The sequence below is a fragment of the Scyliorhinus canicula genome, chromosome 6 (genome assembly GCF_902713615.1).
Source record: "Scyliorhinus canicula chromosome 6, sScyCan1.1, whole genome shotgun sequence".
Classification (NCBI taxonomy): domain Eukaryota; kingdom Metazoa; phylum Chordata; class Chondrichthyes; order Carcharhiniformes; family Scyliorhinidae; genus Scyliorhinus; species Scyliorhinus canicula.
In genome coordinates this window covers 124,769,761-125,902,718 of record NC_052151.1, presented here as the reverse complement: position 1 = coordinate 125,902,718, position 1,132,958 = coordinate 124,769,761, and the positions used below count along the sequence as shown (strand labels likewise).

At 46.9% G+C, this 1,132,958-nt stretch overlaps 1 protein-coding gene, 1 non-coding gene and 1 pseudogene across 15 annotated transcripts; 2 read left to right on the top strand and 1 right to left on the bottom strand.

Moving 5' to 3' along the window:
• Nucleotides 1-257,794: 257,794 nt before the first annotated feature.
• Nucleotides 257,795-258,126, top strand: LOC119966829 (annotated as a pseudogene).
• Nucleotides 258,127-301,197: 43,071 nt separating this feature from the next.
• Nucleotides 301,198-1,007,174, bottom strand: dtnba (dystrobrevin, beta a). Of its 14 annotated transcripts, none has more exons than XM_038800077.1 (22): nucleotides 910,986-911,311; nucleotides 898,261-898,364; nucleotides 802,323-802,390; nucleotides 763,470-763,550; nucleotides 754,269-754,482; nucleotides 747,169-747,254; nucleotides 722,519-722,673; nucleotides 681,439-681,544; nucleotides 674,339-674,505; nucleotides 635,245-635,369; nucleotides 546,225-546,311; nucleotides 509,708-509,797; nucleotides 481,852-481,939; nucleotides 475,660-475,745; nucleotides 458,474-458,587; nucleotides 445,443-445,539; nucleotides 435,829-435,849; nucleotides 377,238-377,397; nucleotides 366,491-366,580; nucleotides 328,359-328,418; nucleotides 313,577-313,612; nucleotides 301,198-305,729 (listed from the first exon to the last, which is right to left on the bottom strand). In XM_038800077.1, the coding sequence occupies exons 2-21, from the start codon at nucleotides 898,308-898,310 to the stop codon at nucleotides 313,608-313,610; spliced, it is 1,950 nt and encodes a 649-aa protein (XP_038656005.1). In that variant the 5' UTR covers nucleotides 898,311-898,364; nucleotides 910,986-911,311; the 3' UTR covers nucleotides 301,198-305,729; nucleotides 313,577-313,607. The 14 variants fall into 14 exon arrangements, 12 of the variants coding, with proteins under 12 accessions (XP_038656005.1, XP_038656006.1, XP_038656009.1 ...); XM_038800078.1 differs by having other exon boundaries at nucleotides 328,359-328,415; XM_038800081.1 differs by lacking the exons at nucleotides 898,261-898,364; nucleotides 910,986-911,311 and adding an exon at nucleotides 1,007,104-1,007,174.
• On the top strand, nucleotides 829,712-829,783 carry trnaa-ugc. Its single transcript has one exon. It is a non-coding gene; the product is annotated as a tRNA-Ala (tRNA).
• Nucleotides 1,007,175-1,132,958: the final 125,784 nt, after the last annotated feature.

Sequence of the window (1,132,958 nt, the reverse complement as noted above, 5' to 3'; positions counted from 1 at the left end):
CCATCCGAGGAAAAAGGCTCTCGATGTCCACCCTGTCTAATCCTCTGATCATCTTGTATGCCTCAATTAAGTCCCCTCTTAACCTTCTTCTCTCTAATGAAAACAGTCTCAAGTCCTTCAGCCTTTCCTCATATGACCTTCCCTCCATACCAGGCAACATTCTGGTAAATCTCCACTGCACCCTTTCCAATGCTTCCACATCCTTCCTATAATGCGGCGACCAGAATTGCACGCAATACTCCAAATGCAGCCGCACCAGAGTTTTGTACAGCTGCAACATGACCTCATGGCTCCCAAACTCAATCCCTCTACCAATAAAAGCTAACACACCGTGCGCCTTCTTAACCTGGGTGGCAATTTTCAGGGATCTATGTACATGGACACAGAGATCTCTCTGCTCATCCACACTACCAAGAATCTTCCCATTAGCCCAGTACTGTCTTCCTGTTATTCCTTACCGTTTAATGCGTTCCCATTTTAGGTATTTGGGGGGCAGGTAGCTCTTGATGGGGCCTGACTTCTGAAGTTGAATTTTAAGAGCTTGATGAGTAGGGTGAAGGCTGACTTACAGAGATAGGATAGTCTCCCTCTGTCCTTAGTGGACAGATTCCAATCAGGATGTTTTGCCACGGTTTTTGTTCCTGTTCTAAAGTTTGCCGTTTTTTTCCTCCCTTTTTTGGGGGAGTGGAGAGATTGATTGTCCTTTATTTGGGAGGGCAAAGTAGCTAGAATTCGGAAGACAGTCCTGCAGAGGGACCAGAAATCAGGGGGCTTGGTGTTGCCGAGCTTGATATATTATTACTGGGTGGCGAATGCTGAAAAGCGTTTGGGGTAGCACGGGGATCCTGAGGCTGTGTGGGTACGGATGGAGTCGGAGCCATCTGGGGGGCCGGGGTTAAGGACGTAAGTGATGGCCTCACTGCCATTCTCTCTGGGGAAGTATTTAGCGAACCTATGTGGTCTCCACATTGCAGATATGGAGACAATTTCGGCTAAATTGGGGGCAGTATCGAAGAGGGCGCCGATTTGTGCGAATCGCATGTTTGAGCCGGCATGGTTGGATACTATGTTTAGGGGATGGGAAGGGAAGTGGTGGGATGAGGGATTTGTTTCTGGAATGGTGACTTGCGAGCTGGGCAGAGTTTTTGGAGACATTTGGGCTTTTGCAGTTGGATACATTGAGGTAGCTACAGGTTCAGAATTTCACAAAAAAGATCTTTCCGACATTCCCTGAGGAGCCACTGTCCTCATTGGAGAGGGTTTTGTTTCTGGCATGGGTTGAGGAAGCGGATTATGTGGGAATTTATGATAGGATTATGGCACAAGATACAGTGTCTGTGGAGGGGGTTGAGGCTAAGTGGGAGGAGGAATTGGGGTTGGAGTGAGAGGATGGGATGTGGTGTGAGGCTCTGCTTAGGGTGGTGTGCGAGGTTAGGATTCCCTAAATCACTGACAACAAGGACTTCCACCAAAGCTAGTTTATTCCTGAACTCAACAGCTGTATACAATTCTTGTGCTCTGCCCATGCTCCTGGGGATAACCCCCGTGCTCCTGCCACATGACCACGTTTGTAGCCACCTCACCACATTCCCACGTGACCACGCGGCTGACAGAGTGTGAATGAACATTACACACTTAGTGTGCAGACTTTCAATATCTATCACATTGGCTGGCCATCTTGAAACACATTAGGTACCTGGTGTGCTTTGCAGGTGAGACCAGTTACAAATTATTGAGCTCTTTTATTTTATACCATAAGTGACAAAATACAAAAACAATAATTCTGATCAGACTCAATTAATTCAAGCAGTAGAATTTGTCTGGGGTAATAATACTTCATTTTGAACATGCTACCCATCTCCACATCAATGTGTTGTCATGAGTTACTTAAATAAAATATTTGCTAACTAGTCTTTTATGCCCTCAGCTTAAATCCTGGCTGCCAGTTTCAGTTTGCAGTCTGACTGTATTTTATGTCCCTATTCGATCTTCCCATGGACAAAATCAATACAGACAATTATTTTCAAGCATCCAAGAACAAGAACTGTCCAATTCATTACATAACTGAGACAGACTGACAAATCACTTGTCTTTGATTTTTGGGAAACAACAACAATGCCGAGCTCATTAGCACCTTACCCGTCTTAGTCTCCATTCTTTTGTTTGAATGCACTTTGCTTCTAAAACAAAACATTTAAATGTAACACGTTTGCAAATCTTTTCTGTGGAAAAGTTAGAAATCTCATAATGTGACAGAGATCTCGGGCTGGCTTCTCCGTTTTAGCGGCTGAGTGACGGCTCCAGTGGAGCATGTGTGGTCTTTTACAATCAAAGAATCTGCGTGAAACCCTCACTGATTCCGGAACCGATGAGGGGCTCGCAGCAGCGCTGGGTGAAACCCCCGCCTCCCGTGGCAAAAACGGCCGGGGAATGGTGGGTCCATAGCTGTGCATGGGCACAGCTGACGACCTGAAGCGGTCACTCCGTACAACATGGCACCGGCCGTGCGCGGACCCGACCGGCTATCTGTGACCCCACAGCCCACCACTGGCCACCCCCACCAGTCCCCCCAGGCCAGCGGCATGGATCCCAGCCGAGTGTGGCAGCATTGGACACAACCGCCACGCCGGGTTTCCGCATGGCTGAGACCACATGGGCCCGATTCTCCGCCCCCCACGACGGGTCAGAGAATAGCGGGAGGGCCTTCCCGACATTTTTCCCGCCCTCCCGCTATTCTCCCCCCCCCCCCCCCCCCCCCCCCCCCCCCGCCCAACTCCCGACACGAATCGCTGCCGCCTGGTCTGGCCGTTCGTAAAAACGGCGGGAACAACTCGCTTTTTATAACCATGGCACCGATTGGCACGGCAGTACCACGGCCGTGCCAAGGGTGCCATGGGCCCGCGATCGGTGGGCACCGATCGCGGGCAGCGGGCCCGATGCCCGCGCACTATTTCTCCTTCCGCCGCCCCGCAGTATCCATTCGCGGGGCGGCTGAGGGGCTGAGGGGCATCCCGGCCCGCGCATGCGGGGGTTTCGCGCAAATACGCGATGATGTCATCCGCGCATGCGCGGGTTGGAGTCTTCCAATCCGCGCATGCGCGGCTGACGTCATATGACGCGTCAGCCGGCGCTAACTCCGGCAAGCGTTGATGCCGGAGCTTGCGGCGTCGGGCTGCTAGCCCCGACCAGGGACCAGAATCGGTTCCCGGTCGGGAAGGGGCGCGCTGGCGTCAAACCCGCCCGGGTTTGACGCCAGCCTTACGATTTCTCCCGTTTTGGGAGAATCGCGCCCCATGTGTCTCGTGCTGTCGGGAACACGGCCCATCGGTGGTGCAGCATCGCGGGAGGGCTGGTCAATGACGCACCAATGCCGTTACAATGGCGCGCAGCGCGTGAGACACAATGATGCCATTTTGGAGGGGGCGGAGCATGGCTGACCGGCGTCAAACCAGCACCGGCCCTGATTCCAGTGTCGGAATCAATTCTCCAGCCGATCGCTGATTACAGTATCGGCATGGGCAATGGAGTGGCGGGGCGGGAACGTGGAGTGTTTCCCTATGCACATGCTGGCAGGAAAATACAACAAATCTTCCAGTCCCAACCTCATTAATTATGCACCGGGGGCTTTGCACCCTCTTCCATGGCGGGACAGGTCAGATGGCACGGGGTGCCATATTCAAAAGGCGGCCAACACCACTGGCCCAATATGGTGGTGCCCCTGAAAGTGAAGATGGCTCTCAGGGAGTGTTCTGGGGCCAGAATGGAACTTCAGAAAACAAAGATGGCTCTCCAGGAACATTCAGAGGCTGGAAGATAGACCCCCTCCGGGAGACCAAATCTGAAAAGTCCACTTGCAGACACTCTCCTGTCCCACTGCTGTGCTGATCCGGGGTCCAGGGTTGTGGGCGGCCTCCATCCTGAACTCCAGAGGTAGCCTCAGGCATTGCTCAGGTCAGTCCTGACATCTGCACATCACGTTTTCAATACTGGCATGTTTTTCCATTGTATCACTTTAGTGAAATGCAAATTAGTTTCATGCCGGCCTGTATCTTAATGGCCTTTAAGATCCTGTGGGAAATTCACACCAGAATAAAACCAATTTTTGGCCTCCCGTCGTATTCTACCCTTCCACCCACCCTTGAATCTGTCAGCAGGCGCATGGGATAATTCTGCCCACAACTTTACATACTTCATAATTACTGATCAATATTCCCACTGGCCCTGCAAAACTAATTTTTAATTGAGGAATGTCAAATTTCTCCACGGTGGTTGAGAAAATCCACATGTTTTCAAAATGTCTTTTTAAGAAGTCATCTGTCGTTAATGTAGCTCCTATTTAATCCAATCATAAATAATTTACCTTGCTACCTGAAATTTTAAATGAAAAGAGATTCAGTGCCTTTAAACTCGCTGGTTTGCTGTCAGTGTCAAGGACAAATGATTTGTTAGTTTGTCTCGGTTATGTAATGAACTGGACAGTTCTTGGTCTTGGGTGCTTGAAAAGGATTATTTCAGTATGATTGGCTGCTTACCTTGCTGGCTGAGATCATTGTCACTGCACATGTGGAGAACTCTTGGCTTGCCACCAGGTATAAACTGCGTTAGGAGTGAGGAAATCAGCGATAGACATTGACAGTCCTTGGTATCAGCTTCTTGGATGTGATTTCCCAGGGTGTGATGATTGAACAGGTTTGAAAAGATTTTGGGTGCAATTCAGCGGAAGTCCAAGTCCATGATCGGCGAGTTGAGTGAGGTGTTTCTCGGCAGATGCAGCGCCTAGAAACACCCAGCTTTTCAACGGCACTTTACCGGTTTTGTGTTGGCCCCAGTGAGATTCTCTCCGCCAAGGCTGCATGTCGAGGGATTTCCACGTTTGTGTGGACCAGTAACAAACGGCACCCTTGATAGGTCTTCCAGGCTCGCACGGTTAATCCTGGGCCCCGGGTGAATCTGCCGAATGGTTCATTTAAATAATCAGTTTTGGATCTAGCCCAGCGAGAGCGAGATCCAGATCGCAATGCCTCGCAAGAGGCCTTTGGCGAGATTCAATGGCCCCATCCTGACACCAAGTCAGGCGCGCCCAGGCTGCTGAATCGCACTCTTTGTTACTGGATGCAGTTTCACAAACCATTGGGTTTTCCGAGAAGCAACAACCATTTGGGGCAGAATTCACAAAAGCATTGGCAAGACTTGAAATCAATTAATGTGAGTGTGGTGATCCACTGTGTTAACTGTGTGCACCTGTATTAGGGGATGTACGGTAGTACCTATAGTACAGGTTCGCCGGTAGCCCCTGCCGGATAGCTCCGCCTACAAAGAGCCGTATAAATATGCATGACTCCGCCTGATCAGCCATTCTGCCAGCTGCTGTGGGAGGCCACGCATCTGACTGTAATAAAGCCGCTTTTGTACCAATCCGAGTCTTTAGTACAATTGATGGTACATTAATTTATTACAGTCAGATTTTCTGCATTAGGATCAAACCAGATCGCCTGCAGCTGGATCCACACTCGCCAGACGCCAGAAAGGACTTTAATCAATGGCTGGCTTGCTTTGAGGCCTACATCAACTCAGCGACCCCCGCGCCAACGGAAGCTCAGAAGATTCAAGTTCTATACTCCAGGTTGAGCTCCAGCGTGTTCCCGCTGATCCAGGATGCCCCGAATTACGCGGATGCCATTGCACTTCTTAAAGAGAACTACGTTCAGAAGACGAACACTCTCTTCGCAAGGCACGTACTCGCCACTCGCGTACAACTACCTGGTGAGTCGATCGAAGACTTCGGGCGGGCTCTTATCCCACTCATTCGGGACTGTGACTGTCAGGTCGTCACGGCCACGGAACATTCCAATCTCCACATGCATGACGCATTCGTGACGTGGATTGCGTCAGACCCCATCTGACAACTGCTGGAAGGGGCCACGCTCGACCTAGCGGAGACGAAGGCTTTAGCACTCTCCATGATGTTCGCATCTCGCAACGTCCAGTCCTACCCCGCTCACCGCGCGGCCCACCCCTCCTACTCCACTTGGACCCCGCAAATGACTCCCCCGATTGGGGCCACTCCTGCTCAGTATGCCTGCGCTGTCCGCCACACCACTCACTCTGGGGGTCCCCGCTGCTACTTCTGCAGCCAACATAAGCACCCCCGCCAGCGCTGCCCAGCCTGCGCGCCACCTGCAAATCCTGTGGTAAGAAGGGCCACTTTGCGGCGGTGTGCCAGGCCCGCGCAGTCGCCGCTATCGCGACCGAATTTGCTCCCTTCCCTCAGCTGATTGCACAATGGGCGCCGCCATCTTGTGCTCCCGGGGCCACGGAACTGGAACGCTGGACCCGGGTCGCCGTCACTCCCCATCTGACTCTGACTCCTCGGACGACCGCCTGCTGCTTGCCTCTATGACGCTGGACCAGTCCCGTCCTCAAAACCTGGCCACCGCTTCAACAATGGTGCTAATCAACGGCCACGCGACCTCCTGCCTATTGGACTCCGGGAGCACCAACAGCTTCATCCACCTGGACACAGTAATGCGCTGCTCCCTCGCGGTCCACCCCGCCAACCAATGGATCTCCCTGGCCTCCGGGTCCCACTCTGTCCCGATCCGAGGTTTCTGTGTGGTCAACCTCACTGTCCAAGGTGTAGAATTCAGCGTTTCCACCTATACGTTCTACCTCTGTGCTGCACTATTGCTGGGTCTGGATTTTCAATGTAACCTCCAGAGTCTCACCCTCAAATTCGGCGGACCCCTACCCCCACTCACCGTTTGCGGCCTCACGACCCTCAAGGTTGACCCTCCCTCCCTCTTTGCCAATCTAACTGTGGATTGCAAGCCCGTCACCACCAGGAGCAGACGGTACAGCGCCCAGGACAAGGCCTTCATCAGGTCCGAAGTCCAGCGGCTTCTTCGGGAGGGTGTTATCGAGGCCAGCAATAGCCCCTGGACAGCCCAAGTGGTAGTGGTTAAAACTGGGAAGAAACACACAATGGTCATGGATTACAGCCAGACCATCAATCGGTGCACGCAGCTCGACGCGTAACCCCTCCCTCGCATATCTGATATGGTCAATCAGATTGCACAGTACCGGGTCTTCTCGACGATTGACCTTAAATCTGCCTACCACCAGCTCCCCATCCGTAAATCTGACCGTCCCTACACTGCCTTCGAGGCGGACAGTCGCCTCTATCAATTTCTTAGGGTTCCCTTCGGCGTCACTAACGGGGTCTCGGTATTCCAAAGGGAGATGGACCGAATGGTTGACCGGTACGGACTGCGGGCCACGTTTCCGTACCTTGACAACGTCACCATCTGCGGCCATGACGAGCAGGACCACGACGCCAACCTTGCCACATTTCTCCACACTGCCTCTCTCCTCAACCTCACCTACAACAAGGAGAAGTGCGTGTTCAGCACCAACCGCTTAGCCATCCTCGGCTACGTAGTCCAAAACGGACTCCTGGGGCCCGATCCCGACCGCATGCGCCCCCTCATGGAGCTTCCCCTCCCCACTGCCCCAAGGCCCTCAAACGCTGCCTTGGGGTCTTCTCCTACTACGCCCAGTGGGTCCCAAACAACGCGGACAAGGCCCGCCCACTTATACAGTCCACTCACTTTCCCCTCACGGCCGAGGCACAACAGGCCTTCGCCCGTATTCGCTCTGACATAGCCAAGGCCGGGATGCACGCAGTAGACGAGGCACTCCCCTTCCAAGTAGAGAGCGACGCTTCAGATGTCGCCCTTGCTGCCACTCTAAACCAGGCAGGCAGACCAGTGGCATTATTTTCCCGCACCCTCCACGCCTCTGCAATTCGACACTCGTCTGTTGAAAAGGAAGCCCAGGCTATCGTTGAAGTGGTGCGGCATTCGAGGCATTACCTGGCCGGCAGGAGGTACACTCTCCTCACTGACCAATGGCCGGTAGCCTTCATGTTCAACAACACGCAGCGGGGCAAGATCAAAAACAGTAAAATCTTGTGGTGGAGGATCGAGCTCTCCACCTATAATTACGAGATTTTGTATCGCCCCGGCAAGCTCAATGAGCCCCCAGACGCCCTCTCTCGAGGTACATGTGCCAGCGCACAAGTAGACCGACTCCGTGCCCTGCACAACAGCCTTTGTCACCCGGGGGTTGTATCACTTCGTCAAAGCCCGCAATCTGCCCTACTCCGACGAGGAAATACGGACAGTCACCAGAGACTGCCAGGTCTGTGCGGAGTGCAAGCAGCACGTCTACCGGCCAGACCGTACGCGCCTGGTGAAAGCGTCCCGCCCCTTTGAACGCCTCAGCGTGGATTTCAAAGGGCCCCTCCCCTCCACCGACCGCAACACCTACATCCTTAGTGTGGCCGATGAATTCTCTAGGTTCCCCTTCGCCATCCCATGCCCGGATATGACATCTGCCACCGTCATCAAGGCCCTCAACTCCATCTTCGCTCTGTTCGGTTTCCCCGACTACATCCACAGCGACAGGGGATCCTCATTCATGAGCGATGAGCTGCGTCAGTTCCTGCTCAGCAGGGGTATCGCCTCCAGCAGGACGACCAGCTACAACCCCTGGGGAAACGGGCAGGTAGAGAGGGAGAACGGGATGGTATGGAGGGCCGTCCAGCTGGCCCTACGGTCCAGGAACCTCCCAGCCGCTCGCTGGCAGCAGGTCCTCCCGGATGCACTGCACTCCATCCGGTCTCTACTGTGCACTGCCACAAATAACACACCCCATGAACGTGTCTTTACCTTCCTGAGGAAGTCCACATCCGGGGTGTTGCTCCCGACTTGGCTCGCAGCTCCAGGACCGGTTCTACTGCGTAGGCATGTCCGACTCCACAAGGCGGACCCTTTGGTGGACAGGGTACGCCTGCTCCACGCCAACCCCAAGTATGCCTATGTGGAGTACCCCGATGGCCGCCAGGATACGGTCTCACTCAGGGACCTGGCTCCCACGGGTTCCACTCCCACACACTTCCCCACCCACGCGCCACCCTCCCCTCCCCCGGCGCTCCCACCATCAGCTCCACCAGGTCCATCCCTACTTCCCCTGCCCACGCTAGAGGACGAGGAAGATTTTGGCACGCTCCCGGAGTCATCCAACTACTGGCCAGCACCAACACCGCCAGCACCGACGTCGTCGAAGCCGACACTGCCAATACCGACATCGCCACCACCGCTACGTCGCTCCCAGCGAACCGTCAAACCACCGGACAGACTTAACCTCTGACGGGCGCCAGACTACAAGATGGATATATACCTTTGCCCTCCCCTCTGTAAATAATTCACAATTCTGTATATAGTTCCATGCCACTCCTGCCGGACTCATTTTTAACAGGGGGTGAATGTGGTGATCCACTGTGTGCACCTGTATTAGGGGATGTACGGTAGTACCTATACTACAGATTCGCCGGTAGCCCCTGCCGGATAACTCCGCCCACAAGGAGCCGTATAAATATGCATGACTCCGCCTGATCAGCCATTCTGCCAGCTGCTGTCAGAGGCCACGCATCTGACTGTAATAAAGCCTCTTTTGTACCAATCCGAGTCTTTAGTACAATTGATAGTGCGTCAGTGAGGTTGCCACATGGAGTCTAAATTAATTTTAAATATATTAGTGTATACTGGAATAGTAATAAAAAATCTTAATGGATTGCTCATTTACAACAAAAAAACCACATCTTTCTCAATGAGATAAAGCCAATTTAGTATCGTTTTAACAGATTTGAATTTACTGGAAAGATAATGATCAGAAAAAATCCTGATGTTCTGAAGAGAAGGAAAATAATTTTAAACATATTAAAGTTTAGTTTATGTTTATTGACAGAGATTGGCTTTAATGCCACTACACTGTACCTTTAGGCATTGCAAGGTTGTAAATCCTATTACTTTAAGTTGACATGGCAGGATGAGATTTCTTTGCCAAAAAAATTGAATGGTAAACCAGAAAAACAGAATGCTGTGTTATTGAACAAATAAATTGTTATTCTATCTAGGTGACTTCTTTAATATTCCATGTGGCATGGTTATTGATCAGGTCTATATAGGCATTCTATTGGATGTAGTTTTATATTGACCTCTACCATGGTGTCGGTTATCATATATGTATGTTAAAGGACTTCTGGTGGCGGCCATGCACGGGTAGGTCATGTTTTCGGCTGCTCCTGCCGCTTTTTTTAAGGAGTTTTGACGGCCCCTTTACGACGTAAATCGGCAGGCAAACGGTGCTAGAAGGCTCCCCACATCAGTTCATGGAGGGGACCAGGAGCAGGACGGCCAAACAAACGACAAGTGAGAAGCGGCAGGAATGGGCGTGGGAACAGAAAATGGCGGCCAGCTTGGATCAGGCAGCGTGGGCCCAGTGGTCGCGGGAACAGCAGGAGTTCCCTAGAAGCTGCTTTGCTGACCTGAAAACAGAGATGCTGGTCCCAATGAAGGCCTCAATGGAGAAAATGGTTGAGACCCAGAAAATGCAGAAGGCGATCAAGGAGATTGAGAAAAAGGTCTCAGATAATGAAAATGAGATACTGGGCCTGGCCGTCAGGGTGGGGGCACCCAACACCCTGCATAAGAGGTGGCAGGAGAGACTGGAAAACCTTGAAAACAGGTCCAGGAGACAAAACCTGCACATTCTGGGCCTACCTGAGGGTGTGGAGGGGTCGGAAGCAAGCGCATTCGTGAACACGTTGCTGGGGACCCTGATGGGGTTAGGAGCATTCCCTCGGCCTCTGGAACTGGATGGGGCGCACAAGGAAGCCCAAAACGAATGATGTTACGGTTCCACCGCTTCTCAGATAAGGAACGAGACCTGCGGTGGGCTAGAAAAGGAGTGAAGCAGCAGGTGGGAGAACAGCGTAATCTACATCTATCAGGACCTGGAAGCAGAACTGGCCAAGAGGCTCGCTGGATTCAACCGTGCTAAGGTGGCCCTCCACAGCAAAGGGGCGAAGTTCAGGCTGTTGCATCCGGCGAGGCTGTGGGTCACGTATCAAAATCGCCACCATTACTTTGATACACCGGACGAGGCGTGGAATTTTATCAAGCAAGAAAAGCTGGACTTGAACTAAAGGACAGCCACACTGGGACGTTACTCTGGTGGGGATGTTAATTGCCGGGTAGCCGGAGGGAGCGACATTATGTTGTTCCCTCTTATTTTTGTTTGTTCCCTGTTTCTTCAACCATGTTTTTGGCTTTTGTGGAGCTCGGCCGCAGAGGGGGGAGAGGGGCCCTACACATAGGGCTGCTCTTCTGGCAGCTGGAGCCGTTGTTTTTGTGGGGCCGGTTTGCGCCCAGGGTTTGTTGTTTGTTTAGTTGGGGGAGGGGGGCAGAAGATATTCTTTGGGGACCGTTGAAGCAGATAAGTTGGGCTTTCCACAGGGAGGGAGGCACCCAAAAAATGAGGCACCTGAATAATCGGAGACAGAGGCGGGAGCAGCCGGGGTCAGCATGGGTCAGCTGACTCAGGGAAGCGTAATGGGGGGAGAGCCAGTGTCAAGTGGGTGCTTGACTTTGGGGTTTGGGGCTGCTGAGGGGGGGGGGGCAGGGGTATGGGGATGGGATGCTGCTTTGCTGACAGAAAAGTAGCCAACATGGGGGAACAGAGAGAGAGTCGGGGGGGCCCTCCAATGGGAGGGCTCGAATAAGCGGGGTACGCGGGCTCGTGGCTGGCAGAAAAAGGGAGATGGCTATTCGGCAGTGGAGGGGAGGGGTTAGCCCCCCCATCCAGGCTGATCACGTGGAATGTGCGGGTCCTGAATGGGCCGGTCAAGAGGGCTCGCGTGTTCTCGCACCCAAAAGGGTTAAAGACAGACGTAGCCATGCTACAGGAGACGCACCTAAAACTTGCGGACCAAACAAGATTGAGAAAAGGGTGGGTAGGGCAAGTGTTCCATTCGGGGCTGGATTCAAAGACCAGAGGAGTAGCATCTTGGTCAGCAAACGGGTGGCTTTTGAGGCAAGGAATATTGTTGCTGATAAGGGGGGCAGATACATAATGGTTAGCGGGAAACTCCAGGGGGCCCGGGAGGTGCTTGTGAACGTTTACGCGCTGAACCGGGACTTACACAATCTGATTATGGGGGGTGACTGTCACACAGTTATTGACCCTGGATTGGACCAGTCAAACCCCTGGTCAGGGAAGCGACCAGCGGCGGCAAAACAATTGAGGGGATTCATGGAACAGGTGGGGGGTGTAAACCCGTGGATATTCGCCCGACCGAGGGCGAAGGAGTTCTCTTTCTTTTCCCATGTCCACAAAGTTTACTCCCGTATAGATTTCTTTGTGATGAGCAGGGCATTAATCCCTAGGGTGGAGGGGACAGAATATTCAGCCATTGCAGTCTCCGATCATGCTCCTCACTGGGTGGATTTGTGTCTTGGGGAGGAGAGAGGTCAGCCCCCACTATGGAGGCTAGATGTGGGGCTGCTAGCAGACGACGAGGTTTGAGGGCGGATAAGGAGGAACATTAAAAATTACCTGGAAACTAATGGTACGGGGGAGGTAGCTGCGTCCACGGTGTGGGAGGCCCTGAAAGCAGTTATCAGAGGGGAGTTAATCTCTATCAGATCCCATAGAGAGAAGAAAGAAAGAGCAGAGAGAGAAAGGCTTGTCGAGGAGATACTCGGGGAGATACTCAAAGTAGCCAGGAGCTACGCGGAGACCCCCGAGACAGGGCTACTGAAAGAGCGCCGGACGCTGCAGGTGGAATTCAACCTGCTGACCACTGGGAGGGCGGTAGCAGCTGAGGAAGGCCAAAGGAGCTGTCTACGAATACGGGGAGAAAGTGAGTAGAATGCTGGTGCACCAACTTCGCAAGAGGGAGGCGGCCAGGGAAATTGGGGAAGTACGGGATAAGGAGGACAACACGGTCATAGACCCAGAGGGGGTGAACAAAGTCTTAAGGGTGTGTGGTAGTATGGCTAGAGAGATCATATTACCGAAGAACCAAACTGCCATTGGTACAGCAGCCTCGCTGCCCATTGGCCCAGGCAAGTCATGTGCCTCTCTGCCAATTGGTTGTGGCTGGTCATGTGACTCCCCGCCGATTGGCTGAGAGGTTGGTAGCTCCGCCTACAAGGCGGGCTATAAGAGCTCGTGTTGGCTGGCAGTCGGCCTTTCTCTGTACGACCACTGCCGGGCTCACGTCTAGCGTATTAAAGCCTGTTGTTTGGAACTTCACTACGACTCGAGTACAATTGATGGTGCATCAATTTAATACGCTAGACTTTGAAAATGGAACTACAGATTAAGCCAGAATGCCTCCGGATCAGCCCGCATGCTGCAAACGCGTCAGCTACTTTTAAACATTGGCTGGCATGTTTAAACAGCTACCTCACTACTGCAGAAAATCGCCCAACGAAGGAGCAGAAACTCCACATCCTCCACTCGTGCATGGGCGCCGCCGTTTACTCGATGATAGAGGACGAACTGGACTATGATGTCGCTATGGATCTACTAAAAGGACACTTCATCAGGCCAGTAAACCAGGTCTACGCGCGGCACCTCCTGGCAACAAGGCAACAATTCCCCGGTGAGTCTCTCGACGAATTCTATCGGGCCCTCATTGTCCTGGGGAGACATTGCGCCTGCCCACAGGTCACTGCTGCGGAGCACACCAAACTCTTGATCAGGGACGCCTTCGTGGCAGGCATGCAGTCACCCCAAATACGCCAGAGACTTTTAGAAAAGGACACTCTCAGCCTCACTGAGGCACGGACCCTTGCATCCTCCTTGGAGGTCGCTGACCACAATGCGCGCTCGTATGCCCCCGGCCGCGCGGCTTCCCCATGGGCAGCGTGGCACACAACACTCGCCCCCGCCGACTCAAACCCCCAGACCTGCGCTGCAGGACGTCTAGGCAAGCCCGCGGGCCCCCGCTGCTATTTCTACGGGCAGGCAAGCACCCCCGCCCGCGCTGCCCGGCCCGCACCGCAGTCTGCAAGAGCTGCTGCAAAAAGGGCCAATTTGCGGCTGTCTGCCTCTCCAAGTTGGTCGCTGCTGTTCCAGACAGTGACCGCTGCCCCCCCCCCCCCCCCCCACACTCCTCTAGGGCCCCGTGTAGCCCACAGACCTCACTACCAGCACCCCCACCACCACGAGTGATCCCCGGACGCCGCCATCTTGGACCCCCGATGACACGTGTGGCCCATGAGCGCCGCCATTTTGGGCCCTCGACTCCATGTGTGACCCCAGGGTGCCGCCATTTTGTTCATCCCCCACCACGTGTGGCCGACGGGCGCCGCCATCTTTGATTGGCATGGAGGACCCCGCAGGCGATTACTCCGTATTGGATGACGACTCCGAGTTCCTGCCATGACTCGCCTCGGTGACGCTGGATTAGTCACGGCCCCGCACGCTTTCCACGGCGACCACACAGATCCACCTCAACGGTCATGAGACGAGCTGCCTGCTGGACTCCGGGAGCACAGAGAGCTTCGTCCACCCCGACACGGTAAGACGCTGCGCGCTCCCCGTTCACCCAGTAGAGCACAAAATCGCTCTGGCATCTGGTTCGCATTCAGTCCAAATCACCAGGTGCTGCGTAGCGGACCTCACGGTCCAGGGGAGGGTTTTTAAAAACTATAAATTCCTCATCCTCCCCCGCCTCTGCGCACCGGCACTTCTTGGACTGGACTTTCAGTGCCACCTGCAGAGCTTAACTTTTAAATTCGGCGGCCCTATTCCCCCCCTTACTGTCTGCAGCCTCACGTCCCTCAAGGTTGACCCCCCTTCCCTGTTTGCAAACCTCACCCCGGATTGCAAACCCGTCGCCACCAGGAGCAGATGGTACAGCGCCCAGGACCGGACCTTCATCAGGTCCGAGGTCCATAGACTGCTGAAGGAAGGGGTCATTGAGGCCAGCAACAGTCCCTGGCGAGCACAAGTGCTGGTAGTTCGGACTGGGGAGAAAAACCGGGTGGTCATTGACTACAGTCAGACCATCAACAGGTTTACGCAGCTGGACGTGTATCCTCTCCCCCGTATCTCCGACCTGGTTAACAGGATCGCGAAGTACAAAGTATTTTCCACGGTGGACCTTCAGTCCGCCTATCACCAGCTGTCCATCCGCGCGAGTGACCGACTGTACACCGCGTTCGAAGCGGATGGGCGCCTCTACCACTTTCTAAGGGTTCCATTAGGTGTCACAAATGGGGTCTCGGTCTTCCAACGGGAGATGGACCGAATGGTGGATCAATACGGTTTATGGGCTACCTTCCCGTATCTCGACAATGTCACCATCTGCGGACATGACCAGCAGGACCACGACATCAACCTCCGCAAATTCCTCCGTACCGCAAAACTCCTTAACCTCACCTACAATAAGAGAAAGTGTGTGTTCAGCACCGGCCGTCTAGCCATCCTCGGCTACGTAGTGCGTCATGGAGTGATAGACCCCGACCCCGAACACATACGCCCCCTAATGGAACTCCCTCTCCCCAACTCCCTCAAAGCCCTCAAACGCTGTCTGGGCTTCTTTTCTTATTATGCCCAATGGGTCCCTAACTACACCGACAAAGCCTGCCCCCTCATCCAATCCAACACATTTCCCCTGTCGATGGAGGCCCGCCAGGCCTTTAGCCGCATCAAAGTGGATATCGCAAAGGCCACGATGCGAGCTATCGACGAGTCCCTCCCATTCCAGGTCGAGAGCGACGCATCTGATGTAGCTCTGGCGGCCACCCTGAACTAAGCGGGCAGACCCGTGGCCTTCTTCTCCCGGACCCTCCACGCTTCCGAACTCCGCCATTCCTCGGTGGAAAAAGAGGCACAGGCCATAGTCGAAGCTGTGCGATATTGGAGACACTATCTGGCCGGCAGGAGGTTCACCCTCCTCACAGACCAATGGTCAGTGGCCTTTTTGTTCTATAATGCACAGAGGGGCAAGATCAATAACGACAAGATCTTGCGGTGGCGGATCGAGTTGTCCACGTACAACTATGATATCTTGTATCGTCCTGGGAAGCTCAACGAGCTTCCTGATGCCCTGTCCCGCGGTACCTGCGCCAGCGCGCAGATAGACCGCCTCCGCACCCTCCACACGGACCTCTGCCATCCAGGGGTAACCAGCTTCTTTCATTTCAGTAAGACCCGCAACCTGTCCTACTCCATCGAGGAGTTCAGGACTGTGACCAGGGATTGCCACGTTTGCGCAGAGTGCAAACCGTACTTTTACCGCCCTGAGCAGGCGCATCTGGTAAAGGTGTCCTGCTCCTTTGAACGACTCAGCATGGACTTCAAGGGTCCCCTCACCTCCAACAACCACAACATATACTTTTTAAATGTGATTGACGAGTACTCCCGCTTCCCTTTTGCCATCCCCTGCCCGACATGACCACTTCAACTGTCATCAAAGCCCTCCACTCCATTTTCTCCCTGTTCGGTTACCCCGCGTACATCCACAGCGACCGGGGGTCTTCCTTTATGAGTGACGAACTGCGTCAATTCCTGCTCAGCAGGGGCATCGCCTCTAGCAGGACGACCAGTTATAACCCCCGGGGTAACGGTCAGTTCGAGAGGGAGAACGGTACAGTCTGGAAGACCGTCCTACTGGCCCTACGGTCCAGGTGTCTCCCAACGGTAAGAGGTTCTCCCAGACACCTCCACTCTATTCGGTCCCTCCTTTGTACTGCCACGAATCAAACACCTCATGAGCGTCTTCTTGTTTTCCCCAGGACGTCTTCCTCTGGGACCCCACTCCTGACCTGGCTGGCCACCCCCGGGCCCATCCTGCTCCGGAAACATGTGCAGGTGCACAAGTCCGACCCGTTGGTTGACAGAGTCCAGTTACTCCACGCGAACCCGCAGTACGCGTACGTGGAGTATCCCGATGGACGACAGGACACAGTCTCCCTTCGGGACCTGGCACCTGCCGGAGTGCGGCCACACCCCCCAACACCAACACCCTCCCCCCAGTGGCGCCCCCAGCGCCCCCAGAACCCAGCGCACAGGAACCCCTTCCCCCGGCCCGGCTACCACCAACTCCGACCAGGGGTACGGACACAGGATCACGACCGCAGCTCCTGGAGTCACGGACGACCACCGCTCCAACGTCACCGGCGCCGCTGCGCAGGTCCGGCAGGACACCGAAAGCACCCATCCGGCTGATCGAGTCAATTTGATGGACCTTATGGACTTTCATGTTCTGCACATGTTCCTTGACGATGTTTTTTATTATTATTGCTGTGGTTATTGGTTTTTTCCTCTTGTACACTGTATATAGCATGGTTTTCTTACACGTTCGTCGCGGGCCAGTGGGTAGCCATAGTTACCTCGGTACTACCCGAGAAGGTCTCTAGTCATATTACCAGTTTTTAATGGGACATACACCCCCCCCCCCCGTCTCTCCCGCCACTCCTTCCCACCACCCCCCCGCTTCTGTCTCCACAAGGAGTGAATGTGGTAGTATGGCGAGAGAGATCATATTACCGAAGAACCAAGCTGCCATTGGTACAGCAGCCTCGCTGCCCATTGGCCCAAGAAAGTCATGTGCCTCTCTGCCAATTGGTTGTGGCTGGTCATGTGACTTCCTGCCGATTGGCTGAGAGGTTGGTAGCTCCGCCTACAAGGCGGGGTATAAGAGCTCGTGTTGGCTGGCAGTCAGCCTTTTTCTGTACGACCACTGCCGGGTTCACGTCTAGCGTATTAAAGCCTGTTGTTTGGAACTTCACTATGACTTGAGTCCAATTGATGGTGCATCAGGGTGTTTTACGGTAAATTGTATGAGTCAGAGCCCCCGCCGGGAGGGGAAGGGATGAAGCAATTCATGGACCAACTGAGGTTTCCAAAAGTGGAAGAGGGTTGAGGGATTGAGGACCCTGATAGAGCTAGAGGAGATGGTAAAGGGCCCAGGGAACATGCAGTCGGACAAGGCCCCAGGACAGGGCCTTGTTATTATTCCCCGTTATTATTCGCCCTTGCGATAGAGCCGCTGGCTATAGGGCTGGGGACTTCAAAGAACTGGCAGGGGTTGGTTCCGGGGGGGAGGAGCATCGGATCTCGCTTTATGCGGATGATCTCCTCTTGTACATCTCGGACCCACTAGAGGGGATGGGGGAGGTCATGCAGATTCTGAGGGACTTTGGCAATTTCTCGGGGTACAAACTAAACAACAAGAAAAGCGAGATGTTTGTGATCCAAGCTAAGGGGCAGGAAAAGAGACTGGGAAAGCTTCCGCTGAAGATAGTTGAGAAGAGCTTCCGGTACCTAGGGAACAGGTGGCTCGAAAGTGGGATGCCCTCTACAAGCTTAATTTATCTCAGCTGGTAGAGCAGATGGAGGGGACTTCAAAAGGTGGGACATGCTCCCGCTACCTCTAGCGGGGAGGGTGCAGACCGTTAAGATGACCGTCCTCCCCACGTTCCTGTTCGTCTTCCAGTGCCTTCCCATCTTCATCCCCAAGTCCTTCTTTAAGCGGGTGAACAAGATCATCTCGGGATTTGTATTGGCAAATAAGACACTGCGAGTAAAGAGACTGTACCTGGAGCGCAGTCGGGGGGGGGGGGGGGGGGTGTGTGTGTGTGTGTGTGTGTGTGTGTGCTGCCGCTGCCAAACCTTTGCAGCTACTATTGGGCAGCTAACATAGCCATGATTAGGAAATGTGTATTGGGGGTGGGGTTGACGTGGGTCGGTTAGAGGCGGCCTCATGCAAAGGTGTTAGCCTCGGGGCACTTGTAACGGCACCTCTGCTGATCTCGCCGGCCCGCTACTCCTCTAGTCCGGTGGTGGTGCCGGCATTAAAGATCTGGGGTCATTGGAGAAGGCACAGGGGGAAAGGGAGCCACAGTCTGGACCCCGATACGCAACAATCACAGATTTGTCCTGGGCAAGATAGACGGAGGGTTTTGAAGCTGGCATCGGGCAGGCATTAAAAGGATGGGGGACCTGTTCATAGACGGGACCTGTCCTAGCCTGAAAGTGCTGGAGGAGAAATTCAGTTTGCCCCCTGGAAATGCTTTCAGATACCTTCAGGTATGCGCCTTTCTCAAAAAACAGGTGGTGTCATTTCCGTTGCTACCCCCACGCAGGATACAGGATAGGTTGGTCTCCGGCACCTGGGTAGGGGAGGGGAAGGTGTTGGATATCTACCGGGAACTTCAGGAGGTGGAAGAAGCCCCAGTGGAGAACCTTAAAGGCGAATTGGAGGAGGAGCTAGGCGGGGACCTGGATGCGGGCCTGTGGGCGGACGCCCTAAACAGGGTCAATTCCTCTTCATCATGTGCCAGGCTTAGCTTAATCCAGTTTAAGGTGGTCCACCGGGCACACATGATGGCAGCCAGGATGAGAAAGCTCTTTGGGGTTGAGGATAAATGTGCGAGGTGTGCGGGAAGCCCTGCAGACCATGTCCATATGTTCTGGGCATGCCCGGCTCTTAAGGGATTCTGGCAGGGATTTGCTAAGGCAATGTCCAAGATCTTGGACACGCGGGTGGTGCCGAGTCCAAAGATAGCCATCTTTGGTGTGTCAGACAATCTGGGAGTTCAGGAAGCGAAAGAGGCCTATGTACGGACCTTTGCCTCCCTGGTAGCCTGGAGACGGATCCTTTTAATGTGGAGGGACTCGAAGCCCCCGAGTGTAGAGACCCGAGTTAGTGACATGGCTGGGTTTCTCAGCCTTGAGAAAATAAAGTTTGCCTTAAGAGGGTCCAGGACGGGTTTCTCTCGGAGGTGGCAGCCATTCCTCGGCTTTCTAGGAGAGCATTAAAATGTCAGCAGCAGCAGCATCCGGGAGTGGGTTAACATTTATTTTGTTATGGTAATTGTTGCGAACGGTTATGCAAAAAAAATTTGTTTTTGACAAAAATGTGAATAAAAATAATTTTTTTTTAAAAAAATGTGTATGTTAAAACCAGTATGCACCTCATTGCATACTTGAAATGTAATTCATTGGTACTTGATGGAGTTGTTCAATAATTCTGTGGTGTAACAGATGCCTAATACAGCAATTACTTTAACGCTATGGTAAACTCTACCGATGCTTAAATTATTTTAGCTGACGTAGGTAGGATGAACTGAATTGTCTCCAAGGCATGTTTGGTAAAGGAAAATTGGAATCAAGTCGAGCCTCTCTGACAGTATTACCTGCTTTGGTATATGTTGCTGATTGTCCAGCCAGTTTATTACTGAGACCTGAGGGGATAAGACTTGTTCTTGAGAGTTGAATCTTTTTCCTAGTTAATTTCAGATAGCCCTAGAAGCCAATATCCCAATACTGCACTGGTTGAAGGAAAGGAATATTTTGATTTCTAAACAATGGCTATTGTGAAACTATACCTAGGTTTCTTGTTCTTCGGCAAATGGGGAGCTTCCTTATACGGAGAGAGTTTGCACCTACATTAGGAAAACAAAATCTCTAGTCCTTATTTAAGCCTAACCCACCCAGTGGGTTTGAGTCACACTTTCATTTTACACCCTCAAACAATTTTATTCTCCATTGAAGATCCTTCAGGCAGGTTAGATTAAAACATTAGGGGTTATACCATTGTAGATTCCTTAACACTTTGCTTTGTAGACTCTTAAGCAGGATGTTGTGTTCCTGTCAGCTCTGTCAAAGGGTTATTTAGATCTGAAACATTAACTCTGTTTCTCTCCACAGATTTTGCCAGACCTGCTGAGTTTATCCAGCATTTTCTGTTGTGTTTCCATTTGTGTCAGCCACCCAGCTGATCAAAAAAGCAATGACTGGACAGAACTTCAGTTGTATTTGCTTTATCACAATGTGTTTGATGGAGAGCGCTGACTTAGATTTGTTTGCATAAAGAGTGTATTTGTTAATATACTTCACAACAGAGCACAGTTTTCACAGTCAACAGAGTGTGAAGTTGAGGCCACAATCAGATCAGCCATAATCTTATTGAATGGTCGGGCAGGCTTGAGAGGCCAAATGGCCTACCCCTGCTCCTAATTTGTACATTCATAGTAACATCCTTGCCAACCTTTATGGTTATCAATTTGTTTCTCAGCATTTTAGAAGGCTTTAGATCAACAATCTTACAAGAGGGCTGTTAGAAAAATTCTCACATGTGATTGCTAAAGGAAATGTAGTAGCATGGATGGAAATGTGTTTGACGGACAAGAAACAAAGCATAAGGCTGAATGGATGTTGCTGAAACAGGAACAGGGTTGGAAATGCTGTTTACCAAAGATCAGTGCCCACTTTTGCTTTTGATTTACATGCTCAGGTATATAGAACATAATAACAAAATGTAATGTTGATGCAAAAGGTAGGGGACTATTGGCATACATTGAGGAAGACTGAAAAATCTCTACGAATTACAAATTATGATCAGGAGTTGGCCCTTTTCTGGTCCCTCGAGCCTGTTCCACCATTCAACAAGGTCATGGCTGATCTGATTGTTACTTCAACTCCACATAGCTGCCAACTACCAATAACCTTTCATCCACCTGTTAATCAAGAATCTATCTGGATCTGCCTTAAAAATATTCAAAATCTCGGCTTCCAATGCCTTTTGAGGAAGAGAGTTCCGTAGATTCTTGGCCCTCTGAGAAATAAATTCTTCTCATCTCGGTAAATGAGCAACTCCTTATACAATTTAATGCAATGAACAGGCAGACAGTGAATGTAACTTACTGTGGACAAGTAAAGTATTTGTCACAAAACCTCCCTACTTCAATCTCTTTTACATTGCCCACCTCTGCCTTTAGCTTAGTCCATCAGTGCTGAAATTCTCATGCATGACTTTCTCACTTCCAGTTTTTTTTAAAAAGCATATTTTATTCCAAACATATTCAACAAAATAACACAAGCTTAACATCCAATCAAAGTATCCAATTTATACATTTTCCCCTTTTAATCCCCCGCAGCAAACAGCTCCTCAAATATAGCCATGAACGGCCTCCTCTCTACCTCTGACCCACTTAAGGCAATTTTGCCTTTCTCCAACCTGAGAAATTCATACAAATCCCCCAGCCGTGCCCCAACCCCTGCTGGTGTAGCTGACCTCCAACTCAAAAGCTGGCCTACTCCTTTCACTCTCACGCATGTCTGCTATCCTCCGGAAAAAACCCACTCATCCGAGCTCGCACCACCTTAAATTGTATCAAACTCATTCTTGCGCAGGAGGAGGTTGAGTTCATTTGCTGCATCACCTCACACCAAAGGCCCCAGCCTATCTCGCTCCCCAACTCCTCCTCCCACTTCCGCTTGATCCTTTCACTAATATCTTGCCCTGCTCCCTCGCCACTCATATATATCCCCAATCCAGCTCACTTCCAGTTTTAAGTATTCTGAAATTTTCCTCGCTGGCTTCTCATATCCCACTGTCCACAAACTTTAGCGCGTTTACGATTTGATTACCCAAATTCTAAATCCCATTGACCCATCAACCTAGTTCTTACTAACCCAACTTTGCAATGGTGATCAACAATGATGCAGTAATAGCAATACAAGACACTAAAATGTGGACAAACAAGCATAACCAAATGTTTTTGAATTAGTGCCAGCTCATTGATTGTTCGGTTAGCAACCTGTTTATTGGTCCTTTCAATAATCATAAACTACAAAATGGTTTACTTTCATTTGATTCCTATTCCCATTCAAACATATATTTTAACTGTTAATTGAGTTTAACTGATGGAACACAAAAACCCAAACTCTCCATTGTGCAGTTTATTCTTCACATATGCAGTCGTCAAATGTCCATCCTGTTCCTATACCCCTTTCTTTAAGCCAACATGGCCTCTACTCTTTTTTCAATTTGTTTTCTTATTATTTTAATTACTAACACTGGTTGTGCATTCAGCTCTCACAACTCTCTGATATATTCACAGCATATTCATTATTTGAAACATCCTAAGCCGACATTAGAAATTGGAAACCTGTGTCTTTTGAGCACGTTGTGGTAAGACAACTAATTCATAGTATCCAATGCTGCCATTTTAGAAAGTTGTTAGCCCATGGGTTGGCAACCTGCCAAAGACCAAAGGCAGAACAGGTGTGAAATATCTGTGGCATGCCAGATGATTGACCAGTCTGAGCAGCCAGGGTGGGGGCTCAATTGGGGGCGGGGGGGGGGGGGGGGGGGGGTGGGGGGGGGGGGTGGGGGGGTGGGGGGGGGGGGGTGGGGGGGGGGGGGGGCTGGGGGGGGGGGCATGTTGGGGGAGGTTGCCGATGGTCTATGTTAGGCCATCAAACACATTGATCTATGTAATAAAAAAACTGTAAAAAATAAAATGCAGGTTGCAAATGAAAGCACACATGAAAACAATTTTACATCAACAAGAACCAGTGTTTGAAAACTGCAAAATGGCACCCAATCTTTGCAACGGAAGAAGATAATTTGTTCACGTATCTTGTTTTGTTCATTCTTTACAGGACCTTGAATTAAGTTATCAAGCTATCCGGAAGAAAACCAGCAACCGTCAGCCTGATTGCTCCTTTTTGTGGATCCAGGACACAGTTGTAAAATTCACTGAGTGGCTTCAGTGCCTTAATGGATGGCTGCACAGCCAGAGTTACCATTTCAGAGGTCATGTTTGACTTGTGACCAAACTCCGTACACTTATCTTTGCCATATATTTTTTTAGTAGCTTTGGTAAACAAAAGTCTATCAATTTGTATTGTTCTGAAGTCAGCAGAATATTTAAATAAATGGGTAGAATCTTGTGGAGACAAGCAAGAGCCCTGCATCACCGCTTTCCAGGAGAACCCTCCGCATATTGTGCCACCTCAGCCACTTTGCAGGCCTGTGGTGGGTTTTGGGATCAAGGACCCAATGGGCAGATGTCCTGCCTGCCAAGTGCTGCCAGCCAATCAGAAGCCGGTATATTTTCTTTACTCTGCAGCTGGTGGCCGCTGCCAGTGCTACACCTAGCCAAGGTCTCCAATCGCAAGAAGGGACCCAGGCAAAGGTGAGTGATGGCGGGAGAGGGGTAACGAAGAAAGGGTGTGGGGAGGGGAATAGGCAGCAAGGACAGTGGTTGGCTCTCATAAGGCAATGCCCTTTTTCCTGGTGCCAAGTCCTTCAATCAGGCACTGGACACTTTTGATCAATGGACCCCACCCCCACCCGAAGCCAGCAAGCAAACATGCCAGCGTTTGCTTGTCGTGATCCCCGCATGGACTCTTCTACCCACCAATGGGTTAATACCAGCAGTGGTGAGATGAGAAAATGGGTGTTCATTTCCCACTTAAGTGCCTCAATTGCAGTGGGGCAGGAAGGCCGTCCACAGGCCTACTCATTATTGACTTAAATTGGAGTGGAGGCAGTAAGGTGGAGAGGTCCCCACCCACCACATTACCACATGATTAAATGTCCCCCTCTTTTCCACCAAACCCATTAAGGGAGGAGGGCACAAGATTCTGTCCAGTGACTTGTATTATTTAGCTACCTCAGAAGCGAACACATGTTGTGAAGGGAAGGGTGGATTGCTTACAGATTAGTTTACCGCCCCAAAACCAGAATAGAATATCCAACATAAGCTCCAGTGTAAAAAAAAGCATACTCCATGTCTAGTTAACATGAACAATTTTTCACTCATAACCCACTCAGACTTGTCCACTTTTCATGCTAAATTCAGTTGATGATGATATATTTCTCATTTTTGATTTTGGTATGCAATTTACCTTCCATTATAAAACAAACATTTTGTAGTTATATTACATGTATCGTGTTGAGATCTTCAAGAACTGTATTTTCTTTTAAAATTTGGAAGGACATTGCATTATTTGGACATTGGGGAAAGATGTGGATTTTCTTTTTAAAAGGTGATAAGTTCACCTTTGGACTGTGGGCATGAATGCCTTTTACAAGAAATCACATGACTTAGCTAAATGACCAGCATGGTACTTGAGGAGGATATCTATTTGCTTATTAGAATTATAACTGCTATAATTGCTGGGGGGGAAATAATTTTTTTAGAGGCATAGGCCCTGGTGATTTATCGGAAATCACCCAAAGAAGATAAGTTTTATATTTTCAACTTTTGAAAAACTCAGTTGGGAATAAAGAAAGAAGGAGAAGGCTGCCCAATTCGTGCTCTCCTTACCTTTCTTTAAATAACGGTGGTTATCAGGATACAGCTCAGAATTCTCATATCAGTATAACTTGTCTCTACTTAGAAACTCGAGGGGCTCTGATAAGAGCAAGATCCCAAGGATTAATCTGGCTCTATTCTTCTCCAAACTGGTGAGAACTTCCAGACATCTGCTGGCACTAGCAATCCATCTGCACGCAAGAGAGCACCAGATCAATGGCATCAAAACCCTGCAAACTTTATCCTTTTCATAAAGGTTTTCTTTAACTGCCATTCTTTGCAGAGACCCTATTTGTTTGTCCTTTCTGTGTGTGCAAAGGTGTGCCAGGGTACTTTAAAAGGGATAGTCAGTTACAGGTCCGATTATAGATTGTGTTAACCAGTTCTTGCAATTTGTTTTTGAAAGAAGTCTTGTTTTAAAATAAATGAATCATTCTGAGTTTATTGAAAGAAGCCTGGTTAAAATCTCTTCTATTCTGGGACGAACAGTAGCAAAGATAAACAATTGATAATTTTGGTGAATGAGTTAAACATTTATACAAATGGCGTGACCAGTGGAGTAGCGGGACTAGATAAACTGCACACTCCTTCCATCCCAGTCATTACAATAAGAATTGCTTCATGTACACAGTATTTACCCCAGTATTTGCAAAGGTAGTAATAATAATAATAATCATTTATTGTCAGAAGTAGGCTTCAATTAAGTTACTGTGAAAAGCCTGTTTGGGGCAGCCGGTACGGGAATTGAACCCGCGCTGCTGGTCTTGTTCTGTATTACAAGCCAGCTGTTTAGCCCACTGTGCTAAAGGGTCAATATTAACCAGCACAGTGACAGATGACAGAGGAGTAAAACACTAAAGGTGGGGAATGCTGTGTACTCACTTGCTGCCATGTTTTCAGCAGTGGACTGTGAGCCATGCCTGAAGAGGTTTCATTATAACATTTAAATCAGAATCCCCCAATTTTGTTGGGAGTCTGATTTAAATTTAACAGCAGGTGGCTGGTTATTCCAGACTCCGGAAAACCAGTAGCTAAATGGAGACTGGAGTAGCCAGCTGCTATTCAAAGTAAACGTTGTGGGCCAGGAGGACCATGAGCGCCATGGTTACTGAAGCAAACCATCTGCACATTGCAAATTCTTCCCTTTGCCTCAATCAGCTACTCCCACCCCACCCAAATCTCAGCCTTCCCCTTGAGATCAGCCAACCCCCTGGATCTGTCCTCAAATGAGTGTCCAGATATACTCTCCTGCTTTCCCAGGCCATCACTTTGGTCAGATTTTGTAAATAAGGTCCTGCTGTTAATTTGGTAGCACTGTGGATGTACCTACACCACATGGACTGCAGCAGTTCAAGGAGGTGTCTCACCACCATGTTCTCATGGGCAATAAATGCTGGCCTAGCCAGTGACACACACATCGCGTGAAGAATGCACGCCAGCCCGTAACTTTACACCATAAATGTTAATGGGCAGAAATTGCAGGCTGGCTCAGAACCAGACAATTATGGGCACTGATTTTTACAAAAGTATTATATTTTCCAAATTCAGGCTTAATTGCTGATATCTTAGGCTATCTTCCTGTTTTAAACAGTACCATTACTCTCCCTGTTAACATATCATTTCTAGACTACAGGCTTAAGGTTCTTTTGGAGACTGATTCTTCCATTATCTGCATGTGGTCCGGAGCCAACACCATAAGATATCATGTTTTTGGAATCTCATAGTTAATGAATAATTCCCCCCCCCCCCCCTAACCTTACTTTTATTAGGACACTACGGGCAATTTTATCATGGCCAATCCACCTAACCCGCACATCTTTGGACTGTGGGAGGAAACCGGAGCACCCGGAGGAAACCCACGCACACAGGGGGAGGACGTGCAGACTCCACACAGACAGTGACCCAGCCGGGAATCGAACCTGGGACCCTGGAGCTGTGAAGCATTTATGCTAACCACCATGCTACCCTGCTGCCCCTTAATTTTTATAATTAATTAATTTTAGTTCAGAGCACAATATTAGCAGCAATAGAAGTAGATTTTGGGTAGTTATTTATTTTTGTAATAGAGTGTACTAGTTAATTATAACTGAGTTCTGGTCATCAAAGTAAACAATTAATAGCCGCCTTATGACCTGACCTGTTACATTACGGTATTGTAATATATATATTACTCTTTTTGTCTAGCTAGCCGAGTTGTTGAAATATAAATGTAGTCTTCCAGTGATGAAAAAGTAATTTAATGAGTAATATAAAATAATCTCGTGAGTTCTTTTTACTTAATACTAAACTAGTAAACAAACAAATAACGTAGATTAAACCATTAAATACGATGAAGATAAGTACTGATATCTGTTAACTATTTCTCTTTAGCTATGTACTCTCCGCACTCCAGACATATTCTCCACTGGGAAGAGCGGGAAAACCTTTATATAGGTCCTGATAGTGTGGCCATCTAGTGTTCAGTTGCCTGTACTAGCTTAACATAGTCTGGTCATGTATTATTACATACAGAGATCACTACATACCCTACTATAATTGTTCGAGACAAAAATGGACTAAATCAGTATTCTCCATCAAAATACTCTTTGCAAAGCAGTATGAATTAGTTCGAGTATTGGAAAGTTACCAGTATTCCAAAAATTGGATTATGGAAATCATTAGAGAGCAGATGGAAGTTTTGCTAAAAAATTCAATGTTTCAAACACTAAGGAGCCAATTTAACTTTGATTACCTGGCTTTAATAGGCAACAGCCTCAAAATGGGGTGGATACCTATTATATTTTTATATTATTGCAATATGATTTAGTGACTCTATGTTCATGTGTATGTTAACATATTAATGAGGTGACTAGAAAACTGGGTGGCAGAGAGGAAACAAAGAGTAGGGATTAATGGATCCTTTTCAAATTGGCAGACAGTAACTAGTGGGTACCACAGGGATCGGTGCTGGGACCCCAGCTATTCACAATATATATTAATGATTTGAATGAGGGAACAAAATGTAACATCTCAAAGTTTGCAGATGATATCAAGTTAGGCGGGAGGGTGAATTGTGATGAGGATGCAGGGATCCTACAGCATGATCTGGACAGGTTGGGCGAGTGGGTAAATCAATGGCAGATGCAGTATAATTTGGATAGGTGTGAGGTTATCCACTTTGGAAGCAAAAACAGGATGGCAGATTACTACCGAAATGGTTGTAAATTGGGAGAGGGGAGTGTGCAGCGGGACCTGGATGCCCTTGTGCAACAGTCGCTGAAGGTAAGCATGCAGGTGCAGCAGGCGGTAAAGAAGGCCAATGGTATGTTGGCCTTCATTGCGAGAGGTTTCGAGTATAGAAGCAGGGATGTGTTGCTGCAATTATACAGGGCCTTGGTGAGGCTGCACCTGGAGTAGTGTGCGCAGTTTTGCTCTCCTTCTCTGAGGAGGGATGCTCTTGCTCTCGAGGGACTGCAGCGAAGGTTTACCAGACTGATTCCAGGGATGGCGGGACTGCCATATGAGGAGAGATTGACTATGTTGGGATTATTCCCGCTGGAGTTCAGAAGAATGAGGGGGGATCTCATAGAGACTTATAAAATTCTAACAGGACGAGACAGGATACATGCAGGGAAGATGTTACCAATGGTGGGTGTGCCCAGAACCAGGGGTCACAGTGTAAGGATTCAGGGTAAACCATTTCAGACAGATATAAGGAGATATTTCTTCACACAAAGTGTGGTGAGCCTGTGGAATTCATTACCACAGGAAGTAGTTGATGCTAAAACTTTAAATATATTCAAGAGGCGGCTAGATATAGCACTTGGGGAGAATTGGATCAAAGGCTATGGGGAGAAAGCAGGATTATGCTATTGATCAGCAATGATCGTGATGAACGGCAGAGCAGGCTCGAGGGGCCAAAAGGCCTCCTCCTGCTCCTATCTTCTATCTATCAATGTTTAGCGTGCTGCATCACCCACTGCAGTCTATGTATCAAATTAACAAGGATTAGTGCATTAACGGTTTCCAGTAAATCATTCCCTGACTATGATTCAGTGTTAAGCTGCATCTGCAGTTCATTAATTTGCTATCTGATCTCGTCGCTGCCAGTCTTTTCATTTTCAACTTCTTCTATTTGAAGCTGTTGAAGATTTGACTGGAGATTGGATTTGGATTTTGTTTATTGTCACGTGTACCGAGGTACAGTGAAAAGTATTTTTCTGCGAGCAGCTCAACAGATCATTGAGTACATGAAAATAAAAGAAAAGAAAATACATAATGGGGCAACACAAAGTACACAATGTAACTACATAAACACTGGCATCGGGTGAAGCTTACAAGGGTGTAGTGTTAATGAGGTCAGTCCATAAGAAGGTCGTTTAGGAGTCTGGTAACAGTTGGGAAGAAGCTGTTTTTGCGTCCGTGCATTGAGCCCTATTAGATACTCTGCTTGAACCCTCTTAGATACTCCTCTGCTAACTGTACACTATGGAATTTCTCAGCCCTAAGCTCCTTTTCAGCATGCCACATTATGTTCAGTTCAGCCTTTGGTCTTTCCTATTCAGTGACCTTATTCTCTAGTTTAACATTTCATCTTGGAGTGCTGTACATTTCTGTAAATCTTCCTCAACTGCCTGAACTTTCTGAATTAGCTCTTTCCTTTTCTGCAAGAGTTCTCTGTCTTTTCAATATTGGCCTCAAGAATTTCAATATCTGACTGCATCCCATTCATTTGCCTTTGCATGTTATCTCTGTTAATGATGGAATTTATATAATCAGTAGGCTCTGTAATTCTGGGAAAAACTTTGGGCACAATCTTCCCAAAAGGAAACAAATGTTCCCGAGCAAGAACGTTTAGCCAAGAAACACATGGCTATTCAACGCTACTTGTGTTGAATAAGGGGCCTAAATGGGAAACGCGCGGCCGAGGCCACACATAGCCCTGTTTTTACAGTGGGGAGCTCCACTCGCTGGAACTGCCCATTGTGGCAAGAGGGCGGGACGCCGTTTTAAATGGTGTCTCGATCTCCGAGGCCCACAAAAAACCTCTGACCTTCCTCTAGGTGGAACGCAACATGAGATTGTCCCCTGGCCCTCCCCTCGCACCCCATAACATCCACGACGGGCAACCCTGGCCAAATCGCATGTCCACAAAAAATGTAATCTTGGCACCTTGGCAGTGCCAACCTGGAACCATGGCAGTGCCCCATGAGCTGGCAGTGCCACTTAGGCCCCTTGGCAGTGCCAGTGTGGTACCCAGGTGGCACTGCCAGGGTGCTAGGCTGGCAATGCCAAGATGCTGGGTTGGCACTTCCAGGGTACCCAGGTGACACCAGCAGTGCAAGGCACCACCCTGCCCAAAGGGCATGCAGCTGGGGGCCTCGTCCTCTTAGAGACCCCACGAGTGCCGCTCCGGTGGTTCCCGTTTGTGGGGACGAGTACTAAACAGCACACGTTCGAGGTTCCCGATGCAAAGGGATTGAATCCCAAAGCCTCAGGTACCTTGGGAATCTGCACATTACTGCCTCACTCTAATATGCAGGTTTGCCAAAAAGTGATTCTGCCCAATGTGGGCGGGACTCTCCTTGAATCCCACAAGGCGTTGCGAGCCGGATGGATCCCGGGAGAGAGGTGGCCGGAAGATTACGTCCTTTCTTTTGTCTTCTTCTCAGTCAGAACAGACCTTGGCTGGGAACGTCGACGGCATTGCCCCGGCGCTGGCCAATGTGGTGCAGACACAGACAGAGGTGGCCCAGTCCCAAACGGAGGTGGCCCAGTCACTGGCTGCTGTGACACAAACCCGGAAGGTGGTGGCACAGTCAATGAGTGATGTGGCGCAGTCCAAGACGGTGATGGTCCACTTCCTATGTTCCAATGCGTGAGTGTGCAGACCATGCTTGAGACCAGATCGGGCCTCCAGGACTGGAAGCACCAGGTGGTGGGGGATAGATCCTCTCACACCACTTTCCCATAGAGGAGCTCAGGGGCCATCGGGCGCCTTGAGGGAGGAGGAGGTGATGGGGCCCGTGCCGGTGACTCCCACGGGGAGGTGCCAGAACACTGCAGCATTTCGGTTTCCCCCCCTTTCCTGTCCTTGGCGGGCAGTGGGCAGACGGGGCAGCACCACGCCACCCGGGTCACCTGAGCAGGAGCCGAGCCCATCCAGGCTCAGTCGCCCCAGAAGACGCCCTCAAACGGGGACCCAGGTCACAGGGCAGGAGTCACAGCAGGCCGCCTCCACTCCTGCTGTACCATCTGGGGAATCACCTCGACGTAGCGTTCGGGCCTGTGAGGCCAGGAAGTTAGACATTAGTTAAGTTGACACGGGTGCAGGGCACAGTTTAGTTATAGGGGTTAGGGCACAAATCAGTATATATCTGTTCACATTAAATACCTGTTGCCACCGTTACAACCTGCCTCGGTGCTCTGCCTGGTGGTGTGAGAGGTGGGCTGGTCTGGGCTGGCTGGGGAGGAATGGGTGGATGTTGAGGTGGGAATGGGTGGACCCTGTGGATGGTCCGTAGTTCTCCTCTCCTCCGACCCTCCCCACCAACGCCGCCCCATGGATTCAATGGGACCGTGTGATGGGGTGGTCTGGAATCACCTCGGTGGATGGTGGGAAGTGCTACCCTGGGCAGGGTTCAGACGTTATCATGTGTCTTGGACACCAGAGCTCATCGTCATCATTCTCCATCCTGCTGTTACTGCCAACCCAGGGCCCCCATCCTGTAGTGCGACAGGTATGTATCACAGAGGTAGTTGCAGGCGGGGATTGCTGGGGGGAGGGGGAATGGCATGAGTGAGGGGGTGAGAGTTTGGGATGCAGTGTCCGTGCCCCTGGCCCATACCCCCCCTCCACCCCTCCCAGTCGGTGAACGTGGAGACGATCAGAGTGTCCCGTGAGCGTTGGCCTTAGCGCACAAGTCGTGCGGCCTCCTGTATCCTACCCACCCTCCCCTGCATCCTCCTCATCAGATGAGGCCTGCTGTTCCTCCTCCAGCATGCCGTCCCTCTGCTGCACGATGTTGTGAAGGACGTTGCAGGCCGCCACGATGCGGGTGACCCTCTCAGTATCATACTTGAGGGCCCTCAGAGCAGTCTTGGCACCTGAACTACACCTTCAGGAGGCCGAAGTATCGCTCAATTATGCTCCTGGTCGCTGTTTGGGCTTTGTTGTAATGGGTCTCTGCGTCAGTCTGTGGCTTCTGATTAGCCGTCATCAGCCTCAACCACAGTGGAGAACTCCTGTCACCCAGGAGCCAACCTCCCCAGTCTTTGGCTGCCCAATAACTACGGTCACCAGATTTGTAAATTTAAACATAATTAACTTTTATTAATAACATTAACTATAATTAAATAGGCAACAAATACAACAAGTTAAGTACTATCCAATTTCTACCCCCATCCCTTTAACTCACCCCACCCTCTGCACACACACACACATGACAAACAGAGGGGAAAGAGGGGTGTAAAATATAATACTAAAAGTAAAAGGATAAAAGTCACTGTTTCAGATGGCCGTCTTCCAGTTAGATACTTTCCGTCTAGGCCTCCAGTTGGATAATGTCTTTGCTTTCAGTCTGTAATGGTTTTCACTGTAGATTCATCAGGGTCTTGAGACTTCACTGCAGACCCAGAAACAGCAGGCAGGAAATACTTGAAAGAGAGGGAGAGCAACACAACCTCTTCTCTTAACCCCGGAGCTTTCTCCAGGGTTCTTTGAAAAAAACCACCCACCTGGCAGGATCCAATTGCTGTGTTGCCAGGCAAAATATAGTCTCTGGCCAATCCATTGGCTACAGCTAACCAATCGAACCAAAGCCCTCCAATCTCTCGGGTGCCATAAAGTCTGAGTTCTTCTGTTCAGAATCTAAATCTTCATAGCACAGTGTACTATTTTACAACTTTTGAGTTTGTCACTTCCTCTGCTCAACTTAAAGGTCCATGGATCAAAAATGATAATGACAAAATCAAAGAAATGGCAAAGAAGGGGATCAACAGGAAGGGCACTTACACTCCTGAAAATGCAGTCTTTTTCCATTCACCACCAAAAAGAGTATTCTTTGCTTTTGAGCACCACCAGAGAGTCAATGTGCTTTCTATTAAGATGGGATCTGGAACGCATTGCTTGATATGGTAGTAGAGGCAGAAATCCTCAACTCATTTAAAAGGTATCTGGATATGCACCTCAAGTGCTGTAACCTGCTATGGACCAAATGCTGGAAAGTGGGATTAAACTGGGTGGCTCTTTTTCAGTCGGCACAGAAACAATAGGCAAAATGGCCTCTTTCTGTAGCGTAAATTTTATATGATTCTATATTCTAAGGGCTTGACGATCAGGCTCAAAACTGTCCTCATCTAACATCCCAAATGTGCACGTAATGCTAATTGATTATTCAACTTTCAAACCCAGGGAGAAGTTGGCACACTGCAGCACTCCTGCTTAGGTCAGCTGGCGTCAGGAATCAAATCTGTAACCTTCGTCATCTATAACATAAAATGGTCCAAACAAATCTCCAATTCAAGCAACCAGGTTTTGGGCACATAGTCATTCTAATTGATATCAATTAACTTCAGTGTTTTAAATCTTTTTAAAACAACAGAAAATTTGGCTTTAATCTGGCCTAAATATAACTTTTATAATATGAGTAAAATGTTATTTCAAACCATATGCTGCATGAGCTTGACACAGGCTTCAAAGAACTTCCTGAGCCATTGACATTGTGGCAGTGGTATGACATGAATCCTTTGAATAAAAACAAGACAATGCAACATTTTGTATGGAATATATCCAGTTAACATTCTAACATGTTATGAAAGCATTGTTGATCATTTTAAAGGCAGCACATTTTTCCAAATGGGATATGGGGCTTATTCAACTGGTGGCTTGTTCAACTGGACGGGCAGTAATGCAAGACAAGATGATTTCCTGTTTTGTTGGACTTCCATTGTTTTCACTGAGGGACAATATGGTTTAATGTGCTATAATAATCTTTCCCAATCTTTTATTTCCTCTTTCAAGTGGGAGCAAGCAATCTCAGTCGATTCCCATAACCTGTTTTGAAACAATGTATGTCCAGACATAGTACTTCACAATGCTGTACTTTATGAATGTAGATTTCTGTGAAGGGAAACATGCACTGTAATTTGCCAAGTGCTAGATAACCATCGTCTACGGCATTCATCTGGTTAGCCTTTTTATGTTTTCAATACAGCATTGGCTAGTAGCTCTTCATATTTAGCTGTATTCTTCAAGGAGCCATTATTTTTGTTTTAAACATCCTTATTCAACTTACAACTCAGAAATATACTTATCTGAGACAATGGGGTGATGACTGTTTCCTTCTTGTCATTGAGTTTAAATAAAACCTGAGACAACATGAGTAATTGTATCAAAATATCATCCTTTCATTGCTGGGGTAACCAGCTTTAATTCAGTTCAACAAACAGGTTCTTTCACCTGTATTAAAAATGGAACAAATAAAAACATTTTAACAAATTGTGATGGTTATGTTGCGGCTTCTTTTCTATCCTACCAACTCTTTTATTCTAGATAAGGGATTCTCAACCAGAAGTCCATGATCCCCTGGTTTCAAGTGGCCTGCCAAATCTTCCATTTGTTTCTGAAATTATTTCAGGTCAACTCTTGTATGATTGCCAGGCATCTTACTTTCAATGACATGGTTCACTGGTATCAATTAACTTTCTGTGGATGGTTCAAGAGCTTTAAAGAATTGGCATCTTTCTGGTCAAGGACAAAGTTCTCAGGCCATTTGTGTTCATGTCTGTGTCTGTATGTATATTTATCAGATTGTATGTGTGTATCTATGTGTCTGTATCTATGTGTCTGTATGTTTTTGTGCAGACGAGTTGAAGAGGTCTGTTTGTGTACAAGCAGGCTGTTGTTCGTAGAGTTCATAGAATTTACAGTGCAGAAGGAGGCCATTCAGTCTACCGGCCCTTGTAAAGAGCACCTTACTTAAGTCTACACCGCGACTCTATCCCCATAACCCAGTAACCCAACTTAAACGTTTGGACACTAAGGGGCAATTTAGCATGGCCAATCCACATCTGTGGACTATAGGAGGAAACCGGAGCACCCAGAGGAAACCCAAGCAGACACGGGGAGAAAGTGAAAACTACACACAGTCACCCGAGGCACTGAAATTGAACCCGGGATCCTGGAGCTGTGAGGCAGCAGTGCTAACCGCTGTGTACCACCGTGTGGCCCATAAACCATGTTCAAGTGGATGAAGTGCATCTTGTTGTTGGTCCAGACATGCCTTTGCTTTTTAACATCCCATGATGCTCCTAGATAGGCAACGAGGACAAATTTATTAAATAAAATGATTGATTCCTGAATGTTTCACAGCAAGGCAAAGGGAATCACTGAGCATTGTATTCTGACACATACCATAATGATTGTTTTTGTGTGCATTTTTGCAATACTTCTCATTTTAGTTCTACAAACTAACCTAATGCCCATGAAATGATTTGCCAATCAGCCTGTCTCATGAGGTTCTAGGCTGCCTAATTTTAAATAGGATTGCAAGGTCAGAGGTATTGATTTCATGTTGTCAGCTTAACAGCCAGTTAAGTGTGATCCTCTGGTGATGAAACCTATGTAAAATATGCTTCATTGGAAATAATGGTATCACATCTTTTGATATTATGAACATTGATTCCTGGTTCAGTGACAGATTGAGAATATTAAACTATTCATTTTTGCCATAAAGTTGCAAGTTGCCTCCTCCAATGGTCATTCCCACTTTAACGTCATTCTCCAGATCTGAAGAAGAGCCATACAGGAGGAGGCAGTGACGTAGTGATATTGTCACTGGACTAGTAATCTAGAGACCCAAGGCAATGCTCTGGGAACATGGGTTCAAAACCCACCAGGGCAGATAGTGGAATTTGAATTCAATAAAAAAAATTGGAATTAAAAGTCGATTGTTGTAAAAACCCATCTGGTTCACTAATGTCCTTTAGGGAAGGAAATCTGTCATCCTTATCTGGTCTGGCCTACGTGTAACGCCCTCAGCAATGGACAACAAATGCTGGCCCACATCCCATGCGCGAATGAAGCCCATACGGACTTGAAACATTTGAAAAAATATTTTTTATTAAGGCATTTATATGTATATATATATATATATATATATGTCAAACACAATCACAACCAAAAAAATAGCACACAGGAATTCAAATGACAAATAAAGATCTCACACACCCCAACCCCCCCCCCCCCCCCCCCCCCCCCCCCCCTTCCCCAGCTGATATCTTAACTATTTTCGAAGTAGTCGTTAAACAGTTTCTATCACTGGACATCTCCACCACAGTCCCTCTCAAGGCGAACGTATCCAACCTGAGGAATTCCACGAGGTCGCTCACCCACACCCCCCGGTTACGGTGGCCCCGGGTCCCTCCATTCCAACACGATCTGTCTCCGGGCTACCAGGGAGGCAAAGGCTAAGATGTCGACCTCTCTTGCCCACTGGACCCCCGGGTCTTCCGACACTCCAAAGATTGCCACTTATAGACTCGGGGCAACCTTCACCCTCAACACTCCGACATCACATCCGCCAGGATCCCTCCAGCCTTGGCCAGGCCAAAACATGCGGACATGGTTTGCGGGCCCACCTGCGCACCACCCACACCTATCTTCTACCCCTTCAAAAAACCTACTCATCATGGCCAGTGTCATATGTGCCCTGTGGACTACCATGAATTGAATAAGGCTAAGTCTCGCACACAAAGAGGATGGTTTCACTCTCCTCAAAGCCTCCCCCCACAGCCCAGCCTCGAACTTCCTCCCCAGCTCTTCCTCCCACTTCCACTTGACTTCTCCTATATGGGCACCCTTCCAGTCCTTTGATCCAGTTCTTCGTTGATTTCCGAGACTCTGCCCTTACCAACACCTGTTTTCGACACCACCTTGTCCTGCAACCCCGGGGCGGCAGGTCTGGAAAAGACGACACCTGCTTCCTAACATAATCCCTCACCTGCAAATACCGGTACCAATTCTCGCCAGACTTGAAACATTGACTCTGTTTTTCTCTCTACGGAAGCTGTCAGATAGAACAAAGAACAAAGAAAAGTACAGCACAGGAACAGGCCCTTCGGCCCGCCAAGTCTGTGCCGATCATGCTGCCCATCTAAACTAAAATCTTCTACACTTCCGGGGTTCAAATCCCTCTATTCCCATCCTATTTGTGTATTTGTCAAGATGCCCCTCATACGTCACTATCGTCCCTGCTTCCACCACCTCCTCCGGCAGCGAGTTCCAGGCACCCACTACCCTCTGTGTAAAAACCTTACCTTGTACATCTCCTCTAAACCTTGCCCCTCGCACCTTAAACCTATGCCCCAATCTATTATGTTCTTCTAGCGTTTTCTGTTTTTAGTTCTCAAATATTAGCAGTAACCTTGATGTTCTGTTCGACAGGTTTGGTTTTTCAGAGGGCAGCACGGTGGCGCAGAGGGTTAGCATTGCTGCCTCATGGCGCCGAGGTCCCAGGTTCGGTCCCGGCTCTGGGTCACTGTTCGTGTGGAGTTTGCACATTCTCCCTGTGTTTGCGTGGGTTTCACCCCCACAACCCAAAGATGTGCAGGATAGGTGTATTGGCCACACTAAACTGCTCCTTAATTGGAAAAAATGAATTGGGTACTCTAAATTTATTTTTTAAAAGGTTTAGTTTTTCAGCAAATTTAAAGATGTGAGGAGTGGATTTCCAATTAATCATTGTGAGACTATCACAAGGTGTGTAGATTTAAACACATCTATTTGGTAAAGAATGTTTGATAATCCTATGGTGGCTGTTGACCATTAGCAGTTCACTAAGACACGTCATGGACCAGGGGCGGGATTCTCCCCTACCTGGCGGGACGGGGGTCCCGGCGTAGGGGAGTGGCGCCAACCACTCCGGGGTCGGGCCTCCCCAAAGGTGCGGTATTCTTCGCACCTTTGGGGACTAGCCCCGCGCCGGAACGGTTGGCACCACGCCGACTGGCGCAAAAACCGGTGCCAGCGGCCTTTCAGGCCCGCCACCCGGCAGCGGGGCTGGCCGAAAGGCTTTCGCCGGTGCGCGCATGCGCCAGCAGTGACGTCAGCGGCCAGTTGCCGCTGACGTCACCACTGGCGCATGCGCGCTGTGGGTTTCTCTTCCACTTCCGCCATGGCAGAGGCCGTGGCGGTGGCAGAGGAGAAAGAGTGCCCCCAGGGCACTGGCTCGTTCCCTGATCGGGGGGCCCCGATCGCGGGCCTGGCCACCGTGGGGGCACCCCCCGGGGTCCGATCGCCCCGCGCCCCCCCCCCCCCCCAGGACCCAGGGGGCCCGGTCGCGCCGCTGATCCCGCCACCACCAGTTCAAACCTCGGCGGCGGGAAAGGCCTCCCAGCGGCGGGACTTCGGCCCATCGCAGGCCGGAGAATCGCCGCAGGGGCCTCGCCGATCGGAGTGGCGTGATTCCCGCCCCCGCCACTTCCCGGGTGGCGGAGAATCTCTGCCACGGCGAGGGCGGGATTTTCGGCGGCCCCAGGCGATTCTCCGACCCTGCTGGGGGTCGGAGAATTTCGCCCCAGGTTTGTCTTGACAATGTAACAGTGCCCAAACACGAATGAATTTATTGGGCAGCACGGTGGCACAGTATATATCACTACCGCCTCAAGGCGCCGAAGTCCCAGGTTTGATCCCAGCTCTGGGTCACTGTCCGTGTGGAGTTTGCACATTCTCCCCGTGTTGTGTGGGTTTTTCCCCCACAACCCAAAGATGTGCAAGGTAGGTGGATTGAACATGCTAAATTGCCCCTTAATTGGCAATTTTCATAGAATTTACAGTGCAGAAGGAGGCCATTCGGCCCATCGAGTCTGAACCGGCTCTTGGAAAGAGCACCCTACCCAAGGTCAACACCTCCACCCTATCCCCATAACCCAGTAACCCCACCCAACACGAAGGGCACTTTTGGACACTAAGGGCAATTTATCATGGCCAATCCACCTAATCTGCACATCTTTGGACTGTGGGAGGAAGCCGGAGCACCCGGAGGAAACCCATGCACACACGGGGAGGATGTGCAGACTCCGCACAGACAGTGACCCAAGCCGGAATCGAACCTGGGACTCTGGAGCTGTGAAGGAATTGTGCTATCCACAATGCTACCGTGCTGCCCCCGTAATAAATAAATTTATTACAAAGATGTTTGTGGCCTCTTTGCCATATTTTCAGTAAATAAACACAACCATTAAGAATACCCCTAAATATGTGAGCACAACCTCATCCTTCTATCACTGATGTGCAAGTAGAACTGGTGAATTTTTGGAAGTTGACACCATACAAATGATAAAGCGACTGTGCCATGATCAATTGCTGCTCCCCAATGTATCAACCTGACCTTAATGGGCGAACATTCATCAAATATTTACATAAAGGGGGTCACATGATGTGAGTGCAGGAGCTGCTGCGGTTTCACAAGCTTCAGCTCTGCTCGTCTTTTAATCTGTTTTGTTATCCATTGTCTTTTCTTGGCATACATAGCTTTTACTATGCCCCATGATTTGTTGGTCAATATTTCCGCACTATTCAGTCAAGACAAAATGCTTGAATCCTTATTGATTTGTGGCACTGGACCAAGTTGGGGTGGGGCCTTCCCTTTCATGGCACAGCTGCTTTTGGGGGGCTTCCCTCCCTGACAATGTGGCATGTTCTGATGGATGATGGCTGCCAGCGATAATGTTGATCCATCCAAATGTCTCAGCTCTATTGGGTTGGCCTTCCGACCCCAGGTCCTATGTTGTCCTGTCTCTAAAGTCGGTCGAGAGAGGTTGGCGATGGTTGAGCCCGCCGGGTCATCCCCTCCGAGGGAGCCTGGATTATTGGCCGCCTGGTTTTGGGTGAGGCGCTATATTGGAAGCATTGAGGTTTCGTGCTTCGATCGTTGGAATCCTTGGAAAATTCTGAAGAGTGCTCAACATCTTTGATCCTGCTTTATCCTTGATTTTTGCTTTCTTTGTGCACCAGTGGAGAAGTCTTTATTCTGATAAGTGCCTCACATCTCAGTTATTATCCTGGACTTTGCTCCCTGATAATTATGTTGTTGGCTGATGATGTTGTCAACTTACTTATATTCAGGGAAGTCAATAATTTGGGTGTGATGTCCAACACTGCTGGTTATCCTGATTTAATAAATTCATGTTAAGCCAAATGTTGAACTCATGATTTGTGTAAAGCATCTTATCCTTATGAATCCTGCGGGTGGGAGGGAGGCGAGCTGTGACGGATCACGAGGAGGGGTGGAGGGTTTGGGTTGGGAGGATTAGTTCTGTCCTGATGGTGTTTGTGGAAGATCCCTCCAGTGAGAGCTAATCTTTTTTTTGTTTAGGATCCTTTCCTTTTTCAGGCCCAGACAGACTGTGTGTTACCCTGGCGAGGACTGGGATTTGTTTGGCTGCAACTGATGTTTGGTGGCGCCCGGTCCTATCCTTGTTTTTCTGTATTACGGCGATCTGATCTGGCCTGGGTCTGGGGAGAGTTTAAATTACACTGTGACTGTTGGTCGATTTCCACTTCAACTCTGGGGTTCTTGGGATGTTGTTTCCTTCCTTCTGTCATTTGGTTTTGTAGCTATGGCTACGATGTGATGTTGCCTGTATCTTGTTCTGGCAGACAGGTCCTACATCCGTGAAGGGAATATGTTGGGGATTTTGTTCCTGATTCATCCGGTCTTATTTGTTCCCATTCTTGTGATGACGATTGTTTTACTCCATACCTGCTGTATATTGATACTTATGGCTTGCTTGCCTTCTCTTTTGTTTGTTTAGAGATGATTTTTTGTAAAAATTTAAAATTCCAATAAAAGGACATAACATTTATTTTGCATAAATGATAATATTTACAAATAAAGGCAACCCAGAAATAAAGACAGGAGGTTTTGGTCTCTGACATAGGCAATGTCCCAGAACAATGACCAAGTTATGCCAATATTCTGATGGTGGTTCTGGTCAGATATTCTATTTCATTGTAACACCTGGTGGGCAGGTTTGGGGTGTCTGTGCTTGTACCAAAATCATATACCTACTCTTCATATATGGAATCATGATATTGTTAAAATGAAGGGAGTCTTTCTGAGGGAAGAATTCTTTGGACGATGATTCCATTTAGTGCTCAGGCTGTTCAAAAGTGATGGATCACCTTCTGTCGAACCACTAAAGGAGTCCAGTTAGCCGATTGAGCCTCTGCCAGCTCATTAATTGCATGACTGCTTCTTATACAGCAAATATATTTGCATTTTGGTGGTTCCTGCAATTTTTATAACATTGGACGGATAGGTTGGGGACGCGTCACAGCAGCAAGAAGATTGAGAACCCCAGTTTTAGGTAACATATTTCAATGATTCTCCAGGGTATTTTCAGAGTAGACAATCTTCCATTAACATGCCCAGAATAGTAAACAGAACAACCTTTATGTTAATTATTTGCGCACACTGGAATTCTGATAAGCAGCAGAACTTGTTTTATATTGAAGCGGTTCCGCAAAATAGATTCTACAAGACAATTTTTTTCTATCTCCCTGCATGAAAGGAAAATGATAAGAAGTTCTGCTGCATCCAGCAGAGGGCAGCAGAGCAGAGCTTCTGATTGGCTGTTCCGGGGAGTTTTGCATACGTGCAGTGCGGTCAGCGTAAGTTGAAGGTGCACCTGCATCAGTGACCCGAGGAGTTCGACGGAAGGTGAGCATCCAGCAGAGGGCAGCAGAGCAGAGCTTCTGATTGGCTGTTCCGGGGAGATTTGCATACGTGCAGTGCGGTCAGCGTAAGTTGAAGGTGCACCTGCATCAGTGACCCGAGGAGTTCGAAGGAAGGTGAGCATCCAGCAGAGGGCAGCAGAGCAGAGCTTCTGATTGGCTGTTCCGGGGAGATTTGCATACGTGCAGTGCGGTCAGCGTAAGTTGAAGGTGGTTTGTGAAGGGGCTGTTCTCGAGTGACAGCTTTACCCGAAACACTACTTACGTAGTGTCTCCCACCCATCCTCCTCCTCTAACCAAAAAAAAAAGCTCTGTCCGTTGGATTGCTAAACTAACAAGTTTTTATTTTTTATTTTTCAGTAGTTGGGAAGTTAGTTCAGTGGGAATGGAGGCTAGGGCAGTTGAATGTTCCTCCTGCAGAATGTGGGAGGAAAGGGTCACCTCTCGTGTCCCTTCTGACTACATCTGCGGGAAGTGCACCCAACTCCAGCTCCTCGAGAGCCGCATTAGGGACCTGGAGCTGGAGCTGGATGAACTTCGGATCATTCGGGAGGCGGAGGAGGTTATTGAGAGGAGTTATAGGGAGGTAGTCACACCTCAGGTAAAAGAAGAAAGTAGATGGGTTACCGTCAGGGGAGGCAGAGGGAACCGGCAGGCAGTGCAGGGATCCCCTGTGGTCGTTCCCCTCTATAACAAGTATACCGTTTTGGATACTGTTGCGGGGGACGACTTACCAGGGGTAAGCAATAGGGCGCAGGTCTCTGGCACAGAGTCTGTCCCTGTTTCTCAGAAGGGAAGGAAGAGGAACAGAGCACTTGTCATTGGGGACTCCATAGTTAGAGGAACAGACAGGAGGTTCTGTGGGAACGAAAGAGACTCACGGTTGGTGTGTTGCCTCCCAGGTGCCAGGGTTCGTGATGTCTCTGATCGTGTTTTTGGGATCCTTAAAGGGGAGGGGGAGCAGCCCCAAGTCGTGGTCCACATAGGTACCAACGACATAGGTAGGAAGAGAGATGGGGATTTGAGACAGAAATTCAGGGAGCTAGGGTGGAAGCTGAGAGCTAGAACAAACAGAGTTGTTATCTCTGGGTTGTTACCCGTGCCACGTGCTAGCGAAGTAAGAAATAAGGAGAGAGAGGAGTTGAACACGTGGCTACAGGGATGGTGCAGGAGGGAGGGTTTTGGTTTCCTGGATAATTGGGGCTCATTCTGGGGTAGGTGGGACCTCTACAAACAGGATGGTCTTCACCTGAACCAGAGGGGTACCAATATCCTGGGAGGGAGATTTGCTAGTGCTCTTCGGGGGGGTTTAAACTAATTCAGCAGGGGGATGGGAACCTAAATTGTAGACCCAGTGTACAGGATGTTGAGAGTAGTGAGGTCAGGGATAGGGTTAAAAGTTCGAAAGAGGGCACCGGCAAGCAGGACGCTGGTTTGAAGTGTGTCTACTTCAACGCCAGGAGCATCCGGAATAAGGTGGGTGAGCTTGCAGCATGGGTTGGTACCTGGGATCTCGATGTTGTGGCGATTTCGGAGACATGGGTAGAGCAGGGACAGGAATGGTTGTTGCAGGTTCCAGGATTTAGATGTTTCTGTAAGAACAGAGAAGATGGTAAAAGAGGGGGGGGTGTGGCATTGTTAATCAAGGAAAGTATTACGGCGGTAGAAAGGACGCTTGAGGACTCGTCTACTGAGGCAGTATGGGCCGAGGTTAGGAACAGTAGAGGAGAGGTCACCCTGTTGGGAGTTGTCTATAGACCTCCGAATAGTCCCAGAGATGTAGAGGAAAGGATTGCAAAGATGATTCTTGACAGGAGCGAGAGTAACAGGGTAGTTGTTATGGGGGACTTTAACTTTCCAAATATTGACTGGAAATACTATAGTTCGAGTACTATAGATGGGTCAGTTTTTGTGCAGTGTGTGCAGGAGGGTTTTCTGACACAGTATGTAGACAGGCCAACAAGGGGCGAGGCCACATTGGATTTGGTACTGGGTAATGAACCCGGCCAGGTGTTAGATTTAGATGTAGGTGAGCACTTTGGTGATAGTGATCACAACTCGGTTATGTTTACTTTAGCAATGGGCAGGGATAGGTATATACCGCAAGGCAAGAATTATAGCTGGGGGAAAGGCAATTATGATGCTATTCGGCAAGATTTAGGAGGTATAGGATGGGGAAGGAAACTGCAGGGGATGGGTACAATCGAAATGTGGAGCTTTTTCAAGGAACAGCTACTGCGTGTCCTTGATAAGTATGTACCTGTCAGGCAGGGAGGAAGTTGTCGAGCAAGGGAGCCGTGGTTTACTAAGGAAGTTGAAGCACTTGTCAAGAGGAAGAAGAAGGCTTATGTTAGGATGAGACATGAAGGCTCAGTTAGGGCGCTTGAGAGTTACAAGTTAGCCAGGAAGGACCTAAAGGGAGAGTTAAGAAGAGCGAGGAGAGGACACGAAAAGTCGTTGGCGGATAGGATCAAGGAAAACCCTAAGGCTTTCTATAGGTATATCAGGAACAAAAGAATGACTCGAGTAAGATTAGGGCCAATCAAGGATAGCAGTGGAAAGTTGTGTGTGGAATCAGAGGAGATAGGGGAAGCATTAAATGGATATTTTTCGTCAGTGTTTACACTGGAGAAAGACAATGTTGTCGAGGAGAACACTCAGGTTCAGTCGACCAGGCTAGATGGAATTGAGGTTCAAAAGGAGGAGGTGTTAGCAATTTTAGAAAATGTCAAAATCGACAAGTCCCCTGGGCCAGATGGGATTTATCCTAGGATTCTCTGGGAAGCCAGGGAGGAGATTGCTGAGCCTTTGTCCTTGATCTTTATGTCGTCTTTGTCGACAGGAATAGTGCCGGAAGACTGGAGGATAGCAAATGTTGCCCCCTTGTTCAAGAAGGGGAGTAGAGACAACCCTGGTAATTATAGACCTGTGAGCCTTACTTCGGTTGTGGGTAAAATGTTGGAAAAGGTTATAAGAGATAGGGTTTATAATCATCTTGAAAAGAACAAGTTGATTAGCGATACTCAACACGGTTTTGTGAAGGGTAGGTCATGTCTCACAAACCTTATTGAGTTTTTTGAGAAGGTGACCAAACAGGTGGATCAGGGTAAAGCTGTTGATGTGGTGTATATGGATTTCAGTAAGGCGTTTGATAAAGTTCCCCATGGTAGGCTATTGCAGAAAATAAGGAAGTATGGAATTGAAGGTGATTTAGCGGTTTGGATCAGTAATTGGCTAGCTGAAAGAAGACAGAGGGTGGTGGTTGATGGCAAATGTTCATCCTGGAGTTCAGTTACTAGTGGTGTACCGCAAGGATCTGTTTTGGGGCCACTGCTGTTTGTAATTTTTATAAATGACCTGGAAGAGGGTGTAGAAGGATGGGTTAGTAAATTTGCAGATGACACGAAGGTCGGTGGAGTTGTGGATAGTGCTGAAGGATGTTATAGGATACAGAGGGACATAGATAAGCTGCAGAGCTGGGCTGAGAGGTGGCAGATGGAGTTTAATGCGGAAAAGTGTGAGGTGGTTCACTTTGGAAGGAGTAACAGGAATGCAGAGTACTGGGCTAATGGCAAGATTCTTGGTAGTGTAGATGAACAGAGAGATCTCGGCATCCAGGTACATAAATCCCTGAAAGTTGCCACCCAGGTTAATAGGGCTGTTAAGAAGGCATATGGTGTGCTAGCCTTTATAAGCAGGGGGATTGAGTTTCGGAACCACAAGGTCATGCTGCAGCTGTACATAACTCTGGTGCGGCCACACCTGGAGTACTGCGTGCAGTTCTGGTCACCACATTATAGGAAGGATGTGGAAGCTTTGGAAAGGGTTCAGAGGAGATTTACTAGGATGTTGCCTGGTATGGAGGGAAGGTCTTACGAGGAAAGGCTCAGGGAATTGAGGTTGTTTTCGTTAGAGAGGAGAAGGCTGAGAGGTGACTTAATAGAGACATATAAGATAGTCAGAGGGTTAGATAGGGTGGACAGTGAGAGTCTTTTTCCTCGGATGGTGATGACCAACACGAGGGGACATAGCTTTAAATTGAGGGGTGAGAGATATAGGACAGATGTCAGAGGCAGTTTCTTTACTCAGAGAGTAGTAGGGGTGTGGAACGCCCTGCCTGCAATAGTAGTAGACTCGCCAACTTTAAGGGTATTTAAGTGGTCACTGGATAGACATATGGATGAAAATGGAATAGTGTAGGTCAGATAGGCTTCAGATGGTTTCACAGGTCGGCGCAACATCGAGGGCCGAAGGGCCCGTACTGCGCTGTAGTGTTCTATGTTCTATGTTCTAAGTTGTAACATAAGTGCAAAGCTAATCTTGTGTAGATAATTTATGAAGTGTTTATTTTCTTCTGTCCACGGCAGTAGTTAAAATAGATCTCCTGATTTCCCAGGAGAAATTGCCTCTTTCAGTCAGATACGCTGACCAGGGGCATTCTGCCATTTACCAAACAATCCCATAGAAAATTCAACCATATACATTGCAATATTTCCACATAGAGGTTGGTAGGGTGGGGGTGGGAGGGGGGGGGTCTGGAATTTAGAGACCATTAATATAAGACAGTGCCAATAAATCTAATAGAGAATTTAAAAGTAATTTCTTTAACAAGAGACTGATTGGTTTGTGAAACTGCCACATGGAGCAGCTGAAATGACAGGCATGAAAGTTATTTCAGGTGAAGCTAGATAAACAGAGCCAAACTGACATAAATGTAGCCTGAAGAAAAAGAAAAGAGGAATATGTTGATGGATTACATAAATAAAGTTGGGTGGAGGTTCATATGGAGCATTAACGCCCTGTTGGGCTAAATGTTTCTGTGCTTTAAATACTATGGGCGTGAGCTAGCAGCTGTGTTAGCCATGGGTCCAAATCCCATCATGGTCACTAAATCTCACAAGCCACCAAAAACGGGATTTGTGTCGGCAAGTTCTCAGTTTGAGATCTCCCCTGCCTCCTGCTAGTGCAGGATGTGAACCTGATTTAAATACATTTGAATATAATTAATGGGCTTTATGCAGTTGCGTCCACGCACGGTGTAGCCTTCCCTCCTGGTGGCGTGATGTCGCACCAATGCAAATTACTACTGGCTTTCAAAAGCAAAGACCAGTTGTGATAATCACACAAAAGGCGTGGAGGCGCCAGGAGACCCCGAAGGTTGAGTGACAAAGCTGGACATTGCCCCAGCTTTGAAGAGGGCATATGAAAGGGCAGTGCCAAGGGAGTTCTGGCAGAGGGGTAACCTCCTTCACTGGGAGCGGCTTCCCCTTATGTGTGGTGGGGGGGTGAGGAGAGGGGAGAACCCTCTTCAAAGGCTTTCTTTGACAATGCAACCAATTGTAGAGCACACAACTACACTGTAACAACTAGCAGAAGATTGGAACAGGAAAATTCTTTTTAAACTTTTTATTTTGCAACACAGTATCCTGTGGGCCTATTAATACTCTAATAGCTGCTGTATAAAATTTCCCAGACTTGCACCCCAACCTCAACACTGTCACTGGTACAGGGATCCTCACTGTGCAGCAATGATGGCTAACCTACCATATTTAAATTGGATAAAGTCTTCATAGCTGAAACGCTCCAGCCCAGCGCCGTCCTGGTGAATCTCCACTGTACCTGTCCTAATATAATCACATCCTTCCTACTGTGTGGTGACCAGAACTGCACACAGTATGCTAGCTGTGGCCTAATGAGAGCATTTTATACAGCTTGACCGTAATTTCCCTGTACTTATGTTCAATGCCTCGGCTAATAAAGGCAAGTATCCCATGTGTCTCCTTAACCACTTTATCTACCTGTCCTGATGCCTTGTGGAAAGATTTCTTCACACAGAGTGGTGAGCCTGTGGAATTTGTTACAACAGGAAGCAGTTAGATATAACACTTGGGGTGAAGGGGATCAAAGGATATGGGGGGGGGAAGGCAGGATTAGACTGATGGAACCATCAATTCACCAGACACGTGTTTCCGATATGAATCTAGGCTTTAATCGACTTACTTCAGAGCCAGCCTGTTACCCGTTGATGAACTCTTAGTGAACTCAGGCTGACTCTGGACAAGGGTATTTATACAGCTGCACTAGGGGGAGGAGTCATGGGCGGAGCCCAGTACAAGTTCCTGAGTACTCCCAGAGCTACTCCCCCTAGTGGTAGGATAGCGCTACTGCGCTTACAAAGATATATAGATATATAGATATATATAAAACATTCACCACATAGACTACTGAGATGGATGATCAGCCACAATCATAATAAATGGTGGAGCAGGCTTGAAAGGCCGAATGGTCTGCTCCTGCTCCTATTTTATATGTTTCTTTGTTTTTACTTTGACCAGATCAATGATATTCCTTGTTTGAATTTGTGGATTGCCCTGGGCACTGGTCCGCTTTAGAAAGGGTGCCTTTGTCATCATTTAAGGCAGTGGATGAAGCAAAATAAACACCTCAGTCTCAAAGTATTGCCTATTAATGACAAACATAAAATCCCGGAACCCTGCAGACCCACTAACTGTGCAGTTAGGTGCCACCCAAAATTCCTTCCCTCTCCCAATGCGACAGCCACCTCAGCTATGCCAGAATGGAATCCGTCCATTAATTGCATTTTTCAAAAGTAATAATTTCTCAGCCATATTAGCAGAATACACAAATTGTTTTAAGTTCGAGTTTGAACAAATCGAGTCATGTTGATAATTTTTCTTTGGTGCTGAAAGTTACATTCACCTCTAAATTCTTCTCATTTTTGACATATGACTGCAAGAAGTAATTCACAGTAGAACATTTTTGATTGACTACGAATGATCGCTATATGCCAGCTTGGACATTAAAATGCAACAATACACAAAGAGCCAAACTGGTGTCCCATCACATCAGTTCTTTTTAAAATTACACTCTGTTGCTTTAAGTGTTGGTGGCTCATGGGATCTCAGAGGATCATTTTCCACATAGAACTCTTTATCATGGACTCATGTCAAAACTTAACGAAGACCAGCTCTGAAGACTTTGGCCATTCTCTTGTTTTAGAATAGTTAGTATCAGGTTAAGTGCAATGTCCCTATAGAGAAGATGATGTAAAGTTATGTGCTGCGTTGTTGGTTGTTAAGTCACAGTTGTACAAAGCTCTGATCAGCCTCCGTCTGGAGTATTATGATCTACTTTAGGAAGTACAGCTTATGAAGGATATAGTGGCCTTGGTTAAATTATGAGGACAGGTTGGCAAAGAATATATTTGTGATTTCTTCAGCATAAAAGATTGAGGGATGATCTACTGGAGGTGTTCGGCATAATCAAAGGTGTTGATGGGGTAGATGGAGATAAACTATTTCTTGATGTGGGAGAGGCAAATAAAAGGGATAATTCCCTTTAAATTAGAGCAAGGCTTTTCAACGGTGATGTCAAGGAAATGTTCCATTATGGAAAGTGTAATGGAAATCTGGAACTCTCTCCAAACAGCTGCTGAGGCTTAGTCAGTTGGAAGTTTCAAAACTGTGATTGATGGATTTTTGTCAGGCAAAGATATTAAGAGATGTGACACAGGCAACTGAATGGAACTAAGGGACAAATCTGCCACAATCTAACTGAATGGTGCAATAGGTTTGAGGGGCTAAATGTCCAACTTCTCTCCCTGCTCAGTTCCTCAAATGATTTATTTTCACTTCTGCATAATTTGTTACAATAAGCGCAAAGCAGCTATTTAAATTCCATCAGTATAGTGATTTCTACTGATGGAGACATCTTGAACATGCACTGCATTCCCATTCTATGAAACATTGTATTTGCTGTGAGCTGCAATGCCAACTATTTTGTGCATAAGATGGTCAGTAAATTGGCCTTTTTGAAGTGCCATCTCCCACCCCACCCTTGCAATCCAAGAGGCTTTCCTATATCGAAAGGGCCAATTATTCCGCTACATAAAGTGATCGAAAGATATTCCACATCTAATTAAGAAATTAAGGGGTACTTTGGATATGATAAGCATTTATTTTGATGTAAATAAGGATCCACACTCTTCTCTCTTCTTCTGGATTGTTGGCTGCCGCATTTAACACCTAAAACTTCATAATATTTTCTACCCTCTGATGTAAAATGGAGATGTTTGCAGCTGGCAGTGATCCCTACAATAAATTTGGATTGCATTTTCAGCTAGATAGTCAGATTGCATTTGATACACACAAAGCTACCACAGAATCCAATCACTGAAGACCTCCAATCATCTAAATTTTGTAATCTCACATATTTTTCTCTTTATTGTTCCAAGATTACTCTTCCAGAATTTTCTATACAAATCTTATGCATTTGTTTTAGATCAGTAAGGACAAACAAACACATGAAAACACACCTGGAAACAAAGCTCCAGGTCAAAGAGCTATTGCTATGATATGCTCACACAAAGAACAATGTATTAACCCTTGCAGTGCCATGTGCTACCTTGCTCTTCAAGACCTGTAGATGTCCGGGGTTCACCACAGGCCACATAGTTAAAGACCCCCTCCACTTTAAAAAACTGAGCCTCACCAGTGTGGCATCCTATAAGACTGCACCAACTAAGTTGATCGCTGAACAAACAACTTAATAAGGTAAGTAACTATTTAGAGGAAGTGAGATAAACGCTACCCTATTCCACGACTCCAGACTCCAAACTGGCAAGTAAAACCTGAGCTCAGCCACAGGATTCACGCGCTCCAACCCGAATGGCTGAATGAGTCACCTGAGCCTTTGAGAACTCACCCCTTAAAGGGACACGCTATCCCATCCCTCCCTGTCTAGGTTGCTGGTTAACACATTTCAATAACAATGGAATCTTTTACAATATTATACAACAAATGGATCTTACCAGGCTCTTATAAAGTAAGTAAGTCCAGGGATTTCCTGATCCTCTGGGAGTGTGGTAATTCACCAGCAGGTTCTCCAGCAGCAGAGGTAACTTCTGTTTGAACCTCAATGGGTTGACTCTCGACTTGAGAAGGTGCGTCGGTGCAGATAACTTATCCAGTTCCCACTGGGACATTACTGGGCTCTTCCTCGGGGTAGCTTGCTGCAGCGTTACTTTCATCCCAAGAAATGCCACTAACAAGCATACTAGGGGCAGACTGCCCCACTGGGCCTTTTCTTCTCAAATGGTCCAGGAGTTTCTTCATCCTTTTACCTTGGACATCTATTTCATATGGCGCTGGACCTGTTCTGACCACATTCCAAATTTTCAATTTGGACCAGCGCCAAAATTTTTGCATGTACCAAGTCGCCCACATCAAATAAATAAAAGCAAATTACTACAGATGTTGGAATCTGAAACCAAAGAGAAAATGCTGGAATTCCAGCATTTTCTTTTCACCCACCTCAAATGCTCTCTCAAGGTTTTGTTGAGTTGTGATGCCTCTTCTGTGCATTCGGTTTTACTTCCACCCACCCTGCCAGATTTTCTCTACCATTGCTGAATGCATCATGAATTTCATTTGGAGTGCACACCTAACGCACCCCTGTGCATTAGGGTCGCAGATGGCAATTTTTGATGCATTTGATATTGGCCACATTGTTTGACTAGATTCTCTATATCGGTATCCATCACGAGCCACCAGATATGACTCCGTATGGGCATCTTCATCATCCCAGGATGGGACAGTGTAACTCTTGTAATAATAACTTTCTAGCGGGAATGGGAATGATCACCCTTGCTCCCCATAACAATATGCCATTTTCACAACGTAACTCACCTTTTCTCATCTGAAAAGGTCTTAGTTCATAACTGTTTTCATAATGCCAGTTGTTGAGGGCCATATGCGTAACTTTAGATAACATGGAGCCCGTCTGGCTCCAAAATCTGATCTGTCACGCCGACACAGATAATGTATCGAGAAAATTTAGAGCAAGAACAATTTCCTGTGGTATTAGCAGAGGCTGTCTACTTTCTGATAAGGGAAGGTGGCTTAAAGCGTTTGTATTTGACATGTGTATGCCTGGCCTATGCTGGAAATTACACTTGTAGGCTGCTAATAATAGATCCCTGCATTGGACCCTACCTGACGCTATGGGATGAATAGTCTTATCCTCCCTAAATAAGCCTAGTAAGAGGAAGGAGCAGTGCTCCGAAAACTAGTGTTTGAAACAAACCTGTTGGACTTTAATCTGGTGCTGTAAGACTTCTTACTGTGCTCACCCCAGTCCAACGCCGGCATCTCCACATCATGGCTAAGTAAGCCTAGCAGGGATTTGTAGTCAGTAACTACTATGAAGTGTCATCCATAAATGTACTGATGGAACTTCTTCACTACAAAGATTACAGCTAGTCCATCTTTTTCAATTTTAGGATAAGCTTTTTCAGCATCTGTAATATTCCTCGGGGCCTAGGCAATAGACTTTCTGCACCATCTTTCACCTTATGCGATAAAACCATAAAGAAATGTGTCACAGGTAAGAATGATTTCTTTTCAGGGGTCAAAATGAACTGAGATTGGATGACCACAAAGCTGATTAAACCTGTTCAAAGACTTCTTTCTGATGTTCTCTCCAATACCACCTCTGGTGCTACTTGAGCAGTGTGTAGGGGTGCCAACATTGTAGAAACATTAGGAATAAATCTTCTGTAATAATTCACCAATCCTAAAAAAGATTTCAATTCTGACACAATTTTGGGGGCCGTGCTTCCTTAACTGCTTTACCTTCTCCTCCATAGGGTGCAGCCCTTTGGCGTCTACCCTAAACCCAAATAATGTCACTTCATGTGTCTGAACCATACATAATTCCCTTTTTAGCCTTACTCAGGCCTTCTTAAATATTTTTAAAACTTCTTGGATGTTTGCTAGGTGCTCCTTTTCAGACATTCCTGTGTTCAGTACATTGTCTCGATAGACAACCTCCTTAGGTAGGTCCTGTAGTAAGCTTTCCATCGTGCGCTGGAAAATCACACACGTCGATGAGACTCCGAAAGGCAATCAGGTATACTAATGCAAGCCTTTGTGGGCATTTATAATAGCAGATTCTCTGGATACCTCATCTAATTCTAATTGCTGGTATGCATATCAAGTTTAGTGCAAGTTAGACGTCCTGCTCATTAGCGTACAAATCTTCAATTCTTGATATTGGGTGTTGGTTCAATTTTGCTGCCTTATTCATGGTTAATTTATACCCCCCCATGTATCCTAATATTTCTATTGACCTAACCACTGGCATGATGGGAGCCGCCCACTCTGAAAACTGAACAGGCTTGATGATGCCTAATTCTTCCAACCGCTTGAGATCAGACTCAACCTTCTTACGTAAAGCATAGGTCACAGGTCGGGCTCTATAAAACTTGGTTGTAGCCTCAGGATCCACATACATGTTTGCTTTTCGGCCGTGTAGCCTAACTCGTCTTGGAACACCTCCTGGTATTTTTCTAAGATGTCATGAAAATTCCCTTCGTGAATTTTGAAGATTTGGGAGGCTGGCCCTCTCAAAGTTTATTAACTAATACTGGGCGGCAAACATTGCGGTGGTCAGGAAGTGGGTAGTGGGAGTGGGGTCGGTATGGGAGCGGGAGGAGGCGGCCTCATGTAAGGACACACGTTTGAGGGCATTATTGATGGCACCTCTACAATTCTCGCCGGCTCAGTAACCCACAAGCCCGGTAGCAGCCCTGAGGGTGTGGGGACAGTGGAAGCAGCCCATGGCATTAGAGGGGGCATCGGCGTGGGCGCCGATATGTGATAACCACCTGTTTGCTCAGGTGGGGCTGGATGAGGGCTTTCGGAGGTGGCTGCGGGCAGGAATTGAGGAATTTGAGGATCTCTTTATTGATGAGGGTTTCCCAAGCCTGGAAGAGCTGGAGGAGGAATTTGAGTTGCCGGGGGGATTGGGGGCTATGGGGAGAAGGTAGGAGAATGTGGATGGGGATGGGAAAATATCAGCCATGATTGAATGGCGGAGCAGACTCGATGGGCCAAGTGGCCTAATTCTGCTCCTATGTCTTAAGGTCTTATGGTCTTATGGTTCCAGTATCTGCAGATGAGGGATTTTGTGCGGAGGCAGGTTTTGACCTTCCCGTACCTGCTGCCCCAGGGGCTACAGGATAAGATGGTGTCGAGAACAGGAGTAAGAGAGGGGAAGGTCTCAGAGATCTATAAGGAGCTGATGGAGTGGGAGGGAGCCCTGATAAGGACAGTGAAGAGAAAGTGGGAGGGTGTTGGAGGCAGGGTTATGGGAAAAGGCCCCGAGGAGAGTTAACGCATCCTCATCGTGAGCCAGGCTCAGCCTGACACAGTTTAAGGTGGTCCATAGGGCACACATGACTGTGGCCCGGGTGAGCTGGTTCTTTGACGGGGTGGAGGATAGGTGCGCGCGCTGTGCCGGGGGGGGGGGGGGGGGGGGTCCTGCTAACCATGTAGATATGTTTTGCACGTGTCCGAGGCGGAGGAGTTTCTGGCGGGGTTTTACTGACGTCATGTCATTGGTCTTACAAGTGAGGGTGGTTCCGAGTCCAGAGGTGGCGCTTTTCGGTGTGTTGGAAGATCCGGGAGCCCAGGGTGTGAGAGAGGCTGATGTCCTGGCCTTTACCTCTCTCGTGGCCCGGAGACGGATCTTACTTGGGTGGAGGGACTCGGAGCTCCCGAAGTCAGGGTTGTGGATTAGTGACATGGCGGGGTTTCTCAGACTTGAAAAAATTAAATTTGCCTTGAGGGGTTCGATGCAGAGGTTTGCTTGGAGATAGCAGCCATTCATTGACTTCTTTGAGAAAAATAAAGCTGTCAGCTGAGGAGGGGGGGGGGGGTAAGGAAAAGGGTGGCATGGGAGAGAAGAGTAAGGATAGGAGATCCAATGGAAGGCTGGTTGGGGAAGGTGGCACTGTTTGTATTTGATGTTTAAAATTGTTAAATTTATAAATGCCTCAATAAAATATTTTTAACAAAAAAACAAATAAATGGTTTATTAAGTTAAGTAACTATTTACAGAGAGAGATAAAGGTACCGTATTCCACAACTCCAGACTCCAAACTGGCAAGGAAAATCCACACTAAGCCCCAGGATTCGCGTGGTCTGGGCCGAATAGCAGAATGGGTCACCTGACCCTCCAAGAAACCGCCCCTTAAAAGGGCATGCTACCACAACCAGAAAGATCTTTCCGTCTTGGCTGTGATTGCCTGCAACAACAAAAATTTACTTTAACTAAACAAAGTCAACCAAGGAAATCCTAATTATCCTGAATGGTTCCAATATCACAAATGACAGTGCAACAGGAGAATTAAACAAGCACAATGGCTGAGGGAGGTAAGAGTTTCCACAGCGACGCCAGTTTGGCTGTTCTAGTTGCAACATTTTGGTTGCAATTTCGCCTCCAAGTTAGAAGATCAGGGGTTTATCTTCACTCCAGGACTGGATGTCTAATCTAATGATGACAGGTTAGTGCAACACTGAGGGAGTGTTAAAGTTAGAGATGTTAAACCAAGGCCCTCCCTCCTGTTCAGATGAACATCCAAGACCCCTTGCAAAATTTGAAACAGAGATCAGGGATTGTAACTCTTCCCTGCCTCAGCTATTCACATTATTTGGACAATCAGAGACCTACACTGTCTCCTGGACCTGCAATTTCACTTTTAATTTTAAAATTCTCATTCTTGTTTTCAAATCACTCCGTGGCCTTCCCCCCTCTCTCTGTAAACTCCTTTAACGAACAAACCTCTGAGCTTTTTGTCCTTTAATTCTGGCCTCTTGAGCATCCCCAATTTTAATTGCTGTGCAATGGTCGTGTTTTTAGTTGCCTAGGCTCCAGGTTCTGGAATTCCTTCTCAAACATAGGACAGGAGAATACACTAGTTAGACCTCATCTGGAATACTGCGCTCATGTCTGGGAGTCAGACTGAAGGAAGGATGTGAAGGAGTGAGTACAGGGGAGATTCACAAGAATGATTCCAGGGATATAAAAAACTGTCGCTATGAGGATAGATTGGAGAGATTGGAACTGTTTCCTTTGGAGAAAAGGAGGCTGAGGGGAGACTTTATAGAGGTATTCAAAGTACTGAGGGGTATGGACAGGGTAAATAGGGAGAAACTGTCCCCACGCAGAAGAGCATCACAAACCAGATTCAAAATAATTGGCAGAAGGAGTCAAAGTGATGTGAGGAAAAACATTTCACCCAGAGGGTGGTTGGAATCTGGGACGATCTTCCTGACAGGGTGTGAGGGCTGGTTCGACAGAGGTGTTCAAAAGGGAATTGGATTGCTATCTGAAAAGAAAGAATGTGCAAGGTTATAGGGATAAAGCAATGGGAGCGGGACTATTTGAATGTTGTTTCACATGCTGACTCGATGTGCTGAATGGCTTCCTTTTGTGAGGGCCATGAAGAATCCAGCACGTGTTTGTAGAATAGAAAGAAATAAGATTTATTTACAATTGTATACATATATATACAACAGCAGCAGTAGGAGTAGTAGTGTCTTGCTGCTCACTCCTCTCTCTAACTGGTTCCATACTGGCCAGCTCTATTTATGCAGGGACTCTGCTAATGATTTCTTCCCCCCCCCCCCCCCCCCCCCCCATTGGGGAAGCTCATACACCCTAAGGATTGTTGGATTATCCTTAGTCCCCAGCCAGTGGTAAGCAGGCAGGTGATAACACTTCCTGAACTGTAAAGATTCTGTGAAATCTCTCTCCCTGATTTTAAAGCATCTCCCTTCAGGCCCTCCTTAAAATCTACCTCTCTGACCAAGCCTTAGGTCACCTCTCCTAATGTCGCCATATGTGGCTTGATGCCAGCATTTGTTTGGTAACGCTCCTGTAAAGGACCTTGGGATGTTGAACTCAAATCAAAATCTGAGTTGCTGCTCCTTACATAGCTCGAATTTAATTTATTAGGCTTGTTTCCTATTATTCCATGTTAATGTCACTTTAGTTGTTTAACTGTTCCCCCGTATGTTTTCTGTGGGTCATTCTAATGCCTCTCTCATGTATACATTTGTTTCCTTTATTTCCCGATTCCTTTTTTCATAGAATTCCTACAGTGCATAAAAGAGGCCATTTGGCCATCAAGCCTGCGCCGACCTTTAGAAAGAGAGAGCCCCAACAAGGCTCAGTCCCCTGCCCATCTCTGTAACCCCACCTAACCTGCTTACACCTGAGCGGTTTTGGCACAGTCAATCCACCTAACCCATACATCTTTTGGACTGTGGGAAGAAACTGGAGAACCCGGAGGAAACTAACACAGGCACAAGGAGAATGTGCAAAATCCACACAGACAGCCACCCAAGGCCAGAATTGAGCCTGAATCCCTGGTGCTGTGAGGCAGCAGTGTGTCACCGTGGCACCCTTTTCCTGTGCTGTTCATTTTAATTTTTTCCAATTGTAATGAACAGTCCACAATTTAAACACATATCTCAGTTCACTGAGCATTTCTCTAATTTTTTTGTTTTAGTTCCCAATTGGACAATCCAGTTTTTAGTGGGTATAATCACAGGGCACAAAACCGCGCCCAAGAGAGATGACATTAAATGGATGGCGTGAGAAATGTAAATTGGGCAGTCAGACAGAATGAAGCATAAGGCTACATTTACCTTTGTAACATTTGTCACAGTCATTTATGTAATCACGGAAGGAAGTCATTCAGCCCATCGGGTTGAGGCCAGTTCGAGCCGGAAAACAATCCATTCAGTCCCACTCCCCCACTCAATCCCCACAGCCCTGCAGTTTTATTTCAAGTCCATCCAATTTCCTTTTGAAATATTTGATTGTTACTGCTTCCACCATCCTTGTGGGCAGTGAATTTCAGGTCTGTACCATTCGTTGCATAAGAAGCTTCCTTTTTAAAAAAATATATATTTTATTACAAACATGTATCAAAGCAGGGTGCAGCCAATAAACACCCCGGGAAACATACTTCTCACCCATCAACTATACAGTCTGTACAGATTTTTCCCTATTTTCGCCCTCCCCCCATGAGCCACCCCCCCACCCTGCGACGAACAGCTCCTCAAACACGGTCACAAACATCCCCACCTTTTCTCAAACTCCCCTGCTCAGCCCCTTAACTCATACTTTATCTTCTCTAATCACAGGAAGTTGTACAGGCTAACCAAACATGCTGCTACCCCTGGTGGCGATGCCGACCGCCACTCCAGCAAAATTCGCCGCTGAACAATCAGAGAGGCGAAGGCCACAGCATCGGCCTTCCTCCTCTCCTTGAGCTCCGGCTTCTCTGAAACCCCAAATATCACCACCAAAGGGTCTACGTCCACCTCCTCCCCCAATACCCTGGCTAAGACCATGAACACTCCCGCCCAGAATCTTCCCAATTTTTTGCAACCCCAAAACATGTGTGCGTGATTCGCTGGCCCCCAGCACAGCTCACACTCATCTGCTAGCCCCTGAAAGAACCCACTCATTCTCGCCCGAGTCATGTGCACCCTGTGCACCACCTTGAACTGTATCAGGCTCATCCTTGCACAAGAGGAGGTCCCATTTACCCTTCGCAGTGCCTCACTCCATACTCCCCAATTAACCTCCCGTCCCAACTCCATTTCCCATTTCTCCTTGACCTTCACCATCCGCTCACCTCCCTGCTCCCCTAGCCACTTGTATATATCCCCAATTCTTCCCTCCCCTTCCACATCCGGAAGCAGCAGTCTTTCCATCAGGGTGGATCCTGGCAACCTAGGGAACCCCCTCCAGACTTTTGCGCAAAGTCCCCAACCTGCAGATACCTGAAATTACTACCCCTTCGGCAGCTCTACCCTCTCCCTTAGCTCCTCCAGACTGGTGAACCCTTTCTCCAAATACAAATCCTTCACCTTGACCAGCCCCACTTCCCTCCACCTCCTGTGTACACTATCCATTCATCCATCCCCACCCCCCACCCACTCCCTGCACGGCTCAAACCCACGTTTCTCACAACAGCAGCTTTAGCACCGACATCCCTTCCATCCTAAAATGCAAGAAGCCTTCATCTTCACATTCCCTCCCCATCTCTTTCCCCGAATCTTAAACCTGCGTCCCATAGCCCTTGTACGGCAATGACAACTGATTCTCCATGTCTACCTTATCCAAACCAATCATAATCTTGTAAACCTCTATCAAATGTCCCCTCAATCTGCTTTGCTGCAACCTAACCTTGGAAACTAAAGTCCCCCTTGTTATGTTTCTTAAAAGAATGCTAGAAGTTGTTCAGAAGTTGAAGGATGGTTTATTGTGCTCCACAATAAATTACTTCGTTAGCTTTTACTTACAGAATGGCACTTGTAAAGATACTGCTTTTCTATGCTCTGCAACTAGGCCTAATCACTTGCAGCCCTGAGCTCCACTTCCATCCTGCCCTGCTCCCCTGCTTCTCCAGCCAATGTGAGCGAGGGCGGGCCTTCGGCGTCACTCTTATATGTCCTCGTGCTGCCCCCTGGTGGTACTTCCATTTCCCATCAGCTCCTTCTGTACACACTCAGGCGAGGATCACTACACCCCTATCACTGGATCCATTCTGGTAAATGTGTTCTGCACCCTTGCAAAGATCCGCACATCCTCCTCAAGTTTGGGGACCAGAAATCCCCTTTTTTCTTTATTCAGATGTGGACATCAATGGCAAGGTCAGAATTTGTTGCGCATCCCTAATTGCCGTTGAACTCAATAGTTTGCTCGACCATTTCAGGGGGCAGTTAAGACTCACCACATTGCTGTGGGTCTGGAGTCACATGTAGACCAGACCAGATAAGGGTGGCAGATTTCCTTCCCTAAAGGACATCAGAGAACCGGATGGATTTTTTTTACGGCAATCAATGATAGTTTCATGGGAAGTAAGACCAAGTACAAAGGCAGGCAGCTCTGGCGGCGCCTTTCCCACTGGCCAGAATGGCGGAATCCTGCGCCAAATTCTGTACTTGAAACCTCGTTAATTATGCACGGGCGAGCTCCCCTCCAGGTTACCTAACAGGCCGGCAGCTGATTTGTCCGCCCACCCACAACTGACACCTTCAGTGGTCCGGTGCCATATTTAAATATCAGTCCAGCACATTAGTCTCTCCACACTCCATTTCTCCATTACCCTCGCCATTACTGATAGTGATAATTTAGACCAATGAGGAATGACAATAAAAAATGTGGAGATTGTCATCTTGCCGTTTTCACTGTACAAATCATCCTGGAATTATTTTACCTGGACTTAAATTATGGTGAGTGAAGAGAACACTGCTGCAGATATTCTTTCACTTCAAAGAAAATAATTCGAAGTTCCCCATTATGATTTGTGGAACATTTACCCTCATAAAAGCAAATAGGTGCAACATTCTGCCTTCACAAGTGCTCCATGACCTTTTGGCAATTAGTGCCAAAGTAAAGCAGATTCCTAAATCAGGTGCAACAGGAGTCAGTTGCAGAATAAAAGCATTTAATGTGATTGGACAGGGCACTTTATAAAAAAATCTGAAGTGCTGCACTAGAATGGAGTTTTCTATTTCTATAGATGCCATTCCCCTGGTTCTCTGATTAATTATTTTGACCGATGCGCACCGAATTTTGACCTTTTGCGTGATGTATGCCTATGCCTCTGAGGACTTTGCCTTATACTACTAAAAATAATTTATTGTGCACTTATTGCAGCAGAGAAAAGATGTTTATTTTGAGGCCTAAAGATAACCCCATCAGAGCTCTCCATAGAATCCCTACAGTGCAGAAGGAGACCATTTGGCCCATCAAGTCTTCACCGACCCTCTGAAAGAGCAGCCTACCGAGGCCCACTCCCCGCCTGTCCCCGTAACTCTATCTAACCTGCACATCTTTGGACACTAAGGGGCAATTTATCCCCACTAAGGTGGCCAATCCACCTAACCTGCACATCCTTGGACAGTGTTAGGAAACCAGACTACCCGGAGGAAACACACGCAGACACAGGGAGAAAAAGTGCAGACTCCACACAGACAGTGACCCAAGGCCAGAATCAAACCCAGATCGCTGGCGCTGTGAGGCAGCAGTGCTAACCACTGTGCGCACCCAGATTTCCATTCCATTGATCAACTATACCCTACCAAATTATTGTAACAAGTTTTTTCACACAATTTAACAGCAGAAGCAAATTGACAACTTAAAGGAATTTGTTTCAGAAATGGGACACTACACTTCTGAAACACAATACATGTCATGGAAATTATATGAATGATCTTGTTTCATTTTTTTTGTTTCAACTTTTTTCTCTCCTGAAGGCAGTGACTAATGCAAGGATATGGTTACACAACAGTCTCCTAAATTCATGTGCGAATTTGACAGTTACTGACAAGTACAGTATCAGAGTCAAACCCTATCCTGTGGGGAATCAATGACTAGCCATCATACCCTTCCTTGGCCCTATGGACACAAAGCAATTCTAACATATCCCAGCTGAGATCAACTAAGTCAACACGATCAAATTTCCACAAATCAAGCAAGTTCTAAAACCCAAACATATTTCTGGTTGAGGTGCTGTCATTTCAAATTCCAATAGTTTATGTGAACTTGAAAAAACTCCTATTATCGACTGCCTCAAAAATTTAAAACATGAATGAGATATGGGTATCGCTGAAGTATATATAACAATATATCATCTAAAATCTGGTGGATCATCGAAAAAAGTGATCTGCCCTGGGTAGAAGCCGTTTAATCATAGTGCGTGATTCAGGAAATATTTACAAGTCAGGTAATATTTCAGGCAGAAAGCCAACTTTTCTTTCAATGTTAACCAATCCTTTTCCTTTACAGATCCTGACAGATCTGCTTTGTATTCCCACAACAGTATTTTCAGGCGTATTTCAAATGTCATTGCATTTCTCTCCTTTAATCAAAACTTCTAATAGTCCAAGTCAAATGATCCGTTAAACAAATTATCTTCAAATCTGCAGGTTTGGAATCACAATAGTCCAGCAAGTTCTTTTCTTGTTGGAAATGACTACTAATCATTGATTCAAATCACGAAAGGGTACCATGAATAATGAACAAATCAGAACTAGATCTAATTCATTAAATATGTTTGAAGGGGAAACTAAATATAGATAAACTGATCGCTTTAGACTTAAGGCAGGGAAATTTAAAAATGACGTGCTTTATGATTGCAAAGCTGGGGCAGCACGGTTGGCAATGGTTTAGCCCTGCTGCCTCACGAACGCGGAGGTCCCAGGTCCGATCCCAGCTCTGGGTCACTGTCCGTGTGGAGTTTGTACATTCTCCCTTGTTTGCGTGGGATTTGCCCCCACAACCCAAAATGTGCAGGATAGGTGAATTGGCCATGCTAAATTGCCCTTTAATTGTAAAAAATGAATTGGGTATTCTAAAGTTATAAAAAAAAATGATTGCAAAGCCACTGATCATAGCTTGGCTGAAAGTACCAAAAACAATATGAAAATAGAGTGAAATCTGCAAGTGACATGGTAAACTTCTATCAATTAAACAAAATTCTTCACACCCTTCCTGCTTCAACGGCTCCAGTTTCAGACAAGAATAGCAGAGTTAAGAAACACAAACATCTCCAGAGTATGTAGCAGTCATAGTTAAGTGACTAACTCATGGGGGCTTTACTTTGTTGTAAAGTGGTATTGGTCATGTCATAGTTTGCTACACATCTGTACAGAATTCCCAACATCTCAGATAGAAATTCTCTTCAAGAACACACGAACAAGGCCAACCAATTTCCAATGTCAATATTACAAGTTTTTGGTCTGCCTTAGATGTTCATTCAGGTAAAGTGATGCTGGGAAGGTACGTAGGAGCCTTATATTCAATTGTGTGTCTGCCTAATATATAACAATACAATAGCACAACCTGGGATGTTAACCTTTAATCTCCTTCCAACCTTAACTACATATTTAGGTGAAACTGATCTTTGGTGGTAATGCAAACCAGGCAAGTACAAATAAAGTGTTTGACTAAATTACCCTCTGAAATGGCTGAGCAAACCAAACAATTCAAGGGAAATTAGGGATGGGTTACAAACACTGACATTGACGTATCCCATACCAACCCGCCCCAAGACAGGATCCGGTCTCTCCGTTATTCAAGATCAATGGAGAAACCTTTCCAAATGTGAAACATTTTCTCCACCTGGAGAGCCACCTCTCACCCAAGGTTGACATCGATGCAGAGATGCATCATCATATTTGGTCCCCGAGCGCTGCCTTCAGATGCCTAAGAATGAGAATCTTTGATGACCAAGATCTTCGTGTACAAGGCAACCATCCTCCAAACTCTTATATACGGTTCAGAAACTTGGGCCAGGTACAGACGGCACCTCAAAGCCCTGGATAGGTACCATCAATGCTGCCTGAGATGGATTCATCGGATTAACTGGGAGGACAGGCATATTAATATCAGTGTCCTTGAAGAAGCTCAGAGAACCAGCATCAAGGCTGATCATCCGAAACCAACTCCAGTGGGCCATCCACATGCTGAGGATGCCAAAGCAAAACTTCTTCGCGCAGCTCAAGGAAAGGCCCCTGAATAAGGAAGCACCTCAAAGACACACTGAAGGCTTACCTCAAGAAATGCAACATAGATGTCATTGCCTAGGAGACCTTTGCTCAGAAGAGACCTACTGTTTGAAGGGATACAATTCTTTGAGAACACCAGATGGCAATAGGAGGCCCAGAAAAGGAGCCTGAGAAAGGAAAAGCTTTTGAATAAAAGGATCAACCCCACCACCTGCCAAATGTGCTGTCGGCGATGCAGCTCTAGGATTGGGCTCTTCAGCCATGGAAGGACCCACAGAACCCATGATCAGTGTCACGGAGTTTCTTGCGTGGACAATCATATTTGTTAGTGAGAGACTGCCAAAGAAGATTATAAAAGTGATGTTGATGCAACCTGGCCCAATTGATTCCTGTTCTCCAATTCCATTTCACCATATTTAGGTGACAATCATATTTAGCTTTCACTCCTTGGAGGTAGTCTTCATTTCCATTGCCTGGACAGAAACCTGGCAGATCACTAACTGGGCAGAAGCTACCCAATTTTCATTCCATTGATTGAAAATCTACAACAGACACTCCTGCACCAGACTATCAACCAGGTAGTAAAGTCAACAATATTTTTATTCTATTGTTTCTTTATTTACTCAAGGGATGCGGTGTGGGCATCACTGGCTCGGCCAGCATTTCTTACCCATCACTAATTGCCCTCCAGAGGACATTGAGAGCCAATCACATTGCTGTGGGTCTACAGTCACATGTAGGCCAGACCATGTAAGGACAGCAGATTTCCTTCCCTAAAGGACATTAGTGAACCAGATAGTTTTTAATGACAATCATCATTAATTCCAGATTTTGATTAAGTTCAAATTGCCCCACCTGCCATGGTGGGATTCAAACCCGCGTCTCCGGATCTTACTGTTGGTCTCTGGATTACTAGTCCATTAAGTGCACACAACATTTAATTCTCCTATGGCTTTGTGTTCTATTAGTCAATGTACGTGATAATTATCAGGCATTACTGGCAGTTCTACTCTGTACAACCTTAAATAGGGCTTTTGCTTTATGATAAAGTATCATTAATGCTAATACTAATTTATTCTAGCTAGCAAGGTAGTGATTCTTGATGGAGAGAAACCTACTAATACATGCGTGGTCACCTACAATACAGGCATTAATCATTGTAAATATATCATTGCACATCATCAGAAACTATGCCACATATCACTGAGTGGTTAGTTTCTGTCGCTTCAATACATTGCACGTGGTCCTCAAGTGGTTCCTCAGTTTTGCTGTGCAGAGACCCCGGGTGACCCGTTAATTCAATAGGAGTGTTTCAAAGGGTTAATTGTAATGAATGGAGGAGGACAATGAAGGAAACAAACAATTCCCCACTGATTTGAACACAGAGGGCAGAGGCCATTAAATATTCCCTAGGGCTCGGGACAATCTGCTGCTGAGATGTTAACATAGGATTAGTACTTGTTCCTTGGTGTGAGAGGTAATACTATTTAAACAGAGCTGCTAATGAGGTGATGAGGTGTAAAAGTGTTAGTGTTGAACTTGAATAAAGAGAAAGTAAGGAGTAGAACTAGTCACATTGTTTAAAAGTACAACAGTCCTCTTGATACTTCAGGCAGCTGGATTTGCCTGGTTTGTTTACACAAGGGATCAGGTGTGATTGAGACTTCATTGATTCAAATTAAATTTGATCTCCTTGGTAATTACTCTCCCCTCTGCCCCAAAGCTGTATGAAATTACAGTCCCATGCAACCAATTCACATCAGGCACAACATGAGGAAAACAGTAATTTACAAAGGAAAAGAATGACCGCATTCGTAGTGAGGTCAATGCTTTGGAATTCTTGAGTTATTAAGCAAAGGAGTTGAGACATGGTTAATATTGTAGCTTCAAATAAAAATCAAAATACAGCGATTATGAAATACTGTATTTTTTTCATTGCTCATAATTTTTAAACAAGGTTACAACATAGATCCATAGAAATAGAACTGCAGAAACGTTATGGCATAGGAAGAGGCTTTTAGCCCATTGTACCATCACTGGCTGAAAAAAAACACTAGCCATCCATTCTAACCCCACGTTCCAGCGCCAGAGCGTGAATTCTCCGCCAGCAGGATTTTCCGTTCTGCCGGCAGCGCAGCCCCTCCCACGGGTTCCCCGGCAGTGTGGGGTGGCCACAATGGGAAATCCCATTGGCCAAGCACGGGAACGGAGAATCCTGCTGCCAGCGACAGCAGGCCGCCAAGAAACACGTGGATGCAGAGGAGGAGAATTCACTCCTAGGTTTGTAACGTTGCAGGTCACAGCACTACAGTTGTAGATCCAGGTAGCTTTTAAATGAGTTCAGAGTTTTTGCCTCAAACATCATCCAGGCAGCAAATTCCCCCTGGGTGAAAAAGTTTTTCCTAATATCTCCTCTAATCCTTCTACTACTAATTACCTTAAATCTGTACCCCTCGTATTTGACCTCTCCTTTGGGGGAAACAAGTTTTTCCTGTTTATTCTATCAGGACGCCTCATAATTTTGTACACCTCAATCAAGTCACCACTCGGCCTCCTCTGTTCAAAGGAAATCAATCCTTGCCTACCTAATCTTTCCTCATAGTTTCAATTTTTCATCCTTGGCAATCTTGTAAATCTCTTCTGTACACTGTCCAGAGCAATTATGTCCTTCCTGCAATGTGCTGACGAGAAATGTACACAAAGGTTCAGCTGTAGCCTAACCAGCATTTTATACAGTTCCAGCATTACATCCCAGCTTTTGTACCTGCTCAATAGAGGAAAATATTGAATATTCTTTCTTCACCACCTTACCATTTGTCCTGCCACATTCAGGGACCCATCAACTTGCACTTCACAGTCTCTAGCCTCCTTTACCTCTCTCAATATCTTCCTGGTTATTGCGTATATCCTTGCTTTGGTTACTCCTCTAAATTCATTACATCACACTTCTCCGGATTCAATTTCATTTACAACTTGTCTCTCCACTGAACCAAACTATTGATATAATTCTGGAGTTGACATCTATCCTTTTCACTATCAACTACATGGTCAATTTTCATGTCATCTGCAAATTTGGAATTATGCCTCCCACATTTAACTCTAAATCATGAATATATACAAAAAACAGTGAGGAACCCAACAATTAACCTGGTAGAAAGTCATTGGGAACTCCTTTCCATTTGAAATAATTCCATCAACCATTATCCTTTGTTTCCTGTCACGAAGCCAATTTTGATCCAGCCCACCACATTCCACTGTATCCTATGGGCTTTTTACGTTTCTTTTTTAAAAAAAAACATTTTATTGAAGGCATTTTAAATATATACATAATCACAAAAATACAAAAGCCACTGCAACTTCCGGTGGCGGCCATGGAGTGAGTGGTCGCACAGAGGGCAGCTCTGGCTCGAAGGTGTTGGTTTGAGCTCTTTTTACCCGAAAGTAGGGTAAATTTGACAGGAAAGTGCAGTTTGTGGTGTGGAGGAGAAGGTCCCCCCCCCCGGGAGTGGCATGTCTGCTGGTTATCAGACTCAGTAGAAGAAGGTTAAAGACCTGGCCAAGGAATGGGAGGAGACCTGTGGCCCAGCAACAATTGGAAAGAAGGCAGAGGAAGAAGGGTTTTTGTATGCTGGAAAACCCCAGATAGAGCAGCTGATGGTGTTTATGAGAGAGGAGTTCACACCAGCAAGGAAAGGAGATGCAGGAAGATCGATTGATGACCATCGAAGGAGTGGTTGCACCCTTGAAAGGCTCGATGGAGAGAGTCGAGAAGTGTTTGGAGGCCCATGGGTCGCAGATCCGGGAGATGGAAAGGGTGATGTCTGACCACAGTGGTGGCATTGGAGGTGGAGGTGGGGTTCCTGGAGGACCTTTGCAAGTCATTAAGAGAAAAGGTAGAGGAGCTAGAGAACAGATCTAGAAGGCAGAACCTAAGTATTGTTGGCCTGCCTGGACATGTGGAAGGAATGTGTGCCATGAGGTAGCACCTGCCAGTTTCCATGTCAGGTTCACTCTCATCTCGACCTTGACTATGGTGTTCTAGAGGTGTTGCCAGTAGGTCAGAAATTGGTCAGAATGATGTAAAGGTATTTTGGCTTTGGGACGTGGGTGGGTGCTTGGCCACATAACTTGGTTTGAAGTTCTTCCTTAGCGAAGATGATTTTGGAGAGTTTCAGCAGATTGCCTGTGCGCCAGACTGTAACATAGGTATTTGGAGGGAGAAAGCAATCTTCATGTGGTTCTCGTTCTCCTCCTAACTTGGAATTAATGTAAGAAGGCAACAAAAACCCAGCCACTGGGCTCTCTGTGCAAGTGGAAAATGTCAGAGGTGAACTTGTGTTATAGGTTTCAGGTCTGCCCAGAATGTCCTCATGGTTACTCCTGCAAGTGGCTCAAGCATTGAATAATTATATATGTGCAGATGCTGCCCAATATCTAATCGTGCAATCAGGTATCACATTTGTGGAATAATAAAATGTGATCAGAAATAAATGCCTTTTATATTAACTTACATGTGTGCTTCTCCAATCTCGTTGGAGGTGGACAGAGAAGGGCTCGGTGAAAAAACACAATGAAGATCTTTGAACATAAAGTATTCCAGGCAGCAAGAAAGCACACATTGTAACAGTTAATGCAAATTTCAGAGCCCAAGCTCAATCTCGCTTTGCTTCTCAAACACGGGTGCAGAATAAATCATGTGCCCTGTTCCTTTTGTAGGCCAACGTGCCTTTTCCCAAGTCTACCTTCTTTTCAGGCAGCTTGAATGAGGGCAGATTAGAACTAGGGGACAAAGTTTTTTAAAATAAAGTGTCACTCATTTATGACAGAGGGAAGGAAAATGTTATTTTCTCAGAGGGTTGTGAATCTTTGGAACTTTCTTCCCTGGAGAATATTTTAAAGGCAGAGGTAGATAGGTTCCTGATTAACAAGGGAGTCAAAGGTTATTAGGAAGTGGGTGGAATATGGAGTTGAGGCCACAATCAAGTCAGCCATGATAGTAATGAATGGCAGAGAAGGCTTGAGGGACCGAATGGTCTATACCTGCTCCTTGTTCGTATGTTTGTAGCTTCAAACAGCAAACCTAGGTTAAAATTCTCCCAAAGGGAGATAAAGTGCCGACGGCGGAGCGAAAACCAGAGTGTTTCACTCCGGCGTCGGAAGCCGCTCCTCGCCCCCTATTCTCCCCCCCCTCCCCCGGGGGGTTAGGAGCGGTGGCGCGTCAATCTCACCCTCCGGGCCTTGACGCTTGCGTCAAAGCGGCGCCGCCTGAATGCCGCGGCCGGCGGCGCCTGAATGACGTCACCCGCGCATGCGCAGGTTGGCTGGCGCCAACCCGCGCATGCGCGGTTCTCGTCTTCCCCTCCGCTGCCCCGCAAGACATGGAGGATTGATCTTGCGGGGTGGCGGAGGGAAAAGAGTGAGTCTTTCAGAGATGCCGGCCCGATGATCGGTGGGCACCGATCGCGGGCCAGACCCCTCCTGAGCACCCCACTGGTGCTCTATTCTCCCTCCGCCCCCCACAGGCCCCACATGCAGCAGTCGCGCGCTGTTTACGCCGGCAGCGCTCAGGTGTGGTTGGCGCCAGCGTGAACCGGTCGGGTTCGGCAAGCCGCTCGGCCCATCCGGGCCAGAGAATTGCCGCTCAATTGGAGCGGCAATTCTCCGAGCGGCCTGTCGCAAAATGCGACACGCCGTTTTTGGGGGGGGGTGGGGGGGGGGGGGGGGGGGGGGGGTGGGAGGGTGGGAGAATTGTGGGCGGGTGCCAGGGCGACGTAGCGTGATTCGTCCGGCACTCCTGCGATTCTTTCGTCCGGCACTCCTGCGATTCTCCCACCCGGCGTGGGGTCGGGGAATCACGCCCCTGACCTCCTGTACTTTTACCTTCTAATTTCCAATCTGAGAATTATGTTCCTTGGTGCCTTATTTCAAACAAGTCTCTCTCTATGTAACCTGTGTTCACAGCCAGGAAACAACAAATTCCTGATTTCCACCCTGTAAGGAATAGGCCCATCAATAAAATTGGCTCCCTCTTTTCCCTTTTAACATGGACATCCACTATTCTCCAACTGAACTGGAGCCATCCTGAATGATTGGCCTGGAAGGAAACAATCATTTTTTACAATATTCATTGGGAATTCTACAAGGTGGCACAGAAACATAATAAGATCTTTGACACAGAAGGTGGCCATTAGATCTATTGTAGTTGAAAAAGGGCTATCCAGTCTATTCCCATCTACCAGCTGATGGTCTGGAACCCTGCATGCTTTGACACTTCATCTATGTATCCAAAAGTTTCTAAAAGGCAACAAAAGTTTCTACCTCTATTGCCCTTTCAAACATTGAATTTCAGCACCCTATGGGCAAAATGATTATTCCTAAGCCTCCCTCCCATCTAATCTTGCTTTCAATTACTTCAAAATCTCTTACTCTGGTTATTGACCTTTCTGCAAACATAAATGGATCCTTCCTATCCACTCTATCTAACCTTTCAGAATTTTATACATCTCTATTAATTCTCCCATCAGCCTCTGTTCCAAAGATATCCCCAGCCTATTCCTTCTTTCCACGAGCAGAAATTCTTCATTCCTGGCAACATGCTCATGAATCTCATCAGTACCCTCTTTAGCTGATCACATCCTTCCTGTAGTGTGGTGGCCTGAACTGTCCCCAATACTTTAGCTGTGGCCTAACTGGTTATATACAGTTCTAACACAAACTCCCTACTTATATAATACAGAACTCGGTCAATAAAGGGAAATATCTCAACTGCCTTACCTACCTGTCCTCCTACCTTCAGGGATTTGTTGACATACACTCCAAGGTGGATGGAATATTATGCTGCTGAGATTTAACGCTCCCACTGTAGTTAATGGATATTTGAATGGCTTGTTGCATTCTATAGCCCCGTCGTGGCGGTAACTGGGTGCTAGAATTCTGCCCTGTGTCTCTGTTGCTTTATTCTTCTCAAAATCCTACTGTTATAACCTGCCTGATTACTACTGTCTGGGGAATAATGGCAATCCCAGAATCCTTAGTGAGTATGAGCTTTCCCAATGAGGGGGGGGGGGGGGGGGGGGGGGTGCAGAGAAATCATTAGCAGAGTCACCTGCATAAATAGAGCTGGCCAGTGTGGAACCAGCTAGAGAGGAGTGCTGGAGCACTGATGCTGCTGTTGTATATATGTAATTGTAAATAAAGTTATTTCTTTCGATTCGACAAACTTGTGCTGGATTCTTCGTGGCCCTGACAAAACCTACCATTCATTGCGTCTTACTTTGCCTTCCCTCAAACCTCTCCAGGTAGAATTCCAGTTGCCACTTTTCTGCCCACCGCACTACTCCATTGACGTCTTCCTGCAGTCTACAGCTTCCTTTCTCACTATCAACCATATGGCCAATATTTCTATCATCTGCAAACTTCTTTATCATGCCCCCCAAATGCAAGGGTAAATCATTGATACATACCACAAACAGCAAGGGACCAACTCCTGAATGTTGTGGAACACCTTCCCATCAGGGCGACCAACTCTGAGGGAAAGAAAATAAAGGACACGTCACCCTGACAGATTGTTGGAGCACAGGGGGTTTGTTGGTGGAACCATAGGACTGGGGGTGGGGGAGGGAGGGGTGGGGTGTGGAGGGGAGGTTGTAAAGTCTGTACATGGGATGCGGGTCAATTTCAAGCCTAAACTCAGGCCTGAGGGTGCCTCTGCCACCTGATGTTATTTTGGAAGCAGCTCCTGCTCCAATTTGGGCCTGACACCGTTGCCACAGGTTGGGACACTGGACATGCACCAATTCAAACCAGCCACGTACTGAAGCGGAGCAGAGGAGAGTGCTGACCAGTGTTCCCTCTGCTCCCCTGTGGCTGTGTGGACTTGGATCTGTGCATGCAGAGCAGCACACTGTGCATTTGCAAACAAATAAGATTCAGAAACAAGAGAAACCTGGGACAGATGAAGTCCTGGGAAGCTCAGACCAGAGATGTGTGCTGGAAAGCCAAATTCAGGGGTACCTCTCCAGCGCGCCTTGAGGTGATGTCTGTATGTAGTCCACGTTTCTGAACCACATAGAAGAGTTAGGAGGATGACTGCCTTGTACAAGATGTCACGGTCATCGAAGTCTGCCTTAGGCTTCTGAAGGTGGTGTTCACGGATTGGATACGATGTTGGGTCTCCATGTCGATGTCAGCTTAGATAAAAGGTTGCTCAGCAGAAAGAGGAAATGTTTCATGTGTGGGTTGCTGTCTCTTTTGATTTTGGTGGTGGTAGAGACCGGATCTTGCCTTGGGGCAGTTTGGTAAAAGACGTGAGTCTTCTTGATGTTGAGGCTGAGACCAATTCTTTGGGACGCTTCCGCGAAGGCAGCAAGGATAGCTCGGAGATACTCTTCCGAGAGTGTGGAGATGGCGTTATCATCTGCATACTGAAGTTCCATGAGCAATGTTATTGTTGCTTTCTTCTTGGATTTCAACCTGCTGAGGTTGAAAAGATTTCCATCCATCCAGGAGACAATGTCCACTCCACTGGGAAGGTGAGGATGGAGAAAAGTGTGGGGGTGATGACACATCCCTGCTTGACTCCAGTCTTGACCTCAAAGGGTTCTGTCATATTTCCATCAGTGACGACAGAGGGTGTTGATGAATTTCTCTGGCCAGCTGACCTTTGGCAGGGTCTTCCATAGCGCTTCCCGATTGACTGAGTCAAAAGCCTTGGTCAGATTGATGAAGGCCATGTAGAATGGTTGACCTTGCTCCTGGCATTCCTCTTGAAGTTGTCGAGCAGTGAAAATCGTGTTCTCTTTTCCACGGTTTGGTCGGAAGCTACATTGACATTCCGGAAGAATTTCTTCAGAGGCCGGGAGAAGTCTTGATTAAAACATGGCTCATTAAAGATAATGATTTACAGAGCAGCACGGTGGTGCAGTGGTTAGCATTGCTGCTTCACAGCGCTGAGGTCCCAGGTTCGATCCCGGCCCTGGGTCACTATCCTGGGGCGGAATTCTCTGACTCCCCGCAGGGTCGGGGAAATCGCCCGGGGCCGCCGTGGCCGGAATTCTCCGCCACCCGGGAATATGCGGGGGCGGGAATCGCACCCGCCGATCGGCATGCCCCCCGAGGCGATTCTCCAGCCCGCAATGGGCCAAAGTCCCGCCGCTGACAGGCCTCTCCCGCCGACGTGGTGTAAACCACCTCTGTGCCGGCGGGATTGGCGGCACGAGCGGGCCCCCGGGGTCCTGGGGGGGGCGCCCGTGAGGTGCCCCCACGGTGGCCTGGCCCGCGATCGGGGCCCACCGATCGGCGGGCGGGCCAGTGCTGTGAGGGCACTCTTTTTCTTCCGCAGCAGCCACGGCCTCCACCATGGCGGAGGTGGAAGAGACCCCCTCCACCGCGCATGCGCCGGTGGTGACGTCAGCGGCCGCTGCCGCTCCGGTGCATGCGCGGATTCACGCCAACCGGCGAACGCCTTTCGGCCAGCCCCGACGCCGATTGGCGAAGCGCCAAAGGCCGTTGGCGCCAGTTTTGGTGCCAGTCGGCGGAGCGGGAGCCACTCAGCCGCGGGCCTAGCCCCTAAAGGTACGGAGAATTCCACACCTTTTGGGGAGACCCTCCGCTATGCCAGGACCCCCCGCCCCGCCGGGTAGGGGAGAATTCCGCCCCTGATTCTCCCCGTGTTTGCGTGAGTTTCGCCCCCACAACCCAAAGTTGTGCAGGGTAGGTGGACTGGTCATGCTAAATTGCCCCTTAATTGGAATAAAGTGAATTGGGTATGCTGAATTTCGTTTAAAAAAGATAATGATATATACTGTCTCAGAGTTTCCTGCAATAATTTATCCACAATTGAGTTTAGGTTGACTAGCCTGTAGTTACACAGGCTTTTCCTTTCTCTCTTTATAAACAATGACACAATGCTAACACACCTGCAATGGGAGGGGATTGGAAAATAACATCTGGCTTCAACACACGTACGTTCTGTGGTCTTTATCTTTAAATCTTAACAAATTAATTTGCTTGTACAACACAATGCTTCAGCATTACTCAATCCCCAATTCTCTGAAAAAGCAAGAACCCCAGATCATTATAGTAGGTGTACAGGTAGTCCGCTCGTACCTGAGCCCCACACTTCTTCTGCGGATGAATAGATCAATACTGGAGGGGCAGGATTCTCCGTTCTCCCAGCTGTGTGTTTCTCAGTGGCGCGCCATTCGCTGGCAATAGGATTCTCTATTCCCGCTGCTTGTCGATAGGATATCCCATTGAAGCCACCCCACACCGCCGGGAAACCACGGTCCTGGAGAATTCCAGCCTTGGTCTCCAGTTTATTTTATTGTAGAAACAAACTCAGCCCCAGCATGGGAACTGGTGCACTGAAACTCATTGTAAGATGGTCAGTGAACCGTTCAATAGTGAGCGATGTGGATCAATATCTTGCCATGAAAACCTCCTGATCAGCATCCAAAATAAGAAGGGATGTTGCAATTTCTTGATCCGTCTGAAACACAAATTCCAAAAGGAAGAGAACTTATTACCTTGAAACAGGGTCCCTCATTTACCTACTAGAATGACTACTTTGTAGTTCATTCTCGCACAATATTTGTCCTCTTTTTAGAAAAGGGCTAACTTAAAGCTATAGCTGATATTAAAGTGGTATCGGTGCAGCTTTTTAAGTTATCAGCTTGAGACTCAAAATACTCTTGACAGATGTATCCATTTATGAGAATAATTCCGGTGACGTGTGGTTCTTGTGGTGCTCACCACGCTGGCAGGAATGTTGGGAATACGCGGCAGTTTCTGTGCTCGGAAGCTCATTAGTTTCTTAAAAAATATTTTTATTCTCCTTTTTCAAATTTTCTTCCAAATTTACACCCACCAATGACAATAATCAGTAGCGAAAACAATGTCAATCCCCATATCAATAACAATCCCATCCTCCCACCAAACCCCCAAAACATTAGCCCGTATGTTAACATAAACAAACAACAAAAAGGAATCAGGAATCACCCATAGTCACCATTAACACATACAGTACCCCTCCCCCAACACCACCCCCTAATGTTCGATGTAATCCAATTCTTGAAAGTGCATAATGAGTAACGCCCATGAATTGTAGAACCCCGCCGTTCTCCCCTCAGTTCAAACTCAACCTTCTCAACAGGTTCCCCCGCCACGCCAGGGCACAGGGTGGAGGGATTGATCTTCATCCCAACAGGATCCGCCTTCGAGTGATCAACGAGGTGAAGGCGACAACATCTGCCTCCGCACGCATTTCCAACCACGGCTGGTCCGATACGCCGAATATGGCCTCCTGAGGGCCCGGGTCCAATTTCATGTGCACCACTTTATAGTAGTCTAAAAACTTCCTTCCAGTAATCCTCCAGCTTTGGATCGGACCAAAACATATGAACGTGGTTTACGGGCACACACACACACACACACCCCCCCCCCCCTTGTGCGGTGTGCTCTATATACCACCTTCAGCTGCATCAGCCCCAACCTCGCGCACGAGGTGGAGGCATTCACTCTCCGGAGTACCTCACACCAGAACCTCTCCTCCATACCCTCTCCCAACTCCTGCTCCCATTTTGCTTTGATGCCTTCCAGCGGTGCCTTCTCCCCTTCCAAAATAGCCCTGTAAGCCGTCGACATTACCCCCTTCTCTAGTCCCCCTGGCGTCAACACCTCCTCCAGCAATGTGGAGGCCGGCTCCACCTGGAAGCTCTGCATCTTCTTCCTGGCAAAATCTCGAACCTGCATGTATCTAAACATTTCCCCCTGCTCCAGCCCATACATTGCTCCCAGCTCCTTCAACCTTGCAAACCGACCCTCAAGGATTTGCTTTTTTAGTGTCCTAATTCTCCTCCCATCTCCAAAAATTTCCATCCCACATCCCTGGCTCAAATCTATGGTTCCCCCGAATCGGCATTTCCCTTGACCCTGCCCCCAACCCGAAGTGCTGGCAAAACTGCCTCCAAATTCTCAACGAAGCTATTACTACCGGACTCACTCAGTATCTCCCCGGGGCTGGCTAGCGCCTTCAATCGCGACCCCCCTACACAAACTCTCCTCCATTTTGACCCATTGGGAGTCAACCCCTCTGATTCAGCTCCACACCTTCTCCACATTCGCCATCCAGTAATAATACATCAGGTTCGGAAGACCCAAGGAAGCCATTTAGCATACTGGGCTAAATAGTTGTGTTTTTAAAGCAGACCAAGACAGGCAAGCAGCACGGTTCATTCCTGTACCAGCCTCCCTGAACAGGCACTGGAATGTGGCGACTAGGGGCTTTTCACAGCAACTTCATTTGAAGCCTACGTGTGACAATAAGCGATTTTAATTTCCTTTCATTTCATCAGTTATGCACAGAAAAGTATCGGCACAAATCATCTGGCAGGTCAGGCGCTGTTACAGGCATATCCTGTATCCCAGGGATGGTCCCAGGAAGCACACCAACCTCATGTCTCCGGCCTAGAAGGCCATTGCAGAGCAGGTCAGTGTAGCTGGCAACTTCAGCCAAAATGCAATCCAGTGCAGGAATAAATGATCTCATCTGCTATGTCAGCGTAAGACATCCTTCAGCTCCTTCCAATATCAAACTCTCAACATGCACTCAAATGGCTGCTCTCTTCAGGGATCTTACACATCCATTGGCAGTGGACACATGTCAACACTCATTCACTCACAGAAACATACATATCATTACAATCCCATCTATCATGACACTCACATTCCATCCTCTGACCGGACTGGGGAGGGCTCACCACCCACAGGGTACATGCATCTCACTCAACCTCGGCTCAATCCCTTCTCTTGACATGTCTTTCTTTTGTCTTCATACAGGCCAAGCTGGAATACAACAGGCACGAAAGATCACAGTGAAGGGGAGATTGGTTTATCCCAGCAACCTAGCAAAGAACACATCAAATCCACACAAAATCTTATATTACTCACACTCTCAACTGAAACTCTAGGGTGCGATTCAATGGAAAGATTTCTCAGTGTCATTTTGGGTGCATTTGGTGGGGTGTTCCTCAACAGCTGTGTTGGCGAGATTGCGGCTCATGTTCAAAGCCCCCTCCAGCTTCTCACCATGACTGGCTATCTCGCTGTCTGATCCGCCAGACTTGCTCAGCGTCTCGCTGCTAACGAGGAGGAGCTGCTTTTAAGCGCTCCCTCACCACTCCCGGTAATACACACAAGCATGGCAGTGCGCAGATCTGCTCCTCGCTTTGGAGATGCTGAGCTGGCCAGGGTTCTCAATGCTGTGAATGAGAGGCGGGACATCCTGTTCCCCCTGAGGCACTTGGAGGACCAGCAGCAGGGCCACCAATACCACCTGGGAGGCAGTGGCAGTGAGTGCGGGCACCATGACCAGGAGTACCACCACCATATGTCCGAAGAAAACCAACAACTCATGCTGAGCTGCAAGGGGAAGTTACCACCTCTCCCCGGCATCAGTTCTGCCTGCCACCCCTCAAATTCCCAAACCCATACCCCACAAATCACTGGCTGACACCTCGCACCCTCCCCACATCCAATTTCCGTGCTTGTCCCTCACAACCCCTGGCACCCATCAGCACAACCCCTTAATATCCAGGTGCAGTGCCCACACATTCCACCTGCTATAGACCCCCCTGACCCACCAAGTGAACAGCTCACACTGTCCTATATTTGTCCCCGCAGGAGAAGGTAGCCCATAATAAGCAGGAAAGGGCCAAGACTGGAGGGGTGGGCAGGATGCCTGAGAGCCGGGTCCTCTCCCCTCATGAGGAACGGGTCCCGAGATTGTGGGGTTGACCAAGGAAGAACAGTAACTGACAGCGAGGTTGGCCTTTGCCACAGAGGTGAGGATCCATTGTGCATTCACCCAGGTGACCTGTCTCAAATGAGTAGCTCATGTTAGACAAAATGATCCGTCCCTCTCACTGACCACATGTCCATTGTCTTGCAGGATCTCCATCTGATGAGGCTGGGCCATCTTAAGCCATTCCCCCCCCCTGTCACTCAAGCGGCCAGCTCGGAGGAGAGCTGAGTCCACCATCGAGGCATCACAGCTCTCACCCCCACCTTCCACCAGCGCAGAGACACACACCTCGGTGGGCAACATTAGCGGACAGTCTTCTGGGCCACAGTCTGGTTAGCACCACAGTTGCTGATGCTCATCAGGTGGAGGCAGGAACATCCAAGAAAGTCAGCAATTACAGGTCTGCTGGATCCTAGGACTCAGCTGGATTCTTCCAGAACTGATGCAGATGATATTGCACAAGCGTGACATTCAGGAGGGGAAGTCAGCGACCTTCCAGTGAGTGCATAGCTGATTGGAGGAGTCCCAAAGCCTTCGGGTACAGCAAATGATGCCAACAATGCGTGACACCAAGGCCAACACTTCTAGGGTGGCGACCGCAGTGAAAAGTTAGGAGTGCAAAGTCCGAGCCTTCAGTGGCGGTGCCCAAGTCATGGCTCAGTCACTGACAACCATGGCTAAGGGCCTCGACATCACGTTTCAAAGAACAAAGAAAAGTGCATCACAGGAACAGGCCCTTCGGCCCTCCAAGCCTGCGCCGACCATGCTGCCCGTCTAAACTAAAATCTTCTAACAGAATAACCGTCAGTCTCTGAGGGACATGTCCCAGAGGCACAGCAGAGCATGGCCTAGTCACCGAGGACCATCGCTGAGGGCGTCGACACCCTGGTGCAGACAATTCACAGCTGCCAGGATTGGCAAAGCCAGATGACTCAGGCTTCTGGATCTCACTCCAGCTGCCCTTCATAACATGGAGTACTCCCAAGGGCCCTATGGGTACCATCAGGGAGGAGGAAGCACTAGATTACAACCAAACAGACAACGGCGGTCTCCAGTTCTTCTGATTTTCGCCCTCCTGACACCTGTGCATCTCAAGGGCAGTGGGAAAACAGGGTGGCACAGTGATATCTATGACACCTGCCAGTCAGCCAGGGCCTTCTGGTTCCAGGCCCTCTGCCAATGTCATCACAATGCGCGGAAAGTAATAGGTTTCCACCACCTCTGATGTGCATCTTGGGGGCACTCCTGGATATAACAGTGGACCAAAAAGAGGAAGAAGAGTGAGGAGGGCTGAGTGGGATCTGAGGGGGTCACTATCTGTAGCTAGGGAGAATGAAACTGCCAAATGTTCACAATTAAAACATGCAATACCCAAAACAGATAAAGCCTCTTTCATGTTAATGTTCACAACAGGCATGCTTGCATCCACACCCCTGTTGTCCTCTGATCCGCCCAATACCCGGCCCCCAGGCACAGTGGCCCAAGATCAAAAGCCCCTAATGCAACCCCGTTCAGAGGATGGGTGTTAGTGCTCTGTTAGCAGAAATACAGGAGTCAGACTTTGGCAGAAACTGAGGAACACCAGAGCTTTCCTCATTGTGTGTTATCATCACTCTCCTGCCTTGCATATTGACTGGCCAACTGTGCCGACACAGGCCCATCACCCTGGAGTGATGTTACACACGTGACATGATGTAGAATGTCTAGAATATAAAGTAATTGACCACGAAATGGAGCTAGATGCAGAACTATATAAAGCACTGACTCTCAGGCTTCTGGGATGGGCTGGAGAGAGCGCAGAGGAGAGGTCTGGAGAGTGGAGAGTACAGTTAGAGTATAGAAACTAGTGTTAGTAGAGTGTATAGGAGTGAGTGGTGGATCGTTAATAAGTAGTGTAATAAATGATAGCTTTATTGTTGAACGTAACGTCTGTGGTATTTGTGAACACTGACATCCATCCTGATAACAAGAATCACAAAGAACACCACATGGTACCAGACGTTGGTTCCTAAAAGTATAGCAGTAACTTTAGAAAGTCTGATTAGCTTCAAAGAAGAAAAGAACAATTATGCTACTCAACAGAATCTCAAAGTCAGCACCAAGTTCCTGATCTTAAAATGAAAGGTCTGAAAAAACCAGAACACTTCAGGATGTCAACTAAGTCTAAGCTGGAAAAATTTCTAACAGTAATTTGAAGTTTTTTTTAATCTAACTCTCTATTAGAATAAGCTCCTGGTCATCACAAAATTGCACTACTCCTAAATTTGGCTGGATCGTAGGCATTTGAATTGTATAATTCGTTTGATTTTGAAGACAGTGAGGATGAGAAAAAATATGAACGGGTCATGAACAAATTTCATATTCATTGTAAAGCGCAAATGAGTGCTATATGTTTCAAAAACGACTTCAGTTAAAACGAAAATCGATTGATTCAATTGTCACTAATTTAAGGCTCAGAGTTCAGCCTTATAACTTTTCCTCCGTAACAGATTCAATAATTTGGGATCAGATCGTGAGCAGTTAAGAGAACGTTTACTTAGAAGACCGATTTTGCCGTTAGAAGAAGCTATAAATCTCTGCAAGCAAGGCTAGTGAACAAGCCACAAATCAATATGCAGAGTTTAAGGCTCAAGAAAAAGGTGCGAATTTGGGAATCGTGGACGACGCCATTATCTCAGTGATGCAGAAGACAGCCTGCCACTGACGGTGGCCATTTTGAAAGTGACATAAGCAGCTTGATGACGTGCACATGCTGTGGTCACACCCATTGTAGAAAACATTGTCCTGCAAAAGGAAGAAAATGCTCGCGATGCAGTAAACTCAATCACTTTGCCTCTGAATGCCGTTTTACATCAGCAATACTGGCGAAAGACTGTAAAAAATTGTATCATAGATATAAAAATGTACAGAGTGTAAAAAATAAAGGGAGCAAAGAAAAGATTTTAAATTCAAATTCCTATACCTCTAAGTATACACTGCAAGATGCCTTTATGGTGGATGCGATTACAAGAATTAATAAATTGGATACTGATGATAAGACAATACTTCATCTATCAGATCTAATAAAAGATTGAACTGTCACACTTAATGCATCTGATGTTCAATTTAAGCTGGATACAGGTGCACATGCAAAAAGTGATTTTTTTTTCAAAGAAAGGGGGATGTGATATTATGTAGAATGTTTAAAATAATTGACCACTAGATGGAGCTAGATGCAGAGCTATATAAAGCACTGATTCTCAGGCTTCTAGGAGAGGGTCGGAGAGAGTACAGAGAAGAGGTCTAAAGAGTGCAGAGTACAGTTATAGATAGAGTGTAGGTTGTAGATTACTAGATTCGTGCTTGCTATAGGAGTAAGTAGTCGGGTTTAATAAGTGGTGTAATAAATGTTAGCTTCGTTATTGAACTTAGTGTTCACAATGACCACAGAAGCTATGACATTCATCCTGATAATAAGAATCACAAAGACCACCACAATACAGACCCTGGGAGGGGGAACAGGGTGGTTCAGGGGTGAACAATGTGATGGGGGAATTGGACGGGAAGGTGGGAATTGGAGGGAAGAAGTTAATCGGGAGGGAGTGGGATAGAGGAAAATGGGGGGGGGGGGGGGGAAAGGGAGGAAAATTGGTGGTTGAGCTGGTGATCACAGCCTCATCCAATGAAAATCTGGTGAGGATGAGGCCTTTCTGGTCATGTCAGATGCTTGCCTCTGCCTGTCCTTCATCCTCTGGCTCCATCTGTACCACCATCCCAGCCTATCTTCTACTTCTGGTCCACCTCCTCCTCCTCAGGCTAGGCCACATTTCCCTCCTCCTCCACGAACATGTCGCCACACTGTTCTGCCAGTTTGTGGAGGGCACAGAAGATCACCACAAAGTGAGAGACTCTCTGGGTACTGTAGTGCACCACCAGAGCGGTCCAGGTATCGGAAACCGCATTTTCAGCAGTCGGATGCACTGCTCAATGACAGCATGGGTGGTAACATGGGCCTCAGAGGACACAGAGGACGATTCTTTAAAGCAGAGTTGAGGAGGAATTTCTTCAGCTAGAGGGTGGTGAATCTATTGAACTCTTTGCCACAAAAGGCTTTGGAGGCCAAATCACTGAGTGTCTTTAATACAGAGATTGATAAGTTCTTGATTAATAAGGGGATCAGGGGTTATGGGGAGAAGGTAGGAGAGTGGTGATGAGAAAAATAGCATCCATGATTTAATGACGGAGCAGACTTGATGGGCCGAGAGGTCTAATTCTGCTCCTATGTCTTATGGTCTCATTACAACAGGTCTCTGCATCTCTCAGGCATCTGCACCGGCGTCATCAGGCAGGACCTCAGGAGGTACCTCTTGAGCCAACTCATCATCCTGTGGTGGTCCACGAAGACACCGAATATCTCTGGGCACACATGTGTATGATACAGAGATGGAGGTCATACACAATCTGAAGATTCAGGGAGTGGAATGCCTTCCTGTTAGTAAAGGGCACTTCCTGATGCCCAGGTGTGCGCAGGGCGGCTGCATGCATTAGATTGCCCCCCTGGGCGAGGCATCCTGGCGATGGCAGCAAGTCCTGCAGCCCAGGCATCTTGCTGGGCCTGGTGCAGCTTAAATGTAATAAAGTCTGATACCCGGGTATAAAGGGCAACCATGACCTCCCGGATGCAACTGTGTGCTGCAGCTTGCAAAATGCTGTACAGGTCCTCACTAGAGCCCTGGAATGAACTGCGGCATAAACGTTGAGGGCCGCAGTGATCTTCACGGTCACCGGGAGCATGTGTGCTCCTACTCCACCACATGATGCCAGGTCTGTGAGGATGTGGCACATGTGCCTCACTGTCTCTTTGTTGAGACCGAGTCTTCTGCGGCACATGCTGTTTGTCATCTTATTGAAAGACCAACAACACCTGTACAACATGGGTCATCGCTGGTCTCCCCTCTGGGTTTGTCCTCAGCCGGATGGGTCATCAGGGTGAGCGGCGGCCTCCAGCGCAGGGCTGCCTTCTCTGGCAGCTGGCCATCTGGGCTGCCACAGGCATCGCAACCATTTTGGTATCGGTAAGGAATTGGAGAAGGAGAGAGAGAGACCAATAACTAATTAGGCCTTCTATCCTGGAACCCTCAAATCCCCCAAGCCACCCCTACCTTACATGTGCCACCTTCTAATAGAGAGCCATTGGGTGAGCCAGAATGTTTTGCACATTCACCCCCCCGCCACATCAGGAGCCCCTAGAGCTCAGATCTCAGCCGGGAACTTTAAGGAGACCGTGCTCAGCTCCCCATTTATTTTTTCCAATTAAGGGACAATTTTGCGTGGCCAATCCACCTACCCTGCACATCTTTGGGTTGTGGGGGCAAAACACACGCAAACACGGGGAGAATGTGCAAACTCCACGCAGACAGTGACCCAGGACCGGAATCGAACTTATGTGCCCTATGGTCCACACACTTACCCGTTGGCTGCAGGATGATCTCAGTGGTGAAGGCCTAAACTTCAGTGTTTTGTAATAATCCACAGGAGGCAGGAGTCCCATCACCACACCAATATTTATATACAAGAGCAGCTACAAACAGTGCTGCTAGCATCCCAGTCAACTTAAGACTGCTCACAAAGCCTACACAGATGCTTATATGGGCCCCCTCAATGAGCTATCATTGAGGGAGCTCATACTCCAATTGGAGGAGGTCATTACACCCCTCTCCCCCAAGGTCTGAGGAATTCCTGCCAGCTGGCATTCCTCCGAGCTTCTTCCTGCTCATCATGTCCGGGTCTGTCACCTCTGTGTCATCCGCCGGGTCGTTCTCTGACGTGGGCAGGGTGTACCTTATAGGTGCCCGTCTTTTTCTTGACGACCTCCTTGGAAGTTGTTCTTCCTCCTCCTCGGGGAGAGGTGTCGCGGCGGCCTCGTCGAACGTGTCCATCTCCGACTCTGACGACTGGATGACGGGGTCTGGAGAAATTGCTCGGGGCTGGGGATCTTTACCGTCTGGGCTATCCCAGCTTGAGGCGGTCCTGCTTCGCCTGCCTCCAGGTGTGGTTCTGCTGCCCTTATTTGGTCTAGGTGTTTCTTCAGCACCTTATCTTCTATCGAAACTTCATAGGATATGGGCCCTGTTTGGGACTCTACCGTGCCTTTGACCCACGTTGGTGTATTCCCATAATTCTTGACCCAAACCGGTGCCCCCACCTGGAAATGTCTCTGCTGCCGACTATTATCATGCCCCCTGCGTTGGGCCTCCTATTGTTTCTCCACTTTCCCCGATAAATTTGGGAAAAAGGAGACTCAGCTTTGTTCGCAGCCGCCTTCCCATTAAGAGTTCAGCTGGCGGTATGCCCGTTGTGGAATGCGGTGTGGTCCTGTAATCAAACAGCCAGCGGGAGAGCTTTTGTGTCCATTGACGCTGCTGGCTGCTTCTTGAGTCCCGCTTTTAGTGTCTGGTCCGCTCTCTCTGCCAGGCCGTTGGACGCTGGATGGTAAGGGTCCGTCTTGATCTGGCGGACTCCGTTTTCTTTTAGGAATTTTCCATATTCCCCACTTGTGAATGCCACTTCGTTGTCCGACACCAATACCTCCGGAAGTCCATGTGTTGCAAACGAGGCCCTGAGCTTTTCAATTGTCGATGCTGTGCTTGCCGTGTTTACCGGGTGGACGTCCAACCATTTGGAGTGGACGCCCACTATCACCAAAAACATTTGTGCCCATGAAAGGGCCGGCGTGGTCAATATGCAGGCAGGTCCACGGTCTGCCTGGCCATTCCCACGGGTGCAATGGCGCAGCTGGTGGCACTCTTTGCCCCTGTTGGCACGCCTGGCACCGACGTACCAAGGCTGCTATGTCTGTGTACAACCCTGGCCACCAAATGTAGCTTCGAGCCAGCATCTTCATTTTAGACACCCCTGGGTGTCCGTGATGTAACTCGGTTAAGATTTTCGACGGCCCTGAACTGGGACTATTTCCCAGGCTCCCCATAATAGGATACCGTCTTCAACAGTTATTTGGTCCCTTCTGCTCCAGGATGGGTGCATCTGGGCTCCCCTGGTCTTTCCAGTTCCCCTGTTAGTAGTAAATGCTTCATCTTGGCTAAAACTGGGTCTTTTTGCATCCACAAATGAATATGTTGTGCGTCCACTGATAGGGTGTCCAAAAAATTTAGAGTCATTACTGTCTCCTCTAATTTTGGTATTAGCGGCGGGGTGTCCGGGAGGGGAAGTCTGCTCAAAGCATCTGCATGTGCTACTCGCGTTCCCGGTCTGTGCTCCATAACGTATCTATATGCCGCCAGTATCAACGCCCAGCGTTGGATTCTAGCTGAAGCAATCGGGGGTATTGACTTGTCTTCTTTTAATAACCCTAATAACGGCTTATGGTCCGTCACTATGGTGAATTTCCACCCGTACAGATACTGGTGAAATTTTTTTATTGCAAATATCATCACCAGTCCTTCCTTCTCGATTTGGGCGTACTTCCTCTCAGCCATCGCCAAGGTCCTCGAAGCATAGGCTATTGGCCGTTCTTCCCCATTCCTTCCTCTATGGGCTAAGACGGCTCCTACCCCGTAAGGGGATGCGTCACAAGTGACCACCAACTCCATCCTTGGGTCATAACGCTCTAGGACATTTTCGGATGACAGCTGTTCCTTAATGTCCCTAAATGCTCGGGTTTGGCGGGCGGACCATTTTCATTCTTGCCCCTTTTTTAGTAGCTGGTGGAGGGGTTCCAGGATGGATGCCTTATTTTCAATACATTTTCCATAATAGGTTACCAACCCTAGAAATGATCATAACTCCTGGACCGTGGTGGGAGCTGGGGCTTCTTTTATTGTCCTTACTCTGTCTTCCAATGGGTGTAAGACCGACTCGTCTACTTTATATCCCAGGTACGTCACTTGTGAGGCCAGAAAAACACATTTTTCTCTTTTAAGCCGTACGCCTGCCTTTGCGAAATGCCCGAGCACTTCCTCCAGGTTCCTTAAGTGTTCCCTGTTCGTCCTACCCGTGATTAAGACATCGTCCAAATAAATCGCCACCTGCGGTAGTCCCTGCAGAATATTTTCCATCGTACGCTGGAATATAGCGCAGGCTGATAACACTCCGAAAGGTAGCCTAATATAACGAAAAAGGCCCTTCAGGGTGTTGATCGTAGCAAATTTCTGGGAGTCCTTGTCCAGTTTTAACTGCAGGTAGGCGTGGCTCATGTCCAATTCCGTGAACAAAAGCCCACCTGCCAATTTGGCATATAGGTCATCTATTTTCGGGATCGGGTATTTGTCCAGCAGAGCGTATAATTTGTTTACTGTCTGTTTGAAATCTCCACAGAGACATATCGAGCCGTCTGGCTTCAAAATTGGTACCATCGGCGCTGCCCATTCCGAAAACTGTACTGGTCTGATAATGCCGTTGCGCCGTAACCTTTCTATTTCGACCTCTACTTTTTTCCTTAACGCGAAAGGTACCGCCCTGGCCGTACAAAATTTCGGAAGGGCTTCTGGGTCCATGTGCAAAGTTGCTTTGGCGCCTATGATTTCCCCCAAACCTTCTTGGAAGACCTCCGGGTATTTTTGGAGTACTCCACTCAACTGCCCGCTTCCACTCTGGAAAATTTTCACCCAATCTAATTTTAGGTTTTTCAGCTAGTTCCGTCCAATTAAGCTCGGTCCGGAGCCCTCTACTATCGTCAACGGTAATCTGAGCAATTGTTTCTCATATTCCACAGGTACATGAGTCGTGCCTAGAACTTCCAGGGGTTCCCCCGTGTAGGTTTTAAGTTTCGGCGATGTTTTTGGTAGGGTTAGTGGCTGGAGTCCATCTTTGATTTTTTTAAAATGCTGCCACTCCCATTACTGATACGGCCACCCCCGTGTCTATTTCCATTATTGTCGGCCGCCCGTTCACCCGTGGGGTAATCTTAATAGGTTCTGCTTTCTTCATCGCAATATTATATAATTGTTCCCCTTCGGAGGAGGATGGGGTGTCTAGGTTGTGTACGTCCCTGCGTCCCCACCTGCTATTCCTCTTTTGCCACCTCCTTCTAGGGTTTCTGTCGCTGTTACCCCACTGTCTGGTGCCAAAAACAGTCCTTCTCTGTTGGTGGAGCCTCAGCCGGTACTTCCCTCTGTCTCCAGTTAGTCCTAGCAGACTTGGGGGCAGTTCTGGGGTTTTCCTTTGGCCCTCTATTCCTCAGGCTTTTCCTGAGAGCGGCTATCTGGTAGCTGGACCCGTTGTGGTAGTCCCTCTCACAGGCATCTACCTCCATTGGCGTGCCCTGTAGTTCCTGCGCCCCACTTGCTCCCTTTTCTAGGAACAGTGCGAGCTGTAACGCCTGCCTGCAGTCTAGCTGCGTTTCCGCCAACAGGCGTTTCTGTATTGTGAGGTCGTTTATACCACACACTAACCGGTCCCGAAGCATTTCATTTAGCGTCGGGCCGAACTCACATTTTTCCGCCAGCCTTCTCAGGCGGGTCAAGAAATTTGTGACTGACTCCCTGTCTTCCCGCTTCACTGTGTAGAATCTGTAGCTACGCAAAATGAGGGGTGGTTTTGGGTCGCAGTGCTCTTTCATAAATTCCATTAATTCTTGGAAAGAATTCGTGTCCGGCACATCAGGATAAGTTAGACTACGTATAATGGTGAAAGCTGAGGGTCCGCACGCCGACAGCAGGATAAACCGTCTCCTTTCATCCGTAATTATATCATTGGTCCGGAAGAAGTAACACATTCTCTGCACATACTGGGACCAGTCCTCAATAGCCGGGTCGAATGCATCTCACCTCCCAAAAAACAGCATTTTTGAAATAGCAAGGCTTACCCTCCGAGTGCGGCAGCTGCTCTCTGCAAAGTTCTTTGTTTACCTCATCACCACTGTAATAATCCACAGGAGGCAGGAGTCCCATCCCCATATTTTTTGCCAATAACTAGCTACAAGAGCAGCTCCAAACAGTGCTGCTAGCATTCCAATCAAGTTAAGACTGCTCACAAAGCCTACGCAGGTGCTTATATGGGCCCCTTCAATGAGCTATCATTGAGGGAGCTCATACTCCAATTGGCCAACCAATAATGCTAATTGGAGGTCATTACATGTTTGATTGTTGGAATCTGCCTCTATGGTGCTGATGCTCCTAGAGTTCAGACACACTGTTCACGCTTCAAAGGTTGCTTGAAATGCAATGCACAGATGGTGAAGGATCAAACTGGAGCCAATCTTTACACACTTCTTATAAGCAAGTATTTGGAGTTTTGCACCTTCTAGCCACACTCTACTTATAGAGATGCAAGTAAATTTGAAGCTAATTTTTAAAAATTATTTGATTCATGGGATGTGGGCATCGCAGGCTGTGCCAGCATTTATTGACCATCCTAATTGCCCTTGTGGGGGCAGTTAACAGGCAACCACATTGCTGTGGGTCTGGAGTCACATAAAGACCAGACCAGGTAAGGATAGCTTCATGGTCTGGACTTTTAATTCCAGATTTTTATTGAATTCAAATTTCACCATCTGCAGTGGTGGGATTTGAACCTGGGGCCCCAGCGTACTCCAATGACCATACCACATGTGGGGATGGCCACCACATCCCCGAGGATATAGAGAAATACAGCACAGAACAGGCCCTTCGGCCCACAATGTTGTGCCGAACGTTTGTCCTAGGTTAATCATAGAATTTTGGACACTAAGGGCAATTTATCATGGCCAATCCACCCAACCTGCACATCTTTGGACTGTGGGAGGAAACCGGAGTACCCGGAGGAAAACCACGCACACACAGGGAGGATGTGCAGACTCCACACAGACAGTGACCCAAGTCGAAATCGAACTTGGGACCCTGGAGCTGTGAAGCAATTGTGCTATCCACAATGCTACCGTGCTGCCCTTAAGAAGAAATTAATCTACACTCCATTATTCTACCCTAATCCATGTACCTATCCAATAGCCGCTTGAAGGTCCCTAACGTTTCCGACTCAACTACTTCCACAGGCAGTGCATTCCATGCCCCACTACTCTCTGGGTAAAGAACCTACCTCTGACATCCTCCCCTATATCTTCCACCATTTACCTTAAATTTATGTCCCCTTGTAATGGTTTGTTCCACCCGGGGAAAAAGTCTCTGACTGTCTACTCTATCTATTCCCCTGATCATCTTATAAACCTCTATCAAGTCGCCCCTCATCCTTCTCCGTTCTAATGAGAAAAGGCCTAGCACCCTCAACCTTTCCTCGTAAGATCTACTCTCCATTCCAGGCAAAATCCTGGTAAATCTCCTTTGCACCTTTTCCAAAGCTTCCACATCCTTCCTAAAATGAGGTGACCAGAACTGCACACAGTACTCCAAATGTGGCCTGACCAAGGTTTTGTACAGCTGCATTATCACCTCACGGCTCTTAAATTCAATCCCTCTGCTAATGAACGCTAGCGCACCATAGGCCTTCTTCACAGCTCTATCCACTTGAGTGGCAACTTTCAAAGATCTATGAACATAGACCCCAAGATCTCTCTGCTCCTCTACATTGTCAAGAACCCTACCGTTAACCCTGTATTCCGCATTCATATTTGTCCTTCCAAAATGGACAACCTCACACTTGTCAGGGTTAAACTCCATCTGCCACTTCTCAGCCCAGCTCTGCATCCTATCTATGTCTCTTTGAAGCCGACAACAGCCCTCCTCACTATCCACATCTCCACCAATCTTCGTATCATCTGCAAATTTACTGACCCACCCTTCAACTCCCTCATCCAAGTCGTTAATGAAAATCACGAACAGCAGAGGACCCAGAACTGATCCCTGTGGTACGCCACTGGTAACTGGGCTCCAGGCTGAATATTTGCCATCCACCACCACTCTCTGTCTTCTATCGGTTAGCCAGTTCGTTATCCAACTGGCCAAATTTCCCACTATCCCATGCCTCCTTACTTTCTGCATAAGCCTACCATGGGGAACCTTATCAAATGCCTTACTAAAATCCATGTACACTACATCCACTGCTTTACCTTCATCCACATGCTTGGTCACCTCCTCAAAGAAGTCAATAAAACTTGTAAGGCAAGACCTACCCCTCACAAATCCGTGCTGAGTATCCCTAATCAAGCAGTGTCTTTCCAGATGCTCAGAAATCCTATACCTCAGTACCCTTTCCATTACTTTGCCTACCACCGAAGTAAGACTAACAAATTGGATGTTCGATGATAGTAATTGTTGCTTCATCCTGTGGTGCCAGCCATGACTACTTCTGGTGTTTGTTTAACAGTGAATGCAGGGGTGACAATAAAATGGCCAAATTTGAGTTAAATTGCCCATAGTAGTTTACGAGGCCTAGGAAAGAGTTTACTTCTGTCATATTTTGTGGGGTACATGCCTCCATGATGGCCTCAACGTTATCCTCCACGGGGTGTAGGCCTTTTTTATTGACTTGGTACCCGAGGTAAATCCTTTCGCCTGCTGGAACACATTTTTCTTGTTTGCAACAGACAACTGCATCAGAAAATCATCTCAAAACCTCCTCCAGTTTGCTAGGTACTCTTGTTGCATGGCTCCTGTGATTAGTACATTGTCGAAGTGCACTGCAACCGTGGGTAGCTCTTGGAGAATAATATTCTCCATCATATGTTGAAAATTGACACACGCCAAGAAGACACCAAAGGACAGCCTGTATAAGGCACCCTTATGGGTGTTGATCGTCACCTACTTCCGGGATGACTCGTATAGTTATAGCTGGAAGGAGGCCATTCAACCTATCAAGTCTGCACCGGCTCTTGGAAAGAGCACCCTACCGAAGCCCACACCTCTACCCTATGCCCATAACCCAGTAGCCCCACCCAACACTAAGGGCAATTTTGGACACTAAGGGCAATTTATCGTGGCCAATTCACCTAATCTGCACATCTTTGGACTCTGGGAGGAAACCGGAGCACTCGGAGGAAACCCACGCACACACGGGGAGAATGTGCAAACTCCGCACAGACAGTGTGGTGATATGATCTGCATACTCGTCTGCCATTGGGCCAGAACGTCGGCTTACCATTGGCCCTGGTCGGTCATGTGCCTCTCGACCTATTGGCCGAGAGGCTGAGTTAATCACGCCTCTATTAACGAGGTATAAATGGTCAGACGACTGACGATCATCCCTTTCCATTGTAGACGATCGCAGAGCTGTGTTCTAGTCAATTAAAGCCAGACTTTGGTAAATCACTCGCCTCACGTATAATTGATGGTACATCAGACAGTGACCCAAGCCGGGAATCGAACCTGGGACCCTGGAGCTCTGAAGCAATTCTGCTAACCACTATGCTACCGTGCTGCCCTGAATGTTTGTGGAAGGGGAAGCAATCATGCAGGCTGCTTTGTCCTGGATGGTGTCGAGCTTCTTGAGTGTTGTTGGAGGTACACTCATCCAGGAAAGAGGAAAGTATTCCATTTCACTCCTGACTTGTGCCTTGTGGACAGGTGGACAAGTTTTGGGAGGGGTCAGGAGGTGAGTTACTCGCCATAGGATTCTTAGCCTTTGACCTGCCCTCGTAGCCACAGTATTAATATGGCTAGTCCAGTTCAGTTTCTGATCAATGGTAACCCCCTGATTTTATTGCTACTTTATTGATCCCACACACTAACTAGTTGAAAAGCATCTTGTTCAGGGATGGGCCAAACTTGAAGTATTTGGCCAGCTTCTTTAATCTAGGCAGGCATCCTGTCACGGATTCCCCAGGGGTCCTCCCTGGGGTCCTCCCAGCTGTGTTGAATAGGTGTCGCTGGAGGATTATGAACGGCTTTGAGTCGTAATGGTTCTTTTCTAGATCCACAAACTCATTGAATGTTTCAGTGTCAGGGGCTGCAGGATCAGATAAACTCTTCACAATGTGTCTATTCTCTTTTTGCACTATTTTTTTTTTTTTAAACAGTACAGCACAGAACAGGCCCTTCGGCCCTCGATGTTGTGCCGAGCAATGATCACCCTACTCAAACCCACGTATCCACCCTATACCCGTAACCCAACAACCCCCCCCTTAACCTTTACTTTTTTAAGGACACTACGGGCAATTTAGCATGGCCAATCCACCTAACCCGCACATCTTTGGACTGTGGGAGGAAACCGGAGCACCCAGAGGAAACCCACGCACACAGGGGGAGGACGTGCAGACTCCACACAGACAGTGACCCAGCCGGGAATCGAACCTGGGACCCTGGAGCTGTGAAGCATTTATGCTAACCACCATGCTACCCTGCTGCCCCACAACATCACTATGTTGATGTTCACTCCAGTTTGTTTTGTTATTATGGTTACTACTGTTTTATTATGAAAAATTTTGCAAAACCTTAATAAAAATACTTTTAAAAAAAAACTCTTCATAATGCTGAGCATCAGGGCTCCGCATGCTGTCAAAAGGATTATTTTATGTCTGTCATCCCTTTCTCTGGGATCTGTCCTCCACGTCTGTATCATAAGTCTCGATCTTCCAAACCAGGGTATTTCCGGGTTTTACATTTTTATTTACTGGAATTGTTGTCAGGGAGTTTTAAAACGGCTGCTCAGGATCCCGTGCTTGAGTCTCGTCGCCAATGTAATAATTCCAGGGGTAGTGAAAGGCCAAACTGGTTTATTCTAAACTGAAAATAAAGCCATTACCGTGGCAACAAAACAAATGTCCCAGCCCAGGACTATCGGGAACTGCCGGACCGGGGCTGGGAGCTAAGGGATTTAAAGGTCCCATTAGCAAGCCCCAGCTGGCTGGGGCTCCACCTGCTCAATGCAGGAACTTACATTCTAGGAAGCCCCTGGAGAGATCAATCAGCAATTCCCCCGGGATCCTAATGAGGCTTATCACAGGTGACTTGATCTAAATTGAATCAAAGAGACCAAAATGCAATTATATATCATCAGAAAAGTTTCTAGAAATTAATGTTTGTGAGCTTCCTCTTACAACTTAAGTTGCTGACAAATGGATAATATCTGCTAAAACAATGGCAAAAAAATGTAATTGTAAATGTCTTAAGAGCTTATATACTTGTATCACAAACCACAGTTTCTGGGTTCATGTGTTACTCTTACTCCTTCATTGAACTGTACTTCCCAAGAAAAACAATAATGTCCCAAAGTCCCAATACTATGTATTAATTATTTCTTACTGACTATAATGTCAGTCACTTAATAATAATAATAATCTTTATTGTCACAAGTAGGCTTACATTAACACTGTAATGAAGTTACAGCGAAAAGCCCCTAGTCACCACATTACGGCACCTGTTTGGGTACACGGAGGGACAATTCAGAATGTCCAAATTACCAAACAACGTGTCTTTCGGGACTTGTGGGAGGAAACCGGAGCACCCGGAGGAAATCCACGCAGACATGGGGAAAACGTGCAGACTCCGCACAGGCAGTGACCCAAGCCAGGAATCGAACCTGGAACCCTGGAGCTGTGAAGCAACAGTGCCAAACACTGTGCTACCGTGCTGCCCAGAATTAATCCAGCTTCCATGTTTAAGATACCAGATTGTTGATACCAGATCAGATCTATAGATTCCGACTTGGCCATGATAATATTGAAACTACTCAAGTGGTCCAATATTCCAAGCTTCCTCAGAATTTAAAAGCCATTGCTGCCAATTATTCCAGCTCTCTGTGGTGAATCACATTCCGTGTAATTCACACTGTTGTTATATGATGTGCTGTATTCATGTTAGCTCGGTATACGAGCAGTTGCACGGCTCTGCCCATAGGGGGAGATGAGGGGCGCGATTCTCCACTGCCCACGACGGGTCGGAGAATAGCGGGAGGGCCTTCCCGACAATTTTCACGGCCTCCCGCTATTCTCCCCCTCCTCCGGCCGCCCCCTGACATGAATCGCTGCTCGCCGTTTTTTACGGCGAACAGCGATTCTCCGCAGGCCGTTGGGCCGAATACCGCGGAGTTTACGGCCGTTTTCACGGCCGCAATCACACCTGCTTTCAGCGTTCGTGAAAATGGCCACAAAGTGCCCGTTCCGGACAACCATGGCACTGATTGGCACGGCCGTGGTGCGGCCGTCAGGACACTGTTTCCTTCCGGGACCTGGCGCCTGCAGGATCCTACTCCGACACTACTTCCGCCGAGGTACCCCTCACACTATACCCCTCCCAACCCCCCACGCCTGTAGGTCCGCTGACCGTGCTCCGCGCCCCCACGCCCTTGGGTTTCCGGCGCTCCCCGTCACCAGTCGAACCAGTCGGATACGAAGCTCTGACAGAATCACCCCCGGAGTTCGCCATCATACCCTCGCCGACCACCACCACCCAGTCACCAGAAGAGGTTGCAACCCCGGTGCTGCGTCGATCCCAGAGGACGACTCAGCCGCCGGATCGACTCAATTTGTAATTTGTAATCTGTAATTTGTAATTTGTCATTTGTAGACACATCACCCCCGCTGGACTTGATGGGCGAGGTTCTCCCAAAACGGGAGAAATCGTAAAGCTGCCGTAAAACCCGGGCGGGTTTTACGGCAGCGCGCCCCTTCCCGACGGGGGACCGATTCTGGTCCCCGGTCGGGGCTAGCAGCCTGACGCCGTAGGCTCCGGCAAGACGGAGTTACCGGAGTTAGCGCCGGCTGACGCGTCATATGACGTCAGCCGCGCATGCGCAGTTTGGAAGACTCCAAGCCGCGCATGCGCGGGTGACGTCATCGCGTTTTTGCGCGAAACCCGCGCATGCGCGGGCCGGGTTGCCCCTCAGCCGCCCCGCGAATGGATACTGCGGGGCGGCGGAAGGACAAGTAGTGCGCGGGCATCGGGCCCACTGCCCGCGATCGGTGCCCACCGATCGCGGGCCCATGGCACCCTTGGCACGGCCGTGGTACTGCCGTGCCAATCGGTGCCATGGTTATAAAAAGCGAGTTGGTGACGCCGTTTTTACGAACGGCAAGACCAGGTGTGTTTGCCGTTCGTGAAAACGGCGGAAAGGGCTGGGACTTCGGCCCATCTAACAGCTGTGAATCGCTGCCGGCCGTAAAAAAACGGCGGCAGCGATTCGGGTCGGGACTTCGGCGGGGGGGTGGGAGAATAGCGGGAGGGCGGGAAAAATGTCGGGAAGGCCCTCCCGCTATTCTCCCACCCGTCGTGGGGGGCGGAGAATTTCGCCCGATATTTTTACAGGGGGTGAATGTGGTGAATCACATTCCGCCAAATTCACACTGTTGTTATATGATGTGCTGTATTCATGTTAGCTCGGTATACGAGCAGTTACGCGGCTCTGCCCATGGGGGGAGATGAGGAGTTTGTACTGGGCTCCACCCTTGGCTCCGCCCATGGCTCCTCCCACTAACCGGAAGTATAAAGCTTTGCTGTCGTGAGCCTGCCTGCCAGTTCATCACGTTGCAGGCAGGCTCTGTTGTAAGACTATTAAAACCACTGTTCACTTCCAACCACGTGTCTTGTGAATTGATGGTCACATCACTCTCTTTTAGCTGAGGTTTCAGATTTCAAACTACTAGGCCTGAATTTTCACACACATAACCCAGTGACTCTGACAGGCGCATTGCCATTTAACACTCAGTTGAACGCTGATTGGGAGAGCAGTCACTCAATCAGATTGGCTGACAGCTCTTCAGCCGCCCCCAGCACAGGGTTGCAGTGACCAGAAGCGGTACTGCAGCGCTCTGCCTTAGCCTACATCCAAGGACCGCAGTAGATTCGGGGGTTCGAGGGGTAGGGATGCCTTGCGGGGGGTCACAAGCGAGGTGATCTTGGTGTCAGGGAAGGAGGATTGGAGTTCCCAGCTGCTGGAGGGAAGGGCAACCCAAATATTGGTGGCACGGTGGCACAGTGATTAGCACTGCTGTCTTACAGCTCTGGGGACCCTGGTTCAATTCTGACCTTGGGTACTGTATGGTGTCTGCACTTTCTCCCCATGTCTGCGTGGTGTTCTTCCTGGTGCTCCAGTTTCCTCCCACAGTCCAAAGATGTGCATCCTAGGTGGATTGGCCATGCTAAATTGCCCCTTTGTGTCCAAAACGGTTAGGTGGGGTTACTGGGATGGGCGGGGAGGGGGGGATGTATGGGCTTAAGTAGGATGCTCTTTCCAAGGGCCAGTGCAGACTTGATGGGCCGAATGGCCTCCTTCTACACTGTGAATTCTGTGATAATAAGAATCTTTATTGTCACAAGCAGGCTTACATTAACACTGCAATGAAGTTACTGTTCCGGTCACAGAGGGAGTATTCAGAATGTCCAAATTACCTAATAGCACATCTTTCGGGACTTGTGGGAGGAAACCGGAGCACCAGGAGAAACCCACGCAGACACGGAAGAATGTGCAGACTCCGTACAGACAGTGATCCTAGCTGGAAACAAACCTGGGACCCTGGTGCTGTGAAGCAACAGTGCTAACCACTGTGCTACCATGCCGCCCAATTCTATGATCTAAAGGCGGCTTCCTGCCCAGGTGGAGGTTCTTACATTTTTCAACTTTCCAACGTGCTCCGACCAGTCTAGAAATTAATGCTGGGCAGGAACAGGCCCTGAAGTGGCAACTTAAGGGCCTAAAGTGGGAAAAGGTGGGTTTCCTCCCCCGAGGTCCTGTGCACCCCACTGTGAAGTTGCATTTGAGTCAGGGAGATGGGATCCTGGAGAGAATCCCGTCTGTGTAATCCTATGCTACCCCCCCACCCCCAACCCTTCAGAACCCACCTTAAGGAAGGGGGAGCATACAATTCTGGCCCTATAGAATGATGCAGCACGCAAAGAGGTCCTTTGGCCCACCATGTCTGTGCTGGGTCTTTGGGCTATTCAAATAGCTCCACTTCACTGCACTTTCCCCAGAACCTGGCAAATCTTTTCCTGATCAAGCAATTCCCTTTTAAAAATTCTTGTTGAATCTGCTTCCATCTTTTCAGGTATTCCAGGTCAGTATAACCTGCTGCATAGAAAATGCTGGTGTCTGGATCTTTTTGCCAGACGAACCTTTTAAAACGGCACAACAGCTACTTCAGATTAATTGAGACTGAACCAAACAAGGAAATATCAGGAGGGATGAGTGACGAAAGGTGTCGTCAAAGTGGTGGGTTTTAAAAAGGAAGCAAATGTGTGGGACATTTAGGGAGAACATTCAGCCAAGTACATTGTTACCAAAAAACAAAGAACAAAACAGCGCAGGAACAGGCCCTTCGGCCATCCAAGCCTGTACCGGTCATGATACAAACCTTGGCCAAAATCCTAAAGACAGAGAACAATTGATGGGAGAGGGGGTGGGGCTGTACATCAAAAAGAGCAGTGGCATTTTAGTTATGATATTGGCTAAGAGACAGAAAGCAGAGGATAGTGATGAAACTGTTCTATTTTGAGTATTGAGACCACTGTGCCCTAAAATTCAAATAAACCCAATAATGAGGAGATATCATAATGAACAATTAGCACCCAACCATTTATTCTGAGGGAAGCAGCACTCAAACCTCATGGAGCCTGTTCTTTAGGGGCATAGTGTTGCCTAGAGCATCATTGCCTCAGCTGGAAAGGCTGCCATGCAGCTGCGCACACCGCTAACAGCCCACTGTGAACTTGGGGCCACGTGTTGTATAGGTCCCCCCCCAGGCCACTCCTTAGGTGCTCTCTGGCCCCAGCTGATCCATCAGCTGGAAGGGCGTGTTCCAGCACAACCAGTGCCATCTTGTTGGCTGGGATTAGTGTGTGTGGAGATTGTAATATGTGAATGCGGCTGCAGCTCGTCAGCCTCCCGAGAGTCAATCACGGACCCGGCAAATCCCACACCGTTTTTCATTGGAATTGATTTTATTCCACGTGGCACCGGTGCTAGCCCCTTCACAGTCACTGAATCGGTCCAGGTTAGGCGCCAGTTTCTCTATCGTGAAAGTCCACAAACTCTGCGCCGGCATCAACACTTTGTCTCAGATATAGAGAATCCCGCCCCCGACACTAGTTGACTAACATGCCAATTTGACGGCTTTTGGCTCCCACTCCCATCGCTTGTGCTAACCCCTAGCCCAAATGACATCTGGTGGGATCTGCACAGAAGTTTCCGTGTGCTCATCTGAGAACCAAACTTTGCTGTTTAACATTTTGAGTTTCAGCACCCAAAAGAGAGGGGGTGAAAAAATAAAGGCAGATAGTATGTTTAGAAGATCATGGTAACTATATTCCTATGATGTTTTGAAAAATTATTGGTTCAATCCTCAGTTTGGATTTTGGCTAATTCTGCAACCTTATAACTGGGCGACCTTACTGAAATGCTATGGGCCGGGATTCTCTGAGCCTGCCGAAATTTCCACCACGCCGCTCCGACGCTAGGACGCAATTCTCCAGCAACCGGAGAATTGGCGGCAGTCGCGCACGCGTTGTCAACGCGGCGCCGGTCGGGGGCCGTTGAAAGAGGCCCCTGCGGCGATTCTCCGCAATCAACCAGCCGAGTTTCTGCTGAGTTCCGCCAGCGTGGTTCCAACCTGGTTCCACCCGGTGGGAGCTCGAACCCGCAGCCGTGCTGACTGTCCTGGTGGGGGGGCAGGGGGATCAGACTCCGGGGGGGAGAGGGGGCCTCCACGACGGCCAGGCCCGCGATCGGGGGCTACCAATTGGCGGGCGTGCGCGATCCGCGCCGGGCCGCTGTGCCGCTATGCCATGTTGTGTGGTGCCAGTGTGCACCTCGCCCATGCACTGGCGTGGAAACGGCCACCACGCGCATGCGCCAGCGTGGAAACGGCCACCGCGCGCTTGTGCGGACCTGCATCGGCAGTGCAGGGCTGCATATTGGCACCGGAGCAGCGTGCAGCACTCCGGCACTGTGCTGGCCCCCTGTGGGCCACTGAATCACTGGGCCAAGAGGTCCGTTGATGCCGGCATGAAATACACCGTGTCTACACCGGCGTCAACACTTAGCCGGGATTTTGGAGAATCCCGGCCACAAGCTCTTTATTTACAAGTAACATATCAAATTCAAAGTTGGTCCAATGTTTTAATATTGGATCTGCATGACTGTCTCATAAAATTTAATTACACCTATTTGTTTTAATGAAAATTATTTAAAAGTTGTAACAAGGAATATGTTCCATCAACTGTGAAGAAGAAAGCTCTTCTTGCGCTTTCCTAGTTTAAAAGAAAATGCCTGAGCTGATGGCCAAATAATGGCTTCCACCAGCTTAAAATGAAAGTAGTTATTATCTGACATTACCGAAGTCAAAAAGATTTCCACCCCAATTAAAGTTGGGGAGTGACTGTTGAAGTAGGATGTCATTCCTAATGAGCCAAAATAATTTGCCAATTTGATGTTGCCTACTTGACATTACCATTGTTGTTCAAAATGAACTATTTCTTCTTGCAGATCTATAAGCTGCTTTTGCTGCTTTCACATAACACAAAGGAGAATTTATTCACTCTAGTGGACTTGGGCTATTGGGAAAATTTATTGACAAAAAATGATGGAAAGGCACAGCTGGTCAGCTGATATCTGAATCCTTGTTCAACTTTTGTGCGGGATAATTCATCAGGACTGTTCTGAGAAAGGATTCTACTCAGTTTTCTCTTTTAGGTAGAAGGGATCTGAAATTGTTTCTCTGAAACACCTGTGCACTTGTAGAATCTTCTGATTTAATTGGCGAACATTTTTTCCTTTCAACTGTAATGCTTTTGTTGATGTGTATTTTATACATCTTTTGGATATAAGACCATAAGACATAGAAGCAGAAGTAGACCATTTGGCCCCTCGAGTCTGTACATCACAGTATTGCAGATGTAGTCTGATTCATGTTTTGTCAAAATAGTGGGGGGAGCATTCAGTCGTATGGAGAATTAGAAAATCAAAGTTAAAAGAGAAGGTAACGACGAGGACTTCAAACTACCACGTAATAGAACAGAGAGTTTCTTAAAATATTTTTTATTCTCCTCCTTTTTCACATTTTCTCCCAAGTTTACACCCAACAATAACAACAATCAGTAATGAATGTAATATCAATCCCCATATCAATAACAACGGTCCCATCCTCCCATCAAACCCCCAGACATTAGCCCGCATGTTAACATAAACAAATGACAAACAGGAATTAAGAATCGCCCATGGTCACCATTAACACATACAGTTACACTCCCCCCAACCCGCCCAGCCCCCAACTCCCCTAATGTTCGATGTGATCCAATTCTTGAAAGAGCATAATGAATAACGCCCATGAATTGTAGAACACCTCTATCCTTCCCCTCAGTTCAAATTTGACTTTTTGAAGTGTCAAGAATTCCAGCAGGTACCCTCGCCACGCCAGGGCACAGGGTGGAGAGGTTGATCTCCATCCAAAAAGGAGAAATAGAATAGAGAGTATAGAAGGTGGCAGGGATCTATCCTCAGGCAGGGCAAAAAAAGGGACAAGTATGATAAGGGAGGTGGCCAATGCAGGACTGAGGGTGTTATACCTAAATGTGTGCAGTATACGGAACAAGGTAAATGTGCTTGTTGCGCATTGAAATTTGCCAGTATGATGTTGTGGGCATCACAGAGGGAATCAGGGCTGGGATCTAAATATTGTGTCCAATTGAAAGGACAGATAGTTGGGCAAAGGCGGTGGGGTTGCATTGTTAGTAAGGAATGAAATTAAATTGATAGCAAGGAGCGATATAGGATCAGAAGGCATAGAAGCTCTGTGGTATAGTTGAAGAATCACAAACGAAAAAAGACCCTGATGGGAGTTATGCACAGGCCCCCATAGCAGTAGTCAGGATGTGGGGTAGAAAATAAATCAGGAGATAGAAAAGGCATGTAAAAAAGGGGATATTACAGTAATCATGATGGACATCAATATGCAGGTGGACTGGGAAAATCAGGTTGGTAGTGGATCCCAAGGAAAGGAATTTGTGGAATGTCTAAGAGATGTTTTTTTGGAACAGCTTGTGACTGACCCCACTAGGGAACAGGCAATTCTGGATTTGGTGATGTGTAATGAGACGTGAATTGGGTTTACCTGTTCCAGGGGCAATGTTTGTCCCTGCCTGTCTGCCCCACTACCACCCATAACCCCCATGGACTGCCGAGGCCTCTAGCTGCGCAGCTGAAGGCTATCGCTAATAGGGAATGAGCAATTGTGGTTAAGTGAGCACTTCACTTTCAGGCTCTCCCGATCTTTATACCAAAGGCTTTTTTTCAGAAAGTAGACACAATAATCTCTGACTTTGTATGGGCAGGGAAGGTGCCGATGGGGAGGACCCTGCTACAGAGGCAGAGGCAGCAGGGGGGGTTGGCGTTGCCAAACCTGCTTCATTATTATTGGGCGGCGAATGTGGACAAGGTGCGGCGGTGGTGGGAAGGAGAAAGGGTAGAGTGGGTTAGGATGGAGGAGGAATCTTATAAGGGGTCTAGTTTGAGGGCTATGGTGACGGCGGCATTGCCAATGGCTCTGAGTAGGTATTCAGGGAGCCCAGTGGTGCAGTCCACGGTGAAGATATGGAATCAGCTGAGGAGGCATTTTAGGGTGGAAGGGATGTCGGTTCTCACGCCACTGTGCAAGAATCATGGGTTTGAGCCGAGGGGGATGGATAGTGTATACAGGAGGTGGAGGGATGTGGGGCTGGTCAAGGTGAGGGATTTGTACTTGGAGGAAGAGTTCGCCAGTCTGGAGGGGCTAAGGGAGAGTGGGCAGGGGCCAGCGAATCATGCGCACATGTTTTGGGGTTGTGAAAAATTGGGAAGATTCTGGGCGGGAGTATTCATGGTGAGGAGGAAGGCTGATGTCTTGGCCTTTGCCTCTCTGATTGCACGGCGATGAATTTCGCTGGAGTGGCGATCGGCATTGCCACTGGGGGTAGCAGCATCGTTGGGTGACCTGTATGACTTCCTGCGGTTAGAGAAGATAAAGTATGAGTTAAGGGGCTCAGCAGGGGACTTTGAGAAAAGGTGGGGGATGTTTGTGACCGTGTTTGAGGAGCTATTCGTCGCCCGGGGGGGGGGGGGGGGGGGGGGGGGGTGGGGGTGGTGATGGGGAGGAAGGGCGAAGAAGGAGAAAAATCTGTACAAACTGTATAGTTGTTTGTTGGGAAGAATGTTTCCCGGGGTGGTTATTTGCTGTAACCTACTGTGATACAAGTTTGAATAAAATGCGTTTACAAAAAAAAAAGTGAGCTCTTCACACATGCCAAGTGGATTCCTGTGGGTGGCCATGTAGTATGTGGGAGTCATTGGCTAGCATCCCAATCAGACCGCAATGTCTGGACAGTATGCCAGAACACCGCGGGAGGCAACACCACACATGCAACAGCCAACATCCGAATACCCAGGGGATGGGATACAGCTCCGGGGACATGCCCACGGATGGAGGGTGGGTGAGTGCCATATGGAGAGGACCAGTGCCAGGTACAGGTGACATTGTGAGTGGGGTTCCGGGGTACAGGGTCTGGGGTCTGGTGAAGGGGGCCCGCCGCAGCTGGGAGTGTGTGGGCAGGGCATTCTGGGTGGGAGGAGGGAGAGGGCGATCAATGGGGGATTGGAAGGTCACAGGGTGGAAGCCACCGCTGTTAATCAGTGCAACACCCTCTTCCAATTTCTGAGAGATATTGATCGCTATGGCAGGGATATTGGATGCGGAATATGCCCGAGTGGTACTGTTGGTATTACGGGAGGCCAGACTCCAGATACGGCGCCAGCAGCAGCGTCTGCAGATGCTCAAGGCGCAGCCCATGTGCCGGACACTGCCCCACACCCTGAGGTCACGGCTGCCCATCAGGCCAGGGAGGGACCCAGAGGGGTTTCCCACGATGGCCCTGGGTGTATCGGCATCACTAGTCATTTGAACAGATGACGAACAGCGCGTGCCACAGGAGGCTCTGTCTCAACAAGGAGACGGTGCAACACCTGTGTCAAATCCTCATGGACTTGACACCACATGGAAAAGGAGGACACATGCTCCCGGTGGCCATCAAGATCACTGCAGATCTAAATTTTTATGCCTCGGGATCCTTCCAGGGTTCGAGTGGGGACCTGTGTCGTATCTCACAGGACACAGCCCACAGGTGCATCCGACAGGTCAAGAATGCCCTGTCTGCCCGTGTGCCACCCTGTCCCATGTGCTGGCTGCGAGACACGGCCTCATCAGAGGGATGAAACTCATGAGAGCTGATGGCCACCGTACCCACTGCATGGGATGGGTCCCGGTTGGCACCCAGCACCACCCCACCCAGTCTGTGCCTCGTCAATGCCCAGCTGTGAGTGGGCAAGCTCCCCAGTGCCTCAGCCATGCCCATCTGAGAACGGGACATGTCCCGCAGAACCTCATCAAGGTCAGCCTGGTACTGGGTGACATCACCCAGCGAGGTGGACATTCTGCTGAGACCCATGGCTGTCCCGACTGTGCAACCCCTTTGACACATTAATTAATGGTGCTGACGTCATGCACCAGGCTCTCCACTGTGGTCACCAGCCTAGCAGTGTTGGCCTTGGTGCCACGCATTGCCGGTGACATCTCCTGCATCCGTAGCCTCTGGGTCTCCTCCAAGTGGCTATGGATCTGCCGGAATGTCGCTTCCATCTCTCACTGAATGTCCTGGCTGCTTCATCAGCTCTGGGAAAACCTCCTCCAGAGGCTCAGTATCAGGCTGGGACCCAGCTGGGTCCTTGAATCCAGCAGCCCTCTGACTGCTGTCTCACCTGGGTGTACCTGCATCCACCTGATGTACAGCAGCAGCAGTGTGGTGCTCACCAGATTGTTCCCCAGAAGCCTAACCACTAGAAGCCTACTTGTGACCATAAGCTATTATTGTTATCTCCTGATTTATTGTCCATCACACAATTTAGCTACTGTTGGCTGGAGGGGGGGGGGGGGGGGGGGAGAAGGGGGTGTCTATTGATTACTCCTACTAGTGTCTTCTTCCCTTTCTTATTTCTGACCTCCACCCATTAGATTCTACATCTTCTGATCCCAGACATGTTTTGGTGTTGCACTTACTCCATTTTGTACTAACAAAGCTACCCCACCACCCTTTCCTTCCTGCCTGTCCTTACAAAAACTCACATGCCCTGAATATTTAGTTCCCAGATGTGTCTGATCTCCTGCCTGTATGGGGACAAGAGGATTGTCAATGACTGCAAGCTTTGTTGCACCTTTGATCACTGCTTTACCAAGGTCAGTGATCTGGATGCCACATCCATGCATTCAGATGCATTGGATTCCAAAAACTTCAGGGTTATTATGAGCACTTTTAGCAGTCACTTCTCAATAGTGTCAAGTAAATATATATATTTATACCTATTGTCAGCTGTGACTAAGCTTGTTGTCTATAATTAACAGTTGAAACAACAAGATCTTTATTTATATAGCTCCTTTTAATGTAATGAAATATCCCATGATGCTTCACAGGAGCAGTACAAATGAGGTATGAAACCGGGCCACATGAGGAGATATTAGGTCAGATGACCAAAAGCTTGGTCCTAAATTTTTAGGATTGTCTTTTTTTTAAAAATATTTCTATTTAAAATTTTTCATTTTGACAGAATAGTATAACAAAATAATATACAATGGATACTTCAGGTTATAATATGAAAAGAATCCAATCAACAGTTAAGATCATCCAAACCTAACCCTCAAAAATAAACTAAAAACCCCCTTAACAACTGACAGTGACTAACTCTTTGAAAAGGGAAATGAATGGCTGCCATCACAAGCAGAACCTCTCTTCCGACACCCTCATGGCGTATCTGACCTGCTCCAAATGTAAAAATTTCATGAGGTCACCCAACCAGGCCAAGGCACTGGGTAGAGTAAGCGATCTTCACCCAAGCAGAACTTGGCGAGTCCAATACCCTGAAAATAGCCACCAGTGGACAAGGCTCTAGTTCAATGTTAAGAATCTCCGACATGGACTTACGGTGATGGTGATGTGCTGAGAGGACGCACAACAGGTGGCTCTCCTCTGTACCGGGACAAAAAAAAGGTACTTTTAATTGAATCTTGCCCAAATTTCAAGGGGAAAAATCCCTCACCAACTTAAGGAGGGTAACTGAGAAAGGATGCCTGCTCGAGGGCTGAAGAGACAGCAAAAGCGGCGGTGTAGTAATCCACGGGAGGCAGGAGTTCCGTCACCACATCAATATTTATTTACAATAATGAAATTACAGGAGCAGCTGCAAACAGTGCTGCTAGCAGTCCAGTCAACTTAAGACTGGACACAAAGCCTACACAGGTGCTTATATGGGTCCCCTCAATGAGCTATCATTGAGGGAGCTCATACTCCAATTGGCCAACCAATAAAGCCAATTGGAGTTCATTACAATCCTCCCCTCCAAGGTCCGAGGAATTCCTGCCAGCTGGCATTCCTCTAAGCTTCTTCCTGCTCCTCATGTCTGGGTCTGTCACCTCTGTGTCGTCCGCCGGGTCGTTCTCCGAAGTGGGCGGGGTGTACCTTCTAGGTGCCCGTCTTTTCCTTGACGACCTCCTTGGAAGTTGTTCTTCCTCCTTCTTGGGGAGAGGTGTCGCGGCGGCCTCGTCGAGTGTGTCCATCTCCGACTCTGACGACTGGATGACGGGGTCTGGAGAAATTGTTCGGGGCTGGGGTGTGGGTATCCTTTCCGTCTGGGCTATCCCAGCTTGAGGCGGTCCTGCTTCGCCTACCTCCAGGTGTGGTTCCGCTGGCCTTATTTGGTCTAGGTGTTTCTTCAGCACCTTACCTCCTATTGAAACCTCATAGGATATGGGCCCTGTTTGGGACTCTACCGTGCCTTTGACCCACGTTGGTCCATTCCCATAATTCTTGACCCAAACCGGTGCCCCCAGCTGGAAATGTCTCTGCTGCCGACTATTATCATGCCCCCTGCATTGGGCCTCCTGTTGTTTCTCCACTTTCCCCGTTAAATTTGGGAAAAGGAGACTCAGCCTCGTTCGCAGCCGCCTTCCCATTAAGAGTTCAGCTGGCAGTATGCCCGTTGTGGAACGCGGTGTGGTCCTGTAATCAAACAGCCAGCAGTAGAGCTTTGTGTCTATTGACGCTGCCGGCTGCTTCTTGAGTCCTGCTTTAAGTGTCTGGACCGCTCTCTCTTCCAGGCCGTTGGTCGCTGGATGATAAGGGGCCGTTTTGATGTGACGGACTCCGTTTTCCTTCAGGAATTTTCCATATTCCCCACTTGTGAATGCCGTTCCGTTGTCCGACACCAATACCTCCGGAAGTCCATGAGTTGCAAACGAGGCCCTGAGCTTTTCAATTGTCGACGCTGTGCTTGCTGTGTTTCCCCGTCGGCGTCCAACCATTTGGAGTGGGTGTCCACTATCACCAAAAACATTGAGCCCATGAAAGGGCCGGCGTGATCAATATGCAGGCGGATCCACGGTCTGCCTGGCCATTCCCACGGGTGCAATGGCGCCGCTAGTGGCACTCTTTGCCCCTGTTGGCACTCCTGGCACCGACGTACCAAGGCTGCTATGTCTGTGTCCAAACCTGGCCACCAAATGTAGCTTCGAGCTAGCATCTTCATTTTAGACACCCCTGGGTGTCCGTGATGTAACTCAGTTAAGATTGCCTGACGGCCCTGAGCTGGGACGATTACCCGGGCTCCCCATAATAGGATACCGTCTTCTACGGTTATTTGGTCACCAGTTCACCTGTTAGCAGTAAATGCTTCATCTTGGCTAAAACTGGGGGCGCAATTCTCCGCACTCACGACGGTGCGGAGAATAGCGGGGTTCGTAAATTTTTACGGCCACGCTAGTCTGACGCCCTCCCGCTATTCTCCCCCCCCCACGCCCGACTCCCGACACGAATCGCTGCCGCCGGTTTTTTACGGCCAGCAGCGATTCTCAGCTGGCCGATGGGCCCAAGTCCAAGCCCTTTAAGGCTGTTTTTACGAACGGCAAACACACCTGGTCTGGCCGTTCGTAAAAACGGCCGTAAAGTCCCGATTTTGAAAACCATGGCACCGATTGGCACGGCAGTACCACGGCCGTGCCAAGGGTGCCATGGGCCCGCGATCGGTGGGCACCGATCACGGGCAGCAGGTCCGATTCCCGCGCACTCTTTGTCCTTCCGCCGCCCCGCTGTATCACTTTGCGGGGCGGCTGAGGGGCATCCCGGCCCGCGTATGCGCGAGTTTCGCGCAAATGCGCGATGACGTCATCCGCGCATGCGCGGGTTGGAGTCTTCCAATCTGCGCATGCGCGCCTGACGTCATGTCCTGTCTGGGAGAATCGCGCCCTGGGTCTTTTTGCGTCCACAACCGAATATGTTGTGCGTCTACTGGTAGGGTGTCCAAAAAATTTAGGGTCATTACTGTCTCCTCTAATTTTGGTATTTGCGGCGGAGTGTCCGGGAGGGGAAGTCTGCTCAAAGCATCTGCATGTGCTACTCTGTGCTCCAGAACGTATCTATATGCCGCCAGTAGCAACGCCCAGCGTTGGATTCTAACTGATGCAATCGGGGGTATTGACTTGTCTTCTTTTAATAACCCTAATAACGGCTTATGGCCCGTCACTATGGTGAATTTCCGCCCGTACAGATACTGGTGAAACTTTTTTACTGCGAATATCACCGCCAGTCCTTCCTTCTCGATTTGGGCGTACTTCCTCTCAGCCATTGCCAAGGTCCTCGAAGCATAGGCTATTGGCCTTTCTTCCCCATTCCTTCCTCTATGGGCTAAGACGGCTCCTACCCCGTAGGGGGATGCATCACAAGTGACCACCAACTCCTTCCTTGGATGGACGCCCTATTTTCAATAAATTTTCCATAATAGGTTACCAACCCTAGAAATGATCGTAACTCCTGGACCGTGGTGGGAGCTGGGGCTTCTTTTCTTGCCCTTACTCTGTCTTCTAATGGATGTAAGCCTGACTCGTCTACTTTATATCCCAGGTACGTCACTTGTGGGGCTAGAAAAACACATTTTTCCCTTTTTAGCTGTACACCTGCCTTTGCGAAATGCCTGAGCACTTCCTCCAGGTTTCTTAAGTGTTCCCTGTTTGTCCCCGTGATTAAGACATCGTCCAAATAAATCGGCACCTCTGGTAGTCCCTGCAAAATATTTTCCATCGTACGCTGGGATATAGCGCAGGCTGATGACACTCCAAAAGGTAGCCTAGTATAACGAAAAAGGCTCTTCAGGGTGTTGATCGTAACAAACTTCTGGGAGCCCTTGTCCAGTTTTAACTGCAGGTAGGCGTGGCTCACGTCTAGTTTTGTGAACAGAAGCCCACCTGCCAATTTGGCATATATGTCGTCTATTTTCGGGATTGGGTATTTGGACCAGCAGAGCGTATTTGTTTACTGTCTGTTTGAAATCTCCACAGAGACGTATCGAGCCGCGTGGCTTCAATATTGGTACCACCGGCGCTGCCCATTCCGAGAATTGTACTGGTCTGATAATGCCGTCGCGCCGTTACCTTTCTATTTCGTCATCTACTTTCTTCCTTAATGCCAAAGGTGCCTGCCTGGCGTTACAAAATTTCGGAAGGACTTCTGGGTCCACGTGCCAAGTTGCTTTGGCGCCTATGATTTCCCCCAAACTTTCCTGGAAGACCTCCGGGTATTTTTGGAGTACTCCACTCAACTGCCCGCTTCCACACTGGAAAATTTTCATCCAATCTAATTTTAGGTCTTTCAGCCAGTTCCGTCCAATTAAGCTCGGTCCGGAGCCCTCTACTATCGTCAACGGTAATCTGAGCAATTGTTTCTCATATTCCACAGGTACATGAGTCGTGCCTAGAACTTCCAGGGGTTCCCCGTGTAGGTTTTAAGTTTCGTCGATGTTTTTGTTAGGGTTAGTGGCTGGAGTCCATCTTTGATTTTTCTAAATGCTGCCACTCCCATTACTGATACGGCCGCACCCGTGTCTATTTCCATTATTGTCGGCCGCCCGTTCACCCGTGGGGTAATCCTAATGGGTTCTGCTTTCTTCGTTGCAATATTATATAATTGTTCCCCTTCGGAGGAGGATGGGGCATCTAGGTTGTATACTTCCCTGCGTCCCCACCTGCTATTCCTCTTTTGCCACCTCCTTCTAGGGTTTCTGTCATTGTTACCCCACTCTGTCTGGTGCCAGAAACGGTCCTTCTCTGTTGGGGGAGCCTCAGCCGGTACTTCCCTCTGTCTCCAGTTAGTCCTGGCAGACTTGGGGGCAGTTCTGGGGTTTTCCTTTTTCCCTCTATTCCTCAGGTCTTTCCTGAGAGCGGCTATCTGGTAGCAGGACCTGTTGTGGTAGTCCCTCTCACAGGTATCTACCTCCATTGGCGTGCCCTGTAGTTCCTGCGCCCCACTTGCTGCCTTTTCTAGGGACAGTGCGAGCTGTAACGCCTGCCTGCAGTCTAGGTCCATTTCCGCCAACAGGCGTTTCTGTATTGTGAGGTCGTTTATACCACACACTAACCGGTCCCGAAGCATTTCATTTAGCGTCGGGCCGAACTCACATTTTCCGCCAGCCTTCTCAGGCGGGTCAAGAAATTTGTGACTGACTCCCTGTCTTCCCGCTTCACTGTGTAGAATCTGTACCTACGCAAAATGTAGGGTGGTTTTGGGTCGTAGTGCTCTTTCACCAATTCCGTTACTTCTTGGAAAGTTTTCATGTCCGACACATCGGGATAAGTCAGACTACGTATAATGGCGAAAGCGGAGGGTCCGCACGCCGACAGCAGGATAATCCGTCTCCTTTCGTCCGTCAGTATAAAATTTGCCCGGAAGAAGTAACGCATTCTCTCTACATACTGGGACCAGTCCTCAATAGCCGGGTCGAATGCCTCTAACCTCCCAAAAAACGGCATTTTAAAAATGGCAAGGCTTACCCTCCGAGTGCGGCAGCTGGTCTCCACAAAATTCGTAGTTTACCTCGTCGCCACTGTAGTAATCCACGGGAGGCAGGAGTTCCGTCACCACACCAATATTTATTTACAATAACGATATTACAGGAGCAGCTACAAACAGTGCTGCTAGCAGTCCAGTCAACTTAAGACTAGCTCACAAAGCCTACACAGGTGATTATATGGGCCCCCTCAATGAGCTATCATTGAGGGAGCTCATACTCCAATTGGCCAACCGATAAAGCCAATTGGAGTTCATTACAGGCGGGAAGTGCCATGACCAGCAGGCGGACGGGAAAGCAGACCCACAAAGTGAAGGGGCCCCGACAACCCAGGAGAGAGGGCGACCAACAGCCCAAGCATCAGCCCCCCCCCCCACCGCCTGTGTCAAACTTGGCGGCACAAACGAGGGTTTTGGCAGAAGGTGAGCTGAGACAGGGATAATGTCATGCGATGTTATGGAGCTGGAAATAGGTGGCCTTGGTGGCACAAATTCTAGGCGGGAAGCTCAACTCAAGATCAAATGATTTGGGCAGACTGGTTTAATTTCAACTTGTTGCCAGGAAGAGATGTGGATCTGGTAGCTAGGGAACGGATTTTGGAGGGGGAACAGAAAACAATAGAATTCCCGGCCTTTAATTGGAAGCAATTTCTGCTCACCCTGTCTGGGTGTCAGATAAGCAGTATGATAATTTAGTAATGGTGGAGGAGCTGAGGGAGGTAAGGTAGGACTGAGTGTCATTCACCTACATGTGAAAACTAACACTGTGCATTTAGATATGTCACTGAGGGGCATTATGTAAATGTGAAACAGCAGGAAACCAGGATCGATCGTTGAGGTGCACCAGACATTATAATGCAGGAACGGGAAGAGAAACCAATGCAACTGATGCTCTGGCTATGTTTGGATAGATAAGAATAGAACCGGTAAGAGCAATCCCACCCAGCTGGAAAACAGTGGAGACGGGTTGGAGGAAGACGATATACTTGGTCAACCATGTCAAAGGCTGCGTTCAGGACGAGAAGGACAAAAAGGCAACATTTCCCTTTGTCATTTGTGACATTGATAAGAACTACGCTCGCAATGGTGGAAACCTGGCTGGAGGGATTCAAACATGGAGTTCCAGAAAAGATGACAAAGAGCGGGAACCCATCCTGCCCCGGCAGGGTGAGTGAGCACTCAACAGAGAGGCAGGGGTCAGACTATGGCATTGAATGAGGAGCACCAACGGTCAACTCTCTGGGGATTACCATCATCATCCCTCTTCTCTGGACCATGACCCGGTGACCCCACCCCCTCACAGTCCCAGGAGGATTGTGAGGGGGGATTGGGAAGAGAATCATAGTTCACAGAATATTACAGTGCAGGACAGCCCATCGAGTCTGCACCGACGCAAGAAAAACATCTGGCCTGCCTCCCTAATCCCATTTTCCAGCCCATAGCCTTAAATGTTACGATATGCCAAGTGCTCATCCAGGTACTTTTTGAAGGATGTGAGGCAACCCACCTCTACCACCCTCCCAGGGTAAAAAGGTTTTTCCTCCTGCCCCTCACCTTGAACTTGTGCCCCTCGTAAGTGACCTTTTAACTAAGGGGAACAGCTGCTCCCTATCCATTTTGTCCATGCTCCGCATAATCTTGTACACCTCGATCAAGTAGCCCTCAGTCTTCTCTGCTCCAGCGAAAACAACCCAAGCCTATCCAACCTCTCTTCATAACTTAAATGTTCCATTCCAGGCACATCCTGGTGAATTGCCTCTGCACCCGCTCCAGTGCAATCAGATCCTTCCTATAATGTGGCGACCAGAATTGCACACATTACACCAGTTAAGAGTGGAAATGACAGACAAGGCCACGTCCTATGTGAAGCAGGCAAGGATGAGGGCCTCCTTGCCGCCTGTCCTCCATCCTCCAACTGGCCCTGTGGGTCCTCCCTGGGCTCATCCTCCAGCCCCTCCTGGTCCAGCACCTCATCGTTCTTGTTCTCCTCAGAGGAGGTGGCCACATATTCCTCCCCCTCAACCTCCAGCACGTCGCCCCACTGTTGTGCCAGGTTGTGGAGGACAAAGCAGACCACCATGAAGCAGGCGATCCTCTGAGGGGTGTACTGCAGTGCACCACAAGAGCAGTCGAGGCATCGGAACTGCATTTTGAGGAGTCAGTTGCACCGTTCAGTGACAGACCAGGTGGCTGCATGTGCTTTGTTATATCGGGTCTCCGCATTGGTCACCAGCTTCTGTACTTGTGTCATTGGCCAGGTTCAGAGCAGGTACTCCTTATCACCAAAGAACCTACCAGCCATCCTGTGGTGGTCCTCGAAGAGGCCGCGGATATCTGACGGGCCCAGGATGTAGCTGTTGTGCACACTCCCCAGGAAGCATGAACACACGTGCTGCATGATCTTCATGCGGTGGTCACACACAAGCTGGATATTCTTGTTGATGTAGTGCACTTCCAGACAGCCGAGTGAGTGCAAGGTGACATGCATGCCATCTATTAGCCACTGGACTTGGGGCATTCTGTTACTGGTGGAGAATCCTGCTGCCTGGGCATCTCATTGGATCTGGTTAAGGTCAAAGTTTATATAGCTTTCTGCTCGGGCAACCAGCATCAATGACCTCACGGATACACTTGTGGGCTGCAGCTTGTGAGATGCCACACAAGTGCCTTCTTGAGCCCTGGAATGATCCTGAGGCGTAAACCTTTAGGGCTGCGGTGACCTTCATGGCCACTGGGAGTGGGTGTCCTCCTCCTCTGCGTGGCGCCAAGTCTCCGAGGACATGGCACAGGTGCCGCACCATCCCTTTGTTGAGGCAGAGCCTTCTGTGGCACACGCTGTCTGTTATCTGCTCAAAAGAGCAGAGACACCTGTACACCTTGTGCTTTCGCGGGCCTCCCCTATGGGTCCCCCCCTGGCAGGATGAGCGGCTGAGTCCTCAGGGTGTGGGGCAAGGCCCTGCACACGGGCCCACCCCAAGGCTCTGTCGACAGTGCTGCCGTTGCCTCCTCCATTATCTGGCTGCCTGGCCTGCCAGCAGCACCACTAGGGCACATTCTGTAGAGTGCCGATATTGTCAATACCGTGCAAAATCTGTAAGAAATTGGTGAGGGTGTGAGACTGACAACCAACGGTGTCTTCCACGCGGTCCAGGGGTGGATCCGCAGGCACTGGGACACCTATCTCGTCCCTGTGCCCTCAAGGCTAGCCCAGGACATGGGCGGCCACCTTCCTGCTGTGCAAACCCACCCCCCCCCCGGCCAACCAAGGCTGGCCCTTCTGTGGATCCCCCAGCCCCTAGTGCCTCCGGCCTCTTTGCCTGTGAGCGAAGATGGCTGCTCACCTACTCAGGTCCCCGCAGCAGCCCTTGGATTGGATTGGATTGGTTTATTGTCACGTGTACCGAGGTACAGCAAAAAGTATTTTTCTGCGAGCAGCTCAAACATTTAGCACATGAAAAGAAAAGAAAATACGTAATAGGGCAACACAAGGTACACCACATAGACACCGGCATCGGGTGAAGCATACAGGAGTGTAGTATTAATCAGGTCAGTCCATAAGAGGGTCGTTTAGGAGTCTGGTGACAGCGGGGAAGAAGCTGTGTTTGAATCTGTTCATGCGTGTTCTCAGACTTCTGTATCCCCTGCCCAATGGAAGAAGTTGGAAGAGTGAGTAAGCCGGGTGGGAGGGGTCCTTGATTATGCTGCCCTTCCACCAGTTTCACCTTTTTAAAAAGGAGTACTAATTGGTGTCCACGTGACCACTTGCTGGCGAGACTGTTAGATCACGAGGGGAGCCATTAGATAGGGGGTCGCTCCCGTTAACTGTATGAAGATTGGGTTTAAGTGGTGATTATTAGTTTCTCACCACGCTACGGCAGGATTCTGATTTCGCCAACAGGAGTAGGCCAGTTAGATCGCAAATAGATCGGCACTCGACGCATTTCTTGATTTTGGACTCTCCCGCGATTTAACGGCCTCGTCGTACTCTCACTTAAGGACAATACGGCCATTAAATCGCATGCACTGTCTCAAACATTCAGTCAAGTTAGTCAGACATGGCCTTCTCTTCACAAAACCATGCTGATTATCTTAGATTAACCCATGTCTATGTAAATGATAAATTTATTCTCTCACATTTCTTTCCAATAATTTTCCCAATACCATGATTGGACTGTAATTACTTGATCTGTCCCTTTGTCCCCTTTCACACAACAGTACAATGTTTATAGCCTCCAGTCCTCTGGCATTATACCTAGAGTGAAAAAGAATTGGTAAATGATGGACAGCTCATCCATTATTTCTTCACTTGTTTCTCATCACAGGCTGCGATACATTTCATTTGGCCCTGGTGATTTATCCACTTTCAGCGATGCTAAATGCCTCAATATTTCCTTCCTAACCATCCAACACTCCTCCTTAACTACAATATCTGCGTTCTTTCCCTCTATTGCGGAAACAGATGACAGATCCAGCCTATTTATTAAGAACCATGCCCACATGTTCCACCTTCACACATAGGTAGCCTTTGAATGTCTCCTTGACCCTACTGTTTCCTTAGTTATCCTCGTGCTCTTTACATGTTTATCAAACATTTTGTGTTTTATTTTGTTTTTTGTTCTTATCAAAACTTTCTCATGCTCTCTCTTTGTTTTCCTAATTTCTTTTTTTATTTCATATAAGAACATAAGAACTAGGAGCAGGAGTAGGCCATCTGGCCCCTCGAGCCTGCTCCGCCATTCAATGAGATCATGGCTGATCTTTTGTGGACTCAGCTTCACTTTCCAGCCCGAACACCGTGGGCGAGATTCTCCGCAAATGCGGAGAGTCGTAAAGGCTGCCGTGAAACTGGCCGTGTTTCACGGCAGCCTTCACGCCCGTTCCCGGGACACGATCCTCCCCTCCATCGGGGCTAGGAGCGGGACCCCGGGAATCACGGCGTCGCAGCCTTAACGACCGTCGTTAAGGCCACGCGCCAAGATGGCGCGCGGCTGGCGTCTGTATGATGTCAGCCGTGCATGCGCAGGTTGCAGCCGGCTCCAACCCGCGCATGCGCGGGTGACGTCATCACGCCATTGACGGAACCCGTGAATGCGCGGTTCCGCATTTCTCCACCGCCGCCCGAAAAGATGTTGCGGCTTGATCTTGTCGGGCAGCGGAGGGGAAATAGTGCGTCGCTTTTGGATGCAGGCCCGACGATCGGTGGGCACTGATCGTGGGCCTGTCCCCTCCCGAGCACAACGGTGGTGCTCCCGCCCCAAACGGGCCTCTGGATGCCCCAAACGGGCATCCATCAACCGTTTGTTTGACAGCAGCAAGCAGGTGTGTTTGCTGCCGTGAAAAAACGGGCGCAAAGGCCCGGCCGCTTGGCCCATCGGCCGCGGAGAATCGCCGCTTGCCGTAAAAAATGGCGAGCGGCGATTCATGACGTGGGTCGGGCGAGGGGGGGGGAAGAATAGCGGGAGGGCGTAAAAAATGTCGGGAGGCCCTCCCGCCATTCTCCCAACCAGCGTGGGCAGTGGAGAATTGCGCCCCATAACCCTTAATCCCTTTATTCTTCAAAAAACTATCTATCTTTATCTTAAAAACATTTAATGAAGGAGCCTCAACTGCTTCACTGGGCAAAGAGTTCCATAGATTCACAGCCCTTTGGGTGAAGAAGTTCCTCCTAAACTCAGTACTAAATCTACTTCCCCTTATTTTGAGGCTATGTCCCCTAGTTCTGCTTTCACCCGCCAGTTGTTGCTCGTTTTACTGGAGTGTGATTAACACGCCTCCGTTTAAAGGCCGTGTGCTTAACACTACTATGGCTCTGTATGTGTAATTATGCTCGGAGTCGCCAGGTGTCGTATTGAGACGCCGTCACAAGTATATCAAGGTCAGGTTCAAAGTAATAAATCCATACACCGATTAGTAAGTCCAAACGATTGGTGTTCATTATAACAAATATAATAAATACTCATGCATAGATTATTTGCACGTACAGAAACCAGTTTCCAAAGAGTTGCAGAGTTTCAGCCAAAGGTGCAAATGGGAAACAGATCTGCATATTAATGCTAAAGAGACTAACTTACTTCTAATACTAAACAACTAAATACTTATCTAGACAGGAACAGGCAAGGTCAGGGAGCAAGGCCTTCGTCCCGTTCTTGGTCTGTAACTTTCTGATTGGCAAAGTTGTCAGGAGCTAGCAAGGTCTGGATCACGTAGCGATCGTTGTGTTGGCACTTACAGTTCGATGGCTGATGCTCAACGGCCGGTGATGAAACTGGAGTCAGGATGCGATGCAACAGGTCTGGGCCGGAGTCTGGAAGCAACAGACCGAGTCATGTGCTTGACCTTATTTTTATAGGTCCCAGGAGGTTCAGGCCCCCTTGGGGTGGTTCCCTCATCTATTGGGTCTTTCCCAATCAATATCTTTCAAACTCCCCAATCCTAGGGTCGTTCCTCGATGTTTGGGGCGGTCCCTACGGCTCTTTGTTTTGGTTGCTTTGGCGCCATTCTGTCTGGGCGTCTATGGAAAAGTATCCATCGATACTTAAATGTTTCTATTGTACCTGGGCCTGGGCCGGAATCACCTCATTAATATGCAGATCTGTTTCCCATTTGCACCTTTGGCTGAAACTCTGCAACTTTTTGGAAACTGGTTTCTGTACGTGCAAAATGCAAAACAGTCTTTTGCAAGCTGTGTGTCCTCACTATGACTGTTTTTCCCTGTGTTCCTTACGGTTCTCCATTTTGTAGCCCAGTGTCCATCTTAGATGGCTACACAGTGGAAACAACCTGCCCGCATCCCTGAACTTTACACTTCTCCAGGCTCCTTGCAGCATTGAGCTCTTGGTATCTGACATAGATTTGCTATTTTTCTCCTATCCTACTCTGTATGAACTTTGATATGCAGTAGCCCCAGATTGGTGAATCCTACCCTTTTTGAACAGTGACTCACCAATCAGCTCCTACCATCGTGCTGATGCCGTTTCGGGTGGAATTTTTAACCTCTCTCCCTGATGTTTGTGATGCTGTGCCTTTGAGATCTCCAACTGAGGCCGAATCTCAGGGATTCTATATTTATAACCCTCCTGTTGCTCCACTGCTCCACTGCTCCACCCAGGAACTTTTTCAGGTCTGCGTCCCCTCACTTCAGGCCTCAGCAACAAATCCTTTAAAGAAGTGACAGAAAGGATAGAACATAGAACATTACAGCGCAGTACAGGCCCTTCGGCCCACGATGTTGCGCGCCGTCCTGTGAAACCCCTCTAAAGTCCCTCTACACTATTCCCTTATCGTCCATATGCCTATCCAATGACCATTTGAATGCGTTTAGTGTTGGCGAGTCCACTACTGTTGCAGGCAGGGCATTCCACGCCCTTACTACTCTCTGAGTAAAGAACCTCCCTCTGACATCTGTCCTATATCTACCTCCCCTCAATTTAAAGCTATGTCCCCTCGTGCTGGACATCACCATCCGAGGAAAAAGGCTCTCACTGTCCACCCTATCTAATCCTCTGATCATCTTGTATGCCTCAATTAAGTCACCTCTTAACCTTCTTCTCTCTAACGAAAACAGCCTCAAGTCCTTCAGCCTTTCCTTATATGATCTTCCCTCCATACCAGGCAACATTCTTGTAAATCTCCTCTGTACCCTTTCCAATGCTTTCACATCCTTCCTATAATGTGGCGACCAGAACTGCACACAATACTCCAAATGCGGCCGCACCAGAGTTTTGTACAACTGCAACATGACCTCATGGCTCCGAAACTCAATTCCTCTACCAATAAAAGCTAACACACCGTACGCCTTCTTAACAACCCTCTCAACCTGGGTGGCAACCTTCAGGGATCTATGGACATGGACACCGAGATCTCTCTGCTCGTCCACACTACCAAGAATCTTACCATTAGCCCAGTACTCTGCCTTTCTGTTATTCCTTCCAAAATGAATCACCACACACTTTTCTGCATTAAACTCCATTTGCCACCTGTCAGCCCAGCTCTGCAGCTTATCTATGTCCCTCTGTAACTTGTAATATCCTTCTGCACTGTCCACAACTCCACCGACTTTAGTGTCATCCGCAAATTTACTCACTCATCCTTCTACGCCCTCCTCCAGGTCATTTATAAAAATGACAAACAGCAACGGCCCCAAAACAGATCCTTGTGGCACATCACTAGTAACTGGACACCAGTCAGAGCATTTCCCATCAACCACCACTCTTTGTCTTCTATCAGCTAGCGAATTTCTGATCCAAACTGCTAAATCACCCTGAATCCCATGCCTCTGTATTTTCTGCAACAGCCTACCGTGGGGAACCTTATCAAACGCTTTACTGAAATCCATATACACCACATCAACTGCTTTACCCTCATCCACCTGTTTGGTCACCTTCTCGAAGAACTCAATGAGGTTTGTGAGGCACGACCTACCCTTCACAAAACCATGTTGCCTATCTCTAATCAAATTATTCCTTTCCAGATGATTATACATCCTATCTCTTATAAACCTTTCCAAGACTTTTCCCACAACAGAAGTAAGGCTCACTGGCCTATAGTTACCGGGGTTATCTCTACTCCCCTTCTTGTACAAGGGGACAACATTTGCTATCCTCCAGTCCTCTGGCACTATTCCTGTAGACAAAGATGACTTAAAGATCAAAGCCAAAGGCTCAGCAATCTCCTCCCTAGCTTCCCAGAGAATCCTAGGATAAATCCCATCCGGCCCAGGGGAATTATCTATTTTCACACTTTCCAGAATCGCTAACACCTCCTCCTTATGAACCTCAAGACCTTCTAGTCTAGTAGCCTGTATCTCAGTATTCTCCTCGACAACTTTGTCTTTTTCCTGTGTGAATACTGATGAAAAATACTCATTTAGCACCTCTCCTATCTCCTCGGACTCTACGCACAACTTCCCACTACTGTCCTTGACTGGCCCTACTCTTACCTTAGTCATTCTTTTATTCCTGACATACCTAGAGAAAGCTTTAGGGTTATCCTTGATCCTACCTGCCAAAGACTTCTCATGTCCTCGCTTGGCTCTTCTTAGCTCTCTCTTTAGAGCCTTCCTAGCTAACTTGTAACTCTCAAGCGACCCAAATGAACTATCACGTCTCATCTTCACATAAGCCTCCTTTTTCCTCTTGACAAGTGATTCAACTGCTTTAGTAACCCATGGTTCCCTCACTCGACCACTTCCTCCCTGCCTAACAGGTACATACTTATCAAGGACACGCAGTAGATGTTCCTTGAACACAATATCAATTGTGCCCATCCCCTGCAGTTTCCATCCCCATCCTATGCATCCTAAGACTTGCCTCATCGCATCATAATTGCCTTTCCCCCAGCAATAACTCTTGCCCTGCGGTTTATACCTATCCCTTTCCATCGCTAAAGTAAACGTAATCGAATTGTGGTCACTATCACCAAAATGCTCACCTACCTCCAAATCTAACACCTGTCCTGGTTCATTACCCAGTACCAAATTCAATATGGCCTCGCCTCTTGTTGGCCTATCTACATACTGCATCAGGAAACCCTCCTGCACACATTGGACAAAAACGGATCCATCTAAAGTACTCGAACTATAGTGTTTCCAGTCAATATTTGGAAAGTTAAAGTCCCCCATAACAACTACCCTGTTATTTTCGCTCCTATCCAGAACCATCTTTGCAATCTTTTCCTCTACATCTCTGGAACTTTTCGGAGGCCTATAGAAAAGCCCTAACAGGGTAACCTCTCCTTTCTTGTTTCTTAACTCAGCCCATACTACCTCAGTATTCGAGTCCTCATCAAATGTCCTCTCAGCCACCGTAATACTGTCCTTGACTAACAATGCCACCCCTCCCCCTCTCTTACCACCTTCCCTGAACTTACTGAAATATCTAAACCCCGGCACCTGCAACAATCATTCCTCGCCCTGCTCTATCCATGTCTCCGAAATGGCCACAACATCGAAGTCCCAGGTACTAACCCATGCCGCAAGCTCACCCACCTTATTCCGGATGCTCCTGGCATTGAAGTAGACGCACTTTAGACCACCTTCCTTCCTGCCGGTACACTCCTGCAACTTTGAAACCTTACTCATGACCTCACTACTCTCAGCTTCTTGTGTACTGGAGCTACAATTCAGGTTCCCAATCCCCTGCTGAACTAGTTTAAACCCTCCCGAAGAGCATTAGCAAACCTCCCCCCGAGGATATTAGTACCCCTCTGGTCCAGGTGTAGACCATCCCGTTTGTAGAGGTCCCACCTACCCCAGAATGAGCCCCAATTGTCCAGGAATCTGAAACCCTCCCTCCTGCACCATCCCTGCAGCCACGTGTTCAATTGCTCTCTCCCTATTCCTCGACTCGCTAGCACGTGGCACGGGTAACAACCCAGAAATAATAACTCTGTTTGTTCTAGCTCTAAGTTTCCACCCTAGCTCCCTGAATTCCTGCCTTACATCCCTATCCCTTTTCCTACCTATGTCGTTGGTACCTATGTGGACCACGACTTGGGGCTGCTCCCCCGCCCCCTTAAGGATCCCGAAAACACGATCTGAGACATCGCGGACCCTGGCACCTGGGAGGCAACACACCAACCGCGAGTCTCTCTCGTTCCCACAGAATCTCCTATCTATCCCCCTAACTATGGAGTCTCCAATGACTAATGTTCTACTCCTTTCCCCCAGAGACCTGTACCCCATGGCTGACCCCTGGTAAGTCCCCCCCCCAACAGTATCCAAAGCTGTTACTAAGGGGAACGACCACAGGGGATCCCTGTACTGACTGCTTACCCCCAGCCCCTCTCACTGTCACCCATATATCTTTATTCTTTGGCGTAACTACCTCCCTGAAGCTTCTATCTATGACCCCCTCTGCCTCCCGAATGATCCGAAGTTCATCCAGCTCCAGCTCCAGGTCCCTAACACGGTTTTTGAGGAGCTGGAGTTGGGTGCACTTCCCACAGATGAAATCAGCAGGGACACTGACAGCGTCCCTCACCTCAAACATTCTGCAGGAGGAGCATTGTACTGCCTTCCCTGACATCACCTCTAGATTTTTAAAAAAACAAGAAAAAGAAAGGAAGAGCTTACCTGATATTCCCTCAAACCCTGCTCCCGTGAATGGTAAGCAAATTTAAAGGCACTAACTCACCTTCACGACAGGCCCCTGCTCCCGCTTCCTAACGACCGTGTTTTTTTTTGGTTAGAGGAGGAGGTAGGTGGGGAAACACTGACGAAGTGTTTCGGCTATAACTGTCACTTGACAACAGCCCCTCCATAAACCACCTTCAAATTAGGCTGACCGCACTGCACGTATGCAAATTTCTCCGGAACAGCCGATCAGTAGCTCTGCTCTGCTGCCCTCTGCTGGATGCTTGCCTTCACTCAAACTCCTTGGGTCTCCTTCGCAGGTACACCTTCAAATTAGGCTGACCGCACTGCACGTATGCAAATTTCCCCGGAACAGCCGATCAGTAGCTCTGCTCTGTTGCCCTCTGCTGGATACCAATATAGCAGTCGTAATATATTTGGATTTTCTCAAAGCCTCTGATAAGTCACTACAGTATAATCTCCTTTGTCAGCATTTTACAAACCCACATCCTCTACCACCTGGAAGGACAAAGGCAGCAGGTCCACTGTTACACCTTGATCTGCAAGTTCCCCTCCAAGCCACATACCCATACATCCCCCTGATTTGGAAATGATCATTGTTCTTTCACTGTTGCTGGATCAAAATCATGGAACTCCCTCCCTGATAACACGACGGGAGTACTGACACCAGATGGACTGCAGCAGTTCCAAAAGGAAGTTCACTACCACCTTTCCCAAGGGCAATGAGGGATGAGCAATACAGGCTGACCTTGCCAGCAACACTCACATCCCATGACTGAATTAAAAAATAGCTCTCCTCCATCCACAACACCACAGCCCCTGCCCTGCCCTGCCCTCCTCCCCCCGCCCACCCCCTGCAACCATTCCCAATCCCAGATACAGGACATAATTCACCAAACTTCCAGTGCATTGTCTTAAAACCTTGGCATCCTATTCTCCCATGGTCAGCCATTCTTTTCTTTGTTCCATGACTAATTCAGCCACAGAATGACTTCCAGCACCTGCTCCAGCTACAATGCACTTCCCTTTAAGTAGTGCAGGCTAGCTTTAAGTAGTACAGGCTAGCTTTAAGTAGTGTTCATTAGTAATGATATTGGGCCCCCTGCTGATGTATGCAGCCAATGAACTGTGTGGGGGGAGCAGTGGCTGCATATAGAAATCGTTATAATTAGCAGGCAGCACAAAGTTGGCACGTTGCCTACATTCCACTCAACAGGCGGGAATTAATCGCCGGGGCTAACCAATTTAACCCCTGTCACACATCACAAAAATAGAAACAGATCTGGGCTGAGAAAGTTTGTGAAGGCCTAAATGGGGAGAAGGAAAAAAGACCAGAACGTTTTATTTATTAATATGCCACCTTTTATTCATTGTTTGAGAAGGGGAAGCCTCTTCCCGAAATATATATGACCCATGTGCATTTCAGCTGGATTTAAAAACAATTCTGCATAAGTTTGCAAGCATGAAACTTGAAAAAACTCAACATTTTTTGAGTGAAACAAAGCTTTAGTTGAAGGTAGTTGTTCACACTGGGATACCATTCCATAGATGCCAGTAAGTCTGCGACTTTGTCCAATTAGCTATTCTTCATGTTTGACTTCAGTTTTTGGAGGGCATTTTGACTGCAAAGGACATCACTGATGAATCAATCTCATTTGTTCACCAGCAGAGTTCACTGAATAACAGAATGCTGACCGACTCTTCCTGAGCACAATGATAAGACTGACTGGACTGAGGTGAGCTAACTCATTTTGGCCCAGGATTGGGCCTGAAATCTCTCTTTTCGCACATTAGAAAGCACATTTACCCAGTGACCCGTTGAGGAGAACTGTTCACAATATTGATTGAAAAATCCCTCGTCTGACATATTTGTATACAACACAAATAAAAATCCTGAAAATATGTTTGATGCCTTAAACTCTTGCCTTCCTTGTGCATGGTACACTTACTTTTCATTCATATCTCTCTCTCTCTCTCTCTCAAATAGAAGTTAAATAGCTTTCATACAGAGTTGTCCAATGTGCTATCCACATGTGATACATTAGCCACAGGCATATGTCGAATTGATGCTGTTCATGTTTAGAGCCATGTGATACTGAGTTGTGTTAAAGTTGCAGTGACAGATATGAATTATTTGTATGTCCGTCTCTGAACAAGGAAGAACCAACTGTGTTGCTGTTAGGCAGGAGCCCTGTGTTCATCAGAATCACAGTATGGTGACAGGACAGAGGGGACCATTCGGCCCATCATGTACATAGTTCTGTTGCTGGATTTCTAGTCACCTGGAAGCCGAAAGGCCACCTGCTCAATGAATCAAGGAAAATAGTCTGCTGTTTGATACCTTTTGTGTTCCTGTTGTGTCTGGGTGTCTCCAAATACTGTTAGCTCTCCAGAAAAGCAGGGCTAACCTTCGGAGGCACAGGTGCCTGGTTGCGCTCACCATATTCTTTGGGAATTGAGTGATATATGACACTAACTGAAAAGCTTGATTTTGTTTAGTTGGTTGTTGGGAATTAAACATCAGACAGCACTGCATGACTGCCAATAAAGTTGTACTGTGGCAAGCTATGTCTGTGCAGCAACATCCAAATATATTCAACCTTCATCTTAGTAGATATGTTGAAATGAGCAACTGAAAGGAATAGGGCGCTATTGGTAGAAAAGGAGAGGTTACAGGAGGTTGACCATGAACAAAGGTCTGGACACTACGAAGAGCCAGGCAACAGAAGGTAAGCAAGGCAAGAACCAGAGCACCAAAGACACTATATAGAGATTTGTTCATTCTTTTCCTTCCCTGAATCTCATGATATTATCAATTCCAAAAAATAGAGACAGTTTATTCTTGGAGCAATTTGTTCTTTTGAAATAAACTGGAATATGCTGTCATAAACAAAACACTTCAGTTACCAGATTGGTCACCACCCTTTGCGAGTGCATGCAGCAGATTTCCTCTGTGGGATAGTTGGATTGCAAACTACTTTTGATGCTGTTCTCGTGGCTCAGGTAGTGAGTGCATCAGTCTTGAGTGATGACATTTTAAAACCTATGTTCAACAGATTGCACATTTGCTTGATCAATTTGCATATATTTTTATCATGTATCTAACATGGTAACTTATCACCACAAATTTGGCAAGTATTTAAATCTTATTGGATGAGGCTGCTTTAATACAATCGCAGGTTCATCAGCTTCGAGAGGGATATAATTTGTCAGTTTAATGAGTCTGATTGGAGACATTAGATTAACACCTTAATATCCTCTTTTTATTTTGTTTGACCTCTTGAATAATTGTAATAACCAGGGGATCAACCCCGGTTCAATGAAGACTGTAGGAGCAAAATCAGGCGTACCAAAAAATGAGGTGTCAACCTGGTGAAGCTGCAACCCAGAACTACGTATGTGCCAAACAGCATAAGCAGTAAGTAATAGATTGAGCTAAGTGACTGCACAACAAACACATCAGATCTAAGCTCTGCAGTCCTGCCACATCCAGCTGTGAATGATTTGGACAATTAAACAACTCACTGGAGGAGGAAGCTCTACAAATATCCACATTCTCATTGATGGAGGAGCCCAGCACATATGTGCAAAGGTCAAGGCTGAGGAATTGGCAACAATCTTCAGCCAGAAGTGCCGAGTGGATGATCCATTTCGGTCTCCTCTGGAGGTCCCCAGCATCACACATGTCAGTCTTCAGCCAATATGATTCACTCCACATGTTATTAACAAACAGCTGAAGGCACTGGATACTGCAAAGGCTACGGGCATTGACAATATTCCAGCTATCGTACTGCAGACCTGTGTTCCAGAATTTGCTGCACCCCTAGCCAAGCTGTACCAGTACAGGTACAACACTGGCATCTACCTGGCAATGTGGAAAATTGCCCAGGTGTGTCCTATACACAAGAAACAGGACAAATCCAACCCAGCCAATCACCCCTATCAGTCTACTCTCCACCATCAGCAAAGTGATAGAAGGAGTTCATCAACAATGCTATAAAGCAACACTTACTCAGCAATAACCTCCTCATTGACACTCAGTTTGGGTTCCGCCAGGGTCACTCAGCTCCTGACCTCATTATAGACTTGGTTCAAACATGGACAAAAGAGCTGAATGTCAGAGGTAAGGTGAGAGTGACTGCCCTTGACATCAAGGCAGCATTTGACGGAGTATGGCATCAAGGAGTCCTACCTAAACTGGAGTCAATGGGAATCAGGGGTAAAACTCTCCATTGGCTGGAATCATAACTGACACAAAGGACGATGGTTCTGGTGGTTGGAGGTCAATCATCTCAGCTCCAGGACAACACTGTAGGAGTTCTTCAGGGTAGCGTCCTAGGCTCAATCATCTTCAGTGGCTTTATCAATAACCTCCCTTCCATCAGGAGTGCAGAAGTGATGCGCAGGGTAGGTAATGTGCCCAACTGTGCATGCGTGGACCCCGCGGCGCCGGGTTCAGGCTGGGATCTGTATCTGGAGCGGTGTGGACCACTCCAGCACCGTGCTAGCCCCCTGTGGGCCGCAGAATGGGGTCCCGGAACGGGCGCCGATGCCGGAGTAAAACACTCCCGTTTTTACGTCAGCGTCGGCACTTAGCCGCCCGATGGCGAATCCCGTCCATATTCTATTATTTATAATCAAAAGAAGGTTAATTCTTCCCACTCTTATAAAGATTATTGTTTATCTGCATCTCGTAGTTTTTCTTTAAAATTATTTGTTCGGTCGGGCAAAGTAATTATATGTCACGCTGATCTAATGCTTCTACATAATGTATCACTCAAGAAACTTGACAACATCCACAAACTTCCAATTCATCCACCACCGATGCACAGTAGCAGCCATGGGTACCATCTGCAAGATACATTGCAGGAACTCACCAAAGCTCATTGGGCAACACCTTCTAAACCTACAACCACTACCATCTCGAAGGACAAGAGCAGCCGATGCATGGGAATACCAACTTCTGGAAGTTCCTCTCCAAGTTACTCAACACCTTGACTTGGAAATATATTGCCGTTCCTTCACTGTCACTGAGTCAGGATCCTGGAACTCTTCTGATCTGTGTATTGATTGGCTCACCTGGGAGTCTGTCACTGCCTGCTCTTACCTCATGATGTGCATGGGTGCATTTTATGATATCCCCCCTTTTCAAAAGAAAAATTGTTGGCTGCTTATAGCATATACGACATATTTACAAAAGTAACTATTTACAGCAATTGGTGAGTGACTGGATATGTACATGTAAGGTGTCTAGCGTGCAGAAACATAACAGCATATATACAAAGGAACTATTTATAAGTCCAGTCGTTGGGGCTGTCAGCGGATTCTTGTGGATCGCCTGAAAGGTGGAGGTGGGGACAATGGTATCTTGACAGGCTGGCATGCAGCCAGATTAGTGGCCTCATGGAGCAAGGTCCGGATAGGACAGAACGACATCTGGGAACGTGAGATCCAGTGGTGGGCAGGCAAGTTTGCGTAGTGCCCTTCTGTTGCGCCTGACAATGGATCCATCAGCCATGCGAACCACAAACAACCTGGGAGCAGCCTGTCGAACAACAACAGCTGGAGCTGACCAGCCTCCACCAGGCAACTTGATGCGAACAGCGTCCTTCAGAGAGAGCACTGGCAGATCCGTAGCATGAGCATCATATGTCAGCTTTTGCCGGGTTCTGATCTGCTGCACCTTTTGCAGCACTGGAAGGTGATCCAGGTCAGGTACATGAATGGCCGGAACAGTTGTCCGCAGGTTACGATTCATTAGGAGCTGTGCCGGAGACATACCGCTGGACAGAAGGGTTGCCCTGTACACCAGAAGAGCGAGATTAAAGTCCGAACTGAGTCAGCAGCCTTACAGAGCATCTGCTTCACGATATGGACCCCTTTTTTGACCTTCCCATTAGATTGCGGGTAATGCGGGCTCGAGGTGATGTGCTGGAAGTGGTATAGCTTTGCGAAGTTGGACCATTCTTGACTATAGAAACAGGGACCGTTGTCGCTCAGAACGGTGAGCGGGATACCATGCCGGGTAAACGTCTCCTTGCAGGCCTTTATGACAGTCCTGGATGTTAAGTCGGACAGTTTCGGGATAGCTGGAGAAGTAATCAATTATCAGGACTTAGCCACGCCCATTGGCATGACAAAGGTCCACTCCAACCTTAGACCACGGAGAGGTCACGATCTCGTGCTGCTGGAGTGTTTCTTTGGGCTGAGTAGGCTGGAAGCGCTGGCAGGTCGCGCAATTGAGGACCATGTTTGAGATGTCCTCATTGATGCCAGGCCAATAGACAGCCTGCTGGGCCCTGCGCCTGCACTTCTCAATACCGAGGTGTCCCTCGTGTATCTGCGGGAGCACCAAGCTCTGGAGGCTGCGCGGAATGACGATGCGATCCAATTTAAGGAGAATGCCCTCAACAACAGTGAGGTCATCCTTTACATTATAGTACTGGGGGCATTGCCCTTTCTGGCAGCCATTCGTGAGGTGATGTATGACGGCTGCAGAAGAGGGTCCTTAGCGGTCTCTTCTCGAATGAGTCGTTTGTCGGATGTCGGGATGGTGCTGGCATACAGTTGCACCTGTGCCTCAATGTCGTGTACAAAGTCTACCTGCTCACATGGCAAGGTGATGGCACGTGACAGGGCATCCGCGATGATCAGTTCCTTTCCAGGTGTGTAAACCTGTTCAAAATCATACCTGCGGAGACGAAGGAGAATGCACTGGAGCCTGGGTGTCATGTCATTTAAGTCCTTGTGTATAATGTGCACTGGGGGTCTGTGGTCCATCTCTACGGTAAAGGGTGGGAGACCATCGACATAATCGTGGAATTTCACAATGCCAATGAGAAGGCCCAGGCATTCTTTCTGTATTTGAGCATATCGTTGCTCAGTGGGGGTCATGGCCCTTGATGCATAGGCCACTGGAGCCCAGGACGATGTGTCATCCTTCAGGAGGAGCACCGCCCCAATGCTGTCCTGGCTGGCATCTGTGGAGATTTTAGTCTCCTTCACAGGGTCAAAAAAAGCTAGAACAGGAGCGGTGGTTAGCTTCGCTTTCAACTCAAGCCACTCTGCTTGATGCGTGGGTAACCACTGGAAAGTGGTGGACTTCTTTACCAGGTGCCTAAGGGCCGTGGTGTGTGACGCAAGGTTGGGAATGAACTTCCCAAAAGATTTACCATACCCAGGAAGCGGAGGACCGCCTTCTTGTCCTCTGGGGTCTTCATTGGGTTGATGGCCCTGACTTTGTCCGAGTCCGGTTGCATATCCTGCTGGGATATGTGATCACCCAGAAATTTACTTGACAGCCAAAGGAGCATTTGGTTTTATTTAATTTCAGGCCATTGGCATGTATGCGCCTGAAGACTTGTTGCAGACGTGGCGTATGTTCCTCCGGGGTCGTGGACCAGACGATGACGTTGTCAACATAAACCTGCACATCGTCATTGCCCTCTAGCATTTGCTCCATTATTCGATGAAAGATTTCGGAGGCCGAAACAATACCAAACGGCATACAATTGTAGCAATATCTTCCGAAGGGTGTATTAACCGTGCAGAGCTTCCTGCTGGACTCGTCCAGTTGTATCTGCCAGAAGCCACGCGATGCATCCAGCTTTGTAAAGAATTTGACATGTGCCATCTCACTCATCAGCTCCTCCCACTTTGGGATTGGGCAGTGTTCCCGCATAATGTTATGGTTCAGATCCTTGGGATTGATACAAATGCGCAGTTCTCCAGAGGGCTTCTTGACACAGACCATCGAGCTGACCCAGTCAGTCGGTTCCGTCACCTTGGATATTATTCCCTGATCCTGGAGCTCCTGCAGCTGGGCCTTCAGACGGTCTTTGAGGGGCACCGGCACCTGGTGTGGCGCATGGATGACAGGGGTGGCATCAGGCCTGAGCAGAATTTTATAGCGGTAGGGCAGCGTGCCCATCCCTGTGAACACATCCGGGTATTGCAATAGTAGCTCCTCAATGTCGGCATGAAAAGTGCTGTTGGCAGAGGACATGGCATGTACACGCTGGATGTGATGGAGTATCTTGCATGCATGGGTACCAAGCAGGGAGTCTTGATGATCTTAAACCGCAAAGTGGCCTTGATGGCCTTGTTGGATACCTGCAGGTGACAGGACCCTAACGCGGTGATGGCATTTCCATTGTAGTTGAGCAACTGGCAGGCCCGGCGGAAGAATTGTCGGCTGCCTTTGGATACGAGCAAGATCTGCTTGGGATATTAAATTGGCCGAAGCACCGGTGTCCAGCTTGAACCGGATGCTACAATGGTTGACTTGTACTGTGGCACGCCACTCGTCCGCAGAATCCACATTGAGGATGGGTGTATATTTTGCTGAGTGTGAGGAGGCCTTTTCATGCAGGGTGATGATGCCCACTCGATATGGGGACTCCGGGCAGTCGTCCTCTGGATCCGTGACGGGATCAGGTTCCAAATCCAGCAGCCCTTGCTGCACACGTCTAACGCGTCTGCGTTGGACCTGGGATCGATGGCCCTCCATTGGAGGTACAGACCTGCACAAGGCAGCATAATGGACAGGCTTCTTGCAGTTGAGACATCGCCTGCCTCTTGCAGGGCATTGCCGCTTTAAATAGGCGGTGCCGCAGTTGGGGCAAGTCATCACGTCGACGTTGTGACGCTCGGTACGTCGTCGCACATGCGCAGTGCGGTCAGCCACTGCTCGCACCTGCTTGGTATAGTCTTCGGCTGCTTCGTTCTCCCGACCATGGTGCGCATGCGTGGGACCCCTGGAACAGCGCGCAAAATGGCCACCTTCATCAATGCTCAGGCTCCGCATTCGGCGATGGCCTGTACATTTTCAGCCTCGTGGGAGGAAAGTTGGTCCTGTCCTGCCGACCTAAGGCGGGAATAGTGACTTTTCGCCTGTTCGTGGACCCTGCACGTCTCCATGGCTACTGGCAGGGTCATATTTTAGGAGCTGCTACCGCAGTGCATCGGAGTGGACGCCAAACACGATCTGATCCCTGATGAGGGAGTCAGCGGTGTCACTGTAGTTGCAGGATTGCGCTAGAATGCGCAGATGAGTGAGAGAAGACTGGAAAGGCTCATCCTTACCCTGAAGGCGCTGCTGGAAGACATAACACTCAAAGCTTTCATTCGTCTCGACCTCACAGTGACTGTCAAATTTGGCTAGGACGGTCAGGAACTTGGTCTTGTCCTCACCGTCGGCAAACATGTGAGAATTTAAGATTTGGATGGCCTAGTTGCCCGCAGTCAACAGTAGTAGCGCGATTTCTCAGGCATCGGATGCAGTTTTGAGGCCCGAGACCTCAAATGTATAGACTGAATTTCTGTTTGAAGACCCGCCAGTTAGCGCCAACATTCCCGGAGATCTGGAGCTGTGGAGGTGCCTGGATCTTTTCCATGCAGTTGGAGGGCAGTTGCTGATTGTCAGTGAATTTTCGAAAGTAAATTACTTAGAAGCAATAGTCACTCCTGGTATCATGTCATGTTATTCACCCTGGGGTAACACAGACTGCAACACAATGCAGTTCAATGATAAAGCATATACCAAACGTAGGCGTTGGTTCAATAAGGTTTACTGAACTCTGGTGATGAAACACACAGTTGCCTGTGGGTTGACTCTCTACTCCTCTAAGTAAACTAACACTAACTATCTAGACCAGGCTAGCTCTGATCCACGTGTAGGTGTTGAATGATTTGTACACCCTGACTGTCACTACAGCTATCACCAGTGGAAAGAAGCAGCGTACTGATGCCTCGTGTTTTATAATTGGAAGCCCCCCCCCCCCCCCCCCAGTGTTCTGACTTGTGATTGGTTCTGTTCTGTTCTGTACATTTATTGGCTCACCTGGGTATCTGTCACAGCCTGCTTTTACCTCATGATGTGCATGGGTGCATATTATAGAAGCATTTATTTATTTTTAAACATTAAATGGTAAGTTGTACTATTTGTATTCAATAAGGACTTTTTAAGGAAAATGAAACTCTGCTGCATATCTTCCAAAGCTGAAAGTGCTTAATTATGTGCCAACTTAATGGGCCAAATTGACTCCTTCCGTGCCTGTATTTTATTCTTCAGTGATTCTGTATTAAATCGACAACATCTCAATGCGATTAGCATCTTCGCTGGTTATTAATCCATTTGGTTGAGACTTCCGGTTGCGGCTATGACCAGCTAAGTCGCACGTTTGGCTGCTCCTGCTACAAAGGTGTTTTTGGGCCGATTGGAGGGCCCCAACGGCGCTGTAAGGACAAATCCCGGTGGGGGAAGGCTCCCTGAAGAGAACCAGACCAACTTTATGGTCGGTACCCGGAGTGGGGTGGTAAAGAAAGCAACAGCAGCTCCCAAAAAAAAAGCGGGGGAAGAAGACCAAAATGGCGGCCGGTGGAGCACCCGAGGAATGGAGGAAATGGGCGGAGGAGCAGCAGGCCGCTCTCCTGCGCTTCTTTACGGAGCTGAAAATGGAGCTCTTGGAGTCAATGAATGCGACGACCACCAGGCTGATGGGAGCCCAGGCGACCCAAGAGGCGTCGATTCGGGAGCTGCAACAGGAGATGACTGTGAGGGAGGAGGAGGCCACGGTCCTCGTGGGAAAGGTAGAGGTGCACGAGGCACTCCACCTGAAATGGCAGAGCCGTTTTGAGGAGCTGGATACCCGAATGAAGCGGAAGAACCTGAGGATCTTGGGCCTGGCAGAAGGCCTGGAGGGGTCAGACCTCCCGGGATATGTAGCAGAAATGCTGAGCTCCCTGATGGGGGCAGGGGCCGTCCCTTCGCCCCTGGAGCTGGAAGAGGCCTACAGGGTCATGGCTAGGAGGCCAAGAGCAAATGAGCCCCCGAGGGCGGTGCTGGTGCGGTTCCAGCGACTCAGCGACCGTGAGAGAGTGCTGGAGTGGGCCAAGAGGGAAAGGAGCAGCAAGTGGGAGAATTCGACGGTGAGGGTCTACCAGGACTGGAGTGCGGAGGTGGCAAAGCGGCGGGCCCGGTACAACCGGACGAAGGCGGTGCTACATGCAAAACGGATCAGGTTCGGAATGCTGCAGCCAGCGCGCTTGTGGGTCACCTACAGGAACCAACACCACTATTTTGAGTCCCCAGAGGAGGCGTGGGCCTTTGTACAGGAAGAGAAACTGGACTCGAATTAGACCCAGGGGATACTTGGCGGCCGTAGCCGCTCGGGTACTTTCAGCTGAATTCTTTGTTTGGATTTTGAACTCTTGCTGTGGTTTTTCTTCTGATGTTTTTTCCCCCTTTGCCAACTTCCCTTAGTTATTGTTATTGTGGTTATTCATGGTTATTTATGGTTATTTATGCTGTTTGGTAGAGGGCGACTGTTAAGTACATTGTTATTTGTTATTTATCTGTTATTTATAATGTTAAGTTGGGGAGGTGGGACGGGGGGGAGAGCAGATCGGGGATATGGGCTCCTGGGGGGGTTCTTTTACAGGCATGGACGGGGACGGGGGTGGAACTGAAGATGGCGGGGTGGGGTGTGGCAGGGCGAAAGCGCGGGCTTTCCTCTGTTTTCCCGCGCGCGGGGCAGAGGAGGGGGGGGGGGAGGAGTGCGGGGCGTGGCTAGCAATGGCGACCTTTCCCGCGCTGGAGCGGGGCCAGGGAGGAGTGGCAAGGGGGGGGGAGGCCCCCCCCCGAGCCGGGGGGAGTCGGAGTGGGGCAGGAGCAGCCGGGTCAGCGTGAACCAGCTGACTTACGGGAGTACGATGGAGGGTACATCGCGGCTAGGAGGGGTCCTAGCCTGGGGGGGGGGGGAGGGGGGTTAGGGAGGGACACCGGGTTGCTGCTGAAAAGACCAGAAACGGGAAGTGGAGGACTGGAGAGGTGGGGGGAGGGGGACATCGCCATGGGGAGCGGGTCAGAAGGGGAGGGTCGACCCGGGGCGAGCAGGGAACAGGACATGGCTAATCGGCAGGGGAAGGGGGCGGGTCGTCCCGCGACCCGGCTGATCACTTGGAACGTGAGGGGGTTGAATGGGCCGGTCAAGAGATCAAGGGTATTCTCACACCTGAAGGGACTGAAGGCTGATGTAGCAATGTTACAGGAGACCCATTTGAAGGTAGTGGACCAGGTTCGCCTGAGAAGGGGGTGGGTGGGACAGGTGTTCCACTCTGGATTGGACGCAAAGAACCGGGGGGTGGCGATTCTGGTGGGAAAGAGGGTGTCGTTCGTGGCGGAGGAGGTGGTGGCGGATAAGGAGGGTAGGTATGTGATGGTGAAGGGTAAGCTGCAGGGGGAGAAAGTGGTGATGGTCAACGTATATGCCCCGAACTGGGATGACGCGGGTTTTATGAGGCGCCTATTGGGCCTCATTCCGGGACTGGAGGCAGGGGGCTTGATCATGGGGGGGGACTTTAACACAGTGCTGGACCCCGGGCTAGACAGATCGAGCGCAAGGACCAATAGGAGGCCGGCAGCGGCAGAAGTGCTGAGGGGGTACATGGAGCAGATGGGAGGAGTAGACCCATGGAGGTTTGGTAGGCCGAGGGCGAGGGAGTATTCCTTTTTCTCCCACGTCCATAGAGTGTACTCCAGAATCGATTTCTTCGTGTTGAGCAGGGGGCTGATCCCGAGGGTACGGGAAGCTGAGTACTCGGCCATTGCGATCTCTGATCATGCACCGCATTGGGTGGATGTGGAAATGGGGGAGGCGCGGGACCAGCGCCCGCTGTGGCGGCTGGATGTGGGGCTGTTAGCGGACGACGAGGTGTGTAAAAGGGTCCGGAAGAGCATTGAGAGCTATCTGGACTTGAATGACACGGGTGAGGTGCAGGTGGGGATGGTCTGGGAGGCCCTGAAGGCAGTGATCAGGGGAGAGCTGATCTCCATAAGGGCGCATAGAGAAAGAAAGGAGAGGCAGGAGAGGGAGAGGCTGGTGGGGGAGCTATTGGAAGTGGATAGGAGATATGCGGAGGCACCAGAGGAGGGGCTGCTGGAAGAACGGCGCAGCCTGCAGGTCAAGTTCGACCTGCTGACCACCAGGAAGGCAGAGACGCAGTGGAGAAGGGCCCAGGGCGCGGTCTATGAGTATGGGGAAAAGGCGAGCAGGATGCTGGCACACCAGCTTCGCAAACGAGATGCGGCTAGGGAGATTGGGGGAGTGAAGGAGAGGGGCGGGAAGGTAGTGCAGAAGGGGCAAGAAGTGAACGGGGTCTTCAGGGATTTTTACAAGGAGTTGTATCGGTCTGAGCCGCCGACAAGGAGAGGGGGAATGGAGGACTTCCTAAACAAATTGAGGTTCCCAAGGGTCCAGGAGGGGCTGGTAGAAGGGCTGGGGGCGCCAATAGGGCTAGAAGAGCTAGTCAAGGGAATAGGTCAGATGCAAGCGGGGAAGGCGCCGGGGCCAGATGGGTTCCCGGTGGAATTCTATAAGAAAAATGTGGACTTGGTGGGACCGGTACTGGTACGAGCCTTTAATGAGGCGCGAGAGGGGGGGGTTCTGCCCCCGACAATGTCGCAGGCTCTGATCTCCCTGATATTGAAGCGGGATAAAGACCCCGTGCAGTGCGGGTCCTACAGGCCTATCTCGCTTCTGAACGTGGATGCCAAGTTGCTGGCAAAGATCCTGGCAGCTAGAATAGAGGATTGTGTGCCAGGGGTAATCCATGAGGACCAGACGGGGTTCGTGAAGGGGCGGCAGCTCAACACGAACGTGCGGAGATTGCTGAATGTAATTATGATGCCGGCAGTGGAGGGGGAGGCTGAGATAGTGGTAGCGCTGGACGCGGAGAAGGCATTCGATAGGGTGGAGTGGGAGTACCTGTGGGAGACGTTGAAACGGTTTGGGTTTGGGGAAGGGTTTATTAAGTGGGTGAAGTTGCTCTACTCGGCCCCGACGGCGAGTGTAGTGACAAACGGGAGGAGGTCGGAGTATTTCGGGCTCCACCGAGGGACCAGGCAGGGATGTCCCCTATCCCCCCTACTTTTCGCACTGGCGATTGAACCGTTGGCGATGGCACTGAGGGGTTCAGGGGGGTGGAGAGGACTGACTAGGGGAGGGGAGGAACATCGAGTATCGCTGTATGCGGATGATCTACTGCTGTACGTGGCAGACCCAGAAGGGGGAATGCCGGAGATAATGGAACTATTAGCAGAGTTTGGGGACTTTTCGGGGTACAAATTAAATTTGGGCAAAAGCGAGGTTTTTGTGATACACCCGGGGGACCAGGGAGAGGGTATTGGGAGACTCCCCTTCAAGCGAGCAGGAAAGAGCTTTAGGTACTTAGGGGTGCAGGTGGCAAGGAACTGGGGGACCCTCCACAAGTTGAACTTTTCCAGGCTGGTGGAACAGATGGAGGAGGAGTTTAAGAGGTGGGACATGGTACCGTTGTCGCTGGCGGGGAGGGTGCAGTCAATCAAAATGACGGTCCTCCCAAGGTTCTTGTTTTTATTTCAGTGCATGCCCATCTTCCTCCCTAGGGCCTTCTTCAAAAAGGTGACGAGTAGCATCATGAGCTACGTGTGGGCGCATGGCACCCCAAGGGTGAGGAGGGTCTTTTTGGAGCGGAGTAGGGACAGTGGAGGGCTGGCACTGCCCAATCTCTCGGGGTACTACTGGGCGGCAAATGTGTCAATGGTGCGCAAGTGGATGATGGAAGGGGAGGGGGCAGCTTGGAAACGAATGGAGAGGGCGTCCTGTGGCAACACAAGCCTGGGGGCCCTAGTAACGGCACCATGGCCGCTCCCCCCCACGAGGTACACCACGAGCCCGGTGGTGGCGGCCACCCTCAAGATATGGGGGCAGTGGAGGCGACATAGGGGTGAAATGGGAGGTCTGTTGGCGGCGCCAATAAGAGGGAACCATAGATTCATCCCGGGGAACATCGACGGGGGATTTCAGAGCTGGTACAGGGTGGGCATACGGCAGCTGAAGGACCTGTTTATAGAGGGGAGGTTTGCGAGCCTGGGAGGGCTGGAGGAGAAGTTTGAGCTCCCCCCGGGAAACATGTTCAGATATTTACAAGTGAAGGCATTTGCTAGGCGGCAGGTGGAGGGGTTTCCCCTGCTCCCCAGTAAGGGGGCGAGTGATAGGGTGCTCTCGGGGGTCTGGGTCGGAGGGGGGAAGATATCAGACATCTACAAGATAATGCAGGAGGCGGAAGCAGCATCGGGGGAGGAGCTGAAAGCCAAGTGGGAAGGGGAGCTGGGAGAGCAGATAGAAGACGGGACGTGGGCGGATGCACTGGAGAAGGTCAACTCTTCCTCCTCGTGTGCGAGACTGAGCCTCATTCAATTTAAGGTGCTGCATAGAGCTCACATGACGGGGACAAGGATGAGCCGGTTCTTTGGGGGTGAGGACAGGTGTGTCAGATGTCTGGGAAGCCAGCGAACCATGTGCATATGTTCTGGGCATGTCCGGTGCTGGAAGGGTTCTGGAAGGGGGTGGCAAGGACGGTGTCGAAGGTGGTGGGGTCCAGGGTCAAACCAGGATGGGGGCTTGCGATCTTTGGGGTCGGGGTAGAACCGGGGGTACAGGAGGCTAGGGAGGCCGGAATACTGGCCTTTGCGTCCCTAGTGGCTCGACGAAGGATATTAATTCAATGGAAGGACGCGAGGCCTCCAAGCGTTGAAACTTGGATTAACGATATGGCTAGCTATATTCAGCTGGAAAGGATCAAATTTGCCCTGAGAGGGTCGGTACAGGGATTCGCCAGGCGGGTGGCAACCTTTCCTTGACTTTTTAGATCAGAGATAGACGTTCGGGGTCGTGGCAGCAGCAACCCGGGGGGGGGGGGGGGGAGGGGGGGAGGGGGGGGGGGAGGGGAGGGGGGGGGCAGCAAGGGTCGTGGGGGGACACGCACGACTGTAACGCGGGCAAGCCTGCTCGCTGCTCATGTCTGAAACTGTAGGCTGCCTTGGTTGTTAAGGTTGCCTGGGGGGGGGGGGGGGGGGGGGGGGGAGGACTGGTGCGCGCGAGAGGGCGGGCGAGGGAGGGACATTTGCCTAGAGGGATTGTGTTGTAAATAATTTAAAAATTAGTAGGGGTAAATGTCTGTATGGAAAAACTCTTTCAATAAAAATTATTTAAAAAAAAAAATTAATCCATTTGGTTATTCCAACAAAGGAAGGTTCATATGGTTAACCTCAAACTCAAATACCGCACCCAAAGTTACCCTTGCGAGCTTGTCAGGCTGACCGTTGCAGAGCTCAAAGGGCGCCTGACCGATAATATCTTTTACTGCTTGAAGAAACAGTCCAGTATGGCTGCCAGGTTTACTGAAGAGCTGACCTATATTTGCCTCTCATTGCTGTGCTCTGCTTCAATTAGATTTCAGATCTGCATATTCAACAGAAGTGATTTTTAAGAGCTTTTCATTCCTTCCTTTCCCTTTCCCGTTCTGGAAATGGAAGTAACTTATCAAAACGTGATGTTTGGCTGAAATGCAGCTAAATAAATGGGGGTTTGTGGCTCGCAACCCTGCCCTTTCCTGGCGTTTCCCATGTTCATTTGGAAAGGGCTGTGATGCATGATTAAATGTGTCAGCAGCTGAGAAACAAAAGTGTTTCTTGAATTAATTCACAGCATACTATGGGTTAAATTTATTTGCTAAGAGTATCTCAGCATTTCTGTTTGCCTCTGCCAAAACATATCATTTATGGCACAATACTTACCCATATTCATGTACAGAGTATTGAAGTGGGCTTGACCTCTCTGGGCTGGATGAATGTTGACAGTTCCCCCATCACATTTGCTGATACTGATTCAGCAGTTCTGACCCTTAAATATCAGCAAACACTGTTTGTGTTGCTTTGTCTACTTCATGGTTGCCATGACAATGAATAATTTCTCTCCAATCCCACCTCCCTTGTATGTATGCAGCAAGGCATACATGTCATAATTGGTCATCTTGTCTCCAACAGTGTGTCAGCTGAGGTTTTCATCACTCTGGGGTTTTCATGGATTGCCTGATTTGGGTTATTTAGCCTTCTTACCCACTTACAGCACTTAGCCGCAAATAAAGTTAACAGAGCTATTTTCTACCAAAATGTTATAATAATGTGATATATGATATAAAGGCCTTGACAGTACATTGCAGTGGAACATTTCAGCTCTGGGGACCAACTTCAATGCCACTTTAGGCAAAGGACACAAAGATGTTCTCTTTTTGACAGCAGTTAAGTGCAATAAGTAAAATGTAGCTCTCATGATCCATTTTCCCTGAAACTGCAACTAACTAGATAGTTAGTAGTTTAAAGGACATACGTGCCAAATTAAGGTCCAAGTTCTATGCCAGATGTGGGATATATTTGAAATAGTTCGTGTCTTATGAGATTCTAATAGCAACAGACAAATCACGATGTTAATGACTCATTTGAAATGAGTTGCGTAGTGAGGGGGAGGAATTACTGATTAATCTTGTTCACCCATCAAGTTAAATTCCTTACACTTGATAAATAATTTTTTCCTCTCTATCCTTTCATAAAGAGAAATATAGAAAATAGGAGCAGGAGGAGGCCATTCGGCCCTTCAAACCTGCTCCTTCACTCTTTATGATCATGGCAGTTCGCCATCTCAGTAAGCTGTTTCCATTTTCCTCCCATATCCTTTGATCCTTTTAGCCTCAAAAGCTTTATCTAATTCCTTGAAAACATACAGGGCGGGATTCTCCCCGACCTGGCGGGCTGGGCAGTTCCGGCACCAAGGAGTGGCGTGAACCACTCCGGCATCAGGCTGCCCGGAATCCTCTGCACCTTCAGGGGCTAGGCTGGTGCCGGTGTGGTTGGCACTGTGCCAGCTGGCTTGGCACCGTGCCAAACGGTGCCCAAGGGCCTCCAGCGGCCGGCGCGAGTTGGCGCATGCATGGGACTGCCAGCGTGTGTTGGCGTCATTCCAGCGCATGCACAGGGGGGGTTTGTCTCCGCACCGGCCATGGCAGAGGGAAAGAGTGCCCCCACGGCACAGGCCTGCCCGCAGATTGGTGGGCCCCGATCACGGGCAAGGCCACTGTTGGGGCACCCCCTTGGGGCCAGATCCCCCTGCACCCCCCTGAGGACCCCGGAGGCTGCCCACAGAGCCAGATCCCGCCGATAAGTACCTGGTCTAATTTACGCCGGCAGGACCGGCCTAAAACGGACGGCCGCTCAGCCCATTGCGGGTCGGAGTATCGCCGTGAGGGCCGCTGCTAGAGAATTTGGCAGCCGGCTGGATTCACACCGCACCCCGGTGATTCTCCGGCTCGGCGGGGGGGGGGGGGGGGGTCGGAGAATCCTGCCCTCAATGATTTGGCCTTAACTGCTTCCTGTGGTAATGAATTCCAGAGGCTCACCATTCTCTGAGTGAATAAATTTCCCCTCTTCTCAGGCCTAAATGATCTACCCTGTATCCGTGGACTTTAATTCCTGGTTCTGGATTCCCCCACCATCTTTCCTGCATCTACCCTGTTTTGTCCTGTTAGAATATTATGGGTTTAAACGTGATCTCCCCTCATTCTTCTGAAATTCAGTGAATATAATCCTAACCGACCCAATCACTCCTCATACATCAGTTCCGCCAGCCCAGGAATCAGTCTGGTAAACCTTCGCTACATTCCCTCAATAGCATGGGCATCCTTCTTCAGACAAGGAGACCAAAATTGCACACAATATTCCAGGTGTGGCCTCACTAAGGACCTGGAAAATTGCAGCAAGACATCCTCCTGTACTTGAATGCTCTCGCAGTGAAGGCCAACATACCATTTCCCTACTTTACCGCCTACTTTCTCTGAATGCTTACCTTCAGTGGCTGGTGCACAAGCAGAGCCAGGTCTCCTGCCCCCCCTCCCCAACACCTCCCACTCCTGTTATAGTGGTGCAAGATCCCAGGCCTCCAATGTAGTCCACGTTCAGCGGATGGGTGTGAGCGCGCTGTAAGCAGAAAGGCAAGTCAGAGTTTTGCCAGAATCTGAGGAGCACCAGAGTTTTCCTCACAGCGAATTATCACTCTCCTACCTTGCATGCTGACCCGCCGACAGTGCCGACACAGGCCCACTCCTGCTCCTCCTCCTCCAGTATGTCACCCCACTGCTGTGCCAAATTGTGGTGAGCAGAGCAGACCAGCACAAAGCGGGAGGCCTTCTGTGGAGTGTACTGCAGGGCACCACCAGAGCAGTCCAGGCATCGGAACCTCATTTTCAGTAGACCCATCCACCACTCAATGACCCCACAGGTGGCAACGTAGGCTGATGCTCCTAGAGTTCAAGCACACTGTTCAGTCATCAAAGTTTGCTGGACATGCAGTGCACTCACCATCCTTTAAGACATGGCATGTTTGCCTTCGCGGAGGCACTTGGGAGTTGAGAATGTTTTGTTTATCAAACGGTCAACAGTACAAAGATTTGAAAATCAACAATGTAACATTCCACATATTACACTAACCATTAAACAACAAGGAAACGTCACCCTTCCATATCGGTATCAATACAAAACTATATCAACTCATTATCACAAAAAAAATGGTCTTAACCCTCGCAAGTTTCTCAACAGAAATGGAGGATAAACCTGAGAATGTGTTATCATGTCCAGAATGTTGATGTAGAAATGATCTGTCCATCAATGTGTTACTTGTTCCGTGTATCAGTGCCATTCTCTGTCCATGAGCTGCAGCTGTGCAGGACCTCCCACACGGCCCAATCCCACCGGAACCAAATCCTGGCACCACATATTCCACAGGCGCTCAAGGTGCAGTTGAACAGCCTTGGCTTTCAGTGTGTTTAACCCACGGTGACGTGTCAGTTACAAGCAGCACTCACCACACCAACAACAAAAGCATCAGAAATCTGAGAAAGCATTTCTTCAATGGCGTTAGCAGGTGGCCCAATTGGATCAATGTCATGCACCAGGTCCCGCCTTCTGGATTGCCTTCTGGGCCCATATGTTCCCCTGAGCCCAGTTTTCCAGGACCCAGGTATCTTAGAAAAAATTGTCTTTCTTTCCGGTAACAGAAACAGCAAAAGCAGTCTCCAGGCATCTGCAGCCACCAGCAGGAGCAAGCAACAAATACAACCTACAGCTCCGAAGTGCTGTCACAACTATCAAGACTAATTCTTCATTTGAAAAGGCCTTCAACTGTGAAGCTAGAGGCTTCTCACAGTCAAAGTGGGTGAAATTGAATTTCAGTACAGAAGCAGCAGCACGGCTCTGTCCTGGAAGTGTCAGGGCGGACAAACAGGCCGCAGCTGGGGTTGCTCCAGTTATGGATCTCCACAATATTTAAAGAAGGATTGAAGGCCTCATAGATGCAAAGCCCCTCACCACCGCCTCCCCCTACCCACGCCAGGGGCGATGCTCTATCTAGAAAACTTCAGCCCCTTGACCAAGCCCATCCTCCCTGAGGGCTCAGCCTGTAAGAACAGTTGTTTAGGAACTGTTCCAGAGTTTCTAGGGCCACTTCCTTAAGCACTTTCGGGTGTACATGATCAGGCCCTATGGATTTATAGGCCTTCAATCCTATTGATTTCCCCAGCACAATTTCCCTACTGATACTGATTTCTTTCAGTTTCTCCCTCTCACTAAACCCTGTTTTCCCCAACATTTCTGATACGTTATTTGTGTCCTCCTTTGTGAAGACAGAACCAGATTACATTGGATGGATGGATTTGTTTATTGTCTCGTGTACCTAGGTAGAGTAAAAAGTATTTTTCTGTGATCAGCTCAAACAGATCATTTAAAGAAAATAAAATAAAATAAAAAGAATATACATAATAGGGCAACACAAGGTACACAATGTAACTACATAAACACTGGCATCGGGTGAAGCATACAGGGGTGTAGTATTAATAAGGTCGTTCCATAAGAGGGGCGTTTAGACGTCTGGTGACAGCGGGGAAGAAGCTGTTTTTGAATCTGTTCGTACATGTTCTCAGACTTTTGCATCTCCAGGCTGATTGAAGAAGTTGGAAGACTGAGTATGCCGGGTGTGAGGGGTCTTTGATTATGCTGCCCGCTTTCCCAGGCAGCAGGGGGTGTAGATCTTGAGCCGAGCAGTTGCCATACTAGGCTGTGATGCAGCCAGATAGGATGCTTTCTATTCTGCATCTGGAAAAGTTGGTGAGAGTCACTGTGGACATGCCGAAATTCCTTAGTTTCCTGAGGAAGTATAGGCACTATTGTGCTTTCTTGGTGGTAGTGTTGAAGTAGGTGAACAAGGACAAATTTTTGGTGATGTGCACCCCTAGGAATTTGAAACTGCTAACCATCTCCACCTCGGCCCTGTTGATGCTGACAGGGGTGTGTACAGTACTTTGCTTCCTGAAGTCAATGACCAGCTCTTTAGTTTTGCTGGTATTGAGGGATAGATTGCTGTTGTTGCACCACTCCACTAGCTTCTCTATCTCCGTCCTGTATTCTGACTCGTCGTTGTTCGACAGTCGAGTCGTCAGCAAACTTGTATATGGAGTTGGAACCAAATTTTGCCACGCTGTCATGTACGAGGAGTATAGTAGGGGGCTAATTACACACCGTGCGGGGCTCTGGAAGAGACGTTGCTGTTTATTCTTACTGTAAGAAGTCTTACAACACCAGGTTAAAGTCCAACAGGTTTGATTCAAACACGAGCTTTCGGAGCGCAGCTCCTTCCTCAGGTGAATCTGAGGAAGGAGCTGCGCTCCGAAAGCTCGTGTTTGAATCAAACCTGTTGGACTTTAACCTGGTGTTGTAAGACTTCTTACTGTGCTCACCCCAGTCCAATGCCAGCATCTCCACATTATTTATTCTTACTAATTGTGGTCTGTAGGTCAGAAAGTTGAGGATCCCGTTGCAGAGTGAGGGGCCAAGTCCTAGGTTTTAGAGCTTTGATATGAGCTTGGCTGGGATTATGGTGTTGAAGGCAGAGTTGTAGTCATAAATTTAGTTGGTCAGCCATTTTTCTGTTCCCTATTATAAATACCCCTGTTTCTGACTGTAAGGGTCTTCACCAATTTATTTTCTTCATATACCTAGAGAAGCTTTAACTGTCAGTTTTTATGTTCCGCGCAAACTTACTCTCGTATTCTATTTTCCCCTTCTTAATCAATCCCTTTCCCCTTTTGTTGAATTCTAAACTGCTCTCAGTCCTCAGGTCTGCAGTTTTTTTCTGGCCAATTTGTATACTTCTTCCTTGGATCTAATACTATCTCTAATTTCCCTTGTAAGCCATAGTTTGTCCATCTTTCCCATTTTTGTTCCCATCTTGATGAAGAATTCTATCATATCATGGTTGCTCATCCCCAAGGGGCCTCGCACAACTAGATTGCCAATTGTTCCTTTCTCCTGACACGACACCCAGTCTAGGGTAGCCTGTTCTCCACTTGATTCCACAATGTATTGGTCCATAAATTCATCCTATATACACTCCTGGAATTTCTCTCCTGTGGTATTGATACTAATTTGATTTGCCCAATCTGCGATTTTCATTTCATTTAATTTCATATATGCAGATTAAAGTCACTCATAATTACAGATGTTCCTTTATTGCATGCATCTCTAATTTCCTTTTCATGCCATTCCCAACCTCACTAATATAAATTAGGCGTCTGTATACAATCACCACTAACCCCTTAGTGTTTCTCAGCTCTGCCCATATCATCAGAACTAATAACTTTCCTCGCTAACACAATAATTTCCTCTTTAACCAGCAATGCACCCCACCAGCTTTTCCTTTTTGTCTATCCTTCCTAAATACTGAATATCCCTGAGTGTTCATTTCCCACCCCTGGTCACTCTGCAGCCATGTCTCCGTAATCCCGACTATATCACACCCGTTTACATCTATCTGTGTGATTAATTCATCCACGTCATTGCGAATGCTCTAAGGCATAATGCCTATAGCAGGGGTGGGCAAACTTTTCCGTGCAAGGGCCACATTCAGAAATTCACAATTTTAAAGGGCCTCATAGTATATTAAGTAAAATAATTACGGGCCTCACGGTAGCATGGTGGTTAGCATCAATGCTTCACAGCTCCAGGGTCCCAGGTTCGATTCCCGGCTGGGTCACTGTCTGTGTGGAGTCTGCACGTCCTCCCCGTGTGTGCGTGGGTTTCCTCCGGGTGCTCCGGTTTCCTCCCACAGTCCAAAGATGTGCGGGTTAGGTGGATTGGCCATGCTAAATTGCCCGTAGTGTAAGGTTAATGGGGGGATTGTTGGGATACGGGTTGCGTGGGTTTGAGTGGGGTGATCATTGCTCGGCACAACATCGAGGGCCGAAGGGCCTATTCTGTGCTGTACTGTTCTAAATTCTAAATTCTAAATTCTAAATTACTTCATCCGGTTATGATTCTGGGCGCCTCATATAGAACATAGAACAGTACAGCACAGAACAGGCCCTTCGGCCCTCGACGTTGTGCCGAGCAATGATCACCCTACTCAAGTCAACGTATCCACCTATACCAGTAAGTAACCCAACAGCCCACCCCCCATTTACCTTAAAAAAAAATAAAAAATAAAAAAAAAACATTTTAAAAAAAACATTTTTTTTTCTTTTAATGACTTGGTGGGCCGCATAAAGACCTTTGGCGGGCCGCATGCGGCCCGCGGGCCGTAGTTTGCCCACCCCTGGCCTATAGGTTTGTCTTTTTAACATTCCTTGTCCCATTCCCACTATTCTTCACTGTGGTCCTGTTTGATTCTGCTGCTTGATTTCTCTGACTATCACTTTTCTTATTCCCCTTTCTGTCTTTTGCTCTTGTCAGTGGTTCCCCCTCCTCTGTCTCCTTGGATAGGTTCCCATCCCCCCGTCTTTTTAGTTTAAACCCTCCCCAACTACACGAACAAGTACTCCGCCTCGGACATCAGTCCGTAACACTCAGGTGTAACCCATCCCATTTGTGCTGGCCCCACCTCCCCCAGACCAGGTCCCAATGTCACAGGAATCTGAAACCCTCCCTCTCGCATCATCTCTTCAGCATTAAACCGATGTATCCTGCTATTTCTGCTCTGACTGTGGCACTGGTAGTAATCTTCTTTTGATCTTCTGTCCTGTTCATCATCCTTCTGCCGAGAGAGGCAGGTGAATGTTTTTTCTTCTCATACCATTGTGCGAGCATTGTAATTGTGTGCAGTATGGCTTTACTCACATTGATTTTTCCTGTCTTTCCTGTGAGGCTGCTTCTTAATCCATTGAGCATCGCTCCTCATGGCGCAGCACAGACTTGTCACCTTGGTAACGAACACACAAACCGACAAACTTGCATTTATATTGTACCTTACATGGCCAGCAGATGTCTCAAATTGCTTCACATCTAAAGATGTATTTTCAAATTGTAGTCACTATTGTATTAAGGATACACCGCAGCCAATTTGCACACAGTAAACCTTAACAAATGACAATGTGATAACTAGATAATCCTTCATAATGACATTGACTGGGGGATAATTATTGGCTCGGCAACAGCCATATCTCCACTACTCTTCCTCGAAATGGAACAATGGGTTCTTTCACCTCCACCTGAAACGGCAGATGAGGCCTCCAAAAGACAGCGGGCGAGATTCTCCGAGCCAGCAACGCCGTTCCAACGCCGGGACGCGAACCTTCGAACCGGGTAAAACCACACGAACGCAGCGTGCGCCACGTGGCCTTTAGAATCGCTAGAGGTGGATTCTCCAGGCCCCCAACGATGCTGTGACCCGGATGGGCTGGCGTCGTTAGAATCTGGTTTAAAAAAGCGTCAACCAGTCGTGCTGGCTGACACCGCAGCTGGAGGAGGTAAGGGTCAGCATGAGGGGACCTCAGGATGGCGAGATGGCACGGCCATGGCTGCGAGGGTTGGGGCGGTCCCCAGGGGCTGTTGGGGGAGGTGCTGGGGGAGGGGGGGGGGGCAGACAGCCGCGATGGCCAATAACGGTCCGCCATGACAGGCGGAGCCAACGCCACGGACGCCATCACAGCGGCTACGCAGATGGATCAGCCCAGGCCTCCCGGCCCTTCAGATGGGTGCCACAACCCCACTCCCCCCCCCCCCCCACCCCCCGCACTGCCCAGCCGGCCGCATCTACCAGTGGGTAGATCCAGGGCCGCATCCACGGCAGCCCCCTATGAGGGCTGTGCCAACAAATGGTGCCCCCAGCAGGAGGGATAGGCGACAGATGTCGAGGCACCGATGGGGCAGGCGGGGGAAGGGGGCATGCGTGGTGGGGCGCGAGCTGCCAACTGGGGTGACCATGTAGCCCATGGCACCTGGTTGTGGAGGGGGGTATGTGCCATGATGAAACTTTGTCTACCTCCAACCCCTGCAGGTCATAATGTTTGGGCATCTTCCAGCATTGTTGTCCGCCATGGCGGGGGCCGCTGCCCTGCATGAAGCTCTGTGGGAGCTGGAGCAGGGGTGTCACAAAGAGGAGGCAGAGACTGCAGCAGAGGAGTGGGCCACAGAGGGGCAGGTGCCATCCGCTCTGGCTGTAGGGCCGCCCGCCCGACAGGCACAGGAGGAGGAGGAGGACCACGATGAAGGGAAGCCACAGGACGAGGATGCCGAGGAGAGGGGGAGGAGGCGGCGGTGCCAATGCCACGACTGGGAGATCCTGGAAGGACATGAGGTGCCCGATGAGACCTTGTGTGTACCGGCGCCGCGTGTCCTTCCAGGACCTCCTGACCAGGGCATGCAGGAGGTGACACCGGATGAGGTGGGAAACCGTCGCTCATATCTGCCAGCTGATGGCACACCTGGCACTGTGTGGGACTGGGGGTGGACATCCTCTCCCGGTGGCCGTTAAGGTAACGGTCGCCCTAAACCTCTGTGCCATGGGGTCGTTCTAGCCACTGAGTGGGGACCATTACGGCATCTCGCAGGCATCAGTGCACCGGTGCATCCGTGCAGTGACTGACGCCCTGTATGACATTGCGATCTGATGCATACAGTTACTTGTTATACTGGGAATATCACTTTCCTTCCCCTTTGCTTGGTGAATGAAGAATCAGGGCTGTGCTGGTGTCCACTGCAAAGTCTACAATCATCCAACCATCTGTTGAACGAATGAAAAGATTCATTAAAAAAAAAATCTGGAAGTACGCTCAAACATGTAAAGTGTTGTGCACCATAATGTGCATCAAAGGAACAATCACTAATGATTTTAAAAATGCACGGTATTAAGTTTACTTAAAGAAATAAGGGGAACATATTATTCAAGATTATAGATCAAGGTTAACACTAAAATGAATCAAATGAGGTTTTGCCTCTTTGGAAATGATACTAAAAGTGTTGCTGGGCAGCAATTACATTTTTACACCACCACAGTTTAACGATATGTAGATTATTTTGAACACTATGGGGGAAGTTTTCACATTCTGCTCAAAAGGACATGAAATGAGCCGGATACCTACAGTGCAAGCATTGTGCTTCACCACCACCTGTCAGTGCCATTCACACTGGTTACTAGTAGCTTACTCATGACTGGGGGGATGGAATTAACATCTTTTAGAGGCAAATTTAGATTTGTCACGTGTACTGAGGCACAGTGGAAAGTATTGTTCATCTTACAGCCCAGGCAGATTGCTCATACGATAAATATATGAGGATACATAATGAAAATACATAAACACAGACAGCGGGTGAAGTATACGGAATATGGTGCTGCAACTGTAGAGAAGATATGTAGGAAGATCAGTTCAGTCCATAAGAGGGTCATTCAGGAGTCTGGTAACAGCGGGAAAGAAGCTGTTTGTGAATCCATTAGTGCGTATTCTCAAACTTTGCAACCAACTTATTTTAAGAGGGAGCACACTTTGCCTGTGCTTCATGCTTGGCATGGCAGCTTTCAGACATACGGGAGTTAATATCAGTTCTGGAAGGCCGCCATCAAATCACCACCACCCCACATAATTTCAGACAACCCCACAGAAATCCTTGTGGAGAGGTTTAGCACAAGGACCAAAGTGAAAATGCTGGAAAATCTCAGCAGGTCTGGCAGCATCTGTAGTTTTTCTCTCCCTACAGATGCTGCCAGACCTGCTGAGATTTTCCAGCATTTTCTCCTTGGTTTCAGATTCCGGCATCCGCAGTAATTTGCTTTCATTTTTATTTAGCACAAGGAACTGTTTCCAGTGGGCCTTGATGTTTGTCAAGGTACAAATGGGTAGAGGTGGTTAAGCAGGTGTGTGCTCCAAGGACCTGGCAACATTGTTGATTAAAATCAATGATTTATTAATAATAATAATAATAATAATAATAATAATAATCCGAGCTGCTAAGCTACAAGCAGCTCATTGCTCTGAATCCAGCCCAGGACCCACCACCAACACTAGTTGAAATTGCAAAATATTTTGTTTTCTCATTTTTTTTCTCTTCACCCGCATGCTAATCTTAAGAAATAAATTAAATTTAATCACAAAATTTTGAAGTGCTGCTGCACCTCTTTTAGCACATAAGGAATTATGTTTTCAGCTGATCTCAGTAACAGCTGTTTTTATACAATTGGCAAGGGCAGCACAGCAGCACTGTTGAAAATTAGAGCTTCAATTAAAATGTTTGTAAGTGGAGTGGTTGCTGACTGTGCAAGCAGCTGTTGTAGTAACCAACTAAAAAAACGTTATCTTTAGGAAGGCTGAGAGAAGCTAGATGCTGGATGCTGACAATATGAAATATACTAAACAGCCAATGAACCGACAAAGGCCCATATATCCATGGTTCCCTATTTAGGGGGTAGCCCAATGATGCATTGGGAAATCCCTCTAGGTTGCCCAGAAATGCCACCTTCCTCGGAACAATTGCGCTGGGCTTGGAACCGTCTGACAGAAGTGATTTAAATAGTTAACTTTGGATGGTTCTGCCAACCCCACGAATTACGCTGAGAGATAGAGGGGGAAAAAAATCACTTCTAACTCCGGAGTAACTATTTTAAAAACTGAGATCCAGCCTTGCACGGGATTTCCCCCCCACCCCCCCATTCCACACACACACACACACAAGACCCCCAGGGAACCCATCATACCACCCCCACTCCCAGCCCGAGTCCCAGCCCTTGGCCCACCACCCCACCCGTCACCACCCTACACTTTACCCAGCCCCACCCTTTCGGAACAACCTGAATCTCCCCCTCCCAGCGAGACTCGGTCCGTCCCCCATACCAGTGCGACCCGGTTCCAACCCTTCTATCCCAATCCGACTTCACCACCCAGACTCAACCGCACCCTCTCGACCTGAACACCCCCCCTCCCCACCCACGCTCCCTCCTATCCAACCCAATCTGACACACACCCACCCCAAGTGCAACCTGGTGTGACCCGGTCCGACCACAACCCCCTCCCCATAACTGACCAACCCCCCCTCTGGTCCCACCCCCATTCCCTAGTCAGACCTGCCTTTGATTCTCCCCGCTTTCGACTCTGACCCGCAACCCCCACTGTCCTCCGGTCCAAACATCTTCCCCCTGCACCAGTACAACCCTCTCCGACCACCATTCGACCCCCCCCGCCCCCCCCCCCCCCCCCCCCATTCTAACCTGCCCCTGTTGACTGAACCACCTACCTTTTAGTTTTCCTCTAAACACTGTAGGGGTTTAACACCCTCGGTTCTCGGCTTCGGGATTATGGTCGAGGATAAAAGTTGTGACTTTGCCAAAGCGTGTCAGTGAGAGGGAAAGAAAGGAACAAGACAGACTCCAAAATTTCAAACTTATAACACCAAAATCAACCTCTCCAATATCCCATCACACATGAATGAAACGTATGCTTTATCTTATTACTACGGGAGAAAAAAATACTAACGGACACAGCGAAAATCTTCCTTTACACAATTTCTTACAGATGAGCAAAAGATTACCGGAGTTTAAAACGCTACCTCCCTCCCACGCCTCTACCCCTATCTTAGGTCAGGAACTTCACTAAATTGGCTGAGGATACTTACAATCCTAGGGGGGGCTCTGTCGTCTTCGGGTGCTTCCTTCCTTGGGTTGAAAAAGGTGCCGGCTGATCTTCCCTTGTGCCACGATTCTCCCAAAACACCTCCAAACTTCTCCGGCATGTCTCTTCTAAAGGTCAATCTCAAAAAGCTGACTCCGCCCTCTAAGCAATTTCAAGGACAATGGATTTCTGGACACTGGCAGTTTCGGTTTTTCCTGAAACTGCCTTACCCTGTTCTTTGTCGATTTCAATGTCCTGTTTAATGCTTGTTGGCCAGTTTTAAAGCTGATCTCCATCTCCCTTTGTTCTTCTGGTGATTAGATCACATCGGCCAGTTTTAATGAACTGCTAATGTTTGTCCGGAGCTTCCTGAACGATATCCCATCAACAGATTGGGCCTTTTGTTTTCTGTTATGGGGCTGTTATGGCCATTGTCTCGCTGCTGGGCTGTTTTCTCCTCGTCTGCTGATCTCCATCTCCCTTTGTACTTCTGGTGATTCGATCACCGGTGTGTCTGTGTCTTTGCTGCACCTGGATTCCTGTGGCTCGCACCTTTCCTGAGCCCAATCCACAGGCAGGTTAGGTTAGTCCTGCCGAGCCTTCTGGGAGGTTTTGTCAGCTAGCAGCCAGAGTTGGCCACTTTAAAATGTCAGGTTTCTCCTGAGTCCTTTTAAAAATATGGAGGATTGCCCTGAAACTTACAACACCTCCTTTACAGGAACTAGTGCCAGGAAAAGGAGGAATTTCTTACCACTGCGACCCAGTTACTCCACATCGATGCAGCCAGGACACATTTCACTGCTCCTGTTTCACGCAGCCTGAGTGAGGAAGGTTGGACGAATCAGGTGCTTTGGAATCCTGCCGTGGTTAAGTCCGTCGAGAGTTACAATCTGCCGTAGGTTGCCACTCTGAGAATCCATACAGTGCAAAGAGGCTGTTCGGCCCATCAAGTCTGCACCAACCCACCGAAAGAGCGCTCTACCGAGGCTGACTCACCCATTCTATCCTCGTAACCCCACGCATTGGTCATGGCCAATCCAACTAAGCCACACATCTTTGAACTATGGGAGGAAACTGGAGCACCTTGAGGAAGCCCACGCAGACACTGGGAGAAAGTGCAAACTCCACAGGCAATCACCTAAGGTCGGAATCAAACCTGGGTGTCTGGCACTGTGAGGCAGCGGTGTTAACCACTGTGCCACCATGCTGCCAAAATTATGCCGGCCAAATGTCAAAACGATAGAAAGTTGGGGTGCAGGAAAAAGACAATAGAATTTGTGAATTATTGAATGACATAGTGATCAGTGTCCAACTGTAAAGGAAATAGAATTGAGGAGAGGAACATAGAACATAGAACACACAGTGCAGAAGGAGGCCATTCGGCCCATCGAGTCTGCACCGACCCACTTAAGCCCTCACTTCCACCTAATCCCCGTAACCCAATAACCCCTCCTAACCTCTTTATTAGTCACTAAGGGCAATTTATCATGGCTAATCCACCTAACCTGCATGGCTTTGGACTGTGGGAGGAAACCGGAGCACCCGGAGGAAACCCACTCAGACACGGGGTGAACGTGCAGATTCTGCACAGACAGTGATCCAGCGGGGAATCGAACCTGGGACCCTGGCGCTGTGAAGCCACAGTGCTATCCACTTGTGCAACTGTGCTGCCCGAAAAAAGGGAAAATCAACCCAACATCTCTCTTAAAATAAAGTCATACTTCTTATGCACCAGTGGAATGTCCCATCACCAGTGCACAGGGATTAAATGTGTACCATCTACAAGATATGCAGCATAAGTTCACTGACACTTCTCCCAAATCTGTGACCTCTACCCATCTAGAATATCAAAGCCAGCAGTTACATGGGAATATCGCCACCTAAAGATGCACCTACAGGTCACGCACCATCCTGACTCCCTCCCTCCCTATCAGCACTAGGAGGGGGCCAGGATGGGGTGTGATTTCACCAGAAGGACTGTGGCAGTTCAGGAAGTTGCCTCACTGATACATGATAAATTACACAAAGACTCAGATTGGGTACAACTGTGGCTTTATTGCAGTCAGATGCGTGGCCTCCTGCTGCAGCTGGTGAAATGGCAGATCAATGGAGGACACGCATATGTGTTGTTCCTCGTGTCTTAATAAAGCTCGTAGTCTCAAATGTGGAGAAGATGCTTTATTGTGAATTTGTTCTCTCTTCTGAGCTTAACTTACGGCTACCTCAAATGCTGCCTGCTTGTGTCTGTGTCCTGCTTTCAGTTCTGCCTGCCGTGAAGTGTCCTCACTTCCTGTCCCTGTGTATATATAGCTCTCCCGTGCTCCCTCTAGTGCTTGCTCAGTTGTATTGCATCTAGTCAGATCTACAATCACCACATCCCCCTTTTTTTCTTTACATATTTTCTGTACATCGTTAAAGAAAATTGTACAAAACAGTTACTTCTGATATGTGTATCTATACAAGTGTATACATCTATTGCATATTTTACAAAGCCAATTTATATTTATGAGTCCATTCTTAATAAAAACATTTATGAGTCCAAACTTGATGAATTTGTTCACTGAGTTTTTTCTTTTGTTGTTGTTGACATGGTGATATTGATATTGCAACTCCGTTGTGAATGTTGTCGGTGTTCCTTGGTATTTTAAGTAACCAATGCGTCATCCCGAGGTGTTTGCATGGTCGAACCACTGATGTTGACTGACATGGACTTTTTTCTGTGCTTATGGTATAGTTTTATTATGTCATCTGCCTTGAAAGCTGGTGTGCTTGCTTGTTCTGGAGCAGATGTGAGTTTGTGCGATTCATTGTCATTCCATGGCATGTTTGTAGTCTTGTCATTGTTTTGCAGTGTGCTGTGGCATTGTCCTTCATGTGCAGAGTTGTACCATTTTGTACAAGTCGTTGTTTCATTGCTGTTATTTCTGTCGTTCCTGTCTTTGTTGTTTTCGTTGCCGTTCTTGTTGCTGTTTTTGTCGTTTCTGTCTTTGTTGTTGTCGCTATCTTTGTTATGCTTCTTGTTGGTTTTGTTGTTCTTCTTGTAGTTTTTGTCGTTGTGCTTGTAGTTTTTGTTGGTGCTGTTGTTGTTTTTGTTTGTGTAGTGCTTCTTGCGATTTTTGTTGTTCTTGTTGCGCTTCATGTTGCTTTTGTTCTTGCTGTTGTTGTTCTCGTTTCTGCTGTGCTTCTTTTGGCTTTTGATTTTCTTGTTATGCTCAATGAGTGTCCCGTGTGGATAATTTGAGTCATTGAACGTTTCGTCTCGAGAATGGTGAGAATGATCTGATGTTGCATCGGTGCTGGTGACATCAGTCATTTGTGGAGGATTTTATTACTCATCTTTGCTTTCTTGGTGCTCCTCTTCTGGAGTCAAATTCTTCACGATTTCATTTGACGCGGTCTCTCTGGACTCTTGGTGCTCCTCTTCTGGAGTCAAATTCTTCACGATTTCATTTGACGCGGTCTCTCTGGACTCTTGGTGCTCCTCTTCCGGAGTCAAAATCTTCATGATTTCAATTGACGTGGTCTCTCTGGACTCTTGGTGCTCCTCTTCCGGAGTCAAAATCTTCATGATTTCTGTTGTTGTGGTCTCACTGGACTCTTGGTGCTCCTCTTCCGGAGTCAAAATCTGCATGGTTTTTATTGGCGTGGTCTCACTGGACTCTTGGTGCTCCTCTTCTGGAGTCAAAATCTGGATGGTTTCTATTGGCGTGGTCTCTCTGGACTCTTGGGTGGCCCGACTCTGTGCTTCTGTACAGACAAGCTGAGAACTGTCAGTCTCGCTGTGATCCTGTACGTCGAGTGTGATCACCTTGTCACTGTTTTTGCATGCAGTGGGTAGATGTACATTGTCTTTTTCTTGTTTATGTGAGCTTGGTAGACTTTCATAGTCTGCTTGCGGTTGTTCAGATATGACGGGTTGACCTTCATGGTCTTGTTCACGCATGGTGTTTGCCAGGGAGTGTTTGCTTGCTTCCCTTTTGGAGTCTTTCATCACTCTCACTGTGAAGCCTGTCATCGCTCTCTCTGTGGAGTCTTTCTGTGCTCTCTGTGTGGCGTCGTCTTCGTCTTGGGTATTGCTGTCATCCAATGTATCGACGATCTGCCATGGCACCATGGTGTTGGATTCATCTACCACGAGTAGATTTGTGTTGAGCTTTGCGACCGTGTCGCTGATGCTGTGATCAGCATATCCGAATAACTCAGCTATGTCTGAGTAGTATTCTTCGAAAACCAAATCATCTTGATTGGATTCATCTACCGCGAGTAGATTTGTGTTGAACTTTGCGACCGTGTCGCTGATGCTGTGATCAGCATATCCGAATAACTCAGCCATGTCTGAGTAGTAATCTTCGAAAAACAAATCATCTTTTGTTGTTTTTGATTTCTTTTTGTTCTCTTCACTTTGGGTGGTGCAGACTGCTTTTTCCAGGGTGTTGTGCGAGTTGTTTTTAACTGCTGGTTTAAGTTCAGGCGTTTTTTTGTCTTCTGAGGCAAGAAAGTTTGGTTTTACCGCTTTAAGTATCTTGTTTTCAATTTTCGGGCATTTCCCTTTTAAGTAGGCGTGGTCCGGATGTTCAGACGTCATGACGCTCGTGACGTCATGCGTAGGAATCAATTGCGCATGCGCAAATCGGCCTTCCTTCACTGTGCAGTTTTGTTTCCACTGCGCATGCGCATAATGATCCGCGACCAAAACGTTTTGAGACTGCGCATGCGCGGCTTGCACATGCGCATAACGATCAGCAACGCAAACTTTTTTAAACTGCGCATGCGCGACTTGCGCATGCGCAGAACGCAAAACGGGTGATTGTAACTGCGCATGCGTGGCTTCCATTTCCTGCGCATGCGAAGACACAGTTTGTAGTTCTTTGTCTGCCTGAGGCTGTAAAATGTGCTCCGACGCCATTTTATCGCGGATTTCAGCGTTATTTCTTTCTGAAAGTTGTAAGTTACCTTTTCCTTTCGATCTGGACTGGATTTCAGCGTTGTGGCTGTGTGAAAAATTCAAGTTATTTCTTCTTTTTGATCTGTACTTTTCACTCGTGATTTCTTGTTCTTTTAGTGATTGTTTAAGTTTTGCATCACTCAGTCTCTGTGCAGTTTGGCCTCTGAGCATACCGTGCTGTTCAAATTCCTTACAGTACTCTTCAAATTTGTTTAGTATTGTTTGTAAGCTGTTGCTGTCATCATCTTTTGAGTATTTAAATCCATTATATACTTTCCTAGCTTCATGTCCTGTGATGAGCATTGCTATTTTAATTTCGTCTGAGGCTGCTGCTCCATCATTAGCTATGATATAAAAATCAAACATTTGTTTAACCATTTTCCAGACATTTCTTACATTGCCAGTCATGTCCAGCTGAGGTGGGGTTCCAAGCCACATCCTCGAATCAGCGATGTCTTCCCAAGTCCAATGTCCAGTAGGAGATTTCCATGCCATTTTGTTCTTTCTGTGTCTGCAGCTGAGTTGTCCTGTAGTAAGCGTCTGAAGCCAATCCTGGTACCATGTGTTGTTCCTCGTGTCTTAATAAAGCTCGTAGTCTCAAATGTTGAGAAGATGCTTTATTGTGAATTTGTTCTCTCTTCAGAGCTTAACTTACGGCTACCTCAAATGCTGCCTGCTTGTGTCTGTGTCCTGCTTTCAGTTCTGCCTTCCGTGAAGTGTCCTCACTTCCTGTCCCTGTGTATATATAGCTCTCCCGTGCTCCCTCTAGTGCTTGCTCAGTTGTATTGCATCTAGTCAGATCTACAATCACCACAGCATATTTACACAGCTCCTTGTCGGCGGAGCCAGCTGGCAGGGGCTATCGGTGAACCTATAGTACAGGTCTTACCTTACATCCCCTAATACAGGCGTACACAGTGGTTCACCACACTCAGCACCACCTTCTCCCAGGAACAAATAAAAAAGGATCAGGTGTGTACAACTCTGAACTAAATTAGGAATTTAAAAAGGATACTTCAGTTTTATTCAGCAACTTTTCTTTTGATTGATTCTCATTTTTTCTCCTGTTTGAACCGTTTGTGTTACAAATGTACCCCCAGTGAGATCATAGGTAGTGATCCTCCCAATGGTATTGAATTTCTTTGTTCATGACCTGTATGAGCAGCAAAAAAAAAGCAAATTTTCTTCTTTTTCTTCTTTAAAGTTCTTTTGACTAATATGAGGAGTTAATTGGACATGTTCCCAACAAGTCAACAATGATTGCTTTTCCATGATGAGACAATGATGTCTTTCCCTTTATCTGTAACTTTTCTTTTTTTTATTGGCTTCACATTTATTTATAACAACATTGCAAGGGATATCACACAACAGTGAAACAAAATCTACAAAATAGGTATACAAAATAAATCATATAGAGGTATCATACAAAATTAACATATGTACAGATATGGGGCCCCTAATTTTGGGACCCCGGTGATCGGTTGCTACAGCCGTACTGTATTAATGGTATACCTGTTGCCTCCTGGTATTGAAACATATTAGGGGTGTGTTTGATGCCGACCGGCCGTACCTTAGTGTTGTAGTTATAGTCGCACCCAAGCACTTCATTGCCCCTTGTCCCCTCTGACTCCTGCTTACCCTGTGTTCTGCTTGGTGTCCATCCCTCCCTTCCTCCTGTCTTCCCCCTATCTTCACCCGCAACTCGTTTTTTTAGTGTATTTTATCTTTTCTAATTTCAGGAATTCTGCCAGGTCAGGCGGCCAGTCTGCGATGTTGGGTGGTGTTACTGATCTCCAGCTGAGTACGAGTCTTTGACAGGCGATTAAGGAGGCAAAGGCTAGGGTGTCTGCCCCCTGATGCTCGATCAATGACTCCAGAAGCGAGATTGGATGACAATTGAAGGCTTTATTGGACTAGATGTTTCCCCCAGCAGCGCAGGTAGAGAATGTAACAGCTGGGGAGACACAGACTATTATACTCCGCCTTACTGGGCGGAACCAGCAGGCAGGCTTCATCAATGATCTTGCTGTCTCAGGTACCTCCCACACCAATGGTCTTACAACCTCAACCTGGGTACTGTAATACCCCTAATACAGACTACCACATTCACCCCGTGTTAAAAAAAAGAGTCCGGCGGGGGTGGTGATCTTGCGTTATACAGTGGTGGAGGTTATGGTGGTGCCCGTCAGTGGTACAGTGTTTTGCCTTGTTACATGTCACAATTATTTACAATATTTATTTACATGTACATATCAAAATGAAGCAATTAGTCGATCGGGGGCCCTGGTCGTCCTCTGTGAACGTCACAGTTTCGGCGGTGATGCAGTGTCCGGCTCAGGCATCCGTGACTCCGGGAGCGTGATTTGGTTTCTTCGGTAGCTTCATCATCCCTAGATGGGTCCAGTGGGAGAACTGATCCACCTGGGAAGGGGGCGGCCGTGGGGTGCGCCTGTGGGAGGGAGGGTGGGGTAGGTGTGGGTGGGGATCCAGCGGGCGCCAGGTCCCGTAAGGAGACCGTATCCTGTTCGCCCTCAGGGTATGCCACGCAGGCGTATTGAGGGTTAGCGTGAAGGAGGTGGACCCTCTCGACCAATGGGTATGACTTGTGCGCCCGCACGTGTTTGCGGAGCAGGATGAGTTCAGGAGCTGCCAGCCAGGTTGGGAGCGAGGTCCCGGAGGAGGACTTCCGAGGGAAGCCAAGGAGACGTTCATGAGGCGTTTCCTTTGTCGTGGTACACAGCAGTGATCGGATGGAGTGGAGTGCATTGGGGAGGACCTCCTACCAGCGGGAGACTGGGAGATTTCTGGACCGTAGGGCCAGTAGGACGGTCTTCCAGACCGTTCCATTCTCCCTCTCTACCTGCCCGTTTATCCGGGGGTTATAACTGGTCGACCTGCTCGAGGCAATGCCCTTGCTGAGCAGGAATTGACGCAGTTCGTCCCTCATGAAGGAAGACCCACTATCGCTGTGTATGTAGGCGGGAAAACCGTACAGTGTAAATATACTGTGAAGGGGTTTTAAGACGGTAGCTGCGGTCATGTCGGGGCAGGGGATGGTGAATGGGAACCGGGAGTACTCGTTAATCACTTCAGGTAGTACGTGTTGTGGTCGGTGGATGGGAGGGGAAACTCCACGAGGGGGCGCATGCGTTCGGGATCTGGGCCTATAACTCCATCATGCACTATATAGCCTAGGATGGCTAGACGGTCGGTGCTGAACATGCATTTGTCCTTGTTGTAGGTGAGATTAAGGATTTTTGCGGTATGGAGGAATTTTCAGAGGTTGGTGTCGTGGTCCTGCTGGTCGTGGCCGCAGATGGTGACATTGTCGAGGTACGGAAACGTGGCCCGCAAACCATACCAGTCAACCATTCGGTCCATCTCCCATTGGAAGACCGAGACTCCATTTGTGACACCGAAGGGAACCCTCGGGAAGTGGTAGAACCATCCATCTGCTTCGAATGCAGTGTATTTGCGGGCGTCCGGGCGGATGGGGAGGTGGTGGTAGGCGGATTTGAGGTCCACCGTGGAAAAGACCTTGTATTGTGCAATCTGATTAACCAAATCAGATATGCGGGGGAGAGGGTACGTGTCGAGCTGCGTATAGCTGTTGATGGTCTTACTACAATTTATTTATTATTTTTTAAAAAAATAAATTTAGATTACCCAATTATTTTTTCCAATTAAGGGGCAATTTAGCATGGCCAATCCACCTACTCTGCACATTTTTGGGTTGTGGGGGTGAAACCAACACAGATACGGGGAGAATGTGCAAACTCCACATGGACAGTGACCCAGAGCCGGGATCGAACCTGGGACCTCAGCGCCGTGAGGCTGTTGTGCTAACCACTAGGCCACCGTGCTGCCCGTCTTACTATAATTGATGACCATCCTGTGCTTCTCCCCGGTCTTTACAATCACTACTTGAGCTCTCCAGGGGCTGTTGCTAGCCTCGATAATACCTTCCTTCAGTAACCGCAGGGCCCCCGGGGTTGCCTGGAAGCCGCACGGCACAAGCTTGTGGGGGGATGGGGGATGCATCGGGGTCGGCTGCGGGCGGGTTCCACGCTGTCCAAGGGGCTGCCGCGCGGTCGGGGACGTACACACGGGCGTTTCGGGAGGCCACATCCAGGGAGCTAGCAAGGGCCCGTGCCTCCTTGAGGCCTAGTGTCTCTTTCTCTAGCAACTGCTGGTGGATCTGAGAGGACAGCATACCTGCACCGAATGTGTCCCAGATTAAATGTTCTGTGTAGTCGCTGGCTGAAACTTGTGGGCAGTCACAGTTCCTACCTAGTACCAGGAGCGCACGGTAGAATTCATCCAGCGATTCCCTGGGGATTTGTCGCCTCGTCGCTAGCAGATGTCGGGCGTAGACCTGGTTGACTGGGCGAATATAGTGTCCTTTCAACAGGGTCATCGCGGCTTCGAAATCGTCCGCATCCTCGATGAGGGTGTAGATCTCTGGGTTCACCCTTGAGTAGAGAACTTGCATCTTCTGGTCCTCCATGGGTGCAGTCATGGCCATCCTGAGGTATCCGTTGAAGCACGCTAGCCAGTATTTGAAAGTTGTCGCTGGGTTTGCCGCGTGGGGGCTAAGTTGCAGACACTCCGGCTTGTTTCGGAGCTCCATTCTTTAAAATCTAGTCCAATAAATTGATGCTCGATCAATGACTCCCGAAGCGAGATTGGATGACAATTGAAAGCTTTATTGGTCTAAATGTTTCCCCCAGCAGCGCAGGTACAGAATGCAGCTGCTAGGGAGACACAGGCTCTTATACTCCGCCTTACTGGGCAGAACCATCAGGCAGGCTTCACCAATGATATTGCTGTCTCAGGCACCTCCCACACCAATGGTCTTACAGCCTCAACCTGGGTACCGTAATACCCCTAATACCAACTACCACACCCCCCTTGCCCCGCAAAGAGTGCTGCTGTTCTGATACCCGAAGATAGCCACTCGTGGGCATGCTCCACCCTCACCCCCACAACCTTGGACCAGTTCTCGAAAAAGGCGGTCCGCTACCTGACAAGGAACATAACATGTGGGTGTGCTTGGCCGGGCCTCCCTGGCACCGTTCACATTTGTCCTCCGCTTCTGGGAAGAACTCGCTCATACATGTTCTTGACAAGTGTGCCCTTTGCGCCGTGCACCACCTTTAGCTGCGTTAGGCTCAGCCCTGTGCATGTGGAGATGGGATATGCCCTCTGCAGCACTTCGATCCAGAGTCCTTCCCTTATCTCCGTCTAGCTCTTCATTCCACTTCTTCCGTGTCTTGTCCAGAGGTGACCATACCTCCTCTCGTAGTCGTCCACACATGTCAGCGCAGTTACCGTCACCTAGTTCACCCCCGGTTAGAAGTCTATCCAGCAGGGAGTGTCCTGGTTGCTGTCTCCTTGCGGAGGAAGTTCCTTACTTGCATATACTGGAGCTCATTCCCTTTCAGAAGCTGGATCTTGCCTGTTAGTTCCCCCAGGGTTGCTACTCTGCCATTCACTTGTAGGTCCCCTACTGTCAGGACCCCTTCGTCTTGTCTTCATCTTTTGAAGGAAGTGTCTATTGTCGCAGGTGTGAATTTATGGTTCTTGCAGATGGGGACATTGCAAACAGACCAAAGTGGTGCCTGAGTTGGTTTCATGTCCTTAGCGTGGCCACTACCACAGAGCTTATCGAGTATTTGGCTGGGGGAAATGGGAGTGGGGCCGTGGGCAATGCTCGGAGGGATGACCCTGTGCAAGTGGTCTCCTATATTCTTACCCATTCCGCTTCTGATTATGTGACTCATCCCTGAACTCTTTATGCGGTAGCTGCCCAGTAGTAGAATAGGAGGTTCAGAAGGGCCAGGCCCCCACATATTCTTCCTTCTCTGTAGCACAATTCACCCCCCCACACAAACTAGTGGGCATGGCTCTGCCCTCACCACATAATCTTGGACATGGCCCCATGGTTAATTTGCCTATTTTAGTGAAGAAGGCCTTGGAGATGTGTAAGTCAAAGCTTTGTGAGCTCATATCATTCATGCTCACCCTCTCCCTTGGTGCCACATACAGCAGACGGAACCAAACCCAGGGCACAGTTTAGTTATAGGGGCTAGGACACGACTCTGTATATATGTTGTCACATTAAACACCTGTTTACACTGTTACAACCTGCCTCGGTGCTCTGTCAGGTGGGTGTGAGGGGTGGGCTGGTCTGGGCTGCCCAGAGACGGGGTGCAGTGGGGAAAATGGTCAGACATTGTGGGTGTCCTGGGCAGATCCCCACTTGGCATCTGGAAGGACCTCATCGAGTAAACGTTTAGGGCGACCATCATCTTGAACCGCCACCGGGAGTGGGTGTCAAAGAGAACAAAGAATAAAATAGCCCAGGAACAGGCCCTTTGGCCCTCCAGGTCTGTACCGGTCATGATACCAACATTTGCCAAAACCCTAAAGGACAATATAAACCTCCCCCATACTCCCCGGTATCAGGTGTGCCATCATCTGGCAGATATGTCCCAGGTCTTCCTGCTCAGCCGGAGCCTTCGATGACATTCTCGGTCCAGTAGGTCCCTGAATGAAAGGCACGTCTTTCGCACCTCCTCCACCTCCTCGGCCTGTTGGGCGGCTGACTTTCCATCCTGGGCAGTTGCCTCCTGTTCCTCTGGAGCAGGCTCCACTGCTGCAGCTTCCTCTTTCTCCTCAAGCAGCACCAGCTCGTACAGGCGCAGTGCATCCTGCAGGGTTGTGGCAACTAGGCGGAAGGCTACCATTGCTGGTTATAATCCAATATCCATTATTTACAGGGGGCGAAAGGCCGATATGTTAGCATGGTGCGTACCCCCGTGCCCAACCAGGTACACTGGGCTACATGGAGGCCCCGGTTGGCACTGTGAGCTCTGCTCCCGCATGCCCTCCCCCATCTCCGCACCCCTGAGCCTGTCGCCGCCCAGCATTGTCCCAGCGCCCCCATTGGGGCTACAGTGGGCGATGCCCTTGAATGTGCCACCTGGTGCCCTACTGGCAGGGGCGGCCGAGTGGGGCAGGGTATTGCGAAGGGTGGGGAGAGGGGGCACCCATACGCCTGGTGTCACTCAGCAGAACCAGGGGCCAAGGTGGGTGGTCAGTGGGGGCCACAGCAAGATGGCTTTCAAGATGGTGGTCCATTCCTGGGCACTACCCCAGTGCCTTGGAGGGGTTACCCTGATCACATGGCCCATTCCCATGTCGCCCCACCCTGGCCATGGCAGTGTGCCCCACCCCTCCCCCACCTCAGCCAGCCCAGCCAGTGTCTGACCAAGCAGCACACAATCACGCCTCTACGGGCCCTACCTCCTCTCTCTTCCTCGTCAGCCACAATGCTGGTTTCACAATTTTTAAAAGCACAAGTGAACCCTGCCATGGGGAACATGGCACATCGGTGGAGAAGAATCACGGAGGCCCCGGAGAATACCAGGCTGGCTAATGACATGTAAACAGTGTTTAGTGTACATGCGTTCCGGAACGCATTGACGCTGCTGTTGAGGTGATGGAGAAATGAGATTTGGAGTGAAATCAGCGTCTGCCGCGATTTCGGCATAGGAACTTATTCTCCGCCCAATCGCATTTCCCGATTCCAGCGTCAGCCTTCGGAGAATCCGCCCAAGATTTTTTGTAGTGGACGGTTCGAGGTAGGTGGTGAAAGTAGATGGTCTTTTTGATGGAGAAGGTGAGGGATTCGCATGAACCCGACCATTCAGGTTGCAAATATTCTGGCTCGGCCCATGACAGCAGCCAGTGAGGGCGATGGTAATGACAGTGCAGAGTTTAGGGATGGCATTGTTTAACCTGGGGAAATTACTACTCATTTAAGACTGGATGTCGGACAAATAGGCTGAAATTGCAGTTGCAGTGCAGTCCTGGAGAGAAATGATGATGTGGTAGGGTTGGCTGTTGCCAGCTGTATGGAGAAAGGACGACATAAATCAGGAAATGATGATTATGTAATGCAGTTTTTGGCTTTAAAAGCCTGCAGGAGCAAGGGAAGACTGTAACGCCATTTGTTTTGGACTAAATAAAACCAAACTCTTCCAAACTTGATGAAATGCAGCAAGTTTATTTTGGTACTGTGAGGCCATGTGTCAGCAGGCAGCAGCACCATCATCAGTCATGAGCAATGCTAAAACAGTATGAGGGAAGTTAGGTATTTTGCAGGTTCTGGAAAAGAATTTGAGTAGGAGATTGAGTAACGAGTTAGGTGAGTGACATTAGTCATCTACTCAGCAAGTCACTTTATGAAAAGCAAGGCCGGCAACAGGGAAAATACTCTGATGTAACTACACATTTTCCTAATTGACATACTGGGTGGTTATAGAATCACAGCAACAGCAATTATATTACCGCAATTCCAATTAAAGAATATCTTATTTCAGCTGGTCAACATTCTTTTATGATGGTACCACAAATCATTTGAAAGTAACAGAGAAAAGATGGGAAACTTCAGTTCTGAGGATAAATTGGAGAGGTTGGGACTGTTTTCCTTGAGAGGGGAAGGCGAAGAAGAGATTGATGGAGATGTTCAAAATCATAAGGGGGCTGGACAGATAAGGATAAACTGCACCTGCTTGTAAAAGATCCAGAATGAGAAGACACAGATTTAAAGTGATTTTAAAAGAAGGAAATGCGATGTGAGTAAAAGTTTTCACACAGCGAGCCTGGGATTGTGGGGCAGGTTCAATCAAGGCATTCAAAAGGGCTTTAGATGATTATTTGAAGACAAATAATGTACAGTATTACGGGGAAACGGCAGGAGAATGGCTCTAAGTCAGCCGGTACAGACATGATGGGCCAATTGGCCTCCTTCTGCACTGCTACAGTTCTGTGATTCTGAGATTAAATGCGATAACAAGAGATTCAAGAAGCCTGAGAATCGCAGTTGTTTTAAATTTAGTCATTGTTCTTTCTTGGTTTTGCCTTTTAGAATTAAAAGACATTTCAATCAAAGCAAAATTACATCAGCTTGTTAACATCCTGCCCAGTATATCGGACAGATGCAACATTTAACATTAAACAAGAAAAACAAACACAAGGGGCTGGATTCTCCGATTTGAAGAGTAAGTGCTGATGCTGGCATGGCAAAAGCTGCAACGACCCCCTATTTGGGTAGGGGGCTAGCAGGCAGGCAGCATAAAGCCCCCAACTTTAGCTGCAGATACGGCTGGAGAATTGCAGCGGCCGTGCTGTGCAACATGGCACCAGCCGTGAGCGGACCCGGCCTGCCAAATAGTGCCCCCCTTTGCCAAGCTCGACACCCCTGGACCACCCACCAACCAGTGCCCCCAGTCCCTGCCAAATAAGCCCCTGCCCACGGAACGGCTCCCACCCAACTGTGGCTCTGCTGGACTCAGTTCGCAGCTGCCAAGCCGGGTTCAGGAACATAAATAGCACGAGTGACCCACGCCGTCGGGAACTCGGCCCATCGGGGGCGGAGCATCGGGGGAGGGCCTCAGGTGATGTCCTGAGGCCAATCATACGGTGTGTATGCCGTTTTGGAGGGGGTGGGGCATCGCAAACGTGGCACTGCCCCCGATTGTGGAGCAAACGGGGATTCTCCGGCCAAACGCAATTTCGGCGTTGGAAAATGGAGAATCCCGTTCAGGACTTTTTCTTCGACTTTGTAAACCAAAAAGTATCAGTGATGATCAGTGGAACTGCAGGCTGAAGCACTAATACAGAAATATTGAGGATGGGATCTTACACCTAAAACATTAACCAGGTTTATTCCCTTTCCTGATGCTGACTGACCTGCTTTTTCTAGAATTTATCATTTTGTTTTAAACAGTTACTTACGTTGCATTTGTTCTATTCAGTCTATTTATAATATTGAAACCAATCATACATCTCAGCCTCAGATATACCTATCTCTCAGTCTCACTTCACATCACGCTTGTCTCTGACATAGTTTACTGACCGCATAAATCTCTCACTGTTGTATTCTATTCAGTTACGTAACTATTTCAGTTATGTGTTACATGCACTTGTGCTTTTCTTTTATAGACTTTATAATCGTATTATCTTAACTGATGATTTTCGTTATCACTTTGTGTTGCTTTTCTCACCATCCAGATGCAATATTACTCAATACAATCCATTGAGTTTCGACGTGAGATACAATTTTTAAAAGAATCAGTAGGATCCAAACTGGTGGCCTATAAGATTGTAAATATGAGCAGGAGGCATGATAATCGCCTGAAAATATTTGGAAACTTAGACGACTGAACCATTATTGAACAAGAAATTGAGAATGCCATGTTCACGTGCAGACATTTGGAAGCAAATTCGGACGTTGTCAATCTTCGTAGTGTAACTTATCACATAAATGCCCAGTTCATATTGAACGGTGTTCCTTTTTGTATAGAGCAGCACGGTAGCATAGTGGTTAGCACAATTGCTTCATGGCTCCAGGGTCCCAGGTTCGATTCCTGGCTGGGGTCACTGTCTGTGCGGAGTCCGCACGTTCACCCCGTATGTGCGTGGGCTTCCTCCGGGTGCTCCGGTTTCCTCCCACAGTCCAAAGACGTGCAGGTTAGGTGGATTGGCCATGATAAATTGCCCTTAGTGTCCGAAATTGTCCTTAGTGTTGGGTGGGGTTACTGGGTTGTGGGATAGGTGGAGGTGTGGGCTTGGGTAGGGTGCTCTTTCCAAGAGCTGGTGCAGACTCAATGGGCCGAATGGCCTCCTTGTGCACTGTAAATTCTATGAAAGTATAGAAGATTAAGGGGTGATCTAATTGAGCTGTTTATAAAAAAGAGATGATGGACTAGATGGAGAGATATTACCTCTGATGGGGCCCCCAGAACTAATGTCTTGTCAGGAAGAACTTTGCCCTGTCCCCATCCCTTCCTTTGTTCCCTTCAGCCTTTAATATTCCAATGCTTGCCTGGTCCATTCAACCATCACTCAAAGATTATCAGAAATAGAAGCATGAGTAACCACTTGTGTTCGCTGACTCACAGACCTCTGGGTTGAGCAATGTCTCAATTTTTAAATCATCCTTGTTTATAATCCCTCATGGCCTCGCCCCTCCTTTCCTATAACTTTCTCCGCTCTGCAATCTTTGGAAATCTCTACAGACCTCCAATTCTGTCCTTACGTGAATTCGTAATTTTAATCACTGCACCATTGGCAGCCATCCTTTCCGATGGTGAGAATCTAAGTTCTGGTATAGCTTCCCTCCCTACTTTCCTTTATTTATTTAAAATATTCCTTAAAACCTATCTCTTTGACCAACTTTACCTCTGTCCAGATATCTCGAGTGATTCAGTATCGCATTTTGTTTCCTAACACAGCAGTGAAGCACGCGAAGATGTTTTACTATGTTCAAGATAACTATAAATGAGATAGCTGTTCAGTAACTGCCCCAGAAATAAAGGTTAAGACAATCCCAAAGACATTCAGTACAAGACTTGCCCTGAATATCTCTTTTAGAATTGAGGTAAACAAGTGTCAGATTAACCACTAATTAATTACTGTGCTGGTGAGGAGCAAACATTTGAACAGTTCACTTTGGAAAAAAATGTAATTGCAACTGGCTTTAATTGTAGATGATATACAACCACCCACACAAACGGACTATTTCAAACAATTTTGTCATTTTATTCTGAATAAAATAAAACTGAATAATTTCTGGAGGCTTGACAATCTATGGGGCTTAAAACATTGTCCTCTCAACTCTGGGATTCAACCAACGGCCCAATATCGATTTAATGAAATCTACATGCAGCTTGATTATTGTCTAATTTTTGCAAATGTTTTTGCATAAACTCTTACTGGTGATGAAAATGAAAATGCGCATCATTGCATCCATTCTTGGTGGCCTTCAGGGTAAAATTAATTTTGCCAATATTTCAACAATAATCCTGAACCAGCATGTTGCTAAGTGGCACAAAATAGGAATCAAACATATCCTTAGTTCCTCACGTTGGTAGCACTCTCACCTCTGAGGTAGAATGTTGTGGAGTTCAGCCCCACCATGGAAGGCAGAACATATTCTCAGCTAACACTTCACCGTAGCACCAAGGGAGTACTAGACTGTCAGAAGTGACATCTTTTGGATGATGTTGTGGCTTTAAAATAGTGATGGTAAATTTTCCAATCTAAAATGCATATGATCTTCCACATGCATTCCAAACCAGTAAACATCCTGCCTAATAAAATGTTCATAAGCAATTCTTTGAAAAATTATTTCCTGTCAGCATCCTGTAATTAAATAGCATGATGCTTGAACTCCAGTATTGTAACAAAAATGTCTGACCTTCATTAGCTGCATTCAGGAATGTCACTTTATCCAATTATAAATGCAAAAAGAATTAAAACACGTTATTAAAGAGTAGATTCACAGGTGGCATCTGTTAAAGTCTGGAATTCCATCTGGGATTTTCTTTTTCTTTCAGAATAGGCTCAACTCCAAAGCACACTGAACTATATTAAAAACACATAGAACAAGAATGCATTGGGCAGGATTCTCAGTTGCCCGACATCAAAATCAGGAACGGTGATTGGGCAAAGAATAGCACCCAACGGCGAAATCATGGCAGGCACCGGTTTAGGGCCGAATCGCGATGTTCCACCCCTTCCAAGAGCCCCTGCTTCCCAGTCAGGAGACTGAGGCAAATTGTACCATTTAAATTGCTCCTCTTGCTGTGATCCTACACCAGCAACAAGTGGACTTAATTGGGTGGGGTTCTCCGGTCCCCCAGCTGCTTGTTTCTCAACAGCACAGTATTTACTGGCGACGAGGTTCTCTCTTCCCGCCACTTGTCAATGGGATTTCCCCCTGAAGCCCCACCCCATGTCGCTGGGAAAGAGAATCCCAATGGCTAGAGAATTCCAGCCAATAACTCAGTAGCACACCAGATGGTGCATTCAACTTTTAAACCACTGAGGCAGGTGTGCTTTACTATCTTAATCTCAATGTTCAAATTCCTCGAGATAGAGTAGGGTCCTCAAACTCCTAGCAACATCCACTGAAGTAAAACAAGACCTAAACTGTTTTGCATCCTAAAACGCCTGAGCAGTATCATTATTTTGAAGCTTACGATCAAAAGGGCTACAAGAACACAAGTAAACTCTCCAGAGCATCACTGGTGGATTGGCTATGAAACAGGTACTAAACTGCACCAATATCATTGCATTGAGTGTCCATTACACGTGGTACCTGCACCAAAAGTAACATGATATAAAACAAAGAGCTAAGTGGTCCACCAACAAAGAACATGAATGAAAACCATATTTTACGAGGTTACCTTATAAGGAAAGGTTGGACAGTGGACAGGCTGGGCCTCCATTGGAATTTAGAAGATTGAGAGGAGATCTTATTGAACCATATAAGATCCTGAAGGGACTTGACAGGGTGAATGCTGAAAGGATTTTTCCTCTTGTGGGGAAGATTAGAACTAGGGGGTCGCAGTTTACAAATAAGGAGTGTTCTATTTAAGACAGAGGTGAGAATTTTATTCTCTCAGAGGGTGTGAATCTTGGGAATTGTCTTCCCCAGAGAGTGATGGAGGCATGGTCAATAAATGTTTTCAAGACAGAGATAGGTAGATTCTTCACTAAAAGGGAGTCAAAGGTTCTCAGGGTAGGTGGAACGTGCAGTTGAAGCCAGAATCAGATCAGCCATGATGTTACTGAACGGCAGATCAGATTCAAGATCCCGAATAGGATACTCTTGCTCACAATTTGCATGTTTGTACATCGAATGATAATGGTGACGGCAATCCGGCAACTACACCATGTGAGTGGCTAAAGACAATTGCCATACTTCAGCTCTCTCACAGAGGTGCCAAGCAGATGATCCTACATGACCTTTTCCTGACATCCCACCAATATAGGTATCAGTGTTCAGCGCTTCAGTTCACTCCATGTAACATTAAGCAGTAGTTGAGTGCACTCAACACCATGAAGACTAAGTACTCTGACAAAATCCTGACTTCAATGAAGAAATGCACAATAGAGCAAGTAACCCTTCTCAAACTTCCAGTACAACTATAAATGGCACAGGTATCTATCTGACAATGTGGTAGATTGACCTCCTATGAAAAATGAAAATCACTTATTGTCACGAGTAGGCTTCAATGAAGTTACTGTGAAAAGCCCCTAGTCGCCACATTCCGGCGCCTGTTCAGGGAGGTGATACGGGAATTGAACCATGCTGCTGGCCTGCCTTGGTCTGCTTTAAAAGCCAGCGGTTTAGCCCAGTGTGCTAAACCAGCCCCACCCTCATATCCTCACCACAAAAAAAAACAGCCAATTACAAGATAATCAGCTTCCTTACAATCAACAAACTGTCCACAGAACAGAATTATAGAATCCTACAGGGAAGAAGGAGGCCATTCAGCCCATCAAGTCTGCACCGATCATCTGTAAGTGCATCCTACGCGCCCTAACCCATAACCCCACATTTTTGGACACTAAGGGGAAATTTGCGCATGGCCAACCCACCTAATCTGCAAATCTTTGTACTGTGGGAGGGAAATTGGAGCACTCACAGGAAGAACATGCAAACTCTACATAGCCACCCAAGGCCGGAATTGAATCTGGATTCCTGGCACTATGAGGCAGCAGTGCTAACCATTGTGCCATATGCCACCTCAAAGTGATTGAAAAAGTCAACATTGAGTCACTAATTATGACTTTGGGTTATGTCAGAATGGTAAAAATCCAGTCTGTTGTGTTCGGTGTTCAATATCTAGCAAGGAATCCACAGAACTGCTTGTGACGTGTGCAAACCAGGATATTTATTAATACACGCGCAGTAAGATAGCGATGTGATACAGAGCAAGTTATCATGGAGTTTCTTTGTATCCCCTGAAACTACCCCTATGCACACTGCCCTCATGTATGTCTTATAACCATCTGAGGATCACCGGATCTGCTCTGGCTTATATCTGAGTGCCTTGTCACATGACCGCTGTCTCGAGACCACATGGTGGATCTGTACCCGCCACCTGCTGGTTGGAGGTCATACCACCAACTATCTACAATATTGTTTACAGGCATATGGACATGAGTTGAATGCCAGAAGATAGGCTCCGTAATCACCGAACAAAGCATCATGCAACTGAGGGATCTATTTAATAGAATAAAGGAGATCCGGTAGATCTGGTCACTTCAAACATATAAAGATTACTGTGAGTGTTAGGGTGCAATTATCTCTATCATAGGACACCTCTTTAGGGGTTCCTGGAACATAACATAAGAACATAAGAAATAAGAGCAGGAGCAGGCCATTCAGCCCTTCAAGCCCACTCTGCCATTAAATGAAATTATGGCTGATCTTCTACGTCATAAGATAAAGATGCATGGCATTAAGGGTAAAGTATTAGCATGGATAGAGGATTGGTTAATTAATAGAAAGCAAAGAGTGGGGATAAATGGGTGTTTCTCTGGTTGGCAATCAGTAGCTAGTTGCGTCCCTCAAGGATCAGTGTTGGGCCCACAATTGTTCACAATTTACATAGATGATTTGGAGTTGGGGACCAAGGACAATGTGTCCAAGTTTGCAGACGACACTAAGTGGAGTGGTAAAGCGAAAAATGCAGAGGATACTGGAAGTCTGCAGAGGGACTTGGATAGGTTAAGTGAATGGGCTAGGGTCTGGCAGATGGAATACAATGTTGACAAATGTGAGGGTATACATTTTGGTAGGAATAACAGCAAACGGGATTATTATTTTAATGATAAAATATTAAAGCCACCTTTGTTTGGGGTGAGCTCTGCTATTCCACTGCTTCCCCTGCAGTGCGGCTGTGCTTCTGATGAGTGCATTGAGTGTCAACACCTGGTGTGTCACTGATTGAGCTTGGCCACGCTCATCCATTGATGGGTCAGCTGGTGTCTGAGGCTTCCAAAGGGATGGTCTAGGTGGGCTCCCAAATGACCTGAAGTTCTGTGAACATTTGCTGGACACGGTGAGCCATCAGCAGAGTCAGACTCCAGGAGCCTGTAACTTGTACCAAACGGGCCCATTTAAAACAAGTACTGCAGCAATGGCAGCCTGAGCCGGGCCATCTTGCTCCCAAGGGGGACACCCAAATCCATGGAGCTGTCACCGAGTCGCTCCCCGCTACTCCCCCTGGTCCAGGCAGCCACCACTTCAGCAAGTGGTGCAATGTTTAACAGTTTTTCAAATTTTGCCAACCTTCTCTCTGACCCTCAGCAGCCATGGCACCTAGTCCTCGTTTGTAAATACTTGTAGTAAGTTGCGCTCGCCTGACTTCTGCCTGAGAGGGGAGGAGCAACATGGAGGCCCGGAGCATCATGGGTCAAAAGCGCTAATCACATTTAAATGAATGCAAATGCCGTTTTTTCATGGCGCTGCCAGTGCAGAGCGTAAACCTTGTTATCACCACCGGTATGGGTCCTGAGCAGTCCACTCGAATCACGCCAGGCGCAACCTGGACACCCAATTCTCTGCCGATCACAGTTCATGGACGGGATTCTTCGGAAGCCGGCGGGGTGGGAAACCCTGGTGCGAAGGAGTGGTGTGAACCACTCCGGCATCGGGTCGCCCCAAAGGTGCGGAATTCCTCTGCTAGGCCGACGCCGGAGTGGTTTGCGCCGCGCCGGCCAGCGGCGGCGGGGTTGGCGCCACGCTAACCGGTGCCGAAGGGCCCCTGCCAGCCAGCACGAGTTTCCGCATGCGCAGCAGCGCCAGCGTGTGCTGGCGTCATCCCAGCGCATGCGCAGGAGTGGTTCTTCTCTGTGCCGGCCATCACAGACCCACCAATAATGGACGGCCCATCGCGGGCTGGAGAATCGCCGGGGGGGGGGGGGGTCTGCTGCAAACGGCACCGACCGGCGTGGCGCGATTCCGGCCCCGCCAAATCCCTGGCTGGCGCCGGAGAATTTGGCAGTCGGCGGGGGCAGGATTCACGCCGCTCCCCCTCCCCCCCGGCAATTCTCCGACCCCGGGGAGAATCCCGCCCCATGTTTGTGGAGTCGTAAGGCAGAAAATTTCTCCAGGATGTCCAAAAGCATTTTACAATCAATAAAGTGCTTTTGAAGTGGTGTTACTGTTGTCACGTAGAAAATTTAGCTGAGATATTATTCTGGTGAATGTGATTGCTGCTCTGTCTTGGAAGGGCATGTTAAGCAGTGGGTCTACTGGGACTCTTAGGTCACTTTGAACTTCACCCTTAGCTATTTCAATCACATTCATGGAGCATGTGTATTACCCATTTTTCCTACCTATAGTGCTGGATTTTTGGTTGCCTCCTTCAATACCACTGACCTTTCTATTTTGGTTATCATCAGTAAATGTGACCAAATTTCATTGAGCTTCTCAATTAAAGCCATTGATGGAAATGTGAAAAAGGTTTCTCACCGGGTCTGAGGATATCTCATTCAGTACTTTACCTTGTACTCTGGCATGACCCTTCCAACAAGTACTCATGTTTCACCCTTCTGCCAATTTCTTATCCATTCCTAAGATTTATCGTGAACCCCCATAGCTTGGAGTTTAATAGGTAGTTTTTTCAGATGAAACATTGTAAAATGTCTTTTGATAGCCTCAGGAACCAAATTAATGGCACTACACAGATTTACATCTGAAAATAGGGCAGTAATAGATAGATAGAGATAGAGATCGAGAAATACAGCACAGAACAGGCCCTTCGGCCCACGATGTTGCGCCGAACTTTTGACCTAGGTTAATCATAGAATTTTGGACAATTTTTCATGGCCAATCCACCCAACCTGCACATCTTTGGACTGTGGGAGGAAACCGGAGTACCCGGAGGAAACCCACGCACACACGTGGAGGATGTGCAGACTCCACACAGACAGTGACCCAAGCCGGGAATCGAACCTGGGACCCTGGAGCTGTGAAGCAATTGTGCTATCCACAGTGCTACGGTGCTGCCCTTAAGAAGTTAACCTACACTCCATTATTCTACCCTAATCCATGTACCTATCCAATAGCCGCTTGAAGGTCCCTAACGTTTCCAACTCAACTACTTCCACAGGCAGTGCATTCCATGCCCCCACTACTCTCTGGGTAAAGAACCTACCTCTGACATCCCCTCTATATCTTCCACCATTTATCTTAAATTTATGTCCCCTTGTAATGGTGTGTTCCACCCGGGGAAAAAGTCTCTGACTGTCTACTCTATCTATTCCCCTAATCATCTTATAAACCTCCATCAAGTCGCCCCTCATCCTTCTCCGATCTAATGAGAAAAGGCCTAGCACCCTTAACCTTTCCTCGTATAACCTACTCTCCATTCCAGGAAACATCCTGGTAAATCTCGTTTGCACCTTTTCCAAAGCTTCCACATCCTTCCTAAAATGAGGCGACCAGAACTGCACACAGTACTCCAAATGTGGCCTGACCAAGGTTTTGTACAGCTGTATCATCACCTCACGGCTCTTAAATTCAATCCCTCTGCTAATGAACACTAGCACACCATAGGCCTTCTTCACAGCTCTATCCATTAGAGTGGCAACTTTCAAAGATCTATGAACATAGACCCCAAGATCTCTCTGCTCCTCCACATTGCCAAGAACCCTACCGTTAACCCTGTATTCTGCATTCATATTTGTCCTTCCAAAATGGACAACCTAACACTTGTCAGTGTTAAACTGCATCTGCCACTTCTCAGCCCAGCTCTGCATTCTATCTATGTCTCTTTGAAGCCGACAACAGCCCTCCTCACTATCCACAACTGCACCAATCTTCGTATCATCTGCAAATTTACTGACCCACCCTTCAACTCCCTCATCCAAGTCATTAATGAAAATCACAAGCAGCAAAGGACCCAGAACTGATCCCTGTGGTACGCCACTGATAACTGGGCTCCAGGCTGAATATTTGCCATCCACCACCACTCTCTGTCTTCTATCGGTTAGCCAGTTTGTTATCCAACTGGCCAAATTTCCCACCATCCCATGCCTCCTTATTTTCTGCACAAGCCTACAATGGGGAACCTTATCAAATGCCTTACTAAAATCCATGTACACTACATCCACTGCTTTACCTTCATCCACATGCTTGGTCACCTCCTCAAAGAAGTCAATAAGACTTGTAAGGCAAGACCTACCCCTCACAGATCCGTGCTGACTATCCCTAATCAAGCAGTGCCTTTCCAGATGCTCAGAAATCCTATCCCTCAGTACCCTTTCCATTACTTTGCCTACCACCGAAGTAAGGCTAACTAGCCTGTAATTCCCAGGGTTATCCCTATTCCCTTTTTTGAACAGGGGCACGACATTCGCCACTCTCCAATCCTCTGGTACCACCCCTGTTGACAGCGAGGACGAAAAGATCATTGCCAACGTCTCTGCAATTTCATTTCTTGCTTCCCATAGAATCCTTGGATATATCCCGTCAGGCCCGGGGGACTTGTCTATCCTCAAGTTTTTCAAAATGCGCAACACATCATCCTTCCTGACAAGTATCTCCTCGAGCTTATCAGTCTGTTTCACACTGTCCTCTCCAACAATAATGCAACCAAAATGCAATGCTGTCAGTAATGCACTCAGCACTGACCACCTTTGAAAAGTGTACCTCTACTTTAAGGGCTGCTAGTTGATGCGGCAGCAAATCCATTGGATTTCACACTCTTCTGAATATTGAATTACCTGTTGAATTTCAATGAGGACTGAGGATGACAATTGATCAGGCTTACTGCTGATGTCATCAGATGGATTGTGCAGAGATCTCTCCTACAAGTTGCCTGACTCATGCTAAATATTAAAATTGTCCTAAGCACACAAAAAGTCCTGGGATCTAACACAATCCAAGGGACTGGTGGGGCAAGTATGACCCCTTCTACAGTAATGCTGGCTGCTGTCAACTAGTTGGTTTCATAAGTAATTTTCAATTTTACCTTTATCGTGTAACTGGCTTTGAGTTTGTGGTCAGCGTTAACTGCTAACTCCAAAGTAAGTCTCATTGAGGAATTCCCTTTGGTGTGAATTTCACCTCTAAAATTGCATAGCGATTCTGCAACTGAGCTCGGTGTTCTCCACTGTATGAGTGACAGTCATCAGGCTGCTCAAGCAGCCAATCACACCAAATAATTTTCACAGCCTCAACTGCCCTTGCCTGACATTCAGAGATTGTGGTCAGGATCAAAAGGATAATATTGACGAGTGAGAACAGATCACATCAAATTCCTGCTTAAAATTCAAACAATATCAGACATGGAATTGACGTGAATTGAAATTGCCTGTATCTGTTTTGTTATCCTTTCTCAACACCATAAGCTAGCGTTCAAAATAGGTACCATTTGATATTCACCAGCTTTAATGTTCTCATCTGTCCCAACAGATCACCTTGACTGTTCTTTCGCAGCTTACTTCCACGGTGGTAACCCTCAAGTTTATTCCCAACTCTATTATTTTACCAAATATTTAGTTTTTTGTGCAGCACTTTTATGCTCTTTCATATTTTATCGCATCTGCCAGATGCTATCCATTTACATGTCATGCCCAGCTTATTCTTTAACTCCCTGAGTGTCTTCACAGATCAACCTGTTGTTCACTGGATTTGGATTTGATTTATTGTCACGTGTACGAGTTACAGTAAAATGCATTGTTCACCATACAGTCCAGACAGATCGTTCCATATATGAAAAAACATAGGACATACATAAATACACAATGCAAATACATAGACACAGGCAACGGGTGAGCATACAGAGTGCAGTACTACTCAGTAGAGAAGATGTGTGAAGAGATTCAGATTCAGTCCATAAGAGGGTCATCCAAATTTTACATCCAAACTGTACAACCAAATTAAGTACTCAGAGTGAATTTGACACGTTTGCATTGAGCTTGCCCATCCAATAACAACTTGTATTTATATGGCGCCTTTAACAAAATAAAGTGTCCCAAAGTACGTCACAAGAAAGTTGTAAGGCAAGATCTGACAACAAGCCATGTAAGGAGATGTTAGGGCAGGCAACCAAATGCTTGGGCAAAGAGGTAGGTTTTACAGAGATCTTAGAAGGAGGAAAGAGAGGCAGAGAGATGAAGGCTTAGGGAGGGAATTCCAGAATTTTTAAATGACTTAACAAACAGTTGAAGTAGGTCAGCAAGCACGTGGGTGCCGGATGAATGGGACTCAGTGCAAGTAAAGAAATTGACATCAGAGATTTGGATGATCTCAACTTTATGAAGGGAAGGGACTGGGAAGCTAACCAGGAGCACAAAGGAAAAATCAGGTCTAGAGGTATCGAAGACAAGAATGAGGGTTTCAGAAGCAGACAAACTGAGGCAGAAATGGAGTAAGGTGATCATATTGATTGTGCAGATATGGTCAGAAGCTCATTTTGTGGTCAAAGATGACACAAAGGTAGCAGTCTAAGTCATTAACACAAATTAATTCCACTACTAATCCACATTGCCATTATTCTTCTAACAAATAGCCTCTACTTATCACTTTAGCCACTTTTTATCCATCCCAGGCTTTGCTTTGAATACCCAAGACTTTAACATTAAGTTCTGTTTGTGCAGATTTGTGTCATTTTTTTTCAGAAGTCTTTGGTTTTTGATTTACATAATAAGAACATGAGAAATAGAAGCAGGAGTAGGTCATCTGGTCCCTCCAGCCTTCTCTTCCATCCAATAAGATTATGGTTGATTAGATTGTGACCTTAATTCCACTTTCCTTTCTGTCCCCTTACCTTCATTGCTGGTCACAAATTTGTCCAAATTATTCTTGAATATATTCAATGGCCTGGCCTCCACTGCTCTCAGTAGAAGGGAATGTCAAAGACAAACATCTCCTGAGAGATTACATTTCTCCTTGTCTCGGTCTTAAATGGAAGACCCTTTATTTTTAAATGGTTCTCCCAGTTCTAGTTCAACGGTAAACATTAAAGCTGAACTTTTTGCATGGTTGGATCAACTTTGGAGGCCTTCAAACATAGTATGTGGGACTCAGGTGCATAAGTCCACTCCCATGTCACGCAGATATGTTTGTCATCACAGAGAAAGGGGTGGAGTGTGAATCCCACAGGTGAGAAACCCAAACACAGCAGGGCCATTTGAAATCATTGCTGAATTCAAACAGACCCAATTTTGACCGTTCGAAGTGCATTAACCCTCCATGTACGAGTCACAGATTGACAGAGAGGACTTAAATGTTCTTGAATGAGGGTTAGGTCTGTTTAAACAGCATGATCTGAAGTTACTATCATTGCCCACCCTTAAATATGAAAAAAATCAGCACATGTCAGAGTAAAGACAAATGCCTGATGTTAGTGTGCATTGATTGACAGACATCTGTTGCAGTTTAGAAATTCACAATACTTCCTGCAGTTCAATAGATGATATGATTGACATTTTCCAAGGGCTGTTATTAAGGCTGAACTAATTTTGAATGGTTAGATGAGCTTCAAAAGATCCGAAGCTACATATCACAGCAGAGGGTAGGGCAAGTGAGTGTTGTGAATTCACATTTATAAAGACAGATTTGTCTTTATTTGTTCATGGGATGTGGCCGTTGCTGGCTGAACCAACATTTATTGCCAATTCGTGAGGGAACTCATGGGTTTTGTGGATGAGAAGTTTTTCCCCCTGTATCAGGTGTGTTTGGGTTTATGAGTGAGAGCACTCTTAGATTGTTAGATTGTTTTCATCTCCCCCTGCCTCATAAGGGGTGAAATTCTCTGACCCCCAGCAGGGTCGGAGAATCGCCTGGGGCCGCCGAAAATCCCGCCCCCGCCGTGGCAGAGATTCTCCGCCACCCGGGAAGTGGCGGTGGCGGGAATCTCGCCACTCCGATCGGAGAGGCCCCTGCGGTGATTCTCCAGCCCGGATGGGCCGAAGTCCCGCCGCTGGGAGGCCTCTCCCGCCGCCGAGGTTTGAACCACCTCTGGAACGGCGGGATCAGCAGCGCGAGCGGCCCGCGGGGTCCTGGGGGGGGCGGGGGGGCGATCGAACCCCGGGGGGTGCCCCCACGGTGGCCTGGCCCGCGATCGGGGCCCCCCGCTCAGACTCCGGAGCAGTGCCCTGGGTGCACTATTTCTCCTCCGCGGCCGCCACGGCTGCCACCATGCCGGAAGCGGAAGAGAACCCCACATCTCGCATGCGCCGGCAGTGACGTCAGCGGCCAGCTGCCGCTGACGTCACTGCCGGCGCATGCGCTGACCGGCGAAAGCCTTTCAGCCAGCCCCGCTGCCAGGGACGCTGGTTTTTTGCGCCAGTCTTCTGGTGCCAACCGCTCCGGCGCGGGGCTGGCCCCCAAAGGTTGGGAGAATTCCCCACCTTTGGGGAGGCCCGACCCCTGAGTGGTTGGCGCCACTCCCCTACGCTGGGACCCTCCATCACGCCGGGTAGGGGAGAATCCCGCCAAGGTCTTCCCATCATGGATACTAAGTGAGTAGCCATGGGAGTGTCATGGAGATATGAATCAAACCTATTCAGAATCTTATATTTTTCAATAAGATCATCTCTCAATCTTCCCAAATCCAATCAGTATAGGTCCATTCATGAGTCCCACCTACTACGTTCAACCATTCCTCATAGGACAATACCTTCATCCCAGGAATCAGCACTGTGAACCTTTTCTGAACTGCCTCCAATGCAAGTACATCCCTCCTTAAGTGAGGTGACCAAAACTGTACAGTGCACTCTAGGTGTAGTCTGACTAATGCCCTGCATAATTATGTCAAGACTTTCCCACTTTTATACTCCACCCCCTTGCAATAAGGACAATATTCAATTTACCTTCCTAATTACTTGCTGTATCTGCATGCTAACCTTTTGTGATTCATATACAAGGACACCAGATTCCTCTGTTCCACAGCATGCTGCAGTCTCTCCCCATTTAAATAATATTCTGCGCTTCTTCCTGCCCAAGTGGACACCTTCACATTTTATCACATTAATATACCATCATTTTTTTTGCACGCTCACTTAAGCTATCTATGTCCCTTTGAAGACTGTTTGTATTGTCCTCATAATTTGCTTTCCCAAGTATTTTTCTACAATCAGAAAATTTGGCTACAGTGCAGTCAGCCCCTTCATCCAAGTCATTAACATAGATCGTAAACATTTGAGGCCCCAGTACTGATCCCTATGGCCCTCCACTAGTTACAGTTTGCCAAGTTGAAAGAGATCCATTGATCTCAACTTTGTTTCATGTTAGTTAGCCAATCATCTATCCTCTATTTTGCTAATATATCACCCCAAACCAGGAGCTTTTTTACAGTGTGGTAACCTCTAATATCTATTGCCACAAGTAGGCTTTCATTACACTGCAATGAAGTTACTGTGAAAAGCCCCTAGTCGCCACACTCCGGCGCCTATTCCATCGGCTGCTCCGGTTTCCTCCAACAAGTCCCGCTCCTTATGTGAATTGAAGGATCCTTATAGGAATTCTCCCTATAGGGAGAATTCAGAATGTTCAATTCACATAAGGAGCACATCTTTTGGGACTTGTTGGAGGAAACTGGAGCACCCGGTGGAAACCCACGCAAATACAAGGAGAACGTGCAGACTCCGCACAGACAGTGACCCAAACCGGGAATCGAACCTGGGACCCTGGTGCTGTGAAGCAACTGTGCTACCCACTGTGCTACCATGCCACCCCTTTATCAAATGCTTTTTGGAAATGCAAATACATTACAGTTATTAGTTTCCCTTTAGCCACCCTGCTTGTTACATCCTCAAAGAATTCAAATAAGTTTGTCAAGCATGCTATTGTTGCATTGTATGAAGACTTAATATTTGGTTTGTTTCATTTCTGATTTACCTGAGGAAATTGTTCTATTCTAAGAACTAAAACATGAAAATAGGATCCTGAAAAAGGTGCATTAACTGCTTATGGATGGTTCAAAGTTCATACATATGTATCACTAAAATAAAAGCACAATTCTGCAGATGCTGGAAATCTGAAATTACAACAGAAAATGCTGGAAAGACCAAGCAGGTCTGGTAGCACCTGTGGCTAGAGAAACAGAGTTGATGTTTTGCATCCATATGGCTCTTCTTCAGAGCACTAAATGTAATCAATAATGATCAACCATAACTCTCTGGGATAGAAAATCCTAAAGATTCACAACCCTTTGAGTGAACAGATTTCTCCTCATCTCAGCTCTAAATGACTAACCCCTTATCCTGTGACTGTGCTCCGACCAGCAGAAGCAATCCCTCAATGTCCAGCCTATCAAGCTGCTTCATAATTTTGAAGGTTGCAATGAGATTGCCTCTCATTCTTCTAAACGCCAGAGAATATTATCCTAATTTACTCAGCCTCTCTTCAAAGGAGGTCCCAGGAACCAATTTAGTGAAGATTAGCTATACCACCTCCAATGTAAATATATACTTTCTTAAATCTGGAGACCAAAACAGCACACAGCATTCCAGATGAGATCTCACTAAAATCTTGTAAACTGTAACAGGATTTCTTTATTGTTGCACTCAAGTTCCCAATAACGGCCAGCATGTCATTTGCCTTCCTAATTTCTTGCTGGACCTGCAAACTAGCTTTCTGCCATCCTTGTACAAGCACACCCAAGTCCCTTTGAACAGCAAAACTTGCAAGTTTCCCACCTTTAAAAAATATTCTGCTTTTTTAGTCTTACAATCAAAGTGAATAGCTTTATACTCCCCTATATTATACTCCGTCTGCCATTGTTATGAGCCAGGGTTTAGAAAACTCCAAAGTACATCATGGAGTTTACCTGACCTACAACTGTTTATTGATTTTGGTTATGGCGAGCACCTTTCAGGTGTTATTCAAAAAGAGGCCGTAAGCACTTTTAATCAAAAAGAAAGTTTATTCTACGAATTTAGTTAGCATTTTTATAAACACATACAGTAAGCATTTTGATCAACGACAAACATAAATGCCCCATACAGCTACAGTACTCTTTAAAATTCCCCCTTTAAGCTGTCCCAATTTAGTAACAAGATCCCGTAAACCAGAAACCCCTTTTCAAAGGTGTGGTCCAGCACACACAGCACTCTAGACCTGATATACACTCGTGTTTCCTTAGCAAACCATCAGGTTTGAATTCCTTCCAGAAAGCAGTTATTTATTTTCAAGTTGTCACATAATCTGGAGACAGCTTTTAAACTGAAGATCCTTCTGAATCCAGCAGCCAAAATGTGAAAACGAAAGCAAAAAAACTCAGAGCCACAAAAACAGCTCCCAGCTCAGAAATGTAAGTAAAACCCTGAGCCACAGCCCAGCCCCACCCACACAATGACATCAATGAAGACATGTGATAAGACAAAACATTTCTTAATGGGGCACTCCCATGACAGCCATATTGTTGCCCACTCACCTAACCTGTCCATATCTATTTGCAGCCTCTGAGTGTCCTCCACACAGCTCACTTTTCCATCTAGCTTGATATCATCAGTAGTTCCACCCAAAAGCTTTGAGAGAATTTAGCTCGGAATACTGTTAATTTGTACTCAGCCTTGAAGCTTTGAGTTCAAAAGTGTTCTAAAGTCATATGAAGTAATCAATGAGCTGAAAACCACATCAATTGCAAAAATTTATCTGCACGGAACTGTAGACCATATCAATTGTGAACAGCACCGGTTCACCTGACATTGATGGTAAAATCCTTGTGGACAGCACTTGCTTACATTCCAAAATGTATTCACAGCAATAGTTGCATAGGTTTCACCGCTCATTTGTTGGAAAAACTAAGTCCCAGCTCGAGCTGTTGCACTTGGAAATTCTAAGTGTACTTGCAGGAATATAAAAATTAGGTGCAAGTCCTTTATACTTAGAACTTGGTATTTTAGAATTGAACAAATGGGTTACAATTAACTTAGATACATTACTTTCCATCTCTCCAACTAAAGCATTAATACAGATTGTAAATAGCTGAGGCCATGGAACTGATCCTTCTGGCACTCTACCATTTACTTCAAAAAGTCCTGTTTATGTCCACTCTCTGTTTTCTATCTATTAATCAATCCTCTATCCATGCCATATATTACCCTCAATTCCATGAACTTCTATTTTGCCTATTCATGTTTTTAAAAAAATTTACAGTGTCCAATTCTTTTTTCCAATTAAGGGGCAATTTAGCGCGGCCAATTCACCTACCCTGCATATCTTTTTGGGTCGTGTGGGTGAGGCACCCACAGATACGGGGAGAATGTGCAAACATGTGACAGTGACCTGGGGCTGGGATCGAACCCGGCTCCTCAGCGCAATGAGGCAGCCGTGCTAACCACTGCACCACCGTGCCGCCCTGCCTATTAAAGTTTTGTGCGTCACCTTATCAAATGTCTTCTGGAAATCTGCCTGGAAATCCAGGTGTACCAAATCTAATAGTTTCCTTTTATCTACCCTACTATTTACATCCTCATAACCAACCATGTTGACTTTTGTAGTCATACTATGCTTTTCTAAGTGCACTATTAAGACATCCATAATAATCAATTCTAGCATTTTCCTAACAACTGATATTAGGCTAACTGGCCTTTCTCTCTCCCTTGTTCCTTGAAAATAGGTGTAAAATTTGTCAATTTCTAATATAGTGGGACTATTGTTGCTCACTAATACGCCCGCCATGTTTAGGTGAGTGAAAGTTCTTGTTAAATAAGTTTTCTAAAGTTTAGCCTGTGCAAATGGTGTGCTTGGGTGATATTTTCTGTCTTCAGGTTTCCGAAGAGAGTACCTATGTATTCTTCAGTAAGCAATTTACTTTAATTGGCTTGTTCAATATAGATTATGTTAACTCAGACAGGCAGAGAGAAAAGAGTCAGGTTTCACTTCACAGGAGACATGGCCTACTGACAGAAGTTGTTATCAAGCCGTTTGCACGAAAGGAAATGTTGGAAAGGGACTAAACCGTAACTATTTCATATATTTACTATTTAACGTTAACTTCCAGCTTCAGTCCCATTAATCAATTATGGTCCTCATCTCTTTTTTGACTGCTCTCTTATTGCGAATAGTGCTGAATGTTGCAATTATATTTTGGTAAGTTTATTTACAGGCAGCCTTTATGATGTCTTGTTAAGAAGCTGAGCCAAAAATAATGAAAAATGGAAAAATCCAAGACGTTCGTTCATTCGTTCAATCATACTGTAACCGGAGACAAAACTTAGCAGATACAATTGGCTTGATTCCAAACTTAGATCATCAGATTACAAGGGCTGTCTGGTCAATGACACATTAAGTTCTTGCCTTTTTAAGCATGTTGCAAATAAGATCATGTCTAATTGAATACCATCAATTTTAGGTTGATTGGGTTCAGGTGAAAATGGAAAACTGCTTAGTTTAATTACAGGACAGAAGCTGACTGGTTAATATGTCTTTCTGACAATAGTCAGGCTACAACTGACATGAAGGATTGAGCAAACTAGGGCACGTTTACTGGAAAAGACAAGTCTGAAGGGTGGCCTGACAAAGGTGTTTCCATTTGCAGTGGAGACTGGTACTAATGGCCATAACTATAAGATAGTGTGTAATTAATTCAAAAGGAATTCAGGAGTAATGTCTTTACCCAGTGAGTAGAACTCACTACCACAGGGAGTAATTGAGGTGTGCAGCATATATGCATTCAAGGGGAAGCTGAATAAGCATGAAGGAGAAATGAATAGAATGATTTGTTGATGAAGTTAGGTGAAGACGGGTGGGAGGAGGCACACACAGAGCATAAATATCAACATGGGCCTGTTAGTCCATAATAGCCTCTTTGTGTGCTGTAAATGTATGTAATACATATTCCTTTTGGAAAGAATGACTGTACAGAAATCAGCATTAAATTTGGAGCTACTTGCTGTCAGGACTTATTGCAAATGACTGTTGACTGTTGAGAGCCAGACGGGTGAAAGGATAGCCAACAATTTTATACATTTATTTCCAAAATGGTGAAATTTTGAATAATACTTTGTACAATGGGATGGATACATGATAAAAAAAAAGGCTTCAGATTTGATTACCATTCTCTGCTCAATTAGTTGATCTCCATCAGTGGAACCAAAGATTAACCAGAGGTTTTTTTAATGGTCTCTAATGGGATGCGAGCATTGCAGTACTTTTTGTTCCTCCTTACTTAATGGTGATAAGCCATCTACTTGAACCATTGGACCTCTGTGCTGTAGATACATCCAAAGTGCTGTTCGGGCCAAAAGACGTGAAGGAATGGCAATACAGCTTCGGATGCTGTATGGTTTGGAGTGGAACTTGCTGCTGGTAGTGTTCCGATGCATCTACTGCCCTTGTCCTTCCACAGATTTGTAAGGAGCTGTCAAAGAGGTTCGGTGGGTTGCTGCAGTGCATCTTGTATATCGTATGCATTGCCACCATTTTGTACTGGTGGTGGATGGAATGTCGAACAAGTGGGTTGCTTATCGTGGATTGTTAGCCTGTATACAATACAATTTAATCGATATCAATCAACAATAATACTTAAGCAATGCATTGATACTTTTTGATATGATCTATATTTTATATTATGTTACTTTTTACCATTTATACATAGAATATTTATTTAAAATACATTAGAAACATTGGAAATGCTAACATGGTTGTGCAAATGCTCACTCCAAAGTGTTTTTTTTGTTCTGGTTCGAGGTTTTAGCTTAATTTTAAACAGAAGAGATTTTGCCTATTTCGACAAATTCCTGAAAGTTTATGTTGTCATCTTTTGTCAGGATACAGTCCAGAGGATGGTTTGTGTTTTTGTCGGGAAAATGTTTCAGACAACGACTGAATATAGCACCTGGAGCACCTGTGAAATCCTTTCAATTGCATCTTCATACACAAAGAGAAGTCTTGCCTAGCATTTATTTTCCTCACAGAGCCCATACCACACCCCATACCCTGCCTCCATGAAGACAGGATCTACTTAACTCAGTTGCCCCAGGACCAAACATATTTTTTCTTTGTTTGATATTTTGGCCAAGAAATGCATTGTCTAATTGATCTAATTAGTGGGTGTTTGGAAGATCATGCTGTGCAAGTGAAAGGCAATTTATGAATTTAGCTTTAGGGTAAGAATGAAAAAAATGCAGAATGTTTCCTTGAGAAAGTTGTAAACATAAAAACTGTCACCATTAGGGAGGGAATTATCGTCACAGCTCAATTGGAGAATTCCTGATGATGCTTTCAACGCAAGAACTGCTGATGATGATGGTGAAGAATAAATCAGAACTCAATGGTTTACAGTTTTTGTTTTATCCAAGAATTTTCTTTCTCCTACATTATATGCTTTAAAGATGTTTGATGTTGAAAGCAGAAGTTCTCTGTTGCCTGCTGCTACTGGCTGGCTTAAACAAATAATCAGGCAGAATAGAAATATTCCTTGTACTAATGCTTTGTTTAATTTAGTGCAATGTGGGTAGTGCAAGTTTTAGATGTATTAAATAACAGAAAGAGTGTTTTAAGGCAATGCAATTTCATTAAGAACAGATGAAATGAATTGGAAAAAGTTAACAGCGCTGAGTAAATATCCATTTGTGGTCAATGCTGATCTTTATATGGGTTGAAATGGTTTGGCAGTAGTTATGTATAAGCCTGCTTTGTGAACAGTAAACAGTTGCTCCAATACTTTGTGAGCTGCTATTCATTGTGGTGAACAAATACAAGAGAAAGGGGACAATAAATTATGAACGTTGATGTATCAGCTCAACATATGACATACTCTGAAGGGTATTATTTGTTCCTCAGCAGTGTTTGCACAATGGACCTGCTTCATTTTGTCAGGTTTTTCACCTCCTACCTGCCCCAATGTTGAACTAACACTGTTCAAAAAAAATCTAAAGTCAGATTTACAGATATTTCCATGGCTGTCATTGATTCTGCTCTTCAGGATTCAGGAGAATGTGGACAAACACCACTTCTCAGCAGTTTTCCCATTAAGAAGTCTTACAACAGCAGGTTAAAGTCCAACCGGTTTGTTTCAAACACTAGCTTTCGGAGCATTGCTCCTTTCTCAGGCGAATGAAGAGCTATCCCTCTTCATTCACCTGAGGAAGGAGCTGCGCTCTGAAAGCTAGTGTTTGAAACAAACCTGTTGGACTTTAACCTGGTGTTGTAAGACTTCTTACTGTGCTCAACCCAGTCCAACGCCGGCATCTCCACATCAAAGTTTTCCCATTGTGCCAGGAAACTGCAGATATTCAACTGTAAATTATGTTGAAGTCTACTATTTAATCTTGAATTCTCTCGCTGTTTAGTGAATCAACTATAACAAAAACGCTTTCAGACAAAAATAAACTGGATCACTCTTCATATTTTTTAGTCCAAACTTCTTTGTATTTGTCAAATGATGAAGAATAAAGCACAAATACAGTACTTACCCTTGATAGACTGTAATGCAGGATTTCCCCGACATAACCAGGAAACAGAAGCAGGACTGGTAAATCATGCTGTCCACTCAACCCTGATTCTGTGGCACCCAAGGCCTCATTGAATTTATTTTCAATGTGAGTAAAGGGGTCATCAGCTGAGGCTGAAGTAGACACCTGTGGTCTCCAATGAGCTATCCTGTCAGCTATCTGGGTGCACAGTGCAGGTTATCCAAAATCAGCTGATAAAACATTTTGGTTCCATTTCCTGGATATATACATTTCATGCAAAATGAAACGGCTGATATTGCGTCTCACATTCAGTAAAGAAACCCTTTCCTATTGATGAAGCTAATGACGCATTTGGATAGGACCTTGCATCTAAATGGGTATAGTATCTCACCCTTATGAGAATCCAGCACTGTGAAGAAATGCTTACTGCTCTCTCTGCTCTGCTGGGTCCATGTAGGAGACAAGAAACTCAAAGAAAAAGTGTCTGATCATTGCATCTGTTACCTGTCAGATACGGCAATGCATTGTTGACTGACCTATGTGACATCGGCTAGCTAAAAGCATCTGGATACAAAATCCCTTCAAATGATCAATGTTCTCCACTGAGCTGCTGCGTAAATAATTGTGATTTTCCAGATCTGCGAACTTTTCCAACTGGATGCCCAGTTCTGTTCTCTCCCTACAGTGTCATTACAGCACAATAGATTTAGGGTGCGATCTACCAACCACGTTGCGCCTGAAAGGCAATGTGGCTGGTAGATGTGGCTGGTAGATGCCGGGAGATCTACCCGGCTAGCCAAACCTCGCGGGATCTAACACGATCTCATGAGATGCCACAATGTGAGTCCCGCACATTGTGGGCAGGATAAATGTTTAGTAAATCTGCATATTAGAATGAGACAGCTAGTCTCACTCTTAAATGCATTCCCACGATCTACCCAAGCCGTGGGATCTACTCCCTCACCTTGGAGATTGTGGGTGAGCATTGTTCACTGCTGGTCTCCATAAATGAGGAACAGATGGAACGACACTTATGAGTGTCTCCTCAAGGATTGGGCAGGGTGGCACTACTGGTGACATGTGAGCATCTTGACACTGCCAGCCTGGCACCCTAGCACTGCCACCTAATAATAATAACAATCACTTATTGTCACAAGTAGGCTTCAATGAAGTTACTTTGAAAAGCCCCTAGTCTCCACATTCCAGTGCCTGTTCAGGGAGGCTGGTATGGGAATTGAACCCGTGCTGCTGGCCTTGTTCTGCATTGCAAGCCAGCTATTTAGCCCAGTGTGCTAAACCAGCCTCTGAAGTTACTGTGAAAGCCCCATGTCACCAAATTCCAACGCCTGTTTGGGGAGACCGGTACGGGAATTGAACCCATGCTGCTGGCCTTATTCTGCATTACAAACCAGCTGTCTAACCCACTGAGCTAAACCAGCCACATGGGTGCCACCCTGACGGTGTCCTGGTGGCAGGGGTACTGCGAGGATGCCAGGCTAGCACTTTCCCCGTGCTGCAGATTGGGCCCAGTAGTGGCCTGCATGGGTGCAGAGGGATGCAGGGGGTGTGCATGGGGGGGCCTCAGAACCCCTTTATAGGTCCTGCAGTATCTACCCAAATGGGTATTCAATAGCGTAGTGTTCCTCTGCGCTTTGAACACCGGCTAAACACCTAGCGAAACGCACTCGCCTTTCTAGGTGAGTTGGGTGTTTGGGGTCGCGTACGGGATTGAGAAATTAGGCCGCCATCTCATTCCGCAATGAGGAGTTCCAATCAGCGAAGCTCCTGAGTGCAGACAATGGGACTAAGTGCGTTTCTCACTGAGGCCCGCTATCTACCCAAATGGGTATTCAATAGCGTAGTGTTCCTCTGCGCTTTGACCACCGGCTAAACACCCAGCGGAACGCACTCGCTACAGGCCTCTATTCCCATTCAGGTAGGTCGCCCCCTTCAAATTAGTTTTTATGGTTATGGCTTGAAAATCTTGGGTATTTTTAACACTAGCAACAGCTCTTTTCATACCTTCAGCATAATTAACACGTACAATTCACAAGCAAGCGCTGTGTCCAATGCAAAACTTTATGATGTGGGAGGTGATGAACAGTACAGTTCGTTACGGCCCATATTTCTTTCCAATGCTTAATCATTTTCTGAAATGGATACCTTTTATTAGTCGCTTGAGTTAATTATGTCTTTCATGGTAATGAACATGACTTGATTTTTTTTTGCAGTCTCACTATGCAAACATGTTCTTACTTCTGCACCCTTGACCCATAGCCAATCCATAACAATAATGTTACATATGAACATACAAAATAGCAACGGAAGTAGGTCACTCAGCTCCTTGAGCCTGCTCTGCCATTCAATAAGATCATGGGTTATCTGTTTCTGTTTTGAATTCCATATTCCTATTCCCCTCGACTCCGGCTGCCTTGCTGCCAATTTATGTTCTAATGAGTGTTGATTGGCATTAGACAGGACTACCAGCCCTCACTTGGGAGGAAGTCTGACCTTACAGAGCTCTCTAGTCCCTGCAGCAACAGCACAGCAGTTGATCAAAGAACTGCACATGGAGGCCCAAGATCAAATCTGGAAACGGAGGAAACGGTAAGTGTCAGTGCCCCAGGGCCTGGAGGGTAGGGAAGGTCTGGGTGGTTGCAAAGTTGATTGGGGTCCTGAGGGTTACAGGTCCGGAGGTCACCGGGCCTCAAGTTTGGGAGGGGAGGGGAATATCTCAAGTTAGCAGCGGACCTCTGATCTAAATTGCCCCTCCTCCTTCCCACCTCAGATCGAATTTGGATTATTTCTGACCTTCCCTCAATGGAACTTCAATCATCCTGCCACCTAAAGATTGAGGCTGGGCAGGAAATGGCAACCAATTGGCCATTTAAGGCCTTGAATTGGGCAAGGGCGGGCACCATGGCTGTGTAGCCACCTGGGTTGGCCACTTCCTCACACAAAATGGAAGAACGCAAAGATTACAGGGTAAAATGGACATTGGCAAAGAAACAAGCAGTTTGCAGAATCCCCTGTATTCTAGCTGCTACAGAAACCAGATAGAATTGTAACTAACGAGCTGCGCATATTAAGTGAGCGATTCACGGTGATTCCCAGGGACAATGGAGACCATAAGACCATAAGACATAGGAGTGGAAGTAAGGCCATTCGGCCCATCGAGTCCACTCCGCCATTCAATCATGGCTGACGGGCATTTCAACTCCACCTACCAGCATTCTCCCCGTAGCCCTTAATTCCTCGCGACATCAAGAATTTATCTATCTCTGCCTTGAAGCCATTTAGCGTCCTGGCCTCCACTGCACTCCGCGGCAATGAATTCCACAGGCCCACCACTCTCTGGCTGAAGAAATGTCTCCGCATTTCTGTTCTGAATTTACCCCCTCTAATTCTAAGGCTGTGCCCACGGGTCCTCGTCTCCTCGCCTAACGGAAACAGTTTCTTTGCGTCCACCCTTTCTAAGCCATGTATTATCTTGTAAGTTTCTATTAGATCTCCCCTTAACCTTCTAAACTCCAAAGAATACAATCCCAGGATCCTCAGCCGTTCATCATATGTTAGACCCGCCATTCCAGGGATCATCCGTGTGAATCTCCGCTGGACACGCTCCAGTGCCAGTATGTCCTTCCTGAGATGTGGGGCCCAAAACTGGACACAGTACTCCAAATGGGGCCTAACCAGAGCCTTATAAAGGCTCAGTAGCACATCGCTGCTTTTATATTCCAACCCTCTTGAGATAAATAAATGATGTCACAACAGTTAACTGCAATTGAAACATTCTATGGAAGGTCAGACATTCCAGTGCCAGTGGAGTCTAAGACAAAGGACACCAATAAGGTGGAAGGAACCGCCCGGTGATCAAGGAACGGCCCCGTTATTGGGGAAATTCAAATCAATCGATTGGGAAGAGACCCAATCGATTGCAGGTTTAGAGAGGGTCCGCCCAGAAGGATGCGAAACCCCTGGGACCTATAAAAGTCAGGTCCCAGGACTGATTCGTTCTTCTTGACCAGCCGGCCCTCCCAGCAGAACACCTTTGCAGCAGAAGACCTTGAGAAGGAGAGGCCTGGTCAGCAGCCGCCATCAAGTAAGTGTCATACAACGCACGCTACGAGAGTAGACACTCCTGACCCCTTTAGTCCACACCAACTGGAAGCCTGCGGATCAAGGACAAAACAAGAGGCCATTGTTCGCTGATCCGGCAGTTCCCTTATTCCAGATAAGTATTGGCCTGTTAGTGGTAGGAATAGCCTAGTCTTTTAGTGTTATATGCATAAGTAGTAGATAACTGTGTAATAATAAACGTGTCTTGTTTGAACTTACTAACTGGTGTATTGAGTTATTGGTCTGAACTTGAACTTGAATCTTGTGGCGGTATCTTAACGATACCTAGCGACTCTAGAGCTAAGGAATAAAACAGAGCCAATTGAGTGTAAAGCACACTCACCCAGAACGAGGAACAGCTGGCTCTGGTGTTCAGCAGGAAGGGTCAAAGCGCAGAAGAGCAATAGTCATAGGGGACTCTATAGTCAGGGGCACAGATAGCCGCTTCTGTGGATGTGAAAGAGATTCCAGGATGGTATGTTGCCTCCCTGGTGCCAGTGTCCAGGATGTCTCAGAATGGGTAGCGGGCATCCTGAAGGGGGAAGACAAACAGGCAGAGGTTGTGGTAAATATTGGTACTAACAACATAGGCAGGAAGGGATGAGCTCCTGCAGCAGGAGTTCAGGGAGCTAGGCAGAAAGTTAAAAGGTAGAGGGTGGTATTCTCCACTCCCGATAAAAATCGGGATGGCCATCGTGAAATCGGCCGAGCTTCACGACGGCCTTGGGGCCCGCTCCCCGCACCTAATTGAAATGAAAAAATGAAATGAAAATCGCTTATTGTCACGAGTAGGCTTCAATGAAGTTTACTGTGAAAAGCCCCTAGTCGCCACATTCCGGCGCCTGTCCGGGGAGGCTGGTACGAGAATCGAACCGTGCTGCTGGCCTGCTTGGTAAGCCAGCGATTTAGCCTTGTGAGCTAAACCAGCCAGGGGTGAGCTAATTCACCCCCACCCGGGGGGCTAGGAGTGGGCCCCCGTCGTTCCCGGCCATGACTTTGGCGCGCTGGAAATGACGCGGAAACGGCGCTTTTCTGATGACATCCGCGCATGCGCGGGTTGCCAGTTCCAACCCGCGCATGCACGGATGACATCAGTGTGCAGACGGCACAAACCCGCGCATGTGCGGTGCCGTCTTTCTCCTCCGCCGCCCAGCAAGACGTGGTGACTTGATCTTGCCGAGCGGTGGAGGGGAAAGAGTGCAGCCGCGGTGCTCCCATACAAGTCGGGCCCCTAGATGCACCAAACGGGCATCTGGCGCCCGTTTCACGAATGCAGCGACCAGGTGTAGTTGCTGCCGTGGTGAAACGGGCGTGAAAGGCCGGCCGCTCAGCCCATCGGGCTTGGAGAATCGCCGTTCGCCGTGAAAAACGGCGAGCGGCGATTTTTCCGAGTTGGGGGGGGGGGGAGAATCGCTGGGGGCACCAGGGGGGCGTAAAAAATGTTGGGAGGCCCTCCCACGATTCTCCCAAGCCACGTGGGGAGCGGAGAATTCCGCCCAGGATCTCTAGGGTTGTAATCTCGGGATTACTCCCTGTACCACGTGCCAGTCAGGCTAGAAATAGGAAGATAGAGCAGCTAAATACATGGCTAAACAGCTGGTGTAGGAGGGAGGGTTTCCGTTATCTGGACCACTGGGGGCTCTTCCGGAGCAGGTGTGACCTGTATAAGGACGGGTTGCATCTAAACTGAAGAGGCATAAATATCCTGGCCGCGAGGTTTGCTAATGTCACACGGAAGGGTTTAAACTAGTCTGGCAGGGGAGTGGGTACCGGAGTAATTGGTCAGAAAGTGAAAAAAGTGAGGGAGAACTAGTGAATAGGGCCAGTATGGCTCTGAGGAAGAGCAGACAGGGAGATGTCGCTGAAAACAGCCGGACTGGTGGCCTGAAGTGCATATGTTTTAATGCAAGAAGTATAACAAGTAAGGCAGATGAACTTAGAGCTTGGATTAGTACTTGGGACTATGATGTTGTTGCCATTACAGAGACCTGGTTGAGGAAAGGACAGGATTGGCAGCTAAACGTTCCAGGATTTAGATGTTTCAGGCAGGATAGAGGGGGATGTAAAAAGGGTGGCAGAGTTGTGCTACTGGTGAGGAAGAATATTACAGCTGAACTGCGGGAGGACACCTCAGAGGGCAGCGAGGCTATATGGGTATCAGGAATAAGAAGAGTGCAGTGACAATGTTGGGGATTTACTACAGGCCACCCAACAGCCAGCGGGAGATAGAGGAGCAGACAGGGAGACAGATTTTGGAAAGGAGTAAAAGCAACAGGGTTGTTGTGATTGGATACAGGGGGCGGGATTCTCCGCGAACTGGCGGGGTGGGCCACTCCAGCATCGAGGAGTGGCGTGAACCACTCCGGCATCGGGCCTCCCCGAACGTGCGGATTCCTCCGCACCTGTTGTGATTTACGCCGGGGGGGGGGGGGGGGGGGCGCTGCCAGCAGCCGCTGACTGGCGTGCCGTGATTCCCACCCTCTCCAAAACCCCGGCGCCGGAGTATTTGGCAGCCAGCAGGGGCGGGATTCATGCCATTACCCGCCGATCCTCCGACCCGGCGAGGGGTCGGAGAATCCCGCCCTTTAACTTCCCCAATATTGACTGGGAGTCACTTAGTGCTAGGGGATTGTTCGAGGCAGAGTTTGTAAAGAGCATCCAGGAGGGCTTCTTAAAACAATATATAGACAGTCCAACTAGGGAAGGGGCTGTACTGGACCTGGTATTGGGAATGGGCCCGGCCAAGTGGTAGAAGTTTCAGTCGGGGAGCATTTCGGGAACAGTGACCACAATTCAGTAAGTTTTGAAGTGCTGGTAGACAAGGATAAGAGTGGTCCTAGGGTAAATGTGCTAAATTGGGGGAAGGCTAATTATAACAATATTAGGCGGGAACTGAAGAACCTAGATTGGGGGTGGATATTTGAGCGTAAATCAACATCTGACATGTGAGAGGCTTTCAAATGTCAGTTGAAAGGAATTCAGGACCGGCATGTTCCTGTGAGGAAGAAGGATAAATACGGCAAATTTCAGGAACTTTGGATAATAAGAGATATTGTGGGCCTCGAAAAAGGAGGTATTTGTCAGGGCTAGAAGGCAGAGAACAGGCGAAGCCTGTGCGGAATATAAGGAAAATAGGAAGGAACTTAAGTAAGGAGTCTGGAGGGCTAAAAGGGGTCACAAAAAGTCATTGGAAAATAAGGTTAAAGAAAATCCCAAGGCTTTTTACACATACATAAAAGCAAGAGGTTGCCAGGGAAAGGGTTGGCCCACTGAAGGATAGGCAAGGGAATCTATGTGTGGAGCCAGAGGAAATGGGCGAGGTACTAAATGAATACTTTGCATCAGAATTCACCAAAGAGAAGGAATTGGTGGATGTTGAGTCTGGAGAAGGGTGTGTAGATAGCCTGGGTCACATTGAGATCCAAAAAGACGAGGTGTTGGGTGTCTTGAAAAATATTAAGGTAGATAAGTCCCCAGGGCCGGATGGGATCTACCCCAGAATACTGAAGGAGGCTAGAGAGGAAATTGCTGAGGCCTTGACAGAAATCTTTGGATCCTCACTGTCTTTAGGTGATGTCCCGGAGGACTGGAGAATAGCCAAAGGTGTTCCTTTGTTTAAGAAGGGTAGCAAGGATATTCCAGGGAACTACAGGCCGGTGAGCCTTACGTCAGAGGAAGGGAAATTACTGGGGAGAATTATTCGAGACAGGATCAACTCCCATTTGGATACAAGTGGACGTATTAGCGAGAGGCAGCATGATTTTGTGAAGGGGAGGTCGAGCAATGGAAGGGTACTTTTCTGTTTGATGGGCTGTGACTAACTTGATAAGAGTTTTTCAAGGAGGTCACAAAGATGATTGATGCAGGTAGGACAGTGGATGTTGTCTATATGGACTTCAATAAGGCCTTTGACAAGGCCCCTCATGGCAGACTGGTACAAAAGGTGAAGTCAAGAGGTGAGCTGGCAAGATGGATACGGAACTGGCTAGGTCATAGAAGGCAGAGAGTAGCAATGGAAGGGTGCTTTTCTAATTGGAGGACTGTGACTAGTGGTGTTCTGCAGGAATTAGTGCTGGGACCTTTGCTGTTCATAGTATATATAAATGATTTGGAGGAAAATGTAACTGGTCTGATTAGTAAGTTTGCGGACGACACAAAGGTTGGTGGAATTGCGGATAACAATGAGGACTGTCAGAGGATTCAGCAGGATTTAGATCATTTGGAAACCTGGGCGGAGAGATGGCAGATGGAGTTTAATCCAGAAAAATGTGAGGTAATGCATTTTAGAAGGTCTAATGCAGGTAGGGAATATATAGTGAATGGTAGAACCCTCAAGAGTATTGAAAGGCAGAGAGATCTAGGTGTACAGGTCCACAGGTCACTGAAAGGGGCAGCACAGGTGGAGAAGGTGGTCAAGAAGGTAAAAGGCATGCTTGCCTTCATTGGCCGGGCATTGAGTATAAAAATTGGTAAATCATGGTTAGCACTGTTGCTTCACAGCACCTGGGTCCAAAGTTCGATTCCCCCCTGGGCCACAGTCTGTGCAGAGTCTTCACGTTCTTCCCATGTCTGCGTGGGTTTCCTCCGGGTGCTCCGGTCCACAGTCCAAAGATGTGCAAGTTAGGTGGACTGGCCATGCTAAATTGCATTTAGTGTCCAAAAGTTGGGGTGGGATTATTGGGTTACGGGAATAGGGTGAGGGCTTAAGGGGCCAGTGCAGACTCGATGGGCTGAATGGCCTCCTTCTGCATTGTATGTTCTATGTTCTATGTTGCAGCTGTATAGAACCTTAGTTAGGCCACACTTGGAGTATAATGTTGAATTCTGGTCGCCATACTATCAGAAGGATGTGGAGACTTTAGAAAGTGTGCTGAAGAGATTTGCCAGGATGTTGCCTGGTGTGGAGGGCATTAGCTATGAGGAGAGGTTGAATAAACTCGGTTTGTTCTCACTGGAATGATGAAGGTTGAGGGGCGACCTGATAGAGGTCTACAAAATTATGAGGGGCATAGACAGGGTGGATAGTCAGAGGCTTTTCCCCAGGGTAGAGGGGTCAATTACTAGGGGGCATAGGTTTAAGGTGCGAGGGGCAAGGTTTAGAGATGTGTGAGGCAATTTTTATACACAGAGGGTAGTGGGTGCCTGGAACTCGCTGCCGGAGGAGGTGGTGGAAGCAGGGACAATAGTGACGTTTAAGGGGCATCTTGACAAATACATGAATAGGATGGGAATAGAGGAATACTGACCCAGGAAGTGTAGAAGATTTTAGTTTAGACGGGCCGCATGGTTGTTGCAGGCTTGGAGGGCCGAAGGTGGGCTCCGATCGCAGGCCAGGCCACCGTGGGGCACCCCCCGGGGCCAGATAGCCCCGCGCCCCCCCCAGGACCCCGGAGCCCGCCCACGCCGCCAGGTTCCGCTGGAAAGGGACCTAGTCTGATCCACACCGGTGGGACTGGCAAAAAACCAGCGGGACTTTGGCTCATCGCGGGTCGGAGAATTTCCAGGGGGGGGCGCTGCTGCGAGCGGCTGCCAACTGGCGCGGCGCGATTCCTGCCCCCGCCGAATCTCCGGTGCCGGAGAATTCGGCGGACGGCGATGGCGGGATTCACGCCGCCCCCGCCGATTCTCCGACCCGGCGGGAGTTCGGAGAATCTCCCCCCTTACCTCTGCAATTTCCCGCTCCCCCAGACTAAAATCCCACCTGAATGGGGGGAACTCAGACCTATCTTAAATGGAGCCTTGCGTCCACTTCTGCACACAACACTTTAGGAAGGATGTGAAGGGATTAGAGCATGCAGATCCACAAGAATGTTTCCAGGAAATTCAGTTATGTAGATAGATTGAAGATGTTGTGACTGCTTTTCTTGGAAAAGGCAGAGAGAAGATCTGATAGAGGTATGTAAAATCATGAGAAATCTGGACTGAGTAGATAGGGAGAAACTGCTCCCATTAGTGGGAGGATTGAGAACAGGAGGGCACGGATTGAACTTAATTTGCAAAAGAAGCTAACGGCGACACAAGGAAAAACCTTTCCACGTAACTAGGAGTTAGTATCTGGAATGCACTGTCAGAGAGTGCGTTAGCGGAAGGGTCAATCAAGCCAGGCAAGATAGAATTGGATTGCTATCTGAAAAGAAAAAAATGTTCAGGGCTATGGGGAGAAGGGGTTGGGGATATTACAAGACAGATTGCTCCCATGGTGGACTGACAGACAGGCCAGCCAAATGGCCCCTTCTGTGCTGTAACCATTCTGTAATTCTGTGAAATAAGTAGGTTTTAAAGAGCATCTTAAAAATCTCGCTACTGATCAAGGTGGCCGTGCAAAACACACAAGAGGTCTAGACTGACCCTGCAGTGCAGAATGAGGGAGTGCGAATTATGTACCATCAATTGGACGTGAGGCACGATGAAGGTCCAAACTTAGGCTTTAACCAGCTAGTTGTTAGCCCGGTGGTCGACTACAGAGAAAGGCCGACCACCGGGAACTCTGGGTACTTATATCCCGCCTCGGAGGCAGGGTCTTCCTGCCTCTCGATCAATTGGTGAGCAGTCACATGACTAGTCCCAGCCAATCAGATGAGAGGCACATGGCTGGCCAGAGCCAATAGGAAACCAATGCTCTGCACCAATGGCAGTGCTCCCATTCATACCACCACAGAGAACAATTGGAAATGCTGTCTTTTGGTTGTGATGTTAACCCTGCCAGGTAGTCATAAATGGTCCCATGGTCCTATTTGAAAGAAATGCAGGAGTATCCTTCTCAGCCAAGATTACTAAAAACAGGTTTCTTGGTCATGATTATATTGCTATTTGTGAGTGATTGCTGTGTGCTAACTGACTTTTACATTTCCTACATTACGACAGGGATTGTAGTTCAAAAGCATTTCATTGCCTGAAAAATGTTTTGGGATATCATAAGCTCACATTAGGCGCGATATAAAAGCAAGTCTGTCCTATTATCACATTAGCCATTCTTTCAACTGCTTTAGCACACATTTACAGATTTTGATGGTGTGTAGAAATGCCATTAAACAGTTGTTCAGCAGGAGGGAGAGGTTACTAGTTTATGACCAATGTTTATAATGTTTCTGGAGAATTTGAGAAAACAGTAATTAATTGTTGAGCTGATCCATTTAACTGCAACAATGCTGCCATTTCGAAGAAGGCTTGCACATGTGCTCACTTGACGTTTGACACTGGCAGTAAAAGGACAAATAATTAGCCAGCAAGCAAGTGAGCAACAACGGCATCAAGGATGCTGCTATCACCTTCTGAAGAACAGAATAAATGGTACTTTGGGACACACAATTGAAGAACTCTCATGGAAAGACTTATTCCTGGGCAAGAGGTCAGCAGTGCTATAGCCTAAAGAAATAAAATAGCAAGTGTCAGGAGGTCAAAACCCTCCAAGTTAACAATTACTCAAGTGAATAGTTAGTCAAACTGAAGTCAAAGAACTATACTAGTTTGAATTCAAGAAATAAGTGAGCGCTATTTCAAAGAAGTTCCAGATTCCAAAGGTGCAAATCAGCTGTTGGAAAAACTGCAACAATAACTGAAAGCAACAATTCCTTTCCCCCTGATTGACTGCAGTTGTGGAGGTCGAGGTGACCACTTAGTTTAATGATGCACACAAATTTCAAAGACTTCCCATTCAACATAGAAATGGTTTACAATGTACAAAGGATTGTAAATATTAATGCACGTTACCAAGAATAAACATATGACTCCTTTATTCTCAACCAGCATTCCCTGCTCACAGCATTGAATGCCATTTCCAATTGCAACATTCGTTGTTTGGGTAATTAGCCTGTGGCATAAAAACATGACTTATGATACTATTGTACAGTTTACAAACAGAAGAACATAATTACACCCAGCCACATGGATTCATTCCACAAAGCAATCATTCGGGCCAAAACTTTGTTGATACTTATTTTTGGCTGCAAGGGCCACAATCCAACAGCGCCCATTCCCATTGAGGCATTTTCATGCTCAACGTTCCATATCATTTTTACTTTGGAGTGCTCAGGTGATTTATTTAAGTGTGTGGCTCCTTTAAATATTTCTTGCACTATCATACATACATGCTAGCCTAGAGGGGCTGTGCATGTCCTGTGCAGGAACTTTTGAGGATTCCATGCAGCTGTGCAGCCGAGATGGAACTTTGTGCTGCCTCCTTGTTTAAATGACTGTAGTATTTGGCCATTCAGGGGCTGCACTACTGGATGGCTGAGTGCACAGCAGGGGGCCCAGCTGGGTCATCCTCTGACTCGAATGGGAATTTAAAAATTTTTTTTTATTCAAATGTTCACAAAATATCAATAACAAAATACAAAAAGAAAAGAGGAAACAACCCCCCCCCCCCCCATATATACAAAAAAGAAATAAATTAACACCCGTCAACAACAATGAACAAATAATATACACGCCCCTTCAGCGCAAAACAAAGAGACAACCCCCCCCCCCCCCCCCCGGGTTGCTGCTGCTGCTGCTGGCCTTTTTCTACCGTTCTGCCAGGAGATCTAGGAATGGTTGCCATCTCCTGAAGAACCCCTGCACCGATCCCCCTTAGGGCAAATTTCACCTTCTCCAATTTAATCAACCCCGCCATATCGTTGATCCAGACCTCCACGCCCGGGGGCCGCACATCCTTCCACTGATGAAGAATCCTCCACCGGGCCACCAGGGACGCAAAGGCCAGAATCCCGGCCTCTTTTGCCTCCTGCACTCCCGGCTCATCTGCAAACCCCAAATATTGCGAGCCCCCAGCCCAGTTTGACCCTGGATCCTTCCACCCTCGACACTGTCCTTGCTACGCCCTTCCAAAATTCCTCCAGCGCTGGGCATGCCCAGAACATATGGGCATGGTTTGCTGGGCTCCCTGAGCACCTAGTACACCTGTCCTCACTCCCGAAGAACCGTCTCATCCTTGTCCCGGTCATGTGAGCCCTATGCAGCACCTTAAACTGTATGAGGCTGAGCCTCGCGCAAGAAGAGGAGGAGTTCACCCTCCCCAGGGCATCCGCCCACATCCCCTCCTCGATCTCCTCACCCAGCTCCTTCTCCCACTTGCCCTTCAGCCCCTCCACCGAGGCCTCGTCCTCCTCCTGCATCACTTGGTACGTTGCCGAGATCTTCCCCTCTCCAACCACACCCCTGAGAGCACCCTGTCCTGGAACCTGCGCGGTGGCAACAGTGGGAACTCCGCCACTTGCCGCCTGACAAACGCCCTTACCTGCATGCACCTAAAGGTGTTCCCGGGGGGGGAGCCTGAACTTCAACTCCAACTCACCCAGGCTCGCAAACTTCCCGTCCACAAACAGGTCCCCCATCTTCCTAATACCTGCCCTGTGCCAACTCAGGAACTCGCCGTCAATTCTCCCCGGGACAATTCTCCGTACCGGGGACCCCATCGAGGCCCCCACCTCGCCACTGTGCCGTCTCCATTGCCTCCAAATTTTGAGGGTAGCCGCCACCACTGGGTTCGTGGTATACCTTGTTGGAGGGAGCGGCAGCGGCACCATTACCAGCGCCTCCAGGCTCATGCCCACACAGGATGCCACCTCCATCCTCTTCCATGCCGCCCCCTCCCCGTCCATCACCCACTTACGCACCATCGCTGCGTTGGCAGCCCAATAGTACCCACAGAGCTTGGGCAGCGCCAGCCCCCCCCCCCCCCCCCCCCATCCCTGCCCCGCTCCAAAACCACCCTTCTCACCCTCGGGGTCCCATGTGCCACACAAACCCCGTAATGCTCCTATTAACCCGCCTGAAAAAGGCTTTCGGGATAAGGATGGGGAGGCACTGGAACAGGAACAGAAATCTCGGGAGCACCATCATCTTGACTGACTGCACCCTACCCTCCAGAGACAGCGGCAGCATGTCCCACCTCTTAAACTCCTCCTCCATTTGCTCCACCAGCCTCGTGAGGTTAAGCTTATGAAAGGCTCCCCAGCTCCTGGCCATCTGGACCCCCAAGTACCTGAAGCTCCTCTCCGCCCTTTTTAATGGGTGCCTACCAATGCCCCCTCCTGGCCCCCCGGGTGAACAACGAACAGCTCGCTCTTCCCCATGTTGAGCTTGTACCCTGAAAAATCCCCGGACTCCCTGAGGATCCTCATTACCTCCGATATCCCCCCCACCGGGTCCACCACAAACAACAACAAGTCATCCACATAGAGCGACACTCGGTGTTCCTCCCCACCCCGCACCAGCCCCCTCCAGTCCCTCGACTCCCTCAACGTCATGGCCAGGGGTTCAATTGCCAGCGCAAAAAGCAGGGGGGACAAGGGACACCCCTGCCTCGTCCCTCGGTATAGCCGAAAATACTCCAACCTCCTCCTATTTGTGGCCACACTCGCCACCGGGGCCTCATATAACAGCCTCACCCACCCACCGAACCCGAACCTTTTCAGCACCTCCCATAAGTACCCCCACTCGACCCTATCGAAGGCCTTCTCCGCGTCCATCGCCACCACTATCTCCGCCTCCCCTTCTACCGCCGGTATCATTATAACATTCAAAAGCCTTCGTATGTTAGTATTCAACTGCCTGCCTTTCACAAACCCCGTTTGATCCTCGTGGATAACCTGCGGCACACAGTCCTCTATCCTCGTGGCTAAAATCTTCGCCAACAACTTGCCGTCTACATTTAAGAGTGAGATCGGCCTGTATGACCCACACTGCAGGGGATCCTTGTTCTGCTTAAAGTTCAAGGAAATCAGCGCCCGAGACATCGTCGGAGGCAAAGCCCCTCCTTCCCTTGCCTTGTTGAAGGTCCTAACCAACAGTGGGCCCAGCAGGTCTGCATTCGACTTATAGAATTCGGCCGGGGACCCATCCGGCCCCGGCGCCTTCCCCGACTGCATGCTCCCTATCCCTTTGACCAACTCCTCCAGCCCAACCGGCGACCACAGTCCCTCCACCTGCCCCTCCTCCACCTTCGGGAATCTCAGCCGGTCCAGAAAACGCCCCATCCCTCCCTCCTCCACTGGGGGTTCAGACCGATACAGTTCCTCATAGAAGTCCCTGAAGACCCCATTGATGCCTACCCCACTTCGCACCACATTCCCTCCCCTATCCTTAATTCCACCGATCTCCCTAGCTGCATCTCGCTTCCGAAACTGGTGCGCCAGCATCCAGCTCGCCTTTTCCCCATATTCATACACCGCCCCCTGTGCCTTCCTCCACTGAACTTCCGCCTTCCTGGTGGTCAACAGGTCGAATTCGGCCTGGAGACTACGCCGCTCACTAAGCAATCCCTCCTCCGGAGCCTCCGCGTACCTCCTGTCCACCCTCACCATAACCCCCACCAACCTCTCCCTATCTCTCTCTGCTCTCTCGTCTCCCTGTGGGCCCGAATGGAGATCAACTCTCCCCTAACCACCGCCTTCAGCGCCTCCCAGACCGTCCCTACTCGGACCTCCCCATTGTCATTGGCCTCCACTTACCTCTCAATACATCCTCGGACCCGCCCGCCCACCTCCTCGTCCGCCAGCAACCCCACCTCTAAGCGCCAAAGTGGGCGCTGGTCTCTCTCCTCCCCCAGCTCGAGGTCCACCCAATGCGGGGCATGGTCAGAAATGGCTATCGCCGAGTACTCAGTATCCTCCACTCTCACAATCAGCGCCCTACTCATAACAAAAAAATCAATGTGGGAATAGGCCTTATGCACATGGGAGAAGAATGAAAATTCCCTGGCCCTCGGTCGCACAAACCTCCATAGCTCCACCCCTCCCATCTGGTCCATAAACCCCCTCAGCACCTTAGCCGCCGCAGACCTCCTACCCGTCCTGGATCTGGATCGATCCAGTGCCGGATCCAGCACTGTGTTGAAATCCCCCCCATTATCAGGCCCCCCTCTCCAAATCTGGAATCCGGCCCAACATGCGCCGCATGAAACCCGCATCGTCCCAATTCGGGGCGTATACATTAACCAGCACCACCCGCTCCCCTTGCAGCTTGCCACTCACCATCACATACCTCCCGCCACTGTCTGCCACCGCATTCGACGCCTCAAACGACACCCTCTTCCCCACCAGGATCGCCACTCCCCCCATTTTTTGCATCCAGCCCCAAATGAAACACCTGGCCTACCCATCCCTTCCGCAATCTAACCTGATCCGCCACCTTCAGGTGTGTCTCCTGAAGCATGACCACATCCACCTTCAGCCCCTTCAGGTGCGCAAATACGCGGGCCCATTTGACCGGTCCATTCAGTCCCCTTACATTCCAGGTTATCAGCTGGATCAGGGGGCTGCCTACCCCCTTCCCCCGCCGACTAGCCATTACTCCTCCTCAGCCCGCCACGTGCCCGCGCCCCCGCTTGGCCTGTTCCCCACGGCGGCAGACCCCCATCCCGACCCCCTCTACCTGCTCCAGCTCCCTCTTGGCCATTACAGCAGCAACCTAGGGAACCCTACCCCCCGCCCCCTCCCCCAGCTAGGACCCCCTTGCTGCATTGCTTCCTCTATTTCACTCCCATAAGTCAGCTGACTCCTGCTGACTCCGGCCACTCCCGCCACTCCTTTGACCCCTCGCAGCGTGGGGCTTCCCCTCCTCCCCATTGCCCACCAACAGGTTCTCCTCCTCCCCCTACCGCTCTCAGCGCGGGAAAAAGCCCGCGCTTTCCACCTGCCTGACCCCGCCTCCTCTGATGCAGCTCCCTTTACTGGCCCCAACCCCCCTTCCTGGCATCAGCCCCCCACACTGCAGGTCTGCCCCCCTCCCCGAGCCCATCCGACAGACCCAGTGCCCCACCCACCCTAAAAGGAACAAAAAACCAAAGAACCAACAATAAACAGAGAATTCCCCCCCCCCCCCAAAATGCAACACAGCTACACGCAAACCCCCGTACCCAACCCTCAGCTTGAGTCCAATTTTTCGGACTGTACGAAGGCCCACGCCTCCTCCGGGGACTCAAAGTAAAAGTGTCGGTCCTTGTAGGTGACCCACAGACGCGACGGCTGCAGCATGACGAACTTCACTCCCTTCCTGTGTAGCACTGCCTTCCGGTTGTACCTGGCCCACTTCTTTGCCACCTCTGCACTCCAGTCCTGGTAGATCCGTACCTCTGCGTTCTCCCACTTGCTGCTCCGCTCCTTCTTGGCCCACCTGAGCACACACTCCCGGTCAACGAACCGGTGGAACCGCACCAGCACCGCCCTTGGCGGCTCATTAGGCTTGGGCCTTCTCGCCAGCACTCTGGGGCCCCCTCCAGCTCCAGGGGCCCCTGGAGCGAATTTAGCATGGTGACCACATAGGCCCCCACGTCCGACCCCTCCAGCCCCTCCGGGAGGCTCATGATACGCAGATTTTTCCGCCTCGAACTGTTCTCCATCTCCTTGAACCTCTCCTGCTATTTTTTATGGAGCGCCTCATGCGCCTCCACCTTCACGGCGAGGCCTAAAATCTCATCCTCGTTTTCGGAAACCTTTTGTCGGACCTCTCGGATCGCCACCCCCTGGGCCGTCTTGGTCTCCAGCAGCCTATCAATTGAAGCCTTCATCATCTCCAGAAGCTCTGCTGTAAGCTACCTGAAGCAGCGCTGAAGAGCCTCCTGCTGCTCCTGCGCCCACTCCATGCCGCCTGGTCTCTGCCCGCCGCCAGCTTGTGCTTCTTCCCTTGCTTATGCTTTGGCTTTGCTACCACTTTTTTACTCGCCCCATTCCTGGTCCAGGCCGTACACTGCTGGGGAAATATTGCTGACTCCTTCCCACGTCAGGAAACGTCGAAAAAGTACCGCTGGGGTCCCTACAAAGAGCCCAAAGTCCGTTCCTAGCAGGAGCTGCCGAACATGTGACTTAGCTCCGCATAGCTGCAACCGGAAGTCCCGACTCGAATGGGAATTAAAAGCTCATCTCAGGAAGGTGAACTTGAAATTATTGGATTATTGTAGAAACCCCTGTGGCGATATGCATCATTGTAAATACACAAGGGGTTAATGTAAGTACATGTAGACTAGATCGACACTAGAGGGAGCACCAGAGACATATCACACAGACAGTTAACCAATAGGCCAGTAAGATAGGACACGACCAACGGGCATTCACGACACACAAAGAGGGGACACTACCACGGGGGGGGCATTACACCAACCCATATAAAAGGACACAGCACACATGATCTTCCTCGTTCCAGTGGAGACATTTAGTGAGTACACAGGGTTGTTTGAAACACATCACACCCACCACATGGATTGTAGCAGACTGGTTCGTCAGTCTGAGTAGCTATAACAGGATTAACAGGAGAGACAAATCCAAGTAGGAGAACCATTAACAGTTTAATAAATGTGTTAAAGCTATCTCCAAGTCTGAACCTTCCTTTGTCAGAGTGCACATCAAGGAAGCAGCTTATGCTAAGTCAAGAGCATAACAAAACAACCCCATCTGGTTCACTGATGTCCTTTATGGAAACCGAACACACGTTCACCAAGCCTCCTTCAATAGCAGCTTCAAAACCCACAACCTCTAACGATTAGACAAAGGACAAAGGTAGCAGACATAGACCGCTACGACCTGCAAGACTCCCTCCAAGTTACACAACATCCTGATTTGGAACTATGTCCCCGTCCCTTATTGGGTTAAAATCCTGAAACTCCCTTCCTAACAGAGCTGTTACACCAGAAGGACTAGTGCAATTCTGTAGAAGGGACTTTAGTGTGCGGATTAATTGCCCGCTTAAGGGTATTCATTTTATCTAGCTGCGTGGCTATATTTTATAAGAAAGGTACTTGCGAAAGCATGCTGGGAATGCTTGACTATAGTTTAAAACTGCTTTTGAATGAAAATAAGTAGGTCAGGTAACATAAACAAAATACTGCTTAGTAGTTTGGACTTGGCCTTATTAATAAGTTGTTCTTCCGAAGGACAACATAATGCTTACTCAAATTGTTTTTAAACCAAGGGAAAAACATTCATAATTCCTCTTGCATATGTTCCTAAGGGTTATCTCTTCAAAGTTGTTTATTTCACACTATAAATATAATGGTTTTCAAGTGTATAACTCAGAGTGCTGTGGAATGGCTATGCAGCCAGATCACTCCCTCTTCACAAATATCTGTGTCAAATAAATTTCCTTAATCAAACTCTCGAAGAATTTGTCTTTATTATAATGTCCATGATTAAATTAAATTCAAAAAGATCGTTTCCACCACCTTCTCAAGGGTAATTATAAATGGGTAACAAATAACGGTCTTGCTTGAAATACTCATATCCCATGTAAGATTTTTTTTAAATGCCCACTCACGGGGCAGAGGCTGGGGATGGACACAGAGATCTGGAAGGAGGTAAGACCCCAAACAGGGTCAACAGGCAGAGGATCAGTTTTGACAACATGTCTAAGCACTCATGCTTCATGGCAGATCACTGCTAACATCAGCAGCCTTCAAGAACAAGACCCTGTTCCCAGTGAATCAGAGGGGTGGGGGGGGTTGAGCATGCACTACCTGTGGCCGACTAGGTGCCTATCACTGGAGGACCACTCAACCTGTCAAGAAGCAAAGGTCGTTTTAAGTGATATATGTGGAATTTGTGGATATATATGGAATTTAACCCTGAAAAGCATGAGGGAATGCATTTTGTGGGGGGGGGGCTAACAATGCAAGGGAATATATAATTAATGATAGGATGTTTGGAAGTACAGAGGATCAGTGAAACATTGGTGTGTATGTCCATAGATCCCTGAAGGTTGCAGGAAACATAGATAAGGTGGCTAAGAAGGCATATGAAATACTTGCATTCAGTAACCGAGGCACAGAATATAAGGGTAGGGACGTTATGATGGAGCTGTATAAAAAGCTGCTTAGGACGCAGCTGGAGTATTATTTGCAGTTCTGGTTACCACACTATAGGAACAAAGTGATTGCATGGGAGAGGGTGCAGAGGAGATTTAGAAGTATGTTAACTGAACTGGAACATTTCAGCTATGAGGATAGACTGGATAGGCTTGGGTTATTTTCCTTGGAACAGAAAAGGTTGGGACCTGACTGAAGTGTATGAAATAATGAGTGGCATAGGTAGGGTGAATAAGAAGGAACTTTTCCCCTTTGCACTGGGGTTAATAACCAGGGGGAATTTATATTTAAGGGATTGGGCAGGAGGTTTAGAGGAGATGTGAGGAAAACCTTTTTCACCCAGAGGAATCTGGAACTCACTGCCTGAAAGGGTGGTAGAGGTGGAAACCCTCACAACATTTAAGAAGTAATTAGAGGAGCACTTGAAATACTATATCATACAAGGCTTTGGACCATATGCTGGAAAATGGGATTAGAATAAATAGTTGCTCAATGGCTGATAAAGACATGATGGGTCAACGGACCTTTTCCGTGCTGTAAAAATTCTATGGGAAGGCGGCACGGTGGTGCAGTGGTCAGCACTGCTGTCTCATGACACTGAGGACCCGGGTTCGATCCCGGCTCTGGGTCACTGTCAGTGTGGAATTTGCACATTCTCCCCGTGCCCCCCCCCCCCCCCCCCCCCCCACCCCAACCCAAAGATGTGCAGGGTAGGTGGATTGGCCGTGTTAATTGCCCCTTAATTAGAAAAGTTAATTTTTTTAAATTTCAAAATCGGGAACTGTACTGGGCGCCGATCGGTTACCGATCTAACCGTTTCCCCCCCCCACCGCCCTCCAGTTGGTTTGATCCGCATTGCCCTGCGTCGTGACAAGAAACCAATAATCACCAATTAAGGCCAATCTCCATCTCATTAATGGAACGGACGCCCCTATGTAACGGCCTCCTATGTTCTAACTGGCTCCCCAGCAGGCGGTCACTCAGGTGCCCTTTAATACATCTAGTTAAATACATGAAGCAAGCACAATGGCTGCTGAGGGGATCGGAGGAGGTGAATAACTATCTTGGAAATCAGACAATTAGCCAGGAAGCCCGGAGGCTACTGCCACAGTGCTCGGGATGGGTGCGCGAACCCCCAGGGAGGAACGGGCCCACTGAGGGGGTTTGGGGTCGGCCACCATCGTGTGGATTCACCTGTGGCCTGCGGGCAACGGGCTCAGCGCCTGTGATCAGACGTTCCTCCCCCGCTCCCCCCGGATCAAGTATATCCATAATGGTGCCAATTTCAGCTGCTGCCTGTCTATCCCAGTGAACACCCCCCAGAGCAGAGTCCTGCTCATGGTAATATGTTGCAGAACACTTTACCTCCCTCTGGCCATACAGCTGAAGGCTATCGCTAATAGGGAATTGGCAACGTTAGTCATGTGAGCACATCACAGCTCCCAAGTTGTGCTCCAGCTGTTTTGGCTGCAAAACTGTTTGAAGACCTTAGTGTTCTGTTTGCTGGCTGCCTTTTCTGCTTCTGAAGCCTGGAATCAGGCAAAGGAAGGCTGTGAACAAGCCTACTACCAGTCTGAAGATAGGGGAAGAGGTGTTTTCTCACTCCTTTGCTATGCTTTGTGTTACTGTGGCTTTCAGGTGGTAGGTTGTTGCAAAAGGTTAAATCTCACGGAATCCAGAGTGAGGTAGCCAATTGGATACAAAATTGGCTTGACGACCAAAGCCAAAGGGTGGTTGTGGAGGGTTGTTTTTCAAACTGGATGCCTGTGACCAGCAGTGTGCCTCAGGGGTCAGTGCTGAGTCCACTGTTATTGTTATATACATATAAATGGTTTGGATGAGAATGTAGGAGGCATGGTTAGTAAGTTTGCAGGTGCCACCAAGATTGGTGGCACAGTGGACAGAGAAAAAGGTTATTTAAGATTGCAACAGGACCTTGACCAATTGGGCCAGCGGGCTGATGAATGGCAGATGGAGTTTACCGGTATTGCAAAAGTGGAAGGGCAGTGGCTAGATTCCACTGTGCAACTCAAAGGTTGTATTGGGATGCCTTTGTAGACTACTGGTGACTTTTTGCATCAGTGGCTGTCTGCTGCTCCTGGTTTGGGAGCCATGCAGGGTGCAGGTGTTTTTGTTTCTTTTGTATTGTTGGTTTATGTTTAACTGGTGGGGAATTGTATGCTGGATATTGTGTTATTGTTTCTTGCCTGGCGGCTGTGTGCTTGCCAGTTGTAGCCCCTCCTGCGTTTGTGGCCTGGGAGTGGTGAGCTGCCCGTGCTGGTGAAGGGGAGGGGTTTCTCTCTGTCTCTCTCTGTCTCTCTCCAGCCTTTCTCTGTGCCCCCATTCCAACCGAAGAAAGGCATATAAGTTTCCCAGACAGGCTGGTTGTTGACCACCACTCCAGCAGAATTCTTCGCCAGGCAATCAGAGAGGCAAAGACCACGACATTAGCTCTCCTCTCCTCCATCAGCTCCAGCTTTTCCGATATCCCAAATATCGCCTCCATAGCGTCCACTTAATCTCCTCCCCCACTATCCTTGTTAGCGCCGCGAACACTCCCGCCCCAAATCTCTGTAAATTCTTGCCGTGCCAGAACATATGAACATGATTCACTGGTCCCCACCCAAACTTCTCACATTCATCTACAACTCCCTGGAAGAACCTACTCGTTCTTGCCCGAGCCATGTGTACCCTGTGTACCACCTTGAACTGTATCAGGCTCATGAGGAGATTGCATTTACCCTTCATAGCGCCTCAATCCATATTCCCCAGTTTATCTCCCCTCCCAGCTCCCCCTCCCACTCCTCCTTAATCTTCATCACCTGCTCACCTCCCTGTTCTCCAAGCCACCCATATATGTCTCCGATCCTGCCCTCCCCTTCCAAATCTGGAAGCAGCAGTCGCTCCAACAGGGTGTACCTCGGCAACCTTGGGAACTCTTTCCAAACCTTCCACGCAAAGTCCCTTACCTGCAGGCACCTAAACTCACTTCCTCTCGAGAGCTCTACCCTCTCCCTCAGTTCCTCTATATTGGCAAACCCTTCTTCCAGGTAAAAATCCCTCACCTTTACCAGCCCTTTTCTCTCCACTGACTACATGTGCTATCTATCTCCCCCGGCTCAAAACCGTGGTTTTGCACAACGGCGTTCACACCGACATTCCCTCTATACTTCAGTGCCTCCTCAGCTGGTACCAGATCTTCACCGTGAATGATCTACAGAGCTCTCCGAGTGTTTCCTTGGTACAATTGGCAATGCCACCGTCACCATAGCTCGCAAGTTGGACTCCGTACAGGATTCTTCCTCCATCCTGATCCATTCTACCCCTTCTCCATGTTCACTGTCCAGTAATAATGTAGCAGGTTCGGCAACGCCAACCCTCCATTCTGCCTCTGTCTCTGTAACAGGGTCCTCTTAACCCTTGGCACCTTCCCTGCCCATACAAAGTCTGAAATAATCATTTCCAGTTTTTGAAAGGAGGCATGCGGTACAAAGATCGGGAGTCCTGGGTCCCAGCAGATCTGCAACTGTTGCCTCCTTTGGATGTTCCTGCCTCCACCTGATGTGCATCAGCAACTGTGTGGTGCTCACCAAATAGTGCCCTTGAGCTGCTGAATTCCTTGGTCACTTTCTGACCAGACACATTAAGCTGACTGGACTGTAATTGTGGAAAGCCTCCACAATTTCTAACTTTACTTCCCTCAGAAACCTTGGATACATCTCATCTGGGTCCGGGTGGCTTTTCTACTTTGAGAACTGCCAACCTTGAAAGTATCTGCTCGATATCTATTTTCATCCTATCCAATTTCACTACCAACTCCACCTTTACTATAATATTGGCAGCATTCTGTTCTGTAATGAAACAAATGAAAGGCCTAATTTAATACTTCAGCCATGCCCTTGGCCTCCTTAAAATCTCTTGGATTTTTAATTAACCTAACCCTTTCTTTGATTACTCTTCTGTTATTAATATGTGTAGTAATCCACGGGAGGCAGGAGTTCCGTCACCACACCAATATTTATTTACAATAACGATATTACAGGAGCAGCTACAAACAGTGCTGCTAGCAGTCCAGTCAACTTAAGACTGGCTCACAAAGCCTACACAGGTGCTTATATGGGCCCCCTCAATGAGCTATCATTGAGGGAGCTCATACTCCAATTGGCCAACCAATAAAGCCAATTGGAGTTCATTACATCCCTCCCCCCCCCCCCCCCCCCCCCCCCCCAAGGTCCGAGGAATTCCTGCCAGCTGGCATTCCTCTGAGCTTCTTCCTGCTCCTCATGTCTGGGTCTGTCACCTCCGTGTCGTCTGCCGAGTCGTTCTCCGAAGTGGGCGGGGTGTACCTTATAGGTGCCCGTCTTTTCCTTGATGACCTCCTTGGAAGTTATTCTTCCTCCTGCTCGGGGAGAGGTGTCGTGGCGGCCTCGTCGAGTGTGTCCATCTCCGACTCTGATGACTGGATGACGGGGTCTGGAAAAATTGCTCGGGGTTGGGGTGTGGGTATCCTTTCCGTCTGGGCTATCCCAGCTTGAGGCGGTCCTGCTTCGCCTGCCTCCAGGTGTGGTTCCGCTGCCCTTATTTGGTCTAGGTGTTTCTTCAGCACCTTACCTCCTATTGAAACCTCATAGGATATGGGCCCTGTTTGGGTCTCTACCGTGCCTTTGACCCACGTTGGTCCATTCCCATAATTCTTGACCCAAACCGGTGCCCCCACCTGGAAATGTCTGCTGCCGATTATAATCATGCTCCCTGCGTTGGGCCTCCTGTTGTTTCTCCACTTTCCCCGTTAACTTTGGGAAAAGGAGACTCAGCCTCATTCGCAGCTGCCTTCCCATTAAGAGTTCAGCTAGCGGTATGCCCGTTGTGGAATGCGGTGTGATCCTGTAATCAAACAGCCAGTGGGAGAGCTTTGTGTCTATTGACGCTGCCGGCTGCTTCTTGAGTCCCGCCTTAAGTGTCTGGACCGCTCTCTCTGCCAGGCCGTTGGTCGCTGGATGGTAAGGGGCCGTTTTGATGTGACGGACTCCGTTTTCCTTCAGGAAATTTCCAAATTCCCCACTTGTGAATGCCGTTCCGTTGTCCGACACCAATACCTCCGGAAGTCCATGTGTTGCAAACGAGGCCCTGAGCTTTTCAATTGTCGATGCTGTGCTTGCCGTGTTTACCCGGTGGACGTCCAACCATTTGGAGTGGGCGTCCACTATCACCAAAATCATTGAGCCCATGAAAGGGCCGGCGTGGTCAATATGCAGGCGGGTCCACGGTCTGCCTGGCCATTCCAACGGGTGCAATGGCGCCGCTGGTGGCACTCTTTGCTCCTGTTGGCACTCCTGGCACCGACGTACCAAGGCTGCTATGTCTGTGTCCAAACCTAGCCACCAAACGTAGCTTCGAGCTAGCATCTTCATTTTAGACACCCCTGGGTGTCCGTGATGTAACTCAGTTAAGATTGCCTGACGGCCCTGAGCTGGGACGATTACCCGGGCTCGCCATAATAGGATACCGTCTTCTACGGTTATTTGGTCCCTTCTGCTCCAGTATGGGTGCATCTGGGGCTCCACTGGTCTTTCCAGTTCCCCTGTTAGCAGTAAATGCTTCATCTTAGCTAAAACTGGGTCTTTTTGTGTCCACAACTGAATATGTTTTGCGTCCACTGATAGGGTGTCCAAAAAATTTAGAGTCATTACTGTCTCCTCTACTTTTGGTTTTTGCGGCAGAATGTCCAGGAGGGGAAGTCTGCTCAAAGCATCTGCATGTGCCACTTGCGTTCCCGCTCTGTGCTCCAGAACGTATCTATATGCCGCCAGTAGCAACGCCCAACGTTGGATTCTAGCTGATGCAATCGGGGTTATTGACTTGTCTTCTTTTAATAACCCTAATAACGGCTTATGGTCCATCACTATGGTGAATTTCCACCCGTACAGATACTGGTGAAATTTTTTTACTGCGAATATCACCGCCAGTCCTTCCTTCTCGATTTGGGCGTACTTCCTCTCAGCCATCGCCAAGGTCCTCGAAGCATAGGCTATTGGCCGTTCTTCCCCATTCCTTCCTCTATGGGCTAAGACAGCTCCTACCCCATAGGGGGATGCATCACAAGTGACCACCAACTCCTTCCTTGGGTCATAATGCTCTAGGACATTTTCGGATGACAGCTGTTCCTTAATGTCCCTAAATGCTCGGTTTTGGTGGGTGGACCATTTCCATTCTTGCCCCCTTTTTAGTAGCTGGTGGAGGGGTTCTAGGATGGACGCCCTATTTTCAATAAATTTTCCATAATAGGTTACCAACCCTGGAAATGATCGTAACTCCTGGACCGTGGTGGGAGCTGGGGCTGCTTTTATTGCCCTTACTCTGTCTTCTAATGGACATAAACCTGACTCGTCTACTTTATATCCCAGGTACGTCACTTGTGGGGCCAGAAAAACAAATTTTTCCCTTTTTAGCCGTACGCCTGCCTTTGAGAAACGCCTGAGCATTTCCTCCAGGTTCCTTTAGTGTTCCCTGTTTGTACTACCCGTGATTAAGACATCGTCCAAATAAATCGACATCTGCGGTAGTCCCTGCAGAATATTTTCCATCGTACGCTGGAATATAGCGCAGGCTGATGATACTCCAAAAGTTAGCCTAGTATAACGAAAAAGGCCCTTCAGGGTGTTGATCGTAGCGAACTTCTGGGAGCCCTTGTCCAGTTTTAACTGCAGGTAGGCATGGCTCATGTCTAGTTTCGTGAACAAAAGCCCACCTGCCAATTTGGCATATAGGTCGTCTATTTTTGGGATTGGGTATTTGTCCAGCAGTGCGTATTTGTTTACTGTCTGTTTGAAATCTCCACAGAGACATATCGAGCCGTCTGGCTTCAAAATTGGTACCACCGGCGCTGCCCATTCCGAGAATTGTACTGGTCTGATAATGCCGTCGCCCCGTAACCTTTCTATTTCGTCATCTACTTTCTTCCTTAATGCAAAAGGTATCGGCCTGGCCTTACAAAATTTCGGAAGCGCTTCTGGGTCCACATGCAAAGTTGCTTTGGTGCCTATGATTTTCCCCAAACCTTCCTGGAAGACTTCCGGGTATTTTTGGAGTACTCCACTCAACTGCCCGCTTCCACTCTGTAAAATTTTCATCCAATCTAATTTTAGGTCTTTCAGCCAGTCCCGTCCAATTAAGCTCGGTCCAGAGCCCTCTACTATCGTCAACGGTAATCTGAGCAATTGTTTCTCATATTCCACAGGTACATGAGTCATGCCTAGAACTTCCAGGGGTTCCCCCGTGTAGGTTTTAAGTTTCGTCGATGTTTGTGTTAGGGTTAGTGGCTGGAGTCCATCTTTGATTTTTCTAAATGCTGCCACTTCCATTACTGATACGGCCGCACCCGTGTCTATTTCCATTATTGTCGGCCGCCCGTTCACCCATGGGGTAATCCTAATGGGTTCTGCTTTCTTCGTTGTAATATTATATAATTGTTCCCCTTCGGAGGAGGATGGGGCGTCTAGGTTGTGTACTTCCCTGTGTCCCCACCTGCTATTCCTCTTTTGCCACCTCCTTCTAGGGTTTCTGTCGTTGTTACCCCACTCTGTCTGGTGCCAGAAATGGTCCTTCTCTGTTGGGGAAGCCTCAGCCGGTATTTCCCTCTGTCTCCAGTTAGTCCTGGCAGACTTGGGGGCAGTTCTGGGGTTTTCCTTTTTCCCTCTATTCCTCAGGTTTTTCCTGAGAGCGGCTATCTGGTAGCAGGACCCGTTGTGGTAGTCCCTCTCACAGGTATCTACCTCCATTGGCATACCCTGTAGTTCCTGCACCCCACTTGCTGCCTTTTCTAGGGACAGTGTGAGCTGTAACGCTTGCCTGCAGTCTAGCTCCGTTTCCGCCAACAGGCGTTTCTGTATTGTGAGGTCGTTTATACCACACACTAACCGGTCCCGAAGCATTTCATTTAGCGTCGGCCCGAACTCACATTTTTCCGCCAGCCTTCTCAGGTGGGTCAAGAAATTTGTGACTGACTCCCAGTCTTCCCGCTTCGCTGTGTAGAATCTGTAGCTACGCAAAATGAGGGGTGGTTTTGGGTCGTAGTGCTCTTTCACCAATTCCGTTACTTCTTGGAAAGTTTTCGTGTCCGGCGCATCGGGATAAGTCAGACTACGTATAATGGCGAAAGCGGAGGGTCCGCACGCCGACAGCAGGATAAGCCATCTCCTTTCGTCCGTCAGTATATCATTTGACCGGAAGAAGTAACACATTCTCTCCACATACTGGGACCAGTCCTCAATAGCCAGGTCGAATGCCTCTAACCTCCCAAAAAACGGCATTTTTTAAATGGCAAGGCTTACCCTCCGAGTGCGGCAGCTGGTCTCTGCAAAATTCGTCGTTTACCTCGTCGCCACTGTAGTAATCCACGGGAGGCAGGAGTTCCGTCACCACACCAATATTTATTTACAATAACGATATTACAGGAGCAGCTACAAACAGTGCTGCTCACAGTCCAGTCAACTAAAGACTGGCTCACAAAGCCTACACAGGTGATTATGTGGGCCCTCTCAATGAGCTATCATTGAGGGAGCTCATACTCCAATTGGCCAACCAATAAAGCCAATTGGAGTTCATTACAATATGTTTCAAGACATTTTGGTTACCTTTCATGTTATGTGCTAATTTATTTTCTCATATACTTTGCCCTCTTATTTCCTTTTACATTTCTCCCATTTACTTCCTGTATTTAAATCAGTTCTGTACTAAATTATGAACTGAGGATTCATTGTAAGCATTTCCCCCCCCCTTTTAGTCCCCGCATCTTTAGTCATCCAGGGAGCTCTGCCTTTGGATGAGCTTCCTTTTCCCATTATTGACATGTGTCTTATAAGTAACCAACCATCTCCTCTTCAAAGACTTTTCCATTGATTCATTCACGGTTATACCTGCCAAACGTTGATTCCAATCCACACATATTTCTCAATTAGCTCTCCTCTAGTTGAATATTTGCGTTTTTCCATAAGTGCTCTGAAGCTAATGATATATTGCTCACTATTTCTCAAATGCTCATCGATGACATGCTCCACATGGCCCACTTCATTCCCCATAAGTAGTTCCAGCACTGCAGCCTTTCTGGTGGGTCAGAAACATATCCATCAAGAATGTTCTCTTGTACACATTTCAAAATGTGCCCTTTATTTCCCAAGTCTATATTAGAATAATTGAAGTCCTCCATTATGACGACAGTGCAGTTTTTCCATTTTCCAGCAAAATGTGTGCTATTAGACTTATTTCCCATTTTTCTAATGAATACATCTGAGATCAGTGGATGGGTAATTGTTAAAATGTTTGCATACTATGGGCGCAATTAAACAAAATGGGAACAGAGACCCATAGTGAACATGTTTAGCCGCGTGTTTCCCAGCGCTCACAGCACCAAGGTGCCAGCCTGGCACTGTCAAGGTGTCTAGGTGACACTGTCGTCGTGCCAGACTGGCAGTGTCAAGGTGCCAGGCTGGCATTGTGCCTGTGACAGGGATCGGACCTGGGAGTAGCCTGCCAGCATGAGGTGGGGTGAAATGGAGCCAGAGGACACCCTTATAGGTGAGATGGGGCTTTGGGGGTCCGGGGGTCATGTCGGAGGGTGTCGAGAGTTCGGGACGCTATTTAAAAATGGCTTGCAGTCCCTTTCAATAGTGTGGTCTTTGTTGACATCGCGAGTGCTGGAAACACCCAGCTAAACATGCTTGGCACGGGACTCTTTTGCAATTCAGTTAGATTGTGCCCAGAGGATGTATGGGACCTGGGTGTCCTTCATGGAGCTGTCGGACATCATGTGCCACAGGGAGACAATCAAGCATTCTTGTGTGGCATTCCAGCCAACCTGGCACCAAATGGAGAAGGAGGGCACCTGCTCCCTGTGACCATGAAGGTGACGGCAACCCTAAACTGCTACACTCCTAGATCATTCCAGTGCGCAATGGTTGAGTCTTTCACCTGCAAATATATCCATGAGATCACGGATGCTCTCTGTGCCAGGGCATCCAATTGTTATGGGCTTGGGTTTAAAGAACCCCAAAGTGTATTATGGAGTTCACCTGACCACAACTTTTAATAGTTTGTGGTATGGGGACCTTATCAGATTGAAAGGAAATTAAGTGAGTGTATCATGTGAATATGCTTGAAAGGTACTTTGAAAGGGAAGGAGAGAAAAAATAGGTTTTAATGATTCTAACTCAAAGTGACGAACCAAATGCAGATGACTTGGAATTTGACATACCTCAAATTAAATTGGAAAACAAGGATGTTCTTAAAAATTGGGATAAATTGTTGAGTTACCTTCCAGAGGAAAAATTAACTGACCTGAAAGAGTTATTGATATCACATGGCCAACTTTGTGGAGATAAATTGGGAAGTACTAAGATGGCTATACATGATGTAGATGTGGGAAATGCTGTTCCAATCAATCAACATCCATATAGACTTAACCCTTTAAAATTGACACAGGTTAACAAAGAGATTGAGAGGATGCTTAAAAATGGCATAATTGAAGTGGGTTGCAGCTGATGTAGCTCACCCATAGTGATGGTACCTACACCAGACGGTACCCAATGGTTGTATGTGGACGTAGAAAGGTTAATGCAGTTACAAGAACAGACTCTTATCCTATCCCACGTTTGGAGGATTGCATTGAGAAAGCGGGACAATCAGCTTTTACTTCCAAACTGGATTTACTCAAAGGTTACTGGCAGGTATGTCAGTGGCTGTTTAGCACAGGGCTAAATTGCTGGCTTTGAAGGCAGACTAAGCAGGTCAGCAGCACGGATCAATTCCCGTAACAGCCTCCCCAAACAGGTGCTGGAATATGGCGACTAGGGGCTTTTCACAGTAACTTCATTTGAAGCCTACTCGTGACAATAAGCGATTTTCATTTCATTTCATTTCAGGTACATTTATCCGAAAGGGCAAAGGAGATTTCAACTTTTGTGACTCCAGATGGTATATACCAACTCCTGGTTATGCCATTTGGAATGAAAAATTCCCCAGCCACATTTCAACGGTTAACTAGCAAAATCGTTTCAGGATTACCCAAATGTGCGGTGTACATCGACGATCTGATAATTTTCAGCCAGACATGGAAAGAACATTTAAAACATCTGGTGGAATTATTCGATCGACTTCAGGAGGCGGGTTTGGTGATAAACCTAGCCAAAAGTGAATTTGGAAAGGTCCAAGACACTTTCCTTGAGGAGTTTCCGATAATCTCAAGACGAAGGGAATTAATCCGATTTCTGGGCATGAGTGGATTTGATCGAACATTTGTGCAAACGTTTTGTAGTGTGGTTGCTCCACTGATGGTCTTGCTGAAGTAACGTCGAAAATATCAGTGGACAGCGGAATTTCAACACGCATTTGACTGCCTGAAAGCTGTGATAACCAATGCTCCTGTGTTGGAGAATTACAAGGGATTTTGTGATCAGATTAAACTAAAGAATCTGACTTTAAAGAGAAAGGCTGAGGCATAGAGAAATGGATGGATCGTGCAGAGACCTTCTTGTTCAAAGAGACTGTCAATCGAGAAGGATTTCAGTTGGAGGAAGGAAAACAAAAAAAAATGAACTATATTATTACACCTGTTTGAGCCTGTTGTTTTTTTGAAACGAACAAGTATATTTACTATGTGCATTTCTTAAAGGATAGTGAAAAGGTGAAAAATGAAACAATCTTGAAGTTGATGGTTTATTTTTTTTCTTGGGGGGAGGTGTCATGTGAGAATACCTTTAAGAAATGGGTGTTTGTAAATGGGTATGTACATAAATATCTGTAGTGAGAGTACCTTTAAGAAATGGGTGTTTGTTACTGCAGTGATGTCAGAGAGTGGGTGGAGCTGTCTGTCAGCTTTTTACTTTTGTTTTAGGCTGTTTGCTGCAGGGTGTGTTTTAGTTTCATTTTCAGAGCTGGATAGCTGCAGTCATAGCTAGAAGGTGTATGAATCTCTCACTGTAACCTAAAGTCTGTAAATCGATCCTGGTGATTTAAAACTAATAACAGTAGTGACTTTAACCTGATGTGCTTCTGGTAAAAGGTCTTTTAAGTCTTATGGATGTTAAAAGGAAAGCTTAAAGGATTACTTAGTGTTGTACGCTTTGGGGGTTGTATTTGAATTAATTGTTGCTAAGATGTTCACTGTATGTTTTAAAAAGGTTAACTTGAGTTCATAGAATAAACATTGTTTTGCTTTAAAAATACTTTTACATTTCTGCTCTACCGCACCTGTAGAGTGGGCCGTGTGCTCCCCATACCACAATCTATTTAAAGTTGTGGGTCAGGTGAACTTCATGATACACTTTGGGGTTCTCTAAACCCTGGCCCATAACAATTGGGGGCTCGTCCAGGATAAAAGTCTATCTATTGGATTGGCTTAGTGAACTTAAACACAGTGAGGGTGAGCATATTGTGGGTGCTTTTCAGGTATGGTATTCTAGTTTAAGTAGGGAGTGTGTTGTGGACAATTGCTCTTTCTGAAGTTTTTTGGGGTGGAGACGGTCACATGCAGTACCTTACTGACAGAGACTAAAAGCAGACTGTTAGATTTGGCAGAACCATTGCAGTTAACAGTACCTGACAAAATGCAAAAAGATGAGGTAATTATGGTGGTGGCTGAGCATTCAAAGTTGCCTGAGATACAGTTTGAAATGGCAAAAATTCAGTTACAATTTAAACAATTAGAACATGAGAAAGAATTAAAGCAGCATGAATACGAAAGAGAGAGAGGAGGGGGGGGGGAAGAAAGAGAAAGAGAAAGAGAGAGAGGAAAAAGGAAGAGAGAGAGAAAGAGAGAGAGAGGAAAAAAAGAGAGAAGAACGGAAAACAGGAAGAATAGCCCTAGCAGAACAAAAAGAAAGAGAAAGAGAGGTACAGATCAGGGAAAAAGATAAAGAAAGAGAGTTTGAAATTCAGAAAATGGCCATGAAACATCACAGTCAGTTAAAATTGGCAGACATAAAGGGAAACTTACAGTTGGTGGATAGTGATGAGGATAGTGAGAAAGAGCGTCATAGTCGAAGGCTTGGTGGGAATCTATTTAAATATGTCCAAGTATTGCCAAGTATTGATGAGAAGGAGGTAGAAGCCTTTTTCATTTCATTTGAGAAGGTAGCTAAACAAATGAAATGGCCACACGACATGCGAGGATTACTGATTCAAACAAAGCTGATAGGTAGGGCTAGTGAAGTGTTTGCATCATTACCGGAGGAGGATTCTGGGACGTATGAGGAGGTGAAAACATCCATTTTAGGTGCATATGAACTAGTGCATGAAGCCCACAGACAAAGGTTTAGAAATTTAAGGAAATAATTTGGTCAAACATACATGGAGTTTGAAAGGATCAAACAGAGTAATTATGAAAGGTGGATAAGGGCTTTGAAAATAGACCAAACATATGAAGCTCTCGGAGAAATTATACTTTTGGAGGAGTTCAAAAATTCAATTCCTGATGTCGTAAGAACTCATGTGGAAGAACAGAGGGTTAAAACTGTGAGATTAGCGGCAGAAATGGCAGATAATTATGAATTAGTTCATAAATAAAAGCTTGGATTCCGACATCAGTTTCAGCCTGTGAGGGATAGAAACTGGGGACATGAGAAATGCTCAAGTGCTAAAGGTAAAGGTGATCTGATGGGAGATAATAAGGAGAGTGTACCTCAGATTAAAAAAGAAATCCAGGAGGATGGAAAAGAAATGAAAAGTTTCAAATATTTTCACTGTAATAAACTAGGCCATGTAAAGTCACAGTGTTGGTGGTTGAAAAAAAGCACTGGGAAGGCTGATGTGGTAAAACAGGATAAGACAGTGGGGTTTGTTAAAGTGGTAAAGGAAATCCCAAGTGAAGCAAAGGAGGTGCAAAAGACTGTACAGCCTGATCAAGAGGTGATTGATAAGAAGGCGCCAGATCTCTTTAAAGAATTTACTTGTGTGGGTAAAGTTTACACATGTGTATCAGGAGGAACAGGTAAAGAAGTCACAATTTTAAGAGATACGGAAGCTAGTCAATCTTTAATGGTAAGAGATGAGGAATTATAGTTTGGGAAGAATGTTGTCAGAAAAGGTGGTGAAAAGGTGGTAATATGTGGAATTCAGGGTGAGAGAAATAGTGTTCCATTACATAAGATAAGGTTGGAAAGTCCAGTGAAGAGTGGTGAAGTGGTAGTAGGAGTAATAGAGAAACTATCTTGTTCAGGAAAACAGTTTATCTTGGGGAATGATATAGCTGAATCGCAGGTGGGAGTAATGCCTACTGTGGTTGATAAGCCAGTGGAAAATCAGACAACTAAAGTGTTGAAGGACGAATATCCTGGGATTTTTCCGGATTGTGTAGTAACAAGGTTGCAAAATCACAGGTTAAGACAAGAGGAGAAATCAAAGAGTGAAGATGAAGTTGAAGTGCAATTATCAGAAACAATTTTTGATCAGACGGTTGAAAAAGAAGAGGAACAGGTGGAGGATGAGGCGGATTTTTTAGTTCAGGAAAATTGGCGGAGTTACAACAAAAAGATGTAGAAATAAAACAGATGTATCAGAAAGCATACACGGAAGAGGAATCTGAGTGTATACCAGAGTGTTATTACCGTAAAAGTGATGTCTTGATGAGAAAATGGAGACCTTTACATATGCAGGCAGATGAAAAGTGGGCAGATGTTCACCAAGTAGTATTGCCAGTAGGAAGGAGGTGTTGCGAGTTGCACATGAGGTACCAGTGGGAGGTCATTTGGGAATAAGAAAAACAAGCTAAAATACAAAAACATTTGTATTGGCCTGGACTACATAAAGATGCAGTTAAATTTTGTCAATCATGTTACACATGTCAAGTGATAGGGAAATCTCAAGCAGTGATAAAACCAGCGTCCTTGATACCCATTCCAGCATTTGAGGAACCTTTTACAAGGGTCCTAATTGATTGCATAGGACTGCTTCCTAAAACAAAAAGTGGGATTCAATATCTTTTGACTATAATGGATGTGTCTACTTGGTTTCCAGAGGCCATTCCAGTACGTAATATTACAGCTAAAAAGATTGTGTAGGAGTTACTTAAATTCTTTACTAGATATGGACTACCCACAGAAATACAATTGGATCAAGGATCAAATTTTACCTCGAGGATATTCAAAGAAGTTATGGATAGCTTAGGAGTAAAACAATTTAAATCAACTGTGCACCATTCAGAATCGCAGGGAGCATTAGAAAGGTGGCATCAGACATTAAAGACAATGTTGAGGTCTTATTGTCAAGATAATCCAGAGGATTGGGATAAAGGAATTCCATTCACACTGTTTGCAATTAGGGATGCACTTAATGAGTCAACCAAATTCTGTCCTTTTGAACTATTTTTTGGTCATGAGGTAAGAGGACCACTTAAATTGATTAAGGAAAAATTGGTGAGTGAGAAATCGGAAATTACATTATTGGATTACTTGTCAAATTTTAGTGAACAATTAAATAGAGCAGGTGAATTTGCTGGACAACTTTTAAAAGTTGCACAAAATGTGATGAAACAGGTAGTGGACAAGAAATCCAAAGTTCTTAGTTTTGCCTGTGGAGATAAAGTTCTAGCATTGTTACCAGTGGTAGGTGAACCTTTAAAAGCTAGGTTTTGTGGACCTTTTTCACCTCTTTCCTGAGATGCCCTTGGCAGGCATCCTCTGGAGGGCCGGGACTTGGAGGACTCTGACCTACATTCAGGTGGCACTGATGTTTCCATGTTACCCTGTTCTGCCCGCTGACCCTGTGATGTGTTGGCATCAAGAAGGTGGGATTCCGAAGAACTGATCACTCCGAGGCTCTGCTGGGTGGAAGACCTCGATGGGCTCTGGTGTTTTCTCCTCCCCTGGGTGATCGTGGGCCCCCGGGTTACTCCACGGGATTGAAGGGGAGCTGGAGTGGGCTCCAGAAGCTGCAGTCATCTGGCGCTGCCAGTCCTGGAGGCCCACCAGTGTCTGCCACCATGGTGTCAATCCCTCAGCCACAAGGACAGAGCCATGCTTCAGAGTTCACAGAATCATATACTTTATAGTGCAAAAGGAGGCCATTCAACCCATCAAGACTGTACTGGCCCTTGGAAAGAGCACCCTACCCAAGCCCACATCTCCACCCTATCCCCGTAACCCAACCCAACTTTTTTGAACACTAAGGGCAATTTGGCACCGCCAATCCACCTAACCCGCACATCTTTGGACTGTGGGAGGAAACCGGAGCACCTGGCGGAAACCTACGCAGACATGGGGAGAACATGCAGACTCCGCACAGACAGTGACCCAAGCCGGGAATCAAACTTGGGACCCGGAGCTGTGAAGCAACTGTGCTAACCACCGTGCTACCATGCTATCCCTCCAAACATGCCTCTGATGTCTTGCCCCAGGCTTTCCACTGCGGATGCCATCCTTGTAGCAGCCCCTGCGACTGGGGGCTTTGGCACTCCTCCATTCGGCCTTGAAGTTACAGGAATATTGCTGCCAATCCGTTCTAGTATTCCCCGCTCTGACTTTGCATCTCCAACAGCTCCACGGCACCTGGCTGGGGCACAGCTGTGGCCTCGGATGCAGCAGACCTCCAACTGTCCAATCGCTGGGACGCTCCTGTGTCCACCTAATGCGCATGTTTGCCATTGAAATAATGGATGGTGCAGGTGATAGCTGTGACAGGTAATCTGTGTCCTCCTCAGAGATTGTTTGAAGGTTGCCAGGGGCCACTACAGGTTGATGGCCGAAGCTCATCAGTTAATGTTCTGGCAAGGCGAGGGACATGGTTTTAGTACATGGCCGATCAAGGGTTAAGACAACAAAAATCGCATTTGAGACTGGTCATCTGGATGAAGGCGCAGTGGTGCCTTACGTTTTCTGTCGCAGGCCTATCTCGGTGTCTATGCAATCCCACAGAGGATGATGGCACCTGGCATATATGGGCATTGCACTTGAGCAGGGACGGGTTCTGCTGAAGAGTGCCAGTGGTGGTGGGGGAGTGTGTTTGAGGATGCTCTTGGGAGGTCTGGCTCTGGGAACCTGCAAAGTGGCAGCATATGGCTTCAAGGTGACATTCCGGGGGTTGATGGAAAAGTGGAGTACCATGGGGAAACAGGGGGCACTCACCCCCTGCAGATAATAGTTGGTCATTTAATTTTTTTCTGACACTGAACCCCTTGTCCTCTTGGTCAGGCTGCTGGCACTGACCAGTGCTGCCACCATCTCTCAAGCAGGATTGGTGATCTAGTTGGAGGGCCTGCTGCCAACCTGTCAGTAAATTATAGCCCACCTCTGTTCCACGGCCTCCAGTAATCCAGTGAAGGTCCATCTGGGAGCTGGTCTTCTAGCTGCCACCCTCCTGGTTTGAATGAGACCAAGTGCTGTGGAGCTGTTTAAATACAGCGGCCCCTGTTCAGATGACCCCCGGGTAGGCGAATCAGAAGCTTTGTATCTCAGGTGCGGTGTTTTTCACCTGCCAGCATTATTTTTCCATGGTGCCAAAAGATTACAATCCGGATTACACCACACTGGTCAGTGGGATCTGCGCTGATTTTCATGCTGAAAATGACACTTTGGCCATTTTTGTGGAAAATTGTGCCCAATTTGTCAGCTACAAAATTCTTAATTGTGGCCACTACATTTACAATGTAATGGTCTGAACCATGATAACAAATGGCTGCATCGATCTGTAAGTGGGAAAGAGGTGTTACGATGTTTAAGATCTTTACTGCACTGTTATTCTTTGGCATAACGTTAAGACAAAAACAATGTAAAATTATGAGGGGAAGAGAGAGGGTAGACAGGATAAAATTGATTCCCTTGGTGGAGAATTCTAGAACCAGGAGACAAAGATTCAAAATAAGTGGCAGAAGGGAGAGAGGGGATATTAGGAACAACGTTTTTATGCAGAAGATAGTGGGTGTCTGGAATTCGCAGTCCAAGTTGGTGGTGGAGGCAGAGACCCTAAAAAGTATCTGGATCTGTGCCTTAAGTGCTTTTTAAAAAAAATAATTTTTATTGAGATTTTCAAAAACATATCCAAAACAGAAAATAACAACAAGAAAACAATATTAACAACAACAAAAAGAAAAACACACTAACCCCCAAAACCAAACCACCCCCCCTCCCCCCAAGTAACTACAAAAAGGAGAGATAGAAAAACACCCAGCATATCCAATAAACACATATACACATTTCTCCCTTCCCCCGAAACAAACCCCCCCCCCCTCTCCTCCCCTCCCCTCCTCTCCCTCCCCACCCCCCCGCCCCGGGTTGCTGCTGCTGCCGGCCTATTTTCCTACCGTTCTGCCAGAAAGTCCAGGAAAGGCTGCCACCGCCTAAAGAACCCCTGTACTGATCCCCTCAGGGCAAATTTCACCTTCTCCAACTTGATGAACCCCGCCATATCATTGATCCAGGCCTCCACGCTTGGGGGCCTCGCATCCTTCCATTGAAGCAAGATCCTCCGCCGGGCTACTAGGGACGCAAAGGCCAGAACACCGGCCTCTTTCACCTCCTGCACTCCCGGCTCCACTGCAACCCCAAATATTGCGAGTCCCCAGCCTGGCTTGACCCTGGATCCTACCACCCTCGACACCGTCCTTGCTATCCCCTTCCAAAACTCCCCCAGCATTGGGCATGCCCAGAACATATGGGCATGGTTCACTGGGCTCCCCAAGAACCTAGCACACCTGTCTTCGCCCCCGAAAAACCTACTCATCCTCGTCCCGGTCATGTGGGCCCTGTGCAGCACCTTGAACTGTATGAGGCTAAGCCTCGCACAGGAAGAGGAGGAATTCACTCTTTCCAGGGCATCCACCCACGTCCACTCCTCAATCTCCTCACCCAGCTCCTCCTCCCATTTACCCTTCAGCTCCTCCACCGAGGCCTCATCCACCTCCCGCATGACATGGCACACGTCCGAAATCCACCCCCCTCCAACCCACACCCCGGAGAGCACCCTGTCCCGTATCCCACATGGGGGCAGCAAGGGGAACCCCTCCGCCTGCCGCCTGGCAAACGCCCTAACCTGCATGCACCTAAACATATTCCCCGGGGGAGCCCAAACTTCCCCTCTTAACTCACCCAGGCTCGCGAACCTCCCATCCACAAACAGGTCCCTCAACCTCCTAATACCTACCCTGTGCCAGACCAGAAACCCGCCATCGATGCTCCCTGGAACAAATTGGTGGTTCCCCCGTATCGGGGGCTCCATCGAGCCCCCCACCACCCCCCTATACCGTCTCCATTGCCCCCAAATTTTGAGGGTAGCCACCACCACCGGGCTAGTGGTATACCTCGTTGGAGGGAGCGGCAACGGCGCCGTTACCAGCGCCTCCAGGCTCGTGTCCACACAGGACGCCATCTCTATCCTCTTCCATGCTGCCCCTTCCCCGTCCATTACCCACTTACGCACCATCGCTGCGTTGGCAGCCCAATAGTACCCACAGAGGTTGGGCAACGCCCGCCCCCCCCCCCCCCCCCCCCCCCCCTTATCCCTGCCCCGCTCCAAAAACACCCTTCTAACCCTCGGAGTCCCATGCGCCCATACAAATCCCGTAATACTCCTATTGACCCTCCTAAAAAAGGTCTTCGGGATAAGGATGGGGAGGCACTGGAACAGGAACAAAATCCTTGGGAGCACCGTCATCTTGACGGACTGCACCCTGCCCGCCAGCGACAGCGGCAACATGTCCCATCTTTTGAACTCCTCCTCCATTTGCTCCACCAGCCTAGTGAGGTTAAGCTTGTGAAGGGCCCCCCACCTCCTAGCCACCTGGACTCCCAGGTACCGAAAGCTCCTCCCCGCCCTTTTCAGCGGGAGCCTACCAATCCCTTCCTCATGATCCCCCGGGTGCAGGTCGAACAGCTCACTCTTACCCAGGGTGCCTTAAGTGCTTTAAGCTACAGGGCTATCGACTGGATGCAGGAAGGTGGGATTTGAAAGAGCACCTGGGTGTCCTCTGGCTGGCATGGACAAGATGGGCCGAATGGCTTCTTTGTGTGCTGTAACGTTTCTATGATAAAGAAGCATATAGAATAAGAAAAGGTTTGGCAGCAGACTATGTGTAATTAACTAGAACTTTATCAAGTGAAAACTATTACCAACTTTATCTATATGAGCAGATCAGTCCAAAATTTGATCCACTCTGCCCTTTCTTTGGGGTTTGAGCACCAAATTGGCATTTGTGTTGCATATGCACACGTCTGTTGTGAATGACATCATGCGCCATTTGGCGAGGCACTGACCGTCCATGGGAAGTATGCAGAGTAGGCAGATGATAAATTTGTTACACTCATGTTACCATTGTGGAGCTCAACACTCCAACTAACCCTTTCTCTTCAAAGACTCCCCACCAGCATGATTTAAAAGGCTCATCAACTATTTAGAGATTCGTCATTGATTGAATTGTACTGGTTCTTGTTATGATTATATAAGTATCTAGTTCTTTCCAGAGTAATTGGAAGTAGCTGCAATCTATGAGAGGGAGATTTTACAGGTGCAAAAGGATTTGGTCCTGACTTCAAGGCTACTGCACAAACCAATTGCTTCTAGTCATGGATGCTTTAAAAATCATTTCCTTAGAATAGACCTGGCCCGGAGAATGAGCAGAAGCCATGCAGAGCTGGACAAAATGCTGAACCTCGGTGAGGAATGAGATGTGAATTATGAGCACTTAACTGTAATCTGCCTCTGCTGCAGCCACTGAGAACTTCAGAGCAGGGGAAGGACTGCATTGCCGATGATGTGGAGATGCCTGCGTTGGATTGGGGTGGGCACAGTAAGAAGTCTTACAGCACCAGGTTAAAGTCCAACAGGTTTGTTTCAAACACTAGCTTTCGGAGCACTGCTCAGGTTTCACCTGAGGAAGGAGCAGTGCTCCGAAAGCTAGTGTTTGAAACAAACATGTTGGACTTTAACCTGGTGTTGTAAGACTTCTTACTGTGCATTGCCGATGGCAGTGAAGATAGTTGTGAAAATGAATGTTTGAAGTTTTGGGCTCCTTCCAGGCTGGTGTTGGAGATATTTGCAACATCTTATAGATTGGCGTCCCCTTTTGCATATTGGCTATCTATACCTTACATTCTCTCTTGCTATAGACAAGCAGGCGAGTGAGCACGAGGATTGCAGACTTTCCTATTTCACAGGATGCCAGTGACAGCATGCATGTTGTTTTATGGGTGCTGCACGTAAACACTGAGAAGTACCACTCGAAAAAGATTCCACTCCCTCAACATCCAGCTCAGGTGTGGCCATACACAGAGAATTATTTAGGGTAATGCCTGGTATGCTGACAGCCATCATAGTGCCTCCATTCTGTGGCAGCACATTGAACCAGTATATTTCAATCAACTGGGCAGATCAAAGGGTGGCTATTGCATGATAAGGGCTATCCATTATTAACATGGCTAGTGTCTCTGGTACGTAACCTGTGCATAATGACATAGCTTTCATGCAATAAAACCTTTCATGCAATAAAAGCCGTGCTGACATACAAAATGCGGTACAGAAGACCATTGGTTTGCTGAAACCAGAAGCAGATTTACAATTACAGTGCCTAGGAACAGGGCCCCAACCAATGGGGGAGGCCAAATCAGCAGTGTCTGTGGGCACATATCACTGCCTGATAACTCTCCATTTGTTGATATGAGCCTATTAGCAGGCATTGCAGAACAACATCAGACCCTGGTTGGCCGAGTCCCCTTAAAATGGGAAAACAAACTGGTGTGAATGTTGAGGAACGAGCGGCAACTATGTGAGGAGGCAAAGGGAGAAGATCCAGTGTTTACTTTTGCAAACAAAGGTGCAGTCAGCAGGTTTCTTGACCAAGGTCTGAGGGCAGGCCAGCCAGCAACAGTGAGGAGAGGTGAGAGCCGGGGAAAGCCACAAACCAAGATGGACCAGAAGCCATTGAGCAGCGAGGGGAGCAGATGAAGGGCGTCTTGGCACAGCCAGAGCTGAGGACGGCAGGCCAGCCAGCAACAGCGAGGCGTGAGGTCAGGCAAAAAACCATGAGATGGTGAGCCAGCTGGTCAGTGGGTTATTGGGTGGGTGGGTAGGTAGGTGGGGGGGCGCGAAGTGGGGGGAGAAATGAAGGTAAGCGCGGGTCCTACAAAGTGTAAATCTCTCTCTGACTGAAATAGAAATGTTTCCATGGGCTCAAGTGCAGCGCAGGAGCACTACAGTACTAGAGAGAGCAGGTGGTCCGAGGCATGCTCCACAACCTCACCATGAGGAGGGTATAGCACTTGCCACCAATTATACAGCAAGCAGCTCAGCAGGAGTCAGAGGAGGAGAAGGGATGGAAAATCAAAGCTTTGCATTTAAATAGCACCTTTCATAACCACCAGATGCCCCAAAGTGCTTTACACCCCAGGGAGTATGTTTGAAGTTTAACCATGGTTATAATGTAAGGAATGTGGCCGCCAATTTGTGCACAACAAAGTCTACAAACAGCTGTGTGATAATGATGAGATAATCTGCTCAGTTTTAATTATTTTAACTGAAGGGCAAATATTTGTCAGCACACTGGGGAAAACACCCCTACTCTTTAAAATAGTGCCATGGGCTTCTTCATGTCCACTTGCGAGCAGTTCAACATCTTATCTGAAAGATGGCACTTCCAACAGAGCAGCATTCCTTCAGAACTTCATTGGGGTGTTTGTCTGGATTTCTATGCTCAAATTCTGGAATGGGATTTGAAACCATAACTTTCTAGATTTGGGGACAAGAGTGCAACTAACTGGCACACAAGACTACCATGCGGCCGTCTTTTTGTCAATGCTGCTTGTGAACAACTCATTCGACTGTGATACCAGTGCAACCCCAACTCCCCATTCAGCAGTCCCACAGCTCTGTCATTAACAATCACAGGCTCAAATTCTCTGACCCTTCCCACCAGCAGGATCTTCTGGTGCCACTGATGGCGAGCTTTTGGCAGCGGAGAGTGCAAGCAATGGCAATAGCCTTTGGCAACTGGAACTAGAAGATCCCGCTGCCGGGTCACCAGTGGGCCACCTCCACTGCTACACACGCCGCCGGGGTGGCTGGGAGGTAATGTCCATGCTGGATTGGATGAGTTCCAAGATCTGCATAGAGCCCTGTGCAAAGCTAGTGCCAGACTCCACTATGCTCCTTGGCATTGCACACAGCTTTTCTGCTCCACCTTCCAATACACCGTGCATTTCATAATGCATAACTTCATACCATCAAAGTGTTCACCTGCATCCCCTGAAGTGGGACTTGTGTACAATCCAGCCCTCTGGTGAGTCGAAACCTGTTCAACCCTTGACCTCTGCTTTGTCTGCAGGCCACTTTTTCCTGATGTTTCACTGTGTACTGATCCCACCTCTGTGCTATCCTCTAGAATACGTGCAGTGTCAGTTTCTGAACTGATGGCTGCAAGTATTCCATTGAGTGACTGTGTTTCTTCATCATTCGTGCCTTGTGGCTCTCCCATGTCACTCTTCCACCACTGTCCAGCCAGGTGGCAGTTCTTGTGTATCTGAAAGGAGAAATTCACAAGGCTAAGATTGTAATAAGGAGTCAGGGGTGGGGTATTCATGTGAGAGGTGCAGATTAACACTATCTGCAGCTTGTAGACCAGAGGACACTGTCGGATGAGAGTGAATGGGATGTGAGGAGGAGAATAAGGTGTGAGGATAATAATTTTCTATGGTTCCAGTCCCACCTTTGGCAATGCGTCAGCAACCACTTCTGCAATCATGGTAGGCAACATTTCGCCCATGGGGATTAGAGCATACAACCTGTGCCTCTCCACTTCTGATTAAGCTCCTGCTGCCTCCAGTTGTGCATCACCGTGTCCTGTAAGAGAAAGGGAGATGGTCAGTGCATACGGTGAAATTTCTTTAGGTGACGTGACTGCCTTGGTTGAATAGTGGCAGTGTGTGCAAGCTTCGAGGTGTTTTTGTGTGAGGGTGTGGTGGAGCATATAAATTCAGGTGTGAGGCCTGCCTAGTAGGGCTGTGATGTATTGATCAGTGAGGTTACTGGTGCAGTTGGTAGAATATGGCCCTGTCTAGTTCTGTTAGAATTTAATAGGTTTCTATGAGATCCTCCCTCATTCTTCTGAACTCCAGCAAATACAATCCTAACCAATTCAATCTCTCCTCATACATCAGTCCCGCCATCCCCGGACAGTCTGGTAAACCTTCGCTGCACTCCCTCTAAAGTATGAATATTCCTCCTCAGATAAGGAGACCAAACCTGCACACAATGTTCCAGGTGGGGCCTCACCAAGGTCTTGTACAACTACAGCAAGACATCCCTGCTCATGTATTCGAATCCTCTCACTATGAAAGCCACCATACCATTAGCCTTCTTTACCGCCTGCTGTACCTGCATGCTTACCTTCAGTGACTGGTGTACGAGGACACCCAGGTCTTGTTGCACACTCCCCTCTCTTAATTTATGGCCATTCAGAAAATAGTCTGACTTCTTGTTTTTGCTACCAAAGTGGATAACCTCGCATTTATCGAAATTATACTGCATCTGCCACTGATTTGCCCACTCACTCAACTTGTCCAAATCATATTGCAGGATCTCTGCATCTTCCTCACAGCTCATCTTCCCATCCAACTTGATGTCTCTGCAACTTTGGAGATATTACATTTTGATCCCTCATCTAAATCATTAATATATATTGTGAATAGCTGGGGTCCCTGCACCTATCCCTGCGGTACTCCACTAGTCACTGCCTGCCAATTTGGCAAAGACCTGTTTGCCAACTGGTTTTCTATCCATCTCAATACACTACCCCTAATCCCATAGGCTTTAATTTTACACACTAATCTCTTATGTGGGACTTTGTCAAAAGCCTTCAGAAAGTCCAAATACACCACATCCACTGGCTCCCCTTGATCAATTCTACTAGTTACATCCTCAAAGAATTCCAGGAGATTTGTCAAGCATGATGTCCCCTTCATAAATCCATGCTGACTCTGTCCGATCCTGCCACTGTTTTCGAAGTGCTGTGCTATAAAATCTTTGATAATGAATTCTAGAATTTTCCCCACTACTCACTGTTCGGGGAGGCTGGTAGGGGAATTGAACCCGCGCTGCTGGCATTGTTCTGCATGGCAAGACAGCTATATATACCACTGTGCTAAACCAGCTGCCACTGCTAAACTAGCTGCCACTAACCTTCACTACTGAAAGGAAACCTTAAAAGGAGGGTGAGTTGTGGCTGGAACAAATGGTGAAAGTTATTTTTCTTGTACAAAGCATTCTGGTTTAGGAAGAAAAACAACTGAATAATTAAACAACTTGACAGGGAGCAGGCTTACTGGTCTAGAATTCCCTGTTTTCCCTCTACCTCCCTTTTTAAATAGTGGAGTTACACTGGAGTCACTACATCTGGAGGAACTGTTCCAGAGTCTATAGGATCCTGGAAGATGACCATCAATGCATCCACCATTTGTAGAGCCACTTCCTTTAGTTCTCTGAGATGTAGATTATGAGCTATGGGGATTTATTAGCCTTCAATCCCATCAATTTCCCCAATACCATTTCTCTACTAATATTGATCTTCTTTAGTTCCTTGCTCTAAAACCATTCAGGTAAGGTCATTGAACTCAATGTGTCACTGCATCCACAGAACTTAATTCCTGGCACTGACTGCCACAGCTATCTGGTCTCATTGTCATCTGAACATTTGTCTGGAGGGCCTCCTCATCTCTGTGAATATAACACTTCCCTCCCCCTCTGCACCTCCTCCAGCAAGGCCCTCAGTGCTGTATCAGAGAACTTTGGAGCCCGCTCCCTGTCAAGTTGTTTAATTATTCAGTTGTTTTTCTTCCTAAACCAGAATGCTTCGTACAAGAAAAATAACTTTCACCATTTGTTCCAGCCACAACTCACCCTCCTTTTAAGGTTTCCTTTCAGTAGTGAAGGTTAGGGGCACGTCCGGTGGCAGCTAGTTTAGCAGTGGCAGCTGGTTTAGCACAGTGGGATATATAGCTGTCTTGCCATGCAGAACAATGCCAGCAGCGCGGGTTCAATTCCCCTATCAGCCTCCCCGAACAGGCGCCGGAATGTGGCGACTAGGGCCTTTTCACAGTAACTTCATTTGAAGCCTACTTGTGACAATAAGCGATTATTGTTATTATTATGATTAACTATGGTGTGAGTGGCAGCACATTTGGCAGCTCCTGCTCAAGGCGATTCTTTTGGTCCTTTTCCTTGGTTGCCGGGTGGGTGTTTTGGAGAAAAAAGGTGCAGAGGTGGTGAAGGAAAGCTATGCTCCACTGGTGAAGTTGGTGGATGGACACGCGGACCAGAAGTGGGTCGAGAAGAAAGGAGCTGAAAGAGCTAGGAACTCTATGTGTGGCACAGGGAAAGATGGTGGAGGGTAAAGAGTCAGACCTACCAGCTCAATGGTCGACTGAGGAATTGGTGGACTTTCTGAACGATAAGTTCAGCCAACAGAGGAGGGAGGTTCCGGAGGACCTGGTGAAGGTGGTATATCCGCTGAAAGCAGGGATCGACTGTGTGGAGCTGAGGCTGGAGACCCAGAGCCAGGGGATCCAGAAGATGGAGGAGGCGATAGTGGAGCACGAGGAGCAGCTTACCTCATTAGCGGCCAAAGTTGGAATGTTGAGGGAGACTTCGAAACGGCTCAAGGAGAAAGTGGAGGGTTTGGAGAACCGCTCCCGGAGGCAGAATCTGAGGATAGTGGGGATGCTGGAGAGCATCAAGGGAGCTGATGCAGGCTGTTATATGGCCAAGATGTTGGAGAAGCTAATGGGGGAGAGGGCCTTCGACCGGCCCCTGGAGGTCGAATGGGCACATAGGGCGCTTATGACGAAGCTGCAGGTGAACAAGCCGCCGAGGGCGATGGTGGTGAGGCTACACCGGTTTTTGGATGAAGATAAGATCTTGCAGTGGGCCAGGCAGCTGAGGAAATGTACCTGGGAAGTTAAAGAGCTCCAAGTATATAAGGACCTGGGTGCGGAACTAGCTAAGAGGAGAGCTGGATTCAGCTGGGTCAAGGCTTCCCTCTTTAAGAAGATGGTGAGGTTTGGGATGCTGTACCTGGCCTGTAGCTTGGTGGCCCATCGCGGCCACAAGTATTAATTTGGAACACTAGAGGAGGCAATGGAGTTCTTGAAAGACAATAAACTGGTAGGAGTGGGTGGACACTGAACTTTGGAGGAAGTGTGAGGTGGTGTTGATTTTCCCTGCCCCTCTTTTTGTTATATTGTTCTCTGATCTTTTTTGGGTGATGATCAGGGGAGAATGTCTCCTCTTAGGAGCTGTTTAGCTTTTTTGCAGGGTTCTTTGGTGGGAGGCCAGAGGACGGAGGATGGTGAGTGCACCTTTTTATGCTTCTTTTTATTGTTATTGTTGTTTGCACTATGGAATTGTGCGAGCGGAGGGGCATCACTGGGGGTAGGATGTTTGGCGCCATGGGCTGGGGCTGCTAGGCTAGCTAGGTCTTGACAGCACAGTGCGGGGTGATCAGGTGGTTACAGTTTTAGAGGGGATGGGATTGTTGTTCTGTTTAGGGGAGGGGGGATTGCTGACGGGGTGGGGCGGTTGATGTGCAATAAGAATGGAGTTCGTGATGGTGGACATCCGAGGGTGGGCCTGGAAGGTCGCGGGCCGGGGGCTGGCCCAAGAAGGGTTATGGTTGATCAGCAGGGGAAGGGGTCGAGGTGCCCCGACCATGCTGGTCACATGGAATGTGAGAGGGCTGAATGGGCCGGTCAAGTGGCCATGCATGTTCACACACCTGAGAAACGTGAAGGCGGATGTGACATTTCTACAGGAAATGCATTCGAAGGTTGGAGACCAAACTAGGCTGAGGAAGATTTTTCACTCGGGTTTGGATATGAGGACACGGGAGATTGCGGCGTTGATAATTAAACGGGTCACTTTTGAGGTGGGGAACATAGTGACATATCCAGGCGGAAGGTTTTGGATGGTGAGCAGGAAATTGGAGAGGATGCTAGTGGCCCTGGTGAACGTGTATGCCCCAAATTGGGAGGATGTTGAATTCATGAGGCGGTGCTGGGGAAGATGTTTAGACGGTTATCGAGCTAAAATTGGATCGGTCGAGTCCACGATCGGGGAGGGTGTCAGCAGTGGTGAAGGAGCTGAAGGGGTTTATGGGTGCATGGGAGGGGGTGGATCCATGGAGGGTTTGGAGGCCGAGGATGAGGGAATTTTCATACTTCTCCCATGTGCACAGGGTGTACTTGCAAATCGATTACTTTGTGATGGATAAGACTCTGTTGGCTGAGGCGGTCGGCATGGGGTGTTCATCAATTGTGATCTCTGACCACGTGCCACACTGGGTGGACTTACAAGTGAACTGGAGAGGGGGGGGGGACGCGCTTAAGGAAGTGGTCAGCGGGGAGTTTATATCGACCTGGTGCATAGGGATAGGACGGAACGGGCAGAGATGACTAGGCTGATGGAGGAGATCCTGCAGGTAGATAGGAGGTATTCGGAGGCACGGGAGACAGGTTTGTTGAAGGAGCAGTTATATGAATTGGAGCCCCCGGTGGGGTGGAAGAGGGAATGCAGCGATTTCTGGACTGGTTGGAGTTTGTAAAGTGGAGAAGGACCTGGTAGAGGGGCTGGGGGCACCCATTGCATCCCTCCACCCCTTTTTCGAACGAGCAGAGGATTAACCTTCGTCTGTTAACAGCTGAAGATGGATTTATAATTTTACAGGAATTGGGAATTACAAATTTTATGTTTGAATTATCAGATATGTTCCGATTAATTAACCCATTTTGCCCCAAACAGAATGGATCTTTTGTGTTTTACTTTACACATAACTGCAAGTGGAACAAGATTTTCAATTGCTTCAGGAATTTGAGAATTTATTTGATAGAGTCATAGAATCAGCGAAGTATGGGCTGGAGCAGTGGGAAATATTTAGATACATGCAGGTTCGAGACTTTGCCAGAAAGGAGATACAGAGCTTCCCAGTAGAGCTTCCGACAAGGGGACAGGAGAAGGGGGTAGTGTCGGTGGTTTACGGGGCTATTTTGGAGGAGGCGAAGGCACGGCTGGAAGGGATCAAGGCAAAATTGGAGGAAGAGTTGGGAGAGGGTATGGACGAGGGGGTTCTGGTGTGAGGTGCTCAGGAGGATGAACGTCTCCACCTCATGTGCAAGGTTGGGGCTGATACAGCTGAAGGTGATGTATGGAGCGCACCTCACAAGGGCGAGGATGAGCCGGCTCTTTGAGGGGGTAGAAGATGTGTGTGAATGTTGCGGGGGAGGCCCCGCAAACCACGGGGTGTTGGACCAACCGGGGTTGGAAACGGGCACGGAGGCAGATGTTGTGGCCTTCGCCTCGTTGATTGCCTGAAGGCGGATCCTGTTAGGGTGGAGATCAACCTCTCCACCCTGTGCCCTGGCGTGGTGGGGGGACCTGTTGGAATTCTTGATGGTTGAAAAGGTCAAATTTGAATTGAGGGGAAGGATGGAGGGGTTCTACAATTCATGGGCGTTATTCATTATGCATTTCCAGAATTGGATCACATCGAACATTAGGGAGGGGGGCACTGGGAGGGTTGGGGGAGAGGGACTGTATGTGTTAATGGTGACTATGGGTGATTCCTGATTCCTTTTAGTCATTTGTTTATGTTAACGAGGCGGGCTAATGTTTGGGAGTTTGGTGGGAGGATGGGATCGTTGTTATTTATATAGGGATTGACATTACATTCATTACTGATTATTGTATATTGTATATATGTGAAAAATGAGGAGAATAAAAAATATTAATAAAAAAGAACCACATAGAATCACAACAGTGCAGAAAAAGGCCAGTTGCCTTTCGGTCTGCACACCTCTGGGGGAACCCCCTACCCAGGCCCACTCCCCACTCTATCTCCATATACCCACCTAACCTACACATCCTTGGATAATGGCCAACACACCTACCCTGTATATCTTGGAAATCCATATAGAACATCCCATAGTGCAGATTCTGAACATGGGAATATTGAAAATGATCTCAGATGCTAGAAGGGCTCAAGTGGAGTGTCTATTGGTTGAAAATAATAATCTTTATTGTCACAAGTAGGCTTACAGTAACACTGCAATGAAGTTACTGTGAAAAGCCCCTAGTCGCCACATTCCGACGCCTGTTCGGGTACACTGAGAGAGAATTCAGAATGTCCAAATGACCTAACAGCACGTCTTTCGGGACTTGTGGGAAGAAACCAGAGCATCCGGAGAAAATCCACGCAGACACAGGGAGAATGTGCAGACTCCACACAGAAAGTGACCCAAGTGGGAATTGTAGCCACCTGGGGTGGGCACGTTCCGATTCCAAAATGGACAGCACTAGAAAAACAAGCAGGTGCAAGGTTTCCTATGGATTGGAACTTGAAGAACCCAGACAGAACTGAAACTACAGGCCATTGGCATAGTAATGAGCTATTTCCGGGGACAAAAAGGAAACATTGAAACAAATCGGTACCAGGACAGACTCCCCGGTGCCAGTGGAGGCTAAAACAAAGGCAGGCCAACGGTTACCTAGAGCCTGCCCAACGATCGGGGAACGACCCCATTATTGGAGAGAATCAATACAAACGATTGGGACATGGTCTAATTAATTGGGACCAAGTCCAGGGTCCACCCAGAAGGGCGCAAAACCCTGGGGGCTATAAAACAGAGCTCCCAAGGTCAGTTCGCTCTCTTATTTTCTCCATCTTCACCTTGGCATTTGGCTCTCAGCGACGAGAGGCCGCCAAGCACCAGCCAAGTAAGTCACAGGTCAACGCACGCTACGAGATAGACGCTCCTAGCTACTATTCTATTCCCGTTCGAAGCCAGCAGTATCAGAACCGGACAACGGCCATTGTTCCTCTGACTGAGTGGGCACTCGAAGCCAAGTATAGGCTTTTAGTAGTAGTTGTAGTTTAGCAAGTAGAGTTTATGCATGAGTAATAATTGACTGTATGTGTAAATAAATGTGCATCGATTTCAAACTTACTAACTGGGTCATTGATCAGTATTCGGCTTTGAACCTTGTGGTGGTATCAGAAAGATACCTGGCGACTCTTGAGCAAAGGTAATTAAAACAGAGCAAATTAAGGGAAAGCATAAAGAGCAACATTTACTGGTGACATCTGATGGGATTCGACTTAGAAGTGGCCCCCCCACTCCGAGAGAACCCAAAATTTGAATTAGAAATCCAATTGGAAACAGAAGAACCACAAGAGTTTAAGCAGTACTGATCAATCCTCCAGAATTCATAAGTGTGTGCATGCGTACTAACAGGGATAAGAGGTAAACCTGAGAGATATTGTTGCGTAAAACTGTCGGGAGTTTTGTCGGCCGGAAATTAGCGTAAGCCGTATCCGTGTTTACATCACCGCTTTATCACCACCTGTTCCAAATTCAGTAGAGAACCCAGATATAGGGAAAATGGCAACGAAGGCAATGGAACGCCTTATGAACCAACAGGAATTTGAGGTCTCAGCGACCAGCAGAGTAGGACAGTGTCCCGTTTGGGAAGAGGAAATTAGGAAGTACCTCAAAGGGAAAGGATGGCCCCTTTGGAGCTAATTTTACGCGAATGAAGAAACAGGTCCCGGGAGTACAGGACTTGGTGGGAGAACCTGACAGAGATTCACAGGAAGAGCTTGGGAAAAGCTCGCAAGCCGATGGCAATCGTGTCCTGTCTGGCACAATTTCGAGGCACAGAGGAGGTCTTTCGGACGCTCCGTAGAGAGATAGAGGAGAGAGATAGAACGAGTAAGGTAGATGTGAGCGAGATAGAGAGAGAGAACAGCGAGTTAAGAGAGAAGCTAGCAGCAAAAGACAGAGAGGTGGATGATGCCAAGAGGGCACACCAGTCTTGTCTGACGCACTTAAGCAGCTTCCAGACCCAGTATGACAAGGCCTACCAGGACACACACCATGCGGTCTTGGTAAGACAAGAAACAGAACAGCAGGTAGAAGCATTGCAGAAACAGTGCAATGACTTAAAAGCAGCCCTACGAGCACTCCATGCTTCCACAACGGAACAAAGGCAGAGCTCGGTAGACCACGCAAAGTGCCGGATGCAAATTGCAGAATTGCAATCCCTGCTTTCTGGTCAAAATCGCTTTCAGAGCACATTCGGACCCCGACTAGACCAGGAAAACGGCCCAGATTGGCAGGAATTAAACGAAACAGCCCATAGATACGTACATGGAGCATGTGCGCAGGAGAAGCCCCAGAAAAGGAGAGCACCCTAACCCCCCACCGAACAGGCAACACACATGCGATCGGCTATAACAGAGGAGACCTGGTAGAAGGCCTGAATAAATGCAGGCAAAAGAAGACAGAGCACCCCACAGCGTTTGCTGGACGCTTGTGGATTCATTTCACTGCAGTTTTTGGAGAATTAGTCCGCGCCCATTTGTCCCCAGATAACATGGCAAAATGGACTTGAATCTTGATCTCTCATGCAACAGAGGCAGGACAGAGAGCTTGCGCGAATTATGACCCCTCAGATGAGACCCACAATGAGAAATGGGTTTTGAAAAGGTTATCCCGCGCTTGGGAGCAATCCGTTCAGAACAAGACCAATTTTAGGAAACCCGAGGAAGAGCAGGCAGATGCAGATATGCATACAGTTAAAGTGCACCAGAACACTGCATGGATAAATGAGAGTAGAAACAGCCCACCCCAGCCCAAATCGCAGGAGTGTTACAACTGTGGTCAGTTAGGACACTTTGCACGAAAGTGCATTGCGCCACAGAAAACACAGAGAGCCCAACAGGCACCCTAAATAGGAATAGGGAAAAGCCTATTCATAGTGTTAGCACCCGTTCAGACCAGGGAGACATGAACGGCATAGACTGACGGTGTTCGGGCTTCCCAACTTGGTTCTACGACGCCCTTTGGGATAAGTCCGGCCGACCGGTCGTAGCAGCCAAAGTCCGGGGTCAGCCCGTTGAATTTCTTTGGGACACAGGAGGGTCCCGCACCACACTCAATTCCTCCACGATGTTTCAGAGGGACACGTGGCCCACAACAGACACCATCACCCTCAGCGGCTTTACAGGCCAGTCACAGCAGGGACACATCACAGCCCCTGTATCCATACAAATCGGCGACATCACCACAAAGCACCCCATAGTGTTAGTTGATCTGCCCCACACAGCAGAATACATTTTAGGAATCGACTTTATGAGCTCCCACAACCTTTCATTTGACCCAGTCAACAAATGTGTCTGGAGAATGGCAAAAGCAGCACGAGCCCCCACCACGCTCACTGTAGGAGAATATGCAAATAGGATCAGCTCAGTTGGAGATTACTGGTTTGACCCGAGAACAATTAGTGCAGATAAACAGGTTAGGGCAGTCCTGCAAGAACACAAAGCAGCATTTGCACAGCACAGCACAAGCATGACTGTGGTAGAATGGCTGGCTCTGTGCAGATTACAGGTCCTGACCCCAGACCCCAGAAACAGTACGGATTTCCCCAGGAAGCAGAGGGCGAAACCTCGAAAGTGATAGACAGCTTGTTAGAATAGGGCTTACTGAGATCAGTAGCCTCCACTAATAATGCCCGATTTGGCCCATCAGGAAACCGGGTGGATCATGGCGACTGACCATTGATTACCGGGAACTGAACAAAGTAACCCCAGCAGCAGCCCCCACCGTAGCCACAAGTCCCGAGACCATGCTCAAGCAGGGACTCCAGTCACAATTCTTTACGGTTTTGGACATTAGTAACGGCTTCTGGTCCGTTCCATTGGCTAAAGCGTGACAATACAAATTTGCCTTCACTTTTAAAGGACAACAGTATACGTGGACGTGCCTTCCACAAGGCTTCCATAACTCCCCCTCCACTTTCCACCGACAGCTGGCAAATGGATGAGCTACATTTTCCCGCCCCAATAGTCTGGTCCAGTATGTAGACGACCTGCTACTACAGACAGACACAAAGGCAGAGCACATTTCGCTTCTAGCAGAACTCCTAGGACTCCTAAAAGATTTTGACCCAGGTTTTGGAAGAAAAAGTGATACACTTGGGAACAGTTATCACGCATGGTAAACGCGAAATCAAGCAAAAGAAAATTGACTCGATCGTCAAATTGCCCCTTCCCCACAATGTCTCAGCCCTCTGGTCATTTTTAGGACTGGTTGGCTACTGTCAAAACCACATCGACGGTTTTGCCACTAAAGCAGCGCCCCTATCCGACCTTCTCAAGAAAAAGGCACCTTGGGAATGGCTTCGACAGCATACAGATGCCGTGGATGCTTTAAAAAGAGCACTCAGCACAGCCCCCGCGTTACAGGTCCCAGACCCACTTTCCCCGTACGCTATCGAAGTAGCAAGCACCGACCAAACCCTTTCGGAAGTGCTCCTCATAACGAGTAACAGAATCAAACCTGAGACCCTGGAGCTATGAATGTTATAAGTATTACTGATTCGCTGGATTCAGACAGAGCATCGCAGTGAATCCCACTGTCTTGTTCTCCTTGTGTATTCATCAAAGAAGTTTGATTAAAGAGTACTCGCCGTGCCTATGTTAATTTCCACAATACCAAGTATAGAATATAGCAATAAAACACACAGAACAAAAATACAGAGAATGGTTTGTTAACTTTCTAAACCACAGATCTTTAATCAAATGCCCTGCTCTCTAACAATTTATTTACACCTCGAAAACACAACTTTCTGGCCATCTCATTCCATTTGCTTGTACCATTACAAATTTAATCGACCTGTGAGAGTCACGCTAATATTTAGTTCTACCACGGTGCCAAACATTGACTTTAGTCCTACTAATAAATCAAAACTTTACACAGTGCTTGGGTTTTTATATTCTAGAGATGAAGCTAGATTGGAAAATGCTAACTGGGGGACCATATTGCAATAACCTATGAGAAGAAATGCAACACTCCACAAACAAAGGAGGGGAATTTCATCAGCTTTTCACAGTTGATGGAATATGAAGGGAATAAATCAAGTAAGAGCACACAAATAAATAGAACGTTTACGCAAAGAGAAAAAACATTTACAACCAATCAACTTATTGATTGCCAACGGCTGCACAGGCAGAATAATATCCAAGTTTTTACTCAGTTCTCTTAGTTCTCTATGATACATTTGACAAAAATAGGCCTGATAATGGCAATTGAGTTCCACTGATGATGCCACCATTTAGAGCTCAGGGAAGCCTGCTGGGCATTGTTGCAAATTGCTACACACTTTGGAACAGATCTGACTATTCATGTTAGCAAAAGGGAGTTGGATAATTATCTGAAGAGGAAAATGGAATGGAATGTATATGTGGCCGGAGGCTCAACTCAGGGTCAGATAGGACAGCTGTGTTGCGAATAATCTGGTTCAGCCTCAGTGGCCAAGGAGAGGGTTGAAGTTAATGGCTAGGAACAGATTTTGTCAGAGATGGGGGAAGCGGGTGCATGGTCCTACAACAGTGGCTTCGGGCTTTCAATATTTAGTTAGGAGAAATGTATGTTCATCCATGACTGGGTAGACAAATAGCATGAAAGGCAGAGAATTTGGAGTGTTTTATCAGAACATAGGGCAACACATTGATTATCCAAAATACTTTGTTATGCCTTTTTTTTCATTCTTTGACATATAGTTCTAATGGGGACATTTTTTTTAGATTATGACTGCTTTAGTAAATTTTACGAAGATACAATATTCCTGGCAACGACTGAAAAGACTTCAGGTATGAATTTATTTTTCAACCAGCCATGGAAAGCCGGCAGTCAATAACCCGGCTGCCAGCTGTGCAAATAGTTTCTATCCTTTACTGTTTAGGACATGGATGGACATCAGTTGGCACAAACTGTTTACACTGATCAAATCTTGCCAAATCAATTGATGAGGTTCAATATAGTTACCTAAGAGTGGAATCTCTAATCCGAGTTAGTAAATAGCTGTCACACATTTTACGTGTTGATGCCTTTAATTCACTGTGAATTGAAACCATCACATTGGTGAGTTTATACAGCCTTCCTCATGCAGTTTATTTCTGTTAATGATTAACTGATGTACAAATATTAGTTAATTAACTGAAAAAAGTAGTTTCAAGGTTAAAAATACATTACTCACATAGGTAACTCAATTATAAATATTATAATTGAGTATCAGAGTTAATGGGCGTGATTCTCCGCCCCCCACGCCGGGTGGGAGAATAGCAGGAGGGCCCCCTGACATTTATCACGCCCTCCCGCTATTCTCCCGCACCCCACGCCCGACCAACGCCACGAATCGCCGCTCGCCGCTTTTTACGGCGAGCGGCGATTCTCCGAGGCCGATGGGCCGAGCGGCCGGGCCTTCACGCCCGTTTCACCACGGCAGCAAACACACCTGCTCGCTGCCGCCGTGAAACGGGTGCCAGATGCCCATTTGGGGCATCTAGAGTCCCGATTGGCACGGGAGCACCGTGACTGTGCTCTGGAGGGGACAGGCCCGCGACCGGCGCCCACCGATCGTCGAGCCAGCGTCCAAAACAGACGCACTCTTTCCCCTCCGCTGCCCGGCAAGATCAAGCCGCCACGTCTTGCCGGGTGGCTGAGGAGAAAGACGGCAACTGCGCATGCGCGGGTTGGCGTTGTCCAACCTGCGCATGCGCGGCTGACATCATCGGCCGCGTCAGCCGCCGTGACGCTTGACGTGCGTCCTTGACGACCGTAGTCAAGGCCGCGCCGCCGTGACGCACAGGCCAACGCTCCTAGCTCCGCCCGGGGGGGGAGAATCGGCCCCGGAAGTGGCCGTGAAGGCTGCCGTGGGTCACGGCCTGTCCCACGGTAGCATTTACCATTCTCTTCATTTGCGGAGAATCTGGCCCAATGTCTCTCTATTTTTATAATGAAACAATTTTAATTGGCCATTATATTGGAATATGAACTTGACCATGAACCTTTAGGATGGAATTTAACTTTTGTGATGTTGGGCCTGTCCACCAGCTGGGGAGCCGATGGCAACCTTGCGGTGGGCATTCTGAGCACCACCCCCTCCCCCGAACATGATGTAAATCATTCAAGGGCACTTAACTAGTTGGTGTCAGAGTCCTCATTGTGGAGGAGTTTCCTGCCTCCGAACGTTGCCAGCCAACAGAGACAGCAGCTCGCCCGGTACCTGCACAACCACTGGGACTGGTGGCCACTGCCGGTACTGCATGAGTACCGTGGGCAGCACGGTAGCACAAGTGATTAGCACTGTGGCTTCACAGCGCCAGGACCCCAGGTTCGATTCCCTGCTGGGTCACTGTCTGTGCAGAGTCTGCACGTTCTCCCCGTGTCTGCGTGGGTTTCCTCCAGGTGCTCCGGTTTCCTTGCACAGTCCAAAGACGTGCAGGTTAGGTGGATTGGCCAAGCTCAATTGCTCTTAGTGTCCAAAAAAGGTGAGGAGGGGTCATTGGTTTATGGGGATAGGATGGAAGTGAGGGCTTAAGTGGGCCGGTGCAGACTCGATGGGCCAAATGGCCTCCTTCTGCACTGCATGTTCTATATTCTATGAGGCCCAGGCTACAGGATTGTCCCAGGGGCCTGGAGTGAAGATAGAGAAGGCCATCCTGCTGGTGTCAGTTGAAGGGCCTTCCCATTGGACTTTGACTGCTCCATTTGGAGGGAATCTCCTTGGTGTATCTGGCAGGCTGACAACACGGTGTGGCTCTTGTCTGCAGGTGATTAAATACCAGGAGTGAAGGAAGCCCTTCAGTGGCTTCTTGCTTTTTGGGTGAGGAGGCTGCCCTTCCCCCTTCCTGCCCCAAAATTAATTGAGGGAGTCAGGATTTCAACAGGGTCTCCACCCCACACTTTCCTATCTGATTATATAGGTCCCCACCCCCTCAGCCCTCTTCCAGGGGCAACATTAAAATGCACCCTTGGTCTCAAACTGGAATTTTATTTTCTGGATCTCCGATGTCATATTTCTATTGATTGATTGACCTCAGGACTGCAGTAATTTAGGCAAGTTTTGGCTATTTCTTTAAACTGAGAAAATAGGCAGATGACACGAAGGTCGGTGGAGTTGTGGATAGTGCTGAAGGATGTTATAGGATACAGAGGGACATAGATAAGCTGCAGAGCTGGGCTGACAGGTGGCAGATGGAGTTTAATGCGGAAAAGTGTGAGGTTCACTTTGGAAGGAGTAACAGGAATGCAGAGTACTGGGCTAATGGCAAGATTCTTGGTAGTGTAGATGAACAGAGAGATCTCGGCATCCAGGTACATAAATCCCTGAAAGTTGCCACCCAGGTTAATAGGGCTGTTAAGAAGGCATATGGTGTGCTAGCCTTTATAAGCAGGGGGATTGAGTTTCGGAGCCACTAGGTCATGCTGCAGCTGTACATAACTCTGGTGCGGCCGCACCTGGAGTACTGCGTGCAGTTCTGGTCACCACATTATAGGAAGGATATGGAAGCTTTGTAAAGGGTTCAGAGGAGATTTACTAGGATGTTGCCTGGTATGGAGGGAAGGTCTTACAAGGAAAGGCTCAGGGACTTGAGGTTGTTTTCGTTAGAGAGGAGAAGGCTGAGAGGTGACTTAATAGAGACATATAAGATAGTCAGAGGGTTAGATAGGGTGGACAGTGAGAGTCTTTTTCCTCGGATGGTGATGACCAACACGAGGGGACATAGCTTTAAATTGAGGGGTGATAGATATAGGACAGATGTCAGAGGCAGTTTCTTTACTCAGAGTGTAGTAGGGGTGTGGAACGCCCTGCCTGCAACAGTAGTAGACTCGCCAACTTTAAGGGCATTTAAGTGGTCACTGGATAGACATAGGGATGAAAATGTAATAGTGTAGGTCAGATAGGCTTCAGATGGTTTCACAGGTCGACGCAACATCGAGGCCCGTACTGCGCTGTAGTGTTCTATGTTCTATGTTCTAAATCTTTGAATATAGGATACTATTGTCTTATTTATTGTCTCAATAAAAATAATCAAACAGGTATAGTGTAAAGTACTCACATTCAATACCAGCAGGAGTTATCACCCTCCTCTTAAAGCAGTAGATACTTACACATCAATATTTTCAACATAGGTTTTGGAAGAATCTATAAATTGGTTATGGTTTATTGATACAGTAATGTTTATTTTCCAGCAGTGGTAAAACTTTTAAGTTTTTGAATGGGTAAAGCCTCCTACTTTTATAGAGGGTGCGATGTAACAGAAACGTTTCTAAGTATGGTAGTGAGCAAGAATTGCGGGGTGCATCCGGCGGCCAACCTGGCGAGACAGCCACCATCTAATGCCAATTTGGGCCGGTAATGATGCCCCACGGGCTTCACATCGGGAATGACTGTCCCACCAGCTGATTTTCCTGAGAGCACCAGGCAGGGGAAGCAGCTCTTAAACCAATCCCGCAGAACAAACCCCAGATACCACAGTCATACCACCGCAGAGACCAGTTCCACGATTCGGAGATGTCGACTTGGCCAGACTTTTGGACTTGACGGAGTTGAGACGGGATACCCTGTTCCCCCTGAGAGGGTCGGAGGGTCAGCCACAGGTCAGCCAGTGCAACATGGGAGGCAGTGGCAATGACCTCCACTAGGGTTACACGGGAGAGTTGGCCTCGGCTCCTGGCCCACGGTTGGCGCTGCACCCACCTCCCCAGCACAATACCATGCCCGTCCTCCAGCACACCCTGGCACCCACAAGCATACTCCACCCATTCCCATCAGCGGCGCCCACACCTCTTTCCCACCATAGCCCACTCCCTCCACGATGCATGAAACGTGTGGCTCACAATGCCCCCTCTTTGCCACCACAGGAGAGCTTGGCACCTAACATATGCGAAAGAGCCCAGATGGGCGGTAGGGTGCCAGACATCAGAATCCTCGCCCCCTATGAGGACCCTGGAGGTCTCGGGGGTGGCCGAGTACAGGGCGGTCACTGACGTTGATGGTCACTGATGGTCACAACGGCCCCTACCCAGATGACCTGGCACACGTTTGTTGTTCATGCCAAACCTCCCCCCCCCCCCCCCCCCCTTTGCTGGCCACATGTCCATTCTCCTGCAGGATCGCTATCTGATAGTGCCTGCCCATTCCCTGCATTCCAAGAGAACACGTTGGAGGAGAGTTCCGAGGATCATCCCCATCCTCCACCAGGGCAGGGAGACACGCCTCGATGGGAAAAATAGTGGACAGGCTTCTGGGGCACAATCTGGTGAGCACCACACAGTTGCTGACACAGGTGGAGGCAGGCATGTCCAGGGGAGACAGCAATTGGAGGTATGCTGGATCCCAAGACCCAGCAGGGTCCCAGTCCAATGTCAAGCCTCTGGATCAGGTTATCCTCCGTGGAGTTGCTGCAGACGCTAGGGTGAGATAGAGGGGGATGCCAGCGACACTCCAGTGGGTCCATAGCCGATTGGAGGAGTCACAAAGGTAAGGGGTGCAGGAAAAGGCTGCGAGGCCAACAATGCTAGGTGGTGATCGAAGTGGAAAGGCTGGAGTACAATGTCAGCACCATGAGTGGTGGTGTCGAAGCCGTTGCTCAGTCAGTCACCACCATGGCTGGGGGCCTGGACAACATGTCCCTATTCCTGGGGGATGTTCCTGACGCAGATGACCTTACCAAGGTGTTGCGGAGCATTTCCTATTCTCAGATGCCCATTGCCGAAGTACTCCAGAACATGTCCCAGTCACTGAGGAATGTATCCCAGATGCAGGTGGACATTAGCAAGGCACTACAGAGTGTGGCGCGGTCACAGAAGGGCATCGCTGAGGATGTTGACACAATGGTGCTGACAATGGGGAGCCACCAGGGCTGGCAGAGCCAGATGATACAGGGGCCTCTGGAGCTCACTCCAACTGTCCCTCCATCCCAAGGTGATGCCCAGGGCCCTACGGGCACCAACCAGGAGGAGGGAGCGCTGGAGGCCAACATGAAACCTCCCTTCAGGGAGACCACGGTGGTCACCAGCTCTCCCGAGTCCTGCCCCTCCGAACAACAATGCATATTGGGGTCAGCGGGTATAACAGGGTGGCACAGCGAGGCATGAGCCACCGGCAAGGCGGAGGTGCCCTCTGGCCCCAGGGCCCCAGAGGACAACCGTCATGGGCATTAAAGGCCACAGGGCATGGTAAGCAGCAGGCTACCTCCATCTCTGATATGCATCCTGGGGACACACCTAGGTGTAGCAGCAGAGCACAGAGGGCTAAGCAGTTTGAGGATCATTGAGAGGACACTGGGGGGAAGGGGGTATGGCACCATTGGTAGCTAGGGACAGTTAGTGTTACAATTATACACCATTAAAATACATTACACCCGACACATGGGAAGCCCCTGTCATGTTATTCTGCACTGCAGGCTGGCCTGCAGTCCCCTCTCTCAGTTGTGGCCCAGCCTCTCCCAGCACCAGCCCCCCAGGCAGGGTGGTCCAAATTCTGGCCCCACCCTTTTCCCCCCAAGGCATACGGCTTGCAGGTGATGGGTCTGAGCGCACTGTCAGCGGACAGACAGGAGTCAGACTAACACAGATTGAGGAGCTCAAGAGCTCAGCTCACTGCAAGTTATCATCACCCTCCTGCTTTGTATATTGACCCCCTGACAGTGAGGACAAGCCCATCACCTAGGTGATACTACACAGAAATTGGGAGAGTGCAGCAATGCAATTGGGAGGGGGGGGGGGGGGGGGCAGACGAATGGGTGGGTAGGTGGGAAGGGATGGAGAGGTGGATCGAGAGAAGAGGGATGGAGGGACGGGTGGGAGTGGGGGGTTACGGTGTGTGGGAAGGGGTCAGGGGGGTGAGAGGACTGATGAAGCCATGTCCTATGTGAAGTGAGCAAGGATGAGAGCCTTTGGCCCTCCGGACAGCTGCCACCACCTGTCCTCCATTCTCCAGCTGCTCCCACGGGTCCCCACCGTGCTTGTCCCTCCTGGTCCGGCTCCTCCTCAGACAAGGCCAGATGTTCATCCTTCTCCACCTTCGGCATGTTGCCCTGCTTCTGTCCCAGGTTGTGGAGGGGCCAGCAGACTACCACAAAGCGGGTGACCCTCTGGGGGGAGGGGGTGTGCTGCAGGGCATCTCCAGAGCGGTCGATAAAAGCAAATTATTGCGGATGGTAGAATCTGAAACCAAAGAGAAAATGCTGGAAAACCTCAGCTGGCCTGGCAGCATCTATAGGGAGAGAAAAGAACTAACGTTTCGAATCCAGATGACCCTTTGTTAAAGTTGACAGAGCAGCCGAAGTATCGAAACCATATTTTAAGCAGTCCGATACACCGCTCAATGACAGCACGGGTGAGCACATGGGCTTTGTTATATCGGGTCTCTGCATCGATCTCCAGCCTCTGTACTGCTGTCATTAGCCAGGACCTCAGTGGGTTCCCCTTATCCCCCAAGAGCCAACTGGTCATCCTGGGATGTCCCTCGAAGAGGCCGGGGATATCTGACTGCCCCAGGATGTAGCTGTGTTGCACACTCCCTAGGAAGCGTGCACCCACATGCATGATCTTGAGGTGGTGGTCATGTCGCAGAGGAATCTGGATCTCACCAATGCAAGTGGGCTGGTTAGATCGGAAAGCACGTTCCCGATTTCAGCCTCTCCTGCGATGTAACCCGGCTTGCGCGTACTCATGCATGCCATGTGATCACACCCAGAATAACTGCAGCAACACATTAACTGGTCATTTGAAGGTTCAGCATTAAAGGGTGGTTTCTGCTAGTTTTGCACCCAAATTCCAGAGCAAATGGTCAAATCAGTGTAAAAGATCCTGGAATTTAAAATGCAACTGAGTTCAACCCCAAATCGCCTGCACATGTGTGTTCTGTAAAGTTTTACACAGCAAATTTTAAGTGACTCAAATCAGTCCCTGCCTACATCAGCTGTTCCTTGTTCTTTGGTTAGGGGAGGCCTTCAAATTGTGTCGGTGGTAGGGAAGGTTATCAATATAAAAAACTTAGAAATAAACATGCCAATATCTACAGGGTAAATTACTGATGCATACCAATGAAAGTATTAAATGATTGATTTAAAGTAACTTTAATCTGATTACGCAGTCTTATTAAAAATGCTTACATTTGGTTATGAAACTATTTTCAGCTGTGTGCCAGGTTAAGATCCTTGAATATATCGAGGATTACTTTTTAATGAAAGAAAATAACGTTGTATTGTGCTGCGCAATTGGAGTAGTTCATGGGAAATTTTGTTTGTTATTATGCAATGCTTTTAGCAGAAATTTGATACTTTAAGCAGTGCAATTTTGAAGCACATTTTAGGCACAATTTCCCGAAAGAGTAAACTCTACCCCACAAAACCGAATATCAAAACTTCTTAATTTTGACAGGATCCTTCTATTTTAATTATGCATTGCGAGGTTTGAACTGCGTGACATTTTGAAAGCTCCTGAGTTTTTCAATTCCGCAATGCTTTTTCTACAATTCCAAAAAATGTTTCCCCACACTCTGGATTATTTTTCAAAGATTGTCCTGGTGCAATTGTCCACCTGTAGAGAAATTTTTTTTTTAGAAAGTATTTCATTGAGGCATTTATTGTTTTAACATTCTAAACAGAGATCCAACACACACAAAAAATCCACTCTCCCCGTCCTTAAAACCTAACTACATGTACATTAGATTCCCTGCCCTTATGCCTCACTTCCATGCCTCCCCTTCCGCTCCCCTCGCCATTTGCTGATGGTCAATTTTCCTTGAAGAAGTCGATGAATGGCTGCCACCTCCGAGCGAACCCCTGCAGTGAACCCTTTAAGGTGAACTTAATTTTCTCTAGCCTAAGAAACTCTGCCATGTCACTGACCCAAACCCCCAAATTTGGAGGCTCTGAGTCCCCCCATCCCAGCAAAATCCGTCTCCGGGCCACCAGGGAGGCAAAGGCCAAAACATTGGCCTCTCTCTCCTTTGGACTCCCGGATCTTCCGACACTCCAAATATTGCCATCTCTGCACTCGGAGTCACCCTCCCTTCCAGGTCCTCCGACATGACATCTGAAAATCCCTGCCAAATTTCAGCCTCGGACATGCCCAAAGCATATGTATACATGGTTCGCAGGACTTCCCCTGCACCGCCCACACCTGTCCTCCACCTCCTCTAAAAATCTACTCATCCAGGCCACGGTCATATGAGACCTGTGGACCACCTTGAACTTGATCAGGCTAAGCCTGGCACAAGAGGAGGATGCATTGACTCTCCTCAGGGTCTTCTCCCATAACCCGCCTTCCAACTCCCCTCCCAGCTCTTCCACCCACTTCCTCTTCACCTCCCCAATTGGAACCCCATCCCACTCCATCAGTTTCTTACATATTTCCGAGACCCTCCCCTCCCTAGCCCCTGCTTTTGACATCACCTTATCATGTAGCCCCCTTACTGGGAGGCGAGGGAAGCTCGGGACCTGCCTCCGAACAAAATCCCGTACCTGCAGGTACCAGAACCCATTCCCACCCGGCAACTCAATCTCCTCCTCTAGCTTCTCCAAGCTTGGGAAACTCTAGTTTCCCGACATCTCCCAATCCCTGCCCACTTCCGCCTCCTGAAGCCGCCGTCCAGCCTCCCTAGAGCGAACTGGTGATTGTCACAGATCAGTGACCACACCGATGCCCCCTCCAGTCACATATGCTGCCTCCATTGCCCCCACACTCTCAGGGCTCCTACTACCACTGGGCATGTGGAGTACCATGCCTGCAAAAATGGCAGAGGTGCCATTAACAAAGCCTTCAGACTCATGCCTTTGCAAGATGCCGCCTCCACTTGCTCCCACACCGACACCTCCCACACTACCCATTTCCTAACCATCGATATATTAGCCGCCCAGTAGTAATTAATCAAGTCCAGAAAGGCCAAGCCCCCCTCACCCCCACTCAAGAAGGAACTTCTTCACCCTCAGGGCTCTCCCGGCCTATATAAAACCCGAGATCGCCGCATTCATCTTCCTAAAAAATGCCTTGGGGTTGAAGTTTGGAAGACACTGAAACACGAACAGCAATCTTGGGAGGAGTGTCATTTTCACCGTCTGTACCCTCTCCGCCAATGACAGCAGGAGCACGTTCCACCTACGGAAGTTACCTTTTATTTACTCAATCAACCTGCCCAAATTTAGTTTACATAGCTGACCCCAGTCCCTTGCCATCTGAATCACCAGGTACCTAAAACTGCCTCCCACCACTTTAAACAGCATCTCCCTCAGTCTCGTCTCCTGGCTCCTTGCCTGGATCGCAAAAACCTCGCTCTTGCCCATATTTGCTCTTGCCCAAACCTCGGGGCAGCACGGTAGCATTGTGGATAGCACAATTGCTTCACAGCTCCAGGGTCCCAGGTTCGATTCCGGCTTGGGTCACTGTCTGTGCAGAGTCTGCACATCCTCCCTGCGTGTGTGTGGGTTTCCTCCGGGTGCTCCGGTTTCCTCCCACAGTCCAAAGATGTGCAGGTTAGGTGGATTGGCCTTGATAAATTGCCCTTAGTGTCCAAAATTGCCCTTACTGTTGGGTGGGGTTACTGGGATATGGGGATAGGGTGGAGGTGTTGACCTCGGGCAGGGTGCTCTTTCCAAGAACCGGTGCAGACTCGATGGGCCGAGTGGCCTCCTTCTGCACTGTAAATTCTATGATAATCTATGATAATGATATTCACTTTGTAACCTGAGAACTGACCAAATTCCTAGCTGTGGAGAAATATTTTACATCGTTTCAACATTTTGCAAATATATCTTGTGGCAAAAGGCATGTACGCTCACTGCAAGTTCAACTGTCACATCTGCTTGGAGATTTAGCCATGAGAGATTGCAAGGGTAGTCAGGAAGATCTCACACCTGCAAGATAATGCCCACGGTGATCGGTCAGAAACTAACTTTATCATAAGAAATGTAGTAATGGCAGCATGATAAATAATTATATTATTTGCTGTGGTACTATTGGCAAAACAGTAGCCATTAGAATACCTAATAGAAGACATATTTACATGTCATCCTATACATATTTATATGTTTATTGACGCCAAAGATAGTTTTGAAAATCAATGAGATATGCCATTTTTCTGAGAGTTTAAGTAGTTCCTCCTTCGATGCAAAATTGCTGAATTAGGCAAAGGACAATAGCAAAATGGCTGTAAATGACCTGTGAGTAATCTAAATACATACAAACCTCGACCTGGAAACTCGTTTCCATTTTATTATGTTCCACACGCAATAACTATTCTTACTTCAGATTGTAGTTTTAAATTTCTGGTCCTGACAAACACAGATGCAATCATGCACAATCCAGTTCGTGGATGATTGAAAGGATTTTTGGTTACTTAATAACGTATTGCAGACGCCTTGACTGAGTATCTCAGTACACTGTGATACCACAAGATATATTTTGCACAGCACTGATATATACTTTTGGATTAAGAAATGAGGAATACTTTGATCAGTGTAAGGGTGATTATGAACTGATACAAATTACGATTAAAAGAAAATAAAACATGACAGATGAAGTAAGCACAGTTCCTTAACCAGTTTGTAACTTTGTTCACGTGTTGTATGGACAATCTCAAATGTGGAAAGAAATGACACAAAGTAAACCTGATCAGTCGGTTGTACTAATGTGTATTGAAAAGTTTAACGTGTTATTTTATAGTAAAATGAATAATGTATCACGTAATGCACACCTGACTTAAAACACAGATATTTCTCTGGCTCAATATAATGGATACAATTGAATCTCTGCAATGAAATAATGTTAATTAATGACCATTTTGTGACTGACGTCATGGTGCCAGCTGTGTTGCCTTTGCCTTAATTCCAGTTATATTCGTGATGGCAGCAGCTCAACGGTAGCATTCTGCGGTCTGTCCAAAGCCATACAAAGCTGCAGGAGTGCTGCACTTTCACAAGTATCGACTAGATCTTAATCTAATAAAAACAGAAAATGCTGGAAATGCTGTCAGGCCTGGGTTTTCCAGCATTTTCTATTCTTATTTCAGATATCCAGCAACTGCAGTATTTTACTTTTATTTTATGTTAATCTCATTATCTATTTGCCCTCTCAGTTCAACACAGCGCTATGACACTGTTTGAATAAGGACATAGTGCGTGTGTGTGTGTGTGTGGGGGGGGGGGGGGGGGGGGGGGGGGGGGGGCAGGAGTTCTGGTGGCCAATCAACACAATCTAAAAGCATTATCTAGCCATTAGCCTCATTGCTTATGTTTGTCCCAGGAATCTTGATGCACATATAACAACCCATTATGCCAGGACAGCACAACCTGGCCAGTAGATGCCGGGAGACCCCTCTTCCAGAATCTACCCATTTGCCACGCTACATCTGGGGCTGGATTCTCCATTATTGGGACTATGTCTTCACGCTGGTGTCAAAACGATGGAGTTTCACGCCAGAAAACCTGGCATCAAAGGTACACTAATTCACAGCCCTGCAGGGGGCTACCAGGGACCCAGAATAAATCTTGTAGCTTTTGCTGCAGACACGGGCCCCCACATTTCCGGGTCAGAGGCTGCGCATGCGCACGGCGGAGGCCTCCAGCGACCGCAGCGTGCTCCATGGCGGACTCGGACCACTGAGCTAGACCCACAAATGAGACCCCCCGATCGGCCGGGTGCCCAACTCTCAACCCCCGCACAAACATTCCCCAGCCGCCTATAACGCCCCCCCACCCCGGCTTCTGATTGGCCAGCCCCCAACCAGGGCAGCCGCAGACTGAGTCCGCAGCCGCCACGTGAGTATCCCAACTGGCTGAATCACATTAGTTCCACGCCGTCGGGACTTCGTCCGGTCAGTTGCGTAAGATGGCAGAGCGGGCCTCTGGCAATGGCCCCAGGTGGCGCGGCATATTCCCCGAGTAAGCCGCTTTTCTGGGCCTGCAAAATCGGTGAACATGGATTCTCCACCCCCGCACCGGCCGTGATTTTGCCGCGAGTGTGCGGAGAATCCAGCCCGAGATCCATTGTGATCTCACGAGATGTCATGATGTGAATCCTACCCATTGTGGCCGCATCACGTTTTAGCAAATCTGCATATTAGAGCGAGAGAGCTAGCCTCATGATCTAACCAAGGCATTGGGATCTAACCACTTCGCCTTGGAGAGCTTAGATGAACGTTGGTCCCCAAGGAACAGCACACGTGGGTGTATCCCAGGGAATTGGAGGCCCCCAAGTGCTTGCTCTCTGGGCAGGGAACACCCTGGCACTGCTGGTGCTAGCTTGGAACTGCCAGCCTGGCACTGTCAAATTGCCATGGTGGCATTGCCAGCTGGCAGGGGCGCTGTCAAGATGCCACCCTGTCAATTTCCAGCGACGGGGATCGGGCCCAGGGAGGCTCTGTGCTGATGCGGGGGTCTGAAAATCCCCTTATAGGTAAGTTGGGGCTTTGGGGGGCTTCAGGGGTTGTGTCAGGAAGGGGTAGGGTCGAAAGATCGGGACGCCATTTTGATCTCCTTCTGCACTGAGGAGTTCCAGCGTGACTAAGTGCAGTCTCATCGGGGAGTTACCGGCTGATGCCCAGAATCTACCCAAATGGGAACAGAGTCCTGTTTGATAGCAGGGTGATGCGACCATCAATTCACTCGAGACAAGAGTAGAAGTAAACCGTGGCTTTAATCAACTTAGAACAGTGCCTGCCTGCGACTGATCCAATACTGAGAACCGCCTACAGGTCGACTGCTCTTTATACCTCCCTTCAAGGGGAGGAGCCATGGGCAGAGCCCATGCCTGCCCCAACATGTTCCCCTATGGATAATGCCATACAATGGCCCATAGGAGGAGCCCACAAGGGCAACAGCACAGATACAAATACACTGGTGGATTATTGGCATAATACATTCACCACACAGGGTTTCTCAGCACTCCCAAGCACCCGGAAGCACCCGGCTAAACGCACTCATTATAGGACTCTGTTCCCTTTGGTTAGACCACGCACATAGTGTAAAGCAATGCATTTTGATTGGAAGAACATGGAGAGACACTATAAAAAAGGAGTAAAATTCTTAAGGGGTGCAGGAGCAAAAGCACTTAATTAGTTGTGAAGTAGATTGGGGGATCCTGAGGTTGTGAAAGGTGCTGTACAAAAGCAAGTTATGTCCTTTTTATGTTACAGCACTGACTAACATAAAATTGTGCATTATTCGCATGTACATTCAGGATCTGTCTATATTTGAGGAGACGTTTGCCACAAAGATGAAAGGGGGGGGACTGCCTGGGGTAGGGAAGGCAGATCACAAAGCAGATCACTTCAGCTCCTCACAGCTCACAAGAAAATCAGTAAAACCCTATAAAGATATACATTGCTGTATTTATCTGGTTCTGGACAAATCTAATGTCAGCTTTATTCTACCCCCCCCCCTCCCCCCCTCCCCCTCCCCACTCCGGTGCTCTGTGTTGCTTGGGGTTAAATTTGTACAGGGTTCAACAGTTCCATTGACCTCCAATTTCTGAAAATTTGAGCATACTGTAGTAAGAAGTCTTACAACACCAGGTTAAAGTCTAACAGGTTTGTTTCAAACACGAGCTTTTGGAGCACTGCTCCTTCCTCAGGTGAAGGAGCAGTGCTCCGAAAGCTCGTTTTTGAAACAAACCTGTTGGACTTTAACCTGGTGTTGTAAGACTTCTTACTGTGCTCACCCCAGTCCAACGCCGGCATCTCCACATCATGAATATTTGAGGTCCTTGCTTGTCTGGGACCTCAGATATTTTCTGAAACCCAGGAGTTAAAGTACGGTAGCAGCTATTGAGAGAGTGCAGTTGTTGTTGCTCTTCCCGTAGCGAGTGGAGCATAAGGCAGACTTTCATCTGTTTCCATAGCGGGTTTTACCTGGGATGGGTCACTAGCCTGTCAACAGTGGTTTCTCGCTTGAGCGGCACCGCCCTACGCCAAGCATGGCTGACCAGGAGTCTCTCCCGCTCTTACCGCCTTTCATCTGTGTGTTGGATGGATTTTGCAGATTGATACTCAACCTGTTGGCCATGTTATGAACGCACTTTCCTCGGCCATCAAGTCCTTGTGTGGAATTTGAACGTGGAGCTTCTGGCTCAGAGGTATGGACTTGCCTCACCACACCGTAAGACCTCTTGAGGTTGCCATGCAAAAAGCGTCTTAACTCTGTTTTTCTCTCCACAAATGTCTGCCCGACCTGTTAAGTATTTTCAATTTGCTTAAATTTTAAATTTCACTTTGCTTAAATTTTAAATTTCCAGCATCCGCTGTAATATGCTTTGGTAAACACTCCACTCTTTTGTACCTCCACACACTCCGTTCTCACAGGGGTTTAAAGTGGAGCCCTGTGTTTTCAAAGCAGGCTGTCCAACCTCACAAATGTCAGATAATTCAACGGGAAGTGTAATTAATTAATCCTCCTTGGCTGGATGACAGTAGCCTGATTGGATCTGTGCAGTGGGTGGGCTACTGCCAAGGCATATCACGTGTAGCATTTGCCATTACTCTCAGATTTGCCAGACAAACCTGTCAATTTCACAAACTAGCCTTGTGATTGCATGCTGGGTATCCTCTGAAAAAGGTTTCTAAGCCATTTATGCTGCACAGCTTGCACTGGAGTTCATAAAGCATATTAATTTTTATGCAAGTGATCTATACTTTATCTTAAAAGATTAAAACTATGATTTATTTAAATTTAAAAACCTGTTAAGGTCAACATTGTAAGAGGAGGACTAAGGCCTCATGAACTAAGCTTCTGGCAAGAACAAGCAAAATAAGAGAAAGAATATTGAGGAGAGAATTTAAAGACAAATTGGCTGCCTTTAATGTTATATTTAAGATGCTGTAGTTGCAGTACATCAGACAGAAGTAGGGTGTTTTTTCAAATCCTATTACAAATAGAGACAAGTTAAAACCAGTACAAAGGAAAGATACAACTTTCCTCCCAATCACCACTTTACTGTAGGTTGTTCACTGATTCCACAGATCAACAGTCTTCAGTATCGTACCAATGTGGTAATTCTTCATCTTTAATTGTTGGAAAGTGTTCTGTTTTGCAGTAGGTGGTCACTAACTGAAATTAGGCTAGGACACCGGATTCATTTAGAAACACATATTGGGAACAGAGTTCATGGTATTTTTGATGGTTGCGATCCAATAGATAGAAGGCCTTCTTCATGGAACTCCATTTTAACATGTGGAAAGATAGAGAATATGTAGTCAAGTTGTGTATGGTGTCATGTGGTCTAGTCTTCTACTTTAATTCCAGTGTAGGAAGAGGATCATTTCATGTTTGGCCCAATTCTATCCGTGCATTACAGATATTATAAGAACATTAGGGCAGCAGGGTAGCATGGTGGTTAGCATAAATGCTTCACAGCTCCAGGGTCCCAGGTTCGATTCCCAGCTGGGTCACTGTCTGTGTGGAGTCTGCACGTCCTCCCCCTGTGTGCGTGGGTTTCCTCCGGGTGCTCCGGTTTCCTCCCACAGTCCAAAGATGTGCAGGTTAGGTGGATTGGCCATGATAAATTGCCCGTAGTGTCCTAATAAAAGTAATGTTAAGGAGGGGGGGGGGTTACGGGTATAGGGTGGGTTTGAGTAGGGTGATCATGGCTCGGCACAACATTGAGGGCTGAAGGGCCTGTTCTGTGCTGTACTGTTCTATGTTCTATGTTCTATTAATGTTAGTTTAGTTTCAAAGAATGCAGCAATTATATATAATTTAAATTGTGCTTTTGCATAGCACATATTACTGCATACATGTTCCTTTTAATGTTTATTAAATTTGGACAGAGCAATTTTCGAGCTCTGAATGGCCAGAACAATATTGTTAAACTGCTGATGTAATGACTGAAAAGCACATTGACTGATGGATTGTGGCACTTATGAGGTCTCGTGGCTATTGCGTTTACATGCTGTGAAATTCTTTATTTCCTGGCATGAATATTGTTTTTATATTTTTTTTCAGAATTTCTGAAAGGCATATCCGATAGATTGAGTTGATCTGAAGAGATGTACATTTCAGAGTAGTCCTGCTTGGTTGCAGGGTTTGCTGCATAATCACTTAATCCAGCTGTTGCAGGGTGAAGAGATATTAAATGGCACAATTCCGGCAGCAATTACACCTGTCATGCAATTCCACCTATCATGCAATTACTGCTGCCACTTAGCCCCACGCCAGATGTATTGAAAGGTCAATCTGGAAGTGGCTCGCTGGATGCATAGTTGGTGACCAAAACTTGGATCCAATGGAAATGCTTACAAAATAAAACAATGCAAAATTCAACATCACAAATGGCTCATTTGTATTTATTCACTCCACGAGTTGTTTTTCTCTCCGTCGTGTTCCTATAACTTCCCAGACTATTGAGCAATTGTTGATGGCCTGCGCTAATCCCCCTCAGTACTTAGGCAAACCACTGGGAGATGCATGAGAAGACCCCGTCCCCATCAATTGTGCCAAGGTGGAGATGGTTAACAGCTTCAAATTCCGAGGTGTGCACATCACCAACAATCTGTCCTGGTACACCCACGTTGCCGCGACAACCAAGAAAGCACAACAGCACCTATACTTCCTCAGGGAACTAATGAAATTTGTCCACAATGACTCTTACCAGTTTTTATAGATGCATCATAGAAAGCGTCCAATCTGGTTGCATCACAGCCTGGTATGGCAACTGTTCAGCCCAAGAGCGTAAGAAACTACAGAGAGTCATGAACACAGCCCAGTCCATCACGCAAACCTCAATTGACTCTGTCTACACCTCCCCTTGCCCTGGGAAAGCAGCAGTATAATCAAAGACCCATTTCACCTGGGTTATTCTCTCTTCCAACCTCTTCCATTGGGCAGAAGATACAAAAGTTTGAGAACACACACCAAGAGATTCAAAAACAGCTTCTTCCCTGCTGTCACCAGACACCTGAATGGCCCTCTTATGGACTGAACTGATCTTTCTATGCATCTTCTCTACAGTTGCCGCACTATATTCCGTATGTTTCAACCGGTGTCTATGTTTATCATATGTTCTATGTTTTCATGTATGGAGCAATCTGCCTGGATTATATGCAGAACAATACTTTTTACTTTACAAATGACAATAAATCAAATCTAAATAATAATAATCTTTATTATGTATGGCTGCTGGTTTCAGTGCTGTCTGTTTTCTGCAGACTGAATACACAGAAGAACTCTGCAAACTGCTTGTTTTCTGATACTGTCCGTTTTCTCCCTGCGTTCTTTGCGAATCTCCATTTTAACTCGGGAAGTGGCCAACCCAGGTGGCTACAAATGGAACAAGACGAAACCCCGCACTTGAGCTGCTGGACTGACTGCTCCTCACATCCGCCGCACAGAGCAGCCACAACACCGCTATCGCATGTCAATGTGCCAGAACCTGCAATGCTTCGATCCCTTTGCTGATGCACTTAAGGGTGATGATCTGTTCTCTTCTGGGACTGAAGACTACATACACATAAGAATTCAGCAGAGGAACGGCAGGAAGACCCTCCCCACTGTCCAGGGAATTGCTGATGAGTATGACAAAATGAAGCTCGTCAAACAATTCAAAAAACAATTTGCCTGCAATGGTACTGTGATTGAAGCTCCTGAATACGGTGAGGTAATCCAACTCCAAGGGGACCAACGCAAGAACATCTGCAAGTTCCTGGTTGAGGTTGGCATTGTTAACTCAAGGTCCATGGGTTCTAATTGACAGTTCCTCTGTGCACACCACTGCTAGATAATGATAGGCTCTGAGTTATGGACTGTACTCTTTGATCGTGGGAAACCTGTATGTTGGCATCTAACTTGCACAGCAATGAGCAGTTCACAATCTTTCGGCTCCTGCAGCAAGATCTCTAGATACACTTGCTTTTGTCCCAGTTAACTTTTTAACCTGGTTTGTAATGTTTGTGCTTTACTTTTATTGTACCTCTTTTCTATAATGTATAATAAAACCCGCCTGAGAAACTTAAAAAAAAGGGAATGGAACAAGACCCAAGATGAGGTGGTTAAGAGGATGAAAAGGCGGTTGTCCTCTTCGGGGCTGTTGACTCATTTTGACCCTTCTAAACCATTATATAAACCAAATGGCATTTGGGCAGTCCTGTCTCATCGGATGTGCGATGGCAGTGAATGTCCAAACGCCTTTGCCTCCCGGAACGTTGGCTGTGGTTGAGAGAAAATATGCCCAAATAGAAAAAGATGGTTGGTGATCATACTTGGCGAAAAGTGGTTTCATCAGTACATCTATGGCTGCCATTTCTTTATCGTCATGGATCACAATCTATTGCAGAGCCTCTTAAGTGAAGACAAGAGTACCCACCATTTGTGTCTGCGAGGATTCATTGCTGGGCCTTGTTATTGGCTGCTTCTGAATACACTTTGAGTATCGCCCAGGGATCCAGATTATGTATGCTGGTGCATTGAGCTGTCTTCCCCTGCAGATGGAATCCGCGAACACCCCTGCTGTGGATGACGTGGTCACCGTCCTGAATTTCATGGACTCGCTGCCCGTCAGTGCATCGTGTATTTGTGACAGAACGCAAGGTGCAGTGTATGGTGTTATACAATGGGCAGCATTTACAGCTATCGGGGGAGTTGAAGGCTTTATCCTCCTTCTCAGAACTCACATTAGAAGGCTGTATCCTCATGGGGCACGAGGTTTGTTGTTCCAGTAAAGGGCCAGCCTATCGTGTTAAAGGGCCATCACAATGGGCAACCCGAAGTGTCCAAAATGAAGACACTAGTAGCTATGTCTGGTGGCCGGGTTTAGACAAGGATATTGAGACTTTGGCCCAACAGTGCTCCATTTGTCAAGAACACCAGATGCTTCCCGCGGCGGCACCCCTATGCCCTTGGGAATGGCCGGGGTGCCCTTGGGCTCATATACACGCCAATTTCATCAGTCCATTCCTGGGTTCTATGTTTCTCGTCCTGGTGGATGCCTACTTAAAGTGGCTGGAGGTCCACAAGATGGCGACGATCACCTCCTGCCAACCGCCGAGCGATTGCACATTTATTTTTCTACTCTCAGAATCCCTGAGGTTCTGGTGATGGATAACGGGGCCTCTTTCACGAGTGAAGAGTTTGCTGCTTTTGTGAAAAGCAATGGGATTCACCGTGTCCTTACTGCCCCATTCCATCCAGCATCGAGTGGCTTGGCAGAGAGGGTCATGCAGATGGTTAAACAGGGGCTGAAGAAACAGACTTAGGGCTTGATGGACACCAGGCTGGCAAAATTTTTATTCTCGTACAGGATCACACCCCATGCAGTAACTGGGGTGGCCCCCACTACGATGTTAGTGGGTCATAAACTTCCTAGACGACCGAGTTTGATTATCAATATTTGAAAGTTCAACATCTTCGACATTCCGCACCTGACTATGTGGTGACCGTTTATAATCTCAATGACTGTGCTTGCTGACTCTCTAGAATTGATGTCCGCCAAACGGGGCCAGTCTCTTACCGAGTTCGGGTCCAGGGGCAACTGATGCGACGGCATTTGAATCACATTTGCTCATGGTGGTTACTCCCTCATGAGGTTCATCGAAAGAAACCTGTCCTGGATCCTCCGGCTCCATTGCTGAACCAGTGTCCTGTGATACCTTTAGTCTCTCAACACCAACCTGCCACATATTGTGACTTCTGACTCCGAAATGGAGATGAAACTGAGGTCTCGGATGACGATCAGCCGCCTCCCACTGATCGCCCACCACAGCGTTCCTGGCGCAGAAAGGTATATGATGACCTGAACTGGCACATCAACTACATGACAATCTGCCGGAGTTGAAAAGAATCCAACGTCCTCCGTCTGCTCCTCCTCCACCTCATCAGTCATCAAGGGGGTCTACGGACATATCCCGCATGGGACCTACGGGGTAGAATGCTTATCTTCTCCGTGGTCTTTGCGGAGTGCAGGTTCCCCGCCAGGGACAGGAGGCCTTTATATAAACGATCGGCCAATAAGGCACCCACCACAACAGGAACCCAGTAGGGATTTTGGGTTGTACATAAAAATATATTTCTTTATTTTACCCGGTGTGGACTGATTAAACCCACCTCTGCCAGAATTAAGTTCTGGGTGGGAAGCCCATGGTTAACCTTCCTGCCCTGCTGCCAATTAAGGCCCTCAGGTGGACAATTGATGACTACTTAAGGGCCTGATCCCATTGCTGCTGGTATTAACCCAGAGGCAGGCTGACTGACATGCGGCATGGCAGGAAGAAGTACGCAACCAGATTTTCACCTCTGGGTGACAGGGGAGGGGATTACTTGGACAAAGGCCCTCAGTGCCTGATCATAAGACCATAAGACAGAGGAGAAGAATTAGGCCACTCGGCCCATTGAGTCTGCTCCGCCATTCAATCATGGTTGATATTTTTCTCATCCTCATTCTCCTGCCTTCTCCCCATAACTCCCTTATTAATCAAGAACCTATCTATTTCTATTTTAAAGACACTCAGTGATTTGGCCTCCAAAGCCTTCTGCGGAAAAGAGTGCCAGAGATTCACCACCCTCTGGTTGAATAAATTCCTCTTCATCTCAGTTTTCAAGAATCGTCCCTTTAGTCTGAGATTGGGTCCTCTGGTTCTAGTTTTTCCAACAAGTAGAAAGATCCTCTCAACATCCGCCCTATCCAGGCCTCGCAGTATATTGTAAGTTTTAATAAGATTCCCCCCCCTTATCCTTCTGAACTCCAATGAGTACAGACTCAGAGTCCTCAACTGTTGTTCATACGACAAGTTCTTCATTTCAGGGGTCATTCTTGTGAACCTCCTCTGGACCCTTTCCAAGGCCCGAAACCGCTCACAGTACTCCAAATTGGGTCTTACCAGGGCCCTATACTGCTTCAAAAGTACACACCTGGTCTTGTATTCTAGCCCTCTCGACATGAATGCGAGCATTGCATTTGCCTTCCTAACTGATCGAGGGACTGGACTTCAGAAAGGGGGACACCTTGCTGCCAACACCAGCTGCCAGGAATGGCCTGGGCCGCTCCATAATAATAATCTTTTATAATAATCTTTATTGTCACAGTAGGCTTACATTAACACTGCAATGAAGTTACTGTGAAAAGCCGATACATTCTGGTGCCTGTTTGAGTACAGAGAGAGAATTCAGAATGTGCAAATTACCTAACGTCACGTCTTTCGGGACTTTGTGGGAGGAAACTGGAGCACCCGGAGGAAAGCCACGCAGACACAGGGAGGACGTGTAGACTCCACACACAGACAGTAATCCAAGCCGGGAATCGTACCTGGGACCCTGGTGCTGTGAAGCAATAGTGCTAACCACTATGCTGCCGTGCGGGTACTCCAGTGCCTGTCTTTCTGTCAGCAGCTATAGCCTCCCCAGTGCCACAGTTGAACAAAAGAGCTGTCTGCCTCTGATTGGCCAGCAGCTATTAGTAGACAATTCTGCCCCTGGCGTCTTGATTCCAGGGGAAGGGGAGCCATCGGCCCCACCATTGCTTGATTGGCTTGTGGTTCATTAGGCCATCCTGCAAATAGGCAGCACAGGTCGGTCTCTCACTGGCTCTCCAGCTGGGAGGGAGACACCTCAACAAGATTCCACTGAATTTTTAAAAATTCATTTCTGGGAAGTAGGAGTCACTGGTTAGGCCAGCATTTATTGCCCATCCCGAGTCGCCCTTCAGAAGGTCATGGTAACCTTCTTGAATCGCTGCAGTCCTTGAGGTGTAGGTACACTCAGTGATGTTAGGGAGGGAGGTCCAGGATTTTGCCCCAGCTGCAGTGGCAAAGAATGGCAATATATTTCCAAGTCGGGGTGGGGAATGACTTGGAGGGGAACCTCCAGTGGTTGGGTTCTCCGGTATCTGCTGCTCTTGTCCTTCTAGGTGGTAGTAGCTGGGGTTTGGAAGGTGTTGTCTAAGGAACCTAGGCAAGTTACTGCAGTGCATCTTGTATATGGTACACACAGCTGTCACTGTTCATCAGTGGTGGAAGTTTGAATGTTTGTGGAAGGAGGGGCAATCAAGTGGCTGCTTTGTCCTGGGTGATGTGGAGCTTCTTGAGTATTGTTGGTGCGACACTCATCCAGGCAAGTGGAGAGTATTCCATTACACTCCTGACTTGTGCCTTGTAGATGGTGGACAGGCTTTGGGGGTGAGGTGGTGAAGCTTTTTGGGCCTATGACACTACCCTGTACCAGGTATGACTCCAACCAGCAGAGAATTCTCTCTTCCCCCCCCCCCCCCCCCCCCCCCCCACCATTCTCATTGACTTCTCATTGACGGTCAAATTCAGTCTCTCTCACATCACCTTTGGCACTCAGCCAGAATATGTAACTAAGAGTCACATGAAATGACACATAGCAGACACAACATGAGGATCCATTTTTTTGTTTTGCAGTGGAGTGTCTTGGAGTCTTACGGCACGGAAAGAGGACCTTCGGCTCATCGCGTCTGTCCCGACCAACAAGCACCTAACTATTTTTTTTCCAGAACGTGGCCCGTAGCCTTATTTTTAAAAAATATTTAGATTTTTCCAATTAAGGGGAAATTTAGCATAGCCAATCCACCTATGCTGCACATTTTTGGGTTGTGGGGTGAGACCCACGCTGACACAGGGGAGAATGTGCAATCTCTACACAGACAGTGGCCCAGGGCCAGGATCGAAACCGGGTCCTTGGCGTCATAGGCAGCAGTTAATAATGTTAATAAATCGTTTACCTATAAGTGTTCTTGCATTATAAATCAGACCTTCCTGATTTTTCAACAAGAACATTACATGGTACCAGGACTAGATGGTATTAAACATGGAGAAAAATCACATCATCAAGTGAAGCCTGCCAAGAGGTCCATAGAGATTTGAAGATTTTGAAGACTGCAAAAATGAACTACATGGAGTTGTTGAAGCCACCAATGAGTCTCAGATTTCATGGTAGTGTGGACAGCAACTGGCATGCGTTTAAACAACAATTGAATCTGTTTCTTAGTGCAGTAAATTTAGGAGATCAATCAGGTTCACGTAAGGTAGCGATGCTCCGAACAGCGGCATGACCCAAAGCATTGGTGTGTTTAATACATTTAAATTTGCAAACGACGAAGATAGTAAAAATTTTAATGAAGTAATTTGATTTGATGAACATTGCACCCCATAAAGAATGAAAGTTCTGAACGCTATGTGTTTACTTCATGTTTACAGAAGAGTCCATAGGTCATTTCATTACTGATTTAAAGTTAAAAGCTAAAACCTGTAATTTTTCTACGGTGGAATCTTCCATGATTTGGGAACAATTGTGTTTGATGTGAATGAAAATAAGCTGGGGGGCAGTTCTGAGGGAATCGGAGCTGTCCTTGGGACAAACAGTTAAGATTTGTCAGGCTCACGGTAGCACAGTCGTTAGCACTGTGGCTTCAGGGTCCCAGGTTTGATTCTTGCCCGGGTCACACTCCCACTGTCTGTGCGGAGTGTGCACATTCTCCTCGTGTCTGCGTGAGTTTCCTCTGGGTACTCCAGTTTCCTCCTACAAGTATTGAAAGACGTGCTTGTTAGGTGAATTGGACATTCTGAATTCTCCCTCTGTGTACCTGAACAGGTGCCGAGTGTGTCAACTAGGGGATTTTCATAGTAACTTCATTGCAGTATTAATATAAGCCTACTTGTGACAATAATAAAGATTATTATTATTATTAGCAGCACAGCATTCTAAAATGTTTCTCAGTAATGGCGGCGGCGTCTTGGAGGAAAGCACTCCGGTTGCCCCCTTTTTCCAAAAAGGCGGGAAAATTAAAATTAAAAAGTGGGAAAATCCTTGTACACAAACAGACAGGTTAAAGATCAGGACAAAGTATTTCTGTGTAAAAGATGTGGTAAAAGACACAAATTAAGGCAGCATCCAGCGTTTGGCAAATTTTATTCCAGAAGCAAAGGAAAAATCACTTTACTCAGAATTATTACTATAAACTCAATCCCATATCAGTCAGCACAGTGGAAGACACAGTCTTCATTAATTAAACATCATTGTTTGTTGGAGTAATAACAGAGAAGAAGAATTTTTTGGAGAAATCAATAAATTCTCTAGCACTTAGAAAAATGCAAACTGACTGTCCAATTATAAATAAATGAGGTTGATGAGCTGCTACCACTTGACGTGAACGGTACAGTGGTTTAATTGAAGTTAGACACTGGTGCCGAAGCCAATTTAATCAGCATGACTGATTTAAGAAATCTAAAAATTCAGCCGATTAAAAGAAATCATAAAATATCTCTGAGAGATTATAATGGTTCAAGCATTAAATGTTATGGTGCTTGTGACCCGAGTGTGGTGGTGAAAAACACTGTTTATTCCATCACATTCTGTATTGTTTCCAAGGCTTGGATTCATTATTAGGTGATTGGTTCTGTGATAAATTAGGTCTGGTGCAGTTGGTATACAACAGCAAAAAGGGATTGGAGCATTACTCCAACTGCAAATTGTCTACAATTTCAGTGATGTGTTCGCAGGTTTTGGTGCACTACCATCCACCTACAAGATACAACTTAAAGAGGATGCAAAACCTGTGATACATGCACCAAGAAGAGTGCCTTCACCTCTTCGGGATCGCCTCAAAAAGGAGCTAGAGAGAATGACAAAATTAAAAATAATCAGAAAAGTAGAAGAGGGCAGCACGGTGGCGCAGTGGTTAGCATTGCTGCCTCCGGCGCTGAGGACCTGGGTTCGAATCCCGGCCCTGGGTTACTGTCCGTGTCGAATTTGCACATTCTCCCCGTGTCTGCGTGGGTCTCACCCCCACAACCCAAAAGATGTGCAGGATAGGTAGATTGGCCACTCTAAATTGCCCCTTAAATGGAAAACATAATTGGGTACTCTAAATTTATTTTTAAAAAAAGAAAAGTAGAAGAACCTACCGATTGGGTAAATTCCATGGTATGTGTAAAGAAAAAGAATGGCGATATTTGCAATATGTATGGATCCCAAAGATCTTAATGAGAGTATCAAAAGAGAACACTACCAAATACCAAAGCGTGAGGAAATCCCATCTGAGATGGCTGGTGTACAATTCTTTCTGAAACTTGACGCATCTCAAGGTTTCTGGCAACTAAAGCTAGAGGAACAAAGTACAAAGTACTGCACTTTTAATGCGCCATTGGGATGGTATTGCTTTCTGAGAATGCCATTTGGTATAATTTTGGCATCACACATTTTTCACCGTGCCATGGAGCACATAATTGAAGGCTTCGAGGGTGTATGTGTGCACAATATCATCATTTGGGGCTCAACCATAGAAGAGCACAATACGAGGTTGTTTAAACTTCTAACGGGTGTCAGGAGAAATGTGCTGGAGCTCAACAAGCAAAAGTGTCAATTTGCAGGAACTGAGGTCACCTTCCTCGGTGACAAGCTCTCATCACATGGCATTGAACCTGACTAGGACAAACTCCAAGCAATTCTCAACATGCCAAAACCACACAACCAGAAAGCCATCTTAAGAGTGATGGGTATGATCAATTTTATAGGAAATTCATTATAAACCAATCAGCAAAAACAACACATCTACGTAATCTCCTGCACAAGACAACGGATTTCACTGGGACTAAGCAACAGGAGCAAGAGTGGAAGAAGCTCACGAGTTCACTAACCACCATGCCAGTTCTCACGTTTTTTACCCATCTAAGCAGATCATGCATGTCAAAAGATGGTCTGAGAGAAGTTCTTCTGCAACTCGAGCATGACGAGTGGAAACCAGTTGCATATGCATCACGATTCATGACGACAACAGAGCAGAGTTATGCTCAATTCGAAAAAGAATGCCGAGCTTTAGTTGTCGGGTTGGAGAAATTCCATGGCTACGTGTATGGTCTTCCAACTTTCACAGTTGAAACAGATCATTGTCCTTTGGTTAACATCATCAAGAAGAATCTCAACCTGGAATGGTGGAGGTGCTGGAGGATATAAGAACATAGAACATAAGAACTAGGAGCAGGAGTAGGCCATCTGGCCCCTCGAGCCTGCTCCGCCATTCAGTTAGATCATGGCTGATCTTTTGTGGACTCAGCTCCACTTTCCGGCCCGAACACCATAACCCTTAATCCCTTTATTCTTCAAAAAACTATCTATCTTTACCTTAAAAACATGTAATGAAGGAGCCTCAAGTGCTTCACTGGGCAAGGAATTCCATAGATTCACAACCCTTTGGGTGAAGAAGTTCCTCCTAAACTCAGTCCTAAATCTACTTCCCCTTATTTTGAGGCTATGCCCCCTAGTTCTGCTGTCACCCGCCAGTGGAAACAACCTGCCCGCATCTATCCTAGCTATTCCTTTCATAATTTTAAATGTTTCTATAAGATCCCCCCTCATCCTTCTAAATTCCAACGAGTACAGTCCCAGTCTACTCAACCTCTCCTCATAATCCAACCCCTTCAGCTCTGGGATTAACCTAGTGAATCTCCTCTGCACACCCTCCAGCACCAGTACGTCCTTTCTCAAGTAAGGAGACCAAAACTGAACACAATACTCCAGGTGTGGCCGCACTAACACCTTATACAATTGCAACATAACCTCCCTAGTCTTAAACTCCATCCCTCTAGCAATGAAGGACAAAATTCCATTTGCCTTCTTAATCACCTGTTGCACTTGTAAACCAACCTTCTGTGACTCATGCACTAGCACACCCAAGTCTCTCTGAACAGCGGCATGCTTTAATATTTTATCGTTTAAATAATAATCCCGTTTGCTGTTATTCCTACCAAAATGGATAACCTCACATTTGTCAACATTGTATTCCATCTGCCAGACCCGAGCCCATTCACTTAACCTATCCAAATCCCTCTGCAGACTTCCAGTATCCTCTGCACTTTTCGCTTTACCACTCATCTTAGTGTCATCTGCAAACTTGGACACATTGCCCTTGGTCCCCAACTCCAAATCATCAATGTAAATTGTGAACAATTGTGGGCCCAACACGGATCCCTGAGGGACACCACTAGCCACTGACTGCCAACCAGAGAAACACCCATTTATCCCAACTCTTTGCTTTCTATTAATTAACCAATCCTCTATCCATGCTACTACTTTACCCTTAATGCCATGCATCTTTACCTTATGCAGCAACCTTTTGTGTGGCACCTTGTCAAAGGCTTTCTGGAAATCCAGATATACCACATCCATCGGCTCCCCGTTATCTACTGCACTGGTAATGTCCTCAAAAAATTCCACTAAATTAGTTAGGCATGACCTGCCTTTTACGAACCCATGCTGCGCCTGCCCAATGGGACAATTTCTATCCAGATGCCTCGCAATTTCTTCCTTGATGATAGATTCCAGCATCTTCCCTATTACCGAAGTTAAACTCACTGGCCTATAATTTCCTGCTTTCTGCCTACCTCCTTTTTTAAACAGTGGCGTCACGTTTGCTAATTTCCAATCCACCGGGACCACCCCAGAGTCTAGTGAATTTCGGTAAATTATCACTAGTGCATCTGCAATTTCCCTAGCCATCTCTTTTAGCACTCTGGGATGCATTCCATCAGGGCCAGGAGACTTGTCTACCTTTAGCCCCATTAGCTTTCCCATCACTCCCTCCTTAGTGATAACAATCCTCTCAAGGTCCTCACCTGTCATAGCCTCATTTCTATCAGTCGCTGGCATGTTATTTGTGTCTTCCACTGTGAAGACCGACCCAAAAAACCTGTTCAGTTCCTCAGCCATTTCCTCATTTCCCATTATTAAAACTCCCTTCTCATCCTCTAACGGACCGATATTTACCTTAGCCACTCTTTTTTGTCTTATATATTTGTAAAAACTTTTACTGTCTGTTTTTATATTCTGAGCAAGTTTACTCTCATACTCTATCTTACTCTTCTTTATAGCTTTTTTAGTAGCTTTCTGTTGCCCCCTAAAGATTTCCCAGTCCTCTAATCTCCCAGCAATCTTTGCCACTTTATATGCTTTTTCCTTCAATTTGATACTCTCCCTTATTTCCTTAGATATCCATGGTCGATTTTCCCTCTTTCTTCCGTCCTTCCTTTTTGTTGGTATAAACCTTTGCTGAGCACTGTGAAAAATCGCTTGGAAGGTTCTCCACTGTTCCTCAACTGTTCCACCATAAAGTCTTAGCTCCCAGTCTACCTTAGCTAGTTCTTCTCTCATCCCCTTGTAATCTCCTTTGTTTAAACACAAAACACTAGTATTTGATTTTACTTTCTCACCCTCCATCTGTATTTTAAATTCCACCATATTGTGATCGCTCCTTCCGAGAGGATCCCTAACTATGAGATCATGAATCAATCCTGTCTCATTACACAGGACAAGATCTAGGACCGCTTGTTCCCTCGTAGGTTCCATTACATACTGTTCTAGGAAACTATCGCGGATACATTCTATAAACTCCTCCTCACGGTTGCCTTGACCGACCTGGTTAAACCAATCGACATGTAGATTAAAATCCCCCATGATAACTGCTGTACCATTTCTACATGCATCAGTTATTTCTTTGTTTATTGCCTGCCCCACCATCTCGTTACTATTTGGTGGCCGATAGACTACTCCTATCAGTGACTTTTTCGCCTTACTATTCCTGATTTCCACCCAAATGGATTCAACCTTATCCTCCATAGCACCGATGTCATCCCTTACTATTGCCCGGATGTCATCCTTAAATAACAGAGCAACACCACCTCCCTTACCATCCACTCTGTCCTTCCGAATAGTTTGATACCCTCGGATATTTAACTCCCAGTCGTGACCATCCTTTAACCATGTTTCAGTAATGGCCACTAAATCATAGTCATTTACGATGATTTGTGCCACCAACTCATTTACTTTATTCCGAATACTACGAGCATTCAGGTAAAGTACACTTATGTTGGTTTTTTTACCTCTGTTTTGAATCTTAACATCTCCAGTTTTATTCCTTTTGTTATTACTGGGCCTATTCACTGTGCTCCCCTCAGTCATTTGGGGACTATGCAGGCAGGGAAGGCCCCGCGTCCAGCCAGTTTCCCAGTAGAGTATTAGAAAAGGTTTTTGGGTGACCTGAGGCCCCTGCTGGTGAGGGCATTTTAATGAGGCGAGAGAGAAGGGTCAGCTCCCCCCCCCCCCCCCCCCCCCATGTGGGAGCAGGCAACAATATTGCTGATCCTAAAGAAAGACAAGGACCTGGAACAGTGTGGGTCCTACCATCCAATATCGCTGTTGAATGTGGATGCCAAGTTGCTGGCTAAGATTCTGGATTGAGCAGTTTGGAGATTTGTTTGGGGAGGGCACCTTTCCGAGATTGGAAGGACTCGGCAGAGGAATACGAGTTGCCCAGCGGAAATAGGTTCCGATATTTACAGGTGCAGAAGCAAATGAGAAAGCAGATGCTGTCCTTTCCTGATCTGCCCCTCCTTAAGGGGGTTGATGGAAGGGTTTGCCCGGAGATGGAAACTGTTAATTGACTTCTACAAGAGGTGATGAGGAACATCAATTCACACTGGCCTAGATGTCAATGTGTGGAGTTCAACAATATAAGATTTGAACTCCGTATCATTAATGGAGTGGTACTTCGTTTGAATACTATAGTTACACCTCAATCTCTTCACAAGCATGTACTTAAGAGGATACTTGAAGGACATCTCGGGATTGAGAAGTGTAAATGGAGAGCTCATGACTTTGTTTACTGGCTAGGTATAAACCAGGATATTGACAGGATGGTCAGTTGTTGTGGCACATGCCAGACGCATCGTTGCAAGAGAACCTATGCAAATATCTGATTTACCTATGGAACCATGGCAGAAAGTAGCTATGGATCTCTTTCACAATATGAGGGAACGATTATTTACTTCTCATAGCCTATTTTTCAAACTATCCCAAAATGGCAAGCATACTGCATACCAAGTCAATTTTTGCTACACACGTAATTCCTCAAGTCGTCCTGAGTGACAACGGTCATGAGTGTGGCAATACTTTGCAGTCACGTATGATTTTAATCATGTCAAGTCAAGTCCCTTGTGCCCACAAGCCACTGGCAAATCCGAATAAGGTGTTCATATTGTCAAGCAATTGTTGAAGAGGGCAATTGAGAGCCGATCTGATCCATATCTCACACTATTGATCTACATAGCGTCACCATTGTCACACAGTAGATTGCTAGCAGAGTTACTCATGAATAGCGTACCACACTTCCATACTTGGAAAAGATCCTGGTGAATCTCCTCTGCACCCTCCCTAGTGCAACCACTTAACTGTTTAGTTAAGTTTAGTGCATAAAATATATTGCTTTGGAAAAGTGAAAGTTTTTCCTATGGCACAAAATTTCATGCCATGCAACATTAACAAAGATCATATACATCATTAAATGATACAGATATCTTAATGTGCAATACATACATTGATATTACAGCTTCCATGTGCTTTACATGGATGTGCACCAATTTGATTCAATCTGATTTTCCAGTAGAAGTGATAAACAAAATAAACTTTGTTCTTACTTGAAAATTAGTTGTTAAAATAATTACTTAATTTCTGTCGCTAAGTTTAAATATTATTACTGTAATCAAAATAGCCACAAGCACAAATTAAGAGTTGCTGTGAAGTCAGAAAAGATTATTTTTAAGAATCCACAGCATAAAATGCAGAAGTTAATTTCAGGCACGGCACAGATGTGCTTCCTTAATAGTTTCTTATTTGTGAATATTCATTAACTATGAATAAATATGAAAATAATTACAATGGGAATATCATATTTTATCCAGACGTAGAATGGATTCAAGATTTACAAGTCCGAACTGCAGCCAGACTCCGATTCCATGAGTCATTAGTACAATTGAATCAAAATGCATGACAAGTGCAAGAGACCCAGAAACCACCAACCACAAGTGCAAGAGACCATGACTTAACCAACCACAAATCTAAGCAGCTCAGAAATCACTTGTCAGAACTTGCAAAAGAACTAAGAATTCACTAATGACAAGTCAAAGGCACCACCAGTTCAATATTAAACAAAATTTGGACGTTGCCGTCACAATGAAATACATTCTCTAAAGCGCTGGCACAAGATTGTTAATATTCCAGATTTTTTTCTTTCTTCAAAGAGGATAACCATGTGAAGTTTAACAGTCTCCATATATTGCTATTTCGATGATAACCAGCATCCACTAATCCTATGGATAATTGAAAGGTGAACATTCCCCTTTCCCCCCCGCCCAAGTGAAAATCGTTCTCATAATTGCTGCCAGAAAGCTATTGATACTTGCATATGTACGCAACATAATTATCCAAAATACTTAATTGCAATGCTAATTCAAAAATCTTACACAACTTTTAAACTCAAAGGATGTGGAATTTGTTGAAAGGCTGCCAAAGAGCAAGCTGTTCACCTCATATGATCTGAAATGTCTCAAGAGTTTCCTGAAGCAGCCCTTGGCATAAACAGTAAATTCTAATTAAGGACAACAACCAGGAAAGCTGAAGAAATAATTTCTTCCATTCTAAAATGCTGCTTTGTTAAGTGAAAGGATTAATGGCTGAATATTCGACTTGCCAACTATTAACTACCCATTTTGGGATTTAGAATTGTGGAAGGGTTATCAAATCTACCGACTAGTATTACATCAAGTGGTTTGTGGTCTACATTATTTAATTTCCAGTTCATCAAGTTTACATCAAGAGAGTTCCACATTAAATGGGAGTTTTGTTTTCCAATTTTTGTTCCTGATAGCAAAATTAACCATTGTTAATAAAGATGATTGCCAGCACCAAAGTGCATTTTCTGCACATTTAAACTGCTGCATATTAATTTCCATTTTCAAAAATGTAATTATTCACAAATTCACTGATGCAAATGTCAAAATGGTACTCCTAATATACATGTTAGAAATAGATTCCAGAACTCCAACAGTCAATGAATGAAAGTTGTGATTCAAAATAAATAGTGCACTGCACAAATCATCCTTGCGAAGTCTGTTACAGGGTGATGTTAGACATCACTTTTTACAAAAGCATAGAGTATAGCTTCATGGTTTTGAGCGTTTGTTGGGACAATGGTGCTAATGTTATTTTTCTTTGTGGGTTGAATAATGGTCCTTTTTCTTGACTGAGTTTCTGAACACGGAACATAAAAAATGATATTGGACCAGTTGTTAAAGCAACTAAGGTAACACCAAATGCCAAGTACTTACCATATCTGGCAATAGATGTGCAGATTCCATTCTTAATATTTATTGGAATGGATTTCACAAGTGTCCCATTGCCAAAATTATCACTGTGAAAGCCAACACCGTCCATTCGGCAGGTTTCTCTGCAATCAGTTAAGGCTCAGAGTATTGTGAGCTGGTCCCAGTGGTGCCACTGGGATTGATGGCCACTGTTGGGACTGCATCCAGCCCCAGCACAGAAGAGCCAGGAGCTGGATGACGGGTACATTGGTGTTTTCGTTGGGGCCATGAGGTGATTGGGTAAGTGCACAAGCCATGGGGGAGGGGGCAGCTGGGTGGGGGTAGACTTTGGGATGGAACCTCTGACCAGAAAAGAGGCCTGTTAAGGAAGCAAACCCCATTTCCTGTCTGAAGCCAAAGCAGATTTATCTCCCCGACTTCCGACTCATCGCTGATCTCTTTCCAATGGCTGACAAATGACAGCCATGTCGGAAGTGACCATTATATTAATTGGCAACTTAAAGGCCTTAAACAGTGTGAGGACACGTAAGCTGCCCAAGGCTTTGAGTTTTAAGTCACCGGATTTGTCGACCTTGTAAAAGGTCAAAGCTAAGCATTGACAAATTGCAGGCGTTAGCTCAGTAAAAACTCTGTAATCTTTTTCTGCTTAGCGTACCTGCCTTGTGTTTCATTAGGTGGATAGCTCAATGGTGGAATCATCCACTCCTTCGCAATGTCTGCTTTCTGCTTCACATGGAAAGCTCAATATCAAATGATGGCTTACCCAGCACTCCATGATTTAGCCCATGGCGGGTTTAACTCCACTCTGACTGGACAGCATGGTCATTTGACAAGCTTAGACAAGTTTGATTAATCCAGAGTTACCAGTGTGGAATTTTGGCTCATCATGGGTATCGTTTTGTGGGATTCGCTATCCTGATGACTTCAACTCAACCAGAATTTATGTAATTCGAGTTTGATGCATCGTGACTTTGCTGTATCTTTGTATTATCAGCAGATTTGGCGACAATACTATTGTCCCCTTCATGCAAGTCATCAATATCAATTGTAAAGAGTTGCAGCCCCAGAACTGATCCCTGTGAGCAAGAGGGTAGCCAGAAAAAGGGTTGGCCCACTGAAAGACAGGGGAGGGAATCTATGTGTGGAGCCAGAGGAAATGGTCGAGGTACTAAATGAATATTTTGCATCAGTATTCACCAAAGAGAAGGAATTGGTGGATATTGAGTCTGGAGAAGGTTATGTAGATGGCGTGAGTCACATTGAGTTCAAATAGACGAGGTGTTGGGCGTCTTGAAAAATAATACGGTAGATAAGTCCTACCCAGAATACTGAAGGAGGCAAAAGAGGAAATTGCTGAGGCCTTGACAGAAATCTTTGGATCCTCACTGTCTTCAGGTGATGTCCCAGAGGACTGGAGAATAGCCAATGTTGTTCCTTTTTTTAAGAATGGTAGCAAGAATAATCCAGGGAACTACAGGCCGGTGAGTCTTACATCAGTGGTAAGGAAATTACTAGAGAGAATTCTTCGAGACAGGATCTACTCCCATTTGGGAGTTTGATTAGTAAGTTTGAGGATGACACAAAGGTTGGTGGAATTGCGGATAGTGATGAGGACTGTCAGAGGATACAGCAGGATTTACTTTGTTTGGAGACTTGGACGGAGAGATGGCAGAAGGACTTTAAACCAGACAAATGTGAGGTAATGCATTTTGGAAGGTCTAACACAGGTAGGAAATATACAGTGAATGGTAGAACCCTCAAGAGTATTGAAAGTCAGAGAGATCTTGGTGTATGGGTCCACAGATCACGGAAAGGGACAACACAGGTAGAGAAGGTAGTCAAGAAGGCATACGGCATGCTTGCCTTCATTGGCCAGGGCATTGAGTATAAAAATTGGCAAGTCATGCTGTAGCTGTATAGAACCTTAGTCAGGCCACACTTGGAGTATAGTGTTCAATTCTGGTCATCACACTACCAGAAGGATGTGGAGGCTTTAGAGAGGGTGCAGAAGAGATTTACCAGGATGTTGCCTGGTATGGAGGGCATTAGCTATGAGGAAAGGTTGAATAAACTTGGTTTGTTCTCTCTGGAATGAAGGAGGTTGAGGGGCGATCTGATAGAGGTCTACAAAATTATGAGGGGCATGGACAGAGTGGATAGTCAGAGGCTTTTCCCCAGTGTAGAGGGGTCAATTACTAGGGGGCATAGGTTTAAGGTGTGAAGGACAAGGTTTAGAAGAGGTGTATGAGGCAAGTTTTTTTTACACGGAGGGTGGTGGGTGCCTTGAACTCGCTGCCGGAGGAGGTGGTGGAAGCAGGGACAATAGTGAAATTTAAGGGGCACCTTGACAAATACATGAATAGGATGGGATAGAGGGATACAGACCCCGGAAGTGTAGAACATTTTAGTTTCGACGGGCGGCATGGTCGGCGCAGGCTTGGAGGGCCGAAGGGCCTGTTCCTGTGCTGTACTTTTCTTTGTTCTTTGATCCTCCATTCCTCACAGTTTGCCAACATAAAAATGGCTAATTTATCCTGACTGTTTCCTGTTTGTTAGCCAGTCCTCTCTTCATATTAATATATCACCCCAACACCATGAGCTCTTATATTGTGTAGGAATCCTTTAAGTGGCACTGCAAGTGTGGTAAGTGTTCATCCGTGTTACCCCATTGACCCTGTCCCTAAATGGAACCTTTGCTGGGCTACACTGGGAGATGAGGCAAGGGTGCCCTTTGCTGCTCTTTGCCCTCGCGGTAAAACCATTGGCAATGGCGCTTAGGGAGTCGAAAGGGTGAAGGGGGATTGATCGGGGGAGGTGGTCGAGCACAGAATTTCTCTGTTCGCAGATGACTTCTTGTATATTTTGGACCCGGTTGGGAGCTTCGATAGGATCATAGGGATTCTGGGTGAGTTTGGCTGCATTTCAGGGTGTAACTTGAAAATAGGAAAAAGCGAGGTGTCCCCAATTGATGCAAGGGGGCATGAGAGGAGGTTGGGAGAATTGCCATTTCAGGTGGTGGGGGAGCGAGCTTTCACTATCTTCAGATACAGATGGCGTGGAGTTGGGCTCTGCTGCACAAGCTGAACTTGGCGTGGCTGGTGGAGGGAATGAAGGTGGACTTCAAGAGGTGTGATGTGTTGCCATTGTCTTTGGTGGGGCATGTGCAGACAGTGAAGATGGCGGTGCTGCTGATGTTTTTGTTTGTATTTCAGAACCTCACGATTTTTGTTCCAAGTCGTTTTTTAGGATGGTGAATGGGTTGATTTTGAGGTTTGTGTGGGTGGGGAAGACTCGGTGGGTGAGGAGGGTATTCTGGGAGAGGGGTCGACGAGAGGGGAGGATCAGTCGGTGTGGGGTCGGTCTTGTGTTGGAGGATCAGTTTGAGGGCACGGTTGTTGTTGCCCCTTCTGTTTTCGCTGGTTCGGTACTCCACGAGCCCAGTGGTGATACCAGCAGTGAGAGATTGGAACCAGTGTAGACAGTACTTTGGGTTGAAGGACATGTCGCTGTGGACGCCGATTTGCAACAACCATAGGTTTACACAGGCAGGTTGGATGCGAGGTTCCAGGGTGGTGGCAGGTGGGGATAGAGTAAATCAGGGATTTGTTCATGGGAGAAATGTTTGCAGACCTGGAGGAGCTCGAGGAGGCGTACCAAAGTGGAATAGGTTCAGGTATCTGCATGTTAGGGACTTGTTAGGAAGGAGGTGCCACTGTTTAAGGCACTGCTGTCCCCGGTGTTGCAGGATAGGCTGCTGTCCGAGGATGAAATTGTGGAGGGCAGAGTTGCGGACATGTATGGGGAGCTGATGAAGAGGGAGTGTGCTGCCACGGAGGAGGTCAGGCACAAGTGGGAGGAGCAGTTGAGGGGGCGTTGAGGGCTGGAGTGTGGAGGAAAGCTCTACGGAGGGTGAATGCATCCTCGTCATGTGCTAGGTTAAGTCTTATCCAATTTAAGGTGGTGCACGGGGCCCACATGACTGTGGGCAGGATGAGTCGGTTCTTTCTGGGGGTGGAGGGTAGGTGTGGGCGGTGTGTGTGCGTGCATGTGTGCGCGTACGCACGGGGAGGTGGGGGGGGGGGAGGGCATCGAACCATGTGCATATGTTTTGGGTGTGTCCAAGGTGAAGGAGGGAGTTTTGGAAGGGATTTTTGGACGTACTGTCACAGGTTCTGGGTAAAGAGGTCGCTCCGAGTCTGGAGGTGCCGATATTTGGAGTCTTCGATTTTGTTATGTTGGCGGGACTTGGAGCCGCCCAAGGAAGGGGTGTGGGCAAGCGATTTGACAGAATTTCTGCATTTGGAAAGAATTAAGCTTGCCATTCGAAGGATGGAGGGCGGGGAGGAGAGAGGTGGAGGACGGGGTGGGGGGGGGGGGGGGGGGGGGTGGAAGCTATTTATCGACTTCTTTAAGCAGTATTAAGTTGTCAGCGGCGAAGTTACTTTTTGTTTGGGAGGGAATGAGTTAGAAAAGGGAGGGGGGGGGGGGGGGGTTTGTTACCTGTTGCTGCGGTTGGCTTTTGCATTTTTATAAATATGTATATATTAATAATGCCTTCAATAAAATATTTTTCAAAAAAATAGATGGAGCCTGTGCTAAAGCTGACTGACTGACTGGCAGGTGAATATCACTTTCACGTTATTTCTAGTAATTCATTGGCTAGCCAGGAGATTTAAGGCTCCTATTTCAACACATAGGTTCAGAGATAAAGCAAACCTTGAGTCAGTCAGGCAACACATATTTCAGGTCATATCTTACAGTCATTGTATGATCTTATCCTTTAACACGATAGAAATGAGTACATTCCTGCCATGGCAATTGAAGAATGCTAAATATCCAGGTGCCTAGAGAGCTGTGATATATTGAGTGGTTAAGATAATATTATACAGCACAAGAGTGGAATATAACGATCATATTAACGCTGAAATCTGTCTGTAAACTACTTCTATGAATCAACTTAATCGAGCCCTTTCTGGTGTCACGTTGGGCACTTTGAGCTTTGTGTGCATAAAGTGCTAATAATTGTGATTTGTAGCTAAAAAGTTATTTGTAGTGCAATCAGAATCTTCTCACCAGGGGAACAATATTTGACATGGAGGAAGAATTTTCTTTTCATGGAGTGCGTTTAGCTTTCCCTCGTGCTGACTCTCACGCCTCTGAATTCTGGGCTCAGCTCACATTCCAGAGGATATCAGTATGTTGGCACTGCAGCTCAGTACTGAAACAGAGCTGCAACTTTTGCAGATGCCATCTTTTGGATGAGATGTTAAGCTGACGTCCTCTCTACATTCTGGGAGGGTGTAAAAGATCCACCTGCACCCGTATTATGAAGAGCAAGGGAATTGTCCCCAAGTGTCCCGGCCAACAGTTCTCCTTCAACCCACACCACACAAAAATAATCTGATCATCCATCTTATTACTGTTTCTGGCATATTGGCAGCAAACTGGCTGTTGTGTTTCCAGCACAAGTACACCATTGGTTGCAATGCGCTTTGGAACGTCCTGAGGTTCTGAAAGACACTGGGAGTCTTTCGCTCATTCTTTTAAACTGGAGTATAGTTTCACAACAGCAGAGTACACGATTGAACCACTGCATTTGCTAAAGTGCACTATTATCAGTTCTGTGGGAGCCAGCTTTATACAAGTTATAGAAAAAAAATCATAAAACAAATTAAATGAAGTACTTGCCATGCTACATTATCCTGAGAAATGAAAGAAGGAAAACAAATTGGTTTTTGCTCCTGATCATGATTCAGCCACTTCTGCTGTAAGGTGTCAATGTGGAGATTCTGAATATAATGTCTAACGGTAATAAGCAAGTCAAATGCCTCTCTAATACTCATGCTTAGGCTGAAATATGGAAAGCAGCCACCTGGGCAGAGTAGGACTGACAAGAGTAAAAGGAGAATTGTTTCTTAATGCAGAAAGACGGCATTGTGCAGATAGATTCTCCGTTCCTGAAACTAAGTGCAGAGATTTTCCGATTCTGGCTCAAAGGCAGCAAAAATGTAAATATCTTGAGTGAGACGGGAAGGCTTTGTCCTGAGCAGAACAGCAGCCAAAATGCCCAGTCAAAATGGAAACAGAGGCTGGGGTTTTCCCTGATAATGGCGAAGGCCGATATTTGGCGGAAAAAGTGCCAACGAAACCGCCAATGGCAATGGTGGCTTTCCCCGCCATATAGTGAGGCACTTTGGGGGAAAAAAAAGTGAAGGTGAAGGGTCCCATGACGTATTGCTGGGATGTGGGGGGGGGGGCAGCCTCTGATTTGCCCGCCACAAACACCACCAACTTCGACACGCGATGATACACGGCACATTTTTAAAAGTCGCATCAGCAAGCAAACCAGTTCACCCGGTGCAATCCTGGCACTACCCTGCCATCAAACTGGCATTACTTGGACACTGACTCGGTAGTGCCAGAGGTGCCAGCTTGATGCCTGGGCACTACCCAGGCATGACGCTCTTCCCCCCACCCCCCCAAAGTGCTGTGCTCACCTGAGCTTTGTGGAGATCTGCTAGCCAGGTGCATGCCTTTGAGAAGCATGGCCGGGGGGGGGGGGGTTCATTCCCGTAATCAACTTCCCCCTCCCCCCAACACAAACAGAAGTGGAAAGTCCTGACCAGGACTATGAGAGACATAGGACCCAATTCTCCATTCCTGAAACGAAGTGTCGATGCCAGGGCAGGATTAGTGAACTTCTACAACAGCAAAATTGTGATGCACCTGGACCAATTCACCGACTATTAAGGGGCTAGCACCGGCGCCATGTGGATCACGATCGATTCCAATGAGAAACGGTGCCGGATGCGCCAGGTTCAGGATTGACACTCATGAGGCTGACAAGCCACAGTCGCATATATACATTTCACTCCCCATGCACATTCATCCCAGCCAACATGATGGAAGCAAGGAAAGTGGCACCCCGTTTCACAGGCGCTGAACTCGAGACCCTGCTGGATGCCGTGGAGGAGAGCTGGATAACCTTGTATCAAGGGGTGGGAAGGAGGCTGTGAGCCACCACGGTTCACCCTGCCTGGAAGCAGGTGGCAGAGGTTGTGAGAACCAAGGGCAATAACTCTAGGGCCGGCCATCAGTGCCGAAATAAACTGCATGACTTCCTCATGGCAGCCAGAGTGAGTAGGCAGCACTGTGCCCTAAGAACAAAGGAGGTCCTGGTGATGGCATGGGCCTTTCTGGTGTACCCTACCCTCAGCCACTGCCACAACCATAAGAGGAGAGCAGTAATGATGAAGATACAGACAGTGGCGGGAGCTCTCGACCCGCATCTCGTGACACCCGGATCTTGAGTCCGGGGAAGACACCAACTTTCTGTCACAGCTATCTCCAACGCCCTCCACCATCCCAGAGACATTCACTGCGCAGCCAGGGACCCAGCCATTCTCTGGCCATTTTCACCGCGAGATGCGGGGGTTTCACCCAATGCCGCTGCTAACCCCTCACTGGTCCCAGAATCAGTGAGGGTTCAGTGCTAATTTTGGCGTCGTAAAAGCCTGAGAATTCTCTGTTTGAGCCGGCACTTAGCCGCTGAAACGGAGAATCCAGCCCCTCTTTTTCAGTGCTCCTGCCAGTGCGAAAACACGAGTGGGCCCCACTGGCTCTGGGAGCATCTCCCAGCTCGGATTTCCCCCACCGTTAGTAACCTAAAAAATTCATACTGGGAAGCACCACGGCCGGCCCTCCTTCACCAATTTTGGGGTGTCCTATCATAAGGGCGCCTCAATGCCAGCATCCAGACAGGCCCCCCTCCCCCCCCACAACGGAAATTATGATCTCCACCGCCCCCTGCTGACAGCAGCCCAACCCCTCAGGGGGGCATCCTCCCTGCAGCACTAAAAATCTGTCCTACACCACACACTCATGAGGGTGATCTTATCCACCGTCCCCTTCTCAGGCCACCCCCTTCAGGCCCCATCTCTTGGCAGTGCCAATGATGCACTGCCCCCTAGCACCCTGGCTTGATACCCTGGCCTGGTACATGTGCCCTTCAGTCGCTGTCGAAGGGGGAGGAGGATCGCATATCCCAGCCATATTCTGCTAGTAAACAGAGGAGACCATATGAGACTGTTGAAAATTGATGTGAGAGATTTTGTGGTGTGATAAAATGGGCTGTGTGTTCACAAGTTTGCTTGAATGTTAAAATTACAATTGCCAAACCCATGGGGCTGGATTCTCCGTTCCTCAGTCCAACCTAAGTGCTGACGCCAACAGAGGATCCGTGGAGTTCCACATCAGAAAACCTGCGCCACACCCGCACCGATTCCGCTACCTGTGTGGGGCTAGCGCCAGCGCCGTGTGGAACACCAGCAGAACGCACTAAAAGCGGTGCGGGAATCACTTGGTCCGTGATGGACATGCACAGGGCTGACAAGCTGCAGCCGTGCTTAGATTACACACTCCCTACATACGCACCGATCGCAGCCGAAAAGATGGCACTGGTCGTGCTGATCTACGTCCTTGTCCACTCCGACACCCCACAGCCCACCTTCTGGCCACCCGTCACTAATCCCCCCTGCCCTGGCAGAAGTCCCCCGGCCAGCGGCACAACTGTGGGCAAAGTATGGCGGTGTTGGACACTGTCCCTCCGCCCTCTCTCTCCGCAGCCACCTTACCAGGTTCACGATTGTTGAGAGCACGCGTGGAACGCGACGTCGGGAACTCTGCCCATCGGAGGCGGAGCATCACGGGTGGGCCTGCTAATGAAATGCGAACGCGGTTGCAACTAAGTACGGTGTGCGTCGCAAGGACGCCATTTTCAAGGAGGCAGAGAATCGCGATTCAGCATCAAACCGGTGCCTGCCGATTTCGGCGTTGAGAGCTATTCTCCGCCCGATCGCAGGCTGCGATTTTGGCATCGGCCAATGGAGAATCCCACCCATGAATTTCTTTGGTTTTTTCAAGGCAGAATTACGACGATGATTTTGCGATCTATTCAAATCCCTCACTGTGTCACAATAGTTCTTACACCGAGGTAGATATACAACATATGTCCCCATACTTCTCACCATATTGCAAATTATTATAAAGGCATATTCACTGGATTATTTACCAGAAACATAGATGTAGGGTAATGACCAGTATTTCCATGGCAAGAAGCAAAACCTATGCTGTCAAGTTTCACCGTTGCACCGGCAGCGCATCCCGCCCAGGGATTTCCCTATCCATGGGGCTGTCCACTATGGGAAAGCCTATTGGCCAGCTGGTGGGACGGAGAATCCCGCTGCCAATGGGGGCGCGCCGCACCGGGTGGAGAATCCTGCCCATGAACTCACAAATTACTGAAGTCAAGGGTATCTGAGATTTAAGTACCTTTGCTGATGCATTAGTTCCATCTTTTCATAATGAATTTAGAGCAAATGAATGATTGGTTTCACTGAATTATTTTCAACAAGAGTAATGTTTATTCAGAACATATACCTGCATCTTAAACTAAACGTACATGAGGCCAGAAGCAACATAGAAATATTCTGTTAACGGAACATTTTCAATCTCTTGTTAGAATCAAGTAACTTTGGGGGAAAAACAACTTCTAGTCATTTATTCTTGGCCTTTGATTAAGTCTTTATCAATAGGCTTTGTGTCTATTCGATCGCCAAGGCAACGGTTCGGCATTGTAATACCCTGTTGCGCTGGAAGAAGAAAAATTGATCTCTCCCTTTGTTCTCTCCAGCTACAATTGTTTCTTTACAGAGGTTAGTGATATATTATAGAGCACATCTTTGTTTTGGAAAGCATCAATGGCACAAATTTAGAAGGGGGGGGGGACATTTCTGCAATTGCAAGATTTTAGGAATTAATTAGCAAGGATATTCGAATCTGACTTGTCTGCTGCAGCCCCTCCTTTCTCTAACCACTAACAAGAGAGCACATGAGATCAAACAAGCGATAGGAGGCATAGACCAAATGGCCCGTTGAGCACTTCATGGTTAACCTTGGGCTTTCAACTTTACTTCCCTGCCTGCTCCCCATATCTGCATTGGGGATTCATGGGCCGTGATCTTCTCCTTCTGTAGTCCTGTCAGCGGCGACTGGCATTGCCAGCCAATTGGTACTGACGCAGCTCGTTGCTCATGAAGGACGAACCCCTGTCGCTTTGTACGTAGCTGGGGGAAACCGAACCGGGTGAAGACACTGTGCATGGCTCTGATGACTGTGTGGGAGGTCATATCGGGGCACGGGATAGCAAAGGGGAAGCGGGAGAATTCGTTGATGACGTTGAGAAAGTACACATTTCGATTGGTCGAGGGGAGTGGCCCTTTGAAATCGATGCTCAGGCGTTCAAAGGGCCGGGATGCCTTTACCAGATGGGCCTTTTCTGGTCTACAGAAGTGCGGTTTGCACTCTGCGCAGATCGGGCAATCCCTGGTGATGGCTTTTACCTCCTCGGTGGAGAAAGGCAGATTTCGGGCTTTGACGTAGTGGGCGGGCCGGGTGAATCCCCGGGTGGCAGAGGTCGTTGTGGATAGCCTTCAGACGGTCGTCTTGCATGCTGGCGCATGTGCCGCGGGACAGGGCATCTGGGGGCTCGTTGAGCTTCCCCAGTCGATATATGATGTCATAATTACAGGTGGAGAGTTCGATCCTCCACCGCAAGATTTTATCGTTTTTAATTTTGCCCCTTTGCGAGTTGTCGAACATGAAGGCAACCGACCTCTGGTCGGTGATGAGGGTAAACCTCCTACCTGCGAAGTAGTGCCTCCAGTGCTGTACGGCTTCCACAATGGCTTGAGCTTCCTTTTCGACTGAGGAGTGTCGAAGTTCCGAAGCGGAGAGGGTTCGGGAGAAGAAGGCGACTGGTCTCCCTGCCTGATTCAGAGTGGCGGCGAGAGCGACCTCTGAGGCATCGCTCTCCACCTGAAAGGGGACGGATTCATCCACCGCCCGCATGGCCGCTTTGTTGATGTCCTCCTTGATGCAGTTGAAGGCCTGGCAAGCCTCAGCTGACAGTGAGAAGAGTGTGGTCTTAAATAGTGGGCGGCTTTGTCCGCATACTGGGGGACCCACTGGGTGTAATAAGAGAAGAATCCCAGACACCTCTTGAGGGCCCTGGGACAATGAGGAAGAGGGAGTTGTAAGAGGGGTCCGGGCCGGAGCCCAGGACTCCGTTTTCCATGACAAAGCCGAGGATGGAGAGTCTGGTAGTGCGGAAAACGCATTTCTCCTTATTGTAGGTGAGGTTGAGTTTTTGGGCGGTTTGGAGAAATCGGTGGAGTTGGCGTCGTGGTCCTGCTGATCATGGCCACAGATGGTGACATTGTCCAAGTACGGAAACGTGGCCCGCAGCCCGTACTGGTCCAGCATTCAGTTCATTGCTCGTTGGAACACCGAGACCCCATTCGTGACGCCAAAGGGGACCCGGAGGAAGTGGAAGAGGCAGCTATCTGCCTCGAATGCCGTGTAGTGGCGGTCCTCCGGGCGGATTGGGAGCTGATGGTAAGCAGACTTCAGATCCACCATGGAGAATATGCGGTACTGGGCGATCTGGTTGACCATGTCTGCAATTCTGGGGAGGGGGTACGCATCGAGGTGCGTGAACCGGTTAATGGTTTGGCTATGATCAACCACCATCCGGAACTTTTCCCTGGTCTTGACAACCACCACCTGAGCTCTCCAGGGGCTGTTACTGGCCTCTATGACTCCCTCACGTAGGAGCCACTGGACTTCGGCTCTAATAAATACTTTATCTTGCAGGCTGTACCGCCTGCTGCGAGTGGCTACTGGTTTACAGTTAGTTGTTAGATTAGTGAAGAGTGGAGGGGGGTCGATTTTTAGAGTCGATAAACTGCAGATAGTGAGTGGAGGTATGGGTCCGCCGAAGCTGTGTGTGAGGCTCTTGAGATTACATTGGAAATCGAGCCCGAGTAAGAGTGGGGCGCAGAGGTCGTGGAGTACGTACAGCTGGAAATTAGAGAAGCTGGCGTCCGGAATCGTTCGGGTCGCGACGGTGCGCCCTTGTATGTGGACCGAGTGCGAGCCCGAGGCGAGGGAGATAGTTTGCGGGAGAGAGTATGAAGCTCTCGGTGCCCCCGGAGTCGAAGAGGAACGGTGTCCTGTATCCGTTGATTTTAACGGACATCATCGAGCTCTGGAGGTGCTTCGGATGCGACTGGTCCAACGTGACTGCGCTGAGTTGCGGGTAGTCAGCGGCTCGATCAGCAGTGCTGGAGTGGCCCCGTGATGACTGTCCGCTGAGGTCGTAGCTGTCGAGGTGAACTTCGGTTGATGGCCAAGATGGTGGCCCCCGTTGATCGCACGTGGCGGGTGATAAAGAAGATGGCGTCCAAGATGGCGGCCCCCATGATTCGCACATGGCCAGTCGCGTGGAGGAGGATTGCCAAGATGGCGGCCTCCATGAGTCGGGTGGAGACGGAGTCGGCAGATACGCTGCAGCATTACAGGGTCTGCGGGCCTGCGAGTTGGGGGGGGCAAATGTTCTGGACTGCGGGAGAGTTAGAGTTAGAGAGTTTCGATTTCGCCAGGCATACTCTGGCACAGTGTGCTTTGCGACCGCAGCTGTTGCAGGTCGTGTTGCGGGCCGGGCAGTGCTGCCGTGGGTGTTGGGGCTGGCCACAAAAATGGCACGCTGGCGTTCCAGAGTGAGTGGGTGGCCGCGCGGCGCAGGCCTGGGGCAGTCGCTGGTTAGGGGTCCACGATGGGGTCGCTTGGTCCGCGGGGAATGACTTTAGACTGCGGAACGCGACCTCCATAGTAGTTGCTAGCTCTACCGTGTCCTCCAAGTTCTGGGCCCCTTTCTTAAGTAGTCGCTGGCGCACATAGTTAGACCTGAGCCCCGCAACGTATACATCACGGACAGCGAGTTCCATATGCTGGGAGGCCGTTACAACCTGAAAGTTGTAGTCCCGAGCAAGGGCTTTTAGGTCGCGCAGGAAGTCCTCTAGCGACTCTGCGGGGCGCTGGCGGCGGGTAGTGAAAATGTGCCGCGCGTAGACCTCGTTTATCGGCCGCACGTACAATCGGTCGAGCATAGCAAGGGCCTCAGTATATGAGGTGGTACAATTGAGTTGCGTAGAGATGCGATGGCTCACCCGTGAGTGCAGTAGGCTGAGTTTCTGCTCCTCTGTAGTCTTGGATGTGCTTGATTCAGCCAGGTAGGCCTTGAAACACCGAAGCCAGTGTAGGAAGATTTCCTTCGCCTCTGCAGCCTGCAGTTCTAGTCGATCAGGTTTGAGGGCTGATTCCATAGTAGTTGTCTTCAAGTTTTCTAAGACTATTAAATTGATGAGACCATTAATTCACTCGGAACACGATTGGAAGTACAATTGGAAGTAATAGTCTTACAACTGAGCCTGCCTGCGACCAGAAGAACTGAGGGCAGGCTCACACGGCTGCAGCACTTTATACTTCCGGTAGTGGGAGGGGCAATGGGCGGAGCCATCGGTAGTGGGAGGGGCCATGGGTGGAGCCAAGGGTGGAGCCCTGTACAAGCTCCTCATCTCCCCCTATGGGCAGAGCCGCACAACGGCTCACAGACAGAGCCCATAAGAACATAATACAATTCAATGCAATACAGTGTGAATTACATTCACCACAATGGGGATACCTATGGGAGGTGCTGAAAAGGTTTGGGTTTGGGGAGGGGTTCGTCAGGTGGGTGAGGTTGCTATACGAGGCCCCGGTGGCGAGTGTGGCTACGAACAGAAGGAGGTCAGAGTATTTCTGATTGCACCGGGGGATGAGGCAGGGGTGTCCCCTGTCCCCCCTGCTCTTTGCGCTGGCGATTGAACCTCTGGCCATGGCGCTGAGGGAGTCGAGGAACTGGAGTGGGATAGTGCGGGAGGGGGAGGAGCATCGGCTGTCGCTATATGCGGATGACCTACTGTTGTATGTGGTGGACCCGGTGAGGGGAATGCTGGAGGTGATGCGGATCTTTAGGGAGTTTGGGGATTTCTCCAGGAACAAGCTCAATATGGGGAAGACCGAGCTGTTCGTAGTGCACCCAGGGGACCAGGAGAGGGGGATTGGTGAGCTCCCATTGAAAAAGGAGGAGAGGAGTTTTAGGTACCTGGGGGTACAGGTAGCTAGGAGCTGGGGGACCTTACATAGGCTTAACTTTACGAGGCTGGTGGAGCAGATGGAGGAGGAGTTTAAGAGGTGGGACGTGCTGCCACTCTCCCTGGTGGGCAGAGTGCAGTCAGTCAAAATGACGGTGTTCCCGAGGTTTGTGCTCTTGTTCCAGTGCCTCCCTATCCTGATCCCTAAGGCCTTTTTCAGGCCGGTAAACAGGAGCGTTATGGGGGCGCAGAAGACCCTGAGGGTGAGAAGGGTGTTCCTGGAGCTGCCTAACCTCTGTGGGTATTATTGGGCCGCTAACGTGGCGATGATACACAAGTGGGTAATGGAGGGGGCGGCATGGAAGAGGTTGGAGATGGAGTCCCGTGTGGGCACGAGCCTGGAGGCGCTGGTGACTGCGCCGCTGCCGCTTCCTCCAACGAGGTATACCACAAGTCCGGTCGTGGTGGCTACCCTCAAAATTTGGGGGCAATGGAGACGGCACAGGGGGGAGGTGGGGGCCTCGGTGTGGCCCCGATACGGGGGAACCACCGGCTTATCCCGGGGAGAATGGATGGAGGGTTCCTGAGTTAGCACAGGGCAGGAATTTAAAGGATGGGGGACCTGTTTGTGGACGGGAAATTTGCGAGTCTGGGTGAGCTGGAGGGGAGGTTCGGCCTCTCCCCCGGGGAACACCTTAATGCAGGTATAGGGCATTTGTTAGGCGGCAAGTGGTGGAGTTCCCACTGCTGCCGCCACGAGGGGTCCAGGACAGGGTGCTTTCGGGGACATGGGTTGGAGAGGGGAGGATATCGGCAATGTATCAGGTGATGCAGGAGGAAGAGGAGACCTCGGTGGAGGAGCTGAAGGGTAAGTGGGAGGAGGAGTTGGGTGAGGAGATCGATGAGGGGACTTGGGCGGATGCCCTGGGGAGGGTAAATTCCTCCTCCTCCTGCGCGAGGCTCAGCTTAAATAGAATTCAAAGTGCTGCGTAGGGCACACATGACCGGGGCAAGGCTGAGCCGGTTCTTTGGGAGGACAGATGTGTTAGATGCTCAGGGAGCCGAGCAAACCATACCCACATGTTATGGGCGTGCCCAGCGCTAGAGGTCTTCTGGGGGGACATAGTAGAGACAATGTCAAGGGTGGTTGGATCCAGGGTCGAGCTGAACTGGGGGCTCACAATATTTGGGGTGGCAGAGGAGCCGGGAGTGCAGGAGACGAAAGAGGTCGGTATGCTGGCCTTTGCGACCCTGGTAGCCCGGCGAAGGATTCTTCTTCAGTGGAAAGATGCGAGACCCCCAGGCGTGGAATCCTGGATTAACGACATGGCAGGATTTCTTAAATTGGAGAGGGTCAAGTTTGCCTTAAGGGGATCGGTACAAGGGTTCTTCAGGCGGTGGCAACCGTTCGTAGACTTTGTGGTGGAGCAGTAGGCGATGGTCAGCAACAGCAGCAACACGGGGGGGGGGGGGGGGGGGGGGGAGCAGGGATGGGGGGAGTTTGGGGTGGGTGGGGGGGGTTCATGAGGGTTTGTTTGTTTTTCTTGATTGGGTGTGTATATTTGCGTTTATATCGTTTATCTTTGTTAATTTATTCTTTGTGTATATGGGGGGGGGGGTTTGTTCTTATTTCTTTGTTATTTTTATTGTTGACTATTTGTGAAAACTTGAATACAAATTATTAAAAAAAATAAATACATACATAAATGTAAAACCAATAAAACTATTTAAAAGAAAGGATATGCAGGAGGACTTGTCCAAGGGGATGGAGGTGGCAGTGGTTCCTCTTCGTGAGGCGATGGAAAGAGTGGAGCAATGACTGGAGTCGCAGGGCACAACGAATCGGGAGGTGGAGAGAGCGGTCTTAGACCACACAACCAGATTGTCTCTTTAGAGGCAGAGATAACAATGTTGGCAGAGGTCCACAAAGCTTGACAGCCAGGTTAAACAACCAGGAAAATCAATCCTGGTGACAAAACCTTCGGATAGTTGGACTTCCGGAAGGAATTGAAGATATGAGTGCCCACTGAATACGAAGCAAAGACGTTTGGGAAGCTGATCAGGAGGGGGTTTTTGCGAACCCCCCCCCCCCCCCCCCCCCCCCCCGTGATTTCCTCACAAAATGGATATAAAGGATCCTAATAGGGGGTTCAGAGACCCCCTGTCAGAATGGTAGCGTAGAACATGAATGGATTAAATGGTCCGGTCGAAAGATCCCGGGTGTTTGTGAATTTGAAGAGCTTGAAAGCCGATGTAATCTTCTTGCAGGAGGTGCCTTTGAGGGATTAGGGATCAGGTGAGGCTAAGGAAGGGATGGGTGGGACAGGCATTCCAGGTTGTGATCTTGTTGAACAAGAGGATGGCCTTTAGGGTACCAGTAGGGTGCTGGACCCTGGGGACAATTTGTTATGGTGAGTGGGATCTTGGCAGGGGCGCCGGTAGTCTTAGTCAACATTTATGCTCCGAATTGGGATGGCACAGACTTTATTAAGAGGGTGTTGGTGGCCATTGCCAACCTCAACTCTCATCAGCAGATCACGGAGGGTGATTTCAACTGCGTGTTGGACCAGAGGATGGACAGTTTCAAGCCCCAAGTCCTTTGTAACTTCAGGGATGGCGAAAGAGTTGGTAATGTTTATAGGGCAGATGGGGGTGGGGCAGGGGTTTAGTCATCCGGGAGATTTCGACGTACACCTGGTGTACTCCCAAATAGTCTCTTTGTGCTGGGGAAATCGGTACTCCTGGGGGTTGTGGAGGCCGAGTACATAGTGATATCGGATCATGCATCACATTATGTAGATGTGAGGCTAAAGGCCGGTTGAGGCCAGCGCCCCTCCCATGGAGGTTAGACATGGCCCTACTTGCGGACAAGGAGTTCTTTGCAAAGGTAGCCTCGGCCATAGGGAACTATGTAGAGTTCAAGCAAAATGGGGAAGACTTATCCTCTACATTTTGGGAAGCGCTGAAGGCGGTGACCGGGGGAAGGTAATCTCAAATAAGGCCCACAGGTCAGGAGGGAGGTTGGTCGACTCAATTCTAGAAGTGAATTGGCAGTACTCCACAGCCCTGACAATAGATCTGTTAGGGGAGAGAAAGATGTTCCAGATGGAATTCGATCTGGTGTCAACTAGGAAGGCAGTGAAGCAACTGCATCGCTCATGGGCAGCATTCATGAGGATGGGGAGAAGGCCAGTCATCTATTAGCTCACCAGCTAGATGACAGGCAGCTGCACGAGACGTAGCCCAGGTTAAGGGCGAGGGGCGGGGAGGGGCTGGTGTTGGCTCTGGCCAAAATTAATGGTACATTTAAGGCACTCCCCGTGGGAGCTGTATAGGTCTGAGCCCCCGGCAGAGGGCTCAAAGATGGAACAATTTTTAGATGGGCTGGACTTCCTGGTGGTGGAGAGGGGGTGGGAAAAGGGTTGGAGGCGCCGTTGGGGCTGGAGGAAGTAATGGAGTTGGATGAGGTAACAGAGTGTATCAGTCCCATGCAATCGGGAAGGCACCGGGACCGGATGGCCATTGGTGGAATTTGATAAGCAGTTTGCAGGGTCACTGGTTTCACATTTATTGCAGATGTACAATGACTGTCTGTCATGGGGAGAATTTCCGGCCACCTTGGTGCAGGCGCGATCACCCTGATACCAAAGAAGGACAAGGAGCCGGTGGGGTATGGGCCTTGTTGGCCTATCTTTACTGAATATTGATGGTAAGGTGTTAGCTAAGATCTTGGCAAAGTGTTTGCAGAGTTGTTTGCTGGAAGTGGTCTCCGAGGACCAGACTGGCTTTGTTAAGGGGTGACAGTTACAGGACAATATCAGGCGAGTCTTGAATGTGGTCATGTCCCCATCTGGGAGGAAGGTGCCTGAAGTAATCATCTCTATGGATGCAGAGCAGGCTTTTGATCGGGTTGGAGTGGAAGTACCTCTTTGAGGTTCTGGGACGATTTGGGTTTGGGCCAATGTTTATCTCCTGGGTAAGACTGTTATTGCTTCCACGGGGAGTGTCAGGAATAATACAGTGAGCTCAGGATATTTCCAGCTGTACAAGGGCATGAGGCAGGCATGTCCATTGTCCCCGTTGATGTTTGCACTGGCAATTGAACCCTTGGCCATCACACTTAGATCATCGAAAAAGTGGAGAGGTATTGAGAGAGGGGTTAAGGAGCATACAGTGTACCTTTATGAGGACGACGTGTTGTTGTAAGTCTCGGACCCTCTATCATGTATGGCAAATGTAATGGAGCTGTTAAGGAAGTTTTGATCCTTCTCGGGGTACAATCTTACTGTGACCAAAGGCTAAGCATTTCCAGTTAACCCCCTGGGTAAGAGAGCAGATTTGGGAATGCTGCTGTTCAAACTGGCCAAGACGAAATTCAGATATCAAGGGACTCAGGTGGCTTATGATTGGGCCTTGCTGCACATATTGAACTTGGCCAGTCTGGTTGAGGGGGTGAAAGGGGACTTGAAGAGGTGGGATGTCCTTGAAGAGGTGGGATGTCCTTGGTGGGGAGAGTACAGATGATCAAATTGAACATTCTGCCGAGATACCTATTTGTGTTCCAGTCCTTCCTGATCTTCCTCCCCAATTTTTCTTTGTTAGGGTGGACAAGTTCATGTCGATTTTTGTGTGGGCGGGTAATACACTCAGCATTCAGAGAACCTATCTGCAGAGGGTGTGGCATTTGGGAGAGCAGGCGTTACCAAATTTAATGTTCTATTACTCGGAGGCAGTTATTGAGAAGCTGCGGCAGTGATGGGGGGAGCTGGAGTAGGGGATGGAAGAGGTCTTTTGTTTTGGGTCATCCTTAAGGGCATTGGTGCCACCCAGGACCTTGGCATGGCTGGAGGACATGGCAGAATTTTTGCAACTAGAAAATAATCAAACATGCCCTTGGAGTCGGAAGAAGTGTTTTACTCGAGGTAAATTATCACTGTCTTTAGAGATCTGTTTGTTGCCAGCAATTGTGGGGGCTGGGGTCAGGGTTATAATTGTTAATTTGCAAATACAAAAAAATGACAAACTGTAATATATTTGAGTTTTTCTTTACGTTTGTGAAAATTTTTGGGATTGTTTTGAATAAAATACATTCAAAAACATAATAAAACACTGGTTCAGCTTCATGTGGAATATTGGGCATAATTTTCCCACATTTTTTCCAGAGTGTCAGGCTCTGACTGAAACCCAGTGTATAGCTCTCCAGCTGCACAGATGAGCTTCTTCATCCAGATTTTGAGCCCCTGTGTGTGTGTGTGTGTGTGTGGGGGGGGGGGGGGGGGGGGGGGGGCACAGTGGTTTACGTTGTCACTCTGATGGGTGAGGCCTAATAGAGGCGGCGAGGCCGGCTCCACGGAGATCGGGCACCCAGAAAATAAACATAAGCATCGGGGCTCGCCAATCCCGCACCGGCGTCGGGGCTCTCTGCCCCCCACCACACACACAGACAGACATCAGCATCAGGACCTTCCCTGCATCCCACCCTCCCCCCTACTCATTAGCATTGATGCTCTCACCTCTGCCCCACATCAGCATCCGGGCCCTCTGCCTGTCCGCATCGGGACTCTCCCCCACTACATCAGCTTTGAGGACCTCCCTGTGGTGAATGTAATTCACACTGTATTGTATTGTGTCCTTGTGGGCTCTGTCTGTGAGCCGTTGCGCGGCTCTGCCCACAGGGGGAGATGAGGAGCTTGTACAGGGTTCCACCCTCAGCTCCGCCCATGGCCCCTCCCATTACCGGAAGTATAAAGTGCTGCAGCCGTGTGAGCCTGCCCTCAGTTCTTCTGGTCGCAGGCAGGCTCAGTTGTAAGTCTATTCAAACCACAGTTTACTTCCAATCATGTTCCGAGTGAATTGATGGTCACATCACTCCCTCACATCAGTTCACCGGGACACCCCCCCCTCTCCCCAACATCAACATCTGGGACTTTCCCCTCAGCCCCCAACAGCATCAGGGCCCTCTCTTTCCTCCCCCCCCCCTCCCCCCAGCATCAGGGCTCTGCCCCTCCCTAATGTCCACATCAGCATCGGGTCCCTAATCCCCACATCAGCATCAGGCCCCCCCCCCCCCCCCCCCCCCGATGCGAGCATTAATTCACTCGGAGACTCGAGGCAAAGTAAACAGTGGTTTTAATCAGCTTACAACTTTGCCTGCCTGCCACCGGTACAATACTGAAGGTGATCCCGCAGGTCAGCTGCTCTTATACTTCCTCTAACGGGCGGAGCCCATACATGCTCCAACATCTCCCCCTGTGGGTGAAGCCACACAGTGGCCCATAGATGGAGCCACAGGGTTAATGGCATGGTATAATGCAACAGAGTATACTGGTGAATTAACAGTATTTATACATTCACCACCCCTCTCCCCCCACATTAGCATTGGTGCTCTCTCCCTCCCTGCCCTACATCAGCTTCGGGGATCTCGCCTTGCGTCCACCCCAACCACTATCAACATCAGGAGCGCCCCCCCCAACAAACATAACCGCCCTCAATGGGGCTCCCCCGAGAGTCCTGGCACTGCCTCAGCACAGAGTTGACATGAAAAGACATGTTGCCTCCTTCTGCAAATATTCAATGAATCCTTGCAATATTAGATTAACAAAATGTAGGCATAATAAATTATCGCACCATAAAAATAAATGATTTGGAAGTGCTTTAAGACATTTCAGTGTGGTAAGGGGTTATATAAACTCAAGTCTTCTTACAGAAACTAATCAAATCAATAGATGTTACTGCATCCTTTCTGCAGTCCTGCTCAACAACATAAACCAAAGGTATAATGCCACATTCTAATGCTCCGTCCTGATAGAGGATCTAGGAGGACATTTTCCATATCCCCCGTGGCAGGAGGTGGCCCACCATTGCCCGGAGGCAGACTCTTCTGGTCTCACCACTGTCAATGGGATTTCCCATTGAATCCACACCTGTTGCTCAGAAACCCGTGGGGAGGAAGTGGTGTTTGTTGTCGTTGGGACCCAAAGATCCCGCTGACAAGAGCGGCTGGAAAATTCCTAAAAATAATTAAACAGTTGATGCATGTGCCTAAGAAACTTAACTGCGCTAGCAACTTAAATATTGTGACTACTAGAGCAGGTTGGATGTCGTGGCAAGTATGTCACCTCCCCAATGTTTGTCCACCTTCCACAAGCAGTGTGTTGGAATATTACCTATTTGTTTGAATGAATCCAGCTCGAAGAATGCTCTCGAGAAGCTCAACATAATCCAGGACAAACAGCCTTTTTGATCGGGATACCCCGCCATCACCTTAAACATTCGCTCTCTCTACCACAACAATGGCAGCCGTGAGTACCATCTACAACTGACCAAAGACTCCGCAAACAATGCCTTCCAAATCCATGACCACCACCATCTGGAAAGACAAGGGCAGCAGACACATGGGTACGCCACCACCTTTAAGTTGTCCTCCGAACTACTCAAATTCCTGACTTGGAAATATATCGCCGTTCCTGGCGTCAAAATTCTGGAACCCTCCCTAACAGCACTGTAGGTGTACCTACACCACATAGACTGCAGCGATTCAAGCTCATTCGCATCTTCTCAGGGAAATTAGGGTTGGGCAAAAAATGATGGCCTTGACAGCGATTTTCACATCTTCTCAATGAAAAAGAATTACAACCTTACAGAATAGTGGCTGTTTAAGACAGCAAAGACTCTACAGAATTCTCCAATGTCGTTTGGAAATTTGATCACTAAGATCTGCTAGGTTAACAAAACAGAATCGATTCACTGCATTTAACCTTAATATCACTGCAGCTCTTTTTGTAATCCTGCAATTTTTATTAAATGTTATATTCAGGATAAAGTAATTTTCTGTTTTTAAAATGATTTTTATTACAATCACATCTTTCTTACAGTCAAAGTAAGTTTGTGAAATACTTTGTTATTAAATTGAAATACATTTCTCAGGATGATTTTTTCTGTTTGAAATTGGCCAAACCAGCAGAAACGGATGTGGAATTTGAAGTGGAAATTAAGTTGGGCATAAATCGAGTTTCCGTAATATTTTACCCTGGGTTAAAAAACATTGTGCTGGAAGCCAACCCAACTCATGAAATAGGCTGCACCCCCACATTGAAACAGCAGACAGGGTAATAACACTATTTTGCAGCCATTCCCAGAGATCACTGGTCGGCGTGTTTTCAAAGCTTTTAGATATTAAAAACATCTTCAATTTACCAAGACACTGATTACTGTACACCACAAAATTAGCAATTGTTCAGTAGTTCAAGAGATGAATTTTAAGTTATTTTTAAAGCAGGTTACTCATATGTGTTGTCCTCGACACTCTTATTAAAGATGCTTATTTTTGTGAAAAAGCCACTTTCAGCTGCACTAATGAAACTTCAGCAGATCACACCAATTAAATATGGTGAATATTTCTTAATGCAAGGGAAAACTAATAAACCACAACGCTGTCTGATTGCACAGGTTCATGAGATTTTAGGTTTTCTATTATACAAATGAGTTTTGCCAGAAACTTGCATTATATCTTAACTTCAGGAAACCTCAGTGTGATTTGGGCTCACATTGCTGATGGCACCCAAAGTAGTAGCTCCACCTTATTATGTCCTGACATAAACAAATTCTTCTTGGAATAATTACTTAAGTCTTCCTCACTCCCACTGTTCCACAAAATAAAAATTAATATGAGACAATATAATTTCCCTCACATGATTAAAACCAATTGTATACATTACATGGTTTGAAGTCATCATTGAAAATAAAGAGGTAAAGGATAAGGTGCCATGTTAAAAACCTAAAGTGTTGTTTAAAGGTAAAGTCGCCATAATTCCACATGACCATAAACTGTTTTCTCCTTTGAGGGGGAGAACTGACTGGTGGTGATTTAACCTGAGGATCACCACACCTCAGGCGAGGGACAAGGTTGAGAAGCCAGGGCCTCAGCCGGTACGAAACTGAACCCACGCTGCTGGCCTCGCTCTGCATCACGAGCCAGCTGTCTAGCCAACTGAGCTGAACCGACCATGTTGTTAAAAATAGTGGTAGGTTAAATACAGGTTTCAACTAATATTATAACAGACAGTAGCTCAGTTCCAGCATTTACCTGGTATCCGGCCAATTAAACTTCAATTAAAATCCACTGCTAAGCAGTCAACAGCTTCTGGGTTTGCTGGTGTCCTTGAATAGACAGGACACCTAGCACCATTGACTTGTAATCATTTTCTCAATGAAGAAATAGCATTTCTTTGAAAAAGTATTGCAAATTAAAAGATGCCAGCCAATATAATATTGCAAAGTTTCCATTATTCAAGGGAGTATCTGCAGAATTTGAAAATTTCCTGTAATCATTAAAAAGAAACCCATAACAAATTTATACAAGTCCACACCAAATAAATGTAGGTTTGTTGGCACTTGACTGAACAGGAAATGTGGCAATTAATAGCTTGCAAACAATAGCTTCGAACCAATGATAAACTTCAGCTTGGATGGGCAAGTATTTTTGGGGTTGAAAATAAGTCAAGCAAAAGTATACATGTGCAGTAACACTAACAGATTAAATAAAGAATTTAGGAGGAATTTCTTAACATAGAGAATGTGGGGCTAGGTTTACACGCTCTTCCCCACCCAGTTGGATGTCTTTTCAGCGAGAGGGAGGGAAGCAGGTAAAGTATGAGCGGTGCCTAGCTCACTGCACCTCCTACCTCATCCATTCCCCAGAAAATAGCAGTCAGGTGGGCACAACAATTGGCAACTTGTCGACCATTTAAAAGTAAATAACAGGCAATTGTGAACAAACCAACTGACCCAAACATTATACTGCCCTTGCCATAATACGGTTGGCATGGGCAGGCGGGTGGGAATAAGAAGATTATAATAATAATCTTTATAATAATCTTTATTGTCACAAGTAGTCTTACATTGACACTGCAATGAAGTTACTGTGAAAACCCCCTCGTCGCCACATTCCAGCGTCTGTTCAGGTACATGGAGGGAGAATTCAGACTGTCCAATTCACCTAACAGCATGTCTTTCGGGACTTGTGGGAGGAAATTCACACAGACACGGGGAGAACGAGCAGACAGTGACCCAAGCCAGGAATTAAACCTGGGACCCTGGTTCTGTGAAGCCACAGTGCTAACCACTGTGCTACTGTTATTTTCTTTTCAACCCAATGGTTAAAGGAAATGGAGTACATCATTTGACGAGATGCCTTAGATGTATGTTTCATTGTCACTTCGCTGCCTGGCCATCAAAACACCCCCTCACCCCACAGCTCCCCAATCCCTCTCAGTCCAGAATTCCTGACTTACTTTGCTCCAAAAAACATGGCCTCCTGCAGTTCCAGCAACGTTCACTACCGAGTTCCGGTGCCTCCCAGATTTCGAGATAGGCTGGCAGCCCTCAAGGTTGGGACTTTCTCCCACTGAGGGGGTGAGTGGCTGACACTCACCTCTCTAAGGTTGCTTGGAGTGCATTATGACTCCGGGGCAGCCTTGTTTAATGTCAACCGGCTCAGGGCTGACATCTCTTCCAGATGGGGTGAGACCAATATACCCCCACCCCATAAAATTTAGCTCGTGGAATTTATGGCCTCATGGAGTGATTGAAGCAGATAGCACAGTTGTATTTGCTTTTTAAAAAAATATATTTTTTATTCTCCTTTTCCACATTTTCTCCCAAATTTACACCCACCAACAATTAATAATAATCAGTAACAAATATGTCAAACAACGATCCCATCCTCCCACCAAACTCCAAACATTAGCCCGCATGTTTCACAAACAAATGACAAAAAGGAATTAGGGATCACCCATAGTCACCATTAACACACACAGCCCCCCTATCCCCAATCCTCCCACCCACACGCCCCAACTAATGTTTGATGTTATCCAGTTCTTGAAAGTGCATGATGAATAATGCCCATGAATTGTAGAACCCCACCATTCTTCCCCTCAATTCAAACGTAAACTTCTCAAGAGTCAAGAATTCCAACAGGTCCCCCCGCAACGCCAGGGCACAGGGTGGAGAGGCTGCTCTCCAACCTATCAGGATCCACCTTTGGGCGATCAACAAGGCGAAGGCTACAACATCTGCCTCTGCACCCGTTTCCAACACTGGCTGGTCCGACACCCCAAATATGGCCTCCCGGGGACCCGGGTCCAGTTTCACGTGCACCACTTTAGAAATTACCCGAAAAACCTCCTTCCAGTAATCCTCTAGCTTTGGACAGGAACAAATCATATGAACGTGATTAGCAGAACCCCCCCCCCCCTCGCAACGTTCACACACATCTTCTACTCCTTCAAAGAATCGGCTCATCCTCGCCCTCGTGAGGTGTGCTCTGTACACCACCTTCAGCTGTATCAGCCCCATCCTCGCGCACGAGGTGGAGGCATTCACTCGTCGGAACACCTCACACCAGAACCTCTCCTCTATATCCTATCCCAACTCTTCCCCCACTTTGCTTCGATCTCTTCCAGTGGTGCCTTCTCCTCTTCCAAAATAGCTCCGTAAATCGCCAACACTACCCCCTTCTCCAGTCCCCCTGTCATCTGCACCTCCTCCAGCAATGTGGATGCTGGCTCCACTGGAAAGCTCTGTATCTGCTTTCTGGCAAAAATCTCGAACCTGCTTGTATCTAAACATTTCCCCCTGCTCCAGCCCATACTTCGCTTCCAGCTCCTTCAATCCTGAAAACCGACCCCTAAGAAACAAATCTTTTAGTGTCTTAATCCCCTTCTCCCATTTCCTAAAATTTACATCCCACCTCCCTGGCTCAAATCTGTGGTTTCCCCGAATCAGCATTTCCCTTCACCCTGCCCCAACCCAAAGTGTTGGTGAAACTGCCTCCAAATTCTCAATTAAGCTATTATTACCGGAGTATTTCCCCGGGGCCATTGGGAGCGGCGCTGTTGCTAGTGCTTTCAATCCCAATCCCCTGCACAAACTCTCCTCCATTCTGACCCACTGGGAATCAACCCCTCTGCACCTTCTCTACATTCGCTGCCCAGTAGTAAGACATCAGGTTCGGAAGACCTAATCCCCCTGCCTGCCTTCCCCTCTGTAGCAGCACCTTTCTCACTCTGGCCACCTTCCCCATATGAATGAAGTAATCCTTTCCTCAATCTCTCTGAAAAAAGCCTTTGGCAGGAAAATCGGCAGGCATTGAAAAATAAACAGAAATTGCGGCAACTCGTTCATTTTAACCGCCTGTACCCGACCCGCCAGTGACAGAGGGAGACCACTCCACCTTGCCAGATCAGCTTTCACTCTCCTCACCAAACTAGAAATGTTGTACCTGCGAAGCCCCTCCACACTCCCGGGCAACCTGCACCCCCAGGTACCTAAAGTGAGTCCCTGCCCTACGGAATGGTAACCTCCCCCCCACCCCCGCGGCTGAGACACCACAAAATACTCACTCTCGTCTAGATTTAGTTTGTGCCCCGAGAAAGACCCCAACACTCGAAGCAGCTCCAATATTCCCCCTATCGACACACTCGGTTCCGACACGTATAACAGCAAGTCATCGGTATACAAGGACACCCTGTGCTCTATCCCCCCCGCACTATTCCTTTCCAGACCCTGAACTTCTTAATGCGATGGCCAACGGCTCAATCGCGAGTGCAAACAGCAGGGGGTACATAGGACATCCCTGCCTATTCCCACGGTAGAGAGAAAAGTATCTCGAGCTGATGTTATTTGTGCGGACACTCGCCCTCGGCTCCTTATATAGTAGCTTTACCCAGTTCACAAATCTTGGTCCAAACCCAAACCGCTCCAGAACTGCCATCATGTGCCCCCATTCCACCCGATCAAGCGCCTTCTCAGCGTCCAATGCCACAAGCACCTCTGTTTCCTTCCCCTCTGCCGGCGCAATAATGACGTTCAATACCCTCCTAATGTTCGAAAAAGCTGCCTCCATCTCACGAACCCTGTCTGATCCTCACCTATCATCTTCGGGAGGCACTCGTCCAGCCTACCCGCCAGTACCTTCGGCAATACTTTTGCGTCCACATTCAGAAATGATATGGGCCTATACGTCCAACACTCCATCGGATATCCTTTTTTAAGCAACAGTGAAATTGATGTCTGCCCCAAAGTTTGTGGTAACACCCCCTTCCCTATCGCCTCTTCAAACATCCCCACCATCAGTGGTGCCAGCTTATCCTTGAATTTTTTATAATATGCAGTTGCATTATCTTGATGCATACATGAGGGAATAGACAGTTCTGGGGAAGGTGCAAAGAAATATTTGACAAGGGAAAACACATGGACTATAAATGGCAGCACTGGCCAGTTGGACTGAATGGTGCGTTTTCTAAGCTGTCAATTCAATGTAGTTTGATGTAGTTTGGACATGGACAATTCCTTTGTTAGTTAATTTTGCTTACTTTTAGATTTGAATTAGATCCCTCCAGTTCAGCCTTGAACCTACTGGGTGGCATTCTCCGTCTTGGGACTTCCAGAATGCACATCCAATTGGATGGAGAATCGGGCATTGGAGGAAGATCACGGTCGGTGCCAGGAACCGATCCGAACGTGATGCTCCGACAGCCCCACATGCCAGCGGAAGAATGTAAATAAATGGTTAGTGGGCCCTGCACCCTATGCTCCAGCCTCCTGTGATTCTCTGGTCTCCCAAGGCCGGAATCATGTGTGCACAATCACATGTGGTCTCTACCATCATGACCCTGGCGTGCTGGGCCTCGCGATGGGCCAAAGGGGCAACCGTGCCTCCTTCACCCACTACGAGGTCCACCACACTAGGATCAGGCTGGTAGAGAACATCTGATGGCCACCCAACCCCAACAATGCGAGCCTGCCATGCCTCCTCTACTAGATTCCCCCCCCCACACCCAGGGCTCCTGTGATAGGGGGACCCTCCCAGGTCCCCCTGTAGTACGAGGACCCCCCCAGGGACCCCTGCAGTAGGGGGACAAACTAGAAGGACTTCTATAATAGGGGGACACCCCACAGGGACTCCTGTAATAGGGGGATATCCCACAGGAACTCCTGTAATAGGGGGACCCCAACAGGGACTCCGATAATAGGGGGATATCCCACAGGAACTCCTGTAATAGGGGGACCCCAACAGGGACTCCTAGAATGGGGGATATCCCACAGGAACTCCTGTAATAGGGGGACCCCAACAGGGACTCCTAGAATGGGGGATATCCCACAGGAATTCCTGTAATAGCGGGACATCCCACGGGGACCCCTGTAATAGGGGGACATCCCACGGGGACCCCTGTAATAGGGGGACATCCCATGGGGACTCCTGTAATAGGGGGCACCCAACAGGGACCCCCTGCCTACAGTGTCCCTTGTAATAAGGGGACACCACACAAGGACCCCCTGCCTAAAGGACACCTCCACCCACAGAAATGAGACCCTGTCTGGAAGCTGGTGAGCAGTCCACACGAGAGCAGTGAAAAGAATTACAGCTGTAACACTTACCTTCCAGCACGTGTCCATTGCAAAGCATTATGTTGGATTATCTTTGAACTGCTATTGTAAAGTGGAATTGCGCAGCAGCCTAATTCACAGGGATTGTGTGTGCACCTTAAGAAGACCACTCTCTATTTCCCTACTTCGTTATGTATGAACACCACTCTTTTACACAAACTCTATGAAGGACTGGCTTTCAAATATGTAATTGTTTTATTTGTGATTGAACCAAGAATAAGGACTCAGTATATTTTCTTTGCAGCACTATATCAGCGCCACAACATAATAAATAGGAAATTGAAATAATCAATTCCATAAGTAAAATCAAATTTATCCATGTTTTTCTTTAAAGACATTTTTCGGTTCTTTAATGCTGTTTCTGATTTGCATCAGGATTAATTATTTGCAATCAGGGTGGAAAACACCTAATGTACATTGTAATGTAATATAGCATAACATTAAGACACCTTTCACAGATGACAACTGTGCGTTGACAAAACTAACTAAACCATAGTCAGGCACCATGAATTCAAACTCGTAAAACATTAAGATACTATACAAATTAACTTAGAGCAACATAATATACAATGTGGCTGATTCCAATGTGATGAAGAGTGATCTCACTTAACAATACAATTGTACAGATTTTCTAGCTGATTTAAAATATATGAATCCCCCTAGAATTATTCATTTTCTATTAACAATACTGAACTACAGCACTGCCTAACTCTGCTTGCTTTTGAAGCCCCTCTGCTTGCAGAGGAATGTCTTAGTTACACTGTAGAAATAGAGCATTTGATAGAGATAGGAACCCTTGCAACAATAATTCATGCAGGCTTGGGAATACGGTAACATTTATCATGCTTCCTTCAACCTGTCCTGACAACCTTCAGCCCTTGGAATGCACTTTGTTTTTAATATTAATCCTTCTTAAGCGCCGGTTAAAGTTGGAACATTTATTATACTGTATTGGGTGACGAGCACAAAGCATCACTGTCAGTGAGCTTACCTGATGGTGTGGGGAATGTACATTAGGGACCCAATCAAATTAGGTGGTTTAGATTGAAAACTATTGCATTTATATAGTGCCGCGGACGTAGAAAATGTCCCATGATGGTTCGCAGAGGCTTAATTGGACAAAAATACAAAGAAGGTATTAAGAAGGTTGACCAAAAGCTTGGTCAAAGAGATGCATTTTAATATGGACCTTAAAGGAAGAGAATGATGTTCTAATGTGGGAATTTCAGGGTACTGGGCCTATGACTGAAGGTATAGACTGCAATGATGGAACTAAGTGGGGTGGGGGTGGGGTGCAGACATGTAAAATGACAGTCAGATACGAGAGAGAGGGTAGTTGGAGGGGTGGAAGACGTTATTGTTCAAGGGAGTGGCAAGAATATGAATAAGGAATATAAATTTAAATTGAACATGTTGAGTGTCTAGCAGTCAACACAGGTCAATACGTTAGCAAGAACACAGGCAATCGGGCAAAATAGAATTTGGGAAGCAGAGTTTGGATGAGCTGAAGTTTACAGAGGGAGAAAATTGGAAGGCCGGCCAGGTGAATGTTAGAACATTTGAGTCTGAAAGTGACAAAGGCATGGATGAGGATTTCAGTCCCAAATGGTCCCAGGGAGGGAAGAGGCAGGATTTATGATGGAGAGTACATGGATTGGAATTTCAGATCAGGGTTTAACTCAGGAATGGGGTTCGAATTGGTAGGAAAGTTGATGCTCTTCAACTTTCTGATCAAAATATTGTTTAACACAATTGGATATTGGAGCGTCTGGCAACATTGGTGCAAAAGAAGGGTCAGGAAAGATGCTGGAAAGGTGGTGCAGGTAAAATCAGAATGGGAAAACTAAGAAATGTAGCTATTTGACTTGGCACTTCAAATAAAACTATGCTACAAGATCCCGCATTTCAGGGTTTTGGGTAACCAATGCAATTTATACATGGTGTTTCTAGGTTAAGATGCAGTTCAGTAACAAAGTTGATCAAGCTTTAGGCTTTGAAAACTTGAAAATCAAACAAAGAAATCAGCATGTTATTGAACCTGGACAAGGAGCATAGAATTTGAGGGCACGAATATCAAATTAACAAGTCTCAACCAACATTTGAGATCAAATGATATTTTTTCGCTACAAAGTTATGAATCTGTGGAAAGGACGCCTAGTTAAAGCATTAAGTAATGTTTCAATTATAGCTTTCAAAACAACTTGAATGAACATCTGGCTTGGAATGGGACTTACAATGTTAAGAACAAGATTTTATTCAAAGAAATCTCACTGTTCTGAGAAACATTGGACCACATTGACCAGTCATCATCAATGTACATGCACTGACCTTGCCCATGTATGTTTCTGCGACACAACCATTTTGTGATTTTTAAAAAAAGTCAGAGGTTCTGATCCCGGTGGAAGTTTTGATGAGTTAGCACAAACATCCGCATAGACTGTCCACTGCAAGAACAGGTGAACAAAGACAGACCACAACGTCTTTTTGCATCAGTAGCTGCTCTATTGAGTTCAGTTTTCAGAGGTCTCAGGTACTACAGTAATTGGGTGGGTGGGTGAAGTGAATGGGTGGATGACAGGTGGTGCATGAGTGGGTGAAATGGGTCAATATTGAGTCAGTAGTGAATAAATTTGGTCAATATGCTCTGGTGTTCAGAAGAATGTGAGGTAATTGCATTGAAGCATCCAAGAATATGAAGGGGATTGACAGGGTAAATACTGACACATTGGGCTGGATTCTCCGATTTTCAGGCTACGTCCTGACCTCGGCGTGGGAACTGTGGCGTTTATGCGACCGAAAAATTGGCGCAAAACAGCCACCGATCCTCTGTGTAGCTGGGGGCTGGCAGGATGGCAGCGCAGAGCACCCGGCTCTAGCTGCCAATACGGCCAGGGAATTGCCGGGTCCATGGCCACGCATGCGCATAGCGATGGCCTGCAGCGGACGCGACATGCAACATGGCACGGACCTGGCCTGCCAAATAGTGACCCCCCTTTGGCCAAGCTCACAACCCCGGACCATCCCCAACAGTGCCCCAGCCCCTGCCAAATTCCCCCCTGCCCGCGGATCGGCTCCCTCCCGACTGTGGCGGCGCCGGACTGAGTCTGCAGCCGCCACGCTGAGTTCCCGACTGAAAATAACATGACACATCCATGCCATCGGGAACTCGGGTGGTCGGGGGCGGAGCATTTGGGGGAGGGCCTCGGGTAACGGCCTGAGGCCGTCGATACGGCGTACTGCTTTGGAGGGTGGGGGCATCGCGAAAGCCGTACCGCCCTTGATTTTGTCGCAAACGGGATTCTCCGGCCGATCGCCAAACGCAATTTCGCCAGTGGAGACCTGAGAATCCCACCCATTGTTCTAAAACAAAATGGGTACAGCCTCAGGATAAGAGGAAATCATTTAGGACTGAGATCAGGAGAAATTTCTTTATTCAAAGAGTCGTGAATCTTTGGCATTCTTTACTCATGAGGGCTGTGCCTACACCAAAATTAAACATATTTAAGGCTGAGACAGAGTGATTTTTGGTCTCTCAGGGAATCAAGTGATATGGAGAGTGGGTGGGAAAGTAGAATTGAAGCCCGAGGTCAGCCAATGTCATATTGAATGGCCGAACAAGCTTGACGGGCCAAATGGTCTTCTCATGCACCTATTTCTTATGTTCTTCCAAGTTATAATAGTTGGACAGATTGTAAGAGGATTGTACACTGTGGAAGTGGACTTGATTGTCCAAGTGGCGTTTTAACATTTGAGTATGTCTTTCAAGAGAATTTCTCCAATTCCAATCTGTTTTGGGTTTCTCTTTCGCCATACATACTGCACAACAGGACCTTTTACGTCTCTAACCTATTTCAGTTCACGGTTTTGTTCAAGGTGTAGTTTGGGTATTATCTTTATCTGGTTCAAATCCAAATCACTTAATTGAGTTTAGACAATTACAAAGAACTCATGAATAACAAGTCATTTAAGCACTTTCCAAGTCTGACACTTGCACACTCTGCACCCTCCAGTCTCAGAGCACAGAAACAAATTAATTCAGGAAGGATCATGCTTAGGGCTGACTTTCACTGAGTAATGGATTAAGACATCTATAGAAGGAAGCATTTTCATAGAAACGGAAGCGAACTCGAAACACAGAAATTAGGAGATGGCAAGGGCAACACTGCTGAGGAAATAAATGTTACCAGTTGGCTTAGGTAATGCTCAAAAGAATCACCTTAATATATGTCCTCATATCCTCTTAAATTAAAAAAAAACATCTTGCACATCAAGCGTTAAAGGGCAAAAATCAAAGCATAAATTGTCAAAGAACAGATATGAAAAATATAGCAGCAAAATACACAATATTAATACCACTGTTTCAGTAGTTAATTTACTTAAGTTGCCAACATTAAGCTGGCAAAGCTTTCATTTTTATATGTAACAAAAAAAAACAATATCACGAGTCTTACAACAAATTTGTAATGATGAAAACAGTAAGAATTTGTTCAAGATGAAATTAAAGCATGCATGGATCTAGAAGACAAGTATGAATGTGTCCCTGTGCCAAATCCCTTCAATCATCAGAAGAAAGTTTATTTTTCAGCCAAAGGATGTTTTTGTTGTATTTTACATTCACATAATGACATCTTCAACAGCTGAAAGAAGTGTGGTCCAAGTGGATGAACAAAAGTCAAGTATGATTGATTTCTTTGTATAGTTACTGTGCCTGCAATGTACAAATTGGGGAGAAAAAGCCAAGAAAAAAAGTCAATAGTTAACTTGATATACAATAATACTGCAATAGTAAACATGGATTAATATAATCATGCAACTGTCTTCGAGGATGGTGGAAATCTGACATTTGACAGTTACGTAAATATCAAAGCATGAGATGGCTTATCCAGTGCACACTTGAGTCCTTTACACTAGGAAAGCCCCAATCTGTACTGAGTTAGCTGATCTCAGCCATAGGTGATGGTGTCAAGGGTGAATTCACTTAGTCCCCCAAACTACGCGAGTGGCTCAATAGTAGCAGTGATATTTACTCTAAATATGCGTACCTATAGACAGAAATACAATTGGCCCAGGCTGCAATGATCCTCGAGACAATGGTAGAGAAATGTGGAGATTTGCACATGGCCTCTGTGCCTGAATGGTGAGGCCACCTGATATTGGGCCATGTTAGAATGGAGCTGGTATGGCACAAACAGCTAGCTGACAATGGAGAGACCAAGTTCAGGCTGTGCTGATGTCAGCATGATATTTTAGAAAGTGAATCCAGGGGCCTTCCGGTGGCGGTATGTAGGGAATAGTCTCACATGAGGCAGCTCCCGCCAGGATGCTTTATTTTTAGCCCTTTTCACCCAGTTTTCTGTGGGCGGGGTGTGAGGGTCAAAACTTTGTTAATTCGATGGGATTAGGTTCCTACATAAAGAAATGCCCAAAAAGTCTAGGCCAAGGAAGCCAGCAAATAAAGTATCATCGATGGATTTGGAGGCTTCTCGAGGCTCATCCACTGAGAAACTGGAGGAAGCCATTACTGGGATTCTGGCCAATCCATTGACTGCTGAAATGCTTACAAGCATTTTGGCAAAGGAATGGCGTGTTGTCTCCAAGGACACCAACATGTCAATAGAAGAGGCCCTATCTCCCACTCGGTTGACATTGGCGAAGACAGATAGAACATAGAACATAGAACAGTACACCACAGAACAGGCCCTTCGGCCCTCGATGTTGTGCCGAGCAATGATCACTCTACTCAAACCCACGTATCCACCCTATACCCGTAACCCAACAACCCCCCCCATTACCTTACTTTTTAGGACACTATGGGCAATTTAGCATGGCCAATCCACCTAACCCGCACATCTTTGGACTGTGGGAGGAAACCGGAGCACCCGGAGGAAACCCACGCACATACGGGGAGGACGTGCAGACTCCGCACAGACAGTGACCCAGCCGGGAATCGAACCTGGGACCCTGGAGCTGTGAAGCATTTATGCTAACCACCATGCTACCGTGCTGCCCCAGATGTGACAGTAAAGGCGCATGGCGTGGCATTCCAGGATGTGATCTCTCTCTCTCTCTCTCGGCAGAGCAGTCAGATTGTATCCTTGGAAGCTGAGATGGCACGGTTGGCCGGTGATAATAAAGAACTGAGGGCCAAGGTGGATGATCTGGAAAATCGTTCCAGGAGACAGAACCTTAGAATCGTGGGATTGCCAGAAGAAATGGAAGGCACAAATCGGACTGACTACATCTCAAAGATGTTTGGGAAGATGGCAGAGGAGGGTGGATTGACATTGCCCCCCCAAGCTGGATCGAGCCCACCTCGCATTTAGGCAGAAACCCTGTTCCAGCGAGCCACCTTGGGCAATCATTGTGAGGTTTCAGAGTTTTCAAGAGAAGGAACGAGTCCTGAGGTGGGTGAAGGATTGTCAGGACTACAAAAGGGAGGACCAAGCCATCAGGCCCTATTAAGGTGTGGCTGCAGAACTGACTAAAAGACGGATGGCAGTTAACAAGGCCAAGGCTGCGTTGTATAAGAATAAAGTTTGATTTGGGGTGGTATACCTTGCATACCTTCGAATGACATGATTCGAAGGACTATTATTTCAATGCACTGAAGGAAGCAGATGCTTTTGTCAGGAAGCATGGGCTGGGGGTGGGGGCGAGTTAATTATAATCTTTATGAGGTCTTTGTATTATTGGGGAGGGCATGTGATTATGGGGATTTATTGGGTTTTCTTGTACAAGTTTGTATTGTCTTATTCTCGTGTGGGATGGGTGTTTCTTTGATTATTCAAGTTGGTTGTGGGTGGGGGTCTGGTTATTATGGCTATTTATTGGTCTTAACTCTGGGTGGGGCCACTCTGCTAGCTGAAGGGTTAGCTAACAGGAGCTGAGTGGTAGCTGCAGCTCATTACTTTAGTGTCGTTTTAGATAATGAGCTTCGAGTTTTTGTTTAATCTGGGGTTTGGGGTAGGGGAGAGGGGTTTGTCTGTTTTGGTGGATTGATTGTTTACTGGTGTGCCATATTGTTGGGGGACGGGGAAGTGGAAGGGGGAGGGAAGTTGGGGGATAGTTTTGCGACGGTGGCTACAACTTGTTCTTCATTTTGTCATGAGGGAGGGCTTGGTGGCCACCTTGGGTGGACCCGGTGCCTGTACGCTTTAAGCAACTTGGTGGAAATGGCTGACGTTCAGCAGTCATCAGCCAGTGTGCATCAATTATTAAATATTTTTCCCTCTCCCCAGTGCCCAATTGTCTCAATGGAAATCGAAAAAGCGTTTGATAAAGTGGAGTAGGAGTATCTATTTGAGATTTTTCAGAGGTTTGGTTTTGGGCCAAAGTTTATATCTTCGATTCATCTTCTGTATAGGGGCCGCTATTCTCCCCCCCCCCCCCCCCCCCCCCTAAAATGGCGTGTCCGGTTTCCTGACACGCTGCTTGGAGAAACGCGGGCCGCTGTTTTTCACGGCAGCCCGCGATTCTCCGACCCGGATGGGCCGAGCGGCCTGCCGTTCCCGACCTGTTCACGACGGCGGCAACCACACCTGGTCGCTGTCGTCGTGAACATGGCGCGCCAGGTAAGTGTGGGGCCTAGGGGGGGCGGATCAGGGATCGAGCCCCACGACCGTGCTCGGGAGGGGACTGGCCCGTGATCGGTGCCCACCGATCGTCGGGCCGGCGTCTCAAGGGGACGCACTCTTTCCCCTCCGTCGCCCCGCAAGATCAAGCCGCCACATCTTGCGGGGCAGCTTAGGGGAAAGACGGCAACCGCGCATGCGCAGGTTTGAGCTGTCCAGCCCGCGCATGCACGGCTGACATCATTAGGCACTGCCGCGGCGCCATTCTTGGCGCGCCGGGCCTTGAAGCCAGGGACAAGGCCCAGTCGCCGAGTTTCCCGGTACGGCCTGCCTATCCCCCCGGGCAGGGGAGAATAGGGAGCACGGTAAGGGCAGCACGGTAGCATGGTGGTTAGCATAAATGCTTCACAGCTCCAGGGTCCCAGGTTCGACTTCCAGCTGGGTCACTGTCTGTGCGGAGTCTGCACGTCCTCCCCGTATGTGCGTGGGTTTCCTCCGGGTGCTCCGGTTTCCTCCCACAGTCGAAAGATGTGCGGGTTAGGTGAAATGAAATGAAATGAAAATCGCTTATTGTCACGAGTAGGCTTCAATGAAGTTACTGTGAAAAGCCCCTAGTCGCCACATTCCGGTGCCTGTCCGGGGAGGCTGGTACGGGAATCGAACCGTGCTGCTGGCCTGCTTGGTCTGCTTTAAAAGCCAGCGATTTAGCCTTGTAAGCTAAACCAGCCCCTGGTGGATTGGCCATGCTAAATTGCCCGTAGTGTCGTAAAAGTAAGGTTAAAGGGGGGTTGTTGGGTTACGGGTATAGGGTGGATACGTGGGTTTGAGTAGGGCGATCATGGCTCGGCACAACATCGAGGGCCGAAGGGCCTGTTCTGTGCTGTACTGTTCTATGTTCTATGAGAGGCATCCGACGCCGTCGTGAACCTCTCCAGGTTTCACGACGGCGTCGGGCCTTGCGGAGAATTCCGCCCCCAGTCTCCACCATGGGGTATCTTGGGAATGTGGGTGGCTCATGATTGTGCCTCGCTTCACAAATTAAATTATCCTAGTTTGGCGAATGAGGGTAAATCTGACTTGCAGAACTGAGATAACCTCCTCCTGTACTTAGTGTTAAAATTAATGTTCTCCCGAGGTTTTTATTTCTTTTTCAACGTCTCCTATTTTTCTCCCAAAATCTTTCTTTGCTAGAGTCAACAAAGTGATAGCTTCCTTCATTTGGGCGGGCAAGACAGTAGGGCGTTTCTTCAGAGAGAGAGAGAGGCAGTCGGGTGGCTTAGCTTTACCTAATTTGTTTCTTTATTACCGGGCAGTTAATATTGGCAAGGTACTGGGGCGGCTTAAGGATCCAAATTCCATGTGTGGGCAGATGGAGGCGAGCTCTTGTAATAGTTCTAGTTTGCGGGTCTTGGTAACTGCCTCGCTTCTGTTTCCCCTTGCAAAATGTACCTTGCGTCCGGTAGTGGTGTCCGTTGTGCCAGGTCATGGGGAAGGGGGGGGGGGGGGGGGGGGGGGGGGGGGGGGCGCAGAGAGGAGGGTCTGGAGAGGTTTGGGGAACTCTTGGTGGAGGGTCGGCTTGTCGGTTTTGAGAAACTGTTGGGGCAAATTCCAACTCCCAAGGACTCATTTATTCACGTATTTCCAGGTTTGCAATTTCTTGTGCAAGGAGATTTCTTCATTCCGCTTGGTACCTTGAATAGCAACTTATCTCTGGCCGATTGGGATGAGGGCAGGATTTTCTACATTTGTACATGGGTGAGCGAGGTCTGGTTTTTGTTGCGGGGGTGGGGGGGGTGCAGGGGGCTGTGAAATGAGGCTCTTCACAGGGTCAACTCCACCTCCTTATGTGCCCGGCTCAACTTGATTCAGTTCAAGGTGGTGCACAGGGCACATTTCACCAAGATGATCATGAGTGTCTTTTTCTCAGGGGTGGAGAATAGGGGCGGTTGTTGCCCTCCGGGGCTGGTGAATCATACCCATATGTTCTGATTGTGACCCAAACTTCTGAGTCTCCTTCTTTAACATCATATCAGAGATTTTTGATGGTGGCCATTTTCGGGGCTATGGACTCGCCGCCGCTGCAGATGGGGGTGGGGACGGATGTCCTCACCTTTGCCTTGTTGACAGCCTCCACGGAGGTAAGTTCTGTTTGGGTGGAGATCTTCTACTTCGCTTACTGCCACGGCCTGGTTGGGCGATCTAATAGAGTTCCTATATCTAGAGAAGGTCAAGTACACTGTTAGGGAGTCGGCAGAAGGGTGCTACTTGAGGTGGCAGCCATTCCGTTCCTTTCTTGGAGAGTTAGTTACCATCAGCTGTTGGAGGAGTGGCTCTAGATGTTTAGTTTTTAATTTTATGTTGAGGGGTGGAGTTCAGGAGGTTGTTAAGTATTGATTGTGCTCAATTTGTGGTAAACACCAGTATGTGCCGGGGTGGTTGGATTGGGTGGGGTTTCAGAGCTGGCAAAGAGCAGGGATTGAGAGGCTGGGGATGTGTTTATCGATGGGAGCTTTCCTTGTTTGGAGGAATTGGAGGAGGAGTTTGAATTGCCGGGTGGGAATGGGTTTCGCTATCTGCAGGTGAGAGACTTTGCACGAAGGCAGGTTTCGACCTTTCTGCTTCTACCACCACGGGGGATACAGGACAAGGTCTCGGAAATTTATAAAGAGCTCATGGAGTGGGAGGGAACCCAGTTAGGGGAGGTAAAGCGCAAGTGGGAAGATGAGCTGGGCAAGGAGTTAAAGGCAGGTCTGTGGGAGGATGCTCTGAGCAGAGTCAACATGTCCTCATCATGTGCCAGGCTCAGCCTGATACAATTTAAGGTTGTTCACCGGGCCCACATGATGGTGGCCCGAATGAGCAGGTTTTTTGGGATAGAGGACAGGTGTGTAAGGTGTGCGGGAGGGCCCGCAAACCATGGTCACATATTTGGTCATGTCCGAAGCTTAGGGAATTCTGGCAGGGATTTGCTGATGTCATGTCTATGGTATTAAAGACAAGGGTGGCACCAAGACCAGAGGTGGCGATTTCTGGAGTGTCGGAAGACCCTAGAGTCCAGGGGGCGGGAGAGGCTGACGTTTCAGCCTTTACCTCCTTGGTAGCCCGGAGACGGATCCTATTATCCTGGAGGGGCACCGAGCCCCCAGAATTTGGGGTGTAGGGTAGCGACATGGCTGGGTTTCTCAAGCTTAAGAAAATTAAGTTCGCCCTGAGAGGATCCATTTTAGGGTTTGTTCGGAGGTGGCAGCCATTTATCGACTTCTTTGGGGAAGACTAAAAACTGTTAGCAGATACGATAGGAGGGGGGTGTTATGGAACGGCGCGGTAGGGGAGTTAGTTTAGTTTAGTTCAGGCGGGAGCAGCAAGAGGAGTTGGAGGGACAGGGGAAATGTGCGTATAAGCCATGTTGCCTGGGTATGGTTTTGGCTGGGTGCGGGGTGGTGTTATGTACTGAATTATGTTTACATTTGTTTTTATACTTTCTGTTATTGTAAAATCATAAATGCCATAATAAAATATTTTTAAAAAAGTATTGATTGTACTATCTTTGCTTTGTACCTTTATGTATATGTTGTAGAGTGGTGTTATTTTGTTATTATGAAAACTTTCTTCGCTAAAAATATTTTTTTTTAAAAGTGACAGCAGGAGGAGGATGGAGGATGATGGGTTCGGGGGGTGGGATGTTGTATGTTTGGATGACAGGCCAGGGGAAGATTAGCAGCCTGGAGGAAAAGGCGAGAAGGATTGGTGGCTGTAGACTAGCTGGGGGTGATGAGCCAGTCAGGTTTTAGAATTGGAGGCTGGGGGCAGGGGGTGGGGAGCAAGCCAACTGATCGGAATGGTGTCGAGTTTTTCTTAAAAGTGGTGTTGAAAGGAGAATTACCACTTCTCCCAACTCCTTGTTCTGACAAGTAAATGAGAAAAAATTATCTTGCAAGGCAGCAGGGTCTGCGGCGGCATAGTGATTAGCACTGCTGCCTCACAGTGCCAGGGACCCAGGTTGAATTCTGGCCTTGGGTGACTGTGTGGAGGTTCTCCCCATGTCTGCGTGCGTTTCCTCCGGGTGTTCCGGTTTCCACTCACAGTCCAAAGATGTGCAGGTTACGTGGATTGGCCATGCTCGAATTGTCCCTTAGTGCCCATGGTTGTGCAGGTTAGAGGGGTTACGGGGATACGGCAAGGGTGTGAGCTGAGGTAGGGTGCGCTTTCAGAGGGTTTGTGCAAATGCGATGGGTCAAATGGTGTCCTTCTGCACTGTAGGATTTCTATGTGTACTGAATCCAAGTGGTGCTGGCACAGGCTGCTTCAAGGAGAACCAGTCTTGAAATAGAGCTTCAAACAGATATTAGTTCCTTATTTGTATATGAAAATAGCCTAACACCTGTTGCAGTTGTAGCTTTGACTGTCTATTGTTTTCCTTTCCCAATGCGGTGGGCAGTGCACCTTCAGTCAGAAATGTGCACATGCATCCTTTCTATTAGGCTGGAGATTAAGCACGCCAGCTAGTGCTCGGAAAACAGAAACTACAGCCAAGTTCGTAGGACAGTAATTTTGAAGACTCAGACATGAATAATGGCGATAGGACAAGATACCAGAAGATGTCTGGTATCCAAGGAATTACAGGTCAAAAAGGAGTCAAACAAAGGAAGTCAGATAATATGAAAAAGGGAGACAATCAAGCCAGGAGGAGATCCAGCTTCTTCTTTGACTGTGGAATATCAATATAGACTTATCGGAAACCTTATTGAATATGTGAACAAAAATGTATGAAGTTGAAATCATGTCTGAAAAAAGGATTCAACATCTAAATTGTATAACTGTGTATATAAAAACAGAGAATTCAATATCTTTAGTTTTGTTAGTTTTAAAGTCTATTATTGGTGACATATCAAATGAAGATAATAACTGATGACTATCCCAATATTTTAAACACTATAATTTAAGATTATTTAAAATAGAGAAAGGTGATGATGAATGTACTTACTTGAGTTATTTTACACCTTCCTTATTCCACTTTAGCCTGTAACAAGACAAAGGATGTTGACAAAACTATATGGTTAAGTTCTCTTCCTTACAGACAAATCTCCTTGTCCTGTTCGGGAAGCTGACCAGCTCTGCTCCAGCTGACATGAAAATCGTACCTCCCTTGTTGCAGGTTATTTACAGACCCAAATAATATAAAGGCACAAGTTCAACCTTGTTGAAACAGATTGTCATCACAGACATTTTCTGGCTGACCCCAGTTTAAGTGATATTATAAAGAGAGTTGCTCAGATCTCAAGCAGATGAACCCTTGTTGCTCTCAGCACTCTTGAATAAATACCACTGAGCCTTGGGGATTTATTTGTTTTGAACCCTTTTAGCCTGTCTCATTTATGGTGCAATGATTGATGATATTTGCGATATCTTTATTTAGAGAAAGCATGTTACCCATGTCTTCCCTTGTGAATACTGAGAGAAAGTAAGTATTCAGAATATTTACTATATAATGTGCTCGTCCTCAGTTTGTAGCCTGTTTACACCTTTAATGGTTTTCACCTCTTCTGTGGCTGCCTCTTACACTAATGCACCAGATTATGAGAAAATGAATTGAGAATTCTAATGAAGTGAGATGATGTAATGAAGAAGCTAATTAATGGTCAGAGAACTGAGTAACATCAAACAGTAGCAAGGGTTCAAACACTATCTTGTCGTTAGCAGCCTGGGCATAAACCATGATGGAGTCCATGAAAAAGGCACATGCCTGATAACGATAGCAACATTAGAAGTTTAATCTTATTTAATTTTTGATGCTATTACATTTCCTATGAGGAACTGAAGACTGAAAAATATGTTCACACCGCTTTGGATTTGTGATTCTGCACCAGTTAGGCTGTGGAATCACACCAAATTGAAAAATGATGAATAAACAGATAGGTGATGTTAACCTAAGTTAATCAATTTGTTTCAAGGAAACACAATTTGTAGCGAACCAACAGGTTTGGTGAATTAACTTTACTGACAATTTCTTAGTGTCCATAATGGGTGAACATTTCAAACTGCATGCAATAACTTGACATGGCCTTGAATAGGATTAATCTGCAGGGTCATGGTGAAAAGGTGTAGGTCCCAATTGTGCAGCTTTTTCAAACAATTGGCACAAGCAGGAAGGGTTGGGTCACCTCCTTTCAGGATATAAGATCTTATTGTCAAGGTTTGCAATAAAAATGTAATAAAAACAAGGTTTGCTTCACAAGTTTGCAAGTATTTTAAAGAAACAACTGACGGTATAAAGGCAATGTACTATATGCACTTTAGAAGGCCTTTGACAAGCTTGTTACTAAAATTATGCATTTGGTGGAAGAGATAATGTAATGGCATGAATGGAAAGTTTGTTATTATATTAAAATCAAAACAGCTCCAGGGTCCCAGGTTTGATTCCCGGCTTGGGTCACGGTCTGTGTGGAGTGTGCACATTCTCCCTGTGTCTGCGTGGGTTTCCTCCCACAATTCAAAGATGTATGGGTTAGGTGGATTGGCCATGCTAAATTGTCCTTAGTGTCCAAAAAAGGTTAGCTGGGGTTACTGGGTTACGGAGATAGGGTGGAGGTGTGGGCTTAAGTAGGGAGCTCTTTCCAAGAGCCGTTGCAGACTCAATGGGTTGAATGGCCTCCTTTTGTACTGTAAATTCTATGAAAACACCAGAATCAATGGATGGAAATTTGATGATGACACAAAAGTATCGGGTTTGGCAAGCTGTGAGGCACACTGTAAAATATATTATACAAAATATGGTATATGGTAAATGTAACTTTGCTTATATATATATTTTTATCAGAGATTTTCCATTTTTATAAATAACACAACAAACCCTCAAAACTGGTAAAGTACAGTATAAATGTTTCTGCGTACATGAATACAGAAAAATATGGGAGAACAACACAGTTTGTTCAGCTAAATGATTAAACTTGGTGCTTCCCTTTAAACAAGGAAAGATGGTAAACAGATAATGAGGGAGGACAAAGCCATGAAAACATGGTAAAAAGGTGCACATCTTCACGCGTAGTGATTGTTGATACATACAGCCACAGAAACTATGGGCTGGATTCTCCGTTTCAGGGACTATGTCCCCACACCTTCATGGAAACTGTGGCCTTATACGCCAGAAAAACTAGAGTCAAAAGGCCTCATATTCACAGCCCTGCAGGGGGCTAGCAGGGAGCCGTCGTGAAGCTCGCAGCTCCAGCTGCAGATACAGCCCCTCACACATCCGGGTCAGAGGCTGCGCATGCGCAAGGTGGCGGACTCCAGCGGCTGGGCCGTGCTACATGGCGGACTCAGAATGAAGAGCTAGACCGTGGATATAGTGCCCCCGATTGCCTGCCCGCCTGACCCTGACCGCCCGCTCAAAAATACCCCGGCCTCCCCTGCCCTCCCATTGACCCGTCCCCGATCATGGCCTCCGCGGACTCAGTCCACAGCAGCCACCCGAGTATCTGGAATGGCAGGACCATGAGTGGGTCCACGCCGTCAGGAGACGGTTGGGGGCGGAGATTTCAGTAACCCCTAACTAAAGGGACAGAAATACAGAATGAGTATGCGTACACACGCATACACACACACATACGCACAGGGCCTTAGGGTGCATGTCCTCCTACATAAGGCAAAACTTAACTCAACCTCCCAAGATCTCCAAGCATTAAAACAGTACTCCAGGAGAAGGGGGACAAAAGGATGCCGCCATCGTTACAAGGCGCGACTTGGCAGTGTACACTCTCTACACAGGATCCGGTAAACCAAGCAGACATGAACCATACCAAGACAGAACAGACCTCACACTCTCCAATGGAATCCGTGACACCATTAAGACCCCGCCAACTCTGGAAATCCTGAACCATTTTCCACCGAGGAAACCCCACTGATAAGAAGAAAGAAGAATAATCAAGGCACCCATCAATGGGTTATCTCAGGAAGGGATATGATCCTCCTTCCCCTGACAGGGTATGGGAAACCCTCTGGAATTAAATATAATAAATCAGAGCCTGATTCAGTGCCTCTCTGACCTGGATAAAGAAAGGAAACCCCAAAAAGAGAGGAGCATCAGGATTAGCCAATAGACATCAGGCAAGGTCCAGTATCGTACATTTCTGCAAAAAGGGTACCGGGGCAAAACAGCATATCCTCATTAAAAAAACAAAACATTGGGGTGGCATGTGGCGCAGTGGTTATCACTGGGACTGCGGCGCTGAGGACCCGGGTTCGAATCCCTGCCCTGGGTCACTGTCCATGTGGAGTTTGCGCATTCTCCCCATGTCTGTCACCCCCACAACCCAAAGATGTGCAGGTTAGGTGGATTGGCCATGCTAAATTTCCCCTTAATTGGAAAATAAAACAATAATTGGCTACTCTAAATTTATAAAAAAAAACACTTGGGAAGCCCAAGCCTCAAGGAGGACAGTCTGGAAACCCCTGTACAAGACCCCATGGAGCCTCACTCCTCAACCCAGCCTAACCTCCAAACAAAGAAAGACTCTAACAACTCTGAACCGAAACAGTCAGACTCGCAGTCAGGCTCTAAAGCCAACAGAATACCACCTCCCCAGTGGAACTATATCTCAAGAAGCAGGAGTCCCAAAAAAGGGGTGGGTGGCCCAGTCCACCACCCAACATACCCTCCACCTGATCCAGGTAAACACAGCTATTACTGCCCTAACCTACTCAATCAAGAAGCCACTAGCAGTACCCATGCAGCAAATCAAGTACAGTAGACCAACCCAGGAAAGGTTAGTTATCCAAGGATTAACCAACCAAGCCCGGGCATGCACCTATAACATTTCCCCCTGCTCCAAAAACACCAAAAGTGCCAACCAGAGGGAAAAAGAATCCACTCTTCTCCAGGCAGCATGATGGCTAGCACTGTGCCAGGGATCCGGGTTGGATTCTGGCCTTGGGTCACTGTCTGTGTGAAGTTTGCACGTACTCCCCAATGGCTAGCACTGCGCCAGGGATCCCGGTTGGACTCCGGCCTTGGGTCACTGTCTGTGTGGAGTTTGCACATTCTCCCCATGTCTTCATGGGTTTTCTCTGGGTGGTTTGGTTTCTTCCCACAGTCCGAAGGCCTGGAGGCAAGTGAATTGAATATGACAAAATTGTCCTTTAGTGCTCAAAAATGTGCAAGTTAAGTGAATTGGCCATGAGAAAATTGCTCCTTCGTATCCAAAGATGTGTAGGTCAGGTGGGGCTACAGTAATAGGGTGGGGAGTGGGAGTGGGTGGGTCAGTGCAGACTTGATGGGCTGAATGGCCTCCTTCTGCACCATAGGGATTCTATGGATACTTGTTCTGTCTGTACTTTCGTAGGTGACAAGCAAGGACTCAATAATTCCAAAATAACAAAAGTACAAAAGAAAAACACAAGTCTAAAATTTCAAATGAGGGCTTTTCCTCACGCACAATGTGGACTTATAAGGCCATATCAACCACCTCTATACCAAAGCATCTACCTCCACCATGCAGTGGCGATACTCATCTTGTTTACAAATAAAGAGAAGGGTACCTAAAAACTGTACTCCCTCAGTGTTAAAACAAGGATTTCAGAACATTAAATAGGTAAATACTGCACAACACTCATTTCATACAACCAACTCAGCATGGAATTTATAATATAAAAAGGAAAACAGATGACAAACACCTCTGTGCTCAAATATCATGCACCCTTGTCAGACTAAAAGGCGATAACACAAAATCAGAGGAATAATCACAAGGGAACAAGACTTACAACACCAGGTTAAAGTCCAACATGTTTGTTTCAAATCACCAGCTTTCGGAGCACTGCTCCTTCCTCAGGTGAATGTACGCATTACCCAGTCCAATGCCGGCATCTCCACAACAAGGGAACAAAGTCAGGATCGGTGATGAACTGCAGGATAATATAACCATCAACGGAGCTTAGAAACCTAGCACCTGTTGCGTCTGGCCGTCTCCAATCCTTTGCGATGAGCATCGAGGACAAGACAGCTTAAGACTGGTGGTCGCGATCTTCAACCAACCCCAGGCCTCAAAGATCCATCAAATTCGAATCGCCCAGCCTTCAAATTAAGATCGTGAAAGAAAGCATGGCAGCCAGTTCTCAAATTTGGCTGGGAATTCATTCCCAGCTCCTCTTGGGACACCAGGCACATGGGTACTCCTTCTCCTGCTCCATCTTCCCGATTCAACTCGGATGTTCGACATACCATGCAGCAGGATTTTCAAGGACTAAAGATGAGTCCCCACTAAGAAGACTGTCCTATTGACTGACAGGATTCTTTTCTTTCTTCACCCATTCACTTTAGGATGTGTCACAGTTTATCAATGTGAGCACCAATAACCTGTGCCAGCGAGCCGAGACCATCGTCCACAACTTCACTCACAATAGCAATCATCACCTCGATGCCAACGGCATCGCTGAAGTATAGGCCCCGCTCAACAGTGAAACTGCCAAGGCGAGCTGGGCCCCACCCCGACCACCTCAACCAAAAAGGATTTTCTTGACTTAACTCGGTTCCCCATCGACAAAATTCAGCCAAGATCTTCCAGGAACACAGCACAGATCATACGCACCACAATCAAATAATTATGTAAAAGCGAATTAGTGCAGAGGCTGCAGGAATCCTGTCAGAGAGAATAATTATGGGTTGTGCATCAGGGTGAAAAAAAAGTATGAAAAGATGAGTTGCACTACAGTTCGTGAAAACACAGCCACTCTCCCGCTTGCATCACATGACAACCCCGGTAAATGTAATTTAATGTGAAGAAGTGTAACATGATGCATTTTAGAAAGAAAACAAAGAAACAAAGGAAAACAAATATTCAATCAAAAGACGCCAAAATATCTGGAAGAAATGAGGCTGAAGGGTGCAAATACATTAGCCTAGAAATTCAAATGCATCTAAGAGAAGAAGCACAGGTGTTGAGGTGTGCGTTGCATCACCTGTTCACATAGGTACAGGTACATTGTGAAATTGGTGCTGGCTGCTCATTAGAATGGATCAGGCATGCAGCTAGCTTTGCCAGCTCGGCCTATGGATGAGCACCTGTTCGGTGGAGAGAAATCAGGCCTCTTTGATGTCACAGGAATTGTAAAGGAAGAAATGGTTGGGAGACACGTACACTGAAACTTGGGCTCTCAATAAAAAACATTAATTGATCTTGTCAGATTTGTCAAGGGAAGGTTCTTGCCTCTCACCGTAACTATTCGCTACACGTGCCTGCACCATTTACAGCCCCACTGCTCATGACATTCCCTTTGCAGATTTTCCTTCACTTATGTACAATCAGTCATATTTTATTCTACCTTCATCTCCTCTTACTCTCACTTCCCCACACCTCTATATTGCACATATTTGCATAATTTACTATGATAGGCACACATTCCAAAACAGTTGGCATTCATTTGTTTCCTACAGGAAACAATAACACACAGCATGAGACAATCGGTAATCAGTGAATCCAGGAGCCATCTGCATGCCCCTTCGCCACTCGAGGTGAATATGTAGGAGAGGGTGAATGATAGCCACATCAAGCGGCAATGATAAAAGGGAGATTGATTACGATTCCGTCACACTGTACTCTTTTCCCCTTCTTACTTTTATCTAACCCTACACCCCTAAATAACAGTGTATATTTCAGCAGTCACTCATCTCCCTCTCTTCACACTAAACCTAATTTGTTCTCCCTTTCTTTGATTTCAGGTGTTTAAAATGCCGATTGATTCCCCTTTATCAAGATGCAACATCATTCAATCTGACCACAGAAAACACCAGCTCAGATAAACAAATCAAATACACTTCAGAACAGGGCTTCACAACCAGGGGTCAACAAGAAGGCTTCAAAGGGTCTACAAAAACATATCATCTTGTCAGAAAGGCAAAGGTTGCCATCAATTAACATGAATGTAAAACGAACAAGCACATTTCGAGTGCAAGCCTCTTTCAGCTGAAAGTATTTCTCAATTAATCCAAACCCTGTGTCGATTGGCCAATTTCAGGTCGTTGAGAAGCATTTGAGCAAGCGGATCAGCGGGAGGAGCCATCACGCAGGAATATGGCAGATTTTCTGTGGAAAATGGACTGGACAGATTGTCTGTCACTCAGTCACTAGATTCTCACTGAGAAAGCTGTCTTTAATCAGAGATTTCAGCGAAGAATCTAAAAATGATGGCGACAAATCTTCAAGAATTTTAAAAGGATTCAAATTCTTTTGGGGAGACAAGGGGCTGGATACGCCGCTGACAATAGAGGAGTTCCTGATGCGGTGGAGAATCCAGTGTTGTGAAGAAAATGGGATTGGCGCTGTGTCCAATGCCCCAGCCCCATGCTGGTGGCAAGTTTGAGGTTTGTGCCCCACACCAGCGGGAGAATGCAAATGGGTCTTAATGATGTGTTAAACATCAAAATAAGCTTCCTGATTCATTCCAACTAATTAACTGATGTCTGCAGGGCATCTCCATCCAATGCGGCAAGCAACACCGTGGAATAGGTGTACACACACCACCAGCCCTTTCAGCAACAGTTTGAAGTCTGAAAAATGGGTGTGACGCTATCAAATTTCTACTCCATAAATTTCTAGAAAATGTCAATGAAGAAAATCAGGCCACAGAGATTTCCAGTGGCATTTTGTGCCTTATAAATAGGGGCTTGGAATACAAGTTCAAATAGGTCACAAATTTCAAATTTAAATATTTAGGCTGCAGAATATGTATTGTGTGCTGTCTGCATCTTATTAAAACCATAGAGCTTGTATAAGGAAAATGATACCAGCAATTAGAAATAATTTTTAAAACAAGAGATATGGAGGCTATTTCTACAAGCATTCCGCAGGCACAGTAAGATTAAAGAGAGGTATAATATTTTTTGAAATCATTAATTTTGATGAAAAGCTATTTACTGAATTTGGGGAGTCAATACAAAAGCGTAATTCATTTAAAATTTCTTTAAAACTGTGAAAAGCACTTGTTTGAAAATTCTGTCTGTACTCAAGAGGATAAAATGAAGGCATATTTTGCTGCAGAGAGCTACAGAGGTAAGTACCATTGCATCTTCAAAGCGATATTTTGTAGTGAAATGCATATATATGTGTAAATATGTGTAGTCTCTGACTAGTCAGGAAAGTAATATCATGTGACACTGTAGCCTGGAGGGAGTCTGGAGGATAAATCATTGTGGTCAGTCGTGTTTGTATTAGTTCCAGTTTGATAGCATTAATTTCCCATCCACAGATTATTATACTGTAATAAAATTAACAAGTCTTGAACTGGATTTCTTTAGTATATTGACTCCGTAACTGTCTTTGTACAAGAACATAACATGGTACCAGGGGTAGTAATCAAAAAACTAAAAGTGTGAAGATGTGAAGGACACGGTTTCAAATTTGTGGAATGTTGCTGTAAAGAAATCTCTGAAAATGCAAAACCAGTGCAAGAAGAAGAAGGTGGTTTAAAAACTCCTGAGTAACATCTAATAACCGGTAATGTTGATGGAAATTAACACACATTTAAATAACAGTTTGCACTGTATGTAGCAGCTCTAGGATTGCAGGCGCAGCCAGATGAAAGAAAGATAGCGTTGTTGCTAACAGTAGCAGGTTCGCAGGCGATTGAGATTTATAAAACCTTCATATACGAACAAGAGGAGGGTAGTAAAAGCTTTAATGTCGGCACAAACAAATTTGACGAGCATTGCACGGCGAAGAATAATTAAACTTTTGAGCGAAATATATTTAGAACGCGCATGTAGAAGGTGGGCGAGTTCTTTGATAGCTTCCAACTGACCTCAAGTTAAAAGCACAAACTTAAAATCCTCAATGATTCAGGATCAAATTGTCTTTGAAGTAAATAATGATAACATGCGGGAACGTCTCTTACGGGAAGAATGAGATTCAGTTAGAAGCCGTGATTAAGATTTGCCACGTTAGTGACCTAGCTGTGCAACATATCAACAGATTGAATGCATAAAGTTTTGGCGCAACAATTGGGTGCGATGCTGACGTCATACATGTTGTGATGGACTCAAAAAATAAACCGTGGCCTTAGCAGTGGTGGCAATTTTAAATATTTGGCAGAAAAATCCATTACATGTAAAAGATGTGGAAACAGCACCGACTGAGGCAATGTCCAGCTTATGGCAAGATTTGCACAAAGTGGAAAGGAAAAAAATCATTTTGCAAAACAATGTTTCATTATCAACAATGTTAATGCAGTGAAGTCAATTAATACAATTGATGACATTAATTTGGACGGCACAATTTTTATTGATCTGTTCTCGGATTAAGTCAGGGCAAACACAACCTACATGAAGAAAAAGTAATAAAAATGATAATGGAACAATAACAAAGGACAAATTAACAGTTTATTTGTTGATAAATCGGTCACTTATCGCTGTGAAGTTAGATACAGGAGCAAGAACAAACTTCATAAGCATCAGTGATATCAAGACTATGCAATTAAAACCGAGAATATTGAACATACCAGTCTTGTTGAAGGACTAAAGTGATCAGAAAATTAGGATCACATGGGGAATGTGTGAATTGGATGCACAAGTAAAAGATAAAGTGCACAAATTAAAATTCTTGATACTTGCTGAAAATCATGAGTCCTTATTAGGTGATGAAATGTGTGAAGCACTGGAGCTGGTGAAAAGAGTGTATATCATTGCCGGTGCACTGAGCACACACAGTGGATTGTTGGAGTCCATTGTGCAGGATCTTCCAGAAATATTCCACAGTTTTGGTGTTTTACCTTTCACTTACAAGATTTAATTAAAAAATGATGCACAACCAGTGATACATGCTCCGAGAAGAATTCCAGTACCATTACGTGACCGTCTAAAGGCTATATTAGAGAGGATGACATATCTTGGCGTTATTAAAAAATTGAAGAGCCGACAGATTGGGTCAATTCGATGGTATGTGTAAAAAAAAAACAATGATCTTCCAATATGTATGGATCTCTAGCATTTAAATGCGAATATACAAAAGGGAACACTATCCGATACCTAAAAAGTGAGGAGAACACAAGTGAGATGTCTAGTGTGAGATATTTCAGCAAACTTGATGCTTCACAAGGTTATTGGCAGCTCAAGCGAGATGAAGAAAGTACTGTACATTCAATACTTTGTTTGGCAGATATTGCTTTCTTCGTATGCCATTTGGCATAATCTCAGCATCAGAAATATTCCACAGAGCGATGGAAGATATTGTTGAAGGCATTCAGGGTGTTCGAGTATACGTCAATTATGTCATAATTTGGGGTTCCACCCAAGAGCAACACAATGACAGGCTAATTAGAGTATTACAAAATATCAGAAGAAATGGACTACGACTCGATAAGGCCAAATGTCAGTTTGGTGTAAAGGAAATAACGTTCCTAGGAGACAGATTATCTGGTCAAGGAATAGAGCCTGATGACATGAAGATACAAGCCATCATAAATATGCCTCGATCTACAGAACGGCGACTCAGTATTTGTCCCTGGACAAGAACATTACACATTTGAAGTTGAGAAACATTGGGCGTGATTCTCCGCTCCCCACGCCGGGTGGGGGAATCGCGGGAGGGCGACCCCGACAAATTTCATGCCCCCCTGGCGCCCCCCCGCGATTCTCTCCCCCCCCCCCCCCCCCCCCCCCCCCCCCCCCCCGGCTCGGAAGAATCGGTGCTCGCCGTTTTACACGGCGAACAGCGATTCTCCAACCCGGATGGACCGAGCGACCTGCCGTTCGTGGCCGTTTCACGACGGCGGAAAACACACCTGGTCGCTGCTGTGGTGAAACGAGAGTGAGAAGCCCCTTGGGGCCTAGCAAGGAAAGAGCACCACGACTGTGCTTGGGAGGGGACAGGCCCGCGATCGGTGCCCACCGATCGTCGGGCTGGCGTCCAAATCGGACGCACTATTTCCCCTCCACCGCCCCGCAAGATCAAGCCCCCATGTCTTGCGGGGCGGCTGAGGGGAAAGACGGCCACCGCGCATGCGCGGGTTCGTGCCGTCAGCGTCATGACGTCAGCCGCGCATGCGTGTGTTGGTGCCGGCCAACCTGCGCATGCGCAGCTGATGTCATTAGGTGCGCCGGCCGCGTCATTCTTGGCGCGACGCCCCCGCGGCCGAGATTTACGGAGCGCCGCTCCTAGCCCCGCCTGGAGGGGAGAATAGGGGGCGAGGAACGGCCTCCGAGGCCGTCGTGAAACTCGGCCGTGTTCACGACGGCCCTCCCGATTTTTCCCGAGAGCGGAAAATTCCGCCCATTGTTCTATGGAAATAGAGCAAAGCTTACTTCGTCTTTTGAAGTTCACATGATGTGAGCATCACTGGCAATGTCAGCATATATGGATCAAACCTAATTGCCTTTGAAAAGGCACTGGTGAGTCATTTTCTTGCACCATAGAAGTCTGCGCAGTGGAACAGCTTCCACAGTGCTGTTAGGGAGGTAGTTCCAGAATTTTGACAATGAAGGAACAGTGATATATCCGTAAATAAGGATAGTGTGCGAGTTGGAAGGCATATTAAGGGTGTTGGTGTTCCTCTGCATCTGGTGTCCTTTCCTTGAAAGGTGGTAGAGGTTGCAGTATGGAAGATAGTTCTGAAGAAGTCTTGGTGAGTTGTTGCAATGCATCTTGTAGATGGCGCACACTACAGCCATAGTGAACTGCTTGTGGAGCAAGTGAATATTTAAGGTGGTGGATGGTGTGCCAATCAAGTGGGGTGACATGTCTTGGATGGTCGAGCTTCACTCATCCAGGCAGGTGGAGAGTATTTCATCATATCCTAAACTGGGACATGCAGATGATGGAGAGGCTTTGGAGACTCAGATGGTGAGTCACGCATTGCAGAATAACCAGTCTCTGACCTGTTCCTATGTGCTGGTCCAATTAGCTTATGGTCAATGGTGACCCTCACAATGTCAACAGTGTGGGATTCAACAATCGTAATGTCTTTGAACGTTATGTTTATTCGACTTTCTCTCAATAGAGATAATCATTTGGCACTTAATGTGATATAAATTTTATCTTCCAGCCATGGCTCTAATGTTATCCAGGTCTTTCTGTGTGTCCACAAATGGCTGTTATCCGAGGAGTTGCAAATGGAACTGAACATTTTGCAATCAACAGAGGACATCCCCACATTTGACCTCATGATGGAAGAAAGGACATTGAAGCAACTGAAGATGGTTGGGCCCAGGGTACTATCACTGAGGAACATTGCTTAGCATGATTCCAGCCAGTGGTGACTCCCAATAACTTTGATTTTACTAGGGTTCCTTGATTCCACACAGGATCAATGCTACCTTGATGACAAAGGCAGTCACTCTCACTTCACCTTGAGTTCAACACTTTTGTCCAGATTTGAGATCTGGGGCCAAATGTTCCTGACAGAATCCAAACCTGCCATTGGTGATCAGTTATTGTTAAGTAGGACGGAGATGGTGCTGTAATTTTAATGTTACTGGACCAGTAATCCAGAGGCCCAGGCTAATGGTCTGGGGACATTGGTTCAAATCCCACCTTGCTAGCTGGTGGAATTTAAATCAATTAATTAATAAATCTGGAATTCAGTCACATGACTGATTGCCATTAAAAACCCATCTGGTTCATTAATGCCCTTTGAATGTAGGGAAGGGAATCTGCTGTCTTTACCTGGTCTGACCTACAGGTGACCCCAGACCCACAGCAATGTGCTTCACTCTTGACTGCCCTCTGAGATTGATGCACCATCGATTGCACGCGAGGCGAGTGAATTACCAATGTCAGGCTTTAATTAACTAGAACACAGCCTGGCGATCGTCTACAGTGGAAAGGGACGATCGTCAGGCTTCTGAGCATTTATACCTCGTTGATAGAGGCGTGGTTAACTCAGCCTCTCGGCCAATCGGTCGAGAGGCACATGACCGACCAGGGCCAATGGTAAGCCGACGTTCTGGCCCAATGGCAGACGAGTATGCAGATCATATCATCACAGAGATAAAAGCAAATTACTGCGGATGCTGGAATCTGAAACCAAAAAGAAAATGCTGGAAAATCTCAGCAAGTCTGGCAGCATCTGTAGGGAGAGAAAAGAGCTAACATTTCGAGTCCGATGACTCTTTGTCAAAGCTGTTTGTCAAAGCACAGCTTTGACAAAGAGCCATCGGACTCGAAAAGCTAGCTCTTTTCTCTCCCTACAGATGCTGCCAGACATGCTGAGATTTTCCAGCATTTTCTCTTTCTGCCCTCTGAGATGACCTGTTAAGTCACTCAGTGGTATCAAACTACTACAGCAAAGTCAAAAGCAAATAAAACTGGAGGATTAAGCATTGACATTCATGCAATCTGCAAAGTCCTCTGCAAAGACATCTGCGAACTAGTGCCACAAATTGAGAGAGCTGTCCCAAGCTACCACAGAACTTTGCAAACCTGCATTCTCTACCTGGCCTTCGAAGGACAAGGGCAGTCACCTTCAAGTTCCCATCCAAGCCCCTCACGAACCTGACTTGAACTATATTATCATTCCTTCATTTCCGCCGGGTCAAAATCCTGGAACTCCCTTTCTAATCAGCACCGTGGGTGTGCCATAGAACATAGACCATTACAGCGCAGTACGGGCCCTTCGGCCCTCGATGTTGCGCCGACCTGTGAAACCATCTGAAGCCTATCTGACCTACACTATTCCATTTTCATCCATATGTCTATCCAGCGACCACTTAAATGCCCTTAAATTTGGATAGTCTACTACTGTTGCAGGCAGGGCGTTCCACACCCCTACTACTCTCTGAGTAAAGAAACTGCCTCTGACATCTGTCCTATATCTACCACCCCTCAATTTAAAGCTATGTCCCCTCGTGTTGGTCATCACCATCCGAGGAAAGAGACTCTCACTGTCCACCCTATCTAACCCTCTGACTATCTTATATGTCTCTATTAAGTCACCTCTCAGCCTTCTCCTCTCTAACGAAAACAACCTCAAGTCCCTGAGCCTTTCCTCGTAAGACCTTCTCTCCATACCAGGCAACATCCTAGTTGTAAATCATCAGATGATTTAAGAAGGTAGCTTGTTATCACCTTCTCAAGGGCAATGGGATGAGCAACCAATGCTGGCCGAGCTAGTGATGCTTACAACCCGTGCAGAAATAAAACAGAAGTACCGCTTGGTAGCACTGTCAACAACACCTTCCATTATTTTGCTGATGGGTGAGCGTAGACCGATGGGATGAAAGCTGGCTGGGTTGGATTTGTCTTGCTTTTGTGGATAGAAGATAACTGGGGAATTTTCCCCTTTGTTGGGTACTGTTGCTGCACTGTAACAGCTTGGCTAAGGATCACAGCTAATTCTGGAGCACTAACAAACAGCAGTGTAGCTACATGTTTATAGGGCCTGGTGTGGTTGCTGTGCCAGTGCATAAGCAGTGAATCGAATAGGCGGAAAAATGGGATTCTCGGATGATGGGGACCTCATGAGGATTATCCAACTTGGCACTTGTGGTTGAAGATGGGTACAAACAGATTTGACTTTGGCACTTATGCCCCATAAAGTGTTGGCACAGATGTCATTGGCTGGATGGTCTCTTCCTGTGCTGATAATTTGTCAAGTCAGTTTCAACGAAGAAATCCAGTTATGGTTCGGCATTATTCATCATTCCCCTGCTGCTACCTGCTCATTGGTACAGTTGAATATCAACTTTCTACATAACACCAAGTTAATAAAACATTTTTAAAATTATAGTAATTGAAAAGCCTCAAGCACAGCCCAATTATATATATATATATATTTAATGTACTCACTCTTTTCTTTTCCATTCTGCAGTTTCTCTGCTTCTTCCTCATCCTCACATCCTTCATCTGCTGAAAAAAAAAGGTCTGCTAAGTAACAGTACTCTGCAAGTTACCTAGACAGTGAAAATAGCTCTAAACCACAGAATCACAGAATAGGCTCTTCGGGCCATCAAGTCTGCACCGACACATGAAAAACACCTGGCCTGCCTAGCTAATCCTATTTGCCAGCACTTGGCCCACAGCCTTGCATGTTATGGCTTGCCAAGTGCTCATCCAGGTACTTTTTCGGCATACTGAGAACGACCTGAGTCTGAGATAGATACGTTTTTGTTAAGCAAAGATATTAAGGGATATGGGCCAAAAGCAGGTATGTGGAGTTAGGTCACAGATCAGCCATGATTTCATTGAATGGTGAGACAGATTCTAGGATGGAACAGCCTACTCCTGTTCTTATGACCCCGCTATTAAATGGGACTCTGCTCTGGGCCTCGGCGAGGAACGCCCTGCCGTGACTGCACTTAGTCACATTTCCTGCACTAACTAGGGCAGCACGGTAGCACAGTGGTTAGCGCAGTTGCTTCACAGCTCCAGGGTCCCAGGTTCGATTCCTGGCTTGGGTCACTGCCTGTGTGGAGTCTGCACGTTCTTCCCATGTCTGTGTGGGTTTCTTCCGGGTGCTCCGGTTTTCTCCCACAGTCCAAAGATGTGCAGGTTAGGTGGATTAGTCGTACTAAATTGCCCATAGTGTTTTAAAAAAAAAGGTTAGGTGGGTTGCTGGGTTGTGGGGATAGGGTGGAGGCTGGTAGAGCCTTATGTTTCTTCAAGTAGATACTGTGCTGAGATACTTTTCCGGCATAGCCTTAGGTGGGTTGGTCTTTCCGGTGCAGACTCGATGGGCCCAATGGCCTCCTTCTGCACTGTAAATTCTATGAACGAGGAGGAAGAAATTGTGGCGCCATCTCTGAATCCCCTGCCACGACCTCTGGATCCCCACCAATGACCAAACATACCATGAGGGTCCTCTAGCCCCGCGCAACCCACCTCATAAGGGCAGGGCAACCTCGGGTCTGATCTGTGGTATGAGCAAGATATCACCCAGATACCTTGGCACTACCAGTCTGGCACCCTGGCAGTGCCCCTGCCAGCCTGGCAGTGCCAGGGTGGCACCCCTGTGACATTGCCAGGGGGCATTGCCAGGTGGCATTGGGGTGCCAGGGTTCCAGGCAGCCCAGAGCGTAACCACCTCGGGGTCCCTGATCAAAGAACAAAGAAAAGTACAGCACAGGAACAGGCCCTTCGGCCCTCCAAGCTAGTGCCGGCCATGCTGCCCATCTAAACTAAAATCTTCTACACTTCCTGGGTCTGTATCCCTCTATTCCCATCCTATTCATGTATTTGTCAAGATGCCCCTTAAATGTCACTATCGTCCCTGCTTCCACCACCTCCTCTGGCAGCGAGTTCCAGGCACCTACTACCCTCTGTGTAAAAATGATGTGGAGATGCCGGCGTTGGACTGGGGTGAGCACAGTAAGAAGTCTTACAACACTCAGGTGAGGAAGGAGCAGTGCTCTGAAAGCTAGTATTTGAAACAAAACATGTTGGACTTTAACCTGGTGTTGTAAGACTTCTTACTGTGCTCCTGCTTGAATAAGCAAAGATATTAAGGGTCCTCATTGGTGGAGACCAGTGCTAAATGGCGGTCACTCGGGCATTAGATCCTGCGCCTTGGGTAACTCCAGCATGAACATATTCAAGTCAGCCTGACTGCACACTTGAATATGCAATCTTGCGAGGCGTAACAAGGCCATTAAATCTTGTGAGAGGCCCGAGTCGGGCGCGAAGAGGCTGGTAGATCACAGCCCTTATGTTTCTTCAAGTAGATACTGTGTTGAGATACTTTTAAGATGTTTACTAAAAGCATTAAAATTGATAAACTGATGGAGCTTTCAAGCAACTATTAGTGGACCAGTGGAGAAGATTTCCTGCTCTGAGGTAGGTGGAGCTCAGTTGTAACAATATTTGTAAAAGAACACACTTAAGGTTTCATCATATCTGATGTACTGAGGATATCTCCCACGATGTGATTTAATTCTGAAGGGCTTACAATATGTATTAGAACTTGGCCACCAATCCACTTCATAACATTTCTATGGCAACACTGCATGTGTACAGTATGAATTAATCTTGTTTGGATATTGTACCAGAAAGCATAAACAACAGCCGCACCCATTCCAAAGATGCAGGTTTATCCCACTTTTTATAGCTGGCTTTGACAAGCCTATTGTAGTGCGGTTTATTTTTGTTGTAAAACTTAGTTGTGTTGACAAATATGTAAAGTTTGAATGATAAAAATTTCCATGTTAGTTTATTTGGATACTACGTTTTTTAGAGGAAGGATGGGCTGAGGAGAAGGGTGGTGTGGGGAAGAATTAAAGCAACTAAAACTTGGATATTTGGTAAAATAACCAACATCAATATGAGGAAGAACGCAACAATTATAAGAAGTGGAGTGGTAATGTCACTGGATTAGCAATCCAGAAGCCTAGACTAATGCTGTGGAGATATATGGGTCCAGAATTAAAATGCTAGTCTCAGTAACGGTGGGCATGAAACGATTGTCGACCATTGTAAAAAACAAACTAGTTCACTAATGTCTTCCAGTGAAGGAAATCTGCTGCCCTTACCAGGTCTGGCCTACATGTGACTCCAGACAAATGTCAATGTGGTTAACCCTCAAATGCCCTTTGAAAGGGCCTAGAAAGCCAGTCGTAGTATCAAACTGCAACAGAAAATCAATGAGGAATAAAACTGGATAGATCGTGCAGCCTCGGCCTAAAGAATAGAATGGACAGCTGCACATCAAGCCCTGGCGACACTTCAAAGTCCTCCTTACTAACATCTGGATGCTTGTGCCAAGATTGGATGAGTGGTTCCACAGCCTAGTCAAGCAATAGCTTGACTTAGTCGTACTCACCAAATCATACCTTATAGACAATGACCCCGACTCCTCCATCACCATCCCTGGGTATGTCCTGTCCCACGAACAGGGCATAGTGCCACCATAGGTGGCAGCACAATGATTTACAATTGGGAGAAAGTTGCTCTGAGAGTACTGAACATTGACGGCCTACCCTATGAAGTCTTCTAACACCAGGTCAAACATGGGCAAGGAAACCTCCTGCTGACTACCTTCTTCAGCTGAAAAATCAGTCTGCCTCCATTTTGAAAACTACATGGAGGAAATACTGAGGGTGGTAATGGGAGACTTCAATGTCCATCAGCAAGAGCAGTTGTGACCGGGCTGGTCGACTTCCAAAGGACATTGTTGCAAGACTTGATCTGTGGTAAGTGTTGAGGGAACCAACAAAAGGGAAAAATCTAGTTGACCTCATACTCACCAATCTACATGTTACAGATGTATCTGTCAATGACATTGTTGGCAGGAGTGACCACCACACAGTGCTTGTGGAGACAAAGCCCTGACTTCACATTGAGGGTACCTTCCATCGTATTGTGTTGCGCTACAGCCATGTGAAATGAGATAGGTTTCTAACAGATCTAGCAGTTCAAAATGGGCATCCATGAGGCACTGTGGACTATCAGCAACAACAAAATTGTACTCAATCACAATCTGTAACTTCATGGCCTGGCATATCCCCCACTCTACCATTATCAGAAAGCCAGGGATGGCAGCACAGCGGTTTACAATTGGGAGAGAGTTGCTCTGAGAGTCCTCAACATTGACAGCATATCCCATTAAATCGTCTAACACCAGGTCAAACATGGGCAAGGAAACCTCCTGTTGCCTACCCTCTTCAGCTGAAGAACCAGTCCTCCTCCATTTTGAAAACTACATGGAGGAAATACTGAGGGTGGCAATGGGAGACTTCAATGTCCATCAGCAAGAGGAGTTCTGACCTGGTTCAATGAAGAGTGCAGAAGGGAATGTCAAGAACAGCACCAGACATACCTAAAAATGAGGTGTAAAACTTGGTGAAGTTACAATACAAGACTACCTTCGTGCCAAACAGCAGAAGCAGTACAGGATAGACAGAGCTAAATGGTTCCACAACCAATGAATCAGCTGTATGCCCTGCAGCTCAGCTACATCCAGTCATGACTCACTCTAAGTGATACCAAGAAATGGCTGAAGGCACTGGATATTGAAAACAATATGGACCCTGACAACATTCCAGCAAAAGTGCTGAAGATCTGTGCCCCAAAATGAGCTGGGCCAGCAGCTGGAGCATGCTGTTCCAATATCCTGTCCACAAACAGCAAGACAAATGCAGCCTGGGCACTTGCCACCCCATCAGTCTATTCTTGACTGTCAGCAGTGTGATGAAAGTTGTCACTAACAGTGCAATCAAGTGACATTTACTCAGCAATGACCTGCTCACTGATGTTCAGTTTGGGTCCCACTCAGCTTCTCACGTCATTGTAACCTTGGTATAAGCATGGACAAAAGAGTTGAGCTCAAGAGGTAATTGCTCTTGACATCAAGGCTGCATTTTATCCGAGGCCCCGGTAATATTGAGGTCAATGGGAATCGGCAGGAATACACTCCGCTGGCTAGAGTCATATCTAACAAAATGGAGGATGGAGACTTCCGGTGGCAGCCATGGTGTGAGTGGTCGCAGAACTGCGAATAGGAGGGCAACAAGGTCCGAATGTACCAAGACACTGGAGCTGAACTGGCAAAATAGAGCGCAGAGTTCAACAGGGCCAAGGCAATGCTGCATCGATTGCAGATCAGGTTTGGAGTGCTCTACCCGGCAAAACTATGGGTGACTTATGAGGGCCGGGAATATAATTTTGACACCCCAGAAGCGGCCAATGACTTTATCAAGGAGCGCAAACTGGGGGAGAATGGAACATTTCTGGGAGATGGAGATGCTGGCACTCTGGAATAATGGAAGGAGGTTGATGGGAGGGGGGGTTTCTTTTCCTCCCAGGTGGAGGGTATTTCTTTTTTCTGTAGGGTCGACACTGGGTAGCAGGGGTGAAAAGTTTGCAAGGGGATGCCTGGAACCCCCCCACCCCCTCTCATAGAATTTTACAGTGCAGAAGGAGTCCATTCGGCCCATCGAGTCTTCAACGGCTCTTGGAAAGAGCACCCCACCCAACCGCACACCACCACCCTATCCCCATAACCCAGTAACCCCACCCAACACTAAGGGCAATTTTGGACACTAAGGACAAGTTATCATGGGCAATCCACCTAACCTGCACATCTTTAGATTGTGGGAGGAAGCCAGAGCATCCTGAGGGAACCCACGCAGACACAGGGAGAACGTGCAGATTCCGCACAGACAGTGACCCAAGCCGGAATCGAACTGGGACCCTGGAGCTGTGAAGCAATTGTGCTACCCACTGTGCTACCGTGCTGCCCATGCTGCCTGTAGCTGTGTTTTCCTTTTTGTTTGTTTTTGGGGGAAGTGACCTGTGGTCTGAGATGTGTCTTTGTTTGGGTGGGGGAGGGGGAGGACTGCGGGGGGCCTTCTGCACAGAACAAAGAGGTGAGGGTTGGGTGCGGGGGTCAGTGAGGGGAGCCTTTGGGCAGGAGTTGCCACGCTGGCAGGTAATGTTGGTGAATGAAAATGGGGTGGGGGGGGGGAGGGAGATGCGACGTGGCAGAGTTGGAGAAGAAGCTTGGTCAGGGGCTGAGATGGGATGGGCCCAGTACAGAGTGAAATTAGAAGCGGCAAAGCCGAGAGGGGAGGATGGCGGACGGTAGAGGGGAATGGAGGCGAAAGTCCGGGCCCAGTAAGGCTTATGATATGGAATGTGCGGGGGCTCAATGGACCGGTGAAAATATCTATGGGTTTGCACACCTCAGGAGTTTAAAAGCAGAGGTTGTCTTTCTGCAGGAGGCTCACCTCCATGTGAAAGGCCAGGTTAGGTTGAGAAAGGGATGGGTGGGTCAGGTTTTACACTTGGGGTCTGACTCAAAGTCGCAGGGAGAGGCCATCCTGACAAGCAAGAAAATGAGGTTTGTGAGTGTGTGAGTGCGAAGTGAGGGACCGGGGGGGGGGGGGGGGGGGGGGGTGGGTCGGAAGAGAAGTTAACTGCAGGGAAAAGCAAAGTGCTCCTGGTGAATGAATTAGATCGGCAAGCCAATCCAGGGGGGAGCCACTCAAGATGGCCAGGGACAGGTTTAGATACCTGGGGATTCCGGTGGCGAAGGAATAGACAATGCTACTTAAATGGAATTTAACAAAGCTGGTGGAGGAGGTTAAGGAGGATCTGTAGAGATGGGTCACATTGCAACTGAATCTGGCAGGGAGTGTCCAAGTGGTGAAGGTAAACATTCTGTCGAGGTTCCTGTTCATATTCCAGACATTTCCGATCTTTGTATCGAAGGCCTTCAGGTGCAGTCCACAGTAAAGTTCTGGAACCAGCTGAGGGGGCATTTCAGGACAGAAAGGATGTCGGTGCTGGCGCTGCCGTGCAAAAACCATGGTTTCAAGCCATGGGGATAGATGGTATGTATAGGAAGTGGGGAGAAGTGGGGCTGGTTAAGGTGACGGATCTGTAACTGGAAGAGGGGCTTGCACGGTAGCATTGTGGATGGCACAATCGCTTCACAGCTCCAGGGTCCCAGGTTCGATTCCGGCTTGGGTCACTGTCTGTGCGGAGACTGCACATCCTCCCCGTGTGTGCGTGGGTTTCCTCCGGGTGCTCCGGTTTCCTCCCACAGTCCAAAAATGTGCAAGTTAGGTGGATTGAACATGATAAATTGCCCTTAGTGTCCAAAATTGCCCTTAGTGTTAGGTGGGGTTACTGGGTTATGGGGATAGGGTGGAGGTGTTAACCTTGGGTAGGGTGCTCTTTCCAGGAGCCGGTGCAGACTCGATGGGCCGAATGGCCTCCTTCTGCACTGTAAATTCTATGATCTTAGGGGTTTGCCAGTATAGTGGAACTGAAGGAGAGGATAGAGCTCCCAAGTAGAATGAGTTTAGGTACCTGCAGGTAAAGGACTTTGCGCTTCCGGATGTGGAAGGGGAGGACAGGATCGGAGACATATATGGGTGGCTGGGAGAGCAGGGAGGTGAGCAGCTGGTGAAGATTAAGGAGAACATAGAACAGTACAGCACAGAACAGGCCCTTCGGCCCTCGATGTTGTGCCGAGCCATGATCACCCTATTCAAACCCACGTATCCACCCTATACCCGTAACCCAACAACCCCCCCCCCCTTAACCTTACCTTTTTAGGACACTACGGGCAATTTAGCATGGGCCAATCCACCTAACCTGCACATCTTGGACTGTGGGAGGAAACCGGAGCACCCGGAGGAAACCCACGCACACACGGGGAGGACGTGCAGACTCCGCACAGACAGTGACCCAGCCGGGAATCGAACCTGGGACCCTGGAGCTGTGAAGCATTTATGCTAACCACAGTGTTGAGAAGTGGGAGGGGAAGCTGGGAGGGGAGATAAACTGGGGAATATGGAGTGAGGAGCTACGAAGGGTAAATGCAGCCTCCTCGTGCGCAAGGAAGTGCCTGATACCGTTTAAGGTCGTACACAGGGTGCATATGACTCACCCATATGAACCCACTCAATGAGTGGGTTCTTCCAGGGAGTGGCAGACGAATGTGAGAAGTGTGGGCGGGGACCACATTATGGATGAACAACCCAAGAGGTGGAAAGTTGAGACAACTGGAGCTTCTTTAGAGTATAGGTGATGAAAGCGAATGTGCCTGATGATGGGAGGTTGGATTCAAATCAATGTTCTTTGGCAGACATCCAATATCTGTGTGCTCCAGATGGTGTGGTTGTCCCTTGTAATTAAATTGTCTGCTGATATTTGCTATTTAAGTTCACATATGAAGGATGGTCATTTGGATAAGGTACCAGTGGACCTAAGGAGCCAGCAAATAAGACCCAACCTTCAGAATTACCAGCAACGAGGAGGAAATTGGCAGACAATATACAAAGAAAAAAAAACCAAAACAAATAGTAAATAGCTCAGTTTATTATTGCACTCAGTTACAGATGGTAGGCAAACGTTACGACGATCATTGAAAACCTGAATAACGGCCATTCATATTTTATTTTCCATATCTTTTTAAAGAGACAGGCACTTTCTAAGATGAAGTGCACTCAGAAATGAATCACAAAGGAGTCACCATGTTCCAGAAATATACATGATGATCTCTACTGGTTCACAAAATCCTGTGGAGCTACTTTCTAGTGCTGGCATTTTCACATGTGCCACATACCTTATGCCAGTGGTTGATTACATAATTCAGGCTTACTGTTCAGCGCTGTACCGGGGAAAGGATGTGGCGCTACCTTATTTCATATGAAATGATGTGCACTTGTCTGCTTTCACAGGTAGATGTAAAAGCAGCAGTGTGGCACTATTTGAACAAGAACAAGACAAGCATCCTGATCAACATTTATCCCTCAAACAGTAGCACCAAAATATATTGCCTGGACATTTATTTCCATTGCTGGGAGCAGGGAGCCTACATGAAAATCAGCTACACTTCCAAAGTACTTACTTTAGGATGTCCTGAGATTATGGAAGGCGCTATTTAACATGTTCTACCTATTCCCTGTCAGAAACCTGAAACCTGTGCAGATGGGAAATGTTGTACTTGCACATGGGGGAGCCAAGGGTGGTGTTTATGTATAAAACTATGAACAAATCTTTCCTTTGTTGCTGCAGCGTAAATAGTATTTGCCTCTAATCCTGCTCATGAGACCACTTATTCCCAAATATTTTAGGCATCAGGATAGGTCAGCTGTTTTTGTGGTTTATTTTCTATTTTCTAGTAGTCATTGGTAGTGCAGAACTGCAGTATTGCTGAGAGGAGGAGACATGCTATCAAAACTTTTCATCTTGCAATCATCACCATACTTTACAAGAATTTTACAACTGTAAACAACAATTTATACTGCATGAGAAGAGAGCGCTGATCGATTGGAAAGTGGAGTCTGATTGGTGGAGTTGGAGGCGTTGTCATGGAGAACACAGCATGGAACAGTTAACTGCCCAGTTTTGTTCAAATTCAAGCCAGGCAGGTCGACTTTGATGGGAAATGAACTAAGTTATGATCTTATTGGCCTCAGCCTCCTAATTCATAGAATCATAGAATCCCTACAGCGCAGGACACCATTCAGCCCATCGAGTCGACATCGACCCTCCGAGAAATATCACCCGACCTAGGCCCACACCCCCGCCCTGTACCCATAACTACATCTTTCCTAAACACCTTTGGACACGAAAGCTCAATTTTCTTTTATCATGGCCAATCCACCTAACGTGCACAGCTTTGGACTGTGGGAGGAAACAGGAGTACCCGGACGAAACCCATGCAGACATGGGGAGAAGTTGCAAACTCCACACAGACAGTGACCCAAGGCTGGAATTGAACCTGGGTCCCTGGCGCTGTGAGGCAGCAATGTTAACCACTGTGCCACACTGCCATACCTTTGTTCCACTGAAGTTCAACGGAAGCTCAAGTGCCACTATTTAATCTTTTGATTCGGCATTTTATAGCCTCCCAGACCCAATATTGAGTTCAACAATTTAAGATCATATCAATTACTTCCACATTTTTAGAATAGAATAGAATAGAATAGAATAGAATAGAACAGTACAGCACAGAACAGGCCCTTCGGCCCTCGATGTTGTGCCGAGCAATGATCACCCTACTTAAACCCACGTAACCCGTATACCCGTAACCCAACAATCCCCCCCATTAACCTTACACTACGGGCAATTTAGCATGGCCAATCACCTAACCCGCACATCTTTGGGCTGTGGGAGGAAACCGGAGCACCCGGAGGAAACCCACGCACACACGGGGAGGACGTGCAGACTCCTCACAGACAGTGACCCAGCCGGGAATCGAACCTGGGACCCTGGAGCTGTGAAGCATTGATGCTACCCACCATGCTACCGTGAGGCCCCCCGTGAATTTGCCACTACCATTTACGATTCCTCTGGATCCATTTTTTGTTTCTTTCCTAGTTACCTAACCAAGGCCTTTTGCCTTGCACTTTCATCTCTTTAGGTATTTATTCATGATGGAACCATCAATTCAGCGAACACGTGTAGTTGGATCTGAACAGAGGCTTTAATACACTTACAGCAGAGCCAGCCTATTCGTCGTTGAACTCCAGATGACTGCAGGCTGGCTCTAAGGCACTGATCTTTATACATCGGTCCCAGGGGGAGGAGTCCTGGGCGGAGCCAAGGGAGGAGCCCAGTACAAACTCTCGCGTACTCGCAGAGCGACTCCCCCTGGTGGTCGGATAGTGCAACTGCACTTACAATGGTGGATAGTGAACATATATTCAAGGAGTTATATTGGCAACTATATACAGCATTGATCTTACAACGGGTAGATAACGAACATATGTACATGGAGTGATGTTGGCAACTATATATAGTGTGAATCACATTTACCACATTTCATTCCTGCTTTCCACCCTTATTTCAGGTCTTTCCTTTCGTGTTTTCCTTCCTTCCCCATTTCTCTTCTGCAGTACTTGCTTCAACTCTAACTTCATCAGACCTGGTGAAAGGTCACCATCCTCCACAAGTGCTGCCAGACCTGCTGATTATTCCTATCATTTCCTGGTTTAACTTTAGATTTCCAGCATCTGCAGCATTTTTCTTTAGTATTCCACCACTGTTTCAAGTTCTTTCATTTCTCAACAGCCACTGAATCTTTCAAGCTTTGCTCTATCTCTCTGAAGACTTTAGATGGACTTTTCATTTTGAAAGAGGCTGAGAAATATTTCTGAAAAAGTTACTAGGTGTAAAACTGCATGTTAAACATGAAAGAAGCTGCCCAATCAATTATGTCTTCAAATCAATTCCACAAGATGTTTGCAGTTGAACTGAAGAGCTTGGTAATAACTTTTAAACCTGGGTGAGTGGTGGGTGATTTTTAACCCACAATGGGGTCGAGTATGGAGGTGGGTGGGTATGAAAATTCTAGCAGCTGGCTGGTGTGCCTGTTCCCCCGCAACATTCTGCCCCGGACCATTTTCCTGGATGCGGAAAGACCAATACAGGCCTATTCTTGGAGGCTGACTGGTCCAGGACCTGGGAGGCTTCGAGGCACAGCCAGTTGCCTCCTCTACCATGGTGGCCCAGCTACTAAATGCATTTTTTATTTAAAGGTTAAAAACGTTGGGGAGAGGGCAACTTGCATCTTGAGGTGACCTTTCTTTCTGCGCACGATTTATCAGCCACGTTTCACAGGAAGCGGGGTAGGACGCAGCCGGGAGATCACGGGAGAAGTCTCTCCTTGGATTCCTGATGGTTGTTAGGCTATCAGATCTCGCAAATCTTCACAATCTGGATACCGCCCGTTCTTGCGCGGTTGATTTAAAAAACCCACTGAGACATGCTGACACTGGTTCGAACAACGGCATCTCTCGGCGACGCCTAGGAGACCCCAACCCAGCAATGATTAGTACTGATTCCCACAAACAGGGACCTGGCATATCAAGACGTGGAGGGGGGGGGGTGTGATCTCCTAGGCGAGCCCAGGCCCCGGGTGGTCGGCCTTTGGACATGTTAGCACACTGGTGCCACCAGAGAACCTTGGCACTGCTAGCCTAGCCACCCTGGCACTGATAGGGCACAGAGATAACACTGCCTAGGCACCCAGGTGGCACTGCCAGGGTGGCAGGCTGGCAGTGTCAAGGTGCCAAGCTGATGTTTTGCCCAAGTCTCTGACTTGGAAAGGCAAGCTTCTTCTTCCTCAGTACTGGAGCGCCTCTGATTGATCCTCCGGCTTGGTGTGCCCTCAATGTCTGGCCGCTGATTGGCTAATTCAGCGACAATCAGAGCTGGGTGGCTATTTCCCACATAGTATAAGCTGCTGACTCCTATTTAACCCCGAGGTTGGGCTCTTGAAGCCTACAGGGAAAATCCTGCCCCTGGTCAGAAACATTATTGATCCTGCAGCAGTTGTATTTAAATAGGCTTCTGCCTTTTGTTGGGAGTGACGCATTGTTCTAATCATTAGTTACTGCAATGAAAGTATAAAGCCAAAACAATGATATTCAAATCATCACTTACTGCAATAAGAGTATGAAGTCAAAACAACGATATAACTTAGAAAAAATGTTTCAGTTTTGACACAGACATCTTAAGAGTTACTAAAAGCACAGAGTAGAATGGAAAATATGCTGGAACTGATTTATACGGCCTGCACAATTTTAGTCTCCTTCAAATAATTCCTTGATTAAATCTCTCAGTTTCTACAGATGCAAATAAATTTACTTCTTGGACACTGGCCAGGTAGGAAAAAGCCACGTAATATTAGATTAAAAAATGACTGGTAACTCAAGTCACCAAACCAAAATCTGCTTCTTGTTGTGTTATGCTGCTTCGGATAACACAGGCTGCTACTTGATGCAGTTTTAACTAAAGGATGCTCCAGACTCTGAAATGAGTTCAACGTGTTTATTGAACTATTAACACAGTTCTCAAATGAGTTTGACTCTCCGGTAACCTAACTGTAGTAACTCAGTCTAACTGTACCAGCTTGCTCTAAGCCACGTGATGCTGCTGATCAACCCTGTCTAACTCTCTAGATGTCTGTCGGTGGAAAGAGGCAGTGTGAGTGCCTCATCCCTTTTATAGTGTTTATGCCATGCCCCCTTGTGGTGATGCCACCTCTGAATGTCCTGACTGCCCATTGGTTGTGTCCTATTCTGAGTGTTCATTGGTTGCATGTTTGCATATCATGATTAAAGCTGTTAGTTTCCCTTCTCTAATTTTGCCCAGCTGCACTTAAGAAATAAGGAAAACATTAATCTGCAAAGAAACAAGGGCCAGCGCACAATTATGTCATACAACATGTTAATATTGACTGGCAACAGTCACAGTACTGCATCACTGTTTTTTTCCCTTATATGTATGTGTGTGTGATTTACTATTTATCCAGAATAGTAACTATTTAATAATTTTCTTTAGTAATGCAAAACATGTATTCTAACATAATTGTTGCCCTATTTTCAACACAGTTATTACTGCCAGATTTCACACACACAATGGCACAGTTTCACTTGTCACAAGGCCAATGGCACAGTGCATACATAGCGTGTCTGACTATGGATTAGAAGATTGTAGGTTTGATCCTTTTTTTCTTGGCTGTATCCTGCTATAAGGGCCCTAATCCTGCATCCGCTTTCTCAGAATATATATCTTTTTTGAAGTGTTGACGCCGGTATTATTTCTGTATTGCGAGCATTCAGTGTGAATTTAGGATGCTGACTATGTGCTGTTCTCTAATCATGAAAAGCAGGACCACATATATGCATGTTTAAACACAGCACCATTTACTGGCTTAAAACTACCAATAATACAGGGATATTAGAAAATATCTTTGTCCTTATGATTAAAACAGAGTTTTAATTTTGTGACAAACAGAGACATTTCTGGGTTTCATTTTGTTCTATTGAGAACAGCTAGAGGGAAAATGAACACTGCCTTCTTTACCAAATTTCAAAATGGAGCCCGAAACTTGGTTGTCTGCTTGATGCAAGCAAGGTACGGTTCTATTAATCAGTTAATATACAGCAGTCTTATTTTTGGTGCTAATATATGGCCAAAACTTTAACATTTAAAGGAAATATGAATTAGACATGAACATCTGCACATTAATAGGATATGCAACAGCCCCCACTATTATTTCATTGATCAAGGATAACAGATCTAGCTTCAGAGGCTTTTAACTCTTTTAGTCCAGAAAAAGCTTAGCTTTCATCTCTTAAAATTTAACTGGAGACCCAAATGTTTGATCCAAACGTCCTGCCAGCTTTCAAGCTGTGTGAGAAATTCATTTTGTAAAGGGAATTGCAGTCCGTTGAAATTTTGACAAAGGTCCAAAACCCAAAATGTCAACTTATCAGTTCTCTTCACAGATGGCGGGCTCAGCATTCTCCGTGATTACTTTAAACCCAAGTGAACTGATTCTAGTTTTATTGCTTTTATAAACTGCAGTACCTTGCTGACATGCAGCTTCAGTTTATTATTTCACCTGCAAAGCTATTAGTTTTAGTTTGTATACATTGATCCGACGGTGCAGCATTTGCTATTTTTTTGAAAACAAGACATTCGGTGAATGGCCCACCTAATTTCCAGTGCACCACAACATAATTAAGGGCTAATTATTAATTTTAATGACAAGCTGTGCCATTCACTGCAAGTAACACACTTTTAGATTCACAGGAGGCACTGCCTACTCATAGTAATTACTTTATTGTTACAAACAACAAAACAAAAGAACATAAGAACTAGGAGCAGGAAGAGGCAATTCAGCCCCTCGAGCCTGCTCCACCATTCAGTACAATCATGGCTTCTCATCCACGAGTAGATAGCCTAAACTATAACAATCCTCCATTGTTATGAAGTTTAAGAAGAATTTAGAAGTTTCATGTGCACCAAAGTTCAAGTGCTAGCAGACTATTTCCTCCACAAGGCCTCACTTTGTTGTAAAATGGTCAAATTAAAGAGAGTTTAAGGTAATGATTGTGCTTTATTGATTCAGATAAATCGTTTTTTGGCCATATATCCTTCCATGTGAAATGTGGCCCTGCTCATTCACTTTATCTTCCAATAATAGCAAATATTTACATTTATATGGCGCTTTTGATGAAGTAAAATGTCTCATAGTGATTCACAAAAGCATTATCCAACAATTGGCAATGCCTACATAGGGAGATATTAGAACAGGTGACCAAAAGTTTGGTCAAAGAAGTAAATTTTAAGGAGTTTCTTAAATGGGTAGAGGTCAACGGGGTCAACGCAGATGCTCCTGATCTTTTTCAGCTGAAAGCTGGCTGCCAATGGTTTTGCAGTCTAGGATGTGTCACAAGCTAGAGTTGGAGGGTGAAGAGAGTTTGGCAAGTTGGAGGACTGAAGGAGGTTACAAAAATAGGGAAGAATATGAGAACAACGATGCAAATTTTAAAATGAAGCAGTTTCTGGACCAGGGGCCAATATAGGTTAGTCAGGACAGGGATGGTGAGTGTGAGTTAGGACATGGGTAGCAGAATTTTAGATGAGCTTAGGTTTCTGGAAGATGGGAGGTCAGCCAGGCGAGCCTTCGAATAACCAAGTTTAAAGGCACTACTGATGGCTTCAGCAGCAGGTGAACTGGGACAAAGGTGCAGACGAGCAATGTTATAGAGCTTGAAGTAGGCGGCCGGCTAATATGCGTCGAAAGCTCATCGGGGTCAAATAGGCCACCATTGTTGCAAAAAGAATGCTTCAGCCTCAGACAGTGGCGTGCGAGTAAATAGCTAGAAGAATAGAGTTTCTTCCATTCTCATACAGTGAGGCACATCCCGAATGTGAACTGAATCAAATACGAACAAGAAAAATATCCCAAGATGCAAAATCATTTTTTAATTTTCTCCTCGTTCTTCACATGTGGAAATCCATTAGACTGAACTGACAATCAGATCAGTGTATCATCCACAAGTTGCACCACAGCGACCCACCAAGCTTCCTTCCATAGCACTTCCCAATCCACTACCATTACTGCCTAAAAGGACAAGGGCAGTGGATGCATGAAAATACCACCACCTGCAAGTTCCCTCAAAGCCACACACCATCCCAGACTGTAACTATATCACTGTTCCTTCGCTTTGCTCGGGTAAAATACTGGAACGTGTGGTGATATGCCTGTGAATAGTATTGTACATAGTTAGCAATGTGTATCCAGCCAGCTGGTGGCGTCAGACATCGGTCACATGACATGGGACACTCGCCAGTTGGTAGTAAGGCGTACAATAGGACAGTCGCATATAGGGTAGTTCCAGGAGAGTTCACAGAAATCAATAAGTAACCTAGTCTGTATAGTATTCTGTTTGTTATCTTTCCAAGTATTCATCAATAAATCATCATTCTAGTTAAGTCACCAAATATTGTGTGTGCATCTTTGCAACGGCAAGACAACAGAATACTCTTCCCAACAGCATCGTGGGTGTACCAACATCTGATTGACTACAGTTGTTCAAGAAGGTGGCTCAGTATCACTTTCTAAAGGACAATTAGGGACAGGCAAGAAATGCAGGCCATGTCAGTGACACTCATCTCCTGTGAAATAATAAAATGAATTGAGTACAATGCATTCTGGATCTTCCCAAGAACTGGCTGATTTGGTAACTGTGTAACTTGCTGTTTATTTATTTTTTGTTTACTCTAACCAATTACCACTATACCTTAGGGGATAAGCAGAAAGACAACAGATTAGTCAGGTTATTGTGAGAAGGAATGAAAAACACAGCTTGAAAAACTAAGAACTACTGACAGGGTGTAAGCAAATCTGGAGACAGCGAAGCAACAAGACCATTTCAAGATAAAGAACGCTGGAATGGTAAAGGGGATATTGGGGGGGGGGGGGGGGGGGGGGTGGGGGGGGGGGAAGAGGTGGGATCAGGGTATTGAACTTGATGATCAGCCATGACTATAATGAATGGCGGGGCAGGCTCGAAGGGCTGAATGGCCTCCTCCTGCTTCTATTTTCTATGTCCCTTTCTATGTAGACTACAAAAGCAAATTAAATAGCAATGAGTAAATTTAGAAAGAGGATAAATAAACAGAAAAGCAAAGGCAAAGACGACAGGGAAATGCAACAGGGAAAAAAAAAATCACAGAACAAAAGAAAACAAAAACAAATTAGTGAGCAGCTTCAACTGGCAGCAGTCCAGTCTGTTTGAGGTAAACCAGATTATTGTTGAAAGGAAGTCACTCATCAAGTCTACTACCTTTTCAACAATTAGTGGCTGTGGATGGATGGGAAGCAAATGAAGAATTTTAGCAGGGAGTTGTTAATTAGAGGAAATAAACAATTAAAATTCACCAGATATACAGCTTGATAACAGAAAATATTTAGTTTCTCATGGGACTGGAGTAAGATGAATGTATTGGCCTGGAATTTCCACTCAATTGTATTGGTTTACTTGGCATAATTCCTTAGATGTCAGAGTAACCAGTGCAAATGGTGGCTGAACTTTAAGCACTAAGTTCAGTTGGAAGAACTTGATTTTCTGCAATCTTTCTATGCTACTTTTTAAAAACAGCATACGTGAAGCAGGACCCACCCACAAAAATGGTTGTGTCCCAAATCAGTTCATCAGCATTGGGAGTTTCCTCCAATTGCTCTGACCTACAGACCTTGTATAGGCTCTAAACAATAAGCTGGTACGTTGCAAAAGGTTTAAAAATTATATTTGAAACTCATTGAGGAACTAACTGTTGTAACGCAATCCAACTGGAAAATAGGTTTTTTTGGCAGAAATAACTCTCAGGCCTAGATTTTCATTCGCGCGCCAGGTGCACAACGTCATGAGAATCGTAGCTCAACAAACTCAACTTCTAAAAATGTCTAACCAAACGACAGATTTTAGTTCCAGGGTGTGGGCTATTTTCTGAGTTAGGCTGTGTGACACCGAACAATTGCAGAGGCTGCTGGGAGCAGAGACGGGCCAGGCAGAAGACCTACTTCTGTGCATCTGTAATTAATCAAAGTTTTTTTAAAAAACAGATAAAACATAAAACGGCCCTTCATCCCTCAAACAATTCCCCATCTCATCCGTGCCAACCTATACCCTTCTATCATCACCATGGTCCCTCATACCCTGCAAACCAAACGCAGATCCTCTGCAAACACCCATACCCTCTAGGCCACCCATCCACCCCCATAGTCCTTTCTCGTACTTATTTTTAAAAAAAATATTTTTTACTCTCCTTTTTCACATTTTTTTCCAAAACTTACACCCAGCAACAAACAGTAAACGGTAAGGAATACAATGTCAATCCCCTTATTAACAACAACAATCCCATCCTCTCACCAACCCCCAATTAACAGCCTGCATGACAACATAAACATCGAATAAAAACAAAAAGAAATCAGGAATCGGCCATAGTCACCATTAATATATATAGTCCACCACCCAACACCCCCCCATGCTAATGTTCAAGGCCATCCAATCCTCGAAAGTGTAGAATGAATGACACCCATGAATTGTAGAACCCTCCCATCCCCTCCCAGACTCCTCCCCTCCAATTCCTCTCGAAAACACCTCACCCAGTATCAGTCCCCTCCCCAATTTTTCACCCCTCTTAGGTTCATCGAAACCTGTTCTATCAGGCTCTGATGGCCGCAGCCCCTCCCCCCACCTCACTCCTGTTCACTGGCCAGCTTAAACCAGCCAGTGTGGAGGCCCCTGCCCCAGCCTCACTCCCCTCCAATCCCCTCCTCCCTGCCCGGTCCCAGGAAAACAAAGAAATCCCCTTTGACACACAACTCCAATGTAGAACACACAAACCCCAAAGAACCAACATGGCAAAAGAAAATCCCAACTGTTACCTTGTCCAAATAGACAGCGTCGACTCATTTAGCACATGTACCAATAAGCAGTGAAAAAATTAAGCTACATACACTCCTACAAGCCCCCTACCCTCAGTACAAGACCAATCCTCAATCCCATTTCTCAATTCTGCCACAGTCCTTTGGCCTTCACAAACACCTCCGCCACTTCCACCGTCTCAAAATTAAGATCTTTGGATTTGTAGGTCACCCTCAACTTAGCTGGGTACACACTATGCCACACCGCACCCTGCTGTTATACAGTGCCGTCTTCACTCGGCCGAAGGCCGCCTGCCTCCTTGCCAACTCCACAGTAAAGTCCTGATATATAGGTATACCAGCTCCAGCCCACTGCACCTCCCGCTTCTGCTTTGCCCAACACAGGACCTTCTCCTTCACTTGGTACCTACGGAAACAAATGCTCTTGGTAGCTCATTCGCCTTTGGTATAGGCCTCCAAGCCCTTTGAGCCTGATCCAGTTCGTACCAAGAGGGATCTTCCCCCTCCCCCAACAGCTCCGCCAACACCTTGGCAAAATAATCCATCGGCCTCGGGCCCTCCACCCCTTTGGGCAGACCCACGATCCTCAGATTTTGACGCCTAGATCTGTTTTCCAAGTCCTCCATTTTGGCTCACAAACCCTTGTTGGCCCCCACCATCCTCTGTAGCTCCTTAGCCATCGAGGTGAGTTGATCATTCATTGTGTTGCAACAATGCCTCTTCCACTTCCTTCAGTGTCTCACCCTGCTCCCGCATCTCGGCCGATACTCTCGATAGCGCCACCCTCATTGGGGCACTCGCCTCCTCCACCAGCACCTTCAATACTGCCACCATCTCCTTCCTCATCACCTCCATGTGCTTTGTGAATTGTTTTTCAAGTTCCACGACCATCACCTCGGTCATCTTTTCTGCCGTGAAGAGTGCGGCCCCGCCCTGCACCCCAGTCTCCACCATTCTTCCAGTTACTGAGCCGACCCTTCCACACGACGGCGAACCTTCATTGTCCCCCTTCTTCACAGTATCTTTCCTTTGCGTTTTGGACATCTTTCTTCCTTATGTCTTCCTGCATTTATTCAACCAAAAATTGCCCCTGGGACCAGGCATTAAATTCTTAAAAAAATCAAGCCTCAAGCAGGAGCCCTCCAATGTGCGACCTCCTCCTACATGCTGCCATCGGAAGCCCATTTCTAGCACTTACACCAACTTGGTGCCAACTCATGGTAACCCATTACCCCAACCACCAATCTTTGCCCTTACATCAACTGTGCCAACTCACCCACTATCCATCTCAGGATCCATGCTGACTACAGACTTGACTTAAAAAAAAACATTCATTCATAATAAAATCCATTAATTATATTTATATTTCTTCAATTACATTATTTTGACCCACTGCTGGGTCAAAAGCCTGGAACACCCTCCCTAACAACACGATGGGTGTACCTACACCAGATGGACTGTAACAGTTCAAGAAGGCATGAATCCTTTCAATTACTTGAATAAATATTTTTTTAAATGATCCCTTATAACAAACAGTTCATTCAATTACATAATCCCTTGTAAAAACAAGCATTGGAATTCATAGTCCCACTTCAGAGAGTCCATAGCCACTTTGGGCTGTCAATCAAAACTGTGATAATGTACCATTGTGAAATAAGTCTTATGTCAACTGACAGTAAAATCGCAAACAATCATGTTTATCACTCCAGTTTTTTTCTCAGAGAGTTAAAGGGCAGGTGTTTTAAATAACTTGACAGCTTGACAATTCCCTTTGACAGCTAATTTTGTTGGCTTTTGACAGCTCCTCCTGACAGTTTATCTTCAAAATTTTGACTGCTGTTTTTGACAGCTCTTGACAGTTCATCTAGACACTTTTGACAGATTTTGTTTCTTTCTTCTTTCACGGGATATGGGCATGGTTGGCAAGGTCAGCATTTGTTGCCCATCCCTAACTGCTTTTGGACTGAATGGCTTTCCACAACATTTCAGAGGGCAGTTAAAAATCAACTACATTACTATGAGCGTGAAGTCACGTGTAGGTCAAACAAGGTAAGGATGGCAGACTTACTTCTTTAAAGAACATTAGTTAACCAGATAGGTTTTTACAACAATTGACGATGGTTTCACAGTCACCTTTACTGACTAGGTTTTCAATTCCAGATTATTAACTGAATTTAAATTCCAACAGCTGCTATTAACCTAGGCCTCTGGTTTATCAGTCCAATGACATTACTACCACGCCACTGCCTCCCTTGACAGTTCAAATGAGCTTCATATTTCCAATGAGTTTATGCATTTTTATGAACATTTATGCCTGCTTTTAAAAATTCCAAAGGACGCCATACCTTTTCCAAGGGCCGCCTTCCCTCGCCAAAAGCTCTCCTGGGACCATATCCAAAGGGTTACCATTCCTCTTCAAAAGGGTATCCTGACTATCCAAACAAATCTACAAAGTTCAGGCTTGCTCCTACCAGGTCAATCTGTGCATGTTGTTTCAGACACCTCTGACACCAAAATCACCCATGTAGAAACAGCTGCTGATTTTTTATGGACAGCTGCCTCCACGAAACATGCATGTGCAAATCCTAACCAGTGCCCATTCCCGTCTCCGTGAAAATAAAAGGTTCTTTATTTTGGAGTGGGGCTTCAGGATTTGGGGGTCTTCTGCCATATTTGCTCACCACCACAGTAAAAATCCAGGCCTCAGCCATCTAAAATTGGGTTATTCGCAGGTTGTGTACTTAAAAATGCAATTCAACAGATACACCCATTTTCAGCTGTATTGATCAATATTTATTAAGCTAACACACATCAAGGAATGTTTTTCAAGCAAAATTGCTTGAAACAAAAAAAACTAAGATTTAAAATACTCTGCGGTTGCAATGGTAGAAAGCATGTTTATGATGGATCCAATTAGCAGGACTGCAAAATAAAGAGGCTGCCTTTCAAATAAATATGATGAAAGTGGCCAATTTTATCAACAACATCATCATCAAGACAGTTGTCGGATAAGCCATGTTAAGACCCTTGGCCTGGAACGCCATTATAATTAATATTGTTTAACACAAAGACCCAGATTCTGCAGTTGTAAAACGGTCAGCATTCGGCATCACTACAAATGAGAAACCAACAACTTCTGGTGTGTGCACATGTGCAGTTTAACGCATAAATCCAGATGTTGCTGTTTGTAATTTCTTGCACATCCACAGAGGTTAAAATCCCAGAAGACAGTAATCTTCTAGAAATTACTGAACTGATGAGAACATCACTTTTACATTGTAATAACGCTGTTAAAAATACACAAAAAAAGTCTTTAGGTACTGTAACTGGATTTTCAATGGTATTCTAGGTCACAGCTGTTGAAGAACCGCTCTAGGCTGGAAACAAATTTTCTATCTGTGTGAATTTTGCCATTAAGATAAAAAAATCAATAGTGTTTTAAAAGATAAGTTTATGTTATTACAGCTTGCTTGGAAGGATAATTGGTGTTTTTTATTCGTTAGCCTGTTGTCTGTGGAGTGATGAGGGGGAAGAGGGTGATGGGGCTGGGATGATATATACATTTTGTCAAGGGAATAATTTCTAGTTAAATGGACCACTGCATAGAGTAAGAAAAACTCACCAGGCTGCAGCAACCACAGAAATGGAGGAGGACCTGGGAAGGCCACTCACTCTGGACAGGAGGGGCTGCACAGCTCAATCTTGGAGAGGAGGAAAATGAAACCTCTCCAACTAAGCGGGCACGGATGGAGGTGGCTGGAAAAAAAAACAGCAGCAGAAACAAGGTCCCTCCAACATGCACCAAGAGGTTTCAATACCCCATGAGGGCAGAAAACAAGAGTGGTTTGCCACTTCCAGGTGCCGTGTCCCACATTCTCAGGATTCTCCAACAGAGCACTCCTCAGTTCTACATCTTGTAGCTCCATGTACTCCTCTCTCTGCAGGCAGCTCCTCACATTCCCATCTGAACACTCATACTCATCTTCATCCTGTTGCCCTCTCACACCAATGCCTCACAATTGCCCTCTACACATTGTCTACATCCCTCTTCTCCACACACGACATCATGAACAATCACACCTCTCAGCTTTTCTGCAACCAGAGCTTCTTTTCTCAAAGTGGTGCAAATGCGGAACGTGCTACCACAGGGGATAGTTCAAGCAAATAGAATGATGAATTTAAGGGGAAGCTAGGCAAGCATATGAGGCGAGGGGAATTGATGGTTGCAATTGTAGATTTACATTTGAAAAGTTGGAAGGAGACTTGAGTAGAGTACAAACACTGACATAGACTGGTTGGGCTGAATGGCCTGTTTCTCTGCCATATATCCTTTGTAAACATACAGCTTAGCAAGTGGAGACTTGGGGGGTTGGGGTATAGGAGTTTACCTCCAGTTAAAGTCACCTTGCCTTGCGATGTGTGTCATTGTGCTCCACTGTGAAGAAGGTCTCATTCCAGAAGGCTGCAAAGTTCAGCAGCGACTGGCCATGAAAGCTTGAGCCTGTTGAGGTACCGGTGCTCAAACATAATAAGACAGCTGGTCTGCTCTCACAGACCCTGAGTGGGGGGTGGGGAGAGTTGTGGGGGTGGGGGGGGGGGGGGTCTCATCTCCTTCCAGCTGGAACTTGATGTCCATCCAGTCTGCCCTGTGAATGGGCAAGTGGTTGAGAAGACCCCTGGGCTGCTGCTTCTGCTGCTTAGCTGGTGCTGTTGGCAGTGGTCTGTTCTTGACCCACAGCAGAGGTAAGTGCAGGATGTTATTAATGAAAAGAAAGAACAGAATAGGAAAGAGGACATAGTCATGAATGAATAAATGGAAAATCAGTCAACTGCAGCATACGGATAACAACTTGAAACTAATTAACTGTGAATACAGCTGGGTGGAACAGTCCATGAAGTGAACAATACCAGGTTCTGCCAAGGTTTTCAAAGGTCCAAGACAATGGAGGAAATCTTGAGCCGACGTTCGGCATCAGCGAGAACGCCGATCTGGGCGCAAAATCCAGTGTTTCGTGATTTCCCCGCCCCTCGCTGGTGACACAATGAGGCTCCTGGCCACAAAGAGTTTGAACCTGATTGTATTACATTTGAATAAATTCCAATATTATCAACGTCCCCCGCCCGCCTATTATCCCCCCCTCACTGAATATCATATCTCTCTGACGTGACAACTCATTGGTGAGGTTGGCAAAACGAGATTCAGTCAAACGGATCCCTCCAAGAGTGAAAGGTAAATATGGCCCTCGGTGGCGATAGTGATGGTGGGGGAGGGAAACACATGTCCAGGCAGTGTCCAGCCACTTCCCCCGTGCCAGGGCAGTGCCATGAGTGGGCTTTCATGGGAGACCCATGGGGGAGGGTTCCAGTCATGTGTGGTGGGGGTAACAGCAGGCAGTGAGAGGGGAATTTTCAGGCATTTGCAGGGGCGGGGTGGCGGTAGAGAATGCCAACAATACTTCTGCGATGGGGAATTAAATTACAGTTATTTTGTTATTTACAATATCCCACAATTCAAGTGTCGGTTTAAAACATTGACAGCCCATATCATGCCTGTGCATCAGAAGCTCACGGGGTGAAGCCCTGCTGCAGGAGTCCAGTTCAAAATTTAGGTTGACAATGTAGTGTAACCCGGAGGGAAGTGTACACTACTGTGCATTTCCGACATTGCAACAGCAAATGGTCTTAAAAAATACCTTTTTGGCTGTGAAGCACTTTGAGCCAGCCTGAGATTGTGGAAGGTATTATATCAATTCAAAATCTTTCTTTCTTTGTCAAAGATGCCATATTTTAGTTCTGACATTAAACTGAGGCCATGTCTACCTATTCCTGTAGACTGAAAAATTCCCATGGCACTAATTAAAAAGAGCAAGGGAATTTTCAACAAACAAAAAAAAATCATCTTGTTGTGATTTGAGCACCTTGCTGTACTGAAGTTAGCTGTCACATTTGCCTGCAGATCACAGTGACACTACTTAAAACAAATCACAAATCATTGGCTGTTAAGTGCTTACGCATTTCTCCTTTACCAATGAGCTGATTACATTTGTGTTTAATCAATTCTGTTGGCCAGTCCTTTTTCTAAAGAAATGCAAGTACCCACCAGGAATAAGAACATAGTGATTATGTTATAGCACTAGTAATCCAGAGGCCAGACTTTTATTTTTATTCTTTCATGGGATGTGGGCTTTGCTGGCGAGGCCAGCATTTACTGCCCATCCTGATTTTCCTGTGAGAAGGTAGTAGTGAGCTGCCTTCTAAACCACTGCAGTCCATGTGGTATAGGTAGTTGCAACAGTGCATCTTGTAGATAGGATGCACTGCTGCCTCTTTGCACTGACGGTGGAGAGAGTGCCAATCAAGCAGGCTGCTTAATCCTGGATGGTTTCGAACTGCATGAGTGTTGGAGCTGCACACTTCCAGGCAAGTGGAGAGTATGCCATCACCCTCTTGACTTGAGCCTTGTAGATTTTTTGATTTGATTTATTTATTGTCACATGCACCGAAGTACAGTGAAAAGTGTTTTTCTGCGGCCGAGGGAACGTATACAGTACGTACATAGTAGACAAAAGAATAATCAACAGAGAACATTGACAAATGGTCTATCGACAAACAGTGATTGGTTACAGTGGGGAACAAGGGGACAAACAAAGCAAATACATGAGCAAGAGCACCATTGGGTGTCGTGAATAGTGTTCTTACAGGGAAAAGATCAGTCCGAGGGGGAGTTTTTGAGGAGTCTTGTAGCTGTGGGGAAGAAGCTGTTCCTATGTCTGGATGTGCGGGTCTTCAGACTTCTGTACCTTCTGCCTGATGGAAGGGTCTGGAAGAAGGCAATGCCCGAGTGGGTGGTGTCTCTGATAATGCTGTCTGCCTTCCTGAGGTAGCGTGAGGTGTATACAGAGTCAATGTGGGGGTGGCAAGCTTGTGTATATATCATATATCATAGTTGGATACTTGTCAAGCACAGGGACTGGTTTAGCACAGGACTAAATAGCTGGCTTTTAAAGCAGACCAAGGCAGGCCAGCAGCATGGTTCAATTCCCGTACCAGCCTCCCCGAACAGGCGGCAGAATGTGGCGACCAGAGGCTTTTCATAGTAACTTCATTTGAAGCCTTGAAGACTTGTGACAATAAGTGATTTTCATTTTCATTTCAGTATGTTTATGGACACTTTAGTAAAACTTGCTCACTTTACCAGCTACATATAATGAATGTATAAACTTTAATGTTACCTGTAAGGAAAAATTATCTTGATGTTTGTGAGGAAGACGGATGTGGTGATATGTCTATGGGCTATATCATAGTTGGATGGTGTGCAACCTCCAACCAGTAGGTGGCGGTACAGACACACCGTGTGGTCTCCAGACCAAAGGTTATGTGACCTGTGACTCCGATATAGGGGTACACACATCCGCCATCTTCAGAAGAAAATTGAGGGGTAATAAGACATACATGTGAATGCTAGGTCAGCGCTAGGTGCAAGTTCCAGAGGAGTAGTTCGCAGACTCCATGATAATATGCTCTGTATAAGATTGCTATCTTACAACAAGAGACTCAAGAAAAGATTCTAGTTTGGACAAGTTGAAGTGTTTGGTGGATTCCTTCGTCAAGTACAAAGGACCAAACTCAAAAATGTAACCCCCAGGAAGTTGATAGTGGGCAATTCAGTGATGGTAATGCCATTGAATGTTAAGAGGTGATGGTTACATTCTCTCTTGTTGGAGATGGCAATTGCACTTGTGTGCCATGAATGTTACTTGCCATTTACCAACCCAAGCCTAAATATTGGCCAGGTCTTGTTGCATTTCGACATGGACTGCTTCAGTAGCTGAGGAGTCGTGAATGGTGCTGAACATTGTGTAGTCATCTGCAAACATCCCCACTTCTGACCTTATATTGGAGGAAGGTCATTGATGAAGTAGCTGAAGGTGGTTGGGCTGAGGAACTCCTGCAGTAATGTCCTGGGACTAAGATGATTTACCTCCAACACAACAATCTTCCTTTATGTTAGGCATGACTCCAACCAGGGGAGCAATTTCCCCTGATTGCCGTAATGTCAAATTTTGCTCGGGCTCCTTTTTCCCACACTTGGTCAAATACTGCCTCAATGTCAAGGGCCGTCACTCTCACCTCAAGTTCAGCTCCTTCTTCCATATTCGGACCAAGGCTGTAATAAGGTCAGGAGCTGAGTGGCCCTAGTGAAACCAAAACTGAGCATTAGTGAGTAGGTTACTGTGAGTCAGTGCCCTTGATAGCATTGTCAATGATGCCTTCCTACACTTTGCTGATGATTGAGAGTAGACAATGGGTGGTAATTGGCTGGGATAGTTCTACTGTTGTGGACAGGATTCACCTGGACACTTTTCCACATTGCTGGGTAATTGCCAGTGATGGGGCTGTTCTGGAACCGCTTGACTCGGGACCCGTAAATCTGGAGCACAAGTCTTCAGTACTGTTGCCAGAATATTGTCAGGGCCCATGGCCTTTGCAGCATCATGTTTCCTGATTTCATGTGGAGTGAATTAAATTAGCTTAAGAATGGTATCGGTAATGCTGGGGACCTCCGAAGTCACTTCTGGCTGAAGATTATTGCAAATACTTCAGCCTTGCCTTTTGCATTGATGTGCTGGGCTCCCCCACCATTAATAATGGCGATATTTAAGGTGCCTCCTACTCAAACGGGCTGGTTTAGCTCACTGGGCTAAATCGCTGGCTTTTAAAGCAGACCAAGCAGGCCAGCAGCACGGTTCGATTCCCGTACCAGCCTCCCCGGACAGGCGCCGGAATGTGGCGACTAGGGGCTTTTCACAGTAACTTCATTGAAGCCTACTCGTGACAATAAGCGATTTTCATTTCATTTTTTCATTTCCTGTTGGTTGTTTAGTTGTTCATCACCATTCACCATTGGATATGGCAAGACTGCAAACTGAGATCTGATCCGCTGATTGTGGAATCGCTTTTCTATCGTTTGCTCTTTTTACTGTTTGGCACGCTAGTAGTTGTAATTTCACTGAGTTGACATCTAATTTTTAGGTATAGCTGGTGCTGTTCTTGACATGCCTCTTCATTGAACCAGGATTGACCCCTGGCTTGAGTCTGCACGTTCTCCCTGTGGCTGCGTGGGTTTCCTCCGGGTGCTCCGGTTTCCTCCCACAAGTCTTGAAAGACCTGCTGTTAGGTGAATTGGACATTCTGAATTCTCCCTCTGTATACCTGAACAGGCGCTGGAACATGGCGACTAGGGGATTTTCACAGTAACTTCATTGCAGTGTTAATGTAAGCCTACTTGTGACAAAAATAATGATTATTATTATGATGGTAGTGATAGAGTGGGGATCTGTCAGGCCATGAGGTTACAGATTGTGGTCGAGAACAATTCTGCTACTGCTGTTGATAGCCCACAGCTTCTCAATGTGAAAACAGGTTTTTGTCTCCACAAGCACTGTGCGGTGGTCACTCCTACCAATACTCTCATGAACAGACGCATCTGCAACAGGTAGGTCAGTGAGGACGAGATCAAGTAGATTTTCCCTCTTGTTGATTCCCTCACCTCCTGGTGCAGTCCCAGTCTAACAGTTTTGTCACAGAATCTATACAGTGCAGAATGAGACCATTCGGTGCATCAAGTCTACATTGCCTCTCTGAAAGAGCACTCTATCTAACCCCACTCCCCTACCTTTTCCCTGTAGCTTTGCATATTATTTATTTTATATCCTTCAGTACTCGGCTAGCCCAGTTAGCACAAAGAACAAGCACTGGAACAGGCCCTTCAGCCCTCCAAGCCTGCGCCGACCAGTGTTGCTACTGAGCCACTCTTGGTGATGGACATTGAAGTCCCCCATCCAGAGTAGATTCTGTGCCCTTGCCACCCTCAGTGCTTCCTCCAACTGGTCTTCAACATGAAAGAGCACTGATTCATCAGCTCAAGGGGCACAGTAGGTAGTAATCAGCAAGGGCTTACCCTTCACAATTTCCCCTGCTGCTATGAGACTTCATGGGGTCTAGAGTCAACAGAACAGCTGCCTCCTGAAAGTATGGCACTATGTTGCCATCTCTGGAACATCTGTTCTTTCGGTAGGACAGTGATGGCGATGTCTCAACCACTGTCTTTAAGGTATAATTCCGTGAATAAGAATATGTAAGGTGTTGCTTCACTAGTCTGTGGGACAGCTCTTCCAATTTTGGCACAAGCCTCCAGATGTTAGTAAGAAAGACTTTGGAGGGTTGTCAGGGCTGGGTTGCCGAAGCCGAGATCAATGCTCTGTGGCCTGTCTGGTTCCATTACTTCTAGAATTCGAAGCAGTTTGATGCAACTGAGTGGCTTGCTGGGCCATTTCAGAGAGCATTTCAGACCACTGGAGTCTCATCTGGAGTCACATCCAGGCCAGATCAGGCAAATTTCCTTCTGTAAAGGACATTCGTGGATATTAAAACATTTTATGACAATGGTTTTGTGATCACCTAGACTAGGTTTTAATTCCAGAATTATTAATTGAATTTAAATTTCACTTGCTGCCATGGTGGGATTTGAACCCATGCCCACAGCATTGGCCTGAGCCTCTGGTTTACTTGTTCAGTTACATACCACTACACTACCATCTCCCTTAGTGACCTAATGATCCAATAATCTTACCATGGCAAATTTTATTTCAATTAACTGGATAAATCTGGAGTAAAAACCTACTTGTCTCAGTCATGAGACTACTGAAATGTCACTAAAAAAACATCTAGTTCACTAGCTCATTGTGAAAATAAAATTTTCATTCTTACCTGGACCTATATATAACTCTAGACAAACAGCAATGTGGTTGACTTTTAAATGCCCTCTGAAAATGTCCAGCAAGCCACCACCTTCTTCAGGTAATTAGTGATGAGCAATAAATCCTGTCTGTGCCAGTGTTGCCCACACCCCATGAATAATTTTTAAAAAAAAATCAAAGGTACTTTTAAATCAAGAAGCTGTCAGATCTGTCTCCATGGCAAAGTGGGCAGATTTTTATAATACTTAATTCTGTGAGGAAACGAGAAGATAAACAAGTCTAAAGGCCAAACATCAGCTGGATGCAAAGCAGCAAGAAAACATGTTACTCTCAAGAGGTTTTCATCTCACTTTGGGTTGACAGCTGAGTAAGTATAAATATCTAACCAAGACGTCTGTCTCGAAAGGCCCTGCCATCGCCTAGCAGCCTGATGTCCCTCTGTTCATACAGAATATATTTTTGGAATTTGAAGCTGGACAAAAATTGAATCACTATTTAAACAGGTCTGCGTCAAGGAGTAACAGAAGCAGAACAGCAGAATCTTTAATGCAAACAGCATTCAGAACCCGTTAAAATGGGGTCGCCCTTGAGGCAGATGTAAATGGTGCTTAATTAGCACGATTGAAACATCACCTTCACAGCATGACAAACTTCCCAAATGACTAATTATTTTCATCTAGTACAAAGGCGACAAATATTAGAAATAGCACACTTGAAGCGTTATCAAATGAGCAACAGAATCACATGAATCATGTTGGAACACATCAGCGAGTTGCAGACATGATATGTCATCACGATTGAGCTGACGTGACGGAGTTTCTTCCCCATTTCCAAATCAACAGAAAAGGATTTGACACGCATCTTTACCTGACACCGTGTCTCCAAATATATGTGTCTATGTGGTACGATTTGTTAAATTACTGTATGATTCACACTAAGTTGTCACTTTCATTAAAAAACACAAAAGGAAAATGTTTAAAAAATAACTTGAAGACAAGTCCGTAAAACTGCTATTTTTAGATTAGTATTAAAAGAATGAATATCTGTGAAACAAATTATCAGTTACTGGTTTGACACTCGTATCTGTTTTTGAACATGTGAACTAGCAACACCGTGTTTTATTGTAGGCGTTGCTATTTTTATTGTGGCAAAGCAGAATTTTACACATTGAAGTAAGCATGTCTCCACTGAACTCTGATCAAGTGAGCAAATGCTGGTTATGTTTTTAATTTAGCCAATTTGCTGCCAATGCAAAAAAAAAAATTAACCTTCCTAGGAGGACTTATTAAGATGGTCCCACACTGGTTGCAATTATATTGCAGTAGATGAGAAGGTAATACAGTGTGAAACAGGTAGCTTTTGAATCTCGTACCACTTGCTTGGATTCATCATCAGATTAGTGATTTTGATGTTTTTATGCCAATGATGTGAAACCCTTTTTTGCTTTAATATAATAACTGGACCGCGGGAACCTCCGGTGACGTCACGTTTCCTGCAGAGAGCTCAGGACCTCAGCCTTAAAATCTGCAAAACAGCGCAGGAGAGCAGCTTGCTGCTCCTGCGCCCACAGCCTCCACTCCTCTGGTGCTCCGCCGGCCGCCATCTTGGAATCCTTCCCCCGTTTTTTCTGGGGAGCTGAGTCGCTGATTGTGAAGGAATGCAATAAAGACTTGAGACTTAAAGTGGAGGACCTCAAGAATGTGTCACGGCGGTTAAACCTCAGTTTGGTGGGAGGGAGCGGAGGGCCAGAAGCCGACCCAGAATTTCTCCACAATGTTTTCTCGGCTGGTGGGAGGGGATGAGATGTTTGCCCCTCCAGAACAGAGCACATTGGGCGCTCGCGCAAAAGCGCTCAGGCAAAAGCGAAGACCGAATGAGCTACCGAGGGCAGTGATAATCTGCTTCCACAATTACCAAAGGAGAGAGTCTGGGAGTGGGCAAAAGGATTCAGAATATTAATTGGGATGGAAATACATTCCGAATATATCAAAATATTGGGACTGAATTGGCGAAGAGGCGTGCGGTCTTCAACAGGGCGAATTATAATAAGGGCATGAGGTTTGGAGTGGTGTACCCGCTGCATTTACAGGTTACAATGGATTTTAATGATGCACCAGAGCAAGCAGAGGCCTTCAATGGGAGAAGAAGTTGGGACCACTATTTTGGACTCTGTGTACGAAGTGGGGGGTGTTTGCATGTTGTTGATATGCTTCTTTTACCACTGTTTCACTTTTGCTCTGCTGTGGCACGTGATAAAGGCAGCATAATGGTTGAGCAAAAACCTGTTTAATGTGTTACACAATACCCCACTTCCAATGGTGCCCCCCCCCCCGGTGCTAAGTTTAGGTGTTTCCCCAGGATACACATCAGAGGTGAAGACGCCCAGCTGCGTACCTCGTCCTGTGGCCTTCGATGCCCCTGGCAGTTCTCCTCTGGAGGCTCTGGGACAGGGGGCCCCGGCTCATTGGTCGACGGCACATGCACGGCCGTGCCACCCTGTTCCGTGTGCTGACCTCGAGACGCGGCTTGATCAGAGGGGTGGAACTCGGGGGAGCTGGTGGCCACCATCACCGCCCCATGGGACGGGTCCGGGTTGGCACTCAGTGCCCCGTCCTCCCACTCGGTGCCTATAGGGCCCTGGGTTCACCTTAGGACGGAGGGGCTCAAGCCCTGGCTGCCCTTGCATCATCTGGCTCTGCCAGCCTTGGTGGCTCCCCATAGTCTGCACCATCGTGTCGACGCCCTCAGCGATGCTCCTCAGTGAATGAGACATGTTCTGCAGCATCTCGGCAATGCCCCCTTACGACTAGGACAAGCTCTGCAGCACCTCGGCCATGTCCATCTGAGAGTGAGACATGTCCCGCAGAACCTCATCAAGGCCAGCCTGATACTGAGTGACATCCCCCCGTGAGGCGGATATCCTGCTGAGACCTTCAGCCATGGACTGCACGACGGTTTGGACACCTTCACTAATGGTGCCGACGTTGTGCACCAGGCTCTCCACTGTGGTCGCCAGCCTAGCAGTGTTGGTCTCTGTGCCACGCATTGCCGGCGCCACCTCCTGCGCCTGTAGCCTCTGGGAGCCCTCCAATTGGCTATGGATCTGCTGGAGTGACGCTGATATCTCCCCCTGAATGTTCCGGCTGCTCCCTATCTTTTCAATCAGCTACGGGTATCTCTGTTCCAAAGGCTCAGGATCAAGCTGGGACCCAGCTCGGTCCTGGGATCCAGCAGCCTTCCGACTGCTGTCTCGCCTGAGGGTTCCTGCCTCCACATGATGTGCATCATCAGCAGTGTGCTGCTCACTGTCTTGTTATGCTCCTGGCGTAGCATAAGCGGCTTCCTTGATGTTCACTCTGACAAAGGAAAGTTCAGACGTGGAGATAACTTCAACACGTTTATTGAACTATTTACAATTCTCTTACTTAGGTTCGCGTCTACTGTTGATCCTTCTATAGCTACTCAGACTGAGAAACCAGTCTGCTACAATCCACATGGTGGGTGTGATATTGAATCAACCCTGTGTCTCTATTCACTGAGTGTCTCCACTGGAAAGAGGAAGATCATGTGTGCTGTGTCCTTTATATATGGGTTGGTGTAATGCCCCCCTGTGGTAGTGTCACCTCTGTGTGTATCGTGAATGCCCGTTGGTCGTGTCCTATGTTACTGACCTATTGGTTGAGTGTCTGTGTGTCATGTCTCTGGTGCTCCCTCTAGTGTCTAGCTAGTCTACATGTATTTACATAAACCCCTTGTGTATTTACAGTGATGCACATCACCACACTCACCAGATTGTGCCCCAGACGCCTGTCCACTAACATGTCCCACCGAGGTGCATGTATCTGTGCAAGGTGTAGGGTGGGGATGACGGCTGTATCTCGACTATAACGGTGACATCCTCGGAGCTCTCATCCGAGGTGTTCTCCTCAGAGTCAGAGAGGGTGTCACCTGGGATGGGCCGGCACTGTCGGCTGGAGGATCTGCGGGAGAATGGACATGTGGTCAGTGGGAGGGATGGGTTGGTCAATAAGACAATCACTACTCACGTTTGACAGATCCTCCGGTTGGAGTCCGGTGGTTCCTCACCTCTGCGGCATCTGCCAGCCTCTGCGGTGATGACCAATCTGTCCTTGGCCTCACCAGTCACCTCCAGGACACACTCCTCGAAGGTGGTGAGGATTCTTCAGTCCGGCACCCCTCCACCAGTCTGGATCCTCTCCCGACGATTATGGGAGTGCTTTTCCTGAGGAGACACAGAGATGGCAACTAGAGTGTTGCTCGACCTTGATGGCGGGGGTCAGGCGAGCGCTGGCCCAGCGAATCAGCTGGCGAGCCTTCATTTGTGGCGAGAAGCCGATGAGGCCTCGTTAAGTGGACCAATTCATGTTGAATAGCGTTGCCGGACTCGCTGGGCCGAGCGCCGGGAAGCTTGCGGCAATTCCCGCTCGCTACCACACTGAGAACTGTTTACGGAGAATCGTGTCCTAAGTGTGGGTTAAGCTGGTGAGAAACGCCCCAGGGTCCAAAAAGTGACTTAGTGTTGTTAGATAGCGGTGGGGAAGTCGCCGGCTCTGCCCGCCACAACTGAATTTAGAATTTGATCCGTTAAATTCCGTCCCGGTCACTGTTAACTGCTACATTGGGGAGGGGGGGGGGGGGGGGGGGGGGGGGGGGAGAGAGAGAGAAGAGTGGGGGGGATTGTTTTGGGTGACATTTCTGTTGGTTGTATGTTGGTACAGTTGTGCTTTGTAAACATTTTGATATAAAATGCTAAAATTTCAATGAAAATATTGTTTAAAAAAAGTAATTGGACCACAACATGTTATGTAATGCTTTGACCTTTAAAACTGACTCAGAATGTGGATTATTGGTAATTCGATACCACTGCTTTAAACTAACACCTGGCTGGGTTTATGGTATAGATATCAACCAACAATACTAAATTTCAGGAAACCTGCTGAACGCTTAAGAGTTGTTGATATCTGTCAGATGACATTTCAGCATTTGTCGACGAGTATCCAATTTTCCACTGTGCCAATTTTCAAAAGGGTCTATTATTGTAATGACAGCAAGTCGCTTTGTCAGGTTTGGTCGTAATGTGTCCTTTACACCGAGATCGCAATTCAAAGTCTGAAATGCATACGCAGCTAGCAAGGTAAAATAATATACAAAGAACATGTGGGTGGCTGCACTTCAGTTCCCACTCTGTTCTTTTCTATACAAAACACATAGGCTAACAAGAGGAAGTCCAATTAATATCTGATATTTTTATGCACAGCTGTTTCTCACTGCCACTTCCTCCTTCAGCTGCCAGATTGGCATACTCTGGATGCTAGATTTGTTTAAAACTTCCAGTAAATCATTACTTTCATTCTCGAGATTGGAATTTGAATTATTTTTAAAACTTATTTTTATGAAGAAAAGTTTTTCATTATAACAAGGGAAACAAAAAAAACAGCAAAGGTCATTTCAAAATAATGCAACCCAGTTATCCCCCCCCCCCCCCCCCAACAAGAACAAACAAAACTTAACAGGAGCCAAACCTTCCCCCACTACAACTGACATTGACTAACTCACCTGAAAAAGGAAATGAAAGGTTGCCACCTTGGTAGAACCCTTCTACCGACCCACACGAGACCTACAAGGTTGGACTGATTAGCTTCCTCTTGAGCCTCGTGGAATACGAGGTTACCCAATGAGAGGCAGGGCCCGATCAATAGAGTAATGGGTTGTAACATAAAAGCTGGTTCGGAGAGGAGCTCAGCAAGAGTAGTCCCGGCTGGGACTTGAACATTATGTGAATATAGTTTGCTTTAACAATAAAATGTTTTCTTCATATACCCAAAGTGGACTCCTCTCTGACTACTGAAGTGTACAACCTTCTTAAGATACAAAACTTCCATTACATCACTCAGCCAAGCCGAGGCACTGGGCAGCACTAGGGACCTCCAGCAAAGTGCAACTCGCCTCTGGGATATCAATGAAGTGAAGGCGAGGACATCCACTGTAACCCCTGTCTGCAGCACCGGCAAGTCCAAAACACCAAAAATGGCCACCAGCCGGCAAGGCTTCAGCTTATTCATAACTAAAACATGCTCCACCTGATAAATGTGAAGCCTCTGTCACGTTATTCGTCATAGCGTGCCGGCCTGCATCCCCACCCCCTGATGCCCTTTGCTCTCCTCCAAATCCCACAAGCCTCCCCACCATTACGTTTCCCACCTTCTCTCAGGGTGCCATCCAACGAACCAGCTGTGCTAGGGGACTCTGCCCTGCACACACACCCTCAGACACCAGAGGCCCTGGAATCTGGACCCCCCAGATCCCTGCCGGGAACATCGCGTGGACTGGCTTGGGTACCCTCCCTGATCCACATACACACTCACCCTCTACCTGCAGGGATAACGCCAGTGCCAGCCGGGTATTCCAACATTGTTGGAATTATGAATTCTCAATAATTTCAGTACCTATTAAATAACAGACAAAGGCCACGATTGGGAGAATATCTGAAAACAGAGCTTGGCTAGCATCACCATCATTATTTATTAACTTGGAGCTGCTTTCAGGTAAATCTCATCAAAACACCTCGAGAGAGTCCACTGAAGTTAATAGGAATCAAACATTACAACAGCAATTACAACAAAATCTTTGACGTAGAAAATTGCTTCACTGAGGGTAAAAAGATTCTTGCGCTTTATCTCTGTGGCAGGGTTAGGAGAGCTGACTGGAAACTCGGTTAAAGTGAACAGTTGCGCAGTGGCTTTTAAAGTTGGGGAGAAGGGACAGAGGGAAAGTACTGAAGTGTAGGACTGAGGCAGGTGAAGAATGAATCTTTGAAAACTCTGGAAATTACCATATGGGGAAACCATTGAGGGAGATGCAAGGACTATCGGAACAGTTGGAGTAGATCATGGAAGAGCAGTCCTCTGGAGATCAATTGAAGAAGATGCTGCAGTTGATAATCAGAAATGCCGTGGACATGTTGAACCAAGTTTGATTAATATCTAATATTCTATACAAGGAGGGACAGTGCATCTCAATTGCAGTCATGCATGAAGGTTGGTGAATTTGATTCGAGTGCTCCAGTGAGGCTCTGAAATATAAAGGCCTAATTTTTCCCAAGGCAACACAAACAGGGTGGTTGATTGACCACTGACAGGGCTGGAACTAATGGCCTCAGATTTGCAGGTGCAATGATAGTCAAACGTTCGCATTAACAGTCATTACTCGGTAAAATCGACAGCAACCTCTAGGATCCCACATGCACAGTTAAAGTCCCAAGTTGCTATCAGTAATACCATTATCCTCCACAGGATGTGCTACTGCAGTTGCAAGCGATATAAAATTTGTGGTTTGACTTCAACTTTCAATTTTTGTGCACTATTCTCACTGTAAAACAATTAAAAAGTTACGCCTAGTTTAATGAGGTACAACTGAGTTTTTAACTTGGGTGATATTACTTTTGAACAACCTCCCTGGCCTTGAAATCTGAACGCCTTGAAATCTGCTCCATTTCATGATGAAAATTCCAAAGATTTTTAAAACAATAAGAAAAATAAAGATAAAAATTGTTTTTTAAAGTCAATTCTATTCCATCTCCCATGTGCATACCCCAATCTTTATTTAACCCTGTGTAAAATGATAATGATAATTAGTGCTTTTCACTTACTGGTTTTTCTCATGTGAGAATTCTTCAATCTGAATGGTTACTCCACCTGGATGCTCAGGGATCTCCCTTTAGATACTGACAGAATACAATTGATGCCATAATGGGGCAATTGACAGCGCGGAACCCGGTAAATCATTCTGGGCAGCTTTCTTCGCAATCAGTAGCGAGTGCCATCCAGGCCATTGTTACTACAATATGCTAGTATTCAACGTCAGTTCTTGCTGTCATGTGTAAGATGAGACTCAAAGTAAATCTGTGTTATACAGCCTATAAATCAGGGGTGGGCAAACTTTTCCGTGCAAGGGCCACATTCAGAAATTCACAATTTTAAAGGGCCGCATAGTATATTAATTAATAGTCCCGGTTGTAACCAATTAGTGTGCGGCATATACCTCAGCGCTTCCCCCGGCGGCATCCTGCCTTTAGCCCTCTTTTTCTCTACCTTTCAAAAATGGCGCTTCACCCGGTTATGATTCTGGGCGCCTCATATAGAACATAGAACAGTACAGCACAGAACAGGCCCTTCGGCCCTTGATGTTGTGCCGAGCAATGATCACCCTACTCAAGTCAACGTATCCACCCTATACCAGTAACCCAACAGCTCCCTCCCCCATTAACCTTATAAAAAAAAACATTTAAAAAAAAAAAATTTTTTTTTTATGACTTGATCTTGGTGGGCCGCATAAAGACCTTTGGCGGGCCGCATGCGGCCCGCGGGCCGTAGTTTGCCCAACCCTGCTATAAATGGAAAGATAGCATGGTATTTGTTCGAAAATAGATAGTGTCAAACTAAATTCGGAAACCTATTTTGTTGCAGGTTTATCTCCCGTTGCTTAATATGTTCAAGAAATGTCAAGGCCAATTTGATTTCAGTTACTAATATCTTAATTTGGTTGAATTGAGACAACTGTCAGAGTGCACAATACCTTTAGAACAAGAGTCATAACTGAGTATAGATGTAAAGGTGTTCCTTTATGTGTTCTGCCATTGGGCACATCCTGTCATTGGGTGCTTTAAAAAAAAATAATTGGCTTGAGAGGAATTTGATTCTAAGAAGTTTGAAAGGTTAAAAGGCCGTGTCTCAGCACAAGGAATGAATAAAGACCCATTTCTCCTACCAGCAGAGTAGGGAGGTATATCAATGTTTCTCAATAGTTTAGAGACTTGCATCAAGTGGGATCACATCTCACATTATGCAAATCAGTGCGTTTTAAGGAATCTACAATCAAATTTTTCAAAACAAAATACTAATCCTACTGAAGATCAAGTCCACAATCAGAGCATTTAGTTAAATCTTCAGGTTAGCTAGAGAATTAGCCCAGGTTCCATGGCCAGTTTCAACCTATGTCCCTACCTGAATGGAGCTCCTTGACCAGCGAGGACATTGTGTTTGTAATGGAGTCAGCTGCCACCAGCAAATCATTTCGTAGGTTTCTGCGGGCTCCTGTACAAAATGAAAAAAAATCTGCAGGTTCAGGCTGGTGTACAACCTACATCACTCATAGGATTTTCTGTGCAGCAGGAGATTACCATCAGAGCTTCTGCAGGATATAAACTGAAGACTGCGTTGGATTTCTCAAGATTGGATGGTACAGTGGGAAAAAACAGTAAAAATGGGGTGGAGGGACCAACACTGAATTCACACGGATGAAAACTCTGCGGGGAATTTTCTTCCTCCCCCACCCACCCCCAAGGAACTCAGACACTGAAACCTTGACTGCCAAGTGGCATTAAAAGGGAGGTCAGCTGGTTTCCCTGCCTCTTGCCTCTACGCTATTAACCTCAGCTGTCATTATCAGAAGAGTGGCAGTACATCCTGGGGCAGCTGGATAAAGCCTGCTAGAGCCACGTTTAGAAGGATAGAACCCAACTGTGGTCTGTGCTACCTCATGTTTAATCCCTGTGGGGTCGGCCTCTGGCGACCATGTCTTCTGTAAAATATCAACAACATTTCCCTACCTTCAGGCACTCCTGTCCTTTAATGATGTGCCTGGCTCCTTATGGTGCCACAGTGAGAAGTATACCTTGGGACAATAATCCAGTCCTTGTGTCTGAATGCCAAAACATTCCACAAGGAGCAGATCTGAAATCCCTGACCTACAACAAATTTGAGGAGATAGATAGAAAGATGTTTTATAGTAGTGGGATGAAGGGATATGGGGAGTGGGCAGGAAGAGAGATCAGGCTGAGATGAGATCAGTCACAATCATAGAATTTACTGTGCAGAAGGAGGCCATTCAGCCCATTAAGTCTGCACCGGCCCTTGGAAAGAGCCCTACTTAGGCTCACTCCCCCACCCTATCCCCATAACACCATAACTCCACCTAAACCGCACATCTTTGACACCAAGGGACAATTTAGTATGGCCAATCCACCTAACCTGCACATCTTTGGACTATCATTACTCATAAGGCAATCCCTGATCAGTTTCTTGCATTGTACTCTATCCACATTCCTCTCCCAAGCCTCTCCTGGCTTCTCTTCGTAGTCATGAACATTCTTCTGAAACCTCCCTCATCTCCTTTTCCATCTCCAATAATAAATGCATTGAGCTCGTGGACTTTTTTGTTAAAAGGTAAAATTAATTCATTCAGGGTGTCTCTACTGCTTTTCTCAGTCCACTGGGCCCTTGCCTTAACTCTAAATTTGCATCTTTCTCCAGATTCTCTTCATTCTCCCCTGATACCTTCTCCAAAGATCATTTTGTCCATGAGACCCACCATTTGTTCTCTGGACCCCATTCCTGCTAAACTGCTGACCACTCAATTTCCCTTCCTCGTTCCTATGTTGGCTGACATTATTGACATTTCTTTATTCTCAGTTGCTGATCTCTCTCCTTCATACCTGCCATCATCACCCAAGCTTGAATCTTCTGCTAAACCCTTGAATCCGTTACTTTCTCCCATATCCGTGCCCACCTTTTTCAGCACCGTCTGAATCACTCTAGTCAGGTTTTGACACCCATCACATTTCCAAAAACAGTTCTTGCCAAAGTCACAAATGACAGCCTAGATGACTGTGGCAATGGTATTCCTCCTCGTCTTTCTCAGCCTGCTTGCCACCTTTGACACAATTGATCACAAAATTCTGCTTCAATGATTTGCTGGCTGGGTCTGCACTTTCCTGCTTTCATTCTAACTTATCCTGTTGTAGCCAGAGAACTATCAATAATGGCTTGTCATCGTACTTCTGCGTTGTTACCTCTGATGTCCTGTAAGGATCTAACCCTGGCATCCTCTAATTCGCATTTTCTTTCTGCCCCACGGCGATGTCATCCAAAATCATGGCATCAATTTCATGTATGAATTGGCAAAACCCAGTTCTATCTCATCTCCACTCTCATGATCCCTCCTCTGTCTCTAGATCATCTGATATCCACTAATGGATGAGCAGAGATTTCCTGATGGACCCAGTCACTAACTGTTTCCTTTTCCCTAGTATCTGTCCAACGCTGTTTACAATCTTGGCATTAGATTTGACTCAGAGATGAATTGCCTGCGACACATCCACACAAAGACTGTTTGTTTCCATCTCTGTAACACTGCTTGACCTGCGGGAGGGTGGATTGTGGGAAGGTGCATAAAGGGCCATGCTGCAACCTAAAATTAAGACAACCTCCCAACTAAGGATGGCACGGTGGCGCAATGGTTAACACTGCTACCTCACGGTGCCGAGGACCTGGGTCACTGTCTGTGTGAAGTTTGCACATTCTCCCCGTGTCTGCGTGGGTCTCACTCCCACAACCTAAAGATGTGCAGGGTAGATGAATGCTAAATTGCCCCTTTATTGGGATAAAAAGTATCCCAATTACTGGGTAAGATCAGCAGGATGGCAAACCGAAAGTGTGCCAGAAAATGGCTTTTGTGAGGGGAGATACGAGCGACACGAGTGAATGCATAACTGAGGAGTGACAAGTAGAGTGGATTGGCCGGCTGACAGACATCCCAACAGCAAGCCCGACGGTTAGCTATAATTTGGAACCATCACACGGACAAGACTGATGCCGAGTAACGGGTCGTCACCAATCAATCCGATTCTTCACTGAATTGAACCAAAGTCTTTCAATCAACTAACCTTAAATTGAGTAGCTTTTCAGGATCACCCACCAATAGATTCAGTCCCCATTTCTGTAGAAAGCCTAGCACAGATACCCACCCTGCAATCCTTTCACATAGCCATGCTCTCCCTCGGTCCACTCGTTGGAAGGAGCATTTGGGAAGCCAAACACCAGGTTGGAGAGTTTATGCATCCATCCAAAATGTGTTTGAGGGATGATACGGTTTGGAGAAAACCATCTCCTTTCTTTCTTGGTCTGGTGTCGATCTTCACCTGCAGCAAATCTTACTGCATTTACTGGATTAAACCTGGCTCAAAACAATCACACTCGGACTCTTTCACAACAGCTACCGAAGGAAAATCCTCCAACACCCCCCCCCCCCCCCCCCCCCCACCCCCGCGAAAAAAAAGATCTAGCATCGTAAGTGAAAATTCTAAAAGAAGCCTTCTGGAATTTAAAATTGTATCCCTGTATTTTACTCTCTCTGTTTAGTTTACAGTAATGTTCTGGACTCATCTTTCCCAACCATTTATTAGCAAATACTTCAACTTCTCCTGCAAGATTATTTTTAAGATTAAGGGCTATTAAGCCTAAATTTCTGTAGTCTTTCTTGTGTTAGTCATGGCTCAGAATCTACATCAGACAGATGGTTGTAGTTCAGCTCCATAACTAGGCCAACATCCCAATGTCATACTGCAGGGTGCTTCCCTGTTAGAAATGCTGTTTTCTAAATACCATGTTAAATGGAGGCTCTGCCTCTCATTTGGATGTAAAAGATTCCATGGGACTACATTGAATAAGAGCAGGGAGTTATCCTGATGGCCTAATGAACATTTATCCCTCAATCAACATTGCAAAAAACAGATTATCTGATCTTTATCACACTGTTGTTCGTAGAAGTTTGCTGTGCATAAATTGGCATTACAGCAGTGACTGTAGTTCATTGGCTGCAAACTACTTTGTACTCGTGCAGTTGTGAAGGTGCTAGCAAAATGCAAATCTTCTTTTTTCCATAATTCAAACATTGACATCAACCTCGTGGCTCTCCTTTGCACTTTGAATATCTCTCTACTTTCATAGTGTCATAGAGCTTAACAGCACAGAAAGAGGTCCTTTGGCCCATTGTATATGTGCTGGCCATCAAGCGGGTCCCGAAGGTCAGCCAGTTGGCAAAAGTAACTCGCCAAGACTCAACAGCATCTCTGTCACTTGCAACCTGTGACACCAAGATGGATAAGAGCAGTGATATCATGAGAACATCATCACACTCAAGTTTACCCCCAATCTCACACCATCCTGACTTTGTCATATATTGTTGTTCTTTCATTGCTCCTCGGGCCAGTTTCCTGGAATCTTCCATTGTGGAGACACTTTCACATCAAGGAGCACAGTGGCTCAGGGTGTAAGACTACCAGATGGCCAATAAATGCAGCACTGCCCATCTCCTGAGAGCAAATTTAAGAAAACATCTTGTATAATGGCTCATACAAATATTTATCAAATCTAACAGGTTGCATGGAAAGCAATATAAATAGGAAAAGGATAAGTGATTTTGTATGAAGTCAGCTACGATATTTCCTGACCAGACTTCAAGACATCAACTATAGTTTCAGTTACAGTTATTCTTCCCTCCACCTTTATAGACCAAGTCAAACCGCTCTAAGGAATGTAATGGTTTTCTCTGACCATTGAGGCCCCTGAATCAACAATTAAACAATATTTTATCGGAAGAACTTTCAGACCACACCGCACCCAATCGGTGATGCAAATAAATTGGACAATCTTTGATAGAATTACATTTATTGCTCCCTTTTAGGATTCTGGTATGCCACCAATGGGTGTTCGCAGAAGTGAGCTGAATGGGGCCATAGGTTAAAACCTCCAACGGCTGGAGTCACAAAAAGGAAGGTAGTTGTGGTTGTTGGAAGCAAGTCAGATAATACAACGTTCACCTCTCTCCTTACCATTAACTGTATGAGTATTGCTGAGTTCCCCAAATTTGAGGTCTTAACGACTGGCAATGACCAGAAGTAAACTATACCAGCAATATCAATACTGCAGCCAATCGAACAAGGTAAAGGCTGAGTATTTCGTAAGAGGTCTTACAACACCAGGTTGAAGTCCAACAGGTTTATTTGGAATCACTAGGTGACTCACCTGATGAAGGAGCCGTGCTCCGAAAGCTAGTGATTCCAAATAAACCTGTTGGACTTTAACCTGGTGTTGTAAGACTTCTGACTGTGCTCACCCCAGTCCAACGCCGGCATCTCCACATCGTGAGTATTTTGTTATAAGTGGTGTTTAAGTGTTGCATTCAGCCTTAATTAGAATTAAACTGCTTTTGTTTTTTAAAAAATAATTTTTATTCAAATTTTCACAAAATATCAATAACAGAAAATATTAACAAAAAACAAAAATATTAACAATTAAGAAAAACAAAAAAGAACAAACCGCCCCCCCCATTAAATACAAAAGGAAGAAAGAAATTAACACCGGTCATAACCAAAGAACACATGTACACGCCCCTTCAACCCAACCCACCAAATCGACCCCCCCCCTCCCCTACCCCCCCACCCCCCTCCCCATCCCCATCCCCTACCCCCCCATCCCCTACCCCCTACCCCCCATCCTCTACCCCCCCATCCCCTACCCCCATCCCCTATCCTCCCCATCCCCTACCCCCCCCATCCTCTACCCCCCCCATCCCCTACTCCCCATCCCCTACCCCCCCATCTCCTACCCCCCCATCCCCTACCCCCCCATCCCCTACCCCCCCCATCCCTTACCCCCCCATCCCCTACCCCCCCATCCCCTACCCCCCCCCCATCCCCTACCCCCCATCCCCTACCCCCCCCCCAATCCCCTACCCCCCCCCCCCCCCCCCCCGGCTTGGCTTGACCCTGGATCCTACCACCACCCTCGACACCGTGCTTGCTACCCCCTTCCAAAATTCCCCCAGCGCTGGGCATGCCCAGAACATATGGGCATGGTTTGCTGGGCTCCCCGAGTACCTATCTTAGTACACCTATCTTCGCCCCCAAAGAACCTACTCATCCGTGTCCGGTCATATGAGCCCTTTGTAGCACCTTGAACTGTATGAGGCTAAGCCTCGCACATGAGGAGGAGGAGTTCGCTCTTTCCAGAGCATCCGCCCACGTCCCCTCCTCAACCTCCTCACCCAGCTCCTCTTCCCATTTACCCTTCAGCTCCTCCACCGAGGCCTCGTCTACATCCTGCATCACTTGGTATATGTCTGAAATCCTCCCCCCTCCAACACACACCCCCGAAAGCACCCTCTCCTGGACCCCACGTGGGGGCAACAGAGGGAACCCCTCCACTTGCCACCTGGAAAACGCCCTTACCTGCATGTACCTAAAAATGTTCCCCGGTGGGAGCCCGGAATTCTCCTCTAACTCACCTAGGCTCGCAAAATTCCCATCTACAAACAGGTCCCTCAACCTCCTAACACCTGCCCTGTGCCAACTCAGGAACCCGCCATCGATTCTCCCTGGAACAAACCGGTGGTTCCCCCGTATCGGGGACCCCATCGAGGCCCCCACCTCCCCCTTTGCCGTCTCCATTGCCCCCAAATTGTGAGGGTAGCCGCCACCACCGGGCTCGTGGTATACCTCGTCGGAGGGAGCGGTTACAAGCGCCTCCAAGCTCGTGTCCACACAGGACGCCATCTCCATCCTCTTCCATGCTGCCCCTTCCCCGTCCATTACCCACTCACGCACCATCGCTGCGTTGGCAGCCCAATAGTACCCACAGAGGTTGGGCAGCGCCAGCCCCCCCCTATCCCTACCCCGTTCCAAAAACACCTTCTCACCCTCGGGGTCCCGTGCGCCCATACAAATCCCGTAATACTCCTGTTGACCCTCCTAAAAAAGGCCTTTGGGATAAGGATGGGGAGGCACTGCAACAGGGACAAAAACCTCAGGAGCACCGTCATCTTGACTGACTGCCCGCCAGCGACAGCGGCAACATGTCCCATCTTTTAAACTCCTCCTCCATTTGCTCCACCAGCCTTGTAAGGTTAAGTTTGTGTAGGGCCCCCCAGCTCCTGGCCACTTGGACTCCCAGGTACCTAAAGCTCCTCTCCGCCCTTTTTAGTGGGAGCCTACCAATCCCCTCCTCCTGGTCCCCCGGGTGCACGACGAACAGCTCGCTCTTACCCAGGTTGAGCTTATACCCTGAGAAGTCCCCAAAGTCCCTGAGAATCTTCATCACCTCTGGCATTCCCCCCACCGGGTCCGCCACATACAGCAACAGGTCGTCCGCATAAAGCGACACTCGGTGCGCCTCCCAACCCCGCACCAGTCCCCTCCAGTTCCTCGACTCCCTCAACGCCATGGCCAGGGTTTCGATCGCCAACGCAAAGAGCAAGGGACACCCCTGTCTCGTCCCTCGGTATAACCGAAAGTACTCCGATCTCCTCCTATTCGTGGCCACGCTTACCATCGGGGCCTCATATAACAACCTCACCCATCTGACAAACCTTTCCAGCACCTCACACAAGAAACCCCCACTCAACCCTATCAAAGGCTCCGCATCTAGCGCCACCACTATCTCCGCTTCCCCCGCTACCGTCGGCATCATAATAACATTCAAGAGCCTCCGTATGTTGGTGTTCAGCTGCTTTCCCTTCACGAACCCCGTCTGGTCCTCGTGGATGACCCAGGGCACACAGTCCTCTATCCTTGTGGCCAAGATCTTCGCCAACAGCTTGGCGTCTACATTTAACAGCGAGATCGGCCTGTATGATCCACACTGCAGGGGGTCCTTGTCCCACTTAAGGATCAAGGAAATCAGCGCCCGGGACATAGTCGGGGGCCTCGTTAAAGGTCCTAACCAACAGGGGACCCAGCAGGTCTGCATACATTTTATAGAATTCGACCGGGAACCCATCCGGCCCCGGCGCCTTCCCCGACTGCATGCTCCCTATCCCTTTGACCAGCTCCTCCAGCTCAATCGGCGCCCACAGCCCCTCCCCCTGCCCCGCCTCCACCTTCGGGAATCTCAGCCGGTCCAAGAAGCGTCCCATTCCCCCCCCCCCCCCCCCCCCCCCTCTGCTGGGGGTTCAGACCGATACAATTCCCCGTAAAAGTCCCTGAAGACCCCATTGATGTCTGCCCCCCTTCGCACCACATTCCCTCCCCTATCCTTAACTCCACCAATCTCCCTGGCCGCATCCCGCTTACGGAGCTGATGCGCCAGCATCCTACTCGCCTTCTCCCCATATTCATAAACTGTTCCCTGTGCCTTCCTCCACTGAGCTTCCGCCTTTCTGGTGGTCAGTCGAACTTGGCCTGAAGACTACGCCGCTCCCCCAGCAATCCCTCCTCCGGAGCCTCCGCGTATCTCCTATCCACCCTCACCAACTCCCCCACCAGCCGCTCCCTCTCTCTCTGCTCTCCCCTCTCCCTATGGGCTCGGATGGAGATCAACTCCCCTCTAATCACCGCCTTCAATGCCTCCCAGACCGTCCCCACTCGAACCTCCCCATTATCATTGGCCTCCAGGTACCTCTTGATACACCCCCGAACCCTCCCGGCCACCTCCTTGTCTGCCAGAAGCCCCACCTCCAAGCGCCAGAGCGGGCGCTGGTCTCTCTCCTCCCCCAGCTCGAGGTCCACCCAGTGCGGGGCATGATCCGAAATGACTATTGCCGTATAATCGGCATCCTCCACCCTCGAAACCAGCCCCCTGCTCATAATAAAGAAATAGATCCGGGAATAGGCCTTATGCACATGGGAGAAGAATGAAAACTCCCTGGCTCTCGGCCTCGCAAACCTCCAAGGATCCACCCCTCCCATCTGGTCCATAAACCCCCTCAACACCTTAGCTGGCCTCCTACCCGTCCTGGTCCGGGATCGATCCAATAGGGGATCCAGCACTGTATTGAAGTCCCCCCCCCATTATCAGGCCCCTCGTCTCCAGATCTGGAATGCGGGCCAACATGCGCCGCATAAAACCCGCATCGTCCCAGTTCAGGGCATATACGTTCACCAGCACCACCCGCTCCCCCTGCAGCTTGCCGCTCACCATCACATACCTCCCACCGCTGTCCGCCACCATATTTGACGCCTCAAACCACACCCTCTTTCCCACCAGGATCGCCACCCCCCGATATTTTGCATCTAGCCCCGAATGAAACACTTGGCCTACCCATCCCTTCCTCAATCTGACCTGGTCCGCCACCTTCAGGTGCGTCTCCTGAAGCATGGCCACGTCCGCCTTCAGCCCCTTCAGGTGCGTAAACACAGGGGCCCGTTTGACCGGCCCATTCAGTCCCCTCACATTCCAAGTTATCAGCCGGATCAGGGGGCTCCCTGCCCCCTGCCCCCTCCCCCGCTGACTAGCCATAACCCTTCCCCTGCCCGCCACTGGCCAGCGCCCCCCGCTCGGAACATTCCCCACGGCGGGAAACCCCCATCTCGACCGCCCCTGCTCCAACCCCGCCCCTATCCACCCTCAGCACGGGAAAAAGCGCTTTCCACCTGCCCGACCCCGCCTCCTCTAAGGCAGCTCCCATTGTCGGCCCAAGTCCCTCGCGGGGCCCCAGCCCCCTTCCCACCATCAGCTCCCCATACTACAAATCTACCCCCCACCCCGAGCCCATCCACCGAACCCATGCAAAAAGACAGTGCCCCCGCCCGCCATGAAAACCACACAGAACCAGCATTAAACAGAAAGCCCCCCTCAGAAAATAACAGTTACATACAGACCCCCCACCCAACCCTCAGTTTGAGCCCAACTTCTCGGCCTGCACAAAGGCCCACGCCTCCTCCGGGGACTCGAAGTAAAAGTGCCGGTCCTTGTAGGTGACCCACAAACGCGCCGGCTGTAACATGCCAAACTTCACTCCTTTGCTGTGTAGCACCGCCTTCGTCCGGTTGTACCCGGCCCTCCGCTTAGCCACCTCCGCACTCCAGTCCTGGTAGATCTGCACCACCGTGTTCTCCCACCTGCTACTCCGCTCCGTCTTGGCCCACCTGAGCACACACTCCCGGTCAACGAACCGGTGGAACCGCACCAGCACCGCCTGTGGCGGCTCATTCGGCTTGGGCTTCCTTGCCAGTATTCTGTGGGCCCCCTCCAGCTCCAGGGGCCCCTGGAAGGACCCAGCTCCCATCAGCGAATTCAGCAGGACGCCCACGTAGGCTCCCAAGTCCGACCCCTCCAGCCACTCCGTGAGGCCCAGGATCCGCAAAATTTTCCACCTCGACCGGTTCGCCATCTCCTCGAACCGCTCCTGCCACATTTTGTGGAGCGCCTCATGCATCTCCATTTTTACCGCGAGGGCTGAGGCCTCATCCTCTCTTTCAGAGGCCTGCTGTCGGATCTCGCGGATTGCCACCCCCTGGGCTGTCTGAGTCTCCAGCAGCTTGTCAATGGAAGCCTTCAATGGCTCTAGCAGCTCCACTTTGAGCTCCCGAAAGAGGTGCTGGAGAGTCTCCTGCTGCTCCTGCGCCCACTGCCTCCATTCCTCTAGGTCTCCGCCAGCTGCCATCTTGTGCTTCTTCCCTCTCTTTTTCTTAGGCGCTGCCACCGCTCGCTTGCTTGCCCCACTCCTGGTCCAGGCCATACACCGATGGGGAACTGCTGCTGACTCCTTCCTACGTCGGGAATCGTCGAAAAAGTGCCGCTGGGGGCCCTAAAAAGAGCCCAAAGGTCCGTTCCTGGCTGCCGAACGTGCGGCTTAGCTCCGCATAGCCGCAACCGGAAGTCTTAAACTGCTTTTGCTGCACATTCTTGCGCATTGGTAGTCCTTTCACAAGATCCCAGCCAAGGTATATTTAAAGTCCCAAATTCTCCTATTTCCATGTATTGGAAATTGGCAATACAATTGGCTTTGGCAGGTTCTTTGTTTTTACAGATATTGTGATATAAAAAGTTCTCTCCTTATAATCAGCAATTGAAAAAGATATACAGTATGAAAAACACATTTCTGCAATTCTTCATAGTATAGTAAATACAAATGGAAAAAAAAGACAAAGCCAGCTTGTATAGGCAGCTAATATTTGGTAAAATTATCACTTACCCTGTGCAAAAGCTTCTTGCACATCTCCTCCAACCCCAGACAATGAGTCTTGAGGACCATGGGTTGGTGTGGAGCAAGCAGAGGTTGACCGAACGGGCATTGGCATGGGTCGGCTGGCACTATGGCTAGGCGATGACCGAGGAGAGCCAGCGGCTTGAGCCTGCACAAAAAGAAAACAGAATAATGTATACTTCAAAGCCAGTTTGTAATATTTAAAAAATAAAATAAGTTATGTCATCCTTTCCCAAAACAATTTGTCAAAACTTCAGCAAATATCATTGGAAAGAAAACACAATACATTATCACCACTTTCATCCTTCAACTAAACAGGATTCCTTAAAATGACATTTCAGATTTTGTCATGCATTACACTTGTCATTAGTTCTCAATATTCTTGGTGTACAAAAGAGCAAAGATCTATTTGGAAACATTCTCTAAAAAGTATAATGAGTGATGCGCTATTACTGTTGCTGGTTATTTAATCTGGCTTACAGAACCACAGATTCAGCAAAAATATAGAAGCTACCTCTTCGTTAAACCGCATGATTCATTTGAATGAGCGCCATTCTACAAGTGGAGTGCGAGACCCCCAAATTCAAGAAAGGTTATCCACCTGACTCGTGTCGCACATATTGATAATTTATGATAAAAACTAGTTCACTAATCATGTTTTCATGCCAAATACCTTGAAACAAAATAGCCCATGTTCCAGTCAAGCATTAGGAAAACCCTGCCGTTTATAATTCTGGCACCCATTTCCCTCTTTTGGCCTCACATTTTAATGTTCTAGTGCAGTAGGGTTTTGTTACTCTTTAGCATTTGAAGCACAAACATCAGAGCTAAGAAGTCCATTAATTGTGTTTGTGGAACCAGGCTAATAGCCTTTCTTAGGCATTAATAGAACCACAGAAAAAGCGATTGCAGGGCTGTCTCATGGCAACGGCTGAAAGACCCACTTTGTCAATATATTCTCTGCCTCAGGCATATGGAAATAGGCCAGGTAGCAGATGGCTAGCGGGTACAATTAGTCTCATTTTGCTGTGGCAGGCTGAAAAGGAGTAGCTAATAATTCCGCTCACCTTTCACCGGGACTACTGACAGACGTAACAGCTACTTGTTGCTGTAAACATTGTTGCTGATTGAATTGTTTGTCTGCCGATGATCACAATGTGCAGAGGACTTTAAAGGAATAAACAGACGTGACCTATGGTCTTAAACAATCTGGTTATTAATAATTCTTCGGGGTCACGGCATCACTTTTGTGCCATAAAAGAGATTTTCAGCTTCTGTAAAGTTGTTGAAAACTATGTATAAGTATCTTAAGTCTACCTTAAGAATGGTAATCACGTATAGCAAGCCCCAATCACTTCACACTAAAGATGAGTTACTACTGAAAACACTTCATGTTAATCCACAATTCAAATGGATCACTGCCTTTGAAAAAAAGAAAACAAACTGCTCTGATGTAAAGTAAATGGTTGTTTACGAAGGACTGGTATAACTACTGTGCCAAAAACTTTCCAGAATCAACTGTGGACTGCTTAAAATAATCTGGATGAAGGACTTTGGAAAGCAGCTTTATTTGCGGACAGAGGACGTAGCAGCATTTAGCAATTACAAAATAAACAAAAGAAAATTTAAATGTATCTGCACACAATAGGCTGAATATTCTAACACGAATAATTAAGTGAATGTTGGAGTCTGTAACCTACTTGAGGGGCTTCAGATTGTATTTCATGTTGAACTGTCTATACTTTGTTTATAGATCATCTGAATCATACAATTGAACCCATAATCACTCTAGGGTATCTATTACTTGTCTAGTTTTCAGTGTGAGGCATTGTCTGTGCAATAATTGAAATGCAGACTTCTATCAGAGCAGTGAGAAGGCATCATAATTGATCACATTAATTCAGGTCAAGATATGAAAATAAAAATCAATCAGGATTTCTGTTCAATGTGCTATCTCCAACTGAAAATTTCAAGCACGGGAATTAGCTTGTGATACCTGCCTCCCCATAACAAACATATGTATACTCTCATCAATTTGGAAGCCTAAATCCTGCAAATTTCTCTCCAATATACACACCACCCGAGACTTGGAATGCCATTCCTTCAATGTCAATGGTGGGGTATTATCATACTTGAAAGCAATGCAAGGGTTAATGAAATGTATACAGCCACTAGAGGGAGCTAGTCCTATGAGTATATAAGGGATGAGACTGAGCCTTGTGGGACAGAAGATTAGAGAAGATGGTGAGACATGAGAGAGAGTGCAGTTGCATATTTGAGCGTTCTGCACTTAGAGATAGCATAGTTTAATATAGAAACCTTCTACTTTAGGATTGTGAACGAATTTTAGTTAGTAGTGTAAGAAATTTATAATTTTGTTCGTTAACAAATCTTTATGTTCTTTATTCAACACTATGCATCCAAGCCATCCAGGTAAAGCAAAATAGAGAACACAGCAAATGGGCCAAAATCCTGAAACTTCCTTTCTAGTATTATGGGTGTTACAAATCATAGATTGCAGTGGTTCAAGAAGACAACTCCCCACCGCCTTCTCCAAGACAATGAGGAATGGGCAATAAATGCTGGCCTAGCCAGTGAAGCCTGCATCCCATGAAGGAATTTGAAAAAATGAAGAATGAGCTGTTCAGATGAAATACTAGAGATTCACTTTTTCCAACATAGCAGTAATTTGTACCTACAAATTAAAGATTAAGTGACAGAAGCTTACATTAGGTTATGGTTATTGAAGGTACACGCCAGAGTTTTAGCATTAAGTTGACAAACCAATGCAGTACTGAAGATGCACTGCATTATTTGGTCGGCCATCCCACAGGTGCAATGCTACATCAAGGCAAAGGCCTACTATTCCAATGATTTAAATCAAGTATTAAAGATTCCGAAGTACAATCTGAAGAGCGGGTATTCTCCTGGTGTCTTAGCCAACACTTTCTTCAAGCAATACCACTGAAAGCAGTTTCCGGTTGGTCCATTTATCTCAGCTGTTTTTGTAAAAATATTGTTTTTTGCAAAACACGTGCCACATTTGCCTACATAACAATGATTGCACTTCAAAATAATTCATGGAATGAGAAGCACAATGTAATAAGGTGGCAGGACAAAAGAGGAGACACGGGGGTGCTCATTTGAGCTGGCATGCCAAATATCCAGCAAATATCCACCATATTCAGCAAGTTACAACTGAGTTGGGCTGGTCATGTAGCCAGAATGCCTGACACTCACTTACCAAAGTGAATCTTCTGTGCAAAAATTGAGTGTGGGTTGCACTCTCATGTGAGTCAAAGGAAGTGCCGCAAGGACATTCAAAGACCTTCATGTAGGAGTTTTGATATCAACTTTGAGTCCTGGGAGAGGATTGCTGACCCTGGCTCAACCAAATCAAAAATGGGGCAGCTTTGTTTCAAAGCAAATTTTAAAGGTAGAGAAAATAGAAGAGGAAATCCCGAGTCAGAAACTTGTCCAACCTCAATCATCTGCAGTATCCTGCTCTTTTTGCAGCAGAACCTTCTGGACACAAATCAATCTTAGCAGTCACCTACATACTCACTGGAACACTACCAAACACCCCAGATGATGAACATGGTCATTTTCACCTTGAGAACACACAACAATAAAGAATAAACTGCTATAGAAATGCCAATCTTCCTTAAATTTATTAAACATCCTTTAACATAACAAAACGTTCTATAAGACACTTCATGGAGGAATAAATTGGACATGGTTGAGGGTCACAATGATCATGTATTTGGATTCAAATAGATCCACTATCTGCTTGATTTGTATTGTGGCTCCGTGAATAGATAGTCTAACAATAGTTGGTTCCCATGTCAAGTGGAAAATTATGAGCTTTTAAGGAGTGGGAAACAGTTATAGACCCAGAAATGTTGTTCAAGGAGGTGCTTTATAAATGGAGATTGGCACGTTTACTTGAGTGAACCATTGTAGCTCATTACTATGCCACCTTGAAAGTTAAATAACTTTCAAGACTACATCTTTTAATTTAATTTTGCCAAAGGAAATACTTTGAAAAATAAACGGCAGCATATGTATATTTTGTGGAACGGTTTGCTGTGATTCCTTCTTTATGTTCTACATTTTTCGCTTGTACTGTAAAGTATAAATCTAACATTATGCACAAATTGTGCAGGCATGCCATCTCAAACATCAATAACCTCATTCAAAATAACATGGACTTTTCTGTATTATTTCAAGATATGCTTCTGTTAGTACAGTTTAGTTTATCATAGAGAACTTCCTGCTTAAGCAAGCAATGATAACTCACAATAATTAAGTTTTGTTCCACCTGAAAGATCTTGGATTGATTGGCCCAACCAGAATATCAAACCAGATTTTCACACTTTCCTTATTAAGTTAATTAGTTACAGGTTACAGTACTCAATCTAAATGTCAAGGCAAGTCAGATGGTACAAACAAAAAGAGCCCAACATTGCCAAACTCGTAAATCCAACATCTTGAAACCCTTCACATTTTAAATCAAAACCAGCTCTTTTTATGGGTACAGATCTGCTACAATTGCATTCTGAAGACAAATATGAAGCCACCCGAGCTTTATTGTCTGTTGCACAGCGACCTGCTATTGTGTGAACATTCCGGCAGCAATTGTCCAAATTGCTCACTTTACTAGCTGTTATTGGAGGATATGTCCATGACATGAACACTGAGGTTTCATTAATTTTCCTTTTGTTTTTGCAGGAGGAGCTTAACCAGGGGTTTAAATATCTAAAGTTGTCATTCTTACCTTCCCCAGTTTACAGTAGTGAACATGTAGGCTGCTATCTTCATTTAACTCTGCACTATCAGTCAATACTAGATACACAAGCTTGTAAAATTTGAAGACGCTGTTAATGCTTTTTTTTTGGCACTTTTAAAGACATGGTGGGTGGAAGGCCATGATTGAATTTCCATGAAGATTTTCCCACACCACCATAATTCTGTTTTGCATAAATTCTATGGTTTATCTGTCAAGGTAGCACTGGACAAGTAGAACAGGCCTAGAAATCCACCCCCATTGTGTTCCAACTTTGAGGGACATACCTCTATACCAGGATTGACTTTTAGAAATGCTAATATTAAGAGTTGGTTATCAACAGTCTATGAATGTTAACTATGTTTTTGGGGAGAAATTATGTGATTGGAATTATTCAATGGTCACATTTTGAACATGGATAGCCAGACACTTATCATTGTGCTCTCTGATGAGTCCAGTGTTAAACATGGAGATTTGGAAGGCGGCAGGAATTGCAGAATTCTGGAAACGTCTGGAAGAATTTTAAAGAAGGGCCATCTGTTTCACAGGGAGAGGGGTGCAGTTGGCTGGGAGTTGTAGGGAGGAGGGCGAGAGCAATTTACACAATGATCCAAATTCAAGAGTGTAAGAATGGTAAATATGTCAAGAGGATATTATTGTAACTTATATTTAGATAGCAGTTTTTAGCATCGTAAAATGGCCGAAGAAGCATTATCAAACAAAGGTTGGCAAGGACCATGTGAGGAAATATTAGGGCAGTTGATCAGAAGCATGATCAAAGAGGCATTTTTAAAAGCATTGTAAAGGAGGAGAGAGAGGTAGACAAATGAGGCAGTTTAGGAAGGGAAACTCAGCATTTAGCACCTAGGAAACTGAAGGCACCGGCTACTTATGATTAAAATTGGGAATGTGCAAAGTACCAGAATTGGAGGACTGCAGAGGTGACAGACTAAGAGAAGTTAGAGATAGGGAAGAACGAGGCTATGGAGGGAACTGAAAACAAGGTCAAGAATTTTAAAATTGAGGCATTGTCAGACCAGGGTTCAAATAGGTCAATGAACAAAGGGATGTTAGGGGATCAGCCCTCGATGCGAGATAGGGGGCCCGATCAAACCAAATGGGAACAGAGTCCCATAATGAACGTGTTTAGCCGTGTGTTTCCCGGTGCTTGCAGCGCCTACAAACACCTCGCTATCTAACGCCCACCTGGTTAGATATGGGGCCTCAGTGGAGAACATGCACCCGACGCCACACTCTGCCACATTTTCTGCACTGAGGAGCCCCGCTCCCAATCTCACAAGCTCCCAATGATCACTTCCGCCCCCAGCCCCAACTCACTATAAGGGAGTCCTCAGGCCCTTCTGCATCTCCCACACATGGACAGTGCACCCCGCAGCCTGACACAAGGGCGTGAAAAATGGTAGCTTGGCACCTTTACAGTGCCCAGCCTGGCAATGCCACCTGGGCACCTTGGCAGTGCCAGGGTGCCAGGTTGGCAGTGCCAGGGTGCCAGGTTGGCAGTGCCAGGGTGCCAGGTTGGCAGTGCCAGGGTACCACCCAGCCCAGAGGGAAAGCACCTGGGAGCCTTAGATGTTTTAACAACATCATAAATTCCACCGTTTAAAATAACTAATCACAAACTGGAAAAATGAGTGCAGCCTGGATAGTGTGAGATTTACACTATTTCAACATTAGATGTATTTGAACATTGGCATAGGAATAATTTTGGGATTATTTTCTGTTCCTCTATTCATCAGCAAATGGCACTTGTGTAGGAGACCCCTATGAGTACCGTTCCATCTAATCCCCATTTGTGGAGACCAGTACTGAACCTCGTTCGCCCGAGCTCTCCAAGGTGAAGGGGATTGATCCGAAAGCCTTAGTTACCTCAGGAAACTGCATATTAGAGTGAAACTAGGTGTTTTACTCTAATATGCAGATTATCCAAAAAGTGGCCCCGTCCACAATGCGATATGGCTTCACAACGCAGTGTCTCGCTGGATCAGATTTTGCGAAGCGTAGCGAGGCGGGTAGATCTCCCATCTCGGGAGCGGGATCTCCCATCATTTACCGTGCTGTGGCTCGCTGCTTTTCAGCCGCAACGTGGTTGGTAGATCGCGCCCAGGGTTTCGGACGAACTCAAATTCATCTAAGAGTGGTAGACGGAAGACTGGCCAGGAGTGGATTGGAATCTTCAATAAGGCACTTTTCTTTACGCTCAGTTAATTGGAGGGAACACGGCATTTGAAACATAATTGCACAGCTTCTTCTTACAGAAACAGCTTTATACTTCCAAATAAAAAAATAGAAATCTAAACATCAAACGAATTACTGATGTCCTGTAAGGTAAATGAGTAAATTAGTAGGTGGTAGTTAAAACTGGGTTTTGACCTGTAGACAACACTTTAGTTATCTCGGCAGGGTACCACTGCTTTCTGGTCTTCCATACCTTCAATGAATGGATAGTTTTAAAAGTTTAAGTAGTAGTAAATTAAAACAAGGTGGCATACAGTGAAAGTTTGGTGAGGAACTCAACAAGAGAATAATCTCAAACATCATTGATGTTTTAACGACATCATAAATTCCACCGTTTAAAATAGTTAATCACGAACAGGAAAAAAATACTGCAGCCTGGATAGCGTGAGATTTAAACTATTTCAACATTGGACGTATTTGAACATTGGCATTGGGATGATTTTGTGTTCCTCTATTCATCAGCAAATGGCACTTGTATAGGACAGGAAAGATCTGAAAGAATGGTGGGTGAGGCGGAGAGAATGGCAGTGGTGGGACCAGAAGATCCCTTTTCCGGCCAATGGCAGGCCACCTCCACAAAACACGCTGTGGGGAAAGGTGGAATCCCACCCATGGCTTTTCATGTCTATCCCCCCATTAACATTTCAATAATTAAAAGTTCTAAAAAATGATAATTGTAACAAAAAAAAAGCACTCGAGGACTTCTGGTGGAGGCCATGGTGTGAGTGGTCGCACATTTGGCAGCTCCCGCTTGTGGCGGTGTTCTTGGACTTTTCCCCCGATTAACGGGCAGATGTTTTGATGGAAAAAAGGTGGAGTGGTGGAGGAAGAGTTTAATCCACCGGTGGATGGACTCGTGGACCAGAAGTGGTTTTAGGCAAAAGGAGTTGTCGGAGCAAGAAACTTTTCCTGTGACACAGGGAAAGATGGCGCAGGGCAAGGGGCCAGCCCTATATTCTCAATGGTCTATGGAGCAGCTGGTGGACATCCTGAATGAGATGTTCACCCAACAGAGAAAGGAATCTCTGAAGGACCTGGCGAAGAGCGTGGAGCGTCAAAGCCAGGTGATCCAGAAGGTGGAGGGGACGGTGGGGGTGCACGAGGAGCAGCTTGCTTCGTTGACGGCCGAGATAGGGGCGTTGCGCAATACCCAGAAGCGGCTTCAGGAGAAGGTGGAAGATCTGGAGAATCTCCCCCAGATACAGAACCTGAGGACTGGGGGGTTGCCGGAGGGCAGTGAGACAGCGGATGCTGGCACGTATGTAGCCAAAATGCCAGAGCAGTTGCTGGGAGAGGGGGGTCTTCAAATTGATCCTGGAGGTGGATCGGGCACATAGGGCACTAATGAGGAAGCCGCAAGGTAACGAGCCACCAAAGGCCATGGTGGTACGGTTGCATCGGCTCTTTGATAAAGAAAGGATCTTGAGGTGGGCCAGGCAGACGAAGCGGTGTACCTGGGAGGGCAACGAACTTTGGGTGGACCAGGAGCTGGGTGCGGAGCTGGCAAAGAGGAGAGCGGGCTTTAACAGAATGATAGCTGCTCTCTTTAAGAAGGGCCGTAGTTCGGGTGCTGTACCCTGCCCGCCTCTGGGTGACCTACAATGGTGGGGAATATTATTTTGGGATGCCGGGGAAGTGATGGTATTTGCGAGAGACAATGGACTGACAGGAGAGGGAGAACATTGAACTTCGGTGGAGGTGTTTGGGGAAGTTGGTTCTCCCTGTCCCCCTGGCCGAGGAGGTCGGGATGTGGGTTTCCCCCCCTTCCCCCCCCTTTTTTGTTTTTTCTCTTGGGGTGGATTGTTTGTTTTTTTTTTCTGTGAATGTTATGACTGTAACGTCTCCCTGGGAGGACAGGGAGATGGGGGTGAGGGAACCTTTGTTGGGGTTTTTTTGTTCGTGGACTGCACTTGGGGCTGCTTTGAGGGGATGGGGAGGGTCATGGGTGAGTGCATTCGGTTCTGTTTTTTCCCTGGGGCTATTTTCCTTTGTTCTTCTGCGTTTTTTCTATTTGTCTTTGATTGTTGATATTGTTATTTGCACCATGGTAGTGTGTGAGCAGGGCGGGGGGGGGGGGGGGGGGGGGGGGTTGTCAGAGGGGGTTAGGATACTAGGTGCCATAGTTGGGGGCTAAAGGCTAGCTGGGCGGGCTAGTACACAGAAGCGCAGTGATGGGTAAGCAGGTGGTTAGTGTGTAGATGAGGGTTGGAATTGTTGCTCAATGTGTTTGGGGGGGGGGGGGCGACTGCTGACAGGGGAGGGACTTTTGAAATATGGTATGAGGGGGGTTGATGACGGTGGACAACTGAAGGCGGGCCTGGTGGGGTGTGGGACGCGAGCCGGAAGCTGGCCCAGGAGGGGCCATGGTTGATCGGCGGATGGGGGAGGGTGGTGGGGAGAGGAGGAGGAGGCTGAACACATGGAATGTGAGAGGGTTGAATCGGCCGGTCAAGAGGTCCCGCATGTTCGTGCATTTGAGGATCTTAAAGGCGCATGTGCCATTCTTGCAGGAAACGCACCTGAAGATCGGGGATCAAACCAGGCTAAGGAAGCGGGGTCCCAGCGCCCACAGTGGAGGTTGGATGTGGAACTGTTGGCAGATGAGGAGGTTTGTGAGCGGGTGAGGGCTGCGATTCGGGGATATGTGGAGCTGAATGACACGGGTGACGTTTCGGCCGCCATGCTATGGGAGGCAATGAAGGCAGTGGTGAGGGGAAAGTTTATTTCAATACGGGTGCAAAAGAAACAAGACGGTGCGGGGGAGATAGCGAGGTTGGTGGAGGAGGTTCTGCAGGTGGATAGAAGGTATTTGGAAGCCCTGGAGGTGGGGTTGTTGAGGGAGCGGCAGAAACTCCAGATGGAGACTGGACTAATATCTATGGGTAAGGCGGTAGGGCAGCTGAGGAAGGCCAGGGGAGCAGTCTATGAATACAGGAAGAAGTCTTACAACACCAGGTTAAAGTCCAACAGGTTTGTTTCAAACACGAGCTTTCGGAGCACGGCTCCTTCTTCAGGTGAATGGAAAGGCTTGTTCCAGAAATGTTTATATAGACACAGTCAGAGATGCCCCGGAATGCGAGCACCTGCAGGCAATCAAATCATCAAAGATGCAGAGAGAGAGGTAACTCCAGGTTAAAGAGGTGTGAATTCACACCTCTTTAACCTGGAGTTACCTCTCTCTCTGCATCTTTGATGATTTGATTGCCTGCAGGTGCTCGCATTCCGGGGCATCTCTGACTGTGTCTATATAAACATTTCTGGAACAAGCCTTTCCATTCACCTGAAGAAGGAGCCGTGCTCCGAAAGCTCGTGTTTGAAACAAACCTGTTGGACTTTAACCTGGTGTTGTAAGACTTCTTACTGTGCTCACCCCAGTCCAACGCCGGCATCTCCACATTATGAATACAGGGACAAGGTGAGTAGGATGTTGGCACACCAATTCAGGAAGCAGGAGGCGGCGAGGGAGATTGGAAAGGTGAAGGATAGGAGGGGTAGTATGGTCTTAGACCCAGTGGGGGTAAATAATAACAATAATAATCTTTATTGTAACAAGTAGGCTTACATTAACACTGCAATGAAGTTACTGTGAAAAGACCTTAGTCACCACATTTCAGCACCTGTTCGGGTACATGGAGGGAGAATTCAGAATGTCCAATTCATCTAACAGCATGTCTTTCGGGACTTGTGGGAGGAAACCGAAGCACCCGGAGGAAACCCATGCAGACATGGGGAGAATTTGCAGTTTCCTGTGTTCGGGGACTTTTATAAGAGACTATATGAGTCGGAACCCCCAGCCGGGGTGGACAGAATGAGGCATCTTTTGGATGGGCTAGAGTTCCCTAAGGTGGAGGAGGATCTGGTGGAGGGGCTGGGAGCCCCCACTGGGCTGGTAGAGGTGTTGGGAGGGTATGGGGGCGATGGTCAGCGAGAGCATGCCCTCTACCTGGAAGCCTCAGATGAACTTATATCTGTGGTCACCATTGCAGATGTCAGAGCAGCCTTCTCGAAGGTCAACCCATGGAAAGCCACTGGCACGGATGGGGTACTCGGACGAGCATTCATGTCTTGCGCGGATCATCTGGCGTGAGTATTCACAGACATCTTCAATCTCTCGATGCAACAGTATGTGCTCCCCATCTGCTTCAAAAAGACAACCATCACCCCTGTACCAAAGAAAAGCCAAGCAGTGTGCCTTAATGACTATCGTCCAGTGGCTCTGACATCCATAATTATAAAGTGCTTCGAAAAGTTAGTCATGGCACGAATCATAGCCTTGATTTGCTCCCGGATTGCCTAGATCCACTACAGTTTGCCTACCGCTGCAATAGGTCCACAGCAGAAGCCGTCTCCTTGGCCTTGCACTCAACCCTGGAACACCGAGATAACAAAGACATCTATGTCAGAGTCCTATTTATTGCCTGCAGCTCAGCCTTCAAAACCATTATTCCTACGAAACGCATCTCCAACTACGTGGCCTTGGCCTCGGCTCCTCCCTCTGTGACTGGATCCTGAACTTTCGAACCCACAGGCCACAATCAGTAAGGCTAGGCAACAACACCTCTTCCACGATCATCCTCAACACCGGTGCCCCACAAGGCTGTGTCCTCAGCCCCATACTATACTCCTTATACACTAATGACTGTGGCTAAATTCCCCATCAACTCGATTTTCAAATTTGCTGATGACACCATCGTAGTGGGTCGGATTTCAAACAATGATGAGACAGAGTGCAGGAATGAGATAGAGAATCTGGTGAACTGGTGCCTACGACAATAATCTTTCCCTCAACGTCTACAGAACAAAGGAGATTGTCATTAACTTCAGGAAGCATAGAGGAGAACATGCCCCTGTCTACATCAATGGGAACGAAATAGAAATGGTCGAGAGTTTTTAAGTTTTTAGGTGTCCAGATCACCAACAACCTGTCCTGGTCCCCCCCCCATGCCGACACTATAGTTAAGAAAGCCCACCTATGACTCTACTTTCTCAGTAGACTAAGGAAATTTGGCATGACATTTACGACTCTCACCAACATTTAGGGATGCACCACAGAAAGCATTCTTTCTGGTTCTATCACAGCTTGGTACGGTTCCTGCTCTGCCCAAGACTGCAGGAAATTACAAAAGGTTGTGAATGTAGCCCAATCCATCATGCAAATCAGCCTCCCATCCACTGGCTCTGTCTACAATTCCCGCTGCCTCGGAAAAGGCAGCCAGCATAATTAAGGACTCCACGCACTGCAGACATACTCTCTTCCACCTTCTTCCATCAGGAAAAAGATACCAGAGTTTGAGGTCATGTACCAACCGACTCAAGAACAGCTTATTCCCTACTGCCATCAGGCTTTTGAATGGACCTACCTCGTATTAAGTTGATCTTTTCTCTACACCCCAGCTATGACTGTAACATTACATTCTGTAGTTTTTCGTTCCTTCCCTATGTACGGAATGCGCTGTCTGCATAGCATGCAAGAAACATAACATATGTGACAATAATAAATCAAATCAAATCAGACGTGGCCCGGATGGGTTCCCGGTGGAACTTTAAAAAAGGTTTTCAGGGGACCTGGGGCTCCTACTGGTAAGGGCGTTCAATGAGACGAGGGAGAAGGGGGTGCTCCCCCCCTATGCTATTGCAGGCTTCGATCTCCTTAATTTTAAAGAGGGTTAAGGTTCCGGAGCAGTGTGGGTCTTACCGTCCAATTTCATTACTAAAGGTGGATGCTAAGTTGTTGGCCAAGATCCTGGCCTCACGTGTGGAGGTGATAGGGGAGGGTCAGACTGGGTTTGCAAAGGGGAGGCACCTGTTGGCTAACATTAGGTGGTTGTTAAATGTTATAACGAAGTATGGAAGTGTGGTCGCCATGGATGCAGTGAAAGCCGTTGACCAGGTGGAGTGGGACTATTTGTGGGAGGTGTTGGGCAGTTTGGGTTTGGACAGGCATTTGTTAACCATGTCCCGGTTGTTGTTCCAGGCGCCGTTATTGAGTGTGCAAATGAACCGGGTGAGTTTGGGGTATTTCAGGTTGCATCGTGGACGAGGAAGGGATGCCCACTCTCCCCATTGCTCTTTGCTCTTTGGCAATGGCGTTTAGAGCGTCAAGGGATTAGCAGGGGATAGTGCATATTGGAAGAATTTGGTCGGTTCTAGGGGTACAAATTGAATACGGGGAAGAGTGAGGTTTTCCCGATCCAAGCGAGGGGAGAGGAGAGGAGGTTAAGGGAGTTGCTGTTTAGAGTAGTGGGGGTGAGGTTTAGGTGCTTGGCATTCAGGTGGCACGGGGATGGGAGCAGCAGCACAAACAGAATCTGGCTCGGTTGGTGGAGCAAATGAAGGGGGATTTTAGGAGGTGGGATGTGCTCCATCTGTCGCTGGCGGGAAGGGTGCGATCGATGAAAATTACGGTTCTCCCGAGGTTCTTATTTGTGGTCCAGAATCTCCCAACCTTCATTCCAAAGGCTTTTTCTTAGGAGGGTGAATGCACTAATATCGGGGTATGTTTGGGCAAGAGTCAGGGTAATACCAATTGATTGCAATGGAATATAGAAGAATAGGCCGACAAATCATCGAACCCCTCCACTGCGAAAGAAGCGAGAGAGGACTAGACAGGGTAGATGCAGGGAAAATATTTCCGATGGTGGGTGTGTTCAGGTTAAACCATTTCAGACAGAGATGAGTAGACATTTCTTCACCCAAAGAGTGGTGAGCCTGTGGAATTCATTGCCACAGGAAGTAGTTGATGCGAAAACATTGAATATATTCAAGAGGCAGCTAGATATAGCACTTGGGGAGAATGGGATCAAAGGTTATGGGGAGAAATCAGGATTAGGCTATTGAGTTGGAATATCAGTCATGATCGTGATAAATGGTGGAGCAGGCTCGAAGGGCCAAAAGGTCTCCTCCTACTTCTATCTTCTATGTATCTATGTCCTGGCCTTTGCCTCCCTAGTAGCCCGGAGACAGATCTTAATGGAATGGCGGGACTCAGGACCACCAAAACCGAGGGTTTGGGTGAGCGACCTAGCAGAGTTCCTCAGGCTGGTGAAGATAAAGTTCTCCTTGAGAGGGTCTGTCGAGGGGTTTGCTTGGAGATGGCAGCCATTCATCGACTTCTTCGAAAATAGTTAAAATGTCAGCAGTGGGTGGAGAGGGGTGGGGGGTGAAAAGGACGTCGGGGGGAGTTGGGAAACGGGAGGCCGGGGTGTTAGATATTTTTTTGTTTTGATTATTTGCATTCCTGTTTGCTTGCTTTTTTATGGTTGTGTTTGATGTACATATAAGCGCCTCAATAAAATATATATTTTTAAAACATCACTTGATTTATTAAATAGCAACTTTTTTGTGCGGCCATTAATTGTGTATCCTTATTTAGCATTTATATCAAACATTTCTAAAAGAAATGTGATTATACCACTGAGGGGGCAGGGGCATGAAGAGGCATGATCAACACTATCCATGTGTTTTCCTCCCATTCAGTCAGCTGTGATTAGATAAACGTTCTGCAAGTGCCTGACAGTCAGAATCATTATGGCACAGAGGGGACTATTTGGCCCATTGAGTCTTTGTCAGCTCTCAGTGGAGCAATCCAGTCTGTTCCATTCCCCATTTTATCACCATAGCTCTGCCAGTTTAGCTTCCCCAAGTGCCCATTCAATTTCATTTTAAAATCTTTGCCGGTCTTCTCTTCCACTGCCCTCGCAGGCAGCAAATCCAAAGTCATTCCCACTGGCTGCGTAAAGAAATTCCTCTTCCCATCCCTCTGCAGCTCTTGGCCAAAACCTTGAATTTATGCCCCCTGTTCTTTGCACGATCAGCTGTTGTGAACAGCTTAAATCTGTCATAACCTTGTATATCGGTATCACATCTCCTGTGAACCCCAGGTTCTCCATCCTAACCTTGTAGCTAAAATCCCCCGACCCTGAAACGATTCTGGTAAATCTTCCCAGGACCCTCTTCAAAGACACTTGAATATTTTCAAAAGTGTGGTGACCTGAGCTGAACACAATACTCTAGCTTTAGCCAAGCCAGAGTTTTATAAAAGCTGTTCTCATAACCTTTATTTATAAAGTCCAATATCCCATATGATTTGCTAATGTTTCTGTCAATAAATCCTGTCATCTTTAAGAATCTGGGTAAATGAACCCAAGATCCCTCTGTCCCTGTGTGCTCTTCAGAACTGTGCCATTGAGGCTACGTTGACAGTTACCACCCCTTATACCAAAATGCATTGCCTCACAATTCTCGTATTATGTTCCACCTGCCATTGGGTTCGCACAGCTGCTTCACAACACCAGGGTTGAATTCCAGCCTCGGGTGACTGCATGTATGGAGTTTGCACTTTCTCCCCGTGTCTGCGTGCGTTTCCTCCAGGTGATCCAGTTACCACTCACAGTCCAAAGATGTGCAGGTTAAGTAGATTTGCCATTCCAAAATGCCCCTTTGGGCGGTGTTGCAGGAATAGAACAAGGGATTGGGCCTAGGTATGATGGTTTTTCAAAGGGTTGGTGCTTCTCGACGGGCCGAAAGGCCTCCTTCCTCACTGGAGCGATTCTATGATTTGTCGGCCTATTCTTCTACATTCCATTGCAATAAATTGGTATTACCCTCACTCTCTGAAACACGGCCAAGTTTGGTATCATCGCCAAATTTAGAAATTTCACTCTGTATTCCAATACCCGAGTCATTGATAGATATCAAGAAAGCAGTGGACTGAGCATTGATCCTTGAGAATTCAAATGTCCACCATCCAGTCTAAAAAATAACCATGTACCATGACTCGTTGTTTTGTCCTTAAGCCAATTTTTTTAGCCAAACTGATATTGACCCTCCTATTTCATAAGCCTCAATTTATTAACTAACCTTTTATTCGATACCTTGTCAAACGCTGCCTTAAAATTTACATGGTCAAACATAATGTGCCTTTTGCAAATAGATAATGGCTCTCAAACCTCTCCAAACATCTACTGATTTTCCCCCTGATTACTATTTTGGAAACCTTAACCGCCACTGATGTTAAACTGACTGGCTTGCAGTTACAAGGAATGTCCATGTGCCCTTTCTTGAAAACAAATGTCAGTTTTCCACCCTTGAGTACTCTGGCACCACCCCTGTATCGAGGGAAGACTATGGCAAACCTTTCTGCTTTCCTCACTCCCATTTCCTTCAGCAATCTGGTGCAAGCATCCGGACTAAGTGATTGATTCACCCGAAGCATAGCCTGTCTTTTCAAAACTAAGTTCTGCAGTCCCGCTACATCCAGTTATGAATGGTAGTGGACAATTAAACAACTCACTGGAGGAGGAGACTCTATCATCAAAGATGGAGGAGCCCAGCACATCTGTGCAAACGACAATAATCGACAGCCAGAAGTGCCAAGTGGATGATCACCAGACGTCCCAGCTTATTGCTGAGTAAGTGCTGCTTGATAGCACTGTTGATGACAAGGTCAGCCTGGTACTGGGTGACATCTCCCAGCGAGTCAGACATTCTGCCGAGACCCTTGGCTATGGCCATCACCAGCTGTGCCACACCTTGGACACCTTCACTCATGGTGTCGAGCTTCTTCAGTGTTGTTGGAGCTGCCTGGTAAGTGGGGTGTATTCCATCACACTCCTGACTTGTGCTTTTTAGGTGGTGGACATGCTTTGGGGAGTCAACAGGTGGATACCAGCCTCAGGATTCCTAGCCTCTGATCTGCCCTTGTAGCCACATTATTTAGAGTAGCCACTCTTATTGGAGATGATTATTGATTGGCACTTGTGTGGTGCAAGTGCTACTGGCCACTTGTCAGCCTAGGCCTGGATATTGTCCAGGTCTTGCTGCATTTGCACGTGGACTGCTTCAGAGTCTGAGGTGTTGCAAACAGTTCTGAACATTGTGCAGTCATCAGCAAACATCCCCACACGTGCTTGTGGAGGGTGGGGATGATAGCTGTGCCGTGACTATAACAGTTACATCTTCAGAGCTCTCCTCCAAGGTGTTCTCGAAATGAGAAGAGGGGGCCGGCCGGAGGACCTGTGGGGGAATGGACATGTGGTCAGTGGGAGGGATAGGTCAGTAAGGCAATCACTACTCATGTTTGACAGGTTCTCCGGGTGGAGCTCGGTGGTTCCTCACCTCCTGCGGTATCCGCCAGCCTCCGCGTTGGTGACCGCCCTGTACTCGGCCACCCGGGTCACCTCCAGGACCCACTCCTCAAAGGAGGTGAGAATTCTGATGCCTGGCACCCCACTGCCTGTCTGGAGCCAAACTTGGGGCTCATCTCCTCGGTGCCATTACTGCGAGTTGGCTGGGGTTGGCTGAACAAGTGCAGCTTAAGTGCTGCTCCAACTTGTTCACGGGTGGGCTGGCAAGCGCGGTCCCGGTGAATCAGCTGATGAGCCGTCATTTGCAGCGAGAAGCCCGTGAGACCTTGTTAAATGGACCAAATAACGTTGAATTGCGTTGCCGGCCTCGCTGGGCCAAGCGCCAGGATGCTCCTGGCAATTCCCGCTGGCTACCACGTTTAAGAGATTTTTATGGAGAATTGCACCCTTAGTCACTTTTTTGGAGTTTCTCAACAGTTTAGACCATACTTGGAAATTTTTTCAGCACTGGGGAGCTGAACTCCGGGATTGGGCCGCCATTTGGAAATGGTGCTGTGATCTCTAAGTGAGCTCAGTCGTCCACCCATGGGGAATATCACCCCCCCCCCCCCCCCCCCCCCCCACATATACCCTGGGCATTACCCATCCTCCCAAAGTGAGGACATTATGCTAAAGGGTCACTGGGTATGTGGTGCTCTCCCCCCCCCCCCCCCCCCCCTTCAGACCCCCGTGACACCTCCTTGCAGGACTACCCACCACGACCCCCACCCATCACCCCCCCCTCCCAAACGTACCTGCCCTGCAAACCCCCCCCCCCCCCCCCGCTTCATATGTCCTTCCTCCCCCCTTTCAGGGGCATGACCCCCCCCTCGGGCCCTGACCCTTGGCAGTGCCACCCAGGCACATTTGCACTGCCACCCTGGCAGTGCTCCTGCTAGCGTGGCAGTGCCATCCAGGCAATACCAGGGTGGCAATGCCATGGTGCCAGCTGAATAGTGCTAAGGTGCTTGCATTCCAGGGAAAAGGCCAGTGGGCCATTCTGCATTACCCCATGCCATCTAGGAGCCTCCGTTGGCTCGTGAGACCTTTCCCCCAAGGTGTCTTTTCACCTTCTCCACGTTTGTGTGCTGAATGGCGCCCGGCTGCAGCCTCACTGGGGAGACTGGTAAATTGCAGGAAGCCGGTAGATCCCAGGAGGCCAGTAGACCTCGGGTAAGTGGGCCTAAGTAAGTTTAAAACCTGCTTAGGTGTGTGCCGTTTGACCACACCCCTTTTGGGTGGGAGTCCGATTCTGACGCCTCACGGTACTTGGGTTGCCCTGCGAGGCATAAAGGCCGCCAGGAAGCCAGCGGGAGGCCTCTGCCTGGATCTATCAGCTGCACTGTGCACTTGCTCGAGTGCCACATGGTCAGTAGATCGCGCCCGAAGTTTTGAGACAATGTGAGAATTCATTTGGTGCTATGGATCTTTATTACTTAAAGAAAATGAACATAAATACCAAGTACCACAATTTGCAACTCCATAATAGTCATACCCGGAAGGATTAATCAATAGCTCAGGGTACAGGCATTAGTTTCTCATTGGTTGAATCCACTCCAGAAGTTGTAAATTAAAATCACACACTTAATGCAGTATATTCCTCTTATTGCAGTCAACAATTACTTCAGAGCGAATGCCACCAGCGAGAAACTAATGTTATTCCATAATTCTATGGAATTACTTAGGCCTCAGGAACTGCAGAATGTTGGTATTTGGCATCTTAGATCATTTCCTTTTCACATAAATGTATTAATGCCATCTCCAAGACAGCTGAGGCTTAAAAATCTGTTGAATGTGATTTTAGAATCAGTATTTTATTCATTAGAAAATGCAGGAATCAGTAATATTAACATACAAAATAGGAAATTAGGCCATTCAGCCCCTCAAGCCTGCACAGCCGTTCAATAAGATCATGGCTGATCAATTTGTGTTTTGAATTCCACATACCCATCTACCTCTGAATGATTCCCATCTCTAACAAGAATCAATGTACCTCTGCCGTCTGCCATCATCTGCGGCAGAGAGTCCCAAAGTAGCAAAACCCTCATCTATCTCCCAGAAAGATAACCCCTAATTTTAAAACAGTGACCCCTAGTTCTGGACTTGAAGAGAAAACAATGTTTCCACTTCCACCTCATTAAGACCATTCAGGATCTTATATACTTCAATCAAGTCTTCTAAACTCAGTGGAAACAAGCCCAGTGTGACTAACCTATCCTCATAAGACAATTCGCTCATTACAGGTATCAGTCTAGTATACCTCTGATCCGCCTCCAACACATTTACATTCTTCCTTAAATAAGGAGAGTAAAACTGCATAGTACTCAAGTATTCATAATCAAATCATTGCTTTTGAAGTGCTGTTACTGCTGTTTTGTTGGTCAATATGGCAGCCCTATTTGGTAATCATATGTGGGAGTAAAATAAAACACATTATATCAATACCTTTGAGTTTGAAATTGAGCGCATTGTAAGTAAAATGTATAATCTCTGCATAGGTGACAAAATTGCAACAGATATGGTTCAGCTGTTGCTGTTTTCTGCACAGTAGAGCATTCACAACATGAGTTCCCAAGTAAAATGATTTGCCCACCTGTCAGGACAATAGCTCCATCTAGAGGCCAACACTCAGCTAACCGACAGGTGAAGAGGAGATGCCATATGAAATTAAATGAAATGAAAATCGCTTATTGTCACGAGTAGGCTTCAAATGAAGTTACTGTGAAAAGCCCCTAGTCGCCACATTCCGGTGCCTGTTCGGGGAGGCTGTTACGGGAATCGAACCATGCTGCTGGCTTGCCTTGGTCTGCTTTCAAAGCCAGCGATTAGCCCTGTGAGCTAAACAGCCCCTGGCCACCATCAAGGACGAACAGGGGACTTCAGCAAACAAGTATGGGCACAGATTAATTAACACTCATTTGATAACATTACGGCCGTGATTTAATGGCCGCGTTGTACTTAAGCAAGGGCATTACGATGCCGTTAAATCATGGGAGAGTCCAAAATTGAGAACCGCGTCGGGCGCCAAACTGTTTGCAATTTAACCGGCCGGTTCCCCTTGTCGAAACCAGGGACGCACCGTACAGTGGCGAGAAACAAATAATCACCACTTTATCCCAATCTCCATACAATTAACAGGAGCAACCCCATATTTAATGGCCTCCCCAGCAAGTGGTCACATGGGCACAAATTAGTACTCCTTTTTAAAAACGTGGAGCTGGCGGAAGGGCTGCGCCGACTCGAGGAGGTGAGTAGGCATTTTCGCTCCCAGGAGGGGCAACACGGTGGCGCAGTGGGTTAACCTTGTTGCCTCACGGCGCCAAGGTCCCAGGTTCGATCCCGGCTCTGGGTCACTGTCCGTGTGGAGTTTGCACATTCTCCCCGTGTTCATGTGGGTTTCGCCCCCACAACCCAAAGATGTGCAAGGTAGGTGGATTGAACATGCTAAATTGCCCCTTAATTGGAAAAAAGAGTGGTGGGGGTGTCCCAGCGCCCGCAGATCTGCCATGCCAACACATGGACCATGTGGTCCTTTTCCAGGGGCAACCTCAGCCTGCCAGCTCCACTGACCAGCCAACCCCCCATTGACCGTGGAGGCCTCTGGCCCCGCAACTGAAGGCTATTGCTAATTGGGAATTGGCAATCGTAGTTAAATGAGCACTTCACACATCCCAAGTGGATTCTCGTACATAGCGTACCATGTAGCAAGTGGAGTTATTGTCTCCCGGGGGTTGGGCCCCAGCACCGGGGACATTTCCATGACCAGAGGGTGGCCGTGTTCACCGGGGAGGGAACCAGTCCCTGTCCAGGTAACGCTATGAGCGTGTGTGTGGGGTACAGGGTGTGGTGTCTGGTGAGCAGTGCCTCCCCCTACGGCCAGAGGTGTGTGGGCTGGGTGTGTGGGTGAGGCACTCTCAATTACGATGCGAGAGCGAGGTCAGTAATCAAAGGCTTTAATATACAGAGAACAGGACTGCATTTGAGAGAAGTGTGCTCGCAACATGGGGTCATACCTTATATCCTGTTTCCTGGGGGCGTAGCCAGAGGCGGAGTCCCCCAGGATTCCAAGCCTCTTAAAGGGGCAAGGTATTAAAGGTAAATACCGATCATCACATTCACCCCGTTTAAAAAAAAACACATAGTGCGTTGGGGGTGAAGTGTTTTAAATGATAAGTTCAGTCTTTGTGGTGGTCTGACCGTCCGTGCTGACTTTCGCTGCTCCGGTGGTGGCGCCGTGGATGCGGTCAGTTCCGATGGTGGTCTATCCGGGAGCACTGTTGACTGAGCCTTTGCCCGCCTTGGAGAGGGAGGGGGGGGGGGGGGGGGGGGGGGTGTGTATCAGGGGTGATTAGGGTGGTCGGTGCCGGTGCCGGCTGGGGGGCAGGGGCCGCTATGGGGGGGGGGGTCGCCTTCGAAGTCGGCGGTCGGTGCGGGGCGGGGAGCATCGGTAGAAGGGGGGGGGAGGGGGGGGGGGAGGGGTCGGTGGGGAAAACGCCGGGGTCGGTGGGAGAGTCGGTGGGAGAGCCAGTGGGTGCCAGGTCTCGCAGGGAGACAGTGTCCTGCCTGCCGTCGGGGTGCTTGACGTAGGCATATTGAGGGTTTGTGTGCAGCAGGTGGACCCTCTCAACTATTGGATCCGATTTATGGCTCCTCACGTGCCTCCGGAGTAGGACTGGACCCGGAGTCGTCAGCCAGAGTGGAATCGAGACCCCAGAGGTGGACTTCCTAGGGAAGACAAACAAACGATTGTGAGGGGTCTCGTTCGTGGCCGTAGAGGAGCGCCTAATGGAATGTAGGGCATCGGGTAGGACCTCCTGCCAGCGGGCGATAGGGAGACCCCTTGACCGTAGGGCTAGGAGGACAGCCTTCCAAACTGGTGCGTTCTCCCTCTCCACTTGCCCGTTTCCCCGCGGGTTATAGCTCGTCGTCCTGCTCGAGGCGATGCCCTTGCTGAGCAGGTGCCGACGCAGCTCATCGCTCATGAACCATGTACCTCGGTCGCTGTGAATATAAGCGGGGAAACCAAACAGTGTGAAGATGCTGCGCAGTGCCTTGATCACGGAGGCCGAGGTAGTATCGGGGCAGGGGACTGCAAAAGGGAAGCGGGAGAACTCATCGATCACGGTGAGGAAATAGATGTTGCGGTTGGTGGACGGGAGGGGCCCTTTGAAGTCCACACTTAGTCGCTCAAAGGGACCAGAGGCCTTTATCAGGCAGGCCTTGTCTGGTCGATAGAATTGCGGTTTGCATTCCGCACAGATCTGGCATGCCTTAGTCATGGTCTTGACCTCTCCTGTGGAGTAGGGTAGGTTGCAGGACTTGATGAAGTGGGCAAGCCGGGTGACCCCTGGGTGGCAAAGGTCATCGTGGATGGCTCTCAGGCGGTCCAATTGCGCGTTGGCGCACGTGCCGCGAGACAGGGCATCTGGAGACTCGTTGAGCTTCCCCGGGCTATATTTAATATTGTACGTATAGGTGGAGAGTTCTATTCTCCACCTCAGAATTTTGTCGTTCTTTATTTTGCCCCGTTGTGCGTTATCGAACATAAAGGCGACCGACCGTTGGTCGGTGATGAGGGTAAACCTCCTACCGGCTAGGTAGTCCCTCCAGTGTTGCACGGCCTCCACTATGGCTTGTGCCTCCTTCTCGACTGCAGAGTGCCGAATTTCCGAGGCGTTGAGGGTTCGGGAGAAGAACGCTCCCGGTCTGCCCGCTTGGTTGAGGGTAGCAGCCAGGGCGACGTCTGATGCATCGCTTTCTATTTGGAAGAGAATGGCTTCATCCACCGCGTGCATGGCGGCCTTGATGATGCCGACCTTGATACCGTCGAAAGCCGACTGGGACTCATCCGTCAGGGGAAAAACTGTGGTCTTAATGAGTGGCCGGGCTTTGTCCGCATATCTGGGGACACACTGGGCGTAATAGGAGAAAAGCCCCAAGCACCGTTTGAGTGCCTTGAGGCTACGGGGTAGGGGGAGTTCCTTAAGGAGACGCATGCGGTCGGGGTCCGGGCCTAGGACCCCGTTTTCCACGACGTAGCCGAGGATGGCTAGCCGGGTTGTGTGGAACACGCATTTCTCTTTGTTGTACGTGAGGTTGAGGGCCCGGGCAGTCTGGAGGAACTTCCTCAGGTTTGAGTCGTGGTCCTGCTGGTCATGGCCGCAGATGGTGACGTTGTCCAAGTACGGGAAGGTAGCCCGTAAGCCGTACTGGTCCACCATTTGATCCACCGCCCTCTGGAAAACGGAGACTCCATTTGTAACACCGAAGGGGACTCTGAGGAAGTGAAACAGCCGACCGGCTGCTTCAAAAGCCGTGTAGGGGTGGTCCTCTGAGCAGATAGGGAGTTGATGATCGGCCGATTTGAGGTCAACCGTGGAGAATACCCGATACTGGGCGATTTGAGTCACCATTTCTGCTATGCGGGGAAGTGGGTAAGCATCGAGTTGTGTGAAGCGGTTTATGGTCTGGCTATAATCCACTACCATTCGTTGCTTTTCCCCGGAGCGGACTACCAATACTTGAGCCCTCCAAGGGCTGTTGCTGGCCTCTATGACCCCCTCTTTTAGTAGCCGCTGAACCTCCGACTTGATGAAAGTCATGTCCTGGGTACTGTACCGGCGACTCTTGGTGGCGTTGGGCTTACAGTCGGGAGTGAGGTTCGCGAAGAGGCGGGGTGGCGCAACTTTGAGTGTCGCCAGGCTGCAGACCGTGAGTGGGGGCAGGGGTCCGCCAAACTTCAGTGTCAGGCTCCGGTGGCTGCACTGAAAGTCCAGACCGAGCAGCAGGGGGGGCGCAGAGTTGAGGAAAGATGTAAAGTTTAAAACGGGAGTATTTAGCGCCTTGAATTGAGAGGTCAGCGACACAATACCCCGTGATTTGAACCAAATGGGACCCTGAGGCGAGGGCGATAGTTTGGGAGGCGGGGTGGATGTGCAGGGAGCTGCGCTTTACCGTATCTGGATGGATAAAGCTCTCCGTGCTCCCGGAGTCGAATAGGCAGGGAATGTCGTGGCCGTTGATTCACACCCGCAGCATTGAGTTTCGCAGGTGTTTCGGCCGCGATTGATCGAGTGTGATCGCTCCTAGTTGCGGGCCGTCAGAGTCGAACTCACAAAATGGCCGCCTGGAGTCAAAGGATGGCCGCCGCCACCGGTCGAACGTGTCGGGTTTCGAAGATGGCCGCCGCCAAGATGGCCGCTCCCATGACTCGCACGAGGTCGATGACGCGTCGGAAGTGGGCGTGCCCGGCCGCAGCACGGCCGCGTTGCGGGGTCTGTGAGACTGGGAGTTTGATTTCTGGGCCTGATGAGGGTTTTGTTTGTGGCCTTTGGGCCCAGCCAGGCAGACTTTCGCGAAGTGCCCTTTCTTCCCGCAGTCGTTGCAGATTGCGGAGCGGGTCGGGCAACGCTGACGTGGGTGCTGACCTTGCCCACAGAAATAGCATAGGGAACCCCCGGAGTGAGTGGATCATCGCGTGGCACAGGCCTGTAGCGTGGCCGAGTCTGGAGGGGATCGAGAGGGGTTCGCAAGGTCCACGGAGTACGTACGGAGGTTACGGTGGGCCGTTTCGAGAGAAGAGGCGAGCGTTACCGTGCCTTGCAGATCCTTCGCCCCGTCTTCTAGGAGCCGCTGCTGGATGTACGAGGACCTGATACCAGACACAAGGGCGTCGCGGATATGTAAGTTCCTGTGTTCTTCTGCCGTCACTGCTTTGTGGTCGCAGTTCCTCACGAGCACAGTGAGTCTTTCCACAAACTCGTCCAGCGTTTCACCGGAACGTTGGCTGCAGGTTGAGAGCAAATGTCTGGCGTGTACCTCGTTAGTAGGTTTTATGAAGCGTTTCTTCAATATTTCGATCGCCGCCTCATAGGTCGTAGCGGTTTCGATCATGGCGGAGAGTCGGTGGCTCACCCGGCCATGTAGTAAGCGCAGCTTGCGAGTGCTGTCGACATCAGTCGTTGAGGAGTCCAGATAGTCCTCGAAACACCGGAACCAATGTTTAAAAATTTCCGGGGCTTCCGGCGACCTGGCGTCCAGGTTGAGCTTCTCCGGTTTTAGAGCGCTGTCCATCTTGATGTGTCTGTATATTAAATTGAGGCACTCTCAATTACGACGCAAGAGCGAGGTCTGTAATCAAAAGGCTTTAATCTACAGAGAACAGGACTGCATTCGAGAGAAGTGTGCTCGCAACCTAGGGTCTTATCTGACATACTGTTTCCTGGAGGCTAGCCAGAGGCGGAGTCCCCCAGGGTTCCAAGCCTCTTAAAGGGGCAAGGTATTAAAGGTAAATACCAATCATCACAGTGGGCTAGTTTGAGAGGAGGGGTGGGGGGGGGGGGAGAAAGAGGATCATTGGGGGGACCTCATCAATTCCTTACAGGTAGTGCGCGGGATGGACGATATCTTGGATCCCACGGAACTTGCCCTACTGGTGCTGCTGGAAGGCCTGGCTGGCAGGCGCTGGAGGAGCCGGCGGCAGCAGTGTCGATAGAGGCTTGAGGTGGCGGCCGGTGTGCAGGGTTCCGCCCCACGCCCCAAGGACCCAGCCGCCAGGGAGAGACCCAGAGGAGGAGGGACCCAGAGGAGGAGGCCCCCGATGGCCCAAGGTGTACTGGTATCGCGGGTCTTTCGAAGAGATGACAGACAGCGTGTGCCACAGGAGGCTCCGCCTCAACAAGTGGATGGTGTGGCACGTGCGCCATGTCCTTGTGGACTTGGCACCACATGGAGGAGAAGGATGACTGCTTCCAGTGGCCATGAAGGTTACTGCGCTCTGAACTTCTATGCCTCAGGATCATTCCAGGGCTCAAGCGGAGACCCGTGTGGCATCTCACAGTCTATAGCCCACAGATGCATCCATGAGGTCATGGATAACCTGTTTGCCTGGCAGAAATCTATATAAACTTTGACATGGATCAGGCCCTACAAGATGCCAGACCAGCAGGATTCTCCCCCATTGACAGAATGTCCCAAGTCCAGGGTCTAGTAGATGGCAAGCATGTCACCTTGTGCGCACCGGGCCGTCTGAGAATGCCCCACATTAATAGGAAGGGGGTTCCGCTCCCTGAACATCTAGCTCATGTGCAACCAGCACATGAAGATCATGCACGTGTGTTCACACACTGGGGCTGACAGACATTCCCGGCCTCTTCGAGGACCACCCCAGGATGGCAGATAGGCTCTTGTGGGATCAGAGGCATCCACTGAGGACCCGGCTAATGACGGCAGTACTGAACTCGTGAGCACTGCGGAGGACAGATACAATGAGGCCCAGGATTTCCATGACCAGGGAGATGGTGCATGGGATTGGTGTTCGGCCTGCACTGTGGAAGAAAGTGCCAGAGGCGTCATATTGGTTGAGGTCAACAGAATTTAATGATGCACAGTGTCCCTGATTGGCCCACTCTCCCGATGGTGCCGTCCCACTGTCCCTATCCATCCCTGACTCTCCCCAATCCTTTACCCTGCTTCCCCCCCCCCCCCCCAACTTTATCCCCTACACCTGTTCCGGAGGTCAGCATCTGACTGGGAATTCCTGCCTCCACCTGATGTACACCTGCAGCTGTGTGGAGCTCACCAGATTGTGTCCCAGAAGCCTGACCACTAACGCTGCCCACCAAGATGTGTGTCTCCCTGCTGGTGGAGGGTCGGGGTGACAGCTGTGCCACAATAACGGTGGCATCCTCGGAGCTCTCCTCCGAGGTGTTCTCTTGGAAGGTGGGGAGGGGGACACCCTGGATGGGCTGGCACTGTTGGCTGTAAGTCCAGTGGGAGAATGGACATGTGGTCAGTTGGAGGGTTGGGTCAATCTGTATGGCTTTAACAACTCACATTTGAGAGGTCATTTGGGTGGGGACCAGTGGATCCTCGCCTCTGCACCAAGCGCCGACCTCAACGGTGGTCACTGCTCGGTCCTCAGCCACCTCTTCGACCTACAGGGCCCATTTCTCATAGGGGGGTGAGGACTCTGATGTCCGGCACCCGCTGCCCATCTGGGCACTCTCCCGTTGTTTGTGGGCCAACTTCTCCTGTGAGGATGCAGAGGAGGCATCGTTAGCCGCACACGTGGTTACTCACAGTGGGGTGCTTGGGAGTTGAGGGAGGAAGCTTGGGGAGATGGGTGAGTGGGGGGAGGGATGGGGAGGGGGAATAAGGTGTATGGGGGTTGGTTCGGGGGTCCGATGTAAACTCACCCGAGCGGCCCGGTGAAGGCCGGTGACCTTCTTGCGGCAGTGGCTGCCCCTCGAGGGAACGGGACATTTCATCTGGCCTCTACCGCTCCCAGTTGTCCGCTCAGGCCGGCATCGCCGAATCGTGGGACTGGTCAACTCGGTGGCATGGCTGCAAGCTGAGTGGGGTTGGCTGTGCAGGATCGGTTTAAGTGCTACTCCCCCTTGTTGGCAGTGGGCTGGCGAATGCCGTCCTGGTGAATCAGCCAGCAGGACCATGATTTGCGGCGAGAAGCTTGTGGGGCCTCGTTAAGTGGACCAATTAATGCTTTATAGTGGCGACGGCCTGGCTGGGCTGAGCGTCGGGAAGCTCGTGGGAGTTCCCACGCACTACCGCACTTAGGCAAAGGTTTTGAGTAAATCACGCCCGACGTTTTTCTTCCATCATTTAATTTGTTTCATAATAAATGAGTGTTTAAAGCAGGAGGTTTATTAAAATGTTTCATTTTATTTATTTGTGACTTTAATACATATATCTTGGTACGCATCAGTTGCCATTTGGTGCACAAAATTCAATCCATTATAAGATATAATTAACAAACTGTAAAAAGAAAATAATTGGACACAATTCCAATCAAAATCCCGTTTTACTCCCCCAAAAAACTAACAAGTGTACAAGTTTAACGCAAATATAATTCTAAACAATAGCAAAACAAAAAAATAAAACAAATTATTCCCACTTTTAAAAAAAAATCGACAGTCTGGAGTCATGCTGTGGAAACATTGGCCAAATGCTACAAAGGGCTGGACATTTTAATTAGTTCCAAAATAGATCGTGGGCCATTTACTGTGTCCCAAAAATCCATAGGGAACAAGAAGAATGAGGGGAGAATTAATTGCCAAGGTGGACCGGCCGTGATTTCCACCACTAACCTCACTAAAGTTTACAGAGTTAAGGGAAATCTTTTCACTTGGTGTGCCAATGGTGGGTGCCAACTCTACTGAGCAGATATCTGGGGTCATGCCTGCTAAAAGGGTCGTTCCTGTGAAAGTGACTGGCCAGGGAAGTAGGATGTGGAGTCCTTTTTTTTTAAGGCTGTCAATTTACAGCAATTGACCAATTCATGGGGCTGTATTAAAAATATTTCAAGGCTTATTTAAAAAAAAAGTCTTTACAGATCCAGGTTGCAGCATTGTGGTCCACGTGGGCTGGTGTGAACATCTGCTCTCACCAGGCATGCTGCCATACCAAACACCGGATCTATTGAGGGCGTGGGTTGTGGCACTCCAGTATAGGAAGTCACTGCCCTCCAATGCACAACCTCCTGCTCAAATAATCTTGAAACAAACTGCTGTAAGATCCTCCTTCACTGCACCTTTCAGAATCCCTGACATCAGGCCATGAGCTAGGGTATCCAGGGTCCTACGTAGATTCTAGCCTAACTGGTGGCATGGGAATTTGACAAAACCACAGGGGTTTTCAAGGTCTGAATTCCTATCGGCATCTCCCCCACATATTGACAGGAAAAAACAAATATTCTTCTGGAAAACTGTACAAGTGAAAACAGAATAATTAATTCAAAGTAATAGCTGTTAATGGAAATTTCTTAAAAGGTTTCAGATAGTGAAATATTAAGGTCTTATTTTATGTCAGTTCATGTTATTTAAGACACGGTGAAACACTTAAACTATCAGCACAGGGTCAGAGACTAAGATTAATCAGCACAATACTACACAACCTGTTTGCTGAACTTGGGAGAGAAATTGAAGAGCTAGGGTAAAATTCAAGTTGGTATTAGATGGAAAGCAATCATCAGAGAAGGGTCTGGACTGAACTGGAACATAAATTGTGCCATTGCCATTCCTGGCTTTAATCCAACAGAAAAACATTTGCTCCATTTTATAATTTCTTTCTTTGTTCTCACACGAGACTGATGCACCTTCATAGAGGAGGGCCTTGGGCAGCACGGTGGCACAGTGGGTTAGCCCTGCTGCCTCACGGTGCTGAGGTCCCAGGTTCGATCCCAGCTCTGGGACACTGTCCGTGTGGAGTTTGCACATTCTCCCCGTGTTTGCGTGGGTTTTGCCCTCACAACCCAAAGATGTGCAAGGTAGGTGGATTGGCCACACTAAATTGACCCTTAATTGGAAAAAATGAATTGGGTACTCTAAATTTAAAAAAAATAAAGGAGGGCCTTATCGTCTGAACACTTACTTCTTCCTACTACAGTTGAAGTAAGTTCAGCTAGGTGATCAACACTCAAAAGCTATAAATCAATATGTGTAACGGATTTTATCAATTGTTGATGGAACATCACTTCAATGAACAGGTGTGATGGAGTAGAGGAAAGAGATGAGGGAATGACACGACCAGGAATACTGGCCATCCGTCAGTTCGATAAACACATCCAGGGAGTTTTGCAGAGACAAATAATATGGGATTTTGGAGCTGGGTTCAGGACAGTTCTTTTTTTAAATTCAATCATGGGATGTGGGCATCATTGGCAAAGCCAGCATTTATAGCCCATCCCTCATAGTTCACATGGCTAACTGAAATGAAATGAAAATCGCTTATTGTCACAAGTAGGCTTCAAATGAAGTTACTGTGAAAAGCCCCTAGTCGCCACATTCCGGCGCCTGTTCGGGGAGGCAGTTACGGGAATTGAACCGTGCTGCTGGCCTGCCTTGGTCTGCTTTCAAAGCCAGCGATTTAGCCCAGTGCAGTGGGAGGCAAGGATGTGAAGAGAGAATTTGCAATAACAGAGTATTCCAGCAAACCAAATAGAGCGTTCCGGCATTAAGTAAATTATATGACTGCTTCGCCAGCTCCAAACATGCTGCTCTGCCCACAGAAATTCCATACATTTTTGTCTGGAAGAATAAGCACATTGGCCTAAAATAAAATAATTAAATACTATCTCCTACAATTTTGTACCACAGAACAGCTCCAGAGGTGATCAGTGTTGGGAGTTTTGAAAATATTCATCTGTACATGTTTGATTGTTTTCCCCTCCTCCATTTTGTGGACACTCATAGTTTATTTAGTCTAGCACAGACTTTGGTGCACACAAGAAGTTCAATTAAATATAGAACCCTGCTCAATTACTTTGAAAAAACCCATAGTTACCATCTGATATACATTTGCTCCATTACTATCCACTCCACAATGTAGTATTATTTTTGTTAGTTGAGGAAATCAGTGTTTTACTCAAACTCACTAGATGTCGGATAGGCTAAAAACAAATTGAACAATGAGTACCAGAAATCACAAGACTGAGAGGAAGTGGGAGATGGGAGGAAGTGGGAGACCTCTAAAGGGAGATCCACAATGAGACTAGTCTGATGAAAACTTTCTTCAAAAAAAACGAATTCACAGGATGTGGGCATCACTAGCACGGCCACCATTTGTCAGAACATAACTGAGTGGCTTGCGAGGCCACTTCAGAGTTAACCACACCACTGGAGTCGCACACAGGCCAGGTCGGCAGGTTTCATTCCCGAATATTAATGTCTCGATTTTTTTTAACTTGACAGCCTGGTAGTTCCATGATCACCTTTCACAGTTTTTATATAAAATTTATTCATCTGAGTTCAAATTTATTGGTTGTCTTGGTTGCATTTCTCAGGTCTCCAGATTATGGGCGCGATTCTCCGCTCTCACACCGGGTGGGAGAATCGCGGGAGGGCCGCTCTGGCACCCCCCGCGATTCTCCCACCCCCCCCAAAATGGCGTGTCGCGTTTTGGGACACGCCGCTCAGAGAATCGCGGGCCGCCGGGGAGCGGCCTGCCGTTCCCGACCGGTTCACACCGGCGGCAACCACACCTGGTCGCTGCCGGCGTGAACATGGCACCAATACCTGGTTTGCGGCTTGTGGGGGCGGAGAGGGGAGTGAGCACCACGACTGTGCTTGGGAGTGGATTGGCCCGCGATCGGTGCCCACCAATCGTCGGGCCGGCGTCTCAAAGGGACGCACTCTTTCCCCTCCGCCGCCCCGCAAGATCAAGCCGCCACATCTTGCGGGGCAGCGTAGGGGAAGACGGCAACCACAAATGCGCGGGTTGGATCCGGCCAACCTGCGCATGCACGGCTGACGTCATTAGGCACGCCGGCCGCGTCATTCGCGGCGCGCCGGGCCTTGACGCCAGCGACAAGGCCCGGTGGCCGAGATTTATGGCACGGTCCTCCTAGCCCCCTAAGGGGGGGGAGAATAGGGGGCCAGGAGGGGCCTCCGATGCCGTCGTGAACCTCTCTGGGTTTTACGACGGCGTCGGGCCTTGCGGAGAATTCCGCCCTATTTGTCTAAGCATCTTGAATAGTACTGCAATAACATCCTACTGTAATTTAGAGGGGGAGACAGCATCATGATCATAGAATTGCTACAGACAGAAGGAGGACATTTGGTTCTTTTGAGTATTCACCAGCCCTCCGAAAGAGCACCCAACATCGGCTAACTCGCCTGCCCCATCCCCGTACCTCACCCAGTTTTGAACACGAAGGGGCTGGTTTAGCACAGGGCTAAATTGCTGGCTTTGAAAGCAGACAGAGGCAGGCCAGCAGTACGGTTCAATTCCCATACCAGCCTCCCCGAACAGGCGCCGGAATGTGGCGACTAGGGGCTTTTCACAGTAACTTCATTTGAAGCCTACTTGTGACAATAAGCGCTTTTCAGTTCATTTCATTTCATTTTCATCCCCCTTCATGGATGAGTGTCTTTAAGTGCTAAACCCCAATGTTTACAAACATCAACCACATCAAAGAGAGGTAAGTGCATTCCAATCACAAAGAGCATCATGTTCGGATTGGTGCTCGCCGATGCCAATCCCAATTTTTTGATTTGTCGCTGCATCGGTGACCCTACTACTAGCGGCAGAAAAATCCAGGCCAGAATTAACAATCTGAATGTTATCAGCCTTTTGAAGATGGGTGTTGCGCAGGACACCAAAGGGTGGCAAAGGCACTCATCTCCCCAGCAGCATCCCATCTTGCCAGTGGTGAGGAAGGTGACATATGATGCTGCCCAGAGCCCAACCGAGCCACCTAAGTGGCTAATTAAGCACCTCCTCCCACATTCGTTGGCAGTTTATGACCTCTACCACGTGAGGAGACTACCAAGCAAATCCTGGTGGCCTCCTGGCGGTCTATGGAATTCTGTTGGGGGGAGGGGGGGGAGCATCCTTTCCAGGAACATTTGGTCCTTCCCATCAGCAATGGCATTGCTTGCTGGGAACAACAGACCTTTGCTGGGGCCTGCACCCCTGTGTGCTTACATTCCACTTATGTGGTTGCAAGGGTCCAATCGATGTGTGCTCTGGCATTGCCGAGGCTGCTGATCCTCGCATTTGCTGACAACGGTTTAGGGTGGGGCTGCCTTCTTTAATACATTGGCTGTTCACGAATGGAGGTTCCTTAATAATTAATTGGCTGTCGCAGGCGAGATGCAACCCTGGTTTCTCTGATCGCTTTCAGGCCTTGTCACCAGCTCTAAATTCAGCCCAACATTTCTTTCTAATTCAGCCCAACATTTCTCTTTTTTTTTAAATGTATTTTCTTCCAAACATATATGAAAAGTTACAACACAAACAATGTGAGAGAAAAACTTCCCAACATACAACTATACAGTTTGTACAATTCGTTTCCCCTTTTTCGCCCCCCCCCCCCACCCCACCAACACCCCCCTCCCTATACCCCCACCACGAACAACTCAAACACAATTGTGGACATACCCTGCCTTGCCTCGAAACCCTCAGCTACACCCCTTAACTCTTATTTGATCTTTTCCAGCCGAAAGTCATACAAGTCACCCAGCCAGGCCACTATGCCCGGTGGCATTGCTGACCGTCACTCCAATAAGATTCGTCGCTGGGAATCAGAAAGGCGAAGGCCAAACATCGGCCTTCCTCCCCTCCATCATCTCTGGCTTCTCCAATATCCCAAATATCGCCACCAAAGGGTTCAGCACAACCTCCTCCCCCGCTATCCTTGCTAGCGCCGCAAACACACTCGCCCAGAATCTGTCCAACTTTTCACAGCCCCAGAATATATGTGCCTGGTTCGCTGGTCCCCGCCCGCACTTTTCACACTCGTCTGTCACCCCCTGGAGGAACCTACTCATTCTTGCCTGAGTCATATGTATTCTGTGTACGACCTTGAACTGTATCAGGCTCATTCTTGCACACGATAAGATTGCATTTACCCTTTGTAGCGCCTCATTCTATACTCCCCAGTTTATCTCCTCTCCTCTCCTCTCCTCTCAGATCCCCTTCCCACTTCTCCTTAATCTTCCCCACTCGTTCACCTCCCTATTCTCTCAGCCATCTGTATGTGTCTCCGATCCTGCCCTCCCCTTCCATATCTGGAAGCAGCAGTCGTTCCAGCAGGGTGTACCTCGGAAACCTGGGAACTCTTTCCAAACCTTCCGTGTGAAGTCCCTTACCTGCAGGCACCTAAACTCACTTCCTCTCGGGAGCTTTACTCTCTCCTTCAATTCATCTATACTGACAAACCTTTCTTCCAGATACAAATCCCTCATTTTAACCAGCCCCACATCTTTCCACTTCCTACACATGCCATCTATCCCATCCAGCACAAAACCGTGGTTTTCGCAAATGGCGTTAACACCGACATTTCCTCTATACTAAAGTGCCTCCTCAGCAGGTTCCAGATCTTCACCGTGGACTTCACCGCAGGGCTCTCCAAATATCTGCTGGCACCCTTGGCAACACCTCCGTCACCACTGCCCATAAGCTGAACCCCCTACAGGATTCTTCCTCCATCCCAACCCATTCCTCCACCTCTCCTTCCCACCATCGCCTCACCTTCTCCATGTTCGGCACTCAATAGTAATGAAGCATGTTCAGCAACGCCTGCCACAGTCAAGTGCAGTGTGTCCCACGTCTTGAGACCCTCCCTCGCCTCCTCCACCAGTTTTGTTAAATTCCATTTGTGAAGTATTGCCCATTCCCTCGCTACCTGAATCCCCAGGTATCTAAACCTGGCTCTGGCCACCTTAAATACCATCCCCCCTAAATTGGCTCAACGACCCAACTCATTCACCGGGAACACTTTGCTTTTCCCTACATTTAACTTATATCCCGACCAAAACCTTCCGGCTCACACAAAAAGGTAAATTCTGGAATATATCCTATACATATGTGGAAAAAAAGGAATACTCTCTGCCCCCTGGGTTCTTGAAGCACCACGGGAACATCATACTCATCTTTTCCATTAACCCAACAGTTATTTTGTCAATGGTATCCTACCCATTGACCTGGGGCTCGATCTATCTACCCTTGGCTTGAGGATACAATTAAAATCTCCTCCCATAATCAACTGGTGACTAGCCAAGTCCGGGATTGTTGCCAGCAGCCCCCTCATAAATGCTACATCGTCCCAATTCACCAACACCACCAGTGTCCCTTCAGATACCCCACTCACTATCACATATCTCCCACCCGGGTTCCTCACTTCCTTCGCGCTCACAAACCACGTTTTCTTACTCATCAAAATCGCCACCGCTCACAACTTTGAATCAAACCCTGAGTGGAAAACTTGACCCACCCGCCCCAACCTGGTCCTTCAAGCGGAGGTGCGTCTCCTGCAGAAAGACAACCTCCGTTTTTAAGCTCCTAAGGTGCACAAAGACCAGAGATCTTTTGACCGGCCCACTGAGCCCACCCACATTATCAGAGAACAGCTGTCCCCTTACAAACTTCCCACCCCTGCGACCCTTTGTCAACCCAACAGTAAAAACTCTTCCACATCAGAGCAGAAGAAAGCCCACACTCCCTCCAACTCCCACTCTACCCATATAGTCTCAATTACTTCAAAGTGCCAGCACCTCAGTCACCCAGAATTGTTCAATTCAGTTCTCCCTCCGTTTATGCTCCTTGATAAAGTTATTGGCCGCTTCTGGGGTCTCAAAAATAGTATTCCCGGCCTTCATACGTAACCCAAAGCTTTGCTGAGTAGAGCGCCCCAAACCTGACCTGCCACTGATAAAGCACCACCTTGGATTTGTCCAACCCCGCATGCCGTTTTGCCAGCTCAGCTCCAAAGTCCTGGTATAATCGGACTTTGTTCTCCTCGCATTCACAGTTGCGCCTCTCCCTAGCCCATTGCAGAATCTTCTTCTCCATGAACTTGTGGAGCCTCACAATCATCACCTGCGGTGGTACCTTGTTCCAGGCTTCTGCCTCAGAGACCTATGCGCGCTGTCCACCTCAGGGGCCTTATCCAACACCCCATTGTGCCACCAGCCCCGCCAGCCTCCTCGAACACTCGTGGCACTCACACCTTCGACTCCTTCAGGCAGGTGCAGATTCTGCCTTCTCAATCTATTTTCCTGCTTCTCCACCTTTGGTCTCAACGTCTTGCAAAGGTCTCCTAAGAGCCCAAACTCTACCCCAATGCCACCACCCGATCTTCCTCTGGCTGCTGCGCCACAGATCTCTTCTAATGCCTTGGCTAGGACTTTCACCTTTTTCTATCAGGTTTGCTAACCAGAAGTCATACCACTCCTGGGGGAAACGTGTCCACCAACCTTCAATTACACTTTTTCGGCGAAGTTGCACCCAATTTCAGGTATAAAGAGCTCTTTTCTAGGCCTTCAAGCAGGAGCTGTCCTGTGTGCGACCACTCACACCATGGCCGCCATCGGAATGCCAGCCCAACGTTTCAGACCAATGGCATTCCATCAGAATTGCCCAATTCTGATGGAAAGTCATTGATCTGAAATGTTAATTCTCTTTCTCTCTCCATAGATCCTGCCAGATGTGCTGACCATTTTCAGTATTTTCTCCTTTTATTTCAAATTTCCAATGTCTGGTACCCTAAACAGCAACCTCTTAATTTTCAGTCTATCCCTTTACTAAATAACCAATTAATTTCTTTAGTAACCTTCTATTGCCATTAAGTACAACAATTAGAGATTAACAGATGGACCCAAGTTCCTCAGCCCTAGGACTTAGCACCGGGTTGAGCAAATGGTGGTTTGTGTGCCCCAGTTGAAAAATATTTCTGCACATTCGGTTTACAATTGCCGAATAAGTGATTTTGCAAAAGCTAACTGGGCTCCCACAGAAATCAAAGAGGCTGTCACGCACATTTATCTTAACTGTATATGGTCCATCTACCTAATGGTTCTGCACATTTCCTCATCAATGCGTGTGGCATTCTGTTGCCGAGGATGGCATAGCAACAGCACAGCTGGGGACAGGCCCCTTCGCATTACTTGTTGATTGATATGAACAGTAGCTACGTGTTGTGTTCACTTGGCCTTTTGTCCACTATGACTCATTCACAATTTCTGCTGCGCACTATCCAAATCTGCTGCAAACAATGCTGAGATTTCATTTAATTAACTTTCGAATGCTAAACACTAGCAACCAACTTTATACTTTGGCATGCTTTTAAATTAAACAAACCACAAAATTGTAATTACTGACACTTGGATAGATTCTAATTTTATACAAGTATGGTACGTTGTTTTAATGATTACTTTCAGTTTGCCAGCCAAAGCAATGATATTGTGGGGGAACAAAAGAATAAATTCAGCCCAATAGGCTCTGGCTTTATGCAGGATGCATCAAATATATCTATGAACATTTGCAACTGGCTGGTATAGTAAAAATGTTTTTGTGTAAAATCAGGCAATAGACAAAAAATGACCAAAGAAGAAACACACATTAAAATAGATAAAATGGAATGTGGTGAAGAAAGACAATTATTTTACAGCAAATTTAATTTTAAGGATATGTGTAACCCTTGGTATGCAAATACATACACTGAGAAAACATATTTGTGTACTCCTAATTTAATAAATGCATCCCCAATTTTGGTTTATTGCCCTCATACCACAATTTATTTTACACTATTTGCATGTTCCACCAATTGACTAAATTACCTACAATAATTTACAATAAATTCCTATCTTGGAATATTTTAGCATTGTTCAAGATATGCCCTGTCTCTCTGAATTAATGCAAACTTTATTTGGCAGTGACATCATCAATTATATATTGAGACAAATAAGTTATTTTTTCATTCATTGGTGGGATGAGTGTCAGTGGTGCAGCAAGCATTTATTGCCCATCCCAGATGCCTTAGAGACTCAAATGGTGGCTGCCTTCCTGAACTGTTGTCGGCCTTGTGGTGCTGAGAGGGAGAGAGGTCCAAGATTTCAGTGAAAGAACAACAATATAATTCCAAGTCAGGATGGTACGTCCCACAAAACGTCTTGCCAACCTATAAATTTTCCATTTATAGATACCCTTTGTTTCCAATTTCTTTGGTTAATCTTTACCTTTTATTCTGGGAATTCTTACTTTTAATAATATTGCTAAATGCAATGGAGCTCCAAAAGTAAGGGACTTATTTGTTTATCCAAACAGGTGTGTCTGTCATGTGCGCAACAATACAAACAAAATGGAGAATTAAGACATAAAAGCTAAAACAGAAATATAAAAAGTGTGAAAGAAGTGACAGCATTCACAAAGACACTGCAAACATAAACCAATACGACCATATGACCATAAGACATAGGAGCAGAATTAGGCCACTCGGCCCATCAAGTCTGGTCCGCCATTCAATCATGGGTGATATTTTCTCATCCCCATTCTCCTAATAAGGTGGTCAGGATTGAAGGAGTAGGAATTGGAAATGGGAAACTCCCGATACTCAGAAACCGAATATCAGGAAAAATACTGGCAGACACTAAAAAGTGAATGGAAATCTGATCAGCAGAAAGCTGTAAATTTCTACACTGGTGCCATAAAATAAAGAGAAATATCATTTTCGGAGGATAATAATTGCTGATGCCCAGTCAAATCCAAGACTCTCTCAGGTGAGTAGATGTAAAGTGCCATGTCAGTGAAGTTTTCCACGTTGAGTGGGAAGAAAACGGAGGCATTTCATGATTCTTTTGTGGATTAAAGCTTTAAACAGCTGGCCATGAAGTAGCCAGTGTTCACATTAAGCCACCTATTTGGCTGGAGGAGATGATCATCTGACATCAAGAGAAACACATTTACAGTTGTAGTCTATAGAACACAGGGAAGGTGAATGGGCTGGAATCGGGAATACACTGGCCAAAAGACATTTATAGTGTGCACAACAGGTTTATGCTTACATAAAGAAAAATACGGAAGAAAAAAAAATCTACGTGTGATGAGGCACTTCAATTTTAATAAATACTTTCTAAACAACGCTATGGCGAGTCAAGCCCATGAGAGAAACAGAGCCGGGCTCAGCATCAATCTCTTAGCACCAGGACGATCACAGGCAGCACTGTAAATAGAAATTAAAAATTTTAATGAACCGAAAAACAAAACTGCAAAAATAGATAATAAACCTAACAGATAAATAACCTAACCTATTTATGTCATTTTCTTTATCCACTGCAAACAATTGAGGGGCTTCATCGCAAATCAAGTTCCAAACAAAACAGATAAGGTTTTCAAAACAAAGCCGAATACTGTGGATGCTAGAAATCTGCAATGAAAACAGAAAATTCTGGAGTTCCTCAGCAGGTCTGAGCTTCTCTGGAAAGAGATACAAAATTAACATTTGAGGTCAATGACATTTAATCAGAACTCAGCTCTTGAGGAGAGGTAGGCACTTGGAGGAGAGATACAGATAGCCCAGCTGTGGAAATCACATTCGTTCTGATGAAAGGTCATTGACCTGAAACATCAACTCCTATAAGCTTTCATATTCGATTTACAAGGGTGGACTCAGACAGGAGAAAGAAGCGTTTTGGCCTCTCCCTCTCTAGTTTCATTTTAAATATCTGTTCCAGTGGAGCTTCCGGTGGTGGCATGTAGAGGGGAAGTTGCATGCTGGGTAGCTCCTGCTTGAGGTGTGCTTTAAGGAGTTTTAAAGTCTGGTCCTGGGGGCAATTTGCAAATGATTGAATAAAGGAATATACAAGGAAGGCAAAGGATGTCAAAAGGATTAAGAAAAACAGCCGTGATGAAGGGAAGGAGTGAGTGTTCACTGTCGTGTGAGAGGGCCAGGCAGGGAGCTAACAAGATGGCGGAGGCTGGGCTGCCGTGTGGGGCCGCACTGTTCACAGCAGAGAGGATGACTGAGGTGATGTTGTTGGGGCTGGAGAAGCAATTTGCGAAGCACATGGAGGTGTTGAGGAGGAGATGGCGGTAGCTTTAAAGATGTTGGTGAAGGAGGCAGTTGCCCCGATGAGAGTAGCTGTGGTGGAGACATCGGCCGAGGTGAGGGATAAAAGCAAATTTTCTCTCCCTACAGATGCTGCCAGACTTACTGAGATTTTCCAGCATTTTCTCTTTCGGCCGAGGTGAGGGAGCAGAGTGAGAAGACTAAGGGAATGGAGGAGGCCACATCGCAGCACAGTGATCAGCTCACCTGAGATGAGCTGCGGAGGGTGGTCAAGGCCAATAAGGGTCTTTAAGCAAAGCTGGAGGACCTGGAGAACCGCTTGAGGCGGCAAAATCTGAAGATTGTGGGCTTGCCCGAAACGGTAGAGGGCTCGAGGCCGACGGAGTACTTCGGCAAGATTTTTTATTTAAAAAAAATATTTTTATTCTCCTTTTTCACCTTTTCTCCCAAATTTACACCCAACAATAAACAATAATCAGCAATGAATGTAATGTCAATACCCATATCAATAACAACAATCCCATCCTCCCATCAAACCCCCAAACATTAGCCCGCATGTTAACATAAACAAATGACAGGGCAGCATGGTGGCCTAGTGGTTAGCACAGCTGCCTCACGGCGCTGAGGTCCCAGGTTCGATCCCGGCTCTGGGTCACTGTCCGTGTGGAGTTTGCACATTCTCCCCGTGTCTGCGTGGGTTTCGCCCCCACAACCCAAAAATGTGCAGAGTAGGTGGATTGGCCATGCTAAATTGCCCCCTTAATTGGAAAAAATAATTGGATAATCTAAATTTTTTTAAAAACATAAACAAATGACAAAAAGGAAATCAGGATTCACCCACAGTCACCATTAACACATACAATCCCTCTTCCCCAACTCTTCCAGCCGCCTCCCCCCTAATGTCCGACGTGATCAAATACTCGAAAGTGCATAATGAATAATGCCCATGAATTGTAGAACCCCTCCATCTTCCCCTCAGTTCAAATTTGACCTTTTCAAGTGTCAAGAATTCCAGCAGGTCCCCCCCCACCACGCCAGGCACAGTGTGGAGAGGTTGTTCTCCACCCTACCAGGATCTGCCTTCGGGCGATCAACGAGGCAAAGGCTACAACAGCTGCCTCCGTGTCCGTTTCCAACCTCGGCTGGTCCGACACCCCGAATATGGCTTCCCGAGGGCCCGGGTCCAGTTTCAGGTGCACCACTTTTGAGATTACCCTAAAAATCTCCTTCCAGTAATCCTCCAGCTTTGGACAGGACCAAAACATATGAACGTGGTTTGCGAGGCCCAACCCGCAACGTTCACACACATATTCTACCCCCTCAAAGAGCCGGCTCATCCTTGGCCTTGTAAGGTGTGCTCTACACACCAGCTTCAACTGTATCAGCCACCACCTCGTACATCAGGTGCAGGCATTCACAGACCGGAGCACCTCACACCAGAACCCCTCCTCCATACTCTCTCCCAACTTTTCTTCCCACTTTGCCTTGATCCCTTCTAGCGGCGTCTGCTCCTCCTCCAAAATAGCCCATAAACCGCCGATACTACCCCCTTCTCCAGTCCTCTGTCGTCAGCACCTCCTCCAGCAATGTGGAAGCCGGCTCTACTGGGAAGCTCTGTATCTCCTGTCTGGCAAAGTCTCGAACCTGCATGTATCTAAATATTTCCCCCTGCTCCAGCCCATACTTCGCTCCCAGCTCCTTCAATCCCACAAAACGACCCCCAAGAAACAAATCTTTTAGTGTCCTAATTCCTTTCTCCTCCTATCTCCGAAAATTTCCATCCCACTTCCCTGGCTCAAATCTATGGTTCCCCTGAATCGGTATTTCCCTTGACCCTGCCCCCAACCCGAACTACTGTTGAAACTGCCTCCAAATTCTCAACAGAGCTATTCCTACCGGAATCCCTGAGTATCTCCCCGGGGCCGTCGGGAGCGGCGCTGTCACGAGCGCCTTCAATCCCGACCTCCTACCCAAACTCTCCTCCATTCTGACCCATTGGGACTCAACCCCTCTGACCAAGCTCCGCACCTTCTCCACATTCGCCACCCTGTAATAATACATCAGGTTGGGAAGACCCAAACCCCTGCCTGCCTTCCTCTCTGTAGTAGCACCTTTTTAATTCTGGCTACCTGTACTTTGCCAAGATGTTGGCGGAATTGATGGGGGAGTGTGAGGTGCCCTCCCAATATGAACTGGACCGAGCCCATCGCTGAGGCCGAAGCCAAAGTTAAATGAGCCGCCAAGGGCAGTGATCATCTGCTTCCACAAGTATCACATAAAGGGAAGGTGTTGAACTGTGCAAAGCAGAAGCGGAAGGTGCAGTGGGCTGGTGCTGGAGTTCACATATACCAGGACTTGATGGTGGAGCTAGCAAAGAGGCGAGCGGTTTTCGGCCGAGTTAAGATGGCATTATACAACAGTGAGGTGCGATTTGGTGTGGTGTATCCAGCGAAGCTGAGGGTGACCTACAACGCCAGAGATTTCGACTTCGAGACGGTGGAGGCGTTTGTGAAGGCAGAAGGCCTGGCACAGAAGTGAAGACTGGGGACGCGATTCTCCGACCCCCACGCCGGATGGGAGCATCGCGGGAATGCCGTGGGGAATCACGCCACGCCGCCCTGGCACCCCCACGCGATTCTCCCACCCCCCTCAAAATGGCGTGTCGCATTTTGCGACAGGCCGCTCGGAGAATCGCCGCTCCAGCCAGATGGGCCAAGCGGCCTGCCGAACTCGACTGGTTCACGCCGGCGCCAACCACACCTGGTCGCTGCCGGCGTGAACATCGCGCGACCACTGCATGTGGGGCCTGTGGGGGACGGAGGGAGGATCGAGCACCAGGGGTGTGCTCAGGAGGGGTCTGGCCCGCAATCGGTGCCCACTGATCGTCGGGCCGGCGTCTCTTAAAGACGCACTCTTTTCCCTCCGCCGCCCCGCAAGATCAATCCTCCATGTCTTGCGGGGCAGCGGAGGGGAAAACGGCAACCACGCATGCGTGGGTGACGTCATTTAGGCACCGCCGGCCGTGTCATTCAGGCCGCGCCGCTTTGACCCAAGCGTCAAGGCCCGGCGCGCGAGATTGATGCGCCGCCGCTCCTAGCCCCCCCCCGGGGGGGGGGGGGGGGGGGGGGGGGAGGTGGGGGGGGCGAGGAGCGGCCTCCAACGCCGGAGTGAAACACTCCGGGTTTCACTCCGGCGTCAGCAGTTTGTCTCCCTTTGGGAGAATTTCGCCCTGGAACTGAAGAGGGGTTGTGGACTGCGAATGGGGAGTTGAGAGAGTGTATAAATGTTTGACAGTTTTTTTTAAATCTATATTGTTCTTTATTTACTTCACGTTGTTATAGAGTTTAGGTCTTTTGATTGTCATTCTTTGTTGTGACGGTTTTATGCTATTTTATTGAGAGATGTTTGGGTTTGGTGTTTTTTTACTGGGACGGGGCGGGAGGGGAGGGAAAGCCTTGGGTGGGGGCCCCCGTGCTGGCTAAGTTAAGTCAGTTAGTGACGGAGGTGAGGTGGGGGGAGGGGCTGCAGACATTGGAGCCTGGCGAGCAGATTTTGATGGGCCTAAGAGGTGTGAAAGGGGGGGGGGGGGGGGGGAATTGATACCGGGTGAGGGTTTTGCGAGAGGAAGTGCAGGGGGGATTCATGGAGGTGGTTCGATGTTAACAATGGATAGGCACGGGTCAGGGCCCAGTGTTACGATGAGGGTGGATAAGAAGGGGGGCGGGGGGTGAGAGGTCCCGGTTAGGATAGTTACTTGGAACGTGAGGGGGTTCAGTGGCCCAGTCAAGAGATCAAGTGTGCTGGCGCACCTGAAAGGTTTGAAGGCTGATGTGGTGATGCTGCAGGAGACTCACCTGAGGGTGAAGGACCAGGTGAGGTTTAAGAAGGGCTGGGTCAGCCAGGTGTTTCATTCGGGATTTGATGGTTAGGCTCGAGGGATAGAGGTCCTGGTTAGCAAAAGAAAATGGTTCCCGATGGCGAAAATGGTTGCAGAGCAGGGAGGCACGTATGTGATAGTGAAAGGGGCATTGGAGAGGAGGCTGGTGGCGCTGGTAAATGTGCATAGTCCCAACTGGGATGATGTAGGATTTGTGAAGGTGTGTGGGACACCCCGACTTGGATTCACACGAATTGATAGTGGGTGGGGACTGGAACCTGGTACAGGAGCCGAGATTGGACAGGTCATGGCCGCGCTCACTGGTCCCGTCAGGGTGGGGCGATAGCATTGGCTGGACTAATGGCAGAAATGGGAGGTGTGGACCCTTGGAGGTTTCTGGCCCTGCAGGAGTGGGAGTAATCTTTTTTTCTTCTCTGTCCACAAGGTTTATTCACAAATTGACTTTTTTGTGGTGGGGAAGGCGCTGTTGGCTGGGGTTAAGGGGTCGGAATACTCAGCAATTGCGATATCGGATCATGCACCGCATTGGGTGGATATGGTGTTGGAGAGGGGGGCAGTGCAGCGGCCAGGGTGGAGATTAGATGTGGGGCTGTTGGGGGACCAAGCGTTCTGTGATAAAATTGGGAAAGTAATCGAGGAATATGTCGGGTTCAATTGTACGGGGGAGGTATCGCAGGCGGTGGTTTGGGAAGCTCTAAAGGCGGTGGTGAGGGGGGGAGGTGATCTTGTTTAAGGCGAAGGTGGATAAGGAGGAGAGGGTGGAGCCCCAAAGGGTAATAAATGAGATGCTGGAGGTAGACAGGAGTTATGTAGAAGACAGGAATCCAGTGAAATTGGAAATGAGGAAGGAGTTACAGGCGAGTTTTGACTGGCTGTCCACAAGGAAGGCGGTACGCCAATTGAGGCGGGCAAGGGGAGCGGTTTACGAATAGGGAGAGAAGGCAGGGCGCATGTTGGCAGGCCAGCTTCGGAGGGAGGCAGCGCCAAGGGAAATTGTTCATGTGCAGGATAGGGCAGGGAAGTTGGTGGTGGCGCCGAATCAGATTAACAGGGTGTATGAGGAGTTTTACGAGAGATTGCATAAATTGGAACTGGAGGGGAATTGGGAGATGCAGGAATTCCTGGATGGTTTGGAATACCCGAGGTTGGAGTGGAGAGGCTACCATTCCGTAGGGTGGGGACTCGCTTTAGATATCTGGGGGTGCAGGTGGGACGATATTGGGAGGGGGGGGGGTAACTCCATAGGTATAACATCGCAAGTTTTTGGGGGGGGTGAAAGCAGGTCTGAAAAGGTGGGATGGTCTCCCTCTGTTGCTGGCAGGTCGGGTACAGGCAATGAAATTGAACATGTTGCTGTGATTTTTGTTTATTTTTCAGTGCCTGCCGATCTTCCTGCCAAAGGCATTTTTCAAGGAGGTTGAAAAGACGATGACCTCGTTTATATGGTGGGGGGGCGGGGGTGAAGGTGGCTTGGATTAGGAAGGTGTTGTTGCAGAGAGGACGGCAGTCAGGGGGTTGGGGTTTCAGGGTCTTCCGAATTTACTATATTATTACTGACCAGTGGAATGCGGAGGTGAGGAGCTGGGTTGGGGTGCAAGAACCACCAGGGGTCAGAATGGAGGAGAGTCTGTGCAGGCGGTTGGGGCTGAGGGCATTGGCAACAGCGCCGCTCCGGTAACAGTGGCGACATTGAAAATCTGGAGGCAGTTGCGCCAGCACTTTAGGTGGAGTCAAGGGAAATGCCAATTAGGGGGAATCATAGATTTGAGCCAGGGAAGTGGGATGGGACTTTTCGTAGATGGGAGGAGAATGGAGTTAGGGCACTAAACGATTTATTTCTGGGGACCGGTTTGCGGGATTGAAGGAGCTGGATGCAAAATATGGGTTGGGGCAGGGAGAAATGTTTAGTTATATGCAGGTCCAAGATTTTGTTAAGAAGGAGATACAGAGCTTTCCGGTGGCGCCAGCCCCCACACTTTTGCAAGAGGTGCTGACGACAGGGGAATGGAGAATGGGGTGGTGTCGGTGATTTATGGGGTGATTCTGGGAGAAGAGAAGGCACCGCTGGAGGGGGATTAAGGCAAAGTGGGAGGAGGAGTTGGGAGAGGGCATGGAGGAGGGGCTGTGGTGTGAGGTGCTAGGGAGGGCGAATGCCTCAACTTACTGTGCGAGGTTGGGGCTGATACAGCTGAAGGGGCTGTATAAAGCGCACATCACAAAGGCGAGGATGAGCCGACTCTTTGAGGGGGTAGAGGATGTTTGTGAGCATTGTGGTGGAGGTGGGGTGCGCAAACTACGTTTATATGTTTTTGGTCCTGTCCAAAGCTGCAACGGTATTGGAGGGAGAATTTCAGGGAAATTTCAAAAGTGGTACATATGAGACTTGAGCCGTGTCCTCTGGAGGCCATATTCGGGGTATCGGATCAGCCGGGGTCGGAAGCGGATGAAGAGGCAGACATTTTAGCCTTTGCCTCGTTGATCGTCAGAAGGCGGATCCTGTTGGGGTGGTGGTCAGTTTCTCCACCCTGTGCCCTGGCATTGCAGGGGGGCTCTGTTGGATGTTTTAACACTCGAGAAGGTGAGGTTTGAGTTGAGGGGCAGGATGGAAGGGTTCTACAATTTATGGGCTTTGTTCATTATGCAACTTCAAGAATTGGATGACATCGAACATTAGGTGGGGGATTGGACTGTGTATGTTGTTGATGACTATGTATGGGTGGATGGTGGATTCCTGATTCTTTTTCCCTGTGTTTGTATTTAAAATGTTGGGGGTTGGTGGGTGGAGGGGATTGTTGACCAGGGGTTTGACATTGTATTTGTTATTGTTGATGGGTTTAAATTTGGATAAAAATGTGAAAAAGGAGGAGAATAAAAATATTTTGAAAAGAAAATATGGGCCGGGATTCTCCCCTAACCGGCGGGGCGGGGGTTCCCGGCATGTCGGAGTGGCGTGAACAACTCTGGTGTCGGGCCGCCCCAAAGGTGCGCACCTTTAGGGGCCAAACACTCACATTGAGGAGCTAGGGCTGCGCCGGAGTGGTTCCCACTCTGCCAGCTGGCGTGAACGGCCTTTGGTGCCACGCCAGCCGGGGCTGAAAGGACTTCGCCGGCCGGCGTAAGTCGCGCATGCGCCGGTGCGTCAGCGGATGCTGATGTCATACCAGCGCATGCGCAGGGGAGGGGGTCTCTTCCGCCTCCGCCATGGCGGGGCGGAAGAAAAAGTGTGCCCCCACGGCACAGGCCCGCCCGCCGATCGGTGGGCCCCGATCATGGGCCAGGCCACCGTGGGGGCACGCCCCGGGGTCAGATCGTCTCCCCCCCCCCCCCCCCCCCTCCCGACCCTGGAGCCCGCCCACACCGCCAATCCTGCCGGTAAGAGATGGTTTAAACCACGCTGGCGGGAAAGGCCTGTCAGCCGCGGGACTGCGGCCCATTGCGGGCCGGAGAATCGCCGCGGGGGGCCCCACCGACCGGCGCTGCGCAATCCCCGCCCCCGCCAAATCTCGGGGGGCGGAGAATTCGGGACACGGCGGAGGCGCGTTTGACGCCGGCCCCGGTCGATTCTCCAACCCCCCGGGGGGTCGGAGAATTCCTCCCATGATTTCCGAAAGAGAAAGAACAGGCATAGTGGAAGGGGCTGAGAAACCTAGGTCTGTTATTAAATAAAGGCAAGTACAAAGGTATGAGGACAGAATAAGCTCAAGTGGACAGGGAAAATAGGTGAAAAAGTAAGATGAGAGATAAGAAATTGCAAAAGTTTAAGGACATATTTCATAACTCACATCACAAGAAATATTTAATTGAGAAATAAAGACTCTACAAGAAGTATGAAACATCTGCGACTAACTAAGGAAGCTAAGGCTGGTTTCAAATAAAAAAAACACATACAAGGCTGCAAAGATTATTGGTAGCCCCAAAAAACGGAGAAAAAATTAGAAATCAAAACTGACTAATTTATTGGGCTAAAATCACTGGTTGTTTAAAACACTGAACAACAGTATTTCTGTGGCTTAAAACTGCCAGGATGCAAGGATGGCCAAACATTTGTTCAACTGTATCTTACAAGTTTCAAAGCCATTAGAAATGAAATCACAGGTTGTACAGTAGAATCCATCAAAGATCATCACCTCCTAGGAAGGTGAATGACCAGGTCTCCTGACACATTCAGAAAACATCCAGGCAGCACTTGTGTACTCAACTTGGTGGGGAACAAGCTGTTAGATGCAATCGCTTTTGACAATGGACACTGACTGAGAAAGTAACTCATCCAATTGTAGTTGAATCATGTCTAAACCTGGCATCAACTTGGTATGATCATGTATGGCTATCTGGTCAGTTGGTGAGTGGGGATCATTTATTTGCAACTAACACTCTTTTATGTTTCAATACATTTTGTCTCCAGGCCAGAGCCAAGAATAAGCATGGCCATGAATAGGTACCGTTTCTCTCTCTCTCTCTCCTCCCCTCCGAGCTGTAAACTCCAGTCCTACCTGTTGTTTGACCATCCACATGCTGCAGGCAGTGTTTTAAGAATTAAGCCAACAGCTGCTGGTTGCAGAAGAAAATCTATAAATCAGTCATATATTTAAATCATCACGACACAGAATCCAGAAAGACCATCGAGTTCGGTCTGAAAGCATCCAAGGCATCAATCTATAGAATACGTATAGAACAGACTTTTGAAAACTGCTTGATCTATCAGACCATTTTTTGTGTGTCTGTGTGTGTGTAGGTGTGTATAAGCATTTTTATTTAGATCAAGTGTTATGTATAATTAATCCTATTCGCTTTTATTTTAAAAACCTTACAAGATAACCTGTCTGTGTCACAGCACATAAATAATAAAACACTTACTGAAAACCTATTGTGGTCAAATGCGGAGTGGGATAAGATTCTACGCCTTCTCACCTGATTGTAATAGTGACTAAAAATGAGGGGGAAATTAGATGAGAGTAAACAAGTAAGAAATATACAAGCAGACAGTGGGAGCTTCTGCATGTATATAAAAGTGTAGCTAAATTAAATATTGGACCCTTCGATGATGAGACTGGAGAAATAATAATAGGTAAGAAGGAAATGGCAATCTCTCCCTGTCTCTGTGGTAGAAGACGCAAAACGCATTCCAATAATAATAGAAAATCCAGGAGCAAAAGGAAGGAGGAAATTAAATCAATCACAGGGAAAATGTATAAAGAAAAGAAATGGGTCTTAAGGCTGACAAGTCCCCTGGGCTTGATGGCCTGCATCCTATGGTCTCAAAAGAAGTGGCTATGGAGGTAGTGGGTGTATTAGTTGTAACCTTCCAAAATTCTCTAAATTCTGGAAAGCCCCAGTAATTTGGAAAATGACAAGAAAGGATGGAGAAGAAAGGAGGAAACCATAGGTCTCTTAGCCTAACCTCTGACAATAGGAAAATGCTGGGCCCATTCTTCAGGAAGTAGGAGCAGGACATTTCTAAACCATAACACAAACAAGTAGAGTCCATATGTTTCTTTGAGTATGTAGCAAGCAGGATGGATAAAGGGGACTGCGTAGACATAGTGTGGCATTCCAAAAGGCTTTCAATAAGGTGTTACACAAGAGGTTACAACACAAGACAAGAACTCACCATGTTGGGAATGATATATTAACATGGATAGAGGACTGGTTAATTTTTTTTTTAAAGAGTCAAGATTAATGGGTCAATTTCAGGTTGGTAGACTGTAAATAGAGGGCGTTCACAGTGATCAATCCTGGGACCTCAACTATGCACAATCTATGTTAATGCCTTGGACGAAGGGACATAGTGTATTGCAGACAGATTTGCTGACAATACAAAGTTAAGTGGGAAAGCAACTTATGAGAAGGGCATAAAGGACTGGATTTTCACTAGTGAGTAATACAATATTAAATAGGAATGTCCTGGCTCAGCAGACCTGCCTCAGTTGAAAGGTCTCCACTAAACCCAAGTTTGCTCCAGGGAGTAAAGGAATAGAGTATAAACGTGGGGAGGTGTTGCTGTAACTGTACAAGGCATTGGTGAGGTTATATCTGGAGTACTATATACAGTGTTGGTCCCCTTACTTGAGCAGAGATGTAGTTGGATTTAAGGCAGTTCAGTGGAGGTTCATTAGATTGATTCCAGAGATGAGGGATTTGTCTTATGAAGAGAGATTGAGCAGTTTAGGCCGATACTCTCTCGAGTTTAGAACAATGAGAGGCGATCTAATTTAGATATACAAGATGATAAAAGGTAATGACAAAGTGGGCATGGAACAGACAAAAGGGTAGCAGATTTTCATGGTAACTTCATTGCAGTGTTAATGTAAACCCACATGTGACAATAATAAAGATTATTATCACAAGTATGTAGTGAAGCATCAGGCTCCAGAGCTGCAGGGAAGTAGGGGTTGCTCTGTCGAGGCAGAGCGACCAGATCGTTTGTTTGGAAGTGGGAATGGCGAAGACGGCAACCGATAATAAGTCTTTCAGGATCTAGGACAGACAACATTGAAAATTGGCCGAGAAGACAGAATTTGAGGGTGGTTGGATTCCCGGAGGCACTAGAGGGCCCAAATCCGACACCATTCATGGCGCAGGTGCTCTAGAAGATGGTGGGAGAGAAGGTAATGGCGGCTTCTCCTGAGCTGGATCGAGCCCACAGATCGCTGAGACAGAAGCCTCGCGCTGAGAAGCCACCTCGGGCATTTGTGGTCCGGTTCCAGTTACCAGGAACAGGAAAACATTTTAAGATGAGTAAAGGAGCATTGGAACAGCTGATGGGAGAGCCATGGGGTGCGAATAAATCAAAACACACCCCAGGCTGAATTAGGCAGATTTTATGTCCTCAAGGGTTCAATGGTTATGGGTACAGGTAGGAAAGTGAAGCCGAGACCCCAATCTGATCAGCCATGACTATACCGAATGGCACAGGAGGCTTGAGCGGCTGAATAGTCTCCTCCTGCTCCTATTTCTTATGTTCGTATGAGCAACAGAACAAGTCCACTGGGCATGGAATTGAAGATATTTGCACATTACATGAAGAGAAAGCAGCAAGTCGTTGGAATCAACAATTAGCTTGGCAGTTGGGAATGAAAATGAGGAGTCAATGTACTTTGTGTGTCTTCACTGCTATATCCATGGTTTCTCATATAATATTTGTCTTTCTTTGCATGTCCTCTGCTAGCTGCTCAATCCCTCATAAAGATCACACACACGTTTAAGCCAAAACAATGCTCATGCAGACCCTAGTTTTTTTAAAATATTTTTATTTTCCTCCTTTTTCACATTTTCATCAAATATACACCCAACAACAAATTACCAACAATAACAAATACAATGGCAATCCTCTGACCAACAACCCCTTTATCCTACCAACTGCCAACATCTTAAATACAGAAGAAAAAAGAATCCACAATTATCCCATACATTATCACCAATAACCTATGCATTCCAAACCACCCCCCCTAATATTCAATGTCATCTAATTCTTGAAAGTGCATGATAAACAAAGCCCATTAATTGTAGAAGCCTTCCATCCTTCCCCTCAACTCGAACTTCACCTTCTCGAGCGTTAAACAATCCAGCAGGACCCCCTGCCACGCCAATACACAGGGCGGAGAAGCTGACTCCACCCCAACAGGACCCACCGTTGGGCAATCAGCGAGGCAAATGTCGAACCTAGTCAACAGAATTTTTTTTTCTACTTTTGAGACTGCGTATCAGGAAATAAAAGAAACAGGAGACCAAGTGACCACAGCCCCTCTACCACTGGCCAACACTGGCATCCACACACCCTGATGAATTCAGCAGCTCAGTGACAGGCGCTTGAGGGGAAGATACAGAAAATCCAACTGTCGAATTGATACATGGTGAGACACAGGCACAGGAAGCTAAAGGACGTTGATGCCTGAAGCAGTTGAGAGGAACCTTAAGAAATGCCAGCTGCTGGTTACAAAGCATATGGATCATGAAAAAAAGGAAACTTCAAAATAGAGGCCTAGCTTAGCCAGGAGCCAAAGTGGGTCAGTGAGAAGCTTTGACTGGTGAACAGGACTTGATATAAACTAGGACATGTGCAGCAGAGTTTTGAATGACCGTCAGTTTATGAAGGGTAGAATGTGGGAAGCCAGCCAGGAAGGAATTGAAATGTCCAAATCTGGAGGTAATAAAGGCATGGATGGGTTTCACTGGCAGATGAGCAGAGACAGGGCTGGAGTTGGGCAACATTACGAAGTGGAAATATGCTTTCATCATATTGGGAATTCCTCTGTAGAAGATCTGCTTATCAAATCAGCTGCAATTTCAGAGAACAGAAGCCTTTATGTGTCATATGAATATGAAGGTTCACATTCAGGCTGTCAAAGATGAACGCAGACGAACAATAGCACTCACAGATCTGTGGAATCAGGCCATTTTGTAAAAGCTTAACTTGTATTACGCTGTGTATGCAGCACAGAAACTGGTCATTCAGCCCAACTGCTCAATGCTGGCATTTATGCTCCACAGCTGCTTTTTCTCACCCCACACATGTCTCCTGCCTACTTATTGCCCTCTCAGTCATATTTCTGGACTCTCTGTCATGGTGTATTGAATTGTCATGGCAAAGACAGCATTGATGTTTGCCTTATGCAGGAACGTACAGTGAATTGGTTGATCTTGCAAAAGATCCCTATAATGCCCTGGAGCCTGCCCGTTGAAGTTGAGAGCTGCAGTGACTTGCTTTGGCACAGTCAGAGATGTCAATGTTGTGAAGTTGCATAGCAGACCTGGGAGCAGCAAAGGGGCTCCTCTAAAACTTCATCATTGAAGAACCAATCCTCAAGCCGCAGATCCTGAGATCTTGAAAGCTGGATGTGTACAGATGGGATGATCTTATTGAAATGGTGTTGCTTAATACATCTGCTGTCATCTCTAAACAGAGACAGCTTTGCTGCTTGCTCTTGTTTTAAATCATTCATATGCATTGTAATGATTTCACTGTAAATACCCTCATCCTACCATGCTGAAACTATCAAAGCATTTTATTGTTCCCCACCCCCTTCCTGATGCTGACTGTTATATTAATAGAATTTGTTCAGGTCACATAGGTTCACAGGGCTATAAATGGGTGTGAATTCTAACACCCCTTTTTTAAAGGTTGGTGTTATGTTGCCTAATCTCTAATCCTAACCATTTCTCCTCGTCTGAACTGATCCCTAAAGATAGAAGTATATGACAATTTGGCTCATAACTTGATTAAGTAACTTTGTATAATCCACCCAAGCCTGGGATCTTGTGTTAACGTCAACCTCATCAGCCTATACATCACCATTCAATCTAAAACTTCGACATTTTTTTGCTACTTCCACCATTTTCCCCAGGAAATTCAAACTCCATACTGAGGAAACTCCCCAAGAACAAATAGAAGAATTAAACGAGCATATTTGCAGTCACTTGATATATCATCTTTCAGCTATCTTACCTTTACCTTTCCAGCTGCTTGCTGCAAACATATTCTGATAAATGCTTGATATTTCTTTTAATATCCTCTGGTATTTTAACCTTATTTCTCCAACTAATTTAAGTTCCTTATTGTGGTAAATTCACCTCCGTTTACTCTATTACCTATAAGCTTTATAGCACTCTTTCTTCCTTTGGTTACCGTGTATTCATAGTGGTGCACATTTGTGAATGTACAGGATTTCCAAACATTACATGCCATGCTTTTATCTTCTGATTGTACTGCTGAGTGTAATTTCTTTACCTTACCCCTCAGAATCTGCCTTCTAAAGTTTAATGCTTCCAGTCTATGTACTTTTCCTTTCATCACAATTTTAATCTTAAAATGCTGCATTTCGTGATTACTAAAACATTATTTGAATCTGACCTATTTGAGTATTTCCTGGTTTTTACTGAATATCAGGTCCGATTGCAACTCTGCTTACTTGGGTTCCTTGGCCAAATGTTCCAAGGAACAAATCAATAAAGTGAGCCGGATTACATTTTGATTCCCATTGTTTCTTTTGTAAAATTTCCAGGGTCAGATTGAAAACTGGCGTGTACCTCTCCAGATGCACAGCCGAGTTTTCACTCCAGACTTTCTGGCACTTGGTGCTCAGAGAATCTGGGGGCGTGGTTTGCTCTGGCAGGATGATGCCAGACAGAACCCAGAAGGCCGGCTCCACAGATTTCAGGAGGCCATCTTTAAAGGGTGATGCACTGAACATAGAACATAGAACAGTACAGCACAGAACAGGCCCTTCGGCCCTCAATGTTGTGCTGAGCAATGATCACCCTACTCAAACCCACATATCCACCCTATACCCGTAACCCAACAACCCCCCCCCTTAACCTTACCTTTTTAGGACACTAGGGGCAATTTAGCATGGCCAATCCACCTAACTCGCACATCTTTGGACTGAAATTAAACTCCACTCCCACCTCAGGCATGGGGGCACTCCCAGCCTCCCTCTCTTCACAGGCATCGAGGTACACTCCCCCCCCCCCTTCCTCCCCTCCCCCCCACCCTCGAGGGTTGCCCCACAACCTGGGGCTATACTTATCTGTGCACCACTGGAGTGGTCACCACGACTTTTTTTTACAAAGGTGTAATGTCATGCTGGCTGGGTGGGACGATACGCAGACGGTGGAAGTAGTAGTTTTAAGCTGGTTGATGATATTAAAATATACTAATATATGCTAATTCAGCCCATGTCCTTCTTGGGGGTAAACCTGATTGCGTCATCGGGGGGGGGGGATTGGAATACCTGATCAGAGGGGTGAGTGGGGGGGGGGGGTTGGTAACATCAGAAAGGGGGGGGGGAAATCAATCCAGGAGGGGCAGTGGGGCCAGTCCGGGAAGGGGTTGGGGAGGCGGGGTGGGGGCTGCTCTCACTGGGATGGCGGGCTCAGACCAGGAGAGAGGGTCAGGTTGGGCTGGGTCGGAGTGAAGATAGCTCCCTTTGGGGGGGGGGGGGGTAAGAATGTGTGGCGAGTATGCTGTGCGAGGCTGAGTATGGGTTTTTTTAGAAGTGATTTTTTTCCCCATAACTCTTGCAGAGAAAGTATCACGGTAAAACTGGCAGAATCATCCAAGAGTTAGCAATTTAAATTGCTATCGGATGGATCACAGCCCAACTCAATTGTTCAGGGGAAGTTAGCACTTGAGGGCAATTTCTGGGTAAACCCTAATGTGGGAACCTCCCAGAGGGATTCCCCAGCGCATAATTGGGGTTCCCCAAAATGCAACTCCGAACCAGGAAGTTATAGAACATAGAACATAGAACAGTACAGCACAGAACAGGCCCTTCGGCCCTCGATGTTGTGCCGAGCAATGATCACCCTACTTAAACCCACGTAACCCGTATACCCGTAACCCAACAATCCCCCCATTAACCTTACACTACGGGCAATTTAGCATGGCCAATCCACCTAACCCGCACATCTTTGGACTGTGGGAGGAAACCGGAGCACCCGGAGGAAACCCACGCACACACGGGGAGGACGTGCAGACTCCACACAGACAGTGACCCAGCCGGGAATCGAACCTGGGACCACTGGTGCTGTGAAGCATTGATGCTAACCACCATGCTACCGTGAGGCCCATTATGGGCCATCATTTCGCTCTACACACTTATCTGCTGTGGTTGCACTTCAGGCATTATCTAAATCATCTAATAGCATTGAACCATAATCCACAGCTTCATTGTCACTTCTATTATCATCAAACTATATTCCACTTATTTTTTCATAAAAGGCTGCTGTTTGCGTCTCCTTCTCCCCATCTTATTAGTTTCCGTTCTTCCACGCTGCTTCATTTAGCTCAGGGGTGGGCAAACTTTTCCGTGCAAGGGCCGCATTCAGAAATTCACAATTCACAAAGGGCCGCATAGTATATTAAGTAAAATAATTACTTCACCCGGTTATGATTGTGGGCGCCTCATATAGAACATAGAACAGTACAGCATAGAACAGGCCCTTCGGCCCTCGACGTTGTGCCAAGCAATGATCACCCTACTCAAGTCAACGTATCCACCCTATACCAGTAAGTAACCCAACAGCCCCCCCCACCCATTAACCTTTAAAAAAAAATTAAAAAAAAAAAAAAAAGAATTTAAAAAAAAAAAAAATTTTTTTTTTTTTTAAAGACTTGGTGGGCCGCAGAAATACCTTTGGCGGGCCGCATGCGGCCCGCGGGCCGTAGTTTGCCCACCCCTGATTTAGCTTCTCTGTAAGGCGAGTCAAATTGTCATTTTTCTTAATCAGGTGAAACCTAGCCCAGCTACATGGCATTTTTCTGCCCCAGAACCTTCCCATAGCCTGGGAGCTTGGGGCTGGATTCTCCGTTTCAGAGACTAGGTGCTGACGCTGTGACAGAATCGGTGCTGTTGTACGACCACGGAAGCAGCACCGGTCCCTGAGCAATTCAGGATCTGTTAATGGGCTAGCACCAGCGCCACGTGGAATTAGAGCAATTCCAATGAAAAACGGTGTCCGATTTGCCGGGGTCGGGATTGGCAACGAGAGGCTGACAAGTTGCAGCCGCATAGAAGCAGTCCACTCCTCACACACACTAATCCCAGCCAACAAAATGGTAGTGAAAAGAGCAGCACCCTGTTTCACAAATGCAGAGCTTGAGACCCTGCTGGACCCTGCCCTGGAGGAGAAGCGGGGCACCGAGTACCCCAAGGTGGGAAGGAGGCTGCAGCCACTGTACACCGGGGACCTGGGCGCAGGTGGCAAACACTACGCGCGCCGTGAGCTCAACTGCCAGGACCGGCCAGCATAGTTGGAAAAAGCTGCACACCCTCCTCAGGGCAGCCAGGTTGGGTAGCCAGCACCATGCCACGGACACCAACCCCCATCCCACAAACTTGTAACCTCAACCCCCCACGACCCAGAGGATGAATGACCCCCCCCCCCCACCCCCAACTCCCCCGCATCCCACAAGGGAAGGTGGCGCACAACCGCAGGGAGAAAGAAGACTGGAGGGGGCCCGCCAGACCTGCGGCCTCTCTCCGTCACTGGACCTGGCCGGTGGGTCCAGAGAGAGGTCAGTTGTCGAGGCGGAGGTTGGCATCGAGGTACCAAGTGAACCCTCACTGAGCTGCGGTGTCCCTCTGGCACGTGTGGCCAGGCCGCTGGAGGTGGGCACGGGCCTGGGTCCCCAGGTCAGCCACCGCTCACCTCCCCGGTCCCATCCCTATCTACCCACTTCCCCCATCTCATCCTCACCTCTGCCACAAGAGTTCAGTGAGATTGTGTGATGGAATGGCCAGTTCACACACAAATATCACCCAGGCGGATGGTGGAAAGTGCTACTGTGGGTAGGGGGTCAGGTGATGTCAAACAATGTGGTGCACCAGATCTCATCGCAGAGCAGGTCATCATCCTCCTCCATCCCATGGACCAGACCCGCTGTTACTGCCAACCCAAAGCTCACACCCAATCTTGAGGCAGGTCAGAATCACGGAGGGGGTTACAGGTGCGGATGAAGGGGCTGGGTGGAATTGGTGCAGGCAAAGTGGCCATGTGTATACTGTACATGCGGCGTAGAATGCATACATGCCATTGCCAAGGCATCGGAGCATGGCATTCCGTCGGGCGACCGATGCCTGACTTAACTTTATACTGAGGCACAATTAGCTGTCCAATTTTGTTTTCCGATTCTGGTGTTGGCTGATGTAGAACCCTGACCCTGAACTCTCCCTTCTGTACTACCCGAAGATTACTACCTGAAGCTTTGGCTTTTAGTCTATAAGTCAACTCAAACTTTTTTCACAAGACCTCGAACCTAGTTTTTCCAATGTGAATGCTTACCATATGAGCCAAAATATTTGTATGATTTCCTTGCTTTTCACAGCTTTTCCACTCACTTGGCTTATGTTCTTCACCGATAAGGCAGTGCATCTTTCAGGACCCATAATCACAACTGTGAGATAGCGATAGAGCAAGTGCGCCTCCTCTGGATCTTCCTATTAACCCCACTAAGATTTGTGGGTTTAGGGTAAGTTTATATGATTAAAATAGTTTTACGAAACTAGAGGTGAATGTGTGTTGGGTCTCTATGGAAGAGAGCTATAAATTCCAGCAAATCCTCTTTACAAAACAGGGCAGTTTTAAAAATGAAAAAGAAAGCTTGTGATCAAATCTCTTGGGATATAAGGGACGGGATTCTCCATTTGGGGGACTATTTTCTCCTGCTGGAGCTAAATTGCATCCGATTTGCACTCATGCAAATCAGGAAGCGATTCCCAATCCTTAGCTATGTAAGTTTGTGCATGGCAGGTATTGCGAGGGATTCCCTAGATATGAAATTCCACTATTGGGTCACCATTTCGAGGGAGCGGCCCAATAGCAAGGTCTAGCAGTTGGCACACCCTCCCCTCCCTCCCCAGACAATGCAATTCAGCCCCTCTCCCAGGGATTTTCTGGGTCACCTCCTGCAGTACAGGGTGACCCAACACCCCACCCTCCCCCCACCCCCATCACTTCCCTCCCCACCAGAGACCCTCTAATTAAAGGGCACCCACCAGAGACACGCTAATTAAAGAAACCCTCAACAGAGACTCCCCATAAGACAGACCCTTGCCTGGAAGTCCCCCAAAAGTGGGACCCCTAACTTTTTCTGCCTGTCGTTGGATTCTCTGTTTGCGGAGTTTTCAAGGCGGTGGGGAATCCAGCCCAAGATATCAATCCCATTTTAAATGGGCCTGACATACAACAGTGATCCAGAACATTGCTACATTTGGTCCTAAAGAAGGAACAGCATAAAAGGATGTGATTTTATATAAAATACATTATATGTATTTGAAAAGGAAACTTTCATAGGGCTATGGAGAAAGAGCAGGGCAGTAAAGCTAATCATACAGCTCTTTCAGAGTGGTGCAGGCACAATCGGCTAAATGGTCCTCTTCGGTGTGATAAATGGATCAATTATACAGTCAACTTGAGGGATGAATGTTCATAATCATGTTGCTTGTGGAAGAAATGTTAGTTATATAGTTCAAAAGCATGCATCTGCTTAAAAAATGACGAGCAACATACGTTTCCATTTATTGAAATGTTGAGTTTGATGGACAATGAATCACCAAGTTGTGCCACATTGAGTATAGATATTACAGGTTCCTGATACTTCTATTTACAATATTTACATCAACCTTCTTCCCAAGCATCCCTAGAAAGACCTGTAGTATTTTAACTCCATGCACTGAAATAAAATCCTCAGCAACATAAGATTGAATTCAACTTACTGCCTGTTTCTGTTCCTCGTCCTACATAAGTCAGCATTTAGAAAAGGAAAAAGAGGAAAAAAAGGGAAGATAGATTATTAGATATTAGATAGGTATCTGCAGTTGTAAGAGGTAAAGAAGAGTATTCAGTAATACTTTGCACTAGGCTTAGGAAAAGATCAGTGCACAAGTTAAGAATTGCTGTTTAAGTAAGGCAGTTTAGCAGTGTAATTAAGATATCACAAGACCACAAGAAATACAAGCAGGAGTAGGCCACTGTGTTGTTCCTTGTGACTTAATAAATCTTGTAGTCTCAAATGTGGAGAAGATGCTTTATTGTGAATTCGTTCTCTCTCTTCAGAGCGTTACCTATGGCTACCTCAAGTGCTACTAGCTGCTGTGTCTGTGCTGCTCCAAGTTCTGCCCTCTGTGAAGTGTCTCCTCACTTCCTGTCCCGGTCTATTTATATGGCTCTCCCATGCTCCCTCTAGTGTTTGCTCAGTTGTATTGCATCTCGTTAACTTGTGATCACCACAGCCACCAGGCCCTTCAAGCCTGCCCCGCCATTCAATACGATCATGGCTGAGCTCTGCCGGCCTGAACTCTTTTTCTGTTCCATTTCCCCATAGCCCTCTGTTCCTTGATCTATCAAATATTTATCCACCTCCACTTTAAATACTTCCAATGATCCAGCCTCCACCACCCTCCGGGGCAGAGAATTCCAGAGATTCACCACCCTCTGCGTGAAGAGATTTCTATGCACCTCAGTTTTAAATGCCTGGACCTTTATCTTGTCCCGAGGTCCCCTTGTTCAAGACTCTCCCACTAGTGAAAATATCTCACCATCTACCCTGCCAAGCCCCCTCAGGAACTTATATGTTTTAAGAAGGTGACCCCTCACTCTTCAAAACACCAAGGAATACAGACCCAGACTATTTAGTCTCTCTTGATAGGACAACCCTCTTATCTCAGGAATTAGCCTGGTGAATCTCCTTTGGACTGCCTTCACTACCTCATTTATTAGGTAAGAGGACCAAAACTGTATGCAGTATTCCAGGTGAGGCCTCACCAAAACCCTTTGCAATAAAGTCCAAAATGCCATTTGCCTTCTTAACTAGTTGATATCTGTTTACAACTTAAGCAATTTACTTCTGCTTCAAGGACCATTAACCTTCTCTGCCACATCCATCCCCACCCTCATGAAGTCTCCTATCCCCTGCTCCCAAAGCTCCAATCAGTAACCGCAGAATGCTCAGCACAATGTTAACTTTTTTGTTTTTTTAGGGTTCTAAGAAAGCAGGCGTTCTGCTCCCTGACATCTACCTTTGCTGTTTTTGATGCAGTTGCAAGGAACTACACAAAGAGAAGTCTAAACTTAACCATTGCTTGCTTTCTGCTTTCTTCTCTTCCTGTGAAGTATTACAGACACAAACACAGGCCTAGGACTACAGCTGTCAAATGCCTGCAGTCCAGCCGCTCAATGGGAACGGTAAAATATTGCTCACAATGTTCTTCTGAAAAGTAAAAAAAGTACAATTTACATCCCAAAATTAAAACTGGTACAATATTTCTAAAATGTAACAATATTGCTGTGATATACGAGGATGAAAAATGGAGCAATAGCTCTTCAATGAGTGATTATTTAATAGCTGATTTAAAAAAAAAATTTTTTTTAATGGGATGTGGGCTTCGCTGGCTTGGCCAGCATTTGTTGCCCATCCCTAATTGCCCTTGAGAAGGTGGTGGTGAGCCGGCTTCTTGAATCGCCACAGTCTATGTGATGTATGTACACCCACTGTGCTTTTAGGGAGGGAGTTCCAGCATTTTGACCCAGCGATAGTGAAGGAATGGTGATATATTTCCAAGCCAGGATGGTCAGTGACTTGGATGGGAACGTCCAGATGGTGTTGTTCCCATGTATCTGCTGCCATGTCCTTCTAGGTGGTAATGGTTGTGGTTTTGGAAGGTGCACTCCAAGGAACCTTGGTGAGTTCCTGCAGTGCATCTTGTAGATAGTACACACTGCTTCTACTGTGTGGTGGTGATGGAGGGAGTGGATGTTTATGGACGGGGTGCCAATTGAGCTGGCTGCTATGTCCTGGATGGTGTCCTGCTTCTCGACTGTTGTTGGGGCTGCACTCATCCAGGGAGTATTCCATCAAATTCCTGACTTGAAGCTTGTAGGTGGTGGACAGGCTTTGGAAAGTCAGTAGGTGATAGGTGAGTTACATGATGCAGGATTCCTAGTCTCTGACCTGCTCTTGTAGCCATAGTATTTATATGGCTAGTCCACTGCAGTTTCTGGTCAATGGTAATCCCCAGGATGGTGATAGTGAGGATTCAGCGATGGTAATGCCATTGAATGCGAAGAAGTGATGGTTTGATTCTCGCTTACTGAAGATTATAATTGTCTGCCACTTGCGTGATGCAAATGTTACTTGTCAGTCCAAGTCTCGATATTGTTCATGTCTTGCTACATTTGCATGCTGATTGCTTCAGTGTCTGAGGAGTTGTGAATGGGGCTGAACATTGTGCAATCATCAGTGAATATCCCCACATCTGACCTTATGTTGGAAGGAAAGTTATTGATGAAGCAGCTGAAGATGGTTGGGCCCAGGACACTACTTTGAGGAACTCTTGCTGTGATGTCCCGAGACTGAGATGACTGACCTCCAACAACCACAACCATCTTCCTTTGTGTTAGGAATATGTCTGTGGTTGTTGGAGGTCAGTCATCTCAATCATCTCACTCCTGGGATATCACTGCAGGAGTTCCTCAGGATTTAAGTCATTCAGAGCCTTCCAATGCTGGTTCCAAATTTTGATTCTGCATAAACATGCTATCTAAAAAGAAAATTTGAACTCTATCCACAACCAATTTCTGACCTGTTATTAATGACAAAATTATTTTTCTCTGAAGGACTCTGACAATTTTCACCTAGAGTCATAGAATTTCCTTCCTTTAATTTCACCAATAGTGAAGCTAATAAATTCACTTCTTCATGCCCGCCTGGCCTGAAACCTGGAAATGCTCCAGATTTCATTCCTGATGGATATTGATCTCGCCCATCTCAGCTAGGGCAGTAATTTATAAATGACAGTTGGCCACAGTTGATCTAGACCAAGGAAGGAAACTATCAGTGAAGGTTTTTTGTGACTCAATGGAAACACTCTTGTCTCTGACTAAGAAGGTTCATGTCCCACTTCAGAGAGTTCAGCACCTCATAGACTCATTCCAGTGCAGTGCTATGGGAGCACTACACTATCAGAAGTTATGTCTTTCAGATGTGACTTTAAACCAAGGCCCCATCTATTCCATGGATGGAAATAAAAGATCCCATGGCATTATTTCAAAGAAGCACATTGGAGTTTTTCTCAGTGTTGTGGCCAATATTTATCCCTCTGACTTTCTTTGCTCATCACTATCCAGTTGTATCTTCTGTAACAACTGAAATATTTAGCAGCTAAAATATAAATGTATTCAGAACCTGACTTTGCACTTGATATTTGTTGTCATAATGCTTATTGTGCTGAATAAATGTCCTTGCCCTCCTCATCTCACAGATGGCAGAGCAAAATACACTTTAATGGCTTATGAAACATAGTTCATAGATTGAGGACAAAACTAATTTATTTAACTGCTGCCTGGAAAGGGGAAGCCGAGAGCGATCGTCCAAATTCATCTGAAACAGGATGCAAACATGCTGGGGTTGTGCAGAGCGATGCGAACCAGCAGGCTGACCTTCAACGTGCTAAGTTTTAATATGTGAAAATAATTCTGAAAGTAACACGGAAAAAGTATTAAAAATAGGGTGGACCTGCCAGATGATCAACATCATCATACTTGCAAAAGGTTGATCATCCTGTTGACTTGCGAATGTTATCTATCACTAGGTGATGGGTGTTCCTGTAAATATCACTGCATTTTATATGATATGATGAGACATCACAAGAAAGCACTCAAATCAATCTTTAGAACTCAGTGACAGAGCAATATGAAAGGTTAATGATGAATAGCAGGGCAGGAAGAAAGCTATATTGCAGAAAATGCGTATTTTTCATTGTCAATGATCAACAAATAAAAGCTTATAAATGGCCAATACTGTTGTGTGAAGAGAGAAAGAAATTACAATGAGCTGCTAATTCTCAAACCGAATAATCCAACATTTTGGAGAATTGAAAAGTAAATCTAAAAAAAAATGAATTTTACACGACTGAGGATTTCTCTGCAATGTTGCATTTCTGAAAAAAAAAAACGCAGCCAACAATGTGATTCGGACTGTCTAGCACCTTCTATAAACCGTAAGAAGTCTTACAACACCAGGTTAAAGTCCAACAGGTTTGTTTCAAACACGAGCTTTCGGAGCACTGCTCCTTCCTCAGGTGAATGGAGAGGTATGTTCCAGAAACATTTATATAGACAAAGTCAGAGATGCCGGACAATGCGAGCATTTGCGGGTAATCAAATCATTACAGATCCAGAGAGAGGGATAATCCCAGGTTAAAGAGGTGTGAATTGTCTCAAGCCAGGACAGTTGGTAGGATTTTGCAAGTCCAGGCCAGATGGTGGGGGGTGAATGTAATGCGACATGAATCCAGGATCCCTGTTGAGGCCGCACTCATGCGTGCGGAACTTAGCTATAAGTTTTTGCTCGGCAATTCTGCGTTGTCGTGTGTCCTGAAGACCGCCTTGGAGAACGCTTACCCGGAGATCCGAGGCTGAATGCCCTTGACTGCTGAAGTGTTCCCCGACTGGAAGGGAACAATCACCAGGCAGGAATGTTCCCTTCCAGTCGGGAAACACTTCAGCAGTCAAGGGCATTCAGCCTCTGATCTCTGGGTAAGCGTTCTCCAAGGCGGTCTTCAGGACACGCGACAATGCAGAATTGCCGAGCAAAGACTTATAGCTAAGTTCCGTACGCATGAGTGCGGCCTCAACCGGGATCTTGGATTCATGTCGCATTACATTCACCCCTCACCATCTGGCCTGGACTTGCAAAATCCTACCAACTGTCCTGGCTTGAGACAATTCACACCTCTTTAACCTGTGATTATCCCTCTCTCTGGATCTGTAATGATTTGATTACCCGCAAATGCTCGCATTCCAAGCATTGTCTGGCATCTCTGACTTTGTCTATATAAATGTTTCTGGAACATACCTCGCCATTCACCTGAGAAAGGAACAGTGCTCCGAAAGCTCGTGTTTGAAACAAACCTGTTGGACTTTAACCTGGTGTTGTAAGACTTCTTACTGTGTTCACCCCAGTCCAACGCCGGCATCTCCACATCTCTATAAACCAGTTAAAAGGGGATCTCTGGATACAGCTAAAGAATTCAACTGAGTCCACAACTTTACAAAATTTTCAAGAATGCTAATAAAACTAAAATAAAGTATAAAAAACAGCAGTTTTAAATTAAGCCATCTGCAGATCTGGTACAAAGCAATGAGGCAAGAGAGGAAGTTGAGGAGTAGGAGTTGCAGAATACAGACAGGATTCCATCTCCCAATCACTTTCAATGCAAAATGCTGCAAAGTCTGTATGAACAATGAGTCAGGATACGATGAAGCTTGCGTGCGAAGGATGGTCATTGACTGCCATCGTGAAGGGTTATTGGTGTCACGCTGTGCTGAGTAAAAGCTAGTGTCTTCAAGAGGGAAATTAGAAAATAAACTGGCAAACTGGGCTGACTAATTATAAGGACGCAATAAAAAAAAGCAACATGTATTTATATAGCACTTTCAATGCCGTAAAACATCTCAACAAAACTACCAAAGTAGATAATAGCCCAGGTGGTCAAAAGAGGCAGGTTTTAAGGAAATATTTTGGGAGTATAATGGAAGAATAATCATACAGATTATAATGTATTTAATACTAATGCACCCACTGAAAACCTACACACATGAACACACTTTGTAAAGCCATTTATTTAATTTAACATGTTTAATTTGTTGCTTTTTCATCAACAGCACACACCCTTGGCTTGGCACATCCCATTCTACGGTAGAAAAAGAATAAATGGAATGTTTTGTTTTTGAAATGCTGGGAAAATAATTAAGATGACTGGGTGGTCCACTGTGCTATATTTTTCATTCCGGGACCAAGATTCAAAACCAGTCCTAAACTGAACAAATGAATAAAAGTCTCCTCTGTTGGGTGTTCTGTGAAATGAGTTTCAGCTGATTCATTAGGTATGGGCTCTCAACAGTAAATCATCAATCTGATTCAGAGATGCCACAGGGTGTGGGAAATGGAAAAATTAATCAGAACGCTGAAATAAGAGAGGCCCTTCCGAGGTTGTTGAGGCCAAGTATATGAGTTTTACTCTGTATTTAATCAGGAGCAGGAATTAATGCTGATAAGAGAGCGCCAGAAGCACAAAACCTGAAAATCCTAGGATTTACACTATACAACTCAAATGACTAAAACATCATCCAAAAAAAATTAAGTTAGATATGTACACTGGTGCATATATTTAAACAGCACCAATTTCTCATAGCCCTTGGTGATACCTCCTGACTTTCTGCTTCAATATTGAAAGAGTAATGTTGGGGAACTAACTGGATTCCGACTCACCCTCCAAGAGAAGGTTGGAATTTATGGAATGGTCATAATTAGGGGCTGGTTTAGCACAGTGGGCTAAACAGCTGGCTTATAATGCAGAGTAGGGCAGCAGCACGGGTTCAATTCCCGTACCAGCCATCCCGAACAGGCGCCGGAATGTTTAAATGTCTTTATGTTCTGAACATGTAAAAACTGTGTACGCCATGTGAAGTGATTTTCTTAAATAAAAACCCTGCAGGTACTTGTAAACATGTTTACACTTTAGTTCAAATGATTTATAATGCTGAGATTTAAATATATCCATACCGCAGTTCATGACCAAACTTTCAAAGCACTTCATTACGATTTGGTTCCAACTCCATCTACAAGTTTGCTGACGACACGACCATAGTGGGTCGGATCTCAAACAACGACGAGTGAGAATATGGAGGGAGATAGAGAATCTAGTGGTGGAGTGGTGTTTCGGCAACAATCTATCCCTCAATGGCAACAAAACTAAAGAGCTGGTCATTGACTTCAAGAAACAAAGTACTGTACACACCCCTGTCTGCATCAAAGGGGCTGAGGTGGAGATGGTTGGCAGCTTCATATTCCTTGGGGTACACATCACCAAAAATCTGTCCTGGTCCACCCACATCGACACTTCCACCAAGAAAGCACAACAGCGCCTTTACTTCCTCAAGAAACAAAGGAAATTCGGCATGTCCACACTGACACTTACCAACTTTTACAGATGCACCATAGAAAGCACCTATTTGGCTGCATCACAGCCTGGTATGACAATTGCTCGGCCCAAGACCACAAGAAACTTCAGAGAGTCATGAACACATCCCAGTCCATCACATGAATCCCCCTCCCATCCACTGACTCTATCTAACACCTCCGCTGCCTTGGGAAAGCGGGCAGCATAATCAAACCTCCCACCCGGCTTACTCACTCTTCCAACTTCTTCCATCAGGCAGGAGATACAAAAGTCTGAGAACATGCACGAACAAATTCAAAAACAGCTTCTTCCCCACTGTTACCCGACTCCTAAGTGACCTCTTATGGGCTGACCTGATTACTGTATATCCTATATACTGTATAATCCTGTATACTTCATCCGATACTGGTGTCTATGAATTTACATTGTGTACCCTTTGTTGCCCTATTGTGTATATTCTTTTCATGTACTAAATGATCTGAGCTGCTCGCAGAAAAATACTTTACACTGTACCTCGGTACACATGACAATAAACAAATACGGAAGCTCGACACCATCCAGGACAAAGCAATTTGCTTGATTGGAACCCTTCCACAAATATTCAACCCCTCCAATGTGGCAGCGGTATTTGCCACCTAGAAGATCCACTGCAGAAATCCGTCAAGGTTCCTTCGGCAGCACATTCCAAACCCTTGACCACTACCATCTAAAAGGACAAGAGCAGCAGATACCTGGGAACCCCACCACCTGGAGGTTTCCCTCCAAGTCACTCACCATCGCTGTTCCTTCACTGCCTCTAGGTCAAAATCCTACAATTTCCTCCATAACAGCACCACCTGGACTGCAGCAGTTGAAGAAGGCAGCTCACCACCATGTTCTGAAGGGCAACTGGGGATGGGCAATAAATGTTGGCCTCGCCAATGACATCCACATCCCGTAAATGTATTTTAAAAAAACTTGAACAACATCGACAATTGATGTTCATCATTGCCTTTGCTCTTTGATTTAATATTCTCCGTAGTTAGTAAACCACAGTGCACCAAGTAACATCTGAACAATATATTGCAGCAAGATCAGAAAATCACTGCCCTGTCCTATAGATGTTCCACTGGGAACGAGAGCAATAGCAAGCTCATTGGAATAACATTACTTCTAATTTCCCCTCAAGCAACGTTGACTGTAATGATTATTTTTTGAGTGCATGGGCCATTCATTGTTTTTTTGCAGAGCCACACATGCACAATAAAGGAAAGGTCTGTTTGGCGACAGGCTGCCACCTGGTTTAATGAAAACGTTGCCACCAAGTCACAAATTGAAGAAATATTGTTACTCCAATGCTGTATTCCTAGCTAACACTATTATGAAATAACCATCACAACAAGGGCTGCAATGGTTCACCACAACCTTCTTGAGGTATCTTGGGAGAGGCAATATAGTGTCTTATCTGAATCACCATTTTCCCAAGAACAAATACAGAAGGTCAAGATGTTTTAGCCAGGACAATTTTTCAAGTGTTTACTTAGCTGAAAGGCTTTCAGTGCAAGTTTCCCAATGGAAATGTTAGCTTTGAAATTTTGTGGGGGTTCCCACAGCAATTCTGTGTAGGCTGATCACTCAGAGAATTGCCACAGAATTTCAGGGCCATTAACACGCCAACACTGGAGTTCTGTGCATCTTCAAAACTTACAATACATCTGATTTTGTATAGGCTGCAGAGGTAAAATATCTGACATTCTGAATGGAAAACATGGCTGCCTGCAGACAACTGAGAAGGAAACTGAAATAATGCAAAATAAGGTTCAGAAAAGGTCTGAAGATGAAACAATGATGTAAAATCTCCCGGTTGTGCAACTATTTCTGTGTTTTCTCCTGCCACGTCCTGCTCAGTGCTAAATACTTCTTAGTTGCTCTGCTAATTCAGCTCTTCACCAAAATGCTGGGAGGCATGCAAAAGGACCATGGGTGGCACCCTCTACCAGAGATTGTCAGACCTCCTCCCTACATCACTTGATGACTGCATAACTGCGTTTTGCAAGTTCATTGCATGGGGGCGAGAGTATGAATCTTGTCTCACCATTTGATGATACAGTGTGTCACCACAATTCCTCAGGAGGTAACCTTCCCTGGATAGCCGAGGTGCTCGTTTCATTGCAGGGAATACACAAAAACACGGATCTAAATAGGCCTGCATAATTATTTATGCAATTATAATGTGATGAATTAATAATGTGAACAGCAAATTGGTAACTGAATTACTTGAGCACCAAGAACAAAAGACAAAGCAGAACAATAAACCAGGGGAATAAAATCGACTATCCACACTGGAGATGAAGGACTCAGTCTATATTGCAGCAGGGAACAATTCTTACCTTCAGCAGCTTCATTAGTCCTTCAAGCTGCACCATCAGCTCACGACGACTCTCTTGTAAGGCTGACATCCGCTGCTCCAGCTCGTCTTTTCTTTGCCTGTTGAATGAACAGACAAAGAAATTAAGCCCCGTCTCTCTCGAAAAACACTGGGGAATTCAAGCACTCAGACTGTCTGGTTCAGAACCAGTGTGTGTATCGAAAAGCAGCTTCAGCGCTCCACTGCAATGTGAACACAAATAATGTCTCTCCTCAATACAGCTATGATGTTCGACGACAATTCATTCATTAAAGATGATTTGTACCAAAAAAATAATGTGCGTCATTTTAAAATGTTCTTTGCATGTGCACTGCATCAATAAATTGGGATAAAAAATGTCACATTCTATTAATGCCTGTTTAATGATAACCAAGAGTAATATCGCTTTTATGATGCTCTGTGAGCATCAGGGCTGACATGTCACAGGTGTGCAGGTGAACATTATCTTCGGGAAAAAATCCCCTTTGGCAAGAAGAATGCAAATAGCAGTTGACACATTGAAAATAAATGAAGTCTTTCTCCCCCAAATTCCAGCAGACTTCAGTTTGTAAAGAACTAGCTACTTATTCATGAGGACAGAGACTGCTAAAAATCTGCTGTCATAAGCCAAATCGGCTGGAGTGTGGATTGGAAAACAGACCCTAATCGAGAGGCTATGACCAGAGTTGGAAGCCCATTCCTCCCAAAATTGCTCTGAAAACCACAAAATGCAAAATTTATTTTAAAAATGGCTCATTATTTTAGATCGATGGAACAATAATTAAAAGCAGCAATTTAATTGACTAATAAATTGTTTTTCATTATAAAAAGGATACATATTGTTACATTTGGTGCTTAATGCAGACTTTTAAGTTGTGAATGGTATTTTAACAAATTGGATTCATGCCAGGTTGCAGTGAAGGTTATTTCTACCAGCTCTTGTTGTGTTGCATAGGTGTTGCACACACTCACTCTTGCTTGTCTCTCACTTTTTCTCAATAACATAATACTGATCACTTTTTCGTTGCATCTCAAAGCAATCTGCAAATCTCACACATTCAGATAACACAGGGCAGCACGGTGGCACAGTGGTTTGCATTGCTGCCTACGGCGCTGAGGACCTGGGTTCGAATCCCGGCCCTGGGTCACTGTCCGTGTGGAGTTTGCGCATTCTCCCCGTGTCTGCGTGGGTTTCATCCCCACAACCCAAAGATGTGCAGGATAGGTGGATTGGCCTCGCTAAATTGCCCCTTAATTGGAAAAAATAATTGGGTACTCTAAAATAAAATAAAAAACACACATTCAGATAACACAAAAACATTTGCATTCGGGTAATCACCACTTCTCCCAAATCAGCAGACCACAGTTTTTGCATAAACCGAGAAAGATCTTGTCGTCAAATATTAGAATTAAGGAACAGGCATAAAAAAGTAGGATTATGCTCCAACTACAACTCCAGCAAAGTTATAAACCCCAAATCAAACTAAAGGTCCAATTGTTGTGTTTGTGTCGACTGTAAGCAATAGATTTACGATGAAACTCTGTGACAAATCATTGCTGGGATTGGGTAAACCTGATTTGCGCACTTTCACATCATGACAACTGCACATTGTCCCATGTGTGACTTTACATGCCATTTTGTCTTTTCACACAAGTGTCGGATTTGCAGTGCATGAGGCCTGACTTGGTCCCCCAACACAGCAGTAAAGTTCCAATATTGTTTAAAGGCCCTCAAACCTCACTGTTCACCTCTTTTGATGCCCACCCTCCCTCTCATGCCCCCTCAAATTACAAATGCCACATGCCCCATTCATACGACCCCATGTATCTTCCATTCCCGCCTGGTCATGTATGCTTCCTCTCAGCCTCCAAAGCAAGTCATCCAGTTTGCTAACTTTATTCCCAGGAGCCATGCAATTGCAGAAAGTATTATTTTAAAATGATTGGAAAACATGAAACCTCTGGCAATCTAAGAAAACCCTGAATGCAAACACGCTATCACAAACTAAAAAACAATCGGGTGAAAATCTTGTAATCCTTGAAGTGCCGACTAGGTTTGTAAGCAAACAAGAAATCTTGTTAAAAACATAGTCTGTTATTATTGCCACCAGAAAGTTTCAAGACCACCTGAAGTTTTTGAAATCCAACCAATCATTCATAATATGGCAGCTGTCATTATAAAAACTGCACAGAATAAATGTGTGCGTTATCAATGCATTAAAAACATGTCTACATTACAATATAGCACCTAACAGTGGAAACATTTTACACTAACCTTTCAGAATGTTCCCGATTCCTCAAGAAACTTCCTATTTTCTTCACAAACCTGGCACGTTTTTAATGGGCTTTCAAAAAGCCACACCATCTGATGAAAATGGAGGGCAGGAGGAAATCTAATTTTTGCTCTTGATTTAAAATGGGGAACATGACCTCAGCGGGAGAGGATCCACACACAAGGGCACGATCTTCCAGAAAAATTTCCAAGTATTGTGGTGAGCGGGAATTGCCGCGTGTTTCCCGACGCTCAGCCCAGCTAAACCGGCAACGCAATTCAACATTAATTGGTCCACTTAAGGAGGCCTCACGGGCTTCTTGCTGCAAATAACGCCTTGCCAGCAAATTCACTGGGACCGCGCACGCAAGTTACCTGCTAACAAGGTCGAGCAGCACTTAAACTGCATTGCTCGGCCAACCCCAGCCAGCTCGCAATAATGGCACCGAGAAGACTGGCCCCAAGGTTCGGGGTGTCAGACCTGGGGAGGCTCCTGGATGCGATGGAGACCAGGAGGGATGTCCTGTCTGGCCTGTTCCCCCGGGTGTCCCGGAGGGTGAGTCACAAGGCAGCCAGTGCTGCCTGGGATGAGGTGACGGCAGCCGTTAGATCCAACAGTATGACCAGGAGGACTGGCCTGCAGTGCAGGAAGGTCAACAACCTACGCCAGGCAGCACGAGTGAGTAGACGCCAACGCCACCCACCCACCCCTCCTAAGGGAGCATCCACCCCCCCAACTCTCCAAGGTGATACCAGTCCTCCCTCCGCCTTCCCCCCCAACCCCGCCTTCACACCCCCTCTCCCACCACTGAACCACGCGTGTGACTAATGATGCTCTCTCCACATCCCCTCAGGAAAAGCTCTCCTACAATCTGCGGGAGAAGGCCCAGACTGGCAGAGGGATGCCAAAGGTGAGAATCCTCACTTCCTTTGAGGAACGGGCCCTGGAGGTTACCGGTGTGGCTGAGGACAGGGTGGTCACCAACGTGGAGGCTTGTGGATGTCACAGAGGTGAGGAACTACCTCATATGGATTCATATGGAGGACCTGCAAAACGTGAGTAGAGATTGCCTTACTGATTGAACCATCCCTCCCACTGACCACATGCTCATTCTTCAAACGTCCTCCAACTGACGGCACCGGCCCATTCCGGGTGGCTCCCTCGCCTGACTCCGAGGAGAACATCTCAGAGGACAGATCCAAGGATGCCAGCATAATAGTCGCGGCACAGCTGCCATCCTCACCCTAAACTGGTGCAGATCCACACATCTCGGTGGGAAATGTCAGTGGACAGGCTTCTGGAGTACAATCTGGTGAGCACCGCACTGCTGCTGATGTACATCAGGTGGAGGCAGAAACCCCTAGATGAGAGAGCAGTCGGAGGGCTGCTGGATCCCATGACCCAGCTGGGTCCCAGGCCTCTGGAAGTGGATTACCTGGAGCTGAAGACGATAGGGAGAGGTTGGAATATTCAGAGGGAGTTATCAGCATCACTCTAGCAGATCCATAGCCGCTTGGAGGAGTCCCAGAGGCTATGGACAGAGGAGATGGTGCCGGCAATGAGTGTCACCGAGACCAACACTGCTAGGGTGGCGACCGCAGTGGAGAGCCCGGTGCACAATCTCGGCACCATCAGTGAAGGTGTCCAAGGTGTCACGCAGTCGGTGATGGCCATGGCTGAAGGTCTCGGCAGGAGGTCCAACTCGCTGGGGGATGTCAGCAAGCATCAGACTAACTTTGATGAGATTCAATGGGACATGTCCGTTCTCAGATGGGCATGGCTGAGGCACTGCAGAGCTTGTCCCAGTCTCAGGTGGGCATGGCTGAGGCACTGCAGAGCTTGTCCCAGTCGCAGGTGGGCATGGCTGAGGCACTGAAGAGCATGTCCCAGTCACTGAGGAGCATCACTGAGGGTGTCAACAACATTGTGCGGACCAAATGAACCCCAGAACCCTATGGGCACCGATCGGGAGAAGGGGGCGCTAGGTGCCAACTCAGACTGTCCCATGGAATGGCGAAGGTGGACCTTCCCCCGAGTTCCACCTATCTGATAAGGCCGTATTTTGCAGGTAGCACATGGGACAGAGCGACACGGCTGTGCACGTGCCAAGTGAACCGAGGCAACCCAATGCCAGAGCCCCCAGGGGACGCCCGCCGGGGGCATCTAAGGCCATTGGACGAGGTAAGCTACTGTCTGCCTCCAGCTCAAATGTGCATCCTGGGGAAACACCAAGACGTAGTGGGAGAGCTAGGGGGGCCAGGCACGTGGAGGATCACTGACGGCACCGGGGTTGGGAGGGGATGGGGTATTAAAGCAGCACATTAAACAACTTATTGCAGGTCCAGACAGGGTCCCTGGTCGTGCACTCAGATACTGCATGGACCAGCTGACAGATGTGTTCGTGAACATCTTCAATCTCTCCCTACTCCGTTCCGAGGTCCCCACTTGCTTCAAGAAAACCACCATCATACCGGTGCCAAAGAAGAACCAGGCAATATGCCTCAACGACTACTGTCCAGTGGCCCTGACTTCAGTCGTAATTAAGTGCTTCGAGAGGTTGGTCATGAGGCATATCAACTCTATACTCCCAGAATGCCTAGATCCACTGCAATTCACACACTGCCGCATCCGGTCCACAGCAGATGCCATCTCACTGGTCCTATACATCCCTGGGGCATCTTGACAACAAGAACCCCGACATCTGACACCTATTTATTGACTACAACTCCGTCTGCAACACCATATTCCCAGCCAAGCTCATATCAAAGCTCTGAAACCTGGGATTTGCTCCACCCTCTACAACTGGATCTTTGACTTTCTGACCCATCGACTACAATCAGTAAGAATAAACAACAACAACACCTTCACCTCAATACCGGGGCCCCGCAAGGCTGCGCACGTAGCCCCCTCCTATACTCCCTACACACATGACTGTGTGGCAAAATTTGGTTCCAACTCCATCTACAGGTTTGCTGACTACACAGCGATAGTGGGATGGATCTCAAACAACGACGAGTCAGAATACAGGGGCGAGCTAGAAAACCTAGTGGAGCGGTGCAGCGACGACAATCTCACCTCAATGCCGCAAAACTAAAGAGCTGGCCATTGACTTCAGGAAGCAAAGTACTGTACACACCCCTATCAGCATCAACGGGGCCGAGGTGGAGATGGTTGGCAGCTTCATATTCCTAGGGGTGCACATCTTCAAAAACCTGTCCTGGTCCACCCACATTGACGCTGCCACCAGTGCTAGCCACTTGTGCTATCGTGCTGCCCTTAAAAAAAGGGCAGGAAAGCGGGCAGCATAATCAAAGACCCCTCCCACTCGGCTTACTCACTCTTCCAACTTCTTCCATTGGGCAGGAAATACAGAAGTCTGAGAACACGCATGAACAGACTCAAAAACAGCTTTTTCCCCGCTGTTACCAGACACGAACAACCCTCTTATGGACTGACCTGATTAATACTACTCTCCTGTGTGCTGCACATGTCTATGTATTTACATTGTGCACTTTGTGTTGCCCTATTATGTATTTTCTTTTCTTTTCGTGTACTAAATGATCTGTTTGAGATGCATGCTGAAAAATACTTTTCACTGTACCTCGGTACACGTGACAAATGACAAATCCAATCCAATATGTCCGAGAGAGGGAGTAAATGCTGCAGGTGTTAAAGCTCTCATTACAATTGACAGGCCAGGGAGAAGTTAAGTGGTTTTGGTGATGTGGGGGATCAGACACTGCGGGTAAGGTATGTGGGATATTGGGAGTTGGGGGAGGTTGCAGATCGGAGTGGTGCAGGCGTTCATGCATTGGGTGAGGGGGGTTGAAGGGTCGGATTTTGAGGGTGTAGAGGAGGGACATGGGATGGTGGTTGGCGAGGGGGTAGTGGGCAGGTATGAGAGGACATCTGAGTATTCACATTTGATGTCACAGAGCTACACTGTTGCATCACCTGAGTTGCGCTCTTGTACAGATAGATATTGGGTAGTGAGACAATGCATGGAACATAAGGGATATGGGACAGGAGTGCCCGACACCAACAAACCCAAGAATGTATCTACTGCAGGGCTAAGTTTGAAATAAAACAGTGTGAACATCAGTCATAAACTTATGAATCGTCTAATCTATTTCCAGCTTTACAGTGTAATTTATAATAGAAGTAGAAAAGTTTTAATGTTTTAAGAGATAGGTGTGACTGACGTCCAGGCAGTGGGCCGAAGCAGGAATTGGAGCCAATCAGGAATGGTCACCAGTATAAAGCAAATGCTGGGGTGGTGTTGGCACAGACCCAAAGTGGGTTGGAGGAGAGAGGACATATTCGCTTCCCAAGTGCTCCTCCAGGCACTGAGATATCAGCCACAAAATTAAAAAAAACTGAAAAGCTCAACCTCTACCTGGTCACTCCCCCCAGGTTTCACTGACAGGTTTTTGACCAGATGTGCCTCACACTCATTTCCAGTAGAAATAGATAATGTCCTTGGGCCATGAGTTCTCCAGTACCATTAGGGTCCACCTGCCTTAGTGGAGCCTCTGTCAAATTGAAAGTCGCACTTTAATCTGTATTCACAGCTCATGGTTCAGCCTCCACTAGACCACAGGGAGACCAAAGACTGGGCAGCAGCTTTGCTGTACATCCACTTCTATCCATAAGGATGATCCAGACTTTAGCCCAATGAAACCTGGGAATTGCCTCACTGTCAAAGGAGTATGTTTTAATTTGCTCTTCTTCCTTCTCCTTTATTTCGTCCAATGCCATTTTGAAGTTTGTTTATGTTGCAATTTCTAATTTTGAGAAAGGTTCAGTCCAAAATATTAGCCTATTCTCCCCATACACACACACAAATGTGTGGCAAAATGTGGCTCCAACTCCCATCTACAAGTTTGCTGATGACACGACGATTAGTGGGTCGGATCTCGAACAACGATGAGTCAGATAGAGAACCTAGTGGAGTGGTGTAACGACAATAATCTCTTCCTCATCCCCTGCAGTGTGGGTCATACAGGCCGATCTCACTCTTAAATGTAGACGCCAAGCTGTTGGCGAAAATTTTAGCCACGAGGATAGAGGACTGTGTGCCGCAGGTTATCCACGAGGATCAAAATGGGGTTTGTGAAGGGGAGGCAGCTGAACACTAACATACGGAGGCTCTTGAATGTTATAATGATGCCGGCGGTAGAAGGGGAGCCGGAGATAGTGGTGGCATTGGACGTGGAGAAGGCCGTTGATAGGGTTGAGTGGGGGTACTTGTGGGAGGTGCTGGAAAGGTTTGGGTTAGGGGAGGGGTTTGTCAGGTGGGTGAGGCTGTTATATGAGGCCCCGATGGCGAGCATGGCCACGAATAGGAGGAGGTCGGAGTATTTTTGGTGATACCGAGGGACGAGGCAGGGGTGTCCCTTGTCCCCCCTGCTTTTTGCGCTGGCAATTGAACCCCTGGCCATGGCGCTGAGGGAGTCGAGGAACTGGAGGGGGCTGGTGCGGGGTGGGGAGGAACACCGAGTGTCGCTCTATGCGGCTGACCTATTGTTGTATGTGGCGGACCCGGTGGGGGGAATGCTAGAGGTGATGAGGATTCTCCGGGAATTTGGGGATTTCTCGGGTTACAAGCTCAACTTGGGGAAGAGCGAGCTGTTCGTTGTACACCCGGGGGACCAGGAGGGGGGGATTGGTAGGCTCCCACTAAAAAGGGCAGAGAGGAGCTTCAGGTACTTGGGGGTCCAGGTGGCCAGGAGCTGGGGGGCCTTGCATAAGCTTAACCTCACAAGGCTGGTGGAGCAAATGGAGGAGGAGTTCAAGAGATGGGACATGTTGCCGCTGTCTCTGGTGGGTAGGGTGCAATCAGTCAAGATGACGGTGCTCCCGAGATTTCTGTTCCTGTTCCAGTGCCTCCCCATCCTTATCCCGAAGGCCTTTTTCAGGCGGGTTAACAGGAGCATTACGGGGTTTGTGTGGGCGCACGGGACCCCGAGGGTGAGAAGGGTGTTCTTGTAGCGGGGCAGGGATAGGAGGGGCTGGTGCTGCCCAACCTCTGTGGGTATTATTGGGCTGCCAATAATTATTGGACGGGGAAGGGGCAGCATGGAAAAGGATGGAGATAGTGTCCTGTGTGGGCACGAGCCTGGAGGTGCTGGTAACGGCGCTGCTGCCGCTCCCTCCAACGAGGTATACCACGAGCCCGGTGGTGGCGGGTACCCTCAGAATTTGGGGGCAATGGAGACGGCACAGTGGGGAGGTGGGGGCCTCGATGGGGTCCCTGATACGGGGGAACCACCGGTTTGTCCCGGGGAGAATTGATGGCGGGTTCCTGAGTTGGCACAGGGCAGGTGTTAGGAGGTTGAGGGATCTGTTTGTAGACGGGAGGTTTGCGAGCCTGGGTGAGCTGGAAGGGAAGTTTGGGCTCCCCCCGGGAACACCTTTAGGTACATGCAGGTAATGGCGTTTGTCAGGCGGCAGGTGGTGGAGTTCCTTCTGCTGCCGTCGCGTGGGGTCCAGGACATGTGCTCTCGGGGGTGTGGGTTGGAGAAGGGAGGATCTCGGCAGCGTACCAAGTGATGCAGGAGGAAGACGAGGCCTTGGTGGAGGAGCTGAAGGGTAAATGGGAGGAGGAGCTAGGTGAGGAGATTGAGGAGGGGATGTGGGCGGACGCCCTAGGAAGGGTGAACTCCTCTTCTTCTTGTGCGAGGCTTAGCCTCATACAGTTTAAGGTGCTGCATAGGGCTCACATGACCGGGACAAGGATGAGACGGTTCTTCGGGAGTGAGGACAGGTGTATTAGGTGCTCAGGGAGCCCAGCAAACCATGCCCATATGTTCTGGGCATGCCCAGCGCTGGGGGAATTTTGGAAGGGCGTAGCAAGGACGGTGTTGAGGGTGGTAGGATCTAGGGTCAAACCGGGCTGGGGGCTCGCAATATTTGGGGTTGCAGAGGAGCCGGGGGTGCAGGAGGCGAAAGAGGCCGGATTTCTGGCCTTTGCGTCCCTAGTAGCCCGGCGGAGGATTCTTCTTCAGTGGAAGGATGTGAGGCCCCCAAGCGTGGAGGCCTGGATCAACGATATGGTGGGGTTTATTAAATTGGAGAGGGTGAAATTTGCCCTAAGGGGATCAATGCAGGGGTTCTTTAGGAGGTGGCAACCATTCCTGGATTTCCTGGCAGAATGGTAGAAAAAGGCCAGCAGCAGCAGCAACCCGGTTTTGGGGGGGTATTTAGTATTTTCTGTTATTGATATTTTGTGAAAACTTTAATAAAAATTATTTAAAAAAAAAACAATCTCTTCCTCAATGTCAGCAAAACTAAGGAGCTGGTTATTGACTTCAGGAAGCAAAGAATCGTAGACACCCCTGTCTGCATCAATGTTGCCGTAGAGGAGGTGGTTGACAGCTTCAAATTCCTCGGTGTGCACATCACCAAAAAATTCGTCCTTGTCCATCCAAGTCAACACCACGACCAAGAAAGCACAACAGTGCCTATACTTCCTCAGGAAACTAAGGAAATTCAGCATGTCCACATTGACTGTTAGCAATTTTTGCAAATTTTACACCTACACCTGTCTGGCTGCACCACAGCCTGGTATGGCAACTGCTCGGCCCAAGACGGTAAGAAACTAGAGAGTAATGAACACAGCCCAGTCCATCACCCGAACCACCTCCCATTAATTGACTCTGTCTACATCTCCTGCTGCCTAGGAAAAGAGAGCTACATAATCAAAGACCCCTCTCACCTGGGTCGTTCACTCTTCTAACTTCTTGCATCAGGCAGGAGATCTAAAAGTCTGTGGACACGCACTAACAGGTTCAAAAACAGCTTCTTCCAATCTGTTACCCGACTCCAGAACTGATGTGTTGGGTATGCTGGGTCTGTGATGCCTGCGTTTACCAGAGCAGTAGAAGAGACAGGCTACCAACACTTGTAGAAGTACAACTCTATTTTATTTAACTATGAGCTGTTAAACATACTTGCACTGTGGGTCGACACTATGTTAGATTGACTGAAGACCTATGGCTAACCTGACCAGACTATACTGCTAGCACATGGTAGATGTTCGTGCTACTGACTGCGGGCTCTGTCTGTCTCAGAGGCTGCATCCCGAATGAGCGGGGAAACTAGTGCCCTCTGGTTTTATAGTGACCGTGCCCTGTCTGGTGATTGGCTGCTGTGTTCTGTGTGTTGATTGGTCTTTCAATGTGTCAGTCAGTGTGTGTCCATGCCCCATCATATACTTGTGTGTATATTATGACAAGAACAACTCTCGTATGGACTGATCTGATCTTTTCACACATCTTCTGCACTGCGTAGTACTGCACTCTGTATGCTCACCCGTTCCCTGTGCCAATGCGTTTACACTGTGTATTTATTTATGTCCTGTGTTTTTCTTTCATGTATGGAATGATCTGTCTGTCTGGACTTTTTACAAAACACGTACCTGGGTACATGTGACAAGAAAAACAAATCCAACCCACATGTCCGGTTTTATTGAAGTCTTCTAGTCTTTGCATTTTTATTTTCCTTTTCATTTGGACAAATTTCCCCATTATCAGCCACAGGGCTCACTAGTCCATTGGAAAAAACTCTAAGGATATGACAAATGGAGCTGTTTTGGTGTAATGGGGTGCTCTGCCAACCTTGTACATATAGTTGGCGCCACGAGGAAATTAGCAAAGATGCTTCTGATTCTGAAATGACGGAATTGGGTTTAATTTTGTGTAATTGATCGTGGGAATAAATTGAAAATAGTTGCATTTTTTGTGGGGGGGGGGTGGTGGGCAAGAAACTCAATTTGTGCTTGGCTTTTTTCCCTAGTATTGCGCTCCTCTCTATAGCTGGGTTGAAGAGAAGCAGGTCAATTGAAGGGCAGGGAGGGCTTCTGGCTGCCATGCGACCTTAATCCCCTGAGCACTGGATTTGAAGAACCTCTCCAAATTTGAATCCTGTAATCTAAATTTAATCAGTTGGCAGGCAGAGCAATTATTAAAATCATAATCATTTTTTCTAGCATTGCTGATGTACTCCACCGGCAACAAATCCTGGAATGGAATGTGCTGCTCATCAAAATGCTTTGCTTTAGACAGAGTCAAAGGTTCTTGGTTTCATTGCCTGCGCTGGCGATTAATCTCTTTTTCAAAGTTGAAAAGTAACTTATTTTTTCCACAGGAAACATTCCCGGTAAAAATAACGGCAAAGTTGTTGATGTGTAGGTGGGGCTTTAAATTAAAAAAGGTTTCAGCAATTCTTTCAATTCCTTCCCCCGTGGGTTTCCACGTAAACGATGTGGGAGGTTAGTTTCTACCACACAGCCGGGGATGGTGTTTGGGAGAAGTGGTCCACTTGGTTATTTTATAATATTGGGAATTATTCTTTTCTTGGGGAACTGTTTTAGTAAAATATTTTGGCAAAGTTTTTTTTCAACTCTACAGTGCTGTTCCTTTCTGCTCAATGCTGATCCACACCTGTGTTACAGTCAGCACATTGTATTGTTAACATCTTTCATTCACGGCAATGGTGGGGGAGGGGGGTGGGGTTTGTTTATAAGTCAACCAGCAGGTGGTTTGATTAAGATCAGGTGGACACTATGTGGTGCCTCATGCCACCTGGTGGTTCAACTGACAACTTAAAATTCACCTGATGATACATAATGTAACGGAGGTTCCAGCATGGAACAATGGAGGGATTTGAGCCAAAGTCTCCAGCAGTGAGGACAAAGCATTGACTTGGGTTAAAATAGAACTTCTTAATTGTGTCTGATTGGCAGGCACTAAATATGTAATTGTAGAATGGGCAAATGGAATCTTTCTGCGCTGCACCTTTATGTGCACCATTCTGTGAAAAGAGAACTTAGTTCAGTCCTTCCATTTTCTACCTCAAAGATGCCCTGGAGAAGCCCTCGAAAGCCCCCATGTGAGAGGAATTGTCCGGGAAGTGTCAGCTTCTGTTGTGCAATTACCCAGTGCCTGGAAAGCTTTGAATCTCCGATTTAAAGTTGAAGACTTTGGATGGTCCTAACTCACTTAGCGGAATAGCTACCCAGGAAAAGTTAGAAGGATTAAAGCCCGTTTCTAACTCCTAGCTATCTATACTACTAACGCCACTGACTCCCCAATGGACCTGTCGACTCCCACCCCACCCCCACCCTATCCCTGTAATTCCACCTAACCTGATCATCTTTGAGCACTAGGGGGCAATTTAGCGTGGTCAATTGATTTAACCTGCACATCTTTGAACTGTGGGAGGAAACGGGAACACCCGGAGAAAACCCATGCAGACATGGGGAGAAGGTGCAGAACTCCACACAATCAACCAAGGCCAAAATTGAACCCGGGTCCCCGGCGCTGTGAGGCAGCAGTGCTAACCACTGTGCCACCAATGCAGATTCTCTTCACAGCTCTCTCCATGGATTCTTACATGGCAGGAGTTCTACAGCATCCACCATCAGGGGTTTGATCAGAAAAAAATGTGTGTGACTAAGTGGGTCGTTTTCTGTCTGATCAGCATCAGTCACAGGGATTCCAACGCTGACTGGACGATTTGGCCAGAATTCTCCCGTGGTCGGGATTCTCTTTTCCCGTCGGTGAATGGCGTGCCGCTGAGAAACATGCAGCTGGGGGTCTGAAGTATCCTCCCTTGGGCTTCTATTTTATCAAAATTGAAGTAATTATAAATTTCACTGCTCTTTACAGGAATTTCCACTTTGTTAACTTGACAAGTGTTACAGTGCAAAATATCTAACCTAACATTTGTCAAACCTTACCTAAGTAGCCTCAGTTCAGCCAATAGGGTAGGATTCTGCTGCGCTTTCTCTGGGGTTGGTTGCGAGGCCTGCTCGTGTTCTAATCGGAGACGTTGGATTTCTTGAAGGATTTCCCTGAAACCAAGAGCAGTAAGAGTTACTCAGAAAGATAACACGATAGTTCCACAAGTAACTACGCCAGTAACACAAGGTTTTGTGTTTTCTCCAAAAATCAACAGACAATTACTGGTCAATAGGGAAATGGATTAAACACAGTCAATAAATTAATGATAAATGTGGAATGTGGGCAGCACGGTAGCATGGTGGTTAGCATAAATGCTTCACAGCTCCAGGGTCCCAGTTTCGATTCCCGGCTGGGTCACTGTCTGTGCGGAGTCTGCACGTCCTCCCCGTCTGTGCGTGGGTTTCCTCCGGGTGCTCCGGTTTCCTCCCACAGTCCAAAGATGTGCGGGTTAGGTGGATTGGCCATGATAAATTGCCCGTAGTGTCCTTAAAAGTAAGGTTAGGGGAGGGGGGGTTGTTGGGTTACGGGTATAGGGTGGATACGTGGGTTTGAGTAGGGTGATCATTGCTTGGCACAACATTGAGGGCCGAAGGGCCTGTTCTGTGCTGTACTGTTCTATGTTCTAACTGCCCTATGTATAGATTTACATGGGGTTGCAAGGGAAATCTGGCACAGAAACAGGCCGTTCAGCCCAACCAGATCATGCCAGTGTTTATGCTCCACTCGAGCCTCCTCCTATCTTTCCTCATATAAAATATATCATCGTTACCGTCCATTCCTTTCTCGTTCAAATGCTTTTCTAGTTTCCCCTGAAATGCATCCACACTTATTTACTTCAACCATTCCCTGTGGTTGTGAGTTCCACATTCTTAACAACCTTTGGGTAAGGAAGTGGGGAGGTGGTGGCATTGTGGTATTGTCACTGGACTAGTAAACCAGAGACCCAGAGTAATGCTCTGGGGACCCAGGTTCAAATCCTGCCACTGCAGATAGTGAAATTTGAATTCAATAAAAATCTGGAATTAAAAGTCTAATGAGGACCATGAAACCATGTCGATTGTTGTAAAACCCCATCTGGTTCACTCATGTCCTTTAGGAAAAGAAATCTGCCATCCTTACCTGGTCTGGCCTACAAGTGACTCCAGACCCACAGCAATGTGATTGACTCTTAACTTTCCCCCCTCAAGGGCAATTGAGGACGCCCACGTCCCAAGAACGAATTAAAAAGTTTTCTCGGAATTCCCCAATGGATTTCTTGGTGACTATCTTATATTGACGGCCTCTAGTTATGCTCTTCTTGGGAGGTTTGGATTTTGGCAAAAGTTTATATCCTGGAGATTTGTTTATTGTATAATGGTGGTACAAATTTTCACAAATGCTTTGAACTCGGGCAACTTCTGCTGAATAGAGGCATGAGGCAGAGATGTCCATTGTCTCCACTCCTACTTGCTCTGGCAATAAAACTGCTTGCCATAGCGTTAAAGTCTTCCAGGAAGTGGAGGGGGATAAATCGTCGAGGAGTGGAGCCTAGGGTGTTTGTACGCAGATAATCTGCTTCTTTATATTATGGAACCAGTAACCACGATCGATGAGATAATGAAGTTTTGATTCCTTCTCTGGGTATATGATGAATTTGGATAAGAGTGAATACTTCCTCGTTAACCCACTGGGGAGAGGAACCAAACTGGGGATGTTACCTTTTTGTCTTGCCAGATATAGCTTTCGTTATCTGGGTCTCCAGGTGACCCACTATTGGGCTTCACTTCATGAATTAAATTATACTAGTCTAGTTAATGGGATCAAATCTGACTTATAGAAGTGGAATAATCTTCGCCTGTCCTTGGCGGGCAGCATTCAGACTATTAAAATGAATGTGCTCCCGAGATTTTTATTTCTTTTTCAATGTCTCCCTACTTTTCTCCCCAAGTTCTTTGTCAGAATGAACAAATTAGTGTCCTTTTTCATTTGGGCGGGTAGGACCCCACGGATCTGACGGGTGTTCCTCCAGAGAGATAGATAATCAGGAGGTTTAGCTTTACCCAATTTATTATTTTGTTATTGGGCAGCCAATATTATTATAATGTTGAGAAAGTACTGGGGAGGTGTAGTGATCCGGGTTGCATATGGGGGCAAATGGAGGCGACTTTGTGTAAGGGTTCTAGCCTCAGGACATTAGTAATAACATTGTTGCCATTCACTCTGATAAGGTTTTCCTCGAATCCGGTAGTGGCGTCCACCCTGAGAATCTGGGAGCAGTTCAGACAGCATTTTTAATTTACCTCCATGTCTTTGCTGGCCCCTATCTGGAGTAATTACCTCTTTTTTCAAGCGGGTTTAGACTCGACATTTAGGTCATGGGTGGGTTTGGGGACTAGTTTGTGGAGTGAAGGTTTGCCAATTTTAAGGAACTGTTGGAAAAATTTCAACTACCTGGTTCCAATCTGTTTAGATATTTTCAGATTTACGATTTAGCGGGTGATGGCTTTCTCCCTGGGCATCACCCTTCTCCCTGTTGAAGAGGATTTTGTCTTCGGCCAGGTCGTTGGGGAAAGCATTTTGTGTAATTACGGTCAGATCCTATCAGTGGCATCCACTCCATTGGATGAGGTAAAGGTCAAGTGGGAGGGTGAATTAGGTCCTAATCTGGATGATGAGGTATGGAGCAAGGCTCTTCCCAGAGTCAACTTCACATCCTCGTGTGCTCGGCTTAGTTTGATCCAATTTAAGGTGATGCACAGGGCTTATTTGGCCAAGGCGAGGACAAGCGTTTTTTTTGTCTGTGGTGGAGGACAGGTGTGAGCGTTGTTCTTGGGGGACGGCAAACGACACTCATATGTCCCAAGTTAGTGAGCTGCTGGGTCTCCTTTAGAGGCACACTAGAGATACTTAATGTCGATCTGGAGCCATGTCTGTTGGTGGCCATTTTTGGGGTATCAGGCTCTCCAATGCTGCAGACAGGGGTGAAGGTGGATGTCCTCGCCTTTGCCTCGTTAATAGCCGGGAGATAAATTCTGTTTTGGTGGTGACCTTGCTCCGCCCAGTGCCTCGGCCTGGTTGGGTGACCTCTTGGTCAAGTCACCATGAGAAGTTCGGAGAGGGATTCTACCTAAGGTGGTAGCTATTCATTTCCTTTTTTAAAGAGTTAGTTACCGTCAGTTATTAAGGGGTTTAGTTTAATGTTGGAGGGATATGTTCATGTGGGTTCTTGATCGTTTATTGTGCTTTATTTGCATTGTAACTTGAATTAACTGTTATTTTGTTTATCATGAAACATTCTCAATAAAAATATACATTTTTAAAAAGTTATGCTCTTCCCTGCAAAAGGAAATATTCTCTCTATATCCACTGTATCAAAACCTTTTGAAATTTTAAAGATCTCAGTTTGGTCACCCCCGATTTTCATTTTCAAGAGAAAAGAAACCCAGCCTGTCAATCCTTTCCCGATATGTACATCCATCTATTTCTAATATCTCTCCACCCTCTCGAGAGCCTCTCTACATAATTTATAATATGGTGATCAGAACTGCATGCAGTACTCAGTGTGGTGTTACCTCTGTACCTTTCAATTAGTTCTCTCCAGAAATAAAGCCTGGTACTTGATTTGCTTTTTTTAATGGCCTTGCTAACAAATTTTAATGATTGTTGTATTTATACTACAAGATCCTTTTGTTCCTATACCCCATCTAGACTGACACCTTCCAAGTATTTTTTAAAATAAATTTAGAGTATTCAATTATTTTTTTCCAATTAAGGGGCAATTTAGTGTGACCAATCCACCTACCCCACACATCTTTGGGTTGTGGGGGTGAAAAAGCCACGCAGACACGGGGGGAATGTGCAAACTCCACACAGACAGTGACCCGGGGCCGAGATCGAACCTGGGTCAGCGCCGTGAGGCAGCAGTGCTAACCACTGCACTGCCGTGCCTCCCCCTTCCAAGTACTAAGTTATCTCCGTATTCATCCTACCAAAACTTGACTTAATTCTAAACAGTAACGGCTAAAATTAACTCTTTAAAAATGCCGTCCCTTGTTTCATCTACTACAAATGTATTCTCATTATTGTTGCAGACAGTAATATGAGGAAAACACAGGAGACTTATGCAGCAATGTCAAGTTGCATTTCATAGAATTATGGAATTTACAGTGCAGAAGGAAGCTATTTGGCCCTATCAGGCCTGCACTGGCCCTTGGAAAGAACACCCTACACATAAGCCCACACCTGCACCCCATCCCTGTTACTCAGCAATCCCACCTAATATTTTTGGACCCAAAGAGCAATTTATCATGGCCAATCTACCTAACCTGCACATCTTTGGACTGTGGGAGAAAACCAGAGCACCCGGAGGAAACCCACGCAGACACGGGGAGAACGTGCAGACTCCGTACAGCCAGTGACCCAAGCCGAGAATCGAACCCAGGTCCCTGACACTGTGAAACAATAGTGCAAACCACTTTGCTACCATGCTGCCCATTTATACAGCGTCTCATACATAGAAAAATGCCCCACTGTGTTTCAGAGACATAGTCAAATAAAATTAAGCAGAGCTAAAGAAGAAGACAGTAAAAGGATTCAAAGAGGTGGATTTTCAGGAGGATCTTAAATGGAGGGGAAGCATCTAGAATAGTTGGAGGGATTTAGAGTATAAGTATCTGAAAGGATGGTCACTTTGGGTGACAAAGGAAGGGATTCACAAGAGGGAAGATTCAACAGGGTTCTTCAGCAAGCGCTCTGAGGAGGAGGGAAATTTGTATGGCTGGAGAAGTTCACAAATATGGAAAGAGTGAGGCCATGAAATAAGGACAAGGACTGTAAACTGAAGGTGCTGGGGTGCAAGACCTGGTGCAGAATGGGAACATGGACAGTAGAGTTTTGAATTAGCTGAAGATTACAGAGTGTATAGAAAGGGAAGCAGGTTGACCATGAGAGTATTGACATTGCCAAGGCTGCAGGTAGGAAAGGCATAGATGAGGGTTTCAGCTGCAAGGTGTTCCGGCAGGGATGAAGGTGGGTGATGTTAGAGGTAGACATAAGCTTTTTGTGATGAAAGAATACAAATTCAGGTGTTAATGATTTTGCTGAACAGGAAAGTAAGATTGCAAACAGTCTAATTCACCCAAGCCAATAGCCAGGGAGCAGGAACAGAATTATTGTGGCAAGGATATCCTGTTTGTGACAGAGGCTGGAGCTGAGGTTTTCAATGTCCCCAAATGGAAAACTAATAGCTCATGCAATTCTGGATGATGGCCAAGTGAAGTTATTTGACAGCACAGAGGCGGCGTAGGGGGTCAAGGGAGGTATGGAGGGGTAGAGTTGGATATCACCAGCACAATTTAATTATTAAGCCCTGTGGTGAATCACAGTAGCGTAATTCACACTGTATTACACATGTTGTACTATGTCTCTGTAAGCTCGGCACACGAGCAGTTGCGCTGCTCTGCCACTAGGGGGAGATGCACTGGGAGTGTACGGGAGTTTGTACTGGGCTCCACCCGTGCTCCATCCATGGCTCCTCCCCCTAACCGGAAGTATAAAGGTTGATGCTGAGAGCCTGCCTGCCAGTTCATCTGGAGTTTATCTTGTCCTAGGCAGGCTCTGTTGTAAGACGATTAAAACCACTGTTCACTTCTAACCACGTGTCGCGTGAATTAATGGTCTCATCAATTTAATCGTCTTAAGAAACAGTAAGGAATGACCATGGAATCAGCCCTCAAGCCTAATCGACTGGAACTCGACCCTCAGGATGCAGAAGCAAAATAAATCTTTTCGCATTGGCTCCGATGTTTTAAGGCCTACCTGGCTGAAGCAAGCACCACAGAAACGACGGAGGAGCAGAAACTCAGTCTACTGCACGCAAGGGTGAGCCATCGTATATCTACTCAGCTAAACTGTACCGGCTCATATACAGAGGCCCTAGCCCTACTCGATAGAATGTACGTGAGGCCTATCAATGAGGTCTACGCACGCCACGTTTTTACTACTCGCCACCAGTGCCCTACAGAATCACTAGAAGAATTCCTCAGAGACTTAAAAGCCTTATCCCGGGACTGTAATTATCAGGCTGTAACTGCTGCAGAACATAGAGAACTTGCTGTCCGCGATATCTTTGTTGCAGGCCTTAGATCGAATTACGTACGCCAGCGACTGCTGGAGAAGGGGACCCTAAATTTAGAAGATACTGTTGAACTCGCTACAACTATGGAGGTCTAATTTCATAGCCTCACCTCGTTTCCTGCCGACTGTGCGACCCCGTCATGGGCCCCCGACCAGCGACTCCCCCAGGCCTGCGCCGCGCGGCCACCCAGCTGCCCCAGCGTGCCACTTTTATGGCCAGCCCCAGCACCCGCGGCAGCACTGCCCGGCCCGCAACGTGACCTGCAGCAGCTGCGGGCGAAAAGGCCACTACTCCAGAGTGTGCCTGGCACGGAAGGCCCCAGCCCTTAAACCTCCAGCGGCACAAAGTAATTGCCCTCCGCACTCGCAGGCCCGCAGGCCCCGGAACGCAGCGGCCTGTGCCCCGACTCTACCCCCACCCGCTACGTGCGATCCATGGGGGTTGCCATCTTGGCAGACCCCCACCACGCGGTCCACCACGGGCGACTCATGGGGGTCGCCATCTTGGGCGCCATCTTCCTCGCCGCCCGCCACGTGCGATCCACGGGGGCGGCCATCTTGGGCCCCATCCTCTCCACACTCAGAAAACTCGATTGAAGACTGCGACCTCAGTGGGCACTCATCGCGGGGCCATCCCAGCGCAGCTGACCGAGCCGCCGACTACCCGCAACTCAACGCAGTCACACTGGACCAATCGCGCCCAAAGCATCTCCACAACTCGATGACGACGGTTCAAATCAACGGGTACAGTACACCGTGCCTTTTCGACTCCGGGAGCACTGAGAGCTTCGTACACCCAGATCTGGTAAGACGCTGTTCGCTCCCCGTTTTCCCTGCACGGCAAACTATCTCCCTCGCTTCGGGTTCCCACTCTGTCCATATCCAAGGGCGCACCGTCGCAACTCTAACAATCCAAGGCGCTAGCTACTCTAATTTCCAACTATACGTCCTGCCTGAACTCTGCGCCCCTCTCTTATTGGGACTCGACTTTCAATGCAATCTCAAGAGTCTCACCCTCAGGTTCGGCGGACCCCTACCCCCACTCACTATCTGCAGCTTAGCCACGCTGCGAATCCCCCCTCCACTCTATGCCGATCCTCACTCCGGACTGTAAACCCGTAGCCACACGCAGCAGGCGGTACAGCCTACAGGACAGGGTGTTAATTTGATCCAAGGTCCGGAGGCTTTTACGCGAGGGGATCACAGAGGCTAGTAACAGTCCCTGGAGAGCTCAGGTGGTGGTGGTCAAGACTGGGAAAAAATTCCGCATGGTCATAGACTATAGTCAGACTATTAATCGGTTTACGCTCCTCGACACGTACCCCCTCCCCAGGATTGCAGACATGGTGAATCAGATCGGCCAGTATCGGATTTTTTCCACGGTGGATCTGAAGTCTGCATACCACCAACTCCCAATCCGCCTGGAGGACTGCCACTTCACGGCATTTGAAGCCGATGGCCGCCTCTTCCACTTCCTCCAGGTCCCCGATTGGCGTCACGAATGGGGTTTCGGTGTTCCAACGAGCAATGGACCGAATGGTGGACCAGTACGGGCTGCGGGCCACGTTTCCGTACTTGGATAACGTCACCATCTGCGGCTATGACCAGCAGGACCACGATGCCAACCTCAACCAATTTCTCCAGACGGCCCAGAAGCTTAACCTCACTGATAACAAGGAGAAATGCGTTTTCCACACAACCAGACTAGCCATCCTCGGCTATGTCGTGGAAAACGGAGTCCTGGGTCCCGACTCAACCCCTCTTAGAACTCCCTCTCCCTCATTATCCCAAGGCCCTCAAACGGTGCTTGGGATTCTTTTCGTATTATGCCCAGTGGGTCCCCCAATATGCGGACAAAGCCCGCCCACTCTTTAAGGCCACACGATTTCCCCTGTCAGCTGAGGCCCGCCAGGCCTTCAACTGCATCAAGGAGGACATCGCCAAAGCAGCCATGCGGGTAGTGGATGAATCCGTCCCTTTCCATGTTGAGAGCGATGCCTCAGAGGTAGCTCTAGCAGCCACACTAAATCAGGCAGGGAGACCAGTCGCATTTTTCTCCCGAACCCTCTCCACTTCAGAACTTCGACACTCCTCAGTCCAAAAGGAAGCACAAGTCATCGTGGAGGCTGTTCGTCACTGGAGGCACTACCTTGCAGGTAGAAGGTTCACCCTCATCACCGACCAAAGATCGGTTGCCTTCATGTTTGACAACTCGCAAAGGGGCAAAATTAAAAATGACAAAATTCTGAGGTGGAGGATCGAACTCTCCACCTACAAATACGATATTATGTATCGACCGCGGAAGCTCAACGAGTCCCCAGATGCCCTGTCCCGTGGGACGTGTGCCAGCGCACAGAGCGACCACTTAAAAACCATCCACAATTACCTCTGCCACCCGGGGGTCACCCGGCTCGCCCACAACATTAAAGCCCGAAATCTGCCTTTCTCCACCGAGGAGGTAAAAGCGATCACCAGGGACTGCCCGATCTGCGCGGAGTGCAAACCGCACTTCTACAGACCAGACAGGGCCCACCTGGTCAAGGCTTCTAGGTCCTTTGAACACCTCGCTATCGATTTCAAAGGGCCACTCCCCTCGACTAACAGGAATCTGTACTTGCTGAATGTCATCGACGAGTTCTCCCGTTTTCCCTTTGCTATCCCGTGCCCCGATATGACCTCCCACACATTCATTAGGGCCCTGCATAGTACCTTCACCCTGTTTGGTTTCCCCAGCTATGTACACAGCGACCAGGGTCCTTCCTTTATGAGCGACAAGTTGCATCAGTACCTGCTTGGCAAGGGCATCGCCTCGAGCAGGATTACCAGCTATAACCCCAGGGGGAACGGGCATGTGGAGAGGGAGAATGCGACGGTCTGGAAGACCGTCCTACTGACCCTCCGGTCCAGGAATCTCCCGATCTCCCATTGGCAAGAAGTCCTCCCCGACGCGCTCCACGCTATTAGGTCACTCTTATGTACCGCTACCAACCAGACCCCTCACGAGCGGCTCTTTATTTTTTCCAAGGGCACTACCACGGGGGTTTCTCACCCGGCATGGTTGAAGACACCAGGCCCAGTACTCCTCCGGAAGCACGTCAGGGCGCACAAAACTAACCCACTCGTAGAGAAATTGCTCCTGCTACATTCGAACCCCCAGTACGCCTTCGTAGAGATCCCTGACAGCCGTCAGGACACTGTATCCCTCCGGGACCTAGCACCTGCAGGATCCAACCCCCCCACTACCACCGCCAAGGTACCCCTCACACTACATCCCACCCAACTCACCCCCCACACCTCCGCACCTACCAGTTCGCTACATTTTATTCTCGCGCCCATGCCAGCTAGCTCCCAGCGCCCCCAGTCCCCAGTCGAACCAGACGGGTACGAAGCTCGGGCGGAATTGCCCCCGGAGTCCGCCATCGTACCCCAACCGACGGTGCTCATCCAGCCACCAGAAGGGGCTGCAACCACTGTGCTCCACCAATCACAGCGGACAACTCAGCCACCGGACAGACTCAATCTGTAAGCCACCACCCGCTCCGGACTTGATTTTTTTTACAGGGGGCGAATGTGGTGAATCACAGTAGCATAATTCACACTGTATTACACATGTTGTACTATGTCTCTGTAAGCTCGGCGCACGAGCAGTTGCGCTGCTCTGCCACCAGGGGGAGATGTACTGGGAGTGTACGGGAGTTTGTAGTGGGCTTCACCCTTGGCTCCACCCACAGCTCCTCCCCCTAACCGGAAGTATAACGGTTGCTGCTGAGAGCCTGCCTGCCAGTTCATCTGGAGTTCATCTTGTCACAGGCAGGCTCTGTTGTAAGACGATTAAAACCACTGTTCACTTCTAACCACGTGTCGCGTGAATTGATGGTCTCATCAAGCCCAAGTGCACATTCACTAAACTTATGGCTTCAGTACTTTCTTGCTTTAAGGTTTCTGGTGGTTGAATCTGAGTTTGGAAAACAACAAGACTGAAAACTTGTATTTATATTGTGCTTTTAGCGTAATGGAACATTCACGGTTCTTCATTGGAGTATTAAAAACAAAGGAAATGCTTTAATTATGGGGAGATCTGAGTTATAGTATGATCACTGTATCACTATTCATCTGGAGACAATCAGAGTGCAGAACTCATGTTGGTGGAATTGTTCAAGTAAGTAAAGAATGAAATGCCTGTTGGTCATTTATCAACAACAGAAATATAGAGTAAAATTTTTTGTCTTAAGTTTATGAAGTTCACTTTGCGCTGCAACAGCGCAGCCAATGTGAAATTGAAACAGTGGAGGAAAGCACCACAAGGTAGTTTCACATCCACAGCTGAATATTGAACTTGCTTCTGTTTGGCTGGGGTTATACTGTACACTGCCACTATGAAGTCCATTTTGGCAATTACAAAGAATATCAGGAAGTTCCCAGTTAAAACATAATTCTAAAAGTTGTGTTATTATTTTTTCTTTTATTTATATAGAATGCTAAATCAGTATGAAATTGCTCCATTGGATAAACTGCCAACCTTTGAAATTGCCCCACATGTCGTGCATATTATTTAAAAGCTATAAAACCATGTCACGGGGAAGTAACTCAGACACCAGGGATGGAGTTTACTGTCCCCCCCAGCGGCAAGTTTTGAGGAGAGAGGACATTTAAGCTGGCAGGAGTGTGCAGATTGGCGACACCCCATTAAGTCTTAGGAGGAAAAGCTCGTGATCGGCCATCCCAACTAAACTATAATTGAAGTTTCTAATTGGGTTGTTAATGCCCACCTAAGGGTCTCACCCTACACTGCTGCTATTCATCGGGGAGCCTGAAAAACAACCCCCACCGGGCTTATTTGCAGGCTTCAAGAGAGGCTGGCTTATCTTGTGCCTGATTGAGGGATCCAGTATCGGAGGGGGAGAGGGAGGGCTGTCACTGAGAAGCACTCGTCCTTTATTCTGAACCACTTTCCATCCCAGGCCAGCGACACTTACCCCACAATCCCCACAGCACCCTTGCTCGCTTGTAGCCCTGGGCCCTTTGTTGACCCGAGGCCCCTGCTAGTTACATTATTGGCGGCAGCCACCACTCCTGGTGGCACTGATGTGCAATGGAGAACTTTTCAGCCTCTAATTGACTACCAGCTCTTGGTGGGCAGGCTTTCCATCCCCAGCGACCTGGATCCCAGGGGAAACCCAATGCTGGCCATTTAAGGAAAGGTAAAGTTGCCATATTCACGGATGACCATAGGCTGCTTTTACCTTTGAGGGGAGAGCTGACTGGTGGTGACTTAACCTGAGGATCACCACACCTCAGGCGACGGGCGAGGTTGAGAAGGCAGGGCCTTCATGAATAACCTCAGCCGGTACAGGTATTGAACCCATGCTGTTTGCTTTGCTCTGCATCATGAACCAGCTGTCTAGTCAAGTGAGTGGCCATTTAAATGCCTCAAAGGAGATGACACGGCGCTCTTGTCTGTTGTCCAGCCAGCGGGTGAGACCCCGGTCACTAACATTAATTTCTGTGCCAGATTTTAAAGAAGGTGCATACGTGAACTCAGTAATAGGGGCAGGACAGTGACACAGTGGTTAGCACTGCTGCCTCACAGTGCCAGGGACCTGGGTTCAATTCTGGCCTTGGGTGTCTGTCTGTGTAGAGATTTCACATTCTCCCTGTGTCTGCGTGGGATTCTTCTGGTTCCCTCCCAAAATCCAAAGATGTGCAGGCTAGGTGGATTTCCCATGCCAAATTGCCCTTAGTATCCAAGGTTTAGGTGGTTTTCAGGGATAGGGCAGGGCAATAGGAATAGGTAGGGTTCTCTTTCAGAGGGTCAGTGCAGACTTAATGGGTCGAATGGCCTCCTTCTGCACTGTAATGAACCTATGAACAACAGATCGCCATTTGGCCCCTCAGATCTGTTCTGTCATTCAATGAGATCATGGCTAATCTGTATCATAACTCTATTTACCTGCCTTGGCTCCATAACTCATAATACTATAGGCAAACAAAATTCTATTGATCTCAGATCTGACATTAGTAATTGAACTAGCATCTATTTTTTTTTAATGAGAGAGAGAGAGAGTTCAACACTTCCATCATCATTTCAGATGGAAGTACAACCTAACTTCTCACCCAAGTGGCCTGGTTCTGGTTGTAAGGTTATGTCCCTCTCTCCTAGGCTCCCTGTGCAAAAGGGAAAACATTTCTCTCTCTACCTACTTAAGTAATTCCTTTCGAAACTCTAAAACCTTCAATCAAATCACCACTTAATCTTAAATATTGTATGGAACACAAGCTATTTGGCATTATGTAATCTTGACTAATAAATAAACTCAAGAGCCATGGTAACTTCCTGGTGAATCTCTGCTGTACTCCCTCCAAGACCAATATATTCTTTCTAAAATGCGTGCCCCAATCGGAACAGACCACGGGACCCAGCCCAACCTGCCTCAGGAAGTCCCTTCCCACAACCCAGGACCCCCAAAATGGCAGAGATCCCGCGCGAGGACCCAAATGCGGCACAAGGTATCCTCATGCTCACAGAACGCCAGGACCCGTCCGGATCACAAACATGCTCCCCCAGCAACCCCACTACCTCAACCAGCGTCCAGGACCCTGCCAGACGCGACCCCGGAAACATAACCATCGTCCTGGTCCCTCCAGCGCCCCAATCCCCGCCAGACGCAAACACCTACCTTCCACAAGGTCAGACTTCTCCCCGGGACCATCCAGCTGCAGCCGCCGACTGAGAAAGGGAGGGAAACGTGGCAGTCTGCAGGTGAGACTGAAGCAACACGATTTAAAGTCTCCTCTCCTCAGCATACTCCTGACAAACGCACAAGCGATCGAAAACAAGCTGGACGAGCTTAACGCTAGACTTACCTCTCAGAGAGAAGTAAGAGACGGCTGTGTGCTCTGTTTCACAGAGACATGGCTCACCCCCACCTCACCGGACTGTGCCATACAACATGAAGGCTTCTCTATTCATCGGGCGGACTGCACCGCATCTTCAGGCAAAGCGAAGGGTGGAGTGGTTTGCACCTAATCAACTTCTGGTGCTTGGTTGTGGCGACCCTGGCGACCTACTGCTCTCCGGACCTGGAATACCTGACCGTGAAGTGCCGCCCATACTATCTTCCACGTGAGTTCACTTCAGCCATTATCACAGCGGTCTACATCCCACCCAAGGCAGAAGTGAAGAAGGCGCTGGATGAACTCTACACAGTTATAAACAACTACGAAACAGAATACCCGGAGGCCTTGCTCATCGTGGCTGGGGACTTCAACAAGGCCACCCTCAAGAGTGTATTGCCAAAATTCCACCAGCACATCTCCTGCCGCGCCAGGGGTGACAACACTCTCGACTACTGCTACTCAAAAATCAAGGGAGCCTTCCGATCCATCCCCCGAGTGCATTTTGGGAAATCAGACCAAGCTCCTTCTCCCGGTATACAAGCAGAAACACAGGCGGGAGAATCCAGCTAAGAAGGCTGTGCAGTGCTGGTCCGAGGAAACAGAAGAGCTCCTACTTGATTGCTCCTTAGAGACAGTGGACTGGTTCATATTTAAGAATTCAGTGACCAACTTAAATGAGTATGTCACCACCGTCACAGACTTCATCAGCAACGACTATGTCCCAAAGAAAGCAGTACGTACGTTCCCCAACCGGAAACCATGGCTCAATCGCGAGATTGACTCTCTACTGAAGGACAGGTCTGAGGCGTTCAAGTCAGGTGACCCTGGTTTATACAAGAAATTCAGGTACAACCTCTGCAAAGCCATCCGAGATGCCAAGAGAGAATATCAGACCAAGCTAGAATCACAGACTAGTGTAACAGACTCTCGGTGGTTGTGGCAAGGCCTAAACAATATAACGGGCTACAGGGTAAAGCCAAGCAGTATCTCCAGCAGTAGTGCACCCTTCCCCAATTAACGCAATGCATTCTATGCACAGTTCGAGCAGGAAACCAACGATCGAGGGCAGCACGATGGCGCAGTGGATCGCATTGCTGCCTCACGGCGCCGAGGTCCCAGGTTTGATCCTGGCTCTGGGTCACAGACCGTGTGGAGTTTGCACATTCTCCCCATGTTTGCGTGGGTTTAGCCCCCACAACCCAAAGATGAGCAGGGTAGGTTGATTGGCCATGCTAAATTGCCTCTTAATTGGAAAAATGAATTGAGTACTCTAAATTTAAAAAAAAAGAAACCAACGATCCACTGTTGAGTGCCCCAGCAGCCCATAACTCACCCATACCTACCATCACAGCTTCTGAAGTCAGATCGGTCTTCCTGAAAGTGAACACTCAGATGGTGAGGGGTCCGGATTGGTTCACTGATCGTGCACTAAGAGCCTGTGCGGACCAGCTAGCAGATGTGTTCGCAGACATCTTTAACCTGTCCCTACTCCGCTCAGAGGTCCCTACCTGCTTCAAGAAGACCATCATACCGGTACAAAGAAAAACCAGGCAACGTGCCTCAATGACTACCGTCCGATGGCCCTGACTTCAGTTGTAATGAAGTGCTTCGAGAGGTTGGTCATGAAGCGCATCACCTCCATACTCCCAGAATGCCTTGATCCACTGCAATTTGCATACCGCCGCAACCGGTCCACAGCAGACGCCATTTCCCTGGCCCTACACTCATCCCGAGAGCATCTCACCAACAAGGACTCCTATTTATTGACTACAGCTCCGCCTTCAACACCATAATCCCAGCCAAGCTGATATCAAAGCTCCAAAACCTAGGATTTTGTTCCTCACTCTGCAACTGGATCCTCGACTTTATAACCCAAAGACCACAATCAGTAAGAATAAACAACAAAACCTCCTCCACAATAGTCCTCGATACCGGGGCCCCGCAAGGCTGCGTACTTAGCTCCCTACTATACTCCTTGTACACACACGACTGACTGGCATAATTTGGTTCCAACTCCATCACAAGTTTGCTGACGATACGACCATAGTGGGCTGGATCTCGAATAACGACGAGTCAGAATACAGGAGGGAGATTGAGAACCTAGTGGAGTGGTGCAGCGACAACAATCTCTCCCTCATTGCCAGCAAAACTAAAGAGCTGGTCATTGACTTCAGGAAGCAAAGTACTGTACACACTCCTGTTAGCATCAACGGGGCCGAGGTGGAGATGGTAAGCAGTTTCAAATTCCTCGGGATACACATCACCAAAAATCTGTTCTGATCCACCCACGTTGATGCTACCACCACGAAAGCACAACAGCGCCTATACTTCCTCAGGAAACTAATGAAATTCGGCATGTCCACATTAACTCTTACCAACTTTTACAGATGCAACATAGAAAGTATCCTATCTGGCTGCATCACAGCCTGGTATGGCAACTGCTCGGCCCAAGACCACAAGAAACTTCAGAGATTCGTGGACACAGCCCAGTCCATCACATGAACCTGCCTCCCATCCATTGACTCCATCTACACCTCCCGCTGCCTGGGGAAAGCGGGCAGCATAATCAAAGACCCCTCCCACCCGGCTTACTCACTCTTCCAACTTCTTCCATCGGGCAGGAGATACAAAAGTCTGAGAACGCGCACGAACAGACCCAAAATCAGCTTATTCCCTGCTGTTACCATACTCCTAAACGACCCTCTTATGGACTGACCTCATTAACATTGCACCCCTGTGCTTCACCCGATGCCGGTGTTATGTAGTTACATTGTGTACCTTGTGTTGCCCTATTATGTATTTTCTTTTATTTCCATTTCTTTTCATGTATTTAATGATCTGTTGAGCTGCTCGCAGAAAAATACTTCACCTGTACCTTGGTACACATGACAATTAACAAAATCCAAATAAACTACATTGACAGACTTGTTTATTACTCATTTATTCCTGAATTATAGCAACATTGTAAGATTCTTGCTGAAGGATCAACAATTTCCTCATGGCTGTGTTTGTTACCAACACCGTGCATGTGCAGTTGTAATGTTTTACTCTTTTAGGTCATTGTGAGCGACCGAGTAGTCAGCAGCCATAAAAAAAACAAGGAGTGTTCCCCCTCTCTTCACCTTCTTTGTGGATAAGCCTCAAAACAAAATCTTGGTTCAAGGTAATGTAATATCTGAGGCTGGATTTGGGAGATTGGTTCCACCAGCGCCTCCCACCTTCTGGCTCCCCACTCCCCCAGCCTGCCTAATGGTCAATATGCCTGTCAATCATACCACCACCATAGTATTTTGTCTCTCATCAAAAAACACTTCCTGGCAGGCTGGGTGCAGCAGAGTGACATCATTGCATTTCTGCATGTGCATAGCCCAGTGTGTATGCGCAGAGGGATTGGTGGCCATTTTGCATTGGCCGGGGTCCAGTGAATGCATAAAGCCCTGGAATGTAAACCATCAGAATAACCTGGTGGTATTCCCATCAGCTTTTGATGCTATTACTTTTTAAAAATACAATTTCCATGTTTCTGTTAACTTTAGCGAGTTCCAGTTCTTGTTCCATTATTAGTTTTTCTGGAATGCCAGATTTTTATCTTCTTCCTATAGCTGATACAAGGTAATTATTCAAAGTTCTGCTATTTCCTTAGTTTAATTTGCAATATTACCCACATCTGATTTTAAAAGGACGCATTACTTTTTTCAAAATTTTGAGTACCCAATTCATTTTTTCCAATTAAGGGGCAATTTAGTGTGGTCAATCCACCTAGCCTGCACATCTTTGGGCTGTGGGGGCGAAACCCACGCAAACACGGGGAGAATGTGCAAACTCCACACGTGACCCAGAGCCGGGATCGAACCTGGGACCTCGGCGCCGTGAGACTGCAGTGCGACCGCTGCGCCACCGGGCTGCCCTCAAGGACGCGTTACTCTTGACTATTCTTTTTCTTTGAGTGTAATTGTAAAACTTGAATGTGTTAATCTTGATTTCCCTTACAGGTTTCTGCTCATATTCTTTCTTTGTAGTTCTTGCTATTTTTCTTTGCCCACTGTTAAGTAGCCTTCTGAAGAACCAGAGGACATATCGTTTTATGAACATCGCGCTCAGTACCAATCAGTGCTGGAACCAAGCGCTCCCGTGGTGCCACTGCCAGGGCACTCAGTAAGATTTTTCTTACCTATTTTTATTTTCCAGTTCTGCAATTAACTGCCGCTGCTGCTTGTTTGCATCGAAGTTGAAAGCCAGTTCTGATGTTGAACGCTGCTAAAATAGCAAATAATACAATTTAACAACAAGCATATATTCAGCAGCTAATTTTGTTTTCCCTGCCATCCTCTCTCCTCAACAATGTAATGTTCTTCTCCAGTTGGCAAGATTGATCGATGAATGGCATCATGTACCTCAGGACCAACATCACTGAGCAGGAGCTGCAGGGTGCCATTGTACGGTCCTGCCTGCTGACAGGATCATAGATCATAGAATAGATCATAGATTATCTTGTCTCCTTGCCTATCAATGGACTTTTGGCCTAGCCCTCAAATTTTCCATGGCGGGTCCCGTAGTATCCCTCTCGCCTTAAGCAGCGCAGGGCACGATAATTGTTAACTACTAGGTCTTGTCATTGTGAAAGGACAACATGCTAAAATTCTTTCAAAGTTAAAGTATACTTTAAGTTGGTGTTTAATTGTATTCAGGTGGTGTATTTTTGGGGATTCACCTGCGCTCAGATATACAGGTGCAGGCTGAAACTGATGCTTGTTATGTAATCCATATATTGTAAAATAAACGTTTCTAAGTGGATAAAGATTATGCTCCATTTCCCCTTCACTGCCTGATTATCTGACTGAGTTGTAACAATTATTATGCACTTATATTTCAGATTTCTATTTTCCCCCTTCTATCTTTAGATTACTCTCTGGCAATTTGTCTTCCACAATGGCCCAGCAGAAAGGTTTGTCACATGAGCTGTTCGCCAGACTATAATTCAGGTTATCTTGAAACATTATGAACCGTAAAAACATAATGACAGTAAATAACTCCAGCTGTCACCTGTACATTATAACCTCCTTTATTTTCACGTAAAATTCCTCATCTAAAGGGATTAGTGACAGGGATAACTAAAATACTCTCAAAGCAGAGTTATTCATAAAAAGTCTGGCTCCTATAAATCATGAAGCTTTGACGATTGAAATGACTTTCAGATAAAAGTGAACTCCATCAACACTCAGTCTATGGCATTAGTAACATTGATAGTAAATTCAACTTAAAAATTCAAAGCCATGACTGAATCAGGCGTCAATATATCTCCTGGACAAGTTACACGTCACAGAAAAGCTTTCTATCTTATATCTTCCAAGTATAAGCCAGTTCAGCTTCTCTGGTGAAACTGGTCAATGTTAGAGAGTCCGGGACATGGGAATTCACTTTTTAAATACAGATGGTATGCATTGGCATCATAACTAAAGCAGACTTCCTCTTTACACACAAACTGAATTCAGGGCAGTGAAATAGCAGAGACTCAGAGATTCCTATTGAGGGTTCAGGAATCCAGTAGAATAAAGAACACAGAACAATACAGCACAGGAATAGGCCCTTCGGCCCTCCAAGCCTGTAACGTTCATAAAAACCCTTTGCCCAAACCCTCAGCACTTCCTTGTGCCATATCTGTCTATACCCATCCCATCCATGTGTTTGTCAAGATGCCTTTTGCACACTGTTAATGTATCTGCTTCCACAACCTCCCTTGGCAACGGGTTCCAGGCACTCACCACCCTCTGTGTGAAAAACCTGCCTCGCACATCTCCTCTAAACATTGCCCCACGGACCTTTAAACTATGCCCCCTGGTGACTGACCTCTCCACCCTGGGAAAGAGTGCCTGGCCATCCAATCTATCCATGCCCCACATAATCTTATAGACCACTATCAGGTTACCCCTCAGCCTCCGTCATTCGAATGAAAACAGTCCTAGAAACAGGGAAGCACGGTGGCGCAGTGGTTAGCACTGCTGCCTCACCGTGTTGAGGTCCCAGATACGATCCAGGCTCTGGGTTACTGTCCGTTTGGAATTTGCACATTCTCCCCGTGTCTGCGTGGGTCTCACCCCCACAAACCAAAGATGTGCAGGGTAGATGGATTGGTCATGTTAAATTTCCCCTTAATTGGAAAAAGAGAATTGGGTGCTCTATATTTATTTTTTAAAAAGGAATCCAGTAGAAACATATTTTAATTTCCAGTGAACAGAGTAAGAGGATTAGAGAACTGAGGGTGGATTGAATATCTGAATGACGTGACAGAGATGTAAGTGAGCTTGGCACTGGAGAAATTTAAACTCAAGGTTGGGAATTTTATTTCTAAGACATTGGACGAGTGAGGTGACAATAGATATCTATGAGGATAGGGGTGAACAGCACACATATATGCTAACTGACAAGGGTTAGTATTTGCTCCTAATATAGATAAGCTCACAAGATATAAATGAGTATATACTCATAACTCAATGTGCATACTTATTTAAAATATCACAAGAGCTTTGAGTCCACTGGAATGGAGTCCAATCTGAACACAGAATATTTAAAAACAGGCAAGGACCATCAACGAATTAATTTATTTTTATTGGACTGACAGTCTACTCAGCACCATATCTCAAATGTTCCTTTCTCCATAAACAAACCTTCCAGGGTGTTTGATCCGATCTACTCCCTGTAGCTTGCTCCACAAGTAAATGACCCTTTGTATAAAATGAACATCCAACCCAATTTCCCTTCTTACCTCTCATTCTTAACACCTGTTTGATCCCTATGCTATCAAGTTCCCAATCATAACTTCACTACTGGAAGTACTTATCTGACAGGCAATTCATCTCTCAATCTGGAGATGGTAAATTCAAAGGGGAGAGGAGAGGGTATGCTAACATATGACTCTTTTTCAGCTTACAAGTGGAGGGGAAATTGTGCTCCCTGTCACAAATCGTATTTAAACCAAGGCAGAGGAGGGGAAAGAAATCTAGTGTTAGATTTGCTTACAGAAAAACCTGGAATTGTGATCAATCAGATCCTTTACTGCTGTTTTCAATACTTAGGCCAAACCACTGTATATGTTTAATACTGCAGAGTGTGATATTTCAGCATTGTGACAGAGGTCGATGCTGCAGTAGAATATGAATAATTTAACTTGAATGAATTTCTGCCACATTCTCACGCCTGTGAAAAGAAGCCTGCTCTGATTGGCGTCATGAAAAAAAATTGGCAAATCAATTTCCAAATTAGTGATTATGTACATTTTTCCTGTTGCCCCTAACAGTACTTTATGCGGAATTATCCATGACCATTCTCCCTCATGAAGACAAAAACTTCAGAAATTAAAGATAAAAAGGCAATTTGTTCATTAAGTTAATTCCCTTGACAGCCAATTCACCCTACGCAACCTACTCAATCTCCTGAGGGCAATGCATAACCACAGGTAAACCCCAAGATAAATCACAAGAGCAATTAATCTCCATCTCCCAAAGGCAATCAAATAAAATTCAGTGACATTAAATCAGGCTTACGACCTGCATTAATAAACTTTCAATCAATGCATTGTAAATTGATCTCCATGCTATGCCTTGAATAGTTACTTTTAAGCCACAAATACAATTGTCAATGTAAAAAACCCAACAAAGTACTTACTGGCTTGTACTGGATTGTGAAAGTCTGAAGGACATTTGATTCGAGCTCTTCAGGGCATGATTTGATTCAAGTTCTAGTTTTGTGTTAATATGGACCTAGCATAACATAATGGAATGGAGTGGCTGTTTCTCAACAATGTGTAAAGCCAAGTCAAACTGCTACCAGCTAAGTACACCTTTTACTCTTGTAATCCAACTGATCAAAAGCACTTTTTCTCCAATATATCTTACCGAGAATGTTTAAGATTGCAGCAACCTAATATTGTACAATCTCTGTAAAGATCGATAGCTTTTAGAAGAGATTCCAACTTCCAGTTACTAGCTGAAAGAATGACAAGGCAAGATTTCACATTTTAAAACATTTACTGTAATAACTGATTAAAAATGAACTATTGATTGAACACTATTTTCGTTTTGTAGGCAACTTTAACTTTAAACCACAGAGAGGAACTTTCAGTTTTACACTTAACACACATCACACTCCCTGTGGACTTGCAGTCCTTATAAGCAAGCCATCCACAGTTGCTCCATGTTTCCAATGGGTTCTTGCATCCCTGTTTCTCTTAGTAATTTTGAGTGGCCACCTCCAGGTACTTCCCTCAATGTTGGAGAGTTTCTTAAATCCACCATCAGCAGGAAACCTATTCTGGTGATTCTTTTTCCCTTGGTCATGCCAGGACAAATCTCCAGGAATTCTTAGGTGGTTACAGGATGCATCTCTTCAACTACAGATCACTTCCCTCCGAATCCAGCCGTGGTAGCTTGCAACAGCCTAGCTCTTCCTCCATCTGCTGACCACACAATATCGCTGTCTATATGAGATATTCATTGATTTGTAGAGAAGCCTGTAACCTGCTTTCAGAGGTGGCTTCCTCTGCCCTCTTCCCTATGGCAACGTGAAACACATTAACCTGGCATGCAAGTAGAAATGCAAATTAGCTACCTTGGCCATAACTCACTTTTACCTTGGAAGTAAATTGATAGTTTACAGCATAATTGTTTACAACCTGATACTTTAAATACCTTTCTGGGACTTTGGGAGACTCAATATCTATTCATTGTAAACTCAGAGGCTTCTGCCTTTGTCTCAAAGCATAAATATCTTGCACCTTCTATCCAGTAAAACAATCTAAGCCCTCCTTTGATCTTTAACAATCAAATCACCCAGCTTTACTGTCAGGCAGATTGCAGGACAGATCACACAACCGCCTTCATTCATCCTAAATTTAAAGCTACTCTGCCAAAATATATCTTGTAGTCACATAATTGTAACAATATTGTAAGACTTTGATAATATTATTATATTTCTAAGGGCTTTGTACAGGGTGAAAATAATTTTTTTAATTAACCACTTTTTAAATAGTTCAGTTTGAATTTCTGTTAGACAATTATCATTCAAGGTCATTGAGTAACAGGAAGGCAGTTACTTGTCAGGAACCAGTTTATGACTGATGGTACCTTTGAGTCTGAATTCAAAAGGTTGCCTGCTTTGAAGGAATAGCTAAAAGGGTTGAATTCACTAGTTTATACTTGGGATGATACCTTACTTGTAAACAAACCATGCAATGCTTTAACTGATCTATACTAGGGGGAAGCTTCATTTTGTGACATTATGGTCGGAGGTGTTTTTAACATTTGTTCTTAATGGTTTTACCATTTGTAGAAATGGGTCAGAGAATGTTCATGTGAATGTTTACGATAGGTGTACGATTGACAAGAGGATGGGACATTATTTATATGTTAGTAATCTGTATCTAAAGGAATAAAATATAAACTCTGGGTTTAAGGAAGTTAGAGATTGGGTTGTGTCTCAGTATACAATTTATGAAACAGGCTGCAAAGGCTGAGTGACGCTTACTTATAGCCAACGAAAAAGGGCAATTTGGACTACCTCCAAGTAAAGGAGGAGGAATAATGAGAATGGGGGATCAAAGTTGGAAAATTAGTATTTCTGTTGGCATAGTTTTATCATTGCTTCAACAATGTGCATCTTCTAAGACACAGTTAGTTATTACTTCTGAGACAGAAGAAACATTGGCTGTATTGTCAGCATTCAAGGAATCCTAGGCCTTCGGAGGATAAAGTATTTCCAGGCGGCCTTCGCTGCTTAAGTATATTTTACATTTTATTTATAAATTCTGCTTAATTCACAAATACTAGTTATTTGTACATTGTTAGGCCAAGCACAACTAAGAACCTCTTTGCTCCAGGTTAAGAATTCTGAACTTGTGATTTTATTTAAAAGAGTTTTATACATCAAAGTCCCTAAATTTTACAATCTATGCTGATATATAGTTAATCCATTGAACATGCACATTCATCAGTCACTCCCTGGGCGCAATTGTATGGAATGGAACAGAGAGCTAAGATCAAACAGATAGCTTCTATCTTAAATCGCAACCATAAGACTATATGCTTTATGTACAAGGGATACTCTGGAGGCATTTCAAGGCTGTAATGCTTCCTTTGGTTCAACCATTATAAGCCACTCAATTCACTCCAAGGATTCATAACATTGCTTGAAATCCTTTGATCGGATGAATGCTCGAAAATTAAGGCAAAGGTCCATTATTGTACATCTTACAAAAACTATGCCATCCATATCCTTTGATCTAAAAAGCTGTCATTTAATGGGTGTCAGTTGTCAAGCCCAAGGCCGGAAATAAATGATTAAGTGGAATAAGGACGGCTGTGGTACTTACTGTGTTTCCAGCTTCTGCAGCTAGTCGGGCAGCATACCTAGCAATCAGCCTGTGTTCTTCATCCAGTCGGCTCGGACTGTCCAAGACACTAAACAGATAAAATAAAAACCTTTTAGAAATTAACCTTTTATTTTCAGGTAGCGAATCTCTTCCCACCAAAGTTAATGGGATTGGAGCCTATTTGTGAGTTCAGAGATTCGGTCGTGTTATTGCATCAAATCAGGAGTGCAACATTGCAAACCCACCAAACCCCAAAGGAGGTGAGGCACTCACTCACCATCCAATCATGTAAGGCTGGGGCTTGACACTGATTGATCCAAGTCTATTGGCAAAAATCATAAATTATGTGAAAGTATTAAAAGTAAAAATCAGATGTTTTGCCCAATGTATGAACATATCATTGACCAATACTCTATTTCTTAGAAAATAAAATAATTTTTGATACTGTTTTGAACAACCATTCTCAAGGCTCTCAAAGATGTACCAAGGGCGATCTTATACCAACATAAAATATAGTCAAAGTCAAAAGAGGAGATTTTTGTGTTTCTGAATTTCCAAAGGACAGCAATGGAAACAATGAAATTAAGTTATTTGCATATGCCTTGAATTGCCCTGATAAAGCTAGATATTCTAATTGCAGATCTGACTAATAGAATTGTATGAATAGACTGAGTATGGAATGTTGGGTGAAATCTTGAGCAAATTTAGTTTCCCTCAAAAGGAATCCACTTTCCTGATGTGCTGAAGTGGTAAGTTAAGGCAACTATATTGACAGAACATTTGATAAACAGATGTTATTAGATTTTTGTAAAAATGTGAGAATGTTTTTTTGCACATAATGTTTGGTAATGTCATAAACATACAAATGACCCAATTACAATTTTATATTTAATGTGTGAAAGCAATTTCCCCGCACAGCTATATAGCGTATTCTTAAATTAATTTAATCACAAGCAGAACCCAGTCTCAATCTATAATTATTTTTCACTGTGGAAAATCAGTCATGAAGTGCACCATTTCATTCACAGCTAAACGTCCACCAAGTCGTAGTCTTGCGCCCCAGGCTCCTGTACTGCTACTCTCATTAACTTCAATACCTACTTTGCATCTCACTCCAGGCCCAACTCTCAGCATCTGAAAGCTGTAAGCCCACCATTTCTATATTTTCCTCTGGTTCTAAGTCCCATTCGCGACTATTTTAACAAACGGCAGCCTTCCCCTTGATTCCATATGAATTAAGACCAAAACCACAGCTCCAAGTTTTGCAGCAAAAGAGGAGGAATAACACTCAGCTATAATTAAAATTACTTTAATTTGCTGAGCCTGGGAAGAGAACGTGGGAGAGAAGTGGTCTGTTATTGGAGGAGCAGTTCCTAGCGGAATCTTTCACCTCACTTACTTGTATTTTGATTGTTGGCTCCGCGGGCCGGATAAAGAGGTATGGCAGGTTGGATTGTGCCCTGTGGGCTGCATGTTGGAAAATCCAGCTCTACTCCATGGTCGACCATCTAAAAATGTCTGTTCATTCTGCTACTCAAACCCTGGTATCCAAATCCTGTCTTTCACCAAGTCCTGCATGTTCATTAACCCTACTGTTGCTGATTTTTACACTGCCTCCTTTCATCAAAATTAACAGTTTTAATTTTCATCATGTGTTTATATTTAAAAGTGATCCCATCCCTCACTCTCTTTGTAAACTCAATCCTCTGCCCCATTTAACCAGGATTCCCTGATGTATTGTAAATATTTTTGAGTGCCCACCCAAAATATATACCTGTCCTGGATTACAGGAGGTGACAAACGGTGCATGCAACTCATCATCAAGCAGAGGTGAAGGATAATGAAACTTTGGGGCTGTCTTTTTAAAGGTTCCCCAAGACTGAACTACTAATAAAATAATTAAGTGCTCACCTCAAAACATCTATCCTTCAAGACTCAATATCCCTCAGAAAGGGGGGGAAAAATCGGGAGGGCCGTCGTGAAGTCGGCCGAGTTTCACGAAGGCCGCGTCGGCAGTGCCTATGTGACGTCAGCCGCGCATGTGCAGGTTGGCCGGCTCCAACCCGTGCATGCGCGGCTTACGTCACGACGGCTGACAGCTCGAACCCGTGCATGCGCGGTGGCCGTCTTTCCCCTCAGCCACCCCGCAATATGTGGCGGATTGATCTTGCGGGGCGGCGGAGGGGAAATAGTGCGTCCGATTGAGACGCCGGCCCGACGATCGGTGGGCACCGATCGCGGGCCTGTCCCCTCCCGAGCACAGTCATGGTGCTCATTCCCCACCAGGCCCCCGACAAGCCCCAAAACTGGAATCTCACGGCGATTTCACGACGGCAGCGACCAGGTGTGGTTGCCGCCGTCGTGAAATGGTCGCGAACGGCAGGCCGCTCGGCCCATCCGGGTCAGAGAATCGCCGGTCGTCGTGAAAAACGGCGAATGGAGATTCTTCCGAGCGGGGGGTGGGAGAATCGCGGAGGGCGCCAGGGGGTTGTGAAATTAGTCAGGGGGCCCTCCCGCAATTCTCCCACCCAGCGTGGGGAGCGGAGAATCCAGGATATTTCGAGACAAAAACAACATTCACCTGAATTTAAAAAATTAGTTTCATTACTTGAAACTATCCACTGAAGCTGAGCAGACAAGCCTTATGGCAGGACTGAGCTAGTGATAGCTGAACAATATCTGAACTGCTGTCTCAATCAGGAAAAGCAATTACCCAGAAGGAAATTTTGTATGCTTAGAACAATGCAACCTTTCCCCTCAGGTATCAGCTTGGCTCAGTTGATAGCACTCTTGACTCCAAGTCAGAAAGTTGTGGGTTCAAGTCCCATACCAGAGACTTGAGCAAATAAAAATCTCGGCTAACACCTCTGCAATACTGAGTGAGTAATGGACTGTTAAGAGATGGCATCTTTCAGATAAGGTGTTAAACTGAGCTCCATCTGTTCTCTCAGGTGAATTCAAAAGATCCCACGGCATTATCCTGAAGGTCAGGGAGCTGTCTTGACCCATATTTACCCTCAATCAACACTACAAAGAACATTATCTGGTCATGATCAAATTGTTGTTTGTGGGAGCTTGTTGTGCACAATTGTTCTGCCATGTTTCCTGCATAAAATTATCTACAGTTCAAATGTATCCAATTGACTGCAAGGTATTCTGGGACTTGTGTTTCTCTACCAACTTCTTATCCGCAAGTCTTTTTTTGAGTTTGCACATTCTCCCCGAGTCTGCGTGGGTTTCCTCCGTGTGCTCCGGTTTCCTTCCACAGTCCAAAGATGCGCAGGTTAGGTGGATTGGCCATGTTAAATTGCCCTTAGTGACTAAAAAGGTTAGGAGGGGTTATTGGCTTACTGGGATAGGGTGGAGGCATGGGCTCTTCCCAAGGGCTGGTGCAGACTCGATGGGCCTAATGGCCTTCTTCTGCACTGTAAATTCTATGAAGAGTCTGTCTCTGTTCTTAACATGAGAGAACCATCCCTGATGATGACTTAATTTCATTAAAAATAGAATGAGTAGTTGTGGATTCAGAGGAGCCCAAGAGTATAGTACCTTTTGCCAAATTGCACATTGGGGCACATATATCTCTATGATAATGGCTCGTCATCTGAGGTCAGTGGTGAACAGATGGCTCTTTCATTTCACGTCCACTGTCCTAACCAGCGAACCCACCCTTAGGTGAATGAAATAAACTTGCCCACAACTCCGCCTTGCAACTTGTAGCAAATAAATGGATCCTGTATAAGCAGAGCAAGCAAAGATGTGTCTCAACAAATTAGACTGAAGAACCCATATGGAGACAATCAATCTAACCACAAGAGTATAAATTAGAATACTTTGTTCCAATTCCAAATCATATACCGAAAATGAAAGGGAGTGAAATAAAGATGGGATTAATAGATTAAACAATTAAAACAGTTTTCAAACATTAAATCCTCCGAATGATAAGAATCTGAAGGCATGAAACTTCAAACTTCTGAATGTAAAGTTTCAGGGCCAATTTTGTTGTTTAACAATGAATAAGACACATCAGACCAGTAAAAAAAAAAAAATCAATGTTTTCTGGTATGTTAGTTGGTAAACACAGTGATTGCACACACTTCAAGCATTTGAATGGCAAATCTCTCAGCAAGATATCAGTGCAGTGAAACTTGGGAGGAGGTATAGAAAGGTAACAGCAACTTGTTGATTTCTGTGTTTAACTGCACGTGAGCAGACGCTTGGGTTTGACATGTGAGTTTCCCATTATGAAAGGTGTTTGTCTTGTCACATAGCTTCAGTAAAGTCGTTATGTGGGTGGATCTGGGCTGTGGCTCTGTGAGTTTTACTTTTGCTTTGAGTTTTGAACTGCACAGGATGAAATAAGTGTCTTTCTCGGTCTTCCTTTTAAAAGTTGTTCCAGACGGCATGGCAATAGAAAAGAGATAATTGCTTTCTGGGAGGAATTCAAATCTGCTGTTTGAAAAGTGGAATAGAGGGCGCGATTCTCCGTTCCCACGCCGGGTGGGAGAATCGCGGGACGGCCGCTCTGGCACCCCCCGTGATTCTCCCACCCCCCCCCCAAAATGGCGTGTCGCTCGGAGAATCGCGGGTCGCCGTTTTTCATGGCAATCCGCGATTCTCTGGCATGGGCCGAGCGGCCTGCCTTTCCCGACCAGTTCATGCCGGCGGCAACCACACCTGGTCGCTGCCGGCGTGAACATGGCGCCAAAGGTGAGTTTATGGCTTGTGGGGGGGCGGAGAGGGGAGTGAGCACCACGGCAATGCTCGGGAGGGGACTGGCTCGCGATCGCTGCCCACCGATCGTCGGGCCGGCATCTCAAAGGGACGCACTCTTTCTCCTCCGCCGCCCCGCAAGATCAAGCCGCCACATCTTGCGGGGCAGCGGAGGAGAAGACGGCAACCGCGCATGCGCGGGTTGGCGCCCGCCAACCTGCGCATGCGCGGTTGATGTCATTAGGCGCCGCCGCGCCGTCATTCTCGGTGCGCCAGGCCTTGACACCAGCGACAAGGCCCGGTGGCCGCGATTTACGGCACGGCCCTCCTAGCCCCCCAGGGGGAGGGTGGGGGGAGAATAGGAGGCGCGGAGCGGCCTCCGATGCCGTCTTGAAACCCGGAGAGGTTCACGACGGTGTCGGGCCTTGCGGAGAATTCCGCCCAGAGTATCAGTAACAACAGTCTTTTTCAGGTCAGAATACCGAGGGCTGGGCAACGCCTTTGAAAAGGGGTTTCTAGTTTTACTTGGATTTTGTTAGTGAATTGGAACAGTTAAGGGGGAATTCATCAAGGGTTATACATAGATTACTGAAGCTGTGTGGGGTCTTTGTGTTTTTAATTGACAAAAAAATTCTTGCTTTGTGTTTATACAAATGTTAACTAAATTCTTAGAATAAAGCTTGTTTTTCTTTGATTAAAAGAACCTAAATAGTCAGTTGAATAACACCTGAAAGGTTCTTGTGCTCATCATAGATAGAATTTACAGTGCAGAAGGAGGCCATTTGGCCCATCGAATCTGCACCAGCTTTTGGAAAGAGCACCCCTCTTAAGCCCACACCTCCATCCTATCCCCATATCTCAGTAACCCCAAGGGCAATTTAGCAATACCAATTCACATAACCCTGCATATCTTTGGACTGTGGGAGGAAGCCAGAGCACCCGGAGGAAACGCACGCAGACACGGGGAGAACGTGCAGACTCGCATAGACAGTGACCCAAGCTGGGAATCGAACGTGGGACCCTGGAGCTGGTTAGCAACAGTGCTAACCACTTTGCTACTGTGCTGCCCCATCCCAGCCAAATTCGACAAAAAGTTATAGGTCAGGTAAACTCCAGAGTTTACTTTGGAGTTTTCTAAACCCTGGCTCATAACAGGTTGCTGTTCAATTTACCCTTCAGTAACGGTGTTTCATAGAATCACAAATTTGGGTGTACATATGAACAAAGGAAAGGTACTATGAAGAAACTTAACTTGCTTATTCAATCTGAAATGTTAAATTACTTATTTGATGCACCTAAACTTTCTTTGTTGTGTGCAGCCCGTTTATTTTAGCAGCAGCAATGTTTTTGCACAGCTGTGTAAACACAGCATCCTAAATAGGGACAACTGTGAATGGTCTGTGTGATGGCTTCATGGAGGTACTGCATGCAGCTGACAGGGAACAGTGATTAGATGTCCTGTCTGCCCTTGTTTTATACAAGACCTTGCAGTTAATTATATTTCCATTCTTTGAACCAGTTGAAAAAGGAACAAAAATACAGCATTAAAAGAAAAAGATATTGCAAATTGCACTGTTAGAGAGTGACCAAGGGCAGGAAAGAGAGGGCACTTTATTTGTTCAGCTTGATAGGTATTGAAAAATGAGAGAGCTTCCCGCTGACAATGATTTGATATTCTCCCTCACTTATCCAAATATCTGACTAGTGGTAGACTGTAATCATATTCAACAATTTATACAAAATAAATGGGAGTCAATTTCAGAAGGAAATAAGAGAATTATGCATGAACAGAATGGATTAGGGTCTTCATAAGAATAAAATGTAAATCTGCACTTTGGAGACTCATACAGTTATGAACACAATACATTTAATTGGCTTTTGGCGTCCTTCCATCGGGGAGAGATGTTGGGAATGCAGCCTGCTGGAAGGCATATTGTGATAGTTTGTTCAGAATGCTGTATGTGTTGTGCGTGTATAAATGATTTAGTTAAACTGGGGAAAGATTAATTGAGACTATTTGTCTGGAAAGTTGAGGGAAAAAGAGTAGAGGTGATAAATACATGCATTTGTAATGAAGCGACAGTCAGATGGCTTTATAAGTAAGTAAGTAAAGTTTAAGAATTTGCATTGGGAGATAGGGACCTGTTTTGTCAGTTGTCGAATTTCACAAAGGAGTAAAACGCTTTTGTAGCTTGCAGAGGTTTCATAAGTAAAGAATGAAAGGTTAATAAATTTTATTTGATCCCAAACGTGGGAGCAACATTAAAGACATGAAAGAATTTTACATTTTGGAAAAGATAAGTTCAAAGGAGTGCTGAGAACAATGAATCAAAGATGAAAGGGAAAAGGGATATGTAAGGAGTGATGATGAGCTGATTTGAGGTTGCCTGTGTGGGAAGATCTCCTGGAAACATCTCTGCTCTGGGAGAAGGTGAAGTTCGAATCAGCCATCAAATCAATCCAGAAAAGCCCTGAGCTGTGAAAAGGAGTCTTGTTCTGAAGTTCTTGGCTTTCCAAAGCAGAGTGGAAATGAGTTTGAGAGGTTGTGTCGTCTACTTTTATAAAAGCGACAGAAATTTTGTCTTGGGTGATATTATTAGATTTTTATAGTTAGAAATCTATAACGGAGTGTTGCCTGGAAGACGTTTGCTTATGGGTCTGACCAAGGAAGAAATATTTTGGGGGAGAATGTTGTGTAAAACAAATTTTAACTGTACAGCTGTAATCTTATGTGCTTAAGTTTTCTTCTTGTTAATAAATCGATTAGGATCCCGGATGAGAACCCAACTATTTGTGGGCAGTACAGTTCCTTCACAGTGGCAGGTTCTCAGGTTTGATTCCCAGCTTAGGTCACTGTCCTCCTTGTGTCTGCGTGGATTTCCTCCGGGTGCTCCTGTTTCCTCCCACAAGTTCCGAAAGACATGCTGTTCGATGATTTGGACATTCTGAATTATCCCTCTGTGTACCCGAACAGGCGCCGGAATGTGGTGACCAGGGGCTTTTCACAGAAATTCATTGCTATTTTAATGTAAGCCTACTTGTGACAATAAAGATTATTATTATTTGCAATTTGTAAAACTGTGGAGGAAAGGTGACTGCACCACATGAGTGATAACACTGACTAATACAGGGGTGGGCAAACTTTTCCGTGCAAGGGCCACATTCAGAAATTCACAATTTTAAAGGGCCGCATAGTATATTAAGTAAAATAATTACTTCACCCGGTTATGATTCTGGGCGCCTCATATAGAACATAGAACAGTACAGCACAGAACAGGCCCTTCGGCCCTCGATGTTGTGCCGAGCAATGATCACCCTACTCAAGTCAACGTATCCACCCTATACCAGTAAGTAACCCAACAGCCCCCCCCCCATTAACCTTAAAAAAATATATATATTTAAAAAAAATTTTTTTTTTTCTTTTAATGACTTGGTGGGCCGCATAAAGACCTTTGGCGGGCCGCATGCGGCCCACGGGCCGTAGTTTGCCCACCCCTGGACTAATAGGTATCTTTTATGTTAAAACAATCTTTAACTTAAACACATAATTTACCACATTAGCAACAAAGAAATTGCTTTACAGATAATAATTACAACAGTTCTTAAGTAATACTTTAACTTATTCCCTACACCTGCCACTATAAATACCAATTAAGCAAACCAATGTAGTTCAAATACCACTTATAAATAAGGTTCTCTTGGAGAGAACCTTTCAGGACACTTCTTGGCAGACTAAATTCCTATGGCAAACTGAAACTAGAGACAGACCTGGCTCCTCCCCTCAATTACATACTCTGTACCCAAAGCACAAGGTATTCTTCTGTCTCCTCCCACAAGATGTCACTTGAACTGATTAGCCAGGACCAAGTATAGTACCTCTCAAAATTATCTACTCCTCAGGGACTGCCAAACCAAAACAATATTCCATTAGACACTTCCATGTAAACAAATAAATGCAGAACCCTCCCCTTGCCAAATCAAAGATTACCTCATTTTTACGACCCTTTGCCATAGAATTCCTACAGTGCAGAAGGAGGCCATTCTGCCCATCGAGTCTGAACCAACCCTCTAAAAGAGCACCCTACCTATGACCTCCCTTCCCGAGAGGACATTAGTGAACCAGATGGGTCTTTACAACAATCAACAATGGTTTTATGGTCATCATTAGGCTTTTAATTCCAGATTATTTTTTAAATTCAAATTTCGAAACCTGCCATGGTGGGATTCGAACCCGGGTTCCCAAAGCATTACCGTGGGTCTCTAGATTACTGGTCCAATGACAAACGCAACCCCCTCCCCTTATCTGTCGGTGCGTTTACAAAGACTGCTGCATTTATTTTTCATTTATTGACTGCTCAAGTGTCACTCTATTTGGACCTTCTCAAATTCAGTCAGAATGTGCATATATAGATTATATAGCACAGAAACTAGCCCAAAAGCCTAATCGATCTAAACTTAACTTGAACCTCCTCCCACCCTTTCTCATCTAAAGCCAGTACATTTTCTCAGGGCCCCAACTGCACAGAGTGAAAACAACCATTTTGATTTCTGCCCTTGTCATGTTGCAAACAATGAAATTTGAATGAGATAGAATTGTTAAAAATTAAAAATACTGTTTGCATCAGATAATGTAACGTTCTATGGCATCACGGTGGTTAGCACTGCTGCCTCACAGCACCAGAGACCCCAGTTCTTGAGCAACTGTCTGTGAGTAGTTTGCACGTTCTCCCCATATCTGCTTGGGTTTCCTCCAGGTGCTCCTGTTTCCTCCCACAGTCCAAAGATGTGCAGGTTAGGTGGATTGGATATGCTAAATTGCCCCTACACGGTGTTACAAGATGGGGGATTGGGCCTAGGTTAGGGTATTCCTTCAAATGGTTGATGCAGATTCGAGGGGCCGAATGGCCCCCTTCTGCACTATAGGGTTTGTTTGATTCTCTTCTATGAAAAGACCCAGTAAAGGTGCAAAAAAAACACTCCATGCTGCTCAAGCCATAATGGTTCTGCATATTTTCAGGTATTACTATATTAAATTGTTACAAATTGCCAGCCATTCTGCTGTGCATTATCAATATAAGGTACCTGTTAAAATACACCTCAATATTACATAAATCTGAGGGTGCTGTTTCTTCAGCTTAATTGAACTATTGCCAAATATTCCTTGGAATCTAATTATTCATTCAAAGGGGACAAAAGTTGGCAGTAAAAGTGGAATTTAAGTCCGGTACCATTTCTTCATTTTTATTCTACTGCATGTCTGGAAGCCTCAATTAATCATGTTTGAAACCAGTGCAGAACCCTGCCTTTGAAACTGCTATAATCCTCTACAGTTCACAGATTTTAGAATTGCTGTGTGATGACTGAAGTAGCTGGTGGCTTTTTTTAAATTAAAGATTTTGCTGTTGTTTTTAACTACAAAAGACATGGTTATTTTCTGCCTCTGAAAGGTTTATTTTCTGCCACTGTTAAGCAGGATCCTCACATCAAATAAGAAACACACATCTCTAAATGTTTCAAATGTCCAATTGAAAGTAAACACACAATGAATGATCAAATTATTCACTCTTTTGTGATGCAGGGTACCAGAATTAATTTTTCAACTACTGTGGTGAAACGGAGCCTCCTTATTTTACCTCAGAGCTCATACTGAGTGCAAGTAAGAGAAGTCAAAGAAACAGACTACATAACTGTCAATCAGTTAATAAACAGAATACTAACAGTTAACTCTGGAATTTTCTGCTGAAATTACCAGTGCAGAAAACTAACGTTAAAAACTGGCTGATGAATAGAAAATTTCTCTTAATTCTTTCTTCACCCCGCTTACAAATGAGAATTTAAAAAAAAATTAGTGTCCCCAATTATATTTTTGTTCCAATTAAGGGGCAATTTAGCATAGCCAATCCATCTAACCTGCACAACTTTGGGTTATGGGGTGAAACCACGAAGACACGGGGAGAATGAGCAAACTCCAGACGGACAGTGACCCAGGGCCGGGATTCGGGTCCTCAGCGCCGTACTCCCAGTTCTAACCACTGCGCCTACTAAGTATTTCCAGTATTTTACATCGTTACATCAGATTTCTTTTATCCACAGTACATACTGTGTGTGTGTGTGCGGGGGGGGGGGGGAATAGAGAAACAGTCTTGGAATAATGACCTGTGCACGTATAAAGAGACACCCACTTTTGGGGGCGGTTCATCAGTTGATATTGTTCATTTAGTACATTCAAGAGGTTAAGAGTATGAGACACTTATTGACATTGGTGGAAATTGTAAGGTTAGGAGACGATACTCTCTGTGCGAAAAATCTCAAACTGAGTAAAGGTTTTGACTTCTGGTCTCCTGCTTCATCATGTGCCTATAAAGAATTTAACATAGCCAGAATGGTTGCCTAAAGATGAAGACTGGACACTAATTTTATTCAGTTGGATGTTGTGGAGTCTGCACGTCCTCCCCGTGTGTGCGTGGGTTTCCTCCGGGTGCTCCGGTTTCCTCCCACAGTCCAAAGATGTGCGGATTAGGTGGATTGGCCATGCTAAATTGCCCGTAGTGTCCTAAAAAGTAAGGTTGGGGGGGGGGGGGTCGTTGGGTTACGGGTACAGGGTGATTACGTGGGTTTGAGCAGGGTGATCATTGCTCGGCACAACATCGAGGGCCGAAGGGCCTGTTCTGTGCTGTACTGTTCTATATGTTCTATGTTCCGGCTGTTTGATTAGATTTCATAGATTAAATTTATCAGAAAGATGATCACTTGGGGGCTCACGAGGCATGGTTAGACTTTGAAAGATTTTCAAAGGCAGAGGAATATATCGTGGAATTGAACAAATTTAATTGTAGATTTCAATTTGGAAATTTTGTTGAGTGTTTCGCTGTAATTTAAGGGATTCTGCTGAGATGCTGCATATGGACAGGCTCCTGGTCTTAACTAGGCTTTAGTTCTCAGAAAGGAACTCCCTTTTGGAGATGTCTGGTGCCTTGAAAATATTCCTGGAGAAGCAGTTATTTCCAGCAGCCTTAATGGCAAAAATATTCTGTAGTGTCACAAAGGATGGAGGACTAGAGGATTGTAGCATTTTGAGATTGTCCAGAAATTGGATGCAGGCGTCAGTATAAAGGGAGAGAGAAGGAATGTGGATGAACTCAATTTTAGCAGGTGGGGAACTGTGAAAAGATACTTCAGGTTTGACTCAAAAAACAATTGTGATGAAGCAGAATGCAGGGTACTCTAAGTGATGCATGACACAGAGAATCTGGCTGAGAATGATGTTAATGATCTGTCTGAAAGCTTTAGTCCAGTGATGAGTGTATTCATTGTATATTCATTTAACTGTGCAGCGTTAGATTGTGGTTGCATCTCAACAGTATGTGGAAGGGGTTGATTAAAGCCTTATTAGACTTGTCAGTAGTGAGGATCAATGTAAGGTCAAGGAGTTTGAAAGTTCTACTTGTTTTAGGTTTGGAGATGACAACATATTGAGGTCACTAAAGTGAGTGGTGATTCTCTGCAAAATAGCTAGAATAAAAACATTTTGTCAGTACTGATGTAGTCTCCAGCAATAAAATGTTCCTGTTAAGTAAATCTTCCAGAAGAAAGGCACAAATAGAACTGGACATGGATCATGTTAGAGCAATTGTTTATGGCAAGTCAGTGAATCTGCAGTTTTCCCAATCAAAGCATTATTGTATCCCCTTAACAAAACCTAGTTCTGAAAGTGATTTAAGTGCAAGCAGAGGCAATAAAAAGAGCACATAGAACAGTCCCAAGGTAGGAATAGAAACAGAATGCCTCGTGACAATGAAGCTTTAGTGGCCGTCAAGAAACTGGAGGGTAAACTCCGAAGCAAAGCAAACTGTCTGTGCGGAGTCTGCACATTCCTCCCATGTCAGCGTGGGTTTCCTCCGGGTGCTACGGTTTCCTCCCACAGTTCAAAGATGTGCAGGTTAGGTGGATTGGCCATGCTAAATTGCCCTGAGTGTCCAAAAAAAAAAGATTAGCTGGGGTTACTGGGTTACGTGCATTGGGTGGAGATGTGGGCTTAAGTAGGTGCTCTTTCCAAGATCCGGTTCAGACTCAAGGGCCCGAATGGCCTCCTTCTGCACTGTAAATTCTATGATTCTATGATTGAAAAGGAATTAGATAATTGGACGGAACGTGGTGTTCATTGCAAAGTCGTCGACATCTCCTTAGTGCCCCGGGACCTTCCTCCTCTCTGGGGTTGTGGGTCCTGAGTTGATTCAAAAGTCCAGTGTTGGATCTGCACACACGGGCACAGTGTTTCATGAGGTGGGTGGGTGGGATGCTTGGATTTTGGTATGCTCCTTCTGTCAGTATCGAGGGAGTGCTGCATTGTCAGTGGGTCACTATTGAGGGAGTGGTGCACTGTCAGAGGGTCAATACTGAGGGAGTGCTGCACTGTCAGAGGGTCAGTACTGAGGGAGTGCTGCACTCTCAGGGAGTCATTACTGAGGGAGTGTTGCACGGTCAGAGAGTCATTATTGAGGGAGTGCTGCACTATCAGAGTTTTTAATGTTTCTATTGATTCTGCTTGCATTGCCATTTTTGGCAGTTCGTCCCAGATTTTAACCTGTGTGAAAGAAAAGTCTAATTTCTCTCTGATTATTTTGCCAATTGTCTTCAAACAGTATCCTCTTCTTACCAACCCTCCTGCCAATGGAAATAGGCTCGCTTGTGTCCACACCAACAAATCCTCTCATGATTTTGAACACCTGTAACAAATCATCCCTTAATCTCCTTTGCTCCAAGGAGAACAAAGCCAGCTCCTGCAGTGAATCATGACGAAAGAGGAAACTAAATATTCAGATGACTGGAAAAATCCAACAAACCAGTAGTAGAATCACAGATATTCCTCATTTCCCTCATTCTGTGTCTGAGAGGTTTCATTGGCATTTCATCATTAATTAAGGTTACACAAGATATGGAGTACAACATGTTTTATTGGCCCAGATTTTGCTGTCAACATACTGGCGAGATGAGTAGTGCTCCTCATTATTCATGTTGCAGGAATGGTAGCACAGTGGTTAGCACCGTTGCTTCACAGCTCCAGGGTCCCGGGTTCGATTCCCACCTGGGTCACTGTCTGTGCAGAGTCTGCACGTTCTCTCCGTGTCTGCGTGGGTTTCCTCCGGATGCTCCGGTTTCCTCCCACAGTCCAAAGATGTGCAGGTTAGATGGATTGGCCATGCTAAATTGCCCTTAGTGTCCAAAAAAGGTTTGGTGGGGTTACTGGGTTACAGGGATAGGGTGAAGGTGTGGGCTTGCGTAGGCTGCTCTTTCCAAGGACTGGTGCAGACTCGATGGGCTGAATGGCCTCCTTCTGCACTGTAAATTCTACGAGAGTGGCAACAGTACGGTTAAGGATGAAATCCAGAAGCTGCTGACTGGGTGTAGCTGCTTCAACTTTGCAAAAACTGCATCTCTATCTCAGCACTGAACTGCATTGACTGCGTAATGTTGCTGGAGTGAAATGATAGATACAAATGAAATTATGCACAGAAAGTTGTCATTTCAAGAGTTAGCGCCCTATTAAGCATACTGTGTTAATTGTTGTCGAACAACCTCTCTGAAAATTAACTTCCAAATGTGGTGACAAGAAATAAGATTCCACAATGTTTTATGGCATCCAAAAGGGAAATGCTCAGGCATCTTCACAATGTTGATGATTTCTTATGGGGTGGTACTGTGGGGTTTGAGAAATGTGTTGTTAATAAGGTTGATGTGGAGTTTAAAGTGGTGCTCCAGGTGCTTTTTAAGATATTGGTTCAGACATTAAGCAGAATAAGTATCTTTGAATCAGCAATCCTATTTAGAGAATGTACTCCCATCCCTGTTAATCACACTAAGACACCATAGAAAAGTACTGTCACATCTAAACAAGAAACAGCAGTTGTGAACAATTGGTCAGTTGAACTAAATATGAACTCAGACAAGACCAGGTGCTAGTTTTGATCTGTTGGAACTAAATATTATGATGAAGCACCCAAACGTCGAGAGTGTTTTAAGGCAAATAAGTCATTCAAAAAATAAATATGCAGAAATGTGTACTTAAATTTCCATCCCTGTTTTGAAGTAAAAGGAAATTGCCAAAATCTTTTTGAAGGGGTAACCAAGAAGGTAGATGAAGACAGTGTGGTCGACATTGTCTACATGGACTTTAGCAAGGCCTTTGACAAGGTACTGCACGGTAGGTTGTTGCAAAAGGTTAAATCTCACAGAATCCAGGACGAGTTAGCCAATTGGATACAAAATTGGCTTGGTGACCGAAGCTAAAGGGTAGTTGTGGAGGGTTGTCTTTCAAACTGGAGGCCTGTGACCAGCGGTGTGCCTCAGGGATCGGTGCTGGGTCCAGAGTTATTTGAGATATATATAAATTATTTGGATGAGAATGTTGGAGGCATGGTTAGTACGTTTGCAGATATCACCAAGATTGGTGGCATAGTGGATAGTGAAGAAGCTTGTATAAGATTGCAACAGAATCTTGACCAATTGGACCAGTAGGCTAATGAATGGCAGATGGAGTTCAATTTAGATAAATGTGAGGTGGTGCATTATGGTCGATCAAATCAGGGCAGGACCTATTCAGTTAATGGTAGGGAGTTCGGGACAGTTACAGAACAAAGAGATCTAGGAATACAGGTTCATAGTTCCTTAAAGGTGGAGTCATAGGTGGACAGGGTGGTAAAGAAGGCATTCAGCATGCTAGGTTTTATTGGTCAGAATATTGAATACAGGAGTTGGAACGTCTTGTTGAAGTTGTACAAGACATTGGCAAGACCACACATGGAATGCTGTGTTCAGTTCTGATCACCCTATTGTAGGAAGGATATTGTTAAACTTAAAAGAGATTTACGAGGATGCTACCAGGACTTGATGGTCTGAGTTATAAGGAGAGGCGGTATAGGCTGGGACTTTTTTCCCTGGAGTGTAGAAGGCTTAGGGGTGAACTTATAGAGGTCTATAGAAAAATGAGGAACATCGATAAGGTACATAATCGACATATTTTCCCAAAGATAGAGGAGTCGAGAACTAGAGTGCATAGGTTTAAGGTGAAGAGTAGAGAGATACAAAGGAGACCAGAGGAGAAATTTCTTCACACAGAGGGTGGTGAGCATCTGGAACGGGTTGCCAGAGGCAGTGGTAGAGGCGGGTACAATTTTGTCCTTTAAAAAGCAGTTAGTTACATGGGCAGGGTGGGTATCGAGGGATATGGGCCAAATGCAGGCAAGTGGGACTAGCTTAGTGATAGAAACTGGGTGGCATGGACCAGCTGGGCCTGTTTCCATGTTGTAAACACCTATGACTCTATGTTCAAATGGTTTGGTGCAAATCATCAATTATCTGATTGTTTCATGAAAAGCAGTGCATGTACCAAAGATTAATAGGAGTCCTAGAAAAGGCGTCTTTTGTAATATAATGCTTTATCGAGGATACATAAAATAATTTTTTTCTTCTTTGATTTGTTTTTAAATATTGTTTGCAAGGATTATTTAAGTTGTCATCGATGTCTACAGTACAGAAAAGGCCCTTTGGCCATTATGTCGCCGCTGGTTAAAAACAACCACGGAACTATTTGAATCCCATTTTCCAGCACTTGGCCCACAGCTGATGCCTTGGCATCGTAAGTGCTCATCCAAATAGTTTTAAATGTCATGAGGGTCACTGTCCCCACCACCCTTTCAGGCAGTGACTTCAGATTCCAACCACCCTCTGCTTGAAACCTTCTGCCCCTTACCTTAGTTCCAAGCCCCTCCCTCCACCAAGGAGAAAAGTTTCTTCCTGTTTATCTCGGTTCCTCATAATTTTATACATCTCAATCTTGTACTCCCCCCCCCCCCCCCCCCCCACAGTCTCCTTTGCTCCAGGGAAAACAACCCCAGTCTATCTAATTACTCTCCATAACTAAAACTCTCCAGCCCAGGCAAAATCCTAGTAAATCTACTCTGCACCCTTTCCATTGCTATCACATCCCTCCTACAATGTGGGTTTCAGGACTGCACGCATTATTCTAGCTGTGGCCTAACCAAAGTTGCATACAGTTCCAGGATAATCTCCCTGCTCTTAATCTCCATGCCTTACATAAAAAGGCATACATGCCTTACATAAAAAGGCATACACGCCTTCACTATATGCCTTCTTTTTTAAAAAAATATTTTTATTCAAGGCTTTTCAACAAAAGATAAATATGCAAAATATCAAAAGAACAACTGTACATGCATCAAAAGAACATCACATCAACCCAACAAACAAGCCCAACCTTCCAGCCATCCTGGCAGTGACCTTCAACCAAGTCCCACCTTCCCCATTTTAACCTCTTTACCCCCCAGAAAGCGAACCCCCCTTCCCCCACAGTTGCTGACTCCTCAATCTTCCTTGAAGAAATCGATGAACCGTTTCCAGTTCCGAGTGAACCCTTCTACCGACCCCTGCAGAGCGAACTTGATCTTCTCCATCCGCAGGAAGCCTGCTAGATTGCTCACCCACACCTTGCCTTTGGTGGCTCCGAGGCCCTCTAATATAACACAACAAAATCCGTCTCCGGGCTATCAGGGAGGCAAAGGCCAATACATCGGCCTCTCTTCCATCTCCTCCGCCCCCAGCCCCCTCCCTCCCATACTCCCAGGTCTTCCGACACACCAAATACCGCCACCTCCGGACTCAGGGACACCCTCACCCCCACTTTAACCTCGCACATGACAAGGATACAGTCACCCTCCGCAAAGCCTCAGCCCACATCCCGGTCCCACCTCCTCTCCCAACTCATTCTCCCATTTGCAATTAACATCCTCCACCTGGCGCCCTCCCACTTCATCAGTTCCTTGTAAATATCCAACAGCTTCCCCTCCTCTATTCTGACCTCCAATAGAAGCTTATCTTGCAGCACCGGTGGCAGCAACCCTGGGAAAGATGGCACCTCTCTCATCACAAAATCCCTAACCTGCAGGTACCTAAACACTTCGGCAACTCAAACAATTTCTCCAACTCCTCCAGCCCTACAAATATGCCCCCTATAAAGAAGTCCCTGAAATACTCCACCCCCGCTTTCCGCTATCTCCAGAACCTCACATCCAATCTCGCTGGCACAAACCTATGGTTATCACAAATAGGTACCCACAAAGCCATACCCTCTAACCCAAAGTGCTGTCTAAACTTCCCCCACTGCCTCAAAGCTGCCACCACCACTGGACTAAAGGAATATTGGGCCGACGCGAACAAATCCCTCAAGCTCGTTCCCCTACATGATACCGCCTCCACCCGTCTCCAAACTGACCTGTCCTCCATGGTCCATTTCCTCACCATTGCAATGTCTGCAGCCTAATGATAATTTATCAAATTCGGCAATGCCAGCATCACACCCTCCCTCGCTCCATTCCAGAAAAGCCCGCAGCACCCACCCGTGCGGTCTTCCCCTCTCAAATAAACCCCGAAATCGACTAATTAACTTTCCTGAAAAATAACTATAGGAAGGTTCTGAAACACGAACAGAAACCTAGGCAGCACCATCATTTTTAGTGTCTGCACCCACCCTGCCAGCGGCAACAGCAAAACATCTCACCTCCTAAAATCCGTCTTCATCCGCTTTACCAATCGGGCCAAGTTCAACCTATTCACCTGGGCCCAGCTCCGTGCCACCTGGGTACCAAGGTACCTATTGCTTATCCCTACCACCCTGAATGGCAATGCCCCATACCTCCATTCCTGGCCCCCAGCATTGATTGGAAACACCTCACTCTTTCCCATATTCAATTTACTTCCCGAAAACTGGACAAATTCCCCTAAAATCCCCATAATCCAATGGGGCCAAAATATATAAAAACAGATCATCTGCGTACAGCAAACCTTTATGCTTGACTCCATCCCCCCCCCTCCCCCATTTTGTTCATACAAAGTCTAATTCATATGCTCATTCCACACCGTAGCCCAAAGTACCCTAAACTCACTCAATTCATCTGCACACTCGCCACTTTACACAGCTACTGGACATAATCCAGAGTGTTTCTCTGGTTGGCAATCAGTAGCTAGTGGTGTCCCTCAGGGATCCGTGTTGGGCCCACAATTGTTCACAATTTACATTGATGATTTGGAGTTGGGGACCAAGGGCAATGTGTCCAAGTTTGCAGATGACACTAAGATGAGTGGTAAAGCGAAAAGTGCAGAGGATACTGGAAGTCTGCAGAGGGATTTGGATAGGTTAAGTGAATGGGCTCGGGTCTGGCAGATGGAATACAATGTTGACAAATGTGAGGTTATCCATTTTGGTAGGAATAACAGCAAACGGGATTATTATTTAAACAATAAAATATTAAAGCATGCCGCTGTTCAGAGAGACTTGGGTGTGCTAGTGCATGAGTCACAGAAGGTTGGTTTACAAGTGCAACAGGTGATTAAGAAGGCAAATGGCATGTTGTCCTTCATTGCTAGAGGGATGGAGTTTAAGACTAGGGAGGTTATGTTGCAATTGTATAAGGTGTTAGTGCGGCCACACCTGGAGTATTGTGTTCAGTTTTGGTCTCCTTACTTGAGAAAGGACGTACTGGCGCTGGAGGGTGTGCAGAGGAGATTCACTAGGTTAATCCCAGATCTGAAGGGGTTGGATTATGAGGAGAGGTTGAGTAGACTGGGACTGTACTCGTTGGAATTTAGAAGGATGAGGGGGGATCTTACAGAAACATTTAAAATTATGAAGGGAATAGATAGGATAGATGCGGGCAGGTTGTTTCCACTGGCGGGTGACAGCAGAACTAGGGGGCATAGCCTCAAAATAAGGGGAAGTAGATTTAGGACTGAGTTTAGGAGGAACTTCTTCACCCAAAGGGTTGTGAATCTATGGAATTCCTTGCCCAGTGAAGCAGTTGAGGCTCCTTCATTACATGTTTTTAAGGTAAAGATAGATAGTTTTTTGAAGAATAAAGGGATTAAGGGTTATGGTGTTCGGGCCGGAAAGTGGAGCTGAGTCCACAAAAGATCAGCTATGATCTAATTGAATGGCGGAGCAGGCTCGAGGGGCCAGATGGCCTACTCCTGCTCCTAGTTCTTATGTTCTTATAATCCACAAACGCCTGTCTGAACCCGAATCTCCCCCCCCCCCCCCCATCGGTCAGTATGCCCCACACTGCTTCTAGTCCTTATCCTTTTTAAGAATCAGGGAGATAGAAGCCTGTGACAAAGTAGGGCAGAGTTCCCCCCCTCTCCCTCACCTCATTTGATGCCCTCACAAGCAGTGGCCCCACCTGCGCGCCAAACGTCTTATAAAATTCCACTGGGAACCCATCCAGATGCAGGGCCTTGCCGGCCTGCATCACCTCCATGCCATCCATCACCTCCCGCAGCCCAATCACAGCCTCCAGGCCCTGAATCCACCCCTCTTCCACCTTGAGAAACTTCACCCATCCAGGAAGCGCCTCATCTGCTCTTCCCCCCTCGGGGGCTCTCTGACTCAAGCGCCACCATCTTATTGACCAACACCGCCATCCCCTCGTCTTCATATCCAGCCCAGAGGGAAACACCTGCTCCACCCATCCCTTCCTCAGCCTCGTCTGATCCCCAACTTCAGGTGCATCTCCTGCAGAAACACAACGTCCGCCTTCTGACTCCTCAGATGCGTGAACACATGTGACCGTTTAACCGGCCCATTCAACCCTTGCACATTCCACATGACCAGCCTACTCGAAGGGCTTCCAGCCCCCTCCCCCTGCCGATCAGTCATACCCCTGCTTGGACCAACCCACAAACCCCATTTCTCCCCCCTTCGCCATTCTCCTGGCAACTCCCACGTCACTTACATTAACTAGCTCGCTCAGCTAGCAAGGTGACTCCTGTCCGAGGCCTCTAACCTCCCCATCCCCCTCCAATCCACCCCCTCCAGCCACCAACAAACAAAAAAGAATGAAAAACACACTCACCATCGCCGTTCCCCTGTCAAAACCCACCCCAAAATACCCACCTGAGACATTTTACCATACACACAAAGCTCCTCTGCGAAGTTCAGTGTCCTCGCATTCCTCCCAGTCCATGGTCGTTCATAAAGTCCGTCGCCTTCTCCAGCAAGTCAAAATAAAACTCTTGCTTCTGATGAGTCACCCACAGGCGGGCAGGGTATGGAACCCCAAACCTCAGTCCATTCTTGAAGAGGGCAACCTTTACGCAGTTGAACCTGGCTCTCCTCTTCACCAACTCCGCACTCAGGTCCTAGGAGATCCACAACTCACTCCCTTCCCAGGTCCACCTCCTGATCTGTCTCGCCCACTGCAAAATCTTTTCCTTGTCCAAGGATGGTGGTGCAACTGCACCACCATCGCCCTCAGCGGCTCCCCTACTTGCGGTTTCCTCAGCGCCCTATGCACCTGATCCACCTTGAGGGCTGATCAAAGGCCCCCTCCCCCATCAACTGCTCCAGCATCCTTGCCACAGACCCGGCGGTATACGCTCCCTCGATACTCTCAGGTATCCTCACTATCCTTAGATTCTGTTGCCTGGAGCGATTCTCCAGATCCTCCAACTTCTCTCTCAACCAGTTCTGCTGTCCACCACCATCCCCAACTCCGCAGCCAGTGAGGCCATTTGTTCCTCATGTTTCCCCACCGCCTCCTCTACCTTCTGTATCGCCAAGCCTGAGCCTCCAGCCTCTGCCCCACTTTCTCAATCGCTACCCTGAGCAGCTTCACCACCTTAGCCAGATCCTCCGAGGCCTTCTTCCTCTGCTGCTGGAACTTATTGTTTAAAAACTCCACCAGATACTCCGTCGATGACTGGGTGGGCAGTGCTGCCCCCCTGCCCTCTGCCAGCTTGACCTGTGTGCACCATGAAAATTACCCTGCTCCAGTTGTTCTCTCTTTCTCGGAGTACTCTTCTTCCTCTAATCCATGCACCAGAGGTGTGTTTCCTTCCCTGGACAACTCTCACATCTTTCGCCCTCATAATGGCCCCCCCATTTGGGGGGAGTGGGAAGGACCAACAAAATCCACTAAATATGCGACCACTCACTCCATGGTCACCACTGGAAGTCAACATATGCCTTTTTAACCACTTTATCCACCTGCCCTGCTACCTTAAGGGACTGGTGTATATGCACGCCAATGTCCTCTGATTCTCAGTGCTTTTCAGGGTCCTGCGGCTCATCATGTATTCCCTTTCCTTGTTTGTCCTGACAAGTGCATCACCTCATACTTATTGGGTTGAATTCTATTTGCCACTGATCAGCACATCGTACAAATGCGGAGAGGTTATGCTGGACCTTTAGAAAACTCTGGTTAGAATATCATATGCAGTTCTAGTCACCATACTTTAGTAGGGAGATATACCAGAATGCTTTCAGGCCATGAGGGAATTTATCCAAAAGCCTGTGGATGGAGGGGAGATCTGACTTTAGGCTGGTTTAGCTCACTCGGCTAAATCGCTGGCTTTTAAAGCAGATTGAGCAGGCCAGCAACACCAGCCTCCCTGGAGAGGCGCCGGAATGTGGCGACTAGGGGCTTTTCACAGTAACTTAATTGAAGCCTACTCGTGACAATAAGTGATTTTCATTTCATTTCATTTCATTCATCTGGCCAGTATCCTCCAGTAATCTAAGGCTATCTTCCTCACTATTTACCATTCCACCAATTTTCGTATCATTTGCAAATTTACTAATCAGTATTCCTAAATTCAAACTTAAATCATTTATATAAACCACCAACATCAAGGGCCCCAATACTGATCCCTGCAGGAACCCACTGGACACTGCAGCTTCTTGTCAGGAAAATACACCTCAGCCATCACCCTCTGCTTACTGCCACTAGACAATTCTGGATCCAAGTTTCTAAATTTCCTTGGATCCCATGAGTTCTTATCTTCACTTACCTTCCCATGTGGGACCTTATCAAAAGCCTTGCTGAAGACCAAGTATTTGAAGGCATTTGAAGTCCAATTTGAATGCATTTGAACATCAAATGCATTACCCTCATCTATATGCCTGGTCACTTCTTCGAAAAATTCAATCAAATTGGTCAGCCATGACCTCCCCTGAACAAAACCATGCTGACTGCTCTTGATTAATCCCTGCCTCTCCAAATGCAGAATCATTCTGTCTCTCAGAATTTCTTCCAGTAGTTTTGCCAGCACTGAGGTTAGGCTGACTGGCCTGTTTCCTGGTTTATCCATTCATCGCCTCTTGAATAATCGTACCAAAATTTGCTGTCCTTCAGTCCTCCTCCGGCTCCTCCACTGTAGCCAGAGAGGAATTGAAAATTATTGCTAGCACCCCTGCTACTTCCTCCCTTTCCTCATTTAGCAGCTTATGATACATTTCATCCAATCTTGAAGATGTATTTACTTTTAAACCTGCCAGATCACTGATTTCTATACCCATATTGTCCCTCTCACTCATGATCACCAACCCAAAGTATTATTTAGAACCCAACCTATGTCCTCCGGTTCCCCATACAAATTACCACCATGATCCTGAATGGGCCCTACTCTTTCCCTAGTTATCCTTTTACCCTTAATGTACTTATAAAACAACTTAGGATTTTCCTTTATTTTACCTGCCAGTGTACTTTCATATCCCCTTTTTGCTCTCCTAATTTCCTTTTTAAGTTCCCTCTTGTACATTCTATACTCCTGTAGGGCTTCTGTTTTGAGCCCTTGATATCTGCCATCAGCCTCCCTTTTTTCTCTTCTGTCCAATGCTGCATATCCCTCGCTATCCAGGGTTCACTGGATTTGTTGGTCCCACCCTTTTTGTTTATTGGAACATACTGGCCCCGAGCTCTGCCCTTTTCCTTCTTGAATGCATCCCACTGTTCTGTCACATATTTACCTAGAAGTGTCTGCCCCCAGTCCACTCTAACTAAATCATACCTGATCTGAGTAAAATTGGCCTTCCCCCAATTTAGATGTTTAATTTCAGGCCCATACTTGTCTTTTTTCACAACAATCCTGAACCTAAGAGAATTAGGATCACTGGCTGCAAAATAAAATGCTCCCCCACTGATTCCTCAAGCACTTGCTCAGCTTTGTTATCTAAAATTAAGTCCGGCACCACTCTCCCTCTTGTTGGGCCTTCTATATACTGGCTTAAAAAGTTGTGCTAAATACATTTTAAGAATTCTCTAAACTTTTCACTCCATGACTACCCCAATTAATTTTGGGGAAGTTGAAATTCCCCACTGTCACACCCCTATTATTTTTGCATTTCACTGAAATTTGAAATCCCCCACTGTCACGGCTCTATTACTTTTGCATTTCACTGAAATTTACCTACATATCCGTGGGGCGGCACAGTGGTTAGCACTGCTGACCCACTGATTCTATGATTCTATCTGCTTCCATTTTAGGGGGCCTTGGGAACATTCCCAGCAATGTTATCGCACCTTTTTGGTTTTTACATTCTACCCATATGGCTTCATTTGAAGAGCTTTCTAAGATGTTGCTCCTTCTTACTGCTGTAATTGATTCCCTGATCAAAATTGTGACATCCCCTCCTTTTTTACCTCCTTCCCTGAAGATCCTGTATCCTGGAATATTGAGCTGCCAATCCTGCCCATCTCTAAACCATGTCTCAGTGACAGCAGTGACATTATACCTCATGTTTTAATTTGTGACATTAACTCATCTGCCTTGTTGACCAGACTCCTTGCATTAAAATAAATACCATCCAACCTTGCCAAGTTCCTTTGCGACTTAACTGGCCTATAACTTCTATGCCATCCTGACTCACTTGCTGTCTCTTCTAATTTGTCTGTGAATTTCCCATTGTTGAACCTTCTCTCAAGATCCTACCCTGCTGCCAATTTAGTTTTAACTCCCCCTCAACAGACCAGCAAACCTCACTGCAAGGATGTTGGTCCCATTTTGGTTCAGGTGCAACTTGTACGCTTTGTACAGATCCGACCGTCCCCAAAAGCGATGCCAATGTCCCTGAAATCTAAAGCCCTCCCTCCTGTACTATCTCTCCAGCCACACATTTATCTGGACTAACCTTCTATTTCTATACTCACTGGCATGTGGCACAGGAAGTAATCCAGAGATTACTAACTTCTGGGTCCTGTTTTTTAATCTACTTCCTTAATCCCTAAATTCTGCTTGCCGGACTTCATCCCATTTTCTGTCTATAACGTTGATACTATTATGTACCATGATATCTGTCGGTTTGCCCTCCCCTTCCAGAATGTGTTGCAGTTGAAAAGCGAAAATATTATTTGAATCAGTTGTAGTTAAGTGTCTGCAGGTGAGGACATTCATTGGCAATACTTGTGCAGATATATCATGACATACATATTGACACTGGTGCTGGGTTGTCGAGTTGGGAACTATATACATTTGTAGTGTCTCACTTTGTGAATAAATCTAAAACGGAGTAAAGATTGACTTCTGCTCTCTTTGTTGACCAACAGGCTAGAAGAAAAGTAACATCCACCATTCACTGTCAGATCCACTTATTCTGAAATAATTGCAGAGTTCTTGTAGCCAACATGCTATTCTACACATAAATTAAACTTTGTGTGAACAAAACTTTGATATTAACCCTAAAATTGTCATTTACTAGTTTGAACCTATGCCCCTTTGTTTTATTTTTGCAATTCATTACAATGTAATATTCCAGGTTTATTCCTTCCATGTCCATAACCATAGTCTCTGCATGATCACCATTCCTTGGATAGAAAGTCAAAATTTCTCCTGTGTATCATCCATATCAGACCTCCAATTCACTAAGGATCAGTCTGATATTCAGAGTACTCAAAACATTATCTAACCCGAGTGCCATGAAGCTTACTTCCCACTGTTCTGATTTATATTCCACTTCATTGGTTGTACAGTTCATCATTCTTGTTTGATATGTTGATTGCTGTAGTGGAGCTAAAATACTGTAGCAGCATGAAATGAAAAATGAAATGAAAATCGCTTATTGTCACGAGTAGGCTTCAATAAAGTTACTGTTCAATAAAGCCCCTAGTCGCCACATTCCGGCGCCTGTCCGGGGAGGCTGGTACGGGAATCAAAACGTGCTGCTGGCCTGCTTGGTCTGCTTTAAAAGCCAGCCATTTAGCCCAGTGAGCTAAACCAGCCCCTTAAATTGCTTATTGTCAAGAGTAGGCTTCAATGAAGTTACTGTGAAAAGCCCCTAGTCACCACATTCCGGCACCTCTCCGGGGAGGCTGGTACGGGAATTGAACCGTGCTGCTGGCCTGGTCTGCTTTAAAAGCCACCGATTTAGCCCAGTGAGCTAACCAGCCCCACTTCAATGTGAATGAAACTCTTTGTGTCTATCATGCTCCCGAACAAAGTTAATGCACCTTTAATCCATAGTCAAGGTACTGTAGTAATAGTGTGCTGTCTCCAATTTAACAACTGGAGCCAGAGGTTAACACTCATCATGAAGTCAAACTGGCCTACATGCCACCAAAAGTCCTTTTCTGCGCCCCCAATTGGCTGAAACATGAATATCTGGATATGAACAATCTGCACATGCTGAAACGTCTGTTCTCCTGTGCAAGTGCAGAATCCCCCATGTTTGACATAAAACCAAAACATCATTTTCTACAAACCCTATGAATGATGTTCAATGAAACTCTCAATTGAACCACTGATCATAGAATTTCTACAGTGCAGAAAGAGGCCATTTGGCCAATCGAGTCTGCGCCAACCCTCTGAAAGAGCACCCTAGCCAGGTCCATTCCCCCCTCCCATCGCTGAAACCCCATTTAACCTGCACATCCTTGGACACTAAAGAGCAATTTTTTAAATCATGGACAATCCACCTAAGCTGCACATCTTTGAACTGTGGGAGAAAACTGGAGCACCTGGAGGAAACCCACCCACACATGGGGAGAGTGTACAAACTCCACACAGTCACCAAAGACCAGAATTGAACCCAGGTTGCTGGCGCTGCAAAGAAGCACTGCTAACCACTGTGCCAGCCCAGAGTAACCGGATCCAGAGTAATAAAGATTTAGCATCATGGGTAGCACGGTAGAAAGTGGTTAGCACTGTTGCCTCACGGCGCCAAAGACCTGGGTTTGATACTGGCCCTGGGTCACAGTCCATGTGGAATTTGCACATTCTCCCCGTGTCTGCGTGGGTCTCACCCCCACAACCCAAAGACGTGCAGGGTAGGTGGACTGGCCACGCTAAATTGCCCCTTTATTGGAAATTTTGTTTTTAAAAATTCAGCATCACTTCTGGTTCTCATATAGAGAGGAGGACATGCTGAACATGCAGTGCGACACCACTAAAAGCTTTGTTTGAATTCAAAAATGGAAAACTGCAAAGAGATTTTTAAAAAGTTATAAAGTGAAAGTTTTACTGAAGGAAATGAAATGTGCTTTGACTAAGTTTGCTCATACTGCTTTCCTTATGTCTGAAGGACTGAACATTATTTAAACTTAGTCCACTCTTACATAAAAGCTTCAAAAATGGCAAATAAGTTACTTAATCAACCAGTCCTGAGAACCTTTCTGTAACACACACATTATTATTCTCTAGCACTGTATTGCACACAAAATAATAAGATGGAGTGCCGAGATAGAACAAGCACCGATGCCCATTTACTGATGCCGGAAAGACTAAGTGCCAATGTACCGGACTCAAAATACACTTAGGAAGTCTAAACATCATATTGCAGAGTGTGTCATTTTGAGAGTATAAAATAAGAAAAAAGAATCATTTATGAACATCTTGTTGGGTGACGGATAATTTTACGGCTCCTACATAGAACATCACAGAACTGATCAATAAGCCGTTGCAAGTGACCAAGACATGCATTCTGGAGCAATGCACTCAAAAAGCAAAGCCTTGCGAGCCTTAGCAACTACCTGCCTCAACTCAGAGAGACACTTGTCCTGATTAACATTTCCTAGTAGCACCTTAGTTATGTACAAAAAAAATAAGAGTGAAGCATTCCTATGAATCCTTACTTCCTCTGTCATATGAAGCATTTATCAAGGGAGCTAGCACACCACCGATTCTTAATCAGGAATGCAATAATCCCAGAATTTGCAGGCACAAGGGAAATCAGATTGCTTTTCTCATCCTCCCATGCCACCCCACCCTGAATGTGGCATTCCAGTCATTCCAAGAGGATTGCACAGGTAATGTTTAAAAACATTTCAGAGACTTATTTCCCAGTACGTGGAACTCAACAAACACTAACCGTGTGCCATTCTGCAATCGGCTCACATAGACTGCTATCAGATCGTGCTCATCAGCCAGCCGATTGGCCGTGTCCAGGCCGTACTGTAACCTAGTGACAATGGAGGTAAATAAAGTAAAAAGTAGAACTGAAGAAATAAAATAAAAGCATACATGATTCACATTCTAGAATAATAAAACATTGCAATAAAATAAATCAAAAGTATTACGAGAGTTCTAATCAACAAAAGATTAAAAATCTTCAGCTTTTGCCTATATCAGTATACCAAGTCTGTGCTTGGGCATCCATGACATAGGTGAACTTATTAAAACAGGGTTAAATGGCTCCATTATCTAGCTCCTCCAATTTTAAAGTTGAAATAGGCTGTTTTCCCAGCAGATATTTATCAAATTGATTGCAGGCATTTTGACATAGGCTGATATCAGGCAGCACTGGATACTGAATGCGCATAGTTTTCCACAGAACTGGAACAAAGCCTTTTATAAAGTGCTTTATGTCTCAATTTAGGCTCCATTTTAAAATGCATGCATTCTGCTCCTATTTTACAAGTGCATTACAAATTATTATGTCTAAGATGGAAGCTGCCCATGCACACCACCTGTCCCCTCCTAATTCTACCATCCCACCAGTGGTAATTCTGCACCATTTGCCTGAGCAGGAGGGTGCAATTAACAAACTGAGCTAGATATTTTCTAATATAAAACACATCATTGGAATTTATAAGTGGAAAAACTGACAGCTGGAAGTGCATGCAGCTATAAGATCATCAATGTATTATTGAGTTGCAAGAGATGTGACAACTCACTCAAGAAATCTCTCTTTAATAGTTGTTCCGCACTGTTCAGTCAAGATCAAAAGATGCATATGCACATATTACTAACTGTTCTTAGTCACTACTAACATTGTAAGTCAGTTGGTGTTAACCAGTCTTGCACTTTTGGCTAGAAGTCAAATTCAAATCTGCTTAATGTTGTAGTGTTTGAATTGAGTTAATGGTAAAGCATAATATGGGTACAGAATGTTACGTGAATGAAGTATTATGGGATATATTGGAAGACTGAATTATAATATTCTAGTTATTAGCTCTTTCAAAGAGGAGGCATAGACATAATGGAACATTATGTACTAACTGACTAACTACGATTTTATTGTTATGCTATGTTGCAGAAAAGGGACAACATACATAGGCCACACACAACTCTAACAATGATTTATCACGGTGGTGCAGTGGCTGGCGCTGCTGCCTCACGGCACCACGGTCCCAGGTTCGGTTCTGGCCTCGGGTGGCTATCTATATGGAGTTTGCACTTTCTCCCCTTGTCTGTATGGGTATCCTCCGGGTGCTCCAGTTTCCTCCCACGATCCAGGGAGGTGCAGATTGGGTAGACTGGTTGTGCTAAATTGTCCAAATTGTGCCTTAGTGTCCAAAAGGTTAGGTAGGGTTACTGGGTTACGGGGATAGGGTGGAGGCGTGGGTTTAAGTAGGGTGCCTTTTCCAAGGGCCGGTGCAGACTCTATGGGCCAAATGGCCTCCTTCTGCACTGTAAATTCTATGATTCTATAGGTGATTTAGTACTTTTACGGCTGTTTCTAAATGGCATGCAGGGTCAGAAATTGTTCAATTAATATTGAGGAATATGCATTTTCTCTACACTTTAAAATATGGTAAAGCAATTACTGCAATGTATGGCTTTCATCAGGAGTTGCCAATGTGGAACATAGGAACATGAGTAGGTCATTCAGCAAAATTGAGCCTCTTCTGCCAGTCAGAAAAATCAGGACTGATCTGTTAATTCCATCTACCAGCCTTAGCTACATATCCCTTAATACTCTTGTGCAGGGAAAATCTATCAATCTCACAATTTTGTAGGAGAGTTCCAGACTCTTGATCAATCTTTGTGTGAATGTGCGTTTCCTCACTTCTCCCCAGAATGGCTTGATTCTGATTTTAAAGTTATGATCCCTTGTCCTCAATTCTCACACTTGCAGAAAGAAAATATCTTGATCACATTGTGCATTTTTTCCAAAATGCAAAGCACCTTAAATTACCCTTAACCTTCTATATCCCATGGAATATGGACATTAATTTAACCTTCAAAGCCATTGCTGCTTTCTGATCGATCTACACTGCACTCTTTCCAAAGTTACTATTTCCTTCCTCAAGTGTAGTGTTCAGGAGTGTATACAGTAGTGAGCAAAAATCAACACCTTTTTTTTTTAAAAAGGAGTACTTTTAAGATTCTCTAAATGAGTCCATAAATATATTTACCAGGGCTAAGTTACACACAGTAGGTGACCTTAGGTTGATTTGTCAGTGTCTCGGAGTTATCCAACCTCAGTTAGACAAACAAGGTGGTGCTCCTACTGGTCTCAGCATCTCTGGGGTGGGCACAGAGCATCCAGCCAGGGCTTCCAGGTACCACCAATATCCAATGACTTTCTTTTTGGTGTAAGTGCATGTCTGCGTGCTCATGGGGTAACATCAGGTGCGGTACCTTACTAAGTTGTCTAGTCAACTGGGGTTATGCATCAGAAGACACTTTTAGGATAAACAGAAAACTGGCAAAATGATGAATAAAGAAATAGAATGCGAGTCTGTGTTTACCAAAAATTGAAAATGTGTTGACTTCTGAAGAAAATTAAAAAATCAAATCAATATGAGAATTCACTGACAGCATTCTTATGGATTACCAATCTCTTGCACATTACGTTATATTGCTGCTGGAATAATCAAGACTATAATCATTTTAAAAAATAAATTTAGAGTACCCAATTCATTTTTTTCCAATTAAGGGGCAATTTAGCGTGGCCAATCCACCTAGCTTGCACATTTTTGGGTTGCGAAACCCACGCAAACGCGGGGAGAAGGTGCAAACTCCACATGGGCAGTGACCCAGAGCCGGGATCGAACCTGGGACCTCGGCGCCGTGAGGCCACTGTGCTAACCCACTGCTCCACTGTGCTGCCCTAAGACTATAATCATGTTAAGAGAATCATTACAGGACAGAGCCTGACCACAAATTAGAAATACACAATTATGTTTTTAAAACTTTGAGTCAAAGGCAAGGATAGGAGGAGGACATGAGGTCTAAGCTGGGTGGGATCTGTCTGGCAGCACTCCAAAACAGTAAATCAGATTATTAATTCACTAACAAAGCCGATATACCGTTTTAGCCATCCCATGACCATCAACTGTAATCTTTGTGAATGAATGACACCACATCCAACTTGTCTCTTGGCACTCTCTGCTGTACAATAACAGATTGCAAACATAATTAATCATAAATATAAAACTAATGCTTCAAGATTTCAAGATTATAATCTTTAGCCTCGTGCTCTGATAATTGCTGTAAACTGTTCAAGCTGCTTTCTCACATTTTACAGTGCCATCTGATTGGATCACTGCCTTGTCTTATACCCAGATATTCATTATTTCCCAGTATAATGAAAAGGATTCTGGCTTGTGTGTGAAATGGAACCATGGTTCTGACCTAGAAGGAAGATAATATTTTCGGCAGAGTAAATGGGCTTTGGTTGTACACTTGATGAAACAATGCCAAGCATGAGCCATCTTGATGGTCAAAGGAGCTTTAAACCAAATAAATGTTTGAATCAACTTGCAAAGGTAAACCAAAATATGATGTATATATTGAATCACTACTTCAGAATAAAGGAAGGGTATTCTTTTCTTGCAGTGTATATAACTTTTAAAACCTTTAAATATCAAATTGTAACATTTACTTTTAGAGCATATACATGTCTCATGCAATAAAAGTTATTTTTCTATTTAAAATAAAAATAACACTGTATATGCTGTTGAAGAAAGTGCAGTCATGAATAGCAAGCAGGCATGTGAATGTGAAGGAAAGAGGGAGGCTTGTAACACAACTTAGTCAAGCCTGCAAATGCCACAACACATTCACAGAAACAGATTGAAATTACTGCTGCGGCATATGCTTGATATCCGTTCCAACACCTACCTACTGAGGTTGCTAATGTAGTAATAGGCAGTGTTGGAGTAGCTTTTAAAAAATCAAATTCAACCTGAAGAAAAGTTGCAATCCTTTCGGTACTGTTACACTTGCTGTATAAATTGATGCAAGGACTTCAGGATCCTGCCATCTTGATATGGAATCTCAACCAGTACAATATACAGATAGGCTGAGCAGAATGTGTGTGTGAAAACCAGTACAGAAGACAGTAAGGCCAATAAAATGCAACATGTAAAGAAAAACAGAACAGCACTGAGCAGCAGAAGAAAGTCAGGATCAGGGCATCAAAGCAAATTCAGCCATTAATCCGGTAAATGAGCTGTGGTGCTTGATTTGTCTGAATAAATTGTCATATCTTTTCTACTCTCTAGGTTTCTTTATTTTTCCATCCCACAATGAGAGCATAATTCTTTTATAAATCTGTTTGGTATACTATGTACTTTTTTTATTAATCTTCATTGCATCATAATCATGCTGCATTATGGATTGTCAATAATTATTCCGGTTAAGTTTGCAAATAACAAAAATGAGTATGGGAGTTAAACATTTTGATCAAATAAATAGGGCACAGGGGATTTTAATAGGTTTGTGAAATGGATATTTGTGCGTGAATATTCCTTTCCAAATGGTTATGTATACTGAGTCCAGGAAACGAGAAGCTCGTTTATACAATGAGCAGGGATCTGCAACAGAGCATGGAATGGGCCCGGCAGCCACATCTGATAAATCATTGAGGAACTCCAGGTTATGACTAAAGGCTGTTGGAAGGCAAGTACAGATTTTTAGGTTGCATTAAGACTATTATTCGAGATAAAATTTAGCAGGTTTGTTTCCAATTGTGATACCCACACATTGCTTCAAGGTTCCATGGAAGGTAGGGATAAAAACAATTCTCATATACACAAAATTAATACCCAGCATTAGGGCTCTTGGTTATTAGGCATTTTAGGAAAAAAATGAGTTGAGGTTCACAAAGAATTCAATCGAACAGGATATTTGAGGCTGATGAAGGATGGAGAAATTAAGAGGAATGCTTATAAAATATTTAAGCAAAAGGTCAGGCCTGGTCTGAGGAAACTTTTCTTCTTACAGTCAAGCCCTCTAAAACAAATTACTGGAATGTGCAGTGTGTATGTATCCTCTGCCCTGCTTTATAGTAGACCTGAGAAAGTTCCTGAGAGAGGAAGATATTTCAAGTTATTGAAGTTAAGTTGCAGGCCAGCGGAGAACCAAGAAACTAATGAGCTACTCAGTAGCTCAGAGCTTGCTTAAATGCCTCTATGGGTCAGGGAGAAATGTCCTACATTGGCTACTACTTTAGGCTCTCCCAGGGTATTGTATTACTGTGAGAGTCAAGGATGGCTTTCTCGTCTTTTCCACATGTTTCTAAGTGGTTCAGCAAAATGTTTAAAAGGATCATGATCACAAATGCATTACAATTGACTGCTAGCTTTTCTTTGATTGTAACAAATTTGCGTTTTTAAGAAGTGAATGCTTTTAAGTCACATATTTCAATTACGTATTTGGCAGCTCATTCGACATGGTGAAAATGTTTCTTCCATTTTCATCAACAGAGGTACATCAGGCCACTTAACTCAAAAACCCATATATTTACTCATGGTGGGAATCAATGGACAGGGGCCAGGTTGAGAGACAAACTCTCCTGACCTCAGTAACATGAGGCCTGGGCAATTTTTAAATCTTGGATTCCAGCAGCATATCATTGGTCAGTTATCCACCTGAAACCTGAGAGAAGTGGCAGCTGTCGAGCAGGGCTGAGGATAATGTTAGCTAGTAGGAGACAACTGCCAGGGACTGAAACAACAATTTCTGATAGGTTGGTTAGCCATTAAATGGGTCTGGAAGTTGAGGGATGGGGAGGTAGCAGAGGCCAGTGCAAGCCTGAATTTTCCCCAAGGTGGCCAGAGGAGCACTCATGCTTTTCCTACCTCCACGTAACGCAAAAACATCAAGACATAACTCATTCTGCCTCTCCTAACCCAGGCTTCTCTTCTCAGAAGGTTAACTTTTTCGGAAGATACAACTGCTGCCCCCACTCAAACCCACTGCGAAAATAGCTGACAAACCCTGACAGCCTTGTTGGATGGCAATCTACATATTCAAAGGAAGGTACACCTGCTCCGAAGAGCAGGTTGAAATTGGGTTAGGTGAGGATGCGGGGGGATAGAGTGGTGGAGTGGGCATAGGTAGGGTGCTATTTTGGAGGGTTGGTGCAGACCCGATGGGCCGAATGGCCTCCCTCTGCACTGCAGGGATTCTATGGATTCTCTGGAAGACAGCGGAAAGGGAGTAGGTTTCAAGGGGTAACATTTCCTGGCGATTTGAACTGCCCGGTGACCAGTTTGCAATAGGGGGACAAGGTTAACATTGCCCCGGAGAGTGAATTTTAAACAGTATATTGTTGTGTTCTGTGATCCAACTCTTTTAATGATGCACACAGAACATCTAGTTGGTTAACTAGAACGATGATTTATTAACAAACACAGGAACTATAATACAGACAAAGGCTACTAAATGAATTCAGTGAATTCTCCTGGAGCTACTGTAAGTGTGATTATCCTGTTGTACATCTTACTACCAATTGGCGGATGTCTCCAGTCACATGATGGATGTCTGACGCCACCTGCAGGCGGTCATACCAATAGCTATGTGCACTGATATACAACTATATCCGTTTATGTGTACATGCATATCACCATAAGGGGGACAGGGTTAAAATTGCCCCAGAGTGTGAATTTTAAACAATATATTATGTCCTACAATCATACTCACCATTTAGGATTGGTTAGGTGTTTATTTATGACTGTGATATCTGGCTGCCGTTAGAAAATCCAAGCTAAGCAGCCCAGGTATCATAGTCATCACAGTGCCACTAGTCAAGTGAAAATGGGTGACTACTATAACAGACCACCCTGATCATTTGTTGGAATTTGTAAGTTTCAAAAACTAATTACAAGTAACCTACAGAATTGAGTCTTTGATTGAAAAGAAAAGGTGTGCACTATAGCAGACCATCATAAAAAACATCATTTGGTGATACATCGCTCATGAATGTTGGAATCATTTGTAGCTTGAGAGAGTTGATGACCCATTGGAAAAGTATGCTTAAACTAAAATGGTTCACCACTTTATTTCTATTGCCTACTATATTTACCTGAACAATTAAGGAGTAATGATTCATTTTTTTCTGGAACAGATTCAAAGCATGATATATTTTGTTAGACTTCAATCATGGCAAGGTGGGCCCTTATACAAATTCAAGATGGAAACAACATCGATTGGGATTCACTTCATTTGATCAGAAGCCATTGTAATATTGTATCATACAAGGCATCTGATGTCATAGAGTTTTTAAAAACTCCTGTGACAGAAAAGTACTTTTCTCTAATGAGCTTCAATAAATCTTAACAAATTTCTAAAATAATAAATTATTAAGTGGGTTATAATATCATATTAATCATGTTATTTTCCTGGAAGTCATGTAAATTTGACAAGACAGCTTTTCATCAACTAATTCTGTCTCCCTCACAAGGGAGTTGTTTATAAAACATACAGTGCAGAAGGAGGCCATTTGGCCCATCGTGTTTGCACCAACCCACTTAGGCCCTCGCTTCCACCCTATCCCCCTCACTCAATAACCCCTCCTAAACTTTTTGGACACTGTGGGCAATTTGGCATGGCCAATCCACCTAACCCGCACATCTTTGGACTGTGGGAGGAAACCGGAGCACCCGGAGGAAACCCACACAGACACGGGGAGAACGTGCAGACTCCTCACAGACAGTGACCCAGCCGGGAATCGAACCTGGGACCATAAGACCATAAGACATAGGAGTGGAAGTAAGGCCATTCGGCCCATCGAGTCCACTCCACCATTCAATCATGGTTGATTTCAACTCCATTTACCCGCTCTCTCCCCATAGCCCTTAATTCCTCGAGAAATCAAGAATTTATCAATTTCTGTCTTAAAGACACTCAATGTCCCGGCCTCCACCGCCCTCTGTGGCAATGAATTCCACAGACCTACCACTCTCTGGCTGAAGAAATTTCTCCTCATCTCTGTTCTAAAGTGACTCCCTTTTATTCTAAGGCTGTGCCCCCGCGTCCTAGTCTCCCCTGCTAATGGAAACAACTTCCCTACGTCCATCCTATCCAAGCCATTCATTATCTTGTACGTTTCTATTAGATCTCCCCTCAACCTCCTAAACTCCAATGAATATAATCCCACGATCCTCAGACGTTCATCGTATGTTAGGCCTACCATTCCTGGGATCATCCGTGTGAATCTCCGCTGGACCCGCTCCAGTGCCAGTATGTCCTTCCTGAGGTATGGGGCCCAAAATTGCTCACAGTATTCTAAATGGGGCCTAACTAGTGCTTTATAAAGCCTCAGAAGTACATCCCTGCTTTTATATTCCAAGCCTCTTGAGATAAATGACAACATTACATTTGCTTTCTTAATTACGGACTCAACCTGCAAGTTTACCTTTAGAGAATCCTGGACTAGGACTCCCAAGTCCCTTTGCACTTTAGCATTATGAATTTTGTCACCGTTTAGAAAATAGTCCATGCCTCTATTCTTTTTTCCAAAGTGCAAGACCTCGCACTTGCCCACGTTGAATTTCATCAGCCACTTCTTGGACCATTCTCCTAAACTGTCTAAATCTTTCTGCAGCCTCCCCACCTCCTCAATACTACCTGCCCCTCCACCTATCTTTGTATCATCGGCAAACTTGGCCAGAATGCCCCCAGTCCCGTCATCTAGATCGTTAATATATAAAGAGAACAGCTGTGGCCCCAACACTGAACCCTGCGGGACACCACTTGTCACCGGTTGCCATTCCGAAAAAGAACCTTTTATCCCAACTCTCTGCCTTCTGTCTGACAGCCAATCGTCAATCCATGTTAGTACCTTGCCTCGAATACCATGGGCCCTTATTTTACTCAGCAGCCTCCCGTGAGGCACCTTGTCAAAGGCCTTTTGGAAGTCAAGATAGATAACATCCATTGGCTCTCCTTGGTCTAACCTATTAGTTATCTCTTCAAAGAACTCTAACAGGTTTGTCAGGCACGACCTCCCCTTACTAAATCCATGCTGACTTGTCCTAATCCGACCCTGCACCTCCAAGAATTTAGAAATCTCATCCTTAACGATGGATTCTAGAATTTTGCCAACAACCCTGGCGCTGTGAAGCCACAGTGCTAACCACTATGCTACTGTGCTGCCCATGGTGGCTGATTTTGTTGTTGGTTGGGTGTGTGTTGTTTTGTTGTTTCGATATCTTGTCGTTAAAATTGTTAAAATTTATAAATGCCTTAATAAAAATGGTTTTAAAAAAAGGAAAAAGAAAATTCTGTCTCCCTCTAAATCCGATAAATAGTAGTATGTTCCTTCATCTCATTAGATTTCTGGTAACATGTTAGTGGCACAATTAAGACAGAAACATGTTAAGTGTAGTTTGATTGCAATTAGGAGCAAAACATTCATAAAATCATAAGAAACAGGAGCAGAAATAGGCCATTCGGCTCATCAAACCTCCTTTACCATTTAAGAAGACCATGACTTGGGGTGGCACAGTGAGGTACGCCTGCCTCACAGTGCCAGAGACCCAGGTTCAATTCCGGCCTCGGGTGGTTGCCTGTGTGGAATTTACACTTTCTCCCCGTGTCTGCATGAGTTTCCTCCGGGTGCTCTGGTTTCCTCCCATAGTCTAAAAGATGTACAAGTTAGGTGGATTGGCCATGCCAAATTGCCCCTTAAGTGTCCAAAAATTTAGGTTGGTTTACTGGGTTACGGGGATATTGAGTGGGATAGGGCCTGGGTAGGATGCTCTTTCCAAGGGTCAGTGCAGACTCGATGGGCCGAATGGCCTATTTCTGCAACGTGAATTCTATGATTCTATGACTGATCTGATTGTGGCCTCAATTCCACTTTCCTGCCTTACCCCCCCTTAACCTTTGATTCCCACGTTGACAAATAATCTGTCTAACTCAGTCTTGAATAAATTCAATGGCCCAGCCTCTACTGCTCTCGGTGGAAGACAATTTCAAACACTTGCAACCCTCAGAGAATAAATTTCTCCTTATCGCTATTGTAATGGGAGACCTCTTTGGATGGATTCTCCCAAAATGGGACTATGTCACCATGCCAGCGTAAAAACATTGGCATTTCGCTCTCAAGGTTCCTTGGAAAAAGATGAGCCTGTTCACTGACCTGCAGGGGGCTAGCAGGGACCCAGAGTAGTTCACGCAGCTTTAGCTATGGATATGGGCCCCCGCACTTCTAATTTGGATGAGGTCTCCAGCAGCTGCGTCGAGCTCCATGGCAGACTTAGACCACGGAGGCAGATGAAGCCACGCGCCCGAAGATCTGACCGCCCGCTCTGTTGCTCCAGTTGCACATAAAGCCACCCCCCGGTGTCCGATCCCCCAGCCCCCCACCAGGGTGACCGCGGACCGAATCCACAGCTGCCACATGAGCTTCCCGAACGGTGATAGGTGGTTAGAACCATGCCCTGGGGGACTTGGCCTGTCGGGAGCGGAGGACCGCTGGGCTGGCCTCTGGCAATGGCCCCTAGTACTCTGCAAACACGCTGATTCCTGGGTCCTGGAGAATTGCCGGACCGGCGCGGGCCCGATTTCGGTGTTAAATTGGGGTTTTCGCCCCCGCGCCAAAAGCGATTTTGGCGCGGGGCTGCAGAGAATCCAACCCCTTGGGCGTGATTCTCCGAAATGGAGACAAAGTCACAACGCTGGAGTGAAAACTGGAGTGTTTCACTCCGGCGTCAGAGCCCACTCCCAGCCCCCTATTCTCCCGCCCACGAGGGGCTAGGAGCGGCGTCACGTATTTTACACGCGCTGGGCATTGGCACCGCGTAAATGACGCGGCCGGCACCACGTAAATGAAGTAATCCGCGCATGCGCGGTTGCCGTCCACCCCGAGGCCACCCCGCAAGAAGATGGCGGATGGATCTTTCGGGGTGGCGGAGGAAAGGAGGTCCTCCTTTAGAGAGGTTGGCGCGCCGATCGGTGGGCCCCGATCGCGGACCAGACCCCATCGGAGGCCCCCCCCAGGGAAGGAACTCCCCCACCCCCACAAGCCGCCCCCCCAGCGTTCCCGCACAGTTCCCGCCGGCAGTGACCAGGTGTGGACGGCACCGGCAGGAACCTGTCGGGTCGGAGCAGCCGCTCGGCCCATCCGGGCAGGAGAATGGCGGGGATACCGGAGAATCGCCGTTTTGAGTGTCTCGGGCGATTCTCCGGATGGCGCGGCACAGAACTCAACGGGGCCGTTCTTGCCAGTTGCGAGAATGGCGGGACGGCGTCGGACCGGCGTCGCGCGATACAATGGCACGGCCGGCAAATTCTCCCAACCGGCGCGGCCTCGGAGAAGCACGTTCCTTATTTTCAAACTATGCCCTCTAGTTCTAGATCTCCCTTCAGAGAGGAACATCTTCCCAGCATCTGTCAAACCCCCTCAGAAATAATAACATTGCCTCTCATCTTTCTAAACTCCAATGAGTTTAGGGCGTATCCTCATAGGGGGGTGGGGGGGTGTCAGGTTGGCGTCAACTCACTTGTGCTGCCCGTTGTAGCTCGTTGACCTTCTTGCGTCACTGGAGGCCTATGCTCTTGGTCATGCTTCCTGAGCTGCTAGCCACTATCATTTGTCCCAGGAGGCACTGGTTGTCCTGTGGCTCACCCTCCGGGACCCTCAGGGGAATGGAACAGCCATCCTGTCCTGTCTGCAAATTTTGGGGCTAGTCCTCTCGGCACCATGGCTGTGAACTAAGTTTTCTGTGCAAATGCTGTCTAGTGCTGATCGACCTTGTTAGCTGGGCTGCTGATGAGCACGGTCGCGGCAAATCGGCTGGTGAACCTTCTATTTGCAGCATGAAGCCCTTGGGACTTCTGGCCAGTTAACGTTGAATAATGTTGTCAGCCTCACCGGGGGTCAAGCACCGGGAAGCTTGTGGCAGTTACCGCTCACGACCACTTTCAGAAATCTTTCCGGAGAATCGCACCCTGGGTCCAGAAATGAAACGCCAATGTAGCAGACATTTTTGAGGTAAAACCAATTGAGGAAAAAACCTGTCAGCGCAGAGTCAGAGGGGTACGCCCACACCTGGCCGAGTTACAATGTCTCAGTTAGATTTAAACTCGTCAGTGGGAATACACAAGATGCCCCCAAAGCCATTGTTCTTCGGGCCACTCCTGTCTGACCAGCTATCAGCATATTACAAAGTCTGATGGCCTCTATGTCCATCAATGGGAGGTTAGTTCCATATCAATAGCATGAGTCTGTTCTTTTGTATAAACGGGAGTGAACAATCAGTCGAGATAATGATGATAGGTTCAAGTCTGGAAACCCCAGAGAACCTTTGTTTGAGGTGCTGGGCGGAGCTGAGAGAGAGAGATGGAATGCTGTTTTGAACAGTTACGGGGAGAAGACTTTGGAAATCGACCAAGAAGGTCATGAAAGTAGCCAGAGGTTTTGGGAAATGGATTCAGAGCGAATGTCCCTACCAGAAGAAAAATTGCTTCGTAAATGCAAATATTTGTCTGCCTGTAAAAGTGGTATGAAAGCTGCTTGTTTAATGGGAACCAGTGTGTTCAGGTTAAGAAACTGCATGGAATCTGTTATTGTCAGTGTTGAAGTAACAGTTTAAATATTGTTTCATTTTCTTTTAATAAAGTTTGATCATAAAATAACCAAGCCCCATTTCTTACATTATCGCTCCTGGAACGAATCGATCTTTCCGCACCGTATTAAAACTTATTAAAGATGTGGCTCTGGGTCAGCCTCTTGGCGACTGTTGAGAGCTGACTAGGTGTCTGTAACAACCATCAGCAAAACAGCCTCCAAATTCTCAACGAAGCTATTACTACCGGATTCCTCGAGTATCTCCCTGGGGCCTTCGGGAGCGATGCTGCTGCCAGCGCCTTCAATCATGACCCCTTACCCAAAGTCTCCTCCATTCTGACCCATTGGGAGTCAACCCCTCTGACCCAGCGCCGTACCTTCTCCACATTCGTCGTCCAGTAATAATACATCAGGTTTGGAAGACCCAAACCCACTGTCTGCCTTCCTCTCTGTAGTAGCACCTTTCTAATTCTGGCCACCTTCCCTCCCCATATGAACGAGGTAATCATCCCTTCAATCTCTCTAAAAAATGCCTTTGGCAGGAAAAGCGGCAGGCATTGGAAAATAAACAGGAATTGCAGCAACACATTCATTTTAACCACCTGTACCCGACCCGCCAGTGACAGAGGGAGACCATCCCACCTTGCCAGATCAGCTTTCACTCTCCCCACCAAACTAGAAATGTTGTACCAATGGAGCACCCCCCCCCCCCCCCCCCCCCCCGGCGAATCGCGAGCAACCTGCACCCCCAGGTATCTAAAGTGAGTCCCTCCCCTAGGGAATGGCAGCCCCCCTATCCCTGCCCGAGGCACCACAAAATATTCACTCTTGTATAGATTGAATTTGTACCCCGAGAAAGACCCAAACACCCAAAGCAGCTCCAATATTCCCCCTATTGACACACTCTGTTCCGACATGTATAATAGCAAGTCATCGGCATATAAGGACACCCCATGCTCTATCCCCGCACCTACCCTCCCCTCCCCCCACTATCCCTTTCATTTCCCATGAACTTCTTAACGCAATGTCTCCCTCCTTACTTGAAGTCATGGAATCCCTACATTTAAGAAGGAGGCCAATTGGCCCATTGTATCTGCACCGACACTCTGAAGGAGCACCCCACCCACTCCCCCACCCTATCCCAATAACCCCAAACCTACACTGGGGCAATTTAGCATGGTCAATCCACCTAACCTGCTCATGTTTGGACTGTGGGAAGAAACCGGAGCACCTGGAGGAAACCCACACAGACACGAGGAGAAAGGGCAAACTGTAGACAGTCACCCGAGGCTGGAATTGAACCCGGGTCCCTGGAGCTGTGAGGCAGCAGTGCCAAAATGAATCAGCCCTGTGGTTACATCTGTAGCTTTCCAATCCACTGGGACCTTTCTAGAATCTAGGGATTTTTGGAAGATTATTCAATATACAACTAACTGCAGAGAGAAATGAACTGATGCTTAGAGCTTGGTTGCTACTGCAAAACAAAAATCAGATCCCTTAAAGTATGTTAAAGCATTGAAGAATTAGCATTCTGCACACAAACTGACCTCTGTGCACAAGAGTAACAAAGCCCATGACGAGTTACGCAAATCAGCTTGATCATAGAAATAAACTCATATTGAGCAAATTACATTATAAAGGCTCTTCCTTTTCTCAAGGTGTGGATGCTATTAACAGGAATGATGTTTACTGCCCATCCCAACCACCCTGAAGCGATCATAGGCCTTCTGGAAATTTTGTTTCACTGAATGACTTGCAAGGCCATTTCAGAGGGCAGTGAAGATTCAACTCTGGAGTCATATATAGATCAGACCAGTTAAAGACAAGAACTCGATGGTCCTCCCTACTGGTAACAGCTATTTATTTCAAAAGATTATTAAAATTTAAAATCAATTCAAATTGTCAAACTGCCGTGGCAAGATGCTATGGCATTCCGAGGAGTATTACTCCAATAAAATAACCAATACAACAGTCTCTGATATCTTTAATACCATTAACTAATGAAGAGCTGTAGTCCAATATATAAAGCGAGAAATTATTTAACCTTTTCAAAAGATTGTTAAATGTTACCTCATTTTAAGTATCCAGCAGGGAAACCAGTTGCGATGCTAAGGAGGAGCATGTGAGTGGGCTGACAACGGGCAGAAGTGATGGCAGAGTGAAGGCTGCAAACCACGAGCCATCCAATGTTAAATCAGGATTTTTTGAAAGGCAGAGGGGCAATTTAATTTTCTTCAATTTCTGAGATAAATGAGGAAATAATTTCTGACCAAATCTCACTTAAATCGTTCAGTGACTTGACATAGAACATACAGTGCAGAAGGCCATTCGGCCCATCGAGTCTGCACCGACCCACTTAAGCGCTCACTTCCACCCTATCCCCGTAACCCAATAGCCCCTAATAACATTTTTTTGCTCACTACAGGCAATTTTATCATGGCCAATCCACCTAACCTGTACGTCTTTGGACTGTGGGAGGAAACCGGAGCACCGGGGGAAACCCACGCAGACACGGGGAGAACGTGTAGACTCCACACAGACAGTGACCCAGCGGGGAATCGAACCTGGGACCCTGGCGCTGTGAAGCCACAGTGCTATCCACTTGTGCTACCCCCTTTTTTTGTCTTTTTCAAAGTTGCCGTGAAAGAATTTGAACTCTGGATCTCTACCACACTTAGTGGCATCTACCTGGCACTGTGAAAAGTTTCCCACCTATGTCCTGTACGCTCGGGGGTCGCGTAACCTTGAACTGAAAAGAAAAATCTAAGGTTGGCCATCAAACTCTGAGATTCTGCTTACAAATTCTGAAATCAAGCTTTTTAATGTCTCTTGTGAAAAAAGGTATCTGACCAAAGCACAAAACTTCTGCTTTGTCCTCCGTCCCCAATTTTTTTTCTTTCACAATGTGGTGTTTCTGCTGTAAGGTGTTTCCATGTTTGCCCTAAAGTACCTCATCAATCAGCCATTCCTAATTTGAAAACCTGGTCATAGCATCAATTATTAAACCATGGTGGCATCGCAGCTGAGCCCAGTCAGTCAGAACATTTATCTGTTATCGGGAGTTCAGTTAAATCAGTTTTGTTTCTCTAAGTGGTGTTCAGGCCAGGTGAGTGTCCACCTGGTTGAGATCAGCCAAATCAGCAGCAAACCACAAACATCGTTTTTATGCAACGAGATTATTTTCCCCCCTATATGATTGATAGCTAAAATCTGTTGCAAGTAAATTGAGCAAAGAGGACACAAATCTTATGAATGAATGAACCATAAAAGTGTTCTTCTTTGAAAGGTAAATACTAGCATAACTATCAAGGTGGAAGAGAATGGAGGGGGTATGAGGCAGAGAATGGGGGAGGGGTGGAAGAGAATGTGTGGGGGGTGTGGAAGAGAATGTGTGGGGGGTGTGGAAGAGAATGTGTGGGGGATGTGGAAGAGAATGTGTGGGGGATGTGGAAGAGAATGTGTGGGGGGTGTGGAAGAGAATGTGTGGGGGGTGTGGAAGAGAATGTGTGGGGGGTGTGGAAGAGAATGTGTGGGGGATGTGGAAGAGAATGTGTGGGGGGTGTGGAAGAGAATGTGTGGGGGGTGTGGAAGAGAATGTGTGGGGGGTGTGGAAGAGAATGTGTGGGGGATGTGGAAGAGAATGTGTGGGGGATGTGGAAGAGAATGTGTGGGGGGTGTGGAAGAGAATGTGTGGGGGGTGTGGAAGAGAATGTGTGGGGGATGTGGAAGAGAATGTGTGGGGGATGTGGAAGAGAATGTGTGGGGGATGTGGAAGAGAATGAGTCCCTGAAGGGGCTGGTTGGGTCACCTCTGTACCTGGGGGAAAGTGGGGGACCCAGAAAATCCGTTGGTGGAGGGGCTGCTTTGCGATGCGGGAGTGGCCAGCCGCGGGACCTCTCTAATCGGGCTGCTCACTCAAAATTGCAGGATTCCCTTGGGAGTCTCTCGCATTCCTTATCATGCATAAATTAAATTTGCACGGTAAGTGATACTGAATTGCTTCCTGAGTTCCACTCTCAAAATCCAGCCCCAAGTCTCCCAATTAGAGAAACCCAGCCAATGATTAAAGCAGTTGAATTCGTAAAATCAATGAGATCCTGCTTTGCAACAGTTAGTATGACTTAAATGTCCTAATTCTGAACGTAATGTAGATAAGATATTTCAGTGCATGTCCATGGAAGCCAGTACATTAAATAAGTGGACATCTTTATGGATGCAAACTTTTAATCTTATTATAATCAATCAAGGAACTTGAGCGGAGGTGAAAATTAACAATAAGATACTGTTGGAGGAATCAATGTTTATGTTACATGTGGTTCTACCATCTACTAGTCAGTTGCAACTCGATTATTCACAACATCATAAAAGACACAAGCCATGCAACTGGAAATTATGTACAGTATAATCAATCAGATAAATTTAGTATTGTTCTTTTCCGAAGAATGAGAATCCAATCATGTTTTGAATATCTATATGTTCAATCTCTCCCATAACATTTAAATCATCTTGAATAGCTGTTGCAGTATATGTGCCATAGGGAAAACTGTTCAAATATGGATGAACTTATATGTTAAAACGCATCATTAGTTCAATCTATAGTGAACCATTACAGAGCAACCAAATTCAGAAACTGGTTCTTTGGGTACTCTCAAATAATCACAAGCTTCTCCACTTCAAGTGAAAGAACAGAAAGTTTGCTTCATGTATAAACTATGCTTTTCCCCTTATATTGATCTGGCACCATTGATGTGGAGATGCCGGCGTTGGACTGGGGTGAGCACAGTAAGTAGTCTTACAAAACCAGGTTAAAGTCCAACAGGTTTGTTTCAAATCACTAGCTTTCGGAGCACTGCTCATCTGAGGAAGGAAGCAGTGCTCCGAAAGCCAGTGATTTGAAATAAACCTGTTGGACTTTAACCTGGTGTTGTAAGACTTCTTACTGGCACTATTGAATGCAAGTTTTATTGTTTGTAAGTAGAACTTATTCCAGTGAGAGTAAACCCCCGAAATCCAGGATGACCTTGAGATAGAGAATTGTTCTTTAGTCTGAAAGACTGAATCAGTCACTAAGATAAACAAGTGCAAAGAGTTAATAGCTCATTTAATAGGCAAAGTTTCCCACAACTTCATTGTAATGTCCAATACTGTTTCATTTGCGATATGCTTAGAGAAAAATGAAAGTTGAGACATGGACATTTATCATTCAAAACAAAAATTACTTTGGTGGATTCTCCGGCCCCCCGCCGGGCTGGGGCGGGAATTGCGACGCGCCGGTTGGGGGCCGTTGGCAGTGGCCCCTCCCGGCAATCCTCCTCTCCGCGATGGGCCGAGTGGCATTTTCGGCCAGTCCCACTGGCGTTAATGTCAAACAAGGTCCTTACAGGCGGTACCTGGCTCTGCGGGCGGCCTTCAGAATCCTTGGGGGGGGGGGGGGGGGGAGGAGAGGGAGCTCGGGGGGGGGGGATCTAGCCCTGGTGGAGGCCACCGGTGCCTGGCCCGCGATCGGGGCCTACCGATCCGCGGGCGGGCCTGGGCCGTGGGGGCACTCTTTCCCTCTGCGCCGGCCACTGTAACAGTCTGCCATGGCCGGCATAAAGAGGAAACCCCCTGCCCATGCGCTGGGATCACGCCAGCACACGCTGGCGCTCCCCCGCAAGTGCCAAATCGCACCGGCCGGCGGAGGCGGATACAAGTTTCGTGGCTTTACGAACAGCGCCCCTGATGTTCCCGCCGGCTCGGCACTCCACAAGCACGGTGGTGGTAGCTGCCCTGAGGGTGTGGGGAAAATGGAGACAGCACATGAGATTGGAGCGGGCGTCATTGTGGTCACCAATCTGTGTTAATCACCGGTTTGTTCTGGGTGGACTGGACAGGGGCTTTAGGAGGTGACAGCGGGCAGGGATTGAGAAGTTTGGGGATCTCTTCATTGAGGAAGACTTCCCGAGCCTGGAGGCATTAGAGGAGGATTGAGTCGCCGGGTGGGAACGGGTTTCGGTACCTGGAGGTGCAGGGCTTTGTCCGGAGGCAGGTTCCAAGCTTCCCTCTCCTCCCTCTAAGGGGATTACAGGATAAGGTGATGTCAAAAACGGGGATTGGGGAGGGGAGGATTTTGGAGATATCGAAGGAGTTGACGGAGTGGGAAATTGTCCCGATCGGGGAGGTGAAGAGGAAGTGGGAGGAGAAATTGGGAGGGGAGTTAGAAGTCGGGTTCTGGGAAAAGGCCTTGAGGAGAATCAATTCATCCTTGTCGTGTGCCAGGCTTAGACCGATCCAGTTCAAGTTGGTTCATAGGGCTCATATGACTATGGCCCGGATGTGTAGGTTTTTTGAGGAAGTGTAGGATAGGTGCGGGCGGTGTGAGGTAACTCGGCGGACCACATACACATGTTCTGGGCACGTCCGAAGCTGAGGGGATTTTGGCAGGGATTTGCGGACGTCATGTCAGAGGTCCTGGAAGGGAGGGTGACTCCGAGTCCAGAAATGGCAATATTTGGGGTATCGGAGGATTCGGGGCCCAGGGAGGGGTCTGGGGGAAGAGAAGCCGATGTTTTGGCCTTTGCCTCCCTGGTGGTCCAGAGACGGATTTTGTTGGGATGGAGGGACTCGGAGCCTCCAAAGTTAGGAGTGTGGGTTAGTGACATGTCAAGGTTTCTCAGGCTGGAAAAGATTAAGTTCGCCTTGAGAGGTTCAATTCAGGGGTTCGCTCGGAGGTGGCAGCCATTCATCGACGTTTTTAAGGAAAACTGGATATCAGCAGGAAGGCGGGCGGTGGAAGGGGGGGGGGGGCAGAAAAATGAGAGGTATGGCAGCGTAAAATAAGAGACAGGGTCAGATGTGTAGAGAGATTGCAAAAGTTAGAAGAGTTCTCATTGCAGCAGAGATGGTTTAAAGGTGACCGAATGGAGGTTTTCAAAATGATGAGGTTCTGATGAAGTAGATTTAAAATCATTGGCAAAAGACCAAGAGAGGAGATAAGAATATTTTTCACTGTGAGATCTTGGAACCTGGATGCTTCATCTGAAAATCATACGGGTCGTTAGGAGCTAGGGCGGGGGGTAGGGGTGGGGGGGTGGGGCGGTAGTTGGTTATGTTATTGTAATATTGTTGCGTGTGTCGGGCCGCTAGGCTGTTTAGAATGTTAATTTGCTAAACTGTGAAAATTACAAATGCTTCAATAAAATGTTTTCTAAATAAAAAAAGAATGTCATCAGAACAATTTTGCTCCTGTGAAATTGGAGTAACATTGTTTGGTCTAAACTACATTTTTCTGGAGTTGCCTGAACTGCAGCCAAGTGACCATGTCATTCTGAAGCAGAATTATGTCAGTGAAGCAACTAAGCTTGGCCAGGCTAGTTAGCTCTGTTCGTTTTTTTTCTCTCCCCACCTTAATGTAAGGGATCAGGTGCATTATGAATGCCATTTTCAAGCAGGTATCTCTTACGGCACAGGATCAGCAGATTTGTGTTATGCTGCTGGCTCATGCAATTCTTGAGTCCAGAGACAACTGCAGCACTGTGCATCATCTGCTTCAACTTGTATGCAGAGTTTGACACCAATTTTCAAATAGTGCCGAGATGTTCATTTTAAATCTTTTTGAAAAGAAAGCACAGACATACAGTCCATCCGAAGATTATCACATTCTGTTTGGTTATGAAGCAAGTCCTGGAGAGAATTACCCTGATTTTACACCCCAGCAAAGCAAGCTCTAAAGCAGGCACTGTTTCTCACACCAGCACAGTTCACAGTGTGTATCTGGATGAAGTGGAAATCTTGTAGATCCACAACACTTGCATTAATTAGGGCAGCGGTGATTAACTGATTATAAATCATTAGGATAGCTGGAATATGGAAGAGTGGTTGCTGAGTAAATGTTTGGTAATGTCATTTAGATTCTGGTCCATAGAAAACTTTCATCATTCTAAAACAAAAAATTGAAACACTTAATCAGTGAACTCCAAAATGCTACCACCTTTTATGATGGTTATAGTATTAGAATAGCCAACCATTTCAGCTTCAGCTCGTGGTTACTGCCTTAGCATTTGTCCCAATGTCCTAGTCCCAACACTTTTGTTTGGTCAAATTCCCAAGGGTGTAACTTCACAATTTATAAATTCCAAACCAGGACTGAGCAGTTACGTTTTGATTGTACAATATACATTACCAATTTTCTCAATGAGAGAAACCTATGGCACAGAAGGAAGTCAATTGGGCTTGTGCTGGCTTTTTCGAAAATCAATTATATTGAGTCCCACATCTTGGTTCATAATCCCGTAAATTCCTGTTTCTTAAGTTCCCGTCAAACTAATTTGGAAAATTATTTATGGAATCAGTTTCCACCAGCTTTTCAGATCCAGGTTCCAAGATCTCATAGTGAAAAATATTCTTATCTCCTCTCTAAGTCTTTTGCCAATGATTTTAAATCTATGGCCTCTAATTATTGGCCAATTCGCCACAAGAAATAATTAATCCCAACTTCATCATAACCTCATCATTTTGAAAACCTCCATTCGGTCACCGTTAAACCTTCTCTGCTGCAATGAGAACTCTTCTAACTTTTCCAATCTCTCTACACATCTGAAGTGCCTCATCTCTTATAAACCTCCTCTGTGTCCTTTCTAAAACCTTCACACCTTTCCGGAAAAGCTGAGGCCTAACCAGTGATATAAAAAGTTTCAGCATGACCTTTTCGTTTTATATTCTATTTTTGTATGCATACCATAAACTACCTATCATTGCTTAAATGATAGGTAAGCTATCATGCTTTTTGAACCACCTATCTGTGTTGTTACTCGTGTCTTAATAAAGCTTGTAGTCTCAAGTGTGGAGAAGATGCTTTATTGTGAGTTCGTTCAGTTTCCAGAGCTCGACCTAGAACGACCTTCCAGTGCTAACTACCAGCTTTGCTTGCTGTGTGTGTGTCCTGCTTACCAGCCCGCCTACTGTGAAGTGTGTCTTGTGTATATGTGTTGCTCCAAGTTCTGCCCTCAGTGAAGTGTGTCCTCACTTCCTGTCCTGATCTATTTATATGGCTCTCCCGTACTCCCTCTAGTGGTTGCTCAGTTGTGTTGCATCTGGTTAACTTGTGATCACCACATCCCCCTTTTTCTCTTAACATATTTTCTGTACATCGTTAAAGAAAATTGTACATCCTGTCCCGGTGTGTTTGTAGCTCTCCCTCTGGTGTTTGCTCAGTTGTTTTGTATCTAGTAAATCTACGATCACCCCATCCCCCTTTTTCTCTTTACATATTTGCTGTACATCGTTAAAGAAAATTATAGAAAACAGTTACTTATGATATGCGTATCTATACAGGTGATGGTGCTATTGCATACTGTACAAAGCCAATGTAGTTATATGTCCAATCTCAATAAAACATTTATGAGTCCAAACTTGATGAATTTGTTCAGAGCTTTTTTTTTCTTGTTTTTTTTTGTTGTTGTTGATGACGTGGTGATATTGATATTGCAAGTCCGCTGTGAATGTTGTTGGTGTTCCTTGTTATTTTAAGTACCCAATGCATCATCCCGAGGTGTTTGCATGGTCACCTCACTGATGTTGACTGGCATGGCCTTTTTTCTGTGCTTGTGGTGTTGATTTATTGTCTCATCCGCCTTGGATGCTGGTGTGCTTGCTCGTTCTGGAGCAGACGTGTGTTTATGCGATTCGTCGTCATCCCATGACATGTTTGTAGTCTTGTCATCGTTTTGCCATGCGCTGTGGCATTGTCCTTCATGTGCCGAGTAGTACCATTGTGTACAAGTCGTTGTTTCATTGCTGTTGTCTCTGTCGTTCCTGTTTTTGTTGTTTTCGTTGCCGTACTTGTTGCTGTTTTTGTCGTTTCTGTCTTTGGTGTTGGCACTGTCGTTGTTCCAGACTTTGTTGTTCTCGTTGCCGGTCTTGGTGCTGTTTTTGTCGTTTCTGTCTTTGGTGTTGTCGCTATCTTTGTTCTTGACTTTGTTGTTTGTCTTGTCGCGCTTCATGTTGCTTTTGTTCTTTCTGTTGTCGTTCTCGTTTCTGCTGTGCTTCTTGCTATTGTTGTTGGTCTTGTCGCGCTTCATGTTGTTTCTGTTCTTGCCGTGTTTCTTTTGACTTTTGTTTTTTTTGTTATACTCTACGAGTGTCCCGAGTGGATAATTTGAGTCATTTAGCATGCCGTCTCGCGAGTGGTGCGAATGATCTGATGTTGCATCGGTGCAGGTGACATCAATCAGTTGTGGAGAATTGGATTCCGCATCTTTGCTTTCTTGGTGCTCCTCTTCCGGAGTCAAAGTCTTCTCGATTACATTTGACGCGGTGTCTGTGGACTCTTGCCGCTCCTCTTCTGGAGTCAATACCTCCATGATTACAATTGACGTGGTGTCTGTGGACTCTCGGCGCTCCTCTTCTGGAGTTAAAATCTTCATGATTTCTGTTGATGTTATCTCACTGGACTCCAGGTGCTCCTCTTCTGGAGTCAAAATCTGCATGGTTTCTTTTTGTTTGGTGTCTCTGGACTCCAGGTGCTCCTCTTCTGGAGTCAAAATCTGCATGTTTTCTTCTGGCTTGGTCTCTCTGGACTCCAGGTGCTCCTCGTCTGGAGTCAGAATCTGCATGGTTTCTTTTGGCTTGGTCTCTCTGGACTCCAGGTGCTCCTCTTCTGGAGTCAAAATCTGCATGTTTTCTTTCGGCATCGTCGCTCTGGACTGTTGGGTGGCCCGACTCTGTGCTTCTGTACAGACAAGCTGAGAACTGTCAGTCTCGCTGTGATCCTGTACGTCGAGTGCGATCACCTTGTCACTGTTCTCGCTCTGTGCGTCGGTACAGACAAGCTGAGAACTGTCAGTCTCGCTGTGATCCTGTACGTCGAGTGTGATCATCTTGTCACTGTCTTCGCATGCAGTGGGTAGAGGTGCATTGTCTTCTTCTTGTTCATGTGAGCTTGTTAGACTTTCATAGTCTGCTTGTGGTTGCTCAGATACTGCGGGTTGACCTTCATGGTCTTGTGCATGCATGGTGTCAGTGGTGAGATGTACGTTGTCTTCTTCTTGTTCCTGTGAGCTTGGTAGACTGTCATAGTCTGCTTGCGGTTGCTCAGATACTGCGGGTTTACCTGCATGGTCTTGTTCATGCATGGTGTTCGCCAGGGAGTGTTTGCTTGCATCCCTTTTGGAGTCTTCCATTACTCGCACTGTGGAGCCTGTCATCACTCGCTCTGTGGAGTCTTCCTGTGCTCTCTGTGTGGCGTCGTCTTCGTCTTGGGTATTGCTGTCATCCAATGTATCGACGAGCTGCCATGATCTCATGGTGTTGGATTCATCTACCATGAGTAGAGTCGTGTTGAGCTTTGCAACGGTGTCGCTGATGCTGTGATCAGCATGTCCAAATAACTCCTCCATGTCTGAGTAGTATTCCTTGATAGCCATTTCATCTTCGTTGGCTTCTTCTACCACGAGTTGATTCGTGTTGAAGTTTGCGACCGTGTCGCTGATGCTGTGATAAGCATATCCGACTGACTCAGCTGTGTCTGAGTAGTATTCTTCGAAAAACAAATCATCCTGGTTGGATTCTTCTACCACGAGTTGATTCGTGTTGAACTTTGCGACCGTGTCGCTGATGCTGTGAGAAGCATATCCGACTGACTCAGCTGTGTCTGAGTAGTATTCTTCGAAAAACAAATCATCTTTTGTTGTTTCGGAATTCTTTTTGTTCTCTTCACTTTGGGTGGTGCAGACTGCTTTTTTCAGGGTGTTGTGCAAGTTGTTTTTAACTGTTGGTGTAAGTTCAGGCGTTTTTCTGTGTTCTGAGGCAAGAAAATTTGTGTTTACCACTTTAAGTGTCTTATTTTCAATTTTCGGGCATTTCCCTTTTAAGTGGGCGTGGTCGGGATGCTCAGACGTCATGACGTCACGCGCAGGAATGCATTGCGCATGCGCAAATCGGCCTTCCTCCTTCACTGTGCGGTTTTGTTTCCATTGCGCATGCGCGGCGTGCGCATGCGCATTACGATCCGCGACCAAAACTTCTTTTGCATGCGTGGCTTGCGCATGCGCATAACGTTCGGCACCGCGATATTTTTTGAACTGCGCATGCGCGGCGTCCGGTTCCGGCGCATGCGCATCACGATCGGCACCGCGATCTTTTTTAAACTGCGCATGCGCGGCTTCCGGTTCCGGCGCATGCGCAGACGCCATTTGTAGTTCTTTGCTTACCGGAGACTGCAAAATGTGCTCCAACGCCATTTTTTGCCGTTTTTCGCGGATTTCAGCGATTTTACTGTCCCACCAGGACTGCAAAATTCGTAAGTGATCTTCTCTTCCCGATTTGGACAGGGTTTCAGCCTTTTGGCTTTGTGAGAAATTCTTTTTATTTCTTCTTTTTGATCTGTACTTTTCATTCGCGATTTCTTGCTCTTTTGGTGATTTTTTAAGTTTTGCATCACTCAGTCTCTGTGCAGTTTGGCCTCTGAGTATGTCTTGCTGTTCAAATTTCTCACAGTACTCTTCAAATTTGTTTAGTACCGTTTGTAAACTGTTTCTGTCTTCACCTTTTGAGTATTTAAATCCATTATAAACTTTCCAAGCTTCATTTCCTTCGATGAGAATTGCTATTTTAATTTCGTCTGAGGCTGCTGCTGCATCATATGCTATGATAGCGAAATCGAACATTTGTTTAAACCTTTCCCAGACACTTCTTACTTTTCCAGTCGTGTTCAGGTGAAGTGGGTATCCAAGGCACATCCTCTCATCAGCAGTGTCTTCCCAATTCAAATGTGCAGTAGGAGATTTCCATGCCATTCTTGGTTGAGATTTCCATGCCATTTTTTTTTTTGTTTTCTGTATCTGCAGCTGAGTTGTCCTGTCATAAGCGTCTGAAATCACTCCTGGGTACCATGTGTTGTTACTCGTGTCTTAATAAAGCTCGTAGTCTCAAGTGTGGAGAAGATGCTTTATTGTGAGTTCGTTCAGTTTCCAGAGCTCGACCTAGAACGACCTTCCAGTGCTAACTACCAGCTTTGCTTGCTGTGTGTGTGTCCTGCTTACCAGCCCGCCTACTGTGAAGTGTGTCTTGTGTATATGTGTTGCTCCAAGTTCTGCCCTCAGTGAAGTGTGTCCTCACTTCCTGTCCTGATCTATTTATATGGCTCTCCCGTACTCCCTCTAGTGGTTGCTCAGTTGTGTTGCATCTGGTTAACTTGTGATCACCACACTATCAACTAGCCATGCTATCTTTAAAGACTTGTGTATATGGACGCCTGCTCTTCTGGAACACATTAGGCACAATCTCTTGAAAGGAGAAGTGATTTTTTAAAAAATAGTAAACTTACTGTCCAATCATCTAGTTATTTCACCAAATCTAAATTTCTATTGGCAAATTCAAGTGGTGGCTTTTTGATTTTACCGCCTGCAAGAACCCTTCAAAGCAGCATTACTTACTTCAGCAAAAATTGGATCCTTTAATTGTGCTGCTCAATGGAGATATAATTGCTCTTGCAAGTTATACCTACAGTTTTAAGCACAACTACAATTAGAGAAAGAAAAAAGAAACTCATGAGCTCTTAGACACGTATGTAAAGGCTAAAGTGTGAGATAGGAAGACGTGATGATACATGAGCCAAGTAATTAAGTTGATGAGAAACAGGCAAAGAAGAATGCATACTGGGCTACATTCTTCTCAGGTGAAGTTATAAAATAAACTCAGTCTGCATAATTTGAAGTAACAGGAAACATAACTTGCATCTATTTCAAATTCTCTTCTGCTTATTTGTGGAAAAAATTATTCTGCACTTCTATTGTACTTCACTATGTTACAACAGTGACCACACAAGTACTTTACCTGAATGAAAAGCACTTTGGTATACAACACAAGAAATTGTAGCACGAGAAGACCTTATGGCCAGTCAAACCTGCTCCACCATTCAATATGATCAGGGCTGATCTTGGACTTCAACTCCATTCACCCAACCAATCCCCATATCCCTTAATTTGCTGAGACATCAAAATTCTGTCTATCCCAAATGTATTCAACGATGGAGCATCCACAATCCTCAGAGGTAAAGAATTCCAAAAATTCACAACCCTTTTAGTGAAGAAATTTCTCCTCATCTCAGTCCTAAATGAGCGGCCCCTAATCCCAAAACTTGGCACATTGAACGCAAGAAATTACTCCATAAATACTTTCCTATGTTTGTGTCTTAAATTAATTGCACCCAATTAATTTTAATATTAACAGTATAGATAACAATACAGCTGATAGACGTATATGCCACTTTTCATTACAGGTGAAATCAGTTACGACTATAACTGAATAGAAAAGCAGGAAAAATTTATTTTAGATTTAAAAACAGAATTCTTGAATCTGCAGTAAACTTAGAAAGTATACAATTCTCATCATTTTTGGTCATCAAATCCAGGAGGTGAATCTAATGTTTAGTTGCATATTCCATTATTCATAATGGATACACTGCCTGACCTCTTACAATTCATTGTTAGCTAGTTCTTCTGTTTACTCCTTTGTGTGAACACTACATTTAGACATATAATGTCTAGAATTTTTCAGGTTATGGTTTAAAATTGATGATTAGTCTCAGCACTGAGTCTACTAATTCAATTAGTAACCCTACATTTTAAAGAATTTTATATACACATAGGACAGAACTTATCCGATGTAAAGTTTTCCCACCGCATAAGCCAAAGATTCTGCAGGGAATGCATCCCTCACTTTGGCTTAAGTTGCACCTCAGAGACGTTGGCAAATCTGTTATCGCGTAGTAGCCAGCGCAGAGAGAGTGGGGGTCTTGATGGAGAGAGAGAGCACCCATGGTGGGCAGACTTTGGCAGCAGTGCCTAATGTGGAAAGGAGGCCTCTGAGTGAGGCCATGGAATGGCCCTTAAGTGGACACTAATTGCCTTAATAGGGTCCAAGGACAGACCGGCTGCCAATGGCCTCACATGAGCCATGTAAAATCGCAGAAAGGTTGGCTGTAGGTGGGACAGTGGCAGGAGGGTCACCTGGGGAATTATATGAAATCCCGTCCCTCCCCCATCTGCAAACCTGCCAGCAGTCCTTGAGAAACAGGATTAAGGAGAATCTCAAGGCAATTTATTTACTTATTTATTTATTTTGTTTTTAATTAAATCAATTTGGAGTACCCAGTTCTTTTCGTTTCCAATTAAGAGGCAATTTAGTGTGGCCAATTCACCTACCCCGCATATCTTTTTGAGTTGTGGGGGTGACACCCATGCAGACACGGGAAAATGTGCAAACTCTACACAGACAGTGACCCGGGATCGAACCCAGGGCCTCGGCGCCGTGAATCAAAGCAATTTATACGTATATAAAGAGCAAGAGCGTAGCCAGGGAAAGGATTGGCCCACTCAAGGACAGAGGAGGGAATCTATGTGTGAAGACAGATGAAATGGGCAAGGTACTAAATGAGTACTTTGCATCAGCATTCACCAAAGAGAGGGACTTGGTGGATGATGAAAATGAAATGAAACAAAATGAAACGAAAATCGCTTGTCACAAGTAGGCTTCAAATAAAGTTACTGTGAAAAGCCCCTAGTCGCCACATTCCGGCACCTGTTCGGGGAGGCTGGTACAAGAATTGAACCCACGCTGCTGGCCTGCCTTGGTCTGCTTTAAAAGCCAGCTATTTAGCCCAGTATGCTAAACCAGCCCCTGATGAGTCTAGGGAAGGGTGTATAGATATTCATCTCGATATCAAAAAGGTGTTGGCATCTTTAAAAGTGCTAAGATAGGTACGTCCACAGGGCCTGATGGGCTCTACCCCAAAATACAGTTAGTAAGAATCACAACACCAGGTTAAAGACCAACAGGTTCATTTGAAACGAGAAGCTTTCGGAGCGCTGCTTCTTCATCAGGTGAAGTGGAGGCAGATTGGTTGTACAATCATTCTTCACATTCCAATCTGTAATTATCTTGTCTCTATCTATATATGCTGTGATTGTGAACCTGTTCCCACTTCACCTGATGAAGAAGCAGTGCTCCGAAAGCTTGTGATTTCAAATAAACCTGTTGGAATTAAACCTGGTGCAATGAGACTTCTAACTGTGCCCACCCCAGTCCAGCGCCGGCATCTCCACACCAAAATATGGAGGAAGGCAAGGGTGGAAATTGCTGGGGCCTTGACAGAAATCCGTTTCCTCATTGACTACAGGTGAGGTCCCTGAGGACTGAAGAATAGCCAATGTTGATCCTTTGTTTAAGAAGGGTAGCAGGGTTAATCCAGGAATTTATAGGGTGGTGAGCCTTACGTCAGTGATAGGGAAATTATTGGAAAAGGTTCTGAGGGACAGGATTCACTCACATTTTGAAACAAGTGGACTTATTTATAATAATAATCTTTATTAGTGTCACAAGTAGACTTACACTGTAATGAAATTACTCTGAAAACTCCCTAGTGCCACAATGCGGTGCCTGTTCAAGTACACGGAGGGAGAATTCAGAACATCCAATTTATCTAACAAGCACCTCTTTTGAGACTTGTGGGAGGAAACTGGAGCGCCCAGAGGAAACCCACAGACTGGGGGAGAACGTGCAGACTCTGCAATCGAACCAGAGTCCATGGGACTGTGAAGCAACAGTGCTGACCACTGTGCTACCATGTAGTGATAGACAGCACGCTTTTGTGAAATGGAGGTCGTATCACCAACCTAATCGGGTTTTCTGAGGAAATGACAATTTTAATTGATAAAGGAAGGACAGTGGATATTGTCCATATGGACTTCAGTAAAGCCTTTGACAAGGTCCATCATGGCAGACTGGTACAAAAGGTGAAGTCACACGGGATCAGAGGTGAGCTGGCAAAATGATACAGACTGGTTCGGTCATAGAAAACAAGAGGGCAGCGGTAGAAGTGTGCTTTTCTGAATGAAATGCTATGACTGGTGATATTCTGCTGTGACCTTTGATGTTCATAATATATACAAATGTTTTGGAGGAAAATGTAGCTTGTCTTATTAGTATGTTTGTGGATGTGACAAAGATTGGTGGAGTTGCGGATAATGAAGAGGATTCACAGAGGATACAGCAGGATATAGATCAGTTGGAGACTTCGGCAGAGAAATGGCAGATGGAGTTCAATCCAGAAAAATGTAAGGTAATGCATTTTGGAAGATCTAATACAGGTGGGAAATATACAGTAAATGGCAGAAGCCTTAGCAGTATTGACAGGCAGAGAGATATGGGCGCACAGATCAACAGATCACTGAAAGTGGCAACGCAGGTGGATAAGGTAGTCAAGAAGGCATAAGGCATGCTTATCTTCATTGGTTGGGGCATGGAGTATAAAAATTGACAAGTCATGCTGCAGCTGTACCCAACCTTAGTGAGGCCATATTTGGAATATTGCGTGTAATTCTGGTCGCCACACTACGAGAAAGATGTGGAAGCTTTAGAGAGGGTACAGACAAGGTTTAGCAGAATGTTGCCTGGTCTGCAGGGTATGAGGAGAGGTTGAATAAACTCAGATTGTTTTCACTGGAACGACGAAGGTTAAGGGGCGACCTGATAGAGGTTTACAAAATTCTGAGTGGACAGACTGGATAGTCAGATGCTTCTTCACAAGGTGGAAAAGTCAATTACTTGCCGATATAGGTTTAAGGTGAGAGGAGGAAAGTTTAGAGGAGATGCACAAGGCACATTCTATACACAGAGAGTTGTAAGTGCTTAGAACGCGCTGCTGGGGAAGATGGTGGAAACAGATACGATGGGGAATCCTGACAAATACATGAATAAGATGAGAATTGAGAGATACGGACCCCAGAAGTGAAGAAGGTTTTAGTTTAGACAGACATCATGAGCGGCGCAGGCTTGGAGGGCCGAAGGGCCTGTTCCTGTGCTGTACTGTTCTTTGTTCAGGGGACCATATAATCCTGCCCTTAAAGTCACCGGCTTTAAGAAATAAAATGCAGGTTATAAAGATGGACATTTATATGAATTAAACTAGTGAGATTTCTTGACCGATATGCCAATGAGCTGCTCACTTTGATTACATTTATTCCAAACCGTAATTAACTTAATGCAAAGATGCACTGTACCAAATCAAATTTAGGACAAATCAATTGAATCATGCTGTCCATGAGTCATTTAAGATCATTCTCAGAATAGCCTCTTGCCATTTCCAAAAAATGACTCCTTAGTATACATACCTCTTCAATTTTGGCATTCACACATGCTAAATATAATGTTGCAGCTCCAGCTGTACATGGCCATTCTAGTGCTGTGGAGTAGTGGCGCAATAAAAATTCATGAAAGGGCAAATTTTACATAGAGGAATTGAGATAGTGGGATAAACACTTTTACTTGTTTCATGCTTTCTCATGTTTCTACCTCTGTTCTGAAACCATCATAATATAATATTGATTCTCCTGTTTGTAAAAGGAAATGACCACCCATTTATCGTAGCAAGAAATAATTAATTACTCTGTTTCTGTTAATGATTGGCCATTTAAGGAATCTAATCTTTCTCATTAATTCATGATAGATATCTAGCAGGGTGACAAGGAGAAATAATGTAAGGCATGATGAACTTCCTTTAAGGTATGTCAGCCTAAACATTTTATGCAATATAGCTGCAAATCATGCTTTATCTTGCAACATGCTTCACCATGACAAATGTTTGTCCAACAGGTAACTATTTTTGATTGGTAGTAAAGAGCAAGCAGCAGAATTGTATTTTCACAGATACAGTGGATCTAAGTCAATGTGTTACTGACCCGGCCAATGAATGATAATATGTCTTCAATTTGAATATAATTGTACCACTTTTCTATAAAGGCGAGAAAATAAGTTGCCAGCAACTCAATCATTAAGGTAAGCATGCAGCAGTTAACCTTGCTGTTCCAGGATAAGAAGCTGCTAACTATAGCCACATTCTAAATTCCTGAGTGTGGCAATAAGATTATAACAGGGAAGGTAATATAACACTTTAGAACATAGAACATAGAACAGTACAGCACAGAACAGGCCCTTCGGCCCTCGATGTTGTGCCGAGCAATGATCACCCTACTCAAACCCACGTATCCACCCTATACCCGTAACCCATTAACCCCCCCCCCCCCCCTTAACCTTACTTTTTAGGACACTACGGGCAATTTAGCATGGCCAATCCACCTAACCCGCACATCTTTGGACTGTGGGAGGAAACCGGAGCACCCGGAGGAAACCCACGCACACACGGGGAGGACGTGCAGACTCCGCACAGACAGTGACCCAGCCAGGAATCGAACCTGGGACCCTGGAGCTGTGAAGCATTTATGCTAACCACCATGCTACCGTGCTGCCCCACAACTTTAAATTGTTATACACTACAATATACAAGCCAAAAGTGTTTATTTATAAAACGGCATATGGTTGAAGATGGTCAATAAAATGGAAATAGAAGTTTGAATATTATTGAATTACATCTTCCTTCTCAAGATTTGCCTTTTGGTCATCAGCAACAAGTAATCCCCTGATTAATTTTGGACAAACTGAATGTCAAGTTAAGTTTTATCAACATGCTTTCATCAATAACCACACTTACTCAGCAATAACCTGCTCACGGATGCTCAGTTTGGGTTCCGCCAGGGTTACTCAGCTCCTGACCTCATTACAACCTTGGTGCAAACATGGACAAAAGAGCTGAATGCCAGAGGTGAGGTGAGAGTGACTGCCCTTGACACCAACGCAGCATTTGACCGAGTATGGCATCAAGGGGCCCTAACTAAACTGGAGTCAATGGGAATCAGGGAAAACTTCTCTGCTGGTTGGAGTCATACCTGGTACAAAGGAAGATAGTTCTGGTGATTGGAGGTCAATCGTCTCAACTCCAGGGCATAACTTGGGTAAATTAATTAACAAAACATATTCCTCAGGGTAGACTCCTCGGCCACCTTCAGCTGCTTCATCAATTACCTTTCTTCCATCAAAAGATCAGAACTGTGGACGTTCGCTGACGATTACACAATGTTCAGCAGCATTTGCGACTCCTCAGATACAGAAGCAGTCCATGTTCAAAAGCAGCAAGACCTGGACAATATCCAGGCTTGGGCTGACAAGTGGCAAGTTACATTCTTGCCGCACAAGTACCAAGCAATGACCATCTCCAACAAGAAAGGATCTAACCATTACCCCAAGACATTCAATGGCATTACCATCACTGAATCCACCCACTATCAACATCCTAGGGGCTTACCATTGACCAGAAACTGACCTGGACTAGCCCCATTAATACTGTGGCTTCCTGGGCAGGTCAGGGGCTTGGAATCCTGCAGCGAGGAACTCATCTCCAGACTCCCCAAAGCCTGTCCACCATCTACAAGGCACAAGTCAGGAGTGCAATAGAATGCTCTTCCCCTTGGTTGGATGAATGCAGGGCCAACAACACTGAAGAAGCTTCACACAATCTAGAAAAAGCAGCCCGCTTGATTGGTACCAATTCCACAAACATTCATTCCCTCAACCACCAATGAACAGTGGTAGCAGTATGTACCATCTACACTGCTGGAACTCAACAAGGATCCTTAAGCAGCAACTTCTAAACTCATCTAAAAGGACAAGGGCACCATCAACTGAAGTTCCCCTCCAAGTCACTCACCATCCTGACTTGGAAATATATCACCATTCCTTCACTGTCACGAGGTAAAAATCCTGGAATTCCCTCCCTCCCTAACAGCAGTGGGTGTACCTATTCCTCAGGGACTGCAGCAGTTCAAGAAGGTAGCTCACCACCAACTTCTCAAGAGCAACTCGGGATGGGCAATAAATGCTGCCCTAGCCAGGGACTTTGGTAGATGAATTAAAAAAACATATCACTGGTGTGAATTCTAAAATTTTCTGTACTTGCTATCTTTGTGGCTGGAGTTTCTAAGTTTGTCAATTAAGAATCCACTTTGTATTAAGAATGGTAAACTAATGTCATATACGGCCCTCATAGAATGTATCAGGGACGTTTCCTATGGCCATTTCTGCTCGATTTCAAACAAGGTCCCAAAAAATGAAGTTTCAACTTGACACCTGCTGTGTAACCTGTTGTCCCTTACCAATAATTGCTTTCTGAGGTTTGCAATAAGCTTTTGTAAAACAAAAGAGGTGCTTAATTGCAAATTAAAATATTTTAAAAGATATCTAGATGTACAACTCAAGTCAATGTTGTAGTATATTTCGAATATTTCACGGAAGTTATCATTGAGACGCTTGGTAGTACAGAACTTGAGTATTGCTAAAAAGAGGCAGGCTGTTGAAGTTTGACTTGTACTCATCAGGACAGATTCACAAATATATCAAATCTCAAAGGGCAGAACAATTTAGACTGCACGAGAGTAGGGTGTTGATTGGTTGGCAAGTGAACTCTAATTAGTAGAGGCATTGCCATGGAAAATGCTCCAGGGACCAGATAACTGCGAAGCTTTTGTTTAAATTCAAATCAGGCATGCCTTGGCCAGAGTCGACCTGCCTAGTTTGAATTTAAATTAAATTAGACAGTTAACTGTTCCTTGGTGAATCTCCATGGCCTCCACCAATCAGAGTTCGTTTGTGATCCTATCAGCACCCTTTGCTCGTGTATTATAAATTGCTGTTCCTTTTAAGATTTGATATTCTTGAAAGTCTGTCCGATGAGTGCAAGACAAAAAGCTTCAACATTATGTCTCCTTTTCAGCAATATTCAAGTTATCATTTGTGATATTTCCCTCTTACGATTTGCAAAGTGGTGAGTTGTTCAGGCAGTAACCGCAGCATTTATCTACGTTTTCTCCATACAACTGGAATGTTTTGGCAGCACACAGGTTTAAGTCAATACAACATGAACAAAACAGAGGCATGTATACTTAAAATCACTCTGCTGAAATCATCGTCACAATTTTCTCAGAAGGCCTTTAAGTTTGGCAAAAATCAAAATGGGTTCACAGTTTTGTCTCAGCTATACTTGTTATGCAACAAACCTACAATAGAGCAATTAAATCTTTTCAAATGATCTGTGACAGATAGCTAGAAATGCTTTGAATGATATATATTGACAGTGTTCACAATTGGTGTGTCGGAAAACATGAACATTTTTCTCCTGAGTCCTTCTCACAAAGCACATGGCCAAATTACCAAAATATGAGCACTCACTATCTGGCAGGCAATGTCTTCACAGTGATCATTTAACAAAATATGTTCTTTTATTCAAACAGATTGTATAGAATTAAACAACTTACAAAGAGGAAAACAACCTGTCAGTAGAAATGTAAAGACACCATCTTGCGGATGTAGAGTCATAGAATCAGAGAATCCCTACAATACAGGAGGACATTTGGCCCATCAAGTATGCACTGACCCCTGGAAAGAGCACCCTACTCCGCCCACGCCCCACCCTATCCCCGTAACCCCACCTAACCATCTGGCTTCTCAGGGGCAATTTAGCATGGCCAATCCAACTAACCTGCACACCTTTGGACTGTCACCCAGGTAGTGGAGAAACTAAAATGTTCTGGAGATTTTTAAACTGGAGATATTTTAACAGTCCACTTTGTGGCACGGTGACACAGTGGTTAGCACTGCTGCATCACAACACCTCGGTCTCGGGTTAGATCCCGGCCTTGGATGACTGTGTGGAGTTTGTACATTCTTCCCGTGTCTGCACGGGTTTCCTCTGGGTACTCCAGTTTCATCCCACAATCCAAAGACGTGCAGGTTCAGTGGATTGACCATGATACACTGTCCCTTTGGGTGGGATTCTCCGACCTCCCGCCGGGCCAGAGAATCGCCGGAGGGCGGCGAGAATCCCGCCCCGCCAACCGGCGCCGATTTTTCGGCGGGTGCGGGAATCGCATCGCGCCAGCCGTTGGCAGCGGCCCTCCCGGCGATTCTCCGCCCCGCGATGGGCCCAGTGGCCGCCCGTTTTCGGCCAGTCCCGCCGGCATAAATCAAACAAGGTCTTTACTGGCGGGACCTGGCTCAGGGCGGTTTGCTGAGTCCTCGGGGAGGGCAACGCGGGGGGGAGGGGGGAATCTGGCCCCGGGGAGGGCCTCACGGTGGCCTGGCCCGTGATCGGAGCCCACCGATCCGCGGGCGCGTCTGTGTCACGGTGGCATTCTTTCCCTCCGTGCTGGCTGCTGTAATGTTCCGCCCTGGCCGGTGCGGAGAACCCCCCTGCGCATGTGCTGGGATGATGCCAGTACACACTGGCGCTCCCGCGCATGCGCCAATTCGCGCCTGCCGGCGCCAGTCCCGCCGGCACCGGCCTAGCCCCTGAAGGTGTGGAGAATCCCGGCCTTTTTGTCCGTAGGTTAGATGAGGTTATGGGGATAGGATGGGAGTGCGTAACAAGGTAGATTGCTCTTTCAGAGGGTCGGTGCAGACTTGATGGGCTGAATGGCCTCCTTCTTCTCTGTAGGGACTCTATGAACTCAACCTCAATCTGAATTCAGGTATGAGGAAGGGAATAATTTGGGCTCAAGGTAAGAAAATCAGTCCAATAAACCTGGACATTTAGAAAGCTGTGTTCATTTCTGAAAAATAGCTTATTAATACATGACTAATAGCCATAAAGACAGTTAGTTAAAAGTTGTAGGAGTAACATGGGGGTGCAATACAGAATTTGAAAAGTACTCTTTAAAATTAGAGAGCCTTATATACAAAACTCTGAATGTTTGCTGGATAAGGATTCTCACATCCTCAATGGAAATAATTTGCTTTAACAAGCTAACCAGCCCCGTCAATGGTTTCAAGACTGGATATCCAATCAGCAGGCCAAGTGTTTTAAGAGTGGCTAAAAATGGAGGCAAAATAAGTGTTTTATGTGACAACAGCCATTAATGATGCGCAGATTCCTTTCTCCTGACAATATTGTACCGCTTTCACAATGACAGTTACTGAAAGGCAATTCCTGACATACCTTTTCGTAGGAGTAGGTGCTCCGGAGGACAAGACGGAGTGGGACACCACAGTATCATTCATGTTTGGCAAAGATCGTTGTTGTGGGCTACATAAAGCAAAAAAAGAAAAATAAATTTAAGGAAGAAGCCTCTAGCAGTTATACACTAACGTTGGTCTGTTTTGACCAGATGGTAATTTCAGTATTAATGTACAAATTGTTCCCTCAGAAATGTCCAAGGAAGAATCAATGAAATCCTGCACAGATGAAAGATCTTTAATGGACCAGCTATACTGCACAAGTTGAGCCAATATCAACTAATTTAGTCTTTGAAATTTTGCCAGTTTTCCAAAGTGAAGTTACGGTTCAGGTTTCTGCTCAAATTCTTTTGCATAGATATAAAATCATCCATGAAACAGCACAAGTGGGCTGTGTAATAAAATGGACTTGTTCTCCCCTTGAATTTAAATCTATCCTTTGTTGGATTTTAGTAAACTGATGGTGTTTTACTAATACAAATGAAAATAGGGTTCATCACAAAATATATGCATTTTTAAGGAAGTGAACTCAATTTGGGAGCATTACATAATTGTAAAATGAAAGGCCAATATAGTCAGAAATATCTAAACTGTACAAAGTTACAAAATGTAATTTTACCAAGTCTGTTAATTTTATATACTCAATGTTTCGTTAGAGGCAATTGGCAATAAACAGGACACCCGAATTTGTAAGTTAAGAACCTATGACAGTGAAAGAAAGTGCAAGTATATCGAATTAAATTTGTTGGCACAGTATTAAATGCAAATTATTTTTTTAAATATATCAGATTACAGATTATGTTTCTTTATTCAAGTTGCCATACTGTCGCAGCAAGGAGAATCTTAGGTTATCCTCAGGAAAGACTCTCAAGTTCCCACATCTGGGTACTTGTGCCAAAATTGGAAGAGCTGTCCCACATGCAAGCCAAGCAAAACCCTGACATAAGCAGAATCACGGAATCAAACCTTTCAGCTAATTCTTCAGGCTCCTCCATCACCTCGATTACTAAATTCCACCCTCCCTCAGCTGACAAATTAGTACTCTTCCATGTTCAATACCAATTGGGAGAAGCACCGAGGGTAGGAAATGCACAGATAATACCCTGAATGGGGGACTTCAACGTCAACCAATCACCAATGGCTCAGTAGAAGCACTACTGACTGAGCTGATCAAGTACTGAAGGCCACATCTGCCAGACTGGGCCTATGGTGAAAGAACATTAAGTAAAGAAAAAATTGTGTTGAAACTCAAACTCACCAATGTAGCTGTCACATTCCCATCTGTCCATGACAGCAGACATTGGAATGACCACCGGACAGACTGAGAAGACAAAGTCTGGTTTACACACTGAGGACACCATCTATCATGATGTGTGGAACTAATGCCATGCTAAATGGGATGGATTCATTCAATAAATAGCAGCTTAAAACTGACCATTGATGAGGCACAGTGAACCATCGGCATTAGAAGAATTATATTGAATCACAATATGTCACCTCATGCTTCGCATATTCCTCACACTACAAAAGCATGGCTAAAGTAAATATAAGGCAGGTCAGGAGCAGGCATAGCTGCATCTAAATCCAAATAGAACCTAATGAAGCTACAACACATGCATGTAGAAAAAGCATAATGTTACAGACAGAGCTAAATGACAAGCAAAGGATCTGAGCAATTTCTGTAGCCTTTCTATACCCACTTGTGAATAGTGCTAGATGAATGAACAACTGATAGAAGGAGGCTCGATAAACATGTCCATTCTTAATGATGGCAGAACCCATGTGAATGCAAACGACAAGGCTGAAGCTGAAACTATCCTCAGCCAGAAGTGTTGAATGGATAATTTAGCCTCCCCTTCATGTGCCCACAATCATTGAAGCTAGTATCAGCCGTTGAATTCACTCCATATGACATCCCTGCTGTAATGCTGTAGGTTTGTGCCTCAGAACCTGCCGGGCCCCCAGCCAAGTTGTTTCATACAAAGACCATACTAACAAAGTGGAAAATTGTCCAGTTATGTCTCGCCCATATAAAGCAGGACAAATCTAATCAGCCAATTACTACTCCATCGGCCTACTCAGAATCATTAGCAAACTGAAGGAAGGTATTGTGAACAGCGCTGTCAAGCAGCACTTACTCAGCAATAACCAGATCACTGATGCTCAGTTTGGGTTCTGCCAGGGCCACTCAACTCCAGACGTCATTTTCAGTCTGGTCCAAATATGGGCAAACGAGCCATTCCGGAAATTAGAGTGACAGCCCTTGACATCAAGGACGCGTTTGATCGAGTGTAGCATCGAGGAACCCCACTAATAATAATCTTTTATTATTGACACAAATAGGCTTGCATTAACTGCAATGAAGTTACTGTGAAAATCCCCTAGTCGCCACACTCTGGCGCCTGTTCAGGTACACAGAGGGAGAATTCAGAATGTACGGTTCACCGAACAATCACGTCTTTCAGGGCTTGTGGGAGGAAACCGGAGCTCCTGGAAGAAACCCGCGCAGACACAGGGACAATGTGCAGATTCTGCACGGATAAGTGACCCAAGCTGGAATCGAACCTGGGACCCTGGTGCTGTGAAGCAACAGTGCTAACCACTGTGCTACCATGCTATTCCCGGCCCAATCATCGTCAGTTGCTTTTCCGTAACTTTCCCTTCACATAGTCCAAAATAAGGATCTCCACTGTTGATTCCATAATATTCGGTTCAATTCACAACTCCTCAGATAAAGCAGATTGGCACACCATGGCTGGAGTGTGCACAAGAGACACTGCAGCAACTCACCAAGGTTTCTTTGGCAGCACCTCTAAACCAGTGACCTTCACTGCCTGGAAGGACAAGGACAGCAGACTCATGGGAATATTACCACTTGCATATTCCCTTCCATGTCAAGCCCAATCTTGACTTGGAGCTATTATCACCATTCCTTCCCTATGGCTGGGTCAAATTTCTGGAACTCCCTTCCGAACAGCACTATGGGTGTACAAACACCACGTGGACTGCAGTGGTCAAGAGGGTGGCTCAACACTATGTTCTCAAGGGCAATTAGGAATGGGCAATAAACACTTGCCTAGGCAGCAATGCCCAAATCCCATGAACGAATCAAGAAAAAAAGTTACGTGACATTACTATTAGCTGTTATGGGCCAGGGTTTAGAGAACCCCAAAGTGTATCATGGAGTTCACCTGACCCACACATTTAATAGATTGTGGTATGGGGAGCACACGGCCCACTCTACAGGTGTGATACAGCAGAAATTGAAAAGTATTTTTTAAATCAAAACAATGTTTATTCTATGAACTCAAGTTAACCTTTTTAAAACATAGTGAACATCTTAGCAACCATTAATTCAAATACAACCCAAAGTATACAACAAGTAATCCTTTAAGCTTTCCTTTTAACATCCATTAGACTTAAAACACCTTTTAGCAGAAGCACATCAAGTCAAAGTCACTACTGTTATTAGTTTTAAATCACCAGGATCGATTTACAGTCTTTCGATTACAGAGAGACACTCTAATACACCTTCTGGATGTAACTGCAGCAATACAGCTCTGAAAATGAAACTAAAACACACCCTGCAGCACATAGCCTAAAACGAAAGAAAAAAGCTGACAGACAGCCCAGCTCTACCCACTCTCTGACATCACTGCAGTAATAAACACCCATTTCTTAAAAGTACTCTCATTACAGATATTTATATACACACCCATTTATAAGCATCCATTTCTTAAAGGTACTCTCACATGTCATAGCTTTTTCACTTCAGTCATTTTAAACATTAGTACGCTTCACCCAGATCTACCCAGAGCGAGGGGCCTTTATCCTCCCAAACATGTGTCCCATCCCCACTGAAAGAATGACAAAAAGGTGTCCTCGACAACATAAAGGAACTGAACGAGCTTAAGCAGGTGTGGAATACCATTATCTTTCAAAGAACAGAAGGTGGAGGTGAATTGCATCTAAATGACCTCATATTTTCAGAAGCAATTATATTTTTGAACTGCTTTTCAACAGACCTGCTGAAAAATGAAAATCTCATCTCAGTATTATTGTCCATCAGTTCACATGGCATTCAACCGGAAATATGAATAAATATATAAATCCTTGAAGTATATAAGATCATGAGGGTATCTTGACAGGGTGGATTCAGAGAGGATGCTTCTTCTTGTCTGAGAATCGAGAACTAGGAGTCATTGTTTAAAAATAAGGGCTCGTCCATTTAAGACAGAGATTAGGAGACGTTGTTTCTCCCAAAGGGCAGTGAATCATTGGGACGCTCTTCCTCAAGAGACAGGGAAAGCAGAATATTTTCAAGGCAGAGGTAGATAGATTCTTGATAAACAATGGTGCCCACAAATTAGAGTGTCATCGGCAGTGGCCAACCCATCCTGCCCTCACTACCCGCAATTTAAATTGGAATGAATCGCTCGCCCATGGTCCAACTTAACCCCTTAAATGGGCAGTTTATGCCAAATCAAGGTCCTCATTCTGCCACTGTTCCAATAACACAGTCCAACAATGTGCAGGTCAGGTGGCTTGGCCATGCTAAATTGCCTCTTGATGTCCAAAGGTTAGGTTAGGTGGGGTTTCAGAGATCAGGCAGGCATAGATAGGGTAATCTTTCGGAGGATTGGTGCAGACTCGATGGGCTGAATGGGCTTCTTCTGCACTGTAGGGATTCTATGATCGTAGAATCACAGCATCTCTACAGTGCAGGAGGCCATTTGGCCAATCGAGTCTGCACTGACCCTTGGAAAGAGTACCCTACCTAGGCTCACACCCTCATCCTATCCCCGTAACTCACCTAACCTTTTCGACACTAAGGGGCAACTTAGCATGGCAAATCAACCTAAACTGCACATCTTTGGACCGTGGGAGGAAACCGGTGCATCCGGAGGAAACACGGGGAGAAAGTGCAAATGTCACCGAAGGCTAGAATTTAACATAGGTCCCTGGCATTGTGAGGCAGCAGTGCCATCCACTGTGCCACCCTGCAGACAGTTTAACCCTGCTGGCTGCTGGTTAGTCAAAGGGGGGGTGATGCCTCTTTCCAGGATCTTAGTGCCAGTCAGAGGCTCTCCTCCCATCATTCGGCCTTCCTGCATCCACCCTCCCCTGCCCTGCCCAATATGCCCTCCCAACAAAAGCCAGGATGTAGTTGAATGTCTGAGTCCATCACTGAATGCCACCTCCTTGGCCTACCTGCAGCACCAACAATGGCCTGCGCTGCTACTGGCACTGCGGTGTGCAGAGTTAATGACCTCCAGTTGGCCAGCAGCTTTCAGAGGCCTGATCTCCTCCTGGAGAATGATGGAAATGTCACCTCATACTCAGTAAAGGGTTGCAGAAAAATTAGACACTTACAGTAGGATGTGGGGATCCTGCCCTCAGTGTAAAATCCAGCCTATTATACTCGCACAACTCAGTTTCCTGTGGGCATTTATTAGACTTTTTAGGCCAATATATCTAAATTCCAATGTCCACATTTACAGTGGAAACTGCCTGTGTAAACTGCATATTTTAATTCCTTTTAAACTGTGCCCCCTAGTTTTAGATTTCCCCACAGGGAGAAACATCCTCTCCGCATTTACCCTGTCAAATCTCCTGAGGATTTCATGTTTCAATAATATCACATTCTATTATACTCTACTCAGTATAGGCACAACTCAGTCTTTCCTCATAAGGTTATCCCTTCATCCCAAGAATCAGCCATGTGAACATTCTCTGAACTGCTTCCAATGCAAATATATCCCCCTGAAGGTGGCTAAATTTGTACAGGCTACTCCAGCTGTGGGGCGGGATTCTCCAACCCCCCGGGGGTCAGAGAATCGTCCGGGGCCGGCGTCAATCCCGCCCCCGCCGTGTCCCGAATTCTCCGCTGCCCGAGATTTGACGGGGGCGGGAATTGCGCTGCGCGGTCGACGGGCCCCCCCCCCGCCGGTCGGCGGGCTCCCCGCGACGATTCTCTGGCCTGCGATGGGCCGAAGTCCCGCCGCTGACAGGCCTTTCCCGCCGGCGTGGATTAAACCACCTACCTGACCGGCGGGAATGGCGGCGCGGGCGGGCTCCGGGGTACTGGGGGGGGGGGGGGCGCACGGGGCGATCTGACCCCGGGGGGTGCCCCCACGGTGGCCTGGCCCGCAATTGGGGTCCACCGATCGGCGGGCGGGCCTGTGCCGTGGGGGCACTCTTTTTCTTCCGCCTCCGCCATGGCCTTCACCATGGCGGAGACGGAAGAGACCCCCCTCCCCTGTGCATGCGCCGGTATGACATCAGCAGCCGCTGACGCTCCGGCGATGCGCGGATTTACGGCAGCCGGTGAAGTCCTTTCGGCCCCGGCTGGCATGGCGCCAAAGGCCGTTCACGCCAGCTGGCGGAGTGGGAACCACTCCAGTGCGGGGCTCGCCCCTCAATGTGAGGGCTTGGCCCCTAAAGGAGAATTCCGCACCTTTAGGGCGATCCGACGCCGGAGTGGTTCACGCCACTCCGACATGCCGGGACCCTCCGCCCCGTCGGGTAGGGTAGAATCCCGGTTGTGGTCTCACCAACGCTCTGTACGGCTGTCGCAAAACTTCCTTAATTTTTTACTCCATCCCCCTTACAATAAAAGCATTTAATCATTCTCAATCACTTTCTGCACATGCACATTAACTGTTGTCATTCATGTAAAGGGCAACCAGATCCCCAGTATCCCAAAATCTAGTCTCTCCATTTTAGTAATATTCTGTTTTCCTATTCTTCCTACTAAAGTGGACAACCTAACATATTTCCTTGCAATTACTAATGCCTGCTCCACCTCAGGAGTGCCCTATCCCCAAGAACCCTGGTCCCGTGGATGAACTCTTGCCTCTGAATCAACAGGTGTTTGGTGCAAGCCCCACTCTGGATACTTGAGCACATAATCCAAGTTGCAATGTTGCAGGTCACATTAAACCTCCAAGTTCACAATCCACCGTTTCCATGCAGATTGGGGGCTCTCCCCAGTGTTGTGGCCAATACTTATTCCTCAACCAACATTACAGAAAACCGAAAACCTGGTAATTTATCTCATTGATGTGTGTAGAACCTGGCTGATGGCAGATTTGTTGTCATGTTTTCAAAATTATGCGAGAGGCAATGGCGCAGTGGTATTGTCACTAGACTAGTAAATCCAGAGACGCAGGACAGAGCTCTGGGTATCTGGGTTCAAATCCCACCATGGCAGATAATGAAATTTAAATTCAATTTTAAAAATCTGCAATTAAAGGTCTAATGATGACTGGAAGACCACTGTCAATTATCGTAAAAATACACGTGGTTCACTAATGTGCTTTAGGGAAGGAAGTCTGCTATCCATGCTAGCATGGTCTCTGTGTGGCTCCAGATCTACAGCAATGTGGTTGATTCTTGGTTGGCCCCAGCAAGCCACTCAGCCTAAGGGCAATTAGGGATGGGCAACAAATGGCCCAGCCAATGACACCAGAATCCCACAAATGAATTGAAAAAAAGCACTGACTGCTCTTTGAAATTAATTGGATCTGAAGTGGAGATCCTGAGATCATGAAAGATGTTAAATAAATACAAGTCATTTTTGAGTTTATTCACACCTCTCGTATTTCTAGGTTCTCATGAGCGGCAAGCCATTATACAAATGTGAAAGGGCTCTGAAAAGGAAAGTGATGATTTGAAAACATTTTGCCTTTCTAAGAAGAGTTAAAAGTGCCAAGTACTCAAATCGTATTTGTTGACGTCTGCATTCATTTCTTTTCTCTAATCGATAGCTCAGACTGAATTCTGTGGTTGATATGCATCGTGTTTTCCCATAAAAACAGATCAGTGGTATAAAGTAAGCTACCAATACGATTCCTGGCATAGCCAGGAGGCAACAAGTAGATAGATAATCCTGCAGCTTTCTACATTCGATTGATTGTTTTTGTTAATCAGAGGCATGGACCTGTAAACAGGAGAATCTATCAATAACTATTCCATTAATGGTATCAAAATAAATACTGTTGAAGTTGGAAAAAGACTTGCTGGGTTGTCAGGGAGGAGCTATTAGAACACTCGTGTCTAGACGATTGAAAAAAAATGCCTTCCATTTTTAAGAGTACGAGAGAATAGAATAGCTGTAGACGGGGGAAGGCTGTCAAATCATACAATGACCCCCACAAAAAAAAATTGTGAACAAAATTTCTGTGTTTCTCCCATCCAAATTCTACCAAGTTTGGTCTATTCGGGTATTAAGCTGATGCAAGTTGCAGCTCTAAGATGGGAATGCCATGGTGGGGAGTGATGGTGCTGAAGTTGGTTCTGCACCAAAACTAGCCATTCAAAATCAGCAGCAAAATCACCTTTCCCAGGGTAGCCTGAAAGTGAATGCACCATAAGCTCTGATGAAAGGTCAGAGGCCCTAAAAGTTAACTCTATTTCTCTTTCCACAGATACAGCAAAACCTGCTGAGTACTTTCAGAATGTGTGCACTTGCTGTTTCTATTTGGCTTTTGAAATTGCGTGCAAACGTAAATTAGTCTTTTACTAATACTTTATTTACTACTTATGATACAGCACCCATACCATTATAACATTTACAGAAGTGATCCAACTGTACTTGGGACGCAATCTACACACTTTGGGCGCAATTTAGCAAACTTGAATTAAAGTCTGCTGAACGGTGCATTTAGCGCCTGCATCACTGAGAAACACCCCATTATTCAACTGCTCTTTGGCCTCAGAGAGATTCTTTCCATCAAGGTCACACTGAGAGGTACTTCCTGCTGGCGAGGTGAAAGGCTCCTCGCAGATCGGGGTGCCATTTTGTCCAGCTGCCCCAATCTCTCCCCATCTCTCCCCAGCCGCCCACCATTCTTATGACCATTGGACCCCCCCATACCCATCCTACACCCCCTACTTGGCAAAACCCCCTGGACCCAAGCCCTAGCAGTGCCAACCTGAGCACCCTGGCAGTGCCACCCGGGCGAGGGAAAGATCCAGATTGTGCTGTGCAGAGCAAGTCGGGTGACTCACGATTGGTCCGTCGAAGAGCCCGATTTTGGGCTCGTACACGATTGACCCACTGAGCCCAGATTCGTGCCGGGCACAACAGGGTGGCTGAATCACAGCCTTCCTTCCCGTTCTTTCATTTATTTCATTATGTTTTTGTTGAGAGACATCTTAATAATTTGTGGGAAAGAATTCCCTTCAAACCTTTTGATTGACCTAACGTAAACATTTTTGCACCATCTTCTCTCCAACACACACAGATTCAAAGCAGAGCCCCTCTTCACAGATCAGAGAACCAAGTTTCAGAATTATCCCTGTCACAAATTTCTGCACCTTCTCCAAAGCAGCAATGACCCTTTGAAGATGGGATGCCTGGAACGATACATTCCAATAGTACATAGAACATAGAACAGTACAGCACAGAACAGGCCCTTCGGCCCTCGATGTTGTGCCGAACAATGATCACCCTACTCAAACCCACGTATCCACCCTATACCCGTAACCCAACAACCTCCCCCCTTAACCTTACGTTTTAGGACACTACGGGCAATTTAGCATGGCCAATCCACCTAACCCGCACATCTTTGGACTGTGGGAGGAAACCGGAGCACCCGGAGGAAACCCACGCACACACGGGGAGGACGTGCAGACTCCGCACAGACAGTGACCCAGCCGGGAACCGAACCTGGGACCCTGGAGCTGTGAAGCATTTATGCTAACCACCATGCGACCGTGCTGCCCACAGTAGTCTCACCTGCAACATCTTCACATATTCAGTTGTGTTTATTATTCTTCGACCAGTTTGCAGTACTAAACAATCTTCCACATTAAAATCTATTTATTACACCTCATTACACCATTTAATTAATTCAATTTTTCTGGCACTTTGTCATGTTTCTCTGTTTTGTGACCATGGGCGGGATTCTCCACTACCCAGCGGGACGGGCTGTACCGGCGCCGAGGAGTGACGTGTACCACTCAGCCGTCGGGCCGTCCGGAAGGTGCGGAATCCTCCGCACCTTCAGGGGCTAGGCCGGCGCTGGCGGACTTGGCGAGCACCAGCTGGGGCGGAAGAGCTTGGCGCCACGCCAACTGCCGCTGAAGGGCCTTCGCCGGCCAGCGTGAGTTGACGCATGCGCGGGAGCGCCAGCATGTGCTGGCGACATCCCAGCGCATGCGCAGGGGGATTCTTCTCCGCGCCGGCCATGGCGGAGGTTGACAGCAGTCGACACGGAGGGAAAAAGTGCCCCCACGGCCAAGACCCGCCCACGGATCAGTGAGCCCAGATCGCGAGCCAGGCCACGTGGGGGCACCCGCCGGGGCCAGATGCCCCCCCCCCCCCCGGGACTCTGCAGGCAGCCAGTAGAGCCAGGACCTGCCGGTACAAACCTGGTTTGATTTATACCGGCGGGACCAGCCGAAAACGGGCGGCCGCTCAGCCCATCACGTGGCGGAGAATCGCCAGGGGGCCACTGCCAACGGCCGCTGACCGGTATGATTCCTGCCCCCCGCCAAAACCCCGGCGCTGGAGAATCCGGCAGCAGACGTCGGGGCGGGATTCACGCCCCCCCCCCCCGCCAATTCTCCGACCCGGTGGGGGGGTCGGAGAATCCCGTCCCATATTTACCACAAGAATGCATTTCTTACTGGTTAGATGAAAACAGCATTGCCACAAATGTAAATGCAACAGCGTACCTAGTAGTTCATTAGTTTGCCTCATCACTGTGTTGAAAAGCTATTTGATGGCTCTTGGTTTGCATAATGTTTAGTTTCTTGGGCAAAGAGCGAGAAGGTTTTCAGAAAAGAATATAGACGGCAAGCAAATCAATTCCTCTTTTGGATGCAAGATGATGCAAAAGCAAGCTGCAGCCGACCATAAAAGGCATAAATTGTCAGGAAAAGTGGTTGGGCTTTTTATTTCTTTATTCTTTCATGGGATTTGTACATCACAGGAAAGGCTGGCATTTGTTGCCCATCCCAAATTGCCCTCGAGCCTTCCATCAGGCAGAAGGTACAGAAGTCTAAAGACCCGCACATCCAGACATAGAAACAGCTTCTTCCCCACAACTATTAGACTCCTCAACGGCTCTCCCTCAGACTGATCTGATCCCTGTGAGAACACTGTTCACGACGCCCTATGCTGCTCTTGCTCATGTATTTGTTTTGTTTGGCCCGTTGTTCCACACTGTAACCAATCACTGTTTGTCGAGGTACCATTTGTCAATGTTCTCTGTTGATTATTCTTTTTGTCTACTATGCACGTACTGTGTACGCTCCCTCAGCCGCAGAAAAATACTTTTCATTGTACTTCGGTACACGTGACAAGAAATCAAATCAAATCAAAAAAATCGATCTGTAGTCACATGTCGGCCAGACCAGGTAAGGACAGCAAAGGTTCCTTCCCAAAAGGACATAAGTCAATCAGTTCTTACGACAATCAGCAATGGTTTTATTGTCATCATGAGACTTTTAATTCCAGATTTTTTATTTAATTTAAACTTCACATTTGCCATGGTGGGATTCATATCCGAGCCCCCAGAGCATTACCCAGGATGTCTGGATTACTGGTCCAGTGACAATACCACTACGCCACCGCCACCCCGGGCTATGGGATAGGATGCAGAGGGATTACTCTCTTGAAGTAAGATGACCCAGAAAAGAGTTGGACACACACACACACTGTATATGCCCAATTTGCATAATTTGGCAAATATATGCTTACCGTATTAAACTAAACACTCTGGGCACGATTTAACTAAATGGGAACAATGACCCATAGCGAGTGCGTCTTGCTACATGTTTCTCAGCGCTTGCAGCAGGCTTCTAGAGAGGAGGTTATTTTCCGATAAAACTTGGCCTTTAGCTCGAGGTTCGTCTTCACGCCTATATCTTTCTGTGGAGACACTTTATTTTACATCAAACCTTGCTTTCAGCTCATGGTTTGACTTCAGGCATTTGCAGTCTCAATAGAAAGACACATAGACTTGCTGAAGAGAGAGTCAGCCCCCACAGTAGCCTTCTAAAGATGATTAAGAACATAGAACATACAGTGCAGAAGGAGGCCATTCGGCCCATCGAGTCTGCACTGACCCACTTAAGCCCTCACTTCCACCCTATCCCCGTAACCCAATATCCCTTCCTAACCTTTTGGACACTAAGGGCAATTAATCATGGCCACCTAACCTGCATGTCTTTGGACTGTGGGAGGAAACTGGAACACCCGGAGGAAACCCACGCAGTCACGGGGAGAACGTGCAGACTCCGCGCAGACAGTGACACAGCAGGGAATCGAACCTGGGACCCTGGAGCTGTGATGCCACAGTGCTATCCACTTGTGCTACAGTGCTGTCCAATCTTTTAGTTGGAACTTTTTTGAGAAGGTTAGTTAGATCCATCAATCCAATCTGCAGAATCAAAAGTGAAACCAAATTCAGCCCTTGGAGCAGTGAGAAACATCCCAGTGGGATCAGATCCAATCACCACCTGGTACTGGGCAGAGCTCTGCCTTGTGAGTACTGGGCAATCTGGCCGTGCATGTTCACCGATCACTGAAAGTGGCAACGCATGTGGGTAAGGTGGTCAAGGCGGCATATGCATGCTGGCATTCATCGGTCGGCGCGTTGAATATAAAAATTAGCAAGTTGCAGCTGTCGAAGACCTTAATTAGGCCTCATTTGGAATATTGCTCAATTCTGGTCACCACATTACCAGAAGGATGTGGAGAGGGTACAGAAAGGTGAAATTTGCCCTGAGGGGATCAGTACAAGGGTTCTTTAGGCGGTGGCAGCCTTTCCTGGACTTCCTGGCGGAACGGTTGGGAAATAGGCCGGCAGCAGCAGCAACCCGGGGGGGTTTGGTTCGGTGGGAGGGAGAACTGTGTACATGGGTTTGTGGGATGTGGCACGTGTTATCTCTTTCCCTTTCATTGTTTGCTTTTTCTCTTTGTTTGCAGTTGCTTTTGTAGTGGGTTGGGTGTTGTTTTTGGGCTTTTACCATGGTTGTTTTGTTAATATCGTTTTGTTGTTTATATTTTGTGAAAATCTTAATAAAAGTTATTTTTAAAAAAGAGGATACAGAAGCGGTTTACTAAGTTGTTGCCTGGTATGGAGGACATCAGCTATGAGGAGAGTTTAGATAAACTCAGTCTGTTCTCACTGGAACGATGGAGGTTCAGAGGCGACCTGATAGAGGTCTACAAGATTATGAGTGGCATGAACAGAGTGGATAGTCAGATGCTCTTTCCTCAGGTAAGTGCGTCAAGCACTAGGGGACATAGATTGAAGTGCATGGGGAAAAGTTTAGAACAGATTTGCGGGGCAAGTTTTTTTACACAGAGGGTAGTAAATATATGGAACATGCTGCCTCCGGAAGTGGTGAGAGCAGGTACGATAGCGGCATTTAAGGGACATCTAGACAAATATATGAATAGGGTGGGAATGGAAGGATACGGACTCCGCAAGTGCAGATGGTTTTAGTTTAGACAGGTACCATGGTCGGCACAGGCTTGGAGGGCCAAAGGGCCTGTTCCTATGCTGCATTGATCTTTGTTCTACTGGACAAATTCATTGGCCACCAGCCAAATCAATCAAAAAGAGTCCCAGCCAATCTTGGTCATTGGTGCCGGCAAATGTACAGCTCCAGTTTAAAGCAGCACAGTGATCTCTACTGCTGCTGAAATCCTCTGCTTCAATTAAAGGCACAGGCCACTTGTCTTAAAGGCACATCTCCATTTATCATCCATGAATCAAAGATGCAACAGCAAAATAAAAGAGAGAGGGAAATAAGGGAATAATTAAGAAAAAATAGGAAAGACCCTTACGACTGAGAAGATTAAAAATAATACATCCTGTAAATGTTACTTTTGTACCAATTGTCACCATTACCTTAATGACTGATTTAGATTAGGAATCAAGTTAAGGTTATTACATTTGGAGAAATAAATCTAGAACAGGGAAATCAGTGCAACTGTAAAGGGTCAAGACAAACTGAATACTAATATAGTGGTGATGTTCCTCGACTATTAAGCCAGAGGCCTGGACTAATGTCCAGAGACAGAAGTTCAAATCCCACCATGGAGGAGTATGCATTTAATTAATTAATAAAAATATGGAATGAAAACCTAGTCTTAGGAATGGTGACAAGGGTAGCACGGTGGCCTAGTGGTTAGCACAACCGCCTCACGGTGCTGAGGTCCCAGGTTCGATCCCGGCTCTGGGTCACTGTCCGTGTGGAGTTTGCACATTCTCCCCGTGTCTGCGTGGGTTTCGCCCCCACAACCCAAACATGTGCAGAGTAGGTGGATTGGCCACACTAAATTGCCCCTTAATTGTAAAAAATAATTGGGTAATCTAAATTAATTTTTTTAAAAAAGGAATGGTGACAATAGGGCAGCACGGTGGCGCAGAGGGTTCGCCCTGCAGCCTCATGGCGCCAAGGTCCCAGGTTCGATCCCGGCTCTGGGTCACTGTCCGTGTGGAGTTTGCACATTCTCCGCGTGTTTGCGTGGGTTTCGCCCCCACAACCCAACGATGTGCAGGCTAGTGGGATTGGCCATGCTAAATTTCCCCTTAATTGGATAAAATGAATTGGGTACTCTAAATTTATCAAAAATAAAGGAATGGTGACAATGAAATTACGGATTATTATAAAAATGCAATGCTTTACCTCAATCCTTCAGGGAAGGAGCTGTACCCTCAATACTCAGACTGGCTGAAATGTAACTCCAGACCCATGCAATGTGGTTGACTCTTGACTCTGAAGTAGACAGCAAGTTGCTCAGTTGAATCCAACAACTACTGTGGATGTGCATACGCCAATTGGACTGCAGCAGTTCAAAGCAGTGGCTCACCACCGCCTTCTCAAGGGCAATTAGAGATGGGTAACAAATGCTAGCCTTGCCAGCATTGCCCACATCCCATTAATATATTCATTATATTAATTTTTCTTTCAAAAATATGAATACATAATATTCTATTATTCAAGATTAACTTGCATCCGTTTGTTATAATTTTAATATTACATTGACAACAGCAAACAATATTTCAATATTTATGCAGAATTCTACATCATGCACTGAATCATTTTTTAAAGCGGTGATAGCTCCCAAGCCTCTAATATAATAAATCAGATAAATTAGATTCATTTTCACTCTTAAAACTTTTAAAACCATCCGACAAGCAAACAGTGAAGCAGCTGATCAGCTTTGTTCACATTCATAGCCATCTGAATTGGTATTGATCTACACCCACAGAAGATGGAGACAAGTAATCAATAGACTACACACTGCACCCAAGCAAAATGTCACCTGCACACAGGAAGCAAGTAGCATGTTGATATTTCTGGAGTGTGCTGAATAACCAAACACTATAAATTCTGCATTACCAGCTGCATTGGTCATCACGGCAAAGCCAGTTTCATGTTGTGTCTGAATGTTATTCTTCAGATTTGTAAGGAACCAGTTGACAAGATAGATGCAAGAGTTACAGTACAAGCACAACATACACTTTTCACATTAAATGTACCGTGCACCATGAACGTGGGTGTGACAGTGGCAGCATTTGGAAGAAGTGCATGCAATCGTAAGGTTGCTGTTTATAGCTCTGACTGGAAGAATACCAAAGTTGAGAGACAAGGTTCAAATTCCCTGTTTGCTATTAGGCAATCAAAACTCCTCCCTCACAGCACTCTCCCGCTATCCCAACACACTCACCCCTGCTCAATATGGTAAATAAGCTGCTGCTACCTGACAAAAACATAAGATAAGTAATTTATTACAAATAAAGGGGTGGGTTTTACTGGGATGAGGGTATTCCCTGCCTCCCCAACCAAAAGGGTCAGTTCATCCATCAACCCAGTTGTCCCTAACTGATACTACATTGGGGGCAGCCTTCATTGAATCAGAGAGCGATGCTCCTTCAATCAAATCCCACCTTAAGGTCCTGCTGGACTATCCAATTGGATAGCGGGTCTGTATCTCGCAGGCGCAGAATTAATTTGTGGCCACTGCTGGGACTACAAGTAAGACTTGAAGAAGATAGCTGATGAATCCTGGGCTTTGGGTAAATGCAGGGGCTTTGGATAAGCTTGCCTGTTGGACACCAGTGATGCAGGAGGAGGTTTAAAGGGAGATACAATCTTTGGCTTGGGGATACCTCCAATGGATATGGAGGTCACTCCCCAGCAATCCATGCAGTGAAAGTTGCTGGGCTGCCTACCTTGCTTCCACCTTCCTCTGACATACTTATTATGGTGGCAAAGGCAGATGAGATCCCGAAGAGGTCTTACCCACCGACCAAATTAATATGGAAAACAAGTGTGGGTGGGTGGGGAGCTGGCAGGCAGATCACTCGTTTTATTTTACAAGTCCCCACTTGCCTTCAGATATGCTGGGTAGGGTGGAGGGGTGGTTGGGGGCTGTAAAATTCAGCGTAGAGAGTTGTTTATTGAAAGGCATGGGTCAAATGACCGTTTCCTTTTAAGATGCAAAGCATAGTTCAAATAAATACTTCTGAATGCCTGAAAATGCACCAAATCAATTTTTCAGGCTGTTTTTATCACCTATCAATTTTCAGACTGACATTTACTTATGTACCCCCCCCCCCCCCCGTGTAATCTGTGTAACCTCCTCCACCCTGCGAGAGCTCAGTGCTCCTCCAATTCTAGCATTTTGTGCTTCTCCAATTCTAATTACTCCACCATCATTGCTCTGCTTTCAGCTGCTCGAGTCCGAAACACATTCCTAAATTCATTCACAATGCCTGTTCATCTTTCTCTCCTCATTTACAAGACTCCTTTAAACCTCTCTCTGAGAGCAAGTTTCTGGTCATCTATCTGAATATCTCATTATCTTAATCCGTGCCATATTTTGTCCCAAAAGGCTCCTGTGGCGTTTTATTACATTAAAGATGCAAGTCATTGCTGTTGACGTTGTTAGGTTAGTGTGTACCTGTGTCACTGCTGCACTTCCATTGCTGTTTGCAAGATAATTAATCTGAATTACACAGTAGCAGCACACCAAGTTATTAGGTTGGACCATATTGTTCCAGTAACAGAAAATGTCCAGGAGCATAAAAGCTCCACAAATCAAGTGCTGGATGTACAAAGTAGTTTGTGAAAATCTTTTCTCACAGTTCAAAGAAGAGAAACAATGCAATATCACCAGTGGAATTCCATTGTCAATATTCCAGTTGGGCCTTGACAAAAAACATCCGAAAGCAAATGGTCATCAAATAGTCACAATGTAGGAATGCACCGTGATGGTGAACTAAAGCCATAATTATTGCTGTGCCTGGCTTTTCAACTTCTGTATGCAGAGCAGAGCACAGTTGCAAGGAGTAACTTACTGCAGTAAATAGTTTTCTTGTTGGTGTTCACAACGCTTGATTATTAATTCAGAAACAGGGCCTGTGATTTTCCACATCACAAGCTTCTAAACTTGGTGAAGTCATTAATGGGAAGTGCAGACCAGAGGCCAAGAACATTTCCCTTACAAGAGGCTAAATCTAAGAGGGGTAATTATGATGCGATTAGGCAAGAATTAAGGAGCATAAGATGGGAACAGAAACTGTCAGGGAAAGGCACAAATGAAAAGTGGAGCTTGTTCAAGGAACAAATACTGCGTGTCCTTGATAGGTATGTCCCTGCCAGGCAGGGAGGATATGGCCGTGTGAGGGAACCATGGTTCACAAAAGAGGTTGAATGTCTTGTCAGGAGGAAAAATTAAGCGTATGTAAGGATGAGAAAACATGGTTCAGTTGGGTCGCTTGAGGGTTACAAGGTAGCAAGGAATGCGCTAAAAACAAGGGCTCAGGAGAGCTATGAGGGGGCATGAGAAGTCCTTGGTGGGTCGGATCAAGGAAAACCCCAAGGCTTTTTACTCTTATGTGAGAAATAAAAGAATGACCAGGGTGAGGTTAGGGCCGGTAGTGGGAACTTGTGCATGGAGTCAGAAGAAGTAGGAGAGGTGTTGAATGAATACTTTTCTTCAGTGTTCACCAAGGAGAGGGGCCATGTTTATGAGGATGAGAGTGTGACACAGGGGGGTAGGCTGGAGGAGGTAGATGTTCTGAGGAAGGATGTATTAGCAATTTTGAAAAACCTTAGGGTCGACAAGTCCCCTGGGCCAGATGGGATATAGCCAAGGATTATGTGGGAGGCAAGGGATAAGATTGCAGAGCCTTTGGCTTGGATCTTTGGGTCCTCACTGTTCACGGGGATAGTGCCAGAGGACTGGAGAGTGGCGAATGTTGTTCCTCTGTTCAAGAAAGAGAATAGGAATGACCCTGGTAATTATAGGCCGGTTAGTCTTACTTCGGTGGTCGGTAAGTTAATGGAAAAGGTCCTGAAGGATAGGATTTAATAATAATAATAATAAGAAGAAGAATTGCATATTGTCACAAGTGGGCTTCAATGAAGTTACTGTTAGGGGAGGATGGAACGGGAATTGAACCTGCACTGCTGGTCTTGTTCTGCATTACAAGCCAGCTGTCTTAGCCTATTGATTTATGACATTTGGAAAGATGCAGCTTAATCCGGGATAGTCAACATGGATTCGTGAAGGGTAAGTCTTGCCTCACAAATTTGATTGAATTCTTTTGTGTAGATGAAGGTAGAGCAGTTGATGTCATATACATGGATTTTAGTAAGGCGTTTGATAAGGTTCCCCATGGTCGGCTTATGAAGAAAGTAAGGAGGTGTGGGGCAGAGGGAAATTTGGCCAATTGGATAAGTAACTGGCTATCACATAGAAGACAGAGGGTGGTGGTGGATGGTGAATTTTCAGACAGGAGACCAGTTACCAGCGGTGTACCACAGGGATCAGTGCTGGGTCCTCTGCTATTTGTGATTTTTATCAATGACTTGGAGGAGGGGGCTGAAGGGTGGGTCAGTAAATTTGCTGATGATACCAAGATTGGTGGAGTAGTGGATGAGGTGGAGGGCTGTTGTAGGCTGCAAAGAGACATTGATAGGGTGCAGAGCTGGGCCGAAAAATGGCAGATGGAGTTTAAACCTGATAAGTGCAAGGTGATTCATTTTGGTAGAAAAAATTTGAATGCGGATTACAGGGTCAACGGCAGGGTTCTGAGGAATGTGGAAGAACAGAGAGATCTTGGGGTTCATGTCCACAGATCTCTGAAGATTGCCACTCAAGTGGACAGAGCCGTGAAGAAGGCCTATAGTGTGTTAGCGTTTATTAACAGGGGGCTTGAGTTTAAGAGCCGCGGGGTTATGCTGCAACTGTACATGACCCTGGTGAGACCACATTTGTAGTATTGTGTGCAGTTCTGGTTACCTCACTATAGGAAGGAGATGGAAGCATTGGAAAGGGTGCAAAGGAGATTTACCAGGATGCTGCCTGGTTTGCAGGATAGGTCTTATGAGGAAAGGTTGAGGGAGTGAGGGCTTTTTTCTTTGGAGCGGAGGAGGATGAGAGGCGACTTAATAGAGGTTTATAAGATGGTGAGGGTGATAGGTAGAGTGGACGTTCAGAGACTGTTTCCTCAGGCGGATGTCGCTGTTATAAGGGGGCATAACTATAAGGTTCAGGATGTGAGATATAGGAGGGATGTCCGAGGTAGGTTCTTTACTCAGAGAGTGGTTAGGGTGTGGAATGGACTGCCTGCTGTGATAGTGGAGTCGGACACTTTCGGAACTTTGAAGCGGTTATTGGATAGGCACATGGAGTACACCAGAATGACAGGGAGTGGGATAGCTTGATCTTGGTTTCAGACAATGCTCGGCACAACATTGAGGGCCAAAGGGCCTGTTCTGTGCTGTACTGTTCTGTGAATAAATCACCCTGGGTCGCATTTGCGAACTTCCCAATTCCCTGTGACACAGAAATATTACAAATGACCTTGAAAGCTGGTCCTTAACTGTTGAACATTTGCACATGTGGTGGGAGGATTTGGGTCCATGAGGAGAAAGATGGGCAAAGAAATGGATATAATTTTTTTTTTTAATTAAAACTAATTTAAGTTTTGGGGGTGGCATTGGATCCAGTAACTCCATGCCATTGAGAGCACAGTACCAATGTGACTCAGCATAACCAAGATTGTCTGAATCCATTTTGTTTGTGTCAAGGACATTTGTGTAATTGTGTACCTCTTCTCAAAGCAAATTCTATAGAGCTCTTCAGTTACCTCATAGTACTTAAGAAACAATTCACCAGTGAATGCAAAGTACTGAGCTACTGCTGAAATCAATCAGGAAGAGCTCGGGAACCACAAAGATTCACACAGCTAAGATACAAAGGGCATCATAATGCGTTCGGGTCAATCCCCAACTCTGACTGCTGAGTTCTCATGAGGAGGCAATTAATTGCAGTTGGAAGGAGTGTTAATACCAACCCAGTCCACTCCAACATACCAACAACGACCAGGAGCTGGGGGGCAGATCACACGACTTGCTGATTTGTCCACGGGGGATGCATTGCCCAAGGAACGTACAAACAAAAATAAACTAAAAGATTAACAATCCACAAAAATAAAGCCGTGTTGCTTTTGTTACCCAGGAATCACTTTTGTGACAGCACTGTTTCTAAAGATGCGACCAGCAGCTCTCCATTTAGCCTTTTGTTTTGTAGAAACTGCTATTCGAATACTGATCTTGCACCCAAGAGAGATAAGTGATCAGAGCAGAACACAGATCACCCTGGCTTGCAATGATCCCAGTTGATACTCACAGCACTTGGATTTCTCTGCCTGCATGCCAATGACCCCCCACCCCCCTCAATCCCAACCAGCCATAAATAAATAATGAGCAATTCCTTCTAGGAAACTGCAAGCGGGTTGCGACAATTTCTATATTTCCGAAATAGTTCTGTTTCGGTCTCAACAAACTCCTGTTTCTAAGCGTCACAACAAACTTCTGTGCAATAAACTGATAGGTGTATGCTTGGTAGTTATTCCTATGTATTATTAGCCATAAGTGCCCATTATTTAAAATACACCTGCTGTTAAGATTCAACTCTCTCTGCCATTCCACTATTTCACCATCAGTATTCAGTCTCACAATGTTCTTCGACAGCAGGTTGGTAATAATTTTAAGCCACATGTTGGGTATGCCTAACAATGTCATTGACCTCATTTGTCGGAAGAAACAGGATAGTTTGAAGGCAATCACTCCAGACCATTAATTAAGTTATTTTTACAACTCTCAAATTTCAATGCTGTGTAAGAAACAACGTATATCAAAAAATTCTCAAAATCTCATATAGTTAAGAAAAACTTGAAACTTTATTTTTCATAAACTGTGGGGGGTGGGGGGACAAAAGGATTTTCAAAACTCAATTGAAACAAGCACTTGATCAATCTGTGGAAACAAACCTAATGTGGCACAATTTCTTAAAAGAGTTTAGCAACCAACATACATCAGCAAAGCCCAGACCTGCAAAACCCAGATCTGCATGGGTCTGTTCAACACTGCTCTCATCCAAGTGCGAGGTCTGCCCAATGGAACTTAACTAGGGTATTAAACAATTTACAAACAGTTTATTCTGAATTCAGTCAACGCTGTTGAGAATTTATCCACAGGTCAGGCTTATTCCACCTGCACTACTTATTTAAGTTACTCTATAAACCTTTTCAAAATGATCGTGATGAACATTTCCAAATGTGTACGAACAGATATTTTAAAAATACACACTTCTACATGCTATATGAACCATAGTGATATACATACATATTTGTTAGAGATTAAGGCAGGTATTTATAAAACAGAACTGGGATAGTTCTACATGCAATCGACCATTATGGTGACCAATGTCAATTTGAGAACATTTACAATTTTACAACACGTAACTGATCTGACAAATTACAGAAAGGTATGACTCCTAAGCAAATTACTACTACAAAGAATTTTTCTCTACTTGAGGCAGAGAATTCTCATGGCTCAATATTATTCACTATTAATTAATTAAACAAAATAGGAAAACAAGACTTAGAATACTGAAAAAATAAAACAAGAAATGTAAAAGAAAGTCTCTCAGACAGTCTATTGACCCTCCGTCTTGTATTCTAAACTCAGGTATGTGACTAAAAGGTATTTCCTGAGATGTTGCACACTGTGTTTACAAAATAAACTTAAAAAAGAAAGCTGATAATCCCTAATGATGGCATGGAACGGCATGAAGAACAAAAGGAAGACAAGCCGTGCTTTGAACATCACCAACCTTATGGAATTAAATATAGAAAAGAAGCTGGTCACACAGATCCAACCTTTCTTCTAAGTCACTGGTAGGTGTCTCTCGCTCTGGTTTCCTCCCTCAGCAGTGATGAATGTAAATTCTAATGCATCCTGCTGCTGTCTCCACGGAAACGGAATTATAATACAGACAAGTTCTCCAAGTCACATGACAGTACAGGCTACGCTTGTCTCACTCTTTGTTTCTGTCCGCATTTTTGAGGAGGTTGGATGCACAGGAAACGTAATAAAATAATCCAGTCAATGGCAGGCTGAATCATGCACTACCTAGGGAAATATTAGCATGCTACATATAAACAGCCATAAAGTTCATACACCAGAGAGCCTTTCGGGTGCAAAGACTTTTCTGGACAAGAAAATCTTTTCAGAATCCAGTTAAAATAAAAATAAAAAAGTCGGGAATTATTAAGTAGCATTTTTTTAAAAATAAGAAAGCTTCAATAATTGCTGAGGATAGAAATATTCACTGCATGTTTTTTATGGATTTGCCTTTTGAAAGCAATGCATATGCTTTGCCACAGTGACGAGGAACATAATGGTTTGTTACATTCTTCGGCATCAGGTTTGCTGAACATTTGAGATTATGGGACTTTCTGAAGGTACAGACATACTTTCCTGGTCTTGTACCTACTTGAAAAAAAAATTCGAAGATACAACCACAATTATTTTGATAAATGCAATGCCACAAAGTCCATTGTCAGAACTGGTCAGACTAAGTATTTTATCTAACTCTGAAAAATGTCTCAATGAATACCTTTTGATTTGTAGAGCCCTGGGAATATAGAAATAGAGAAATCTTTTAAACAGACTGAACTATATTTAGATGGTATAACATGATAAATCCTAAGCAGTTTCTCCAAGGACAATTCAGAGCTCAATAAACTTTACTGACAACATTCATTATTTGCTCACATATGCTTTTATAGTCAATGATAGGGGAGGCAATGGTGTAGTGGTATTGTCACAGAACTAATACTCCAGAGACCCAGAGTAATGCTCTGGTGCCCCTAGTTAGAATCCCACCATGACAGATAGTGAAATTTGAATTCAATAAAAATCTGGAATTAAAAGTCTAATGGTAAAAATCCATCTGGTTCACTAATGCCCTTTATGGAAAGAAATCTGCCATCCTTACCTGATCTGGCCGACATGTGACTCCAGACCCAAAGCAATGCAGTTCATTCTTAAATGCCCTTGGGGATGGGCAAGAAATGCTGACCCATCAGCGATACATACATCCCGGGCGGGATTCCCTCAGCCCTGGGCTGGGCCGAAGAATCCCTGCGACGGGTCCACACCGCCCCGACGCCAGCACGTGATTCTCCGCAGAGCAGAGAATCGGCGCCATTGGTGATGGTGTGGTTGGTGTGGCGCCGATCGCGGGCCGCTCTACACGGCGGGCCTGCCAACTCTCGGGCCGGGATGGGCCGAGCGGCCGTCGTGTAAACGCTGAGTCCTGCCGGAGCCGTTCTAACCTGCTGTTAGCTGGCGGCAACTCAGCATGGAAGTGTCAGGTGGCGGCCTGTGGGGTGGGGGGGGCGGGGCTCCGACCACGGAGTGGGCCTCCGATGTGGCCTGCCCCACGATCGGGGCCCACTGATCTGCGGGCCGGCCTCTCTGGCTGGGGGACTCCTTGCCTACACGCCGGCCCATGTAGTCCTGCGCCATGTTGCGTCGGGGCCGGCGTGTTGAAGGAGACCACTGCGCATGCGCACGTTGGCGCTGACGCTACTGCAAATGCGCGGATCCCGTGGCACCCAGTTCGTGCCGGGATCGGCAGCTGGAGCGGCGTGAACTGCTCCAGCGCCGTGCTGGCCCTCTGTATTTTTAAATGACATCCCGATCTCTGAGGACCCAGAAGCAACCTCAAACCCAGCCCAAACGCACTATGGCAGAGTCACCAACGTCCATGCAAGGCAACCTCAGCCCAATCTCACATGTGCAAAAAATCCCAGCGAGGCACCTTGGCAGTGCCAACCTGGCACCCTGACTGTGCCCCTACTAGCTGTCAGTGCCAGGCTGACACCCAGGTGGCACTGCCAAGGAGACCCCCATGATTGCCATTCCATCTGGTCCCCTTTTGTGAAGACCAATACCAAACGGCACCCGCCCAAGGTCTCCGAAGCAAAGAAGATCCCAAAGCCTCAGGTACCTCGGGAATGTGCACATTAAAGTGATCACTAGCTGTCTCACTTTAATGTGCAGATTTGCCAAAAAGTGATTCCACTTGGACAGGACTTACATCGCGACATCTCACAAGATTGCATTAGATCTCGCAAGGCGTTGCAAGTCGGGTAGATCCTGGGAGCGGGTTCTCCCGGCTTTTATCAGCCACCCTGCGCTGCGGTTAGCTAACTTTCAGGTGCAGTGTGGCAACTGGATCGTGCCCTATATCTGCATCACAACACTTCTAACTTTAACTAGCTGCAGCACATAGTGAAAAGAAGCAAACGTATTTTGTACCATAATTCTAAATTGAAATAATAAAAGACCAGCACTGTTCTTATTTCTCGATTGCAATCTTGCAGCTCTGTTGATGGCTAGATATTCAAACTCCTCTCAGTTGAATTATTCTCCTGTACGTAATGCATTATGTTAATTCATGATTTGATAACTAATTTTCTGTCAACATGATTCAGCTCACTAATGACAGAAAACTTTCATGAAATGATATATTTTTGGACGTTATACCCATATAAAAAGAAAGTAGAAATAAAATAACTGCGAAATATCTACATGGATTTATTGGGTATGATAAAAGAATGTAGGGATGAGATGAAAGTTGTAACTTAAATTCATGTATGGAGGACATTATGGGCGCGATTCTCTGATCGCGGGACAGAGTGTCCGCGCCGTCGTGAACGCCGTCGCGTTTCACGACGGCGCGAAACTGGTGCGGGCAGTAGCGATTCTGGCCCCCTTGGAGAATCGCGCACCGGCATCGGGGCGGCGTGGTGTGGTTGCGGCGATTCTCCGGCCTGGCGCGGGGCTGGGAGAATCGTGCCCTATGTGTGAGGCGAATAATTATACAGCAGAATGTAGGGATAAAAAGTAAAATTAGAAATACTAAACAACTGAAATGAATACATAAAATGCCACAAGCTTACAGATTAGTGGGCATCTGATTCTACATTTCAAGCACTTTCCTGTTCACCCAGAACATCATAAACCCTTGTTTGGATGACAGCACATTAGGCTATTTTCATTTTATTATTTCCCCACCAACCTTTTTCCCTAATACTGTTGAGCTGGGAACGTAGCTCCTTGGAAATCTTTCTTGGTGCTGATCACCACTCAGTTGCAGCCAGTGCTCAAAAATGAGCCTTGCAATAAGGATCATAAGTGTAGTTGGTTGGAGAGGCAACGAGGGAGATATTCACCATAGCTCTGTTGATCTTGGTCCCACAAGATGCTCGGCTGAGAGACTGATGACAATTGTAGCACCCGAACCATTGCTTCAACCAACCAATCAGCTAGCTCAGCACAGATCACACCTGGGACATTTTTGCATAGACCTCATATCGTCAGGGGTAGTACAATAGTATTCATTATAAAACAGTATATTCCTGGGGTATAATGATCACATGGGTCAGAATTTTAATAGTTGCATCCAAAATAAAATTATATTTAGAAATATGTGGTTACTCCAGAGAATGTAGCAAATAAGACAATTTTGAGGTTGTGTACTGATACTTAGTAAAATTATATTCACACCCACTTAATGGCAATCATTTGGCAGCAAAACTGCAGTATGAAACTTCTGCATTCATAGAATCAAAGAAATTTACAATGTGGCCGGGCTATTTGGCTGGCTGACAAACAGCCATTGAGCCTAATCCCACTTTCTGACTCTGGTTCATAGCTTTGTAGGGTATTGTACTTCAAGTGTATAGCCAAGTACTTGCAAAATGTTGTAAGGATTCCTGCCTCTACCACCCTTTCAGCCAGCATGTTCCAGATTGCCACTCCTCTCTGGGTGAAATAATTTTTCTTCAAATCCCTGCTGGACCTCCTACCTCATCGTAAATCTTTGACCTCTAGCTGTGGACCCAAGGGATTAGGGCCATTCTCTCCACTATATTTGGACCCCACATAATTTTATACAGCTAAATTAGATCTCCCCTCAGACTTATCTGAAGGCAGTAAGAAGTCTTACAACACCAGGTTAAAGTCCAACAGGTTTGTTTCAAATCACTAGCTTTCGGAGCACTGCTTCCTTCCTCACGTGAATGAAAAGGTAGGTTCCAGAAACATATATATATATATATATATATATAGACAAAGTCTTGCATCTTTGACTTTGTCTATATATATATATATATATATGTTTCTGGAACCTACCTCTTCATTCACCTGAGGAAGGAGCAGGAGCAGTGCTCCAAAAGCTAGTGATTTGAAACAAACCTGTTGGACTTTAACCTGGTGTTGTAAGACTTCATACCGTGCTCACTCCAGTCCAACGTCAGCATCTCCACATCTTATCTGAAGGCAACTATAAACTTTCCTATAATTACCATTGTACATAAGAATTGGGGATATATGGAACTGGCTGGGGGAGTAGGGAGGCGAGCGGGTGATGAAGATCAAGGAGAAATGGGAAGCAGAGTTGGGAGGGGAGATCAATTGGTGAGTATGGAGTGAGGCACTGCGTAGGGTAAACAGGACCTCCTCCTGTGCAAGGGTGAGCCTGATACAGTTTAAGGCATTTGGCTTGGGCGAAAGTGAGTGGGTTCTTTCAGCAGGTAGCAGCTGAGTGTGAGAGGTGTAGGCGCAGGCCAGCGAATGTTTTGGGGTTGTGAAAAATTGGAGAGATTCTGGGCAGAAGTATTCATGGTCTTAGCCAGGTTAGTGGAGAAGGGTGTGGCCCCTTTGGTGGCGATATTTGGGGTTTCAGAGAAGCCAGAGATCATGGAGAGGAGGAAGGCCGATGTCGCAGCCTTCGCCTCTCTGATTGCACGGTGCCGAATTTTACTGGAGTGGTGGTCGGCATTGCCAGCGGTGGTACTAACTTGGTTGGGTGATCTGTACAACTTCCTGCTGTTGGAGAAGATAAAGTATGAGTTAAGGGGCTCAGCAGGGGGGTTTGAGAAAGGTGGGGGATGTTTGTGACTGTTTGAGGAGCTGCGGGGGCGGGAGGGGGGTGAAAAGGGAAAACATTTTTACAGCTCTGTAGCTGATTGCTGGGGAGTACGTTTCCCAGGGTGTTTATTTGCTGTGATCTGTTTTGATACAGGTTGTTATAAAATACATTAAAATAACCTAACATTTTACATAAATCTCCTCTGAAATTTCTCGGGCTTAATCACATCTTTCTCACACTGTGGCAACCAGAATTGCATGCAGTATACCAGCTGCCACCTAATCGGTATTTTAAATAGTCCCAGCTCTTATATTAGATGCTTCAGCTAACAAAGGCAAGTATCCATATATTCTTTTGACTACCTGCCATGACCTTCAGGAGCCTGTGGACATGCACCCCAATATCCCTCTATACTTCTTAATATCCTACCAGTTATTGTGTGTTCCCTTGCCTTGTTAGCCTTCTCCAAATGCAGATTGAACTCCATTAGCCACAGTTCTGTCCAATTGACATGGATATCTTCCAGTCGTCTATAGCTTTATTCTTCATTGTCAACCGTACAGATAATTTTTGTTTAATCTGCAGACTTTTCAATCATAACCCCAACATTCATGTTCAAATGATTGATACCACCAGAAAGCAAGGGGTCTAGTACTGAGCACTGCAGAATCCTTCTGGAACCAGCCTACCAGTCACAAAGCACCCCATCGATCACTGCCCTTTCTTTATCTCTGCGTCCATTCTTGGATCCAACTTGCCACTTTGCTTTGGATGCTTTCATTCCAGGTGCTTTTACTTCCCTGACCTATCTACCATGCTGCACCTTTTCAAAAGCCTTGCCAACGTCTATATAAACTACATCAAATACACTACCCTCATCAAACCTCCTTGTTCTACATCACATTGAGGTGTACATTTTAGTAACATGAAGTTTTCACTGCCAGATCCACAAAGTTCAGGTATTAACTGATAGTCAGCTGGTAATAAGTAATTTTGACATTCTGAATTCTCCTTCAGTGTACCCGAACAGGCGCCAGAGTGTGGCGACTTAGAGCTTTTCACAGTAACTTCATTGCAATGTTAATGTAAGCCTACTTGTGACAATAATAAAGATTATTATTTATTATTAAGTTCCGGCTTTGAATATAAGTCAGTCTCTGAATATTCTGCAGAAGAAGCTTAGCAACAACAGTGAGACTGAAGGTCTCTAGAAGACGTTGCAGCCATCTATGATGGCCACCAGCAAAGGACCATGGGAATTATGGCCAACCCAGGACTCAGACAGATACAGAGCTTATGTGTATCCAAAACACAGGTAACCAGACCTGACCGAAACCCCCGCTTGTTTACATTTTAATGCCCCATTTTCCCAGGACAGTAGAACTCTATCAAGCAACCGGTACAGCCACAGACTGAACGGCGCCACTCGCCTTGCTCAGAAAGCAAAACTGCCAAGGTCAATGACTGCTAAGGACCCGCCCAGCTACCAAGGCACCCGCCCCTTTATTGGCCGAAATCGAAGAGAGTGATCAGACCATGTCAAACTATTGGGTCCAAGGTTAAGGACTGCCCCAAAGAGCGCAAAATTCCAGGGGGATAAAAGAGAGCGCAGCCATGTGTGCGGTCTCTTTTGGATCCGGCCTGTGCTAACCCAATTGCAGCAGGAACAGCCAGCTAAGTTCAAGACCAACGATCGCTACCTGACCAGCAGAGACAGAGCCACTTTCTTCGAATCAGCCAAGGGAAATCCAGATAAAGGCCTTATCCAATTGCACAGTGCCAGTCGCCCTGAAGTTAAGTACAGGTTATTGTAGCTGATAGGTGTAGTTTAACTCGTAGTAGATATTGTATTTGCATGTTGAGATAACTCTTTTGTGTGTAAATAAACATGCCTTTGAACTATCTAACTGGTTGTGTGGTCATTTGATCGATATAAGGGAAAGGCTTGTAGTTCACTAAGATAAATAGAAATACCCACAGTATTGGTGACACTGTTGGGACTGAAACAGAGACTACAGGGTCTTAGAATATTGACCGTGACACAGACAAGTAGAAACTCACAATTTTCTACATTCAAGTGTCAGTGACTCACACTACAGGAACTGAGGACGCCACAAGCTGCACAAAAAGCAAACCAGTAAGAGAGGGGAGGTATATAGAGGTCATTTTCCACAAACTCGAATTAAAGCAACCTGTAATGACTTTGCTGTAATGTGACTTGATCTTCAAATTAGTGCAAGAATCCCAGCACAAACCACAAAATTTGAAGCAGTTCCTGCTGTACTAAGCATATTAATTATCACATATTCAAATGCACTGCAGGACATGGCAATATCAAAACACAGTCTATGTTGCCTTGTGTTTACCAGCCTTAATCTAGCCAGTCAGTTTATCAGATGATATTCTGGTGGTTATCTACAAAGTGCAAGTAGACAGCTTATATTTATTGTTCCAGTTTTTTTACAAAACCTTTGAGAAAAACAGTGCACGTGCAGATGTGTGAAGAATACTTAATGCATCTGCAGCTAAGTACTGGTGCCCATGCATGAATGAAATGAAAATCGCTTATTGTCACGAGTAGGCTTCAATGAAGTTACTGTGAAAAGGCCCTAGTCACCACATTCCGGCGCCTGTCCGGGGAGGCTGGTACGGGAATCGAACCGTGCTGCTGGCCTGCTTTAAAAGCCAGCGATTTAGCTGAGTGAGCTAAACCAGCCCCTTATAAAGTGCACACAATATTGTGTAGTCACTGTCATTATTTGCAACATTATTGAACGCCCTTCACTCATACTAATGTTTTGACCTAACACAACTGCAAGGCAAAGATTCTTTCACCTTCTAACATGAAATAATTCACACTGCATCACTCCAAGAGTTGGTAAGTCTCTCTTGTATACACTAATACAATCACAAGCAAATATTATCAATTTCTCTTCAAATATTTGTGCTAAGTCGTCAACCTATGCAATATCATAATACATTTTCTAGTTTAAATTAGCCCACCACTTTAAGGTATGCTACAAAGGCCTCTCTCTCTTGAAACTTCAAATTGTCTTGTTGTATATCCAAGTGGCATTGGTCTAAAGATAACACATTTAACCAATAAAACAATCTCAAGTGTTAATGGAAACTTAACGTCAGGAAATTGTTCATGTCTCCAGTAATTGAATTAGATTTGGAGCTTTAATTGTTTAATATACCACACTTATCATTTGATGGACAGCACACACATTTATATATAAGGGATACAGGTGACACTCGAGAGTCAGAAGAGAAGTGATTGCGGAGTTGAAGTTAAGGCTTGCTTTCCAATTCTTATTACAGAGATACTATCAGAGCTTAAGATCAAGCCCACCTTTTTACCTTCCATACAATGAATGCTGGACTTTATAAGTTGGTTAAAATGTATCTTTGAACATGAGGTAAAACTGGGAATTCTGGAAGCACTCAGCTCGGAGACAGGCCCATGTGGTCTGGTTGCTATGTGGGTGAAATTTGAACATAAATGTACTGAAATCAAGTGACCGTTTTCACACTTTCCACAGTGATTCACATTAAAGGGACAGTGGTTTTTGTGAGACACATGCAGAGAGCAACAATACAGGTACTGCTATGGAGAAGCAGGATGCTTGTAATAATTTGTTTCCTAGTTGAAAGGACCAAAACAGATTTTTGGAGATTTAAAGAACAAGGAATTGCCGAGGTGTGGAAATTGGATCAGTGTTATAACCCCAATGGAGGTCCAAGGATCAGCTGTATAAAAACCTCCTGCCTGGGTGCATGATGGGGAAAGAGACCCTTAGGGGAGTGGAGGTGTATTGGAATTGTATTGTAAAAAACCTTGTGCATTAATTTCTACTATTTTCTTTGCATTCTGCTTACTGCGGATTCAACAATCTGGAAGTCTCAGACTGAGCGGAATGGTTTTCAAAGGATACTGGAAGTTGCAACTTAGTGTGGCAGGTAACAAGTAGTGAGCCTGCTGCAGAATCGGGAGTAACACTGGACTTAGTCTCATAAAGCTACACATCTGTCAGCAAGTGCGGGGCACAGTGAAAGGGCTTCAAAGACATATCTACATTGTGTCAGTTAGTTTGTGTGAGCAATACAACCCCATCCTATCACTAAACTGCACCCAGCCTGATGCCGTCCCCCATCCCCGCCGAACCCCTTCCCTCCCCTCATAAACCTTAACAAATTCTTAAACCAACTAATGCGACAAACCCCCTCCCCTCCCCTAAGAGCTGAAGGTAATCAACTCCCTAAAAAGATGATGAAGAGCTGCCACCTCGAGTAGAACCCATCCACTGACCCCCCTCAAGATATACTTAATCTTCTCCAGGTGTAGAAATTCCATCAAATCCCCCAACCAAGCCGAGGACTTTGACGGCACTGAGGACCTCCAGCCAGACAGAACTTGCCTATGGGCTTCATACAAGATTAAACATGAATTTCATAAAGATCAATGATGTGATATGAGCACGGGAGTGGTTGTGTCTTCGCGAGCTCTGGCTCTGCTCATCTTTTAACCCGTCTTTTCTTCCTGATGAACATTTATTTTTGTCATTTCTCTGTTTGCATAGTTTCCACCATGTCCCGAGAATTGTTGGTGGGTGTTTCAGCATGATAGAGCAGAGTTAGAATGTTTAAATCCTCGCTTGTTTGAGGTGGCTGGAAGGAGTTGGGTGGGGCTCTGCCTTTAGTGACACAGTTGCCTTTGAGTGGGCTCCCTCCCTGCTGGTGCAGTTTACATCAACAGATGATGGCTACCAACGAAGATGCTACTCTGAGGTACAGATCGTTATGGCCCAAATCCAAGACTTACGGGGCGTTTGTATGGTGGCAATCAAGGTGCACAAGGAGAAACTTGCAATAGAGAAATTTGATAGAGCACATCTAATCCTGTCTCCAAGGCCTAGAGTTGGCGTGGCCTTCGGACCATTGGTCCTGCATTGTCCTGTTCCAGACATTGGTCGTGGGGGTTGGGGGTGGACAAGCCGGTCGAGTATAGGTTGTTGACTGCCTGGGTTCTGCTGAGACAGCATGGTGGAAGTAATGGGGTCTCATGTACTTTGATTGTTGGAATCCTTGAGAGATCCTGAAGTGTGTTAATTGATTCTTCTCCTGCCTCATCCTTGATTTTGGCTTTCTTCGTGCGCCAGTGACGAAGTCTTTATCCAGAGGACTGCCTTGCATTTCTGCTTCTTGGAGCTGATCTGGACTTTGTTCCCTGCTGATCATGTTGTTGTCTGCTTGATTTCATTTTTTCACGTTTACAGGGAAGTTAACAATGTGGGTGTGAGGCCTGTGATTATCCTGATTTCACAAGTGTACATCATGTCAAGCCGAATATTGAAGCAGGATTTGTGCACAGTCTTTACAATCCTTGTGGTGGAGGGAGAAGGTGCTTTTCGTGTGTGTGTCTCTCTCTCGCTTTTGGTATAAATGTAATTCCCCCTTGGCTCTGGGGTTCTCAGGTTTTTTAATTCCTGTTATTTTTCTTTGAAGCTGTGGGCATGATGCAAGTCAGTATTGTTAACTATATCCTGCGTTGATGCAGACGGGTCTTGTATCCGTGGAGGGAACACATCGGGGATATTATCCCCCAACTCATCCATTTTTATTTGTTCCTACCCTTCTAAGGACTTCTGTTATGTTCTGTATCTGTTTTGCATTGATACTGATGGCTTTTATCTCTTTTTGTTTAGTTTTTATGAGATAATTGTGGCAGAGAATCTGCTTGCATAAGCAGATCCTTGCAGACCTTTCATTCAAGTTATCTGCAATTTGAAGAGTGAATCTGTGGGCCAGTTTCAGAGGCTGCGGGGTGGGGGAGGGTTGTGGCTCAAGATCTGGGGGCTGGCCAAATGTGGTTTAGGCCTTCTCTTCTAAAGTGCAAAGTTCACAAGTTGTGTTTCTGAAACCTGAGTGGCAAAAACCGCACCGACTAAAGGGAGCCGCACCTTTATGTGTGCAGCTGCTCCATGAACTGCGCGTGTCCACAGTTTGACCCAACCCGCCACCGAAAATGGTGGCTGCTGGGTTTCAGTGTGGGATTTGCAGGCATGGGTTCCAGCACCATTTTAGTGACCAGAGCCTTTCTGTCGCTATGAATATTCGGGCCTTGGATGGCAATCCAATTAACAGGGTTTAAAGCTACAATGTTATATCTGATCTTTTAAAATACATTTACAAAGCAAGCAATTTGGCTGTCCACTGTAAAAATAAAATATGGCTCATGCTGCAGGTCCACCATAATCTGCTGAATATACTGTTGTTATAAAAATCAATATCCCTAGTCACAAACAAGCACTTTCATCTTCAGGTGGCAAATAACAATAGATCAGAGATACCAGAATAGCCTACAAAACTATAATGTTATTTATTATTTGAAAACATCTTTAAACCTCTCACACACATTTTATTAGACAATGGCAGAAACCAATAAATTTATGGATTGACCTCGTTTAGAGATTCAGATGATTAAGATCAACCAGTGAATTCACAGATCGCCATTATCCTCTAAGTAACACAAAGGGCATTTAACAGCACCACAACCAATAAATATTCAGCGAATAGCCAAAACTTCCAATTCTTTTCATCAGCAGGCTGGGATGGTGTATTCAAAGGTTATTCAATGGATTCTTTACAATTTTTTCAAATTGAAATGTTAAGGTATTTGTTAGAGGTTTGACCACTTGCAAATTTTAGCAAAGTACTTCTCTTGATACAGTAAGACCAATATAAAATCAAGCAATGCGATCAGTATCAGACTCTGCCAGTAAAACCTCCAAACAAGTCCTAGATTTCATCGCATTCAGTGGCTCTGGTGACTTTTTTGCTAGAGTGACTTAAAAACATTTTAGTTTTCCATAAAATATATTGACCCATTAAAGATATGGGCACGATCAAACCAAAATAAAACATTGAGTCCGTTCTGGGCGGGACTAGCAGGATCAATTGACCAGACCATCTATTCTAACGCCATCCAACACTTCAATTAATGTCATTTCCTGCTTTGAGGAGTTCCGACGAGCAGAGTTCCTCAGTGCCAAATTTAGGTAGCGCTCCAGTCTCGGGACCCCCCCCCCCCTCCCCCACTGTCACAACTCCCGGGTCCCCCCAAAATCTAAACACCCGTTTGGGGGGTCCTTGGGCCGCCGCACCCGACCTCATATGGGCAGGGCACCCCTGAACCCGATCCCAGGTGTGGCCACAATACCAGCTTGGCACTCGGGTGGCACTGCCAGGCTACCAGACTACCACCCTGCTCAGAGGAGGACCACCCAGGGGCCTCTGATCGCCTGGGAGATTCCCCCAGGTATCGTTTTGCCTGTTCGCCATTTATGGGGACCAGAACGGTACGGTGCCCCGCTGGGGTCTCCTTGGCAAGGCTGAGATGCCGGATCATTCGGACGTCAGCATGACTCAGTAGATTTTTCAATGCACCTAGCCGTGCGAGACTGGGTCCTGCCCATCATCGCAACATCTCGCGAGATCTAGTAAGATCTCTTGAGGCGTAAAGGCTGTCAGGAATCCCAGGGGTGACCACCCCAGGACATATTGGTCGTCCCGCCCCAGATCCGGCATGTAGATTGCATCTATGGTATTTTAAACAGGTTTTGAATAATCACGGCTGCTTTAGTCCCACAAATATGTTCATGAGGAAGGTCAAAGATGAGAAAAGGCCATTATGCATACTGAAACTCAAATATTAAATAAACACATGGCTATTTCAATCAGCAGAAATCACCTATATGCAATTAAAATCCACAGTATATCAATTGCTAACACAGCTTTCCCTATCAAAATTTTCATTCATGATTTACACCATTGTCTTTCATTACATGATGTTTTATTAACCCTCAAAATTGCTTTCTGTATTTGTGTTGTCAGTAAATTTTGATAATAATTTTTTTAATGTTTATTAGTGTCACAAGTCGGCTTACATTAACACTGCAATGACGTTACTGTGAAAATCCCCTAGTCACCACATTCTGGCGCCTGTTCGTGTACACTGAGGGAGAATTCAGAATGTTCAAATCACCAAATAAGCACGTCTTTCGGGAGTTGTGGGAGGAAACAGGTGCACCTGGATGAAACCCGTACACAGATAGTGATCCAAGATGGGAATCGAATCCAAGCCCCATACGCTGTGAAGCAACAGTGCTAACCACTGTGCTACCGTGCCGCCCCAACATGAAATGAGAAAGATTGAGAGGTGGGACAGCTGAACAACAAACTGTTGCTCACTCTGAAAATGACCATTAAAGCTACAACAGTGTATTGTATTCTTCCACAGTTACAAATGCCTCTAAATCTCCAATTTATTTGAACGCTTTACAAATTTGTATGCATTCCACTCAATCATTATTCCATTTTTTGACAAGTGGTCCCTTATTATTTTTCCTGCTTTGTCTGTGGCTTTATTAAATCTCACACTGCCATCCCATAGTCTGTTTCTTTCCCTTCTCCTTGAATAGTCTTATTACTTCAACCAAAACGTCTGCTTTTATTCCAATAGTTTTATTAGTCCCTTTACCCTATCTGATCTCCTTATTTGTCTGCGATAATGATGCAAATTGCTTTCTTTAACATTTCAGCAAGGAAAACTGAAATTGTTTCAGTTCAGGTGAAAGCTGGTCATTGGCTTTAGCCTTCTATTTTTTCAAAATTCACTTCAGGTGTCCTAAGAATTTCATCTTTCTCTCCTGCACTGGACCTGCAGCCACATGTTGACTGATATCCTTATCCTGTCCAATATGTGGAACAGAAAGCAAACGGGAGATGACAATCTTTGAAGTCTTGTTTATGAATCTAACTCCACTCACACGGCAAGATCTCAGACACATCAATGTTATTTCCAAGATGGGCCATGACCGTTGCCAGCTTGAACAGCCTTTCCAGGCATTTTTCCATCCATTTTGTGATGGAAACATACCATTTGGGTCTTGAATATTAAAAAAAAGGTTGACTATGTCCTTATAGCACCTTCCACTATTATTGCTTTCCTGTTCTTGTGATTGACAGTCTTTAATTCCCTTGGGAAGTCTCTTGCTCCACAGCTGCAATGACCACATTCTTCACTGCATGTCAAACACCAAGACCCAGACTTTTGGCGGCATGCATGGTTGGCGCGGCGCCGGTCGTGGGCCGCTCTACGTCGGCAGCCTGCCGATGTTCCGGCCCGGATGGACGAGTGGCCGTAAGAAAAGAGCCAAGTCCCGCCGGCACCATTCTAACCTGCTCTGGGCCGGCGGGACCTCGGCGTGGAGGGGTCGGTTGGCAGTCTGTGGGGGCGGGGGGGCCTCCGATGTGGCCTAGCCCGCGATCGGGGCCCACCAATCGGTGGGCCGGCCTCTGTAGCTGGGAGCCTCCTTTCCTATGCGCCAGCCCCTGTAGTCCTGCGCCATCCCACGGCGCACAGTACACACCGGGATCGGCAGCTGGAGCAGCGCAAACCGAATTAGTACTGGGAGCGACCCATTCACGCCGTCGTAAAACGACATGGACATTCTGCCGCGGGATTGTAGAATCCCACCTCCTATTTTCGGTTGGGACGTTGGGGAGAAGGAAATGGGACCTGATTCACACATGGGGAAACCCAAACCCAGAAGGGCCATTTTAATTCAGCGCCGAGTTGTTTGCTGGAGCAAGGTCCTTTACATGAAGAGCGTGACTTGCACTTTTTAAGAGTAGATGTGAATGTGAGTGTGCATAAAAGCTGGTTAAGGTATGTGGAATTGTCAAACTGCCAAATTATTTAAATACGCTTCTCTTTAATTTTTGGAGGGAAAAAAGTGTGAAGTTGAAAAAAACGGTGCTTGCAATTTCAATAGCTTTTTGTTATCTTTATCCTGAGGGCTATCATTATAGTATTATTACTGTTTGACTGCTTCCACAACCTATCATTATCACAGTGGGAGGCTGTAAGTTCATAATTTGATTGATAGCTTAGCTCCAAGAGGCTATTAAGGGATAAGCTGTGTTTGATGTGGGGTGATGAATACAAATGTAGTACTTGAAGATACTTTAATGTATTGAATGGTCTTTATTAACAAGGGTGCTTTTTACACTTCTGTACATTTGTTTAAAGCTGGTAAAATGATAATTTGGATTAAATCCCAACAATACACAAAGTCAGACTTTGCACCCAACAGAGAAAGCAAAATGTTAAATGGCCTTCCTGCCCTTGTTATTCTGGCCAGGATCTATAATAATTAAATTATCATTTGCTGTTCAGGCAGATCATGAAACTGAAAGGCCATTACTATTACTTGGATGAATTGGTATCAATGCATAAAACTGTGTTGCGCAAGTATTTTGCCCTGTGCACAATGCTGTAAAATACTGGAACTGTTGTGTATTGACTGGTCCGACAGATAAGGTCCTTTACTTCTCAAGTTATAAAACGCAGAGATGGCAGGAAACTGAAGCTGAAGCCCAAGATCAGCCATTTTCAGGTTGAATTACGGAGCAAACTCAATCGGCCATATGGTCTTTTCCTGCTCCTATTTCTTATGTTCCCATGTGCAAATACAAGTAGATACCATAAAACTTTTATATAACACCCATAATATTACCACCCAAATCCATAGCACTTCTTTTAAAAAGTTATCTTTGTTTAGTAATACAGTTAGCAAAACTATAACAACACAACATTGGCTGACGATGGTATGGTATGAAGGGCATCAGATGCTTTTGGAAATCAGATTCCACAGCATCCCAAACAAGCAACCTGGGCCAAAGTACAATGACAGGAAAAGATCTCTTCATCCAAGCACGGGAGAAATGGGTTACAAAAGGCCAATTTTTAGATGTATCTCAAAGCAATATATTTGATCTCCCAGAAGATGTTAAACTTCAACATTGATTGATCATCAGCGATAGCACTCTCATCTTTAAGTCAATCAGTTCTGGGTTCAATCCCTGCTACCAACTTGGCCCATAGTCCAGCGGATGCTTAATGTAAGAAAAGAGAAGAAATTAGGTCCCATTTATATACTCAGTACCCCCTTTTACAACCTCAGGATATCCGAAAGAACTTTGCAGCCAATGAAATGTTTTTGAAGTGCAGTAACTGTTGGAATTAATAGGCCAGTCACTTACTTGACCAATGATAATTAGCATTTATATAGCCTTTTCAACATACAAAAATGTCTCAGGTGTTTCAGCAGAGCACCATTAAACAAAATTTGACGCTGCGTATTAAGACAGGTGATCAAAAGCTTGATCAAGGACCAAGTTTTAAGGAACATCATAAGGAAGGTAAGAGAGGTAGAAACAGGGGTTCAGGGCATTCTGGAGCTTTGGTGATGAATAGGGATTTTTTGGTGTCATTCTATTTTAACAGAGGTTGCTTCTTTGCGATGCTGTCAAATCAGATTGCAAAAAGATATCTTGTGGTTTAGGGCCTAGACCGAAAAAGTCACTGCCATTAATGGTGGAGCAGAATGAGGTGTGGATTCATAAATGTCCAGGATTGGAGTACAGAGATCTTGAAGGCTTTCAAGGCTAGAGAATGTGCAGAAATAGGGAGGGACTAGTCTATAGAGATTTGATTGGAAATATGAACATTTTAATACTGAGATGATGCTCAACTAAGAACCAATACAGGTTAGTGATCACAAATTTGATGGGATTATAGGCAGCAGAGTTTTGGAGAAGCTCAAATTTACCGAGGAGACAAAGTTGGAGACCAGCAAAGTGAGCACTGGAATAGTTGAGACTCGAGGTGATATAAACATGGGTGGTGCTTTCAAGAAATGAGCAGGACAGAAACAGGCAATGCTGTGGAGGTGGAAGTAGGCAATATTGATGAAGAGGATCCCAGTTAGAATCTCATTCTAAAGGCAAATAGCTTGTCAGGATGACAAATGGTCTGGTTCAACTTTAGACAATGGCCAGGGAGAATGATGGAGTCGAGCACAGTTAGTGCTGGGCATTTGCCAATTTTTAATTGGAGGAAATTTCTGCTCATTCAGTACTGGATGTCACACAATCAGCATGGCAAATCAGTAGCAATGGTCTTGAATCAAGATATGATGCTTTCCAAAATTGCATGTTCTAAATGCAAAACAGCAGTTGCCAAAAAATTATAAATATGAGTGCGATTACAAAGCTGGTGAATTTATCAGATCTTTGCATTGTATTGAAAAGAAATAGAATTCTTACAGCTATTTCACAAAACGTAGTTCTGGAATCACTTTTAAACACATTGCTTACAGATTAATAACTCCGGAGCTAGCAAAGCTCTTCTTTCTCAGGGTCTTGGATTTCATGCAAGAAAATATTTGACATCTACTAGGAAATAATCCCTTTCCACTCTTAAGACTCAAACAACATCGAAACTAGGAGCAGGAGGAGGCCATTCAGCCCTTTGAGCCTGCTCCGCCATTCAATATGATCATGGCTAATCCTCTATCTCAATGTCATATTCTACCTTTCTCCATATACTCCTCAAGGCCATTCAAATCTAAAAAATTCTATATCTCTTGAAAACATTCAGTGACTTGGCCTCCAAAGCCTTCTGTGGTAGAGAATTCACTACCCTTTTGAGTGAAGACACTTTTCCTAATCTCTGTCCTAAATGGTCTACCCTGCATCCTGGGACTGTGTCTACTCGGTCTAGACTCATCCAACTAGGGAAAACATCAATGAGGCCTCGTTAAGTGGGCCATTTAATGTTGAATCGCATTGCCGGCCTCGCTGGGCTGAGCAACGGGAAGCTCGCAGGATTTACCACTCGTTACCATGAAAATTTTCGGAAGAATTGTGCCCCAAGTTGATTATTTCTTCCAGCCTTAGACAAGGTAAACACACTCGGCTGAGAGTCTGGCGTATTTACTTATCTAACTAGTTAAATACGGTTTCTCTAGCTCCAGTTCAGTTCACTACAAATTCAGGGTTCTTCAGTGCAGCTGAGGAACTGAGCACATACTTGCGATTTTGGTGTGGAAGGGGTGGATGTGTTCATTTCCTTTTCCACCCTGTAGGAATGGGTTCTTACTTTATTACAGGGAAATAAGCTAGCTGATGGGTGAGTACCTGGTAAGTGATTAGGGTCTATTCTGGTCTGAAGATTTAAAATACCAAGGAATTTGTGCAAGATTTACAAAATACTTAAAAGAAAATAAATTGAATAAAATAATTAATTAATTAAAATTAATAAGGTTCACTGGACAGGTAATGTTACATAGCTGCAGCATCTGGGAGCTCCTGGATACCGGTGTGACCCAGGGCAATTATGTCTTCAGTATGTCTGCAGCTGGAGGATCTCCAGCTCAGGAGGCCACTCTGCAGACACTGTGACACATCAGGGAGAGGGAAAGCTACCTGGATACTTTGTACCAGAAAGCAGTCATACCCCTTAGAATAGGGGGCGGGATTCACCAATCCTGCGGCAGAATGTCTGCGCTGCTCCAAGTTCTAATTCTGGCCCCTATAGGTGGCCAGCACGGTGCTGGAGCGGTTCGCACCACTCCAGCTGCTGATCCCGGCACGATCTGTGTGCCGCAGGATCTGCGCATGCGCAGTTGCGCTGGTGCCAACGAGGACATGCGCAGTGGCGCCGGCGCCAACACGTGCATGCGCAGTGGCCTCCTTCAACACGTGGGCACCGACGCAACATGGCGCAGGACAATAGGGGCCAGCGCGTAGAAAAGGAGGCCCCAGCCACAGAGGCCGGCCCGCCGATCGGTGGGCCCCAATCGCCGCCCCCACCCCACTCCAGGGTCGGACTGCCCCTCCCCCCTGCCACCTGACCCTTCCACACCGAGGTCCCGCCGGCCCAGAGCAGGTTAGAACGGCGCCAGCAGAACTCTGTGGAGAATCGCGTGTCGGCGTTGGGGCGGCGTGGCCCGTTTGCGGGGATTCTCTGGCCCGGCCCAGGGCTGGGAGAATTCCGGCCAGAATCCTCTGATTTGGAAGGTCTGATTGCAGCTGAGGCAGGTAGGGGGATCCAGAGGGCAGTAATGTCAGCCTCTGCATTTGTCCAACAGGTTTCAGGTTCTTTCAGCTCGTTTGGACGAGAATAGGGGATGCCAGGTGGATGACCAAGGCACTGCGTTACAGTCGGTGTCAAAATGTGACTTTTTATATGTGTCCTTTGAACCAATAAACATACTACAACTTAATTAACTAATTAAAGAGGCAATGTGACAAAAAAACAGAACTCCCAAGGGAAACTTAATAAATTGAATTAAAATGTTATTTCCATGTGATGGCGCACTCTAGCCCCTGCGGCTTCCATTGGTAGCTGAAGGCTTCAAATGTGGACACCACGTTCTCCCTCTCCAGGGATACATAGGTCCAAACATGGCCGTGGAAGAGGGGAAGACAGTCTGGCTGAACAAACCCCTTAAACTGCCCGCTGCCTGCACCTATTAATGGCCACCTGAGCCAAGCCCACGAGCAGGCCTACACTGAGATCCTCTGCCCTGCCCGCTCCCCTCAGACTAGGAGCAAGGCACTGAAGAGCAAATACAATCTGAGCAACTGTCCCTTCAGAAAATCAAATAGGGTTTGCAGGATCGCACAATCTGTATACACGTAGAATGTGGACTCCTCAAGGCCGCAGGGAGTACAGGCGGTTTCAGTGTCCTGAATCATCATAACTTACAATTGCATGGAATTGAACCCCAGCCCCCTGCATGATACAAATCACTATACTAATGAGCAGTTGCCTGCCAGAGCCCAAATATTTCTTATATGTGCACAAGTCATTAACCAAGGAGTGTTCCCACCTGCAGACATTTAGCCTCAACTTACACAAATCGCTTGGCCACTAAAGTTGGTGGTTTTATAACTATAATGTCCATTTCACTGTTTATGCACGTGGATGGCTTAAATGAATAGCTGAGCCAAGAAGAAATTCTTGTTCGTTCTCTTTAGCTGGTGGTGGCATTAAAATTTTATAAAATAACTAAGTACAAGAGGCAAGTCTGGCTTTTACATCATCATATCCAAATGATGAATCATTATTGCATAACACTTTCCCAAACAACAGTTAAGCCCCCCATTTGGACCAGCAGCCACCATTTGGACCAGCAGCCACCATTTCCCTCCACCTCACCCTGCTGGTCATTTCCAATCTCTTGGAACTGTAAAGAAACAGTCTTCCTCAAATGTGACAAAGGTTGAGCTTATAGCTATGTTCATGCTCTCGCATCACTGGCCCAAAAAGGAATGGCATAAGCTAACAGTTCAGTATGAGCCAAGAATTGATTATAATTTTCTCCACAGATACAGCGGGCACTGTATTTGTTGCGCTTTGTTTACAGCTTTGTTGCGCCAGACTTGGCAATGTGACGTGGCTGTTAAATCTCACAAGAGGCATCTTGTGAGATTTGCTATGTTTGAAACACCTGGAGAGATGTAGCAACCTGGATCTCGCCCTCACCGGGGAGCCTTGCCCAGAGACCTCACCATAATGCCGTTTAGCACTTCTCCATACAAACGTGGACCAGGCGTAACGGCACATGGGGAAGTCTCCCAGGACCAGGCGTAACGGCACATGGGGAAGTCTCCCAGGACCAGGCGTAATGGCACATGGGGAAGTCTCCCAGGACCAGGCGTAACGGCACATGGGGAAGTCTCCCAGGACCAGGCGTAACGGCACATGGGGAAGTCTCCCAGGACCAGGCGTAACGGCACATGGGGAAGTCTCCCAGGACCAGGCGTAACGGCACATGGGGAAGTCTCCCAGGACCAGGCGTAACGGCACATGGGGAAGTCTCCCAGGACCAGGCGTAACGGCACATGGGGAAGTCTCCCAGGACCAGGCGTAACGGCACATGGGGAAGTCTCCCAGGACCAGGCGTAACGGCACATGGGGAAGTCTCCCAGGACCAGGCGTAACGGCACATGGGGAAGTCTCCCAGGACCAGGCGTAACGGCACATGGGGAAGTCTCCTAGGACCAGGCGTAACGGCACATGGGGAAGTCTCCCAGGACCAGGCGTAATGGCACATGGGGAAGTCTCCCAGGACCAGGCGTAACGGCACATGGGGAAGTCTCCCAGGACCAGGCGTAACGGCACATGGGGAAGTCTCCCAGGACCAGGCGTAACGGCACATGGGGAAGTCTCCCAGGACCAGGCGTAACGGCACATGGGGAAGTCTCCCAGGACCAGGCGTAACGGCACATGGGGAAGTCTCCCAGGACCAGGCGTAACGGCACATGGGGAAGTCTCCCAGGACCAGGCGTCATGGCACATGGGGAAGTCTCCCAGGCCTTCGAGGCCCCAGGTAGTCGGGTTCTGGACAGGGTGGTAATAATTTGAGGAACAAAATCAAATGATTCACTTGAAAATCATATTGCCCACTCATAGCAATAGATTGTATACTGCTTGCTATTAATTCTTAAAGATGGAGAAAATGTAATGATATTCATAGGTAGCAGAGTATTTGATATTACATACATTTTGGATAAATGAGTCCAAACTTTGAATTACATTTTTCAAACTTGATCTCAACTAAACCACAGATTGTTGCTTTGAAGATGTGATCAGCTGCCATATTATTCTACGTCAGTCATGAGGTCGCGTTAGACCACATTTCTTTTCAATCCACATGAAGAAGAAGAATCAAAACTACAAATTAAACGCATTCCTGATCAAATATTGCTTAAAACTGTGTTTTAGCAAGAGACAGTGTTAATCTGTCTGGTTAAGTATGGGGAATAAAACAAATTATGCACGTTCTCGGAGCTAAACTGGCATGAGTTGAAGGGTTCACTGTATTCAATACTGTTAGAATGTTCCTGCACACATGCTATCTGAACTTCAGGAAATCACAGAATCCTTACAGTGCAGAAGGGGGCCATTCGGCCCATCGAGTCTGCACCAACCCTTTGAAAGAGCACTGCACCCCACCCCACTTTTCCACTCTATTCCAATAACCCCATAACCTAATTTATACATCGCTGGACATTAAGGGTCAATGTATCATTCATATTCTGTCATTATTTTAATGATTTAGTTCAAAGTTTTTATTACTAACTAGGGTGACTATAAGGCAAAATTACCATTCTGGATTTGCTTATAAGCTCTTCTATTTTATTAGTTTTAATTATTTATTTAAATCAATTCTCCTCTGGTGTAGACTCAGCAGTCTGAACATTCATTTGAGAAACAGTTCTCCAATTTCTATGAAAATATTGGAAAGAGATTATTACAGCTCTTCAGCACGCTCATCCATAGAATGGAGTTTCAATTTGATCGTCTAGTTTGGGTTGGTTTTTCTTTCACTCGCTCTCTCCCTGAAAAAATTCAGTAATCATTACCAATAAAGATCCATTTTCAAAAGAAAATTAATGCTCAAAAACTCTGAATCAGTTGAGTTAAGTGCAGATATAACCATATGCCCCATAATTATTTTATAATACATTACATAAATACTCATTATGTTTCTCTTCCATCTGTTGACGAGTTAAATTTTCTTTGTGGTACCTGCAGTAAATGTGCATGATTGGAGTCATACAGATGCGGCACTAAATTGCTTACTTCCATTAGTTAATCTTTAGCCGGTTTAAACCTGGCCCAGAGTGCTGTGAATCCAGGCCAACCCACTGCACATAAACATTCTGACAAACAGGACCCAGCAGCTTCACGTTTCACACTCAACTGAAAATTGAAAGAAAAATCAGATTGAAATGCAACAGGGATGCTTCCCAAAACTGCAAACGTATTCGCATGAAACAGTAAAAATGGGATGGTGGAATTTTGCCAGAGTGTGTAAGAAAGTGCAACAGGAGTATCGCTTTAGTAATTTTGGCAAGGATTTCTACAGACTTCATAATAAGTGATGTGCGGATAACATGGGGTGCGTAAAGATATCTGCATCCAGTTCACAATGCTCGCTAATAGCTCTATCATCACAGATACATGTTCGCTTATAGCTCTATCATTACAGATACAATCAGGAAAAGTGATTGAGGTTATTAACCGAAAAACGATGGTTCAATGACTGAATGCATATTGTAATGCTGCACTGAACCATTCCAATCAGGTGTTTTCAGATATGACGCCTATTCTAAGCTGAGCTAATACAGTCAGCAGGCATGGTGATAGGAATTACTCCAGTTAATTTCAGTTGCCCATGCTTGAGAATAATAAAATAATCAAAAACTTTGCACAAAAGTGAAAATGCAGAAGAACTGGTCAACCACTATTTCTGAATTCCCCACAATCAACAACCTGCGGCTCACCATTGACCAAAGGCTTGACTGGACCAAGCCATATGAATACTGTAATTGCGAGAGCAGCTCAGAGGCTGGGAATTCTGCAGTCAGTAACTCCCCTCCTCACTTGTAAATGCCTGCCCATCATCTACAAGGTACAGGTCAGGTATGATGGAACACTCTTCACTCAACTGGATGATTGCTGTTCCAATTACACTCAAGGAGCTCAACACCTGCCAGTATAAAGCAGTCTATTTGATTGGCACACCGTGCACAAACTTAAACATTTACTCCTTCCACCAAAGATGCAGATGCCAGCAGTGTGCACCATCGACACTGCAGCAACGCACTGTGGCTTCTTTGACATCACCTTTCAAACCCACGGCTTCTATCACCCAGAAAGACAAAGGCAGCAGATATATGGCAATGCCATCACGTCCATGCCACAAACCATCCTGACCTGGAACAAATTAACTCGTCCTTCACTGTCACAGGGTCATACAAACTGGTTTTTCTTCTCGTCTTAGAGCTTCAGAAGTCCAATTGCTTATTTTGTCAAATTCACTCTCCATTGTATCAGCAATAACCAAAGAAGGAAAAAAATCAGATTCAAATATGAAAAACTATTACTGGATCTGCAGTTAAACTATGAATTCTGAAAATTACACCTACGTTTCATTTTCTTTACATTTATAACCACAGTACAAAAACTTCCAGACTTCCCACTTCTTTTGTATGTCTATTTTCTACTTTCTATTTTCTATGTTCTTAAGAGTTAATTAATTCTACATGTTTTAATCTAGTGGTGGGGAGGGGGTTGCAAAGGAGAGAGAGTGAACTGTGTTGAACTTAGTGATTGAATTGTTATTCATATTGGATTGCTGAAGGTTTTGAAGGTCAGTAAGACTGAATAACTAAAATAATCCAAGCACTGCACCAAGAAATCACTAAGTCGCCCATCTGAAAGATTAAGATCCTGCCACTTCTAACAAAGTTGTTACAGGTGAACCCCAGTACTCCTCACTCCATTCTTCCTAATCGATCATAGAAATTATAGACGTCCCTCATCAGTTTAAGCACAATACAGGAGCCTGTTTCTAAAACAATATTCATTGCAGGCGCAATCACGGAACTTGTACCAAAACAGTATGCCTGTTTCAAGCAGAGCCCCAGCACTGACCTCTAGTTACCTGCACTAGTCATTAATTACAGAGTAAATCAAAAATTAACTACAAGATAAAGCTGGTGTTCAGGGAACGTAACACTCACCACTGCTTCCTCGAGTCCGCGAGACAACAAATAAATGATTCGTTTAAGTAAATTCTGGCTGGAATCTATGCAGGTAGGCAATTACGTGCATGCAGTTTGTTGAGATCAGAAAGAAGCAGACAACTATGAAAGAGGCTTGGTTCCAGCTTCTTGTAAAGTAAAGTCTCTACTTCCCATTGGCTACAAGCAGAACAAACCTTATTGAGTATGGGTCACGTGATAACCTATCATCGCCTGCCTGACTGCTGATATAGTGCTGGCATAGCAAAGAACATTTCAGCCCTCCAGCAGTAATCAGTCTCTGCCAGCTCTCTATTTGTGTGTGTGCATATGAGTGAATGAATGCATTTTACCTTCTAAATGTGCTGACTCTCCTACATGCCGATGTGCGTTCTATCTCTACTAGGGCAGAACTTATGAGCTACAGAACAGTACAGTAGCAGAGCTGTCAACTGCTATTCAAAGGCTGGCTGTAAAGCCAGAACCTAATACTTCCAAGGCCAATGACCTGAAAATTGTTAAATGCCAGAAATGGCAGCTATTTTTCTTTCGTATCTGGCACTTTAGTTATATTGCATAAGTAAAAGGTATTTGACATTAGACATGTTAAATGCATTAATTTCTAGAATCGATTCATACAAAAAATAATTATTTTTAAACATATTAACATAAATGAGAATCTGAGTAATTACGAATGGTAATTAGATAACGCCATAAACCATAAGTGTGCAATTAGGATATTTCTAAGTTTTGCCCAAGATGAAATTTGTAGTTTAAATTTGCTATCAGGGTAATTGAGAATAATATATGCAGCTCATTTTCAGCATGTTAGGATTGCTGTGCTTTACATTGGATCTTGTTTAAATGAGAGCAAGGGTTATCAATATGAACTAAAGTCTATCATGTCATTGATTTCTGATGTTAAAATGTAAGTAAGTAAATGATGAGAATGGCCCACCAGTCACATGTGGAATACTAATGCAAATATAGCAAATTATTTTAAGAAACATTTACAGTTTTTACAGAAACATAACCAGGTGTTTCTACAGACATGCGAGCAATGTTTAACCGGGCTGCATCTATTATCACAGCAACTTCCCTTCGTGTCATCTAAAAGAAAACTTCAAACATTAGCAGATTGTAGAAGGAACTCTATCTTCAAACATTGGCAGATCTCAATTACAAATGGAATTCCGTCAAAGCTCTCCATGTAACACGCGTCCTGACGGTTCATTTAACTGCGTAACTGCTTATTTTGGTCACACAATCATACCAGGGTTTATTACTTTACTGGTTGCGGAACCATAGATCAAGTCGGAGTCCTTCAAAGAGCTTTTTTGAACAGGGTCATTTAATTTTGTCAAGTTATCTTAAGAGTTTGTGGCTTCCTTAGAGAACAAGGTAGTTAGCTTTCACAGATCGTTCCTGTAACACAAAAGCACGGTTTGATCGTAGCAAACTGGGATCTGAAGAAGCATTGTGGAAACCTGAAAAGACAGATAACTGCGACCAAGACAGCATCTAAGGCACTGAGCTCCTAGAGAGAACTACTGTACATCCACAGCAGTGGCTCATGTACATAATATCTTTACTCCCTTGAATAGCACTGGCACTATTTATTTAGTACATAATTACTGATTGTTAATCTTGAGAAATATGTTTAAATTAATTTTGAAAAATATTAATCTTGACTTTAAAAATCTAAAACTTTCATAAAAAGGGTGTGATTAAGAGTCAATGCATCACTCAGACCGACAGAAAAGTATGAAAACAATAATGTAGGAAGCTTTCAATAACAACTAGAGAAATCCAGATCTCATGTTAGGTTCTCTAGGAAAGCCTTGTGCTTCCAATGGACTAAATTTGACATTCTACTTCAAAAATATCAAGCTGTGGAGTGAACAAACAACCCTGTTCTACTGAGGTATATGTGAGAATATTACAGCTTGCCCATCATTTCTCCTTGTGTCCTCCAAATCGATAGAAAACACATAAATCAGTGCTTACACTTCAAGCCAAAATAATATATATATAATAATGGCCCTTCCTGTTGATTTCCTTACTTCCCATTTCTTTATTTGTGTTGTTATAATTTGATCCATGGATGTTTAATGGACATGTATCTTTAAGTCGAGCAGGGAAAGTGAGGAATTCAAAAGTTACAAAACACAACACTGTACTAGCCTTCAGACAGCAGAATCCAAACTTTACGGTCCCTGAGAGATTGGTAAAACTCGGTTCAATTGGTTTACTGGTAGCCGATGAATCAGCCAAAAGGCTGTATTCTGCCCGGTAACAGGTAGGCATTGAATCCTGGCTGAGTGGGATGATTTTCAGAGAGCCAAGGGAGTCCTGGATGTTCAGAGGAAAGAAGCTACTCTCTCCCTCCTTCGTGTTTTCTCCAGAAAAGCTATACAAATAATCTGAATGAATCTACAGTGAAAACCTCGAACTGAAAGCGTAGATTGAAGGAATGAAAGTTGCACAGCTGTACACAGGATCTGTATGAATTGACGGGCCTAAATTGAAGTAAGGTATTCTGTCAGACAATCATCTGAAACAAAGACTTTTATCCCTTTTACTTATTATTTTATCCCCTCTTCTCCCCTCAGTGTCTGTCAGTCTAGTTGCGTATATATTATATATAATGATGTGGAGATGCCGGTGTTGGATTGGGGTGAGCACAGTAAGAAGTCTTACAAGACCAGGTTAAAGTCCAACAGGTTTGTTTCAAACACTAGCTTTCGGAGCACTGCTCCTTCCTCAGGTGAATGAAGAGGTAGGTTCCAGAAATATATATATATATATATATATAGAGACAAAGTGGAATACTATTCTTCAGCAGCAGAGCACACTAAAGCATCCCTTTCAGCCTCTCCAAAAAAACAAATTTGCAAGGGAAAAAAATGGAGTACAGATGTTGTCCGAATTGTACACCCAACACTATCCAAAGCAAAAGGGACTGGTGTGATATCTGGAGTAAATGATTTGTTGGAGCAAAATTGCAGATGCCACCTAGCTTGCTGATATCTGCCCAATTGATTTTTCTTCTCCTCAATGTTCTAGCCAAAGTTTCTATGACTTGTGCTGAATATTCAACTCCCAGCTAAACAGGATTCACAAAATAGTAATGATCAACCAATAAACAACTCCAGCAGAGACACCGAATCATACTTTACAATTCGAGTTTTACAATTAACTATTTAAAAGGCTCTTCTGTTAACGCGATAAAATTCCACCTCAAGTAGTCTACGTGAGCAGACATGTTGAAAGGGATGCTCTGGTCAAGGTAACCTCTACACATCTACTTCACATAAATTGCAGGGAAACAGACTTAGGAGGATTCTATAAAAATCATGCATAAATTCAAATGGAAAATGAAAATTAAATGGTTTGAAGGTGATTGATTGACAATGGCAATACTTTTCCACAATGTGACCTTCGGCTCCAATAATCGCTGAAGTCGAATACCATAATTGAATATTTAATGTCTGCACCCAGTGTCATCATTTATGTAGCTTGAATTCAATTAGGAAGGGCGCACACATATAAATGATCTATTTGCTGGAAATAAACTGGCACGGTGCAAATTCCAGTTAAAATACCAAAAGAAGTTATTCATGCTTATATCATTCATAAAAGAAACTGTCAACATAATTCTGCCGAATTTTATACTTGGCTAGAAAATTTGCAGCATTTGGATTCCTGACTCTGTTAACATGTCCTTGGATTAAGGTAACAAAACCAACAGAATCTAGTACATCCAGTATTAATTTTTAACCAAATACTTTTCAACACAACATACGAAAACAGTGATAATTATTTTGTGACAATTAACTAAATAAAACAACTATATGCTTTAGTCTGACACAGTTTATCAGACATATGCAATCACAGGACTAAATATTCCTCCACATATTAGGCCAACATTATTCAGTGAAACATTTTGTGAATGGAATGAAAGGCTGAGAGAAGTCTGTTTAAAGTCTAGTTACCCCCCTTTTAAACTGGGGAATTAAAAATAGTGACATAATTTGGAGATTTCTTCAATCTCTGCTCAATTTTTGAATGAATCTGCCACATTCACAAAATGTAATTTCTTGTGAAGATCAAATTTGGTTTTGATAAATTTGTGACAATAATTAGATTTCACTGCATAAATGTAATTTAGCAAATGGTTGCAATAGGCAGTACTGCACATGCAGCAAAGGTGCTGCATCAAATTGTTCACAACCAGCACCAAGTATGGAGAGGATCCAGTCAGCTTTGCCCACATGTTAGTTGGGTTACGTCAGAGGTGACCTTGAAAAAAGAGCAGCATAATTTTAAAAATATATCCAGTTAAAGTTAAGGTGGTATCTTATGCATCTATTCTAGCGGCAGAAAGGGATCTACAAGTTTGTAAATCCCATCAGTAGAAAGCCGACCAGCAGTCCAGGAGGTTAGCAGATTGTGCTCCATACATGTCCTGGAACGCTGACATAATTTGTTGTCCACCCTGTCTTGGTCGCTTGCAGATGATGCAACAACAATCTCCTTGTTCACACTGCCACAGAAATACTGGCACGCAAAAGCAATCAGAAAATGTCACCAATCTGCAGTGGTTTTACTTCTCTCCATTCCTGTGTACGTTGACCCTAACATACCCAATTGGGCAGGATTCTCCGTCCCACCGCACCACATTTCAGGTTCACCCCGCCGGCGGGATGCTCCGTTACGCCGGCTGGTCAATGGGGTTTCCCATTGTGGGGCAGCCCCACGCCATCGGGAAACCCCCAGGCTGCCGGCAAAAGGGAGCATCCCGACAGCGAAGAATTCAGCCCAGACAGAATTGTCAGCCTCACGTATCTGTAACCTGACATGTCAATACATTCATGCATTTAAACACATCTTACATTCCAGGTCAATGATAAATTGAAGAAGCTGTATTCCATTTTATTGGTGTGGAATTAAATATTTTCAATGGTTGAAAGATAGCTGAATCTGCCAGTGACTTGGAATATTTATGTTACTAATCATTTTAAGTTCAGAATCCACAAGAGATATTCGTAAATAAGTGACATTCATGAATGATTTCTTATCTGTATAGAAGTGATGCTTCACTGGATTTCAAAACAGATAACTGCCGAATGGTTACATAAAACTGTTCACAAGGAAGCATAACATTTTGAAAATGTGGCAGTTGGCTGTGTTAGATCTCTAGTGTACATTCCAAGAGACCACAAACACAGCAGACAGGAAATGATCCATTACAGTCCAAACTATACATAGGAATACGTTGAAGGCTTTGATTTGACACTAGAGCATGTCACAGCTTGTAACCTACTTGAAGGTATAGCACTGGCCATTCAGCCAAGGAAGTCTTGTGTTCAATCACCAGTGTGTGCTGAGTACTGTGATCTTTGCCATGTTTTATTAGTGGCACTAAAAAGAGCCTCAGTCTCCCTGGGTTATGGAAGATGCAAATCAAACCAGCCATACACGAGTAGCTGCCTTTAGAGAGGAAAAAGGAGGAAAAGTATTCCTCAGGCCCAATTTTAGGACTATCAATCTGGAGGTGTTGCTACATGCAATCTTTCTCAAATAATCATTTGAATGTCGACAAATACCTGATTCCGACAGCATTGCTTTTTCAAGCCAGCAGGCGGGATTCTCCCATTCGGCGGCAGAGTGTCCACGCCATCAGAAAAGCTGTCGTGTTTCACAACGGCATGAATGGGCTGCTGGGAGTACCGATTCTGGCCCCTACAGGGGGCCAGCACGGCGCTGGAGCGGTTCACAGTGCTCCAGCCTCCCATCCCAGCGCAAATGGTGTGCGGCGGGATCCGTGCATGCGCAGTGGCGCCGGCGCCAACCCGCGCATGCGCGGTGGCCTCCCTCAATGCGCCAGCCCCGACACAACATAGCGCAGGAGTTATGGGGCCGGCGCGGAAGAAAATAGGCCTGGGGAGCAAGAGACCGGCCCGGCGATCGGTGAGCCCCGATCGCGGGCACCCCCCGGGGTGGGAGCCCCGCCCCTACAGGCCGCCCCGACCCTGCGCGTGGAGTTCCCGCCGGCTGCGACCAGGTGAGGACGGGTCCGGCGGGACTCTGCAATTTTAGAGCGGCTACTCGGCCCATCCCGGGCTGAGAATCAGAGGCCCAGCCGCGTACAGCGGCCCGCGACCGCACCGCGCCAAACGCGCCGATTCTCTGCTCTGCGGAGAATCGCGAGCCAGCGTTCCCCAGTTGCGGGGATTCTCCGGCCCGGCCCCTGGCTGGAAAAATCCCGCTCAGCATATATGAATGTGGAATCAAGGAGTTCTAGTAATACTGAAGTCAATGGGAATCTGGGGAAAGATTTCACCCAGCAGGAAAGAGATCAATCCTCAGTTCCAGGAGGTCACCGCAGGTGTTCCTCAGGTAGTATCCTAGCATCAGCCATGTTCAGCTGATTCAACAATGGCTTTCACTCCATCAGAAGTGGGAGCATTTGCACCATTTGGAACTCCTCTTTAGTCTTGTGCCCACCAGCAACAACATTCAGCCTTGTGCTGATAAGTGACAAGTAAGTAATTTGTCAGGAAATGTCCAGCTCCAGAAAGAGGGAGCCTAATCATCTCCCCTATATATTCAATGACAATCACCATAATCAAAACCCACCACTAATCACAATTGTCCAGAAACCAAAATGGACCAGTCACTTAAAGACTGCAACTGCAAGAGCAAGTCAGAAGTTGGGAATTATGTGGTGAGTAACTCACCTCCTGACACCACAAAGCCTGTCCACCATATACAAGCCATAAGTCAGGAACGTGATGGAATAATCTTCACTTGCTTGGATAACTGCAGCTTCAACAACAAACCTATTGCTCAATACAATCTAGGAAAATGTAGCCTGCTTGATTGGCACCCTGTCCACCACCTGAAACAGTCACCCCCTTCACTACCACACATAATGGCTGCATCTACAAGGTGAACTATAACAACTCACCGAGACACCTTTGACAGTACCTCTCAAAATCACGATGTCTATCACCTCAAAGGACAAGGGCAGCAGACATGTGGTGATACCAGCACTTCCCATGTTCCACACCATCTGAATTAGAAATATGTCGCCATTCTTTCATCATCGTTGTGTGAAGATTCTGGAACTCTTCACCTAACTGATGAAATTTTACCAGCTTCCAGGTGGTGGGCTAGGAGGCAGGAGAAGCAGTAAAATGCCCAGGAGCTCTGTGATGCAATCTAGCCACTGGACCATTTTACAAGTGGTGGGAATGACAGCTGCCGAGCCACCCGTTGAATCGAGCGACAAATTGAGGCAACCAAAACCCCAATAAAAGGACTAATTCTCCAGTCGGCTGCCCTTTTGCCAGCGGCAGTGCAGCTCACCCCTGGGTGGAAAGGCCACCAGCTGAATGGAGGTGACTTCCCAGGAAAGACCAACATATGTGAAGGGTCCATAGTACAAGAAAGGGATCCGCGACAGCAAAGTTCTACCCTGACACAGCTGTGGGATGGGTGATCCTTCTCTTCGCTGGGACCTGTCTCCCTGGCCCGAGGCAGAGAAAATAAATTTTCAATTCTCCTGCAAGGGCACCTGAAAATGGAGGCACTGTCTTGTTCTCCTTGCAGCCTCAGTAACAACCACCTCTCTCGGTGGTATTGCAGAGACTACAGTGCTGCCAGCTTTCTGACAATGTGGAGAGCCAACCCACCAGCCGAGCCCAGCGGCAGACAATTAAAACGTCATCACTCAGAATAATTACTGCTGTGGTCCCCAGACATGCACTTACGCCTGACATCGGGACTTAGCCCCTGTCAATAAAATCCCAGCACTGGGAGTACCTTCACCTTTACAAAGTGCAGTGGTTCAAAGCAGCAGCTCCCCATCAATTCAAGAGAAATTAGGAATGGGCAACAACAGTGACAAACATATCCCATGATTGAATTTTCAAAATTCAAAGCTTAAATAGAAAAATGTGAGCATCAATAGTCACTTCCAAATCAGTTATGCTGCTATAGAGCCTATAGAATCAGCATTTTAAGTATACTTAAAATCAAAGTTTTGAATCTAATGTCAAGACTGTATGAGTAGTAATGGATCCAATGATTTTTTTATACTTTGAAACTAAATTAAGGTCCAAATTATTAGATAAATCACCTACATTACTGAAATGGTGACCCACCTAAAAAATATATTTTCTAATTCTTTCACAGGATGTGACCCTCGCTGGCTAGGCCAGCATTCATTGCCCATCCCTAATTGCCCTCAGGAAGCTGGTGGTGAACTGCCTTTTTGAACCGCTGCAGCCCATGTGGTGCAGATACACCCACATTGCTGTTAGAGAATGAGTTCTAGGATTTTTATTCAAGTCAGAATGGTCTGTGACTTGTGGGGAACTTGCATGCAGGGCGGCACGGTAGCACAGTGGTTAGCACAGTTGCTTCGTAGCTCTAGGGTCCCTGGCTCGATTCCCGGCTTGGGTCACTGCCTGTGTGGGGTCTGCATGTTCTCCCCATGTCTGCGTAGTTTTCCTCCGGGTGCTCCGGTTTCCTCCCACAAGTCCCGAAAGACATACTGTTAGGTGAATTGGACGTTCTGAATTCTCCCTCAGTGAACCCGAGCTGGCGCTGGAATGTGGCAAGGAGGGGCTTTTCACAGTAACTACATTGCAGTGTTAATGTAAGCCTACTTGTGACAATAAAGATCATTATTATAGGTCTGAGGCCTCTGCCCTGTTACAAAGAACAAAGAAGTGTACAGCACAGGAACAGGCCCTTCAGCCCTCCAAGCTGACAACGCTGTTGAAGGAGCCTTGGTGGGTTGCTGCAGTGCACCATGCACACAGCTGCCACTGTGGGTCAGTGATGGAGGGAGTGGATATTTAGGTTTGGGATATCACTAATTTATGGAAAACAACAAATATTCTTGTATCTAAATGGTAATAGAGAGTTAAGATGCACATAGAAAATTATGACAATATTTAACAGTTTTGATATCATGTGCAGAACTCAATTTTCAGGACTGATATTCTCACTGTTCGACATTCTATCATTCTGACACTTGTTCAATTCCATTTGCTGCCTTCATGTTTGCCATTTCAATGATTTGATTTCAGCCACATTAAAGGCTTCAGCTGGTTCACAAAAGACATCAATTTTGCACAATTCATATCAACATTCTTGAACTTCGGCATTTGAAATGAAAAGTTCATTTATTTCAGGACATGTTATAACTGTGCTTTCTTCTCTCTTGTATTTTCCTTTAGAGTAGGCGAGCTCCTCTGGATACTATTTTTCCTTTTCCACAAGGGTTTCCAGTGAATTATGTCTTTGGACTCCTTTGATGACAAGGAACATGATGAATGAACAACTGCAGCAAATTATATTCTGTAACAACCAACAATAGGCAAGATTTCCTCACTGCAGTTAGTTGAATCCTAAACACCTCTACAATTTTATCACACATTGCGCAGAGTGAAAATCCTCCCCGTAGATGGTCATTTGAAAATTGGCCAGGGACCATTACACTGGGTTCCTATTTCTGATTCGCCCGTGAATTTCCAGCCTAAAGTGACATTGGATATCGTAAAATGAGACAGAAAAGATGGGAATACATTATGTAATTGGAAAAATAGTGGCAGGGTTTGTAGATGGGATTGCAAAGTTACAAAATGAAGACAGGCAAACTATGTGAGAGGTCAAAACTGTGACAAAAGGGGTCAATGGGACTATGATGTTGTTGCCATTACAGAGAATTGCTTGAGGGAAGGACAGGAGTGGCAGCTAAACGTTCCAGGATTTAGATGTTTCAGGCGGGATAGAGGGGGATGTAAAAGGAGTGGAGGAGTTGCGTTCCTGGTTGGGGAGAATATCACAGCTGTACTGCGGGAGGACACCTCAGAGGCGATGAGGGCTGTCAGAGAATACAGCAAGATTTAGATTGTTTGGAGACTTGGGCGGAGAGATGGCAGATGGAGTTTAATCCGGACAAATGTGAGGTAATGCATTTTGGAAGGTCTAATGCAGGGAGGGAATATACAGTGAATGGTAGAACCCTCAAGAGTATTGACAGTCAGAGAGATCTCCGTGTACAGGTCCACAGGCCACTGAAAGGGGCAACACAGGTGGAGAAGGTATTCAAGAAGGCATACGGCATGCTTGCCTTCATTGCCCGGGGCATTGAGTATAAAAATTGGCAAATCATGTTGCAGCTGTACAGAACCTTGGTTAGGCCACAATTGGAGTATAGTGTTCAATTCTGGTCGCCACACTACCAGAAGGAAGTGGAGGATTTAGAGAGGGTGCAGAAGAGATTTACCAGGATGTTGCCTGGTATGGAGGGCATTAGCTATGAGGAGAGGTTGAATAAACTTGGTTTGTTCTCACTGGAACTACGGAGGTTGAGGGGCAACCTGATAGAGGTCTACAAAATTATGAGGGGCATAGACAGAGTGGATAGTCAGAGGCTTTTTCCCAGGGTAGAGGGGTCAATTACTAGCGGGCATAGGTTTAAGGTGCGAGGGGCAAGGTTTAGAGGAGATGTATGAGGCAAGTTTTTTAACACGGGGGGAGTGGGTGCCTGGAACTCGCCACCGCAGGAGGTGGTGGAAGCAGGGACAATAGTGACGTTTAAGGGGCATCTTGACAAATACATGAATAGGATGGGATAGAGGGATACGCACTCTGGAAGTGCAGAAGATTTTAGTTTAGATGGGCAGCATGGTCGGCACAGACTTGGAGGGCCGAAGGGCCTGTTCCTGTGCTGTACTTTTCTTTGTTCTTTGTTGTTGTTCTTTGTGTGGGGTCATCCGCTTTGGATCTGATAGATGCAATTCTTTCCTACAATCGTCATGGAACAAAGATTTGTCACTTGACATAATGCTGATGGAGGAGTGAGGGCTATGTCAGGCTATACCAGGCCATGATTGTGAGTGGGATTTTCCGCACAACCTGCCGCATGTTTCACAATGTTGGAGGTGGCCACTCTGGTCCGGTGGCAGGGTCTTCTGATCCCGCCATTGTCAATGGGGTTTCCTGTTGAGTGCACCTCTTGCCGATGGAGACCTGTGGTGGGGTGCGCCATTATACGATATTCAATGTCACTTCTGAGGAGTTTAATCGTCAGTCAGAACAACAGCTAAGGAATACAAGTGTAGCAAAAGCTGATGCAGCATGTCTCATCTTGTGCTGGTCTTTCTCCACTATTTTATTGATGAATGTCAAAGAATCAATGATAACCTATTTGTCAAAAACAATGCAGCGGTGCAGTAAAACAAAATGGATTCAGCACCTGATTTGGAGGTGGGAAATATAGTATGATATTGGTGTTCTTATCCTCTGAGAAAAACTCCTTAAATCAAAGACAAAGCAATTTGTACATTTTAGAAAACATTGCGACAGGAGTCAGCAGCGACTTCCATGTAACTCATACTGTTTACGTGTGAATGATAAAGTGACATGCCGGGGAACCTCATAAAAACATAGATATCTGAAAGCTGACACTGACAGTATGAGTTTCTACTGGAAATGAAACACTACAAGGTAAAGGCACAGTATTATAAAACCTTGAAGAAGAGGCGTTCTTGCAGGGCATACAACACAGCAACTGATTACAATGAAATGAAATGAAAATCGCTTATTGTCACACGTAGGCTTCAAATGAAGTTACTGTGAAAAGCCCCTAGTCGCCACATTCCGGCGCCTGTTCGGGGAGGCTGTTACGGGAATCGAACCGTGCTGCTGACCTGCCTTGGTCTGCTTTCAAAGCCAGCGATTTAGCCCTGTGCTAAACAGCCCCTGTTTATACAATCAGGTGGTCATTAGAGTTTGGAACCAACTGAAAAAATCTATTCATTTGATCTTCCTCTTGAAGTGGTGGGAAGCCCATTGATTCCTCAGCCACCTATTAATTTGGGAGGGTCTTTGACTATTGCGTACCTCACTTCAATGTCCAGTATGTTTCCATCACTTTTACAGCATTACTGAGCTGGACAGTGGCACCCCAGGTCCTGCCGCCATTCGCTATCATAGATGAAATCTACTAACTCAAGGTGAACTGGGAATCAAACCAATCTAGTCTGGTATCTGATCACTCTACTATACAGTTCATTACTGCTAATCGACAAGGGAACTGAGAAAGACAGGCTTGAATAGTCTGACAACTCTTAACCCACCAGGGAAAGCAGTATAATGTTTCACATGTGGTCTTTCACTCCATCTTTTGTTTTTAAATTCTCCCCCACCTTATATATATGTGCAGTATTTTTTGAATTTGATCAAATGATATGTGCCCTGTGGAAATTTTGTGTGCCATGGAGCCCATTTTAGAACGACAATTTGAATATTCACAAGTATGATGTAAAATGGAGGTAGATGTATGTTGTAACTTTTTTCTTTTTCTCGTATTACTTCATCAGCTGTGTTAATTTATTCATATCATATGGGCTTCTTATTGTATCTTTTAAAATTGACAGCAAGAATATCAAAATTGTTTCAATGTTACTGAAAAGATGGAAGCTTTTTTGGGTGATAGCCAAACTCACAATCTAAGCGCCAACAGAATCTACTTTCTGCAAGTAGGACTTTTCCAATCAGAAGTAAAATCATCAATCAAGTACAAATATGTCCAGCTTTAAGTGCAGTTAACAGCAATGTCATGCATATTCTTCAATTTATGTGAAATTGTCACAAGGGGACAAGGATGACCAAGAAACAATGTCACCAGCGACAATTTATAATTTTCCAATTTTTGCTAAACTAATTAACTAAATAGCTGTGGATATTAAACTATTATGACAGGATTTCTCCTCTTCAATTAAATATATAATGTCTAATACAGTCACCTCATTATGCAATGCCAAAGTTAATCAGGACCTTTGATTTGTTTCCCTGTTCTCTCGTTTGAACAGAAACGTTGTTGGGGAAAACAGCAATAAAAAGAAAACTCATTTGTATTATGTCTTTCAGCAAATAAGTATGCCACTTACCCACCGCATAACCTAAAAACAAAACCTATGATATTGTACATACTGAAAGGATGTGCTGAATTACTATGAGCCTGATCAATTCTGACAGCAACTATGCTTACCAGCACCAAAAATGTTAAGAAATATCCCTTCCTGTAATAGCAGTATGGCCGACTCCATTTGGTGTCTCCTCAATGCAGGTCGCTTCTCTTCTCTTGCGACTCAATAGGGTATCTAGGCCAGCAAATATTCCACCCTACTGAAAATAGATTGTCCTTCTATACCCTCTGATGAACAACATGGCTTCATGGTTTTCTTTTCGTCATTCTTTTCCCTAACTATATTTCTGCCCAAGATAAAGAACAAGGAAACAAATCAATAGGCCCCAAAGTACTTTAGCATTGCTGAATTGCTGCATGACTATGGCTGGGATTCTCCGAGCCTGCGATGGGTCAGAGAATCGGCGGGGCGCGAGAAATTCCCGTCACGCCGCTCCGACGCCAGTCCGCCGATTCTCCGGCTACTGGAGAATCGCCGCCAATCGCGCCCACACGGTCACCGTGGCGCTGGTCGGGGACCACTGAAATAGGCCCCCACAGCAATTCTCCGCGGGCGACGCGCCCGAGCCCCGCCGGTGTGGTTCAAACCTGGTACATCGGGAGCTCGGACCTGCGGCCGCTGCGGACGTCTTGGTGGGGCAGCGGGGGGATCTGACTCCAGGGGGGGGCCTCCACGAGGTCCACGCCCACGATCGGCGGGCGGCCGGGATCTGGAGGGGGCCTACCTCCTTCCGCGTGGGCCCGCTGTTAGGTCCCTGACATGTTTCTCCATGACGGTGCGGAGATGGCCATGGGGTGCACGCGTGGACCCCACTGGCCGTGGCGCGCACGCGCAGACCTGCGCCAGCCATGCAGGGCCGCCTTTCGGCACCAGAGCAGCGTGCAGTACTCCGGCACCATGCTAGCCCCCTATAAAATGGTAAATTGCTGGGCCAGAAGGCCCGTTGACGCCTGCGTACACCACTGCAGTGTTTACGCGGGCGTGAAAACTTGGCCGGGTTTTTAGAGAATCTCAGCCTATATCTTTCAACAATGGCAAGTTGGATATCTTTGTCAGGCTGAAAAATGGCATATTTTCAACTGTCACAGGCTGACACCTCCTGGGACCAATGAGATTGCATATGTATGGAAGCCCCAAAAAATCAGTTCCCAAATCAAAGTTAGATTTTAAAAATTCATTCTAGGTTGTGGGCATCGCTGTCTCAGCCAGCATTTGTTGCCAATCCCTAGCTGCCTTTGAACCGAGTGGCTCCCAGACCATTTCAGAGATCATTTATGAGTCAACCACATTGCTGTGGGTCTGGAGTCACATGTAGGCCAGCCTGGGTAAGGATGGCAGATTTCCTTCCGTAAAGGAAAGATAGGGTGTTACAACAATTGATAATGGTTTCATGGTCATCACCAGACTTTTAATTCCAGATTTTTTATTGAATTCAAATTTCACCATCTGCCGTGGTGGGATTTGAACCAAAGTCCCGAGATAATTACCCCGGGTCTCTTGATTACAAGTCTAGTAACAGCATCACTATGCCACCAACTTTCCCATCAACAATTCAAAGTTCCCAGACACAAGCTGTATTTCTGAGAGAGAACAGGTCTGTCTGGCGAAAAATAGCTTCAGATATTTCATTTGGGAAAGGTCAAATGAGATTTGCTTCTCATTTTTTTCCCCTTTTATTCTAAATTTATTTTTGAGCATTGCTCAACATGGGGACTTAACATGAATGCTAAAAAACATGGAATTATTTTTAACAGGGCTGCGATTTGTCCCCATGTTTGTGAATGGCAGTTTTTAATAGTCTGAAGTCTCTTTTTTTTTAAATCGACTGCTTTTATTTGGCTTGACCAGCATACTACACATCCACTGGGCACATCTGATACGCACCAAAAGCAATGTTGTAGACTGAATGGATAAACTAAATCAAAATTGGCTAAATAAAAAAGATTCTACTTTGTTGTAACAATTGCAGCCAACTAAGTACATTTGCTTGATTGAATCAAGAAACAGCTAGCTCTGTTGAGATGTCATAACCCAAATATATCAATTTATTTTCTCAGTCACCATGTCTCCATTCCTCCTGAAGGACAGCATCACCCATTTCAGTTTGGTAGGGGAAATATCAACAGTATTAAATAAGAGGTATGGGGCGGGATTCTCCAATCCCACGGCAGAGTGTCCACGCCGTCGTAAACTCCGTCGCATTTTACGATGGCGTGAACAGGCCACTCCCATGACTAATTATGGCCCCTCCAGTGGGCCAGCATGGCGCTGGAGTGGTTCGCGCCGCTCCAGCTGCAGATCCCGGTGTGCACTGTGCGCTGCGAGATCCGTGCAGGTGCTGTTGCGCCAGCGAGGACACGCGCAGTGGCATCGGCGCGAACGTGCGCATGCGCAGTGGTCTCCTTCAATGCGCCGGCCCCGACGCAACATGGTGCAGGACTACAGGGGCCAGCACGTAGGAAAGGAGGCCCCCAGCCACAGAGGCTGGCCTGCCGATCGGTGGGCCCCAATCGCGGGACAGGCCACATCGGAGGCCCCCCCAGGGTCGGACCCCTATTGCCCCTCCAAAGGCCGCTACCCGGCCCTTACACACCGAGATCCCGCCGGCCCAGAGCAAGTTAGAAAGGTGCCGGCGGGACTCGGCTCTTTTCTTACGGTCGCTCAGCCCACCCAGGCCAGAGAATCGGTGGGCCGGCTGCGTAGAGCAGTCCGCAACCGGTGCTGCGCTGGCGCTGATGAGAATCGCGTGCCGGCGTCGGGGCGCGATTCACCCCGCCCGCCGCCGATTCTCCAACCCAGCGCGGGGTCGGAGAATCCAGCCCATGAAGTATACTGAAGGGGAGAACAGTTCATACAGAAAACTTGGAAGAATCCAGCAATGGAGAGGCCTGTTAAATGGTAAATATGAAAGGATGAACAAGAAAAGATTAGAATGGGAAAGGGAATTAAGGTCTGCTTGATGCACAAGTAAAATTAAATATATTACTGCAGACACTAGCTTGCTAGGATGGTGAATATAAATAGAACAATAATCTGGCAATATCTTCATGTTTAAATATAATCAGTACTTATGGTGACAGCACTAACTTCTGCAACATTCCTGCATGGCAGCAGTTCTGGGTTCCATCATATTTGATAACATTAACTTCAACCTCCCTCTGTAACGTATGACACACACATAAATTTTAGTTTTCAAGTGACAAGTTCCTAACCTGTTAAGAGTAGAGATTGTAAAATTAACGTTGTTTTTGGAATAACATAATATTTTAACAACTAAGGGATTAACAATGATCAAGAGACTGGGGACCCTAATTCTTTGTACAGGTGAAAAAAAAGGAAGCATCTGGGACTCTTTTGCTAACTGGAGACCTCTATGCAACAATCCTGTGTAACTATTAATATAATTTTTTCCCACAGTTACAATTCTATATTGTAATGCAGATGACAATTCCATTATTTGTTGCAACTCATAATTATTCTCTACAACTCAGAATGTCACCTGATGCTTTTACAGATTTGTGACAAATCAAAAGACAAGTGTAATAAATCCTTGACATACAAAAATGTGACTGTTCTCCTGAAAGGTATGGCAGCTTGAAACATCAGATTTAAATGGTTCTTAGCTCCTTAGTGATGACAATTGAAAGCAGCCTCTCAGCCTCCAGTATATGGAAATTGCAACAAAAATGTTAGTGGTTCCACTATCCTCATCTTCAGACACTTTGAGTACCAGCAGTAAAATCATATTACAACTCCAGTGCATTAATGTACAGACTCTAACTGCCTAAAGCAAATCCATTGTTTAAATTCAGCCTTGAGCTCCAGTGGAATGCTTAAGTTGGAGTTTGGTGGGTGAAAGAGTTTGGTCAAGAGGGAAGAAGGGGATCCTTTTGTTTTCTACCTTTTCTCCGCCTCCAGTAGCAGCTCTCACTTTGCTGTGGGGAAGAAGCTGATTGGTAAGTAACAGGTAAGTTATTCTATTTTTTTGAATTGTAATAAATAGTTTTTTTCAAAGTTAAGGTATGGAAAGTCAACTTGGTAAGTGGAATGTGCATCCTGTGGGGTGTGGGAAGTCATGGCTGTATCATGTGTCCCAGGTGAACACATCTTCAGGAAACTTGAGCTCCATGTCTCTGAACTTGGAAAAAACAAAATTGGACTAAAAAGCTTCTGTAGGTACGCACAAAGGAAATGGCTCAGACACATTTGGGTCTATTGCAGGCAGAGTTAGCAGAATCTGTGGAGAAGAGAAAAATGAGAGAGAGGCTGTCTGTCTTGACTGAGGAAGGTACAAGAAATCTCCCAGAATGACAGATCCAAGGGACTAGTGAGAATGCAGAATTGAAGGAAATTTGATCTAGTAAGAAGGTTGCATTGGAAAAATTAATGGGACTGAAGGTTGTAAGTCACCGGGACCTGACAATCGACATCCCAGAGTGTTGAAAGAGGTAACTATAGAGACAATAAATAGATGCACTGGTGATCATCTTCTAAAGTTCTATAAATTTTGGAATGGTTCCTGCAGATTGGCAGTTGGCAAATGATATCCCACTATTTAAGAAGGGAGGGAGAGAGAAAACTGGAAACTACAGACCTGTTGGTCTTATATCAGTTTGAGGGAAAATGCTAGAATCTATTATAAAGGATGTGATAAATGGACAATTGGGTAATAATGATCTGATTTGGCATAATCAACATGGATTTATGAATGGAAAATCATGTTTGCAAACATGTTGGAATTTTTGAGCCTCTTACTAACAGAATTGATAAAGTGAAGTTGGTGGATGTGGTATACTTGGACATTCAGAAGGACTTTCATAAAGTTTCCCACAGGAAGTTGGTTAGCAAAATTAAAGCAGATGGGATAGAAGGTAATAAACTGGCATGAACTGACTAACAGGCAGAAAACAGAATAGAAATAACCAGGTCATTCTCACGAGGGCAGGCTTTAGTCAATGGGGTACAGCAGATATCAGTGCTCAGGCCCCAGCTGTTCACAATATCAATGGTTTGGATGCGGGGACCAAATTTAATACTTCCAAGATCGTGATGATACAAACCTGGTGAAAATGGAGGATTTGGACAGACTTAGTGAGTGGGCAAGAACAAGGCAGACAGAATATACTATGGAAAAATGTGACGCCCTCCACTTTGGCAGAAGGAACAGATGTGTAAAGTATTTCTTAAATGGTAAAGTGATTAGGAAATGCAGATGTACAAAAGGACCTGGTGGCTTCGTCAATAGGTCACTGACGACTAACATGATATGAAATGAAATGAAAATCGCTATTGTCACAAGTAGGCTTCAAATGAAGTTACTGTGAAAAGCCCCTAGTCACCACATTCCGGCGCCTGTTCGGGGAGGCTGGTACGGGAGCTGCAGCAGGTGCAGCAGTCAAGTAGCGAGGCTAATGATATGTTAGTCTTTATCAGTTTGACTACAGGAGCAGTGAAGTCTTGCTTCAATTGCTTTGAACCTTGATTAGGCCATGCCTGAAGTATTGTGCTTAGTTTTGATCCCCTTACCATAGGAAGGATATCATTGTCACAAAGGGAGTGCAATGAAGGTTCGCCAGACGTGTTACCGGGAAAGCAGGACTGACCTAAGAAGAGAGATTGGGAAAACTGGGCCTGTGTTCACTTGAGTTTCAAATAATGACAGGTGATATCACTGAAACCTACAAAATACTTAAAGGGATAGACAAAGTAGATGCAGGGAAGATATTTCCCCTGGTTGGGAAGTCTATAACAAGGGGATGCAATTTCAAAATAAGAGGCATGCCGCTTAGGACCAAGATGAGGAGACATTTTTTCAGAATCCATAGAATTCCTACAGTGCAGAAGGAGGCCATTCAGCCCATCGAATTTGCACCAACCCTCCGAAAGAGCACTCTACCTAAGCCCACTGTCCCGTCCTAACCATGTAACCCCTAGAAGGAACACCATTAGAATCTGCTTTACCCAGAGAGTAGTTAAGATTCTGCCACATGGAATTGTTAAAGTGCATGTATTTAAAGTGATGCTCGATAAGAATATGAAGGACATGATGGCAGGGCTGACAAAGGTGGAGCACAAACACTGGCACAGAGCAGTTGGCCGAGTAGACTGTTTCTAACCTGTAAGTGCTGTGCTACTCTATCCTGAAAAGGGCAGACAGTTTGATCCCAAATAAGAGACTACAACCTTGTGATTTAACCTTTTTCCAGCCGAGACACTATAACCAGTAGTAAAGATTCATTCATCATCAACACATATCCACGTACAAGAAAATGGGAATCAATGGTTGAAAAAGTTGTCTTTTTTTAATAGTTTAGGAGGGAATGTCAGGAAAATATTTATTTGCAAGAAAGAAAAAGACAATTTTTAAAATGTAATTCCTAAACCATTTTGTATTCTATGATACTAAAGAGCTGACACCTCAAATTTAGGTTGAGCTATGTGAACATGTTCCTCCATCAGGAATTTTGATAACCTCACTAGCTACATTAACACATTTGAATCAGTGCAACCTAATGTGGCTTTAATAATAGTAACAATAATAATAACAATAATAATTTTAACAAGTAACTTACAAAATGATTTTAATTAGTTTCTGGGAAAAAAAACCTTTGAAAAACAAATTGAATTGCTTGTCTTCAATATCTCGAACTTAAATCAAAGAACCTGGACCATGAACTTCAGGTGAATAAAACATCTCTTGTAAGTCTTCAGGCGCAAATATCAGTCTCACATCTCTTAAAGTCTGCTGATCTGAAAAATATTTTCCAATTCAGAGAAAAACAAAATAGCTGCAGAAGTGCCCAAGGAACTGTGTTTTCAGGCTCTGATGAAAGACAAAGTAAAATGAAAAGATAAATCTTTCTGCTTGGAACTTTGTTACCTTCATGATGCTGAATAAATCTCAAAAATTGAATAATTCCACTGGATTAAATTTATACATGGAAGGTTTTTGTTTTTATTAAAATGTTCTTTCTATTTCAGAAGTAGATACAATTATTTTATGACTGGTAGCTTATGTCTAGAGTAAAATAGCTGTTTGCTTTAATAGCAACTCCTGCTTTTAGTACATATTAGGTTTTAGTTAACTCATTTTCCATGGAGAAATAATTATAAAAACATTGCATTCCAATTGCACTATAACATTAATGCCTCAAAATACAGCATTGTGACATGAAATGGTCTTCATCGCCTGCTGTTGATTACATTAAGAGCCTTTTCAAAGTGAAATCAAGGAGCAATAGATTAAAGCAGAATTGGCCTTGGGGTTACGTCACTGCACAGTTAAGACTGGTTTCAGAAAGATCTCTGCCCTGCACATTGAACATAAAGAACTGTTCTGATTCTACAGTCACGCAATTATAATCAACCCATGCTGACTGCAATTGTTTCCATGTAAATGTTAAAATCAGGCATTTGACTATCAAATATGATCTTCAGTTCAAGTTATGAACAGAATATTTACATTACAGGAACAGGCTATTCAGCCCATATGGTCCATGCCAGTGTTCATACTCCCCACAAGCTTTCTCTATTCCTACTCATCAAGCCCTTCAACATATCGTTTTATTTTTTTCTCCTGGATATGCTTATTGGGCTTCCCCTAAATTAATGCAGGCTCATCACTTCAAACAATCCCAGTTGTAATGAATTCCACATTCTAAATAACCACTCTAAGTAAAAAAATGTTTCCCCTGAGTTCCCTACTCAATGTATTAGTGGCTATATTTATTGCCCTAGTTCTGGTCTTGCCGATAAATAGAAATATCTTGGGCTGGATTCTCCAATAATGGGACTGTGGCCCCACGCCAGCGTAAAAACGCTGGTGTTTCACTCTGAGTGAATAGAGCGATACTCCTACCTGCAGGGAGCCGGAAGGGCCCGGAGTGCTACTCGCAGCTCTGGCTGCAGATACGGGGCCCCGCACTTCCAGTCGGGAGTCCGTACATCCGCACAGTGGCGGCCTGTAGCGGCTGCCCCGTGGGACAAGGCGTACTCGGACCGCGGAGCGGCATCAAAAATATTGCCCCCCCCCCCCCAGATTGCGTGTGCCCGTGACGCCCGATCACTCCCTTGGCCGTCCATGATGCCCCCCCCCCCCCCCGCTGGCCATCCATGAGGCTCCCCCATCCCCCAGTGATCGATCGTCCCACCCACCCACAAGGGTGCCTGTGGACTGAGCCAGTAGCCGCACCCGAGGTTCCCGACGGCCTATAGTTGGTGAGAAACACGCCCTTGGGAACTCGTCCAGTTTTGCGTGAAGAATCATGGGGGGGGGGGGCTTCTGTCAATGGCCCCCTGTTCACGCGCAAGAGACTCGCGAGCGATTTCCGGGTAAATGGCCATTCCCCCCCCCCCCCCCCCCCCAAAACGCAATTTTGGCGTGGAGAATCCAGCCCCTTATTTTTGCCTACCCTAACCAACCCGTAAATCTTACTTTCCTCGATCAGATCACCCCTCAGTCTTCTCTGTTCTACAGAAATGAGGCCCTGCTTGTTGCACCTTTCTTGATTGGTATAATCTTTCAGTTCTGGTATCATTCTAGAAATTATTTTTTGCACCTTCTCCTTTGCCTCTCCATTTTTTTTATAATATACAAAACAGAACTGTGCCAAATGTAGTCTATCCAAAGTTATCCACAATTCAGCCAGCACCTCCACCACTTTCCTTGATAACTGTTTGAGGCTGACCCAGACCATTCGCAGCCTTGTTATTATAATTTTTCACCATTAGATGAGCTTTTGATCATCTACTTCCACCCGAATAACGCTCGACTTAGAACATAGAACATACAGTGCAGAAGGAGGCCATTCGACCCATCCAGTCTGCACCGACCCACTTAAGCCCTCACTTCCACCCTATCCCTGTAACCCAATAACCCCTCCTAACCTGTTTGGTCACTAAGGGCAATTTACCATGGCCAATCTACCTAACCTGCACGTCTTTGGACTGTGGGAAGAAACCAGAGCACCCGGAGAAAACCCACGCAGACATGGGGAGAACGTGCAGACTCCGCATGGACAGTGACCCAGCGGGGAATCAAAGCTGTGAAACCACAGTGCTATCCACATCTGCTACCATGCTGACCTTTTACCGGTCTAATTTCACCTGTTGCTGATCACCTTTCTTCAAGTTTAATGCCTTATCTACAGCAAGGCATGTCCACTGTCATTCGATATCCAGGGTTGCGGAGAAAACTCAAAGGATCAAGATGAGACACTACGCTGGTGAAGTTATGCCAGGGTGATGCTCATCAATCTGAGTGGCTGCAGTCATCAATCACATTTTGAGGCAGAGACACAGACACCTGTCAAGCGTTCTGGAATTCGAGGTTGGCAAGAACCAGATGGAGACCAGTGCCATCTGCTGTAATGCCAACTAATAACAAGCATAGCAAAAATTATGCAGACAGTGACAGACTACCTGCAACCTCATGCTTACATTTTTGTACATCATGTGCTCAGCCCTGTCACTTCAGCCTCAATGAAGGCCATGAATCCACTGATGTGCTTTATGAGACTTTCTAAAGGCTTTCAGAACTGTTCCCTCCTCATTGTGACACACTTGTGCCCATCTCCAAGATTCACTTGCCAACAAATTTCTTCTCCCAACACTCATATCCTCCTCAGCTTAGGAGGGTTCCGAGGCTGGAGAAGATTACAAAGGCAAGGAAGGGTGAAGGATTTGAAAACACACATGAGAATTTTAAAATCCAGACGTTTAAAACTCTGATTTTTGTCACACATTGATTTGAGAATTATACTCAAGAACTGCCACTGTCTCAGTAGGATTGCCCAATGAACAACAAAGCTGTACTAAGATTGCAGGTTAAATACCAGGTTTTATATTGGCTGCTCAGAGCTGGAACAATCCACTTCACCTCAAAAACCCGACAAGATTGAGTTTGCTGACAGGATGCTCCCACAGTTCAACTTACCAGTTACCATCAAGGTTCACAAATGACTAATGGCGATTTCTGAAAGGTTCCACACGGTTCCTATCATCTATGTCACATCACTTCAGCACATGGATTTGTGCAACTGGTTTTGCCATTCTGATTCTTTTTCCTTTGACTTTACAAAACTGATTTGTTTACTTTGATGACCGAGCTCCAGAAGAGCTCTCAAATAAACCTGGAATTCTAGTATTCTCGTTGCCCACATTGTTTCACTGCAACTTCTGATCGCATATAGTCTTGAAAAAAACTTCTCAACGTCATGGAACTGTCTTTCCAAACTGCCTAAGCTTTGAAACTTTGTGCGCTTTAGTTCTGCAGCTGTTGATCAACTAAGCCATCACTTTTATAAGTTGCCTGAGATACAGTTTGACTCATTGGAAATGACAAAAATTCAGTTACAAATTAAACAAATGGAACATGAGAAAGAATTACAGCAGCTTAAATACGAAAGAGAGGACAAAGAGAGAGAAGAAAGGAAAACAGAAAGAATAGCACTAGCAGATAAAAAGAAAGAGAAAGGGAGATCCAGGTCAGGGGAAAAGATAAAGAGAGAGAGTTCGAACTTCAGAAAATGGCCATGAAACATGACAGTCAGTTAAAATTGGCCGACGTAAAGGGAAACGTACAGCTGGATGATAGTAATGAGGATACTGAGAAAGAGAGTCAAAGTCAAAGGCTTGGTGGGAATCTATTTAAATATGTCCAAGCATTGCCAAGGTTTGATTAGAAGGAGGTAGAAGCCTTTTTCATTTCATTTGAAAAGGTAGCTAAACAATAAAATGGCCACAGGACATGTGGATATTACTGATTCAAACAAAGCTGGCAGGTAGGGCTAGTGATGTGTTAGCATCACTACTGGAGGTGGTATCTGGGACATATGAGGAGATGAAAAAATCCATCTTAGGCGCATATGAACTAGTGCCTGAAGGCTACACACAGAGGTTTAGAAATTTAAGGAAAGACTTTGTTCAAACATACATGGAGTTTGAAAGGATCAAACAGAGTAATTTTGATAGGTGGATAAGGGACGGGATTCTCCGACCCCCGTCGGGTCAGAGAATCGGCAGGGGGCGGCGTGAATCCCGTCCCCGCCGGCTGCCGAATTCTCCAGCACCGGGGATTTCGCAGGGGCGGGAATCACGCCGCACTGGTCGGCGGCCGCGAGCAGCAGCCCCCGCCCCCCCTCCCCCCCCCCCCCAGCGATTCGCCGGGCAGCGATGGGTCGGGTGGCCGCCCGTTTACGGCCAGTCCCACCGGCGTATGTTACACCAGGTATTTGCTGGTGGGACCTGGCTGCGCAGGCGGCCTATGGAGTCGCGCAGGTGAGATCTGGCCCCAGGAGGTGCCGCCACGGTGACCGGGCCCTCAACCGGGGCCCACCGATCCGCAGGCGGGCCTGTGCCATGGGGGTACTCTCCTCTTCCGCACCGGCGGCTGTAGCGGTCCGCTATTGCCGGTGCGGAGACCAACCCCTCTGCGCATGCGCTGGGTTGACGCAGCACACGCTAGCGCTCCGGCGCATGCGCCAACTTGCGCCGGCCAGTGGAGTCCGTTCGGCGCTTGTTGGCATGGTGCCAAGCCCCTTCCCCGCTGGCCGGAGGGCGCAAACCACTCCGGGGCCGGCCTAGCCCCTGAAGGGATGGAGGATTTTGCACCTTTGGGGCGGCTCAACGCCGGAGTGGTTCAGACCACTACTTGACGCTAGGACCCCCCGCCAGGCAGGGTAGAATCCCGCCCAAGGGCTCTGAAAATAGGCTAAACGTATGAAGCTCTCAGGGAAATAGGCTAAACTTATGAAGCTCTCAGGGAAATTATACTTTTGGAGGAGTTTAAAAATTCAATTCTTGATGTAGTGAGAACTCATGTGGAAGAGCAGAGGGTTAAAACTGTGAGATTAGCAGCAGAAATGGCAGATGATTATGAATTACTTCAGAAATCAAAGCTTGGTTTCCGACATCAGTTTCAGCCTGTGAGGGATAGAAACTGGGGACATGAGAAATATTCAAATGGTAAAGGTAAAGGTGATCTGATGGGAGATAATAAGGAGAGTGTACCTCAGATTAAAAAAGAAATCCAGAAGGGTGGAAGAGACATGAAAAATGTCAAATGCTTTCACTGTAATAAACTAGACCATGTAATGTCACAGTGTTAGTGGTTGAAAAAAAGCACTGGGAAGGCTGATGTGGTAAAACAGGATAAGACAGTGGGGTTTGTCAAAGTGGTAAAGGAAAGCCCAAGTGAAGCAAAGGAGGTTCAAAGGACTGTACAGCCTGATCAAGAGGTGATTGATAAGAAGATGCCAGATCTCTTGAAAGAATTTACTTGTGTGGGTAAATTTTACTCATGTGTATCAGGAGGAGCAGGTAAAGAAGTCACAATTTTAAGAGATACGGGAGCTAGTCAATCTTTAATGGTAAGAGATGAGGAGTTATGTAGTTTGGGAAGAATATTGCCAAAAAAGGTGGTAATATGTGGAATTCAGGGCGAGAGGAGTAATGTTCCATTATATAAGGTTAAGGTTGGAAAGTCCAGTGAATACTGGTGACGTGGAAGTAGGAGTAATAGAGAAACTATCTTGTCCAGGAATACAGTTTATCTTGGGTAATGATATAGCTGGATCGCAGGTGGGAGTGATGCCTACTGTGGTTGATAAGCCAGTGGAAAATCAGACAACTGAAGTGTTGAAGGACGAATATCCTGGGATTTTTCCGGATTGTGTAGTAACAAGGTCACAAAGTCACAGATTAAACAAGAGGAGAAATCAAAGAGTGAAGATGAAATTGAAGTGCATTTATCAGAGACGATTTTTGATCAGATGGTTGAAAAAGAACAAGAACAGATGGAGGATGAGGCAGATATTTTTAGTTCAGGAAAATTGGCTGAGTTACAACAGAAAGATGTAGAAATAAAACGGATGTATCAGAAAGCATACACAAGAGGAATCTGAGTGTGCACGAGAGTGTTATTACCGTAAAAGTGATGTCTTGATGAGAAAATGGAGACTTTACATATGCAGACTGATGAAAACTGGTCAGACATTAATCAAGTAGTACAGCTGGTAGGGTACAGAAAGGAGGTGTTGCGATTTGCACATGAGGTACCAGTGGGAGGTCATTTGGGAATATGGAAAACTCAAGCTAAAATCCAGAAACATTTTTATTGGCCTGGACTACATGAAGATGTAGTTAAATTTTGTCAATCATGTCACACATGTCAAGTGATAGGGAAACCTCAAGCAGTGATAAAAGCAGCGCCCTTAATACTCATTCCAGCATTTGAGGAACCTTTTACAAGGGGCCCAATTGATTGCGCAGGACCGCTTCCTACAACGAAAAGTGGGAATCAATATCTTTTGACTATAATGGATGTGTCTCCTAGGTTTCCAGAGGCCCTTCCAGTAAGTAATATTACAGCTAAAAAGATTGTGGAGGAGTCACTTAAATTCTTTACTAGATATGGACTAGCCACAGAAATACAATCGGATCAAGGATCAAATTTTACCTCGAGGTTATTCAAAGAAGTTATGGATAGATTAGAAATAAAACAATTTAAATCAACTGTGTACCATCCAGAATCGCAGGGAGTGTTAGAAAGGTGGCGTCAGACATTAAAGACAATGTTGAGGGCTTATTGTCACGATTATCCAGAGGATCGGGATAAAGAAATTCCATTCATACTGTTTGCAATTAGGGATGCACTTAATGAGTCAACCAAATTCAATCCTTTGAGCTAATTTTTGGTCATGAGGTAAGAGGACCACTTAAATTGATTAAGGAAAAATTGGTGAGTGAGAAATCAGAAATTACATTATTGGATTACGTGTTAAATTTTAGGGAATGATTAAATAGAGCAGGTAAATTGGCTAGACAACATTTAAAAGTTGCACATAACGTGATGAAACGGGTAGCGGACAAGAAATTCAAAGTTCGTAGTTTTGCCAGTGGAGATAAAGTTTTAGTATCGTTATCAGTGGTAGGTGAACCTTTAAGAGCAAGGTTTTGTGGACCTTATCAGATTGAAAGAGAATTATGTGGTAAAAACACCAGATAGAGGAAAGACTCACCGAATGTGTCATGTGAATACGCTTAAAAATTACTTTGAAAGGGAAGGAGTGAAAAAAGAAGTTTTAATGATTCTAACTCAACTTGACGAACCAAACCCAGATGGCTGTGAATTTGACATACCTTAAATTAAATTGGAAAATGAGGATGTTCTTAAAAATTCGGATAAATTGTTGAGTTACCTTCCAGAGAAAAAACAAACTGACCTGAAAGAGTTATTGATATCACATGGGCAAGTTTGCAGAGATAGATTGGGAAGTACTAAAATGGCTATACATGATGTAGATGTGGGAAAGGCTGTTCCAATCAAACAACATCCATATAGACTTAACCCTTTAAAATTGGCACAGGTTAAGAGATTGAGAGTATGCGTAAAAATGGCGTAATTGAAGTGGGTTGCAGCCAATGGAGCTCACCCATAGTGATGGTACCTAAACCAGACAGTACCCAACAGTTGTATGTGGACTATATAAAGGTTAATGCAGTTACAAGAACGGACTCTTATCCTATCCCACAGATAGGCTTGCATTGAAAGAGTGGGACAATCAGCTTTTATTTCCAAATTGGATTTACTTAAATGTTACTGGCAGGTACCTTTATCCAAAAGGGCGAAGGAGATTTCAGCTTTTGTGACGCCAGATGGTATATACCAATTCAAAGTTATGCCATTTGGCACGAAAAACGTCCCAGCCACATTTCAACGGTTAAGTAACAAAGTCGTTTCAGAATTACCCAGTTGTGCAGTATACATCGACGATCTGGTAACTTTCAGCCAGACATGGAAAGAACATTTAAAACGGAGTTATTCGATCAACTTCAGGAGGCGGGTTTGGTGATAAACCTCGCCGAAAGTGAATGCTAAATTGTCCGTAGTGTCCTAATAAAAAAGTACGGTTAAGGGGGGGGGGTTGTTGGGTTACGGGTATAGGGTGGATACGTGGGTTTGAGTAGGGTGATCATGGCTCGGCACAACATTGAGGGCCAAAGGGCCTGTTCTGTGCTGTACTGTTCTATGTTCTATATCCCCCAAGGTGTATGACATTATTTCTCAGGTCACTGGAAGAGTCAAAGATCTTTTCAACAAAAGATTTCAGCTGCTAGCCAACACAACATTATAACAGAAACTTCAGCAAGGTTTCTATTTGTGTCTATTAAACAAGCACTCAGATTTTCTGGCCCTACTGCGCCAGGTATATCTACGGCAGATGTGGCAAGCCATTCAAATCTCCACTGATAGCGATTTGGATTTAGATTTGTTTTATTTTCACATGTACATGTACTGAGGTACAGTGAAAAGTATTGTTCTGCATACAGTCCAGACAGATTGTTCCATACATGAAAAAAATACATAGGACATACATAAATACACAATGTAAATACATAGGCACAGGCAACGGGTGAGCATACAGAGTGCAGTACTACGCAGTACAGAAAATGTGTGAAGAGATCAGTTCAGTCCATGAGAGGGTCATTTAGGAGTCCGGTAACAGCGGGGAGGAAGCTGTTTTCTGTTAGTGCGTGTTCTCAGACTTTTGTATCTCCTGCCCAATGGAAGAAGTGGAACAGAGAATAATCCAGGTGGGAGGTTTTTTTTGACTATGCTGCCCGCTTTCCCAAGGCAGTGGGAGGTGTAGACAGTCAATGAATGGGAGGCGGTTTTGCATGATGAACTAGGCTGTGTTCACTACCCTCTGTAGTTTCTTACCCTCTTAGGCCGAGCAGTTGCCAGACCAGGCTATGATGCAGCCAGATAGGATACAATCTATGGTGCATCTGTAAAAATTGGTAAGAGTCAATGTGGATATGCCGAATTTCCTTTATTTCCAGAGGAAGTATATCGGTGGGACTGGAAGATCCTATCTGAGAAAATGGCACCAATTTCTGAAAACGTATGAAATATTAACTCGGTTTCTCTCTCCACAGATGCTGGAAGACCTGCTGAGTTTGTTCCACCATTTCTCTTTTTATTTCAGATTTCTAGCATCCGCCCAGTTTTGCTTTTACAAAAGTGACCATTGGAGGAAAATGGTTTGGTTGACATTGTTGAAGACTGCAAATCATAGATCTCCTTCGCCCTTAAGCACACATAAAAATGTTCAATCTGTTGAACAAGCTAAACTTTCTGCTGTATGGTCAGTGTATAAATATATTTTGTTGTTTTCAAGGTAAATGAGATCAGCAATTTGGAAACCGGTTTCTCCTTCAGAAATCTCAGATCGACATCATGTCCTGCCAGGTCAAAGGAACAAGAACCACAATAGCATAAAGCTCCCAACAGTTTATCTTCAAAGAACAAATGTCACAGTCAGTAAATCTAAAATACATCAGAACTTTTATTTAAACAGTACAAACTCATGATCAATGTTCTTTCCTAAAATACTGCGCTAATTCACTTTGAACCAAAATCTGTAATACAGTTGTACAAGGTCAGTGTGACAGGGGTACCTGTGAATACAGTACTAAAACTAAACCTTTTGTAAAGCCTTCAAATCAGGTTTCCATAATAGAGCATCACACATTGACTCTCAAACAAATGATAAACTTGATACTGTTGAATAATCAGAAACCCCACAAGAAGGCTAGCCTAATAGATCATACAATTAATGCTTCAGCACTTAAAATGTGCCTGTAATTGTCACAAAAAGCATTATGCGGTCAGATTCATTTGCAAAATAGAAATGGAACGTTAGAATAATTTTGTTACATACGCTATATCGAAAGGAGCAGGATGTTGTAATCTTCCAAATTTACAGAATAAACCCAACCATTCCACTTCTAATATCAAATAAATTCAGCCAACCATGAGCCTAAACATTACAACCCAAATTATAATGTATTAAACAGCTCGAGTGCTTGCCAAATTTATTTCAAGTCTCCAATAAATGCAGAATTTATACGATGATTTCCCTGCATCTGCCAAAGTCATTAGTTGCAATTACTTTGCATGTTTCTTCGACCATTTAAATTGGCCGACTGTGAAACCTGATTTCTTGAAGTCATCCAGATGACCTCCACAACATAGATGATAGAATTGTCACGCTGCAGAAGGATGCCATTTACCCAATTGTGTCTGCAACGGCTCTCCAAAAGGGCTTCATGGTACAGTGCCATTTCCCTGGCCTTTTCCCGATATCACGGCACAACTCAAGTAATCATCTCAGGCCCTCTTGATGCCTCGATTGAACCTGCCTCCACCATACCTCCAGGCAGTGCATTCCAGACCTGAACCACTCATTGTGTGAAAAGGTTTTTTTCTTATATCACATTCCATCCCGTTACAAATCATTTTAAATCTGTGCCCTCTTGTTATTGATGCATTGACAAGCAGGAACAGTTTCCCCCCATCTCTGCTGTCCAGCCCCCTCATCATATTGAACAACTCTATCAAACCTCCTCTTGACATTTTTCTTTCCAAGGAGTTCATCCCAAAACTCTCCAATCTATCCTCAGAACTGAAATTTCTCTCCCTGGAACCATTCTTGTAAACAACATTGAAATTAAATTCCTTCAGCTGCCACGGTGGGATTTTAAACTCATGTTCCAGAGCAATTGTCTGAGCCGCTGGATTACGAGCCCAACATTACCACTTCGCAACCCTGTTTGACAACATTGTTTTTAAAATTGCACCCAAGGTGGGAATGGGCTAGCATGAAAGAGATGATGAAACATTCTGGTATTGAGTGAGGTCTATAACACTTCCAGTAAATGATTTCACATTTGATAATTTACAAGAACACTTCCAGATTATCCGTGCTGCATAATTTAATACAGTTTAATATTTCTCTCATTTGAAAGTGTTGCTTATTTTTAAAAGGGTGGTCTGCTACATCACAGAGCAAACAGGTGATGATGTGCAAGCCAACTAAAAAGTAATATTAACTACCATTATGAACTTAGCTTTTAGTACTTATCCTATAAAATCATAGGATATCAATGACCACGAATACTGCAGTGTAAAACTTTAATGGAGGCATTTTACCATGTATTTTCAATGTCCATTAAAATCGCACAGAGAGTAATGGACTAAGTGCACTTTAAGCACTTGGAAAATTAAATTAGCAGTAATTTCTGCTCTAATATATTTCTAAAGTTAATTTGACATCTGTCCTTTTCCTCCATCAAAAGAAAGACAGCTCAAAACATCTTAAATCATCTGTTTTGACAAACCTCAGTCCTCCAGCTGATGCATCTAAGTGTTGCCCAAAAGATTCTCGGCATTTTTTGTCCACTGTTCTATGTCTGAAAGTCCATTCTGTGTGTCAATCACATTCGTGTAAAGGAGAACTTCCTAATATCAGTCCTAAACTTGCCTTTTACAATGATGTGGAGATGCCGGCGTTGGACTGGGGTGGGCACAGTAAGAAGTCTTACAACACCAGGTTAAAGTCCAACAGGTTTGTTTCAAACACTAGCTTTCGGAGCACTGCTCCTTCCTTAGGTGAATGAATCACCTGAGGAAGAAGCAGTGCTCCGAAAGCTAGTGTTTGAAACAAACATGTTGGACTTTAACCTGATGTTGTAAGACTTCTTACTGTGCCTTTTACAAGGTAAACATGTTGTCCATTGTTCTACTCTTGCTGTTAATTTAAAAACATGCTAAGTTTTTCTTTTCCATCCCCTTAGCTATCTTATGCACCTCAATATGATCACTTCTTAGATATTCTCCTCCACGTTGAAGAGCCCAATTTTGTCTGGACATGGTCTGATGCGAGCTGACCAGATCACTGCACAGCTGAGCGCAACTTCCTCTGACTTTCATTCAACAATTTTGGCTATGCAGCTCAACATGCTATTCTTTGTGTTGCACAGCCTTGGTTTGGCATGGTTAAGTGTGAGACTAAAAAGATTCTTTAGTCTCATTTTACTTCATCTGTAGCTATTTGAACAGCTGTCATTGTACACAGATGCCACCCATTTTTCCTATTTGCCGCACATCGGTTTGCCCAGGTCTATATTTTGCTCCATTCCAGTTTTTGAATGTTCCTCTTAGTTTGGTATCACCTGCAAATTTCACTAATTTGCACTGGGGCCTGGATCCAAGGCATTGGTGTGAAGGAATATTGTATCTCAATTTTAAGCTCCTAACTTGTCAGATAAATGTATAGTGATAGGTTGTTCATGTACATGTGTTGTTCATGTACATGTTCTAATCTAATCAAAGTCTGCAGATGTTGGGAAACTGAAATAAAAGCAGAAAATGTTGGAAATACACAGCAGGTTAGTGGACATGTGAAAAATGAAATGAAAAAATGAAATTAAAATAGCTTATTGTCACGAGTAGGCTTCAATGAAGTTACTGTGAAAAGCCCCTAGTCGCCATATTCCGGCACCTGTTCAGGGATTGAATCGTGCAGCTAGCCTGTCTTGGTTTGCTTTAAAAGCCAGCAATTTAGCCCAGTGTGCTAAACCACATAGAACAATTGAGTCAAGTTACATGCTGGCAGGGTCCCAGTTTAGAATGATCAGTGCTCGAGAAATGTTCACTCCCAAAATAGATTTGACAAAGAGGCATCTAGGCAAAAAGGGCGCAATTCACCGTTCCCACGCCGGGTGGGAGAATCGCGGGAGGGCCGCTCTGGCACCCCCCACGATTCTCCCCCCCCCCCAATGGCGTGTCGCGCTTTGCGACACGCCACTCGGAGAATCGCGGGCCACCGTTTTTCACGTCAGCCCGCGATTCTCCGACCCGGATGAGCCAAGAGGCCTGCCGTTCGCGACCGGTTCACGCCGGCGGCAACCACACTTGGTCGCTGCCAGCGTGAACATGGCGTCAAAAGCTGTTTTGTGGCTTGTGGGGAGCGGAGAGGGGAGTGAGCACCACGACCGTGCTCGGGAGGGGATTGGCCCGCGATTGCTGCCCACCAATCGTCGGGCCGGGGTCTCAAAGGGACACACTCTTTCCCCTCCGCTTCCCCGCAAGATCAAGCCGCCACGTCTTGCGGGGCAGCGGAGGGGAAGACGGCAACCGCGCATGCACGGGTTGGAGCCATCAGCCGTCGTGACGTCAGCTGCACATGCGCGGGTTGGAGTCGGCCAACCTGCGCATGCGCGGCTGACGTCATTAGGCACGCCGGGCGCATCATTCTCGGCGCGCCGGGCCTTGACGCCAGCGACAAGGCCCCGCGGCCGAGATTTATGGCACAGCCCTCCTAGCCCCCCGGGGGGGAGAGAATAGGGGGCAAGGAGCAGCCTCCAACGCCGTCGTGAACCTCTCCGGGTTTCACGACGGCGACGGGCCTTGCGAAGAATTCCGCACCAAGTGTCAGCTCCCTTCTCTCTCCACAGATGCTGTCAGACCTGCTGCGTTTTCCAGTATTTTCTGTTTTTGGCCCAAAATATAAGCTTGTCTCTTCATTACAGAGACACCAATTTGGTGTGTTGTGTTTCGAACAATGGTCGGGGTTCTCCTTCCAGAGACGTGGGTTTGTAAATCGCGATCAGGTAGAGAATAGCGCATCAGCCGAAATTGAAGGTCAGCGCCGAGCGCTCAACTAAATGAAATGCTCCGGCGCCTTGACAGAGGCATGAAGGCATTCACACACCCCGCGTTGGAGTGGGCATACAAATTGTACTGTAACGGCTGTTAGCATATCATTAACCGGCCCAACCCAGTACTCTCTGCCTCCTGCGATGCTCTGCTTTCACCAGGCAGAAGGGACTGCAATAGCCGGAGAGAATAGTGGGAGGTGAGAAAAGGAGATGGGACGTGGGCTCGGGGTGTCGTCCTGGGGCCGGGGTGTTCAGGCACGGACCGTACTGCCTTGGCCTGCAAGGCAGCCATCTGGCTGCGCACTCCACTGACTGCTCACCGTGATCTGCTAATGTACAGATCTCCATCAGTGCCCTCCGATCCCACAGGCCTCCTCCCAAGGAACCTCTAAACTCCAGCCGACCCATCAATGGGATGTGCATGGTCTAGTGCAGCCAGTGGCCCACCGGTGTTGGCACACTCAGTGCACCCAGACAAGGCACAGCCTTACTGCAGGGGGAGCACTGCAGCATGAAGGGGTGCTCTTCAATCAGAAGGGATTGCACTCCCTCCATGCGCAGCTGGTGTGTGACAACCTGCTACTCATCTGGTCTGTGCCTGCTATCCTGGCAGTGTGCACAAAGCCTTTGTCCTGGATCAACTGAAGGTGTCCGACATCTTTGAGGTGCTCCCCTGGGTGAGGGGTTGGCTTTTGGGTGACAGGGGTTATCCACTGCAATTCTGGCTGATGACAACTATCAGGCGGCCTCAGACCGAATCGCAGAACCGCTATAACGATGCCTATGCAGCGATCAAGGGTGTCAGCATCGTGCTGAAGGAGCAGTTCAGGTGCTGGGACCACTCTGGTGGGGCCCTCCAGCCTCGAGAGGGTCTCCCACATCTTGGTGGCCTGCTCCATTCTCCACAACATCGCACTGCAGAGGAGTGACATGCTGGCGGAGGAGGTGGAGGAATGGCATGCCTCACTCAATGAGGAAGATGGCCAGGACATGGGGCCCAGCCAGGCACAGACAGCTGAATGATGTGAGCAGCAGGGCTGATGTACACGGGACAACCTGATTCCTCCAGGCCGACTAGAGGACCTGGCTACCAACAGCTCAACGGTCCTGTCTCATCCCTACATACACCCCCCCCCCCTCCACACCGTGCCTGCACCCCATCCTCCTCACCCCGAGCTTCCCACCAGCTTCAACAAAGCATTCACCAGCCCCATTACACCTCGCTCAAGCGTAATGAGACTGGTGCTGTTCCGCCTAGCCCACATTTGTGTGAACCAGCACTGATCAGCATCTGACTGGAGCCTCCCTAGGGAGGCCGGAGAAATGATGGAAGCCGATGGATCCTGGGCAGGTAGGTCGTAAGTAAGATTACAACCTACTTCCGTGAGCATCATTCAATGCCGCCCACTTTGGCTGCAGTTCCGACGTCTTGCAGGGGTGAATCTCGAGGGGCGTGGAGCCTGTCGGGATGTCCAGTGGAGGCCTCTCCCGAGATTCTCCGGCCGCGTTGTGCTCTCGCTTAAGCATAACACAGCAAGAAAATCGCACCCTTAGTCTCTCACATGGAGAATCCAACCCAATAATCTTTTGTTGTTTCATATTCCAGTGATCAGTTTAGAGCAGCAAGGCTAAACATAAACATGTGAGATTATTTTTGCATAGATACAATTCCACAGACACAATTATTCTCTGGTAAAATGCATTAGTCGACATTCTTCATATGCAGGAGGTGTCATAGGAGTCATCAGGGCTGAGACTTTTCATCTCCTCAGCTGGTGTTCACATCAACATAACTGCAGGAAACATCATAAGCCACAAGGGAACGGGAAAGTTAATTCTATCTAACAAACAACCCCTCCATTTTGAATCTCTTTTGACATCACCTCACCAGGTTTCCAACATGTCCAGAAATCCTTCCTCTCTTCCAAGAAAAATCCGTAATTGTCTCTCAAATTGCTTTATACTGTCTGCTTCAGACCTTTAACCAATTTAACCATTAGTATCCTTGCATTGAAATAAAAATTGGACCCTGAATTTAGTCCTAATCGTTTACCTGTGCCCACGCACATTTGAACTTTTTATACTAGTTTGATTCAATTGATGTTATTGATGATATCTGCTGTTGGGAATTGATAGCTCAACTTTCCTGTGTGTTCTATAGAACAATGAGTAGCATGAATTAAATCATCACCAACGGTTGTGCAATGATTGGATTTTACAGTGATACTCTTGCACTCTGTTAGAATTAAATTAAACAAAATAAAAAGGCCAAATAATGAAACACATCTCCCACTTAAAAACAAAATGTGAAAATATATTGAATAACTCTGTCAGTAATAATTATGACCAAGTTTTCATTTCCTGTATTCAAATCTGCTACCATAATTACTAGTGTCACACATTATCAATAGCACCCCACAAAACTTAATATTATTCCATGGTAACCTGCCAACAAATTAAACACACCACAGAATTATCTTTCTTTTCTTTATGACTCCAATCTTTCTTTCTCTCACATGGGGTGTAATTCAGCCTGCAGCGCCGAGGAACATCCTGTTATTCAACGGCACTTTGCATTTTTGTTTTGGCCTCCAGGAGATTCTCTCCACTGAAACCGTACTGAGAGGACATTCCAGCAGGAACGGCTCCTTGCTGATCGGGGCACCATTTTGTCTGGCTGCACCAATCTTTACCATCCACCCCCTACCCCTCAAAACTTCCCCCCCCCCCCCCCCCCCCCCCCTCCCCAAAACCTTGGGATGGCACCTGGCAAGCCCCACCTTCGACCTGGGACCAATCCCTGTCAGTGCCAACCTGTCACCTGGGCAACCTGACACTGCCAGCCTGGCACCCTGGAAGTGCCAGGGTGGCACTGGCAGGCTGCCCTAGTGGAAGTGCCAAGGTGCCCAGAGACAGAGTGCCACCCATCCCTCTCCCTGACCACACAGGCGTCTCCAATGACCTGGAAAAACGTTTGCGTGGACCAGTACTAAACGGCGCCCCGGCGAGATCTCCCAGGTGCGGCCGGTGAGTCCCAGGTGCCAGGTGAATCCGCCAAACGAGCCTAATCTGTCATTTAAATATCCTGATCTGGATCAAGCCCAGTGAGAGCGAGATCCAGATTGTGATGTCTCGCTGGATTCCGTTGAGGGCTCTCGCGAGAGTCAATGGCCCATCGCATCACCATCGATCGCGGCGGGGCAGCTGAATCACGCCTATTATTTCTCTTTCGGTAGCTGATTTGATTCTAATTCAGTGCCCTACTCTGAGTCCATTGGGATGCCCACGAAAAAGAAGATTTCAGCCAATATGTCCGATTTCCAGTGTGCTCCACAAGTTCCATGCTTTCATTGCATAGACTCCAAACTTTCTAAAACCTCACCGTCTGCATGCTCGGCATGTGGCATGGTAGCACAGTGGTTAGCACTGTTGCGTTACAGTGGCAAGTACCCGAGTTCAATTCCCGGCTTGGGTCACTCTCTGTGCGGAGTCTGCACATTCTCCCTGTTTCTGCGTGGGTTTCCTCCAGGTGCTCCCTCTGGGTGCTCCCGTTTCCTCCCACAAGTCCCGAAAGACGTGCTCGTTAGGTAATTTGGACATTCTGAATTCTCCCTCTGTGACATGAACAGGCGCTGGAATGTGGCGTAACTTCACAGTAACTTCATTGCAATGTTAATATAAGCCTACTTGCAACACTAATAATGATTATTATTACTACAAGACTGAGTTTTACATACTCTCAGCACTAAAAACGTTTTATATTTGACCTCAGTCCTAACTTAAATTAGCAAACAACGACACTCTCAAATAGCTATGCGGTACTAAACAAAATTCTAGTTCACTAATTTAATCAATGCTGACAGATGAAATAACACCACCATTGTTTTTTTTCTTTTACTTATTATTTTCCCTCAAAACTGCCTGTATAAACAAATATATATATGTATAATTTCTCTTCAAAGCATTCCATTTCAGTCCAGGTGAATGATGTCATGAGTCCAATTCTGCATTTCCACTGTCTGTCTCACCAGAGTTCATTAATTTAAAATGTATTACTTTGCCTGAAAGGTTACATTGTGCAGAAACCTATATCGAGGCTGGTCATTCTGCATTAGACAAGCTGTGCAAGCAACAGTGCTGGAATTTGGAAAAGGGTGTACTCACTGCCACCAGAAAAATTAACACACACATTTAGGAACACAATTGTCACATGTGCCTCACTCATAGAGTACCAGTGAATTCTTATGCATGATCTAACTTGATCAAATAGATTTTTACATTTGGTTTAAACCATTTCTCTTGGGTACTGCAAATGCCAAAGCGACGTAAATAAAATCAAGGTATTTCTAAACAGGAACTAGTTTATTTTGAAGTCCCAGTTATGATTAGAATCATCCTCAAAGAGGCAGAGGAGATTAATTTTCTCTGGCTGCGGGTTCAATCTGTTGATTATGTAGATAACAATAACTATACAGAAACAAGCACCATTCTTCGAATTAATTTCAACGCTCACGAAGGTTATTGCCTTGTCACACAATAATCACCCGCTGTAACTGCCAGCACAGTGCATTCAGAGGGCTGAACACAGGTAAAAATGCCATTGATTTCTTATCTGATATCCAGCTTCAATTGGCACTGGTTGTTAAAAATCTAAGTATTGTTTTTATTTTTAACTGGCAGATGAGGATGTTTGCCCAGTTATAAGCGTCAGCCCAAGAGATAGAGTTACTTTCTGTTTAATAGTATATTCAAATTAAAGTAAGTTGAAAGATGAACTACCTCCTGTTTAATAGTATATTCAAATTAAAGTAAGTTGAAAGATGAACTACCTCCTGTTATAAATTCCTCCATAATATCAGTTCACCTTACTTCAACTGCAGTTCAGTTGCGTCCATAGCACAAAACTTCCCACAGTTTGTCACAATAGTCATTCTCACTCACACTGGTCATAGGAGATTGCAGGCTTCACTCAAAAATCACCTGACTTTTAAAATAGTTACCAAGCATTTAGGTTCACCGGATTGAGGGACACTTTGAACTTTGACCACTGAACTCCAACTTGCTGCTCAACTTTGAAGTTCCATTCCCAGTTTCGGAAATCAAACGTCTAATTTTTTGTGTGTTTCAATGACACAAGCAAAATTGCAGTTTACTTTAGATTTCAAAACTTACAAGTTGATTATGCACATTAAAGCAAATACTTTGGTTCCACAGCTGAAGTCTGACAATGCCCACATCACTGAACCATGATGTTTACCTACCTAGATTTCTCTCTCCCCCAAACTGGATTAACATATTTCGCCGTTCTATAACTCGTGAAATGGCTGCTAAACCACTTGAAAGGCACAAAATGATTATTGGAGAGGCATCTTGTTTGGGCAGGTTTCAGCAAGCAAAGCCAATAAAACTGTTTTAACGCATCCAATTGGAAACTGAAGTTGGGAGAATCACTATGAATAACAAGATAAAGGAAAAATTGTAAAATTAAAATTCCTGGGTGGGATTCTCTCATCCCACAGCAGAGTGTCCACACCGTCGTAAACGCCGTCGCATTTTCTGACGGCGTGAACGGGCTGTTGCCAGGACTAATTCTGGCCCCTACAGCATGGCGCTGGAGCAGTTCACGCCGCTCCAGCTGCCGATCCCGGCGTGAACTGTGCGCCGCAGGATTCACTCATGCGCAGTGGCGCCGGCGCCAACGCGCACATGTGCAGTTGCGCCAATACGCGCATGTGCAGTGGCACCGGCGCCAACACGCGCCTGCACAGTGGCCTCCATCAACGCGCCGGCCCCGACGCAACATGGAGCAGGACTACAGGGACCGGCGTGTAGGAAATGAGGCCCCCAGCCAGAAAGGCCCGCCCGCTGATCGGTGGCCACATCGGAGCACCCCCCCTCCCCTCTCACAGCACCACCCGGCCCTTCCACGCTGAGTTCCCACCGGCTGAGAGCAGGTGTGGACGGTGCCACTGCACCGTATTACAATGTATTACTTTGCCTGAAAGGTTACATTGTGCAGAAACCTATATCGAGGCTGGTCATTCTGCATTAGACAAGCTGTGCAAGCAACAGTGCTGGAATTTGGAAAAGGGTGTACTCACTGCCACCAGAAAAATTAACACACACATTTAGGAACACAATTGTCACATGTGCCTCACTCATAGAGTACCAGTGAATTCTTATGCATGATCTAACTTGATCAAATAGATTTTTACATTTGGTTTAAACCATTTCTCTTGGGTACTGCAAATGCCAAAGCGACGTAAATAAAATCAAGGTATTTCTAAACAGGAACTAGTTTATTTTGAAGTCCCAGTTATGATTAGAATCATCCTCAAAGAGGCAGAGGAGATTAATTTTCTCTGGCTGCGGGTTCAATCTGTTGATTATGTAGATAACAATAACTATACAGAAACAAGCACCATTCTTCGAATTAATTTCAACGCTCACGAAGGTTATTGCCTTGTCACACAATAATCACCCGCTGTAACTGCCAGCACAGTGCATTCAGAGGGCTGAACACAGGTAAAAATGCCATTGATTTCTTATCTGATATCCAGCTTCAATTGGCACTGGTTGTTAAAAATCTAAGTATTGTTTTTATTTTTAACTGGCAGATGAGGATGTTTGCCCAGTTATAAGCGTCAGCCCAAGAGATAGAGTTACTTTCTGTTTAATAGTATATTCAAATTAAAGTAAGTTGAAAGATGAACTACCTCCTGTTTAATAGTATATTCAAATTAAAGTAAGTTGAAAGATGAACTACCTCCTGTTATAAATTCCTCCATAATATCAGTTCACCTTACTTCAACTGCAGTTCAGTTGCGTCCATAGCACAAAACTTCCCACAGTTTGTCACAATAGTCATTCTCACTCACACTGGTCATAGGAGATTGCAGGCTTCACTCAAAAATCACCTGACTTTTAAAATAGTTACCAAGCATTTAGGTTCACCGGATTGAGGGACACTTTGAACTTTGACCACTGAACTCCAACTTGCTGCTCAACTTTGAAGTTCCATTCCCAGTTTCGGAAATCAAACGTCTAATTTTTTGTGTGTTTCAATGACACAAGCAAAATTGCAGTTTACTTTAGATTTCAAAACTTACAAGTTGATTATGCACATTAAAGCAAATACTTTGGTTCCACAGCTGAAGTCTGACAATGCCCACATCACTGAACCATGATGTTTACCTACCTAGATTTCTCTCTCCCCCAAACTGGATTAACATATTTCGCCGTTCTATAACTCGTGAAATGGCTGCTAAACCACTTGAAAGGCACAAAATGATTATTGGAGAGGCATCTTGTTTGGGCAGGTTTCAGCAAGCAAAGCCAATAAAACTGTTTTAACGCATCCAATTGGAAACTGAAGTTGGGAGAATCACTATGAATAACAAGATAAAGGAAAAATTGTAAAATTAAAATTCCTGGGTGGGATTCTCTCATCCCACAGCAGAGTGTCCACACCGTCGTAAACGCCGTCGCATTTTCTGACGGCGTGAACGGGCTGTTGCCAGGACTAATTCTGGCCCCTACAGCATGGCGCTGGAGCAGTTCACGCCGCTCCAGCTGCCGATCCCGGCGTGAACTGTGCGCCGCAGGATTCACTCATGCGCAGTGGCGCCGGCGCCAACGCGCACATGTGCAGTTGCGCCAATACGCGCATGTGCAGTGGCACCGGCGCCAACACGCGCCTGCACAGTGGCCTCCATCAACGCGCCGGCCCCGACGCAACATGGAGCAGGACTACAGGGACCGGCGTGTAGGAAATGAGGCCCCCAGCCAGAAAGGCCCGCCCGCTGATCGGTGGCCACATCGGAGCACCCCCCCTCCCCTCTCACAGCACCACCCGGCCCTTCCACGCTGAGTTCCCACCGGCTGAGAGCAGGTGTGGACGGTGCCGGTGGGGCTCAGCGTTTCCACGACGGCCGTTCAGACCATCCCGGCCAGAGAATCAGCGGGTCGGCCACATAGAGTGTCCCGCGATCGGCTCCAAACACACCGGTGCCAATGGCGCCAATTCTCCGCAACGGTGTCGGGGCGGCATGGCCCGGTCGTGGGGATTCTCCGGCCCGGCCCCGGGCTGAGAGAATCCCGCCCCCTGTTTCTAAAATGTAAAAGCATTATCCTCCAGCATTGCTGGTTTTACAAGAATTCTAGTTTATTTTTTTTGCTTACTTTGTACTATGTGAAAAGTGCTGGACATAGTGTGTGAATTGTAATTTTGAAGACTGCAATCAATATATTTACGTGATTCAAGGTATTTAAAGTTTAGAAATTGGAGGAGTTGAGGCACAGATCAACCATCATCTAATTGAACAACGTAATAGACATGATAGATTGAATGGCTGACCCTGGTTCTTTTGTGCTGTGGATTTCATTATCTCCTGTTTTACCATTTATAAAGATTTATAAGGATGCTTGCTTCATAAGTACTGGTATGGTCTTATCTAGACGGATAGCAGAGTTTTTTTTTGGTTATAAACAGTTTTTACAGACCTTCAGAACTTTAAGAAAGGATATGCCTTGCAAAATTACTGGCAATCTTGAATGAATAGTTCCTCACATTGTGCGCAATTAATGTAAACTTGGATTACTATTTTCTAAAAAGGACAAATAAAGTTGAACCATTGAAGTATACAGCAAGTTATTGCAGTGATTCAGTTCCAAACCTTGCTTGGAATCAATTTCAAGTTTAAACTTGTTTTCCAATAAAAGCTGCACCAATATTCATAACTAAACATCCTCTAAAGGTTACTCACACTATATGGGCCAAATCTAGAGGTTTCTCTGGCATCTCAGGATATACAGGATGAGGTGGCTCTCGGCTTGGTACACATCCAAGGGACTTACTAATTGCATGGCCCAACTTCTTTGCCGGTGATTTCTGTAAAAGAATTCTTAAAGTTAACAACAAATGTGAAGGAAATGAAGGTACAAGAACCCAAAAAGATAACAGAAAGTAAACAATAACAAGGAAACAAGAATGTTAATTGATTTGGTATTTTGTACCTGGGATGGAAAATGTTAATTATTTCAACTAAGAATTTATAAGCCACTAGGTCAAAGAAGGTTCACAGTTGAATTAAAGCAAAAAGTCATAGAAACACAATGCGTTAACAACTCAGTGCTGAGTTCAAATGGACCCCTTTTCACTGAAGCAAGGGCCTTATTAAGCAGTGTAGAAGTTGCAGATATTTAAAGATGTCATAAATGTGAAGGGCAATTGGGATCTGTAGAACTGTCAGCTGTTGAGTTATTTTAGTGGCAGGTGCTTAAAAAATTGAAAACAACCTGTGCCTTTAAAGTTTAAGAAAATCTGACATAGTAGTTTCAACAGTTGTTTGTTGACATACTCGTAAATGCTATCATTATAGCATTAATAATACATGACTGCTTGCCACACCCTATTATTATCAGTGTGGGGCTGTATGTTCACAGTTTGATTAAGATTTCAGGTTATTAAAGGATTAGTTGCCTTTGATGTGGGGTTATGAATATAAATGTTTGTTTGTAATAGGGATTAAGTACTTAAGGGTATTTAAAATACCAAAAGCACTTTCATGAAATAATGTTTTTTTAATAGTCAAATCTGTAATAGATACTTAGGATTTTATTTTATTTCATCTCTACATTGTTCCTGAGATCTGCCCATAGTGGATGGTGAAAGAAAAGAACATCTATGAACCAGCTAAATTTTTATGATAACTGACAATGGTTTTGTCGATTAAATATCTTTTAATTACAGGTTTATTGAGTTAAAATTATACCAGAATGCTGGGATTTGAACCCACATCCACAGGGCATTAGCCTGGGCCTTTGGATCACTAGTCCAGTAGCATTACCAATACACCAGCATCTCCCCTCAAACTCCAAGTGTAACAAAGTTTACTGCATTTAATTTGGAGGATTACTACAGATTTCCTCCTTTAGCTTCCAGTAAAATAAATTTTACAATCATTTCTCCCCTTTCAAATTTTGTCTTATACTGAATACCAGTTCCCAAGGCTGCATCCTAGATTCTACTTCAGGTTCTAGTTTTGGCTTCATCTCTCAGCTTCCAAGGAGCTGCACAAAAACTAAATCCAACACCATCTCTTACTTGCTTTTCAAAACAAAAAAACTCTTGGTTATCGCCTAACTAAATTTACAGAATTAACTCAAAACAAAGAGTGTAACCAAGCTCCACCTATCTCCATGGTAATATGAAATACAGTCTGTTCTTAGGTCGAATTGCAAAATTAAATACCTTTTAATTCCAAAGCTTTCCTTAATTCTGGGCAACTACATGAAAAACTTACATCTCGTACTACATATGTCATGTCTCCAAATCTTTAGCTAAATAAGACAACCTGACATTTTATAACTCATCATTTTACTCTGACATTATCCAGCAAACACAAGGTACCTTTGAATTGTAAATATCTGAAGTTTCCATGGTTTGCCAGTCTCCAGATGTTTACCAGAGTTTTTTCACACTGCACTTACATTTTGGTAAGATAGCGAACCAGCTCCCGACTTTATTAGAATTGCGGACGAGAACCCCAAACATTTTTCTATTTGTAAAACTATGAGGAAAGGATACTTCACCCCAGGAGTGATGATTCTGAACAATAGGTTTTATGTTCAAAGAAACTTTAATTTAAACACTCACATTAACATCAAAAAAATAGCTGTATAATTATCAATTAAACAGTTTGTAAACAAAAGGAGAAACTTGAACTATCTACACCTGCCAGTAATTCCAATTAAGCAACTCAAGACAGTTCAAATGTCACTTAGAAAAAAAGGTTAACAAAACAGGTCAGTTTCTTAGCTGTGCAGGCCTTCGGAGAGAGTTCCTTTCAAGAGAAGATCCAGCATGTTTCTGCTCAACCAAACAGAATTTGGCAAAACCGCTGTTCAACTTAAAGTCCCATAAGAGACTGCAAAACTAGACAAATCTGGCTCTTACCATTAATTACATCACCTGTATCCCATTAAGTTTCATGACCTTCTTAGCTAGGACTAAATACAATCCCTCAAAGTATCTACAATTCAGGGAACCATTCAAAATATAAATAATGTTCAATTAGCCATCTCTCTTTAAACAAGTAAATGGTTAAAATCAATAATTACTTCACCTTTTAAGACTTCTTAATTACAGCTTTAGCATACATACTGTATGTATTTCAAACCGTTTCTTCTTTAGTAACAATACTGTCACAAATATGAAACATAAAATATAACAATTTCTACATTCATCACACGTTGAATATTCAATTTTGAAAACTACAAAGCTACACCTCTAAAACATATGAAAATTAATAATACATAGAATTTACATAGAATTTACAGTGCAGAAGGAGGCCATTCGGCCCATCGAGTCTGCACCGGCTCTTGGAAAGAGCACCCTACCCAAGGTCAACACCGCCACCCTATTCCCATAACCCAGTAACCCCACCCAACACTAAGGGCAATTTTGGACACCAAGGGCAATTTATCATGGCCAATCCACCTAACCTGCACATCTTTGGACTGTGGGAGGAAACCGGAGCACCCGGAGGAAACCCACGCAGACACGGGGAGGATGTGCAGACTCCAAACAGACAGTGACCCAAGCCGGAATCGAACCTGGGACCCTGGAGCTGTGAAGCATTTGTGCTATCCACAATGCTACCCTACTGCCCAATACGTAACAGGCTGGCTCCATCTGAGAGCAGCAAGGGAACAGAGTTTGTCGCAGAATCTCAAGAATAAGGGTTTTGGGGTGGGAAGGGAAGAAGGGACAAGGGCCTGGCAAAAAGATACGCAAATCACATTCATAAATGCATATTTCACATCCTAATGGCTCAGAGTTTCCTTCTTCAACGACAGAAACGTCACTGTTCCTGAAGAAAGTAATAACGCCACATCTTCCAGTGAGTTCACTCAGGTTGAAAGCTGGAGTTGCAATACACCTGAATGAGCACATTAATAATCCAACTGTTCCTATTAAAGCACCATTAGTTTGAAAACATTTGCCTGTTTGCCCTCAGCTTGCATGGATTTTCTGGAAAAAGGTTAGGGGTAATAGTCACAGGCATAAATCAAGAACCTTGCCCTCCAAAAGGCTTATGTCCCCATTCACAAAATAAACAAATCAGTGCTAATTATGCTTGAAATGGTTTTCATGATTCCTCCTGGCTTCTCTCCTCCCCCTGCCCCCCCTAAAACCCCCCCCCCCCCAACCATATCCCACTTTTTCTTCCTTCATCGTGTGCTGTTTTCGACATAAGTGGCACCAAGGAGCACAGAAAATTAGAGCTGGGGAAGGGTTAAACTTGAGGCAAGAATGTGACAACTGGGAGGCATTCATGCTGAAGGACAGTGCGGCACGGTGGCACAGTGGTTAGCACTGGGACTGCAGCGCTGAGAACCCGGTTCGAATCCCAGCCCTGGGTCACTGTCCGTGTGGAGTTTGCACATTCTCCTAGTGTCTGCATGGGTTAAACCCCCACAACCCAAAGATGTGCAGGTTAGGTAGATTGGCCACACAAAATTGTCCCTTGATTGGAAAAAGAATAATTGGGTACTGAAGGAAATCAGCTATTTCTGATAGGTAAACAGTCATTTTAATGTAAATATTAAAGCCCAGTCTTTAAAACCTATTTTAAAAAGAGGATTTCAGCATTCATAACCAGAGGTCATGACAAAACACATAACTTAAACAGAGGTACAAAACTTGACACATCCACAAACTAGTTGAAGGTAAATGCAACATTTTTACTGACAATATGAACAGACTATTGTTCTTATGAACAGATTTCAAATTAAGTTTCATATAAACAAATGAGCTGTACCATTAATCAGATCAAGGTCGAAATAAGCACCATAGCAATATGAAGCCACCATTGTTCAGAATATGGATAAAATGAAAGTCAGCAGAAAACCAGTAAGAACCAGATTCGACTACAGCACAAAATCACATTCCATAGCACACACAAAAATTCAAACATGAAACATTTAAAACTTATGTTGCACATTGAGGAATGACAGTTAACCATCGAATCAAATGTATTTGAAACTCACCCAAACCAATCAGGACGACATAGAGGTATGAACAGATGGCCTCAGACTGATAACATTTTCCTTAAACATGCGAGTTTGGACAGCCATTTTCTATCCGGATCAATCTATACTTTTACTTGACAATTCACTATCCTTATTTTCATATTTACCCTTCTAAAACTCTTGAAGTCTGCGCAAGTTGTCTTTGCCTTAAGCAAGAAACCATTTCTGTATTATTTTTGAAAGTTAAAATTGTTTTATAAATTACTTTTCTTTAGGTCTTTTGCTGGCAAAGCTTTATTGAGAATAAATTCAAGTTTCTCTCAATTGTAATCAATAGAAGCAATAAAAGATTCTTACTTCGCATCCGAGAAGTGTAACTCAAATTTCTACCGAGTTTTAAAGTGAATGCGAGACTGCACTTGAATTGCATGGTAGATCTCTACAGGTACTCTAAATTTATATATATTTTTTAATTAATGCTGAAGGACAGACTTCAGTAATGTCACGCTAGCGCAGGTCACTACTGGTTTTCACCAGGTGGTGCTGGACAAATGCCTGTGTGTATGTATGTGTGTGTGGTGGCGAAATAAATTATTAAACACAATCAGCATGTTAATTATTAAATGTAACAATTCTATAAATCTGATGGTACATGCCAATTTAACCAATTATGATTAGAGTTCCAGAGACTCTGAGTTGATTTAACGCTTGTGTCTATTCAGGGCAGGTGGGCTGCAGGTTTCCAGTCAGGTCCAAGTCATTTTAACTCCATGGGTCTCATTTAAATGAATCAGCAATGACAGCCGAAAACTGTAGAAAGCTGAGCTGGCACAAGGACTGCTGCTTCTTCTCATCCACGGCTATTTTGCTGAAAAGTAAAATCAAAGCACTTAACCCGGCCTCCAGCTTTCAGGTTCCGCCCCATGTGCGCCTCCCAGTCCTGGGAATATAAATGTCATTGCAGTACTCATGACATGATAGTGCCCTTAGCTGCCTGCACCAGGTAGCCCACTCACTCCCATTGTGTTTGCTTTTTCACATTGGTAAATCCCTTTTCTAACAGAGGCAAGTATAAAGCAGCTCTGGCCATTCTGTCATATATGCGTTAACATGTTCCCTCGAATGCCATCTTTAAATATAATAAAATCATGCAAAACATATTAAAATATTGAAATTATAGGGGAAGACTATATTGGCGTGATTTACCAGCCACATCCCGCCAGAACCGGGATGGGACGCTGCTGATAGATCGCAAAAGGCCTCTTCCGGTATTCCCGACGGTCATTACGCCTCGCGAGATCTAACGAGATCTCACAAGATGTGGTGATCTGGACCCCACCCACAATGGGCGGGACCCAGACCAGCAGATTTAAGTGAGCCTTTAAACTCAGTTAACTCTGTTGACGCCAGATTGAACTGGCTCCTGGGGCCTACCAGCCTCGCCGAGGAGACCCCAGTCGGGCATTGTTTAGCACTGGTTTCCACAAATGGGGATGAGCGGAATGACACTTGGGGGTGGGAGTCTCATAGGTGATCGGAGGCCCCTGGGTGGTTTGTATCTGCCATGGTGACACCCTTGCATAACTGATGTCACCTGGGAAACCTTGGCATTGCCATCCTGGTACCCTGGCAGTGCCACCTGGGTGCCACCTTGGAATTGCCAGTGTGTCCAGGTGGCACTGCCAAGCTGGCATGGGCACTGCCAGGGTGCCAGGCTGGCATTGCCACGGTTGCATTTTGCCCCCGCCGAGGATCTGACCCAGGGGTAACATGCCTGTATGAGGTGGGGTGTGGGGGAGGCGGGTGGTTTGAGAACACTCCCGGATTCGAATTAGGGAGTTAAGGGGACGACAGATGGGCACCATTTTAAAGTGGTGCAGCCCCTCAGTGCAGGAAAGGCGACGGAGTGCAGTCTCGCGGGGCGATCCCCGTTGAGGCATCCCAAGAAAGTGCCGTGAGACAAGGGGAACTCCCGCCCAGAACATACTTTTTTTTTTGATTAGATTGCGCCCATTTAGTAAACTTTCAACTCAAATGCCGCACATACCTTTTTAAAAAATGTATTCATGGGATGTTGGTGTCCCTAGCTGGACCAGCATTTAATAACCTTTCTTAGTCTCACAAGGAGGCTTACATTAACACTGCAATGAGGTTTTTCACAGAATTTACAGTGCAGAAGGAGGCCATTCGGCCCATCGAGTCTGCACCGGCTCTTGGAAAAAGCACCCTACCCAAGCCCATACCCACACCCCATCCCCGCAACCCAGTAACCTCACCCAACACTAAGGGCAATTTTGGACACTAAGGGGTAATTTAGCATGGCCAATCCACCTAACCTGCACATCTTTGGACTGTGGGAGGAAACCGCAGCATCTGGAGGAAACCCACGCACACACAAGGAGAATGTGCAGACTCCGCACAGTGACCCAAGCCGGGAATCAAACCCGGGTCCCTTGCACCGTGAAGCAACTGTGCTAACCACTGTGCCATCGTGCCACCCATTGAATGCCTTTAAGAAATAAAACATCTCGAAGCACTTCATACACCTATGAAACAAACTATGAGACTGAGCCATATTAGGTCAGATGACCAAAAGATTGGCCGGAGAGGTAGGCTTTAAGCAATGTCTTAAACGAACAAAGTAAGGGGATCAGAGAGCTGATGGGAGAGAATTCCAGAGCTTGGGGTCTAGGCCCCTGAAGATACTGCGACCAAAGCTGGCACAATTATAATTGGAGGTGCTCAAGAGACCAGAATTAGTGGAGTGCAGATATCTGAGTTGTGGGGTTGGATGAGATTAGGGACATTGGGAGGCATGAGCCATGGAGGGTTTTGAAAGCAAGGACGAGAATTTGAATATAAAGGCGTGGCTTGACCAGGTGCCAATGTAGGTCAGCAAGAGAAGTGAGAGGTTAAGATGAGGGCAGAAGAGTTTTGGGTGGTCCCAACTTTATGGAGGGTAAAATGCAGGAGACCAGTCAGGATTGTATTGGAATAGTCAAGTCCAACGGCAAAAACTGCACGAATGAAGGTTTCAGCAGCAGAAAGGGGTGAAGTCAGGTGATGTGGAGAGCTGAAAAAGGCAGGCTTTCGTGATACTATGAATATGAGCTCTTTTCGAGGTCAAATGTGACACCGAGGCTGCGAACAGACTGGCTTAATTTCAGATTGTTGCCAGGGAGGGGGGGGCGGAGTTGGGGAACAGAGTTTCGTGCAAGGTCTGAAAACAATGCCTTCAGTCTCCCCAATATTTAATTGGAGGACATTTCTGCTCATCCAGTGCTGGATGTCAGACAAGCACCCTGATAATTTGGTGATAGTGAGGAGACAATAGAGGTGGTGATGAGGGAGAGCTGGGTGTTGTTGAAAACTAACCCTGTAATTTTGGACAATGTCATTCATGTGGGGGGGGGGGGGGGGGGGGTCACCAGAGTAATGGGGCTGGAACCAGAAGAAAAGCCATTGCCAGTGATTCTCTGGCTACAATTTAGTAAATAAGAATGGAACCACATGAAAGCAGTCTCACTGTGGGATGACAGTTGGTGGGCAACGGTGTGGTCAGCCTTGTCAAAGGCTTGCAGACAGGAGAGAGAAGGACAAGGAGGGAAAATTTGCCCTTGCCACAGTCATACAGGACGTCATTTGTATCATTATGTGGCGGCACGGTAGCACAGTGGTTAGCACTGTTGCTTCACAGTCCAGGGTCCCATGTTCGATTCGCGGCTTGGGTCACTGTCTGTGGGGTGTCTGCACATTCTCCCCGTGCCTGCGTTGGTTTCCTCCGGGTGCTCTGGCTTCCTCCCACAAGTCCCAAAAGACGTGCTGTAATGTAATTTGGGCATTCTGAATTCTTCCTCTGTGACTCGAACAGGTGCCGGAATGTGGCGACTAGGGGCTTTTCACAGTGACTTTGTTGCAGTGTTAATGTAGGCCTACTTGGGACAATAAAGATTATTATTATTATTAGTTATTCATGAAGGCCCCGTCTTCTCAACCTTGCCCCTTGCCTGAGGTGTGGTGGTCTTCAGGTAAATGACCAGCAGTCAGCTCTCCCCCCTCTCAACACAATACATTGTTGCATTTCTGGCTTATGCTCCACACGTTTTGAGTTTAACTTTTCAAACAACTCTAGTAGACAAGCCCTCTGAGCTTTAGTATACTTTTACCTGTCTAATATCTCTTTGCAGTAAGTGCATGTTGTCTTGTTATGCTCCAAGTGTAGCATAAGTGGCTTCCTTGTGGTGCACTTGACAAAGGAAGGTTCAGACGTGGAGATAACTTCAACATGTTTATTAAACTATGTACACTTCTTTTACTCAGGTTACTAACCAGTCTGCTGCAATCCACGTGGTGGGAGTGATATTGAATCAACCCTGTGTCTCTACTCACTGACTGTCTCCACCTCCAGCTGAGGTGTCCTTTATATATGGGTTGGTGTAATGCCCTCCTGTGGTCGTGTCACCTCTGTATGTATCGTGAATGCCCATTGGTCATGTCCTATCTAACTGATCTATTGGTTGAGTGTCTGTGTGTCATCTCTCTGGTGCTCCTTCTAGTGTCTAGCTAGTCTACATGTATTTACATTAACTTCTTCTGTATTTATAGTGATGCATATCACCACATACCCCCTTTGTTACATGTTACATATTTTCTGCACACTTAAAGAAAATTGAACAAAAGGCAGGCAGGTAAGTTATGGTATGTACAAGTCAGGAAAACAGTGATTAAACAATAAGTCCAAATCATTTGTGTGAGTCCAAAAACCATCAATCATCATGGTTAAATGTCTCTCTTGGTGGGTTGTTGAATATGATGGTGGCATTTCCTTATGAACGCCATCACTGTCCCTGTGCAACAGGAACCAAGAAGTGGTCAAATCACTTCGCTGTCTGATTTGGAGTCCCTTTTCTTTTCGATGTTTGTGATAGTGACGTTGGATGGCATCTTGTAGCCGATAAGGTGCTGACTTTGAAGAGGTACCATCAACAGTATAATTCGATGTCATGTATGTGCCATATGTTGAAGTTGGATAATGCTGTGCATACTGGTTTTGGCCAAATGCTTGCATCTGATAGGAATATGCCGTCTGGCCAGGCTGGGGTGCAGCAAATCCTGGGCTGTAACTAAGGCATCCAGTCTGCAGTGCAGATTGCGCTTGCGGTAGTCCTCCTTCGGTCTTGATTCCATTAGTGGGCAATCCATAGTGATGGCCTGTTTGAGAATATGCTGCATAGACTGTTGGCTGCTGCATTCCTGAATACTGGGTTTGTCCAGCATAAGCTGTCATTGGCTGCACTGCTGGTGTGAAAAAAATGTGTGGGCATGGCTTGGGAGGATATAGCTGTGGTGAATATTGGTGTATTCCTCTTGGACTGTAGCCACTACTTGTTATTACTGACCTAGTGTAATTGTCAAGTGATCCATCTCCTGTCGTTGTGGCATCTGCTGTCACCCTGAGCGTGCCATCACTGAGGTTGCGGCACTCCCTGTCTGGAGTAAAGTCCGGCTTACGTGAATCAGAGTCGGTGTTTGGTTGCTCCCCATCTGGAGTCTGGTCTGTTTCACCTGAGTCAGTGCTGGTTTGTTGATGCTCCCCGTCTGGAGTCTGGTTTGTGTCACCTGAGTCAGCTGTGGTTTGTCGGTGCTCCCCAGTCTTAGCAGGTTCACTGGAGTCAGCTGAGATTTCTTGAAGCTGCACGTCTGAAGTTGGAACATGCAGGAATGCATTGACTTGTGGAGAGGTTCAAGCGAATGAGGTTAAAAGTAACGTGGTGTCACCGGAGGCACCAGTGGTCTCCCAGTGATCGTCGAGTGTCTCTGTACACAGTAGCTGAGGTCTGTCACTTTGCACATCTTGCATGGGAAGTGGGATGCTGTCATCACGCGTCTCACATACAGTGGGTAGAGCCTAAGTAGCTTCTTGTTGTTCACTTGGGTTGGGTAAATTGTCAGAGTCTTCATCTGGTGGCGCAAACAATGTGGGTGGATTGTCATTGTCTTGCTGTTGTTCTTCATTTGGGCTTGGACTGTCATCGTCGCTTTGTTCTTCACTGGAGCATGATAGACAGTCATGGTCATCCTGCTGTGCACTGGAGCGTGGTAGACTGTCATAGTCTTCTTGCTGTTTACTTGAGCATGGCAGACTTACATCGTCTGCTGCTAATTGGTCAGAGGAGGTTGCTGACCCTCATGGTCTTGTTCCTGCAAGGACTGCGCGTTGGAGTCTTGCGTTGCTTCTATCGTGGAGGCTGTCCACGAGCTCGCTGTGGAGGCTTGTGACACTGGAGTCACTTCTTGTTCATGCAAGGACTGCGGTGTGGAGTCTTGCGTTTCTTCTATCGTGGAGTCGGGAACCCATAGTGGTGCATGGACCACGCTCTGTGTGGCAGCAGGCCGCTCTCTGTGGGCTTGTACCGCTCTCTGTCTCTCGGTGTCAGGCCGCAGCATAATCCTGCACTCACAAGTCGGGATGTCGTATATGCTGGGCTGAAGATCCTCAAATGCGAAGAATAAATCCGCAACTGCGTCGGATTCAGTACGGGGGTCGCCATTTCTAATGAAAAAAAAACCTTTGTCCAAGTCGTTGTCCTCCAGGACCATATTATCACTGTTTGTGTCGGAGCTGGCATTGGGCTCGCGATGTCCAGAGAATATATAAAAGTCGGTGTCGAAGTATTCAAGGTCTGAATCATTGGTCTGGGAGTAGGTAACTGCTTGTTGCAGGGTTCTTCGGAGGCTAATTTCATTTTCTGGTTCAATTTGAGACATTGTGCTGTCATTCCAGGTGAGAGAGGCTTGTTTTACTGCTTTAAGAGATTTTTTTCGTGATTTGGGACGTTTCCCCTTTAAATGGGCGTGGTCCAGGGCCTTTGATGTCATGACGCATGTGACGTCAGACGCACAAAGCGTTTGTGCATGCGCATATCGCTGTTCCTGTACTGGGGGCCGTTTTCGCGATTGCGCATGCGCGAGACCTTCCCATTCTGTGCGCTTCTCGCGCAACTGCACATGTACAGTACCTTTAGAAAGATGGCCACCGATCAAAATTGTTCTCTGCTCCGGGATCTCGGCCTTGTGGTGAGCACTGGCACTTCTCTTACCTTTTCTTGCTGGTTGGAGTGTGTTTTTCTCACAGTATTTACCGAATTTGTCCAGGAATGCCTGGAAGTTGCTCCTGTTTTGCCTTTTGAAGAACTTGAATTTTTTAAGATTTCTTCTGCTCTGGCACCGGCAATGGTGAGTAAAGCTCTGTCTTTTCAGCATCGGCCACGTCGTGTGGGTCGGCGGCTACCAGGAAGATTTCAAACCTTTGCCGGAATGCCCGGCAGTTTTCGCGGTGATCGCCGTGGCACTAGAGCCGCTGCGGAAGCGGGATCTCGAACATCTTCGCCTGGATATGGTTGCTGGTCGTCACTGTACGCTGAGTTATGGCTATATGGATTGAAACAGTTCACTCCTGGTATCATGTCTTGTTATGCTCTGGGTGTAGCATAAGCGGCTTCCTTGTGGTGCGCTTGACGAAGGAAGGTTCAGACGTGGAGATAACTTCAACACGTTTATTAAACTATGTACACTTCTCTTACTCGGGTTCGACACTACTGTTAATCCTTCTGTAGCTACTCAGACTGACTAACCAGTCTGCTACAATCCACGTGGTGGGAGTGATATTGAATCAACCCTGTGTCTCTACTCACAGACTGTCTCCACTGGAAAGAGGCAGATCATGTGTGTGGTGTCCTTTATATATGGGTTGGTGCAATGCCCTCCTGTGGTCGTGTCACCTCTGTGTGTATCGTGAATGCCCATTGGTCGTGTCCTATCTAACCGATCTATTGGTTGAGTGTCTGTGTGTCATGTCTCTGGTGCTCCCTCTAGTGTCTAGCTAGTCTACATGTATTTACATTAACCCCTTGTGTATTTACAGTGATGCACATCACCACACATGTAATGAACAAAAATTCATTTTGCTGTAGTACTACTTATATCATATGCCCTCAGCTAAACACCTAAACAGCTAAACATGCCATGGTTTTGTCAGATCAACTAAACTCAAATTGAAGCAATGACACTGCAGATTTACATTCGAACCAGTAAAGCAGAGAGAGAATCCATCCAGTCCATGGTGTCCTATTGGCTCTTGGCAAAAGGAATCCAAAATTAATCCCATAACCTTGAACCTGCTTCTGACTTGCTGTTGTAGCCGTGGTATTTATATGGCTGGACAAGTTCATTTTCTGATTAATTGAAAAAGTCTCCATTCAATCACCAATCAAATTGGAAACAATTTGCTAAGTCTATTCTTCCAATTGTAATTTATCGACCCTGGCATAATTTTGATGATTTTGTTTGGTGTTTGCCTTCTGTGGCTTTAAAGTTCTTTCAATAACACTGTGTCTAATACTCAGGTGCACAAGACAAGGAGAGAGAGAAAGATGGATGTTTTTTTAAAAATACTACACGTGTTTGCTTCTACTAACGCAGCCAGCCATGCAATCAGTTCCCTTCTCAACCCGAGACAGGTAACTTAATAACAGCAGAAACAGGGAGTTTGTCACCAAAATTAAAATCAGCCCGATCCCAGTCAGCAATGGCTAGAACTAGCTTTTCTGCCAATGACTCAATTGAAACATTTAGCCCCAAGGGTTTCAGATAGGGATACTATGGATTTTGCAATAGCACTCTCGCCTCTGCCAGATGGTTGTGGGCTCAACCTTCAGTCAAGGACTTCAGCACTTAACCTAGGCGGAGACCTCAATGTACTGAAGGAGTACTGCTCTGTCAGAGGGGGCATCTTTCAGATGAGATGTTATGCTGACGCCTGATCCCATTGAACTATTCAAAGAAAAGTAGCGAAGTTCTCCAGGCATTCAGACCAATATTTACCCTTTAGCCAAGCCAAAATACGCATGAACTGGTTGTTCATTTTATTGCTTTTTTTTTTAAGCACTCTGCTGCATGCAGGTTGGCGGCTAAAATTCCTTACACAACAGCGACTACAATTCAAAACCATTCCATAGGCTTTAAATTGCTTCACGTCATCGCAAGGAGAATGAACCGTGTGACATAAATTCAAGGACCTTCTTGCTTTGCCTCAAACATATGTACTTTTTAAATAATCTTTGTTGGCACATTTTGGTGTTGCTGTATATTTGGATAATGTTTTGTTAACAATAGCGCAGTTTTGCCTGGGTCATTGGTGTTTTCTTTCAGAAGTTGGAGAGTGAGCTTCAGAGAGCTGCCAATTTCTGGCACAGATTCTCCTGCCATAAACTGAAGACAGAAATTGAAGGTTAATTAACGTACAAAAGTCTTAATGATTTCCTTTATTGTTAGATTTGTAATTCTGAGGGCAACACGGTGGCGCAGTGGGTTAGCCCTGTTGCCTCACGGCGCCGAGGTCCCAGGTTCGATCCCGGCTCTGGTTCACTGTCTGTGTGGAGTTTGCACATTCTCCCCGTGTTTGCGTGGGTTTCGCTCCCACAACCCAAAGATGTGCAGGATAGGTGGATTGGCCATGCTAAATTGCCCCTTAATTGGAAATTCTGGGAATTGCGTCTTGATAAATCGAGTAAATGGTGTCTGTGAATGATAAGAGCACTGGTAGTAAGCCTGTAACCTTTCCAGCCATGACCCATTTATCACATGAATTTGGCAGGATTATTTGGGAAGAATTCCAGCTCCAAGCGACAATTCAATCTCTCCCTGCCAATTGATGAGCCGGGCTGGCAGATCAATCAACATTTCCCTGCAATACAGCAGACCAGTCTGGTTCAATTATTAAATTTGCCATGTCGGAACAATGCCGTTCCATTATTTTCTTACTAATTCTGTCATCCTGGAATACCCAACTTGACACCTGAAAAACGCTACTTACTAATGTCTGTCCGTTTGAATTTCACTCTCGAAACCCTCTTTTCTTTTGAAAACTTTAGTTGATCAATCAAACTGTTTTTCTGCCCCCTTCCTAAACATCCAAGAGGAACACTTTGGGCCCTCTAGCCCACTCCAACTTTACTCTTCTATTTCCCCAAGAAGCTACTTCCCTCATCCACCCCTTTTGATTTTGATTTACACGTGCACCCTAATTTATTGATTCTGTTTACCCTTTGTTTCAGGCAGTTATATGTTTTATAAATTTACTTCAATCTATTTTCCCCTTGGCTGACAAGTTCTTCCTGCATGACTAACTGCTTTATTTAATCCAATTCTAACCAGCATTTGCTGAAATGTTGAATACTTTTAGCTGATCTTCCTTTTCATGGTTTATGCTGTACTTTAGAATCCTCTTTGAGAAATCTAACATAATTTCCTTCTTGAAATATCCCTGATTTGTGGAAACTGTGCATTACTCAGCAAATTCAGGACAATGGAGATCTCTCAGTGTCTCAGCATTTCTTCATCTAGTTAGCTAAATTCCATACGAATAGATCTGTCCCCAAACATGCCTAATAAACTGCTGAAGAGCAATCTTTGGCGTCGCTTTGCCTCGCGTCTGTGAATTCTTGTTTAATTATTAAATTGGATTACAAGAGTCCTCCTGGAACACAGCTAAAGCACCCGACTGCATGGTTGATAATCAGAGTTAAGGGCCAGACGAATCTCGACATTGCCAATAATGTTTTGCTTATAGTTTTTCCTCATGAACATTTACTCACATTTATAGTTACATTAAAATTCAAATGTGAGGAAATAAAGAACTGAGCTGTGGAGACCAGACGGCACCACGTTCGTCTCCCAAGTCATGTAGTAAAGAATGGCTATTGTAAAAGTAATATTTTTTCTCTTATTTTCGTTTGGAAGATAAATGTTTATCGGTCTACCATTCACAAGTCCCCTCGACACATCTTTCCTCATTATCACTCATTTCACCCTTCACCGTCAACTCTTTAGTCATTTAATCTTTCCCGTCTTTCACCCCATAATAAACCTCATCTTTTTTCACTTTCCTCCCTCACCAAAAGTTAGAAATGGATATAATTTTAGTGCCTCATCCCTATAATAGTATAGATTTCTGACTTTTCCATGTTCTGATGAAGGATCATCAAGCCAAAACATTAACTGTTTCTCACTGCACAGATGCTATCTGACCTGCTGAGTATTTTCAGCATTTTCTGCTTTGTTATATAACATATACAGTTCAAGATAAAGCCAGAGAACAAATTTCATCCAGGTGTCCAAACCTGCAGCAATAACCCCTCATCTTCCCTGAACACAGTGGAGAGATCCCAAACCTCATCACAGCCCCGAAAATCATTTAAATAAAGCAGTTGTATTTAAATACCGTAGTGATTAAAGCGAAGCTGATCGACTTGTCCTTATTGAAGGTTTTATGAATCCCTTTTCAACATCAATATTGATATCAAGGGAATTGGGAAAAAAAATTCTACCTGTGCGTTATTTATTTTACAATGTGAAGTATATTCCATTAGTGAACATGCTCATCTAGCCTATCAAACAATATTTTGCTTTCACTGCCTCGATTGATTGTGATCATTGCCAGTAAACCATCACATACCCAGCATCCATTGGTGTCTTATACAGTAGATCATTTTTTTTTTCATTTAGCGTGTCCAATTATCTTTTCCAATTAAGGGGCAAGTTAGTGTGGCCAATCCACCTATCCTGCACATCTTTGGGTTGTGGGGGTGAAACCCACGCAGACACAGGGAGAATGTGCAAACTCCATACAGACAGTGACCCAGGGCCGGGATTCGAACCCGGGTCCTCAGCGGCGTAGGCAGCAATGCTAACCACTGTGCCACCATGCTGCCCTTACAGTAGATAATTTTAACAGTAAGCAAGTGTTGAGTTCCCAGAAGCAGCTACATAGGAAGCATTGGGAACAAAAGGTTTATTTACAGAGGTATGAAAGTATTATATACAGAGGTCCCAGAAGGGACTTCTCCGCGCCCAATTCACATTGGGCCAGGTTTAAATACTCCGGTTTCCTCTCCATGATAATGGAGCTCCGCCCCTCAGCAGGGAAGGGCGTACTCCACGAGACTCATGGGGAGCCTAATCGGCCCAGCCCCATTTGTCTTGTGTAGGCTACAACATTCCTCCCCCACAAAGTCCAAAAATGTGTCCGACAAAGGAGCTCTGAACCTCTTAGCCTGTGGCTTTCTCTATGGTGCTGTCAGAGCAGGGCACGGCAGCGGATAGCAAGCTGGCAACCGACACTTCCTTGAACATCGAAGCAGGCCCACCATTGGCGCTGGTTGGCGAGAGACCCCTTGTCAGAAATGTCTGGCAACTGAACCTCAGAATCCTCGGCATCTTGCACCGCAGTGTCAGTCTTCCGTGGGACAGCTGGGACAGTCCCGTATCCTCCAAAAGGCATTCGCACATCAGGGTGCTCCTACTTCGGGGTGATCGAGATGGGTCTTCGATTCCCGGTCCTGCACACAAACCCAATATGACACTGGCCCGGTCTGCTCTGCCGAATGATAGGGCTAGAATTCCATGGCGCCGACTCCGAAGTTGCACACTTGGACCATGTCTGCCGGTACGAATTGTCTATGTGGGGCATGCTCAACAGGGCTACACCCCAGCGGCTCCTGCCCATAGTGTACCTTCTTGCTGATGTCGGGCAACGTCAAGTTGAGGCAAGTTTGAAGCCAACATCCCATCCTCTTTGCCAGCATTGAGTTCACAGAAGCAGCCACACGGGAAGCGTAGGGAACAAAAGGTTTATTTACAGAGGTACAAACATACTATATACACAGGTCCCAGAAGGGACTAACCGCCCGGCTCACACTTCGGCGAGGCTTTTACATTCTGCTTTCCTCTCCCACTAACAAGGGAGCTCCACCCCTCAGTGGGAAACACGTACTCCATGAGACTAACAGGAATTCTAATCGGTCCAGCCGCATAGGTCTCAATTAGGTTACAGCAGCAAGTTTATTAAAATAAGCATTTCACACCTTTTGTTCTCTCTGGGACTGCCATTAGCACTCTTTCCCCTTGGTTTCTGTGGCCATTCGCACCGTGTTTCCTTTGGTTTCTGTGGCTATGACTCATCTTTCATTCCCACTTTCTGTCTTTAGCTTTGACAAAGGGTCATCTGGACTCGAAACGTAAGCTCTTTTCTCTCCCTACAGATGCTGCCAGACTTGCTGAGATTTTCCAGCATTTTCTTTCTGGTTTCAGATTCCAGCATCCGCAGTAATTTGCTTCTCTTAAAATAAGCTTTTAGTATCATCTACTTGCAACAAACTCTCCAAAAGCACTAAGACCACGTTATGATAAAAAGAGCTGTTTTGGCAAAATCTGCAATTGGTCAGTCAATTCAGAAAGAAAATCCACTCAACTATTGAAATGATATTCTTCATCTGCTGGCATAATAACTCAGATGCTGCACATTTCCACTTATCTTTTATTTTGATAAAATTAAGTGCCCGGTTTCTAAATCTTATACTGCTTAAATCAAAAATGATTCTGACTTGCCCATAAATTAAAGTTTTATGAATTCCTTTTCAACTCCAGTTCAGCATTAGGAGGTTTGAAAGACTTTACTTTGTGAGCAGAAATGTGACTGCACTGCATTTTAAATTAATAAATTTTATACAGTATCAAAACTGGAAAATAATTACATTTCCTGATTGTCATAGAGTACTTCAGGTTGTTCAACAAGCAAACTGAAAATTCACAGAAAGGCAGGTGATAAACGACAGTAACCTGATATCTATCTGGATGCTTTGCCCCTGCACATTTCTGCTCACAATGAAAAACAGATCCTTTTTGTTAGAACAGAAGAAAACACAGCCATGACTTGACGTCTATGCCTCAATTTTCCTTCGGAACAGCTTTCAGCATAAAGAAAACCTTGCACCAGTTGTTAGAATTAATGCATCAAGTCCTCATTTGAAAAACAGGTTTTGATTATGGGAACAGGTCTAAGGCCTACCTACTTCAATTTATTTTTGACGTATTTCAACATAGTGTCGACCTACTTCAATCTTTAACAGGAAGAACAAATTTAAATGACCAGATCTCCTGCGACATTGCTCATATTGGGTCGGATTCTCTGACTTTGAGGCTATGTTCGAAGCATGTATCTAGTCCCACGACCAAAAAGTAGGTGTCGCTCCCGGAACCAATATTCCGCCCGGTGGGGGGCTAGCAGCCGCGCCACGTAAAGCCCCCGGCTTCACCTGCAGATACGGATGGAGAATTGCCGGGTCTGTTGCTGTGCATGACGGCGACCTGCGGCGGCCACAGGGTACAACATGGCGCCGGTAGCGCGCGGACCCCGCCTGCCAGGTAGTGCCCCTCTGTAACCTCCCCTCGCCAACCCCGGACCACGCCGGCCTGCCAGATAGTGTCCCCCTGTAACACCCTTGCCACCCCTGGACCCCCCCCCCCCCCCCCCCCCCCCCCACCAGTGCCCCCGGCCAGCGAAACGGCGACACACACACACACACTCCCGACTGTGGCGCTGCTGGACACATCCACAGCCGCCACGCGAGAGCCGCGAAAACTGTGAGCACACGTGACCGGAAGTTGGCCCATCGGGGGTGGGGGCCTCAGGTGACGTCCTGAGGCTGTCCCAGCGGCGTGCGGCGTACTCAGCGATTAAGCCGTTTTTGAGTGCGTGGAATGTCTGAAAAAAGGCGCAGCTCCCCCGGTTTCGGCGTTAAAACGGATTCTCTGGCCAATCACGGAACGATTGGTCGGCAATCGGAGAATCCAGTCCGTTGAGCCCGAGGACAGACCAACATGAGTACGTTTGCATGTTGCAGAGAATATTGTTGGGAATAACACTGATTTGCACTGTCTAAATAAGTCAAATTCCATTTGAGGTATTCTGGAATTTCTACTGATGCTTCGGATATTAACTTCAACAACTCTACATTATTCTGTGCATACTACAAACTCAAGGCCACTTACTTTCAATGCTTTTCGACCAACAATTTTAGCTAGCTTTTAAATTTTTTAAAAATTGTCTATTTAGTGGGAGTTTCAATTTTATTTTACAAAAATCGCCTCTGGCTAACAAGTGCATAAAAATAGCGATAAGTATCAGTGTACGGCATAAAACAATAGTCATTACATAATTGTGAACAAATAAGACCAGATGAATCAGCGCCAAAATTCCCATCTTATTCCCTTCATGGATAAATGAGCTGTCTGCAACCAAACAGGATACAGGCAACATTATAGACCTACATCTCACCATAGCAACAAAACAAACTGAGAAGTCTTACAACACCAGGTTAAAGTCCAACAGGTTTGTTTCAAATCACCAGCTTTCGGAGCACTGCTCCTTCCTCAGGTGAATGAAGAGGTATGTTCCAGAAACATATATATAGACAAAGTCAAAGATGCCAGACAATGCTTAGAATGCGAGCATTTGCAGGTAATTAAATCTTTACAGATCCAGAGGTAGGGGTAACCCCAGGTTAAAGAGATGTGAATTGTCTCAAGCCAGGACAGTTGGTAGGATTTTGCAAGCCCAGGCCAGATGGTGGGGGATGAATGTAATGCGACATGAATTCCAGGTCCCGGTTGAGGCCGCACTTGTGTGCGCAGAACTTTGCTATAAGGTTCTGCTCAGCGATTCTACGTTGTCGCTCGCCCTGAAAGCCGCCCTAAAGAAGGCTTACCCAGATTTAGCACGATTACTCACCTCATGCACGGCGGGACTGGCCAAAACTGGACGGCCACTCGGCTCATCGGGGCCTGGAGAATCACCCGGGGGGGGATTCCGGCCATTGGCTTTCAGTCAGAGCCTGACACGGTGACAAATTTTGGGAAGTTTCCATCCACAGAGTTCAGGTTTCAAGTCTAGGACTTTTCATCAGAATCCACCTGATACATTGGGCGGCACTCTCCGGTTGCCGATGGCAAAATCGCGTTCGTCAATAAGCCGGAGAATCAACGTCCGTGCCGAAATCAGAGGCGACGCCGCTTTCGCGACACTCTGCCCCCTCCAAAGCGGTGTACTCTCGGAGTACGCCTCAACTTTATCAACGGCCTCAGGATGTTGCCCGAAGCCCTCCCCCTAAGCTCCACCCCCGACCAACAAGTTTCCAACAGCTTGGGTCTCTCATGCTCCTTTTTGTTGGGAACTCGGCATGGCGGCTGCGGACTCAGTGCAATGCGGCCACAGTCGGGGGGAGGGGGGGAGGGGGGGGAATTTGGCAGAGACTAGGGGCACTGGCGGAGGGAAGTCCAGGAGTCGCAAGCCTGGCCAAGTGGGAGGGGGCACTATTTGGCAGGCCGGGTCCACGCGCGGCCGACACCATGTTGCATGGTGCGGCCACTGCGGGCCACCGCCATGACCATGTACGGCCACTGACCCAGCAATTCTCCGGCCGTATCGACAGTTGGAGCTGGGTTCTCTACACTGCCTGCCTGCTTGCCCCCCCCCCCCCCCGCCCCCCCCCCCCCCCCCCCCCCCCACCAAACTGTGCTTCAGTGACTGTTTTGCGCCGAATTGTCGGTCGTAAAACACCACAAGTCCCAAGCCAGCAGAGGACATAGCCAGAAAATCGGAGAATCCAACCCATTAACTCTGTTTTTGTCTCCACAGATGCTGCTGGACCTCGGGAGAATTTCCAGCAATCTCTGTTTTTACGTTAGCTAGAAACATGGTTTTGTTCCTATTATGCAACAACTTATGACACCAATCCATTCCTGAATTTTGCCTCTCAAAAGCCTCACGAGTCAAACTGCAATTATTATATTCACCATGGAGAGCAGCATAAATGAAAAGCTACATACATTAGGACAGTAGATTGCTTGAGGCAACAATACACTAATGGGTACAGTTCCCAATGGTTATACGAAGGCATAATGCTCACTAAGTATCCTTCTTCCATAAGGTACAAGTCTTCGTGTCCATCAGCCAAACACTGACATGAGCTGGTCCTCTGAACAGCATGCTTCTTGCTACACCATCTGCTTCAATTAACCCATGCTATGTGCCCTGCTTCTGGTAACCCCCCTCCCCTCCCCATCCCGGCTGCTGTCAACCCATGCTCCATGTAACTCCCATTTTACTCACCCTGCTTCAACCACCCCATGCTCCATGTTATTTCCATTGTACTCCCCATGTAAATGTAGATGATTTGGTGCTTGGACAGGGTACTGTGAACAGCAATCTTTGCTGTGAAGTGTTACTGGGTTCAGTGTCACTGAACCCTGGAGGAGATTCCTGCAGTACAGGTGACAAATGCAGATTTCTAAACAGAGGAAGGAAAAACGGACCAGGCAAATAATCAATGAATGGATCAAATGGAAAAAGACCGAGCAGAATTTTGGTAAAGAGTCAAAGTTTGGACCATTACTTTCATTTAAACCAATGTTGAACTAGGAGTCTCATAGCTTACAATTGCCCCGCGGTATAAAGCATTCACAATCATTTCCACCTCCTCCTAGTACCTAAATCAGGGATCCAGCAATTCTCTAAATCTGAAGAGCAGACTGCCTGGGCCACACTGCTCTCATTATCCCATCCGTTTGAAACAGGGACGAGCCATGTCCTACTGAAATACTTCTAAAATGTTTCAAAACTGAACGTGTGCTTGCCATGTAAACCACAATGCAAGTCTCTTGAATTTGTTGCACGCTTGGAAATTCTCAACCATCAATTGGCCATCTCCTAACTTCAAGCGTTTTCTACACCTGGAGTTCTCCAGGATTATGACAATAAAGCTGACTGCACAAATGTGCGGAGGTCACTGCACTTGAGGTCAGCAAATGCTCTTCTCACAATGATTCCCCTATATAGGATAGGCTGAAGACCGAACTGAAAATTCAGACTTACCTTTAAAACATTTTGTTATTCTGTTAATGATGCTGCTTTATTTTTTCTAAATACAAAATGCTTTTGTGAAGTGGCAGAATCGATACATTAATTTCTTGCACTAAAGTGGTCTTAAAGACAAACCCTTCAAATTCAATGTCACCAAGTGTTGAGAGAAAAATACATTCCCATCTTACACAAGCTGAGGTTAACATCATGGAAAAACTCAACTGAAACAACGCAGAAGATGTAAATGCAAGTACACAGATTTTTATAACATCTCCCCTACTATGGGAATAGAATAGAGATGAATAGAATAGCTTGATGATGCAGACAATAATGCAATTTTCCTGCCGAGGTAACAAATAACAATATTACTCCCAATTATTACTGAATTTGTTCTTGCTCATAATAGCAACATTGTAATACTGCAAAGCTTTGAATTTCATTCATGTCAAAATGAAAAGTGAAATTGGCAGGTCTTCAAAAAAAAGAAGACAAGGGACGGGATTTTCTGACCGACTGCCCCCCCCGGCCGGAGAAACCCCGGGGGGGCGACGTAAATCCCGCCACGCCGCCCACCATATTCTCCGTCGCCGGTTTTCAGGCGGGGCGGGATTTAGGCCAAGCGGTCAGCCATTGGCAGCGCCCCCCCCCCGCCAATTCTTCGGGCCCCGATGGGACAACTGGCCGGCCGTTTTTGGCCAGTCCTGCCGGCGTGGATTGGACATGGTCCCACGCGGCGAGACCTGGCAGGTAAGTTGGCTGGTGCAGTCCTCAGGGGGGCCTACCGATCTGTGGGCGGGTCTGTGCTGTGGGGGCACTTCTTCCTTCCGCACCGGCCCCTGTAGGGCTCCACTATGGCCGGCGTGAAGACGACACCCCCCCTGCTCATGAGCCATAAAACACCGGCCGATCTCTGCATGCGCAGAACCACGCTGGCGGTTCTGCACATGCGCTAACTCGCGCAGTCCCTTTGGCACCGGCCGAGACCCCGAAAGTGCGGAGAATTCCGCTAGTTCTGGTCGGCCCGACGCCGGAGTCTGTGCCGTTTTCTGCGCCGGCATCGGGCCATCGCATCCATTCGGGAGAATCCCGCCTAAGGATCCTGAACCTGTTAGGAGTTTTTTGAGGATGTTACGAACAGAATTGATAAAAGAGGGGGGGTCGGTGGACATAAAATGCTTGGATTTTCAGGTTGGTTTTGACAAAGCCCCCCACAGGAGTTTGGTTAGTAAAATTAAATCTCATGTGAAATAGTGGCGGGGATTACAGAATTGTTAACAGACAGAAAACAGAGAGTAGGAACAAACGGATCCTTCTCACGTTGGCAGGCTGGGATCAGTGGAGTATTGCAGGATCAGTACTTAGGCCCCAGCTATTCACAATATATGTCAATGATTTGGATGTGGCGACCAAATGTAATACTTGAAACGTAGGATAAGGACACAAAGCTCGGTGGGGAAAGTGTGCTGCGAGAACAATGCAAAGTGGCTACAGGAGGATTTGGACAGACTTAGTGAGTGGGCAAGAACATGGCAGATGGAATATAATGTTGAAAACTGTGAGGTTATTCACTTTGATAGAGGAACAGATTTGTCGGCTATTTCTTAAATGGTAAAAGATTAGAAAGTGTAGATGTACAAAAGGCAAGGATGTCCTCATCAGTAAGTCACTGAAGGCTAACATGCAGGTGTAGCATACAATTAGGAAGACTAATGGTAATGTTGGCCTTTATCATCAAAGAGTTTCAGTGCAGGAGTAGTGAAGTCCTGCTGCAGTTCTTTGGAACCTTGGTTCAACCTCACCTGGATTAGTGTGTGCAATTTGATCCCCTCATTTTAGGAATGATGCTACTACCAATGAGGGAGAGCAATGAAGATTCAGCAGACTTGTTCCCAGGATGGCGGTACTGTCCTATGAAGAAAGACTGTGGAAACTGGACCTATATTCTCTCGAGTTTTGAAGAATGAGAGATGATCTAACTGAAACCTATAAAATATTTAAGGGAATAGACACTGTCAATATAAGGTAAGATATTTCCCCTGGGTGGGATGTATAGACCCAGGTACACAATTTCAAAGTAAGAAAGAAGCCACTTAGGACAGAGATGAGGAGAATTTGTTTTACTCAGGATTGTGAATCATTGGAATTCTCTGTCCCAGAGTGCTCTGGAAGCTTCATCAATAAATATATTTAAAGTAGAGATTGCAGATTTCTAAATGTCAATGACATAAAGGATATGGAGATAGGACCACAAAAAGACATTGATGTCGATGATCAGCCATGACCGTATCGAATGGCAGAGTAGGCTCAATGGGCTGAATGGCCTGCTCCTATGTTCCTATGAGCGTAATTTTCTCTCAACATTTTTTAGTTGGACGTATGTGAAGAAGGGGTTCAGCGATGATACCTCTTAAAACTGAATAGTTAGCATGCCACTAGAGTAGTTTTACATAAGTTACTTTATTAAGGATTGAGATGAATTATAGGAAGATTACCGAGTAATCATTATTAACCATTAAACATGTATTTTTAGGACATAGCAGTAATAAGTAATCAATAGTGAAACAATCCAGGGTGCTGGTTCTGTTGTTCTGTTTCTCACAGTCAGCACAGGCTGCTGGGATTGTACACAGCTGTCAGGATGAGGATCAATCATGCGCTGCGTGCAATTCTATTGTGTTAAGTTGAAACACTGCTTGCAATTCTATTGGATAAGTTTAAAAGTAGCAGCTTCAGGGATTGGATCACGTCCAACTGGGGTGGTTTATTGATTTTTGAACGTTGTATAAGTACTGTGTTCTGGTCTTTGTTTGGGAGAACAGATCTTGGCAGATATCCAGTCTGTTCTCCGTATACATGTAACAAGCTTGATTAAATAAGCCATCTTTGTCCAGGTTGTCGTGTTTGTTCCTCTCTGTACTGAGCTGAGCCACAGGCTATAACCCCACGTGGAAGCTGACTCAATGCACAGGTCTTGAAACCGCTCTTACAGTATGGTCAACAAGGAGAACATAAGTCAGAAACCAGCCGTGTCGCAACTCATAAACTAACGTAATTATCCTGGGTATTACCGTCAGCGAAAAACTCTCCTACCTCTCAATTTCGTAAGGAAGAAAGAGAATAAAAGCCAGCCTTGTAGAAGAGTGTGAAGGAGTAGTATAAATGCTAAGATAAATACTATTCCCTTATTGTACCCTCTCATTTCCTTGAAGTAAGCTGATGATTTGTTTAAGTGCTCAGTCTTTGAAATGTTTTCATGTGTCTGTCTCCTGGAGCCTCCCACTTGAATGCAACCTGTACAAAGACTGTCAGATGGCCACACAATTAACTTACAGGATTGTTTACCTCAAAAATTGACTGAGATTGTAGAATGAACACAGATTTGTGTGTAGCAATTACTGGAGTTTAATTGAAGAGGTGGTACTGAACAAAATGCCCTAATATAAATAAGGCAGACAACTCACTCCAACTTATGGTTTACATCCAAGAGTCATCCTGAACATGCACACCAACAAATCAGGAGCAGGAATAGGTCACTCGGCCCTTCAAGCCTGCTGCATCATTAATAGGATCATGGCTGATCTGATTGTAACTTCAACTCCACATACCTGCCTATCCCAGATAAATTCTTAATTAACAAGGGGGTGAAAATTTATCTAGCTCTGCCTTAAAAATATTCAAAGCCTCTGCTTCAACCAACTTTTGAGGAAGAGAGTTCCAAAGAGTCATAAACCTCAGAAAAAATAGTCTCCTAATTTCTGTCTTAAATAAGTGACACCTTATTTTTAAACAGTGGCCTCAGTTCTAGATTCTCCCATAAGAGGAAACATCCTCTCCACCCTGTCAAGGCCCCTCAGGATCCTAGAGGTTTCAATCAAGTCACCTCTTGTCCTTCTAAACTCCAGTCCGTACAAGCCTTACCTCTCCAACCTTTCCTCATAAGACACCCTGCTCATTCCTGGTATTGATCTACTGTTCCTTCACTGAACTGCTTCTAAAATATTGACATCTTTCCTAAATAAGGAGATAATACTCTACACAGTACTCCAGATGTGGCTTCATCGATGCCATGTACAACTGAAGCATAACCATAATCATACCTTACAGATAATGTCCCAGACACCACTATCATCATCCCTGGGTATGTCCTGTCCCATGGTAGGACAGACCCAGCACAGATGGCAGCATAGTGGTATATAGTCGGGAGGGAGTTGCCCTGGGAGTTCTCAACATCGACTTCAGACACCATGAAGTCTCATGGCTTCAGGTCAAACATGGGCAAGGACACTGCCTGTTGATTACCACGTGCGTCAACTGTCAGATGATCATCAGTATTCCTCCATGTTCAACACCATTTGGAGGAAGCGTTGGGCATGACAAGGACACAGTTGCTGGGCTTGAAGGTGCACCCAAAGATCCTGACAGAAATCAGGGAAGAAATAAAGGAAACTTGATAAAGGGCCTCACGGTAGCATGGTGGTTAGCATCAATGCTTCACAGCTCCAGGGTCCCAGGTTCGATTCCCGGCTGGGTCACTGTCTGTGTGGAGTCTGCACGTCCTCCCCGTGTGTGCGTGGGTTTCCTCCGGGTGCTCCGGTTCCTCCCACAGTCCAAAGATGTGTGGGTTAGGTGGATTGGCCATGCTAAATTGCCCGTAGTGTAAGGTTAATGGGGGGATTGTTGGGTTACGGGTATACGGGTTACGTGGGTTTAAGTAGGGTGAACATTGCTCGGCACAACATCGAGGGCCGAAGGGCCTGTTCTGTGCTGTACTGTTCTATGTTCTATTGACTAGTTATATTTCCGGCCACTATTGAGTGTGAATATATGTGAGCCGGTGGCCAGTAAAAATCCACTTTCAAAAAGGGTGACAGCACTAACCCAGGAAATTACAGGCCAGCTAACCTAACACCTGTGATGGAAAAATGCAGATTTGCCAAAAGGTGATGCCGCCCATTGTGGGTAGGATTCCCCTTGCAACGTCTGGTGAGACTGGGTTGAATCTCATGAGGCGTTGCAGGCCTGGCAGATCTCGGGAACGGGGTCTCCCGGCTTCCACCGGCCACGCTGCACCACGGCAAGATGCTTTTCCTGTGCAGCAAGGCCGGAGGATCACGCCCCATAATTTGGTATTAAATGACAGCAATGTTAAGCTATTCTCAGAAACTTTACATCCATGTTTTTCTCGATTCTCTGTTTATTTTGCTTTCCTTTAACTTTATGAATTACCTAGTCCTTCCTTTTGCCTGACTCTTTTTTTAATAGCCTCCAGCTTATCATAATACTGCTATTTGCACTGGTATTTCACAACATTGCCCTTCACTACCATTTAATGTTTGATTTAACAGGATGAAATGCAACTGCAATCTCATCAACATAAAATGTTATCGCACAGTAACAGGCCCAGCCCACAAACTCTGCATCAGTTTTTCTCTCCAGATGAGCCTTGCAGTCAAATCCCACTGTCCTGGCTTTCCATAGGCAAACATATTATTTTCAACTACTGAAGTATTATTTATACCCACTCTGCTGGCCTTGCTCTGCATCACAAACCAGCTGGCTGGACAAGTGAGCTAAACTGGTCCCAGTACCGGCTGAGGTTATTCATGAAGTCCCTGCCTTCTCAAACTTGTCCCTCGTCTGAGGTGTGGTGATCTTCAGATTAAATCACCACCAGTCAAGTCTCCTGGTCAAAGGGGAAGGCAGCGATGGTCATCTGAGACTACGGCGACTTTATCTTTACTAATTATACTTCTAATGGTTCCAGTGGTTAGCAATGTTGCTTCACAGCGGCAGGGTGCCAAGTTCGATTCCCGGCTTGGGTCGCTGTCTGTGCGGAGTCTACACATTCTCCCTCTCCCTCTGTCGGTGTGGGTTTCCTCTGGGTGCTCCGATTTCCACGCACAAGTCCCGACGTGCTGTTAGGTAATTTGGACATTCTGAACTCTCCCTCTCTGTACCCGAACAAGTGCCGGAATATGGAGACTAGGGGCTTTTCACAGTAACTTCATTGCAGTGTTAATGGAAGCCTACTTGTGACAATAAAGATTATTAATTATTATTAATGGAGGAAAGCTGGGTACTGCAAAATAGCAGAGAGATTTAAGAATTCAGATTCACAAAGCATCACGTGAAGTGAATAAGATCAGAGAACAATCTGGTGACAGTCTTTGGGGTATCGGACCAGCCAGAACTACAGATGGGGAAGAGGGCTGATGTCCTGGCTTTTGCTTCCTTAATCGCACGCCGGAGAATCCTGCTCGGCTGGCGATCAGCAACACCACCCATGGCTCCAGACTGGCTAGTAGGCCTGTCAGAATATCTCCACCTGGAGAAGATCAAGTACACCATCCTAGGGACGGACAAGGGTTTTCAGAAAGTGTGGGGGTAAGCAAAGGGGGAGGGCCGATAAGAGGGTTACGTGTAAAAATGTCTTATTCTGTAAATATTATGTGTTTTATATGTCTAATTGTTAAATTTGGAAAAAGCCAATAAAAATATTTTTTTTTAAAGTGTGGGTAAAACCTAGAGCTCAGCTGTGAATCTGAGTCATATTTTGTTGAGTGAGAGAATTGTGAATAACATTGCGTTAAGCCATGAAAACAAATAAGGTCAGAGAACAGCAAATGGACGACTGGGCTCTTTGTCAAAAGGTGTGGAATATAGAAAGTCAAGATGTAATGATGAATATATAAAACAAGAGTGAGTCTGCAGTTGTAGTAGTGAGTGCAATTTAGCCTCTAGACTACAAGATAATGAAGCAATAGAGACAGCAGAGTTCAGATTCAGGAAGGAACTGCTGACAGGAAAAAATATAAATTATAGGACAGACTTGAAAGATTGAGACTGTTTACATTAGGACACTGGAGATAAGAGGATGATTTGATAGCTGTATTTAAAATTATAAAGCAAAGAGGCAGAATAGATATATGAGTAAATTATATTTAATGGTTAAGACGTCTCGAGTAATGGGGACATAGATCTAAAAAGTAACAAATTCAATTTAGGACAGAAATCAGAAGAAACTTTATTACCCACAGGAGGGTTGTGAGATTGCAATGCCCTCCAAAATTGGGAGAGCTAATACTAGTCAAGTATTAGCCTGGCATCTTTACAGTCACCAAATCATACCTGACAAACAATGGCTCAGACATCACCATTCCTGGGCATGTCCTATCCCACTGACAGGACAGGCCCAGCAGTGGTGTTGACACAGTGGCATCCAGAAAGGATGCAGCTATCCTTGGGAGCCCTTAACTGTTATGATCCCAGCCGATGATAGTACTGGACAGGAAGGGCCCAGGTTCGATTCCCGGCTTGGGTCACTGTCTGTGCAGAGTCTGTACGTTCCCCCTCTCCCTCTGTTTGGGTTTCCTCTGGGTGCTCCGGTTTCCGCCCACAAGTCCCGAAAGACGTGCTGTTAGGTAATTTGGACATTCTGAATTCTCCCTCCGTGTACCCGAACAGGCGCTGGAATGTGGCGACTACCGGGCTTTTCACAGTAACTTCATTGCAGTGTTAATGGAAGCCTACTTGTGACAATAAAGATTATTAATTATTATTAATGGGGAAAAGCTGGGTGCTGCAAAATAGCAGAGAGATTTAAGAATTCAGATTCACAAGGCATTAAAAGCATCACGTGAAGTGAATAAGATCAGAGAACTCTCTGGTGACAGTCTTTGTGGTATCGGACCAGCCAGAACTACAGATGGGGAAGAGGGCTGATGCCCTGGCTTTGGCTTCCTTAATCGCACGCTGGAGAATCCTGCTCGGCTGGCGATCAGCAGCACCACCCATGGTTCCAGACTGGCTAGTAGGCCTGTCAGAATATCTCCACCTGGAGAAGATCAAGTACACCATCCGAGGAATGGACAAGGGTTTCCACAAAGTGTGGGGGTAAGCAAAGAGGGAGGGCTCAATAGACCATAGACTTGCTTTTAGAAATGTGGATGAACAGAACAGCAGGACTGCCAATTAACTATTTACAAAAGAATAAAACATTTATTAAACATGAAAGATGCACTATAGCACAATACTCCTTCACCAAACTATATTCACACATGTGCACAGATTTTTAAGGTTAACACAAGTTGCCGAATATATCTTACACTATTTTGTCCTCAGCAGGTACACAGTCCCAGTGAACCAACAGGCCAACTGTGGTCAGATGCATCCCACTCTGAAACCAAATGGCAGACACTACCGAATACAACTTCTGTGGCTTTCTCATCAAATCCCCCCAGATCATCATCACACTATGAACTAGCTGGTCTCACTGGAAGTTTGGCTTCAACATGATTGCTTCAAAACTCCACTCTCGGAAATACACACCTGAAAATCTTCACCCAAACAATGCTTTTTTTTCAGCGCCTTCACCACAAGTCCAGGATTTCAACCTCTAATTTTGGTATTCCTCTGCTTTAAATTGCCACCTGCATTCAAGCTTCCATTCAATCTCTCAGGTATCCAGCCCTGCCAACAGAACACCACTGCTTCACAGGCTATATTAAGGTCTCAGCAACTGCAGGTTTACTTAAGACATCTGGCTTATCGCTAGCCTACTGCACCAGGTTTGCACCTTTCAGCTCTGTATTTAACTGGGAGCCTCTTTCTGTCCCTTTAGTAACAGTACCGTATTAAATTTCCAGTTCCTTTTGCTCCTTTGACTTCACTCTCTCTGAGACTTCTCTATTCATTCCCTGGTTTCTAGAGCTGTGTGTTCTTTAGCTTCTGGGACTTGTTTTCTTGTCCTTACTCCATTATCCCTACTCCACTATCCCCCTTCTCTTCTAGCAGATTCTGAGAGAACTGTTTCCTCTCCAGCTACCTGGTTCCAGCCGCTACTGGTTGCAGCTTTTAATTAAACTCAAAAGGACTTTCTAACTTAAACTGATGTTGGTTGCTAGTCTTTCTTTAACACTTGTATGTTTTCACGTCATAAACCCTATGATGTTTATGATGCAGCCACAGTCTCAAATGCAACCCAAAACTCCAATACATGCAAGCACCTTCATTTAACAGAAATATAACTAAAGTTTAAACTCTTTCGTACACAGAAACACAAGATTAAATTCACACAAAGCCATACCTCGTTTCTAATACCAAAAATACAAATATAGATTATTTAAAACTACATTGATTTCCTGACATCAACATTGACCCCAAATCCCATGACGTCCACGACATCAAGTCAAACGTGGGTAAGAAAACCTCCTGCTGATTAACCCCTACCACTCACAACCTTTAGGATGAATCTGTGTTCCTACACATTGAAAATCACTTTGAAGAAGCATGGAGGATGGAAAGGGGGTGCCCAGCACATTAGTGCAAAACACAAGGGTGAAGCATTTACAACCATCTTCAGCCAGAAATGCTGAATGGGTAATCTATCCCAGGCTCGTCTTCAGGTCCCCAGCATCACCAGTACCAATGTACAATGAGTGATAGGGGGTAATCAACAAGAGATTTTCTTACCATATTATTCACTCCAAGCAATATCAAGATAGGCTGAAGCACGCACTGAGTACGGCAAAGGCTATGGACCCTGACAGCATTCTGGCAATAATACAGAAGACTTGTACTGCAGAACGTGCCATGCATCTAGTCAAACTGTTCCAGGACAGCTACAACACTGGCATCTACCCAGCAATGCGGAAAACTGCCCGGGTTATGACCTGTCCCAGGTATAGGTATAGGGGGTTCGCTCAGTTGGTTGGATGGCTAGTTTGTGATGCGGAGCAACACCAACAGTGTGGGGTTAACTCCCGTACGGGTTGAGGTTATCCTCTGGCTGAAGATTGCCTTCTCAATCTTGCCTCTCGCAATATCAACATCCTGCGAGTTACCATTGGACACACGCACGCATGCACGCACGCACACACGCACACAGTGGCTACAGGTTCTGGGAGAACTCTTTCCTCTCCAGCTACCTGGTTCCAGCCGCTACTGGTTGCAGCCCTCTGGCCCTCTCAGACTATGGTGACTTTCATGTTCTATCCACTAAAAGCAGGGCAAATCCAACTCGGACAATTACTGCCCAATCAGTCTCCTTTCAATCATCCGTAATATGATAGAAGGGGTCATCGATAGTGCTATCGAGCAATAACCTGCTCATCAATGCTCAGCTTGGTTTCTGTGAGGCTCAGCTCCTGACCTCAGTACAGCCAAACATGGACAAAAGAGCAGAACTTTAAAGGCGAGGTGAGAATGACTGCCCTGGACATCTCTGTAAGATTTCCTCAGGTCCAACCATTTACCATTGCTTCCCTCCATCATAACTTCAGAAGCAGGGATGTTCGCTGATGACTGCACAATGCTCGCACCATTCGCAACTGCTCGGATATTGAACCAGTCTATGTCCATATGTAGCAAGATCTGGACAACATTCAGACTTTGACTGATAAATGGCAACTGGCTTTCACATCATACAAATGCTAAACAATGATCATCAACAATAGAGAATCTATTTTCCCTTGACAATCAATGGCATTACCATTGTTTAATCAGTCACTATTACCATTTCCCAGAAACTGAAGTGGAACAGCCATATAATTAAAGTGGCTATAGGAGAAGGTCAGACAGTATGAATTAGTAACTGATCTCCTGATTCACAAAGCCTGTCCACCATCTATGAAAAGCACGTCAGGAATGTGACCGATACTCTCCACTTGCCTCGATAAATGCAGCTTCTATGACATTCAAGAAACTTGACACCATCCAGGACCAAGCAGCCTACTTGATTGGCACCCCACCCACCACCTTCAGCATCCATTCCCTTTACCAACACAGAATGTCAGCCGTGTGCAACATCTCCAAGAGGCCCAGGAGCAGCGCACCAAGGCTTCTTCGAAAACACCTTCCAAACTCACAACTCCTAACACTTAGAAGGTCATGGGCAGTAGATGCATGGGAACACCACCACTGCAAGTTCCCCTCCAAGCCGCACACCATTCTGACTTTGAAGTATATCGCCGTTCCTTCACTGTCCCTGGGTCAAAATCCTGGAACTCTCTGCCTAACAACACTGTGGATGTACTACAGTTCAAGGCAGCAGCTTACCACCATTGTTTCAAGGGCATTTAAGGATTGACAGTAAACATTGGCCGAGCCAACGACACCCACATCCCATAAACAAATAGACATTTTTAAAAATTACTACCAGAAATAGTGATTGTAACAAAAACCTTGTAAAGACTTAGAGAGGGGGTTGGAGAAAATCTGGGAACATGAGATTGCAAATATTGACCTTGTGGAGGGTAAACACAAACACAAACTGCTTGAACTTTTTTCTTCTATTCATTTGGTGATATGTGCATTGCTGGCTGAGCTAATATTTTATGCCCATTCCTCAGCGCCCTTAAACTACATAGCTTGCTAGGCCATCTCAGAGGGCATTTAAGAGTCAACCACATTGCTGTGGGTCTGGAGTCACCGTAGGCCAGACCAGGTAAGGATGGCAGATTTCCTTCCCTGAAAGACATTAGTGAACCAGGTGGGTTTTTACAAAAAAATTGGCAATGGTTTCATGGTCATCATTAGACTTTTAATTCCAGATTTTTTTAAAATTCAAATTTCACCATCTGCTGTGGTGGGAATCAAACCTGGATCCACAGAGAGTTATCCTGGGTCTCTGGATTACTTGTCCAGTGACAATATCAGCTGTTTTCAGGCAGTAACATCTATGTAATATAAAGAGGTTTTGAGTAGATTTAACTCACAAAAATTAAAAGAGATTTTTCTGCTCATATTCATAAACAAAGAAAATAAGTAGAATATGCTTCAAATGTTGAGGGTTTAGAAATCTAAATTTATTTCCCACTCATAATTCTCTACCTTTTCCTGACATATTTTCCTGTTTATTCAACATCACCTAGTGGTGAAAAGCAGAATGAATCTTGAGATTCAAAGTCAATGCCACAAAGCCTTTCATCAAATTCACATTATTAGTTGTTATATTCTGAATGCATTCATTAAGTAGCCATTATTTACTATTTAACTGGGATTGTGTGACAAGATATATTATGTTCATTCAGACACACTTGGTGGTACATAGGTAGCTGCTAAAGCATAAAGCTTACTTTATTATCAATGTTTTACAGGATGAAGCATTTATCAAGCAGGCTGCAAAATAGCTAAAACTTACTCGCAACATCAGTAAATTCCACATACATAAACTGCTATGTGTCAGCTGACCAAGTGGAAAGACTCTCCCTTTTAAGTCAAATGCTTATAGGCTCCTGCTCTCCCAGACATAAGCACATAATCTCGGTTGGCACTTTCTTGCAGTGCTGGCAAATGTGCTGTTTTGCTGGACGTTTCAATTTTTGGATGAAACATCAATCACAGCCTCACCTTCCTGTTCAGGTGGACGTGAAAGATGCTGTGACAAGGGCCGGCCGTGCCAGAAAGTAGGCCCGGGTAGGGAGAGGCCAGCCCGCCGATCGGCCCCGATCGCGGGCCAGACCTCATCGGAGTCCCGTCCCGTCCCGTCTGCCCAGAGTTCCCGCCGGCAGCGACCAGGGGTGAACGGCGCCGGCAGGACTGTCGTATCTGCGCGGCCGCTAGGCCCATCCGGGCCGGAGAATCGGCGGCCCTGCCGATTCCTGTGTCCCGCAGTCAGCGCCGCGCCAAACGTGCTGCCGCAAATGGCACCGATTCTCCACACCTCGGAGAATCGCGGGCCGGCGTTGTGGCGCGGTTGCGGCGATTCTCCGGCCCGGCGGGGGGCTCGGAGAATCGACCCCATGTTCTCCCAAAATTATAAGCCAATATTTATCCCTGAATCGATAACTCAGAAAACAGGTTAACTGATCATTTACTTCACAGTTGTCAGGTTGTCGAACTGGTCTACAGATTGAGTAACAATCCTTCAAACACAATTAATTGCCCACGAATTGCTTATCCTGAGGGAATAAAGGATACTATACAAGTGTTCATTTTTGATACTGCCCAAGAGCTCAGGACATAAAGGATGCATATTGAAGGAAGATGCATGCTGTATATCAGTGATTGGCAAGCACCAAAGTTACATGCAAGAAAGGAAACAAGTGAAGCCATCAGCAAAGGGTTATTGCAGCAGAGAGGTCATTGCTTAAAAAAGTCAGCATGCTAACACATCTCCGCATTCATCATCTCTCCTCAAAAGGTTAGACGGTCTACCTGGAAATCAGGTAGACTTCTATCTCAAAACTACACTTCTCACTCTTTCCCCCATTCGATGACAAAAGCTCCCAATTACGTGACGGAACATGAGGAATAAGTAAAGTTCTGAATTCAATTTGCGATTTCCTGACTGTACGGAATATAGATAGTGGGTACAGATCTTGGACCATGATAAGTTACCAGAGATATATCCAATGAGTAAGCTCAGCAATGTAGCACAGCATTAGCAATTATGGACCAGGTTCAGCTTTTGGAAAAATGTTTTGCTCTTGGTCATTATGTTTATCTATACACATCTGGAGCCTATTTCCTGAAATTAGGCACAAGAAAAATGTATGATCTTAAGTATTGGTCTGAAAGGAAAGCATCACGTTCAAATGTATTGGACCCTTATCATTCGCCACTTAAATCATCTATTGGATTGCATTTACTGAATAAAGTACAATATATATAACTTGTATATTTCTGAATTGGCATATTATTATAAAAATACAATATATTTCAGAGATTTTAAATATTCATTAAAGTAAATGATTTCATTACTATCAGTACCTCATTCAAAAAAGACACAAAGTAATTATCAATACTCCAAAAGAATCACATTGGTTATTTGTAAAAGAGTAGTAGCTCGAAGCAATACATTTATAACTACCAACTTGTATGTTCGCAATAAACGTACAAATAACTTAAGAGACATTTCCCAGGTCAGACCCAGAGATTCTCTTTGGAAAATCCACCCATTCAGAAAAAAAACGACAAATTCTTTCAGAATTGGCTGCAAGGTTTTCCTGAGCTGGATGTGAAGGCTGGCCGTTTCATTTGGAAAAGATGCACCGTATTCTGTCTTCAAGCCCGAGAGACAATCAACGTCCCAGGCCTATATTAATTTGCTTCCATAATTTTAAAGATTGCCAGAGGGTCTTGGAGACGGTGACGGAACCTGCTTCTACATGGGGAGCAAGGGTTTCCTTCTTCCAGGACTTTTCAGCGGCGACGCAACTGAAGATTCGAGGCTTCGATGAAGTTCAAAGGCAAATCAAGGCAGCTGGAGTGAATTATCCTGCTACCCTGAAAGTGATAGCCGACAACTCCATTAAGTCTTTCAACGATCCAACTGGTGCCTTAGCCTTTGTTAAGTCCATAAGGGGTAAAGAGCTGGACTGATAATCTGCACATCAGAAAATTTGAAATCTGTACTTTCGCACTGTCATTTTGTTGTTCACGCCACTCCAACACGCCGGGAACCCCGCCCCTCCGGGTAGGGGAGAATCCCGGCCCCTGTCTTTTCTTAAAAAGGAGAAAGAGGAAATAGCCTTGTTACAGGAGACTCACTTGGATGACAAGGAGCACTTAAGGCTGAAATGGGTGTGGCAGGTCTTTTTTGCTTCGTTCTTGGTCTACAGCAGGGCTATTTGCAGTTTTGGTCTACAAGAACATCCCTTCGGGAATTGCGTTGGGGCTAAGGGAGACAGGTGTATGATTGTTAAGGGGTTAATACGTGGAGAAACTCAATAGTAAATATATATGGCCCACCAAATTACCCCCTGGAGTTTGTCACAGGGACGTCCCCTGTACCCCGTGTACTCGCCATAGACCCCCTTGATATGAGGGTTGGGTTGTGGGGAGAAACAGCATAAGATTACGCTTTATGTGGATGATGTGCTGCTGTTTGTGCCAAAGCCAGATGTCTCCGTTATTATTTATGTGGTGGATAGGTTTTGTGCCTTCTTCGGTTCGAAGATTAATTTTACAAAATCAGAGGTTATGCTGGGGGGAGAGTTGTGAGAAAGATCTCCTCTCCCACCCACCCTCCCCCACCCCCTTTGCGTGGCCAATCCACCGACCCTGCACATCTTTGGGTCGTGAGGGTGAAACCCAAGCAAACACGGGGAGAATGTGCAAATTTCACACAGACAGTGACCCAGAGCTGAGATCGAACCTGGGACCTCAACACCATGAGACAACAGTGCTAACCCACTGCGCCACCGTACTGCCCTGGATGAAGTGTTTCTGAGGGAAAGAACATCCATGTACAAAGTGTTTCAAGTGTAAAAAGTGAATTATTGACAAAATGTGTATTTTGGAAAGGTGAGAAAAAAAAAGTGTTTTACAATCAGCACTGAGAGATGCATTTTCAGGGAATGATTTAATTGTTAAGGTCCCAGAAGCTGACACGTACACACGTGTAGCGTTACCATAATGGTAAAATTAGAAACTACTGGAAAATCCAAAGCACCAATGCAAAGCAGTTCATCAGTGAGGGTCTAGCCTGCAAACTAGAGAAGAGATTTATGAACATTAACAGCATGATCAAAGCAGACGGCATTATTTTTCTTTTTCGACAAACTTTAACCTTGGCACAGAAACAATAAATGTGCTGTCCTTCACCAACTCTGATGATAATACTCATCTTGAACCTGGATCAGTATGAGAACTGCCTGGACCAAGTCAAAGGTCGTGACGCATCACTTCGAGAGATGCCCAACAGCCAATAGCTTGCTCAAAAAGATTGATACGCCTTAACTTCACATGCAACAAATGATACAAGGTGCATTGGGAGCATGCTGCTTGATACCCAACCTTTTTAAAGATGAAAATTGAACTATAGATAATAAAGGCATTTCACAAAGTTGAGCTAACCTTTCCAAATTGGCATGATTATTTATTCAGCTCTATCCAATCTGAGATGCTACTAAGCACTTTACCTTGATTGGTACATTTCAAGACAAATCGCACAGACTTGCTTAAGTGATTTCAACTTGGTTTGCATTCAAAATATATTCTGCATAAGAATAATGTCTTTGGACATTTGACATACTAAGCAATAATATGCATCTTCTCATTCAGGGCATAAGTAAATTTGCATTGACTGTTACATTGCATCAATATTAGAGGCCTTCAACAATTTAAAATGCATTGAAAATGCTATTCCTCTTGAGTACCCATAGAAATATTAAACTAATTCCTGAAATTGACTGAGAAAAAAATAATAGCCGATAAAAACTTTAAAATTGCCTTGTATTAGGGTGCCCTTTACCCATCAAAATAAAAATAGAAGCTGTTCCAAATTAATTTCCAAATATAAGTGAGAACACACTCCAAGTGAGTTCCACCAATTTGCTATTAAAATGTCCATAAATTGGATACTATCATACTCCAAGCTTAACTTTCTTCTCGAAACATGCTATATAATTCATCTCTGCTTCTCCCTGCACCCTCCTGTGAAAAAGCAGTAATCAGCAGGGGTTCAATAATTAAAGACATATTTAACTCCTGTTGGAGATACTACTTGTAGGTAATGTAGCCAAGCTTGCTTGGAATCCCAAAAGTCATTTAACAAACTCCAAATAGATGAGATTAAGGGCCATGGAAGGTTGAAAAAATGTTAAAACAGAAAACAAAGGGCCACGGTATGGGAATTTTCAGGGGTTTCCCAAGGGTTGGATTTGGGACTGTTGCTATTTGTAACATCAGCTGAATCAGACAGGGCGATAGTTGGTGCAGTTGCAGGAGTGTTAGGTTAATCAAAATTCCCACATTTGCAAATGATAAGAACATGGAAGCCAAGAGCAGGATCTGAAGTTCCTACTTAACTATTGAACAGATGGCTCATAATTAAATGCGGCTTAAGTATGAATTATGAAGGGATCGCAGAAGAGTGTACTTTTTCAACTGAACAGTAATCAGCATGATGTGCACAGAAGCAATCCAGCGCGACAGTAAATTGATATATAAAATGGTCACCACAATGCTGAAGTATGGTTAAAAAGGCAAGTAAGGGCAAAGCAACAATGTAGACCAAAAGAGTGCATATTTCCTGTAGAAGATAGTTTGGCTATCACGAGATGCAAGTAATTACTCACATCAGTAAACATACTTTCACAAATGATGTGCATTCTTTCACTCACCCAAGAGGAGTGCTCCTTCATTTGGTGCTGGTTGCTATGGGAGCCACTGGCATAACCCCGCCAAAAGCAAGTCTGACAAAGTTGGTAGTTGTGGCACTGCTGACAACGGTACCGAAAACCCATCATACTCTCGTTGCGACAGTACGAGCACTCCACTGGATGGAACACTAAATAGAAAAATAAATTACATCAAATGGGAGTATTTGGTGCACAAAGGCTTTTTCTCCATTTGCTTCGGTATATTAGACTTTTAATTGAGCAGTGATTCACACTGTGCTCATTATTACGGCCTACACTTAAAAATATAATTGCTGGTATTTTACTGTATATTTGAAAACATATTACTTCAATTAAAATTGCGTGATAACTTTGTTTAATTATAACCAGAACTGATACTAAGAAAAACCACAATATACCATGGTGTAAGTGCTGAACTGAAAGCAGTGTGCATGGTCAAATTTCATAAGCTTAACTTGCATTCAACAGTGGATACATTTTGGAATACAATTGAAGCAGATCATATTTTTCCAAATGCCCCTAATTTAACCATTCCATAACCTTTCTAAAAAAAAATAGAATGGGGGCAGCACGGTAGCATGGTGGTTAGCATAAATGCTTCACAGCTCCGGGGCCCCAGGTTCAGTTCCCGGCTGGGTCACTGTCTGTGCGGAGTCTGTACGTCCTCCCCGTGTGTGCGTGGGTTTCCTCCAGGTGCTCCGGTTTCCTCCCACAGTCCAAAGATGTGCGGGTTAGGTGGATTGGCCATGCTAAATTGCCCGTAGTGTCCTAAAAAGTAAGGTTAAGGGGGGGGGGGGGTTGTTGGGTTACGGGTATAGGGTGTATACGTGGGTTTGAGTAGGGTGATCATTGCTCGGCACAACATTGAGGGCCGAAGGGCCTGTTCTGTGCTGTTCTATGTTCTCCAAGGTAAGGATAAACAAGTCTGAAAAGATTGGCTGGGATATACAAAGGGTAACTGAGCATTAGGAAAGCTCACCAAATATTTCAATGTTCTCCTGTGAAGGATGATGCCAAAACTCTCCATATTTATAGATGAAAAAGAGTTTCTTCACCGCTCTAACAGCTAACAGATGCCATGAAATGTGGTGCTTACACAACCCAGTTCCATTAAAGGATCAGTTAATAAATATTGGCTGCACAAACTTAAGTTGTGTGAACATAGGAAATAAAGGCTGGATACGATCATTAAGCCTGTTCTGCTATTCAGTAAGATCACATTTCTTCTACTTCTATTTCTTATTCCCTTTGCCAGTGAAGGGGGTAGGGATGTAGGGATTTCCCACCTGCGAGGCTGTTTGTCACATTCTCATAAGACCATATGTTTTCCTTTTACATCCTTTTAAAACCTTTTTGATAATACCTCATCCTTTCCTTCTTGAAGAGGGAGAATTTCATGATGTCACATTAACTTGGCTTGCTGGGGCCTGACGGTGGGTATCATATTCTCAGCCATCTGGGCTCCATGTTTTGGAATTTCCTTCCTAACCTCCTTTTGCTTCTTCACCGACCTCTCCTTCTTCGGAATCGCCCATCAGAAACATTTCTTTGACCAAGCTTTCGGCCATTCCACCTGACATTTCCGCCTTTGACTCCAAGCCCATTTTTTGATTATGAAGTGCATCAGAATGTTTTTCAGTGTTAAAGGTATTGTGTGAATATAAGTTATTGCTGCCCTAATAAATGACAACCGTTTTTTTTTCAGATTTTATCAACACTTGATTCTGAAAAGTAAAACCCATGGGCCTGGAAGATAAACAATTCAATGTTGGGTTAGATGATAAGATAACTTCCAACGGAAGAATGCTTAGCTTATCATGAATGTGCAGTCTGAATCCATTTCCTTGATTTGTCTTTTAAAAGATCCGTTAATATTGGGAAATAGGGCAAATTGGCTTTTTCAATCAATGTAATGGGTTGATTTATTTAGAATTTTCTTGATTGTTTTAGAATGTCATGTCTTCCTTCAGCTGCTGTGGTGCAATTTGTCACTGCTGTCCAAATGTGAGCAGAATTTTCAGAGCAGGTTGTCAGATGTGGTTTCGCTCAGATTCTTCAGTGAGATGAAAGTTCAGAATAAAAATATTAATTTTCTTTCAGCTTCGCAATTACAGAGCATCAATCGGAAAGGGTTGAGTTAACACAGCATGGCAGAAGTATGCGCTCTTCTGAGTGCTACTTCGACATGCCAGAGGAGGCGATGGGGTTTGTGAGGGACAATGGACTGGGAGGACATAAAACTTTGGAGGAGTTTGTGTATTCTTTAAAGTTCTGGATGGTAGGTTTTAGGAGGGCCATTTCTTTCATGGCGGAACAACAATGGTAAATGCACCTATTGCTACTCTTTAGGAGTGTACGGTTGGGAGGGGAGGGGAACTGGGAGAGGTAGGGAGGTTGGAGGCCTTGGGCAGGGGCCATCTAGCTAGCTGGGTGGGCTACTTATCGGGAGTGAAGTGGGGGATTGCCAGGAGGAAGGTAGAGTGTGTGTGAGTGTGAGAGCGAGGGGGGGGGCAGCTTGAGGCAGATTCTTTGCTCGAGGGTGGAGGGGGGCACGGGTGCTGACAAGGGTGCGATTAGTGTGACGCAGTTGGAAAAGGATCAATGGTGGCTGACATCCGAGGGCGGGCCCGGAGACGTGTGGCACGGGCCAGGGGCTGGCTCAGAAAGCTCGGCAGGAGAGAGGGCGGGGATCCCCCCAACCAGACTGGTCACATGGAACATGAGAGGGCTGAATGGGTTGGTCAAATGCGTTTGTTCGCGTACTCTGAAGGCAGACATGGCCTTTCTGCATGAGATGCACTACTTCAAGATAGGGGCCAAACAAGGTTGAGGAAGGGATGAGTGAGGCAGGTGTTTCATTCTGGGCTGGATATGAAGATGAGGGGGTGGCGGCATTGGTGAATAAGTGGGTGACATTCGAGTTGGGAAAGGGGGAGGTGTATGGGATGGGGGGGGGGGGGGGGGGGGCGGGGAGAGGGTGTTATGTGATGGCTAGTGGAAAGTTGGAGGGGATGCTGGTGGTTTTGCCCCAAATTGGGATGATGTAGATTTTATGAGATGGGTGTTAGGCATGTTTCTTGACTTGGATTTGCACCGGTTGATTATAGTGGGTGGATTTTATTACAGTTATAGAACTGAGCTTGGAACGGTTGAGGCCTAAGTTGACTAGGGTGTCGGTAGTGATGAAAGAGCTGAAGGATCTATACAGCTCAAGGGGGGTTGACCCTTTGAGTTTTGTGAGGCCGAGGGCAAAGGAATTTTCATATTTCTCCCATTTGCATCAGGTGTACTCCCGCATCCATTTCTTTGTGCTAGATAAGACATTGTTAGCAGTGTTGGTTGCCTCGGAGTAGTCGTCGATTGTGGTTTCTCACCACACGTCACACTGGGTGGATCTGCACATGCCCGATAAGTGTGTGGGGGGGGGGGCGCAACCGCAGGTGTTGTTGCTGGTTGAGGAGGTGTGCGAGCGAGGGTGTGAGGGCAGCTATTCGGGGCTACATGGAACTAAACGATATGGGGGAGATCACGGCTACCAGGCTGTGGGAGACGCACAAGGCGGTGGTTAGTGGGGAGTTCATTTCAATTAGGGAGCACATAGAGAAATCAGAGCGGGCGGAGATGGCAAGGCTGGTAGATGAGATTCTGAGGCTGTTCAGGAGGTATTCGGAGGCCCCAGAGCAGGGCTGTTGAAGGAGAGGCAGAGACTCCAGGTGGAGTTTGGGCTAGTGTCTACAGGGAAGGATGTGGGGCAGTTACGGAGAGCCAGAGGTACGGTATGAGTACAGGGAGAAAACAAGCAGGATGTTGACCCATCAGTTGAGGAAATAAGAGGCGACGAGGGAGATTGGCAGAGTGAGGGATGATAAGGTTAAGGTGGTGATGGACCCGGAGGGGGTGAATGGCGTGTTTGAGGCATTTTATTGAAGGTTACACGAGTCTGAGCCTTTAGCCGCGCGTGGGGTGAGTTGAAGGTGATGGACAGTATGGCGGCAATGCAGGCAGTGAAGCCCCCAGACAGGTTCCCAGTGGAGTTTCACAGAAAGTTTGAGACAAACCTGGGACCACTGCTAGTGAGGGTGCGCAATGAAGCAAAGGAGAAGGCGAAACTACCCCCGACATTGTCATGGGCTCCCTGATATTAAAGAAGGATAAGGACCTGAAGCAGTGTGGGTAGTACCACCCGGTATTATTACTAAATGCAGACGCCAAACTGCTGACAAAGTTGTTGGCCTCACGAATCAAGGACTGCGTCCCGGGGTGATAGACGATGATCAGGCGGGTTTTGTGAAGGGGGAGGATAGCAAGGAGGTTGCTGGAGAAAATTATGATGCCTTCGGAGGGGCAGGAGGTGGAATTATTGGTGGCCACGGAGGCGGAGAAGGCGTTTGACCAGGTGGAGTGGGAGTATCTGCTGGAGGTGTTCGGGTGGTTCGGGTTCAGACAGGGGTTTGTGGATTGGGTCCGATTGTTGTATAAGGTGGCAGTTGCAAGTGTGCGGATGAGCCAAGTGTGGTCAGGGTATTTTGGGCTGCATCAGGGGATGAGGCGGGGTGCCCGCTCTCCCCCATTGCTTTTCACCTTGGCAATAGAGCCACTGGCAATGGCGCTTAGGGCTTTGAGGGACTGCAGAGGGATTGAGCGGGGGTGGGCGTCGAGCACAGGGTCTCATTGTATGCAAACCACCTATTGCGGTATATTTCAGACCTATTTGGCAGTGTCAGAGGCATCATGGGGATTTTAGAGGAATTTGGACAGTTTTCGGGGTACAAGTTGAAAATGGGAGAGAACGAGGTGTTCTCGATTCAAACTAAAGAGCAGTAGAGGAGGTTGGGGGAGCTGCCCAACAAGGTGGTGGGGGAAAGCTTTAGATATTTGGGTTTCCAGGTGACTCGGGGCTGGGCACAGCTGCACAAGTTGAACATGGCTCGGCTGGTGAGCAGATTAGAGTGGATTTCAAGAGGTGGGATGTGCTGCCGCTGGCAGGGCGGGTGCAGATAAAAGAAAAATGATGGTACTGCCAAGGTTTCTGTTTGTGTTTCAGAATCTCCCAATCTTCATCATCAAGTCGATTTTTAAGACACTTAATATGCTGATCTCTCGGTATGTGTGGGCGGGGAAGACCCCATAGGTTAGGAGAGTTTTCGTAGCGTGGGGGCGAGGGAGTGGGAGCGAGGGGGCTGGCACTGCCGAACATGATGAATTATAACTGAACAGTGAATATCGCTACGGTTAGGAAGTGGGTCGTGGGGGAGGGGTCAGCGTCAGGTCGGATGGAGGCGGCATCGTGCAGTTTGAGGGCTTTGTTGTCAGCGCCTCTACTGTTCTCGTTACCAGGTACTCCGTGAGCCCAGTGGTGGTAATAACCCTAAGAATGTGGGGGCGTGGAGGCACCATTTGGGACTGGAGGACGCCTCGGTGCGGGTACCAATCTGTGACAACCAAAGGTTTGCGGCTGGGGATTGGTGCAAGGTTTTGGGGGTGGGGGCTGGCAGGGATTGAGCGATTTGGCAATCAGTTCATAGGGGGTAAATTTGCGAAGTTGGAGGACCTGGAGGAAGAATACGATTGCCCAGGGGGAACGGTTTTAGGTACCTGCTGGTCTGGGATTTAGTAAGGAGAAAGGTGTCGTCCTTTCTTGGGCTGCCGCCCCTGGGGTTGCAAGACAAGGTGCTGTTGAGGAACGAGATGGGGCAGGGGAAGGCATCTGATGTCTATAAGCAATTGATGGATTGGGAGGGGACCCTGGTGGGGAACATAAAGCGCATTATTGATTAAGCCTCATCCAGTTTAAAGTAATACATAGGGTGCATATGTCGGTAGTAAGGATGTGTAGGTTCTTTGAGGGAATAGAGGCTAGGTGTGGGCAGTGGGGTGGTCTGCGAATCATGTCCACATGTCCTGGGCATGTCCAAGGCTGAAGGGGTTCTGGCAGGGGCTTGTGGATGTAATGCCAGAGATACTGGGGGTGGAGGTGATCCCAAGACCAGAGGTGACAATAATCGGGCTGTCGGAAGACCCGGGAGTCCAGGGGGTGAAAGAGGCTGATGTTTTGGCCTTTGCCGCCCTGATAGCCCGGAGATGGACTTTGCTCTGGTGGCAGGACTTGGAGCCACCAAAAGCGGGAGTGTGGGTGAGCGACCTGACGGAATTCCTGAGGCTGGAGAACGTCAAGCTCGTCTTGAGGGGGTTGGTCGATTGGTTCAGCTGGAGGTGGAAGCCGTTTATTGATTTCTTTAAGGAGATTTGAGGGGTCAGCAGGGAGGGGAGGAGGAATCGGGATGGGTTGTTCATAATGTCGTTTGGTTGTTCCTCGGCTTTTGTTTGTTTATATGAAAATTCCTTGAAAATATTTTTTTAAATATATCTGGGGCAGAAAGGAGGGAGAAGTGGAAGAAGTGACCATGACTAGGCCCTTCCCCCTCTCCACGATAGCAACGCACAGGCATTCTACAACTGCCTCATTGTGTAGCTCTCTGCCCCTCTCTGTCAATACCTAGTTCAGCAGTTCAGGACAGGCAGGAATATCCATGGGGCTGCCTTCCTCACTGTAATTTAAATGCAGTAGGGCAGTCAAAGAGCAGTCAAATTCATTCTGGTCACTACAATATCTTTGAGTCACAAATGACTAGCTATACACTAGAGATTTTTGTATCCAGCAAAGGTTTGAGATTGGACCCCAAGGGCATTTTCTTAGATTGAGCAATTGATATTTTTCCCAGCAATGCCTTCCAGTTATTTGCAAAGCTTATAACAGTATCAACATGCTCATGAATGAGATCCCAGGAACTGAAGAAATGCATTAAGAAAACTGAACAATAGGATAAACAGAAAATCACCCTTGGGTGGTGAGACTTTGTCTTAAAATGTTTCTCATTGTGTTAAGATAATTAAGATCCCTTTCATGTGGAAAGCAGAGATTTCTGTCTTCATGCTCCGACATTACAATGTATTTTATTGTATAGTCACTTTCATACATTGGTCAGCACTGGTTGAGTTGAGATAAGGCTGCAAATCATTTTCATTGCAAAAAGTTTCTCAATATGTGAATTCTGATGTTTAACAGAAACCGTTCAACTTACCGTTTTCCACATTGGCAAGTCTGTGCATAAGTGGTAGCCAGACCAGGCATTGTGGAGGAGGATCTGCCATCATTGTGTCCAAAAACATATTTAAGGTAATTTTCTTCTGAAAATTAAGAATATCACTGTTCAGTTCCACATAGTTAGGTTACAGGACAGGAAAACTGTAATTTGCTACTAAAGATAGCTTCCAATGTATATTTATGGCCAAGACTGGAACCGTACGGCCCCATTCCCCTGTTAGGTGGGTGATGTTGTCTTCTTATATTGATTATATTATGTTCTTTCTCAGTTTTCCTTCCAAACAAAACACCAGCTCCATTCCATTCTTCTAACGCAGTCAAGAGTCAACTCTTCCAACTTACTTCAATTCTGTTTATTCGTTATTTTGTTTTATGGCAAGCAAGCCACATTTTTCACATGCAAACATTTGGTGTGGTGTTTAAGAAAATATTTCTGGTTAACAGGTCCTTTTGAATTTAACAGTTATTTGGAATAAATTGTTATGATTCCAGTTGGTACTTCCGGTGGTGTTATATAGGGGGAAGATATGCACAAGGTGGCTCCCAGGAGGGGACTGTTCTTTTTGCCCTTTTTGTCCAGTTTCTAGGGGTAATTTTTAAACCCACTTGTTTAATGGAATAAGGTGCCTACATTGGGAAAATGTCCAGGAAGACCAGGGGGGAAAGCCTGAAAGCGGAAGTTCATCGACTCAATCGGATGCTTTTCAGGGCTCGTCGGTGGAGAAAATAGCGGAGGCAGCTTCTATCACTCTGGCCACTCCACTGGCATCTTGGTGATGGAATTTGAGAAGCAACGACGGAGACCTCCACAAGTAGATGGAAGAGGCCCTGGCTCTAATTCGATTGGCATTGGAGAAGACCAATGAGAGGGTAAAAGCGCATGGCGCTGCGATACACGGCATGGAGGTGGCCCTGTTGAGGAACAGTGACCAGGTTGTCTCTCTGGAAGCAGAGGTGTCTCTGATAGATGAGGCGAATGAAGCACTGAAGGCCAAAGTGAATAATTTGGAGAATTGTTCAAGGAGGCAAAATATCCGTGTTGTGGGGTTGTCAGAGGGGAGGAAGGTCCAACTCCCACAGAGTGTTTTGTGAAGGCGTTTCGGAATATGGTTGGGGAATGGTAGACTTACGTCCCCTCCCAAGTTGGATGGAGCCCACCGGACACTCTGACAGGAACCCCAGCTAATGAACCACTGCGAGCAGAAATTGTGAAGTTTCACAGCTACCAAGAAAAAGTACGGGTCTGGGATGGGCAAAGGAGCATTGCAACTACAAATGGGAAGGCCGCACCATCAGGATGTGGGCGAGGAGCAGGCAAAGAAGTGGGCAGCGTTCAACAAGGCCAAAGCCACCCTGTATAAAAGTGGAGTCCGTTTTGGGGTGGTGTATCTTGTGGGGCTAAGAGTGGCTTTTGAGGGGAAAGACTTATTTTGATCCACCGGAGGAGGTGGATTCTTTTGTAAAAAAAGAATGGGATGGGTGCGGATTGATGCAGGTTTTTGAGGCTTTTTCTGGATGTCGGGGGTGGGCATGTGGATATGGGGAGTTGTTGAGGTTCCTTGTTCATGTTTGCATTTATTTGTTCTTGTGTGGGTTGAATGTTTCGAAATTTGGACTAAGGTGGGAGGTTTTAATTCTATGGGGCATTTTGCTCTATTTGTTATTATTTGTTCACTGTTGTGAAAATATATAGCTCCCTGTTTGGTACTATGTTTTAAGGGGTTTTTATACTTTGTGTTCTTTATACTTAGTGTCGCTCTGGGAGGAAGTCACCCTGCTAGCTGAAGAACTTGCTGGCGGGAGTGCTGTGGTGGGGGTGACTGCAGCTCATTATTATTAGTTTTGTTTTAGATAATGAGTTCAGTTTAGTGTTATTGCTCTGTTTGGGGCTAGGTTTATTAAAAGTAGGTTTTAGTAGTTTTTATTCTCCTTACTGTTTTTTGTGTGTATATTTGGGTGTGGTATTGTTTGAGGGCAGGGAGGAGGGGGTGAGGGGGGGGGTAGGGATACTCGGCATGCGGCGACTGAAAATTTCTCTTTGTTTAATCTTGTTTGTGGATTTGGCAGCCATCGGGTGGGCCTGGTTGCTGTACATTCTATGGAATTGCTGGATCATCCCTCTTGGTGGAAAATAGCTGACTCTGGATTGAGACGGAGTGGGAAGGCCCCCAATTCTTTTTCTTTTATAAACAGTACAGCACAGAACAGGCCCTTCGGCCCTCGATGTTGTGCCGAGCAATGATCACCCTACTTAAACCCACGTAACCCGTATACCTGTAACCCAACAATCCCCCCATTAACCTTACACTACGGGCAATTTAGCATGGCCAATCACCTAACCCGCACATCTTTGGACTGTGGGAGGAAACCGGAGCACCCGGAGGAAACCCACGCACACAGGGGGAGGACGTGCAGACTCCTCACAGACAGTGACCCAGCCGGGAATCGAACCTGGGACCCTGGAGCTGTGAAGCATTGATGCTAACCACCATGCTACCATGAGGCCCCAAATTCGTTTGGTCAACTGGAATATCAGGGGGTTGAATGACCCAGTGAAAAGGTTGAGGGTATTTGCTCACCTTACAAGTTTGAGTGCAGATGTGCTGTTTCTGCAGGTCAGCGACCAGGCAAGGTTTCGGAAGGGGTGGGTGGGACAAGTTTTTCATTCGGGTTTTAATGGCAGGGCCCAGAGCGTGGCAATTCTAATCAATAAAAGGATTCCATTTTCTGCTGCTAAATCTTGGCAGACCCCAATGGTAGACGTGTTATTGTTTGTGGGTCTTTGGTGGACACCTCGGTGGTTCTGGTTAATGTCTACGATCCAAACTGGGACAATGCAGGTTTTATTAACAAGCTGCTAACCTCCATCCCCGATTTGGATTGGCATCAACTAATCTTGGGAGGTGACTTAATGGTGTTCTGGATCACAGGATGAGTGGGTCCATGCCCAAATCTCTGACCCTATCATGGGTGACAAAGATGCTATTGGGTTTCATGGAGCAGATGGGGGTGGCGACCCGTGGCACATTTTGCACCTGGGTGATGAATATTTTTCCTTTTCCTCCCATATCCAGCAGGTAAACTTACGTGACTTCTTTAAGGTGGGTAGTTCTCTACTCCCTTCGGTGGTGGGGGCCGGTATCCGCAGCAAAAGCTGCAAGATTTACTCTGGGTCCCTGCTAGCCTCCTGCAGGGCTGGGAATTCGTGTCCCTTTGATCCAGGTTTTTCTGGAGTAAAACCCGACCGTTTTGCCGGCAGCATGCAGACATAGTCCCAATAATCCAACAATGGAGAATCCAGCCCATTAAATTTAACAGAAGTGAGTTTATCACGCCTTCTTCGTTGTGGGAAGCCTTTAAGGTGGTTATCGGGGGGGGGGGGGGGGGGGGGGGGGGGATCATTTCCTACAAGGCATGCATAGAAAGGCCTGCAAGGGTGGAGCAGCAGTGGCTGGTGGACCCCATCCTTGATGTAGACCAATCAATAATCATTTGCCCCAACCAGAGTAGACACAGTGGATACTGTGTCTGTAATATAAAGAAACAGATCATCATTGGACACCCTATGCTCCACCCCTCCCTGATTTATCACCCTCCTCTTGCTGGACGACATCAGCCGCTATGGCAAGCGGTTCTATCGCTGCAGCAAATGGAAGTGGAGACAATGGACATCCCTGCCTCGTGCCCCTATTCAGCGGAAAGTAGCTCAAGTTCAAAGCATTTGTGTGAACCCTAGCAGTGGGAGCCCTACAAAGTAAAAAATCAAGCAGAGTAAAAGCAGCAGATACAATTTGAATTACTATCAGTGGATAAGGCAGTGAGCCAGCTGTGGCAATCGAGGGGAATATTTCATGAACATGGGGAGAAGGCCAGCTCATCATCTGAGGCGGAAGACAGCTTCCCAGGAGATAGTGAAGATAAAGGACTTGAGTGGCAGTCTGGCTTCTGCCCGATTAAGGTCAACGTGGCTTGCAAAATATTTTGTCGAGATCCCTACAGATCGGAACCCCTCACGGAGAATTTGGCCATGATAGATTTTTTGAATGAGTTATTCATCCAGTGGTGGAGAGGAAGAGGCAGGAAGAGTTGGAATCTCCATTGGGCCCAGAGGAAATTAGGAAATGTATTGCGTTAATTCGGCCAAAAAGAAGTGGGATAACCTCTCTCTGTACTTGGTGTGCAGGGTTCAGAATGTGCTCCCGAAATGTTATTTATTTTTTAGTGTCTCCCCACTTTTCTCTCACAGTCCTTCTCTTTGTCAGAATTTTTCTCTTGAAATATATTTTCATTCAAATTTTCAAAATGTTAACAATGAATAAACACAACCCCAACACCACATGCCATCTACCCCCCCGAACTACCAGCCCACCCCACCCCTTGATGGCAACCACATGCCCGAAGTGCAAAGCCTTGTGGAACCCCTCATCTGCCCCTCTCAGAGCAAATTTCATTTTCCCCAAATACAGAAAACCCATTAGATTCCCCAGCCACACCGAGGCACAGGGGAAGAAGTTGACCTCCATCCCAACAGGACCCGCCTGCCAGCGATCAATGAGGCAAAGGCCAAGATATCTGCCCCCGCATCAATCTGCAACTCCGGCCGGTCTCATACAATCATAGAATTTACAGTGCAAAAGGAAGCCATTCGGCCCATCAAGTCTGCACCAGCCCTTGGAAGGAGCACCCTTCTTATGCCCACACTTCCACTCTATCCCCGTAACCCAGTAACTCTACCTAACCTTTTTGGACACTAAGGGCAATTTAGCATGGCCAATCCATCTAACCTGCACATCTTACACCCTGAATATGGCCTCCAGGGGACCATGCTCCAAATCCACGCACAAAGCCTCAGAAATGGTGCTGAAAAACAACCCCCCAAAATGTTTCCAACTTCGGACAGGACAAGAACATATGAACATGTTTGGCTGGCCCCTGCCACATCGCTCGTAGCTATTCTGCACCCCCTCAAATAACCAGCTCATCCTCACCTTTGTAAAGTGTGCCCTGTGCATCATTTTTAATTGAATCAACCCCAGCCTTACACACAAAGTTGAGGAGCTGACCCACTGCAGCACCTCGCATCATAATCCCTCCTCCAACGCTATCCCCAGGCTCTTCCACCCATTTGACCTTAATCCCTTGTAAATTTCCAAAATGACCCCCCCCCCCCCCCCCCCCCCCCCCCCCCCCCCTCACTAATAGCACCTTGTTGGCCCTGTTGGATGAGGTGAAGGTGAAATGAGAGGGTGAATTGGGTCCTATTCTGGATGATGCGTGCAGCGAGGCTCGTCGCAGGGCAAACACCATTTAATCTTCACGCCTTAACCTTCTCTCAGCATAATAGCAACACAGTTGGAACTGAATCAACCTCCACACATACAAACATCTTTGTCCAGCATGAATCTAACTATGGTTTTACCCTTCCAAGCACAGAAACAATAAATTAAACTCTCTTAAAATACCCCAGTCGCAATCTAACCAAATGGAAACAAAGTCCCGTAACAAGCACATTTAGCTGGATCTTTTCCGACACATCCTATCTACCAGGCCTCTGGTTCTATCCGGGGCCTCAGCGGGGAACTCCCCTATGAGGCCGCACTTAGTCCCATTTCCTGCACTGAGAAGCTCCACCTTCTCGATCCCCATCGTAATCCCTGAACAATCCCAATACCCCAACTCACCTATAGGTGGTCCTCGTAATACCCCCCCCCCCCCCCCCCCCCCCCCCCCAGAAATTGTCAGCTTGGCACCTTGGCATTTCCAACCTGCCACCCTGGCATTGCCCCACCTGCTGGCAATAACACTTGGGCACCTTGGCAGTGCTAGACTGGCACCCAGGTGGCACTGCCAGGGTGCCAAGCTGGCAGTGCCAAGGTACCCAGGTGGCACAGTACCAGAGTGCCATCCTTCCCAGAGGGAAAACACCTGGAAGCCTCCAATCCCCTTTTGTGGAGACTAGCACTGAATGGCCAAGATCTCCGAGGTGAGGGGTTAGATCCCATGCCTCGGGTAGATCATGGGAATGCATATTAGAGTGAGACAATGGGCAGGATTGTCATTGCCATGTCTCGCAAGATCGCATTAGATCTCATGATGCATGGCAAGTTGGTAGATCCCGGAAGAGGGATCTCCTGGTATCTACTGGCCGCGCCACGGTTCCTTTCAGGTGCAACGAGGTCGGTAGTTTTGCATCCCTTATTTGTAAAGGTTTACCAAGACAAATATAAATCCATAAAACTGCCTTTGTTTTCCGAATAAATGTAACTCCAATAACTACCATATTGGGGTGTGTGTTAGCTTGCATTGTTTGAATCAGTATATTTGATTTGGGACTTGTACAGTTTAGCCGTAATTTTCCTCCGGGTTAGAGGTGTACGGCTGGTATAGCCAGTCAGGGCTACAGTGGTACCTGAAAAAATGGGCAACATCTTGATAAATAATGACCTAGGTCACACAGCATGTTGTGTGAAACCTTCATCTGCCCCATCTACGGTTCTTTACATCTGATGCCAAAGGGTGTGAATTCCCTCATTAGGCATTTTCAGCTCAGGTCTGTCTGCCCAGTGACCTACAAGTCAGGGTAAATTCTGCCTGCAAGTCAGTTAAGCGACAGAACTGGGGATTGCTGAGGTCTTAGCCAAAAGGGCCTGGGGGAAACAAAAATAAGTATTTTGTTTTCCTGATAAGCCTTTTTCTATAGAGCTTGATCAGTTATTTATTTCTTCAAAAAATAATAACTGCCTGTACATTTGCATCTAACCAAATCATTCGAAGTAACACAATAGGAAATGCTGAAATATCACAGCTTGATAGGGAGCATCTAATGTTTCCAGAGATTAAATGTCCCAAAATGCTAATAAATATGAGAGCAAATGGCTATACATTACAGCCATCAATTTCTCCACATGAATACAAACCTATAGCCTGAAATGCAGAGTAAGTCTAGCTTTCCCTCAGGCAAACAATAATGGATGTATGCACCCAACTGTAACAATCAGAAAAACCATCCACTCCATGCCCCCTTAAGATCCCAAAGAGAAAGACTAGCGTCTGTGTAGCCCCTGTCACGATATCAAGCTGTCCAAAAACCAACAAAGTATTCTTCGAATTGTAGTAACATTTGCCATTCAGGGGAACGTGGCATCTGATTTAATCACAGGAAGCTCCCATAAATAGCAATGAGATAAATGGCCTTATGATATTGTTTATATTAAACGTGTTCAAGGGAAAAATTGATCAAGGAAAAAAATCTTTCACAGATCAAAAGGAGAACTTGCAACAATATTTTTTTCTTTTCAAGAGTGCTGTGGAATTTCTTCTTACATCCAGCTGAGAGAGAAGGCCGAAGTCTCCGTTTAATATCTGAAAGAAGACATCAAAGACAATGCCTCAGTACTAAAATTATCCGTTCAAATCTTGGGGCTGTGTACGGTTAAGCATACAATTTTCTGCCTCAGAGACGAAACTGTTCCCACTGAGTTACGGCTAACACAATCACCGATTCTGCAGTCAGCAGTGGCCAAAGGGCGCTTGTTGTTCATTAGATTTACAGCTGCCCAATGACTATTCATTGATTTTCCATGGCAACTTGGGGTAATGAGCCATTTCAGTGCAGCGCCCTCTGCCGGTATGTGTGAGCAGGACAAGCAACAGAGATTGAAGAATCTTCACTTAGAAAGGCAAAGTCTAAACCAGAAAATGTAAGTTGTTATAATAATAAACTAATTGTAAAACCATGGATAGAATGTGAAATAATCTAAAACAGAAATAATAATTGGATTAAGTAGAGGAAATTATGTCAGACTCCTATTTATTGACTACAACTCAGGCTTCAACACTATTATCCCTACGAAACTCCATGGCCTGGGCCTCGGCTCCTCCCTCTGCGACTGGATCCTGAACTTCCTAACCCACAGAACACAATCAGTAAGGATAGGCAACAACACCTCCTCCACGATCATCCTCAACACTGGTGCCCCACAAGCCGTGTCTCAGCCCTCTACTATATATACTCCTTGTACACCCAATGACTGTGTGGCTAAATTCCCCTGCAACTCGATTTTCTAATTTGCCGAGTGACACCACTGTAGTGGGTCGGATTTCAAACAATGACGAGACAGAGTACAGTAAGAAGTCTTACAACACCAGGTTAAGTCCAACAGGTTGTTTCAAACACGAGCTTTCGGAGCACGGCTCCTTCTTCAGGTGAATGGAAAGGCTTGTTCCAGAAATGTTTATAAGACACAGTCAGAGATGCCCCGGAATGCGAGCACCTGCAGGCAATCAAATCATCAAAGATGCAGAGAGAGAGGTAACTCCAGGTTAAAGAGGTGTGAATTGTCCAAGCCAGTTCAGTCGGTAGGCCTCTGCAAGTCCAGGCTTGTTGGTGGGGGCCGAATGTAATGCGACATGAATCCCAGATCCCGGTGAGTCCGCATTCATGCGTGCGGAACTTAGCTATAAGTTTTTGCTCAGCAATTTTGCGTTGTCGCGTCTCCTGAAGGCCTCCTTGTAGAATGCTGACCCGGAGATCAGAGGCTGAATGTCCTTGACTGCTGAAGTGTTCCCCAACTGGAAGGGAACAGTCCTGCCTGTTGATAGTCGCACGATGCCCGTTTATTCGTTGTCGCAGTGTCTGCATGGTCTCGCCAATGTACCACGCTTCGGGACATCCTTTCCGCAGCGTATGAGGTAGACTACATTGGTCGAGTCGCACGAGTATGCGCCGCGTACCTGGGGGTGGTGTTTCCCGTTAATGGTGGTGTCCATGTCGATGATCTGGCATGTCTTGCAGAGATACCCTGGCAGGGTTTTGTGGGTGTTGTGGTTGCTGTTCTGAAGGCTGGGTAATTGCTGCAAACAATGGTTTGTTTGAGGTTGCGCGGTTGTTTGAAGGCCAGTAGTGGGGGTGTGGGGATGACCTTGGCAAGATGTCCATCCTCGCTGATGATGTGTGGAGGCTGCGAAGAAGATGTCGTAGTTTCTCCGCCCCAGGAAAGTACTGGACGACGAAGGGTACTCTGTCCTGGGTCCCGTGTTTGCTTCTGAGGAGGTCGGATGCGGTTTTTTTGCTGGCGCGGTGGAACTGTCGATCAATGAGTCGAGCGCCATATCCCGTTCGCTAGGAGGCATCTTTCAGCATCTGTAGGTGTCTGTTGCGCTCCTCCTTGTCTGAGCAGATCCTGTGTATACGGAGGGCTTGTCCATAGGGGATGGCTTCTTTAATGTGTTTCGGGTGAAAGCTGGAGAAGTGGAGCATCGTGAGATTATCTGTGGGCTTGCGGTAAAGCGAGGTGCTGAGGTGACCGTCCTTGATGGAGACGAGTGTGTCCAAGAATGGAACTGAATTTGGAGAATAGTCCATGGTGAGTTTGATGGTGGGATGGAACTTATTGATGTCATCGTGTAGTCGTTTCAGTGATGTCTCGCCGTGGGTCCAAAGGAAAAAAATGTCATCGATGTATCTGGTGTATAGCATCGGTTGAAAGTCCTGTGTGGTGAGGAAGTCCTGTTCAAACTTGTGCATGAAGATGTTGGCATATTGAGGTGCAAATTTGGTCCCCATGGCTGTTCCGTGCGTCTGGATGAAGAATTTGTTGTCGAAGGTGAAGACGTTGTGGTCTAGAATGAAACGGATGAGTTGCAGAATTGCGTCTGGAGATTGGCAGTTGTCGGTGTTGAGGACTGAGGCTGTTGCAGCAATGCCGTCGTCATGGGGGATGCTGGTGTAGAGTGCCGAGACATCCATTGTGACGAGGAATGTTCCTGGTTCAACTGGTCCATGGGTGCTGAGTTTCTGTAGGAAGTCCGTCGTGTCGCGACAGAAGCTGGGTGTACCTTGTACGATGGGTTTCAAGATGCCCTCGATGTGGCCAGAGAGGTTCTCACACAGGGTCCCATTGCCTGAAACGATAGGACGGCCTGGTGTGTTGGCCTTGTGTATTTTCGGGAGGCAGTAGAGATCTCCAATGCGGGGATTACGTGGGATGAGAGCACGTAGGGTGTTCTGAAGGTCTGGATCTAAGGTCTTGATCAGTCTGCTGAGTTGGCGGATGTGTTCCTTGGTTGGATCTGCGGGTAACTGCCTGTAGTGTTCCTGGTTGTCGAGTTGTCGGTATACTTCTTTGCAGTAGTCTGTTCTGTTCAGTATGACGGTGGCCCCTCCTTTGTCTGCTGGTTTGATGACGATGTTGCGGTTGGTCTTGAGAGTGCGGATGGCGTTGCGTTGTGCTTGGGTGACGTTTGAGGCTGCCTTGTGATTGCGAGTGATGAATCTGGCATTGACACGACTTCTGACGGCTTGAGCATACATGTCGAGTCTAGGGCAGCGGCCTTCCGGAGGGGTCCAATTTGACTCTTTCCTTTTCGGTTGCTGCACTGCAGATCTCGCGGTCTGCTGTTCCGGTTCATTGGTCGTGTCCCTGGGTTCGCTGTCGGCCTCTTGGGGTCTGTGGAAGAATCCCGGAGCCTCATTCGCCTGATGAATTCCTCCGTATCTGCCGCGAGACTGATGGGGTCCATTTTGGTGGTGGTGCAGAAATTGAGCCCTCTGCTGAGGACTTCGATTTCGTCTGGTTGAAGGGTGTAGTCTGACAAGTTGACAATGGATTTCCCTGTATTGTTTCGACTGTTGTACCGGGAGAAGCTTGATTGCTGCTGGTGGTGATGCCAAGTTTCTCAAGCTTCCTGTTTGGTGTGCATGTAGGTGGCATAGTATTGCTGTCTCATCTGTTTGGCGGTGTTCCGCAGCTGGTCTGCTGTGTCCTGAGCGCAAGTTGAGAATATGGCCTCTCTCTTGGTTTCCAGGTTGCGTCGACTGCTGTAGAGTTGGTGTACGAGGTGTCCAGGTTGCGTCGACTGCTGTAGAGTTGGTGTACGAGGTGTCCAGGTTGCGTCGGTAAGGCAGTTACCCGCAGATCCAACCAAGGAACACATCCGCCAACTCAGCAGACTGATCAAGACCTTAGATCCAGACCTTCAGAACACCCTACGTGCTCTCATCCCACGTAATCCCCGCATTGGAGATCTCTACTGCCTCCCGAAAATACACAAGGCCAACACACCAGGCCGTCCTATCGTTTCAGGCAATGGGACCCTGTGTGAGAACCTCTCTGGCCACATCGAGGGCATCTTGAAACCCATCGTACAAGGTACACCCAGCTTCTGTCGCGACACGACGGACTTCCTACAGAAACTCAGCACCCATGGACCAGTTGAACCAGGAACATTCCTCGTCACAATGGATGTCTCGGCACTCTACACCAGCATCCCCCATGACGACGGCATTGCTGCAACAGCCTCAGTCCTCAACACCGACAACTGCCAATCTCCAGACGCAATTCTGCAACTCATCCGTTTCATTCTAGACCACAACGTCTTCACCTTCGACAACAAATTCTTCATCCAGACGCACGGAACAGCCATGGGGACCAAATTTGCACCTCAATATGCCAACATCTTCATGCACAAGTTTGAACAGGACTTCCTCACCACACAGGACTTTCAACCGATGCTATACACCAGATACATCAATGACATTTTTTCCTTTGGACCCACGGCGAGACATCACTGAAACGACTACACGATGACATCAATAAGTTCCATCCCACCATCAAACTCACCATGGACTATTCTCCAAATTCAGTTCCATTCTTGGACACACTCGTCTCCATCAAGGACGGTCACCTCAGCACCTCGCTTTACCGCAAGCCCACAGATAATCTCACGATGCTCCACTTCTCCAGCTTTCACCCGAAACACATTAAAGAAGCCATCCCTATGGACAAGCCCTCCGTATACACAGGATCTGCTCAGACAAGGAGGAGCGCAACAGACACCTACAGATGCTGAAAGATGCCCTCGTACGAACGGGATATGGCGCTCGACTCATTGATCGACAGTTCCACCGCGCCACAGCAAAAAACCGCACCGACCTCCTCAGAAGACAAACACGGGACACCACTGACAGAGTACCCTTCGTCGTCCAGTACTTTCCTGGGGCGGAGAAACTACGACATCTTCTTCGCAGCCTCCAACACATCATCAGCGAGGATGGACATCTTGCCAAGGTCATCCCCACACCCCCACTACTGGCCTTCAAACAACCGCGCAACCTCAAACAAACCATTGTTTGCAGCAAATTACCCAGCCTTCAGAACAGCAACCACAACACCACAAAACCCTGCCAGGGTAATCTCTGCAAGACATGCCAGATCATCGACATGGACACCACCATTACACGTGGAAACACCACCCACCAGGTACGCGGCGCATACTCGTGCGACTCGACCAATGTAGTCTACCTCATACGCTGCAGGAAAGGATGTCCCGAAGCGTGGTACATTGGCGAGACCATGCAGACACTGCGACAACGAATAAACGGGCATCGTGCGACTATCAACAGGCAGGACTGTCCCTTCCAGTTGGGGAACACTTCAGCAGTCAAGGACATTCAGCCTCTGATCTCCGGGTCAGCATTCTACAAGGAGGCCTTCAGGAGACGCGACAACGCAAAATTGCTGAGCAAAAACTTATAGCTAAGTTCCGCACGCATGAATGCGGACTCAACCGGGATCTGGGATTCATGTCGCATTACATTCGGCCCCCACCAACAAGCCTGGACTTGCAGAGGCCTACCGACTGAACTGGCTTGGGACAATTCACACCTCTTTAACCTGGAGTTTACCTCTCTCTCTGCATCTTTGATGATTTGATTGCCTGCAGGTGCTCGCATTCCGGGGCATCTCTGACTGTGTCTATATAAACATTTCTGGAACAAGCCTTTCCATTCACCTGAAGAGGAGCCGTGCTCCGAAAGCTCGTGTTTGAAACAAACCTGTTGGACTTTAACCTGGTGTTGTAAGACTTCTTACTGTGCTCACCCCAGTCCAACGCCGGCATCTCCACATGATAAGTAAAGGAATGAGATAGAGAAACTGGTGAACTGGTGCAACGATAATAAACTCCCTCAGTTTCAATAAAACGAAGGACATTGTCATCGACTTCAGGAAGCGTAGAGGAGAACATGACCCCATTCAACATCAATGGGAATGAAGTAGAAAGGGTCGAGAGCTTCAAGTTTTTAGGTGTCCAGATTAACAACAACCTGTCCTGGTCTATCACCATGCCGACACTATAATTAAGAAAGCCCACCAATAACTCTACTTTCTCAGAAGACTAAGGAAATTTGGCATGTCAGCTACGACTCTCACCAACTTTTACAGATGCACCACTGAAAGTATTCTTTCTGGTTGTATCACAGCTTGGTATGGTTCCTGCTCTGACACAGAGACCACAGGAAACTTCACAAGGTTGTGAATGTAGCTGTGGTGAGATAACCACTGTAGTTATGTGTACTGCAGTAGGGGGATGTATGCCTGTACCTGTAATACAGGTTCCTCCGGTAAGCCCCTGCCGGCTAGCTCCGCCCACAGGGAGCTTATGTATAAATGTATGAGAGCTGCTCAGACCCCGACGGCCGCCAGGACACAGTCTCGCTCCAGGACCTGGCTCCCTCAGGTGCCGATCCCATGCCCACACCCCTTCCCGCGCCAACCCCAGCGCCCCCCTATTTGTCCCCATCAGGTCCATCCCTCATCCCCCTGCCCACCCTGGAGGACACGGAAGATTTCGGCTTGCTCTCGGAGTCATCCCGCCAGCAGCCAGCACCAACACCGCCAACACCTGCACCATCGTTGCCATCACCGCCTGTGCCGACATCACCACCACAGCTACGCCGATCACAGCGGAACGTTCGACCACCGATTCGGCTCAACCTGTAACCTGCTAACCGGATGGAATCTTGATTTTCCTTGTTGGACCCTCTTGTAAATAGCATCCTTTGTATTAGAGTTACGTCACCCCCGCCGGACTCATTTTTTACAGGGGGTGAATGTGGTGAGATAACCACTGTAGTTATGTGTACTGCAGTAGGGGGATGTATGCCTGTACCTGTAATACAGGTTCCTCCGGTAAGCCCCTGTCGGCTAGCTCCGCCCACAGGGAGCTTATATATAAATGTATGAGAGCTGCTCAGACCCTTAGTCTACTGTTGCAGATGGAGGGACAACATCGTACAACAATAAAGCCTCTATTGTACTAGTCTCTCGGCTTTGAGTATAATTGTTAGCGCTACAGTAGCCCAGTCCATCACACAAACTAGGCTCCCATCCATCGACTCTGTCTATAATTCCCGCTGCCTCGGAAAGGCAGCCAGCATAATTAAGGACCACACGTACTGCGGACATACTCTCTTCCATCTTCTTCCATCAGGAAAAATATACAAAAGTTTGAGGTCACATACCAACCGACTCAAGAACAGCTTCTTCCCTGCTGCCATCAGACTTTTGAATGGACCTACCTCGTATTGAGTTGATCTTTTCTCTACACCCTAGTTATGACTGTAACATTACATTCTGTAGTCTCTCCTACCTTCCCTATGTACGTTATGCTTTGTCTGCATAGCATGCAAGAACCAATACTTTTCACTGTATACTAATGTGGCAATAATAAATCAAATTAAATCAAATCAAAAGTACACTTCTTAAATCTCCAACAAACGATTAAAATCTAAACGAATGAGGCTCCATCTTTGCATTCTTCAAAGTAAGTTATCAATGATAGATAAGTTGCTCGAGAAGAATGAAGGTTTATCATACCATTAAAAATTTAATCTGGGCAGTATGGTGGTGCAGTGGTTAGCACTGCTGCCTCATGATGCCCACGTCCCAGGTTCAATCCCAGCCCTGGGTCACTGTCCGTGTTGAGTTTGCACATTCTCCCCGTGTTTGCGTGGGTTTCGCACCCATAATCCAAAGATGTGCTGGGTAGGTGGATTGGTCATGCTAAATTGTCCCTTAATTGGAAAAAATGATTTGGCTATTATAAATTTTTTTAAAAATGTAATCTATCAAAGCAGAAGCGAGATGTGAAGTGGGAAGGCGTTGCTTTACGCATATACCAAGATCTGATGGTGGAGCTGGCGGCACGGTAGCATAGTGATTAGCACAATTAGCACAACTGCTTCACAGCTCCAGGGTCCCAGGTTCGATTCCCCACTGGGTCACTGTCTGTGCGGAGTCTGCATGTTCTCCCCGTGTCCGCGTGGGTTTCCTCCGGGTGCTCCAGTTTCTTCCCACAGTCCAAAGATGTGCAGGTTAGGTGGATTAGCCGTGCTAAATTGCCCTTAGTGTCCAAAATTGCCCTTAGTGTTGGGTGGGGTAACTGGGTTATGGGGATAGGGTGGAGGTGTGCGGTTGGGAAGGGTGCTCTTTCCAAGAGCCGGTGCAGACTCGATGGGCCGAATGACCTCCTTCTGCACTGTAAATTCTATGAATCAAATTCTATGAATCTATGAGAATTGAACGGGTGAAGGTGGCATTGAACGGCAGCGGAGTGAGATTTGGAGTGTTCTACCCAGTGAAGCTGAGAGTGACTCACAACTTGAAGGACTTTTATTTTGAGACGGTGGAGGCGTTCATGAAGGCTGAAAGACTGGGACTGAGATGAGTTGGGATTTGGACTTGGTTGGTGGGGACGGAAATTGTGTTTTCTTATGTAGGTTCTTCAGTTTCATTGGGGCTTTGTATCTGTCTCCCAAATGGGGGTGGGGGGTGTTTCCATGTGTTCTGGGCTTTGGCTCTCTTTTTTCCTGATGGGTGTGGTTTTGAATTGTTTCTTGGTTTAAGGGAGGTGAGCTTTGGGCATATAGGCTGGTTTACTGAGGAGGGGGGAGGGGAGGGTCTGGCACGGGTCACCGCACTAGCAAATGTAGGTTGGCTAGTGAGCGGGAGTGTAGTGTGGGGAGGGGCCAAGGCTAGTTGGAGTCTGGTTGAGCAGATTTCAATGGACCTGGGAGGTGTGAAAGGTGAGGGGAGGGGATTGATACTGGGTGAGATGTTTGCAAGTGGAAGTGGATGGGGGATTCTGGGAGGGGATTGACAATAACAAAAGGATAGGGTGGGCCTGGCCGGATGGGCAGGGCCCAGGGTAATAGTGATGGTGGACAGGAGGGGTGGGGAGGGTGGTGAGTGAGAGACCCCCGGTCAGAATGGTGACATCAGGCAGCATAGTGGCCCAGTGGTTCGATCCCAGCCTCGGGTCACTGTCCGTGTGGAGTTTGTACATTCTCCCCATTTCTACATGGGTCACACCCCACAGCCCAGAAAGATATGCAGGGTAGGTGAATTGACGATGCTAAATTGCCCCTTAGTTAGAAAAAAAAGAATTGGGAACTTTTTTTAAAATGGTGACATGGAACATGAGGGGGTTAGGGAGATCGATGAAGGGAGCAAGAATTTTTGCGCATTTGAAGAGTTTAAAAGCTAGTATGATGATGTTGCAAGAGACCCAACTGAGGGTGAAGGATCAGGTGAGGCTTAGGAAGAGTTGGGTGAGTCAGGTGTATCATTCGGGGTTTGATAGTGGGGCTTGGGGAGTGGCGATTTTGGTGGGCAAGAGGGTGAGGTTTCAGATGGAGAGGTGGTGGCAGATCAGGGAGGCAGGTACGTGATAGCGATGGGTGCATTGGAGGATACGTTTGTGGTGCAGGTCAGCATATATGGCCCCACTTGGGTTGATGAGGGGTTCGTGAAAGGTGTGCTGGGTGCCATCCCGGTCTGGATACCGATGAGTTTATAATAGGGGGGGATTGGAACATAGTGCTGGAGCCGAGGCTGGAGAGGGCCCAGCGGCGCTCGCTGACCCAGTCGGGGGGGGGGGGAAACAAAGGCATTGGCAGAGCCTATGAGAGAAATGGGGTGAGTCGACACATGGAGATAATTACATCCAAGGGGTCAGGCATATTCATTTTTCTCCCCGGCGTACAAGGTTTTTCGAGGATCGGCTTTTTTGTGGTGGGAAAGAGGTCAGAGTAATCGGCAATTGTGATCTCAGGGCAGCACAAGTGGATAGCACTGTGGCTTCACAGCGCCAGGGTCCCAGGTTCGATGCCCTGCTGGGTCACTGTCTGTGAGGAGTCTGCACGTTCTCCCAGTGTCTGCGTGGGTTTCCTCCGGGTGCTCCGGTTTCCTCCCACAGTCCAAAGACGTTCCAGTTAGGTGGATTGGCCATGATAAATTGCCGTTAGTGACCAAAAAGGTTAGGTGGGGTGATTGGGTTACGGGGATAGGGTGGAAGTGAGTGCTTAAGTGGGTCGGTGCAGACTCGATGGGACGAATGGCCTCCTTCTGAACTGTATGTTCTATGTTCTATAATGACTAATGTGGCAGGGGAATGGGAACCAGATTAGGAAGTTAGAGGTCAGTAAAGAGGCAGGAACTAAAGCCAGTAAGGTACTAGATAATAAACTCAATGTGACTAAGGGGAAGAGTAGACAGGGAAGAGATGATGAACGCAAATGGACAGATGGTCTGAGGTGCATTTGTTTTAATGCGAGAATTGTAGCAGGTAAGGCAGATGAACTTAAGGCTTGGATTAGTTCCTGGGAATATGATGTTATTGGTATTACTGAGACTTGGTTGAGGGAAGGGCAAGACTGGTAACTAAATATCCCAGGGTATAGATGCTTCAGGAGGGATAGAGAGGGAGGTAAAAGGGGTGGAGGAGTTGCATTACTGGTTAGAGATGATATCACAGCTGTGATTAAGAAGTGCACAATGGAGGATTCGAGCACTGAGGCAATATGGGTAGAGCTTAGAAATAGGAAGGGTGCAGTAACATTGTTGGGACTTTACTACAGGCCTCCCAAAAGCGAGCGTGAAGTAGAGGTACAAATATGTAGACAGATTATAGAAAAATGTAGGAGCAATAGGGTGGTCGTGATGGGAGATTCTAACTTTCCCAACATTGAATGGGACTCATGTAGTGTTGGAGGCGTAGATGGAGCAGAATTTGTAAGGAGCATCCAGGAGAGTTTTTTAGAGCAGTATGTAAATAGTCCAACTCGGGAAGGGGCCATACTGGACCTGGTATTGGGGAATGATCCCGGCCAGGTGGTTGAAGTTTCAGTCGGTGATTACTTTGGGAATAGTGATAACAATTCCGTAAGTTTTGGAATACTCATGGACAAAGACGAGAGTGGTCCTAAAGGAAGAGTGCTGAATTGGGGAAAGGCCAAGTATAACAAAATTCGGCAGGAGCTAGGGAATGTGGATTGGAAGCAGCTGTTTAAGGGTAAATCCACATTTGAAATGTGGGAGTCTTTTAAGGAAAGGTTGATTAGAGTGCAGGGCACACATGTCCCTGTGAAAATGAGAGATAGAAATGGCAAGATTAGGGAACCATGGACGACGGGTGGAATTGTGAGACTAGCTAAGATGAAAAAGGAAGCATACATAAGATCTAGGCGACTTAAAACTGATGAAGCTTTGGAGGAATATTCGGAAAGTAGGACAAATCTCAAACACGCAATAAAGAGGGCTAAAAGGGGTCATGAAATATATTTGGCTAACAGGGTTAAGGAAAATCCCAAAGCCTTTTATTCATATATAAGGAGCAAGAGGGTAACTAGAGAAAGGATTGGCCCACTCAAAGACAAAAGAGGGAATTTATGCGTGGAGTCAGTGGAAATGGGTGAGATTCTTAATGAGTACTTTGCATCAGTATTCACCAAGGAGAGGGACATGACGGATGTTGAGGCTGGGGATGGATGTTTAAATACTCTAGGTCAAGTTGGCATAAGGAAGGGGGAGGTTTTGGGTATTCTTAAAGTCATAACGGTGGACAAGTCCTCAGGTCCGGGTGGGATCTATCCCAGGTTACTGAGGGAAGTGAGGGACGAAATAGCTGGGGCCTTAAACAGATATCTTTGCAGCATCCTTGAGCACGGGTTAGGTCCCGGAGGACTGGAGAATTACTAATGTTGTCCCTTTGTTTAAGAAGGGTAGCAGGGATAATCCAGGGAATTATAGACCTGTGAGCTTGACGTCAGTGGTAGGCAAACTGTTGGAGAAGGTACTGAGGGAAAGGATCTATTCACATTTGGAAGAAAATAGACTTATCAGTGATAGGCAACATGGTGCAGGGAAGGTCATGTCTTACAAACCTAATAGAATTCTTTGAGGAAGTGACAAAGTTAATTGATGAGGGAAGGGCTGTAGATGTCATATACATGGACTTCAGTAAGGCGTTTGATAAAGTTTCCCATGGCAGGTTGATGGAAAAAGTGAAGTCGTATGGGGTTCAGGGTGTACTAGCTAGACGGATAAAGAACTGGCTGGGTAACAGGAGACAGAGAGTAGAGGTGGAAGGGAGTGTCTCAAAATGGAGAAAGGTGACTAGTGGTGTTCCACAGGGATCCGTGCTTAGACCACTGTTGTTTGTGATATACATAAATGATCTGGAGGTAGGTATAGGAGGTCTGATTAGCAAGTTTGCAGATGATACTAAGATTGGTGGAGTTGCAGATAGCGAGGAGGACTGTCAGAGAATACAGCAAAATATAGATAGATTGGAGAGTTGGGCAGAGCAATGGCAGATGGAGTTCAATCCAGGCAAATGCGAGGTGATGCATTTTGGAAGATCTAATTCAAGAGCGGACTATACGGTCAATGGAAAAGCCCTGGGGAAAATTGATGTACAGAGCGATCTGGGAGTTCAGGTCCATTGTACCCTAAAAGTGGCAATGGAGGTCAGTAGAGTGGTCAAGAAGGCATACAGCATGCTTGCCTTCATTGGACGGGGTACTGAGTACAAGAGTCAGTAGGTCATGTTACAGTTGTATATGACTTTGGTTAGGCCACATTTGGAATACTGTGTGCAGTTCCTGTCATCACATTACCAGAAGGATGTGGATGCTTTAGAGAGGGTGCAGAGGAGGTTCACCAGGATGTTACCTGGTATGGAGGGTGCTAGCTATGAAGAAAGGTTGAGTAGATTAAGATTGTTTTTGTTAGAAAGACAGAGGTTGAGGGGGCACCTGATTGAGGTATACAAAATTATGAGGTATGGACATGGTGGATAGCAACAAGCTTTTTCCAAGAGTGGGGGTGTCAATTACAAGGGGTCACGATTTCAAGGTGAGAGGGGGAAAGTTTAAGGGAGATGTGCGTGGGAAGTTTTTTTACGCAGAGGATGGTGGGTGCCTGGAACGCTTTGCCAGCGGAGGTGGTAGAGGCGGGCACGATAGCATCATTTAAGATGCATCTAGACAGATATATGAACGGGTGGGGAACAGAGGGAAGTAGATCCTTGGAAAATAGGCGACAGGTTTCGATAAAGGATCTGGATCGGCGCAGACTGGGAGGGCCGAAGGGCCTGTTCCTGTGCTGTAATTTTCTTTGTTCTTTGTGACAGAAGCTGGGGTGGAGAATGAATGTGGGGTTTTTGGCAGATCGGAGCTTCTGTGACAAGATAGGGTAGGTGATTGAGGAGCATATGGGGTTTAATTGTACGGGGAAGGTCTCATGGTTGGTGGTCTGAGAAGCTCTGGTGTTGAGGGGGGTAGGTGGTCTTATTTAAGGCCAAGGTAGATAGGGAGGAGAGGGAGGAACGCCAACGACTGATAGAAAAGATTTTGGAGGTGGATGGGAGGTACGCGGGTTTACTGGCGAAGAGGAAGAAGTTGCAGGCGAGGTTTGACCAATAGTCCAAGGGGAAAGCAGTGCGTCAGTTGAGAAGGGCGAGGGGGGCTGTCTATGAGTACGGAGAGAAGGCAGAGCGAATGTTGGCAGGTCAGCTCCATAGGGAGGCCATGGCAAGGGAGATAGTTTGGGTGCGGGATAGGACGGGGGAGTTGGCTCGGAACAGATTAATAAGGCGTTCGAGGAGTTTTATCGGGACTTGTATAAGTCAGAGCCACCGGAGGAGGAGGAGGAGATGAGGGAGCTTCTGGATTGGTTAGAGTGCCCGAGGTTGAGGGAGGGGGAGAGGGCAGGGCTGGAGGAGCTGATGCGGGTGGAGGAGGTGAAGTTGGCGATTGCGAGGATGCAGGCAGGGGAGGCAGATAAGTTTCTGGTTAAATTTTATGAAAGATTTAAGGATAGGCTGGTGCCCCTGATGGTGGGAGTGCTTGAGGACATGATGGACAGGGGTGTCCTGCCGCAAACAATGGGGCAGGCCTCCATATCATTATTGCTCAAGAAGGATAAGGACCCAGTGGAGTGTAGGTCTCGACAGGTCCATATTTCTGCTGAATGTAGACGCCAGGATATTAGCAAAGGTGTTGGCGTTAAGGTTGGAGGGGTGTCTTCTGAACGTGATTGGGTAAGACCAGACGAGGTTCGTAAAGGGCAGACAGTTGTCCTTGAATGTGAGGAGACTGTTGAATGTGGTGCTTTCTCTGGCGGAGAGAAGGGAGACGGAGGTGGTAGTGGCATTGGAGAGAAGGCGTTTGATTGGTTAGAGTGGAGTCATTTGATAGCGGGATTGCAGAAATGTGGGATTGGACTAAAGTTTGTGGCATGGGTGCAGCTGTAATGTAAGAAGCCGATGGCGAGCGTGTGAATAGTATTAACCCAGGGTATATTACATTGCAATGGGGTACGAGGCAGGGATGCCCCAGGTCCCCCCCTTCTGTTTGCATTGGTTATTGAGCCCTTGGCCACTGCACTGAGGAGCATGGAGTTCTGGAGGGCGATAGTGAGGGGGGAGTTGGAACATAGGGTGTCCTTCTATCTAGATGATTTATTGCTGTTTATTTTGGAGCCGAGCTCTTCGGTGGGGAGCATAATGGGGCTGCTCCAGAGATTTGGGTCGTTCCAGGGTATAAGCTAAATTTAGGGAAAAGTATGTGGTGGTCTCCCTTCCAGGAGGATGGTGTATGGGGGGGGGGGGGGGGTATCAGGTATCAGGGTGCAGGTGACCCGGGATTGGGCGGGGCTCGGAAGGGAAGGTAACTAGGATTAGGAAGGTGATATTCCAGAGGGGATGGCAGACGGGGGTGGGGGGGGGGGGGGGGGGGGGGGGGGTTAGGTCTCCCAAATTTGATGTATTATTGGACGGCAAATGTAGAGAGGATTCGGGGATGGGACAAAGGGGGGGGGGAGCTTTGTGGGTGAGGATGGAGGCGGGCTCTTACAGGGGTCAGTGTGCGGGCACTGGCAACGGTGCCACTCCCCAGGGAAGTATTCGGTGAGTCCAGTGGTGGTAGCCACGTTGAAAATCTGGAGACTATTTAGACAGCATTTTAGGTTGGGAGCTGGATCGGGGGAGATTCAATTAGGGGGAACCATGGATTTGAGCCAGGGAGGGTGGACACAAGATTCCGGGGATGGGAAGAGAGGGGGATTAAGGAAATTAAAGATCTGTTTCTGGGAGGGCGATTTGCAAGTTTGGAGGAGTTGGGCTGCCGCAGGGCAAAAGTTTCAGGTATATGCAGGTGCCGGACTTTGCGAGGAAGTTCTTCCCGACCTTCCTGATAGATTCTGCGTCGTCAGCGCTGGAGGCAGTATTGTCGAGGGGGGGTTCGGAGAGGGGAGTCAACTCGGCGATTTACCGAAGGATTTTGGAGGAAGATGGGGTGTCCATGGAGGGGGTTACGGCAAAGTGGGAGGAAGAGTTTGGGGTGGCGCTGGAGGAGGGATTGTGGTACGAGGTGCTGCGGTGGGTGAATGCCTCGACTTTGTGCATAAAGTTGGTGCTGATACAGCCGAAGGTGGTGGGACCGAGCCCGGTCCCCTAGAATCCATATTTGGGGTGTCGGACCAGCCAGAGTTGCAGGCCGGTGCGGGTAGATATTTTAGCCGTGCCTCGCTGATTGCTCACAGGTGGGTCTTGTTGGGGTGGAGGTCAGTTTCTCCACCCTGTGCGTGGGCATGGCCCCCTGTGGGGACCTGCTGGAGTTTTAGACCCTAGAAAAAGTGACATTTTTTCGAAGGGCGGGGGGGGGGGGGGGGGGGGGGGGGGGGGGGGGGTGAGTGATGGGTTCTCCAATTGATGGGGTCTACAATTGATGGGGTTTGTTTTGTCTTGCTTTTTGTGGGGTTGGTTACCGTTGACTGTTGAGGGAGGGGAGGTTAGGGGGGCTGGTGGGTTAGGCAGTTTTGTGGGGTTGCTGTAAATTGTAAAAATGGTGAGAATTTGTGGAATAAAAATACTTTTTTAAAAAATTAATCTACATCGGGCGGCATGGTGGCAGTAGTTAGTTAGCACTGCTGCCTCACAGCTCCAGGGTCCCGGTTTCAATTCCAGCCTCGGATGACTGTGTGGAGTTTGCACTTCTTCCTGGTTTCATACAGGCTCTCCGGTTTCCTCCCACAGTCCAAAGATGTGCAGGTTCTGTGGATTGGCCATGATAAATTGCCCTTAGAGTCCAAAAGGTTAGGTGGAGTTACTGGGTTAGGGTGGAGACGTGGGCTTAAGTAGGGTGCTCTTTCCAAGGTCCGGTGCAGACTCAATGGGCCAAATGGCCTCGTTCTGCACTGTAGGGATCCGATGATTCCATTATACTTCTGAATGCTCATGCCCTGGTGTGTTTAGAGGGTATTTATGCTCTTTCTGAGTCGAAATATTCAGTCTCTTAACAAGGCTCAAGTGTAGGGAAGCGTGCTTTTTTAAATTCATTTACGCAATGTGAGTGTTGCTGGTTAGGCCAGCATTTATTGCACAGCCCTAGGTGCCATTCACAAGGTAATGACGAGCTGTCTTTTTCAACCACTGCAGATCTTGAGGTGTAGCTGCACCCACTGTGCTGTTAGGGAGGGAGTTCCATGATGTTGCCCCAGCGACAGTGAAGGAACGATGATATATTTCCAAGTCAGGGTGATGAGTGACTTGGAGGGGAACCTCCAAGTGGTGGGGTTCTCAGCTGTCTGCTGCTCTTGTCCTTCTAGATGGTAGTGTTCATGGGTTTGGAAGGTGTTGTCTGAGGAACCTTGGTGAGTTACTGCTGTGCATCGTGTAGATGGTACATTCGGCTGCCACTGTTCGTCGGTGGTGGAGGGTTTGAATGTTTGTGGAAGGAGGAGCAATCAAGCAGGCTGCTTTGTCCTGGATGGTGTCGAGCTTCTTGAGTATTGTTGGAGCTGCACTCATCCAGGCAAGTGGAGAGTATTCCATTACACTCCTGACTTGTGCCTTGTCGATGGTGTACTGGCTTTGCGGGGTCAGGAGGTGAGTTACTCTCTGCAGGATTCCGAGCCTTTGACCTGCCCTGGTAGCCACAGTACTAATGTGGCTAATCCAGTTCAGTTTCTGGTCAGTGGTAACCCCAAGAATGTTGATTGTAGGGGATTCAATGATGGTAATGCCATTGAATATCATGGGGTGCTTGTTAGATCCTCTCTTGTAGGAGATGGTCATTGCCTGGCACTTGCATGGCACGAATGTAACTTGCCATTTGTAAGCCCAAATCAGGATATTGTCCAGGTCTTGCTGCATTTGGACATGGACTGCTTCTTTAACTGAGAAGTTGCGAATGGTGCTGAACATTGTGCCGTCATCCACAAACATTCCCACATCTGACCTTATGATGCAAGGTTGGTCATTGATGGCTGGCCCTGAGGAAGTCCTGCAATGATGTCCTGGAGCTGAATGATTGACCTCCAACCACTACAGCCATCTTCCTTTGTGCCAGATATGACTCCAATCTGCAGAGAGTTTCCCCCCTGATTCCCATTGACTCCAGTTTAGCTAGGGCTCCTTGATGCCATGCTCAGTCAAATGCTGCTCAAAGGCAGTCACTCTGACCTCACATTTGGCATTCAGCTCTTTTGTCCATGTTTGAACCAAGGCTGTAATGGAGGTCAGGAGCTGAGTGACCCTGGTGGAACCCAAACTAAGTGTCCTTTGCAGGTTATTGCAAAACTGTCATGTGCCGCTTGACAGCACTGTTGATGACTCCTTCCATTACTTTGCTGATAATGGAGCGTAGACTGATAGGGCGGCCATTGGCTGGGTTGGATTTGTCCTGTTTCTTGTGTACAGGACACACATGGGCAATTTTCCACTGACGGGTAGATGCCAGGGTTGTAGCTGTACTGGAACAGCTTGGCTAGGGATGCGGCACATTCTGGAGCACAAGTCTTCAGTACTATTGCCGGGGTATTGTCAGGGCTCATAGCCTTTACAGTATCCAGTGAATTCAGGCGTTTCTTGATATCACGTGGAGTGAATCATATTGGCTGAAGGCTGACATCTGTGATGCTGGGGGCCTCTTGAAGAGACCTAGATGGATCATCCATTCGGCACTTCTGACTGAAGATTGTTCCAAATGCCTCAGACATGGGCTCTTAACCTATTTAACAGTCTCCTATTAGGATTAGGGGCCTTGTCAAAGGCCTTCTGGAAATCTTAATAAATCACATCCACTGATTCTCCTTTGTCTAACTTTCTTGTCACTTCTTCAAAGAACTCTAACAGTTTTTTCACTCAATCTGACCATCACACACATATGCACCCACTCACCCACACATATGCATACATTCACTCACACACTCACCGACCCTTGGTCACACTGCTCATTTTTATTCTTTACTCTTTATTTCACTCAACAATTTATTGCCATGACATTGCTGTACTTTTCCTAAGCAATGATTTCCCCCTTAAAACCGCTCCTTTTATTATTGTACCAAATCGCACCTTTACAAAATTTGCTCATCGGCCCTTTGTGTGAAACAAATATACAAAGGTGTCATTCCCCCCTCCCGGGAGTAAATGTTGGTAAGTCTGTTCTAAACCATTCCTGACTCCAGTAGCAAAGTATAATAAAAACTGGACAGCACAATAATGTGCTCATCAGCTCCTCCAGCAAGCATCAGTGTTAGATTCAGTAAGAGTGCCAATCCACCCTTCTTTTTTATTACGATTCTGAGGTTGACACTAAACAGCAATATCACCCTGGACTTTCTGCCAAGTCTAACCTGTTAATTTCAATCGCAATTACTCTGATGTAATTTGCTTGGTTTAAAAAAAAAGCAGAAAATAAAATCAGTTTTGAGGAGTCTAGAATTTAATGATTTTTGTCAGGATTTATTTACCAGCAATAAACTTCATCTGCTGTCAGCATACCATGGACAACAATTGATTGATGGTTATTGTTACAAACTACTCGATATTCTAGCTCCAATTCCAAAATAATGGATGGATATGGAAAAAAGCTATTGCTTGAATATGCAATCAAAACCTTATTGATTTATGTTAACTCAATTATCGCAAATTTCTTTGAATATTCTTTTCCATTTTGACTGTCAGATAGATTTCTGTAGTGGAATGCAGATGCACAGGAAATGCAAAACGGCAAACATATTTCAGTGCACGTTAGAATGATCTTCTGTGTTGTACGCCTGTATGCTGCAATATCACAATTCAACATCTGATGGCCAGATTACTGCTCCTTAAACATGAAGTCTGCTTCCATCGAGTTATTTTAGCAGCAGGATGCATTTCACACGTGTGTTATCCATCCAAGACTATTATCTTTCACTTTATCAACATATATAATGTGGTGAATGTATTCACCATAATGCATGCATGATACCATAACCTGTGACCTGGAAGTGGTGATATGAACTGCTTTCAGGTACTGTATTGTAACCCCAGTATGGTACCTCTGGCACCGCCCACACTGGGGCTATTCACCGCCCTCTTGTGAGCGGCATTCATCTGTACTACTGATTCTGGCTAGGCAAGTTCATGACTAATAAAGCCTACTGTTCACTCACTCTCTCTGCCTCACTGTGAATTGAAGGTATATCAATTTATTAGTCATCGGCAGCACTATGGAAGCCGCTGTAAAGCCAGACAAACTCAAACTCGACGCCCGCGCGTCCGAAGCCAAGGAAATATTCGAACATTGGCCTCCAATGCTTCGAGGCCTATCTCGACTCCTCCACAATGCCTCCCACAGAGACTCTCAAGCTGCGACTCCTCCATGCCCGGGTGAGCCACCGAATCTCCGTAATGATCGAGAAAGCAGCCACGTAAGAGGCGGCAGTCGCAACTCTCAAGGCATACTTCGTGAAGCCCGTAAATGAGGTGTTCGCCAGACACCTCCTCACTACTCGCCATCAACGCGCCGAAGAATCGCTGGACGAGTATCTCGAAACCCTGACTCTACTCGCGAGGAACTGCAGCTATTGAGATGTGACGCCGGAGGAACATATGAACTCACAGATCAGGGACACCTACGTGGCGGGGGTCCACTCGAACAATATCAGGCAGTGCCTGCTGGAAAACGGGACCTCCAACCTGCAGGGAACGGTAAAGCTAGCTATCTCGCTAGAAGTGGCCTACCAGAACCTCAGCACGTTCCCTGCGGGCCTGCCGAACCCCTCGTGGACACCCTCGTCGCGAACCCCGTCGGACTCAACTACGTCGCAGGCCTGTGCCGCGCATCTGCCAGCCCAGCCCGGGGAACCGCAGTGCTACTTCTGCGGCCAGGGCCAACACCCCCAGCAGTGTTGCCCAGCCCGTACAGCGACGTGTAGCGATTGTGGGAAAAAGGAGCACTTCGCTAGAGTCTGTCTGGGCCGGCCTAAGGCCCAGAAATCGAAAACACACCAGGCCCGACCCATGCACTCGCAGCCCCACAGACCCCGCAATGCCCCCCCGCCCTCCCGCGCATACCAGAGATGGTCAACCAGATCGCGCAGTACCGTGTGTTCTCCACAATCGATCTGAAGTCGACCTACCACCAGCTCGCAATCCAACCGGAAGAGCGCCATACACTGCTTTTGAGGCAGTCGGCCGGTTCTTCCACTTCCTCACAGTCCCCTTCGGCATCACAAACGAGTCTCGGTCTTTCAGAGAACGATGGACCGAATGGTGGACCAGTAGTTCCTCCAGGCCGCCTAATCCCTCAATCACACATACACCACAGAAAAATGCGTCTTCCGTACTACCCGACTAGCCATCCTCGGCTATGTTGTAGAGAACGGAGTCCTAAGGCCAGACGCTGACCGTATGCACCCCCTCACAGAACTCCCCCCCTCCCCACAGCCTCAAGACCCTAAAACAATGCATGGGGCTGTTCTCCTACTACGCCCAGTGGGTCCCCAACTATGCGGACAAAGCCCGCCTACTTATTCAAACAACCACTTTTCCCCTGACGGATGAGGCCCGCGCAGCCTTCAGCCGCATCAAGGCCGATATCACCAAGGCTGCAATGCACGGGGTGGATGAGTCCATCCCTTTTCAGGTAGAGAGCGACGCGTCAGACGTCCCACTGGCAGCCACACTCAACCAGGCGGGCAGGCCAGTAGCATTTTTCTCTAGGACCCTCCACGCTTCAAATATTTGACACCCCTCGGTCGAGAAGGGAGCACAAGCCATAGTGGAAGCCGTGCGGCACTGGAGGCACTACCTAGCCGGTAGGAGGTCCACCCTCGTCACCGACCAACGATCAGTAGCCTTCATGTTCGACAACGCAAAATAAAAAATTATAAAATCTTGATTATAATATATTATAATTGGTTGACCATCTCCGCTATGCGGGGGAGGGGGTATGCATCGAGTCACGTGAATCGGTTAATTGTCTGGCTGTAGTCCACAACCATCCGATTCTTTTCCCCAGCCCGGACGACCACCAATTGCGCTCTCCAGGGGCTGTTGCTGGCCTCGCTGATCCCTTCACTCAACAGTCGCTGGACCTCCGACTTGATAAACATCATGTCCAGCGAACTGTACCGTCTGCTCCTGGTGGCGATGGGCTTACAGTTAGGACTGAGGTTCGCAAAGAGTGAAGGGGGGGGGGTGGGGAGAGACCTTGGGGGTCGCGAGGCTGCACACCGTGAGGGGGGTAAGGGTCCGCTGAACTGTAGGGTCAGGCTTTGGTGGTTACATTGAAAGTCCAATCCGAGCAGTAGGGGGGCGCAGAGGTGGGGGAGAACATAGAGCTTAAAACGAGTGTACTCTGCCCCCTGCATCGCAAGATTGGCGATACAGTACCCCCGGATCTGAACCGAATGGGACGCGGAGGCAAGGGAGATTGTTTGGAAGGCTGGGTAGGTGTGGAGGGAGCAGCGCCTTACTGTGACGGGGTGGACAAAGCTCTCTGTGCTCCCGGAGTCGAAAAGACAGGGGGTCTCAAGCCCGTTGACCCTGACGACCATCACGGAACTCTTCAGCTGTTTTGGCTGCGACTGGTTGAGGGTGACTGCGCCCAGCTGCGGGTAGTCTGTGTGGTCGGTGGAGTCACATGAGTCGCACTTGTCGGGCTGGGGCGAAGATGGAGACCAAGATGGCCGCCCCCATCGGTAGCACGTGTCGGTCGGTGCTGGAGCCAGCGGCCAAGATGGTGGCCCCCATGAGTCGCACGTGTCGGTCGGTGTTGGGGCCGGCGACCAACATGGCGGCCCCCACGATGCCGATGACGCATCTGATGGGGGCGTTCCGGGCAGGCATGCATTGCAGAGTCTGTGGGGCTGCGAGTCCATGGGTCGGGCCTGGTGTGTTTTCGATTTCTGGGCCTTAGGTGAGTTCATATGTTTCTCCGCCATCACATCTCGATAGCTGCAGTTCCTCGCAAGTAGAGTCAGGGTTTTGAGATACTCGTCCAGCGATTTTCCGGCGCGTTGACGGAAGTAGTGAGCAAGTGTCTGGCGAACACCTCATTTGCGGGCTTCACGAAGTGTGCCTTGAGAGTTGCGACTGCCGCCTCGTTTGTGGCCGCTTTCTCGATCATTACAGAGATTCGGTGGCTCATCCGGGCGTGGAGTAGCAGCTTGAGATTCTCTGTGGGAGGCGTTGTGGAGGAGTCGAGGTAGGCCTCGAAGCATCGGAGCCAATGTTCGAATAGTTCCTTGGCTTCGGACGCGCGGACGTCGAGTTCGAGCCTGTCTGGCTTTAGAGCGGCTTCCATAGTGCTGTCGATGACTAATAAATTGATATACCTTCAATTCACAGTGAGGCAGAGAGAGCGAGTGAACAGTAGGCTTCATTAGTCATGAACTTGCCTAGCCAGAATCAGTAGTACAGATGAATGCCGCCTACAAGAGGCCGGCCTATAAATGGCCCCAGTGTGGGCGGAGCCAGAGGCAGAGCCAGAGGCGGAGCCATACCGGAGTTACAGTACAGTACCTGGAAGCAGTTCATATCACCACTTCCAGGTCACAGGTCACCGGTTATGGTATCATGCATGCATTATGATGAATACATTCACCACATATAACTATTACCAACATATTCTGAAGACTCGACCAGTCATGAGCAAAGTTCCTTTCATAGTTCATTGTTGAATTAGAATCTAAACAACAGAAGAGGGTTAAGAGGGCACTCATTAGGTGCACACCTCTCCCACATTAACTCAACGCTGCTGCAATCATTCAGCTCTTCCAAGAGGCTTTTCCCCATCTGGTTGACACTGTGCAACCAAAAAGCTGAATTTTGTTTTGTTAAACGCATCCATCTTACTGAGGAGGCTTCAGACCAATTCACATGCAACAGCCTGCTCTGAAAATTCTGCTCGTATTTTGACAGCTATATCAAACTGCACCATAGAAGCTGAGATAATCGACAACATTCTAAAACACTCAACCACTTTCTAAATAATTCAACACACAACATTCTTTAAAAATGTCAATTTACCCTATTTCCAATGTTAACGGAACTTTAAAAAAAAAATTAAATTCCAGGGTCTGGATCCACAACTTCACCAAAAATGAATCAATTCTTCCTTGGGCCATACCATGCATGTTCCATTAAAATCCATCTTTAGTTTTTCATTTGACGGATTTCATTTTAGATATCTGGCGGTGCAGGTAGCTCGGGATTGGGCCCGGCTTCATAAATTGAATTTTGCGAGTGTGGTTAGCAGAGTCAAGCCTCCCTCTGTCTTTGGCGGGCATAATGCAGTCAGTGAAGATGAACGTTCTGCCACTATTTCTGTTTTTCTTCCAGTGTTTGCCGGTTTTTCTGCTGAAATCCTTCTTTAGGGGAGCTGAGAGATTGATTTTGTGTTTTATTTGGGAAAATAAAGTAGCTAGGATTTGGAAGACGGTCCTTCAGAGAGACTGGTAGTCAGGGGGCTTGTGGTTGCCGAGCTGGATATATTATTACTGGGCGGCGAAAGTGGAGAAGATGCTGGGGGTGGAGTGGGGTCCGGGAGCTATATGGGTACAGAGAGAGTTGGGTTCATGGAGGGGGTCAGAATAAGGGCATTAGCCTCGCTTCCCTTTTCTCCAGCGAAATATTCAACAAACCCAGTGGTAGTCTCCACACTGAAGACATGGAGACAATTTCGGAAGCACTTTAAATTGGAGGCGGTATCGAAACTGGCGCTGATTTATGTGGACATATGTTTGAGCCGGCGAAGTTGGACGTCAGCTTTCGGGGATGAGGGATTTGTTTTTGGAGGAGCAACTTGTGAGCTTGGAGGAGTTGTTGGAGAAATTTGGCCTTTTGCAGGTGGATAAATTAAGAAACAATTTTGTGACAAAGATTTTTCCAACATTCCCTGTGGTTCCGCCATCCTTGGTGTTGGACGGGGTTTTGTCCCTTGCAGGAATAAAGGAGGAGAGTACCACGAGGATTTATGGAAGGATTATGGCAGAGGACATAGTATAGGTGGAGGGGGTTTTAAGGCCAAGTGAGAGGAGGAGTTGGGGTTGGTATTGGAGGATGGGGTATGGTACGAGGCACTGCAGAGGGTGAATGTTACATCTTTGTGTGTGAGGTTAAGGTTGATACAGTTGAAGATTGTGCATATGGCCCTTTGACTAGGTCTAGGATGAGTAAGTTGTTTGCAGGAGTGGAGCCCAAGTGTGAGTGATGTGGGATGGGTCTGGTTAGCCATGTGCACATGTTCTGGTCGTGTCCTAAGCTCGAGAGGTTCTGGGTCTCCTTTAGCACCATGTCAGCGATTCTGCAAATTGAACTGAAGCCCTGTCCTTTAGCGACCATATTTGGGGTGTAAGACCTGCCGGAGTAGCAGAACCTGGTTGGGGGCCGATGTTTTGGCTTTCACCACCCTGATTGCTCGGAGGAGAGTGCTGATGGGATGGAGGTCAGCTTCTCCACCCTGTGCCTCAGTATAGCTGGGGGATCTGATAGAGCTTTTATACCTCGATAAAGTCAAGTATACCGTGAGGGGAGCAATTCAGAGGCTTTACCGGAGATGGCAGCCGTTTATTCTGTATTTATTATGTATGCTGGTCAACATTAGTTGCTCAGGAGGTGGGAAGGGGGTGTACTGTTCAGGGTTGTTTGTTATTGCTTTATTGTGATGAATAAAATTGAAAATGTGAATATATTTTTTTTTTAATCCATCATTTAGTTTTTGATGTATAATATTTCCAGACAAACTAATTAGCGGATGTAAAACAGCATCTAGTCAAAAGCACATTGCACTGCTGAGCTGTAAATGTTCATGAAGGAAAAACAATTAAAAAAGAGTACTATTTTTTTAATCCAAAACATTTCCCAACCAATTGTAAATTTCTAAAATGATAATAACGATCATAAATTCTTCAAATGTTTTGAGTACAGACTCGTTCTAACAATTTGTAACATTTGAACATACCATCCAGCTCAATTGTTGTGGAATTGTTTATCTTTCAGCCCCTCGGATTTAACTTGTCACAATCAAACACGGATACAATCTGAAAACGCAGCTGTCATTCATTGGGGAAGCAATAACGTGTATTCATGTGGCAAGTTTAAACCCGAAAAACATTCGGAAGCACTTCATACTCTAAAAATGGGCTTGGAGTCAAAGGCGGAAATGTCAGGTGAGATGGCCGAAAGCTTGGTCAAAGAAATGTTTCTGATGGGCAATTCCGAAGGAGGAGAGAATGGTGAAGAAGTAAAAGGAGATTAGGAAGGAAATTCCAAAACGTGAAGCCCAGATGGCTGAGAATATGATTACTACCAGTAGGGCCAAGCGAGGAAAATTATCGGAACATTATGAAATTCTCCCTCTTCAAAAAAGGAAGGATATGAAAATAGGTTTATAGAGAGGATGTGAATGGACGAACTCAGGACTTCTGAATATGTGCAGTACAAAGAAATATAGACAACACTGCCCTCGAGTGGAAATACAAAGAAGTTGCCTTTTATACTCGCTTTATTGTTTCACTCAATATTTCCCATGTTTAAAAAAAGGCAAATCAATAAATACATCAGAGCACGTTCATGAAAAAAAACTTACTTTTGCATTCTGAATTAAGATTAAATATTGCTTGTGTATGGCAAACATACCACCATCACGTACACCGTGTTAATCTGTCTTCTTTTCACCCACGTATGCAAAGTGCTTCATTTGTTTAATTGTCAACACACTTTTTGGACAGATAGTAGACTGAACTAATTCATCAGCTAATTTGAACGTATAGAAATTTACAGATGATACAGTATTTTCTCCAACAAATATGACACGAGTCAGCTCTCAAGAGATTATTTATTCTGTTATTTTCCCCATTCATGAAATATCAAAACATGAATAACAATCAGCAGGTAATATTTCTGTTGAATTTTGTAAACTACATTTCTCCCCTCACTTTGGATGTGATATAGGGTACAATTCTCCCAAAAATATTACTAAGTGTCATTTTTAACAGGTTTGGTGGGATGATTCCTGTCGGGTGTTGGGTGCAATCTGGACCAGGATTCACCCACACTTAGTAATTTTTTGGGGGGCTTGGGGAGTTTCTCACCCATCAATCCCACACAGCCGGTAGATGCCAGGAGAGAACTCCCAGGGCTTCCCTATAAACCATTACGCCTTGTGAGATCTGGCTACAATGGGCGGGATTCAGTCTCGCAGAGTGAAGTTGGCTGAAAAGCTGACTCACCTCTTCCTTCGCCAAATCAAAAGGCCACCCGGCATCTACCAGCCTCGCCAAGGAGGCCCCAGCCAGGCACCGTTCAGTACTGGTCCCCACAAATGGGGACCAGGCAGAATCATACCCGGTGGGGTCTCCCAGGTGTTAGGAGGCCCTCAGGTCGGTCTCCGAGCAGGGTGTCACCCTGGCACTGCTGGTACCACCCGGGCATATTGTCACTGCCACCTGGGTACCCTGGCACTGCCATGGGCACAAAAACAAGACAGAGTGCCGTGATGTAGCGGGGTTGCATCCGGTGCTACAAGCGACGGGAACGGCCCTGCTAATCCCGCCCAGAACGGCACTTTGTTTTATTATGGTTATTTTTTAAAAATAAATTTAGAGTACTCAATTAAGGGACAATTTAACATGGCCAATCCACCTATCCTTCACATCTTTGGGTTGCGGGGACGAAACCCACGCAAACACGGGGAGAGTATGCAAACTCCACACGGATAGTGACCCAGGGCCAGGATTCGAACCTGGGACCTCAGCACCGTAAGGCAGCAGTGCTAACCACTGCACCACCGTGCTGCTCCCTGTTTTATTATGGTTAAGCAAATGCCACTCTGGAGTCGATGAGGGCCCCCTCCCATCATTACGGCCCACCTTCACTGCCCTGCACCCTCTATACCCCCCATAGGCCCTGCCCCTTGGCACTCTAGCATTACTAACCTGGCATCACTCGGGTGTCAGGTTGGCACTGCCCAAGTGTCAGGTGTGCACAGGGGTGTTAGTGGGTAGGAGGTGCGCAAACGGAAGGATGGGTGTGAGCATGGATGTGGGGGATGGAAGAGAGAGAAAGAAAGAGGTGTACAAATGAAGTACTTTGCAAACCAAACCCACCATGAGCTGTCCAAACCTGAATCAATAAATAAGTTGAACCCATTCCAAAAAACTTCCGTGATCTCATTACTCCTTTTCATGCAATCTTTTGACTTGGGGGCAAAAGCACAATTAATAAGCCAGGTGCCAGTCTCCAGTACAGAAGCTGTGAGTTCAAGTTCCATTAATTATGGGCTGGACGGCATACACAAGCGTAGTGTTGCCTGAACCATCTTTCAAATGTCATACTAAACTCAGGTCGAGTCAGCTTTATCTGGTATAAAATCCTATGATAATATTCAAAGAAGAGGAAGAAATTATTTCACATTCTGGTCAACGTTCAATTTTAATCTGATACAGACGGCAGTCTTCTTGCCCAATGGCCGTACATTTCCTCATTGTTTGTTCTTGGGTGTCATTAGCACAGTGGAGATCCCAGAATCATTTGCACCATGTGAGCAGTTATAACAGGAAATGCACAGAACTTTCTGCTCAATAAACAATGTGCCATGGGTAGACAAATCTGATATATTAGAGTTGTCTCCCCATGGCATTTTGTGTAGTGAGTCAAGGGATACACTCGTTAGTTACCTTTGCGATTACATAAATTGTTCTCCAATTATAGGTTTTCTAGTACTACTCAGACATGGACCTGAATGTTATCATAGATTATCATAGAATGTACAGTGCAGAAGGAGGCCATTCGGCCCATCAAGTCTGCACCGACTCTTGGAAAGAGCACCCTACCCAAGGTCAACACCTCCATCCTATCCCCATAACCCAGTAACCCCACCCAACACTAAGGGCAATTTTGGACACTAAGGGCAATTTATCATGGCCAATCCACCTAACCTGCACATCTTTGGACTGTGGGAGGAAACCGGAGCACCAGGAGGAAACCCACGCACACACTGGGAGGATGTGCAGACTCCGCACAGACAGTGACCCAAGCCGGAATTGAACCTGGGACCCTGGAGCTGTGAAGCGATTGTGCTATCCACAATGCTACCGTGCTGCCTTGGCATGCAGGTAGTGTTGGTGGCAGCAGAGGTCGACGCAATGCCCTGTCCCATTCAACAGCGGCTGCTGACATCAAATGCGTGCTAGTTGGCCAATTACCGGCTGGCTCGTTGGGGGGGGGGGGGGGAGAGAAGAGAGAGAAAGAGAGTAAAGCAATGATTGTGGATTGAGTGCAGTTGCATGACCATCATCAATTTCTCCTGTGCTTCAAAACGGGCAAGACCGATTTTGGCCGGATGAGGTATGGTAGCCAGAGGGGCAAGGCTACGTTGGGAACAATGGAAATGTGCAAATGCCACGGTCTCTCTTTTCTCCGATTGCTGCTTGGGTTCCCTCTTGCAGACAGTCTGTGATTGACCTGCTGACAGGTGATTGGCAAGAGGAAGCCTCCATAGCTAACCACAACATCCTGTATAAAGGTGGCGGCGATAGTTAACAGCCATGGGGTCATGGACAGGATCTGGTTGCAGTGTCAAAGAGGATCAATTACCTTCTCTGCTGTCGAAAGATAAGCTTGTATCTGGTGGGTCGGACATGAGCAGCTCGAGCAGCAAAGGTGATCAGCGCCCAAGAAGGCTGTTTAGGACGAGGAAGGATGGCAGACATACCTAGAAGGGAAAAGTCCTGTAAATGTGTTGGGAGGACCATGTACACCTCAGCCATATAGAACTGGAGTTCATTCATGTGGTTTTGTCTGCATAGGTGAAGAGAAATCGCAATGTGCTGGAATGCAACCATACGGGTGACGGAGCTACAAACCTGGCAATATCACAGCAATGGAAGGGAGACATTCTTGAGCTGAATGCAAGCAGAAGTGAGATCTGCTGCCAGAGGACAGCATCTGATCTCATCCCATCCCATTGATGGGATCTGGGCGTCACTGGCTGAGCCAGCATTTATTCCCCATCCCTAATTACCCTTGAACTGAGTAGTTTACTAATCCATCTCAGTGGGCAGTTAAACGTCAATCACGTTGCTGTGGACCTGGAATCATAAGTAGGCTGGATCAAGTAAGGATGGCAGATTCCCTTTCCTAAAGGACATTAGTGAACCAGATGGGTTTTAATGACAATCATCAATGGTTTTGTGGTCATCATTGAACTTTTAATTCCAGGTTTCTATTGAATTCAAATTTCATCATCTGCCATGGTGGATTCGACCCTGGGTCTCTGGATGACTAGTCCAGAGACAATACCGCGACACCACTGCCTCCCCATGGAGCAAAGTGGGGTGAAAGGGATACACTTTTGACTGGTGGGGAGCCACGCAATATGGAGAGACTCAGATCCAAGGAATAAAATGTTATGGTGATTGGTCTTTTGTTATCCTGCATTGTTATATTTGTGAATTGGGCCCTCCCCGTGTGTAGAATGCTGCAACAGCTACTTAGTCTGCCTCTTTAATACTCAGGTATACTTACTGCTGTATTTCATACATCAGGTGAATCATCGTCCAGACCAAACGAGGATCCAGATGGTCCATCATCAACATCGGAGGAGATAGTTCCCTCAGAAGCTGCTACGTCACATCCTCACCCAACATCTCGCACCCTCAGATACGGTCACCTTAGTGGGGTTGAGTACATCCATACAGATGATAGCACAGCTTGGCTGAAGCATATCAGAATTGCATGAGTAGGTGGCGGAGTCAGAAAGTTCCCAGACCTCTGGACGGTCGGAAGAGTGCTGGAGACCAGAAAGATGCTGAGCCCCAGCCAGAGGATGAACCCCTGGAGTCATCCATCAGACGGCAAATGCTGAATGTCAGAGGGAGGAATGTGGAGATCTGGTGGACCTTTCAAGAGGATATACCATTCCTGTTACATACAATGGATGATTCCACGTGAAGCATGAGCACTGCAGTCGCCCTCAGCTCTAAACCCATGGCATTCTTCATCAAGAGATTGGCAGCTCTCATCAAGGGCCAGCTCCAGCAGCTCTATGAAGTATTTTTGAGGTTGTGGTAAGATCTGCGAGCCTACACATTGGCAATGACTCCTCAGCAGGGCATTTCCAATGTGAGAGATGGATGAGTCAACTGGTGTCTCTGCTAGCTGCTCTTCAATCAATCATGAGCAGGCAGGTCCAAGCAAACATCATGTTGGTGGATGAGCAGCAGCTACCTGCAATCTGCATCTGGGGCTCATTTCAGGGTGCTCCTGATGGTGACAACAGCTCCTCCGTCAGTGATAATGTCTATAACAACTGGAGAGTGTCCTGCCACAATGCAATATCTCCACCCCTATGTCATCCCCCCCCCCCCCCCTCCCCGCAACGGAGAGTGTCCTGCCATGGTGCATCCCCCCCCCCCGTCGGCATGTCCTGCCATGGTGCAGCATCTCCACCCCTACGTCCGTCCGTCCTCGCTCTGTAACAGCTGGAATGTCCTGCCATGGTGCAGCATCTCCACCCCTACGCCCCCCACAACTGCAACAACTGGAGAGCGTCCTGTCACGGTGCAGCATCTCCACTCTTGAGCTCTGCCGCATCTGCCCCCCACCGCATCTGCGCTGCTCCTAAACCTCTGTTGTGGCCCTCAAGGCCTCCGAGTAACCAGAGGCCAACCGCCAAGGTCATTTGGGTCAATGGGGATCTAAGTCAGCAGCCTGCCTCCACTGCAGCTTCCAGCGATGGAGGAGTACACACATGAAACACTTGGAAACGATTTAAGAAATCATACTCAATACAGAAGGGCAATCATGGGTGACTTATTTAATTGTGTAACTTTTGTTTTGTTCTTCCATGTCAACTTGTTAAATTGATATTTCACAGTACATGTTGTTCTTGTTCTCGGAGTGATATGAAAATTGGAGCACTGCAATTCAGTCTCAATTCAATATTAACGTTGTTATTCTTTGGAGGAGGCTTCGTCCCAGAGGGTGTCAGGAGGGGTTTCTGTGTTTTGGCAATGATGTAACTGGAGATTTTTAATAACATGGCATGTGAACTTTGGCTGCCTATTGGGAGTGTTTTTGAATAAGACCTTCTCTGGTCTCCATGGCGCCCAAAGGCTGTTGACCTACTGCCTCCTGTCGCCCTGTAGCTGTTCAGATTCCTCCTCGGAGTCTGTGATTGATTCGTAATCAAGAATCATTGGCCCTCCGCCCCAGTCTATCTCCTCCTTTGTCTGATGCCCCTGAGAAAGAGCCAGGTTGTGAAGGGCACAGCACACAACACACTATCCAATACACATTGAAGCGATCTCCCAGACTGGTCCTGCTAACCTTATCTTGAGCAGCCTAATTGTCCTCTCGATTATGGGCCCAGCAGAGGCATGGCTTTGGTTGTACTTCTCTCCAGAATGGGTTGAGGATCTCTGACAGATATCAGTAGCCATCTTTTCAGAGGGTACCCTTTATCCCCCACCAGTCAGCCATCCATTCACACAGATGAGCTGAAAAGCTAGGATCCTGGGAGTACCAGAGACTATACAAGTCATGGCAACTTCCAGGATACCTTGCACAAACTTGGGAGGATCTGCTGCTGATTATCGCAAACTAGCTGGATGTTGAGTTAAATTTTTAAGATTCACAAACGCTGCAGGTTCTTTATCACATAGGTGCAACCAATGGCTTCCTGAATCTTTAGGAAGCCAGTAATAACCCTAAATCCTCTGGCATGCTCTGCCTGGTTTTCCTCATCCACTTTGAAATGCATAAGGATATTCATCCTCCTGAAGAGTGCAACCATGAGAAGCTTAATGCAGTGGTGTGTTGCGGAATGTGACACATTGCAGCGACCCCTCCAGGACTCTGGAATGAAGATTCTGTGTAAACCTTTAGAGCAAGTCACCTTTAGCGGAATAGGCATAGTGTGTCTCCCAACACAGTTGGATGCAATATGCAATATTAAGGCCTATCACTTTGAGGGTATTACTGTCTCCCTTTAGAGCTAGATCCTCTTGCATTGCACCTCTGCCATATCCAGCTGGTTGGGTCATACTTGACGTATTCTGCCAGCAGGGTAACGGTGCCTCCGCTGGCCCTTTCTCCTTTGCAAGCCTTACTGGCCTTCAACTTCTTCAGGGCGTATTGCTTGCTCTTGTGATGCCATCTCCGGCCAGCTAGCCTCCTGTCCCTTCTCCTCCTGACCTCTTCATCAGAGGAAGAACCTACACCTGACAAACAATCTCCATAGTAAGGCAATTGGATTGCTGAATGCAGAATGATCAATTTATGGCCTCTCTGTTTGTGGCTCTTTAAAGACATAAGCCTCCTTTACCTCAGAAGAATTTGAACAAAATGGTTCTGAAAACCAGCTCTCGAAAGTCAAAATTGAGGCAATAATTATAAACGACTACCTTCACAATCTGCTCCATCTTGATATTGTGCCCTGGATTGAGTTAGTGCTCATTGTGAAGACCCCACCTACCCTTGCAGCCTTGACATCATGTGAGCTGCAAACTTTCAGATGCGCCCGCTTCCCAAATTACCCATCTCAATGTCATTACAAGCTTTTTTAATGATGCATCAGGAATATCATATGCCTGGCCCTGCACTATACAATTCAGGCCCTGGTCTTCAAACGCACAAAAACGTTCTTTTAAAATTACCAATGTTAAAAAAAAGCTTCTAATTTGCCACAGCACTGAAAAAGTTAATCTTCTTATTTGTGAGCCTGTGTAGATTACATTGGTGCACTCACTTGAAGTGCCTGTAAAGCATTTAGGTTCATAGATTATCCGAAAGTATCCTGTTTGTTTCTTTTCATATTAATTACCACTTGACTAAAACCATAAGCTCACATGGCAATATAACAAACTGAATCCTGTTGGTCATTTCCACAGATTTGTTTTATCTGGCTACAGGATCTGTTAATATTTTGAATGCAAACATTGATAAATTGAGTTTGTAGGATTTCCAAAGTGAACTCTCGTTTCAGCTATTGAGTTGTTGCAAGTTTTCTCCTGATTAATGTGATGCAAGTCCCTGATCAAATCGTGGCGGCAATGGGGGGGGGGGGGGGGGGGGGGGGGGGGCATCAATAAGCTTGGAACAAGTTTTACTTTGAAATGACCAAGCACAAAAATTAAATATCCGTGCCAACCGGTGGGGAATGTCCTTTCTGTTCATATTCAACCGTTAGAAAACATCTTCATGAATATAACTGCAGAATTCTGCTTTGTATTTGCACTAGAGTTTTTATTAGCCTTAATGAACAAGAAAAAAATATGCTGCATGACGACTGATATGGAAATATTTTTACCTTTTCGACAGTAACCCACTGCCTTAAACTACATGGTATATTGCAGGGGGTGACATCTCTTCAACAACATTTTGGGTATCACGAGGGTCAGAGATATTTTGGCCTGGCTCTGCCAATCTGGTACTGGAACTTTGGTCAAAAACCCCAGCGGTTTGGAAAACATACACAGACATTCCATACATCTGAATTGGGAGCGCAAAACATAATCCATTGTTCTTGATATATTACTTGACATATCTTGGGCGAAATTCTCCGACCCCCAGCAAATACACAAAATTGTCACATTGGAAGTGGGCAAATGCTGATGTCAATCTTACAAAATTGAGTGCTGAATGAATTACTCTGAACCTCTCACCTGTTGTGTGAAGCAAGTTCGTACTGAATGTTCAGTGTAGCCAAAGGATGGTCCCTCAAAGACAGCTGTGGGCAACTTCAACACCTCTCTGAGGAACTGGTCAAACTTCATATACATCATTATTCCATTGGAATCCGATATCTGTGAGAACGTGTCTGTAACACATTGAAAAATAAATAAGGGAACTATGATAGAAAAGCTGGAGTAACTGCACGTTACTAAACATTAAGAATGGAAACATTGATGAAATGTCATGAAGCAAGAATAGGTTCAGGGTTGGGGCCAGCATAACTCTATTCCTTATCAGAACTTCATCAAATGGGCAGGTGTCAACCAACATGGGAAGGGATAGTGCCTGTAATAAACATTTTCTGCAGTATCACACTGTCAATCCTTCCGAGCAACCAGCTACAGATAAACTGGCAGTAGCACAGGAAATATCGCAGGCATGCATCTTCTTGTCTACCAGTTGTGAGGGTGAGAGGTAAAAGGCCATGATTCCAGCAGTGATCACTGGGGGTTTACCTGGACATTTCCCAACAATGTGAATGACCCTGTAATCTCCATTCATCCCACTACTCCCTTCCAATTTCTTATCCATGCCTCAAGGTGACCTCCTATTCTGTGCTTCTCAATTTTAGGCTGCAGGCATTTTTATCAAATGGCTTTTGAAAATCAATTAATTTGACAGCAACCAATGCTTTTCTATCTGCCACTTTAGCTGCCTCATGTCAAAAATGCATTCAAAAAACTAAACTGACTTTCTCTGTTCAGCTTACTCAAATGTTCACTTACTCTGCTCTGGATAACAGATTCCAGCAATTGTTCCACCTGTGGTGAATTATAAACCTAGTAATTCACACTGTGGTGTATTATATGTATTGTGTCCTTGTGGGCTCTGTATACGAGCCGTTGCACGGCTCTGCCCATAGGGGGAGATGAGGAGTTTGTACAGGGCTCCACCCTTGGCTCCTCCCACTAACCGGAAGTATAAAGCTCTGCAGTCGTGAGCCTGCTGTCAGTTCATCTCGTCGCAGGCAGACTCAGTTGTAAGACTATTAAAACCACTGTTCACTTCCAATCACGTGTCTTGTGAATTGATGGTCTCATCAATTTAATAGTCTTAGGAAACATGAAGAAAACTACGATGGAATCAGCCCTCAAACCAGACCGACTAGAACTTGACCCGCAGGCTGCAGAGGCGAAAGAAATCTTTCTGCACTGGCTCAGATGTTTCAAAGCCTACCTGGCTGAATCAAGCACTTCAGAAACTACGGAGGAGCAGAAACTCAGCCGACTGCACGCAAGGGTGAACCACAATATCTCTACTCAACTTAACAGTACTACCTCGTATACGGAGGCCCTGGCCATGCTCGATCAAATGTACGTGAGGCCCATCAACAAGGTCTACGCGCGCCACATTTTTACGACCCGCCGCCAGCGCCCGCGGAGTAGCTGGATGAATTCCTGCGTGATTTAAAAGCTTTAGCTCGGGACTGAAATTATCAAGCTGCAACAGCCGCCCAGCATATGGAGCTCACTGTCCGAGATGTATACGTGGCAGGGCTCAGGTCCAACTATGCGCGCCAGCAGTTGCTTGAAAAAGGGGCTCAGAACTTGGAGGACACTGTAGAGTTAGCTACAACCATGGAGGTCTCGTTCCGCAGCCTCACCTCGTTCCCCGCGGACCAAGCGACCCCATCATGGGCCCCAGACCAGGGACTGCCCCAGGCCTGTGCCACGCGGCCACCCACCCACTACGCAGCTCCATGTGCCATTTTTGTGGGCAGCCCCAACACCCATGGCAGCAATGCCCGGCCCTCAACACGACCTGCAGCAGCTGCGGTCGCAAAGGACACTATGCCCGGGTCTGCCTGGCGAAGAAAACTCCCACTCCAAACTCTCCCACAGCCCAGAGCACTCGCTTCCCAAACTCGCAGGCCCACAGGCCCCGAAATGCTGCAGCCTGTATGCCGACTCCGCCCCCACCTGACGCGTGCGACTCATGGGGGCCGCCATCTTGGCAACCCTCCTCCACGCGGGCGGCCACGTGCGACTCATGGGGGCCGCCATCTTGGACGCCATCTTCCTCGCCGCCCACCACATGCGATCCACGGGGGCGGCCATCTTGGGATCCATCCTCTTCAAACTCTGAAACTCACCTCGAAGACTACGACCTCAGCGGACAGTCATCACAGGGCTACTCCAGCACAGCTGATCGAGCCGCCGACTACCCGCAACTCAGCGCGGTCACGTTGGACCAGTCCTGTCCGAAACACCTCCGCATCTCTATACTGACCATTAAAATCAACGGGTACAGTACACCATGCCTCTTCGACTCCGGGAGCACCGAGAGCTTCATACACCCTGATCTGGTAAGACGCTGTTCGCTCCCTATTTTCCCTGCACGGCAAACTATCTCCCTCGCTTCGGGCTCCCACTCTGTTCACCTCCAAGGGCACAGCGTCGCGACCCTAACAATTCAGGGCGTCAGCTACTCGAACTTCCAGCTGTACGTACTCCCCGAACTCTGCGCCCCACTCTTACTGGGACTCGATTTCCAGTGCAACCTCAAAAGCCTCACACTCAGCTTCGGCAGGCCCCTACCTCCACTCACTATCTGCAGTCTAGCGACACTAAAAATCGACCCCCCTCCACTCTTTGTCAATCTCACGCCGGACTGCAAACCCGTAGCCACTCGCAGCAGGCGGTACAGCCTGTAGGACAGGGTGTTTATCAGAACCGAGGTCCATAGGCTTCTACGTGAGGGGGTCATAGAGGCCAGAAATAGCCCTTGGAGAGCTCAGGTGGTGGTCGTCAAGACCAGGGTGAAATTCCGAATGGTAGTGGACTATAGACAAACCATTAATCGGTTCACGCTCCTCGATGCATACCCCCTTTCCAGGATTGCAGACATAGTGAATCAGATCGCCCGGTACCACATTTTCTCCACGGTGGATCTGAAGTCTGCATACCACCAGCTCCCAATCCGCGCGGAGGACCGCCACTGCATGGCATTCGAGGCAGATGGCCGCCCCTTTCATTTCCTCCGGGTTCCCTTTGGCGTCACAAATGGGGTCTCTGTGTTCCAACGAGCAATGGACCGAATGGTGGACCAGTACGGGCTGCGGGCCACGTTTCCGTACTTGGACAATGTCACCATCTGCGGCCATGATCAGCAGGTCCACGACGCTAACCTCCATCGCTTTCTCCAAACTGCCCAGAAACGTAAATTCATGTATAACACGGAGAAATGCGTTTTCCGCACGACCAGGCTAGCCATCCACGGCTACGTCGTGGAAAACGGAGTCCTGTGCCCCGACCCGGACCGTATGCGTCCCCTCTTAGACCTCCCTCTCCCTCATTGTCCCAGGGCCCTCAAACGGTGCCTGGGGTTCTTTTCATATTATGCCCAGTGGGTCCCTCAGTATGCGGACAAAGCCCGCCCACTCTTTATGGCCACACTCTTTCCTCTGTCAGCTGAGGCTTGCCAGGCCTTCACCTGCATCAAGGAGGACATCGCCAAAGCAGCCATGCAGGCGGTGGATGAATCCGTCCCCTTTCAGGTGGAGAGCGACACCTCTGAGGTAGCTCTCGCCACCACTCTGAATTAGACAGGGAGACCAGTCGCCGTTTTCTCCCGAACCCTCTCCGCTTCGGAACTTCGACACTCCTCAGTCGAAAAGGAAGCACAAGCCATCGTGCAAGCTATACGACACTGGAGGCACTACCTCGCAGGTAGGAGGTTCACCCTCATCACCGACCAAAGATCGGTTGCCTTCATGTTTGACAACTCACAAAGGGGCAAAATTAAAAATGATAAAATCCTGCAGTGGAGCATCAAACTCTCCACCTACAAGTACAATATTATGTATCGACCGGGGAAGCTCATCGAGCCCCCAGATGCCCTGTCCCGCGGCACGTGCGCCGGCGCGCAAGACGACCGCCTGAAAGCTATCCACAATGACCTCTGCCACCCGGGGGTCACCCGGCTCGCCCACTACATCAAAGCCCGAAATCTGCCTTTCACCACCGAGGAGGTAAAAGCCATCACCAGGGATTGCCCGATCTGTGCGGAGTGCAAACCGCACTTCTATAGACCAGACAGGGCCCACCTGGTCAAGGCATCCCGACCCTTTGAACGCCTGAGCATCGATTTCAAAGGGCCACCCCCCTCGACCAATCGGAATGTGTACTTCCTGAACGTCATCGACGAGTTCTCCCGCTTCCCCTTTGCTATCCCGTGGCCCGATATGACCTCCCACACAGTCATCAGAGCTCTGCATAGTATCTTCACCCTGTTCGGGTTCCCCAGCTACGTACACAGCGACAGGGGTTCGTCTTTTATGAGCGACGAGCTGCGTCAGTACCTGCTCGACAAGGGCATCGCCTCGAGCAGGACTACCAGCTACAACCCCAGGGGGAACGGGCAGGTGGAGAGGGAGAACGCAACGGTCTGGAAGACCATCCTACTGACCCTCCGGTCCAGGAATCTCCTGACCTCCCATTGGCAGGAGGTCCTCCCCGACGCGCTCCATGCTATTAGGTCCCTCCTAGCACAGCCACCAACCAGACCCCTCACGAACAGCTATTTGTTTTTTCTAGGAGCACTACCACGGGGTTTTCGCTCCCAGCTTGGTTGAATACACCGGGCCTGGTTCTCTTCCAGAAGCACGTCCGGGCACACAAAACTGACCCACTCGTAGAGAGAGTGCTCCTCTTCCACTCGAACCCCCAAGACGCTTTCATCGAATACCCTGACAGCTGTCAGGACGGTTTCCCTCCGGGACCTGGTGCCTGCAGGATCCAACTCCAACACCACTACCGCCGAGGTACCCCTCACACTACACCCCACCCACACTCCGCGCCTTGCGCCCCCGCACCTACAGGATCACTGCCCGTGCTCCGCGCCCCCGCACCTATGGGTTTCCGGCGCTCCCCGCCGCCCGTCGAACCAGTCGGGTACGAAGCTCGGACCGAATCACACCCGGAGTCCACTATCGTACCCTCACCGACCGTCACCACCCAGCCACCCGAAGAGGCTGCAACCCCGGTGCTCCGCCGATCCCAAAGGACGAATCGGCCACCGGACCGGCACAATTTGTAGACCCATTACCCCTGCCGGACTTGATTTTTTACAGGGGGTTAATGTGGTGAATTATAAACCTAGTAATTCACACTGTGTTGTATCATATGTATTGTGTCCTTGTGGGCTCTGTATATGAGCCGTTGCACGGCTCTGCCCACAGGGGGAGAAGAGGAGTTTGTACTGGGCTCCACCCTTGGCTCCGCCCATGGCTCCTCCCACTAACCGGAAGTATAAAGCTCTGCAGTCATGAGCCTGCTGCCAGTTCATCTCGTCGCAGGCAGGCTCAATTGTAAGACTATTAAAACCACTGTTCACTTCCAATCACGTGTCTTGTGAATTGATGGTCTCATCACCACCATTAATGGGTAAACTGAGGTACACTTACATGGTTTTTGTTTTTTGTGCAACAAATATATAATGCTCATCACCCTTCTGTCATCTTTCCAAATCCAGTGAATTTTAGAAAGTTGTAATGAACCTTTCTTTTAAAATAATATGGGGCTGGACACTTGCCTGGCTTCAGTCCCAGCAGTTTATCCCTGCATATTTTATGTTTAAAACAACTGTTTAATTTCCTCTCTTTCATTCTTCCATTTATTGTCTCCTCCCCTTCCACCGGGAAGAATTAATGACATTTTTTACAGAGTCAGAGAAAACAACTTGTACTGCCAATGCCCCACTCAAACCAGCTGCTCAGAGACAAACACCATAAATACTTCCCAGCTTCAAGCATTTATTGTTCCAAGTGTTACAATATATTTGATTAAATATCAAATGTTTTAAGTATCAATTTAATTTAAGAGAAAATATCAACATGTTAAACAGATTAATTTTATTAAAAACAAAATAACATATTGAAAAATTCAGCGCTTCAACAATCTCCAGCAAATTATTCAAAGGCAAAAACTGTTGAACCCTAGAAAAGTTCATTTGCCCAACCTTGCAGACAACAAATGCTCATGAGCAGCAAAGTTTTGGGGGAAAAAGACAAAGGAAAAAGGAAAATCTAGCATTTCAATCCATGACCACATTCACTGATTTTCTGCAACTTCTCTCACAAATTTAAAGATTCACTACTTCACTAAAAGATTAACTGCTTCATTACAAACATAAATACTCAAAGCTGCAATGTTTCAGTTTGGATCTCTGACTTGAGCTAGGGTGACAGTAGAAGCACTACAATTGGTGTAGGTGCATCTGGGCTGGTCACGACACATTAAGGCTGGGCTGTCATGCATCGGTGGCCTAATAATCGGCTCAGTTGATATTCATAAATTTATAACAGACAGCTGGACAAATCAACAAGGAGTCAATGCCTCCAAGAAGATAGAAAATTGGCAGGAAAAAGAAAGACAAATGTACTCTTGTGCAAACACCTATTTACTACTTTTTATATATTTCGCTCATTTTAATTTTTCATTAACATTAATCAACACTCCGAGATTAAACATTTAAACTCACTCCTGAAAAATAAATAGCTGAGTGGACAAATGCATCATCTAACACAGTATTGTGTCATACAGGTCACAATACCCCGAGCTATGTAGTGAGAATGCTGGTAATGGTGCTAATTTTGCATTTAGCAACACTTGCTGTGAAGTAATGGTGACCATTAAAACAACATAGACTGGACTTCCGGTGGCGGCCATGGAGGAGTAGGTCGCACATTTGATAGCTCCCGCCTCTGACGGACGTGTGGACCTTTTTCTCCCATTTTTTAACGGATTTTAGTGGATGAATCGATGAAGAGAGAGACGTTGAGGAGAAACCCCCTCCAGTGCATGGAGAATTGGACCAGAAGTGGCCGTGTGAGAAGACAAAGTTCTACAAGAAAGACGTGAGCAGAGCTGGCAACGCAGGAAGACATGGCGGAGAAGCATGGCCGTGGAGAGATGGCACAGTGGTCAATGGAGCAGCTGGTGAAGTTTTTTGAAGAATGCTTCGCCAAGCTGAAGAAGGACACACTGGACCCAGTCAAGGCTTTGATTGATCAGGTGGTGCAGAATCAAGAAATCCATGGACGTGCGATCCAGGAGGTGAAGAAAAAGGTGTCAGAGCACGAGGAATACATAACCGTGTTGGAGACCAAGGTGGAGATTATGAATGATCACCAGAAAAGAATGCAGGAGAAGCTGGAGGACTTGGAGAACAGGTCCACCAGGCAGATTCTGAGAATCGTCGCCCTCCCAGAGGGCAGTAAGGGATTGGATGCGAGGGCCTATGTGACGAACATCTCGGAGAGGTTGATGGGGGCTGAGGAGTTCCCTGAGCCTCTGGAAGTGGATAGAGCACATAGAGCCCTCGCGAAGAAGCCCCGAAGAAGAACGAGTCGTCAAGGATGATGGTGGTATGTGTGCACCGGATCCTGGACAGAGAACACATTCTGCGGTGGGCAAAGAAAGAGCGGAGCAGCAGGTGGGAGAATTGAGAGCTGCGCATTTATCAAGACCTGGGCACGGAGTTGGCCAAGAGGTGAGCCGGGTCTAATCGGCTCTCTTTAAGAAGGGGGTGAAGTTTGGGATGCTGTACCCAGCGCGTCTGTGGGTCACATATGAGGACCGGGAAATCTACTTTGAAACACGATGCCTTGATTTCCTTCAAGGAAAAAAGACTGGATGTGAACTAAAGACACTGGAGCTTTGGGGAGAGTATTGTAATGGCGATTTGTTAATAATCAATTTTTGTGTGGCGGACCCGGTGGGGGGAATGCCGGTGGTGATGGGGATTCTCCGGGAATTTGGAGATTTCTCAGGGTATAAGCTTAACTTTGGGAAAAGTAGGGCAGCACGGTGGCACAGTGGTTAGCATTGCTGCCTACGGAGCTGAGGACCAGGGTTCGAATCCCGGCCCTGGGTCACTGTCCGTGTGGAGTTTGCACATTCTCCCCGTGCCTGCGTGGGTTTCGCCCCCACAACCCAAAGATGTGCAGGTTAGGTGAATTGGCCACGCTAAATTGCCCCTTAATTGGAAAAAATAATTGGGTACTCTAAATTTTTTTTTTTTTTAAACTTTGGGAAAAGCTAGCTGTTTGTGGTACACCCAGGGGACCAGGAGGGGGGGATTAGGAGGCTCCCACTGAAAAGGGCGGAGAGGAGCTTCAGGTACTTGGGGGTTCAGGTTGCCAGGAGTTGGGGGGCCTTGCATAAGCTAAACCTCACAGGGCTGGTGGAGCAAATGGAGGAGGAGTTTAAGAGATGGGACATGCTGCCGCTGTCCTTGGCGGGTAGGGTGCAGTCAGTCAAGGTGATGGTGCTCCCGAGGTTTCTGTTCCTGTTCCAGTGCCTCCCCATCCTTATCCCGAAGGCCTTTTTCAGGCGGGTTAACAGGAGCATTACGGGGTTTGTTTGGGCACAAGGGACTCCAAGGGTGAGACGGGTGTTCTTGGAGCGGGGCAGGGATGGGGGGGGCTGGCGTTGCCCAACCTCTGTGGGTATTATTGGGCTGCCAACGCAGCGATGGTGCGTAAGTGGGTAATGGACGGGGAGGAGGTGGCATGGAAGAGGCTGGAGATGGCATCCTGTGTGGGTACGAGCCTCGAAGCGCTTGCAACGGCGCCGCTGCCGCTCCCTCCGACGAGATATACCACGAGCCCGGTGGTGGCAGCTACCCTCAAGATTTGGGGGCAATAGAGGCAGCACAGGGGGGGAGGTGGGGGCCTCGATGGGGTCCCCGATACGGGGGAACCACCGGTTTGTTCCGGGGAGAATTGGTGGCGGGTTCCTGAGTTGGCACAGGACAGGTGTCAGGAGGCTGGGGGACCTGTTCATAGACGGGAAGTTTGCGAGCCTGGGTGAGCTGGAAGGGAAGTTCGGGCTCCCCCCGGGGAACACCTTTAGGTACATGCAAGTAAGGGCGTTTGTCAGGCGGCAGGTGGCGGGGTCCCCCCTGCTGCCGCCGCGTGGGGTCCAGGACAGGGTGCTCTCGGGGGTATGGGTTGGAGAGGGGAGGATCTCGGAAGTGTACCAGGTGATGCAGGAGGTAGACGAGGCATCGGTGGAGGAGCTGAAAGATAAATGGGAGGAGGAGCTGGGTGAGGAGATTGAGGAGGGGATGTGGGCGGATGCCCTAGAAATGGTGAACTCCTCCTCTTCATGTTCGAGGCTTAGCCTCATACAGTTTAAGGTGCTGCATAGGGCTCATATGACCGGGACAAGGATGAGCTGGTTTTTTGGGACCGAGGACAGGTGTATTAGGTGCTCAGGGAGCCCAGCAAACCATGTCCACATGTTCTGGGCATGCACAGCGCTGGGGGAATTTTGGAAGGGTGTAGCAAGGACGGTATCGAGGGTGGTAGGATCCAGGATCAATCCAGGCTGGGGACTCGCAATATTTGGGGTTGCAGTGGAGCCGGGAGTGCAGGAGGCGAAAGAGACCTTTGCGTCCCTAGTAGCCCAGCGGAGGATTCTTCTTCAGTGGAAGGATGCAAGGCCCCCAAGCGTGGAGGCCTGGGTCAACGATATGGCGGCGTTTATTAAATTGGAGAGGGTGAAGTTTGCCCTAAGGGGGTCAGTGCAGGGGTTTTTCAGGAGATGGCAACCATTCCTAGATCTCCTGGCAGAACTGTAAAAACAAAAGGGGGTTGAATATCTGTTTTTTTGTGAAAATTTGAATAAAAATTATTTTTAAAAAAAATAATCACTTTTGTGCAGGTTTGAATAAGTAGTGTTAAGTGCAAAATGGGGCTGTTTCGGAGTCGAAAGTTAACTTTGTTTTACTGGGAGCTGGATGGGGAGAGGGGTTCCTATGGTTGTTTTTCTACAGTTTTTTCTGCTGTTTTTTACTAGGGAATGTGATGCTTTCAGTGTGTCCAAGCGAGGCGGAGGAGAGAGAACAATGGGCAGACAGTCTGTTTGGTGCCATGGGCGGGAGCTATCAGGTCAGCTAGTTCAGCTGGCTCACGGAAGCAGAGTGATGGGGCACGTGATGAGCTTGAGCTTGATGTGGGTGGTTGGGTTTCTGGTGCTGTTACCAGGGGGAGGGGGTGGGGAGCTGCTTTGCTGACAGGGGAAGAACTGTTTGTTACTGGGGACAAATGAGAGGTCGAGGACGGCGGATGCCCGATGGTGAGACGGGTGTTCGATAAGATCCCAGACTTAGAGTCACATAACTTGATCATGGGGGGAGATTTTAACACAGTCATTGATCCGGAATTGGACCGGTCAAAATCCAGGACAGGGAGGGTGCCAGCCGTGGCAAAGGAATTGAAGGTGTTTATGGAACCGATGGAGGGAGTAGACCCATGGAGGTTTGCACGACCACGAGCGAAGGAGTCTTCTTTTTTCTCCCATGTCCACAAGCTATACTCTTGCATCGACTTTTTTGTTCTGAGCAGGGCGTGGGGGTGGCGGATACTGAGTACTCGGCAATTGGGTGGATCTACGGATTTTTTTGGAGAGAGGACAACGCCCGCTATGGAGGCTGGATGTGGGGTTGCTAGCGGATGAAGCGGTCTGTGGGCGGGTGAACTACCTGGAAACAAATGATATGGGGAGGTCTCTGCAGCAACGGTCTGCGGAGCTTTGAAGGCAGTCGTCAGAGCGGAATTAATCTCGTTACGGGCCCACCGAAAAAAGGTGGAATGAGCCGAGAGGGATAGGCTAGTTGGGGAGATACTTCAGGTGGACAGGAGATACTCGCAAGCCCCGGACATGGGGTTACCGAAGGAGCGGCGGAGGTTACAGGTGGAATTTGGGCTGTTGACCACAGGGAAGACAGTGGAACAGCTGAGGAAGGCAAGGGAGGCGATTTAGGAGTATGGGGAAAAGGCAAGTAGAATGCTCGCGCACCAGCTCAGAAAAAGGGAGGAGGCCAGGGAGATAGGGAGAGTGAAGAATAGAGGTGGGATCATGGCCCTGGACCCAGCGGGGGGTGAATGAGGTGTTTAAGGACTTTTGCAGTAAATTATATGAGTCAGAGCCCCCGGCTGGAATGGAGGGGATGAGGCAGTTCTTGGGTCAGTTGAGGTTCCCAAGGGTGGATGAGGCTCTGGTGGAAGGGCTGGGAGCCCCAATTGAAATTGAAGAAATAATAGATGGGTTGGAGGGCATGGAATCTGGCAAGGCCCCGGGTCCGGACGGCTACTCGGTGGAATTTTATAAGATTCTTTCGGAGATATTGTGCCCACTGCTGGTGAGGGCATTTAATGAAGCAAGAGAGAAGGGAGCCCTCCCCCCAACAATGTCATAGGCCTCAATTTCATTGATCCTGAAACGGAAGGGGGATCCAGGGCAATGTGGGACATACAGGCCAATTTATCTTCTGAATGTGGACGCCAAACTGCTGGCTAAGATATTGGCCACAAGGATAGAGGATTGAGTCCTGGGGGTGATAGGGGAAGACCAGATGGGGTTTGTAAAGGGCAGGCAACACACGGCCAATGTTCGAAGGCTCCTAAATGTTATTATGATGCCCTCAGAAGGAGAGGAGATGGAGGTGGTGGTCGCAATGGATGCGGAGAAGGCTTTTGATCGGTGGAGTGGGATTACGGTGTGGGAGGTGCTGGGAGGGTTTGGGGAAAAGCGAGATGTTCGCGATCCAGGCAAGAGGACAGGAGAAGAGACTGGGAGAGCTGCCGCTTAGAATGGTAGGAAGGAGCTTTCGATATTTGGGAATCCAGGTGGCTTGGGAACGGGATACATTGCACAAGTTAAACCTGTCCCGACGAGTAGAACAAATGAAAGAGGACTTTAAGAGATGGGGCATGCTCCCGCTGTCACTGGCAAGGAGGGTACAGACCGTGAAAATGACGGTCCTCCCCAGATTTCTGTTTGTCTTTCAGTACCTCCCCATCTTCATCCCAAAGGCCTTTTTCAAGCGGGTGAATAAGATTATTTTGGGCTTTGTGTGGGCGAGTAAAACCCCACGAGTGAAGAAAGTGTTGCTGGAGCGCAGTCGGGTGTAGGGTGGGTTGGCGCTGCCGAACTTTTACTGGGTGGCAAATATAGCCACGATTAAGAAGTGGGTAGTGGGGGAGGGGGTCAACGTGGGAACGAATGGAGGCGGCGTCATGTAAGGACACAAGTTTGGGAGGACTGATTACAGCTCCTCTCCCATTCTCGCCAGCCCGATACTCCACAAAAGTCCGGTGGTGGTGGCGGCCCTGAGAATCTGGGGGCAGTGGAGGAGATATAAGAGGGATATAAGAGTGGAGGGAGCATCGGTTTGGACCCGATTTATAATAATCATCGGTTTGTACCGGGAAGGCTGGATGGTGGGTTCCGGAGATGGCAGAGAGCAGGAATTAGGAGGATGGGGGATCTATTTATGGACGGGAGCATCCCCAGCTTGAAAGCCTTGGAAGATAAATTTGAATTGCTAGAAGGGAATGGGTTTAGGTATCTGCAGGTAAGAGACTTTTTGAGAAGGCAGGTTCCGGCCTTCCCGCTGCTGCCGCCATGGGGGATACAGGACAGAGTAGTTTCCACGACATTATGTGGGAGAGGGGAAGGTATCAGACATCTACCAAGAACTTATGGAATCGGAGGAAACTCCGATAGAGGAGCTAACGGGCAAATGGGAAGACGAACTGCGGGGAGAGATAGAGACGGATCTGTCGGTGGATGCCCTAAGCAGGATTAACACATCCTCACCATGTGCCAGCCTTAGCCTGATACAATTCAAGGTAGTCCTCCGTTCACATATGATGGTGGCCCGGATGAGCAAGTTTTTCAGGGTAGAGAGGTGTGCGAGAAGTCCAGCAAATCATATCCACATGTTTTGAGCATGCCCAGAGCTCAGAGGGTTTTGGTAGGGTTTCGCTAAGGCGATGTCCACGGTACTCAAAACACGGGTGGGGCCGAGTCCGGAGGTGGCAATCTTTGGAGTGCCGGAAGAGCCGGGAGTTCAGGGGATGAAAGAGGTTTTGGCCTTTGCCTCCCTGTTAGCCCAGAGATGAATCTTATTAATGTGGAGGGACTCGAAGTCCTCGAGTGTCGAGACCTGGGTCAGTGACATGGCTGGCTTTCTTAGTCTCGAGAATATAAAGTTCGCCTTAAAGAGGGCCAATGCTCGGGTTCACCCAGAGGTGGCAGCCGTTCGTTGACTTTCTCGGGGAAAATTAAAATGTCAGCTAAAGCAGAATTCCAAAAGGGGGGGGGGCAGACTGTTGTTTTATTGTTGGGTGGTGTGAAGATTGTGTTGGGACTGGAAATGTTTATTGTGCCATGTTTATATCACTGTTATTATTATTATTATAAAAATTGCAAATACCCTTGTGGTAGTCACCACTGATGTGTTATACTGTATATATGGGTTTTACGGTAAGGCCCCTGTACTACAGGTACGAGGGTAGATCCCTGCCTGCTGGCTCCGCCCAGCAGGTGGAGTATAAATATGTGTGCTCTCCGAACAGCAGCCATTTTGTCAGCTGCTGTAGGCGGACACACATCTCTGTGCAATAAAGCCTCGATTACATTCTACTCTCGACTCGTCGTAATTGATAGTGCATCAATTTATTACACAGAGATTTTTCAGAGATGGACCTCCGCATCAAGCCGAATCGCCTGCAGCTGCATCCTCAGGCAGACAACGCCAAAAAAGACTTCGAACATTGGCCAGCCTGTTTTGAAGCTTACATCAGGTCTACGCCAGACCCAATTCCAGAAGCACAGAAGCTCCAGATTCTGTACACACGGCTGAACTCCAACATTTTTCCCCTCGTCCAGGGCGCGCCGACCTACGGAGTAGCTATGGTGCTACTGAAGGAGAATTACACTCAACGGACCGACAAAATCTACGCCAGGCATCTCCTATCCACACGGCACCAACTTCCCGTTGAGTCTGTGGAAGATTTCTGGCATGCCCTGCTCAACCTGGTGAGAGACTGTGACTGCCAGGCCATTTCGGCCACTGAACACTCGAACCTGCTGATGAAAGACACGTTCGTTACGGGCATAGGGTCTGACTATATCCGCCAGCGCCTCTTAGAAGGGGCCACGCTTGACCTCGCGGTGACCAAAAAACTAGCGCTCTCGCTTACTCTGTAGGATCCCACTCCATAGCGATCCGGGGGTATGCCGTCCAGGGCGTAGAGTTCAGCGGCTTCCGCCTCTATGTCCTCCCCAACTCTGCACTGCCTTGCTACTCAGCCTAGACTTCCAGTGCAACCTCCAGAGCCGAACCTGAAATTTGGCGGGCCCTTACCACTCATTACTGTTTGCGGCCTCGCGACCCTTAAGGTCGACCCGCCTTCCCTTTTTGCAAACCTAAGCCCGGATTGCAAACCCGTCGCCACCAGGAGTCGACGGTACAGTGCCCAAGACAGGACTTTCATCAGGTCTGACATCCAGCGACTGCTCCGGGAAGGTATTATCGAGGCCAGCAACAGCCCCTGGAGAGCCCAAGTGCTAGTGGTGAAAACCGGGGAGAAAAACAGGATGGTCGTTGACTACAGTCAGACCATCAAACGGTACATGCAGCTCGACGCGTACCCCTCCCACGCATATCTAATATGATCAATCAGATTGCACAATACCGGGTCTTCTCGACAGTGGACCTGAAATCTGCCTACCACCAGCTCCCCATCTATAAGGCCATACACTGCGTTCGAAGCTGACAGCCGCCTTTACCATTTCCTTCGGGTTCCCTTCGGGTTCCCTTCTGGCACCAGGTCCCTGAGGGACCTGGCGCCAGCTGCGTCCCCACACACCCCACCTCTGCCCCGGCGCCACCCTCCCTTCCCCCAGCGCACCCCACTGCAGCCCCCGCTCCAGGACAATCCGTCTTCCCCTTGCTCCCACCCTGGGATGAAGAGAATTTCGACATGCTCCCGGAGTCACCGAAGACCAAGCTGACGCCAGAGTCGCCACCAGCACTGCGGCGCTTTCTACGACAAATCAAGGCACCGGATCGTCTAAATTTGTAACATTCTCTGTGATTTTTAAAAGCACTTTGTATGTATATAGTTCTCCACCACCCTGCTGGACTCATTTTTAACAGGGGTGAATGTGGTAGTCACCACTGATGTATTATACTGTATATATATATATGGGTTTTACGATAAGGCCCCTGTACTATAGGTACGGGGGTAGATCCCTGCCTGCTGGCTCCGCCCAGTAGGCGGAGTATAAATATGTGTGCTCTCCGTACAGCAGCCATTTCGTCAGCTGCTGTAGGAGGCCACACATGTCTATGTAATAAAGCCTCGATTACATTCTACTCTCGTCTCATCGTAATTGATAGTGCATCAACCCTAATAAAAATATATTTTTTAAAAACAACATAGGTTGTGGTGAAAACCCACCTGGTTCACTAATGCTCCTTCAGACAATGGGTGGATTCTTCGATTGGGAGAGTCCCGCAGCCATCCACACACCCGCACCTCCCTCCAGCAAGACAGCCCCGAACATCCCCCCCCCCCCCCCACCCCCGGGTTGCCAAGGTACCCCCTGCCCCAGGCACGGAGGTGACCTGACCCGTCCCCTCACGGACCCACTAACGAGGGAGACTTTCCTCCCAGGAATCCTGTAATAGGACCACCCCCCCTCTGGACCTCTGTCGTGGTGGGCTTCCCCCCCCCCCCCAACTGAAGTCCCCGTGTAATAGGGAGCCCCCCCCCCCCCCCCCCCCCCCCCCCCCCCCGCCTATATGAATCCATGTAACAGGGAGAAATGCTCCAGGGACCCCTGTAATGGGGAGTATCCCTCTCCCTGGGGGACCCCTGACTAAAGGAACCTCTCATCCATCCCCCCCCCCCCCCCCCACAAATGAGATTTATCTGGAAGCTAGAGAGCGGTCCAGAAAGGGGCAGTATAAAACATTACAGCTGTGACACTTACATGGAGGCTTCATGGGGCTGGTTTAGCACACTGGTCTAAATCGCTGGCTTTTAAAGCAGACCAAGGCAGGCCAGCAGCACGGTTCAATTCCCGTACCAGCCTCCCCGAACAGATGCCGAAATGTGGCGACTAGGGGCTTTTCACAGTAACTTCATTGAGGCCTACTCGTGACAATAAGCAATTTTCATTTTCGTTTTCATTCCATTTCATTTTTCATGTGTCCATTTCTGGAAGGAGAACAGCTGTGACCTGTGTTCAACCCCACAGATCCATTAGCTGCAAGCCTTTCCTAACTTTCAAGGAGTGGGCTGTGATTGACAGCTTCCAGAAACCAGCTGATTCATTCATCTCCCTTCATGGGTCAGTGGGATTGCAAAGGACTGACCTCTCTTTGATGTGGTCAATGTTTGTAAACATTGGGGTTTCACCACTTACAGTCACTCATCCATGAAAGGAGATGAATGAATCAAGGCTACAGCTGGTTCCTGGAAGTTGTCAATCACAGCCATCTACTAGAAAGTTACGAATGTGATTCCCGGCCCCAGGGACAGAAGTATCATGGAGGACCAGAGCATAGAGTGCCAGGCCCACTAAGTGGGTGCAAATGGGTCATTAAGATCCATTTTCATTAATTTAAATCCTCCCGCTGACGAGTGGTCGTGGACCTTGATTCCGGTGCCAGCAGGGGTTGGGGGGGGGTTCTGAAGCATCGCGTTTAGATCAACGCCCATCCACAATCCCTATTTCGCAACTCTCCGCTGCATCAAGGGCCTCAATACCGGCATGAGCCAATGGAGAACCCAATCAGAAAACTGCCATCCTTATCTGGCCTACATCTGATTCCAAACCAAAAGCAATGTGCTTGACTTTTAACTGCCATAAGACCATAAGACATAGGAGCAGAATTAGGCCACTCGGCCCATCGAGTCTGCTCCGCCATTCAATCATGGCTGATATTTTTCTGTCTACTGCCTTCTCCCGATCCCCTTATTAATCAAGAACCTATCTATCTCTGTCTTAAAGACCCTCAGTGATTTGGTCTCCACAGCCTTCTGCGGCAAAGTGTTCCACAGATTCACCACCCTCTGGCTGAAGAAATTCTTCCTCATCTCTGTTTTAAAGGATCGTTCCTTTAGTCTGAGATTGTCTCCTCCAGTTCTAGTTTTTCCTACATTTTTTTCCTAATCGAAAGTTTAAAAACATGTTCATATATGAATGTTAATATGTACACATTTTTGAGAAATTCTTTCCCCGCCAATGCCATAAAAATCAACTTCGGGTAACAGCAGATAAAAAAAATTAAGTAGGAGGGCAAATACCGAGTAAGCTGACAATGCCAATCAGGTTCCCCCCTACATTTCCTTGGTGAAATCATCCAAAGAGGTCTGTTCCACCAAGCTCTAGTCTGATTCTTAAACAGATAGTATCAGAACAAACAAAACGTGACAGCACGTTATTGCCGAGAGTCCCAGTCGCTGCAAAAAATAAGATACATCGTTATTCAAAAGAATGTTCCACAAATGCAGTACCACATGATTGCCACGAGAGAGCAATCAAACATGGTCATGGTGCCCTTAAACAAGGAGTTCCTGTTGAATAGAATGCTGCTGAAATTGGCAAGACTAAAATACACAAATTGAAGACAGTCTTCCATTCGTGGCAAACTCCTCGGTGTTCTATATTATATACTCATCAAACAGTGGTCACCAGGCCGGTGAACAAAAATGTAGAAACATATACACTCGGCTGCTCGCAATGGATTCCCACAGATACAATTTAAATCCCGGCTTCAATCAGTAGTTTCACAGTTTTTAATTTTGAGGTTGTAGAAAGATTAGGGACAGATGCTTTAAAAAAATCTAATTTTATAGAGATCTGAACCTTGCAAGATGATGTTGCAACAATTAAAAAACAACAGCACGGTAGCATTGTGGATAGAACAATCGCTTCACAGCTCCAGGGTCCCAGGTTCAATTCCGACTTGGGTCACTGTCTGTGCGAAGTCTGCACATCCTCCCCGTGTGTTGGTGGGTTTCCTCCGGGTGCTCCGGTTTCCTCCCACAGTCCAAAGATGTGCAAGTTAGGTGGATTGGACATGATAAATTGCCCTTAGTGTCCAAAATTGCCCTTAGTGTTGGGTGGGGTTACTGGGTTATGGGGATAGGGTGGAGGTGTTAACCTTGGGTAGGGTGCTCTTTCCAGGAGCCAGTGCAGACTCGATGGGCCGAATGGCCTCCTTCTGCACTGTAAATTCTATGATCTATGATCATATCAATGTAAGATTTCAGTCAATGAACTTAGGGCAATTTCAGAAATCCAAGATCATTGTGAAACCTTGTAAGATCTAGAAACCAGAAACTTTCCAACACAATATTTCAGTGTCAGCTTTGCAAAGAGTAAATTTATTCCTGCACATCAAGAGTGAGGTCTCACAATTTGTCAGGATTTATCCCAATCTTCCATAACTCTGCTGGAAACAGGTGGAAAGCCAAGGAAAAAGGCAAAGGCCTGGCTGTGCAAAGTCTCTGCAATTCTGGGGAGGACCTGGCAGAACTCCTGACCCGAAAATTGCTTGACGATCCAGTGCACCACATCGTCCTGCCCAAAAGTGACTTGATCCCTAAAGGAGGGCTTTGAAAATAAAAAAAACATATGCAGGCCAGTCAAGGGAACCATCGCTGGCATAGGACGTAGATAAACCCTTCATTCTTCTCAAACGGTAGATCAAATCGAAAGTTTCCATGTGTACATGGCAAAAAAATGCCAGAGAAGGACTCAGTGGTATGTTTGGTCATTAAGTATACCTCTGTTATCACAATTATTGTCCAGATCCCATCCGTCAGATTCAAGGCCATCGGCTTTTTCTTACAAAAAGAGGCCCAAATCCTTTTGTTCCACATTTTCATTTTAAAAAAAAATCAATATTATTAGTTCCAATCAGTTTATTTCTATCTAAACAGAAAAGCCAAGTGAACTAATTGGTGACCATGCTTATAATGGAATGTAAACAATCCGTGCTCACATTGTCCATGTTCATCTGAGTAAATCTTCCCAGAAGTTGAGGTCACCCGCATTTACAGAATATGAGAGATTTATTGATACAAGAAGAGAGCATCAGGATCATGCCAAGGTCACGATATGAGTGGGGGAGAAAGAGAGAGGCAAGGAGCAGCAAAAGTCAAGGTGCAATTAAGGCAGCAGGAATGTTTGGGGTCAGTTAAAGGGATTGATAAACATTGAGGCATGGGGAAACACATCAGAATCTCAGTGGGTGTTATGACTGGAACAAGATAGCATTGCCCATTTCAGACAAGGAGATTAGCAAGTGACTAAACTCAACAAGGAGAGCTTTTCCTAAAAAGTCCAATTCCTTCAGATCTGAAATTTTAAAAAGTAGATGTTCTAAAATAAAATGCAAGTGCTGGCACTAACAAAAATATATTTTTAATGAGTATGACATAAATGTAACCTGAAACTGCACTGTGGAACTGCAGTTAGTTATCATTCTTTATTGCCCATTTTCAGGGTGGGGGGGAAGGGAGAAAGCACTTCATTATTATGGTAGACAATAAAGATAATGATCATCTGGAAAAGGAAATACATCACATTTAATAATAATATAACTGGTAAACAGATATGGTTGGCATCTTCATCATCCACCATGATGGTCAATTGGTGCTGTAATGGGGAGCGAGGGTGCTGATACATAGTCAGAATTGATAAATCATTGACAATTTTCAAATGTTCATTCTACACATAGGGCAAATGAATGAAATAAGAATGCAAATACATTTAATTTGATCGCTTTTGGCCTGTGCGATTGATTAATGTTCAAATGAGACTGGTGTTTGTCGGATTTACCATTAGGATTTGTCATGTGAAAGATCTAGCGGATAAGTAGTAAGGAGAGAATCACGGTGCAAAGAAAAAAACAATTTACATTTTTAAAAATCAACAGTTTCAGCAATGGGTGAGCTATTTTTTTTTAAATGGACAAATTCACCTCAGAATTTCGGAAAAAATGAGAATCTGTTCCGTTCAAAGGGGAGCAGTAGTGAATGATTGTTTTTCAGACTGGAGGAAGGTATACAGTGGGATTCCCCAGGGGCCATGTTAAGACGACTGCTTTTCTTGGGTGCATAGATCACAATTTCAAAATGCACAGATGGCATAAAAAAGCAGCTATCGCAAATTGTCAGGAGGATATTGACAGTCTTCAAGAGAGTGTAGAAACGCTGGTGGAATGAGCGGATAACATTTAAGGCAGAGAAGTACAAAGTAGTATATTTCTGGAGGAAGGTTGACATGAGGTAATACGTATTAAATGGTACAATTCGAAAGAGGTGTGGGGACAGAGGGTCCTGAAGGCATACGTGCATAAAATAATCAAGTCGGCAGAGCAGGCTGAGACAGTGGTTAAAAAAGCATGCGGGATCTAGGACTTTATAAGTAGAGGCACAGTTTACTCAGTGTTCAAAATCATGACCGGTTTAGACAGAGAGAAATAATTCTCATTGATAGAAGAGTAAAAAAAACAGAGAACTGCTGCCTCACAGTGCCAGGGACTCGGGTTGATTCCGGCCTTGGGTTACTGTCGGTGTGGAGTTTGCACTTTCTCCCCATGTCTGCGTGGGTTTCCTCCCACAGTCAAAAGAAATGCAGGTTAGGTGGACTGGTTATTGACCCTTAGGTTAGGTGGGGTTATAGGGTTAGGGCAGGGAGTGGGCTTAGGTAGAGTACTCTTTCAGAGGGTCTGTGTCGACACAATGTGCCAAATGGCCTCTTTCTACACTGTTAAGGATTCTATAATTCTAAGATGAATGGCAAAAGAACCAACAAGGAAGTCTTTTTTATTCAGTGAGTTGTTAGGATCTGGGCTGCACTGCCTGAGGGTGTATGTGAGGCAGATTCAATCATGGCTTGCAATGGTTATCAAATCAGCACCTAAAGGAAAAAACTTGCAGGGTTACAGGGACTGGGACTCACTGGGTTGCTCTTGCAGACAGACAGCCACTGACATACAGGACACATGGCCTCCTTCTGTGCTGCAATCATTCTTTATTTCTACAGCTATCCAGCTTCATTAGTTTGGTAATTAACTAACTGCAGTCTGGTTGAAAGAATAGTTTACAGATTTCTCTCAACACTTTGACAACACCTCACGTGGAAAATCAAAATAGCTTGGGAGAACCAATGAAGGAAGGCTGCAGTAATTTCCCAAATATTGTAAACGATGTGCGGAAAAATTGGCTCAAAATGCATGAGCATTAAAAAAAAAGTACCTATAAGCTGAAATGTAGCAAAGTCTTTAGAAGATAGGTGCTGTGCAAACAGAACCAGAGGACATGTAAATGAAGATGGGTGTAATGAGACTATAGGGCCTGGCATAGGTAAAGCAGTGACCTGAACTTCAAATGGGAAGCACTGATGCAGGCTTTGCCTCAGGACTAGCATTCACCAAGAGAATCACTTGGCTACTTCTGGTTCAAAAATTAAATCAGGTCAGCCAAAGAACATAGAAACTCCTGATATGAAAATGCTTCCATGACAACATAACGAGTCAGTTTCTAAGAACATATTGGTTAAAGAAACCTGCTCGTCTGTCACCAATGCATATCTGAGAATAGCAAACTATGATTTGCCAATTATGTGCTGGCAACAGGTAAGGTCCCTGTGATGAATTATATTTCATATTTGTTGCAGTGATGTTATTGGAAAATGGGTTTAAGATTCACTCAGCCAGTATGTGTGCTAAAGTTGTGACTAAGGGGGTTACAAAATGAGGTAATTATTGGTTTTAACCATTTACTTCTTTATAGATAGTGGGCTAATGGAATATTGTTTTGGGTTTTGGAAGATCCCTGGGGTGCAGATCATTTATGAGGGATTGTGTTTTTGTCCTGGCTAACCAGGTCATGGGACTTCTTGTGGGAGGAGACACAAGAATGCCTTATGCTTAGGGTAGAGATTAGGTAATTAAGGTGAGGAGCCCGGTCTGTCTGTAGTTTTCAGTTTTCCACAGAATTTTAAGTTGAAGAAAAGTGTTTTGAGTTTGCTCCTGTAAGATTCTCTCCAGGTTTCAACACATAAAAAAGCAAGTAAACCTCATTGTTAACCTCCTTGAACTATATTGGTTTACTTAACTGGAATATATATACTTGAGGTGTAGGGAGTAAGTTAAAGTTTTTTCCCTTTATTTAAGAACTTAAAATAATTACTAATGTGACTGATTTTGTGTTTAAATTAAAGCTGGTTTGAACACAAAAGATATCTATTGGTCAGTGTCATCACTCCTGTGGTGCAGTCATCTTTCCTTCCAGATTTCCAAATGCAAATAGCTGGGTTCTCATCCAGGATCCCAACATTTCTCACTGCCAATGCATTATGCGAAAATCTAGGCTAAAACATCAGGGAGGATCCAATAACAAAACTAATTCTTGCTCCAATCCACTTTGTGGTAGATAGTACCTTCAATTTTCCCTTCCACCAAGTATTGCAAGATCAAGGGGCGCGACTCTCCGCTCCCCACGCCGGGTGGGAGAATCGCGGGAGGGCCAGGCAACTCACGACACGCCCCCCTGGCACCCCCCACGATTCTCCCACCCCCCCCCCTCCCCCCGCTTGGAAGAATCGGCCCACGCCATTTTTCACGGCGACTCTCCGGCCCGGATAGGCTGAGCGGCCTGCCGCTCGCGACCGGTTCACGACGGCGGCAACCACACCTGGTCGCTGCCGTCGTGACCATGGGGGCCAAATGCTCGTTTGAAGCTTGTGGGGGGCGGAGAGGGGATTGAGCACCATAGCCGTGCTCGGGAGGGGACTGGCCTGTGATCGGTGCCCACCGATCGTCAGGCCGGCGTCTCAAAGCGACGCATTCTTTCCCTTCCGCCGCCCCGCAAGATCAAGCCGCCATGTAATTTATTAATAATAATAATAATAATAATAATTTCAGTTATTCGAGGTTACTCCCCATAGTTAGAGCTGATATAAAAGGTATTATTATACTGCTGGAATTGGCGGCATGGTAGCACAGTGGGTAACACTGTTGCTTCACAGCACCAAGGTCCCAGGTTCAATTTCAGCTTGGGGTCACTGTGTGTGCGAAGTCTGTACGCTCTCCCCTGTGTCTGCGTGGGTTTTCTCCAGGTGCTCTGGTTTCCTCCCACTAGTCCCGAAAGGCATGTTGTTAGATAATTTGGATATTCTGAATTCTCCCTCTGTGTACCTGAACAGGCGCCAGAATATGGCGATTAGGTGCTTTTCACAGTAACTTCATTGCAGTGTTAATGTAAGCCTACTTGTGACAACAAAGATTATTGAAATATTGAATGCAGTGGTTATATGTAGGACTCCGACCATTTACTAGAATGTACGGCACAGGAACAAGCCACTCATCTCAATTATCCCATTTTGTTAATGCGCCACACAAGCAATGTAAAATGAAGATGCCAACCTCCAGAGACCCATTCTTTCTTTTATTTGGCAATTAAGGTGAGGGATATTAATGCATGGGAACTCAACTATTCTCATTCAATTGCTGAATGTTAGTATCAAGTATTCCCAAGTCACGTATGGTGCAGTGAGGTGCAAAGTAAATCTTCAGCCACTCTGCCCTACAATGCGCTTCAGTACAAACCCCAGAACGGCATGCCTCCAGAACCAGTGAGATATTTACTTTTCATTTCCCATGCCAGCCATTCCATGGCCCTTGAATGGAACTGCAATTAGGTCTAATTTAGTGAGAGTTCTGTACTTCAGATTTGTGCCCACAAAACATACTGCTGAGATTCTCCAAACTCACATCACGTAGAGCCCATCGGCACAATGCTCTGACAATGCACAAATTAAACCAATCACAAAACAAACCAGCTGAAATTGACACTTCCTTCACTCCGCTCCCAATTGAAGACGTTGTCAGGCCGTGGCTCGGAATCTTAATATAAATCCAACAATTGTATTTTCCATTATACATACAAGGCTGCCTTACATGATAAATAGAAATCTTGAAAATAGTCCCTCAAGACCTTCATGTACATTAGGGATTTAATATCCAAAGATAAATAAGTTATTTCAGCATATTTTCCCTCAACAAGGCAATTCAATTTTCGATGAAAACAATAGGTACAGATCGCGCACGCAAATATTAGAAGCCAAACAAAACCAGTTAAACCTCCAATAGGAATTTGGCTAAGGCCAAAATAAACTAAAGTAATTTCCTGATTATTCCAACATATTTCTAAACAATACAATTATTTTCTAAGAACCAAACAGAAAATATAGCTCCATGTGTAGAGTACTTGTTCTGCATTGTACTGATAATGAGTAACATGCATTTTAATCCCCAATGTATTGAAACACTGAGTTTAGAGTTGGTCAAAACACCGAAATGTGTCTCTCCATGAAGAGTGCACTTGTTGGTCTCCCGCAGTGGCTCAAACCAATACTTACTTCAGCCGTAGGCCAGGGTCTCTGTACTTAGCACTTCAATGCCCTTCAATTAGGCAAGAAAAACCCACCTGGATTTCACACCCCTTTATTACTATTCAATGACTCCGATTTTAAGTGTGCATGGTCTGACATTGGCGGAGAGCAGGACTAGACTGGGCTCTTTTGGCTCGCCGACAAATAAAAACATGCTGGCACTCACTATTTGGCCAGTCACATGGGCTGCAAGAGCACCTAGCCCAAATCAAACAAAATTTTCTGCCAGTGAGGGACAAAAAGAGAAGCGGGGAAAGTAGCGTAATCCTAAATAAACTTGCATCCAAATTTTCTTTTCTACTTACACCGCAGTTTGTCCAGGATCTTTCCTCCACACATTGTTGCCAACATAGCTTTGACTGAGAAGACAGTCAACTTTCCATGACCCTCACTGCAAAAGAAAACTGAACTAGTTAGTACACCTCAGGAATGGGAGCAACATGAACTGGAAGTGCACGACAATTACATGAAAGGTTCCCTGCACTCCTAGAGTACTGTTGATGCTATTTCTACTGCAACGTAACTATAGTCAAGAGTTCCACTTTACAGTAAAAGACAATTAATACAACATTGTAAACATGTTGGCGGGGGTTGGTCTGGGGGTGGTGAAGGGGATTACAGGGGAGCACTATCTGTCAGGCTAGGTCCGCGTGTGGCCGGCGCCATGTTGTATGGCGTGACCGCTGCAGGTCGCCGCCGTGCGTATGCGTGGCCATGGACCTAGCAATTCTCCGGTCATTTCTGTCAGCAACGCCGGGGTTTTACATGGCACAGCTGCTAGCCCCCCACCGAGCGGAACATCGGTGCCGGGGCGGCGCAGAATGTTTTGTTTTAAGACTAGAGACATACTCTGGACATAGCCTCAAAATCGGAGAATTCAGCCCAGAGTCTCCCAAATGGAGTGTCCTGCCCTATATTTACTGCAGAGAAGAGGCACAATGATTCTTTTTTCTAAGAAGAATGAGAAGCATTATGAACTGAATGGCACAAATTTAAAGGGAGTATCGAAACAGCGAGAACCAGGGGTTGGCATACACAAAATGACACGGCAGACTGAGGAGGCTGCCAAAGGGGTATGTGGTCCTTGACTTTATTTCTCGAAGAACAGAGTAAAAGAAGTTTGGCACGGTGGCACAGTGGTTCGCACTGCTGCCTCACAGCGCCAGGAACATGGGTTCAATTCAGACTTCAGGTGATTGTGTGGAGTTTGCACATTCTTCCCGTGTCTGCGTAGGTTTCCTCCCGCAGTACAAAGATGCGCAGGTTAGGTGGATTGGTCATGATAAATTGCCTCGGTGGGTTTACGGGGATTGGGTGGGGGAATTGGGCCTCGGTAGGGTGCTCTTTCAGCGAGTCGGTGCAGGCCCGATGGCCCGAATGGCCTTCTTCTGCACTGTGGGGATTCTATAATTTTTATAAGATGCTGGCTAAGTACCAACTAGAGTACTGTGCTAATTCCATGCACCATACACTTCAGGAAGGATGGCAACGCCATGTAGGGATTTACCAGAATGGTACCAGGGATAAAAGTCTTCAGTTCTGTGGAGAATTAAAAACTGGGAATGTTCTTTTTGGAGTATAGAAGGCGATTTCAAACAGGTTCTCTCTCCTTGCTCACTCATTCCACTGACATCATTTATGGACAGTAAGAAGTCTTACAACACCAGGTTAAAGTCCAACAGGTTTGTTTCAAACACGAGCTTTCGGAGCACGGCTCCTTCTTCAGGTGAATGGAAAGGCTTGTTCCAGAAATGTTTATATAGACACAGTCAGAGATGCCCCGGAATGCGAGCACCTGCAGGCAATCAAATCATCAAAGATGCAGAGAGAGAGGTAACTCCAGGTTAAAGAGGTGTGAATTGTCCCAAGCCAGTTCAGTCGGTAGGCCTCTGCAAGTCCAGGCTTGTTGGTGGGGGCCGAATGTAATGCGACATGAATCCCAGATCCCGGTTGAGTCCGCATTCATGCGTGCGGAACTTAGCTATAAGTTTTTGCTCAGCAATTTTGCGTTGTCGCGTCTCCTGAAGGCCTCCTTGTAGAATGCTGACCCGGAGATCAGAGGCTGAATGTCCTTGACTGCTGAAGTGTTCCCCAACTGGAAGGGAACAGTCCTGCCTGTTGATAGTCGCACGATGCCCGTTTATTCGTTGTCGCAGTGTCTGCATGGTCTCGCCAATGTACCACGCTTCGGGACATCCTTTCCTGCAGCGTATGAGGTAGACTACATTGGTCGAGTCGCACGAGTATGCGCCGCGTACCTGGTGGGTGGTGTTTCCACGTGTAATGGTGGTGTCCATGTCGATGATCTGGCATGTCTTGCAGAGATTACCCTGGCAGGGTTTTGTGGTGTTGTGGTTGCTGTTCTGAAGGCTGGGTAATTTGCTGCAAACAATGGTTTGTTTGAGGTTGCGCGGTTGTTTGAAGGCCAGTAGTGGGGGTGTGGGGATGACCTTGGCAAGATGTCCATCCTCGCTGATGATGTGTTGGAGGCTGCGAAGAAGATGTCGTAGTTTCTCCGCCCCAGGAAAGTACTGGACGACGAAGGGTACTCTGTCAGTGGTGTCCCGTGTTTGTCTTCTGAGGAGGTCGGTGCGGTTTTTTGCTGTGGCGCGGTGGAACTGTCGATCAATGAGTCGAGCGCCATATCCCGTTCGTACGAGGGCATCTTTCAGCATCTGTAGGTGTCTGTTGCGCTCCTCCTTGTCTGAGCAGATCCTGTGTATACGGAGGGCTTGTCCATAGGGGATGGCTTCTTTAATGTGTTTCGGGTGAAAGCTGGAGAAGTGGAGCATCGTGAGATTATCTGTGGGCTTGCGGTAAAGCGAGGTGCTGAGGTGACCGTCCTTGATGGAGACGAGTGTGTCCAAGAATGGAACTGAATTTGGAGAATAGTCCATGGTGAGTTTGATGGTGGGATGGAACTTATTGATGTCATCGTGTAGTCGTTTCAGTGATGTCTCGCCGTGGGTCCAAAGGAAAAAAATGTCATCGATGTATCTGGTGTATAGCATCGGTTGAAAGTCCTGTGTGGTGAGGAAGTCCTGTTCAAACTTGTGCATGAAGATGTTGGCATATTGAGGTGCAAATTTGGTCCCCATGGCTGTTCCGTGCGTCTGGATGAAGAATTTGTTGTCGAAGGTGAAGACGTTGTGGTCTAGAATGAAACGGATGAGTTGCAGAATTGCGTCTGGAGATTGGCAGTTGTCGGTGTTGAGGACTGAGGCTGTTGCAGCAATGCCGTCGTCATGGGGGATGCTGGTGTAGAGTGCCGAGACATCCATTGTGACGAGGAATGTTCCTGGTTCAACTGGTCCATGGGTGCTGAGTTTCTGTAGGAAGTCTGTCGTGTCGCGACAGAAGCTGGGTGTACCTTGTACGATGGGTTTCAAGATGCCCTCGATGTGGCCAGAGAGGTTCTCACACAGGGTCCCATTGCCTGAAACGATAGGACGGCCTGGTGTGTTGGCCTTGTGTATTTTCGGGAGGCAGTAGAGATCTCCAATGCGGGGATTACGTGGGATGAGAGCACGTAGGGTGTTCTGAAGGTCTGGATCTAAGGTCTTGATCAGTCTGCTGAGTTGGCGGATGTGTTCCTTGGTTGGATCTGCGGGTAACTGCCTGTAGTGTTCCTGGTTGTCGAGTTGTCGGTATACTTCTTTGCAGTAGTCTGTTCTGTTCAGTATGACGGTGGCCCCTCCTTTGTCTGCTGGTTTGATGACGATGTTGCGGTTGGTCTTGAGAGTGCGGATGGCGTTGCGTTGTGCTTGGGTGACGTTTGAGGCTGCCTTGTGATTGCGAGTGATGAATCTGGCATTGACACGACTTCTGACGGCTTGAGCATACATGTCGAGTCTAGGGCAGCGGCCTTCCGGAGGGGTCCAATTTGACTCTTTCCTTTTCGGTTGCTGCACTGCAGATCTCGCGGTCTGCTGTTCCGGTTCATTGGTCGTGTCCCTGGGTTCGCTGTCGGCCTCTTGGGGTCTGTGGAAGAATTCCCGGAGCCTCATTCGCCTGATGAATTCCTCCGTATCTGCCGCGAGACTGATGGGGTCCATTTTGGTGGTGGTGCAGAAATTGAGCCCTCTGCTGAGGACTTCGATTTCGTCTGGTTGAAGGGTGTAGTCTGACAAGTTGACAATGGATTTCCCTGTATTGTTTTCGACTGTTGTACCGGGAGAAGCTTGATTGCTGCTGGTGGTGATGCCAAGTTTCTCAAGCTTCCTGTTCTTGGTGTGCATGTAGGTGGCATAGTATTGCTGTCTCATCTGTTTGGCGGTGTTCCGCAGCTGGTCTGCTGTGTCCTGAGCGCAAGTTGAGAATATGGCCTCTCTCTTGGTTTCCAGGTTGCGTCGACTGCTGTAGAGTTGGTGTACGAGGTGTTTGAGGAGTGTGACAGAGGTGCGGTGGCAGAGTCTTTCAGCGTAGTCTGTGTTGTAAGTCGACTTGAGTGGGTTTTTGATCTGTAGTCCTTTCGGGATCAGACTACACCCTTCAACCAGACGAAATCGAAGTCCTCAGCAGAGGGCTCAATTTCTGCACCACCACCAAAATGGACCCCATCAGTCTCGCGGCAGATACGGAGGAATTCATCAGGCGAATGAGGCTCCGGGAATTCTTCCACAGACCCCAAGAGGCCGACAGCGAACCCAGGGACACGACCAATGAACCGGAACAGCAGACCGCGAGATCTGCAGTGCAGCAACCGAAAAGGAAAGAGTCAAATTGGACCCCTCCGGAAGGCCGCTGCCCTAGACTCGACATGTATGCTCAAGCCGTCAGAAGTCGTGTCAATGCCAGATTCATCACTCGCAATCACAAGGCAGCCTCAAACGTCACCCAAGCACAACGCAACGCCATCCGCACTCTCAAGACCAACCGCAACATCGTCATCAAACCAGCAGACAAAGGAGGGGCCACCGTCATACTGAACAGAACAGACTACTGCAAAGAAGTATACCGACAACTCGACAACCAGGAACACTACAGGCAGTTACCCGCAGATCCAACCAAGGAACACATCCGCCAACTCAGCAGACTGATCAAGACCTTAGATCCAGACCTTCAGAACACCCTACGTGCTCTCATCCCACGTAATCCCCGCATTGGAGATCTCTACTGCCTCCCGAAAATACACAAGGCCAACACACCAGGCCGTCCTATCGTTTCAGGCAATGGGACCCTGTGTGAGAACCTCTCTGGCCACATCGAGGGCATCTTGAAACCCATCGTACAAGGTACACCCAGCTTCTGTCGCGACACGACGGACTTCCTACAGAAACTCAGCACCCATGGACCAGTTGAACCAGGAACATTCCTCGTCACAATGGATGTCTCGGCACTCTACACCAGCATCCCCCATGACGACGGCATTGCTGCAACAGCCTCAGTCCTCAACACCGACAACTGCCAATCTCCAGACGCAATTCTGCAACTCATCCGTTTCATTCTAGACCACAACGTCTTCACCTTCGACAACAAATTCTTCATCCAGACGCACGGAACAGCCATGGGGACCAAATTTGCACCTCAATATGCCAACATCTTCATGCACAAGTTTGAACAGGACTTCCTCACCACACAGGACTTTCAACCGATGCTATACACCAGATACATCGATGACATTTTTTTCCTTTGGACCCACGGCGAGACATCACTGAAACGACTACACGATGACATCAATAAGTTCCATCCCACCATCAAACTCACCATGGACTATTCTCCAAATTCAGTTCCATTCTTGGACACACTCGTCTCCATCAAGGACGGTCACCTCAGCACCTCGCTTTACCGCAAGCCCACAGATAATCTCACGATGCTCCACTTCTCCAGCTTTCACCCGAAACACATTAAAGAAGCCATCCCCTATGGACAAGCCCTCCGTATACACAGGATCTGCTCAGACAAGGAGGAGCGCAACAGACACCTACAGATGCTGAAAGATGCCCTCGTACGAACGGGATATGGCGCTCGACTCATTGATCGACAGTTCCACCGCGCCACAGCAAAAAACCGCACCGACCTCCTCAGAAGACAAACACGGGACACCACTGACAGAGTACCCTTCGTCGTCCAGTACTTTCCTGGGGCGGAGAAACTACGACATCTTCTTCGCAGCCTCCAACACATCATCAGCGAGGATGGACATCTTGCCAAGGTCATCCCCACACCCCCACTACTGGCCTTCAAACAACCGCGCAACCTCAAACAAACCATTGTTTGCAGCAAATTACCCAGCCTTCAGAACAGCAACCACAACACCACAAAACCCTGCCAGGGTAATCTCTGCAAGACATGCCAGATCATCGACATGGACACCACCATTACACGTGGAAACACCACCCACCAGGTACGCGGCGCATACTCGTGCGACTCGACCAATGTAGTCTACCTCATACGCTGCAGGAAAGGATGTCCCGAAGCGTGGTACATTGGCGAGACCATGCAGACACTGCGACAACGAATAAACGGGCACCGTGCGACTATCAACAGGCAGGACTGTTCCCTTCCAGTTGGGGAACACTTCAGCAGTCAAGGACATTCAGCCTCTGATCTCCGGGTCAGCATTCTACAAGGAGGCCTTCAGGAGACGCGACAACGCAAAATTGCTGAGCAAAAACTTATAGCTAAGTTCCGCACGCATGAATGCGGACTCAACCGGGATCTGGGATTCATGTCGCATTACATTCGGCCCCCACCAACAAGCCTGGACTTGCAGAGGCCTACCGACTGAACTGGCTTGGGACAATTCACACCTCTTTAACCTGGAGTTACCTCTCTCTCTGCATCTTTGATGATTTGATTGCCTGCAGGTGCTCGCATTCCGGGGCATCTCTGACTGTGTCTATATAAACATTTCTGGAACAAGCCTTTCCATTCACCTGAAGAAGGAGCCGTGCTCCGAAAGCTCGTGTTTGAAACAAACCTGTTGGACTTTAACCTGGTGTTGTAAGACTTCTTACTGTGCTCACCCCAGTCCAACGCCGGCATCTCCACATCATCATTTATGGAGGAGGACTTCCCCATGAATAGCCCCCAAGGTAGTTCCACTACAAGCTTTGTGGGTTGAGATTTGAAGCCAACTTGAGGTCTTTCCAGAGAAAACCCTGAATGGTGTGCTACAAGCTGGAAAATATCAAGGCCTTGCCAAGAGAGTGAAAACCAAAGCTGGAAACTACTTCCCAGACCCAGCACTGTTTACAATGGAACTGCTCCATAACACTCCACATAACTGACATCATCTCAATAACTTGTAAAAAAGAACTTGGAAAAGAATACTGTAGAATTATCAGATGAATAATGATAGAAGTGACTTCATAAAGAACAAAATACAGGTAACAACAACATGCTGCTCCTACCCTGCCTACATGACAGCGACCCTTCTGTACATGGCTCCGTGGGCACTGACCTGTCATATGCTGCTATGACGAAGTTGAGAAGCAGGCTGATGGACTGTTCCACACTGATTTGATGGGTGGTTGGAAGGCGTTTATTTAGCTGATAATAGATAGATGAAATGATGGTCTCTAATCGAGATACATTGATTTCTGTGCTATGGTCCAAGGTGTTGAGGCCATTGTCCCGAAAAGCTTCAATCAGGTTCCATATATCAACAAGATGGACTGCAGGTGAGAAAGAAGACGAATTGTCAAAACAAACATATAAAACCACATTTCCTCAGAGTTCTTAAGAACACAAATCTATCTTAGACAATATGCACTGCCACCTGTCTTTGACATGCACTGAAATCAGAACAGGACCTTCAGACCAATTTAATCTGTAAGTGGACACACTGAAATGTACTACATGATGTCCACTCATTTCATAAATGTTGCTGATTCAGTGTCAGATAATTAGGAGAAAGAAAACAAAATCTATCAGGAGGGAGTAACCCCGGGACACTTTAAATATTGATTCCGGATCCAACTAAGCCTCATGAAATCAAATCAAACATGGGCAAGGAAATCTCAGGCTGATTACCATCTATCACCTTCCCTCAGCTCATGAAGATGTTCTGTTCAACTTGAAGCAGCACTGACGTTAGTATGGGTACAAAATGTAGGCCGTTGTACCACCACGTCTGGTGGGTGTGTTCGGCTGGTGGAAAAGGACATAAACATGGATGGTGGTTTTAGAGTAGTTTGAATGTTGCCTGAAAGGTATAATTCGGTGAGCGTGACTATGTCAGACTGTTATTTGACGAGCTCCTCCAATGCTGGTATAAATCCCAAGCTGGTGGCGAGGAGGGTTTTGCAAAGCCACCACCTGGGATGGACGCGCCCTTGCTGTATCCAAATCCTCTGCCTGGATCGATGCTGGGTGATCCAAACAATTTGATTCTTAGCCATGCCCTTTTTGCAGCAGTTTGTTACCGCTGAGTTGCTTGCTAGGCCATTTCAGAGGGAAACCACAAAACCCTGGATCTGGAGCCAAATGCAAGTCCGACTGGGTACGGATGACAGATTTCCTTTGCTAAAGGTCAGCAGGTTTCTTTCCATCAGGACACCAGTCAGGTTTTTATATGATGATCTAGTTGCTTCATACACATGATTATTATTATTATCACTGATATTAGCTCTTCTATGTTCCATATTAATTTGATTAACTAAATTGAAACAGGCAAACTGTCCCGGTAAGGTGTCAATTCATGTCTCCAGATTGTCAGTTCATGTCTCTGCTTATCTCAGTAACATAACCACAATAATAAACTTGTCAAGGAATTAAGATCTATTCAACCAGTTATTACTGAAAGATAGAATAAGCCTCGCAGAATTTTATAAAGTAATTCATTTATTTTGAAGCTCTTACGTTTGACCTGGCAGTTGCTCAGTTGGTATCTATATCTCAAGTGTTTATATCCTGCTGCATTGTATAAGATCAATATTAGATTCACTCTAAACTCATGTTAGTTTTCAGAGCCACAAGTTTAACCAAATCAAATTTTAATGAAACAAACATGACAATTCTGCCCACAGGAAAGATGACAGGAAGAATGTTGCGATGTTCACCGACCTTCGCGGTGATCAACCATCGTGACACACGCTATGTCCGCTTAACTTTTAATGTGAAAGGGGAACCCCCCTTGGCCTCATGATCTCACTTGAACCCGGTTCAAAAGAGCAGAGGGCAATGCACATATCAAAGGCAGCACGGTAGCATGGTGGTTAGCATAAATGCTTCACAGCTCCAGGGTCCCAGGTTCGATTCCCGGCTGGGTCACTGTCTGTGCGGAGTCTGCACATCCTCCCCGTGTGTGCGTGGGTTTCCTCCGGGTGCTCCGGTTTCCTCCCACAGTCCAAAGATGTGCGGGTTAGGTGGATTGGCCATGAAAAATTGCCCGTAGTGTCCTGAAAAGTAAGGTTAAGGGGGGATGTTGGGTTACGGGTATAGGGTGGATACGTGGGTTTGAGTAGGGTGATCATGGCTCGGCACAACATCGAGGGCCGAAGGGCCTGTTCTGTGCTGTACTGTTCTATGTTCTATATCAGGTGCAGGCTTCAGCCAGCTTCTTTGTGCTGTCTTCACCTTAACGAAAACGGAAAATCCAACCTCACATATGCAGGTCTCGATAAGGGAAGTAGCAACAAAATGCATGTTTTACTCAGCAGTGGATTCTCCTGGAGGATGTTACCCCAGAAGGCTGACAGTCTCATGGGCTTTTGGCACATTTTTAATGTGGTATCACAGGGAAGCTCCAGCAGCTTGGTCTTTTAATTTGTGTTGAGCTCTTGAGTTAATAACTGCCACTGGGGTCTCAAACTGCAAAGGAATTTTTCACACACCATTTCCCTTTCAAACTTCCCTCTTTTGCCAGTACTTCCCTACAAATAACACATATGGGCCTTACCTCCTTATTTGCATCATCACAATTGATAAAACCATTCCTCAAGAAACCATCCTTATACTTCTTTGTTCCAAGTTAAGTTTCTTTTTTCAGGGCCGTTAACCAGAGTCCCAAAAGCTCTAACACTACTACTGGCTCTGACCTGACCTAGACTCTCCTGAGCAGCTCTCTCCATCAGAATCTGTTGTGAGATCCTCTCCATTAGGTAAACTTCCCATTTAAGTCTCTGCCGTTTCTTACTTTTAAAATATCCATTGATCTTCACAGCCTTTCTTGCCAACAGCTGCAAAATCGAATCAACTCTACTCCCTGCTTTGGCATCAGAAGCATGTCTCTGGATGGCACGTGGCCTACTCCCTGTTGACGTGTCTGGCCAGAAGACTCCACGCAGCCTAATCTGCATCTTCATTTAAAAGGCGGCAGTGGCCGCAATTCTCCATGTAAAAGATATTAGCAGCTGTTTGGCACTTCTCCTGTAATCGGAACCACTGTGGGAATGGCAGGACTGATCGCTCTGCGACCCTCCCAACACCCACCTGCAACCGATCTGGGGTCGCACCCCTGACTTTGAATAATCATGGCCTACATAGCTAGCATCACACCAGCACTGAAATTCATATACCAATTTTCTCGTTTTTGTTGTAGGTGGAACGTCTTTTTGTCTTGAGTCTTTTTTGTAATTAGTAGAAAACTACCACTAGATGGTGGCAGCATGAAATGGGCTTCACCTGTTTCTCAAATTTCTGAAATAGAAGACGAAAAGCTCCGTCAGCATGTTTCTTTTTTCAACAATTATCTGTTATATTTAATCCTTTCAGCTCTGGCCTTTCATCCTGCTTAGTGAATATTATACACAGCTGTAAATTAAATAACGCTGAATTAAGAAAATTAGAAGTTCCAAATAACATGTTATTTGTGTGAACAGAGATTTTGGTAAAAATACAGAGATGTAGCATTGATCAAACTGGCTGGGCTTAGAAGGCTTAAACAAGGATCTACTGTGGCAGAGTACACATCAAGAATTCATGGGGGATAGCACGGTGGCACAGTGGTTAGTACTGCTGCTTCACAGCTCCAGGGTCCCAGGTTCAATTCCGGCCTCGGGTGACTATGTGGAGTTTGCACTTTCTCCCAGTGTCTGCGTGGATTTCCTCTGGGTGCTCCAGTTTCCACCCACAGTCCAAAGATGTGCAGGTTAGGTGGATTGGTTATGCTAAAAGGTTACATGAGATTACTGGGTTACGGGGATGGGGTGGAGGCATGGCCTTAAGAAGGATGCTCTTTCCAAGGGCCGGTGCAGACTTGATGGGCTGAATGGCCTCCTTCTGCACTGTGAATTCTGTGATAAGATGGTTGCCACATTCTACCAAATCCAAGATCAGACAATATCGGTGCATACTGTCTGTCATTCATTGAAGATTTTTTCCAACCAGCCTTTTACCTATCTTTTGTTTTTCTAAAAAGTGAAAGAATTGGATTTAGGACAGAATTGGTTTGGAGAATGGTAGTTTATTCAGTGCAAGTATGGTCCACATTGGGATGGAAACAAGAGATCTGCTCAGTGACTGTCTCATTACAGCTTTTTGATTGGTTCCTGAAAAATAAATGGATGGTATAAAATATAACGTGGCTGCATGTTCTAATTCCTTTCAGAAACAGCTGCTTCCCCACCATATAAAATGGACAGTCTCTCTCAACTGTTTGTGGAGTGAGGTTTTATGAGAACCACCAAACGTAAAGTGAAGAAAAGTATTAATTTGTTTTCTCGTGTTAATTTACAAATTTTAATTTTTCCCTTAATTTATCGGAAATTGATGCATACTCCAGCAATTCAATTGTGATTTGTTACTGTTTTATAAAAATTATATTTGAGTCAGTCAGGTCCAAGCAGGACACAGAAATTACACTCAAAAGGTAATGCCAGAAGTGTGATAGACAAAGCACATAACTCGAAGCACCATGTTTATAAGGCAGAAAATATTCTGCAGTGAGTTCAAATATATGCAACTTTGTTACAGCAGTAAAGCATTTTGTGGGATACAATGTATTACATTGTTGATCTCCTGTGGCATTGTGCATGAACAAAGAAAACAAATGTTTTTCTTTCCCATTTTCTAATTCATTTTGGTGCTCCGTTTTTTCCCTCTCTGTATGATATCTGCATTAATATGTTCAACTCCAAGAGCAGAGTTCCTCCATTACTCTACCTGACATCAGGGCATAATGCAAATGTTGGAAAGTAGAGAACGCAAGGAGAGAGGGGAAAGAACACAACGGCGAAGAGGAAGCAGCCAGGACATTGGCCTTTCCTCTCCTTCCTAGCTATTCCAGTTTGTTCCCCTACCAGTGTGTCCTCATCTTCTCCCTTCTCTTCTTCTTCCCTCATCGTTCCCCTCCACATCTCGTTCTCTCTTACTGCCCCACTGTCTGCTTCATCCCTCAAATCTGTCCTGCATTCTGCTCTTCTCATCCTCCTCTTTTACCCCCCATTCCTTCGCGCCACCTCCCCCCCCCCCCCCCCCCCCCCCAACACACACACACAGCTTCTATTCTTACTCTCTTGCCTCCTACTCTAATCCACCTAAACCCCCTCCCTCAGCTTTGGTCTGTGATAGTAATATTACCTCAAGTAAATAGATTGTAGATTCAAATCCCAGACCAGGACTTGAGCACAATCTTTGTGGGTGAAGACTAAAAAGATTTTGTCGTACAAAACATTTCTGGGGGTGTGATATGTTAAACTGAGGCCCCATCCATTTCACACAGATGTACAAGGTCCCTATTCACAGTGAGACAGGAGAGTTCTTCCAGTTACCTGACCTGACAAGTAACGTAACAGTGATTATTCATCTAATTGCTGTCTCTGGGACCTTGCTATGAGCTAATTGGCTATTGCACTGCCCAATGAAATAGAGAAGTATTTCATTGGCTGTAAAGCCCTTTGGAATGTTCTGAAAAAAATGCAATTTCATTCCCTTCTCACTCAATTTTCTTATTGAAGTAACTGATAGAGGGAAAAGAAAGAAGTGACTTATCGTAAAAGGGGTGATGGGATACGCAGAATTTTAGCAAGAATGAAGAAACCAATTAAAATTATTACTTGCCTTAAACAGACAAACCTAACCATTATTCTAACAACCTATATCTGCACAATAATTGCACCGTGTCATCACCCCACAGAACCAACAGGAACATTCATTGAAAATTGATGCATTTATAAATTACAGCCAATTCTGAAGACCATACTGATATACTCCAGAGTACTGGCAGCCAACTTGTGAAATTATCAATCCGGGAAGTATAATTGCCTGAAGTTATATCCATATTATGAGCATCAGATTTACATATTCTTCCAGCAAAATATGAACAACAGATTGCTGATCATATCATATCTGCCCACACAACTTCAAACTGGGTTCTTTCAAATTTACAAATCTAAACTTTGGAAACATAATACAATACATGCACATGTACGCACACAATATCCAACATGCATGTAGTAGAATTTCCAAAAATAAGCAAACTTGTGTCCAGACCCAAGCATCAGGATCTTCAAATACTTGCAGAGGTTATATTTTTTTTAAAGGTATTAAATAATCAATAGGGTGGACTAGGATTACGGGTTGTTCTACATGCTTCTCAGTCACGGAAGATCATTGCGCGATCAGTAAAGTGAGAAATATTTGGAATCACGTGTGTGAACCTGAAGTTCATAGAACAATAAGACAAACAAACTATAACAGCATTTGAAATACCCTGGAGTGTGAAGTGCAATGAACTACTGCAATGTTGCTCAGTCAATTTGCTCGAGTTCGCAGTGTCTATACCTAAACATACTTGCCAGAGAATTCATTTAAAAATTAACTCTTTTCCACTCATTTAAAATCTTCCAGGTTGAAACATTTCTCACCTCTTGACAGGGCCCATTATTAAATGCTCTCCTGTCACAGAATAATTAGGAGCTAGAGAATTAAAAGTGGCATGAATTTCTCTGAGTCATAACAACTGGCAAAAATCTGAGTCATAGATGGAAACGGCAGTTTTTGTTTTTCAGGACTACAGTTTAATGTGTTTTATTCTTTCCCTCCAGGTTAGAATGCTTAGATTTGTTGCATATCGTGGCCGGGATTTTATAGTCCCGGCTGCAGAGGTGGGATGGGAGGATTTGGAGAGCTTCTGCAAATTTTCCTATCCTGCCCGCGACAATGCCTGTTGTTGGTGACACTGGGGAACCCAGCCTGCTTTTTTTCTGTAAAATCCTGCTCTAGGTGGACAGTTGGGCTCTCCGGTGAAAAATAGCAGTGGTGGAGAGTGAGCAGCAAGCAGTAGAATTTATTCTTATGCAGGGCATGGGTGAAACCACATCTCGAATACGATGTGTAGATTTGGTCCCTTTATTTAACAAAGGATTAGAAATGCATTGGAGGAGGTTTAATGGAATGAGCACGTTGTCTTATGACGATACGTTGGACAGTCTGGGCTTGATTCCACTGGACTTTAAAAGAGTGAGGGACGACTTGCCAGCAGTATACCAGATCCTGAATTGTCTTGTCAAGGTGGACGTGGAAAGGATGTTTCCTCTTGAGGGCGAGTGCAGAACTGGGGGCACTGTTTTAAAATTAGGGGTTGTCTTTTTAGAACAGGGATGAGAAGAATGTACTTTTCTCAAGAGTGTCATCAGACTTTGGAACTCTGCCTAAAAACATGGTGAAGACTGAATCTCATCAGGCCAGGTAATCAAAGGTTATTGTGGGTAGATGGGAATGTGGGATATGAAACACAAATCAGCCACAATCTTACTGATTGGTGGAGCGGGCTCGAGGGGCCAAATGGCCTAATTCTACTCTTATTTCCGATGTTCGTATAGAATCATAAAATCCCAGGGCAGCAAGGCGGCGCAGTGGTTAGCATTGCTGCTGCATGGAACCGAGGACCCGGGTTCAATCCCATCCCCCTGTCCATATGGAGTTTGCACACTCTCCCAGTGTCTCACCCCCACAACTCAAAGATGTGCAGGGTAGGTGGATAGGCCACACTAAATTGCCCCTTAACTGGAATTTTAAAAAAATAATTGCTTCCCTCTCTGTGACATTGGTCTGACATCGTGTTGAGAATAACAGGCAGGCTATCACTGCACATTCTCAATGAGAAAATCAGACAACAATGGACAGAGTCTGCACATGCACAGTTAAACGCAAAAGTCTGAAAGTTGGATTCCATGTTACCCTAATTCTCCACAAGCTGCACTATAACAGTACTTCTTGAAATGCATGGTAAGGTGTGGAGTTGTTACACTTAATCACCAAATAGAGCAGGAAAAGTTAAGGCTGGTACATTGAGGTCAAAGTGACTCATGATTACTGCCAACAACATCTCTGACGCTGAAAAGTAATTTTATAAGTGTGCAATCTCACTCTCAGACTTAAATTATTAAGAGATTGTTTTCAACAAATTAACATTCTCTCATTGTAATTTGTTTTCAACTTTTACTAATATATCACTTTCATCCCTAACTCTCAATACCTTTTTTATTTTCTATTCTTCATTTCACTTTGTCTGATATTTCAATCTAATTTATGTCTTGCTGGTTTTGATTCTGCATGCCTCAGTAAGGATCCATTAGTCTGTTTGGTTCAAGAGCCTCACTATTTCTCTCCCTGCTCACACGTGCCGCAGATACCCTACAAAGAGCATGGTAATGAATCAAACACCCAATAGCATGCTGACCCCCACCTTAGCCCCTACCTCAACTTTGAGAGCCTGCCTGTCATCCTTAATTCAACAATGACCCCATTCTCTGGTCATTAATTGGACGCCCTGAGAAAAGCAATAATGAGTAGCAGTTTCCCCACAATGTGTGATTTCTGACCCACATTTCAGCCTGATGCTGGAGTTCAGTAGCACTACGGGAAAAGCCCTGGGCGCGATTCTCCCATCCTGTGGCAGAGTGGCCACGCCATCATAAACGGTGTTGCGTTTTGCAACGGCATGAACGGGCCGCTGCCAGCAATAATTCTGGCCCCTAGAGGGGGCCAGCACGGTGCTGGAGTGGTTCATGCCGCTCCAGCTGCTGATCCCGGCGCGAACTGGGCACCGCGGGATCTGCGCTTGCGCAGTAGCAATAGCGCCAACGTGCGCATGCACTGTGGCCTCCTTCAACGCGCTGGCCAGACACAACATGGCGCAGGAGTACAGGGGATGGCATGGAAGAAAAGAGGCCAGGGGACAGAGAGGCCGACCCGCCAATCGGTGGGCCCCGATCGTGAGCCAGGCCGCGGCGGAGGCCCCCCCCCGCCCCCCCAAAACAGGCCGCCACCCGACCCTTCCACGCAGAGCAGGTGTTGACAGCGCCAGCGGGACTCAGTGTTTTCACTACGACGGGACAGCGCGTTGGGCGGCCTGCGACCAGCGCCGCGCCAACCACTCTGGTTCTGCGGAGAATCGCGTGCTGCCGCCGGGGGGGGGGGCGTGGCCCTGCCGTGGGGATTCTCGGGTCCGGCCCTGGGCTGACAGAATCCCGCCCCATGTTCCAAAAAAACTTTGCTGTCAGCTGTCAGTAGAGTAAACAACAAGCTCAGATCTTTCACCTTTACCTGCAAACTCCGGACCATTATCAGCTGCTGCATCTCTGGGCACAAGAACAGAGAAAATTAGCCCCATACATTTCCAGCCTGGCACCTTCACTTCAAAATTCCCTTATCCTTAATGTCTCACCTACATCCAATTATTTTCTTTCAAATCTATATACTTTCTGCTAATACTTACGATTGCATCTCTTTTGCACAAATCGTAGCTTGCATGCTGTCCGATAGGTTGAAAGCCTGATTACATCATAATTCTGGGCCCCTGGAAGGAAAACAAAATAAGTCATCCTGTGTGCTGCCATAAAAACATTAAGTGCCTAAAGGCACAAATTAATGATATCTGCAACAGAATTAATGGCAGTTAAATGGAAAACACCCACTTGGAAACTCTTTTTGCCAAATATTGGAATTAGAACAACAAATGACTAAGTATGCGTGATACAGTGGAGTGCTACATTGGCTTTTGGCTAGAATCCATCCCGCATGGACAGATAAAATCAAAGAGTTTTTACTCGATGCAAATTTAACATGCAATAGTTAACACTCATGCACAATTCGCTTCATCGGTTGAGTGGGCCAATAATGTAATATTTTGCACAGAGGAGCATGACTTTAACTTACAATATTCAAGGTTATAAACCCTATTAAAATGCAAAGTTACGTTGCAATGATATTTGTTATATATGCAATACTTGCATTGGATTTAAGGACAGTTGCCGTATTTCTTTAAAATGTTAAATGTTAATGTAAATTATTGTGTTTATCTAAAACGTTAGGATATGTCATGGGATCTCTAATCTGCACTCATAACAGTTTACAATCGCTATTTCAGCAACCATCACTATTGGAGTGGTGTTATCCTTAATATGAAAGATAATTTATACTCAAGCAGGTTAGTTGAAAAAACATTCCATTTCTGGGGTTGTGCTAGTGCCCCCCCCCCCCCCCCCCCCCATACTTCATTGCAAACCAATTGGAATTTGTCTCAAAAACAATGGAAATTCTATTATTTCCATATGGATGATTTTGACTATTTGCCAGGATTATAAAACGCTACACTTCGTAGAAAAGCATCAGAAAATGTCAGTTAGCTCCATTTAAAAGAGAAATGGCAAAATAAATTTCTACTTACCAACAAAAAAAAGCTTTTTGCTGCTTCAGCAGGAGAGCTGCTCTTTCATCTAAAATATTTCCAACATTATCCTTATCCTAGAATTCATAAGTTATAGCGTTTTACAACGCAGAAAGAGGCCCTTTGGACCATCAGGTCTGTGCCGGCCATCAAGCACCTATCTATTCTAACCCCATTTTCCCACCCTTGGTCCGTAGCCTTGTATGTTTATGGCATTTCAAGTACTCATCTAAATGCTTCTTAAATGTTGTGAACGCTCCAGCCTCTACCACCCTTTCAGGAAATGAGGCAATTTAAGTGATTCCCTCAGTGCACATGAATTGTCGAACAGGTACCATATGACTATTTCCAGCAAGGCCATTAACACAGGAGCCTATAGGTTGCAAAATCATCTGGTGACAACTCACAGTAAACATACTGAAGCCTAAAACATAACTCGATCAGAACCACCATTGCCCTGAAACAATCTGCTGTGTAAAGAAGCAACAAAATAATGCAAAGAAACAGGAAATGTTGGGAAATTCAGAAGATCTGGCAGCATCTCTGGAGAGAGAAACAGAGTTAACATTCTGAGACCGTATGATTCCTCTTCAGACCTGAAGGGCAGAAATGTGATGGATTATATAGTTGGTGAGGGGGTGAAGTAGATGGAGCAAAATAGAAGGTCAGTGGTAGGTGAGAGCTCAGGAGAGATTTACAAAGATGCCATGGTCACAAGACAATGGGAATGTTAATGGTACCGTGAAAGACTAAAGAAGGTGCTAATAATGGCATAAAGGAAAGGTACCAAAATGTATTAAAAGCAGGACCAAGGTCAGCACTATGTGATGCAAAACAAGTTACAGATAGCCATGTGGGAAATGGGATCGGGAACAAAATATATCAAAATGGAGGAAGAAGTTCAGGTCTGAAGTTGTTGAACTCAAATGGCAAGTACAAAAGGCTGAAAAGTGCCTAATCGGAAGATGAGGTGGTGTTCCTCCAGTTTACATTGGGCTTCACTGGAACATTGCAGCAGGCCAAAGACAAAGATTGTTTTGGAAGCCAGCATCATCAAAACAGATATGACGAAGGTGGAGAAACTGAGAGAATGGCATGGAGAATTCCAGACAAAGCGGGTGCGAGGAGCTGTAGCCAATATAACTATGGGAGTTGGTGACTTGTCACGAATATTAATAGACAGTCCATCACCAGAAATAGAGAGAGAGAAGTCAAGGAAGGGAAGTGTCGGAGATGGAAGGCATGAAGGTGAGAGAGGGGTGAAAATTGGAAGCAAAATCAATAATTCTTTCAGATCCAAATAAGATTATGAAGCGGCACCAACTCAGTCATCGATGTACCAAAAAGAGTGTTGCGGAAAGGGCACTGAGTAGGACTAGAACAAGGAATATTTTACTTTTATAACTAAATAAAGTCTTGAGATAATGAAACTTTCAGGAAGCACAAATACAAAAATGATGAATTACTGTAAACATTTTAAATGGCAATAAATGTTAGCAAAGCTGAGAATGCATAGAGAATAAGCAATTCAACAGAACGACACATGACTGTTTGCTCAGTCATATTGGGGTATCAAGGCTATGGACCAAGCATGACACTGGTATCAAGTGGAGGCTATGGTCCTGCATTAAGACTGATAGAATTTAAGGAGTATACAATCACAAATAGTGAGTAACCAAGGAGTGATGAACTTAAGAACCCTAAAGCCAGCAGATTCCGAGAACCTGATGGCCTATATCCTATGGTTCTAAAAGAGATGGCCGCAGAGTAAATGAATGCACTGGCATGATTTTCCAAAATCTCCGAGATTCCAGAATGGTCCCAGCAGATTAAAAGCTTGCAAACCATCTCTACTGTAAAAGAGAGAGGGAGAGAGAGAAAACAGAACGATGGTGTAGTTAGCCTGCCATCAGTCATGAGGAGTCTATTATTATGTAAGTTACAGCAACCAACTTAAAAAATCATAGTGTGATCTGACAAAGAAATGTGATTTGACAAAAGGAATGTTTTGTTCGACAAATTTATTTGGGATGCAACCAGTGAGTAGATAAAGGGAAGCGGTTGGATGTAGGAAATAAAGGTTTGTGGAAATGGGGGCAATATATTTGCATGCCTGGAGGATTTGTTAACTGATTGGAAGCACAGTCAGTAGCGATAAACATGGCATTTTTATGCTGGCAAGCTATAAATAGGCAAGTGCCTCAAGGATTAACAACCATCTATACTCATATAAAAGTAAAATTTTTAAAGAGAGCAATTCTATTAGGCTGAAAACGCCATTGGGTTGACTTTTACAGGGTATAAGCATGCATGTTTGGCTTAGACTCAAATAAGACTGTTGCAATGGAATTTTTAAAAATCACACCAAAAGGTATTAATTCTCTAACATTTATTTATTTTATAGCATTGCAAAGTATTTTCTTCCAACACAATATAAATATATACCATAACAAATTAACTATACCATTTCACAGGGAAGGAGGCCAGAGTTAGAAAGGTTCTATTACAGAGAGGAAGACAGGCAGGGGGTTTGGGTCTTCCAAACCGGGGCCAGGATTCTCCCCTACCCGGCGGGGCGGGGGGTTCCAAGCGTGTTGGAGTGGCGTGAACCACTCCGGCGTCGGGCCGCCCCAAAGGAGCGGAGACTGGGGCCAAGCCCTCACATTGAGGGGCCAGGCCCACGCCGGAGTGGTTCCCGCTCCGCCGGCTGGCGTGAACGGCCTTTGGCGCCACGCCAGCCGGGGCCGAAAGGACTTCACCAGCCGGCGTAAGTCCGCGCATGCGCCGGAGCGTCAGCGCCTGCTGATGTCATACCGGCGCATGCGCAGGGGAGGGGGTCTCTTCCGCCTCCGCCATGGTGAAGACCATGACGAAGGCAGAAGAAAAAGAGTGCCCCCACGGCACAGGCCTGCCCGCCGATCGGTGGGCCCCGATCGCGGGTCAGCCAATGTGGGGGCAACCCCGGGGCCAGATCGCCCCCCCCCCCGGGACCCCAGTGCCGCGCCGCCATTCCCGCCGCTAAGGTAGATGGTTTAATCCACGCCGGCGGGAGAGGCTTGTCAGCGGCGGGACTTCGGCCCATCGCGGGCCGGAGAATCGCCACGGGGGACCGGCTGACCGGCGCGGCGCGGTTCCCACCGAATCTCGGGTGGTGGAGAATTCGAGACACGGCGGGGGCGGGATTGACGCCGGCCCCGGGTGATTCTCTGACCTGGCGGGGGGGGGTCGGAGAATCCCGCCCCGGTGTCTTGTTACTGGGTGGCGAATGTGGAGAAGGTATGGAGGTGGGTCAGAGGGGTTGACGCCCAATAGGCCAGAATGGAGGAGAGTTTGTGTCGGGGTCGAGACCGAAGGCGCTAGCAACAGCGCTGCTCCCGATGGCCCCGGGGAAATACTCAGGGAGTCCGGTAGTAATAGCCTCGTTGAAAATTTGGAGGCAGTTTCGCCAACACTTCAGGTTGGGGGCAGGGTCAAGGGAAATGCCAATTCGGGGGAACCACAGATTTCATCCAGGGAAGTAGGATGGAAATTTTTGGAGATGGAAGGAGAAAGGAATTAGGACACTAAAAGATTGGTTTCTTGGGGGTTCGGTTTGCAGAATTGAAGGAGCTGGGAGCGAAATATGGGCTGGAACAAGGGGAAATATTTACATACATGCAGGTTCGAGACTTTGCCAGAAAATAGATACAGAGCTTCCCGGTAGAGCCGGCTTCCACATTACTGGAGGAGGTGCTGACGACATTGGGGACTGGAGAAGGGGGTACTGTCGGTGGTTTACGGGGCTATTTTGGAAGAGGAGAAGGCACCGCTGGATGGGATCAAGGCAAAGTGGGAGGAAGAGTTGGGAGAGGGTATGGAGGAAGCTGTAACCGCAGCTGTAACTTCAACCAAGAAATGTCAACTTTTTTCATCTCGATTTTTAAACATTCCCAAAACAAAGTGCCTCCAGGTTGTATTTGGAAGCTTTATCAATTAATTGATTTTTAAGTGTCTTTTAATTTTTTATATTTTTAATTGTAATGTTTAGGTGAAATGTCGCGAACCTCCAATTTCTAGAGGATGAAAACATTTTCAGTTTCTGCATTTTTTTCCTGTTAAACTTTATCAAATAATGCCCCCCCCCCCCCCCCCCCCCCCCCCCCCCAACTTGTAAAATAAAGCCGGCTGCTGCGGCTGTTGCCCGCGGATTTGCGCAATCGGAGACGCAGAAGATTTTTTGTTAAATTCTATGTAATCCTCCTGCCTGAAGGGAGGCAGAGGGCAGAGAGCAGAGAGCAGGTCACCCCCCCCCCCCCCCCCCCCCAAACATTGACATCACGTGCTTTGGGCGCGATTGCGATTCCTCCATCTTGTCAGCAGCAAACAAGGTAAGAGAAAGTGGTGGGTCGCGAATGTCAGCCGGCGTAGGTCGCAAAGGTCGGCCAGCATGGGTCGCAACCGTCGGGCGCCATGGGTCGCGAAGGTGGGCCGGCGTGGGTCACAAAGGTCGGGCGGCGTGGGTCATGAAGATCAGCCGGGTTGGGTCCCGAAGGTTGGTAAAAATGGGTCACAGGATAAAAAAAGTTTGAAAAACACTGAGATAGAGCACACCTCACAAGGGCGAGGATGAGCCGGCTGTTTGAGGGGGTAAAAGCTGGGTGTGAACGTTGCGGGGCGGCCCCGCAAACCACGTTCATATGTTTTGGTCCTGTCCAAAGCTGGAGGATCACTGGAAGGAGGTTTTTAGGTTAATCTCTAAAGTGGTGCATGTGAAACTGGACCCAGGCCCTCGGGAGGCCATATTTGGGATGTCGGACCCACCGGGTTTGTAAATGGGTGCGAAGGCAGAAGTTGTAGCATTTGCCTTGTTGTTTGCCTGAAGGTAGATCCTGTTGGGGTGGAGATAAATCTCTCCATCCTGTGCCCTGGTGTGGCAGGGGGACCTGCTGGAATTGTTGACTCTTGAGAAGGTCAAATTTGAACTGAGGGGAAGGATGAAGGGGTTCTACAATTCATAGATGTTATTCATTATGTACTTTCGAGAATTGGATTACATCGAACATTGGGGGGGGGGGGGGGGTTGGGGGAGGGTTACTGTATGTGTTAATGGTGACTATAGGTGATTCCTGATTCCTTTTTGTCATTTGTTCATCTTAACATGCGGGCTAATGTCTGGGGATTTGGTGGGAGGATAGGATTGTTGTTTTTGATATGGGGATTGACATTGCATTCGTTACTGATTGGTGTTTATTGTTGTGTGTAAACTTGGGAGAAAATGTGAAAAAGGAGAATAAAAATATTTTACAAAATACTATAGCATTTCAGAGGGAAATACTTTGAAATCACCCTGATCAATATCTCAATCACTGATCAATCTGTCCCAATAGCCTGGATATATTTCATCATGTAGATCACCCACGTCTTCAAAAGCTTCATAATCATTGCATCATCATTCCACAAGTAATCAGCCTTAGTAACATTGGGCACATTCAATATTCCACATGTCGCATATGATCTTTTGATTCCCCACATCCATGATCTATTGACATATAATTTAGTGAGGGTGAACACATATATCTGCTTTTGGTGAACTTTATTTTTGCCTTCCAACATCCAATCATTCCACATGCTTCAGATACTGCCTTCGAGAGATTTATTTATACACACATTCAGGGCTGAACAACAATTGCAAGCCTGCCTGGAATAACTGCCATGTCAGTAGTGGTTGATCTCGCATCACAGAGTACATCGTCCCACAGGAGCAAACCTTTTTCTTGTGTAGCCCTCCTGGACTCAAATTACACCCTTCTTTGATCCATTTCTTGTCACAACCTTCATCCATCCAGCCTTTCTTGTGAACATGGGTGACAATACCTTTCTGAAATTTCTTTTTCACTTCTCACTTGAACATCAAATAGGCTCCATTTTGTACCATTTTCCATACAAGATAAAAACATTGTGAACTTTGTCTTCTCATGGCCAGTCTTCTTTACAAGGATGGTTTTCTCACCAATCTTAACAACGTTTCTGTTTGCTGGCATGTCACAATTTATCAGTGTTTTATCCAAATTTCCAATGCAAGCTAATCAATATGCACCCTTCTCTTGACGCTGGATGCCAAAACGGTGGAATTTGACGAGTTTCTTGTGAAATTCAAATGGCAGACACAGTGACGTTTTTGTTCCTTATGAGTGCCAAATGCCTTTCCATGAATCTTGTGCACCACTCGATACTTGAATTTTGAAATACCATCTTTCTTTGCTTCTTTGAGGGCATAGAGTTGGGTGGTTCCACAACTAATAGCATGACCATTATGCTGATGTCTGTTAACCATTCTGCCACTTCCACCCCCTATGTACTTTCTCAAAGGCATTGTGATAGATTGCATACTAATTGGTCTTGTCAATTGGCTGGGAGATTGTCGCTACAATTGGTGAAGGAAAAATCAAAAGGTTCCGATAAGTGCCTTTAAATTAATTAACCCTAGTTATTATTGGTAAGCAATTAATAATCACAGTGCAATATGATCTCTGAAAAACTAGGAATAGCTTTTACACTAGGTGTATGAAGAACTTAATTTTGCTGACATCAGTCATGAGGTCTACTTTTACACTATAAATGGCTTTTACACAAGTATATATGGTACTAACCACTTAGACAAAGGGACCAAGAGTAACGTATCCAAGTTTGCCAATGATACAAAGCTAGGTTGGAATGCAAGCTGCGAGGAGGACACAAAAGAGATTGCAAAGAGATATAGATAGATATAGACAAATTTCCCAAAGTGAATAAATGCACATTTTCCCACAGTTAACCCCATCTGCCACTTTGTTGCGAGTGGGAAACAAAGTGGCAGATGGGGTTAACGGTGGGGAAATGTGCATTTATTCACTTTGGGAATTTTTTCTGAAAAAGTTTAATGCTCTTAAATGTCAATGTTCAGAGAGCACAAGGAACACAGGGAGTTAGCATTTAGGTATAGCAAGATAAATGCCATGCTGGCTTTTATTCCAAGGCAATTGGAGTACAAAAATGAAGAAGTCTTGCTACAATGGTACAGGATTTTGGTGAGACCGCACCTAGAGTACTGTGCAGGCTTTTGGCCTCTCTATCCAAAGAAGAATTTACTTTCCAGAGTTGGTGAAGTGAAGGTCTGCTGGATTGATTCCGAGGATGAAAGGGTTGTGCTATGGTGAAAGGCCGAGTACACCTGGTCTACAATCTCTCGGGTTCAAAATAATGAGGTGATCTCATGAAACATACAAGATTCTGAAGGAGCTCAACAGGGTGGACACAGGTGTTATTTCCCAACTTGGAAATCCAGAATAAGGGACACAGTTTCAGTATAAAGGGTTGATCATTTAGGACTGAGGTGAAGAAAATTTCTTCATTCAAGGGGTTGTGAATCTTTGGAATTCTCTCCTCTAAAGGGTTGCGGATGCTCCAGCATTGAATATATTCAAAGTTGAGTTAGATAGTTTTTGATTTCTCAAGGAGATAAGAAATAGGGGGGAGCAGGCAGGAAATTGGACTTGAGGCAGAAGACCAGCTATATGATTGTGCTGAATGACAGAGCAGGGTCAAGGGGCCATAAGCTTTACTCCTGCTCCTATGATGTTCTTATTGAACCTGATAGTCCCTGGAACTTCTTGTCAGCCAGAATCAGGCTTCAAATGCACAAAATGAATATAAAGTTTGCAAATTTTATTCAATAAGTTAATACTCAGTATATTGTGGAATTAAAATTTTAATTGTTCATCGTTTATCAAAGAGCAACATATGTTAAAATACATTTCTGCAAGATCATAAGATATTGGCATATTGTAGTATGGACAAAGGAAACACTGCGATAATGCACCTCAATTAGTTCCTCTAGAACCCCATATTGGTCATTCACAGGGCATCCTAGAAAACAGGCACCTCTTTATTTTATCACTCAGAACATACTCAGTTCAATGCAGAGTAAAGAAAATAATACTCAGAAATGAGGGACAAAAAATAGAAATGCCTTTGGGAATTTTTCTTCTCCAACTCATTGTTTCCAGAACATGAACATTTTGAGAACTCTTTTCCTCCTTAATGTTACCGTCTCCCGAAATACAAAACAGGCTTTTAACACCTACCTTTTGACTTAATTTAACCATGTTTTCAAATTTGCCATATTTGTTGTTGTACTTTTGCAAATTTACTGCTGTCCTGCCTTTGGGCCTTGGCTCTTCATTCCAACACAATTATTTATTTTTGGTGTACTTAAGTATTAGGGAAACACAATGAATAAAAACGTTGCTTCCCAACGAAGAACAAATAAAATAATTATCTTATATCTTTCTTTATATTGCCAATATCATTTCAACAAAATGTTGAATGTTTTAATATGACCTTAAAGTACTTGAACAGATTGCGGTGTTGAAATTCTTTGAACATGTAAAAATATCTGTTTTTTATTATAATTAATTACCCATGGACTTCTGGTGGCGGCCATGTAGTAAATGACCGTGTACTTGGTGGCTCCCACGCGGGGAAACATTTACTTAACAATCAAGCCTGATCGGACTTTTGAATGCGATCCCAAGGTCCTGATTCTTGCTAGCGAAGGTGGCGGATAAACTTTAAGCATGGTCCGAAATGCATCCGACAAAGAGCAACAGGGATTTTTAAAAAGCAACCGCAGGCAGACCGCGAGGCATTGGAGAGCGCAGTTGAAGGTGCGATGGCGGCGGGCCCAGAGTCGCCACTTCCGGCCCAACAGTCTATTGCTCAGTTAGTAGACTTTTTAAACTGCTCAGTTCCAAAAGCAGAAGTTGGAATCCTCTGAAGATCTTGTAAGGGCCATTGACCCGATTAAGGCGGCAGTGAAGAGGCTTGAGCAGCATCTAGAGACTCAGGATCTTGGGTTTCCTGGAGGGGTTGGAAGTCTCGCAACCTTCGGAGTATGTGGCACAGATGCTGCAGGAGCTCGTAGGCAGGAGCTCGTAGGCAAGAAGGATTTTAGTCACACGCCCCCCCGCGTCCCAAGATCACAATCATACAATTCCCACGGTAGCTGAAGACTCCGGTTTGGATGAAATTTGAACTATACTGATGGGATGAAAGACAAAGTAACAGAAAATACACACATCAGCCAGCATCTGGAAATGGAAAAGACAAATCTGAATGTTTGGGGTGGCTTTCCCTGGTCAGTAATGGAAGCTGTGAAAAGTGTACAGAAAATCAGAACTAAAAGTGGAAGCCTAAAACATCATTGCCAATCTTTTCTCTTTACAGTTACTCATGGGTTTTCTATATACTTCCAACATACCAGGTTTTTATTTCAAGTTTCCAGATGATGTGGCTTTACTTTTTGGTTTTAGCATGAGATTGTCAATTCCTCTTAAAGAGGCTATAAAGAAATTGAAAATTTTACTCGTTCAGTTAGAAAACTGCATAGGGTAAGGAATGTAGGGGGGGAAATAGCATTATCTTTACAATGCACGTGGGCACACTGTACCCAACAGGATTGCTCAATGGTAACAGTGGATGCTAAAGTTGGAAAACTAACAGATTTGATATTTAGAATCACACAATGGTTACAAGCACAGAAGGAGGTCATTCCATTCAAGTTTGTGCCAATTCGTTGAGAGTGCAACTCAGATCCCCCCCCCCCCACCTTGCAAATGCTCACTCCAGATGATTACCCAATTAAATCCACAACCAAATCTATCTCCGCCACCCTCTCAGGTAATGCATTCTGGGCACTAAACATGCTTGTGCATTTTTTTACTCACATCACCTTTGGCTAAATTACCAATGACTTTAAATGACTGTGCGGAATCTGCATGTTCTCCCCGTGTCTGCATGGGTTTCCTCCAAGTACTCTGGTTTCCTCCCACAGTCCAAAGATGTGCAGGTTAGGTGGATTGGCTATGATAAGTTGTCCTTAATGTCCAAAAAACGTTAGGTGGGGTTACTGGGTTCCGGGGATGAGATAGGCTTCAGTCAGATGCTCTTTCCAGGAGCCGGTGCAGACCCGATGGACCAAAGGGCCTCCTTCTGCACTGCAAATTCTATGATTCTATGATACACAGATATTTAAGGATACCAAGTTACAAAATATATCTTGTACTATTATATTCTCGGGAAGTACACAGTCCATGTAAACCAACAGGCTGTGATTAGAGGCACCACACTGCAAAGAAATTGGCAAAAGTCACTCAATAGAATTTCTTATCAAATCCCCCCAAGATGCCTTTTAAAAAATTTTTTTTTTTAAAGTACGCAATTGTTTTTTTTCCCATTAAGGGGCAATTTAGTGTGGCCAATCCACCTAGCTTGCACATTTTTGGGTTGTGGAGGTGAGACATGGGGAGAATGTGCAACCTCCACACGGACAGTGACCCAGAGCCGGGATCGAACCTGGGACCTCAGCGCCAGGAGCCCGCAGTGCTAACCCACTGCGCCACCGTGCTGCCCTCCCCTGAGATGCCTGTCAGACTATAAGCCAACTGGTCTCAGTGGAACTCTGATTTCCACATGAGTGTTTTCAAAATCCACTCTCGAAAAATCCTATCCTAAACAATGCATTCTCTCAGGTGCCCTCACTCACCAAGGATCCACTTCCAGGATTTCAATTAGTCCTTTCAGTATTCCTCTGCTTCAAATTTCCACATTCATTCAACCTTCCACACAATCTCGCAGGTACCCAGCCATGCAAACCAGTGTTTCACAAGATGTCACCAAACTTTTCATTTACTTCTGACGGCTAGTTTCCCACTTTAAACCTGGTTACTGCAGCTATCACTTCAACTCCGAACACCTCTGTCTTTTACTTGAATTCACCTGAACAGGATCTTGTTCAACTTCTTGTTCTTTGTTCCTTTAAACTTTTTGGGAAGTCTGCTCAATGGGCGCGATTCTCCGCTCCCCACGCCGGGTGGGAGAATCGCAGGAGGGCTGGGCGACTCACGACACACCCCCCGGGATTTCCTCCCACCCCCCCCCCCCCCCCCCCCCCCCCCCCCCCCCCCGGCTCGGAAGAATCACCGCTCGCTGTTTTTCATGGCGGCTGGCGAATCTCCGACCCGGATGGGCCGAGCGGCCTGCCGTTCTCGACCGGTTCACAACAGCGGCAACCACACCTGGTCGCTGCCGTCGTGAACATGGCGCCAAACGCTGGTTTGACGCTTGTGAGGGGCGGAGAGGGCAGTGAGCACCACGGCCGTGCTCGGGAGGGGACTGGCCCGCGATCGGTGCCCACCGATCGTCAGGCCGGCGTCTCAAAGGGACGCACTCTTTCCTCTCCGCCGCCCCGCAAGATCAAGCTGCCACGTCTTGCGGGGCGGCGGAGGGGAAGACTGCAACCGCGCATGCGCGGGTTGGCACTGGCCAACCTGCGCATGTGCGGCTGACGTCATTAGGCGCGCCGGCCGTGTCATTCTCGGCACGCCCGGCCTTGACGCCAGCGACAAGGCTCGGCGGCCGAGAATAACGGAGCGCCGCTCCTAGCCCCCCGGGTGGGGGTGAATAAGGTGAGAGGACCGGCCTCCGAGGCCGTCGTGAAACACGGCCGAGTTCACGATGGCCTTCTCGATTTTCCACGGGAGCGGAGAATTCCGCCCAATGTTATTTCTAACCTAAGGTGGCCCCTGGCTGCAACACAACAGCCTAGTTTTTCTTTAACATTGTTTACTTTCACATTGTAAATTCTTTAATTGCAATGCAGGCACAGTTTGAAATGAAATCAGAACTCACTGACATGCAAGCACCTTTGAGTCATAGAATCACAGAAAAATACACTGCAGGAAGAGTCCTTTGGCCTATCGAGTCTGCACCGCTGCATGAAAAGCACCTGATGTTCCAATCCTAATCCAATTTGGCAGCACTTGGCCCAGAGCCTCAAATGTTAATACATGCCAAGTGCTCAGCCAGGTGTTTTTTAAAGGATGTGAGGCAACCCACCTCTACCACCTTCCCAGGCAGTGCAATCCAGACCATCACTACCCGCTAGGTAAATCCTCAAATCCCCTCTGAACCTTCCTCCCTTCACCTTGAACTTGTGTCGCCTCGTAACCGGCCTTTCAACTCAGGGGAACAGCTGCTCCCTATCCACCCTGTCCATGTTCCTCATAATCTTGTACACTCGATCAGATCGCCCCTCAGTCGTCTCTGCTCCAGCGTAAACAACCCAAGCCTATCCAACCTCTTCATACCTTAAAATGTACCATCCCAGGCAACATTCTGGTGAAACGCTTCTGCACCCACTCCGGTGAAATCACATCCTTCCTAAAATGTGGTGTTCAGAACTGCACACAGTACTCCAGCTCTTGCCGCCACCTGCCCTCCACCCTCCAGCTCCCCCTGCAGCTCCACCCTGAGATCATCCGCCATCCCCTTGTGGTCCGCCTCCTCCTCCTCAGATGAGGCCACATTGCATTGCACCTCCTCCTCCAAGATGTCGCCCTGCTGCTGTGCCAGGCTGTGGGGGGCATAACAGACCACCACGGAGCGTGAGACCCTCTGGGGGGTGCACTGCGGTGTACCACCAGAGCGGTTCAGTATCGGAACCGCAATTTGAGCAGTCCGATCCACACACTTATCCTTTGGTCGCCAGGATAACCCCAGTTCTGGAGCCCAGCTCTTGCGTGTTTGATTGATGGCTGCTGCCTCTATGGTTCTGACCCTTCTAAAAGGTTGGGTAAACTGTTCAGGCTTCAAAGTTTGAATGAAATGCGATGCAATAATCATCTTCTGAGACATGGCACATGAAATCACGGGAAGCCACTTGAGAATATTTTGTTTATTGTTTATTGATCAACAGTAGCAAAGATTTGAAAGTGAACTTCGTAACATTCCACATATCACATTAACCATTAAACAAAAAGCAAATGTCATCATTTCATATTGACACCAATGCAAAGCTATGCAAGCTCATTTTCACACAAAAAAACAAACACATGGAGTGGGATTATCCGACCCCCCGCCAGGTCAGAGAATCCCCGGGGGACGGCGTGAATCCCGCCCTGCCGCCATGAAGCTGGCTGCCGTATTCCCCGCCGCCTGTTTTTGGGCAGGAGCGGGGTTCATGCCACGCTGGTTGGGGACCCTTGGCAGCGGCGCCCCCGACAATTCTCCGGGCTCCGGTGGGCCGATCGGCCATCCGTTTTTGGCCAGTCATGCCGGCGAGGGTTACATACGGTCCCACACGGCGGGACCTGGCAGGTAAGTCAGCTGGGGCGGTCATCGGGGAGGCGCAAGGGGAGCCAACCCCGGGGTGGTCCCCACGGTAGCATGGCCCGTGATGGGGGCCCAGGGGCGCCAGCCCCTGTAAGGATCCGCCATGGCCGGCGTGGAGAAGAGAACCCCCTGCGCATGTGCCAGAATACGCCAGCCAGTCTGTGCATGCGCGGAACCACGCCAGCCGTTCGCCGCATGTGCAAACTCGTGTAGTCCCTTCGGCGCTGATTGGAGCAGCCCCAACCCCTCTGGCGTCCACCAGCCCCCAGATGTGCGGAGAATTCCGTACTTTCGGAGGGTGTTGTCTCCGGAACGGTTGGTGCCGGTTCTCCCGCCGGCATGAGGACTTAGTCCCCGGAAAGGAGAATCCCACTAATAGTCTCAGCCTTCGCAGGTTCCTCAACAGAAACAGAGCATAAGCATGAGAATGTGTTATCATGTCCAGAACCTTGTAGTAGAAATGATCTGACAATCAATTTGTTACTTGTTCCACATGTCAGTGCCATGTCCGTCTAGGAGCTGCAACTGTGCAGTCCCTCCCACACGGCCCAAGCTTACCGGAAATAAATCCTGGCATCCACATATTCCACTGGCACTCAAGATGCAGCTGAACATCCTTGATTTCCAGTATGTTTGACCTGCAGTATGTGCCAGTTACATGCAGCACTCACTACAACAGCAGCAAAAGCATCAGCATTTGCCAAAGCATTTTTTCAACGGCGTTATCAGATGGGCTATTTGGATCAACGTCAACCAACAGGTTCCGCAGCATTTTTTTGCTTCAAACCGGACTGCCTTCTGCACTCATACGTCCCCTTGAGCCTGGTGCTCCAGGATCCAAATATCTGGAGAAAAAAAATTGTCCTTCTTTCCAGCTAAAGAAAAGGAAGGAAACAGCAACAGCAGCCTCCAGGCATTTGCAGCCACCAGCAGCAGCAATCACAAAACTTTCCTGCAAATATCTTAGTTTATTGACAGTAATACAAAGGACAGTACAATGAGGACACCAATCAATTGGCACCCAGAACAACTCCTCCCCACCTCACCACCACCAACATACATCAGCGGAAAGACTCACCAGCCCAGCCCACTGGAAAAGGCCACTCTAACACAGAGCATGGGCAGGTGAGACAGAAAACCATTCCACCCCTCCAAAGAGGGGCACAACTCAGTCCAGATCAGGTCCGGCACATTATAAGCCAAACCAAATATAGAGCAACCACCGAAGGAAAACACAAAACAGGCAGGAAGACAATGAAGGGAGGGGAAATTTTTGGGGGTGTTGGTTATGTAAGCCATGTAGGCTGATTTTGGGGTGTGTGGTTGTCCATTGTGTTAAAGCTTATAATATAAGTGCCTCAATAAAATCTATTTTAAAAAAGAAAGACAATGAAGACACCAGACAACGAGGACGAAAATCAAAACGCAGAACACATGGACAATGCCACCAGCTCCTGAGGCAGCGCTGCCCCCCCCCCCCTCCCCCAGCACAAGACCTACATCGGCGTAGGGATGGGGGAGGAGAGTGATAAGAAGCTATTCAAATCACTAGAAAAGGACATTGACACGGGCCCAGCAGAAGAAGGAGAGGGAACACTCCACCCTCGACCAGCATCGGTGGGGTGCAACAAAAGAAAACACATAACAGGAATACAATGAGGACACCAGCTGCACACCGAAGACACAATCGAGACAAAAACTAAAAAAGCACGATACCGCTAGCTGCCGAGTTGCCCCCACCCCCCGTGCGCGTCCCTAGCAGCAGACCGACAGCGGTGGAAAGGTGGCCAATGCGTGTACAGGAAAGTGTGCGTGCATAAAGAGTATATGATGTGCTGATGCTGGCCTTAGACTGGGGTGAGCACAGTAAGAAGTCTTACAACACCAGGTTAAAGTCCAACAGGTTTGTTTCAAATACTAGCTTTCAGAGTCAATTCACCTGAGGAAGGAGCAGTGCTCCGAAGGCTAGTGTTTGAAACAAACATGTTGGACTTTAACCTGGTGTTGTAAGACTTCTGAAAGAGTATAGGCACGAGTAACAGTGCGTACGTACAAGTTAGAGTGCGCGTGCATGAGTGGGCAGCACAGGCCACCGGAAAATGTCACACGAGGCACAGCGGAAATGGAGAGAACACCCGGCCCCCTTCTCCAGCACTGGTAATTTGCCGTGGTCCAGGCCATAGAAGTGAGAGGGGGTCACAGCCTCCAGGAAAAAGCAATACACTGCCAATGGTACAAAAACAATTCTCTCTCCGCCACACCCCACCACAGTGAACCTGCATCACTGGAAAGCCACTTGGTAGCATGGTGGTTAGCATAAATGCTTCACAGCTCCAGGGTCCCAGGTTCGATTCCCGGCTGGGTCACTGTCTGTGTGGAGTCTGCACGTCCTCCCCCTGTGTGCGTGGGTTTCCTCCGGGTGCTCCGGTTTCCTCCCACAGTCCAAAGATGTGCAGGTTAGGTGGATTGGCCATGCTAAATTGCCCGTAGTGTCCTAATAAAAGGTAAGGTTAAGGGGGGGTTGTTGGGTTACGGGTATAGGGTGGATACGTGGGTTTGAGTAGGGTGATCATGGCTCGGCACAACATTGAGGGCCGAAGGGCCTGTTCTGTGCTGTACTGTTCTATGTTCTATGTTCTATGTATGCTAACCACCGACGGTCTCACCGAAAATCATCTGCCCTTCTCCAGCACAGGCAGCATCTTCCAGCGACTCCCAGGCTACAGAGGTAGGAGGGACTGCAATTAGCAAAAAGATAATCCACATTTACATGGCATCCGTCATACAATTCTCCCCCCCACCCAACAAACACAGACCAAACACAGTACAAAATGAAACCAAGGAACACCAGTGATGTGCACGGCTCCCATAACAGGAGCAGCAGATATCACCTGTAGTCCATTGAAGTGACCCAGCGCAATCTCCGGGCTGGGCCTCAAGCTGGGCCACCACCCCTCCTCTCCTCCAGTATTGACATCTGATCTTCCAGCACCACCCTGTCCGAGAACCGGGCCACAGGAACACAGGGCATTAACATGTGGCCAAGAGTCCAGAACAGAACACACAGTCAGCACACAAAACAGGCCTTTAAAAACATCCAACAACTGCTCAAGCAAGCCATCCTGCTTCAGCTCAGTAGTAAGCCCACCAAAATGCTTTCTTCCGTCCCTCCATCCAGAAAGCATATAAAGGATATGCTACGCGGGTGTGGCGAACATTGGGAACTGCACGTGTGATGGGCACTGGGAACTGCACATGTACGGTGAACACTCGGAACTGCACATGTGTGATGGGCACTGGGAACTGCACATGTGCGATGGGCACTGGGAACTGCACATGTATGGTGAGCACTGGGAACTTCACATGTGCGATGGGCACTGGGAACTGCACATGTACGGTGAGCACTGGGAACTGCACAGGTGCGATGGGCACTGGGAACTGCACATGTGTGATGGGCACTGGGAACTGCACATGTGCGATGGGCACTGGGAACTGCACATGTGTGGAATGTTGGGAACTGCGCAGGTGTGGCCGCATTGGGAACTACACATGTGCAGTGCCCGTTGGGAACTGCGCATGTGTGGAACGTTGGGAAAGCTCAGCTTTGACAAAGGGTCATCTGGACTCGAAACGTTAGCTCTTTTCTCTCCCTGCAGATGCGGCCAGTCCTGCTGAGATTTTCCAGCATTTTCTCTTTGTTTCAGATTCCAGCATCCGCAGTAATTTTCTTTTATCCAGTGGGTTGTGTTCTGCCAAATCCATGTCGGGGGAGCTGGATCACAGACATTCAGACCCACATTCCCCATTTTCAGATGAACTTTTTCTGTTCATAACTAAATTGCTCCCAACAAAGACTCCTTGTAATCAAAGGCATTAAGATTTTAAGTCTATACATTCTGCATTTTTCTTGATTCATTCAAGGGATGTGGGCTTCACTGCCTAGGCCAGTATTCATTGTCAAGCCCTAATTACCCTTCAGGAGTTGGTGGTGAGCTGCCTTCTTAACTGCTGCAGTCCATGTGGTGTACTACACCATTGGGGAGGGAGTTGCAGGATTTTGACCCAGTGACAGTGAGGGGGCGGCGGTTTATTTCCAAGTCAAATGGTGAGTTGTTTCGAGGGGAATTCCGGGTAGTGGTGTTCCCATGAGTCTGATGTCCTTGTCCTTCTCGATAGTCGTTAGGAATGTGCTGTCTAAGCAACCTTGGTAGGACACTACCCTGAGGAACTGTTGGATCTAGCACTCTGAAACAAAAAGCAATAATGGGCGCAATCTAACCAAAATAAAACAGATTGCCGTTCTGGGCAGGATTTTCCCCTTACCTAATGGCATGCTGCCTTATTTTTGTGCCCTGGCAGGGAACGCCCAGCCGAGGCCGCACTTAGCCACATTTCCTGCTCAGTACAGAAAGAGATCAGGACACCATTTTTAAATGGTGCCCCCATGTCATGACCCACTGACGCAATCCAAGGAAATCCCCCCACCTCCCCCCCTCCACCAACTCAGTCTTCTTTTCCATCTGAGCTAACCTAATTCCGAGACTGCTGAACCTTTTGGTTGACATTAGAGAGTGAGAGTGTGTGTGTGAGAGAGAAAGTGTGAGCGAGAGAGAGAGAGAGAGAGTGTGAGATACAGTGTGAGAGAGAGTGTGAGAGTGTGTGTAAAAGAGAGAGAGAGAGAGACTAGCTTTGTCACTGGGGAAGGAGAAGATCTCAATCTTACATTCACAATTATGTCTGGCCCAATGTTGCTGCATAATGGATTCTTAATTACCAAACAGAATGTGCACATTTTGATAAAGCTGGTGTTTTTTTTAAAACACAGAAATTTGTTCAGTTCTCGAAAATTAGAGGTCTTGAGCTTTCAAATTTAAGCATCAATCCACTGTTTAAATCATTAACTTGATTTTTTTTTTACTTAAATATTTGTGTGCTTCGTCCTCTCCTGCTCAGGTTCAACCAAATCTCTTGGGATTGGCCCGAGGAAATCTGTCAAATTGTTTCATTATTGCCAGAAAATTTCTTTTACCCAGTTAGGTTATTCCCATGATATACATTAAATCAAAGGTTGTCTTAAAAAAACACATAATTATTTGTATTTGTTGTAGATCTGTTGAGTTTGTTTGAGAAGAGATTTGCTCAAAGTCATTGATTTTGAAAGAATTATTTATGTATAAAGAGATTTTTTTTAACCTGTATTAATCCTGTTTCAGAAAGATTTAACTATTTTTTTGATTTTTAGCAACTTTTATCCAACACTTCATCTACATTTCTTTAATGAAGCATTCTATTTGATATTCAAATGTAATTTTGCAAACTTGATCGGTAACCGACTCCAGTGTGTGTGAGGACTTATGATGTATTTTGGGGATGTTGAAGCAGGAAATGGGCAATTATTTTCCACGGTAATAGAATCCAACGTTATCTTCACCTCATCTGTTGCAAAGCATGATTCCGCGACAAACAAAATGGACTGGATTTCACGGAAGGGCATATTGCTGCCACCCCTAACCTCCCCTATCCCCATTGCAAGAGTTGGCTGGTGGCCAAGGCGTCTAATGGAACAACCCAGCCTGCAGTCAGAGAGCTTCTGGTGGTCCAAACAAGCTGAAAGTAGGACTACCCCCACCAGTCCTACCATGGGTCAACTTCCCATGCCGGAGGGCTGCTGGCGAATCTGATTAGCCAGCTGCTAGAGCTGTTTCAGCAGCGCCAGAACTCTGTGGTGGATGCTGCTGGAACTGCACGCAGGCCCACACAGAACTTTGATGGATTCTGAAGCCAGTTAAGTACCTTGTTTTTATCGCTGGGAGGAATGGAGCAGCCTAGGGAGGAGGCAAATGGAGTTGGAATTTGGAGGCCAAGTGGGGAGGAACAAAGAGGGGGATAATATCATTTGTGGACTGCGTTCTCCTCCCTCCTTCCCCCAGCCCCCACAGGATATCCTGCTTGCTGCCTCATTGCCTTATAACCATATGTTTAACAACAGCCTGCTCACTCCTGCCCTTTTTATGGCACAGGCAGAGTATTATTAAAGTCAAGTGGCTTTGTAACAAACGCAATTGACTGTTAATTATTTATTTTAAATAGACTGGCGAAATGCCGATTTGTCACCTTCCCACTATTATGGAGGACAGCTCAAGAGTGGGCGGGAAGGTAGTGGTCTTGCTAACTATGTATTTGATGTGGACCCTGTGGTGAATCATAATAGCATAATTCACACTGTTATCACACATGTTGTACCATGCCTCTGTAGGCTCGGCACACAAGCAGTTGCGCGGCTCTGCACCTAGGGGGAGGTGTACTGGGAATGTGCGGAAGTTTGTACTGGACTCCACCCTTGGCTCCGCCCATGACTCCTCCCCCCCCACTGGTTGTATAAAGCTTGGCAGTCAGAGCCTGCCTGCCAGTTCATCTAGAGTTCATCTCATCACAGGCAGGCTCTGTTGTAAGACGATTAAAACCACTGTTCACGTCTAACCACGTGTCGGGTGAATTGATGGTCTCATCAATTTAATCGTCTTAAGAAACAGTAAGGAACGACTATGGAATCAGCCCTCAAGCCTGATCGACTGGAACTCGACCCACAGGATGCAGAGGCGAAATAAATCTTTTCACATTGGCTTCGATGTTTTGAGGCCTACCTGGCTGAAGCAAGCTCCACAAAAACGACGGAGGAGCAGAAACTCAGCCTACTGCACGCAAGGGTGAGCCATCGTATATCTACTCAGTTAAATTGTACCGGCTCATATAGAGAGGCCCTGGCCCTCCTCGACAAAATGTATGTGAGGCCCGTCAATGAGGTCTACGCGCGTCACATTTTTACTACTCGCCGCCAGCGCCCCACAGAATCGCTAGAAGAATTTCTAAGAGACTTAAAAGCCTTATCCCGGGACTGTAATTACCAGGCATTAAATGCTGCTGAACATAGAGAGCTTGCTGTCCACGATGTCTTTGTTGCAGGCCTTAGATCGAATTACGTGCGCCAGCGACTGCTGGAGAAAGGGGCTTAAAATTTAGAAGATACTGTTGAACTCGCTACAACTATGAAGGTCTCGTTTCGTAGCCTCACCTCATTTCCTGCGGACTCCGCGACCCCGTCATGGGCCCCCAACCAGCGACTGCCCCAGGCCTGCGCCGCGTGGCCGCCCAGCCAGTGGTGGCCAGTCCCAGCACCCGCGGCAGCACTGCCCGGCCCGCCACGCGACCTGCAGCAGCTGCGGGCGAAAAGGTCACTACGCCAGAGTGTATCTGGCACGGCAGGCCCCAGCCCCTAACCCTCCCGCGGCACAAAGCAACCGCTCTCCGCACTCGCAGGCCCCGGAACACTGTGGCCTATACCCCGACTCCGCCCCCGCCCACCACGTGCAATCCATGGTGGCCGCCATCTTCCTCGCTGCCCGCCACGTGCGATCCACGGGGGCGGCCATCTTGGGCTCCATCCTCTCCAAACTCAGAAAATTTGATTGAAGACTGCGACCTCAGTGGGTACTCATCGCGGGGCCACCCCAGCGCAGCTGACCGAGCCGCCGACTACCCGCAACTCAACGCAGTCACACTGGACCAATCGCGCCCAAAACATCTCCATAACTCTATGACAACGGTCCAAATCAACGGGTACAGTACACCGTGCCTTTTCGACTCCGGGAGCACCGAGAGCTTCGTACACCCAGATCTGGTAAGATGCTGTTTTTCCTGCACGGCAAACTATCTCCCTCGCTTCAGGTTCCCACTCTGTCCACATCCAAGGACGCACCGTCGCGACTCTAACGATCCAAGGCGCTAGTTACTCTAATTTTCAACTATACGTCCTGCCCGAACTCTGCGCCCCACTCTTATTGGGACTCGACTTTCAATGCAATCTCAAGAGTCTCACCCTCAGCTTCGGCGGACCTCTACCCCCACTCACTATCTGCAGCCTAGCCACGCTGTGAATTCCCCCCCCCCCCTCCTCTCTTTGCCAATCTCACTCCGGACTGTAAACCCGTAGCCACTCGCAGCAGGCGGTACAGACTACAGGACAGGGTGTTCATTCGAACCGAGGTCCGGAGGCTCCTACGTGAGGCGGTCATAGAGGCCAGTAACAGTCCCTGGAGAGCTCATGTGGTGGTCGTCAAGACCGGGGAAAAATTCCGCATGGTCGTAGACTATAGTCAGACTATTAATCGGTTTACGCTCCTCGACGCGTACCCCCTCCCCAGGATTGTAGACATGGTGAATCAGATCGGCCAGTATCGGATTTTCTCCACGGTGGATCTTAAGTCTGCATACCACCAGCTCCCAATCCGCCCGGAGGACCACCACTTCACGGCGTTCGAGGCTGATGGCCGCCTCTTCCACTTCCTCCGGGTTCCCTTTGGTGTCACAAATTGGGTCTCGGTGTTCCAACGAGCAATGGACCGAATGGTGGACCAGTACGGGCTGCGGGCCACGTTTCCGTACTTGGACAACGTCACCATCTGCAGCTATGACCAGCAGGACCACGATGCCAACCTCAATCGATTTCTCCAGACGGCCCAGAAGCTTAATCTCACGTACAACAAGGAGAAATGCGTTTTCCGCACAACCAGACTAGCCATCCTCGGCTATGTCATGGAAAACGGAGTCCTGGGCCCCGACCCGGACTCTTAGAACTCCCTCATTGTCCCAGGGCCCTCAAACGGTGCCTCGGGTTCTTTTCATATTATGCCCAGTGGGTCCCTCAATATGCGGACAAAGCCCGCCCACTCTTTAAGGCCACACTATTTCCCCTGTCAGCTGAGGCCCTTCAGGCCTTCAACTGCATCAAGGAGGACATCGCCAAAGCGGTCATGCGGGCGGTGGATGAATCCGTCCCTTTCCAGGATGAGAGCGATGCCTCAGAGGTAGCTCTTGCAGCCACACTAAATCAGACAGGGAGACCAGTCGCATTTTTCTCCCGAACCCTCTCCGCTTCGGAACTTTGACACTCCTCGGTCGAAAAGGAAGCACAAGCCATTGTGGAGGCTATTCGTCACTGGAGGCACTACCTCGCAGGTAGAAGGTTCACCCTCATCACCGACCAAAGATTGGTTGCCTTCATGTTTGACAACTCGCAAAGGGGCAAAATTAAAAATGATAAAATTCTGAGATGGAGGATCGAGCTCTCCACCTACAAATACGATATTATGTATCGACTGGGGAAGCTCAACGAGCCCCCAGATGCCCTGTCCCGTGGCACGTGCGCCAGCACGCAGAGCGACCGCTTAAAAGCCATCCACATGACCTCTGCCACCCGGGGGTCACCCAGCTCGCCAACTACAATAAAGCCCAAAATCTGCCTTTCTCCACCGAGGAGGTAAAAGCCGTCACCAGGGATTGCCCGATCTGCGCGGAGTGCAAACCGCACTTCTATAGACCAGACAGGGCCCACCTGATCAAGGCTTCTTGGCCCTTTGAATGCCTCGCAATTGATTTCAAAGGGCCACTCCCCTCGACTAACCAGAATGTGTACTTACTAAATGTCATCGACGAGTTCTCCCGATTCCCTTTTGCTATCCCGTGCCCCGACATGACTTCCCACACAGTCATCAGGGCCCTGCATAGTATCTTCACCCTGTTTGGTTTCCCCAGCTATGTACACAGCGACCGGGGTTCGTCCTTCATGAGCGACGAGCTGCGTCAGTACCTGCACGACAAGGGCATCGCCTCGAGCAGGACTACCAGCTATAACCCCAGGGGGAACATAAGAACTAGGAGCAGGAGTAGGCCATCTGGCCCCTCGAGCCTGCTCCGCCACTCAATTAGATCATGGCTGATCTTTTGTGGACTCAGCTCCACTTTCCGGCCCGAACACCATAACCCTTAATCCCTTTATTCGTCAAAAAACTATCTATCTTTACCTTAAAAACATGTAATGAAGGAGCCTCAACTGCTTCACTGGGCAAGGAATTCCATAGATTCACAACCCTTTGGGTGAAGAAGTTCCTCCTAAACTCAGTCCTAAATCTACTTCCCCTTATTTTGAGGCTATGCCCCCTAGTTCTGCTGTCACCCGCCAGTGGAAACAACCTGCCCGCATCTATCCTATCTATTCCCTTCATAATTTTAAATGTTTCTATAAGATCCCCCCTCATCCTTCTAAATTCCAACGAGTACAGTCCCAGTCTACTCAACCTCTCCTCATAATCCAACCCCTTCAGCTCTGGGATTAACCTAGTGAATCTCCTCTGCACACCCTCCAGCGCCAGTACGTCCTTTCTCAAGTAAGGAGACCAAAACTGAACACAATACTCCAGGTGTGGCCGCACTAACACCTTATACAATTGCAACATAACCTCCCTAGTCTTAAACTCCATCCCTCTAGCAATGAAGGACAAAATTCCATTTGCCTTCTTAATCACCTGTTGCACTTGTAAACCAACCTTCTGTGACTCATGCACAACGGGCAGGTGCAGAGGGAGAATGCAACGGTCTGGAAGACCGTCCTACTGACCCTCCGGTCCAGGAATCTCCCGATCTCCCATTGGCAACAAGTCCTCCCAGACGCGCTCCACGCTATTTGGTCCCTCTTGTGTACCGCTACCAATCAGACCCCTCACGAGCGGCTCTTCGTCTTTTCCAGGGGTACTACCACCGGGGTTTCGCTCCCGGGATGGTTGAAGACACCAGGCCCAGTGCTCCTCAGGAAGCACGTCAGGGCACACAAAACTGACCCGCTTGTGGAAAAAGTGCTCCTACTACACCTACTACACTCGAACCCCCAATACGCCTTCATAGAGTACCCTGACGGCCGTCAGGACACCGTATCCCTCCGGGACCTGGCGCCTGCAGGATCAAACCCCACCACTACCACCGCCGAGGTACCCCTCACACTACATCCCACCCAACTTGCAGCGCCTACCAGTTTGCTACGCACGTTCACGCGCCCACACCCGCAAGCTCCCAGCACCCCCACTCCCTAGTCTAACCAGATGGGTACGAAGCTCAGACAGAATCACCCACGGAGTCCACCATCGTACCCCAACCGACCGTGATCATCCAGCCACCAGAAGAGACTGCAACCCCGGTGCTCCGCCGATCACAACGGACAACTCGATCACCGGACAGGCTCAATCTGTAAACCATCACCCCCGCCGGACTTGATTTTTTTACAGGGTGTGAATGTGGTGAATCATAATAGCATAATTCACACTGTTATCACACATGTTGTACCATGCCTGTGTAAGCTCGGCACACGAGCAGTTGCGCGGCTCTGCACCTAGGGGGAGGTGTACTGGGGATGTACGGAAGTTTGTACTGGGCTCCACCCTTGGCTCCGCCCATGACTCCTCCCCCCCACTGGTTGCATAAAGCTTGGCAGTCGGAGCCTGCCTGCCAGTTCATCTAGAGTTCATCTCATCACAGGCAGGCTCTGTTGTAAGACGATTAAAACCACTGTTCACTTCTAACCACGTGTCGCTTGAATTGATGGTCTCATCAGACCCCCACCAAAATCATGCCTAGTAGGGGCTGTAAAATCCAGCCACATGTCAATTATAAATAAACTTCATGAAGCCTTCAGGAAAAAAATCATATTGTCATCTGGTAGTCCAGGAAAGCTCCCACGATGTGTGCTGCCAAAAAGCAATATTTCACTTAATGGAGAAGATTAACTGTGGATTTAATTAAGGTTTCTAAAACTGGTTGGCAAATTGGTAACAAAGAGACATTGGGCATTCTCACTGGAAGAACAAAGTGAGAAGCTTAAAAGAAAAACGACACAGGGTTATTAGAATGGAATGCTTTGCCACAGATGGTTCTTGAGGGATAAAGGCAACAATATTTGAAAGAAAATTGGCAAAGTATTGAAAAGTACTTGAAATCTATTCTATGATTCTAAAAGGAAAAAAATAAGAGGATCTTGGCAAAGGCATCAACATTGATGCATTGACAAGTCAGCACAGGCACTGCCATCATCTTATTTGGAGCCTCTTGCATTGAACTCTCTTGGACTCAATGAAAAGAAACTTGGACTATGCATTACAACTTTATTCTCCACCAGAAAAAAATAAATGAGTAAAGTTAGAAACTGGGATTAGTTCTTACCAATTGTTGAATATCTGCTATTCACTTGTGAAAACGCTACAACTATGCACTTACATTCCCTTCCACTATTGTTACTGTTTTTTAAAAATGTTTTTACTACCTGTACTTGCGACTAATTATAAATTTGAACCCTTAGGTCGAAGTTCATTCACAGCATTCAGTGAGTAAGTAATTCCATTCCTGTTTGCCACCATATATATGTATATATTTATATATATATAATATTGTATTATATATATTTTATATGTATGTGATATATAATATATATATAGATTTATATATACAACTTCCTCTTTATCTACATTAAATTGTATTGTCTCTTCATTTGCCTGTTCTGCTCTTTTGACCGCATCATTCTAAAATTGTTTTACTGTTCTCCTTGCTGTTGCCAAACTTCCTCCTCTGTGTCATTTACAAATTTTGAGATTCTGTCCCTTATACACATAATAATCAAAATAATAATAATCATTATTATTGTCACAAGTAGCCTTACATTAACACTGCAATGAAGTTACTGTGAAAATCCCCTAGTTGCGTCACTCCTGCACCTGTTCAGGTACACTGAGGGAGAATTCAGAATGTCCAATTCACCTAACAAGCACTAGGGGCCAACTAGGGGCTGCTTTAGCTCACTGGGCTAAATCGCTGGCTTTTAAAGCAGACCAAGCAGGCCAGCAGCACGGTTCGATTCCCGTATCAGCCTCCCGGGCAGGCGCCGGAATGTGGCGACTAGGGGCTTTTCACAGTAACTTCATTGAAGCCTACTCGTGACAATAAGCGATTTTCATTTCATTTCATTCAGGACTTATGGGAGGAAACTGGAGCACCCGGAGGAAACCCACACAGACACAGGGAGAACGTGCAGACTCCACACAGACAGTGACCCAAGCCAGGAATCGAACGCGGGTCCCTGGCGCTGTGAAGCCTCAGTGCTAACCACTGTGATACCGTGCCGCCCATATCACATCCCCTACAGGCACTGAGAACAAAGTGGCCCTTTCGCAATCTTGCAGCTGCAAATATCCATGTCGCCCCACCACCGACATGGAATTCTGCTTTGTGCCTATTTTGTTTTGTGGTCTTTTTATCTCCACCTGAGAGGGCACATGGGGCTTTTGTTGCAAGTTTCATCTGAAAAACAGTGTCTCAAAGAACAGACTACTGTAGTATGAGTCTGGATAATGTGTTCAAGTCTCTGGACAAATTCACAACCATCTAATTCAGAGGGGGTCAGATTGTTACCACTGAGCCATGATTGATACTTTTAAGAAGATACAGTCTCTGATGTTCATTTCTACCAATGGCAGTCAAAGTTACAACGTCCCTCAATTTTTGTGTGGCTGGCTCCCTTCACTTGGGACACTGGGGATATCTTTAACTTTGTCTAGTTCATTTTCACACACAGGCCAAAGAAATCACAAGTATAGTCTTTAGCAATGCAAACTTCACTCTTTGGTGTTAAACAACATGACTAATAGGATAGGCAGACTAATTTCTACAGGTCCAACACCACGCCCAGAATCTAGGGTATCGATTGCAAGTTTTCGCACTTGGGTCCTTGCACAGCACCATGTGACCCGAAGGGGTTTTATTTTCCCCATGCCCATGTAACCTACAGCATTGAATCACGCAGATGTGTCTCTGAGAGTCCCTACAATGCCTTAACTATAAAGTCTCTGCATGCCAGAATTTAGAAGAAAAAGAGTGGTGGGAGAATAGTTCCTGAAACACCAAGGGTATCTGCTGCATCTGCCACTTATACCTTTTCATCAACCATGGGGGGGGGGGGGAACAAAATGCAGGAGCAAGGAATGTCACACTGCAACTGGAATGTGAACTGAAAATACCACTGTGATCTTAAAGCTCACTGCCTGGGCTCACGTATGAAGAGTGGCCACTTGAATCAGTGCAGGTGAAAGCCCATGGACCCTAATCATGGCCTCATACAGTGCTTACACTAGAAAAGAGGGTTTAACAATGTTGAAGTGGATATAAATGTGTCTGAGACTAGTTGGTTGAAACAAAAGAGAAAATGCTGGAAAATCTCAGCAGATCTGGCAGCATCTGTAGGGAGAGAAAAGAGCGAACGTTTCAAGTCCTGATGACCCCTTGTCAACTAATTGGTTGAGATGTGTATCTGAGAGAATATGAGCATGCAATCTTTATTTGCTTAAAACATGCAGAATGATTTGCAAACATTCATTCCATTTGAACTCAGTTACTGCTGGTTCAAAGATCCTCACCAGTTGTTTTCTGTTTTTCAAAACACAATTTCATATTAATTTATTCACAAGCATAATTTGGAAATCATACAATGGACAAAAGTCAGAATTCTCTTGATATACCCAATCAGCATTTTCTTTATTGGCACAATACAGGGGCTTTTTTCAAACTCTGTAATGCACTTGAAATATTTGGCTGTTTGTTAAAATAAATTTGGAGTACCCAATTATTTTCTTTTCCAATTAAGGGGCAATTTAATGTGGCCAATCCACTTAACCTGCACATCTTTGAGTTGTGGGGGTGAAACCCATGCAAACATGGGGAGAATGTGCAAGGTCCACACAGTTAGTGACCCAGAGCCGGAATCGAACCTGGGACCTCGGCGCCGTGAGGCAGCAGTGCTATCCACTGCGCCACAGTGCTGCCCTTGCTCTTTGTCCTTTTGAAGAATCTTATAAAGCCTTCCTCCTGGCCTGGTTACATATGATGAAGTGAACTTGTTCTCTTTCAGAGTCTCCATACTGATTCCTCCAGTCAAATACATGAAACTGCAATCCGGAATGAGGGTAAAGGTTATTTGTGTGATTTATGAGGCAAGGTTGTTGGAGAGAAAGGGCCCCAAGGTTATTTTCCATGGTGCTGATCCTGCAATGGAGAAATTTACTAAGGTCTGGTCAAGGTTGAGATTCATTTGAAAGATTCTACAGACAGGTGCCAAACTGGCAATGTGCCTATGATGGGTACTGGGCTCAGGAGTGCCTTTTGGTGAGGATGATATCCATGGTACTCGGGTAGGGTAGAACTGCTGTCGGCTGGGAATCAAATTCGCTCTTTGAAGGTGAGCAGCAGAAATTCCATGAGAAAGACAGGGCAGGATTCTTTGGCTATTTGCTGGCAGCGGGATGTTCTAGTCCCACCGGCAGCACACCCCCACCCATGGGTTTCCCAGCGGCATGGGGTGGCATCATTGGGAAATACCATTGATAAGCTGCGGGAGTAGAGAATTTTGCCACCAGCAAATGGCGTACCCAAGTCCTCATTAGCAGCAGTAGCCAGGAAGACTCGCAATAGAGAATCCCGACCATTGAGTTTTATAGACTCTGTTGTCACCGATATCAGAGTGGTTTGCTGAGAAAATTTGTGGAATATGTCTTGGTGGTGTTTGTCATTTAATGTGCAGTTTATGGTGTGTTCAACCACAGTTTGTCTGTAAATTCACCTTTACCTCCTGTTAATTCTGAATGTTAAGAGTACAAGTTAAATAGTACTGCTTGCTTTGTATTGTAAACATTTCTTCTAATTGTTTAAAACTATGGAATCTTGTGGCTTTATATCTCCCCTAGGATATCAAATTATATCTATTTTACTACAGTTGTTACTGTTCCCTTTGCCAGACCATAATAGCATAGCAGGTCTCGTTTGGGACCTCATCTGCAGTCAGACTGAATGTTATGAAAATAATGGGCTACTTCTAATCAAACCATGAATCTTTATATAAATCAACATTTTCACTCCTGGCCAGTCACCATCTTCCACCCAACATCCAACTTGAGTTGACTCAACCTTTTGCTGCCCATATCCAAACTCGCACCAATGTTGATCGCTCATCAAGCCTGATCTACGTTGGTTCGCAGACTGGCAACACATCAATTTTAAAATTCTCATCCTAGTTTTCAGCTCCCCCCATGGCCTTGCCCCTCCCTTTTTCTGTAATCTCCTCCATCACTACCAGCCTTTGAGATTTCTTTAGCCAAACTTTTGGTCACCTATCCTAATATCTATTTCTGTCTCAGTGTCCAAATTTGTTCCACAATGTTACTCTCAACTATCAAGCAGTTGAGTCCTAAATTAATCTCACAAAGTACATTAACCTCAAATACTGGTCTTAAGGACATATTTGGAATCATCAATCAGTCAAAACTGAATTACTTTGGCAGGAATCAACACCTTTTCTAACTGATTTAGTTTATCAATTAACCCAATCTATTAATTATTTACTTGCACAGTGTTCCACCACTGTAAACTATGATTCTATGGTGAATAAACAATAGTTAGTTCATTACTTTGTTGTCTGACATTTTTAGTAATTGATCATAAAGTATTTATTCATCTATTTGGTAGCTCTACACTTCCTGATGGGAGTCTGGCAATGTAATTACAAACATAATTTAGCTAGTTTATACAAAGCAGTTTGATGAGCAAAATTTAGACATTGACTAGTGGATGATTTGTTAGATGGTTGCCTGATGAGGAGACTCAGTGAAGGGTTTTAAAATTTGTTTCATGTGCTCAATGAATATTCTTGCCAGGGCATCAACGTGTTAAAATGGCATTAAGTAGGGGCTGGTTTAGCACAGTGGGCTGTACAGCTGGCTTGTAATGCAGAACAAGGCCAGCAGCACGGGTTTAATTCCCGTACCGGCCTCCCCGAACAGGCGCCGGAATGTGGCGACTAGGGGCTTTTCACAGTAACTTCATTGAAGCCTACTTGTGACAATAAGCAATTATTATTATTATACTCCTTAGCTCAAATGCAGAGAGCATATCAAAACAGATCTGAGATGTGGATTTTCTTTTTGGCAATGACACATTCAGTGAGCCTTAAATGGTGCTATTCCCCAAAACATACTCAATTCTGCAACAATAAACATGGGAAATCTTCCTTCAGGTTTAGTTCCTTGCTGACATGATAAAGTCAAGGTTGATGCAATTTGTTCCTGTGCTATTCATTGTTACCTGGGAGTGCATAACGTTGACACAGCACGCCTGAAACAATGGGGGTGAAAATGGTATTCCCAATGCTAATGTCCCTTGCCCTCGAGTACACACACAACAAAAGCAAATAATCCACAGGGTGGCAATTGCTGTAAATTATATTAAATCCAACGCGGAGCAGATATTTATGATCAAGCATGGAGCCAGTGTTCGTTCACATCCCCAGTGCCTTTCGTACCACATCTGCTTGAGATGGCAGAATACAATCACCAACATTTAGATCCACTAACAGAAACATTCATTATTTATGCTCACTTCGCACTTACATTTCAGAATAATATGGAAACCAGTATCCTGCTAACAAATCCCTCTTACACGTCCTTAAAGATAGAACAGTAACCTGTTAATCATTAAAAATACCACATTCAGTCTGTTAAAAATTTAGAACCAGATGCAAATTATGAGAAAGATTGAAAAATTGTTTGAAAATATATACCAAGCCACTTCAAAATAATAGACTCGCAAAACAATTTCAGGGATCTTTATTTTTAAGAACTGGAACTTGTTTATTCTTTTGCAATTTTCCAGGGCCTCCTACTCGTTGGGATTCACACTCGGAGCTGAATTTTCTCAGCCCCATTGGAGGCACGCTTGAATTCTGCCATTCCATATATACCCAACAAATACAAGTAACGTTTACTAGAATGCAGAATTGAATAAACAAATTTAAAATAACATACAATGGTAGTAAAGGAATTTATGAGTAGATTGGTCTACATGAATACAAGACGTATTACATGTGCAAAGGCTACCCAACAATGAGAGCACTTTTCAACCATCCTTTAGTTGAATAATTGCTTTAGGCGAGACTGGTTGCAGACTCATTGGGAGAGACAGTCATTGCTTTAAAAATCTAACACTGATGTACATCACTTAGAAAAGATAGAGTTGCTTATATTTAAGTGGCTTGAAATATGTGTCAAGTTTGCCAATATTTTTTCATCACACAGCTCACTCCCAATATCTCAATATGGACAATTCCGCTTATCGCTTCCCAAGGATAGACTATAGACTACAGAATCAGTCATCAATATCAACTGATAGACACAAAACTGCTGCGAAAGTGCCAAATCAAGAGTTTAATTACTGGATCAACACAAATGATCTCTTACGGTTGCAAAGGTAAAGTAAAAATAAAGTCATCATAGTCCCAGATGACCAAAAGCTGCTTTCCCCTTTGAGGGGAAGAGCTGACTGGTGGTTATTGAACTTGAGGATCGCCACACCTCAGGCGAGGGGCAAGGTTGAGAAGGCGGAGGGAAGGAGGGGGGTGCTTCATGAATAACCTCAGCCTGTACTGGAATTGAATCCATTCTGTTAGCCTCGCTCTGCATCACAAACCAGCTGTCCGGCCAGTTGAGCTACACATAACCAGAAACATGGAAGATTTCCCCTTTTCCCTACTGAGGGCAATTGTGTCTCAATTGCCGCCCAGTTTATGTTGAAGTAACTCAGAAACGCTGAGTAGAGTATCAACCTCATTATGAGTCTTCAGAAGGGTCACATGCTGGATATTCTTTCAATGATACACTGAAGGGGCCAAACGAAAAATTTTCATATCAGAGTAATTGCAAGACATTTCTAAGGAGAGTGTCTGAAGGTAAAGCCAGCAGATCCTTGGCTAACCAGATTTTTAAAGACAGGAACCCAACATATGTCAACAGGCATCAAATCGGCAGAATATCACAAATACCAGTATCAATCTTCTCAGCAAGCTGTCAGTGTCAAAACCTATTTGTTCAGGTGAAGGTTTTTTGCCTTACTACAGATTTTGACCAAAATACTTCCTGTGCACAAAGTTGCTGAGTTCCAGGAAACAAGCCTCCCATCCCTCCTGTTACTGAAAAAAAAGTGGATGAAGTATGGGAATACTCATGTTTAAAAACTTCCATATGAATAGTCTTTTCCAAACTAGGTTAATGGAAATAATTAGCAAGGCTGGGTGGCAGATGTTGTTAAATGCCGTTGAGTGTAAAAATAATTAGTACGTGAGTAAATAACCACAGTTCCATGCCTTTTATAACTAAGAGAATATTTTGATTGGCCTAACACAAGATTAAAATGGACAACTTCACAATGAATACACTGTAAACTGCTCAGCCTGTCCATATCACAATCCAACATCTTGCTCCCATCCACATAAACTGTACCATCGGACTAGAGTCAGCTGCAAATTAGGCCACATAACTCTCTATTCCTTCATCCAAATTATTAATAGGAGTGAAGTAAAAGTGGAGGACCAAGTTCACATATTTGGACCTCACCACTTGTCACATGGTGCCAATTAGAGAACAAACCTTTCATCCCTACTCTGCCCTTTGCCTCCCAGCACATTATCAAATCACAAGGTTGCGTCCTGTTCCATGCACACTTATCTTTGCTATAATCTTTGATGCCGACCTTTATCAAATGTCTTCCGGAAGTCCATGTAGACACGTGCCAATCCACCATGCAAAATGTTCAACTGGCTTAAATCAGAAATGAACCAGAAGCACATAGGTCCGTAACTTCTGCAAAGTGGCAATCTTCATTGAATCGGCACTCTTGCCAGACTTAGCTGCGCTGTAATTCCTTAAGTCCCTGTCTTTCCCAACCTTCCTCACTCAGGTTGGGTGAGACAGGGGCAGGATAGTCATGGAATAACTTGGGCTCAGAGAGATAAGTCACTCCCCCTTTTTATGGCAGTAACTGCTGTAAAGGGGAGGTTTAAAGGGACTAATTACAGGGAGAAAGTAAGTTATAAAGTTTATGGAATTGGAGGGAAGGGGTCAGTCCTGGAAGGGGGGGGGCTAACTGGGGGAGAGGCTCAAGTCTAGTATGGGGATGGTGTGTTGAGCCCCCCGGCGGGTCGTGTCCCATGTGAGACTGGGTCTGGGTTTTTTTTAAATAGTTCCTCTGGAGTTAGAAGTGATTTTTTTTTTCCTTCTAACTCTTTCAAAATAATTATCAGGGTAAAACTGAAAGAATCGTCCGAAGTCAGCAATTTGAATCGTTTCTGACAGATGGTTCCCAGCCTAGCGCATTTGTCCAGAGGTAGTTCGTGCTTCTGGGCAATTGCCGGGTAAACCCTTAAGTGGAAACTTCCAAGAGGGATTTCCAGCACATCATAGGGGTACACACTAAATGCGATGCTGGTGAACCAGGAAGTTATGGACCATTCTCTCTCTTATCTGCTAATACTTGTCCAAGTGCTCAATCACTTTTGTCTCAGATCATAGATCTTCATAAATTCTCCGCACATTTTTCAGTGGTAAGTCTGTCTCCAGACGACGAGATGTCAAGGCTTCTCCCTCCCTCCTCTGTCAATATATATTGCAATGATCTCATCTCTTCCTTTTAAAAGCTTTATAAAACTTTTGCTCTTACCTTTGATATTGCTCAAAGTGTTTTATATTCTCTTTTTGTACTATTACATCCTATTTTCTTTACAACTCTCCCAATCTGCTGGATTTCCATTTTTCCTAGCTTTTTATAAGCCTATTTTTAAAGCTTGTTACTCAGCTAAACCTCGCCATAGCTCTGGGGCACGATTCTCCGACCCCCACGCCGGGTGGGAGAATCGCGGGAGTGCTGGGCGATTTCCGCAACGCCGCCCTGGCACCCGCACGCGATTCTCCCAACCCCCCCCCCCCCAAAACGACGTGCCGCATTTTACGGCAGGCCGCTCGGAGAATCGCTGCTCGCCGTTTCTAACGGTCGAGCGGCGATTCTCCGGCCCGGATGGGCCGAGCGGCCTGCCCAATACGACTGGTTCACGCAGTTGCCAACCACACCTGGTTGCTGCCGGCATGAACAGCGCACGAACGCTGCGTGTGCGGCCTGTGGGGGGGAGGGAGGATGGGTCTGGCCCGCAATCGGTGCCCACTGATCGGCGGGTCGGCGTCTCTAAAATACGCACTCTTTTCCCTCCGCCGCCCCGCAAGATCAATCCTCCATGTCTTGCGGGGCACCCGCGGGGAGGACGGCAACCGCGCATGCACGGGTGACGTCATTTAAGCGCGGCCGGCCGCGTCGTTTAGGCGGCGGCGCTTTGACGCGGGCACCAAGGCCCGGCGCGTGAAATTGACACGGCGACACTCCTCGCCCCCTGGGGGTGGGAGAATAGGGGGCAAGGAGCGGCCTCCGACGCCGGAGTGAAACACTCCGGTTTTCACTCTGGCGTCGGCACTTAAGTCTCCCGTGGTTGTCGAACTGCACAAGTAGGACTTTTGTCTTTTAGTGGCATACATTGGTGTCATGTTGCAGCAAACACTTTTTAAATACCTCCCACTGCTTTTCTGTAGGTTTGCCCATTAGCAGCTCTGCCCAGATGGCTCCAACCAACATACTTTCACCCCTTCAAAGTTTGCTTACTTAATTTCCATGGCTTGGTTTTTGACTCTTTTCTCTCCTTTCAAGCTTCATATCATATTTAGTCATTTTTTAAAAATAATCATTATTGTCACTTAGGCTCACATTAACACTGCAATGAAGTTATTATTTGGGAAATGTTCCACTATTATATGATACCCAAGTGGTTTAGTGCTCATCACTAAAAAAAACAGTAGAAATCTTATTTTTTTTAAACTCCTGTTATATGTTTGTGGATTTAAGACTTATTCCAAGCACTTGTGCCTATCCTCTGGATCAAGGTTTCTCAAACTGCAGGCTGTGATCGGCGGGTGGTCATGATCCGCAGGTGGGTCACAGGTGGGTATCGGGAAAGTTGCAGCATTCCCAATCACGGGAGAAGCATCCAATGGCCATGACCGGCTTTTAAGAATGCTGACTGTAACCAGCTTTTAAGTTGAGAATGCCGACTACAACCGGCACTTTAAATATGAATGCTAGAGTCTTCCCACCAGAAGCGGCGACAGACAGCAGATCACGCGCCGACACATGCACCGACGTCACGCAACCTGCATATCCGTGCTTTCCACGCAAAATCACAGAGGAGAGATTCCTCCATTTTGTTGCTGTGAGCGAGCACAGCAGGGAACAGGACTGTGTGAAAAACAGAAGATGGATCATTTTTTAATAAAGAGAAGGCCAGAGAAAAAAAACAGGCCAGGATCTCTCAACTGAATCTCCTGGAGAGAGCTGCACAGGAGAGTCCATGGCAGGACAAAGCACTGCTGGTGTGAGCTGTATCCAGCGCTTCAGGGCCTCTGGTGAACAGCCCATAAAGACAAAACAGAAATCGGGCACAAAACAGTCTAAACATTATTTCTTGAGGTATGACTTTGTTAACTGCCAATCCAAATGAGGATGCAAAACCTATGTGTGTTATCGGGAGGGAAGTACTGGCAAATGAAAGTTTAAAACCCTCAAAAGAACAAAGGACAAAAAAGAACAATACAGCCCTCCAAGCCTATATTGGTGCGGCATTTAAAGTTTAAGCATGGTGAATTCAGGAAAAACCTGTTGATTTTGTTTCAAAGAATGCAGCGAGAACTTAAATCATCAGCTGAAGTTCTTAGCAGAAATGTAACATTGAATGATAAAGCAAGCGAGATCATGAGGATCAAGCAAGCTTACCTGTCGCAATGAAGGAAAGCGAAAATGGTGTGTCGCAAAGGTTGGCAGTTGTGGATCGAGAAGGTCGGCCGGCGCGGGTCGCGTAATTCGGAGAGCATGTGCCCCGAAGATCAGCGGCGTAGGTACTGAAGATCGGAAGGTTGGTAAAAGTGAGTCCGGGAAAAAGAGTTTGAAAATCGCTGCTGGGGACTGTCACTCCACGATAGTAGTGCATGAATGAAGCACCATTGGAGTGGTATTGGAGGCCTTAACCTTAACTAAAATCAGCCTGCTCAGGTGGACAGGCTGAAGAAGACCAGGGAAGTTATTTTCCCATCTTGGTCAGTATTTCTCCCTGAACTAACATGACAAATAATTTGAATGGTCATTCATTTCAGGAAATTCATCCTTGAACTCCACTTGTGATAATCATGGAAGCTGACAAAAGATGCACAGCAATGACATAACATAACTATGAAATGGAACAAATTTCAGATACATCACTAAATTACCACAGGGAGTTGAATGTATGCCAGAGGGCTGGAGAGTGACCAATATAATACTCAAAAAGAGAGATGTTGCTAAACAGGGTGATTATAGGTCAGCTAGCTTAATTTTTCTGATGGGTGATTTTTTAAATTTTTAATTAAATATGAAATTACAAAATATATAACTCAGGGTAAAATATTTAGAAGCAAACAATACAGATTTTAGTTGCGTGGATCGTATTTGACAAATCTAATCTGTATTTGACAAATCTAATCTAAGCTCTTTGAGAAAAGGAGGACAAAATTGTTTGATGGGGAAAATGCTGTGTAAGTAGAGTTTCAGAATGTCTTCGAAAAGACACCACATTGGATATTACTGGAAAAGATTATGGCGCATGGAATTTGGGTGAAGGTAGTAAACCAAAATAAAAAAAGATTAGAAGGAAAAGAGCAGAGAATAGGAACTAAGAACAGCTTTTCAGGTTGGATGGATGAAGGTAGCACTGTTCTAATGTTTTGCTCTAGGCCTATTTCTGTTTAGTGCACACTTTGACAACTTGGATACAGGGCGAGAGGAAGTGGCATCTAAATCTGTACATAATAAAATAGGGCGCATAGTAAATTATACTTATCAAAGGAAACTGGAGGGACAAATTGATATAAGCAAATAGGTGGCAGATAAAATCAATTTCAACTAATCTGAGGTGATACCTCAGATTTTGGTTAAATGTTAATAATTTTTCTTTGAATGGAGTAAAGTTCAGTGATACAGAATATGCAAGTTGCTATGTGATGCAAAACTTACATGTGTAATGCTAAGACAGTGAAGAAAGAACAGCATAGTTTCATTCGGATGCTGCCCAGGTTTGAGGAACACAAATACAAATAAAGACTTGAAAAATTGAGGTAGCTTTCAACAGAGGAAAATAAGGAGAGTAGGAGACAATTTGAGGGATATTTAATATGAGGATGAGGAAGGAATAAATAGAAAAATATTGTACAAAGGGGCATCACTTTAGAATTAAATGTAGGAGTTTTACAGTAGAGAGCAGGACAATATTTTTTAAGAGGGTTGTAGAACGCACACAGTCAGTAATTGAAGCAAAGACTATTTCTACATTTTACATGAGATTGGATAACAGTTGAAGGAAAGGTCATTAACAGGATATGGGAAAAGTGCGTGCACATGGGATTAGTTTGACTGCTCATGTGGAAGGTAAACTGAAAAATAGACTGGTTAAGCCAAACAACTCTGTTTTGTAATTTCTATATAAAGTCTTTTCTATTCAACACAATCCTCCATTGTCAAAGTTACCAGCTGCCAATTCTCTGCTATTGTTGAATTGGGCATACAACGGTGTACAATTTCTCTCCTTTCGTGACCTGAAGAAAAAAACAACTGCTGAATACCTAATTTTCACATAATCTCTATCCTACCCCCAGAAATACTGGAGCTAGTTTTGAGAACTTGCCTGCTAAGAAACAGCGAATGGACATTTGCCGTTGCACAACACAATATTTCTTTTCGTCAATAATAATTTAGTAGACTTCTGAAATTGTACATTTTTAAGTTCTCATTTGAGTGATTATTTTCATATTTCAAGTTGATACATCCATAGCTATGTATCAAGAGATCAGCAATATTAGTGTGCTGTTATTTCATAATTACAAATACAAAGGTACTCACTCATATCCATAAATAGTTGCCTCTTCTCGGCCATGGTTTTTCCTCTTCTTCCGCACTCCTCAATCATTCTAATGGAAGAAAAGAAATGTCTGTTTGAAGCAGCATATTCTGAAAACAGAATCATTCAGTGTGCACCATCCATCTGAATCCTATTTTTGCACAGCTCATCACAGCTGAAAAAGCCTAAGTAAATTGTCTTATTGAATACTTCAAAAGAGAACACATCAAACTGGCCAGACATATGAATACCACACTAATGCATGTGCCACTGGTTACGCGAGTAATTTTTTCCTCCGCAGTCATCCCAAGAGAACGTCAGTCCATGGAAAACTCTCATCTATACATTTCACTAAACTGTGCGGCAGATCAAACTAACTAAACTGAGACATAACAGCCTCACATCTACACTCTCCCAATTTCAGAAAGACTGTTACTTATGATTCAATTATTTTCTAACTATTCATGTGCATGAATGTTATCCATATTTTAATATACTTGCATAAAGAGGAGTGCTTTAAAATTATCGACAACAATATTAACATTAACTGTAGGGCAGCATGGTAGCATTGTGGATAGCACAATTGCTTCACAGCTCCAGGGTCCCAGGTTCGATTCCGGCTTGGGTCACTGTCTGTGCGGAGTCTGCACATCCTCCCTGTGTGTGCGTGAGTTTCCTCCGGGTGCTCCGGTTTCCTCCCACAGTCCAAAGATGTGCAGGTTAGGTGGATTGGCCATGATAAATTGCCCTTAGTGTCCAAAATTGCCCTTAGTGTTGGGTGGGGTTACTGGATTATGGGATAGGGTGGAGGTGTTGACCTTGGCTAGGGTGCTCTTTCCAAGAGCCGGTGCAGAATCGATGGGCCAAATGGCCTCCTTCTGCACTGTAAATTCTATGAACTCTTAAACAAGGTGATAAGAAGAACATAGGAACAAGAGTGGCCCATTTAAACCCCTCAAACCTGTGCCACCATTCAATAAGATCTATGACCCAACTCTACATGCCTGCCTTTGCCTCCCTATCCGGTCATAACTTTGAGATAACAATGATCCATCAATCTCAGCTTTAAGATCACTGATTGATTCATCCATTTGTGGAAAAATGCTCCAAACATTGACAACCCTGCTTGTGCAGAAGCATTTCCTAATTTCATGCCCGAAAGGTTCAACTCTATAATTTTTTTGACAATGCCTCCTTGTCCAAGACAGGAATTAGTTTTCCCAATCACAGGAATTAGTTTTCCCCCAATCTACTCTATTTGTGGTCTTATTACCTTGAAAACTTTGATCAAACCAAGGTATTCTATTCCTCTTGTTAAACCAGCCTTCCATTAGTCTTTTTGGTTATGTTCTGTTCATGACATTTTAATGATCTGTGCATGTAGACACCAAAGTCTCTTTGGATTCCTTCTATCATTTCAAGCAATGATGTGGCTATTTAGGACAAGAAATCATAACGGGAATACATTGACAGTTTTGCACATGCCATTACAGAAATACTTTCCAACTGATGGAAATATATAATGTTGCTTTATTAAGATTACACCAAAAATAAAATGTAATCATGAAACATTTAAATTAATAGTGCTGCTTCATCATAGATTCCCACTTAACCTTTTCAGCTGAAGGATATGTCCAGAGCATTGAAGGTGAGTATAATTAGCTCCATGCATCATTAAATCAGCAACAATAGGGAAGTATTCAGAATAGGGAATGTTTCACTGAAAGTGACCAATGAAACCAAGCCAACCTTACTATTTAAGAGGGAATTAGAGCACTTGAACAGGGAATAAAAAAACATTTATGAAAATAGGATGAAAATAGAAAGCTGTAATATTGAACTAGCAATGACATAAATATGATGGGCCAATTGGTTTCTGTTTGGGTTGTAATCTCCATGATGCATTATGGCATTCTCTTTGCCTTTACACAGAAACAAATGCTCTGCCGATGCTACCTTGCAAGCATGAAAAATGACCATTGCTTTGCCAATCAAGATATCAGATCACAACCCGACTCCTCCATACAATTCAAAACTGGTAAAGCTTTTTGCTTTGAAACTTGACAGCTCATATAAAACAAGGCATTGATTGGCAGATTTTTAGGAACAGCACAATTCAATCCATTAGAACTCAGAACAATTACATATCCTGATTAAAATCTAGAGTTTGTTTTAATTATCATTTAAAAGTATAAGCCTGCTTAAATGCAGACCTTATACCATGGCATATCTTTGATTTAATAGCGTGAACTAAGGCTGCTCTGGTTTTACTTATGTGTACTGCCTGCGTGCCAAAATCACATTTTAAACAGACAGTATGCAACAAAAGGTACAAATTAAACCAATCTCGAAATGAAAAACTGCCTTAAAAAACGTTTTGTAGAAAATAATTGGAGGTTTTGTGTCCAGCTGAGGGTATACATTCTTTCCAAGTATTGCACGCATATTTGATGTATCCAGTGTCAGAGAAGTCTCAATTGTGAGGGAAACCAATGCAGTTTTAAGGGATTTTTATTTGTATTGGTAAACATTTGAAATAAGGTAGAGTTTTAAGTGGGTTTAATTTAATGTTTCTGTGAAAGGAAGGGTCAAATCTATAGTTGTATTCACGCTGGACAAAGATGCTTGTGTGGGGGTTGATTCAGTTCCAACTCTGTTTCTATTGTGCTTAAAGAGGGCTGAGGTGTGAAGAGTAAATAAGCCGCAGAGGTATGAAGGTATTAGAACATAGAACATAGAAGGATACAGCGCAGTACAGGCCCTTCGGCCCTCGATGTTGCACCGACATGGAAAAAAAACTAAAGGCCATCGAACCTACACTATGCCCTTATCATCCATATGCTTATCCAATAAATTTTTAAATGCCCTCAATGTTGCGAGTTCACTACTGTTGCAGGTAGGGCATTCCACGGCCTCACCACTCTTTGCGTAAAAAACCCACCTCTGACCTCTGTCCTATATCTATTACCCCTCAATTTAAGGCTATGTCCCCTTGTGCTAGCCACCTCCATCCGCGGGAGAAGGCTCTCGCTGTCCACCCTATCTAACCCTCTGATCATTTTGTATGCCTCTATTAAGTCACCTCTTAACCTTCTACTCTCTAACGAAAACAACCTCAAGTCCATCAGCCTTTCCTCATAAGAATTTCCCTCCATACCAGGCAACATCCTGGTAAATCTCCTCTGCACCCGTTCCAAAGCTTCCACGTCCTTCCTATAATGAGGCGACCAGAACTGTACGCAATACTCCAAATGCGGCCGTACTAGAGTTTTGTACAACTGCAACATGACCTCATGGCTCCGGAACTCAATCCCTCTACCAATAAAGGCCAACACACCATAGGCCTTCTTCACAACCCTATCAACCTGGGTGGCAACTTTCAGGGATCTATGTACATGGACACCGAGATCCCTTTGCTCATCCACACTACCAAGAATTTTACCATTAGCCAAATATGCCGCATTCCTGTTATTCTTTCCAAAGTGAATCACCTCACACTTCTCCACATTATACTCCATTTGCCACCTCTCAGCCCAGCTCTGCAGCTTATCTATGTCCCTCTGTAACCTGCAACATACTTCCACACTGTCTACAACTCCACCGACTTTAGTGTCGTCTGCAAATTTACTCACCCATCCTTCTGCGCCCTCCTCTAGGTCATTTATCAAAATGACAAACAGCAACGGTCCCAGAACAGATCCTTGTGGTACGCCACTCGTAACTGAACTCCAATTCTGAACATTTCCCATCAACTACCACTCTCTGTCTTCTTTCAACTAGCCAATTTCTGATCCACGTCTCTAAATCACCCTCAATCCCCAGCCTCCGTATTTTCTGCAATAGACGACCGTGGGGAACCTTATCAAACGCTTTACTGAAATCCATATACACCACATCAACAGTTCTACCCTCGTCTACCTGTTCAGTCACCTTCTCAAAGAACTCGATAAGGTTTGTGAGGCATGACCTACCCTTCACAAAACCATGCTGACTATCCCTAATCATATTATTCCTATCTAGATGATTATAAATCGTATCTTTTATAATCCTCTTCAAGACCTTACCCACCACAGACGTTAGGCTCACCGGCCTATAGTTACCGGGGTTATCTCTACTCACCTTCTTGAACAAAGGGACCACATTTGCTATCCTCCAGTCCTCTGGCACTATTCCTGTAGCCAATGATGACCTAAAAATCAAAGCCAAAGGCTCAGCAATCTCTTCCCTGGCTTCCCAGAGAATCCTAGGATAAATCCCATCCGGCCCCGGGGACTTATCTATTTTCACCTTGTCCAGAATTGCCCACAATTCTTCCCTACGCACCTCAATGCCATCTATTCTAATAGCCTGGGTCTCAGCATTCTCCTCCACAATATTATCTTTTTCTTGAGTGAATACTGACGAAAAGTCAGTATTCTTGAGTGAATACTGACGAAAAGTATTGTTCAGCAACTGGAAGCCATTTTGTTTTTTGAAATGTTTTTATTGAAGTTTTTACATATGGTGCACTATACAAGCAGTAAGGACTGTGCTGATTACTACGTACATATTGATTTCCTTAGTGTCGGCGCGCTCCCCCCCACCCGACCACACACCCCTCACTGTTTGAGGGTCCTTTCCTGTGCCCTTCACTGTACAATGGTTAGTTATTTGTTACTTACACATGAGCGGTGCCCCTCCTTTGTTGTTGGGCCTTTCCCCTTCGCCCCCTCTCTCTAGGGCAGCACGGTGGCGCAGTGGTAGCACTGCAGTCTCACGGCTCCGAGGTCCCAGGTTCAATCCCGGCTCAGGGTCACTGTCCGTGTGGAGTTTGCACATTCTCCCTGTGTTTGCATGGGTTTCGCCTCCCGTGGTAGTATGACTAGGGGTATTACGGTACCTGGAAGCGTGAGCTGCCATTAGTGCAGAGGACGCACTGCCCATTGGCCCAGGTATGTCATGTGCCTCTCAGCTGATTGGCTGAGAGGTAGGTAGCTCCGCCTACGAGGTGGGGTATAAGAGCCCGTGTTCCCCGGCAGTCTGCCATTCTTCTGTACATCTGCTGCCGGGCACACTTCTCGTGTATTAAAGCCTATCATTCGGACTTTATCTACGTTTCGTGTCAATTGATTGTGCGTCAATTTAATACACAAGATTTTAAAGGATGGAGCTTCGCATCAAGCCGGAGTGTCTTCGACTCAGCCCGCACACAGCAAATTCAACTGCAGCATTTAAACACTGGCTGGCTTGCTTCAATAGCTACTTGAGTACAGCCGAAAACGTCCCGACGAGGAAACAGAAATTGCACATCCTCCACTCGTGCGTCGGCACCGCGGTATACACGCTCATAGAGGACACGACAGACTACGACGCGGCCATGGACTTGCTTAAAGGACATTTCATACGGCCGGTGAACCAGGTCTACACTCGGCACTTACTGGCCACGAGGCAGCAACTTCCTGGTGAGTCCCTAGATGAATTTTACCGGGCTCTCCTCATTCTGGGGAGAAACTGCGGCTGCCCACAAGTTTCCGCTGCCGAGCACACCAAACTTTTGATCAGAGACGCTTTCGTTGCGGATATGCAATCTTCGCAGATCCGCCAAAGACTTTTAGAGAGAGAGACCTTAAGCCTCACGGACTCATCCAATCAACCACCTTTCCCCTGTCGATGGAGGCCCGCCAGGCCTTTAGCCTCATCAAAGCAGATATTGCAACGGCCACGATGCGCGCTATCGACGAGTCCCTCCCCTTCCAAATCGAGAGCGACGCATTCGATGTAGCTCTGGCGGCCACCCTCAACCAAGCAGGCAGACCTGTGGTCTTCTTCTCACGTACCCTCCACGCTTCCGAAATCCGACACTCCTCGGTTGAAAAGGAAGCACAGTCCATAGTAGAAGCTGTGCGACATTGGAGGCACTATCTGGCCGGCAGGAGGTTCACCCTCCTCACAGACCAATGGTCAGTGGCCTTCATGTTCGAAAACGCACAGAGGGGCAAGATAAAGAACGACAAAATCTTGCGGTGGAGGATAGAACTGTCCACCTACAACTATGACATCTTGGATCGTCCTGGGAGCCTCCCGATGCCCTGTCCCGCGGTACCTGTGCCAACGCACAAGTGGACCGCCTCCAAACCCTCCATGCGGACCTCTGCCACCCGGGAGTCACCTGCTTTTTCCATTTTATAAAGACCCGCAACCTGCCCTACTCTATCGAGGAGGTCAGGACAGTGACCACGGAATGCCACATCTGCGCGGAGTGCATGCCGCACTTCTACCGCCCCAAACAAGCACATCTTATAAAGGCTTCCCGCTCCTTTGAACGTCTCAGCATGGACTTCAAAGGTCCCCTCCCCTCCAACAACCGCAACACGTACTTCCTCAACGTGATTGACAAGTACTCCCGCTTCCCCTTCGCCATCCCCTGTCCTGACATGACCACAGCCACCATCATTAAAGCGCTACACACCATTTTCTCCCTGTTCGGATTCCCCGCTTACATTCACAGCGATAGGGGGTCCTCCTTTATGAGTGACGAGCTGCGTCAGTTCCTGCTCAGCAGGGGCATCGCTCCAGCAGGGCGACCAGTTACAATCCCCGAGGTAATGGACAGGTCGAGAGGGAAAACAGTACAAACTGGAAGACCGTCCTACAGGCCCTGCGGTCCAGAAATCCCCCAGTCTCCCACTGGCTAGAGGTCCTCCCAGACGCCCTCCAATCTATCCGGTCACTCCTCTGTACCTCCACTAACCGAACGCCTCACGAACGCCTTATTGTTTTCCCCAGGAAGTCTTCCTCAGGGACCCCGCTCCCGACCTTGTTGGCTACCCCCGGGCCCAGCCTGCTCCGGAAGCACGTGCGGGTGCACAAGTCGGACCCGTTGGTCGAACTCCAGCTACTCCACGCAAACCCGCAATACACGTACGTGGAGTATCCCGACGGCCGACAGGACACGGTCTCCCTTCAGGACATGGCACCCGCCGGATCCCGGCCACACCCCCCGGCGCCAACATCCCCCAACCCCCACTACCCCCAGCAAGCGCCCCCTTCCCGGCCCCACTGACACCTACACACCCACGGCCCAGCGGACAGGACGACCCTCCCCCGGCTTGGCCCCCGCTAGCTCCGACTAGTGGTACGGATGCAAGAACAGGATCATCGCTCCGGGACGCACGGACGAGCACCACTCCAACGTCGCCGGCACAGCTACGCAGGTCAAACAGGACATCCAAGGCATCCGATCGGCTGATCGAATCCATGTGACCTGCTGATGGACTCTTGTTTTCCCTTGTCTATTCTCCATTCCCCCCCCCCCCACCCCAGTTTTTACACACTGTACATAGTTTTGTTGTATTTTGAACGTAATTGCGGGCCAGTGGGCAGCCATCACTGCAATGGTACGACCTAATATCTCTAGTCATACTACCAGTCTCTCACGTACTCACGGGACACGCACCCCCTCCCCCATGTCCGCGTTTCCCGTATCCTCCCACCCCCCGCCAGTTCCTTTCTCAACAGGGGGTGAATGTGGTAGTATGACTAGGGGTATTACGGTACCTGGAAGTGTGAGCTGCCATTGGTGCAGAGGACTCGCTGCCCATTGGCCCAGGTATGTCATGTGCCTCTCAGCCGATTGGCTGAGAGGTAGGTAGCTCCACCTACGAGGTGGGGTATAAAAGCCCGTGTTCCCCGGCAGTCTGCCATTCTTCTGTACGTCTGCTGCCGGGCACACTTCTTGTGTATTAAAGCCTATCGTTCGAACTTTATCTACATTTCGTGTCCATTGATTATGCGTCACCCCCACAACCCAAAGATGTGCAAGGTAGGTGGATTGAACACGCTAAATTGCCCCTTAATTGAAAAAAATTAATTGGGTACCCTAAATTTATAGGGGCTGGTTTAGCACAGGGCTAAATCACTGGCTTTGAAAGCAGACCAAGGCAGGCCAGCAGCATGGTTCAATTCCCGTACCAGCCTCCCCAAACAGGCGCCGGAATGTGGCGACTCGGGGCTTTTCACAGTAACTTCATTTGAAGCCAGTTGTGGCAATAAGCGATTTTCATTTCATTCATTTCATTTTTCATTTCATTTCATATCAGTTTCCTGTCCTGTTTTCAGCCTTCCTATGGGGTGCCTTTTCCTCTGCTCTTGTTCGAGGCTCTCTGGCCTCTGTGTTGGTCATTTTCTGGTCCTCTCCTCTTTTTTCTGGTAGGCTCCCCACGCACTTCCCTGTGGTCCCATTGGCTCCTGTGTGCCCTCCCCCCACCCCACTCTACCCCCATTCTATTGACTATTGGCTTCAAACAGGTCCTAGGACAAGTAGGTCCACGCTTTGTTAAGCCATCCTCTGAATAAAGCTTTTTTGTTCTGCATTTATCTGAATTTATTGCCAGTTGAAGAAGGACACTAGGGAGGGAGTGAACATCTCTCAACTCTGGCAGAAGAAAGACTGGTCAGGACTGGACTTGCAAAGAGGTAGGCTTCCCAAAGAACCAGTTACTGCCCAGATAACCAAGGAATTTGGACAAAAAAAAATCTTATGATGGCTAAATTACAAGAACAGAAACCAAGGTATTTAGTGTTCTGAACAATTCAAGGAATAGTAAACCAAGTATTCTGAGTTAAAGAGACAATTGCAGGAACCAGATTTAAAGTGGAATAGCAGACTTCAGAGGTAAATCAATACTTTGATGCCACCTTAATAGAGTCTGGGAATCGAGAGTTAAAGCAATTAATTATGAGCAGTTTGTACAGCAGTCAAGACAAAGATGGCATGGTGCATGGTGGTTAGCTCTGCTACTTCACAGTGTCAGGAACACAGTTTCAATTGGAATTTGGATTAGATTTGATTTGTTCTATTGTCACATGTACCGAGGTACAGTGAAAAGTATTGTTCTTCGTACAGTCCAGACAGATAATTCCATACATGAAAACAAAACAAAGGACATACATAAATACACAATGTAAATACATAGACACAGGCATCGGGTGAAGCATACAGAGTGCAGTACCACTCAGTAGAGAAGATGTGTGAAGAGATAAGATCAGTCCAGAAGAGGGGCCATTCAGGAGTCTGGTAACAGAAGGGAAGAAGCCGTTTTTGAACCTGTTAGTGCGTGTTCTCAGACTTTTGTATCTCCTGCCCGATGGGAGAGTGGAATAACCCGGGTGGGAAGGGTCTTTGATTATGCTGCCCACTTTCCCAAGGCAGCAGGAGGTGTACACAGAGTAAATGGATGGGAGGCAGATTTGCGTGATGTACTGGGCTGTGTTCACGACTCTCTGTGGTTTCTTACCGTCTTGGGCCGAGCAGTTGCCATACCAGTTTGTGATGCAGACAGGATGCTTTCTATGGTGCATCTGTAAAAATTGCTGAGAGTCAATGTGGACATGCCAAATTCCCTTAATTTCCTGAGGAAGTACAGGCGCTGTTGTAGTGTCGATGTGGGTGAACCGGGACAGATAGTTGGAGATGTACACACCAAAGAATTTGAAGCTGTCAACCATCTCCACCTTGGCTAATTGATGCAGACACGTCCTCTCCATATCCGAGTTTCCTCCCACAGTCCAAATATGTACAGGTTTGGAGGGGTTCCAGAGATGGGGCATAAAAGTGGGCCTAATTCGGATGCTTTCCCAGAGGGTCAGTGTAAACTCGATGGGCTGAATTGTAGGGATTCTATGGAAATCCTAAAGGGGGTGGTGTAAAACATAGCTACTGGATTTACTGTTAACTGTGGAGTTGAAGCTTTGTTTAAAGAGTAATTTGGAAAACCTGGACTGAATTTCAGAGTGCAAACTGCTATTGAGTAGCATTATTCTAAAAGAAGATTGTAAAGCATGTTCATTGGGAGTGACATATGGAACCTCTTATGAGACAATCATCTGAGGAGATTCTGAGGAGCAATCCACAGCCATTTTGTGTGTTTAAAGGAATGTTGGGTTACTGAGGCCATCGTAGTTTAAGATATATCCTGTAGTTCATGTTAGTCTTTAAAGAAGTATTGTTTCATAATCCAATATTTTCATGTTTAAAAAATGTTTGTACCTTATATTTAAAACTAAATAGCAGTCCTGTGACTGTTCATTCACGTTTTGTTTTTTAAAAAGTAAAAGTTACAGTCCTTTGAGCCAGGGATCCATTCTGGGATCTTCCCGTCCAGTTAAAACATCAACTGGGATCGTAACACAATTTGTGAAATTAATTTTTAAATACAATGTACCAAAATTAAATTATAAAAAAACACTTTCAATAAAATACTTGGGCTTATTGCTGTAACATCTGAGGCACAAATCTGTGCTTGGTGTATTGTAGACTTAATTACTGATGTTAATGTAGTGGACACCTACATTCTAACTACATCAGCGCCCAAACCATATAAAGGAACAGAAAGGTGTCTTACAATAAATAAATAAATAAAGTAGGAAGGTACTTAAGCAGGAAATTAGGAGGGCTAGGAGGAGTCATGAAACATCCTTGGCAAGTAGGATTAATGTGAATCCCAAAGCTTTTTATTCATATGTAAAAAGCAAGAGGGTAGCCTGGGAAAGGATTTGGCCATTTAAGGACAGTGGGGTATCTATGTCTTAAGCCTGAGGAAATGGGCAAGGTACTAAATGGGTACTTTGCATTAAACAAAAGGACTTTGTGGCTAGGGTGGGGTAGGGTGTGTGGATAGTCTGGGCCATGTTGCCATCAAAAAGGAGGTATTGGGTATTTTAAAAAGCATTAAGGTAGATAAGTCTCCTGTGCCTAATGGGATTTACCCTAGAATACTGAAGAAATCATGGGAGGAAATTGCTGGGGCCTTGACTGACATCTTTGTATCCTCATTGGCTACAGGTGAGCTCCCAGAGGGCTGGAGAATAGTTAATGTGGTACCACTGTTTAAGAAAGGTAGTAGGGATAATCCTGGAAACTATAGGCTGGTGAGCCTCACAGCGGTGTAAATTATTGGAGAGAATTCTCAGGACAGGATTTATACCCATTTGGAAGCAACTGGATCCATTAGCGATAGACAGCATGGTCTTGTGAAGGGGAGGTCTTGCCTCAGTAACCTGACTGAGTTTTTTGAGGAGGTGACAAAGATGATTGATGAGGGGAGGACGATGGGTGTTGTTTACATGGACATCAGTAAAGCCTTTGACAAGGTGCTTCATGGCAGACTGGTACAAAAGGTGAAGTCACACAGGATCAGAGGTGAGGTGGAAAGATGGATACAGAACTGGCTCGATCACAGAAGGCAAAGGGTAGCAGTAGAAGGGTGTTTTTCTGAATGGAAGGTTGTGGCTAGTGGTGTCCTACAGGGATCGGTGCTGAAGCCTCTGTTGTCTGTAGAATACATAAACAAGTTCACGGATGACACCAAGGTTGGTGGAGTGGGAGTTAGTGTGGAGAATTGTCAGAGGATACAGCAGGACATAGATAGGTTGGAGACTTGGACAAAGAAATGGCAAATGGAGTTTAATCCCGACAAATGTGAGGTAATGCATTTTGATAGGTCTAACATAGAGGGGAAATATACAGTAAATGGCAAAACTCTTGGGAATATAGAAAGTCAGAGAGATCTGGGAGTGCTGTCCACAGATCTTCAAAAGTGGCAACACAAGTGGACAAGGTAGTCAAGAAAGTATACGGAATGCTTGCCTTCATGGGATGAAATGAAATGAAAAATGAAAATCGCTTATTGTCATGAGTAGGCTCCAAATGAAGTTACTGTGAAAAGCCCCTAGTCGCCACAGTCCAGCGCCTGTTCGGGAAGGCTGTTACGGGGCATTGAGGCATTGAGTATAAAAACTGGCAAGTCATGCTACAGTTGTATAGAAACTTGGTGAGGCAGGACTTGGAATATTGCACTCAATTCTGGTCATCACACTACCAGAAGGAGATGGAGGCTTTGGAGAGGATGCAGAGGAGGTTAACCAGGATCTTGCCTGGTCTGTAGGGTGTTAGCTATGCAGAGAGGCTGAATAGACTGGAACTGTTTTCATTAGAACTACGGAGGTTGAGGGGCGACCTGATAGAGGGCTACAAGATTATAAGAGGCATGGATAGTTTGGATAGGCAGGCACTCTTTCCCAGGGTGGAGGGGTCAGTCACCAGGGAGCATAGGATTAAGGTCCGTGGGGTAAAGTTTAGAGGAAATGTGCGAGGCAGGTTATTTTACAGAGGGTGTTGAGTGCCTGCAATGCACTGCCAGGGTATGTTGTAAAAGCATTAATGACGTTCAAAAGGCATCTCGACAAATACATGGATAAGATGTGTATAGAGGGATACAGCATTAGTAAGTGCTGAGGATTTGGCCAAGGTTGGTATCATCACCGGTACAGGCTTGGAGGGCTGAAGGGCTTGTTCCTGTGCTGTATTTTTCTTTGTTCTTTGTCAAACATAGTAACTGTATAGTACTGACCATGTAAAAACTGATGAACAACCAATAATATAAATCGAAAGGCTATATGGGGTCTATGGGAAGGGTACCTATTTGAGGTAAAGGACGTGTGGGGGAGGGGGGGGGGGGGGGGGGGGGGGGGGGGAGACACATGTGCATAGCACGTAGTTTTACACATATACCGAGAACAGACTTGCAGACATTTTGGGCGTGATTCTCCAATAATGGGGCAAAGTCCCCACGCCGGCATGAAAAGCGATGCCAACCACTCCGACGTCAATGGTCCCCGATAATGGAGAATGCTCCCCTTCCTAGGGGGCTAGGTTGGTGCCGGATTGGTCCCCACAGCTCCAGCCGGCGCGAGTTCGCACATGTGCGGACCGGCCGGCGTGATTCCATGCATGCATGCTAAGTCGGTGTATTTCTGTGCATGCGCAGGGGTTCCCTTCTCCGCGCCGGCCCCCAAGCAATATGGCGGAGCCCGTCACAGAGGAACATAGGCACCCATGGAACCAGCCCGATCGCGGGCCAGAGCACAATGGGGTTCCTCCTCCCCTCCAGGACGGCCCCCGCAGACTCACCTTCCAAGACCCGCTGTGTGGGACCTGAGTAACCCACGCCGGCGGGACTCAGTCCACCGGGGCCCAGAGAAACGCCGGGGAAGCCGCTTTCAATGTCACCCGATCGGCGCGGCTGGAATCCTATGGCCGCCGGGAAACGGCATGGGAGAATCGGAAAGTCGGCGTCGGCGCGCGATTCTCCCAGCGGGGTCGGAGAATACCGGCCCTTGTTTTTGTGTTCACACCTAATAGATAAAAATGTGTCTTAAAATGTTCAGAATGTTTGGCGCTCCCCAATGCTTTTGGGAAGTCACAAAGTGCTCCACAGCTGAAAAAAATTAGGAAAGCCTGGAATAAAAGGTATTAAGCTCTTGCTGAAGTATGGCTTTTTGAAGCCAGCCTCAAGCTAGTATCTCAATGACTATATGACTGTTTTTCAAGTGCAAGCCTCAATAGTAAACATTGGCAGGCTTCTGGAGAAGGGGTGTGGCCTTAGTTAACACTTAAATATATCAGCCCGACCTTGCTACGAAGTCAGGAAATTAAAGCTTGTGGAATGGAGGCTGGAGACAGAGGGCGGGATTCTCCCAGCCCTGAGCCTGGCCGGACAATCCCCGCGACCAGGCCACGCCGGCCCGACGCCGACACACTATTCTCCGCAGAGCGCCATTGGCGCAGGCTTGGTTGGCGGGGCGCCGGTTGCGGGCCACTCTGCATGGTCAGCCCGCCGATTCTCCGGCCCGAATGGGCCGAGTGGCCGTGAAAAAAAACAAAGTCCCTCCGCCGCTGTTCTAACCTGCTCTCAGCCGGCGGGAACCCGGCGTGGAAGGGTCAGGGGGCGGCCTGTGGGGGGGGGGGGGGGGGGGGGGGGGACCTCCAATGTGGCCTGGCCCGCAAATGGGGCCCACCGATCAGCGGGCCGGCCTCTCTGGCTGGGGCTCCTTTCCTACGTGCCGGCCCCTGTAGCCCTGTGCCATGTTGTGTCGGGGCCGGCGCATTGAAGGAGGCCAGTGCGCATGTGCGTGTTGGCACCGGCGCACCCGCGCATGCGCGGATCCCGCGCTGCACAGTTCGTGCCGGGACCGGCAGCTGGAGCAGCACGAACCGCTCCAGCGCCATACTGGCCCCCTGTAGGGGCCAGAGTTAGCCCTCGCAGCGGCCCATTCACGCCGTCGTAAAACGCGACGGTGTTTACGACGGCGTGGACACTCTGCCACAGGATTGGAGAATCCCGCCCAGAGTGTGCTGACGCCAGGTACTGTCAAACTCTTATGTTGATGGCTTATTAATATGTACCATGCAGCTCTTGGAATCAAAAGCAGCAGAGCAGCTGAATCTTTCTGCACAATGCTAAAAGTAGGATCTGTGAAAATACACCAGCGGATTGTCCCTCCACGCTAATGTGAACAAATCAAAATAAAAGGAACGAGGACAAAATATTCAGCAAAGTTATGAATAGCCATTGGTAAGGGATTGGCTGATGACATAATTTGTGTTCTCAGTGCACAAGACATTTGACTCACAAAGATAAAATCTAACTTTTTATCATGGCACTATTACATGCACACCATCATAATAGCATCACCGCTGTTAAATTCACTTCAGGGAGGTTCGTGGCTGTTTTGCAGTGCGAGGAGGGTGGACAGTTATCAGGCCGCCCGTTCGAAATGATAGCCCAATAGTGGGAATCCTTCATATTCATCGGCATAAATTTGCATGGCAAGGGACACTGAATTGCTTCCTGATTTATGGTCCCAAGGGGGATCGTAAAACGGTTGCAATTTTGCTCCAGCGGGAGAACATAAATCCACCCCCTCGTTTCAGTCGTATGCTTTCTAAGCCTACAACGTGGTATGTTCAGAAAGACACTTTTGAGTCCGCCATACCGGAAGAGCACATTGTTTTGCCAAGTTACACTCTACATTTATTTACACTGAAGGTTAATGTCACCCTTTAAGACAGGGGTGGGCAAACTACGGCCCGCGGGCCGCATGCGGCCTGCCAAAGGTATTTCTGCGGCCCACCAAGTCATTAAAAAAAAAAAAAATTTTTTTTTAAAAATTTTTTTTTTTTTTTTTTTTAATTTTTTTTTAATGTTAATGGGGGGGGACTGTTGGGTTACTTACTGGTATAGGGTGGATACGTTGACTTGAGTAGGGTGATCATTGCTCGGCACAACGTCGAGGGCCGAAGGGCCTGTTCTGTGCTGTACTGTTCTATGTTCTATATGAGGCGCCCAGAATCATAACCGGGTGAAGTAATTATTTTACTTAATATACTATGCGGCCCTTTGTGAATTGTGAATTTCTGAATGTGGCCCTTGCACGGAAAAGTTTGCCCACCCCTGCTTTAAGATGTGGAGCACAAAAAACTGTACATTTGAAATAAAAAGCATCATGTTGTAAAAACTACTATGGAAGTAATGTAGTGGTGTAGCGATGAAGGTATTACACAAATTCCACCAAAGGTTACATGAGTCAATTTGCACACAGCACATTTCATCAAGCGCATTGAGATGAAAAGCCAGTTAACCTATTCAAGGTGAAACGAGGAACGAATGTCTTCCAAGTCCATATTCTTTCTCAATTATTGTTATCCGCCTGAACAGGCAGATGGGATCTTGGGTTCAATGTTACACCCAATTAACAGCTCAAGAGACCCATCAGCAATGCTCAGTCATCAGATGAAGATAATATTGAGGTCATTCCAGCACAATCAATCTCTACAAACCTTCCAGTCCAATGTTGAGAGCATCAATTAAGATGAATTAATCAACAGTAAGCAATCAGTCACTAATTTACAGAGATTGTCAAATCTCTTCACAACACATAAAAAAACAATTTGAAAAAGAATCTTCAATTTCACTGCAAACTTGTACATCTCAACTCATCCTTCGCACAGGGACAAAATAACATCTAGAAACACAAGGCTTGTATACATTTATTTTTATATTTCGTGAAGTTTGCATCAAGCTGACGGGGTCTTAAGACATAGCATTGGGTACCATGAATTTGAGATGATTCTGTAATTTTAGCCATGATGGTTAACAATGGACCTATTTTAGAGGCTGCCCAGGAACATTAATGCTGCAACCACTGGATTCCAACTCCAAGGTAATGAAACTCAAGATAAATAATGACCGATCAGATTTTGTTTTTAATTCAGATTTCTAGGATCCACAGTATTTTGCTTTTAATGAAACTCAAGAGTTTGGGTTTATTTAAAAGTGCAATTTTCTACCAAGCCACATGATGGAGCATTTCCTGGAAGCACAAATGTTTGCATGAAAATAAATAACCTGTTCCTTCCTAGAAAATGCACCTGGTATCAGATGATTATGGAGTGTCTTTGAAGCAGTAACTGAGAAGACACAGGCTTCCCCACCTTATTACAAAGGGGCAGAAATATGAGCCACAACAACTGGGTGGAATACAAGAAAAAACATTTTCACTATGTAACATATATATTGCACATAATAAATGGCGAGGTATTGTACAGTCTCCATTTTACTTGACAAAGAAAGCCTGGTCACTGTACTTTGAATGCACAGCCACCTAAACCCGATTATCGTTGAAGTAAAACTTTCCATGTTAGTCAGATTTACTTTTTAATCACTTGTTAATACGCCAGAAAATCCTCCAGTGCCCTTGAACACTCAGCTGCTCTTATAGCAGAACTGGAAGGCTGAGTACTTGTCTTCACATCTCCCTGGAACTGGCACTGCACTGCTGTTGCAAGCTGAAGTTTTGTTTGGCATACTATTAAATGAGGCTTACAGAACAGATTTTTACATCATCAGGAAAGCATGCAAGACAATGAGGACCTTACACTTCTTTCATAGGTGATCCTAATCTGGCATTACAGAACTTGCAGATCACCATTTAAAAGTATTTCTATTTGAAAGTCTAACGGGCTGGACTAATGCTACGACTTGCCTTTCGTTTACCAACTGCCAGCTACAACATTAGTCTTCAAACTGGGATCTCCAATCTTTCCATACTTTTTTTAAAACTGGCATATTCCCTTGCTATACACAGGCATGTTTTGTGCAACGATGGTACTGCTTACCTCTGGGTAATAGACAGTATTGTTCAAGAAAATAGAAAGGTTCATTCAATTTTGCTAATATTTTCATGACCCCAGGAGAACAATGTTCACATTTTGCAGAGTGTATCTGGGTGTGAGCAACATCTGTAGAAGTTTGCGTAAAAAAAATGAAAATACTTGAGGTGTAGGAGCAAAACTCTACCATTATACAAAATCATTATTTGGTGGAAGGGAAACTCATACATTCAAACCTTTTGTTATATTGTTACATTATTTGTAAAAATCATGGAACTTGCTTATGAGAATGTACATCTGGGTGCTGCACTCTAGTCAAGTGCCAGGTAATAAGGTATCAGTCTACCAGCTACATGAAGAGGAGCAAAAAAAAATACATTCACTGAAGCTCCAGCTTTTTGAAGCTAAAGCGTGATTATTTCTAACTTACGGAAAAAGAAAACATAACAGTTAGCAACCTGTGAAAAGATATCCCAAACATTTTAAAATTAGTTTAATGCTGAATTAGGTTGAAAATTAAATTGAAATTAGTACCAGAGACCAAGAAGAAAACCGGGGTGAATCATGAGAAATAAAATGGCCACCACTGCCGTAGCAATGAACACACAGCCACAGCCCATAATCAACTGTGAGGCTGATGTCGTGGAGATATTTAAAGTTTAAACAAAAGTGCAGACTGATGTTCAGTAGCTTTTTAAAAGGCACAACTGAAGGGCAACAGGCCAGCTACATCCTTTTTGTGCACAGGAAAAGGGGTTGAGGTTGTTTGATAGCTGAGACAGCAGCAACCCACAAGTAGACAGATGAATACGCTGACTGTCCAATGTACTAACTTTCAGTTCAGTCAAGAAAAAGGTAGCAGGATTAATACAGTTAAAGCACACCAGACAGAGAAAGAAATACGCAAGAGAGATGGACAACCACGATTTCACTGATAGAAGGAAATATCCCACATCTGAATCATACTGCAGTCATTGTGGAAAGCCCAATCACTGGGAAAACATGTGCAGAACTAAAAAAGATGGTAAATGATTTATCAGAGGAAGAGCAACATGGCAAATAAAAAAATCATGGACACGATGGAGGATGATAAAGTTCGAGGACACAGTTAGCACTGGAACCATAACGACCATAGAGAAAATAAATTCACATAACCAGTCAGATCAGGAAAAGGGTGAGAAATCAGCCCACAACCATAAAGCTTCATACCAGAACACAGTAACATCCCACTCAGATGAGCCCAAAGGCTCTTTCTGGAAATAGATAAGAAAACGGTTCTCCAAGAAAGATCCTCTGAAACCAGGCAATGTCAGGCTAATGGAATCTGGTGATACTGAAATTTGGCAGCTAGGAATAACTCCATTTAGAAGGACACACAAAGAAAATGATGCCCTCGTTATTGAGACAGGTTTTGCTATTCTGGGGTTCAGCAGTTACGAAGAGCTGCAGCTTATCTCCGTAACCTTGAGGTGAAAAGGCAACACTGAGAGTTGATGGTAGGACATCTGATCAGAAACAAGGAACATTTGTTTTTATTTGTTGATGGGATGTTGGTATCCATGGCTACACTAGCATTTGTTGCCCATCTCTAATTGCCACTGAGCAGGTGGTGCCATGCTTGCCTTCTTAAATTGCAGCAGTGCATGGTGTAGCTACATATATTTGCAGCCTCTGATCTGTTCTTCTCACCATAGTATTTATATGGCTGGTCCAGTTCAGCGTCTGGTCAACAGTAACCTTCCAGAATTTGGAATGCTGTAACTTCAACAATAATCAGCTTAAGGTGGCCATGCTTTATCTGTTAAATAGTCTGGTGCCTGGGCAATACAGTACCATTTGTAATGTGCAATATATATTTCACAGAGTGAAAATTGTTTCTCTTGTATTCTATTCAGTTTGACTGCCTCACAGTGCTGATAGGATGGCAGTTCCAGCATTTTGACCCAGCAACAATTGAAGGAATGGAAATATAGTTCCAAGTCAGCATGGTGTGTGATGACTTAAGTGAGGAAATTGCAATTGTTGGTTTTCCTATGTCTCTGCTGCCCTTGCCCTTTTGGTTGTAGCAGTAGCAGGGTTGGAAGGCCCTGTTGTAGGAGCCTGTATGGGTTACTGCAGTGCATCTTGTACCTAGTACACGGCTGCTATTGTACATCAGTGATGGAGGGAGTTAATCTTTAAGGTGGAGAAATAGGAGCTGATCAAGTGGGCTGTTTTGTCCTGGATGGTGTCCATCCTCTTCCACGTTGCTGGGGCTGCAATCATTCAAGCCCCTGAATGGAGTCTTGTAGCTGGGCGGCAGGCTTTGGGGATTCAGAAGGTGAGTTACCTACTTCAAAATTCCCAGCCATTGACCTGCTCTTGTAGCCACAATATTTGTATGGCTAGTCCAGTTCAGCTTTTGGTCAATGGTAACCTCATCCCCCATTCCCCCCCCCCCCCCCCCCCCCCCATCCTCTCTACCCACTCAGGAGGAAGCAGACAAAGATCATTCAACTGTAAAGCCATTGAATGTTCAGGGAAGGCGGTTAGATTCTCTCTTGTTGTGACTGTTACGTGCCACTTATCAGCCCAAGCCTGAGAGTTGAACGTTGTCCAGGCCTAGCTGCACAGGAACACCGATTGCTTCAGCACCTGAGCAGTTGCGAATGGTGCTGAACATTATGCAATCAGCAGTGACGATCTCCAAATTTGACCTTATGATGAAGGGATGGTGAATCTTGATGTCAGAAATGGCTACGGGAATATGAAGCCTGATTAGGAATATTTCGTTGTTGACAATCCTGAAAAAGTCATAGCTATCTCAAGAGGTGAAAGCTCCAATAGACAAAGGAGAGTGGAGATGTTTCCTTGGCTTGATCCGTTACTTGAGTTCTTCCGTACCTCACATGTCAGAACACACAGCAAACCTACCAGACCTGATGAAAAGCGATGTTGTGTGCCAGTGGTCAGAGTCACACACTAGGGAATTCAACAAACTCAAACAAGTTACAAGGAACAAGTCTGTCTTGCGACAACAGAAAGAAGCCTATCATTCTGCAAGTACAAAAGGACTGGAGCAGCTGTAGTACAAGACAGTAAACCTTGTTACAAGAGGGAAAACTTCAGATGCTTTCACATCCTTAGCTTGGTCTTAAGCTGGCACCTTTATATGACAATAGAGAAAGAATGTTTGAGGCTGTTTTGTATGGATGTGTAAAATTCCATGTATATCCCTATAGGAGTATGATCACACTCGACACTGATCATCATCCATTGAAGCTGACCGACAAGAAAAATCTGGGTAAAGCACCAGCAAAACTGCAGAGGTAACTCTTGAGGTTTCAGTTATGGTTTCCCTCTGAAATATAAGCCAGGTAGAGAAAAAACTCCAGTATACGGCCTACGTCAGAGAAGCAGGAAAGATCAACAACAACACTGGCAACATTACTAACCAGTGAGACAATATTACCAGCATCACCAACAAGCAGTGCGACATCAACAATGTCATCAACAAGTAACACAACAGCAGCATTATCAAGCACAACTCCTTCTAACGCAAGCCAAGCAGCTGCAAACACATCGCCTGTGCAGCGTGCCAATTCATCACAGAGAGGTGAATGCCAAATCTACAAGATGGAGGTACAGTACCCCATCACCTAAGCCAGACCATGAATGATAATCTGAGAAAAGAAAACAAACTATAAAAGACTCATTAGGTGTCCAGTTTATTTATATAAAAGTCTTCTTTTGTGGTAAAAAAAATGTAATGATTGGAATAGTTATATTAATATTGTGGCATTATATAATTGTCTTAAAAGAAAAAGGGATCTTATATTGTAATATAATTTATAAAACCCAAGTAACTAATTGTTTGAGAATCTATATCTGGGTGCCACATCTTACTGCTGCACTTCAGTCATATGTTGATTAACAATGCACCAGCACCAGCTCACCAGCCACATGGAAAGCTGCAAGAATACACTAGACGAAGCTCCAGTGTTGGGTCGAGTGTGATTATTTCATGTGATGGAATACTTTCCACTTCATTATTTAGAACTTATGGGCACCAGAAAACCGAACAGCTTTGGTGATGAAAGGGCCTTGAAAGAGAATTTACAAATGAGAATGGAATAATGGCCCATAACTTTCTCTCAAACCAGTGACTTGAGTCGTTGGTGCTCCACATGTGCACAACCTGGAAGTGCGAGGGTACAGGCATGCATGCTGGAAACGCATGGCCTTGAAATTCTCAGACATTCTCCCCCCCCCCAACCAAATCCGCACCACCACTTGAAGCCCTGCGCTGAAACTGCTGAGTGAAAAATGCAGCTACGGCACGAACTCGGACCACTTACCCAGATTTTAGGTGAGTTTTACACCTTTTTATTTGCATGTTTGTTTTTCGGTCTAGCAGATGCAGGAGACTTCGAGAGACATATTTTGGAAGGATAATGTTTTATATTAATAGCCTTTAGCATTAATAAATATGTTTAAAATGCAAATAAAGGGGCAGCACGGTGGCGCAGTGGTTAGACTACTGCCTCACGCTGCCGAGGACACGGGTTCGATGCCTGGCCCGGGTCACTTTGTGGAGTTTGCACATAATAATCTTTATTATTGTCACAAGTAGGCTTACATTAACACTGCAATGAAGTTACGGTGAAAATACCCCAGTCGCCACACTCCGGCGCCTGTTCAGGTACACTGAGGGAGAATTCAGAATGTCCAAATTACCGAAAAGCACGTAATTCTGGATTTGTGGGAGGAAACCGGAACGCCCAAAAGAAACCCATGCAGACACAGAGAGAGCGTGTAGACTCCGCACAGACAGTGACCCAAGCCGGGAATCGAACATGAGGCTCTGGTGCTGTGGAGCAACAGTGCTAACCACTGTGCTACTGTGCCACCCATCTTCATCCCGTGTCTGCGTGGGTGTCACCCCCACAACCCAAAGATGTGCAGGGTACTTTTATCTTTTTTAATCCTTGGTTTGTCATGAGGCTGTTAATTCCATTAAAAGTGTACTTTACTGCATAAAGTGAGTTTGAAGTCACAGAAGGTGAAAAAACGTTTTTTTTTAAACTTTGGTTTGTCATGAGTATGTTAATTCCATTAAAGGAGCTATAATGGATAGAATGCAGTGATCACTCGCTAATGGGTATGATTGTCCACCTCAGATATTCAGTGTTACTGGTCATGGGTTCTGTGGGTCCTTGCCTGGCTGATGAGCCTGATCCTAGAGCCGAATCTTCGGTCACTCACTTGGCAGGAGTTTGCAAAAGGTGGGATGAGCCCTTGGGCGCTAAGTTGCAGGTATTCCTTTCTTAGTCTCCTTTTCTGGACCTTCTATTGCCGTTGGGTGTTCTCAAAGAATTGTAACCCTTCACTCAGGAGGTTCCTCCAACTAGGTCTCTTCTGAGCAAAGGACTCCCAGGCATTGACTTCTATGTTCCATTTTTTGAGGTAAGCTTTCAAGGTATCTTTGAAGAGCTTCCTTTGTCCTCCTCTTGTTCGGGGTCCTTCCTTGAGCTGGGTGAAGAAGATTTGCTTTGGCAGTCGGGACTCTGACATCCTGAGCATGTGGACGGCCCAACAGATTTGGTTTTGAATGATCATAGCCTCAATACTGGTGCTTTAGACTCCTTCAAGGACATTAATGTTAGCCTGTCCTCCCAGCTGATTTAAAGCTAAAATACATTTGAATTTTGCAATGTATTTTAAGCTGAGTTGTTTACAAGTTTCCCTGATGTAATGTTCATCCTTAGAAGCCTCAGCGATTACTTCACTTCAAATGCTTTAACAATGTTTAATGCCTTAGTTGATATATGCAAGCCTCCTGTAAGCTAATTTGAACTATCTCTCTGACAGGTATTGCAGCGAATCAATCACCCACCCTTAAGAGTGCCGTACTGTCAAAAGAAATCCCAAAATGATGTCAGAGGAGATGTGTGCCATGATCCTGCGCTTCAGCATAAGCTGCTGCTTTCGGAGACTGAGGTTGTCACATTAACAATTGATATATCAAAACCCACCCTTTCCCCCCTTCTCTCCAACCTTCCCCTTCTCCCTCTTCCCTCCCTCCTACAAATAGATGGGACCGTTATGTTTAAGTGAGAAAATATATTTTCTTGCAAGCAATTTATAAACATTGAGCAAGTTTAATGTCATTGTTCAGCTGATAAAGTTATACATTAAGTTAAATGTTAATTGGTTTCAAAGTTTTGTATTTATAAAATTATTTTTGTAATATTTGGTTTTGTTAAACTTTACAAGCTTCGACAGATGTCTTACTGAAATATCAGAACACAACATTTAATTCTGAGATAATTATAAATGAATACGATAAGTGAAGTCAACAGGGCAGAAACATATTTAACATGGTAGCACACTGGTTAGCACTGCTGCCCCACATCACCAGGGACCTGTGTTCAATTTGGACTGTCAGTGACTGTGTGGTGTTTATACATTCTCCCTGGGTCTGCATGTGTTTCCTAGAACCATGGAATAGAGCCACAGAATTCTTACAGTGCAGAAAGAGGCCATTCAGCCCATCAAGTCTGACCAACCCTCTGAAAGAATACCCTACCCGGGCCCACTCCCCCACCCTATCTCTGGAACCTAACCTGTACATCCCTAGGGAGACAACATAGCATGGCCAATCCACTTAACCTGTACATCTTTGGACCTTGGGAAGAAACCAGAGCTCCTGGAGGAAACCCACACAATATGGGGAGAGCGTACAATGTGTACATAGTCACCCAAGGCCGGAACTGAACCCAGGCCCCTGGTGCTGTGAGACACCAGTGCTAACCATGTGCCACCGCCGTTTCTTCCGGGTACTTTGGTTTCCTCCCACAGTCCATAGATGTGAAGGTTAGATGGATTGGCCTTGCTAAATTGTTCCTTAGTGTCCAACGGTTAGGTGGGGTTTAGGGGTAGGGTATGGGCCTGGGTAGGGTGCTCTTTCGGAGTGGCAGTGTAGACATGATGGGACCGAATAGCATTTTTGTGCACTGCAGTGATTCTATAAACACCAATAAAAAATCGGATGTTACAAGGACAGCAAAAAGCCCTGGGGCGCTTTTAAAATGTTATGTCCGTAGTCGAAATTAAAACATACAAGCATTTTTAAGCAGGTCATATGTAAAATTATATAACATAGTACAAATTTGAAAAGTTTCACAGATTTAAAGCATATAGCCAAACCTATGTTTACGGTTGCACAGTAGTTAGCACTGTTGCTTCACAACGCCAGGAACCCGGGTTCGATTCCCGGCTTGGGTCACTGTCTGTACAGAGTCTGCACGTTGTCCCCGTGTCTACGTGGGTTTCCTCCTGATTCTCTGGTTTTCTCCCATAAAATTCCCGAAAGACGTGCTTGTTAGGTGATTTGGACATTCTGAATTCTCCCTCTGTGACCCGAGCAGGCGCCAGAATGTGGCGACTAGGGGATTTTCACAGTAACTTCATTGCAGAGTTAATGTAAGCCTACTTGTGACACTAATAAAGATTATTAGATTATTATAAATAATCCCCATTAATCATAAAAAAACTAAAAATTACTTTAATAGAATCATCAATAGTCATGCCTGTTTAAAAGGAAGAGCAGAACAAAACTGTTGAAAAAACATCTACAATGTTAAAAACATTGTTATTTTCTATCTATATCGACTGATAAATGCCTGCCCTCAATCGGCATTCCCAAGGTGGCCGTGTCTTAAGGGGGCGGGGCTGCAGTCCTCCTGCACCGCGCTGGAGCCTGCACAGACCGGGGCGCTGGAGGCCCGAAGCTGCCGAAGCGAAAGGAAGGTTCATCGCATCATCAGAGCGCAGGTAAGTGCGCACATTTCTCTATTTAAAACCAGTGGTCCATGGTTTCCTGCTGCGAGCTGCAAGTTACAGGTTAGTAACACCATCACTTCAAGTTTACTTCAAGTGTGTTATTTCTGCCTGAAATTTGAAGGCGCCTTGTTCGAAGGTTTTAGCTGCTTCAAGCACAAGCCGACAACATATACAACATTGTGCAACAGCACAATTTTCCTCCGCAAGCCAGCCAGCATCTGAGTCCATCCAGAAGCAATGTCCACATTTAAATAATGATGTTCCTTTGATGGGAAAATACAGTGCTGAATCAAAATGGAAATCTGTTGACGAAGCATATTGTGTGCGTGTGACAGATATGTAGCATGTAAATATTAATCTAATGTTCCTGAATAAATAAGTTTATGTTTTGCTTTAAATCAGTGAACAAAAATATTGATATCACTGAACTGTCAATGAGACTGTTTAAATAAAGAGTAATAAAATCCACAGTAATAACATAAACAAGTGAATCTTATTGAAAACCTTTTTTCCACAGAGGATAGAAATTTGTGGAGTATAGAAGGCATTTTTGCTTACCTAGCAAAGTTAAAATAAAAGCTCCAACATCTATTATAACAGTTAAAGAATAAATTAAACTGAACTCAGAGTTAAGTACAACTTAACTCTCATTTTCACAGATGCTGACAGACCTATTATTCTTTTGAATTTCCAGAATTTGCTGTTCTTTTTCTTTTTACAAGAGCCACTGTGCGGCACTAAATTACAACTTCTGGAATTAACATGGACTGCTGGAAAGAACATTTTAAAATCATTTTACAGCCAAATTCTACGAAAGTCTACAGTTTTTCGCAATCAGCAACTAAAGAGCAAAGAAACAGGGCACGGAGGAGTGAAAAATTCCACAGCATCAGACACACAATAAAGACCGAGGTGCAGGGGCGGTTTGGCTTTGTTCCCTGTGCTGCCACGGTGAATGCTTGGTCACATTCTGCAAGTCCAAGACTCACAACAGTACCAACAAACATTGATTTCCTTTGGACAAAAGTTTTAAAAGATACTGGGTGCAATTCTCCCAAAAGATTTCCAAGTGTGGCCTCTCGCAGGAAAAACAGCGTGATTCCCTCTGGGTGGTTTGGTGTGATTCTGATCACAATCCACCCACACTTAGACAATTCTTTGGAGGTTGGGATGATTTGCGCTGAGAAAGAAATGTGTGGGACCTAAAGACGCCTGCAAGACTGGCCCCTCCGAGATCGGAGGTACATTTTTAAAGGGTGCGCTGACCACAAAATAGCACCCACACCCCACCCCAGGTGAGTGACACCCCGCCATGGGGTCACCAAAGGCCCCAACCCCCCCTTTCAGTCCTCCCCCTCAGTCACTGCCCCGTTCAGGTCCCACCAGTTAGCAGTGCCAAGATGGCCCTGGTGCAACCAGATTGTCACAGCCAAGGAGACCAGTAGTGATTTCCGCCGACTTCACGTGGCGTCAGTGGGTGGGACAATCAAAGAGGTCCAGTGAATTTGGCTTTAAGCCAATTCTGTAAATTTAAGTTACAATTTAAATATGCTCATCTGGTTGACACCCAGCGAGGGCATGAACTAGATTACGTTGCTGGCCGGGGTTGGGGAGAATCTCATCGCACTTGGCCCTATCGCGAGAATGTCCGGCCATAACGTGATTTGTGTCTGCGCGTGCGGGCAGGAGAATCGTCCCCACTATTTACTATTGCCTTACTAATATTACACCAACTGTCAAATTTAACAAAATAAATCCATTATTCCTGAGAAGCAGAAATAAACTAGGAAGAGAATCACTTGCGAGATGAATTATTTGCCACATTGAGAACTGCTTAGTATTTTAGAGAAGCTCACTAAATCAAACCAGTCTATAGTGGGGCATACATCAACTTGTTGTGGGCTGAACACAGTCATTTCTCTGACAGTACAGCAGGGCAAGCAGCCAGAGTTTGTGTACTCTGCACATTAAGTACCGTACTAACACTCTATCCAGTCAAAAAGAGATGTACTGCAAATCCACAGGAGTGCTTTCCTTTATTCAAGCACACAATATTTATTAATCCTTGCTGGCCCTCCTTCACATTTGACATTAACCAAATATGCAACAGTTCACATCAGTAAGTATCCCTGTTTATCATCACTTCAATAATCAAAGTAAATTATAGCACAGAGGGAGGCCATTCAATCCATCCAACCTCCGCAGGTTCTTTGTGAGAAGTTTCCAATTAGCCCCGAACTCTGTTTATTTTCCTTCTCAAGTACATGGAAGCAAACAGGACAGAAATAGTCCATTTGACCCATTATATCATTATCCTAATTCAGCAATTTCTAATCAGATATATCACGATCCCGGGTTAGACCCCAACAGTGGCTAGGATACTGGACCGAAACCCCAAAGGTTAGTTAATTTGAAAGACTGTGCGGAAAGAATGATTTGCTGTAGGAGTGATTGCATGATGAAATAGGTCTTGGTTATTTTTTAAAACAAAACTTTATTGTAACTACAATATCATTCATTTTTATACTTTGCACCAAACAAAGAACAGCTTACAATTATCCCTTAACTCTACTCTACGGGGATGTAGCTCAGTGGTAGAGCGCATGCTTTGCATGTATGAGGCCCCGGGTTCAATCCCCGGCATCTCCACTTTCGGGGCAGCATGGTAGCATGGTGGTTAGCATAAATGCTTCACAGCTCCAGGGTCCCAGGTTCGATTCCCGGCTGGGTCACTGTCTGTGTAGAGTCTGCACGTCCTCCCCCTGTGTGCGTGGGTTTCCTCTGGGTGCTCCAGTTTCCTCCCACGTCCAAAGATGTGCGGGTTAGGTGGATTGGCTATGCTAAATTGCCCGTAGTGTCCTAATAAAAGTGTAAGGTTAAGGGTGGGGTTGTTGGGTTACGGGTATAGGGTGGATACGTGGGTTTGAGTAGGGTGATCATGGCTCGGCACAACATTGAGGGCCGAAGGGCCTGTTCTGTGCTGTACTGTTCTATGTTCTACTGCTCCATTTCCCAATAAACAACCAGAAAAGAAACACACAGCTCGCAATCCAGCGTAAAAATCAGCAAGGCATGGAGTAATACTTGCAGTACAGAACAGATTCTGGCTGCTGTTAGAACTCCTTCAAACTCTGGCTGAATATCTTCAAATAGCTGCTTCAACGAGCTTGTTTCAGTTTCGTCCTTCTCTTCAGACATGACTGCTCTGCTTTTAAAATATTATCACTCTTTCTTTAAACTATCCTACTGGGAAAGAGAACTGCCTTTACATGTGACCCAACAACAAGGAAAGGTTGTCAGATCAGACTTCACTTCCAAAAGCCTTTCTTCAAACCTCTCTCCACAGCTTCTCAAAATGTCTCTCTGCTTTCCTTGGCTCTACCCAGTAATGACCTCATCTCCCCAAGCTAAAAAAAACAAATTCTCTCTGCAGGCTGCAAAGAACTTTAACTTCTCAGGGACTTCCCAGGCAACCAATAGGCACTAGCCCAGACTGAAAAACACATGGAGCGGGATTCTCTAATCCCGCAGAAGAGTGTCCACACCATCGTAAACGCCGTCGCATTTAACGGCGGCATGAACGGGCCAACCCCACACCTAATTCTGGCCCACAAAACGGGCCAGCACGGCACTGGAGCGGTTCGCGCCACTCCAGCTGCTGATCCCGGCTTGAACTGGGCGCCGCGGGATCCGCACATGTGCAGTGGCATCAGCGCCAATGCGCGCACGTGCAGTGCCTTCCTTCAATGCACCGGCCCCGATACAACATGGCGCAGGGCTACAGGGACCGACGTGGAAGAAACGAAGCCCCCAGCCAGAGAGGCCGGCCGCCGATCGGTGCGCCCCGATCGCAGGCCAGGCCACATCGGAGGCCCCCCACCCCGGGGTCGGACCCCCCCTCCTCCCCCACACCTTTGACTCCGAGTTCCCGTCGGCTGAGAGCAGGTGTGGACGGCGCCGGTTGGACTCAACGTTTTCACTACGGCCGCTCAGCCCATCCCGGGCCGAGAATCTGCGGGCTGGCCATGTAGAGCGGCCCACAACCAGCGCCACGCCAACCACGCAGGCGGCGATTCTCCGCTCTGCCGAGAATCACGTGCCGGCGTGGCGTGATTCGCGCCGGTCACGGGAATTCTCCGGCCCGGCACCGGTTGAGAGAATCCCGCCCATGACTTTCCTGGTGACCTAATATCTCATGGAAAGAATAAAGAAAAAAAAGACTGATGCAGAACTTGGAAAGGGAGGAGGAATATGTTGCTGTCATGGTCCATGTTGGAATCAATAATGTATGGAAGTGAAGAGGGTCTGCTAAGGGAATGTCAAAAAGTTGGAACCAAATTAAAAACCTAAAGGGCATTCATCTGAAAATTAACACATGAACTACGGGCTAACTGGCACAGGGATAGGAGAGATCAGGAAGTTGAATGCACAGCTGAAAGATTGGGACCAGGAAGTGTATAGCTGGAACAGGCTCCGCATGAATCAGTACCCTATCAGAAAAGATAATTGGGTTATCATTTGGACTTTAAATTAGTAAGTTGCGGGCTGGAGCCTTGGTGGTTTTGTGTGTGTATGTGTGTGTGTGTGTGGGGGGGGGGGGGGGGGGGGGGGGGACGGGACGGTCCTGAAGAGGGGTAGAAATATTGTACGAGCCTGAAAATCTATCGAGGGATGGGAGGGGAGGTGCAGTAAAATGGTGAGGGAAGGCAGGGATAAGGTACCCTTCACTTTCCCACACTGATGAAATTTTAACAGCAAAGGCAGCGGGTGGCCATAGGCTACTTGAGCCACTTCCCTGAGCAACTAAGAGCCTCGTCTCACCACCACTGGCAGCTCCTGGGAGCAGGCTCTCAACCTTTAACCGGACAGCAGCTCAACAACAATTCACTGTTTGCCAGAGGGGGAAAAGAATGCAGCTAAGAGTCCCATAGACAGCCAACAGTCGGTTATTTCCAGCTTTCACATCCATCGTTGGCGGCCGCTGATGCATTGACTAAATACTAGTCGTTTTGTGCAAGACTCCTTTCTTACCTATATGTTAATGGCCGAATAAAAGAGCGAGCACTTGGGTGGAAACAAAGCCTGAGTAGGTAAGAGAAGTAAATATATGTATTTATAGAATCCCTTACTATTTATATTCCTTGATCATCTAATTTCACAGTTTCTCTTTGCCTTCCTAATGTTGTTTTTGATATCTATCCTAACATTTTCATATTCCTTTCTGTTCTCCTCTTTGTTGAACTTATTTCTTTATTATCCTCTGTATAATTACTGACTCAGTAACCCACTCCAACCCATTTAAAAGAGATGACTGAGGGGGTCACCTGATAAAGGTTTTGAAAATGGAGAGAAGATATTTCAATCACAAGAAGATCAGTACGAAGAGTGATAAATTGAAGACCATTAACAATAAGTTCAACAGGAAATTCAGGAGAAACTGCTTAATCGAGAGATTAGTTAAAATCTGGAAACCCCTACCTTAGGGAGCAGTCATGGCAAATTCCTAGATGCATTTATAGAAAAACTAGATGGAAGGAGAAAGGAATAGAATAAACCAAGCTGGTTTAGCTCACTCAGCTAAATCGCTGGCTTTTAAAGCAGACCAACAGCACGGTTCGATTCCCGTCCCAGCCTCCCCAAACAGGCGCCGGAATGTGGCGACTAGGGGCTTTTCACAGTAACTTCATTTGAAGCCTACTCGTGACAATAAGCGATTTTCATTTCATTTTTCATTTCATTTTTCATTTCATAGAAGGATATTGTGGTGAGGTTATCTGAAGGTGAGTGGGGACTGGTGTGGAGATCAAACAACAGCACAGATCTGGTGAGCTGAATTGCCTGTTTCTGTTCTGTAATTTATGTAATATCATGTTCTGTATTCCTCATCTGAGTTCAATCACCATTCTTAACATGACACTTCAGCAGTCATCCCTAGAAGCTCAGAAGCCATCATGTTCAACACACAATTCAGTTATCTTGATTTGTACCTGTCCTTATTACTTACAATCCCAATCCAAACATCGGATTTGGGGAAAGCGCGAACTGAAATTATTCTGACAACCAGTCTACCACCTGAAACATCAACATTAACCTTTTCTTGCGAATGCTGAAAATCTGAATTAAACAGGAAATGTTAGCAATAGTGTTCCGGTGCTAAAACATGCAATATTTCTGCCATTTTTGATTTTCGTTTCAGGTTTCCAACTTTTGCTTTATTTTTATTTCTAATGTTTAATTCTCTGACACTTCTCTCCCAGGCTTTGTAAAATGTCTGCTCTGCTTAGGATTTCCATTTACCTTCTTCATCATGTTCACCATTACAGTTATTACTGTACTTTCTTCTTTGTAACTGCATGCATGTCAAAATCCATTTTGACAGATAACATGTTCAGCATCTGCTTTCAGCTCTAATTCGTGCTACATTGATTCTGACTGCAAGTCGTTCTCTTGGGTCTATATCTCGCAACCGTACTCCTCTAATCACGGTTTTTACCAATTCATTAGAGGTACTCCTCTTTACCATGCCGCTTGACACAGATTTTTGAAATTGCTCCCTCTCGCAGTTTCAGTTCAATCTACACTATTGCTATCCTGGTCTGCAGTTTCATAAATATGTCGGTCTTAACTCAGTGATGCCAGACTTGCTTCTAAATCAAAAGATGGGAGGAGGTTTAAGCTCCATTTCAAAGACCTGAACATTGGCATGTGTGTGCATTGCTGAGAGAATGCTGCACTGTCGGATTTGCCTCTGCTCCTTTAAGATACCACATTATTATTCAAAGACGAGAAATACTTTCCCAATGTTCTTACCAACACTTCTTCTCAGCACCTGAAATGGAGGATTTGGTCAGTTATGTAATTCATGTTTGTGGGAGATGGCTATACACAAATTGGCTGCTGTGTTTCTTTGATTACACCGCTGACTACACTTCATTTGCTTCAAAGCACTTTAGGATGTCCTGACATTGTTATATAAATGCAAATATTTCTCTTTGTTCCACCATTATTGGAATGGGAAAATCTTTCATTTCAGTTGTATAGAAAGAAGTGCAACCAAATTCTGGATGCCAGTCAATTCTTTGATCTCTCCTCCCCTTCACTGCCTTCACATTCTATTTTTTCTTCCCACCTGCTCCTCTCTGGAGAACTTCTTTTCAGTAAAAAAAGTTCTCAACATCATCTCCAACCTTCTCCGCCCTGATCCTGAGGAATCTGGGCTCAGCATAATTGTTAACCTCAGAGCCAACTCCTCCATAAAGAACAACTTTCAATGATATAGAACTCAAAGCTTTGTTTGATACCAAGCTCTGTCTGCCAAGTTTATCACTTGGTCCTCTTGAATATTCAACCCATTCTCCCATCTAACACATTCCTAAACCTCCAGGATCTCCTCTTTGGGGCTCATTGCATTACTCAATCTTTCTGTTGAGAACAACTACAGCAAGCTCTTTACTTCTATCTCTCTTTTATTTGTTGTGATCCTAATGCCAATTTGAAGTTAGCTGTGCTGAAATGATCTGTACCTGAGCAACTCAACTACTTGGCTCCTCTTCCAACTTCTATCTGGTCTATGACCTCACCATCCAGAGTCAAAATATAATTTCTCAGACTGCAACGATCTAATCACTTGGATAGTTCTCCACCCAGCACCTTCTCAATATTTCCAAACAGGCCTGCCCTTGAAGATCCCTTATCGCAGTTTTCTCATCTCCAAGCAAATTGGTTTCCTCTGATCTTGAATTTGTTCTCTCACCCTCATTAAGTTTTATTCACCTACATTTCCAATAATTCTGATATTTGATATTACTTTGATAATTTCAGTTTCTTTTGCACAAATAACCCTCCATTAATATGGCCTTAGAATGCCTTTTATATCTGCAGCTGTCACCAGGATAGTTCTTTATCCTTGGGTGTCATTCTTCAGCATCAAACTTGTTTCACTCTGGACTGATTATCTTAATTTAATGCACATCCTCCAAAATAAACAGAATCTTAATGTATCCAAAAATCCAGCTTTGAATACACTTTCATAGGATATAAATGAAGCATCTGCATTCCAGTTCTTTACGGGCCTCTGCCCTGACCTGTACCTCCATTACGTTGCTGGTTTTAGTATGAATTCCTATTTTTACTTCACTGATTTTGCTTTCCACTTCTCACCTCCTCTCTGGACAATTCTTTCCCCTTTGTGATGTTCTTTGTGTTGCTAATACTCAAGTTGGATTCTGGACATAGTGTACACAAAGATCACAAAGCTAAGTTAAATTAACAAAGCTAAATTTTATTACACTACTTATTATACAGTTTGAACACTATTCCTAAGGCTAGCGATATTATAAACTATAATTACAATCTACACTACATTAACACTCACACTATCTCTCCTCCTACTCTCTCTAACCTTCTCCTGCCTTCTCTCAGAAGTCTGAGAGGCATTCCTTTTTATAGGTCTGCTCCCCAGATCCATCTGGTGGTAGGATGAAATATTACATTAACTCTTAATGTGCTAGACATTATACATAATGTCACACCCTTCAGCCGTTCCACCACCCAGTCTCCCACCTAAGCATCTACTACCAGCCCAATTACTGCAACAACCTAGATTCTGCACCTTCACATCCTGCTTTCTGAAAGAAAAACTGCAGCTCTTTCTCCCAGTATTTTATCACTGACTTTATATTAAAGTGATGCTGATGAACTGAAAGATGTATTTTCTCTTAGTACTTCCAACAGTTTCAGTATTAAATGGAACCAGTTTATTCAAGAGTCTATTGTTAGTCACGGTGGCAAAATGCATATCAGGAATTATTTCAAGACTGTTTATTTATGCATGTCTTTCTTATTCTCCCATCATTTGGATCATAGACTACTTATTTTCAGATACATTTGTCACCCTTTGTCCTCGTGGACATACTGAGCAATGACTTCTCATACTAATGGATTATTTCACTTCATGAATGTGTTATACTTAAAATCTTCCAGTTAGATTAAGTGGCAAAGTGCTTTGGAGAAAAAATAATTAGACTTCACTTAGAAAGCATTTTTCTGGTTGTCGGGTGAAAACTCACTTCAACCCATCAGTCTCATAAATCTATTTGTTCTGCAACACCACTTCAGTAAAATAAATCATTGATTTATCTATAGACAATTCTAGTTTCTGAGGGATTCAGATAACTCGTGCGGGCCCTTCAAAGTATCAACATTGGAACTATTAAACATTTTGATGGAGTAGTATGATGCAAAATCTCTAAATTACATTTTGACGATCCTGAGGGTATGATTTCTCTGAAATGTGAGCTTTGTTTAATACTTTGCTAATTTTGTTCCATGTTGTCACATTAGCTTGAAAAATTACTCATGATCAACACTAATTCAACTATATAGGAGTCCCCTGCAGACCTGTCAGTACAGGTACAGCAGAAGATGATCTCCATAATCTAATTATATTACTTGACTGAATTTATTTAACCCATGCCCTCAACTTTATTACATACACCCAAGTCTTGCAGTCGCAGAGTTTTTCAAATAAATGTGTCATTAAATTAACTGGCAAATTTAATTTTGACAATAATTGGCCTAGCTCAAAATCAGGAACAGCCCCAAGTAAAATATTTCCTACCAACTAGTGTTTAGAAAATATAGTACCCAAAAAGACGGGGCAAGATTTTGTTGACAACATATTTGTGGCATGAACCTTAATATTAAGCAAAGTCACGAGCACTATGGACTTAAATTAAAAGAAAAAATCAGTTTAACAGCTTACAGCAGAGGTTAGAAGAATGAATATTAATGATCTAGTTGTAAATCTACTTACTGAGCTTTTTTTTGTCTATTTGGAAACACCATTATGGTCATAAATATTTTAGAAAAACATAAATCAATCCAAGAGTCGGTAAATAACTACTCCTTTACCACTTCAGACATTGCAGAAGTAGTATTGCAAATCCCAAGCATAGCCACGTCATCTTTAAAATTTTAGTCCAGTTTCTTGTTTCAAATCTATGAGGATTTTCATGTCCTTAACTCTGCCCCCCAACCACCACCCCCCCCCCCCCCCCCCCACCACCACCACCACCACCCACCCCCACTGGGAAGATGAAACATCTGCACCACGATTTGACAGACATAAATTATGGTGTTTGTTTAGTGCAGAAAAAATATCCCAGGCCAAAGTTGAAGATTTGATTACTAAGCATTGAAGCAGCGATGCTGCAATCCCATACCAACCAGGAGAGAGCTGCACAGATAAAGCTATAACATTGTAGCCCCAATTCTTCAACCCTCATTCTGAAGTGTGGAATTATCACCCTAGTCCCTGCCTAAACATTTTCACTTGCACACTACACCACTCTATCTGTTCCTTCTAGACCCTTCTGTGCTTTCTCAACTTATTAACTTCCACATTTCTTTTCACTTGCTCTTTTCCTTCATTTCTTCAGCTGAAGGAAACGTCTTCCATCAGCAGCTGACTCAACAATCCTGCTGCCTGCTGGGAAACAGGGAAGATTACAGATGCTTAATCAGCACACTTCAAATTTAGCAGCGTCAGAGGCTTGGGGGAAAAGTATCAATTCCAAACTTGGACTTTTGCAAGAGGCTTGGGCCTTGAAGTAAAACCTTTAATGAAAGCATTAAAACAAGCATTAAAATCTATTCAGTTGCAGTTTGCATGTCTCAGTGAATTTCTCGAATTTATTGGTTAACCAGCCTCCCTGCTGCGTGCCCTGCTCAGCGATGCCAGATACCCCCGGGACATGACACAGGGACAGGACAGCACGGTAGCACAGTGGTTAGCACAGTTGCTTCACAGCTCCAGCATCTCAGGTTTGATTCCCGCTTGGGTCACTTTCTGTGCGGAATCTGCACGTTCTCCCCGTGGTCTGCGTGGGTTTTCTCCGGGTGCTCCGGTTTCCTGCCACAGTCCAAAGATGTGCAGGTTAGGTGGATTAGCCATGCTAAATTGAGTGTCCAAAAAAGCTTGGGTGGGGTTGCTGGATTACAAGGATTTGGTGGGGTGTGGGCTTGGGTAGGGTGCTCGTTCCAAGGGCCGGTGCAGATTCTATAGGCCAAATGGCCTCCTTCTGCACTGTAAATTCTATGAAATCTATGAAAACCTTGGGTCAGAAATCAAACACTGCAATTGTCCTCTTATGAGCCTGTGAAAAATCCCTGGGAAACTGTAGATGAGGTGAACAGTGAACGCCATCCCTTAAGGGCTTCCCAGAAAATATTTGTACATCGTCAAGGGAAGCAATAAGTACGAACATTTTCTTTAGAAATTGATAACTTTGAGTTTCAATGTCCCTGGCCATCACCAGCTGCCAATGATCCCCACAAGCACTGTTTATATACTCACCTACCTCAACTACCCCAACATCATACCACATCCCCAAACCTTTCCCATGAAACTCATGGCTCCATTACGATTGTGCAGAGCATCACCTGAATATCTAGTTGTAATGTCGTAAATAGCCTCTGAGATTTCCGAATGGGACTGAAAACACAGCATCACATCCCAAGAATAGCTGGGCTTTCAGAGCTCAAGTCAAGAATTGGTATTACGCTCGTTGGACAATAAGGCTAACCACAGCTTTAATCAGTTGTTCTGGGCACAGCCTGTGCTCTCTTCCCACTCTTCCATTACTTTACTGTTCAGCCTGTTCCTTTCAGCTTTCCTCAGGGCTTTACAGATTTTTTTCCCGCTCAAATAATGTATATGAAGCTGGAGTGCCCAGCAAAGTGCAACACAGGGACAGGAACTATATTTAACCAGCTAATGCCAACTCCACATTCTCCTGACCATTGTCAATTATCTAGTTTCCTGCCATTGAATCTGTTAAACTGGCACCCACTCAAATGTGTGTAATTGTTTATAATGGTGCAATAAATAGACTAGCTATTCCTACTTTGGGAAATTGCCTTGTCATTTCGAGCTTTTCGTGCTGCAGTCAGAACGAATGAGGGTATGTTGATTAGGAACATGATTGAAGATACATTTGTAATAGGTACTGAAGCTGTAAAAATCCCAAGGCCAATGAACTTCTTAACTGGTTTTCCCAATTGGTTGTCATAGCTTCAGCACTTGTTTGAGGTTTGCTAAAGTTACAGCAGCAAATAAGTGTATCTCCCAAGCAAGTTCCCACTACATGCTGCTCTTTCACTTACCCCTTGATAGTTATTACAAAACCTGCCATTTTTGTAAGTATATATTTTTTTAATTGTTCATTGGAAGAACTCCACTTCCCCACTCGACACTCAAAGCATCTTCTTTGCTCTGCTCCTCCCAGTACCAATGGCACTTCCTCAGTTCCCCTTCCTTCATTTTCATGCTCCACTTCGAGTTCCTCTCCTGCCTCTTCTCATCATTCTCGTTTTCCCCTTCCTATTTTGTTCTCTTCCTCCATTCATTCCCTAACCTCCCTCTTCCCTCTCACATTCCATTCAAGCATCTGTCCAACCTCTTATTCTGTACCCTTACCTGCCCCTTATGCCGTATCTGTCTACTCCTCATCAATTACTCCATTGTCCTCCCCACACATAGTAAGATATACTGTGCTGGTGACGATGGCCATGATTGGCTGCTTGCTCAGTGTCATCCCACTGGTGTTGCTGTCAAGACACTTAAAAGCCAACCATTTCTCCATCTTCTCCCACATCCTCTAACTCTCCAGTGGTCTGTGACGCTGTTCCATTTCCCCTCTCCATCCAGTCTTTGATCCAGTTCTATTTTTCCCCTCTCCTCCACAGAACATAGAACATACAATGCAGAAGGAGGCCATTCGGCTCATCGAGTCTGCACCGACCCACCTAAGCCCTCACTTTCACCTATCTCCGTAACCAAATAACCCATCCTAACCTTTTTGGTCACTAAGGGCAATTTTTCATGACCAATCCACCTAACCTGCACGTCTTTGGACTGTGGGAGGAAACCGGAGCACCCGGAGGAAACCCACGCAGACACGGGGAGAACGTGCAGACTCCACACAGACAGTGACCCAGCGGGGAATCAAACCTGGGACCCTGGTGCTGTGAAGCCACAGTACTACAGTATCCACTTGTGCCACCGTGCTGACCCTAATTCTGGGCAAAGATGCATACTTTAATTCTTCTTCACATATCCACTTTCCCTTTAAATCTTTAACTCGGCTTTATGTTCTGCTGATCAGCCTTGAACCAAGATTTACTTTCCCTCTTATGTCCCACAACCCTCTCTTTCACCTTCTTTCCTTGGCCTACAGTTCTGCTCAATCTCAGTTCTCCCCATAACCATGTACTACACCCCTTTCAAGACTCTGTTCAAAATAATACCCCAACTTCAAACCTTATTTTAATCCTCATGTGTTAGTAAAACAAAGGTAGCTTTAAAGAATTTATATTTGTTTTGGCAAACATTAGAAATAAGGTAGATTTTTTTAAGTGTGTTTCAGAAGACCATAAGACATAGGAGCAGAATTCGGCCACTCGGCCCATCGAGTCTGCTCCGCCATTCACTCATGGCTGATATTTTCTCATCCCCATTCTCCTGCCTTCTCTCCATAACCCCTGATCCCTTTATTAATCAAGAACCTATCTCCGTCCAAGCGTCCCGACCAGAAGCGACAGCCCCTCAGGGCTCACCTCCCGCCTCACCGGGTAAGTGTGTCTGGAAGGGTAAAACAAATAGTTAAATTCATGCTGGGAAAAGGTGCATGCATGTGTGGAAGTTGGTAAAGTTCCAATTGTGATTCTATTGGGATATAGTGTGAAGGCTGTGTTGTGAAGGCTGTGGTGTGAAGACTACGGTGTGAAGAATAAATAGTAGTAGTTATTGCTCAGCAACGGGAGCCCTTATAAGGTTCAGTTTTAGCTGGAAAAATTGCAGTTGGAGACAGGACACTGGGGAATGAACATCTCTCAACATTTCCAGGAGAAGATGGGTAGGTAAGGGAGTTGCAAAGATGTAGGCTTCCTAACAAATAAGTTACAGTCCAGATAACCAGGGACCAAGGTATTTAACTAAAGAATTCAAGGAAGAGTAAACATCTGACATAAAGAAACTATTGCAGTAATCGAATTTAAAGTGGGACAGCAGACTTCAGGTAAATGAAATGTTTGATGCCATTTTACTAGAGACTATTAATCGAGAATTGAAGCAATTGAGGACAGTTCGTACAGCAGCCAAGACAAAAAAAATCCTAAAGGGCGTGGTGTAAAAGTTGGATACTGGATTCCCTACTCAAAGTGGAGTGGACACTTTCTTTAAAAGGTGTCATTTGGAAAACCTGGACTGGATTTCGTAACACAAACCACAAAGGGAAACCATTATTGTGAGAGCAGATTTTAAAGTGTGCTTCTGGAATGATGTTCGAAAAATCTCATGACAATCATCTGGGGGGAACTCGGAGGAGAAATCCATAGACATTAACTTGGATTTGACCACAGCTATAAATGTGCGTTTAAATAGACGTTGGTCACGGAGACCGCTGTAGCTTAAGATATGCTTTGCCACTCGTGTTAATTACACAATTAAAATCTGTGTAACTGTGAAGTTGAGGGGGGAGTAAAGTATTGTATTACAATCCAATTTTTCCATGTTAATAAATGTTTTTTCTTGCTGATACAACTAATTAACGCTCCTGTAACTCCTTATAATGTATTATAAAGAAAAGTAACAGTTTTTTGAGCCAGGTTTCCATTCTGGGACCTTCCCGCTCAGTTACAACATCAACTGTTATCGTTACACATGCATACCATGGGAGATCAAATGCCATAGTGGAAATGAATGCCTCTCGAAATGTACACACTCTGTGAGGCAGTTTGCATCTACTGTGTTCCACAACAAATGTTAACATAGAATTTACAGTGCAGAAGGAGGCCATTCGGCCCATCGAGTCTGCACCGGCTCCTGGAAAGAGCACCCTACCCAAGGTCAACACCTCCACCCTAGCCCCATAACCCAGTAACCCCACCCAACACTAAGGGCAATTTTGGACACTAAGGGCAATTTATCATGGCCAATCCACCTAACCTGCACATCTTTGGACTGTGGGAGGAAACCGGAGCACCCGGAGGAAACCCACGCACACACGGGGAGGATGTGCAGACTCCGCACAGACAGTGACCCAAGCCAGATTCGAACCTGGGACCCTGGAGCTGTGAAGCAATTGTGCTATCCACAATGCTACCGTGCTGCCTTAACATATTGAGTCTGAAGATATAGGACGTGATTTAACGAACAATTTTTAAATGTCATTTTCCGAGGTTTGGCAGGGTATTTCTCGCCAGCTTTTTTGGTGAAAACCACACCAGTATTTACCTACACTTCGTGTGCAATTTAAATAAACAAAAACAGGGCGGGAATCAAGCGGTTGCTCTTGGTGCTTGTTGTGTCGGAAACAACACCGCTATCTAAGAGCACTGCTTTTATTACATGGCCCTCCGTGGGGGACATCCCGCGAGGCTGCACTAAGCCACATACCCTGCACTGCACTGAGGAATTCCTCGGTGCAGGAAGAGATCGGAACACCATTTAAAAATAGCATCCGGATCTCGCGCCCCTCCCCAACTCCCCATCTCACCTGTTGGGGGGTCCGCGAGCGCCCCCGCACCCCACCACATACTGGCAGGCCCAATATCCGGCGTGGGCAAAATGCCAGTCTGGTCATTTGGCACTGCCAGCCTAGCAGTGCCACCTGAGCACCCTGGCACTGCCAGTAGCACCTGGGTGGCACTGTCAGGGTGTCCAGGTGGCAATGCCAGTGTGCCAGGCTGACAGTGTCAAGGTGCCCAGATGACACCAGCAGTGCCAGGCTGCTAGCCTGGCCAAAGGCTAGACCAACCATCCAGGAGTTTCCGATCGCCTGGGGGGCCTTTTCCTCCATTCGCCCCTCCCAAAGTGTAGTTTTTGCCAGGTCCCAGTTGTGGGGTTCAGTGCTGAATGTTACCCGGCTGGGGTCTCCTCAGCGAGGCCGATAGATGCCGGGTGGCCGTTCTATTCGGCGGCAGCATAGCTGAGTGAGCTTTTAAGCTCTTTTAGCTATGGGAGCCTTGCTCCCACCCATGGGCAGTGCAGATTGTGACGTCTCGTTAGATCTCGTGAGCTATAAAAGCTGTCAGGAACCTCAGGAGAGGATCTACCAACCACGTCCCATTCCGATGGGACGCCGCCGGTCAATTACGGCCATAGTCAATTTTATGGGCCTTGGAGAGTTTCTCCCAGGTCTAGCCCACACTCAAGATATTTTTTCAACAGTACAGGGAAGAACTCGCAAGTGAGGCCGACTCCTCAGAGATCAGACTGCCCTTTTGAAAGGGTGCCCCAATCTCAAAGTAAGTTTGAGGGGGTCCATCCCCTCCCCCTCCCCCAAGTAAGAACACTCTACTATGGGGTTGCTGAGGGTACCCCACTTTTCAGGCCACCCCAACTTCCCCCCGCCCCCCCCCCCAACCACTTTTCAGGACCCCACCTATTTAGGAGGCCCCTTCATACCCGTCCTTCACTCCCCCCCATTCCTATACACATACATCCCCCTTTCATGGACATGGCCCTTTACCACCCAGACAGTGCCCCTGCCCACCTGGCAATGCCAGCTAGGCATCCTGAAACTTCCACCTTGGAAGTACCTGCCAGTCTGGTAGTGCCAGTCAAGCCCTTGACAGGGTCAGTCTGACATATCACCCTGGCATCTTGGCAGTGCCAGCTGGAAGATACATAGTGCCAACCTGACAGTGCCAAGGTGCCCAGGTGTCAGTCAGAGAGCCAGGGTGCCACTCTGCCATGTCCCTGACCGCCCAGGTGTCAGTCAGAGAGCCAGGGTGCCACTCTGCCATGTCCCTGACCACCCAGAGATCTCAAATGGCCTGGCAGACCCTCCCAGGTGCCGTTACACCTGATCCACATTTGTGTGGACCAGTACTAAACGGTGGCCTGGCAAGGTCTCCCAAGTAGCTCCCAGGCACTGGGATAAGAAATATGCAGTCTAATGGCTCATTTAAATATGGTAATTAATTAGATCTCCCAAAGCATTTTGAGCATCATAAATCTTGCAGGAGGCCAATTGCGAGATTTAACGGCCTTGTCACATCACCGAGTCAGGTGTGATGAGGCGTTCTATCGCGCACACATAATTGACATTCTGTAAATTAGATCAGAAACCACTAAATGCTGCAATTTGTTCGCACATTCAGCAGTACAGGTCTCAAAAGAAATAAAACGGAATTTTCAATTCCAAGCATCATTCTGGACAGATTGTCAGTTGGACAAATTGGTGCTGTTGCAGTATCGGAACCATGATTCACAGTATAACTCCCTTTTCACTCCAGCGTTGGAGAAATCTATAGTGCAGGAGTAGAGAAGCTCCAGTCACCCCACAATATGGCAAGTACACGCACTAACCTGTCTCACACTGCAGCCTCAAGTCAAATCCCACAAGTACACTCCTAATGTGCATAAAAGATTCTTGGCATTCAGTGCCTTCCCACAACAAAAATATTACCAATTTGATTCTGCCTCCCACAGCTCCAAAGAGAAAACCCGAGCTGCAACTGATACAGCTCTGACTGAACAATGGGTCACATTTCCACACAAAAGAATGTCTCCAGAACACCAACTCAAAAGAAATATACGAAAGAGAAAATAAGTTACATAATTCAAACTGTTCAGCTCCCACAAATTAAATGGATGATTCCGTAATTATCACTGTAACGCGTGACATACGTTGCATCAGATGCTGGGATGTTTTCCCCTTTGGTGCTCCCAGCATGGATCGCCTTACACCAGACTATTAAAGATGAACATTTATCCCATAATATTTAGTTAAACACTGAGAAGACGGCAGCCAACGGTCTTTGACCCCCTGAGGGAGGTCTTCTGGCTCAGTTGGTAGCGCTCTAGTGAGCCACTAGAGGGTCTGACGGATGAGGCCTCTTGTAGCTGATAATTGGCTCCAAACAGGTCAGGGCATAATCTTTAAAAAGCGCCCTAACCAGCGCTACAGTCTAACAGCCCCCAACCTAGTGTGGTTTCTAAATAAGTTAGACCAAAACCAAACAGGGGGGTGTAATTAGATGAATCTGGACTGATCTGTTTGTGATTCTCATTCCTCCAGTCACTCCGAAATCCCATCATTGATTTTCAAACTCCGAAAATGAAAGACCTGGGCACACAATGCAAAAGATTTAACAATGTAATTTTGCTGTGTATGGAAAATAAAGTTTGTAAATAAATGTTGTAGTCACACAAAACCCTAATAATACTGAGCCCTTAAGTGTTTCTTCCCCATGATGTCAGGAAGGAGTCCAGATAAGAAGCTAGTGAAGCTTCCAGGCGTGCAACTAGAATGCAGGGACAAGCTCATAACAGAAATAGTAATGACTGTACAGCACGCAATAAAGCATAAATACATTGAAACTTGGCTTAATTTAATTTTCCCCAGCAAGTGGTTCATGTCAGACTTAAAAACTCCTTCAAGACTTCCAACGGTCCAGTGGAAAAAGTATTAGTTGAACTTCAATCTCAGATGGTTGGAGATAAATGGCAGAATAGGATGGGAATGAGGAGGAAAGTAATGAGTGGCTCTCCTGGGAATCACTGCTTGGACAATTGATGTTTCTATTTGCATCACTGACCGAGGCACAGAAACCCAATGCAATGTCATCAAATTTGCTGAGGCTACTGATCGGGGAGAGTCAATTGAAAGCCGCTCAGAGGTTACAAACTAATTAGGACGAATTGTATGGGTAGATCAATGGAAGATTATATTTAATGCAGACAATGACAAAATATTGCACATAGGGAGGGAAATTAAGAATGGTGTTCAAATAGTTCTGGAAGATGCTAAAATACACCAGGTGCAAACCATGTTCAATTGATGCAGTACAGCAAAAAAACCCAGCTGTAAAACAACATAGCCAAATCAGTTAAATATTAAATCAGATATCATCATGCTCAAACTGTACAGTGCTCCGGTCAGACTGAACCTTGAGCATTACATCTTATGCTGAGACACCAGACAGACAGACAGTCATTAACTGGCAGTGGTGATTAGAAGAGGTTAATCCTTAACGTTAGAGATTTGAGTTATGAGACAAAAGTGGAGAAACTTGGGCTTCTCATCTTCAAATATGTATGAAAGGCACTGTTGTACGTATGTACAATATAGCAACACAGAAAAACACATCTAGAATACTAATTAAAATTAAATCATGAAGAGAACAAGGGGACAACGGTTCAACTTAATAAAAGCATATTTAAGAATAATTTTACGAAACTCTTCTTGACAAAAAACTGAGCAACACAAGAAACAGTCTCCGGCATGGAACAGTGCAAGTAAAAACTTAAAAATTTACTTGAGAATTAATTGAATTCTGTAATATTGTGATGTAGAATAGGGACTGGAGGGTATTGCTGGATAAATATATTAAGATTAGCCAAAGGGCTTTTTTCATCCATAATTACTGAATTTTCTGAATACCGGAGTCCTGTTTTTCCAATGTTTAAAGCAAGTCAATGCCTGTGATGAGTTAAAAGATACTACATCAGATATTACTTCTACTGCAGCACTGTGAAAGAACATGGATGGAAAAACTCAGCCACCACTGAGAATTTTTAAAATTTCTTCCAAGAGCTCTATATTATAGTTACAGAATCCTCATATCCATATCAAACTGTAAATTAGCTTAATGCCAAACGGTAGATGGTAAAATATTCTTTTTTATTAACATATTTGATATGCACATTGTGGGGGTGGGCATTGATGGAACAATGGAATTTAGCACTGTGACACAAAAGCATTTCCTATTATCTTCAGAAAAATATCTCGGATGAAATGCAAGCGACGGCACAAAATGCGCAAAATATGACACATCATTTGTGCTACAGTAAATGTCATTATCCAGGGACCCAGAAAGTGCTGTCATATTATTGTGCACCCTGACAAGAAACTGCAGGTTCTGCTTTCAATTGGCAATAAGCCAATGGGAGATAAAGCCTCACATATTTAGAGCCTATTTTAACCTTACTTTAAAATTTAAATTGATTGTTCGTTTTTTAATAAAAAGTTCAATCTCCGGAACAAAATTTTAAATATTTTGGGTAATAGACTAAAATGTTACAATAGAGACTACACTACAAAATAAATTAATTCACTATGAAGCATTTGGGTATGTCCTGGAAGATGGGATATAATTGCAGGTCTTTACCTTTTGTGCATAGATACTCAAATACAAGGATTAATATTGGGAATGCTGCTTCTGTTCAAATGCCTAAATTTTGTAGTTTGTATTTCAGAGGTAATTGCATTCCTTTTTTTTATAAATTTAGATTACCCAATTATTTTTTCCAATTAAGGGGCAATTTAGTGTGGCCAATCCACCTACTCTGCACATTTTTGGGTTGTGGGGGTGAAACCCACGCAGACACGGGCAGAATGTGCAAACTCCACACGGACAGTGACCCAGAGCCGGGATCGAACCTGGGACCTCAGCGCCGTAAGGCAGCTGTGCTAACCACTAGGCCACCATGCTACCCTGGATGGTAATTGCATTCCTATGCTAATGGAAACAAAAAACTGGATCAGTTATTAATGAATACGAACATTCGACAAATGAAGGAACATCTCGTGCAGTTATCAAATTGTTTGGTAGATGTTAAGGGAGAAACATGACAGCGCAGAAACGTGACCAAAAATCTTGCATTTCTGCGCAACATCTTGGCACACATAGCCAAACTCATAATAGACTTTGAAAGATTAACTTCTATGGGAACAGCTGAATGCCAAGAGAATTACAGAAGCTTTAGAGATTACATCAGATAAGGTATCAAAGTTGGATTGCGCTTGGATTTATTATCAGTGGGTCAACAAGTCATCTGCTTTGGAAAAACTTGTCTTTTTCTTAATATTGGAATGTAAATTAAGCTCTTCTTTCACCATACATCATCACCGTGTTGAAAACAAAATCCATTGTACAGGATATAAAAAATGTCTAACTTTTAAACTTCCCACAATCTAGAAAACTATAATAGTCACGCTCGCCATCCACAAAGCACCTTTTGATTTATCGGTTCTTCTTTCCTACATTTTCCAATCTTGCTTGTGACTGGTACATTGACCTTGACCTTTCACACACCTACCTTGGGCAAAAACACTCCATTTGTTTGCAACAATTTGTGAGGCCCATAGCTAACAACTCAAACAAAAATCCCATTTTCCGCTATATCTGATTGCCCTATCCTGAATAAGGGTGCATTCAATTTCCCATCGAATTATTAAATAACATCTCTATTCAATATTTCATTCAGTGATTCAGCCCATAAATTTGGAAGTTTGTAAAGTTTTATAGCTACGCCATCAATTTAAAACCTACTTTTCTAGACACACAAAAACTTTCTAAATACGAATTACACTATACAAGAAGGTCTAAGAATAAATTGAGCATTCATAGTTGCTGCAATCTGAAAATAATTCATTGTGTGAAGGGCTGAGAGGTTTTACATGCAAGATGCTAATTAAATATTCTTTTTCACTCTCAAGTTTGACCTCAATTCAATCATTATCACCAACAAATGTTATCTTTTATCTGTAACTTTGTTACTCGGGGCGCGATTTAACGGAAACATTTCTGCGTGTCATTTTGGGATAATTGGCGGGGTGTTTCTCGGCGGCTGCATTGACGAGATCGTGGCCCCTATTTAACGGCACTTAGTGTTGAAAAGTAGCACCCAGAATCCTCTCACCATTACTGGCTGTCTTACTGTCTGGTTCGCCAGACTGGCGCCTCAGCGCCTCACCGCTACCATCTCTTCGGTCATTGACAGTGGAGGGGAAATTAATGAGTTGCCATGTTAGAAGCATGCTGGGAAATGTCTGACTATAGTTCAACATGGTTTTTGAACGAAAATAAGTAGGTCAGGTAACATAAACAAAATAATGCTTAATATTTTGGTCTAGGCCTGATTATGATAACACATTGTCCTCCGAAAGATAACAAAATGTGTACTCAAGTAGTTTTTAGCCAAAGGCAAGAACATACGTCCTACGTATTTCATCTTACGTACTTTCCACGGTCTATTTAATATAAACATGGCTGTTTACTTCAAGCTGCTATTTCAGACTATAAAAATATCCTTCCTTTAATCGAATCTCAGAGTGTAGTGCCCTGGCTTTGCAGCGGAACAATCTCTCTCCGCAAATATATTTGTGTAAATAAATTTTCTTAAATCGAACCTCGAGGAATTTGGCTTTATTATAATTTCCACGACAAATTGGCGCAGTCATTGCAGTTTTCCTAATTTAACAGGACGCGAACCCCGAAAGGACTCTATAAATTGGACTCTCTCACCTGAAAGGGAGAGAGTCATAGCGCAACCTCAGCTGAAAGGGGGAGCGGGCGTCACTCAGCAGCCTTAATTACTGGCCGGTGACTAATGCTAGGATGAATTATCTTAAAGCTGCATGGGAAGAAAAAAGGTTCCTTAGAGACTTAAAAAAAAAGACTTCGAGGTTCGTGAAAGGACATCTCTGTAGTATTTGTAAATGATTGCCACAGTTGTTGTTATTGTTATATATATGTTCTAAAATATTTTGCAGAAGGAACGATGAGCAATAAACTCAATGCCCCCTCACAGGTCATCCCGAAGCCTCGGTAAAGACATCCAGAGTGAGAAAGAAGCTGAACTCCTTGAAGAAGACAGATAAGGGAGTCAAAATGAGTAAGAAAATGGAAAGAAACAATCGTAAAGCAATGGAATGAGGTAGGAAAACCTATATGTCCCCCATAGCAATCTAATGAAGCTGACTCCCTCGCGGAAAAAAAAAAGGGGATTAAAAGTAAATAGAAGATTAAGGTAAAAGCGTAACAGATGGGTTCCTGTAGAAAAAGGGAATTCAGATTTGTCTGTAGCCGTGAGATAAGGCTAACGGTTATCTGTGAGCTGTGAGAATGTTTTGTTTTAACAAATTAATTTTAGTCAAAGCATGAAGTGCTAAGTGGGTTGTACTTTTGATCGTCTGTCATTGTGAGTCCAAGATTATAACTTACGTGATTTGTGTTGAGATTTATCTAATGCACTGAAACATTGGAAATTAAAATTAGTTTAAAAGAAAAGAAAATGCGGACTTCCGGTGGCGTGGGCGAGCAGGGCGACCGCAATAAGAGCTCCCGCCAGTGCCCACGATTTGTGGCGATTTTGGGTATTTCCCCAAGTCATCACTTACCCCTCGACTATTGTCGGCCTTTGGGGTCGTCACGGGGCGGGGCCGGTTTAAAAACCGGTGAAGAACCCCACGCAGGTGTCAGGCGACGGGGGCTGAGGCGCTGGGCCCAGCGCGGTGTAGAGGTCGGAGCATCGGGGGCGGAGCTACAAGGAGGCCGAGGCGACAGGTCCGAGGCCAGGACACGATGTAGGTAGGGTGTCCCACATCGGATGGCTCCCACCTAGGATGAAGAAAGAAGGCTGAAGTACGGTCCCAGGGGAGCTCTGGGGAATGTAGTGGAGAAAGAAAGACGGTTCAAAGAAGTTTGGTGAAGGTTTATTTTTCTCCCCTTTTTTAAAAAAAAGAATAATTCAGATTGATGAAGGATAGGAGGGAGAAAGGGGAGAGAAGAGAAAAGAAAGAAAAAACAATAAGCTGCTAAAGGATGCGAAGAGCAGATTCGAAGAAAGGAGGAAACGCGGATTCGCCGCTGAATGAGAGGACGAGCAAAAGTGCTGACAGGATAGCAGAAGCCGAACCGCAAGGCGGGGCCGCACTACTTACAGTGGAGAAGATGACCGAGGTGATGGCGGTGCAGCTGGAAAAACAGTTTGCAAGGCATATGGAGGCCTTGAGCAAGGAGACGGCGGTGGCATTGAAGTCATTAGTGGAGGAGGCAATCGCCTCGGTGAGGGTGGCGGTGGCAAAGGCATCGGCCAAGGTGAGACAGCAGGGCGAGAAGATGAAGGAAGTGGAGGAAGCCGTGTCATGACACAGCGACCAGTTCACCTCGATGGGGGACAAACTGCGGAGGGTGGTGGAGGTGAACAGAGGACTCCGAGCAAAGCTCGAGGACTTGGAGAACCGCTCAAGGCGGCACAATATGAGAATTGTGGGCTTGCCCGAAGGGACAGAGGCCAACAGAATACTTTGCTAAGAAGTTGGCGGTGCTGATGGGGGAGGGTGAGAACCCCTCCCAGTACGAACTAGACCGAGCTCATCAGTCATTAAGGCCGAAGCCCAAAGTGAACGAGCCGCCAAGACCAGTAATTATCTGCTTCCATAAGTTCTGCATGAAGGAGAAGGTGTTAAGCTGGGTGAAGCAGAAGCGTGAGGTGCTGGCGGATGGTACTGTGGTTCAGATCTACCAGGACTTGACGGTGGAGTTGGCAAAAAGACGAGCGGTGTTTGGGCGAGTGAAGGCGGCACTGTACAAGAAGGAGGTGCGATTTGGTATGGTATACCCGGCGAAGCTGAGGGTAACGTATAACGCCAAAGACTTGTATTTTGAGACAGCGGAGGCAGCTGAGGCATTCGTGAGGGCAGAAGGCTTGGGACAGACGTGAGGAGCGGAACTGGAAAAGAGACTGTGGACTGTGATTGGGGAGCTGGAAAATGTATAAATGCTACAACTTTCTTTTTACTGATGTGTATTGTAATTTACTTCTCTTTGCATTGTTACACAGTTCAAGATAATGGTGGGTTGATTGGCGTTCTGTGTTGCGACGGTTAAATGTTATGTTAGTGAATTGTATGGGTTGGATTGTTGGTTTTTTTTTGGTTTTTCTTTCTCTAGGACTTGAGTGGAAGGGGGCGATATATCTTGGCGGGGGAGCCACCCGCGCTAGCTAACTAAAGTCAGCTAGTGAACGGAGGTGAGGTGAGAGGAGGGCTGCGGACGTTGGAGCCTGGATAGCAGGCTTCAATGGGCCTACGAGGCGAACGAGGGGGGGGAAGGGATGGATGCTGGGAGATGTTGTTTCAGGGGGAAATGTTCTTGGGAGGGGGGGAAGGGGTTCGATGTTAACAATGGACAGGGGCGGGTCAGGCTTATGCGCAGGGCCCGGTGTTATGATGATGGTAGATAAGAAAGGTGGGGGGGGGGGGGGGGTGAGAGACCCCCAGTAAGGATAGTCACGTGGAACGTGAGAGGGTTGGAGGTCCGGTCAAGAGGTCAAGCGTGCTTGTGCATCTTAGAAGTTTGAAAGCCGATGTGGCAATGCTGCAGGAGACTCACTTGAGGGTGAAGGACCAGGTGAGACTTAAAAAGGGCTGGGTTAGCCAAGTGTTTCACTCTGGATTTGATGGACGGGCTCGAGGGGTAGCAGTGTTGGTCAGCAAAAGTGTACGCTTCCAGATGGAGAAGGTAGTGGCAGATCAGGGGGGTATATATGTAATTGTAACAGGGGCGCTGGAGGGGAGGTTAGTGGCGCTGTTAAGTGTATACGGTCCCAATTGGGACGATGTGGGATTCGCGAAGAAGGTGTTTGGGGCCATTCCTGACTTGGACACACACGAGCTGATTGTGGGGGGGGGGACTGGAACTTGGTGCAGGAGCCAAGGTTGGACAGATCACGGCCGCGCTGGCTGGTCCCATCAGGGGGGGGGGGGCGAAGGCGCTGGCTGGGCTAATGGTGGAAATGGGAGGGGTGGACCCTTGGAGGTTCCTGCACCCAAGGGAACGGGAGTACTCGTTTTTCTCAGCAGTCATTAAGGTATACTCGCGGATCGACTTCTTTGTGGCGGGGAAGGCTTTGCTGGCTGGAGTCGAGGGGTCGGAATACTCTGCAATTGCCGTGTCAGATCACGCTCCACATTGGGTGGATATGGTGTTGGAGAAGGGGGTAGCGCAGAGGCCGGGGTGGAAACTGGATGTGGGGCTTTTGGGGAACCAAGTATTCTGTGAGAAAATTGAAACGGTATTTAAAGGAATATGTAAGATTCAATTGTACGGGTGAGGTGTCGAAGGCAGTCGTCTGGGAGGCTCTAACGGCGGTGGTGAGGGGTGAGGTAATTTATTTCAAGGCCAGGGTGGACAAAGACGAGAGGTTGGAGCGGCAGAGGGTAATAGATGAGATGTTGGAGGTAGATAGGAGTTATGCAGAAGATGGGGATCCAGCGAAGCTGGAAAAGAGGAAGGAACTACAGGCGAGCTTCGACCGACTGTCCACCAGGAAGGCAGTGCGCCAACTGAGACGAGCAAGGGGTGCAATTTATGAACATGGAGTTGGGATGTATGTTAGCAGGTCAGCTCCGGAGGGAGGCAGCGGCAAGGGAAATTCTTCAGGTGAGGGATAGGGCAGGGAAGTTGGTGGTGGCTCCGGAGCTGATTAACAAGGTTTTTGAGGAGTTTTATGAGAGGTTGTACAGGTCAGAGCCACCCGGTGGAGACCGTGAGATGCAGGAATTTCTAGATGGGTTGGAGTACCCGAGGCTAGGGGAGGGGGACAGGGCTACATTAGAAGGAGCAATAGTGGAACAGGAGATAAAGGATGCGATTGGGAGGATGCAGTCGGGGAAGGTGGCAGGGCCGGATGGGTTTCCGGTGGAATATTATAAAAAATTCAAGGATAAGTTGGCACCCCTGATGGTAGGGATGTTTGAAGAGGCGATAGGGAAGTGCTGCTGCCGCAAACCTTGGGGCAGGCATCGATTTCACTGCTGCTAAAAAAAGATAAGGATCCGACGGAGTGTGGGTTGTACAGGCCCATATCACTTCTGAATGTGGACGCAAAAGTATTGGCGAAGGTACTGGTGGGTAGACTGGAGGAGTGCCTCCCGAAGGTGACAGGTGAGGATCAGACGGGGTTCGTGAAAGGGAGGCAACTGTTTTTGAACATTAGGAGGGTTTTGAACGTCGTTATGGCACCGGCGGAAGGGAAGGAAACAGAGGTGGTTGTGGCATTGGACGCTGAGAAGGCGTTTGACCTGGTAGCATGGGGGTACCTGATGGCAGTTCTGGTGCGGTTTGGGATTGGACCAAGATTTGTGAACTGGGCAAAGCTATTACATAAGGAGCCAAGGGCAAGTGTCTGCACAAACAATATCAGCTCGAGATACTTTTCTCTCCACCGTGGAACGAGGCAGGGATGTCCTATGTCCCCCCTGCTGTTTGCAGGGGGGGGGGGGGGTAGAGCATAGGGTGTCCTTATATGCTGTCTCGGCAGGGGTGGGGGGGGCTGCCATTCCGTAGAGCAGGGACGCACTTTAGGTACCTGGAGGTGCAGATTGCCCAGGGAGTGGGGGAGGCTTCGCAGGTACAACATCACTAGTTTGGTGGGGAGAGTGAAAGCCGATCTGGCAAGATGGGATGGTCTCCCTCTGTCACTGGCGGGTCGGGTACAGGCGGTTAAAATGAATGTGTTGCCGCGATTTCTGTTTATTTTTCAATGCCTATCGATTTTCCTGCCAAAGGCTTTTCTCAGGGAGATTGAGGGAAGGATTACTTCGTTCATATGGGGAGGGAAGGTGCTGCTACAGAGGGGAACGCAGGCAGGGGGTTTGGATCTCCCGAACCTGATGTACTATGACTGGGCGGCGAATGTGGAGAAGGTGTGGAGCTGGCTCAGAGGGGTTGATTCCCAGTGGGTGAGAATGCAGGAGAGTTTGTGTAGGGGGTCGGGACTGAAAGCACTAGCAACAGCGCCGCTCCTGACAGCTCCGGGGAAATACTCAGGGAGTCCGGTAATAATAACTTCATTGAAAATCTGGAGGCAGTTTCGCCAATACTTCAGGTTGGGGGCAGAGTCAAGGGAAATGCCGATTCGGGGGAACCACAGATTTGAGCCAGGAAAATGGGATGGAAGTTTTCGGAAATGGGAAGAGAAGGGGATTAACACGCTAAAAGATTTGTTTCTTAGGGGTCGGTTTGCAGGATTGAGGGAGCTGGATGGGACGTATGGGCTGGAGCAGGGAGAAATGTTTAAATACATACAGGTTCGGGATTTTGCCAGGAAGGAGATACAAGCTTCCCGGAGGAACCTGCCTCCCCATTGCTGGAGTAGGTGCTGACAACAAGGGGACTGGAGATGGGGGTAGTGTCAGCGGTGTACGGAGCTATTTTGGAAGAGGATAAGGGACCACTGGAAGGGATCAAAGCAATGTAGGAGGAAGAGCTGGGAGAGGTTATAGAAGACTGGTCTTATAGCGGGTAAATGGAGTTGAAATCAACCATGATTGAATGGTGGAGTGGACTCGATGGGCCGAATGGCCTTACTTCCACTCCTATGTCTTATGGTCTAAGAGGGGGTCTGGTGTGAGGTGCTCCGGAGAGTAAATGCCTCCACCTCATGTGCGAGGCTGGGGCTGATACAGCTGAAGGTGGTATATAAAGCGCACCTCACAAAAGCGAGGATGAGCCGATTCTTTGAAGGAGTAGAAGATGTGTGTGAACATTGTTGGGGGCAGGGGGAGGGCACTAAACATGTTCATATGTTTTGGTCCTGTCCAAAGCTTGGAGAGTACTGGAAGGAGGTTTTTAGGGTAGGTGCACGTGAAACTGGACCCAGGTCCCCGGGAGACCATTTTCCGGGTATCGGACCAGCCAGGGTTGGAAACAGGTGCGGAGGCCGATATTGTAGCCTTCGCCTTGTTGGTCGCCCGAAGGCAGATCCTGCTGGGATGGAGAGCAGCCTCTCCACCCTGTGGCCTGGAGTGGGGGGGGGGGGGGGGGGGGGGCCTGTTGGAATACTTGACCCTTGAGAAGGTTAAGTTTGAACTGAGGGGAAGCTCAAAGGGGTTCTACAAGTCATGGGCATTTTTTATTATGCACTTTTTCAAGAACTGGAGAACATAGAACATTAGTGGGGAGGGGGTGGGAGGGTTGGGGGGAGGGGGGTTGTGTATATTAAGGATGACTATGAGTAATCCCAGATTCCTTTTTGTCATTTGTTTATGTAAACATGCGGGCTGATGTTTGGAGGTTGCTGGGAGATTGGAATCATTGTTATTGTTATGGCGATTGACATATCCTTTGCTGATTATTGTTCATTGTTGGTGGGTGTAAATTCGGGAGAAAATGTGAAAAAGGAGAATAAAAATGTTTTAAAAAAGAAAAAAAATGCCTTTACGAATAAAAGTAATTGAAAATGAATAAGTTTTTAGATTACGTGGAAAGATGTAAATAGCATCATTCCAACTTCTCCACCCCCTTAGGTTCTGCAGGAAACATTAACCATTTCAGCAGACAGTTGACCTTTTCTGAATTGACAAAGAAAAATATACTTCTCGAAGAATAGCTAATGCCTATAAAATCAATCATTGGAAATTGACTTAAATGTATGGTGTTTATAGCCCCCTCCCAGGGGATGTTTTGCTGCTTCTAAAATACTCTTATGGTGCATCTTGGCCAGCTTTGAAGGATGGGATTTCAGTCCCAACCGGCATAAATGGGGGCTAGGTTCCCAATAATGATAATCATTTGAATGAAGGAAATGAGTCCCTCGAACACTGGTTAGCAAATAGAGGGAAAGAGATGATCATGCAAGCGGCCAAGAAGCATTTAACCCCCAAGAAGATATACCCCACCTAGTGACACCTGACCCTATTAGGCAGACAGACACTCTGCAAATTAGGAGCGGTAATACATTGCATTGATAATGGAATGTTTATAGAACTGTCTCAAAAACAAGCCCACCAGTTGCAAAATTTAATAACTTTTCAGCCTGTGCCCCGAACGCTCTGTGTCTGTGTTTTATGCTGGCAGCTGAATGTTAACCCTTACAGTACCACTGTTAAAAAAAAATTTAAACTGCAGGAAGTCTTACAAAAGGTTAATGACCCTTGGGCACAGCTATTAAAACACCTGAGTCCAGACGAGAGAATATAGTGACCCATTGCACGGCTTGGTATGCTCGTGAGGATGAGCATGCATACAATTTACAAACACAAAGTCACTTAGGAAAACAGACCTCATTGTATATCACTCCTTTTTATTTTTCAGTGTTGTGGGATTAGGAATGTTAGTACAGTTGACCCATAGTCAGAGGGACCTTTTTAGGATGGGTTTAACTTCAGAACCCCATTTAACATTGGCCGTAAGACATCCCGCTAAGGCAAAGCAAATAGGAGAAGTGATCAAAGAGGCCAAAGGAAAAAAGTAATACATGAGATTTATATTGAAATAGATGGACAAAATTGCCTGATCGAATTTTATGGCAACCAGGAGGGCAGAGTGACCTGGAAAGAGGAGCAATGGCCCGCTACATTTGAAAGACAACAACCACCCCAAAAGAGCCATCATTTACTCCCTTCAATCCTGGCCCAAGTACTGGCACATCTCTGGGCCCCAACATAAAAATCATGTTGGAAAAGTGCATTCTGCCCCAGCGCATAGGGTGCAGTTACAGAAGAAAGTTGCCCTGCCCTGCTTAAAACTATACTGGTTGGCACCGGAAGAAGAAAAAGGGTTAGAGGGAGTGATCAATACACTATTACAGCAAGGGGTGCTGAAGAGGACACAAAGCCCCTGTAACACCCCTATACTCCCCATTCCAAAGGTCGGAAGACCCAACGAGTGGTGGTTTGGACAAGATCTCAGAGCCATCAATAAAATTGTTATCACTAGTGCTCCATTGGTGCCGGACACAAATGTCATTTTGTCTTCTATGCCATCAACAACGGATACTTTCTCAGCCTTTTTCTCCATACCATTGCACCCGGAAAGTCAATATCTATTTGCCTTTACATATCGGAATTAACAGTATTAAAAGAGACTTGGACGAGTGCCAGTTGTCTGCAGGCTGAACATTCCCTCAATATGATGATGATTTATTGATAGCCTCAGAGAGAGGACTAGTTTGTCAACAGAATACCCTTTTGTTATTATCACATGTGGCAGAAAGAGGGCATAGGGTCTCAATGGGCCAGCTGCAATTCTGTCAGGAGACAGTTCAGTATTTGGGATTTCAGCTGCAGCAAGGACAGCGGAGGCTTGGGTCTGAAAGCGTACAGGCTGTAGCAAGGGTTCCAACTCCACGCACGAAAAAGGGAAACCTTTACCTTCCTCGGAATGGTGTGCTATTGCAGGCAATGGATACTGGACTATAGAGATATGGACACAGTACTGTGCAAGGCAACCCTGCCTTGGGACTTCCTAATTTCAGCAAGCTCTTTACTCTATATGTGAATGAAGCAGGAGGATTTGCAACAGGAATGCTGGTGCAAGAGCATTGAGGAGGGAAAAGGCCCCTTGCCTATTACTCGGTGGCCCAATGTGCTGTGGTAAAGGGTATGCAAAGTTGCTTACGAGCAGTAGCAGCCACAGCAGCCACAGTAGAAAAATCAGTACCCCCTGTACTCGACCACCCTCGTACAGTATTGGTTCCTCACTCTTGTTTTGCTACTGCTTAATTCATCCGCAACACAGCATTTTACTGTGGCTCGACGCTTTGGGTATGAATTAACCCCTCTAAAACTAACTTTACCTACAAGGGAGCACCAGCTGTCAACCCTGCTCCACTCTTTCCCACGCCCTCGGAAGCAGAACGTATGTATGATCATGACTGTTTACAATTGGCTGAAGCCACCACAACCCCTCGACTTGATTTATTGAGTCACCCACTGGAAAATCCAGATATCACCTTTTTCACCGCTGGGTCAGCAAACCGACCAAATGATATGACCCTTCTGGCTGGCTATGCAATAGTAACTCTATTCAAGGCAGTGGAAGCTTTTGCTCTGCCTTCGGGAATGTCTGCTGAAGCAGCCAAATAGTTTGCCCTTACTAAAGCATGAATTCTAGCTAAAAATAAAACAGTCAATATTTATACTGATTCCCGATCCGCTTTTTGGGGTAGTACATGATTTTGGCCAATTATGGAAAAATAGGGGATTCATAACTTCCTACGGCCAACCTATTAAACATGCTAAATTGGTTTTAAACTTACTAGATGCTGTTCAGCTGCCCAGCAAGATAGCCATTTTAAAATGTGAAGCGCATACTACCGCAGACGATGAAGTCTCATGCGGCAATAGATTTGCTGATAAAATTGCAAAGGAATTGGCTCTCAAACAGCAGCCACAATTGCAAGCTGCTGCAATTGAGCTTCCATCCACCATAACATAACCAAAGTTAAAACAGGCACAGGAGCAAGCCTCCCTACAGGAGCATTGCTCTTGGCTAAAAGCAGGTTGCTATCCAGGCACGGGAGCAAACCTCGCTACAGGAGCATCACTCTTGGCTAAAAGCAGGTTGCTATCAAGATAATCGTCAAATCTGGCTCCACACAGATATCTGCGCTGTATGCCCCAGAAGTCTGTTTTTGCCACTATGTTGCCTTGCCCATGGGCAGGCTTATGTGGGCAAAGGAGGAATGACACATGCCATATGCCAACAATGGTATACTCGAGGTATTACAGTAACAATTGAAAAAGTAGCCTGCACATGTATGATTTGTCAAAGGAATAATCGGTAATAGTGGACATGTTTTCACAGTGGGTAGAGGCTTTTCCAACCAAAAGAGATGATGCTAGAACAGTGGTAAATATTCTGTTAAAGGAAATAATATCTAGGTTTGGGATACCAATGGGTATTAACAGTGACAGGGGAACTCATTTCACCAGCAAATTGACCAAAGCCCGAACAGAAGCCATGGGATTTGATTGGAAATTACATATACCACATCAGCCACAATCCTCAGGAATGGTGGAAAGGGCAGATGGAATAATTAAAACTGCAGTTACAAACGTGTGTCAACAAAATGGGCTGCTATGGCCAGATGCCATACCCATAGTAATGTACGCCCTGAGAAATCAGAGAAATCGTAATACGCGTTTAACCCCGTATGAGATATTAATGGAACGTCCCATGACAACTGGAACTAAACCCCCAATGACTCCAGCGGCAGTGGCCTTAATATGGGCAGATGCGGCACCACTAAAACATGCCCAGGCCATGTGTGAAACCGCTGGAAAAAAAATACATGAAACGGTGCAACAGGCTCAGATGCATCCAAAAGAGGGAAATACACACCCTTTAAACCCGGAGATCAAGTATATGTGGAAGCACTAAACAAAGATTCTTTTTCTCCTAGGTGGAATGGACCCTACCAAGTGCTGCTAACAACCCGAACAGCCATTAAAGTAAAAGAAAAGCCAGATGGGATCCATGCAACTCGGTGTAAACTACATCATATGGAACTTTGGGAGTACTAGCGAAACGCTGACCTGAAGAGAATGACGGTGTTGATGTTTTTATGTATTATCATATTAATCCAAAATCATGTCGAGGGTAAACTGCATACTAACACCTTAATATACATGTCTCACTCATATGCAGAGAGGGTCAATAAATTCAGTTGTTGGGTTTGTACACCAATTCCCAGATGCTTTGGGGAGGGCTTCCCTGTGCAACCTATCCCATTCACCAGTAAAGAGATAGCAGAATGGGCTCTAAGGCAAAATAGTATAGGACGTGCTGAAGATACACAGAATATGTTAGATTGGAGATTAGCTGGATATATGAATAGGCTTGAGGAATGGTGGGGGCCTAGGTTTAATGTAACACGTTAACCGCCATGGTTGATCCTTCCCAATTGTACTGGAGTCCCAAAAGGAAGTATATGCTTTAAGAATCAAAAACATATGGGACCCACTCAGTAGGCACGGGTCAGTGTGATCAGACCTTGAATTGGCCATCTTACAGCTAAAGGACTATTCATCTTTGATTGTTCAGGAGTTGAAAATCAAACTAGTGGAGGCTCCTGGGAAGGGGATCGATTAGACTAATGATGGCTGATAGTAAAGGAAATCTGACTGCACATAACAGCACGTATTTTATCTGTGGCCATACCAAAAAATTAGGAAGGCTCCTGCTATTTGGGATCTGTGGTCCCTTATGTGCATCACGTTCATCAATTGCAGGACCATCCCCATCACACGACGACACAAAGTATTATGACATGAGCACAAATGCTGGGAATAATGATACCACCATTAGGAATAGCCACTAATGCATACGAACTACGCGAACTACGAGACATCCTTAAGCAAATAGCTAATGACACTGCAGAAGCTGTTAACCAGATAGAAACTGAGATGGTTGCTATAAGAGCGATTGCCCTGCAGATTAGAATGGCTCTTGATTTCTTGTTAGCTGAAAAGGGAGGTACTTGTGCCCTGATTGGAAGTGACTGTTGCACATACATCCCTGATAACTCGTAGAGAGGTAACAAGAGTGCATGAAAATGAGGAATGGGACTTTAGCTTTAGATGGTAGGATCGTTAGGACAGAGGACTATGTTCTGGATTATAATCGCCATTGTAATCTTGATTGTCGTATTGTTAATGCTTTAATGTTGCGCAAGATATTTTTATTGTACCAACACGGGAACAGCCCTAGCTGCCTTGCCTCCTTGCTACTAGGCTCATAACACGCAGGGAACTGTCATACGTCCCTTCCCCTTACATTATAAACCACCTTTCTCTACGGAGGACACGATAATTTACTAAAAGGTGTAAGGAGGGAATTGTGGAAGGGAAATTAATTAGTTGCCAACTTAGAAGCATGTTGGGAAATGCTTGACTATAGTTCAACACTGCTTTTGAACGAAAATAAGTAGGTCAGGTAACATAAACAAAATACTGCTAAATATTTTGGTCTCGGCCTTATTATGATAACACATTGTCTTCCAAAAGATAAGAAAATGTGTACTCGAGTAGTTTTTAGCCAAGGGCAAGAACATACGTCCTACATATTTCATCTTACGTACTTTCCAAGGTCTATTTAATATAAACATGGCTGTTTACTTCAAGCTGTTATTTCAGACTATAAAAATATCCTTCTTTCAATCGAATCTCAGAGTGTAGTGCCCTGGCTTTGCAGCGGAGCAATCTCTCTCCGCAAATATATTTGTGTAAATAAATTTTCTTAAATCGAACCTTGCGGAATTTGTCTTTATTATAATTTCCACGACAGTGAGGTTGGCCTGCACCACAGATATGAAGATCCACTGCCCGTTCACCCAGATGACCTGTCCCATGTGAGTTGTTCATATCAGGCAAAATGATCCTTCCCTCTCACTGACCACATGTCTACTCTCACACAGGATCTCCATCTGATGAGGCCGAACCATTGGGAGTCGTAGCCTTCTATCTTCCTCCCCCACCCCACTATCCAAGAGACCACCACGACAAAGAGCTCTTAGGGCACTATCATCGAGGCATCGCAGCTATCACTCCAACAGTCCACCAGCAGGGAATTACACACCTCGGTGGGTGACATTAGTGGACAAGTCTCCAGGGCACTTTTTGGTGAGCACCACACAGATGCTGACACATATCAGAAGGAGTAAGGAACAACATCCAAAGGAAGAAGCATCGGAGATCTGCTGAGTCCAATCACATGCCGAACATCTGGACAAGGTTATCCTGGAGCTGATGCACACGGCCGTGAGATTCAGGAGGTGATATCAGCGACATTCCAGCGTATGCATAGCTGATTGGAGGAGTTCTAAAGGCTACGGGTGCAGGAGATGATGTCGACAATGCTTGGCACCGAAGCCAAAACTGCTGGGGTGGGGATCACAGTGGAGGGAATGCAGCATGAGGTCAGCGAATTGAGTGGTGGCTTAGTTTGTGCCGACAATGGCTGCGAGCCTCAACATCATGTCCCAGTCACTGAGGGACATGTCCATTACGCAGGTGGACATTGCCAAGGCAGTGCCGAGTATGTTTCAATCACAAAGGGACATGTCCTAGGCGCAGATGGACATTGCTGGGGCAATGCCGAGCATGGCTCTGTCGCTGAAGGCATTGACACAGACAATGAGGAAGCAACAGGACTGGCAGAACCAGATGACGCACAGACCTCACTACAGTTGGCCTTCTATCCCATGGAGACCCCCAGGGCTCTACGGACACCGTTAGGGAGGAGGAAGTGTTGGAGACCAACCAGGGACAGCCAAGGCAACAACGCCAGTCTCCAATTCTTCCGAATCCCCCCCTCTTGACACAGACGCATCGCAAGGGCAGTGTGTAGAAAAGGGTGGCATGGTGACTCCAGTGACACCAGTAAGTCGCTGGGACCCTCCGGTTCCAGGCGCTCCAGAGGACGTCCGCCGTGGGCATCAAAGGCCACAGGTCTCAGAAAGCAGCACCTGCCTCCACCTCTGGTGTGCACCCTGGGGACACACCTAGACGTAGCTGTAGACACGAAAGAATCAAGAAGAGTGAGGGCCATTGAGCGGGCACTGAGGTGGGGGGCACTCTGTGTAGTGAGGGGAAATGGAAATTTCCAATGTGCATTGTTAAAACATGTTACACCTGGTACATGTGAAGTCTCTGTAACGTTAATCTTCGTAGCGGGCTTGCCTGCAACCCCTCCCCCAGCCTCCAGGCATGGTAGTCCAAGATCAAACACCCTCAATGCAGACCCCTTTCAGAGAGATGGGTGGGAGTGCACTGTCAGCAGAAAGGCAGGCTTTGGTGTGAACTGAGGAGGTGATGTTAAACGGACCCTGGCAGGGTGAACAGGGTAGTTGATGTGTGTGTGTGTGGGTGGGGGGGGGGGGGGGGGGGGGGGGGTGGATGAGCTGTCAGGCAAGGCCATGTACCTAGTAGAATCAGGTAAGGATGAGGGCCTCCCTGGTCATCCAAGAATACTGGATCCTTGCCAGAGCCTGTCCTCCATCCTCCAGCTCCATCAGCGGCTCCTCCCCAGGCTTATCCACCATCCCCTCCTGGTCCGGCTCCTCCTCCTCAGAAGAGGCCACATGTCCATCCTCCTCCAGCATGTCACCCCACTGTTGTGCCAGGTTGTGGTGGGTGTAGCAGACCATCATAAAGTTGGAGACCCTCTGGGGTGTGTACTGCAAGGCACCACCAGAGCAGCCCAGGCAACAGAACCACATTTTGAGCAGCCCAATGCACCTCTCACTGACAGCATGGGTGGCAAGATGGGCATCGGTGTATCGGTTCTCCGCCTCGATCTCCAGCTTCTGAACTGGCGTCATCAGCCAGGACACCAGCCATTGCCCATTACCCCCCAAGAGCCAACCCATTATCCTGGGGTGATCCTCGAAGAAGCCAGGGATCTCCGAGTGTCCCAGGATGTAGCTGTCATGCACACTCCATGGGAAGAGTGCACACAAGTGCATGATCCGGAGACAGTTGTCGCACACAAGTTGACCATTCAGTGAGTGGAACCCCTTTCTGTTAATGAAGGGCACTTCCTGAAGCCCTGGTGCATGCAAGCCACACTTTATTTTGAGTTCATGCTTAAACACTCCCTCCATTCAGTTCTTGCTCCAGGCTGCACCACAAAGACAGGGATCTGGTTTGAAGCCAGAGTTATTTTCACAGGGGTAAGGAACATGGACTCAGATGAGATATCCTGCTATAGTATCTTGCTATATGTTGGTCAACATGGAACACATCAGGCAGCAAACTGAAGATATAGAAATTATTGCCTATAAAAACTTCACAAAATGTGTCACAAAAAAAATGTTTGGGACTGCAAATGTGACAGATATACTGATGCATTTTCCTTTAAAATCTATTCCAGGATGAGTGCAGCAACCTGTAATCCCGCTCTACATCAATTGGTGCACAAGCAGAGAGTGCAAGGTCAACTCTCAGATATTGAAGTCTTTTCAATGTATCCAGTTTCTCGAAAAAGGCAGAAAACACTTTTATTTGTTATGGGCCAGGGTTTAGAGAACACCAAAGTATATCATGGAGTTTACCTGACCTACAACTTTTAATAGATTTTGGTTATGAGGAGCACAAGGGCCCACTTTCCAGGTGTTATGCAACAGAGGCCTTAAGTATTTTTAAACAAAACAATGTTTATACTATTAATTCAGTTACCATTTTATAAACATACAGTAAACATCTTATCAACTACCAACACAAATACCCCCCCACACACACAGTACTCTATAGGTAGCCCTAAATAACTTTCCTAACTACATCCATAAGCCAAACACCCTTTTCTACAAAACAGTAGGTTTGAATTCCTTACAGAAAACAGCTATTACTTTGAAGTTATCAAGTGGTCTGGAGAAATTCTTCAGCATGCAGGGAGAGAGACCAAAAATGCACCTTTTTTGTTTGAATGCAGCTCCCAACTGAAAACGCAACCAAAAAACTCAGAGGCACAAAACAGCTTCCAGCTCAAAACAAAAGTAAAAGACAGAATCACAGCCTAGCTCCACCCACCCAATATCATTGCAGCCATTTGATAAAACACACTTTTCTTAAACGGACCCTCACATGACATATTTAAGAAACATAGTTGCAGCCCAAAGACTGAATTGTAGTGCCACTTATATTAAACTCATATTTCAACTAAGTTATTAAATTAAAATTATGGAAAGATTCGACAATCATGGAGTAACAAAAATAGAGAAACAACTTCAGCAGGCAACAGGAAGGTTGTGCATCTGATATCAAATAAGGGATATTAAATTAAAATGATATTAAAGTTACAAAAAAAATACAACATTCCTATTTTACAGGCACTGAAGTAGCTACATATTTCCCCATTTAAGTATTTCATCAGGGACCCAAACCATGTGATGAATATGGCTATATAGGTATCTTTCCACTCTACATCTTACAGGCTCGAATTTAGTTGAACCCTGTTGCCTCGCTTTCTCTGGGTGCAATTGAAATTGAGCCATCTAATATGGGCTGGCATGCCCATCGTACTTACTTTCGCAAATTCAATCTCGCAATACAACATGGATTTACATTGCAGAAACTAAACAATTAAAAGTTAAGGAGCTGTCAGTTTTCAAAATTAGCCCTAATTTTAAGCAGAATGTTGGATAGTAGGGGAAAACAGTAACAAAATAAAAACACCAAGCTCATTAACAATTAAAAAATATTAGGCATTGTTATATTTATGCTTCTAAAAGTGTTACTTTCAAAATATTCAAAGTAACGATGAAATAATTTTACAAATGTCACGTTTTGGAAAGATCATTAAATTGTGATTTGAAGACGAGCATTGCAATCAAATCTATTTTCTTCTGAAAAGAACAAAATAAATTACCTAAGTTGCATCATTTTCCTTTGACAGCCCTGACCTTCCAAAGCCCTGGCCCTGTATCACCACCCAGGAGAACAAGGGCAGCAGATGTAGGGAACACCATCACCTGCAAGTTTCCTCCAAAGTCACTTATCATCCTGACTTGGAAATAGATCACCGTTCCTTTGCTGTCACTGGATCAAAATTCTGGAACACCCTCACTTACAGCACTGTGGGTGTACCCACAGCACTGGGGACTGCAGTTCAAGTAGGCAGCTTGCTACCACCTTCAAGGTCAATTAAGATGGGCACGCCATAAAAGATTAAAATAAAGATTCTTCCCCCACAATTGTCATATTATTGTTCGAGATGGGCAGTAAGTGAATCAAAAAATGTGATCTGCATTATCTTCATGCTGGAAAGCAATATCACCTGAAACTATTACCTTTGCAGGTTAGGTGAATTGGCCATGTTAAAATCATCCCATAGTGTCCAAAGAGGTGCAGGTGGATTCTACATGATCAATTCACGGGATTACAGAGAATGGGCGGGGGAGTGGGCATGGGTGGAGTGCTCTATTGGAGGGTTGGTGCAGACTTGATGGCCACTTGGTCTCTGCAGAGCGAATGTTGATTGTTCCGGATTTTGCAACTGTTCTGAAGGCATTGTCCTCTTCTGCTGTCATTTGTTGCTTTGTCAAGTGAACAGATCACACAGAAAAACCCTCGGGTTATTTATTTTTAAGTTCCATTTGGAGAAAAGCAATTGCCATTGAGCCTAACAAAAGCCAAAGCTATTCAAACACCAAACCTCTCAGAAATGAAACATGTGCCCCAAGAGTGTCCAAAACATTATTGCAGGGAACTGTATTATTTGGGCAAAGCAGCATGCCTGATATATAGATTGTAAACAGTATGTCAAAACAGGCATTACCTCACAGACATCACAAATAATTTCCCCTTTTACAGGAAGCATTCAACAGAAAACAAACTATTTTAGTCAAAGGCCTAGGATTAAATTTCAATTAGAATAGTAAAAATATTGAAAAGCTTTGCAGAAATGCAATTGGTTCTGAAATAATGATGCCTTATCATGTTCTTAAAATCAATTCACAAGCACTGGGAATCATTACTATAGAAGGGACAACTTTGTGTTGTTGATGAGGTAATAGTTCTCGTGATTTCTATTTGACACGTTGTTTACAATATAGATGTCAGGTGGCCTCGGAAACCTTAGGCAAGCGCCGTTCAGTGCTGGTCCCCATCGGGATGGCACTTGGGGGGGGGTTCTCCCAGGGGATCAGAAGCTCCGGGGCAGTTGGCCTCTGGGCACGCTGACAGTGTCGTCTAGGCACTCTGGCAGTGTCATTTGGTACTGCCTGGGTACCCAGGTGGCACTGCTAGGCTGGCAGGGATATTGCCAGACTGGCAGCACCAAGGTGCCAGACTGGCACTTTGCCCATGCTGGGGATCAGGCTTGGGGGGGGGGGGGGGGGGGGGGTGTCTTGCCTGCGTGAGGTGGGGTGGGTGGGTGTGGTGCCTGAGGACCATATTACAGGTGGGTTGGAGCATTGGGGCGGTCCGGATCATGTCATGGGGGGTTGAGAGATCGGCGCGTCATTCAGAAATGGCATCCCAATCTCCTCCTGTACTGAGGAGTTCCGGCAAGCGACTTCCTAAAAAATATATAGATGTCAGATATTTTGCAGTGAAAACAGGTTTAAAATCCCTTTTGTTCTCTGAAGTGGAGAAAGTATGCAATATTCAATAGATGCACTTTCAGCTGTAGCTTTTGGTTAAAACCAACATTTGTTCGAAGATACTGATAGACTACTTTCAAGTGGAAGTTTCGGTTGAGGTTTTGTAAGCATGCAACGAACTCAAACAGATCAATGAAAATACTGAAAATAATCAATTTCATTTGCAGGTAGTTAGTCAGGTACTGTGGTCATGTAGGATAGTGCCAATTGGCTTTTTATAAGTAGAATATAAGGTTGAAGCAACACGTATTTCAGACACTGGACTAAAATAAAGTAATGCACATAAAACAAAGAGACCTTCATGTTGTTGGTTTATATGTAAATTGTACTGAAGTAATTGTACAACATAAACCGAGTTTATTCCTCTGGAGACCAATGTGGTCACTTTTACTTCTTTGATATCTCCTAACAAGTTCTTGCTGGGACATACGGATCAACATCATTTGAAAAAAGACTGAAAATCAATCATATTTTCAATGGCAAACTTTATGTGCACTTCCAAAAAATATGGCCACGAAATAATGTTGCTTCACACAGAACTCTACCATTTACAGCCTTCCACACTTTTTTTGCCAATTTAAAAAGCAAGCCTGTCAACATCCTTCCAATGCTTTAAAATTAGTTGCAGGAGAACTTTGACTTATCCCCAGAATTTTTGCAGCACAAAGATTTGCAGAAAATATCACATGGCTAAACAGTCAACCCATTCATCGACTTTTTTTTGACGAATAAAACACTTCAATTGTCATTGTATGTTACTTGTCTTCATTCGAATGGCTTGAACATGGCCATTTCAAGTAAAATCGTGGGACATTCAATGATCTGCCAACTTCCATTCTCACTGGAGAAAATGCAACCCCCTACCATTATTCCTCGAGCTAATCATTTCAGCCCAGACTCTAACATGTCTAACCTTTTACCAATGCTGTTCTCCACACGAGAAGAGATAGATAACTGGGCAGCACGGTGGCACAATAGTTAGCACTGCTGTCTCACAGCACCAAGGTCCCGGGTGTAATTAAAGCCTTGGTTCACTGTCTGTGACGAGTTTGCACATTCTCCCTGCGTCAGCGTGGGTTTCCTCCGGATGCTCCAGTTTCTTCCCACAGTCCAAAGATGCGCACGTGAGGTGGATTGTCCATGCTAAATTGCCACTCAGTGACCAGGGATCATAGAATCATACAATTTACAGTGCAGAAGGAGGCCATTCAGCCCATCAAGTCTGCACCGGTTCTTGGAAAGAGCACCCTACTTAAGCCCACGTCGCCACCCTATCCCATAACCCAGTAACCCCACCTCACCTTTTTGGACTCCTAAGGGCAATTTGTCATGGCCAATCCTCCTAACCTGCACATCTTTGGACTGTGGGAGGAAACCGGAGCACTCAAAGGAAACCCACGCAGATAGGGGGAGAACGTGCAGAGAGTGATCCAAGCCGGGAACAAACCTGGGTCCCTGGAGCTGTGAAGAAACTGTGCTAACCACTGTCCTACCGTGCTGCCCACTGCTACCGTGCTGCCCAGGATATGCAGGTTAGGTTTAGGATTACAGGACAGGATGGGGTGGAAGGGGGGAGTGTAAATGGGTAGCTCATTCGAGCGGTCGGTGCAGACTCGACGGACCGAATGGCCTCCATCTGCACTATAGGGATTCTAGCATTCTAAATGTCGGATACCACTGGTGCAGCTTGCATTATGTTCATCCTACTGTCACCATGCAGGACAATTCCAGCTTGCATACAGAAACAGGAACACCACTGTGTTTCCTAGGGTAGGCGTGCTCTTATAAACACAGCCAAGAAATGGAGTTATGCACGAGAAGCCAAAAGATAAACCCTGCCTTCTGCTCTTAAACCTTCCCATGCCAGCCACTCCTCCTTTTCACAAAGCAGTATGCATACGCAAACAAACCTGCCACAAAATTTACAGTTGGAAGATAGGAACTGGGTGAATCTTCTTCAGAGTTTCTCACATTCCCTGGTGGGAAGCACACGCTTCTCATCAAGTGGTCCATTCTACCATACTATGGTGTAGCACATTAAATCTCCAGCTTGTAGGACCATCAACTGCCTGTGCAAAGTGAATCGTGTACACTGTTTATGATAAATAAAGAAATAATCAAAAGGCATTTTAAATCTAAATTGGAAGAGCTAAATTAGGGCAAACTGAAATAACTCCAAAACAGAATCTTTCAGTCACTAATGTTATTTCCACTCACTAACAACTATCAAGGAACATTTTTTTCTGATAATAAATCTAATTCCTAATTCTCCACCTGTTCATCCACTAGGACTAATTTAATCTTTCAAAAAGTTTACCAATTGTGGCAACATAGTACATTTTAGAAAATAAAACAGATGGATAAACCATCACATCTCCTTTTAGTGTCAGAAGCAAATAGAATCAAAATTAGTGTCTGCTGACCCATCGGGTGCGAATCAGTTTGTCATCTAACTGGCCTGCTTCCGATGGCGAATTCCAGATCCTGTCCAAATATGGCGAGCACATCATTGACCCCAATTTGCATCTGATTAGCAAGATTGAAGTTGAATGCAACAGCCTCCCGGGAATTAACCAGCTCTCCAGCGAGAAATCAGGCAGGCATCGTTTTAATACTGCTTTTTTAAAATATGAAGCTGGCACAATGGCTGATGAGGGGGATCGGAGGATGTGAGTAGCCGTTTCCATTTTGGGGCATGCGGCTCCAGGGCACTGGAACTGCTGCTGCACCATTGCTTGGGGGGAGGGGATGGTTTTGTTGGGGTGCTAAAGCATTCAGGGTCGGGGAACACCCCTGGGCTGGGGGAGATGGCGGAATCATGGGCATTTCGTCTGTGAGGCCTTCAAGCCATCTTTAAATATTGTGGATACCCATAACAGGGGCAACTACAGCTGCTGCCTGTCTGTCCCACCAAACATTTCCAGGGCAGAGCCCTGTTCTTGGTTATATGCTGATGGTCCCTTTGACTGTGAGCAGCTTCTAGCTTCACAGCTGCAGGCTACTGCTCATAAGGAATCAGCCTTGTTAGATGTGAGAGCACTTCACAGCTGCAGGTTGTGTTTGCTGCTTGTTCCTGCTGGTGGTTGCAGATGCCTGGAGGCTGCTATTGTTGTTTCCTTCCTTTACTGTAGCTGTAAAGAAGGACAATTTTTTCTAAGATACCTGGGTCCTGGAACATCGGGCTCAGGGGGGCGAATGAATCCAGAAGGCAATCCGGTTGGAAGCAAGACTGCGGGAACAGGTGCACGACACAGATCCAAATGGGCCACCTGATGACACCGTTGAAGAAATGCTTTCACAGATGAATTATTGGCTGAAGACGGCACCCCGCATACAGGCGGCCGCTAAACAGCCTGAAGACCCGGCTGCCCATCAGGTCGAGGACAATCCTAGAGGAGATGCCAGCAACGACCCAATGTGTACAGACGTCGTTGGTCTTTTGAGGAGACGGTGGACAGCATGTGCCGTAGGGGACTCAGTCTCAACAAAGAGAAAGGGGAAGCACAATGGCACAGTGGTTAGCACTGCTGCATCATGGCGGCGAGGCTCTGGGTCACTGTCCGTGTGGAGTTTGCACTTCTCCCAGTGTTTGCGTGGGTTTCGCTCCCACAACCCAAAGATGTGCAGGGTAGGTGGATTGGCCACACTAAATTGCCCCTTAATTGGAAAAAAGGAATTGGGTACTTTAAATTTATGGGAAAAAAAAGAGACAGTGTGGCACTTGTGCTACCTCCTCGCAGACTTGGCACCCCATGGAGAAGTTGGACATTCGCTTGTGGTGACTGTGAAGGTCACCGCAGCCTGAATTTCTACACCACTGCTTCATTCCAGGGCTCGAGCGTGGATTTGTGCGGCATAACACAAGCTACAGCCCACAAATCCATCCATAAGGTCATGGATGCCCTGTATGAGCAGACTACATCAAACTTGAGCTGGACCAAGCCCATTGAGATACCCTTAATAACGACACAGGAGAGAAGATAGATGATTCAAAGGCTTTAATCATCTGAGAACTGTACAGCAGCCGAGAAGTGTGCTCATCACATGCTGTCGAGTGAGCCCCATCCTATATACCGTTTCCTGGGGGCGGAGCCAGAGGCGGAGTCCCCCAGGGTTCCAAGCCCGGTCTTAAAGGGCCAACGCATTAAAGGTAAGGTACCATTATAGCAGCTACTGATAACATTCATCACATTCACCCCCTGTTTAAAAAAAAACACATAGTCCGTCGGGGTGAAGTGGAGTTACAAGTTCAGTCCTGTGGGTGGTTTGACCGTCCGTGCTGACTTTCCCCACTCCGGTGGTAATGCCATGGATACGGTCGGTCTTGATAGTGGTATATCCGGGAGTGTCGTGGCCATTGATTCACACCCGCATCATCGAGTTACGCAGGTGTTTCGGCCGTGATTGATCGAGCATGATCGCTGCTAGTTGCGGGTAGTCCGAGTCCTCAGTTAAGTCGGACTCACAAAATGGCCACCTGGAGTCACAAAATGGCCACTGCCGTCGGTCGCACGTGTCAGGGTTCGAAGATGGCCGCCGCCAAGATGGCCGCTCCCATGACTCGCACGAGGTCGATGAGCAGCACGGTAGCATGGTGGTTAGCATAAATGCTTCACAGCTCCAGCGTCCCAGGTTCAATTCCCGGCTGGGTCACTGTCTGTGTGGAGTCTGCACGTCCTCCCCCTGTGTGCGTGGGTTTTCTCCGGGTGCTCCGGTTTCCTCCCACAGTCCAAAGATGTGCGGGTTAGGTGGATTGGCCATGCTAAATTGCCCGTAGTGTCCTAAAAAAAAGTAAGGTTGGGGAGGATGTTGGGTTACGGTTATAGGGTGGATATGTGGGTTTGAGTAGGGTGATCATTGCTCGGCACAACATAGAGGGCCGAAGGGCCTGTTCTGTGCTGTACTGTTAAAAAAAAAAGATGACGCATCGGAAGTGGGCGTGTCCGGCCGCCGCGCGCCGCATTGCGGGGCCTGTGAGACCGGGAGCTTGATTTCTGGGCCTGGTGAGGATTTTGTTTGTGGCCTTTGGGGCCAGCCAGGCAGACCTTAGCGAAGTGCCCTTTCTTCCCGCAGTCATTGCAGATCGCGGAGCGGGCCGGGCAACTTTGCCGTGGGTGCTGACCTTGCCCACAAAATAGCATGGGGAACCCCCGGAGTGAGCGGATCCGCGCGGCGGTAGTGTGGCCGAGTCTGGAGGGGATCGAGAGGGGTTTGCAAGGTCCGTGGAGTATGTACGGAGGTTACGGTGGGCCGTTTCTAGGGAAGAGGCGAGCGTTACCGTGCCTTGGAGATCCTTTGCCCCGTCTTCTAGGAGCGCTGCCGGATGTACGAGGACCTGATACCTGACACAAAGGCATCGCGAATAGGCAAGTTAATGTGGGTTTCTGCCGTCACTGCTTTATGGTTGCAGTTCCTCGCGAGCGCAGTGAGTCTCTCCACGTACTCGTCCTGAGTTTCCCCGGAATGCTGGATGCAGGTTGAGAGCAAATGTCTGGCGTGTACCTCATTAATCAGCTTCACGAAGCGTTTTGTGAGTATCTCGACCGCAGCTTCGTAATTTGCGTTCTCGATCGCGGAGGAGAGTCGGTGGCCCACCCGGGCATGTAGTAAACGCAGCTTGCGAGCTCCGTCGACATCAGTCTCTGAGGAGTCAATATAGTCCTCAAAACACCGCAGCCAATATTTAAACATTTCCGGGGCTTCCGAGACCGAGCGTCCAGGTTGAGCTTCTCCGGCTTTAGAGCGCTGTCCATCTTGATGTGTCAGATGATTAAATTGAGATACCCTCAATTACGACACAGGAGAGAAGATAGATGATTCAAAGGCTTTAATCATCTGAACTATACAGCAGCCGAGATGTGTGCTCATCACATGCTGCCGAGTGAGCCTCATCTTATATACCGTTTCCTGGGGGCGGAGCCAGAGGCGGAGTCCCCCAGGGTTCCAAGCCCGGTCTTAAAGGGCCAACGCATTAAAGGTAAGATACCATTATAGCAGCTACTGATAACATTCATCACACCCATCAAGATGCCCAGGCTGTACGATTCTCCATCATCGCCATGACGCCCCTGGTACAGGGTGTAATTATTGGCACGCATGTCACCTTGCACGCACTGGGGCATATGGGAAGTTCCTTCATTAACAGGAACGGTTCCACTCCCTAAATGTTCAATGCATGTTCCCCCCCCCCCGCCCCCGCCTATCCTGTTCCACCCTGCCAGGGTCCGTGTCAGCACTCTCAGCGGGTCAATATACAAGGCAGGAGAGTAATGATCTCTCGCTGTGAGGTAAGCTCCTCAATATATGCCAAAGTCTAACTCCCGTCTTTCTGCTGACAGCAAATTCACACCCATCCTCTGAATGAGGTCAGCATCAGGGGCGTTTGATCTTGGACCGCTGTGGCTGGGATCAGGGAGTGCGGAGGTCAACGGGGGTTGGGGGTGCAGGAAGCTCACTGTGAAGATGAACATGACAGAGGCTTCACATGTATCAGGTGTAATATGTTTTAATTGTGAACATCTGGAACCCAAGCTACAAATAGTGCCCCCCGCCCATGCCCAGTGATCTTCAATCTTCTTGATCTTACGCGATCTACTGAGACATCAAGTGTGTCCCCAGGATGCACATCTGAGGAGGAGGCAGCCTGCTGCTTTTCGTACCCTGTGGTCTTTGCTACCCTTGTGGCCCACTGGAGGACCTGGAGTCAGAGGTGCCCCGGCCGACCGACCTACCAGTGTCATTGGCTTAGTCGTGCCACCCTGTTCTGCCCACTGCGCTTGAGAAGCGCTGGTGTCAGGGGGCAGGAGGGAGGGTGGTTTGGGCGGGGGGGGGGGGGGGGACAGATTCAGAAGAACTGCCGACCATCATTCTCTCCTTGGTGGCAGGCCCTGGGCTGGCCTCCAGTGCTTCCTCCTCACTGACAGTGCCAATAGGCCCCTGGGGTCTCCATGGGATAGAATGGCAGCAGGAATTAGCTCCAGAAGCCTCTGCGCCATCTGGCACTACCAGTCCTGGAGGCTACCCACTGTCAGCATCATGGTGTTAACGCCCTCAACTAAAGTCCTGAGTGTTTGGACCACTTTCTGGAGTGCCTTGGTAATTAACGTCCGCCTGCGTCTGAGACATGTCCCTCATCAACTGGAACATGATGTCGAGGCCCTCAGCCATGATCATCATGGACTGAGCTATGCCTTGGACACCACAGTCAATACACTGACTTCCGGTGGAGGCTATGAGGTAAACAGTTGCAAACACGGTGGCTCCCATCTGGAGATTTGGTTTTTTCACCCTTTCTGACTGGTTAACTGGTATTTCGGGGACATATATTCCCATCCTTCGAGTGATGTCTACCGGGGACAGTCAGGCAGGGGATCCTTGTCAGATTCAGAAAGTCCCCGAGCCTATGAAGAGGAGAAAATGGCGGAGGCTTCTGTAGCATCGTTGCCCCCAGCGGACAACCGGGAAGCTGGTGGACTAACAGGTGAATTTAAGATGCTACATCTAAGGTGGCCGTTGAGGATCTGGTGAAGGTGACTGAGGGGGGCCATGGCACCTATTTGGACGTCCTTGTACAGGTTGGATAAACAGGTAGAGGTACAGGGGGAGGGAGGGGGCGACGATCAAGATGGTCGAACTGGGGCTCAATGATCATAGCGATCCAGTTGTCTCTTTCGCTGCAGAAATGGTGCTGTTGGCAGAGGAGCAGAAGGAGAGGAACAGCGCTCCTAGTTGCTCAGGGATTTTGCGAGTGGGTATCCTCTGCTAAAATATGTGGGGCGCGATTCTCCGCTCCCCATGCCGGGTGGGAGAATGGTGGGAGAATCGCGGGAGGCCCCCCCCCCCGACTAATTTCACAACCCCCTGGCGCCCCCCGCGATTCTCCCACCCCCTGCTCGGAAGAATTGCCACTCGCCGTTTTTCACGGCGACCGGCGATTCTCCGACCCGGATGGGCCGAGCGGCCTGCCGTTTGCGACCGTATCACGACGGCGGCAACCACACCTGGTCGCTGCCGTCATGAAATCGCCGTGAGATGCCCGTTTTGGGGCTTGTAGGGGACCTGGTGGGGAATGAGCACCACGACTGTGCTTGGGAGGGGACAGGCCCGCGATCGGTGCCCACCGATTGTCAGGCCGGCGTCTCAATCAGACGAACTATTTCCCCTCCCCGCCCCGCAAGATCAAGCCGCCACGTCTTGCGGGGCGGCTGAGGGGAAAGATGGCCACCGCGCATGCACGGGTTCGAGCTGTCAGCCCTCGTGACGTCAGCCGCGCATGCGCGGGTTGGAGCCGGCCAACCTGCGCATGCGCGGCTGACGTCACATTGGTGCCGCCGTCGCGTCATTCGGCGCGCCGAGAATAACGGAGCGCCGCTCCTAGCCCCCCGGGTGGGGGTGAATTCGGTGAGATGAGCGGGCTCCGAGCCCGTCGTGAAACTCGGCCGAGTTCACGACGGCCTTCACGATTTTTCCCGGGAGCGGAGATTCGCGCCCGTGGAGTTTAACAAGAACAAGGCGGTTTCACCTTCCATGCTCTGGGGAGCACTGAAGGCAGTTATTAGGGGAGAAATAATTTCATACAAGGCATACAGGGATAAATCTGGGAAGGTGCTGAGGCAGAAGCTGGCGGATTCCAACCTTGAGGTGGACCGCTAAGATTCAATTGCCCCTACACCAAAGCTTTTGGTAGAGAGAAAGAAATTGCAGATGGATTTCGATTTGTCAACAGGGAATGTGGTGAGCCAGCTGCGACGCTCGAGGGGGATGTTTTATGAGTATGGGAAGAAGATCAGCCGTCCGTTAGCTCACCAGCTGAGGAGGCAGGCTGCTTCCCGGGAGATAGTTCAGGTTAGGAACTTGGGATGGTAGATTGATGTCTGCCCCAGAGAAGGTCAACGGGGTGTTTGAGACCTTCTACCGAGGAGTGTAAGAGCCCTCTGATGATGACTCGGTAATGTTACAACTTTTGGATGGGTTGACCTTCGCAAAGGTGGAACAGGAGAGAAGGTGGTGGAGGCGCTGATTGGACAGGAGGAGATCGTATTTAATGCAGACAGGCAAAGCACCGGGTCCAGATAGATTCCCTATTGAATTTCATAAACAGTTTTCTGGTCTGTTGGTTCACTTCTGTGGGATATGCTCGACGATACGCTCAGGGGTTGCTAACGGTCACACTGGTGTATGCATCAATTTCTTTGATTCTGAAAAAGTATAAGGATCCCATGGAGTATAGGTCGTATACAGGGGGAGCGGGGGGGATTTCGGAGGAGCAGACAGGATTTGGTACGGGTCAGCAGTTGTTGGCCAACATTAAAAGACTGTTGAATGTGGTGAGGTCGTCTATCAGTTGGAGGGAGAAAGAGTGTGGTGTGAGGGAACATAATGGGTGGGATCCTCCGTCAGCGGGATCCTCCACTTCATCGGCAGCGCACTCACACCCGCGGATTTACCAACGGCGTGGGGGTGCCCACAATAGGAACCCCATTGGCTGGCTGCCGGGACAGAGGATCCCGTTGCCAATTGGGATGCATGCACCAGAAAATGGGTGTGTCGGGACCGGAGAATCGCGCCCAGGGTTTTCCTATATGCAGATGTTTTGCTGTTAAACATCATGGACCCGCTCTCCAATGGAGGGGGATAATGGGGGGAGTTTAGCTCTTTTGCAGGATTTCAGTACGGGGCAGGGGTGACGTTTTTTTTCCGGTGAACTCCCGGGGAGAGGAGCGGATCTGGGGAGGCTATCATTTCGTCCTACCAGGACTAGTTTCTGGAATCTGGGAATTCTGATGGCCCATGATTGGGCCTCACTCCATAATTGAAATGGACTAGTCTGGTGAATAGGGTTGAAGGCTGTTTGAAAAGGTGGGATGCCGTTCCTCTGACTTTGGAGGGAAGAGTACAGACGGTGTACTAAGTTTTTATTTCTGTTCCAATGTCTCCCAGTATTCTTTGAAGGCTTTCTTTAGTATGGTCAATAAGTTAAATATCTACTTTTGTGTGGCAACCTTTGGGTTCGCAGGGCATTTCTGCAAAGGGATTGACAATCAGGGTTGGCACTACCCGATCTGCTGTGTTATTACTGGGCAGCAAACATTGAAAAGGTGCGGAGTTGGTTTAAGCACCGACTATATATGGTGTGGATGGAGAGGGTTTGTGCATAGTAACGAGTCTGAGGTCCCTGCTCCACTCCCCTTCTCTCCGATAGATTTTTCTTCATTTCAACTGATTGCTGACACCCTCACTTTTGGATCGGGTTCAGTCCTGGATGAGCTAGGGGAGGGAAGGATCTCAGACATTTATGGGCACGGTTGGCAAAAGAGCGTGCATCATTGGAAGAAGAGGAAATGGGAGGACGAGCTAGGTTTAGTTTTTGAGGGGAGGGGTGTGGATTGCGGCACTTCATAAGAGTTAACCAAACCTCCTCGAGCGCAAGGTTAGGTCTGATACAGTTCAAGGTGGTGCATAGGGTGCTCCTAACCAGGACACCCATGAGTAGGTTCTTCTCGAGGGTGGGCAATAGGTGTGTGCGGTGCTCTAGGGGGCCGACGAACCACACGCCCCTGGTCCTGCCCCATGCTTGTTACTTTTTGGGTCTCCTTTTAGAGACATAGACATAGAGATATAGAACACACAGTGCAGAAGGAGGCCATTCGGCCCATCGAGTCTGCAACGATCCACTTAAGCCCTCACTTCCACCCTATCCCCGTAACCCAATAAACCCGCCTAATCTTTTTGGTCACTAAGGGACAATTTATCATGGCCAATCCACCTAACCTGCACATCTTTGGAATGTGGAAGGAAACCGGAGCACCCGGAGGAAACTCACGCAGACACGGGGAGAATGTGCAGACTCCGCATAGACAGTGACCCAACGGGGAATCGAACCCGGGACCCTGGTGCTGTGAAGCCACAGTGCTATCCACTTGTGCTACCGTGCTGCCCATTTTTTGAAATGATGTCAAGGATTCTGGGTATTAAGCTGGAGCCGTGCCTGTTGGTGGACATTTTTGGGATGCCGGACGAAAGCAGATATCTTGGCCTTTGCCTTGCCATTGCCCCAGAGGCAAGATCTGCTTGGGTGGAGGTCTCCGGTGCAGCCTAAGCCTTCAACCTGATTAGGGAAGCTTGTGGAATTCCAGTACCTGGAAAAAACCTGAACAGTCGCCAGAGTGTGGCGACTAGAGGATTTTCATGGTAACTTCATTGCAGTGTTAATGTAAGTCTACTTGTGACACCAATAAAAATTATACAATGAGGAGATCGTGGACGGTTTTTACTCAGGGTGGGAGCGCTCATTTCCTTTTTCAGGGAGCTGGTTAGGGTCAGCTGTTGGCAGGGGGCAAAGAGCATTAGTTAATTGGTGTGTTCTTTGTGGGTGGCAGGGATGTAGTATTGGTATTATATTTGGTTGGAATGGTTGTGTTGTGGTTGGGGTTATTTTTGAAATATTGTAAAACTTTGAATAAATAAAGATATATTTTTTAAGACGACCCTGACCTCATGCTCCAGGCTCCACTGGGGTCGCCACTCTCGCAGCGTTGGTCTTGGTGCCATTGCATTGTTGGCATCATCTCCTACATCCATAGCATTTAGGACTCCTCCAATCGGTTTGCACTCGCTGGAATGTCGCTGATATCCCATCCTGAATCTCAGCTTTGAATTCCTAGAAAATCGTCTATCTTTGTGAATAGCTGAATTCCAGAGAGCCATGATATACCTAAAACAAGAATGAAGCACGGTGGCGCAGTGGTTAGCACTGCTGCCTCACAGTTCCAGGGTCCCATGTTCAATTCCAGCCTCAGATGGCTGTCAGTGTAGAGTTTGCACTTTCTCCCAGGATCTGCGTGGGTTTCCTCCGGGTGCTCCAGATTCCTCCCACAGTCCAAAGAAGTGCAGGTTAGGTGGATTGGCTTTGCTAAATGGCCCCTTAATTAGGTTGTGTTACGGGATAGGGTGGAGGGGCCTGGGCTTAAGTAGGATGCTCTTTCCAAAGGCCGGTGCAGACTCGATGGGCTGAATGCCTCCTTCTGCACTGTAAATTCTATAAGGGAATTTATAAGGTGGGGGTTGTGCTAGTGGGAAGTAGAAAGTAGAATTGAATCTGTATCGCAAGTCTTTATAAACTGTAGTGTGTTAAATTGATAGTGCTTATTTTGTTTAATTCGTTTTGATATCCAATAAAGTGTGCTTTTGTTAAAAAACACAAAATCTTGTGACGTAGTTTGGTCAGTTAATTGCTGGCTGCTCAGATTTCTTCTTCAAACATTAACTGTTCCAAACAGGATCATAACAACACACATGGACGCATGTTGTCATCCTATTAACTAGACTCTCACAGGGGTATGCTACAGAGTTAATATGAAATGAAATGAAATTGCTTATTGTCACAAGTAGGCTTCAATGAAGTTACTGTGAAAAGCCCCTAGTCACCACATTCCAGCGCCTGTCCGGGGAGGCTGGTACGGGAATCGAACCGTGCTGCTGGCCTGCTTGGTCTGCTTTAAAAGCCAATGATTTAGCCTAGTGAGCTAAACCAGCCCCAATGACAATGTTTTTAATTTCACTTGTAACTGGAAAGATGTAAAGTGTTACTTTTTGGCTGCAATACACAACATTGACAGTTGTTCTATGGACACACATTTTGAAATGAATGACAGCGATGATGAGAAGTTATTCAGTAATTATTGCATAAATCTTAGCACTTTCCTCACTCCCTCTTTTGCACCATGCATCTTTGCCTAGCTGGGATGTGAAGACAGCTGAACTGAAACTTGCAAATCACTTCTCGATGTTGTTCTGTGAACGCAGGTGGTGACAATCAGGAGTGAATCACGGCTACAATTTCCAACAGTTAACAGCTCTGGAAGTGAGAACCTAGAATCCTGCAGTTAGCAATAGAAAGTTAGAAAAGCAGGATGCCAAATTATTTTAGGAAAGTACAGCTGCCCTTCACACATTTAATGGAAAATAACTACTCTTAAATTCTCCAAGGTTGCATATTTTCTGGTTTGCAAGTAATAGGTAATTCAGAATCCATCTGGATACTGGTGCAATGTTGCTAATTCAATGATGGTGTCATCAATATCTTTTCCTGCCGAGTGGAGCACTAACAGGTGACGGTGTTTAACACCAACCTCTCAAAATTCTTCCTTGTCTATTTAAATAGATGCATCAACAAAATACACCAACTCACATTTTTAGACACATTCTTCTGCTGATTCCTGATTCCAAATTAAGGGCATTCTTTTCACAGTCAGTTTTCTAAATAAACAAGGGTTGGGAATGCAGCCTATAACTTGTTTTAATTCCCAAAACGATGTGTTTAACAAACATCAGTTTAGTCACTTTCATTAAATAGATATTAGGTTATGGCATTGCTTTCTGAATTTACTTTGATAAAATGTAATTAGTGAGCTGCAACACAATGGGCGCAAAGGTTTTGAAGTGTAATTTGTGGCGGGTTTTGCTGGGAGTTTCTCTCCGGCTCTGTTGGCAACCACACTTTTTTGGACCCTAGAGTTTCTCGCCGGTTTAGCCCACACTTAGAATTATTTTCATCACTGGGGAATTGAACCCACCGGCCAGACCAGCTCCTCAGAGATTGGGCCACCATTTTGAAAGGGTGCCCCAATCTCGAAGTGAACTTGAGGATCCCCCACACCCCCCATACACATAGAACATAGAACAGTACAGCACAGAACAGGCCCCTCGGCCCTCGTGGGCATTACCCACCACCATCATCCCCCACCCCACCACCCCCTTGGAAGTCAGGAAATGAGTTATTTGCCGCAGGACACTTAGTCTCTGACCTGCCCTTGTAGCCACAATATTTATATGAGTAGCTCAGTTCAGTTTCTGGTGTAGAAAATTGAGAGACTTCTAGATAAATGGATAGGGAACCCCCATATATCCTTTGGTTGAGTGGGCCAACTTGGGGGGTAATGACATAGGATAAGAGATAGCAAGTTTAGACAGAATCCAAGGGGAGTTTTTTTCCACACTGAAGGTAGTGGGTATCTGTAATTCATTGCTTGAAAGGGTGGTAGAGGCAGAAGCCCACATGACATTTAAAAAGTATTTTGATATACAGTTCAAGTCACTGAACCTACAAGGTTCCAGACAAAGAGCCAGAAGGTGGAATTTGGCTTGATTTCTCCTCGGTCAACTGGGATGCAGTGGAGCAAGTGTCCTCCTTCCATCCTACAAATTTCTATGGCTCTACGAAAAGGAGACTATATGTCCATCATGCTGGTTGTCCCTATCAAACAGCTGTTAGATCACTTCCACTCTCCTCTTTTGGGACAGCTTACTTTAATAATACTCATGTTAAGAACCACAGTATCAATAAAATGAGGCTACCTTTAAAATTGATATTTATCAGGGCGGGACAGTGGTTAGCACTGCTGCCTCACGCCGTCAAGGACCCGGGTTCAATCCTGGCCCACTGTCCATGTGGAGTTTACACATTTTCCCCATGTCTGCATGGGTCTCACCCCCACACTCCAAAAAGATGTGCAAGATAGGTGGATTTGCTATGCTAAATTGCTCCTTAATTGGAAAATAATTGGGCACTTTTAATCTTTTAAAAAATTGATATTTATCAAATCAATGAAAATGGAACTAAAAATTCCAAAATTTACCACCATGTAACAATATGGATATTGTATGGGGGAATGGAGGGTTTACAATTTTATGCAAATACATCGAACCACCAGATGGTGATCAAGAGTAGGCACGTGGATCAGTGACACCCTTGATTCTGGGAGAAGGTGTTTTGGCATGTGAAAGAGTAGTTGTGTATTCTGGAGTTCTGTAAATAGAGTTATAGCATAGTTTATTTAGCAACCTTTGTACTGAGGAAAACATTCGAATCAAGTTATAATTAGTGTTAATAAATTAGCTTTGTTAATCAACACAGCTTGATGTTCTTTGTTGAATAGCTCACTGGGCTAAATCGCTGGCTTTTAAAGCTGACCAAGCAGGCCAGCAGCACGGTTCGATTCCCGTATCAGCCTCCCCGGACAGGCGCCGGAATGTGGCGACTAGGGGCTTTTCACAGTAACTTCATTGAAGCCTACTCGTGACAATAAAGCGATTTTCATTTTTCATACTACACATCAAAGGCATCCTTACCAAGAAAACAGAACATGACAACACCACTAATTTTCACCATGTATATTTATCAACAGGATGGAACAGAGATCAAATTCTGTGCCACGGATTTGTACACAGTGTTTCATAATTTCAGCTTTACTTTGACATTTCAGCTTTTTAAAATGACAGCAAGATCAAGCCCGACATAAATATCCCCCTCCAGACATTGAAAAGCAATATTGAATGCTTGACATTATTGAATGCTTGACATCTTTACTGAAAAGCTGACTTGATCTTACAGCTGTAGGATACATAGTACAGAAGAATATACAGTAAGGTTCAAAAATCTGATTCAAAAAGCTGATAATTTTACACAATGAATGACTATTGAACTGTCCTATCCTTGCAGACTGATACAACATTGAGAATATATGGAGATACGGCAGTGGTTATCCACCCTCCAAATATATCAAATAGTAGCAGTTCTATTTTGCTATCACTTCATGCTCAGCAGTCTGGGGCACAGTGATGATATAGGACTGTTAAACTGCCTGACTCTTTAAGGCCATTGCTCGGATATTTCATGCAGGGGATTGATCTTAATGTGTACATCCTGAAGTCATTGAGCCCTGTTGCAATTCTCTTTGGTTGGCAGCTTCTTGGTTCATCTCCTTGAGGAACGTCAACTTGTCTTTAACTGAGGGGGAAACAACAGGAAATAACTGGCTCTCAGTTTATGCAACTTTTTAAAAATATTGTTATTCAGTAATGATCTGTTGGGTAAGTCTTAATAGAACCAGAGCAGTTTAGCAGCAGTACATTTGGCCATTCAGCCAACTGTGCCAATGTTGGCTCTTTATTGGAATTTTCAAAACTATGTTGCAATGTTGCACATACTCTTCAAAGCCTCACATCTTCCTCTTTAGCCAATTCTCCCTTAAAAGGTGCAATTGTCTCGACCTCAATTAAGTACTCTGTACTGCAATAATCTTCTGAATAAAATACATTTCTACCAATCTCTCTCCTCACTCTCTATGATCATTTTAATTGATGACCCTTCCAGGCATCAACCCAGAGGAAATAGTTTTCATCAGTTTCATCAGAACCCTCGAAAATTGTTGGAACCTCTCAAGTTTATTAAGCCAATTTCCACTCGCAAAGAAAAGGCTAACATATCAAGTCTCTCCTCATAACTATAGTTTTGCATCCCTGGAAACATCTTGTGCATAATGGGCATTCAATGTAGCATATTCTGTGTCGCCATCTGACACACCTTCCTCCCTCAATACCTTCAATGTCTTTCTATAATGGGGTGTCCAAAACACTAAGCAATATTTTATGCAAATGTATCCTAGTGCAAGCATCTCCAGCAGTGGCTCGTTTGCCCACACTGTAACGTCTGGAACCATGTTTCTTTGAAATGTTGTTGTTCTTTTCATCCTATTTTCCCAGTGCAAAGCACCATAACTATGCTTATCACGGCTGGGTATGGTACCTTTCAGATTGCTTGGTGGTCCCCCATTTTAGTGGGACCTTTGTTTTGATCTGCATGCTGTTCCTTGGCACCATCATTCAAAAACGTAGGTCAGGTTCATATACGTGAATGACAGAGCTGCCTCTCCATCATCTCAGTTTTGTCAGGTTGCTAAGGTATATACCTACATAAAAATCAAGAAGGAGGCCATTTGGCTCATTGAGCCTTCCCTGCCATTTGATAAAATCACGACTGCTTATCCAATCCTACATGAGCTGCCATTTAATTGCAGTTCTATTAAATATTGGGACTAAGCCATTGTAAATAGGCCTGGGTTTTAGATTTTATTTTAGTAGAGCTGCTAATGTCTGACATATTTTGTTTGCCTACTTAACTTGAACTTTTGTTTTTAAAGAGACTGTATTCTGCAACAGGCTAACATGGTCACTCCACCATTCTGGACTGACACCTGATCCAAAAGAAGTCATTTAGTGATTTGAACACCAACTGCAAAACTATGTAATGTTTTAGTACACTAACCACAAGTAAAGTAGCAACTGATGAGCAGGAGATTATTAAAGAACCACTTTAATTAATTTGTAATAGAATAATAAATAGTTAATCAGGTAGCTGTGGGTTGGATTACATTTATTTCTGTTCTTCTGCCAACATTTCCATCTGTATTTTGAACATGCTGTGAGTGTGTCTATGGAAAGAAACTGCATTACTCCACCGAGGCCCCTAACAAAACACACTGGGCAGGATTTCCCACACATCCCACTGCATGTTTCATGAAAGAGGCCTGCCATTGGCCGGCAGCAGGATCTTCTGGTCCCGACATTTGTGAACAGGGTTTCCCATTGAACACGTCCCTCGCCAAGCCGCAGCAGGGGTGCAACGATGGCAGGACTGGAAGATCTCGCCGGTGTTAGCAGCCGAAAAATTCCAGCCACCGTCTTGGAGTCTAGCCCAGCCCTAATGAATAAAGCACTTGTACAGTACAGGTTTTAAGATAAAGACTACATCTTGGAAATAATCCATTGTTTTATGTTTAAGGCAATGCGTGCCTTGGAAATTAATCCTTACAACATTATGAACAAGGTGGGATGATAAGACGTTTCAGGAATCATCTTGTTTGTATACACCAAGTGAAGGGAAACCAGTTGTATTGCGTATTCTCCAGAACACAGGCAGAATTCCGGTCAGTGCAAGAACAGCTGGTGTAGCATAGGGCCCAGAGATAGAGGCAGAATTCCTGTTGGCTGGACACCAGATAGTGCAGTTTCCTTCCAAGACAGATGCAGAATTTGTGTCAGCCAGAAGGGTTCAGGTAATTATCCACAACTTGTGAACTGGCCACCCCATTTGAAATTGTGAAGTCTGTGATGTATTATTGATAAGCATACCTTTTAGTTCTTTTGCCCCTTTCCTTAAATGAAAATGAAATGAAAAAAATGAAAATCGCTTATTGTCACAAGTAGGCTTCAATGAAGTTACTGTGAAACGCCCCTAGTCGCCACATTCCGGCACCTGTCCGGGGAGGCTGGTACGGGAATCAAACCGTGCTGCTGGCCTGCTTGGTCTGCTTTAAAAGCCAGCGATTTAGCCGAGCGAATCTATGTCTGAATCTTTTCCCAATGAACTAAAACAGATAAAAAGAGGTAAATTTGGGATCCAGTAGTTCGGCTGTGCAGAATGGAATTAAATGAAGTTGAAATTTATCAAATTTTTTTGGCGAGCCAGATAAACTCCACACCTCCTCCAGGGAGGCAGTTCCAAGTCAGTCCAGACTACTCATAACCTCCATCTCTATTTCAACCACAGATCTGAGCCAGGGAGGTTGGATGGAAATCTTTGGAAATGGGAGGCGAAGGGGATTAAGACACTGAAAGATTTGTTTCTTAGGGGTCTGTTCGCAGGATTGAAGGAGGGAGCTGGAAGCGAAGTATGGGCTGGAGCAGGGAGAAATGTTTAGATACATGCAGGTTCAGGACTTTGCCAGGAAGGATATACAGAGCTTCCCGGAGGAGCCGGCCTCCACATTGCTGGATGTGTTGACGACAGGGGAACTGGAGTAGGGGGTAGTGTCAGCAGTCTACGGAGCTATTTGGAAAGAGGAGAAGGCACTACTGGAAGGGATCAAAGCAAAGTGGGAGGAAAAGTTGGGAGAGGATATGGAGGAGGGGTTCTGGCGTGAGGTGCTCCAGAGAGTAAATGCCTCCACCTTGTGCACGAGGTTGGGGCTGATACAGCTGAAGGTGGTATACAGAGCGCACCTCACGAGGGCGAGGATGAACCGATTCTTTGAAGTAGAAGATGTGTGTGAACGTTGCCCGGGGGGGGCTAATCGCGTTCAGATGTTTTGGTCCTGTCCAAAGCTGGAGGATTACTGGAAGGAGGTTTTTAAGAGTAATTTCAAAAGTGGTGCACGTGAAACTTGACCCGGGCCCCCGGGAGGCCATATTCGGGGGGCGCGAAGCAGGCCAGGCGGGAGAATCGCGGGAGGGCCGCTCTGGCACCCCCCCCCCCCCCCGCGATTCTCCCACCCTCCCCCAAAATGGCGTGTCGCATTTTGCGACACGCCGCTCGGAGAATCGGCGCTCGCCATTTTTCCCGGCGACCGCCGATTCTCCGGCCCAGATGGGCCGAGCGGCCTGACGTTCCCGACCTGTTCATGCCGGCGGCAACCACACCTGGTCGCTGCCGGCATGAACATCGCACCAAAGGTAAGTTTGGGGCCTGTGGGGGGGCGGAGAGGGAATCGAGCACCACAACTGTGCTCGGGAGGGGACTGGCCCGCAACCGGTGCCCACCGATCGTCGGGCCGTGTCTGTAAACAACGCACTCTTTCCCCATCGCCGCCCTGCAAGATCAAGCCGCCACGTCTTGCGGGGCAGCGGAGGGGAAGACGGCAACCGCGCATGTGCAGGTTGGGGCCGGCCAACCAACGCATGCACGGCTGATGTCACTTAGGCGCCACCGCCGCGTCATTTTCGGCGCGCCACCTTGACGCAAGCGTCAAGGCCCGGCGGCCGAGTTCCTCGCAACGCCGCTCGTAGCCCCCGCCCCAGGATGTCGGACCAGCCAGGGTTGCAAACAGGTGTGGAGGAAAATGTTGTAGCCTTGACCTCGTTGATCGCCCGAAGGCGGATCCTGATGGGATGGAGGGCAGCCTCTCCACCCTGTGTCCTGGCGTGGTGGAGGGGGGACTTGTTGGAATTCTTGACTCTTGAGAAGGTTAAGTTTGAAAGATGGAGGGGTTCTGCAATTCATGGGCATTATTCATTATGCACTTTCATAAACTGGATACATCAAACATTTGTTGGGGGGTGGTGTGTGTTGATAGTGACTATGGGTGATTCCTGATTGTTATTTGTTTATGTGAACATGCGGGCTAATGTTTGGGGTTTGGTGGGAGGATGGGATCATTGTTATTGATATGGGGATTGACATATTTGTTACTGATTATTGTTTATTGTTAGTGGGTGTAAATTTGTGAGAAAATGTGAAAAAGGAGAATAAAGAAATATTTATTTTAAAACCTCCATCTCTATTTCATGCTGAGTTTGTGACCACAAATCCATTATGAAACCTTTCACCTTGTTTTGTTTTTAAAAAGGCATTTTATTCAAACCTGTATCTTGGATTGAATTGGATTTGTTTATTGGCACGTGTACCGAGGTACAGTGAAAAGTATTTTTCTGCAAGCAGCTCAACAGATCATTCAGTACATTGGAAGAAAAGGGAATTGAACAGAATTCAAGAAAATACATGAGAATACATAATAGGGCAACACAATATATACAATGTACTACTTAAGCATTGGCATCGGATGAAGCAGACATGGGTGTAGTGTTAATGAGGTCAGTCCATAAGAGGGTAATTTAGGAGTCTGGTGACAGTGGGGAAGAAGCTGTTTTTGAGTCTGTTCGTCCGTGTTCTCGGACTTCTGAATCTCCTGCCCGATGGAAGAAGTTGGAAAAGTGAGTAAGCCGGGTGGGAGGGATCCTTCATCATGCTGCCTGCTTTCCCCCGGCAGCGGGAAGTGTAGATGGAATCAATGGATGGGAGGCAGGTTCGTGAGATGGACTGGGCGGTATTCACGACTCTCTGAAGTTCCTTGCGGTCCTGGGCCGAGCAGTTGCCATACCAGGCTGTGATGCAGCCCGATAGGATGCTCTCTATAGTGCATCTGTAAAAGTTGGTAAGGGGTAATGTGGACATGCCGAATTTCCTTAGTTTCCTGAGGAAGTAGAGGCGCTGTTGTGCTTTCTTGGTGATAGCGTCGACATGAGTGGACCAGGATAGATTTTTGGTGATGTGCACCCCTAGGAATTTGAAACTGCTCACCATCTCTACCTCGGCTCCGTTGATGCTGACAGGGGTGTGTACAGTACTTTGCTTCCTGAAGTCGATGACCAGCTCTTTAGTTTTGCTGGCATTAAGGGAGAGATTGTTGTCGCTGCACCACTCCACTAGGTTCTCTATCTCCCTCCTGTATTCGGACTCGTCGTTATTCGAGATCCGGCCCACTCTGGTCGTATCGTCAGCAAACTTGTAGACGGAGTTGGAACCAAGTTTTGCCATGCAGTCGTGTGTGTGTACAGGGAGTAGAGTAGGGGGCTAAGTACGCAGCCTTGCGGGGCACCGGTGTTGAGGACTATTGTGGAGGAGGTGTTGGTGTTCATTCTTACTGACTGTGGTCTGTTGGTCAGAAAGTCAAGGATCCAGTTGCAGAGTGGAGAGCCAAGTCCTAGGTTTTGGAGCTTTGATATGAGCTTGGCTGGGATTATGGTGTTGAAGGCGGAGCTGTAGTCAATAAATAGGAGTCTGATGTAGGAGTCCTTGTTTTCGAGATGCTCTAGGGATGAGTGTAGGGCCAGGGAAATGGCGTCTGATGTGGACCGGTTGCGACGGTATGCGAATTGAAGTGGGTCAAGGCGTTCCGGGAGTATGGAGGTGATGCGCTTCATGATCAGCCTCTCGAAGCACTTCATTACAACTGACGTCAGGGCCACCGGGTGGTAGTCATTGAGGCATGTTGCCTGGTTCTTCTTTCGTACCGGTATGATGGTGGTCTTCTTGAAGCAGGTGGGGACCTCGGAGTGGAGTAGGGATAGGTTAAAGATGTCTGTGAAAACCTCTGCCAACTGGTCCGCGCAGGCTCTGAGTGCACGACCAGGGATCCCGTCCGGGCCCATCGCCTTCCGTGGGTTCACTTTCAGGAAGGCCAATCTGACTTCGGAAACTGTGATGGTGGGTATGGGTGAATTATGGGTTGCTGGGGCACTCGATAGCGGATTGTTGGTTACCTGCTCAAACCGAGCATAGAATGCATTAAGTTCATCGGGGAGGGGTGCACTGCTGCCAGAGATACTGCTCGGCTTCGCTTTGTAGCCCGTTATGTTGCTCAGTAGGTTACAGCAAATAAACACCCCGGGAAATATTCTTCCCAACAATCATCTATACAGTTTGTACAGATTTTTCCATTTTTTCAACCCCCCCCACCCTACCCCCCCCCCCCCCCCCCCCCCAATCGACCGCTGCGACGAACAGCTCCTCAAACACAGTCACAAACATCCCCCACCTTTTCTCGAACTCCCCTGCTGAGCCCCTTAACTCATACTTTATCTTCTCTAACCGCAGGAAGTCATACAGGTCACCCAACCATGCTGCTATCCCGGGTGGCGATCCCGACCGCAACTCCAACAAAATTCGTCACCATGCAGTCAGAGAGGCGAAGGCCAAGACATCGGCCTTCCTCCTCACCATGAGCTCCGGCTTCTCTGAAACCCCAAATATCGCCACCAAAGGGTCTGGGCCCACTCCCTCCTCCACTATCCTGGCTAAGACCGTGAACACTCCCGTCCAGAATCTTCCCAATTTTTCACAACCCCAAAACATGTGCGCATGATTCGCTAGCCCCCACCACAGCTCTCACACTCATCTGCTAGCCCCTGAAAGAATCCACTCATTCTCACCCGAGTCATATACATCCTGTGCACCACCTTAAACTGTATCAGGTTTATCCTTGCCCAAGAGGAGGTCCAGTTTACCCTTCGCAGTGCCTCACGCCATACTCCCCAATTGATCTCCATTCCCAACTCAGCTTCCCATTTCTCCTTGATCTTCACCACACGCTCGCCTCACTGCTCCCCCAGCCACTTATATATATCCCCAATTCTTCCCTCCCCTTCCACATAAGGGAGCTGCAGTCTCTTCAGCAGGGTGTATTCCTGCAATCTAGGGAAGTCCTTCCAGACCTTTCGTGCAAAGTACTTAATCTGTAGATACCTGAACTCACTATCCCTCGACAGCTCTACCCTCTCCCTTAGCTCCTCCAGACTGGTGAACCTTTCCTCCAAATACATATCCCTCACCTTGACCAGCCCCACATCCCTCCACCTCCTGTATACACTATCCATCCCCCTTGGCTCAAACCCATGATTCTTGCACAGCGGCGTTAGCACCAACGTCCCTTTCACCCTAAAATGCCTCCTCAGCTGATTCCATATCTTCACCGTGGACTGCACCACTGGGCTCCCTGAATACCTACTCGGAGCCATTGACAATGCTGCCGTCACCATAACCCTCAAACTTGACCCCTTACAAGATTCCTCCTCCATCCTAACCCATTTTCCTTCCCACCACCGCCGCACCTTGTCCACATTCACCGCCCAATAATAATGAAGCAAGTTTGGCAACGCCAATCCCCCCTGCTGCCTCTGCTTCTGTAGCGGGTCCTCCCCACCCTCAGCATTTTTCCCGTCCGTGCAAAGTCAGAGATGATTGTGTCCACTTTCCGAAAAAAGGCCTTTGGTACAAAGATCGGGAGAGCCTGAAAGATAAACTAGACCCTCAGCAGAATATTCATTTTCACCACTTGGACTCTCCTTCCACTCCTTCAGGCAGTCCCACTATTCGCAGGTTCTGCCTTCTCGAGGCTCAGCGTTTTACAAAGGTCTCCTTGGAGCCCCACCTCCGCCTCCAGAGCCACCACATGATAGCTGTGGTCAGAGATCGCTCCTTCAATCTCCCGTATCAGTGACCCCCTGCACCTCCAAACACCTCGATCCGCTCCAAAGTACTCTTCAGTGGTGCCACAGCTTCTGCAATGGCCTTTGCATGATCCTCGTGCATTTCTTTCTTCTGTTTATGAAATTCCTCCTTGATAAAAGTCATCAGTTCCTGGATCTGGGGGCTTACAGCTTGCCCCTCCCCTGTCTGCATGCTGGAAGAGACTGTCTGTGAAGCACAAGACTGTTTCAACTTTCCAGCCAAACCTCTCACTGTTTTCTGGGTCTGGTGATCAGAAGACATACCATTCCAGGAGTAAACTACTCTTCTATCATTCGCATACACCTTTTCATCAAAATTCCATCCGAATCTGGGTAAAAAGAGCCCTCCCCTGTGACTTTGAACAGGAACAGCCCTTTATGTGACCAATCACTCCATGGTCACAAGCGGAAGTCGAAACCTTTCACTTTCATTCTGTCACTCATTTATGTGCTCTGCCTCAGCCCACCTCCTGCTGAAAATCTCAACCAAATGAACTGTCTGTTGATTTAAGACTCATTATTTTATACAAATCATTTCATGGTTGCCCACTTGCTATCTTTGTAACCTACTGCAGTTCTACAACCCTAAGTCAGTCAGGTATGGTGATGCCGCAAATGCCACATAACATGCCTCATGGAGGCAATATTGTCTAAAACCCTTCAAGAATTATTTGTTCCTTCTATCCAGACTATATGTGGGATTTTCCAGCAGCAGGGGTGGTTCGCCATTAACCGATGGAATTATAGACTTTTACGTGACGTGTCCATTCTGCCACTGGGGAACCCATTACGTGGGGCCACCTTCAGTGGGATGCATAAGATGCCGCCAGCAATGGCCTGGAAATCCTGCTCTACATTTGCAGACCCCCACTTCCTTCACTACCAATAGCAAGCATATCTTCAGTTGTCATACATTGTGGAATTCCCTCTCTAACTGTCTGCCATTTCTCCTTCCTCTCCTGCATAAATATTCCCATTAAAACCCATCTCCACCTAAACTTTGTCACTCTTCTTCATCTCCTATTTTGACTCATTTGACAATTTCTTATTTTTAAAAGCTTTTAAAAATGTCATCCATAATATCACATTTCAGCATAAATGTCATCAGGAGAGAAGGGTAGGGGGGAAAGTTGACAGATGAAGGGCAAGAGGAAATTTTCCTTGCACACGAGTAAGAGCGATTATAACTATATTCATAGTTACAACCTTCTTGAAATGTCACTATGAACACCAATGCACTGCAACACTATTTGTATTGGCAGGGACTGCCAACGTATTAGGCTTGGCTCATGTCTTGCTGCAACAGTACCCTCAGTGAGACTAGTGTAACTTCAACAACTTTCAAAGATAATATTACATCTATAGTAGCAAAGGATGCACAACAAAGTTTTGTCAATTTTACTTCTGAGGCCTTGAACATTCCGAAATAAAATCACTCAAACAATCCATCAGTTCGCACATAGATGACTCCAATTCGAATCTTGACCCTTTGAAATTGTATTCATTTGGATGAAGATGGTGTGAACAGAATGAAATCTTTTGGTTCATGCAAAGGACAGTCCATTTCCTGGGAGATAAAACTACTTGCTTAACTGGAGATGGCTTTCTATTTCAAGTACTTACGTTGGCTTTACATAAAACGACACGCGAAAAATCTGAGCTGACAAGGCAGTTTTTCTTCAAACTCACTTACTGATTGCAGCAAGCAACTCCACAATTTAAATTTTCCAACTCCTCCCCTAAACAAATGTGAACTTATTGTGATTAGATTTGTGCAAGTTTAGCGGGTTCCTTCACTGGAACCTGCATTCATTTTCAAACAAGGCTAATCAAATGAAACAATCTTCTCGAAGAGCTGTAAGGAACCGAGGTGAAAACAAGTTCTGATCCTTTTATCCCAGTTAGAAACCACAGAACTATTTGAAACTTCACCCAGCCCAGGATCTGTTTCTCAGCAGCATTCCCTGAAGTGGTTGGCACAGTGCGCAACTCACCCAGCCCAAGTTTAAAGACGTGTTGAAGTCTAAATTACATCATCAGGCACCAACCTTTGAATATACTTATGAGACATGACTGCCTGAGCAGAGGACCACCAAAAACCAGGAGTCCAAATAACGGAAAGAGTTACAGGGAGGTTCTGCATAACTCGGCCAAATGGCCTCCTTCTGCACTGTAGGGATTCTAAGATTCTGCCCCACTTTAACCACTTACAGACTCATTTTGTCAGATGTGGGGATTAAAATCACAAAGCCTGGCTTTGAAACAAATGCATGGATGCAATCTGCAATTGCCTCTGTTGTACCAGTGCTGTGGAACCCACCCCACAACAGAAACAACTTGGAATCAATCACACCAAGTACCTCTGGCTAATTTTGCAGAAACATAGCTCCAAATATGGCAGACATGGTAATAAACGGCTCTTTTGCACACTCCCACAGCAAGACCCCTGATTTTTTCATAGTGCCCACCTGGTTTTGGAGAAAGCTTAATAAATAAGCTCCAATTACAACCAACATTCTTGGTGGTATTTTCAGGTGAGTTTTACACAACAGAATTAGATGATAATCAGCAAAAACAATTTCAGCACAAATTGTTCTTTCTGACTATTGGTCCGTGGAATTATGGCAGTGGTATTTTTAAATGACTAAAACTGTGAAGAAATTCTTATTGGCACACTTACAATTACCGTTTTTTAATGTCAATATTCCTATCTATCACAATCAAAAAAATTACCATTTTGTCAGCTCAGTCTTGGGAAGTAACACAAGGTCTATCCTCCCCCTCAGACTGGTTTTGGGCAGCCTCAAATTATCTCAGGCAATCTTTGTGTTTACTTGCGTGCAACAATTTACTTATGAGACAGGCAGCTCTGATTCCACCCTACATTTTTTATTACTTTATCAGAGGTGGAAAGTGGCAAATCCCTAATCCAGCTCCTTGCCTCCTCCAAAAACTTATTCAAATTGAATCCAATTCATGGTCCCCACAAGAGAGACATACCAGATCCAGGCATTACACCCATTTCCACTGTTTACCTCCTTGGTGGTTGAAACATCGAAGGTCCTCTTGGGAAGGGAGCTCGGCACATGCTGGACAGTTCATGCTGGCAAAACATCCTCTCCATGTTTATAATTTTGAACATTTAGTGAGTAGGCAGGCCTAAGAATCATTGGCTCCTGAATATTTGCAGCCAGATTCTCCTTTCCGGAGACTAAGTTTTGACGCCGGGCTAGGAAACTGGCGCCGCACCTGGACCAATTCAACAACTTTCAAGGGCGAGCACTGGCGCCACATAGAACACGATCGATTCCAATGGAAAATGGTGTTGGATTCGCTGGGGTCAGGATTGATACTCGAGAGCTTGACAGTGGGCAGTCAGCGGTGTGCGCAGTCCCATAGCTGCCTAGCAGGCTGTGGCAATGGTGTTCCGTGCCTGTCCACCCAGACCCCACGTCCCACCTCGTGGCCACCAGCCCTCTCCCGCTCCACTACTCCCCTTGGCCCTGGCAGAAGCTCCCCGGCCAGCAGCACAACTGTCAGCACACTAGGCGATGTTGGACACTTTCTATATCCCTCTCTCCCCCATATCAGCCATGATGTCTCTTTCACTATTTTTGAAAGCACGAGTGAACCTCGCCGTCAGGAATTTACCCGGTGGAGGTGGAGGCCGCAGAGAATGCCATCTCAGGTCCACTAATGATATGCCAACAGCGTTTACTGCACGTGCAGAGTGGAACGCAGTGACGCCGCTATCAAGGCACCAGAGAATTGCGATTAGGCGCTTGCCACAAGTTAGGTGTCAAAACCAATTCGCCCAAACAAAATTCGTAATTCCGCTGTCAGCATACGGAGAATCCTGCCTAAGAACTGAACAAAGCTACCAAGCCCCCATGCTTACCAAGCCCCCATGCTTACCATGCCCCCATGCTTACCAAGCTCCCACGCCTACCAAGCCCCCACGCCTACCAAGCCCCCACGCCTACCAAGCCCCCACGCCTACCAAGCCCCCATGCTTACCATGCCCCCACGCCTACCAAGCCCCCACGCCTACCAAGCCCCCACGCCTACCAAGCCCCCACGCCTACCAAGCCCCCATGCTTACCAAGCCCCCATGCCTACCAAGCCCCCACGCCTACCAAGCCCCCACGCCTACCAAGCCCCCACGCCTACCAAGCCCCCACGCCTACCAAGCCCCCACGCCTACCAAGCCCCCACGCCTACCAAGCCCCCACGCTTACCAAGCCCCCACGCCTACCAAGCCCCCATGCTTACCAAGCCCCCACGCCTACCAAGCCCCCACGCCTACCAAGCCCCCACGCCTACCAAGCCCCTACGCCTACCAAGCCCCCACGCCTACCAAGCCCCCACGCCTACCAAGCCCCCACGCTTACCAAGCCCCCACGCTTACCAAGCCCCCACGCTTACCAAGCCCCCACGCCTACCAAGCCCCCACGCCTACCAAGCCCCCACGCTTACCAAGCCCCCACGCTTACCAAGCCCCCACGCCTACCAAGCCCCCACGCTTACCAAGCCCCCACGCTTACCAAGCCCCCACGCTTACCAAGCCCCCACGCCTACCAAGCCCCCACGCTTACCAAGCCCCCACCGCTTACCAAGCCCCCACGCCTACCAAGCCCCCACGCCTACCAAGCCCCCACGCCTACCAAGCCCCCACGCTTACCAAGCCCCCACGCTTACCAAGCCCCCACGCTTACCAAGCCCCCACGCTTACCAAGTTCACATGATTTTTCTTAGATTCTACATTTTAGAAATGTAATCAGAAAATGATTTGGGTGTAATTAAAAATTGGTGCAAGATAAACGCTAAAATCAAACTCTTTTCAGTCTTGCTCTTTTTTGACTGCAGAATTCAAGAATGGTTCTACTACTTGTTGAAACACTCCGAGTGAAGAGTTTAAGTAGTCATCTAACCCATCCTGGACCGGAAAATTAAGAAGGAATTCTGAGAATCTTAACCTCCATGTTAGATGGTGCCACACGTTGATTTATAACCATAGCAACACAGCAGAGTTAAAAATTAAACGCAGTTTAAATAGCATTTCAGATCTTTGTATTCAGCTGACAAAACAATTCACACCTACTTTACACCAATTTGGCTATAAATATTTTTGCACATTATTTCAATTCATATGTTAAATGATCTTTTACATTGTGAAATTTTAACATTTATATTATTCTTCACAAGCCGCTCTAAAAAGGAAAAGGCATTTTATAAATTCATTCCTTGAGAACAATTTATATCTTTGTCTCATTCTTAGAAGCGGAGCAATTTATTTGATTTATTATACATTATGCTAGTCAGCACAAGTATGATATACCATAATAATTGCTTATCTAAAGTTTAATCGACTTAGTAGCACACAACTGTAAATTCAGGTCCAGTGACCAAGAAGCACAATGCATTCCGATCAGCACTGGATTCAATGTTAACCTGCCCTGGTAGAACGGAGCTAGAAATTTTACTGCAAATTACAAAAGACTCCCACTTACGGTTCCTCGCCTGCATGAAATATTTATTTTCCACCAACTCTTTCTGAAGCTTTGAACACAAGGAGTTCCATATTACTCCTGAATCTGAAGAGGCACTTCAAGGGCCTCACACGCTCCAAGGTGGATAAGAAAAATGACGTTGTTTACTGGCATTCTCCTTCATCTTCACTTTAATCAATGATTTTATAGTCGGTGCTTCCTGAACTGTCCTTCAAAACCTGAAATTTACATATTCTTCCTACTTCTATAAAGCCACTGTATTGAAAACAAGATTGTTAACACACTCGTGCTGGAATCTGCTCCTTTCTTAATATCTCCAAATTGGGCTTTCCCTACCTCAATGTTTCCTTCTTCTTACAATCTTTAACCTTTTGAGATCCAAGTTTGTCATCAATTATTTTTTATTTCCTGATTTACACATTTACTCTTCTTAACCTTGACAGTATTTTCAACTATGGGCTTTATCATCTTCAGGATTTTATAATTTAAAAAACACTTGTGACCAAGAACTGAAAAATAGCCAACGGTAAACAAACAGCTTTGATTTTCTGACAATACAAAGAACTTTCAAAATAAACTTCCAGAAGACCTAATTGATCATTTGTTACGTTCTCCATTACTTCAGAAACATTGTACCTGATGCTGGTAACTGAGTAATTTATTGTGGACAATTTATTTATAACGGCATACAACCAAACATTTTTGCTGATTAATTAATAATAATGCATTGGCATGTTAATTGCATGCAGGCGGAGGGCATTAACTTGAGCCCTGATAAATACACAGACTAAAACTGTAGTTAGGTTGGGAAGTGTACGCTTGTAATGTGCAACTTGGTAAATTGTGTACATTAAGATTGGGCGGCATGGTAGCAGAGTGGTTAGCATTATTGCTTCACAGCTCCAGAATCCATAGTTCGATTCCTGGCTTGGGTCACTGTCTGTGTGCAGTTTGTACGTTCTCCAATGTCTCCGCGAGTTTCCTCCAGGTGCTCCAGTTTCCTCCCACAGTCCAAAGATGTGCAGGTTAGGTTGACTGGCCATGCTAAATTACCCCACAGAGTGTCTAAAAAGGGTAGGTGGGGTTAGTGAGTTATGGGGATTGAGTGGAGGTGTGGGCTTAAGTGGGGTGCTCTTTCCAAGGAACATGCAGACTCAATGGGCCGAATGGCCTCCTTCTGCACTGTACATTCTATGATTCTATGATTGGCTCCAGTTCCAACTTTCACCAACTGACTTTCTGGATTAGAGCACTACAATGTATTTGAGGCACTGCACATGGACGCAAAACAAGGAATGCCTTTTGGAAGTTACCTTTCTCCACTGTTGTCAAACTCTTCTGAAATGTTTTCAGGGAAAATCATCCAATATGACCATAGTCAATACCATGTGGCACTGCATCCAGGCCAAAATGTGGTCTGCAGGTGAAGCAGGATTAAGAAGTCAAGAGAGAGTGAACCAGAGTGCGCAAACATAATTTAGTTCATAAAATCAATTCCTAAATTTATATTTGCATTATAAATTCTTTTACCCGCACTTATAATGAATACTGTCTTTATAAATCAGAGAATCGACGTGGCACTGTGCGAAACGTGCCATGCCGCCCCGATGCCGGGATGCGATTCTCCGCAGAGCAGAAAATCAGCGCCACTGGGGCTGGCGTCGTCGTCACAGCGCTGGTCGGGGAATGCGCCAACTCTCTGGCATGGGCCAGCGCGGCGATTCTCCAGCCTGGATGGGCCGAGCGGCCGTCAACAAAAAGCCGAGTCCCACCATTCAAATATCCTCTGAGCTGGCGGGACCTCGGCGTTGAAGGGTCCTGGGCAGCCTGTGGGGCGGGGGTTCTGACCCTGTTTGGGGGGGGGGGGGGCTCCGTAGTGGCATGGCCCGCGATTGGGGCCCACCGATCGGCGGGCCGGCCTCCCTGTCTGGGGGCCTCCCTTCTTCCACGCGGCTCCTGTAGCCCTGCGCCATTTGGCATTGGGGCCAGCGCGGGGAAGGCGGCCACTGCGCATGCGCTAGATTGTGCCGGCCCAACTGGGCATGCGCAGACCCCGTGGCGCCGGGTGCACGCCGTGATCATCAGCTGGAGCAGCATGGACTGCTCCAGAGCCGTGCTATCCCACCTGTGGCCCGGAGAATCGGGTCTCAGAACGGGCGCCGACGCCGGAGTAAAACGCTCCATTTTTTATGCCGGAGTCGACACTTAGCTACCCGATGGGAGAATCGCGTTCCATATTACTGAAACAACTGGGTAGCTGAGTTAAGAACAGAATGAAAATGGTACTTCCAAAAGAAGAATTTATCTAGACTGGGAATTCATAAGAGTGGTTCAATTGGAGTTTAAGCAATTGGCAATGATAAAAGGAAGGAGTGGTGACTACCAATAGGTCAGGGAAAATAAGGAGAAACAGGCAAGAGCAGGATTGTTCCGAACAATTTACGTTTGTGAACATTTCTGAAGCAAATACGAAGACAGGCTTTTGAGAAATTGGGGTGGGAGATATATGATCTTTAACATATAGATGGAACAGAATACAATTGGGCTATTTCAGATTTTTGAGGGCTCTTAAACATAAATTGAAAGTTCAGTAGATACAATAGTCAGCAAAAAAGCTTCAGCACAGAGAGCTGTTTTGTTTTGCACAGAAAGTTCAGAGTCTGTGCAGCACACCAGCAGAGTTAGCAGCTGAAACAAAGAAGCTGTCAATAATAAAGTATAGGCGGTTGAAGGAAAGAGGAGAGATGTGGAAGCAGTGTGGGCATGTGCAACTCAGGCTACTTTATGGAAGATACACATCAAAACAGATAGGTTTGGCTGAATGGCCTGCTTTGTGCTGCAATTTCAATATAATTCTCGCTCAATCCCTTCTTGGTCAGCCCGTTGTCCCTGACCGTCAACTACATTATCAAAACAAATCGATAATTTATCTTGGTAATATTTGGGAGATCTTGCTGCAGGCCAATTAGCCAATCAAGTACGTCAGTGATTAGGAGGCAATTCAGGATGGCCTGGGGATGGGAACTTGTGGGCAAGTTCTTTCCTTCAGTGTCCATCTTCAATGCTTTCTGCACTGAAGATGACTAGTGATTTGCAATTCTTGCAGGAAAAGAGAAGGAATATGATCAGACAACTAGTGTGTAATTTTGTCCAAGAAAAAGGCAGAGTTGCACAGTTGGCAGGAAAAACAGCAAGGAAGCCACCAACCCTAAAGGCAACTTTCCCTGCCATATAGTTCATCACACAGTCGAAGAAAAGTGAAGGGGTACGCAGGCGGGGAGAGCGGTCACTAAGGTAAGGGCGCTTTATAAAAGGACAGCCCAATACAGTAAATTAAAAATAGGAACTCCACGCCCACCACCCCATAATAACTCACCACCACATAATAACTCACCACCAACAGTCCCCCTGCCCCCCCCCCCCTACTTCCCCACCCACCCCATGGAGCAGCTACCCCCACTTCCCCACCAACATCAAGGAACATCCCTGCCACTGCTAAGTGCCAGTGGGAAGAGTCCAGGCATCTCCCGCTGCACACAATGGGAATGGGAAATCCTGCTGCTGCAAACCTTGTTTCCGGACTTCTGCAGGATTTCCAGCTCCTGTTGCCCCCCACCATCCCAACCCCAACCACCTAAAAACTGGAAAACACCAAAAGCAACGTGCTACCAAAAGGAAATACGACAGCTGTTTCAGCACCACAAATTTCAAACAGGACAGCAAAAAAGGTTTACAAGTGAGCGGGACAAACAGGTTCCCATGACAATGGGAGTTATAGGGCCTCCGATGGCAAGGTTGGAATGAAAATAAACATATCACTACACAGTGATATTTCGTAAAAGTGGATAGATTCCTTCCACAACTTGGCAGGAACAGAGGAAAAAGGTCTGGATTTTCGACTGTTGCTGATGAAACAGCAAGTAGTGTTTCAGCTGCATCTCACCTGTAGGTACAGTTGTCCACAGGCTGTAATTCAGCAAAACAGCTTCCTGGAATGAAGGAATAGGCTGTGCTATTGTATGCAAAAAAATTTATTTCTGTTTTTGGTTCTTAAAAGCAAGTGTGTCAGGCTCAGATATTTAATTGCAACCTGAATTAAATGCGACATTACAGGTAAATTGCAGTGAAGGGTTGGAATCACACTCTGCTATTATATACACTTTAATTATAGCCAAGAAGAGTTACAAAGAAAAGCAACGTACAGCTCCAAACAAAACAAAAAATGAATCATCTTTACAGAAATCAAACTGCCTTGAGGCGAGCATGTAAAATGAGTAGGCTTCCATAACTTCACTTTACTCCACACACAAAGCTTGTTCATCACCTGTAAACAATGATTTTATGTAATTATAGCCAACTTTTTTTATAGATTCCAATTAAGGGGCAATTTAGTCTGGCCAATCCATCTACCCAGCACATCTTTGGGTTGTGGGGGTGAGACCCTTGCAGAGACTGGGAGACCGTGCAAACTCTACACAGACCGTGACCTGGGGCCAGGAGCGAACCTAGGTCCTCAGTGTGAGGCAGCAGTGCTAACCATTTCAATGCCGAGCTGCCCGATTATTGCCAACTTACTCATCCCAAAGGTCACCATACTCACTAACAACAAAGTTAAAGGCTAATCACACCAAAGACAAAATGAATAATTTGAATGTACATGGATTTCTTCATAACCGCAATTTAATTTATCCAGGACTGAGTAACATTGGTAAACCACACAAAAAAAAACCAAAATAAGCCACAAGACTGGAAAATCTAAGCCGGTCTGGCAGCATCTGTAGGAAGAAAAGAGCTAACGTTTCGAATCCAGGTGACCCTTTGTCAAAGAAGGGTCATCTGGACTCTGAACGTTAGCTCTTTTCTCTCCCTACAGATGTTGCCAGACCTGTTGTGATTTTCCAGCATTTTCTCTTTGGTTTCAGATTCCAGCATTCGCAGTAATTTGCTTTTATAATCCACAAGATATCTGGCTGTTGCTCATACTCCATGCGCCTGAAGTAGGGAAATGGACAGGTAGAATGATCAGGCTCATCATACAGAAATTGCTACTGGAACATGCAAATCTCAGATGTAACCATTCCTACGTTCAGCTGCAACGTCGTCTGCATTTATACTCTGATGGCACATTATTTCATGAGTGTCTCTGGACAGTCATTTGTGAGGGATACATCTGTGTCCATGTGACCAACCATACTCCAGAAAACTAGAGGAGAGAAAAAAATGAAGACATTTTCTCCATTTCCAACAATTCATTTGGCTCATCAAGATGGTCTTCCGTGACCATTGGCATAAAATCCGATCCGGAGTTTACTATAGCATTATTTTTTGTTAAGCAGTGAAGATGCCAACTCGAAGAGATAATCAAAAGAGCTGGCGAGAAGAGGTATATTTGGACGCTGTAATTAATTGGCCTCAAACTTTTCCTTCTAAAAAGCTGAACATTATATAAAGAAGGAATAAAGAAGAGCAAGAACTAATTGCTTCTTCCTTCCTATATCATTAGCCTGCTGCAATGCTCCAGTGAAGTCCAATGCAAACTGGAGGAACAGCACCTCATCTTCCGTTAGGCACGTTACAGCCTATTGGACTTGATAGAGTTTAGCAGCTTTAGACCTTTCTCCTTCTTGACCCCTCTTTTTCAAGAAGCCAATTTCTTTAGCCCCAATAGAACACATCCCCACCTCCTCCACATCTGTCACTTGTTCTTTAGTTTTGTTCTTTAGTTTTGCTTGAACTGGCCTTTGTTCTCCTATTCAAACATTCAACTATCTTTGCATCTTCTACAGCCATTAACACTGGCTGTGTCTTAAGCCCTAGACATCCCTTTGCTATCTCCCCCGGCACACACCTATCACCGACCTTCTATTTTGCTTCCCCTGCTCCAATCCCTCTTATACAGTATAAAGTCCATCAAATATAGCTCTGTGTGATTTAACAAATAACAGTCCTGTTCTGGGTGCGAAAGGCAGGGTGTTTCTCAGAGAATGCAGCACCAAGAATGACTCCGCTATCAAACTGACCTTTATTTTTTGGGGTGCAGCCTCTGCAAGGAATGCCCTGCTGAGATTGCCCGGGTGGCACGGCCAGCGTACCAGCCTGCCCAGAACCCAACCAGCCGGGGGAGTTCACTCAACTTAGTCTATGGCAAGTTTATATTTCCTTAGGTTGGGAGACAAAAACTGCGCACAATAATCCAGGTGTGGTGTCACCAAAGCCCTGGACAGCTGCAGTGAGACTTTGTTGCTCCTGTACTCAAATCTACTTGCAATGATGGCCAACATACCACCTGCTTTCCTAACTGCTTGCTACATTTGCATGCTTGCTTTCAGTGGCTGGTGTACAAGGACACCCAGGTCCTTTTGCCCATCAACATTTTCCAATGTATCACCATTTTAATAATACTCTGCCATTCTATTTTTCCTATCAAAGTGGATAACTTTGCACTTCTTCACGCTATACTTTATCTGCCTTGCATTTACCCACTCACTCAACCTGTCTTGGGGGGGGGGGGGGGGGGGGGGGGGGGGGGGGGGGGGGGAGAAAGAGAGCGAGAGCGAGAGAGACGACCTAGGAAGTGAGCTGTGGGATTGGGGTGGACGGGCACAGGCACCATTGTCGCAGCTGGAAAGGCAGCCATGTAGCTGCGCATGCCGCTGACAGCCCACAGTGAATTTAGGGCCACGGGTCCTATAATTGGCCCCAAGCCACCACCGCACCTCCTACCCACCCCCCCCCCCCCCCACCCCCCCCCCCCCCCCCCCCCCCCCCCCAAACGAGTTTCCCTCTGGCCCCAGCCACCCCATCAGCTGTATGGGCACGCTCCAGCACCATCTTGTTGGCTGGGATAAGTGTGTGTGGGGATTGTAATGTGTATATGCTGCAGCTTGCCAGCCTCCCCTCCAGAGTGTCAATCACGAACTTGATGAATCCCTCACCATTTTCATTGGAATCGATTGCATTCCATTTGTCGCTGGTGCTAGCCCCTTCACAGTTGCTGAATCGGTCCAGGTTCGGCACCAGTTTTGCTATCGTGAAAATCCACAAATCCTGCCCCGACGTCAACACTTTGCCCCCAACTCACATTGCCCCTGGTGGATTCTGTGATACTGGCAAGCTTCAGTTTCTTTCTGACTTCACTTGTTCCGATTTTCCCTTTGGACTGCAGGAGGAATTTGGACTCCAGGAGGTTTCTCATACTCTCCCTTTGTCACTTTCCTCTTTCACCAAGTAATCTACAAGACACCAATGGAGTCTCTCTCCAAACTTCACTAGATATATGTTAATGCGCCTCGTCTCTACAATAATGCCACACACTTACTGCTCGTCATCACCTCAATAGTTTTGCACCATGGCCTTCTGACCAGCACTGAACTCTAAATTTGATGCCTGCGATATCATGACTCATCTCACATCATTTTGCTGTTCTTTTACTTTGCTATTAACATCAGGCTTCAGAAAACTATGCCTTGTCCTCGGAAAATATTTACAATGAGCAATCCGTTTCAGACCGTGGGATTAATCGGTAAGAGAACAGGAAATAGTCTAACTAGCATCAAGGAGAAACATGGAAATTACTGCGTCACTTGTCATCTCGCAAACTTTCTGCAAAGACCTCTTCACAATTTTGAATGCTTCTTTCTGCAGCACCACTCGATTATGGGTGATCTGGTGGTATTAAAGTGTGTTTGACCCCATTCTTAACTCATAGAATCATATAATCTTACAGTGCAGGAGGCCATTTGGCCCATCAGGTCTGCACCGACCCACTGAAAGTATACCCTACTTAAGCCCACGCTTCGGCCCTATCCCCATAACCCAGTAACCCCTCCTGAACTTTGTGACACTGAGGGACAATTTGGAATTGCCAATCCACCTAATATGCATATCGTTGGACTGTGGGAGGAAACTAGAGCACACAGATACAGGGAGAAAGTGCAAACTCCACAGAGAGACACCCCGAGGCCAGAATTGAACCTGGGTCCCTGGAACTGTGAGGTAGCAGTGTACCCTTTGTGCCACCCCTCAGGAATATTTCAAACTCTTTTGACATGAACTGTAGACCATTATCCAACACAAAACCCTCTTGCAACCCATAACTTGCAAAACAACTTTCAAATCCTCAATAGTTTTGGTGCTCGTCGTATTGGGCAAAGATTCAATATTTACCCACTTGCTACAACCTTTGACCAAAACAAGATATTCTTTCCCTTCCACTTGCGCCACACGGTTTTCTCATGTTTGCCCACGGAATGAAAGGAACTTTGGTTGGATCATTTCTCATTCTGAGACACACAACACAGCTCTGCTATATATTGATCTACTTTTGGATATCTTTGCTACAGCTCTCCAAGATTACAACCGTGCACTCTCAATTAAGTTTCTTGACCAATCTCACTTTGAGCCTTGGTGAAGTAATGACTCAAACTCCAATGGAGACAGTCTTGATCATTTCTACTTGTGAAATACTCTGACAATTTCTCTTCACACTCTTCAGGCAGCCATTCACAACATAAATTGAGCACTCTACTGGGCAACACTTCCTTGTATATTTCTTCACCAATTTCCGTGGCAGACACAGGCATGTTATTTGCATGTGTAAAAGTACCTCAGTGGCTGAAAATGAATCAGCATTCAGATGTAGTTTCACCAACACCCTAAACAACTATAGCAAACCCTCCCTACTTGAATACTGCTGAAAAAAGAGACATGCTGTTGAAGCTTTTCATCTTGCACTCATCAGGCCAGATTCACAAGACAACCAAGTATAACAATGTATGATGCATGAGAAGAGGGTGCTGATTGGTTTGGAAATTGACTCTGATTAGCAGAGCCATGCTATGAAGAATGCACCAGGGACTAAAAACCATGCTTTTAAATTCAAATTTAAGCAGTTCAGCACTGATTAGTCAAGGCATTATCACAGAGAATAAACCATAGAATGGCTGTCCCCCAAGCTTTTGCTTTGTTGAAAAAGGGTACAATGCAAGGGACAGGACCCAGTGTGTGAAAGTACCTTCTAGCTTCCATGGGATGTAGGCAGCACTGGCAACGGCAACATTTAATGCCCATCCTTAATTGTCCTCAAGAAGGTGGTGGTAAGCCATGTGGTGTAGTTGCACTCCGTGCTGTTAGGAAGGAAATTGTAGAATTTTGACCCAGCAACAGTGAAGGAATGGCAGCGTAGTTCCCAGTCAGGATGGTGTGTGGCTTGGAGGGAAACTTGCAGTTGGTGGTGTTCCCATGCATGTGCTGTCCTTCATCTTGGTGGTAGAGGTTGTGGGTTCAGAAGGTGCTGTCAAAGGAACTTTGATGCGTTGCTGCAGTGCAACTTGTATATGGTACACACTGTTGCTACTATCGGTGGCGGAGGGAGTAAACGTGCAAGATAATGGTTGGGGTGTCAATCAAGTGGTCTCTTTGTCTTTGATTGTGTTGACCTTCTCAAGCATTACTTGACCTGCATTCGGCAAGTGAAGAGCATTCCATCACACTTCTTGCTTACGCCTCTACTTAGTGGACAGGCATCGACGTGTCAGGTGGCGAGTTCTCACTACAGAATTCCCAGTCTCTGACGTGCTTTTGTAACCACATCATTAATATGGTTGTTTCAATTAGAATTCAGTTCTATGCTAACTCCCAGGATGTTGACAGTAGGGGATTCAGTGATGGTGATGCTATTGAACATCTAGGGGAGATGGTTAGATTCTCTATTGTTGGAGATGGTCATTGCATGAGGCTGCTTCAGTATTGAGGAACTACATTCTGAAGCAATCTGTGTCAATATGCAGAAAGGCCTCGACAACATTCAGGCTTGGGCTGCTGAGTAGTGACTAACACTTGTATTGCAAAATCACCAGAGAAGGAAGCATTCATATAAATTACTAGCCATGTAATTAGAAGTTATAGCCGATTCAGGCAACAAGTAGCTGAGCTATGCATGCCAATGAGCTCCGAAATTCAGTTCTCCAGACTCATTCTAATTATCTAATCTCACCCCTTCAACATTAGTAAAATCTATTAATAGTTCCGGATGCATTGGACAATTTTATAAAGCCTTTCTGAAATTTTAAGATACTCTTTAATTGCACCTATTTCTTTAATTTCACTTCCATGCAGTTTTACACTCAAATCACGCATGCACTACCCACACATGTAACTATGTTAATTGGCTGACCGAGGCAAATTAGAAGTAAACAGTAGAGTTCTCTTCCTTGTGTAACCTAGTAATGAATCCCATTCTGCCATAAACTGTACCAAAAAGGAACATCCAGGCTTATAAAACTTAATAAGAACGTAAGAAATAGGAACAGAAGTATGATCTGTGCACCTAATCCTCCATTTCAGTGAGATCATCGTTGATGCTTGAAATGAACTGATTACTTTTGTGTACAAAAATTTACTAAACACAGTCTTGAATATACTTAAATATTAAGCATCCACAACAGTCTGGTGGTAGACAAGTCCCAAGATTCACCTTCCAAGTGAAGAAAGTTCTCCTCATCTTAATCCTGAATGACTGATGTCTTACACAGAGACTTTTGCCCCGAGTCGCAGATGCTCCAGCCAGGGAAAACATTGTCTTCACATTTACCTTTCCAAACCCTTGCAAAGTTGTGTGTATTTCAATGAGATCACCTCTCATTCAGCTAATCTCCAAGCAGAATGAGCCCATGCAACTTTGAAGCCTCTGACCTGTACCACCAAAAAGGACAAGGACAGCTGACGCGTGGGAACACCACCACCTGCAAGTTCCCCTTCAAGTCACACAAAGCTATATTGTCAATCCTTCACTGTCACTGGGTCACGGTCCCGAGGCTTGCTTCCTAACAGCACTATGTACTTACAATACAGGGGCTGCAGCAGTTCAAGGCAGCAGCACACCAACACCTTCTCAAGAACAATTAGGCATGGGAACTAGATGCTGGCTGAGGACGTAAGACATCTTTGCATTCCAGGAATGAGTCTAGTAAGCCTGTGTTACATGTTCTCTGAGGCAAGTATATCGGTCATGAGATACAGAGGCCAAAACTGCACACAGTTCTCCAGGCATGGTCTCACCAAAACATCGCAGCAAGACTTCTTGCAATGAAGGACAAAATAGCAACTGCCTTCCTCATTGCTTGCTGTTAACTTTGTGTTTCTCACACAAGGACATCCAAATCTCTCTGAGCATCCACGTTTAATAGTTTCTCACAATTTAAAAAAGATTTGTCTTCTCTTATCTTCGAAAAATGAAGAAACTTGTTATGCCCCAAATTATACCCCACCTACCATCTGCTTGCCTACTCACCTAATTTATCTATACCCCTTTGCAGTCTCTATGCTCTCAACATAGCTTACTTTCCCATCTAGCTTTATTTTGTCAGCAAACCTAGATACTTTACATTTGGTTCCTTTATTTAAATCATTAATATAGTCAGATTATATAAAGATAAGGCCCCAGTACTGATCCATGTGGCACCACACCACCTACCAAAAATGCCTACTCAATTTAAATGTACACAGCTACACTTTATTCCCATATTAACCCTCTGTGCTAGAGGATGGCTATTTAGTCATAATAATAATCTTTATTAGTGTCACAAGTAGGCTTACATTAACACTGCAATGAAGTTACTGTGAAAGCCCCTAGTCGGCACATTCCAGCGCCTGTTTGGGTATAGAGAGGGAGAATTCAGAATGTCCAATTCACCTAACAATCATGCCTTTCGGAACTTGAGGGAGGAAACTGGAGCACCCGCAGGAAACCCACACAGAGACAGGGAGAATGTGCAGACTCCGCACAGACAGTGACCCAAGCCAGGCTGATATTGCCAATGAGGATTACAAATCGTGGTTAAAACCTGGGATGAATACTTCTCAAGTGTGTGCCCTCTCAGTTCAGGATATACAGGTGCCTCACAGCTTCAGATCACATTGTCCTAACTGCACTAACTGAGCCTATTTACACAGTGACTTGGAGTCACCTGCTCTCATTCACATGAAAACAAGCTGATAATCACTCACCAACAGATACTGTACATACGCCACACAAAAACACAGCTTAACTGCATGGAAATTGCCCAGTCATATGGAAACTAAAAAATAACCAATGCCTGCAATCTACTAGCCATCAAGTCTACCCGCTTGCCTTCCAGATGCTGTAATTTTTGTGGAGCATTAACAGTGCCTCCATGGTTCCGTTTCAAGAGGTACTTCACAAAGAATTTGCCTTTGATCTGACTCTTTCAGCTTCTTGTCATTATAAATGATTCAAATTGAAAATAAGCTAAATGGGCAGCTAAACACTGGTGAATGTGAAGAGTCCTACTGTAGAAAGGAAATATTGCAGCAAATTATCAATGCAGCTTAATCAAGGATTAAGCAAAGTAGAAAGGAAATATTGCAGCAAATTATTATCAATGCAGCTTAATCAAGGATTAAGCAAAGTACAACCTTACCTCAGGAATGTTTTACTCATTGCATTGACTGTTTTATTTCAGAAGATGAACACCGGCACCCAAAAATTTAGCCAAATCCTTCCAAAATATCCGACTCCCAGCAAGAAACAGGAAATAATTTAAAACACTTCAAAATACTGTTATCCCTCGTAGCTGGAGAAGCAAAATCGCAGTAACGTGAAGTACTGTCAGAAATCAATGGTCAGAACACTGCCTTTTTAAACCAGCCAATTTTAATTAGCAAACCACTAAAACCAGCAGTGAGTTTTGCACAATATATTACATATCCTGTCATTACCTAGGAGTCTAATGCTGTAGCAAGCATTGCTGATCAAGAGTTCCTTTTCAAAAAAGGGATGCATGGATACCTGCTGCTGGATTAGCTGGGGGGGGGGGGGGGGGGGGGGGGAATGCAGCTGTAGCCTGTTTCCCTTTATCAATAAGAAATTTGGGAATCAAAAATCCCAGTAGGTGGTTGGAGAAAACTCTGAGCAAGTGGAGCCTCTGGCTTTCTCACATATACACAACTGCGCTTTTTGGCAGCATTGATGTAATCATTTTAAGCACATGACCTATAAGATGGAAAAAAGGGCAATGTTTGGCCAAAGCATTTTAATGTACTAAACTGTACTGAAAAGGAATTTCTAACAGAGCAGCTACACCCGTTAGTTTAATATTAAGGCTATTTCAGCTTTAAAAAGAACTGGGAAGAACTTTTCCTCCCTACAATCAGTTAACAAAGTTGGGTTCGGATGATGAGTCAAATTGGACTCCAGGCTCTTCGTTTTTTTCTCTCTCTCCACAGATGCTGCCGAGTTTCCTCAGCACTGTGTGTGTTTATTTCAGCTTCCCAGCATCCGCAGTATTTTGCTTCGAGTTTAGGTTAACAAAGTGCACACTCCACATTAAAACGGACATATTCACTCACATCTGCAGAGATAATGTTCGACGTCAGAAGTCAAACATTATGACAGTGCAATTAAGTGGCAAATTATAGCCCAGTCTTAATATTTTTTTTCTCAGAGAATGTGCCCTGAAGTGGATGTGACCTCCAACGTGCTGCTGCACCCGTACACAATGCCTCCCCTCCTTCCCGATAGCATCTCGGTGCCGGTATAAAGCAGCAGCAGCAGCCGCCCTCTTCCCCCGACGGAAATTAGGATTTGGATTTTTAAACTGATGCAAATCCGCCCGCGAGAACGGACCGCAACATCCACATCCTCTCCGAGCCGAGGGCTGGAAGAAGCACCCCCCGCCCCGGCAAGGCGCCTCTACATTCTAGCCATTTGATGCGGATTTTCACCGACAAACCGAATTGCAGATGGAGTATCTGGGGACAAGCGGACCGGGCATGGGACTGCATCAAGTCGGCTGGGAGAGTGCACAAGCCAATGTTGGTACATTTGCCTGGTGTGGGTGCGTGTGTGTATATATCTTGAAGGGCTGCAGCCAAGGATCCCATTCCCATCTCACTCTCCAGTGAGGGAACCCTCCTCGCCCCGGGCTTCACCTGCCTTCCGAGGTGGGCTATCAGGCAGCCCACTCCCCCCTCGGTTACCGCGCGCATTTCGGCATCTACTACGTGCGTTGGAACTGACCTGCAAAGCGGCAAAATCAAGAAGCTGCCGACTCTGCCGCTTCAGCTGCCCTTCTGCATTCCACCTTCAGATGACTGGATCGGTTACCCAGGCTACTCCTGTCTGCCCAGAGCGCGCGGCACCTCCTCCCCGCCGCTCATTCCTCCAACAGTTAACCCGGCAGCTGCCTCGGGCTGCTTGGCCACTCACCAGCACACCCAACTCCCCAGCCCTTGTTCAAAGGCACGAAGAGACCCAGCCATTACCATGCACACTCCGAGGAAGCCGAAAGGTACGTCATGCTGCTGCTGGGCTGAGCGAGAAGCTGCTGTCAAATGACAGAGGCAGGGTAGCTGTCAGTCACACACAGGCGTGCGGGGGCGGGGGGAGAGAGAGAGAGGAAGCTATTACTTCCTCTCTTTCTCTTTTAAAAAACATTGCAGCAGATAGTGTCTTGGAAAGCTTAAAGCTGACTTAGTGTTCAAGCTAGACCACAACACTGCACTAATTTTAGTGATTATGCGCCAATGCTTAGCACCGTTTTTTAATCTAACTGATACGAGTGCACTTCAGCGACAGCACACACACATATATATACATATATATGAGAGAGAGAGAAAGAGATTAATTGAAGAATACATTTAGAAATGAAATGGCACTCACTTCTTGTAAGATATAATGCGAAACAAGTTGAAAATACTAGACATGCAAAGTTCCGATGAAGGATCCATATGAACAATTAAAGGTGCATAATTAGATCATAAGACATAGGAGCAGAATTAGGCCACCCCCTTGAGTCTACTCTGCCATTCAATTTTGGCGAATATTTTTCTCATCCCCATTCTCCTGTCTTCTCCCCATAACCTCTAGTCCCCTTATTAATCAAGAACCCATATTTTTGATTTGATTTATTATTGTCAAATGTATTAGTATACAGTGAAACGTATTGTTTCTTGCATGCTGTACAAACAATGCATACCGTACATGGGGAAGGAAGGAGAGACTGCAGAATATGTTACAGCTATAGGAAGGTGTAGAGAAAAGATCAGCTTAATAGGAGGTAGGTCCATTCAAAAGTCTGATGGCAGTAGGGAAGAACCTATTCTTGAGTCAGTTGGTACGTGACCTCAAACTTTGGTATCTTTTTCCTTATGGAAGAAGGTGGAAGAGAGTATGTCCAGGGTGCGTGGGGTCTTTAATTATGCTGGCTGCCTTTCCGAGGCAGTGGGAATTGTAGACAGAGTCGATGAATGGGAGGCTGGTTTGCGTGATGGATTGGGCTACATTCACGACCTTTAGTTTCCTGCGGTCTTGGGCAGAGCAAGATCCATACCAAGCTGTGATACAACCAGAAATAATGCTTTCTGTCGAGTTTGGTGAGAGTCGTAGGTGACATGCCAAATTTCCTTAGTCTTCTGAGAAAGTCGAGTCATAGGTGGGCTTTCTTAACTATAGTGTCAGCATGGGTGGACCAGGACAGGTTGTTGGTGATCTGGACACCTAAAAACGTGAAACTTGAAGACTGGGGCATGTTCTCCACTACGCTTCCTGAAGTCGATGATAATCTCCTTTGTTTTGTTGACATTGAGGGAGAGATTATTGTCGTTGCACCAGTTCACCAGATTCCACCATCTCTTAAAGACACTCAGTGACTTGGCCGCCACAGCCTTCTGGCAAAGAGTTCCATAGATTCACCACCCTCTAAGTGAAGAAATTCCTCCTCATCTCAGTTTTAAAGGATCGTTCGTTTAGTCTGAGACTGTGTCCTCTGGTTCTAGCTTTTCCGACAAGTGGAAACATCCTCTCCACATCCACTATTCAGGCCTCGTGGTATCTTGCAAGTTGCAATAACGTTTTCCCCTCATCCTTCTGAACTCCAACGAGTACAGACCCATATTCCTCAACCGTTCCTCATACGACAAGCTCTTAATTCCAGGGATCATTCTTGTCAACCTCCCCTGGACCCTTTCCAAGGCCAACTCTTCCTTCCTTAGATACGGGGCCCAAAACTGCTCACAATACTCCAAATGGGGTCTGACCAAAGCCTTTTACAGCCTCAGAAGTACATCCCTGCTCTTGTATTCTAGCCCTCTCAACATGAATGCTATGATGTGGAGATGCCGGCGTTGGACTGGGGTGAGCACAGTAAGAAGTCTTACAACACCAGGTTAAAGTCCAACAGGTTTGTTTCAAACACGAGCTTTCGGAGCACGGCTCCTTCTTCAGGTGAATGGAAAGGCTTGTTCCAGAAATGTTTATATAGACACAGTCAGAGATGCCCTGGAATGCGAGCACCTGCAGGCAATCAAATCATCAAAGATGCAGAGAGAGAGGTAACTCCAGGTTAAAGAGGTGTGAATTGTCCCAAGCCAGTTCAGTCGGTAGGCCTCTGCAAGTCCAGGCTTGTTGGTGGGGGCCGAATGTAATGCGACATGAATCCCAGATCCCGGTTGAGTCCGCATTCATGCGTGCGGAACTTAGCTATAAGTTTTTGCTCAGCAATTTTGCGTTGTCGCGTCTCCTGAAGGCCTCCTTGTAGAATGCTGACCCGGAGATCAGAGGCTGAATGTCCTTGACTGCTGAAGTGTTCCCCAACTGGAAGGGAACAGTCCTGCCTGTTGATAGTCGCACGATGCCCGTTTATTCGTTGTCGCAGTGTCTGCATGGTCTCGCCAATGTACCACGCTTCGGGACATCCTTTCCTGCAGCGTATGAGGTAGACTACATTGGTCGAGTCGCACGAGTATGCGCCGCGTACCTGGTGGGTGGTGTTTCCACGTGTAATGGTGGTGTCCATGTCGATGATCTGGCATGTCTTGCAGAGATTACCCTGGCAGGGTTTTGTGGTGTTGTGGTTGCTGTTCTGAAGGCTGGGTAATTTGCTGCAAACAATGGTTTGTTTGAGGTTGCGCGGCTGTTTGAAGGCCAGTAGTGGGGGTGTGGGGATGACCTTGGCAAGATGTCCATCCTCGCTGATGATGTGTTGGAGGCTGCGAAGAAGATGTCGTAGTTTCTCCGCCCCAGGAAAGTACTGGACGACGAAGGGTACTCTGTCAGTGGTGTCCCGTGTTTGTCTTCTGAGGAGGTCGGTGCGGTTTTTTGCTGTGGCGCGGTGGAACTGTCGATCAATGAGTCGAGCGCCATATCCCGTTCGTACGAGGGCATCTTTCAGCACCTGTAGGTGTCTGTTGCGCTCCTCCTTGTCTGAGCAGATCCTGTGTATACGGAGGGCTTGTCCATAGGGGATGGCTTCTTTAATGTGTTTCGGGTGAAAGCTGGAGAAGTGGAGCATCGTGAGATTATCTGTGGGCTTGCGGTAAAGCGAGGTGCTGAGGTGACCGTCCTTGATGGAGACGAGTGTGTCCACTCGTCTCCATCAAGTTCCGCACGCATGAATGCGGACTCAACCGGGATCTGGGATTCATGTCGCATTACATTCGGCCCCCACCAACAAGCCTGGACTTGCAGAGGCCTACCGACTGAACTGGCTTGGGACAATTCACACCTCTTTAACCTGGAGTTACCTCTCTCTCTGCATCTTTGATGATTTGATTGCCTGCAGGTGCTCGCATTCCAGGGCATCTCTGACTGTGTCTATATAAACATTTCTGGAACAAGCCTTTCCATTCACCTGAAGAAGGAGCCGTGCTCCGAAAGCTCGTGTTTGAAACAAACCTGTTGGACTTTAACCTGGTGTTGTAAGACTTCTTAACATGAATGCTAACATTGCATTTGCCCTCTGGGGCAGCAACCCTGTGCAGTGGGTTAGCACTGCGGCCTCATGGCGCCGAGGTCCCAGGTTCGATCCCAGCTCTGGGTCACTGTCCATGTGGAGTTTGCACATGGTGGGTTTTAGAAACATATATAGACAAAGTCAAAGATGCAGTTCGATACTTTGAATGCGAGTCTTGGCAAGAATTGTCTATAGGTCCAGACAGAGCAACTGGAGAGAGGGACAATCACAGGTTAAAGAGGTGTAAATTATCTCAAGCCAGGACAGTTGGTAGGGTTTCACAAGCCCAGGCCATCCAAGATCTTGCCAAGGTCATCCCCACACCCCCACTACTTGTCTTCAAACAACCACGCAACCTCAAACCATTGTTTGCAGCAAACTACCCAGCCTTCAGAACCGTGACCATGACACCACACAACCCTACAAACAGCAGGAGGTTCCAGCACTGATCCCTGCGGAACACTACTAGCTGCAGATCTCCATTCTGAAAAATACCTTCCACCGCTACTCCCTGTCATCTATAACCAAGCCAGTTCTGTATCCATCTCGCTAGCCCACCCCGAATCCCATGTGATTTAGGTTTTGTACCAGTCTGCCATGTGGGACCTTGTCAAACGCCTTACTAAAGTCCACCTAAATTACATCCACAGCCCTTCCCTCAATCTTCTTCATCACCGCTTCAAAAACTCAATCAATTTGGTGAGACATGATCTTTTCCATATAAAACCATGCTGCCGATCACTAACTAGTCCATTTTCCTTTACATGTGCACATATCCTGTCCCTCTATCTAGTCCCTCAGTATCTTTTCCAAAAGCTTCCCCACCACTTATGTCAGGCTCACTGGCCTATAATTTGCTGGATTATCCCTGCTTCCTTTATTAAACAAAGGAACATCATTGGCTATTCTCCAGTCCTGTGGAATCTCACCTGTGGTCAAAGAGGATATGAAGATATCTCTTAAGGCCCCAGTTATTTCTCTCCTTGCCTCCCGCAGTAACCGGGAATAGATCCCATCCGACCCCGGGGACTTGTATACCTTAATGCAATTTAGGATACGCAACATTAACTCCTTTGATATATTGACATTCTCAAGAGCGTTCACACACACTATCCCTGACCTCAACATCAGTCATGTCCTGCTCCGTGGTAAATATCAATAAAGTACTCATTAAGGGTTTCACCCACTTCCTGTGGTTCCATGCACAACTTCCCTCCATTGTCCTTAAGTGGGCTTACTCGTTCTCTTGCTACTCTCTTGCTCCTAATATATGCATAAAAAAACCTTGGGATTCTCCTTGACCATGTTTGCTAAAGACATTTCATGGCCCCTTTTAGTCCTCCTAATTCCACGTTTAAATTCCTTCCTACTTTCACTGTACTCCTCAAGGGCTTCGTCATTTTTAGATGCCTAGATCTATCGTACGCTTACTTTTTCCTTTTGACTAAGCTTACAATTTCATCCATGGTTCCAGAATCCTGCCATTTCTATCCTTCATTTATGCGGGGACATACTTGTCCTGCACTTCAAATCAACTGGCCTTTAAAAGCTTCCCACATGTCAGACATGGATTTGCCCTCAAATAGCCACTCCGTATCCACATTCCCCCGGTCCCGGATGTAATTGGCCCTTGCTCAATTAAGCACCCTCACCATGGGCCTCTCTTGTCATTATCCATGAAATCTTATGGAATTATGGTCACCAAGTCCAAAACTTGCCCCCACTGAAACATCAATCACTTGGCCTGGCTTATTCCCCAATACCAAGTCTAGTGTAGCCCTCTCCATCAACAAATTGTATCAAATTGCCCTCCTGGACACATCTAACAAATTGCTCTCCATCCGAGCCCTTGATTGGAAGGGAATCCCAGTCAATATGGGGGAACTACACCATCACAACTACACTGCTCTTTTCACACCTTTTCAGTATCTGACTACACAACTGCTCCTCAGTCTCCTGAGGTCTATAGTACACTCCCAACATTGTTATTATTCCTGAGCACCACCCATTATGCCCCACAACAACAACATCCCTCCACAGCTGTGATCTAGTCCCTAATCAGCAATGCCACTCCCCCACCTCTTTTGTTTCCCCTTCTGTCCTGTTTAAAACAGTGATATCCCGGAATGTTAAGATGCCTGTCCCTCCTTTAACCATGTCTCCATAATTACAAATACATCATATTTCAAGCCTGCTCGGCCATTCATTCTGATCATCCAACTCAATAGCCTAATCCCACTTTGCCCCAGATCCTTAGACCCCCTTCACCCCAAGTGCTACATCTAACTGCTTCTTAAAAACATACAATGTTTTGGCCTCAACTATTTCCTGTGTTAACGAATTCCACAGGCCGATCACTTTCTGGGTGAAGACATTTCTCTTCATATCTGTCCTAAATGTTCTACCATGTATCGTCAGACTGTTACCCCGACATAATTTTCTTTGTGCAGTTCCATAGCACGGGCGTAGGTCGGCGCATCCTGTATCAGCGGGAACACGCTGGAGCTCAACCTTGAGTGAAGTAGTTGAATTTTCTGAGCTTCCTATGGTGCAGGGTCCGCGGATGTGATGTAGGCCTCGAAGACAGCCAGCCAGTGGTTAAAGTCTTTCCTGGCGTTCGGCGATTGCGGATCCTGCTGCAGGCGGTCGGGTTTTATTCTGATGTCCATGATTAGGGAAATCTCACGGTAATAAATTGATGCGCTAACAATTGCACACAGAAACACAAAAAGGTACAAAAGAGGCTTTATTACCGTGAGATGTTATTCCCTCAAGTGGAGCTGTAAAATGGCAGATCAGGAGACCTCATGGATATTTATACTGCTCCCTGTGGGCGGAGCTAGCCTGCAGGGGTTTACCGACAAACTATGCAGGGGCTTACCGACAAACCTGTAATAGCAGGTACTATTGTACATCCCCTAATAGAGGCACACACATATATATACAGTGGTATTACCACACCCCGGTTCTGAACACCCCCACTATCGGGAACATCCTTCTTGCATCAACTCTGTCTAGTTCTGTTAGCATTTTAGAGGTTTCTAGGAGATTCCCACTCATTCTTCTGAACTGCAGAGAATAGTTTTCATTTAAACATAACACTTATCCAAATTAAACACAACCAAAATGCTTTCCCTCAGTTCTAAATGGTCTTGAATCACTTTTGAAACTACTCTTCAAAGTCTAAAAATTCTAAAAACAAATCTAACCAATAGAAGAATTTATAGGTACTCGGCTGACAAGTGAATAATTTCCCAGCAGTTTTTTTTTTAAACACCGCTGCAGCACTCACTTGGCAATTTGGAACCTGTTATCCCACAAAAAATGTAGAATCTTCAAATCTGTCTTTTGTTATCCAGGTAATATCAGAAAGAATTTGCATTTAGAGGGTGACTTTCACAACCTCAGCACATCTCAAACCACTCTCTACAGTCAATTTTGAAGTGTAGTCACTGTTACAATGTAGCAATGATTATGTTCTCAAGTCTCTGGTGTGGGAACTCCAAAACCTATGGTCCTGGTGGCAAAGAATAGAATATATAGAATATAGAACAGTACAGCACAGAACAGGCCTTTTGGCCCTCAGGCAACTTAATAGAGGTTTATAAGATGATGAGGGGATAGATAGAGTGGACGTTCAGAGACACTGGACAGTATTCTCCGCAAGGCCCGACGCCGTCGTGAAACCTGGACAAGTTCACGACGGCATTGGAAGCCTCTCCTGGCTCCCTATTCTCCCCTACCCGGGGGGATAGGCAGGCCATACCGGGAAACTCGGCCGCCGGGCCTTGTCCCTGGCTTCAAGGCCCGGCGCGCCAAGAATGACGCGGCAGCAGAGCCTAATGACGTCAGCCGCGCATGCGCGGGTTGGACAGCTCAAACCCGCGCATGCACAGTTCCCGTCTTTCCCCTCAGCCGCCCCGCAAGACGTGGCGGCTTGATCTTGCGCCGCGGCGGAGGGGAAAGAGTGCGTCCCCTTGAGACGCCGGCCCGACGATCAGTGGGCACTGATCATGGGCCAGTTCACTCCCGAGCATGGTCATGGTGCTCGATCCGCCCCCCCCCCCCCCCCCCCCAGGCCCCACACTTACCTGCCGCGCCATGTTCACGACGGCAGCGACCAGGTGTGGTTGCCGCCGTCGTGAACAGGTCGGGAACAGCAGGCCACTCGGCCCATTCGGGCCGTGAAAAACGGCGGCCCGCGTTTCTCCGAGCGGCGTGTCGGAAAACCGGACATGCCATTTTGGGGGAGGTGGGAGAATAGCGGGAGCAGACCTCCCGCTATTCTCCCACCCATCGTGGTTGCGGAGAATCGCGGCCTGTTTCCTCGGGTAGATGTAGCTGTTACAAGGGGGCATAGCTATAAGGTTGAGGGTGGGAGATATAGGAAGGATGTCTGAGGTAGGTTCTTTACTCAGAGAGTTGTTAGGGTGTGGAATAGACTGCCTGCTGTGATAGTGAAGCGGTTATTGGATAGCCACATGGAGCACACCAGAATGACTGGGAGTGGGATAACTTGATCTTGGTTTCGGACAATGCATATTTTTCTTCATCTGCAAAATTCACATCTGCAAACTCAAACCCTCAAGGAAAAATGCCCATGTAAGTAAATGGACATGTAACACTTAAACACATTTGCTAAATTCCACGCAAATTAAAATGCTATTGAAATTGGACCTTTTTCAGAACAGATGAGAATTTGGCCAACTTCTGATTGGAGGAGCCTCTGCTACAAAATGATAATGGTAGAAGTTGTTCGATCACCCTGACAATATCACTTTGTATACTTACAGCAGGAATGATGGATACACAATTCAGCCTTATATCCCTAAAAAAAAGTGCCCTTTTGTGGCTCACTCCGTGGAGCTATACTGGTTGGTTTATTTGATCAAGGAGTCCCAAGTAACATCAATTGAGCAAAGGGAAGGACATTGTGAGAAAGAAAATTGCAGAGCAACAGAGTTGAGTTCTCCAAACTAGAGTTACGATCCCACTGCAACAAGAGCAATTTGTATCAGCGCGGGTTCAATTCCTGTACCACCTTACCCGAACAGGCGCCGGAATGTGGCGACTAGGGGCTTTTCACAGTAACTTCTTACTTGTGACAATAAAAGATTATTGATATTATTATTTTATATAGCACCACTCAAGTTGCAGTACATCCAATGGTGCTTCAGGGTAGGAATGCAAGGCAAAATTTGACACCTGGCATGCAAGGAGCTAACAGGAAGATGACTAGCGGCTTGGTCAAGGAGAGACAGAAAGATGTCATGGGGGTTTGGGCCTGGGCAGATGAAGATATGCCCGCCTATGATCGAGCAGTTAAATCAGAGATACTTAAAAGGCCAGAATTGAGGGAGTGCAAAAAAGCTCGAAGGGTTCTGGAGCTAGTGGAGATTAGAGAGATAGGGAGGGGTGAGGGCATGTAGGAGTTTGAAAACAAGGGTGAGAATTTCAAAAGCAAGGCAATGCAAAGCCAATATAAAGTCAGAGAGCCCAGGGGCGAAGGTGAATGGAACTTGGAAATGGACAGCAGAGTTTTAAACGGCCTAAAATTTACGGAAGACATGTTCTGTTAGGAGTGCACAGGAACAAACAGCCAAAAAAGGTTCCAAGGGCATAGATGAGAGTTTTGGCAGCGAATGAGCTGATTCAGGGACAAAGTTGAGCATAAAATGACACATTAAAATAGCAGAACGTAACTGTCGAACAGGTGCCGGAAAGTGGTGACTAGGGGCTTTTCACAGTAACTTCATTGAAGCCTACTTGTGAGAATAAGCGATTATTATCAATATGTCCTACAAGTGATCATTATTTATGCGGGCTATTTAACCATGGAAAAAGTATTATCCACGCATTGTGTACGCCTATACATTTCCAGCAGAAGCTGCTAGATAGCATGAACACCAGCTGATGTTCCTTCCGCTTACACTGGTGGGGGCGGAGGTATGGTGTGGTGATTCCTATTTTACAGGCGGAGAACAGCTGACTCGGCATAGGCGAGAAATCAAAGTCAGAAACATGTGTGCCTGGCTCAGTCATTCACAGGAAAAGTCCTCTGGGCCAAAAATGGACTCAGACATTATTTTCTTTAAAAAGGAGTCAAATTAAGCAATGGATTGGAAATATCTGGAAAAAACTGTTACCACAAGCATCGTTTTGTGTTGACTCCAGGTCATAGCATTCCCATTCCCAACTCCACTAGCTTAAGGTATAATAATGATAATCTTTTTATTGTCAAAAGTAGGCTTACATTTCAATGAAGTTACTGTGAGAAGCCCCCAGACGCCAATTCCAGCGCCTGTTCGGGTACACAGAGGGAGAATTCAGAATGTCTAAATTACCTAACAGCACATCTTTCGGGACTTGTGGGAGGAAACCGGAGCACCCGGAGGAAACCCACGTAGACACGGGAAGAATGTGCAGACTCCGCATGGACAGTGACCCAGCCGGGAATCGAACCTGGTGCTGTGAAGCCACAGTACTAACCACTGTGTTACCGTGCTGCCCACAAGAGGCTTCATCCCTTACACCATCCCACATAAACCCCCGTCCAAAATTGGGACCAAATATTCAGATCCCAGAAAATTCCTGGTGTTACAATGGGAGTCTGCCAGAAAAGTAAAGAATTTCAGTCAGTGAAGGATTTTTGTTTTTGATGATGTTCAGAGTCTGTCAGAGTTAAGAAATAAGAAAGGCTATGCGACCACATTGGAAGTCTATCTATAGACAACAGAACAGTGGGAAAGAAATTGATGGGATTTGTGGACAATTTTGTAAGTTACAATTGAGTTTTAATGAGCTTAAAGTAGACTCGGATAAGAACAAACTTTTATTTATGTAGCTTCTTTCACAACCTTTCATAATCGTGCAAACCCACCTCCCATCCATTGACTCTGTCTACACCTCCTGCTACTTTGGGAAAACGGGCAGTAGAATCAGAGACCCCCTCCCACCCACTCGGGTTTTTCTCTCTTCCAACCTCTTCCATCGGGCAGGAGATACAAAAGTCTGAGAACACACACCAACGGATTAAAAAACAGCTGTTACCAGACTCCTGAATGACCCTCTTATGGACTGAACTGATCTCACCATGCATCTTCTCTACTGAGTAGTACTACACTTAGTATGCTTCACCCGATGTCTGTGTCTATGTATTTGCATTGCGTATTTATCGTATGTCTTATATTTTTCATGTATGTCCTATATTTTTCATGTATGGAATGATCTGTCTCAACTGTATGCAGAACAATACTTTTCATTGTACCTCACTACACGTGACAGGAAACCCAAATCCAAATCTCAAGACATTCCAAATCACTTCATAGCCAATAAATTACATCTATAGTCACTGTTTTTGTGCAGCAGCCAATTGAAGTTAGCTTTGCATGATAGAGTGCTAGAGATCACATACTAGTGCATCACTGATATTTAATACATTTTTAGCTAGTTATGTATGGCACAAATTTGCTTGCACTATCCCACATGACAGTGACACTGTGAGCTTTGAAAAAGCCAGCAATTCTCCAGAACGGTCTTGTCCATTCTCGTGGTCAAATTGTTTTGGCCTGACTGAATAATGTGGCTTTGAATAGAAAACAGACTGATCCCACTGGATTCTGGAAATACCAGGATACCACTCAATAAAGTTCAGCTAGACATGGCAAAGCCAGTTCAAGATTACTTGAAATTTTGTTCAAATAGGTGAGCAGTTTTACAACACTTTCCCTGGTAAACTAAAGCTTCAGGAGAAGTGCTTTTAAGCAGCTGCCAAGTAGTGCACCCAGACCCATAGATTGGATGAGTAGTTTTGTGATCGATGCCAACGAAATGAAATGAAAATTGCTTATTGTCACAAGTAGGCTTTAAATGAAGTTACTGTGAAAATCCCCCAGTCACCACATTCCGGCGCCTGTTCGGGAAGGCTGGTACGGGAATTGAACCATGCTGCTGGCCTGCCTTGGTCTGCTTTCAAAGCCAGCAATTTAGCCGTGTGCTAAACCAGCCCATTCCAATAACATACCTCTGGTATGATGTGACATCTCAGGTCCCTTCTCTTCTCATTTTTAGCCTCTTTCATTAAATCAAGTTGGAAGGAAGCACAAAAGAAATTCGACTCAAACTTTCTGACAATACAAACTAATTTTCACACTGCTCCATTTGCTTTCTGATTATTGACCAGAGAGAACCTGCCTGTGAACATCCATTACATGGCAGCAGGGTAGCATGGTGGTTAGCATAAATGCTTCACAGCTCCAGGGTCCCAGGTTCGATTCCCGGCTGGGTCACTGTCTGTGTGGAGTCTGCACGTCCTCCCAGTGTGCGTGGGTTTCCTCCGGGTGCTCCGGTTTCCTCCCACAGTCCAAAGATGTGCGGGTTAGGTGGATTGGCCATGCTAAATTGCCCGTAGTGTCCTAATAAAAGTAAGGTTAAGGGGGGGTTGTTGGGTTACGGGTGTGGGGTGGATACGTGGGTTTGAGTAGGGTGATCATGGCTCGGCACAACATTGAGGGCCGAAGGGCCTGTTCTGTGCTGTTCTATGTTCTATGTTCTATGTACATCTGAATAGGAGAGAAGCTACATATTAGGCACGTTATGCCTTGGAAAGACTAATCATTTGCAGATATGATAAATGAAAGGTGGCAATTTTGCATGTTTTCCTCTCAACAACCAACACTCCCCAAATCTGCAAGCAGAACAAGTCCAATGTGGTATTGTGCTCTGCTAGCTCAGAAATCCCACAGCAATTACATAATGGACATTCAAGAGGCACCAATCATGTGAACTTACTAATCCTCCAAAATATTGCATTGCTTACATGTTAAACAGTTATTTCTAGGCTGTGACGACAATAGTTAATTGGAGGAAAGGAAATCAAATTAGAAACTCAACAATGAAAAGAAGGGATCTAGTGAAGTCAACTTTTTTTTAAAATGAGTGTCTTCAGATTCAGAATATCGATGGCATATAATGATGCTTTCAATGAATTAAATGCAAACCTTTCACAATATAAAAGTTTAAAGGAAGTTTAGCATATTGTTCTCTACTTCATAATTGGACAAATTATCTACTTCCTACTCAAACTGTCATGTTTATGCCATATCATGATGGGTGGCATGGTGGTACAGTGGTTAACACTGCTGCCTCACTGCGCCAGGGACCCGGGTTCAAATCCAGCCTTGGGTGACTCTCTGTGGAGTTTGCATGTTCTCATGGTGTCTGCGTGGGTTTCCTCCGGGTGCTCCGGATTTGTCCCAGAGTCCAAAGATGTGCAGGTTAGGTGGATTTGCCGTGCTAAATTGCCCTTTATTGTCGAGGGATGAGGTTGCAGGGTTACAGAAGATTGGGTGGGGGCCTGGGTAGGGTGCTCTTTCAGAGGGTCAGTGCAGACTCGATGGGACGAATAGCCTCTTTCTGCACTGTAGGGATTCTATGATTTCCATGTTTAATTTTGTTCAATATAGTTCACAGTCCTCTCTCTCACATCCATCCTTAAAATCCCCAGTGGCCCTCTCGTCTGAATATCTCACCTTGTCTCACACTATTAATTTCCCATTCTTTCTATCTCTAATCCTTTACACCAGGACATCTTTTAGATTTGCCGGCGAACCAACGCCATGGATCTATTTATCTAAAGTCAAAACACCGTGTTCTAGTGCTATGTATTATACATCTGAGCCACTGAACTTTGCCACATCTTTGGGAAAAAGATTTTCTTTGATAAAAGACAAGCATTGCCGGGTGAAGTCATTTGCTTTCGAGTGGCTAGCTGGAGATTTGCAGAGGTCCAAAAGTGGTCCTCTGTCCTACAGGTGGTATGTACCACAGTTAGAACTACATGGGGGAGAGGAATAGAAGGATTTCATTCAAGACCACACAATCATCAGTGTCACGATCGGAAACTATTATCATTATACATTAGACTATTTTCTCTTCCAACTACCTGGTCTAACCTAACTTCCACTTGATTACCACTGTCATTGACGTTCCCCTTCTTCAATAAATTACATGAATTCCCTTATTAAAATAATCCTGAATGCTGCTTCACTCAAGTGACAGTGGTACCGCTAAGTCAGGATTGCCACTTTATCACATCTACAATACGCAACATATACCTATTATTGATTCATAATTAATTACCTTTTCTAATGAACACATCGGCTTGGTTTTTCTACTTCCCTCTACCAATTTATTAGGCGAGCTGAAGGATGCCTTGAGGTGGAAAATGGATTTAAAACACATTTTGCTGAGCCCTTGGCCATTTCTACAGTCCTCCAACTCGAGCAGTAACATGTGGCAAACAATGTCCCTGGCCATATTGTAATCATATTCAAATGACAGAAGTGCATCAACCAACTAATGTGCCATCATTTGAACCGTTGAACTGGACACCTGTTTATCCCTGGCATCCAGTATTGGTATGGCAACAGAGGGGATATTTTAAAATTAAATCTAGAATCATGTGCACAGGCTTGTGCAAAAGTTGCAAATAAATAAACCTTCCATTGAAGGCAGCGAGGCTGACAGCCAATATCTGCCCCTTCCATCCTTCCAGAAGCATGACTTGATAAAAGGTCAAAATTATTCAAATGACTTCTCGACCAGAAAATTGATTGCAGCCATGGATGGTGGTGGGCAGATGCCAGTTATGGGCTGCAGCTACTCAGTGAAAATAAATGAAAAATGAAAATAAATAAGCAGACCTTGGAAAAAGTCCAGAGGAGAGCTGGAAGAATGATCCCTGGCTTAAGGAACCGCAGCTGCTTAGATAGGCTTACAAACGTCAGTTCATTTACTTTATAGCAGTGTAGACTTAAAGGGGATCCCAATAGAGATTTGTAAATTGGTTGGGATTGAATCCCTATTCATAGATTCTTTCAGTTTAAGGGATTGAGGATGCCACATTGTCACAAGTTTAAACCATGCAAGTGGAGGAACAAACTGGATATTCGGCAGTTCTTTTCTCAGAGTGTAGTGAGCCACTGGCATACTGGTCTTGACTCTTCACCTGCTTTGAAGAAGGATCTAGACCAGTTCCTGCCTGGGGCATTGTATAGAAGGTTGTATAGTTAACACTTGGCCCATGAGATCTCCTGGATTGGTCTGAGGGAGTTGGCAAATAAATTACCCCAGAGTATTTATTCTCTTATCGACATCAAATGTTTTATTTTTCTCTTTTCTCTCACCTCTCCAGGAAATTACAAGGCTGCAGAGCGCACATGAAGTAAAGTGTCCAGTCACAACACTCCTGCATCACAAGTTGTGCAGCAGGCCAAATGATGTTTTTTTCCTCCTCATCAATGTAAAGTACACAAATGCAGTTTGTGGGGAGGTGGGTGTCAGTACCGGCACCTGAGGGCCGGGTTGGGGGGGGTGGGGGGGGGGGGGGGGCGAGTCGCTCACAGGCCTTCGTGGCCCTTCATGGCAGTGAGTCTCTCAGTTTAAAGGAGTCTGGCAGCTGGTTTGCAGGCAGTGCTTCCAGTGTCTTGCATGCTGGGCTTGTGGCGGTATCACTGCTGAGAGATTGCCCTTCCAGAGTGGCAGCTGGAAAGTGGGTGGAAACAGGTGAGTCCACAGGCTCAGCACAGGAGCGACTGAGGGGGTCCTTGGGTGGGGTTCCATGAGATGCCAGGCTGCATGAGCAGAATGGGGTCCCTGACAAGGTAGGGTGGGGGGTAGTTCCAGCCTCATGAGGCTTGAAGACCTTCACACAGGGGAGAGGACCAGTGCATTCAGGTTGCACTTTGAAGCCAGAGGCATGAGATGTCTGGAATGTCAAGGCCATTCGTTATGGATGCCAGGCATTAGTGTATGGCTAGCTGGGTGAAGTTGAAAGGTTTGCTTAGTCGCAGCCATGAGACCTGGGAGAAATTAGGGTGCCCTTCAGGGATGAGGTTGACCACAAATTGCAGTCTTCTCATGCATCAGGTATGCCTCAGCTACCAGAGGGAATGCCAATTACCTACTTAGCTCCTTGACCCTTCCTTGACAAGTCAACTGTGCCACTTTTGTCAGCATTGCATTACATGAATGTATCACTGATTGGCACCCAATTTTTAACCCTTCTCTGCTTTTAATTTGGCAAGCTCACTCAGTCAGCGCAAGAATGGCTGTGGAATGAAATGAAATATTTCACACCAGACAAGAATGGGGCAGATTAGAGACCATTCATCTACATCCAATTCATACTATACCCCAACATGGGAGCCAATAGTTGGGCATTTGGTTCAATCTTGGTCCATTTCCAGTTTGAAAATCCGTCATTAAGACAAATACCAAGTGGTTATGTTTTGCTGTGGCATCTCTTCTCTTACGAAATCTGTTTTCTATTTTAAGGTTAATGCACAGTACAATAATTATAAGAGTAATCTTTGCAAATAAATTTCACGACTTTTGTATTACCGCATTTAATAAAACATCCGTTACCAAAACACAGTTCTGAAGTAATAAACTAGGCTCAAACTAAACTTCGTAGTCTGCAACAGTGTTTTTCAAATTCTTTTTTAGAATTTAGAATTTACAATGCAGAAGGAAGCCATTCGGCCCATTGAGTCTGGACTGGCCTTTGGAAAGAGCGCCCAACTTAAGCCCACGCCTCCACCCTATCCTTGTAACCCAGCAACCCCACCTAACTGTTTTAGACACTAAGGGACAATTTAGCGTGGCCAATCCACGTAACCTGCACATCTTTGGACTGTGGGAGGAAACTGGAGCACCCGGAAGAAACACACGCAGACACGGGCAGAAAGTGCAAACTCCACAGACAGTCACCCAAGGCTGGAATTTAACCTGGACCCTGGAGCTGTGAGGCAGCAGTGCTAACTATTGTGCCATCGTGCCACCTTCCATTTTGTCTTAGGGTACCCACTTTTGCCAATTGGTCAACCTTCGTTACCTATGCCAGCAGACTTTTGTGACCCATGCCACGTTCGCTACCTTTCATGCAAAAGGGGAGCCTGCTTGGTCCTCACAATCTCACTCCACTCGGGTTTGCAGGGGGAGAGAGAAATGCACAAATCAGGTGCAGAGTTCAGCCGGTTCCTTTGTGCCATCGTCATACTTGTGAGAAGGAAAAATGGAAGAAGCTCTCTTCCGTGACTTGGTGCCAAAAGCACATGCATGCAGCAAGCTTGACATCAAGTGTATGCGCAGGGCATATGGCCTGCTCACTGCTGCCAATTATGGCCAGAAGACTGCGCACAGCCTCATTTTGTTCTTATTTAAAAGGCGGTAGTGGCCACTATTTGCAATTTAAATTCCTGTAGCAACTGTTGAGTGCGTCTCTTGCGATCAGCACCACCATGAGAATGCCGCAACCAATCAGACCATCCAGACAGCCGACCGTGGCCCAAATGCAGGTTGTGATCTGCACTTTGAAAAACCCTGGTCTACAATTGTTTTTATTGTAGTGGAACTAAACTGCTTCATCCAGTCGGTCTGCTCAGTTAAATTATGGTAACGAAAGAATACAATGTAGTGTAAATGAAAAAGTAAAACAAATTAAAGTTCCTTGCAGTACCATAAAAAACCTCTGTCAAATATAGGATCCCAGTAAATTTACACCTGAAGACAAATACTCAATTTAGAAAATCTACTGCATGCAACACACTCATTTGAGGCAAATTTGCAAATAGAATGACCAACTGGGGACATTTTGCAATGCACTGAAAATTTAGCTCACAAAAGCACTTGTTCCCCCATTCTTCCAACTCAGCTATATTTTTCATCTACAATTTTATACGAAAACAGTTCAATAATTTATTTATGAAGAATTTTGTACAAACGCTTTTCCTAAAAATATCGTCAAGGACCAAGGACAAATGAACACCTCATGAAATAATGATCTCTCAAAATGCTTCCCTCAATGAATTACATTTTAATTGCCTGTTATGTAAACTATAGACACATTTGTTGAGTCTACCAGCCTTGGTACCAAATGTTGTCCTTCCATTGATCTTCTAGATATCCACATTTCCATCCCTGGTCATTTTACAAGGATTAAGCAGTATATAACAACAACTACTCAGGGCTGGTTTAGCTCACTGAGCTATAGAGCTGGTTTGTGATACAGAATAATGCTAGCAGCATGGGTTCACTGCCCAAGGGGCTGCCGCGCGTTCGGGGACGTACCACACAATAGCATGGTTCAGTGTGCTTACCCGAACAGGCACTGGAATGTGGCGACTAGTTGCTTTTCACAGTAACTTCATATTGTGACAATAAAAGATTATTATTTAGCATCCTTAACACAATAAAACATCCCAAAGCAACTCGGGGCTAACCACTGCAGATGTTGGAATCAGAAGCAAGAACAGAGGAAGAGTCTAAAGATTCAAAACATTTACTCTGCTTCTCTCCTAATAGATGCCAGCAGATCTGCTGAGATTTTCCAGCATCCTCTGTTCTTGCTTCAAGGCTAACCAGCTTACATTGAATCATGAAAATAGTTGGATCCCAGGTCTGAAGTCAGAAATGTGTTTACCTGTGTACATGCAAATTACGCAAGTTCCCTGTGTACACGCACATTATGCAGGTTCCAGTCTAGACAGTTTGAGTCATGCTTATTTATTTATCCAAATCTGTATAAAAACTGCAGCATGAATTTTTGTGGAGCAGCACTTGTGTCGCGCTTGAATCTTCTAGCTAAATCCAATAATCCATTTGTTTAATATTACAGCGATCTTTGGCTAATCTATCATAAATGACAATACAATTACAGTTGATCATGCATGTACTGTTCCATTCAGTTACACTGTACTTTTAATGTAAACGTACAAAACTGAATAAGTAGCTGCACTAACACCAAAACTTGCAAATACTATCCATGAATCAAAAAAATCAGAAAGAATGGCAACTTTTCACTCATTCGTTTATTAAATATTCCAATCCATGTGAAATGTATTTTGAATATTCAGTATCTGCAAAATAGGTAGCTTGTTAACTTCTATTGATTTCGAAAAATTAAAGAAAATGGAAACTTCTAACTTTTTTTTTTGAAATGTTGCTCAAGTTCATATGCCTTCCTCGATTCTTAAGAGACTGTAGTTTAACTAATAACTTTTCATGGGGCAGGGCGGGGAGTGGGGAGGAGGGGGCGGGGGAGAGAGATTTCCGGTGGCGGCCATGGAGGAATAGGTTGCACATTTGATAGCTCCCGCTTGTGACAGAACTTTTGGACCTTTTCTCCCTTTTTTTCCCCCCAAAGTTTTATTGGATAAATCAGTGGAGAGTGAGTCAGTGAGGAGAAAATCCCCCTCCAGTGCATGGAGAATTGGACCAGAAGTGGCCGTGTAAGAAGACAAAGTTTAACAAGAAAGACGCGGGTAGAGCCAGCAACGCGGGAAAACATGACGGAGAAGCAGGACCGCGGGGAGACGGCACAGTGATTGACGGAACAGCTGGTGAAGTATTTGAAGAATGTTTCGCCAAGCTTAAGAAAGACACGTTAGACCCGATTGAGGCATTGATTGATCAGGTGGTGCAGGGTCAAGAAGCCCACGTGCGTGCAATTCAGGAGGTGGAGAAAAAGGTGTCCGAGCACGAGGACCGCGCTGGAGGCCAAGGTGGAAATGATGAATGACCGCCAGAAAAGAATACAGGAGAAGCTGAAGGACTTGGAGAACAGGTCCAGGAGACAGAACTTGAGAATCGTCGGCCTCCTTGAGGACAGTGAGGGATCGGACGAGAGGGCTTATGTGGCAAGCATGTTGGAAAAGTTGATGGGGATGGGGCGTTTCCACGTGCCCTGGAAGTGGAAAGAGCGCATAGAGCCCTTGCGAAGAAGCCCTGAGCGAATGAGCCGCCAAGGGCGATGGTGGTACGAATGCACCACTTCCTGGACAAGGAACATATTCTGCGAAGGGCCAATGGCGCAGCATGTGGGAGAATTGTGAGTTGCGCATGTATCAAGACCTGGGGGTGGATTTGGCCAAGGCGCGAGCCGGATTTAATCGGGCAAAATCGACCGTCTTTAAAAAGGGGGTGAAGTTCGGGATGCTGTATCCGGCCGTCTTTGGATCATGTTTGAGGACCGGGAATTTTACTTTGAAACACCAGACGATGCATTGGCTTTCGTCAAGGACAAAAGACTAGATGTGAACTAAAGACACAAACTTGGGGGAGGGCTTTGGAGTAGCGATTTGGTGAAAATCACTTTTACACTGTTTTAAATAAAGTAGTGTTATATATATGGGGCAATTTCTGTTTCTAAAATTAACTTTGTTTTATTGGGAGCTGGGTGGAGGGGATTTTTTGCACCGTTTGTTTACTGGGAAATGTGATGTTTTGAATATGTATGTCCAAGCGGGGGAGAGGAAGGAGAACAATGGGGAGATAGTATGTTTGGCGCCATGGGCAGGAGCTATTAGGTCAGCTGACCCAAGGAAGCACAGTGCAGGGAGAACAGGTGATAAGCTTGATATGGGGATTGGATTTCTAGTGCTGTTACTTGGGGGGGGGGGGGGGGGGGGGTGTGAGAGGAAGCTGCTTTGCTGACAGGAAAGGAATTGTTACAAGGAGACAAATGGGAGGTCGAGGACGTGGATGCCAGAGGGCGGGCTCGAGGAGGCAGGAGGCGTGAGCTGGAGGGTGGCCTTAAAAGGATGATGGCTAGCTGTCGGCGGGGCGGAGGGGGGGGGGGGGTGAGAATCCCCCGACCGGGCTGATTACTTGGAACGTTAGAGGGATAAATGGGCCAGTCAAGAGGGCTTGTGTGTTCGCGCATCTGAGGGGACTGAAGGTGGACGTGGCAATGTTACAAGAGACGCACATAGAGATTACAGATCAGACTAGATCAGGGGTGGGCAAACTTTTCCGTGCAAGGGCCACATTCAGAAATTCACAATTCACAAAAGGCCGCATAGTATATTAAGTAAAATAATTACTTCACCCGGTTATGATTCTGGGCGCCTCATATAGAATATAGAACAGTACAGCACAGAACAGGCCCTTCGGCCCTCGACGTTGTGCCGAGCAATGATCACCCTACTTAAGTCAACGTATCCACCCTATACCAGTAAGTAACCCAACAGCCCCCCCCCCCCCCCCAATGACTTGGTGGGCCGCAGAAATACCTTTGGCGGGCCGCATGCGGCCCGCGGGCCGTGGTTTGCCCACCCCTGGACTAGATTGAGGGACCGGTGGGTTAGCCAGATATTCCACTCAGGGCTGGATTCGAAGACCAGGGTTGTTGTGATCCTGATTAACAAATGGGTGGCATTTGAGGCAGGGCGAAATGTGTCAGATACGGGGGGCAGGTACATAATGGTGAGTGGGAAGCTGGAGGGTATGTGGGTAGCACTCGTGAATGTATATGCTTCAAACTGGGATGATGTGGAATTTATGAGGCGGGTGTTATATAAAGTCCCAGACTTAGAGTCACATAACTTGATCATGGGAGGACATTAGAACACAGTTATTGATCCAGAATTGGACCGGTCAAAATCCAGGACAGAGAGGGTTTATGGAGCAGATGGGGGGAGTGGACCCATGGAGGTTTGGACGGCCAAGAGCCAAGGAGTTTTCATTTTTCTCCCATGTCCACAAGGTATACTCTCGGATTGACTTTTTTGTTCTGAACAGGGCTCTACTACCGGCGGTGCCAGATACTGAGTACTCGGCAATCGCAGTGTCGAATCATGCCCCACATTGGGTGGATCTACAGGTTAGTATGGAGAGAGGACAACACCCGCTGTGATGATTGGATGTGGGGTTGCTAGCGGACAAAGTGATCTGTGGGCTGGTGAACAAGTCCATCCAGAACTCCCTGGGAATAAATGATACGGGGGATGTCTCTGCAGCGACGGTCTGGGAAGCTTTGAAGGCAGTAGTCAGAGGGGAATTAATCTTGATATAGGCCCACAGAGAAAAGGTGGAACCAGCTGAGAGAGATAGGTTAGTTGGGAGATACTTCAGGTGGACAAGAGATATTTGGAAGCCCCGGACGCGGGGCTACTGAGGGAGCCCACTGCTGGTGAGGGCACTTAATGAGGCATGGGAGAAGGGAGTCCTTCCCCCAACAATGTCGCAGGCCTCGATCTCATTGATTCTGAAATGTGAGAAAAATCCGGAACAATGCGGGTCATACAGGCCAATCTCACTACTGAATGCGGACTCCAAATTGCTGGAAGATGGAGGAGACCAGACGGGATTTTTAAAAGGCTGGCAACTCACGGCCAATGTTAGAAGGCTCTTAAATGTTATTATGATGCCCTCAGAAGGAGGGGAGATGGAGGTGGGAGGGGAGATGGATGGGGCGAAGGCTTTTCATTGGGTGGAGAGGAATTACCTGTGGGAGGCATTGGGAAGATTTGGGTTTGGAGAGGGCTTCATTGATTGGGTGCGGTTGCTGTATTAGGCACCAGCAGCAAGTGTGCGCACAAACCAGTTGAGGTCGGGATATTTTAAACTACACTGAGGGGTAAGGCAAGGTGCCCCCTCTCCCTGCTGCTGTTTGCTCTGGCCATAGAGCTTCTAGGAACTGGAAAGGGCTGGTTCGGTGGGGGGTAGAACACTGGTTCTCGCTTTACGCGGATGGCTTGCTCCTGTATATCTCAGACCCGTTAGGGGGGGGATGGGGGAAATTATGCAGATCTTCGGTGTGGGAGCAAGTGGAGGTGGCATCGTGTAAAAACACAAGTTTGGGGGCACTGATAACGGCACCTCTTGTGCTCTCGCCGGCCCGATACTCCACAAGTCCGGTCGTAGTGGCGGCTCTGAGAATCTGGGGGCAGAGGAGGAAATGTAAGAGAGAGGAGGGAGCATCGGTTTGGACCCCGATCTACAACAACCATCGCTTTGTACCTGGCAAACTGGATGGTGGGTTCTGGAAATGGAGGGAGAATTCAGAACGTTCAAATGACCTAACAGCAACGTCTTTCAGGACTTGTGGGAGGAAACCGGAGTGCCTGGAGGAAAGCCACGTAGACACGAGGGGAATGTGCAGACATCTAGGAGGATTCTGAGGAAGGCACCATAAACATTCATTTGGGGTTCAGGGTGGAGGATACATCAACCCTTCCATATTTTTCCTCCACAATAGCTACCCTCTGGCAAAATGGTTGGTAGAGGTCACATGTTTGGAAGATGCTGTCGAAGGAGCCTTGGTAATTTGCTGGTGTGCATCTTTTATATAGTAGATACTGCTGCCCCGGCGTGCCGATGGTGGAGGGAGTGAGCGTTTCAGATGTTGAACAGACAAAAATTTCAATGCTTCCACCATTTCTTCGCTTTCCATTTTTAATTCCCCAGTATAGGAAAGTTCATGTTTAAAAATATGTTTCAGTTGAGTAATGATCAAGTATATCAATTAATTAACCTGGTATTAGGTTCTGATTATTTTGAATCAATGTAGGATACTATTACCGTACGATAGAAAGTCATCACTTGACTTCCGGTGACGGCGATGCGGAACTAAGCCGCACGTTCGGCAGCTCCCGCTTTTTTCGGACTTTCAGGCTCTTTTAAGAGCCCGCAACGTGCTTTTTAAAAACTTTTCCCCGGGGGGAAACACAGCCAGTGTGCCCAGCGACTGGTGGATGGACTGGACTCGCAGTGGAGAGGTCCAAAAGTTGGCTCTACAGCAGAGGAAGGCGAGAGGCAGAAAAGGCAAGATGGTGGCGGGCGGGGAAGCAGCAGCAGCGTGGCAGCAGTGGGTGTGGGAGCAGCAGGAGCTGCTTCAACGCTCCTTCAAGGAGCTTAAAACTGAGATCTTGGAGCCGTTTAAGGCCTCGCTGGACAAGCTGGTGGCAACTCAGACGGCCCAGGCCGTGGAGATTCGGGAGCTGCAGCAAAAGGCTTCGGACAACGAGGATGAGCTTTTGGGCCTGGCAGTGAAAGTGGAGTCGCACGAGGCGCTGCACAAGAAATGGCTGGCGAGGATGGAGGAAATGGAGAACCGCTCCCGCTGGGAGAATCTGCGGATTTTGGGCCTCTCAGACGGGCTGGAAGGCTCGGATTTGGGGATCTATGTGGTCCTAATGTTGAACTCGCTGATAGGTGCGGGGTCGTTTCGTGGTCCCCTGGAGCTGGAGGGCACCCATCTGCAGTGGAAGCTGAGGCCGAACGAGCCGCCCAGGGTAGTACTGGTCCGTTTTCACCGCTTGGTCGACCGGGAGTGCATGTTGAGATGGGCGAAGGAGGAGAGGAGCAGCAAGTGGGAGAACACGGACGTTAGGATTTATCAGGACTGGAGCGCGGAGGTGGCGAAGAGAAGGGCTGGCTTCAATCGAGCGAAGGGAGTGCTTCATAGGAATTGGGTGAAGTTTGGCCTTCTATAGCCGGCTCGCCTCTGGGTCACTTACAAGGACCGCCCGCTCTATTTTGACTCTCCGGTGGAGGCCTGGGCTTTTGTCCAGGCAGAGAACTTGGACTCGAACTGAGGACTGGGGGGCTGGGGAAAAATGCACTTTGTTTGGAGGCTTTGCCCTCCTGGGTATCTTGTTGTTTATATTGGCTGTGTTTGCTGATTGATGTTGCCTGTTCGTTTTCACTATTTTGGTTTTTTCAGGGTTGTTTTCTGGGCTGTTGTTTATTTACTGTGGTGTTTTGTTTTGTTTTGTCCACTGGTGGGTTGGGGAGTAGTTTGGGGTCCCAATGGGTCATGTGTCCGTCTTTTTCCCGAGTGTTGGGTTGAGGGGCGGAGCTCGGGTTGGAAGCGCGGGGTTTCTTCCCGCGCCGGAGGAATTGGGGGCGGGGCCGGCGCTGGTAGGGAGGGATTGGTGGCTGTGTTGCATCGGGGGGGGGGGGGGGGGGGGGGGGGGTCGTGGTTATGGCGGGAGTAACCGGGGTCAGCAGAAGTCAGCTGACTCACGGAAGCACAATGTTAGGGGTAACGCAGCTAGGGGGGGCCCTAGCTTTGGGGGGGGGGTGAGGAAGAAGGGGGGGGGGGGAGAACCTGGGTTGTTGCTGCAGGGACTGTGAGGGAATGGATGGTGAAGGGGGGGGGTTGGGAGGGGGGTCTCCCACCATGGGGAGTGGGCTTGGGAGGGTTCCCTGGGTGCGTGGCGGGTTGAGGAAGAGCTATGGCTAATCGGCGTAGGGGTAGGGGGATGCCCCCCCCCCGGGTTCGGCTGGTCACATGGAACGTGAGGGGGCTGAATGGTCTGGTGAAGCGATCCCGGGCCTTGGCTCACTTGAGGGGTTGGGAGCGGATGTGGCTATGCTCCAGGAGACGCACCTCAGGGTTACGGATCAGGTGAGGTTAAGAAAAAGTTGGGTGGGACAGATGTTTCACTCGGGGCTTGATACGAAGAACCGTGGGGTGGCAATTTTGGTCGGTAAGAGCCTGTCGTTCGTTGCGTCCAAAGTGGTGGCGGATAGTGCAGGTTGATATGTGATGGTGAGTGAGAGACTTCAGGGAAAGCAAGTGGTCTTGGTTAATGTTTATGCTCCCAACTGGGACTATGCGGGCTTCATGCGGCGAATGCTGGGCCTGATCCCGGACCTGGAGACAGGAGGATTGATCCTGGGTGGGGACTTTAACACGGTGCTGGATCCGGCTCTGGATCGCTCGAAGTCTAGTACGGGCAGGAGGCCGGCAGCGGCCTCGGTGCTGAGGGGGTTCATGGATCAGATGGGGGGGTGGACCCTTGGAGGTTTTTGGAGGCGGGGGGTAGGGAGTTCTCCTTTTCCTCCCATGTTCATAAGGCGTACTCCCGGATTGGTTTTTTTGTGCTTAGCAGGGCGCTAATCCAGAGAGTAGTTTGGGGGGGGGGGGGGGGGGGGGAGTATACAGCGATAGCCATTTCCGATCATGCCCCACATTTAGTGGATCTGGATCTTGAGGAGGGGAAGGCTCAGCGCCTGCTGTGGAGGCTGGATGTGGGGCTTTTGGCAGAGGAGGAAGTGTGCGGGCGGATCCGTAGGGGCATAGAGGGGTATCTAGAAACCAATGATAATGGGGAGGTGCAAGTTGGGGTGGTTTGGGAAGCACTAAAGGCAGTAGTCAGAGGGAAGCTGATATCTATTCGGGCACACAGGGAGAGGGGGGAGAGGGCCGAGAGGGAGAGGCTGGTGGAGGAAATGGTAAGGATGGATAGGAGGTATGCGGACACCCCGGAGGAGGGGCTTTTGAGGAAGCGGCACAATCTCCAAGCGGAATTTGACATTTTAACCACCCGGAAGGCAGAGGCGCAGTGGAGGAGGGCGCACGGGGCGGTATACGAGTACGGGGAGAAGGCAAGTCGGATGTTGGCTCACCAGCTCCGGAAGTGGGAGGCAGCTAGAGAAATTGAGGGAGACACGGATGCAGGAGGGAACTTGGTGCGGGGTGGAAAGGACATCAATGGGGTGTTCAGATCCTTTTACAAGGGGCTGTACCGGGCGGTGCCCCCCAGGGAAGCAGGTGGGATGGACCGCTTTTTGGATAGGCTGGAGTTCCCAAGAGTAGGGGACGAGCGGGTGGAAGGTTTGGGGGCCCCAATCGAGTTGGAGGAGCTGGTGGAGGCGTTGGGAAGTATGCAGACAGGGAAAGCGCCGGGGCCTGACGGGTTCCCGGTGGAATTGTACAAGAAATTTTCAGATTTGCTGGGCCCTCTGCTTGTGAGAACCCTGAATGCTAGGGAGGGGGGGGGTGGGCTCTGCCCCCAACGATGTCCAGGGCAATTATCTCTTTGCTCCTGAAGCGGGACAAGGACCCCCTTCAGTGTGGGTCTTACTGACCAATCTCGCTCCTTAATGTAGATGTCAAGTTGTTGGCAAAGGTGCTGTCCAGGAGGGTGGAGGATGTGGTCCCGACGGTGATTCATGAGGATCAAACGGGGTTTGTAAAGGGGAGACAACTGAATACCAACGCGCGGAGGCTCCTTAATGTCATGATGATGGCGCCGGCCGCTGGGAGTCAGAAATAGTGGCGTCCATGGATGCGAGAAAGCTTTTGATAGGGTGGAGTGGAGTTACCTGTGGGAGGTGTTGCGGAGGTTTGGGTTTGGTGAGGGGTTCATCAGCTGGGTGAGGTTGCTGTACAGCTCCCCGGTGGCGAGTGTGGTGACGAATGGGAGGAGGTCGGAGGACTTTCGCCTTCCCAGGGGGACAAGGCAGGGGTGCCCCTTGTCTCCCCTGCTCTTTGCGTTAGCGATTGAGCCCCTGGCCATGGCACTGAGGGACTCGAAGAGTTGGAGGGGGATTGTGCGGGGGGGGGGGGGGGGGGGGGGGGGAGCACCGGTTGTCGCGATCCGGCTGAGGGGATGCCAGAGGTGTTGAAAATACTAGAGGAGTTTGGGGACTTTTCGGGCTATAAGCTCAATGTGGGGAAATGTGAGCTGTTTGTCCTGCACCCGGGGGATCAGGAGAGGGAGATAGGGGAACTCCCATTGAAGAGGGCTGAGAGGAGCTTTAGGTATCTTGGGGTCCAGGTGGCCAGGACCTGGGGGGGCCATGTATAGGCTTAACTTTGAGGCTGGTGGGGAGATGGAGGAGGAGTTTAGGAGGTGGGACGCGCTACCGCTTTCGTTGGCGGGCAGGGTCCAGTCGATTAAGATGATGGTGCTCCCAAGGTTTTTGTTTCTTTTCCAGTTCCTCCCCATATTGATCCCAAAGGCTTTTTTCAGAAGGGTGAATAAGTTGATTCTGGGGTTCATGTGGGCGCGGAAGGCCCCGAGAGTAAGGAGGGTATTTTTGGAGCCAAGAAGGGAGGTAGGGGGCCTGGCGCTGGCCAATCTGTGTGGATATTATTGGGCGGCGAACGTGGCGATGATTCGTAGGTGGGTGACGGAAGGGGAGGGTGACGCATGGAAGAGGTTGGAGATGGCGTCCTGTGCGGGTACGAGTCTGGAGGCTTTGGTGACGGCCCCACTTCCACTCCCCCCAGCAAAGTACTCCCCACGAGTCCGGTGGTGGTTGCATCCCTTAAAAACTGGGGACAGTGGAGGCGGCATAGGGGGGAAGTGAAGGCCTCAGTTTGGGCCCCGATACGGGGTAATCACCGTTTTGTGCCAGGGAGAACGGGTGGGGGATTTGGGAGTTGGCACAGGGCAAGCATCAGACAGTTTGGGAACCTCTTCCTGGATGGGAAGTTCGCGACTCTGGAGGATCTGGTGGGGAAGTGGAACCTCCCCCCTGGGAACGCTTTTAGGTATATGCAGGTCAGAGCATTTGTTAAGAGGCAGGTGGCGGAGTTTCCGCGGCTGCCGCCAAGGGGGGTGCAAGATAGGGTGCTTTCGGGGACGTGGGTCGGTGAAGGAAAGATCTTGGCTATTTACCAGCTGATGCAGGAGGAGGAGGAGGCCTCAGTAGAAGAGCTCAAAGCGAAGTGGGAGGAAGAACTAAGGGAAGAGATTGAAGATGGAACGTGGTCGGACGCCCTGGAGAGGGCGAATTCCTCCTCCTCTTGCGCACGGCTCAGCCTAATTCAGCTGAAGGTGCAGCGTAGGGCTCACATGATAGGGGCAAGGATGAGCCGGTTCTTCGGAGGGGAAGACATGTGCAGGAGGTGTTCGGGAGGCCTGGCAAACCACACCCATATGTTCTGGGCTTGTCCGGCCTTGGAGAGGTTTGGGAAGGGGGTGGCGGTGACTTTGTCGGAAGTGGTCGGGTCTAGGGTCAAGTCGGGCTGGGGGCCCGCGATCTTTGGGGTAGCTTCGGAGCCGGGAGTGCAGGAGGCTTCGAATATCCCAGTACTGGTTCCTATGGTGATTTGAAAATGATTTGGAAATTCTTTCAGTCTCAATGGCACAACAATGAAATTGCTACCGTGTTAAACAAGAAACCTGAGCAACTAATAATATCAACTTTGTCAGTGCAGGGGAAAGATTGCTACTAGCTTTGTATCCACTTGGAGCCTTCTATTAGTGTTATTTATGAAAACTAGAGTTAAGGAAGAGGGGAGAATATTGGTCAGGATGAGACATCATGTGAGTTTGAGCATCTGAAAGATGATCTGATCAGAGATAGAATTGACTTAAGAACAAGAGATCCCACCTTGAGAGCATGTCTGCTGAGAGAAAAGAAACTTATTCTCACATGCAGAATCCTTGAAGTGGTTAATCATCAGCTGAAGAGTACTGATGGAGAATTGATGAAATGTTGTACTATGCTGAGAGGCATTTCAGGCCTTCCAAACAGAAGACAGTGGAGGAAAGGGCTATCGATAGAAGGGCAAGCACTAAGATCCAGCACATGTTACTGAATGTAAGCATAGTGGACAGAACCACACAATATGTTCAACATGAGAAGATACGTTCAACATAAGAAGCTGAATCACTTTTCATGCAAATGTTGTGCTGGAAAGAAAATGTGCCTACTGGAAATATGTCAAATGATGATCTTAAACCAATCACTACACCTAGCACCATCAAGTCGGAAGGAAAAAATGGTTTGTGACACATGGATTGATGACTACAGAATAAGAGCATCAGGTTCATGTGAAGTTTCAGATAAACACTGGTGCTACATGCAACATCATGAGCTTCACAGATCTGTGTGAAGTTGCTCAAGATAGTGATCTGAAAATGAAGCAGTTGAAGGTAAAGTTCAGGGTGCCAATTGGAAGGACAGATGGTGGCACATGCCGTTTGGCTAAATCGCTGGCTTTTAAAGCAGACCAAGCAGGCCAGCAGCACGGTTCGATTCCCGTACCAGCCTCCCCGGACAGGCGCCAGAATGTGGCGACTAGGGGCTTTTCACAGTAACTTCATTGAAGCCTACTCGTGACAATAAGCGATTTTCATTTTTCAATGCTCCAGCAAAGCATCAATATGATGGATCGATGCTCAACCCAAGAGGGAAAAACTAAGGTGAGAGCCCAATGCAATGGGGAAGAAAAAGATTTGCAGTTCCAAAGAGTAGACACGAAGCAACATTCCCTAATCTCAGTTGAAGTAAGTCAAAAGTTTGGACTCCATGATTTGCAGTGTTTTGCACGGCACCAAGAAACTGAACAGGTCCTGACAAATTACAAATATGTTTTCTTAGGCTTTTACTGTCTTTCTGTTGAATATCATCTTGAAGAAGATGAGATGCAAGGCAAACTTGGCATCTTCCAAGGAGAGTTCCAGCTGCCCTCAAGCCCAGCCTGAAAGGCAAAATAAAGGAGCTCGAAAAGTTGTGAGTAATCAAAACAGAGTGAATTAATAACATGGCAGCAGCGAAAAAAAACTTGGATAGCAGAGTGTGCACAGATCCAAAAAACATCAATACGGTGTTGAAAAGATCTTACTACACGATGTTAACCATTGAAGAAATGTTGCCTTAACTTCCAAGGCAAAGGTCTTTACCACCCAAGATGCAAAGGATATACAGAAACAACAGCGACAACACCAGTGCGGAGGTATGACAACATTAATGATGAAGTCACCCTGCAATGTGATATCAGCAAATTAGGACTTGGGACAACCCTCATGCAGCAAGGACAACCAGTTGTACTTTTATCCAGAGTGTTAACACAAACTGAAGGACGTTTTGCTCAGATTTTCAGAGTGCCTGGCTATTGTCTTTGATTCTGAGCATTTTTATCAGTATCTATTAATGAGAGAAAAAATGACTGTAGAGTCTGACCATAAACCCAAAACATCTTTCTCAAACTGCTGTTATCTGCTCCAAAGTGTCAGCAATGGCTGTGAAGTACGAGCAAGGGAGGCAGCACTGACATGCTGTCAAGAGCTGCACTCCCTGCGGAGGAGGTTGCTGATGCCATTACAGAGGTCAAAAGCTTCCCAACTCGACATGAAGCAGCAGCATGATATGTTCTGGAAATCACCAACCTAGTAGAGACATTGAATCTGGCAAACAAGCGTTTTTCTGAAATCAAGCAAACTATGCAATGGGATGCAACTCTCCAAGGAATTGTTGATGAAAGGATGACCTAAAACCATTAAAGACATTCTTGTTGCTGTAACATAGTATCAGATGTACAGAGAAGAAGTGATCATCCAAGATGACATCTTGTACAAAGTAACTTGAGACATTATCCCAAAGGAGATGAGAAGAGATGCTGAAGCTCATCCATGAAAGCCATCAAGGAATTGAGTCTAGTCCAAGGAAGGCATGAGTAGTCCTCCACTAGTTAAACATGAACAATAAGATGAAGGATTACATCAGCCAATGCAGTGCTTCTGATGAACATCAGGCTGAAAAGCCACTCAACACTAATGATATCCCAGACAGACTATGGATGAAGCCCAAGGTATACCTCTACATGCTTTGGGACTGACTATCTCATCACCATTGAGACCCCCCAGTGTTTTTGTAGATTATTGAAAGTGTACATCAGTTGTTATGATATTTCTGACATTTGTAATTGAAAATATGGAAAGATGTGTCATTTGAAACATGGAGGTCTGGCAATACCTGATTTAAGAAACATGAGAGAATGTAGGGAAATATCCCACGAAGGGTTAATAGCAGCTGCAAAGAGCAGGGTTATAAAATGCAGATTCCTTCTCCCAAACAAACAAACATGATTTTTGTATGAAGCGAAAAACAATGGTTCACACCTTCATTGAAAGTAACTATTTTAGTAAGCATCTGCAAAAGCATGGATGAGGGTTTCAGTTGAGCTAGGTGATAAATGTAAACCTTTCAAGTTATAACCAAGTGGACTTTCAGCATTACGCTAAAAGCAATGATTCACACCTTCATTGAAGTAAAATCAGCAGATAGAAAAGAATTACTAGGGGGGGGGCAAATATATAGGTGTGAAATTCTGCTAACACCAGGTAAATTAAAGAAAATTGGAGACTATCAGTCTACGAGAAACATAATTTAAAGCCAAAATCAAAGTCAAAATTATGAGCTGGGGAAAATAAAACAATATAAATGACAGGAACCAAGATTCACACCCCTCTTGAAATCAAAGCATTTTGAACATCACAAAGGACAATGTAATCAGATCTATGAGCTGTGGTCATGCCCAAAATGAATAAGTAGTCGTGTTAGAAAAATTCAGATTAAAGGTACCTTTTGCAATCCAAGTGAAATAAAAGTTATTTTACAATAAAGTCATAAAAACTGTTAGAAAGATATATAAACCCTGAGAAAGGAGACAGGAGATTAGGAAGTCCAGGAGAGAAAGAGAGAAGCAGAGAAGGAACAAGCAGCTCAGAGTCAGCTTACAGCCAGCTCAGTCATGGGAAAGAGACAAAGCAAAGTAGCCGAGCTAAAACAGCTAATACATCTAAGGATGACCAGAATTTAAAGAGGAGGCAGAGTCAGCTCAGAGACAGCCAGCAGAGCCAGCTCTCACAGCTTGGTACATGGAAAAGATAGGACATAGCAACCAAGCTAACTAGCGAATACATCTAAAGAAGACCAGACTTTAAAGAAGACTCATTATCAAGGTGGGCCTGAAGGTCCCTTCAACCAACCAGAAGGATCCAGAAGCAAGATCTTTTTAAGGAAAGTGATTTCAGCTTTTAAAAGAAAAAATATAATTATAAAATAACTTAAAAGTTTTAACCTGAAACAGTGGTTATTCCAAAGTCTACTTTACTTACTTCGCAATGCGAGACCCAGGATCGATGTTACTATCAATGAAGGTATGGGTTATACTGGGGAATAACTTGAAAACATAGTTTGACCTGAATAGCACCCACCGAAGCCTGCATAGGAGTCAGGGAGTGAAAATCCCTGTTCACCATTTAGAATGTCGGCCCTTTTTGGTATGGGGGAATTCTAAGAATAGTGGTGAGTTTTCAACAACACATTGTGATGAGCAACAATGGCCTTCTGATCACGAATGAGGAAATCAGGTGCCTTGTACACAGTTGGAAAACGGCACATCATCATCTCCAGTCAAAAGGAAAGGCTGAGGCAGCAGTAAAAATTGCAAAAGGCATCATCAAAAAAATCAAGTAGATTAGCACAGACATGTACAAGACAATCCAGGGGTAGAGAAATTTTACTGGAGGTTAGAAAGTCTGCATGAAGTGATTATAATGCAGCAACTGACAGCATGGAAAGTAGTCCAGTTCAGCGACTAATGCCATGCCACACTAACTACTCTTCTAGTAGACAAAAAACTACCGAAACCAGATGTAACTGGAGTGACAAAATTAAAGTGAAACAATAGAAAGCCAAATTTCACTTTGATAAAGCAGGAAAATCATTGCCAAAGCTGATTTGGAGAGCCAGCCAGAGTGCAAACATGAAATGTTCCCAACAAAAGTCAGCCCTCTGAGAAACTTGCGACTTGTACAGAGAAGTTGTCATCTTGATCAGCCACAGTGAAAGTGCACATATATACATACGTACAACTGGAGAAGCTGCTCTTTCTCAGCAGACAGCTGATGAGGAACAGTTGATTTCACTAACTACAGAAGGACTGAATGATCATCAGCCCGGAGATCAATCATTCCGCAATAAAGACAACAGAGCAGCAGCAACATTTGCCACCCAGCGACATTCCCCGGAGAGGTAACGTCACTTCAGGAACGAGCAGATACCAGGCAAAGAGGCAAAAACAACCCTCACAAAAACGGCTTGGAGACCTGAATGCTTTAAAGATTGTGTGTGCAATGTGTAGATAGGGACAGATGAAGGTGGGACACATTATAATGAACGAACAGTTTTCTGAACATGTGTGGTGATTTACATTGTACTGGAAACTGCAAACTATAGTGTATGCAGGGTGTCTTATTTTTCCTTTTGGCTTGCCATAGTTATGTGACTCTGATGTCATCCTTATGCATCAAAGTTTGAGAGCAGAAGCCATTTCATCCACCATTTAGAACAGTCAGAACACTGTTCCCAGTATGGTTCAGGTGCAGACTGTCCCAGTGGCACAGCTCCCACCAGTAGTGGTGCCGATACCCCATGACTCGAAACACATTTCTACTGAATATGACTATGCTGTTCTTTTGTTTTTGTTGATGTCTGGGGTCCCGTTAAGTTTCAAATGTTAAAATGGGGTTACACTGGAAAATTGTTTGGGAAGCACTGCATGACTGAATTCTTAGTTGCTGCATTATAATAACTTTGTGTCCATCTGACATCCCACTGGTGGAAGACACCAGTGGGATGCCAGAGCTCCAGGGAAATCGGGGGCACAGGCGAGTGCAGTGGCCATCACTAAGGAAAAGGTTCTGGGGAAACCGAAAGGTCTGAAGGTTGGTAAGTCATCTGGACCAGATGGATTACACACCAGGGTTCCAAAAGAGATAGCTGAGGAGATTGTGGAGGCATTCGTGTTGATCTTTCAGGAATCACTGGAAGAAGGAAGGGGTCCAGAGGACTGGAAAGTGGCTAATGTAACACAACTGTTTAAGAAGGGAGGGAAGCAGAGGACGGGAAATTATAGGCCGGTTAGCCTGACTGCGATCATTGGTAAGATTTTAGAGTCCATTATTGAAGATGAGATTGGAAGTGCATGATAAAATAGCACTGAGTGAGCACAACTTTGTCAAAGGGAGGTCACGTCTGACAAATCTGTTCAAGTTCTTTGAGGAGGTAACAAGGAAGTTAGACAAAGGAGAACCAGTGGACGTGATTTATTTAGATTTCCAGAACGCCTTTGACAAGGTGCCGCAGGATTTGGACAGGCTAGGAGAGTGGGCAATGAAGTGGCAGATGAAATACAATGTGGAAAAGTGTGAGGTTATGCACTTTGAAGGAGGAATTTAGGCATAGGCTATTTTCTAAATGGGGAAGTGCTAAGGAAATCAGAATCACAAAGGGACTTGGGAATCCTTATTCACGATTCTCTTAAGGTGTATGTGCAGGTTCAGTCGGCAAATCCAATGTTAGCATTCATGTCAAGAGGGCTGGAATACAAGACCAGGGATGTACTTGGATACTAAGGCTCTGGTCAGACCCCATTTGGAGTATTGTGAGCAGTTTTGTGCCCCGTACCTGAGGAAAGATGTGCTGGACTTGGAAAGGATCCAGAGAAGTTTCACAAGAATGATCCCTGGAATGAAGAGCTTGTCATATGAGGAACGGTTGAGGACTCTGGGTCTGTACTCGTTGGGGGTTAGAAGGATGAGGGGGGATCTTATTGAAACTTACAGGATACTGCGAGGCCTGGATAGAGTGGATGTGGAGAGGATGTTTCCACTTGTAGGAAAAACTAGAACCAGAGGACACTATCTCAGACTAAAGGGACAATCCTTTAAAACAGATGAGGAGGAATTTCTTCAGCCAGAGGGTGGTAAATCTGTGGAACTCTTTGCTGCAGAAGGCTGTGGAAGCCAATTCACTGAGTGTCTTCAAGACAGAGATAGATAGGTTCTTGATTAATAAGGGGATCAGGGGTAATGGGAAGAAAGCAGGAGAATGGGGATGAGACAAACATCAGCCATGATTGAATGGCGGAGCAGGCTCGATGGGATGATTGGCCTAACCCTGCTCCTATGTCTTATGGTCTGCCCACTGGCTTGTTTGGAAAAAAATATCTTTTCACCAAATTTCTGTCAGTGAGAATTATCTGGTCGCATTCTTGTGGAATATTTCAATATAAAACAGTATCCAGCTTTTGAAAAAGAGATCAACATTAACAGCAAATTTAGCACATGCATCATAGCAAACCCTGCACTGTATTCAATTCATCAGAACATGCAGGAAATACAGATGGAAGATTTTTAGTCTGTACCATTCATCATGCCTTCTGATGATGGGTACAAACTGGAAACAAAAGCTGCCTATCCACTTCATTGGTTTATCTATTTGGATTTTTAATTGCAGATTCACCACATCTCCAATTTATTTTGTTCTTTTCTCTTGGTTTATTTTTAAGTGTTATTTTGAAGTACTGCTTGCTGACTTAAGAGGAAGCTCAAACTCTTTTCAACTCAGTTGAACAATACGGTCAGCACCTTGTTTACTAATAAAAATAAACAAATACCGCAGAGATGCTAGATTTCTGAAATAAAAGCAGAAAATGCGAGAAACATTCAGCAAGTCTGTGAAGAGAAAAACAGCTCTCGCTCCACAGATGCTGCCTGATCTGCTGGGCATTATACCGTTTTTATACTAATTTACATATGCTGACATGAAGCTGCACTCACCATTTTTAATAAAAGCATATCTTCAAACAAAATTTGTGGTGAAAACCAATACATCTGCTCTGAGCATCATGTTTTTGCTTGTGTATATAGTGGTCGCTAATATTAGATTTTTCTGTAATTCCAGGAGACAAGGAATAATTCATTCAATTGTGAAGGCTTAGTTGACCCACTTCAAACAGATTTAATCATTAAGCAAAAAGAACAATGATTGGTCTCACAGTCACTCTTTACTCTTGTAGCGTGCGATGCTCGTAATTTGAATTCGCTATCACAAAAAGAAAAATAAATGATTAAGACAACCTACAATTACATTAATAGACAGAATCCATGTCAGATTTTGAAAGCCATCAAAATGAGACCTTGGCGCATTCCGGGAATTGGGAAATACAAAATAAAACTTCAGTTTTCAATAAAAGGGAAATAAGAGCCAAATAACAATAAGATATTTATCTTTGCTGCAACATGAATCTATTATCAAGTACTGTTGTTTGTATGCCATTCAGTACACATGCTTACAGCTTAGGCAATACTAATCTGCTAAACCGAACTGGACCAAGGTCAATTAGTTAACAAATTGTAAATATGCACTGTAGTAGGGAAAAGGGAGCCCCAGAGGTACACTTAGGGCAGCAAGGAAAAACCTGCCTGGAAAGGGTTAAACCAACAGTCTCCAAGAACCTAATCAAGCCAGTAGGCCACAGGTTACACATAACTAATAGGACAGTGATCAGCCTGGCTCTGGCCTGTCTAGGAAAGGCATGGTATAGGTAGCTACATGCAAATATTAGGGACATGGAGCAGATTACCACCCCATCACGGACCGATTGTTTAGACACGGACCTTTTGCATTACAAAGCAGGTGGGCAAAATGTACCGGAACGATTAGGAGCAACATATGTAAAACAGTGTATCCACGTCATCTAAATCGGGAATGACTGTAATCCCATCACATTGCCTGTACCGATAGTCAGTTGCATTGTACTCTTTGAATCACTCATAACATGTTGAATCATTTTGAATCACTTTGTATCGAACCAAAACAATACAAAGAATTACGTGAGGGCTTTGTTTGGAGAGAGCTGCTTGGACTGAGCTGTCGTTAAGACAGCTGAGTTTTACCTCTCCCGCATGCATGTGGCATGAAAAGACGTTTTGTTAAAGTTTCATAAGACCTGAAGAACTCAACTAATTTAACACCACTAACATGCACTTTCACAGACTTCATTAATGGACACAAAAAGGATTTATTAATAACAATTGTTCAGCAGCCTCATGGCTGTGCCTAGCTCCCAAAAAGTCTCTCTGCCCAGAAGCCTCTCCTGGTGTATTCCACCCTCGAGTCCAGATTAGTCACACAGGCCATGTGACCCATACTGTACAGTGTTGCCCTTAAACAGACACTCACCACATCCCTTCCGCTTTATCTTCAATAACTAATTCACTCAGTCCTGAATATTAACTAAATATTATGTACATGAGTTAGACAATTATAAATCAAGTCTTTGAGCAGGTTTTCTGTTCTTTATAGAGTGCCATATTTATGTAGTCTGAGATGCTTCCTTGGGATCGGCGTTAAAAGGAACTGCAATGACAGGTACCTCTTCTAGCACAAGCGATTCATCATTATTTGTTCCCACGGAGATTTCAGTTGTGTCGATAACAGATAGATCAGGTACTTTGGAGTTTGCAGGTTCAAAAACATTTCTTGATACCAACACCGACTGCTGGAGCGTCTCTCTCCACCCCAAGTGGTCCACATGTTTACAAATGATCTATCCCTCCCCCCTGCATCCATTTGGTAAGAAAGGGGTCCAGTCTTAGACATTATAATTCTGGCGATCCAACTTGATCCACTACTGAAGTTTCTCACATATGGATTCATTTACCATAAATGATCGTTCTGTATCATGTGAATCATGCTTGTTTTCTGATTACTTCTATTTTTTTTTAAATTTAGAGTACCCAATTCAATTTTTTCAATTAAGGGGCAATTTAGCGTGGTCATCTTTGGGTTGTGGGGGCGAAACCCACACAGACACGGGGAGAACGTGCAAACTCCACGCGGACAGTGACCCAGAGCCGGGATCGAATCTGGGACCTCAGCGCCATGAGGCAGCAATGCTGCTCACTGCACCACCGTGCTACCCCCGCTTTCTGATTACTTCGGCTGGCTTCCACCCTCCCTGGAAAATTTGGAAACACGAGGATCAGTCTCATTCTGAACGATGTTTCATTAGCAGTTCTGCTGGTGGAACTCTGTGTTACATGTGGAATGGTACAATAGGGAAGGATGAATTCTGAGATTGTGAACTCTAAGGTTCCTCCTGACAGTTTCTTTCGGCCACGCATGAAAGTTTGGATGGCTCTGGCGGCTAGACCACAGTGATGTTGGTGGTAAGGCGCAGTCCTATGTGTTTAACACCATTGAGAGTGATGAAATTTTCAAACACGGCACTTGTGAATATGGTTCCATCGTCTGATACCATGATTTCAAATAATCCCGTGAATTGAAAAGGATTGGTGTAGACTTTAGACGGTAGCATACAATGGAGGTGATTTCACCTCAAAAAATGTCCATTCATTTCAAGTGTCCATCAATCTCAAGCAAAAATATTGTGCCCAGCACTGGACCAACATAATCGTTATGGATTCGTACCCATGGCCAGCCAGGCTACTCCCAAAGCTGCAGTGGGGTTGTAGCAGGCAACGTTTATTTCAGTTAGCACTGTTGACAGTATGTGACTAGCATCTTGATATCAGCATCAAGACCAAGCCACCACATATAACTCCTGGCAAAAATCTTCATCTTAAGAGTGCCAGGACAAGTGCTGTGCAATTCAGTTAGGAGCAGCTCTCTCTGCCTGGTACAGGAACGACATATATCTTATTGGCCTTTCAAAGCCATCGTCCATCTCATGGACAGCACCACACCAACACCACATGGAGAGGCGTCACAGGTCAGCAGCGGTTCTTTAGATGGGTCGAAGTACACTAAGAGGTTTGAGATACAGCAATTGCTTTCCTCTGTTGAAAGTTTTCTCTGTGGGAGCTTTTCAAGGTGGTGATTCTTTAGAAGAACATGCAAGGGGGCCAATAGTCATTAAGTTTGGTAAAAATAAAATCTATAAGAAGTTTACCGTCCCCAAAAATGATGAGTTCAGTTGTACTTGTGGGAGCAGGCGCCTTCTTTATCGCCTTGACCTCGGCTTCCATGGGGTACAATCCTTGTGTATTTACATGGTGCTCCAGGTAGATCACCCCAGTGGTTTGAAAGATGCACTTCTCTTTTGTGAGGTGAACTCCAGCCTCCTGAAATCTCATTAACACTTCCTCTAAGTTTGCTAGATGCTCGGCTTCTGACAATCCAGTTTTAAGGACATCATAAAAGGTATACTACAACCTTCGGTAGCCCCTGCAGCAGACTCTCCTTTATCCTTTGAAATATTGGGCATGGCGAAGACAAGCCAAAAGGCAAGTGCATGTACTGGAAGAGGCCTTACCCCCGGAAAGGTGTCATCAATTTGAATTGCTGATACGTGTGACTCATATCCAGCTTTGTGCAACATTGACCTCTTGCCAGCTTTGCATACAGCTCTTCAATTCTCAGGACTGGATATTTATCCAGCTTGGCAGCCTTATTAACTGTTAGCTTATAATCGCCGCAAATACAGACAAGTCTTTTGTCCTGTTTCAATACAGGGACCATAGGTGTTGCCATTCTGAGAACTGAACTGGCTGGAGAGTGCAGAGTTTTTACAACCTGTTTAACTTAGTATCCACTTTTTCTCATAAAGGCATAGGATACTGGTCTTGTCCTAAAGAATCAGAGTCACCTCTGGATCCACATAAATCATGGCTTGTAGCCCGTTAACTTTGCCTAATTTATCACAGAAGAGGTTCTCATATTTTCTCATCAGTTCAGGAAGTCCTCTTTCCTCGCTTGAACAATCTTGGACCAATTCAACTTGATTTCTTTAAGCCAGTCATGACTGAGAAAGCTTAGCTCTTCACCTGAAGTGGCTAGACTGTTGTCCATAGCTTAGCCAGTCATGACTGAGAAAGCTTGGCTCTTCACCTGAAGTGGCTAGACTGTTGTCCATAGCTTACAGGTACCATTTTGATGCCTTTTATCTTTATTGCTTCTCCCGTAAGTCTTCAACTTGGCAGAAGTGCCCCTCAAGTCCAATGGTTGAACTCCCTCATTTAGGTATTGACCATAATACCCTTCATATTGGCCATAATACCCTTCCTACCATCTTGTTCCACCACTGTATTTCCTTTAAAACTGAAAATTCTCAAAACCCACATATTCTAGAAACCTTTGGTCATTCCTCCTAACTGCTTCCTTCCCAACTTGCCCTCCATTTTCCTTATGCATATTTTTGGGGCATTCTTTACATTAAAAGCTGCTACATAAGTGGAATTTGTGTTCTATTTTTACATGTAACTGAGAAGACAAAATCAGAACATGACTGATGAAAAATAGCAATAGCATCACACAAAGATAATCTTTGACAATAAATAACCTATCTGCCTCCCCTTGACATTCAACAGCATCACCATCAACATCCTCGCTACTAATCAGAAGCATAAGTTGACCAGCATCACAAATACTGTGGCTATAAGAAAAGGTTGACAGCCATGTAATCTGTGGCAAGTGATATACCTCCTGACTCCCCAAAAGCTTTCCACCACTTATAGACCTGTGTCAGCAGTGTAGTGGAATACTCTCCCACTTGCCTGGATATGTGTAACACCCAAGAATCTTGACACAATCCAGAACAAAACAGCCAGTTTGATCTGCACCTCAAAAGATCCACACTCTGTACAACCAGCACTGTGGACCATGGACAGTACAAGTTGCACCTCAGCAACTCGCCAAGCCACGTTCTATTTTTTTTTAAAGTATTTTTATTAAGGATTTTTAAGCTATACAAAGGCAACATACATTGAACAATAACAGGAATGAAATAATAAGATAATAATAAAACAATAAAACAAAAAAGAACAGAAATATTATATATACACATCGGTTGTTTTTAAGCTATTTACATTGGTTGCGGCTTCTTATTTTGTGTTGTCCAGTGGGTGCTTAACCCCAACCAGGTCCCTACCTTTCCTCCCCCCCACCTCCAAACTCTCTCCAGAGCACCATGATTCCTTCCATGCTGCTTCATGGGTCCGAGATGTAGAGGAGGTCATCTGCACGGAGCAAGACTCTGTGCTCTCTGTCTCCTCTCCGAATCCCCCTCCAGTTCTTTGCAACCCTGAGCCAGTGGCTCAATTGCTGGGAAAAACAGCAGTGGGGACAATTGGCATCCCTGCCTTGTGCCTCTGTGCATCTAGAAGTACTTAGAGCTGTCTGTACGCTCGCTGTGGGAGCATTGTACAGGAGTTTCATCCAGGTGGTGAACACCGTTCTAAGCCTGAACCGCTCCAGTACCTCTATGGAGGTACTTAAGATCTTTTCTGCGTCCAGGGAGACGATCATCCCAGGTGTTGTCTGTCGAGATGGGATCATGTCTGCGTTCAGCAGATGCTTGATGTTCAACGTTAGCTATCTACCTTTGACAAAGCCCATCTGGTCTTCAGCTACCACCTCTGGTACGCAGTTCTCCACCCTTTTGGCTAGGATCCTGGCCAGTATCTTTGCGTCTACGTTTAGCAGCAAGATGAGTCTGTAGGAACTGCATTCTGTCGGGTCTTTGTCTTTCTTCAGCGAGATTGAGGCTTGAGCTAGCACGGGCGGTAGCGTGCCCCTTGCCAGCGAGCAGGTGCAGGGCCAGTGCCATTACAAATTTTGTGTAGAGGTCCACCACAAATCCGTCTGGTCCCAGCACCTTCCCCGCCTCATAGGCTTGATATTCTCCATGACATCTCCCAGTTCTAATGGTACTTCCAGCTGTCGTTTCCTGTACTCCCCCACGACTCCATCGAGGAACTGTTTCATCCTCAAGTTCCCTACTGGGGCCTCTTGTACAGAAGATCTTGATTGACCTTTTCCAGTTCTGCTAGTTTGCCTTTGCTGTCTCTAAGCAGTGTTATTTCCCTCATGGCTGCCTGCTTTCTCAGCTGGTGAGCCAGCAGGTGGCTGGCTTTTCCGTGCTCATACAGGGTCTCTCTCTCTCTCTCTCTCTCTCTCTCCTCTCCCCCCCCCCCCCCCCCCCCCCCCCCGGCGGAGTTGGTGCATTGCGTGCCTTGTGGAGAACAGGTCAAAGTCCATTTGTAGCTTTTTCCCTCTCCGCCAGGAGCTCTATGGGTCAGGACCTTGGGAGTATTGCCGGTCTACTTCCCGTATGGAGTTGACTAGCTGCAGCCACTCTTTCTTCCCTATCACTCTGTGCTTTGTAACCGATAATTTCACCCCTGATCACAGCCTTCAGCACTGCCCAGAACGTGGAGGACGTGTCCTCCCCCTTCTGATTATTAGTAATATACTGATCTATGGCCTGTGATATTTCTCACAGAAAGCCTTATCGACCAGGAGGGCAATGTCCAACCTCTATGGGGGGGGGGGGGGGTTTGGGGGTTGGGCATGGCTGTCTCCAACCTCACATCCATGTAGTGTGGAGCGTGGTCGGAGATTACAATCCTCCTGGAGTTTTTTGCACCTTAATAGCCCTGAAAGTACCGTTTTCCTAATTTCAAGGAAGTTGACCAGTGAATTTACATGTGTACCGAGGGAAGGATTACTCCTTCGCCCCTGGGTGGGTGAACCGCCATGAGTCCACAGCCACCATCTGCAAATGCATATGCAGAGTTCTTGTGCCATGTTGGAGGTCTTTCCTGTTTTGGGATTTGACCTGTCCGTTCGTGGGTCCTGTACACAGTTGAAGTCCCCCACTCCCACGATTAGTCGGTGTGTGTCGATGTTGGGGATTTCTACCATGGTCGTTTTTATAAACTCCATGTCGTTCCAGTTGGGAGCGTACCCGTTTACCAGGACTGACGGTGCCCCATCGAGGACACTACTGACCATGACATAAATATAATCTTTATTAGTGTAGGCTAATATTAACACTGCAATGAAGTTACTGTGAAAACCCTCCCGTCGCCACACTCCACCACCTGTTGGGTAGACTGAGGGAGAATTCAGAATGTCCAATTCACCTAACAAGCACAATTCAGAACAATTCAGAATTTGTTTGAGGAAATCGGAGCACCCGGAGGAAACCCACGCTGACACGGAGAGAACGTGTAGACTCCGCACTGACAGTGACCCAAGCCGGGAATCAAACCCAGTTCTTGGCGCTGTGAACTAACAGTGCTAACCACTGTGCTACCATGCCGGCCATTACCGTCCGCTTGGGTCTGTAACCATCCTGGTCGCTGTAAACACCGTTGTCTTATTTAGCACTTCGGCTACCCCCTAGCCCTCGTCCCATAGTAGGAATGGTTGGTCTGTTCCACCCAGCCTTCCTTACGGTCCTTCTTCCCCAGGTGCATCTCTTGGAGGAAGACGATGTTGGCTTTCAAACTTTTCAGGTGGGCGAAGACTCTGGACCTTTTCACTGGGCCATTAAGCCCCTTGACATTCCATATGATTATCCTGATGGGGTTTTTTGTCATCCCCCCCAGCCCCTCCTGCGCGATCAACCACACTTACCTGGTGGCCCACGCACCTGCACTTTAGGGTTTCCCTTTGTTAGGGGGCTGTCCAAGATGGCTACGGTCACCTTTCTCCACATGAGGTCAGGTCCCTGCGCTCCAGGGTTTCTCTTTGGCCAGGGACCACCCGAACATGGCCACCAACGATGTGAATGCCATGTGGGCGAGCCCCTGCACTTCGGGTTTCTCTTTATTCAGGGACCCTCCAAAGTGGTTCCTTGCGGTGCCTTTCTGTTCCACACCACCACATGTGGCCTGTTGCAGCCAGCCTAATGTCCTTGCTATCCTTGTTCCTATGCTCCCCTTGCGGTATTTTCTCCCCCTTCTCTGTCTTCATTCCCCCCCTCGCTCCCTTCCCTTTGTTTCTTCCCCTAGATGACCCCTTTTGCTGATGCCCCTCCACTTGCCAGGTGCTCTCTCTCTTGCGGAAGATTGGCCCCTGCCTCTCTTTCCTTCACATTTCCCGATGCTAGCTTCCTCGCAAGTTGGTGGTCCTTTTCCTGGGGTTGGTGGTGTGTCCTGCGCCATGGCCTCTCTTTCCTTCACGCTTCCCATAAGACCACAAGACAAAGGAGCAGAATTAGGCCACTCAGCCCATCGTGTCTGCTCCGCCATTCAATCATGGCTGATATTTTTCTCATCCCCATTCTCCTGCATTCTCCCCATAACCCCTGATCCCCTTATTAAGCAAGAACCTATCTATCTCTGTCTTAAAGACACTCGTGATTTAGCCTCCACAGCCTTCTGCGGCAAAGAGTTCCACAGATTCACCACCCTCTGGTTGAAGAAATTCCTCCTCACCTGTTTTAAAGGATCATCCCTTCTCCTCTGGTTCTAATTTTTCCGACAAGTGGAAAAATCCTCTCCACCTCCACTCTATCCAGGCCTCACAGTATCCTGTAAGTTGCAATAAGATCCCCCCTCATCCTTCTAAACCCCAACGAGTGTAGACTCAGAGTCCTCAATTGTTCCTCATACGGCAAGCTCTTCATTCCAGGGATCATTCTTCTGAATCTCCACTGGACCTTTTCCAAGGCCAGCACATCTTTCCATAGATACGGGGCCCAAAACTGTTCACAATACTCCAAATGGTGTCTGACCAGAGCCTTATACAGCCTCAGAAGTACATCCCTGATCTTATATTCTCGCCCTCTTGACATGAATGCTAACATGGCATTTGCCTTCCTAACTGCCAACTGAACCTGCACGTTTACCTTAAGAGAATCGTGAACAAGGACTCCCAAGTCCCTTTGCGCTTCTGATTTCTTCAGCATCTCCTCATTCCCGTTGCTATCTTCCCTGCTAGTGTGGTGGCCCTTCTCCCAGGATTGGTGGGGTGTCATTCAAGCGCCCATTCGGAACTCCGCCATCCTCCTCACCCTTTCCTGCGCTCTGACGCCTTCGTTCTTGTCTTCTCTTTCACCTCTCATCCCCAGAACGAGGCAGTGCAGTCCCGCGCAAAGTGTTCATCACAGAACAAAGAACAATACAGCACAGGAACAGACCCTTCGGCACTCCAACCTTCGGTCATGATATCAACGTTTGCCAAAACCCTCAGCACTTCCTTGTGCCGTATCCCTCTATACCCATTCTATCCATGTGTTTGTCAAATGCTGTTAATGTATCTGGTTCCACAACCTCCCCTGGCAACACATTCCAGGCACTCACCAACCTCTGCATTAAAAAATCTGCCTCGCAAATCTCCTTTAAAACTTTGCCCCACGGACCTTAAACCTATCCCCCTAGTAACTGCCCCCCACCCCCCCCCCCCCCCCCCCCCCCCACCCTGGGAAAGAGTGCCTGCCCATCCACTCTATCCATGCCCCTCAATCTTGCAGACCTCTATCAGGTCATCCCTCAACCTCCATCTTTCTGATGAAAACAGTCTGAGTCTTTTCAGCCTCTCCACATAACTAACACCCTCCAGACCAGGCAGCATCCTGGTACACCTCCTCTGCATCCTCTCCAAATCCTCCACAGCCTCTGGTAGTGTGGCGACCAGAATTGTCCTCAATATTCCAAATGCAGCCTTACCAAGTTTCTATACAACTGTAGCATGACTTGACAGTTTTTATACTCAATGCCCCGTCCAATGAAGATAAGCATTCCATATGCTTTCTTGACTACCTTGTCAACTTGTGTTGTCACCTTCAAAGATCTGTGGACCTGCACGCCCAGATCTCTCTGACTTTCTATATTCCTAAGAATTTTACCTTTTACAATATATTTTCCCTCTATGTTAGACCTACCAAAATGCATTACCTCACATTTGTCCGGATTAAACTCCATTTGCTCTTTCTCTGCCCAAGACTCCAACCTATGTCCTGCTGTATCTTCTGACGATCCTCAACACTATCTGCCACTCCACCAACCTTTGTGTCATCCGCGAACTTACTAATCAGACCGGCTACATTTTCCTCCAAATCCTTTATGTACACCAAAAATAATAGAGGCCCAAGCACCGATCCCTGTGGAACACCACTAGTCAATCTTCCATTCAGAAAAACACCCTTCTACTGCTACCCTCTGCCTTCTGTGACCAAGCCAGTTTTGTGTCCATCTTACCACCTCACTTCACCTTATGTAGCAGTCTGCCATGAGGAACCTTGTCAAAGGCTTTACTGAAGTCCACATAAACAACATCCACCGCCCTCCCCTCATCAATCATCTTTGTCACCTCCTCAAAAAACTCGATCAAGTTAGTGAGGCACGACCTCCCCTTCACAAAACCATGCTGTCTATCGCTTATGAGTCCATTTATTTCCAAATGGGTATAAATCATGTCCCTGAGAATTCTCTCCAATAATCTACCTACTACCGAAGTGAGGCTCACCGGCCTATAGTTTCCAGGATTATCCCTGCTACCTTTCTTGTTGGTTAACAATTAGTAAATAAAGAAATAAAGTCTCATCAGATGATCTTTTCAACACTGTCCCTGTTGCTGTTTCTCTGGCCCGTTCAACTCCAGGACAAACTTGTCCGCATGAGCAGGGACTGTGAAAAAGTGCTCTCTGCCTTGGAATGTGACCCAGAGTTTAGCTGGGTCCAGTATCCCAAACTTTACGCCGCTCTTGTACAGGGCAGCTCTTGCCCTGTTGAATTCTACTTGGCCAGGTCAGCCCCAATGTCCTGGTCTGATCCAGTGACCTTCCCAGTTACAGTTCTTTGTTGGCCTCGTACAGCGTGCAATTCTTTCCTGGTCCTGGTACTGGTGCATTTTAGCGATTATCACCCTCAGCTGTTCCCCTGCTCTGGACTTTGGCTGAAGTGACAGGTGGGCTCTGTCTGTTTCTGGTGGGTTGGGGAAGCTGTCCCTTCCCACCAAATTGCCCAGCATTTGGGCCACATAACTTCGTTGGCAGGCCCACAATCCGCAGGCTTTGGCGCCTCGATTGGCTTTCTTGGCCATCGATTATTCCCTTCAGATTCCCCTGCATTGTGCCCAACCTTGGTACTTCTTTTTCCAGTGCGGCGATCCGGTTGCCCTGGTCTGTGCGGCCTTCTCCAGTTCTTTCATGGTGCCTTCTTGAGCTTCCAGTCGCCTCTCCGCCTTGCCTAGGGCCACCTGCATGGTCGCCAGAGATTCCGCGACCACCCCCTGACTGCAGCTTGCATGTCAGTTTTTGTCTCTTCTCTGTGTTCTCTCAGTTCTCTTGTGAGAAGCATCCTCCACCCATTCCCTGGTGTGGTGGGGTCTCCTTGTGCGGCGGGTCGGTCCTTCTCATTCTGGTGAGTCTCATGCATCTGCTGGTTCAGTGAGTCTCATGGGTCTGCTGGTTCAGCCATTTGCTTCTCCTAGCTTTTTCCACTTCTCGTTTTTATGTGGCCTTTGGAGTGGCTGTTATTTGGCACTTCCCTTCACGTTGCTGTTGGTTGAGGTGTGGGGATGATTTTTCCTTCGTATTAGCGTGCTATTTTGAGTGAAAGAGCCTAATTTTGGTTTTTGGGGGGAGAGCCACCTGATGTGCACATCCCCATCACTGGAAGTGTCAAGCCTCTTTCGACTGCACCTTCAAAAACACAACCTTTACCACTGAGAAGGACAAGGGCAACAGGTTGATGGAAGTAGCATCATCTCCAAGTTATATACCACTCTGCTGGAAATATTCTTTCATAGTCACTGGGGCAAAATCCCAAAACGTTCTTCCTCACCGCTCTGTTAGAGTGGTGCCACCACAGAGACTGCAGCGGGTCACGGCGGTGGGGGATAAATGCTAGCCTTGTCGGTGACACCCACATTCCATGAATACATTTTTTAAAATTAAACTTGAAATTATGCACGTCAATGTCTTCCAGAACAGCAGCAATCTCTCCAACTCCTTAGTTTGCCGTTGTGAAATTTTAAATGATGAACAAATATAACAGTATGTGAAGCCCAGAGCCTACCTGCTTAAAAGAAAATAGGCAGTGTTCAACCATCTGAGGAAATATTCTAATAGACAACCACCAGATAGCTAAAGATCCATGTTTACTGGTGCGAATAGTGCAATCCACACTCTGTGGGAGAGATCTGGTCAAAACTCTACAAGGATCCCAAAAGGAGAAGGAAAGAGAGCAAGAGACCGAAGAAACACAAGATTCAGGCAAAAAAATTAATTCCTTGATAATAGAATTCATCTATTGAAGTGTCAAGATGCAAATGGAGAATAGGGTGCGGTGGTGGATGGTGAAAGCTAGGTCCACAGATGTTATGAGAAATAGCTGGTGCAGACGAGGAAGTGTGTTCTGGGGGTAGGGGGTGTGGAAGGATACAGCAATTGGTGCTCTTTTTCAGTCAAGTATATGTTTAGGAACTCTGATAATAGATATACATTATTATGAACAGAGATAAAATTAGCTCAGCCCGCTTCAAACTGGCTAAGATGTTAATTGAAATGAACAGAATATTATAGAACGGAAGAATGTCACAGTGCCTGGTCTGGCAGAAGAAAAGCCAGAGGCATAAACTAATGCTCATCAACTAGGACATCAGTTATTTCACTGGCACAGATCTAAGGCTCAAAGCGGAAAAATTAGTTCGACCAGAGCAAGAAAACACAAAATTATTCACGGTCATCGTTTAATGGAAAAGCTCAAATCAAGTTTTTAAAAATGCAGTTTACTTCAAGGCATTATGTAAAGGAGATAGCAATCTGAAAGGGCCCAGAATAAGAAACAAATACAGAAATACAGAAATGCAGAAGATACAAGACAGGTGGGAGAATAAATTTCAAGAGACAAGTAGAACTGCCAGGACAATTGGACCCAGTTAGACTAAAAGTAAAGTTGCTCTAGGTCATTCGAGATAGCCAACAGGGCTGACTACAGAAAGGATGTCTGTAAGCATTAACAATTAAAGTAAACTAAAAATAGAGATTAATTCTCCACATTGCTGGAGGAGGTGCTGACGACAGGGAGACTGGAGAAGGGGGTACTGTCTGAGGTTTTTCCAGGGCTATTTTGGAAGAGGAGAAGGCACCACTGGAAGGAATCAAAGCAAAGTGGGAGGAAGAGTTGGGAGAGGATATGGAGAGGGGGGGGGGGGGTTTCAGGTGTGAGGCGCTCCGGAAAGTGAACGTCTCCACCTCGTGCGTGAGGTTGGGGCTGATACACCTGACGACGGTATATAGAGCACATTTCACAAGGGCGAGGATGAGCCGGCGCTTTGAGGTGGTAGAAGATGTGTGTGTACTTTGCGGGGAGGAGCCCCGCAAATCACATTCATATGTTTTGGTCCTGTCCAAAGCTGGTGATTACGGGAAGGGTGTTTTTAGGGTAATCTCTAATGTGGTGCACATGAAACTGGACCCAGGTCCCTCGGGAGGTCAGATTCGGGGTGTCAGACCGGCCAATGTTGGAAACGGGTGCAGAGGCAGATGTTGTAGCCTTCGCAGCGTTGATCGCCTGAAGGCGGAGCAACCTCTCCACCCTGTGTCCTGGCCTAGTGGGGGGACCTGTTGGAATTCTTGAGAAGGTTAAATTTGAATTGAGGGGAAGGATGGAGGGGTTCTACAATTCATGGGCGTTATTCATTATGCACTTTCGAGAATTGGATAAAATCGAACATTAGTTGGGCGGTGGGGGGACTGTATGTGCTAATGGTGATAATGGGTGATTTTGGATTCCCTTTTGTTATTTGTTTATGTTAACATGCGGGTAGTTGTTTGGGGGTTGGTGGGAGGATGGGATCGTTGCTGTTGACTTGGGGATTGACATTATCTTCGTTACTGCATATTATTTATTATTAGTGGATGCAAATTTGGGAGAAAATGTGAAAAAGCAGAATAAAAACATAAAAAAACATAGAGATTAATTGAAAAGCAGAAATGGAGCCCTTACTAAAACATTTAAGTAAGAAGTCTTACAACACCAGGTTAAAGTCCAACAGGTTTGTGACTTTAACCTGGTGTTGTAAGACTTCTTACTGTGCTCACCCCAGTCCAACGCCGGCATCTCCACATTAAAACATTTAAGTCACTCCAATCTCATTTACTGTAATAGGATCACTAATTTCTATGATATATAGAGATTTAGCTATTTGTAATTAAGTTGAATTAATTAAAACTAAAAGTAAATTAAGGAACAGTGGAGCCTTTCAGCATTGTAGAAGCAAGCTTTTACTTCGTAAAATAGAATAGTTTTCAAACCATTATAGAAATTAGAACATAGAACAGAGAACAGTACAGGCCCTTCAGCCCACAATGTTGTGCCGACCATTTATCCTAATCTAAGATCAACCTAACCGACACCCCTTCAATTTACTGCTGTCCATGTGCCTGTCCAAGAGTCGCTTAAATGTCCCTAATGACTTTAACTCCACCACCTCTGCTGGCAGTGCATTCCACACACCCACCACTCTGTGTAAAGAACCTACCTCTGACATCTCCCCTATACCTTCCTCCAATCACCTTAAAATTATGTCCCCTTGTGACAGCCATTTCCACCCTGGGGAAAAGTCTCTGGCTATCCACTCTACTCATGCCTCTCATCACCTCTCATCATCTCATCGTCTGAGATAAATGATTTTATGTGCATCAACCATTCAAGTACGCACAATGTATCTACTGTACAATAACATGGTAAAAAATTTAATTTCCAAATAAATTAGATGTTAAGCTTGCAACTCAATCATCACCACCTCCAAATTTGCTTTTGGTGACACAGCAGTTCCCTTAATTACAACTTTATAATTCATCCAGGCATTGATCAGATTGTAACAATACAGGGCAAGTGCTTCCCGTACAGACCACACACAACTCCAGTATTCATCTCTCATCTACACTGTCCAGTGATGTTCAATAATGGTGAAGTGTGATGCAGCAAAGTATTTTTTTTTAAAAGACACACAGGCAATACTGCATACCCATTAGTGGATTAGAGGCAATAATCCATTCTCAAAATTTCACCTTACAAACCATTTTAGCTTTTCTCTTGCAGTTTGCAACATTCTTTGAACTCCCAATTGGATTACTATTCGGTAATCTACTGTCTCCTAGCTCGCATTTTATGGATAAGATGTATTAGAGAGATTTATTAACTAATCTATTAGAAAGCATTCTTGACAGCAGGTCAAGAGTGGGCAGCACCACGGTAGCGTAGTAGTTAGAACAGTTGCTTTGCAGCTCCAGGGTCCCGGGTTCAATTCCCGGCTGGGTCACTGTCTGTGTGGAGTCTGCACATTCTCCCCGTGTCTGCGTGGGTTTCCTCCGGGTGCTCCGGTTTCCTACCACAGTCCAAAGATGTGCGGGTAGATTGGCCATGCTAAATTGCCCTTAGTGTCCAAAAAATGTTAAGTGGGGGTTGCTGGGTTATGGGGATACCGTAGATACGTGGGCTTCAGCAGGGTGCTCTTTGTAAGGGCCGGCGCGGACTTGATGGGCTGAATGGCCTCCTTCTGCACTGTAAATTCTATGATTCTATGAAATTCTATGATTCTATGAAAGGAAAAATTGGAAGCAGTTGGAAGTATTGCACAGTTCAACATCTTCAGCCCTGTGTCAGTAATCATGGCAACGTTTTTGTTCCATCATATAGTATTACATTCCAAAAATACCCTGAGTGCATGAACTGCAATTCAACTTTTAATCACTGCTGTCCTTCATAATCAGTTATTGTAGAAATTTAGAGAAAATAATTTGTTCCCGGTTAAGCAACGCTTTGATTTTAAAATTCTTGTCCAAGTTTACAATTCTCTCCGTGGCTTCACCCCTCAGTACTCTCCTTCAGCTGCATAATCCCATTGGATCACCCAGTGAGATATCTAGGCTTCTCGAGTACCCCAATTTTAATTCATCAACCATTGGTGGTTGTGCCTTCAGCTGCCAAGGCCTTAAACTCTGAATTCCAACCCTAAATGTTTCCGCCTCACTTTCTTCCTTTAACGTGGTCCTCAAAATCTACATCCTTCAGGGAGCTTTTGGTTATCTCTCCCATTATCTCTCTTTGTTGTTTGATGTGAAACTGCTTTGAAACCCACCTGTGAAGCATCTTGGGACATTTTTTGTTGAAGTTGCTATGTAAATACTAGTTCTTGTTGACGCTATAGCTGCTGGCGAATAGAAACAATACACAAATCCTACAAGCTGAAAACAATTAGGGGCAGCACAGTGTTAAGCACTGCTGCCTCACAGCGCCAAAGAGCTCGGTTCGATTCTGACCTCGGGTGACTGTCCATGTCGAGTTTGCACGTTCTTCCCGTGTCTGCGTGGGTTTCCTCTGGGTTCTCTGGCTTCCTCCCACAGTCCAAAGGTGTGCAGGCTAGGTGGATTGGCAACACTAAATTGCCTCTAGGTGGGATAACTGGGATAGGGTGGATGATTGGGCCTCGGTGGGGTGCTCTTTCAGAGGGTCGGCGCAGTCATGACGGGCTGAATGGCCTCCTTCTGCACTGTAGAGATTCTATGATTCCTCAATACTGCAGTAACACCTCATTATCTGTCCGAGACCACCGTGGGGTACAAAGCACTGTTGTTAAGAGCAGGGTCATCCAACGGTTGCAAATTAAACTACATCCAATAGGGCAGAATCGTTTAACGCTTTGCACAAAGTTCCATTATATCAGTTACTACCGTTTGTTGATAGCCGAAGCTAAGTGACTCTTTCTCTGCATTCTCATAACGTACAGAACATCAAATCAGAATATTTGATACATTTCCACTGACAGGTTTTGCGCCATAAAATGTTGCATCTGTAGAAAAGAAATCACAGTCTGACATGGGAAAAGAATGAGAAGATCTGGAAGTAGACATGCAGTTGCAGGACTCAAGAGACTGCCACCAGATTTTCTTTTCTTCTAAAGAAATAGGAATATTTTTCAAATGCCTTTTTATTCAGTAATTGAAATTTTTGAATGTTCCATCTAAGACAAGTGTGTAAAAGAATGCATTTCCTCATTGAACTTTTCTTTTGGAAATCAAATAGTTTGAATGTTGAAAGCTCCAAATTATGACCTATCTTGGGAGCTAGTTATTAGATAACTTGCAGCTGAGACAGAGATTGCCCTCTAAGAGTCAATCACAAAATACCAAATTCAATTTTTGCAGAGCCCAGACAAGGGCACAAACCATTGTTGCCAAACATGGTTTACCCCATACTGTTGTCAGGCCTATTCTCTGTCCCCCAGTACTGACAGATACCAGGAATACAACCACCACCACCATGGGCAATTAGGGTGCCTAATCAAGATCCCCCTTTACAGTGCTGCTCGGTCAAAGAGGTGGAGGCACAAGTGGTGTACAGTCAGGGGGGAGCTGCCCTGGAATCCTCAACATCGAATCTGGACCCCATGAAGTTTCATTGCTTCAGGTCAAACATGGGCAAGGAGACCCCCTGCTGATTATCAGGTACCGTCCACCATCAGCTGATGAATCCGTACTCGTCCATGTTGAACACCATTTGGAGGAAGCCCAGAGGGTAGCAAGGGCCCAGAATGTATTCTGGGAAGGGGGCTTCAACGTCCATCACTAAGAGTGGCTCAGTAGTACCACCACTGACAGAGCTGATCGAGTCCTAAAGGACACAGCTGCTGGACTGGGTGGTAAGACTCAACAAGAAGAAAAAAAACATACTTGACCTCATCCTCACCAGCTTGCCTGCCGCAGATGCATCTGTCCATGACAGTATTGATAATTGATAGGAGTGACCACCGCACAGTCTTCACATTGAGGATACTCTCCATCTTGTGTGGCACTATCACCATGCTAAATTGGGTAGATTTAGAACAGATCTAGCAACTCAAGACTGGCCATCCACGAGCCACTGTGGGCCATCAGCAGCTACAGAATTGTATTCAGCCACAATCTGTAACCTCATGGCTCAGCATATCCACCAAGCCAGGGGATCAACTCTGGTTAAATGAAGAGCGCAGGAGGACATGCCAGGAGCAGCACCAGGTAGGCTGAAAAATGAGGTGTCAACCTGGTGAAGCTACGCTACACAACACAGGACTACTTGCATGCCAAACAACATAAGCAGCAAGTGATAGACAGAGCCAAGTGATCCCACAACCAACGGATCAGATCAAAGCTCTACAGTCCTGTCACATCCATTTGTGGGTGATCGTAAACAATTAAGCCACTCGTGGAGGAGGAGGCTTCACAAATATCCCCATCCTCAATGATTGAGGAGCCCAGCACTTATGTGCAAAAGACATGGCTGAAGCATTCGCAATAATCTTCAGCCAGAAGTGCCATATGGATGGTCCATCTCCTCCGGAGGTCCCCAGGATCACAGGTGCCAGTCTTCAGCCAATTTGTTTCAATTCATCTACAAGATGCACTGCAGGAACTCACCAAGGCTCCTTAGTCAGCACCTTCCACAACCATGACAACTACCGTCTAGAAGGACCAGGGCAGCAGATACCTGGGAACTCCCACCACCTGGAATTTCCCTTACAAGTCACTAACCATCCTGACTTGGAAATATATCATTGGTCCTTCACTGTCGCTAGGTCAAAATCCTAGAACCCCCTCCCTAACAGCATGGTGGATGTACCTATAGCACATGGACTGCGATAGTTCAGGAAGGCAGCTCACCACCACCATGGGCAATTAGGGATGGACAATAAATGCAGGCGTAGCCAGTGAAGCCCACGTCCCGTAAAAATGAATTTAAGAAAAACTCATCTCATGGCTATTTGTGGACGTTACACCATTCCAAATGAATTCATTGCGCAAGTGCTTCAAAATGTTTGAGACACTTAAAACGCTGTAAATAACTCTCTTTCAAAATAACTTGCAATATACAACATCTCGAACAAGGAAGAAAAGGATGAAAATAGAAGTAGAAGGAATGTTTTGAAAATGAGAATGATGTCATGTATTTCGGGAAAGATAACCAGTTTAGGTCAGCAAAAGTATGAATGATGACTGAACAGGTCGTAGTGTTGGAAAGAATAAAGGCAACAGAGCTTTGGACAAGCTGGTGTCTTTTGGAGAGCGGACAACAAGATAAATCAAATCTAGACCTATGGTGGGAGCTGAGAAATCAACAGAGATAGGCAATGTTGTTGAGGTAGAAATAAGCTATTGTAGTACTGTAAAAGTAGACATTAATTTCTGGGGCAAGCATCACAGCTGCACTGCAATACTTCAGTAATTTTGTGAAGATCTAGTTTAGCCTTTTGAGAGGCTGTACAGGGGTGGGGGTGGGGAGAGTTACTGCAAGGGAGAGTCGAACCTCTGCCTGGCAGACAAGGATGGCTTCAGTCTTCTCAATATGCAGTTGCAGGAAGCTTTGCTTTTTCATGACTTGACTCTAGGACCTCAATTTGACATTACAAAAATGGTTGAGAGATGAAGGAAAGAAGGCAAAGAGGATGAGCTGTTTGTCAGTCAGCATTCAGAAAATAAATTACATTGGGGTAAATGTTCCAGTCCCGCCTGCTGTGGGAATTGTCACAGGCGGGACATGATGTGTTATCTGTGTTGGTCTAACATCGACTGCAACTGGATGCAGTAAAACGAGAAACAGGCTTCCGACACAGGAGATGGTCCAACACTGTTTTATTGAACCTGTTGATTGCTGTACATAATCTGCTGTGGGTTGACACTCTATTAACCTAACTGATAACCTCCTACTGGCTTGACCAGACTAGCTCTCTACCACATGGTGATGATGTTCATTGGCCTGTGCACTGTGACTATCTCCCTAGCCGTGTCCTGCGAGAGACAGAGAGCCTTAATGCCCTGTGGGCTTTATAGTGGTGGTGTCCTGTCCGGTGATTGGTTGTTCTGTGTAGTGTGTGTTCACTGATTATCCTGTGTGTCAATCACTGCCTGTCTGCATCTCATGATATACATGAGTAGATATTATAGGACAGAAAATTTGACAGTCCAGGTCCATTGACCTTAGGTGGGAATTTCCAGTCTCTGGTGGGTGCAACCAGAAAATATCACCCCACTGCGCAAAGAGTTATGTTACCAAGGGGCAGCAGACAGATGAGAAAAAGGAGAGGATTAAAAAAATTGAGCTTTTGAGAGCCTCAAAATATGGTGGTTGCTCTGTCTCGCTTCTTCTCTCCTCCTTCTGCATGTGCACGGGGCTGGTTCCCAGCCTAATGGCATAAAAATGGACAAACCATGCATGTGTTCTCAGTTCCCCGCCTGAAATGCATTCCTTCAAGTTCCGGTCATTTCCAGGAGTGAGAGTATGTGTTTTGAGATTGGCACAGGCCTTGAAGACTCCTGTATCTCCTGCTTCTTCCTTCTCTTCTGGATGATCACACATCTATTATGCTGACTTCTCACTGCCTGTGGGGTGGTCATCTTTTGGAACATATGATCCAGGAAACTCATTCTTCCTGATGCTCGACATCAATCCAGCAGTCCTTCAATCTCGGAAATTCTAAATTCAAGCTGGAACAGCTGGAAACACTTCACACACACACATACACGGTCATCCAAGATGCGAGAAGTGTCATGAAATTCCCACATGGTGCAGGAATTGCCAGAAACAGGTCTCTACCTAACCATAGTGTTCAAATACCTCCCTGCTCCCTCAACAATTTAGTTAGTGCACTATTTAAACTATTGCTTTTATTTAATTCCTCTGGACCTGCTCTGTGCTTCACTTCTTGCTGTACTAAACCCAATAGTTTAAAGGTGGGATTTACCAACCAGCTCACTATGTTTTTCGGCGGCAGCGATGACCCGCCAGTCGGATTTACTGCTCCCGCCTTGTCAACGGGATTTCCCCCCGAAGCTGAGAAACCCATGCGGCGGCCATGGGACCAGAATATCCCATCCATGTGAACTATCAGTAAATCCCACCCTGAATGTGAAATACATATCCTACTTTAGAGAGAGAAAAGAGAAAAATACTGACCAATCGCTTCCCTTCTTATCACGGACATTTCATCTCTCTCCCAGGTCCAAATCTTCCTTGGCTCTCTACTTTAAATCCCTCTTGGGTATCGCCATCTCTCTCCCAGGCCCACTTTTTACAACTCTCTTAGGTCTTTCTGCCTTTTGCCCAGGCCCTGCCTAGTCTTGCTGTGCTATCTCCCTGGCCCACTCCTTTGTAGCTCTCCCCAGTTAACGTTTTTACACCTCTCTACAGATGGTGGTATATGTGAATGCATTTTACATGTTTGTAAATGAACAAAACATTTTGAAACTGAGATAATCAAGTAGAAATTGACTTCACAATGATTCTTCATTCACCCTTCATAACACCCCTCCCCACCACCCACCAAGTTCAAAGCTTTGTCCACTTAAAAAGTGCACTGCAACCCAGCTTTGATCTTGGTTCTCAACTGGAAAAGTTGTGCTTGCACAGAAGAAACGGCAGAAGATGTTTGAAGCTGTGCAGACCAGCTAAAACTTCAAACTCATAAAGCAATTAAAATGAATAATGCCCAAAGTACAAAATATTACATCATATTATTAACATAAATTCATGTGTTCCTTTGACATAAAATAAGCTATTTAGTTTGTGGAGTAAATTGTATCCCAAGTAAAAGAAATGTAAAAATCTGCAATCAATCATTTTGTCACTTCAGATTTGCAGTTTCCTAAAATTTGCAGGATTGTCAACGTTTATATGACTAGTATTCTGATTAATCTTCCTTAATAAATAACAGGATTTAAAGTGTAATCATAGTTTTACAACATTAACTGTGCAATTGTAGTTTATAGCTTAGTTTTATTTCTTCATCATTCCCTCCTGATCTGCTTTCCATGTTAAATTCATTTCCAAAATGACAGCCAATGATGTTCAGTTGGAAGCATTTTTCATGACAATTTGGACTTTTACAGTGTGTTTAGTAAATTTAGTAAAAAGGGTACAAATCGGTAATATCCGAAGCATCTTTCTCATTAAACCAGCTTACGTCTGAATAAACCAAGCCCACAGTAATGCACATGTTGATTATGCCACAACCAAAACTTTCAGACCACATGCAGACACTCCTCATAATTTTGGGAGTGATCGCATTGTGGCAAACAGATTAGTTTGCCATTTCTGTTCAGAATCCTCCACACCTCAATTGTGCATCATGCTCACCAAACTAGAGGGAACGAAGAAGAGAATTGCAGAGTGGAGCTTTATGACTTCTGGAAGCTTTGTCACCGATAATATTGTAGGGAATACAGAGTAGACAAGGGTCAGAGAAGAATTGTGGAGCTGAAATCGGACCTAGTGCAATCCAGATATCATTTCCTATTTATTGCGGCTTAATGATGACTGTTCAGAGGTTAGCTGCAAAAGCCTCCTCAAAAATGTCTTTTAACTTGAGATAATTTGCTACAATGAAGATACCATTAAGATACCGTGTGATGGACTGGGCGGTATTCACGACTCTCTGAAGTTCCTTGTGGTCCTGGGCCGAGCAGTTGCCATACCAGGCTGTGATGCAGCCCGATAGGATGCTCTCTATAGTGCATCTGTAAAAGTTGGTAAGGGTTAATGTGGACATGCCGAATTTCCTTAGTTTCCTGAGGAAGTATAGGCGCTGTTGTGCTTTCTTGGTGATAGTGTCGACATGAGTGGACCAGGATAGATTTTTGGTGATGTGCACCCCTAGGAATTTGAAACTGCTCACCATCTCTACCTCGGCCCCGTTGATGCTGAAAGGGGTGTGTACAGTACTTTGCTTCCTGAAGTCGATGACCAGCTCTTTAGTTTTGCTGGCATTGAGGGAGAGATTGTTGTCGTTACACCACTCCACTAGGTTCTCTATCTCCCTCCTGTATTCGGACTCATCGTTATTCGCCCACTATGGTCGTATCGTCAGCAAACTTGTAGATGGAGTTGGAACCAAGTTTTGGCACGCAGTCGTGTGTGTACAGGGAGTAGAGTAGGGGGCTAAGTACGCAGCCTTGTGGGGCACCGGTATTGAAGACTATTGTGGAGGAGGTGTTGGTGTTCATTCTTACTGATTGTGGTAATCTAAAAAATTATTTGTAACAACCATGCTTTAGTGTTGATGTGTGGCAAAATAGTGAAAACCTGAATCAGGGGAGAGGTGAGCAGAATCACTATTATACCATCCACATCATGTGGCACCAACATGTATCCCAAGCACAAAAACTCCAGGAATCAGGTGCTCAATAGCAAAAGCACAAATGACTACACAGCAATAGAAACAAAGTGCAAGCAATTACACACTACACTCAAATGTTACTCCCTTTGTAAAATCAGCCAAGCTTTTAATATCAACAACTGAAATATCTTCATAACAAATGGCATGAGGGTATTTTTCACAGTTAGGCCATGTTGTTTTGTACCTCCATGAGGATACAATTTAGTTTCCACAGGTGCTTCTTCCAAACCCTTCAATTCAACAAGTTTGCAAATAGCCCAGTTTTAGGAGAAATTCCAAACAAAGTAGATTGTGTAGGAGAGTCCTTGCAACTACAACCCAGCTTTGACCTTGGTCCAGAATTGCACCCTGCATTTTGGGGTTAGGGGAAATTCTGGGGAGGTAGGGGAAATTCAGGGTGGAAAGGGATATGGTAAACAAGAAAAATTAAATAATACACAAGGTTGAAATGCATTAGTTCCAGCAAGCCGGAATTAGGCTTTATCGGAGGTATTGCACAGAAACTGAACACCATCAAGTTTCAAAATATCTTAAAGCTTATCAAATCCTGATTAAAAGGTTTCTGAATTTTAAAGAGTCTTGCTGGGGTTAACTTAATTTCCGTTTTTTGGGCACGGTGGCGCAGCGATTAGCACTGCTGCCTCACGACACCGAGGACCTGGGTTACTGTCCGTCTGGAGTTTGCACATTCTCCCCATGTCTGCGGGAGTTTCACCCCCACAATCCAAAGATATGCAGAGTAGGTGAATTGGCCACGCCAAATATTTGGAAAAAAAAGAAATGGATGTCTTTTTTTAAAATACCAACCCTATGGAGAAGGGGAAATATAATTTGGAAAGCCTCCACTCAAAATGTAAAAGTCACAGTTCTGACACCAGGCGCGCGCAACAGGAGAAAAAAAACAGCCAAAACAAATCTTCTATTAAAAACCTTGAGGTAGACAAGACCATGTCTGCGAATGTTAGTTGCCCCATCTTTTCAGAACATAGAACTTAGCTTAAGTGCGTTAGATTACAGGATCATCGTGGCTATAATTTCCCGTAAAGACACCACTAATTAATAACATGACAGTGACCCGTACCAAACAATTGGCACAATTGTTCTGGATGAGAATCCTACAAAATAAAAGAAACATCCTCTCTGAATCTCGGCCACCTTTCACCATGGCAACCAATTCACACAGCAACACTGCATGGAAGGAGACCATTTGGGCCATTGAACCTGTTCCAAGTGTACTTGCCTTCACAACCTTTGTTGTTACCAATAGCATAGATCTCTCAGACATTTATCTGCACTGATAAACAGATACTAATAACAAAACAAAGAATGAAAAGCTGCAGATACATTTACGGATACTGTGCTAGAGAAAGGAACTGAGAATAAAGGTACATGTAGAGCACCTCTCTTCACCTCCATTCATCCTTTTATTTTAAATTCCTTTACCAGAGTTACAAAGCCAGAGCTCAGTGTGGACAGGGGCAAATCCCTAATCCAACTCCTTGCCTGCTCCAAAAACCAATTCAAATTGTATCCAATTCATGGTCCCACAAGAGACATACCAGATCCAAGCATTACACCTGACCTCACGATCGTCTTAGCCAAAAGGCCAAGAAGCGATCACCTCCATTCATTTCTAAAAAGCACCTTGTACTATTGGATGTATTTTTGTTCATTCATAGAATGGGGTCTTACTGGCCGCCCAGCATTTATTGCTCATCCCCAGTTCTCAAGAGGATGGTGGTGAACTGCCTTCTTCAACCACTGCAGTCCATGTGGTGGACACCCACAGCGCTGTTGGGGAGAGAGTTCCAGGATTTTGACCCAGTGATAGTAAAGGAATGACAATTTATTTCCACATCAGGATGGTGAATGGCTGGGATGGCAGTGTTCCCATGTGTCTGACACCCTTGTCCTTCCAGCTGATAGTGTTTGTGGGTTTGGAAGGTGCTGTCTAAGGAACCTTGGTGAGTTCCTGCAATGCATCTTGTGGATAGTACACACTGCTACTACTGTCTGTCAGTGGTGGAGGGAGAGAATGTTTGTGGATGGGGTGCCAATCAAGCGGGCTGTTCTGTCCTGGATGGAATAGTATTTAGCTTCTCGAGTGTTGTTGGAACTGCACTTACCCAGGCAAGTGGAGAGTATTCCATTACGCTCCTGACTACTGCCTTGTAGATGGCAGACAGGCTTTGGTGAGCCAGTTTAGTTACTAGCCTCAAGACTCTGAATCTCTGACCTGCTCTTGTAGCCACAGTATTCATATGACTAATCCAGTTAAGTTTATGGCCAATGGTAACCCACAGGATGTTGACAACGGGGGATTCAGCAATGGTAATGCCATTGAATGTCAACGGCCAATGGTTAGGTTCTCTCTTGAAGGTTGATGCTGGTTAACAGTGCTGCCTCACATCAGGGACCCAGGTTCAATTCCAGCCTGGGTGATTGTCTGTGTGGAGTTTGCACATTCTCCGAGTATCTGCAGGCGTTTCCTCCAGGTGCTCCAGTTTACACCCAAAGGGGTGTAGGTTAGATGGATTGGCCATGCTAAATTGTCCCTAAACGTCCAGCGATGTGCAGGTTAGGTGAATCATAGCATTTACAGTGCAGAAAGAGGCCATTCGGCCCATCAAGTCTGCACAGGACCTTGGAAAGAGAACCCTACCTAAGCCCATACCCCCACCTATCCCCGTGACCCAGTAACCCCATCCAACTTTTTTGGACACCAAGAGGAATTTAGCATGGCCAATCCACCTAACCTACACATCTTTGGACTGTGGGAGGAAACCTCAGCACCCGGAGGAAACCCATGCAGACACGGGGAGAAAGTGCAAACTCTGCAGAGACAGTGGCCCAAGCCTGGTATCGAATCTGGGACCCTGGAGCTGTGAAGCAACTGTGAACAAAGAACAAAGAAAAATTACAGCACCGAACAAGCCCTTCGGCTCTTCAAGCCTGTGCCGATCCAGATTCTCTATCTAAAACTGTCGCCTATTAAAAGAACAAAGAAAAATTACAGCACAATAATGTGCTAACCTCTGTGCTACTATCCCAGGTGGGGTTACTGGGATGCAGTGGGGGGGGGGGGGGGGGGGGGGGGTGTCTCGGCAGGATGCTCTTTCAGAAGGGCGGTGCAGACTCGATGGGTCAAATGGCGTTGTTCTGTACTGTAGGGATTCTATGAAGGTTATTGCCTGGCACTTGTGCAGCACGAATGTTATTTGCCACTGTCAGCCAAAGCCTGGATATTGTCCAGGTCTTGCTGCATTTGGACATAGGACTGAATCAGTATCTTTGCAGTCACAAATGGTGCTGAACACTGTGCGGACTTAGTCAGTATCTTTGCAGTCACAAATGGTGCTGAACACTGTGCGGACTTAGTCAGTATCTTTGCAGTCACAAATGGTGCTGAACACTGTGCAGCTATCAATGAACAATCCATTTATAACCTTATGATGTAGCTGAAGAAGATGGTTAGCCCCAGGACACGAGCCTGAGGAACTCCTGCAATCATGTTCCAAGATGGAATTCCAACAACCACAACAATCTTCCTTTGTGTCAGGTATGACTCCAATCTGGCGACATTCCCTGGCCTTCTGCCCGAGCCCTGCATAGTCTTCCTACACAATCTTCCTTTTCAGATAATAATCTAATTCACACTTAATTAGATACCATAGGACGAGACACCATTGAGTGAGATAGTGTACATTAAAATGGTCCACGTTGGCTTGAAGTTTTCCATCCAGTTATATCCCGCAATTGCTGATTCAAATATGAATTTCCTCAAAAGGTGCAACATAACAATAAGCCAAAATCGATGTCCATTTTACCATAGGTATTGTGGTGGGAGGATAAAAGTTGGTTGTGTTTTGTCAGAGACATAAACGTGAATGAATGTATGAGGAAGAAGTCAAAATAGCAGACCATCCCATTCCTGTGTTCCAAAATAACAGAGAAAGAAAACCCCATGTGTTCGGTTATTTCACAGAGTCGCTAAGAAAGAGCAAAATGAGGCAGCTTGGTGCAAGACTGCTTGCCAACCAAGACAGTCTGAGTAGAGAAAATTACAATTTTAGATTAGCCAAAGCCATAGAACAAGACAAGTCAATGTGATGTATCACTTGTAGCAAAGCTCAAAGAAAGGTTTGAAGATCAGTGAAGTGAGTAAGCTTTGATTACAGCTTTCTTTCACTCAAAGTTCATGCTGCCTGTAAAATAAAGCAGCTTAATAATTCATTTCTGTTCTTGTCTCACTCAATTGTTCAGAGCTCATCAAATGAAAAATAGGAGGAATGCATGTGTAGACACAGGTGAATGAGAGTTAGACCATTCAGAACACAATAGGTCCTAACAATAAAGGTTATTATTATGGCCTCAGAAGTTATTCTTTTGGAGAATTGGATGCATTCAACTGACTACTGTCATTACAGCACAAAAGGAGGTCATTCAGCCCATCAAGTGCATGCAAGCTCTCTGTAAAGTAATCCACTCAGTCCCCACTTTATCCACAGAGTTCTACAAGCTTCATTTACTCAAATGTCCATCCACTTGTTTTTGAAATCATTAATCCCTTTTGCTGCCACCATCCTCAAACAAGCCCTTCCTCACGCACCCCTTGCATTTCTAGCCCAAAACACTCAATCTGTGTTCCCTTGTCCCAATTTTAACTTCCATATAAAATGAACTTATTATTCAGAATACCTAATTAAGACAGCGGAGGAGGGGAAGATCAATCGCAAGAATGACCAGCACCTTTGAGCTCAAGGGAAAATGTGTAAATTTCTGCCAAAGGGCATTTTAACAGAAATAACCTTAAAAGATAACATTTCACACCATGACTTGACAGGTAGTTGAAATCCAGTCAGCACAGCACCCGCTATTCCACGTTAATAAACTCACATTGTAGATTTGCTGCATTTAACTTGTACTTCGTGACTTTATGTTTACTCTTCCTCCTTCAGGCATTTTAACCTTCTAAATGCTTAACTGATTGCTCTCCCTCAAAGTCTAGATTAACCTCAGGTTAGACACTCCCAAATTGTTTCCATGATGCCTACTCTGCACAAAATGTGGATGAAACCCTAGTTACCATTTGATTTTGTCAGTATTATTTGCATAACACGGCTCACTATCGTAATTTATTATGTGAGGTGCTTTGATTTCAATTGTTCGAAATGCAAGTATTAATTTATTTTCATAAAACCACTGGAATAAACCAAGTCCTGAGTTGACCCTGGGAGTTTAACATCTGTCTCAAGGGTGGCACATTATAGACAACATGCTCGGTGAAGCAACGGAGATGCTTACAGTTTCTTTCTTAGCTTTCTCTCCAGGAGTTCAGCCTATTGTATCCAGAACGCTGTGAATCCACAAAATATTGTTGTCTGATCAACTTCCCTTGGATTTCTGAGAAGCAAAAACTTAGAACCCTCCTGAAATAGTGTCTTCATTCTGTTGAACACAGATAGACTATGCGCTCATAGGCTACAGTCAACTACAAACACCTGAAATGATCCCTTTGGCAGTAAACGGATTGAAAATAGTTGCAAAAAAAAAAAAAAAATGCACAGCAGAACAACTGTTGGGAGTCGTATGCTCCACATTAAGTGCAATCAATTGGCAAAGCTCGCTTGGTATTTTGTGATGAGCTCAAAGCATTGAAGAGCATTGTCTGGGCTTGGCAGGCTCTTGCCTACTTTTTAAATGTGTTACTTTTCCCTCATATACTTGCCTTGATTTAGAAGAATGTCCTTACTACTGTTTACTAGGTATAATATGACACAAATGGCATGGGTCGTGACCTTTTATAACCACCAAAATCCAGTCATTTCCTTTTGGAGACTAAGAAAGTTTTTTGTTATTGGTTGAATTTGCTTTTTTCAAATCTGCTCTGAGATACCATTTAATATTATACCACATCCATATCACCAAAACGTGATTTCTAGATTGTGTACAAATTTCTTATTCATTCATGGGATGTAGGTGCCACTGGCTCGGTCAGAATTTGTTGCCCATCCCTAATTTCCCTCGAGAAATGGTGGTAAGTTGTTTTCTGGAATCACTGTTAGGAAAGGAGTTCCAGGATGTTGACCCATCAACAGTGAAGGAACAGTGATATATTTCCAGATCAGGAGTGAGAGTGACTTGGGAGGGAAACTTCCAGGTGGTGGTGTTCCCATGTGTTCACTGCCCTGGTCCTTCAGGATGGTAGTGGTTGTGAGTTTGGATGTGCTGCCCAAGGAGATTTGTCGAGTTCCTGCCGTGCATCTGCTGCTACGATCCATCAGTGGTGGAGGAAGTGACTGTTTGTGGATTCGGTGCCCATAAAACAGGCGGCTTTGTCCTGGATGGTATTGAGCTTCGAGTATTGTTGGAGCTGCATATCCAGGCAAGTGAAGAGTATTCCATTACACTGCTGACTTGTGCCTTATAGATGGTGGGCAGGCTTTGGGAAATCGTTGGTCAGTTACTCATTGCAGGATTCCTAGCGTCTGACCGACTCTTGTAGTCACAGTATTTATATAGTTAGTTCAGTTCAGTTTCTGGTCAATGGTAACCCACAGGATATTTATTGTGGGGTATTTGATGATGGTAATGACATTGAACGTAATGGGGCACTGGTTAGATTTTCTCTTGCTGAAGATGGTCACTGACTGACATTTGTGTGGCACAAATGTTACTTGGCACTTATCAACCCAAGCCTGGATATTGTCCAGGTCTTACTGGATATGGATATGGACTGCTTCAGTAACCAAGGAGTCACAAATGGTGCTGAACATTTGTGCAATCATCAGCAAATATCACCACTTCTGACTTTAAGATAGAAGGGAGGTAATTCATGAAACAGCTGAAGATGGTTGGGTCTAGGACACTACCCTGAGGAACTCCCTCAGCAATGTCCTAGAGCTGAGATGATTGACCTTCAACCATCACAACCATCTTCCTTTGTGCCAGGTATGACTCCAACCAGTGGAGAGATTTCCCTGGATTCCCATTGACTCCTGTTTTGCTTGGACTTCTTGATGTCACACTTGGTCAACTTGCTATCAAGAACAGTCACTCTCAGCTCTGGAGTTCTGTTCTTTTGTCCATGTTTTAACCAAGGCCAGAGACTAGCCCTTCAATAGACAACTTTAAAAACAGCAACTCACCTTGTATAACTTTTAAAATGAATCAATTTAACTTAAAACACAAATTGGTGACATGATTTGTTTGGTGAAATGCCTTGCTGTATTTGAATAAAGTACTTTTGAGACGCTCGCATGCATATTGTTTACAATTTCTTCTAACATCCACCCAAGTACAGCTCATTCCAAGTGCTGTGTAATTGGCAGGAAGCACAAGTAGAACAGCACAGATGTCCCATGCCAGCTGAATTTATAAACAATGCATGTGTTTGAACATTTTAATCAAAGTTAGGGAATGCCACATCTTCCACATTCAAAGCTGGTAATTGGCAATATTAATTTTCAAATTGATCACATGGGCAATTTTAGCAGTCACGGACAACAGCTGGTGCTCCAAATTTAATTTGAAAATAGCCATTTTGTAATAGTCCAACATGATTCTTTGTTGATCGCTATAAATACACCTGCCATGCAGTACGTAATACACAGGAGAAATGATGTTGGTGTTTATAAAATAAGTGACAGCTAAGCTGTGCACTGATTAAGAGTAGCTTCAGGTGAGGGTGGCTACATGGTGCCATGTGAAGTGGGAGAAATGTCACAGGATACAAGTTCAGATCTGTAATTGCCCAAACAATTAGCCATTAAGCTCAGCAGTGCTGTTCTGGGAAAGTGCCCAAAACAAAAACCTAGAGTCTGTAAAACTGATTATGTGATTGCACCGAGCCACGGGCAGTGTTGATCCAGTGTTAGATAGTTTACAATTGCTCATGTGCTATACTCAGCTTGGTTTAATTGGTAGGCTTTTGCCAATATAGCAGGTGGTTGTGTGTGCAAGATTTTAAGCAAATATGTAAACAACTTGAATTCTAATCAGATGCTTGACTGATTGATGGATCAGATTATGACATCATGTGGACTGGATAAGTGCTTTGATTTGGACCCTATGAAGATTAAATAGTTGTTCATTCTTTAATTGGCCATCACTTCTCATCAAATTTGAGCTTTCTAGTTGCAGTCACCTGTGTTCAAATGTTCACAGCAGGAAAGCAGTAAAGTGTCTTACTCACCTATCAAGGTTTAATTCAACAACATCAACAGCTTTTCTATTGTGCGTGAGATTCAACGGTATCAACAATCCTATTAATAAGTAATGTTGCAGCAGAAATTACTTCCATTGAACTATATATAGTTATGTACGCACACATATGAATTAACACCCAAAGAAAAAACCTCCCAGATAAGTGTCGCAAATTTTCTTTCATTCACAGCTTGCTACCTTATTGGAGTCCTTTCTTGAAATTTAAGGGACATTTATTTTTAATGCCCAATTAACCAGATTAAATATTTAAAACTCTTTTGTTTCTGCTAATTCCCAAATGAAACTCAAATTTAAAATGTGAGAAGCTGTACAGTGCACTAACAGTGCGGAATGATTAAAGAATGTTTTAGTCGTCACCATTACTGTAGCAATGATGTGGAAGGAGCAGTGCTCCGAAAGCTCGTGTTTGAAACAAGCCTGTTGGACTTTAACCTGGTGTTGTAAGACTTCTTACTGTTACTGTAGCACATCATCAACATGCCTCTCATATCTATCCCTCTCCCCTGCATTACACTTACACACACAAATATCTTCGTACTGAAAATGCTTTTATCTTACATAACTAAATGTACAACCACATCTGTTTATCAGTTTCAGGGCAATTTGGTTAAATTAAATATTGCAGCAATTAAACATACACATCATTTCAGTCATAAAGTCTAGTTCCAACTAGGACTAGTAAAGTTCTAAAATTATTACATATTAAGAGCTTCTGCTGGAGAAGCAAAACAATTCCTTCTTCAACAGCTCTTCAAAATATATCATGAGATTCCAGAGTGCGTAGGCAATATCCAATTGCACAAGATCTGCAGTTCAATTTGTTAGGGAGGATGGTATGAGAGGAAATATTAGCAAATTAATCATGCTTCCACCAAATATGATCAATTTACAGCACACAAACCGATCATTGATTCATAGAAACATAGAATTTACAGTGCATGAGGCCATTCACCCTATCGAGTCTGCACCAGCCCTTAGAAAGCGCACCCTACTTAAGCGCACGCCTCCACCCCATTCCCATAGCCCAGTAACCCCATCCAACTTTTTTGGGCACTAAGGGCAATTTAGCATGGCAATCCACCTAACCTGCACATCTTTGGACTGTTGGAGGAAACCGGAGCACCCGGAGGAAACCCACACAGACACAGGGAGAAAGTGCAAACTCCACCCAGTCACCCAAGGCCGGATTTGAACCTGGGTCCCAGGAACTGTGAGGCAAAAGTGCTAACCACTGTGCCACCGTGCCGCCCAAGCATTTGACTTTGTGCTGGTCTCGATGCTTTACCTGCAACAATCCACTTCCATTCATATTCACAGTAAATAAGAGCAATCCCAGTGAAAAACCACTGGACACATCTTTCCAGTGCAGCAGCAAAGTTTTCCTTGTATAAATTTTGGAAAATTGTACCTAGAACCTCCACTAACTTTTGTAAAGTTCCTGGGTTTCTATAATGTAAAGATTCTGGTCTTGTCATTTATTTACCTTAGTTCTCTCTCTTCCAGACAGACCCACAAGTGTTCTACCGCCCAACCTCTGCCTTAATTTTCAGAGGGTAGCAAAGAGCTCATTTAGGATCTCGGTCATTCCCCCCACTCTCCACTGCAATCTTGCCTCCTCCATATTTTTCCCAGCACTCTGACGCATGTCAATCCTATTATTACAAATATTCTTATAGAAAGCTTTTATTCCACTGCATTTTGTTAATTTTCTCTCATACTCACCCTTTCCAACATTTTTTGTAGCATTCTTATTGAGTATCCGTCATTGGTGACCACCAGGTTTGAACAACGACGAACTATTCATGAGAATAACCATAACTACGTACCAAGTGCTAAGATGGGCTACCAACTTCTACAGCTCCAGGATCAAGTCTGCCAGGAAAGCCCAACATCAGCTCCGGAATCTGTGCTCTCTGGCCCGATCGGGTCACATGATCCTTAAAACCTTGCCCCCTAAAGTAGCCCGCTACTACATCCTACCCCCTCCTTAAATCCCTGACTGCAACATAATATAAATAGTTAAACAATTTACAAGGCAATGACAAATAACAAATATTTTTAACAGTTCATTATAGTCTTTCTGGGACTTCTCTTCCTCTGGGAGCGACATAACTCAACAGGTTGTGTCTTAACAATACAGGTCATCCCAGTTGGAGTCTCAGACACTTGACCTCCTTCTTGCAAGGGTGCAGCAGTGCTCCTTACTTTTTCAGTTCCCATTGGAATAGTACTTGCCCTTTTACAGACTGACCCGCCTCTTTTCTTGACTAACAGCCACATTACTGGCAAGTACAATTGGAGCGGACTGCCCCACTGGTTTTCGAAGTGACTCCATCTCCTCAAATGATCCACATGCTTTTTAAAAATGTTATCCTGTATCACTTCTTCATGATAGGTACCGTGCCCGTTCTGGCCACCACAACACCCGAGACCTAACTTGGTCCACTTCCAAAATTTTTGACAAGCATTGGATCGTCTACTTTGAAAGCCCTCTCACCCCTTGATACACTGTGATTCTTTTTCTGAACACTTTTCCTAGACTCCACCCTCCCCACCAAATTGGAAAGAGCACATGCAACCTGGTTCTTAGCCGACGACCCATTGATTACTCAGCAAGAGTTTCTTCAGTGGTCATGTGTGGCATGCTTCTGTAGGGAATGAGGAAACACTTCGACTTTGTCTCCAGGAACGCTGATGATTGTTTTTTCATGGTTACCTTAAAAGGTTTGTACGTTATGTTCAGCATGTCCATTCGAGGGGTGGCAAGGTGTGGTATGCCATCTGGCACTGCGTGTGCTGCTGAGATTACTGCTCTTCACGTCCCTGCTTTTTCATTCTCTTTCTAACTCGCTAAAATTTGCTTTCAGGACCTCCTCTCTTTTCCTACCCATGTTATTGGTCCCAATGTGGTCAACGACCTTCGGCTGATCATAGTCCCGCAAAAGAATATCCTCCAGCCACTTAGTGACATCTTTGACCATGGCAGCCGGGAGCCAACATATCATCTTTTTTTTTAATATAATTTTTATTGGAATTTTTTACAGAAAATATAAAACATGACAAACAATGAAATGCAACAAAATAACCCATAATAACTGTGACACCCCCAGACCGTATCGGCGCATGTATCACATCCCCCCCACCCCCCAACCCCAATGAACAACAAAAGAACTTAAAAATATATTAAAATTAAATAAACAAACATAGTCATTGTCGCGCCCCCCCCCCCCCCCCCCCCCCCCCCCACGGGTTGCTGCTGCTACTGTCCCTGTACCCTACCGTTGAGCCAGAAAGTCGAGGAAAGGTTGCCACCGCCTAAAGAACCCTTGTACCGACCCTCTCAGGGCGAATTTGACCTTCTCTAGCTTAATGAAACCAGCCATGTCATTGATCCAGGTCTCCACGCTTGGGGGCCTCGCATCCTTCCATTGTAGCAAGATCCTTCGCCGTGCTACCAGGGACGCAAAGGCCAGCACACCGGCCTCTTTCGCCTCCTGCACTCCCGGCTCCACCCCAACCCCAAAAATCGCGAGTCCCCATCCTGGCTTGACCCTGGATCCCACCACCCTCGACACCGTCCTCGCCACCCCCTTCCAGAACTCCTCCAGTGCCGGCAACATATCATCTTGAAGTCACATCTATAGCTGCAGAAATTTCTTTTTTTTTTTTTAAATATTTTTAGTCTCCTCCTTTTTCACACTTTTCCCAAATTTACACCCAACAATAAACAATAATCAGTAACGAATGTAATGTCAATCCCCATATCAATAACGATCCCATCCTCCCACCAAACCCCAAACATTAGCCCGCATGTTAATATGAACAAATGACAAAAAGGAATCAGGAATCACCCATAGTCACCATTAACACATCGTCCCTCTCTCCCCCACCCCTCACAGCCCACACCCCCCCTAATGTTCGATGTGATCCAATTCTCGAAAGTGCATAACGAATAATGCCCATGATTTGTAGAATCCCTCCATTCATCCCCTCAGTTCACCTTTTCAAGAGTCAAGAATTCCAGCAGGTCCCCCCCGTCATGCCAGGGAACAGGGTGGAGAGGTTGATCTCCACCCTAACAGAATCCACCTTCAGGCGATCAATGAGGCGAAGGCTACAACATCTGCCTCTGCGCCCGTTTCCAACCCCGGCTGGTCCGACACCCCGAATATGGTCTCCCGAGGGCCCGGGTCCAATTTCAAATGCACCACTTTAGAGATTACCCTAAACACCTCCTTCCAGTAATCCTCCAGCTTTGGACAGGACCAAAATATATGAACGTGGTTTGCAGGGCCTCCCCTGCAACGTTCACATACATCTTCTACCCCCTCAAAGAGCCGGCTCATCCTTGCAAGGTGTGCTCTACACACCTTCTTCAGCTGTATCAGTCCCAACCTCACACACGAGGTGGAGGCGAGCTGCAGAAATGTCTTACCTCAGCATTTTAAAAATAAATTATATGTACAAGCAGACCACAGTGTTTTATTGTGAGAAAGCCAGGAGTAGTGAAGAATATTATAGATGCAGAGTGCCACTCATAGGTGAAGTGCCGATTTAGAGAAGCAAAGTGTTTTGCCTGTGGTAGTAAAGGGCACGTAAGGTGCAAGTGCCGGAATAAGCAGGGCCTGCTCAGTGAAAGCAGGGTCAGCATTCCGGCTCCAATGCACAGCATGGAAGGTAACTCAGATAATGGACCAAATGTCTTTCGGCTGACAAATATGAAGGTGAGCAGAATAACCTAATTACAACAGGATTAATGGTCAATGGTTGTCCACTAAAGATGAGAGGTAAACATGAGAGTCTCCACCACGGTAATTAGAGAACAAACCTCCCAATACCTCCAAGGGAGGGGTTCAACCCCTGAAATTAAAGAACACCACAGCCAAGCTGGCCAGATATACAGATGAGGCGATGAAGATTGTAGGGACAACAACGACCCCTGTGAATTACGGGCAGCAATCTTCCCAGGCACTCTTAATCGTAACTTCAGGCCAGGAATCAAGTTTGATGGGCCGGGATTGGCTCAAAGAGATAAAGTTAAACCAGCTGTAAATTTTAAAGATGGATGAAGGAAACCTGCATAAAATCCTAAGGAAATACCAAGAGGTATTCCAGGTGGAATTGGACAAAATCAGAGGGAGGGGTAAAAGCCAAGATCTTCAAGCCAAGATCCTGAAGCTACAATGAGTACATGGGTATTAGATGGGGTGAGTGTAAGGAGGAACTCTTTTGTTACTTTACCGTAGTGTGTTTGGTTACATTACTGAGCGTAACATGTGTTACTCAATCCAGCTGCTGAAGAAGTTTTCTGTATCTTTATGAAAAAGACTGAAAGTCGTCCAGAGGTATTGAAAGGTTTATTGAGTAACTAAATTAACAACTGCAAAAGTTCTTTACTTTAAGATCAATACCAGTAGAAAGGTTACAAGGTCGATATCATAGATATCATAGAATTTACAGTGCAGAAAGAGGCCATTCGGCCCATCGAGTCCACACCGGCTCTTGGAAAGAGCACTCTACCCAAGGTCAACACCTCCACCCTATCCCCATAACCCAGCAACCCCACCCAACACTAAGGCTTTTATACCCGCCAGTGCTGCCCTCTAATGATCTTCCGATTACACATTAACCCCTTGTGTACATGCACATACAAAGATCACTACAGGAACGTTTTAAAAAGCATAAATCATGGTTAATGTGCCTGTATGTGAATGCACAAAGTTTGCTTAATGAGATTGGTGAACTACAGGTAGAGGTGGAGTTATGAAATTGTGATATTATTACTTAAACAGTGACCTGGCTCAAACAACTAGGGGCTAAATATTCTTGAGGAAGTAAAGTCGCCATAGTCCCAGATGGCCATAGGCTGGGCTGCTTTCCCCTTTGACAGGGAGAGCTGACTGGTGGTGATTTGACCTGAGGATCACCACACCTCAGGCAAGGGGCAAGGTTCAGAGGCGGGCCTTTGAATTCCAGAATTTTATTGAATTCAAATTTCACCATCTGCCATGGCGGGATTCAAACCCAGTACCCCAGAACATTACCCTGGGTTACTCTAATGACAATACCACTACGCCACCGCCTCCCCAGCCGATGGTCGAGCCACTGTCCACATGGCTGACACAAGACTCCCAAAACAAGTGCTTTACTTCGAGCTCCACAATGGGAAGCAATCACTAAGAGATCAGAGGAAACTCTACAAGGATACTCTGGGCCTCCCTAAATCAATGCAAAATCCCCATCGACATGTAGGAATTGCTTGCATTAGAATGCACAATCTGGAGAAGCATAAGCAAAGGTTCCAATCGCCTTGAGGATCACAGGCCAAGCTTCAACAGCAGAAAGAGAGCATGGAATCGAGAGCGCCCCACTCACCTCATCAAATACCACCTGCCAAACCTGTGGCAGAGTCTGCGGATCCAGGATTGGACTGTACAGTATAGACACTGTATAACCCACCTCCCCGGAGCAGAAGCAAGTCATCCTCGACCCCAACGGGCCACCCAAAAAAAAAGATTGTTGATGACAAGGTATTAGGAGAGACGAGAAAGAAAAAAAAAGGGAAGTTATGTTAATTAATATTAGCTCTGGTGAAACTTGTTGTATTAATATGTTCACCAGAAATGAGGTCATCAGTCCTGGTACAGGAAAGAGAGAAGAACTGCCATGAAAGAGATAGCACTGCAAAATAAAGCTCCCTTATTATAAACCGCCAAGCTCCCTAGTATCTGTCATGGCCTTAACCTTTGAAGGAGATATCTATAGGACATATGTTCTTGGTAACCATAAGAAGTCTTACAACACCAGGTTAAAGTCCAACAGGTTTGTTTCGAATCACGAGCTTTCAGAGCGCAGCTTCTTCCTCAGGTGAATGAAGATGTGGGTTCCAGAAACACATATATAAATAAAGTCAGTGATGCAAGACGATACTTTGAATGCGAGTCTTTGCAGATAATGAAGTCTTTAGAAGTCCAGACGGAGCGACTGGAGAGAGGGATAATCACAGGTTAAAGAGGTGCGAACTGTCTCAAGGCAGGGCTGTTGGTAAGATTTTGCAAGCCCAGGCCAGATGATGCGGGGGGGGGGGGGGGGGGGGGGGCACAACCTCTAGTTCCTGCATCAACGCTGGTTAAACCAAATACTGATTACGTTAGTGCAAAGACAAAAACAGCAGAGGTTACCACCAGTTTGAAGACGATGACCCAAGAGGTTTGCTGTCAATGGTTCTGAGAGCGATATCCTCCAAACTGTCTGTCTTATTGACCATTGGTCATGTTGAACTTGTTTTGAACTTGCCGGGGACATTCAATTTAAGGGGGAAGAAATGCTATCTATTTGCATTAATTCTTATTAGCTCTAGTGGAGCTCTGTTGTATTAATGTATTCACCGGAAGTGACATCATCCATCCGAGTGCGAGAAACAGAGACAAGAACAACCATGCAAGAGGTAACACACTGTAAACAAAGCTTCGTTGCTCCTTTATATCACACCTCCAAAACACAACAAGGGAGTTCGGCGGTGAGTGGCAGGATTGATAACATTAACATTGATCAGTGTAGTGACTGCCTTTGACATAAAGGCAGCATTTGATCAAGTATTGCATCAAGTAGCCCGAGCAAATGGAAATCAGGGGAAAACTCTCCACTGGTTGGAGTCTTACCTAGTACAAAGGAAGCTGGTGGCATTGGAGGTCAGTCATCTCAATCCCAGGACATCACTGCAAGAGTTCCTCAGTGTAGTGCCCTAAGCCCAACCATTTTCAGCTGCTTCATCAATGACCCACCTTTTTTTTGATTTGATTTGTCACATGTATTGGTATACAGTGAAAAGTATTGGGCGCGATTCTCCGGACTCACGACGGTTCGGAGAATAGCGGGCGTCGGAAATTTTTACGGCGACGCTGTTCCGACGCCCTCCCGCTATTCTCCGAACCCCGCAAATTGTCGGAGTCGCGTTTCCCGACAAACGCCTCCTTCCCGCCCCTGACACGACCAGAATCGCCACTGAGGGCCCCCCCGCTATTCACCGGCCCGGATGGGCCGAAGTCCCGACGTCATGGCGCCCTGTTTGGACGTCGTGAAACACACCTGCTTTTTAAATTCGTCAACCAGTCGGCCTGGCTGACGACTGCTTGGAGGAGGTCAGGGCACCACTCTGCGCACCGCTCAGCGCACCGTTCAGCGCACCGCTCGAGTCTGGCCACAACGGGGAAGGCATCCCTGGGAACGGGAGGGGGTCCAGAACGGCAGTGGGGGGGAGACGGGGGAGGCAGTGGGGGAGACGGGGGAGGCAGTGGGGGAGACGGAGGGGGCAGTGGGGGAGACGGAGGGGGCAGTGGGGGAGACGGAGGGGGCAGTGGGGGAGACGGAGGGGGCAGTGGGGGAGACGGAGGAGGCAGTGGGGGAGACGGAGGGGGCAGTGGGGGAGACGGAGGAGGCAGTGGGGGAGACGGAGGGGGGGAGACGGGGGAGGCAGTGGGGGGCGACGGAGGGGGGGTTAGGTAGAGAGTGAGCCGTCCAACCCCGTAACAAAATGTCTACCAGCATGCCATGGTGTGCAGGTGACGAGGACACGGCCGCTGGTTCCCCTGTGGCTTCCGGCCACAGGCCACTGACGCACCCGTGAGGAGGCCATAGTTTACTGGCCGTTGGATGCAGAAAGTGACCAGGGGTTAGGCTGACTGCGTGTCAGCAGCGCGACCAGGCCACCGGGACACACTGGTATCCCATGGCTGGCGGCTGCCGAGGTGTCGACTAACGTCCGTCTAACATGTCCTGTTTCTCTGCCTCCTACCACCCTTCTGTAGGTTAGCACGATGCATGGGAACAGAACGGCTATGTTCTGCGCAGTGGTTGGGGCCGCTCTACTGGATTTGGAGATGCAGCAGCATCCACACCCACAACCCGCAGTGGCTGCAGGGCCAGCTGCAGCAGCAGAGGGAAGGGCCGAGGAGTTGCCAGTCGTCGAGCAGCATGGGGGGGGGGAGGAGGAGGAGGAGGAGGAGGAGGAGGAGGAGGAGGAAGAGGAAGAGGAGAGAGTGAGGGTGCAGCCACGGCGTCAGAGGCGACGACCAAAGCCGAGGGTGTACCGTGTCCGGGTCTCTTTCCTAACAATGCCGGACATCACCTGCAGGAGAAGACTCCGGCTGAGTAGGCAGACGGTGATACATATCTGCAAACTCCTGTCGCACCTCGCCCCACGTGGAACGGGGGGAGGACACGCGATCCCGGTAGCCATCAAGGTGACGGTCGCTCTGAACTTCTATGCTACCGGCTCCTTCCAGTCTCCGAGCGGGGACGTCTCCGGGATCTCCCAGTCATCGGTCCACAGGTGTATCCGGGATGTGACCGACGCCCTCTATGCCATCGCCAATCGCTACATCAGCTTTCCCGAGGACCAAGCAAGTCAAGACTCACGAGCCCGTGGATTTGCCAGTGTGGCCGGGATACCGAGGGTTCAGGGGTCAATCGACTGTGTTCACGTCCCCATGCGCCCGCCTGCTGTGGACAAGGAAGTGTTCACAAACAGGAGGGGGACATACTCCATTAATGTCCAGGTGGTATGCGACCCCCACATGAGGTTCATGAACGTCTGTGCAAGGTTCCCAGGGAGTGTGCATGACTCCTACATACTAGCGCAGTCGTTCATCCCTGCGATGTTTGAGGGACGTCCCCCCCGGCTGAGGGGCTGGTTGCTAGGTGACAGGGGTTATCCGCTGAGGTCTTGGCTGATGACGCCTATACGGAGGCCTCAGACCAATGCGGAAACACGATACAACGAGGCCCATGCAGCAACCAGGGGTGTGGTGGAGCGCTGCCTTGGCCTCCTGAAGATGAGATTCAGGTGCCTGGCCCGCTCCGGAGGGGCCCTGCAGTACCAGGCCGACAGGGTCGCTCGCATTGTAGTGGTCTGCTGTGCGCTGCACAACATCGCGATGCAGAGGGGAGATGACCTGTTGCAGGAGGCGGAGGGAGAAGCTAGTGGCAGTGGTGCCAGCACAGAGGAGGAGGAGGAGGAGGAGGAGGAGGAGGAGGAGGAGGAGGAGGAGGAGGAGGCTGGCGGAGTGGCGGGCGCAGAACGCAGACACGACCCAGGTGCTGGTGATGTCCAGGAGGCGGCACAACGGACCCGGCAAGGACGGCGGGCACGCGACGCCCTGGTGGCAGCACGGTTCACGCATCGCATGTGACGTCCCCGATGAACACCAAACCACCACCTGCATCGCTAGTCATGCAGAGGGTCACCACACAACTGCCACCACCACAACCCCCCCCCCCCCCCCCCCCCCCCCCTCAGTGTACACTGCTCCACTTCGACATGACGCTTATCACTGGGTCCAGACGGTATGGCACAATATTGATGGCTGTGTCAGCGGGTGTGATCAGTGCCATGTGGAATGATGACAGCCCACTCTGCGAAGAGCTGTGAGCTCAGAATCGTTAGAGAGAGTCTGACCCATGGCAATAGCTGAACCATCCACCTTGGTGGCCGCTGAGTTCGTCACTGACACTCCATCACGTGCCCGCGTGGGCTAGCTGTGGGAGGGGGGTAGGGGCAGGGACTGCACACCCGGCACCGAGGTTTCACCACCCGTCACCCCCAGCGACACTCGGTCACCATCACGATTCCTGTGGCTGTGGAACAATCACACGGTATTACAAGTAAGGTGGAACAGTGCGTTTAATATTAACAATTATTTACAGGTGCCCTAGCCCCTACAACTAAACTGTGCCCTTCACCCGTGCCAAATAACTCAGTGTCTATCTTAGTTGCCTTACGGGCCCTACCACTACGTCTAAGTGAATCCCCAGATGATACAGCAGGAGTGGAGGAGGATTGCTGCGAATCGCCCCCCTCGACTCGTTTCTCCTTGGCTATGCGTTTCCTGGGGCGACCCGGCCTTGATGGGCCAGGCTGCTCTGCGGGCGTCTCGGGTGACATTGTGCCACCCTGCTCTGCCTGCTGCCCACCCGATGCACCAGGGATGGGACGGGGGGAGGCCGAGAATTCCGGGACGTCCCGTGATGGAGTTAATGGGACGGGCCCCGAAACCTCCTCCTCCCTCGGGGAGCCCGGTGGCCCCCGGGCCTCACTTTGGGACAGAGGTGCGAGCGGGGAGGTTCCCCGTCGCACCACCGACACCTGGCGCTGCCAGTCCTGGAGGCCTGCAACGGTATCCACCAGGATCCGAAGGTTTGCAGAGACGGAGTCCAGGGAGTTAGACATTCCCGCCAGGGACTGTGCGATCTCAACCTGTGTGTGCACGACGCCATCCAGCACATGTGTCAGGCGGTTGATGGTCTCCGCGACTGACAGCTGGGACTGTGCCAGCGACTGCGCTATCGACTGCTGGGACTGTGCCATGGCGTGCTGCGACTGGCCAATGACCTGCTGAGACTCGGCCATGGCCCACAGGGCGCCGGCAATGTCGTTTTGGCTCTGGCACATTGCTGCCTGTGAGAGGGCAACCCTGTCCAGGGCCGAGGATGACGCGTGCACATTAACCCCAACGTCTTGCATAACCTGACCCATTGCCTCCACCGCGGATGCCACCCGTGCGGTGTCGGACTGGGTCTCTGCCATGAGCGGCACCACTCCCTGCTCTTGGACGCGGTTCGACTCCTCTAACAGCGTCTGCAGAGTCTGGAAGGAAGCCCTCATCCCGTCATTGTTTCCCTGGGTTTCCTGAGGCATCGGCTGTGCGGGTGGGTTGATAAACTCCAGGAACTCCGAAAACGTCTGGGAGCCAGCTGCATCCTGGGCCTGGTCTGGCCTCCGCGAGTCCGGGCCCTCTGTTGCTCCGACCTCCACCTGCTGTACCTGCTCATCTGTGATGTGCCAACCAGACTGTGCCCCAGGAGACTCATCACTAAAAAGGCCCGCCGGGGTGTGTGTCTCTGGGATGATGGATGTGGTGGGAGAAAGCAGTGCCGCAAGCCCGACGCTCTCAATGCTTAGGGCCTCGTCCATGGTGTGGGGCTGCTCAGCGACAGGAGGGTTGTCCCTGGCCATTTCTGGTGGTGGTGGTGGACTTCGAACCCTCTGTGCGTCCTGGTCCGCAGATTGGGTTGGGGCGGATAGGGCTGCCCGCTGATCGGGCACCCTCTGTTGTGAGGCCCCGGGTGAGGTGGCGGCAGATTCCTGTCTCCGTCTGCAGCCAGACGGACCTGGTCGTTGGGCATCACGTCCTAGGGAAGAGAATGAGACGGGTTATTTCGATTTGCTCGGCAGGCCGCTGGACGGTCCCAGTGGGCAGGGTGTGTGAAGGGACAGAGGATGGGGGAGGTGTCCCAGTGGGCAGGGTGTGTGAAGGGACAGAGGATGGGGGAGGTGTCCCAGTGGGCAGGGTTTGTGAAGGGACAGAGGATGGGGGAGGGGGGGGTGTTTGTCAGGGAGGGTTGTTTCACTTGCTGCAGTTCCGCCAACCTCGCATTGCGCGATATCGCGGGTGGCAGACCCCCCAACAAGGTCCAGTGCCCTCTGTTCAAAGGTGCTGAGGGGGTGCATGTTGGGCGAACCCCCTCCAGTCTTGTGCCGCTCACGGTGGTTATGACCGGCCTTGGCCTGTTGGGGGAGGGAACATAGGTAGATCATTACAAAACGGTAGGTATCAGCAGTCCGTTCAGATACTGGCACAGTTTGGGGGGGGCAAGTTGTCATCAGACGATTGCATCTCTCCTCGGGGCCAGAGCGCTGGGTCTGTGACAACTTTGTGAACCACCCTCAAATAACTCTGCCCCAATCCCTCTCCCCCCCCCCCCCCCCCCCGGGCAGTTAAGGGGGAGGGATGGTTGTGACTAGGGGGCACCCTCATGGCACTTACCCTGGCAGACCTGGTGAGGTCGTGTAGCTTCTTTCGACATTGCTCTGCTGAGCGAGGGGTCTGCCCCACAGCACTGACGGCAGCAGCCACGTCACGCCAGGCCTGGCGTACCGTGCTGGCAGGTTGGCGATGCCCTCTCCGCGGGCGGATGATGCCCCTCCTCTGCTCCACGGCATCGAGCAGCGCCTCGACGTCTGCATCTACAAAGCGAGGAGCAGCTCTCCTCGGCTCCGACATCCTGCCCGACAGATTCTGTGGTCGCCCGCGCCTTTTTACGGCGTCGGGCGGCGTCACATGGGTGGGTTCGTGTCGTCGTCGCGTTCCGTCGTCATCACGCACGTAATTGACGCGGCCGCGCTACTAGCCCATTTCCAGGAAGTGAATCCGTCGGGAAATGAAACCTTTGCGACCGTCGTAAAACGGTCCCGATTTTTACGACGGTTTGCCGACTTTCCGCGGGTGCGGAGAATTTCGCCCATTGTTTCTTGCATGCTGTACAAACAATGCACACCGTACATAGGGAAGGAAGGAGAGACTGCAGAATATAATGTTACAGTTATAGCAAGGTGTAGAGAAAAGATCAAATAAATACGAGGTAGGTCCATTCAAAGGTCTGATGGCAGTAGGGACGTGACCTCAAACTTGGTACCCTTTTCCTGATGGAAGAGGGTGGAAGAGAGTATGTCCGGGGTGCGTGGAGTCCTTAATTATGCTGCCTTTCTGAGGCAGTGGGAATTATAGATAGAGTCAATGGATGGGAGGCTGGCTTGCGTGATGGACTGGGCTACATTCACGACCTTTTGTAGTTTCCTGCGGTCTTGGGCAGAGCAGGCTCCACACCAAGCTGTGATACAACCAGAAAGAATGCTTTCTATTGTGCATCTGTAGAAGTTGGTGAGGGCTGTAGCTGACATGACAAATTTCCTTAGTCTTCTTAGAAAGTAGAGTCATTGGTGGGCTTTCTTAACTATAGTGTCGGCATGGGGGGGGGGGGGGGGGGGGGGGGGGACCAGGCAGGCTGTTGGTGATCTGCACACCTAAAACCTTGAAGCTCTCGATCCTTTCTACTTCATTCCCATTGATGTAGACGGGGCATGTTCTCCACTACACTTCCTGAAGTCGATGACAATCTCCTTCGTTTTGTTGACATTGAGAGAGATTATTGTCTTCGCTCCAGTTCATCAGATTCTCTATCTCAGTCCTGTACTCTGTCTCATCATTGTTTGAAATCCGACCCACTACGGTGGTGTCATCAGCAAATTTGAAAATCGAGTTGGAGGAATTTGGCCACACAGTTATAGGTGTATAAGGAGTATAGTAGGGGCTGAGGACACAGCCTTGTGGGGCACCGGTGTTGAAGATTATCGTGGAGGAGATGTTGTTGCCTATCTTTACTGATTGTGGCTTGTGGGTTAGAAAGTTCAAGATCCAGTCGCAGAGGGAGGAGCTGAGGCCAAGGCCACGGAGTTTGGCGATGAGTTTTGTAGGAATTATGGTGTTGAAGGCTGAGCTGTAGTCGATAAATAGGAGTCTGACATAGATGTCATTGTTATCTAGGTGTTCCAGGGTAGACTGCAGGGCCATGGAGATGGCGTCTGCTGTGGACCTGTTCCAGCGGTAGACGAACTGTAGTGGATCAAGGCAATCCAGGAGGCTGGAGTTGATTTGTGTCATGACTAACCTTTCAAAGCACTTGATGATGATGGATGTCAAAGCCACTGGACGATAGTCATTAAGGCACGCTGCTTGACTTTTTTTTGGTACAGGGATGATGGTCATCTTCTTGAAGCAGATAGGGACCTCAGATTGTTGTAAAGAGAGATTGAAGATGTCTGCGAATACCTCTGCCAGCTGATCCATGCACAACCTGAGTGCTCGTCCCAGTACCCCATCCGGGCCAGTAGCTTTCCGAGGGTTGACCTTCGAGAAGGCTGCTCTGACGTCTGCAATAGTGATCTCAGATACAAGTTCATCCGCAGCTTCTGGGGCGGAGGTCTCACCTCGCTGACCTCTTGCTCAAAGAGGGCATAGAATGCGTTGAGCTCATCAGGGAGGGGTGCATTGGAGCCGTTGATTTTACATGCCTTCATCTTGTAGCCTGTTATGTCTTGCAGACCTTGCCATAGACGGCGGGGATCCGTGTGGCTAGCCTGGGAGTTGAGTTGGTCCGGTACTGTCTTTTGTCATCTTTGATGGATTTATTTAGATCATATCTGACTTTCTTGTATAGGTCAGGGTCACCTGACTTGAACGCCTCAGACCTGGACTTCAGCAAGCAATGGATATTCCTGTTCATCCAGGGTTTCCGGTTGGGAAACACGTGGATTTGCTTGTTTGGCACACAGTCTTTTACACACTTGCTAATGAATTCAGTTACTGTCGTGGCATACTCATTCAGGCTGGTCGCAAAGTTTTTAAATACTGACCAGTCCATTGACTCTAAGCATTCCCGTAGGAGATCATCCGATTCCTCAGACCAACAACGCACAACTTTCTTTGACGGATTCTCCCGCTTCAGTTTTTGCTTATAAGCCAGGAGCAGGAGCTGTGGTCAGATTTGCCAAAGTGTGGGTGGGCCTCTGGTGGCACAGGTGACGTGTTGGTGGTAACTTGGTAGTATGCTCTTGAGCTTAGCCTGATTGAAGTCCCCAGCTACAATGAACAAGGCCTCGGGATGTTTCGTTTCAATGCTATTTGTGGTGGGGATTATTTCATCCAGTGCGAATTTCACATTCGCATGGGGTGGGATGTAAACTGCCGTCAGGATAACGCAGCTGAACTCCCGCGGAAGGTAGTATGGGCGACATTTTAGCATCAGGTACTCTAGGTCCAGGGAGCAGAAACTTGCCAGTGCTGGTACAACTGGGCACCAGGAGGTGTTGATCAGGAAGCAGACCCTACCTCCCCTTGCCTTGCCTGAGGCTGCCGTACGGTCCATTCGGTGGATTGAGAAGCCCTCTGGTTGTAGGGCACAGTCCGGTGAAGCAGGAGTGAGCCATGTCTCCATGAAACAGAGCACACAGCAGTCCCTTAGTTCTCTTTGAAAAGGGAGTCTGGCTTTAAGATTGTCTTGCTTGTTTTCTTGAGATTGGACATTAGCTAGGAGTAAGCTTGGAAGAGGGGCTTTGGGGCCGCGTTGTTTCACTCTCACCTGCAGGCGTGCACGTTTTCCACGCTTCCTGGAGTGATTGCTTCTTTTTGAGCCTGGGAGACAGTGAGAGTATGCAGTGTTGAGGGAATAGTTGTACCTTCCAACATATGGTCAGATGTGGAGATGTTCGCTGATGATTGCACAATGTTCAGCACCATCCATAATTCTTCCAACACTGAACCAGTGCACATACAAATGTAGCAAGACCTGGACAATATCTGCAACAGGAACTCACCTAATCCCCTTCTTTAGGTGCTTATCCAACTCACTTTTCAAACCCATAATTAAATTTGCCTATAGCACACTCCACATTCCAACAAGTTGCTGTGTTAAAAATGTTTATCCTCATGTCGCTTTGCTTCTTTTGACAATCATATTAAATCTGTGCCCTTTGTTTCTCAGCCCCTCTGTCAAAGGGAACACAGTCGCTCTCTATTTACTCTGACTGGACTGCTCATGAATTGGGGCACCAGTCTCCTGTCAAATTTCTCTTTTCTAAACAGAATAACGCCAATTTATTCAATCGATCCCTGCAACTGAAGCCCACCTCATCCCTGGAACCATTCCCTTAAATCTTTTTTGCACTCACTCCAAAAGCCTTCAAATGCTTCCTGAAATGGGTGCCCAGAATTGCACCCAGAGCTCCACTTGAAGCCAAACCAGTGTTTTATAAATTTTTTTTTGTCATAGCTTCCTTGATTTGGTACTCCATGCCTCTACTTTTAAATCCCAGAATCCTATGTGCCCTTTAACCACTTGTTCAACCAGGCCTGCCACCTTCAACAATTGATGAATTGACAATGTCCTAACAACTTCAAGTTCTAAATTTAAATTCTCACTTTTCTTTTGTATCTCTCACAATCCAATCTTTCTTTCGCTCCTTATTCCTCTTTTTTTCCCTCCCGAATAATTTCTCTGTCTGTTCCTCACGCCTTAAATCTTATTGGTTGGAGAGATACGGTTTTGTATTACTGTTCACCACTGTCCCAGATGCCCCATTATCCTTGCTTCACCACACTGCTGCTCCAGCGACTTAAAATACCGAGCTGAAGTTGTGCAGCAAAATGTTTACCTAAACGGGAATGATGTAAGATGCCTGCTCCAACAAACACCAGCCATGTTGTCCAAGGTGGAACAAAGATTTCAGAAAATTGTTCATAGGCACCACTCAGTGGCTAAAGAAAGGAATTACACGTAGACTCAAATTAGCCTCATTTGTAAAATAGAAGGCCTGTGTGCGACAAGTATTATCTAATACAAAGGTGTGAAGCCTCATCATAATGTCACCAAAAGACACAAGTATTACATGAAAACATTGACATTTTTATAATGGAATTTCCCATAAGCAGAGCTTGCCATCGACATAATCAATAAAACATGGGCGCCATTTATTGAATTTTTAATGTAAACTTGTCCCCGACTTTCTTTTTTATCTGCTCAAGGATGAAAAATTCTTCTCACCAGTCAAAGACTTGGTCTCTTCTCCCTCCTCAATAAATGGAACTAGATTCTTTTTATATGATTGTTTTCATTTGCTTGAATACACTTGATTTGAATTGTATCCTTTCCATCTCCTTTCCAAATATTTGCCACTGGTGACTTACAAATTTATTTATGCTTCCTTGCATTCAATCTGGGTCTGGTTCTCTTTTAGTTTCATTATGGTTTGCCCTTGTCCTTGTCTTGTACCTTTATTCCTATAATGAATTTGTCTGCATTGCGTTCCCAAATCTTCCCTCACTTGTTCTGTTTCATTACACGGCATTAGTATTAAAAGCGCATCTTTCATTGTTAGAACAACAACATATTGATTGAAAAGAAGTTTGTAACACACTGCAAAACAAATCACCCTACCTATGTCATACAATCCTCAGTCTGTGCACACTTGCTTGCAATTTACCAATCACGCTTCCATTATTTTCCCCTCTCCAAACCTTTCAGAATTCTAAAAGGTTTTCTTGGTACCTGCTGTACCAGTGAAAAATGTAAAAATGTTTTGAGCTTTTTCCCCCCATCACTAGAACCTCTTATTCCTGGTTTCATACCGATGAACCTTCTCATGGACCAAATGATCAAGAGCTCCAAACTGCAGAGTTCCATAGCGGTTACTTGGTTAACGTCTCATGGCGCTCGTTTCCTTTTTATAGTCAATGGTCCTCTGCATAAAGCCCAGAATCCTATTTTCTCTTAATTATCTTTCAACAAGCAATCTTGCCTTAAAGATCTATGTAATGGCACTCTTGTATCTCTTAGTACTGTTATGATTGTACATATTTAAAAGCTTGGATTGTTCTCACTGGAGCAACGGAAATTGAAGAAATATTTGATAGAGATGTACAAGATTAAGACATGTATAGAAAAGGTACACAAGGAAAAGCTGTTCCTATTAACTGATGATGCAAGGACATGGGGACACAGATTTAAGGCTTTGCACAAAAATTCATGGAGAACACAAGGAATCGGGTTTTCTTTAGGCGTGTGGTAGTGACCTGAAACTCACTGCCTACAAGAGTGGTGTAAGTGGAGGTGATTACTGATTTCAGATGGAAATTGGATGGGTGCTCATTGGGAAATAAACTTTCAGAGTTACAAGGATAGTGTAGGCGGGGAGGGAGTTGGTAAATAGGATAATTGGATTGCTCTTCAGAGAGCTGGCATGGACTAGATGGGCCAAATGGTCGTAATGGGCTTTGACTAAATATTGCCATATAATAATAATATGATAATCGCTTATTGTCACCAGTAGGCTTCAATGAAGTTACTGTGAAAAGCCCCTAGTCGTCACATTCTGGCACCTGTTCGGGGAGGCCAGTATGGGAACTTTTGTATGAGGTTCTCATCCTAATGTTCAATATCATGACATGATATTTTTAATAACAGTTTCAACAAATGCTGCTTTGACACATTTAAGTGGACAGCACCTCAAATATCATTTGAAGAAATGTTTTAACATGCTTAGGTTATTCCTCTATCAATAATGGAAATATACTTGTTTTAATAAAAACCAAGCTTGCAATTTTCTGATTTAGTAGCATTCCCCCTTTTGTCAATTTCCTGATCTATACTTTTATAGCTGGCAGGAATGAATAATGAAATCCCAGCAACAGCATTCTAGATACAAATTACATTTAATTGTATGTAATTTTTTACTCCTTAAAATTATCTATTCAGTCGCAAAGTATATTTAATTACAAGCACAAGGTCGCTATTTTGCATGTGGGCAGGTTGAGCAGACAGCAGTTGCAGACACCCACCCACATACAACTTGACCCATTCCAAGGAGCAGAACAATAAAAGGCAGAATCGTGAGCCTTTCACGCCACCAACCCACAGACAGGGCAAGAGATGTGACAGTCTAGGGAATTAATTCTGCTATGGAATAAAAACCTATTTCTTCTTCGAAATTGTTTTTTTTTGTGTTTCAACAGAAATTGCATGGTGCTAACGTGTAGCCAATGTAACTCCATTTTTTTCCAAAGGGAGGCTATCAGATTTCTTATCATTCTGAAACTTGCATGTTATGACTGCAGAAATATATGGGTAGATTTTCCCAGCAGCATACAGCCTTACTGCCAGGAGGATACACATACAATTCCAGATAGGATTCACTGCAATTATTATATATATAAAACCAACTCATGATTTTTGGTGAGATGTTATGTGCATTTTACTTATATTAAATAGCATAATAATGTTCTGGGAGCCAGTTTGTTCAAGGATACCTCTTATAAAAGATTGCAGTTTTTTTGTGTTTGCAGTTATTTTTCTCTATGCAGTAATAGGTTTTGTTGATCTGTGTATCATTATTGAGTTTTCCTTCCCCACAATACCTTTGTCTGCCTTTAAATTGCACCACACAAGTGACAAGGATGAAAATTCCTTTCGGGAGATTCAGCTAAAGACAAATTGAAGGGAACAACGGAGACCTTACATTTGGAGATCAGTACACTAAAGCTCAGACTTGTCTTCACAGCTTCCATTTCACAAGACAGGATAGCATCTGGAGCAGGACATTAACAGAGGGTCAACATTTATTTTTTATTCATTCATGGGATGTGAGCGCCGCCAGCTGGGCCAGCATTTATTGATATATATTATATTTATTACCCCTGAGAACATTTAAGAATCAACCACATTGCTGTGGATGACGTCAGGCAAGGACGACAGATTCCCTCCCCTAAAAGGACATTGGTGAACCAGATGGATTTTTACAACAATTGGCAATGGTTTCGTGATTACCTTTACACTTCTAACTCCAGATGTTTATTGAATTCAAATTTCACCATCTACCATGGCGGGATTTGAATCCGGGTCTCCAGAACATGACTCTGGGTCTCTGGATTAATCAATCTAGTGGTAATACCACTATCTCCCCAATTACATACTACCAAATACTTCCAAGCCATTACAGGAAATACCTGTCACGTCAGACATTCCACAGTACGCATATGCATTAAATAATTGATAAAGGACACATCTTCATGTTTTCTTTCCACATGGATAATTGTGAAGTTGGACAAAACGACAAGGTTTTGTCACACAAACTCTTGCAGGCACTGTATTGGCATCAAAGAGACTTAATAAACATGCATAAATGGCTTTCACTCAATTAATATTCATGGGGATATTTGATTAGAAATATCACATGTGGATGGCCATTATTCAAGAGGTTGCCACACATGAATTTTGTGCCAGAGGTTTGATCCTATGGAAAATCATTACTACCTACTCCATCCAGTGGAGTAGAAAGAGGTGGTAGTGAGGAAAAGCTGGATGTTATCAAATACACCTGAATGCTGCTGATTAAGATAAAAAGGAATCGAAGGAGAAAGTAGTGTGGTCCAATTGGTATGAGTGGACTTTTTCTGTATTGTAAATTTCATATACCGTTGTGTATTATCAAGGATTACCAAAAAAGGAAGATACGTAGTTGACCCAAACAGAAAGCACCAATGCTAGGTAGGAATTTAGTCCCCTCATATTTGCATTAGCTATCATTGAATAAGTATATATTAAAAATAAAAACTACTTGAATCCTATGGAGCCAATGACTAACACATAGCAGGATATTGTAGCCTATCTTATCGGGCAGTGAACCCACAGGGTCAGGTGGAACACTGATTTTACACCCCACCCAATATTACTTACATCAAGTTGATGGGTAAGATGTAAAATCAACACTGCATCCAATTCTATCAGTTTCTGGATTGGTGAGATAGGTCAGCTCCAGACTGTAAACTCAGAATCTAATCTGATCCCATGGAATTCCCACCCAACCAGCTAAAATTATACTCCCACTATCAGACATGCACCAATTGTGGACTCTGGAACATTGCTCTGTATTATATAACACAACACCCTTTACAGACATGCTAGTGGTCTTGGTGTCCTCAACAAGACCAGACCTTCACCCAAATGTAAAAGAAAATGAAAAGTTTGCAATCAGAACTTACAATGTACATCTTGTCAAATTACAGAACTTTCAAAGTCAGGAAAATATCAGAACTGAGATTTACGATGCAATCTGAGATAGATCATTATCAGATTTAAATAAAGAAGTCCATGTTTATATATATTTCAAAGACATGATTAGATAAACAGTAAATCACATTGGAAACCAAAATGATCAAATTTTATTCCAATTTAGAGATAATAGGACTGAATCATCCATTAAGTTCTAAACATCCACAAATGAATTTATGCTGTTAATGCTGCCTGTTCTCCTCGTGCATGGATGGCATAACTAATTGATTAGAAATGTTCTCATCACATCCAGCATGGGGCAACACATTGAATATTTTGCTAGCATGGCTCATTTAGGTTGAAATACCGTATAATATTGTGGAATCAAACTGACTGTTAGAGCTTGCATACGTGTTGATTGTATCCAAAGGTAGCAATTTTGGGTGTTATCTGCTCAACCACATCATCACCTCCACTTTAAAAAAATATATATTTTATTACAAACATGTATCAAAACAGGTTACAGTGAACAAACACCCCGGGAAACATGCTTCCCAACAATCAACTATACAGTCTGTACAGACTTTTCCTCTTTATCACCCCCCCCCCCCCCCCCCCCCCCCCCCCCCCACCCACAGCCCGCGACAAACAGCTCCTCAAACACGGGCACAAACATCCCCCACCTTTCCTCAAATCCCCTTGAAGAGCCCCTTAACTAGTACTTTATCTTCTCTAGTCACAGGAAGTCGTACAGGTCACTCAACCACACCATCACCTCCACTTTCAAGGTATTAAGCTCACTCACTGTCTCATTATTTCCTTGCTGTGGCATGGAATGCCCTTCTGAATGGCACAGTGGATGTACTGACACAACATGCGGTATGGGACAATTGGGCGCGGCCGTTTTGGCGCAGCCGTTTGGGCGCCATGGGACAATTGGGCGCAGCATATTTGGCGCGGCCGTTTGGGCGCAGACGACAGAATTTTTTTTAGTTTTTGTGGCTAGTAAATTGTTGCAAGTAAATTGTTGCAAGATTCAGTATCATTCGAAGGAAGGACTTAAAAGCAAGCTTAAAACTGTAAATTAAAAGATGAGCTTTAAAAAGTTTTTAAACTAACTTTATTGTAAATTAAAAACGTTAAATTAGTTCATTTAGTTAAAAACCTTAAATTAGTTCATTTAGTTTAGTTCATTTGGTAATTATGAGCAAGGCTCCTCAAGTACTCGATAGCATCCATGTTTTCAAATTTAAGAACAGTTTCATGTATTCTTTTATCTGCATCTCTATACTTTTTTCGTTTTTGTGGCGGTTCATAACCTTTCAAAATCTGCATCTCTACCTTTCTGTACTTTACGCAACCCATCAATTAGTTTCCATATGGTGGGATGATGCATGCCAAGTTCGTATTTCAATCGACGGTGGGCTGCCTCCGCATTATTGTTTGTGCGGTCTTCCCCGTTTAATGTCCTCTGATAAAGGTTCCAAATCTCAGGGCGAAATAAAGGTGTTCGTCTACCATTTCCTCGTCTGTTCAGACGACCAACATATCAAACCAGTTGAGTAAATCTTGAAGTTCTTGCGGCAGTTGGGTCGCTAAAGCATCCAGATATTCATCGATTTTGTTCAAAGGTACAAAGGCAATGGCAATAATCATTTTAGCTTTTAACGCAAAATCTGGATCAGTGTTATAGAAACTACGGAACCCCATACTAGCTAGATGTTTTTGCATATTTTGAGCTAAATGAAAAAAACATCCTTTTATTTGAACATCAAGGAATATGTCTTTCATAGCACTGTGCCCAGCTTGTTCATAATCACAGACGATTGAACTGGGTTTCAAGTTGCGTTCGATTTCTTTCAATAATGCGAACATTCTCGCATATGTGGTGCGGTGCTTGTTGGGCAAAAGCGCATAAACCGTAGGAGTAACTCCTCCGTGTTTTTTTTACCATAATTACATAAATCTGAGAAAAGAGGCTGGGAGCAATACTGAATGTCCGGCGCCAAAACAGCCGGCGTCAAAACGGCTGGCGCCAAAACGGCCGCGCCCAAACGTACCTAACCCCACAACATGGGAATACAGCTGTTCAGGAAGGTGACTCCATCACCACCTTCTCAAACGCAATTCGGAATGGGCAACAAATGCTGGCATTGTCAGCCACCCACTCATGCCTGAAATATGTTTTTGTCAGGCTCCTCCTCTCCCTTAGGGTCAAGAGATGCAAATTGATTTAATTATTCAATTCCAGGTCAAGCTCAACTACAAAGGACCCTAATGAGTCCTGTTCGCTTACCTGTAAAAACTGCTTATTATTCCAGAATCAACCTAAAATGCAGAGATAACATTAGGCTTCTCTTCTCGATGACAAATCATCTTGTACCCTTCATCCACCTTCAACTTCCAAAAGTTACAAAGAGTGTGTGGTCTTCTTTTCACCAAGGTTAAGAACATAAATTATGCTGATGCACCTGCCACATCCCTCCCTCCCCAACTCTGCCAAGCCAAACTTCCTCTTAACTACCATTCCGCCTTAATCCTGAACTTGCATCTTTCTTCCATTTCTTATGTCTCCCCTCGTGCCTTCTCTAAACTTGGGCCATGGACACAGATTCGATTCCCGGTTTGGGTCACAGTCTGTGCGGAGTCTGCACATTCTCCCCGTGTCTGCATGGTTTCCTCGGGGTGCGCAAGCTTCCTCCCACCAATCCTGAAAGACATGCTTAAGTGAATTGGACATTCTGAATTCTCTCACAGTGTACCCAAACAGGCGCTGTATTAGCACTGTTGCTTCACAGAGCCAGGGTCTCTGGTTTGATTCCCGGCTTGGGTCACTGTGTGGAGTCTGCATGGCTTTCCTCCGGTGCTTCAGTTTCCTCCCATAATTTCCGAAAGACGTGCTGTTCAATGAATTGGACATTCTGAATTCTCCCTCTGTGTACCTGAACAGATGCCAGAATGTGGCGACTAGGGGCTTTTCACAGTAACTTCATTGCAGTGTTAATGGAAGCCTACTTGTGACATGACTAAAGATTATTATAACAATTAGTGTAGCGACTTGGGGATTTTCACAGTAACGTCATTGCAGTGTTAATGCAAGCCTACTTGTGACACTAATAAAGATTAGTATTATTATCGTCTTGCCTGGGATACACTATTCCCACAAAACTGCTAACCATTCAACTTCCCCTCCTGGCTCCATGTTACCCAATGTTGTGATGGATTCTCTTTTCTCACAAGTAAACATTGCCTCTTCAGCCTTTGGCATGGTTAACTACAACATCCTCCTTCAATGTCTCTTCTCTATTGTCCAGCTGGGTGGAACTGCCCTCATCTGGTTCCACTCCTTTTCAGCCAGTCTTAGAGAATCACCTGCAATGGCTTTTCTTCCTGCACCTGTACTATTCCCCAGTCAATTTATTCTTGGCCCCAATTTTGTATTTACATGCTTCAACTCGCCGACACATTCAGAAAACACATCATGTATGCTCTCACTGGCCATTGTCTCTAGATTGACCATACTGCTCCAAAGCTTGCCCTCCTATTTGACCATGAAACAAGTTTCTGACCCCATATACTCTCCATCACCAGGAATGACTATTTCCACCCTTCTCTCCATCAGCTTAACTGCTGGTGAAACGTTCAAACTATGTTACTTCTGAATGCTACTGTTCCAATGTTCTCCTTGCCGGCCTCCCATCTTCCACTTTCTGTAAACTTGAGCTCATGCAAAACCCTGCCCCTATCTTACACCATGTCCCATTCGCACATCACTCCTCTGCTTGCTGGCTCCCACTCTGGCAATGCCATGAATTCAAACTTCTCATCTTTGTGTTCAAATCTTTTTGTAACCTTCCCCCCCCCACCAAATTTCTCTAACATTTGAACATTATTCAGCCTTACAAACCTTCTTGAACTGTGTGTACCTCAAGTCCTGTTTTTTTGCACATCTGATTCTCTTCACTCCACCGTTGGTGGCCATCAGCTGCCCGGTGATAAGTTTTTACTCTCAACCTACCGTTCTCTCCACCGAAAAGACCTTCTTGAAAACGGACCAGTTTGTCCAACTTTCGGTTATCTACCCTATTATCTCCTTATACAGCTTGCTGTCAAATTCTTTTCTAAAAGCATTCCTGTGAAGTTCCTTGTGATATTTTAGTTAAAAGTGTGACATAAACGCAAGTTGTTGTTGGTATTAGCATTAACAGATCAATCACAAACACCAGCTCATACTCCTAAACATGTTGATGAGAGCAAAGCACATCAATACATTCATTTCAGAATATTTACAACAATATTCATCTGGTCCTTAACCAGCATTCCCAGAGGGTTGGTCTGTCAAGCACCTTCCTAACTTTCAATCAGAAGAAGGCATTGGAGAGAGTGGATAACAAAGACTTTATTTGGGACTTTTGGGTTCAGGATGCATTTTCACCTGGATCTGACTTCTGTATACTGCCGCAGAGTGTCTGATTAAAGCTAACAGCGCCCCTTCGTTTTTGGAGAGGAGTGTGTCAAGGCTGCTACATGTCCAGACAGTTATATTCTATTTGCGCGGAGCCTTTTCTATGTCTCTTGGAGAAGAGGTCATCAGGATTGGCTCTGCATGAGCCAGCTGAAGGATGTGCAAGTGCCAAAACACTACTGCAGCATTTTCCACCAGGATCAACTAGGACAAATGTTCTAGACTCCTAGGTACCAGTGGTAGATGGACTCCCTACCAGAGGAGTTCAGGCCCCTTGCCTGGAGTACCATCTGCCTGTGAGTTCAACTTAGTCCCACTGAGGAATCCTGGCCAGCTAACTGGCAAGAGATCAATACTACCCTTACAAACATAGGAAATGTTCAATGACTTCTAAAGTCTCCCCATCAATAGCAAGAAATGTAGGTGCTTGTCCGGGGGTGGGACGGTAGAGGACTTTGGTCTTGCAGAGATCAATGGTGATCAAAGGATAGAGTTATACCCAACAGAAAAAAAGTAAATAGCTCAAGGGTGGAGTTATACCCAACAGAAAAAAAGTAGATAGCTGTGGGACAACACTCACAGTCCCAATATACAATTGTATATGTATATTTGTTCAAGAAAGCTTCTTTGGCCCAACTATATTTATATGTAGCTGCCTCAATGATTTTAGCTCTGTAGGGCAGCGCGGTAGCACAGTGGCTAGCACTACAGCCTCACGGCACCGAGGTCCCAGGTTCGGATCCTGGCCCTGGGTCACTGTCCATGTGGAGTTTGCACATTCTCCCCGTGTTTGCGTGGGTTTCGCCCCCACAACCCAAAGATGTGCAGGGTAGGTGGATTGGCCACATTCAATTGCCCCTTAATTGGAAAAAAATGAACTGGGTACTCTAAATTTAAAAAAAAAAATGATTTTACCTCTGTGAAAAGGTCAGGAGTGGCAACTGGGGATGGGCAATAAGTGTCATTTTGCCAACATTTGCCACATCCTAAGAACCAAAAAAAAATGTCTTGCATCTTTATCAAGCTCCATTATTGCTGATGCAATTTGATTGGTTTCTCAATGAATTATAATCCAATAATAAGGTTGAAAAGAATCAGCTAACAAGCATAAACCACTCAATCACTACTTTTATGACTTAATCTATACCCATCAACTGCTTTGTAAATACATCTAGCATCCACTATATAAACCAAGGCTTTCAACAATGCCTGAATTACATGTTCTTTCACAAGCGTGAATGGCTCATCGTTCACAAGCAGGAGTTTAACTGCAGGTCTTCTGTAAAAAGTAAACAAATCCCTGAAATTCAACATCAGTGGCAACAGTTTATTCTAGGAGTTACTACGATCTTTCTATTAAACAGGAAATTTTAGAAAGTGATTCATGAACACATACACACAAAAACAGTCAAGGTTCAATCCAAGTTCAGTATGTGGACATTCAACAGTCAGCTACAAATGGAGTAAATGTAATCCACTTTGTAACAGTAAAGACAGAAATGGGATCATATCATGTGAATGTGCATCACTTTCCTTGCCTGAAGCATATGCACTCATGCACATCTCTGAAATCAAATACCACAGGCACAGAACAAAGATGCCAATACACAGTTCACACCACCAGAATACTGTTACAGCTAACAAACCTAACCCAGAGGGAGTTCATGCAATGGAATACCAACAAGACTGACATCACAGACATGCCCAATTTAAAAGTGGAGTCTAGATATCAACTCCTTTACAAGCACAGGAAGGAAGGAATATGGTTGATCATCTCAAACACATTGTTTGTATAACAAAGTTGATGCTTCTCAATTTTCACTTTTTGAAAATTTCTTCTGTCACTGCTGCTGTACATATGCAAAGGTATAGTCCTAAACACAGTATAAAGATTTCAAAACAGGGCTAAAATGCATTTCCCCTGAAATAGTCAATACTCTCACTCCGCACTCAAATATTTACACTGAATGTGGATCCCAGGACTAAGTATTAGTATGTAGAGTAGTTAATACAGTTCTACTGTAGCCAGAAGAGTAAACCATGTTTAACTAACATTTTCATCTAATTCATTACTTTGAATAGATACAGTTGTGTATTATTTCTGGCTGCATTCTCTTGTCAACCAATGAGCTCAATGAGGACATCTATTCGCATCTTACAGAAAACGAATAAAGCACGAGCATCGCATTCCACAGCTCCCGTTGAACAACTCAGATGTTTAGGCACCCAAATCCCAGCATATAGCCGGAATGAGCTTGGAAAAAGTACTCCACAATACCACTTCAAACACAATACTCCAGGCCGAGCACAAGAGAACATTGATTGGCCCTGTGATGCGAACTGAAATCAACATAGACATATTAATTTTCCAGTTATTTTGTATCAATATCAATTCCCCCCCCCCCCCCCCCATTACAAATTACCGAACAGTATTCGATCTACTTTGCCCAACTGTAAAATGCTAAGCGTTCACCTCAGTTCATTAGACGAAAACCAGGATGGGCCACTTTTGTGAAGTGTGGGTTTAGAGATTTTTAGGGGAGGAGGAAAACATCAAAAAGAGCACAAGGTAGCGGCTGTTACTTTGCAACGAAAGAGAGAGAGATAGAACAGCCCGCATCGAACCCGCAGCAACTTGTACAGAAAGTGAGCAGGCAGAGTGAAGCAGCGCGGCTGCTTTGAATGGTCACTGCCCTTGTTCCATCAAACAGGGAGTTTGGGCAGTGCCAGACCCCCAATCCCCCTCACTGCAGAACTCGGAGCCCCATTGTCACTGCCGCCGACTTCACGCTGTACCTGAGCTGAGAGGTGGGCTTTAATCTTCCTGCTGAATTCCCGGGTAGTTCCCAGAGGCTGGCAGCGGGAAGGAGGGAATATGTTTGAAGCCTGTCTCCCTTGGCTAGGCTGAGCTTGGGGAAGAGAGCTGCTCCGCGGCCATGTTTGAAATATTGTCGCCCGATCCCTCCCGGGTACACGGCGACTTGGGGGGGGGGGGGGGGGAGATTTCTACCGGGCTCCTCACCTGGCCCCCCGCCCCCGGAACCGCCCTGCCGGCTTCAGCCTGACGGCAAGACGGTAAATCACCATCTCCGGGAGGGAGAGGTCACCGGCACTTCACTGCGAGACCCTCAGTCACCTTCCTACAGATCAGTCTCCTCACCACGCATTTCTCAGCTCTTGCCTCCCCCATTTTCAGCCTTAATTATTGTACTTACTTTCTCCCATTCACTCTCCAGCATGCCCCTTATTCTAGCTCCCATTTATTCGGGAGGGTTCCCTCTCCCCTTCGAATTCACCTCATCTCCTCTTTGTCTCGCCCTCCTTTCAATCTCCCCGCTGATACATTCAGCTCATGTCCCAAATTCATGTTGTTAGAGATCATATTTACTGCATTTGCTTATTTTTCACTTTACCTGAGATTTCCACCCAATTTACTCTTTGCACAAATTAACTATTTATTGATTTATTTTGGTTAGTTACTTTCTCAATTATTAACACTCTCGCCTTTGAATCACTAGGTTCCAAGAGCAAGTCCCACTGCAGGCTTGAGCACAAAAGTTCAGACTGCGGTACAGTACTGTGGGAGGTGCCATCTTTCCGATGAGGTTAGGCTGAGGCTCTCTCTGCCTGCTTGATGTGACCATCAATTCACTAGAGACACGATTGGAAGTAAGCTGTGGTTTTAATAGTCTTACAACTGAACCTGCCTGCGACCAGAGGAACTGAGGGCAGGCTCACGGCTGCAGCATGTTATACTTCCGGTAGTGGGAGGGGCCATGGGCGGAACCAAGGGTGGATCCCTGTACAAGCTCCTCATCTCCCCCTATGAGCAGAACCGCACAACGGCTCACATACAGAGCCCACAAGGACATAATACAATGCAATGCAATACAGTGTGAATTACAATACAGTATGAATTCACCACATTCACCCCCTGTAAAAAAAAAATCAAGTCCGGCGGGGGTGACGGGTCTACAAGTTGAACCGGTCTGGTGGCCGAGTCATCCTTTGGGATCGGCGGAGCACCGGGGTTGCAGCCTCTTCGGGTGGCTGGGTGGTCACGATCGTTGTGGGTATGAGGGTGTACTCCAGGGGTGTTTCGGCCCGAGCTTCTTCCTGACCGGGGCGACGGGGGGCGCAGGAAACCTATAGGCGTGGGGGCGCCGAGCGTGGGCAGGGAACCTATAGGCGCAGGGTGTGGGGGGTTGGGTGGGGTGTAGTGTGAGGGGTACCTCGGTGGTGGTGGTGGATCCTGCAGGCGCTAGGTCCCGGAGGGAAACGGTGTCCTGGCAGGCGTCAGGGAATTCAATAAAGGCGTATTGAGGGTTCGAATGAAGCAGTAGCACTCTCCCTACTAGCGGGTCTGTTTTGTGTGCCCGGACGTGCTTCCAGAGGAGAACCGGGCCCACTGTCCTCAACCAGGATGGGAGCGAAGCCCCCGTGGTAGTGCCCCTAGAGAAAGCAAATAGTCGTTCGTGAGGGGTCTGGTTGGTGGCGGTGCATAAGAGGGACCGAATTGCATGGAGCGCGTCGGGGAGGACCTCCTGCCAATGGGAGGTCGGGAGATTCCTGGACCGGAGGGTCAGTAGGACGGTCTTCCAGACCGTCACGTTCTCCATCTCCACCTGCCCGTTCCCCCTGGGGTTGTAGCTGGTAGTCCTGCTCGAGGCCATGCCCTTGTCGAGCAGGTACTGACGCAGCTCGTTGCTCATGAAGGACGAACCCCTGTCGCTGTGAACGTAGCTGGGGAAGCTGAACAGGGTGAAGACACTGTGCAGGGCTCTGATGATTGTGTGAGAGGTCATATCGGGGCACGGGATGGCAAAGGGGAAGCGGGAGAATTCGTCGATGACGTTAAGAAAGTACACGTTTCGATTGGTCGAGGAGAGTGGCCCTTTGAAATCGATGCTCAGGCATTCAAAGGACCGGGATGCCTTTACCAGGTGGGCCTTGTCTGGTCTATAGAAGTGCGGTTTGCACTCCGTGCAGATCGGGCAATCCCTGGTGATGGCTTTTACCTCCTCGGTGGAGAAAGGCAGATTTTGTGCTTTGACGTAGTGGGCGAGCCAGCTGACCCCCGGGTGGCAGAGGTCATTGTGGATAGCCTTCAGGCGGTCGTCTTGCGCGCTGGCGCACGTGCCGCGTGACAGGGCATCTGGGGGCTCGTTGAGCTTCCCCGGTCGATATATGATATCGTAATTATAGGTGGAGAGTTCGATCCTCCACCGCAAGATTTTATCATTTTTAATTTTGCCCCTTTGCGAATTGTCGAACATGAAGGCAACCGATCTTTGGTCGGTGATGAGGGTGAACCTCCTACCTACGAGGTAGTGCCTCCAGTGCCGTACGGCTTCCACAATGGCTTGAGCTTCCTTTTCGACTGAGGAGTGTCGAAGTTCCGAAGTGGAGAGGGTTCGGGAGAAGAAGGCGACTGGTCTCCCTGCCTGATTCAGAGTGGCGGCGAGAGCGACCTCTGAGGCGTTGCTCTCTACCTGAAAGGGGATGGATTCATCCACCGTCCGCATGGCGGCTTTGGCGATGTCCTCCTTGATGCAGTTGGAGGCCTGGCGGGCCTCAGCTGACAGAGGAAAGAGTGTGGTCTTAAATAGTCGGCGGACTTTGTCCGCATACTGGGGGACCCACTGGGCGTAATAAGAGAAGAATCCCAGGCACCTCTTGAGGGCCCTGGGACAATGAGGGAGAGGGAGTTGTAAGAGGGGTCCGGGTCCGGGCCCAGGACTCCGTTTTCCACAACATAGCCGAGGATGGCTAGTCTGGTAGTATGGAAAACGCATTTCTCCGTATTGTAAGTGAGATTCAGTTTCTGGGCAGCTTGGAGAAATCGGTGGAGGTTGGCGTCGTGGTCCTGCTGATCATGGCCGCAGATGGTTACATTGTACAAGTGTGGAAACATGGCCCGCAGCCCGTACTGGTCCACCATTCGGTCCATTGTTCGTTGGAACACCGAGACCCCATTCGTGACGCCAAAGGGGACCCGGAGGAAGTGGAAGAGGCAGCCATCTGCCTCGAATGCCGTGTAGTGGTGGTCCTCCGGGCGGATTGGGAGCTGGTGATAAGCAGACTTCAGATCCACCATGGAGAATATGCGGTACTGGGCGATCTGATTGACCATGTCTGCAATTCTGGGAAGGGGGTACGCATCGAGGTGAGTGAACCGGTTAATGGTTTGGCTGTAATCAACCACCATCCGGAACTTTTCCCCGGTCTTGACAACCACCACCTGAGCTCTCCAGGGACTGTTACTGGCCTCTATGACTCCCTCACGTAGGAGCCGCTGGGCTTCGGCTCTAATATATACCCTGTCCTGCAGGCTGTACCGCCTGCTGCAAGTGGCTACAGGTTTGCAGTTAGCAGTGAGATTAGCGAAGAGTGGAGGGGGGTTGATTTTCAGAGTCGCTAGGCTGCAGATAGTGAGTGGAGGTAGGGGTCCGCCGAAGCTGAGTGTGAGGCTCTTGAAGTTACATTGAAAGTCGAGCCCGAGTAAGAGTGGGACGCAGAGGTCAGGGAATACGTACAGCTGGAAATTAGAGTAGCTGGCACCCTCAATCATTAGGGTCGTGACGGTGCGCCCTTGTATGTGGACCGAGTGCGAGCCCGAGGCGAGGGAGATAGTTTGCCGTGCGGGGAAGATAGGGAGCGAACAGTGTCTTACCAGGTCAGGATGTACGAAGCTCTCGGTGCTCCCGGAGTCGAAGAGGCACGGTGTCCTGTACCCATTGATTTTAACGGACATCATCGAGCTTCAGACGCGACTGGTCCAGCGTGACCACGTTGAGTTGCGGGTAGTCAGTGGCTCGATCAGCAGTGCTGGAGTGGCCCCATGATGACTGTCCGCTGAGGTCGTATTCGTCGAGTTGTGGTTCGGTTGATGGCCAAGATAGCGACCCCCGTTGAATGCACGTAGCGGGTGATGAAGAAGATGGGGTCCAAGATGGGCACCCCCGTGGATCGCACGTGGCGGGCGGCAAGGAAGATGGCGTCCAAGATGGCGGCGCCCATGACTCGCACATGGTCGGCCGCGTGGGGGAGGATTGCCAAGATGGTGGCCCCCACGAGTCGCACGTGTCGGGCGGAGGCGGCAGACACGCCGCAGCATTATGGGGTCTGCGAGTTTGGGAGGCGAGTGCTCTGGACTGCGGGGGAGTTAGAAAGTTTCGATTTTGCCGGACAGACGTGGGCATAGTGTCCTTTGCGACCGCAGCTGCTGCAGGTCGCATTGCGGGCCGGGCAGTGCTGCCGTGGGTGTTGGGGCTGACCACAAAAATGGCACGCTGGTGCTCCATAGTGGGTGGTTGGCCGCGCGGCGCTGGCCCGGGGCAGTCGCTGATCGGGGGCCCAAGATGGGGTCGCTTGGTCAGCGGGGAATGAGTTCAGACTGCGGAACGCGACCTCCATAGTCGTGGCTAACTGTACAGTGTCCTCCAAGTTCTGGGCCCCTTTTTCAAGTAGTCGCTGGCGCACATAGTTAGACCTAAGCCCTGCACCGTATACATCACGGACAGCGAGTTCCATGTGTTGGGAGGCTGTTACAGCCTGAAAATTGCAGTCCCGAGCAAGGGCTTTTAAGTCGCGCAGGAAGTCTTCCAGCGACTCTGCTGGGCGCTGGCGGCGAGTCGTGAAAATGTGCCGCGTGTAGACCTCGTTAATCGGCCGACGTACAATCGGTCGAGCATAGCCAGTGCCTCCGTATATGAGGTGGTACAATTGAGTTGCTTAGAGATACGATGGCTCACCCATGCGTGCAGTAGGCTGAGTTTCTGCTCCTCTGTAGTCTCGGATGTGCTTGATTCAGCCAGGTAGGCCTTGCTACATCAAAGCCAGTGTAGGAAGATTTCCTTCACCTCTGCAGCCTGCGGGTCGAGTTCTGGTCGGTCAGGTTTGAAGGCTGGTTCCATAGTAGTTTTCTTCAAGTTTTCTAAGACTATTAAATTGACGTGACCATCAATTCACTAGAGACACGATTGGAAGTAAACTGTGGTTTTAATAGTCTTACAACTGAGCCTGCCTGCGACCAGAGGAACTGAGGGTAGGCTCACAGCTGCAGCATGTTATACTTCCGTTAGTGGGAGGGGCCAAGGGTGGAGCCCTGTACAAGCTCCTCATCTCCCCCTATGGGAAGAGCCGCGCAACGGCTCACATACAGAGCCCACAAGGACATAATACAATGCAATGCAATACAGTGTGAATTACAATACAGTATGAATTCACCACACTGCTCTGGTGGATGAAACCATGAGACTATTTCCAACAAGACTGGGGGCGTTACCCGCAGTGGCCAGTAGTTTACCCTCAATCAACATCACAAAAAACATGGGATGGGATTCTGCGGCTAAGTGCTCTGTGGCTAAGTGTTGACGCCTTTGGCAACGCCGTTGCGTTTCTCGACGCCGTCAACACTGCCTCAGGATCAGCAATTCTGGCCCCTATAGGGAGCCAGGACGCCACTGGAGCGGTTCATGCCGCTCCAGCTGCTGATCCCGGCGTCAACTGGGCGCCGAGGGATCTGCGCATGCGCAGTGGCACCGGCGCCAACACCCACATTTGCAGTGGCACCAGCGCCAACTCACACATTCACAGTGGTTTCCTTCAACGCGCCAGCCCCAACGCAACATGGCACCAGGGGCCGGCGTGGAGGAAAGGAGGCCCCCAGAGAGGTATGCCTGCTGATTATTGGGCCCCAATCGCGGGCCAAGCCACATCGGAGGCCTCCCCGGGGGTCGGACCCCCCCCCCCTCCCCCATAGGCCACCCCCTGACACTTGCACGGCAAGTTCCCGCTGGCTCAGAGCAGGTGTGGACAGCGCCGGCGTGATTTGGTGTTTTTACGACGGCCGCTCGGCCCATCCCGGGCTGAGAATCGGCAGGCTGGCCGCGTAGAGCGGCCCCCAACCAGTGCCGTGCCAACCACGCCGTGCCAATGCCGCGATTCTCCACCCTGCGGCGAATGGCGTGCCGGCGTCAGGGAGGCGTGGTGCGATTTGCGCCGGTCACGGGGATTCTCTGGCCCGGCCCCGGACTGAGAGAATTCCGCCCATGATTGTTGTCACATTTCTTGTGGGAGTTTGCTTTGTGCACATTGGTTACTGTGTTTCCTGTAGGTGATTGCACTCTTCAAAAAAAGTACTTAATTGGCTGTAAAGCACTATGAGACATCCAGTGATCGTAAAAGGTACTATATTAATGCAATTTTTTATTCTACTTTAATCATGAATGACACTTTGAAATGAAATTAAGTTTTGGCGAATAATCATTATGAGCGTTTGTATTGAAGAATTGCTCCGCACTTTATTGTGAATCTGTTGACTTTCATATTTCTGGTCAGCGAGCATTTGACTGAAAATCCTTTCTCTTAAACAGTACATTCCATCACTTGGTTTTTTTTCCTGTAAGTATAGAAAAGGAGTCAAGGGTGTCACAGTTTGTTTTGTGTGTGTAAATATATGCTAATACGGACACAGTCTGTGGTAACTGTACCCATGACTTCTTTCTCAAACCTGGCTCTGATGGATAGTGGGAACACAAATATCGGAAGTTTACATTTGGGTTCTTCTTTCTTTCCACCTCATCTGACCACATACACCCAGGTTCGATTCCCGGCTTGGGTCACTGTCTGTGTGGAGTCTGTAAATTCTCACCGTGTCTGCGTGGGTTTCCTCCGGGTGCTCCGGTTTCCTCCCATGGTCCAAAGATGTGCAGGTTAGGTGGATTGGCAATGAAAAATTGCAATTCATGTCCAAAAAGGTTGGGTGGGGTTACAGGGATGGGGTGGCGGTGTGGGGTTGGGTGGAGTGCTCTTACCAAGGGCCAGTGCAGACTCGATGGGTCAAATGGCCTCCTTTTGCACTATAAATTCTATGATTAGCATAAGATTTTATTAGAGTATACATTGTTTATGAAATGTTAACAGGATATTTACATTTACAAGAAAATCTGCCCAAAGATAACTCCTTGCAAACTGCAGGCTTTCCTCAAGTGAAAGGCACCATCACTGCTAGATTTTGATGGCACAATCAGAAATGTCACCTCCAACGTTAGTCACACATGAAAATTCTATAGAAATGCAGCGTGGAATGTTGAGCCCATGTTAGCTGTCAGCGTGAATGGTGATGCAGGCCCAAAATCTTGCGAGAGTTTGGAAACGGGATTCTTGCTGGCGAGATCTAGTTTCCCAATTTTCCACACCCCTCACCCATGACGTAACCAGGTTCCCGCCAAGGAACATTGGGAACCTCACTTTAATGAATTATAAAATTATGAGCTAGTCATCCGGTGCGGTTTATAACAGCTCTATAAAAACCTGCCAACTGCACTTCTGAAGGAGATATTGGAGGTAAGCAGGCAGGTCATCACTACCCACCAGGAAATCCAATGGAGAGGGGCGCCCAGAGAGGACGTGGGGGAACTGCTAACTCATTCTTGGGGACGTGGTGGTGGAGGGGGTGGAAGTGGGATGGGGATTGAGTCCTGCCAGTTGGTGGGGCAGGGGATGGTTTGCTGCTCTCAGGCCGTTCCAGGCCTCCGTTATCACGGTGCTCAAGGGGTCTAGGGCTTGGTCTGGGCCTTGTGCATCTTCAGTTGCCCTTGCTGGGATTTAAGCAATGGTTCCTTGGAGGGATTTCCCTTCTGGAGTGGCAATTGGAAGTGGGTGGGAGCGGGAAAATCCGCAGGGTTAGCACATGGGGGCGACTGTGAAGTCCGAAGGTGTGGAGACATGCCTGGTTGCATGGGCAATGTGGAGGACTCTGACAATTGGTGGATTAGTCCCATGAGGGCAACAGGACTCTGACACAGAGGGACAATGAGGCCAGTCACAGTTATCCCCCTCAACCCTCTCCCTGCCACCTTCAAGCTGCAAGAGACAGCTCCAGGGCCTAAGCAGTATGGAAGGTCATTGCCGAAGGTCCTGGAATCCAGGCTATCAGGGATCTCATCGCAGGTGGCTGACTATTCAGGATGGAAGACTCAAATGATCCACGCTACCCATGAGAACTGGGGAATGAAGTAAAGGATCATGTTGAGCGCAATTTGGAGTCTTGAAATAAATCAGGTGAGCCATGCCAGCCACAGGAGCTGTATTTCAGAATTCAAATTCAACCAACTACCGTGGTGAGATTCGAATCTGGAACCCCAGAGCATTACTCTAGTTTATTGTGAATCAAGTTTGGTGACAATCAACTAACCAAGTAAACTAAATCAAACAAACGGAGGGACAAATGAAAGGGACAGCCTCCTTAAGGAGATCCTGCTTTAAACAAAAGCAAATCCCAAATTAAACTTAAAAGATCAAACTAAAATGTGACTAGGGTCGATAAGGCAGTCCAGCTGGCATGGAAAGCCTTGACTGTGCCAGCGGATGCAATGTGCTCCCTCTCCAGGGACACCGCAGCATGAATGTAGCTGCAGTAGAGGGCAGACAGTCAAATTGGAAACACCCATTGGTCATCTGTTGCCTGGGACTTTAAAAAAAAAAAATATTTTTTATTCCCCTTTTTCACATTTTCTCCCAAATTTACACCCACCAACAATAAACAATAATCAGTAACAAATATGTATCAATAACAACGATCCCATCCTCCCACCAAACCCCAAACATTAGCCCGCATGTTTACATAAACAAATGATAAAAAGAATTAGGGATCACCCATAGTCACCATTAACACACACAGCCCCCAACCCCCCCACCCACCCCAACTAATGTTCGATGTTATCCAGTTCTTGAAAGTGCATAATGAATAATGCCCATGAATTGTAGAACCCCTCCGTCCTTCCCCTCGGTTCAAACTTAACCTTCTCAAGAGTCAAGAATTCCAATAGGTCCCCCCGCCACGCCAGGGTACAGGGTGGAGAGGCTGCCCTCCAACCTATCAGGATCCACCTTCAGGCGACCGACGAGGCCTCCACACCCATTTCCAACACTGGCTGGACTGACACCCCAAATATGGCCTCCTGGGGGTCCGGGTCCAGTTTCACGTGCACCACTTTAGAAATAACCCTAAAAACCTCCTTCCAGTAATCCTCTAGCTTTGGACAGGACCAAAACATATGAACGTGATTAGCGGGCTCCCCACCCCCCTGCAACGTTCACACACATCTTCTACTTCTTCAAAGAATCGGCTCATCCTCGCCCTCGTGAGGTTTGCTGTGTATAACACCTTCAGCTGTCTCAGCCCCAACCTCGCACACAAGGTAGAGGCATTCACTCTCCGGAGCACCTCACACCAGACCCCCTCCTCCATATCCTACCTGCAACTGTTGATGGCAATTTTTGACCAGGAGGTCCTCCTCCTTCCCTGCCTCTCCTCACCAGGTGCCGGAAGATCAGAAGCGTTGTGTTGAAGTGCATACAAAACTGTAGGAAAAGGTTTTTTAAATAACTAAAAAGAGAGTGCAGTCTAAATGGACCTATATGAACATGGTCCACAAGGCCACAAAAATGGCAGGCAAATTTCTTCAGCTCACCCATGCCTGCCACAGTGTGATTTGCCATCTACTATGGTGGGATTTGAGCCTGCAACCCAGAACATTGCTCTAGGCTTGTTGTTTACTAGTTCAGTGATCTATACCACAAAGCCACAGAAGGAAGCTGCTGAAGTTAATGTGTTAATAACATTGTTGACCCTTTCTTGTTGACTCAATTATGCTCATTAAGTCAGTATTGTAATGAATGATTCACTTCCACTAATTAACCCTTTGAGACCTTCCACACCCATTGGGCACCACAAAAACTGAAGTGCCTTATTTATCCTGTTAATCATATTTTGTTTTAATGTTTGAAGTCTCATTAGTGATTCACTTTTTGTTTAAGACAGTTTCCCTTTAAGGGACTGTCCCTTTAATTTGTCCCCGAGTTCATTTGATTTTGTTTAGTTGGTTATTTATTTAAATTTAGAGTACCCAATTTTTTCTTTCCAATTAAGGGCAATTTAGAACATAGAACATAGAACTTAACCAGCACAGAACAGGCCCTTCGGCCCTCAATGTTGTGCCGAGCCATGATCGCCCTACTCAAACCCACGTATCCACCCTATACCCGTAACCCAATAACCCCCCACTAACCTTATTTTTTAGGACACTACGGGCAATTTAGCATGGCCAATCCACCTAACCCGCACATCTTTGGACTGTGGGAGGAAACCGGAGCACCCGGAGGAAACCCACGCACACACGGGGAGGACGTGCAGACTCCGCACAGACAGTGACCCAGCCAGGAATCGAACCTGGGACCCTGGAGCTGTGAAGCATTTATGCTAACCACCATGCTACCGTGCTGCCCCATTTAACAGGGCCAATCTACCTAACCTGCACATCTTTGGGTTGTAGGGGTGAATGGGCAAACTCCATATGGGGGAGAATGGGCAGACCCCACATGGACAGTGACCCAGGGCCAGGATTCGAACTCAGGTCCTCAGCACAGTAGTCCAAGTGCTAACCACTGTGACACATGCTGCCCCTTACTTGGTTATTTATGTTATCGAAATAGTTGGAAAATGACCCCTCAAGCATTGATCTCCATGGTTTGCACTCACCTCTCCATAAGCGAGAGGTGACACATGTTTGTTCCCCAACATAAGGGATAAATGTAACAGAGCTCAGCAGGCAACCCTGAAATAGGAAGTGTTGTGGCAGTTTTTCAGCCCTCGGGAAGTGTCTAATGATGCTAGTGCGGAGGACACAAACACCTATTGAGACTCATTACAACAAGGCTCGTGTTGCTATATGTGTGTTGGTGGAGCAGATGATTGGCTGAAGGTGCAGAACGCTCCAGTACTGCTCCCCAAATGGTCTTGTGTATCATCATGGTAATCTGTGTGCTCCTTAACCTGGCACTGCAAAGGGACAAGGAACTAGATGAGGAGGAGGAGGAGGACCGCCACATCTCCTCAAATGAGGGAAAGTCATGGAGGAAGCAAGGGGAAGTCCCCAGAGGAGGTGGACAAAGGACCTCAGGCAAAGGCCAGGGCCCAAATGGGGGCGGGGCCCAGATCGTCCTAATAGCCTCTCGCCTTGGGAAGGACCAGGACTAAAATGAGCAAATATGTCCAAACATGGGGTCCGAGACCTTTTGATTTGTGTCCTACCAGCGCAATGCTCCTCAGATCTTCTGCGAATGTCTGACTCCTGGGTGACGGGTGATCTGCCACTGAACAGGGTGATCTGGGGGCGATGAGATGCTGAATAACACATCTCTGCTGCTACTGACTTCCCTGGGATCTGGGGTACCAGTGTGGGTCTACATCTATTGTGCAGGTGGAAAGTTTGGGATTGGGTTTGCATGCTTCAAAGAAATAAGAGCAGGAAGGCATTTTTAGGGTGCAGAAGTGACTTTTAATACATCAAATGGTGATACCATTGATCATTAACCTTTACTCATGCACAATAGCACAGTGGTTAGCACTGCTACCTCACATCACCAGGGACCCGGGTTCAATTCTAGCCTCGGGTCACTGTCTGTGTGTGGAGTTTGCACTTTCTCTCTGTGTCTGCATGAGTTTCCTCTGATGCTCCGATTTCCTTCCACAGTCCAAAGAAGTGCAGGTTAGGTGTATTGGCCATGCTAAATTGTCCCTTAGTGTCCAAAGGTTAGGTGGGGGTTACGGGGATAGGATGGGTGAATGGGCATCGGTAGGATGTTCTTTCGGAGGGTCGGTGCAGACTCGATGGGCCAAATGACCTCCTTCTATTATTAAACTCACCCATGCCCACACTGGGACTATAATCTCTTAACCTTCCTTACCCTGCCTACATCCAATTCCTGGAGTGAGATCCAGTCGCCCCACCGTCCTCCTGCACTGACACTCATGGATTCCCATAAGGGTCTGCGGCATGTAGTTGAAGCCCTGCACCAAGGTGCTCATGTCCTCAGCCATGGAGTGCATGACCTGTACCATAGAGCGGACATCCCCCACCATGGCGTGCACGTCCTGCAACAAGCTCTCCACACTGTGGGGCCACCCTTGCAATGTTAGCCCCAGAGTGACAGTACACCTCCTCAGAGATGGGACTCCTCCAGTTGGCCTTGCAGTCTGAGGAAGGATGATGACATCCCTTTCTGATATTTGCGACTCTGTCTTTGTAGTTCCAGCAGCTGTGGGATGACCGAATCCAGAGGCCTGCCATCTGACTGGGACCCAGCAAATAAAAGCAAATGACTGCGGATGCTGGAATCTGAAACCAAAAGAGAAAATGCTGGAAAATCTCAGCAGGTCTGGCAGCATCTGTAGGGAGAGAAAAGAGTTAATGTTTCGAGTCCAGATGGCCCTTTGTCAAAGGTCAGCTCTTTTCTCCCCCTACAGATGCTGCCAGACCTGCTGAGATTTTCCAGCCTTTTCTCTTTAGGACTCAGCAAAGTCCTGGCTCCGTCATTCCTTCAAGTGCCAGATACCTGAGATAACTCTGCGTCAACCTGCTGTGGACCATCAGCTGTGAGGTGCTCACCAAGGAGTGACCCAGAAGCCTGCTTACTAATGATTTCCACCAAGGTGTGATAACGTGCGCTGATGGAGGGTGTGGGTGACAGTTGGGACGCCTCTTCGATGCTATTCTCACCGATATTTCCCACGGCGATGCTCGTGCCCAGAGTGTGAGAGGCTGGTCCAAGCTGGTAATCTGATTTGACCTGCAAGGGAACTGAGGTGGCATTAGTGCATGACAGGGGCATAAGGATAGAAGAAATTGAACTTACTTGAGGATGGCACCATGGTTGGATCTGCTGAGGAATCTCACTTTTGTCTTTTGCCCCCACTTGCCCTCAGCACAGGTGTAGTCCTGCGCCTTTCTAGCCAATCAGGGGCTCTTTCCTCAAAGGGAGTGAGGGTCTTCACCTCAGACATCAGTCCGGAAGGCTGTGTCCACTCATGCCAACTGTGCTCAGGTTTGTCCGTAATGATTCAGATGCAGGACTCGTGCCAGGTCAGATGGTAATGATGTCTGGCATGCATGGTAGGTGAGTGGGAGTGGGAATGTGTGGAGTAGAGGTTTCACTTGGGGGGGGGGGAGGATAAAGCGGGGTGGAGGGGGGCAGCAGGGCGGGTATTGGGAACCCGTGAGATGGCTGGGACTGAGATCACAGTGGAAGTGTGATGGGTGTGTTAATGGGTGTGGGTGGATACATGAGAAGGGTGACTTACTCTGGCTGCATGAAGAAGGTCTTTCATCTTCTTTCTACACTGGATCCCCATCCTCTATGTAGTGAACTGGCACTCACTATCGCTGCAACCACCTCCCAGGCAGTGTTGGTTACATTGTTGGCTGGCTATCTGCCTGTGTGAGGATAAAGGATGCCGCTCCCCTGCTCCATCCCATCCAGCATCTTGGTCAGGGCTCCCTCAGAGAATTGTGGGGCTGTCTTCCCAGCTTCCATTCCCCCTGATTGGACTTGTAATAAGTGCTGGGGAGGCGTATAAAAGGTGTCTCCCCCCCCGTCCCCCTCCCCACGCGGCTCACCCATGGCGTTCTTGCAGTGGATGGGGCGGGAAAATCCAGCCCTTTGAAAGAGATTGGATAATTCCCTTGGTTTGTGTGGATTATCCAGGAACAGCTAGTAACAGTGTATAACATGAAGATCCACTAATTCTGCCAGGAGTTGTATGTCGATTGAGTAAGCAAAGTATCTTCTTAGTGATGGTAAACAGACACATATTAGGCCGGTGACATGATGGTGAGCTTAGCGATGGGGGAGCCATGAAAACAGTGGGGTAGCCTCATCAGGACAACTCCTGGATACATCCCCACTGCCAGGGACATTTCCCACTCCACAGCCAATTACACTGGTTAAGGACCTGATTTGGCAAAGTCTGGTAGCCTTGCTGGAATGCTGTGGTCCCCTGCCGCACATGGAGGATGCCAGCTCAATGGAGGCGGTTTTGATGGCAAACCGGGGTCCATCGGAGTTACAGGATCCATGCCCTATTAATGAAAGGTCACTGTTATATATCAGAGAATACATCCCTGCTGTTTCTGCATCATGTGATGTGCAGTGGCGTCAGCAGTGTTTGCACTAGCTTTGAGTCCTCCATCTTAGATTGTATGAGCTACACCTCTTAATAAGCCTCTCATCACGTTTGAAAGAATCCAGAGTGTGGGCACCTACATACATTTCCCCTTTGCGGCTAACAAAGAAATGATCTTTGTGAAGCCACATTCAGCAGAGGGATTTCCCCTTTGTCCGTTGGATCTGCTGGCCTAAAACTTGTTTAGTTCTTCACTGATGTGCAGTCCAGCAAGGGTGCCTCTATGTTGAGGCATTCTAACAGCATTGTGGGCCTACCCGCCATCCTTCAGAGGATGGCATAGTAGAAGCAGTCAATTAGGAGGTCACCTCCTGCATTGTGGCTGAGCTGGTCTTGCTGCTGGCAAGGGTGACCTCAGGACCCCCATTTGTTCCTGGCGTCAAGATCCCAAAACCCACAGCAAAATCCAGCCCATACTGTGTGCAAAAGTTTCCTGTCGCCTGCGCAACATCCTATATTTATTCACTGCAGACATAGAATTTACAGCGCAGAAGGAGGCCATTTGGCCCATCGAGTCTGCACCGGCTCATGGAAAGAGCAAACTACCCAAGGTCCACACCTCCACCCTATCCCCATAACCCCACAACCCAGTAACCCCACCCAACACTAAGGGCAATTTTGGACACTAAGGGCAATTTAGCATGGCCAATCCACCTAACCTGCTCATCTTTGGACTGTGGAGGAAACCGGAGCACCCGGAGGAAACCCACACACACACGGGGAGAATGTGCAGACTCCGCACAGACAGTGACACAAGTCGGGAATCGAACCTGGGACCCTGGAGCTGTGAAGCAAGTGTGCTAACCACAATGCTACCATGCTGCCCTACAATGCTACCGTGCTGCCCTACAATGATACCATGCAGACACCAGGGCAATGCCAGGACTGGCAACCCTATTATTCCCTGTTTCCCATATGTGTCAGTAAATTCAGCTACTGAGGCTCTCCTAAGGGCTATTCTCAAACAGACCCCATAAATTTGGTGGGGAACCTGCAGAAACCCCTTTCCCTGACTATCCAAGGAGTTTGCTGATCTTCTGCCATGGCCATCAGGGATCCCCAAAAATTAATTCCCGGAAAGTTTGTTTTTGACCAGTGTGAAACAACTCAATAGCATTGCAAAGAATCTGCTGCATCCATCACTGTGCAGTGCCACACTCTATCTGGAAAACAGAACTAAGCTGCGTGTGGGAAAGCAAACTGCACAACCCACACAAATTTAAAACTGTAATTCTGGTAAGGCTGTAGGAGTGCAATCATTTTGTTGATGATGAGGTGTTAGAAATATTAAATGCACACAACTTGTTGAAACAGTCGCTGTCGACAAAGTTATCAAAAATATACTTGTGCCAAATTTGTGTCTCTATATTTCATGTGAATCCACTTATTTTTAGACAGTTGAATGCTCCATTAAAGCAGTGGAGAGAGAGGTTTAGTACATGCACATTGTGCTCGCATGATAATATCATCAACTGTTGTTATTCAATTTATGTATTTTACAATCTGTAACTGCTCATGCAGGACACAGTTGTTTGAATTTTGAAAGCTATTTGAGTTCAGGTGTTATTAATATTTACTTTTTTTACAAGGTGTAACAAATTTTGCATCTGGCTGTCTGAGCCTTGTATCATTGGTCTGTTTTTTAAGTGAACCCTCACATTGAGGAGTTTAATTCTACTAATCAGTATATAGCAGGACCCAGGAGGTGTGACAGCGTAGGACAAAGTGGATGCTGTGGATCATAGTCGGTGCCCTCACATGCATTTCACCAATGTTCTAAAATGTGGGGCGGGATTCTCCGACCCCCCGCCGGGTCGGAAAATCGGCCGGAGCCGGAGTCAATCCCGCCCCCGCCGTGTCCCGAATTCTCCGCCCCACCGAGATTCAGCGGGGGCGGGAATCGTGCCGCGCCGGTCGGCGGGCCCCCCGCGGCGATTCTCCGGCCCGTGATGGGCCAAAGTCCCGCCGCTGACTAGCCTCTCCCACCGGCGTGAATTAAACCATCTCTCTTACCGGCGGGATGGGCGGGCGCCGGGGTCCTGGGGGGGGGGGGGGGGGGGGGGGCACGGGACGATCTGACCCCGGGAGGGTGCCCCACGGTGGCCTGGCCCGCGATCGGGGCCCACCGATCGGCGGACAGGCCTGTGCCGTGGGGGCACTCTTTTTCTTCTGCCTTCGCCATGGTCTTCACCGTGGCGGAGGCGGAAGAGACCCCCTCCCCTGCGCATGCGCCAGTATGACGCAGCAGCCGCTGACGCTCCGGCACATGCGTGGACTTACGCCGGCCGGCGAAGTCCTTTCGGCCCCGGCTGGCGTGGCGCCAAAGGCAGTTATTTAAACTTAATCTCAGACCCTCCTAGTAACTGAGGAAAATAGTAAACTGTCCTCAATATCAGGTTAAAATCCTTGCTTTTGGCCAGTCTTTGGAATTGGCTCAGGCTTATGCTGGATTTCTTTATTTCTAAGTTTTAAATTTAAATTTATGCTTTCATGGTTATTAATCCAGGTCCCCGGATTCCTAGTCCCATAACACCACTACACACACGTTCATTTACACTGTACAGACAGAACACCTTCATTATGTGTGAAACCATCACGATAATTAGTCCAAGCACAAGTGTGTTAGATTAGACAGAGAAAGAATAAACAAAATACCTTTCCAACCTGTATCTGATCATTGAAATATACCATGGTACACCTTGCTATGTACAAGATTACTTGAGTAGATAATGTTCAACTATTATCGAAATTCTTTTCACAGTTTTGATTGTTTCATTATTATTACGCTTTTGTTAAAAAAAAATTGCTTTCACAATTATTTTCAGTAACACTTGCTATGTATAACATCCAATAATATAAAAAGAAAAAAAAATGGCAATCTACAAAATGAGTATCCAAAAGGAAGTAATGAAGGACAAATAAACCTTTATACATTCAAGAAAAGGAACCTATGTACAGGTATGGGGGGCTCCTGTTTTTTGAGTCTCTGGAAGTCGGTTGCCACAACTGTACTGGTTTACTTGCGTTCCTGCTGATTCCTGGCACTAGAACATACCAGGAGGGCGTGTTTGGTGTTGGCCATGCATACTTCGACTTTGCTGCTGTGCCCGCCCTCATGTGTGGCCTCACCCTTTGTCCTTTCTGGCTCCCCTTCCCTGCTTGCCCTGTGTTCGCCTTGGCATCCATCCCCTCCCCCTCCTGTCCCCCCCTCCCTTCCCATCCTATCTCTCCTTCCATTGTCTGCTTTGGCCTTCCTTCCCTCCCCGTTCCCTCACCTTACTTATTGGTTGCTGGTCATGAACAGGTCTTGGAACAGGTTGGTGAATTGCTCCACATGTTGTGGAAGCCTTCCTCTGATCCCCAAATGGCGTATTTTATTTTTCCCCATTCTGACAAAATCTGCCAAGTCGGACAGCTAGTCTGCGGCTGATCTCCAGCCAAGCAGGAGACTTCAACCGGTGATAAGGGTGACAAAATATCCTCCCCGTGTGTGCGTGGGTTTCCTCCGGGTGCTCCGGTTTCCTCCCACAGTCACAAAGATGTGCAGGTTAGGTGGATTGGCCTTAGTGTCTAAAATTGCCCTTAGTGTTGGGTGGGGTTACTGGGTTATGGGGATAGGGTGGAGGTGTTGACCTTGGGTAGGGTGCTCTTTCCAAGAGCCGGTGCAGACTCGATGGGCCGAATGGCCTCCTTCTGCACTGTAAATTCTATGAAAAAAAAAGCTAGTGCGTCTGCCCCTCTCCCTGGAATGAGCACTGGCTGCTCCAAAACCCAGAAGGCCACCACAAGCGGGAATGGCTCCACCCTCACCCCCACAACCTTGGACATGGCCTTAAAAAAGGCTGTCAGTACCCACCGAGTCTGGGGCAGGAACAGAACATGGGGATGTGGTTCACCAGGCCTCCTTGGCACCATTCACATTTGCCCTCCACCTTCGGGAACAACCCGCTCATTTGTGCTTTGGTGAAGTGCGCCTTGTGCACCACCTTCAGCTGAGTTAGTCTCAACCCTCTGCATGAGGGTGGAATTCACCCTGTACAGGGCTTCGATCCAGAGTTCTCGCCCATCTCCATGCCTTACTCTTCCACTTTTCTGCATCTCTTCCAGTGGTGACTGTATCTCCTCTAGTAGCCATCCATACATGTTTGCGCAGTTACCGTCCCTTAGTTCACCCGATGGAGTCTGCCCAGTAGGGAGGTCCTGTAGCTGGGGGAATGTTGCTGTTTCCTTTCAGAGTAAGGGCCGATCTGTGGGCAGGAGGGCTTCATTTGGGGCTGGGAACATTGTGAGCGGGCGGTCTGGTGCGGACCAAAGGGGGGGTATAGAATTCGTGGTCTGGGACCACGGGCTGAGTCCGCCATGAAACATGGCACGGCCGCTGCAGGCTACCACTGTGCGCATGCGCGGCCACGGACCTGGTGCTCCGGGCCATATCGGCAGCTAGTGCTGGGAGCACTACACTGCCTCCCTGCTAGCCCCCAGCAAAACGGCGAATCAGTGGCCGTTTTGCGCCAGTTTTCCTGCCGCAAAACTCCACCGTTTTCACACCTGTGTGGGGACAGTCTCCCAAATGGAGAATCCAGCCCAATATCTCCGAATTTGCAGATGATGCAAAGCTGGGTTGGAGGGTAAGCTGTGATGAGGATGCATAGATGTATTAGTGCAATTTGGGCATGTTGAGTGAGTGGACAAATGCATGGCAGATGCAGTATCATTTGGATAAATGTTCTTGCTATGGAGGGAGTGCAGTGAAGGGTTACCAAATGGATTCCTGGGATGGCAGGAGTGACTTATCAGGAGAGATTGAGTCAGTTAGGATTATATTTGCTGGAATTTAGAAAAATGAGAGAGGATCTCATAGAAACCTATAAAATTCTAAGAGGACTGTTCAGGGTTGATGCAGGAAGGATATTCCTCATGATGGGGTGTCCAGAATCGGGGTCACAGTCTGAGGATGCAAAATGGAACATTTGGGACTGAGATCAGGAGAAATTTCTTCACCCAGTGAATAGTGAACCTGTGGAATTCTCCATCAGAGAAAGAAGTTGAGGCCAAAACATTATACATTTTCAAGAAAGAGTTAGGAGGGGATTTTTCGACCCCGCGCCGGTCTGAAATTCCCCAGGGAGGGTGCGAGAATCGTGCCATGCCGCCCCGACGCCGGCCCGCCGATTCTCGGGTGCCCCCGGGCCCAGTGCCCGCTGAGTATGGCCAAGTCCCGCCGCGTGGGTTACTCTGGTCCCACCCGGCGGGAGCTGGAAGTTCTGTCTGTGGGGGCCGTCCTGGTGGGGGGGGGGGGTGCGGAGGGATCCAACCTCGCGGGGGAGCCTCCATGATACACATGGCACTGTTATTTGCAGATGGAACGAACATGCACACACATTGCGCCTGTTCACCTAGCAAACTAGGTGACCCTCATTCTCTCGGGCAATTTCTTGGCCAATCAGATCAACCTGCCTGGTTTGAATTTAAACAAAGCTTGGCAGTTAACTGGTGCATTTTTCAGAGCCCATCTACTGACCAATCAGCACTCTCTTGTCATGAAAGAATAAATTGTTGTTCCCTTTTCATTTGGTATCCTTGCAAACTGTCCTGATGTGTGCAAGAAAAAAAGCTTTGAAAACATGTGTCTTTTTTCAGCAACACTCTAATTTTGTGGTTAGCTTTACATTTTAAATCCATTCTGTCATTATATTTTTGGTTTAAAGACTGCTAGAAAAGAAAAACAGGATGTGGCTAAATATTTTATTATTCTTCCATCTTGTGGCCCAAAGCCAGCTGAGGCCAAATAGATTTTGACCTTGTGAATGTCTCTTGTCTGTGGAACAACTCCAGTGTTGGAAGTGGACAGAGGTAAGAACATAGGTATTTCAAAGACATACTTGGACTTTTTTTTAACAATTTGAAAGTGTATAATTATGTGGTATGTGATGTGAACACAAGTACAAAAGTTACAGGTTACAGATCACTCAACACATTAATTTCCTCTCTGTGGTTCCAGTATCTGGTGATCCGCACCCTTTTTAGAACCAATGAGATTTAACTGATTGTTTGACTTTGAGTTTTTGATTCTGATAGATGGTTTGACCTGATTACAACAACTTTTCTGTTATTTACATATGCTGACTCATCTGCTGTGTGTTTTTGTTTTATAAATGTCAGATTTCCAGCATTTTCTTTATGTGATTTTATTTATATTGTTTGAGTTTCCATTCCCTCTTTCAGGAGTACATACCCTGAAGAAACTTTGGTTCTTTACATTTTATTTTAAGTTGACCTTTTTGATTTCTTCACTACATTTTTATCCCTATTCCCTTTTAAATAACTGTGTACTTAACAAGACCATCTTTAATATCATGGAGGAAAATTCCCATGGGGTTCTCCTAATCCACTGGATTTTGATGGAAGATTCCTCTTCTCTGCAGATTCCATCAGTCTTAGCACTTGAGCTGACTGACTTTACAAAAGGCTGCCCTGCCAGTAATACACAGGGGGCGGCCTTAACAAATTGAGAGTGGGAAAGCAAGTCCTGCACTCTAAGTCTCAACAGCAGCACTGGCTGCTGCTGGAACCACAAGAGAATCCCGGAAAGAAGAGCCATGGATTAGGGTAAATCTGGGGTTTAATTCAGGCAGGAATCGGGTATCCCAGGGAGGGGTGGGAGGGGAAAGGAAGGTATTATGTATCAGAGAATACATCAAGGTCTGGAGGCAGAAGGATGTGTGGGAGGGACAGAGGGAGCTAGCATCTTGGGAGGGTGCCCCTTATGGGCACAGGGAACTCCCAGGGAGGCATCCACTGTTACGTCCCAACTTGTGGCCTGAGGTTGTGAAACAGTGGTCTGACCTCCTTCCTTCCACCTCCCACAGTCGTATGTATTATTGTGGAAGAGGTGGAAATAGGCCTTTAACTAGCCATTAATTTGCCAATTAAGGGTCTCAATAAGAGTGGGGAGGCCGACTAAAGGCATATTATAAAGGGACAGCTCTGGGTGGGCAAGAAGGTGTTGGGTTAGCCATCTGTTATATTATACATGTTGCTCATTTAGGGTCACAAATCTCTCTGTGTGTACGTGGTTGAGGGGAGCAAGGGGGTTTCACTCTGTGCTGATCGGAGTACTCATCTATGCCTTGCCGACTCTATCAGGCTCTGCCCCACCACAATGATAGCATAAAACACTGTCTTTTTCTCCAGAGAGGCTCAAGATCTGGACTAAAAACTTGGCTGTGAAGCTGGAGAGCCATCTAGGTCGGGTTTCAGTCAAAGCCTGACACTCTGAAAGAATATGGGAAAATTCCGCCCAGAGTGTGTATCTAAGGTGTCTCATTCCTCATTCTAGAAGTCTTAAATTGCACATCAACAACATCATCATCTTCATTTCCTTCATAGAATAACATTAGAAAGTTATTATTAGAAAATTGTGGTCCCAATATAGAGCAGAGTGGACCTGACCAACCTGACTGGGAACTCCAATATACTATGAATGGAATTTAACGGAAACATCTTTAAGTTCACTTGTGGCAAGTTTTTCATGGAGTTTCCCACCAGTTCTGCCGGCCAGTTCCCCACCTCTATCAAACAACATTTGGTCACTTTTCTGAGTCCTGGGGAGTTTCTCATTGGTCGAGCCCACACTTAGAATTACTTTGGAACTGGGAAGTTGAACTCAGAGATTGGGCCACCATTTTGAAAGAGGTCCCCGATCTCTTCGTGAGCTTGTAGGACCCCCACAACTCCTGGGGAGTCACCCTGTACTATCCCTAGCCACCTAGGGTCCTCCGATGGACCGGGAGACCTCCCCCTATTTGTGCGAACCAGTATTGAATGGCGCCCATCTGCGGCCTCCCTGGGAAGGCCAGTGGATCCCAGGAGGTCGGCAGATCCAGGATAAGCTCGCCTCAGTAGATTCAAACCTTACTTAGGTGTGCGCAGTTTGGTCACGCCCCTTTTGGGCAGCTTTGCTTCCGATGTGTATCCATGTGTATCAATATATGCAGTTTCTTGCATGAACAAGTGTGCAATACTGCGAGTCCAACTCAAACTCTATGGATATCTTACTTGCTCTTAACTTCCCAATGATTTGTCCAGCTGCAGCTCCTGTTAGACCGCTTGATGGCTTTGGAGCTGTGGATGGACTCACTTTGGAGCATCCACGATGCTGAGGAAGTCGTGGATAGCACGTTCAGCAAGTTGGTCACATCGCAGATAAAGAGTACTGAGGGAGATAGGAAATGGGTGACCACCAGACAGAGGAAGAGTAGGAAGGCAGTGCAGGGGTCCCCTGCGGAAATCTCCCTCCAAAACAATGTACCATTTTGGATACTGTTGGGGGAGATGCCTCACCAGTGGAAGGCAGCAGTAGCCAGGTTCATGGTACCGTGGTTGGCTCTGCTGCGCAGGCGGGCAGGAAAAAGCGTGTGGAGCTATAGTGATAGGGGATTCGATTGTAAGGGGAGTAGACAGGCGTTTCTGTGGATGCAAACGAGAATCCAGGAAGGTATGTTGCCTCCCGGGTTCAAGTGTCCTGTATGTCTCAGACCGGCTGCAGGACATTCTAAAGGGGGAGGGGGAGCATTCAGCTGTTGTGGTGCATATAGGTACCAACAATAAAGGTGAAAAACAGGAAGAGGTCCTACATGCTGAATTTAGGGAGTTAGGAGATAAACTAAAAAGTAGGACCTCAAAGGTGGTGATCTCAGGATTGTTACAAGTGCCACGTGCTAGTCAGAGTAGGAATGACAGGGTAGACAGGATAAATATGTGACTTTAGAGATGGGGCAGGAGGGAGGGATTCAGATCTTTGGGACATCGGAACCAATTCTGGGAGAGGTTGGACCATTACAAATCGGACGGTCTGTACCTAGGCACTAATGTGGCAGGGGAATGGGAATCAATGCAGGAAGTCAGAGGGTAGTAAAGAGGGGATAGAAACAAAACCAAGTAAGGAGAAAAGTGGAAGGCAGATAAACAGACTGAACTGCCTAGTATGGCAGGGGAGTGGGAACCAGAGCAGTAGGTCAGCGGGAGAACTAACTGAGGGAGAGCTACAGACTAAGGCCAGTAAGATTAAGAGGAAGAACAGGCAGGGAGTGGTTGTTCAACGCAGCGGGGCTGGTGGGATTAAGTGCATTAGTTTCAATGCGAGGAGTATTTCAGGTAAGACAGATGAATTTAGAGCTTGGATTAGTACATGGAATTATAATGTTGTTGTTGTTATATAACTCTTTGGTAATATATCGTTACTCTTTGCTTTATATATCCAGAATGGTCTGATGGTGTGATTCTTAAGAAACCACCAATCTTCAACTGAAAGCAAAACAGATTTATAGAAGAGCAAATTGATTAATATTGAGTTTGCACACTCTACAGAGCTAGTAAGCAAATAATCTATATTAAAGTATAAACTAATTTAAACTACACGTGCCAACTATGCTGTGATCTATCTCTCTGCTGTCTAATCACTCCTGGTTGAAAGAGACCCAAGATCCTTTGAGTTCTCATATTTATAGTGGGAACTGGTGGTGCCCTCTAGTGGTTGTGTTAGACTGAGATGTAATAATTAACCCTTTAATTGTCTACATATATACATATATTGCTATTACAGAAACTTGGTTGAAAGAAGTACAGGATTGGCAACTAAACATTCCAGGATTTAGATGCTTCAGGAAGAATAGAGGGGGATGCAAAAGGGGTGGGGGAGTTGCATTATTTGTGAAGGAGAATATCACAGCTGTTCTGAGGGAGGACACGTTGGAGGGTGCAGGCAGTGAGGCAATATGGGTAGAGCTCAGGAATAGGAAGGGTGTTCTCACAATGTTGTGTGTTTATTACAGCCCTCCTAACAGCCAGCAAGCGATAGAGCATCAGATATACAGACAGATCCTGGAAAGATACATAAACAATAGTGTTGCTGTGGTGAGTGATTTTAACTTTCCCTATATTGAATGGGACACACTTACTGCTAGAGGCATAGATGGAGCAGAATTTGTAAAGAGTGTCCAGGAGGGTTTCTTGAAACAATATGTAAAAGCCCAATTCGGGAAGGGGCCATATTAGACCTGGTGCTGGGGCATGAGCCTGGCCAGTTGATCAAAGTTTCAGTAGGAGATTATGGATAAGGACAAGAGTGGTCCTCAGGTGAAGTTGTTAGACTGGGGGAAGGCTAATTACAACAGCATTAGGCAGGATCTGCAGAGTGTTGACTGAGTGAGGCTGCTTGAGGGAAAATCAACATCCGGCATGTGGGAGGCTTTCAAATGTCAGTTGATTAGAATTCAGGACTGGCATGCACCTATGAGGATGAAAGATAAGGATGGCAACTATAGAAAATCATAAAAGTATAGGGAACCATAAAACTTGCCAGCTCTCCTCTGGTCCCATGTGACTTCACCTTTTGTAACAGTTTACCATGAGGTACCTTATCAAAGCTTTACTGAAGTCCATGTATACAGCATCTGCTGCCTTTCCCTCATCTATTATCTTTGCCTCTTTCTCAAAAAACTCGATCAAATTAGTGAGGCATGATCTCCCCTTCACAAAACCTTGCTATCCATCAGATTTATGAACCTTGTCAAAAAGAAAAAGGAAGCATTTGTAAGGTCAGGTCTAAAAGGCTTCGGCAGATGCAGCCCTTGAAAAATATAAAGAAAGTAGGAAGGAACTTAAGGTAGGAGCGAGGAAGGCTAAAAGGGGTTATGAAATGTCATTGGCAAACAGGATTAAGGAAAATCTTCAGGCGTTTTATACATATGTAAAGAGCAAGAGGGTAGCCAGAGAAAGGGTTGGTCCACTCAAGGATATTGGAGGGAATCCATGCATGGAACCAGAGGAAATGGGCTAGATACTAAATGAATACTTTGCCTCAGTATTCACTAAAGAGAAGGACTTGGTGGATGAGGAGTATAGGGTAGAGTGTGTAGATATTCTGAGTCATGTTGATATTAATAAAGAGGAGGTTCTTTGGGTATCTTAACCCACATTAAAGTAGATAAATCCCCAGGGCCTGATGGGATCTACCCCAAAATACCGAGGGAGGAAAGGGAAGAAATTGCTGGGGCCTTGACAGTAACCTTTGTATCCTCATTGGCTACAGGTGAAATTCCAGAGGATGAAATGAAAATCGCTTATTGTCACAAGCCCCTAATCGCCACACACCGGCGGCTGTTCGAGGAGGCTGGTAAGGGAATTGAACCATGCTGCTGGCCTGCCTTGGTCTGCTTTAAAAGCCAGTTCTATAGCCCTGTGCTAAACCAGCCCCTACTTGGAGAGTAGCCAATGTTGTTCCATTGTTTAAGAAGGGCAGCAGAGATGACCCAGGAAATGATAGGCCGGTGAACCTTATGTCAGTGACAGAGAAATGATTGGAACAGATTCTTAGAGATATGATTTACTCACATTTGGAAACAAATTGACTTATTAGTGATGGATAGCAAAGTTTTGTGAAGGGGAGATCATGCCTCACTAATTTGATCGAGTTTTTTGAGGAAGAGACAAAGATAATAGATGAGGGAAAGGCAGCAGATGCTGTATACATGGACTTCAGTAAAGCTTTGATAAGGTACCTCATGGTAGACTGTTACAAAAGGTGAAGTCACATGGGATCAGAGGAGAGCTGGCAAGTTGGATACAGAACTGAAGACAGAGGGTAACAGTAGAAGGGTACTTTTCTGAATAGAAGGCTTTGACTAACGGCGTTCTACAGGGATCAATTCTGGGAACTTTGTTGTTCGTAGTGTATATAAATGATTTGGAAGAAAATGTAATTGGGTTGATTAGTAAGTTTGCAGACGACACAAAAATTGGTGAAGTTGCGGATAGTGAAGAAGATTGCCAGAGGATACAGCAAGATATAAACTGGTTGGCGTCTTGGGCGGAGAAATGGCAGATGGAGTTTAATCCAGACAAGTGTGAGGTAATACACTTTGGAAGATCCAATGCATGTAGGAATTACACAATAAACGGTAGAACTCTTGCGAGTATTGATAGGCAGAGGGATCTGGGCATGTATGTCCACCGATCACTGAAAGTGGCAACGCATATGGATAAGGTGGCCAAGAAGGCATACAGGAGTGGTTTACTAGGATGTTGCCTGGTATGGAGGGTATTAGCTAGAAGGAGAGGTTATATAAACTCGGTCTGTTCTCACTGGAATGACGGAGGTTGAGAGGTGACCTGATAGAGATCGATTATGAGCAGCATGGACAGAGTGGATCGTCAGATGCTCTTTCCAAGGGTAGGAGAGTCAAGTACTAGGGGACATAGGTTTAAGCGTGTGGGGAAAAGTTTCGAATAGATGTGCGAGGCAAGGTTTTTACACAGAGTGTGGTAAATATATGGAACGCGCTGCCTGGAGAGGTGGTGGGAGCATGGACAAATACATGAATAGGGTGGGAATGGAAGGATACGGACTCCGTAAATGCACGCGGTTTTAGTTAGGCAGATACCATTGTCGGCGCAGGCTTGGAGGGCCGAAGGGCCTGTTCCTGTGCTGTATTGTTCTTTGTTCATTGTACATTGTTGAAAGTCCGCCTAGCTGATCTAGTACACACATATTGTGGGATTTTGAATGACTTGGAAACGTGCATGTCAAGACCAATCCAGACATACCAAATCTGTAAACGTGACAAAGGGACTGGAATAGCCATCCTTATCAAGTGTGACTACATCAAAAAAATGCATGGCATTCTTAACGAGAGCTCTAAATTCATATCCATTGGACATATTGCTCAGAATGACCAGACAGCTGGACTTCTGTAAGCGGAACAGGCTGGCGGATGATATATGTCATCGGATTCGGCCTCATGACTCATTGCATTGACATGTGTACGGATTGCCCAAGACGTACAAATGTGATGTTCCTTTATGCCCTATCTTATCTATGATCAATTGTGCACAATATTGATTGGCCAAGTGGTTGTGCGAGTTGCTAGAAATAGTTTTCAACAAGTTTTCTGGATACATGTTGAAGGATTTCTTCACATTTATGAAGACTATACAAGACTTGCATGAGTCTGACAAGACAAAAGGATTTTGGGTTGAACAGCAGTTTTGCCAAATGCTGCGAGGTTGAGCAGAAGTATACTGGTTCTGCTCCCAAAGTGTTTCTCTCTCTTCAAAAGTCTCCACAATTAAGCAAGTAATCTGTTTGTTAACTTCATTTATATAGAACATAGAACATAGAACAGTACAGCACAGAACAGGCCCTTCGGCCCTCAATGTTGTGCCGAGCCATGATCACCCTACTCAAACCCACATATCCACCCTATATCCGTAACCCAACAACCCCCCCCCCCAACCTTACTTTTTTATTAGATCAACCCAGTGCGGAGCATGGTCTGAAATCGCTATGGCTGAATACTCTGCATCCTGCACCTTCGGGATCAATCCCCTGCTCAGGATGAAAAAATCTATTCGGGAATAGACCCTATGGACATGTGAGAAAAAGGAATACTCCCGCTCTCTCGGCCTCCCAAACCTCCAGGGATCCACCCCTCCCATCTGCTCCATAAACCCCCTCAGCACCTTGGCCGCCGCCGGTCCCTACCCGTCCTTGAACTGGACCGGTCCAGTGGGGGATCTAGCACCGTGTTAAAGTCTCCCCCCATGATCAGGCCCCCTGCCTCCAGGTCCGGAATGCAGCCCAACAAGCGCCTCATAAAGCCAGCATCATCCCAATTCGGGGCATACACATTAACCAGCACCACCTTCTCTCCCTGCAGCCTACCCTTCACCATAATATATCTGCCCTCCTTGTCCGCCACCACCTCAGACGCCTCGAACGCCACCCTCTTCCCCACCAGAATCGCCACCCCCCGGTTCTTCGCGTCTTATCCTGAGTGGAAAACCTGCCCCACCCACCCTTTCCTCAGACGAACCTGGTCCGCCACCTTCAAGTGGGTCTCCTGGAGCATAGCCACGTCCGCCTTCAGCCCCTTCAAATGAGAAAATACCCTAGCCCTCTTAACCGGCTCATTCAGCCCCTTCACGTTCCAGGTGATCAGCCGGATCAGAGGGCACCCTGCCCCCCTCGCCCGCCGACTAGCCATAGCTCATCGACTGCTCGCCCCAGGCCAGCACACCCTGCCCGACCCGTCCCCCATGACGATACCGCCTCCACTCTACCCCGCTGGCCCACACCAGCTCTCTCCTGGCCCTTCCAGCAGCAACCCGGTTTTCCCCCCCCCCACTCCCCCACCCCCTCCAACCCCCCCCCCCCCCCCCCCCCCCCCCAGGCTAGGACCCCTCCTAGCCGCGACGCACCCTCCATGGTACTTCCGTGTGTCAGCTGACTTCTGCCGACCCTGGCAACTCCCGCCAAAACCCGGCCCCTCCCAACATGGGGGTCATCCCCCCTCCTGCCACACCTCCTTGGCACCGCTTCAGCGCGGGAAAAAACCAGTAGAGGCCACGCCCCCACCGCCAGCTCCACCCCCCCCTGCCCCGCAGCGCGGGAAACCAGAGGAAAGCCCGCGCTTTCACACTGCCTCACCCCACCCTTCTGACGCAGCTCCCCAAATTCCAGCTCCACCCCATCCCCCAGCCCTGAAGAGAAAATAAAAGACAAACCCCCAACATTCCCCACATAACACAAACCCATACTCAACAGACCCACCCGGAAACAGAGCAAAAACCAGCATAGAAAACACATGTCAAAGTTACAAAAACAGCAACGACCATAGTGCACTGGACCCTGCAGCCCCCAGACCCTAGTTCGAGTCCAGCTTCTCTGCCTGTACAAAGGCCCAGGCCTCCTCCGGGGACTCGAAGTAGTGGTGCCGGTCCTTATATGTCACCCACAGACGCGCAGGCTGCAGCATTCCAAATCTGACCTGCTTGGCATGCAGCACCGCCTTCGTCCGGTTGAACCCGGCCCGCTGCTTAGCCACCTCCGCACTCCAGTCCTGGTAGATTCGCACTACCGAATTCTCCCACTTGCTGCTCCTCTCTTTCTTGGCCCAGCGCAGCACACACTCCCGCTCACTGAATCGATGGAACCGCACCAGCACCGCCCTCGGGGGCTCATTTGCCTTAGGCCTCCTGGCCAGCACTCTGTGGGCTCCCTCAAGCTCCAGGGGCAAATGGAAGGACCCCGCTCCCATCAACGAGCTCAGCATCGTGGTCACATAAGACGGAAGATCCGACCCCTCCAGCCCCTCTGCCAGGCCAGGATCCTCAAATTCTTTTGCCTTGTGCGAAAGTCCAGCTCCTCCAAGCGGTCTTGCCACTTTTTGTGAGTGTCTCGTGCAACTCCACCTTCCCCACGAGGACCACGGCCTCCTCCTCCCGCTCAGCGGCATGCCGCTGCAACTCCTGAATGGCCACCCCCTGGGCTGTCTGGGTCTCAAGCAGCTTGTTGGTACTCGCATTCAGGGAGTCCAGCAACTCAGCCTTCAGCTCCGCAGAACAACGCAGAAGAGCAGCTTGCTGCTCCTGGGGCCACTTCCACCAGTCCTCGGGTGCTCCGCCGGCGCCATTTTATCCTCCATCCCCCGCTTTTCCTGGGGAGCTGCTGCAGCCCTTTCCTTAGCCCCACTCCGGGTACGCACCATAAATTTCGGGGAATGTTCCTCCAAACACCTTCCCCCACCGGGAATCGTTGAAACAGCACCGTTTAGGGCCCTAAAATAGGCCCGAAAGTCCTTGAATAGTGGGAGCTGCCAAACGTGCGGCTTAGCTCCGCATCACCGCAATCGGAAGTCCTCAATCCAGATATTAACGAGGACTTAAACAAAAATAAATTAAGTGCTGTGGCATTTTATTTGGCACATTATAGAAGTTACAAGGAGAATAAGAATGCTTTCTCAGGGACCCTCCTTTTGTGTGGATGAGGTATGGGAAAAGGGCATCAGGTCAGCCAGGAAAGCGTGAGCAGCTGCAAGCAAGAGAAACAAAAGTGCAATGAGGACAAGATGGCATTTTCTACCCTGCAGACATCCTACCTCGTTTGGACCTCCTCACCAGGACCTCCAGTGCTGCATCTAAAACGCTATGGGGCGGGATTCTCCTTTGCCCGACGGCAAAATCATAATCGGCGAATGGGTGGAGAGTCGATTCTGACGCCGGAATCGGGGCCGGCGACGGTTTGATGCTGGTTTGCTATTCTCTGCCCCCTCCAAACCAGCATCATCGTGACGCCCACCATGCATAGTAGCAATGCCGTTGGTGCCTCATTGCCAGCCCACTCATGATGCTCCGCCCACCCTCTCCAATTTAATAAACCCCGCCATATCGTTGACCCAGGCCTCCACACTTGGGTCGCATCCTTCCACTGAAGAAGAATCCTCCGCCGGGCTACGAAGGACGCAAAGGCCAGAACACCGGCCTCTTTCGCCTCCTGCACTCCCGGCTCCACTGCAACCCCAAATATTGCGAGTCCCCAGCCTGGATTGACCCTGGATCCTACCACCCTCGACACTGTCCTTGCTACACCCTTCCAAAATTCCCCCAGCGCTGGGCATGCCCAGAACATGTGGACATGGTTTGCTGGGCTCCCTGAGCACCTAATACACCTGTCCTCGGTCCCAAAAAACAGCTGATCCTTGTCCCGGTCATATGCGCCCTATGCAGTACCTTAAACTGTATGAGGCTAAGCCTCGCACACGAAGAGGAGGAGTTCACCCTTTCCAGGGCATCCGCCCCCGTGCCCTCCTCAATCTCCTCACCCAGCTCCTCCTCCCATTTATCTTTTAGCTCCTCCACCAAGGCCTCGTCTACCTCCTGCATCACCTGGTACACTTCCGAGATCCTTCCCTCTCCAACCCATACCCCCGAGAGCACCCTGTCCTGGACCCCACGCGGCGGCAGCAGGGGGGACCCCGAAACCTGCCACCTGACAATCGCCCTTACTTGCATGTACCTAAAGATGTTCCCCGGGGGGAGCCTGAACTTCCCCTCCAGCTCACCCAGGCTCGCAAACTTCCCGTCTATGATCAGGTCCCCCAGCCTCCTGACACCTGCCCTGTGCCAACTCAGGAACCCGCCATCAATTCTCCCCGGAACAAACCGGTGGTTCCCCCGTATCGGGGACCCCATCGAGGCCCCCACCTCCCCCCTGTGCCGCCTCCATTGCCCCCAAATCTTGAGGGTAGCTGCCACCACCAGGCTCGTGGTATACCTCGTCGGAGGGAGCGGCAGCGGCGCCGTTGCAAGCGCATCCAGGCTCGTACCCACACAGGATGCCATCTCCAGCCTCTTCCATGCCGCCCCCTCCCCGTCCATTACCCACTTACGCACCATCGCTGCGTTGGCAACCCAATAATACCCACAGAGGCTGGGCAACGCCAGCCCCCCCAACATCCCTGCCCCGCTCCAAGAACACCCGTCTCACCCTTGGAGTCCCATGTGCCCACACAAACCCCGTAATGCTCCTGTTAACCCGCCTGAAAAAGGCCTTCGGGATAAGGATGGGGAGGCACTGGAACAGGAACAGAAACCTCGGGAGCACCATCACCTTGACTGACTGCACCCTACCCGCCAAAGACAGCGGCAGCATGTCCCACCTCTTAAACTCCTCCTCCATTTGCTCCACCAGCCTTGTGAGGTTTAGCTTATGCAAGGCCCCCCAACTCCTGGCCACCTGAACCCCCAAGTACCTGAAGCTCCTCTCCGCCCTTTTCAATGGGAACCTTCCAATCCCCCCCTCCTGGTCCCCCAGGTGTACCACAAACAGCTCGCTTTTCCCAAAGTTAAGCTTATACCCTGAGAAATCCCCAAATTCCCGGAGAATCCCCATCACCACCGGCATTCCCCCTACCGGGTCCGCCACTTACAACAATAGGTCATCCGCATAGAGCGACACTCGGTGCTCCTCCCCACCCCGGACCAGTCCCCTCCAACTCCCCGACTCCCTCAGCGCCATAGCCAGGGGTTCAATTGCCAGCGCAAAAAGTAGGGGGGACAGGGGACACCTCTACCTCGTCCCTCGGTATAGTCGAAAATACTCTGACCTCCTCATATTCGTGGCCACACTCGCCATCGGGGCCTCATACAACAGCCTCACCCACCTGACAAACCCCTCCCCAAACCTGACTAAGGGCGGTTATCTTAATTACCCAGTGTATATAAGGTTGGCCAGTAAGGCACCAACCGGGAAGTGTACATATATTGTTAGTAAATAAAACTTTTTAGTAAATAAAAAAATGATTTTACTCAGCATGGACTCCTTTTGTCCTTATTAAAGTAAGGAATAGTTAAATGTGAATGTTGAAGGTGCAGCAATTGAACATTGTGCACCCATCTTACAGGTGCAAAATATTCACAAGGCTAATTTCATGCACCAATGGACCAAGCCCAAAACTACATTTAAAGTGTTCTGTTTCAGGCTTCCTTCACGGGAACTTAAAACAACCATTAGGCACCGTACATATATAAGTAGGGGTTTAGCATATGTTTTGGGCTTCCTCTAGGAAACTGGATGTCACTGAGCAGGAGCTCAGCCATATCTGCTCCACTCCAGGCTTTTCAGTGCCATCGACAAAAGATAATTCTTATTTAAACATAAAGATGTTACTATGGTGCCAGTTGAAATGGGTCTGACTCCACATAACCAGATGGCCACTCCTCCACCCCCTCCACCCCCCTAAATGCCCCCAAGTCCTGTCCTTACCAAAACCTACCTCTGGGCCTTTGCCAGTCAGGCACACGGCCCAAAATTCATCCTTTCCAAATGAGTAATCTGCCTGTAGAGACATGACAGATGGCCTTGGCTTACCCAAAGTAGTGATGCCTGCAACCCAATTTCAGTCTCACCCCAGGTCCGCTTCTACATGTGGTGCTCATTTCAGGCCTGAAAATAGGCCAAAGGTAACATCACCCCCAAGATATTGTTACTATTCATCTGGACTGAGTGATACAAAAATACATTTCACCTGTCCTGACCCATGTCACGGAGCCATTGAAGCATTGTTAAATAGCTTATACATACCAGCAATAACTTTATATATTTGTGCTTGTTTTAACACACATGGGTACCACGAGGTCGGGCTGATTAGGCTGTCCATGAGTCTGGTGGAGTACGAGCTTCCCCGCTGAGTTCCCTTATCAGCAGGAGAGGAAACCAGAGTTTTATACCTGGCCCGAGTGTGAGCCATCAGATGTACATCGTCATTTCATATCTCTCTAAATAATTATTTTGTTCCCAACACTTCCCATGTGGCTGCTTCTGTGAACTCAGCACTGGCAACGAGGATTAAGTGTCACTGCAGCTGCCGCTGTTTGCGCTGTGCCCTGCCACCTCTCCGCAGACCTCTGGAGGACAGTTCGTCCGCTGTTACGATTCTGTGCTTTGTGAAGCTAGAAGCATTCGATGCAGGTGTATAAGATTCATCCCAATATGTCGAGCGGATGCGCTATTTTTTTCAGGCCAACGCCATTGTCGAGAATTAGTGCAAGACAGTGATCCTCTTGATGGCTGTGGGGCATCCATTATCATGTGACCAAGGGCCTGACATACCCAGCCGCCTCAGATTCTAAATTCTTCGCAGGTCTGGTCGCGCTAGTGGCGGAGCATTACAACCCCAAGCCATCGGTCATCGTCCAGCTCTATCATTTCAATACGACTGAAAGGACCCCTGGTGAGTCCATAGCAGAATTCTTGGAGCGCCTCAGGATGTTTGCAGAGTTCTGCAAATATGGCGCAGCCCTCTCTGAAATGTTGCAAGATCAATTGGTCTGTGGCGTGAATAAGAAGTGACCCAGCGAAAGTTACTCACTGAGCTTCAGCTGGACCTCAAACAGGCTGTGGAAATTGCCCTGTTGCCAGGAAGCGCAGAGCAGGGTGTACAGGAATTACAAGGGATGGAGGTCCTTAGCTTGGGGCCTCCCTGGAGCTAAGCACCCCCTCGGCCAGGTAACTCCAATTCTCTGCCCAGGGCAGCGGCCCAGGACCCCGACAACCAGGTGGGAACCCTCCCCCGATCGGAAGAGAAAGACCCTGGGAATTGTGGGATATGCGGTTGGAGAGGCCACAGGAGGTAGCCGGATGGTCCATCCACCCGCTGCTCCACTAGAATTAGTCACTTGCCCCGGTCCTGCACCTTTTTTGTGGAAGAGCCCACGGATCACTTTCTGCAGTTGAACTGCGTTGCATCGCACAAGTTCACCCCCATTAGTGTCACAGTTCGGGTCAATGGCCAACCATTACTAATTGAGTGAGACACAGGTGCTGCCTTCTTAGTTGTCGGAAGGCAAATTTTTGAGATGCTGAGGATGGGGGTGCAGTCCCCGCCATTACGGGACACCGAGGCTCAGCTGGCCACGTACACCGGAGAACCGCTGGCCATAGCAAGGAGCATGGTGACCCTGGTGGTCTACGGGCAGCAGTCTGTTTGTTTGCCCCTGATCGTGGTGCATGGTGATGATCCCAGTTTGTTGGGTTGCGACTCTCTACAATGCCACCACATTGATTGGCAGAAGGTTTTCCGAATGGGCTTGGGAGGCCCCAAGGTGAAGTACCCCAGGTTTTCCAGACTAGGCTGGGGACGATCTGCAGTGCCATGTCAAGGATCCACATGGACCCTACGGCACAACTGAGGTGCTTTCGGTCAGCTTGAAGGCCTAGGGATCATCTGACCGGTGAAGTTTGTGGACTTTACGGCATCAGTTGTACCTGTCATTGAGCCGATGGCACGGTTCACGTCTGCACCGATTATAAATTAACTGTGAATAGGTCCTCCAAGCTGGACTGGTATTCGATGCCATGGATTGGGGACCTATATGACAAATTGGCAGGGGATCACTCGTTCACCAAGCTTGATATGAGCCACGCATACCTCCAATTGCTGGACGGGGAGTCTCATTGATATGTGACAGTAAACACGCATAAAACGCGATGGGGGCTGCACAATTATACGAGATTGCCTTTTGGTGTATTGTCAGCCTGCGCCATTTTCCAGTGCATGATGGGTAATTCACCTCTGCAGAGAAAATTGCAGTCTTCATGCCCGACAAGTGACCTATCTGGGTTACCGCGTGGACAGGGAGGCCTCCACCACATTGAAGACAAGGTGCGGGCCATCCAATAGGCCCCCATGCCAGGAGGCACAACAGAGCTCTGTTTGTTCCAGGAGCCTGTAAATTACTACGGGAAGTTTATTCTGGTCTGTGCAAATATGTTGGTGCCTCCTGCACAATTTACTCCAAAAGAGCCAGGAGTGGGCGGGGAGAGAACCACAGGAAGTGGCGTTCGCTGAGATGAAAAGGCAGTTCACTTCTTCTCAGTTGTTTACCCACTTTGATCCTGCTAAACCGTTCTTGGTCACCTGCGACGCCATGCCTTACGGCATTGGCGGCATACGGCATTGGCGGCACGTTGTTTCATTGGATGAGCAATGGTAAGGAGCACCCGATTTCTTTCGCCACTGGCTGTGGCTGAGCACAATTATGCTCAGATAGAGTCTGGCTGTGGACTATGCAGACAGAAGTTCCCCTAGTACATTTATCATTGTCGTTTCACGGTATTGATTGATCACAGGCTGTTGTTGGGGTTATACAAAGAGGACAAGGCCACCCCACCTATAGCATCGGCCAGAATTCAACAATGGGCCCTTTTATTGGCGGCGTACAAATGCACACTGGGACACTAGCCTGGCAAAGATCACGAAAACTGACGCATTGAGTAGGCTTTCACTGCCGACGAGGCCTCCGACAACCCCAGAGAAAACAAGGTAATCGCTACTATGCATTTTCTGGATATGTTGCCTGACACGGCAGCCCGGATACATGCAAGAACTCAGATTGATCCTCTGTTGTCCAATGTTCATCATATCGTGTTGTACAGGGCTCAGCATCACGCCCTTCACAGTGAGCTGAACGTTTTTAACCTCGAAGATCGCTGAGTTCAGCATGGAGGACAGTATACTCCTTTCGGGGATACGCGTGGTGATTCCGCACAAGGGACAAGGCCCCACCTTGGCAAACTTCCACAATGGACACCCTGGCATGTCTAAGATGAAGCCTCTCACCAAACGTTACGTAGGCCGGGATTGGACATGCAGAATGAAAGCTGGTCCTCCGGTGCAAAGTGTGCCAGGAGCAGCAGAAGCTCCAAGCTGTGGCATTGTGTTATCCCTGGGAGTAGCCGGGCCATCCCTGGGTATGTCTCCATGTTGATTTTGCCAGCACTTTTCAGGGGTCCATGTTCCTCTTCCTCATCGATGCATACCCCAAATGGATGGACTTCTACAGGATATCGCCAATGACCATGAGCGCGAGATCGAGACGTTCAAGCTCTCTTTTAGTATGTATGGCATCCTGGAGTTGCTGATCTCAGACAACGGAACATCGTTCACTAGTGCGGAGTTCGGGAATTTCTTGTAGACAAATGAAGTGCGCAACGTACGCACTGCCCCATATCTCCTTCTTCGAATGGGCTGGCTGAAAGAGCGGTCCAGACGTTCAAGTGTCACATGAACAAGTAGACCTCGGGGTTCCTTGGCACACATATGGCGTGTTTCTTTTTCTGTTCCTGCTCCACACTGCATGCTGCCACTGGCGTGGCACGGCAGAACTTCTCATGGGATGTCAACTTTGAACTCATCACAAACTGGCATTTCCCAACATTGCTGGGAAGGTACATCATGGACAGGAGCAGCTCTGTCCAGCATGCCCCACCCAGACAATTTGTAGCAGGTGACTCGATCCATGTGCGCAACTTCAAAGACGGGGCCAAGTGGGCACCTGGCACTACCATTCAGCAGACCGGGCCTGTCTCACGCTGGTTCGTATGCAGGACCGGGAGTCGAAAGGCACCTCGATCATCTCCACAGCAGGAGCCCTGTGATGTGAGATGCCCTTTTGGAGGCACAGTCCCACAGGGTACTTGGGACTGAAATGCTGAGGATTCCAATTCTGTAATGGAAGTTCCGTCGCCGGTCATTTCCGATGGGCAACCTCCTGATAACCAACCACCGTGGTGGTGCCGCTGTAACGTTTGATGAGGAAGCGTCAGTCGCCAGCTCGCTACATGCCGCTTGACCCTTCTCCGCCCAAGAGGCAGCCACAGGCTAAAAGGTGCTGACGTCCTTCCCCCTCCTCCTCCTTCGTTGGACGAGTTTTTGAACCTTGTGGGGGGAGGAATTTTGTAACCTACAATGGACCCATGGGCTGGGCCAATTAGGCACCCCATGAGTCTTGTGGAGTACGAGCTTCCCCGCTGAGGGGCAGAGCCCCCTTATCAGCAGGAGAGGAAACCAGAGTATTTAAACCTTGCCCGTGTATAAGACCATAAGACATATGAACAGAATTAGGCCACTCGGCCCATCGGGTCTGCTCCGCCATTCAATCGTGGCTGATATTTTCTCATCCCCATTCTCCTGCCTTCTCCCCATAACCCCTGATCCCCTTATTAATCAAGAACCTATCTATCACTGTCTTAAAGACACTCAGTGAATTGGTCTCCACAACCTTCTGCAGCAAAGAGTTCCACAGATTCACCACCCTCTGGCTGAAGAAATTTCTCCTCATCTCTGTTTTAAAGGATCGTCCCTTTAGCCTGAGATTGTGTCCTCTGCTTCTTGTTTTTCCTACAAGTGGAAACATCCCCTCCACATCCACTCTATCCAGGTCATGCAGTATATTGAAGGTTTAATAAGATCTCCTCTCATCCTTCTAAACTCCAATGAGTACAGACTCAGAGTCCTCAAATGTTCCTCATACGACAAGTTCTTCATTCCAGGGATCATTCTTGTGAACCTCCTCTGGACCCTTTCCAAGGCCAGCACATCCTTCCTTAGATATGGGGCCCAAAACTGCTCACAATACTTCAAATGGGATCTGACCAGAGCCTGAGACAGCCTCAGAAATACATCCTTGGTCTTGTATTCTCGCCCTCTTTACATGATTGCTCAGAATATAAAAACTTGCTCAGAATATAAAAACAGACAGTAAAAGTTTCTACAAATATATAAAACAAAAAAGAGTGGCTAAGGTAAATATTGGTCCTTTAGAGGATGAGAAGGGAGTTTTAATAATGGGAGATGAAGAAATGGCTGAGGAACTGAACAGGTTTTTTAGGTCGGTCTTCACAGTGGAAGACACAAATAACATACCAGTGACTGATAGAAATGAGGCTATGACAGCTGAGGACCTTGAGATGATTGTTATCACTAAGGAGGTAGTGATGGGAAAGCTAATGGGGCTAAAGGTTGACAAGTCTCCTGGCCCTGATGGAATGCATCCCAGAGTGCAAAAAGAGATGGCTAGGGAAATTGCAAATGCACTAGAGATAATTTACCAAAATTCACTAGATTCTGGGGTGGTCCCGGCGGATTGGAAATTAGCAAACGTGACACCACTGTTTAAACAAGGAGGTAGGCAGAAAGCGGGTAATTATAGGCCAGTTAGCTTAACTTCGGTAGTAGGGAAGATGCTGGAATCTATCATCAAGGAAGAAATAGCGAGGCATCTGGATAGAAATTGTCCCATTGGGCAGACGCAGCATGAGTTCATAAAGGGCAGGTCGTGCCTAACTAATTTAGTGGAATTTTTTGAGGACATTACCAGTGCGGTAGATAACGGGGAGCCAATGGATGTGGGATATCTGGATTTCCAGAAAGCTTTTGACAAGGTGCCACACAAAAGATTGCTGCATAAGATAAAGATGCATGGCATTAAGTGTAAAGTAGTAGCATGGAGAGAGGATTGGTTAATTAATAGAAAGCAAAAAGTGGGGATTAATGGGTGTTTCTCTGGTTGGCAATCAGTAGCTAATGGTGTCCCTCAGGGTTCAGTGTTGGGCCCATTATTGTTCACAATTTACAGAGATGATTTGGAGCTGGGGACCAAGTGCAATGTGTCCAAGTTTACAGACGACACTAAGATGAGTGGTAAAGCAAAAAGTGCAGAGGATACTCATGCTTGTGCATGAGTCGCAAAAAGTTGGTTTACAGGTGCAAAAGGTGATTAAGAAGGCAAATGGAATTTTGTCCTTCATTGCTAGAGGGATGGAGTTTAAGACTAGGGAGGTTATGTTGCAATTGTATAAGGTGTTAGGGCGGCCACACCTGGAGTATTGTGTTCAGTTTTGGTCTCCTTACCTGAGAAAGGACGTACTGGCGTTGGAGGGCGTGCAGAGGAGATTCACTAGGTTAATCCCAGAGCTGAAGGGGTTGGATTATGAGGAGAGGTTGAGTAGACTGGGACTGTACTCGGTGGAATTTAGAAGGATGCGGAGGTTCTTATAGAAACGTATAAAATTATGAAGGGAATAGATAGGATAGATGCGGGCAGGTTGTTTCCACTGGCGGGTGAAAGCAGAACTAGGGGGCATAGCCTCAAAATAAGGGGAAGTAGATTTAGGACTGAGTTTAGGAGGAACTTCTTCACCCAAAGGGGTGTGAATCTATGGAATTCCTTGCCCAGTGAAGTATTTGAGGCTCCTTCATTAAATGTTTTTAAGATAAAGATAGATAGTATTTGAAGAATAAAGGGATTAAGGATTATGGTGTTCGGGCTGGAAAATGGAGCTGAGTCCAAAAAAGATCAGCCATGATCTCATTGTGTGGCGGAGTAGGCTCGAGGGGCCAGATGGCCTACTCATGCCCCTAGTTCTTATGTTCTTATGTTCTTATGATTGCTAACATTGCATTTGGCTTCTTAACTGCCAACTGAACCTGCACATTAACCTTAAGAGAATCCTGAACAAGGACTCCCAAGTCTTTTGTGCTTCTGCTTTCCGAAGAATTTCCCCATTTAGAAAATAGTCTGTGCCTAAATTCCTCCTTCCAAAGTGCATAACCTCACATTTTTCCACATTGTATTTGGTTTGCCACTTCATTGCCCACTCTCCTAGCTTGTCCAAGTCCTTCTGCAGCCCCCTTGCTTCCTCAATACTACCTGTACCTCTACAGATCTTTATATCATCTGCGAATTTAGCAACAGTGCCTTCCGTACCTTCTTCCAGATCATTTATGTATATTGTGAAAAGTTGTGGTCCCAGCACAGACGCCTGAGGCACTCCACTAGTCACCGACTGCCATCCTGAAAAAGACCCCTTTATCCCGCTATCTGCCTTCTGCCAGTCAGCCAATCCTCTATCCATGCCAGGATCTTACCCTGAACACCATGAGCTCTTAACTTATTTAACAGTCTCCTATGCGGCACCTTGTCAAAGGCCTTCTGGAAATCTAAATAAATCACGTCCACTGGTTCTCCTTTGTCTAACTTCCTTGTTAACTCCTCAAAGAACTCTAACAGATTTGTCAGACACGACCTCCCTTTGACAAAACCGTGCTGATTCAGTCCTATTTTACCATGCACTTCCAAGTACTTCGCAATCTCATCTTTAATAACAGACTCTAAATTCTTACCAATGACCAAAGTCAGGCTAATCGGCCTATAATTTCCCATCTTCTGCCTCCCTCCCTTCTTAAACAGTGATGTTACATACGCCACCTTCCAGTCCTCTGGGACTCTTCCTGCCTCCAGTGATTCCTAAAAGATCACCACCAATGCGTCCACAATCTCCTCAGCTATCTCTTTTGGAACCCTGGGTGTAGTCCATCCGGTCCAGGTGACAGATCCAGAGCTTTCAGTTTCCCCAGAACCTTCTCCTTAGTAATGGTCACTGAACTCACCTCTATCCCTGATTCTCCTGGAGCTCTGGCATCCCACTGGAGTCTTCCACCGTGAAGACTGATGCAAAGTAACTATTCAGTTCATCTGCCATTTCTTTGTTTCCTTTTATTGCTTCTCCAGGCACATTTTCTTGTGGTCCAATGTCTATTTTTGCCTCTCTTTTACCTTTATATATTGAATAAATCTCTTCTTATCTTCCTTTATATTAGTAGCTAGCTTGCACTCATACTTCATCTTCTCCCCGCTTATTGCTTTTTTAGATGTCCTCTGCTCGCTTTTAAAGGCTTCCCAATCCTCTGGTTTCCTCGCCACTTTGTGTCCTTTTTCTTTAGCCTTTATGCTGTTCTTGGCATCCCTTGTCAGCCATGGATGCCTTGTCCTCCCCTTAGCATGTTTCCACCTCCTTGGGATGAATTTTTGTTGTGCCTCCCTAATAACCTGTAAAAACTCCTGCCATTGCTGTTCCACTGTCTTCCCTGCTAGGCTCCTTTTCCAATCAGCTCTGGCTAGCTCCTCCCTCATGTCTTTGTAGTTACCCTTATTTAATTGTAATACCGTTACATCTGATTGCAGCTTCTCCCTCTCAAACTGCAGGGTAAATTCTATCATATTGTGGTCACTGCTCCCTCAGGGTTCCTTCACCTTCAGTTCCCTAATCAAGTCTGCCACCATTATACCGGTGCCAAAGAAGAACCAGGTAATGTGCCTCAATGACTACCGTCCAGTGGCCCTGACTTCAGTCGTAATGAAATGCTTCGAGAGGTTGGTCATAGAACATAGAACATAGAACAGTACAGCACAGAACAGGCCCTTCGGCCCTCGATGTTGTGCCGAACAATGATCACCCTACTTAAACCCACGTAACCCGTATACCCATAACCCAACAATCCCCCCATTAACCTTACACTACGGGCAATTTAGCATGGCCAATCCACCTAACCCGCACATCTTTGGACTGTGGGAGGAAACCGGAGCACCCGGAGGAAACCCACGCACACACGGGGAGGACGTGCAGACTCCACACAGACAGTGACCCAGCCGGGAATCGAACCTGGGACCCTGGAGCTGTGAAGCATTGATGCTAACCACCATGCTACCATGAAGCCCATCACCTCCATACTCCCAGAATGACCTGATCCACTGCAATTTGTATACCGCCGCAACCGGTCCACAGCAGACGTCATTTTCCTGGCCCTACACTCATCCCTAGAGCATCTCGACAACAAGGACTCCTACATCAGACTCCTATTTATTTATTTTTTTTTTTTAAATAATTTTTATTGAAATTTTTACAAAATACAAAATATAAACATCTTAGCTCTATTAACATACAACCGCAGTAACACCCCATGAACAATACCCCCCCCCAGCTTCAAGAGCAACTTCAAACAAAAAGAAAGAACAACAACAAAGAAAAAAAAAACAAACAAGAGAGAGATAGCACCCTCCACAAACCCATGTGCACAGTTCTCCCTCCCCTCAATCCTTACCCCCCCCCCCCCCTCCCCTCCCCCTCCCCCCCTACCGTTCCGCCAGGAAGTCCAGAACCGGCTGCCACCGCCTGAAAAACCCTTGTACTGATCCCCTCAGGGCAAATTTCACCCTCTCCAATTTAATGAACCCTGCCATATCCGAGATCCAGGCCTCCACGCTTGGGGGCCTCGCATCCTTCCATTGGAGCAAGATCCTCCACCGGGCTACTAGGAACGCAAAGGCCAGGACCCCGGCCTCTATCACCTCCTGCACTCCCGGCTCCACTGCAACCCCAAAAATTGCGAGTCCCCAGCCTGGCTCGACCCTGGACCCCACCACCCTCGACACCGTCTTTGCTACCCCCTTCCAAAACTCCCCCAGCGCTGGGCACGCCCAAAACATATGGGCGTGGTTCGCTGGGCTCCCCGAGCACCTAGCACACCTGTCCTCGCCCCCGAAAACCCTACTCATCCTTGTCCCAGTCATGTGGGCCCTATGCAGCACCTTGAACTGTACGAGGCTAAGCCTCGCACAGGAAGAGGAGGAATTCACTCTCTCCAGGGCATCCGCCCACGTCCCCTCCTCAATCTCCTCACCCAGCTCCTCTTCCCACTTCCCCTTCAGTTCCTCCACCGAGGCCGCGTCTACCTCCTGCATCACCCGGTATATGTCCGCGATCCTCCCTCCTCCGACCCACACCCCCGAGAGCACCCTATCCCGCACCCCCTGTGGGGGCAGCAAGGGGAACCCCTCCACCTGCTGCCTGGCAAACGCCCTCACCTGGATGTACCTAAACATGTTCCCGGGGGGTGCCCATACTTCCCCTCCAACTCCCCCAAGCTCGCAAACTTCCCCTCCACAATCAGGTCCCTCAACCTCCTAACCCCTGCCCTGTGCCAGCCCAGAAATCCGCCATCAATCCTCCCTGGGACAAACCGATGGTTCCCCCGTATCGGGGCCTCCATCGAGCCCCCCATTTCTCCCCTGTGCCATCTCCATTGCCCCCAAATTTTGAGGGTAGCCGCCACCACCGGGCTCGTGGTATACCTCGTTGGAGGGAGCGGCAACGGCGCCGTTACTAGCGCTTCCAGGCTCGTGCCCACACAAGACGCCGCCTCCATCCTCTTCCACGCTGCCCTCTCCTCGTCCATTACCCACTTACGCACCATCGCTGCGTTGGCCGCCCAGTAGTACCCACAGAGATTGGGCAACGCCAGCCCCCCCCCCTCCCCCTCCCCCCCATCCCTGCCTCGCTCCAGGAACACTCTTCGAACCCTCGGAGTCCCACGCGCCCACACAAATCCCGTGATACTGCTGTTGACTCTCCTGAAAAAGGCCTTCGGGATAAGGATGGGGAGGCACTGGAACAAGAACAGAAACCTCGGGAGCACCGTCATCTTGACAGACTGCACCCTCCCCGCCAGTGACAGCGGTAACATATCCCATCTCTTAAACTCCTCCTCCATCTGCTCCACCAATCTTGTGAGGTTGAGCTTGTGCAGGGCCCCCCAGCTCCCCGCCACCTGGACCCCTAGGTACCTAAAGCTCTTCCCTGCCCTCTTCAATGGGAGCCTACCAATCCCCTCCTCTTGATCCCCCGGATGCAGGGCCGGCTCAAGGCACCGGCAACTCGGGCGGCTGCCCGGGGCGCCATGTGCACGGGGGCGCCAGAGACTCGGGTCCCGCGCATGCGCAGTTGGGCCGGTGCCAACCAGCGCATGCGCGGTGGCCGCCCGCCCCCAGGGCGGCCCCCCGGCTCGGTCCGCCCCCCCCGCTCAGTCCCCCCCGCCCTCGGGTCCGCCCCCCCGCCCCGCCCCCCCCGCCCCCCCCGCCCCCCCCCACCCCCCCCCCCCCCCCCCCGCCCCACCCCCCAAGGGGGCCGAAGTTCAGCTTGCCCGGGGCGCCAGCAACCCTAGAGCCGGCGCTGCCCGGATGCACCACAAACACCTCACTCTTGCCCCGGTTCAGCTTATACCCCGAGAAACCCCCGAATTCCCCAAGGATCCTCATCACCTCCGGCATCCCCCCCACCGGGTCCACCACATACAGCAACAGGTCGTCCGCGTACAGCGACACTTGATGCTCCTCCCCACCCCGCACCAGGCCCCTCCAGTTCCCTGACTCCCTCAGTGCCATGGCCAGGGGCTCAATCGCCAACCCGAAGAGCAAGGGGGACAGGGGGCACCCCTGTCTCGTCCCCCGATGCAGCCGAAAGTACTCCGACCTCCTCCTATTCGTGGCTACACTTGCCATCGGGGCCTCGTAGAGCAGCCTCGCCCACCGAATAAACCCCTCCCCAAACCCAAACCTCTCCAACCTCCCACAAGTACTCCCACTCAACCCTATCGAAGACCTTCTCCGCGTCCAACGCCACCACTTTCTCCGCCTCCCCTTCCACCGCCGGCATCATAATGACATTGAGGAGTCTTCGCACGTTTGTGTTCAGCTGCCTTCCCTTCAACAACCCCGTCTGGTCCTCATGTATGACCCCCGGCACACAATCCTCTATTCTAGTGGCCAGGATCTTTGCCAGCAGCTTAGCATCGGCGTTCAGCAGCGAAATCGGCCTATATGATCCACACTGCAGAGGGTCCTTGTCCCGCTTCAGGATCAAGGAAATCAGCGGCCGTGACATAGTTGGGGGCAAAGCCCCCCCCTCCCTTGCCTCGTTAAACGTCCGGACCAACAGGGGGCCCAACAGGTCCAAATACTTTATATAGAATTCAGCCGGAAATCCGTCCGGCCCCGGCGCCTTCCCCGTCGGCATGCTCCCTATCCCTTTGACCACCTCCTCCAACTCGATCGGCGCGCCTAGTCCCTCCACCTGCTCCTCTTCCACCCTCGGGAATCGCAACTTGTCCAGGAAGCGCCCCATTCCACCCTCCTCCACCGGGGGTTCAGACCGGTACAGTTCCCCATAGAAGTCCCTGAAGACCCCATTGACCTCTACCCCCCTCCGCACCTCCTTCCCAGCTCTATCCGTCACTCCCCCAATCTCCCTGGCCGCGTCTCGCTTCCGGAGCTGGTGCGCCAGCATCCTGCTCGCCTTCTCCCCGTGTTCATACACCGCCCCCTGTGCTTTCCTCCACTGGGCTTCCGCCTTTCTGGTCATCAGTAGGTCAAATCTGGCCTCTCCCCCAGCAATCCCTCCTCCGGGGCCTCTGCATATCTCCTATCCACCTGCACCATCTCCCCTATCAGTCTTTCCCTTTCCCTCTGCTCCCCCCTCTCCCTATGGGTTCGGATGGAGATCAATTCCCCCCTCATCACCGCCTTCAATGCCTCCCAGACCATCCCCACCCGAACTTCCCCGTTATCATTAGCCTCGAGGTATCTCTCAATACACCCTCGGACCCTCCCGGCCACCTCCTCATCTGCCATCAGCCCCACCTCCATGCGCCAGAGCGGACGTTGGTCCCTCTCTTCCCCCAGCCCGAGGTCCATCCAGTGCGGGGCATGATCCGAAATGACAATGGCGGAGTATTCCACTTCCTCCTCGACACCAGCCCCCTGCTCAGGACAAAAAAATCAATCCTTGAGTAGGCCTTATGTACATGGGAGAAAAACGAGTATTCCCTGGCCCTTGGCCTCGCAAACCTCCAAGGGTCCACCCCCCCCCACCTGGTCCATAAATCCCCTCAACACCTTAGCCGCCGCCGACCTCCTGCCCGTCCGGGACTTGGATCGACCCAATGGGGGATCCAGCACTGTGTTAAAGTCTCCCCCCATGATCAGGCCCCCCTCCTCCAGGTCCGGAATGCAGCCCAACATACACCGCATGAACCCCGCATCGTCCCAATTTGGGGCATAAACATTCACCAACACTACCTGCTCCCCCTGCAGCTTGCCACTCACCATCACATATCTCCCGCCATGACATATGTCAGCCACCACCTTCAACACCTCAAACGACACCTTCTTCCCCACCAGGATAGACTCCTATTTATTGACTACACTCCGCCTTCAACACTATAATCCAGCCAAGCTCATATCAAAACTCCAAGACCTAGGACTTGGCTCCTCACTCTGCAACTGGATCCTCGACTTTCTGACCCACAGATCACAATCAGTAAGAATAAACAACAACACCTCCTCCACAATAGTCCTCAATATCGGGGCCCCGCAAGGCTGCATACTTAGCCCCCCCCCCACTCTACTCCCTGTACACACACCACTGCGTGGCAAAATCTGGTTCCAACTCCATGTACAAGTTTGCTGACGATACGACCATAGTGGGCCGGATCTCGAATAACGCGAGTCAGAATACAGGAGGGAGATAGAGAACCTAGTGGAGTGGTGCAGCGACAACAATCTCTCCCTCAATGCCAGCAAAACTAAAGAGCTGGTCATTCACTTCAGGAAGCAAAGTACTGTACACACCCCTGTTAGCATCAACGGGACCGAGGTGGAGATGGTTAGCAGTTTCAAATTCCGAGGGATACACATCACCAAAAATCTGTCCTGGTCCACCCACATCAACGCTACCACCAAAAAAGCACAACAGCGCCTATACTTCCTCAGGAAACTAAGGAAATTCGGCATGTCCACATTAACTCTTACCAACTTTTACAGATGCACCACAGAAAGCAACCTATCTGACTGCATCACAGCCTGGTGTAGCCATCTAAGATGGCCACCTGCAAAAGACCATGGGAATTATGGCCAACCCAGGACTCAGACAGATACAGAGCCTATGTGTATCTGAAACACAGGTAACCAGACCTGAGCGAAACCCCCCGCTCATTTGCATTTTAATGGCCCATTTTCCCAGGACAATAGAACTCCAATCAAGAAACCGGTACAGCCACAGACTGATCGCCGCCACTCCCTTTACTCAGAAAGCCCAACTGCCAAGGTCAATGACCGCTAAGGACACACCCAGATACCAAGGCACACGCCCCTTTATTGGGCGAAATCGAAGACAGTGATCAGAGCCCTGTCGAACTATTGGGTCCAAGGTTAAGGACCACCCCAAAGAGCCCAAAATCCCAGAGGGATAAAAGAGAGCACAGCCATATGTTCTGTCTCTTTTGGATCCGGCCTGTGCCTACCCAATTGTAGCAGGAACAGCCAGCCAAGTTCATGACCAATGATAGCTACCTGACGGATGAGCCCAGCAGAGACAGAGTCACTTTCTTCGAACCAGCCAAGTGAAATCCAGATAAAGGTCTTATCCATTTGCACAGTGCCGGTCGCCCTGAAGTTAAGTATAGGTTATTGTAGCTGATAGGTGTAGTTTAACTCATAGTAGATATTGGGCGCGATTCTCCGCTCCCCACGCCGGGTGGGAGAATCGCGGGAGGGCCTCCCGACTAATTTCACGACCTCCCCGGTGCCCCCCGCGATTCTCCCACCTCCCGCTCAGACGAATCGCCGCTTGCCGTTTTTCACGGCGACCGGCGATTCTCCGACCTGGATGGGCCGAGCAGCCTGCCGTTCGCGACCGTTTCACAATGGCGGCAACCACACCTGGTCGCTGCCGTCGTGAAAACGCCGTGGGATGCCCGTTTCGGGCTTGTGGGGGGCATGGTGGGGACTGAGCACCACGACTGTACTCGGGAGGGGACAGGCACCAATCGGCGGGCCGGCGTCTCAACAGGACGCACTATTTCCCCTCCACCGCCCCGCAAGATCAAGCCACCATGTCTTGCGGGGCGGCTGAGGGGAAGACGGCCACCGCGCATGCGCAGGTTTGAGAAGTCAGCCGTCATGACATCAGCCGTGCATGCGCGGGTTGAAGCCGACCAACCTGCGCATGCGCGGCTGACGCACATAGGCGCCGGCGTCGTGTTATTCTCGGCGCGCTGCCTTGATGCAAGCGTCAAGGCCCGGCGGCCGAGAATAACGGAGCGCCGCTCCTAGCCCCCAGGGTGGGGGTGAATTCAGTGAGAGGAGCGGGCTCCGAGGCCGTCGTGAAACGCGGCCGAGGTCACGACGGCCTTCACGATTTTTCCCGGGAGCGGAGAATCGTGCCCATTGTGTTTGCATGTCCAGGTAACACTTGTGTCTGTAAATAAACCATCTTTTGAACTAACTAACTGGTTGTGCAGTCATTTGATCGATATAAGGGAAAGCTTGTGGTTCACCAACATTATCATTAATATTAGCAACAGTATTGACGACGCTGTTGGGATCGAAAATGAGCAACACTGGTATGGCAACCGCTCGGCCCAGGACCGCAAGAAACTTCAGAGAGTCGTGAACACCGCCCAGTCCATCACACAAATCTGCCTCCCATCCATTGATTCCATCTACACCTCCCGCTGCCTGGGGAAAGCGGGTAGCATAATCAAAGACTCCTCCCACCCAGCTTACTCACTCTTCCAACTTCTTCCATCGGTCAGGAGATACAGAAGTCTGAGAACACGCACAAACAGACTCAAAAACAGCTTCATCCCCGCTGTTACCAGACTCCTAAATGACCCTCTTATGGACTGACCTCATTAACACTACACCCTGTATGCTTCATCCAATGCCGATTCTTACATAGTTACATTGTATACCTTGTGGTGCCCTATTATGTATTTTTTAAAATGTATTTTCTTTTATTTCCTTTTCTTTTCATGTACTTGATGATCTGTTGAGCTGCTGGCAGAAAAATACTTTTTACTGTACCTCGGTACACGTGACAATAAACAAATCCAATCCAATCCATCCTCATTACACATTACCAAATCTAGAATTGCCTGTTCCCTTGTAGGCGCTGTCACAAGCTGCTCCATCTCTAAGAGATAACCATCTCTTAGACATTCCACAAATTCCATTTCTTGGGATCAAGTACTAACCTAATTTTTCCAGTCCACCTGCATATTGAAGTCCCCTATGATAATTGTAATGTTGCCTTTTTTACATGCCTTTTCTCTCTCCTGATTTATTTTCTGCCCCACCTCCTGACTACTGCTGGGGGGCCTGTACATAACTCCCATCAGAGTCTTTTTACCTTTGCGATTCCTCGGTGTGGTAGTCCCATCCAGGATCAGTGTACATAGTAATTTTGTATCTCTGTAAATAAACCTTTCATTCCCAATACTTCCCGTGTGGCTGCTTCTGGGAACTCAATAGTGCTCCTCCCTTTTTAAAATATTTTTTATTAAGGCATTTATAAATTTACATCAAACACATTCAAGATCAAAACAAACAGACCACATCATAACTAAATAGGTAACCAACAATCGCAACCTGCCTTCCCTATCATGCCCCCCCCCCCCCCCTCTGCCTCCACCGCTTCTTATTATCCCCCCCCCCCCCCCCCCTCCGTACTCTCTGCTGGCCTGGGAAACCCCCACAGGTGCCATTGCGACTGGTCCATATTTGTGGAAACCAGTGCTAAATGGTGCAAATACATAGTTAAATGAGCCTAATAGTTAATTTAATTATTCTGATCTGGATCACACGCAGTGAGGATGAGATTCAGATTGCGATGTCTCTGGAGACTCCATTAAATCTCGTGAGACATTTCTGGTGGTGCAAAGCACGACGAGGCCATTCAATTATGGCCAAGGTATCAAGTCAGTAGAATGTTTATTTTTTCCAAAACTTTGAAAATGATGCCATATTATCAAATTGCCATTGGCAAAAATGCGATACTGAGTATTTGCCACGCAATAATGCATATTTTTTAAAAATCACGCCTTTTCATAAGCTTTAGAAATCAAACATGGCATTTTCTCAACCAAAGATCTATTACCTTTAATCTTAACCCATTAGTTTTGTTCCTGTTTGATTCACATACTCTAGGAACCAGGCTTAACATAAAAATGTACCAAATCATTACCCATACATATTCTTCGATTCAATCTCTTGCAAGGGTTATGGTGTTCGGGCGGGAAAGTGGAGCTGATCTCATTGAATGGCGGAGCAGGGTGGTAGGGCCAGATGGCCTCCGCCTGCTCTTAGTTCTTATGTTCTTATGTTCTAAGATGAGGTACCATTTTTGAAGCCAGGAAGTAAATTCTACAATTTCCCGGTTTAACAAGATTTTGGGGGTAAAGCTCAGACTAGTTTTAGATTGTCCCACAAAAGGAAGCATCCGCTCTATGTCTACTTTGTCAATACCTTTAATCATCTTATACACCTCAATTAGATCTCCTCTTATTCTTCTAAACACAAGAGTCTTTAGGCCTTAACTGCTCAACCCCTCTTCCCAAGACAAACCCTTCGTCTCTGGAATCAATCTAGTGAATCTCCTCTGAATTGCCTGTCATGCAACTACATCCCTCCTCAAATAAGGGGACCAAAACTGTGCACAATACTCCAGGTGCGGTTTCAACAATGCCTTGTACAGTTGCAGCAACACTTCCCTGCTATTATACTCTATTCTTTTAGCAATAAATGCCAAAATTCCATTTGCCTTCCTTATTATCTGCTGTACATTCATGCTAGATTTCTGTGATTCATGCACAAAGACACCCTGATCCCGCTGCACTGACGCACTCTGAGGTTTCTCTCCATTTAGATAATAAGTTGCCTTTCCATTTTTCCAGCCAAAATGGATAACCTCTCACTTATCCACGTTAAACTGCATCTGCCAAATTTTGCCCACTCACCTCGCCTACCTATATCCATTTTTAAATTTCTTATTTCCTCATTGCAACTTACTATCCCACCGATCCCACCTAATAGGAGAGTCTACATGGACTGGCTTAGCAAAAAAAATTAACATTTTCAGGTGATGAATTATTTCAAAATATTGCAAAACTGTCTAACACTCGTCCAGTCTGGTGCTGGCAAGACCTGTAAAACTGCAAGAAGCTCCATCAAAGTAGGACAAATGCACCTGACAGCAGCATAAAATAAAGGTTTATGTTTAGTGGTCCCCAGAAGGTTGAAATAATCACGCTTTTTAAAAGTAAATTAAGAGTACCCAATTCTTCTTTTGACTGCCGGTGATGGCGGGCGGGAGGCAGCCGCACATTGGAGGGCTCCCGTTCGGGAACGGCATTTTCAGGGTTTAACGCCCGGTCCCAGGGGTAACAGAGGCGGCAAAAGCCGGGAGAAGGCACAGTGAAGGGGGATGTCGAGAAAGCGTAAAAAACGGCCGTGAAAAAAGCAGCTGAAAGTCCGGCAGGGAGTGGAAAAGTCACCGCAGGAACTGCAAGAAAGGTGGAGGCTGGGGCACCAGTGGAGCCGCATTGCCCACGGCTGAAGAAATGACTAAGGTGATGGCTGCGGAACTCGAAAGGCAGTTCACAAAGCACATGGAGGCGATGAAGGAGATGGAGGCGGTATTGAAAGTGCTGGTGGAGGAGGTGATTGCCCCGGTGAGGGCGGCGGTATTGAGCGCAGTGGCGGAGGTGCGGGAGCAAGGCGAGGCTCTGAAGGAAGTGGAAGAGACATTATTGTAGCACAGTGATCAACTTACCTCGATGGGGAAGGAGATGCGGAAGGTGATAGAGATCAACAAGGGTCTGCGAGCCAAAATGAACGACTTGGAAAACAGATCTAGGCAACAGATTCTGAGGATTATGGGTCTTCCCGAAGGAGTGGAAGGCCCGAGGCCGACTGAGTATTTTGCCACGATGTTGGCAAAGCTATTGGGGGAAGGTGAGGATCCCTCCCGATATGAAATGGATCGGGCCCATCGGTTTTGGAGGCCTGTGCCAAAGGAGAGTGAGCCACCAAGAGTAGTGACTCGGTGTTTTGGTAGGTACAGTGTGAAGGAGAAGGTCCTGTGCTGGGCAAAGCAGAAGCGGGTGGTGCAGTGGGCTGGAGCTGGTATACGCATATATCAGGACTTTACGGTGGAGCTGGCGAGGAGGCGGGCTGCCTTCAGCTGGGTGAAGAAAGCGCTGTACATCAGTAAGGTGCAGTGTGGCATAGTATACCCAGCTAAGTTGAAGGTGACCTACAAATTCAAGGACTTTTATTTTGGAATGGCGCAAGCAGCAGAGGAGATTGCAAAGGCAGAAGGACTGTGGCTGAATTGAGAAGTGGTCATGTACCGATGTAGCCTCATATAGCTGTATTTTTTCACTGCGGCGGGTGTATGTGCTAAATGAGCCAACGTTGCATTGCATGTACTTGGACAAGGGAAGAGATGGGACTTTCGCTTGCAATTATGGTTCTTTGGGGCTTGGGTGTGTATGCAGGGTTTGGGTGCTAAAGGGGATTTCTTGGTTTTCCTGGGGCCGGGCAAGGAGGGAAGAGACCCGGGCGGGAGCCTCCATGCTGGCCAGTTTAAGCCGGCCAGTGAACGGGAGTGAGGTGGGGGGAGGGGCTGAGGCCATCGGAGACTGGCAGGACAGGTTCCGGTGAGTCTAGCCGGGGTGGAAAGATGGGGGGAAGGAACAGAGGTTGGCGGGAGGAGTTTTGTAAGAGGAAGTGGAGGGAAGTAGTTGGGGAGGGGGGGGGGGGGGGGGCTTGCAATGCATGGGTGTCATCTACGGTACTCTTTCGGGGATTGGATGGCATTCAATGTTAGGGCGGGGGGGGGGGGGGGTGGGAAGGACTCTATAGGTTATTGGTGACCATAGGCGATTCCTGATTCCTTTTTCTTTTATTTCTCCTTTGTTTGTCCAACCGTTGGAGGGTTTGTTTTATTTGATGCTTATATGGTCAGGTGGGTCGTTGTTTGGGGGTGGTGGGAGGATGGGATCGTTGTTGTTGATAAGGGAATTGACTTTGTGTTTGTTACCGTTTACTGTTTGTGGGTGGGGTGTAAATTCTGGAGAAATTGTGTAAATGGAGAATAAACATACTTTACAAACAAAAAAGAGTACCCAATTGTTTTTCTTTCCCAATTAAGGGGCAATTTAGCAAGGCCAATTCACCTACCCTGCACAACATAGAACATAGAACATAGAACAGTACAGCACAGAACAGGCCCTTCGGCCCTCGATGTTGTGCCGAGCAATGATCACCCTACTTAAACCCACGTAACCCGTATACCCGTAACCCAACAATCCCCCCATTAACCTTACACTACGGGCAATTTAGCATGGCCAATCCACCTAACCCGCACATCTTTGGACTGTGGGAGGAAACCGGAGCACCCGGAGGAAACCCACGCACACACGGGGAGGACGTGCAGACTCCACACAGACAGTGACCCAGCCGGGAATCGAACCAGGGACCCTGGAGCTGTGAAGCATTGATGCTAACCACCATGCTACCGTGAGGCCCCCAAACGTTCAGGTTGTGGGGGTGAGACCCATGCAGACATGGGAGGAATGTGCATAATCACACAATTTATATACTGGGCTGTACAGCTGAAGCACCCATTCTCTGTATAAGTTAATACAAGACTCCTCAGTCACAGGGGGGAAGATATCAGCTTCTGTGGAGCACCTGAATTTTGCTTAGTTATTTTCTTTTTCAAAGAGTAATTTTTGAATAAAAACATCCTGAATTTCATGGGGCAGTTTCTGCAGCAAATGAACAGGAGAACTACCGCAGTATTTGTTCATCCTCTGATATAAATACAGCATCAGTCTCCTGGAGAACGGAACTTATTGAATTCCTTGGACTTTGGTTAGCCTAATTAACTGGAAGTAAATGAAAACATGCAAAAAGGAAGATGCCGAGGAGCTTAACTCAGCAATAGGCATCTATTCTTCCCACGAGATAAATTGAGGACTTGCTCAGATCCACATAGAAGATTCCATGGGATGATCCAAAGGAAAACAGAGAATTATTCCTGCATCCTAACCAACATTCATCCCACAGTCCTATCAATAAAATAGATTAACCGGCCATTCCACTCAGATTGCCATAATAATTGTCAAATAAATGTAAGACTTTTCTTGCAAAATCTTACTTCACATTGCCATATTTTCAAAGCACTTTTGTGTCAATCATTTCTTGCTATAAATTCCTCGTTCCAGATTTTTATTGGAAGCTGCCTTTGTAAATGTGTCACTCTGTAATTGCTCCTGTCAGTGTTGAGGACTAAAGTGCCTCAATTTTACATCGCTCAGAAATTGCAATGTTGCGACCAAATCTATTTATTTGCTTCACAAATTGCTGCAGGTTCATTTAACTCTAAACAGTCAGATGAAATCAAGTAATGTATTACAAAAAGGAACAAAAATACAATTGCAAAATGAGGACTGAATGATTTTTGTACACCTTGTCCCAAATATCTCCCACCTTCGAACCCTGCTTCACCTGAAGATTACAGTTGATCATGACTCTCCATGTGCAATGCTTCTATCAAATCTAGTTCGAACAAGGAGTGGTACCTGAGGCAAGGCTAGGGAAGGAAAGAAAAAATGAATACCAAAAATTTGTTTTGCCCACTAATTTTGTCCAATCATCTCATCAGCTGAAGAAAATGATTTTTTTAACCAGCATGTAGTTCCCATGGAGTTGCCACCCATTGCTACTTTGCCCAGTGGATATTATGCACATGTGTACTTCGACAATGGGTGTCAGACATTTTATTGTTGGGGCACCATGTTCAAGATCCTGTCATTCAATAATTGCTCATATGCTCTTCTGTTGGGCTTACTGGATAATGATCACAAACAGGAATCTGATGTGTTTTCCTTCTCCTGAAGGCAAGTGAACTGAATCAAATTACAATGTCGCTACTCGGACCCCATACGAAAACACACTGCGCCATCAGTAAAATGGCTTAAAACCAATAATTTAGTAATAAATGATTGTCATTTATTATTACTGCAACAAATATAGGAATTAACTAGCAGTCATGTCGAACGGATTAAGAATGCTAATTTAGAAGTTGAATTTTTGGAATGGCGCTTATGTGAGACAAAGATATTGGAGAACAGAGAGATGGAAATTGGTAATCCAAAATTCTACTGCTTGTGTCTTAGCTCACAGCAGGTTCCATTCCCTTATCACACCTGCTCTTGTTAACTGGTGGCTTCTGGTCAAACAACAGTCTTTTAAAATTCCCATCCCTGTTTTCAAATCCCTTTATGCCTTCACTCTTCCCAATGTCTGTAATCTACTTCAGCCCCAAGATCCTTGGATATATCAGCACTCCTTTAAATCCACCCTCTTATACATCCCAATTTTGATGGTATGCTTCCAGGTTCATGTAGGCCACAAGCTCTGCAATTTTCTCCCAACACCTCTCCATCTCTTTACCTCACTTTCCTCTTTTGAGACACTCCTTAAAATCACCTCTTTGACCGAACATTTGGTCACTTGACCTAACGTCTCCTTATATGTCTCAATGTCACACTTAGTTTTATAATGCTCTAGTGAGGTGCCTTATGGCACGGTGGTACAGTGGTTAGCACTGCTGCTTCACAGCACCAGGGATCCGGGTTCAATTCTGGCCTTTGGTGACTGTGTGGAGTTTGTTTAGTCTCCCGGCATGGGTTTCCTCCAGGTGCTCCAATTTCCTCCCAAAATCCAAATATGTGAAGGTGAGGTGGATTGGCCATGCTAAAATTGTCCCTTAGGGTTACAGAACAGGGGATTAGGCCTTGGTAGGATGGTCCTTCAAAGGGTCTGCGCTTGTTGGGCCGAATGGCCTCGTTCTGCACTGTAGGGATTCTATGATTTTATTATTTCATAGAATCATAGAATTTCCAGTGCGGAAGGAGACCATTCGGCCCATCGAGTCTGCACCAGCCCTTGGAAAGAGAACCCTAATCAAGCCCACACACCCACCTTCCCCGTAACCCAGTAACTCCACCCAACATTTTTGAACACTAAGGGCAATTTATCATGGCCAATCCACCTAACCTGCACATCTTTGGACTGTGGGAGGAAACCGGAACACCAGGAGGAAACCCACGCAGACACGGGGAGAACGTGCAGACTCCACACAGACAGTGACCCAAGCGGGGAATCAAACCCGGGACCCTGGAGCTGTGAAGCAACCACGATGCTAATGCTGCCATGTGGCATAAATATAAATTACTGTTGAAGAACAGAGACATAACTGAAGTTTTAAAATTAGTGAAGAGAATTAATAGGGAAAGAGGGTTGAAGACATTATAAGTGAAAATTAGGAATGGAAGTTTACTTACTAGATCATTGGATGCCTGAAACCATCAGTATACAAACAACCAACCAGTTAATTTAGTAAATACCTAATTTATTGAATGTACTCACATTTAACTATCTTTTCAATTAGGAAGTAGGGGTGTGATATAGCCTTGTGGAGAAAATTAAACTCGATCAGTTCAAGTTGTTTTGTCTTCAATCAAGATAGAGTGATAACTAACATTGATTGTCTCTCAGATTTTCATTGTTTCTGCAATCAATAAAATTAGCTTTGTTATACTCCAAGCCTAAGAACTAGGAGAAGAAGTAAACCATACAGCCCCCTCGAGTCTGCTCTGTAATTCAATACAACCATGGCTGATCTTCTGCCAATGTTGCTAATTGTGCTTTTACTGAATTGTTCTGTTTTAATAACCTTTGCTCTAGAGTCGCCAGGTATCTTTATGATACCACCACGAGGTTCAAAGCCAAGTACTGATCAATAACTCAATACACCAGTTAGTAAGTTTCAAATCAAAACACATTTATTATACACACAGTCAGTCACTACTTATGCATAAAACTATACTTACTAGACTATCTCTAACACTAAAAGGCCTGTACTTAGCTTTGGAAATGGCTCAACAGGTCAGGGGAACAATGGCCTTTCGTTCTATTCTGAGTCTGCAGGCTTCAAGCTGGTATGGACTAGTAGCTAGGAGCGCCTATCTCGTAGCGTGCGTTGACTGGAGACTTACTTGGTTGGTGCAGCTGCCAAGCAGGTCTCTCCTTGTTGAGAGTCACGGTCAAGAGTTGTTTTGAGCTGCTGAGAGACCCTGCCAAGAAGGACAAATCGAACTTGGGACTCTGTTTTATAGTCTCCAGGGGTTTTGCGTCCTTTTGGGCGGACCCCGGACCTGGTCCCAATCAATTGGACCAAGTTCCAATCGTTTGGATCGATTTCTCCAATACTGGAGCTGTTCCCTGATCGCTGGGCGGTTCCTATGTGTCCGTTGGCCTTCCTTTATCCTGGCTCCCGCTGGCGCCGGGGAACCTGGTTTGGTCCTGATCGCTTCAATGAATCTAATTGTTCCTGGGGATTGCTCATTAATATGCAGATGGTTGCTGGTTTCGGTTCTGTCTGGGTTTCTGCAAGTCTTAATACACAGGAAACCTTGCACCTGCTTGTTTCCCTGTGCCTGACCACTTTTCCATGTATTCTTTGCAGGCCTCCATTTTGGAATCGGGAAGTGGCCAACCCAGGTGGCTACGCCTCAATCCCACTTCACTGCCCACTCCCCGTACTCTGCAGTTCCATTGAGAGATCAAAAATCTGCCCAAACCAGCCTTAAATATGCTCAAAGATGGAGCATCTGCAACACTCTGTGGTAGAGAAGTCCAAAGATTGACAGCCCTCTGATTGGAGTTTCTCCTCATCTCAGTCTGAGCTGATTGACCCGAAGCATGAGACAGGGCCCCCGTGTTCTAGGTGGCCCATCCAGGGGAAACAACCTCTCAGTGCCTACTCCATCAAGCCCCTCCAGAATTCTACAATTTCCAACAATATCACTTCTCATTCTTCTAAACTCCAAATAGTATCAGACGAAATAAGAAAGAATGTTAACATGGACGTTTCAATGAATCATGAGATTAAGACATTTTAAGGATGCCCTCCAGATCGTCTCCTGAAAAATAATCTTAAAAAGGAGAAGGCAAGCTTTTCAATGATCAAAATACAATGATAAAGGGGGAAAAGAATCCTATTGTTATACTAGTTGAAGTAAAGCTTATTAAGGTGCGAGTAATTGCATTAGGAGCATAAGCTTCATCTGTCACAGGTAATTATTAATGTCACTGAGCAGAGCTAAAATGTTCTTGTCTCCAGAGCAATAATCTGCATTCAACACATTACTGCTCAGAAGCAGAGGCTATGTTTTTAAAAAAATATTTTTTATTCTCCTTTTTCACATTTTCTCCCAAATTTACATCCACCAACAATAAACAATAATCAGTAACAAATATGTCAATCCCCATATCAATAACTACAATCCCATCCTCCCACCAAACCCCAAACATTAGCATGCATGTTCGCATAAACAAATGACAAAAAAGGAACCAGGAATCACCCATAGTCACCATTAACACACACAGCCCCCCTACCCCCAACCCTCCCACCAAGCTTTCCCCCCCCCCCCCGCAATTAACGTTCAATGTTATCCAGTTCTTGAAAGTGCATAATGAATAATGCCCATGAATTGTAGAACCCCTCAGTTCAAACTTAACCTTCTCAAGTCAAGAATTCCAACAGGTCCCCCCGCCACGCCAGGGCACAGGGTGGGGAGACTGCTCTCCAACCCATCAGGATCTGCCTTTGGGTGACCAACGAGTCAAAGGCTACAACATCTGCCTCCGCACCCGTTTCCAACCCTGGCTGGTGCAACACCCCGAATATGGCCTCCCGGGGTCCAGGTCCAGTTTCACATGCACCACTTTAGAAATTACCCTAAAAACCTCCTTCCAGTAATCGTCTACCTTTGGACAGGACCAAAACATATGAACGTGATTAGCAGCCCCCGCCCCCCACCCCCCCACCCCGCAACGCTCACACACATCTTCTACTTCCTCAAAGAATCGGCCCAACCTCGCCCTCGTGAGGTGCGCTCTGTATACCACCTTCAGCTGTATCAGCCCCAAACGTGCACATGAGGTGGAAGCATTTACTCTCCGGAGCATCTCACACCTGAACCCCTCCTCCATATCCTCTCCCAACTCTTCCTCCCACTTTGCCTTGATCCCTTCCAGTGAAGCCTTTTCCTCTTCCAAAATAGCCCCGTAAACTGCTGACACTACCCACTTCTCCAGTCACCCTGTCGTCAGCACCTCCTCCAGCAATGTGGAAACCAGCTCTACTGGGAAGCTCTGTATCTCCTTTCTGACAAAGTCTCAAACCTGCATGTATCTAAACATTTCCCCCTGCTCCAGCCCATACTTTGCTTCCAGCTCCTTCAGTCCTGCAAATCGACCCCTAAGAAACAAATCTTTTAGTGTCTTAATTCCCTTTTCCTCCCATTTCCGAAAATTTCCATCCCACCTCCCTGGCTCAAATCTGTGGTTCCCCCGAATCGGCATTTCCCTTGACCCTGCCGCTAACCCGACGTGTTGGTGAAACTGCCTCCAAATTCTCAATGAAGCTATTATTTGGGTCTTGTTTAGCACACTGGGGCTGGTTTAGCACACTGGGCCAAATCGCTGGCTTTTAAAGCAGACCAAGGCAGGCCAGCAGCACAGTTCAATTCCTGTACAAGCCTCCCCGAACAGGCGCCGGAATGTGGCAACTAGGGGCTTTTCACAGTAACTTCATTGAAGCTTACTCGTGACAATAAGCGATTTTCATTTTCATTTCATTATTGCCGGACTCCCTGAGTATTTCCCTGGGGCTATTGGGAACAGCGCTGTTGCTAGTGCTTTCAATCCCAATCCCCTGCACAAACTATCCTCCATTCTGTCCCACTGGGAATGAGCCCATCTGACCCAGCTCTGCACCTTCTCCACATTCGCTGCCCAGTAGTAATACACCAGGTTCAGAAGACCCAAACCCCCTGCCTGCCTTCCCCTCTGGAGCAGCACCTTGCTAACTCTGGCCACCTTCTCTCCCCATATGAACGACGTAATCCTTCCCTCAATCACTCTGAAAAAAGCCCTTGGCAGGAAAAACGGCAGGCATTGAAAGATAAACAGATTTCGCAGCAACACGTTCATTTTAACCGCCTGTACCCAACCCGCCAGTGACAGAGGGAGCCCATCCCACCTTGTCAGATCAGCTTTCACTCTCCCCACCAAACTAGAAATGTTGTACCTGCGGAGCCCCCTCGACTCCCGAGCAACCTGCACCCCGAGGTATCTAAATGAGTCCCTGCCCTACGGAATGGCAACCTCCCCCCCCCACCCCTGCCCCATCCCGACCGAGACACCACAAAATGCTCACTCTTGTCCAGGTTCAGCTTGTACCCCGAGAAAGACCCAAATACTCACAGTTGCTCCAATATTCCTCCTATCGACACACTTGGTTCCGACATGTATAACAGCAAGTCGTCGGCATCTGACGACACCCTATGCTCTGTCCAACCCCCCCCCCCGCACTATTCCTTTCCATACCCCCGAACTTCTTAATGCGATGGCCAATGGCTCAATCGCGAGTGCAAACAGCAGGGGGGACATAGGACATCCCTGCCTCGTTCCACGGTGGAGAGAAAAGTATCTCAAGCTGATGTTGTTTGTGCGGACACCCGCCCTCGGCTCCTTATATAATAGCTTTACCCAGTTCACAAATCTTGGTCCAATCCCAAACCGCGCCAGAACTGCCATCAATATCCCCATTCTACCCGTCAAACGCCTTCTCAGTGTCCAATGCAGCATCGACTATGTTGAGAACCTGGGGCGGTATTCTCCCCGACCCGGCGGCGCACCGGACTGGCGCCAGTGCTCCGCGCCAGAGGGGTTGGAGTCCCGCTGACTAGTGCAAGCGGCCTTTGGCTCCCCGCCGGCCGTCGCGAACGGCCTTTCCGCCCCGCCAGCTGGCGCGAACGGCTGGCCGAAAGGCCTTCGCCGGCTGGCGTGAGAACGCGCATGCGCCAGAGCGTCAGCGGCTGTTGACATCATCCCAGCGCATGCGCGGTAGGGGGCGTCTCTTCCGCCTCCGCCATGGTGGAGGCCGTGGCGGAGGCGGAAGAAAAAGAGTGCCCCCACGGCACTGGCCCGCCCGTCGATTGGTGGGCCCCGACCGCGGGCCAGGACACCGTGGGGGCACCCCCCGGGGTCCGATCGCTCCGCCCCCCCCCCCCCCCCCCCGGGTACGATCGCCCCGCCCCCCCCCCCCCAAGATTCCGGGGCCCACTCCCGCCGGCACCAGAGGTGTTCCAATTCCCGCCAGCGGGAGAGGCCTGACTTCGGCCCATCGCGGGCCGGAGAATCGCCGCAGGGGGCTTGCCGCCGGCGCAGCATGATTCCCGCCCCGTCGATTTACGGGTGGTGGAGAATTCCGGCCACGGCGGGGGCGGGATTTACGAAGATCCCGGGCGATTCCCCGACCCTGCGGGGGGTCGGAGAATTCCGCCCCAGGCAGAAATGTCTCTTGTTGATGATAGTTGCAGTGGTGACTCTAATGTGAGTTGGGAAAGAGAGAAACAACAAAAGCTAATGAGGTACTGATAATGATAGATGATATGCAGTGATTCATTAAAAGTAAAAAGTTAATGAGCAACAACATTGCATTTTTCATATCTACAATTTCCAGTCATTCTTATGCTCTGAGAGAACCATAAACTTTAGCAGCAAACCAGATTATTAAGGGAAGTACAATCTGCTCAGCCAATGAAATTGCAGATCAGAGTGAAATAAGGATAGTTTTCTGTCGCAAATCTGGCTAAAGAGAAACTGTTTTCTCAGTTTTTTAGCCATTCAAAGGATGTGGGCATCGCTGACCAACATTTATTGCCCATTCCTAATTGCCCGTAAGAAGGTGTTGGTGAGCTGCCACCCTGAACATTCTTGGGGCCGGCAGGGTGGCACAATGGTGAGCACTGCTGCCTCACAGTGCCAGGCACCCAGGTTTGATTCTGACATTGGTTGACTGTGTGGAGTTTGCTCATTTCCCTGTGTCTGCGTTGGTTTCCTCTGAGTGCTCTGGAGTCCTCATGCAATCCAAAGGTGAGCAGGTTAGGTGGATTAGCGATGCTAAATTGTCCCTTAGTGGCCACAGGTTAGGTGGGTTACGGGGTTGGGGCGAGGGAGTGAGCCCGGGCAGGGTGCTGTTTCAGAGGGTCAGTACAGACTCGATGAGCCAAATGGCCTCCTTCTGCAATGTGGGATTCTGTGGCACTGAAGGCCATGTGGGGTAGGTAGACCCACAGTGCTGTTCAGGAGGGTGTTTCAGGATTTTGATCCAATGACAGCCTCATCATCTGATTCGCCAGCCTCGCGCCTCGGCAGCTTGCCTCTGACAAGGGGGAGCAGCTTTTAAACCCCTCCTCACCACTCACTCCATTCAACACACAAGCATAGCGGTGCACTTTCTCCTCGCTTTGGCAATGCCGATGTGGCCAGGCTTCTGGCTGCAGTAGATGGGAGACACATCCTGTTCCCCCAAGGGAGCTGGAGGGCCAGCAGCAGGGCCACCAAGACCGCCTGGAGGCAGTGGTAGCGGCTGTCAGTGCGGGCAGCATGAACAGAATATTACGGGCCAGGGTTTAGAGAACCCCAAACTGTATCATGGAGTTCACCTGACGCACAAATTTTAATAGATTTTGGTTATGGGAGCATAAGGGCCCACTCTATAGGTGCAATGCAACAGAGATCAAAGGACTTTTAAAATAAAACAATGTTTATTCTATGAGTGTCCGCACAAACAACATCTTTGGGTTGTGGGGGTGGAACCCACGCAGACACGGGGAGAATGTGCAAACTCCACACAGATAGCGACCTGGGGCTGGGATCGAACCCGGGTCCTCAGTGTCATAGGCAACAGTGCTAACCACTGTGCCACCGTGTTGCCCATGGTTGCCGGCAGCTCTGATGTGCATCCTGGGGGGGTCCAATGTAATAAAGGCCTTAATGCAGACCCCATTCAGAGGATGGGTGTGAGCGCGCTGTCAACAGAAAGACAGGAGTTAGACTTTGGCATAAACTGAGGAGCACCAGAGCTTCCCTCACAGCGAGTGATCATCACTCTCCTGCCTTGTGTATTGACAGTGCCGACACAGGCCCATCACCCTGGAGTGATGTTATACAGACACTGGGAGGAGACGAACAAAACCTCGTCCTATGAGAATCGGGTGAGGATGAGGGTCTGCCTGGTCCTTTAGGCATGTTGGACCCTTGCCGCCTGCCGCCTGTCCTCCATCCTCCGGCTCCTTCTGTGACTCCTCCCTGAACTTGCCCACCATCCTGATCCAGCTCCTCCTTCTCCTCAGATGAGGCCGCATGTTCCCCGTGCCCCTCCTTCGGCATGTCACTCCACTGCTGTGCCAGGTTGTGAAGGGCACAGCAGACCACCAGACAGCGGCCGTCCTCTGTGGGGGGTGGGGGTTTGATGTACTGCAGGGCACCACCAGAGTGGTCCAGGCATCGGAACTGGATCTTGAGAAATCCGGTGCACTGCTCAAGATGCAGCCTGGGTGGTAACATGGGCCTCATTATATTGGGTCTCCATCTCGCTTTCTGGCCTCTGCACTGGCATTATCAGCCAGGCCCTCAGCAGATACCCCTTATCCCCCAAGAGCAAACCCATCATCCTGGGGTGGTCCTTGAAGACGCCGAGTATCCCAGGATATAGCTGTCATGCACATTCCTTGGGCAGCCTGACCCAGAGGTGGTGGTCACATACAAGTTGAACATTCATGGTGTGGAACTCCTTCCTGTTAATGAAGGGCACTCCCTGATACCCCGGATCTCACAAGGTGACCTGCGTGCCAGCAATTACCCACTGGCCCTGGGACATCTGGGTGATGGCAGAGAATCCTGCTGCCCGGGCACCTTGCTGGGCTTGGTCCATCTCAAATTTGATATAGTCAGCTGCCCAGGCATAGAGGACACCCGTGACCTCACGGATGCACTTGTGGGCTGTAGCTTGTGACATACCACACAGGTCTCCGCTCCAGTCCTGGAATGAACCAGTGGTATAAAGGCTCAGGGCTGCGGTGACCTTCACGGCCATTGGGGAGCAGGTGTCCTCCTCCTCCACAGGTTGCCAAGTTCGCGAGGATGTTGCACAGGTGCCACACTGTCTCTTTATTGGTGTGCAGTCCTTGCGGCACATGCTGTCCTTCATCTCCTTGAAATATCAATGAAGCCTGTACACCTTGGGCCATCGCTGGGTCTCCCCTCGGCCTGATAAGTGGTCGCATCTAGCCTGTGTCGACACAGCTGCCTTCTTCAGCATCTGGGCTACCACCAGCATCGCAAAGGCACCCTCTGCAGGATCATTAACACCATCCATTTTGCTATCCGTATGGGATTGAAGAAGGAGAGAGACCGACAATCAGTTAGGGCTTCCACCCAGGACCCTCAAATCCCCCGAGCCTCCCTCACCCTTTTGTGTCCCGCCTTCTCTCAGAGTGCCATCCAACGGGCCACTTGTTCTTTAAAAATATTTTATTGAGGCATATACATATTAGCACAATGAACAGAAACACAACCCTATTCCAGCCAACATGGCTGTGCATTGACAGTTCAACGTAAAAAAATCACTGGCCTGTCAATAAACTGCTACCACCTCCAGGCAACCCCTCCACAGAGCCCCTCAAGGCGAACGTTATTTTCTGTAGCTTGAGAAACCCCGCTAGGTCACTCACCCACACCCCAGGTTTCAAGCCCCCACCCTCCATTCTAACAGTATCCATCTCCGGACTACCAGGGAGGCAAAGGCCAAGATATCAGCCTCTCTCACCCCTGGACCCTAGCTACCTCTGGACTCGGGACCACCTTAACCTTCAGTACCTCCGACATAACGTCGGCAAACCCCTGCCAGAATTCTCCAAGCTTCAGACACGCCCAGAGCATGTGGACATGATTTGCGGGCCCACAGGCACATCCCCCAAACCTATCCTCCACCCCTTCAAAAAACCTGCTCATCCTGGCCACAGTCATATGTGCCCTGTGGACCACCTTAAATTGTTAAAGGCTAAGCCTAGCGCACAATGAGGATGTGTTAACTCTCCTCAGGGCTTCCTCCCACAACCCAGCCTCCAGCTCTGTACCCAACTCTTCCTCCCACTTTACTACCCCTATTGGGGCTCCCTCCCAGTCCATCAGTTCTTTATAAATTTCCAACACTTTCCCCTCCCCTCCCCCCGTTCTTCACACCACCTTATCCTGTAACCCCTGGGGCGGCAGGTCAGGAAAGGATGATACCTATCTCCGAACAAAGTCCCTCACCTGTAAATACCGGAACACATTCCCGGTGGGCAGCTCAAATTCCTCCTCCAACTCCTCCGAGCACGGAAAGCCGCCGATGAACAAATCCCCAAACCACTCGATCCCCGCCAGATGCCGCCCCCGAAACGTCCCATCTGGATCCCTCCCTGGATTGGTGCCCAATCCGAAGGCCCCTCCAGCCCCAGATGCTGCTGCTACTGTCCCCACACCCTCAGGTCCACCACCACTACCGGGCTTGTGGAGTACCTGGCTGGAGAGAATGGCAGAGGCACCTTAAACAGTGCCCACAAGCCAGTTGTGTGGAAAACCTCGCTCTGCTCACTCACCCTCAGCCACAGCACGAGTGCCTAGACCCCAAACATCTAGTGGGAACATTTGGGAGTTTTTAAAGCTCTAGCCCCCAGTGGCTAAGGGAGGTCTGGGTATTCCAAATACTAGGCGATATCAGCTGGCCCCTTGTTTGTGGTTTATAAGGGATTGGGGTAGAAAGGACCTTTCATCTATTTGGTTCAATATTGAAGCAGACCAGTCAGTTTATTCTCTGCAGGTCTTGTCCTTCTGTGGTAACTTCAAGGAAGGTTCTGCTAAGAGTGACAATCCCATAATTTTTTCTTTTATAAATGTTTTTTATTGGGTTTTAGAACAAAGTATATTTACCATTATGTACACAAAATAGTAAACATGGGCGCGATTCTCCGCAAATCCAGCGTGCCGTGAAGGCTGGCGTGAGACTGGCCATGTTTCACGCCAGCCTCGGAGCTCCGTCCCGGGACCCGATTCTCCTCCCCGGGCGGGGCTAGTATCGGGGCCCGGGGGAATCACGGCGACGCGGAGTTAGCGAACGTTGCTAACTCTGCCCGCCAAGAGTCAGAGCGCCTGACGCGCACGATGACGTCAGCCGCATGCGCGGGTTGGGCGGCTCCAACCCGCGCATGCGCGGATGACATCATCACGCAGACGCATCAAACCCGTGCATGCGCGGGCCGTCATGCCCCTCAGCCGCCCCGCGGACTGATCCTGCGGGGCGGTGGAAGAACAAATAATGCGCAGGTATTGGACCCGCTGCCCGCGATTGGTGCCCACCGATCGCAGGCCCAGGCCACAATTGGTATGGCCGTGGTGCGGCCGTGCCAATCGGTGCCATGGTTGTCCGGGACGGGCACTTTGCGGTCGTTTTCACGAACGCTGAAAGCAGGTGTGATCGCGGCCGTGAAAACGGCCGTAAACTCCGCAGTATTCGGCCCATCGGCCTGTGGAGAATCGCTGTTCACCGTAAAAAACGGCGAGCAGCGATTCGTGTCGGGGGGCGGCCGGAGGGGGGGGGGGAGGAGAATAGCGGGAGGGCGTGAAAATTGTCGGGAAGGTCCTCCCACTATTCTCCGACCTGTCGTGGGCAGTGGAGAATCGCGCCCAGAAGAGAAGGGAACACGCACAAAAAAAACCAAACAACAACAAAAAAAAGTTAGAATAAAATAACTGGTAGGGTATTATGTGGTAGCTCAACAACAGCAGTTCTGTACAATTGGCAGTATTGTTTTTAGCACATAAGTAGGCATCTGTTTGTGGGGGGGAGAACTGGGAGGGTACATATACATTTGGGCGCTGGGGAAACAATTACAGAACAATTACAGAGGGCAATACGCAAATGGACAATCCTATCATTATTAATACACTTGGAGCATGGAGATTAGTCCGTTGACTAGCAGGGAGATCAAAAGTGACTTCCATTCTCACTCTTTCATTCAGGGCAGTCTAGACTTTCCACCTGACCATGGATTCAACACTTGGAGAGATAAAGAAATTTGTAGGCAGGGAAACTTGTTCAGAGAAGCTTCCTTGTCATCCTTTGAGCAGCTATGTCATCAATTTGACATCCCGAGAGACTCGGGACTCGAGAAATATTTCCAACTTAGACACTTTATCCTCAACAAGGCAACTCTGTGTCTTGACTCCTCAATTTCCACCATGGAAAGAATCCTGAATTCTGTGGAGCCTAAATAATTAATTAGCAGGTTCTATGATACTTTAAATTCTAGATCCTGCATTAGCACGTTGGGTGATTTGCAGTCTTGGGAAAAGGACTTAGCAATCAATATTAAGAAGGAGACATGGGATAACATATGGGACTGTGCCAGTAAAATTTTGGTTTGCAATAGATGAAGGAGACCAAGTTAAAGAAACTGCACTGTCTGCATATAATGTCCAGTCTTATATGCAGGTTTGAACGTGCTGTATCTCCAATATGCCCAAAGTGCCTGGTTGCCGCGGGCGACTATATACACTGGGCTGGATTCTCCGGTCGCCAAAGCCGAAATCGTGTTCGGTGAACAACTGAAGAATCAAGATTCACGCCGAAATCCAAAGTGGCGTAGTTGCAGAGTACACCGCGCTACCCCGAAGCTCCGCCCCGACCGACCGATTTCCGACGGCGCGGGAAACGTGTGGTCTCGACCGTCGGGAACTCAGCGTGGTGGCTGCGGACTCAGTCCAGCGCCGCCACAGTTGGGGGAGGGCCGATCCACAGGCTGGGGTACTGTGGTGGGGCGGTCTGGGGCACGCGAGCCGGCCGAAGGGGGGGCTCTTTCACGGACCGTGTCCGCGAGCAGCCTCCGCTATGTAGCACGGCGCTGTCGCTGCAAGCCACCACCGTGCGCATGCGCGGCCACAGAACCGGCAATTCTCCAGGCCGTATCGGCAGCTAGAGTCGGGTGTTCTATGCTGCCTCCCAGCTAACCCCCAGCAATAACGAGAAACCGGTGGCCATTTTGTGCCAGTTTTTCTGGTGTAAAACGCCACCGTTCCCACGCCGGCGTGGGGCATAGTCCCAGAATTGGAGAATCCCGCCTGCTGTTTATGGGCCTATGTTAAGATTCAATCCTATTGGTAGAGTGTAGTCAGGGAGCTGGAGATGATTTTTGACAGAGCCTTAGATTTTGATCCTGTGTTCCTGATTCTGTGTCTTCCAGATAGGACAATTACTGATGTTAATGAAAAAAGGCTGTACAATATCCGAAACCTTTCAGCTCGTAAGAATATCCATTGCTCCTGGATTAGTGAGAAATATTCTCACTAATCCAGGCATTCTGACTAATCCAAAACTGGCATCAGCTAATTATGAAATGCATTCCTATGGAATTCCTGACCTCTGTGGTCCGCTGTAAGTCTGATGCATTCTGTAAGATATGGGGCCCCCATCTTAAATTTATAGGCTCCACCTTGGCTGACACAAATTATTTAATTTTGTTTGTCTTGTATTGCAATATATAAAGGTAAGCATCCTGAACTGTTTGTCCTTTCGTCCTTTCCCCTGCTCAATTTATTAATCTGTTATTGAATTGATCCGTTATATAAAGCAGTTCCCTGAAGCTTCCGACCAGCTTCAACAAGTTGGCCAAGCTGGGAGGATTATTTGGACAGCCTACAGTGCTGTGATAGCTGCAGAACTACTCCATATGGAGCATTCCAAAGCCAGGGTTGTAGCTCTGATTGAACCTTGTAGTCTCAGCTGAGCACAGGATCTGGCATGTATGTCATGCTCCATGGGTAAAATATCACAGCAACACTTATTTTTCTCAGCAAGTGTTGGTCGGGATTCAAGGAATGAACATTTGGTGACCATGGGACCCACCCCAGTATAAAAGATTGTCTTCAGCAGAAAACAAGTATTAAAAAAAACAAAGGAAAAGACAAACTCCAGCCAGTTGTGGAGATAATTATTGAACTGCTGCAATTTACATTACTTTTTTTTTGTTAATGTTTTTTATTGGGTTTTTGAACAAAGTATATTTACCATTATGTACACAGGATAAGAAACATATATATATATATATATATACACATATATGGAACAGTCGCCTACTTATGTGCTGTAAATAATTTTGCCAGGTGTACAGAGTTGCTGCTGTTGAGCTGGTGCACAATACCCTACCAGTTATTCTATTTTAATTTTTATCGTATTTTTTTTATTATTCACTATTTTCTTTTCTTTGGTATGTTGGGACATTACTAAGTACATTTGTTCTTTGTTGAGGTTTTTCATCATTAAAAGCTCGTGAATGAGGATAATTTCCATTTGTTTTGCAGATCAGAAGGTTCCAGGAATGGTTTGTGTGTTGTGTCAGGTGTAAGTGAGGTTTCACCGCTATCCCTATGTTCAAATTCATGGGCGGAATTCTCTGACCCCCGGGGGGTTGGAGAATCGCCCGGGGCTGGCGTCAATCCCGCCCCCGCCGTGGCCCGAATTCCCCGCCACCCGGGAATTGGCGGGGGCGGGAATCGTGCCGCGCCGGTTGGCGGGCCCCCCGTGGTGATTCTCCGGCCCCCGATGGGCCGAAGTCCCGCCGCTGATAAGCCTTTCCTGCCGGCGGGAATCAAAGCACGTCTGGTGCCGGTGGGATTGGCGGCGCGGGCGGGCGCCGGGGTCCTGGGGGGGGGGGTGCGGGGCGATCTGGCCCCGGGGGATGTCCCCACGGTGGCCTGGCCTGAGATCGGGGCCCACCGATCGGCGGGCGGGTCTGTGCCATGGGGGCACTCTTTTTCTTCCACCTCCGCCACGGTCTCCACCATGGCAGTGGCGGAAGAGATCCCCTCCCCCGCGCATGCGCCGGGATGACGTCAGCAGCCGCTGACGCTCCAGCGCTTGCACGGACTTCCACCGGCCGGCGAAGGCCTTTCGGCCCCCACTGGCTGGGCGCCAAAGGCCATTTTCTCCGTCCGGCGGAGCGGAAACCACTCCGGCGCGGGCCTAGCCGCTAAAGGTGCGGAGATTCCCACACTTTGGGGAGGCCCGACGCCGGAGTGGTTCTCGCCACTCCACAATGCCGGGTCCCCCTGCCCTGCCGGAGAATATATGAGGTCTTTTGAGTGAGATATTGGACATGATCCAGCCAACAGACCCAGTCTGTTTAACACTCATCAGGAAAGGATTTCATGGTGGCACAGTGGCTAGCACTGTTGCCTCAGAGCACCAGGGACTCGGGTTCAATTCCTGCCTTGGGTGACTGTGTAGAGTTTGCACTTTCTTCCCCGGTCTGCGTGGGTTTCCTCTGGCTGCTCCGGTTTCGTCCTATTGTCTAAAGATGTGCAGGTTAGGTGGATTGGCCATGCTAAATTGTTCCTTCATATCCAAGGATGTACATGTTAAGTGGGGCTACAGGGATAGGGTGGGGGAGTGGGCCTGGGTAGGGTGCTCTTTCAGAGGTTCATGCAGAGTCAATGGGCTGAAAGGCCTCCTTCTGCACTGTCGGGATTCTATGGCTGCTATGAAAGAAAGAAGAGCAGAAAATTGGTGGGGTAAAAAATAATTGCATTAAATGACAGAATTGTTGGAATGAACGGTAGTTGAATGATGTAAAACAGCACTTCACAGCCACACTGAACAGAGCTTCACTCCAAGCAATCCTTGATTTGAAAGCACTGATGATTCTGCCTCAGGAGGCTTAGTCAGTGAAGCACGTTCTTCATGGCTTGTCAATTTGCTTTAAATTTAGAGAATGACCCCAACCTGCACAGCATAAAGTAACTTCCAAAAGGGCAAACCAGTCATTAGATTTTGATGAATATACCTAAAATTTAGGGTGAGGCAGACTGGCATGCCAATAACCTGGGAAAGGATCAAATCACAGTACAGAGTGTGCCAGAGTGTAGTTGCTTGCATGATAATACCCACAATATTTGTGCGCGTGGTGAGTGGAGGAATGAACAAAATCTGGTGAGTCCAGGGGAGCTGTGGATATTTTAGTCAACTTGTCATCCAGAGAAATTAATTAATATTCCAGAGAACACAGGTTCAAATCCCTTGATAGCAGTTTGAGAATTTGAATTTAGTTCAAATAAACAGAAGTAAAAGGTGGTGGGCAGGATTTTCCATCCAGCGACACCGGAATCGTGAAAAGCGATTGGGCGGAGTATCGAGTGTGAGCCAATAATCGAGGCCGGCGGCGGGGGCCCAATGGAATGCCATGCTCCTGTGCCTTGACAGTGACGTGAATACGTTCTCTGCCGCATGCCGGTGTGGGAATGCAAATTGTACAGTAAACACTTTTGGCATATCATTAACGGACCCGCCTCGATATTCTCCGGCCCTCCTGTGATGCTCCGCCTTTGCCAGTAGGAGTTAGCTATGGTGAGGTTCAATTGTATTTAAAATTGGGAAACAGGAGCCTTAGCTGCTGAGGGAGAAATGCCAGCAGGGCGTCACGCGGCCCAACCAAGGTTGATGCCCGCAGTACATCCTAGGGTGCCAGATGGGGGCCGCAGAGAGTACCACTGGCATGGGTAGCGCCAACCACCTGTACCCCTGCCGGCAGAGACGGGTGCCGGGGTCAGAGGCCCCACAGTGCTGGGAACTTGGCTTGAGTCTGTCTTTTATACCTCTTTCTATGGCTGCCATCTAATGATCACTTAGCTGTTATGTCTGTACATTAACCCTTTATATACATACAGATATGCAGATCACTACAGCATCCTTCCAGGCGCTGAGTGGGGTCCTGTCCGGAATCTCACAGACCTTGGTGCACAACTGCATCCGTGCCGTAACAGAGACTCTATGTTGACACAATATATCAGCTTCAACCTGGACCAAACACATCAGGTTGCCTAAGCAGTGGGATTTTCTGCCATCACCAGGATGTCCCAGGGGGTGATCGACAGGACACATGTTCCCTATGAGCACCGCCACACGAGGGGCTGGCTTTCACAAATTGAAAAGGGTAAGACTCCAGGAACATGCAGCTGGTGTGCGACCACATGATGCATACCATACACGTCTGCGCCCGATATCTAGGCAGCGTGCATGACGCCTTCATCCTGGCACACTCGAAAATTCCCAACATAATAGTTAAGAGTTTGCTCTTGGGTGACAGCGGTTATCCACTGTGATGGTGGCTGATGATGCCTATCCAGAGGCCACAGACCGATCCAGAGCAGCTACAACGGCACCCATGTCGCAACCAGGGTTGGTTGTATCAGTGGGTCTGGTCCATGGATGAAGAATGATGATGACCTGCTCTGAAATGAGCCCTGGTGCTCCATATTGTTTGACAACATCTGACTCCTGCTCTTGATAGCACTTTCCACCATCCGCCTCAGTGATCCCTGTAAGCGAGCAGGTCATTCCATCAAACGGTCTCATCGAACTCATGGGGTGGCGGAGGTGGGGTTGGGGTCCGGTGGCATGGAGGGGTCCGGGGGGGGGGGGGGGGGGAGCCTTCTTCTCCCCATGGGGAACAGCGTGTCCAACCTGTCTCCACAGCATTCAGCAGAGTGCCATTCTTCAGGGTGCCATCTTATCGGCTGGAATGAGTGTGTATGTGGGGAGTGGAATGCTGATGTGTGGCTTCAGCTTGTCAGCCTCTCGAGTGCCACTCCGTAGACACCACCGATACAGTTTCTGTAAAAATTATCATAAATGATTGTCAAAGGACGCAACTCGCTCACTTGCATTCTTCATGGAAGGAAACCTGCCATCCTTACCTGATCTTGTCCATATATGACTGCAGTCTAACACCAATGTGCCCTTTTAAATGCCCGAACAAAATACTCAATTACCAGTAAATGCTGGTCCTGCTGGTGACACTATGATCCAGAGAATGCATGAACAGTCTTCCTACTAATTATAGCTGAAAATATATTTCTATTTAGTAAATTTCAATTCTTAGCTGCATGATGCCTTTCAGTGAAGTCTGCCTCCTACTGCTTCTCAGGAATACCAGGTTGAGTGAACTTGAGTCGGATATTTTTCAAAGAACCAAGCCCTGCACAGCAGGGATTGGAAGGCAAATAGGCACTGCAGATAGCTTCATATAATCTAACCTTAAAAATTGAATGTGACTGCAAAAGTACTTGAACAATTGACCGATTACAAAGACCTTGTTCTATTTTCAAACCTGACCATAGAAAGATCCTTGGGGACAAAATATATTCTCAAGTTCAAAACATTCATATTTAGTACCATTTTTTGTCAAACTGTATTATGCATTTCCCTGAACAAAATAGGTTAAAGGTTGTCAATGCTAAAAATAAATTAGTGACATCAATGTATGTGGCTTAATCTCTGTCCTGTAAAAGGCCATGGCCAACATTAACCAGTTTAAATTGTGCCAACTATTTACTAGAACTTAATGATTAAATAAATGTAAAACCAATTATCTTTTTGCTTTTTGGAATTCTACCATCAACAATAATATTTCGAATTGGTTCTTGCACGGGCATTTTTTGGCAGTCCTCCTGCAATTGGTGGCACGGTAGCACAGTGGTTAGTACTGTCGCTTCACAACTCCAGGGTCCTAGGTGATGTGTTGGGTAGGCTGGGTTTATGTGGACTGCGTTTGATGCAGTGTAGAGAGAGACAGGCTTCCAACACTGAGATGCAACACGATTTTATTTAACATCTAACTATATTACATGCTTAACAGTGGGTTGACACTATGCTGACTTGACTGGAGACCTGAGGCTAACCTGACCAGACTAACTGACTACCACATGGTGTTTGTTCCTGTTGCTGCTCACGAGCTCTGACTGTCGCAGAGGCTGGATCCCAAGAGAGTGGGAAAACTAGTGCCCTCTGGCTTTATAGTGGCCGTGTCCTGTCTGGTGATTGGCTGCTGTGTTCTGTGTGCTCACTGGTCATCCTGTGTGTCAATCACTGCCTGTCTACACTCCATCACATACCTGGATGTATATTATGTTATTTCCCCCTCTTTTTAAAAAAAAAGTTTGTGTTCAGGTAATAAATATTGAGGTGCGTTTGCATGAAGATGTGTATATGTACTTGACTATGTACAGAATATGCTAACTTATATACATGGGAAGGTGTCGCTAGTGCAGACAAATAAAGCATTAAGAAATGATATGTACAGATGTCAAAACGATGAGATAACAAGGTTATGCAACATTCAGTCTATACATTTAGCCTCTGTGACGGGTGACGAATTCTGGTTGACCACCTCAAGAGTGGATTAGAGGCCGCCTGCACTTGGACGGGCGGGACTGCCTCCAATGTGGTGGTTGCATAGGTCGGCAGGATAGCTGGTAGATCGGTGGCCTCGTGGCAGGGCGCGTGCGGAGGAAGCAGTGTGCGAGGTTGGACGTCACGGTCGGATGGCGGGCGTGGAAGTCTGCGCAGTGCCCGCCTGTTGTGTCGTAGGAAGGACCCATCATCCATGCGAATGAGGAACGATCTCGGGGCCACTTGCTTGACCACCACAGCTGTGGTGGAACAGCCACCGTCAGGCAGCTGAACACGAACAGGGGAGATCTGTGGCATGGGCGTCGTATACTGATTTATATTGGGCCCGAGACTGCTGCATCTTCTGTATGACCGGGAAGTTGTCAAGGTCTGGAATGTGGATGGTTGGAACCATCGTTCGCAGTGTGCGGTTCATGAGAAGCTGCGCTGGAGACAACCCAGTGGACAGCGGGGTCGCTCTGTATGCCAACAGTGCCAGGTTGAAATCGGAGCCTAAGTCTGCAGCCTTACATAATAATCTTTTGATGATGTGGACCCCTTTTTCGGCCTTCCCATTTGACTGTGGATAGTGGGGCTGGATGTGATGTGCCGAAAGTTGTATAGCCGGGCAAAATCTGACCACTCCTGGCTGAAAAAACAGGGGCCGTTGTCACTTATCACCGTGAGTGGTATCCCATGTCTGGCAAAAGTTTCCTTGCATGCCTTGATCACCGATGCCGATGTGAGGTCAGACAGTCTGACCACTTCGGGGTAATTGGAAAAGTAGTCTACCAGGAGGACATAGTTACGCTCCTTGGCATGGAACAGGTCAACACCGACTTTGGACCATGGGGAGGTCACCAGCTCATGTTGCTGTAGAGTTTCTTTAGGCTGAGCTGGCTGACATTTATGACACGTCGGGCAATTGAGGACCGTGTTGGCGACGTCCTGGCTGATGCCCGGCCAGTAGACTGCCTCCCAAGCTCGACGTCGACATTTCACGATCCCCAGGTGACCCTCGTGGGTTTGGCCGAGCACCATATCTCGCATGCTCTGCGGGATCACAATTCTGTCAAGCTTCATGAGGATGCCGTCTACCACCGTCAGATCGTCCTTGACATTGTAAAACTGGGGACACTGTCCCTTCTGCCAGCCATTCGTGAGGTGCTGCATCACCCGCTGGAGCAGAGGATCCTGGCCATTTCCTCACAAATTTGAATGACCTTCTCATCAGAGGCCGGGAAGTTGGAGGCACAGAATTGCACTTGCGCATCTATTTGACATACGATGTCAGTCTGCTCACACGGTGTGGTGATACACCTGGAAAGTGTATGTGCAACAATGAGCTCTTTGCCCGGGGTGTAAACCAGGTCAAAATCATAGCGCCGTAGCTTGAGAAGGATGCGTTGTAACCGTGGCGTCATGTCATTGAGGTATTTTTGGATGATGTGAATCAATGGCCCGTGGTCCGTCTCAACCATGAATTTAGGGAGGCCATACACATAGTCGTGGAACTTGTCGATTCCCGTAAGGAGGCCCAGGCATTCCTTCTCAATCTGAGCGTACCGTTGCTCAGCGGGCGTCATGGCACGAGAGGCATATGCAACTGGGGCCCAGGAGGAGGAGTCATCTGTTGGAGGAGCACCGCCCCAATACCATCCTGGCTCGCGTCAGTGGATATTTTTGTCTCCTTGGCGGGGTCAAAAAACACCAGCACCGGGGCTTTGGTGAGTTTTGCCCTCAGCTCACGCCATTCTTTCTCATGAGCGGCAGCCACTGGAATTCCGTCGACTTTCTGACGAGATGGCGGAGGGCTGTGGTGTGGTACGCCATGTTGGGAATGAACTTCCCAAGGAAGTTGACCATCTCTAGAAAGCGGAGGACCGCCTTCTTGTCCTCTGGGGTCTTCATGGCGTTAATCGCCAAAACCTTGTCAGCATCCGGCTGCACGCCTTGCTGCGAGATGTGGTCGTCAAGGAATTTTATTTCTGATTGACCGAATGAGCATTTGGCTCTGTTGAGTCGGAGGCCATGCTCGTAGATTCTGTGGAACACCCGCTTGAGGCGATCGATGTGTTCTTGAGGAGTTGTGGACAAGATTATGACATCGTCGACGTACACTCGCACCCCCTCGATGCCCTCCATCATTTGTACCATTATGCGGTGAAATACCTCTGAGGCAGAGATTTTGCCAAAGGGCATTCGGTTGTAGCAGTAGCGACCGAACGGGGTATTGAATGTGCACAGCTTGCGACTGTGATGCACCATCAATTGCACGCGAGGCGAGTGATTTACCAATGTCAGGCTTTAATTAACTAGAACACAGCCTGGCGATCGTCTACAGTGGAAAAGGCCGATCGTCAGGCTTCTGAGCATTTATACCTCGTTGATAGAGGCGTGGTTAACTCAGCCTCTCGGCCAATCGGTCGAGAGGCACATGACCGACCAGGGCCAATGGTAAGCCGACGTTCTGGCCCAATGGCAGACGAGTATGCAGATCATATCATCACATTCACCCCTTACGGAGAAGGAAGGCGGGGGGGGGGGGGGGTGTGAACGAGACCCGGGGGGGGGGGGGGGGAAGAACTGATGATATGAGTAGCCGTCGGGAGAATAATTTTCTCTCCGTACCCTTGTCGAATTTGGGGGCTTGCCACTGGCCCAGACATAACAATATTTACAAAAGGAAGTCCATGGGACCGTAGAACTCTAGATGGATTCGATCAGTCGTTTGGTGGTCCTTGACGTCCTGGCCGAGCGCCGTAGTGGAGGAGGAGTCGTCGGATCGGCTGATGGTCCTGCTGATGTCCTGGAGTCCGGGAGCGATAGACCTCGAGTAGTCTCCGTCACCTGAGCTGGCCGTGGAGACGCCATGGATGAGGGATGGGGAAGCTGAGTGGGGTGCTGGGGTGAAAAAGGGGAGGGGGGGTCTGTGGTGGGGGGGGGCTGCACGCCGGCGGGTGCCAGGTCCCGGAGGGAGACCGTGTCCTGCCGACCGTCGGGGTACTCCACATACGCATACTGCGGGTTAGCGTGGAGTAACTGGACATGCTCCACCAACGGATCGGACTTGTGCACCCGCACATGCTTCCGGAGCAAGATGGGTCCGGGGGTGACCAGCCACGTCGGGAGAGGGGATCCAGAGGACGACTTCCTGGGGAAAACAAGAAGACGCTCATGAGGTGTCTGATTAGTTGCAGTACAGAGGAGTGAGCGGATAGAGTGCAGTGCATCGGGGAGCACCTCTTGCCATCGGGAAATAGGGAGATTTCTAGACCGGAGGGCTAGTAGTATGGTCTTCCAGATGGTACCATTCTCCCGCTCGACCTGTCCGTTACCCCGGGGGTTATAGCTGGTCGTCCTGCTAGAGGCGATGCCCCTGTCAAGCAGGAATTGACGCAGCTCGTCGCTCATAAAGGAGGACCCCCGATCGCTGTGAATGTACGCGGGGTAGCCGAACAGTGAGAAGATGGAGAGTAGGGCCTTAATGACGGTCGATGTGGTCATGTCGGGACAGGGAATGGCGAAGGGGAAGCGGGAGTGTTCGTCGATAACCGCCAGGAAGTAAATGTTGCGGTTGTTAGAGGGAAGGGGCCCCTTGAAGTCAATGCTGAGACGTTCAAAGGGGCGGGATGCTTTGATCAGGTGTGCGCGCTCGGGGCGGTAGAAGTGCGGTTTGCACTCGGCGCAGATGTGGCAGTCACGGGTTACTGTCCTGACTTCCTCGATAGAGTAGGGCAGGTTGCGGGCCTTAATGAAGTGGTGTAGGCGGGTCACCCCTGGATGGCAGAGGTCTGCGTGGAGGGAGCGGAGGCGGTCTATCTGCGTGCTGGCGCAGGTACCGCGGGACAGGGCATCAGGAGGCTCATTGAGCTTCCCAGGACGATACAAGATATCATAGTTGTACGTGGACAACTCGATCCGCCACCGTAAAATCTTGTCATTTTTGATCTTGCCCCTTTGTGCATTATCAAACATGAAGGCTACTGACCGTTGGTCTGTGAGGAGGGTAAACCTCCTGCCGGCCAAATAGTGCCTCCAATGTCGCACGGCTTCGACTATGGCCTGGGCTTCCTTTTCCACAGATGGGTGGCGGAGTTCGGAAGCCTGGAGAGTTCTGGAGAAGAAGGCCACGGGTCTGCCCGCTTGGTTCAGGGTGGCCGCCAGAGCTACTTCTGAAGCATCGCTCTCGACCTGGAAGGGGAGGGCCTCGTCGATGGCACGCATCGTGGCCTTTGCGATGTCCGCTTTGATGCGGCTAAAGGCCTGGCAGGCCTCCGTCGACGGCGGGAAGGTCGTGGTTTGCATGAGGGGACGGGCCTTGTCCGCGTAGTTGGGAACCCATTGGGCGTAGTATGCGAAGAACCCTAGGCAGCGTTTGAGGGATTTGGGGGTATTTGGGAGAGGGAGTTCCATCAGGGGGCGCATGCGTTCGGGGTCGGGGCCTATCACTCCGTTACGCACTACGTAGCCGAGGATGGCTAGGCGGTCGGTGCTAAACACGCATTTATCCTTATTGTACGTGAGGTTAAGGAGTTTTGCGGTTTGGAGGAATTTCTGGAGGTTGGCGTCATGGTCCTGCTGGTCGTGGCCGCAGATGGTGACATTATCAAGGTACGGGAAGGTAGCCTGTAATCCGTACTTGTCGACCATTCGGTCCATCTCCCTTTGGAAGACCGAGACCCCATTCGTGACGCCAAACGGAACCCTAAGGAAGTGGTAGAGGCGCCCGTCAGCCTCGAACGCGGTGTACAGTCGGTCACTCGCGCGGATGGGGAGCTGGTGGTAAGCGGACTTAAGGTCCACAGTTGAGAAGACCTTGTATCTCGCGATCTCGTTCACCATGGTAGAGATACGGGGGAGAGGATACGCGTCCAGTTGCGTAAACCGATTGATGGTTTGGCTATAATCGATGACCATCCGGTTTTTCTCCCCCGTCCGGACCACCAGCACTTGGGCTCGCCAGGGACTGTTGCTGGCCTCGATGACCCCTTCCGTCAGCAACCTCTGGACCTCGGACCTGATGAAGGATCGGTCCTGGGCGCTGTACCGTCTGCTCCGTGTGGCGACGGGTTTGCAATCGGGGGTGAGGTTAGCAAACAGGGAGGGAGGGTCTACTTTGAGGGACGCGAGGCTGCAGACAGTGAGGGGGGGTATAGGGCCGCCGAATTGAAAAGTCAAGCTCTGCAGGTTGCACTGGAAGTCCAGTCCTAGGAGTGCCGGTGCGCAAAGGTCAGGGAGGACAAGGAATTTATAATTTTTAAAAACCTTCCCTTGGACCGTGAGGTCCGCGATGCAGCACCCGGTGATGTGGACGGAGTGCGAACCTGAGGCTAAACCGATTTTGCGTGTTACGGGATGGACAGGGAGCGCGCAGCGTCTTACCGTGTCAGGGTGAACGAAGCTTTCCGTGCTCCCGGAGTCCAGCAGGCAGTCCGTCTTGTGGCCGTTGAGGTGGATCAGCGTAGTCGTTTTGGCGAGCGTGCGTGGATGAGACTGGTCGAGTTGAACGGCCGCGAGCCGTGGAGAAAATCCGTCGTCGCTGTCCGATTCCATGCTGGAGGGACCTTGCGTGGCAGATGTGGAAGTCGGTGGCCAGGATCCATATGTGGGGTGAACGGCCGCGAGCCGTGGAGAAAATCCGTCGTCGCTGTCCGATTCCATGCTGGAGGGACCTTGCGTGGCAGATGTGGAAGCCGGTGGCCAGGATCCCCAGGTGAGGTCTGTTCCCCAAGATGGCGGCGCCCAGGACCCGCACGTGGGGTCGGGGCCCCAAGATGGCGGCGCCCAGGACCCGCACGTGGGGTCGGCACCCCAAGATGGCGGCGCCCAGGAAGCCCTCGTGGCCGCTGGAGGCGGAGCTAGCGTTCCCGGCGCTGTGAGCGGAGAGGCGCGCAGGCCGGCTCCAAGAGGTGAGTGACCGGCATCAGCTGCGGGGATGCACAAGCCGGCTCCAGGACGCCGGCTAGGTGCATCAGCTGTGGGGATGCGGAAGCCGGCTCCAGGACGCCGGCTAGGTGCATCAGCTGTGGGGATGCGGAAGCCGGCTCCAGGACGCCGGCTAGGTGCATCAGCTGTGGGCGGAGGTAAGGCGCGCGGGCCGGGTGCGGGGGGCCGGGGGCGGGGGGGAGCCGAGTCGCGCTGCGGGCAGGCAGGGACCGGGGGGCCCGGAGAGGCGAGCCGGTCGGGCGCCGGGGCCCGGGGGTGGGGGGAGCCGGGGTCCGGGAGCGAGGGAAGCAGGGCCGCTGCGGGCAGGCAGGGACCAGGGAGGCCCGGAGAGGCGAGCCGGTCGGGCGCCGGGGCCCGGGGGTGGGGGGAGCCGGGGTCCGGGAGCGAGGGAAGCAGGGCCGCTGCGGGCAGGCAGGGACCAGGGAGGCCCGGAGAGGCGAGCCGGTCGGGCGCCGGGGCCCGGGGGCGGGGGGGAGAAACGTGCGCGGCGGGCAGGCAGAGGCCTGGAGGGGCCGGGGAGGTGCGCATGTCGGCCGGCGGGGCGCGAGTCGGTAGCAGCTGGGGCGGCCCTGGGGGAGAGAGGGAGGCACACAGGCCGTTTGCAGAGGCCTGGGGGAGGGGGGGAGAGTGCTGTGCAGCTTCCAGAAGCGCTGCAGCCAGCGTTTTGGCCTGGCAGACCGTGGAGTAGTGGCCCTTCTTCCCGCAGCTCTTACAGAGGGCGGAGCGGGCTGGGCAGCGCGAGCGAGGGTGCTTAGCGTACCCACAAAAGTAGCGGCGGGGCCCCGCGGATTTATCGGGGCGCCCCGCGGCACAAGCCTGAGGGAGGCCGGGAGCGGTGGGTAGCTGGTGGGAAGCGTGCCAGGAGGCGGCCTGGCCAGGGTCATAGGTGCGCGCGCTTTGATCTGCGACCTCCAGGGAGGCGGAGAGAGTCAGTGTCTCCGTTAAACTGAGTTCGTCTCTTTCCAGCATCCGCTGGCGGATCACGGGGGACAGCATCCCAGCCACGTAAGCGTCTCTGACGAGTAGCTCCATGTGCTCTGTAGCGGACACCGCTTCACAGGCGCAACCTCTCCCCAGGGCACAGAGGGCCCGGGCGTATTGGTCTAGAGACTCACCGGGGACCTGCTTTCTGGTGGCCAGCAGATGTCGAGCGAATACCCTGTTGATGGGTTTGAGGAATTGTCCTTTTAGCTTCCGTATAGCTTCATCATAGTCTGTTTCGTCTTCGATTATTGAGTAAGCGGCAATACCCACGCTGGAGTGGAGGACGTGCAGCTTCTGTGCCCCGGTGGGGGGGGTGGTTGTAGATGCCAGGAACCCTTCGAGGCAAGTCAGCCAGAGCTTAAAGAGTTCTGTAGAGTTCAGAGTTTGCGGGCTGATGCGGAGGCATTCGGGCTTGATGCGGAACTCCATCTTCAAAGTTGTAGTTAATTAAATTGATGCACCATCAATTGCACGCGAGGCGAGTGATTTACCAATGTCAGGCTTTAATTAACTAGAACACAGCCTGGCGATCGTCTACAGTGGAAAAGGCCGATCGTCAGGCTTCTGAGCATTTATACCTCGTTGATAGAGGCGTGGTTAACTCAGCCTCTCGGCCAATCGGTCGAGAGGCACATGACCGACCAGGGCCAATGGTAAGCCGACGTTCTGGCCCAATGGCAGACGAGTATGCAGATCATATCATCACAGACTGGACGCGTCCAGCTGTATTTGCCGGAGCCGCTTGGAGGCGTCCAGCTTCGTAACGATTTTGGCATGAGCCATCTCGCTGGTTAATTCTTCTCGTTTTGGTATCGGGTAATATTCCCTCATGATGTTGCGGTTTAAATCTTTCGGGTTGATACAGATTCGAAGCTCCCCTGACGGCTTCTTGACGCAAACCATGGAGGTAACCCAGTCCGTGGGTTCCGTGACCTTTCATCTGACTCCCTGGTCCTGGATTTCTTGCAACTGCTGCTTGAGGCGGTCCTTGAGGGGTGCCGGCACCCGACGCGGTGCGTGAACCACAGGGGTGGCGTTTGGTTTCAGCAGGATTTTGTATCGGTCTGGGAGTGTGCCCATACCTTCGAATATGCTATGGTATTGCGCATTGATGTCATCAATTTGAGCTTGGAAGTTTTCGTCAGCTGAGGCCGTCGCCTGTGAGGATGACATGGTGTGGACTCATTGAACCAGGTTCAGGAGTTTGCAGGTCCGAGCACCGAGCAGGGAAGCTCTGTCAGGTCCTACGATCTCAAATTGCAGCATTGCTTTCAATGACCTATTGGATACTCCAAGTTCGCATGAGCAACTGGCAGCAATGGCATTGCCATTGTAGTCGAGGAGCTGGCAGGCCGGTGGAAGAATGCTTGGTCTGATGCGGATGGTGTTGAGGTCAGATTTTGAAATGAGGTTCGCTGAAGCGCTGGTGTCCAGCTTGAAACGGATGCGAGCCTTGTTAACTGTAAGGATAGCACACCACTCGTCGTCCGGATCAACGCTCAGGATTGGGAGGTGTTTCACCACCTTTGAGAGAGGCTGCGCATGCTTGGTAATGATGTCCACCCGGAATGGGGATTTGAGGCACTCGGCGTCAGGATCTGGTGGGCTGTTGGGGTCGGAGTCTGGCACGGCCTGCTGTACCGAACGGACACTTCTGCACCGTGGCTGGGATCGCTGGATGCTGGGCAGTGGAGCAGATCTGCAAAGGGCTGCGTAGTGGCCAAGCTTGCCACACTGGAGACAGCGTCGTGAATTTGCCGGACATTGCCGCTTTAAATGGGCGGAGCCACAATTCGGACACGTCATGATGCCGACGTCAGCGCGTTCCATGCGCCAACGTGCATGCACAGTTCAGTCGAATGACGTATGCACCTGCGCAGGCTGGTCGTCGGTCTCGCCGTCCCCTCGGTCGTGGCGCACATGCGCTGGAGCCCGGGAAATGCGCGCGAAATGGCCACTCTCATCAAGACTCAGGCCCTGCATTTGTGTGATGGCCTGCACCCATTCTGCATCGTGGGGTTTAGCTTTGCCGTTTCTGCTGCCCTGCTGTGGGAGTACTGGTTGTTAGAATGCTTGTGGAGAATGTACATTTCGATGGTGATGGTGAAGGTGAGCTGCTTGACTCTCAGGAGCTGCTGGCAAAGGGAATCGGAGTGGACCCCAAAAACGATTTGATCCCGGATCATGGAATCAGTTGTCGAGTCATAGTTACATGACTGCGCAAGGATGCGGAGATGGGTCAAAAAGGACTGAAAAGGTTCATCCTTACCCTGAACTCTCTGCTGGAAAACGTATCGTTCAAAGCTCTCATTCACCTCAATGTCACAGTGGCTGTCGAACTTCAGCAGGACTGTTTTAAATTTCGTCTTGTCTTCGCCTTCAGCGAATGGAAGGGAGTTGTAGATGTGGATAGCGTGGTCCCCGGCTGTAGAAAGGAATAGTGCGATCTTCCTGGCATCTGATGCGGCCTCGAGGTCGGTGGCTTCAAGATAGAGTTGGAACTTCTGTTTGAAAATCTTCCAGTTTGCACCGAGGTTGCCGGCGATGCGGAACTGCGGAGGAGGGCGGACGCTGTCCATGTTACCGGATGGCTAATTGCTGGTCAACGCAGATTAACTCAAGGTGAGTCCGTCAATTCTCAACATCCAGACCTGGTACCATGATGTGTTGGGTAGGCTGGGTCAATGTGGACTGCTTTGATGCAGTGTAGAGAGAGACAGGCTTCCAACACTAAATGAGATGCAACACGATTTTATTTAACATCTAACTATATTACATGCTTAACTGTGGGTTGACACTATGCTGACTTGACTGGAGACCTGAGGCTAGCCTGACCAGACTAACTGACTACCATATGGTGTTTGCACTGGCTACTGCTCACGAGCTCTGACTGTCTCAGAGGCTGGATCCCAAGAGAGCGGGAAAACTGGTGTCCTCTGGCTTTATAGTGGTTGTGTCCTGTCTGGTGATTGGTTGCTGTGTTCTATGTGCTCACTGGTCATCACTGTGTGTCAATCACTGCCTGTCTGCACTCCATCATATACATGGATGTATATTATTTTTTTTATAAATGTTTTTTATTCAGTTTTCATGTTTTATATTGAACAAATTACAAATTGTTAGAGAGAGAAAAAAAAAGGGAACACGCAAAAATTAACATACATATTTACAGGTAAGCATCTTCGTAATAATAACTGTGGCCTCCCCCCTTTAGCCGGCATACATATTTTACATTCCCCAATATGGCCGAGGCACATGTTTATTGGCATTTATTTAGTTTGGTTTTGGGCCTTAGCTAGCCATCAAACCCCCATAACGAACCCGTAGCCCCCCCCCCCTGATTCTTGGCCACCCGACTATTCTTCCTCTTGTACGTTGGCCACAAACAGGTCCCGGAACAGTTGCATGAATGGCTCCCACGTTCTGTGGAAGCCGTCGTCCGACCCTCGGATGGCGAATTTGATTTTCTCCATTTGGAGAGATTCCGAGAGGTCGGCCAGCCAGTCTGCAGCTCTGGGCGGTGCTGCTGACCGCCAGCCAGACAGGATTCTACGGCGGGCGATCAGGGAGGCAAAGGTAAGGGCGTCCGCCCTCCTCCTCAGGAATAGATCTGGCTGGTCTGAAACCCCGAAGACAGCCACTATCGGGCATGGCTCCACCCTCACCCCCACCACTTTGGACATAGCCTCGAAGAAGGCTGTCCAGTACTCCACAAGTCTGGGGCAAGACCAGAACATGTGGGCGTGGCTGGCCGGGCCTCTTTGGCACCGCTCACATCTGTCCTCCACCTCCGGGAAGAACCTACTCATACGGTTTCTTGTTAAGTGGGCTCTATGTACCACTTTTAGTTGTGTCAGGCTGAGCCTTGCGCACGTGGAGGTGGAGTTGACCCTATGCAGTGCTTCGCTCCAGAGTCCCCACCCTATCTCCATCCCCAGGTCGTCCTCCCATTTCCTTCTTGTTGCGTCCAGTACGGTGTCGTCACTTTCTACCAGTCGGTCATACATGTCGCTACAGTTCCCTTTCTCTAGGATACTTGCGTCCAGTAGGTCTTCCAGTAGTGTCTGTCATGGCGGTTGTGGGTACGTCCTTGTCTCCTTTCGTAGGACGTTTTTGAGCTGCAGGTACCGTAGCTCGTTCCCCCCAGCTAGCCGAAATTTCTCTGTCAGTTCGTCCAGTGTTGCGATCCTGTCGTCCGTGTATAGGTCCCTGACTGTCAGTGTCCCCCTGTCCTGCCTCCACCTTTTGAAGGTGGCGTCAGTCAGTGCTGGTTTGAACCTATGGTTGTTGCAGATGGGAGCCTTGTCCGACATTTTGTTCAGGCCAAATTGCTGCCGCAGTTGGTTCCAGGATTGGAGGGTGGCTGTCACCACTGGGCTACTGGAGTGTTTTTTGGGTGGGGATGGGAGTGCTGCCGTGGCGAGGGCCCGGAGGGAGGTCCCCATGCAGGAGGCCTCCTCCGCACGCACCCACTCGGCTTCTGGCTCCTGGATTCATCCCCTTACTCGCTCGGCTGTTGCCGCCCAGTGGTAGAATTGTAGATTCGGGAGGGCTAGCCCCCCCCTGGATTTTGTTTTTTGTGGGACCTTCTTTGGGATCCTAGCATTTTTACCCCCCCATACGAACGCCATGATAAGTTTGTCCAGCGCTTTGAAGAAGGCCTTGGGGATGTAGATCGGAATGGATCTAAACAGGAAGAGGAACCTGGGCAATACGTTCATTTTGATCGTCTGGACTCTCCCCGCGAGGGAGAGTGGGAGTGTGTTCCATCTTTGCAGGTCCTTTTTTACTTCCTCCGCCAGGCTGGTGAGGTTCCATTTGTGGATCCCTTTCCAGTCATTTTTTTTATAAATGTTTTTTTATTGAGTTTTCATATTTTATATATGACAAATTACAAGTTATTAGAGAGAGAGAAAAAAAGACGAAAACACAAAAATTTAACATGAATATTTACAGGTAAGCATCTTCATAACAATAATTGTGGCCGCCCCCTTTAGCCAGCATACATATTTTACATTCCCCAATATGGCCGAGGCACATGTTTATAGGCATTTATTTATAGTTTAGTTTTGGGCCTTGGCTTGCCATCAAACCCCCATACCGAGCCCGTAGCCCCCCCCCCCCCCCCTCCCCCCGGCTACCTTCCCCCGATTCCCGTCCATTTTCCCCTGGTTCTTGGCCACCCGACTATTCTTCCTCATGTACGTTGGCCACAAACAGGTCCCGGAACAGTTGCATGAATGGCTCCCACGTTCTGTGGAAGCCGTCGTCCGACCCTCGGATGGCGAATTTGATTTTCTCCATTTGGAGAGATTCCGAGAGGTCGGACAGCCAGTCTGCAGCTCTGGGTGGTGCTGCTGACCGCCAGCCAAACAGGATTCTACGGCAGGCAATCAGGGAGGCAAAGGCAAGGGCGTCCGCCCTCCTCCCCAGGAATAGATCTGGCTGGTCTGAAACCCCGAAGACCGCCACTATCGGGCATGGCTCCACCCTCGCCCCCACCACTTTGGACATAGCCTCGAAGAAGGCTGTCCAGTACTCCACAAGTCTGGGGCAAGACCAGAACATGTGGGCGTGGTTGGCCGGGCCTCTTTGGCACCGCTCACATTTGTCCTCCACCTCCGGGAAGAACCTACTCATACGGTTTCTCGTTAAGTGGGCTCTATGTACCACTTTTAGTTGCGTCAGGCTGAGCCTTGCGCACGTGGAGGTGGAGTTGACCCTATGCAGTGCTTCGCTCCAGAGTCCCCACCCTATCTCCATCCCCAGGTCGTCCTCCCATTTCCTTCTTGTTGCGTCCAGTACGGTGTCGTCCCTATCTACCAGTCGGTCATACATGTCACTACAGTTCCCTTTCTCTAGGATACTTGCGTCCAGTAGGTCTTCCAGTAGTGTCTGTCGTGGCGGTTGTGGGTACGTCCTTGTCTCCTTTCGTAGGAAGTTTTTGAGCTGCAGGTACCGTAGCTCGTTCCCTCCAGCTAGCTGAAATTTCTCTGTCAGTTCGTCCAGTGTTGCGATCCTGTCGTCCGTGTAAAGGTCCCTGACTGTCAGTGTCCCCCCGTCCTGCCTCCACCTTTTGAAGGTGGTGTCGGTCAGTGCTGGTTTGAACCTATGGTTGTTGCAGATGGGAGCCTTGTCCGACATTTTGTACAGGCCAAATTGCTGCCGCAGTTGGTTCCAGGATTGGAGGGTGGCTGTCACCACTGGTCTGGTGGAGTGTTTTTTGGGTGGGGATGGGAGTGCTGCCGTGGCGAGGGCCCGGAGGGAGGTTCCCATGCAGGAGGCCTCCTCCGCACGCACCCACTCGGCTTCTGGCTCCTGGATCCATCCCCTTACTCGCTCGGCTGTTGCCGCCCAGTGGTAGAATTGTAGATTCGGGAGGGCTAGCCCCGCCCTGGATTTTGTTTTTTGTATGACCTTCTTTGGGATCCTAGCATTTTTACCCCCCCATACGAACGCCATGATATGTTTGTCCAGCACTTTGAAAAAGGCCTTGGGGATGTAGATCGGAATGGATCTAAACAGGAAAAGGAACCTGGGCAGTACGTTCATTTTGATCATCTGGACTCACCCCGCGAGGGAGAGCGGGAGTGTGTTCCATCTTTGCAGGTCCTTTTTAACTTCCTCCGTCAGGCTGGTGAGGTTCCATTTATGGATCCCTTTCCAGTCATGGGCTATTTGGATCCCCAGGTAGCGGAATTTATTTCGGGCTTGTTTGAACGGCAGCCCCTTTAGTGCTGCCCCCCCGCCCCCCCCCCCCCCCCCCCCCCCCGCCTTGCTGGTGTACTGGGCCCCCCCGCCTTGCTGGTGTACTGGGAAGATCTCGCTTTTGCTCATGTTGAGTTTGTAGCCCGAGAAGGCTCCAAACTCTTTCAGGAGCGCGATGATTCCGTCCATGCTGCTTTGTGGGTCCGAGATGTAGAGGAGCAGATCATCTGCATAGAGTGAGACTCTGTGCTCTCTGCCTCCCCTTCGGATTCCCCTCCAATTTTTTGCTGCCCTGAGCGCGATTGCTAGCGGTTCGATTGCTAATGCGAACAGCAGCGGGGACAGTGGGCATCCTTGTCTGGTGCCCCTGTGCAGCTGGAAGTATTGGGAGTTGGTATTGTTGGTCCGTACACTCGCCATGGGGGCGTTGTATAGGAGTTTTACCCAAGCGGTGAACCCTGTTCCAAGCCCGAACCGCTCCAGTACCTCTATGAGGTATTTCCATTCGACTCTGTCGAAGGCCTTTTCTGCGTCCAGGGAGACGATCACCTCTTGTGTTCTCTCCCCGGAGGGGGTCATTATCACGTTCAGCAGGCGCCTGATGTTCGAGGTGAGCTGTCTACCTTTGACGAAGCCCGTCTGGTCTTCTGTGACCACCTCAGGTACACAGTCTTCTAGCCTTTTGGCTAGGATTTTGGCCAGTATTTTGGCGTCTGCGTTCAGCAGAGATATGGGTCTGTATGACCCACATTCCGTTGGGTCTTTGTCTTTCTTAGGTATCAGCGAGATTGAGGCCTGTGCTAACGTGGGTGGCAGTGTGCCCCTAGCTAGCGAGTCTGTGAACATCTCCCGCAGGTGCGGGGCCAGCGCTGTCGCAAATTTTTTGTAGAAGTCCGCCGGGAATCCGTCCGGTCCCAGTGCCTTCCCCGTCTGCATGGATGGATGTATATTATGGCACTAGGTTCGATTCCCAGCTTGGGTCACTGTCTGTGCAGAGTCTGCACGTTCTCCCCATGTCTGTGTTCTGGTTTCCTCCCACAGTCTGAGGATGTGCAGGTTAGGTGGATTGGCTATGCTAAATTGTCCTTAGTGTCCAAAAGGAAAAAGGTTAGGTGCGGTTACTGGGTTACGGAGATAGGGTGGAGGTGTGGTCTTAAGTAGGATGCTCTTTCCAAGGACTGGTGCTAATTTGATGGGCCGAATGGACTCATTCTGCACTCTACATTCTATATGATTCTGTAATTGGTATAAACACTGCAGTTTTGTATTTTGTAATGTGAGTTGATCTCATTTGTAATTCTCTCACGAAAAGAGGGCCCAAATTTCCTCTGTTTGCTATTTGTGAAAAAGTAAAAGCAAGTAAAGTAGTGGTCATGTTACTGAATTGGTAATCCAAAGACTTGAACGAATATTGTAGAGAAAGAGAGTTTTAATTCTACCGTGACAGTAAAAGTGTTCAGGAAGGTTGTTGTAAAATTCCCGGTTCTTCCCTTCCTTACCTTGCTTGGTTTGAGTGCGTCTCAGTCTCTCAACTCTGAAATAGCCTAGCCAGCTACTTAGCTATGTTCTCCATCATCTACTTTGCAAGATCAACCAGGGATGGGCAATAAATGGTTGATTTGCCAGCTGTGCTGCCATTTAAGAATTTTAAAAAAGTATTAGAACAGTGTTTCATTAACTTATTACATATAGCCATAAAACATCAATTGAGAGGTAGACTCAGTTGAACAAAGGAAAGTAGCTGTATCCATTCCTCTGATGCAGTAAACATGTGTCATACAAGGCATACTTAATTAGACAATATTTAATTAGACAAATACTCGAGTCACAAATCTGCCAACTAATATCCTGAAAATTGTCTTAACTTATAGAATTGTTGGGATGTAGTCATTCACTATGACCTGCAATGATATGTTACATTTTTCAGCAAGATAATCTAAAAGAAAATTGCACTTCATTATAACATTTAAATAGTGCAAGGCAAGAATTTTCTAAGTGCCTACAGTAAGGACATGAAGACCATGAGAAACTGTACTCCACCAGTGATCAATTCTTGATCTAACTGTGGAGCAAAGGGAAATTAAATGAAAATGAAAATCGCTTATTGTCACATGTAGGCTTCAAATGAAGTTACTGTGAAAAGCCCCTCGTCGCCACATTCCAGCGCCTGTTCGGGGAGGCTGGTACGGGAATTGAACCGTGCTGCTGGCCTGCCTTGGTCTGCTTTCAAAGCCAGCGATTTAACCCTGTGCTAAACCAGCCAAGATACTTTTTGAGGTGTAATTATTAGGTAGTATCATTGAATAAAGTGATTCAAACTGGTTTGGTTGTAGCTGCAAAAGTCAAGCCAATATAAAGACCAGCATGTTAGATGAGAGACCAAGGCTGAATCCAAGAGTGAACCTACCTGATGTTCCAGAAGCTGGAAAGGTTCATCCAATTTCATAAATTGCAGAAAAAGTGAGAAACATGAGCAACTTTATGCCAGTGTTGGTTTTCCCGGTGTTAGGTGCGGTTAAGATGCAAGGTGATTAGGAGTCCATCAGTTAACCTAACAATCCACAGCTTCTTAAATCTCCTCAATTTGCAAGTGATGTGAGATACTTAGCAAGGATCCACCACACTGATTGCCCAGTTCCAAGGGTCAAGATATTGCTCAGTCTCGATGTTGAGGTTGTTTGAACATGCCAATAATCTACAAGGGCGCTGCCAGAGAACCACAAATAAAGTTTGAAACCATGCTGAGCAGGTGGGTGGGTCACAAAATTGGCCTGATTGCATTCAGCCACTAATCGCAATGCATGACCCATTAGACTCTGTAATATAGGAGTACTTGCCTTGCAAATTGTATTCCCTTGCCATCAACAGTCCACAGAAAAGCAAACAGAACCTTTTAAAGCAACACAATCTATTGCTTGAGTAACCATTTTAAAGCAATTGATTTGGAGCGTTGATCACTGGGTTGGGGCATACCCCCTCAGTACTGCACTGGGATATCAGTCGAGATTTGTGTCCTCACAGTGGCACAGTGGTTAGTACTGTTGCCTCACAGCGCCGGGGACCCGGGTTCAATTCTATCCTTGGATGACAAACTTTGTGGAGTTTACATGTTCTTCCAGTGCTTGCGTGGGTTTCCTCTGGGTGCTCCGGTTTCCTCCCACAATCCAAAGATGTGCAGGTTAGATGGATTGGCATGCTAAGTTGCTCCTTAGCATCCAAAGATGTGCAGGTTAGGTGGGGTTGCAGGGATAGGGTGAGGGAGTGGGCCTAGGTAGGGTGTTCTTTCGAAGGGTCGGTGCAGACTCAATGGGCCAAATGGTCTCCTCCTCCACTGTAGGCATGCTGTGGAAGTCCTGGAGAAGGACCAGAACCTACAATCCCTGAGTGGGGGACAAGAGTATTAACAACTGAGCCCTTGGCTGACATGACATATAATTCCTACCTCAAGAATAGATGATACAGACTTGGAGGTAAAGGGAAACTTGTACATTTAATCTTTCGACCTGAGAATTAAATATACGTTAAGGATACAGGTAAAGGCTCATATCAACGATGCAGAGCGGGACTGTGCTCCAACAATTCCCTCCTATCTGTAAACCAGCTCCAAAATGTTTAAATCCAATCAAAGTGCCTGGCTTGAAATCTACCCTCGCAGCATCATTGAAGTAATTAGGTCGGTGCTTTGATGGGTTTTAAGCTCGATAACGATGAACTAGTTTATTGACAACCCAGGGAATAAGATACAGTTGAAATCTTGTCAGGAGCAATCTCAATGTTCAGTCTGAGATTTACTGGGAGTTTAAAAATGCTTTTGAATAATGTGGAGAGATAATTACAAGCCGACCAATTTGCTGTTTTAGACAGTCTTACTGAAATTCTCAAATAACGCTTCCTCTGTTATTTGAGTAATAATTCATGTTACCGTCATCATAAAACTGCCATGGCAGTGCATTTCTTTTATACGCACGGATGTTAAGTTTTATGGAGTCGACAAATTGCATGAAAACTTGAACTGCGAAATTTAAGTGAATAATGTCAGTGAAGCATTTCTTTAAAATCTAAATAAATATCTATTTAAGCATATGTGAACAAAAACTCATTAATATTCTGGGTAGAGATTCAAACAGAGATATACACAGATTGTTCAGTTTTAAATTGGGCTGTGTGTTGAGAATTACAGCAATAGTGATATTGCACTCCATATGAGAATTTGCAGAATATAAACTTTGCAAATATTTAAAATATATGAGATTATGAACACCCAGCTCATCTACTCTACCTTTGCAAAACAGTCCATGCTCTCAAATAAAAGTGATGATCATCTTGAATGCAGTAAAACACTCTGTACTTGATCTGTTCAAGTGTGTCATTTTCTAACTCGGTTTACTTATTTTCTTCTGATTTAGTTCTTCCAAGTGTAAATATTATTGGCGACGTAAAGTAGGGACGCTCCAGCAGCATGCATCACATCACAGCTGTCCATAAGTGACTTACTGTCTCACAGATGCTAGAATCATAACATTGAATCAGAGAATAGTTACACCACAGAAGAGGCAATTCAGCTCATGGCGTCCAAGCTAAGAACAACTCAGCTAATCCCATTCCTCTACTCTTTCCCTGTAGCCCTGCTGTGAAATTCTCTTTTGAAAGCTACAACTGGAACTTTCCGCTACCCCATTCTCTGAGGCAGATTATTCCAGATCCCAATTACCCACTGCCTGAAATGGTTTTCCCTCATGCCACCATTGGTTCTTTTGCCAATTACTTAAATGGTGTCCTCTGGTTCTTGACTTTTCACGAATAGAAACAGATTCTCCGTATCTATTCTGTCTAGATCGTTCCTGGTTTTAGACATTTCCATTAAATCTCCTCCCAACCGTCTCTTCTCTAATCAGTTCATGTCACTGAAATTCCTCATTCCTAGAACAGTTCTCGTAGATCTTTTCTGCACACTCTCTAAATCTTCACATCCAGGTTAATAGGGCTGTTAAGAAGGCATATGGTGTGCTAGCCTTTATAAGCAGGGGGATTGAGTTTCGGAACCACAAGGTCATGCTGCAGCTGTACATAACTCTGGTGCGGCCGCACCTGGAGTACTGCGTGCAGTTCTGGTCACCACATTATAGGAAGGATGTGGAAGCTTTGGAAAGGGTTCAGAGGAGATTTACTAGGATATTGCCTGGTATGGAGGGAAGGTCTTACGAGGAAAGGCTCAGGGAATTGAGGTTGTTTTCGTTAGAGAAGAGAAGGCTGAGAGGTGACTTAATAGAGACATATAAGATAGTCAGAGGGTTAGATAGGGTGGACAGTGAGAGTCTTTTTCCTCGGATGGTGATGACCAACACGAGGGGACATAGCTTTAAATTGAGGGGTGATAGATATAGGACAGATGTCAGAGGCAGTTTCTTTACTCAGAGAGTAGTAGGGGTGTGGAACGCCCTGCCTGCAACAGTAGTAGACTCGCCAACTTTAAGGGCATTTAAGTGGTCACTGGATAGACATATGGATGAAAATGGAATAGTGTAGGTCAGAAAGGCTTCAGATGGTTTCACAGGTCGGCGCAACATCGAGGGCCGAAGGGCCCGTACTGCGCTGTAGTGTTCTATGTTCTATCCTTCCCAAAGTGCAGTGCCCAGAAAAGGACACAATTCTCCAGTTGAGGCCGAACCAGTGTTTTTACCAAGACTGATCTACTTCCTTGTTTTTATACTCCATGCCAATATTTATAAAGTCAAGGATCCCATATACCATTTTTATGACTTTCTTAACCTGTCCTGATGCCTTCAACAATTTGTGCACATACATCCCCTGGTGTCTCTTTCCTGCACCCATTTCAGAATTGTACCCTTTATTTTATGTTTCCTTTCTTTTTTTTCAAACAAAATGTGTCATTTCACACTTTTCTGCATTAAGTTTACTCTGCCACAAACCCATCGATTCCACCAGCCTATCTGTGCCTCTTGAAATCTGTCATTATCCTCCTCAAATTTCACAATGCACCTAAACGTAGCATTGGGCCCATAAGGCCAAAACGTAGACACCAGTAAAGTTGGCACGCATGTAGGGCACAGTTTAGTAATAGGGGCTAGGGACCATATCTATATATACGTTGTCACATTAAACACCTGTACACAATGTTACAACCTGCCTTGGTGCTCTGTCAGATAGATGTGAAGGGTGGGCTGACACAGAAGGACATGGGGGGCAGGGGGCAAATGAGAAGATGTTGAGGGCGGGCTTGACTTGGAGACTACAGTTCAGTCAGTGCTCACCACTCTGGTGTCCCACCCCCATCACACCAACCAACAACCCCGCCCCCCACCCCCACCACCAGCATCATCCCCACCTCTACCACCCCAGGGAATCGATGGGACAGTGTGAAGGAATGGCCAGCTCACATGCAGGAATCACCCAGGTGAACGGTGATTGACGGGCATGATGCTACAATGGACTGTAGCCACCGAAGCTGGCCACTTCCCGACATAAAATGGAGAATTAAAACGCATGCAGGGAAAATTGGACAATGTCAGAAAGGCAATGCAGAACCTCTCTGTGGATTCTGTCTGTGAAGAAACCAGACAGCATAGAAACTAGCAAGTTTGCATACTAATTGAGCGATTCCCGGTGATTCCCGGGCACAATGGACACATATGGTTCCCCCATATCGGGGACTCCATCGAGCCCCCCCACCTCCCCCCTATGCCGTCTCCATTGCCCCCAAATTTTGAGGGTAGCCGCCACCACTGGGCTCGTTGGAGGGAGTGGCAACGGCGCCATTACCAGCGCCTCCAGGCTCGTGTCCACACAGGACGCCATCTCCATCCTCTTCCATGCTGCCCCTTCCCCGTCCATTACCCACTTAGCACCATTGCTGCATTGGCAGCCCAATAGTACCCACAGAGGTTGGGCAGTGCCAGCCCCCCCTATCCCTGCCCCGCTCCAAAAACACCCTTCTCACCCTCGGAGTCCGATGCGCCCATACAAATCCCGTAATATTCCTGTTAACTCTCCTAAAATGGCCTTCGGGATAAGGATGGGAAGGCACTGGAACAGGAACAAAAACCTCGGGAGCACCGTCATCTTGATGGACTGCACCCTACCCGCCAGCGACAGCGGTAACATATCCCACCTTATAAACTCCTCCTGCTTCAGTGGGAGCCTACCAATCCCCTCTTCCTGATCCCCCGGGTGCACAACGAACAGCTCGCTCTTACTCAGGTTGAGCTTATACCCAGAAAAGCCCCCAAATTCGCTGAGAATCCTCATCACCTCCGGCATTCTCCCCACCGGGTCCGCCACATACAGCAACAGGTCATCCGCATAAAGCGACACTCGATGCTCCTCCCCACCCCGCACCAGGCCCCTCAAGTGCTCCGACTCCCTCAACGCCATGGCCAGGGGCTCAATTGCCAACGCAAAGAGCAAGGGGGACAGTGGACACCCCTGTCTCGTCCCCCGGTACAGCCGAAACCGACCTCCTCCTATTCGTGGCTACACTCGCCATCGGGGCCTCATAAAGCAGCCTCACCCAACGGACAAACCCCTCCCCAAACCCAAACCTTTCCAACACCTCCCACAGATACCCCCACTCAACACTATCAAAGGCCTTCTCCACATCTAATGCCACCACTATCTCTGCCTCCCCTTCCACAGCCGGCATCATAATGACATTCAGAAGCCTTCGTATGTTGGTATTCAACTGCCTTCCCGTTACAAACCCCGTCTGGTCCTCGTGAATGTCCCCCGGCACACAATCCTCTATCCTTGTAGCTAAGATCTTTGCCAACAGCTTGGCGTCTACATTTAGCAGCGAGATCGGCCTATATGACCCGCATTGCCGGGGGTCCTTGTCCCACTTGAGGATCAAGGAAATCAGTGCCTGGGACATAGTCGGGGCAAAGCCCCCCCCCCCCCCCCCCCCCCCCCTTCCCTTGCCTCGTTAAAGGTCCGAACCAACAGGGGGCCCAACAGGTCCGCATACATTTTATAAAATTCGGTCGGAAACCCATCCGGTCCCGGCGCCTTCCCCAATTGCATGTTCCCTATCCCTTTAACCAGCTCCTCCAGCTCAATCGGCGCCCCCAGTCCCTCCCCCCTGCCCCGCCTCCACCTTCGGAAATCGCAGCTTGTCCAAGAAGCACCCCATTCCCCCCCCCCCCCCCCCCCCACCTCCACCAGGGGTTCAGACCGGTATAATTCCCCATAAAAGTCCCTAAAGACCCCATTAACGTCTACCCCCCTCCGCACCACCTTCCCATCTCTATCCTTCACTCCCCCAATCTCCCTGGCCGCGTCTCGCTTTCGGAGCTGGTGTGCTAGCATCCTACTCGCCTTCTCCCCGTATTCATAAACCGCTCCCTGTGCTTTCCTCCACTGAGCTTCCGCCTTTTTGGTGGTCAGTAGATTGAACCTGGCCTGAAGGCTATGCCGCTCCCCCAGCAATCCCTCCTCCGGAGCTTCAGCACATCTCCTGTACACCCTCACCATCTCCCCCACCAGCCTCTCCCTCTCTCTCTGCTCTCCCCTCTCCCTATGGGTTCGGATGGAAATCAACTCCCCTCTAATCACCGCCTTCAATGCCTCCCAGACCGTCCCCACTCGGACCTCCCCGTTATCGTTGGCCTCAAGGTACCTCTTGATACACCCCTGAAACCTCCCGCCCACCTCCTCGTCTGCCAGCAGCCCCACCTCCAAGCGCCAGAGCGGGCGCTGGTTCCTCTCCTCCCCCAGCCCAAGGTCCACCCAGTGCGGGGCATGATCCGAAATGGCTATGGCAGAGTATTCGGCATCCTCCACCCTCGAAACCAGCCCCCTGCTCAGGACAAAAAATTCAATCCTGGAACAGGCCTTATGCACGTGGGAGAAAAACGAGTACTCCCTGGCCCTTGGCCTCGCAAACCTCCAGGGATCCACCCCTCCCATCTGATCCATAAACCCCCTCAACACCTTATCATCCAGCCCTGAATGAAATACTTGGCCCACCCATCCCTTCCTCAGTCGAACCTGGTCTGCCACCTTCAGGTGCGTCTCTTGGAGCATGGCCACATCCGCCTTCAGCCCCTTCAAGTGCGCAAACACCCGGGCCCGCTTGACCGGCCCGTTCAGCCCCCTCACATTCCAAGTTATCAGCCGGATTAGAGGGCTCCCTGCCCCCCTCCCCTGCCAACTAGCCATAACCCATGCCCGCCAGTGGCCAGCGCCCCCCGCTCGGCCTGTTCCCCACGGCGGCAACTCCCCCCCCCCCCCCCCCCCCAGCACCCCCTGCATACTCCAGCTCCTTCGTGGCCATTTCAGCAGCAACCCAGCGCCCCCCCCCCCCCAAAGGCTAGGACCCCTCCTAGCCGCCCCCCCCCCCCCCCTCCATAGCACTCCCGTGAGCCAGCTAACTTCTGCTGACCCAGGCGACTCCCGCCAAAACCTACGACCCCTCCCCGCGTGGGGCTACTCCTCCTCCTCCGTGCCCATCAGCAGGCCCTCCCCTCCCCCCCCCCGCTCTTGTGCGGGAAAATAAAAACCAGCAAAGGCCCGCGCTTCTCAGCCCCGACCCCGCCCTCATCACTCCACAGGGCGGGAAACCAGAGGAAAGCCCGCGCTTTCGCCCTGCCCAACCCTGCCTCTTCTAGGGCAACTCCCATTGCCGGTACCCACCACCAGCTCCCCGTACTCCCAGTTTACCTCCCTGCCCGAACCCATCCACCAGACCCATACAAAAAGACATAAAGACATTGCCCCACCCACCCTAAAGCCAACACACACCCTGCATGAAACAGAGAACCCCCCCTCCAAAAAAATAGACACAGTTACATTAACCTACAAAACCCCCATCCCTGACCCACAGTTTGAGTCCAATTTCTCGGCCTGCATAAAGGCCCACGCCTCCTCCGGGGACTCAAAATAATGGTGACGGTCCTTGTAGGTGACCCACAGACGCGCCGGCTGCAACATGCCAAACTTCACACTCTGTCTGTGGAGCACCGCCTTCGTCCGGTTGTACCCTGCCCTCCGCTTAGCCACCTCCGCACTCCAGTCCTGGTAAATCCGCACCACCGTGTTCTCCCACTTGCTGCTCCGCTCCTTCTTGGCCCACCGAAGCACGCACTCCCGGTCAACGAACCGGTGAAACCGCACCAGCACCGCCCGCGGCGGCTCATTCGGCTTGGGCCTCCTGGCCAGTATTCTGTGGGCCCCCTTCAGCTCCAGGGGCCCCTGGAAGGACCCAGCTCCCATCAGTGAGTTCAACAAAATTACCACATAGGCCGCCAGGTCCGACCCCTCCAGCCCCTCCGTGAGGCCCATGATCTGTAAATTTTTCCGCCTCGACCGGTTGTCCAGCTCCTCGAACCGCTCCTGCCACTTTTTATGGAGTGCCTCGTGCATATCCACCTTCCCCGCAACGGCCACGGCCTCATCCTCCCTTTCGGAGGCCTGCTTCTGCAGCTCCCGGATTGCGGCCCCCTGGGCTGTCTGAGTCTCCAGCAGCTTACTGGTGGTAGTCTGCAGCGACTCCAGCAGCTCCACCTTAAGCTCCTGAAAGCAGCGCCGAAGAGTCTCCTGCGCCCACTGCCTCCACTCCTCGAGGGCTCCGCCGGCCGCCATTTTGTTTTCCTTCCCCCGCTTTTCCAGAGGTGCTGCCACCGCTTTTCTGCTCACCCCACTCCAGGTCTGGACCATAGAACCCTGGGGATCTACTGCAGACCCCTTCCCACATCGGGAATCGTCGACAGAGCACCGCTGGGGGCCCTGAAAAGAGCCCCAAAGTTGGTTGCTAGCGGGAGCTGCCAAACGTGCGGCTCAGCTCAGCATTGCCCCAACCGGAAGTCGATGGAATGTAAGTTGAGTGTAGTTTATTTAAGGTGAGTTAGAGGTCCCCCTTATGACATAGCGCCAAATAGAGATTGTAGGTAAAATTTTCTGCATAGTTGAGGAAAGTGCAGAGGCCATGGAACTCGCTGAGGCCAGGGAACAAAGACACCGTAGTTGTGTGATCCTTCACGCTATCGCGTTAGGATCACAAAGAGGGAGTGTAGCCACCGAAGCTGGCCACTTCCTGACATAAAATAGAGAATTGAAATGCATGCAGGGTAAATTGGACAATGTCAGAAAAGCAATGCAGAACCTCTCTGTGGATTCTGTCTGTGAAGAAACCAGACAGCATAGAAACTAGCAAGTTTGCATACTAATTGAGCGATTCCCGGTGATTCCCGGGCACAATGGACACAACAATTAGCTGCAATAGAAACATTCTATAGCAGGTCAGACTTCTCGGCGCCAACGGAGCCTGAAACAAAAGGACACAAACAAGTTAGAAAGAACCGCCTCGCGATTGAGGAACAGCCTCAGTATTGGGGGATTCGTATCAATCGATTGAGATGAGACCCAATCGATTGCCAGTGAGTTAGTGGTCCACCCAAAAGGGCGCGAAGCCCCTGGGACCTATAAAAGTAAGGTCACAAGACGAATTCGATCTCTTAGCCGGCCCTCCCAGCAGAACACCTTTGCTGCAGCTCTCTAAGAACTTGAACGTGAGAAGGAGAGGCCTGGCCAATTGCTACACCGACAAGTAAGTGTCACACAACGCCCGCTACGAGAATAGACACTCCTGACCCCTTTAGTCCACACCAACTGGAAGCCTGCGGATCCAGGACTAAGCAAGAGGCCATTGTTCCCTGATCCGGCAGTTCCCTTATTCCAGATAAATATTGGCCTAGTAGTGGTAGGAACAGTTTAGTCTTAGTATTATGTGCATGAGTAGTAAATAACTGTGTAATAATAAACCTGTCTTGTTTGAACTTACTAACTGGTGTATTGAGTCATTGATCTGAACATGAACTTGAATCTCGTGGCGGTATCATAAAGATACCTGGCGACTCTAGAGCTAAGGAATAAAACAGAGCCATTTGAGTGTAAAGCACACTCACCCAGAACGAGCAACAGGGCACGAGCCAGACATTGGCATACGATGACGAACACCAGAGCTAGTCGCAGAGCGGGTTGTCATCATTCTCTGTACCATGGACCATACCTGCTGTTACTGCCATACCACGGCCTGCACCTCACAGTGCGGCAGGTATGTATTACGGAGAGGGTTTCAGGTGGGGGGGGGGGGAGGGGATGGTCGACCGGTAGGGGTGGGGGCGGGGGGTGGATGGCCGGCTGGTGGGGGGGGGAACGGGGGGTTTTGGGGGGTGGGGCGCGGTGGGATGCATGTCCGTCCCTCTGGTCAGTCCTTCCCCGAGTCATTAAACCTGGAGGCGAGTTGGCCCTGCAGCGCACATTGTGCAACCTCACCTGCCTGCTTGGGCCCCATACGCTGCCCATCTTCCCCTTCCCCTGCATCCTCCTTGTCAGGCGACGACTAGCATTCCTCCTCCACCTCCAGTACATCACCCCTCTGCTGCGCAATGTTGTGGAGGACGCAAGCAGGCCCCACGATGTGGGTGACCCTCCCAGCGCCATACTGGTGGGCCCCTGCAGAGTGGTCCAGGCACCGAACATCGGCCAGGGAATCGTCGAGTGTGCCAGCCTGAAGGGGTTTTGCACATTGCTCAGGTATCGGTCACACACCAGCTGCATGGTCATTGAGTTTTGGTTTGTGAAGATCAGCCTGTCATCAGCAGGTTCTCGGAGGGGGACATGCATCCCGTCAATCACCCCTGGACCCGCGCCATATCAGCGATGGAAACGAACCCTGCTGCCCGGGCATCCTGCTGGGCTCTGTCCATATTGAAATGGATGTATTGTGCCGACTGGGCTTTTAGGGCCTCCGTGACAGCACAGATGGAATGGAAGTACCTTTTTGAGATCTTGTCGAGATTTAGGTTTGGTCCCAGATTTTCCTCCTGGATTTGTCTGATGTAGAGTGCCCCGAAAGCCAACATCCGTACAATGAAATGAAAATCGCTTATTGTCACAAGTAGGCTTCAATTAAGCCCTGTGCTAAACAGCCCATATGGCTTCCTCAGAATATTTTCCACTGGGCAGGGGCACTAGCCCCTTTTCTCTGTTCCTCTTTGCTCTGGCCATTGAGCCTCGTTCAATAGCGCTAAGGTCATCAGATGGATGGAGGGGAATATATCGGCAAGGAGTGGAGCACTGGGTCTCACTTTATGCCGATGATCTACTATGTGGGACCGATCTGTGATTATCACAGGATTGCACCGGGGGGCTGGATACGAGGTTTCAGGGGTTGGATTGAGCGATTCGGAGACCTATTTGTAGGGGCAGTTTTGTGAAATTAGAGGACCTGGAGGAAGAGAATGAGCTGCCCAGGAGGAATGGTTTCAGGTACCAGCAGGTTCAGGATTTTCTGAAGAGAGAGGTGCCATCCTTTCCCGGGTTACTGCACTCGGGGCTACAGGATAAGCTGCTATCAAAGGGGGAGATAGGGAAGGGAAAGGTGTCCGATGTCTACAAGCAGCTTTGGGAGGGGGCCCCAGTGGGGGATATTAAGTGAAAGTGGGAGGAGGACCAGGGAGGAGAGGTGGAGGCCAGGACGTGGGCTGAGGCCCTGCGGAGGGTGAATACGTCCTCATTGTGTGCGAGGCTAAGCCTTATCCGTGTTTAAAGTAGTTCACAGGGCACAGATGACGGTAGCGCGGATGAGTAGGGGGTTGAGGATAAGTGTGTGCAGTGCACAGGGAGGCCCACGAATCACATCCACACGTTTTGGGCATGTGTGAAGCTGAAGGGGTTCTGTCAGGGGTTCGCAGATGTAATATCCGAGGTGCTTGGTGTAAAGGTGGACCCGAGTCCAGAGGTAGTGCTATTGGGGTGTTGGATGATCAGGGAGTCCAGGGTGCGAGAGAGGCTGATGTCCTGGCCTTTGCCTCCCTAATAGCCTGCAGACGGATCTTGCTTGGGTGGCAGGACTCAGAGCCGCTGAAAGCGGGGGTGTGGGTGAGTGACCTGGCGGAATTCCTGAGGCTGGAGAATGTTAAGTTCTCCCTGAGGGGGTCAGTTAATGCGTTCACTCGGAGGTGGAATCTATTTATTGGCTTCTTTAAGGAGGATTGAGGAGTCAGCAGAAGGGGGGGGTAAGGAGGTTAAAATGGGGAAGGCAGGATGGGGGGGGGAAGGGGCGAGAGTAGGAAGTTGGAGGGTGGGTGTTGGCTATTTATGCTGTTGTACAATTTTGCTTCTGCTTAAGTTTGTTTTTTATGAAAATGCCTGAATAAAATGTTTTTTATAAGGAGAGGAACTCAGGGTGCAATTTAACAGCTGTGTTTTGCCCGTTGTGGATCCGTGCACGGCAGTTAAATCGTAGGAGGGGCCAAAATCGGGATCCGCACCAAGCGCCGATCGGTTTGTGATCTAACCGGCCAGCTGCCATTGGCAGGTTCTGGACCCTGCCTTGACGTGGCAAGACACCAATTGTCAAAAATTAAGGACAATCTCCATCTCATTGATAAGATGGACGCTCTATCTAACAGGTTCCCAGGATCTAACTGGCTCCCCAGCAAGAGGTCAAGTAGGCGCTGTTTTGACCTCCTATTTAAAAATGGGAACCTAGCGCAATGGCCGCTGAGGGGATCGGAGGAGGTGAGTAGCTGTCTTTGTTTTCGGGCATGCAGTACAGGGGCGCTGGAGCTGCTGCCTCAATGATGGAGTGGGGAGGGGTGGGGGAGACTCGGGGCTGGTGGGGTGGGGGGGGAAATGGGCCTGGGTCGGGGGGCTGGATGGCATCGGCCGGGGGTTGCCTTTGGGCTGAGTGGGGGGGGGGGGGGGGGTTGCTGAGGGGCCCAACGTCTGTGGGTCCAACAGGGCATCCCCCAAATTGTGTATACCCATCAGAGGGGCAACTACAGCTACTGCCAAACACTTCCAGGACAGAGCCCTTTTCGTGGTTATATGGTGAAGGTTACTTTAACTCCCTTTGACTATGAGCAGCCTCTGGCTGCACTGCTCAAGGCTATTGCTTTTATTTAAAAAGCATTTTTATTTGACAAATTTTCAACATTTTCACAATACAAAAACAACCCCAAACAACCCCAAATAAACAAAGAACCTCTCAACATCGCCCAAACCCCTCCCCACCCTCAGCAGTCAACGGTAATTAACTCCCAAACGTGCATGATGAACAAACCCCAACAATTGTAGAACCCCTCAGCACAAACTTCACTTTTTCCAGGGTCAAAAACTCCAGCAGGTCCCCCCACTATGCCTATGAGGGATCAGCGAGGTGAAGGCTAAGACACGTGCCCCCCCCCCCCCCGCCCCCCCAAATATGGCTTCCAGAGGACCGGGCTCCACATCCACAGGTAAGACCCCTGAGATTGTACTGAGCCTTTCCAGTTTGGGGAGGACCAAAACATATGAACATGGTTCCCGGGGGCTCTTCCCACATCACTCACAGACACCCCCAACCTCTCACACAGCCGGCTCATCATTGATTTGGCGAGGTGCATCCTGTACAATTACTTCAGCTGTATTAGCGCCAACCTCACGCACAAAGTCGAGGCATTCACCCTCCCCAGCACCTCACACCGCAATCCCACTTTCAGCATCCGCACCAGCTCCTCCTCCCATTTTGGCATAAACCCCTCCGTGGACACCCTATCCTCCTCCAGAATCCTCCCGTAAATCGCCGAGACGATCCCCCCTCCTGAACCCCCCCCCCCCCCTCCCACCAACAACATAACCTCCAACAAAGAGGAGGCAGGCACTATCGGGAAGGTCGGGAAAACCATCCTCACAAAGACCCGCGCCTACATGTACCTATCCCTCCCCCCATGCTAACCATACTTCTCTCCCAGCTCCTCTAAACTCGTAAGGCGTCCCCTTAGGAACAAATCCTTCATTTCCTTAATCCCCCTCTCATCCAATCAACAAAACCTCGCATCCATCCTCCCCGGCTCAAACTCATGATTCCCCCTGATCGGCATCCCCCCGGCCCGGCCCCCAGCTTAAAGTGCTGCCTAAACTGCCTCTAAATCTTCAACGTGGCCACCACCACCGGGCTCACCGAATACTTTCCCTGTGACCATTGGGAGCGACGCCATTGCCAGCACCCGCAATCCTGAACCCTACAAGAGCCTGCCTAAATCTTATACCCACAGAGTGGCCGCCCAAACCCCCCCACCCTTTCTCCAGCCCCACACCTTCTCTGCATTCGCCACCCAACAGCCTAGCACCTCCCTCCCTTCCCCCCGCCCCTCTGCAACCTCCCTCCTCCTCCCCCAGTCTACTGCCCCCTCTGCAGTATCACTCTCCTAATTCTGGCCATCTTCCCTCCCCAGACGAGGAGATCAGTCTGTCCACCCCATCTGAAGAAAGAGTTCGGCAAGAAAATTAACCGACATTGAAATACAAACAGGAATCACAGCAAAACGATAATCTTTACTGCCTGCACCCGCCCTGTCAACAACTGAGGGAGATTGTCCCAACTCAGCAAGTCAGCCTTCACCCTACCAACCAAGCTACTGAAATAAAACTTTCAAAGCCCTGTGATACACGATCAATTGCACAAAGACGAGAGTTGAATACAACTGAGGTTTTATTACACTAAGATGTGTGGCCTCCTACAGCAGCTGGCGAAATGGCTGCTGTACGGGGAGCACACATATCTTTACTCCGCCTACTGGGCGGAGCCAGCAGGCAAGGACTACCCGCGTACCTGTAGTACAGGGCCTTACCACACCTCTCCTAATATATACAACGGTGGTGATTACCACACCATGCCCAATCTCGGGTCACCTACAACCCCAAATACCTAAAGTGGGTTGCTGTAATGTGGAATGGCAGCTCCTCCCCATCCACAGCCATTCCCGATGGGGACATCATAAAATCCGTGCTTTTTCCTCGTTTCAGTGTATATCCTGAGAACGCCCCAAATCTCTGGAGCAGCTCCGTTATACTCTCCACCGACATGCTTGGTTGCGAAACACACAACAGCAGATCACGGAGTATAGGGACACCCGATGCTCCACCTCCCTTCCCCACACTATCCCCTTCCACAACCCTGAACTCCTTAGTGCAATGGCCAAGGGCTCTATAGCCAATACAAACAGAAGGGAGGAGATAGGACATCCCTACCTCGTACCCTGGTGCAGCATGAAATAGCCTGAATTCATGCTGTTAGTGCGCACACTCACCATCAGCTCCTTATATAGCAGCCGCACCCACACCACAAACTTCGGCCCAATCCTAAATCCCTCCAATACCACCATCACATAACCCCACTCTACCCAATCAAATGCCTTCTTTACGTCCAGCACCACTTCCATCTCCCTCTCCTCCACCGGAGAAAGGATCATATTCAGCAATCTCCTCAAATTCGAGAACAACTGCCTTTCCTTCACAAATCCCACCTGGTCCTCCACAATCACCTTCGGGAGATACCCTTCCAACTTAAAGTCAACACCTTTGCTCGTACCTTGGCATCTACCTTCAGCAGAGATATGTGCCTATACAACCCACATTCCACCGGATCATTGTCCTTCTATAACACCAACGAGATGGAAGCCTGTCCCATCGTTTGCTGTAGGACACCCCTGTTATTGCATCCTCAAAAATTCCCACCATCAACGGCGCCAACTTGTCCTTAAATATTTTATAAAATTCCATCGGGAATCACTCAGGCCCCTCCCCTTCCCTGCCTGCATCCTTCCAATTGTCTCCTTCACCTCCTCCTCCCCAACCGGCTCCTCCAACCCTGCCCTTTCTTCCTCTCCCAGCTTCGGATACTCCAGCCCATCCAGAAATTCCTACTCCTCCTCCGACGGCTCCAACCTATATAGGTCCCTATAAAATTTCTTGAATACTTTATTAATGTGCTCTGCAGCCATCACCAATTTCACCGCCTTATCTCGGAGCTGGTCGACCAGCATACTTTTCATAGAATTTACAGTGCAGAAGGAGGCCATTCAGCCCATCGAGTCTGCACCCGCTCTTGGAAAGAGCACCCTACCCAAGCCCATACCTCCACCCTATCCCCATAACCCAGTAACCCCACCTAACACTAAGGGCAATTTGGACCCTGAGGGCAATTTAGCCTGGCCAATTCACCTAACCTGCACATCTTTGAACTGTGGGAGGAAACCGGAGCACCCGGAGGAAACCCACGCACACACGGGGAGAGCGTGCAGACTCCACACAGACAGTGACCCAAGCCGGGATTCGATCCTGCTTTCTCTCTATACTCTTAGACAGTTGCCCTCGTCCTTCTCAACTGACGCACCAATTATGCCCGTGGGCAATTGGTCGAATCTCGCCTGTAACTCCTTCGTCCTTGCCCGGAGACCCGGGTCCGGGTACCCAGTGTACCTCCCATCCACCTCCAAAATCTCTACTATCAGTCTTTGGCGTTCCTCCCTCTCCTCCCTAACCATCTAGCCTTGAAGAAAATCCTCTCCCATAAGGCCATAAGACATAGGAGCACAATTAGACCATTTGGCCCATTGAATCTGCTCCGCCATTCAATCATGGCTGATATTTTTCTCATATCCATTCCCCTGCCTTCTTCCCAGAACCCCTGATCCCCTTAATAATCAAGAACCTATCTATTTCTGTGTTAAAGACACTCAGTGATTTGGTCTCCACAGCCTTCTGCGGCAAAGGGTTCCACAGATTCACCACCCTCTGGCTGAAGAAATTCCTCCTCATCTCTGTTTCAAAGGATCGTCCCTTTAGTCTGAGATGGTGTCCTCTGGTTCTAGTTTTTCCTACAAGTGGGAACATCCTCTCCACGTCCACTCTATCCAGGCCTCGCAGTATCCTGTCAGTTTCAATAAGATCCCCTTCATCCTTCTAAACTCCAACGAGTACAGACAGAGTCCTCAACTGTTCCTCATATGACAAGCTCTTCATTCTCGGGATCATTCTTGTGAACCTCCTCTGGACCCTTTCCAAGGCCAGCACATCCTTCCTTAGATACGGGACCCAAAACTGATCACAATACTCCAAATGGGGTCTGACCAGAGATTTATACAGCCTCAGAAGTACATCCCTGGTCTTGTATTCTAGCCCTCTCGACATGAATGCTAACATTGCACTTTCCTTCTCAACGGACGACTGACGACTGAACCTATACATTAACATTAAGAGAATCGTGAACAAGGACTCCTAAGTCCCTTTGAGCTCCTGATTTCCTGAGCGTTTCCCCATTTAGAAAATAATCTGTGCCTCCATTTCTCCTTCCAAAGTGCATAACCTCACACTTTTCCACATCGTATTCCGTCAAGGCTGTGTCCTCAGCCCCCTACTATACTCTTTGTACACCTATGAATGTGTGGCCAAATTTCCCTCCAACTCGATTTTCAAATTTGCTGATGACACCACCGTAGTGGGTCGGATTTCAAGCAATGATGAGACAGAGTACAGGAACGAGATAGAGAATCTGGGGATCTGGTGCGACGACAATAATCCCTCCCTCAATGTCAACAAAACAAAGGAGATTGTCAAAGACTTCAGGAAGCATAGTGGAGAACATGCCCCTGTCTACATCAATGGGAACAAAGTAGAAAGAGTCGAGAGCTTCAAGTTTTTAGGTGTCCAGATCACCAACAACATGTCCTGGTCCCCCCATGCCGACTGTTATGGGTCAGGGTTTAGAGAACCCCAAAGTGTATCATGGAGTTCACCTGACCCACAACTATTAATAGATTGTGGTATGGGGAGCACACGGACCACTCTACAGGTGTGGTACAGCAGAAATGGAAATGTATTTTTTTAAGCAAATCAATGTTTATTCTATGAACTCAGGTTAACCTTTTTAAAACATACAGTGAACATCTTGGCAACCATCAATTCAAATAAAACCCCAAACAATACAACACTAAGTAATCCTTAATAACTTCCCAAACAACATCCAGAAGACAGAAGAAACACCTTTCAACAGAAGCACATTACGTTTACATTCACTACTGAGAACATTTATAATTCTGAATTCACCAAATGATCAAGAGATAGTCTTTTGATGGCAGAGAGAACAGCAGTACACCTGCTTGGTCTGGCTTCAGCTCCAACACTCAAAACTAAACTAAAACACACCCTGCAGCAAACAGCCTAAAACGAAAGTAAAAAGCTGACAGAAAGCCCAGCTCCACCCCTCTCTGACATCACTGCAGTTGTAAACACCCATTTCTTAAAGGTACTCTCATTACAGATATTTATATACATACCCATTTATAAACACCCATTTCTTAAAGGTACTCTCACATGACACCGACACTATAGTTAAGAAAGCCCACCAACGAATCTACTTTCTCAGAAGATTAAGGAAATTTGGCATGTCAGCTACGACTCTCACCAAGACAAACTTGTACAGAAGCACCATAGAAAGCATTCTTTCTGGACTTCCGGTGGCTGTGATGGATCAGTAAGCCACACATTTGGGAGCTCCCGTTTTAAAGAGATTTTTCGGCTCTTTTGAGAGCCCTAAACCGAAATTTTTCGACGTCTCCCGGTGGGGGAAGGTGTGCTGAACGACTTTCCCTGCAGTCCATGACTCGAACTCGGAGTGGAAAGGGGGAAAAAACAGCAGCAGCTCCTCAGAAAAAACGGGGGAAGGGATCCAAGATGGCCACCGACAGAGCTCCAGAGGAATGGAGACTCTGGGCCCAGGAACAACAAACTGATCTCCTGCGCTGCTTTAAATAATTCAAGGATGAAGTACTGAGCTCTCTGCAGGAAACGAACAGAAGGCTGTCAGAGATTCAGTCCACCCAGGGTGCTGCCATCAAGAAGTTGCAGACGCAGGCCATTGAACGAGAGGAGGAGGCCGTGGTCCTCGTGAGTAAGGTGGAGGGGCACGAAGCACTCCACAAGAAGTGGCAGGAACGCTTTGAGGAGCTGGATCACCGCATGAGGCGGAAAAACCTGCGGATCTTGGGCCTTGCAGAGGGGCTGGAGGGATCGGACCTGACAGCCTATGTGGCTGTAATGCTGAATTCGCTGGTGGGGGCCGGATCTCTCCATCTGCCCTTGGAGCTGGAGGGAGCGCACAGGGTGCTGGCCAGGAGGCCCAAGGAAGATGAACCCCCGCGTGCGGTGCTGGTGAGGTTCCACCGGTTCAGTGATCGGGAGTGCGTGCTGCGCTGGGCCAAGAAGGTGAAGAGCAGCAATTGGGAGAATGGGGTAGTGCGGATCTACCAGGACTGGAGTGCGGAGGTGGCTAAGCGGCGGTCCGGATTTAATCGGACGAAAGAGGTGCTTTATAGAAAAAAGATAAAGTTCGGAATGTTGCCGCCCGCGCGCCTGTGGGTAACTTATTTGGACCGGCACCATTATTTAGATTCCCCGGAGGAGGCGTGGGCCTTCGTGCGGACGGAGAAACTGGACTTGAACTAGGGGTTGGGGGTTGCGAGGTCGGCTGTAAGGTATTAGTGCTGGATTTTGCTGTTGCTGTGTTCTCTTTTTCTTCTGTTGTTTTCTTCTTGTTTTAGTACTTTTGCAATTTTGATATGGTTATTTACGGAGGGGTTGTTCTGCTATGTTTTTGTTTTTGTGCTGTGGGACATTGTCTGGGCTGTGTATCTTGAGGGGAGGGTCGGGGGGGTATGTTGTATTCTATGCCGGAGTGGGGGTATGGAGTGGGGCTGATATTTGGGAGCTGCGTCAAAAGGGTGTGGTGGGGCAGTGCAAAAGCGCGGGCTTTCCTCTGGTTTCCCGTGCTGCGGGGCTGGGGGGTGGAGATGGTGACGGGGGAGGCGGGGCCTTAACTGGTTCTTCCCCACGCTGGAGCGGTGCCAGGAGGAGGGATAGATTGGGGGATGATCCCACTTCGGGAGGGGTCGGGCTATTGGAGGGAGTTTCCGGGGTCAGCAGAAGTTAGCTGACCCACGGAAGTACAATGGAGGACGGTTCACGGCTGGGAGGGTTCCTAGCTTGGGGGGAAGGGAGGGGGGGAAAGGGGAATACTGGGTTGCTGCTGGTAGGGTCAAGAATGAGCTGGTGGGGGCTGGGGGGACAGAGGTGAGGGGTTGTCGCTATGGGGACGGGGTCGAGCAGGGGGTGCTGGCCTGGGGCGGGCAGTCAACGGGCTATGGCTAGCCGACGGGGGAGGGGTCGGGACGCCCTCTGATCCGGTTGGTCACCTGGAATGTGAGAGCGTTGAATGGGCCGGTGAAGCGGTCGAGGGTACTGGCTCACCTGAAGGGGCTAAAGGCGGATGTGGCAATGCTTCAGGAGACCCACCTGAGGGTGGCGGACCAGGTCCGCCTGAGGAAGGGATGGGTGGGGCAGGTTTTCCACTCGGGGTTGGATGTGAGGAACCGGGGAGTGGCGATTCTGGTGGGGAAAAATGTGTTGTTTGAGGCATCGGAGGTGGTGGCGGATAAGGGGGGTAGGTATGTGATGGTTAGGGGCAGGCTACAAGGAGAGAAGGTGGTACTGGCTAGTGTGTATGCCCCAAATTGGGACGATGCGGGCTTTATGAGGCGTATGTTGGGACGGATCCCGGATCTGGAGGCGGGAGGTCTGATCATAGGGGGGGACTTTAATACGGTGTTGGATCCTTCACTGGATCGGTCCAGCTCTAGGACGGGTAGGAGGCCGGCGGCGGCCAAGGTACTGAGAGGGTTTATGGACCAGATGGGTGGGGTGGATCCATGGAGGTTTGTAAGGCCGAGGGCACGCGAGTACTCTTTCTTCTCCCACGTACATAGGGTCTACTCTCGGATAGATTTCTTCGTGGTGAGTAGGGGACTGATTCCGAGAGTGGAGGAGGCCGAGTATTCGGCCATTGCAATCTCCGACCACGCTCCGCATTGGATAGAGTTGGAGATGGGAGAGGTGCGAGACCAACGTCCGTTGTGGCGGTTGGATGTGGGGTTGTTGGCGGAGGAGGAGGTGTGTAGGAGGGTCCGGGCAAGTATTGAGGGGTACCTTGAGGTGAATGATACGGGGGAGGTTCAGGTGGGGATGGTCTGGGAAGCCCTGAAGGCAGTAATTCGTGGGGAGCTGATATCCATCCGGGCACACAGGGAGAGGAGCGAGAGGAGTGAGAGGGATAGACTGGTGGGAAAGATGCTGGAGGTGGACAGGAGGTGTGCAGAGGCACCAGAGGAGGGACTGTTGGGGGAGAGGCGCAGCCTGCAGGCTAAATTTGATTTGCTGACCACTAGAAAGGCGGAGGCACAGTGGAGGAAGGCACAAGGGGCAGTGTACGAACATGGTGAAAAGGCGAGTAGGATGCTGGCTCATCAGCTGCGTAAGCGGGATGCGGCTAAGGAGATTGCTGGAGTGAGAGATAAGAGTGGGAATGTGGTGCGGAAGGGGGTAGAGGTGAATGAGGTCTTCAAGGACTTTTACGGGGAACTGTACCGGTCGGAGCCAACGGGGGAGAGGAGGGGAATGGAGAGGTTCCTTGACGGGCTTTCTTTCCCGAAGGTGCAGGAGGAGAAGGTGGAGGGGTTGGGTGCGCCGATTGAGCTGTAGGAGCTAGTTAAGGGGATCGGGCAGATGCAGTCAGGGAAGGCACCGGGGCCGGATGGGTTCCCGGTGGAATTTTATAAAAAGTTTGTGGATCTAGTGGGCCCCTTGCTGGTGCGAACACTCAATGAAGCGTGGGAGGGGGGGACTTTGCCCCCGACGATGTCACGGGCGCTGATCTCGTTAATTTTAAAGAAGGACAAGGACCCCCAGCAGTGTGGTTCATTCAGGCCCATATCTCTCCTCAACGTGGACGCTAAGGTGCTGGCAAAAATCCTGGCCACCAGGATAGAGGACTGTGTGCCAGGGGTTGTGCACGAGGACCAGACAGGTTTTGTGAAGGGAAGGCAGCTGAACACGAATGTGCGGAGATTGCTGAATGTCATTATGATGCCGGCGATTGAGGGGGAGGCAGAGATAGTGGTGGCGCTGGATGCGGAGAAGGCCTTCGATAGAGTGGAGTGGGGGTACCTATGGGAGGTGTTGGGGAGGTTTGGATTTGGTGAAGGGTTCATTAGATGGGTAAGGCTGTTATATGAGGCCCCGATGGCGTGCGTGGCTACGAATAGGAGGAGGTCGGAGTACTTCCGGCTTTACCGAGGGACCAGGCAGGGTTGCCCCTTGTCCCCCTTGTTGTTTGCACTGGCAATCGAGCCGCTGGCGATGGCATTGAGAGATTCAGAGAGGTGGAGAGGCTTGGTGCGAGGTGGAGAGGAACATAGGGTGTTGTTGTATGCCGACGACCTGTTACTGTATGTGGCGGACCCGGTGGGAGGGATGCCGGGAGTGATGGAGTTACTAGCCGAGTTTGGGACCTTCTCAGGTTATAAATTAAACTTAGGCAAGAGCGAGGTGTTTGTGGTGCACCCTGGAGACCAGGAGGAAGGAATTGGTAGGCTCCCGCTTAGGCGGGCAGGGGAGAGCTTTAGGTACCTGGGGGTGCAAGTGGCCAGGGACTGGGGGACTCTCCACAAGCATAACTTTACCAGGCTGGTAGATCAGATGGAGGAGGAGTTCAGGAGGTGGGACATGCTGCCATTGTCGTTGGCGGGGAGGGTGCAGTCCGTCAAAATGACAGTGCTTCCGAGGTTCTTGTTCCTTTTTCAGTGCCTGCCCATATTTATCCCCAGGGCCTTCTTTAGGAGAGTGACTAGCAGTATTCTGAGTTTTGTGTGGGCACATGGGACTCCGAGAGTGAGGAGGGTGTTCCTGGAGCGAGGAAGGGATGGAGGTGGGCTGGCACTGCCCAACCTTCTGGGGTACTATTGGGCAGCCAATGTGTCAATGGTGCGTAAATGGGTGATGGAGGGGGGAGGGGCGGCGTGGAAAAGAATGGAGATGGCGTCATGTAGAGGTACGAGCCTGGGTGCCATGGTAACGGCACCGTTGCCGCTCTCCCCTAAGAGGTTTACCACGAGCCCGGTGGTGGCGGTGACCCTAAGAATCTGGGAACAATGGAGACGGCATCGGGGGGAAACAGGGGGCTCGATGGAGGCTCCACTGGGTGGCAACCATCGGTTCATCCCGGGGAACACGGATGGGGGATTCAGGGGGTGGCAAAGGGCGGGCATCAGCAAATTGAGGGACCTGTTTATTGGCGGCAGGTTTGCGGGCCTGGGGGAACTGGAAGATAAATTTGGCCTTCCCCAGGGGAACATGTTCAGATACCTGCAGGTAAAGGCGTTTGCTAGGCGACAGGTAGAGGGATTCCCTTTGCTGCCCTCGAAGGGGGCGATGGACAGAGTGCTTTCGGGGGTGTGGGTAGGAGAGGGGAAGGTGTCTGACATCTATAAGGTAATGCAGGAGGTGGAGGAGTCGTCAGTGGAGGAGCTGAAGGCTAAATGGGAGGAGGAACTCGGGGAGCAGATACAGAACGGGACTTGGGCGGATGCCTTGGAGAGAGTCAACTCTTCCTCCTCATGTGCGAGGCTTAGTCTCATCCAATTTAAGGTGCTGCACCGGGCCCACATGTCCGGGACTAGGATGAGTAGGTTCTTTGGGGGTGAGGACAAGTGCACCAGATGTTCGGGGAGTCCTGTGAACCACGCCCATATGTTCTGGGCATGCCCAGCACTGGAAGAATTCTGGAAGGGGGTGGCGGGGACGGTGTCGAGGGTGGTTGGATTCAGGGTCAAACCAGGGTGGGGACTCGCGATTTTTGGAGTTGCGGTAGAGCCGGGAGTGCAGGAGGCGAAAGAGGCCGGTGTCCTGGCCTTTGCGTCCCTAGTAGCCCTAGAAGGATTCTGTTACAATGGAAGGATGCAAGGCCCCCAAGTGTGGAGACCTGGATCAGTGACATGGCGGGATTTATAAAATTGGAAAAGGTCAAATTTGCCCTGAGAGGATCAATACAAGGGTTCTATAAACGATGGCAGCCTTTTCTGGACTTCCTGGCTCAAAGATAGGTAACTGGGTCAATAGCAGCAGCAACCCGGGGGGGGGGGGGGGGAGGGGGGGGTGCATTATTGTAGTGTTTATTCTGTAACTTTATAGTGTGTTAATATGCGTTGTTGTTAAAATGCTGGGTTCTTCATGGGGATGGGGCGAATGTATATGATTGTTAATATTATTGTTATTTTCGGTATTTTACTAAGGTGCGTCAATGTTGTATAAAATCAAAATTTCTCAATAAAAATGATTAAAAAAAAAAAAAAGAAAGCATTCTTTCTGTTTATACCACAGCTTGGTATGGATCTTGCTCTGCCCAAGACTGCAGGAAACTACAAAAGGTCATGAATGTAGCACAATCCATCACGCAAACCAGCCTCCCATCCATTGACTCTATCTATAATTCCCGCTGCCTCGGAAAGGTAGACAGCATAATTAAGGACCCCAAGCACCCCGGACATATTCTCTTCCACCTTCTTCCATCAGGAAAAATATATCAAAGTTTGAGGTCATGTACCAACCGACTCAAGAACAGCTTCTTCCCTACTGCCATCAGACTTTTGAATGGACCTACCTCGTATTAAGTTGATCTTTTCTCTACACCTTGCTATAAGTGTAACATTATATTCAGCAGTCTCTCCTCCCTTCCCTAGGTACGGTATGCATTGTTTGTACAGCATGCAAGAAACAATACTTTTCACTGTATACTAATAAGTGTGACAATAATAAATTAAATAAATCAAATCAAATCTGCTACTTCTTTGCCTACTCTCCTAGCCTGTCCAAATCCTTCTGCAGCCCCCTTGCTTCCTCAATACTCCCTGTCCCTCGACAGACCTTTGTATCATCTGCAAACTTAGCAATAGTGCCTTCAGTCAGTTCCTTCTTCCAGATCATTAATGTACATTGTGAAAAGTTGTGGTCCCAGCACAGATCCGTGAGGCACACCACTAGTCACCGGCTGCCATCCTGAAAAAGGTCCCTTTATCCCCACTCTCTGCCTTCTGCCAGTCAGCCAATCCTCTATCCATGCCAGTATCTTACCCTTAACACCATGGCTCTTAACTTATTTAACAATCTCCCCCCTCACTACCGCCTTCGGAGCCTCCCAAATCACTGACTGCAAGATCCCTCCCCATGCAATTAAACCCCACATACTCCTCAATTACCTTCCCTGTCTTGTCATAGAAGCTCCGGTTCACTAACAGCCCCACATCCATTCTCCACTCTGGCCTCTGGGCTGCCCCCTTCTCCAAAACCACATCCATCCACCGCTTATCCCCAGCCAACAGGGGCTGTTTAGCACAGGGCTAAATCGCTGGCTTTGAAAGCAGGCCAGCAGCACGGTTCAATTCCTGTACCAGCCTCCCCGAACAGGTGCCGGAATGTGGCGACTAGGGGCTACTTGTGACAGTAAGCAATTTTCATTTCATTTATTTCATTTCAACAGCACCTTTCCCACCACAACAAAGTTCAATCCTTGAATACATTTTCTGTACCGGGGAGAAAAACAAATACTCCCATTCCCTTGGATGCAAGAACCTCCACGGGTCCACTTGTCCCATCTCCCTCATGTGCCCAGCTTTGCCCCCACCCCCCACTTCTCCGAGTGGGTCAGGGACCCTGGCTGGGACCTGTCCACCTTCGACTCCAGCACCACATCCCAGTCCCCCCACTATCAACTCATGGGTATCCAAACCCGGGATGGCACCCAGCACCCTCTTCATAAACCCCAGCTGGAGCCATATACTCTGGCCAGTGCCACCAACATTCCCTCTAACGCACCTGGTCACTATTACGTACTTGCCCCCCGATCCCCCCCCCCCCCCCCCCCCCCCGGAGCCCTACTATCATACCCCTGCCACATTAGTTTAAACCCTACCCAACAGCTCTAGCAAACACCCCCCCAGGACATCGGTTCCAGTCCTGCCCAGGTGCAGACCGTCCGGTTTGTACTGGTCCCACCTCCCCCAGTACCGGTTCCAATGCCCCAGGAATTTGAATCCCTCCCTCTTGCACCATCTCTCGAGCCACACATTCATCTTATCTATCCTGACATTCCTACTCTGACTAGCTCTTGGCACTGGTAGCAATCCTGAGATTACTACCTTTGAGGTCCTACTGTTTAGTTTAAATCCTAACTCCCTGAATTCAGCTTGTAGGACCTCATCCCATTTTTTACCTATATCGTTGGTGCCTATGTGCACCACGACAGCTGGCTGTTCACCCTCCCCCCCCCCCCCCCCCCCGAATGTCCTGCAGCCATTCCGAGACATCCTTGACCCTTGCACCAGGGAGGCAACATACCATCCTGGAGTCTCGATTGCGTCCACAGAACCGCCTGTCTATTCCCCTTACGATTGAGTCCCCTATCACTATAGCCCTGCCATTTTTCTTCCTGCCCTGCTGTGTAGCAGAGCCAGCCACGGTGCCATGAACCTGGCTGCTGCTGCCTTCCCCTGGTGAGCCATCTCCCTCAACAGTATCCAAAACGGTATATCTGTTTTGCAGAGAGATGACCGCAGGGGACACCTGCACTGCCTTCCTACTCTTGCTCTGTCTTTTGGTCACCCATTTTCTATCTCCCTCAGTAACCTTCACCTGTGGTGTGACCAATTCGCTAAACGTGCTATCCACGACCTCCTCAGCATCGCGGATGCTCCAAAGTGAGTCCATCCACAGCTCCAGAGCCGTCAAGCGGTCTAACAAGAGCTGCAACTGAACACACTTCTTGCACGTGAAGGAGCCAGGGACAGTGGACGTGTCCCTGAGCTCCCACATCGCGCACGAGGAGCATGACACTGGTCTGGGATCTCCTGCCATGTCTTAAACCTTAGGTAAACTTATACAACTACAATTTTCTTTTAAAACGGAAGAAAAATAAATAAATTAGACAATGAAAAGAAAAACTACTTACCAGTCACTTACCAGGGTTAAAAGCACCTCCTCCCCACCCAGCTTCGAATTCCCAAACTCACTCTTGGTTGTGCCTCACGCTGGCTGTGTCTTCTCTGGCTCACTGGGAGAACTCACCCAGGGTCTCAGATGCTCCCTGGTTCTCTCCCTGCAGATTAAAAGTTACAGGCCAGAAGAAAGAGAGAGAACAAAACAGTAGAGAAAAAGCATCTTCTCCCACTCTGCACCGAATTACCTCACTGCACCAAATTACCAAGTTCCAACTTCCCACTCTGGTTGTGCCTCACTGCACCAAATTACCAAGTTCCAACTTCCCATTCTGGTGTGCCTCACTGCACCAAATTACCAAGTTCTAACTTCCCACTCTGGTTGTGCCTCACTGCACCAAATTACCAAGTTCCAACTTCCCACTCTGGTTGTGCCTCACTGCACCAAATTACCAAGTTCCAACTTCCCACTCTGGTTGTGCATCACTCCGGCTGTGTCTTCTTGACTTGTGCAAAGCTTACTGAGTGCGCTTTCTGTCTGTCTATTATACAGACCTCAGCTAACCAGGGTAACTGAAACTACCTAAACTTCAAAGAGAAGAACACAATGGGCACCTGTGTGCCCCTAAACAGGCCTCAGATGACTGACAGATAACTGCCTCTCAGCAATTAGGGTGGGGCAGCTTCAGCCAATCAGACACTAATCTACACACTGCACTTTTAACTGAAAAACAGCAGAAATAGATTTACCACTTACCTTTCCTGATTACCTCACTGCACCAAATTACCAAGTTCCAACTTCCCACTCTGGTTGTGCATCACTCCGACTGTGTCTTCTTGACTTGCGCAAAGCTATCGACTTCATCCAGGATAGTTAAGTCATCAGGGGGGGGGGGGGGGGGGCGCTGCTGGGAGGGGGTGGGGGGGGGGGTTGTTGGTTATTTATTTCTCATGAGATTTCCTGTTTGTTCTCTTTTTGGTTTTGGTTGTGTTTTGATGTATATATGCATACATTCCTCAATAAAAACAATTTTTAACAATGCAGTTCCGATTCCTATCCATTCTGGTATTGCACTGCAGTACACCCCCAAGAGGATCTCCCACTTTGTGGTAGTCTGTGTGCTCTCCACAGCCTGGCACAGCAGTGGATCAATGTGCTCGAGGAGGAGGAGGGATATGCTGTCTCATCTGAGGAAGATGGGGAAGAGTCGGACCAGGAGGGGCTGCATGGGGAGGACCCATGGGTGCAGCTAGGAGATGGAGGACAGGCGTTGGTGAGGGTCCAGCAAACCTTGATGGAAAGGGAGGCCCTCAGCCTTGCCCACTTCTCACAGGATGAGGCTTTGTCCATCAGCTCAACCCCTCTCCCTACCCCCTATTTCCCTCCCTTCCCCCGATCCTTCCCTTCACCCATCTCCTCCTTTCCCTCTCTCTCCATTGACCACCCCCACCCATTTTCCGTCTCCCCACATTCCCCGACTTACCCCCCCCACCACCCCACTCCCCCGGCTACACTCTTCAACCCTCCCAGGTTCTGTGTAACATCACCCCAGGGTGATGGGCCTGTGTCATCACTGTCAGCAGGTCAATGCAATGCAGGAGAGTGATGATAACCTGTTTTGTGGTAACCTCCAGTGCTCCTCAGTCTATGCCATCACTTGACAGCACAATCACACCCACCACCTGCATTTTATTTGCATCGGAGGATCCTGATCTAGGACCACTGTGCCTGGGAGGAAGGGGCAGCAGAGGGCGACAGAGAGTTGGGGTGGGTCAGCCCGCTGTGGAGAATAATGTGACAGAGGCTTCACATGTATCAGGTGTAAGATGTTTCAATTGTCATTGGGGGACGTGCCCCTGATGCAGGTGGACATCGCCGAGGCACTCCAGAGCATGTCCCAGTCGTTGAGGGACATGGCTCAGACGCTTAGCACATGAACTTCTTCCAGTCCTTTCAGGTGTTCACATAACCCTGCAAGGCCTCTCCAACAACGCTCAGAAGTATCACAGTGTGGTGTAGATGGGTACGCTAATCTGCAAGCTGCCACAAATCTGCAGCAACTCTAACAATGGCCATCTGTGGTGTGGCTCCTTCGGACAAAGCTTTAAAGGCGAGTTGCAGCATCTCTCATGTGAGAGTACCTTTAAGAAATGGGTGTTTACAACTGCAGTGATGTCAGAGAGTGGGTGGAGCTGGGTTGTCTGTCAGCTTTTTACTTTCGTTTTAGGCTGTTTGCTGCAGGGTGTACTTTAGTTTTGTTTTCAGTGTAGGAGCTGAAGCCAGACAGAGCAGGTGTACTGCTGTTCTCTCTGCCATCAAAAGACTATCTCTTGATCATTTGGTGAATTCAGAATTATAAATGTTCTCAGTAGTGAATGTAAACCCATGTGCTCCCCATACCACAATCTATTAAAAGTTGTGGGTCAGGGGAACTCCATGATACACTTTAGGGTTCTCTAAACCCTAGCCCATAACAAATTGGGGGCTTGAGGGGGATAAAAGTCTATCTATTGGATAGGCTGAGTGAACTTAAACACAGTGAGGGGTGAGCACATTGTGGTTGCTTCTCAGGTGCGGTATTCCAGTTTACGTGGGGAGTGTGTTGTGGACAATGGCTCTTTCTGAGGCTCTGAAGTTTTTGGGGGTGGACACGGTCACACGCAGTACCTTACGGACATAGACTAAAAACAGACTGTTAGATTTGACAAAAACATTGCAGTTAGCATTACCTGACAAAATGCGAAAAGATTAGGTAATTATGGCATTAGCTAAGCATTTAAAGTTGCCTGAGATACAGTTTGACTCATTGGAAATGGCAAAAATTCAGTTGCAAATTAAACAAATAAAACATGAGAAAGAATTAAAGCAGCTTGAATACGAAAGAGATAGAGTGGAAAATGAAAGATAGAGAGAAAGAGATAGAGAGGAAAAAGAAAGAGTGAGAGTGGAAAAAGAAAAGGAGAGAGAAGGAAGGAGAAAAGAAAGAATAGCCCTAGTAGAACAAAACGAAAGAGAAAGGGAGATACAGATCAGGGAAAAAGATAGAGAGAGTTTGAACTTCAGAAAATGGCCATGAAACATGACAGTCAGTTAAAATTAGCAGATGTAATGGGAACCGTGCAGTTGGATGATAGTGATGAGGATAGTGAGAAAGAGCGCCATAGTCGAAGGCTTGCTGGGAATCTATTTAAATATGTTCAAGCATTGCCAAGATTTGATGAGAAGGATGGAGAAGCCTTTTTCATTTCATTTGAGAAGGTAGCTAAACAAATGAAATGGCCACAGGACATGTGTGTATTACTGATGCAAACAAAGCTGATAGGTAGGGCTAGTGAAGTGTTTGCATCACTACCGGAGGAGGTATCTGGGACGTATGAGGAGGTGAAGAAATCCATCTTAAGTGCATATGAACTAGTGCCTGAAGCCTACAGACAAAGGTTTAGAAATTTAAGGAAAGAATTTGGTCAAACATACATGGAATTTGAAAGGCTCAAACAGAGTAACTTTGATAGGTGGATATGGGCTTTGAAAATAGACCAAACCTATGAAGCTCTCAGAGAAATTATATTTCTGGAGGAGTTTAAAAATTCAATTCCTGGTGTAGTGAGAACTCATGTGGAAGAACAGAGGGTGAAAACTGCGAGGTTAGCAGCAGAAATGGCAGATGGTTATGAATTAGTTCATAAATCAAAGCTTGGTTTCCGACATCAGTTTCAGCCTGTGAGGGATAGAAACTGAGGACACAAGAAACAAGTGCTAAAGGTAAAGGTGATCTGATGGAAGATAATAAGGAGAGTGTACCTCAGATTAAAAAAGAAATCCAGGAGAGTGGAAAAGAAATGACAAGTTTCAAATGTTTTCACTGTAATAAACTAGGCCATGTAAAGTCACAATGTTGGTGGTTGAAGAAAAGCACTGGGAAGGCTGATGTGGTAAAACAGGATAAGACAGTTGGGTTTGTTAAAGTGGTAAAGAAAGCCCAAGTGAAGTGATGGAGGTGTAAAAGATTGTACAGCCTGATCAAAAGGTGATTGATAAGGAGGTGCCAGATCTCTTTAAAGAATTTACTTGTGTGGGTAAATGTTACTCATGTGTATCAGGAGGAGCAGGTAAAGCCACAATTTTAAGAGATACGGGAGCTAGTCAATCTTTAATGGTAAGAGATGAGGAGTTACGTAGTTTGGGAAGAATGTTGCCAGAAAAGTTGGTAATATGTGGAATTCAGGGTGAGAGGAGTAGTGTTAAATTATATAAGGTAAGGTTGGAAAGTCCAGTGAAGAGTGGTGAAGTGGTAGTAGGAGTAATAGAGAAACTATCTTGTCCAGGAATACAGTTTATCTTGGGTAATGATATAGCTGGATTGCAGGTGGGAGTGATGCCTATGGTGGTTGATAAGCCAGTGGAAAATCAGACAACTGAAGTGTTGAAGAACGAATATCCTGGGACTTTTCCGGATTGTGTAGAAACAAAGTCGCAAAGTCACAGGTTAAGACAAGAGGAGAAATCAAAGAGTGAAGATGACGTTGAAGTGCAATTATCAGAAACTATTTTTGATCAGAGGGTTGAAAAATAACAAGAACAGGTGGCGGATGAGGCGGATATTTTTAGTGCAGGAAAATTGGTGCAGTTACAACAAAAAGATGTTGGAGGGTGCTAGCTATGAAGAAAGGTTGAGTAGATTAGGATTGTTTTCGTTGGAAAGATGGAGGTTGAGGGGGGACCTGATTGAGGTCTACAAAATTATGAGAGGTATGGACAGGGTGGATAGCAACAAGCTTTTCCCAAGAGTGGGGGTGTCAGTTACAAGGGGTCACGATTTCAAGGTGAGAGGGGGAAAGTTTAAGGGAGATGTGCGTGGAAAGTTTTTTACGCAGAGGGTGGTGGGTGCCTGGAACGCTTTACCAGCGGAGGTGGTAGAGGCGGGCATGATAGCATCATTTAAGAAGCATCTAGACAGGTATATGAATGGGCGGGAACAGAGGGAAGTAGACCTTGGAAAATAGGAGATAGGTTTAGATAAAGGATCTGGATCGGCGCAGGCTGGGAGGGCCGAAGGGCCTGTTCCTGTGCTGTAATTTTCTTTGTTCTTTGTTCTAAAACAGATGTATCAAAAAGCATACACGGAAGAGGAATCTGTGTGTATACCAGTGTTATTACCGTAAAAGTGATGTCTTGATGAGAAAATGGAGACATTTACATATGCAGGCAGATGAAAAGTGACAGAAGTTCATCAAGTAATATTGCCGGTAGGGTATAGAAAGGAGGTGTTGCGAGTTGCACATGAGGTACCAGTGGGAGGTCATTTGGGAATCAGGAAAACTCGAGCTAAAATCCAAAATCACTTTTATTGGCCTGGACTACATAAGGATGTAGTTAAATTTTGTCGATCATGTCACACATGTAGCGTGATAGGGAAACCTCAAGCAGCGATAAAACCAGTGTCCTTAATACTCATTCCAGCATTTGAGGAATCTTTTACACGAGTCCGAATTGATTGCGTAGGACCGCTTCCTAAAATGAAAAGTGGTAATCAATATCTTTTGACTATAATGGATGTGTCTACTAGGTTTCCATAGGCCATTCCAGTATGTAACATGATAGCTAAAAAGATTGTGGAGGAGTTACTTAAATTTGTTACTAGATATGGACTACCCACAGAAATACAATCGGATCAAGGATCAAATTTTACCTCGAGGTTATTCAAAGAAGTTATGGATAGATTAGGAATAAAACAATTTAAATCAACTGTGTACCATCCAGAATCGCAGGGAGCATTTGAAAGGTGGCACAGACATTAAAGACAATGTTGAGGGCTTAATTTCAAGATTATCCAGAAGATTGGTATAAAGGAATTCCATTCGTACTGTTTGTAATTAGGGATGCACCTAATGAGTCAACTAAATTCAGTCCTTTTGAACTAAGTTTCGGTCATGAGGTAAGAGGACCATTTAAATTGATTGAGGAAAAATTGGTGAGTGAGAAATCGGAAATGACATTATTGGATCACATGTCAAGTTTTAGAGAACAATTAAATAGAGCAGGTGAATTTGCTGGACAACATTTAAAAGTTGAACAAAATGTGATGAAACGGGTAGCGGACAAGAAATCCAAAGTTTGTAGTTTTGCCTGTGGAGATACAGTTTTAGTATTGTTACAAGTGGTAGATGAACCTTTAAAAACTAGGTTTTGTGGACCGTATCAGATTGAAAGGTAATTAAGTGAGGTGAATTATGTGGTAAAGCACCAGATAGAAGGAAGACTCACCGAGTGTGTCATGTGAATATGCTTAAAAGGTACTTTGAAAGGGAAGGAGAGAAAAGGAGGCTTTAATGATTCTAACTCAAAGTGATGAACCAAATCCAGATGACTGTGAATTTGATATACCTCAAATTAACTTGGAAAACGAGGATGTTCTTAAAAATTGGGATAAATTGTTGAGTTACTTCCAGAGGAAAAACGGACTGACCTGAAAGAGTTATTGATATCACGTGGGCATGTTTGTGGAGATAAATTGGGAACTACTATAATGGCTATACATGATGTAGATGTGGGAAATCTGTTCCAATCAAACAACATCCATACAGACTTAACCCTTTAAAATTGGCACAGGTTAAAGAGATTGATAGTATGCTTAAAAATGGCATAATTGATGTGGGTTGCAGCCGACGGAGCTCACCCATAGTGATGGTACGTAAACCAGATGGTACCCAATGGTTGTGTTTGGGCTATAGAAAGGTTAATGCAGTTACAAGAATGGACTTTTATCCTGTCCCACGTTTGGAGGATTGCATTGAGAAAGTGGGACAATCAGCTTTTATTTCCAAACTGGATTTACTTTAAGGTTACTGACAGGTACCCTTATCCGAAAGGGCGAAGGGGATTTCAGCTTTTGTGACTCCAGATGGTATATACCAATTCAAAGTTATGTCATTTGGCATGAAAAACACACCAGCCACATTTCAACGGTTAACTAACAAAGTCGCTTCAGGATTACCCAATTGTGCGGTACACATCGACGATCTAGTAATTTTCAGCCAGACATGGAAAGAAAATTTAAAACATCTGATGGAGTTTTTCGATCGACTTCAGGAGGCGGGTTTGGTGGTAAACCTAGCCAAAAGTGAATTTGGAAAAGCCCAAGTCACTTTCCTTGGCCATACAATCGGACAGGGTCGAATGGTCACACGGGATGTGAATTCAACAGTTATTGAGGAGTTTCGAATACCCTCAAGACGAAGGGAAATAATGCGATTTCTTGGCATGAGTGGATTTGATTGAACATTTGTGCAAAGGTTTTGTAGCGTGATTGCTCCACTGATGGACTTGCTGAAGAAACGTCAAAAGTTTCAGTGGACAGCGGAGTTTCAACAGGAATTTGACTGCCTGAAAGCTGTGATAACCAATGCTCCTGTGTTGGGGAATTACAAGGGACTCTGTGATCAGATTGAACTAAAGTATCTAACTTTAAAGAGAAATGCCGAGGCTTAGAGAAATGGATGGATCGTGCAGAGACCGTCAGTGTTTAAAGAGACTGTCAATCAGGAAAGATTTCAGTTGGAGGAAGAATAAAAATGGACTATATTATTATACCTGTTTGCATATATTGTTTTTTGAAACGAAAAATTATATTTACAGTGTGCATTTCTTAAAGAATTATGAAAAGGTGAAAAATGAAACACAACTTGAAGTTGATGGTTTATTTTTTTTTCTTGGGGGGAGGTGTCATGTGAGAGTACCTTTAAGAAATGGGTGTTTATAAATGGGTGTGTCTATAAATATCTGTAGTGAGAGTACCTTTAGGAAATGGGTGTTTACTACTGCAGTGATGTCAGAGTGTGGGTGGAGCTGGACAGTCAGCTTTTTACTTTTGTTTTAGGCTGTTTGCTACAGGGTGTATTTTAGTTTCGTTTTCAGTGTTGCAGCTGAAGCCAGACAGAGCAGGTGTATTGTTCTCTCTGCCATCAAAAGACTATCTCTTGATCATTTGGTGAATTCAGAATTATAAATGTTCTCCTTAGTGAATGTAAACCTAATGTGCTTCTGTTGAAAGGTTTTGAAGTCTAATGTTAAAAGAAAAGCTTAAAGGATTATTTAGTATTGTATTCATTGGGGGTTGTATTTGAATTAATAGTTGCTGAGATGTTCACTGTATGTTTTAAAAAGGTTAACTTGAGTTCATAGAATAAACATTGTTTGCTTTTAAAAAATACGTTTCCATTTCTGCTGTACCACACCTGTAGAGTGGGCCGTGTGCTCCCCATACCACAATCTATTAAAAGTTGTGGGTCAGGTGAACTCCATGATACACTTTGGGGTTCTCTAAACCCTGGCCCATAACTCTCTCCTAAATATCTGGAGTGTAACTGTTGGAAAGCTTGGGATCCAATTGATAGAAAAGTCTCAGAAAAGAATTAATTATGTGACCCGACAGTTTGTGTCTAGGTTTACTTGCTGCACGTCTTTGACCTGGGTGGGTAAAATGGCATCTGGTGCTTTCAGGCTCCTCCAGAAAATACCAGCTTGTGTCCTTTTCACTTGCATGGTTTAGTTTGATCAGATATTATCTGCACAAAAATGGAATGGAAGCTATCCTTATTTGCATAGATTGTGGGCGCGATCTACCCAAATGGGAACAGAGTCCCACAATTAGCCCCATTTAACCAGGTGTTTCCTGGGGCTCGAAGTGCTTGGAGTGCTGAGAAACCCCATGCTATCGAATGGATCTCTGTTCCCCTTCGAGTGGTACGTGGCCTCAGCGGGGAATTCCCTGATGAGGCCACACTTAGTCCCATTATCTGCAATGAGGAGCTCTGCTCGCTGAAGGCCTCAGTGCAGATCAGAATGCCATTTATAAATGGTGTCCTGATCTCCCAACCTCCTGATGTGACCCTGAACCCCAAAAGCTCGCCTATGAGGGGGTCCTCAGGTCCTTCCACAGCCCCCTGCACCCACACAGAGCACGATCCCTGTCACAGTTTGGCACCTTGGCATTGCCAGCCGGTCATCCTGGCAGGGCCCCTGCCAGTTGGTAGTGACATCGGGGAACCTTGGCAGTGCCAGGCTGGCAGTGCCAAAGTGTCCATGTGGAATCAGCAGTGCCACCCTGCCCAGAGAGCAAGCACCTGGGGGCCACCAATCCTCTGGGTGACCTTCCACGAGTACTGTTCCATCTGGTCTCTTTTTGTGGGGACCAGCACTGAGCAGCACTCGCCTGAGATCACCAAGGCAAAGGGGGTAGATCCCAATGCCTTAGTTAGATCGTGGGATTGCATATTAGAGTGAGACGAGCTGTCTCGCTCCAAGATGCAGATTTGCTAAAAAGTAATACACCCACAATGGGTTCACAAGGTCGCTTTAGATATTGCGAGGCATTATGAGCTGGGTACATCTCAGAAGGGGGACCTCCCGGCATCTACCGGCTGCGCTGCATTTCGGCCGTAACGTGACCGGTAGGGTCAAGATGTGAGCTTAGGTAGGTTGCTCTTTCAGGGGTCGGTGTAGACTCGAAGGACCGAATAGCCTCCTTCTGTACTGTAAATTCTATGATTGAATTTTATGTATTATGAGAAGAGGTGAATTTGTCTGAGGGAGGATTGATGTGTAGAATACACTATTTAGAACTACCCAAGATTTTGTCATGTAAGTGTAACAGCAGCTAAATGGTCCATTTAATGTAACCTTCTTATGCAAAAGAAATTTGGAAATTGTAACACAGGGTGGAACCTTGTTGTGGAATCGGGGTCTCACCTGCTGACGAGCAAACCAGCGAAGGACCGTGCGCTGCCTTTTTCCAATCAGGCAGGGGCAAGGGGTCTTCCCTGGAATCAAGACCCTGGGGGGAGGGGGAGGTGGAAGTCTTACTTCCTGAGAGCTGTGAGATAATCAGAGGCCAGCAGTTCTTGTGCTCAGTACTGCCA

Bases quoted from the DNA above. Each gene is read 5' to 3' on its own strand.
- dtnba (XM_038800077.1), bottom strand. From the start codon at position 898,310: ATGATTTTCCCTGAAAACATTTCAGAAGAGTTTGACAACAGTGGAGAA. The intron at 635,370-674,338 runs GTGAGTGAAAGA...ATTCTTTTACAG, and splicing joins TGAAGGAGCACTCCTCTTGG to AAATCACCGGCAAAGAAGTT. The intron at 445,540-458,473 runs GTAAGGTTTGAC...TTCATTCAACAG, and splicing joins GCTGAACTGAGGCTACTTAG to GCAAAGAAAAGACGAGCTGG.